The sequence below is a fragment of the Trachinotus anak genome, unplaced genomic scaffold (genome assembly GCF_046630095.1).
Source record: "Trachinotus anak isolate AG129_WGS33_773 ecotype Australia unplaced genomic scaffold, CSIRO_AGI_Tana_v1 ptg000019l, whole genome shotgun sequence".
Taxonomy (NCBI): Eukaryota; Metazoa; Chordata; class Actinopteri; order Carangiformes; family Carangidae; genus Trachinotus; species Trachinotus anak.
Window position 1 is genome coordinate 258,055 of NW_027273870.1, and position 1,094,847 is coordinate 1,352,901.

General features: G+C 42.0%; 36 protein-coding genes and 8 long non-coding RNA genes across 91 annotated transcripts; 23 read left to right on the plus strand and 21 right to left on the minus strand.

Annotated features, from left to right (window-relative positions):
* Window positions 1–599: 599 nt before the first annotated feature.
* On the plus strand, window positions 600–3,057 carry LOC139635809 (uncharacterized). The gene has a single exon (XM_071503300.1). It carries the CDS (start codon window positions 600–602, stop codon window positions 1,212–1,214), a length of 615 nt encoding a protein of 204 aa, XP_071359401.1. The 3' UTR covers window positions 1,215–3,057.
* Window positions 3,058–4,446: 1,389 nt separating this feature from the next.
* misp3 (MISP family member 3) lies at window positions 4,447–17,788 on the plus strand. Its single transcript, XM_071503276.1, has 4 exons — window positions 4,447–5,025; window positions 10,541–13,091; window positions 15,759–15,823; window positions 17,020–17,788. The coding sequence occupies exons 2-4, from the start codon at window positions 10,607–10,609 to the stop codon at window positions 17,113–17,115; spliced, it is 2,646 nt and encodes an 881-aa protein (XP_071359377.1). The 5' UTR covers window positions 4,447–5,025; window positions 10,541–10,606; the 3' UTR covers window positions 17,116–17,788.
* LOC139635810 (uncharacterized) lies at window positions 5,788–7,647 on the plus strand. Its single transcript, XM_071503301.1, has one exon. It carries the CDS (start codon window positions 5,895–5,897, stop codon window positions 6,504–6,506), a length of 612 nt encoding a protein of 203 aa, XP_071359402.1. The 5' UTR covers window positions 5,788–5,894; the 3' UTR covers window positions 6,507–7,647.
* A 6,107-nt stretch (window positions 17,789–23,895) lies between the features above and the next one.
* Window positions 23,896–29,857, minus strand: LOC139635805 (uncharacterized). 2 transcript variants are annotated; one of them, XM_071503292.1, is made up of 11 exons: window positions 29,650–29,857; window positions 29,184–29,332; window positions 28,914–29,070; window positions 27,962–28,345; window positions 27,076–27,357; window positions 26,962–26,985; window positions 26,667–26,759; window positions 26,527–26,557; window positions 26,158–26,207; window positions 25,942–25,976; window positions 23,896–24,857 (listed from the first exon to the last, which is right to left on the minus strand). In XM_071503292.1, exons 1-11 carry the CDS (start codon window positions 29,717–29,719, stop codon window positions 24,774–24,776), a joined length of 1,359 nt encoding a protein of 452 aa, XP_071359393.1. In that variant the 5' UTR covers window positions 29,720–29,857; the 3' UTR covers window positions 23,896–24,773. The 2 variants fall into 2 exon arrangements, with proteins under 2 accessions (XP_071359393.1, XP_071359394.1); XM_071503293.1 differs by having other exon boundaries at window positions 29,184–29,328; window positions 29,650–29,773.
* A 3,628-nt stretch (window positions 29,858–33,485) lies between these two features.
* rab11fip4b (RAB11 family interacting protein 4 (class II) b) lies at window positions 33,486–84,394 on the plus strand. 7 transcript variants are annotated; one of them, XM_071503277.1, is made up of 17 exons: window positions 33,486–33,655; window positions 33,691–33,842; window positions 39,167–39,254; window positions 40,407–40,486; window positions 70,009–70,259; window positions 70,513–70,698; window positions 72,553–72,687; window positions 75,353–75,388; window positions 76,386–76,485; window positions 77,165–77,268; window positions 77,441–77,581; window positions 77,935–78,016; window positions 78,496–78,633; window positions 78,820–78,978; window positions 80,828–80,908; window positions 81,373–81,516; window positions 81,893–84,394. In XM_071503277.1, exons 3-17 carry the CDS (start codon window positions 39,248–39,250, stop codon window positions 82,007–82,009), a joined length of 1,761 nt encoding a protein of 586 aa, XP_071359378.1. In that variant the 5' UTR covers window positions 33,486–33,655; window positions 33,691–33,842; window positions 39,167–39,247; the 3' UTR covers window positions 82,010–84,394. The 7 variants fall into 7 exon arrangements, with proteins under 7 accessions (XP_071359378.1, XP_071359381.1, XP_071359379.1 ...); XM_071503280.1 differs by lacking the exon at window positions 80,828–80,908 and having other exon boundaries at window positions 33,496–33,655; XM_071503278.1 differs by lacking the exon at window positions 33,486–33,655 and having other exon boundaries at window positions 33,682–33,842.
* A 503-nt stretch (window positions 84,395–84,897) lies between these two features.
* LOC139635808 (uncharacterized) lies at window positions 84,898–89,141 on the plus strand. Of its 4 annotated transcripts, none has more exons than XM_071503295.1 (4): window positions 84,898–85,420; window positions 86,901–87,390; window positions 87,929–88,056; window positions 88,195–89,141. In XM_071503295.1, exons 1-4 carry the CDS (start codon window positions 85,309–85,311, stop codon window positions 88,416–88,418), a joined length of 954 nt encoding a protein of 317 aa, XP_071359396.1. In that variant the 5' UTR covers window positions 84,898–85,308; the 3' UTR covers window positions 88,419–89,141. The 4 variants fall into 4 exon arrangements, with proteins under 4 accessions (XP_071359396.1, XP_071359397.1, XP_071359399.1 ...); XM_071503296.1 differs by having other exon boundaries at window positions 84,898–85,393; XM_071503298.1 differs by having other exon boundaries at window positions 84,901–85,420; window positions 88,249–89,141.
* A 16,022-nt stretch (window positions 89,142–105,163) lies between these two features.
* LOC139636921 (uncharacterized) lies at window positions 105,164–135,508 on the minus strand. 2 transcript variants are annotated; one of them, XR_011694488.1, is made up of 4 exons: window positions 135,128–135,508; window positions 119,117–119,361; window positions 110,701–110,863; window positions 105,164–110,546 (listed from the first exon to the last, which is right to left on the minus strand). It is a non-coding gene; the product is annotated as an uncharacterized lncRNA (long non-coding RNA). The 2 variants fall into 2 exon arrangements; XR_011694487.1 differs by having other exon boundaries at window positions 119,117–119,241; window positions 135,128–135,502.
* A 5,256-nt stretch (window positions 135,509–140,764) lies between these two features.
* Window positions 140,765–148,119, minus strand: utp6 (UTP6 small subunit processome component). Its single transcript, XM_071505352.1, has 19 exons — window positions 147,853–148,119; window positions 147,432–147,516; window positions 147,296–147,337; window positions 147,001–147,093; window positions 146,608–146,655; window positions 146,445–146,508; window positions 146,167–146,285; window positions 145,904–145,981; window positions 145,703–145,784; window positions 145,345–145,426; window positions 145,046–145,224; window positions 144,667–144,746; window positions 144,403–144,480; window positions 143,640–143,819; window positions 142,696–142,776; window positions 142,146–142,255; window positions 141,919–141,985; window positions 141,654–141,726; window positions 140,765–141,285 (listed from the first exon to the last, which is right to left on the minus strand). The coding sequence occupies exons 1-19, from the start codon at window positions 147,942–147,944 to the stop codon at window positions 141,131–141,133; spliced, it is 1,788 nt and encodes a 595-aa protein (XP_071361453.1). The 5' UTR covers window positions 147,945–148,119; the 3' UTR covers window positions 140,765–141,130.
* A 754-nt stretch (window positions 148,120–148,873) lies between these two features.
* suz12b (SUZ12 polycomb repressive complex 2 subunit b) lies at window positions 148,874–159,283 on the plus strand. 2 transcript variants are annotated; one of them, XM_071505355.1, is made up of 17 exons: window positions 148,874–149,209; window positions 149,458–149,602; window positions 150,084–150,130; window positions 150,279–150,343; window positions 150,517–150,585; window positions 150,819–150,868; window positions 151,125–151,210; window positions 151,314–151,545; window positions 151,783–151,888; window positions 151,979–152,084; window positions 152,258–152,435; window positions 153,718–153,806; window positions 154,144–154,287; window positions 155,534–155,691; window positions 156,065–156,263; window positions 156,937–157,016; window positions 157,343–159,283. In XM_071505355.1, exons 1-17 carry the CDS (start codon window positions 149,195–149,197, stop codon window positions 157,653–157,655), a joined length of 2,082 nt encoding a protein of 693 aa, XP_071361456.1. In that variant the 5' UTR covers window positions 148,874–149,194; the 3' UTR covers window positions 157,656–159,283. The 2 variants fall into 2 exon arrangements, with proteins under 2 accessions (XP_071361456.1, XP_071361457.1); XM_071505356.1 differs by having other exon boundaries at window positions 153,721–153,806.
* On the minus strand, window positions 158,202–160,459 carry LOC139636926 (uncharacterized). The gene is made up of 2 exons (XR_011694489.1): window positions 159,827–160,459; window positions 158,202–159,601 (listed from the first exon to the last, which is right to left on the minus strand). It is a non-coding gene; the product is annotated as an uncharacterized lncRNA (long non-coding RNA).
* Window positions 160,460–160,662: 203 nt separating this feature from the next.
* atad5b (ATPase family AAA domain containing 5b) lies at window positions 160,663–166,552 on the plus strand. Its single transcript, XM_071505354.1, has 14 exons — window positions 160,663–161,294; window positions 161,377–161,634; window positions 161,701–161,797; window positions 161,898–161,980; window positions 162,145–162,293; window positions 163,094–163,265; window positions 163,416–163,690; window positions 163,803–163,896; window positions 163,975–164,039; window positions 164,237–164,435; window positions 164,536–164,660; window positions 164,746–165,572; window positions 165,905–166,063; window positions 166,303–166,552. Exons 1-14 carry the CDS (start codon window positions 160,817–160,819, stop codon window positions 166,379–166,381), a joined length of 3,060 nt encoding a protein of 1,019 aa, XP_071361455.1. The 5' UTR covers window positions 160,663–160,816; the 3' UTR covers window positions 166,382–166,552.
* Window positions 166,478–169,134, minus strand: tefm (transcription elongation factor, mitochondrial). The gene is made up of 5 exons (XM_071505358.1): window positions 168,976–169,134; window positions 168,179–168,666; window positions 167,762–167,911; window positions 167,405–167,583; window positions 166,478–167,218 (listed from the first exon to the last, which is right to left on the minus strand). The coding sequence occupies exons 1-5, from the start codon at window positions 169,016–169,018 to the stop codon at window positions 166,954–166,956; spliced, it is 1,125 nt and encodes a 374-aa protein (XP_071361459.1). The 5' UTR covers window positions 169,019–169,134; the 3' UTR covers window positions 166,478–166,953.
* A 735-nt stretch (window positions 169,135–169,869) lies between these two features.
* Window positions 169,870–174,301, plus strand: LOC139636924 (arf-GAP with dual PH domain-containing protein 2-like). The gene is made up of 11 exons (XM_071505357.1): window positions 169,870–170,181; window positions 170,729–170,859; window positions 171,284–171,375; window positions 171,670–171,758; window positions 171,887–171,999; window positions 172,129–172,275; window positions 172,498–172,581; window positions 172,672–172,734; window positions 172,935–173,012; window positions 173,225–173,453; window positions 173,581–174,301. Exons 1-11 carry the CDS (start codon window positions 170,094–170,096, stop codon window positions 173,607–173,609), a joined length of 1,143 nt encoding a protein of 380 aa, XP_071361458.1. The 5' UTR covers window positions 169,870–170,093; the 3' UTR covers window positions 173,610–174,301.
* A 709-nt stretch (window positions 174,302–175,010) lies between these two features.
* Window positions 175,011–189,897, plus strand: rhot1b (ras homolog family member T1). Of its 2 annotated transcripts, XM_071504938.1 has the most exons (20): window positions 175,011–175,323; window positions 178,541–178,599; window positions 178,757–178,838; window positions 179,010–179,053; window positions 179,145–179,198; window positions 179,313–179,365; window positions 179,810–179,918; window positions 181,324–181,425; window positions 181,630–181,728; window positions 181,888–181,996; window positions 182,085–182,205; window positions 182,582–182,666; window positions 183,148–183,293; window positions 183,459–183,559; window positions 183,851–183,981; window positions 184,339–184,422; window positions 185,812–185,934; window positions 186,023–186,225; window positions 187,637–187,759; window positions 188,552–189,897. In XM_071504938.1, the coding sequence occupies exons 1-20, from the start codon at window positions 175,287–175,289 to the stop codon at window positions 188,667–188,669; spliced, it is 1,983 nt and encodes a 660-aa protein (XP_071361039.1). In that variant the 5' UTR covers window positions 175,011–175,286; the 3' UTR covers window positions 188,670–189,897. The 2 variants fall into 2 exon arrangements, with proteins under 2 accessions (XP_071361039.1, XP_071361040.1); XM_071504939.1 differs by lacking the exon at window positions 187,637–187,759 and having other exon boundaries at window positions 175,117–175,323.
* A 3,722-nt stretch (window positions 189,898–193,619) lies between these two features.
* rhbdl3 (rhomboid, veinlet-like 3 (Drosophila)) lies at window positions 193,620–247,824 on the plus strand. Of its 3 annotated transcripts, XM_071504261.1 has the most exons (10): window positions 193,620–193,799; window positions 194,003–194,644; window positions 195,146–195,169; window positions 224,134–224,292; window positions 230,370–230,594; window positions 231,484–231,632; window positions 236,414–236,526; window positions 244,137–244,237; window positions 244,924–244,984; window positions 245,939–247,824. In XM_071504261.1, the coding sequence occupies exons 2-10, from the start codon at window positions 194,504–194,506 to the stop codon at window positions 246,208–246,210; spliced, it is 1,245 nt and encodes a 414-aa protein (XP_071360362.1). In that variant the 5' UTR covers window positions 193,620–193,799; window positions 194,003–194,503; the 3' UTR covers window positions 246,211–247,824. The 3 variants fall into 3 exon arrangements, with proteins under 3 accessions (XP_071360362.1, XP_071360363.1, XP_071360364.1); XM_071504262.1 differs by having other exon boundaries at window positions 193,620–194,644; XM_071504263.1 differs by lacking the exon at window positions 195,146–195,169 and having other exon boundaries at window positions 193,622–193,799.
* On the minus strand, window positions 245,441–246,555 carry LOC139636312 (uncharacterized). The gene is made up of 3 exons (XR_011694381.1): window positions 246,422–246,555; window positions 246,025–246,215; window positions 245,441–245,608 (listed from the first exon to the last, which is right to left on the minus strand). It is a non-coding gene; the product is annotated as an uncharacterized lncRNA (long non-coding RNA).
* A 1,741-nt stretch (window positions 247,825–249,565) lies between the features above and the next one.
* On the plus strand, window positions 249,566–256,429 carry znf207b (zinc finger protein 207, b). Of its 2 annotated transcripts, XM_071504258.1 has the most exons (10): window positions 250,043–250,205; window positions 251,022–251,148; window positions 251,309–251,447; window positions 251,654–251,839; window positions 252,201–252,276; window positions 252,470–252,531; window positions 252,866–253,005; window positions 254,358–254,600; window positions 254,961–255,117; window positions 255,631–256,429. In XM_071504258.1, exons 1-10 carry the CDS (start codon window positions 250,165–250,167, stop codon window positions 255,780–255,782), a joined length of 1,323 nt encoding a protein of 440 aa, XP_071360359.1. In that variant the 5' UTR covers window positions 250,043–250,164; the 3' UTR covers window positions 255,783–256,429. The 2 variants fall into 2 exon arrangements, with proteins under 2 accessions (XP_071360361.1, XP_071360359.1); XM_071504260.1 differs by lacking the exons at window positions 250,043–250,205; window positions 251,022–251,148 and adding an exon at window positions 249,566–249,699.
* A 4,096-nt stretch (window positions 256,430–260,525) lies between these two features.
* On the plus strand, window positions 260,526–265,665 carry cd7al (cd7 antigen-like). Its single transcript, XM_071505520.1, has 5 exons — window positions 260,526–260,796; window positions 261,205–261,558; window positions 262,483–262,878; window positions 264,357–264,463; window positions 264,794–265,665. The coding sequence occupies exons 1-5, from the start codon at window positions 260,742–260,744 to the stop codon at window positions 264,995–264,997; spliced, it is 1,116 nt and encodes a 371-aa protein (XP_071361621.1). The 5' UTR covers window positions 260,526–260,741; the 3' UTR covers window positions 264,998–265,665.
* A 75-nt stretch (window positions 265,666–265,740) lies between these two features.
* Window positions 265,741–394,995, minus strand: tnrc6c2 (trinucleotide repeat containing adaptor 6C2). 5 transcript variants are annotated; one of them, XM_071505516.1, is made up of 24 exons: window positions 394,938–394,995; window positions 393,172–393,265; window positions 391,814–391,915; window positions 307,913–308,013; window positions 307,462–307,483; window positions 297,052–297,450; window positions 286,224–288,677; window positions 285,044–285,247; window positions 284,258–284,424; window positions 284,052–284,129; window positions 283,838–283,895; window positions 283,350–283,492; window positions 282,955–283,101; window positions 281,148–281,288; window positions 280,520–280,639; window positions 280,105–280,188; window positions 279,134–279,413; window positions 278,517–278,675; window positions 276,729–276,920; window positions 276,362–276,511; window positions 275,136–275,351; window positions 274,025–274,098; window positions 273,514–273,653; window positions 265,741–272,929 (listed from the first exon to the last, which is right to left on the minus strand). In XM_071505516.1, the coding sequence occupies exons 4-24, from the start codon at window positions 307,973–307,975 to the stop codon at window positions 272,581–272,583; spliced, it is 5,640 nt and encodes a 1,879-aa protein (XP_071361617.1). In that variant the 5' UTR covers window positions 307,976–308,013; window positions 391,814–391,915; window positions 393,172–393,265; window positions 394,938–394,995; the 3' UTR covers window positions 265,741–272,580. The 5 variants fall into 5 exon arrangements, with proteins under 5 accessions (XP_071361617.1, XP_071361619.1, XP_071361616.1 ...); XM_071505518.1 differs by lacking the exon at window positions 297,052–297,450; XM_071505515.1 differs by lacking the exons at window positions 391,814–391,915; window positions 393,172–393,265; window positions 394,938–394,995 and adding an exon at window positions 319,758–320,561.
* Window positions 394,996–397,112: 2,117 nt separating this feature from the next.
* septin9b (septin 9b) lies at window positions 397,113–467,561 on the minus strand. 8 transcript variants are annotated; one of them, XM_071503862.1, is made up of 11 exons: window positions 467,277–467,561; window positions 436,978–437,655; window positions 412,974–413,159; window positions 408,906–409,034; window positions 408,669–408,750; window positions 408,279–408,416; window positions 404,094–404,211; window positions 401,762–401,857; window positions 401,560–401,656; window positions 399,392–399,443; window positions 397,113–398,824 (listed from the first exon to the last, which is right to left on the minus strand). In XM_071503862.1, the coding sequence occupies exons 1-11, from the start codon at window positions 467,296–467,298 to the stop codon at window positions 398,611–398,613; spliced, it is 1,812 nt and encodes a 603-aa protein (XP_071359963.1). In that variant the 5' UTR covers window positions 467,299–467,561; the 3' UTR covers window positions 397,113–398,610. The 8 variants fall into 8 exon arrangements, with proteins under 8 accessions (XP_071359963.1, XP_071359964.1, XP_071359962.1 ...); XM_071503863.1 differs by lacking the exon at window positions 467,277–467,561 and adding an exon at window positions 452,329–452,445; XM_071503861.1 differs by lacking the exon at window positions 467,277–467,561 and adding an exon at window positions 444,911–445,122.
* A 1,189-nt stretch (window positions 467,562–468,750) lies between these two features.
* LOC139636423 (uncharacterized) lies at window positions 468,751–474,151 on the minus strand. The gene is made up of 4 exons (XM_071504507.1): window positions 472,121–474,151; window positions 471,418–471,744; window positions 471,123–471,265; window positions 468,751–470,583 (listed from the first exon to the last, which is right to left on the minus strand). The coding sequence occupies exons 1-4, from the start codon at window positions 472,170–472,172 to the stop codon at window positions 470,467–470,469; spliced, it is 639 nt and encodes a 212-aa protein (XP_071360608.1). The 5' UTR covers window positions 472,173–474,151; the 3' UTR covers window positions 468,751–470,466.
* Window positions 474,152–475,410: 1,259 nt separating this feature from the next.
* LOC139637094 (butyrophilin-like protein 1) lies at window positions 475,411–485,772 on the minus strand. Of its 4 annotated transcripts, none has more exons than XM_071505622.1 (9): window positions 485,617–485,772; window positions 481,027–481,106; window positions 480,597–480,929; window positions 479,865–480,176; window positions 478,904–479,023; window positions 478,191–478,223; window positions 477,529–477,573; window positions 477,370–477,417; window positions 475,411–477,231 (listed from the first exon to the last, which is right to left on the minus strand). In XM_071505622.1, the coding sequence occupies exons 2-8, from the start codon at window positions 481,100–481,102 to the stop codon at window positions 477,371–477,373; spliced, it is 966 nt and encodes a 321-aa protein (XP_071361723.1). In that variant the 5' UTR covers window positions 481,103–481,106; window positions 485,617–485,772; the 3' UTR covers window positions 475,411–477,231; window position 477,370. The 4 variants fall into 4 exon arrangements, with proteins under 4 accessions (XP_071361723.1, XP_071361720.1, XP_071361724.1 ...); XM_071505619.1 differs by lacking the exon at window positions 485,617–485,772 and adding an exon at window positions 484,200–484,810; XM_071505623.1 differs by lacking the exon at window positions 478,191–478,223.
* A 2,092-nt stretch (window positions 485,773–487,864) lies between these two features.
* Window positions 487,865–496,108, minus strand: jpt1a (Jupiter microtubule associated homolog 1a). Its single transcript, XM_071505624.1, has 5 exons — window positions 495,894–496,108; window positions 494,517–494,659; window positions 490,588–490,685; window positions 489,916–489,943; window positions 487,865–489,397 (listed from the first exon to the last, which is right to left on the minus strand). Exons 1-5 carry the CDS (start codon window positions 495,947–495,949, stop codon window positions 489,264–489,266), a joined length of 459 nt encoding a protein of 152 aa, XP_071361725.1. The 5' UTR covers window positions 495,950–496,108; the 3' UTR covers window positions 487,865–489,263.
* A 1,188-nt stretch (window positions 496,109–497,296) lies between these two features.
* Window positions 497,297–500,593, minus strand: sumo2a (small ubiquitin like modifier 2a). Of its 2 annotated transcripts, none has more exons than XM_071505626.1 (4): window positions 500,458–500,593; window positions 499,379–499,510; window positions 499,095–499,166; window positions 497,297–497,953 (listed from the first exon to the last, which is right to left on the minus strand). In XM_071505626.1, exons 1-4 carry the CDS (start codon window positions 500,476–500,478, stop codon window positions 497,888–497,890), a joined length of 291 nt encoding a protein of 96 aa, XP_071361727.1. In that variant the 5' UTR covers window positions 500,479–500,593; the 3' UTR covers window positions 497,297–497,887. The 2 variants fall into 2 exon arrangements, with proteins under 2 accessions (XP_071361727.1, XP_071361726.1); XM_071505625.1 differs by lacking the exon at window positions 500,458–500,593 and adding an exon at window positions 500,129–500,284.
* Window positions 500,594–501,442: 849 nt separating this feature from the next.
* On the minus strand, window positions 501,443–511,702 carry gga3a (golgi associated, gamma adaptin ear containing, ARF binding protein 3a). 2 transcript variants are annotated; one of them, XM_071505618.1, is made up of 18 exons: window positions 511,471–511,702; window positions 511,000–511,084; window positions 510,724–510,799; window positions 510,541–510,639; window positions 510,320–510,443; window positions 510,004–510,107; window positions 509,017–509,097; window positions 508,681–508,818; window positions 507,829–507,910; window positions 507,453–507,578; window positions 506,590–506,802; window positions 506,444–506,466; window positions 505,953–506,305; window positions 505,072–505,358; window positions 503,672–503,841; window positions 503,389–503,499; window positions 503,067–503,126; window positions 501,443–502,637 (listed from the first exon to the last, which is right to left on the minus strand). In XM_071505618.1, exons 1-18 carry the CDS (start codon window positions 511,505–511,507, stop codon window positions 502,623–502,625), a joined length of 2,184 nt encoding a protein of 727 aa, XP_071361719.1. In that variant the 5' UTR covers window positions 511,508–511,702; the 3' UTR covers window positions 501,443–502,622. The 2 variants fall into 2 exon arrangements, with proteins under 2 accessions (XP_071361719.1, XP_071361718.1); XM_071505617.1 differs by having other exon boundaries at window positions 501,443–503,126; window positions 511,471–511,699.
* Window positions 511,703–525,264: 13,562 nt separating this feature from the next.
* mchr1a (melanin-concentrating hormone receptor 1a) lies at window positions 525,265–530,012 on the plus strand. Its single transcript, XM_071505663.1, has 2 exons — window positions 525,265–525,921; window positions 526,512–530,012. The coding sequence occupies exons 1-2, from the start codon at window positions 525,861–525,863 to the stop codon at window positions 527,534–527,536; spliced, it is 1,086 nt and encodes a 361-aa protein (XP_071361764.1). The 5' UTR covers window positions 525,265–525,860; the 3' UTR covers window positions 527,537–530,012.
* A 4,815-nt stretch (window positions 530,013–534,827) lies between these two features.
* On the minus strand, window positions 534,828–631,218 carry usp43a (ubiquitin specific peptidase 43a). Its single transcript, XM_071503327.1, has 16 exons — window positions 630,368–631,218; window positions 621,600–621,755; window positions 596,022–596,125; window positions 583,118–583,210; window positions 580,010–580,145; window positions 577,024–577,168; window positions 565,959–566,127; window positions 562,219–562,330; window positions 558,522–558,625; window positions 555,668–555,745; window positions 555,349–555,478; window positions 551,572–551,691; window positions 549,095–549,344; window positions 546,893–547,051; window positions 541,356–541,517; window positions 534,828–541,225 (listed from the first exon to the last, which is right to left on the minus strand). Exons 1-16 carry the CDS (start codon window positions 630,980–630,982, stop codon window positions 540,087–540,089), a joined length of 3,672 nt encoding a protein of 1,223 aa, XP_071359428.1. The 5' UTR covers window positions 630,983–631,218; the 3' UTR covers window positions 534,828–540,086.
* Window positions 608,115–613,647, plus strand: LOC139635831 (uncharacterized). 2 transcript variants are annotated; one of them, XR_011694295.1, is made up of 5 exons: window positions 608,115–608,267; window positions 608,995–609,135; window positions 610,265–610,387; window positions 612,239–612,305; window positions 612,408–613,043. It is a non-coding gene; the product is annotated as an uncharacterized lncRNA (long non-coding RNA). The 2 variants fall into 2 exon arrangements; XR_011694296.1 differs by lacking the exon at window positions 608,115–608,267 and adding an exon at window positions 608,274–608,624 and having other exon boundaries at window positions 612,408–613,647.
* Window positions 631,219–632,907: 1,689 nt separating the features above from the next.
* On the minus strand, window positions 632,908–643,917 carry cfap52 (cilia and flagella associated protein 52). The gene is made up of 14 exons (XM_071503331.1): window positions 643,714–643,917; window positions 643,161–643,360; window positions 642,320–642,456; window positions 642,071–642,199; window positions 641,750–641,849; window positions 641,326–641,442; window positions 640,826–640,926; window positions 640,479–640,649; window positions 639,627–639,775; window positions 639,240–639,385; window positions 638,595–638,746; window positions 637,532–637,634; window positions 633,667–633,778; window positions 632,908–633,317 (listed from the first exon to the last, which is right to left on the minus strand). Exons 1-14 carry the CDS (start codon window positions 643,772–643,774, stop codon window positions 633,133–633,135), a joined length of 1,863 nt encoding a protein of 620 aa, XP_071359432.1. The 5' UTR covers window positions 643,775–643,917; the 3' UTR covers window positions 632,908–633,132.
* A 905-nt stretch (window positions 643,918–644,822) lies between these two features.
* On the minus strand, window positions 644,823–648,164 carry LOC139635830 (zinc finger protein ZFP2-like). The gene is made up of 3 exons (XM_071503332.1): window positions 648,017–648,164; window positions 647,038–647,095; window positions 644,823–646,916 (listed from the first exon to the last, which is right to left on the minus strand). Exons 2-3 carry the CDS (start codon window positions 647,084–647,086, stop codon window positions 645,841–645,843), a joined length of 1,125 nt encoding a protein of 374 aa, XP_071359433.1. The 5' UTR covers window positions 647,087–647,095; window positions 648,017–648,164; the 3' UTR covers window positions 644,823–645,840.
* A 132-nt stretch (window positions 648,165–648,296) lies between these two features.
* Window positions 648,297–653,796, minus strand: LOC139635828 (TBC1 domain family member 24-like). 2 transcript variants are annotated; one of them, XM_071503329.1, is made up of 11 exons: window positions 653,534–653,796; window positions 653,106–653,314; window positions 652,713–652,974; window positions 652,421–652,534; window positions 651,605–652,021; window positions 651,240–651,479; window positions 650,908–651,063; window positions 650,148–650,211; window positions 649,890–649,988; window positions 649,459–649,768; window positions 648,297–649,331 (listed from the first exon to the last, which is right to left on the minus strand). In XM_071503329.1, exons 1-11 carry the CDS (start codon window positions 653,737–653,739, stop codon window positions 649,156–649,158), a joined length of 2,253 nt encoding a protein of 750 aa, XP_071359430.1. In that variant the 5' UTR covers window positions 653,740–653,796; the 3' UTR covers window positions 648,297–649,155. The 2 variants fall into 2 exon arrangements, with proteins under 2 accessions (XP_071359430.1, XP_071359429.1); XM_071503328.1 differs by having other exon boundaries at window positions 652,421–652,537.
* Window positions 653,797–654,780: 984 nt separating this feature from the next.
* Window positions 654,781–695,809, plus strand: stx8 (syntaxin 8). Its single transcript, XM_071503764.1, has 8 exons — window positions 654,781–654,913; window positions 655,738–655,837; window positions 655,948–656,042; window positions 656,288–656,398; window positions 659,511–659,638; window positions 660,913–661,005; window positions 687,305–687,406; window positions 695,004–695,809. Exons 1-8 carry the CDS (start codon window positions 654,897–654,899, stop codon window positions 695,066–695,068), a joined length of 711 nt encoding a protein of 236 aa, XP_071359865.1. The 5' UTR covers window positions 654,781–654,896; the 3' UTR covers window positions 695,069–695,809.
* A 282-nt stretch (window positions 695,810–696,091) lies between these two features.
* On the minus strand, window positions 696,092–756,936 carry ntn1a (netrin 1a). Of its 4 annotated transcripts, none has more exons than XM_071503762.1 (7): window positions 756,174–756,936; window positions 754,049–755,102; window positions 722,613–722,801; window positions 714,658–714,807; window positions 711,624–711,677; window positions 703,323–703,397; window positions 696,092–699,551 (listed from the first exon to the last, which is right to left on the minus strand). In XM_071503762.1, exons 2-7 carry the CDS (start codon window positions 755,070–755,072, stop codon window positions 699,223–699,225), a joined length of 1,821 nt encoding a protein of 606 aa, XP_071359863.1. In that variant the 5' UTR covers window positions 755,073–755,102; window positions 756,174–756,936; the 3' UTR covers window positions 696,092–699,222. The 4 variants fall into 4 exon arrangements, with proteins under 4 accessions (XP_071359863.1, XP_071359862.1, XP_071359861.1 ...); XM_071503761.1 differs by lacking the exon at window positions 756,174–756,936 and adding an exon at window positions 755,303–755,652; XM_071503760.1 differs by lacking the exon at window positions 756,174–756,936 and adding an exon at window positions 755,303–755,484 and having other exon boundaries at window positions 754,049–755,105.
* LOC139636079 (uncharacterized) lies at window positions 712,489–729,332 on the plus strand. Its single transcript, XR_011694342.1, has 4 exons — window positions 712,489–712,699; window positions 712,975–713,124; window positions 714,771–714,840; window positions 728,050–729,332. It is a non-coding gene; the product is annotated as an uncharacterized lncRNA (long non-coding RNA).
* A 2,161-nt stretch (window positions 756,937–759,097) lies between the features above and the next one.
* pik3r5 (phosphoinositide-3-kinase, regulatory subunit 5) lies at window positions 759,098–780,781 on the plus strand. 2 transcript variants are annotated; one of them, XM_071504163.1, is made up of 18 exons: window positions 759,098–759,325; window positions 767,180–767,295; window positions 770,530–770,645; window positions 770,750–770,818; window positions 771,632–771,770; window positions 772,475–772,544; window positions 773,725–773,899; window positions 774,235–774,403; window positions 774,532–774,600; window positions 774,851–775,758; window positions 775,914–776,039; window positions 776,229–776,360; window positions 776,588–776,681; window positions 777,255–777,331; window positions 777,686–777,779; window positions 778,063–778,145; window positions 778,725–778,840; window positions 779,333–780,781. In XM_071504163.1, exons 2-18 carry the CDS (start codon window positions 767,196–767,198, stop codon window positions 779,481–779,483), a joined length of 2,688 nt encoding a protein of 895 aa, XP_071360264.1. In that variant the 5' UTR covers window positions 759,098–759,325; window positions 767,180–767,195; the 3' UTR covers window positions 779,484–780,781. The 2 variants fall into 2 exon arrangements, with proteins under 2 accessions (XP_071360264.1, XP_071360263.1); XM_071504162.1 differs by having other exon boundaries at window positions 759,184–759,325; window positions 775,911–776,039; window positions 779,333–779,633.
* Window positions 780,782–780,998: 217 nt separating this feature from the next.
* LOC139636270 (phosphoinositide 3-kinase regulatory subunit 6) lies at window positions 780,999–804,461 on the plus strand. Of its 3 annotated transcripts, none has more exons than XM_071504164.1 (21): window positions 780,999–781,089; window positions 790,853–790,937; window positions 791,201–791,305; window positions 791,692–791,783; window positions 792,082–792,150; window positions 792,630–792,762; window positions 793,443–793,512; window positions 793,673–793,871; window positions 795,048–795,195; window positions 795,984–796,070; window positions 797,312–797,555; window positions 797,930–798,214; window positions 798,879–798,978; window positions 799,622–799,750; window positions 800,578–800,685; window positions 800,950–801,052; window positions 801,193–801,254; window positions 801,382–801,472; window positions 801,568–801,629; window positions 801,787–801,893; window positions 802,626–802,919. In XM_071504164.1, exons 2-21 carry the CDS (start codon window positions 790,880–790,882, stop codon window positions 802,780–802,782), a joined length of 2,409 nt encoding a protein of 802 aa, XP_071360265.1. In that variant the 5' UTR covers window positions 780,999–781,089; window positions 790,853–790,879; the 3' UTR covers window positions 802,783–802,919. The 3 variants fall into 3 exon arrangements, with proteins under 3 accessions (XP_071360265.1, XP_071360266.1, XP_071360267.1); XM_071504165.1 differs by lacking the exon at window positions 780,999–781,089 and adding an exon at window positions 789,532–789,672; XM_071504166.1 differs by lacking the exon at window positions 780,999–781,089 and having other exon boundaries at window positions 802,626–804,461.
* Window positions 804,462–804,721: 260 nt separating this feature from the next.
* LOC139636860 (bMERB domain-containing protein 1-like) lies at window positions 804,722–818,105 on the plus strand. 3 transcript variants are annotated; one of them, XM_071505232.1, is made up of 7 exons: window positions 804,722–804,738; window positions 804,830–804,963; window positions 810,348–810,468; window positions 812,138–812,211; window positions 812,383–812,497; window positions 814,217–814,287; window positions 814,708–818,105. In XM_071505232.1, the coding sequence occupies exons 2-7, from the start codon at window positions 804,885–804,887 to the stop codon at window positions 814,818–814,820; spliced, it is 573 nt and encodes a 190-aa protein (XP_071361333.1). In that variant the 5' UTR covers window positions 804,722–804,738; window positions 804,830–804,884; the 3' UTR covers window positions 814,821–818,105. The 3 variants fall into 3 exon arrangements, with proteins under 3 accessions (XP_071361333.1, XP_071361334.1, XP_071361335.1); XM_071505233.1 differs by lacking the exons at window positions 804,722–804,738; window positions 804,830–804,963 and adding an exon at window positions 807,011–807,157; XM_071505234.1 differs by lacking the exons at window positions 804,722–804,738; window positions 804,830–804,963 and adding an exon at window positions 808,408–808,560.
* Window positions 818,106–821,397: 3,292 nt separating this feature from the next.
* On the plus strand, window positions 821,398–826,987 carry LOC139636411 (arginine and glutamate-rich protein 1). 4 transcript variants are annotated; one of them, XR_011694395.1, is made up of 8 exons: window positions 821,398–821,536; window positions 822,313–822,435; window positions 822,808–822,949; window positions 823,120–823,228; window positions 824,177–824,267; window positions 824,752–824,940; window positions 825,359–825,498; window positions 825,575–825,692. XR_011694395.1 is itself a non-coding variant. In XM_071504480.1 (7 exons), exons 1-7 carry the CDS (start codon window positions 821,500–821,502, stop codon window positions 825,700–825,702), a joined length of 819 nt encoding a protein of 272 aa, XP_071360581.1. In that variant the 5' UTR covers window positions 821,398–821,499; the 3' UTR covers window positions 825,703–826,987. The 4 variants fall into 4 exon arrangements, 3 of the variants coding, with proteins under 3 accessions (XP_071360581.1, XP_071360582.1, XP_071360583.1); XM_071504480.1 differs by lacking the exon at window positions 825,359–825,498 and having other exon boundaries at window positions 825,575–826,987; XM_071504481.1 differs by lacking the exon at window positions 825,359–825,498 and having other exon boundaries at window positions 824,755–824,940; window positions 825,575–826,987.
* Window positions 826,988–827,791: 804 nt separating this feature from the next.
* LOC139636410 (phosphoribosyl pyrophosphate synthase-associated protein 1-like) lies at window positions 827,792–838,582 on the plus strand. Of its 2 annotated transcripts, XM_071504477.1 has the most exons (11): window positions 827,792–828,340; window positions 830,630–830,682; window positions 830,819–830,885; window positions 831,919–832,091; window positions 832,660–832,775; window positions 832,915–832,970; window positions 833,171–833,316; window positions 834,245–834,289; window positions 836,435–836,505; window positions 837,123–837,269; window positions 838,087–838,582. In XM_071504477.1, the coding sequence occupies exons 1-11, from the start codon at window positions 828,183–828,185 to the stop codon at window positions 838,243–838,245; spliced, it is 1,191 nt and encodes a 396-aa protein (XP_071360578.1). In that variant the 5' UTR covers window positions 827,792–828,182; the 3' UTR covers window positions 838,246–838,582. The 2 variants fall into 2 exon arrangements, with proteins under 2 accessions (XP_071360578.1, XP_071360579.1); XM_071504478.1 differs by lacking the exon at window positions 834,245–834,289 and having other exon boundaries at window positions 827,794–828,340.
* On the minus strand, window positions 837,701–839,791 carry LOC139636412 (uncharacterized). Its single transcript, XR_011694396.1, has 2 exons — window positions 839,673–839,791; window positions 837,701–838,271 (listed from the first exon to the last, which is right to left on the minus strand). It is a non-coding gene; the product is annotated as an uncharacterized lncRNA (long non-coding RNA).
* Window positions 839,792–840,002: 211 nt separating this feature from the next.
* LOC139636909 (GTP-binding protein Rhes-like) lies at window positions 840,003–843,630 on the minus strand. Its single transcript, XM_071505325.1, has one exon. The coding sequence runs from the start codon at window positions 842,720–842,722 to the stop codon at window positions 842,096–842,098; it is 627 nt and encodes a 208-aa protein (XP_071361426.1). The 5' UTR covers window positions 842,723–843,630; the 3' UTR covers window positions 840,003–842,095.
* Window positions 843,631–882,883: 39,253 nt separating this feature from the next.
* On the minus strand, window positions 882,884–903,876 carry LOC139636853 (uncharacterized). Of its 2 annotated transcripts, XR_011694481.1 has the most exons (5): window positions 903,731–903,876; window positions 887,579–887,684; window positions 887,366–887,446; window positions 886,876–887,211; window positions 882,884–885,580 (listed from the first exon to the last, which is right to left on the minus strand). It is a non-coding gene; the product is annotated as an uncharacterized lncRNA (long non-coding RNA). The 2 variants fall into 2 exon arrangements; XR_011694480.1 differs by lacking the exon at window positions 903,731–903,876 and having other exon boundaries at window positions 887,579–887,824.
* Window positions 903,877–924,404: 20,528 nt separating this feature from the next.
* Window positions 924,405–1,027,800, plus strand: LOC139636721 (alpha-1,6-mannosylglycoprotein 6-beta-N-acetylglucosaminyltransferase B-like). Its single transcript, XM_071505003.1, has 18 exons — window positions 924,405–924,934; window positions 929,777–929,889; window positions 958,102–958,252; window positions 966,559–966,668; window positions 969,781–969,857; window positions 970,090–970,269; window positions 972,484–972,648; window positions 979,969–980,138; window positions 1,004,757–1,004,888; window positions 1,013,579–1,013,712; window positions 1,015,087–1,015,217; window positions 1,016,257–1,016,262; window positions 1,019,056–1,019,214; window positions 1,019,450–1,019,596; window positions 1,020,052–1,020,168; window positions 1,023,180–1,023,254; window positions 1,025,477–1,025,760; window positions 1,026,747–1,027,800. Exons 1-18 carry the CDS (start codon window positions 924,867–924,869, stop codon window positions 1,026,943–1,026,945), a joined length of 2,418 nt encoding a protein of 805 aa, XP_071361104.1. The 5' UTR covers window positions 924,405–924,866; the 3' UTR covers window positions 1,026,946–1,027,800.
* Window positions 1,027,801–1,062,577: 34,777 nt separating this feature from the next.
* On the plus strand, window positions 1,062,578–1,065,245 carry LOC139636400 (uncharacterized). The gene is made up of 3 exons (XR_011694392.1): window positions 1,062,578–1,062,717; window positions 1,063,082–1,063,243; window positions 1,065,122–1,065,245. It is a non-coding gene; the product is annotated as an uncharacterized lncRNA (long non-coding RNA).
* The last annotated feature ends 29,602 nt before the right edge of the window (window positions 1,065,246–1,094,847 follow it).

Genomic DNA, 1,094,847 nt, shown 5'->3' on the forward strand with positions numbered 1-1,094,847 from the left:
TATAATTTCTTCCTTGTTATTGAATAAACTATAGTTTGTGTAAGATTGCAACCAGTTACCAGTGTTAATTTGACTCTTTACTAAACTGTGAATATCAAGACTGAAAGAGTAAGTTTGCAATGTGCAATCTTTATTCACAAACTGCACTTATTTGTATTTTGTTTTCTTTTAATATATTAATGATATGTGAGTCTTAAGACATAAGGAATATTATCTGTAAAGCTCTAATCCTTAAAATCCCTCAACAGTAGCTATAGTTTAATTCTGCATTTCATTAAACAAACTGTCTTCCAGTACAAATATTAATATTTTCAGAACTTCCGTCCATTTCAGAAAAGTAAAAAACAAGGTCACCACAGGTATAAGAGCCAACAAGTAAACCTCCAGTGTAAATAATCAAAGGTCACTGTGCTCAAAACATTCATTCATTTCACAATCACAAAAACCACAGGTGAGACTTTGCTCTCTGGTATTTTCAGGACTGTGAAACTTCAGGTTTTTGAAATAACTATAAAAGCAGAAAACCAAGAGATGAGAGGAGATGTGATATGATTATTCCAACAGCCGCCTGAAAACAATACATTACACAGCAGATTATAATGTCAGCACGCAGAGCCATGTTCGCAGTGTGTGTCATCGCTCTCCTCTGCCTGGTGTCTCTGAGCCGTGCAGCTCCTTCGGCCTGTGAAGACCTGCTCCAGCCTGTGGAGCAACTGGATCTCAACCATTTAGAGGGCAGACGGACTTTAGTTGCAGGAAGTCTGAGCGACCAAACACTCATTGAGCGATTAGGACGTAGAGACAGTGCCACCGCTAGCTTCTCCAGCAACACCAGTACAACCGACACCTCCTTCAGACGCAGCATGCGTTTAGACAACAACTGCCACTATGCCTCCTACAACATCTCCCTGGAAGGCAGCAGCTTCACCTTTGACAACGGCAGCGTCACCACAACCTTCATCCGCACCTCCTGCCATGACTGCATACTGTTGAGCTTTGATGTAGAATCGGGGAAGAGGCAGCATTTTTACCTGTTCAGCAGGAGGAGACAGCTGGAGCAGAAGGAGCTCGATGACTTCAGGGCTCAGGTGGAGTGTCTGAACATGCCCCCACCAGTTGTGATGGATCCTACCAAGGAGCTTTGTCCAGAACAAACCACCACCAGTGATCCAGCGGCTCAAACTGAAGAGAAAACAGAGGGAAAGAAAGACTGAAACACACAGAAACAATAACTTCACAAACTTTAGAAAGATGGCAGAATGAGTGGATAGTGGTTGTTTTTGAAATCATTACTCATGAATTTGTAACCGTCTTACTAATGTGTTAGTAGAATTTAATTTGTTTTTATGATGCAACCTTTTGAGAAGGGTTCAAATTTAGCAGATTTTACTGGACACACCACTGAGCATGTGCAGTGCAGTATATGCATTCAAGTGACAACTCTGTGTTTGAAAAGCACGTCTGACAACATGACGTGGTGTGCATGATAAATTTGACTTTTAAAAGCTTAATGAACTGAATTAATGCAATGATGATTATTGGATGATTTTGGAAACTCCGTTTTCCAAACATATTTGTATGGTCATAACTTTGAAGGCCCTGAAATCTGATTTTCCACATAAGCTTTTTATGCTAAGCAACAGGTTCCTACATGGAGAAAAGTTCCTGCCAAAGTTAAAACAGTTTGAACTTTTCTCCAGGCTTCAGGCTATGAACTTTAATCTTTTCAATAACTGAACAGATGTGTAGAAACAGACTTGTCAGTTTATATATTCAACAGTTGTGTGAATATGTCTGTTTGTATGTTGACACAATTCTGCTGCACAGCATGTGTTGTCTGTAAAATTGTATTTTATAAAATGATTCCAATAAAAAAACACTGAACTTCAGCATAAAATGTTACTCTGGGTAATGGCTAAGTATAAAATAGAGTTAACCAGTGTTAATATTAACCATTTCTCCAGTGCTCATTTCACAATCACTAAATCCACATGGGACGCTGCTCTCTGGACTCTCTGCTCTGGATGTGCAGTATTGTGAAACTGGACGTTCCTAAAACAACTATAAAACCAGCCAGACCTCTTATTGAGTCTGACTTCAGTCAGACACGACCTGATGACTGAGGGCTGATATAAATGTTACTTACAGCACAGTGTCTAATAATACAGAGACATGTTTGCTGTGTGTGCCATCGCTCTCCTCTGCTTGGTGTCTGTGAGCCAATCAGCTCCTCCGGCCTGTGAAGACGTGGTCCAGCCTTTGGATCCACTGGATCCTCATCATTTGGCGGGAAGATGGGTCTTAGTTGCAGGCAGTATGAGTGATTCTACACACCTGGAGAAATTCAAGACTAGAGACAGTGCCAGCATTACCTTTGCCAATGCCAGTGAAACCTCCAAAACCTCCTTCACACGCACCTTCAACTTTAACGGCACCTGCCACCATCTGGACTCCAACATCACACTAGAAGGCAGCGGCTTCAGCTTTGAGCAGTTCAACCTCACTGTGACCTTCCTCTACACGTCCTGTCCAGACTGTGTGGTGATGCGCTTCAACGATGAGTCAAAGAAGCCGCTGCGTTTGTACCTGTTCAGCAGGAGGAGGGAGGTGGAGCAGAAGGAGATGGAGGAGCTCGAGGCTCAGGCGAAGTGTCTGAATATGCTTCCACCTGTTGTGATGGATCCTAACAAGGAGCTTTGTCCAGAAAAGGTCTCCAGAGGGGAGGAGGAAACAGAGGGACAGAAGGCCTAAGACACTCTAATGGTACATGCTCACTGTCAGCAGGGGCTTTGTCAGGGGTAAATTCCTTCGTATGGTTTTGCAAAGACAGTGCCTTCAGTTGTCAAAGAACTGTTGTGAGTAACATGTTGGTGAAACGTTCTCCCTACATCAGTCTTCAGGCGCTGCCAACACAAGCAGGTGTATAGTATAATATCCTGATACAGGAGCAAACAAAGGAGCACGTTTGCATTCGTTACCTTTCAGCTCATTGTTTCCCAGAAATAATTTTACTAATGTTTAACTGTCATTAATTAATAAAACATATTGTCTCAGTCACTGAGCTTATTCGTGTTTTAGATGTAGTGTCAGATTGTCTTTTTTCTGTCACGTGAAAATTGAATGGAAACATGACAGAAATTATGTGTGATTAAAGATTCATGCCAGCTCTGTATGTGAAACCACAAGTTTGAACACAGCATGCTGCCACAGTTTAATGAATAATAAGGAAATGAGTGAAACTAATTCATTAAAAAGTGGTTTTATAAATTTCAGTTTGAAATTACACAAATTCCCTAAAATGTGCGTCTTTAAATGAATAATAAATTAGTGGATCTTGAGTTGGATTTGCAAACATCTTTAATCAGGCCTTTGAGTTTTTTTGTGAAGTGATATTCTGTATTTTTCCCTCAAACTTATTCACTCAATAACATTAAGATGCAACTTTTTAGAGGAAAACAGAGCGATATTCACTGTTTCTACAAAATGCCAAAGGTTTTTAAGTGAATATACTTGGTTTGATTGCAACACAGTAATGAAATAAGGTCGTCAGTTGGCAGACGTACTCATCTTTGAAGCTTATTACCATGGTTTACCATTTGTTTCATGCACTACATGAGCAGCAGATTATGACTGAAGAAGTCTGTATTATTCTGATGAAACAGCTTTGACACTGTGATGGTGATTGTGTCTGTTTTTATACCCTTGTTTCTACTTATGAAGAATTTAGCAGCATCTAAAAAGTCGACTGTTAATACAAGTATAATCACACTGTTTGGTTTTGATGTTTTACTTACAAACCAGAACAAAGATAAAACACCAAAAATAGTGAGTGACTCAGCTTTAATGGGATTTAATTTGTGTGTGTGTGCTCTTTAACAATAGTTGTAATTATGCTGACATATACTGCATAAAATGCAGAGGTGAGCGATATACATTAAAATGAATATAAAAAATCAGTGATATTTTGCAAATGTTAGATTTTACATTGAGGGAACTTAAAGAAATCGCCCTAACTGACCATTAGCTGCAGCTACAAACAGTATTTAGTGTAACAGCATGAGAGTGGCTCTAATGTTCTCATCTAACGCATCACAAGAACGTGAATAAGCGTTGAATAGATGTCGAGCTGTGCTATGTTTCATCATCATAAATTACATCTTGGACTGTGAACTGAAAATACTGAGTGGACACATATGATAGATAACTGTAAGTGATGTATAATTAAATATAATAGAGAATGTTAAAGCGTGTAATCAGAGCAATACAACCGCACAGTTTATTTTACCAGAGGACAAAATGAAAGCACATGGTTATATAATCACACAGCTTTCCTCTCCCTCTGCTACATCCCCTCATTCACTTGCAGTAAGTGTTTACACATCCACACTCATCAATATTTTTTCAGTTTTTAATAAAGTGTTTCAAGTGTTTATGCACAGATCTTTAATGAATTCCGCTCCAAAGTCTTCATCTCTGCTCACCTCATATTTTCTTCTACACAAGGAAGAACAGGAAGTCCTTGAACATTATTAACAGAAACCCAGTGACTCCAGCACCCTCAATTTGAAATAAAATAATACATTCTACATCGAAGAGCCAAGCCTCAGCTTTAATTTGAGCAGGTTTACGTAAACAAAGAAAGAACTCAGAGATAGAGCCCAGTGTTTATGGGTTCAAAAGTAATTGGACAGAGTCACATGCGGTCAAACCATCATATTGATTATAATAATTATCATTTATTATTTAGTGTAAAGTCATTTGAAGTCAATGACCTACAGACACCAGAGGTATGATCCCCAGTGCAGCTCTCCCAGGTCTCACTGCAGCCTCCTTCAGCTCCTGCTGGTTGTGGGGTCTCTCTGCCTTTAGGCGGGTCTTCGGCAGGTGGAATGCATGATGAGCTGGACTGACAGCAGGTGACGTCAATCCAAAGATCTTCCGCCTCTGCACTCTGAAAAGCTCTGTGGCTGCTCTGGCTGTGTTTTGGATCGCTCTCCTGCTGAATGATGAACTCTCGTCCACCAGGTGAGAGCTTTCCTGTGCACCTGCTTTTTTAGAAGTGTTGATTTTGGGAAACAACTGTATTTGATATCTCTGTTTTGTTTTTTTTTTTACTTTTAATTGAGCCCCATTATTATCTTCCTCACTTGCATGGTCACCACTTTACTCCTCATATTGACAGATATCTGCAGCCCAATCTAAATGTCAGCTCTCAGCCAGCTCTCATGTGAACTCTTTTGTGAATGAAAAAACTGAAACACAGCTGCCAAAGAAACATTTAGTGGTTGAGGGTCCAATTACTTTGAAACATTGAAATTTGAGTATTGTGTATTAAAAGGTGTATATTTCACATGCAGTTCATTCGATATTGGTACTTTAATGTACTTTAATTTTATTTCAAATTGAATGTGCTGAAGAGCAGAGTCTGGATAATAAAAAATGTGTAAATACTTATGGTCTGGACTCTACGTGCTGTACTGTATTTTATTTCTACATTAGTAAAATTTGAAAATTATCTGTTGTCTTGATTATGAAATGATGAGATGATATGATTATACACATGCATTGTTGCAGTCTGTGTATAATTACTTTAAGCCAAGGCAAGGTTGGAGATTGGTGATATTATTCCAATGCAAACATTATTTATGCCCATAAAATATCTAAATAAATAACCCACAACAGAAAACCACCAAATAACACAACTAAAAATCAAACTTTCTGTCATTGCACAACAACGGAATCCACAGTGAGATAAGAGATAATCGACCTGTCCTGTGTTGCAGCAGTGGACTTCATGTCATTTATCCTATAAAACTGGACAGGCACACCGACCCAGAGAGAAATCATAGCTGAGAAACTCGACATCAACACAGAGAAGCTCAACATACAGAGACATGTTTGCTGTGTGTGCCGTCACTCTCCTTTGCTTGATGTCTGTGAGCCATTCAGCTCCTATGGTCTGTGAGGAACTGACCCATGCTTTGGATCAGCAGGAGCCTCATCATTTCGAGGGTAAATGGTCCTTAGTTGCAGGCAGTCTCAACCACCTCCCATCTATGGAGGCCCTGAGACTAAGAGACAGCATCACGATGTACTTCTCCAACTCCAGTGAAGCTTCCACCATCTCTTATACTCAAGTCAACCGCTTTGGGGACCAGTGCCAGTACCTGCACTACAACGTTTCAGTGCAAAGCAGCAGCTTCACCTTTGATGTGGGGAATCGCTTCGAGCTCGTGGGGTCTTTCCTGTACACATCCTGTCCCGACTGTTTGGTGATGTGGTGGAATGTGACGTCACCCAGGAGGCAATCTAAAGACTTGTACCTGCTGAGCAGGAGAAGGGAGGTGGAGCAGAAGGATTTGGAGGAGTTCAGGGCTCAGCTGAAGTGTTCTCAGCTGCCTGAACCTGTTGTGATGGATTCGACTAAGGAGCTTTGTCCAGAACTGCCTGAGAGTCGACCAACAGCAGCTCAGATCGAGGAGACATCAGTGGAAGAAAAGCCGTGAGGGACTCTTAAACACATTGAACATGATATTTAGTCACACTATTTATGACAAAAACAATGCTGCTGCTGCTTTGTAGAGGTTGGATATTTTCAGATCCCCTTCATTCATCTAAACATCCTGATTTTTGGATTAATACACTGAATACAGCACAGCATGATGGGATTTATTTAGGTAGAATGTCTATTCATGGTCTGTTTTGGTGTTGTCATTTAGCACATATATCCCTCATGTAATGCAGCTGACCGTTTGAGCAATCAGTATTTTTTCTTTCTTTGTTTTTCTCCAATATGTAGAGAAGCTGAATTCATAAGCAACAAAATGTGTCCTTGTCCAATCCAACAGCCTCAAGGAGTTTTGTCGCACAGACCTACGTGGCCTGGTATGACCTGTAGCTTCTGGTGGCTAAATTTAGCAAATGTAAGAGAGAGATTGGTATGAAAAGAAAAAAAGAAATCCAGTTTATTCTGCTGTGCTGTAGATTAAAAAGTGGATTGAAACTGAAAACATGAACATTTAGATGTTTGCAAATGTAACAGGAAATGTTAAAGCATGTAATCTCAGATATAAGTGGACAGAATTAAAGCATGCAGCGATATAATCACATCATCCCTTTCATCCCTCTGGTACATTCTTTCATTCACTTGCACGGTGTAATAATTAACATGCTGCTCACTAATTGGATTAGTACTATACATTTTCAAATCCACAACAATGGGGTAAGCCTCAAGCACACGTCTTTGTGCATGCACACATGCACACATGCTTCTTGTGTATGTATTGGTGAATGTTTGCTTGTGTGAGCCTGGCGTGCAAATGTGGGCGTGCACAAACAATACACGGAGGGTGTTAATGTGCACCAGGGAGGAGATACAGGCAGCAAGGCTCTAGAGCTGTGAGGAGAAACAGCTTCCCTTTGTGTTGATGAAACAAAAGTGGCCTGAAACAAGAAACAACGTGTGTATTTTCAGAAATGTGTGTCTGTCATTCGGAGAGCATCTTCAAAGCGTTCTGTTAACAGGTATGTGCAACTGTATATTCAGAGTTTTCTGTGAATTGTTCTACTCCTGTTGAACTTCAAATTCTTGTACACATTCATGAAACCAATGTGGTAAAAAATAAAGAATGTTACAGAAACGATTCAGCCAAGCTTGCAGAGACTACTTTTGTTACATCTGGCCACAGTGACTCAAGCATATCGCATTAAGTGACTGTAAAATGTGCAAAGAACTATGTCAGCAACCATTACACTGCAGCAGAACTAATTCTAATTAGAGATGAAGTTGGCTGCATTTATTTAAATTCATTAGCATTTTTGTCAAATGCCCTTAGATCTTAAACTACCTCAGGACACTGCTGACCCCAAAAAGGAGGGCAAGTTTATTTGTAAGTCCCGCCGCAGATGTATTTTTAATGATGATCATGATTTTGCTGTTCTTTTGATAAAGTGAGCCCCTTTGTAGATAATGAGCAAAACACAAGCCTGTTATGTAATGGAGTTTTAATCTGCAATCTCTTGCAACCGTACTTAACCAAATGAGAGAGATGGATAGAATCTTTGGTTAAACTTGTTCTGTGCATCTTAGAAAATAAAAAAACAGCTTTTCATATTAGATATATAATGCTTTACGTTTGTTAAAGCAAATGTGCATAAGGGAAATATCTCATTAGAGTTAGACAGCATGCCAGAGTTTACACTTAAAGTACATTGCATTAGCATTTCCTCAGTATAAATGAGGGCTTTGTTTGACTGCTGTAGCATTGCATGATCATTGTATTAATTGATTTAAGCTTGTTTGTTTTCAGCAGGATTTTGTGCAGAATTAGCAGGTGTGCATGAATAGAACTGTTTAAGCAGAGATTTGCAGTAGATTGCTCACTGTGAAATGTTCATTTTCATGCTTCATTTCACAATGAAACTTCACAATGTGAACCCTCTGCCAGTGAGCGATATATTATACTGAACTATATAAGAATGAGTCTGTCAATGTGTGGTCAGGTCTGACGTTCACCCAGGTAATACCTGAACATATACAGTGTTCTCCACTTGTTTGGGGTCAGTAAAGCTCAATTAATGAGCTGAGGCTTTGTCTCATTCAGACACAGTGAAAACATTGTGGGAACGCCAACTACCCAAACCCCCCCACCTTCTCTCCCCGTCATGCCCCATGAGAAAACAGCTACTCTGACAGCAGCCAGTCTACATTTCATAACACTGGGGACTGAATGGAGTCGGTGGCACTGTCCATTCTGATCAACTGTGATCTGATACAACATGAATATGTTTATATATGTTCATGCACAGTACAGTGACTGCATGCAGCTGATTGAACCGTTCCCCAGACCAACCGTGGTTGATTGTAATCAGTGTCTGTCATAGTGCTCATGACTCACTGTTCCCAAACCGTATTTATCCTAATTTACCCTCAGTGGGCCACATTGTTCTGCTGTGGTATCTACATGCTCTGCCATTATTGTTACCACTGTGCTCCCATTCTTCCTGCCACCGTGTCACACTGTCAGTCCTTATTATCTTTGCATCAAGTGGAAGATGTGCTGTAACTGACTATTTATCTATGTATCCCTCCTCTCTGTCCATCCATCTCAGTTCATCAGAGACTGGTCCCCCCCCCCCCCCACCCCCACCCCCACCCCCCCCCCCCACCCCACCCATCTGATAAGATCTTTCCTTTGAGATGTTTTATTACAGAAAGTGTTTGAAACCCACGACCAAAATACTCATAGATTCTGTCATTGTGTTACTTATGGATGGTGAAAATAAATTATTAGCCCACTTTGAGAACCACTGCCTTAATGATCAGCCACAGTGTTGGAGTGCAGCCTAGAGCGGCTTGGCAGGGATCACAGAGGATGAGAAGGGGAGTTTGTCAGAATGCAGGCTGAACAGAAGACCACATAGGTATTTGTGTGTGTGTGTGTGTGTGTGTGTGTGTGTGTGTGTGTGTATAAGAGAGGTATATGGAGGGCAATAATATTGATAATGGGCATGTTTGTGTGTGTGTTAAAGAAAAATAGATATTGGAGATGCTGGACTTCCCTTTAGTCAGGATACCCTGCGGCCAATCCTATTGTTACTTCAGATTATATGAGTGTGTTTGCGTGCGTGTGTGTGTGGTACTGAGCTATTCCCCAGCCTGTAAGCTGATTAAAGGAAGGTGTGTTCAGCAGAAAACTTTATACGTTGTGGAGTGGAGCACAACAGCTTCTCCCTTCCAGCCAAAGCCGAGCGCAGCATTGTGAACTGACTGCCTGTCATACAATAACTACAGCACTCAGTATGCCATTAAAAAGATGAATGCACTACACACTAACTGAATCTTTGCTGCTCTAATCCTGCACACGCTGGCATACACAATTTCTTTGCACAAACACACAAATGGGTGACAAATTAAAAGAAAAAACAACATAAAGTGACGTGGTAAACCTCCAGAACAGCTTCAGTGCTCCTTGGCATAGATTCACCAAGTCTCTACTGGAGGTATTAATCATGCTTTTCAAACATATTCCCTCATTTAGTGTTTTGATGATGGTGGTGGAGAGCCCTTTCTGACCCATCACTCCAAAATCCCACAGATGTGGTTAATTGTGTTGAGATGTGAGGACTGTGAAGGCTTTAGCATCTGATTCATGCTCATTTTCATACTTATTAAACCACTTATTGAATTCATGTGTCCTGTATATCTGCATTTGTTTTGTTTCTCCACTTGTGTTTTTGAATAATTCTAACAAAACACATTACTGTAGCAACCTCTGATGGCTTAAACAGAAGTTGACATTATGACTCACAGAGCAGACAAAAAAATCCCTGTTATCTGAATTCAAATGCCATTTGGATAGAAAAATAAGTTCATATAGTTTTTTTTGTCCTTTCATAATAATTTTCTTTTAAAATCTATGTTTCTTTCACCTGATAATAAGCTGCTGAAATAGAAAATGGGTGGCCATGTTTGTTCCTGAACCCCAATAATCACCCTGTTGTTCCCCTCTCCCCTCTGTGTCCCTCTGCTTCCTCTCAGACTAACTGGCTGGAGGCCAAACATCCTGACTGCTCCAAACGGTTTTACATTTGCTGACTTGTCACCATGGCAACAAAGCCTGTGTCCTGGGAGGAACAGGGTCCTGCCAGCTCACTGGATGAGTGGGTCAATGAGTCCTGGGCACAGGGTGAAGTGGATGCAGCCATAATCCACAGCTCCCCTATCCAAGACAAAAAGGCTCCCCGGGCAGAACCTGAGGAGGACATAGACGTCCTGGAGCCTGGAGCTCAAGATGAAACTCTGCAGAGGAACCAAACACTCTCAACAACCGAAATAGCTGATGCAACCATTTTGGAAAATCAAGGATCAACAACCCCCAGGGAGACACAAGAAGTTGTGACAGAATCAGAACAGGTTCCCAAAAAACAATTAGAAACATCACAGGCTCTGGAGGCATCTGAAAAGTCTGCTGATGAATGTGAGGATGCTTTCCCACCACCACCACCACCTCCTCCACTCAGTGCCTTATCAACAGAAGAATGCCTTGAGAGAGAAGGCTTTTCCAGCCTAGAGGGTGAGGAGGCCGAGTGTATCAGTGATGTAGAGATCTTCTCAGATCCTGCAGAAGATCTTATGTCTCCCGGTAGGGACTGGGCACAGACAACCCAGCTCACTGAGCTGGTCGATCAAGAGGTAGAGTCAACATCTGAGGAGATGACAGAAGATAACATGACAGCAGAAGACAACAGTGAACGTGAAAAGAACACATTAGTGGCTGCTCACCGTTCTCCCTCTGACATTAACAGCTCAGGTGATGTTTACACTGTGTGTTCTCCACCTTTTGCTGATGAAAGTGAGGAAGAGGAGGAAACGAACATGGATGTTACATCCTACCAGCAGCAGTGTGGTACACAAGACATCAAAAGCAAACCTGCCAATCAGTCAGTTTCCACTGAACAGGAAGTGCCTGCAGTTCCCTCAGCCGGTCAGCAGGGTGAGCTGTTGCCCCAAAGCCGATCTGGACTTGCCCCCAAGGGAGTAAACCAGGAAGCTGCACAACAGGTGCAGTGCCAGAACTCCCCACCTTTGTCTACCGTTGCCATGGAGCTGTCCAATCAGGGCGGGGCAGTTTCCCAAGGCTTTGGTTGTGTTGTCAGAGAAAGGCACAGTAGGGTGGGGGAAAGGACAGAGGGAGAAAACGAGCAAACAGGTAGAGAGAAAAGGCAGAAAGAGAGTGGACTTGAAAGGAGTAAGGCTGTTGGGCAGCAACATGGCAGAGGACTGTTAAGATATTCAAAAACAGTCCAAGTTCAAGAGCTTAAGACAGAAAAATTCAGCTTTGGTGTGTCTTTTAAACGCAGCAAACACGTCAGAATGGAGAGTGACTCATGTGATGATAGCCAGAGTGACAGCGGAGTATCAGCGGACTTCTCTCCATGCAGCACTTTGGAGGGCAACACCACCATCTCTACAGCAGCTGCACCCAAAGAGACTCCCATTGAGAGGGAGATCCGACAGGCTATAGAGCGTGAACACAGCCTGAGACGGTCCAGAGGGCTTCCGAATCCACCCACGGCCCCAGAGTATGTAGAGATTCCTTTAAGAAAAACTGTTCTGTCCCAATCTGTCACCCCTGAGAGGTGTCAAGGCACAGACAGGCAGTTAGCTGGCAAGAAAATGCAGCATGAGATCCACGAGGAGGTCCAGAGGGAACAGGACCTGGTCAAGCTTGGGAAAGTTCCAGGTTTCTATGATAAAGGCACAGTTCGCCAACTCAAAGAGAAGAAGCAGCTTTTTGAGGCCTTTCAGAAACCCAGTGACTCAACTTTGACTGTCTCAACCAGGTGTAAAACCACATCCTGGTCCTCAGCCAGTGACGTTTCAACCCTAGAGAACCAGGACGATGACTCATCACAGACATCCACCACAGGAGGCTCATATGTAGAGAGGAGACGGAGCATAGACCTGCTAAGTCCTACAGAGAACCCCACCTTAGCCAAAGGAGGGGGATCCACCAGCTCAACTCCCCAAGGACGAGGCCTCTCCGAGGGGACTGGTCGCCAGCTCATCATCATCGAGAGTAACCTGAGTGTCCCAGCACAGAAGCTCTACCATGGCAAAGGAGAGGCACAGGCTGTCACCACAGTTGACTCTGGAAGTCCAAACCTCCCATCATCCAGGACGAGCAGACATGGAGGGATTAACGGGAGACAGCAGGAAAAGGAGGAGGAAGAGGAGGAGGAGGTAGCACCCAAGGAGAACCCCTTTTTCAAGCTGCGCTCCTCAACAAATTTAGTTAAAGTGGAGCAGGATATCCGCGAGGCTCAAGAGAGGGAGAAGGAGCTTCGCAAGCAGAGGATCAGCCTGTATGGGAGTACAGGGGGTGCAAGTGGAGGAGAAAGAGGAGGTGGAGGAGGTGGAAGAGGAGCAGGAGAAGGAGGAGGAGGAGGAGGAGGAGGAGGAGGAGGAGGAAGGAAGTTGGCAAGCTCTGAAGGAAAAAGTCCTACATTGTCTCCCTCCTCACAGAATGGATTAGCTGTTCCTGACTTACCTGGGTCATCACCCAAGTGGGGAACTGGACCCTCAGCAGGTTAGTGTGGCGCTGAGCTTTGGTTTAGGGGTCAAAGTGTGTCTGGAATTGATCCTGCAGACAGTGTGTTTGTGTGTGTGGAGGCTGGTGGTGTAGATGTGTATGTAATTTTTATATCTGCAGTCAGATGATGAAAACCCCCTGAAACAGCCCAGTGAGCACATTATTTCATTTTTCTCATGGTCAGTGGAAAACAAAACCAGTGTTAGCTGTTACCAACAATAAGTTTGCACCAGTAAACACAAGGTGGCCGCCCAGAAAGTAAAGTTATGTAGCTCCACAATAAAAGTAGCATCTCCTCTGTCACATTAATTGCAGCTGAGGTGAGAAAAAGTCCTGAGTCATATCTCAACACTGTTGTGTCAGCAAGAAAGGAGCTGGTTGGAAGAGTTCAATTTTGGGATGAAGTCTAAATCCAGAATTCAGAAAGTGCAAACAACTTGTTTTTAGTCCTCATGGTGATATACAGTTATTATTGTAGAGTAAACATCACACACAGTGCTGCCTACACAGGCCACTGACAGGACAGGTTATTAATGTGTGTGATTTCAGCTCTGCTGCCACTGTGTGCATGTGTTGTACAGCAGTGATTCATAACAGGCGTAGTTTACCCCAGGGGACAATTTTCTTTTAAATCAATTTGAAACAAAATAGATAAATTACTATTTGATTAACAAATATATTCACACATTGAGTCAGGACACAGCATGTTCCAGCTTAGAGTGTGAAAACTAGTTCATCTGCACATAGAGAAGTTGAAACAGTTAACTTAAAGTAATCAATAACAGTTCAACCAGTCAGGTAGAAATGATGGATAAATGATTTAACTAGCCAAAGGTTATGGATACATTTGGAAATCGCTAAAAGTGATGAAGAAACAGTTGAAATATTGAGCCAAGATTTTTGGATAAATGGAAAGAAACATGTGAAAGTAACTGATGAAAAGTTGAGGTAGTTTGCTAAAGATAAACAGTTAAAATAGATGGCAAAAAGTAATGCAGTTGATATATATATATATATATATATATATATATATATATATATATATATATATATATATACTAAAATGAAGACTAAATAAATGTCTAGCTTCTTCTCCAAGTGTAGAGCAAACCTGCCACAACAGTAAACTTATATGCACTTGTATATGATTATTAATGGTACTTTACATCAATTTTAAAAGCGTCTAAAAGTCTCAAATTTAGAGCATGAATGTCAAACAAACACATTTTATAACTGTGACATCATCTGACAAAATCACCAAACACATAATTTAAAGACAAAGACTGAGCTGTGATTTCAGCTGTATTCACTTATGAAATGAAATGAAAGTTAGAGACTATTGTTCTTTTCTCTTATTTAGTCCCAACTCCAGAACCTAACAGGTTTTTATTAGAGACAGGTTTTTATTTCTACCTCCCTGGGTTTGATATGTAGAATTGGTCACAGCTGTATCTTAGTACAAAGTTTTCAATCACTGCTGCGTTAAAGTTACTGCATTATGTATTAATACAAACCCAACACTTCGTGTAATCATTTCAAATTTAAAGCCCTCTAATGTTTCAGTGGTCAGAAACCCCTTACTTCTTAACAAGGCTTTTATTGCTGTACTGCAGGAAGCATATTATCTCATTTCCTGTTGCTGGTGTTTCTGTTGTTTACATGTTACTCAGATCTGCTAGTTTCTTTAGCAGTTAGCGATGACTTCTCTCTCTCCTGCTCGGTGTGTCTCATATTTAGTTATTCCTCTGCTTCCTTCAGTAATGATGATACAATGAAAGTAGTTTATCTGCCATAATGGAGGCTCAATGTACTGGAAGCACTCCTCTGCGTCTCTGCAGTTCCCAAACAGCCGGGAAACCAGAGTGGCTCGGTAGACTGCCTGTAACAAGAGGTGTAGCCCCAAGCTCCTGGTTGGCATCCATACAGGGTCCAACCATGTATCAGGTCTATACCCAGTTTGTTTGAAAGTCTCCAAATCTACCAACAATGCACTAAGAGGCAACACCGCAGGCTGTAAACACCCCTACTGGAACCTGTTTACACTAGAAACTCAATCTCAGTGACAAGGCCCTCAGCTGACCAGTGGTGGAAATATGATCAGTCAGTCAGTCAGTCAGGGAGATAATAGGGCTGACCCCGCTGCTGCAGTCCAGCCAAAAAAGGTTGATAACTAATGACAGAGTACGTTTGACTGTTTGTGTGTGTTTTGTTGACAGGAAAGGTTGCCAGGGTGATTTTTTTTCTGACTGTATGAATGAAAGCGTCTCCAGTCGTCACAGTTTAACAACAGTTTGACAGACTGACCAGGGTGTGCCACTCCAGAATCTCAATGACCATGACTCAGTGCAGGAACAAACAATTGTTTATTGTTTTATATACAATGAGTTATAACCCTTTTTATATCCCTTTATCTCCAGGGCCTGTTCTCTGTTCCTATTTCACCATGTTCATGTTCAATAAAACAATTCTCTCCCTTCATTCCTTCAGCATTCGTCTCTGTCTCCTCTCATTTCTCTCTGCTGCTTCACTGTGTTCACTCATAATTTGATTCAAGGAGGCTTATTGCCCTCAGTGTGGAGCACAATCAAAATCACAGGAACACCTTTACCTTGCTCTTCCTGCCCTCACCCACTTTTTATTCTCCCTTTATTCTCTCTCTTGCAGCACACCAGTCTGTTGGCAAATTTGGCGTGTGGCCGCCACCCCAGGGCGAAGAGGGGAGGACAGGGGTGAGTCAGTAAAGCTTCCCATTGCAATGGCATTCAGACATTTCTGTTTCCTATGTGCCACTTGATATGAAAATTCTCCCATGGCTTCACAGTCTCATCTGTTAAGTATTTCTTGCTCTATAGATTAACGCACAAACTCTACCTATCTGGCACACTCGGTATAGGACATGAAAATGTAGGCAAATCACCTTCCTGAGTCTCCCTCGAATTCAGCTAAGAACATATCAGGTTCCACAAATCAGGAAGCTTCTGTAACTCAGAGTTCACGCCGTATATGAACTGAAATGTAGCTCTGGGGGTTGAATCAGTCGCTCACAGGCCAATGGTCCAATAGCGAGAGGCTCTCAGGAGGATGTCAGCATCTCTTCCGCACCAAATATGGGCCACAAACATCTGATAACATGTGGAACACACAGTAAGGAGCTTATCTTTATAGATAAGACAAGAAGGCAAACAGCCCTGAGACTGTGTGTGTGTGTGTGTGTGTGTGTGTGTGTGTGTGTGTGTTGGCAGTCAATAGCAGAGAAAGAGGAGAGTCAATTGACAATCCCACTGATTTGTGTTACCTGCCTTGTGGGTCTTGCAGCTCTTTGAAACGGTCTGTGATTAGAGTTGTGCTGCTCTGTGGTTTTAGCTGCTTAATTCAGTTTGGCTTTGATACGCCAGGTTTCAGCGGCATGGTCCAGTTTGACATTAGCATTAGTATTAGCTTCCTTTCCTCTCTCTCTCTCTCTCTCTCTCTCTCTCTCTCTCTCTCTCTCTGTCTCTCACTCTCCTTCTTTCTCTCAGCTGGTTGGTTATCTGCTTTCAGCACAGACATGGTTCCTGATTATGGTTGAGGAACAAACGGAGGATTGCAGGAGAAACTGGCCTCAGTTGTTGACTCACTTGTACTGAACATGGCTTTAGATCACAGTCACATTAACCTCCCTTTGACTTACAAAGTTAATGATGCTCGTCCAAAGGGATGTCCTCTAGAGGGAATAAATTCATGCCTCTCCTTTTATCTTTTTGCTCCTTTTTTCCCCCTTGTTGGCTTATTGGTCTCATCTCTGTCTCCAACACATCTGATGTTTCTACTCTTCAATTCTCTTTCTTTTTTTACTCCCACGGTCACATACAACTTTGTGTCCACGTCCACTTTTACCTCGCAGTCACCACTTACTCCTGCTGTCCTCTACTCCCTTTACAACCAGGTCCTCCTGAGTCCCCGCACCCCCAGGCAGAAGACCCCTCTAGTGCAGCGCTGGGAGTCAGGCCTGCTCAATGGACACATCGAGGACGACAACTGAGGAGATGCTGACAGAGGAAACTGAGGGAGGGGGGAAGGTTTACACAGACCTATAGTTTTTGAAGTGGATAGGTGAAAGACTGGGATGAAAGGGGAGACCTGTGTATGGACAGTGGGAACAGACTGGAGGAGGGAGCGGTGATGAAGAGGAGGAAAGAGAGAGTGTGAAGCAAGAAACAGGTCAGGGATTTGGGCTAGAAAGGGGGTCAGGAGGATTGGGAGCAAGGAAAAGGATTGGTAGTGGACTGAAAAACCCTGAAGAGTCCTTCAGCAAGGAGGAGAGAAAAAGGAGGAGGAGGGCCACCTATTAGTGGAGAAGCCGGCCTGCTTCTGCTGCTGGAAACTTCTAGACTAATGAACGTAAAATGGCAAATAATAACTATGATTCTGCACTGGAGAAAAGAAAAATGTAAATTTAGTAAAAACAGGATTTTAAAACCGTGATGAATTTCTTTACAACTGGATTTTTTAATAATTATGAGTTTTTGTTCATTGATGAAACTAGAGTAGCACAGTATCTGATATGGACGAAGGCTTGAAAAACAGTGTGTCATCACCTGTTTTTTTGCTTGAACTCATATCTTACATTAAGTTACACCAGTTTGTTACACCTGTACAAACTAATGCAATCCAATACAATAGCCATGCAATAAATCCAAACTTTGTGTTGCTCAGTTTGTTCATTTTCTTATTGCCACTGTCAGAGAATTGTTGGTTCAACTCTGTGGTAATTTTCGGGCTGTGTAAATGGTGAGGTTGTATTTGACTGTGTTCACTACTCCAATATATTTATGTACATAAGGAGGCAGAACATAATAATTCTCATTGATGTAGACCAATGCAGATTCAACCCTGAAAATGCTACTTTACAAAAACAATTTATTGAAGGGTTGTTTTATATGATCACACTGTAGGTGTTTTCATCAGTGTATATAGGCCAGTGATATGAGTTATTGCACCATGAAGAGCTTTTCTTACTTTCATGCATCACTACTGAAAGCTGGATCATAGTGCAATAAACCAGCTTCTTAACAAAGTGCAAATTTGATCTGAACTGCAGAGCTGAATGATGCTGCATAATACAAATGTAATGCTTAAACAGCAGCTGCTCTGTTGTAAGATTTGTAACATAATATAATAAGTGATGTACTTTGGAATGAAATTTGACACACATATAAAGGCTTCCTCTTCCTTTATTTCTGTATATTTGTGTCAGATTAAGTCAGATCTTAATAAATCCAGACTTATTTCACCAACTCTTGTTCCAGTTCAAGATTAAAGTTGTTGGTGTGGGATGAAGGCCATACTGAGGTCACATCATTTCTCCGTCGTGTTCTCTCCAGTTTCTCCTAACTTTTTCTGACACTGGCTTTACTTCATCAGTGTTTGGAGTATTATAAATAAATAAATTTAATTATAAGTAAATATTCAGAAAAGTTCTGTAACCTTTGCCTTTGCACAAACTGCACGTTTGTTCAAGGTGACGAAACAGAAAGTTACCATAAAGCATTGTGATTACACCAAATAAGGAAATAGTTCATGTGTTATATGTTATATGGGTTATTTATGAACAAAAAGAACAAATTCAATCTTTTGATTGTCAAAAAGTCACTTGCATGCAAAGAAATGTACACGATCTTATCCTTTATAGTGATGAAAGAACCTCTTCTGAACAAAAAAAAAGGTATTTAATACCGAATATGTCTTTATGGGAGAAGTGTTCTCTTATTTACAAGCTGTACTATCAACACCATTCTCACATATAAAGCATATTAAAGCCCTGTGTGTTTAAACATATTTTACAGCTGAGGTCACCGAGATACCCAAATAAAGGTAATGTGCCATTTTCTGTGGCAAAGTCCTGAAACATGTCACCAGTTCAAATTCGTGTTTATAAGCAATTCTCATTAAATTTGGGTCATGAAATGGAAAGATGAGAAAAACATGAATCATATTCTTTGAGCTTTTAAAGAGGGTTCAAGGTCTCCAGGACCCCAGCAGAACTGTGTTACAGCACATGTTTATCCCCCTGATCTGACAGGAACGAGACGCACAACATAATGTCACTGATCCAATTATACGCCGTATGTGCTGCCTTTATTTGGGTCCCTCGCACTGTCAGTGGTCAAAGAGAAATGTGTCACCATGGTTACAGCTTTGGAAGATGTTCTTTGCTAGAGTTAAACAGCATGAATGTCCCAGTGGGCCTGTGTGTGTGTGTGTGTGTGTGTGTGTGTGTGTGTGTGAGATCACGCTTTAGTGACCTCCCAATCTCCTGTGAATAATTCATCACCTCATTCTGAGTGGACGCAGCCCAGTGACATTGCCAGAACATTATTAGGGTGGAGCTGCATCAACTTCAGTGTTCAAAGTTATTAATAAACTTAATTCCTCACTAGACAACTTCTCTCATGTTGCTACAATGTCAGGCTTGATGGCACATCCACTTAGAATTAAACTGATACATGAAAATGAAACATAGCAAATCATACACTCTCTCTACCAGACCAAAGCTTGGCCCTGAGAGTATGGATTGTAAAACAATCTCCTTTCTCTTTTTATTTTGTGACCTTAGATAGAGATGAAATATTATTGTTTTATACCCACACTGTCAAACATGGAAACCTAACCAGACAAGTAAAGTGCACCTTCCAGGTTATCTCTCACTCTGATATCTAATCTGGCTGCTGACCCAACGATAAGCCTGCACACCTGTCTATCACCTGCTCAGCTCCAGGCTCATTTCCATGATATTTCATCATCACTGTCTTCCAAAGTCCTGCTGGCATGAAATCATCGAAGCAGCACTGTGAGAGGCAGCCGGCATTTAAAGAGGATTAGCCGCTGCTCTTCTAATGCCTCTTTGTCAGGAGGACAAAAGTATGAGCAGAGGTGGAGGGGATGAGTGTGTGTGTGTGTGTGTGTGCATTTGTGTAGTTTTTAGATTTAATATGTGAGGCATGAAAGGTTCTATTTATACTTAAATGACTGTGTGTTTGCCACATGTGTTTGTGTAGAGGTAAACTCTACTCCCTTGCAGTGGTGGCATGTGACTAAATATATTCACTCACACACATTAATTACATATCATTTTAATGTACTTGTACATATTTGAGTTCTGCTGTTTTATGCTCCTTCTGCTTCACTACATTTCTGAGAAAATGACAGATACACTTGGTATCAACAGATATACTGTTGGATCTCCATGAAGGTTTACTGGAATGAACCATGTACTTTGTTACTAATTATTTGGAAAATATAAATTTCCTTGACAGAAAAGCTCAATTTAAACTCAAGAAAATATTCAGTCATTATTCGTTTATCAATGAAAACCTTACTTTGCTTATACTATGTTGATAAATGTTGTCCCATCATTAAATGTTCAGCTGATCTGCTGTGCATTAACTAAAAGACTTTTCAGGTCACATTAGGAATAAATTGGAAATGATTAATTTGACTGTTTAACTAAAATTTGAAGTTATATAGTAGATATTTTGTACATTATATTTTTCATGCAAAACATGTTTTATGTCATCTTGTAAAATAATGTACTTTAAAATCATATAAAATATGATACATTGCTATAAATTAAAGAGTCCAGCTGTATTAAAGCAGCTCAAATTAGCTGCAGACCAGTAAAGAAACATTTTAAAAGCAGGACTTTTACTTATAAATGAGTATTTTTATTTTGATATCACTACTTTTACATAATTATCTAACACCTGCTCCACCACTGCAGCCATAGAAAACATAACCCTCATGCACGAGTCAATAGGCCAGTTTCATCTGTCTACACAGTCACCACTCGTGCAGTGTACTGTATGTGTTTGAAGCCCCCCCCAGTCTCCAGTCAATGTGTGTCATACAGTATGTGTGTGTGTTCTGTCAACAGAAAATAAAAGAGATTCAGAGATTAGTCATTTGGTTTCCTCACATATGCCTTTTGCACATCATAATGCTCGGTGTGGGGGTGTGTTCTGTTACTTTGATGTTGGAGAGAGAAGGGGGAATAAAATGGCAACGCTGAGTCACAGAGAATTAATATAAAGCCATGACAGAAAATTTAATGCAGTCTGTATTTTATTGTATGGTGGGGAGGAGAGGATCTGTATGTTCACATATCTCCATCTAAACATGAAATTGTCTGTGTTAACATGTTAGTGACATAAACCTGGGATGTGGAGAATATCTGCTCCAAATCACTTTGTTTAGAGACCATTCATCTTTAAACAGAGCCAGACAAATTACACCTAATTCCAGAAAATTACTGAACAAACTGGTTTGTGTTGCTAACAGGTGGAAAAAAAATCTCACAATTTTTGGAGTTGTTCTAATAAAATAAGAAAAAATTAATAAATAAATTAAAGAAAAAATAAGATTCAATGCCTATTAGACAAATTATAAGAAGAAAAACAACTTCTTAAAATAGAGATTGTGGCAACATTCATGACAGAATATTTCCCAGTGCAGCAGTGAGAAGGCGTCTGACAGCTGGAGCCACTTCCAGGTTGTCACTGTGTAACCAGGCTGCTGAAACTGAGACTGTCACCTGTAGACACCTGTAATTCCAGTTTTGGTGATTTTCATGTTTTAATCTGATCAAAAACGAGTGTTTTTCCATATACAGTGTGATCTGCAGGTTCAAAGTACTTTCAAATTCTTTGTTCACTTTTCATGCTTTGTATATTTGCCTTAAAAAATATCACACTCAATAATTCATATCTGCTCTTGTCCTTGAAATATGATTTATTTCCCAAGACTGTCTGAGTGTTCACATGAAGCCGCTGCTGGAGCGGAGCGAACCGCTGGCCTTAAGCTCACGACTCTGAAATGTTCAGTTCTATGAACAAAGCCAGAGCATTTTTCTTTGACAGTCTATTGAAGACATTTACATGAAATATATTGCTACCCACCCTGAATCCTTGCTTTAGACCTGACTCACTAAATTAATGAGGTTCATTGCGTCAAATCAAATTATGAACACAATCCAGCTGCCAAAACTTTCAGGGTGTATATGAAATGCCGACACCTCCAGTCTTCGATTTCAGCGCACACCTTCATGTTCGGCCTCTGCGTACACTCCTTTAGCTAACACAGCACCGGGTGGCATAAAAAGGGCAATTACCATGAGTTTCAAGATTGCAAAAGTCATTTGATCCCGACCTGACTCATGGTTCAATGTGTCACATATGCACACACAGAAACACACAGTCTGCTGCAGGCCGCCGTGCTGCGGGTGCAAATGACGGTGCCACCACGGTTCATCAGCATGTTGAGCTCACATGACCCAGGGCTCTTTCCCTCATTCTGCCTCTCACTGAAACAGATCTGCCTGCTGCTGTTATCTGTGCCTGCGTGTGGCCACACAGGGAGATTCAATTATGACTCAAACATGAATACAAGCTCCACAAATCAAGCAGACTTTGCAACCCTCATATTCACCAGTCTGTCCTCACATCTCATCTGTCTTTTTTTTTTTTCCTTTTTGCATGAAGAAGAAAGGAATAAATACCTCCCCTGTCAGCTGCTGATAGAAGGCTCTGTGCTGCTGCTCCTGTGGAGGCCAGTAAAATGTAATAAAACCTTGAACTAAATACAGAGTTGGCTTTCTGCTGCTTCCTGAATGACAGCCCTTCTCTGCTGAGATACCGTCCACCATAAAAAAATCACATAAACAGGTGGGAGGTGAGTCTCCCTCATGAGTCCACTTACTTTCGTACTTTCACACAGTACTGAAGTCTCAGCACGATTACCCACAATAATAAAAGAAAAAACATAAATACAGACATGAGGGCTCAAACACAATGTCCTCAGGGTTGATGTTTGCCTCAACATCAGAGTCACATTGTTCCACTTTTTTGTCATTATGAAGGAGACCAGCTTGGTGAATCACACTCTTCCCGTTCTGTGCTGCAGGTGAGTTTTTGACTCTCTCATGATACATAAACGCTGCCCTCTGCAGAACATTTAGCAAAACTACAGCAGTCCATTTACAGGAAGTGTTGCCTGTTGGCTTCTCCTTCACAGTCACTACACAGTGTGTCCAGTGTGTTGTGCAGATACTAAGATCCAGGAGACGCGTCCCTGCACTGGACAAGCTGCATGCAGTCTGAGGTCTTCAGACAGGGACTGGTTTACTGCTCCTGTCTCAAGGTGTAAGACTGAAGAGGGCAGAGAGTTTGCAGTTGGAGAATCACAGCTTCTGTCTGATTTTCTGATTTGCAAAGTTATCTGATGTCATTTTTGTTTTTTTTATCAGATGGCTTTTTATAAACCTTAATTAATAAACTGAAAAAAAAGGGAAAACTAAAATTTCAAGGCAACAAAGTTCAGTAAGATTTTGTGTGAGATGATTTAACTTAATCTAAGTTTAGTGTTTGAGTTTATCGATTATTTTTTTATCCCCAATTTTATTTAAATTATTTTATAGATTTATAAATTTGATTTTTCTTTTTTAATTAATGTTGTCAGACCTTCTCTCTCTACAATCAGCCCAAGAACACAGCTTCTCAGTATGAACCTGTGACTCAAGTGTGTTTCATCAGAAGGGTTCAGGAAGTGTCTAAAGCACATGCAGTACCTGTCTTCATCATGGTGCGCATTGTTTATGCAATGCATTGCTGGGAAGTATATGTGAAAAATCTACCAAAGTTTTTGAAGATGTTAAAATAATGAGTTAGGTAAATGTAAATCTTTTGGCCATTTACTCAACTGAATCTTCAGTTCTGAAAGTGATAACAATTTAAACTAGAGACTGACAAACTTGTCTAATTACACCCAGTTAATTAAAAAATGTTTATTCAATATAATTTATAATGAGATTTTACAGTGCAAAGGGTAATGTAAACACAGTGAAAAATGGTTTTCCTACATTTTACTTTAAATGCTGATAATTAAGGTTTTAAGGCCAACAACATCAACTTGTGATCAGTAATTTGTTTGCATGTCTGTATATGTAGGTTGGTGTGAACTGTACATATGCAACACATCTGTAACATGTATGTACAACATTTTTATGATTCTCTATTCTGAAGTGTTTTTTTTCCTCTCATTTTGATACAGCAAGTTCTATATAATAATTTAATACCTGGAAGATTAGAAAAAAACACTGTTGAATTCACGTTGATGCTGCTGATATTATCTGCAAATGAAACTGCAAACTATGAAATGATTTGTAATATAAGTTAAGCCAAAACAGTTACACTGGTCAATTATTTGTGAAAATTTCACATTTCAAAGTTAATTTAGTAGCTGATATTAAATTCCATCACATGTGGCCAAACTCCATCTGCTGAAGAAGATCCTGTGATGTAGCTGAAAGCTCCAGAGCAGCCACTAAATGGACCCTGAGGTGAGAATATTTTGCTGCTTTTTCCCAGGTCAGGAATGATTATTCGTGAAATAATAATCACCATAACAAAATCTATATTTAAATTCACTTCCTCAGTTCCATGTAAAACAAACATCAAACATAATTTCCTGTCAAATTGAACAATTTTACTGCTGCACATGAAATAGGAACTTAGGAAACAGCTCTTCCTGTCCTGCTGTGTAACTCCAACTGATGCTACCCTGATAAGTGGCGATAAAGTATAAACACACACATACACACACAGAGAGAGAGAGAGAGAGAGAGAGAGAGTAAGGGAACAACCATTTCTAATGGATGGGGGTTGTGAACGTGGAGAGAGAGTTCCATAATGGAGATCTGGAGGCGGTCTCAGTGTCCCCACCGGCCCAGTCCTGCACATAAACAAACACAGATACAAACACACACAGATAACCTGTTACAGACCTCAGCTCTTCATTTCCTGTGGCTTAGTCTATATCCTACCACAGCTCTCACCTTTACACATGTTTTCCTGCCACAGAAAGAGTGATAAAGATCTATATAAATCTGTTAACTGTGATTGAAAGTTCAGTATTTTTCCTCTATGAGTGTATTTGTTCTGCTGTTACTTCTGCTTTCCCACACACACAGTTCCTGACATCACCATGTCTGATCCTCCCGTCCATGCTCCAGCAGCCAATCAGCCCCTGGGAGCTGATCTTTGGAGACATGTCTTTCAGGTCTTCACAACGATGAGTCTATTCACAACAGTCTTTCTTTCTTGTTAACCTCGATAGATATTTTATATGCAGTAAAATGAGGCAAAGTTATACCTAAAAGAACAGATGACTGATCAGTCTCGCTGCTAACAACACACATCTGATCTCAAATATTCATGTTCTGTTGTGGCTGTCTGATGAGAGCTGGTTCGGCTCTGTGTCAGCTGGTGATGACGGCGTCCTGTCCTCTACAGTGACTGTTCAGTAAGAGTGCTCAGAGAAGAAGAGAGAGCCTGCAGAGAGCTTTTAGTCTAATGAGAGCCCTTCATCAGGCTAATTAATGAAAGTGATTACAACTAATGAGAGGCGGACCCAAACCCTGCACAACAGCACTAATGAGGAATATGTGTGGGTTTGAGCTGACAGTCTGTTTGGTGATTGGCAGTGTGTGTGTGTGTGTGTGTGTGAGTGTGTGTTTACAGCAAAGGGATCAGGGAGGTTTACAGCTGTTTGTCACAGTGAATCTACAGCCAGCTGCCAAAATACCAGAAATACCAAAAGAAAGAGGCGGACTAATGTTGGAGAGCTGAGGACTGAATGAGGTCTCCCGTGAAGTTTGTTGCTGCAGAGCCTCAGACAAAAAATCTCAAAATACTGGAACAGAAAGTTCAATATGAGGCACAAAAGTAAAAGGAAGCTATTTCAAGCTTCCTCATAGCTGATGAATCATCATCAAGTCTTTTCAGTACGTTCATTATTAGTTTTGATTAATATTTACCTGAGAGGTGAAACTTGAACGCCTGAGTGTAAGGTCTGTAAAAACAGAGACACAGCAACAATCAGTCATTTGTATCAGTTTATGTCTGTTGAATCTTTTCACTTGGAATTTTGCACAACTATTAAAATACAGTGGAAGGAATGAGAGGAACCTGAATAATAATTTAAAAAAAACAATGAAATTGCTACAAATCAGCTTCTGAAGAGAAAAACTCACCCACAACATGGTCCTTAGCGTGGACTTGAGTCCAGAACTGTGCTTCCTGTCTGAGAGGAGGTCAACACAGTAGCAGTTTATATGACTTAATGCATTTCATGTACCAAGTTATAAGAAAATCTACTTATAAAGGGAAGCTTATCATGTTAAATGTGTTTTAATACTGGTGCAGTGGAATTAATAAAGATATATTAATGTCTATACATTCTATATAATGATGAATGAATACCTGTAAATGTTTCTTACTTATCATAGCTTTGTATAATAAATCAAATTCATTCACCTGAAGATAAAAAATGATTGTGTATAGATAAAAACAGCTGTAATCATCTGATGGTCTGAACTCTAATGACACTAAAGAAACGATACCTTTTCCTCTTTTTCTCAGCTGCTGCTTTAACTGTTTAAAGGAGAGTGAAAAGAGGGGAAACAACAAGTTTACACATAGGAAGGCGTTTGTGGTGGGGTAAATTCATCATTTAGACACCAGAGATTCATGTGTGAAATACCTTTCCTGTGCGCCACCACAACCACGAGCGCCACTGAGCAGAGCAACAACACCACAGCAGAGAATGAGCCCAGTACAAGAGGCCAGTCCACACCTGACGAATCCACAGACATCACAGAGTGAGAGGGTGTAGGCGTAGCTACTTAAACTGTTCAGTAATGAATTCACATGCACCTCAGACAGTCGTGATACATTTTTAGAAAGTCAGACTAATCTCTCTGCTTTCACTTCCTGCAACTCAAACTTCACATAAAGGACAACTCACGAATGAATTAATGACATGCTCGTTCTCCTACCTGATGATGGAGGAGGGGAATTTCCTGAAAGATAAGAAAAGAAGCAATTAGCCACATCTTTGCAAAAACACTGTGACCTCACCAGACACATACTGCACAAGCCTAAATGTGTACCTCTGGTTACAGCCAGTGGGCGGCTGCGCTCAGAGTTGCTCCATTTCTTTCCCAGATGGACACTGTACTGGCACTGGTACAAAACCACAAGAGCGTCCTGCACAGGAATTGGGAAAGTGGCCTGATGGTGGATCACTCTGGCATGGTGAGTGGCAATAGGAAGTTCACTGTCTGCCAGGTAGAGGGAGAACACAGCACCAGGGTAGGAAGGAGACCCCGTGCAGAGAAAATGCCAAACGTCTGTCTGCTGCTGGAGAACGAGAGTGGGCAGCGGAAGCACATCTGGCAACAGATAAAACCACAGGAGACAGTAGCTGGAGTCAAAAGTGCTGCCATGGAAAAAATATACATGTTTCTAGATAACATGAATACGTTCCTTCAAATAGATGAGTTAATTAGTTAATGGGCAAAAAATGAATCTGCAATAATCATATAAGTCGTTTTTAACAGTACAAAAATATTCACCAGTTAAAGATTCTTAAATGGGAATATTTGTTGTTTTGGTAGTGTTTTTTTTTAAAAAGGAAACTGAATAGTTTGTATTTTCAGGCCTGACAAATAATCTAAATATGTCAACTTGAGTTTTGAATAATAGTCATCAAATTCTGATGACAAATGCCAATCAACAATCACAAATGTTCCATGCATACTGTAATTAATCCAATTGCTGGGATAATTTCCAGTCATTATTTTAGAAGTAAAAAGTGCTTCACAGAAAATAACATATACAATGCCAGATCGATAAAACAATAGCACTAATGTTTTATTGATGGATAATGTAAATGTTAGGTTTGATCCACAGTGATAAACAAAATTAAACAACGAGGCAACTTAGTGCAGAGAAATGTCAGCGGAGATGCTGAGACGTTATCTGGGACGTCCTCACCTGTCACTGTGACTTGAACCATGTTGCTAACAGTTGAATTGACCAGTCGCCTTTTTTTGGTGATCTGGTAGATGCAGGTGTACTCTCCCTCCTCTCCCCCCCTCACCGGCCCCACAGTGAAGACTCCTGGCTGAGGTTCAGGGCTTGATACCTGACTGGCCTGAGGCTGGAGTGTGACGGACTTGGCCCCTGTTTGCTCAGCAGTCCTCAGCAAAAGGAAGGTCACTGGTTTGTTGCTGTAACCAGAATGAGACTGCGACTGAGGAGGAGCAGGGAGTGAGCAGCAGAAGGACAGCATGTCCCCAGGTTTCACCACACCTGTAGACGGCTCCACGGACAAGACTGGAGGAGGGAAAGAGGGTATGGAGCGAGTGGGGGCTGTTTCTGTGGCAGTACAAACAGGGAGAAGAGAAGGAGACAGTTATACACATATTTTTGTGGCCTCATTATTTTAACAGATCATCTGTTGGCACATAATTCACAAACCTAGAATAAATTCTGTCAGCCTTGGTTCGCTGGAAACCAGACTTCCCTCTGTAACCGTCAACACTGCAAGCCAGCGCACACTGTGTTTGATGTTTTGTGTGTGTGTGTGTGTGTGTGTGTGTGGTTTCTATATGAAGTGCAGGATGTAACCACCGCTACACACCCACAGAGCAGAAGACAATAACAGACCACAGAGAGCACCTTCATGCAGCGGTGTGCTGGGCCGGATGGGGAGGTTTATTATTCTGCACCACATGCAGGCGCAGATTGAACAGATCAACTCAACTTTAAATTCCTTTGTTCCTCGTTTAAATGTGAAGCTACAGCCTTGACCTCGTCATCTTTATGCTTTGTCCTCCACACTGGACCAGTGTCTCGCTTCTTTCCATTTATCATAACGATGATTTGTGTGATATGAGAAATCACAGACAAAATCAACATCAAATTCTGAAAATAACATACAAACCTTTTTCCTGCTCTAGCTGCAAATAGGGACTGAATGCGCTGTAGCGGCCTCCCTGGTCCTTGTACAGACAGCAGAACAGTTCACCTAAATCCTCTTCCGGTACCCTGACGGTGAACTGAACCTCCTCAGCTCCGGGCTGCAGCTCCTGAGAGTCCACCTACATGAATGAAAAGTACAGGAAAATAAAATCACAGTGGTACAGTGAGAGCCCAAAACACTCCAAAAACCATAAACACACTCCAAAAAAAAAAAAAAAAAAAAAAAAAAGACCTTCTCTCTGAACCGGTATAACATGAAGAGAACCCCATGATGGCCCTCTGGGACCTTACAGGTCAGGATCACTGAGTCCTGTGACCTCACATAGATGTCCAGGGTAGGTGCCGGAAGAGAAGGAGGAGAAGTGGAAGCAGAAAATCTTCCTGGACAGGAGAGAGAAAGGTGTGTCACAGCAGGAGTCAGTTGATCAGTTTTCACAAATGTCTTTTGAGATGAGCAACAGTGCAGCAGGTAAAAACACTGCAGCCGCTGAGGAAATTAAAATAAGACAGGAAACGTAGCCTTTAATTCAGATATTATGCCTTGTTTGATTTTTCATTTTAGTCACTATTGTTTGCTTCTTCTACATGACAGAAAAATCTGTACATTCGTAGTTGTCCTGAAATATGTTCTGTAGTTTAATGATATAAATAATGACGACAAGACTGTAGATTAGAAACAGCTTCAGTGTGACACTTACCCCAGAGTTGTAGAGAAGTAAATATCAGAGTGTATATCCAGAGTGACCGTCCACCACGAACAACCTGCATCTTTGACACAAGAAAAATAAAACGGCAAGTATGAAAGCACCTACAAGCACAGGCTGCTCTCTCTCTCTCTCTTCCTCTCTCTTCCTCTCTCTCTCTCTCTCTCTCTCTCTCTCTTCCTCTCTTTTCCTCTCTCTCTCTCTCTCTGTTTTCTTAGTACGTATGACATCCTCTTAAAGACAGAATGATGGGGAAGTCAAACACATAAACACACTTCCTTTTTAGGAGCTGGTCGGATGTGAATGGTATGATGAGAATAAATAGCAGGCCTTCATGCCACATATGAAAATGTTACGGTGTCAGCACATTATTGGAGAAATCAGTCATTTTCTTTTATTAGGATGTTACAGCATGATAATAAACAGTTCTTTAAGTTCTCCTCAAACATGTCTGTTATCATCTTTATTAAATTAAAGTTATCAGAAAGATGTTAAACATCACATTAGAATTTCTTGAAATTAATGTGTAACGTTACATTCTAGGATTTCACTTTCTGTGATGTGATAAAATGAGGGAAATGTTATGATCTGATACAGTAAGTTTGTTTTCAACTGTTTTGAGTCAAGAATGTCTTTATGACTAAATACTAATAGAGTAAATGCAGAATAGTTCAACTCACTGTTATAAGCAGAGTTCTACTGGGAATATCATAAAAGTCATTTTGCATTCACAGAGATGGTCATGTATGTGCTTTGTATGTATTTCAAAAAAAGGTTTGTTAGAGTCTACGCTAAAACATTATGCAAAAAATAAGCCGGCCTGAGAGTGTGGGAAAGGTTTGTAGCAGAAACATCTGCAGATGAAGGCAAAAGGGGAAATTTGATAATAGTGACCAAGAATTAGGTCATTGTTAGATGGAACAAGATGTTTATAAACTGTATCAACAACTCTGAGCTCCGAACCTGAATCTCTGTGAAGCAGAGGACATTTAGTTTGCATAACTGAGGGACTGGAACTCAAAGGACAAGTAAAGTGCACTTTATACATTACACTTTAATGAAATCTCCAAGTGGTAAATGCTCCTCAGGATGACAGGGGTACAGATTTAAATCACATGTCTCTGGGAAGACTCATATTTTATTATCAATTCATCAAATGAAGTCGAAGCCAGTCAGAGAGTGGTAGTAAATCTAATGACGATACTGTCCTCTCACCTTTTCTTTAAGAGCCACCTTTTATAAAAGACAGGTCACATGAAACTCTGCAACATTTTAAAACCATAAAAAACACATTACCTGCATTTCACACATTAAAGGACGTAGACAACTTTAAAAAATATGTGCTGCTTTTTCTCTCTGGCAACATACAACAACAGATACAGAAGACAACAACTGACGGTTACTGGTGACGATATTTTTATATTTTTGAGGAAGAGGCAGAGTTACTGTTCTCTAGAAATGCAACCTCTAACCTCTTAAAACACAAAATTTCCCTATTTTAACGATGAATGTTTCCAGGATGATGTAAGTGAGGGGATGGGGTTATCTCCTTTCTGTGCTGTGTACCTTTCATGTGATCCAGAAACTGCTAGTTTCTATTCCACCAGCTAATTAACAGCACTCACCCTCCATCCTGGGTGTAAAACTGTCTCTGACAAGATGCTATAATTAAAGTGTCATGGGTCCAGATTGAGAAATACTACCACGCATGCCGCCAGGAGAACACTCTAACCTTAGTTCTGTAAAATTCATGCATGTCCTCTTTCGTTTTCCAGAGAAAAATTAACTGGTTTCATGGTCACATGCAGCTGTTGTTTTTCTTTTTTTTAACTTCAATTGAAACAACTAAAGAGGCAGAACAGGATAGGACAAGATTAACTGTCTAAAACTGTTGTGAGGAGCAGGTCTGGAGGAGGAGTCATCTCAGGAGCAGCAGGAAGGGGAGGGGCCTGGATTCTTCACAGGTTATATAGGTGATTGAGTTCAGGTGCAAACCATTTTGCCGACATGCAGCAGAACCCTGGTTCTCTCCTGGCAGGAGAGCGTCTGAGTACAAATGTGAGTGCCTCTGTTCTTTAGAAATGCAGTGTGTTAAAGTTACAGTGTTAGTAGTTGTTGTACATTGTGTGACACTTGATAAACTTAGATATCAAATATATATATATATATATATATATATATATATATATATAAAGCATTGTTGTCCCCCTTCATTATCTAGGCCCACTGAGAGACAAAATACAAAATAAGAAAGATATTCTATCCCTTCTGACTTTCTCTCTGATCATTTCATCAGTAAATATAGTTAAACTCACAGCACAGTCTCTATCTTTAATTTGTTATTGGTGATTTTGTCAGATGATCAGGGTTTGACCACAGGTGGTCCAGCCACATACTGGGTTTCTATCTTGTTGCAATAAACTTTACTGGCATTTTTTGCTGGCATGTGACATTTTTTATTTTTTTTATTTTTTTGAATTTAAAAATATATACATACATTGTCAACTTCATTTTTTCACAGGCAATAAACTGGCGATCACTATTGGACTGGATTGGGCTTCTCTTCTCACACCCACAGTAGTCAACATATTACCTGTAAATAAACACCTTCATACAGTCGTTAATGTCAAGTACCTTAACATTTTCATAATGTGACCTTCCTTGTGCAAGAGGGAAACCTACATAAAATAATTTGCCCCTTTGGCTTAAATTGAGGTCAACTACACAAATAACAATCCACTGCACAGGTAATGCTTTCAAAGCTGTAGAGAGGAGTGCTCTTCTGCACAGGACGTCTTAATGACTGCAGGCAGTGAACAAGTAGAAACTACTTGGAAAGAGGCAGGAGCACATCTGACAGTTACGCTCTGCAAACTTTATTCCACCAGAAGATGTTTTGGCACAAGCGTGTTTTCTTCAGAGCTTAAGGACTGAAACAAATCACATCCTATATGAAGCTTCCAGGGATGTGCAAGAAAGTCTAAGTGAAAAAGGACAATTACAATGTCCAAACTCTTACAGAATTACATAGACACACTACAGAAAGCAGAATTCATATGTTCTTCAACCCTGCATCTACAGTGAGCAGTATAATCTAGGTTTTGTTGGGTTTCTCTTCTGACTTATGCAAGGAAACATCAGAACATGGAATAAAGTCTGTTCCAGCCTCTTCTTTAATGTGTGTTCACTTCCCACAAACAAACAGCAGCGTAACAGAGTAAGTGTAGCTCTAATTCCTGGCTTGTCCACTTCAAACTCACTCGGTACATTTCTAGCAACACCGGTTGCTATGGCAACTCCGCAAACACTTCACAGAGGCTGTAAGAGTGATGACAAACTGAATAGGAGGTGAAGGAGAAGTGGGAGCAAAGCTCTGGATCTGGATTCATCCTTTGGATCTGGATTCGTCCTCTGGATCTGGGTCTGGATCTGGGTCTGGATCTGGGTCTGGATCTGGATTCGTCCTCTGAATCTGGATTCGTCCTCTGGATTTGGGTCTGGATCTGGATCTGGATTCGTCCTCTGGATCTGGGTCTGGATCTGGGTCTGGATCTGGGTCTGGATCTGGGTCTGGATCTGGATTCGTCCTCTGAATCTGGATTCGTCCTCTGGATTTGGGTCTGGATCTGGATCTGGATCTGGATTCATCCTCTGGATCTGGATTCGTCCTCTGGATCTGGGTCTGGATCTGGATCTGGATCTGGATTCGTCCTCTGGATCTGGGTCTGGATCTGGATTCGTCCTCTGGATCTGGATTCGTCCTCTGGATTTGGGTCTGGATCTGGATCTGGATCTGGATTCGTCCTCTGGATCTGGATCTGGATCTGGGTCTGGGTCTGGGTCTGGGTCTGGATCTGGATTCGTCCTGTCAACCAGCATCACTCCTCCTCTCGCGCGCAGCAGCAGCAGCATCCACGAGCTCTTGTGTCGCGCGCACAGTGCGCGCGGCCGCAGACCCCGTGGAGCCGCCGTGGAAATGAAGCCCTGAGCCGGAGAGGAGGTGGGTGAAGCCCTGGCCCCTGAGCCGGAGAGGAGGTGGGTGAAGCCCTGGCCCCTGAGCCGGACTCTCTCCTGACGCTTGTGCGCAGACTGAGGGAGGTGTTCCACGTCTGTGACGAGGACTCGGATGGTTTCATCCGCCCGGAGCTGCTGCTGCAGCGGGGGCCTGGTTCGGCCCCAGAGAGCAGGTGAGACAACTTTCACAAAATGTATATTTTTGCAGTTTATGGCTCATCAGAGTTTTTCTGCTTCTATACCTCCTCCCCGGAGGAGCTATAGGCACCGAGGAACAGAGGAAAGCTCGACTTTTCCACACGTCCTTATTATTTTCTAACAGGCTCCTATACGACATCTGAAGAGACATAATTACTGGTTTTCACTTTGTTATGCGATGAAAAAACGAACCCGGAGCTCCACAGTTTTTTGACACATGACAGGGTAATTGGGTAGAGCTCAGCTGGTCCTGAGGTTCCTAATTAAAGTTTTCCAGCCAAAGCAGGAAGTTTTTGTTCCCTAGCAATGCAACCTGCAGTGGAACACTGGGGATGTGACAGTCCAGCAAAACAGTGTCACACCTCTGACCAGAGAGTTAGGTGTGAAGAAGACAGATAAGTTTTACTGGTGCACAGCAGGAGAGGGATGTTCACTGACCACTCATGGAAATATTCACTTGACACATTTTTCCAAACATTTTAATTGCAAATGCTGAAAATGGTGGACATTACATTACTGAACTGATGTGGTATCTATTTGATTTAATTGACAGAATCCTATATTAGATATCCCTATCATAGATATTAGATATCTTTTCAGGTATCCTATATTAGGCTGACACAAAAAGGAGCAAGAAAATGATGACTATTGAGTATATTGTAATGTGAATAGTGCCAATTGGCCCAGCAGAGGCCTGAAACTCAACATAAGAGAATTGATAAAGAATCTGGGCTGACATATTGACTTATTTGTACAGAATAGCAGTATTGATGAATATATTGATAAGTAACAAGAATTTGCAGTAAGGAATGCTGAAGATATGATATTTAAGTAATTAAAGGTTGATAAAGGGCTGCTCCATATGCAAAAAAAGTCATATTGCATTACATGGCAGATATGTCTGATTCAGTGACCTGTTGTTGTTTGAGCTCCAGAGAGAAGCCTGAGAGAGGAGACGTAAAACTACACTGAGATGGTTTTTGGGTGTTAAAAGTACAAATATATCTTCTGATGGAGATCAAGACACAGGAAAAGTGTAAAACATGGAAGCTTTAATGTAATGTAATGTGTCTTCATTATATAGTAGGGCCACCAGAGACAATTTTATTTTTCAGCTGTAAAATATGCCTTGGTTTTAATTCTTTAATAACCACATTTATGGGATTGTTAAAATATTTGTTCATATCATGTAGTAAAGTAAACCATCAGCTGATATAACATCTTTTTTTTAATGTCAGTATCAGTATTGGGCTACGAAGAGAGAATCCCTCACATTTTGCTTTCGCAGGGCATTAAAGTGGTGACCTCACACAGTCTGCAGTGACACAGCTTCAGCCTCCTGCATCCAAACACAGGACGAGCTCTCAGAAAAGGTTTAGTGGGTAGATGGGGTGTACTTTTTAAGAATATAAGAGGCTCTGTTGCCAAAGTGGCCACACAGACTTTGTGTCTTTCACATCCTTGCTTGGAGATTGTTGTTGGAAAAGGAAAGATTTGCTTCTTCTGGCAGCTGCTGTTTGTTGTTGTGGAGCCTCTGGTTCTATAACCTGCATATTAGTGTCAGGTAATGTGAGCTTAAAAACTCTTTCAGTCATATTTCACTTTATTAAGATGCTATTTTTATTTGATTGGGGATATTTATCATTTGAATTTTAGTTTCATCATGAAACACAGGCCCACAAAACAAAGTATAAAGCTGAGGATGTGTTGAATAAGGAATATTATTGGTTGCATTGGAGATGTTTTTTCCATTAGTGCACACCACACTGGACATCCCTCGGACCTCTGGGTCTCACTGCATGTCAGGGTAGTTGTCACTGATTGGCTCCCCAGTGTTGTGTTGCTCATCAACGGGAACATTGTGCAGGCACTGATTAGCTCTTGGGGGAAGCTTTTCATTGACCTGGGAAATCGGTTCATTGGATGAAGTGGATGTGAGTTATAACTCATATAGAGCCTGTAAATACATTGCAATACATTTTACACTTAGTACACTTGGTCATTTTGTTCTTGTGTTCCAAGTATAATGCCGATGTCTTTACACACAAAAAAAACATTTATCCTATGATGATCACATGACCCAAATAAGACTGTATACAAAAAAAAATCAAACCCACGTAGATTAATTCTCTTCTGTTAGGTTTTGTATTTTCCAGTTAAACAGTTTCTCCTGCATGTGTTGCCCTTTCATGTCATTGTCCTGTAATGAGCAAATCCCGCTGCTTAGTGACAACCTGACCTACTAATGTACACACTGGGTGACGCTCTCCCAACTGTACAGTCACATGCAAACGCACACACACTCCCATAATCCTTCAGTGTTCTCCTCTGGCCTCTTTTCTTTCCCCTTCACTCTGTCCTTGAAAATATTAGGACAAGTCAGAAGCAATTATCCAGGCTGTCAACAGTCTTGAACAGAAATAGGTGAATTACACAAATCTGTAAAAATTGGGTTTGATCCAAATACATTACCTTGATTTAAGTCATCTAGTGACCTCATTTCAAAGCATCTTAAAATGCCTCAATGAGCACTGATGTAAATGTGACCTAGTTGCCATGGCAACAGTTCCTAAGGTGTAAGCAGCCTAATGCGTTGATAAAAGTTTTCTGCAGTAACAGACTATTTCTCTTACCCAGTTTGTTTTTCTGGCTTTTCGTCCACCTCTCAAAGTTGAAGCATCAGGATCTGACCTAAGTCAGATGTTGTTTCGATTTCAGTCTCAAACCTTTGCTAAAATTAGTGTTGTTAAAATCGAAATAGCTGTGGGTAACTCGCAAAGAGAATAATGCATTATTCGGCTGCGGTGCAGAGCTGCAGCCCTCTGCAGAAATATGGCTGTGACAGCATCATGAGGGAGGTGTGACATCTCACTTGTCTTCCGTCTCGGTTCAAGTTGAAAGTTGTGAACACATCATCACCAGCTGCGACAGGCGGGGACTGGGCGGGGAGGGGAGTCTCTCAGCTGCGCAGGCCTGTGCGCTCACGATGCAAGTTGCGTAGACTCCGCAAATTACGCGAGATCCGCGGCTCCTCCTCTTCAGACAGCGGGGGCCAGTGTCTCCAACTTTGAAGAGGATGAGGTGGAGCCAAAACATGATGAGGGTGAATGGCGGGAACAGCAGTCGGGTGAACTTGTTTGACGTCAGTAAATGACAGCAGGCTGACATCACGGTGCGGGCCTGCCCCGCAGCTCTGGTCCTTCCTCTGGGCAGTGACTCCTGCTCTGTGTCCTTCACGGCTCCTCAGGGAGAAACTGAGTGAAGCGTCAGATTCGTGCCAATAGGTGACGGTGTTCACTTGATCTCATTGCACTTATTAAAGAGATGTTGGATGAGATGAGATGTTGGATGAGATGAGATGAGATGTTGGATGAGATGAGATGTTTGATGAGATGTTAGATGAGATGAGATGAGATGTTGGATGAGATGAGATGAGATGTTTGATGAGATGAGATGAGATGAGATGAGATGAGATGAGATGTTGGATGAGATGAGATGAGATGAGATGAGATGAGATGTTGGATGAGATGAGATGAGATGAGATGTTGGATGAGATGAGATGTTTGATGAGATGAGATGAGATGTTGGATGAGATGAGATGAGATGAGATGTTGGATGAGATGAGATGAGATGAGATGAGATGAGATGTTGGATGAGATGAGATGAGAGGTTTCCTCCTGCACAGAGGCTTTAGTCATGTCCCTTACTTTGGATAAAAGCATCTGCCAAAGGAGGTAATGTAATATAAATGTAAATATTGAACTAGAATATTGATTAGCTGGGCTTATTGTATCCAATATGGATGCACATCTCTCAGTAAATATTAATCATGTATTCAGACAGGCCTTAGTATAGCTAGTGTTTTATATTTGAATAATTCAAAAAGGAAATCTGGGGAGCCCGTTTGAATGGGCCTAATGCAGCTGGTAAAATGATTAGTAAAGCTTCAGTCTTTACCTATAGGCCGATGTTCTTGTATAGCCGAAGCCAAGTCAGGTGTGACTGTGTAGGTCTACTTTTTTCACACAGAAAAATTGACCAGGAATCATAAAGGGAATCGATAATGACATTGGTATCAGTAAAATGTAATTGATTCCCTGATGACAGGCTGGTATTGTTTTCATCTTGTGAGCCTGTGTGACACACACATGAAGGTTGAGTTTGAAGACAGGTGAGGTCTGAACCAAGGTGTTCACAGGATGTTTCCTCGTGATGTTGGCGACCTCTTGCACTTTCGTTTAGTGTCATAATGGAGACAAAGAAGAGGAGGAATTACCATCAGGCCGGAATATACATTTTGCACATTTGATCATTTGTAATGTAATAAGCAGCTTGTCATTAATTTACTGGGAACAAATTCATGGAGGCATTAAAATCAAGCGTGTTGATTTTGATAGCATGGTGCCATGTAGTAAACACTGCAGACTGGATGGGGCTGTCAGCTTTGTCCTGTTTTCAAGATGATGAACAAAGTTAACTGTTGTCATTTAGATCTATATTTAAGGGTCATGTGACCCTGTCTTGCTCGACATACCATCATAACAACATTAAAAAATGTATCTGTGATCATGAAATACATATTTAGTGATGTGTTTTGAAAGACATTACAGCGTTTGATGCACGACTAATGAAAAGTATCAGACTATCCCTTTGATACTTGATGTGACATGATAGTCGTTCACTGTTCGTCTCTAGATCAAAGCCGTGCTGCAATACTGAAAGTGTGGCTGAGTCATGTACTGAACTGGTTGTTACTTATCAGACACCTCTCTGTCTGGGAAACCAAATGGTGCGACATGTGGCAGTGGGAGGCACAGATCTGCATTCAAATACACGCAGAGACAGGTCCACCTGTAAATACATGTTGAAAAGGTTGTTTTGAAAACGGTGGTTGTCATAGATATTTTTTTTCTGACACCAAGTAGATGCCTGGGTGTTGGTTCTTATTATAGCCTTTTTTCACAGCACACACAGACCTGTCATGGCAAGAGAAGCACAGGTGTAACTAAAACCACGTAACAATGGCTCTGTGTTATTAATCACACCTGTGCTTTTCCTGTTGTAACCTGTGTTTTTATACACAAACCCTCTGTTTTCTCCAGCTTGCACAGAAAACAGTTCTTTCTGTTTCACTTGTGCCGGATGATACTGGTCATTTTGGACCACATGCAGTTTTGGCATCATGAATACAGAAAGATGAATCTGATGACATCAAACAGACACAGACACATATTTCACTTTTTTATTATTAACTGTAGCGTGTTTGGTCTCTGCTCTGATAGCCTTTACTCTTCCACAGGTGAACAGATTGGCCAAGTGTCTGGACCCCGACTCTCGTGGTAGGATCAGCTTCCAAGACTTCTGCCGTGGTGTGCTCACCATGAAAGGTTAGAATGAGCTCAAATACAGCACCTGATGGACAACACATATCCAGTGTGTGTGTTTGAACTTTACATATGTGTACATATTTATTTAACATGCTGTTATGAATACTAGTATGTTAAGGGGGAATCTAGTCACAGTGTAGAGAATTAATAGTTTAAACTCTGAGATAATCAGATTTATTTTGCTGCACCACTGAACAGCAGATTCTCAGCTCTGGCATCAGCCTGAGTGTTTGAAGCTCCTGAGCAGGCACTGTTGGTGAACAGTGGTTTTCTGTGGAGTCACATCTGTGTTTGATTTGCTGTGCGGCAGAATTGCTTCAGTGCACACGTGATTGATGGCTGTATGCACGTTGGGATGGTATTTAATCTGAACCAAACTTCCACAGTCCTGTTTTTTTTGTATTCTGCCCAGACTGAGAGTCTCTGTATATCCAGACCAGTTTATCCACAGTGCACCAAGGCCAAACAAGACAAAGGAAGTGACAGAGCCTGATTCTGGTTCTGCTTTGTTCAGTGGTATTGAGTCGGTAATGAGATGTTAACGAGTCTAAATGAACGATAATGTTGCTCTGTAATTGCTGGATGTGTTGATAAGACACTGTTTGCTAAAAGTTCATCATATCAGCTGAAAAGACGTCATATGTCAGTGTTGTGTTCACCACTTGTTCCTCTGCCCTCAAAGAAATCAGTTTGACTTCATCCAAGGGGAAGTTTTAGTTTTACAGTGTAATGTTTGTTCTGTGGGATTTATTGATCCTTTACACCCCCCTGATACTGACCCAATGTGTCTGAAGTGATTGGACATATCACAGAAGCTAATTCTCTGGTCTGGTTGTTGTGGCTTTTGAAAGGTTTGCAGGACATAATCTTACTGAAAATCAAACCCAACTTAAACTTTACCAGCAGCCTCTGCCAGTGTCGGATTCTTTTAACATGTGGCACACGTAAGCATCTAATATTGAATGAGCGTACTTTACACAATTTGACAACTTTGTTAAATATTGGCTGAGGTAGTGGAGATACAGTAAAGCAAATTACATACAAGTAACCAACACACAACATACAGGTGTAGGTATTAATAATCAGCATCTTGTATAGGAAATAATTGCAGGAACAGACTGAGGTGAGTCATGGATGTGTTTCTCTTTGCAGGTTGTGTTGGGATCCTTAAAGAGAAAAGTGAGGCTCAGTTCACCACAGGCCCATATGACACAGCTAAGAGCTGCCACCAGGTGAGTTTTTAAAGTGAGTAGAGTGTGTGTATGTATCAGCTGACTTTTTTAATTCCTCCCCCACAACCATTGTTTTTGTTGTATTCTGTGGTTTACACCACAGTGCAGAAGTTACAATATTAGAAATAAATGATGGTTTGACATCGATCCCAATTTCTACCATAATGACAACAATGAGAAACCAGCCAACAGAAAATGTGCTAAAAGTTCGGCTTTGATATCCCTCGATTTCAGACCAGTTTCAGTCTCATGGGCAGTTTGATCAATACGACCAAATGTTAAGAGGAATAACGGCAACAATGCTGCAGCAAAATGAAAATCTAGTCTGCAGCATGTACTACACCTTTCTGTCCACTCGGTGGTAGTGTGTAGCTTTACATGTTCACAGCTGAGACGTGGAGGACACGACATATAACACCTGAGTTCTAGGATTACATTTCTATAAACTGTTGGGTTTGTGCTTCTAGATGTTTAACATTTGGTTAAATGATGAAGCAGATAGACTTTTACATCTTTTCTTAATTTTATTGCCTACTGTGAACATTTGAGTTCATACTTGAGTTTTTCAGATATAATTTTTTTTATAGATGTGGTAATTTGGTCTTATTGTCTCACAGTATTGTCACATCTTCTGTTCTCCATCTGACGTCTGGGTACATCGAGGTGACTGATCTGTGACATCACTGAGAGGAAAAGGTCCTTAGATGTTACAAGTGACACATATTTCATAAATTCCTGGCTGTGCCTCTTGGGAAATGTGAGACTTTGTAAGATGTGACTCCCTCAAGCATTGATAAGATGAGTACCTTTCATAGCAACAGTCATATAAAAGTCAGCTCGTCTTCATGATTTAGAAATAACTGTTACAGAGTTTTCTGTGGAATAGTTTGCATCAGTATTTCTTTGTAAACCAAATGTTTGAGTATAAGAAATTCTTTTCTCCTTATCATTTTCTGTTGTTAATTTCAAGTCCAGCTGTAGTTTGTTTCTCTTTTAACTTGACACCACAGGTTTAGGGAAGTGAGGAGTCTTCCAACTGTCATTGGTACAGTGTAACATTTCATTGTACCAATGGAGAAGTGCTCTTAAAATATTCACACCGCGTGAAATGCAATACGGTTGCTGCCGACTGAGTCTTTCATGGGGAATACTTCTCTTTTCTGAAGATGCTGTTTCATTTGTGCACTTCCGTGTGTGGCTCGGGTTATAAATGATTGCATGGCAGCAGTCATACCTTCTCATATTCCAAGAAGAGCAGTGTGCTTTCATCCCAGATTACTGCTGACTGCATATCATCCTGTCCACACATTGACAGGTAGGTGTGATTTACAGTTTCAGGTATGGGTTTAATTGTGTGTTTGAATAATAGTACAGTGTGTTTTGACCTTGGAAATGTTTCTGCAATGACGGGGAATGAAAACAACAGCAGGATGGAAATATGCATGTTTCTGTACCTCTGCAGTTTGGAGACAGACTAAGGATAAATAATGCAACGTGTTTTTGCTGCAGGTATTTTCAGCTGTTGATTGAAAATACTCTTTGAATCTTAGTGAGAGTTTAGTCTTTCGTTGGACTCTACATTATCTGCTCTTCAAACACAAACAGGTAGCAGACCTGACTGGCCCAGGGTGATATGAGGCAATAGGTGATGTAACAAATCAGTTACATCTTTATGGTACTGTAGGAGTTTATGATTTTATTTTTTATTTTTTTGCATTAATATGGTGAAGTACTTTAGTTTTTGATGGACACTGTCTGATTATTCTGATTGTTTTTTATTTATGACCTTATAATAATATATATTGATATCACAATGCGAAATTACCCACACTGTGAGTAAGGATCCATCCACTCCGGACTCACAGTAACTGATGGTGATGAAGATGATCAGAGTGAAGCTCCTGACGATGCTGACACTGAGGAAGGCTGAAGATAAATATTAGATAGGGAGGTGAATCTTTTATAAACAGCACATAGACACGTCTGATACTCCCTTGTTTGAAGTGATGGTAGCTCTGCATACAGCTGTTGGTATGAGAGTCTGTTTAAGGTTGATCCTTCTGAGCAAGAGCTCTGCTGCTACTCCTGATGATTGTGTTCTACAGAAAGGATATCTTCTTTTCACCATGTTTCTATGTTTTATTGAATGTTTCCCTTGGGTAAAAATACCCTTCAGCTCTAAACTGTGGCATGAGAAAGCATCACTGCATTCAGACTGATTGGAAGCTGCAGGCAGTCGATGCTACAGTGTCTGTGTAATCTGCAGGTACTTCCTCTGTTCCCTCTGTTGACCTCGGTCTGTGCAGCTTATCTCATTTTCCTGTAGGATGGTGTTTTCCTCTTGTGGTGGATGGAGATAGTGAATAGTGAAACTAATAACTGCTATTTAACCTTCTCACTGATAACAACCACTTTATTAACATCTCTTGAGTCTACTGGAGGTCTTTTGTCAACATCTCCTTATCTCATGTTTGCATTAGAGAAGCTTCTCTCTCTTTTTGTTGGATGAAAATATGTTGCATATTTTTTCAAATCGTATTTATGATCCGTAGAAGCCCAGTTATTCGAGTGGGTCCAGTTGTGGGAAAGGAGTAAAGTTGTGTTGCCATAGCGAGGAGAGGGAGGAATCCCAGAGGTCCCGAGGTGTGTGTGTGTGTGTGTGTGTGTGTGTGTGTGTGTGTGTGTGCGTGCGTGTGCGTGCGTGTGCGTGCGTGTGTGTGCGTGTGTGTGTGTGTGCGTGTGTGTGTGAGTGAGAGAAGATTGCGTGTGTGTGTGTAATTATTTCAAGAGATGTTGTAGTTGAGGATTTATTAGCTTGCTCTCTCCTGCTGTTTTGGTATACACACACACACACACACACACACTCTCAGCATGGCCAAGGCAGGTGCTGAAATGAATTTTGGCTGGAAGCGAAGACAGATTAAACTGGTGCACGAAGCACCTGGGAGGATACATACTGAGTGTGTGTGCAGGAATGATTTGGCCTAGATGCTCAGCTCTAGAGGAAAAAAGACTGAGAGGCTCAATAAGAGAGAGGGAGACGGCTGTAGATGATCCTGTGGACTGAAAAGACAGAACATTAATATCTTCAGCTTCAACTGAAATCAGTCAAACATCTCTGATCGTTACAGCAGCTGTGGACATGTTGTTCCTTCCATGTTTTATGTAAAGCTGCTTTAACTGATTTTGGCCACTTGCAAAAAGCTGTGAACATATAACTGACAAATGAAGACCTGGAGTAGTTGTAGTGAACATGTTCACAAGCAGTGGCCTGTTTACATCCAGCAGACACATTAGCTAAAGTAATGTTTCTGGTCCAATACTCGATCTTTCATCTCCACCAACTCCTGAGGGAAATATCTCACTCCTCAGTTTCTGAATGCTTCACTGTGTTCACCAGCTCATAACTTTTCTGTTTGTAAACTACCTGCCCAGAAAACAACAATGTGTTTATGCAGCTTTAAGTAGTGCAGCCTGGTTAATGTTATGTTGTTGTCACCAATGATCTGGAAAGAACCAGTCGGCAGAGAGTTGTCACAATTTAAAAGCAATTACAGATTTGATCTGCACTGATGATGGGAGTAGAATATAATTCAAATATTAATATTTATAAATATATTAACTGTCTCTAAAGAAATTATTTAAGTTTAACAAGTTAAATCCCACAGAGAAGGAAGACAAAGTTTCATCCCACGGTGCGGAAATAAAAAATTCAGCCTAAAATTCAGATTATACTGCTAATATCTTTTTAATTGCTGATCAGTGCACGACAGAGTGGTTCAACATTTTGGAACAATAGCTTTCACTTTTTAGTTGGATATTGCCTCATATTCACTGAGTGGTGATTGCAAGACTACACCCACACACACACCAGTCATCTTAACCAGCAAAGAACCTCACAGAACCTGATCCTGAAAATATGGGAAAGCTGTGTGGTGGCCCAGATATGCTCAGCCACTGCAGAAAAATAATCAATAATTTACACCTCATTTGTCCACACATGGAGAGATGTTAAGTTTCTCTCCTCAGGGTTTCAGACGGCCAGAGGAATAATCTGAGCCTCTAATCTGCTCTGTCAGAGCTTGTCTGCTCCTTCCCTGTGTGTTTTCTTCATCTCCTGCTCGTTTCGTTTGATCTCTGTGCTCTCAGTGAACGTACGTCCTCCCTGAGTTATCATCAGACAGAAATTTGTTTGTGTGTTACAGCTGAAGTGAAGGTTTGCAGATCAGACATAAACACGAAAACTTGTTGTGACTTCATCTTCCCCCTTATTTCTATTTTCTTTTATGTTTTCTTTTTTTAATCCCCAATCGTGTTTCATATATGCGCTTGTTTAAAGTTCTCATCCTGCTTTCATGTATTATCCATGACTCCCCAGTGCACTGCTGCACCCCCTTGTTTTGTATGTAGACCTCAATCCACTCATTCTCCCTTTCTCCCATTGCTTGTCTATGCCTTGCTCTCCCTTTCTTTGATTTCTCCATTATTCCCCTCGTCCATCATCTTTTTCTCCTCTCCTCTCCTCCCTCTGTCCACATTAGCACTTCAGATGAGCAGTGAGAGGAGATTGCTCTGCCAGCCTCTGCAGTCATTTCATGGTCTGATTAAAGAACTGAGACGTGTGGAAAGTGAGGCAGAGAGGCTAGAACTAAGACCAACATAAAGAGAGTGTAATAAAAGTGAAAGCAAAGACAAACAAAGTGGATGAAAAAAGGAAGCAGAGTGAAACAGAGTACGTCTGCTGTTCACCATTGTTTGTGCACAATAGGAAAATCCACCAGCCGAGCCAAACTGCAGACATGTAGCAGACGCAACACCCCCGTCCCTGTCTGCAGCGTGAGCACTTCCCCATGATAACTGTCAGCAAGCCTTCCTCAAAGCTGTGTGTTAGTGAACTGGCTCTTTCTGCAGCTTTGTTTGAAGGTCAACATCACCTTGTTTGTGTTGTATCATGTTTTTGTGCAGTAGGTAGTGTCGCCGGTCACAGTCAGCAGTGCAATGATACAAATGTCTTATGATTGATGAGCTTAGTAAATAACTCTGCAGGAGCACTTCTGTGATCAACACTGTCCTGTGTAGAAAAACACTGATGGCTGTTTTTTCATGACCTGTGTTCGTCCTCACCTGAGAAGGAGCTCTGGAGCCCGTGCAGATTCTGAGTCTCAGAAGAAAAGGCAAAAGTAACACGTTGCTCCTCAAAACCACCAGGTCATGGTTGGTGGTTGGGCGTACACTCGTGAGTTTGACATGAGCGATTGCTTTTCACATCCTGTTTCCTACCAACAGTCAGTGTTTTCTTTGAACCATAACCACAGCCATTCCCTAACTAAGAGGTTCTGTGTCTAAACCTAATCAGTCCTCAACCAGAGCAGTGCCGCATCAGAAAACAGTCATGAGTCATTTTTATAACCGTCAATTGTGCATTTTTGAAGACTCTGACAAACCATGTTGTCCTTCTGACGGGGGAGAAACATGATTAATTTTACAGGCCTGGGTGTGCTTAGGTATGCCCCGTGTGTAGCTGGGGGAAGTTGCTTAGGTGTTTGGGTTGCATTGCTCACCCTTGTTTCCAGTGTTGCCCAAAGCCTCGGATGGATGGATGGATGGATGGATGGATGGATGGATGGATGGAACTTGTCTTATACGACTGTCTAAAAGTTTCCTCAGCACCCTGTAGCCATAGATCTGGTTGCATCAGCTGTTTCCTTTAAAGAGTTGATATGTTATCTGAAAGTGGAACTAAAAGAAGAATTGCACTATGATAACGTCCACATGGCAAATCTTTGTTGCCTGTATTCTTCATCGAGCCTGACGTGTCAGTTTTGTGATTTTGTGTGTGTGTTTTCCACACTGCACCTGAGAGTCTTCAGTGTCTGTCCACAGACACGTGACAGAAACTTTTCTGGCCACATTAAAAGTCAGACAGCTGACTGACAGCCCCGCTGACAGCCATGGAAACCTTACCATGTGATTGGCCACATTGTGATCCATCTCCTATGATGTGACTTGATGGCGCATTATTACAAGCTGTCTTTCAGATTTCCCATTTTCCCTGTGATCAGAGGACAGTGGTGGCAGTGTGTGTCTTTTCTGTGATGTCTGATAATGACCCAGACCTTTCTCAGCCGCTGTGGTTAAGGTTATTCTGTAATTGCATTTAAGACAGTTGCCATCATGTCACACAGGAGTATGCAGAGTAAACCCAGTGTTAAATCCTTTGTGGACTTTCCTGCAGGAAGAATTAAGCATCATTAGAATGTTTGCACCTACTGAATTATAGATATTTGGGTTTTGAAATATTTGTTTGAGAACAAGTCTCTGAATTTAGTGATAATTACACTGCAGCTGTAAATGTCCTCTAACAGAACCTGTCTGTGACAAACTGAGACCAGTGGTGGAAATATGATCAGTCAGTCAGTCAGTCAGTCAGTCAGTCAGTCAGGGGCGTTCCAGGTTATAGGGCCATGCTGTTGTGGTTCAACCAAAAAAGAATAAAAGGACATAACAGTGGTAAAAAATCAATACTGAACATCAGATAGAAATTAATAAAACAAGATGATTTATTATTATAATTATAATTCAGGTGCAAAACACACCGTGTCAAAAGGAAATCTGTTACTGTGTCATGTAATGTCAGTTCCACTGTGTTTCAGTTGGCTTCACTTCAGGCCAGATTTCTGGTTTAAATGTCAAAGTGGTGATTTGGTGTTGAACTGTTCACATTCTCAGGATTAGTGTCAGAAAAACAGACGTGATGTATGACGCCGCTGGTGAACTACAGTGACATACACTCAGTATGACATTTATACCAAAGTGATGCATAACTTATAAGGACCTGGCTGTATGTATAAGGTAGAAAAATTGACTCCTGTACAGTGAATTGATTACAGGACGGGAGCATTTCTATGATCTGTAGGAGAAGTTTAGTCTGTGGATTTACCAGCTGTAGCACATGGAGCCTAAAGCAAAAATCAATTGGTATTCATTACATTTGCTTGTCGAACTGATAGCATGAGTGGGTGTGAATGACTGTGAGGTTTTTTTTTTCTACCTTTGTCTGAGTGAGGGAAGAGAAAATGATGCTTGGTGATGACAGCAGAAAAAAAAATAAGGGTGAAAAAGACGAGAGTTAGAGGAAAGAAATATGATAAAGAGAAAGATAGATGGGTGGTGGGTTGGGTGTGAATTGATGGATGTGAGGGAATGAGTGTTTGGAAAGAGATAAGAGATGCAGATGGAATGCAGACAAAGGGAGAAAGTCTGGAGAGAGACAAAAGGAAACAGAAGAGAAGAGAAAAGATAAGAGGTGGACAGAGCGAAACGGTAGGAGAACAAGAGTCAGATAAACTAAGCAGCACCTTTTTATCTAATTTATTCATTTGGTTGTGAGTGACAGGGCCCATTAGTACAGGTGACACTCATCAGGCTTCACTTCCAAATCAGTCACTGGGCTTTCTCTCACCAGAGGAAACGGGAACGAATGATCTGGTCAGGCCGGGCCAGAAGTGAGTGTGTGGTCTGAGCTGTGGCTGCTCGGCTCAAAAGGATAAACTCGGTGTGAACAGGTCTTAAAAAAGTGGCAAACTAAAGATCCAATAGAGTCTTAAATACAAATTTTAATGGTTACTCATAAAGATTTTACTATGGCGTTCTTGTGACAGGTTGGTTTTCATTCTGAACTGTGTGAGCCTCTCAACTCAATGATGGTTTTCTCCCTCTTGTTCTGCATTATGTAAAGCTTCCTGATGTAGGTTATGTCTGTATCTCTCCCAGCTGAATTGACGCAGAGTCCATCTGCATTTGTAGAATGCAGAAAACTTCTGCGATCGCATAAAAAAACACGATGCAACTGTGTGGAAAAAAAATGCTTCGTTTTTCACCCATCAATCACAGTTTGGAAAATAGCCTTGAGGAAAGCAGCCAGTCAGCCCAGTATTGTGGAACTGCAAAATCACTCTAAGTCTGTTTGAGTAGAGATTGATCGGTGGATAGTATCGGCAAAGAAATGCAGCAGAGGATCTGGGTCGAGGTGCATGTTGCTGCAGCACTGAATCTGCTGTTACCATTGTTATGTTGTTTCCTGGCTTTTTCTGTCTGTGTTTTTCTTGGTGCTTCACACCGTCAGTTACATAAAATGTTAAAATGCCATCATTAGAAAATAGTGAAGGCTGAATGGATGGGATTCTGTTGCTGTTGCTATTGTCTCAGCTTTACATCAGATTTTCAGAGGATTGAAATACTCACACAATAGGCTGATGGGACAGGAAGGGAATTATATTTAGTTGATTTGGAAGAGCACAAGCATCACTGCCTGGCAGTTTTTGGCACCGATGTGTGCGGCTTAGTTGGTTAATTAAAGTTTTGAAAGACTCTCATACACATAAAAATACACACACACAAACACATACACAGAGTCTGGAATAGAGACAAGCCCAGCAGAGTCCCACCAATGACAGTCAAGGACACACGGCCACCAAGCCGACATCATTATTCTGTAACCATCCAGCTATAAGGGAGGACTGCTAATGAACAGCAGCATCACTTCTTTCCTCCCTCTCTCTTTCTCTCCCTCTTTTCTCTGTCTATCTCTCTCCTGCACACACATGCACGTACACAATTGTCTTTTCTCCCATGATCTCACTGACTAGCAATGGCTATAAATCATATGCTCAACTGGCTCTCACTCCTTTCAGTTGTACTGTCCTTTCCCCAGTTTAATGTTTATGTATATGTGAACTGTACAAACACAGTAACATTAATTCTAAACCTTGTTATTTTTTTAATACTCTCATACATCCTGTGTTTCTCACCACCCCATCTTCTGCTTCCTCTCTCTCTACCTTCCCCTTCATCATCTCTGACACCATCAGGACACAGAAACACATGTAACAAATTCTCTTTCAACTTTCTGATGAATTATGCTTTTTATCGGGGTTTGATTGCCTCAGCCAATCCCACCATGGTGGTGTAAAGTTAGTGTGTGTCCCAGAGCTGTTTCCTCTACGTTATGCAGAACAGAGTTGCAAAATTTAACAAGTTACAAACTCCACTGAAGGTGCTTGAAATGTTTTATAGCGACATTCATATTGCTGATATGAGAATATTACATTGTTACATTTCAAGCTTGAGGCAGCGCTGTGAGATTGGAAGAGCCGCAAATTTGACACGCAAGGCTGGAGTCAGAGAGGATGCTGAAGAACATGGTTCCTCTTTTACTAGTTACTCTGGAAGTTTACACGACCTTATTCCGACTTTGTGCAGGCTTTGATTTTGTCTTTATCCCTGTGTGTGTGTGTGTGTGTGTGTGTGTATGTGTGCGCGCGCGCGCGTGTGTGTGTGTGTGTGTGTGTGTGTGTGTGTGTGTGTGTGTGTGCGCGTGTGCGTGCGTGTGTGTGCGTGCGTGTGTGTGCGTGTGCGTGTGTGTGGGACTTGCCGTCTGTTCGTGTACAGAGGTCACCTCCTGCCAGGAGCATCTGGGTGGATAACATGAAGCATGAGCTTTCAGACACACACATGCACACACTTGGAAGATGAGCATGTACATACCTACTTTATTTTCCGTGTGCTCACTTTCTGGGAGGCTAATTAGTTCTGTAATGCAAGTATGTTCACATACTTGAGTGTCTGCATTTTCAAAGTGATTGGCACAGGCTGGCAGAAGGCAGTTAATTAACCTTTAATTTGTCTTTGTGCAGACATGCTCCTGTTGCTCTACAGCTCTCTCTGCTCTCTATCACGTTTTACCAGATGGAGACGATGGAGTTCTATCAGAAGCACAACTGTTCCCTCTGTAGTGAGGCTTGCTGCTTAATGTAAGTCGGCCTTTGTTGCAAGTCAACTTTTTCATCCCTTTGATTTGTAACCAAAATGTACCTTTAAGGAGGAAATCACCTTGCTCCTGTTTTTTGTATTTTTCAAACCCTACAGTAGGTGGATAGAGAGTGTTGTTGCACAGATTGTAAAGACCTCTGAGGCAAATGTGTGATTTTGAACAATAGAACAAATGGAGCTGACTTGTGTAGAAAAACCATCTGGAACAGAAACGTAGTCAGTCCTTCACCAGCCGTCCACAACCACTGAGGATTGAATTTGCTCTTTGCAGTGATGGAGGGTTGTTTTTGTTTTTTGTTCTTTCACTGTCCATCTTCTTCTTCATCTTCTCTTCTACCCCTACTTTTTATGATGACTTAACTTTTCTTTTTTTTCTTTTTTCATTGTTCCCCGTAAAACGGAACAAAGTGCAGAAGAGACTACATGTGGACTTGCACATGACCCCCCCAACAAATGAAGAAGGAAGAATGAGAGGCCCAGTGCTTGTAACAAAGTGTATGAGTTTGCAGAGCATGCACATAATTTCAAATGTAAACGTTGATCTGTAGACGAATTTCTTCATGTACATGTCTCTATAAAAAAACGTATTCATGTCGTGACTGCAAACCATCATCAAAGCTGAAATAAGAGATTGTATTTAGCAAGTTAATGTCATGACAGGTTTAACAATAATATGTATAAGAATCAGTTAAATCACAAAAATGACCTAAATGTGCACAGGCTGCGCTGTGCCAGAGTGAGTGGATGATGCCTGACATGAAAGTGTCAGATGACCAGCAGGATGTATTTCTGTCATTTGCTTTTTTTTTTCCCCTCATTTACGTGAGTAGCTTTTTCCCCCAGTTTGTAGTCGTCTACTGCTGCCTCGAGACGGCTTCAGAGAACTGCTACTGGCTGGGCAAAAACATTACCCCTGTGCCATCTATGTGCCCAGGGTCATATTAAATAAAATGGCTAACTCTTTCATTTTCTGCCCCCCCTCCCTCCTCCCTTCTTAATTTGCTGTCTCTCTGCTCTGTTATCTCTGTTGACCAGTGCTGCAGGTCTGGGCAAAGCTCTGCTGTCCATCTGTCGGTCTTGTTCTCCATAATTAGTGTCCAGACCCTCCTATCTTCCTCTTTTCAAAGTGGATAAACGGAATTGCTTGCAGCAGCACTGTTGCCCCCAGCCTCCGTCTCTCTGCCCCCAAATCTGAGCCAGCGTTTTTCTTTCGTTGCTCAAGGCCAGTGAGTAAAACACAGCACCCTCTTCACTACTCCTGTTACCGTCCCTCTTTCCATTTTCTAACTTTACTTTCTTTCTAGTCTGCAGCTCTTGTTTTATTTGGGCCTTGCCTGATTTAATCATTGATTTTTCTCCCCCAGCTCTTTATATTCTCTCCCTCTCTTTCTCTCTCTCTGCAGTTCTTTTTGTTTCTTTATCCCCATTTTTCTCCTTTGTTTTTCTCAATTGCTTTCAATCAGTCCATCCTTCTTGTTTTCTCATCATCATCTTCATTTCTTTCTCTTCCCTCTCTTTCATTCTTTCTCCCTGTGTCCCTTGTTTCTTTCTGTTTGTTTAATTAGGTCGCTGATTGTCCTGTGATGTGTGGACTGCATAGAAAAGCTGTCACAGGAGCTCAGTTCTGGATCACTGCCTCCTCCTTCTCTCCCTTTCTCCCCCTTTTCATAAACAACAGTTAAACTCACTCACTCTTACTCCCACTCACAGTGGGAGTTATGGCACAGAGTTACACTCAGGGGCTGATTCACCGTCTGACTGGGAATTATCATAAAGGACACAAACTTTTTAGGGGCTGCGTTGTTTTGAAGTTTGTGGGAGATTTGCAAACACGATATTTAACAACAACATGTAAATGAGAACAGTTCTTCTCAGAAACACAGACTTCAGACTTCTGCTGTGAGGCTCTATGGGAGGAAAGTGAAGTAGTTCAACCAAATCTTTGAATTAAAAAGTAGATTTTTGTGCTCAATTGTTTTAGCTCCAGGAAATGTACCTTCATGCTGGTGTATTGCAAAAGTTTTGCATTGCAATATTTTGTTACACAACTTTTGACGATGAAAATGATTTAACATTGTTTTAGTTCTGACGTCAAAAGTGTAGAAAGTGTAGAAAAAGAGTCTTCGGTTGAGTTTGTACCAAGGTTACACATCAAATTCACATGTTTCCTCAGCCTCAGAGGCTCAGTTACAATTCAGTGATAGAGGAAGATGATGCTTCCACAAACTGCTGCAACAGGTGTTTCAGCAAAATTGTATTTCCTGCAGTGTCATAACACTGCGACATACAACGACCCACAATAACCACAGCTGGCTCGTAACCTTTTTCCATGTAAACAAGAACTGTGAGTAAATGAAGGAATCATCTTGAGCGAAGTGTTTACTAAGGCCAACTTCCTGTGTTAACACCCGGGTGTCTGTAAACCACAACACTGATTTCTCTTTGAGCAGGTGGAATAATACTGCAGTGGGAAAAACCATGTAGTTTTATTAATGTTGAACCGTAACACAGAGTGGTGAGGTTAAAAAAAAAAAAAAAAAAAAAAAGTGATACCTTTCCCATTCAGACATGGAAGAAGTTCATGTCCTGCAGAGAAGCGGATACAATCACACACGGATTGTGTTGGAAATCTGAAAGGAAAGGATCCTGTATTTACCAGAACTGAAATACTGGAGCTTGTCCTTAAAGAAAATGCTGAAGGTCTCAAAATACAGAGCTTTAAGATAATGTCAATCATTTAGTTTATCACATGTTTGGTCCCTACATGACATGCTGTGCCGGCACAGTTAGGGACACAAAGTGGAAATCCTCCACTGGCCAGACCGTCTCATTTCGGTTCGGCCTTCGTGGACTTCGAAGGATGCGACCCTTGAGTTTGGACATAGCTATTGTTTGTTTTGCAACATCTGCTAAGTACCATCCTGCTCAGTAGCCATATTCATTGAAGTCAGATACCTGTGTGTGTGTGTGTGTGTGTGTGTGTGTGTGTGTGTGTGTGTGTGTGTGAGTGTGAGAGAAAGAGTGAGAGAGAGAGAGAGAGGGCGTTTGTTGTATTTTTTTATCTCTTTGCAGAGTCCATTTATATCCCTCGACCTTGGCCAATGACTCCTGTCATGGTTCAGTGTTTTCCCGTCTGTCTGTCAGGCTAATTAGCTGCATTGTCTGGTTGTATTGTTTCAGTTCAGCTCACACCAACTGCCCTCCTTACCCACCGTAACCTTTTAATAGAGGAAGTGAAAACCTCCACTAAACACTGAACATCCTGAGGCTTTGTAATAGTTCTTCCTCACCTCCGAACAGCAAATACACCAGAGGTCGTTGATGTGATGGTTAATGTTTTATAGTTTTAATGTTGCTCTAACTTCTTCTTTAACTCTGATCATCCCCTTCTCTCAGCCTTTCTGTGGTATGTTTCTCTCTCTCTCGTTTTCCTATCTCAGTTTTCAATCAGAGTCAGACTTGTCTTTATTTTCCTCTTCCTCACTTCCTCATTGATTCCTCTGTCACCTGCTGTCCCAGTGGTCTGGTAGTGATTTGATGGATGCGAGGCCTTGTCGTGTATTGATCATCAGGCTTTGATCTGCTGTCAGTCAGATGTTAGCCGGGCCTGCTCAGCATACTGACAGAAGACTGTCTCTGTTTGTCCCGTCTCTTTTTTACTGATGATCTTGTTTCAAAAGGAAGAAAGCTTCAATGTAGATGCAGATTTGGCATCAGAAAGTTAAACTCTATCAGCCAATTAACGAGGTTTGTCATTGATGCAACACAGAAAAAATCAGCTCATCACAGCAGTGCATTGGCTAATATAGTAGGCGTGGGTGGCTCCCATCAGCATTGATGTAAACACATCACCTGGGTGAACCCACTAATTTTCTCTTTTCCTGCTGTGTTGTCGTTCAGAGCACAGACCTTGTAAACACACCTGTCACCTGTCCAACACGGGGCTGTTAAACCAGAAACAACGCAGCTACACTGAGCTGAGGGATGAAAGGGTGAATGCAGCCTCGAAATAAGTTTCAAAAACACACAATCACCGATCGGAATCTCCGACACTTTAACAGAAGCATCAACCCCGAGATGAGTTTTACCAATTTGCACCTCACTTATCTACAAATATATAAATATAAAAATATGTGCTGCCACTGCAGTTGAATGCTCCGTTGTTCTGTCATTTGCACTATTGCTACATATACTCCCAAAATAAATGTCCCTCCACCTGTTATTCAGTGACAGTGAATGTGACTTCAACTTCTCACCACTTTCTAAACATCCTTTCTGAATCTTGTCACATTTGACACTTGCCTGTTATTAATTTCCCCACTGTTGTGAATGTCCCCACTGTGTGACTAATAAAGGCAATCTTATCTGATAACCGTGACATAAATTGTGACCTTCCATAAACGGATACACTCCAACCATGTTAACAGTAATCAATACCTGCACAACTGTGTGAGAGCTTCCCTGCAGGCACCACTAACCCAGTGGCCTGTTTTCACTCGTGTTTCAGCCATATTGTCACCAACAGATTGATTTCTCTTGTGGGAAGTGGCTCAGCCCATATGTGTCTGAGCTGCAGGACTGCTTCAAAATATTCTGTGTTACTGGATAAATTACTACTTTAATGTAACTGCATGTCTGTGAAAGCTGATCAAATACTGCTTTATAGATGATTGATATCTGATATCTGTTCTTAGTAACAGGACATAATACTGGCCATGTGTCTGCAGTGCCAGTCTGCTCTTGCTCATGCTGTTCTTGTTTGTGTCCATCACACAGTGGTTGATATTGTCACATGGATTAAGTGCAAGAATAAGATTTATGAAGTCCATTCGTCAGTGTGAGTACGCCCTCATGTTGTTATAAGAAGCCGTGCCTTTAAAGAACGTGACCAGTCTTTTCTCCGTCATCCCTCATGTCGGGATGAGCTCATAAATGTGCAAATCAGGGCAGCAGCTAAACATTATTCATTAATCTGCCAATTACATTAGTGATTAGGTTGTAAATTTTTTGGTCTTTTGGTCTGTAGGATGATCAGAAAATAGCAAAACATGACAGTTTCCCTGAGCTTTATGTGTCCAAAACACAAAGATAATCAATAAACTATCATAGAGTTAAAAAAAACAGAGAATACCCTGGTGGCTGGAAACAGTGAATTGTCTTCATTTTTTAATCTATCACAAAATTTTTAGCCTATTAAATTATTAATTGTTTCAGCTGTAGTGCATCATTTGAGTCCTTTTATACGTGTACTTGAGTGTAAATGTGTGTTGCTGTGTGTTGCTGTTGTTAGGTGTTTGTCTATACGGGCTGTGTGTACAGTCTGTATGTGTGTTGCCTCCTGATGTAGTGGAGTCAACCTGAAATGTCATTTTGTTCAGACTCTGTTCAGTCACATGAACTGAGACTCAGTTATTCATGCTCTGATTTTTTTTTTTTTTTTTTTTTATGAAGCCTGTCAAAGGCAGAATATAAATGATTCTGCAGTTTTCAGCCTTTTCAATCTCTCTGTCACACTCTCTCTGACCCCTCCCCTCTCACCAACACCACCCACCTACATTATCATGATAGTGAATCTCACGCTGCAGATCTTAGGCTCTGTAACAGATGTCAAGCCAAATGTACAGTACTCTCCCACACCCCAGCTCTGTATAACAATAGAGGATAATTATGGTAAGTGTAACATTTGACATTATGTGTAGTTATCAATTATGCCAGAAATTACACATCTGTCAGTGTGGCACAGCTCTGCGGCCTCATCAGTCCCGGCCGTGATTCAGACTGCAGTTATGGAAATGATCAGGGGTGGGTGCACTGAAGGAATTCAGCAGGCTGGAGAATCAAGTGCGTCACAGAGGGTTAAAAACCCAGGGCTGGCTGAGCCGAGCAGTTAAAGGACACAGTGGAGAACTGCTGCCCTAACGGAAGTTTACTGGTGAATAACAACGTTGTTGGTACGTATGTGGTGGTGCATAGAAGCGTGTTTACTCGTGTGTGTGTTTTCTCTTACGTCCAGACCTCCGTGTATCTGGTAGAAGCAGCAGCAGAGTTATTGGCATTCACAGCTCAGACAAGCAGCCGACCAGCCCACTGCCCCCCGAACAGTATCCCTCCCTCCTTTATTTCTTGAGAGCTTCTTCTTCTCTCCTTTCCCTCTCTTATCTGTGGGGCCTCTCCCTCTCTCACTCTATCCATCTCTACCCCCACCCTCTTCCTCTACCATTCGTCTTGCTGCATTGCGAACCGCAGCAGCTGGTTGAGGATCCCCCAAGACCTGCTTCAGCTGAACTCTGCTACACACATTTGTTAGGTTGGTTTGGTTTTTAATACAATGTGGTTGCACTGTGCACAGTGTGTTTTGTGTGTGGAGGTGTGAATGTATTGGCTTTAACTTCCTGTCTGATCCTCTAAGAGGAGAATAATATAGATTTTTCATCATGGCCACCGACCCTCATCACTTTAATGTAATAATGTCGTCCCCTCTTTGAATAGCATTAACACAACTGTGTTAACACTTTGTGAAAGCATGTGGTGAAACCCAGGCCCTCGGCCCATAACGATGTGTTGCCGTCTGAATGAGGCAGGTAGACATGAATAGAATTGTAAATGGCTTCTGTGAAAAGGGGGAAAGGGGCCAACCCTCTAACAAATTGCACATAAACAAATAGCCACAGGCCATTGGTTGATCCACTGCCAACGTCTTTGAGAAGTAAAGGAGAGAGAAAGCAAGAGAGAAAGGAGGTTGTAGGAAGGCTGCATTCCTTTCCACATAATTAGGTTTTATTTGGCTCTGTGAGCTTGGATCATATCGTGTTCCTCCTCTTCATCATTCTCACCACCTCTCTCTCATTTTCATATCACTTCATCAGCACGAGACTACTTCCAACAACCACCGGGACTCCAGCAGCTACGGCTCTGCTGTGAGTCAGGAAATTAACAGAACACTGAAAATATGTCATTGGGTTGAAGAGAGAGAGAGATGTGAGGAGGTAATAAGGTCGCTGACATTTCCTTGTAATTTTAGTGGGGTTAAGTTTTGACTCAGCTGCCGTCAGCTCTTGCCAGATGCAGCTGACTCACAGCACTGCAACACAACGTAAAGTGGTGAAACCTGAGCTAATACAGAGACAAGACGTCCGTACATACACCCAGAATATCTGAGACTTTATCATCATTAAAATGACAAAACAGATATAATGTTTGAGGAGAGCAGACTCTGAGGAAAGATGGATGATAAAATAAAATAAATAAAAAAGGGACAAAAGCAGCATAAGGTAAAAAAGAAAAAAAAACAGAAGCTATCATCCGTCTCTTTTTATTTCAGGTAGCACAGAGACCGGAGGGGGTTTGTTGTGATGGCAGCAGAGTGTGATGTGATTTATGTTTCCAAAGCTTGGGGAACAGGTCCTTCAACTGTAAGTAGGACAAACGTATTAAGGGAAGTTTGATCGGGCAAATGATGCATACATATAGGAAATGTATCTGTGAAAATATATTGAAATCAGATTTCATCAAGCAGTTTGTGACCAGATGTAAGAAGCAGAAGTGTTGCATTTGAGAAATAAGACTGAAACCAGGTCATCGCATTTTCAGCCTCAATTGATTCTAACCTGCTCAGAGTTTGTTCACGTTGTCCTCATTTCAGTTGTGGCCCCAGTTTGTGGTCATTTAATGTCAGAGTCCTCAGGGGGACAAAGTGGAAAGGTGCCCGCTGATGTGAAGGTTGACTTCACACTAACAAGATACTACGTTGAATTTGAATTCAGAATTACTCCTGAAGAGCCTGAAGGGCCTGACGCCACCAACCCACAGTAACAGACCTGTTTGGAGCTGCTGGCTCCTCAGCGCTGACTCCCAGTTGTTTTCTGTTTCTCTGACTCTGACAAGAGTCTGGTCAGCATTCAGCTGGAATAGGAGCAATTTAAAAGATACAAGTGAGGAGTGTAGGACGGAGTGGCAGCTGAAAGAGCGATGAAATACCCTGCAGAGCTGAGACAGGAGTTTAAATACAGAAATATTACGAAGAGCCCACACACTCACGACTTCTGTCGACTCTCTGAGGAATAAATAATGTGTTTAAGGCCACGGTAAGAACCAGGAAACAGCTTAATGTGTAGATTGACCTCTGCATTTTTGAAAGGATTTCATGAGAGATTTGAGGATTTTTCTTTTTCAACTTTGAATCATATGGAGAAAATTAATTTGGAAACTGGATTAACTGTAGTTTCACCCAACTGCACAATACGTCAACAGTTTGAGAAGAAACTGGATATAAAGAATGTACGTTAAAGCTGAGGGATACAGCTAGTATAATCATATTAGCTTCAGCTAAAGATTATTTTCCATTATTGAATATTTTCTCAATTAATTGTCCATAAAATATCAAATATCGAATCTTTTCCTCTTGTGAAAGGACACGGGAGGGATTTTATCTTTGAGCTGTTTTTAGTTTTCGAGTGAAATGAGCAGCAGATGCCTCACCCTGCAGAGCTTCCTCTCCTCCGTTCTCCTGCTGGTTAACTGTGACCAACCACTCCGTCTCCTCTGTCAGACCCACCTCGTGGAATCTGCTGCATCACTGACGACTAACTGTTTCAGTTTTAGTGTCAGTCACCTCCCTCCCCCTCTTCACAGCCCACACAGCCACTGGCCTCCCCAGCAGAGACAGACAGAGGCAGGCCGGGGCTTGATATGCAAATATAGCCTGAGTAGGCGGCAGCCGAGAGCAGAGTGTGCAGCAATGTGAGGACTCCAACAAGCCCCACCCACAGAAGCCAGTTGCTAAGCAACCACCAGTAGGGGGGAGGCGGGGTGGAGGCGGGGCCATGAATTCAACAACTGTTGCCTGATCTGAGCTCTCACTGTGTGAATACAAGTCAGCCGGTAAACCAGCCAGCCAGAGAGGGACAGTGTGAGGGTGTGAGGTGCAGAGTCTGTGCTTGTGTTTGTGTGTGAGTGTGTGTCTGTGTGTGTGAGAGAGAGAGAGAGGGGCAGTGTAGGAAAAGCCAGGCAGCCGGTGCAGTGTTTTAAAGTGAACGACACACTGCTCCGCTCCTCTGCCTCTCTTTGGACTATACCACTATCAGGGACTCACCCTTTGGACTATCCCGACTCTTCCTCCTCCTCTTGCCTTTGAAGGGAACACCTGTGTGTGTTGAGTGTGTGTGTGTGTGTGTGTGCGTGTGTGCGTTTGTGTGAGTCGAGACAGCAGACTTAGCCCTAGTGATCAGGGCGATTGGATGACTTCGGTGGATGAGGGTTTGGCTGGTGGACAGAGGGGGACTGCTTTCCATGGACTCCCCTCACTAGTAAACGGGGTAAGGAACCAGACTGCACCCACGCTGCTGAGTGAGAGGGTGATGAAAGATCACTTGACAGAATGAGAACAAAACAGAGAAAGGAGTCAGAAGAGAGAGATGAGGGTTTAGTGAATGAAAATAGCTCAGATAGTTTATATGTGAGAGGGAAGACTGGCGAGTTAAAGGGGGGCAGTTCAGCTGCAGTGCAGAGTCCATTGTCCCCCAGAATGCGTTTGAATATGTGGGTGGTGTTGCATGTAGTTGACCCTGCCTCACAGCTTGCACGTCTGTCTCGCTCAGCTGTTCGTGTCATCACACGGCGCTGTCCTGTCTCTTCTCATCCTTGTTTGTGTCCCCTCCTGTCATCTGTCCCTCCTGTTCACTTTCTGTTGTTCTGCTGCGGTTCAGCGTCTCTCTGAAGGTAATGGGATTAATTGGAAACCAGGCTAACTGGAGGACGAGGGAATGACAGAGAGAGGGAGCGAGAGTGATCAAAAGAAGTGTGCAGGGTGGATGTTGATTGACCATGCAGGTGCAGAGAGATTCAAAACAAAAGAGAAGTGAAGAATAGCACAGGTTTGCTGTCCAACAGGACTGAGAATGGTTTTGGTAGCTGCAAGTTATTTTGCTGTTTATTCTGTCCAATGTTCAACATTCAAATTGTTGCAGGAGGAAGGACATTACTGTAGAAACTGTTGAACTTGACATCATATTTTAATTATTTAGACATTCTCCCGTGACATAAATCACCAGTGACACTTTATTAAAATAAAATGTGTATTTTGAAAATAGGCTTAACTATGTTTTAGATCGTAGGGACGTGTAGATGATGAGAGGAATGATAATACTTGTTGTTGGCAGTGACGCTCTGACTGTATTGTCCACAGTATTAAACTGTGGACAATACAGCTGATGCCTGTTGCACTCTCTGTACCTTCTAATATTCATTCATTAGTCCAGAAATAGAAAAGCAAGGTGAGTTTTATTTGTGTTGTGGTGATCTCAATAGCAACATGTGACGTCAGACTCTAGCCGTTTTGAATGCTCCTGGTCTGTGACTGGACGTTACATAATGAGATTTACTCTTCCTCTGCCGATCATGAAATTCTCCTCTGATTGTTCCGGGTCTGAAACGCTCCTAGAAGACTTTTGTTCTCCACTAAAATGATTAAGCTTATTAGACAGATTGTTTATTGTAACTGCAGAGAGTAGCTACAGAGCACAGGTACTGAGACAATGGAATGTAGTTGTAGTATATTATTGGCATGTAGTTGAAAGTGGTTGCATCACAGGCAACATTAAATTGATGTTGTTTTCTTTGAGAAACAAAAAGCAAACTGGCTTTCAGCCAAGTGTCTTTGACAGGGCACAGTGTGTACACCAGGACTAGAATAACTAGATTAACTTACAGTACTTAGCTGTGCTGGATGAATGGAGGCTAATCTGCAGCGGTCACTCCTCACACTGATACAGACACAGAGGAACAAAAAACATCTTCACACAAATACATTTACATCCTCCTCTTGAGAGACAAACATTAAACCTGGAATTTGTGCTGAACATCTTCAGAGGCTTGTTTGGTTCCTGTTTTCCTTTTGGAAAATGTTTTAAATGAGGTTTTTCAAGCACAGAATACAAACAGCTGACAAGGGGCAGCGGCTGGACCACCTGCTGAGGGTCTGCCACCAGTGACACTGAAATGCCTCCATTCAATGGTCCGCAGCAAGAGGGCTGACAAACAGTCGCTTTGAGAAAGACAAAGCACTTTGTTAAAGAAAAGGCAGCGAGGTGCTGTCAGAGAAAGGACGAGCCGTACGCCAGACACAACACACTTCAGCTGTGAGATACTTCAGCAATAGATAAGACTGAGAGTTGGTACGTGCTTGTGCTGCTGGGTGTGAACTTCTCCTCTAACTTCTCCATAGTGATGATGATAACTCAAAGGAAACATGACTGAACCATCCCAAACAGTGAATCAGTGGACCGCAGACAGAAAACACTCATTCTCGCGTTTCATCACCTAAATGTGAAGATTTACTGCTTTTCTGTTTGATATCACTGTTAATTAAATGTTTTTATGTTTTTGGCCGTTGGTTGAAATTGTTTGGGGCATTTTATTATTTTATTATTTCATCAGACAATAGAAAAAAAATTATGGATTAATAAATACAGAAAATAATAATCACTTGCTGCCCAGTGGATTGAATCACTGTCTGTTGTAGGGCTAAAAACAGAACAGTCATGACTTTGGTTTGACTTGTGCGTGTTGATGTCCACTTCCTGGTTTTGATGTGAAGCAGTACTGTGTCTAATTCAAACACACTGTCGTCAACAGAGCGACAGTTCAGAGCAGGTAGTTGACACCTCGAGGGGAAATGGGCCAAATAACCTACACACCTGTCAACTCCCTCTCATAATCACTCTTCAGTATGACACTAATCGTCTTTGTCCTACATTTGGATTTTTGTGACAGGTGCTCACTCAAACATTTAGCCTTAATTTTTACTTTGAAGTTTCTCTCTCCAGGACACGTTTACACACAGATAAAGTGCCACACTGCACTGGAAGCCTCTTTTTTTTGGATATGTAGAGCAGTGAGTGGATGTTGTGCACCAGCATCAGTCAGCAGGAAACACAGGTTGCTTTGCATGCAGCTTTGTAAACAGCAATTAATAGACCAACTTGTCCTGTCATGTTCCTGGGGACTGTGTCTTTGTAATTAAAGATGCAGTTTACACATTTATTCACACACAGAAACACACAAACAAAAAAAAAGTAAAAGCACTCATCGCTCATGATCAAGGGATGTATTTCAAGTTCGCCTAGTTTAACACGCCCTCACACACAGGCTGAAACATGAGGATCTGTGCTGCGGCGTTATCCCTCAGCTGTGACCTTTAACTGTCACTGCTTCCTGTGTCGACCCTTTACTCTGAACAGAACCAAAATGTTCAGCTAAAAAATACATTTTCACCTTAAATCACTCTCTTGATGTCAGGACTAGTTAAAATGACTCCTTCTGTAGGACTTAGCTCGTCTTGTTTCTGAATCCACAGAATGACGTCCTCATAAAATAAACCTCACAGGAGTAAACACACACACTGCTTCACAGCTCGGGGTTTCCTGTGTGTGTGAAAGCTGGGTTTCACTGAAAATACCTCCACAGTCTCCCGGGTGCTGCTCCGCTCCCTCCCTGCACTGTCCTTTGTCCAGTGCAACATTCCTGGTAATCCAAGCAGCTACCTGTTCCCTCGAGACTCAGGTGGAAACAAACGAGTGTGTGTGTGTGTGTGTGTGTGTGTGTGTGTGTGTGTGTGTGTGTGTGTGTGTGTGTGTGTGTGAGGGAACCCTGTGTAGACAGAGTGGCAGGGTTTTTATTAATGTGAAGTTTTGTGTGTCAAGCTTAAAGATGAACGAGCAGCAGAGGAAGAGAGGCTTTATTTACAAGGGGGAGTCTCAGGTGTTTCTGTACAGGATTTCAGTTGGTGTGTGTGTGTGTGTGTGTGTGTATACACACTATGTGCAGCAACCCCTGTTGTTTTTTGTTTTTGCTGTTGTATCAAATTGGGTAGAATTGTTGAATTTCATTGGTGCTGGTGCTGAAAATGGTCGCACCAGTTCATTTTGACAGAGCAACAGCCAATGGGAAAAAGGCTGATATTCTGGCGACCAATGGTGTAGCTTCATCACTCAGTCACTCACTGGGGCATGTAGTCCAGCCAACAACAACAGCTGTCATTAAAAACATAGACTCTGAATCCACCTCCCCTCACACCCTTTCAGTCTGTGCTGAGTGCTGAGGGTCGATACCATTTTAGTGCTGAACAAATCATTAATCTGCCCCCCCCCCCCCCAGCACAGAGGAGAATAATGTGGATGACCATGCATTTCAAGGCTTTATTGATCTAAATATAATAAGACGAACAAGATGCCTTTGAACTTGCCAGACCATGACTGTGCACGAGTGGTATAATCTGAATATCTTATTTTCTAACCTGGAGATCAACCAGTACAATGATTCCTGTGAGAGTCTGATTTAGTTTCACTAGTTTATCACAAATTTGTTTCCTATTAAAACATCTCAATTACCAAACAAAGAAATATCAGGTTGTCCTGTAAATATTATTAAAAGACACAAGAGTTCAGATGAATATTGATGCAATTAGATATTTTGGAAATAACCTTTGAGAGACAGAGGAGTCTTCGGTTTTACTGTCAGAGCTCTTGTTAGGAGTGTCTGTGTCCTGTCATCTGGGCAGAGGAATTAACCAGCTTACAAGGTTTTAAAAGGTGTTGTTCTGGTTTCCTGTGTGTTGTGTAACAGTCAGACAGTAGCCATCTTGTTGCTACACAATAAAGCAAAGCAAGTGTTCTGCAAAAGACAGAAGACAAGATAGAGATGGAACGCTACACCAGTGAGGGGTGGGGGCCGACATCGAGTGGATCGATCCACACTCATGAAGCTTTGATTTGGTGTGAGTCAGCAGTAAAGGGATTGAAGATGAGCAGTGGAGTGAAAAACAAACTGAAAAGATGGAGGAGAGAAAAGACAGAGGGAGGAAACGAGAGAGACGGCAGCAGACACAGACAGAGTCTCTGCTCTGCTTGTGTTTATCAGACTGAGCTCCACAGATATGAGGCGTTTCTCTGCAGAGGCTTTTTCTACATCTCTTTGTTCATTTTATCCTCCCTCTCTCTCTCTCTCTCTCCCCCTCTAAACCCTCAGCTCCTCAACTGCTGCCACCACAAAAAACATTCGCCTATTAAGTGAATGGTTTAATGCTTCTGCTTTGATATTTTTTGATATTTGACATTTTGACTGTTACCAGCCTCAGATCTCACCAGTGGGAAATGAGAACCTGTCAGATGAGGACTGAAATGATCAGTCAGTTCACTGATGAGTCATTTTTCCAAACAAATAAACCAAACACTCGCTTCTCAAACCTGGATATTTTCTGCTTTTCTCTGTCATAGATAATATTAAACAGAAAAACTGAATTTGAATATTTGTGAATGTTGTTGGGTCCTGGAAACTGTTTCATTATTCCCTGATATATTATAGAGAAAGTGAAAATGAATCATCTGATTAATCTATAAAGAAAACACACTTCATTTGCTGAGTAACGATCAAACACAAATACCACGATGGGGGAACAAAAACACACAATTTGTGTGCACGTGCATGTATCTGCGTGCGCGTCTGTATTATCCAACTTCTTATGGTAACTAACACTCCTACACATGCACACACTTTACACAAAGGGAAGTAATGACTCATATTTCACAAGCATTTTCTTAAGTCAACACTGTGAAATTTAGGTTTCAGAAAATTACACACACACGCGCGCACACACACACACACACACACACACACACACACACATTACATTGACCAACACGGTGACAGAGCTGTGGTGTGACTCATTTAAAGAGTCTGAAGTTTTACTCTGACGGACTGAACGGTGATGACAGGAGCCAGCTAATGTTACTAATGCTGAGAGAACCAGCTCATGTGATGAGCTGTCGCTACGTTAGCCTGAACGAGAAACCGTTAGTGTGTGGGCCGTTGGTACAACAGATACCAGCTGTCACAGTAACGAGTCAGGACATGAACCTGTTGACGACATGATGTTAATATGAAGTTAAATAACTGAAACTCACTCGGCCTGAGATCTGTTCACAGATCCACACGTCTGTCTCTGAGCTGCTTAGATAACTTGTGTCCTCTTGTCATTTGAAATGTTCTGTGGCACCGTTTACATACTGGCATTTGGTTGCCTGACAACTTGTCTCTGCTGATCTGTGCCAAACACAAAATATCTCCATGCACCAGTTTTGATGTGATTTCTGTCCACACGTTGTGATGGAGCTGTTGCAGCACCCGTACCTGCTGCCGTATCACCTGCTGCTGCTGCTGCTGCTGCTGTCATTAACTGTGCCAGACAGTGGTCAGACAGTGGTCCAGTGATTTGTTGATGGATCCATCCACCCTGTTCTCCTCCCTGTGAGAACTTCCTGTTTTCCTGCTGGCATTAGAGGATTTCATTAACATGTGTCGTACTGGGGGCTTTTGCTGAAATGACTGATGCTGTCATTATTCTAACTAATAATGATAATTATGGCTTCATTATATTTGAATAAGCCAGTATATAAGCACCAATAATAGCTGGACCATCAACCTAGAATGCAGCTATTATTATTTTTATTAATTGCACTTTTGATTTAATTTAACTGTTTGTCTGTTGTGAAAAAGCTCTGATGTCTCTTCAGTTTCCTTTTTAGACCAGCTACAGTTTCTACCTCTGTGTTATTCATGGCTATGAGGAATTTGCATCATGGATTCGGATGAGTTATTAAATTGCCTGGAGGTCACACCTGAGGAAATATCTCTGAATACATGTTTGGCTCCTGCTCACCTGTTTTCTTTCCCACACAAACACACACTTCTTTTACGTAACAAGAAAACACTGTTTGCCTCCCTAGTAACCAGTAATGTGGCAATAACTGCAGCACGGTAACATCATTTGCATCTCACCATTTTGCTAACTGTGATCTCCCACAGTGTTGCTCAACAACTGCAGCCTGTCAGATACATTAGTCAGTATTTTTTAGTTTCAGCAGGACTGTGTCATCATTTACACGACACAAACGTCCAGCTGAAGGTTAATTTGTTGTTTCAAAAAGATTTCCACAGTTGAAGTGTGTCTGTTTTGCAGATTCACAGCAGAGCTTGTTGTTTCTGAAGAGCAGTTTCAGTTGCTACTGGTCTTTTCTCTGCTCTCCCATCTGTCTCTCTCTTTCTTTTCACCTTTCTCTCCACTTGACATATAATGGTCTCTCTCTCGCTCACTCCAGCTGTCCAGAGAGAAGTGAGAAGTGTCCTCCGCTCTTGATGTTCTGTCTCTTCATCTCTTTTCTTCCCACTTCTTACCTTTCTATTGCAGCTGCAGCGGATTAAATAATACATTGTTCTCCGAGAGCCTGGCTGTGTTAGCCTGTCTCATACATGACTATTCATGCTGCACAACCTTTACCTGGGAAATGTGAGCTGACAGTCTTTGTGTCTATACTTCAGGTGTCTGACCTGTATTTTTCCAGACAGTTTGCAGAGTAAACACACAACATTTAATAAATGACATGTAATAAATCTGTGACGTGCAGGTGATTCAGCGATGATTGAGGATGTGTGGAAGCTCATTTTTCAAACACAGAACAGAATCTGGACAGAGGAAGCATTCGTGCATATACACACACTCAAGACCAGCAGTAGTTCACAGTAGATACTGTTTCCACATTGACATTGTCATATGAAAATAACAGATAACCAGGCTCATATTGACCATAAACACAGAGCGAAGGTCTGTTCACTCAACCTGAATTTCTCATCTCAGAAAAGGAGATTGAATTTTCCTTTGTCTTCCTCGTCTCTCCGTCTTTTCCTTCTGACAGTGGTCTCACCTGGGAGAGCGGGAAGAAGAACAGATAGGGAATGATAGGATGTCTGCATTTTAACTGGGTCAGCCCCTGCAGCAACAGACTCACAGAGAGATCTCGATATCTTCTTCGATCCTATTTTATTTAATCTAAAGTATGAAAAAATCTGTGCAGCAGCGCGTGCTGTGCAGCGTAATGGTATAAGGCTGTGTGGTGTTTGCATCTTTCACATGTGAGAAAGTCAATCCAATGACATGAATGTGATCAAAGCACAAAACAGGATAGATGATCTTTCAGTTCTGTGAAAAATTTATAATTTTTGGTATAAATTATGTCTGCAAGGCATCATAAGCATTAAATAATATTTCAAAAGGTTGTTGTATTTTTCACTGTGGTATTAGTTTGTGGGTATTTTTTTAAACTAAATTAAGTTTGGTTTCACTGTATTTTGAAAGGCTGCAGAGAAAGAAAACACTGTGTTGTCCAAAGCAAAGATTTAACTGATAAAAATCCTGATGTGAAGGCGCGTCAGGCTTCAGGCGGCACCAGTGCAGTTAAAAGCACAGCAGATCCTGGCGTCCTCAGTTCAAAGCCACCGGCAGCCTGGACGCTGTTTGGCAGGCGAGCTGTGTTTGTGCTCGGGGGAATCGAGCAACTCCAAACACTCTGTAGGCTCATGTTTGGCAGCTACAGCCCCAGGCACACACACACACACACACACTTGTACTTCTATCTTTGTGAGGACACTCATTGACATAATGCATTCCCTAGCCCCTTACCCTAACCTTAACCATCACAACTGAGTGCCTAACCCTGACCCTAACCTTAACCTAAACCTAATTCCTAATAAACCTAAGAAAGTCAAAACGTCCTCATTCCCAACGTCTACAACTCAAACTTGACCTCACAAACACACACACACAAGCACACACGCTGTAGGACATTACTGTCCACCAGTGTCTTTGCCCAAAACAACCGCTGCTAGAAAAGCTTTAATTGGCAGCTGAAATGTGACACGTGCTTCTGTTCGAGATTGTTCTCCTGTAACAGACGAGCCCCCAGGTCGTCTGTCAGCAGGTTAACGTCGTTATTGCACGAAAACAAAACTCGTCCAATGTTGAGGAAGAACTTACTTTAACCTAAAGCTAACAAAGTAGTTTTAGTGCCTAAACCTAACCAAGCCATGACTGTTATTATAGTAACCAAGGCAACGAAGGTAGTTCATGTTATGTTGTTTTGTTTTTACGGATAGTGACATCATCACAGTATTAAGGATTTCTTTACATTTTCAGTCCATATCAAAGGTCTTTTCACTGGTTCTAACATTCTTTATACTGACATTATGTTAGTGAGGACTACGTATAACAATCCTCCTCTTCTCTCATCCTCACAATAAGCACAACAGGTGTCAAGCCGCCCGGGGGGGGGGGTGCGGGGGGGGGTGCTGCTGCGCTGCTGCCACACACTGTTTCTTTTTCTGTTGCAGGGAAATAAAAGACTGGTCTAAAGAATTCAAAACAGACCTTTACCCTTCATTTTCCCTCTGAAACTCAGCCTCAGGCCCCATGTTGGCTGTTTGTAAAAGTGCAGATCCACAATTACTTTGTTGAATGGGCACTTTTTAATTTAGTTGCACATAAGCTTGCCCCTTGGTGTGTGTGTGTGTGTGTGTGTGTGTGTGTGTGTGTGTGTGTGTGTGTGTGTGTGTGTGTGTGTGTGTGATATGTCTCCATGGTTGCTTGGGTATGGGAAGGGACGTAAACAAATGCATGTATATTATCCAGATATGAACAGATGATGTGCTCTGAACAGATATGAACATTTAAACGTTAAAAGCTTTCACATTTCCTGCAGAAATACTTGTAAGTTACAGACCATCACTAACAAATGTGCAAGCAAAATGACCAGGAAAGCTGCCCCCCCACTTCACTGTGCTCTGTTTCAGTTGTTCACTCATGCTGAGATAAGTCCTTGTTCTCTGTTGCATCAGACTAGAGTTCAGCTGCTAAAAGAGTGAAACTAGATGGAGCGGGACCTGTGACCTATGACCAGTCGCCCTTTCACCCCTGTAGCTCTCCAGCCCCCCAGTGTGAACTTAAGACCATTCCCACAGTGAAGGAATTAACTAAATGGTTAATCCACCCACACAGAATCCACAAGTGTTAACCACCTCACCTGGAACAACCATTCTCTATCTCTGAATGAATTCCAAAGGACTTCCTGTGTCTTAAAATACTAAATTTCTAAGATGTTAAAAAAATAAAAATAAAAATGAATCCTCCACACATAAAGCACTGTGAAGCTTAACCATTTGAAAGTTCGGCTGTTTTTGCTTGTTTTTATTTACAGTCAGGTCTTAATGTGCAATATAATTAAATAATAATAATTAAAATCCTGTGAAATATTCATTGTTTCATTTCACATGGCAGTGGTACCGTTCATCTTCTGGGACAGTTGTTATGAAAATAAATTTAATACAATTTGAAATTATTTGGATTATCTGCCTGTATGTTCACAGGTTAGCGATAATGAATTAGCTATTTTAGTTCATATCTGTGGAATATTTTGGCTTCATTCAGTATCATTGTTCAGAGGGCAACTTTTTTTAGCCTGTATTTCTTTGCATTTCTTTATATTTTGTCTGAACCACAGAGTCAAGCTTCCTGTTGCGTTGTCACTGTGGATTTAAAGACAGTAATGTGATCATGAGAAAACATCTGATCATGAAAACTTACACAAGAGCTGCAGTAATAAGGATCACATTGTTTCAATAAAGTGGATTTATGAAGTTTTATGCTATAGAAAACAGACATAACGTTATAAATGAAAAGAGTAGTTCCTGGTTACGAGGTTTCCACTGAGGAGGATCCTGACAACGTCACCGTGGTAACAAACTCAGCTGTGTTCAGTGTCTGTAAATGTCTTTGTAAACGTGCTCATCATTTGCTCCCTGTTCCTCAGGGTGGTGTGGAGGAGCGGGTTTGTCCGGTCATCATGTGCACGCGGGCCTATCCTGACCCCGTCCCTGAGTGCCAGCTGTTCCCGGGAGAGGTGGAGGAGCCTGAGGAGGAGGTGGCAGACGAGGGCAGGGAGAGGGAATCAGACAGAGACAGTGCTGTGGAAAGCACCCAAGGGTCAGACACGTCCGACGGGCCAATCAGACCGGGGGATAAGGAAGACGCGCTGGGAGATCTCTTCTTCCCTGGGGAGAAGTGAGCGCGGCTCCATGTTTTCTAAATCTTTGTCCATGTGCTCCGTGTTCTTTGTGCTGTGGATGTATCAGTCAGTGAGATGTTCTCTCCTAAAGTCAAATAAATTCATGATATTTAGATAACAGGGTGCTTCTGTAATCATGTGTCATCGTTGATTATTCTTCTGTCATTACTCAACGAGCGCCTTCGTTTGATTTGGTGAAGGTAACGAACACAGAGCGAGTGATGCCAACATCTCCCTCTTTTTCCTCAGGTGTGGTCAGACTAGCATCTCAGTGACCTCTGACCTATCGACACGTTCCTCAGCTTCTCTGAACGAGGAGCAGTTTGAGGACTACGGGGAGGGGGACGAGCCAGACTACACTCTGAGCAGCCCCTGTCCAGACGACGAGACTCGTACCAACGGTTACTCTGACCTTGGCTCATCTGTTCCCTCCAGGTAAGAGAGAAAATGCTCCTCGTGTTTGAGTGGAATATTAGTGAGGTACTGGAATAAAAGAACATTTTTATGTTGTTGTGGGCTGATCAATGTGGTGCCGGTGTCTGCCAGGAGCTACAAGAGATTCAGGCTCTGTGAACATTTTTAAACAGCTGAAAACATATTAATTTAACTTGGCTTTGAATTGACTCTCTTATGTTTTACAGTTCTTACTGGTTCATTTACACATTTTATCATCTACTGTCTTTGTATTGTCTAATCTGATCCTCCCTCTGTTCACCCTTATTTTATTGTACTTTTCCATTTTTATTGTAAGGCACTTTGAGCTACATCTCTTCATGAAAAGTCCTCTATTGATAAAGTTTATTATTGTTATTATTTATCTGATATTGTGACCACAATAAAAATCTTTTGGATAAGAAAGCATGTACATTAGATCTCTGCTGTCTCATACTGTGAACACACTGAGTAGCTAAGTGGATAATGACAGATTGATCGTTCACTGACAACCTTTGTTCAAAGCTATGTGACATGTTGTGATTTGAAACAACAGTACAGGCAGACAGTAATTACCACATAAACAGCCTTCATTAGCCCATGAATGTGTGTAATTATTATTCAGCTTTCATCTTTCTTCTTTATGACCTATATTTCCTCATAGCAAATGTTGAGTGACCCAGAAATGGTCTGTGGACCAGAGGTTGGGAACTGCTGTGCTACAATGTGCACATACAGTAATTATACATTACTGTTGTGGGTGTGTGGGGGTGGGGTGGGGGTGGGGGGGGTGGGGGGGGGGGGGGGGTGCTTCTGTGCTTGTCCTCAAAAATTAAGTCATGATGAAGCAAAATTTAAATACTGACTCATTTCTGCAGCTTCAGCTCTGTTAAATGTATTTAACTTGAGTCTCTGGGGAATCGTTACCTGACTGATATTATTCTGAGTCTTGACTGTAGAAGTGTATCGTAGGAGTTCTTGCCCTTAAGGCCTCATTAATATTCATCAAAGGCCTGTATTTAATGGGATTAAGTCTCCCGGCTGATAGACTGGCAGTACAGCTCCATGCTCCTTCCACGCATACCAAGCAGACAAAACTCTCCAAGTCGAGTTGGCATGGAGATTTAAATTCAAAATGAGGCCCAGATTTACAAGAAATATTAGACAACTCAGCATGAGAAAGAAGTGAAGTTACAGTACAAAGTGGGTTTAAGGTACACCTGCTAATTTTCATGTAGGGCTCCTAAAACCTCATAAATCCTCCCAGGTCATCAGTTTAAAAGTTGAGATTCTTGAACTCAGCTGTGTTGACTTCAGTGTAAACAAGGTTCGAGGAGGAAATAATGGGATTTGGGAGAGTTACTGGAAACTGTAAGAAACTCAGGGAGTGCTTGTAAAACCCTGATAGTGACAATGAATTATGGCTTTTGTTTATTCTGGCAACAGATTTGGAAATTAGGTCATAGTCTTGATGTCCTCATTTAAATGTGGCACCTTGCCAGCACACGTTAACACAATGAACTACATGCAGATATGATTCTGGAGTCAAATATTCATCCCAAACTAAGTGCTAATGCTGAGTTTCTATGTAGTAAAGGAGTTGTCCCAGAAAATATGGAACATTTCACCGATGGTCACAATGTTCTTTCCCTCCTTCTCAGTCTTTGACGTCTCTTCCTCTCTCTTTTTTCAGTTTGAGTTTCATTTTTATTGCTGTTGTTCAGCAGTTAGCCACATCAGATTTCAAGGTGTCTCTGCACTGACTACATAGTTTTATACACTCTCTCTCAATGCTCTCACATGCACATTCAATCAGAGGCAATTCAGTCTGAACAGTGTGTCTGTGTGTGTTTACAGCGCAGGCCAGACTCCTCGTAAGGTGCGTCAGAACTACACTGGTGAACTGATGGATGTCTACTGTTCTCAGTGCAGCAAAAAGGTCAACCTGCTAAATGACCTGGAGGCTCGCCTCAAAAACCTCAAGGCCAACAGGTAGGACACACACACACACACACACACACACACACACACACACACCTGTACTTGCTGACTGAGCTTCTTCCTGCCAGTTTTATTTTAACTAAACTAGAAATTCTACATGGTGAAAGAAAAACAAACTGCAGAGGCTGAACTTCACCTGTTTCCACAAACAAAAGCTCTTGATTGAAAAAAGGTAGGGTGGCATATTTCTGTGGAAAATTAACATTAATTATCCTGACAGGTCATTTTAGACATAACATTAATTATTTAGACACATTTGAGACACAGCCATGGTGCATTAAAAGACAGTAACGTAATTATACATGACAGGGACGATGCACAGACACTGCTGCTGTGTGTGCAGGACACAGACAGAGGAATATGAGGTGCTTCAGTCCACCTCACATTAGACTGAGGGTGAGTCAGGGGCTGCTGTTCTGAGGGCTGTTTATCCAGTACAATTAAACAAGAATTATGTAATACTGGTGCAGAGGTGTTTAAAGTGTCCTTCCTCCTGTTTCATGCACAAACACACACACACACACACACACACACACACACACACACACACACACACACACACACAAAGACTAATTGTTATATAAGACTGTCACTCCCATGCTTATCTCAACAGCCACTCTAATAGGGAAACTATTATTAGAAGCATAATCCTAGGTGACCATTAATAGCTGTACAGTCTACCTGCACACACACACACACACACACACACACACACACACACACACACAGGATTAATGAGAAGAATACATCTTGTAGAATAAGGTTTTTAAACATAGTGTGTTCTATGGAGTCACCATCTCTCTCTGTTACTCTCTGCTGACTCTGCAGGACGTCTCCTGATGAAGTAGAGATAGGCAGAGAAAGAGTTGAGTGGAAAGAGCAGCGAATGAGGTGTAAATGAAAATATATGAATGAATAGGACGCTGCTGGGGAGGGATTCTAATGAAGGAGGAGGATGATGTGAGAGAAATGCGTAGCAGGTACAGATGTGAAAATGTCTGACAAATAAAACATGACACCTCCAAAGACCAGATGGATTCAGAATGGACAGAGGAGCTTTAGCCACTCAGCAGCACAAAGTATTTAATGGATCACTCGTCAAACTTATTTAGCTTAATTAAATTGTCCTCATTGAAGCATGAGTAATATCCATGGGGAATTAGTCAATTTTAGACAAAATAGGAAAATATTTCATCCCCAGGCCCATGAGGTTCGTTCACGTGAAATATCCTGTGCGTTGTAAAAATCTTACTGTACGTGAACGTTTGGCAGCTCCTGTGTGTTTACATGTAACTGCTCCGTGGCACCAAAGGAACCAGAGATATAATTCTAACGAAGAAAAATTTAGAGTTAAAGCTCTTCATTAGTTTATTTTGCACATAAGAGCTGTGGTCAATGAGAGCATGTGCAGTTTCACACAAAAATGTTGTTCATTAATAAATGTGGGGGTTTAGTGCTGATCACAGACGAGCAGTAATTCTGCTGTACGGTCTGGCCTCTGAGAAATCCTCAGATCATTTTGTCACTTAGGATTATTATTATTATACAGTCAACTAAAACTTTACTTCATCTAAATGCTGGGAGGCTCCTGGAACATCAGCCTTGGTTATTTTTTTTGTGAAACCTTGATATCAGACCCCTCGAAGCTGAAAAGTAACATTTTGTCTGTTTTTGCTCATCAGTTGCCCCCTCCCCCCACACTTTTCAGGTTGTGTCTCCGTCCCTCCCTTTCTCCCGAACGAGATATTTCAGTTGAGGGAATTTCTTCAGTTTTGGCACAAATATTCACTTGGACTCAAGGATGAACTAATCAGAATTAGGTGGTTAAAGGTCAAAGGTCACTGTGACCTCAGAAAACCGTAACTGAAGAATTCATACGCTAATTATGACACAATTTAACACAAATGTCTAACAGGATGGTGACATTTTATATGCAAAGGTCAACTTCACTGTCACATCATCATGTTCTGCAAAAATACTTCTGGTCATTATTCATTGTTGTAACTCAGGAACAGAAGCGGAGATCATATTTCCTGCAGCATGACTTATTGATGGAGTCATACAACTGCGAGGCCGTAATTCTAGTTAAATAGTGAAATAAGTACATGACACAACTACCGGCGTCATCATCATCAGATGCTAATGAATGAATGAATGAACCCAGTCAGAAGCTGCGCTGAACTTCATGTGGGTGTGGCCGTGATCATTGTTGTATTTGCACATGATCGCTTGTTGTACAGTTGTGCTGTACAGTTCTCAGGCCTCTCTTTTGTGCCAAGAGTTGATGGTAATGTTAGTATTATGTCCACATGAGGTGACATTACTTGACCCAACAACATGTTTGCTGGTCTTTGTTGATCCAGAGTGAAACTCAGCACCGTCTGAACTTCAGACTGATTTTGAGTTTTTGTCTCCCTGAGACAGTTGCTGAGCAAACATAAGCCCTGCTGCCTCAGCCAGGAGGGAAGCTGTATTAACATTGACATGTCCTTCAGTGTTTTCTGTCTGTCTCCAGTCTATCACACTGTCACACTGAATAGCCAGAATCTTAATTGCCATCAGCAGTTGTTTCCAGTGTATTGTTGAACTGTGAGTCCAGACATATCCATGGAAATTCACCGTGAAAAAATCTGTCATTTTGTTTTTCCCTCTGTAGCCCCAACAGGAAAATCTCCAGCACTGCTTTCGGAAGGTAGGTCACTTACCTGTGTGTGTGTGTGTGTGTGTGTGTGTGTGTGAAGGTCACTGACTTGTACTTCGTGTGTTTATGTATTATACAGCCTGTGCTGCACGTGTTTGCTGTATTTGTTGACACACACACATACTGTACAGAATGATTAGCAGTCACTGCTTTCTTATCACTCAGCTGCTGGACCATTGTGCTCTAACAGCCAGTTAATTTCTAACTAGTTTTGTCAGAGAAAACACAGGATGTCTCGATGAAATTAATCTGATCTGTGACTGAACAGGCTGTAAAATCTTGTTTTTGTTCCGGGGCTGAGGAACAGAGTCTGGACACTTCATGGCCTGTTGGTCTGTACTGGCTGAGATGTTTTGTATCAAGGCTTTTGTCCTATTTCCACCCACAGTAACTGAGTTATAGTGACAGAGGGAAAATGGCCTGTCAGACCTGATCTATGTATTCAATATAAGGTTTGGCTCTCTCCCTGTTCCCTCTACTGTTCTCTCTGTCTGCTTTGATTATGTCTTTCACTTTATTGCTCTCTTTATCTGTTCTTCTGCTTTCTCCTTGGTGTTTCCTCTTTCCTCTCCTCTCCTCTCCTCTCCTCTCCTCTCCTCTCCTCTCCTCTCCTCTCCTCTCCACATTGCTAATCTCAGTAATGGAGCTTAGTGTTGTCAAATACTTCCATCAGTGAAAAAGGAGGCAGCTGTAGTCATATCTTGGATGGATGTCGCACTTGACACAGTCAGATAAACACACACCTGTGTGGGTGTCTTTCTGAATAAGTGTGTGTGACTTTGTCTGCAATAATTTTAATTCTGTTTGTCAGCCTCTCTTCTTGGCACTGTCCTTATAGTCCTACTGTCTATCATCTGTGCTGTCTTGCAGTAGAATCCCTGCAGGGCAGAGCACACTTACTTTCAGTCTCACACACCCTTACTGTAGGTCTTCCCCTGGCTCTGTTCTCAGCTGGTTCTTCAGTTTGTGTCCCTGTGTGTTTGAGCAGGCAGCTGCTCCACAACAGCAACCTGAGCAGCAGTAACGGCAGCACAGAGGACCTGTTCCGAGACAGCATCGACTCCTGTGACATCGACATCAATGAGAAGGTATGAATGTGTTTGTGTCCTTTGTGTTTGTGCTGCCTGTTTGGCCATGTGTTGATCTGTGTCAACAGAAATTTATTTAACTGAGCTCTTTAAGCACTAAGTAGATGTCCATGTGAAGCACTGGCTCATGCTGTTTCTGTGCGACCACTGAAAATCCATAAAAGAATAAACACATCTCACCTTCAGCTTTTTTTGCACTGTCAGCACTAAAATCACAGAGAGTGAAGACATGTTCCTGGTGGATGCACAGCTTAAGTGGAGAATGCTAATTTATATGATCCCTGTCAGGATTCCTCTTACGTCTGCAAAATAAAGGAATATATGTTTTCAAACCTTCAAAACCTTGAAAATTGCAAAGTTGGTTAAACAGTGGAAAATATTCTTGCTTAGTGCTAATACATAGACTTTATGAATCTGCCTTTAGCTATAGACTTACTTTAGTTTCACATCATTTTATAATTTTTGGGGGGATTTTGTGGCTTTAGTGGATACAGTAGGCAGGATGACAGGAAATAAGGGAGAGGGGAAAAATTCCCACAGTTGTAGGACTTTAGGACTCATAGTCAGTCACTGTGGCACCTGAGCATTCATCATTTTAAATCCTTGAATATTGTTATTAAATTTAATTATGTTTGTAGTGTGAATTCAGCTTTTAGAGATCTGTCTCTGTTTCCTTCAGGTGAGTTTTCTGGAGAAGAAGGTGGCAGAGCTGGAGAGTGAGATTCTGATGAATGGTGAACTCAAGTCCAAGCTGAAGCAGGAGAACACACAACTAGTACACAGGTACAGTCAGACTTCAGAAATACACCAGATTTATTTCAGAACAAATAAGTTACCATCCCAGAGCTGAATCATCTGTATCTTCTCACTGTTGAAAGAGTGCAGCAGTAATTTGGTCTTCACTGAAGCTCAGTTCTAAAAGTATATTGAATGAATTTTGTGTGCATCATCTCAGGGTTCATGAGCTGGAGGAGCAGATGAAAGACCAGGAGACACGAGCAGAACAAAATCTGCAGGAGGGGCTAAGACGACATCGAGAGGCCTACAGCAAGATGGAGAGAGACATGAACACACAGACAGAGCTGCTGACCAACCGGTGAGAGAATTATATACAGCGTACACATACACAATTTATCTGTCTTCCGTATTTTTTGCTTGTATCTAAATCCATTAGTGTTAGTGAGATTAGCTGAGATACATTAAAGATTAACTTTTTTTTTTCTCAGCGCAGCGTTTCTCATAAATCCCCTGGGTATGGACGCTGGCGTGCTGCTTGTTAAGAGAAAACACAGAATGTATAACTATATGCTAAACAGAGCTCAGAGATGCTCCTGGGGTTAGTCAGCTGCCTGTGGAGCTACATGTACTGTGGCTGTTTGCCTTAGCTGACTATGACACACACTCTTCTTTAATATGAAAGTACACTGACATCCCGGATGTTGTTTTTAGAGTCAAGCAGCTGGAGGAGGAGAACAGTGAGATGGCTCTAAACATGTGCAGGCTCAAGTCACAGACAGAGAAACTGGATGAGGTGAGCCACATTTCTCTCTTTGTATATTTGCTTGTTCATCTTTTGTTTATTCTGTCTTTACTTTTGCATTTATATCAGGAGCAACTCCCCAGTTTACTGCCTGTTTCCCTTTCTAACACGCAGGGTCTTAGTAATTTACATATTCACACTTGTCAACACAACACTGTCCTTTACCATATTGTTCACCATGTGCGCACACACACACACACACACACACACACACACACACACACACACACACACAGATAATGAGGAACTGTAATGCTGTTTACAGGATGAGATGTTAGAGGCAGTCTCTGGGTGTTGAACCTCGCCTCTATTTTGAGATGCTGAATGTAACTGACACCAAACCTGACAGTTGTCAAATCTGCATGTTGTTGAATGTACAACCAGAAGGTGTCACAGAAAATAGAAAACTTACTCGTGTGTGGAAATTCTTGAATAAATTCACTCTGAAAACCTTTGATACTGATCCACAGGAGAAGCAAAGAATGACAGACAAGTTGGAGGACACCAGTCTGCGCCTGAAGGACGAGATGGACCTCTACAGGAAAATGATGGACAAACTGAGACAGAATAGACTCCAGTTCCAGAAAGAGAAGGAAGCCATGCAGGAGGTGGGCGGGATTGTTTTATGTAATCACACACACACAGAAAGTAAAGTGGTTTATTTGTTCGACTGCTCCCTCTATTTCTTGTCTCTCACTCCTCTGTCTCACTGCAGTTATGTCACCTCATACACCTACAAACAACTGCATTGACATTATATAACATTGTTCATCCGTCCTTTATCTTTCGCCCAGCTGATAGAAGACCTGCGTCGAGAGCTGGAACATTTGCAGCTGTTCAAGCTGGAGGCAGAAAGGCCTGGCCGCAGCCGCACCTCCTCCTCCAGCCTGGCGGACTTCAGCAGCAGGACCAGGGAGGTGGAGCTGGAGCATGAGGTCAAGAGACTCAAGCAGGTACTGATGAGAGGCTCTTTTCAAATTCTTTATCGTGCATGGTGAGCTCAGTAAGTATTGTAGCTAGTGGTTTTCAGGAATGTCTGTATGCTGAGTGTGTTTGAGATGCTGAGATGACAATAAGACTTTCACAGATTCAGGATCCTCGAGCCAGGATTGCTCTGCTGTTATTAAAAGATAAAACCTGTTCAAGTGTAGGCTGCACTGCAAGACAGTGTCTCAAAGTGAGTTACATAATCTGTCACAGATTTAATGCAGCAAAAAATGTATGAATATTTGATTCCTCACAGGAAACTCAACATGGTTCATTTAAGTGTCTCGGGTGACCAGTTGTTTTTATTCACTCCAAACATGGAAGAAATTATTTCACTCGTTATCCGTCCTTAATTTTCAAAGTGTCTCAGTTTGAGCATCATGCTACTTACTGTAGATGCCTCTGACTCTCTGTGAGTCCCACCAAGAACCTGTAATTTTGTAATCACCCTAAAAATGAAACTAAGCAAATCCCTGCATTGTTTCTACAAAGAAATGTTTCACACACAGAAACCAAATTACAGTAGGGCCTTGTGGTTTCAGCCAACCATCTATTTCCATGAAATGACACAGTTGCAGTGCAGAAATAGTACATTACACTTAGATTACAACCAATTCTGAAGCTCCCAGAGGACATACCTGCACAATGATTCAGATGGTTTCAGATTATACAGTTCATAGAATCATACTCGTGTTATATTTATCCCTGCAAAACTCGGTGCACTTAACCTTGCTCTTACAGGGAGTGGTTTCCATTTACCACGGTAAACTGGTTGTACACTGCTCAGGGAAACTGAAGTCTGCTACTTCCATGAAATAAGGCCCACTTCTGGCTGCAGACGCTCGGTGGACCTGGGATATACACTCTGAAGGAGGTTGGCTTCAGACAGGAATTATCACTTGATCAGAGGCGTAGGAGTCTGTAAAAGATCACAAAAAATCTCATTGGCTCCTCTCATTCCCTTAAAATCCCCCTTTAAAAGCAGCACTGCCCTCGACATGATGGGCTGATGTTAATGTAACACAGAGTCCAGTGAAGCTTAACTACATCACAAATTATGAGAATATCAGCTGCAGAGAACATGAGTATGATCTGTGTCTACTCTTTAGTTTCAGTGTTCTAAAATACAGCAGCATTTGTCTCTAAGTATCTACCTGCCACAGCGAAAGACTCAAACATCATGTTACGCTTTCCAGTGTCTGCAGAGTGTATAGAGCTGGTGCAAAGTAAACATGAGAGATAAGGGAGTAGATGAGTGTTTTTCAGATGTCCTCTGTGATAAGATGAGTGGAAGTAGATATTAACACTCTTTGAAGTTGTTCAGTGGCTGTGTCTGACTCACTTTGATGACATGTGATGGAATGAATTAGATATGATGCTCCCAGGTTCTTCAGCCAAAAGAAAAGACAGTATAAAGCCACCAGGCCTCGAGTGACTTAAGTGATACATAGTGAGTCAGTGAGAACTGCTGATTCGCACAGTGTGTGCGTTTTATCGGGGACTTCAGATGATAAGGTCCATGTCCCCCTGTGGCCTCGAGCCAAACTTGTCACACCAAGTGAAGTCAAGCAAGAAGGAGAATGATGACAATAGTTTTGTACTAGTTCAGTCTGCAGATACTTTTTTATGTCTGTCTTTATATCAGCCTCTTCCAGCAGTTTTAGTTGGAGAACAATTGAATGTGATAGTCCGTGGTTGGACCAATTATGAAGCTGTGTGTACAGACACCGCCCTGTAACATCCGCGAGTAGGATAAACTCATTATCTCATGCTGCCTATGCGCCTCTGTAAATGTCTGTGTGTGTGTGTGTCCAGCGATTTGTGTCCCAGGACTTTCCTTCCCCTGAATTCCAGCACCTGGTGTTGTCTGGGGCTTGGCTCCGTCCTGGTCTGATGGTAAAATTGTTTCTGTGACCTTTGACCCCCCTCCCTCCCCCAATTAACCACTAATCACAATGGAGTAGAGTGAACTTGCCCAAGCTGAACGGGGGTCAGTGTTGCAGTTTCCCAACTGATGGTTAAGGTTAAACAAGGGTAAAGCAAACTGACCTCTTGTCAGCACTAAAAGGCAACTTAATCATGGAGCTTTCATAACACACCCGACAAAGCAGGGGAGCAGTTTGTTCTGTAACACACATAACCCATGTTATGTCCTGTAGGTGTTGCAAAAATAGATTCATTGCTGTGTTTGCTGCTGGATGAGGTACCAAGTGCAGTGTTTAAGCGTATGGGTTGAGTGAGGCTTGAGTAGTGGCCATTAAAAAAAAAAAAGAAACATTATCATCCCTGTGTGGTCCAGATTCTTATCTCTCATTCTCTTCCTATCCTCCTATCCCCCCCCCCCCATTCTCTATTTTTAGGAGAACCAGAAGCTGAGGGAGCAGAACGATGAGCTGAACGGTCAGATCCTCAGCCTCAGCCTCTATGAAGCAAAGACCCTGTTTGCCACACAGACCAAGGCCCAGTCTCTGGCTGCAGAGATAGATAACGCCTCCAGAGACCAGGTAAAATATACATTACAACATACTGAGAGTGCAGTTAAATTAGTTATTCCTTTATTACAATGAAAGTGGTCATTTCACTCTGAAACAACTCTGTGTCTGCAGTGTCGACTGTTCTGCAACCAGTTAGTTTCTGAAATGGAGCAGGTTTAAAGGATCCTTACACACAGCAGTTCAAGCACAGCTGTATTTCTAGGCTCCCTGCTGAAAGTACAGAATCTATACACAGCAGCATTTCAGTACAGTCCTCATACAAAGAGAATTTTTAGGTTGCCATTAATTAACATGGTGTATTCTTCCACCAACAAAAACGATAGTGTGCATTGTTAAAAAAAAAAAAAAAGAACTGAAATTAAAGTGTGTTACTTCTTTCTCCCAGTTGATGGAAGCCCTGAAGGAGCAGGAGGAAATCAACTTACGTCTGCGACAGTACATGGACAAAATCATCCTGTCCATCCTGGACCACAACCCCTCCATCCTGGAGATCAAAAACTAGCAGTGACTCAACTGGAATGAGAATCGTTCTCGAACTCGGAGAATGAGGATCATTCCAGTTGTTTGATAAGAACCTGCAGCCTGAGTCGGGACCCTCTACAGGAAATCAGAGCGAGGCAGAGCAGGTCTTGGAGGCAGGGACGTATAAATAGACAAACATTGCCCCCTGCTGTTTGTGGCAGGAAGAGAACGTCTCTTGCAGAAAAGGTTGAACTGAAGAGCCAGTGATTGCTGGCCGACTTTAGGTCATACTACTGTGACTTTCAACTCGATCTGTCCTGTTTGTTTTTATTCTGTCTATGCTGTGAACTGTAGTTACTGTTACAACTTTGATCTCACAAGACAAAACTGGTGATTTCTTCCCAGGAGTAACCTGCGTTCAACGTACTCTGAGGATCGACAAAGTCGATCGATGTAGAACACTGGACATAAAGTAGTCGGCATAAAAACTGGAACAATGTCACAAACCTGACGTGGATTCTACTGTATCCTGGTGTAATATTAGGAAAATACAGTGAGACAGACAAACAGGAGAACCGGAAGCAGGCTATAAACCTGAGTGAGGCAGACATGAAGGCAGGTCAGTCCACTGTTGCCCAATGTGTAAACTGCCCCTATCATGTAAGTGCTCTCTGAATGCATGTGACATATTTGGACAAGCAGGTGTTAAAAGAAAAGTGAGAAAGGAGGCAGAAGTGGTTGGAGAAAGAAGAGAAGGATGCCTTGATCATAAGCTGAAAACAATGAATGAAGCAACAGTGTTTTCTCTGAAGAGGTGGCGAGTCAGATGACGGACCATGGATGCAAGCAAAGGAGAGTTTTGGTGAAGTCTGTGAGGGTTAATCGAAAGTGAGGATTAATGCTTTTGTTTATTCTTGAGAACATGTCTTCCAGGAGCCTTGAAACAGCACTTGCAGTGTCAATCAGTCCAATAGTGAATATTTTTCACCGAGAAGTGGCCCTTAGGTTGGTTCAGACAAGTAGCATGTGAGTGTCACTTTACGGCGCAGAAGCTGCAACCAAGGAGTGTCTTTAAACTGTAACTTCCACGGCTGCTATTTGCTAGCAAAGCCCGAGCTTGAAAAGATTCTCTGTTGCTAGCGATAGACCCAATGATGTTGCACAGAAATGTAATGATATGAATGTACAGGATGTGTGGTGGATTTCCATCGGAGTGACTGGAAGCCATTGTAATCATCTCTCTATGCTCAGTGAAATCAGCTCAGATACTGGATGTGAGCGTCCTTCACTTTTAGGTGCAAACGACTGGATTAGCAATTTCACTGAAGCCTCCAGGTCGCAGATTGTAGTTAATGCCCCGATGGCTCTCTGAAGCTCTCTAATACTGTAAATATCATGAATGTACAACTTGATATTTCACTTTCTGTGTGGCCAAAAAGGCTTTTTAAATTCAAACCTGTAATTGATTAAGTTGTGACATGTGTACAGTATTCTGTACTGTAATGAGGAGATCATTGTTTTAGAGGGGAAACAATTACAATCTGCTGTGTTATGTAATTATTCTAAACTTGAGTTTTGCTTCCTTGCACAAAAAAAACAACTTTTTGTTAATTTTTGCATGGTTCACCTTTTCTTCTGTCTGTGCCTTTTTGAGGACATTTTTCAAGATGATGTTGCTATAGATTTACAGTTTTTGGAGGTACATTCAGTGTCTATGTCTCACATATTTTCTCAACTTGTAAATGTTGTAATTATATAGTGATAATTTGTATTCATGTGCCACTCACCACTCTTTTTCAGATTGATACTATGAAATCAATTTTATACCGTTTTATCACAGAGGAACTTGTGATTTGCTTAGGTGTCCTATTAGAGAAGCAGTATAGCACAATGCTTTGTATGGTACGCAAGCCAGGTTAGCAATTTGGGAATATTTTGTCAATGTAATAATTTTTTAATGCAGCTGGGGATGTTTAGTTGCATTTCTCAGCGTTTTGTTAGAAGGTCCACTTCTTTTAGAGTTGCTTTAAACTGGCTTTTATATGGTTGTAAACCGTCTTCCTAACGTAAACTAAATGGTGAGCATTATGAGATATTGACTTATTTACCGGTACAGTACCTGCTGACTTGTGTCCTGTTTTGCCTCACAAATCTTTTCACTCTATAGCTGCTTGTGCCATCCTAGATTTAAAAAAAAAAAAGCAAAAAATCAACAGTAGGCCTACATTCAACATCACTAAAACTAATTTTTTGTAGCTTTTAAATTTTGAATTATTAGGGCTATCCAATGCAATGTAGTCACTAGAAATGGCAATAAAAATGACTTTGGCTGTGATGCTGTCTCATGGAATTTCATCATTTTAAACTGTTTATTTTTTTCCTCATGCTCATTTATATAATAAACTATAATTTCTAAAACATGAAACCACTTATTTTGTTCTTTCTGGTCTGATTGCGTGATTTAGTCCAAAGTCACAATTCTACTTTCTTTCAGTGATTATGACACATTTCATGGTCAGTGAGGGTTTTATTGCTCCAGACACAGGATAATGACCGAAACAACCCCAATACATATCACTTTCATATCAGAATCAGAATCAGTTTTATTGCCAAGTATGTTTCCACATACAAGGAATTTGTTTTGGTTATTGGTGCAATTTATTTATTTCATATGTGCTAGTTGTGCATCTCATTGCAACTAAAATGCTGCTGTAACAGAAGGTTTTGACACCTGGATGCAAAGGTTTGTTCCAATTCAGTCAAAAGCTGTTGGATGTGGTTTAAGTCAAGCATCTGTTCAGGCCGACCAAACTAAGTAACTTGTGACGTCACATTGAAACAGGAAATAGTCACCCCCAAAACCGCCGAATGGGGAAGTATGAAGGTTTGCCACAAACATATATGGACAAGACAATAATAATAATAATAATAATAATAATATCAATAATCTTTATTTATGGAGCACTTTTCAAAAGCTGCATTACAGACAGCAAAATCAATCAATCAATTAAATCCATAGATTTAATTAAATTGAAATACTTCGATGTAAAAAAAAAAAAACACATTACAGGGTAAAGACTAAAGTTGAGAGACAAGTCCACAGTCGTTTGTATGTCATCCATCTGTGGTAATGGAAATCAATTAGTCCCAGCACAGGGTTTCTCTTATCCGCCATCTTTCATTTACTTCCCCCAATCTGTCATTACCGCGAAGGGACAAACTACACCCTCTGAGTTGGTGTTTGATAATCGGAATGCACCATAATAAGGTTTTAATCTGGGACAATCCGTTTTGAACTGGATATAAAAGCTGGAAAACCCAAGAAACAAGTGGACAAACATGTTGGCTTCGTGCTGCGGCGCCACCCTCGGCTGTCCACAGTGTCCGTGGGTCGCTGAGCTCCGGGCCCCGGGCTCCGGGACAGGTGAGAGGTCGCTGTCTCTACCTGAAGGTGTGTAGGATGTAGTGTTAAGCTCTGGGATTGAATTTGTTCAGCGGTTTGTCCTGGTTTGTTTCCCCGCTGTAGGTGGGACACCAGCAGGACGTTAGCTGTCGATCACACCGCTAGCTAGCTGAGGTGTTAGCCGGCGGCTAGGTTAGCAGCGACCTGGCGCAGGGGGGCCGGAGTTAGTCGACCTCGCTTGAATGCACAACTGCGACTTCAGCTGCTTTTCCCCCTTAGTTTCATTTTATATTTTCTAAAATAATTACACATTTCTTGGCCGGAAAGAAGGAGAGAGGGGGAATCTGTCGATAGCAGCCCACCGCTTCAGAACAAGGTGGACGGTTCACCACACGGTCCGCCAAGAAACCGGCGGAGGAAACGGGACCTGAAGCTCCTGCAGGATGAAGCTGGTGAAACCCTGATTTTCTGTTCATGCCAATAATCAAGAGCCGCTGGCCCTCAGCCTGAAGTTTATTTTTTCCTGCTGAAGACAGAAATCTTACAAAAGAGGATCAATAAAGTTCCACTTTTTTGAAAGAAGGACCCCAAATATTACTCTATTACTCTAACATGAGTATAAAGTGCATTTATGGAATCATTCATCTGAGGATTAAATTAAAAGTGCTGTGATGGGAGGGTGTGTGCGATTAAAACACTGTTCACTTTCATTGTAATGAAGGAACATGATGCTTTGTGAAAGTGTGGTTCCCTGATGTCTGTCAACACTTTCTGAACATCAGCTGAAGTTTTAATTATTTCAGCTTTGTTTCTGATAAATCATGTTTGTCAGTGTGATGTGACAACTGGCTCTAATACTACACTACCCACAAGCCTTAGTCACTGCATCAGATGGCACCATAGTTGGTTAATTAATCAGAATCCAGATAGATTTAAACAGCTGAACGTATTTACAGGTCTCTATGAATCATACTCTTTTTTTCACCGTTTGTCGCACACACAACAGAATCTAAAGAATGATGACAGTATTTTTTCAACTGAAATGTTCCTTTGGAGTCACAGTTGTCTCCTTCTTTTAATAAGGAAGTCACATATGTTCTAGTGTGTTTGCTCATTTTGGGAGTCATCTAACATTCAACAACAATTCACATTAATAGACAAAAAGACTCAGTGCCCAACATGACTCATCCCACTTCTCTACTCTATTGACAATAACTTTGGCACGTACTTACTGGGATTAATTAAAGTATATGTTAAAGAATATTATAATTATTTATTCATTCAAAGACATATGAACTGCATTTTACTTATACTACATTTTCCACCAGATTTTAAAATATGTTATTTTGATGTACTGGATTTATTTATTTGTTTTATACATCCAGTAGTTGCCAATTATAATATTTTCATGAATATCTACAGTTATTGATAATATATCAATGTTGAAAATAGGTTGATTAGCTATATTTTTGATTATTTAAATTATCTTTCATTCTGCTCACTTGTATCAAACCTTCTATCTGCACAGGTGACGCGATGCCTCAGAATGGTATGAACTTCGAGGGCAGAAGAAGAGGAACACGCTGCAGCACCTGTAAAGCAAATGGTCTGGTCAACGGTCAGGTCCCAGGCACAGGTTTGGTTAATGGAGCTGCTGCTCATAATGGCTGCCCAGCTACTGCCACTAGCATCAGTGAGAAAACACCAGCTGGCATACCAAATGGTACCAAACCACAATGCATGGTTAATGGTTATATTAACCACAGGTACAAAGGCAAGAGTACAAAAACTGCGCCCCCAAGGACACTCAGGAAACAAGGAAATACGATTTCAGCTGTGACTTATCCCTCAGCAGCTGGTGAGGTCAGCAGCAGAGACATTTCACGTGGTATCAGCGGGGCCACCAGTCTAGACACTGTTGCTTTGCCCAATAAATCTGACCAAATGGCACCAGAGTCCACCCTGACAGCGGCAGCAAAGAACCAGAGAAGAGGGAAGAAATTCAGGCGTAAGAAGAGGTGAGCCTCCTACCTGACAACTGCTTAGTATAAATCATTCAGTCCAAGATGCTCATTCATTCATTCAGTCATTATTATTATTCACCCCTTTCAGTCCCGTCTCTCCTGTATATGTGAGCTGTTACAAAGTTGAATATACAGCTGCATGCAAGAGTTGTGCTAGTTAAATTAGTGCAGGAAAATTGTGACATTCTGAGAAATGCTCTTATTGACTTTTTCTGCTGAGAGGATGATGAGATGAATGGTGCTACAATCAGCAGCAGCCACCGCTTAGTTTAGAGCAGCATAAAGACTGGAAACAGGGGAAACAGCTAGGCCAAGAAATAGTTCTGCACATAACCTCCTGAAAAACCACAAATTGTTGTTTATACATGTCAGTTATTGGACCGCCTAAGCAAATAAGATATAAGATCTCCTTGGACTGAGGCTTATGGTTAGAAAACAAATAGATCTGGATAACTTTCCCCATAATAAAACCTCTGCAAGAAGAAATTTGCCTCACTTTGTCATGTTTAAGTTGATCTGTAAACTTTTATAGAGACACTGAAGTCGTCTGTCCAGAGAACACATGGATGCCACCACAAGAGGAGGAAGACTGGGAGAATGAGATTCAAGAGGTCTCACTCACTGACTGGGAAACGCTGTGCTTTGGAGTCAGACCCTATGGTAAAGAAAAAATGTTTAAAGAACACAGTACCAACATCTCTCCTCTGTACTGTATTGATGCTCTATACTGATGTTACAAAATGCCTGAAATATGGAATATATATTTACCTTTTTTTGAGTTTTAAGTTTTATTTTTAGGATTCAGGTGGGGCCAGGTACAGATGTTTTACCTGTATTTTGTGCCTGCTCCAGGCCCAGAAGATGTGCTCCACTTTGCTTTGCGGGATTTGACACTTTCGGACAGAGTCGGCCAGCTGGTGACAGCCAATTACAGCCCAGCCACACGCCACCCACGTCCTGTCCGATGGTCCTGCTACGACGTTCCCACTGAACCAGACCAGTTCGCAGATGCTGATGAGTAAGCCAGACATATGCTGTTGTGTTAGAGGAATGGTTGAAATCATTGTTCACCTACCAAATTAACCGATGGCCCTTTAGTTCGCCATTAATGGCACTGTGCAGATTTTCTGGTCATGTGACCTATGTGAGGATCCCTAATAATCTTAGAATATTTGTTTAGTCAGCATCTTCCTTTTAAAACTTACTCAGGGTTAGCATTTATGCGAGTTATCATAGGTTAAAGATTGTAGGATGGAGTCGAGGTTGAAATGAGGTTGTTTTTTTATCATAGGTATTATTTTATATTTTATATTCAGATTTTATATTTGTTTTATATTGCAGGATATTCATTTGATAGGCTTTTGTGATCTTAAGGAATGATTTTAGTTAAGTACCACACTTCAGTGAGTTGTTACTGAAGATGGCCATGCATTTACTGTTGGATTTCACATCTTCAAGTCTTTCAAGAACTAAAATAATAGTTTTTATCTTAAGTTTTTTGTGTTTTAAAATACCTGAAATTGGAACATTGCTGTCATATTAAGTTGCTCTTTTGAGCGATGATACAATCAATTGTATTCTTTATAATTTGCACATGTTCACAACAATTACACAAGGAAAATATTTTAATTTGGGGCAGCAGACCTTACCAAGAAATTACGGTTTGATTATGCAACAACAACAAATTGTAACCTGCCTGTTCAGATCTTCATTTTCATAACCACAATAAATCAAATTTTCCTCCAGTTTGTGCTCAAACCTTTTGCATGTTCATCTTCGCTAGTCACTGCTCCAGTCAAAATGAGCTTCTCCCCTGTAGCAGAGCGAGAAAGCCCAAATCTGTTTTTCATTTAACCACACGAACCCATGAATTTGCTCATATTTCTTGGTTTAAACCTCACCGACTGAGGAGCTGAGGAGCTGAGAATCTGAGAGGCGATGACAGTTTTTGGCCACTAGATGGGGGAGATGGTGTAAGGTTCGGTTTCCTCTGAGTTATTCCACACACCTTTGGGAGTTCAGTGAGTTCATTCCCAAGGACTTGGGAGACACAAGTGCTTACTTGCATACTGCACAATCCTCATTTTACACTCTGGAGTTTCATTCAGAAGGCAACAAAAGAATGGAGTTGCAGGCAACTGTTATCAACAGATTAATGTCATCTAGTGATACTAAATCATTCACGTCCACAGACACCATGTCAATAATAGATTGAGGTTGTAATCTCCAATGAAATCCACAGCCATACACTCTGATGGGACTTTGTAGTTGCATTTTAAGTAGAGCTTTGGGGTTTTGTCTTTCACACACTAGTATGCAACATCAGATCCCTCACTTTGAAAGAGATGAAATGGTTTTTGATGTTCCCCCGCCCTCTGAGAGAATTTCATTGTTGATGTAAAGGGTAAATGTGACTGCAGGAGTGGTGATAATAGGGAAAGATGATGATATGTTGCACTTTTCTGGTGTTTCCAGACATTTAAAACAGGGGTTGAACAGTTACTGAACATTTTATACGCAAGTCCCATTGAAGGGTTCACAGGAGTTTAGAATAGAGTGTCAAAAATAGGAGAAACATGGCACTTCGTTCTCCAAAATACCATAGGGATGATTCTCTCAGAGTGGAACAGTGTCCCAGTGGTTAGCATATTCATGTCCCAGCAGGAAGGTGGAGTTAGCATGCCCCCTGTGCCCCCTCCACCGCCACCCCACCCCACCCCACAGTCAGAAAACATGCAGGGTAGAACTCAACTTAAGAAGATGTGAATCTAAAGGTGAAGGTGAATGCTTCACCTGAAAATGGATGGATGGTTGTTTTTTCTCTGCTGCGTTTGTCTTTATCTGTTTGAAGAGTTTCCAGGAGGCTGACCCATCCCGAGTGTCATTGTTAATTTACTCCACCGATGATCATTCTTTGCAAACTTGGCTTGCCCTAAAGTGAAAATCCCCTCCAAAGCAGCATTCCCATATGTTATTTGTTTGATCTTAGACAGTTTAATAAATATTTGTGAGCACGAATAACTCTCCGCCATGTCCAGAAACCAGAAAACCCAGAATCAAATTTGTCAAGTCATCATGAGATTAAACCTTGTGGCTGCTTCTTTGACAGGAAGTGTTGCCCTCCCTGTCACTATTTTCAAGACCTATTTTGTTTAGAAGTAATTGTTATTTACAAAAATGTGCCTGTTTCCTAATGTTTAAAGTCCTCTTAAACACCATCAGTGTGTTCACAAAGCCCATCTGTTATTCATTGTCACTGGAGCGGCTCACATACTGGTGCACTCTCACTTTTAGCTTTGTGAGAGGCTGCTGCACACAAAAACTTAACTAAACCAGCACTAAGAATCATAAAAAAAAAAATCCATTTGCTTTAGCATTCAAGGGATTTCCCCTTAATGCTGCAGTAGCTGCAATGTCTTGCATTACTGTTTTGTGGGGGTGGTATCAGTGTTGCATTGTTAGGAAATGGCATGTCTCATACATGTTGTAATCTTCGTGAGTGATTAATGGCCCTATATGTCCCAGTGGATTGTTTTCACCACATCCTGTGTTTGGACAAATAGGCAGATATAGTGGAGGTCTGACCCGACCGGTCCTGCTTGTCCTCCTACACTGCAGCTATGGTATGGATGAAGTTCACGTTTCAGTGAGAAAGGAAATGACATTTGCATGTTTATATTGGTAGTACACTAACCCACCCATGTTATACCAGCCGATTTATTGCCAGATAGACTTTGATCGTAATAAAAAGTTTCTCATGCTGAGATGACTTTGGGAAATCAGCTCCAGGCCTGTAGTGCAACATTTCTCAAATGTGAATCACCACCAGTTATTTCATCTGGTTCCAGTGCGACCAGTCATTTAGCATTCAGCGTCTTTATTGATCTGGCAACATAATGGTTTGTTAGACTGGCACAAGAAGAGACTCAGGAGGAGGCAGGAAGGAGGATTGTGGTTAGCTCAACCTCCTGCAGCAAACCAAAGCATACACATTGCGGTAGTGGATAGACATTTGTCACGATAATCATTGACTGTTCCGTCCTATATTGATAATTCTTCCTGTTTACCATGTAGAAGCTGCAGCCAGATGTTCCGTCTAGTTGTATATACGAGTGTTAACGGTGACATTCTGCTGTATGTTTTTCTTAATTAAAGCAAATCTCATGTAAAGACCAAAACCGACAATGCTTTGATCCCAAAAAAATCAAGTACTGTCTGTTACATTACCTTTCATAAACATGGGCGTTGTAGTTTATTTTGAGTCAGTCTCACATATTCCATCCTGTAAATACTCACTACAGCACCAAATGTGTATTAATCCGCAGCTTAAAATAGTCCCCAACAATGCACTATTTACTCATGTTTGAATAACATCTGCTTACGACTACAGTGCCCAGTTGTGGTATAATATATATATTTATGTATAATATAGAACATTTTTAATAGAATGTGTGGCTTCCTGTGACTGACTGTAATGCTGGTTTTAACAAAGATTTGAGATCTTTAAAATGTTCACAATGTTGGTCTGTTGTGAGATTCATAAAACAATTAACTGATTTCACAGTAGGTTTAACATATAAATGATCTAATAGTCTCTTTGAGGCAGATCCCAGATTTCATTTCAGATCAAATAAGCCCTGCAGGAAATTCATAGTTATTTTGAAGACAAGAAATTTGATATAAAAGAAAATGCAGAATAGACTCAAGAAATCTATAATAATAAGAACAAATCTATAATGAAAACCTCATCCTAATCATTACTCAAAGGTTTTATTGTAATTCTAGCCAAAGTAATACAGCCCAAGGTAAGATACTGGACCAAAATGTAAGAAAATACTGCATTCACCGTCAGAGGTCATCAGTAGTAGCTCAGCAGTGGGGGAATTTTTTTGGAAAATCTTCTGTTCCCTGACATCCTTTCATATAAACAGCATGTACTATGTGCTGTATGAATGTGATCCTATCCCACTTCCTCCTCCTGTAAATGACCTCCCGCAGCACATGATAAATCGTACACCCAGTTCAGACAGGCAGCTCGCTCTCTATTTCTCCTCTGTGACTCACCTCCACTCATGGCTTTTTCATCTCTCCTCCGCGTGTCCGGTCATTTTCTGTGCCTTCTTCTCTAGATTGATCTTGTAACGGCATGTTGGCAAGTACAGGAAGATGCCTGTGGTTGACTAACCTCAGCCAGAGCTAACCAGTACAAAAACATAAATAAATTGGCTGTTTCTGGGAGTAGGGATTCCGGTAAATTAGAACAATTATCTGCAGTCCACTAGTGAAAATTGGTAAAAGATGGAAACTACAAGGCCTTTGGAAAATTTGCCTCAGTCAAGCTAGATCCATGCCAGTGTTATTTAATTTGGGATTTTTTTCACGGACTTTTGGCAGCATTAAATTTAATGACCCTTTGGCATTTAAAATTCTCTAAACTTTCTGGAAATGGTGAATAGTTTTTAATAGGTTGTTTTAGGCTGTGAGGATGTGAGCATGTTGATTTCTCTGTAAGGAAAATTATATCGCTCCCAAAGAAGAAGGTTCATGGTTTCCTGTCATTGTGACTTGACCCAGTAGGAAGACAGCCAGAGTGCAGAGATCTGGGTGACAGACCATTGAGAAAAAAAAGCACATTGCCTGTGGAAATAGCTGGCAGCTGGCGACTGCAAAGGTTACAATAGCCTCATGACCAAGCACACTGTTTCTTAACTTTGTGATGAAAGAAAAAGGTGCTGCAATGCTCCAACAGTCCTGCCATCTAGGTTAGCTTGTCCCATACTAAATCCACCCTGGGCTGTAACACTAAGCAAGTTTAGTGGTGTTTATATTTTAAAAATTTGGGGTGCTGTAATTGAGTTGTAGCATATTAGTGTTTGTAGGTAGGTTGTTCTGAAAGAAACCATTGCCACATCTGGTGAACAGAGGAAGGACAACATATTTTGCTGAGTCAGAGTGATTGGAATCAGGAGGCGTATGCCTGGAGTGAAATCTTCACCATATGGTGAAACTAGAGCATTGCACCAGTGCTACAAGCCTGGGTCTGGTAAAATCTACTTCCTGTGTCTCACTGTAATGCTATTCAAGGACATTCTAGTTGTAACATGATGGATTTTATTAGGGTACAGTTGAGGAAACACATATGTTTGAACAGAAATCCCTCCTGATTTGAATTATAGCAACATATTTCAGCTATGCTCAGTGACAGCCCAGCTTGTACTAGAAAGTTGTCACAACTGGGAAATGAAATTGAAGAAATTCTTGAATGTTGAACATTACATTAACACAGCATGACATTGTCAGGATAATCTTTCTGGGTTATTGGTACATTTTATGTTGAAGAGTATAATATTTAACAATTTGTGTAGATGATTTCTATCCTTTACAAACAAAGTGGGCTTGCTCTGGTTTAGACTTCTTCATGTTCTTGTCATGGCCTCCTCTGTAACATAATATTCTTCTTTAAGGTCTCAGCTTTGGACTGTGGTCAGTCCATAGTCCAGTCAATCTATTCTTCAAGAATTTACATTGCATCTATCAAGTAGGTTACAACCAGCTATTATTTTTGATCTGATTTAATGTGCTTGTTATCCCCTTAATCATATGGCCAATAAAATGTTAATACATGGTGGAAAATACCCTTAAAAATTCCCTTTTACCCAAGTTGACATATTTGTAGAGCTCATTTTGTCCAACCAACAATATAAAACCCAAAGGTTTTCATTCTGCTGTTGTAGAAAACCATTAAATGTCCAGATTTAAGAAGCTGGAACCATGGAAAATCTGGCATTTTTGCTTAAAAAAAATCCTTGAATCAACAATTCAGTTATCGTCATTGTTGCAGTTGTAATTGTTGTTTCAGATCTATCAAGCTGTTGGAGAGCTAACGCGGTGTTAATCCTATTTTGAGCTGACATCCAAGCCCAAATTGATCTTAATGTTTACTATGCTCTTTAAATTTTTCCAACATCCTTACCCATAGCTTTACTTCAGGTTTTCAGAAGAGACAACTTCTTCTTTTCAGTCTTGGACCAAACACCCAGTAATTAAAGGGTTATTTGTCGCCATGCAGGCTTTATCTACTGCCTGCAGTACTGTGCCAGGCCCAGACAGAGGCAGTGTTTATCAGCCATCCAACTACTGACCCTCTGGCCTGTTGGGATGCTGGGCTCGTAGCTGGGCTGGCTGCTACGCACCGGCCTGTGACGACCTGCATGTCTGGCTGCTCTGCCTACCTGTCTGCCTCCTACTTGCCTGCCTGTATCTGTCCTCCTACCTGTTTGGTAGTCTCTCAATGACAGCCTCTCTATCTTCTTGTCAGACTGCTTGCCTGGCTGCCTCCCTGGACGTCCACCGTCCAGCTGCATTTTTTTTCTCCTGCCTCCCCCTGCCTGTCAGTCCTGCAGCAGGAGCTGGCAGACTGTCACTCTTCTCTCCTCTCTGGTCATCTTTTGTCCGTCTGTCTGTCTACCGGGTTGCCTGTCTGGCTCCCCAGCCGAGGGATGGCTTGATGGGTGCTAGATAACAAGCACCCCGCAGATCCACCACTCACGTACAAGAACAGAGATGGCAAGGGAGGGTGAGAGAAATCGGGAGGAGGAGGCTGAGACAGATGAAAGGAGAGATAAATGGAGAAAAAGAAGGAGGAAAGGAATAGGGAGGGAGCACATACAGCAAGAGAAGGTGTGGAGAGGAAGGGAGGGATTGAAGACATGGAAATAGACGTGCGTTAAAGGAGAACACAGGCAGACGATGGAGGGAGGGTAAAGCCGATGGATAGGTAGGAAAGAGTGAGTGAGTGAAGGAAGTAGCGAGACGAGATGAGGAGACAGTGACGAGGCAGACTGCTTATTAAGAGGCTTACGCTCCGCTGCTGCTTCTTCATTGAATTAACACACAGTTGTACTGTTAGTCTGAGGAGTAGAACTGTTACTCTGCAGGGACTTAACATGCACAAAAACAAACATGCACTCACTCTCTGTCTCTCACACCTTCTAGTGCACGTGCACACCCACACAGGCAGTCGTCTAGTGTCAGACTCCTGGGTCTCCGTGCACAGTCGCTGTGATGAGACCTGCATCTGAATTACAGATGAGATTGTCTAGTGTGAAGTGCTGTAGTCAGAGGTACAAATGCACAACTCATTTGTATAATACATGACGTTGACTGTAGTTAATCTCATCAGGCAACCTGGGTCTGGAGTGTCTCTCTGCTCTGACCCCATTTAAAACACATATTTAGTCATGAGTGGGCATGAAATAAACCTGCATTTGAGTTATGAATCGTGTCATGAATCCTGTGAGAGTCTGTCGATAACCAGATTGTTCATCAACAGAGAATTGATCGACAACATTCAATCTGTTATTTCTTTGCTGCTTTTCTCAGTTTTATGATTGGGAATTAAATATCTTTAATTTTCACTTAGAAAAAAATGAAGATGTAACTTAGATGTAACTAAGCAAATACTTGATTACTCAAAAAGAAATGTAGAGTTTTATTGATGAATGGAAAATAATTGTTAGCTGAGCTCTAATCCTTTTCAGTCCAGTGAGACTGTTCAGTATATGTACAATGGATTCACTACAATAAAGGTGGCGATCCTCCGACTCACATATCTGGTTGAACTCTCTCTGCCTTTTATTCAGTGCAGTGATTGCTCATAGCGTTAGCCTACATGCTATTTGCTGAGCTTGTAATTCCATGTTCGTGTGTGTGTGTGTGTGTGTGTGTGTGTGTGTGTGTGTGTGTGTGTGTGTGTGTGTGTGTGTGTGTGTGTGTGTTCGTGTGACAGAGCGGGAAAGGAAGAGAGCAAGGGGTGGGGGGTGGGGGGGTTGTATCAGCCTCTCTGTGTATCTTTGATCAGCAGGGCAGAACCCAGAATCCTCATTCTCCACATTGCTCTGTGGAGCGATAAGAGGAGTTGTAGCTAGCTAGCTTACACCTCCCACACCCATTTCTACAATCCACAAACACACACATACACACAGTCTGTACACTATACATCACTGAGGAATCTGCCCTTTTAAAGATGAATTACATTCACTTTCCTGTCTCTGTCTGCCTCTCCCTTTCTCTCCCACCCTCCTTCCTCTCTCGTCTCGTCTCGTCTCGGCGCATGTGTTGTCTTTCCATGCCTTTTGTAGCTGTGGTCAGTGGAGCCATCTTTGCAGCTGTATCCACAGTCACAACTAACTTTCCAAAGGGGAAGGCCCATCCGACAGCACACAACAAAGGAATGTGACCTGACTGTCACAGCTGATAGAGATATCTGCGGCCTTGTGTCTTAATTTGCACCTTTGCAGTAGCTGGTGGTGGAGTTCGTCTGTGTCCTCCTTCATTACTGTATCAGGTACTTGCTTTGTAATATTAGTCTGAATTTGTTATATTACAATATTTCTCACAATGAAGCTTCCAGTGTCAGCAGAAAGTCTCCATCTAGGATGAAACAAACACTGACTCATGGTCCAAAGTTGACCACGAGACCATCAGCAGTGACCTGCAGGAACCTACAGTCTGCTGTGTTGAGGATTTGATGGTGACACTTTCTTCCTAAAATGAAGCCGTCATGTCATCTACATACTGTAGGTTAACATCAGTGGCTGTGGGTGCACCGTGCATGCTAGTTTGATTCTCTTCTTAGGAGCCACTTCGTTCAGGCTGCCTTTTAGAGGAGGAAACTGATGTGTTTCAGCTCTGATCAAAATCACCACAACTACTGATAATCTGCTAAATCTTTCATTCTAAGGGGTTTATTTTTTTTAACCCCAAAATTCTTTGTTTTCATCTTCTCAAATGTGAATATTTGATGGTGTCTTTAGTCTTTTATGATATTGTGAGGGGCTGATTTTGTGATTCAAGCTGAAACAGTTCAATTAGTTGATCAACGAGAAATTTATCATCAGCTGTTTTGATCATCAATTCATTGTTTGAGACATTTTTTCTGATAAAAATGTAAAACAGTCATTGATTTCAGCTTCTCAATAGTTTAGTGTTTCTACTTCTCTCTGTTTTATTTCATAGTAAATTGAATATCTTTGAATTTAGGAAATCATGACGGGCATTTTTCACAATTTGTAGACATTTTAAAAGGCAAATGATTCATCTAATGATTGATAATTAATCTCCAGATTAATCGATAGCAAAAATTATTAGTTACAGCCCTGTGACTGATGTTTTATGTTCCAAACAAATAATCAATTAATCAGGACAATAACAGACAGACTAATCAGTAGTGAAATTAATTGTTAAATGCAGCACTAATCTCGATTCATATTGTGTTACAGGAATGTAAATCCCTGCTCGGTCGCAGCAGGTTGTTGTTTGGTTTGCTTGGATGTGACTTGATGAGTCATTGACAGGATTTCCTGGCTCGTGTCCTCAGATGATGCTTAACGTGAATGTTAATTCAGTCACACGTCTCATCAGAACCGGCTCTCAGTCATTCACTGTGTTTCACAAAAAAATCCTTCAAAATGAATAAAATACTTTGCAGCAATAAGTCTCCACCCCTACATACTAATTAACCTGGGCATGTTTTGTCGTGATCCCTGTCGAAGACCCCTCTTAGCACAATACATTGACTTAAACCGGAGCTGTCTGCCATTGCATTTTTGCACAGCGTGGATAGAAAAGTGGGCATCTGGTGGAACAGCACCTCTGTGCTCTTGGCTGTGTAACCTGGCACCAGCTGCAGAGAGATGGCAGCAGGATGGCAGCGTCGCAGGCAGACAAACAGAAGGAGCAGTCGCTGTATCCAGGACGAGCAAGGTTGGCGGCAGGTTGATTGAGTGCTTGTAGGTGTAGGTGACCTCCTTCGCTGAAGAAGGATGAGGGGAGGATGGAGCAGGGGAGGAGAGGAGGGAGCTAAGAGGTTGTATCACTGCTGTCTGTCCCACTTTCTCTCTCTCTCTGTCTTTCTGTCTTTCTTTCTTTCTTTCTTTCTTTCTTTCTTTCTTTCTTTCTGTCTCCATCTCTGTCCCTGTGGTCACACTCTCTGTTCCAATATACTCACATGTTTACACAGTACAGTATACATCCATACACAGTTATCAGGGCACAGATTTCTCTTTACCTCTATTTACTACATTCCTACATACAGTGTACATGAGTGTACTTTGGTGTGCCTATATACCACATAGAAACCTTGGACCTTGACCATGTCCATAGCATCAAAGCAACGCCTTATAATTTAGAACCTATGTTAAGTTAATCTGTGACTTTCTCTTTGTCTCAGCCAGTTTATTCATCTCAGCCAGTTTATTCATCTCAGCCAGCTCCAGCTTATTGTACATTAGCACCGCCGTGGTTGCCGCGCAGCATTGATCACACTTAATCACTGTGACAGACGAGTAGGTTGCTGAGTCAGCGGGTGTGCACGTCCACGTGTGCCGAGGGGGGTCTACCACTGAAATGTAACAGGCAGGCTTAAAACCTGGCTGTCATGTGTAAATGTGAAAAGCACAGTAGGGCAGATCTGCACAAGGCAGAGAGGGGGGAAGAGGAAGGTGAGGATTTACTTCTGGGAAATAAACCTACTTGCTCTCTTGCTGAGAGTTAGATTAGAAGATTGAGACCACTCTTATGGCTATGTATTAAATATCAAGCTTCAGCAGCCAGTTAGCTGAGCTTAGCGTAAAGCCTGGGAGCAGGGGGAAAGAACCAGCCTGTCTGTCTGGTGGGTGTGATCTGTACAAACACCAAAAAGGGAAAAAACAACAAGATGTAGTTTTACTGGGGGTTATGGATGGGACTACTTTTTTGGCTTCCAGGAATCTAAGCACGTTGCCTGGCAACCTCACAGCAACAAGACTATATTAGTGAGACTCAGAGGTGGATAGAGCCAGACTGTGTCCCCCTGTTTTCAGTCGTTTGTGAAGCTAAGCTAACTTGCTGCTGGTTGTAGCTTCATATTTAGCCTGCCTAATCAATCTTGTCATCACACCCTGTGCAATAAAATTTATTTCCCAAAAACCTTTCTGTTAACGCTGCAGCCATTGATGAAAGTGTGTTTACATTGTATTTATTAGGCCAGTGTCTCATTAGGCCTTAAATCCTTTGTCCTTGCTCGTCCACCCCTCTAGTGTTGTTGCTGTCATCTGTCTCTCCTCTAACAAATCTCTCTCTCTCATCCCCTCTCCAGTCTCTACCTTCAGGCCTTGAAATGAGTCTTTAAACTCCCACACTCCCACCCCTTGATGGCCTCCATTGCTGTGCAAGTTTGTTGTACTTGTTTTATCTCCTCACACACAACCTCACAATGCAATTCAGTTGCAAATCGGTGTGTGCAGCGCTCGATTTGTGGAACATTTCTTACTGCTTCTCTCCTATCGCACATCTGCTAACACCTGCCTCCAGGGAGGGTTTTTAGTGCTACGATAGGGATACATGCTTTGTCTGGAATCTAGCTTTCCGGATGTTTCTAACAGGTGACCTTAGACACCCTGTATCTATGTCTGCTGAGACATGTGACCGGGATGATGTGTGTGTCCATGTGGGTGTGTGTTTGTGTGCATGTTGGCAGGGAGTCCTGCATCCTCTGGGGGGTCATCAGGGGCACTCACTGTAAACAGATCTTCATGGGCATCAGCAAATCCCCCTGGCTGGAGCATGTGCTCTTTACCATTCTGTCATTTTCTCTTTCACATGCACAAACACACACAGGCCGCCACATAAACACTCCCACTCTTGCATTCACACATATTCCTTATCTGTTGGCCAGAGGTTTCACTCTCTCCCTCTCCCTCCCTCTCTCTCTCTGCACACTCTCTGTTGCACAGACTCTCTCTACCCTTTTCCCTGACAGTGGGGCCTCCTGCTTGCTTTACCGTTTCCAGGAAGCGGGTAAAACCAGTCTTGAGTTTCCCTCCCCTCCGTTCCAAGCTTCCAGGTGGAGAAAATAGACTCCGCTGTCGCTCTTGTCCAAATCTGTCCCCACATTGGAGTGGAAAACAAACAGTGGAGCTGCCTGACAGGTCCAGGGGGACATGAGAACCTGGGGACTGTTTGAACGGAGCCCAAGACAAGAAATGAAGAGTTGTTCTTCAAAGCTGCGCTGCTTCGTTTCACCCGGTTTCCTCCCTCCTGCCATGTCATTCATTTGTCACCTTCTACCTTCTGCCAGACAAACGCGGCTGTAAGTCTACCGCCATGACCGAAGCTCCCCCTTACATCACAGCCTGCTGATAGACATTATTTTCAACTTCATAAATAGCCACTTACGCTCTCAGCTGGTATGGAGACACCACGCTGTCAGATGGTTTAGTTGCTTTTCAAGGTGTGTACCTAATAATATTCTGCTACAAGCAACATAAACTGTCATGTTGAAAACTATTCTAAATTAAGCTGTGATGATTCCTAGAAGGAGAGCGACAATCAGTTGCTTCTTAGAAACCACCATCAATCACGTGATTGCATTGTTTGTTTCCTCTTCCTAACAGCACTTACTGTCGGGTCCCACCTTTCTCCACGTCAAGCCACAACCTGCAAGTCCAAAGCTGGGCTGCAGCTGGCGTTTAGAGGCGGCACCTAAATTACATATTTTAACAATATTATTAAGCAGTTTAAAGAGGCAAGTGTCATAATATGACCGCAGAGTCCTTTTAAAGGCGTAATTTGTTATGCATACAAATATGTATTTTGGAGGATTGATAATTGTAGGTTGTCACACACACGCACACACACTCTCATCATATCACTGCTACACTGAGGCGACAGAAAAGGACTGTTTATTATAGGTTGCTTTTACATTTCAGTCACAAATGATTTACAAAACATGCAGACCACTCTTTCTCATCGATTTAGTTTTTTTTTAAGATTGCATAAGTATTATTGTCAAGCTGCCAGGGAAAGAAAACAACAGATTCTATGAAAGTCCTTCTAAACTTCTCACACTGCCGCTCTCTGCTATTTTGGCAGGTCTCTCAGTGAGCACTGTTTTTGGCACAACTCCCTCATTTGTGTGTGATAGTTGTTTGCTGAGTTTCAGGAAGGCTCACATTGCCAGTGGGCCTGAAACAATAGAGCACGGTTTTCTCAGCCTGTTGCTGCTCAGTGTAGGCCTTCGCCTGCAAGAGTGAGAGGGAAACTCCGGACTTGCCACCTCCTGCTTCTCCTCCTCCCCCTTCTTCTTCTTCTTCTTCTTCTTCTCCACCTCCTCCTCTTTCTCCTCCTCTTCCCTCTCTCCCCCCTCTCTCTGATGACTCAGAGAAATGTGCTTGGCTTGGCTCCTGCTGCTAAAGCGCAAACCGAGGTCTGATGAAAACGGAGTGAAATTGACAGAAGATTCCTTTATAAGAATTTGGCTGAATTACGGTCTTAAGCTTTTTCAGATGTACCCGGCTAAATAAGTGCAATAAAAGAGAAAGATTTGTTGAAGATGGACCAAATGGGTTCATGTTTCTTAACTTATTCATACATGTTTATGTGCTGCGCTGTTGTGCTGGAGCCAGCTGAAGGCAGACAGTTGCTGCCAAGCACAGTTGCATATCGAGCACTGTTTCAAGACTATGAAAAAAAAAATCACTGATAAGATTTAAGTAAGGTTAATGCTGATTTATTATGTCTGTTTTCAATATAATGGACTCAAATTTAATGCCTTCCTGACACAATGATGTCTGTGTTTTCAAGTATCTGTTTTCTTTTACCGTCTGTAAAACTTTAGCTTAAAGTAAAATATTAAACAACAGCATTTTATATATTTTATGACTGACTAAAAAATAGTCATATTGGTTTAAAAAAATGTAATTTATTAAAATAGCTTTTTACTCAAATATTGCTTTCCTTAATATAAATATGCCTTATTATTATTTTTCTTTATACTTAATTTAATATTTGTTTCATTAAGGTTTGCATCTGATTTCTGAAGTTAATATTATCTGTCTACAACGGTTGAATGGACATTGAAAGTGAATTTAACATCACCTTCTATATTATTAATTTTTGTGTAATACTTTAGTAAAGACTGGGATCCAGGTGATGGTATAAAAATGGTACAGAAATTAAATTAAATAATGAGCTCCAAATAGTATGTAATTTTAACATTTTAACTATTTTAACAACATTAACATTTCAAATGGCTTCACAATAGAAATTTCTAAATGTTAAAACAGTTTGAGAATCATTTAAAAGCTAAAGACTTATAAACTTATGAATTAAAGATATTCTCCTGTAAAACAATATTTCCAAATAACAATTTAACAAATTAGTATTTTATTGGAAATTATTTAATTATATTATAATCATTAAAAGCAAATCAGTTAGAAACAACATAGTTATATTTAACTATATGTAAATCATTGTTGGGCCAACAGATCTCTCATCTCTGGAGCTCATTTTCTTTTCACTGGTAAATTTAATAATTAATTTATTTTCACTGTTAAAAAAGCTGAACTCTGTATATTATTGAATTTCTTATCACAGATATTTGAAATTTCTTTTCATGGATTAATCATAACTAACAGTATCAATTATTCTTTTAATAGTAGAAATAGACAACATATAACAAATTTTCTCCCATGTGAAGCTACATTATACACACAGTTTTTACTTATTTATATAATAAATAAGATATGTTGTCTCTCCTGCATAATACAGACCAACATGGTTAACATGCTTTGATCATTATCTCCAGTTGAACCTGTAAAAATATATTTTTAAAAATGCCAATCAAAGCTGGGAAAATTACTTATTCCATTACTGTTGTTTTGTCCCAATGAAAGGATGTCACCTACTAAAAATCATTTACTTTGGAGAAATATGGATTAAAAATGGATTATAACAGACACAAATGTATTAAACCTTTTTATAACCAATAACAATATTGGAAGTGAAAATTAACTATGGCAATCAAATAGTTAATAAATAAAAAAAAAAGTGTTAGTTGTGTTTTTTTTTTGTTTTTTTTTTGGAACTTCAATAAAATTCTTCTTTCTTATAATAAACAAGTATAATAAGAAAAAGTTTTTCATGTATTATATCATGGAGGCGTCTCGGTAGGATATGAAATGATTTTGCAGAATGAGTCACAACCGGTTTTCTGGATGACTTGTCATTCGTGTTGTTTCTTGTCTGACCACTTGGCTCTTCCGTTCAGGTTTTATGTGTCACCATGGCTAATCCAGAGCTCCAGAACACTAAAATGGTAGCTTTGGCATGCCTGTCCAGTCGGCCTTCCAAACTTTGCTTTCCCCGGCCAAGTAGCTCTGGGACTGTGTGCCATCAGTGTGTGTAGTACATGTGACAATACATACTGTAGTTTTTGTTCTAGTTTGACTTCACTTGTCTGTTTTTGTCGTCACTTTTAGCCATGAATGAAAAGCCTTGACTCACCTCCACTTTGCTCCTCTCCCCATCCATCAGTCTCTTTACTTCCTTCTCCTCCTTACTTTTCAAATTATCAAACTTTCTTCATCTCTGCCAACTGTTGCTCCTCTTAAAAGCCATCACACACTTGCTTTTTTGTCTCTAATAAGAACGAATCGTACTTTGCGACAGATCTTGCATGATCTTACAGTCGTTGTCTCTGTTTATCTTTTAATTCTGATCTACTTTATTATTCCTTTTCTTTCTTTATTCATCACCCACCTCTGTATGCCAAAGAGTTCACGCAACACAACCAAAAGCCCCCCGATAGTTTCTGTCAGAAATATCAACTCCTTGTCACATCCCCCCCCCCTTGGGAAAGCATCAAATGTTCGTCTTTGTGAATAAGAAATTTGAACAAAACCCCAAAAACATAATATTAGAACACACTGCACACAGATGGTTAAATGTGTCGATAATAGCAGCAGCAGATTTTCTTGGCAGTGCTTTATAGTGTATTAGGTTTAACTGTTGGCTGTAATATGTTTGGCCAACTACAATAGCTGCTCTAAAGCTAGCATTGTTGAGCCCCCCCCCCCAGGGCTTGCATGTTGGCCTTGCACAGTTTCTACTCTGGAAGAGCATCTGCTTTGTTCTCCACTCTGAAGTATCTTCCTTCAGATCACATATCTAACCACTGTACTGATCTTGATAGCTTGAGCCTGCAGCCCTCTGATAGACACAGGCAAACACCCGCAGAGACACTATCACAGGAGCTCAGTTGGTCACTCGACACACGCACACACACAGTCATTCATGGAGCTAATCGAATGGTTTGTGCAACACTGGTGATAAATCTGTTTAAATGTGGGTACGTGAGAGAGAGAATATACTTGCTCTTGTGTCTGTTTGCTTAGCACTCATGGATACATGCTTTAAATGTGTGTGTCTGTGCATGTGTGTGACAGCACTTTCCAGTGCTCTTGTGTGTGTTTGTTCCACAGGAAATTAGTTTTATGCAAACTTATTTTCATGATGAACCTGATTTGGCCTCTTTTTTTATCTGTGCATTGATGGAAATGCTTTGTACCAAATGCAGCTGCTGTACGTGCATGAATGTGTGAACGTGTGTGCCTGTGTGTGCGTGGGTGTGTGTGCGTGTGCGTGTGTGTGTATGTGCGCAGGTTTGTGTGTCAGAGGTGTTTTATACAGTCGGCCCTGATGCTGATAGAACTCCCTGTGTGAGCTGGAGAGGCAGAGCAAGAGAGCTACAGAATGTCTGTGTGTGTGTGTGTGTGTGTGTGTGTGTGTGTGTGTGTGTGTGTGTGTGTGTGTGTGTGTGTGCGCGTGTGTGTGTGTGTGCGTGTACTTGTACTTGTACTTGTACTTGTACTTGTACTTGCTACATAGTAAGGACCAAAAAAAGTATTTTACTAACAGAGTGAGGACATTTTGGGAAAGTGAGGACATTTTGGCCGGTCCTCACTTTTTGAGACACCTTCAAATCACATGTTGAGGGTTAAGACTTGGTTTTAGAGTTATGGTTAGAATTAGGTTTAGGTTAAGGTCAGGGTCAGGGTTAGGGTTAGGCACTCAGGTGTGATTGTTAAGGTTAGGGTAAGGGGCTAGGGAATGCATTATGTCAATGAGTGTCCTCGTGTGTGCGTGCGTGCATGCATGCATGCACATATGCGTGTGCACGTATGCATGTGGGTGGCTGGCTGGGTGTGTGTGTACATGACTTAGACAGAAGCAGAGCGACAGTTTGTTTGAAGCCTGCCACTGAGACCAGCATCAAACACAAACTCAACTCTTTGCCCTTCAGCCTGTAATCACACACACACACACACACACAGATTTCCTCTGTGATACACTCAAAAACACACACTGCTATTATGAGTTCCTTCTCATATTAGTATAAAAAAGGCAGACACGTACAGAAACTAGAATTACAGCCTCGCAGTTGTTTGCAACGGCCAAACAGTTGAAGCAAAGACATTAAGTGAATGAATTCTTGAGTTACGTGTTTTGTGAGGTCAGTTGGTTCATGTACATGGAGCCTAATTTTCCAAATATAATCAGTTTAAAAGCCCAAACCAGATTAAAAATGCTCCATGTAAACAACTCCGTCAGAATAAGCAGGTCCAAACTTCCTTCAGGTGCAGAGGGGCGGTCTTCACACTGGACGCACATTTCTCTGCACATGATGATTCATCACTTTTGCACATGTCACGCAGCTGTCACGATTAAATGTGTTACCACGTGTAAACATGTCACCATATTAAATCACATCCCATGATAACAATGGAACTGTCTGCAATCGGGCTGATTTCAGTCAGAATGAAAAAAAAGGTTGTGCATATAATTGCAACTAGTGACCTTAACCTTTGACCTCTGACCACCGAAATCTAATCAGAAAGAGAAGAAATTCCCTGAGGGCATTTCTGAGATATTGCAGTCACGAGAATGAGAAGGACAACTTGAAAACACAGAGGGTCTGGTCAGGGCCGTCGTCAGCGCAGAGGAAAAAAGATATCAAACACTCCAGCTGCAGGTATTTCTCTATCTTTCTTTTTCCATTCCAGGCAGTTCATCTGTCTTGTCCATCTGTCAGACAAACAACAACTCATTCCTCTCTCTCACACACACACACACACACACACACTCGCACACACACTCACACACACACACACACACACACACACACACACACACACACACACACACACACACACACACATATATATATAAACAGGTTGCCTTGTCAATCAGACTTGGCTTGTTAAGACTCACATGTTGGCTCCATCTGGACTCATCTGAAGTTAGCTTATGTCAGGTCTGGGAAAAGATGTAAAAGAAGCTCAAACACCCTGTGGAGTTAGACTAAAGAACTACCATTAGGTAATTATTTCAGACATTAAAAAATTTTAATGTTTGTAATTGCTTGACTAAAACACTCCATAATTATACAAAAACAAGTGAAAACAGATTTATACATATTTAGATGATTGCTAATGCTGGTTGAGGTGTGTCTTTAGTGAAGCTGAAACTTGTAGGCTTTAGTGCACATGACCTAGATTACTTGATGCCACACATCTCCAACAGGAAGTCGAGAGGAAGAAAGACAGTCTTTGGTTAAAAATGTGTCAGGGAAATTCCTTTGTGACTCACTCTAAGTTGGTGTCGGCTTGTTCTGAATTAGGGTTTGGTAAAGTCCACCACCCTCTGGTCTCCTCTTCCTCACCCTGGCTGAGTGTCTGGAGAGGGTTGGAGGGATGGAGAGTGGGCGTGGGGAGACAGGTCTTCACCCCCACCCTTTACAGTGAGATATAGTCTGTGTGATGACACTGAGTCATCCTTGCTTTCTAAGCTCGGCTCTTTTTTTCATTAGTATTCTCCATCATGGCTCCTGTTCTCACCACACCCTATCCTGCCAGTGTTAGACTCACTGTATGGCGTGCGCAGGCCCCTACAGGCATTTTTTCTAAATCTGGGTCAAGACCCAATTGAGAGTTAAAGGAAGATTAAAATGTGCCTCTCAAATATTCAGAGAAAATTGGCACGTAAAACGATTGCCTCTGCTTTTTAACAGAGACCCAAAGCCTTCCTGTTTGTACGTGGGGATGAAATCCACTGTAGCCTGTAGATACGTCATTTTTCATGCTAAAGGAGAGAGTTGCATCATTCGGAGTACAGTACTCCGAATGATGCAACTCATGCTGCAGATAAGCAAACACAGTAGTCTGAAAAATATGTCGGGAATCACAAACTGTTTGCTTTATTAACGCAGTACTGTGCTGCCGCTGTGCTGTGTACTGATGTGTACTCCTGTTGCACTAACTGCAGGCCTCTTGCTGTTTATTCATTCAGTTCACAGAAACATGGAAATGGCGTTGTCATTGTGAGCATGTTAACGTGCTGAAGTTAGCAGTTAGCCTGAAGCTCACAGCGCTGTGAGCATGGCTGGAGAGTCTTGTTTCAGTTTGACACAAGAACACACACATTTCTATTCCAGCTACAGGACTGACCGACATTTTCCTGACTGAGATCTTCTGCGATCAAATATTTCATTTCTAAGAAAGACCTGCAAAGAGTAGAAGTGGGTTGCCCCAGGCAAGAATGTACAGGCATGCTATTCATGTCAATAAGATTATAACGTGGCTCATGATTGTAAAGCTGTGCATACACTGGGATTTAGCCAATGTAAATATATGTTTGGCTGTGCTGCCACAGTCCACTGAGCTGAGAGGAAAACCTCTGAGTGACAACTATATGAAGAATGTATGTAATGGGAATTTGATCTGCAGCTTATTTAAACTTTCAGTATGGAATATGTAAATGTGCTGTAGGGAAGCTTGACATGTAACATGCAGATACTTGACTGAATATTGAAATGCTCTTTCTTGCTTTGAGTGAGGGAGATGTGTATCGGCCAGTTGTATGTCTTCCAGACAGCAGGGTAGTAAGTGAACATGCAGGGACGGTTACCCTGTTGGAATAAGTGTCAGCAGTGGAAGCTTTGTATGTTTGAATAATTGCCTAATATCTCACAGGTAGACAGTTTCCCCTGGGGATCACCCACCCCCCACCCCCACCGTCATTATTGCAATATCAAAGCAAATGTGCTGAATAATCTGCTTGCTTTTTGAGTAGGAACTTGACCCCTATGCCCGGAGAGAACAATCATTCATAGAAGCTGTTTCAGGCAAATTAGCTCAACTGTTTCCTAAAACACAAGGTATTTCTTTGAGAGGCCTTTGACTTTGACTCCATGCTTTAGTTCATTTTGTTAAATGGGCTTTTAGTTTAAAACCAAGCAGCAAAAGATACATTTACCTTCATAGTTAAAGGTAAAGTTAATAGAAAAAGATGTTAGAGGAATAATATTTGCACCATCTCACATCTGCCAGCACTTCTGCTTGAAAATGAAGTCAGCTTGTGAAAGTGAGGTCAAAAATCTTTGTACCATAAAGAAATTCAAGACGCAGATGATCATGAGATCAAAAGGCCATGAAACCGACCGTGAACTGTCTCTTCATGAACTTATTATCGCAGTCTATACATGGCACACACACTAGTGTGTGACTCGAACTCTGTGACCTGCAGAGAGATTCCTCCTATGTCGACCGCTTGTGTGAATAATGGCACAGTGCCGAGAGAAAACAGGTTTTATAATGTCGTCATGATAAATGAGTGTAGGTAATATAGGAGTCTTCAAAGCAGCTCATTAATGTATATAGTACATACTCACTAAACCTTCAAAGCACTGTAATGGCCTTTTGTCCATTAAACTTGAATTATATCTTTAGCTATATTTTTAGTTTTGCTTTTAAGATAACAGCACTTTGGCTCGACCACCATGTACATTATCCACCGACAGAAAGTAACTAAGATTTACTCAAATACTGTACTTAAGTTTAATGTTGAGCCATTTCATGCTCCTTTTATTCCTCTTCTCTTCATTTACCTCATTTCTGAAGAATATGTTGTATTTTTCATCCCATTGCATTTATTTAAAAACTTAACAGACGAGCTAGAACAGAGTCTGTCTTAAAACAACACACAGGTCCCCGTGTGAACATTGAATCATTCCTGCTGTTCATAGAGGCCTTTAGATGATCCACTCCTAATGCAGTGTCAGTGTAAGTGATGGGGGACACTTCTGTGCAAACATTTATCCAGAAGTTTATCAGAGGCTAATATGAGGCTTCAGTCATCCAAGATAAATAAATCAACTGGATATCCTCCAACATTACAGCCTTTTTTGTGACTCTCTTTCCAACACAGACATAATTCTATACTAAAAAAACATTGCAGGATACTCACTTGTTTTGTCTCAGACAGCTGAAGCCTCAGAGTAGCTTCAGATAAACTTTGGAATACATTTTTACACAAAACAAGGACTGTGGCCCCATCGATTACACTTAACACACTTTAGTAAGGGATCTTTTAATGCCAGTATGAACAGGAGGAATGATTTCATTGTTCATATGGACCCTCAACTATTGTTTTAAGACAGGCTAAAAAAAATATGAATCTTTAAATACAATATTATGAAACTGATCATTTTGTATAAGTAAATTTTATTGGTATAATGTTATAAAGTTAATCTTAGTCAAAATGAGGATGTATTTTTACATTGTGGAATTTCCACTTTTACTCAGGAAAAGCTTCTGATTGCTTCTTCTTCCTCTGACATTCTGCGTTCATAATTCACAGCTGGTTGAACACAGAGGTCATTTTAAGATGATACACGCTATAAAAACAAGAGAAGACACAAACCCAGACATCACAGAATCACTCGGGGATTGCTGATCAAATATTGCCAAAGGCCAAAAAGAGTTTTTTTGGCTATTCCGGTCAGTTGCAGTTACTTGACTGAATATTTCTCAACATTGTGAAAACAAGCCAATAAAATGAATGAATCATGCTTGACCAGAGTAGAGGCCTGTGAAAAGGCCAGTGAGTGATCATGATGGTGTGTTCATGATGGGGTGTCATGTGGGACAAAAAAGGCAACTGAGGCCTTTTTAGAGGAAGGAAGTCATAGTACTTCAAAATAGATTTGGTTTGCTCATATGGTTTGCATCTTTTAATCGTGCTGTCTTTTCTCTACCTCTCTCTCTCTCTCACTCACACACACACACACACACACACACACACACACACACACAGGGTGTGTGATGTGGTGGGAAGACCTCGGGAGGTTTGGCTCCTGTTGGTTTCTGGGAGCAGCACCGCCGTGGTGACTTGATCCACGCTCAGCAACTGGATTGGCTTGGTCTGGTCTCACCACAGTCATGGTGATCTGGTTCTGCCTGGAGATTGAGGAGGCAGGGGGGCGGGGAAGTTTACTGAAGAAGAGAAGTTTTTATTAAGAGGCACACTGGCTAGAGTTGATCAGGAGTGTGTGTGTGTGTGTGTGTGTGTGTGTGTGTGTGTGTGTGTGTGTGTGTGTGTGTGTGTGTGTGTGTGTTGAATGGGGTTTTTTGTTCCAACGTGACTCACCGTGTTCTTGCCATGGTTGGTGCCTGAAGGGAGAGATGGAGGGAGGGTGAACGGCACAGAAGAGAAGGAGTTGATGTGGTTAAGTCATTAGGAGACTGTGTGTTCAGTTGCTATGTCAAGCTCCGGCCTACTTCTCTGATGAATCAATACGCCAAATGTCTGCCTGCAGAAGAGACACAGAGAGTTAAGTGTAGACCCATCTCCTGGTTTGCCTGGCTCTGGATCAGTTTAACTTTTAGCCAACTCCTCCACAGATTGTGTGTGAGTGCAGCATGGATATAAGTAACTTCAGCACGACATCAGTCAAACCAGATGGTGCATGTGATTGAGTTGATGCTGATAATATCTTTTGTCATGGTTCTTATTACTCTGTGAAAACACAAATCATTTAAACAAGAGTGATTTCTTAGATATGTTTCGTAGAAACCACTGTTTGCCTGTTTGTCTGTTTACAAGTGTTGGAGCATTAACAGACAGGTACTGTCTCAGGGCACTGTACACAATTTAACCCACATTTTTCTTTGATTTTCTTTTGTCTTATTAAAGTCTTATTGAGCTGCGTCACTGTGTGAAAACACAGAAATCCTGCACGCTGTGAATCACTTGCACGTACTTGTGCTGTACTCAGAGAGCTGAGCTGAAACAAACTTCTGGGTTCTGTTCCAGCAGTGAAAAAAAAAACTGTTCAAAATCCCATTGACATTTGTAACTACGCTAATAACTAAAAATCCTGCCTTGGAACAGAGCCTTCATCAACAGGATGGTGCTGCGGCTCCCTTCACATGTTTACATCAGGGCAGTAAAATAATCTAATATGCAACCTGCCCTTGCAGGTTAAACCATGTCGCGGCTCAACAAAGGGGTGTCGCAGTTAGCTCAGACATGTCAGTAACAACAGCAGAGATTACAACTAAAAATAAAAAAAATTACTTTAGATAATATGGGTTGCACCCCTGCTGCTGTGCTGGTATATTTTAGTGGGAGCTGTAGTTTTTTGTATGAACACAGTAATCGTTGTGTAACTTTGTTAAAATCACAAAGGTTTCAGTTTCTAAGTCTTTATTTTGACTGAAGAGTCGATGAAAGAAATGCTCAGTGAGACTTACTGAGGTTACGTCATGACTTCAACTCTCCATATACATCTGTTAAAAAGTTATGAATCAAATGGCCACCACCTGTTTCTTGCGCACACACACACACACACACACACACAGCCAGTTTTTCTTAGACACCCCACTTTTATTCCCCAGCACTCATTGTCACCCAAGTGTGAAAGAAACCTCCACTTGAGGCCCACCCATGACCACCTCTCTGGAGCTCTCCAAGAGGTGGTCACGCACTTGTTGGCCCCATCACCCCTCCACTCCAGCACCGTTTGCCATGGATGTTTCAAAACCATCTGACCTGGCTGTGCTAACGGGTGGCTATTTTAGGAGAGGGATGGCAAAACCGTCTGCTACTTGCGACGGCCACCGGAAAAAGAGGGATTGCTAAGAGGGAGTGCTTACTGGGTGAGATGGTGAAAAAGAGAGTGAGGGGTCCTCCTGTGTATGCGTGTGTGTGCAAACATGTCTGTGTGTGTCATACCACTGACCAGTTGCAGTGTTGGGGTCATGTGTCGCTGCAGGCCGTAGGGATCGCTGTTGAAATTGGAGATTTTGTGCGCTTGAAAAACCCAGACAGACACTGAAGTTCATTCTCTGGCAAGAGCTTGTTGTCAGTTTAGCCTTTCACCCACATCATTATCAACATCTTGATTTTATAAAGGCAAAAAATAGGGTGTTTTGCTCACTGCAGATCTAGACCATGCTCAGTTTTTGTGGTGATATCGGTGTACGTGCTGATTTGCACAAACTGGCTCATGTGGTTTGTACATGTTAGATACCTACAGTATTCCCAGCTTATGGAAATTCTTTAATAAATATGTCCATTTAGCTATGGGGAGCTAGCAGTTAAACCACCTGTGCTTGGTGCTGCTTTTAACAGAGGTAGCCCAGAGTGAAATATGTATTCAGGCCCTTTGGGAAAGAGCCTGATCAACAGGTTGAGCAATGGAACATGCCAGCGAGTGAGGGTGGCTTCTCTCTCTGTTTGCATCTGAAACATCATCTCCCTCTGTGGGACTTGACTAATGCAAGCAAGAAAACGTGTGATGGTCAAAGGTATGAGTCACCATGCTTCATGCTTTTAAGTTAATGCAGCAATCTGAAACACACGGCACATATACTTAAAGATTATCACGCTTTAGAATTACTTGAGCGCCCTAGTTCTGACACATGTGCCCAAACCGAATATGAACCTTAAGCAGAACTGAATAGGATGACATTTCCTTCACAGCTTACAAACTCTTGATTATTGTATTTGAAAAGTCGTAATGCACTCCTTTATTAGTTCATCTTAAATTCTGTCCTCTTACTTTTGCAGATATGTTGCAATCCTTGTGGCTTGCAGTAAGATTTTCATCCTACTCGAACGATGAGGACATTTTACATTAAACACTCACGCACACCACACATGCACGCATACACCAGGGACTGGACTGTAGAGTGAGTGGGCCAGTTCCTCCTACTATTTCTCTTAATGTGTCCCTTGTGCTGGAGGTGTGGAGCTGCCAGCATTGTTCACGAGCTACACTGGACGCTAACAGCTGTGTGTATTTACCAATGATAAACACACATTTTGCTGCAGACATTGTAGCCATGTAGCTGCATTTAGTTATTGTTAAAAGGTGGGTCTTTTGAATATATGTTCTGGGGAGCTGTATTTAAAGTTCATAGGTGTGGGTTCATGTGGCTTTGTGCCTTTGCTGTTTTATCTGCAAGCGTCTGTGTGTCTGTTCAGTATCTGGCAGAAATTCACGCAGATAAGGCGTGTCTGCATGTTTGCAAATCCCAGACTGGTCCCACTGGACTATGTGAGCAGTTCCTTCGATGCAGCTTCAGGGTGTGGATCGCAGGCTGTACAACCGGGCCTCCTGATGCAGCTCCTTGGTCAGGCTCATCGGCACAGGCTTTTTCTGGTCTTTGGCAGAACTTCAAGTCTTGTTAAAAATAGAATTAAGTTGGATAGTTGGCAGGTAAAGATATTTTTTTCCCTCTTTATTCTTTGAATTCATTAGATAGGTGCTTTCCCACAGCTCAGATGAGACATGAGGTTTAATTAGAAGGTTTGGTAACATATGAGTGAGGACTGCTGCTAAAAATAACAGTTATAGTCCCCATAATCATAAATAGGAAACATGACATATTAAAATGCTCCAAGATCAGGATGACGCAGCTGCCTGTCGAGACAATAAGACTCTGCTTGTGTCCATCATCTTTTTATTTCATCCAAACTCACGTGACATTTCCAAGCAGTTTACAATCAGCTTTGTTCAGAGCAGTTAATAATTTGGTGGAAGGATTTGAAGGAATTTTGTGGTTTGCCAAACTGTGCCTTGGGAACAAAACTCACACAAACACTCACCACAGATTCTTCAGACATGACTAACAGTGATATCAACATACCAGATAAGGTACTGAAAACTGCTGCAATCAAAGAGGGCCTATTTTAAAACATCCCAAAGTTGCAGTATTTCTGTCACTCTGCTTTCTCAGAGAAAAGAGTTAAACTTATTATTTTAACTGAACATGTTTCAGTGGCAGACAGCAGCACGCAGCGTATAGACTCTAACACAGTGACCTAACTTATCAAACATTTGTGAGAGCGCAGTATTTGATATGCATGGAATGTCTGACTCATTATGCTGTGTGTGTGTGTGTGTGTGTGTGTGTGTGTGTGTGTGTGTGTGTGTGTGTGTGTGTGTGATAGTCACATCTTCAGAGAGGCTGAGTTAAACAAGGTTAGTTAGATCACTTTCATATTTGTTCTCCCCACTGAGTTCTCTCTAGGTGTCACTTTGCATATTGAACGGAGGCCTAACTACTCTGCTTTACATAGCAGTTTAATCCTGATAACGTGTTTTTCTCTCTTCAAGCTTCTGGTTCCTCATCAGACGTTCTTGTGCATGTATGTGTGTGAGTGAGAGATATACTGGTCATAATTCTTGAGTTGTTCCAGCAGCATTTTAACCGTATTTTGTGAGGATTCATTGTGAATGTAAAACTTAAGGCTGCATGTGACCTGCTGCTCAGCTGATGGATGAATCATACTTGTTATTGTACGGTAGCTATTAGGAACATGGCACAAACATTTTAGCCCTCCATCAGAGCAGCAGCCAGGCACAGAAACTAGAGAGCCTACATGTATACAAGTAGACAGGTGAGCTGGTAACATGACCTGTCAAGCTGTTTTTCTTGTAAATATTTTCATGGTGATATTCTACACTTTTCTTCCTATCAACAAATCCTATGAAAAGAATGACACTAACAGTGAACTGATGCTGTTTTCAGTACAGCTAAAGCCTGACACAGTTTTTCCCTGTGTCTCCTTTATTGTCCAAAACTATTAAAAACACATCAATAAGCCACGCTTTCAGACTGGCCGACACATTCCTTCATCACGCAGAACATAAGCACTATAGTTTATTTTTAGTTGATCCCACATTATTATCCCACAGGAGAAAGAAGTCCACAAGAAATGTACTGTTTACTCTGAGTGCGTCTGCTAAAAACTACAATTCCCAGCTGTCTGAGGAAATTACTTGTTGAAGCTAGCCTATATTTAGTCGGCTGTCTTTAGAAAAGGAACCAATGGGCCTGAGACTGAGCCACAAACATGGTGGGCAAGTTGGGGAAAAAATATAGAGCGATGGACTAACACATTGTTAGTCTTTTCAGAGGAGTAGTTGACAATTAGAAGCATAAAACCAGCCTACATATGGATGGGGGGGTGTAAATGCTACACAGAACATCATCTGAATAAGAGCTAATTAAAGAAATTAGTTATATCATACAGTAACTAGATTTCTACACACAGACGACAACACAGTTAATATTTTGAACAGAATCTTTATTCAATATATTTCACATAATGAGAAAACATGATCCAGGAACAAACGCTTTACAAACCTCATTTCACTTCATGAAGCATTTAACTGCTGAAAGCAGCCTTTGCTCAGAGGGACAGTCATCGTTGTAGGCATCTGCTGCATGTTTGCATCTGCCTTTACATCCCTCAATCCATCCTCTGGTTGTTCGAGTCATTCCACAATTAGCCATGGTCACGTACGAGCCAGCGATACAAAGCTTCTTCACTTGATTTTCATGCAGCCATCAGCGCCGCGTCAGACAATTGGCCCTTTTCATATCACCACAGTGGATGAACCCACTAACCTTGTGTTAGTGAACGCTACTCTAATTTAAAGTGCCCTGGGTAGACCGTGGCCGGCTGCCTCGGGGCATTGCCTCTCAGTGACACCACCTTGTGATGGGACGGCTGGCTTTTGCTCTAAGACACACACACACACACACATAACACTCACACATTTCTACTCAAGTTGATTTCACCCTTTTGGTTACACTTTGCCTGCCTGTTTCAGCCATCAACCGAATCAGCGAGGGGATGTTCAGCAGTACAGTGTTATAAGTCATCTCCTGTTCGTCTCCCTGGCCTCCATCTTACTGATTTCTAACTGATACCTTTTCCCCGGTAGTGGAACAATTTGCTTTATTAGCCGTTTTAACACCTGCAGAAGCATTTTAACTGCCTGCCTATGAAACTTAGCATGCAACATAAAAAAATATGGTATTTTCCCAAATGTTAGCTTTAGTGGGCTCAGAAACTGTAGCAGTGGTTTCACTGAACATTATTACTGCTGGAAAGTCGGTCTCGTCACTGAAGCTGAGATACAGTGAGACCAGTTTTGTTGATGAGACTACTTACTGCACCAACATACAGATATTGTCATCATCGTGACAGTTAAATTATATGAATTTATCAGCAGGACACTAAAAACAGATCAGTAAATGAAATAAAACAGGACACCACTTCTGCCATTTGCATTTAACTTTGCATGAACTGCAGAGGCCTCAGGGTTAAAGTGTGAAATGCAAACCAACCATTAGACCCTGTAGGTGAAACATTTATAGGATGCAAGAAAAACAAATTCAAAGGCTTCATTCTCGAGGAACATGCCTTAAAAATAAGTCTTTGCACTTCCTTCCCCTCGGTCAGCGTCGCTCTCCCCAGGCTAAGCAGCTGATTTATTGACAACGCGCCACCATGCCTGAATGTTTTAAAAGCGGGGCATTTTTTAGCTCAAACATTTTATGTGCTTTGAACCACGAGACACGGCGTGGCGAACGGGATGGAGACCTCATGACTGCCAACAGACAGGACAGGCGGGGAGGCACAGTCCCCCCATCAGCTCTCTCTGTGGGACGCTTTTGTCTGATAACAGGTCATGCACCACACCCGATTTAAGTCATGTGCTCCTCGTTGCATGGCAAGCAACACAAGACAACGGGGATGTGTTCGGTTGTGTGTGCGTTTGTTTGAGCTGGGGAGAGCGAACACAGACATCTGCGACTGGGTACATTTTGTGCTCATCTTCCTCAGAGAAACATATGTTTGTTGTATAAGTTCATATCCTTGTCTTTCTTGTGTCTGTGTGCTGGTGTGTCCAAGTGTGTGTTTCTCTGTTGCATAGCCAGAGTATGAAAGCATGTGCTGGGCTGGAAGAGAGGTGCTGTGTCCCTGTGAGTGGGTGTGCAGGGTCTGGGTCAAGGCTTTTCAGTACTTTAAGACCTTAACTCTGCTCCAGGGGACTCGTACTCTGCACCCACGCTTTGCTCTATTGCATCACTATTACATCAGATTAACATTCCTGGGATTAATGTAGACACAAGCCTTATTGCTACTCACGCGCGCACACATATATTACCTCTGTGTGCAATCCAACGTGACCACTGACGGCTCAATCAGAGACACAGAGGTGTGTTAGTCGCGGCTCATGCAGAGATGAGAAGTGGGTTCACTTTGTTTCTAACTCCACCTCCACATTCCCTTTCACATACACAACAGAATTCAAAGACCTGTAAACAGATTTTGATGTAAAATCAGTGGAGTTCATCTTTAACCAACTGCGTAGTTTATTTACCAGGACTACAATCTTCCCTTTCAACCAAACGTTAGCAGCAAATGTTCATTGGTTTGTTGTTGTTCGTTGTGACGTTGTTGGTGATGGGTTTGAAAACCCAGTGACTGAGGCTTTGGGGAGATTTGTTGGCGTATGTTTCAGTGACATTTGTGTCTGTGGTACTTTCCTCATAGAACCAGTGATGCCCTGTGGTGCCCTGTGGTAATCCAGTATGTATAATACAATTAGTTCTCCTCCATAGTCAGTACCAAACACTGGCTGTGTAAACGTAGCCACAGAAGCCTTCTACCTCATTCTTTAAGTGAGGTCAGAGGAACGGCCCATTAGTGACACTAATGAATTCTTAGAAATAAATGAATGTGTACATGTAAGGGCATGACATAATGGATTTATTAACTCATAGGAAATCATGTGAACATGTAACTGTAGTACAGTTTAAACACGAAAATCATAGGTAGACATACTCACAATGAATTATTGAAGACATTTCATTTCAGACTTGACATCAGGAGCAGACAGTTCACTGGCTTATTTAAAAAAAAAAAAAGAAAGAAGAGGTTGTGGGATCTATTCTCCTCAGCAAACACAGACAACATGATTTACCTCTGGATGTAAGTGATTCTGTCTGAGCCATGATGAGAAAAGATTAATTTAGATGCACATTCTGACACAGCTGATACACATTACTCTCATCTACACACTGTACAGTCACATACTGATGCTTCCTCTCTCTCTCTCTCTCTCTCTCTCTCTCTCTCTCTCTCTCTCACACACACTCACACACACACACACACACACACACACACACACACACACACACACACACACACACACACCTACCTTCTGCTAAGCCCTTAATCACAAACATGCTCATTTCCACCCTACGTGTTTACCCAGACAGATCAATCCAGCGGATCCAGCAGCTGCTGGACCTTCACCTTAGACCGACCCTGACAGAGCTTCTGCAGGAGGACGTGCTCGCTTTAATGCACGTGTGCAGCATCACACACATTTCTTTTCTTTAGATATACTGTAAAGGAGTATGTGTGAGTTCCAGAGGTCACTGTGGTGCTAACTTGAAAAAATAGGATGAGGACATAAGTAGCTGTGCATGCAGTGGCCTCTCATGTATTAACTGGTCTGATGAGGCTGCGCTCACTGCTGTTGGTGCATCATTATGCGTCAGTGTGTGCGTGCACATGCATGTGTGCACATACATTTCTATGTTTGTGTATTGATTTATGGTTCTGCACATATACTTCACCATGTGCTCCACCTATGTGTGTGTATGCATGCCTACAGACTGCACATTTAGGCTATCTGTATGTGTGCTCCTCTATTAGCGTGAGTGTGTCAGGAGCATGGGTTGTAACTCACTCTGACTGCGAGCCGAGGCCCCTGGCAGGGAGAGCTGTGGGTCTGGCAGGTCTCAGCAGGGCTCTAAAGCAGCTCGCAGCTCAGCTCAGCTCCACTGGTGGTTGCGGGCCCGTCTCCATGTCACACTGAAGAGGTATTCAAGAGAACTCCTTACTGGGAGGCCTCCAGCATAAAAACAGGACAATGTCATCATGTCTTATTGTTGGCAGCCATGTTAGCTCCACAATAGGTCCTGAGCCATCGAGCTGAAATGAAGCACGGACATTTATGCCAGTTGATTTGTACAGTGTTTGCCATTTTCCCTTGATGAATGGCAGCAAGAGCACTGTTATACTTGCTGCAGGTCTGCCAGGTCTGCCTCGGAGAATAGGCAGCACTGTGGCACTTCTCAAATCTCAAATCAATCTCTATCACTGGCTCTTTAACAGTTTCTGAAACAGCAGCACGTTGAATTTCCCCAAAACCCATGCAGACTTTTTGACAAATGAAATTAGGGTTGGATGGAGCTCAACTGAGCAACTTCATCAGCTGAGCAATGCTACAAGACGTGAGTGAAAGCTTGAGAAACAAGTGGTTAACTCACAGTTTCACCGCTTAAATTAATACTCCAGCATTTTAATAAATCAACTTATTTCCTGTTTCACCGGAGATAAAAATAATTTAATCTCTTCATTTAAAACAGAGATTGTTGTGTTCGGCCTATTTTGGGAAACAGCTAGCCTAGCCCCGTTAGTGGGATCAGTGTGCTAAGCTAAGCTAGACGTCTTGGACTGAATGCAAAGCAAAGTAAAGCAAAGTATTTCTTCACAATGTAGCCCACGGCCGTTCTCTGATTCTTATTTTATTTTTCTGTCTTGTCTCTTTTACTATACAACAGAAGCACCTGAACTTTAAGTCCTCTGTAAGTACTGCAGAAACAGCTGCGCCTGTTTTTTTTTTCTTAAATGTTATAAAGCACTAGTGAATAGGCTTATTGTAACACTCATAACTCTCAGTCATCTGGCTGCCACTGGACCTGAATATGAATCACATGGCTGTTCCTTACACCCGCCTCGAATTTTCTTAATTCCTCATGGGAGAAGAGCAATAGTTAAATATCCACCATTGTATTCTCAATAATTCATACAGTTCAACATGACATTTCTAGATTGGTCTGACATTTTAAATGCAATGTTCAGCTTCGTCGTATTCATTCACAGTCTGACTAATAAGATCCTAATCCTAAGATGCTGCATGTGAAACTCAACACAGGCGGACGGCAAAGCTGCTGCCTCTGTGGTCAGGCCCATGCCAAGCAGCATATGGAAGGAAAGAAAGAAAGACAAGAAGGGAGGGGAAAGAGTGAATGAAATAGGGACATGTGGATATGTGAAGTGGGTGAGGAGATGAAGCCGCAAGGAGAGGATGAAAAGACAAAGAAGGGGTAAGTGGGATGGGATGAAGGAAAAATGGGGTGCAGAGGAGGGAGTGAAGAGCACTGGTGAGTGAGAGAGAGTGAGAGAGAGAGAGAGAGAGGTTACCGCCTGGACTCTGACCCAGATTATAAATATGGTCTCTGACAACCTGATCTGACCATGCCTCTGTGTGGTCTTCCTTTCTTTCCATTTGCTACAGATGCACGGCGACCACACGCCTCTCCTCTCAGCACTCTGTGCAGTCGCTTGACGAGTCAGAGCACGTTCACTTAATGCAACATTAAAATGACGACAAGCTCGAGGTCAGAGCGTCACGAGATTCTCTTGCTGCGTTTTCAAAAACCACATTGCGCCTTTCAGCATACGCATAAACTCATCAAACACGGATGACACCTCGGGCCCAGAGACGGGGGGCAGTAAAGTAATTACACTATACCATATGTAGCTGCTTTACAACAGAGCTTTCTCATTCTAAAGTGTTATGAATAGAAATGTTTTTCATGCAGGAAGAAAAATTGTGTAATTCAAAGAAGTAGGCAGAAAATGTACCAGGAGGAGAACACTGGGTGCAAGCTGAAGTCTTTGGCAGGGGTTGTTGGCATTTGCCTTTTGCTTTTGCTGGTTTTCTGGCGATGTCTGTGCCTGTTTGGTTATTTTATGGCCAAGCAGGAGCTATAACTAAGCCAATTCCTTTAGAGGGAGAAATCAAGATTTTCAGTGTTTTACAGAGTTAATGGGATTATTTTTTTTTTTTAATAACCTGAATTGATAATTCATAATAAAATCATATGAAATGCAAACCTTCTCACTATAGTCTGTTGAAAAGCTGCAATTCTAATTATTATTTTTATTCACCAAGTCATAAAGAGGACGGACATGTGATTGCGTTTCTAGTCTTTTTCGGATGGCAAAGTGTCGGTGTACATTTCTTGAATTTATAACCCGCCTGCCTGGATAAACATGAGCATACACACACACACACAAACGCCTCTGGTACTGTGTGTTGAGATCGTTGGGAGTTAGGTGACAGATACTGAGAATGCCTGGACCTATATTAAGCCCACTGCTTCATCAAAAACATCCTGACTGAGATTGTAGTGACTTCTCATGGGGGGCACAGGTGAACTTGTGGGAGCAGGGAGTCAGGATTCAGTCATTTTCTGGGACTCATAAATCCAAATATGTTTTGTTACAGCTTTTCTGAAAATTTCTGAAAAGTTTTGTTTTTTGTTTTGTTTGTAAAACAATATCTCTTCAGTGAATTATGGCAAAGTTGCAATAATTGTAAATTTTAAACAATTCTAGTCATAAGTTGCAGTGTCTCTTTAAACTCAGAAGGAAGGAGCTGTAGCACATAAATTCCTCAAACACGGCGTCCTGCATAGATTCCATAATGTCAATGATTACATAGGGCTTAGGCTATTCATGCATTGACACATATATACACACAGATAACAGATGTGAAAAGAGCAGAAGTGGAGCGTAACAAAGTCTTTTCAGTGCCATCATGAACCTGTAATTTGAAGCTGCAGAAAAAAAGAGTTTTACATGCAAAATATAACAAGCTCATAAAACACGATGCACTGTATGAGTTCAGTTACCTTCACACTGTATAGAGTTAGAGCAGCTACAACATTAGAGCAACTTCTTGTGGGATAATGAATAAATAATTTTCACTTTTGAATCACCCCTTTTTAGACCTTTTGAACAAGTATGTTTAGGTGTAACACTTTCATACGCTTGCTTAAGTACAGTATGTTTAAAAGCATGACCTTTACTTTAAATGCAGCTCTGTTCCTAAAGGGTTTGAGTGGTTCTTTCCATACGCTCATTGGAAAAAGGAACATATTCACCTGCATGTACACACAATCGTGGTGTGACCCATGTACAGTAAAAAAATTGAGTGGGAGCAGGGAGCACGGGAGGCGAAGCAAGCCAGGAGGGAGGAGGAGAGCTCTGCACCACTCTGCTCCAGCTCCACTTCCACTGGTGACCCCCTGGTTGTAAATCTGAGAGTAGAAGACCATTCCTGATTTCATGTGTGTGTGTGTGTGTTTTTTGTTTTTTTTTTCTTTCTCCCTTTTACTTTCCAGCGCTGCACATATCACTGACAAGAAGTGACTGTCAGTGTTTAATGTGGGCTCATTATATCCTTTTGGCAAGTCATGGTCAGATGTTAATCTGTTTGACAAGTGAGTTCAGGAGGTGAAATCTTAGTGTTTGGTTGCAGATGTTTTGGACTTTTTCATAGAAAGTATGAAATTAAACAGATGTAGCCTGGCTAATCCGGGCTAAACAAACATCACTTTTCATCTCTTCTGTTAACAGACAACTTAATTAAGCTATTCCACTGTCCTGACATTCAGTTCAGTGAGCAGAGCTGCACTGCTGAAACAAGAATTAAGCCATTTTTACTCTTGCTCATTAGACATACACATTTTCTTATTTACACCCACTCCAAAGGTTTCAGTGCGACAGCTGCCAGAAAGGAAATAGAAAGAAAAGAGGTGAGAATAGAGAAGAATCTCGCTAATGCAGTCAACTTCCAGGAAAAATAGACTGTGACCAGTTAATTATCTTGATGCCTGCAACACGCCACAGCCCCCTGAGCCTGAGCCAGCCAGATCACACGAGGAACAACACAGACGTTCTGGTGCTTACCAGCGAAAGAGGGTAGAATTTGGTCGAGGCCAGCCAGAGTTTTTTCATACGGCCCCACCACCGGCTTTGACAACCACGAGTGGATTGACACGAGGTTGAAATGACTCCCGAAGTGACACTTAAGTTATTAGTATCTGCAGCAGTGATACAGTGCCTTGCCAAATTCTGCCCAAATAAGTCCTCGTAATAAAGCAGTCAGAATAAAATACTGTCGGCTTCTTGATTTGCAGCCAACATACAAATTTGATGTTTGCCTGCCTGATTGTCTGAAACATGAGACTGAGAGAAAAAAGCTCCATAAAAGTGGCCCACGTCTCCAAAAATTTAATGAGTTGCCGTTTTGGTTAAGAATTTTTTGGGCTTGGTGCTCTACCTGTCTAGATGAACTGTATCAGCATTTCTGAAATGGAGTTGGTCTCTGCTGGATTGGTATTAATGTGTTTTGTCTCATTATGTTCTGTTGAGCCATAGATCCCTGTGCAACATTCAAATCACATCTGCAACCTTAGATCGTTTCTCCAGCTTTTCCAAACAGTTTTAAAACTGGAAATGTGAGCTCTACTCTTCATGGAAATACTCTTATTTTGCTAACAAAGGAAAAGCCTACAGTACGTCACAAATCTCAATATATGCTAAGTGCTCACAGGCACGAGTTAGGGCGCAGCCAAGCTCAGAGCAACACCTCAGCAGGCGACTGAAAACAACACATGGAAAGTTGCATGAGATTCAAAGTAAAACCTTTAAAAGCTGCTTCTCCTCAGCATTCGCTTTAGTCTGTCTCACCGAGACTTTGCAAAGATCGTTTGTGATTTTTGCAGACACAAGTAATTTAATCTGTGGCTACTCTCCAGAGAAACAATGCATTTTATGACCTTTGTTGAGTTATTTTACCATGAATTGAGATAATGTTCAACTTTCAGTAGAAGGTTTTAGAAAAGCATGAAGAAGGAGTAATTGGTAATACCTATGTACCAAGTTCCAATAAGAATAAAAATGGTCTTCAGATGTTTCAGTTGGTTCGTATGTGTATGCTGAGATCAGACTACAGGAACCACGGCCAGCCCAATAACCACCAAAACTGCAGACACAATGAACAAAAATGAACTTCAGCCACGATTCCTTGTATTGTGCCATAGCAGCAGTCAGCTGACGCAGTATCTGGGGCCGCTCACAAACAGACCTGTGTGCCAGGATTTTCAGGCCTTCTCTCCCCTGTTTGACAACTGACAAATCGACATGTTCTGTGATGTTAAATATATAAAATAAAGTGTTTGATCAGATACAGTCATGGAGGAACATCTTGTACACCAAGTGCAACTTAGATTTCCGTTGGTCGAGCATTTTGAGATTGATGCAGAGCCTGGAAATTGGCCAGTGCTTAAGAAGCCAACTTCTGGGGAATTAAAATCCCTCAGGGCATTGACGTCTTTGCAGTTAAGTTAGTTAAGTTGGAAGTTTGATTTTATTTGACCTATGCTTGTAGTGGTGGCTCTGAATTGGATTATTTTATGTGAGAAAATGCAGTCACTGGTAAAATCTGCACTCTTCACACAAAACTGCGAACGCACACAAATAACGTAAGAAGTGGTTGAATTTGTGTTAATTATTCCTGGAGGGAGTGCTTATTGTACAAAAGGGTGCTTATTCAAGCTTTTGACATTTTAAATAATGAAATGAAGTCACCCAGGTTCTTTAATAGCTCTTTAGACGCAGACTGTGTTAGCTCAGCACACAGCATTACAGCAGGTTAATATGGATGGGTGAAGGATGGCGGGGTGGAGACGGATGAGGGGAATTTGGGTGAACTGAGGAAGTTGAGCCGAGTTTATCGTCCAATGACCCCCACCACCATCCTCCCATACAGCCTTGGGAACATGTGAATGTTTATCCTGTTATATTCGTGTGTCTTTATAACAGGTTGATTTATGAAACAACTGTAGCTGTTGCTAAGGCTCCGCTGGCAGGATACGGACTCGAAGCTTGTTGCATTAATTTTAGCATCCGTTGACGTTGCCTTGAGATGTCTTTATCCTCACAATGCTTCATACAGCCAGAGGCTATTTGACAATTAAGCGCTCAGAGAATTTGAATTGTCACCAGACGTGAGTAAACTGACAGAGTCAGAGATCAGGCTCCGATGCAGGTATCCAATGCTGTATCAGTATTTCAGAATCTGAACAGACTCGCAAGTGTTGGAGCTCCATTTAAAGGCATCAGTATGCTTCCAGCGAAGTTGACCAGCAGCTGAAACCTTTGAGGAGAGACTGTCTGAGTGTGTGCAGTTACCCCCATTTGTAGAATTGTGTCTTGGCCTGTTTGTAGGATTCATTGTGTCTTGCCCTTCTGTATGACAGCCGGCTTTTCACCCTGAATTCAGGCATAAAAGGTTTTGCCTTCAGATGTGCTCAGACAAGCGAGGGTGTTTAAAGCATACTGAATATATTAAGGAGTAGTACAACATTTGAGGAAGTACTCTTATTCAGTTTTGACAAAGCGAAGAGGAAAAGATTGATGCCACTCTTGTGCATGTGAAATAACTTTAGCTTAGGTTAGCTTAGCTTTGCACTAAGAGTGGAAATGAAGAAACGGCTAGCTAACAGCTGGCTCTGTCCAAAGGTAACAAAATCTACCCACCAGCACCTCCAAAGATCACAGATAAATACATTAGATCTCATTTCTATAATTGGTACAAAAACTGAATACAGGGATCATGTGCTGGGCTGTTTCTCGCCTGGGCGCTGGTTGCCTGGTAACCTCACGGTGGCAACGAGACACCAGGAAACTACTGTGCCCGGCCATTAACCAATGAGATTTAACCAATGAGATTGTACTGTAACTTTGCACAGAGCCAGGCTAGCTGTTTCCCTCAGTTCACACTTTTTATGCTTAGCTAAGAGGCTTTTTCATGTTTACCTGATAAACACGAGAGTGGTGTTGATTCGTCTCGTCTAAATCACGGCAAGAAAGCAATTAGGCATATTTTCCAAAATTGAACTGTTCCTTTAAGACTTATTTTCAGGTAAGTAGTCGATATCATGAGTGATGACATGACAGGGGGGATTTGTCACCAGCAATCCGGCATAAAAAAATATTATATATACACTGTTCCCGTATGTAATCATACTGTATGTGGTACATGTTGTTTACATTCACACATGCCCAAAAATAACTCGTCCTGCGTGCAGACGAGATGAGTAAATACAAAAATAGCCAAGTATGACAAGAAAACACAAGAGGCATGAAGGAAGAAAAATAAAACACTGTCAACCCAAATAACAGTGTCATAAAAGCACATCTGAATATTTGGGATGCAGATGTAACAGATCTTTCCAAAACTGTTGGTTTTGGAGTCAGACGGTCGCTGCACCACTGTTCTTATGCCCAAGGAATGAGAGGGAAGTTCCAAGAAGGCACACTGCTGGGCTTAAGGTCGCCTCGGGCCTGCCTGTCACATTGTGGCTCCTATCACTCTGCTGCCAGCACAGAACAGCTCTTCATTCAACACTTTAAAAAAATACACACACACACACACACACACACACACACACAGGCAACGTGTTCATGTCCACAATAGTTGCAAAGGTTACATTGACAAAACCAATGTGGATGCCGATATTTGACAGACCTGTCAGCTGCACATGTGCTCTGCAGATCAACAATACTTGCATACAACAGCAAAGAGTATCAAGGGTATGAAAACACATGCACACACCCCCACACCCATACACACACACACACACACACACAATCTCCCTTTCTTCTAAAAATCAACTATGGAGGGATCATGCTGCCCCCGTGACTGATGATTTTGCCAACATAAAGCCTGAAAAAGCAGCAATTGATGTTTTCCAAGTGGCTTGAATAACTTCCACTGACAGTTTCGATAGAAGCGGAAAACCTCTTTTCTGTAATGGAAGAAGGTTTCGGGGAAGATGGGTTTTCCCTTTTTGAAATATCCTCAGAGCCAAGCTTGGCACAGAAGCCCTGTGGACTGGAGGATGTTGGCTCAGGCCAGACAATGGGACTTCAAGTGAGCCACAGCGAGTAGAAGAAAAGATCACAGCAACCATGAGGCTCTGTCGCGCCCCTGATTAGCTGAAATCTTTACTTTATCCTCTTGTTAACTACAAATGTTCCAGAGAAGTTTGGGGAAACAGCAGCTCACCTCCACCACTGTCTGTTCTTTATTTTAAACAACACCACACGGAAATAGACCTACCACGGCTCAGCATTAGCCCTCTTAGCTCACAAAAGAGCTGTGAAGAGGTGGGTGCGGGGAGTGAAATGGCTACTTTTCCATTATGACTGCTGAAGAGGTTGGAGAGATAAAACACTCAGCGCCGCAGGTTTGTTTGGTAAGTTTTGGCAGTGGAGCCGCTTCTTTGGCAAATGATCTTTGTGCCAAACCAAACACCCGCTATTCCTCACCCCTTACACACATGCACATGTGAACACACACATTCACTTGCTGACTCCACACAATGGCATGACTGTATCTGCAGCATCAAACAGACATCTGCCAATCGCCCTGCGGAGCTCATTGTTACTCAACACAGGGCACACAAACGCTGAGCCGAGTTCAGCTTCCAACAGATTTTGCAATGCAAAGAGAAAGTGCCGATGAGGTCTGCCAACATGCATCGTTGACCCCAAATAGCCAGAAAACAACTGGAGGCCGACATGCCCCGGTTGATGGTGGGCAAGAGCAACAAGGGGAGAAGGGAGAAGCAGCGACTTCTCAAAATATTTCGGCTCAGGTAGAGTAGCACCTCTCAACTATAAGGCTCACATTTTCACACTATAGCAGATAGTTTCTCATTATACAAACATCAGGACCGTAAATATGAAACGGCCCGCTGCTTATATATATGCAAACATAATCACAAAGACAAACAGTGGGAGACGAGGCCCAGCTGCTGATTGAACTGGAGGCAGAAAAGTTGAATACCTGCGAGCAGGTTGACTGTCTGCATGAAGAGCGAGCAGCCAGTGAAGCCCAGGTCAGAGTTGGAGGGTTAATGTGTCTGGCTGCATGCGTTCGTGTGCGCGTGTGCCACTGAGTCTACATTTGTGTGTACACTGTGCTGACCCCTGAGTCCTGAGATCTCATTTCAGTGTTGGTGTGACAGACAGAGACACACCTCCTACACCTACAGCTGAAACCTGGTCTGCTCACCACAGCCCTGTTATTTTATTTGTTTACAGTTCCGGCGTGTTCCTGCCAGATCTCTTCAAAAGGAGCAACATGAATTTATTTACTCCGGAGTTTATTTACTGATGTTGGAATCCATAATTGGATTTCTCACATCAAAGAGTTTGTGACAGGACCAGGCCTGTGCTGCACCAGCTCTTCATAAATGTATCACTGAAGGTCTGACTTCAGTTCTTCCTTCAGCTTTTTAATAAGTAGAGGCTACTTACAAACTCGATCGGGTTATGCCAGTAAAGCGTTAGGAATATCTTGGCTATTAGAGACTTCAGATCAACATCAATTATCTCTGTAAACAGAAAGTCATTGTAGCATCACAAGCTGCCAAAAAATAATATTAAATAAATAATATTAAAATAATAATATATTATTAAACTTAATAATATTAAACTTAACTGCCAATACTTTGGAAATGTAGGTTTCACTTTGTTTTATGAGCAAATATGGAGAGATATGTGTGTTAATAATATTCATGCAGTTTAAAATGGGTGGGAAATATCTGATTATTCTAACCTAGCTAAAGTAGCTAAAGTTATTTGCTCACTTACAGCAGTTTAATCAGAGCAGCTGTCTCCACAGGCCACTTTAAGTCTGCTTACTTCTGTTTTACACACGTAACCACAGCGACTGTGTGTCGGGTGACATACACACAGTCGCTGCTCCTCTCACACGGTACTCACACTGTCAGCCGATAATTCAGTTAGCTACACCACAGTTACTCCTGGCAGTTAGGATACCAATACTTGATTACTCTTTATTATTAATATGTTTATTACTGGGTCTTAATGTTCAGTAACAACTATTCTTCACAGCACATGAGAATTAAACTGTATGATCCAACCTACTTTAATTTAACAATAAACACTGAATATTATAACTAGGTTGATCTTGGACGAGCCCAGAAGATCCACAAAGGCAGTGGACAGCAACAACTGCATCACATTAATTTGGGTTATTAGTAAGAGGGGGAATAACCACTGCAGATATGTGATAGCTGATTACACTCCTCTCTATTTACTCTACTCATACCAGAGCCAGGTCTCACAGGCTGATTGGCTAAAAGCAGGTCAGGAGGGTTCATTCTCATTTTTAAAGAGGGGTGCTGGAGGAATCCACACAGGGAAGGTCTGCTCCAGTTTTTCTTGCCCTCTCCCTTTTGTCTGCAGTGTTTGCTCTGGATTTGAGTGGTTCTTCTGGTGTTGGAGTGCTGTCAGCCCACACCCTAATGACAGCCTCTGTTACAGAGGGACTGGTAAGGGGGGGGGCCTAAACCAGTCTACTGGGTGTGCCCCTTTCACCTGTTGAGTCATGCCACCATGGTTTACTCATCACGATTAGTTTTGCTGTAGATGCATTTAATAGTTCAAAGAAGTTGTTGCACAGCATAAATCTTTGTGACAGGTGTATGGGACACGTGCACGAATGAAGCAGACCAGGACGCATGTGTTCAGTCACACAAACTTTCTGCTGACAAACCTTCTCCCTCCATCATGGAGTTGTCGTTTAACTGCCCAATTTACCCCCACCCATATCCAAGGACATCTGAAGGTTCATCTGAGTCTTAAACAGAAGCTGTGGTGCATGTCGTGCCGGTAGTTCTTTAACCCGGTTCTGTTCCCTGTCCGGGCATCACTCAGTACAACTTCTTCCTCCACGGGCGCGCTCGCTGTGGTGGCACGTTTATCGCTGCAAAGATGGATTTACGCAGCCATGAAAGAGCTGTTTTGTAAGCTGAGCTACAGAGAGGAAACGAAGCTACTGGACTTAAAATGTCAGCCTCTGTTCATCCTGTACTGTAGATACATATTCATCAAGCCGTTTTCACTTCTCCATTTGAACAGTTACTTTGATTAACTATTTTGAGAGTATTGCCTAATTCGGAGCAAGAGCAGAGAGATCTGCACCGACTTGCTGTAATTTAAAACCCAAATATAAGCAGAGTGACTATAGTGAAGCTCCTGCTTCAAAATGCTTCAATATTTACACTCAATAATACTTCCCATGTTTGTTTGATTAAAACCAGGACCTGGAGCCTGTCTGGCCTCCCACACTCAAGTGTTTCAAGAAACTACTGTAGCTGCTCCACTTGGTCAAGCCAAAGTTAAGCTCTATTCCCTTATACCCAGAATGACACTTGAAGCTGAAACATGCTTGTCAGGAGGGCTGTTATAGCCTCTGCTGAAATTCAAATGACTGTCAGATAATGGCGCAGTACACGCACATACACTCATCCGTCTCTCAGAAGCTGCAGAGAGCCAGGTGACCGGGAGCAGAGACATTTGGGGAGAAAAAAGTCAAGTGACTGGCTTTGATGAGGGAGTTAAAAAATCATCTTTTGTCATTGGTCCCTCATGATGCCCCGAGGTGCCCAAACCGGAGGGGACCCTGCTTCGATGAAAAGGATTAAAAAACTTCTCTGGTGTTAATTTGACCCCCGGTTCACCCTGATCCCCATCTCCTCTCTGTGCTCGGTTGGTCACAGTGAGGCTGCTTTTTGTTCAGCTGGTGCCTGAGGGAGTGATGTCGGCCGAGTCGCAGCCATGGGGGAAGCACATTGTCAGTCCTGTGATAGCCGTATGAGATTCCACATGCTCTGATGAGTAATTCCTCCCTCCCTTCTTCATCACCATGTGGTTCATGGCCCTGAGTCATCGTCCACACTTTCCCTCACTCTCTCTCTCTCTCTCTCTCTCTCTCTCTCTCTCTCTCTCTCTCTCTCTCTCTCTCTCTCTCTCTCTTTTTCTCTTTCTTTCCCTCGATGTGAAGAGGATTCTTCCTTCCTTCCTTCAGCAGCGGCCGTCCCACAGGGAAACTCAACAGAATAGCCTCCCTCCGATGACTCATTCACCAACATCGAGAGCTCCACTCCACACCACGACAGCCCACCACACCACACCCAGGCCTGGATCCCAGTCCTCCATGGCCTGCTTGCCTTGATGTCTCTCTTTGTATCTGTTTGTTAGCTTGTAAGGCTGCATGTCTTCTTGCCTGTCTTTGCCTGTTTCTGTGTCTTTCTGTCTGCCAGGTTGCCATTTTCTCTGTCTCTCTCCACGGCTGCTGTCTTGTCAAAATATCTCATTGTTTACCTGTCTTCATGCTCCCATCTGCCTGCCTCTACGTCTACCAGCCTGTGCTCTATGTCTTCATACTCTGAATTTGTTTAGTTCTAGATTCACTGCTTGCCAGCCTGTCTTATTTGTCAATCTACCTGCCTGTCTGCCTTTCTGTCTCTGTCTTGCAGTCTGTGCCCTGGCAATCAACTGCAAAGTCAGAATACCGAAGGGCACGGAGCATCGCCTCCCCCGTCTGCATTTTTAACCACAAAGACTTGGGCAGGAAAATAATGACAACATAATTCATAAGTCTGTCAAAGGGAAAGATCGTTATTGTTAGTGAAGAGGTGCATTTCTTTCCGCCTGTGCAGTTCCCAGATAGAGTTGTTAACATTTCCAAGTTTGTGCTAATCTGCATCAGCAAACATGTTGTGAAACTTCTGATGATTTCAGCAGCTCTCCTGAGGCCGTATCCTTCCATTCATGTGTTCTGCAATTCAATAAGCTCTGTGACTTCAACGGGTGCTTTAATGGAGGTTAAAATCTCTGCATGTAACCTACACTGACTTGTGCCAGGGCCCTGCGGTGCAACAGGTTGTTGATAATGAATCCCTCCACACCGTTCAGAGATCCTCTACATGTTGCAACAGGAGATTTGTTGACCATTGCAAGAGCAATAAGGATTTTTAGGGGCATTATGACTGGGTTAATAAAACACAGCTGCCCCTAAAAGTCCCTCACTTTTCTTGCTGCCTTTTCTTTCTCTCTCCCTCCCTCCCTCCCTCCCTCGGTTAATCTTTGTATGTCTCATTCCAAACTTTTGAGATCAAACTACAACATTTTCTGGCTCCTCAAGCGCAATTTGGTACATAACTCTGGTATCTGTCCAATCGTGGCTAAAGACATGTTACAACCTGGAGTGACCACAGCGTCTGATGTATGACCTTTTCGGGGGGGGGGGGGGGGGTTCCTGGGTCATATATTTCACAAAAAGCGAGCATGCTTTCCAGTATTTATGAATTGTATATTTATAATGGCAGAGTTTTATTGGGATTTGCAGTGACGCTGTAAAGGAGGGTTGAATGAGTTCAGAGCAGAATTTCCAAGAAGGAGCGCTCGGTGTGTTCATTAGAAGTTCAGCTTTCACAGAAAAGGTAAACACAATCTGAAGCTTTTAACTCAGCCAAGTCTTCTATATGATGCGCGCAGTGTCACACATGTGCCCCGACTGTTATGGTCAATTTGAAACTACGCGAAACAGAAAACAACCTGGGAAATGTAGGGAAAGTCTATTTAGAGTCTGAGTCTTCGACCCTGCTAACAAATGGTGTGAGGAGAGAATATGAGACTGCTATGGTGGAAAAGAAAAAGATGTAAAGCAACACAGTGCAGCAAGTGGCGAGATGAGTCTGATTGGGCTTTTTAAACAATGTGAAATGCCACTGAGAGACGCTTGGCAGGCAGCAGCAGCCAGCACTGTTTAATATCACTACTTTAATCAGCACACTTGGTGACTATCCCAGAGCTCCCCGTAGCCACGCTGCTTATTCAAACCAGGCTCATTCCACCAGGCCTCCCTTACTAGGCCCTCAGCTCTCGCTCTCACACTGGCTCCTTCTCTCCTACAGCATATATGGAGAGCTTTTGGCTGGAGTGGTTTTATCTGCTTTCTGTGATGTGTCATTGCGCTTTAGTGGGCTACGTTGGAGGGACTCAGCGATGATAGCTGAGTGCATCCCAACCAATCTGAGGTGCACTCGAAACATTTAATGTGTTCTCTATATTTGATTTTAAATATTTTTTATGATAACAATCTGATCACAAGGACGTTAAGAGTGTTTGAAATGTTTTTTACGCCTAACATTGTTAATTAGTATAAAGATATCACCTGCAATCACAAGGAATTTTATTGAAACCTTAAACAGGTTTGACAAAGTGTCAACTTCCCTGTAACTTCAGTCCACAGCAACTTATTACAGACGCAACAAGAAATAGGAGGCTCGTAAAGACAAATGACCTGCCACCGGTCCGATGGGCACGACCTACAAATAACTTATGATCAAGTGCAAACTTTTTAATAAATGAAACTGACAGAAAAACGAATGTGATGTCTTCGCAGCTACTGTGATGCCAGGGGAGTGTGTTTCATTTACAGGACTGTTTTAAGTGTGTTTTAATCATCACAGAGGTCTTGTGTTTTTAAAATAAAAATCCCATGCTTCAGCGAATGTCTTACCTATGTGTCACTTGCAGCAGGGAGATGCCACCACGGCCCTCCGCTCTATTAATTACATAAAGCATCTAGTGTCAGGATGCTAAATTCATTAGTGAGGTATGTACGGCATGCTAGGGTCAGGACAGATATAGAAACAGGCCTCCAAAACAACTTCTTCCCCTACTTGACACACTTGTTCAACATAATAGAGTACGGCACTTTGTGATTCCTTGACAACTCTACAGCCTTTTTATTAGTTTAGGTAAGTTCATGTGGAGCTGGAGCCGTTAGCTTCCACAATAATGCTTAAAGTTTTTGAATAAAGTTGCTCATCTGAATTCACGGAGGGTACGAGCAACTTGTTTGTGACTACACTAATTTAAGTTTTGTTTTTGTTTTTTATTATATATGGTCTTTAAAGACAGATTAATCAAACAACATTTACTGATTCTCTTATTAAGTTTAACTTTTTTTTCTAATTTGGCCTATTTTGATCGATCTACAAAAAAAATAAAAAAATTAGATTTTTGAAATGATTTATCAAGAGCTGCAGAGCAGAATGAGGCCAGCTGAAACGCTGAGCCACTTTCTTTCTGGGGAAGTGACATGTTAAAGTTGTTGATCATTGAATCCATCAGAGAGAGGACGACCTCTGCTCTGCTGCTGAAGCAGGCTTCTCTCTCACCAGGCTGGATGTGAAAAGTGCAGCTTCGACTGATCAGAGGTTTTTACCAGTTATTTACCAATGACTTTCATTCATTCAACCTTGGAGCTATTAAATAGTTGATTTTACATTCCTTTATATTCATTTGGTTCAGCACCTGCAGCTGTTGCCCTTTTCTTTGTGTAGTTTACTGTCTCCAGTGTATCTCATACGTTCAACATAAAAAAAGAACTAAATTAGGCCAGTGTATAGTGTATAATATTACCTGTGGCTCCATGACATTATAAACTTCTATGACAGTTTTGCTATTATATCCTCTAAAAATTAATACTGATCATATTATGTGTCTGTGGTATGAAATGGTGTCTGTACTGACCTTATCGAGCTTTACAGTTACAATCACTATGTTTTTTTTGTTTGTTTTTTTGATTTTGCCGTTTGTGTTTTTCACATTAAAAGCTCCCATGTCTTCCCTGTTTGTTTCCTTTAGCAGATGAAGGTGCAGCAGAAGTGTCTTGTCTATAATTTGGTGGTCACATGAGCCAGAAACTGGGACTTTGTAGGCCAGTTGAATTAATTGAGGACTCACCTTGCCCGCAAAGACCCAGCCTCTGACACACATCATCATCATCATCATCATCATCATCATCATCAGTCCCACCGCCCGGGACTCTGAGCAGAGGAGGGTCCTACCTATGGTTTCTGAAAATGTCTTTTGTACCTAAAAATCTTATTTCCAGACCCGTGAATGCGGGAATGCGAACGGTTGAATGTGTGAACACGCCGATACATACCCACTGATGTGCGGTGTGGAGGAGGAGGCGCTGCCCGGCCGTCGTTACCTGCGTCCCGGGCAGGTGTCAGCATCCCGTGGCCGTGCGGGGACCCCGCGTAAGGAGCCGCCGGTCCGCTCGGCCGTCTGGCTGCCGGGAGGAGACCGCGTCTGCAAGCGAAGTTGAACTTCACCGTCCACCCACCAGCACCAGCACCACCGCCGCCCCAGCAATATCTGATCACTTGGTGTTGCACGCATCCCAAATCGAGCAAGATTATCCTTTTGGGGGTGGGGGGAACGAATTGTCTTTTGGAATAAGTCGGACAGTCCCCCTGGCCTATCTTTTCCCCTCTGCCCAGGGAGGAAAAAATATGTAGACGCAACAGTGTCGCGCCTTGTGCCAGTCTCCCCCCTCCCGCCCTCCCTCCCTTAACGAAAAAGCTTCTGCGTTTCCCACCGAGAGATCCCCGGTGCGCACCCAGCACCCAGCCAGTCACCCAGTATCCGTTCCTGAGAGGAGCAGCCGGGAAGACGGGGAGCGGAGGGAGAAAGGAGCCCGCCGCGCTGCAGCCTCGACAGTGTGAGCAGGATTTTCCCAAACAGCTGGAAGGAGCTGATATATGGTGCTGCGCCCTCGTGTTGGGCCCTCCCCAAAATGGACCGGTGCTAAGTGGTAACCTGGTTATTTTCAGCGCGTCACTGGCTCGTCTCCAGTCATAGGCTTCAGTTGGGGGCGCAGCAGTGTGGCCCCATATTCCCAATTATTCTGAAAGAGCAATACATTGGGTAATGTCCGAGCATGTGTGTGTGTGTGTGCGCCTGTAACTGCACATTCCTGCAGTGTCGGCTCCTCCGTCCACAGGCTGCACACAGGCCCGCCGGCAGCCGCGGCTCCGGCGGCTCCGGCGGCTGCGGGGCGGCTCGTCTGCGGCTCTTTCAAGGTGTTCCCCCTTTTATCGATGCTGTTCAGGAGGCTATATACATCCCAGGTTCATCACACCTCCTGCTGCCTCCCTGCACAGCGACATGTTAGTGCGCCGCGACACCTGCTGGCGACGACGCGCCATGACGCGCTTTATAGATCAGATCAGATCAATCAGATCAGATCAGATCAGATCAGATCAGATCACATGTGGCTGCTCATCAGGCAAAGTGTCAGCTCAGAGTTCTGTTATTCTTTCTGCTAGTTTCTGCATTTTCTACTGTTCTGTTCTATTTTGCATTTAATTTTGTTATTTTGGAAATTTGATCCTGTCATAATCTGCTATTTTTTTGTTATATTTAATTCTATAGTTGGTATTCTATTGTAATCTACTGTGATATCTTCTGTCTTTCTCTATTTTCTTTCTAGTCTATTCTGACATAATTCCTTTATCTACTCTATTCTATTCTATTCTATTCTACTCTATTCTATTCTACTCTATTCTACTCTACTCTATTCTACTCTATTCTATTCTACTCTACTCTATTCTATTCTACTCTATTCTATTCTACTCTACTCTACTCTATTCTACTCTATTCTATTCTATTCTACTCTACTCTATTCTACTCTATTCTACTCTACTCTATTCTACTCTACTCTACTCTATTCTATTCTACTCTACTCTATTCTACTCTATTCTATTCTATTCTACTCTACTCTATTCTACTCTATTCTACTCTACTCTATTCTACTCTATTCTACTCTATTCTATTCTACTCTACTCTACTCTATTCTACTCTATTCTACTCTATTCTATTCTACTCTATTCTATTCTACTCTATTCTACTCTATTCTACTCTACTCTACTCTATTCTACTCTACTCTATTCTACTCTACTCTACTCTACTCTATTCTATTCTATTCTACTCTATTCTACTCTACTCTACTCTATTCTACTCTATTCTACTCTATTCTATTCTACTCTATTCTATTCTACTCTATTCTACTCTATTCTACTCTACTCTACTCTATTCTACTCTACTCTATTCTACTCTACTCTACTCTACTCTACTCTATTCTATTCTATTCTACTCTACTCTATTCTACTCTACTCTATTCTATTCTACTCTACTCTATTCTACTCTATTCTACTCTACTCTATTCTACTCTACTCTACTCTATTCTATTCTACTCTACTCTATTCTACTCTACTCTACTCTACTCTACTCTACTCTACTCTATTCTATTCTACTCTACTCTATTCTACTCTACTCTACTCTACTCTACTCTACTCTACTCTATTCTATTCTACTCTACTCTATTCTACTCTACTCTACTCTACTCTACTCTACTCTACTCTACTCTACTCTATTCTACTCTACTCTACTCTACTCTACTCTACTCTATTCTATTCTACTCTACTCTATTCTACTCTATTCTACTCTACTCTACTCTACTCTATTCTATTCTACTCTACTCTATTCTACTCTACTCTACTCTACTCTACTCTACTCTATTCTACTCTACTCTACTCTACTCTACTCTACTCTACTCTACTCTATTCTATTCTATTGCCGGGTCACGCTCCACTTTTAGTTGCTGTGACGCTCGCATCAGTCAGCTGCTTCAGTGTGGACAAGCAGCCCACAATAACGCCGGAAATTGGGTGATTTTCTTATCAAAATAAAATCAAAGCTGCTGTTTAACCCCCGAAGGACCCACTGTTTATTTGAATAGCAATCCAAACCTCCTACATGTTGTATTTTGGCGTCAAACTGATTCCGTACATATTCCTAATATCAGGGGGAGAGTGGCAGATGTTATTTTAGTTTAGTTTATTTTTATGTTGTTTTATTTTTGAAGGAATTTGCCGGAAACGATGTGTGTGATTCAGGCTGTCTTGACACCAAACAGCAATGTCCGACTTGGTTCCTGACAGGAACTGCCCGACTTCTCTCAGACACACGGTTCGGATGCGCATCACCACCTGCGTCCCCGCATCAGCGCCTGACTCCGGGGGGAGAGCCTGAGTCCGGGGGTGAGTCTGAGTCCGGGGGGTGAGTCTGAGTCCGGGGGGGGGAGCCTGACTCCGGGGGGGGAGCCTGACTCCGGGGGGAGAGTCTGACTCCGGGGGGGGGGGTCTGACTCCGGCCCGTCATGCCTTCGTTGTGCAGCTTGTGCGTTTTGATCTCTGTGCGCATCTTGTTCCTCGTTTCCCCCCAAACTGTTGCGCTGCGGGGTCAGGCTGTTGTCTTTGCATTGAGCGGTTCAAATGTCAGATCATGTGATTCCTGTTGAGCACTGGACCTAATTTATCAGCGCTGTCATGACGTCAGCACGTGTCGAGGGAGTCGCTCGACCAATGGAGCGGAGGGAGAGGCAGGAATGTGAAGCCCGGGCTGTTCAGGCCAGAGGCTCAGTCACTGAGGCTCCTGTTTGTTTCAGAGCTCATCACTGAGAGTGGCGCCATGTACCCGTGCAGAGCACACACTTCATTGCTCTTACAAATTAAATAAACGACACTAATTCATTTACAATCCTCAGGTTTTGTTTTTACAGACTGGTCTGCTGTGACCAGTCACTTATGGTGGCAAATGTGAGCAAAGGTTCGCTAACTTTAAATAGGTGTGGCTGTGCAACTGCTCTCATGTCATTTCAAGGCTCTTGTCTTCTTGTGTTACTGTAACACTGCTATTTTTAACAGATATGGTTTCAATGGTTTTAAGACAAAAGTAAAAAGAAAAGCTAACACGACATCTCTTACCAAGAGATGTGCTCTTTGTTTATTTCCCTCTTCACTCACTTTCAGTTAGTAATGATCATATAAAATATAATAATACCAGAAAGTACAGCAAAATATTAATGTGCCATTATTTTTGCAGTTGCCACTTTATGACACAGTTACTGCTGGGTATCAAAAGCTACAGTAGTAACACCTCAGTGTACAAATACTCTTCTCGAGGTGGTAAGTATTGCATTTAGAATTACACTCCAGTAAAAAATTACTATGAGCAAAATGTACTTAACATATCTGAAGTAAAAGTACCCAGAATAACTGATTCAGTGTCATAGTTTTCAATATATTGTATTAAACTAGATTATAATGTTGTAGCCGATTCTACCTACTTTGTATAGAGGATATTTTAATCTATAAAGTCTACACATAATATTTTACAAGATGATCACGTTTTATGAGTCAGTTTTCAAGGGAAAATGTCGAACAGCTAATGTTTTCCAGCTTTGATCAATCACAATCACAGACAGATGAGGCTCCTCTGGACCGGATGGTCTGTTCGTGGCTGCAGAGATGTAACCGTGGTTTCTGTCGTAGAGTCGCTCTCCCACACGTTGCTCTCTCCTCACTCCACCATGTGTCACCCTCTCCTCTCCCTCTCTGTAGTGCAGTGGGGCCAGTCAGCACCGGATGCAGCCAGGGCCCGGCTGCAGGCGGCCCTCTCAATGGTCTCTCCCACCATGAAAGCGGTGGTGGACGCTGTATGGGCGGTGTGGAGCATCGGGGCCTCCATCTATGACTACATCCACACCAACGCCATGGAGGAGCGCATCCACGCCCTGGAGAATGTCATCACCATCCACCAGTGTGTGATCGGGCTGCTGTCTGCTGGCGTGTTGGTGCTCTTCACTTACATCCTCTTCAAGAAGCTCTGAAGATGTGTGACGGGGTGGGCAGGGGCTGCCATCCGAGAGGTGGACCAACCGGGATCGGACTTTGGAGTCATGAGTGGTAAAGAAAACTCTGATCAGACAAAAGGGGAATTTTACACTTTGGGTACATCACACAGGCTCATAAGAGCTGGAGGGTACATTTCGTTTCCAAGGGAAGAGACTGAAGGAGGAGCTGTCGTCAGACATAACACACACCGGCACGCTGTCAGCAGCACGCAGCCTCATGACAACAAAACTACAAACGATCAAAGCATAAAGTTTTTACTTTCTATTTTTTTTTAAAGCCACTGCAGTGCCAGCCTTTTCATAATCGAACACACTGAGGTTCACGTCCTCCATCAGTGCAGTAATGGTTGAGGAGGAGGTGGGCATGTGGGGATACAGGGTCCAACTGTTTTTTAGAGGCCAGTGTAGATAGTTTTTATAGTGATGGTGACAGATTTTATGCACCGGTGTTCAGTATCTTTAAATTTATGAATGAACTCTTCATTTTAATGTTTAATCACCAACAGGATTAATTGTTCCCTCCTAAAAATGTATTCCTGATCGAGTTGAGCAAAAAAAAGCATCTGCAGCATTATGCTTTTACTGTTAAAGTTTCGTTGTACCCCATAGCTGTTACACCACTGTCGGTGAGTGTTGTATAAAACAGAATATGAAGTGTCCTTAAAACTGTAAATATGTTTAGATGTTTGTGGGCAGTGTTTCTTTTATCTTCCCATAGATGTGCGACTGCTGCTTCATATTTATGGTTTTGTTTTTTAATGGCAACATTTTGTACCATGTACCAACGTAATATTTAAATGAGATGACACAAGGTACTAACTGCAAGCACTGGATCAATGTATGGAATGAAATGAGTGTCTTATATGGGATAAAGGATGTTTTTGTCATGGTAACTTAATTTATCTTCACTAACCTACTGAGAGGACTGTTTAACAAAGTGGTGAGTCTTTGGATACTTACTGCCATAGAAAAATAAGTGTGACGTGTGTTTATCTGTGTATATTAGTTACTGTCCCAGCTGGAACACAACAAGAGAAAACCTGAGGATGAAACATTGTTTTAATATCATTTTAACAGCAAGGTTGTTTTCTCAAAATGCCAAATAAATGTGGAATTCTTGCAGGTTAATTGCACCTTCTTACAAGTTTCCAACATCAGTGTGGTACCAAATACAACACAAACTGTGAACAGTGGTAGAACCGCTAAAGAAGAGTCGACTGCAAACTTCAAAAACTGCATCGCTGGAAATCAAATTCAAGAGCAGACATGACACCAGTCTTCACCAGGATCGACAGGAACACCTGCTGGTTCCTCAGCTGACAAACACCTACACAGGCGTTAACATTGGTTGTAGTTTTCTGAACTTCCAGGCCTCGAGCTCGGCTTCCTGGACCTGGTATCATCTACTCATAAGTGTCCGGTCTGAAGCAGAGTATATTTGGAAGTGAATCTCTCCACATTCTCCCCCTCCAGAAACTTCATGGCTCTCCAGTGGATCTTGCCACAGTTCTGTGGCTGTCCGCGGGGTCCCAGCTCCTCCTGGATGTACTGCAGCCACAGATCTGCATGGAAATAAAGATGCCAGACAGAAATTAAGCTAAATTTAAACATGGAGATGACAAGGATGTTCTGATTAAATAACATGACACTCAAAGGTTCTTCAACTTCCCAAATCCAAATCGATACGTTTCTTTGTCCTGACTAATAGTTTGTATATTCACTCACCTTCCAAACACATCTGAGCTGACAAGTATTTATATCTTATCTTCAAATCATCTGACTTTGTTGTTCAATCATTTTTGGTGCAGTTTTATTGGATAGAAACTTGAATTACATATACATAATTACATACACATATATATGTATGTATTTTTTTGACTAAGACTTCTTTTCGGTTTTAAACTTGTTCCTTTAAGGAATCTAAACTCACCGTCATCCGTTGTGCCGAACTCCTGCAGGGCTCTCTCGTAGTAGTCTCTCAGATTGCTCATCTTTGGAGTCTCCTGGATCAACAAACAACATTGTCGGCTTATCAGTAAAATAAACGACATCAAAGTCCAGCGTCTGTCTTCAGAAAGTTTCACAAGCCTTCTGAAACAGCTGCAGCAATCTGTCAATCAAACTAGTCATTACGAGTGGATCTATATCATCAGTGGCAGATCAGACATGCCACCCACAGTATTTGGTGTACGTACTTGTTCCTTCTCGATCTGGATCATTCTGGTGAAAAAGGCCTTGGATAAGGGACGGTTTTCCTGTAGGCTACAGAAGAAGAAAGTTCTTTTGAGCTTAAAATCTACAGTTTCATCATAACTTAGTTAGTTTTTTTGTGCTTTTGGGACCAATGACAATGTGTATTCCTTTTGTGTTAACTAACATTTAAATTGAGGGCAACCTGAGCAGACAGTTATTTGTTTTCTACCTTGTAAAGGTCTTCCTTGCTTTCTTGTAGCCTCCAGTGGAGTAGGACCAATCGAGGTAGCTCTCTTTCATCTCCATGGCAACAGCTGCTACTGCAGACAGCAGACCTCTCTGGGAACACACGAGAAAACAAACTGTCTGCATGGTATTCTCATTTCGGAGGCCAAAACACTGAGCAGACATAAAGGACTTCTGATCTCTTCCAGCTTCTCTCAGTATTTATCTGCATGTATAATCGAGAGCGGAACCTGCTTCTGATTCCAGTGTATCTGTACACAGCACTTTACATTACTGACATGATTTATGCAGTTTTTCACTTCAGTGTGTCATTTTTATGTTGCACTTTCCTAAGCAGGAGGGAAACGGCTCCTCCTCTTGCTAAAATGTGGTTCCAGTGAAAACAAATACAAAAAGTCGTGTCTGTGCTACACCTTGACAAGAAGTTGTCACTGAAGAAATACATAACTGTAAATGCTGTCAAACGATACCGGCTGCAATGAGTGAACACTGCATTAGTTTCAAACTGACTGGGACGGACTCAGGGGGGATACCTTAAAAACGGCCTCCGTTTCCTCAGGACTCTGGTTGGCTGCGCTCCACTGGACCTGCAGCTGCCAAAGTGGTAGACTCTCCTGTCAGAGCAGGACAGCAAAGATTTAGCCATTAGTTGGTTTCTTACAAACATATTCACTGGAGCACTGAATGGAGTTGTCAGTGTCACACAATATCTCAGTCTCTTTTTCATCCTAGAGTGAATAGACCCATGCTTGCAGGTGATGGAACTGTGTTTTCCCTATTACGTGCAAAAAATATTAGTCATGAGTAAGTATTATAGTGCAGCGTCAGAGTAACAGATCACCTTGTTCTGCTCCCAGCCAGCAGTTTCCCAAAAGGTCAGTATCATTTTTAGAAAGTGCATGAGTATACAACATTGAAGTGGATTAAGAAAGTTTGCACATTTTCTTCATTAACTTATCTGTGCTCCTGTGCCGTGCAATACAGCAAGTTTTTATTGTTCAACAGACTAAACATAAACCCCTGAGGGTTTATACCGTTTCCCAACACTTAAAGAGAGTGTTTATCCTGAGAGAAAAGACTTGCATAATGAGCAGCAGCGTGTTGTAATCCTCCTCACACAGCTACTTCTCAGGGCCACAGTCTTGTGAAACCCCAACACAACAATAACCAGCTATTCTGCTCGCTACTATAGAGGCCTGCGGCTGAGTCAAGGCATTTGTATTCACAGTCATGCAGCATTATACTGTGATGTGGTGTGCAACAATAACTGAGGTAAAATGTTAGAGCATAACAAAATTTAGAAAAAGACCAATCATATGCTTTGGTATGTATAAGTTTAATACGTGTCTTTAGCTTCTCTCACATACAGAAAGCAGCAGAGGAAGTTAATACGATGGAATGGAGACTAACTGGGCCAAGGACATGGCCCAGTTATACAGCAGTGCTGGTGAGAGTGTGTGTGTGTGTGTGTGTGTACCTTGGGGTTAACGTGTGTGAGGGCATCCTGGAATAGCCTCCCCATGTCTCTGCTCCCCAGCTGCATTAGCGTCTGCAGACTCAGGCTCCACACCGACACCGACTGGCTGTAGCGCTGCGTGGCTGCCATGGCAACACTGGCCACTCCCTCAGCATCTCCAGATGAGAGCAGGATCTGCAGCTGGACACATGGGGAACATCATGTTGGTCTCCATACATCAGCTCTTTTAATATAACTTCAAATCAAACAGACTGACAGATTTTCTCCTGTTTCAACTTCTTCTTGTCTTTATTATTTCAGGTCCATCTTTACAGGACATTATAAACTGCACAGTGTCACCACACACTATCCTAAGGTACAGTCACACTCACTGTGTTTACGTTGGTTCAAATTATAGCTGAAAAAAAGTGTCACATTTCCATATTTGACTCGTTTGGGTTCAAACTGCCAAGTTCTAGATTCAGTCACACGGACTCACAAAAAACCTGTTTACTAAAAGGTGTCGGAGGTGTTGGTGCCCAGGCACCTTCACATGAGGCAGCACGAGGGAGCAATGATGCGGGGACAGTGGAGGGTAATATGGGGAGGTGGTGGCATAAATAAAAGGCCCACTTGTCTGTGCACTTTTTCCTCATCAACAGTCTGATCTTGCACATCACTGGAGAGAGCGGTTCTATGATTCTTGGAGTTGGTTCGTGTTGTTCGCGCAGACTTCGAGGCCCCTGTGATTCCAGCTGAACATTTAATGAAGACATTATCTTACCCATTTCCTATAATAATCCTCTTGCAGCAGTGAGGAGTCGTGGGCGCGCTGCAGCACTCCCAGCAGCCTCTGTCGCCTCTGTCACACAAACACATTAACACGTGTCAGGATTTACCCTTTAAACATCCGCCTCCAAAAACACTGGAGCCACTGACTTTTTCCAGTGTACATGTAAAAATCTTTATCCTCAGGAGCAAACAAACAGCCCCAGTGACATGGTGAGAATAAGACGCATTCACTTCAAACTGAAAGATTATTCATCACCTTTTCCTTCAGCTCTTGGACGTTGGTCTTTCTTTTCAGCCTTTCCAAGCAGAAGGCCACATAGCAAGTCCACATGGGCTCTGGAGAGCAAAGCACACAAGCAAAGCAATGGTCTGTTAGCCCTGGTGCATCATGTGGACGGTGAACGTGCCAGCAGTAAATCAATAAAGGTCATCAACAAGATTCAAAAAGCCAAATTTAAGATCTTTTAGAACTTTTTTGGGTACGTGGATCAGAGTTTGACAAAGACGTTGGCACTAATTAAGACTTTTTATTGCCTTTATTTATTTTTTTTTTTTATACTATAAGAATCCACAGGACTTTAAAGGACTCAAAATTAGCATGTGCATGTGTTCTCTGTGCACGTATGAGCTCCTACCAGTGTTGAGGCTCTTCACACCCTCCTCATAGACCTGGCAGCAGCGCTCCTCTCTTCGGTTGATATCGGAGGCCCGACCTTTGGCGGTCTGCAGCTCCTCCCCTGCCCCGGGAGCCTCCAGCTCCCTCTTGGCCATGAAATCCCATGTCAAGCTGTCCTCTGTGTAGTTCGTCTGTAAGCTGGAAACGAGAGGGAGGAAGGTACACTGGTGCTTAATGGTGAAGCTCTGTTTTGGAGTTCAAGAAAGCAGTGTGTGTGTGAAAAGAAGTGGCTGTTTTGTAAGTGAAGAAGAGCCCCACTCTTGCAGGATGGAGTCCTGGAGTTCTTTGGTGAAGTCAAAGATCGCTGCGATGTTCAGAAGTGAGATGACAAATTCTGCCTCTGTGGGACAAAAACATCATCAAGTGACCAGATCGAGGAAATACTGCTGTTCAAGGGTGTCTGGTGTCTGTGTACTGAATATCAAGCTCCAGCAGCCGGTTAGCTTAGCTTAGCATAGGGAGTGGAAGCAGGGGGAAACAGCTAGCCAGGCTCTGTTTGACGGTAACAAAATGAGCTCATTTACACATTTTAAAACTTTAAGCTTTCTGATGATTTCTGATTTTTGTGTCTTATATGTTTTTGCACAGAATTGGAAACAGACTTTGAAAAGCCTACCTTTGATTTTCCCTGTAGCATCTCGGTACACAACCTCAGCCAGTTTACCCCCCAGGATCTCTGGAGAGAACTCATATTCACCCTGAAAGATGTGAGGAGGTACTGAGCCACTGAATACAAGGTAAGAGCTTCTGTCAATAGGTACAGGTGTTTGTGTGTGTGTGTGTGTGTGTGTCCTTGTGTTCAATTCCTGACACTCACCAGGTCCATCTCAGCCGCCTCCAGCTCTTTCTTCTGCTTCCTCAGTTTCTCACAGTGCAGCAGCTCCATACGGAAGTACTGACAAAAAGTTGGTGGAGACAATTTTAAAAATGTATTTGACAAATGTGAAGTCGCTATCACGATCATCGCTCTTTGAACAGCAGCTACCACTGATGTGAAACCAGGTTTTCAATACAGGTTTCCCTGGTTAAAAAAAGAGACTTTGGATAAAAAACCAAAAACACATTCTTTGCTTCCTTTACCTCCTGGTAGACCTTCTTGTTGTTTGGGTGAAAGCGCAGCGCCCTCAGAAACAGGTGCCTGGCGCTTTCAGAAGAAGTTCTATCCTCCAGCTCACTCTTGGCGGCCATGATCCACAAAGCTAAAGAGGCAGAAACAAAGACAGAAACACTGTCATGTGATCTTATTTTGCCTGAGCAAGATTTTTTATTTTTTTTTATTATAAAACAAGATTATATTTCCAGACATACATTTTTGTATATTTTGGGAATTAAAACTGTTCCAAAAGCTTCTCCTGTACCTGGTTTGTCAGGGTGGATGGCGAGCATGGCTGAGAACACCTTGCTGATCTGTCCCTTGGTGGCCTGATGAGTGAAACCCAGAGGAGATCATAATTAGAACGAGAGGACACTGTTTGACCTGAATCCGTTGTGCTTCCAGCAAATACTGAGATGTTTACTCACCCATTTCTTACAGAAAGCTATGTGTGAGAGCCAGAGCTGCACATCATCCTGAGGGAAACAAAGACGTGTGACTCACTTCATTCGTTCGCTCACGTGAAAGTCGTCTTACACCTTTACACACTGTAAATGTTCCACGCATCTGATTTTCTTTAGGAAGACAAAATACAGCCATGCGTTGTTTTTTAGGTTCAGAGGAGCATTAAAATTATAAGAGCCCTTTTTTTTGTGTTTGTAAAAAGCCTCATCTGTCACATTACGAGTCCAACTTGAACTAGATTTAGAGGATTTCTTTTAGTGGGCGGGTGTGACGCATCATGGATGTGTTGATGCGATGAATGAAGCATTGGCCCCAAGTGACTGACTGTAGCTCTGTAAATGCTCTGTACACAGTACCTTCCACTTCTTTGTTGCTCTTCTGAAGATACTATTTATTCTGTGGATGATGGGAAACTCAATCTCTTCTCGTTTGAACTGGTAGTGAATGTGCTGCAAATGAAAGATTAAACACAGTTAGATTATGCAACATCAACTGAGCGCACCAATGAGGAGGCAGACAGCGTCTACTCAAGCTGCCTTACATGCATGTTGGTAGGTTTTACAGAATACATAAGAATTATTAACTTCACTTGAATCCACAGCAACTATCAGCGTCAGATTAAATGATACAGTTTTCCCAAAGGCCACTTACCGCTCTTCTCTTCTTGATCAGCTCTAAAACGTTGATTTCATACTGCAGTTGGACAAGATTTTGGAATAAGTGTTGTGAAAATGATTTGTCTCATATATTTAAAATCAAGGATGAACAGTTTGCAGGATAATGGCACCTGGATGTACGCGATGAAGTCCTCTTTGTTTACGATCAGCCTGTGGAGCTTGTATTCCAGAGCCGTTGCTCTCTTGATTATGGATCTAAAACAGCGAGAAGAAACATATAATTATCTTTGCTGGACATACTTTAGCTCACACATCACCGGGAACACAGAGGGAGCTCAGGAAGGGATGTAGTCACAAGAAAATAAAAAAATAAAAAAAGGTTTGAGAAAGAATGAGAAACTGAGCTTTTTTAATGGGACACTACACCTTAAAACAGACTCAGACTGTTGCTACTCTGTTGAAATCTGAGTGAAATATCTGACTAACTGGATCGACTCGCTCCATAAAGCTTCACAGTGTGTGAGGGTTTATTCCAGTGTTCATGTTTCTGAGGGAATAAAGTGGGTTCAGTGCCAAGTCTTGTGGTCTTACCGGACTTCTCTCTTGGTGAACAGCCCCACTCTCTCCAGCTGCTCCAGCTCGGGGATCCGCTCCTCGATCCGCTGCTGGACGGTCTCCGCCATCGCGTTTCCCGGGCTCCGGTTCCCCTCGCTCCCCGGTGGAGGTGTTAAAGTGACCGATGTCCGCTTCGCTCGGACGCGAACGACTCCAGGCGACGAGGCTGGATCTCGCCTCCACACATGTGTATCCGAGTTGTGATTCGCTGCTCTTCCGGTTCCGTCTGCTAATGGGTCCGACGGGAAACGCGGTCTAAAGTGTGTGAGAGAGAGAATAAAATGTGTTCATTAGATTATTAGATTTAATTTAATGTGAGACTCGTCCCTGCTGTTTCTGGACATTTGCTGATGAGACTAGTTTTGGTTTTTTCAGTGAAATATATGAGAAATAATATTTGTTCTTAAGGTACTTGAACTTGCCTCCAGTATTTCCATTTCTTCACTACATTGTGCAGCTAATACTGACTCTGTAGACTGCACTATATTGTACAGTTACTTTGCAGATGATATTTGTTATACTGAAGTACATTTTGCTGCCAGTACTTTACTTACTGCACCTTTACCTGCAAATCTCATGTTCCACCAATCTCACGGATATGAGGTCATTAAATATGAATTAATCACAACCACAAAGTCGTGATTTTATTAATAAGTGGTCAGAAATAGATAGATAGATAGATAGATAGATAGATAGTATAAAAACAATGCAATTAAAGGCTAAATTCTATGAAATAATTAAATAAAGTTTAAATGTATGTATAATCGAAATCGTAAAGCCTAAAGACAGGCTCATGGCTACGGTGTGTGCAGTGATGTCAGACGGACATGTACGGGTCCATTGAACAGGGAGGAATCGGTGTGCGGTGAGAGACACGCGTGAGCTGCGGGTCCTCCCGATGATAAACTCGATTTCCCGCAAAATCACAGAAAGCGAGAGCGGGTCGTATGTCACCTCCGGAGCGCATCATCCAATCACAGCGCCGGATTCTCTCAGCGCGTCTCCCATTGGCTGACAACCGAGCACGGCTCTGTTGTTCAGTACGAACTGGAGGAAACCACACCGACGATAAATTCCTGCGAGATAGTGAAAGATTAGGTCCCGGTGCTCGGCCCGTCTCTGAGACCTAACGGGATCTGTGGCAGCTGCATGCGGGCGGTCCTCAGGCGGACGCAGGCTTGTTTTCTGGTGAACCATGCTAGCTCTGCTAGCTCTGCTAGCTAACTAGCCAGCGTCTCGTCGCCTCCTCTTCATCTTCATGGGTTTCTGCTGTTGAGTCTGCCAGGCTTGTGCTGGAGGCAGCGAGGCTAACAAATTAATGCCATCAGCCAGGGTGGGTTGCCTTTATTTATGTCAAATATTTACCACATGCCGATTTTTGTCTTTTCGTTATCAGTAGTCAGAGCAAACGGATAAATACTACGCTGAAATACCAGGGTAGCTAACATGTTAGCATTGTGCTTTTAGCTGAGCTAGTTAGCACGACTGCTAACGCGAGTGTTTGCTAAGCTAACTTGTTGTCCTGCCACCGGTTGTTGAGGAACGATTGTGTGTTAACGTGTGTCGCTGTCTCACCCGCAGAGTTCAGGTCATATTATGAGCGGGGCGAGTTGCAAAGCTAACGGCGCCGTGTACCCTGCCTCATCAGCCGTGATGAACTCTGTGAAGAAGCCGAAGATGGAGCAGATTCAGGCCGACCGTGAGCTGTTCCTACAGGCCTTTGAAAGTGAGATTTCACCCCTCTTCACTTTGTAACGCAGCGTTTCTGCTTCTGTAACATGGGAATGATTTCTCCATGCTCTCACTAAGCGTTTAGACACCCGCTTAACTTTACTCTTACTTATTTTGTTTACAAAATGTGGTTTTGGCAGACAGGCCTCCATAAGGTCCAAAGAGAGCCCCAGGTGATGTGTGTTATAAGTAAATATCTATCATGATAACTGTACCTTAGCAGCAGGTATCAGACTGACTGACACGACTGAATAAAGACTGGTTTTGTTTGTGATCTGCTCAGATTTTCTTCAGTTGGTGGGTGTTTTGTCACATAAGCTGCCACCTGTTACCACCCCATGTATTGGCATGTGTTTGTAATGATTTGGCTTAGTTTCTTAGATGCTGACACAGAGAAATTGAATGCGAGCAGGTGATGAGGGATTGTCACTGTGTCGAGATTAAATGTCACAATAACATCTCTTCTCTATTCCCAGAACCCACTCAGATATACAGATTTCTCCGCACAAGGAACTTGATTGCAGTGAGTGAATTATTCAACATATCTATTTCCTTTAGTCATTTTATTGATTAGTCTGCCTGCTTTAAATGAGTGATTTGAATAATGAATTCCTTTTTCCCTTTTTTTTTTTTTTTTTTTTTTTTTAATTAAAAAAATTTTTTTTTTTTAGCCCATATTTTTGCACAGGACGCTCACCTTCATGTCTCACAGAAACGGTCGAACAAATGCCAAGAGGTAGGGAACCTGGTGGTGTGTTTTTATTTGTCATTTATGAACACGGTTCCATGTGTTGCATACAAAGATCCACCAACTGAGTTTTAAAGGATAACTCATATCTGACATGTCTATAATCTGTCACAGTGTTAATGAATTAACACTGTGTGCCTTCTTTAATCCTTCCTCCTCAGAAAAACATTCAAAGTGGACGACATGTTGCAGACAGTGGAGAAGATGAAGGGAGAGCAGGATTCTCCAAGGTAACACAGCTCTGGAGGAGTTGATGTGATGCCTCTTTATTGCTGGATAGTTGTAGGGATTGAAATATTGGAGTGACCCCCACAAACGCTATTTGTGTCTCTTAATTGTGCATCTATTACTACAATTTCAGTGGTTTTATTAATAGATGTTGTTCATTCAACCATTCATATTAAAAGTTGGAGCCCTTGATATGATCCAAATTCACCTGTGTATTTTTCTTTTGGCCCTTTAGCTTGTCTTCACATCTGCAGTTAACCTTCACTGGGTTCTTCCATAAGGATGGTAAGCAGACTTTACTCTTCACCATCTGTTTGTGTTTAGTATATTTGTGCAAAGGGAAACTCCCACAAAGTAAGGGACTTGTTGCCATGACACCACCCAATGACAGTCAGCAACTACTAGCATACTTAACATTTGTTTTTGCGTGGAAAGAAAAGTGCAAAGATACACTCATACTAGTGACAAAAGTATTGGACACTTTTTCCTCAGCAGTGATGTGGACAAAAGTATTGATGCTGAACTCTTTGTTCCAACACAGAAAAGCCATCTCAGATTTCAGAAAATGAACAAAATTCCGTGTCCTTAGAGGTGCTACTTGTCAAAGTCTGCCATAAAAAACGCAAGGTAAAGTAAAATATCATGTTGCCAATCTCTCACTAATCAGTTCATCTGCTGTTACTAACCAGTGATTGTTTTGATGAATTCCGTCTGGTTATTTTTCTGTCAGGATGTCAGCTGCCCGATAAAGCAAGTGCCTACAGGTAAAAAGCAGGTGCCTTTGAATCCTGACAGTAACCAAACCAAGCCTGGCTCCTACCCTTCCTTACTGGTCTCCAGCAACGAGTTTGAGCCCAGCAACAGCCACATGGTGAAGTCCTATTCGCTCCTGTTCAGGGTGTCGCGCACAGGGAGGAGGGATACTAATGGTCTGGTCAACGGAGAAGCCAACGAAAACATTGGTAGGAAGTCCAAAGGCGTTTGCGTGTCGTTTTTGAAAAAGTACAGTTTGTTTTGGGGTGAATGATTTTAACAGTGCGTTTTGGTTGGTGCCACTGCAAGCTGCTGGTTGTGAGGAGCCAGTCTTTCTCTAGGCCCATCATCTAAAAATAATGATAGATTTAACAGTTGCTGGTTGAATGTGATTTTGTTTCACTCTAAATTATTCTATTTTTGTACTCTTATTATTTTGCGCACAGATGTAACAGATACTCCCAGTAGAAAGAAGAGAAGTTCATCCCATAGAGAGGAGGGAGAAACAACAGAGACATATGTTGCACAGATGACTGTCTTTGATAAGAACAGGTAAAATTTTGTGATGCAAGTTGTAAAATCTTTCCTTTTTACCATCACACACCCTTGATTCATGGGCTCTGTTTTTTTTTTCCTCTGCAGGAGATTGCAGCTGCTGGATGGGGAGTACGAGGTGTCAATGCAAGGGATGGAGGACAGCCCCGTGAGCAAGAAGCAAGCCACATGGGAAACCATTCTTGATGGGAAGGTAGGATGGGTTTGTACATGTGTCTGCAAGAAGTACATGCCTCCATTTATCACATCTGAGTTACACAAACCTGTGAATTAAATACCAGATTTCTTGCTTTTGCGTGACCTTGTTGTCGTCTTTACACCTCCACGCGACGTCACTGACCATTGCACTGAATGACTGTCCCACAGAGACTGCCACCATTTGAGACGTTTTCTCAGGGACCCACATTGCAGTTCACACTGCGTTGGACAGGTGATGCCAGCGGAAAGTCCACTGCCCCCGTCGCAAAACCCCTTGCTACCCGTAACTCAGACAGCTCCAGCCCCATGGAGACCAGGACCAGCAACCACCGAGCTGCCCTCATGAGTAAGTGAAGAAAACACCACTGGGTATCTTGAATTTTTCTTTGAAGATCAGGCTGATTGAGATATACGCTGTTTTGTATCAGTATTCTTGAGTTGAACCATCCATTTTTATCAAATCCTTCATTACATCTTGAATTACATTTAAGAGCAGGAGGCAGAAACATCCACAGATGATGAACGACAAGGGGCGGGGGGACATAAACAGTTTACTATTCCACCTTCTGCTTTATTAAAAGTACTTTGAAACTATTCATAGTGAACATCAAATGAAAAATAATTTGCTTAATGCCAGATTATCTGAGCAAAGCTGAATGGGTCATGGTTCTGGATTTTTTTTTTTTTCTTTTCTTTTTTCTCTCTTTTTCACCCACCGTGGTATTTGTGTAGGATGGTCTATTTGTAACTGAACCTGGCAAAATGTACTCTGAGTCATAACTGTTGAGTCCCTTTCAGACATGTACTTCACTGCTTAAATGTGCTGGCAACTTTACATGTTGGCGTCAGTGCTTGGACAAGGCCATGACTCACTTTTCTGTAGTCACAAAGGTCATTTTTACCAGTTTTTTTATGTTTTATTTTGATTTGCTGTGTATGAATATCCTGTAAAAATGCCTACATGCACACACAACATAAACGTAAATGGGAATTACACAACAGTCATTTTTAGCTCTGTTTGGGCTGTATGAAATGGGCAGCAGAATTCAATATGTTATATCTAATGAATAATTAAATTTGCCAATGAGAAGTGGGGTCGGGCCTACCTTCAGCTCTCATGATGCATGATGGTCATTAATTAACTCACAGAGGAACATTTAACTGCAAACAAAGTTTTAAAATCCTGTGACAGCTGTAAACACTCTTCTTCCATCTTATCATCACATTGCAACTCACCATAGTTCTTGAGCAGCACTGTCATGATGGTGGGAAGGAAATGAGGTTTTTGTGCTTCTTCTCTAGTACCAAATGTCACGTATGACACAAGCATTGCAGGTCTGTCCATAATGGCCGTGTCATGTTTGAACAGAGCCTTTATGGAACATTTACAGGACCTGCAGAGACCCACGGTCTGTTCTAATGTCTCAAACCCATCGCTTTAACAGGTAGATGAAGCCAGCAGTTACAGGCTCCATGTCTGAAAGGGACTTCAGAATTTCAAATTTTGATGTTATTAGAAAACGGTGCAGTTTTCTACAAGTTTTCAAATACATGTTGAATGTATCAATCCACAGAATTTGTTATTTGGTGATTCTCCAAGAATTAACTTCTCCATCTGTTCCCGTCAGCAGTGAAAGAGTCAGTCAGCACAGACATTCAGACGAGGAAAGAGCAGGTCCCGTGTGAGCCGCGGCAGAAGCTACGTATATTTTATCAGGTACACTACACAATAGGAAGGAATACATCTGGGCCTGGGACACTGATTTACAACAGTCCTTTGGTGAGGTGGCTGAACAACAAAATGTCTTTGTGGTCTGCTTTTTTGCAGCCATTTTTAAAAAATGATTTGAAGTACTGTCACATGTAATCATGACTCTGACACAGTAAAATAATAATAGCTCACACTATGAATTGTTTACTCTGTTAGGTTGTGGTTATCAAATGTGACAGTAACTGAAGATATCCAGCACTGTTAGAATCACCCATTTACATTTGCTGTAGGTTGTTTTTCTCTGGTTCACCTGTAGTTACTAATGTGATTTGCCCCTGCCCAGTTCCTGTATAACAATAACACGCGGCAGCAGACAGAGGCAAGAGATGATCTTCACTGCCCCTGGTGTACGCTCAACTGCAGCAAACTCTACAGCCTGCTCAAACACCTCAAACTCTCCCACTCCCGCTTCATCTTCAGCTATGTGGTAAGAGATTCAAGTGGTCGTGTGTCTGTGAGTAACTCATGACTATTTGTAAGACACCACCTGATTTCAAGCAATTTTTAAATATAAGCGTATGATAACTACAGATGCTGCACGGTAGCTCTGGTGTGTTTGTGAAGCTGTGACTGCACTGCACATGCTCACAGACGGGGTTCTGCGTTTACTCTGCTTTGCAAACTGAATAGACTGAGCTGAATAAACTGAACTGAAGCTACATCAGGTTGTGGCTATAAACACTGCTTGTTAGTAGAGTAAATACATTTGATCTTTTTTTGTGGGATTTATTGATAATAATCAATGTATAATAACAGCCTTATGCTTTTGTAGTGAAGTGTACATTTGTGTTGAGGAAAAGTAACAACGGCTCCGGACTCAGTCAAAAACATAACCAAGGCTTTACAAGCAAACTGTGAGGTTGTGAATTATGTTGAAGACACTCCTGGGAACAGGCAGGGCTGTGACTTTGACTTGTGCAGGGGTTTCTATTTATGACATGGTGGGATGCTTTACTGAGAAGTCTCTACAATGCACAGTTTCCTGGTGTTCACTGGGTGGAGCTCCTCAGGCCAACACCTGCTAACTTTTTACTTGCAATTGACCGAAAAATTGGAGAGTCGGAAAGAAAGAAAATACTGATTGATGCAAGAATAGAACAACAGGCCAAACAATTGAATGGTGCTGCAGCAGTAACTATGAGTAAACTTTACATAAAAATTTGAATAATTGCACTATCCCTTCACCAAGTCAGCTGACTGTCAAGAGTTCACTGTGAGGGTCTTTCCACACCGATTTAAACTCATATTTCAGTGGAAGAAATGCAGCTTGTACTTTCAGTTGAGCGTTGCAATGTGGCCATTTTTTTTGCCGCACGGTGCAAAGAGGAAATGTTAAATAGTTCAGCATCTTAGGAGCTGTCATTTGAATCACCTGTCAACCCACAAAGGGCAAGTCATGTTTAACAGGGGGTCTAGGAAAACTAGTCGGTCCCACCTACTTTTTAATTGTGCACCCAGTTGCTGCTTGTTCACCCCCCCCACCCCCCCACCCTTCTGACAATGCTTTTAGCATCCTTGGAGCACCTTGTTCTTGCCATGCAAAGCGTGTTATGACTTACCCTTTGAGAAATCACACTTTTAACCACAGCTGGTGCCACATTGAGCAGACCCTGTGTTTTTTGCTGAATACAATTTCCTGTAGAAATTCACTAATCTTTTATCACCTTCTGCAGCCTGACCCCAAAGGAGCAAGGATAGACGTGTCCATTAATGAGTGCTATGACGGCTCATATGTTGGCAACCCTCAGGACATCCACAGCCAACCAGGCTTTGCTTTCAGCCGCAACGGCCCAGTCAAGAGGACTGCTGTCACTCACATACTGGTTTGCAGGTAAACATGTGACCTTTGCTCAACAGCAGTCTTCATGTTCAAAGTCAGCGCATGTCAGAAAATGTAATGAACCGATTTTAAATGAACGCTTTAATTGGCTTTTCATTCAGTCCAGCCCAGTGATGAATTTGTAATCAGCTGAATTAACTTTTAATGAACTATTCATGAGCGATGAGCTGGTTTAAAGATTCAACAGTGAGGCATCTGGGAAGAAGGTGACCCTAAACAGATCAGCAGGTTATTTATTTAGAGTTTGTGAATAAAGCACTGAAAATAGACGTGATGCCTGCACTGAGGGAACTGAAGTGTCAGTATTTGAAACTCTAGCGTAAATGGTGTATATGCAGGATTTGTTTTCTTCCCCTTCCACTAGGCCCAAGAGGACTAAACCGAGTCTGTCGGAGTTCCTGGAGTCTGAGGACGGAGAGTTGGAGCAGCAGAGGACCTACGTCAGCGGACACAACCGCCTCTACTTCCACAGTGACAGCTGCATGCCCCTGCGGCCCCAGGAGATGGATGTGGACAGTGAGGATGAGAGAGATCCAGAGTGGCTCAGAGAGAAGACTGCCACGGTGAGAAACCGTTAGTTCAGTCACTTCGGCTGGTTTCACTGTTGAATAAAAAGGAAGCACCATTTATATAGAGACACCATTCAAGGTCCAGAAGCTGCCGAAGAGGAAACTTCTCATGTTGTTTCCTCCTGTTGAAGCAGCAGCTATTGATGCAAGAGTCCAGTAATGATATCTACCAAAGGAGAATGTGTAATGAAAATTGACAGAGGTGAGGAAACTTGAACAATCAGATGGAATAAAAGTGATTGTGTTCGAGTGTTTCTGAGGAGCTTAGAGAGAATTTTTTAAGAGGAGGGGAAAAACATAAAGATAAAGCTTTTGAATACTGATTTTTGGTGTCGGATCACCATGGCAACAAAGAGTCAAACCATTTGGGTCGTGCCTGTTCCCCATAAATGACTAAAAGGTGCTCAGAGCAAAAACTGTTGCCAACACTGTTGCTTCTTCAGCTCATCTTACACCCATACACCACACTTTTATCACTTCAGTATTGATTTCCTGGACCTGCTAAAATGATTTGCTGTAGAAAAAGTCTCTGCCACTATTAGTTTCACTATCAGGACTAACAGAAAATACCTTAAATGAAATGATCATTGTATATTTTTTTTACTGGGCGAGATGACGATGTTCATATTGAATCAGGTGTTGTAATTTGTAAATTTCTTTCTTGCAGCAACTGGATGAGTTCACAGATGTGAATGAGGGAGAGAAGGAGGTGATGAAGCTGTGGAACCTGCATGTCATGAAACATGGGTACGTTCTATAAAGCAGTAGTGAGAAGTGGTCGACACTATTTGATCCTGATACAGTATTTTATATTTAAGCAATATAATTATTGTTCATGTGTATATGATGTCGTCATGTTATTTTTGACTGGTAACTTAAATTTTGTTGCTGTAGGAAACTGTTGTTGGTTATTTATTTAAACGGTGTCCAAACAGGATTCAAAAGAAATCAAGAACATTTAGTCAAATATACAGTAGAACTATACTGTTGTATATGTTGTGCAGCCACTCCTGTCCAAACTATCTATGGAAACACTTGACTCTACGCTGCTCTGTGCTCTGTTTTCCCTGCAGTTTCATAGCAGACAACCAGATGAATCAGGCCATCATGCTTTTTGTGGAGAACCGTGGTGCTCACGTCATCCGCCGCAACCTCTGCCGTAACTTCCTCCTGCATTTAGTCAGCATGCATGACTTCAACCTGGTGAGCACAGCCACCATCGACCGTGCCATGGCCCGTCTGCGGCAGATCCAAGAAGAGCTGCCGGACACTGAGGAGGAGCAGCAGGACCAGACTCTGGTACCAGCAGGAGCCTGCAACGGCAACGCCGTCACCTCCAGTGGGGGGAAGCAGGGCAAGAGGACAAAAAGCGCGTTAACAGACTGATGCAGGCTGGATGGACGGAACAATGATTGTTGTTGTTTTTTTTTTTTTTTGTTTTGTTTTTGGGTTTTTTTTGTGTCTTCTTCAATGAACATTACCAACCATTTGGTGCTTAGATAGGTGGGAGAACTGGTCAGTGGAGGATCTGACCTAAAGCAGACCAGTATACAAGGTAAACAAGTTTTTGGAACTTGAGAACTGAACCAAATATCAACAATATAAAAGTGAATCACCCACAGCTACACAAACCAGGAATTTGAGGACTGGATGATGTAAGTTGAACCTACTTAATATGCATTTTGTAGGAGCCACTGAAGTATCTGTGTTTGGGTGAGAGAGTGAACAAACTGAGACTCCTCTGATGTGGCACGACTGCCTTTGGTATGTCCTTGTTATAGACAACTGTATCAAGACTACAGTTAAAACTGTACTGGTAACATTGTCACTCTTGATTATTTGTACACATACACAATAATCTTGTTGAAAACTTATCCTTTTAGCTGATTATTTTAGCACTTGGTGTTTGTATTTAGAAAGCTTACCTTGAAATTGTTTTTTTTTTTTTTGTTTGTTTTTTTAAAATCATGCTGCGCCAAATGTTGAATGCAGCTTTTCCACTGTCCTCAGTGGAGAAACATTAGTGGGTTTGATTTCACTGTTGTGAATGACACTTAATTTGAAGAGATTTACAGTGAAGAGAACATCACAGTAAAAATCCACACTTGGCATCAGTGTTTGGAGTATATAAAGCCTGTGTTAGGACCCCCAGATGGATTGTGGGTTTTGTTGGTAGGTTGCCACAACAATAGTGTTATACTGTAAGCTTGGATCCTGGACAAGAGAATAAATTGAGATTTGAGTCCAGGCTAAACTCCTACTTCATCACCCCTAAGCCTTTTGGCCTGCATTGATCATAGCTCAAGGAAAGCCAGGGAAATGAACTTTTCTGAATATTTTCTTTTTCCTAAGACTTACTGAAACAACCAGCAGCACATCATCTCATGTATGGTGTAGAGTGCATAGCACTGAAGACACAAAAGTCAAGAGTTTTCTGACGATACAGGCACCTGTTTTTCACATTGAGGTTTGGTCATGTTGTTTTTTAACATGGGTTCTGAGTATCGGTAGCTAATTGACAGAAATGTGTACACACGTGATTACATCAAATGTTTAGCTGTGCCCTGCTCTGAATCCAATAATTAACAGATTGCTGTTCTTCTCTCAAAGCAATATGCTGTTTATTGGATGGTTGGGTCTGTTCTGTTAGGTGCAGTTTATGCCAAAGGGGAATATTTTCATCAGTCTCTTAGTTCTGTGTATTTTTTTAGTATCTTTTCTTTTGTTCATTCCATAACCAGTTTTTTTTTTTTTTTTAAACAGTAGTTGTGTTTTGTAGTGTGCACATAAATTGGTGATCATCACCATTCATTATTTCATCAGACTTCCCTTGTGGACAACCAAATTAACAATATATTTTTCTCCCTCCACTGTTCATAGAGGGTTTCTGTATTCATCTGGATAAAGGGAGACATATTCATCAATGTTGTCAAAACACCCTGTTAAAATTGTGAACTGTACACTCTGGCTAAGGGGATTTTTATATTTAAAGAAATAAAATGCATTTGACCTTATTTATGGTCGATTTCTGGACATTAGCCATTCTCTCTCCCTCTCTCTCTCTCTCTATCGTGGTCTCTGCTTTGTCATTCTCGTATAATAACCTGGTCTGATTAATTTCATTCACTCCAGGCTAAAAATTATACATTAACAGTTCATGCAACTATTTTCACATATAGAATGAAACATTTTCCTTTTTCAGTAAAAGACAAGTGACATGGTTGAATAGACGACGTCTCAACATAAAAACTCACTTGTTCTGCAGCGTTTGAATGCTGCAACCTGTCTTTATCAGCAGATGCAGGTTAATTAAACAGGCGTACCGTCCAAAGCTGGAGAACAAACAAAGTAAGTGACTAATGAACTGAGACTATTGTGTCAACAAGGTAAAGAAGAAACTGTCAAGTTCAAGACGTGTCACATGTTTGGTTATTATGCTGAGGTTTAGAGAGGCGTGTCCTGAAAGGTAAACAAAATGAGAAGGTACATCATGACGATGCCTCATGAGCTTTTTAAACTGAAGATGTTTCTGCATTTAAAATGAACGTTCCCCTTACCTGGCAGGTTCCAGGTTCTTCATTAACGTGGGAAAGTAGCCGGATCTCAATGTGCCCTCGGCGTCATGCTGCTCAGGTAGGAAATCCCTTCACAGGTAGTGACCCTTGGTTGATGGGAAGAACCACCTGGCTGAAAGGATGGTTTTATATCCAAGCCCGGATTACCAGCTGCACAAAGCAGACAACTGCCCAAGGGCCCAAATTTAAATTTGTAGGAGATTTGCACCTTTGAGGTAAAATATTAAGTATGACTTGACCTTGACCTTAACTGATTTAGTTTATATTGAACTACCTTGTCGTAGTGTTTTGTTTAATCAAATAATTTACTTCTACTGCTTACTTTTTAATTAATTACTTTCTCTGTGTAATTACCACAGAAAATATAGAAAAATAGCTGTTATTATTCCTTAAAGTCCAGCAGTCAAAAACACCCACATTTTGATTTTACTGTCATATAAAAGCCAAGAAACTGTTCACAAACCCATTTACACTGTTACTGAGAGAGAAAATCCCAACATTGGTTAGATTTTTGCTTTAAAAAAACGACTTAAACAATTAATCGATTATAAAAATAGTCGGCTATTGATTTTCTAACAAACATATCGACTAATCATTTCCGCTCTTCAGCACTGATTTCTGGGTGCCTGGAGAAATCACTTGCTATGAACTGTGGGAGAGAGCATCTGTGTAGTTTGTCTGCACATAAACGATCTTTGGCTACACTTAAACCGCGCACTCTTTTGACGTCACTCACATCAGGCGGGACGTTTTCGGAGCGTTTAGGAATTTAATGCAGCGTTTAGCTTTTTACACTTTCATTAATCAGGCGATGGTGTGATTTCTTAGCTCGCCGGGTCCGTGTAAAAGAAAATTAAGATGTAGTTTAGCTTAGTTAAAGTTACCGTCGCACAAATTGACGTCACGATCCATCACGCATGACCGCCAAGCGCCGAAATCAAAACGCATCCGGACAGTTTGAGTTTCTCTGCAATGCGAAACAAAGCGACTCTGAGCCAAAGCTGTGAGGCTGCAGTCAGTGCACGGAGAGAGGCGGGGGGGGCGGTGTTATCAGAGCCGAGCTGCGCCACCCGCCCCCCCCAGCCCGGGGCTCGACCACTGCAGGGGCAGAGGAATCACACCTGCGGCGCAGCTTACACCAGAATCGCGCCCGTTTTCTTGCGGCAGATCCAGAGGAGGAGGCGCAGTGATGGTGACCAGAGACCAGGCCCTGCTCCCTCTGAGGAGCAAGAGGTGAGAGGTCAGCGTCGGTTCCCGGCATCTGCAGCATCTCACCTGAGACAGGAGGACAGGTGTGTTGCGTCTGCCCGCAGAGCACAGCTGCCCCCCCCCTCTCTGCACAGCTGTCTGCAAGAAGCCAGATCATCCAGTGCAGCTTTTCCGGTGCACACAGTGCTCGGCGCCTTGCAGAGGAAAGCAGGCGAAGAAGCGCAGGATTTTGGATCCACAGGTGAGACTGAGCCACAGCCTGGTCATGATCTGACTGTCTGTTCTCTCTGTTCACTCAAAACTCTCCTCTTTCCCGTACAAAGCGGGAAACCCCCTGCACACCCACCGAAAAGAGAAGAGGAAAGGAGATGAGCGCTCTGAGAGGGGGGCCAAGCGTCTGAGGTGTGGTCTCCCGGACACGGATCAGGGTCCCCTGTCAGCGCCGCCGGCCCAGGACAGCACCGTGCTCCCTGTGGAGGAGCCGCTGAGGCAGCAGGGGGGGAGCTGTGTGAACCAGCGGGAGCCAGAGGACACACAACCTGCTGGCCAGCCTCCCACACCCTGTGATGTTCTCCACAGAGGTAACCCCCAGGTTGTTTTTGAGCCCTTTCAATAGCAGAAAATGAAAGTTCTCTCTTTTTGTCTAGGATCCAGTTTGGAGGATGTTCTCTGGACAGACAAGTACAGTCCTCAGCACTCAGGTGAAGTCATCGGTAACTCCGTCTCAGTGCATAAATTACACAGGTGAGGTTTGTTTATTGGCTCTCTGACCCTTTCACTGACGTATTGCACTCGAAATCAGTGCGAGCACAACTTTTTCTTTTGGTTTTTGTCTGGAATTCAGCTGGTTGAAGAAATGGAAACTCAGAGCCGACCGTGACGAGAGGAGAAAAATGGCGGAAAGGAAAGATGAAGATAACAGCAGTGGTATGGGCATGACCTTTGCTCGTATATCAGGGTCAGACTTCTAATGAGCTGTGACCAAATGTTTGTCACAACTCTGCCTACTTTTGTGTGTCCACATAAATAGAGTTTTATTTTAATGACCGAGGATTTTTGGGGGGGAAAGTGACGACTGTCCTCCTGTGCAGCCTCGTGGGACTGTGGAGACTTCCAAGGTGAGGCTGGTGCACAGGACGACAGAGAGGACCCACTGTGTAACACCCTGCTGATAACTGGACCTCCGGGGGTGGGGAAGACTGCCTCAGTGTACGCCTGCGCTCAGGAGCTTGGCTTCAAGGTTGGAATTTATGAAGAGGTCCACCGATAATTGCATCTGTATTAATATCTTTAAACCATCATTTCCATCAAAGAGTAATGTAACATCAGACATCAAACATGAACACGTGTCGAATCTAATCCAAACTGTCCCTTCCTTAGAATAATAAGATCTCCCAGCCAAGGAGAACCTGTTTGTTATTGCTTATAAAAACGGCATCATATTTGATTGAATCATAAATTTACCTGAGAAAGTTGACACATAAACGCAACTCACAATAATGGAAAACTGGCCTCATGGATAGACTCGCTAGAAATAACTGATAAAAATAAAAAATAATGTTTTAGACTTTGTTATTAAAAAGCTATTTGGCAAAATAGTGTCTGTCAGCAGCACAATTATTATACATGCAGTCTGAAATTATTCACTCATCAGTGTCTACACCACTGACGACTTGACAAAATGATCCATTACTTAAAATAGCCAGTATGTGATGTGTCTGTATCCTTACTCTTCTGGCCATTGAGGACTCGTTTTCTGTTCTACACAGAAAAGTTTTTACTCAGATGAGCAGATTACAGATATTTCCATCTGATCTCGTGCTCCTGCAGCTCATTGAAATGTGAGATTATTAACCACAACACTTATTATTCAAAAAGAAAAGTCACAAGGGCACATTCAACATGAAACTTGGTCTGTGGCCCTTCCTGGGACTCAGCTTCACCAGGTTGTAGCTTGTTTTCATGACAAGTAATCGCCTGGATGTCAACTTGGATAAGAGAAGTCGTCATTTAACTTTTTCTTTTCCTCTTTAATCGAAGGTGTTTGAGGTGAACTGCTCCTCACAGCGCAGCGGGCGCCATGTTCTGTCCCAGCTGACGGAGGCTACCCAGTCCCACCTAGTGGAGACTTCGGGCAAGGATCCACTGAGACCAGCTTACCTCAACAACTACAACACAAGCAGCTGCGCTCCTAAACCTGAGACTTTACCTGGTAGGAGATGACTAACAAAGACTGACAAGGCTGCAGCAATTTGTGTTGTGAAAAAAGTTTTTTTTAAAAACTGATGTGTGTAGTTTAGTAATGGAGGCTTCAGAGACATATTAACGTATTTAACAGACATTTGTATTTTTTTTTAAACAGGAAAAACACTGCCTCCTAAAAATGTCATCTCTACCACAAAAAAGAGGACAGCACAGAAGTTTGGCCGCTCTCATCGCAAAGGAAAAGCTAATCCAGCCACAGTCACTTTGGCCAACTACTTTAAGATGAAAGCCAAAGCAGATCACTTACACTTTGGTGGTCTGTCGCCATCTGAGAAACCAGACAGCAAGAAGTCGGGCAGCCCATCACCAGGCTGTGATCAAACAGGGCCACGGAGCAGAACGACAGCCACATCACTCATTCTGTTTGAGGAGGTAAAGCATTTGGCAGCCGGACGCTGTAAGACCTATAATTTCATGGGTATGAGGCTGCACACATCCCATGCTGGGTCTGCGTTGATCTGTTTGCAACTGTCTGCTCCCACAGGTTGATGTCATATTCAGTGATGATGTTGGTTTCCTCGCAGCCATCAAGACTTTCATGACAACCACTAAAAGGCCAGTCATTCTGACCACCAATGGTAAATGGACACGCTGTGTAATTTAGAAGAGAATAGATTTGAAGACAAGCTGTGATGCTAAGTAAATGTCCTCTTTAGACCCCTTGTTCAGAGAGAGATTCAACTGCAGCTTGGAGGAAATCATTTTCAAAACCCCATCAGTGGTGAGTCACATTTTTATCTCTGCATTCTCGTACAACTTCAGTGTGAAGCCCACACGTTTCCTGAAGGAGCGCCACGCTTTTCTTGTATGTTCGTGTCAAAAAAACAAACTCTGCTGGCTACTCAGTCTGCTACACATGCAGACGCATTAGCTCAAAAACGACCCAGTTTGTCATGAACCTACTCCCCCTGTCCCAAGGCGACTGTCTGCAGCTACCTGCAGCTGCTGTGTGTGGCTGAGAATGTGCGGCTGCAGTTGGATGATGTTCGCAGCCTCCTCCAACTCACCTGTGGGGACGTCAGACGCTCTCTGCTGCAGCTGCAGCTCTGGGTGCACAGTGGTGGAGGACGGGCATCTCAGGGTGGAGGCTTTCCTAAACAGTCCACTCATGTACGGTGTAAGTATCACATCAAAGCCCCTTATAGACACAGATTTTGTTACTAAAAACTTTCAATACTGGTACGGATTTACAGGAATTTCACCGTTTGTCAATCTAGACTCAAATGATGCTGAAGTCAGAGACAATTTAGACTCCAGTCTTCCTCCATGTGACACAGGCTGCACTGCCAGCATGCTAGGTCTCCACCTTGTAACCCAAAGCAAACTGCTGAACCTTCTAAAGGCAAGTGTCCATATCTATATAAACTTCTTAAGCTTTTCCCCAAAGAAAAATGCACTTTGTCAATAAATTGTCTTTGATTTTTCAGAGTCAGCACTGGACTGAAACAGACGCCAACGAGCTCCTGAGGCTCCTCGCTGAGAGCTGGAGAGGAGGTGTGCCTCTTCTCTACACCAACTTGGAACTCCTTCTACCCATCAGCACCAAGGGAACCTCAGTCCACCACCTGGACAAGGTGTCTTGTTCTGGGCTGCAGGGTGAGCTGGCCCCCCCTGACCCTGATCCTCACCTCCAGCAGCTCAATCCAAGTGTCAGTCCGACGGCGTCAGCGACCAGCAGCAAACCTGTGAGGACTATCTCCAGGCTTAGGCGAAGGAAATATATTGCAACGGTGTTTGACACCACGTCATCTTCCACTTTGACAAACAGACCTCAGAGACCCTCGTTATCATTACAGGGGGCTCGTTCAAGACCCCCCAGTTCAAGTGACAAGACTGAACAACTATCAGCCAAAGTGACAACTGACTGTTTAGACGCCCTGAGTGACTTCTTTGACCTGATGTCGTACCTTGATGTCACTCTGCCCGCTGCAGCACAGCTGGTTTCAGGCTCCTGCAGACCTGAGGCGTTTGTCTGGACGGGGGCAGAGATGAAGGACGGCCTGTTGGATGAGATGAGCGAGGAGGGGGGCAGGAGCTGCAGCCAGGAGAGGCTGCTGGATATCCAGGCTGCTGCTGAAGGCCTGGGCTTTCACAGATGCTGGTGGCGAGTGTCTGAGGCGTGGACCCAAGCCCGAAAATACACACAGGAAGTGGAGGACAAAAAGTGGGAGAGGCTGGTGGAGAGACTGACCCTCCCCACCACTTCTAAAAGACAGAGCCTCAGATTTAGTTCTCAACCTCTGTGCGCACCAGGGTGAGTCTGTTCTCCACCTCAACTCTTGAAATCTGATCCATATAGTTTACTATCTGGTATTTCACTTTGTAACATGACCAATACAGGTTTTGTGCCCTGTTTAGACTTGAGTTGTCCTTCCATAAGCTTCCTTTAGTCATTTGGATGTCAGATTTCCTGTGGATTTTAAGGAGATGAGGCACGTGGATGAATTTGGCTGCTATGTTTTCATAAAATGTACGAAAAGAGCATTTTCCAGCTACATGAATCACTCATTTCTCTGGAATCTGGAAGAGCCAAAGCAAAACAAATGTTTGTTTTTCACCACGTTACACTTGTGCCTCTCCCTCCAGTGTGTCCCAGAGAAGGTACGAGCTGAGCAGGAAAGTGCTCAGCAGTAAATCCCTCAGCCTACTGGGAAACAGACAAGCTGTCAGTGTTGACTACATGCCGGTGCTCCGCTCCATCTGTCGCTTTCATGTAGCACAGCAACAGAAAGAGGAGTCAACCAGGTGAGCCAGACACAGCACACAGGTTTAGATTCATTCTGTCAGAGGTCCACAGTCTTCAGTTCAAATAATGAATATTTCACACTTAGTGGGTCATTATAAATAAATGAAATGTAACATCAGAGTGGTTAATGTGACACTGGGAGGCAGATGATGGCTGTAATTTAAGTCCCACTGCTTTCACAATGCAATCATAACTTTTTGTGATATCATACATCCAAATAATTTGTCCCCTGCAACAGGTGTCTGAACTACCTCAGCAGCGCACACCTGGGCCTGTCAAAGTCAACTTTTCAGCTCCTGGCAGAAGATTTCTCTTAGAGAAGAACCTGGACTACCTCACTCCACTCCTGTCAATATTTATTTTACTGTGCATTCATTTTACTGAGTACTGTTTTTCAGATGAATTTAACACACTTGAGATGTATGACCAGGTTTTATTTACATATAAGTACAACCATGAAGAGTAAATAAAAAAATATTTTTTTTAAATTATCTCAATTCTTTTAGGATTATCCCTTTTTTAAATGATCGTTCACATACAGACATGGGTTGCTGATGACAACATTTTTTTTATTTTTTTTTTAATTTGTAAAAAGTTAGTGCATAAAATCTAACACTAACCAACTTGAATGAAAATCCTCAGACAGCAGCAGATAGATGGCTGACAGCAGTTAGCTTATGCAAGTGTTCAAATCAACAAGTTCAACATTAGAAATAACAAAACACCATTAGAGTGTTTGATGTAACCATAAGATATTCAATACTTTAAATATGCCATCAACCACCACCATCTCTGTTCATGGATTCAGATGGGCTCAGAATGCCACCCAGGAGGTCAGTTTTAGTGAATGAGGTGCACGGTCGGGGCGCGAGTTCAGTCCAGGTGGCAGCTAAGTGGAAGATTCACTGAGCAGCTCGTAAAAAGCTACCGCCTGAAGCAGGGCATCGCAGAGCTCCTCTCCTCCTCTTCTGCTCCCTATCTGGAAGGAGTTCCTGTACTTGACCAGCAGCTCATGGGGAAAGTTTATCCTGGGAATCTTCTGCGTCACCGACTCTGTCATCAGCTGTCGCACTGTCTGAGCCCCGCTGGTCCGACACTCACCCACCATCAGTCCAAAATGGCGTCCCACGGCAGTTCGCATCATGTTCAAAACTCTGCAAAGGAAGGAAGTTAGAAAGAAATTAAAGAGGGATTTAAAGTGCACACTTCACCGGACAGAATCACAAACAACTAAAAGCTGAAGCATGTTTGGTATTAAATATCATTATGAATGATTTATATGATATGATGGTGCATTTTGAAGTTGAAAACATTATTGACATGAAACCACTTTTTCCCACCTGGGAGGAATATTGGACTCTGGCGCTGGGTTTTTTGGCTCCAGCAGAGCAAACAGCATGGCCTCCACCGTTCTCATGTGTGCCATAATGGGGAACAGAGCAGTATTCTGGACTGAGATTGAGGATTTCTCTATAATGTAGAAGTCAGCAGAAGGGAGGAGTGACACTGCTGCAGAAACCTGTTGGCAGAAGAGAAAAATTACAAATTGTGCAGGTGGATATGAGTTTAGATTCTGTACAGTGAGCTCCAATCAAATGTTAGTAACAAAGTAAAAACACAAGGACAATGGCTGTCACATCATCCAACAAGTCGCAGTGTAAATATTCAGTAACATGGACTGTGAAAGTCATACTCACGTCATTCAAGTAAGCAGAAGCCATGTATGTTCCTCTCAAGAAGTTAGGACAGTCCAGGTGCTGCCAATTCAGTACAGTCATCCCACGGTCCACATGAGCCCAGGCGATTTTATTAGTCCCACATATTATTGACACTATGGAGTTGGCTTCCTGAGTAAAGACATGCAGAGTCATGATGAGCGGTCATACTGAAGATGAGACGAGCACCAAAACTATCACAAACACCAGAGGTCGGACATGAGTCATCTACCTACACCACTTGGTGATATACCAGCAGCTGCATGTCATGCAGACCCAAACACAGTCACAGTTATGGAGAAATGGGTGATGAATGAAACCTGCCCAGCCAATCCACTGTAAATTGAGTCCCTGGCTGAAAATGACCATTAAATTCGTGCACACAGGAGCAAACCTCACCTCCAGCCAGGACCTGTCTACCTCTGGCCTGATGAACTTGGCCAGCTGTATCCTCACTTTCCTCTCCTTCTTAACCGGGTTGAGGATGGAATTGAAGACTATGACAGCACTTTTGTGTTTCAACAGCGGTACATTCACCACGCTTTCCAGACTTTTAAAGGGTCCGTTTTTGGTCCTGTACTCCACAAGGCTGAGTAACTTGCGGCCTCTGAGGAGCTTGACGGCGCCCAGCTCCGACGGTGAGGCGGTGTTGAGCAGCTGGAGGATGGCGTCTCGCTGCTCGGGGGTGTAGCAATGGTCCAGAGGTCTGCTGCCGTCCTCCTTGCAGGGCTCAGAAGGCGAGGAGAGGGCGGCGTTCAGGGTCTCAAAGCCGGCCACGGGAACCCGGCTTCTCCAGCAGCATGTGCACTGGAGGTACCGCAGCTCCAGGTCAGGGAGGGAGCCGAGCTTAGGGCGACGGAATAAACCAGGCTGCCCCGCACACTGACCTGAGGAAGCACAGGGAGGGAAAATACAGCAGATAAACCGAGCGGTCACATTTAGCAGAGTTTAACCTTTAAAAAGCTTTGACTCTCTACAACAACTGAGTATAAAGTCAATTGAATATGTCAGACCCAGAGGCGGGAAAACCAAAGAAGGTCTAAAACAGATCAAACTAAAATATGAATACAACCTTTTGAAGTTTAAATTAGCATTTATAACTAGCTAAGTTAAACTAGCTTCACGTTAGCAGTCTGTAGCTCGATATTTGTGCAAACAGGAAGTAAAAGACAAAACGTTGCACAGTGAAAACCCACTTCTCTGAGCGACCGACGACAGAAATCGCCTGGCGACCCACATTGTCGTTGGTTCAAGTCAATAATCGATCGTTTTAGCTACAACATCATGCAGTTACAACAACTCTGCCCTCCGGTTGTTGTCCGACGCTTTACAATCGACCGGCGCAGCACAACAACACCGCTTTACATTGGTTCCGGGGTGCTTCTTCTTCTATCGTGTTTAGCGGGGACCAAACTCACCAATACACATGGTGCTGCATTAATACATATTTTTTACGTTATCATACCCATTTATATCACTGAGGGGAGAATAACACAAACTGCAGGCTCCAAAGTGACCTCCACATGTGAATGTGGCTGAACCATCAGCAAGGTACTGCAAAATGTAGTTAAACTACTAGTTCACTGCTCCACAACACTGCAGGTTCTCAGGTTGATGTTGGGTAAAGCTACGCTGGGATGAGATCACCAAAATCCATAATAATAATTTAAAAAATGTGAAGGTGCCATAACAAGTGCATGAAAGCTTAACAGGAGGGTCAGGAAGGTGTCAGTTATGCACAGTCTGTGCACACCCACATGGTCTCAAAGTCTAATCAGGTTTAATAATAAGTGAAATCAGCTCAGTGTGCCAGATGTGTAGGACCTTTAAAACATCACATCTTTAAATAGATTTAAAATTTAGTTTTTTACAGATGACAGAAGAGTGGTATTAATACTTCAGTGTATTTATCTACATAGACTCTAATTATAAATGTTCTTGTTATGTCTACCCTGCATTTTTGATAGCCTCTACATCTACAGTACAATCTACACCTCACCCACACCAGTCAAACTACAAACAAACTACATACAAGTCTATCAGCCTGATACTGTAAGTCATTCACCCTGTTACGTCTGTTTCACTTCCTTTCTCTGTTATTTCTGGACCTCGGCGTTTGTGTGCAGAACAATAAACTGCATGATGCTGTGCTTTTAAGAGGAAATGCTGGGCCACTGGTCAGCGAGAAGAAATGATGTTTTTCACCTCCTACAGAGCAGAATAGCTCTGCACCATGGACTGTGTAGAATCAACATGGAGTTAATACTATTTCTTGTTGGGACTCAGCTCTAACAGAGGCAATCTACCTTCACCTATGGCCAGTCTGGAAAGAAATAACAAACTCCTGCTGGATTTGGTGCGACAGCCAGGTAACAACTTGTGTGCTGACTGTGGAGCTCCTGGTGAGTACACTGACGAAGATCCCTCACCAAAATCTGTACATTTTAATCAGGACACCAGCATTGTTTCATGTTTGCTTAACTCTTCAACGATACAAAAGACCATTATACCTGATTTCTGTATGAATAAGTGTGTTTTCTTTATGTAAGTGTGAAGAATAGTACTAGTACTGTTGTTTGTTAAACTATCTCCAACATAATATTTTATCGCCAATTCACGTTTGATTATAAACTTTCATGAGGGGGAAGTGGAGCTGCTGTGTATTCTCTGATATGACCTCATTGTTCCTCCTGCAACTCCCAACACTGTGTTCGCCATCACTGCTAAAGACAGTTAATACAGCGTGTGTGTTTGTCTGAAAGAGAAAGAGAAAATACATTTAAAGACAAATAACAAATTCTACTTTGGTTTATTTCATTGTCAAATTTACATGTATATTTGTGGTCTACATTTGCCCAGAAACGACTTTTTTTCTGTCAAACAACAAGAGTTTGTGCTGTGTTTGGTTCCCTCTTACAGAGTAAATGTTGTGATCACTTTTGCACACAGATCCTGACTGGGCCTCCTACACTCTTGGTATCTTCGTGTGCCTGAACTGCTCAGGGATGCATCGCAATTTGCCCGATGTCAGCAAAGTGAAATCCATACGTCTGGATCTCTGGGAAGATTCGCTGGTAGAGGTGAATGTTTGTAGTTAGAATTTATCTTATTATAGCTTATTTAGCAATCACATATCTAATATTTATTCCATTTACATTTTTATATATTGACAGTTGCATTTTGCATTTTTTAAGTCTTTTTAAATTTCATTTTTGTAGATTTATTTTCCTAATTCATCACCCTGCCTTTCACCGCACACATTGAATGAGCATGTAACAATTAAAACCTTTGAATTTTGAATCGCGAAAGTGAATCTGTCCACTGTGTTAATGCTAAATGTGAGTGGACACATAGGTAATTGCTGAAGAGTATTTTCTGATCTGTTTTATATATTGTTTATAATCTCATGAGGTTTGTGTTGCAAAGCAAAGCTGGATTTCCAAATTAGTTGCATAACCCTGAATAATTTTTCTCTTGGTATAACCTTTAAATTCTGTGTTTCAGTTCATGCGTGAGAGGGGAAATTCTGCAGCCAAAGCCATTTTTGAGAAGTGCGTCCCTGTCTTCTTCTACCGCCCACAGCAAAAAGACTGCATGTGAGTGACCGCTTGTACCAGCCATTCACCTCACTGGCTCAGTGGAAGTGAAAAGTGAAGACTCGACAAATACTCTGATTAGTGAATGGGAGTGGAGCGCTCCTGTTGCACAGGCAGTGTGTAGAAAGAGGAACAAACAATGAGGGTTGGGTGCTGAGGGGGAGCTTCTGCTAAAGACGCTATTATCAATGACAGGTCTACATGTTGTCAGTGGCTTCAGTGTTTTTACTTAAACACTTTTCCTCATGTTTCATCCACGAGGAAACGTTAATGACTGTCTTGCTCTGCTTCTAGTGTTCTCAAGGATCAGTGGATCCGCGCAAAGTATGAAAGAAGAGAATTCACAGGAGAAAATAACTACTTTCACCAAGTTTATAGCTCAGGTAATAATCCTGCTGTGATACTAACGAGAAGATATTCTGCCTTTCAGCAACATGTCTGAATCAGCATTTGCTTTCTGTACACATCACAAGATGCATCCCCTTTTGTTTATATGATGTTTCTGATTCAGATTCATTTGAGTCAATACTATGGAAGAAGGGAAAAGACAACAAGCAGTTTCTTAAGAGGATCTTCGTGTTGTCCCGGAAAGACTTCACCCTCAGATACTTCATTAAAGAGGATGTGAGTAGTTGTCCACAATGTTTTATGAGCATACTTGGGATACACTCAAAAACTGTTTGTTTCTAATCTTATAAAACGCTTCCTTATCCCTCGCATTAAAAAAAAAATATATATATATATATATATAAGTCCAAGGTTCCCAAAGCTGTCATCTGCATGAAGGATCTGAATGCAGTTTTCCAGCCAGAGAAGGTCGGTCATGCTCACGGTCTGCAGATAACCTACCTGCAGGACAAGCGTACGAGGAACCTGTTTGTTTACCATGAGAAGGGTCAGGTGAGCTCAACTACTGTAGCTGTGCTACTTAATTCACATTTGGAACAGATAAAGTACCTGTCTTGGCAAATACAGGATGCAAACAGAGCCTCTTACCTCTGAAAATCACACTTACTGTTAGAGAGAGAGAGAGAGAGAGAGAGAGAGACCTGCATGGAAGCAGTTGGTGTGCACTATTGTTGTCCTGCTGTACTGTCCTTGATCTGATGCCTTATTCTGTAGGTAATTGTATCCTTATTCAATGCTATTCGGGCGACACGACTGGCATACCTCCAGAAGAAACACCCTGCTCTTCAAGTTAATGATGTGAGACAACTTTTCATTACTCAGATAGAGTGTTTAAGTGTTAAACTACTGTACAGTGTTAAACTGCATTTCCTGTGTTTCCTTACACAGTTAATACCTCAGTTAACAAGACACTGCCTGAAGGAAGGATACATGGAGAAAACTGGCCCAACGGTCTGTCAGCTTCCTTAATTTAATACAGAAATCATTGCATTTATTTACCTTTGCTACATCTGACAGAGTTATTTGATTCTTTGCTTTGACTTTCTTCCTTCCTTTCTTTCTTTCTTTCTTCCTTCCTTCCTTTCTTTCTTTCTTTCTTTCTTTCTTTCTTTCTCCCTGTCCCTCTTTATCTGTTTTTTTTTTTTTGTCAGCAACGGGAGCCGTTCAAGAAGAGGTGGTTCACGCTGTGCTCAATGGACAGAAAGCTTCTGTATTTTAAAAGTCCTCTGGTAAAGAACAGAGAATGTGTCATAGTGTCTACACTGTGTGTGAAAAGTGAAAAATACCAAAGCATTCAAAAATAAAAGATTTCATTACTTAGTTCTAAAAAGTAAAATAATAATGCATCCAACCAGTTGTATTTTCCAGTGTTTCTGTTTGAATTGATTACTGCCATGTTTTTCACTGAGCACATCCCCGTGCTGCACGTTTTCACTGTCAGGATGCTACAGAGCTGGGTGCTGTCTTCATTGGCTCAGAGAGCCACAACTACTCTGTGTCAGAGAGCAGCAGCAAGAGCTCGAGGGGAGGCCGGTGGCACTGTGGCATCACGCTGCAGACTCCATGCAGGGAGTTTCTGTTCATGTGTGAGCTGGAGCAGGAGCAGAGGGAGTGGCTGGAGGCACTAAGGGAGGTCATCTCTCAACCCATGACCCCAGAGGACTATGCTAGTAAGATACTGATTTTACACCTGGTGCAGGACAGCTGTGCTTAGCAGACGGCATAAATGAGAATTAATAGTGACTTACTTTCTGCCACAGAGTCCAAACTCTTTCTTTCATTGTGTCTTTGATACAGATGAAGCCAACTTAAGAAGAGGGAAATGACTGGAACAGTTTTACCTGCTGATGTGCAAAATATCAGGATACAATAAAGAGGAAGTTTCCTTTTGGGACATAACAGACTGAAAGTGATACTCTTAATTCTGTCAGTGGGAATAAAAAAATGGAGACAAACTCACACTCTCTTATTACTGGTAAGAGAGTTCAACACCACTGACAAAGACTCTAAGACTCTTGTGACTCTTTGGAGAAGCTGCTGTCCCAGCTGAGACTGTAGATCCAAGCACATCAGAAGCAGAATCCTCGCATCATGTTATGAATACACTGAAACAATATATTGTATTTATTAAAAACAGGGACTGTTTGTCTTACACTGTTGTATTTTAGCTGTGTATATATTTGAAACCGAAAGTTTTTCAAGAGTTGAATAAATTTGATCCACAACTAATTCCTGCTTTTCACATTTCACCATTTTAGAGGAATACATGTGCATATTCCTTCTCAGTTGTGCAGATACAGTATACTGAGGATTATATCAGCATTTATTATCAAGGGCAGGTTATTGTGATATACAAGGCCAAGTGGACAACTGCCACAGGGCCCTAAAGTGCACAGGGGACCTGAAGGCTCCAGGTTCACCATTTGGCAATGAGTTTGTGGTCCCTGAGTTATTAACAAATTTGTTTCTTAATACTGTAAAACACATTATAAACTGAAAGGCAACACCTGTACCAGACTTGACACCCCGTCTGTTTTTAAGCTTGTATTACTTCTGTTCATATTGTGCTTTCATAGTGCGTTTCACCACAATAATTTATGATTAATACATATCTAATGCACCAAAAATGGGAGAAACTCTGTTGTCATACCATCTGGGCCCTGGTGATAAAACTGACCCTGAATTACCAGATGATTTCTAAGCCCACTCCTACAGTAGTGACTGAATATGTGCATATATGTGTGAACATCAGTGGCAGTTGTAGCTGTAGCAGTGTTGGGTGAACTTTAACTGAAAATATGGTGCAAACTCACTGAGATTATTCCTAAAGTCCTGTTTCAACAATGTAGTAGTATGATGCAATAATAACAGAACACTGATTCCACAGCAGATATCTAGTAAACATCTACAGCTCACCTCAGGTTAATGTCCCCCCGGTAGGCGGCGCATGTTGACGGGGGAAACATCGGACGTCTCACTCCGCACCTTTCTTGCTGAACCAGAAATGTCATCGAGGTGACCAAGCAACCACATCAGTGTGTCTGAATCACATTAAGATCTGTGTGTCTGGACTCTAAGTTACAACTTGTGACTGTGGTCTTACTCTCCGCCAACGATCGGACCAGAGGGATAAGAAAGCGGACGACTTCTTTGTGTGTGAGTGATTCTCTCACCAATATACGATCTTTGCAGTCAGCTGACCCCGAGGGGCGTGGCTCGGTGACGTCAGCGTGTAGGTGAGCAGCGGCTGCGGCTCGACCGGGGCCCGCGGACCGACGGGCTGTGGCGGGAGGCATCACTCAGTAAAACTGATAAAACCCTGCTGGTAGGCCGCGGGTTACCGTCTGTTCTGAACCGCTTTAAACCGGAGCCGGAATGCGAACGTAGCCGTCAGCAGGCGAGCCAGGCCGGGGAGAGCTGCCCGGCTGCATCCGCCACCCGGACCGGAGCGTCAATGTTTCACACTGAGCGGGTCCCCCAGGTGGTTGTCGACGCTGCGGAGGATGCGCAAGGACGTGAGGATATTATTGGTGGGAGAGCGTAAGTAAAGCTGCGGTTCTCAGGTGGAGGCCGGCTGGGGGACAGGTGGAGGCCGGGTGGGGGACAGGAGGAGGCCCGGTGGGGGACGGGTGAGGCCGGGTGGGGGACAGGTGGGGGACAGGAGGAGGCCGGGTGGGGGACGGGTGAGGCCGGGTGGGGGACAGGAGGAGGCCGGCTGGGGGACAGGAGGAGGCCGGGTGGGGGACAGGTGGAGGCCCGGTGGGGGACGGGTGAGGCCGGGTGGGGGACAGGTGGAGGCCGGGTGGGGGACAGGAGGAGGCCGGGTGGGGGACAGGTGGGGGACAGGAGGAGGCCGGGTGGGGGACAGGAGGAGGCCGGGTGGGGGACGGGTGAGGCCGGGTGGGGGACAGGAGGAGGCCGGCTGGGGGACAGGAGGAGGCCGGGTGGGGGACAGGTGGGGGACAGGAGGAGGCCGGCTGGGGGACAGGAGGAGGCCGGGTGGGGGACAGGTGGGGGACAGGAGGAGGCCGGGTGGGGGACGGGTGAGGCCGGGTGGGGGACAGGAGGAGGCCGGCTGGGGGACAGGAGGAGGCCGGGTGGGGGACAGGTGGGGGACAGGAGGAGGCCGGGTGGGGGACAGGTGGGGGACAGGAGGAGGCCGGGTGGGGGACAGCAGGAGGCCGGGTGGGGGACGGGTGAGGCCGGGTGGGGGACAGGAGGAGGCCGGCTGGGGGACAGGTGGGGGACAGGAGGAGGCCGGGTGGGGGACAGGTGGGGGACAGGAGGAGGCCGGGTGGGGGACGGGTGAGGCCGGGTGGGGGACAGGAGGAGGCCGGCTGGGGGACAGGAGGAGGCCGGGTGGGGGACAGGTGGGGGACAGGAGGAGGCCGGCTGGGGGACAGGAGGAGGCCGGGTGGGGGACGGGTGAGGCCGGGTGGGGGACAGGAGGAGGCCGGCTGGGGGACAGGAGGAGGCCGGGTGGGGGACAGGTGGAGGCCGGGTGGGGGACAGGTGGGGGACAGGAGGAGGCCGGGTGGGGGACAGGTGGGGGACAGGAGGAGGCCGGGTGGGGGACGGGTGAGGCCGGCTGGGGGACAGGAGGAGGCCGGCTGGGGGACAGGAGGAGGCCGGGTGGGGGACAGGTGGGGGACAGGAGGAGGCCGGGTGGGGGACAGGTGGGGGACAGGAGGAGGCCGGCTGGGGGACGGGTGGAGGCCGGGTGGGGGACAGGTGGGGGACAGGAGGAGGCCGGGTGGGGGACAGGTGGGGGACAGGAGGAGGCCGGCTGGGGGACAGGAGGAGGCCGGGTGGGGGACAGGAGGAGGCCCGGTGGGGGACAGGTGGAGGCCCGGTGGGGGACAGGTGGGGGACAGGAGGAGGCCGGCTGGGGGACAGGAGGAGGCCGGGTGGGGGACAGGTGGGGGACAGGAGGAGGCCGGCTGGGGGACAGGAGGAGGCCGGCTGGGGGACAGGAGGAGGCCCGGTGGGGGACGGGAGGAGGCCGGGTGGGGGACGGGTGGAGGCCGGGTGGAGGCCCGGTGGGGGACAGGAGGAGGCCGGGTGGGGGACAGGTGGGGGACAGGAGGAGGCCGGCTGGGGGACAGGTGGGGGACAGGAGGAGGCCGGGTGGGGGACAGGTGGAGGCCGGCTGGGGGACAGGTGGAGGCCCGGTGGGGGACAGGAGGAGGCCCGGTGGGGGACAGGAGGAGGCCGGGTGGGGGACAGGTGGGGGACAGGAGGAGGCCGGCTGGGGGACAGGAGGAGGCCGGGTGGGGGACAGGTGGGGGACAGGAGGAGGCCGGGTGGGGGACAGGAGGAGGCCGGGTGGGGGACAGGTGGAGGCCGGGTGGGGGACAGGAGGAGGCCCGGTGGGGGACGGGAGGAGGCCCGGTGGGGGACGGGAGGAGGCCGGGTGGGGGACAGGAGGAGGCCGGGTGGGGGACAGGTGGGGGACAGAAGGAGGCCGGCTGGGGGACAGGAGGAGGCCGGGTGGGGGACGGGAGGAGGCCGGCTGGGGGACAGGAGGAGGCCGGGTGGGGGACAGGTGGGGGACAGGAGGAGGCCGGCTGGGGGACAGGAGGAGGCCGGGTGGGGGACGGGAGGAGGCCGGCTGGGGGACGGGTGGGGGACAGGTGGGGGACAGGAGGAGGCCGGCTGGGGGACAGGTGGGGTACAGGTGGAGGCCGGCTGGGGGACAGGTGGGGTACAGGTGGAGGCCGGCTGGGGGACAGGTGGAGGCCCGGTAGGGTACAGGTGGAGGCCGGCTGGGGGACAGGAGGAGGCCGGCTGGGGGACGGGTGGAGGCCGGCTGGGGGACAGGTGGAGGCCGGCTGGGGGACGGCTGGGGGACGGCTGGGGGACAGGTGGAGGCCCGGTGGGGGACGGGTGGAGGCCGGGTGGGGGACAGGAGGAGGCCCGGTGGGGGACAGGTGGAGGCCCGGTGGGGGACAGGTGGAGGCCGGCTGGGGGACAGGTGAGGCCGGCTGGGGGACGGGTGGAGGCCGGGTGGGGGACAGGTGGAGGCCGGCTGGGGGCCGGGTGGAGGCCGGGTGGGGGACGGCTGGGGGACAGGTGAGGCCGGCTGGGGGACGGGTGGGGGACAGGTGGAGGCCGGCTGGGGGACGGGTGAGGCCGGCTGGGGGACAGGTGAGGCCGGCTGGGGGACGGGTGAGGCCGGCTGGGGGACGGGTGGGGGACAGGTGGAGGCCGGGTGGGGGCCAGGTGGGGGCTCACCGTCACTGCTCACCTAGCTGCACATGTGATGCTGACAACCAGACCAGTCTCTCATGGTGTGTGTGTGTTCGCTTTAGGCCTTTACTCATTAAAATAATGTGTAAATATACTTTGTTTCACTGATGTGATTGAGGTCTTTGCAGAGATACTCGAAACTACAGCCAAGCCAAAGAAATGCGTACGATCAGAGTGTTTTATTTTCCAGAACTGCTTCTCATATTTTATAATATCCGACTGCTGATACTCCCTGACACTTCTCCACAGGAATACCAGAGGAACCTGGTCATAGTAATAGAAATTCATGGATATGGATAATATGAACATCAGAGCCAGGATGGAGGCTGCAGTTCATACATCACACTGCCCTGTGGTTGTGTAATGTCCACAGCGTAAAGTCTGTGTCCCAGTCTCATGGCCTGAATATAATGACAATGATAATTATTTTCACATGAATTATAATGAGCTAGTGAGCAATCATGTGTCGGGGTACGCTAAAGGTCTCGTGTCTCCCGTCCCTCCACAGCCAAGGTGGGGAAGACGTCTCTCATCATGTCCCTGGTCAGCGAGGAGTTCCCAGATGTGGTATGGAGAAACTTCTTATGTCAGATATTTGTACCTGTGATGATGCCTCTGCACCTCAAACTGACCACCGTGGTTTAACACCATGATCTGACGGGTTTATTGAAGCTCTGTGGCCAGTTGTAAACATGTCTGTGTAAGTCACTTGTGTCCGTCCCAGGTGCCCTACCGAGCTGAGGAAATCACCATACCTGCAGACGTCACGCCAGAGAGAGTTCCCACACACATTGTGGACTATTCAGGTACATGAAGGCCGTGGTGGTTTCATTCTGTAGATTAGATGTTAACATCTAATGGTGCTTCAGTACTTTGTTACCTCATGTTGGGAACTCATAAATATACAAAGACGGCTAATTGAGAAAGAAAAGCACTTTCCAGGTTTGAACTGTTGTGCATTTGTCTTCGCCCATCAGAGGCAGAGCAGACAGACGAGCAGCTGTTCCAGGAGATCTCCAAGGTCAGTCGGTGCATTATACATTTCTGTTACACTCGGAGAGAAGTGCTGAGTTCTAATGGTCTTAATGGGCGTCTGTGTTGGTCTCTCGTAGGCAAATGTGATTTGCATTGTGTACTCTGTCAACAACAAGAAGTCCATAGAAAAGGTGAGTCACTTATGCTTCTAGCATTTCCATAATTTGTTTGCATTGCAGTTAAACACCATAACTTTACATGTGAGACCGTGTGACTCATAAGTGTTTTTGTTTTCACCTGGGTAGGTGACCAGCCACTGGATCCCCCTCATTACTGAGAACACGGACAAGGACAGCAGGTGCGAACTTGCATAAAAATAGTCCAGAGTTTTGTTTCTCATGTCAGTTTTGGACTACAGAATTATGGGGTGGAAAAGCGTGCCTGTTTCTCCTTTTGTCTATGAGAATGTCACAGCAAAGAGGATTTTCCGTAGCGAGAGGCCGACCACTGAAATTTTCTACCAGTGCTTGAAATGATGACCTACAGTCACAGGGTGGAAAATGTCTCACAATTGCTTCACTGTGAGCAGGGAGCAGTGGTGTAAGTGCAGCATCTCACATGAGCAGATTCAGCGCCTGGTTGTGGTTTTCTCACTGCGGAACGAGTCACTGCAGTTATGGGAGAGAAAATACTGAAATACATACAAAGAAGAGTATTCTTTGGAATTAGCAGCTGCTATCTGTTAAACTGACACTTGATGTGATATAATAGTGTTAATGCAGTGCTGTGGTGGTGTGTTCAGGGTTCCTCTGATCCTGGTGGGCAACAAGTCGGACCTGGTGGAACACAGCAGCATGGAGACCATACTGCCCATAATGAACCAGTACAGTGAGATAGAGACGTGTGTTGAGGTGAGAGACTGACCAGTCTGTTTACTGTTGCTACTCTTTCTCAGTAGTAAAACAACAAAGTTGAGTAAATGTGGAATAAAGCATTGTCATCCAATCTGTCTTGATTAATACGACAAGTTTAATACAGTAACAATGCTGCTGGTTCAGACACAAATCAAAAGGGACACAAATAGAAATGAATATCTTCTTCTTCTTCTATTGCCAACTCATAAACAAAACAGAAAGAGGGGAAGAAACAATAACTGTTGGGTAGAAACTGAACTTTTCAGGTGTCAAGAGGAACAGCCTTGTTTTCAGGTTGCTCTCAGAACATTAATATTATCTGTGGTGAGGTTTCCAGTCAGTCCACTGAACATGTTAAAGTAAAAACATAAAATAATCTCTGTAAATAGAATTAAATGCATGTCTACATAATGGCAGTATTGAAACAGAATAACCACATATCTTAATACTTTTATAATATTTTTCTTAATTTCTTGTGATATTTAATTTATGGTGCCATACTTACTAACCTGGTGTTAGAAGTAAAGCCTTTTACAACCTTTCCTCCCACTGGGAGGTGTGTTTATGTGCATGAATCCATCAACCAAACTGAACATGTGTTTCTCCCATGCACTATGTCAATTTGTCGGTTGTCAGCTGTGTGATTTTGAACCTTGAGAACTGCCAAACCGGGAAGTCACCAGCCGACAGATAATGTTGTCAGGTTTTATTCTGTATACGTTAACCTGATGACTGTTTTGGCAGTACTTGCAGCTGCTGTCTTCCCCTTGGTGGACGCAGTTTTCTGCACGTGTACTTCATGCAACGAGGAAGCTCAACAATTGTAAATGTGCTGAACTGAGTACAAGAGGATTTGATTCTTGACGGCGGCCATGAGCTTAACTCAAACCCACATAATGCTGTGTGTGACGTGACCGTGCAGGATGAACCAGTAATTTTTGAGAAATCGTCTGTTCTGAATGTTTTTGTGCTGCGTTCACTGTCTGTCGACCTCTTCCCGTGTCCCTCTTTAACACTGACTACTCTCTCCTAACAGGGAGTCACCTGTGTTTTTTTTCAGACGTGTTAATTAGAGCAGGCGTGTCGTGCAGACAGATCCTGTGTGTTAATACCCTGTCTGGCCCTCACTTAGCTCTCACACACACATACACACCTACAGAGCACACACACCCCACCCACACACATAAAGACAGGTAGGGAAACAGCAGCGGCCCTGCTTTGCCAGGACACACTGTTAGCACTACAGTGTCACTGCTGATACTTGTACACATCAAACAGGACCACACTGTACTTGTGCACACTTGGTTGCACTTGGGTTGTTGGGAACTGCACTGTAGCATTGATAATCCATATTCATACAAGTTTAACCAAACTCCCGTCTTCTTTTTATTGTTGTTCATAGTGTTCGGCAAAGAACCTGAAGAACATCTCAGAGCTGTTCTACTATGCTCAAAAAGCAGTTCTGCACCCCACCGGTCCGCTCTACTGTCCAGAGAAAAAAGATGTGAGAGCAAAAATAAACTTTGCAAATTCAGCACCACTGTTAGTGTGATCAAGTGGTTCTCAGCTTGTTTAGCATCAAGGCCTGCATTTTGAAATGAGTGCCACAGTATTTGAATGTCGTCTTGTTAGTTGTCGTAGTGTAAACTGAATTTTAGCAAAATGTAAAGTATAAAATATTTTTTTTGAAGTAACTTCTAATTTCCAGATGAAGCCGCTTTGTGTGAAAGCTCTCACTCGCATCTTCAAAGTGTCCGATCTAGACAATGATGGGATTCTCAATGACAATGAGCTCAACTTCTTCCAGGTGAATCAACTGATGAATATTGTAGCTGACAAAGTCAGCAACAGATAAAAAACAATGTGTGGAATTAGTAGAATTTGCAACTCAGCCTTATACTGTTGTTGGACAGATCTTTTTGCAGGTTTTGACTCACACTGATTTTTTTTGTCTTACTGCTCCCAGCGAACGTGCTTCAACAGCCCACTAGAGCCTCAGGCATTAGAGGATGTAAAAAACGTGGTGAGGAAGAATTTGAGTGACGGAGTATGTGATAACGGACTCTCCCTGAAAGGTAGGAATAGATGGACTTTTTTTTTTTTTTTCCTTTAACATAAACTACAAATCACATAATTTCTGACTATGTGTCTGTGACTCCACAGGTTTCCTGTTCCTCCACACCCTGTTCATTCAGCGAGGTCGCCATGAAACAACCTGGACGGTGCTGAGGAGATTTGGATACGATGATGACCTGGAGTTAAACCAGGACTACCTCTTCCCACCGTGAGGCTCAAACTTTATTTTTTTAAACAACCATCAGGCCTTTTTGCCTTTGGGATTCATCAGATTCTTTATTTTCTCAGGCTAACGCTGTAGTTTTCTGAAACAAAACGTTCAAGACGATTTTTCATTCACTAATTGACATAACACCATTGTTTTTAGACAGGAAGGATTAATAGGTAGAATTAATAAGCACGTTTTCACCACAGCTGCTAATGTCTGCTGAGGAGCCCTGATTTAATCCCACTGTAACATTTATCCTTAAAAAAAAAAAGTTATAATTTTATTTCCTTTATTTTACCAGGAAATCCCATTGAGATAAAAAAAAATGTTTATTGTGTTCTTCTTGTGTCTGAACTTGAAATCGAACTCTCTCTAGATTGAAGATTCCTCCAGACTGCACTACAGAGCTCAACCACAATGCCTACCTCTTCCTCCAGAGCGTCTTTGACAAACATGACAAGGTACAATCCTGTACGTCTGGTTCTTTATTTACATTAGCCTCTGCCCCGGAGAGGATCTTAGAAGAAGCTGCTCAGTACGCAGCACCGTGCAAAACCAAAATACCCTCCCACAGCCAACGCTGACCACCTGCTGAGGCGTGACTTAACTTCTTGCCACTGAGGAGGGATTGACAGGAGCATTAGCTGCGAGGTTGGAATGAAAGTCAAGAGTAAAAGTAGCAGCTTGTGCCAAGATCTGGTTTCTGTCATAGTGATTAGTGAACAGTGAACAGTGAATGTTTGCTTCGGTCCATCATGTTTGTTTTCTCAGGTAGAGGTTGACAAGCGGCAAACGAAGTGAATTATTTTCCTGTAATCTACTGAGCAAGTGCAGTTCATTCAGTTTACAGTCACCTTTAAAATCAAACCTGAAATATTCAGTAGTCCATATTTATATTTCGGCATAGATGCACTTCCTGAACAACAATCTGTCTGTCATCAGGACCGTGACTGTGCCTTGTCACCAGAGGAGCTGAGGGACCTGTTTGATGTTTTTCCCTACATGCCCTGGGGTCCAGATGTCAATAACACAGTTTGCACTAATGACCAAGGCTGGATCACCTACCAGGGGTATCTCTCCCAGTGGACGTGAGTAGGCGTTTCATTCATTTAAAGCCACTGTGTTAAATTTAAAAGTTTTAGACCTCTGCGACCTCTGGTGGCAGCATCAAAACAGATTCTGTTGATGACAGGTTTCTGTATTTAATGGATCTCCCATTTAGTTTCATTTACCTTCAACTTCCTCTTGTTCAGGCTAACTACATATCTCGACGTCCAGCGATGCCTGGAGTATTTGGGTTACCTGGGTTACTCAATAATTGCTGAGCAGGAGTCCCAAGCATCGGGAATTACAGGTACTGTAACATCTGTAATGTCACAATAATGCTGCTTACATGGAGAAAATGTTGACGCAGTTACGTAGCATGATGTAATGATCATATATGTAAATTGCTTTGCAAACCATTGCACTGTTTTACTCAACAAATAAGCATTCACTCACCTCCTCAGTTAGTCAGCACTGTCTTAACCTCAGCAGCTGCTGGACAGTTGAAGCAGCAGTTGTGTGTTTTGACTGCAGCCATGTGCTGTGGACAGCAGCAGTCCACACTGATCCTCTGATGCCTGTGTGTGGTTTGCCCCTGCAGTGACCAGAGATAAGAAGATTGACCTCCAGAAGAAGCAGACCCAGCGCAGTGTCTTCCGCTGTAATGTCTTTGGAGACATTGGCAGCGGCAAAAGCGGTTTCCTCCAAGCTTTCCTGGGTCGAAACCTGATGGTAAACAAACATAAACACCAGTGATGAACATGCATATTTTAATGCTTATTTTACCATCAAATGTGTTTCACTGTGTCCCAGTGTTCACTCTCTTATAACCCGTCCATCACAAAGACATAAAGAAGTAAATATTGCATCATGTTGTCATATATGAGAAGTATTCCACTGAAATATTTCAGGGCAGATTTTTCATCTATATGTTTTTTCACATACTCACATAATTACACTTATATACCATCAAAACTTGCATATATGGATTGTATGAATATAGTCTAGATTTTTCCCATAGTTGCTTTAAAGCACAGTTTACCTGACATTGTTATCTGACTCATGACCTTTCTCTTCTCTTCTCCACAGCTCCAAAAAACGATCAGAGAGGAACACAGATCCTACTATGCCATCAGCACGACATATGTTTACGGCCAGGAGAAATACCTTCTTGTGAGTATCAGATACTTCAAATATTATTTGAATTATAATTATTAAAGATAATCAATGATTACAATCATGAATTGTGTCTACATAAAGCTCTTCCAGTGCTAAAAACAATTAAGATAATCCTGAATTAAAGAGAAGTGCACAGTTTCACATGCATTGTTGATTGTGTTGTTTATTGTAAAGTCTGACAGACAGCTGATGTCATCAGAGAGTCACAAAAGGTCCTGAGTTGTGCTCTCTAACCAACACACCTGAGGTTCCTCAGCAGATAATACATAATATTTACTAATATTCTGATTATATGAAAATTAATTACATTTTTATAATAAAAAACTACAGTATGTATCTATGTGTACCACTGTGCATTGTGTGTAAGGTTGTCAACTGTGAACCATCAAGGTCAGCCCAGTCTGAGGTTGGCTGTACTTATCTGGCTGTATATATAAGCTGCTTATCATGCTCATCTAGTGCTTTTGTCAAGCAAGCATTTCTACTTGCTTGACAAAAGCCTTAGCATTGCACTACTTAGTTGCAAAAGTGCAAACACAGTAGTGTTTGCATGTACTATTACAATAACCAGCGAGAGAAACATGGAAAGCCTTGTGTGGCTGTGAAGCTCTGCAGAAGTTAGCAGTTAAACCACAGTTACCTTGCTATATTTACACTTAGTGTTAGTTTACTCAAGTCATCTGCACTCTTTTTCTGTTGCCACTGGTTCTTTTGAAATTTCACACAATAGTCTTGGACTGATATTCACTATTATCGAATATCACAATATTTTCATAATGTCAAATAATTTTTTTTTTGTTTGTTTTGCCTAGTCTGCCCTGCTGACCAGTCAGACTGTTTACTGTACATTGTACATTGACATGTGAAAAATAGAACTTTTAACTGCTGTTCATACCTGAAACATAAAATACAATCATATAATATTATTTAAAAATATAATACAATGATATAATTAGGTTTATTAAAAAAAACATGATATTGCCTTATACTGAGATATTCAGAGTTGACTGTATTGAGATATTAAATTTGAGATATCAGCCAAACCTAACACACAGACACTTACTCTGTGTTGTGTCCGGACTGAAACACTGCAGCACAGTGACTCTGTTTCTGCAGGAGCATAAATACTGTGGTGCTGCTACATCAGTGAAACATCCTCTACTGAAGAAACTGCTTTTTTAAAGTACATTTCACTACTGGCTGTAGTAAACCAGGCCACTGCTGCTGGTGACAGAAATACAGAGAACATTGGCAACAGTCAAGCACTAACTTTCAGCTCATCTTTGTGCGTTTGATGTTAGAGGAGCTTTTCTCCATTTATATTAACTCCTCTCTCCTCTCCTCTCCTCTCCTCTCCCCTCTCTCATCTCCTCTCCTCCTCAGCTTCATGAAGTCTTCCCTGACTTTGACTACCTGTCTGATGCTGATATGGCCTGTGACATTGTCTGCCTGGTCTATGATGTCAGCAACCCTTACTCCTTTAAATACTGCGCCAAAGTCTTCAAGGTAACGCTGTGTATGCAGCAGCTCACGTGTTCACTCACTTCATAAACAGAAACACCATCATTCACAGCCCTCTCTCCTCCTCCCTCAGCAATACTTCATGGACAGCAAGACACCCTGTATGATGATAGCAGCGAAGTCGGACCTGCCAGAGGTCAAACAGATGTACGGCTGCAGTCCTCTGGAGTTCTGCAGGAGGCACAGGATGCCGCCTCCCCAGTCCTTCACCTGTAACACAGCAGCAGCACCCAGCAGAGACATCTACACCAAACTGACCACTATGGCCATGTACCCGTACGTATACAGACACTGCACCAGAGCCATTCAACTTCCACTAGTTTTTTTAGTTAGTTAGTTAGTTCTAGTTAACTGATTAATAAAACTTAGTCGGTTGAAACTGTTGTAAGTAATGTGCATTTACAGCTTGGGTTTATCTTTTATTCTGCAGTTCTTTAACACATTATAGACTTAAGTCTCATATTATTTAACCTGATTACAATGTCATTCAAATGACCCGGCTTATTATTGAAACAGCTTTTTTAATTATACTATTTAACTGTCTATACACATGAGGCTTAAAATGTTTCAAAGTCATAGCAGAACTTTTAAAGTTGACATGTTTTTATTTTTATTTCTATTAGTGGAAAACCTTTGAGCTAATGAGTAACTATGATGTGAGGATGGTTAGTGCAGGTATTCATCCACCAGGGGAGGATTTTAAAAGGGAAATGCAGTTTGTTAGCTGCTGCTGCTACAGTCTGGAAGCTTTATCTTTTCTGTCTGACTCAAGGTCTGTGTTTTATATTTGCCTATGTAGCTGATGGGAAGATATTTTTAACACAATCTGTTTCTTGTATATACGTCCACCTGGGTCTATATAAAATTGCATTGACCAGCTGGTCTTGTAAATCCTCAGCTTCATGTGATCTGAACTATAAACTAGTGAATGAAAGTGAATCTGTCTGAAGCAGGTAGAGTGGACGGGATGTTTGTTTCTGGTTAAGATTCATCTCAACATAGTTTACAGTTAAAATGTAAATTGACTTCATTCCTCTTGCTCAGGATAAATGTATTCCCTGAGGGCTTGTTCCAACTCTGCACGACTCAGTCTCTGACATGGTGTTCTCCAGTCTACATGCATTAGTTCACTTCACTGCCCTGTGGACATGTTGCTTTCAGTCTGATGCGACAGTGTTTTGCATTGTAGGTAAATGGGCTTCCCTGGAGAGCACTAATGTTGATCTCTCCCTGAGGCTCACACTCTTGCAGTCATGTTGTCAGCACAGATAACCTCTCTGCACATCACACAGTTTAACACTTACATTATTGCATCATGGCAGACTTTAATCTGGAGCCCAGTTTATTGAATCTACTGTTACTGTATTGATGCTTCTTTTTTTGGGTCCACAGAGCATGAATAGTCCTCACAGGGTTTGTTCATCCACACTACAAAAAACATATTTTCTCATTTACTTTCCCTTCATTGAAAAATGAACTGAATTCCTTCATTCTCCTTAATATCTCGAAGGGGAAACATTTCAACTTCTCTTTATGGATCTGGCTCTTGTAATGATGGAGGCAGCTTTCAACTCTTAACTGTTTTCTCTTCACTTGTGTGTCTTGTGTGTGTCCCATTTGCTGGGGTATGTTTGTGTGTGGTTTGTGTGTTTTTGTGCGGGTGTGTCCTCCCCGTCTCTCTCCTCAGCCACGCCCGGCTGCGTTGCATGTGCACGTGTAACCGGTGCACCTTCTGCTTGTGTCAGAACTTCCTCAACTCCGAGCTGCTGCAGACGGTCAGGGCCAAGCTCTACGCTGTCGTACTTAGAAGGTTCTCTTTACCTTTACCAACTTCTCTTCATCCCTGTGACATGTTTCCATCTTTTTTATGTAGTAATGAATGTTGAAGCGTGTCTTTTTTTTAACTTTCTTTTCTTAACAACATCATTTTCCTGGCACTTCCCTCAGTTTTTGTCCGTTTCGTGTTGTCAGAGTCCTTTGATTTTTTGGTATCTACATTTTCTTGTGGCTTTCCTCCTTTTTCTCGTGCTCTCTGTATAAGGATTCTGAGCAGTGTTTTCAGTTTTGATTTGAATCCCATTGTCTTTCAGTGGTTGTCGACTTCCCACTTGTCTTCTTTGCTAGTGTCACTGTTCCTCAGCTGTCTCATCTAACAGCGATGTCATAACTCATTTCTGGTCTTGTTGTCTCATGTCATAACTATAATCCTGCACGTCCCTCATCTGTGTGATTGGCTTTTGCTTCAGCGTCTCCAGATTTAGAAGCTCCATCACTGTTCTGTCATCACTTCATCCTTATTTTCTTGGTGTTCATTTTATGTATTTTCACATCGTCTTTTTTAGCAAAACTTCTTCCGACTTCCATTTGCCACTTTTGTTTGAAACTGGAAAGTTATTAGTTTAAGAGAAACAGGTGTAGATGATACAGTAGATTGAGCAGAGGCTGAGTCAGCTCTGAACCAGTGATGAGTAATTTATGAAGCAGAAAATCTTTCTAACTAGGTTCTTCCATCCTTTTTTTTGTCATCTCTATTTTCATCTTTATTTGCTTACTGACTTCACTCTGTCTCTGTATTTATCCCTCCACCCTCTCTGTTGAACAGACATGTCAGCCAAGCAGACCTGACGAGCTCGACCTTCTGGCTCAGAGCGAGCGTCGGGGCCACAGTGTTTGCAGTGCTGGGTTTCACCATGTACAGAGTGCTGCTCAAACCACGGTGATCCCTGGGCACCGGGGTGCAACCTGCTTTTAACGATGGTACATAAAAAGCTATTTTCACCAGTCACAACATTAGGTTTTCTCATTTACATCAAGTAAACGAAACATTTCTGGAAAATCCGTCATGGTTTTGTAGTTAAATAGAAAAAATGTATTTTGTTTTCGTGGGAAGAAAAGTTGCACAAACTTACTGAAGCAAACATCTTTGTTGCTTTTTCATTCCACTTTAATTTTCTCTTCTGGGGGATAAAAGAGAAAAATATTTAATTTTGTACCAAAATTGCTAATTTGCTTAATCTGTCTGTCTGCAAGTGTTTGCAAAGTAAAGTAATATATTTATATTTATATTAAAAGATTATGGTGAGCTGCTGCTGGTGAGCTGTAGTGAGATACGAGTGAGTTACAAATATAGCTTTCTTTTTTTTTTTTTTTTGGTTGCTGGCTGATTGAAACGATGAACAACTTTGGTGTCAGTGTAATAGGGATCGCAATGTGTGAGGTCTGCAGAAGAACGGATGCTTTCATTAGATTGAACAATATGTAAATAATGTATATAACATAGTTGACTGTACATTTGTTTAGCCAGGTCATGAACTTGCACAAACATTAGCATTGATCACTCACGTGACAGAACATCGGTTTGTCTTTAACGGCCAAAACGCTTGGACGTACGTTTTTCTATTTTTTATGTTTGTACATCTGAGCATGTCAGTGTTTCATCAGTGGATGTGACTGTGTGGAATCAAGGCTCTCCCTCCTCTCTCTCTCTCTCTCTCTCTCTCTCTTGTCTTCATATATTGATCACTTCATTTGCCAGCTTGTGCGTGTGCGTGTGTGTGTGTGTGTGTATAAGCTAAGATACTGAAATTTTACACTGTACAGCTCATCCTGTGCATTTTGTGTTTGCATGCTTCAGAACTTCCGACCACATTCCAGTGTTTTAGGACTTCCTTTACAAAAAATGACCACGCCAACTTCTCTTTATTGTTTGCCAGCTCAGAATAACCCAGGGTTGAGTGCTGAGCAGGTGGTAGTTGAGTCTTGAGTTATTGTGAAGTTTGATGATCATTTGATCCTTGTTGTGATCCCTCATCAGCTCTCCTGGTCGCAGAACATGCAATAATGTTAATTTCCATATAACTGCAACTGCTTGCAGCAAGGTTCAGTTTGATGTGTTCTCTCAGCCCTGCCTTTCCAAAAGTTTACAATAAATAAGTATGTCTATTACAACTGTCTGATGGAATTTATTCTTTTCACCAAGAGAACTGAAGATTTTTGTCGTTACTTTGGTTTACAGTAATTAAATTTATGAAATTTGATTTATTTGTGTATTTCTGAACAACATTAACCAACAGATGACTCTGTAGGTGAAGGATCATGTGTGAAAAGACCAAGATGCCAACAGTATGTTTTAGTTACTGAAAAGGAACCATTACAACTTCTTTATTATGTTTTTGTGTCTCCTATCCTACCAGATAAATAACTTTCATTTTGTCCTGTTCTGACATTACACGCTTTCTCTATAGAGGAGCAGGTGCGTTAGAGCATTTACTACGACACAAGAGGGCAGCATTGTTAAAAAAGAAATCCTCAAGAGTGGTTAACACAGCTCTGGTTAACTCAGAGTCTTGACCTTGAATTGTATCTTCAGTCCTTATTTCAAACCAAGTCACTAACAAACAAAGTTTTTATAAGTAGAGCCCAAAATTGTAAGAAGTCAAGTGTGACCCTGGGCCAGTGAAGAGACTCTAAAAGGCTCATAAGTTAGTAAGACACTCGAAGGCATTTCGAAATCTGAGGCTGAATAGTCTCAGGACATTTAAAGCACCACCGGTTCTCTCACTGATGGGGAGCTCTAATTATGTGAGACAGACACTGTGCTGCATGAAAACCCCTATAAAAATGAAGTCTCTGCAAGCACAGCCTACTTTCCTCCAGTAACAGAGTCTAAAGGAGTGTGTGCACTAGACTGTGAGACATGTAACACCATCTGTTGTAACTGGAGGTGCCTGGAAAGTTAGCAAGCCTGCAGAGAAGTTGAGCGTTGTTAGTTAAACGTGACAGATGAAATAGTCACAGCTGGACAAACAGGAACTGATTACTAGTTAACCAGCTAAGAGTGATGGTTGAAACAGCTAAAATAAATGGTTCTAACTGAACAGTGTGAAACAGTGTCAATCACTTCTAATGGGGACATTTGGAAAATGGAGGGTGAAGGGTTCAGCGACACAGGAAAGGCTGAAAACAGTTAGTGCCTGTGAACAGCTCCTGTCAAAAGAAAAATCCTCCAAAGCTGTTAATTTATACAGGAGCTGAGTTCTCCCTCAACATAGCAGGTGTTTTCTTGCTGTGTATCTTGTCTGCTTCCCTCCTTTTTCTTCGCACTCTCTTTCCTCATTACCCAATCCCCCTCTGTCATCTCTCTCTGCCTCGTGTTACAGCTCCTCAGCAGATGTTAGCGCATGACTTGTGAAAGCAAACCACGTCAATGCATATTTTGTCCAATTAGCTGCTTTTAATGGAAATTCCCATGGTGCCTGTAGCTAATGAGACAATAATTCCCCTCCCTCCTCGGTAATATTAAAGATCTGTCCCAGAGAGATTGTGAGAAGCTTTATTCATTAATTGATTTATTCACTCCATACTTCATGTTTTTTTCATCGTGGGACCCAAACAAGAATTCTGATAAGATTTTGCAGCTGCTTTCATGTGAAAAACCTCCCGGACATGTGTAGTTATTATTCATTCTCCCCATACACAGTTGTGTGCGCAGTCGCATCCTGTTTATTTCTGGATTTCCTGGAACAGTTGAAAAATATTAGTCATATTAATCATGAATATAATGAAATGGATTCTCTGCAAGTTTATGCACATAAAACGTAGACTGAATATGCAAATTGAAATACACTTGGTGCCTTGAAGTCCTTTTATTGTTACACTGAATCTGCAGCAGACCGGCATTCAGTCGCTCACCCATGTACCAGCTTTGTTTGCACAGAAGCAGAAAAAGTTAATTATGTTGAGGCTGTTAATATTCAAATATGGGTTATGCTACAATAAGTTAACAAAATTCCATAAAACTTGTTTCACATCCAAAAAAAAAAAAAAACACATGAAAACACAGAACCCAAACATTTGGCCAGAGGTTGCTGACCTCTGACCGCTGGTGCAGAATAGCCACTGGGTCTTTATTTAACAACACAATAGACGCCAACTTTAACCCAACACTTCAGCGTTGGAGTCAGGAAAAGACCCCTGGGTTAAAAATACCAACTGTCCATACTGTTTCCATGGCAATGCTATCACATACTGTACCTGGTGGAGTTTCTCTGAGGGATCCTGATCAACCTACACACTGCAGACCACACCGCCATCACATCATTTCTCCTCATACGTGGCTTCCACCCAACTGTCAGGTCTGTTTGATGTGTCTGGAGGTAATAGGTAGGTGTTTGTCTGAAATGGGGCCCCGTCATTTGGGTGATTGTAGCAGTAAACCTGGAGGGGACCCTGTCTGTTCCCTGAAACAACCTGGAATTTACAAGCTTGGGCACGCCCTCATTTCTGAGCTTTTAAAACAAGCCATTTAAAAATGTATGAACGCTGTTTTTGTGGGACATAATCAATTTGTATTTATAACGTGATTATAACGTGATTAAAAGTGAATGAACCCCAGTGAGAAATTGGGCCATTGCAGGAGGAATAATTACCAGGATACACAAAGTATTTTAACCAATGCACAACTTTACCCAATGATAACTGAAAATGGGTCTAAAATTCAAAATATTCAAGCTATGCTGTAAACAAGGAGAATAAATTAAAACATGTTACATTAATTCTATCCAAAAATAACTGTGACCTCTAGCTGCAAGTGAATTTGACAGTCTGTAGGTGTTAATTACATTTGCACTGCACTTGGTAACTATTGATCAGTAACTGGAAAATATGCACAGACCGAAAGATGGTGCAATGATTGATTGGAGCCTCTCATCTCCAACCGAGCTGTTACAGTGTGGTTTCCACCTCTGGATGACACAATAACACCTTCAGTTCACACCTGCGTAGCAAAGACCCACTAATATAACAAAGCGGAACATAATACTGATCTGCTGCTCAAACACAGAAACTACACACTAACAGCTCTGTTGGACGTGAGCAACAGATGAAATGTAGAAGCTGGATAATTCTGACAAAATCCAACAAAGTGTCTATTTGCTCCATCTTCAGTCTCTGGAATCTCCAAGAAAGTATTCTGACCCCCCTCACTGTTCGCTTTATTGTCTTGTAGATTTAATTTCGAATGCTTTCTGAATCCCACAGTAATACAACCACAAACTGTGTAATCCTGGCTCAAGTTTTTATCCTAAACTTTACCCCAACACACTTTATATTTACTGCTTTCACGTTATAAACTGACACATTGTGCTCATTTGACTGTAAGTTAGAATTAGAGTTGGACCATCCAAATAAAATGCAAATGTTAGCTCTTTAATGAGTGAGAAAGACCATGAGATCACTGTCTCAGTCTGTTCATTATGGCAACTTATTAATATTTACATCTGCAGAATGGATGAGTTATTATAACAGACGTGCATTAATTACGTTTTAACATTTATATTAAACAGAGAAGATAAACCTGATCTATAAAGTATTATGGGCTGTATTATTTATTAACCATTTATATAGGCTGTGTTACATATAGGCTCTTGTGCTCTTGTTTGATTGGTGTAAATGACCATGTAATCATAGACCTGCAGCCTCTGAGCCAGTGACAGAGTGACAGCCAGCTGTTCAGCCAGGGGCCCGGGGTCCCCTGAGCGGGAGTGGCTGGTGATCCCTCCTCACCGCGGGCCAAGTCTGTCCCTGCCTCCCCTCTCTCCCTTCATCTCTCCGCCCCCCCCCCCCCCCCCCCCCCCCCCCCCCCCCTCTCTCTCTCTCTGTCTCTCTCTCTCTCTCTCTCCATCTCTGTCTGTGCCAGTGAGGACGCATGCGGCTGGCGAAGAGTCCCGGCGTCTCCTCCTGGAGCTGAATCAACCATCCCAGCGGAGGCGGTCGGTGTCCCCCCCCCACCCTGTGAGGCTCCCCGCCGGCAGTCCCCGCGCTGCGCCGCCGACCGGCAGACACTGATCCAGGTATCGTGACGCACCAGAAAATCGGGCACTTGCCGGGACTTTTTTTGAGTCCGTGCCTGCGCCCCCGCTGCTCAGGCGACTTTCAGCGGCTCCCCTGGCCGGGGAAGCCGTGCGGGTCTTGTGCGTCACGCAGCCCGGTTTGTCGTCTCTGTCCTGCGTTGCATGTTGTTGTCAGTATTTGATGATGTCATTATTTCTTTCAGATGGATCTGCGCTCTGCCGCTGCCGCTGCCGCTGCCGCTGCCGCTGCCGCGTCGCATCTCTCAAAGTGAAAACACTCGCGCTGCAAATGTGCGTCCCCCGCCTCACCAACCGGGACGGGTGCCGGAGTCCAGCCTCCCCTCCAGCCCCGTAAACCTCAGTCACAGCTGAATAACGACCTTAAGCCCAGAACTGATCCTGAACCATCACCTCATCAACTTTTCCTGTGCAGGTGAGGACTTGTGTGCCCGGCCTCTGAGGACGTGCGCCGGGGGCAGCCGGAGCACTCTCACCTTTCCAGTCCGCGATATTAACATTTCACTTGGACTAATTCGACCGAGCAGAATCCAGGACAGGTCCGGTCTGAGAGAAGCGGGATGCTCGGCTCCCCCCCCCCCTGTCGCTGCTGACGCACATCGGGCAGCGAGATGGGACCGTAGACCACAGTATGTGGAGTCATTCCTGAGCCCCGAGTCGCTGCCCCCCCCTCTCCCCCCCGGTGCATGGAGACGAGCAGCCCGAGGATGTCGGGCGGAACCCGGGAGGCGCCGATGAACTCCTCCCCGGCGGTGGCGGCCAACGCGGAGGGCGAGGAGATCGAGGTTCTGGAAAGCACCGACGTCCTTCCCGTGGCTCCAGAGGACGTAAGTCCACACACACCTGAAGTGCACATGTGAACAGGACCTTTAACACTGCAGCAGAGTGACACAGGGTCAGTCATCACCCTGACCCAGCCTTCTCATGAGAAGGTTTTTAATCACGGAACTCACAGCTGGAGGTTTACACTGATCCTCTGCGGGAGGGGCAGGAAAACCAAGGCAAACAACACAAACACCTGCACACACACGCCAGTCTCCCGCTTCCACACACCATCAGAGTACACTCACACACCATCATCCTCACTTTGGTACCTTATTATCTCTGGCTGCGGCTCATTGGCCGCAATGATCAGATAATAACTGCATGATTGCAAATGAGGCAAATGCACAGAGAGAAAAGTCCTTCTGGCCAAGACTCATCATCTCCAAACAGGTGCTGCTCTCTGCTTTGGAACTGTTTCTGACTTCAGTTGTTTTTCATCCTCTCCACCTCTTCCTGCCACTCACTCCTGTACTTGCTGTTTTTTCTCTCTTTCCTTGTCTCAGCAATGGAAGTCTCTGTTTGACAAGGTATGTACTGAAGCGGCTCCACTCTCTTTCCATTTGCATGTTTCACTCATAGTGCAGCAGTGTCTGTCTTCAGAGGGGCTCATCTGAACCGTGGGTGACCTCTGACCTCATCTCTGTTATCAGCTGCAGCGTCCTGCCTAAAGGTCATGAGACATGATGGGGAAGATTTTGAAAGAGCTCAGAATATAGAACCATAAGCATCAGTGGGAGGATAAAGTTTTGAAAAAAAAATGTTATGTGAAGAATGTTATAAAATAGTTATTATACTGTGGCGCTTTTGGTGCGATTTCCCGATGAATTACATTTAATGCTGTGATCTTTGCAAATTTTGCCCATGTGTCATGACCTTGACGCTGTAATTATGCTGTAACACTGGCTTTAGCACTAATGGAAGTGACTTAAACCTGCACTAGTTTAAAATTTTGCAAACTGTCAGAAAAAAGTTCTCTTCAGAATCTGGAAATGCTTTATCATGATGTAGGTCGGCTTCACTGAGCTCGTCCGTGTTCGTCTGACCTGCTGTGCTGCTTAAATAATCCCAAAAGAAAGAATACATCTATTTTTCAAGTGCTTGTAGTTTTTACATCACGGATTAATTTAGATTTTTCCCCTCTCTGGGTAAATGTGCCTGGCCCCAGAATATTTTGGCTATATGAGGTAAATCTGCTGGGTCTCAGCTGGTGGACATGGCACAAGCTTCTCTCCTTCAGCCCCTGTTTTTGATTTAGGCTGATGAGACAAATGTATTTTTAGATCAAAATCTTGCCTAGTGCAGCTTTAAATCCCTCGGCTGCTGGGTGACGCTCACGCCAAAACATGTCACCGTGGTGCGCCTGTGTCAAACCAGACTCCTGTGGAGCATCAGAGGAGCGGGATCACTCTGGAGGAGGTGGGTGTGTCGCCCGCTGACATTGACCCCAATAATGCTATTAGGGTGATACATAATCCTGGATGCATTGATCTGTCAGACTGATCTTCACACACACACACACACACACACACACACACACACGATACAGATACAGCCAAGAAACCCCAGGAGAAGAAAAACACAGACTGGCTGATCAAGCAAGTAGCAGGTTGGGCTGACAGACGGCAAACGGGCCCCCTACTATCACACACACACAAACACACACAGACACACACACTCTTAAACACGCACAGCCACCGCTCTGCGGGGCTGCTGCAGCACCTGCCCGCCCTGGGGCCCCCTACTTTCTCCTGGGAGGGAATTGTAAATGTGTGCGTGTGTGTGTGTGTGCGTCTGTGTCTGTGTCTGTGTGTGTGTGTGTGTGTGTGTGTGTGTTTGTGTGTGTGTGCAGGGGTTAGCGGGGATGTGTAGGGTTGAGTCAGAGGCTCGTGTCAGGCTCACTCTTTCAGAGGGAGCCTGAGGCCCCATGGGATTATGGGAAAGGATAGCTAGGGTGTGGTGCATGTGTGTGTGTGTGTGTGTGTGTGTGTAATGGAGTATATTCTGTGGACGGGCATTAAATGGGCCTCTCAATCCGCTGCCTTTATGCGTGCGCCGCAGCTTTGAGTTTCCTCAAGTGGACGTCGGTCTGAAAAAAAACGTGGATTTGTCCAAATGGTGAGGTCACTGCCCAGTCTGGCGGCAACAAATGTCCTTTCACTCTTTTATTCTCCGTCCGTCCTTCCTCCTCACAATGAGTTGCTCCATTTGTCAAGGGGCTGACCTCGGAGACCCCCAGCTTCTGTGAAGCGGCTACGGGAGAGAAATGATGGGCCACAGAAGACCAGGAAAAGAAGGATTTTAAGCCAAGCTGACAACCTGTGTCACTGCGTTAGGGAGATAAATGTTGCTCGAAGACAAAGAGCGAGGCCAGACTTTTATTTATTTTATTTACACTGCAAAGTGCATCTATGCATGTAAATCCAGTTTTATATATAGTTTAGTTAATTTTCCAATGTTACGAGAGGGCAGACAAACACATCTACAAATGATGTGAAGGATGAAACTGTACTCACACTGATGGATGGCCTGACCATCACGAGCAGCTGGATCTCAGTGTCTTGCTCGAGGACTCTTTGATGTGTAGACAGGAGGAGGCTGCCAACCCTTCCATCAATGGATGACTTCATCCAAACCATTTTGACTGCAGCCCTTTAAGAGAGTCAGGATGGTCTGAGTCCGGGTGGCTGGCCAATATCACACACACCACTTGTGCGGTTAATCGTGGTCTCACCCTGATCCAAGACGGCACCCTGAACAACCGCCCCAGCTTTTATCCTTCCTGTGTTCTCACAAGCCACAATTTGACCCTTTAGCAGGTGGCTGTAACTTATTCACTTGGACAGATCAGTGTAATACACTGGCAAAACAAGACGTCCAGAGATGAAGACAATAAAACATCCCTGCCTTCTATTCTGTCCGTCCCATCAGGGATGTTCACACAGCAGAGAGAAGACAGGATCATCTTCTCTCATTCATCTCTCTTTCTTTTTTTTGACTATGGCTTTCCTCCAGCTTCTTTAAAGCAGTGTGGGATGTGTATAAAACCTTCCCCATCATATCATTTTTACAGGCTCCCATGTGAACCTGGTGTGTGCAGCTATCAGTTTCTGGGTTTCAGACCATCAGAATCAAAGTGCTGCGTCGCTCTGTTCGCCTTCCCCTTCGCTCCTCTCTCCTGTCCCCGGAGAGGATTTTGTTGCTGTATAAGTGCTTTCCTCCTCGGCGTGCAGGAAGTAAGAGAGCAAACCTCAGAACGCTTTGATTCATGTTCCCCATCGCCTGAAACAAACATGAGGAGTGAGCACAGTCAGAGGCGACGTCTAATGAAGCAGAGGAGACGCAGTTAGGAAGACAGCAGCTGCACTGGCCTCTCCCTCCCTCATAATCAAAGTGTCCCAGCCTCTTTTTGTCCTTTAGAGACACACACGCGCACACACACACACACACACACACACACACACACACACACACACACACACACACACACACACACACACCAATCTGAAAAGATTGGAGCCTGATTACACGCAGCATGTGTATGATCCAAGAGGAGAAGCAGGGTCTGTTTTAGAGGCTCCACGCTGTGCTGACTGATATGCACATTTTATATCAGGATTTCTGGGGATTTGAGGATGGACCACACTTTATGTGCAGGATTTATCTGATAAAGCGTATTAAGCATGTTTACATCACACCCCGAAATGAACCAAACACATTTGTTTTGTGCTCCCCGGGAAGGCAACATCAGATGGATTTATCATACCACTGTGTCTGAAGGAGCTTCGTCATTTGGCTTCTCGTTCTCAAAGGTAGAAAGTGAACTCTCTGTGTGTTGGTCTGGAGAGTGATTATGTACAAGGTGGATTATGAAGGGCTGCAACTACAGAACAGACACACAAAGCTGTTATCCAAGACAAATGGGAATGTCCCAGGAAGTCCCCAGGTGTGGACACTGGAAATCTGTCTCAACTCAAAGTAGACAAAGCATTTGTAGACACAAAGGTGCAAACTTTTCTGTCTGATAGAAATATGTATAGTTTGTACTCAGATGACTCTCCTTGCAACAGGAGTGAACAGTAACATCTCTTTGATTCTGGGCTTCGTGTGTGTTTCCATACACATGTCCGCAGTTGCCTTTGTGTTGACAGCCTGCTCCCAGTGGCATGTTGAAATGCCCCCCCACACACACACAGCCACAGGAGCTTAGTGATTAAACACTTTCACATGGCTGCATACTTTCCATGAAAGTTTGTCCCCCCTCAATTTCTTGCTTGGTAGCATAGAACAGCCCCTGAATGTGAGCTGCGATCCTCAAACTCCTCACTAGAACTGCAGGAAAAAAGTCCTTCAGGTCTTCTGGGATGTTACCTAAAGCAGTGACAGTGAGGTCTGGTGTTGAAATAGCCCAGCTAACGTCATTAATTAAAACAAGCAGAAATTCAATGGTAGGGAAGCCACCTGTTCCCAGTGGGACTCATGTTTCCCAGAGCTCCTGTCATGCATTTCAATGAGCTTGTTACTTAGACATTCAGTGGCCATGGCTGAGAGAAAAGGAAGGTCATTATTTCAAGTCATTTTGTCTGGCAGTGCCGTCTCGCCTCACCATCGCCTGCACGCCACAGCTGGCATCGCCCGACTCGCCCCTTTTTTTTTTTTTTTTAAGTGCACTTCAAGTGAATGGTCCACCACCCAGGTAACTGGAACTTAATGGATGAGCCAACTGGGAACTCTCAGCTGCGTTAACTGGTGCATGCAGGGGCGGCTTGTCTGGCCACACCCTGTCAGTTTTAGTTACATTCAAAGCAAAAGAACAGACAATGAGAACATAACAGCGGCCATTTTAATCACTCGAGCGACAGGAGTAGAGACCATGCACAGCTGTCAGTGAGGACGCGTCTTTTCTTAGATCCACAGAGAAAGTTTCAGGTGCACTGGTTCAAACACTCAGGTGGGGAAAAGATTGACACTATAAAGGTTAGAATTTCAGGAAATCTGAGAAGAGGGCAACTAGTAGAAAAGGATATTTTACTTACATTTCAGAACTAATGTTGATCTTGTGACCTAAATATTTCATGTTTAAGGTCTTTTTCTTTTTATCACATTTTTGTCACTTTAGTGAGATACTTTTTTCCATTAGCTGTTTCATTTATTCATAATGTAGCAGATTCTTTGGTCTTTTTCTCTTTGATCCATATGATCTATTCTATACTGATGTGCTTATCAGCCTGATCACCATTGACACATATGCAGATGGGGGGGTCACAGTCTGCTGACCTGTTCATCTGACTGCAGTGATTGACAGCAGCTGAGTCATGGAGATAACCCACTGACAAACAGTTTGCGGTGATATTGAGCTGTGTTGTCGTGATTCGTAAAAGTAGCTACGGGCAACAAACTGCCCCCCCCCCCCCCCCCCCCCCCCCCCCCCCCCCCACCCACCCAATGCTGAACAGCACCCGGGCTGTGTGCCTCATAAATAACAGACTGAGCCTCAAACATTTTCATTGAAAGATTTAATCAGAGCTCATCTTTCCCTGCTCCTCTGCCTCTCCCCTACTCAGCTCTAAATAGATTTCCTTAATGAAAGGCATGGTTCCAGTTGGCGGAGTGTGAAAACAGTGTCTGCTTTTATGCAGAGGTAAAAATAGCTGCTGTGCCTGTCGATCTGTAAATGGGAGAAAGAGGATGTGCCAGTTTATCCGTAATTGGCAACAGTGTGCAAACTCATGGCAGCGATGGCAGAAATCGAAGTTGTCTCAGTGACGTAGCCACCTTCATATGCTTTGTGTGTTCGTGTGTGTGTGTGTGTGTGTGTGTGTGTGTGTGTGTGTGTGTGCGCATACCTGGCCTAGAAATGTAAATCTATTATTAGAGGTCAAGGGAGGGCACACGACACCTGCTGAATAAGCATGTGTGGTGGAAGGTGGTGCACCGGTGTCAGTGGGACTTTAGATGGAGCTTCTACGCAGTTCAGTGCTGTTTTGTCTGCTCTCCATCCTCTCTGTCATCTCATTGTCTCTTACTGCCTCTGTCTGTCTCATCTTTTAGTTCTGAAGCCTCAGAGTTAAGTGGATGACACTGCAGACACGAAGAGGCTTCAGTCTGCTCATCAATGCTTCCCTCTCATCTCTTTTCATTAGCTCTGTTTACAGTTCACAGTCTTCACCACACAATAGCTCATCAGCTTTATAATAACGCCACAAAAACTGGAGGACTCCAGAGGGAAAACATCAAATTAGAGTTTGATGAAGAAGCTGAGAATGTTTTTTACATTCCCATCATATGCCTGTGTCACCAACCTCTGTTTGGAGGAGCATCAAGTTTCAGTCAATGCAGTTTATCAAAGTGATGGATACCTGGTTGTTCAAGAGGCCACGAGCAGTGTTTATACATATTCATATCTACTTTATTTTCATTCATTCATATGTTGTTTTATCTTGTTTATGTTTTATTCACTTTGTAAAGTGTCCTTGGGTGTCTTATAAATAAGATTTATTATTATTATTATTATTATTGTTATTAGACAAGCACGTGTGCTGAAGACAGATTTAGTGCAGACGTACACAGAATGCATCATTACGTGGTAGCAAGACTACTTTTGTTCACTGTAAGATGACGAACATCTTCTTTAGCTTCGACTCTCCAGTCAAGCGGCCTCCAGCTTCCTGTGTCAGTCTGTCGCTCTGAAGCGCCACAGATCAAAGACGCAGCGCAGGTGCTTTCATTCCTGACGGCTGAAACTGTAAAACCTTCCCACAGGTTATAGTTACAGAGCTGTTGACAGAGTGATGCTGTACACCAGCGTGTGTGTGTGTGTGTTTGTGTGTGTATGTGTGTGTGTGTGAGACAGACCTGTAGGCCTGTGGCTGCTCTGATTTATTGTGACGGCTCAGAGGTTTTAGGGACCTGTGGAACACAATGTGGAAAATGTCTGTGTTTTATCACAGAACCTGTAGACACCATGGAAAAATGGATGTGCACACACACACACACACACACACACACACACACACACACACACACACACAGAAGTATTTTGGAACACATTCCTGTGCCCTAGGCTGTGCAGGTCAACAGTGAAGCCTGACAGGTGCACTGTTGACACAGGTACAATAACCCTGTGTTTGCTGAGTTCACCTTAATATGTGTGTGTGTGTGTGTGTGTGTGTGTGTGTGTGTGTGTGTGTGTGTGTGTGTGAGTGTGTGTGCGTGTGTGTGTGCGTGTGTGTGTGTGTGTGAGAGCCGCTTCAGTCAAGCGCTGCCCGTTAGGGAATGTTCCACAGCGAGCGTATAACTCAGACAGCTCTTTCCTCCCCCTCCGTTCCCCCTTCAGAGGAGCAGTTGAGTCTGTATTGAGACTGATGGCGTGTAGACGACCTCCACAAACGGAAGCTGACAGCGACCAGCTCAGATGTTTGTGCCCGTGTGTTAGATTTATAATGCCGAGCTACGCTTTCTGGGTTTAAACTCTAAATTGTGTTCAGTCTCTCAGATCACTTTGTGTTAGTAAGTGCTCAGCTGTCCGTGAAGCACTGTTCTAAACAAGCGCCTCGCCAGCATCTCCTTGTTTACTCCTCCTTCTCCTTCTCTCCCGGGAGAGTTTGCACTGAAGTCATGGTAGACTGCGGTGCAGACGAGATAATGCAAGACACACATATTTCAAAGGTAATGGTGTTTTCTTCTGTTCTGTAGACGCCCACACTAAACCTGTCGGTGGAGCGTTTAGTTTGCCGTTTCTGCTTTCTCTGGATTCACTTATCAGATTTCCTACAAACTTTCCTTGTGTAGAAGAGTATGTTGTCATAAAAACCTCCACATTATTATCTTCTAAAGACATCAAGTACGACCCTGCGCTTATTCTCTCATCTGTCTTTCCCCAGTTTTGCCTCCTTTGTTTACCAGAAGCTTACAGCTTTCCTTGCAACCCACAAAGAGCGTCTTTTTACATGACAGCCTCAATTACAGAAATAAAAACAATTGGCCACTTGGCACAAAGTGGGTGAGGAGCCAGTCAGCTCTGGGACTGTGATAATCACAGTCACTGTCTCTGTGCAGCCCAGTATCCGACTCGTCTGTCTGACAAGCACAGGAAGATTCCTCAAATAAATGAAGCCCACAAGTGGCTTCCCTCTGTGGTTGTCCCAGTTTTAGGATCAGAACAGTGAGATCATTGCTGTTTAAGTCACTGTTAATAATAATCTGAAATTCACAGTTTGAAGTAACATGATTTTTTTCCTGGTAGTGCAGGTGACGTACAGTACGTGCATTTATTGTGGTTGGTTTGCTAGGAGAAGTGCACCCTGAGACCTGTTCTCACTCAGGTAAACACCTTCAGTGTCATTTTTCACACGGCCTGTTTAATTTCGATGAACTTTGACCTGTTAAATTAAAGTATGCTCTGGTTGTCTGGCTGTTGTCAGGGCAACCTGGCCCAGCAGGCTCTGCAGATGCCCAAGGTGAGCGACAGTGCTTAGCTTTCACTCAGGCCTCCGTCCCCTCCGTGTCGTCTTACAGGGCACCGCTGCCAGAGGCTGCCAGCACGGACAAAGTGCTGAGGTGGCGAACTGTGACACATCACACAACACAAAAAACAGACCAACAGCCATTTTTGATCCTTTACTACCTGGTGTGATGTTTGATGAATTCTACTGTCCCCTGTCTCTGCAGCAGATGACTGCTTGTGTGTTTTCATGAAGACGTTAATTAGATTCGCTGCAGAGCGCACGCTTGCAACATGCAAATGATCTTCAGTGTGTAAAAACTTGGCCAGATGTCTTGTATATGATTCATTGATGAAGGCTCATACCAAAATAGGGAAATAAAATTAGGTCACAGATGGAGTTGGTCCCACTGATAATAAAATGCAGTCGTTTGCTGTGAAGTATGAAAAGATTCTGTGATCCCTACAGTCACATTCATAACATCGAGACAAGTTCTGTTTTTGTTTCGATCGTCAGAAGAGATTATCCTCTGTTGTTCAGCAATGGGGGCTGCAATAACTAAATACAGTTGTCTGTGAGTATGACTGAAAACTTGTCATATTTTCACAATACACACACGTCGTTTGAACAGTGATTAGTGAAGAGGTAATAAATCATTGTGCAGTGTTTTGTCTTAGGCCTTGAGCCTTTAGCCCAAACGTCTTGTGACATTTGCTAGTGTCATGGTTGAGCTGATGGAAAATCATGTAAGTTAGATGTTGGGTCTTGAAAGCCGATGAACCTGACCTGAAATCTCACCTTTGAAGTAGGGATGCACTGATCCAACCTTTTCTGACTCTGATACCTCAACTCAGAGTATCTGCACATACCAAATACTGATGCAGTAGCAGTGTTGTGGTGTTCCCAGTTTTAAATCTGTTCACCTCACTGCATGAAGCCCATTCTAATCACAGGGACCAGTCATGAAAGAATAAATGTAACTGTTAGTGATGCTCACCAAAACATGTTTCTCTCCTTGAGGGCTGACAAATCTCTTGAATTCATTTCCTTTTTTTATTTTTATTGGTGTTTTTTTATTTGACAGTCACAGGTACAGCACATGCAGCACAGGTCTGGGAATCCAGCTGGGGACATTACAATGATGTAATGTTAGGCTGTGGGGGTGTCCCAAATACATCTCCTGTCTCATAAAACATAGACATTTGAAACCTGCATTGTTCTTCTTCTTCCCTCCCTTTGTTGGTTCATTGCTGTGTTTCTTTTTCTGCAACCATAACATTTGACATCATACAGTACATAACTATTTATAGATACTGTTAAAAATGAAGAGATTGGTTTTACATCTGGGATTTGTCTGTGCTCTACTTAATGTGTAAATTAGTCAGGACATATAAATTCTGTTCTGGTCTTCTTGCACAGAGGAAACAACAGCAGCTCCTGAGACGTTCTCGACAGCGTTAATGTCACTGCACTTTGAGAACATAACTCTAACCAGCCCCTTGGAAATCTGTTATTATCATTCTGTGCTGTGGGGCAGTAAAAGCTTTATTTATTGCACCAATTTTGAGCTGCTGAATTCCCTCTTGCTTTACTTTTGCTGTTGCTGAACAGTAACCATGAGGATGGCACGTGGGGTGGGTCACGTGTTAAGAACTATAGATAACAAGCAAGTTAATCTACCTCCACTTTTTTTCAGTGTGTGATTCTGTCCCCAAATCCTTTGCAAACCCAACAGGGAATTTCAGTTTTTATGTGGAGGTGTTGTCACCTCCAAATGTGGCTGAAGTGAATGAATCCCAGTGTGATCTTGGTGCGTTTTAGGTACTGTCACACTTATATTTACAGCTGTCCACTTGGACTTGGATTGCCCAAGCAAGCATGTTAGTGCTAAGTGGTAGACGAGGCCTAAGGAGAGGCTTCAGGCTGTCCTGTCCGGTGACAACACTATCATTCCGACACCGTCGCTGCGTCTAATAGAAATCCTCTCCTCTCAGTTTCGGAGGCAGACGGGGGGAAGTCTTATCTTGGTCGTGGGTTTTTTTGCTGCAGCCGCAGTTGCAGCAGCTCATCGGGGTGCCTGTCAGGTCCTGGCACTGAGGGCGTCATTATGATAAGAATAATCTCCTGCAGGGGAGCAGCTGCCAAGGTTGTGATAACTTACAGTTCCATTACAGGTGGAACGAGGATCCTTTTTATTCATCACTTTTATAGAAGAGCCAAAATGAACTTTTTGATGGGGAACAGGTAACGGTGTCTGTGCAGGTACATACATGATGGTTTTTAGTCAGAGTCAGTAAGTGCTTTGTGAGTGTATGTGTGTTTGTCAGTGTACTTTATGTGTTCTGTACATTATTGTGGTATTTTCTGTCTAAAAAATGAACTCCACAGCTCATTTCATTATCTTGACTGTCACCACAGATCTCATTATTTCTATACACACTTCTGTCAGAACTGTGAGTTAGTAAAGGTATTGGCTGTGAGACTTTGCTCTGATTAATCAGAAGGAAGGAGGAAGTGGCAAACGCTCTCACTTCCTCTGTCTCATGAACTTTTCTTTGAAACTTTCTGAGGACACAAGTCTCTTTTTGCTTTTGTACCTAAAACTCTTCTGCTTAGATTTGGAGGAATATTTTGACATTTTGGGAAATGTCCTAATTTGCTTTGTTGAGTCAGATGTGAAAATCAGTGCTGTTCTCATATCTGCCTGCTCAATATGAAGCTACAGCCAGGGGAACACAACCAGCTCTGTTCTCTGTTTAAATACACACCTACCAGCACCTCTGTGCTTCACTAACTAACACATCACCTCTTTACAAACAGTGACATCAAGTTATGGTTTTACCAGGAATTATGTGCTGGTCTGTTTCTTGACGGGTTGCAGAGACTTCATGGAGTCTTGTTGCTGTGATGTAGAGTTTTTACACTCCCTCCTCTCTCGCCTTATAAAGAAAGGAAAGTTGTTCATAGAGAGAGCGGGGACTGTTTCTCGCTTGCTGACCTCTGGGGATTATGGGAATGGGATTATGAAGTAGAGGGAGCCCTGGTGGGGTTTCCCACCACGACTAAGGAGCAGGAGACAGCAGAATGACGGACCTCCTGATCGTAGCTGATTAATTAGAGATCCTGTGTGTTTGCCCCAAAACAGCCCAGGAAGTGAAATGTCGGTGGTGGCATCAGGGGATTTGTCTCTTGTACTGTTATAATATGTCCTTTTACCCCCAGCAGCCTGTTCCTTTTGGTGGGGGAGGGGTTTTTGCCGAAGACTGACAGACAGTTTGAAGGGTCCCGCCCGACCCAGATGGCAACCTTGAAAATGTTTCCGACACCACCACTTGCTCCCCCATCCTCACCCCCGTGCCTTTTTCAGCTCCCCTTTTCTTCTGGAGGCCTCCCCTCGGGGCAGCCCCAGCCTCGGGTCCATTTGCCATCTATTAGAGATCATAAATCTCGATGTTGAATGGAACTGCTGCCGTCAGTGGTGCAGGGTTTTGATGGTGCTGTGGGGGGAGCTGACCTCAGGGCAGGCCTGCAGCAGAGGAAGGGACTGAATGGGACAGAAAGACGGCCCGGGCACGGCTCGTTAAACAAATGTTTCTCCCCTCTTTTTGTTCCCCTTCTTCTGCTGTGAAGAGCGGCTGAATGTGCAGCGGTGAAGGGAAGTTTGATAGAGGGTCCGGCCTGGCGGTAATGAGGGGTTCTCACCTCGTTGTAAATGGGAGGTTTGGGGGGAAAAGGTCACCAATCTCTGTCTTTGTCCCCGTCTGCCCCGCCTGTGCCCTGTGCATGAGTGACACGGATACTCCATCACATCTTTGTGTGTGTATGTGTGTGTTTGCCGAGGATTTTGACTTGTGTGTGTCCCTTGGCAAACGGGCTCGTGCTTGTGTCTCAGTGAGAGTGACATTTATAGCTGCAGTGGTTTCAGCTTTTTTCTTCCTGGTGGGTGTTTGTGTGTCTTGGATTTGAGTCTCAGTGTCCTGTTGTGTGTGTGTTTGTTTGTGTGTCATTGTGTCTTCATACATGCCTCTTTCCTGTGTGAATGCTTTCACAAGCAGCGACAGGGGGTAAAGTGTTTATTTGAACACTTTCTGCAGAGCCTGCTGAGGGCCGCTGGCTGTCTGCAGCAATCCCCTCTGCTTCTGGAGACACCCTGGGGGCAGTGCAGCTCTCTCCCTCTCTCATTTACTCTGTCTCTTCCCTCTCTTTTAAACTATCAACCAGCCTGTCTCGCTCCATCTTGCCTTCTGTCACACAACATCAAACCATGTCCACACTAATGGTGATTTTACACCTTTGTCTCTCAGTTTCGCTCTTCCATCCACTCTTAGATGTCCATCTCTAAAAGTGAGCTTGTTCCCAATTCTGTCTAAGATGCCAGTTGTACTGTCTAAGGAGAAGACTATGACTTTAAACTTTAAAAATATATTTGTAGTTTCATAAACAAGTAGCAGACATAAAGGGTTTCTATAAAATGAAACCAGTGGTACTGAAACCTGAAATGTCAGAGGTGACAGAACGCAGCTTCACCCCACTAAGTTCATGGCTGTATTAAACACTGGCTGATGCATCCAACTGTGGAATAAAATGTATAACTTAATGTGTGTGAAAGGACTTTATTGCTGAAACAGGGACCCACTCCATTCAGGCAGTCAGTTAGAATCTGCTGCTACACACAAAGAAACGTGGACTTGAAGATGCAGACTCACGTGTTAAAACTTTACAGCAGAAATAAACATGTTCACGTACAAAAACTGTTCTGGTCTCTAGAGCTAATTTCCTCCTTCATGGCAACTGTACTTTATATGCGACTAAACTAGAGCAGCAAATATGTTTCATAAGAAATGTAAATGTGACTTTGTGATGTGTTGTTAATTTACATATTTGGCAAGTTGCAAACACATTGATATCAGTGAATCATTCACAGACAACATATTCCAGTGTTGCAGAACAGTATCCACACACAGTGATTACATTAAAATATTTAATGGTTATGCTTCAGCACTCACATCACTTAGTTAAGGTTGGGGAAAGATCATGTTCTGGTTTAATACAGACACAGGCTCAGAGACAGATTGTAGCTTTGGTTAAACCACATGACGCCTGACTCTAACACAGGCAGGTGTATGGATGCAAACCCCAGACTCCAGTGTGACAGTTTTGCACTTGGTGTGCCAACCATCCACTCCAACCTTGCCAACCTGCTGGCATTAATAAATTACACTTCCTGCAAAATGAATTTGCTGTAGCATTTAGCTGCATGTAAGTGTAGTTTCTAGAGGACAGGATTGCAATAGCGTAGTAATGTTCTGTAATGCAAATACAGATTTGTCTGAAGTCACTGCAACAGGACTCCAGCTTTGCAGGACTTTGAGGTAAGAGCATCCAGAGGCACCGTGATGAACAGTCCTCCTATGCCTGATATTGCAGCATCTGTCAGAGAAAAGCCTTGTTAATATAATGACTACATGGTGTCTCCTAGAGACCTGAGTGCCTCTCTCTCTTGGATCACATTAAACCTGCAGGGGAATATGGTTTTAAACTTTAGGAATCAGGTTTGTAGAGGGGAAATCAGCTTTGTGCAACAACAGTGCAACAATGCTCATGGCTGGAGCAGAGAAAGAGAGCAGGGGCAGTGGGGGGGTGTGCAGGCCTCTCATCTGGTGCTGGGTAGTAGATCTCAGTGGCTGTCTGTGGAGCGAGCTGCTGTGATAGGGGAGTTAGTAGAGATGTCGATGGGACAGAGACAGAGCGTGCTCCTGGTTGAACAAGTCTATTGATACTGCTTGAGCAGAAACAGTTAATTTGGATTAAGATGCTTCAAGGTGCTGTCAGTCTTCAGGACTTTGTGGTTACATGGAAGAGAGTTTTCTGGAGGCAGATACTTATATGATTTTTTTTCTTTTCTTTTTATATCCAACCTTAATTAGTCAAGCAAGATGAGGAGGATGATGGTGTTATTCACAACAATGGTTGATCTGGTTGCAGGATAAAAAAAGTTGCACATTTCACACCCTCATAATTGCAAAGATCCACTGAACACAGGTGACACAGTATCAGCTCTTAAGTTACCATGACAGAGAAAAAAGAGCAGTGCACTTAAAATAAAGTCGAGTTCACATAGCTGCTTCAATATCACCTAAACCTAAAGGGAGAATAAGGCACTGATCAGTATCATGGTTAGATTTCCTACCAAGCACAGATGGACTGAAATGATGACTGAGATCTACTTTTCTGATATCCAGCCAATCCAACATTTCCTTTATTTAAATGATTATATGATGCACCTTGAAGGATGAATCTTGACAAAAGCTCCCTGAAAGCTCTTCTTCAGTCTCAAGACCATGAAGGATGTTTAATGATCAAGGTCACATGACGGACAGTCGAAGTTACTAAAGGTGATACAGCTCCTGTGGTTTGTGGGTAATATGCCTGTTTAAACAAGGTTTGCAGATAAAATACTGAAGCTGCATCAGTCTGAGTGTGTAGACTGTGTGTGTGTGTGTGTGTGTGTGTGTGTGTGTGTGTGTGTGTGTGTGTGTGAACTTGTGTGTCTGTATGCACATGTGCTTTATCTGTGTGCTTCAGTGAGAGGATCAGATGTCTCAGGATTTAGAGTAATACTGTTGTGTATGACACCGATCCACATATCAAGCCCCATCTGTGTGTGTGTATGTGTGTCTGTGTGTGTGTGTGTGTGTGTGTGTGTACTTGTACTTGCTACATAGTAAGGACCAAAAAAAGTATTTTACTAACAGAGCGAGGACATTTTGGGAAAGTGAGGACATTTTGGCCGGTCCTCACTTTTTGAGACACCTTCAAATCACATGTTGAGGGTTAAGACTTGGTTTTAGAGTTATGGTTAGAATTAGGTTTAGGTTAAGGTCAGGGTCAGGGTTAGGGTTAGGCTCTCAGGTGTGATGGTTAAGGTTAGGGTAAGGGGCTAGGGAATGCATTATGTCAATGAGTGTCCTCACAAAGATAGAAGTACAAGTATTTGTGTGTGTGTGTGTGTGTGTGTGTGTGTGTGTGTGTGTGTGTGCGTGTGTGTGTGTGTGCGCGCGCACACGCGCATGTACCCAGTGAAGACATCTTCCCACCGACCAACGTTGCCTGGTTACAGGCCAGTTGGCAAGGAAACGGTGACGGCCTGAGCTAATTTGTGATAGCCTCAGACAACTACGTGCACGAGGGGCTGCATGTGTGTGTGTGTGTGTGTGTGTGTGTGTGAGATGAATGAGGGCTTCTAATCTGTCAAGCAAGACGGGTGACCCAGCGCGCTGTTGATTAGCCCAGACAGACACAACATCAGTCATCCATGGAGCCACCATGAAACACACTTCTGTTTGATAGAAAACCAATTCAGGACTGTCTGAAATCCAGGTCACTTATTCTGACTGAATGAGCAATTTAGGTGACTTACCTGGAGAATTTTATTTTGAAACCAAAGCAGTCTGACTATCAGCAGGAGATACGGCAATAAGTGTAATGTTTTTGAATGGCTATCATGCAAACAAAGAAAATGATTCCAGGCAGCTGCAGTATTAGAAGAACCTGCCTTTCTTGCTGCTGTGTGTTTTGAAGCATTACAGGACTGAAGTTAAAAACTAAAACTGTTTTGCATGTAGAAAAGCAACATATGCATGATCTGAAGATTCATTTTAGTCCCTGAATATGTGCTGTGCGTAGATAAGCTTTATGTTGAGGAAGATGGAAAGAATGAAAGAATGACAGGGGGAGGGCAGAGAGAGTACATTAGACTGCATGTGAGAGAAAGCAATTACCTGTGGCACACTTTGTGCATTTCCCATCACAGAAGACGGGAGAGCAGTGGAGAGAGGAGAGAATGGGAAATGAAAGAAGACAGAAGAGGGGAGGAGAGAAAGGGAGGATGAGGAAATGAAAGTAGAAAGGAAGAGGAGAGAGGAGATACTGTGGACAGTCAGTTCTGTCTGTGCCTGCTGATAAGGCTAATCTGAGCGAGTATAGTTCCACAAGTAATGTTATGTGCTTGAAATTTTAATTTTTTTTAGTCCAATAATGGGACTTTGACTTGCAGGAAGAGGTGATGTGTGCAGGTAGGAACAGCTGCTCTGCAGAGAGAACTTCAGCCACGCTGCAAAACAGAGGTGGATTTGTTTCAGATTTTTCCCACTGAGTTATTTTTCATGTATTCATGAGCTTTCTCTCTCACCTGTCGAAAACATGAAGGTCAGGTGGATCGGTGGCTATAAATTACCTTTAAGTGTCAACTGAAAAAGGACTGAACTGAGGCCTCATTTAACCCCTTAACACCACCCTCCCCTTTTGGTTGGTGGTCCAACTAAATTAAAGTGTAACACAGCAGTGTTTCACCTCACCTTATGTTCCTTTTAAAAATGACAGTGATGACCGAAAAGATGGGAGTCTAATCTACTGATACAACTATTACCTTACACAGTTAACATGCTCAGCGCTGTAGGGAAGGATGCTAACTGCACAGGCTGTTTTGGTGATTGTAGGCGGTGAACAAGCATAAGAACTTGTAAAGAGGCAGAAGCACATTAGACAGTTATTCATCACAGACTTTATTCCATAAGCTGGTGTTTCGGTGCTTTCTCTTCAGAGCTTCACGACTAAAACAAATCACAGCCTCTATAAAGCTTTCAGGGATGTGCAAGAAAGTCTATGTAAAAACGGAATTACAATTATACACATTATGCACATTTCATAAATCCTTTAGCTCTACATATACAATAAACTGTAATTAAGGTTAGATTTCCCATAGAGAAACACAGACTAGCTTTTTAATGCTTGTTTGCTGCTTGAAATAACCATTCATAGCACTCACAGTCTGTTAAAGTTAGATATTAGCATCAGTTAGATATTAGCATCAGATATTAGTAGAGCTGTGTTCCATGACTGGACCAGTGCTTGGTGAGATGTCCGTTAAAGGAGCTGTGTACTCAGCTGTTTACTCACCAGTCTGGAAGAAACGTTGGGAGTTGGGCCCAGAGCTGTGGAAGGCGACGCCAGTGTTAACTCTAGTCTCTATCACGTCTCGTCTTCCACTGAAGTTAGCGTGCTAGCCCCGGCCCGTCTCGTCACTGTCCGATAGCGACTCACGCTGCTGTGAAGACGAGGACGTATTATAAGCTCTTGTCGAGCTGTCACCACCTGCTCCCAGCAAGAAACCACATTCAGCAGCAGAGAAAACCTAACAGACATGAAAAATACATGTGGCCAATAATATTTTTTTATTGTTTGCTAATATACCATACCCATATAGTGGGTGGATGTGAGACAGGAAATACACTATTAGCCTCCAGTACAATTATCTGCTAGAAAAGCAACCGTGAGGAAGCTGATGATGCTGAACCTCGTGTGTCAGAGAGGTGTTGAAGTCTGTAGTTGTGCTGTATTGTTATATTATAAACCCCCCCCACACACACACACACACAGGTCTCTCGTGCTGTTTCTCTTCCTCTACAAAGCGGAGTGGGTTCGGTCTGCTCTCTGTCCTCTCTTCACACAATGAGCCAGAGAAATAACACGTTTGAGTGCACGGTCTGTGCAACACTTGCCCCCTCAGTCTTTCACTGGAGTTTCCCGGGGGAAAACACTGCTCGTATTGGAACATGAGTAACGAGGGAAAGAAAGGAGAGTGGGTGAGAAATCATGGAGGAGCTGCTGTTTAATGAAAGTGGGTTATAATAGAGTGCTGTGCTGGGACAAGCGGGGTCCTCTCTCTGCTTGTTGATCTTGGTGATGAATGCTATGTCAGATTGTTGCTTAATTGACTTGGTTTGTGCCCAGCTGAAGGTTATCCTATCGAAGGCAGTAATTTTACCTGCAGCCTGCCAGAAATAGTGGTTCATTTGATTTACATGCCTGCTCTGTGCACACTGCATCACGCTGAGGGGTCTGTGTATCACCTCAGCTATTTCTGACTCCTCTTCCTTCTCTGATGATGATTTTCAATCCACTCACCCCTGCTTTTTTCTGTCAGGCTATTTACTCCTTGTTTTCTGCCAAGTCCACCACTTCTCTTCCTCTGTCCTCCCCCCAGTCCCTCCTCTCTGCCCATATTCGTCTGTGGCCTTGGCCTCTGAGTCTGGGTGTTGTTTATGGCTGCATTAAAAGGCACTGCTGTGGCATTTTGGGGGCTATTAGAAGTCTTGTTGAGGCATTAGTCATGAAGTGTGATGTGGGCAGCGCGCTGGCTGCGGGCCGTGACATGCATGGCGAGCTGGTCTTTATGCGAGGCGGACGCTGACCTTTTCCTGCAGAATCCTCGGCGATGGGAAAGGTGATGTCTGAGTAATTAATTGTGTGAAACCGTGGCGGCTCATCACGCCCCTCCGCTCCACACCCCACCCCACCCTGCTGTCGCTGTGTCACTCAGCTGTCAAGTGGCACCAGCAGAGGGATCTGACTGGGAGGAGCAGGGAGATATTGGATCTGCCCATCTGTGTTCGTCCCAGGTGGAAATTTGTTCCCAGCTGAATGCAGACAAAGTTCAATTTGAACACTTTCACGATAATGAAATTGGAAAGAGGAATGAGAATCTGAGTGACACGCGGACTGAGGAGGGCTTCACACTCTAGTTTCAGCTTCACACAGGTCAACTTATTGAGAGAAAAGGCCTCGTCCTCTGAGGTTTAAACGAAGACAAATACGCAGGGTATAATCAGAATAACTAACGATTTCCCTCTTGGCTTTGTATCATTAAATGCTGCAACACTCCTGCATCCTCTCCTCCTCTGAACACTGCTCCTTTTGTCTGGGTAGCTCTGAATTCTCCCTCTGTCAGAGACCAAAGAAACAAGCCACTGGCCACTGGCTGGAACCCCGTCAGCATCAGCGCCTGGCCGAGCCGGGAGCTGTCAGGTCAGACACCGACTGTGGTAGAGATTAGACCTGCTCATGTCAGATCGACCGCCGTGAGCGTGGCGCCTTATTTGTACCAACTGCACTGAACACTGTGTCGGCTTATGTGTGCGTTTGTGTGTGTGTGTGTGTGTGTGTGTGTGTGTGTGTGTGTGTGTGTGTGTGTGTGTGCAAAAAGAATGATCGTTATCATATTTAAACAAACTGTCCATCAGAGGACTAAGAACAGGCAAATAAATCTGAAAATGGTGCTTTTACATTTTGAAAATTACTTGAAACCACACCATCTTTTTTAGATTGTTGTTTTTAAAGATCTCCTTCCATGTTGAAATGCCAAAACAATAAGAGAAGTACTTAGTTTTGTCTCAGCAGGTTAAACCTTTGCTAAATGTGACTTATTTTATGTTAGAATATAGCAGAATAAATATTAAAGTTGTTCTCATTGACATTTTTCTTTTTCTGCTTCCATCTGATTCAGTATAAAATAGTCTTTTTTTTTTTTTTTTAATAGACAGTAATTCCTGCTCTGCAGCAGTTGTCAGATTTATTCAGTGGAGAGATTTGATTTGGGAGTAAACATCCTAATGACAGTGCTGACATGCTGCTGCTAAGCAGGTATAATGTTTACTGTGTTCATCATCCTAGTTTAGTGTGTTAGCTTGGTAACATTTGCTAATTGGCACTAAACACAGAGTACAGCTGAGGCTGATGGGAATTAAAGTTTTGCAGATGTTTGGTGAAGAGTATTAGACAAACTTTGACCTAGTGGTGCTGCCAGATGAAAAGTCATTGTGATTGACCCTCTGGGCACCATGAACACCTGTGTGAAATTTCATGGTAATACATGTAGAAGTTGTTGGACTAACACGAGCCACAGCACTTTGATGGGATAGAGAGCTAAAAGGAAACTGCATCTCCAAAGCTCTCTCCCTCTCCCTCTCGCTCTCTCAGCGACACTCTGATTGCCTCGCAGTCTTGACTGCGGTCTTGTGGGTGATGCCAGCTGTCAGTCTGACTGTTTGACTTTTCACCTCTCCATCGCCGCCCTGCCCCTCCCACTCAGAGCCACAACCCGCTGACAAGCTGTCAGCTCCACTCGACCTGAACTAGTCTCCTAAATGAGACCAAGTCTGGGCCGATGACAAGGCCCAAAACCGCACAGTGTCTTCCAGCTTATGGCGGCCACTAGCACTGATAATGTAGTCTTTTTAGCTGTGTCAGATAATGTGACAAAAGAGAGAGAGAGTGTGTGTGTGTGTGGTGAGAGAGCGAACGAGACAGAGATAAAAGAAAGATATCACACAGGGAAAACCCCTCGGTGTCAAGGGCACAGTCTGAACAGCCTGATTAACATGAGAAGGTAAGTGTGTGTCAGTGTGTTTCCATTGTACCTATGTGTGTGTGTGTGTGAGGGATGGCCAGTGAATGAGATGTCCCCGGTCTCATGTGTCCTCCCTGGTGCTTCAGTGTAATTAGCGGAGAGACTAATGAGCTTCTCCCACTCTAATGAGTCTGGCTTTTTATTAGAGCTGCCAGTTGCTCCATATGAAGGAAATACTGTGTTCAGGAAGCCGAGGAACCATATGGGTTCTTTTGTGTGTAAATGTATGTGTCTATGGACAAGTGATCACTTTTAAAGACTGTATTCATACAGGAATATACACATATAATTGTGCTTGTGTATCTATGAATTGTTTTTATGTGTCTCTGTCTTTACATTTGCCACTTGTTTAAATGTGTGGGTGTGTCTGGGTTCGTTGTCTCCCAAAATTGGCTTCCCATACATTTTTTGTGAAACAGGATGGGACACATTTGTTTGGGGGGGGGGTTGTTTATCCATAATCTTGTTTAATAACTGCAGGATGAAATAATATAAGCAGCACAGAAGGAGGGATGCTGCTTAGTTGCAGTGGAAGCAAAGACAGTGACAGAGATGAATGAGGCTGCAGCCTCCCACTGGCTCATTTTTTCTTTTATGAAAATGCTGTTCTGTATATAAAGTACGTGTATGATGAAATATTATAGAAGTCTAATTTGCTAACTCAAGAGTAGATGAGCTGTGACCATGTCTGTGAATGTTTGACTGTTCATTTCCTCCTAAACAGAGAGGGCCTCATAACTCCTCAATAATCAGTGTTCATTGATTAACTGGTTCACCAGCATGCTTTCTAATTGCCTGCCTGTGTTTTACTTCCCTGCCTGAACTAATTTCTCTAGAGGAGGTTTGGTAATTTTAGTTTTTGTTGTGCTAATCAGTGATTTTAATCCCATCAGGAGCACGTGTATAATTTTCATTAATTACTGTTAATTGATTACAGGTACAAATACCTGTTAGGATTTTTCACACCTGTTGGTCCAGTCAAAATCCAGTCTTGTCTGCACAAGCGTTGCATGTTTAAAAGGCATCTGAGTTTTGAACACCACCAGCCTGCTGTCCAGTCTGGGAGAAAGGAAGAGAGTAAGACCCTGCCAGCTCATTAAATGGACTGTTTTAATGTCAGCTACATGTGATCAGCCCATTTTGGCAAGTCTGCCTTTATACCACAGAACAGATTCTGTGTGTAGTGGAATAGACAATCTCCTCCTACTGTAGTGGCCATTTAAATTAAATGCTTGAAAGTAAAATAAAAAGGAGAATATCCAAAAGAGGTTTAATATGTTCTCCACGAGGTTTCTGTTGAGCACCACAGCACAGTGTAGCCTTACTGCTGGAAGTTTTAATCAGAGGTTTGATGCACTGTAGAATATTTACCAGTGTCTAATAGCTTGTTTTGTCTGTGGGTCAGCAGATGGAGCAGATACAGTCCTTAGAATAGCAACGACTCAGTGGTGCCCGCCGTCTGACTCTGTGGGGGGATTGTAGGTAATTATACTGCAGGACAGGATGTATGCTGACTGGATTTAGCCATACCAGTCATTTAACTAGAGGAGAGCAATAATACTATACAGACATTCAATAAATAGTGATACAGTTTTTGCTTAAGACCCAAAATAACAGTACATAGTATAAATTGATATTTGAGATGAGCACAGCTTTTCAGAGTCATTATGGTGACTGTGTTTTGCAGATGTATAATTTGGTAACAATATACACAGAGGAGGAGATGTAAGCTTTCCTGGTCCAGGTAGAGTGAGTTTGTGTTCGTCTCTGATCCTTGTTAACATCAAACAGTGCTGCCATAAGTAAGACTCCTGCATCATAAAGACCAGTGTTTATTTTTGGTGCTCGCTCCTCACAACCACCTACAATATTTGCTTGCACACACAGACACACACACACACACTCACACACACACACGCACACACACACACACTCAAACTGCTATCCTCACTCCTTGTCCTCTGTCCCACTATCATCACACCCACGCAGTAACCCAAGGGCTACTGCAGCTCCTGTTGCCTGGGGTACACTCGTTATTGCACAAACCATCGCTCTCGTCACACGTGTTGCCATGCCGATTAACCGTGGTCATGCCTGCTCTGCCACTTCAGCCTGGATGGAGGATGTTATTATTAAAACGCGTGACCTGAGAAATCTCAGGCTACAGCCATTTGTATTGTTGTATTTATGCAGGTTTCATGTCCTTGCCCACCAACATACCTTTGCCGTCAGGTCAGGTGACCTGCAGCACATGACGACTTCAGTCTCACAGTATTTTCACCTGATGAAGGGGCTGAGCAGATCGCAGAGAGTGACGCTCAGCACGGGAAAAAGCCCCACCTGCTGATCTCCTGCGGGTCACTGCATCCCCATGAGACAGGTCACACATGTTATAGTGCTGAATGACTGTGTCACGCCTGTTACAACGTGAACTGCTCTGTGTTCCAGTGTGAAATTAGATGACTTCATAGGGGATAAGATACTATTCTCCAAGTCTCTAAGACTCAATTTCCTGCCCTGTCAGTTTGTATGACAGCATCTCTGCTCTGTGACTGACAGGACGACTCACAATAACACTTCATACCAATTCAAAGGCATCATTTTATGATTACATGGTACAGTATTAGCTGCTTCCTGCACAGCACCCAGGGTGTATTGTTTCTGAAATGTTGATGATGTTGTTATGAAAGGTTCTGGGCTCCATTTTCTGCTGAGAACAAATGAGACAAGTTTATCGTAGCTACTGATGTTTTTTGCCCTTTCTGTTATTTTCAAACAGGGTTACTTTGTTAGTGCCTGCCGGAGATGTTACACTGGTCAGGTATTGAGGAAGGAGTTTGAACTTGTGCATTTGAGCCCCAGTGTTCAGTGACTGAAACACTGGGGCTTCAGAAACACTTCTCTTGCACAAACTGTGTAGTTATCACATGTCAGCATTCACTGCATCAGTGCTTTAGCACATGACAGGTCGCTCAGTGACGTAGGTGTAAGAGGATTTGAGTCTGGCCACCAGTTTGCTGTTAGACCTGGACAGGATAGAGTTACTGACTGTCCGTCTTAATTAACTCAGGTCTCTCCTCATTCACGCCCCACGCTTCTTGTCTTCTCTCCAGCCTGTGCTCACTGTTCCAGACAGCAGCTCATCAGCAGTTCAAAGCTTCTGGACAGCGACCTGTGTCAGTCTGGGTCAAATGTCACTGAAGGGGCCACGAGTCAGTCAGAGCTGAGAGTCAGGAGTGAGGCTGGTAAACAGTCTCAGTTCACCTGCTCTTGGGTTTTTCTCTTCCTCTGAGTTTGAGGAGATTTGATGGGCGGGTGTAGGACAGCACAGGACGTCTCCTCAGTCTCTTGATGTGACTGAATGGAGCCGGTTGAGATCATAGTAGAAAGAGAAGTAGATTTTTTTTCAGTAAAAAGGGTTTGAGAGCATTTTTCACTGTAGCCTTTTTTATATTCTGTCGGCCCAGGCTGCTTCATTTCTTCAGGCTCTTCTTCAAACTTGAAAACTCCCTGACCCTTACACACTGCCTTCCCTCTGGTTCCTTTAATATTCAGCTTTATGAAAATGAGGCTGAAGACAAAAAGCCTTGCATTGTGTCCAACCCCCCTTTACTACTGCCCCAACTCACCACTCTCGTCTCCCTCCCTCCCTCTGCTGTTTTTCTCCTCCACACTGACACCAGGCTGCTCAGATGCCCTCAATATGAGAGCTGTTAGTTGTGAATGTTTTGTGGTATTATGTCTGCAGGATTTGTGTGTGTGTGTGTGTGTGTGCACATTAATTTTAATCTGAGGGATTTGCATCACTCCCTTTGCTGTTTGTAAAACAGGCCTTGTGGAGCACAGACACAGTAACATGGTTATGAAAATGAAAATGTGCCGGGATAAAACCTGGTGAATATTCCTATGTACAAGCTAAATCATATTATATAAGTACTTCATTACCCAGAATCCTCTCTTCATTCATATATACATGTAATGAAGCTGAACCAAAAAGTAAAAAAAAAAAAGTGAATAAATAGATAGAATAATAGATACATAAGCATAACAAAGTCAATTGTAAAGCTAAAGCTAAAACAGTGAATAGATTCATTGACAGAAAAATTAATTTTAAATCACTTTTACGTTTTTATATTATATTATATATTATATTTTATATCTTTTATATTTTTATTGTCAGTAATTTACTGGTTCCAGCCTCTTTAATATATGCTCCTCTCTTTTCTGAATATAATCAGTGTTTGTCATTTTTCACTTTCACCTTCCAGGTTATAGATTAATCGAGAAAACATTGTAATTTTAGTTTTTGTCTGTGTCAAAGCTCGAGGACTCTTGGATGGGGAGATGTTCATGTTCTTCTCTGCGTGCACCTCTGGGTGCATCAGAAGGAAATGATCACTAATTGGAGTGAAGGGATTGGGTAAACCTTGCATGAAATTGCCCTCAGAGGCCCATTGTTGAGTGTGTGTCCCTCTGCAGCTCCACCCCAGCAGCCGGCCTGCTGACTTCAGAGGCTGCTCACCCAACTATGAAGCCTGTGGTGTCACAAAGTGGAGCAAGGGAGTGTTTGTGTGTGTGAGGGAAATAATGTATGGCTGCCTGTGTCTGGGAGTGACAGTCCGAGAGATAACGGGCAAATTTATTGAAGTATTTATTCTAGTTCTGAGGCAGCTCACATGTTTGCTTTAGAGGGGGGGGAGTGAGGGGAGAAAGGGAAGGGGAGGTGGATGAATGTAGGGTAAAAGGGGGTGTTCTGTGTGGGGCGGAGCAAGGAGGGTGAGAGGAGGCAGCCTGGGGTTTTAGGGACTGGGTGTGTGTGTGTGTGTGTGTGTGTGTGTGTGTGTGTGTGGTTGAGAGACAAAGATGGGAGCGGGGGGGGGTGTATTGAGGGTCTTGGATTGGACTGTAATCCTTTAGTCCTGGTTGGAAATAACCCTGCACAGTCTGGGACAAACAATATGACAGGGACACACACATTCACACACATTCACACACACACACAACATATTGTTCCGCTCACACACTGTGAGGCGAGACCGGCTTTGGCTGACGTTACTTCATCATGACAAAATGTCCTCGGCAGAAACTGGCTGATTTACTGCAAGAGAAGGTTGGTTCTTTCTGTAAAGTAGAGTTTACGCTTTATGCACCACATGTAGGTGTGTGTGTGTGTGTGTAGGAGAGAGATGTTTTTGTGTCATGTTTGTATGCTTGGGAAGGGATTGGTGTCTTCTGCACTCAGCAGTGCAAGTTTAATGATACTGAGGTTTTAGTTCTTATACATAAATAACAGAATTGTAAAAATGCGCTGTCATTGTGAGGATATTCTCTAGTTTAATAAGAGAATACAAATTAATTCTGCAACACCTCCTTCCTCCTCCTCTTCTTCTGCTGCATGCCTTGTAGCAGATGGCACACATTCAGCCCGGTTGTCGTAGATAAATGGCTCACATTGGTAAATTTACACCTGATCTCAATCTGCCTTTTTCATCCAAACACAACAAAATGCATAAAATGTTGGTTGCACCAAAATAGGATGTTACTCACACTGCTGTCACACCTCCCACACCAGATATGTACATGTAAGTAAACCATCAAATACTCTTGAACATAACCCAGATGCAATGTGACTTAAATCCCAATAAATCTGTGCAAAGTGGGAATAAAAGTACTGCAGACAAAGTTTTAGGCTCATCAGACTCCTGCTGTCCACCAAGCATGTGTAGTGTTAATGATAAATGACAATATTTGGTTTCTTGGTTGTGGTTCTAGTACAATCTCATTACACTGATTTACTGGAGGAATGTTGTGTTTAGTTTACTCAACCTGAAAATGAGCCAATCACAGATTCCAGAGCAGCAAGAATGACAACATGTATCTGAAATCACTCATTCACTCATTAATTACTCCTGATATAATAAACACTCAGCGGCTCAGTGTTCATGGCTTGTTCACTTCTTTATTCAGCCAGTTGTAGATATTTTTACGGAGCATAAATTTCACCCTGAGAGAGAGGGACACTTAAAAAAAATATATGTATATAGTCCATTTTATAGTGAACAGTGATTTTAGACGCAGCCGTTGACTTTACTTTTGGGCTTCGTGTTGGGACTGAATGCTTCTTCTCTCTTCCTCCCTCTGATGCTTCTTGTACCATTGCTTACTGCTTGTTCCTGTAACAGGAGTGACGGAGGTGTCAGTTCAGGCAGGTGTCCGTCTACAGCAACAGACCGGCTCTGCATGTGTCGCAGTCTAATCTGCCCACATCTCTCTCGGTCATATCTCTTCTAAACTCTGCACATACCTCATACAGCATTAGTCTGCTCTCCACACAGCGTCATCTACCAAAGACACGAGTGCTTCTGGAGATAATCCTTGCATCACATATTGGTAACGAAGTGATTATTACAGTCATATCTCAAAGATGGCTCTGAGTGGAAAGTGCACTGACAACTGCAGGGATTAAAAAGTGCCGTATCACTGTTAGGTAACATGGAGAAAAACAACACGAGGCAGAGCCAAAACCTCTTCTCTCTGTTGTCATTTGGTGGAGCAGGGAGCACCTGCTGCCAGCCTGGCTTTACTCAGCGTCTGCCAGCACCGGCATATGGCAAACACACACTCACACACACACACATGCAAGTACACGGTCACTGTTTCTGGATCAGGGGTGTTTGAATCTGGCTGGCAGCTCATATTGTTTGAATGTCACATCTTTATGCATGAATGCGCTGTATTTACACACACGGACATGGTCACACTTACACACATACATTTGCAAATATACAAAGACACATAGCTACATGCATGCAGATGCTCACACAGGCACATAGAGACAGACAGATAACAGCTGTCTCCTGTCTACACTCACCAACAGTCTGACATTCAAATCAGACAGTCAGGTCACGTGACGTGCATTTCAAACGTGTTCAGACTTCACTTATTTCACATTTTCTTTTGTTGCAGCCTCATGCTTAATTTTTTTTTCATTAACATTAGCCCTCATCAATCTACATTCAATACCTCATAATGACAAACCATGGCAGCCTTTGGTCTTTATGGGTATGATGCAATAAGCTCTGCACATCTGGATTTGAGGATCTGCCTTCATTCTTCTCTGCAGATCCTCTCAGGCTCTGTCAGGTTGGACGGAGGCTGGAGGTGGAAAGTAACTTTCAGATCTTTCTAGAGACATTCGATTAGGTTGGATTCTGCTGTGTTGTCTTGCCTGTTTGCTAAGAGTCATTGTCCTGCTGGAAGGTGAAGCTGCTCTGGACCAGCTTTTCTTTAAGGATATCTCTGTACTTCGCTCTGCTCAGATTTCCTTCAGGCCTGACCAGTCTCTCTGTACCTGCCACTGAAAAACACCCCCACAGTCTCTAGGTGCTTCTGTTTTTTTGCAAACTCAAAGCAGCTTTCACTGGGGAGAGGTTTCCGTCTGGCCGCTCTGCCATACAGCCCAGATCAGTGGACTGCTGCAGTGATGGTTTCTCCCATCTCCACATAGGACCCCAGGATGGTTGAGGGTCTGGCTGTTGCAAACTTCTACCATTGAAGAATTAGGGAGACCACTGTGCTCATGGGAACCTTCAAAGCAGCAGAAATATTTTCATAGTCTTCCCCAGATCAGTGCCTCGACACTGAGCTCTGCAGGCAGGTCGTTCACCTCATGTCTTCGTTTTGCTCTGAGTGTAGACTTTATATTGACAGGTGTGTGTCTTTCCAAATGACAAAAATATTGCATTTGAGTTTTTTCCTTTTTGATAAATTAGCAAAAATGTCTAAAATTCTGTTTTTGCTTTGTCGTTATGGGGTATTGAAAAATGAATTTTAGCATAAGACTGCAACATGATGTGAATCCTTTCTGAATGCTTTGTATTCCAGCTCATCTGTCCTGAGTTGAAGAGACAAATACTGACAAACAGCTGCAACCCTTTTCTGTTTTATCCTTGTTGTAGGGGATCAAGGGCAGCTTGACTTTTAGCAATCCAGGCAGAATTACCAGCAGTCTATTCCATTAGAAACAGAGCGGGCTATAATAAGCGTCTTTGCTCGCTAACTCTCAGTAATCAGCAGGCCTCTTTTATGGCTTCTGGCTCTCTGGGAGATACTTCACTACATCAACCACAAAGAAAATGTATTTTTTTTTATATTTGTACATTTTTAAGTGGCAGTTTCACCCTAAATTGCCACTTAAGAGTTGAGGTCCCAAGCAATCAAGTGCAAAGGAAAGAAAAGAGTGTGTGGGACCACTTTGTCAGGGGTAACAAAGCTGGAGAAAAGTGCAGAGCTCTTTTCACATTCAAGTGCTTAAGTAATCACTGCCTCGAAGGTCTTTTGAATTTCCATCTTTTTAAAAATATCCTTGGTTTTGTCAGAAAATCTAGTGTTTTTTTTCCAGATATATTTAAATGCTTCCTCTCTAAGCCTGTGGTTAAATGCAGCGCTCAACGTCACCTCAAACTGAAATCCAGAGCTGTTAAAGTTACTGCTGCGTCTCAACAGTTTGGCCTTTTTGGAGCAATTATGGCTTTTTTTTTACAAGACGCTCAAACTATGATTAAACCACTCCACTGCTGATGGTTTTTTGAGGGTTTGATGTTTGGCTGCATAGAAAATTATGCGCTGGGGGATACTGACTGTTCATGGACTTCTCACATGTTTATGCTCATTGATGTGCTGCATTTTGTTTTTCCATATTCCTTCAGTAGGACAGATTACAAAATTATCCAGACAGACTACATTAAGATTTTATTTCGACATTAAGTCTAATCTTGCTTTTTCTTGGTGTGTTCATTTGCAGTATGACCCAGAGAACTCGGGCTTCATCAGCACAGAGCGGTTCAGGGACCTGCTGGCGACACACGGCTCTGAGCTTGACCCCCACAAACTGGAAGTCCTGTTGGCCCTCGCCGATGGCAACGCTGATGGAAAAATCTGCTACCAGGACTTTGTGAACCTGGTGAGATGTTTAAATTTTTCATAGTCTCACTGACGTCAGTGTTTCACTGTCAACATACAAACTGTACATCCAATATGTTCTGACATGAAAACACAGACGTGTGGTCAGATTAGTCTGATTAGTTTAGACTCAATTTACCAGATTTAAAAAAGACTTGCAACTCAACTATGACTTTCACACCTGGACTTTCACTTGGACTTTAAACTTCTAATGACTTGATATCCTTCAGAAACCCAAAGGTTAAACCTTATGTGAGTCCAGAATCAGCTCATCGTTTTCCTGATAATGGGCATAATTTCAATCTGTCAGCAGCTAGTCATGTTTTGCACGCAGGAGGAAAAGTTAAGGCGCAGGCGGCACAGACCTGCAAAATGATGCCTCAGATTATCACGTTGGATTGTGCAGACTCTGCTGGGGTCAACAACAAACCGATGGAAACGTGTGTGTGTGTGTGTGTGTGCAATGAATTAATCTGTGTCACAAAAACACACCAAGACACATTTGATCATTTTGCCTTTAAATGTATAAAGTTTATTTAAGAGTAATTAATACAAACTTTAAAGAGATAGTCATTATTTTTGTAAATTCACAATATCAACTGTAACTCAGTTTAAAAATGAAATGAAATGTGGTGACTGGTGCATGATGACTTTACACACAACGTTCAGGACTCGGTTCTTGACTCTGGAGTTCAGAGCAAAGAACTGAGGCTTATTTGTAACTTGCAAGACAGTGTCTGTGCCCCACCTCTTCACTGCCTATATTACTGACACTTTGCTTTTTCGATTCAGACCTTTCCCAGTTTTTACATCCATATTCCAGCATCAGCTCAGCTACAGGCTGGAGATTCTTCCCAACAGGAAATGACTCTCAGTCTGGTGATAAATTCCCCTCTTAACGCTCACCTTGCCCCACTTTCAGTTTCACCTTCAAACGGCTGCCTGCTGCTGATCGGCCAAGGTCTCACTCCAGCATCTCCAGCTGTGCTCGCTGCCTCACAACCTTCTCATTTTCTGTTTTGCTCTGCCTCGCTGCTGGTCCTCACGGGAGGCTGGACTGCTGACCCGGGACTATGTGGAGTGGTCTTTGAGTGGGAGTAGTTGTGTGGTAACAGTAACTCCTGGTTCGCTGAGGGGTTGGGTGGGGGGGGGGCACGCATCTGAACATACCGCAGGGAATTCATTGTTGTCTGTGGGTGTGAGTGTGTGCGTCTCTCCCTCTCCGTCTTGTTCTTCAGAGCTGTTTATTGTCTGGTGCAGTGGGTGAGGAATGAGGCCTGTAGGAACGTTGGAAAAATGTCAAAGGGTTTTTTTCGCTGGTGGTTTTCACTTGGTGCATTCAAGTCATGTGACAGGCTGTGGGTCATGGTGTGCTACGGGAAGTGGGACAGAGAGGAATGGGGTGCATGCATTTTAATGTACACTCACTTTTTTTTTCTTAGTGGCTATTGTGTCCACCCCCTCAGTGGTTTTTACATTCACTGAGGCAGCCACAACAGAAGCTAACAACAGAGAGCAACACAGGGAGAGTGGGAGGGAATAAAGGATGAAGTGAAGTGTATTATGGTAACATGCAATTAGTTTAGATTAGATTAGAATTGAATCTTTCCTCATTTATCAAGGAAAATGCCAAACATCCACTGCTTCTTTCTCTCTTTTATAAATCATAAACTAAACACATTGACCACGTTCCTTTGTCACTATTTTCTGACACCATACAGACTGAACTAATAATCCATCAAGAGAAAATAATCATTTACTCATCATTATGGTAATTTACAGTATAATGTGCTGAAATGTGTAGTCAACAAATCAGCTAGCCAGTTGACTGATTGAGCCTTTTTACTGATCTGGTCCATTCAACAGGTTCAGCTTCTCTGTCGGGATATGCTGCTTTTCTCTTTTTAAAATCGTTGTAAATTAAAAATCTTTTTTAGCTTTTGGTTAAACAAGTAATTTAAAGGCTAGTTGCTAATGAAATTGTTTGTTTTAGCCCCAGAATGAAAACTAAAATGAATACTACTTTTGTTTGAAGTTAAGGTTTTGACCAGCAAAACAACAGTGGTAATTTAATTTAGTTTAGTTTCAAGAGACAGTTATTCAAAGCTATATCTGTGAGGACTTCTGGGCATGTGTGCCCACACTTCTATGAAAAAACTTGTAAATATGACGCAAATATCTACAGGAATGTGAAGCATCTAATCACAATTTAAAAGACTCCCTAAGCGCAGACATTAATGGTCTCTAAGATAAAGATTAAAGGTCAAAGCAAATATGGGAACTTGAGTGAGAGCTATGATTCTTCTGCCAGATTAATTGGCAGTGCCTGGTTTGTGTTGGTACATTTTATCTCTGCAGCCGTTCTGCTTCCAGAGACAGAGGAGAGAAGGAAAAAAAGGAGAACGACAGAGACAAACTGTGAGGGGTTTATTTGTCGTGCCATCTCTCCTTTGCACCACAGCTCCTCCATCACTGTGATTGTCAGTAATTGCCTGCTCGCTGCTTTGTCACAGTCGGCATTCAAATCACTGTTCACTCTTCTCTTTACCTCCTCTTCCCTCCATCTTCTCTCACTCTTTACTTTTACTCCTGTCTCTCTTCCTTTGCATAAGCTCTCATCTTATTTCCCACTGCTTCCTCCTTATCTGGGCCCCACACTGTCTTCCTTCTGTCCATTTGTCTCCTTCTGTCTAACTCTCTTTCACAGATCACACTTTGACTGTCCCAGACAGAAACCGTAATATGTTTATTCTTCCCAAAATATCTACAGACTGGTTCGACTGCTCTGTTTTTCACCCAGGGGGATGAAGTTATGGAATGACCATGATGGATTTGTGCCTGTGCCTTTGGGTTGTGTATGCCTGATACAGTTTTTATTTTTTATCTTTTATATTTATGTATTTTTATGGTTTCAGCTATAGGCTCCTTAGTTCCAATTAGGGTAAATCTTAATGCTATAAAATATGGTGAAATGTTAGACAGTGTGCTTCCAACTTTGTGGCAGTGATTTGTGGAAAGTTTCAATGTGATTTTCTGAGATTTGTGTGGTGAAGAACTTGACTGTCCTGCTCAAGGCCCTGGCCTGATCCTCATCCAACCCCTTTGGGATGAGTTGGAGTGTAACCGCAAGCCAGCTCAACATCAGTGCCCAAACTCACCGAGGCTGTGCTCAGACAGACATCAAACCCATTCATTTGTTGGAATGGGGCCACTGCTGTGGGTGCCAAAGCAAAGGGGTCCAGTAAACCAAAACAAGATCAAAACCTAGTACATAGCTGCAGAATGTAGCTGATGTTAGTCCAAAAAGTTGCTAAAGTTATCACCAGGTACTTTTTGAAAAATAAATTGCTAAAGGCATCTGAAAAGTTGATAGTTCAGCAGCACAGCCTCTAAACACCCCCTGATGATGTAATAGAAAGTGTTTGTGCTAATTCATTTTGTTAGAGCAATGGCTAATGGGAGAACTCCAGCACTCTGGCTGACCAGTGGTGAAACTTTATTACTCAGTCAGTCACTCACTCATGGACTTTCAGGGATTTAATGCTGGAGCATCGTTGTGGTCAGTCCAGCCAAAAAAAAACCATCAGCATCATCTTTGCTGCAACATAGAGCAGTGTCATCCAGCAAGGTGCTGCACTGGCCAGTCAAAATGGATTATATTTTATATACCTTACGGATTATACTTCACTGTCTCACCTTACCTGAGAAACACTGCCTCCACCGAGTCATCATCCTGGATTTTTTTCAAAACAGAGCTGGTTTCAATCTGAACATTAAATGAGAGCAAATCTCTGCAGCCAGGTTCTAAAATCTTGCAGAAAGCCTGAAACCAGAAGAGTGGCGGCTGTTACAGGAACACATCACTGTAATTCTACTCATTCCGTTGGTTTGGAATTTGATTTTCAACAAATGCAGATCAGTTTAATGTTTTACCCTTGTTCGTCTACTTCCTTGTCTCCTTCTTTTTGTGTTTCCATCTCTGTCTTTCTCTCACGTATATCTTTCTCATCTGACTGTGTTTTCCGTCAATCAAACTCTGCAATAGTCCCAACAGCCATTTGTCCCCTTCACCTCTTCCCCTCTCTCTCCCTCTTGCCAGTGGGTAAACAGACAGAACGTCTTTCTTTCTTTTGTGTTGTGCAAAGAGGAGAGGAATTGCAGTCACTTCACACGAAGAATGTACTGTCTTTATGGAGCATGGCTGCCTGGGGGAAGTCTGTGTGTGTGTGTGTGTGTGTGTGTGTGTGTGTGTGTGTGTGTGTGTGTGTGTGTGTGCGAGCTTTAGAATGTGGTCTGGAAGTGGCCATGGTAACCCGTAATCATTTTCCCACAGTTCTCTGTGCCTGACTTAAAGACTGAAATAATTGGCTTTTTCTGAAGTTTATCTCCAAACACTGATTCCTGCAGAGACACTAAAAGTCTGGTTAAACTGTGCCAGCAGAGCCATCGGCCAACTGCTCATACACTGATTGTGTTGATGTTCTGATTTTGATCTGTCCCTCTTATTAGTATTTTCTTTGTTCTGTTTTTTTTTTCTTGTACATATCTTTTCAACTCAATCAACGAGAAATGAATTAAGATATGTGCCTTTGATTTCAAATTGTTCACAGATAAACCCGATAAAGCCTGTTGCAGCTTTTCGAAGTTGCTGCAGTTATATCCACCCACCTTTTATTGTTCCTGTATTGCTCATAGCTGCATTACATTTATCTATTTTGCCAATCTTTGCCCTTACAGAAAATAATATTACTTAATCATATTTCCTTAAAATAACATCTACTAACTGACACATCTGGGCTTCCTGCAATCCTAGAGACACAAACACAATAGTAGAGCTGATGCAGAGTGACATAAACAGAGCAGAACAAGAAAGAGATTGGGAAAGGAAAGAAAGAGGGAGATAGACAGACAGAGAGAGAGAAGGAGCCGAGGGAGAGAAGTGGAACAGGAGTCAATGCATCGTCATGGAGAGTCTTGTAAAACACTCAGCAAGTGAAATAAAAGGCACGAAGCAGTGAATTAGGCAGAAAGCTGAGACAGCTACAGCAGTGATAAAACAGAACCTGTTTCACATCTAAGCAAGGAGACAGCAACACTTTCCCGCCTCTATCAGCTGCTCTTAAGTTTTTAAAAAAATTCAACCTGACATTTTAACTGATCCAAACATCCAATGTCCACAGGATACCGTGTCACTGTCACTTTTTGTTTCAGGATAGATACACTCATGCACTCACACACTCAACACACATGAACACATGTTTTCTGTTGCACACACACCCTCACACACAAAACTGAATACATGCAAAGACAGGACTTGACAAAGATTTTCCTTCCCTTCCTTTACTGAGTCTCATTTTTTTCAGACCTCCCATAGACCAAGAGGACGAGGTCAGTTAGAGTTCAGGTAGAGAGTCTATGTTTATCCAGTTTTCTCATTTGAGAGGCTGCAACCGATGAGTCGATTATCAAAATACTTGCCAGTTACAAAATGTTCTGTTGATCGACTAATTTATTGATCAACCAGCCTAATTGCTGCAGCTCTAGTTTAGTGTATGAGTATGTGGATAATTTGAAAAAGGTGACAACAAAATGAATGTAATGAATCAAAATAGCTGACGGCATCTTAGAGTAGAAAAGTCATTTCATCAGGTTTAAAAAGAGAAGATCTGTGACTGCAGGATTCTGAGTGAACTCTTCGTTGACAGAAAGGGATGAGGAGAAGGGTTTGGTGGTTGCTAGGTGATGATACAGGCATTCTGTTGCCACGGCGAGTGGGAGGGGTCTGCCAGTGTGCTGGACTGCAGAGAATTGTTGTGTGTATGTGTGGCCTGTACCCAGTGTTTAGGCTCTAGTTGTACATCGAGTACTTCATGAATATTCATTATGAAATAAAGTATTTTCAAGTGTTCACATGTTAATGCCACAAATTTGCAGATAAAACACCACAATTAATATAAAAAGCTGCTGAATTAATGATAAAAAAATAAAATACATGGTAAACATCTCTGACCATCTCTGACTCTTTCACTCCATCCCTTTCATCACTGTCCTCTGTTCCTTCCTCCCTCCTCTCTCCAGATGAGTAACAAGCGTTCCAACAGTTTCCGGAGAGCCATCCTGCAGGGGAGCAGGCAGCTAAAAGGCTGCAGTCTGAGAGATGAGGTCGGCCTGGGACTCTCTCAACGGCTGGTCCGACACGTCGCCTATGAGACGCTGCCCCGCGAGGTCGACCGCAAGTGGTACTTTGACAGCTATACCTACTGTCCCCCACCCTTGCTCATTCTGGCTATCACCATTGCTGAGGTAAATAGTTTGTATGAGCAGTACGAGCACGCAAGCGATTGATTAAATATTCCCACCAACTGCAGGAGGCAGTAATGCCAACGTGTGGTGCATGCAGACCATACAACACAAAACAGAGGGTGTGTCAGCTGGTACTAGCAGGGTAACAAGAACACAGAGAGAAGACCCAAATGCAGACATCTGAAGCAGAGCTAATGAAGTTCAATGATTTTATTTACAAAAAGTGGTACAAAGCCATAATGGGATGGTGAGGCAGGCAAGGGTCAAACCCAGTGAAGACAGTTCAGACAGGAAAAGAAATCCAATAATGCACAGGCAGGAATCCAATAAACAGGCAAAAGGTCAAAACCCAGGCAAGACAAGAAGAAACGAGGAACCAAGACATAAAGCACACAGCATTATTTCTCAACTGGCAGTGGCTGACACAGTGTCAGTGGTTGTGCTAATGCAAACTCTCTCTCCCTGTACTGACAAGGTTTTGGGTTTATTGTTCCCTCCCCTCGATGTTGATGGGATTGGTTCCTCAGTTATATGACGTTTTTATGAGACTGTCATTGGTTCACTGTAGTTCCAGGGTGCAAATGTGCAGTCATGGCGTCAACTGCTTATTTCGCTCCCGATATAAAAAAATATCATATGGACAAGTTAATAAGGTTAATAATGTTAATAAGGTTAAAACCTGATTTTCATTGGAGGGAGTCTTTAAAATGTTCCTGAAATACCACCAGCTCTTGAAAAATTGACAATTGCTTCTTGACTCTTTAACTCTTAAATATATGAAAAGCTTTATGACTCTGAGCATTATTTTACTGTAGTCACATGGTGTGCACACTAATGTAATCCCCCCTGAAATCACCCCCTCCGTGTTCGTCCCTCTGTCCTCTCACAGGTGGCCGTGTTCATGTACTACGGGTTTCAGCTGGACCGCTTGGTCCTGCAGGTGTCCAGCCCGTCGTTCCTGAAGAGCCCCCTACCGTACCACCCCCAGCTACGAGCCCAGGCCTGGAGGTACCTCAGCTACTGTTTCATGCACACTGGGTGAGTTCGCATCTTGCTATTGGATTTCTAATTATGAGCATTACACCGTGTTGCATTTCTTAGGGGCACAATTGAGTGTTTCTGTAACCCTGTCAGCACCAAAGTAGTGGTGTGTAGCATCACTTTGGGATGAAATTACATATTGATAAACAAAGATTAGAGGCACTGCATATCTCTGATGCCCTGGGTGGTTTGGGTTTATGGCATTTGAAAGACTGAAGTGAGCCAGAGCTAGTTACGTTATAATTTCATCAACAGAAATACACTGTGCACCTACAATGTGTAATTATTTTTTAATGAAACACACCGAGGAAAAGAAATTAATGAAAGGAGACTGGAGATAAAAATAGGAGATGGGATGCAACATGCACTTTGCTGAGGAGTCACTGCTCATTCAGTGTATGTGAAATCACAAATAAACAAGTGTTAAATAATCTTGTGAGACAGTTTAAAGTTCTCAAACAAGCTATTATTATTGGATTATTAATGTAATGTGTATTTACTGCAGTGCTGCTGTCATATCTGAACATGGGGAACATTTGTCTTCATCATCACTCTCCTGCGCTAAAAGACGCTGCTAAAGATTCAAGTGATAGATAATCAGATAATTTCATAAAAGCCTATTTCTCCTCTCCTCTCCTCTCCTCTCCTCTCCTCTCCTCTCCTCTCCTCTCCTCTCCTCTCCTCTCCTCCCCTCTTCTCTCCTCTTCTCTCCTCTCTATAGTCTATTTTATTATCAGTTCAGGCCAGGTCATGCAGGTTTAATTACCCTTCTGGGTAAATGTAGTCTCAGGCAATAGTGAGCACTAATAAAATGATAATTTAATTAGGAGGTTCTGTGGAGAAGCAGGAGCTGGAATGACAGTGTATGTGGTGAAGAGATAAACTAGAAAGGATGAAGGGAGGGATGAAAGAAGGAAGGTGGGGATGAGTCCAGTCTGAGAAATGCACATATGTAAACACACACATGCAGAAAGACAAGGTAACAGTAACTGATGACAGTTGTTTGTGACATCCACCTGTTTTTTCTCCACCATCAGGAACATCTTCCTGAAAACATGAGCACGGTTCAATAATTTTATCATTTATTGATTTATGCCTCTTTATGCTCAGTTGGTCTCATATATTGTGTTTGAACAGTCCTCATCTACTCTGACTGACTGCAGTTTTTCTGTTGAAATATAATCACAGTTTAATCACAAATTAAATCTCATTCACTTTGCTGCTGCTTAACATTCAGTGGGTGGTGCACAGGTCCAGCGAAGGTGGGACAGATCCAGTAAATGATAGCGAGTTCAACAAATTAAATGACGATGAGAAAAAAAACTGACACACTCATATGAATTTGATTAGCATTTTAAACAAATGGATTCACGTCATTTATGAGTTCAGAATACAGAGCAACCATCGATCTGCCACTATCAGACATTTATACCACTCCACAGTGGAGTTTTTAGATTTCTGTGTTTCTGTGTTTAACTGAGGATCAGGGCTGTCATTTATTCAGAGAGTGTGAACCATTGATCACTGATTCACATCACGAGGTAATTTGCTGTCTTTGTCCAGAAAGCACACGTAGACACATCCCGTCACATTCTCAACCTCTCTGTAGTAGAAGTTATACAAAGGTGGGTGGAGTTCATGTTAATAAATAAAGTGATAAAAGTGATGAGTGTGGGGGCTTCACAAGTGCCAGCACACATAATTAAAGCGCCCTGTTCTTGACTTTGCTTATTGTCCAAATAAATTTGAATTACCTGGTTCAAGGGACCAAAGGAACCCAAACTGTTTTCATTTCGCTCTGGAGTCTGAATCTTCTGATTGAAATCATGTAAAACATTTTTCTGCCTCTTTATTGAGCAGTGATTCACTAAAGAGTGACAGAAAACATTGGTGCCAAAATGAAATGACCTTTAGCAAAAGTCACACCCAGGAATAAAACCCACAGCGCTGCGTGTTTCCTGATCCACTTATCAACTAATACACACAATACAATGTTTTTATGACTGACTGATTCCACTGCCTCCATATTTCACTTTTGTCTACACACTCTCCCATTCTCTCTCTCTCTCTCTCTCTCACACACACACACACAAACACACACATCTACAAACCATGTAATCCTGTCAACAGCTCAGCAGCACTGATCCTTCCCAATTCTCAACACTAAAACACTGTGTAAATATTGGCCCCTAATCATCTCTAGTGCAGCGTTATGCCTGCAGAATCTCACCCTCTCTGTGTTTCCTCACTCACACACACATACACACACACACACACACACACACACACTAACACTGTGTCTGTAGCTGTGAAAACTAAACCATGACTCTAAACAGTGAAAGATTTCTTTGCAGTTGTCCTCACCAGCAAACGCTGTACAATCTGTGCTGATTGAATGTTGACATTTCCAGTGTTGACAATTTGATATTTAGTAAGTTTCTTTAATAATATTTCTTTTGTGAACGTTTCACTGAGTTTAGTGCTTGGATTGTGGAACCAGTGGTTTAAGGAAAAGATTAAACGATGCTTTAGTTGAGCCCCTGAAAGACCACGGTCATCTGGACACAACAGGACTCACAGATCTGCCTGACAGTGGAGACCATCCCTCACAGCCTCATTAGCAGAATAGAAACAGATAACTGCTGTTATCTGGACTGGAGTTGTCCTTGTGTGTGTGGACTGGCCTCTCCCAGCTAATCAATATCCCTCATTGTCTGATAACTGGAACAATCCTCTGTGTCTGTGTTGTCGTTGAGGTGGCTGAGCTGTTTGGAAAGAAAAAGATTATTGGCCTTGTCTCGTGTTTTCCTGTGTGTGTTGAAGGAATTGTGTGTGTGTGTGTGTGTGTGTGTGTGTGTGTGTGTGTGTGTGTGTGCCTGTTTGTTTCAGGAACGTTTGTATTTATTTCAGGACACACTGCATTCACAGATTCAGTCTGTCAAACTGTCACATGGAGGAGAAAGGAGACTCCTGACAGAGTCATCTCTCTCTCTCTCTCTCTCTCTCTCTCTCTCTTTCTCTGTTTCTTTCTGTCATCTCTCTTTCAGCAAAACAGAAATGACAGTATAATTCACAGAGTGAGTGAGTGAGAGACAATGATATAGACTGAGAGAGAGAGAGAGACAGAGGCCGGATTATGCTGCTGTTCTTTTGGATTCTGCTGTGACACTCGAATGTGTCTGAGCTGCTGACTGAGGTTTGGCTGGAAGGACTTTCTGGCCATGAAGGGCACAGAAAGTGTATGTTTGTCTGTGTGTGTGTGTGTGTGTGTGTGTGTGTGTGTGTGTGTGTTTGTGTGTGTGTGTGTGTGTGTGTTAGCTATCCCTTGCTCTAAGTCATCACACTGAAACACAAGCCGTGAGCGGATTTGGGTAAATTTGCAGCTGACACGCATGGCTTTTATCTTTTTTACTGCTCTGTGTATGTGTGTGTGTGTCATTGTGACTGTGTGTGTGCATTTCAATGTGTGCATGGGATGTGATTGTGTGTGTGTGTGTGTGTGTGTGTGTGTGTGTGTGTGTGTGTACACTGTGTGCCTCTGTCTGTGTTCATGTGTAATGTTTGAGCACTGGAGTGTGTAGACGATTATCTGTTGATGGCCACGACAGAGTGGTTTGATCAAGGAGCACATGTTCTGTGTGTGTGTGTGTGTGTGTGTGTGTGTGTGTGTGTGTGTGTGTGTGTGTGAACAAGCACAATAATAGGGTCTTAGAAGGAACAGGCAGGTGATAATGTGCTAAAATAACAACCACACACTGCAGACTCTAACATCCAGTGACTGATCTGAGTACTGTGTGGAAAATGCCATTAACTATATCTGAGGCAGAATGACTGTTTAAAAACTGCTTTAAATTTCCTTTATTACTCCTTTTGTTTTGTGCTTTGTTTTACTTGTGACATCAAATTTCTGGTCCCGTCTGTGCACAGTTGGTATTGTTTGAGATATCTTGTTTTCCTCCTCTCAGAAGAAGCCATCTGCTGCTCATTCTCAGTGAATATAAACCCAGAATTTGATTTTGTCACAGTTTCCGTTTTGTCATTGTGTGGTGTCGGAGTTGAGTGTGTTTCCTGTCAATCGTCTAAGAGCCACAGGAAGACTGTCGCCTGTACAGAGTGTATTATCACATTATCCCACACTTTTTCCACATTTGGAGCATTTTATTGGAAGGAAAATTAATTATTTTCAAACTGCTTTTGATTGCAAGTTTGCAGAAAAATCCAAATAAGTGCAGCATGTTTAGCAAAACGACTGTGGAAATGTAAATTATTTGTAGACAGATGTAAAAGGTGAGCACTGATGTGTTTAGTTGGTGCTGCATCGTTTTGATGTGACTGTCACTGTTTCTCAGAATCTCATTAGTGCTGATTCAAAATGTTCTCTCAGTCATTTATTGTTAGGAATTTACTTTTTAATTTTCTGACATATTATACTCAGCAGTTCCACACACATACACAAACCCTGTAATCCTGTCAACAGCTCAGCAGCACTTGATCCTTGCCAATTGCCAAAACAAAAACAGAGCACAAATATCAGCCAGAAAAACAAGCCTCCGTAGAGAAGTCTGCAGACTGGCCCACTTTCCAGCCTGCTCTCTCTTCTCTGTCTCACTTTTGGTCAGGTTTCAAAACAGATTTTCTCACTTCTAATAGTGTCTAGCCATGTAGGCAGTTGTGGTTTTATCTGCAGAGGTTTTCAGATGTGTCCCTCTGTCTGTGTGTACTTTTATCTCTACTGAGGTTAATTTGTGTGTTTTTGTGTGTGTGTGTGTGTTTTACAGCATCGAACACCTCAGCCTGAACATGGCCATGCAGCTGCTGGTGGGAGTCCCTCTAGAAATGGTCCATGGAGCCCTGAGGATCGGACTGGTCTACGTGTGTGGTGTGCTGGCAGGTGAGTGGTGGTCTCACACACACACACACACACACACACACACACACAAACACAAATACACACACACACAAACAAACAGACACACTCATTTGCAAAGCCCTTGTCCATTCACTGCCTGCATTTCCCTCCCTCTTATCTACACACACACTCCATCCCAGAGACAGTGTGTCGGTGGACACTGGTCAATGAGAAAATTTAGCATGTGTGTGTGTGTGTGAGTTTGTGTGTGTTTGTGTTTGTGTGTGTGGCATGTTCAGGACAGATGCCCTTGTGTTTCTGTCCTCCTATCAGATGTGGTGGGATGTAGGGGGGTTGTTAATTCCCCATCAAAACACCCACACCCCCACCAGTCATGTAAGATAGTAAAGAACAAAGACAGTCATTTCAAATGGGGCTCAGTCTGTGGAACACACACACACACACACGTTGTCACAGGTCACTTCTGGGGACATAACATAGACTTACATTAATTTCCTGGAGACTCTCCCCAACCCTAACCACTACTAACCAAAGCCTAACCCTTACCCTAACCTTAACTAACCCAGTTGGACAAGCTGTCCCCAGTTAACTGGTCTTTTGTCTGAAAAGACAGACACACACACACAAACACACACACACAGAGTAATAATGAAATAGGAAGGGGGAGTGTGTGAGGCAGGGATGAAGAGAAAGAAGAGACGGAGGTGGGGAGATGAATTCATAAGTGTTAATAAGCCTGAGAGGGTTTGGAGAGCAGAGCCAGGATATGAGAAAGGCAGAGACGGGAGGAGAGGAGGTGGGTGAGATTCAGGAGAAACCGAGCGAGCAACTGCAAATGAGAAAGAGAATCCAGACACACATCTTACAGCGAAATGTCACCGCTCTCTTCAGACGTCCCCGTCAACCTCAGCCTCTGCTGCAATTTCAAGCCTGCATCTGTGTGTGTGTGTGTGTGTGTGTGTGATCATGAGCTCTGTTTTCCAGTCTGCACTAACAAAGTCATCCACCCCAGTGTTGGTTTCCCTCCACAAACCAAACAGTTTAGTTTTTTTTTTTTTTATTACTACTCTTTCGGAGCCCCGGGGTGACACTTGTAGCTGCCAGATAACTGGAGCAGAAATATTGAGCTACTTTCTAAGCTCAGTGTTAGAGTTTTTTTTTTTTTTTTTTGTTGTGGATGAAAACGTGAAGCCTCGTGGCAGAAAAAGTGTAAAGTGTGGTATCTGTGAGTTACTGTGTGTGTGTGTGTGTGTGTGTTAGAACAAAAGGCAAAGGGGGATTTTGTCATGTGACTTGCAGCCGGTAAGATTTTGATTAATCATCTGTAAAAAGAATGTTATTACTCACTCTCTTCATCTCTGAGTCTGCATCGCTGTGTGTGTGTGTGTGTGTGTGTGTGTGTGTGTGTGTGTGTGTGTGTGAGTGAGTGTGTGTGAGTGTGAGAGACCATCAGGGGTCAGTGACAAACACCCTGGGGATACCAGATGTGGTGGCCTGTAGCATTAACCTCACACTGAAATGAGGAGGAAACGCACCATAAATCACACACACTTATGTATGCACACGGACTAGTTCACACACACACACACACACACACACACACACACACACACACACACACACACACACACACACACACACACACACACACACACTTGCTGTTTTAATTAGATATTGACCACCAGTGGAAGAGGGAAAGCACACTCTGGTTGTTTTGGCTGTGATGTTTGGGTTTGTTGTGTCTGACAGGATTTTTTTAAGCTGATAAGCTGATATTTGCTTATCACTGTATACGTGTCATATATGAATCAGTGTTTTAAAGGCTGCAGATTTATGCATTATTTATGTATTATAAATATTTTTACAGTATTCTATTTTAATCAGTATAGAGAGACAGGAAATTAATTATTAAATTTCTGGCAAAGATTGTTATTCTTTATTTTTATTGTTCTGCTATAAAATGTCTCACTCTTATACAAACTTTCTCCCAAGTCATTCTCTTCATTTATTTAATGTTTATTTGTATAGGGAGGAGTATATGACATGAACCAATGCCACATAGCACAGGATTTATAGCCTAAGATCATTTACATTGTTCAAGCCCTAGATAGGTCTTTAAAATACATAAAATACATCAAGACCCAACGATAAAATACATCAAGTTACAAACCATGATACAATAAAAGTACCATGAAACAACAAGCAAACAACTGATCCCTGTTTAAAACAAGTGGAGTTTTGTGGGTGTTTTTCTGGTTTCTTTAAGCCAACATGTGAGCTATATACACTATATATTTAATGAAATGTGCTTTTTTTGTCTACTGCAATCACTCTGTACAGAACTTTACATACACTGTGAATGGTAAAGAATTGTTTCAGTATACATATAATATTGATAATATTGAATAGAAAAAATGACATATCCATTAATAATTTCTTATGTTTTTTTCATTTGATACCATTTCAGTAGTTTGGCTTAATCCCTGAATATTTTTGACAATTGGTAGGTAAAGTAAAAAAAACAGTGACAACACAAACAACAACCTTACATTTGCTGCCGGCCTGTGTGAAGAAACATAAGCAGTAGAGAATAGAGGGGGGCTCAGCTGGTGCATACAGGGGTCGAGGCAGGGTTCATGGGTCGAGTAATGACTCAGAGAGAGGTCGATGACCCTCTATGGCCAACACACACTCTGACACTTTAATGGAAACAATGGACTTGCATGTAAACACATGGGTACTCTCCTCTGGAGTAGACATAATAAAACAGGCTCTGTCTGTACGAAGAGCCTGAGACTGATGCTGCAGCAGAACAAGTGCACAACACAACACAACACAACAACACAGACAATAAAGACGACAATAAAGTAAACAACAGAGAGTGAGAGACGCTCACACGTCACCAATGAAAGACTCAACTCTCTGCACATGGGGGATGTTGGGGGTGGAGGGGAAACAGAGTGTGTCCTCTGTCACTCACATGTGTCTAAAGCACATTAAACACGGTGTTAATGACTTTGTAAATTCAGTTAATTCAACCTGCAGTGAAACTGATGATTTTTTTCATGATCAACATTTGCATGACAATTTTCCCTCATGTGTCCGGTTCTTTCTCTGCAGCTTGGTGGAGCAGTGGTGGAGATAAATGAAATGCCACTTTTGACTCTAAAAAGTACAGGTCTCCAGGGGCCTGCTGGGGGACACGAGAGAGTGTGTTCTTGTCTGTGTGTGTGTGTGTGCACACGCAACCACAGTGCTATAATAATGTTATTCAGCCAAGTTAATTACAGGGATGGAGGTCACCCTGCTGAGACCCACGTCCTAAACATAGGAACACACAGAGGTGGAGCTGCCTTAAATCAGGTGTTGCAGTGTCTCTCTCCCTCTCTCTCTCTCTCTCTCGCTCTCTCTCTCTCTTTCACTCAGTGTTTGTGTGTGTGTGTTTGAAGAGAAATGAAGCAATAGATGTAACAGGTAACCATGTGTTACGGTTGATTTAAAATCTATTGTAAATTAATTGCTACCATTTTTTCTATAATTATGATTGTTTATGTAACTGATAAAAGAAAATAACCTTGATTCTTGCATGAATCAATTTCCTCCCACTGTGTGTGTGTTAGAGAGAAGAAAACAGTGTGTGTGTTTGTGTGTTTGTGTGTGTAATCGCCTAGTGGCTTAGATGACTCTGCAGTGTTTAATGACCCGGTGAGTCAGATGCTGTTATTACACCACCTTGCTGTGCTGTCATTATGGTTCAGACACCTGAGAAGGCCACACATCAGGAAAAGAAGAAACTCCTGTTTGGTGCTAAATGTCAGTTCCAGCTTTTAAAATGCCCTTTCATTTCACTTTCAATCACATACTCCTTTGAAAATGCACTGATCTGAAACTCAGTTGGGGTTATCCATGAGAATTCTGAATAATTTCAGGGCCGTCTGAAGGTTTATGAAACACACACAGCAAACACAGTTGTTTTGCAACTGTAAATAAATCACAGAAGCAATTTTACCCTCAGCCTTGTCTCTTTCAGCTGCACTATGGAAGGGTCACAGTCTGAGAGCTACAAGACTGTATAGAATTGAATTAAGTGTACATTTTGTTTCCTCTCTCACACCAAGATGGGTCAAAGCCTGTCTTTGGTTAGCAGTGGGAGAGGAAGTGCTGCATTCATGAATCTCTGTTACATAAAGAACGAGTTTTCTCACTGAACTCCCTCAGGACTGTCCACCATGTGCCCCCATCCCTCATCTAAAAACAGTGGCAGAACAGGTAAATGTGCAGACAGGTCCGTTTATGCAAATAATTTTCTGTGTTTGCATTGTAGGAGTATTATTGTCCACACACAGTACCCTATCACTTAATCCTCGCTATTATGAACATCTCCTCCACATTTTATATTCATAAATGAAGAATGAGGACACTGTGAGGACATGTGCATCAAGGGAATTCAGTTTCACTCATTTTCTGTCATGTTCAGATGGTATATGTTTAAATAGGTTGCAATAAGTTATTGGTTGCACATCTGTTTGCTGTATTTGTGGATAATGTGCCTGTTTTCTCATGCTTGTGGGAGTGAGTGTGTGTTTTCATTCAGCCTCATGTTGAGCCCAGCCCCATAAATAGAACTATGATTGAGATGTCATGGTGTATCCTATCATCCCTCCTCATGGAGACTTGATATCTATGAGCTCCAGAGCCCTTTCTGTAATTATATACAGTATGCCGTTAGTGTAATGTTCCCTAATATTTGTGTATGTTTTCAAGGGAGACAGAGAGCCAGAGAAAGAGGCAGAAAGAGAGAGAGCAAACGAAGCTGGGTGGAGCTGAGCTCATCCAAACCACACAACTGCACTAATGTACAAATTCACCAGGTTAAATGTGGCTTAAGCTTAGTCGGTTCATTTTGCAGCTATTTGAGGGCTGCAATTTCACCAGAAATCACACAGACTTAAATATCTAACTGGGTTTACTGCTCGGTGGGACCATTTATTTTGCTTATGTTTATTTTTGGTTTTCCACCTTGAAGTCCTTGCTCCTGAATTACTGCAAGGATTCAGGATTAAGAATGAATGTGGGAAAGATGAGAGTTGTTTAAGGAATGATCAAGGTCTCAGGAAAGTAATGATCATTTAAAATGCTCACCTTTGCCACCAGCTAGGTGGCCTGACTGAGAGCGCACACAGGGCTTTTCTTCTTAGGCCATTAGAATAAGTTTGCATAAATATAACCCATCGTCTGCATTTTGGATAAAATATTTCAGTTTTTTTATTTATATGGCAGTGAAATATGAGGAAAACTTCTTAAATAAAAAAAAGGGAATCACATTCCCAACAGAAATCTTGATTCTAAAAACACTTAGAGTCCAAAAAAATAGACTGCAAATAGACATGAGAGGTGAAATTCTGGAGCCCCTTGTTCCAAAGTGATCCAGATTCTGAATCATATGATTCTGACATGGAACGACAGACTCCAACATCTGAATCACAAGCACCAGCTGCTGTGGATGTGAGACCCAGCCAGAAAACTCCCTCAGTATTAAACTACTGTATGATGGCTTTAAGAAAAGAAATAAAACTTACAGTAGTTTGACAAAACAACTTAAAATCAAAGTCCACTTGTTTGCGTTTTCCACTTTCTGGAGCTTTCAACTGTATCACACAGTTGAAGGATGAAGACCATGCGATGCTGTTAAAAGAGCTGGAAAAAGCTAATAAGTGGACCCAAATGTGGAGGCTTAAATTTACAATATTACCAAACTTAATAAACTGTAGTTCAGAGATTTCTTCTGTTGATGTATATACACATATGTGCATTTCTGTGTTATGTGAATAAAGCATATTTGTATTTGAGAGAGAGAGAGAGAGAGAGAGTAGAAATTAGATGAACACAGTGGGGATGCAGAAGACCATTCATCACCAGCGCCATGTGCTCTTCTATGCAGTGTGGGCTTTTGTGTCTCATATCCTTGGCATCAATAATACACACAGGTCAGTGCCGTGGAGCGGAGGGAAGGAAGAGATATACGGCTGGGGAGTGTGCACAAGGGGGGGCAAAAGAAAAAGAAAGAGCAACAGAGACGGAGGACAGAGTTTGAGTTTGGATAATTTAATAGTCCAAATAGAGATTTCCCTATCTCCTTGTTTCTTTTATTCTGTCTCTTGTGCAAAGACTGCAGTGAGAACAGATTTCTTCCGGAGACCTTTCAGTGCTTGATTGGATCTTTTGTGCATTCACTGAATTGGTACCAAGGTGCTAAAGACAGCAGTTCCCTGTTTGCAGCAGCCTAGTTTGTATGAATGCATTTGTTTTACAAAAATTCACTGTGTGTGCTGGTACTGTATGAGCAAGCCTCTATTCATGAAGGTCTATTCATAATACACCCATATGAAATAGCGAGTAGCAAAGCCGGCTTTATGCCATACAAAATAGATGTTTCCAGAGCACAAATGGCAAATGGTCACAGCTTGTACAAAAACAGTTTAAATTAGCCATTTAGTCACAGTGTCTCTCTGTGTGAACCTCTGAGGGAAGAAATATTCAAATTTCCTCCTGAATAGTGAAAGCTCAGATTCATTGTGGCACGAGACACATTTTCAATCAAACAAATAAAATACTCTGCCATTTAACACTGTAGGAAATTTTTCCCATGAATGTCCCTCGTCCGGGCTGAGCAAATCTAATCTAGTTCAGAAAACATTCGCACCACAGGGTCTATGAAGTAGTTTGTACAGTAAAGACAAAAACCCACAGAGAATTATCACCTGGCCCTGCAGGTCTCTGCTCTACAGATCTTCACAGCATTTTTTTTTGGTTTGGTTTTATGGCCTGAAACTCTCTTCACTATCAGTGTTTGTAGTCCGTTTGTAGTGATGGAAATCTCTGATGAATCCACTGTACACTGCAGACAGAAATGGTTAGCTTGTCAACACAGTGGAGCATTTTGAAGCTGAAGAGCCAGAAATATCCCTCAGGAGTTGGTAGAGACCAAAAACGGAGTTAAAAGGAGGCTGAATGTCGGACTTGCATTCAGTAGGTGGCTAGAAAATACAATTTGAGTGGATGGTGATGTTGCTCTTTGTCTGCTGGATGTGAACATGAGTAAATGTTTGCTAAGTTAGAAGGTGGTATGTCGGTGTTGTAATCACATCTTGATTCTGCTGCCTTTGAGTGGCTGAAAAAAATCAGTCATTTCAGGTTTAAGAGCTTTTTTTCCATGTCGGCTTAGTTTCAAAGTTAATTCCTGCCCTTCACACCAGTTATAAAAAGGAAAAATCTCAAATCTAACTCCATCTTACATTTCTGATTGAACTCAACACTAATATCCTCTGCAGTTTAATTTTTAAATGTACACCCACTAATTGTTTCGTATGATCACCCCCACAACTTTCATACTGTCACTAGTTATAATTTATAGTTTTGGTTCTATTTTCAGCAGAAGTAAAAAATGGCAGCGGTATCTTCAAAGTGAGGTTGATCACTATTCTGTATTTCTAACTGAGGAGATGGATATCCTGTCTCTTTTTTAAAGCTGTGGATAAAACATGAATAATACATGAATGTCATGTCTCATTTTCTTATAAATAAAAACCCAAAGAAAGTTTACTGAGCTGTGACCTTTCTCTTCACTACAGGGTCTCTGGCGGTGTCCGTCACTGATATGACGGCTCCAGTGGTCGGGTCGTCCGGGGGAGTGTACGCCCTGGTCTCAGCACACTTGGCTAATGTTGTGATGGTAAGTCTGCGTCTGTGTGTGTGTGTGTGTGTGTGTGTGTGTGTGTGTATGTGTTTCTGAATGATTATCACATCACTCAGTCGTCCTGTCACTAACTGCAGAACATTGCCACATCATCAAAGCAGCCTGTTTTGGGGCCCAACAGGTGCTTCTCTATCTACAGATGCCATACATTCCTCACCATCTCCATCAGTTGTCCCCCACAGATCAGAGTGTGTGTGAGCCTGTACACATGTTTATATGACAGCATGGGAGGAAATCCCATCATCCCTCTGCTCTGTCCTTTGACATCTGGGCCCGCTCTGTTTGGTCTACTCTTGCACTGCGGGTCATCACACACACATTTGGCAAACAGCACTCAAGGTGAACCTCTATTATGTGGAACAGGGTGCTCATTGTGTACTCAGCCAGATCCTCCACAACATTCTTGGGGTTAGGATGGAGGAGTTTGTCTCCCTGCTTTCAGCTGAAATCATATTATCTAATACAGCAGGACCAGGCTGGGGGTCAGAGAGTCTCTGGGGTTTTCAACATTGATGGGCATTGAGACAGAGGGCGAGATCTCATGTCATGTGACAGCATGTGTGTGTGTAAGGAGGACTTGACCTTCTAGCACAGTTTGTTCTGTCTTTATCATGAGAACTTGAAAATGTCCTCATGAATTCTCTCTTTCTCTCTTTTTGTAGAACTGGTCGGGAATGAAGTGTCAGTTTAAGTTATTCCGGATGGCCATGGCTCTGGTGTGCAGTAAGTCTGAATAAATAGGCCTCAGTTCTCTTTCACCTCATCTTAAACTATATGTATGGGGATATATATATATATATATATATATATATAATGTCTACAAATCCCATGAAAAGACCAAACAGGCAGTCGGGCACTGCGGTTTTTAGCAAGTGGAGAGTAAATAGTGTATTTGTTGGGGGCTTTGACTTTTTGCAGTACTTCTTTGTAGATCAAGCTATTTTTTTTTGTTTTTAGCCTTAGGGATTAAATATAAGAAATATATATAAAACATCTTATATAGAATTATCCTTCATGGTAAGAGTTGTATGTTGGTTTATTCCATCACCAGAATTTAATCTCACAGCAAAGTATGAGAAATATGATTTTGCTCCAAAGGCAACAACTAGTTGAACATTTTTTACTTTCTGCAACCTTGACCGTAATGGGGTAATGAAAACAGGACCATAATGTCTAGGGGGAACTTTCCCAGTTTTGTTTTATTTTAGATCACTTAGGAAAATATCTGGCTTGTGGGTCGGTCTTCTCTTGTATCTCAACCACAAGACGTGTTTGCTCTTGACCCATATTGTTGAGAGGAGATGTGAAGGTGAGCCAGGAGTTCCAGATCTTCATCAGAATAAAGAACTGAAAGATATAAATATTAGGCTTTTTTTTAAATCAACACAAAACTGTCACTAGTGGTAATTATTCTAAACCTTGTCCGAGCAGTTACACTAATTTAAAGTTCATTCTGCTCAAGAAGTGGCATGAACAGATTTTGCATTTGTCTCAGCTGGATTAAATTCATCTTCTGTGTGAGGGGCTTCAGTAAAGTTTTTGGAAACAGGGTGAAAGCAGCTCTTATTCTTCTGCCATCTAGAGAAGACTATTTTATTTTGATATGTGGTAGTTGTCAAGAACTACATGAAATGTGGAAACTGCTAATGTGTTTTCCTCTCTCTCCTCTGCTCACAGTGAGTGTGGAGTTTGGTCGGGCGGTGTGGTTGCGGTTCTACCCACCGGCCTTTCCTCCGTGCCCCAACCCCAGCTTTGTAGCTCACCTGGGAGGGGTGATGGTCGGTCTGACGCTGGGCGTGGTGGTCCTGCAGAACTATGAGCAGCGACTCCAGGAGCAGTCCCTGTTTTGGATCTTTTTCTGCGTCTACACCTTGTTTGTGCTTTGCGCCGTCTTCTGGAATATTTTTGCCTACAGCTTGCTCGACGTGCGACTGCCTCCGCCACCGTGACCTGTCTGTTAAAGGCAGATAAGACACTGTATCCCCCTTACTCCTCCGTCAGTAGATGCCTGACCTTTCTCTGGATGAGTCACCTCACCCCTGGTATTATGAGCTTCATAGTGGGGTGATCAGAGTCGTCTAACAGCCCCCTCCCCTCTTCGTCGGTCTCATCGTACATTTTTCACCCCCCCTGCTACCTTTTTGCCTTCCCGTCACTAACCTCCACCTGCTCTTTGTCTTCATCTCTGTTGGATGCTTGTGGGACTTTTGTTGACAAATGAGAAGCCTTGGATCTATCACAACAGGATCAAGCGGGAACACACGGCTTAACCTTCTCTGCCTCTTCCTCCTCAGTCCAACGGTGCCTACTCATGGAGACATCAGCCTGTGAAAGTATTTCTGCGCAGTTGCCTCTTGCGTAGGGTGACAGCAGCAAAACCCTGCAGCTTAAACTGTTTTCAGACAAAATAGGTTCCTGAAAAACTGTTTCTGCCTGTGCCCTCTTCAGTGGTACATGAAGAATAAGGTCATAGGCTGGGAGGCTTAGTTGGTGTTTTGTCACCATTGCAAGCAGCACATGAGTGGTACACATAAAACTGATAAGCGGGGTAGAGCTAAACCCCTCAAGTTCCACAGTATAGAGAGAGCATAGAATATACAGGCTACAGCAACCCTCAGAAGTCATTGTGAATTTACCTTTGAAGGGAAGTGTGGGTTGCTATTCAGTGTTGCCTTCAGCGTTTGGCACTTCCCCAGAGAAGGATTAATTTGTGTTCAGCGCTATTTGAACCTCAAACTTTTGTCTTTGACATTTATGTGTGTGTGAGTGTGTGTGTGTGTGTGAGTGTGTGAGTGTGTGTGTGTGTGTGTGTGTGTGTGTGTGTGTGTGTGTGTGTACGATAATTGTACCATTGTGTGTACAGATTGAAAAAAAAGAAGCAGAAGTGCCATTCAGACTTTAAGCTTTCAAAAATGATGCCAAAATATAAGCACCAGGGGAAGAGCACATCCCCCGACAAGTATTGCTTTTGTGTAAGAAAAATTAATCTAATTTTGTCTGTAACGAGTCGGTCGAATGTAACAGAAATTTTTCATGATCTGTAAAGAATTTCTCACCGATAACCTTGGAGCAGCCCAGAAGTACAGTCAAGTTTTTGTCACTTCGTCGTCCCCTCTGGGCATTTGCTGAGATTTCTGCGATGTTTTGAATTTCAAAGCGACAGAAGTTTATTTATTGATTGGTGAAGATGTGAATTGAGGAAAATGGGATTAGACTAATCAAAACATTCACCAGTGGGTTAGCTGGGCCGTTCTGAATAAATCTGAGTTTTTTTCTCATTACCAAACGTAGAAGAGCACACATGCCTGACCTCGACTACATCTGGGCTGGGGTCGTTTCACTCTCAGTTCAGGAGGCAGCGGGGGAAAGGAGCAAATCAATGCTCTCTCATTAGCTGCTGTCACAACTTAAATTGTTAATTGATTGAACTGGGTTAGAAAACAACCCCAGCCTGAAGCTGTAAGTCTCAAACTGTACTGTACTTTAACCTCATGTTACACTGGTAACTGCTTCGCACAAACATTAATATTGTGTAATTAAATACAGATTAATATTTTAACATGCATTTGCTGTTGAATTTGTTTTTCCTTGGTGATATTGGTAAGTTGTGTAAATGGTCTGGTCAGTCTGCATCGTGATATATTAGCTATATCCTGTGTGTATCCTATTTAAAAAATTGGTTATAAAGATAGTCTGGGTTTGTAGATAATAAGGGCTATGACACAAAACCGAGTGAGGGGAAAATCACTGACAATATTTTAACATTGTGCATATTTTGTAGATTTGATATGTACATACTGGAGTACATTAAACAGTTTTATACAGAAACAAAATATGATTTCTTTGGATTTTTGCAGCCACTTTGCCCTCGCTCAGTGTTCCACCAGAGTTTCAATGAATCTGACTGTCCTATAGATTTACAGATAATTCTGTCTTTCACATGATTTAGCTGTTTAGCAAACAGAAAACAGAGAGAGAGAAATAGAAAGTTTCTTGTATGGGTGTGTGTGTGTGTGTGTGTGTGTGTATGGACAAACACGCATGTTTCTGTGTATGTGAATGAAGGTTTTGAATCATTTAAACCCAGTCATCCTGCCAAATAACCTATTTGTGACCTTAACTTAAGTCACACATGCTCACACACACACAAATGCCAGTTTTAGTTAATATCCAGGGACAGGAATTACCTCCCATTGTACAAAGAAATGTGATCAAACTAAGCAGGTCTGCAGCCTAGAAACCAGATTAGCTTTAACCCAGTGTTAAGAGAGAGCTCAGGGCCCCAGACTGGAGAGCCAGGTTTAAGAAAAAGCACATGTCAAAGTGATCAATGAAATGCGTGAGCATACAAGAATCAGCCATAATTCATTCAGAGAAGGGACCCCTCAAGCTGACATTGAACGTCTTCTCTGTCTGGCCGTTGAAACCATATGGAGAGTTGTGGTTTTAAAGGTGTACAATGAAAAATTCATTAGGCAGCCAAGGAAAGCTGCTTCAAATCTCCTGCTTCAGAGGTAATCATTCACCTTGCTGAGGAGGAGGAGGAGACAAGAGAAGCTGCAAGGAGGGAAAATCAGTCTGAATGCATTTGTAGTGTCTCTGCATTGATGCTGCCTGTTGAGAGCAGCTCTTGTTACAGTTTGGTCCTGTTTTAATATGCATTTCACTACAGAGACTAAAGCTGACAGTCGATACCGTCTGATGAATAGATATTGCCAGTGTTTCTAACACGAACATACTGTTTTTAACATGGTCATAATGATGAGTGGTGGAAGAAGAAGGTTTCTCAGATCTTTTACTTAAGTAAGTATTATCATTAAAATGCACTTAAAGTAATTATTATGCACAATGGACCATTTTCTGATGATGGTCCATTAATGATTATTAATGCATTAATGTAAAAACATCAACTTTCACATTGCAGCCTGCAAGAGTGTGGCTAATTTGAATTGCTTTATATACTTCAGGTAGCTTAGTTTACAATAATCATAATTTACTTGTTGTTGTATATTTTTGTATTAATAACCAGGCTCTGCAAAGTAACAAGTGAAGCTGTCAAATAAATGTGTTGGAGTAAAGAGTAGAATAACTGCATCTGATTTGTCTCGGAATAAATAACATAAACAGTACTTTAAAAGTATTAGTATTCAGTTGTTGTACAAAACCTATAGCAATAAGATCTCTGTAACTGGAACTAAACCATGATAAACAGCCCCTGGCCAAAAGTACAAAAAATAATGTGGATTACTGTGTGTACTGTCACATGTAATACTGAGCAGGATACACAGTCTTTGAAAATCGCAGCTCTCACGGGTCCATGAAGCCGCCAGGAGACTGATTCTCCTTCTGCAGCGTTGTCTCCACCAAGCGGCGAGATGCAGCAGCTGAGGACTGAAGCCGTGAATAAAGATAAACGAGAGAAATATCCTGAGAGCTTGGTGAGGAAAACCGACTCGGACTGAAAATATAATACAGTTCTCTGGTTTAGCTTCTCAAATATGAACGTTTTCTGGCTTCCGTGGTCTCTGGTGTGACAGTAAACTCAACATGTTGGGGCTGTTTATCAGTCAAAACAGGCTTTTGGAAACTGAGGTGACGTATTTTTGACCGAACGACAATGGGGTAGATTATCGATAGATTTATTAATAAAATAAATACACAGCAGTTGAAAGTTCGACGTGTATAATAGGATAATCTTTGATAATTGATGATCTGTCTCCTGGACCCGAAGCGTAATCGTGACGTCTGTTTTCTGTCATCGCGAGATTTGAGCGCCCCTCTGAAACTTCCTCCTGCGAAGCGCCATTTTCGGCGTTGTCACGGGACTACAGCATGCTGTCGTCAAACAGATAATAAGACCAGTGTTTACCGTTGTAAGACCCCTTTCTCAGTATTCATTAAACATGGGACGGAAAAAGAAGAAGCAGATGAAGCCATGGTGTTGGTATCCTTTTCGCTGAATGAGAAAATAACGACGTAGGAATGCCAGACGCTACACGTTAGTTTGACAAAAGGAAGGCCTGAGCTAGCCTGTTCGTGGGTTATCGGGTTGTCAGCCAGTGTTAGCTTACTCATTTGGACTTTAAGGCTAGAAAATCACAGGAGTGATGTTGTCCAGCCTATATTTGATGTGTGTAAAATGTTGGGCGACGGGACGACGATTAGCACTGTAGTGGAAAGCGTTGAAGTAACGGTTATGCTAAGGAAATGAAAGCTACCTCCAATGTTAGCTAATCCGTTAGCCATACATAGACGATTCAGGGTAGCATTTCTCATTCAAGCTCTAAAGCCGATTTAAATTAGTCTTAAATTAGGGCTGCAACTGCTGTTGTTTTCATTGTGGATTATTCTGTCGACTATGTTCAAGAAAAATCGTTTAGTCTAAGATGCCAGAAATGTGTTAAACACGCCTGTTTTACTAACGAACCAAACACAATCGGTTTATTTTTTACATAAAACAGCAGAGCGCTTTTACTTTTATTTTCTCTCGATCTGCTGATTGACAAGTTAGTAGACTAACAGTTTCAGATCATTCTGAAACCTTGTTTTAATCAAACTGTTGAGGAAACCTTTTAACCCACGCTGCCCCGGTCGTGCGTAGGAATTGTGACTCAGAGCCTGGGGATTTTTTTTCTAAAGCAGCCCTAATGTCAGTTTGAAGGTTTGTGTGTGATTCACGCCCTTGATGAACTTGTGTAGTTGGATGTTGTGTTATGGTCATGTTGAGTTTTCGAACACGATCCTTAACTCATTTGTCAAGGTATTGCAACAGAGACTTTGATGATGAAAAGATCCTCATTCAGCATCAAAAGGCGAAGCATTTTAAATGCCATATTTGCCACAAGAAGTTGTACACTGGCCCAGGTTTGGCCATTCACTGTATGCAGGTTGGTGCCTTTCCCTGGTCATTTATCCTTGTTAACTTCCTTTTATTCTGTGTTTCTAGAGTGCTTCAATAAGGGCTATAAGCTTTCCTCATTAAATAGATAATGAATGTACTGTACTTGTTATCATATTATGCTCTGGGTGTCTTTGCATGTGTTTCAGGTACACAAAGAGACGATTGACAGTGTACCGAATGCGATTCCGGGAAGAACAGACATCGAGCTGGAAATCTATGGCATGGAGGGGATTCCAGAGAAAGACATGCAGGAAAGAAGACGAACATTAGAACAGAAATCACAAGGTTTGTACACCTGCACAATGATTGTTATGACTGAATGATATACTTTCTTAGATTTTACACTGGTCGTGTGTACTTGGCATCATATTACGGAAGGAATATTCCTAGTAATGGTAGCCCTATCACCTCATGGTTCTTTGTAGAAGCTTGAATCAACTGACATTTGGTACAAGTGAAAGTCTGTATAAGCATTACCAATTTGTTTTCAGAGAGCCAAAAGAAGAAGTCAAACAATCAGGACGATTCTGATGAGGACGACGATGATGATGAAGCAGGACCATCAGTGCAGCAGATAGCTGCTGTCCAGCCCCAGGCAGGCTACTCTGCACCAATGGCCCAGCCTGGGATGCCTCCTGTGGCTGGCGCACCTGGGATGCCTCCTGGAGGATATCAAGGCAAGGACCTCTGAGTAAACAGCAGAAGTTTTAGATTTGAAGTTTTTTTTAAGCTCAAAGCTGACTGGCTCTAACACGTAAATCCAAAGAACGTTAATGTCATAACTAATGCAGGACTTCTTTCTGGCATCTCAACCATATCTGTAAAGAAGAAGGTGTAGAGTTGGAGGATAGAGATGGATGCATTACTGTGGGATAAGACTTTAATTAATTAATTAATACCTTTTTAAAATGCCATATACAGGGAAAATTATTGCATCTGTATTCTTTTGTAGCCAAGGGGTGTAACTTCTCTTGTGTACTCATGTGCGAGTGTTTAGTTATTAGTAAACGGAGACTATTCTGTAATTCATGTCTCCAGGAATGCCTCCCATGATGCCAGGCGTTCCTCCCATGATGCACGGCATGCCTCCTGCTATGCATGGAATGCCACCAGGGTAAGAGCTCCCTCATTAACTCTGGCATTAATGATTGCTCCTCAGCGTCAGTGCTGTTTTCTGTTTGATTCTTAATTAATCCACTGGGTTTGCTGGTCATGCTCATATGACAAGTTCTAGTTTCTTGGGTACAATAGAGGTTTTACGGTAGTTATCGACCACAGCAGTTATTTTTTCTTACTGGCTTTTGTAGGATGATGCCAATGGGAGGTATGATGCCTCCCATGATGCCAGGGATGCCCGGTATTCCTCCAGGTGAGTTCTGTCTACACATAAGTTCACTGATTTAACCCTATTTAGCTGCCCTTTTTGACTATGGTTATGACTGAAAGTGTAACTTGCATTGCTTCCATGTATACACTGTTTGGTAAAGCAGATGTAACTGAACCTGAGTGTGTGTAATGTGTGTTAAAATCATTAGAGCCATAGTAGCTGGAAAAACTAGTTGAGTCAAATGAAATACTTCAGAAAAGAGAACCAGTCTTAGTTCATTCTGCACTCTTTTGTTTTCTGTTGTAGTTCTTTCTTAAGACGTTGTTAATGTGTTGATGGAATAATGTTAATTGGAGGCGTCTGGTTAATTCCTCAGGAATGCCACCCCACATGGCTCCAAGGCCAGGGATGCCCCACATGGCCCCAGCACCTGCAGCAGGGGCGATACCCAGTCGACCAGCAGCACCAGCAGCCCAGCCTGCTGTCACCAAACCTCTCTTCCCCAGCGCAGCACAGGTGGGCGCCATGCAACCACACCACAACACACACACACACACTCTCACTCACTCTCACACACTAACACACTAACAGTCTCTCTATTTTCAGGAATATTCAGAATATAAACAATCTTTTCTCTAGTCAAGATAGAAAATGACCTTTTTAATATGGTTTTATATACATGTGTCATTCAGGAATATTATGTACATATTTTATTTTCCACCTACTCTAATCTCTGATGTCTTGTTTTCTCTTTCTCTGAAGTCTGCTGTTCCTTTGTTTCTGACTTTCTCATTCCCACCTCATTTAAAAAAAAAAACAAAAAAAAAAAAAACAGTGTCACTATTATATTTTATTCTCATAAATGAGTTTTGATAGATTTTTTAGGACATGTTACATGTCAGTGCTGTGATCTCCTTTCCACCATGCTGCAGATGGGCTCTGGTGTTAACAGCAGCACAGCAGCCGTTTCTTCTGCACCTGCAGACCTTCAGTCTGTTTCTTCTCAGCCTCCCTTTCCTAACACGCCACAAGTACGCACACAGACAGGACTCCGACATGGACTGTGGCAGCTGCATGTCGCTTATTTATTTACTCCTGCCTGTAAAGTCTAAAGTTGTAAGCTAGGCTCATTACTAACAGTATTTGCCTCATAAACCTACTTGTGCATCAAAACAAGCACGCTGGCCATAATGTTTCTGTCGGAGGATAATTATCCCTGACAAGAACTGGCAAACTTAATGTCCTGGAGCTTTATTACTGTGCATGTGCTTTATTTAATTAACACAGACTGAGGCATAACAAAGGATTTACATGGATTTCAGTTTGCATCATCTGCCCTCCTAACCTCTGGAGCATGAATTCTGCAAAAACTACTCATCATGCTTTTAAATGATTTTGTATGTTGTGGATTGATTATATGTGTATCTGAGGATTTGTTTCGTCTGATAATTTATTTGCTATTTGAGTTCAAAGGATTTAGCTCATTTCATGCAAAATTTGAACTCCAGTTAAAAGTCTACATGTAACATGCAAAAATGTTGTTGTTAAATATAAATTAATTTTATTGGGAACATATAATTCTCCAGTCAAATGAGTCTATTTTTTCCGCATTTAAAGTGGAATCCTAATACTATGTTGTGAGTGTCCAAATCATGAATAAAAATGTAATGTGAGTGTTTTTAAAAGGCTAATGTTTAAAAAAAAAAAAAGAGTGTCTAGTTTATATGTATAAATAATTTGTTTCATAATTGTCACAAAGGGATAACCTGTTGACTGGTTTTGTGTCTTTAAGGTTTTTTATTTTTTTTATTTTTTACAAAAGGTATGAACTTGTGTCTTTACCAGTTACCTGTATTGTGTCTGCACAGGCCCAGCAGAGCGCTTCAGGAGCTGCAGCTTCAAACTCCCACAGTACGGCAGCCTCCTCCGACCCTCCCAAAGCAACATTCCCCGCCTACACCCAGCCCTCTGTCTCCTCTTCCTCTTCTTCTTCTAACCCCTCTAGCAGCACTGTGGCCAAACCCCCAGCCACAGTGGCCAGTAAGCCTGCCACCCTCACCACCACGAGTGCAACTAGTAAGTTGATCCACCCTGATGAGGATATCTCACTGGTAAGTTGCTTGAGCTTTCTATTTTGCCCTTTTCACAGTAAGTAATGACTGATATATATAATAGTATATTTAGTGATAGGAGATGATGAGTTGTTGCAATTGTTTTCATTATGAAATTAGATATTTATGGAATGTGAACCAAACATCAGTATTTAGACTGTTTATCTTTACTCAGTAGTTTCTGTTTTGTGGTTATATTAAAGGATGAGTCTGAACTTGCATATCCTCAGTCTGAAATCAGGGCACACCAACATTGGTACCCAGTTCCTCATCATTGTGAGCATTTACTTTGTACTGTAAGGGGCATCCCACTGTTTCTTGAGTCTGAATGTTTGCTCTGTGTGTTGTCCCTGCCAATAGGAAGAGATGAAGGCCCAGTTACCCCGTTACCAGCGTCTTATACCCAGACCGGGCCAGGCCCATGCGGCTGCTCCCCAAGTGGCGGCTGTGGGCAGCATAATGCCCCCACAGCAAGGAATGCCACCACAGCAGCCTGGCATGAGGCATCCCATGCATGGTAAGAAAGTGCTTATTAGGAAATCAGTCTGTGGGAAATACCCTTTAGATTTCCGTTATAGGAATAGTTTGACCTTTTTAAGAAATAGGTTTATTTGTTTGTCTGTTAAAGCCTAGGCCTGCGGCCAGCAGCCTGAGATCTTAGACTAGCAAAAAGACTGGAAATATCTATGCTAAAGGTGACTAAATCTGCCTACCAGCACTTCTAAAGCTCACTGATTGAGGCACATTTGCTTACATTCAGACTGAGCCAGAACAGAGGTTTCCCCTGTTTCTACTTTTTATGCTAAACCAATCTAACCATACATGTGATGGTGGTACTGATCTTCTTGTAGATGGGACGTAGTCCGTCTCCGACGTTTTTATTACTCCCCGGAAATGCCGTTTGGTTTAGTGGAGGAATGGCAGCACACCTTGAAATTAATTCAAATAAGCTGCACTGAAACTGACATCTGTTCAGTCTGTAAGAACTGCAGCATTTACACCTTCCGGTCTCCCTGTGTTCCCTCTGCAGGTCAGTATGGTGCTCCCCCTCAGGGTATGCCAGGCTACATGCCAGGAGGGATGCCTCCATATGGGCAGGGTCCTCCTATGGTGCCCCCTTACCAAGGAGGCCCTCCCATGGGCATGAGGCCGCCCGTCATGTCTCCGGCTGGACGCTACTGAAGCAGCAAAGCAGCCACCACATTAGGTTTGAGGTTAACACCTTTCTCTCATCCTTGTGCTTTTTCAAACCTAGCTGCAAGCAAAGAGCAGTAAAACCAGTGGTGGTGAAGACAAACATTATTTGTTAAGAACACATGGACATTTAATGTGACATCTATATTGGAAAACAGCCAGACACCACATAAGTTCCTGACAGTTATTTTGTGGCTATTTGATTACATGTGAGGATATATATTTTTTTTCCATAGGTTTCACTCAGGTTTATAGAAGTGAAGTGTGGTAAAATGATTCATATTTCTTTTGAAGCTGCTGGAGTTACATGAACGTACCAACCCCCTTACAAAGGCAAGTTTCTCTTGTAAGCATTTGATTCATTTTGTTTATTGTGTTTTTCTTTGGTAGAGTGATTGAGGCCCTCACAGCATGATTAGGTGCTGTTGGACTTGCGTCCCCAACCTTGGTTGGTGAGGGTCTCAGCGATGAAGATGATTCCACCTGAGTAGGGTTACAAATCCATGACTCATCAGTCTCTAGCTTTATTCTTATTTCAGGTTTGTTTTTAATATTTCCTGGTTAAAAGGGTACCTGTATGCATCCTTTGTAATGTTTTATGAATCTGTTGTAATAAAATCCATCTTGAAATCCAATGCTGGTTTGTCCTGACGTACATGGAGGTGAGTCATGAAGGTTTGTACTGGTGTTGTATTTGCAGACTTCTTATGGCTCTGTTAAGTTACAGGATTTCATCAGGTATTCATAGAAAATCAGGTATTTAAACGCCAAGTTTGCCATCATCTATTTTTGTGGAGTTTCATCATTTTAATAAAAGGCTATTTAAGTACAAAAGTCCCTTACATCATTTCAGAAAGAGTGAAGTAAGTTTGCTAAAAGCCCAAAACTAAGATGTTGGCCAACTTCTGGTTCCAAATACCGCATGTTACCCACGATATGAAAATAACTAAATTATGATATTGTAGATGTGGTACATTTACACAGTGATAAAAAGAGAAACTACATTTCATTGCTGTTTTTGTCTGTACATGCATAGAGTCCTCTCACATCAAACATGCATGAATGCTTTACTGTTAAGTGTTTGTCATATGTCATATTCATGTCCCCCAAACACTACAAGGGGGCAAACAAAATATCAAACCCAACGACACAGTAGCTCTGTGTTAAATTCCAATTTGGTGAAACTTGGATTTTTCAGTTGATTGACACTGACAGAGTTTTAAGACTTTCTCTTTAACACATTGTGTGTGTGACTGATGCATCAGCAATTCAGTGATTAACAGGGTCATTGTTTCATGTGTTCATATGTGTGCATCCGTCCCTGTAAAAGTATGAACTGTGGAAAGAAAATGTTTTAAATGTAATGACCAAACAAGAAAACACACAAGGAGACAACTCCCCCCACCAGCACAGACATACTGAACTATGTGCTGCTAACAACTCTTCAGATTGCAACATTAGTACAACAGTAAATCAACACTAATGACGATCTCGAGAAAAGCTGCTTTGTAAGATTGGTATTTACTGCAGTGCTAGTTTGTGTTGCTGGGTTTTGTTTTTTTTTTTTTTTTTTGTTCCATCTGTTCTGCTCTGATGTTTCATTTAATCACCGGTCACTGTCAGCTGCAGTGACTGCTGGAGCTGCTGCACAGAGAGCAGTCCCAGAATAGACATGCCTGTTCTTGCAGGTGCACAAGTCAAGAGTCTGTATTGCAACCAGAGTAAAAAGAAAACGTGGCCCGAGAAGAATTTGTAGGTATTTAGTGTGGCGCAAGTTTTTACCTTGCCCATATCACTTACTGCTTTGTATTTGTTTTTGTTGTCTGTAGCCCATCCATATCAGCTTTTCAGCCTTAAAACCCACTCAGCTGGCATGACAGGTCAGTTAAACCCAGTAAGTACCTGATGTTTATTACAGTGTGGGTCTGTCCTCTTCAACTGGATGCTAGGCCTTGTGTTACATAATGTATTGTTCAAAATGTTTTAACTTTGAAAGATAATTGAAGATTTGAATATAATGTAAGTGTTATGTTAAGGAACTGGAAGAGTATGTCTTACGTGACATGTTCATGTCATTTTAGCTACCAAAGGTACAAAGACTTGGGCAATGACATGTAAATATTGGATTTGTATGTTCCTGTACATGTCCTGCCTGGTATGAAATGGCCTAACGTGGTAAGTAGTCACCAATGGGTGTAAAGGATGTGTGTGTTTGGGGGCCTTTTGTTAAAGGTCAGCTCACCCTAATGAGAAAGAAAATCATTGCTTTTCTCTAGTGTTATTTTGCACAGTGGTTCCCAACCTCTGTGGCTTCACTGTTGAGTAACAGTCTGCAAAGTTATGTTTCAAATTAAAGCTTTAATGAAATGTTGCCCTGCTGTGACCAAAATGAGCAGCAAAAGTCAAATGTTCATTATGCAGATTAGCTGTTCACCACTAGAAGAAAGGATGTTTCTTGTCTTTGTAATTTGGTGATAGGACCATTTACATTTTTGACCAAGGATAAAGTTTCAAATAAATGCGTTCACCACAGACTTGTGACTGTAAGTATCTTAACATTTGAATGAAAATGTGACGATGTCAGATTAATGCTCTTATTTTTAAATAAAATAATTGCATTTTTGCTCTGCCACTTGTCTTTTCTTCCCCTCTCAAAACTGTGGGTGAAATTTATCTTTGAAGCTTCGATGCGTTCAGGTGCTCGGTGTGTGTGTGGGCGTTCAGAAACCAGGCACCGCCTAGTGGCAAAAGTTAATAATACTGGTCAAATAGCTGTACATAATATAATATATATAATTAGATGCTGTATTAATGTACTGTGTGGATTTAAAAATATTTTTCTGTAGTTATGGATAGAAACATTTCAATTTAGCAATAGGTCACAAGCTTTATGCTTTGGATGAAATGAACACAGCATCAGTGGGAACTGTAGCTTGAGGAGCTGGTGTTGAATGGAAACACTCAGACCTCTCACGACTACGTGATCACATTTGCATGCGTTAATTTTGTTGTTTCCTTTACCACCTACATGATTTGCATACATTTCCAGGAATCAGTCGTGCATATTGTCACTTTGAATTTTGCGGTTAGAAGTGTGAGTGGGGAGCAGATCTTCTGTACTGAACAGCATATGTAGCCTACATCACCTCAGATAACTGGTTTCAAAGAGTTAACAACAGCAACAACAAACAGTCGATCGGTGTAAGAGCTGCGGCTTCCTGTTGGACAGGTAGAGGAGGAGCCAGACACTGACACGAGACACCAGGACCACAGGGCAGACAGTCTGCTCCTGAGGTACACACACACACACACACACACACACACACCCCCACCCCCTCAATTCGCACCAATTTCCAGGTGAATAGCGGCGGTGCACGCTTGATGTTTCCCTGTACGTGCTCCCGAAATTTCAGCTTTACCGCCTGGTTTCATTTCTTATCCCGCATTCAAATGATGTTACATCCCCGCCAGTCGTCGACTGCGCCATGAGCGTTTTATTCATAACCTCCTCTTCTGTCTAGACCACAGTTTGTCACAAAGCTTGAGAAAGTCTTCATGCCCCCACATGTCTGAGCATAAACACGGAAACAGATCTGAACATTTTATCTACATAAATGTGTTAAAGCATTTTTTTAAGGTCAGTCTGAAAACAGCAGTTCATGTCCTTTCATATATCTCTCTCTCTCTATATATATATATATTTAAATAAGGGAGCAGTTGGGGCCAGAAGTAGAACATGAAGTGGTGAAGTTACAGAGGCAATGAGGTTTTCTTCTGTTTTTACCAGGTCACTGTCAGAGCTGTGGTTAGCAGGGGCCCTTCAGTCTGCAGGCCTCTCTTACTCTAATCTGCCCCCCAATGCAAATAATCATCAAAAAACAGACGCATCCTGTTCAGACTGAATTCTGCATCATTTCCTCCGGAACATGCAAAAACATTTAGTTTATTCAAGCACATAAAACAATTCATGTTAATTAAAAAACCCAAAAGACAGAAAACTAGACCTTGTGACTGCAGAAGAGCTAAAACGTGGAGCAACGTGCACAGGTCGGTTCTGGTGGAGCTGGTGCTCAGGTGATGCTCCAGCAGCAGCAGCTCAGCAGGTGATGCTCCAGCAGCAGCTCAGGTGATGCTCCAGCAGCAGCAGCAGCTCAGGTGATGGTGATGCTCCAGCAGCAGCAGCTCAGCAGGTGATGCTCCAGCAGCAGCAGCAGCTCAGGTGATGCTCCAGCAGCAGCAGCTCAGCAGGTGATGCTCCAGCAGCAGCAGCTCAGGTGATGGTGATGCTCCAGCAGCAGCAGCAGCTCAGGTGATGCTCCAGCAGCAGCAGCTCAGGTGATGCTCCAGCAGCAGCAGCAGCTCAGGTGATGCTCCAGCAGCAGCAGCAGCTCAGGTGATGCTCCAGCAGCAGCAGCAGCTCAGGTGATGCTCCAGCAGCAGCAGCAGCTCAGCAGGTGATGCTCCAGCAGCAGCAGCTCAGGTGATGCTCCAGCAGCAGCAGCAGCTCAGCAGGTGATGCTCCAGCAGCAGCAGCTCAGGTGATGCTGATGCTCCAGCAGCAGCTCAGCAGGTGATGCTCCAGCAGCAGCTCAGCAGGTGATGCTGATGCTCCAGCAGCAGCTCAGCAGGTGATGCTCCAGCAGCAGCTCAGCAGGTGATGCTGATGCTCCAGCAGCAGCTCAGCAGGTGATGCTCCAGCAGCAGCTCAGCAGGTGATGCTGATGCTCCAGCTCTGTGAGCAGTGAACCGGCCCCTCATCAGGCCTCAGGGGCGCGTCCATCCACATGCTGTCGACTGCTTCCTCTCCGCCCTGAGGTTTGAGGTGGAGCCTGGAGTTCCTCTTGGTTTCATTTACAGCTCAGCAGAGTGTGACAGTCAGCACTGAGAGCGTGTGTCTGCTGACATGGCCCCCGTCCCTGGCTTCTGACCTCGGGACCTGGGTTAGAGATGACTGGCGTCCGGCTGCTGGCGTGTGTGTGGCTCCTCACGCACACCGGGCTGGGTAAGTGTTGTTGCCTGCTCATCTGCACCCACAGAGAATTCTGCTTTCATAAATACTAGCAGCACTTCTGCACCTCTGTGATATGGTGCCATTGCATTCAGTTAGTTCATTGTGTAATTACAGTGTCAGTTCTAGGCCACGGTTTGCAGATGTGTCCGTGGATTCTAGCTGGTTGTTAAATATGATTTTTTTTTAAATGAGTAGCTGCACATTTCCTAATATGTGAGCGCGTTTTTCTAAGTAAAGCAAAGATGAAGTTGAGTCTTCACCGGATTTCAAGAGTTTTTCTTGCAAAATGTTTCTCAAGCAGCAGAAAGTGCAACTTTCTCCCTGAAACCTGAGCAGTTGTGTAAAATGACATTTGACCCGTTTTTGCATCAGATGATGAACCTTTGTGTTTGTGTCCAGCGCGCAGTGAGCTCCAGTTTCTGGAGAGGCGGGAGGGGGGGTCTGTGGTCCTGTCCTGCGGGGTGGACCAGAGGAGCCCCCCCCCCTACGGCGTCTACCTGCGGCGCAGCTGGCTGCGTCCGGGCAAAGTGCTGTTCATGCTCACCCGCAGCGAGTTCACCGTGGGCGACGACGACGACAGGAACCGCACCAGCGTGAGCGGGGACCCGGGCAGCCACTGCCTCAACGTCACCCTCTCCGACCTGCGGCCCGGGGACACGGACCGCTACTACTGCGAGTTCATCGTGGACAGACCCTCCTCCGAGGACGAGCGCGTCCGCGGGAGGACGGAGTTCTTCCTCCTCGTCGCTGCCGGTGAGTCTCTGCACCTCCCACCGACTCGCGGAACACAGGAGGTGAAACTTTCCGAAACTTCTGAACGCACCACACAGACAAGACACCCAGAACCAGCCGCGCATTGTGTGGTCGGGTCTGTTGTTTCCTCACCTCCTGTGCCCCCAGGAGCCCCCCCCCCCCCGGCCACAGTAATTATTCCCTGTCAGAGCCCGTTCATTCACTTAAGAGTGGTGATGATTCAGCCAGAGAACAGAGGTTTTACTGACCTGATGAATTAAAGACATCAAGTTTATTATGAAGTGTCGCTGATATATTGTTAATACATGCACATGAATAAGACCTGAATTCTGTATTACAGTTGTATCACAAAGTCTTTTTTCGTCCTTTGGGGTGTGACTGTATTTCATTTTTATTTTTAAATCAAACATTTAAATTTTTAACATTGTCTCTCAGGAAGCTCAGCTCAGCCTGAAGACTCGGCCTTTTGTCTTTTCCTCATCGACACATTGTGACTCACTGGGGTCAGTCAGTCACAGGAGCCTGACTCTAACTAATCACGCTATTGTCACACAATCTGAAGTCCATCACCACAGGTTTCATTTTCCATAACAAGAGTTATACACAAGAGTTATATACAAGAGTCCATAACAACATGAGGATAAACTGTAGTTCCTGTCTGACAAAGTGTTCAGTGCACTTTGTTGACTGTACATGTTTATTTGTGTGTTTATTTAAAAGGTTGCATTCAGTTACTACTGTCTGGGTACTGAAACACTGCACATGTTAAAGTGAGAACTGCCTGGAAGTAAAAATGTTTTCAGGTTTTTAAGAAGCTCCGGTTGCACCTCGACGATTCTCCAAATGATCTCACACTTTAAACTGAAGGTCTAGAGGTGCCACTGTGCATTACATCAGTTTTCTTTCACCCTTTCCTCTCTGGAGATGCCCGAGGGTCAGCGGACATAGGGTTGGTACAGACATGTGCCGGGGGCTCTGCTGTGCTCCCCTGTTTGCCCCCAAATGGGGAAGGCCTGGTCGTGGAGGGGGTGATTCTGCAGCGGCAGAGGGGCTCGGCTCCTGTGGAGATGCTGTACCACTCAAAGCGTCACCACAGCGGCAGCCCTCCTTCCTCCTCCTCCTCCTCCTCCTCCTCTCACTTCCCCACTGAGAGGGTCCATCTGTCCTCGCGGCCCGGGCCCAGCGGCATCACCTACAACCTCACCCTGCAGCAGCTGCAGCCGGAGGACAGTGCCCTGTACAGCTGCCAGCTGCTCGTGCGTGGCAGGTCCGACACCAGCTCCAGTCTAGGGAGACGAGTGTTCTTTGTTTCTGTGCAAGGTGGGTCACGTCACGGCAGGGCCTGATCCCCAGGTCACCTCAACTAACTTACGTGTTTTCAAGCTTTGGAGAATGAAAATACTCTTTTCATAACAACTGTCTTCTTCTCTTTTGTGATTTTGAGGGTCAGTTACTTCAGCGTCACTGTTTCTTCAAGGTGTAGCCAGATATTCACAGGATGGTAAAACTATTTAACAGCCTTCTACTGACACAACGGCCTCTAATGATAACGAGTTCAGTAAATATCTCACTGATGTTCACACGTCTGATTAGAGTTGACTCTTGTGGGACAGCTACGTGTTCTTCAACATGTCAAAAGGTTCCTTCCTTCTTGCCTGTTTGTCTCGGTGTATGCACAACTGATGAGGTGCATCAGTCATGGATGGCATTTTTTCAAATCAATTTTATTCATATTTTATGTACAAATTTAATATGAATAATTAATCTGTTGATCAATCTGGTGATATTTTTTTATGTAGTTCAGTGGTTGTGATGTGGGGAGTTGCTTTTGAAATCCAGATTAAAATATAATTATAGGCTTTAAAATATTTCAATTAGACTAATAATTAAGTTTAATCATATGAGCAAAACTGAGACGTGTAGCTGACATGTCAAGCAGAGTTGAGCCATGAAGTCACAGAAACAGTAATTCTGTTTTAAAGGGTAAATCTGGTAATAATCTACATTTTTCCTCCTTATTCCTCTGAAAATTCACATCAGTGAGCAGCACTGTTGCTCTGATGTTCCCGCATTGCAATTAAAATTGGCGTGCAGGTTTTTTTTGTTTTTTTTGGGTAAACATACAAATGTCCTGCAGCTGTAAATACTCAGCATTAACCCACAGCTGAAAATAGTCCCTGACAAATGCACAATTTACTCCTTTAGGAAACTATTTAACCTGCTGGTTTTGTGGTTGTGATGAGTTTTGGGTTCACTGACAATGAGAAAAATATATAATATCATTATTTTTGACCATAATATTTTACATTTATATTTAAGGAGATTATAAATGAGATGATTATTTAAAGTAGATAAGCGAAATCCTCCTGAGAGTCGTGTTCGAGATGTAAAATGTGACTCGCAGTTCCACTTTCACTGAACTAACCAGACTGCTTTCACCTCCTGATGCTGTCAGACCCGTCCCTGCTCCTGTTTGACGCCAGGTTTCACTGCTGATGTCGCTCTTCATGAGGTGTTTCACACAGTAGATGAGACGGATAATTCACAACATATTTAGTCCAAGACTGATTTCCCCTCGAAACAATAACAGTGTTCAAACTGCAGCAGAGAACTAGGAAGGAAGTTTGGCTCAATGGTTTTTGCAATTTTCAATTCCAACATGTTGTACTTGAGCCTTTACTTTGGCGTGTTGTTTTTATCCTACAGGACTTGATGAACCACATACTGACAGATGATGTGGATGAATGTTGGTCCTGAGTGTTTGTCTCATCTCTTCCTCTCCCTCTGCTTTGCCGCAGGTGGAGACTGTGGCTGCTCCAGCTACTCCACCCTGCTCTACGCCCTGTCTGCAGCCGTGGCCATCCTCCTCTTCATCGTCCTCATCGGGTTCGTGCTGGTTTATCAAGTGAGTGGATTCATGGCTTCTGCTGTGCTGCTCTGACACGACATGAGAGCCGGGGGAGTCTCACTGCTGTATGAGCGCCTGATTGCTGAGCGCGCCGGAGAGCTCCTCCGCTGCGCACCACAAAACCGCACGAGTTTCGTAATTTGTCGCTGGCAGTTGTCAGCATGTTTTTCTTGAAGTTCAGTGCAGAAGGTAGTGAGACCGTGGAGCCTCCTATCAAGGATGCTGCTGTGAGAGAAAATGACAAACACTGATTTTAACACAGGAAATCAAGAGCGGGTGTTCACTTTGTTTGTTCACTGATTTGTTTCCTTCTGTCTCGACCGTCAGAGTAAAGCGCGCCGCGGCGTCAAGTCACACCCTCCGGCTCCCATCTACGAGGAGATGGCCGGGGTGAAGCCCCCCAACCGAAAACTGCTCTCTCACCATCTGGAGGAAATCGAGTCTTCTGAGTACAGAAACTGCCCTGTGAAGAAATCCAGCCCTGAGAACCAGTATGAAAGCCCGAGTGGGGCTCTCTGCTCCAGGACTTAGTCTCAGAAATGAAACCTTCTCACCAGCATCACGTCCTAAACCAGCTCCACCGGCTCAGCTGCCTGTCACACCGAGACTCCAGTCAGGACTCTGCTTGTTCAGCAGCTAAAACTCCCTTCTTACTGTTTTTTTAATGTTATGTTCACTAGACTGTTTAAGAGTATTTTTTTTTTCCTTAAAAAACTTTTATAAATATTTCCAATGGGGTGGGTAATATAGATATGTTGTCACAAAATTTGTGTGATACATCTTCATCTGTTCACAGAAAATAAGACAGAAATGTGTTTTGGCTATTGGAGCAAATTAAAGATGCTCTGTGGGGTTTAGTGAAAAAAAAAACAGAGTTTCAAACCGGGTTATGGTCGAAAAGAAGAAGTGTCTTACAACATAACCACCTCAGAAAGTAAGTGGAGTGAAAAACTGGTTTGTTATAGAGAGGAGGAATGATGCAATATCATTTGAATATGGGGATTACAACACACATCATCAGACAGCGTCTCTGGGAAACGCTGTCTGCACCTGATTGCACAAGTTCTGATGAAGTAATGACGACAACACAAGCAGTGATACGAACAGGATGAGACAATACAGCTCACCCCTAATGTAGCTTACATCTCTGTACTGCACTTGTGTGAAGCTTGCATTAAAAAAACATTTTGAAATCTTAAGTTGAGTTTGAGTCTTAAGTTGAAACAAACTAAGTTTTGAGTCCATTAAAAAGAAAAAAACAACATGACGCCCTGTAACAGCCAAGAAAATGTGTAATTTATTAATATAGTCCGAAAGAAGCTCCATAATTCATGGAAACATTTTTTTCCGGTGCATGTCCTTAACAATCACATTCTATGAGGAGAAAAAAGAACAACATTAAAAGCCACAACTTTGTATTTCAGTTACAGACATTTTCCTTAATGTTTTTTTTTTTCAAAGTAAAGAGAAAGGCAAAGGCAAAGTACCCCCATTCCCCCGCCCACCCTCCCTCCTCCCCTTAAAAAACAGACAGCCTTAAAAGTCATGGGCTTTTTTTTTCAGTACAACCCACAGTGCTTTAGCAGAAGGATAAGCGCTCATTGGTTAAGGATTACACAGCATGGCGACGCAATGTAAAGTTTTGCTAGAACATTAGATGATGATGATAATAAGGAGGTGGGGGAGAAAATAGAGTGGAGGAAATCTGAGCAAGAGACAAAACAAGAACAACCCTACATCAAACCCTGAACCCCAGAGTCTGAGTCGACACACACCTGCAGTACAGCTGCAGGGTTTGGACTCTTCCCTCCCGCTTGTGCATAGATCATGATCCTTTAAAAACCAGCTTTATTCCTCCACTTCAACCTGCCTCTGAAAACCATCTGTTACACGAAGACATCTCCACTACTGACATGTTAACAGACAGGAGAGATGATTAAAAACAAATACAGAAAAAAAGAATCTTGCACGATGCTCCTGAACTACAGGATGGAAACTTAAAAATACAGAGTCAAAACATACAAATGCATCTTCTGTCTTTTTGACAATCAAACCATTGTTCATTGTTTAAATGTAAAGCAATTTCTACTTAGATTTCACATGTAAAGCACTCCACTTTTTTCAAAGTTGATTCTCAGTCTTATTTGGTAAATATGTAACTTGCTACGAACATTTTTTTGTTGCTTTAAAGAAACAATGGTACTCTATATTCTGTTAAACTCATAACCTTCAGTGCTTTCTTGGAGTTTAATTGTTTTCAGTTGCTTTTTTTCACACAAACATTAAATCTATAAATGATGGAGTTGGTATCTGGAACCCTGGCCTTCCTGAGACAAAATCCACATCTTTTATGAGTGTGCAAGATAGTGAGCAAACTGCGTCGCTTACAGAAAACATAAAATCACAACTCAACACATACAGAGATAGTCTGTCCACACTGAGAGAGAAATTAAAAATTGAAGTATGACACAACACTGATCAATCCCAGAGTTCTGAAAGTAGCATAAATCTTCATTTTGCAAGATTTTCATGTCCATATTTGATGGAAGATGAAATTTGTGAAATTTTTTTTTTTCTTTACAACATTCCTGTCATAAATTCCTCTTTCCTTGAACTTCAGACAAATGAAATGCTTGTAAACGACAAGTGGCTTTTGCAAAACAAGAACAGAAAAGATAGGCACCTCTGAAATGAGTCTTGTAACAAACTCACCTCCCACACTTTATCCCTTTCCATTTCCACATGAAGTTAACATAGGGATTACTAGTCCTTCTACAGCTATCTATGGCCACGGTTCGTTGTTTTTTTATTTTATTTTTTTTATTTTGTAGATTTTTTTTGTACTTTTTCTATTTTTTGATTTTTTTTCTTGACTTTTTTGTATAATTGGAACAAAATGGTGCAATACTCAATGATAATCCTTGTATTGGATTATTCCACAATAAAAGCCACTATAAGGTAGATAAACTTTTTACAGATAGAATGAAAAAAATCCATTAAGTCCTTGAGTAAACATGTACACATGAATTGTCACCATCTCCCCTCCGTACTTAGACTCGTTTATCTACGATTAGCTGAGTGAGGGGTAGAAGACACTCAGTGCAACGTTAGAAGATAATAACAATGTCTATCAGAATAGTTTTTGATAGAACAAAAAAAAAAAAAAAGAAGATAAAAACACAAAGTATAACATACTGAGTGGAACATAACAGCAGGCCATGTGCCCTGTACACACACAGTTTCTTGCGCACACATTCATACAAACATCTGACTTTCAAGCACACATCTAAGATGACTTTTGCATTTTTTTTTCCCAAAGATTTTGTATTTGTAACTTAATGCAATACATTTTTGATATTCTCTAAAAGCCCCTAAGTGTACCTGTCAGATGGAGAGAACAAGAACAAGAATTACTGACTTCACATTACGTTATTGGCGCTCCATGATTCAAGTATTTGTGTTCAATGTTTTGTTTTGTTTTGATATGTTTGTGATTTTTTTTATCAACTGGGTAAAATATGCATCAAACCAGGTGATTCAGGTTGGGCTTTTAGATAGGCTAATTAACAAACAAATACACATATATACAGTACAAGCACTTCAGAGTACTGTAATGTGTCATCAAAACCAGAACGTGCATATCCAAACTCCACAGAAGAAAGACGCAGCTTTCAATCAATCAAGTATCAGTTTACACCCGACCCGAATTCTTTCCTTCGTATCACTTATTTGCGGGGAAAATACATATTGCTCATTTTCAGTTGAATTAAATCAAGACCTACCAAACAAAAACGAAAAGTTTCAGAGGTTACGATCCAAGAAGTCTGAAGAGGTGATACCACACACCGTACTCACAGTATATATATATGTAGTGTGTACATACAGTATATACTGTCATCTAGAACAGAGCTGTAGAGAGGAGAGCCTCTCGATGCTGGTGCAGCATGGGAAACCCCCTTCACTGTCAGGGTTCTCCAGTTAGTACAGGATGCTGGGAGGTCCTCGGCTATTGGGTCTGTCTGAGCTTGGATCAAGGCAGTTACAGAAACAGGCAATAGTGATTTTTGCTTGTGTGCTGCAGGACTGCAAGTCCCGAAAGGTAGCCTTTTCCCGTTTTCTTGTTTATTTTTTTTAATTTTTTTAATTTTTTTTTTTTTTTTTTTAATATATGTTTTTAAGACTTTGTACCTCTTGAAATGCACCCCTCCCCTCTTGCTGATGCAGAGTGAGGGGAGTGAGGCTGATACAGTGGGCCCAAGCCGTCTGGGTCTGTGGAAATGTACAGTTCAGTGGGCCCGCTTTGAGCAGGACACAAACATAAAAACGAGATAAATACAGCATCCACAAAAAGGCACCCCGGCCACCAGTCTACTCCTTTAGATGGTGGTAGTAGAAGCTGATGACCGGAGACGTTTCAGCTAGAAGTGCAGAGCTTTAACATATTATAGATCTTTTTTTTTTCATTTAGATTTTTTAGCATTTTTAAGATTTTTATGTCAAACTTCATAAAAATGACGTTAAAATGCAATTTCATTTTTGGTTTTAAAAAAATATGTACCCGGGATTACCCATCAGCAACTGTGCACTGTAGCAAACTGGAACCCCCAACTGAGTAGATTTTCTCCTTAGCATGGGGCATTCCCCACAAAAGCATTAAAAAAAAATCTCAGTCATTTAAGGGTGTGATGCTGCCGCCCATTTGTTTGATCCCTCCTGTCCCCCGCTGCACCCTCTGCAAAGGTTATCAAAGCTCCTCCAAACAGGGAACAGAAGTGCTGTCGACAAACAAACAGTATGACACAGCAAATTTATATTGGCACGTTACGTTGGCATCTTTTACATGCAATAATAGGCCCCCAAACAGTAACTATAGGCCACCTTTGGAGAAAAGGATTGAATACGAGCCTTTTCCCTTCCAATTAGGATTAAGTTGGAGGCATGAGGTCTGTACACATTGTTGCGCAGATGGCCTTTTAATTTAAGACTTTGCTCTCACAGTAGAAAGGACAGATACGGAGAGCTGCATCTCATACTTGGTATCATCAACTCCCCTACCCTGAGATCAAGCTGGACAGAAGTGTCTTCAGCGCAGAGAGAAAGGCCGACCTTTGATAAAGTGTTCGGACTTTAGTATATGACAGTGTTCTGGTGGCTTAGCCTGACTTTACAGAGACGGTGGCCGTTCTGAAGTGCTGACAGGAGCGCGCGGGGGACAAGTGTTAGGGTTTGCCAAGATCTGGGAGGAGTGCTCATTCCCAAGTCAGGTTTGGCGTGCTGTAAAGGGCCCCAGCCTCTAGTCTTTTGCATAGAAACAGATACGAGGGCCTGTTGGTGCCTGGTCAGGGGAGGGCTACTGGGTCTGGTTGAGGTGGAGGAGGAGAGGAGGTTATAGCGTAGCAGCTAGGCGAAGGGCAAGGGGGGACAGCCTGCGGGCAGGCGGAGCAGCTTGGAGCGACAAACACCCACACCCTATTTTTACACATCTCAAGATACTACCTGGAAGTACTACAGAATACTGTCAACACAAAAGCATGATCAGTTAAAAACAAATAGACAATCAATAACGGTCTGTAGTATTGATCCTCGTTTTGCACTCAATACACAGGATGAACATACAGAGGCACCTCTGACCAAAGTGTTTCTGCATATGAACAGTGAAGGGCTAGTTCAGCAGCCAGTAATTTGTAGACCACTGCATGTAGACAAAAATTAACATTAGAACACATTGGAAAAAAAATAAAGTCAAATGATCTTTAAAAAAAAAAAAAAAAAAGTACACTGGCAAAAAATCCAGAAATATGACTATTACATCTTCCAGCTAAAGTGATCTTTGTGTCAAAGAACTGAGAGATGGGGGAGAGGGCAGGACGACAGCAGGGTCGAGTGGTGGCGGGCCCCCATTGGAGATGCCGTGTGTGGCAGAGAGCCGTGATTGGCCAGTCTTGGAGGAGCTGCTTTCTTGCCAGACTGAGGGAGGGTCAAGTGGAGCCCAGGAGGAAAATGGCGCTTCCGCTTGAAACCCAGAGGACCACAACAGAGAGGCACTCAGTGGACACTCGCCCTCCCCGCCCCACTCGGACTCACCCACCGACTGACTGACTGGCTGACTGACTGACTGACTGGCTCACTGGCCAGCAGGTGTCAGAGACAGCTGACGTTGCAAGTCTAGTGTCTCCAAACAGAACAAGGCTAAACATTTGGAGTAACAGTGATATTCACTTTGATAAAGTTCAAAGAAGGAAAATAAAAAATCATAGACTGCAGTTTTTTCCCCAAAGTCCAATGGTACATTTCAGTTTTGTTTCCCTTCATCCTGCTACCAGAGGAACAACGCCAGACACATTTCCAAGAAACAGATACAGTACATAAAAGAGCAGGATTTTTTTTGTTGTTTTCAATGTTTTTGCTGCTCTTTTTTTGATTTATTGGATTGCAGTTGAAGCGATTTGCTCTTCATAAGTGCTATGATAAAACCCTTTGAATTTATAAAAGTCTTAGTCTCTTCTGTTTGTACAGTACCAAACGCAAGGAACACTCGTAGGTCTACTGCATTAGGAGAAACCCCTCTTATTTGGTATTGTGCCAGGTGCCCAGAACCATCCAATCCCACTGTGGATTCAGTCTCTGTTGGGTGTGGCTGTGGCACGCAGAGAGGAAGTGTGCATTGTTGTGTGCCCAGTTTCACTCTTCAGTACAGTTTGCTGCATGCACAGTTCAACAGCTGCTTCTTCCTCTTTGCAGAGTTTTCCCAACAGTTTCAGGGGGACTGGCGGCCTGGGGGGAATCCAAGTTTTGAAAGGGGGTAAGTTTTTTTGAAGTTCCAAAGTCTTTTGCTGCAAACAGCAACAATCAAAAAACAAAAAAAAAAAAAACAAAAAACAAACAAAAAAAAGCTAAAGAGAAACCAGCTCCGGTGGACATCGAGTATGGACGGAAGAAAGGTCTATGGTGTATATTGCACAATGAACTGTCTCATCAAGGTGAAATTGTGTTTTTTTTCCCCCGAAAACTGGCTGACCATACAGACCACTGGGCTTCATAACAAACTGGACAATAGAAAATTCAACAAAGCACCAGTAAGCGACTGGGTTCCAAGTTGAAGGTGACCAGAAGGATCTGGGCTCGCAGACGTCAATGATTTGGTGCCACCGGACACACAGAGTCATGTATGGAAACGGAAACACGCAATGAGGTTGACAAATAATCTTCTCTCAGCTTATACGTTGTGATAGATATCAAAAATGCGCTTGGATCTAAACCTACAAAAAAAATTAACATTTAATAGCTGAGTCAATCCCTTTGAGAAGACAAATTAAAAGAATTAAGCTGATGATTGGTAGGGCCAGTCACGTGGCCAGGCCTTCTTACTGCCCAGTGACGGAGTTGGTCACCAGTCGTGTCCTGTACCACTTGCTGGCTCAGAGGTGAAACTGTGCAAGATTTCAGCTATTTCCTCAGTTACAAAACAAACTAAAAAAGGCGTCTTGGGAAGGACCTGGGCCAGAGAGCACTTAAGGCTAATATTAGTGCTGAGAAACAAATGTTAACATAACTAGTAAAGGTCTTTGAACCACATCATTGGCCATGGACATGCTGGGAATGGTCATTTTAAGTCTTATTTGGGGATGATTTTTTTTTTTTTAGAGGGAAAAGGAAAGTCTCAGATGGCAGCTTTGATTGCTTCTCCTAAAAACACTTCACACAGAATGTCATGTATACTTATGGAAAAACTAAAAACACTTAAAAGGTTTCTTTGTGTTGTGTCTCATTTCAGTTTGTTTCATATGATGCATTTCAAAAATACCAAAACTAAAAAAAACAAAAAACTTTGCCTTTTTTTTTTCCACAAAAAGGTAAACAAACCAAAATAAAAGTAAAACAGAAGGACTGGAGTCTGCAGTCTGTGTGGTGGGGACCCCCTCCTTCTGAATCACAATTCACAGTTCAAAACAGTTCAAATTGATACTGATTATCGCCACATGATTTGCTTGGGTTTTGCTCCTGTTCATATTGACTTTTTTTTTTTGTATGTTTTGTATTTTTCTCCCACCCCACCCTCCACCAATGGTGGTGTTGGTGGGTTGGTTGGTTGGTTAGTGTATCGTGGCATCATCCTACATGGACTCCCCACTCAGCAGATCTCCAGGCAGAAGGGTGTTAATAGGAGTGGGGCTTCCGATCACGCGGGCATCCTCTCCGCTCGGCGGTCCCCACAGGCTGGAGTACTGGGGCACCCCGCCCCACAGCAGGTCGCCTCCGCTGGCCTTGCCTCCACCGCCACTGTTGCTCCACTGGCCAAGTGAGTGGGACTGCACTGCCCCGCCCATCCGGTTTTGATTGGTTCCCGGGTTGGCCTGCCAGCTAGTGGTGTTTGCCCCTAGCGACTGACCTTGTGCAAAGAAGCGGTTGACCTCCTCCTCGCCGGCAAACTCCGCCAGGATGGTGGTGTTTCCAAGCACACACCTAACAGAGGACAGAAGAGACAAATCAGTGACCTGCAGTGAAGAGGCAGAAATAAGGAACTCCTCGTTTGTCTCGAGCTCATTCTGTTGTGCTTTTTCATGCGCAGCATTAACCACATTTTGTGCAGCTGTTGATGAAAACTAGGTCATACCATCTTGTATTTTGTTTCCATGACAACCAGTTGCAACCATTAGCAAAATAGAATTAGGGACACTTACAGATGAAGCACAGAGAGTGTGTCCCCAGACCAGCTCTATTTTCTCACTTTCATGCTCACAACACTCACATTAATATTAGAATGCAGCTGACTACAAGCATGACTCCCTACCTACTCTTCCATGTGACTGCCCAGACACAAAAATAACTTTGTCTGCACTCATCCAAAAAGCTGCATTGTTCTCAGCATAGGAAAACCCCAATAAGAACCCAGGAGCTTTGGGTTTTTCCCATTTTATTTCTCTGTTAAAGCTCCTTCACTTTAATATGAAGAAGGAAGCCAAACCTAAAAGTAAAAAGGTGCAAAAATGAATTTCACTTCAGCTTCCTAAGCTCTGGCTGATGAAAATGCCTTTGCTGAGGCTTACATGTGCAGAGACTTCTGGGCCTTGGCGGCCTCGTCCTTGGAGCTGTAGCGCACCACGGCGTTCCCCTGGGTCAGGTTGAGGTGGAATGTGATCAGGGGGCCGTGCTGCATGCACAGGGTCCGCAGAGTTGAACCATCAATCTGGAGCATAAGAAAAAAAAAAAAAGAAAAATAATCACAGTTATAATTAATTTATTTAAGTTTATTCATCTATTTACACACAATATTTTCTGTCACGATTTCAGTGCAACCCTTCATTTTTCTCCCTTATTGTTTTCTTTGTTTTTTGGTGTTGTTTGAGTATTCTTGTTCTGATACTTCTTTTTCCTTGTTTTTTTTTTAATTTTTTTAATCTAAATTTAGTCATTTTACTTCTATTTTCTCAATTCTGAAACATGAAAGCATTTTCTATCACACTTGACACTGATTCATGATTAATATTTACATGCTGGCTCATAATACAGTGTGGCTTCAATCTAGCAAGAATTATTATCACAGAGTAGAGTACGTACTTGTGGGGTGAGATTCCTCAGCACCAGCCAGCTGCTGGTCCTGGTGGAGCTGTCAGTGCTCCAGGTGGCTCCCTCTGGAAGAGAAATTAAGACACAATTAAATATATGTAAAAGAAAGTAAGACTCTCTGTGACTTTGTCACTACAAGCTGTTGCCTTTACATTAGAGTCATTTGGATTAACATTAAAATTAAAAGCACTTTGGTCCAACATTCAAATGGCTGATGGGACAACTGGGTGCCTCCTCTTTTCAAAAGCACTGAGACAGTAAAGAGAGTATGTGACAGATTCAATCTGTAGATGTGGATATGATCTAATTCCAAAAGGGAAACTGTATGTTTCAAAATGCAGTTTCCTCTCTATGTGTGTCATGTTTTATCATGACAGAAAGTTTATCAAGACATTGGTGGAGGGTGTTGCAAACCCTAACCAATTATCTACTTCCACACACGACTCGTGTGTGTGTGTGTGTGTGTGTGTGTGTGTGTGTGTGTGCTACTAAAAGTGCTCCTTCCTCTTTGTTCTATATAAGCATAGACCTGTCATGTCAAAACAAGGTCACATGCAAGATTTTAAATGTGGCTTCTCGCTGAGCCAGTAAACCTCAAAATGTCAGTTTAGCAAAGTGCGTTCAGCCGCTCTTTTAAAGTGAGTGCAGCTGTGAACGACACCACACCTATGCACTTGCTGTCACATCTATGTTTGCTTAGTGTGAAATAAATTATAGCAAGACTGATGCTATACTCTGATGATGAAACATCTTCATTTAATTTTAATGTAATTAGCTTCAGGAATTTAAGAAAAATTCTTGGCTGAAACATGATATTTGTTTTTTCCAAAGTTAGTGGACTCATGTTGTAACTATAATCAGATATTAATAAGATTTAAGGAGAAACAGCTCAAAATGAAACCTGAGACTCTTTAATTGTTGATAAACTTTGTCGTATTTCCCATGTATGGAATTCATTTAGACAACATACACAATCTATTTTTGCTCCTTTCTTTCAACATTATGCTTTAAATTGCAGGTTCGTTGAAATTTCTGAAGGACGATGAATGAGATAGTGTCCAGTCAGTCCCACTAAATGCTTCTCATAAGAATGAGTGCTCACCAGAGGAGTAGGAGCCGCTCCAGCCTTGAGCCAGTCCCAGCGAGTTGCCGCCCCATGTGGAGGAGGGCTTGGTGTTGGTGAGGCCTGGCGGGGGACGAGAAGGAGCCGTGGTGCTGCGCGGCCCCTGGGGGACTTTCCACAGCTCATGGGACAGAGAGGCTTGGCTCTGGGAGATGGGCCCTGGGGACCAGGTGGACTTCATGTCAGACAGTTTACCTTTACACAGAGAGAAGATGGGGAGATGGAGGACAGTCGAGAGAATAAAGTTACAGACAAAGATGTACACGTAAAGATGCCATAGCATCTGAGTGTAGAATTTGAAAATGTGGCACTTCACCAGTGGTAGTGTCAAAAAAGCTCCTGATGCAAACAGCCACTTAATCTTTATTTTTCATACTTAAATTCAAAAAATAAAATAAACCAAAGTTTTCTTCTCCATCTGGAAAATGCTGATGTTATATCAAAACTAAATCAGATAAAACTCATTGCATCCACCTGAAATCTTTATGTTTCAACAATGAAACAACACAAACAAACACACACACAAACACAAAACACAGGGTGTGTACCGAAGTCATGACCAGCTTGGGTGAGGCTTATTTTTTTGTGGGTTGGATCAAAGAAGCACAGATGGTTGAAGGTCACATTTAGGTGAGGTTGTTGTCTTAGTATTGGTGAGATGTTGACTAAAGGCACTGAGGGAACAAGTTTCGGTGTGACTTGGGGTCGGAGGGGTCATGAAACAGGTCAGGGTGTAGGTAAGGTTTAGAATAAGTAAGAAGCCTGAGACAGTCCTGTAAGACTGTCTTGGGGCTATAAGGGCTCCCGTTTGGGTGAGGGGGGGGTTTAGCAGGACCACACAGGGAGGCAGGATACTCTGGGTGTGTACCTGAGCTGTCCCCATCACAGGACGACAGACTGAAAGAGCTAGAGTAGTCACTGACTGGCCAGTCACTGCTGGTTGGAGGCAGAGAGCCATTCTGAAGTGGAGGAGCTGGGGAAGTGGCTTTATGATCGTAGAGCAACAGTGTTGTGGCAGAGAGAGAAAAAAAAACTTCATGTCAGCATCAGTACAAGCACATGACACTGGTGGCTGTGGCGGAGCACAGATAGTAACAAGGGTCAGCTGGTCTGAGGGAGTTTTCATTGATTCACTTCACACAGCGTGTTTGGTGAAGGGTTAGAGGTCATCACTATTTGCTATTTATGGTGGCTTCTGTTCATACCTCCATTCCTGTCCCGCAGCAGGTATCGGTTCACATCGTGGATGTTGGTGTTAATGGTGGGACCGCTGGGGACGCTGCCAGGGGTCATGTTGGGGTCATTCTCGGGGTCGATGTTCTGAAGGCCCTTCCACGGCACACCCGGGCAGAACTCTAAGGGCGAAAAATAAAGTGCTGAATAACGTTTTCCCTTTTCAATGACAAGATCACGTCTTACAGAACTTATTACAGACTGCCATCAAACCTCTAATCCTCTTTCTTCATTATTGTCTATAAACTTTTTGCAGTTGCAAAAACAAATCTTGTAAAACTGTAAAACAATTTAACCACTAAAAATGTGCAATAGTCTTTAATTGTGTCTTCTTCTCACCTGGGGGCCAGTTAATGTTGGTCCCATTGGAGATCTTTTCTTTGGGGCTCTTGCCCTGGCCCCAGCTGTCTGGGGGCACCAGGGGGCTGGTGGGGGACTCAGAGCTGGATATTAGATTGTAAGGGCTGTATGAGTCCTCCAGCTGGGGGGGCTTCCCAGGGGGGCCCAGGGTAGAGGCAGCAGATATGGCACCTGGAAGACAAATAAGAGACTACATTAAAATCACTATTAAGTTAATTAAATGTTAAATAGATTAAATACACTAATATTGTTAAGAGAGAAAACAATGAACAGCTTGTCTTTTTTGCATGGGTTCATAACATCAGCTTTAATTAGTTCTTACATAGACAAACAGTATAAATACAGATTGAGGACTTTCAGAGTTAAATGTCAGTGGTGTGATGTCTACACTAAGATTACTCATACTCTGAGTTTCTTTAAGGCCCTCACATATTTCCACAGAACATGGAAAATAAATGGATGACATTTAAAGACAAGTGTTTGTTACTGATAGATTCTTATTAAAGTGAATATTTAGATCAGCACTTGATGATATCTTTTTTTTTTTGGGGCTTTTTGTGCCTTTATGACAGATCAGTGGAGACCGACAGGAAAGGGGGTAGAGAGAGGGGAATGACATGCAGGAAAGAGTTGGACCGGTTGGGAGTCGAACCAGTGACTGCCTGCCAAGAGCGTCTTACGCTCACACATGGTACGCGCCCTAACCACTCGACTACCGGGCCGCCCCCACTTGATGATATCTTAAATGTTAAAATGGAAAGTGTAGGAGTCAATATGTTATTGTCAGTTATCAGATTTACTCAACTCACGACAATATTCATTCTAAATGTGTGTTGTAAGAAACACATTAACCCAAATACAAAAATTACTTTTTTTTCTTCTGGAATCAAATTTGAAAATTGTCTATTAAACGTCACATATTCATGGATTTAATATTTACATGTGTATGTTCCCTTTGAATGGTGCAGGTACTGGCCGTGTTACAAAGTAAACCTGTTACTTAAAGACTCATCCATTAAGACTACGCTGCCACAGAATATCATGCATCTCTATGGTATTTGTGACCAAAGAGTGTGTAGAGTGGGAGTGTGAGGCTGTAGTTTGTCTTGTTTACTGTGTGTGTGTGTGTGTGTGTGTGTGTGTGTGTGTGTGTGTGTGTGTATGTGTGTGTGTGTGTGTGTGTGTGTGTGTGTGTGTACCAGCCTGAAAAATGTGGTGTCAGGCTTCCATTTGGGTGAGGAAAGGTTTAGCAAGTTGTGAAACTGAAAAAGCACGAGCAGTTTCTAGCTGACCTCGTGTGGGGCCCTCTGACACCTGAGGTGAGAATGAGTTTGCAGTTAAATGTAACGAGAAAAGGTTTCTGAGCGTCAACGAGCTGGTGTCGTTTGTTGAATTTCTCACCTGCAAACAAGTCAGAGAGGCTGAAATGTGTCAGGGTGAGCGGCTGACATTATCAATTATGATTTTCATCAGGTTTCACACTTGTATTACCTGTATTAAAAACAAGCCTTAGTCAGCTATGAAACTTACTACTGACATTTTTCTGTCATTTCTAAACTCTGATGAATTATATCTGCTATTGTTCAACTTCTTAGCTGCCCAGCAGTTTACAATACAACCAACTATCAAATCTGTATCAGCTGCACATACGACAGCACGGAAATTAATTCATATGATAACTTCATAGCTGGTTTAATTTTCACCTTTTTATCACTGTATGGATTGGATGAGTGTGGGCATGTTTGTCTGTGTTTTTCTCAAACCTACCGTGCTTATTGAGGTTGTTATCCATGTTTGAGGAGTTGCCAGAGTCCATGGAGTTGGAGTGTGTCCACTGGGACAGGCGGGATTGGGGCTGAGGGGGCTCCTTCAGGGACAGACCCCCAACCTCCATGCAGTTTACATTCATGTTTGGATTCAGTCCAGCTGCACACACAAAAATAACTGTCTTTTTATTTTATTCATAATATGTAAGTTGGCAGAGGAAGATTTTTATATTTGTATCCATTAGCAAAAACCTAATAAAAACAGCTCCAAGGAAAACAGGTAAACATATTTTAACTGCACGAAGGAACTGCTCATTGATTCTTGTTTAGGGGATGAGGTGTTTATATGTTGTCAGAAGATGAAGAACTTCAGTGTGAATCTGCAGTTCTCACAGAGAAATGGCTATGACTGTTTTTTTGTCTTTCTGTTGGACACATTCATAAGTGGTAATTTATCAGTACAGATGTGTGCACGAGGGGGTTGATGCCTCAACAGCAGCAGAAGAAAATTGTTACTTTCAATACACAAGCTACGTTTTGTCAGATTCACATTGTTTGAGCAAAAGTCTCCCCCTAAAGATTCTTTTCAACCTGGTACTTTCCCTTTCCCAGACTCACAGAGAGGGTAGGTGCTGTAGGCGTTGGGCGAAGATGGTGGCTCTTTGGTGTGCAGTGTGTCGGCGAGGCCCGGAGCCTGGTGTGGGCCTGTGAAGGGGTCCAGGGTTGATTTGCCAGAGCCAGGGCCTCCGGCGGGGCCACCAGGGGGATGCAGACCAGTGGAAGAGGAAGAGGAGGAGGAATGAGAGGGAAGTTGCTGCTGCTTCATCAGCAGCGCCTGGTACAGCTGACGCTGGTGCTGCTGGATCTGCTGCTGCATGTTGGTGATTGTACGTGCAACCTAGGAGAAAAGACAGAAAAGAAAGGAACTGTCACAACGATGTATCATAAAAGAAGAATAAGTGTTGGACAATGAGGGCGAGGAAAGCAGAAGATTAATCACATTATGTGGTTGCAAAAGCAAGCTGAGAAAGAGAGGGAGAAAGAGAGAGTGAGGAGGGAGGAAAAACAGCTGAGGTTAGAAGGAAAAGGATGTGAAAATAAGAAGACGAAAAAGTGTTGAACAAATGAAGATAGAGAGAAGAAGCAAAAACAGAAAACCAGGATGAAAGGAGAGATGATATGGAAAAAAAGATGATTAGAGGGTTTATTAAAAGTTGAGAAAAATGGTGGGAGGAGCAAACACTTGTTCAAAAAGCACTTTTTACAGGCCTTATCTTAAAGGGTCCACTGATATCTGTATCACAAATAAGAGAACAAACTCGTTCTCCTTTTCACAAAAGGAGAACAAGAGGTTGGCTAATGTTGACTGAGAAGTTCTCATGCTAATATGTTCAAGTTTGAGCAACTCCTGTTAAACAGTACATGTAGTTTTTTCCCTCTGTTGTTGTTATGCTGTCACGTGAAACTCAAAATATTTCTTGAGAAAAAATGTTGCATCACAGTACGTTCAGTCAGCGCTCACATGCAGTCACACACACGAAATAAAGATCATAAGTTTTGTGGCTGCAATAATGCATTTGTTGACTCACTTGCTGCTCTTGTTGTCTAATGGGCCCGGAAACATTGCGCTGCGCCTGCATCATCTGCTGCTGGATTTGTAAACGCTGGTACGCCTGAATGAAGGGAACCCAAAGAACAATACATTAATAAAAAAACACATTCATCAGTCAGAGAGAAAATAAAACAGTGCGAGTGAGACTTGTTCATTTTCACCCATTTAGCTCCACTTTCTCATGCGTTTTCACATGGACGCATTTTAATTCTAAATTAGACATTTGCTAAATGACAAAGTCAGACATGTTTCGTTCCTGTGTGTTTTGTGTCCTTTCCATTCAGATTAGAGCTTGTGCTGCTTTAAAAAGTTCATGACACACATTCTCTGCCAAAAGCCTCTAAGTACATGATAGGCTACAAATACAACTGGACAGAGGGATGTTGACTCACCATTTGCAGTTGCTGAAGTTGGTACAACAGGGTCATTTGTTGAGGGTTTATTGGTGAGGTTAAAAGTGCAGGGTTCAGACCTATGTTTTTTGCTGCAAACTGCAAGAGCTGTGCTTGGACCTGGAGGGAAGGGAAGAATGTGGAGGCAGAAACAGGAGATGACAAGTTAGTCACTGCAAATCACAACAACTGAACAAGAGCAGCTTCTGGCAAGGCAAAACTAGTCACTACTAAGTGTGTGCAGAGAGGAGAAAAGAAGAAAAAGGGACTGGCAGAGGAGGCTTGTACAGTGACAGTACTGCTCCCAGACAATAACTTATGATGATGTTTTTAATTCTCATAATATATTTCCGCTTATTTACTACAATTCAATTCTGATGAAGCACATAAATCAGATAAGGGTAAGGTGGTAAGAAAAAAAAAAAAACAATGTCTCTGTCAATGTTCATAGTCATGATGACGCACAGATTAAAGCCACATTCAGGGGACAGGTTTAATAAAGCAAGACAAGTAGAGAAATCAGTCAAATTGTGTTCCCTGGTCATAAGACAACCAACTTTGGCCTGGCACAGTGTGTTATGAACAGATTTAGCTCCATGTTACACATCAGATATGCATGTGTCTCTACCTGAGGGGAGAGAAACTGAGGCACTTGAGCACGTAGACTAGGCTGGGAGGAGCTGAGAGGTGGCACAGGTGGCTGAGGAGGCTGCTGCTGCATGGCCCGGGTTTGTGCTGCTCCACTACTGCCAAACATTCCACTGGGTATCTGTAAGTCAGATTCATAAAGGCACCATGAAACCTCTACCCAACCTGACAGCAGCCAGTGGTTTAGATCCTGAAACTCTCAATGTTGTAATTTTTCAAATAGTCAAAACATTTAGCTCAGTGGTCTCCAACACATCTCTTGCAAGCCACCAGTAGCTTGCTCCATGTTTCAGAGAAACTCGCCCCAAGGTTCAGAGAATATAGCTTTTACAAACCACAACACAAACAGAAAGCAACACAACTTCACTCAGTAAATTTGCTCAAAATAAAATCTATAAATCTTCACTTTTATGAGCAGATATGAACTAATTTTTTCCAAGAAACAGGAAATATGTTGTTATGGATTAAGTGAGTTATGCTGTGGGCTACAACAAGAGCTCCCTTTGTTTAACCTGTGTTTGTTTACATTTTAGAAAATGAAGCTGGATTAAAATGAAAAAATTAAAATGAAGTTCATGTTGTGTACTGTACTAACAACCATCACTGGGTTACTCTGATGCAGAAAAAAACATGGAAACGTGATGATTCCCAGGCAAGTTCTGAAGTTTCTAAGCATCGTTATTGAGATTTATCTGCAATGGACATTGGGCATAATTGTATTCTTGGAAAGTGTAAGTCACACTGAATCTAAAACGATGTGCATCATGTCTGTGTGTACAGGTTTGACAGAATTATGACTCTGCTTTTTGACACAAAAATTGACACTGTTGAGATGTTGTGATGTCTGATGTGGGTTTAGGATGTTTTTATAAAATGTGAGTTTTGGATGATATTTGATGACTGGTCACATTAAAAACAGCTTATTCAGCAGGGTTGGTTTGGAGATCAGTTTTAGTATTTTTATAGGATATGTGAATAAATGCATCTGGTAATATAAGACATGAGTAGCTCTCAGCCACTTTCATTTTGTCAAAGTGGCTCTCAGAGGAAAAAAGGCTGGAGACCCCTGAATTAGCCTGTAAAAGCTAGTTTTATCCTCATTTTGGATTCCATGTTGATGGGAGAGGTCTTTCAACACAGTGCAAACACACACACACACACACACACACACACAAAAAACGCTTATAGTCCCTTTGTTTGGGATTCAAGGACATACTGTAGTTTTTCTGGGCCATGGCTGCCTATGGGGGTGATATTTGATAGAGCTTAACTATTTGATTTCAGTGGGTACTTCAGGCAAGGTCATGCACACAGAAGTGAGATTAGAGTGCATGTTGGTAGAGAGATGTGTCTGAAACAAATTCAGTTTATGCGTTATTGCCATCATCACATGATGATGTCATCACTTAAATCTTGCACAAGCCATTTAATTTCAATATGATGGTTATGAAGTTGCTGTGTGATAAACAGACTGTTGATAAAACTGGGTTTTGCACTGAACATAGTTTTGCTGTCAGTATAGTTTGTTGTTAATAAAGCAGCTGAACTCAAGTTCTTTGTTTTTCACTATAGACAGCTGCACAAATTCATGCTGTTCTTTATATCATCAAAAAAACCTCCACAGTCTGAACATTGTTCACTCAACATTAACACGGCATTACAAGCTTCACTGAGGTGATTTTATTATGGAGTTATGAATTGGATTGTGTCACATTGTCAAGTGATATATTTTTAACTCAAGGTTGTGTGTCATTGTGTAGTGCAACTGTGTGAGCTCACTGTGTTACCTGTCTGTTGTTCAAGTTTTGCATGGCCAGCCCCGGGTTGCCCTGTCCCAGACCCTGCCCAGGAAGGCTACTGTTGGCCAGTGGGAGTTTCAGGCTGGGGGAAGGCAGAAACGGTGATGGGGGGGTGTCATCTGACAGAACACCATCCTGGACAGAGCAAAGTAAGTGGTTAATGAGAGAATAAAGAGATGAGACAAAGAAGCATTAATCTTTACACATTCCAAATATAAATGATAAAGTACGTGAAAAAAAATGTTATGTTAACATTTTTCCTGGAATTATCAGATAATGATATTAATATCTTAACCTTCTTAACCTTTCTTTGTTACACATAAAATAAAAATAGTGAACTGTAAATATATTAAAAAACAGAAAAGATTATTGGTATGTTTTACCTTGTCAAGAAAGTTGGTGCGGTCAGAGGGGTCTTTGGAGAGTGCAGAGGGCCGACACACCAGGGGCTTGTTCATGCCGTTGCTGTAATCAGACATGCCCATGCCCCGCTTGTCGAGGTCTGTCTTCTTCTCCAAAAGGGCGCCTGGGAACAGAAGGGAGGATGGCAAAGTTTATTATGTAATCTAGACATGCAAATATACTGCATGACAAAACCAAATAATAATAGTTTTTTTCTTTTTAGGTGAAAAGGTTTTTTCTCTTCTATATTACCTTCAGTAAATACTATATTTGCTGAGAAATATCACTGAGTACCTAGTACCCCAGTTCAGTCAAGGAGGAGATATAGCAACTGAGTTGAGTCATAAATTAATTCAACTGAAATAATAAAAAGCTGCATATTTCTAGTGTTACACTGATTAAAACCTTTTAATTTTACTGTTTTGCAATATATATGCAAGGACACACACAAATATGTTGTTAAACTTACTCATGGCCTGGTCAAGGTTCATGTTGTTGCTCTTCAAAGCCTCCTCAGCAGGGTCTCTCTGTAACACATGGATAACATGTGCTTGTCAGTGATCATGGTTAAATTATAGGATGAATTATATTTGTGACCTATTTGGTTAAAAACTAAAAATCTTCCAAAAAGAAAACCTGTATGTCAGTGTCAGAACTTCTTTATAAATATTTTCCAAATTTACCGGAAAGCCCATGTCAGTGAGCTGTTTGATGAGACGGTTCATGATCCAGGCCTCATCTGGCTTGTTGCCCATCTTCCCCTGACAACAGACAAGTAAAAATATATTTAATTCATTTTCCCAACAATATAGTTCCTTCAAATGACAACAATTCCCACCATTAACACCTATCAGTGTGTTTATGACTAAAGTTTAGTGTGTTCGCTGACCTTGCTTGGGCCTTTCTTGGGTCCATTGCCCCAAGAGTTGCATGAAGAACTGCTCTCCTGGGAGGTGGGGCTGTTCCACATGTCCCCATCCTCGGCGTCCCATTGGCCAGTTGACATGCCCATCTCCTCTCCTCCATTTCCCCAGCCATCTTGCATAGGTTTGGGGCCTGAGAAACAGACATCAAATACAGAGTCAAAATGTGAGAAAACAATAATAATAAATTCAGTTGGTGTATCCTAAACACACACTGAGAATCCACAAACCATTTCAGAGGATGAGCAGCAGGTAATTTTCAACCTCACCACTTGGTGCCACTGTTGCCATTTGATATTGCATTTCCCCCCTCAACACCTCCCTCCAGCATTTCCAACATTTCAAACCAACAGCACAAATAACTAAGACCTACTGAGGCGTGGAATTGCTTTAATTCTAGCAACACAGGAGCACTATCAAAGACCTTCAGAACTGGCATAAATAGTACAGGTCTGAAGGAACTTCCTGTTTTGCACGTCAATCAGTCTTTTACAGAGGGTATGGTACCACTGGACACAATCTGAACCACAGATGCCTATAATAACAATTATGCTGACAGGCTAAAGCAGAAAAGCTACTTTACATTTTACTGGCAGCAGCAAATATAATAGCACAGTAATCTGTTCTGTAGGGCTATGCTATGGTTTGATACCAGGCAGAGGGTGGTCTGTGCTCAGGAGTGTGATAAACAATCAATGGCACTGAACATATTCTTGCATCTTAAAGCAATTTTATTAATCTATGGGCATTACCTGGTTTGCAAGGTGCAGAACCTGGGGGTCCATTGGCCCTGCCATAAGGCCCAGAGGGCTCATGGCTGCTGTCTCCCCACCCTCCTACTCCCCCTGGTGGCTTGCCCCAAGCAGAGGTGCCATTGTCCACAGCTGATGTTGGAGCCGCTGGCTCTCCCCAAGCAGGCTCTGACTTGGGCTGAACACTGGGAAGCTCTCCCCAACCTGGAAGACAGAGGGTAGATTAAACAAAAAGAATTAAATGATTCTTGCTGCAGTAATATCTTCATCCACTGGTAAGTTCTATCAAGCAGTTACACATCATTCCCCTTAAGTCCTTCCTTGAGTACTAAACAATAGAAGAACTGTTTGAATTCAAGACATGTCTGAAAACTCTTGGCTTCAGTAAGTTACTGTAAAAACCACTGCAATGCTGGAAACTACTACAATTTCATGTTGTTCTTTCTCTCACCATCTCGGTGAGCTGTAGTGACATATTAATAAGAGAAATTAACAGTAAGCTTGTCAGTTGAGACAGTGCCTTGTTATCTACATATAGAGGCTTTTCATCGCAGCCTCCTCCTGAAAGCAGCAGATCCCTGACCAGCTGAGTCTGGATCATGGAGGAATGTGTAGGAGCTGGATGAAAGCCAGTGCCAGTGCAGGCTCTTCCAATCCCCCTCTTCTCTATTTATCTGTACTGGCTTCAGTAGAGATTTCTGTTAGGTATAACTGCTCAGCACAAGTGTGTCTAACGGCGGTCATGTAGGTGTAGTGCTACTGGCAAACAGCAGAGGGCGATGGTCTCATTCACAAGTGTTTGCCATGTCTATATGCATGGCTTTTGTGTTCACGGACTTATTTGAACTGGCTGCAGCCCTAACTCAAGCTTGCAATACAAATATTATAATTATGCATGCATGACCATTATGTGGCCTCCATATCTCTAAGAATATACTTAATAATCATGCATAACCTTTGAACAATGCAACAAAATTAATTCTATTAGTAATTCACTTTTTACTTTAATATCTCTCCGTGTCTTTGTCTACATATTTAAAACATGCTGTCAGATAAAACTTTGAAACTAAAAAATATTGGGGTTTTATTTTTTTAAGAATATCTGCCTGACACATGTATAAATACACTTTGAGATTATTAAATACTGTTTTAACATAATAGCACAGGTATAGTATGTTACCTGGGTTGGCGAGAGGGGATCTACCCTGTGGACCAGCACCTGGATGTGAGGCGGCATTGTTGGGTGATCCATTGTTGTTTCCGTGGTGTTGCAGGTGAGTTGGGGGCTGGCCATGATGGGGATGGTGATGCATGTGGTGAGTGTGATGGTGATTGTTGTTCCCAGGACCAACAGAGTGATTGTTGTTATTGTTGGGCAAAATCATTCCACCATTCTTACTGGGAGGTGGGCCGCTGTTGCCTGGGTTATTATTGGGATTGTTGCGATCCCACATGTTGACAGTCTTGTTGTAGGCGCTGGGATCACCCCAGGTGGATGTTCCATCGTCAATCTCCATCTTCCTGCGGATGGAGGGAGGGGAGGGTTCCTCCCAGCCGGTGGGCTCCATGCCCTGGTCCTGTTTGCTGGGATTGCCCCAGCCAGAGGTGCTCTGTTTCACAGAACCTGGACCACCCCAAGAACCAATGCTGCCACCTCCTCCACTGCCAGTGCTGCTGCTGCTGCTTTCCTGGGGCTTGGAAGAGCCCCAGCCTCCCTGCACTGGGCCATTGGCACGTGAGATCTCCCCCCAGCTGCTATTATTCACAGCAGGGGCAGGCTTACCCCAGGATCCTACTCTATTTCCTCCTCTGGGGCTATCCTTCCATCCACCATTTCCTGCATTCCCTCCTTCTCCTTCCCACATGCTGCTGGAGGATCCATTGTTCTTGACCTCTGATTCTCCCCAGTCCCCTGTGCTGGAGCCATTGGTGCCCCCATTACTGTTGCCCCAACCATGGGAGCTTTTGGGGCCTTCTCCCCAGCTAGTAGGCTGGTTTTTCTTTAGGCTATCGTCCCAGCTGGGTGACTTGTCCTCAGAACCCCAAGATGTTGTGCCCCCACTCTTAGAACCATTGGTAGGCAAAGGGTCTCCCCAGCCACTGGTAGAACCATTTGGCGCTTTGTTGAGTGACTGTTGGGGTTCTCCCCATCCTGATCCAGTCTGGACTGGCTGAGGTGGAGGGGCTCCCCAGCTAGAGGGTGATGATCCTTCACTGTCACTTTTTCCTCCAGATGCAGGCCTCTGACTGGAGCCAATGCTAGGATTGATGGTACCCCCATTAGAGGATGAGGGTCCACCACTGGAGCTGGAGCCTCCTATGGTGTCTGAGCTGCTGTTGCTCTTCCCATCATCAGAATTGGCTTCTTCCATCTCCCATACAGTGTGCTGTCGGATGGGGGTCTGTCCCCAACCTGTGTTGCTCAGCACCCTAGGGTCCAGGTCCTGCCGGGGTAGCACAGGGGTAAAATCCATGCTGGAAGACCTGTCTCTGTTGTGGGATCGACCTTCGCTGCTGTCCCCACTACCCTCACTTGCTGGGGCTGTTCTGGGCTGCTGGCCCCATGAGCTAAGTTGCTGCTCTTGGCCTGAACCTGAACTACCAGCATCTACTGAGTCCCACCCTTTAGATCCATCTGCAGCCCCAGATGATTTTCCCCAGTCACCCCAGCCACCACTTCCACTACTCCCTCCACCACTGCCTTGGCGGCCCCAGGCAGAAAGGCCTCCAGAAGGAGTTGAGTCCCAGCCTGAGTCCTTGGGGGAATCAGCTGCCTTTGCTTCTCCACCACCCCATACAGAGCTGCCTGTTGTGTCCCCATTGAGCTGGGATGATTCGGTGGGTGATTGGCCCCCCCAGCCAGTTAACCCATGGATAGGGCTCATAGGCTCCTGAGCTTGTTGCTGTTGCTTAGTGTGGTTTGGTCCATCAGTGTTAAGGTTAGCAGGTTCCATATGGAAGGACAAGCTTTTGTTGGTTGAAGGGTGTTGTTTATCATTTTCATTAGCACTTATCATGCCAACCCAACCTCCCCCACCATTATCAGAACCTCCTAGGCTCCCATTTCCCATGTTTCCATTGCCATTAATACCAGGTGGGAGAGATGAGGAGTTGGACACCCCACCTCCACTGCCTTCATGGCCCAGAACAGGCCAGGCTGATGGGTTGGCATTGGGATTGAGGTTCAAGTTAAAATTGGGAGAGCCCCAGTTATTGGGCGCTCCAACTCGACCACCATTTATACCATCTTGTTTCCCATCTGAGCCCCAGCCTCTATTACCAGCTAGTGTGTTGGCTGACCCAGGTCCCGTCATCATGTTATTGTTAGCTTTAAGAGAGGGGTAGTGGGCCTGCTGGCCTGCGGCACCTGTGGCCATACTCATAAAACTACAACTACTGGTGGTAGTGACAGCACTGGTGTCTGGGTTAAAGCTAGCTGAGCCCAAGGGGCATTCTGGTGCTGCAGGGTGGCTGGGGTCACTACTGCGGCTGATGGAGGGCCAAGCTTCTGTGTCACTTCCGTCAATAATCACTTTGTCCCAGCTGTTGGCACTGGAGGGGCTGTCAACTGGCAAAGAGGCTCCCCAATGAGAGGTCTCATACTGGGCACCAGGGCCACTCTGGAGGGATATGTCTAAAGAGAAAAAGGGAGGGGAACAGAGGAATACAACAGATAAGTTAGGAGGAGATGATTCAGAAAGAAACACAAGAGCACAAAGGGTAAAAAACTGAAAAAAAAAAAAAACATGGTGGAAACGGGGGGGGGGGGTACTTTAGGTTAGACTAGACTACATCATGTTATACAGCCCCTGTTAGTCCCGTAGACCAATTTCATCTTCTTGGTTGGTTAATGCTAGCTATCAGACTTGGCAGGAGGAGATGGTCACACTTGCACGTTCCAGAATTCAACACATAATCAGAATGCACAGCCAAGCATGCTACATGTCATATCAGCTACGGCATATTCATATATCCTAGCCCTGGTGCATTCAGCCAAAAAGAAACAGAGAGAGGGAGCCCTTGCGTTCTTTCCTTTACCCATCCTTCTTTCCTCCTCTCTTTCACCTTGACTTTTCTCTTAACTTCCTTTTCCACTTCTCTTTCCAACTCGTTTCCTCTTCCCTCGCCATCATGTTTTGCCCTTTACTTCCTTGTCACTCTCTAGCTACCATTAACTACCTTCATAACTACCTCCCGCCACATCCCATCTCTCTCTCTGTCCACGTCTCCTCTCACACTTTCTACCCCCACTGCTTTCCTCACCCTTTAATTCCTCCCTCTCTCCCCTCTGCTCTCCTCTAACACCCAGCAGTGAGAGGCCCATCCGTCTCCATCGTGGCATCGCTGGCTGGGGCTGTGAAGGGAAGCCCAAGTGGAACGCTGCTCATTTATTGGAATGAAACCAGGACGGCTTCCCATCCATCACTCCCTACGCTCCACCGGGCCTACTCCTCCTTCAACTGCACTGCACTAAGAAACCACAAAACATTTCCTTCAAGCTTGTATGAATATGTGTGTGTTACTGGCTTCTCTCTCTGACTGTGTGTGCATTTGATTGTGTATACTTCCATATGAGCTTTTATCACAATCTGAGATGCATCTTACAGACTTTAAGTATGATCTACAAATTCAGTACCACACTAGCAAAAACAGGGCTTTTCCAACAATTCTCTAATCAACATTGCATCGCACACAAGCAATTTCATTAGGCACAAGAGCATCCCATCAGAGGGGGAACTAATAATAGACTGGGTCAATGCTGTAAAGGGGTAATCAATCAGTGGGAGGCAGGTAATCAATGATCTTATTAATGCTAGTGGGTGAGAGCAGGGAGGCTATCGATCCAGCATGCAAACATCCTAACCACTAGGCCAGCCTCATGTAATGGCTAAAAAACCAATAAGAACTGCTGCTACGAATATCACCAGCATCAGGCCAACCAAATGTATGAAGGGAGAAATTCATCCAGTTACTTCTAAAGAAGAAAGAAAAATTCATGTGTATTATGAAACAGCCAAAATGCATATATGAAAACTAGATATTTATCTGAGTTGGGTTGTTTTCCAACATTCAGCAAAAGTGTCAGTGGTAAAACAGTAGATATGTTACTGCATATACAGTGCTATATATTCCAATACAACATCATATTTTAATGAAAATATAAACACCAAATAAGTTTTCAAGGTGGCTACAACACATTAAATATAAACAAAGTGCAATCCTAGACCATATACATCACAAACAGCCATTTTCAATGAGCAGTAGAAGCCTAATAGACATTTGTGGCTACACTACTGAACAGCTGCAGCTGCAGTAAGCGTGGCTCACTAACCTTTAATTAGAAAGGCCCAGGCTGGGTTCGTAAAATATTTGCCTTGTTTGGTAATTAAGCTGCCGTAACTTCTATTACTCTGCCATTAGCTTCCATCAGATTGTTTCAGTGCTTTCAATAATAGCTAGAAGTTATCCATCATGAGATAAAGACCCAGTGGTCAAAACAATCCAGTCACATGAGGGAAAAGTCCATCTGCTTGAGATGTTTGGACACACACACAAATACTGGCAGATATGTGGCTTTAAGATACTGTGCAACACACTACAGAGTGGCTGTGAATGCAATTTTCACCTCAACACACTTATCTCTGCTCCCCAGGCAGTCTTATCGCACAGCGTTGTCAGACTGATGGCACACACACATAAACACCAACACTGGTCTGCAGTCAGTTTGCAATCAGTTGCACACATTAAAAAACTACTGCAACATCACAGCAAAAATGATCCGTCACGACTGTTGTACCAGTACCAATTATTTCTGACAAAAGTTAGGAGTTGTTTCAACTGAAAAAACAAGCCATATGTGAGCCTTCAAATTGGACACTGAGAATTATTTTGGATGACATTCAAAGGAGGTGAAAGTCCACTCCAGGATATCTCTGTGTCCTAACATACATGATGGGCGAGACACATTGATTTTATCTTGAGATGTCATAATAATCACTCGACCGGACTCATTGAACAGATGGGTCAGAGAGGCTCCAGTTTGATGACTTCCTCTTGTGTTTTGATATGGGGGGGGTGTCCTGTCTCAACATTTGTCTTTGTTACAAAACATTTTAAAAGCATCTAAACTGAGGTGTCAGTGTATCAGATATTCCTGCTGGCAACACTGAACGAGGTTAGAGTTTCCACCACGGCTGAATGTGTGAAGTGTCTGTGTTTCATGAAAGGCTCATTTGGCATCTTTTCAGATCTATTGATTTGGCATATGACTGCTTTCCACCAAGTCAAACTGGAACAAACAGTGAAACAAAACCCAAACGGCTACAAGTGGCTTCTAGGTTTTTGCTTTTTAAACAAAACAAAAAAAAACAGCATCATTAAAACCCACTGACGTTAGCTCTGTCAGTTCTAACTTTCCCAGCGAAGAGCAGTACCATTTTATCAGAACTGAAACACAACCAAGAAGCTCAGAGGCTGGAGCCCCAGGAAAATTTTGTTTGGTGACCCCTCACCCACCCGGTGGAGTTTCCTCGCTCTCTCTCTTTGTCTCAGTCTCAATTGAGTATTTTGTTTCCTAAAAAGCGTAAAAATAGGTTACATAATAAGTTTAACAAAGTCTGGAGAGCAGCTGCCTATTTCATCTATTCCAGACACTAAGAACAAACAGAATTTCAAACACAAAAGCCCACATAAAGAGTGTGTGTTGCCTGTGACAGAAAAAGGGGTCAGTCAGAGACAGAGAGAGAGAGAGAGTGGAAAAATACCTGAGGAGAGGTGCACCCGCACCACTCTCAGGAGAGCTTACACAGATCCATGCAAGGATGGAGACAGCACACATCCTCTTCGTATGCGTGCAGCAAGCTACTCAGTCAAACCACAAAATCCTCAACAAGGCCAACAGGCTGCTGCCTCTGTGTACCTGAGCTGTATCTCAGACCCACACTATGTGTAGCGTGTGCAGCCATTTGTGTAACCGTGTGCAATGTAAATGCCAAAAGTATCTGCCTCAACAAAAATGAAACATAAGCTCCACAAAACGAGCATTCACTACAGGACTATTGTATTAGATTTGATTATACTGTATAGGCGTTAACCTTATTGTGTCTACCCCAGTAAATATGTAAGGGTGCGAGTGCGGACTAATACAGAACAGACTCTCTTCCTTTCACCTCAACATGCCTCGTTTGTCCCCCTTTCAACTCCCTCTACAGACATCCCAACAGAAACATCTTGCTGATTCTTGGCAAACACTGATTTGGGGGGGAGGAGGGGGGAGTTGAAAGCAGGCTGAACATGAAAAACAAAGAAAAGGGGACAATTATTTCCATCCACCGTTTGCAGTCATGTGTCAGTAATGCGTTGCTTCTTTCATTCTGGTTGCAATTAGGAGGGCAGTCTCTGATTATGCTTTGCCAATGAAAAGGGTCAAAAAGAAAAACAAAGGGGCCCCGGTGGCTCCTCACGCTTCCAGCAGGGCGCAGAGCAGCCTTTTTGTGTGCATGTATGTGCGAGCCAAAGCGAGTGGATGCAGGCCTGTTTACTGCACACAACCTGGACCACAACAAAACTGACTCTAACGACGAGCACATCAGCAGAGCTTGTTCTGAAAAAGTTCTATCAAACAACAGCAACAACGCGATGGAGCTGTGTGAGGAGATGAGCTGAGCTGATAATGAGGCGAGCTGCCATCATAGAAATGGGCAGGTAGCCAAGAATTAAATACCTCCCCTCCCCTTTGAATGAAATGAAAGGCAGGGTGACAGAAAAGAGGGTGGTAGGGAGAGACGGAGGAAAGTCTGGGGGGAGAGGCTGGCACTTGCAGTGACAAGGGAAAAGAAAGGGAGACGGTGAGAAAGAAACATGAACAGACGAAGAGAGATGGTGTGGCAATAAATGGATTCTTTAGTTTGACTAATCATAGTTTTCTTAGAGCAAACTGTGGGGTGACATAATAACAGCACCAGAGCAGGAGGGAAAGTTTAGTCGTCTTTTGTCCCCAAATAGACCCTCTCCATCTCTCTTTAAGGGGAGCTTTACGCCCACTTGCATCAAAGATGGCATGTACTTGTTTTTCCCGGAAGCAGAGAGAGAAAAAGAAAGAGGGAATGGTCACAGGAGGTTTTACAAAGCTCATCACTCATGTCTGTTTACCTCTGCTGAGGAAAGAGAGAAAATAGGAGAGCGAGACCATGGTGACTTCTCTGGTTTCCCTGACAGAGCCTGGATTAATGAAGCCACTAGGGGGTTCTCTCACTTGTGTGTGTATGTGTGTGTCACAGCCTGAGCACATGGGGCAATCTATACCTCCTTGGCTTCATTACAGCCAAGTAGTCTTGTGATTATTTGATGATTTTAAAACATACAAATTACCCAGATCTAAGTGGTAGTTTTTTTTTTCTTAAGGAAACTATGTTAATAAACACCATAGTTTGTGCCTCACTCAGCACTCAGTTAAACCTAAGATATGGTTTTAAAAAAAACAGAACAAACACAAAAAAAAAAAACCCCAAACACTTTACCTGAAATCAAAAGAGCTCAAATGAAAGGGCCAAGTGTTTTAACAGCACCCAGCAGAGTGCCTTCTGGCTACATGCTCTGTCTGGGTGACCAGCAAACAGCTGTTGGGCTGCAGTTCCCACAGTCTTAAGAACCCCCCACTCCAGCACCTGCTACTGGGGAGTCTGTCTGGACGGCTGCTGGCTGCTCCGGACTACTTAATGGTCCCCAGTCAGCTGGAGAGACGGGGATGGTGGGTGCAACAGAGGGAGGGAGAGAGACAGGGGGTCTCTGTCTGGTGTTTGGGACAATGAAATGGGCTTGGTAGAGCAGAGGTTACGTGGGAGTGGTGTGAATGCCCTTGAATTTAGGGGGGGGTTGCCTTTCAGGCTTTGGGGATGGGGTGGTGTGTGTGGTTAGCCTGTTGGAATGCTACACGTCAAACACACAAATTTAATATGAGCTCGAAATGAAATCAAAATTGTCTGAGCCAAATTGGTACAAGGTAACAAAAAATGGGTCAAAGGAAATTCATTTAACCACCTTAGGACATCCATCCAGTCACACTGCAGTACTGCTGGCTTATAAACTATGCACGTATGCGTTTTTTGTGGAGCTGCGTGTTTGTGTGTGTGCGTGTGCATAAAATTCCCTATGAGCCAGCTGGCGTGAAAGTCAGACGCAGATCTGAGAGGACACAACTAGGTCAGTGTTCTTACTGCTGCACAGCCACTATATCCATGTACATGTGTTTGTGTTTGCATGTGTACAAGTGCAAATGTGTTTGAGTGTCTGAGCGAAGGAACTATCACATCATCACATCCCTTTGGGCCACAGTAACCTCACCAGCGAGGTCAGAAACATGACCTCAAAACAGAGTCCATCCCTTACAGTTACACTGAGAAGGAAACGTCTCTGTGCTCACAGGCAGCGAGCGTAACATCATACATGAACATAACATGTTACTGTCATTTTGACAAAAACTGGACAAATGTGGATTTAGAAAAAGCCATAAATTGATCTGATAGTGATATACATAGTCCTTGACATGACTGATTAACTTAATTCCATGTCCTTTGTTTACACAGTCAAATACATTTAAAACACAAGTTTAAAATGTGCGGTCTGGCAAAAATAGTCAAAAAAGTTATGCATAAATAAGTTTGTTCTGTTGCTACTTCATTTCCATCTTAAATCCTACATGTTTCTACAAACACAACTACTGCTGCTGGAAGATGAATCTGTAAGATACAACTAATGTAAATGATCAATAATCAAGGTCTCCTACTGCAGAAGTTATAATATCAATGAATAAAGCAAGAGGGCTTTGGCCCTCAACTGCAGAGCAGCGAGTTTAACTACAATGTCCACTCTCTAAAATTATGTATGCCAGAATCATTGCAACAACAAGGCCACTGGCTTGAGGCTATTAGCTGAGCAGACAGTAAAGAACAGACTGTAGATGGGAGGCCCTTGGGATAAAACGAGAAAGGAAGGAGGTGGAAACTCAGCCAATGGTTACTTTGCCACAGGCTGTGTTGTACTGAGGGGCCCCTGGGAAAACCAGGGGCAAGGTAAAGGCCAAACAGGACAACAAGTGAAGGACTAGGACAATAATAAGGACATTATAGGTTAATACACTCAACCAGGGAATCTTAACTTGTCTGCAGGCCAAAGGAGAAACATATTCTTCTACATCTAAAGGCTTAGATATATAGCTTCTCTTGAGTGAGTTAAGTCTGGAGGCAAATTTAGATCCTGGCCCACAGATGAGGAAACACTGCAGTGCACGACTCAGCAGAGAGAGAAAAATATCATAACAGAAATTGGAAGATTCAGTTTTTGAGCTAATAATGAAAAAAATGCAGATTATAAAAGAAATGTTCTCATTTTTAATGGTTAAAAACAGTTTGTGGATTGCTGAATGAAAAGTCTAACTCACGAACTGCACAGACACACATGTCAAAAAGCCCCATAAAACTGTGTTAATATATGGAAACGAATAATAAATGAAACACAACTTGCAAAAAACAGACGTTCACTGACAGGCTACACAGGCTTTTGTTTGATACTGTAACCGGCAGCACAGAGCTGCGCTCAAGAGCAGACAGAGCATGTAAGGACCAGTTGCCTCTGTGATGCAGAGGGATGTAGTCTGCTGACTAGCTAGCCATGCACCACAGCTGCTGCAGATCTGTTTACTGAGTGCCTGGTGTTCTACCAGAAAAATTTCAGTCAGTAATGAAATGCAGCACAGAGCAGCAAAGAAGCATTGATGAAAAGAAAGACAGAGGAAAAAAAAGTGAGAGAAAAGCAGAAGATGTGAGCAGATGCTTGTGCTAACTCCTGCTCAAAGCCCTAAACATGAAAACATTGTGTGCTGTGCTACAGAGACATCCTCGCATCTCTGTCTTCAAAGTTACAGTTAGAGGAAGTGAGGTGGTGCCGTCTTTGTGTCTGTGTACGTCATTAAACGACTGCTTTACAGACAGAAAACAGAAAAACCAAGGATGTGTTTAGGAAATAACAATGAAAATCAAAAAAAGTGAAAAGGAAAAAACCGAGACAAATACAGCTGTAGTGATGATATAAATAACTCATGGCCATCATTTATCAACACATTACTTGCATACAAATACATACAAGCCAACGCACAAAGAGCACCTAAAGGCAGGTTTAGTATTAGTGATCTTAGGGACCACTGGTGAGTTCATTAAAATTCTACCATTGGCTACGGAGGTCTGAGTTAATGTGTGAGCGTGAGGCCTGTGAGTGAAGGAAAACAGCAGGCAGAGGCTGAAACAACTCAACCGTGTTTTTCTCACTTCGATCAGCACATCTAAACTGGGTTTTCCTTTGAAAGAATGTGGTGTTATTATTGCCAGTGTTACAAGCACCGGCATCCGAACTTGCATAATAACAACAACAATAGCAGCACAGACCTACTTTGGAAACAAACATATATCTATCAGAATCCTTTCAGAGAGGAAGAGCAGGAGCAGCAGCCAAATGAAAACAACTAAGAATTAAGTGTTTGGTTTTAATTCAGTCGGCCTATCCAGATTATTTAGGTGCTGTATCTTTTCATTATTCCATAATCACCATAATTTATTCTGCCTACAATACAGTAAATCTGTCAATGCTGCTTTACCATACCACTGTATCTGTGTTTGTATCTGTGAATACAACTCTGAAGTGAAGTCAAAGAATCCATCCATCCATCCATCCATCCATCTATCCATCCATCTATCCATCCATCCATCCATCATGTTAAATTTGGAAAATCAAAATGGGAACAACAGCAGAATGTTAAATTTAAAGGATGATTTACAAGCTCATTGAGTGAAATTCCACTAAAAATTCAGCCAACATGCAACTGACACAGAAACTCAAACTGAATGAGGTTTAAAGACAAAATAATTTGCACATAGCCACCGTTCAAAAGGTCTAAAGTAAAAAGAAATTATCAGAAATCTATTTCTTTTTTTTTTTTTTACTAAACTGACACAAACCTGGGTGGCGTTTGCCCGCAGTGGACGTGGCAGAGTTTGGGGTAGTGCTGCTGGTACCCGTAGAAGAAGAAGAGTAAGATGAGGAGGAGGAAGAGGAGGAGGAGAGGGTGAGAGCGCTCAGGGCTCCTGCAGGCAATGGCTGGCCCCTCTTCAGTAGCTGCTTGTGCTCCTGCTGGCGGAAGCGCGGGGGCACCTCTCTGGGCGGGTAGCGAGCACTGGCAGAGGACAACTGGCACTGCTGCTGAGGGGGAGTCTGAGTCGGGAGCTGGCTACTGGAGGAGGCGCGCTTGCCATTGCCAGAAGAAGAGGAGGAGGAGGAGGAGAGGGGCAGCGTGGGGCTGGCGGGGTGGAGGTGGAGGGGTGGGCCGGGACTGGGCTTAGTGGGAGCAGGCTCTGGCACTGGATGGATACAATACACAGGCACACAAGCATACACACACGCAAAAAGACACATGCAGGTAGCAAGGTATTAATGTTTGGGTTAACTCACTATCAGTAATTTATAGAACAGAAATTATTTGGCTGGGCACTGCCAACACTGGACAACTGATGACCAGAAAAATAGTGGCTGGTATAATTTCCTGGAGTCCTGATGTTGAAATGTCTCTCAGCCTCTAAACAGCGATGTTTTCCTGAGCTTTAGTCTTGTTTCATAAATTCCTTGGTAAATCCAAATGTTCGTATGTTTCTTCATATTACAACAAAACCATGTGAATCGTTAGCACAGCACAGAGAATAACCATGCTAACAAGTCATATTCTAGCAGTCTGATGGAACAGGAGTTCAATTAATCATATTCAAATCCTATTTATGGGGAAGAACAAGTAGCAGACATATTTTACTTTCACATGCATTAACACATGTTAATGTGTCTCTGTAGCTATTTTTTGTGTAATGTATTTTCTGTAATGTACTCAGCAGGTGTGTCTCTGCACTGTACTTTGACCGCCTCATGCAGCCTGTTGTTGAACATATGTTACTGGCCCAGACGCACACTAGGAAAAGGTCATATTTTTTCTGCTGACTGAACACAGACACACGTAAACACACAAAGACACCTTCTTTCCTCTTCATTACGCTCTTTCTTCACACACACACACACACACACACACACACCTTTCTCTGCTGGTCTGGCCTCGGCCTGACCCTTTCCCTGTGGCTGCAGTGACCAGTCAGCCGTCTAATTGAGCGTTAGCCTGAAAGGTGTTATTATTCGCAGTACCTGGAGAGCTAGCAACCAAACAGACTGGCCTTGGTAAAGTTTCCTCTCCAGGGTGCTGCAAGACTGAAGTAAACAAAAAAAAACGTCTGACCTGTACATGAAATAATTCCTATTCAGAAAGCTGAGAGGGATTTGATGCGAGTCTGCACCTGTGAGTGAAGTTAAGGTGGAGAGGGAAACTGAAGTAGGTCTGGTGCAGCAGTACTTTATTTGAGAGTTCCCTGCTGCACAGAAATAGCTGCTTTCATACTGGCTGCCAACAGTAACCTAAAGAGCTGCGTTGAATTAGAGCATCTTGGTCCATGGGTAAATACATGATGAATAGTTGATGATGTTGTTTTCTATAATCCCTTGATAAATATGATATGATTCTAAATAACAGCTGAGACTGCTTTCACACAAGGGAGAGGAGAGAGCCAGACAGACAGTGCATGTATTAGTATTGGGGAGGGGGGCTTTTTAAAGAGGGAAATAAATGAGATAGAAATAACTGTGTGTGAATTAATGCCTCAGTCTGTCCAGTCTGAACCACATCTGTAGCAGAGCTATACTGCAGTGCTGGCAATCAACCACAAAGTGACACGCACACACAGGCAAAACACTGCCACACTGGAGGTTAAAGTAAATTCAGAGTGCAGAGGTATTCACTCTGCCTGCCAAGAGCCTGTCTAAAAGCACGGCTAAAAACAGAGGCCCTCTCAGTGAGCACAACACTAATCCAGATGGCTGCCTACCTGCTGACACGCAGAAAGAGCAGTGATACGTAGGAAACTTGAACGGGACTAACAGACAAATTCAAAAGCTATGCACCTAGAGATCTACGTACAGTTTGTATAATATTTAGATGGAAAACATTAAGTCTTTTTTTGCTTCTCTCTTTGTTTCCATTGTTGTTCTTTGCAGACAGACTTTCTAGAAAACATACAAATGCATTGCACACACATTCACGCAAAAAGACGCTCACAGTGGTTTGCACCCCCTTCCACCACTGACATTACAGTCAAACACACATACAGAGAGAAGCAGGGAGAGAGGGAACGAGCCTGCCCCCCCTCCAGCAGTATCTGACTGGCTGTTGGCTTGGAACTGCAGCTGGTGACGCACTTCTCTGATTAAATTCAGCTCAGCCCGCCTGATGCCGCCTCGGCCAATCAGATAGCAGGAAGGTCAGTACACGTTGCCCTACCCCCTTTCCTCTGTGTCCTCCCCGGTCCATTTCTAACTGCCCCCCCCCCCCCCCCCCCTCTGACTTTCCATCAGTGGGTTGCTCCATAACACCACAGCTCTGTGTCTCCCTCCTTTCTTTTTCCTGTCTACCTGTCTCTCAGCCTGGTGTCCTCTGCTCGCTGTTATTCTCCCTCGGGGCCTTTATCCATGTTGATCCCTCATCTCGTGTCCCTGTCTCCCATCTTATTTCTGTGTCCTTACCTTTCCATCGCCCCACTCCAAATCTCTACCCTCCTCCCGACCTCTCTCTCTTCTTTTCCGTTTCTTTCGTCTCTCTCTACTCATACCACTACCAATTTTTCTACCTAGAGCTTTTGGTCCTCCCCTGTATCCGTCTCTCTAACACTCTGTTAACCTTTTAAAGAGCACAGAAAGTTTAATCTTGGTTCTAGTTTTTGTTCTTGGGCCCTGGTGCCTGCCATCAAAAAGGGCCTGGACTCAAGGTAGTATTCTCTAACAGCTGAGGAGATACCAGGATGCAGTTTGCAGGATAAATTTCTGTACAGAATTCAGTCACATTACAAGCACATACTCGTTTGGGAAAGAAATTTGTAAGAAATTATCCGAGTCCGAGTTTAGCTTTCTGCTTCTTTCAATCTCCTTCTCCACCTTTGCACATATTCTGACAAAATCCCAGTCGCACAACAGTTTGCTGTCTTGAACGAAGCCCTTCTTTTTTCCCTCTCGCACACAAACATGTAAATGTAAATTGAGATCCTGAAATGTCTTAGTTTCTGGGACAGTCGGCTCAACGTTTACTCCGCCTGCCAGACTGGTACAGGACGCAGATGAGCCCAGAAGACAGATACAGACACACAACTCCTTTAACTCAAGTATTTCTCATACACACCCTTCTTCATACAGCCTGTGTTTGTGTTGTTGTTGTAGTAACAAGGGCGTACCCATGCTGCAAATCCCTTATGTCACAGTTATTCATATCTAATTTCCTGTAGACAAGGATGATGTGTTTAAAACCATATTGTCACAAACCTATTAGATTACATTATTCTGTGTTTTGTGGAAAAAATGGTGAAATGATCTCTCATTTTTCAAAAAAAAAAAGTGCTGCTATAACACTATCCAGCTGGGTAATGTGTAGCCATCTTTGGCATAATCTGTATTTAACAAGTGTATCAGTGAGAATTAATGTTCTCTTGAGAGGGAGGGAGCGTGTATGTGTGTGAGCAGACGCCTGGAAATGAGACAGCAGAAATCGAGGTGATCAGCATAGAGGTGAGAAAAATAGTACATGAGGGAGAAACAGCTCCTCTCTGCTGTGAACAAACCTAAATATATGAAGTGAGACACATCTCCCACTTTGAGGAAGAGATGTTTCCTCCTAATCCAAGATAGACGGGTAAGTGCTTTTGAAGAGATGGGTGTGGGGTTTCCTGAAAATGACTAGGAAGGGGAAAAAAATTGTAGAAAAGTGGGGAAATCCCTCAGATGAGAGTGCGTTTGTAATAGATTAAATGAGGAAAGTGAAGTGTATCCTGGTTACACACACTGCCAGTTAAAGGTAATGAAATCCACACAGTAAATTAATGAAGTTGCAATTTATTGCATTTGTACTCAAATGACTAACAGCTTCTCACAAAGAGGGTTTCACTGCTTATCAAGCCCGTACCGCAGGTTATATTAGTTTTCTATTTATCACTACCAAACTGAAACTGTCTCATGAACATAGTTTCTAAAGATCTATTTACAGGATGCTTTTCAAATAAACCTACAAACTGATGTTTTGAGTCTTTCTTAATGATGTTACACAATAGTGTTTAGTAAAATGGGAATTTTGACAAATCAGGGGTTCACCGACTTCACCATCATAACACTAGATAAGCAAAAAGTCTGTTTCTTTGACTATGAGCTATCTGCCCAACAATAACAGACATTAATAACTTTTATATATTATCTTGATAAGAATCCAGTAGATAAGGGAAAAGGAAACAGAATGCTGATCCCTTCACCATCTTGGCAGAGGTAAATATAGCAATTTAAGCTACAGTAGTCCAGGTGGTGTTGTTCAAAAACCAAATGTAGATTTTTATGTGTTAGTAATCTTAGTACCTCTAATTGAAGTGGAAAAGTTGAGCCAATTAAATAGGCATTTGTATCAAGTGCACTGTAAATTCTATTAAACCCTGCAGCTGAGTCACTCGCTGCAACCTTGCACCAAACTTTTAATTACAGCTCTTCCTCACACTAAATGGTTAATTACACACAATAAGAGAGAGCAGGAGAAAGAACAACGGCTAAAGAATAGAGAGCGAGTGAAGGAAGAAAGCAAACAAGGCAGAGGGAAACGCATGAAGGAATTAGATATAGTGTACAAGACATCACAGGCAGGAGGGCAGGGTATCTGTTATTGAGAAGAACGACTGTGATTGGTTCCCTGAGCTTAGTGCCAGGCAGTGCAGGTTCCCAATTCTCTTCTGTCTATTGTCTGCGGAGCCACTTTATTATGCAGCCGCTGTTTACAGAAGGGGGGTGGGGTGGTGGGTGGGTGAACACAACACACAGGCCTATATATACGCCCTACACAATGGTGCATTTCTTAATCCATTTGTATAAGTATACAAATGTGTGAATCAATGTTTTCTTTTACCTCAAGAACAGAAGCAAGAGAAAAGGGGCATGTTTGTACAGTATCTTACTCCAGGTAGTAGAACATGGTCCACTGAATTTTGCCCAAGAAATAGGATCAGAAGAATATAGAAGAAGAGGCACATACACATGAGTTCATGCCTTTTCAATATCACACTTCTCTTCACCTTCTGCAAACTCTCCACTGAAGCAGATTCATTCAATTCATTTCAAGGTCAATGTGACTGCTTCATGTTTCATAGAAGAAATTATTACACTGCTCAGTGCTTTTGGCCTACAGTCCTCACAACTGGTGACTATATTCTCTTTAACCTGGAAAAGGCAAAGCTTTTAGTTTTTATCCTAGTTAATAAAAACTCAAAATAAATACTAAATCATTTCAATGGAAAGCAGCGATACTAATACAGTTTAGAATGAATTTTTATGTGCTGCTGATGTTGGGACCACAGGAGCACATAGAAATGAGACTTGGTTGTTTTGACACGGTAACCAAGAGGACTCACATACATGCAAATGTAAGTGCATGTGTTAACGCACACAAGGGAGGGTCAAGTGGGTGTGTCTCCATGAAGTCCCATCTGTCAGTATTAGTAGAGAAAAACAGAAACTCCCTCACTCACACACACACAAAATAAAAAGGCAAGATTTCTCACCCCTCACCCTTCCTATAACGGGACGTTGCTATAGAGACTGACAGTTGCTTAACGCACCTCCAGTTCCCTCTTGTGACCTCTTCCCTCACGACGCCTCTTTCACCCTCTCTCTCTAATTACTGCCCCCTCTCTAAAGTCTCAGTTGCTCATCTCAGCTCTGCCACACTCAGTATGGATTATGACATTTACCCATAGAAATCTATTTTGCTTTTTGCCCTACTAGTAGCTCATGTACTCTCTGGGTAAAGTGCTTAAAGAAGATCACACTACACCTCCATCCGAGGTCAGTGCCTGAGGGCAACCACTGCCTGAAGATGCATGGCTTTTGAAATGATAGGTAGCATGATGTAAGGCATCAGAAAATTTTGAAGGCTGACAACCAAATGAGAAACATTGTCTCCCACAGGTAGAGTCCCAGGGCCAATAGAGCATAAGGAACCCAGTTAGCAACTGGGGTTCCACTCATTTGCATCCCCAATGTGAATTTCTTATATATAGGTCTAATATGACTAATATTCCAAGTTATTATCACCTCATATTATCTACAATTACTAGAAACTATTTCATTAGCTGAAATTTGCTGTTAGAATAATATGGTGTCCGAAGCTTTAATTTTCTTTTCTGATGAGTGAGTGCGATGCAGTCATGCAGGACACATATATGCAACCACCTTGAGCTCAATTCACAGGCTGAACAGTCATTCATATCAGTCGTGCTACATCCTATTAATCTGCCTGATATTTGACATGAAGCAGTTCACTGTTGGGGGAGGAGGAGATGATGGGGGAGGGGCAAGAGGCACTGAAAACGCTCTCTTGTCAGCAGCTTGTGAGTGATCATACAACAGAGAGGAAAGCATTGTTTAAGTTTGTGCGCCCCTCTCGTTTCCTTTCTCTCTCTGCCCACGGTATCTCCCTCCATCCCTCACTCTCCTCTAGCACTTGACATGCAAGCGGGGTGAGCACACAGGGGGTAGAGGAAAAACAATTATGCTCGGCAGTCATAAATCCACGGGACGTAGCTCACAAGCTATTCACTATTAATTCATTGAGTGTTTGTAAATGTGGTTAACAGAAGAGAAAAGCAGCTCGAATGCTAAAGTAAATTAGCCCCTAATTAGATTGCGATTCATGAAATTCCCTTTCAAAAGTGTTGACGCAATTAATAACATGTGAAATTGCAAATTAATCCAATACAAAATTATATGACACTCTCGCGTTTGTGTGCATCTCTCGCCACTTTGAAAAATATAATGCTGTTATCACCGTGGTGATCCGTGTAAATATATTTCTCCTCAAATGCGGCCGCTGGGGCCGAGCATATCGAGGGTGAAATGAAACAGGCGAAGAAACAGCGCGGGTAAGAAGGAAAGTGAGGGACAAAGCAGCGACAGGCTTTACATTTGTTCTTTAACCTTTCAACAGTGAAATGCGCATGAGCAGCAAAAACGAGTTTCTGATTATCAGGGGTGTGGGAATCATCCACTGTGGTATTACTGTGGCTTTCTGTGGTTGTGTGTGGCTACCTGTTTCATGAATTGCTTCCTGCTTTGGCCACATTTTCTCATATCGACGATAATATTTGTGTGTGTGTGAATTTTTACTTGCATGCTGTGTGTATCTTAATATATATATGTAGGCATCTAGGAACACACACTCTGCTGCTTTACCAGTATACACAGTTTTCATGCACTCCTCTTTGTCTGTGTGTCTTGGCATGGGCATTTTTTGCAGAGGCTGGTGGGTTATGTGCAGCAGCCAAACTGACTGATTATGATTGCAGTGGTGGCAGAGATTGTGATGAAGCTGCATGTGTGTGCTGGGGGTGAATAATCAGCATCCCTATGAGGTAATGGGGACTGGGGGGAGGGCGCTGTATCAGAGGTCCAGCCTGTGTGTGGGGGAGGTGGGTTGGGGCAGTGGGACACTGCCTCCTGGTCGGTGAAGCTCCATGCCTAATGGGGGGCAGAGAAGTTAATTCCACTGCACCGAAGCTTTATCTCATTTTCATACATATGAACGCGCCGGGCCGAGATCGATTACTGCAAACAAATTGAAATGCCTGGGACCAAGGAGGCCCGCAGAGAGGAAAGCAGGAAAAGACGGCAGGGATGGGGGTGGTGGCGTGCTTGTGTATGTGTCTATGAATTTCTGAGAGTGTATAAGGAAGGCAGAATTCACTGATATGGATGGAAAGACACAAATCACTATTGCTTAGAGATTTTCTCCCTTCCTGCATATACACACACGTCTATTATTTAGTGTCACGCATGAAAACCCAACTCATTCCAGTTCACGCCACCTTCCTTTTCAAAGATATTGCAGATGGGAGGTTATGAGCAAACACACAGAAGTCCCGATGGCTCGCAGAACGATTAGTCTTCAAACAGGCCCTCTCTCCCCTTCTTCCTTTATCTCTCTGTCTGCATGAGCACCCACTACGTACACACAATCAGTTTCTCATTCTGTGTCCCTTCCGCTCTCTATCTCTCATTAAACATACCATAAAATAAATGTCCATGTCATTAGTCCTCTTCTATATTAGCACTGTCATTGACTCCCGATGGTCATTTTTGGCACTCGTCTAAAGTGTTCACTGCTTCATTACTTTCTTTTCTCCCTTTTCTTCCTTCATTTTTGCTTTTATCCGGCCCCAGTATGGCCTGTTACACATCCTCTTTTTTCCTCTCCTTTCCCTCCTCCCTCCTTCTCTTTTTTAGCTGTGCCCCTCTCCATGGGCCTCTCTTCCATACAGAGTTTTCAATATTCCCTCACTGACTCTTAGCATTTCCTTTGCTGCTCCTGCCAGTAACCCACATACACACATCATGCAGCTTTAAACTTGTACTGATTTCATTTCATTGCATTTCAATGTGCTGCTTTACAGGGCCAAAACAAAAATGTGTCACAGTCCTAATTCTTTGGCTGCGCTGTAGTTACAGTTGACTGCTTAATTATAAGACATATGAGGTCATGATACACACAGAAAGAGACACAGAGCTGCATACATGGCCCCATCTCAGAGTGTGAGACATTTATTGTTGCCCACAAAATCTTTTGGGTAAATGTGGATCAGTCACAAACCTCTCCTAGCTCCTGGTCCATCATGTTATTATCTATACGTAACAAAAAACTCACCAGCCATTTCTCAGCCAGCAAATCTAGTTAAAAGTGTGAGTGTGAAGCAGAGTGTCCCTTGAAAAGGGCATTCATGCTCAGAGAACCTGCTGTGTGTGAATAATGGTACTTTTGATGCACACATAAAATCTACTTGAGTTCCCCTGATGTTCTCTTTAGCTCAAGCACCCTTTGCTTATACCTTTGCTATAGTACTCTACACACAGAAATCATAAAAATTTGATTCAATTCCAATAAAGAATGTAGGAGTCTGAATGTTTATTCAAATGAGAAGCAGCTAGCTTTGGAACTTGGTTAATAGGCCAAGCTCGGGCACAGGGCAGTGAAACACAGGGAGGGTAATTAAATAGGCTGGTCAGAGTTCAAGGCAAGCTGTGGTAACCTTTGTTAAAGCCCAACAGCTACACCCAGATGGCCAAGCTGCTGCTCAAAGTGGGGGAGGATAGACACGTGCGCTAACAGACACACCAAGAAGTTTTAAAGCCTTTGCCATCTCCAACTGTAAACGCAGGAATCAGTCCAGAGTGGGTGCGAAGTGAAAAGACAACAAACTAGGATGCTACGCTTGATAAACAGCACAGACCAAGAAAATTCAGGTCTGAAAGTAGATATAACGAAGAGTCATAGGGACATGGCTCACTAGCTCACACTGTCAATTATATTTATAAAAAATAAGCTTAAGAAAGATCATAGTTGATTTAAAACCCTTTTTTTACTTTGAAGCAGGAAAAAAACCCTTCAGCATATAGACACAAATCGGTGAGTATATGCAAAAAAACAGTTGTACAGTTGTGAACGTACATTACTTACTGCACAAATGTTAATCCGTTAAATCCAGCAACTAAATGCCAATGTCAAACCTAACTCTAGGATCTAAATCTTTTCATAAACCAAAAGTGAACAAATCCAATGTCTAAACAGATTTTTATTCCTCTCTTGCCTCAATAATTCTCCAATTAGATAAATCTAAAGCACAGGTCTGTCACTGGGAGAGCTGAGAGCAGTAGAGGCACCACTCTGTATTTCCTTAACGTTTCACTATGGAATTAAAACTCATTTTCTAGAGGTACACACAGAAAATCTATTTTAGCTTTTTAAGGGAGCACCAAGGGCACATGAGGACACTCTTTCAGCCCCACTCTCTGCCTTTCAGCTCAACTCCATGCCCTCCTTTTATCCCACTCCTCCTCCCATCCCCCTAACAACACCACACTAAGTTTGCTGTCTGGGTGCCCTCACGCTTCACTGCCTGCTGCTGTGGGCGTACTGGGCGTCACTCTGCATCACTCTGCATTAGACTCCACTGTATTTGCTCTGCTGTGTGTGCATCTGAGAAACAGAGAGTCAAATGGCACAACTGTGCATGCATGTGCAAACTGTGTGTGTCCATCTGTGTGTAAGAAGGCTAAATGCTATGTGTGTGTAATGCATGAATAATATGTGTGTGCATGCCTTTATGGGTCAGTGTGTGTTAATCAGAGCTGATTAATGTCTATTAGTGGTTGGAATGCAGTCTTAGAAAATGAGGCAGATGAGAGGGTGTAGGGTACTTGGTCAAGACACTCACCTTTGGGTTTCTGATCAGCAGCCTACAGAAGGAGAGAGAAACACACTTAGAACTTCACACAGCAAGGACGACGTTTAACAACCATTCAAAACTGTAAATAAAAAGTTTTGACAAAACCTAGAGCTTCACTCAACAGAAGTGTTTCCAAGCACAGTGTTCCAGTCTTTTCAAGCCACTGTTGAATCTGCTGAATGGCAGCCAGCAATGAACAGAAGAAGTAAGTGGGTGTTTGTTTACTGGAAACTTGCAGGCTAAGTTTTAACAAATCAGCAAAAGCTATTGATTCTATTAAAAAAAGATGATTATAAAAGACTGAAGGTTTAAAAACCATTAACTGTCTAACCGACATAATATACAGTTCCATCCTATGTGCCTGGTACTTGACTCATAAATTATACGCAGCTTTGTTAATGTGCATGTGTTTGAACATGTACATGGTCTTCACCTTTACCTTTTTCTGAGCAACGTCCTTCTTGGTCTTTTCTTCTTGTTTTTTCTTTTTCTTTTCTTCCATCAAATGGTTCTCTTTCTTCTGTTGCTAGCTTCTCTCAGCTGTCCAACAAAAACAGGAAAGAGTAATGAGTGACACATGACACACTCAAATGCTTCATTATTGAAACTGTGTTGACCCATGTGCATCTCACACTTTGCACATTTATGGCATTCAGGCACAGTCACATTGAGATATTCAGTCCACACAAAAATCCACAATTATGTGTTTTTACGAACACACATGCACACACACAGTGCATATAAACTTTCATCCCTTTCCTTTTGATCCATGATGATTCAGAGCCAAAGTGCACTCAGTGTCTGGAAAAACTTTTCCATCCACAATCATCACTTCATACAAAAATCATGGCAGGCACTTCTGAGGAACACTTTCCCTCATGGTCAAAAACTGAAAAGGAGAAGATGGAAAGTGGAGACTAGAGGGATACAAAAAAGGAAAAAGGAAAATGAAAAGAAAAAAAGGCACATATGTGAGTTGGTGAGAGAGATGAAGACAGAGAGAGAGTGAGTGCAGGACAGTATCAAAGGGGCTGGTTTAAAGACAGCAGGAAATGGCAAGAAAATAAAAAGGCAAGGGATTAAAAGGACTGAAGGGAGGACAACGTAAAGGCCAACCGACTGACAGAATAAGACACAAGGCCTTTTTTTACAAAGATCTGTTTTCAGTGGGTGTGAGTCAAACTAGCTAGATATCTCGCCCGAGGGCCTCAGAAACCAAGTGCTTCATTTCAGCCTCTATTTCCTTTGGCTCTGCCTCAGTGACAGCTCCTGGAAAGTATTAGAGGCATGAGCTGGGCCATAGGGACTGAATGTGTGTGTGTTTAGTCTTCACTAAGTGCAACGGACGCTAATCTACAATACAGCAGTGTGCCATATCAAATCAATGATACCACTCTCTAAAATGTGCAAATAAAATCAATTATCTCCGAGTCAGCTAAAATAATGATCCAGTTCTATTTGCTGGCCATCCTGTGAAGTGTGTATTTATACAAGTGCGCACACACACACACACACACGCACGCACACACACACACACACACACACACACACACACACACACACACACACACACGCGCGCCTGCCTTGCACAATAAGTCTTTGTGCTTCATCCTCGTGAACTGGGAGGACACGAGTTTCTCTCAAAGACTGCCCCCGGTGCTCAGGCGATATGTTAAATTCACTGCCAACTCAAAAATGTGTCGTTTCACAGAAATAATCATCATCATTAAACTGCAAAAAAGTGCTTTTGGTCACGTTTCTATTGATTCGCCAGAGGCTGTTTAACTCTGGACAAATTCTTTGCACTGTATTGTTTTATAACTTCTAATGTGTAGATGATGCTCCTGACCACTGGATTTGTCTTTGGAAAAGTCCTGTTGAACATTATTTGATCAGCTAACAACTGTTAAACTGCAACAGCTGACTGATGATATTAGAATGTGGTCTAGGTAACCAATTTGTTTTTCGTAGGTTTTTTTCATGTTTTCTATACAAGTCATTTTTATCTTTTAGGAGGTTGTTTTTTTTTTTCTTAATAATAATAATAATAATAATTGATTAATTGTCAATAGGCATCTCAAAAGTGAGAATTTGTGTTTTTTTTTCTGTTTTATATTATTCTGACTTAAAGCTCTTTGGATTTTAACTGCTGATCAGACAGAGTTAGCACATTTAGGACATCACCTTGGCCTCTGAGAGATGTAATGAATGATTTTCACCATTTTCTGACATTTTAAAGATGAATTTTTATTTGATTAACTGAAAGGAAAAAACAATTGACAGATAAAATCAATAAGAAAAATAATTATTAGCTGAAGCTCTGATGTTGATCATGTATACTAAACACAAAAAACAAAATGTGCCTATGAAGGGCCTGGATACGAATCAGAACCTGAATGTATGAATGAATCATAATGCTCATAACAGAAGATTAATGAAAGGCCTGCCTCCCACTGTGCTGCCCACTGGCAGGGGGAGGGAGCTGTCAATCAGACAGACAGGAGAGGCCTCGCAGATCTGTCTGATTGTGAGGGAATGTCTCTATAGCAGTAAGGGAGAGGAAGAAAGAGAGTGAGCAGTCAAGGTTTAGACAGGCATACAGATGGACAGAGAGAGAGATGGAGAGATGGAGGAAAAGAGACAGAGTGCTCCAGTGATGACATATATCTGTAGGCCAATGGGATTTTTTCATTGGCTTTTGGATTATTGCAGAAAATAAGTTTCTTGACAGACAAAAGTTTATGACACATTGTTTTCAGTGAGATAATTGTCACAAATCTAATTTTTTTTAATATGAAGTCAGTAATAGTTCACAAGAGCACAACTATAAACACAAGGCTGTAAAGGACGGACAGGTGAGTCGATTGGTTGATGACAACCTCTGTAGTCTCATCTAGCCACTTGTCAGCAACCGCCTTTTTGAGACATTTGAAAAAATTATGAGTAGGACATTTACTTATTTATGTTATGTTGTAGAATAAAATGTGAAAATGTCTTGAGCTTGTGTTAACCACAGATCTTATTACAGCCATCTACCCATAAACCCATTTAAATAACGAATCAACTTTGTGACAAAGGAACTGGAAGTGCAAAAATGCAAACGTATTTCTGGGGTTTTAGGGCTTATTCCTGCAGCACTCCACTGAACTCTGGGGAAGACTGCCAGTGGCCACAGCAGCAGGTTAAAATGGAAAATGATATACCTAAATTACCCCTTTTCTCCTCCATCTAGATTTCTCTCACTCATTCCCTTTTTCTCCTTTCATTGCTCTCCCATGCTCTCTCTTTCACTCACACACACACACACACACACACACACACACAAACACAATCCTATTTTTCATGCTGAGGAGTCTGTGTGTGTCATTGTGCTATCTCAGCAGCGAGGGGAAGGCAGCCCTCAGGCAATAAACAGGAGCTCGCATTTTGTGTGGATGTGGGTGCGTGCACGCAGATAATTGCATGCTGTACGTGCAGTATGTGCAGTTGTTTTGCCACTGCCATGAACTTCCATCTCCACCTTCAATAAAACACCTCCCTTCGTCAGATTCCCAGCATACCATCAAAAAACAAAAAACTAAAAAACAGATGATGAAAAGCATTAGCAATCGTTTAACAGTGACACAAGCTCACAGAGGGAAGGGCATGGGATGTGATGGGGTCTTTTTGTGTTGGGTTATTTTTCTTTCTCCATCAGTTGCTAGTGACAGAGCTTCTTCACCACAGCTGACCCTGTCCTCCTGGCAGTCACCATTTACCCCTAGATGACAGTGGATCTGCCCTATCTGGTTACTAATGCTGCTGTCAAAGACAACGACAGGAAATGAGGGTTAGAAAAATCAGATCAGAGGGGTACAATTACAACAAACACACACCTGCACAGCAATATGAATTTATTATCCATCTAATTTCCTATGTGTCACTACACTATGGATGGCTTACAAGTAAATGGTTTTGAATCATCTTGGACTGTAACGTTGACCTGGTAGAAAAACCGTTGCTCTGTGAAATGTGAGAGAGCGGACAGTTGTCTTTTGAGCTGATGTAGTCAATGCTAAAGTTAGCTTTCCTTCTGTCCTCTGTTGCCCCCACATATATCGTTACTTGCCTCTCCCCGTCTCTCTCCCTCTCTCTCTCAGTGTTGCTGACACCAGCACTTCTTCAGCAGTGACCCTGGGGTGTCTCTGTGCCATCGTCCAGCATCAGGTTTACCCTCACTGGCAGTATGACACTGCAATTAGGCAAAATATCTCACATTTTGAGGTTAGTGACCTACAAGGCCACAGTATGTTCAACCTTTGCTTATATTAAAGGGCCATGGATCACAGTACCACTACCACGATAGGACATTGCCCATACTACTGAAAAATTATAAGTGTATGTATGTATGTATGTATATATATATATATATATATATATATATATATATAAAAACATATAAGAGCCAAGGCTAGCCCCAGTGAAAAGTAAGTAAAGTTAAAAAAAAAGGTCCAAAAAGGTCCTTGGCAATTGCAAGCTAACAAGCTGTTCACCATCACATCCAGCTGGATTTTTTTCAGAGTTACATTTCCAGTCTGTTAGTCAAGAATGATCTCAGATACGGTTGTTAACCCACAATGGCTCTTTTGCTTTTTCTACAGTGTTTAAATACACGTAGATTTGGATGTGTTGGAAATGACCTCTATCACAACTAGGCTAGCACTAGGTGCTGAGCTAGGCTAAGCATGTGATAGAGCTACCTTTATACTGAATGAATAGATTAAAAAAAAGATCTTGCCATATTCTTGTCCAACTCTCAGTTATACAACATAACATACATTTTCCAATCAGCAATCTCTCGTGGAGCTGGTGCTAGAATGAGCCACAGACAAACCAGACGTTTTTAAAGTAACTCTGCAGGAAATACTACATGAGGGATTGACTTTTTCCTTCTTCTTCTGCCTTAAACCCTGACCCAACCAGTCATCCTGCTTTGACTGTGTGGCTTTTCTCACAATACAGAGTTGAACAGAAGGAAATCTCAAGTCTCAGCAAACTGGGGCCGCTGGGGAATTGTGAATAAATTGCATGGCGAGGCAGGATCCTCTCTTACTGCGCTGCAAAACACAGTCCCATGTCCTGGGACTATAGGACTAAGCTATAGAAAAGGAGGCATGACAACAGGAACACACTGTACAGGAATGAGGAGGCAAGAAACTCACAATGCACACAGGGAAGCTTGATGAACAGAGGCGCGAGGCAGTCTGTCTGAAGCCTGCCTTTTTCTGCCAGGGATGCAGAGGAAAGGGAGGTGGGAGGAGGAGAAGGAGAGATGAGGATGGGGTAGGGGGGTAGAAAAGCAGACGCAGAGCAACACCAATTAAGAACGACAGCCGCCGGAGAACCAGACAGGGCCCAGAGAGAAAGAACAGAGACTATGGTGGAAAGACAGAAAGAATTGTCACTGGAGAAATGGAGTTGGAAAAAAAAAAAACTGAACATAGCACTATTGAGGCTGGCAGACAAGGAAGGGCGGGGGGCGGGGGCACAGAAATATCCATGCACCTTGATCGCTTGTATCCAGAGATGCAGGGAGAACAACGAGGGGAGAGGGAGAAAACCATACAAGGGTGATAGAGGAGAATAAAAAAGGGGGAGATGCTGCTTCACTTGTGTGAAGACTGAGCAAGACAAAGGGAGAGAGACACCGAGAGACAACTTGAAAAGGGAAAACTGTAGCTTCATGTGTTGTAAACGACTGTCAGACCAACCGCAGAGACAACAACAATCACAAAGGAGGAGGAGAAAAAATAGGAGAGCATTTCCTCTTCCAGCAAAAGCAGTAATATGATGGTCAGGTCGTGGCCGCAGAGTGTGGCAAATCCACTCCCCACCACTATTACCATTCAACCAGCCAACCATTCCTGTGGCATTAGAGAAGCCACAGGACTCTCCTGAGCCTTATTACATGGAACATTATCATGGACAGCCCAGGGGAATAATTCCTCAATACCTGCTACTGCTGCTGCTACAGACCTCAACTACTCTCCACAAACAAGTGTGGGAGTGCATTTGTGTGTACTCAACCTGAATGGCTCGGGGAAAACAAGCCTGTAAATTCCACAGTTGAGAAGCAGTAATAACAATGTTGTTGTTGCCGTGTGTTTCCATCCTTCAGTCTCACTGGCTGCTTGGTTTGTAAGCTTTCTGTGCGTTGCTTTCAGCAGGTGGGGAGAGTGGCTTGTGAAAATATACAAGGTACTTTATTGCTACTAGACTGGACTTGCTCATTGAACTATGGCAGAAATACTCTTGCTTGGTGGAATCTGTAGACAAGGTACTGGCTAAGGGCGAACAGGTGGGTGGAGAGCAACGATGGAGGGGTGGGGGGGTTGCAAGATGGAGAAAGAAAGTCAAAGAATCAGATAGTGAGAAAGTCTGAGCTGCGCTATAAATAACAGCTTTGAGGTTTGCCTCCAGAAAATTAGCTCTCAGTGTCTTGGCCGCTTCCTCTGCCAAGTCGATATGAAACTTTAACACGGTGGCAGCTCATTAAATAGGAAAACAGCACAATGCACGAGACCAAGCAGGCCTGCTCCCTGCCAGCACTACAGCTAAAGCTTGTTGATTTCAAGAAGAAGCTGTCAAACAGTGTGTGCTGGTGTATGTGTTTTCTTTACTTGTGACTGCTTTGTATTAATGACAATATGCGGTTGTGCATGGTCTGCATATGCCGGTATACTTTGCATATTTATTTTAGTCCGTATGCTCAGATGCCATCTAGAGGGTTTAAGGTGAAGGTCTGTCTAAGAGTCTGGATAATTACGAAGTGTTATTAGCATCAATGCAATGGCCGACCTCTCATGATTAAAGTTCCTCAAATTTTTCTCTAAAGACCAAAACTGAGTATCTCTCAGTGTTCGCTGCTATCCACTGGCTAGCTGCCAGCAGCTCCAGGTCAAACATAGCTCCGGTCAATACACTGACAACCCACTCAATAAATCAACACACAGCCTATAGTACACAAGGCTGCAATTAACTTCAGCTACAATGCAACAATAGTCACTGGTTAAAAAAAATTAAAAATAACAAGGAAAAAAAACACTCAGTTCTTCGCTGTTTTCTTTGGTGAGTAGCCACGACACAACAATGCTGAACAAGTCAAGCTGTTCAGTGGAAGAAAGTAGTCGACTTGACACACAAATTCTTTGCCTGTGCCTCATCGTGCAATAATACTCAAACACTATTTTTACTTAGTTTATGTGCTAATCACCTGACAACAGTATCTTCTGTTCTTATTGTGTCTTATAAATCTATTTTTGATTCATTTTGGTTGTCTTGGAAGTAAGACCAAAAAACCAGTGCCAACCAGAATAAAAGTCTTCACATGCACAGTGACTTATCAAGATTAATCAGTCTTTTAAAAAACAGCATTGCTTGACTCTCATTACTTGCCAAGATGTTAATTCAGAAATGTGGTGTTGGGAAAAGAGTTCAGGAAACAAGTAAACAGGGTTCACAGCAGAGTGGATCTGCTGTCCCTCCCACATCCCTTCACTGATGTTTAGGGGACATAAGATATAAGTGGGGTCTGAGACTGGTCTTTAACTTCTGTTTCAAAGGCGGCACCGCCTGCCTTCAGTGGCACCATCAAACTGTCAAATTCAGAAGAGCCAGACTAAATCAAAAGGACACACACCTACACACACAGTGCAACAAATGAGCTAATTGGCTGGGCTACACTACCCTGAAGGTTACTTTGACACAGCCTCCCCCGTATATAAACACACACACATACACACACACAGTGTTAGTCAACAATTCACTGGCTGTCAACAGTGTAAGCAATAATACAGACCCTGAAAGAGAGACAGAAAATAAGTGCTGTGCTTAGCTGCGTGAACAAAGCCTGCTCTGATGTAAGGAGGACAGAGAGACAGAAAGAAAAGCAGAGAGAGCAGTGTGAGTGACAGCCCCCTCAGTAAAGCTGCAGGGATGATGGCGAGGACATAGAAACATCTTCAAGACTGAGGGGGAAGCAGAAAGGTAGACGAGTTTCTGGGATAAGAATCATCTAGTTTTATTTGTTTATATTCTTAATAACTTCAGCTATATCCTGCAGATACACATTACAGATCATGGCGTAGTTCTTAAAATACTGAGTACAAATAGTACAAATACTACAGCTAAGAAGGTAAAACATGATGTGTTGGGTTACTATTTTACTTGCCCCCATTATTTAACGTCTTTATCTGTCAAAAGAAAAGTCTGTCTTGTAATTTAACTCAGTCACAATTCAAACATCACATAATATTTTGCTGATCATTACCAGCAGCTCATTTAATCACACACAGTTCTTACAAATGTGCTCTAACAATCAGAATACACAGTAAAAGTAAATACTTGAGCTTCATTGACTATACTCAAGTTGACATTAAAGCAATAAAACCGTCGAGACAGCAAACAAATGACCTGAGCTTTCTAGTCTAAGCCATGGGCCCAGCGTAGGGGCAGGCAGCACATGCTGGTGCTATTTACACAGCCATAACTGAGGGCTTTGGAAATGCTGCAGGTCCTGTTACATAATGAGTAAGGCTGTCTAATATTGGTTTGGAGCAGGAAAAGGGGAACATTGTAGGTTGGACGTCCTGAAGATTCTCTGTCAGCTTCCATGTGATGTCCCTCTCCCTCTTTCCACGTTGCTCCAATTAGCCGACATGGAGCAGAGGGAGGGAAGGAGGCCCCCACCAAACCTCGGCACATTGAACATTCCCCTGGATCCCTGCCAAGACTCACAGGCAGCAGCTCACTGGTTTCAGCTTCGCTTCCCCCATCCCCCTGCTTCCATCACGGCCTGGCTTACCCTTGGTGGGGCCCCTAAGCTCCTGCCCCCTCCATTGGCACACAAGTTGGACAAGGAGGAGGGGGGGGGGGGGGGGGGCTGAAAACAATATGTTAAACGCTCCTGTAATTAACTGTGTAATACTTCAACATTTAAAAAGCAAATGCAGCTTTCACACTAACACACTTGCAATGAGGAAGCGGTGGATTCAGGGCTGAGAGTTGTAGAAGATAAGATTATCAGGATTAGAACCAGGGATCACTGTCTCACACCAAAGCAGATCAGTGTCAGACCTGTGGCGAGCCCTGGTCCAGACCATACAAAATCCAGTACACAACAAACACTGACACACACAACAACAAAAAAACATTAAAAGTAAAGAAAACCTGTCAGTGTCACGCTGGGCACCAGGAAATGACAACTAAGGACACTGAAACTATTTCTGGCTCCCTGGCTACCTATCGTTACTATTGCCAACACAACAGTCATCATACACCCCACCCCTGCGCTGGTTTGCACACACATACACAAACTCTCTTCATTTAGTACAATGACCACACCAAACACAACTGCCCCCCTCGACTTCAAAATAGCCATCCACAGAGCAGAGGAAGAGGGTAATGACTTTTGGCAGCCTCCAATTGAATCCAGCTGATTCTACCGTCAGCGCCCCCACCACCACACGGAGCAGCACCCTGTGGTGGTGTTAAGTGCGTTATCTATCAGGGCTGTGCCAGTTGTTTGAAAAGCCTCATAATCACAGACTCAGTAACTACCACGGTCAGACCTGGGCTAAGGTCAATGACGGGAGGGAGGGACGGGCAACACAAGCCACTTTTCCAAAGCACGACTCATTGGGAAACACCAGGATTAACACAAAGAAGGGGAAGAAAGAACTTTTTGTTTATTTGAAATTGCAAAAACAACAAAACATCGAAAACAGAGGAACCATAAGTGTGTGTGTGTGTGTGTGTGTGGTGGGGGGGGGGGGGGGGGGGGGGGGTAAACAGTGGCAGGCCCATTCCAGTTACATTTGACCCAGTACAGGAAACCAGGCTAATGACAGCAACCTGAGGACTGGGCTAGTGTTCATGTTCTGTCTTTAAAGGGTCAGACGAGGGGACGCAAGCTTTGTGTTTCCTTTGAAACAAATGATCCTGCCTCTTCAGTGATAAGGGGCTGCAGATGGAGTTACTGCCAGGGTTTGTCCTCATGGCTTTGTTACAATACGCTCTAATCAAAACAATGTCTCGATGCCAACAGCCTACAGCCTGGTTGGATCCAGAGCCAACATGGGTTATGGGTTTCCTGCTAGTGCGCTGCCAAAATGGCAAAAGTAGTAATATAATTCATAGTCTAGGCCCCAGTGAGCGACTGAATTTCTCATTTTGGGTCTTTTTGCACTGTGGAAGAACCAATTATACACTTCAAGAATTGAGTTCTGCATCTTCTGTGTCTAGATTTGCAGATGTTTGCAAAGTTTGACAGACTATCCATGTTCTTCATAAACTATCGGTGCTATCCATGTTCTTGTGGATCATTTATGCAATCCCTTAGAATCAAAAATGACAAAGCATGCTTGAAGTCTTCATTGCAATGCAATGCGTTTTGTCTCGGGGTAACCCCAGTGCTCGTGACCTAATGCTCAGAGAGACTCCATCTGCCGTGGCTGTAGTGGTAGCTATGGTGCTAAAGCAGTTGTGTCTGGGAAGGGTTAAGCCTAACTATACGGTATTTTAGAAAACTAGCAGACTCCCTCCTCCTCTTGCCAGGCTTTAGGTCTTCCTTCTCTCCCTATTCACTTGTTTTACATACACACCAGAGGGCCCCTGCAACATCTTTTCACAGCCACCCTCTTACTGCGTGCTTGTCAGCCTTTTGGAAAGATGAGCGTCTGTAAAGAAGGGGGGGACTCTTGATCCTGGGTAAGAACAGGGCTCTGTGTGTGTGTGTCTGTGAGTCAGCTGGGTGTCTAGGGCACGCAGGAGGCAGCTCACAACCTGATTAACAACTGCAGGGCATTAACCAACTGCCAGGGCTTTGAGCTCGACAGACATGGTCACACACTCCCATGGCAAAAACGACAGGCATTCACGTGTGTCGTCACCGGCGGATTCACACACAAACACACAACAACACTTCCAAAAGCACACTGGCATTCCGAGACACGACGGCACAGGCACAGATGCAAACGTGTGCGGACCGTACACACTAATAAATATATGAATGTGTGCCACCGCTGCTCACGCGCATTTTTCATTTCATCACCTCACTGGTGTGTGACGATAGAGATAAGACGGTGGTGACAGAGATGTCAGGAGGGGGAGGAAAAGCAGGGTTTGAAATTGAACGGGAAATTATGTACTTCAATTAAGACACGCGAGGAGATATTAAAAGCTATACTCCAGTGCCTGGGGAAAGGATGCAGGAAGGGGGATGCAATGGAAGGCGACAGTTCAATCAGAATCCCCGGCTCTCTCACCGAGCCGCGGGATGGAAGAGGGGAGGGAGGAGAGACAGGGCAGCTATGTTTAATAATGTACTTCGACTTAGTGTAGAGGAATGTACAACGGTGTGCAAGATACATGATGTGATAAAGCCACAGAATGAACCAACGACGAGTGACAGTCGGGAAAAACGTGAAGACAGAAAAAAAAACCATTTAATGAAAGTCCACTGTCCTGCTGTCATAATCCAGCTGGACTCTGACAGCAATCAGCCTATAAACAGCACTGTACGGTCAAAAAAAAGCCTAAATGTGCGCCATTACTTTCTAATAACTACGCAGACACTGAAAAAGGCAAGGCGGTTCAAGAAATCATCACATTACACGCTCACATGTACAGTGTGTGTTCCAGTCCACTCAGCCAATCATGAAAGAGCTATGATATAACACAAAAGTTCAAGCCCTCTAAATAACACATACTCGAGTTAAGTCGGCCTCATAATGAACATCCAAAAGCAAAACAGGGGTAAACGCCTCTGATCAGTCATTTCTGTAGGGTCTTCTCATCGACCCAACATCACGTAAAATACTTCTCAATTTTGCAGGGGACACCCTCCAAACCCCCTGAAGCTGATTGGGTGCACATTGAGAACGCTGCTGTTTCTCACATTAAATAATAACCCAGTGGTTTTTTTTTTTTTTTTTATATTTCTGGAAATATACAACATGAATGTCAAGAAACCCTGGAACCAAAGATGAGCATGGATAATAGTTAATGAATGTTTCAAGGATGTGACACTTGCTGGATTATTAACTCTGTATTTCAGTAATATAACTGAGATGCATCACAGAGGCAGAAGTAAATGTCTTCAAATTATAAACACTGATGCACTACAGTTACTTATTTTTGCATATTAATTTGACATTGCATCTACCAGCTGTCCCCTCTTCTGTCGCCAGAAATCACATTCATCGATTCAATCACATGACGAGAAAAGGCACTGGCTTGAAACTCACCTTGCGTTAACCACAGCTTTGGCAGCTTTCAATGAGGAGTCGGTGCATGGCAGAGAAAAGATGCAGAAAAGCCTCCTCCGACGTCTTTCTCTAAAGTTACCCGTAAAGAGGTGGAGCGGAGACTCGGTCGCAATTTAAGTCAGACTTCGCAGATGAGCCGCCGCTTGGTGACGAGATACCGAGGTAAACAACGGCTGCTCCGCCGGAGGCAGCGGCGCGCACGGCGAGTCCGCTAACGGAGGCTTCGGGCTAAAAACAACAACAAAAAGGAAATCAAATGCCGTGATATTACACTCGCACAGACAGTTAGTTAAAACGCCACGACGTGAAGGGGGCGGGGAGGGCAACGGAGCACCACTGACAACAAAAACAAAAAAAAACAACACGAATAAAACGACTTGTAAAAGCAGCCGGGTGTAAGCTAACGTTAGCCGGTTGGCGTCGCAGGTCGTCGAGGTTTAGCAAACCAGAGAAATCCGGCAGCTTTCGGTAAAAACCGCCGATGAGCTGTCGCGTATTAGAGCAAGCCGACGGCCGTCAGCCAGCCAGCCAGCCAGCCAGGCAGCCAGCCAGCCGGCCAACTTGTTTTAAAGTGCAAAAGAAATGTCTTAGTTTAGGTCGCCAGCTGCAGGACTAGCGACGGGCTGGCTACCGCGGATGCAAAGTGAGAAACGACTCCGGGGAAATACATTCTGCGTGGATCCCGAGGCGGAGCGGACAGTCACGGTGGGTTCAGGGAGCTCTGGTTGACAGTGGTCTCGCAGCCATTTTGTTCAAACTAACAACACCGCAGTCTCCCTCTCCTCCTCCCGGAGAGCACACAGACCAGGAAGTGGCTCCAGACACGTCACTCCCGACCAACCACAACCCCGGACGCTGGCTCCGCCCCCAGCCCTCCGCCCCGCCCTCCCGCACCTCCCCACGGCCGCGGAGGGCGGCCGGGCAGGCGGCTGGTGTTTCTGAGGTAATTGCTGAAGCATGCAGCAGAGACTGAGCGCTTAAAAAAGAAACAAATGTGACGCTGTGGTAGATTTTGGGAGGATGACACTCGACAGCAAAGTATAAACCTCATATTCTGTTCGGTTGTAAAGCTGTGGAACTAATATGCTTGAAGGCGACAGAATTTTTGCATAATTAAAACCATTTATTATTGCACATGTCATCTATTAAATATGTTTCTTTGCTCCAAGTAATTTTTTGAAGAATCCAGATGTATTTTTAAACTCACTGTTTTTCCTTTAGCGTTCATTTATCACTTGACTGTTTTGGCTCATTCTCCCAGCTCTCATCAGCATCATTTCCAGATGTAGGCAGCTGTTTTCAGGGAAAAATCTTTGATAAGCCCACCTACTCAGCACCAAATGGCAAACTCGTGTCTAGTTGGAAAAAACGTCACAGAATTTAACAGTCAAAGAGCCGGACTATTCTCTCAGGAGTTGGTGGAAACCAAAACGGAGCAATAAGAGAGTAAAATGTGCCACTGACATTCGCCAAGCGGACATGAACTGGGCCCCAAAATGAATGTTGTGTCTGATTGTTGTGTAAATGAGCCACTGTTTTCTAACACATTATCAGTTTTGTCTGGGGACAATATGTCAGTGTTGAGTTTACAGCTCCTTACCCGGCCTCCAAGTGGCCAAAAAATGACTAATGCAGCTTTAAGAAAAAGTTGTTGCACCTTAATGTAAAAATATAAGAAATTACAAGTGAAAGTTCTCTATTGATAATTATCAGTAGTATCAGTAAAAGTACTAATAATAATACACAAACGATATATAAAATTTAATCATGAAATTAACTTTTAACTTCTGCTGTTAAAAGAATGTCTTCAGGGGTAATGTAATGGAGTAGAAGTATAAAATAGCAGAAAAAGTAAAGTATATAAATGCATGTAGTTCATTTTCAGCACTGGCTCCCAGTGGTATGGTGACACATTATATATATAGAAATATAATACCATATTTCATGTGACTCATGACCAAAATAGTGCAAAAGAGGTCAGAAATAGAGAAGACTCATAAAAGTCTACTAGCAATTTGGAACTTGCATCATGAACTTTATATAGCAGACTCAAATGTCTCTGAAAGGGCTCACCCCAAGTTTCTCTACCCAAGATGACCTTTGTCAAGAATCTCTTGATCACATGATGTCCAGAAACGTGGGGCGATAATTCCAGGCCATTCACAACATGATGGATGAGGTCGCCCTTGTGCCCTGAACCGCGTCTGCAGCCGTCTCAGAGAAAGAAAATGCGGCTCCTGTCCATTCTCTGCTCTCCTTTCTCATGGAAATGACCGCTCCATGCACAGACAAACACACACAGACACACTCACACACTGTGCGGTGGGAACAGGTCAAGGCTGCGGTCCACAAAGGGGAAGACTGACCAGTGAGAACTCTCTCAGGAAAGCTCTGGGCTCCTATACATTACTGGGAGAGACTGTTAATGAGAAAGCCAGGGGCCCCGGCCAAACGTCTTTTTTTTTTTCTTTTTTTTTTTTTCTCCTTTTCAAGGCAAGATGCCCTGAGCTATTAAAACAGCAAGCTCCAACTGAATGGAGAAAGCAGATGTTCCATACTCAGGGTTAAGAGAGGTGAGAGCAGAGGGGAATGCCTTCAGAAACGCCTTAAGGGATATGTAGTTCACTCTGGATCACAGACTATTAAACTGTATGAAGGAATTCTCTGCTCATTCATGACACCTAAATAAATTGTGTTCCTAGTAAACAGTTTTTCTCCGAGTTAATCGAATGTGCTGACTTGAAGCATTAATTAAGTGATTTATTATATCATGGAAAGTAAAGTACCTAAACTTCCCGTAGCTTAAATCTCCTTCATGTAGACTCACATGATTTATCAGAGATGGAGACGGAAATCTATGCACCACAAAGGACAACTGAGACTTGAAATAACAAATGTGGTTTGACATGATATTAGCCATCAAAGGTGAGAACTACTTAGCTGAGTGTGTATTAATGTAGGTGCCAAGACAAAAGACAGGGAGAGTGTGTGTCTGCCTGCAGACATGCACATGTGTTTATGTGTATGTGAGTGTGCGCACATCCTTCCTCGTTCACATCCACTCTCCACCTCATCACAGCTATTCTTTTAGGTGTCTCTGAGATGTTTCTTTGACTCCGCCAATTTCCCTAATTGCTTTCACATTTAAGCAGGCTGCTAACAGAAGCAAGCCAATGGGAAAGGTCCGCCTGACATTCTGATAAGAAACAGCCCAGACACAAGCTGTAGGACTGCAGCGGAGGCAATCGCTCACTCCTTCCCCTCTCAGACAATACACTTCCCCTCCTTCTGCTGCTCTAGCCATTTTCTCCTCTGCTCTCCTCTCCTCTGCTCTCCTCTCCTCTGCTCTCCTCTCCTCTCAATTTTTTCACCATGCTCTTCTGCCTTTTGTTTTAATTCCGGTCCAATCATAAGCTGCGTTCCGCATAAGGTTTTAATTTCAAGCCTGCCACCAGAGTCTGCCAGACTCACACACACATATGCACAAATTCACACAACACATGCATGTTCATACACCAAACCACAGATTCTTATGCACACCATACACACACTCACTTTACTCTCAGGACACAGACGCACATACAAACACACTTATGCGTTGCGTGGCGACATGCATATTTAATGCATGTGCTCTGTGGCTACATTTTAGCATTTAAACATGTTTCCCATGAGAGAAGGTATTTCCACCCAGAAACATTAATAATCACACACATTCATAAAAGACATACAGATCACCAGACAAATTGCATGAAAAGAATCCCATCAGGCTATATTTTTTTGCTTTAGAAGTCAAAACATATTTCATAGCTTATGACAGACCAGCTGAATTCACAGAATCACCAAACTATTTTTTAGTACTCAAAATCTATTTTTTGCCTTCCTCAAAGATTCAAAGCCCTCTCCAAATGCATCATCTTAACATTTAATCTTGTGGAATTAACCAAACAAACGTGATCTGAGATTTATCCAAATATTTCATGACAGCACTGAGTCCAAAGGCAGATCTTGGGTTTAAATCGTCATTCCCTAGACACTGTATCTAGAGGAGGACATTTATAGTTTGCTGTGTGATGCAGAATGACTGATGAGTTGGGGGGTGTCGGTATTATGGTATTGATTATGAATACACAATCCTCCTCCACAGTCTGGACTTTATGCATGTGAGTAATCAAAATGCAGACAGCGAGCTACTGCTGCTGCCTCAAAGTGACATTTCCAAAGGCATGACTTGACATATGCAAAAGGACCGTCACGATGATAATTCTGACAGGAGGAAGGAGCCAAATGAAACCTTCACCCTAACAGCACATTAAGAAGAATGTTGCGCAGCAAGTCTCGCAGACCCGCTACTTCAAGACAAAACGGGCGAGGAGCAGCAGTGTGGTTGAGCTGAAACATTCATTGTGAGTTCTTCTCACTCTGATTAGCAATGTGACTGAAGTGCCTATCCATTAAATAACAGCACAGAGTGGTAAAGCCCTGCTGAGTTGCTCATTGCTCATCTCCAAGTTCTGCAGCATCGCAATAAAAGACAAGACAAGACTGAAAGTAGCTGAAGGCATGATAGGCATGGTAGTCCATAAGAGCACTAGCATTAACTTTTCATTAACTTTCATTAGGACTAAAGAGTGAATTACCCTGCGCAGAAGAGGCCCGGCACATAAAAGCCATTACATACTGAGACTCACTCTCCTGTGCGCGAAAACACACATGCACACATGTACAAATATGGGTACACTTTCTGTTACATATGCTGTTCATAGAAGTACACAGATGCACCATTAGTCTACTCACTGCTCACATATGCAGTGCAGACCTAGGCAACAATACGCCTCTAATGCTCCATATACTGCTGTATGTCTGTATGGTACATAATATATTATGAGGGAAGCACAATAGCCAGAAGAAAGAGTGCATGCAGCAGCTGGTAAAGGGGCTATGCTATGAGTGGGGAAGGGGTTACACAGCCTCTGTGTGTATGTGCCGGTGTTTTTGTGTGCATGCATGTCTACAGCACGTGTGTGTGTTTGTGTGTGTCCATATGTGTGTGCTGTATGGGTGGAGGGAAGCAGAGCAAAGCCGAACGTTGCAGTGCAGTAGGACAGCGTTTCTGAGCTGTGGTAATTTCCCCTGAGACGAGCGAGCAGGTAAAGGCCAGCGAGAGAGGGAGGGTGGCAGAGAGGGATAGAAGAAGGCTGGGATAGAGGGAGGGAGGCGGGGGGGGGGGGGGGGGGGGCAGCAAGCGAGTGTGTCACAGAATAATGAGAAATGATACAGCGATGGTGGAAAAAGAGGCCGGCAGATTTGCCCAATCAAATGCACACACACTGCATTAACAGCATCTCAAGGATGAATATAGTTGCTCTCTCTGTCAACACATTAACATGAACGTTTCTATTTTCACTTCAAATGCCTTATCTTGTTAATGAGTGTTTCTGAACTGAGTCATTGTTTTTGTAATGAATTCATCTATTAATTACAAGTGCGCCTTTTCCTGATGACCTTGCTTTATTTTGTTACAAGCTGCAGACCTTAATATTAGCATACATTAAGCCCTGCTTATCTTTCATCCCCAATAGCTAATACGTCAAATTATCACCTGAAAAAAAACACACCAACCACAATAGTGGTTTGTACACTGGGATTTGTGTGTATGTGTGTATGCGTGTGTGTTTGTGGGTGAGCACCCTCACTTATTAGCCCCTTCCCCCTCCCCACTTGCAAACTCATTACCAGGGTATAAGACCTGCATGGATTTTATGGTGTTTTTGGAACTGACTGGTTAATCAGATTTATTGCACACTTAAGCTTAATTGATTGCCTTTATGGATTCAAATGAATAATTAAGTGCTAACAAGCCTAGTTTCTGTTTCATCATTCTGAAATGATGATAATGACCCACAGAGAGGGAAGGTTGTAGAAGTGTCAATCAAAAAATGTGAACATCACAGGATCCGGTTTTTGGCCTTTTTTCAAAACTGATTATAATAACGCAACGTATGAATTGTCCACTTGCCTGTCACTCAAAACACATATGCAAACACCTCATCTTTAAACTTGTAAGAACAAACAAACAAAAAACTTTGATGCTACTTTGCTCTTTATATTCACTATTTGGTGTTTCTGCTAGAAATGAAGGAGTAGAAGCTATTACAGTGCGAGCCAGCAGTGAAAGGACAGAGCAGCACAGTGTATTAAGATCAAGGTGGTCCAAACACAGACAACATATCCTGACCTTCACATGATCTTCACCAGATCAATACTATCATCAGTGCGGACGAGCAGTCACAGATGAACCCAACCTCCTATAACCATCCCCAACCCCCAACCCCCAACCCAAACACTCTCTCTCTCTGTCTCACAAGCACACACACACACACACACACTAAAGAGACACCTTATTCAGTAAGGAGCCTGGGTATATTGATTGGTTTGTATTGACTGACACACAGAACCACCACATGTACTCACTTGCTTGTTGACTTTATTTTCACTGGCTGGCTGGCAGCACAGTGGGAAGGTAAGAGGGTTAAAACACAAAATTTGGGTCGGTGAGGTCTATTGTAGCTGTAAGGATCCCAGCTGCATAAAGAAGGGAGGTGCATGGTCCACCAACTCTTGACAAGATTTTGAGAAGTTTTAAAAAAGACCCTGGTTTGCTTCTGTTCTGTGCAGTGCCACACAAACAATGATTGCTTCTATATTTACATGTACATTTGCCATTAGAGAAAAGGGCCACATGATAAAGGCCACATGAGCCAATATCTGAGGTTAGCACTGCATGCCATTTTTCACATACCTCTGCACATACATTACATACATCAAACAAATATCCCTCTATGACTTGCCACCAGCCTTTTCCACAAAATATGCACCAACGCAGAGAGCAAAACAAGCAAATCAATATCGACACGTCTGCGAGTGGCCAGAAGGCAACTAACTCAATCCCACATTCAATGTAAATGTTGGTGGCATATCCACAGGCAAAGGCTGATATTTAGAAGTCCATTAACACAGGGTGGAGATGGGTTAATTCACTGTTTGTAGCTGCAGATCCTGAGAGGGTTTAGGGCACACAAAGCAGAGAGGAGAGAGATGGATGATGGGAAAGAGAAGAGGGTGGGTGATATGCAAAAAGCAACAGAAAGAGAAAGAAAATAAAAGAAAGAATGCAAATAAGTGTAAAGGGAGGTAGATGTGTATGTGAGGAGGGCTGGAGGTGGTGCTGATGGATGGGTGAGTGTGTGTGTGTGTGTGTGTGTGTGTGTGTGTGTGTGTGTGTGTGCTGTGGTGGTGGAGGGTTGTTGTTGTGGGCATTGCTGCCTGCTATCATCCGCCTCAGCCTGGGCGTCAGTTTGATTAATGCTGCTTTCCTCCAACTGACCTCCAAGGTCACTGCAATAGTGGGTACTCAACTCCTCCCATTCGCTGCTGCACCGGAGGGGGGGTAACGGCCGTATAATACGCTTCCCCAGAGGTTCTTCCTCTCTGCTTTTCCTGTTTCCCCCTTTCTCTGTGTCTGTCTCTCGTTTAAAATCTCTCTCTCTCTCTGATACTCCCTGGCTATCTGGTCGTCTCTCCCCTTGATCTGCCCTTCCTCTCTTCCTACATTCTCTATATCTCTGATCCTCATCCATCTCTTTCTGTCCCCCACCATTTCTCTTCCTCTCTATCCCCGTCTATCTGACTCTTTGGCTCCCTCGAACCTGCGCTCTCTAATCTGAAATGCAATCAAAAGCGGCAATAATGCAATGTGTTTGGAGATGCTGGAGAGAGGAAGAGGGAACAGGCCTGCGAGGGGCTATTAGAGCATCCAGTGAGGTTTAAATAAACACATACCCATTACACACTACACACTACACACACACACACAGCCACCACTCTTCCTCCCCTCCCTCACAGACAGACTGCCAAGGTGAAGGCACATGAATAGAGTTGTCCTACACCAATAGACATTTGGCAATGACACACTTCCTCTGGCTTAGAGGCTGTAACAAATGGTACTTATTGTGCCAGCCGGTCTTTCCTGGCATGGACCTGGCAAGACGGGTGTTACATACAGAGAGAAAGAGAGAGAACATGACGACAGTTTTGAGCGCGCCAACCTCCTTAACTCTGTCAGTTGTTATAGTCGCTGTGTTGTCATACCCACTGCACTTCCTGGTCATTTGTTTTGACAGTAAATGTGACCACTTCCTGCACGTCCCCAAAATTAAATGCTTGCATCTGCCTGCAGCAAGTTTCACCACACATAATATGTTTGTGAACAGTAAATGGCGGCACAAGAAGCTATTTACTGAAAGAAACACAGCAGGTGTATTTGTATGTGCATCTCAAGCCAGACGACCATTACTGCATTAAAACACGGAGTGCTCATTTTTGTCAGTGACTTGGCGCAGTAGGGCTGCTGACTCACAGGCCTCTGGTAGGTGTACCCCCCAGTTACTTCTTGTTTCAGAGGATTATAAACTGCTGTGTAGTGTTCTCGTGGATGTATCACTCAAACTGAGCTGCTGGATTTCATCTCATCAGAACCAGTAACAATACACCCACGCCAATGAAACCCTTGGCAATTTTTATCACAGGCTATTGTTAGTCTGTAAGGCTGCATATTTCTATGAAAAGTACACGAGGTTGGATTTGCACAGATCAATGTATTTATATGTGTACACTGGCAGCTGCATGTTGTTGTATATAATGTATTGGAGGTCGTCACAGGTTGGTCCTTAGGAACCACAACCTGACCTGGGGCCCAAGTTGGGCCGGGTCTGAATTATACTCAGTTTTATTATGTTGCATAGGGTCTAATAAAAGAGAAGACCATGGATGTAAGAATACATCAGATGTATGAACAGCACGTGGTTCATCATAATCACCATGAGAGAAATATTGAAGATAATCAGTCGACTATGAAAAAGATTTACGCTATTAAATGACAATGTTTTGATTCACAGATCTTAAATTGTTTAGAAAATGATTATCTTCTGGAATCAGAAACCAGTGGGCTTTAGAATAGTTTACTCTTGGTGGAGGAATTAAAAATACTTTCAATTATCTTTATAAATCAGTCTTTAACAATACAAATTGTTTTTGAAATTAGTTTCTATGACTTAACATTAATTCTTAAGATATTATTATTATTATTATATTTCTGCTATTTTTTTTTTTCTGTGGCTGCCCTGTTAATTGATAATGCATCATTCTGCTGCTGGTGTTGGAGTTCCCTCTCTATTAGGTTCTGTTCAGGTCAACTGCCTCCTGGACTGAACCTAATTATTCTCTGGATTTGGTCTGAGTGTGCTTGGGTCCTCTTTGGATCATGTCTCTCTCTTTTGAAAAAGAATTTATGCACCTCGGGCTTGGGTAAGTTTTCCATGGGTCCATTCTGGATCGTGAGGACCTCTGCCATTATCTCCAAAATATCAACTTTTTATACAGCATATAACAAATTTGGAGATACATGTTTTTCACTGGACACTGCTGTTATGCACATTTCTGCTCCAAACTTCATTGATCATTTCTGGAAGGCCGGCCTGAGCAAGATGGCGTCTGAAAGTGTGAGCAAAGAAGCCAGTGGTATAATCGCAACCTGGAGTGTTAGCCCTGCTGTGCACCGTCAATTTGTCTCACACTCTGTACCCCCCATCCCCCCACCCTCTTTCCTTTTTTCTCTGTCTCTCTCTGTTCCCTTTTTCCAGTTAGTGCCTGAGCGTGAGTGACACACACACACACACACACACACACACACACTCCCAAGCATCATGAATCTTTCATGCGAGCGGGCTGTATAATCCCTGAGGCGTGCTCTCGGAGACCCACACACACCCGCCTCCATCACCTTGCACCAGGAGAGAGGGAAAGAGAGAGAGAGAGAGAGGGCGAGTGACAGAGAGAGAGACAGAAAGATAGATGGAAAGAAGGAGACATGCAACGGGAGGGAGGGGGGAGGCTGTGGAGAAAGCAAAAGACGGGGGGGGGGGGCTGCAAAAGACAAATTGAAGGTGTGAAGTAGGACCTGGCTGGAATTACCTTCCGTCTTTTGACCATCAAGGGAGGGATGAAAGAGGAGGAGGAGATAACAATAGAGAGGTTTGCTCTTTTTCTTCTTGACTGCTGAAGGCTGCAGTGGAAAGTCAATTGGCTTCTCATTACCAGCACACATTGTCCACTAACCCCCCCCCCCCCCCCCCACGCCCTCCATTAAAGATGGAGAGAAATGGAGGCATTACTACACCATGTGCTTCATACTGTATACAGACACATGATGTATACAAACCACCAGGGTTACATATACATTTACTGTACATTACAACAATATACACACTGTACATAGAACATCTATGGTATGTTCAGGTTTTCAAACTTCTGAGATGGTTTATAGTTTCTTTGGAAAATGGAAGACTCCAGTGATTTTGTATGACAATGTGATATGTTTCCAGCCACCAGTTTTTATCAGCACACTGCATTTTCACTTAAGAAAACCTGAACAGGAATAAAGAAAAACCCATTTAAAGCATTTAACAAATAAAACTTTGACTGAGCGTCCGTTAGGAAATCAGTAAAAAGAAGATGCTAAAAAGTATGATAATCAAAAATTCAGATAAAGTAAAATCAGAATATGCTTAGTGAAAATATGGATGGAAATGTAGCTGAAAACATTAATTAATGATACTTAATAACCCACTTTTTGGAGGTAATGTAATGTCAGAAGTTCTATTTGTATGCAGATTGCATCAGATGAAATCAGTGAAATGTTGTGCCAATATTCATCAACATGATCATCAGTGATATCATTGTGCTTCTGAGTTCTCAAACCTGCAGTAACTGATTTTTTTTTCATTATGAGTTGTGTTCCTGGTGAAAGTAAGTTCAGTATTCACACTCTTTTAGCTCTATTTTTGGTCACCACCAACTCTTACCAGGTTATTTAGCAGCTAAATGTTCCACTGTCTTCACCAGTCATTTTCTAACTGTGCGTGTCTGCGTACTGTGTGTACTGTGTGTACTGTGTGTACTGTCTGCCATTTGGTACTGGGAAGGTAGTGCAGACTGGGTGTGAGACTCAACCATTTGGTAAATGTGCCACATACCGAGCAATGTGCAGAAAGAGACTAAAAATAATTGGATAATAACTGTGAATTCATCACTTTGAGTGAACTCTTTCACTTTACAGAGTATATTGCTTCAACAGAAACATAAAAATACTTAAGTAAAGCAGCTTTAATGTTTCTTGCTCTCATTATGATACAGTTAACAAAGAACAGTGTGCATTTAATGTAAAATTAGTTTACCACAGCAACAGGGCAACATGATGGACAGTGTATTGTGTTCTTTGCATTTTGTCTTATAATCTGCTCTAATCAAGGTGATTCATGAGGAGATTTCTTGTTGTATCCCTTTTCATCCTTCTCTCTTGGACATGTTCAGATAAATACCACATATTAGTTCCTCCAACAGACTCCCAGCTCAGTTGATTAGCGTCATACTGGCTTTCTTTGGTGTGTGTCAACCTGAATGCAGGTTGTCCAGGTTGGCTGCTAATGGAGTGACAATGGAGGACTCGCAGGGGAGTGGACAGCACAGTTGTGGCTGCTACTTTAATTACCTGAAACCAGTCAACACAGCAGCAGAGAAAACCTTCTCACCGTCCAGATGAGCTTATTATGCTCCCCACCCTCACACCCCAGGCCTCTGATTTACTATGACACTGATTAACAAGGCTGTCCAGGAGGAAAAAGTGTGTGTGTGTAAGTGTGCGTGTGTATAGACATGTTTAAAAGCATGTATGACTGTGCCTGTGCATATGTCTGAAATTATTTTGGCAGTATAAATGCATATAAGCAGCAAAAATGTTATTTGCATTTTTATTGTGCACATAGAGTTCCATATAGTCCTGACTGGGACATCTCAAGGTCCCCAGCATACACAAACAGCCCAGGAAAAGGTTGAATAAAGGAGAAGAGGTGCAATAACTCCTTCATCCACACGTGCATTCATGAACAGCTAATAATGTGTGTGCGTGTATGTAGAATAGGCAGGTGCTCTATAGATGTGTGTTGGAGAGAGTGTGTTTTTGTGTGTGTTCTACTTTAATGCTCATGGGTCCACATTAGTGGATCTTCACAAGTGTCTTTTCCTGCTTGCTGGGAGTGAGCATGTGTATGTATGTGTGTGTGTGTGTGTGTGTGTGTGTGTGTGTGTCCAACCTAAATGCATAATGTGTATTTTCAGGGGCCAATAGGTCGATCGTTTCCCTCCTTCCAGTACCTTGCCCTCACTCCCATTACTGCTCTCTCATGGTCTCAGCTACATTTCACCATGCACTCTACGTCTGAGCACCACCTACCAAATACAATTAAGGTGAGTTATGACCACTCCACAGGAGGGGCAGGGAGGGTGGGGTGAAGTGTGCTTGTGTGTGTGGGTGTGTGCATTAATGAATAGATATATATGTAAGGGGAGGGAATGAGAGAATGCATCACTTGGGCATAGCAAACAGAAGCAGAGAGTCATACGTAGCTTCCTGGGGTACACACACACACACACACACACACACACACACACACACACACATTCTAGTGCCACAGTCGGTGCAGACACAGTCTCCTCCTTGGTGGAATGGAGTGGAGGGGGCAGGCGAACGGGTGGTAGGTTAAGATTGAGGAGGGGCTGTGGGTGGTGGACGGTGCAGTGCCAATTTCACGCCTCCGCTCATCTTTGCCTCTTCCAGCTGCACGCTGCATGCTCTCTCTCCTCTCTGCCTCTCCTCCCCCAGCTATGCTTTACCCCCCTATAAACACATAACCCTTTCTCCAATGACCCCCCCCCCCCCCCCCCCCCCCAAATCCATCCCTCCTTGCCCCTCCCACCCTCCCTTCATAGGTTAGAGTGCGACAGTGCGGTGGCATTGGGGATCCATCTCCAAATAACAATCCAGAGCACATAATAAACCACATCGGAGCTGCCTTGGAAAGAAAAAAAAAGAGACACAAAGAGACAAAATAGCGACTCAGCGGCCGTGCAAAGCAGCATGAGAGAAACCTTGTTCCCGTTCAATCCTTTTAGCCCCCACATCCAGCTCAAGATGGATGCCTCGGCACGCTCACTCCTTATGCTCGGTGGCACAAGGACAAAAAGAGGGCACAGGAGAAAAAATAGCAGCTCGATTTGCATTCATAAAGGTAACATTTGTTTATAGCTCATGCAACACCTCTCTTAACGACCCCACCACTGATTGAAGCAAGCTTCCTAATTAAGCATTAATTACACAACAATAGAAGTGGCAATTAGGCGACACAATGCTGACATATTCCCACCTGGGCTAATGTCAACACAGCATTATTACCATCACCGCCTGCTGTGGTTATGGTTATCTAAACACTCATAAACGTCAGTTCTGGCATATTGTACCACAGTTGCTATACTGCTCAGCAATATGTTTTCTTTCTCTCTCTCTCCCTGTCTGTGTCTGCCTCCCTCGCTCTGACAGTCTCTCTCGACTGGTACCCACCAGAGCAGATGACACACGAGCGGCGAGTTTCTCCCCCGGTGTTAATTGGTAAAAGCAGTGGGATTTACTCAGACAGGCAGGCGGTGCGGGTTTTCCCTTTGTAGTGTCCCAGTGTTTACAGTGCTGCTGCAGCGCAGGCTGGGGCCGCATGGACACTGCCTTTGTTTGTGCCACATCACACAGAGACAGGAGATAAACCCTGCTGCTTTTCACAACACACATACACACGTAGGAACACAAAATCACACAAACCGAGTCACACCTGACGGGGAGAGAAGGGGGATTAAAGAGATGCTGGTGGACAGATGGGAAAGCAAATGTGTGTGTGTGTGTTTTGGTGTGAGTGTGTGTGTCTGGTTGGTGAGTTGTGGGTCTGTGCGCGGGCTACCAAACATGCGATGAGCTCAGTCTTGTGTGGACACCTCATTTGGAGAAACAGAGTGTACGGGTTTATGACCACACCAGACAGGAGACCGGAGGATTAATAAAGGTGGAGGAGTGTGTGTGACAGCAGCGAGCTTCAGCCTGGAGAACCGGTGTTCGTGGCTGTGGTGAGATCAGAGGTTAAACAGAGAGAAGCTGGTAAGAGAGAAACTGACACTAGAAACAATCAGTGCTCTACCAATGCTGCAGTTTCAAAATAAAATAAGTAACATCCATTAGACTCCACACACGCTGCTCATCAACTTACACGATTAACATGCACGATACTAAAAGGGAAATGATTTATTAAGTCACTTGTGAATTTAATTAAGAGTAATATGCTGGATTTGTTCCTTTTAATTTACAACTTCTGCTCCCACCTGTTCTGCATCACTGCATGTGTGAATATCACCCAAGTCATTAACAGCATAAAAGCCCCTACTCAGAAAAATAAACAATTCACAACAGGGAAATGGGATCGAGCAGTAATCCCTATATACACAGTATGATTTCTAAAATATTTGGTGAGACTGAAACAAAGAGTGACTGAACTCTGTCTGTCTTCGTCTTGAAAAAGCCCAGAATGAGGATTTCACACATGAACAAACTTTGCTTTTTTCCTACATCCCCAAAGGCATCAGGCTGTGTCTGTGGGCTAACTAACCGACAGCAGAATCATCTCACTTCTGATCCGCCGTTCCCTTTGGCCCATTTCCCCCACCCCTAAATTAGTGGAATTTTCACAAAGCAGGAATACATTAGGGAGGGATCAGGGCAAATGGCACATTATGAATACTGTCAGAAGTGGCCTATTAAAGAGGAATCAGACATTATCGACGCCTACGTATCTGGAGAACAATCTCAGTTAAGTTAATAATGTGCAATTAATCATAGGTCACTTAGCGCAGGATGGGGTATAACATACAGCAGTGGAACCAGGACTAATCTGCTGTCCATCCGTCCAGAGGAAGAGAGAGAGATCGATGGAGGCAGGCTGGCAAACTGTAATCTAGATGGGGAGCTGGCTTTGGGTTTTGACAGCTAGCCAGATATGAAATGGCTGAGACTAACCACTTGTCACTAGCTTACAGCTTTACTCAGCAGGCCCTCCGGGTACTTGCCATCACATATTCTGTGAGTACAGATGAGCTTTTTTTCAGTGAAATTTTGATCAATATTGTGATTGTAAGTTATTACTGATGGATACGCAGCCTCACTGGGCTAGTGGGCAGCATAACGTTGTACTGTGGTTCAGTTGTTGGCATCGTCACCTCAAAGCAAGAAGGTGCTTGGATCAAACATGAAAGGGGCCTGTCCCCGTGGAGGTGACGTGTTCTCCATGTTCAGGTTTCCTCTGGGTTCTCTGGTTTCCAGGCATGCTGGGTATGCTGGACTCCCTCCACTGCCTTTACGAGTTGAGGTTAAAAGCAGTGACCTTACATCCCTGGGTGCAAAAAAATACTTTCCCCAAAGGTAAAATATAATTTACTGGCAATTCTTCTTACTTCTTCTCTCACCTGTCCGAAGCCCTCACCCTCCGAGGCGGAGAGTTCTGGAGAGACTTTTATATATCTAGGCGGTGCCTTCTAATGGAGCTTAGCTGATGGATTTCATGCAGAATGGTTCAGACTTCAATACAGATGCAAAAACATGAGAAGCCCTTGTCCCAGACACATGGAAAATCTATTCATGCAAATGCATGTAAACTAACATTCTCACTAAATCAGCTGGTGACAGACTCTCTTCACCAATTATACACCAGTATCTGATGAAACATGAATTCTGAGTCTCTCACAGAAAACATCCATAACCAATTTCTCTTTCTGTGCTGTAACTGGCTCCTGAGATCTCCCTCTCTAACAAACACACAACACGTACAGGTCACGACACATTAAACTAGACAAACATCCACCTTAAAAAGTTAGGACTGTGCGGCTGCATTTGCCAAAGACAATCAATTTGTTTTGTGGAAAAACCCAAGATGCACAAAAATCTTCTTTACTTCACATAAGTCCGGGCAGAGATTGTCACGATATCTGGTTCTGTCTTAGCATGTTGGAGGGACAGATGGATCTGTGAACCGAACGGCCGCAGCTAAAAGCAATCAAGGCCTTTCCAAAAATATAATTTATTTATTCTACATGTATTTATCACAGATTAGAGGTCTAATATTTCAAGATTTCCCGCTCTTATATACTGTTCAACATAAGTAGATACAACTCAGCCCTAAATGCATCTACCTGGCCTTTACCAGATACCATGTTTTGATTTTCAAAAGGATTTAATATAGTGACAATGGAGAGACATGTAGTTATAAGAAGACAGGCAGACAGAGGATAAGGGCGCATAATCTGATATCACAACAGCACTGGTAAGGAAATAGGAATTTAATCCATGGCTCGGTAACAGAGAAGAGATGGGAGGGATAGAGAAGACGAGGGAGAGGGAGAAAGTGCGAGAGAGAGGTGGAGGAAGAGAGGGAGTGAGAGGAGACAAGCAGGGGAAAAATTCACTTCCACAGTTGGCTGATCTAGGAAATCCTGCAATCTCGCAGCAGCCAGAGAGCAGAAGCAGATGAGCCATGTCTCTCCATCTCTCATCCTCCCGCTCTATCCATCTTCCTCCCTCCTTTTCCCTCTCTCCCTCATTCTCCAGACGAGTTGGCCTCTATCTTTTCTCTTCCTCCCTCACTCCTTTGTTCTTCCGCCTCTCGCTCACCATCTTTTATATCGTCCGTTTCTTTCTTTCTTTTCTCTCGCCTCCACCTCGCTGCACTCGCTCTGCCCCCCTCCCCATCTCTCTCATGATGTCCAGAGCTGTTTGACTAGTGCTGAAGCCAGACTATAGCCCCCGGTGGGCTCATTTCACACCTTCAGGCTTGATGCCAGCCAGTCGGCCAGCCTGCGGTGTTACAACTGACAGACAGACAGCATCCTGCACTCTGCTGGCCCTGATTAGGATGCACACAGTGGACTGGAAGGAGGAACAGGACGAAAAATGAACGCTGACGTGTGGCAGGTCCAACCCCCCCCCCACTCCACATCTAGATGGACAGGGTGAGATGAGTTAGGGTAGAGAGACAGAGGGAAGGTGTGAGTGTAGTTTTGTGGGTGTGCATGCCATGCTTGTCTGTGTGCATTTGCATTTATATTGTGTGTGTCTGTCCACACTGAAGCCTGTGTGCTACAGGAAGTGTCTGTACATTTACAGCTGAGTGTGTGTCTGCCTGCGTGTGTGTGTGTGTTACGCCACAGAATACCAATTGCCGGTGATACAGCCAAAGCCTTCAGGGTCCTTCATTGTACTTCACAGCAAACCACCCATCACCAGTAAAAAGCCCACTTCCCTCCATAAAGACAATAAAGACAACTCTCCATGCTTGCAGAATAATAACAGAAGGGGGTTGTCGCATATTACATAGCAGGTCAAGTATGGATGAGCATGTGTATTGTATAATGGCAGGAGTAAACGGCGCACAACAAGGACAAATTGAGATGCTCTAACAAAGCAATTACATCTTCTAATAAAGCTGTAATTGTGTTTCATTATGGTGAGACGACATCTATTTGCATCATCTTTTATTCCCCTGCTCATCGAGTGGTGCCTGCTCACTAACCTCTGACTGGCTCAAACAATGCTTATTATGCTTACGGTGGTGATCACACACAAACACGGGCAACACGTAAATGCACGCACACACACACACACAGTCAATGAAGCCAGACAATGAAGTGAGGGAAGCCTCTAGTGTCACAGCGTAGATCTCTCCATTGAGAACCTGTAATTATAGACCCTGTCTCAAGATAAATCAATTAACACCAACATATAGCTTTTAATTTAATCCAGAGCTAATTAAAGTGAGGAGACAAGCGGGAATGAGTGAGGGAGGGAGAGGGGAGGGGAGGAGAGGAAGGGGGTTGGGGGGGCGGGGGCAGTGGTGGTGGTGGAGGTAAGACAGTACTGGAGGTGTGTGTATCTGGAGTCTGGGGGATTGTCTCGGTCCCTGGGTTCAACCACACACAGCAGAGATGATTGAAATGAATTCCGCTGGCAGTGTGGCTCAGGGATCTCTGATGTTGGCTCAACATTACAGAAGATCACCTGGAGCGGTCTGACTGACAGGTGACACTTTAATTGAAATAATTTAGTTGCTCATTAAGGGAGAAAGACGAAGCCTCGGAGAAAGCTGGAGAGAGACGAGGACGCGTGCACGTGTGGGTGTAAAAACAGTCATAGAGACAAAGAAAGTAATGGAGCGATCTGCCTGGAAGGAGGCTCGTCTCCTCGAGGCTCGGTGCCCTGCGGATACAAGAAAAAGTGACACAGTCCTCGAGCTACTAAGTGAGCCTGGTATTCCACAGAGTGGCAGAGGAGAAAGTCATTCCTAGGCCTGCCTTCGCCCTGGCACCTGCCTGTTTATGAGATTGCTTTACAAGATGAAGCAAATAGATGCATTTTTAACGACAAGACAGACTGGACATGTGCGAGATGTGTGTGATAGAGACTGGATTGTGTGTGTATGTACAGAATGTGTTGTCTCACTGTGGAGGCCGGGCTCAAGCGTCCGCTCTCTAATCGCGGCTAGAATCTCCGCTGGGCGCAGTACAAACCACTGAGCTGACGGAAATCGCACCGGTCTTCAATTTACCCATCGCTGTGGTTTACAAGACGTGGTTCCGGCCCCACTTATTATCTGCTTTGTCAATCCTGCCACCCCACCCCACTATCAGCCCCCACCTCTCCATCTCAGCACTCTGAAGGCAGGAGGAGATGGACCAACAGAGATGGACAATCTCTGTCCATTTTTAAAGAGACGTTTAAAGGTCAATAAATTAACTCAGAAAGAAGAGTCGTCTTTGAATCAGAGTCTAAGTCAAATCTCTGTGACGGTTCAGACTCAATTATTGTTCAGTGAGTATGAGGCCATTTCTTGAGATTTTGCAACATATATTCTATTTATTAATATATTGTATACGAGCAGTGTAGGCGACATATTTACCTGATGGCAATAAAACACAATAACTTAACTTGTCATAGCAGGAAAAGAAGAGGTGTTACTATGACATGAATCTGTTACAGTCAAGATATAACAGTTTAACAGTGAACACAACACCAGGACTCTGAAGCAGAAGAAGCTAAATGGAGTTTAACCATCATTCATCTTATTAATTAAACCTGTGCTTATCCTACTGTGACATATCAACCTGACTAACAAGACGCTTTCTTCTTTCCAGGTTCTTGCTTCGTTTACATCTTAGATTATATCAGTAACAACATTAAAACTGCAGGAAGCAGAAGCATCAGTCAGGAGATAAACAGTCTCAAGTTACATGTGGTCACTGGTAGAGTGTAGTTACCTTGGTAACTACAGATTACTACAGATTGCCACGGAGTAGATGTGGGAGCCAACTAACCCGGAGGAGCGGATGTCTGACTCAGCCTGGGAGACATGTTTTATTGGAAGCTGCACACACTATTGCAGAGTTCGAAGTTGAGTTTAAAAAATTAATCACTACAAAGAGGTTTGGCTCTGTAACAGGGACTTTTCACTTGTGAACTGGATATGGCACCGCAGCCCAGCCTCGCGGCAAAATTATGTCAGTAGCCAAGTGTGATACACAACACCAACAAAAAAACCTTTAAGTCCAAAAGCCAAAAGCATCTCTTCCGTAGGTTATCAATACAAAAGACACATTTGTTAAAGTGGCAGGACGCAAGCTGCCAGTTTTTACTCTGTCAGGATTTTTTAAACCATGAGATTTAAAGAGACACTGAAGCTCATGTACAGCCGCCACAAGCAAACCCTGGAAGAGAAAAAGGCTTTTTGGCATTTGCATGAAATGGATAACTTTCATGTGTGGCTGCCATATTGGAACACAGTAAACAAATATATCCACAACCGAGAGCTTCCTTTTGTCTTTGTTACCCTGAAGTAAACTTAAAGAGAGAGAAAACAAAATAATGAGTAAAAGAAAAGAAAAGCGACTGAACGACAGTGAGCAGTGACAGATCTGTGCACTCTCATTACTCAGCCCCAGGACACACTGTGAGGTGTCACACACACACAAAAACAAATGTACAATAGCACGTTTAATCCCACACCGCTCACATTGATCATCTTTCTTCTGGCTTGTCTGCCTCCACAGTCAGTGCGACTCTAAAACTTTGGCATTCACGGCTGGCAGATCACTGGGAACAGAGACAGGAGGGGAAGCAGTGTGGTGGCATTGTAAATAGACAATTTTGTCATCAATTAAGGCAAACGTTTGGCTTTGCGTTTCTTCCTTTGTCACCCATAGCTTCAATTTTAATTTTATCTCATTTGCCAACATTCACCCCAAGAGCAGATAATATTGGGCATTTCCACAGCCAGTAGCATGCAAAGATCTGGCGACTATGAAAAATGTAATACAGACACAACAGCAGAATCTCATGAATAAAATAACTACAGGAAAAAGCTGAGATCTGTTCATCTACATTACTATAAAATGATACCAATGTATCACGATCTTTAGTTAAAGTGAGTGAAGTTGGAACGTGGCTGGAGGGAAGCAGACTGAAGCATTGCCTGGTTATTTGGCTGACAAAGTTTCCTTTCAGACGCAGTGGTGTAATTAAAGTCCCAATGAGGAGGACATTAGTTACTTTACATATTTGGAGGAGAGAGAGAGAGAGAGAGAGAGGGAGAGAGAGAGAGAGAGAGAGAGAGAGAGAGAGAGAGAGAGAGAGAGAGAGAGAGAGAGAGAGAGAGGAGGAAAGAAGGAAAAGAATGGAGGTCAAAGGTAAATATAGGATATATCATCTCTCCATGCAAATGCACTGAGTACACATCAACCAGCTACACTGCTCTTATGTTTCCAGCAAAGACATGAAATGCCTGTTTTATTTAATAGCGCTCGCTATCATAATCCATATGGACACAACATATTGAAGGATTATGTGTGTGTACATAGAGCACATGACCATTCTCGCCAACCCTTTATGCCCTGGGGCATCATAAAATGCTCATTAATTCCTTAAATTAGCTTAAATGCCCTTATTGAACGGCACCTTCATGATTATTTTTTTACTTATTAACTATTCCCTAAGTGGGCTGCCGGGGTCCTGTCAGGTCAAAGGAGTGGTGTGTGTGTATGTGTGTAGAAGCCAGTGCAGAGACAGACCTAACCAACCCCCCCTCCCATGTCTCTCTCTGTCGCCAAGCGCAGGGGCCTATTGCAGTTGCCTTGGTGACGCTGGCTGGCAGCCGATAGGAAAAGAGGCTGGCAAATGGAAAATGTCAATTACTGCTGAAGATATGTAGATCTGAGTGAGAGACTGCCGCAGAGAGAAAGAGCAGGAATGAAGGAAGAGAAGATGAAGGAAAAGAGGAAGAGGGAGTGAAAAGATAGGTGGGAAGAAAAACCAAAACAGAAAGAGGTGCGGTGTCAGACTGCAGCAAGACGGAGACAGAGAAAGACAGGGACAAGGATGGAGGGAGACGGGGAGAGGGAGGGAGCGAGGGAGGGAGAGGTTGATGGCCAAAGACAGCAGGAGGTTACAGAAGGAGGAGGAGGAGGGAGGAGAGCAAGGGAAGGGATGGTGAGAGGGTGTTAATGCAGGAGATGAGAGGCTGAATTGAGCGCTGGCTGCTGACAGAGAACGTCTGTCCACATCTATTATAACACCTTTCCCTTTCTGCAGCAGAGTGGAGCTGCACGGCTGTGTTCATTATTCCTCTGTCTCCCCCTCTCTCTCCCGGCCTATATTCCATCCACAACCTTCAGCGCCAGCTTCTACCTCTAACTGGCAATTTGATTAAGCCTGGGAGATAAGGTCGCCCAGGAGAGAAGAGAGCAGAGCGAAGGTGGGTGGGTGGGTGGTTGGGCGTGGGGGGGGGTTGGGGTAGGACGTTAAACAGAGCTCGAGACATTCTGGTGTAATCGCTGCATTGATCTCCTAAGCATGTGGCCAGTGTAGATTATGGGACCGAGTTAGGTCCATCATGGGCTTTGGAGTCCAAGATAAGTCTGTGTCTATGTGTGTGCGTGTGTGTGTGTGTGTGTAGGTGCCTGCTTGTGTGTATACATTTAAACCCAGTGCAGTGAATCATGCATGCGTATCCAGTGTGCTGCATATGTGACCACCCTATTTGTATGTGAGCATATTTAGCCTTTTTAGGTGGACATGTGCATCTCCTAGGTGTGTGTGTGTGTGTCTGTGTGTGTGTGTGTTTGTTTGTGCGCGCTTCCCAGAATGAGCATATCCTATTTAAGAGTGTTTCGCTAGACCTAAGTTGAATTAATCTCCCTACCCCCATTCCAATTTCCATCGGAGGTCTCTTGACCCTCCCACTCTGCAAACACATAATGGTCCATTTGGGGTTTAGCAGCAGGCATTACCAGGGAGCATGGAGACAGTGAGCTAGACTGTATTTCCATAAGACTGGGACACAGAGGCCCATCTATACATATATTACCCCCTTTGTGTCTGAGAGCTCTCATGTGGGGTTTGTCTACTCTCATACATGTGCAGACGCACACACATAAACACACAGATACACAAGACAGGATGCATATGCAGCCTGACACGTGAAAACGCACTTACACATCCTGCACACACAAGCACTCCTATAGCAATGTTATCACACATACTGTAGATGCACACACACACACAAATGCAGACATGCACACATAGATGTGACAGTTATAATGGGACCTACACAGCAGCCTGACTGTGATTGACACTGATAAGCTGTGAGGGGAGACCTCTGCTGTCATACTGTAACTGTACAGCCTCACACAAATATTTGTGGTCTCTAATGCATTTGCCTGACTCTGATGCATCCTCTGATCTCTTCTGTTAAGTATGAACCTTTATGTTTTACATTTTAATCTCTTATTTCTCTTTCCAAAAACAAGGCAGAAAAAACAAACGTGGATCGGCATGTTATGCTCGTTCCTCATTGAGATTCACGGTTGCTGCTTGCAGCAAAGTTTTCAGGGTGACCTACAGGACAAATGAAAATATTCTCTCCAAAAACCCAACTCTGAATTCATTTTGAGAGAGAAGAATGCTACCTGGTGTTCATTGTTCTGTTTTAACTAAAGCGATTACATCAGCAACATTAGGGGTTTGTAAATGGATTAAAATTTGCAGCAATTACAAATGTATTTCATCTGAAGATTCATTTTCATGCCAAAATGTCTTTTGTAGCAAAAGGTGGAACTTCAATTCAGCGTGTCAACTGTATCATTTCTCTTCAGTAAATGAAGAAAAAAAAAAGAAATCTGTTTAAGTATCTTTAAGGGAACAATTTCATTGAAATCAAAGGTTTCATTTCTAATGGAAAAGAAGTGTTCAATTTAACTTCAGTGGTACATCTTCAGTTTTATGGAGGACCTCTAATAGACACAAATTGTCAGTAAGAGCTTAAATTGCCATCAACTATTACGGCTGGACTGTTATCATCAAATCATTTGATCATGAGTACGCGAGACCCTGAGAGCACCTTAATGAACACAGTGCTGGGCTTACTCACATCAAACACAATGTAAATCTCTCTTTCCCTCTCGTTCTCCAACACACACACACACACACTGCACACCACACTCTCACTACAAATATCAGCAAACAGCTGACATTGCTCTCTGTTGACCCACTTCCGATGGTATCATCTTCAAAGAGAGGAGGAAGAGAACATAATGGAGAGGAAGGAGAAAGGGACGAAAAGGGATTAAATTGAAGAGAAGGGAGTAATTGACTGGTGTTTCTTTATCTGAGGGAGTGTGAGATGCTGGAGCTGTGTAGGTAGGTATAGGTTGGGTTGCCTGGAGGCATAAATGCTCCCTGTTCATTTACAATTTACAGGCTGCTGCTGTTTGAAGCCAGCAACTCGTCTTCATTTGGGATTCACACACGCCTGCCTGTGGCAGATGGCTATTTCATCATCATCACACACACACACGCACGCACGCACGCACGCGCGCGCACACACACACACACACACACACACACACACACACACACACACACACACACACACACACATACACACACACACACACATCCAAAGTAGCCAGCATGCTGATGAAGTAAGGTGGCATCTGTGTGTGTGTGTGTGTGTGTCGGTGGTTGGGGGATTCCAAAGTATCATTATTTCAGCATAATTGGCTGACAGGAGCATTTGGAGTTAATTGGTTGGCTGACAGTGTAAACCCTAGGGCTTATGGGTATTGTAGTACAGATAATGCAGACATTCTGCTTGGTCACACAGCCTGACTGAGACGATTATCTGAACGCTTGAACAAATTTATCAGTGGCTTTTTTTTCCTCCTTTGCGAGTAAGTGAATTATTATAAGTTGTTTGGACTTCTTCAGATTTTAGACCCCAGAATCACATTAGCATTCAGTTTCCTTCTGGTCCCACAGTCACAGTTCACAGTAAGACATGCAGAATTAAAATAAAATAAAATATATTAAAAATAAAATATATAATAATAGTAATAAAAATAAAAATGTAGGTTTTCACTGGCTGATGTACCTGGAGGAGTCTTCTTTTTTTTATTTCCTTCCTTCTGTCCAGTTGGGAACGTCTGATTTATTAGGGTCAACTTAGTTGTCCCAAGAATAATCACAAGCTGGAAAGGTTGAGAATGACACCTAGCTCAGCATTAGTTACACTGCAAACAACACATTTAATCCAGGCAGACTTTAGCTAGTGAAGACAATTTTCAATGTGTCCTTGTAGTACAATTAATCCTCCCCTTAGAGAGTATATTTTGGTAAATTTAGACTTTATTTTCTTAAATATCCTCGGGAGATTTAAGGATTTGTCAAGTTAAAATGTTGTACGAAGCTTATTCTGTAGTTTTTTTTCGCAGTCCCTTGATGTTTAATGTGAGATATTTGTGATAGTGGGTCAACAGCAGAGAAAATCTGCTCTCAGAAATCAAAGTAAAGAAAGTCTCATATTGAACTGTGGCCCGAGGCAAACTTCAACTTTGGTAGAGCAGCAGCTACTGTATGAGAGATGCTGCCACCTACAGCAGAAATGTGCCAAGTCTGTGCCTGGTAATGAATTCAGCTCAACATGGAGCAGCAGAGAAAGAGCCTCCAGCAAATACGAACAGAGGTTCCCAAATCTGCTGCAATAAACCTCAATCATACGCTACTTAGTCTGACTGACAGTCAGTCAAAACACAGGCGTGAGTCACCAGATTAAGAGGGGAAATAGAGTTGAAGAAGGTGAAATTGGAAGAGTCATTTATTTAGAAGGTCGTTCCACATAAAATCCTAACAACTGTAAAACTCCCTGCACCTCACTCGTATCCTGCAGGATTACAGCTCTCCACAGAGGACACTGGACTAATTCTGTGGATATTCTGTAAGTGGAAGTGGATGGGAACTAAATCTTATAAAAATATTCGTGCAGTCTCTCGTAGTGTGGCCGTGTTTATTTAGGAGAAACACTAACATTGTTACGACTGGCTACACAAACATTTGTTCTGTCCACACACGCTGAAGTGTTTGTGTGTGTGTCTGTTTGTGCCTTTAAGGCAAATGCAATGAAAGAAAGAAAGAAACACAGACAGAAAGAAGAAAAGAAGCAAAATGCATTTGTGTGTGTGTGTGTGTGCCCGGTGCTAAGGAAGGCAGTAAATAAATCACCCGAACCCGAATGTGAGGTATTACCTCGGGGCAAAACAAAAGGACAAAGCAGACACGGCAACCAGCAAAAGGTCAAGGGGAAGCAAGGAGGAGAGGCGGCGGGAAAAGGTCGACTGGTACCAGTAAAAATTGGCTGGATGTGAACAAAATAATGTGGTGGAGTCAGGAACAGCATGTTCTCTAACCTCAGTGGAAGAAGTGGGAACAGAGGGCTACTGATGCCCGATGAAAAGAATGAGTGACTGATGAGGGCTCCGTGAGGGGCTGCGTTAAAAGTGTGAAGCTGTCATGTGGTTTCCATGTGTGTGTGCTAGTGTGTGTCCATCAGAAAACCAGACTGAGCTTCAGCTTTGTGTGTCTGTGTGTGTGAAAGAGGGAGTTTAAGAAAGAAAGAGAGCATCATGTTTATAGAAACATGAGTAACAGTGAGCAACAGACGGAGAGCCACACAATGCTAAGACAGATAACAATAACTCTCACAGCAAAGCAGTGTTACAGAAATGATAATCCAGTGGATACACACAGGGCTGTAATGACATTAAATCATAAACACACCCACAAATTCATCTATCACCTTCATGTTATTCCTAACACACACACACACACAACGATTAAAGTGCTAACTCGGAACATGATTTACATCATTATGATTATGACTGTCATAATTATGAGCGCCGTTATCACTCTCATTATTAATAGCAATGACACTATTATTAGCCTGTCTGCTGGTGTGCTACTTAGTCTGCAGGCTAATTACTGTGTCTGACTGTCCAGGCATGGTGCCGGTCCACAGCTCCAAGGTCACAAACCTTCTCCTCCTCTCGTCGAGAGACTCTCACACTTACTTAGTTCTGCCACTCATAATCTCTTTTAATCTCGTAAATGATAGTGAAAACGCCAATTCTCTCGCGTGCAATTTATTAGTGTGTGTTTGTGCTACTGAGACCCAGTAGTGCATTACTGTCATGGCTAATCCAATTAGTGTGGATGTATCTAGCCGGGCCTAAGGGGAAGAGGAGCGGAGGGACGGGGAGCAGGTAGGGGAGGCGTGTGGGAAGACGGTGCACCCCACTGTGGGGACAGCGCATTAGGGAGACTCCCTTCCTGCGCCCGGTGTCCTTTTTATCTCCACGGTGATGGCCTGAAAATTGGTGTGTGATCACAGGAGAGAGAGAGGAGACGGTGAAAACATGAAGCATCTCTGTGTGTGGTCTGTGTGTGTCTGTTTCTGTGTGTATGTTAATGTGCAACAGTGCACATGACAGTATGTGTGTGCATTTATTTGCACGTGTGTGATTGTTTACGAGATGGTGTGACGATGAGGTCCATATGGGACCTGAGAGGGCTTTGGTGCCCATACTGTCCCCGAAACCAACACACACACACACACACACACACACACACACACACACACACACACACACACACACACACACACACACACACACACACACTACCATTACTGTCACAATCTGGGGACTGATATAACTGGAAAGTGAAGTTTTACGTGAACTTGATCTGTTTTAGGATCAAACTGTGGGATAAAAATATAAAGACACAGGAGACAACTTGCTAAGCTGCTTCCATTCAACACAGTGACAGTAACTTTTCTGTTTTCATTAATCTTAATAAAAGTCTTGACAAAAGGCTTTTTTTCTCCCTCTTATACCACTGAAAATTAGTCCCTGACAATTCTTTCATAATACTCTATACAGATGTATTATGCATATGGCTTTTTTTTAAACTGTATTTTTTTTTTTTTTTGGAGCGAGAGCTCATCTGTTAAAATAGATTTTCACATGGATTTTATGTCACCACACATCCAAAAGTTGTCTTTGCAGTAGGCAAGAAGACCCCGAGGTCAGAAAATGTTTCCATTAATAGAAAGCGAATAGAAAAAAATCAGAGGTAGAGCACAAATCAGTCCCTCGGAATAATTACCAAATCAACTATAGACTGTTTGTGCAGCTCAGGGTATTTTACAATCTGATTTCCAGCAGTTTTCATTCAAAATTTCATAGAAGTAGAAAAAAAGTGACAATCCCTGCAGGATATGCAGCACTATCCAGTGAATATATGAAAAAGCCAGGACATCCATGATAGTGTGTATCAGTTTTACAAGGCTATGATGTTCATTAGTGAAAACATAAAAATGGCTCCCATGTGCATTGTGATCTTTGCAGAATGATTCACTCGATCCTGCAGTGGTTGTATCGAACTATTTCTACTGATTACTCACATAAACACAGAGCGTTTGCAACACTTGCAACACCAATTATAACCAAGGCTTTAATTAAGAAAGGCAGGAAGCATCCACAGGGGACAAAAACAACAGGCCGCCTGACATTCAAAACCAAACGCATACGTCTCTCATCTCAGTAATTATGATGTGAAGGCACACTGACAAAAACGTGCAATGCGTTGAGTCATGTTCCAGAAAATACCTTACTGACAGGCGCTGTGTGTCTATGTGATTTAATAGTTATTGCAGGTTAGAAAGATGGATTGAAAATAGCTTTTAGAGGAAGGTGTTGCAAGATAAAAGTTCCTGCTTTACTGGGAGCAGAATTGCAATCATTCACCTGCTGTTACTTCAAAACTTTATTCACTTTAGTTTCATCTTTTACTAAGTGCATTTTACTCAGACTGACACATTGAAAAGGGTGTTCAAAACACAAACGCACACACCCACACACACCCACACACACATACACACACATACACACACATACACACACATACATACACACCACTCATCAAAAGACATTACCAATCACTCACCAACTACCCATTTGTCCTTGTTACTAGTCGCCTTGTCTCCCTTCTTCCATCTAAAATGGAAGGGTAAGGCTCTTGAGACGTGATGAGGCAGATGGAGTGATAAGTGATAGAAGAAGAGGATGCATTTAGTCAAGGATGTGGGATCCTTCCGAGCTCTGCTCTGTCAGCGTCCAATTTTATTAATCAGTGCTATTGTCCCGACAAGATGTATCCTTTTTGTGTGTGTGTGTGTGTGTGTGTGAGTGAGAGTGACTGTGTCTGTGCACATATGTTTTTTTCTAGGGCTCCAGCAACTTGCACTTACATTTTTGAGATTAACAATGATGGCACCGACATTGTCAGAATTTTATGCAATTTTTACGACACTACACAGATATTTTCACACCTTCTCCAATCATCTTCTCCATGATGATTATGAAGATCTGAAGTTATAAATGCACATTTTCTAAGATTTATAAACGTTTTTATTCAGAGGAAAGTTGTATCCTATACTGCATATGGAACTCAAATTGAAGTTTTCTAAAAAAAAAAGTCACTCACTTGTTATCACAGTGTGTTAATTTAAAGGCAGGCATTGTGCCTTGCATGTGCAAAACAACCACAGGAGACTTTAAAATAACTTCAAAATTCTAACTGTATTTTCAATATTGTTAAAGTCTTGTTGGTGTAATCATCCCGATGACACAGATGTGAGGAACGCACCACACACTTTGGCTGTTTCCTTCCCCTGATGATAAAAAGCACAACCAAAGAGAGGTCGAGCTGCTTCTTGGCAGACAAGTGCTATTTCAAAAATCCATTAGTGACTCGATGCAGCATCATTATCACCAGCTGCTTAAGCACAATATCCTGCCTTTGACTTTTCTGTCTTCTTGGCATTTTCCTCTGAGGTGAGTCTCTAGCTACCAGATGAAGTAGAGACGGAGAAGTTTCATTAATGGAGAAAGTGGAGGTGTGATATTTTAAAAGTCATTCTAAAGCTTCCTCCATTAGCAACCACTCGCGCAGTGCCCGTTCACAACGTGCTCGTTATCTCATTAATAGTTCAAAATTTTGTTCAATCATCATGATCTTCTAATTTCCACACCACTGCTGTGTTATAACATTAATAATAATAATAATAATGACATTCACTTCCTAATTTATTAAGAACACTTACAGAAGACTAACTAACTAGTATAATACAAGAGGTCTGCAATAAATCCTCCTTCATGAGGATTATAATTCATTTTTTATTCAGTCCGTTTGACAGAGGTGTTGATTTAGCAACATCCTCTTCAACAGATTCAGATTAATTTAATCACTGTGTGTCATAGCAGCCCTTTCCCTGAACTGGAGATTCAGTATTTTTACTGAGGAGCTTGATTTAAAACTTAAAATGGTTCTGACATTGATTTATTTCATCACTGGAGTAATATGTAGTTAAGAAAATGTATTTTTGCATCAGCAAGGAAAATATCTGAAATGATTTACAGACTATAACAACAGTCTGTGACGTTGGTTAAGACATTTTCTCACAGATACATGAACATTAAAGGAAACAGAAAATAGACAACAGCCGAATAACAGCGTTAGATGACACATGTTGTAAATGGTGTAAATTACTTCCTCCTTTTGCTTCAAGTGACCGTTCATAGCTGTTGTCCTGCTGCAAGGAGACGTTTCCAGTTTGCAGAGCTCGGGTCACACACTTTATGATCCTGTGCAGCTTGTTTTCCTGAGTAATCCATACTTTGACCAGAAGCTTGATAATTCAGTTACAGACAGAATCGGACATTTAAAGACACACAGAACACCAAATAATAAAATAGACATTAACGAGTGAACACTCTGACACACCTGACAGTAACGATGGGTCCTGATGTTAATTAGTGAGCTACAGGCTAACAGTTTCCCCTTGTTTCCAGTCATTGTGCTAAGCTAATGTGGCTATCTGATGAATGTAAGACCAACCTTCACTTTCCTTTTAGCTCTGTTTTGGTTAATGATAAAAATACCTAAAGAGCTGATGACTCTTTAGCTGCTAAATGGTTCAGACACTTTGCACAGTGGGTTTGTTTGTTTAATCTTTTTCATGGGGAACATCCCGTTTACTTACATTTAACCATAACCACAGCCCTAACCTTCCCTAACCTTAACCAAACCCAAACCACAGACAGGACTCTGGATGTGAAGCCTGTGACAGTCGTGCACTGTGCACGTCTGCCATCTACCCCAACCACCTCCTCCAACCAGCTCTGCTGCCGTTAATAAATATATCACTTCACTGATTCATAAAAAAAAAAAAAATAACCTCTGAACATAATCCAGCCAGCCATTATGTTGTGCAACACAACTGGGAGAAAACAGTTCAGCAGGATGTGAATGTAATTTCAAAGTAAGGGTTGTCCTGTGATATAATTTAAAAAACACTGATTAGTGCAGCTTCAAAGTTTAGATTTTTAAAGATAAGTACAAGGTGTGGCGACGATGCCTATGGTTTATGGTGCGCGCGCACACACACACACACACACACACACACACACACAGAAAGACATATTGAGTCACACATGCCTGGTCCCTGAGATGGCGCAGGGCCAGACTGTGGGGGTTTGAACCGGCGTTCTTGTATTATGGCTCTTGCTGGAACAATTTGTTCTATGTGAGTAAAGGCTTATTAAAGGTGCACCATGCTCCCCCAGGAACAAGTGAGATTGGTGTTGCAAGGAGCTCACACAGAAACACAGAGGATACGGGCTTCTGATTCTCACACACAAAGGCACCAAATCAAACACACACACACACACACACTCATACTTCCAGACACACAGCACCCTGTGGTACTGTATAATCACACAGCCAGTATGTATTTCTGTGTAGTTGTCTCAAAGGAGTGTCCACGCTGGGCTTACAGTTCCCTGGTGAATGCCAACCCAGTGTGTGCACGTGTCTTGATCATGTCTTGATCACAGCGGCGGGTTGTGACACACAGAGGGATAGTTATGATCAAGAAGCCTCAGGAAAGGTCAGGTGAGGACAAATATCTGTAGGGAGAAGAGAAATGAGAGAAGAGGAGCGATGGAGGAATGTGTCCAGAGATAAATAGGCACAAGTTAAAAGAGAAAGAGGAAGAGAATAAAACTCGAACGATGGGACTGAGACAGAGAGAAATCAGCTGCCAAATCAGCCGACGTCCTGCCGTGAAAACAGCTAAAGAACACAGGTGCTCAGGTGAGGCCTCTTTAGAATACGTGTCATGTTCTGGATTAGACAAAAAAAAAAAAAAAAGGATAAACATTGGTGCATATGCATTCAGCCTGTGAACTCACACACTCATATCAACCCCCACACACACCAAAAAACAAACACACACCCAGACACAAACTCATTTCACTGCCCTGACACGAAATGGGATTTTTGTGTTTGAGCAGAGGGGGTCCGACGGCTACAGAGGGACACATCAAGAGGTGAGGGCTTTATAATCGCTGATGCCAGATTGGATGTCAGCTGCAGCATAAGTGACTATCTATCACCAGCGCAGCGCACGTGAAGAGGCCTCTTTATAGACGGCGAGACTTCAGACAGCACAGAGGAAGCCTCCTCCCTCCAGCCCACTCCACTGCCCTGCAGGAGGGATTTCCACACACACACACAGAGGCCTGCATTCATGCATACATGCACAAGGCAGATAGACACACATGATGTTCAACCACACTGCTGTAAACATTTATGCACACTACAGTGGAAGGGAAATGTTTAAAGAGCACACGCACACACGCTCATTTGCATTGCAACCCACACACGACTCCCTCTTCAGAAAGCACATCACAGACGAAGCCTTGAGCCTCCTCTGAGCACACACTCACAACCACACACACTTTTGGTTTTCTGCTACTGCACCACAGCAGCAGTTCTGCCAGTGGCCATCACTTTAGAGTAGAGGTCACTAATAGGTGGACCACGGTCCAGACTCGGACCTCACTGCCTTCCCATCCAGACCTGGACCTGTGACCTTTAAATGACTGAGAATTATCACATGTTGACCAAGTGTTTCTGTCTTAACCAGCGCAGCTTTTCTAGCCTTTACAGCACTTTTCACATGATGTCACTCAGCCAGTCATTGTGACTTGAGTCACTGAGTGAGGTGCACACACAGCGGACACATACAGACAGTCAGAGACATAAGTGGGGGAAGTGGGGGAGTGGGATATGAGGTGGAAAGAGAGACAAAAGGAGGTGGTAAAGCTGCTCAATTGTTAAGATGTGTTGAAATTGTTTATTATAAAACTGGTTGAGACAAACTAACTACACTGTGTATTTCATTTTTGTAATATTAAGCATGTTATTTTAAGATGCACATTGCTCAAAAACTCTCTCCTCAGCTTTGTCAGAGTAGATCTCATTGAATTCTAATTGAATAGCTCTGGTTATAGAGGAAGCTCCGGATCTGTGTTTAGCATTTTACTGATAAAATAAGTGGGTTTTACTTTAATAAGTTCTTTTTCCTTTAAAACATCATTTTAGATACAGATGAAACCCTTTGAGAATTTACTTTCATTTGAGATGAAGCAGTGTTTTCATGCTCAAGAGCAGTGAAGAAGAAACAGAAAGAGGGATTGTGATTGGACACAAAGGCCGATAGAAACAGTTTGTTTCCATCTCTGGGATCCTTTGCTGTCATTTGCTCTACAGCCTTAATTTGTACATTTATTCCTCTATATGTGTGATCATGTGCTAATGCACAGTCTCTGACTGCTAGTGTCCTTGTGTACAATGTGTGTGTGTGTGTGTGTGTGTGTGTGTGTGTGTGTGTGTGCTCTGTGTAGCAGTGGTGGCGACAGTAGCAGCGGCAGTGGCACATGCTAATCTGTGCTGGGAATCATTATCTGTGTTTCCTGGGCCATTAGACTAATGCTAAGGGATAACACAGAAAAGTGGATGAGACCTGACGCTAACAGGGGCTAATCATCGGGACCACCTCTCACTATGAGTTCAGCTATGACACTAAATATCCCTCAGAGGCAGGAACCTCAGGCACTGGCAATCAGATGATTACAGGAGCCTGGAGCATTTTATTAATAAAATCTCAATAAATTGTCTCAAATATTTGAAAGTAGCTGAGGTGTGTGTGATTTGATTTGACACTTGAATGGCTTCACAAGTGCTTACATCCCTTTTGTCACTGTTATTAATTATTAATATTCTCAAATACTGATCATTTCATTATAGAGTATTTTTCTGGTCTAATATGCCTGCCTGCCTGAGTGAGTGGGGCTTTTTCAATGGATCTGACAAAAAGGGAATTCAGGAATCTAAAATCTGCCAAAAACCAGCAAGTGAGGTGACGCTCAAAGCCTGCTGAAAGAGATACAGGTGTATTCTTTACAGCTCATACCTCCTCTTGCCCCCTAAATTTCCCCTAGCAACAACCGTCTCTGAATATTCCCTGCGTGCGGCGGAGCTTTCTCTTTGCCAGGCATTGGCACAGCACGGCGGCTCTAATCTGCATATCACCTGATCTGACCAATGAATCGCTTCCTGTTTAATCATTCCATTTGACCTAGCAACCAAAAGCACCCGGCGAGCTTTTGACTGGCAAACAGTAAAATAGAATACATCCCCGGGACATTGGAAGATCAAATGTTGAAGAAAGCGCTAACGAGGCAGGTTCCCGAGCCTTTTTTACTTTTTAATGAGCCGCTATCCAATGAGGGTGACCCCACTGCTTCCCACTGCACCGGGGCTATTGAACGCACCCCCACGGATTCATCAAGGCTACAACTCAATATTAAACCGTCACAAGTACGTATTTACTCCGGGTTAATTCGCCGACTCGTCCCCATGAGAAATAAACTAGATTGCACGGTACAGTAAAAGGAGAGGAGACGGGAAGGTGGATGTGTATCAGATAATTTACAACTGATAAAAAAAGAGTGTGCTTGTCTGTTCATGCACAGTAGGTGTGTGTGTGTGTGTGTGTGTGTGTGTGTGTGTGTGTGTGTGTGTGTGTGTGTGTGTGCGTGCCTCCACCAGCTTCAAACACAAATCTTTAAAAGCGGAGAAGACACTGTGTCCCTGTCTTCTGTAGCCGAGCTCTGGCTGCATGTCAAAGCCAACCTGACTGGCTGAGGCCTGGCCACAGAGAAGGCGAGGGGAGGGCTGCGTGTGATTGAAGAGACCGTGAAGAAATACAGTACACACACACACACACACACACACACGCATACATGCAGACACACACACTTCACTGGAGGAAGCAGTAGTAGGCTCCACACAGGGCCCGGCTACAAAGAGACCCCACTGAGGCTGAGCAGACAAACAGAGGTGGCCCTGGGCCGAGAGAGATGATTGAACCCACCGACCAACGAGGGAGAGAAACTTCAAACAACCTCCAGGATCAAAAGATAAAGGGGAAAGGAAAGAAGGATGAGGAGGAAGGGAAAGCCATGCAGGAGGCCACAGCTCCTGTTTAGCATATGAGCCTCTTCATTGGATCTGGCAGGACAGGCTGGTGGATGGAGGGAAGGAGGAACTAGGAGAGGAGAGGAGAAAAGAGGAAAGGAGAGTAGAGGTAGAAGGGAGGGTTGGAGGAACGAAGAGGGCCCCTATTAGCAAGGTCCACCACCTTTTGGCCCGCCTGGATCTCCTCATCTCCATAATAGGCTGACCCCCGGTGTTTCAGGCTCATTAGAAAGGCAGACAGCAGGGCCAGGCAGACACACGCCTGTCACCTCTCTGCTCCCACCGGGGACCTTGATGAGACGGAGATAAAAGAAAGATGAATGGAGAGATGGTCAGAGAGAAAGAGAAGGATGGGATGGAAGGTTGGGCCCCAGGTTTGATCAGGAAAGAAGAAGAAAAGGAAAAGAGCTGAACTGCTCCTTTGGTGGAAAGACAGAGGAGCGAGGGAACAGAAAGAGTGGCTGCGTGGAAACAGATCTGCCTGGAAACAGTAATTTGATAGGAGCAGGGGGAGCACAGGAAAAACAGGATGCTGTGATTTGTCATTGTAAGCCAAGCATACAGTCAGTGTGTGTATGCATCGCTAAACACTCAAGTCCATGTAAACCCAGAATCACTTCAGCATCTGTCAACTGTACACAAGGGCTTAATGTTTTATCTCATCAGTTTCAGTTTGATTCGATCGATTAATCCAGATCAAAAATATTTGAATGCCCATCTTCAACTATCACTTGAGGTCACAGCCATTAAATTTCACCAGCGAGCGGTTTGCAGGTTATTTTCGTCCTGGGTTTTGCTGTTAGGCAACATGCAGACAGCTCTGTCTTCTTGGTCGAGGTTGTGGAGACTGTAACAAAATGTCTTTGTAGTAAAGATGTAAACAACCTGTATCAATCTAAAATGACTTTCTTTACATTAATAATCCAACATTTTACATGACTTTCCTGTTTTTTTTGTTATACTACTGTGATGATGCAAAGCATGATAACCAATTTCAACATATTTGTTATTTGTGAAAGTGATAATTTATCAATTAAACCTTTTTCATTGGCTGTGCAGCACAGATGAACTGGTTTGCAGTGAACTTGGTGGAGGGATGGAGCGTGGGCCGGGGAAGAACCCACTAGATTTTGGTTCAGATCTTTCACCGTGAATTAGAATTTTTTTCTCTGATGTCTGGTGTAGGTTGTTTGACACTGGTGGTGGTGAATGTCTGCGATCTCTCACTGCTCTCCTAGCTCTAAAAAATGATTAATCAATGAATAAAACTTGAAATTCAAGAGACTCTCATGAAACACGAGAATCAAATATCAGGGGGGGCGAAACCTTTCCTGTCACAAATGAATCCCCCTCTGTGTACAAACCCTCCTCCTGTCAACGCTCGTAAAAACAAACAAGCTTATAAGAAGCGTGATGCTGTACATGAGCAAAAGGGGTTGATTGACAGCCAGCCTGGCCATTCAGGACACAGGAGGTTTGTTTGGGATCCTCCCTTGGGAGCCCTTGTTTTATTACATGCTGCCTGTGCTATTGATTAAACCGGCGTCCGTACGCCAGACTCCCGCCGGGGCAGACCCAGAGGTCAGAGGAGCAAGGTCAAGAGTGACAAGGTCAATGACCTCATCTGGCCTTTACACTATTGGATGGTGATCAGTTACCTCATGGCTGATTGACCATTGGGTTAAGTCTATTCTGTGTCTCACCCGCAGGGAAATCATGGCTGATGAAATCACAACTGTCCCACAAGGAGGAAAATTACAGATGATTGATGCTACAAGAACGATATCAGGAATGTGATAAAAGGGTTTCCAAATATTTGAAATAAAAAATGGAGCAGACATTTCCCCCAATCTATTTAAAAATGGATTCAGTAACCCTCCCCCTTCAAGACAAGAGAAACACTGATCAATCCTTTCTCTGCTTCTTCTTCTTGCCTGATCTCACCTTAGATCACTCCATTCCCTCGTCCCTAAATCCAGTTATAAGTCTCTTGCTTCCACGCCTGCCCTCCCTCTCTTTATTTTTTACTGTATCATTTAAATTTACAGCCCTCCTCTCCTGCATCATTTCTTTACAGCCCTCCCTCACCCATCAGGTCTTCTCTTTTTTCTTCGGTCGCTCTCTTTCATTGCTTGTTATTTAATCCCCATACCAACCCTCTGTGTGTGTGTGTGTGTGTGTGTGTGTGTGTGTGTGTGTGTGTGTGTGCATTTGCTGGCCACACACACACACACACAAAGGCTGGGCTCCCCAGAGGAAAAGCCTCGCTGTACAGTGTATTGATTTGTTTCTAAAGGCGTGTCATCTGGGTTTTCATCGTGGGGAAAGATCATTAGAGGAAACCAACGCTGACTGTTTTGCAGCAGTGCAACAGTGTCATGATACTTCCACCTTTTCTTTTGACAGGCAACAGTTGCTCTTCTCATAAGAGTTCACGTCAGGAAACATAAATATAAGCTACAGTGGCTTAAATATGCAGCATCAAGTCACTGTTTCAATTTAAATCATGGTGTAGTTCAGATTCTAAGACCTGGTTAACACCTCGTGACATCGAGGTGAGATTCATTCACTGTTACATCAGATACTGATAGACGGTGGTGGAAGGTTCATTTACGTTACTACTGTACAATCGTTAAGTACTAACACCTCTTGTATTTCCTTTATACTTCTTCTTCACGATATTTCAGAGTCAAATATTGTACTTTTCACTCCACTACTCTGTGTCACAGCTGTAAAACCTGGCTCAGATTAAGATGTTAACATAAAACAAATATTTTTTGAACATATAAATAAATTAAATTGATTTTTTAAAATGTTAGAACTGTATCCACCTCAACAAGCAGAAACATAACATAACTTCTGATATTTGAATACTTGGAAATATTCACATCATCTAATTAATTAAAAGGTGCAATTCCACACAGTAAAAGATAAGTTAATTACATTAGTGGTGCAGCTCTGATGGACATCAAAGTCTAACATATGAAGAAATAAGTGCCAACTGCAGAAACGTCCTCAACAAGAAATCCACACTGCTGGACACACACACACACACACACACACACACACACACACACACACACACACACACACACTCCTCAGCAATGCACACAGTACTAATTGAGTGGATTTCAGACCCCCCACCCCACAGTTCTCTCTCTCTCTCTCTCTCTCTCTGTTGGTTAATAACCTGGCTCTTGGGGAGCTCGACCATTTACACCAACTGGCCTCACCTGTCACAGAGCCACTGATGGATATGGAGAGAGGTGAAGAAGGGAGGAGTAAAAGAGATGTATGAATATATGTGTTTATATGTCTACCTCCATGATAACCCTGCCCCCCCACCCCCACAGTCCGCTGTTTACTTTCCTTTGCCCTGCCGGCTGCGACCACAAGCTCATTGCTTATTTTGATAAATTGCAGGGGAATCCCCTCTAATAAATCAGGGCCGGTGATGAAGAAAAGCCTTAAATAGGATATTAAGATTTATATCAGAGACTCCAGTTGTACGCTGACAAGTACACAATTGCTCCCTCTTCTCCCTGTCTTTCTTTTTCTCAAACACACTCATTCTATCTTTCCCTCCTGTTCTCTCTCTTCTTTTCTCTCTCTCTCTCTCTCAAGTCAAATTGCCCTTGCTTCTTCCACAGCACCTGCAGAACGATTCCTTAACGGGGCTGTGGAAGGTGGGAGTGAGGGTGTGAGGGAAGAAGAAATTAGAGGTAAAAAAGGAAATGGTGAGGAGGGAGAGAGAGAAAGGGAGCTGGAGAGCAGAGGGGGGTTCTCTGCTGCGGCTTTTGTGTTATTGGCTCAGTGGCCGAGCGTGAATGCAACACACAGAGCTTCATTACTGGAGCGCAGGGGCTATCTGTGTGACAGGATGCAGGATGGGGAGACTGTGTGTGTGTGTGTGTGTGTGTGTGTGTGTGTGTGTGTGTGTGTGTGTAAAAGCATGTATGTGTGTGTTCTGCATTTGTAGCAAGATGCAAGATTGAATTTGTGGGCCTGTTCTTGCTCCTGGGAGCATGCACATATGTGTGTGTATGCTTATGTGTGTGTGTCTTCTTTAGATCTGCGACGTGAGCACACACTCTCACAGTGACTTATTTACTCCAGAGGCGAGGCTCTAACCCCAGGTACAGAGCCCCGCACAGAATAATTGCTTTTTTTTTTCATCCCCCTGCACCACGTCGCCTCTTTGTTCCTAACCGCTCACACGCAAGAAGTGAATCTATTTGTGAGTGAGAGTGTGTCCGCATGCATATGAATAAATAAGACTGCGTGGGTCTGTCTGCCTGTGAATATGTGCGTCTGCATGGATATGAGACCCAGAAAGTGCTGGGAAAAATTATACTTATTTGCCGCTCCTCCAAGAATCTGATGTGGAGATAAACATTAATTTCATCTGTGTGTGAATATAGAAAATATTCTAAGCTAGTTTAGCACAGAGACTGGAAGCAGAGGGAAACAGCTAGCGTCCTTCACAGAGCTCATGAAATTTATAGTAATCTCTTCTAACTTTCCGTGAGGCATGATAAACTAAATTGCCAAATTGTTGGAATATTCCTTTAAACCGTATTTGTTGTGTCTGTGTTTTCAAATATGCTCCCATCCTCTTTGAAACGATGCAGATATGCAAATCAGCAACCACAACTGCGAGTAATTACCAGTTCAGCATTCGACCATCATTTCATTCAGTTTCAGAGAAAACAGCTCCAGTATCTGGTCTATTAGACTGTTGAGTAATGCTTTTAACTCCGTTCCCATAATTAAACCCCGTGTACAATTGAACACTCAAAGGCCGGTTACTTGCATTGCGTAATGATTGCAATTAAGGGTCGCACACAAAGCTGCGGCTGCTTTCGGAGTTGGCGTGTGTGACGCTGGCAATTAATTGAAAATGCAAATACACAAGCTGATGAATGAGGAGAGTGCTGGGTCTACACTGCGTGAAAAGACTATCCGCCACACTTCAGAAGACTGAGGGGGTGGAGGTGGAGGGCTGCGCCTTGTATTCCTTCAGAGAGGAAATCATACCAATTGGATATGAAGCATAGCCGTGCCGCTGGGGAGAGCGTGCTGTTTGCTGAGACAGTGTGATGCTGCAGACCCCAGGCACAGACATAATAAGACGCTGATTAGACAACAACAGGGTCATGGGGGGGGGGAAAAAAAGTTTACATTTGCAACTCACAAAAAAAAAAAAAAAAAAAGGAAGCTCATATATTCTATTCATATAAGCATCAGGGTAAGCCTCCAAATTTATTGGTTTATCAGTCAGACGCAGCCTTTCTGTGATCAGTCACACTACTGCTGCTGCCAAACTGCTACCAAATATTGCTCTCAGCCTGCAAAGTGCTCAGATATCTGAAAAGTACCAGGCAAATAAAAATAGACGAGAGAAGGCAGACAGACAAATGGACGCGCAGACAGGGCCACTGTGTGCGGTTGTCTTGACAACAGAGGAGCAGCAGCACTCTGGACTCTGAGTGTGGATGCCTAAACCCCATTAAATCCACCCAGCATTCACAAAAATCAGCGCTACAGCATCAACCTTTGTGGGATATTCACCTCTGTTTTTCTTTCCTGAGGGACGAGGACCCGCTGGCGGCATGAAGAGATGGAGATGGGTTATTTTTCCTCAAAACTGTTCGCACAGCCCATTAAGTTATCTACACCTATTTCACCCCAGCTGCGTTTCCCAGAATGCTAAATGAGCTTTTAGCAATGCACCAAAAAGTTGCCCATTATCCTTCATTGCTACAAAATCTTAATCATCTGACTGCCAACATGAACCCTGACTCATGTCAGGGTTCATGTTGGCAGTCAGAAAAAAAAAGTCCCAGCCTGAGTTTCACTGTGAGTAATTCTTCTGTGGTTGCTTTGAGTCCTACTGTGCAGCAGACTGATTTATGCTGTTGCTAAGAATCCAGTTTCTGTGTCCAATTGAACATGTCTACATGCATTCATCTCATTGTCATGGTACACCAGCAATGTGACAGTAGTGGTGAGCCGTCTGTATCTGTGCCAGCTATCAGTGTTCCACATTAGCTGCAGCTGGTTAACCCTAGTGGGCCGTGGCATGACACAGCTGGTGCAGCCTGGCAGGAGGAGCTGGGTTTACGGAGGCAGAGCGGATAATGGGCGATTCAAGTTCGCTACCAACTCCACCACCACGTCCCTGCACCCAGAACTTATTTTACATGATTGCTCATGACATATGGCCCAGCAAAATGAGTGGTGATTTTAATTCAATCATCTTTTTCATGCATCCAGTGTCAGCGGTGACTGGCAGCGTCCAGCTGGTTGAACCTGGCAGAGAGTGGAGGGTAAGCGCCTGGCAAACAGACTCCTGTTGAACTCAACGGCTGCAGAATGAGGCTGACTAACTTCTGAGCTACATTCCCACTGTTGAGCATCTGGTGGCACAATCATTCATCAGTAGTGAAGTGGACAGTTTGACCCCCATGGAGCCTGGGACAGACTCCACGGTGTATTTTGTTAGTTTTGCTCCCTGGTTTCAGTCATTATTGAGCGCTACTTCCTTTTTCTATCACAGAATAAGAGAAACTGGTCACCATCACTACACGTGTAAAGCTCTCTGTGATATAACAAACTAACATAACAACCCAAAGGGTGAGCTGTGTGAGTTATGTTGGGCACAGGTGGAACAGTACAACCACAGCTACATCTGTTTCTTCTGACTCAAGAGGCTGCCAGACATAAAATCATCTTTTATTGTGGTCTGAATGCAGGTTGTTATTGAATATTTGAGCCAAACTATGAAATAAAATTAAATAAAAACATTATTTCCATTTAAAAACCATGTTGGTCAAAACCCAACCACAGACAAACACATCCAAGAAATGGCCTGCTTCTTCTCAGCGTGGCGCTGCGCAGCACGGCTGGTCCTGGCACAGAGCGCCATACCACCTGGCTGATGCCAACTGTGATGTATGGCGCTGCCTTGGCAGGGGCCCCCTGAACAGTGGCACGGGGGCATTGGGAGGGTACCGCCAGTCTCGTGAACAAAAGGCACTTAACTTCACCACACTTCATCAGCATCTCTATTCTCTTCCTGCGCTCAGAGAGGGCGGACCCTGTCATGCGCTGTGAAGCACACACACACACAAACGCACACACACAGGTGCATGTCTGCGTGTGCGACTGGTGACAGATGGGGGATGAAGTTGTCAGACCCTCGCTCGGCGGTGCTGTAGGCCCTTGTCGGCCGGCTGCTGCTCGTTAACGTGTTAATTAGCCTACTTGCTCCTCCTGTTTGGTAATTACAGTCAGCCTGGGCCAGGGCACTCATCAGGGGCCACTGAATGCAAGACGGCGGGGCAGGCAGGGTCAGTGTGGGGACATATGGCTGAGGTGGTGTGTGGCGCATGGATACACCAAGGTGCAGCGTTGGGAAACTGGCAAATTAAATGAAATCTAAGACAAAATGTGATGCAACTATACAAGTATGCTGGTATGTTGCATCTCTTCAGCTGCAAATAATTTATACTCAACATTTTGCTGATCTTTTCATTTGCTTCAAATCTTTATATAGACCAGGACGCTGCACTGAGAGAAATCCCTCTTATCCTGGAAGGCCGATTCACACACTCACACACAAACACACAACCACAGTCTAATCTGTTGGCTCCACTGGGGCTGTTAAACTGTAGAGAAAGGGCCTTTCTCAAGGGCCACTCAGATTCATCCTGCTGCTTTGGCAACTTTCTAATCAAATGCATTATATTATTCAAAGTATTTTTCCCACAGGTCCAGAAATCTATTGTCTTCCATTACTACGACCATCAAGTCCACATAAAATTACATTATTATTGAGTGGTAATGTAGCTTAAGTGGGAAATTCTAAAATATAGTTTTATGGTATGAGTTACAATATGAGTTACAATTACAACACTGGAAAATATTTGGTAGAATATGTGAAGAAGTATCAGAAAGTAGTTTTGATTAAAATGTTACTAGAATAAAAAAAAGAATAATAATAAAGCAATGAAAGTGAAAACAAAAAGAGGATTAAATTGTTATTCACTGTCACTGTTCCCCTTGAAGGAGGCAGGGTGGAAAAAGATGGAGATAATACATGTGGAAGAGCAATGTGGAGGAGACGGAAAATGAAATGCAAGAAATGGCTAAAACATGTTTTTTAAGCACCTTGAATGGATGTCAGATAAGTGCTATGAGAAGTGGAGTGGTGGTGAAGGGGTGTCTCCATCTTTGCCCCCCCCCCCCCCCCCCCCCCCCCCCCCCCCCCCACCCCACCCACCCCCACCTCCCTGCAGGAAGCAGCCAGTGTATTTGCCTACGAGTGTCAGACGGAGCCGATTAAGAGCTGTTTGTTTTATAGACGTGGGCTAATTGAGTTGGCTAGATTGCCGTCACTCGGTTCGCTCGCTCTATATTGAAGATTACATATTTCCTTTTCATATCTTGGCGCTGCAGCCGCCTGACCCATCTATCTCCATCCCTCCTCTCCTCCATTGCCCTCCACCGCCATGGAAAGTGAGAAGGGGCTTCGGTCCTGTGTCTAATTAGTGCTTCTCTCCATCACGCTCCCTCTGCCTTGTTCAGTAGTATATCCTTGCCCCAGAGACCTCGCTTCGCCTCTTCTCTCTCTCTCTCTCTGACCCCTCCTTCTCATTACCTCCTCCTCTTCCTCCTCATCTTCCTCTTTGCACCAATCCATCTTTCACCCTCTCCATCTCTCTGTCATTACTCCCCCCCCCCCCCCCCCGTCCACTCCCTCCCTTGCTCTCTCCTTCTCAATGAGTTAATTAGGCTCATCTCTGGCACCCTCTTGCCAAAGCCTGTGCCCACAGGGCCAGCCGCAGCACTCCACTGATGATTGGGGGGGGGCTCTATTTTTAGAATACAACAGAAAGAGGAGAAGCAGAGAGAGGGGGAGAGACAGCTGAAGGTCATTCGGTACTTTCACTTTGAGCAAATCTATATCAGAATGTGTGAAAGAGAAACAGGGGAAACAAAAGGGAGAGACAGAGATGGAGGATGGAGCAAAATCGTTACAAGTGGATTCTGTAATTCAAGAAAAAATATGCAGATGCAGATGCTTGAAGTGTGATAATTTTACAGAGGAAAAACAGAACATAACTGAAAGAAGTGCTGCTCTGTGTATCCCAGTGGTAGATGCCACATGTTGCAGAAACAGACCATCATGTGTCATCATAAACTCATGAGCCAAGTCCTCTGAGAGCTCAGTATAAACACTGTGCCTCAGCAGACAATGAAACGCTGACATCATGGCGCATTCCCAGGTAACTGTCCGTAGTCAAAATGCACATCCTCGTGTGATGTGCTTTGTTAAATTGCCGCAGCAGCCGAACGGAGCTGTGTTGTTGTGGTTACTGTGACTCTGAGGACAACAGGAGCGTTTCAGGGGTGTAAAGGTGCAGTTCACTGGAAACAATCCAAAGACTTTTCTTTTTTTAAATCCATCTGCTTTTGTGTCACACACTCACGATCTCCCACAATTCAGTGCTGCAGGGACAGAGTGAGTCATTCCTCATACGTAGGCTTTGGAGACTGGAATTATGGGAGGTCTCGCTCTTCTGTAGAGGAACAATTCTCCCAACCTGTAACACTGTGGGCAGAGAAAATGAGGAGTCTAAAATTGTGGGTTGATAAAAGCAGATACAGTAACGTATGCTGCACCATATATTACAGCAGATACTGCAATGTGGCACAGCCAGCTGTGTAACAAACTGCTTCTTTTAGGTAATACTATTTCTTCTACCATGGTGGGACTGACAATATCAGATTCTCTTGCTATTGATTGCAACTGCATGGGCAATCCCCCAGACTATATTAAGTTTGTTCGTTATATCGGATACTGATGACTGAAGACCTGCTGTAATGTTTGAATGTGCTCGATTCCTCTGCCATTCTCATTTTCACAACATCTCGGCTCATTTCAGGCAATAACTGCAGTCGTACCTGAGGCGATGACAGCACACCGCAGAGTTACAAATGTTCTCTACTTTGCCGCACACTGTCGAGCTGACTGAGGTTACATCTTCTTACCCGTTTACTAATATACCTGAAGTCTTCTGTATGTTCACAAACAGCACTACAAGGCACACACGCCTAATGACAAATATAGACGCCAGGAACAGCAGAAACTATATGAGTCAAACCACTGGGAGTTCATTTACCCCCCTCCCACTAATAAACAAAGCAATCGCTGACAGTCAGAGACACAATTATGAGGTAATTACGCAAAAAAACAGATTTCCACTCTCCACCTTCCACGCTTGTTTCACACGGGTACCCCCACAGATTACAGCAACCCCCATCGACCCCTGTGCAAGTGTTAACCCCTCCCCCGAAGACACACGCTCACATGTACTTACACAACATGTGAGTACACACACAGATACACAAGTACAAAAACACACACAGATTTATGCAAAAGGTTATTCATGCAAGCATGCACTCACTCGCACACAGAGCCGAGCCCCCCCCCCCCCCCCCCCCAGAGCTCGTCTTAATTAGCAGCCAAGTCGTCTCATGGCAACACACTCGTCAATCTCCCTCTATGTGGCGTCGCACTAATTAACCGGTTCAAACGGAGTGTGTAGCAGAGTGACACAGGGCGCAGGTTCTAGTCCCTGAGCCACCCACCTACTGTACAAATCCTCCACTGGATCCCTTATTGGACTTATCTCTATACCTCACCTCCTAACTCCTTCTGCATCCTTTACTCCTCCCTCCTTCCCTCCTCTCACTGCCTCTTTCCTCTCCTAACCTCCAAGAAAAACCACAGACTTATTTGATTACAGTTATCGACCCAGGCAGCCCCTTCGTCCTGCCAACTGGCAAGCCACCGTGCCCCCGTGCCCCCGCACCCACATGGCTTGTTGGCACGGTCACTGCCGCTCATTTCACAACATGGTCATTATTGTGGGCAGCTCCACGGGGAGGGATTACACTAAATATGTAAATGAGAGCGATGTCAAAAGTGTCATAGTCAAAGAGAAGAGAGGAGTGTTGCAGATGAGCCGCAGAAACATCAGATGTCGGTAAAAGTGCAGAATTATTTGAAGAGTCTGGGGTTCATCTCAGAATCACACTGAGCCAACAGCCACAGGATAATGGGTAACTGCAAAAATGAAATCTTATTTTCAGAAAATGAAATGTAACACAATCTGTCTAAGTGACAATTTTTGTTCCATAGACAGTGCTGCCTCCAGCAGTTCCAGGCCCAGCAATTTCTTTGTTTTTGCAGAAAATGAATGAATCCCTTTTGGTTGCCATATATTCAGAGTAAATGAAGTAGAAATCAAAACTTTGCCTGCCCCACTCACCAGCCAAATTAGATCATATTTGAAAGAAAAATAGAACACACTCTTCATTTTTGGGGGGGGGGGGGGGGTCCAGACATAATGCTGCAATCAATCCCAGTAGAGATGGACTTAGCAGCATTTGGAGGATAAATGATGTCCAATTAATGTGAGATGGGAAAGTAGATTGCCCACAATTCTCTGTTTCAGTCTGTGAGGCATCATGGGAGGTCCTTGGTTAGAGCAGGAGTGTAGCTGCTGGCTCTTGCAAGCTGCCCTGAGGGCTTCTCTCTCTCCTACTGCTCAATTACAGCCAAGAATGATAAAGCACCTCATAGTAGCCGGGCTACAGAGCTGCAGGCTCCATGTCGGACCCTCATCAATATTTCAGCTCCTTTTCCTTTATACTGTATTTACCCTTATCTGTACACTGATGGGCCACATCACACCCCCAGTCTCACTTTCCCTCAGGCAGTGGGTCATGTTTGGAGACGAGCTGTTACACCTGAATGAGAGCAACAGCAAAACGAAACAGATGGGGTTTCACTGACGTGTGTGTGTCTGTGTGAGGCAGCGTCTCAAACTGGGCCTTCGATCAGGACTTTGCTGCTGAGCCACAAAAAGGCCCCTACAGCCGTGGTCTTTGTTCTCCTTCAGACTGGCTTGTTCTACAACTCACCTCTTCTTCCTCCTCCAACTCTAACTCTTCTCACTCTTGTCCAGGTTACAGATCATTCTTGGATCTTACTGCTATTATTATTAAAAACAATACAGGTATTTTCAGAGTTAACTTTGGTGAGTACAAACTTATCAAACCTGACAGAGATAATGGCCAAATCCAAAATGATGTAAATTTGTTACTCAAAATATCGAACCAGTCCTCCCAGTGAAGTGTGAAAATATGCTGTTTGTAACTGTCCACTACAACAACACACAGAAAATATCCACTACAACACTTAGAACAGGCCTTTAAATAAATTAGTTTCATGCTCAGGCTGAGTTAGATTTAAGATCTAAATAACTTGGTTAAGTTTACAGGAAGGATTAAATAATTACCTAGTTAAAGTTTAGCCAAACATCATGGTTCATGTTAAAGAGCAACTTTGCTAAGATTAGGTGACCTTTGTCATCATGGTGATACAATTACAACCATGTAGTTGAAGGTAGAGAGTGATAATGGTCACTAATGCTCAGTGCTGAGTGAAACCAACACTGCTTTTCCATCTTCCACGTTATAACCTCACCTGACTCCCTCCTCCATCAGAGAAAAATATGAAGTCCTACTGACACTAAGGGGCTTGGTAAATGTTGTTTTGGGGTTTTTTTACTGAAACAACTGATTATGTCTCAAAATATTGTTTCAAGAGTGAGAAGTGAAAAGAGCTGGAGAGCAACAGTTAAATAACAAAGTGAAATGAAGTGAGGCTGAGTGAAAGACAAGCTGAAGGGACGTTTAAAGGCCTTTTCTCCCACAGTGATCCAATATTATCAGTATTATTATCAATAACACGACAATACACACATACACACTCACACACAATGTAGAGGCTGCACCCCACCTCCTGAAACCCCCTGGCTCTCCATCATGGCTCCTGGTGCCTGTTTTTCACAGCAGGTAGCTAATTCCACTTTTATCCCCAAGTAATATCGGCCTTATCGCTCGCACCACTGCATCCACGCCGAGACTCAGTGAGCCACGGGGGCGGGGGTGAAGGGAGGCGAGGCGAGGCAGGTGCCGGTGGAATGTCTCCTTAGTGGAACTGATTGCGTTTTGCAGCCACAGAGCTATTGCTCCATTACACACAAACACAAACACACAAACACACACACACACACACAGAAAGAGAGAGAGAGAGAGAGAGAGAGAGAGAGAGAGAGAGAGAGAGAGAGAGAGAGAGAGAGAGAGAGAGAGAGAGAGAAAGGAACAAACTCCCCTATAGCTCCTGCTCACTCTCAGCCGACCACCAATATTGCCACTGATATTGCCTCGGTGTTACATCATTCAAGAGACACACACATGCATACACTCTGTATGCGCACACACACACAGACCCACACACAGACACACACAGACACACACAGACACACACACACACACACACAGAGGAGCAGGGAAAAACCATTTCACAATTCACCCACCCCTCTCCTTCGATGACTATTTTCACTGTTCCTGTGCACATTTTCTCATTCCACTCCTCAATTACAACTGAGACCCTGGGCTCCAGTCGTGCCCCCTCCCTCCCCCACCCCACCCTCCTCACCCTGCTCGCCCCTGCTCAGAGGACAGGGTCCCTCTCTCTCAGTAAACAAGGTGCAGATGTCAGTATACAGCAGCCTGGTAATGTGCACCACTGCTCTACCACACCGTACATCACACCATGGTGAGGTCTCCTGTTGTCATTTACCCTTACAAACACACACACACACACACTGACAGGCTGACACACAACACTGGGTGAGGCTGTGCAGTATTGAAAGCTAAATGCCACTAATAGTTTGGTTCTGCACACACAATGAATTCAAACAGCCTGCTCTTCAGCACATCCAGCTTAACACACTACACTTGAGCATTCCCATCAAGCTGAGGGCATTTCCCCCGATGCCTATCTGCGTTGTATTAATGAAGATATATGGTGCAGGTACAGTGATGACATTTTCATGGGCAGCAGACAGCTTCCATCTGTCCTGAGGCATTGCTTCATGCAGCAGCTGTCTGCTCTGTGATTTGGCAGGTCCAGACTTTTGGACAGAAACAGGTAGTGATGAGTTTAGGGGAATGAGCTTCTGTGCTGTCAGACAGAAAACTCTGCCAGTCGTGACATGATGATTTCATGTTATTGTTTTCTTTGAAGGATTGCACACAACGCACAACACAGCACAGCACAGCTCCTGGGCTGGACTTGAACCAGGGACACGGTCAGCCTCTTAAACCGCTTGGCCACCGGGACACCCAGGAATTTTACTATTAATCGTTGATTTCTGTTCCAAGTTTGGTTTATTGTAACACACGGTAAAGATCATTTAAAGGACGCCACAGTCTGTTTTTATTAGTTTCACCCTCTGCTTCTCCCCATCTCTCAACTATTTGCTTTCTGACTTTCCCTTTCTCCATCACTTCTCCTCTTTCTTCCTTCCATCACAAATTTACCCCATCGTTTACTTCTCCCTTTCTCCCCATGTGTGTGTTTGTGTGTGTCTCTCCCTAGGTGGTTGTAGCTGGGAGGGCTGGGGCGCTGGCTGGCTGATGGATGTGGCTGAGTGCGTTGCCATGGTGCTACCTGGCGGGGAAGGTTCTTTAACGGGAGTCTGAAGCCAGCAGGTTGCCAATGGGAGAACCGAGGGAAAGAGGAGGGTGGTGTTGGCAGTGTGTGTTTGTCTATGGAAGGAGGGGGTTGTCTAATTTCACAAATACATACACATACTAGCTCAAACCAAACCTTGCAGGCATGCATGCATCTAAGCAAGTGCACACACATTCACACACAAATGCAGATATTCACACACACGCACACACTTTCCATTCTGTAGAATTAAATCTCAGCGCTTCCAGAGACGGTGCAGTTGAATTATTTATGGTTGCCCGTCTCCGGGCCAGGCCGTAATAAAGTTACGGCCGAGACTAATTTGCAGTTTGATGAGGTGGGCTTTTAGCGGTGGATCCTGGGCCAACATTAAGTACATATTGTTTTTACAGATTTGATTACCTTTTTATTGTTATTGTTATTAATGCACTGGGTGTATGCATAGGGTGTAAGGGAGCGCACCCTCCTCGTTTGCTCTAGAGTCTAGACAATACAAAAACCTGACCAGAGGAGAGAGCAGAAACTGAATAAGCAGTGTGTGGGGAACTATTAGACATATACTGGATGTAATCTCCTCACTTTAAAAATCCAATAAAAGTGGCAGCTCAACACCTTTTACAGCAACCTGGAGGCAATCTGCTTCTAAATACATAAGCCTGAGCCGTGAATCAGCTGTGAATTGGACCTGAGCCATCTTCCTGCTCAAATATTCACACACACACACACACACACACACACACACACACCTCATAAGGGCCTATAGAAAAGTCTCAGGGCTGGTAAGCAGGTGTCACCACTCACAGATAGTACATTAAGGCTAGAGTGGGGAGCTTGGCAGTAATGGGATGATGGTGTTGGGAATAACAGATTTTGATTTGCGATGTACGCCGGCTAAACAAAATTCAATTTTACACAATTTTCAGAGAACCCCACTTTGCCTTGCTAAGGCAGCACATTGTAAACCCTTGTGGATAATTTGATGGAGTGTTGTTGGGCTGTAAAATAAGTACTTTCACAAGCTATTAAAGGCTTAAAGCCTGTAAAAATGTTGTGGCGATTAAAATACAAGGAGAAAAGTAGGGTTATACAACACCTTGCGGACACTCTATAACATCTCACAATGCTAAACAAGAGCAAGATGCAGTGCATCCGCCCTCCCCTGGATACATGATAATCCTTTGATTAATGACACCCAGCATATTTAATGCTTAATACGTAGAACGGGAGCTGACAAGCCAAACAATTAGGTCAATTACCAGATGACAACTATGTTGTGTTGGGTTAATTACTGGAATCTTCTATAGCGGGACACATCCATTTGAGGGCCAATGGCACGTAATAGAGCACACATGCAAATGAGCTCACCTACTATAGAGGACACAGCTAGAATATGTGATCTGTGTTATGGATGAGGATCAGTATGTAGGTGTGTATGGGCGTGCTTCTGCATTTTTCCAGAGACTGATAAAAGGACAATTTCTTTCTCTTCCACAGTAATTTATCACCATTTCATAGGTGTACAGGTTGGGGCTGAATGCATATATCTGACCCGTGCTGATCATGTGTGAAAATATGGCAATAAACGAAATATTTATAGAGGAAAAAAGTGAGTCAGAGAGATTATTTTCATGTGTATCTATTTTCAGGATTAGTTAGATTAGTCTCTGGTGTGTGTAATGCTGGCAGCTCAACCAGGAGGACAGGAGAGAGAGAGTCCACAGCCTGTGTGGGGCTGCATCCATGTTAATTATCCAAAACCAGGAAACCTGCGCTGGATGCAGCCCATCGTGTCATCACACCCTCTCTCACTGTAACTCACACACAGCTCCCCCGTGGGCGATGTCTTAACTCCAAACGCAGAGACATGTTCCTTTAATGCTCTGACGTAGACACAGAAACAGAAACAGGACAAACTCGTCTCTATTGTGCTGCTCTGTGCATTTGGAGAGGTTGGCATGGGAGCAAAAGAGGATGGCGAAGGTCATTTCCATATTCACTTAACAGAGTGTTGCCTCTCTCCTTTCTGCACTGTAGCGCTTTAATCAAAGCAGGCGGCGCTGCCACTGCTTCTAAATGGCCCTGGAGCGCCTTTGAAACACACTGACACCGGTGTCGCGCTGAAAAGGACATGCTTTTTATCCCCTTAAATAGCTTGTAAAAGGGCCCCATTGACTACACAAGCAGCCGACACTTCCATGCCTCCTCGCTTTGGGCTCTATTGTACTACCAAGTGAATGTGTCAACGATACTGGACGAACGCAGGCACCCTGTTCAACAATATCCTGTGGGTTTCTTTTCAATAGGCTTGGAGCGTTAGTGCGTGGCAAATATTTATATTGACATTCGTGAGCTGGTCTTTTATGCCACTTGGGAAGAAAATGAGGCTGCTTTGATGGAAGAAAAAACAGAAAGAAAAAAAACTTATTACCGAGATGTGAATTTCAAGGACATCATTTTCACAGTCTCCTTCTGAGAGTGGATACACGAACGTAATGGCACACAGACATGCACATTCAAACCAGAATACACACAAACTTAATCACACACTAGCACGTGCACATGCACTGAGATCCTATGAGCACAGCAGCACCGTCTGAAGCCTGTCATCCATCAAGCAGTATTGCCTGTCCTCGTTAGAAAGTCCTAATCCACTTGTTTCTGCAGTCTGTTCTCCTGGCAGTGGCTCTGCACTACCACTCTAATGGGCTCAGAGAGCGCACACACACACACACACACACTCTCTCTCTCTCTCTCTCTCTCTCTCTCTCTCTCTCTCTCTCTCTCTCTCTCTCTCTCTCTCCTCCCATAATGATCCTGGAGTGCTGAGATAGACGCAGGAGAAATGTTGGGCCATTTCCTCCGAACTGTGTGTGTGTGTGTGTGTGTGTGTGTGTGTGTGTACAAGAGAGAGAAAGAGACTGAAAAATAGTACATGTAGTTTTTTCCTGGCTTCTTGCAAATTGCAGAGCCGGATACAGAGTACGACTTTGACGTGCAGCTGATTCAATCTTGAATCTGACGCTGTCCCAGTCTCAGTCTCACACAGTGAGAGCTACACACTCATTTTCACATCAACACCTGTTGTACTAACAGTGACATCAATCAAATAATATATGCTACATTTACACATTCATACAGAATAAATGATAAACAGAAGAAATATACAGTTATATCTTCTTATATATACCTATATCTTAAATTACTAAAATCCTGCTCATACATTTTGACATGTCCTGATGTTATTATGATGCTGTAATTCACACATGATGCAGTGAATGATGAGACCTCGTAACGTCCACGTGATGTTTCATACGAGCTTTCTGAAGGAGAGCGGCCTCAGACACAGAACAACACTGTATCGACTATTTGGTTCACCCTGGCGCTGCACTGAGAGACTCCTCAGTGCTGCTAGATTAAGTGCAGCTGTCTCTTCATCAGATGTGATTGGTGTGTGTGTGTGTGTGTGTATGAGTGTTGATACTCATAATAGTGGCTCTACAGCGGCTCTATTACCAGTTTGTAATGCTTTACACTTCTTCATGCGGCTACGTGTGTGTGTGTTGGTGTTTACTTGTGTGTACAAGGAAGTGGTGGGTGTGTTTGAGGATGTGTGCGTAATTGAGCTGGTGTAAGCACGGCCCTATCACTTCTCTCTCTCTCTCTCTCTCTGTAGTCTCTCAATTAGGTGGAGAGTGGGCCCATGGGGAACCATTGTTTGAGCAGCAGTGGAAGACAAACAAGACTGCCACCACACGCAGGAGCTCCCTGGGCAACACTTCAGACTGCTGCAGTCATTCACTCACCGGCTCCTGAACACACACACACACACACACACACACACACACACACACACACACACACACACACACACTCATATGGAGTCCTACCTCTAAAATTTGCATATACTTACTAATGTATATAGGCACAAATAAAAACACACGAACATGTATGTTAGCGCTCACCACTAAATTATGATGCACGCACAGCTGCTCGTGTTTGGAGGCTGAAAAAAAGAACAGAAAAATGCACACACGCACACACACACGCACAGTCATGTATATTTCAAACACAAAACATGGAGCATATACACACATACACACAAACATACACAGAGGATTACAGTGTAGTGCGGCTCTTCTTGGTAAATGGACCAAAACCACAGATCCGCAGGGAAAAAATGAGGGCACACATGTTTACACACAAATTGCACCCTGTGGGATATCTTAGCCCTGTTTCTACAACGAAAGGCCACACAGTGTTAGATGATAATGTGCGCATGGATATTCCCTCATGCCCTCAGTTTACTTCCACCTTAATAACAGCAGCTTTGGTGGGACAAGTCAAAAAAGGCCGGAGGGGTTTGTCTACAAATTTGGGACCATTTACAGGAGAACAGGAGCAACAGAGTTGTTCATTTTGTTGTCTTCCATCCGTCTCCATTTCTCCCTCATCCTTTCATCCCTTAATCTCAGCTTTTCTCTCCAGAGAGAGAAATAGAGGATTTTCAAGTCGTAAATGTTTTATAGGAGCCGTAAAGGGTAAGCGTGCAGAGTCGGCCCTTCTGAACTCTCACTCCCTTCTCTTTATATCCATCTGAGCAGTCAGGTAAAGAATTGCTCTGGAAATAATCTCACAGCTATGAACTGTCATTCTTTTCAGCTTCCAGGCGTCTTTCTGTTCCCATTTTCTCCGTTTGAGTTTGCACCTTGCACTATTTCAAGGCTCTGGATTTTGTGACACACTTCGTATTGATTCAACCTGCCGAGTGCGTGTTTAGTGACTTAAAAGCAGTCTTACATTCACGTTAATGAAGTCATTGCCGAGGAAAAGAGAGCTCATTGGAAGATAAAAACAAAACTCCTCATTCTGCCTCAAGCCATCCACAGTACAGGTATTACTTCATAATACAGTCTGAAGTGCAAAGATGTACTCCAAGGCTCTCAGTGTCACATTAAAGCACAGGTATATTTATTGTTATGTACTGTGAGATACACACCACCGTTTCTATTGTGGGCATCTCTATCTGTCTTTTCACAAAATAAGGAAATGACTTCCACGTTCAACATGGACTCGCAAATGGGAGATGACAGTTATTCAGCTGAATGGGGAGGCAGCCGGCTCTTTCCCCCTAACCTCGGCGGCAAGCTGTAAAATAGCAAGCGAGCAAACAACAAGAGAAATAAATGACTTTCTGGACAAAGGCAGCAGCAAAGCAGAAAGCATTTCTCCTGAGGCTAAGAGGGAGAACGAGAGAGATGGAGAGATGGAGGGGGAGAGGGAGGGAGAAGGGAGGGGATACATCACCTTGTGTAGCGCTCCATATCATTTGCATGGTTTATACTCTCCAAGGCCCCCACCATGCAAATGACTCATAAAGTAGAAATAGAGAGACTTTGGAGCTGGTGTCAGGAGTGAATTTATATATGATTGCCAGGCGGGCCCGGTGTCCTAAATCATTTTCAATTAGATGACACTTTCAATATCGAGCCGCTGATTTAGAGATATTAAAACTTCTTCTGCCTTATCCTCCACAGAGTTGAAAGCAAGCAAGCTTATCTCCCAGCCTCCTCACACCCCCCTCTCCTTCCTCCTCTTCTTTTCACCCCGGTTTCTCATCTTCCTCTTCTTAAAGGTGTACGTCAAAAAGATCTTTTACAGGAATGAGCTCGCTCTTCAAGGGAGGGGAGGCCCCCTGCATATAAAATGAGGGTGATTTGCAATTCATTTTAAATTTACCATGTCATTGTCTGGGTATGCATATGCAGCACTGAAACAAATAGGGAATTTTTTTGCCATTTGTGGGCCTTTGACGTTTGTCACAATGAGAGTGGGGGGGGGGGGGGGGGGTCACTGTAAGTCAAAGTGGTATCCATTTACAGAAGGTGGAGAAAAGGAATAAATTTCAGCTTCATGATGAAATCGTACTGGATTTCCTTTGCATTATCAACAGTGGAATAAATACTTGAAGTGTTCCTGGTAATGTTTGTGAGTTCAATAACCTGCACATTTCTTGCTAAGCAGCTGAAACTTTCCAGGCTTCGTCCTCACAAACAACCTTTACCTCCTCTGTTTTTGCTCGCACATCATCAAGGCAGGCATCGATCCTGAATCTCTTTAAATAGTCCTCCCTCATTCTCATTCTGCTCATGTGGCCCCCCCGACCTTTCTCCAGGCTGCCTTTCAAACATTCATTGTACCACACTTAACAACTCGGTTGCATCTGCCTATACAGCAAAGCTCAGTCTGAAAGGCAGCTAAATTTAACTGAGTGCATCAGTGCACTCCTGCTTTATCCAGCCTTTCTTTAAGGCAATAAAACTGACTGAAACTGACAGAGTGGGGTCCATATCAAAAGCTTCACCAGCACCTTATCTCTCCAACACTGCACTGAACACACAGCAACCCAGGCCCGTTCTGAGGCAATAAAATCTATATCTTAATGGACTTGCTCTAACAGAATGTCCCACTGTGCTGCAACCAAACGGCGTCTCCTCCTCTCGTCATTATAGTCAACTCTCACATTTTGCCTAACTTATGTCTCCCTCCCCCTCCCAGCTCCACCACCACCTCCACCCTCCCAGAGACAATAAAACCGAGGCTTAGATGGACATCTCCCATTTCTGCACTTCCCTCAACATGCTGCCCTCCACCTCATCTTCCTCTTCCTCCTCTCATCCCACCTCCTCTAGCTTTCCTTTCTCCCACCCCCACCCATCTCTCCCTACCACTCCTCTCCCTCCTCCTCCTCCTCCTCCTATCTGTTGTACCCCACCTCTTCGATCTCTCGCTCCGTCCTATCAGCGCCCCCCTCCTCCTCTCGCTGCTCCCGGTGTGATTGTGTGGGGCAGGTCCTGCTGACAGGCCTGGGCAGGGCCGATAACGCTGGGAGCTGAACAATGGGGGGAATATTGTAAAGCCTAATGGAAAGGAGCTGGAGGTGGAGGGGATCAGGGACATAAATCACTGCGCCTGGCACTGATGGGGCTTTTCAACAGCAATAAGAGAGGCAATACCTCTCTCCAAGGCAGAGGATAGGAGAGGGGTCCCACATATTCCTCCCCTTGTCTCAGATTGAGAGAAGACACATATGAGATGACCTGACACACTCTTACAAAGACACATATGCACATTTTCATGCATACACAAACACTCATACATAAGCAAAAGTCTCTTGAAAACACATATCCAGGGACATCTGATGTGAAAGGAATTCTTGTACTGTATGTACAAACATCTGCGCACACACACACACACACGGACATGCAATCTATGAGCACTTTCTGAAGGGCTATGTTAAGTAGGCAGAGTGTCAGTCTGTGTGGGGATGGATGGAGTGGGATGGGGGCGGTGGCGTGCACCTCCCATAAGCCACTGAGTGTGATAACCAGTGGGGATGGATGAGTCACATTTTACCTTTATGGTGTTCTGCTATTCACTGAGTAAAGATAATGGACAGAGCCACTTAGTAATCAGAGGCAGAATTAAAGAGCTTCTCTCATCTCCATTCTGACTCACTACAAAGCCGTCACTCCGTCTTTTTTTTACCTGCCATCATTTCCAATTATCTAGAAATAAATGAATTGCTTCTGCATTTAAAAAAGTGCTGTGTGTGCTGTTTTATCCAGCCAAAATGTGAGGGAGGGCACCTACAGTATGCAGAGCACCTATTTTTGTAAGAGGAGTTTTTTTCTGTCTCTGTCAATGTAGGGCAACAAAAATGCTTTACACTGTTGTTTCAACATTTGACAAACACACTGTGTTTTCACTGTTGAATTGATAAAGACTAAATCTGTTTATTACTTTTTTGTCCGAGGAGGTTATGTTTTCACCTGTGTATGTCTGTTTGCTGGTTTGTTTGTTGTCAGTGGGATTACGCAAAAAGTACAGAACCTCTTTGCACAGAACATGAGGGAAGGATGGGTCAGGGAAGAACTGATTCAGTTTTGGGGCAAATCCAGGTCATTTACAAAGAAACTGAATTTTTTTGTCTGAAGTCTGGTGTTTGTTGTTCGGCCTTGGCCTCGGTGAAGGTCTGTGCTCCCTTAGAGTCCTTTAAATATGTATTGGATTTTTCTTTTTGGCAATGTTGCTGTGCTCCAGAATTAAGTTTTTGTTGAGTATAATGCTGTTTTAATCAGGAGAAACTAATGGAGAGGAGGTTCTTAAAAGAGTAAATAAGAAATGAACTTATTTGATATAAAGCACACGATAGGAAAAGTTTAAGGAGACTTTGGTGATGAGACCCCATCGTGATGTTATCGTTTAACAGGCGTAGTGATGCTGTGACCTGTGCAGGAACGACCTCGGGGCAGGACCTCAGAGGAGCTCGGTGGAGGGACCAATGGGAAAGCTGGTTTTGATGAAAACTGGAGGTGAATTGAGTTGAGGTGGGCTGTGTTGATCTGACACGGAAATGACAGCTGACAGCAGCGAGGGAAAGAAGCAGTTATATTAAAGTTTGACAGCAGAGAAATTATTGGCCCACAGAGGTTTTGGCAAAATCTGACTGGTTTAAGTGAAAAGCGTGAACGCTGCCAGGGAGCTGATTGAGTTGGAAGTGGAAAGGGAAAACAGATCTGAATAAACAGAGTAAGCCTGAGGATAGTCTTTCTGAATAAACACTGGCTAAGCTTAATAATTCCCAAAACTATGGAAATGAGACCCGTGTAGTTATTATCCTTTAATACTTGTCCCTACAAAACTGCCTGATCCAGCTTTTCAAATTCTCTAGTATGAAATAAAAAAAGCGACTGATGCAGGTTATCATTTAATCATCATTAACCAAATGAACAGGCTGTAACAGAAGCTCATGGGAAATGCAATTAAATTATTATTTGTCTGTGTGTGGAAATTTGATAGTAAAGTGTGGAACAAATGTGAATGAAAAGTTTGGACAGAGAAAACATACGGCAGATACAAACATACGGAGCAGGATTCCCACGCACACACCTCCACTCTCATCTCACCTCCAATCTCAGAATATAAAATAAGTGTCACGGGCCATCTTTGAGCATTCATCACTGTAATTGGCTGCATAACAGCATCTGCCCAGTCTGAAACTCGGCCTACAGCAGTCAGTTTTGTTTAAGGAGTGAGAGAGAGAGAGCGAGCGAGCAAGGGAAAGAGAGCGAGTGATTAGACATCCTTCATAGGTCTTAAATCTCCATTAATCATTGCCCTTCTATTCACATCCAAGACGCTGACACAGATAACAGCTTGGTATAAAGGAGGAACTGGGGAAGACAGAAAGAGGGAGGAAAGAGCAAAGGAAAAGGAGGAGATCACAGACTTGTTAAAAATAATAAGCTGCTACAGAGCCACGTGGAGAGGCCCTGGTGAGATGGGAATTGCTGATTAAATTAAAGGCTCATTAATCAGCCCTTGAACATGACTCTCCCATTTCTCTTGTTCTGCCCGCACCACTGACTTCCCCCATTTTTTTCCCCCTCTTTTTTTTTGTTACCTCCGTTTTGCCAAGAGAGGGATCTCCTGCTGAAAGGTTAGGGTTAAGAGTCAGCAGGAGAAGGGGGATAAGAAGGGACAGACCTGGCAACCCACTCCCGTGATTAGCCTAGAAAAATGGCAATCTGGCCTCCCTCCTCCTCGACTGCCCCGTTGTGAAAGTGAGTACAACCAGGGCCGCCAGTTTGGCAACACTGAAAGTCCACACACACACACACACACACACACACACACACACACACACACACACACACACACACACACACACACACACACACACACACACACTCTGCTGTGATTTGGCTGCAGATCTGGTGGCAGCGCTGCTAACCTGTTTGGCTGACTTTGTGGGAGAGGAGTGAGGAGTGGCTGAGTGATGGCTGTAGGCATGAGTAGGCAACACTCTGATGATGAAGTGGTTTTGAGAGCTGAGCGCCTGTTTCATAATAGTGGTGATTATGCTGAGGTCATTAGAACCTACGCGTTACATCATGGCTGCCAGCGAGGGGAATCCCCCCTGGTTTGGCTTAATGGAGAAAAATGTGTTTTCCCCTCATTACAAAACCAATCAATTAGTCAGTCAGTTAATCAATCAATCAGTAAATCCATCAGTTGGTCTTGTAAGAAAATGATCCCTGCTCCCCTTAATATGGAACATGCATTATGGATGTTGTGTGTCCTCTGATGCTCTTAGTGAAGAAAAACATTATGTCCTCAATTATGACTCAATCAATTAGTCAGTCAGATAATCAATCACAAAGCCTATCCATCACTCTGTTCTCGAGTGTTTACAAAATGAAATGCGACCTATTTCTATAGTAACATTTTATATGATTCATTTCCTGTCTGTTTGTTTTTTATACAATGACGCCATATTGCAGTATGGTCCTTAATACTTAATACTCCATTACAAGTAAAGTGTTATCAGGAAAATAAACTTTAAGTATCTGAGTTTCTCATTACGCTGACAGAACAGCCTAATTTGTGTTATTACAAATTATATTATTACGCACTAATGTGTAATTAGCATTTTAATGTTGATGAGGTTTAGCTAATTTGAACAACTTTCTTAATTACTGAGTTGCTCCATTCATAGCAAAGTATCATATTTCCAAAGATGATCATATGTATTGTTATGTATGTAAAATCATAACATCTGAAGTGACCAGTGAGTGTAGCTGTAAAATCAAAGCAGTGCAGTAAAAAGAACAATATCCGTCTTTGAACTGTGGTGAAGCAGGAGGAGAAACACTCACCTTAAACCTGCATTAAGTGATTGTTTTGACACATGCAGTATCTCTGCTGCTTGGTGCCAGGCAGGTAGTGTACAATAGGTTTATCAGCACTTTTCACTTGCTGCGCCTGGAAACAGTAAAGTTGTCGGCCCTGAAAAGAACCACAGCTCTGCGAGGAACTGCCAAATATTGATTATATTGGCTTTAAATAAAAGTTTCCCAAACTGAACCTCATAAGCCTTAGTAACTGCATAAATGTACATAAGTCCCACAATCGTCTACTAGTAAAATAATAAGCAATAATAAGTTATTTCATCATGATAGTCAGGGTTCGACACAACAATATCAGAGTTGCCACCGATGACGGAAACAGCTCAGTCTGAGTATAAATGGCAAATTTAAAAAACCCTTACAACACACAGCACTGACAAATAAATCTCCTCTCTATTACTGTCAGGTAATGGAGAGATAAGAAGGATGTGAAGCTCTAAAAACACAAGTCCACCCAGACTTTCTGCTCCTCACCCTGTGAGGTCCCCCTCAGGATCACCTGATAAATTGAACTGGAGCCCTTGACATATCTGACAGCGTGCTTTTCACTCCTCCGTCACCCTATCCCTCGCTCACCCCGCTGTCCACCGCTCCCTCACTTCGCCACAGAGCGGGAGAGTAATAGGATCCCTGGGCTACCTGACCCCCACATATGAAAAGGGCCGACACACAAAGCAAGGAGGGAGCGGCCACTTAAAAAGGAAATGGAATGAAGGTGGAGGAACAGAGCAGGAAGGAGGGAGAGGGAGTGAAAAGCAGAGGAGGATGATGAGGTGAGCATAGAAAAAAAAAAACAGGTGCCCAGCCATGTGTGAAAGACATAATTGAAAATGTCAAAAGATTTAAGGAATGACAGCAATGAACTGGCTGAGCATGGCAGTGCAGTCTGTCAGTGAGCTACTGCCTCCATCCTCAATACAATCTCTTTTTCTCTCCTCCTACATATATTCTCTCTGAGGCACGTGCACACACACACGCACACACACACACACACACACACACACACACGCATAAGCACACACTTAAATAATTTGCAATATTCTCCTTTACTCATTTGATTTCATCCATCTGCTTTCTGTCTGTGCGTGACTTAACCTCTCTGGCGGGTTTCCCAGCAGAGTGTGTGAGCGTGCAGCTACTCACATATAGCTTAACGTCTGCATGGGAGCATATGCATATAGATGGATTTGAAATGTAAATGTGATGCCAGATCAGCACTTGACCCTAATGTCAGCTTTGCTGCTGATCCTCACTTCCTCCCTTTATTCTCTTCTTCATCTCCTCATCTTCTTTCTCATCTCTGAAGATGAAGACCAGGTTCGTCGCCCACATTGGCCACAGATGATGAGCTAAACGCTTGACTTGTAATACAGCAAATCGCTGTCAGGTATGTTTTATCTTATAATAGTGCAGGGTGGGGGGTCTTTGTAGGTTTCAGATGTGCTGCTCACCGGAAAATTCCACTTAAGCACAGAGAGATCATCACACAAGAAATCAATACTAATAATACTTCATACATTTTGGCATGTAAAACATTTTTCATGAGCAATGGCTAGGAGGAGGACAGTGAGCCACAGTTATAATATCTCTATATTTTGATAGCAAAGGTAATATAATAATTATAATAACAGACCAAGAAAATTGGATGTGGGATATTCATCATCAGTTAAATGGATCAGAATTAGAAATTCATGAAAAATGTGCAGTCTTCATTTCAACACAGAAAAGTGTATGTGCCATACTGAGCGAGCATGTAGCTTCAACCCTGTTTCTTAGAAATTACAACAATACGTTTAGAGAAAGACATAATTTCTATCTGGATTCTGCTCAGGAGCATTTTTTATGGTTTGGGTTACAGTCAGTGAAAAATCATGTTGAACCCTTTTCCCAACAAGCTATTTGTAAGTTTTGCTATTGCTACACAGTCAGTGTTAGCAGTTAGTTAGTCAGTGTTTTACCTATGAGTCAGCTGCATTGTTGTGTTTACTAGACAAGAGGCTTGAGTACGTCCTCTGAGCAGCGCTACTTCAAGGCAGACTGGACGCTACAGTGACTCGGTATTGGAAATTTATGAGACCATTCGACCGGGCTGGGACTAGCTGGTTAGCATGCTAACTTTAGCACTTGAAAAATGGTGATAGAAATAGGAGCAAAACAAGAGGGTTGCTCTTGGCGTGTAAAACAATGAAGCTAGATGTCGAACTCTGAACAGCTGTTAATGCTAATGTTGGCGATGTAGCAATAGCAAAACTTACAAACATCTCCTGTGTTTAAACATAACCATAAACATTTTAATCAGGATTTAGATGCTAGTGTATTGAAAAAGCAGGGAAAAACTAATGAAACTGTGAACATTTTGCAACATGTCCGATAAAGTATTTTACTCATTCACTCATGTGCTGTTGCACATTAGTAGCATATAAACAATTTCTAGGAGACAGGGGTTGGTAAATTGCAGTTTTGTGTTTATATATTAGTAAGTCAGTAATGCAAGATGAATAAATGGGTTTGAGTTAAATGTATTACAATTGTAGTAGAAATGCATGAAAGTCTATCCAATCAGAGTTCATGTTTCAATATTCATCTTCTGCGGGGTAAAACTGGCAGAAAACTCACTTCTTCTAAGTATTTACAACTTCAGCTTAAGGACGGTCAAACTGACGTGTGCCCATCCAGTCATCAAGCCAACAAAAAAAAAACCAAAAAAAAAAATCCAGAGTTATCACTTTCCATTAATATCTGCACCAATTCTTGAAGGAGATAATTTTCCTTGGAAGAAAAAGCATTTTCTCAGCATCATTAAGGAGAAAGAGGGGGCTGTATGGCTGTACGGAGATGTGAGGATGTAATTTGCATAACTTGATGACACGGGTGGAAATCACTATGATACATATAGGCTTTCTGCACATTCATGAATATTCATTTATTCAGTATGCCACCAACACAACACATCAAAAATAGATGTGCAGGGTGGAAAATGATCTTATCAGAAAATCCATGGGTGACATACAGCATTCAGCTGCAGTCTTCCACCATGGAGAATCTGCTCAGTGATTTTAAGTTCACTGAGTTCAGAGTGTTGCTGTAAGCCGGTTTACACAGCCATTTGATAATAGAGCTCAACAGAAATGTCATGTAAGTCTTGTGTGAGAGATACCAGGACCCCCCGCTGCAAAAACACGAAACTCTGAAAGACTAACTGCTGAACAACATACTGTAACTCTCCCATTCAGTGGAAAAGCAAATACCGCCGTGGCTCTCTGAGACAGTAACGGACTGTATCCTGCAGCGATGTCGAAGGTGAGCAAGGTAGCTCATCCTTGAACACTAATAGGTGTTTCTTTTTGTTGCCTGTGGGAATCAGTTTTAGTTATACTTTAAAATGCTGGCCCCCCAAAAGAGAGGAAATGAGCAGAAATGGGGAGGGAGGAGGAGGAGGAGGAGGAGGAGGGTATGGAGGCAAAAATGACTGCAGGGTCTGGGGAGTTTAAGACTCAAATTAAACATTCAGAGCAAAGGAGCCAACAAAAATTAAACCTTTAATGACAAATTGTTGCCCCCATATTAGCAACTCACCAAATACACAGAGGGTGGTTAGAGAGACCTAATGTGTGTGTGTGTGTGTGTGTGTGTGTGTGTGTGTGTGTGTGTGTGTGTGTGTGTGTGTGTGTGTGAAGGTTGAGATAATGTGATTTAATCAGCTTTATTGCTCACATGCCTCACATTAATGTGAAACAAGAAGATTATTTACTTGTGATGGTTTTTTTAGGGGGTCACACATGAGCCTTTTTTGTCGCTGCTCAAATGAACATCACTTATTAAAAGAGATATAGATCACACAATAAAAAAAAGAGAGTTTATACATTTTATATCACAAAGCCTATATGTTTTGTCTCACATGAACCCCCCTTTGTACAGTGTTTACACAATATTATATTTTGCCTAGTACAGGCAAGTATATACACTATACATATGCTTTATGTCATGTTAAAACATACAGTGTACTGGAACAAATCCTGCAGTTCTGGCGTGCATGCTTGTGCATGTTTGTGCATGTTGTGTCGAGCTCAGCTGCGTCCATGTAACCTGTGAGTGCCTCAACACACAACACAGTGGAAAATGAGCTGGACAGCCAGCAACAGGAAAGAGTGCCGACACAGCAAACAATGCTGCAACCAGGGACAGCCGGTAATGGGATAAGTGGCGGGTTGCAAATGTGTCAACTGGAGTGTGAACGCCATGTTAGGTATGCAAATGAAGAGGAGAACCTATTGGCTTGGCATGCATGGCCCATCTATTCCAGAGCAGCCTGCCACGGTGATACAAGACTTGTCAGAGATGGCCTGTGGTGGTCGCAGCAGTTTACACTATAAATTATAGTTTATGGGTTATTGATTCCAAGCTCTGGAAATTAATTCAATATTTCTCTCATGGTAAGTTAAGTGATAAGAAAAATGTCCTCTTTCTCAATGCGTGCTACACTGTTGCTCCACCCCCCAAGAGGAAGTTTTGCAGCAGGTAACATGGATGACAGTAATGCACTGGCTTCAGCTGTGCAAAAATAAATTACAACATAAATGCATGGTTATAGTGATCAATACTGACATGTTAGCACCAATGCTGTGCTAATCTGCTCCGTGACTACACCACGAGCAGCTTCCACAGGTTGCATCTGTGAATCAGCTGCAGCTCTTATTGAAAGGTCTTTAGCATCACCTACTTTATCTCAAGCTGAGAGCAGCGATCAGTGCAGCCGCTTTGGCGCTGGAGTTTGCAAACATGGTCCTGATTTTGGCCACTTTTGTACCAAAATGAGTCACTCACAATGCTTGAGGGGCACACAGTTTCAAAACACAATTGTCAAGTTTGTTTGTCAAGTTTTGAATGAAAATCAGAGGACGTGATTAAAAAATTGCTCTCCCCCCTTCAGCACCCTTCAGCTTCTTGTAGGAGAAAGTACTTTGTGCTTGTTGCTGCCGTGTACAGCCTCAGACACAGTGCAACCTCCCCCCCCATGCTCCATCATTGCTCCCCCTCCTCTTCCTGCACCCATATTTACCTTTTTGATTCGGTGGCCTTACAGCCAGAGTTAGTTTTTCCTCTTTGTGCATAAACAAATGAGAAGAGGCTGGCGGCCACAGAGGAGGGGCCGAATCAGAGGCAGAAGGAAAAGGAAAGAAAGTGAGAACGACCCACGGCAGCATCCAAACGACGAGGCAGCTCCAGCTCCTCTGAAGAGAAGTCAGGAGCCCTTGAGGTTCAGAGAGAAAAACCTGATTTCTGTTCCTCTGCATTTTTCTTTGTCCTTCCAGCCACCCCCCCACCCCCCCACCCCACCACCACCCCACAACCCCAACCCCCCTTTTTCTAATTTTCTTGAGGACGGAGGTGCCTGCCTGCCTGGCACATGACATTGATTTCCATCAGCGCTTAGAAATAACCTCAGAGCCGTTGCCAGGGCAACCTGCATCTACCTTTTTGCATTTTTGCATATTGCCGCCGAGTTTTTTTTTTTTTTTTCCTGTCTTTCTTTTTTCATTGCGTCCGCCGTGGCTCACAGAGCGACGGGATGACAAATGCTCTCAGGTAGAGAGGCGATGGCAGGGGATGGAGAGGAGGGGAGGAGGAGGGGGTGATGGAAGAGGAGGAGAGAGCAGCGGACGGGTGGGTTGCAATGAGGAGGAAGGGAGGGGGAGCGCTCAGAGAGATGGATGGCTGTGCCAAGCAGGAGCAGGCAGGACCGTGGATACTCTGGCACGTATATGTGTGTGTGTGTGTGTGTGTGTGTGTGTGTGTGTTGTGGGGGAGGGTTATTGATGTCTCCCTGCTGGGGGCCAGGGGGCCGAGAGGGGGGAACAATAAAACACCAGAGCAGCGACACCGATGGACTCCTGCCTCCTAATTAACTACGTAAGGATGAGCACCGAGATTGAGGGAGGGAGGGAGGGAGAGGAAAGATGCATGTGGAGAGATAAAAAGAGAGAGAAAGAGGAGACAAGATTGAGAGAGGACAAACCAAACTGAATTACATTTAGTGGGTCAGCACAGTGAGATGCTCGCCTCTGTCCAACAAGAGCAAACAGCCATCAACACATCTGTCTGCGCTGCAGGCCAATACCAGCACTGCCACTCACAATGTAAGCCTGCAAAGGGACATCGAGCTCCTTCACTGACAGCAGCAGCATGTGTGTGTTGATGTGCCGGTGTGTGTCTGTGTCACCAGTGGTCTTCTTGCTTTGGTCATTTACAGTTCAATGGTGTAGAGAGGGAGGCATCCTTGTTATTGTGTGGGTCTCTGCAAATTTGTATGTGCACAAGAGCATGGGGTGTGTGAATGGGTGCGTTAGGGTGGCTATCGAATCACCAGAGTGTGTCATGAGAAATGTTGATGCTCACAGGGAGAGAGAGAGAGAGAGAGAGAGAGAGAGAGAGAGAGAGAGAGAGAGAGAGAGAGAGAGAGAGAGAGAGAGAGAGGCCAGGCTACCTACGACATTCCCTCGCCAACATTTTCCTCATGATTTCTCTTCCCCTTCCCTGTATCAACACCCCAGTCAAAGTGCAGCCAGGGAGAAAATTAATTTCTTATTACCTGATTATATTATTAGGTTTCGCTTGGAGTGTCAGTTAAATATTCCACATCAGCATTTCATCAGGCATGGTATAGCATGGTATAGAGGAGTGTATTGTGAAGCAGGGCTATTGGTTAAACAGGAGAGGCCAGCGGCCTGAGTCTGTATCTGGGGCTGTAATCGTCTGAGACGTGTCCCCCCCATCCTGAGGGATAAAGACTGGCGCTGGCAATATGCTGGCAGAAAGCAATTTGCTCGAGTGCTATTCCCTCTCTAGCCTCCACTGGACACACAGCCTCTTGCAAGCACGCACACACACACACACACACACACACACACCAAAGCAGCCAGTGCAATGCCCGGCCATTCTTCAGGAGTTTCTCTCAGGTAAAGCATTCACCGACATACACATTCTCTGTCTCTCTCTCTCTCTCTCTCTCTCTCTCTCTCTCTCTCTCTCTCTCACACACACACACACACACACACACACACACACACACACACACACACACACATACAAAAACAAGTTTCAGCTTTTTGTTAAATAGGCTCAAGCTGACTGCATTCATCCAGCCAGCCCTCAGAGTTGCCTTTCATTCCCCCTCTGCTCCAACACACACAGGATTTCAGACCGCACTGATACCTGAGCGCGCCCAGCTCAACCCCCTCCTCCCGTCTCACAGACACACAAACTGATCGTGGACTTCAGACACCATCAGATGAAGAAAATGAAAAATGATACTGATGGATTGAGGGGGCAGTAACCAAAGGTATATACACTGTAAAAAAAGAGAGAGACATTCCAGGTGTAAATCAATCTCATCTTATATATCCCTGGCTCAAATGTCCTGATACGTCTGGGAGGGGGTACGGTAAACAAAATTGATCATTACAAAATTCATGAGGTCCAGAAATCCCAACTTGGGTCTCTTTCCTCCTGGAGGGCAATGTTATTATTTTTTCCATCCCTCGCAACAAATCTACACAGTCAGTGGCTAAGACTCGAGAAAAGGGCAAATTTGCATACCTTCCATAAGGAAGAAAATCTGATCATATAAATGTAAATAAGGTGAGCTTAACTTATATTTTCCTTGAGAAAATAGTGAACTGATAACACGAGTGAGCAGCGGGCGGAGGAGAGGAGGTGGATGGAGTGGAGAGGGCTTCAAGGGGCTTGTGGATCACAATATGCATTAATGTCAGGGACTGACAGTGGGAAATTAGGTTTTTGTCCACACGCTGGCACAGGCCTGAAATAGCACTGCTTAGGACAAACAGCAGGAGGCAGTGGTGCAGCAGCAGCACAGATCCAAACACGGTTTCTGCGCTCATCTACAACCCTCCCTCATTGTGCCATGTGTTGTTTTTTAAACTGCATATAGCAACAGAAAGCGTAATCACTTCATTTCACTCATGTCACCAACAAATAAATTCACTGAGTGCATCACAGCCACCAAAATGATTTTCAAAATCACTGTGAGAGTCGAAGCTGTCAGATGTCTAGGTAATTGTGTCAGCATGACAGAAGACATTAAATCCTCTTCATGTCATTACTTATTGGCCACTTTATTAGGAACAACTGTAGACCTGCTTATTCATGCAATTATGTAATCAGGTGGATATGTGGCAGCAGTGTAATATTTAAAATCCTGAGACAGGTCAGGAGCTTCAGGTAATGTTCACGTCAAACATGTGGGTCTTTCTGAAACGGCTGATCTTCTGGGATTTTCAGAAACAATAATCAGAGTTTTTACTCAGAAAGGTGTGAAAAACAAAAAGTGAGCATCTCAGGAATACGCCGTATTCCTGAGATGTAGAACAGAGAATACAACAAATAAAAGTAAAGAATAAACAAATGTCTCAGTACAACAAATCACAGACCTTTCCCTACACACACTGAACAAAACCACCCCCCACATATCTCTACTGTCATGTTGTTACCTGCCCTCTGCTCCTTTCGTCCCTCTGACCAAGCAAACATCATACGTCAGCAAATCCTGCCCTCAACAATTATTTTTCATTTTTACAACCTGCATCAAAATTTGACATAACTTTGCAGAAATCTACTGTAGTTAACAGAAGTCCAGAAGTCTGAGACCACTTCTGAGCAAAACTGGCCGATGGCTGAATCTACCTGTGACGGGGGCGGCCCGGTAGTCAAGTGGTTAGGACGCTCTTGGCAAGCAGTCGCTGGTTCGACTCCCGACCGGTCCAACTCTTTCCTGCATGTCATTCCCCTTTCTCTACCCCCTTTCCTGTCAGTCTCCACTTGTCTATAATAAAGGCATAAAAAAGCCCAAAAAAATATTAAAAAAAAAAAAAAGAATCTACCTGGGACACGTGACCAACTGCCCGCTGCCTGTACTCTGTCACCAGACTCCACTGAAAACTCAGTTTCACCACCTGTAGTGTAAATGTGTTTTGAAAAATGCACCTGTAAACTAAGACCGACGATTTTGATAAGTTGCACTAAAATTGGAGCGTAATCATGTTGCTAATGGAATTTGAAGATTCATCATATTTCATCAGCTCCCTTGATGACACCCTGTGAAGCTGAAGATTACAGAACAAATACGTTTTAAAGGTTATCACAGTCGGCTCAAATGTTTTCAAGAGAAGCACAGTTTCATAGAAAAGCTGTGCAATGCTTTTTGGCCACTGATGAACTCAGTGTATCATTGGAAATCTAGAAATGTATGTGCGGAACAACTGTAAACTGATGTGATGTGTTATTATTGTTTTCTGGAAACATTTTGCAAAGTCCGCACTTTTTTTTTTGCAGAGAAGAGAATTTCTCTAATGGTATATGACCGAATGCCCTTGTCAAATTCAACATAAGCATTTGACTGCTTTACTTCAGCTGAGATCCTGTATTTGTCTGCGAGGCACACAGGCTCTCAGACTGAATGTAATTGTGACAGAGAAAAGTTCATGGCTGAGAAGATACAAGACAAGTATTCTATTAGCCCGCTCCGGGACATGCTGCTCTACCTACAGAGAAAATGAAAGGACAATCTCTCAGGCTGCATGCACACCGCAGGCTCAAATCAGATTATCTTCCCCACCTATTGTGACTCAGAATTTGATCTTTTCATTTCTGTCCAAACAAACACTCAGTTTGATTTTCCCCTTGCTTTGACATACAATGAAAACATCAGATATGAGACACAAACTATACGTGAAACAGGAAAGAAAACAATAAAACCAGGTCTGAGGATGCTGTTTAATTCTTCCTCAGAACAGAACATCCCACCGAGGAACAGAATGTGATTCGCGTTATCATGACCTCGGAGGCGGTTTCATCACAGTGTGACTGTGAGGATGCCAACTCGGTCAATGGCGCATGAAACTGCCTCTTTTTATTGGCATGGCATTCAATCAGTTCCTCATGGGTATATGTCCTTGGCTTTGCAGTGGGGGGGGGGGCGACCTATTACAGCACTCCCTGCACCTGCCCACATCTTACTACCCCCCCCCCCCCCCCAAAACCCTCCTCGCTTCCATTCCTGCATAAATACAATCAGCCCTGTCAAGAAAGGCCCAACCGCTCGCTCTCTTCCTCCATTGTTTCTGATTGATTATGCAGAGGAACCATCGCTCCATCCTCCCTTCCCTCCCCATGTCTTTGAATTTCACTGGAGTTGGCTCCATGCCAGGAGATCCTCCCCCATCCTTCCTACTCCCACCCTCTGACCTCACAGGGTGCCCACCCACCTATACATCAACCTCGTGCACCTCTGGTGGGTTGACAGTCACCCTCAGTGACGAAAGAAAAATGAGGACAAGGTGGGAAGAAGATGACCTTTCCACAGCTCCACTGATAAACTCAAACTAAAAACAACACAGATCATTTCATGCTGTAAATTGTACCATTGCTCAGCCAGCACCCACACACTGAAAAGACACAGACACAGCCGGCATAGGTGAAACCTTTAGAGGAAACAACTTATTTCTCTGCAGAAGTGATTGAGGAAGCAATATTTTTCTTTCACCAAGCCCAGGGGGGAGCAGCCTGTCTGCCACAGAGGAGAGGGATGGCCACATGAGAAACCATCTCCCATTTTATCACTCAGGAAGAGGAAGAGGTGGCTGTTTTCTTTCAGCCTGGCAGTGGTGGGTAGAAATACAACTGCCCTGGCATGCCGAAGCACCTTGACGGCTGATGGGGTCTATATTTCATTGTCAATTGCTTCTGTTATCATGCAATGCACATTCGCTCACGCTCTGCATCAGTGTGAGTCTTAACTGATGTGCCAGTCAGTCAGCCCCATTAAACCCCAAAGCAGTCCCTGGGCAGCCCTTTTGTCTTCGCTATTTGTTCCCCTCAACAGCACTAAACAGCAGCTCCCACAACATTCACTCCAGCTAAACAACCTCCGCCTCCCCGGAGAGGTATGCCGTCTCCACTCCCACCTCCACTGGTGACTTTAATGAAATATGCAGCTGTCTTTTAATCAAAACAAGGCCAATTTGCATACGGACAGGAAGGGGCGGTGGACCCTCCTCCTCCTCCTCCCCCCACCCTCTGACCATGCCAGAGCTGGCTGCGATCCAAGCAGACGAGCGCCCTGATGGCGGAGCGGTGGGAAGGAGATGGCAAGGAGGCAGAGGAGGAGGAACAGGAGATGCGGGAGGTTTGGATGGGGGCAAGGGGAGGGAATGGTGGAGTAGGAGGGGCGGGAACATGGCTAGAAACAAGCAAAATCCAAATTAAGCAAACGAACAGATGGATGTGGCACATTAGCATACATCAACAACAAACAGGGGCGCCATGCTTCCTGTCCACGAGAGCGAGTTGGCAGGACTCAAGGGTGAATCGGGCGGAGGATTAGAGAACATCAGTGGTCTGCGTATGTCTGCGTGTGCACGTATTTGTATCCGTATGAATAAGTTGGTGATTTGAAAGGTGCTGATTAGCCCAGACTGAGCGGATGAGACAAAATACTACTGTCAGCATGCACAGCTATAATAAATGCAAAGCCATTAACGAACAACGATTAATTACTAACAAATTACCTTGCGTCGATTATTTTGGAGGCGCGGTGCAGCGAGGCAGGGGGTGTGAGCTGGGCAACGGGCGGCGATCTTTTGTTTTGGTTTGTTTTCACAGCACAGGACTGAGGAACAGGCAGATACAACAACTCTCCTGTTCTGTGTGTGTCTAAGTAGCTCTGAAGGAGACCGATGTGTGTGCGTGTGTGTGTGTGTGTGTGTTTGGGAATGAGAAAAGCAAGACAACTAGCCACTGGTGCCACACCAGCACAGACAGGCGTTGGCTCACTTAACGATAGACTTACCAGGCAGATGGTGAACCGGCTGACTGGAAGTCTCTCTGGTTGGCTTTCTGGCTGTCTGGCTGGCCTGGTGGCTCATTGGCTGTCTGGTTGGAGGAACTCTGCCTGGTAACGACAGAGCCAGTGAAGGAACAAGGAAAAGTGTGTTTTTTAACACCGTAGGGTTCTTTTTCTTCGCCGATTCCTCCTTTGAAATCTGGCTCTGATCTTTCACTTGGCATTTTGGTGTAAATTTAAACCCACATGGAGAATACTGTGGCATTTTTAGCTGACAAAAGCCATTAAGGACTAACACACTGTTGCACTACAATGGTGGAAAAGGCAGAATGGTTTGCTGGCTTTATTCCTACATGAGTGCACCATGAATCACTGTTTTCCTGCCAGAAGACATTGGTAACGTGCCACCGTGGAGCAATATGGTGGTGGATGAAGTGCAGTGATATATTAGGTGATATGGTCCAGCTGAGACACATAATGTCCCTGCTGTTAGATTTGGCACGAATTTCTGAAGCAGCACTGTGGTGGAGGGAAGAACAGAGCCACAACTAAGCCGTTTACTTTTTTCTCATCCCACTGAAAAAGCTTTAAGCTGAGGGGGTGAAACAATTCTGAAGCCAAGACCTAAACCACACTTCAAACATCCACGATTTCCTGACGCAGTACTGGAGGAGAGAACCACGACACTTCCCCCAACACACTGCTGCTGCTGCTGCTGCCTGTTGAGCTCTCACTACATCACCAAACATTTTTCAATTCACAAATTATTATTCCATCTAAAATTAAGGCAAGCTGTATATTTTGTAAATATTACACATTATACCTATTTTATGGTCATGTGTCACATGACTATCTAGGTCCAATCATGATTGAGTGATGACGCCTTAGTTCAAGATGGATAATAATAACCCTTAGATTACATGTGTCGTTTTCCACCCGGTTTATCTGAAACCCAGCCGACTTCCATACACAACAGACTGACAGTGGAACTATCCCGGGACAATACGGAAGTCAGCATATTTTAATCCGAACCCTGGGCACAAGTCACTAGGAACATTTATTGGATAGGACGGTGAAGAGAGACAGCGAACATAGGAATAGACAAGCAAAGCAGCAAAGAATCCAGGAAAACAGGAACTGGTGAAATTTAGCACAATCCCAGAGCAGAGTAACTGTGAGCTTCATTGTCATTTCCTCTCAAATGTCACACTCATAATTTTTGTAAAATGGACCAGCAGGGGTCGCTGGTGCCACACAGACCGGTGGTGGTCTGCAGACCACCCTTTGAGAAACTGCTGCTATAAGCTCAGTGAATTATAATCAAGACCCACTGGAAAGAAAAAACACATTCATACTTTACTTACCTCCAACCGCTCCACCACTGCTGTCCATCCAGCCGACACATCAACCGGGCCCGGCCAGCCACCTGCAGACGCGCTGCTCACCACCTGAGAGACACTGAGCAACATATTTCACAGTGCTGTCAAATTTCAAAGCTCATCAGCTGACGTAACTTAAAATTATTCCATGTAGCCGGTGAACAAACAGCAGCTCAGCATGTGCTGCATCTGCTAACTCAGGAGAGAACTCAAAAACATGATTCAAGCATCCAAGAGGACGTTTCCTCCGTTCTCGTGGCTTCTGTCCACACATTTCTTACAAACAGAGGCTTTGTTGATGATGAAGAACCAAAAATGTGCCTGAACTTCTGAACAGACCAGTTCCAGCTCTCACATACAGCCTCCACATGAGCTTTGATCAAATGATTAGAACAGGAATATTCTGAACAACCATCCGGTGCATGCTGTGATAAGTCACAGACCCACAAAGAAGCAGAGTGAATGAATCAGTGGCTGAGGGACTGAATGAATGAGTGTTGACAGCAGGTTTATTATTGTCTATTATAGAGACCAGTGTCCTGCAGCTCAACAAACTGTGGTTCTCACTTCACAACACTTGATAATACTTCCTTCCTGAAAATCAGGACACAATGCATTTATTTCACTCACACAGGCCGTTATGGAGTTTAAATGTGAAATCTGTAGCATCATGCAGCAGTGCAGCCCAGCTGGTGTGTCCTCAGGCTGCAGCCTCATTCAGCCAGGTATCAGCCAGGTATCAGGCTGGTATCAGCCAGGTATCAGCCAGGTATCAGCCAGGTATCAGGCAGGTATCAGCCAGGTATCAGGCTGGTATCAGCCAGGTATCAGGCAGGTATCAGCCAGGTATCAGGCTGGTATCAGGCTGGTATCAGCCAGGTATCAGGCAGGTATCAGGCTGGTATCAGCCAGGTATCAGGCAGGTATCAGCCAGGTATCAGGCAGGTATCAGGCTGGTATCAGCCAGGTATCAGGCAGGTATCAGCCAGGTATCAGGCAGGTATCAGCCAGGTATCAGGCAGGTATCAGGCAGGTATCAGCCAGGTATCAGGCAGGTATCAGGCTGGTATCAGGCTGGTATCAGCCAGGTATCAGCCAGGTATCAGGCAGGTATCAGCCAGGTATCAGGCAGGTATCAGGCTGGTATCAGCCAGGTATCAGGCTGGTATCAGCCAGGTATCAGCCCCCTGCAGCAGCTGGCCAACCTAACAGGATTCACCTAGAGGTGGCTAACGAGTACAGGAGCTAAAACTTCACACATTTCAACAGCTAATTTGAAACTTTAGAGCTAATTTAGTTTAAAATGTAGTTTACATTTTTCAGACTCGGTCACCTCAACTTATTATAAGATCAGGGTGTGAAAATATATGAAATATATCATAAACGCGACTACTGATTAAAAGTAACGTCACAATATGAGGACAGTGTAGATAATAAAATCTGACACAAACTAGACAGATTGTTGGTTTAAGTTATTTCACCAGAAAGATTTCAGGGACGTGTTAATTCAGTTGTCCGCCTCTGTTCTCTCTGTGAATGCAGCATGATACACTCCTGCGAATTAAAGCTAAAAATAACCCAAAGCTCCGACTGTTGCTAATTCACACTTCAGTTCATTAAAGCTTTTCTTTCTCCACAAGACAGAAATTTGAGTTAATTACACGATGACTTTTAAAATACTTGTGAAATGACGGAGCAGGGATCAGACAGATCTGCTGTAATTCACAAGAAGACAGACATAAAGGAGTCACCTGAGGCTTTCACCAGGGTTCCCATCTTACAGCACAGGTAGAAACAGCCTGTGTATTAACCACAAAGGGCTGAGCCTCCCTCAGTCATCCAATGAGGGCCACACACACAGGGGCCCGCCTCTGGGAGATGCTGCATGTACGGCCCGAAATTTCAAAATAAAGTTTCTTAGAAGTTTGCCTTTGGAGGGATGGATTTGAATGTTAATATATATTTTTTTAAGTACAGGGGAATAATCTGAATATTTCTGTAGGTTCTTAATAATTAGTGTTTTTTTTTCTGTTTCTGTACGTCTGTCAAAATCCTGCAAAGGCCATGAGCTGAAATGTATTTGTTGAATAAAGTGCAGACTCTTTCAATAAATCAATTAGTGTTGTTATTTTTCTTATTCATAAAAAAAAAATGAGAGCATCAGCTAGGTCACAGTATCTATGGCACCACCAGGAATCTTGTTAGTGCCTGTCAAAATTTAGACCACATTTGCAGTAAGTCAAACATGATCTCTGCATTTTTGATCAAAATCAAAGGTTTTCAATCTGTCTTTTATGAGGAGGACACACATCTGAAATGTTCCCCCCCCGCAGTTATTTCAGATTTTCCACAGTCTGTCATTTCAATAAAAAAGCTCCGTTAGACTCAGATGGTCTCTTTTTGTGCCATAAGGTAATCCATCTGGTCTCTGAACAAATCTGTCCGGGTGTCATACAATGTAAAATCCAGTTTAGACCTTGGTAGAAGATGGGAAGTTCTTGGTTACACTCACGGTAACTACAGCTACTTATAGTCTACCACCTTTTACTGTCCAATTTATGGCCCTGTTACATGAATTTCCATTGAACGAATCATTGAATGAGGCAAAAATATGCCATATCAGGGCAGAAGAACAGATGTCAGTTTGTTACGCGCCAGCAAATTGGTCTCGTACCTGTGCCAGCCAGTGGGCCAGGTGCTGTCACAGCAGTGTCAGAGATGTCATTTTCACTCACCTTCATGCTTCAGGACGGCTGTCTGGGAAACTGTTTAGATAGAGGTGTCAGCGGTAGGTGAGTGTTCAATAGATAGTGATTTTTCTGCAACTTTCATTGTCTCTCACCTTCACATTTCTCATTTGTCACCGTGGCTGTGTCGTCCTCTGCACAAAGGAGTTTCAAACCAATGAATCCAACACAGAGATGGCAGGAAAAGCCACAGCAGGAGCCACAGTGTGTGAAAGGGTGACAATGACCTTCGACAAACAACACTGTCAACACATTACGGTCAGCAGGGTAGTTGAGAAGGAGTGTGACAGGAGGTGTAAATGAGAAGCCCTACTAAACCAGTGCTGTGTGAGCCTGGCGTGATGCTACTGTGAAAGCTGCAAATACACATCTTCTCTCAGCTGGTTTGAATCGTGAGCGTGGTATGCTGTGTGTTTTCTTATCTGAATGCAAAGTTTTATGAGCTGAACTTATGCAAATGTCTTTATATCAAAATTAAGGTTGACCCAAAGTATCACGACTGACAATAACCTGAAGGATAAACTGTACTGTAATATTTTCATCCACCTATTTGTCAACCAATATAAAAATGATTGAATGGTTTTACAATGTTTAGTTTTTTATTTAAATGTCAAATGTGACAGAAAACATGCTTTCAGTTTAATATCACACTTACCAGAAGAGACAGTCAGTCACTCAGAGATGACTTCATTCCTGTTCAACAGCTGCACAAAACTATCATTTATCACATTGTTCAAGTCACTTTATGTGAGCGAAATGCAGACAATCTCGGTTTTTAATTTCAGAATGGCTTAAGGACTTTGAAGGAGTCAGACCGCTGTGAGATGTTCTAAATTTACCGTGGTGTGTTTGGTGGTTTATTCCTTCATTAAACAGATAATATCCCAGTAAACATTCAAAGTATATGACTTTGTTTCAAATGATTAAATGCTGATGAAAAAGATTTGACTCCATCAACCACATATCAGGCAAAGTCTAAAAGATTATGACAGTGATATTTAAAACCATGTTATTAAGGAAATGTGCTGAACTAATTAAATAATGTTGGCATTTTAACCTTAGTTGCTAACTGGTGAAATATTGAAATGTTTTCATGGGTTTAACACAGAGTCCCTTTAATTAGTTTAACCTTGAGGAATCATCAGCACGGAGAAAAAAGCTTTGACAATCATGACAATCAACTTTAAACAATAAAAATATCAATCTTTATTCTTTGAGATAGAATATCAAAGATAAAACCTTGATCTATAATACCATAACAAATTACACAAGAACTATACAACAGTAAACAAAGTGTAACTCAATAACTTTCTCTGGATAAAAGACAACAGTTATCTCTTCTCATTGCATATATGGAAAATATCTTTATTGTGACTTAAAGAGGCAAAACATACACTGCTGACTAAGTTTGTTAGGAAATTATGATAAGGTAACAAATTTAGATGCAGCCTCTATAAAACATCCCTTGAGTTCGCATGAATGCACACATTTTTCACAAGTATTAAAACTAGTGTGACATTGTGGGAGTTACTTGAGGTTGTCTGAAACAAGTTCTTCCTCACAGTGAACAGTAAAATAACCTCCTCTGACAAAATGCTTTAAGCTTTTAACGTAAATGTCACCGTTCTTACCATCATCTATTGGCAGGATGTACTCAGCTGTCATTATCAATATTAAATGAACAAATACAGACCACTTTACTGGCAGACTAGCTCCTTGGGCACCAGTTACAGTGGATCCTTACCAACAGGGCACGACATGCTGTATGAGCGCGGGCAACAGGAAACAAACACTGTCTAAAGATCATCACTGTATAAGACCTGCAGCAAACCTCTGGAAGACAAACAGCTGGAATGAAAGTTGAATTATGCTGATTACACTAAACCTACACATAAATACTTATCCATAAATCAACTTTATATACTGTATGTGCTTCTCTTTAGAACAGAAAAATGGACTTTTATTTGGTTTGCAGTCAGAAAAAAAACAGCTGCATGGGATAACAGTTGCACAGATTCCTCCACAACCCCATCTTATACAATAACATTAGAACATGAACAACAGCAATAAAAACACAATAGTAAATGAGCGATGTAAAATGCAAGGTATGACTGCATTACACAACATTGGCATTATATAGAAAGAGACAGGCTGGTTTGGCAAAGAAAAGGGGAGTTTTAAAAACATCATAACGCAACGGAAAAATGCCAAGAAGACTCACTTTTCCAAAGCTGCTCTACACTGCTATTGCTTTCTTTTTTTATTTTGCAGTGCAGAGGTGTCAACAATATCTTTACTTCCTCCATAATACTATAAACCTAATCTAAATATCCCTACTTAACCCTAGTATCTATACAAAACTATACACCACAACACAAAGCAGATCAGGCCAGTGGCACTAACAGTTATTTCTAGTTTAGAGCTAATCTAGTATCATCCGCTATCCTGTACTTCATTTTGAATTCTGTAGGGATTTACGCTGACTATTCCTGTGTCTTGTAACCTCCTGCTGAATTAAAAGCTGTGGTCAGGTAGTCGCCTAGGTAAAGACAATGATCTTCACAGCACGAGTGTGTGCATGTGGGCATGTTCATGTAAACAGAATACATGTGTGAGTGTATGTTTTTTTTTGCCTGACTGTGGCCTGATATCTTAATTTGGCACCACACAGGACTCTCTACATCTCGTGGGACAGGGCTTCGTGCTGGGCAGCCACTCCGTTGGCCTGCAGGGCGCCGGTCTGCTCCTCATGCTGCCCGTTGGTCTTTGGCTCAGCAGGATGGTCAGAGGGGTGAGAGGTGAAATGACCATTGGATTCATTTAACCTGCGGACACGATACGTCTCGTAGTGGATGCTGCCTGTGATGTCCTTGATGTTCTGCATGTGTGTCCTGAAAGAACGAAGAACAGAATCAACACATGATGTCACTAAACAACAAAAAATTTAAAACAATTTTTTCATTTAAACAAAACAAAAGAAATCCATTTAACCATTTAGCAAACATATTCATCACAGTTATTTGATGTACAACAGTAACAGACATTTATTGTTATTTTTAACTGACAGGGCTGAATGTGAATCAGGTTGTATACAATCACTATTGAGAAAAAAGTATATTTTTAAAAAAGTTTGGTACCTGTTGTTACAGCCTATAGTCAGGCACAGACTGAGAGTCCTGCACTAATAAGCAACTTAGATGCTAAGCTTGAGCAGAAATGCCTGTTGTAACACTGTGCAGAGAGTTACTCAATCCAGCAAGAAGAATTTGATTAGTATTGATTTCAACGAGGAAGTGAAGCTTCGTAGAGTCTCACTGCTGTGTCCAATTCATTTCAACAACTTCACAAGATAAAGTGAGTGGTTTCTGATCTGGCAGGAGGCTCAGTCCACAACAGGGTTTTTACACAAGTCCCTAAATATTGTAAAATTCATAAAATAAACTCTGAAGGAAGTGCACCTGATGAGGAGGTCTCGCAGGTAAGCAAACTCACAGTGTGCAATGTTCTCAACTGTAAAGAGAGAGAGAGGAGATAAAAGAGGAAATGTTAGTTGAAATGATGAAATAATCTGAAGTGATAAAATAGCTAACATCTCAACCCAGCTCACCTCACCCTCCTCTAACCTACCACAAGGTGGCACTGTTGCTCACAAGTCAAATGAAGGACATCCTCCAACATGACATCTCCAGCAATTTAGTTAAGCCAAGATAACACACTCCTCCACTTTCCAGTAATTTAATACATCTCGGCTCCCCTCTATATGGCGGGACTTTAAGTGAGACGTTTTAACAAACTCCCCGTGACAAGCTACTGGTGCCTCCAGTAGGGCTAACACATGTTTGAATTATAGATTATGTCAAGAGTGTAAATGAAAAAAGGGGGGAGCTATTTATGTAAAGCTTTGAAATCCAGGGGCAGGAAATTAAATTCTCTTTGAAAGGAGGAGAATAACTGCTGGGTCTGTGAGCGCTGATTAGTGGCGTCGAGGGAGCGCACGACCAACTTGTAACGAGCTGCACTGCCGGTATCTCTCCTTTCTACTCCTGCTGAAGCATGAAGTTCCCTTATACAGTGCAATATATACATTTAAAAGCATGTCTACACTCTTTTTCCATCTCAAATCACCCTGAAAATAAACAGTTTCTTCTCCACTTGTGATATCACAGAACTTCTGGCTTCTCCTCTGAGGCCTAATTTATGATGTATGCCCAGCAGCTTCCTCTCTCCTCCTTTTCCTTGTTCCCTCTCTCCTGCTGCTTGGCTTTGCTCGAATAGAGCCATTGTTCTTTTAGCCGGACAAGATGGCATTTGTCCCGCAGTCTGTACACTACACCTCTCTCACCCTGCAGCTCTCTGGAGTTAATTTCATATTGCTCGCTGAGAGAGTAGTAGCTACTTCACTGCCTCAGAAATATCATATTTTTAGGAAGAAAAACAGCCGTATTTTAATTTGAACTACAAGCGTTTCTAGGTTAAGGTTTTATTAGCCCATGTAACACTTCAGTTCAAGTTAAATCATGAAAATACCTAAAAGTGAAGTAACAATGTTTTGATATATTTATGATCATTGCTAGATACTTTCGACACCTCACTGGTGTCCAGTTTATTCAGTTCATTCTTGGTGAGTTAAACAATAACCAAAGTAATAAATAATAAATGATTTATCATTTTGATGTATATTTTACCATGCATGGATAACACAGCCAGTGGACGACAATTCAGTATGCACCACAGAAGAATATGCTGAGGTGCATCCTGGGAAGGAGACAGTGTTTGTTCAACAGTGTTTGTTCAACAGTGGTGGCCCCTTGTCCAGGCCTCCTTCAGCTGTCTCCTTGGCCTCCAATCATACTTTCCCTCCTTGTCCAGACAGATGTGTGTGTTTTCTCTCTCTCTATGTCACTTACACACACACACACACACACACACACGCACGCTCATGGGTGAGGTGAGGACACTCATTTGCACCTTCTTGCTGGCAGTGAAAACGTGCAGCACAAGCCAACAAATGTGAACTGTATCAAAAGGTTCTGCGTGTGTGTGTGTGTGTGCATGACGAAGAATGTGTGTATTTTATGTTTCTGCCTGTTATCCCTGCAGACACAGAAAGTCCCTGTTAATCTCCTCCTCCTGTCTCGTACGTCTCCCTGGTTACAGGCTCAGAGAGACGTGTAAACAAATGCCTGGAAGTCAAACAGCAGACGGTTCAACCAGCTGGACACATTTTAAAGCTGCAGTTTGTAACTTTCCACATGTTCAAAATGAGCCAAAAATAACAGTCAACTTCTTCATGACACTTTGTGACCTCATGGTCACCATGGAAACACATCAGTTTCAATCAACCGACCAGGTACCATTATATCATCTATTAGAGCATTAAGGGTAGATGACCTTTGACTGTCACTAGAACAGGTGTGACCCAGCTGTGAGTGCACCAAGCAGATGGATGTTATAATATATCATTAGGCCAGTCTGTAATATATGTACATCATAATAAAATAAAACTTCCATACATACATGGTTCTGCCTGGTGGCTCATTTTCTATTGGCTGTTTGACGGGACAGGTGTGTGTGTGTGTGTGTGTGTGTGTGTGTGTGTGTGTGTTTGTGAGGTTATGTGTGTTACCTTCTATGGTTCCCCATTTTGTTTTCCTCCCCAGAATCCTCTTCCCGTTCACCTGGTATTCCTGGTCACTGCCCACCACAGCAAAAGGGATCATCTCCTGATGAGTGCACACAAAATCCACGTGTGATTGTTTTGTGAAGCCACAGAAGGAAACGCTCCACTGTGGCTGTTGTACTGCTCTGAACTGATACTGTGAACTTACCCTGATTTTGTCATTGATCATCCTGTCTTCTGCATCCTCGTCAAACTCTTTCTGAGGGTAAACATCGATCCCATTGGCTCGCAGCTCTTCTCTAATCTGCACAAAGCCACAGTGACACACAGACATTAAGTCAAATTGGTTGAATATATGTTACAGACACACAAAGTTATCTTATATATAATGTGATATTTAACCACTGTAAAGGAGTCTTTAAAGTCTTGCTAAATTGCCATTTCACAGAGACAAAGATTTCCATCATGAGAGCTGAGACAGAGACTGACTGGCAAATACAAACAATTAGGTCTAAACCCCTCATCCATCATCTCCCCATCCCAGCATTCACCCTGCAGCCAACACCCAAGTCAATCTGTCGCCAGAACACGCAAACACACTTAATGCTTGGACTGAATCCTGTTTACATACAGGTATTTAAGTTTGGGCCAGAGACTTGAATAGAAGCTGCTCTGACCCACTAGAGGACTTAAATAAACACTTGGTTATGTTATACTGCCTGGTGTTGACACAAATTGGTCCCTAATATCCTTGACACGGAGGAGTTAACATGGAGGTTAACCGCTCTTAGGAAAAAAAACCCAAATATCCAAACAGAGGTATGGCTTATAAAACGGCCACCCCAGTTCTCTGTATGTCTTTATAATGACTGAGACTCAGGCACAGATACAGAAAAACAGGCAGACAAGCTTCTGGAAGAAATGTCCTTTTAATGAATGACTCTTTCACTCCCACAATTACTACTCTGACAATTTTCACTTGGTCCTTGATCAAACATTTCATTGTTTATCCTTGGAAGCTTTCTCAAGGTTACATTATAGGATGAAAACCAAGTCAAATTCTACAAAAAAGCCACATCAACTGTTGGTTAGAGGAATGTGACCAGACACTCACAGCTGGACACACTGAAGCTGAACATTTAATAAAAAAATTTTTAAAAAACCCTTTTATTCTGTTTGCATGTCAAACTGCTGCAGGGAAAATGAGGGAAAAAAACATTTGGCACAAGAGGCTTTTAGTCAATAATCTTCAGGGTCATATAGAGCATGTGCAGCCAACCAAAACAATTCAGCTACAAGCCCTGCGGCTCCCTTTCACTGCCAGGGCCTGGCCCAGTCCCTGCTTTGTTCTTATTGGACGGTGTTACAGGCATCAGGGGGAAAATGGGAGCCAAGACACCCATTGTGCTTCTACCTTTCTGAAATGAATAAAGCTGTTAGGGAAGTCCGTATTCTTGGAAACAGGGATGAAGAGATAAAGGAAATGATGGAGGAGGGCAGGTGGCCGTCCGCCCCCTGCGGACTGAGAATTATCCAACAGAAACACACCGAGGAGGTGACGCAGCAGAGACGGTTTAAGACTCCAGACGGATGGAGCAAGAATCTGTGGTAGCAGGGGGCGCCATGATAACGAGGCGACAGCTGTGAGGTTACAATGAAGGATTATCAGCCTGAGGAGTCTCAGAGTAGTTTGCTATGAACCTGGCTACTGTAATATGACTTTGTAGCTTTGTTTACTGCAGCTCATGTGATTTAAAACAATCCACAGCCATGCTAGCTAATATACTCACGATGTAAATGAGCGTAGACATAGCTTAATCATAGTTTGGTGTGTTTGCATGCTAACCTTTGCTAATTTGCAAAATTGATGGCTGATGGGAACCAGAATATTGGACCAGGTTAAATTTGGACTTGCAAGTGACACCATAAGAAAAATCTGGGAATTATAAAGTTAATAAAGCACCACGGATATCTGCACCAAATAGCATCTATCCAATAGTTATTAGGCATCAAAAATATCAGCCTCATGGTGGCACTGAAGGAAGAGTCAGTGGATTACCAAAGTCATTAGGAAACATCACCAGGGAGTCCAGAATGCCTCTACAAGATTTCAGCCTGGACCAAAGCTGTGGACCAGGTGAATGATTGACAGATGAATATTCATTGTTGCTACAGCGATGCCATTTTCTAACTAACTTTTTCTAACTTTAAATCTGGTCATGTTTGTTCATGCACCACCACCAGAGCAGGCCTCTCTGAACTTGGCTGACTTGTACAGTCACCCTGCGATTCACTGGTAATGAAGGGCCTGCCTGCTCGGTTGGCAACTGGGCAGAGGTTCCCCTTCTACTAACGTGCCAGAATTGTGGAACGCCTCTCAGTAAGTAAATGCTTCAAATAAATTGCTCTTAAATGCTTCCGTCTGTGCTGGGCATGACTGTCAAAGTGTTACAGCTGTGAGATGATACAGTACTTCCCATGATGGGTACAGTATGGGTTCGCCCAGATGGCTTTTGTTTGTGGTGCCTGGCACCTCTCACCGTCTGTTTAAAGTAGTCCCTCTCCTCCAGGGTGAGCGTGTCGGCCTTGGCGATGACGGGGACGATGTTGACCACCTTACTGAGACGCCTCATGAACTCCACATCCAGAGGCCTGAGACTGAAGGAGAAAAGAGACGACAGAGCATGACTTGAAGTTTTTGTATGAATGTAACTGTACCTTTGTGTTGCCCTGCAGATGGAGCCAGAAAACATTTCAACCCACAACAAAGTAGATTCATGTGTTTTTGCTCCAAGAGGTTCTCAGGTGGAAACCTTTCCCCTTCTCATTCATTTCTCCTGGATCCAGTGTGGATGAAAAGATGTGCAGGACTGCAGGACTCTACAACATGTGTATCACTAAGATATGAATGTAATGGAACTGAGCAACCACTAGAGGGCAATCATGGTCTTCTCCAATACATTCATCCGCCCCTGGTGTCTGACATTGACCCTCATCAGACTGCTTTAACATATGGAGCTGTTTTGTTGAAGTATCTTCCTGTTACACTCTCCTAGCTGTGATTTCAGTAACCTGTAGATGAGCGTGCACATTCATTATGAGGATTGATGCATAAAAGCAGCTCTCTGTTTACTGTCTTTAATATTCTGCTTTTGTTTAACTCAAAGCAAATTTGGATAAAGTATCTTCATGTGTTTTTCTTACCACAGTGTTTTAAAGTAAGGTTTTCACTCTTCTTTTGTTACAGCTTTGTGTTTGCCTCTGGTACAGCAATGATCAGCACTGACCACGTGTCAGCCTACACTGTTCTGTTCCCAGCGTTTGCCATTTCTCTCTGCCCTCCAGGCTTTTTTGTTCTGTTTCAATCTGGCCTCTAGCTGCTCCTCCAGACAGACTCCCCTCATGCTGTCTGCTCTGCCCTCCAATTAGCCCCAACCAAGCCAGGTCAACCTGGTTCAAAGACCCAGCAGCAGCTGGAGGAGGGGCCTGGCTGCGCTCCTCAGTGACTGACAGGCATGTCACCATGATCGTGTGATGAAACACAAGGAGCATGTGTTACATGGAGTGAGAGAGAGGGAAGGAGAAACAGATGCACAAAGGTAGAGAGAGATGACACAGTAAGTGATGCATTAATCAAAATATAATATAGAGCATTATATTTTATGCATTTTTCATGCTGAGGGGACAACCAGCCAGTGTATGCATGCAGAGAGGAAGAGCGAGATATCAAAGACAAGAGCAGAGGTTGATGGTTGATAATCTCCCTCTGAATGTTCATCAAATATAAATTACATAAGTGCATACATAAACTGTGTGTGCACAGATGCATGAATGTACAAGGCATGTTGGCATGTGTGCTGTGTCACAGGCATGACTGAGCATACATGCACACTAATGTGTACACGTGTCCTTGCACACAAACATGTGTTCTATGGACAATAAATACGTGGCATGTATACACACATGCAGAGATTCACATTCTTATGCTTGCATGCACGCACAAATTGTCCCATTTATGTGGTTAAAGAAGCAGCCGTCATGTTTATGATTAAATTGAGAACAATAACCTCTGTGGTCAAATAATAAGAGGAGTAAACAACCTACCACCGTGCAGAAAGCTATTCCTTCTCTCTGTTTCAGTAATAGACCAGAAACCAGCTCTGAGCTGATGAGAGTCAAAGTGCAGCCTTCTTTTTCTCAGGAAGACATGTTAAATGAGGTAGCAACAAGACTACCCAGAGGGAAAATAGTGTGGCTGACTCTGCCATTATCAGAAATGGCTGCTGATGCCAAGACTGCGTTCAGCTTCACTGAGCACTGTTCATCTATCTGAAACCACAAAAGCAACTTAAAAGCAAATTGCTGACATGCAAATGACATTAGAGCCTCGATAAATACAAGATGCTGTTTGTAATGCTTCAAACAAGGCAATCAAAGGAGAAAAAAACAGCATATCTACAATGATAGAGGGCTTTAAGAGCTACCAGGGAATTTCTGTCAGAATGTTCCTGCCTGTCATTCTTGGACTGTGGTCACATGGCAGAGGGATCCAGAGGTTTTTGGCATCATGTCTGTGTAATTGGTAACAGGCCCCAATTTAAAACTTCAGCTGTTATTAGTGTGTGAAATGAAAAAGGGAAAAATAAGCATAAAGAGAATAATAGTAAGTAAGATTTTAGAGTTTCTAGATTTGTTCCAGCACTTTTTCCCCTCATGAACCAGGATTAAATCTGTGGTAGGATAACAAAACTTATCCACCACAAACTGAAGTGCTATTATTTCTGTAACTGCTATGCATCGAATATTTGATTGCAAGTGTGTACCACATGTCTGTATGTTGGATATTCTAAGCCTCCCTATCTAAACTCTGTCTTTCACTATATTCCTCTCTTTGCCAGGTTGAAACGGTAGCCCCCAACAGATGTCTCTTTTGTTCTCATGCCTACAGCTCTCTGGTTGGTCATAAGGAAGACACCACTTCCTGACAGATGTTTGCATCTTTGTTTTCAAACTCAGTCTGGATTTGCATGTATTCGTGCTCCAGTGAAGTGTGTGTATCTGGTGTCTTTGTGTGCATGGGTAGTCAGACTTCAGGGACAACGTTTGAGGATATAGCAGCTGAGAGAGGGAAGCAGCGCAGAGTGAAAGAAAGAGGAGAGAGGTGCTGTTGAACTGAGCTGAACTGTGCAGCTGTAAGCAAGACGACACACAAACACGCTCAGAGCATCCACATAGTGTAGTTATACAAGTGTTAGCATGCCCGCTGCCCACTTGAGTCCACGACCTGCACTGCTTTACATGACCAGACACACACACACACACACACACACACACACACACACACACACACACACACACACACACACACACACACACACACACACACACACACACACACACTCTGCAGCAGCAGCTGTGGCAACATGAGCAGATGATGAGGGGGTCTGTCAAACAGCGGGACCCACAGTAACACACATGTCATCCCCCACTCATAGACAGAAGGTTTAAGTGGACAACTGTTGAGTTCAGTGCAGAGAAATATGAAGCAGCAGTGGATGGAGCCGTCACTGAGATATGCAGTCAGATGGTCAGAGAGAGTGTGTTAACAGTTGGTGCACATGAGTGTTTTGTGTGTTTTCATCTACTTGTGTACAACTCAGTACCCCGATCAAGACGCCTCTCTCAACCACCGTCTGCATGTGAGGCAGCGCGTCCTCCCTGACTCTCAGTGCACACGAGGACACAGCACTCATCGCTGCTGAATCAAACTAATTACAGAGTCGAGTGGAGAAAATGACCCTAATCACTGACAAAGCAGCAGGAGAAATGTGGTTTGCATCATCTCGGCATTAGTGAAGCGTAGCTGAAGCATTGTGTAAGTGAAGCAAACAGCCTCCACCTGGTTGTTTAACCAGAGACGTGAGGCTTTGCCAAGACGCCATGAGGACATTTTGGACACAACCGTTTTTGATTCTGCAACATCTTTCTTCATTTAATGTACTCTGACACATCTTGTGCACAATTACATCATTATTGTTATTATTACAATTAAATGGACCTTAGTGTGTTAGCGTCATTTACACCAAGGACAAGCTTGTTCCAGGATCCAGATCCAGTCTCGTGCTGCTGCAGAGCCTCATTAAAATGTGTGAGTGTCTGACCAGTGACAGGAAATAGATCACAATCATTACAACCAGACCTCTGATGCAGCAGTTTTTGCAAAATCAAATTCAGCAGAAAAATAGTTTTAGGCATAGTGAAACAATAAATTAGGATAATGGTAAATTGGGGCACGGTAGACAATCTTGAGATAATAAAGGTGAATATACTAATCAATAAGCCTCATCATAATCAACTCTACCACTACCATTTCTCCTGTTCAAGACAAACCACTCTCTATGTCCTGTAGTTGTTTCACTGTCTCTCTACCTCTCTCCACTGTGAGAACTGCAGAGTCCAGTTTCTTTGTGAAATCTGACTCTTCAAGTGATACTTCAGTGTCTCTGAGGAGAGAATGAGTTCAACATGTGGTCACTGGAGAGAGCGATGAAAGAGAAGCGCTGGAGAAGGACACAGTTAAGGATCTGTGGAAAGACAATAGGTCGAGGGAAAGAGTCCCAGAAGGCCTGATTCATCTCTTTGGCTGTGGGAGAAACTGGTGGGATGAGGAACAAAAAATGGGGCACTTAGTCACAAGAATGTGTCTCTTTGATACGTTATCCTACCAGTGGCCCGTGGGAGGAATGAAGTATATGCAGCAGTGCACCCTGGAGTCTGGGATCCTCTTCTTCCTGTCGATGTTGATTTCCTCCTGCAGGTAGGCTTCATACTGGTCGTTGATGAACTTCATAATGGGCTGCCAGCTGACGAAAGGAGACGCAGAGAAGGTCACTTTTTATACCTCAACAAATGCTTTTCTTTAACAGCTGCTATAAGTAAAAAAAAAAAAAAAATTTTAGACAAACTTTCTAACGAAACACCATGTGTTTTTGATAAGACACTGAAGTTTGGCTTTGATAACCTTATGGACTGAATGAGTAACCATACAAATGTAACGAGGGAAGGGACTCTGGGAAGAGCCACCAAGGCCACGGGGTTAAATAACCTTAGCTCACCAGTCTTCATTGTTGATCTGATCTCCAAAACCGGGAGTGTCGATTACTGTCAGCTTCATCCTCACCCCTTTCTCCTCAATGTCTGGACAAAGAAAAGTTATTTTGTCAGTAATTCTTTTGGACACACACAGATAGACAGAACAAAATGACAGAGCAGGGAACAAACACGCTGCATATTAATAACACTGCAAGTATTGTAAGTAGACTGCAGGTTACTGAACGTGAGCATTGGCCAACCGTGACTGATGGACTTGATCTCGATGGTCTTGGGGATCCTCTCCTCCGGGTTGGGCTGAACTGATTTACGGCTCACCTTGGATTTGAACAGGGTGTTCATCAGAGTGGACTTCCCCAGGCCGCTTTGCCCTGGAAACACAGAGTTAGAGAAACAGGGAAAACAGTCACAAGGGCAAAGTTGTTAAAGTCAGAAGCCTCATTCAATTCAAACAAAAGTTTCTTTCAGGGTTTTAATGTGCACATGACATCATTCCTTCTGTGTGGGTTGTGTGGTGAGTGTGTGTGTGTGCGCACGTGTGTCTGTTAATGATGGACTATGAGCGTAGCAGGACAGCTGCAGGGTCAGACAAGCAAGCTGTGGAGGTCGAGAGGACAGATGTATTGTATAGACCCCACACACACAGACACACACACACACACACACACACACCACAGTAGACAAATATTCAAAAGCCATTTTTAACTATTTTAAGATACATGACGGCGCCCACACCACCAGGGGAAGGTGGATGTGCAGTTTACACCAAGGTGAAGCACCTCAGGATGATCTTATACCTGTGACCCTTGACCTCTTCTTCCTTTTGTTACTAACAAATCCGACAGTTCAGACCAAATAAACTATTCTTGATTAAAAAGAAGTTAGGGCAACATTCCTGTCCTATGGTTTCATTTTTCTTTACTGTAAATATAAATGTCCACTTTTCATATTATGGTAATAGAACCTACGTTTTCCTTCAGCTCCATCTCGTACTAATTTTACCTTACATAAGGATAATTACCATAACTGTGGCTACAATACACGAGTCTTACACTGTGCACACATTAGGTATTAAATCTCTGTAACTGAAATAGGAAACTTAAAGAAAATGTTTTCAAAATATGTTTAAATTATTTTCCATCTAGGGATGAAGCTGGTGAGACACGTCTACAGGGTGACAGGGCATTTCAGAAATAAATGACTGATTTCACAATGCAACTTTTTACTACTTTTATTTGTGTTTTTTTTTTTTACCTTGGAAACACATTCTGTGTTTAACGACAGACAGAAGGCTCCACTACAGTAGATACTGTGAACTTGTTTAAAATAAAACATCAGTAAAGGAGAATATGGGTTTACCTTTATTTTAACATATTAACACACTTTTAAAGTATTTGTGATTTGATATTTCTCACGTGAAAGCAACATAAACATATGTGGCACAGCACACTTCACGTTTCCCCTCCGTTACTCTCTCCCGCCCTCCGTTCACAGCCCCTGTGGGCGTCTACTGTGGCGTGTGGAGCGTTGCCAAGCTGCCAGGCTCTCTGCGACACCCAGGGCGGCTTTTTCCACCTCTCTCTCTCTCTCTGTCACATAATCACACATGCAGAGTTCTCATGCATTTACCCACACTCAAACATTTTCTCTCTCGCTCTCACACACACACACACACACACACACACACACACACACACACACACAGTAAGACACCCTGGCTGGCCTCTCTGCATGGTGCGATTCAAAAAGGTCAGCTGGCTGAGGGCAGGGATCAGGCAAATACATCTCATGGAGGGGCCCACAAGGGACAGGGCCAAGACCACAGCTGCTCTAACCTTTCACATCCTCACTGGCCATCCAAGTGACAACTCTGTTATACAACGGAAACTTTATTAGAATCCATCTTTATACATCTTATTTCTACCCAGTGTTATCAATGCATTCTTTAAGTGTTTGCCTCATTTACATAAGCAACCAGCAAATTAATCAAACCTGCAGCAAACACCTCTACAACACTGTGCACACCAGTGGCTGAATAAAAAAACTCGGACATATAATAAGCCAAAGAGATTTTGCTCAGGATTTCACAGACCGAGTGCAAAAGGCAGGTCAACACTGGCCTTACAATATGACTCCAGAGAGGTGTTTGCAAACACATTAGCCAGACGAACTTGAGATGCTGCTAAAGAACCATTTATCAAACTTCCCTCTGGCAATTAAAAATCACTTCATATCAGTTTAAACTCCATTGTAAACTTGCATTGTATTCTACTGCACAGCGTGAGAGTGTCATTTCACAACACAGTGTTATATATCATCTAATGACACAAGTTTCATTTGTCCTTGAGGTGTCGGAGCTGTGCAAGTGGATACATGTCAGCGTTACGTGGGAATGTGCACTTTGCCTGCAACAGTGATGAAAACTGAGATGCAGGTCTGACAAAAATTAAAGTCAGTGTTGTTTCACTATGTCTCTTTGTCAAATCTACACGCCTCTTATCAGTTCATATGCACTGAGTCCTGTTGCGGGACGTCTCCATGGAGATGTGCCAACATGCTATCGCTCTGTGTGCACAAAACTTTGCCCCGCAGGGCCAGAACTCAAACAGACAGCAATCTACAGTAACAACAGAGACACCAAGGCTTGGCATTTTGCTGAGGAACTATATTTAAATGAGTGAAAAAAAAAACTTGTTCACGCATCATATATTGTAATATGCACATTGGTTTGTTTTTATTTCACATGTGCTCGCCTGCGTGCAAGTGCAGAGATGCCTTCATGGATGTGTGTGTGTGTGTGTGTGTGTGTGTGTGTGTACATGTACGTGCATGACGGTATGCTGCAGCTCTCTAAGGAGTGTGAGTGCTCCCTCAGTCGTGTGTGCTCGGCCTCGTCAGAGTAATCGCCATCATTATGCCACTTTCTCAGCCTGACAGCCTCCTTTTATCCACTCAAGTGTGTGTGTGTGTGTGTGTTTGTTTGTTCCATCATGCACACAAAGAAAAGATGAAGATGTTGAGGAACCATGCTGGCTGAGCCATAAAAGAACAACTGCAAAACCAAACATTTGTTTCTTTGCTTTCTATGGCTGCACAGGAAAAGTGTGATGATGAATATGATGAAGAAAAAGAATAAACAAGTGTTTTGCAGCTCAGAGAATCTGCACATTAAGCATTATGTGTATGTGACTGGCATCCTGACAGTGAGAACAGATGTGTACTGTGTGTGTGTGTGTGTGTGTACATTTAGTGCTGACTTCTACACTGTGTCTTATTCTGGACTGCAGCTTCAGTAAGAACTGAACCTGCTGCTTGGTTTGTTCTACATTTTGAGTTGTTGCAGCCTAAATTGAAAATGTTTCCAATGGCTACCATCCGATTTTTTTTTTTTTTTTTTTGCTGAATTCAATACTGACTCAATAGCTGTTGTAAACATAAGACATTTGGAGGCAATTACAGCTTCAGGTTCTCCTGAATACATCTGCGTCAGTTTAGATTTAAGGATAGAGTTTTATACAAATCTAACATGAATGTGTAATCAAGCTCAACATCGAGCTGAAGGTCAGGCCGGATGAGAAGCAGTTAAAGCTAATCTTAACATCATACCACAGATTTTCTGTTGCATTCATACAGTAAGGCGACCGACCACCTGTTCCCACAAGAATGATATGTTTATACAAGCTATGATTTTGTATGCTACATCCTGCGAGGCTGAAAAACTGCTAACATTTCATGCAGCTTGTTTTCCACACAAAATCTTCTCGTGGCAATGAAAGCACGACTTCAGCGTGGGTCAGTTCACGCACCTGGTTATGGTAAAGGTCAGATTCTGGTTATCTGCTAAATATAAAAAGGTGTCAAACCTGATTCAGGCAAGTGATTTATGTCCCACTCACCTTGACCTTCACATTCACTATTGACACTAAATGATTCCCATGGAGCTAAATCACTTTTGTAAATTGTTTGCATATGAAGATAATTCATGGGAGACAAGGTTGGGGCCAGCAACATAAAAATAACAACACAAACGCAGGAAAATTCAAGGGGACTGAAAACTTTCTGAAGAGACTCTACATTGTGAATCATTTTTGTTTTTCAAATCATAAGGAGCAAAAAAAATAAGAGTAACACACACACACACACACACACACACACATGCACGCACGCACGCACGCACGCACGCACGCACGTCCATGTGGCAGCTGTTTCTTGCCATGTCTTTTTTCTTGCTCTAGCTTTTTCTATGTTTTGTGCATTGATTGAAACTGTCTCAATCAAACTGAATAGTGTTGATGTGATGTCTCACTCACCCACAACCATGATGTTAAACTCGAAACCCTGCTTCATGGCCTTCCTCCTCATCTGCTCCAGGATGGCATCAATGCCCACATAGCTAAAGTCGCTGCCATTGGTCTTCTCCCCCTTACCCTGAGGACTGGGCTGGTTGGGCTTGACGGACTCAGACATGTTGCTGTGGCTCAGATTGACCTCTGACCCTGAGGGATACAAAGAAAAGAGACAAGAAGAAGAAATAAATAGATGTTAATTTAGGTTGTAGATTTCTATGTTATGATTTCTATATGCATGCATCAAGCATGACTTTTGAGATGGTAAATCTTCAAAGCAACAAATCAAGTTGGTCATAAAAAATGGAGGCAGTACTGTGAAAAACGGCTGCATGGCTCAGTTCACGAACGCATATGAAATCGTGTTAAGTGCAGAGAACGCCACGTTCAGTGTGAAGACTAAGGAAGATATTGATCTGAGAAGTTCATTTCCTGTGTGAAACAGGATATACCAGACTTTAAACTCACATTTATGAACACTCGCCTTTATACAAGACAACACTGACAGGTGATAATCTGTCATTTAGACTGTCTGCCAAAAACCCAGCTTGTGCCAGCAGGGAGACAGATGTGCACACATGTGCATAAAGAATACTTATTTTCCCAGTAATCCTTACTCCAAAACACACACTCAACTATAAAACTAACCAATAAATCAAATGAGAACAGGCACACATCTGCTTCCTAATGTTGCATAAATTTCACCCAGCAACCGGCTCATGTTAGCAGCACAGCCCACAAAAGAAATTCAAACTTTTCAGAAACAAATGATGTGGGAGTTGAAGCCAAAGTGGAAGAGTGCAGCTGTGGACTACAGATGAATTTCATGATCGTAGAAGAATTAGGAATAAAAAAAAAAAAGGGCAGACCTTGTTGAGCGAAGGAGCTGCCAACTACAAATCACAGCTTACCTCAATTTAAGGAGGACCAGTTGGCAGGAGACGAATGCTGTGCCAAGGCACTGCTGCAACAGGCAAGCTAAAAAAACAGCTCGACTTTGCCAAATGTGCTAATGTGTGCTCACAGCAGCAGCAGCAGACGACTCACACACTTCATGTAGGAGGAGACAACATTTCCTGTGCTGCACCAGAAATTTGGTAGTGTCTGTGTGAGGTTTGCAGTCACAGACACTACAAACCACAGACGCAGGCACCTGAAGCTGAATGGACACATCCATCCTGACTATATCCTCACCTCTTTCTGGGGGAGAAACTTTCATTAAAACAGCAGCATCACAATCCGTTTTTGGTGAAGAACATAGAAGCCTTTGTGTTTTTGATTTGTCTGTCTGGGATGCCACTGCAGCGGCCTGCCTGTAATGTGCTTTAGCAACAGTGCGCTTGCTGGTGATATGAATATAAATGAAACACACATGGCAGTGGAACATTTTCTCATACCAGGTCATCCTGTTCAGAGTTTTCCCGTCCTGGGAAGGTAGAAGAGACAGTGTGAAAGACTCATGATCTGGCCGACTACCAGTTTTCCAGTTTTTACGACAACTATGATGTACGGACTTTTCAGAAGGAAAAGAAGCACCTTCCTCTCTGGGCCTCTGTGACTTAGTCCTGGAAAAAGTGTTACCTGTTTCCATTAAGGAGCTAAACACACAGACACACACACACCAAAGAAAAACAGATTCACACACTCATAGAGGATGAAATTCGATGTAATAATTCAGAAGATTCAGTGTAACCACCTCTTAATTAACCAATGTGAAGCTATAAAGCATCATCACAATGTTCACCCTCCTACACACTTGCACATCATAAAAATCTAAACTCATGGGAACCATTTTTCTCTGTTCCACAAAAGACACAAGAGCTACAGCTCTGGACTACATGTATGAGGAAGGGCTGTACCACACCTTCAGCAGGCTTCATCTGTCAGTGTCTCCGACCTTCAGTTCCCACACAGTGTGATGAACTGTGCTGTGGGAGCTCATGGGGCTTGGCTAAAACTCAATAAATACATTACTAAAATCTTGAGAAAAATCCCTCCCCATGAGCCCATCAACAGTCAGTAAATACTCAGGATAATAGGTTTTGTCTTTGCACAATAATTTCCACATTCAAAAGGGGCAATTTCCCTTTATGCTAAGACTGAATCAGTATAACATCAACCCTAACATTCAGGACAGTCAGTCCATGCTCTAATGTGAACCTTCTGTGCAAACTGCATCACGGTGGGCCGGAGCTGATTTAGTGCTTACACAGAAACAATAATCCTGACTTTATTGTTTTGGAATCGACTCCTCTCACGTCTCTTTGAGATGTGTTTGCTAATTTTTGCAGTGTCACAAAGCAGCATCTGGCTAACTGCACTGAACCCTGGTGATTGCATCAGCAGCCTCTTGAATGAGACAATGTAAATGAGCTCTAATGACATTCTCCAGGTCTGCAGCCGAACTGCCTGCTGGGCACCGCGACCACGCCAGCCACGGGCCATCTGCCGGCTTACGAGGCCGCGCTCTAAGAATAGACCGACAGTCTCACTGTAACAAACTCAGCCGTAGTAACAACAACAAGCAAAGGTTAGACACATGAGCACTTGCAATGGAAAAGGGAAGAACATAGAGCAGCACCAGGAGAGTCAAAATGTTACTCAACCTGCCAACCACCCTGCTGTACATTCACTTCTCCTTCTCTTAAAGTCCACATTTATCAGCACTGCTTCCTAACGACGCCCCGTTCACTCTCTAAAGATGAGCTGCCCATGAGCAATACCACTGTCTCAGCTCTGTCATTTACAGCACATCTACAACAGCCTCTCAAGTGTCTCTTCAAGACTCAGACCTGTTCCACACAGAAAACGGTAACAACCTTTGCTACTGCAAACAACCACATTAGTGGATGAGTAATCTCATTCCAAATGAACAGAGCTGCGCAGTGTGACTCAGATCACGACTCAGTGGCCTCAGCCGTTACATCCAAACTGCTCTCAAAGATACAGACGGACCCGCGGATGCATCAAAATAGAACACTGTATCAGACATGTGAGACTTCACTGGAATAAAATTCCAGAAAGAGCTGTTTTATTTAGCTGCAGCCAAAAACAGCCACAGCGAGCCAGTGAGGAGCACAGCTCATTCAAATGAAAAATATGGGAAACTGACCTGTGCACAGCACCAAGCAGGTGCATTCATGAACCTTCCTGACCCTTAAATGAGAAAACACATCAAAATATTTGGCCTGCCTCTTATCACCCTTCATCGATACAAACTCTCCAAATGAAAACAGCTCCATTAAACTGCAAACAGATGTTATGAGTGGAGATAAGTTCCAGTAAATACACCAGGCAGAGGGTTTTTTTCTCTTTTACCTCGTGATGTGCAATAGCAGCACTTCAGGATTAGCTGATTCGAGAGCTTTGTTTAATGAATGGAGATGAGTTCAGGCTTTTTCTTTGCATGATTGGATAGATCCCATCAAAGAGATGACTCTGGTACTTTAGCTTCAAATGAGGGCACTTATAGTTGAATGGGAGCTGTTGCAAGTTCTATCACTGGCATTTACATGTGAATCTGCACATTTCTGAAGATGATACTGGGCTTGCTGCTTGTTCTATGTCTGGAGGATAATATTCTCTGAAAGAAGAGAAATGCTGTTCCTTCAGAACTCACACTGCGCTCAAAAACGACTTTCTGTCGTGTGTTTTGTCAGCGTTATGGTGGGTGTTTGGTTTCCTGTTTGTCACCAAGGGTTTCACTGCAGACAAAACCACAGCACTTACTTCCACACTAGAAATGTTTGTAGCTTAAAGGGGCATCCACCAATATTACACATGAATGTCAGTTTACTCGTCACAAGTGAGTTTTCAGCTTGTGAAAACAGTTACAAAAACATCTCTGGATGTTTTCTGTGGCTCTGAAGGCAGATTTGCCAAGTCTAAGAAATAACCCTGATGATGTCACTGTGATGTCATCAGGGATTATCTCAGCTTGAGCTTGGAGTATCTCAGTTTTTTCCACAAACTGGGAGTGAGGAGTTCAGGAATCACAGGAAATACAGGAATTGTAGGGTCCAGTGTTTTTGGAGATCGATCCACACACTGCTGCTTCAGTTCTGACCTTTTTCTCATATGTCTGTCGCAAGTCCCTGAACTTTATGGATGTGCCAGTGTTGAGTCACTAAACCTTGAGTCTTGAGCCTCAGATGTTTAAGTCTGAGTCTAAGATCCAAGATGGTGTCAGTGCTCCATTTTGGCACAGTCAAAAAAAGTCAGAGTCCTCATCTCAAACTTCTGATTTTGAATGCAGTCAAAGCTAAAGTCCAAGTCGAGTCATGGGTCCTGAAATTCAGGCCTCGCGTTGGTCCTAGACTCCAGTGCTACAATAGTATTAAATAACTGGAGTAAACCTTAAATGAGCAGTTTTCCCACAGGCAGGTCATTGCTCATCCTTGTGGCTCGTGTATTGTACAGTACTGCTGCACAGTAAGGTCAAATATGTAAATATGGATTATTACTGTTCATTCATCACTATGTGTCTTTTAAGGTGGATCAGCTTCTGAAAATTTGATGTTAATCTCTCGCTTGAAACCATTACATTATCTTAGGCAGGACAGAAGTGATAGAGTGTACAGCCTCAAAGTGAGAGCAACTCATCACGTTTGTTGGAAAATATTTGAGCAGAATACAGCAGAATTTATTGTTGTGTAATCCTGAAGGCCAGCACAGCTCAGCAGAGACCAGAAAATACAATACGGCTTTCAGGCAGCGTCCTTGTCTGGCCTCAACCTTCACAAAAACACAATACATCATGTTAATATTTCAAAAATATGTAACATGTAAACATTTAGCTGACAGATATCAATAACCAACTTCCCTGAAGCATCAAGGCCACTGTGTTTCTTCCTTAAACTGACCTGTAATCCAACCCCCTGGAAAACTAACAAAGTGTTCGATCAGATACAACCTTCAGAGAAATTCCCCCCCCCCCCCCCCCCTCAAGGCCTTCATTAAAATCCCATCAGGAACATCACATACAACCCTACATTTAATATTCACTGAGTGAAACTTGAGCGTGCCAATGCCCGAAACAAAGCCTTCATTGTGTTCTTGAGAAACCTCCTAAAAACCCAAGAAAGTCAGTTTCCATCAATCCACACATGCCACATCACCACTTCCCTGTTTTAAATTATGTGAGAAAGTAGGTTTTTGTATGTTATTGTTTGACTCCAGCCCAGGGCCTGACAATATCAGTTTGGTAAATATCCTGCAGAGAGGGAAAGAAAAGGGGGAGTAAAATCACACAAAGACATCATGAAATGATTGACATGTACAATGTGTAGTTAGTCCTGATGAGCCAAACTGTTTAAACGGTGTAGTTGCTGACAGACGCTGTGCACGAGGAACTGGTCTATGCAGAGGATTTCATAATTGACCATGCTATAATTGTTGCTGTTTTCAGTTCTGTATTCAAACAGTTCATCTCACAAACGCTACCATCGTGGAAGCACTCAGCCCTGAAAGTTGTTTTTGCAGTGTTTTGCTCCAACTCTGAGATGAACTGTTTGGAAAATCCTGCCGCTGTCATGCGGGATACAATCGAAAGGAAATGAGACCTCAACAGTAATAAGATATTTTCTCGTGGTCTCTGTAGCAGGCCCAAAAAATTGACCTTTGTTGTACTGAGTCATATCAGCATACCAGCAAGAGACCACAGCCTAGCAAACATGTACCAGCTGCACAACATGTCCAGGTCTTCATCACAAACTCAGCCTGTGCTGAGCATAAGAAACGTCCTGAATGTTGTTTTCACTCCTGTGGGTCATGAGTGAGGTTGTTTACTATGAATAAAATCCTTTTAACTTCTAGCAAACAATATTACCTTTGATGGAAAATGAGCCAAATTATAGAGAAGGCACTGATAAGTTAACACGTCCTGGACAAATGGGATTTCTCTCAGGAGATGCTTTAAGGTACTTGGTTTTCTCTCGTCTTCCCATCGCTGCCTTCAGTCTGTCTGAAGCACATGTTCAAAAGTTGTCCAGTCACTCCTTCGGGGGGGGGGGGGGATTTGGGAAAAGAAGGCATCATGTCTGCTCTATCACTCACTCACTCACTTTAACTCACACAGTTACTGCAGCTCTTAAACACTGTCTGCTATTTGAAACAACATTTTTAACGTGGTTCCCATGAGGTGAAACCCCTGGATCTCTGACCTGGTGCAGCTCAGTTGCATTTTTTTCCTTGTGTGTGTTTCTCTTTTACTCTCCCTGATTTTTTCTCTCTCTCTCTCCCTCCTCTTCTTTTTTTTTTTTTTTTTTTTTAAACCGGAGATGACATTTCCACTGGCCCTTTGGTGGCTCCTTCTAAAGAGGAGCAGATCATAAAGTTTTATGCCTGCTGGTGTCTGGCAGAGATAGATGGAGAGACCAGGAAGCAGACGGCAGCACAAGAGTTGACTGACAGTCCTAAGTGTGTCACATGAAAACGGGATTAACATATGAACAATTTAATATCAGCTACAAATTTTATGGAGTAGTTTTATGAGTTCAGTCAGGTAAAGAATGAAAATACACTGTCTCATCTTAGGATACAACCACGTTACAACAAAACACTTTTAAACACATTTTCAGTCACTGCTCATTTTCCTGACAATGAGTAATGGTACTTTTACCTATAGTGGAAAACAAAATAGTGGCTTGGCTGCAACAGTGACAATAAGTCACAGAATCTGCTACACAGAGCAAATATATGACTCTGCAGTGACAAAGCCGCACAACACAGGTGCACTGGTCACAGGGGGGCATTCATGTCAGGGATTAGTCAGAATAATAACAGCACAGGGAAAAACACAGGAACAGCAGTCACAAGTTTAAACTGACAGGACAAATATGAGAGACTACAAGTGCTGTAACAGCTGATACTGTGGCAGTGCCTAAAATTCTGATTTACTTCCAGCTTCAAATTTCTTTCCAAGAGGTGTTAATAATGAGCTGACAATGGGCCAACCACGAACCCAAAGTGTGTTTCAAAAAGTCTTTCCGAAATCTCTGTGAAAGCATTTGCCAATTTGTTCCTGCTCAATGTCGAGCGTAAGCGTGTTTTTAAAAGGAGCAGAGGCCACGAGCTTAATGCTACACTGTGTTCTGTCTGAGGGAGATAACATAACCGTGTGTTTACAGTAGGTAGTGACAGAGCGGGCTCGACAGAAGTGGGGCTGCAAGGATATAGGAAGTTCTCACTGGGCTGTCATGTACATCCAAGAGGAAATCCCTCTCACTCAATCCTCCATCCACGCTTTGAAACCAAAGGAAGGCGCAGATTGAAAATCCTGACGCGTTTCTCCGTCACAATAACTCCCTGCCGTGTAAGACGATGAGGTTCGGCGAAGCTGATGACAGCTACAGCGGACGCAAACAGACGTCGGCCCTTCAGAAAGGGTCTGAAGAATGCTACTGGCCCACTTCATCTTTCACTCTTGTCCCTTGTGTCGAGAATGAGAATGCGACCCCTGGCCTAACGGGGAGCAAAGCAGATGGTGCTGCTCGCTGTTGAAATGCAGCTGCATGCATGGAAACTTCTGCTCGCACTGATAATGACCTGTCCAAAAACACCTCCACAAAGACTGAAAGAGTGTGAAGAGATGGAGAGGAGGAGCTGTGCATGGAGGGTCAGTGAGGCAAAGGGCACGACCACAGACTGATGAGATGTGAGATAAATGCTGGAATAACAGCGACAAGCTGAAAAACACAACAAGAGTGAGCAGGGTCTGGAATGATAGCTGTGAGCAGAGACTGAGAAAAATGAGAAAGTGAAGCCCAACGCAGCAGGGAGGTCTTTGTGGTGCCAAGTATCACTGTGAGAGCCCACTGTTCTGGGCAGCTCTCAGTACTGTAGGCTAACTGACCACAGCCGTAACTCAAAGCCCAAACATTTCTCAGAAACATGGAAGGGGAACCAGGAGGCTCCAGCCGCAAACCCATCCACTGCTGCAGAGGGGGGAACTGGTGCAGGGTAGAGGACAAATGGAGCCAATGGTGCAATGAATCACACAACCACCAAGTATTGACTGGGAAAGGGGCTGGCTGCTTTGAATATTTTAACGATTGATGCTGTGCACTGCTTAATGAGAGGAAATAAGAGCTGACCTCTCTCTCTATTAGTTCACCATTGTGATTTGAACACTGTCTGGTGTTTGGAGATGCGTGATAATGCTCTGAGAAGGACAGAGGACGGCTCTACTGCTCATTCAGGTAGTAAGAATAAAAGAAATTCCTGACTTGTTACCAAAATGCTTCCATACTTGTCTATAAATGTACAGTCTTTCAACTCAAGTGCAAACAGCAGCAGGAGAAAATCAAGAGAAACTAGAGTAAGCATCCAAAAATGTTGCATCACCCATGTTTCAATACTCCTGCTGCTGATACATGAGACATGATACTACAGTGACAGTTCAGGAAGTTGGAAGCTGTGTATCTGTAATGTAAATGTAAAGCAAACAAATATAAAATGGTTGTTAAATAAGATTCTGAAATTTCTAATTACTGCCCCAGAGAATCCAAAACAAAGTGACAGATGAGCCAGAAAGGCTCGAAGCACAATCCTGTCCCAGTTCTGTAGAAGAGATCACCACAAACCCCCCTCCCCCCCCCAGTGTTGGCAGGCCCCAAACCTATCACCTCTGACAGGATATGACATGTCTGCCTTCCTCCCGTCCGTGACATACATGTAGAAAACATCCTCCCACTGTGGACAAACTGATGACGAAACCACAAACAACAATATAACTGCACCATTCACTTGCTGAAAATAAGACGAGGCCATTATAGATTCTACTGTAAACACATGGATACAATTAGCTGGAGACTGTAATGCTGTAATGTGGGAAAGAATATTTTCAGACAAACAGTCTGATTGTTTACTGTAAAACAAGCTTACGCCTCTTCCACTCTCAGCTCTGCTGCCCTCAGGGCACATTCTTTGGTCAAAGACATGGACCAGAAGTCCAACATGGTGGGAACAACAAGTTACCTGTAAACAAGGGGGGGGGGGGGGGGCTTTACCTTTGAAGAATCAGGTTTGAAATCTACTTGCAACACAACATTATATCCCAGTGATTTGATATCAGGCTTTTAATTACAACAAGAAAAAAACGTTTTTCATGCTGCTGGTCCCAAACAATCCTAATGAAGTGTTTATCTGTGGTGATTGAATTACTACTATCAGCTAATCTGATTAGCAACATGCAAACAATGGCTGAGTGGCTTTAACTGGCGCCTGTTGTGAAGCATACTGTAATAATGCTTCATGTAAATCAGATATGAGGCAGCTTTAGGAAGCCTTGTAAGCTGAGCTTCAGGACACTGACACAACAGGCTGAGAACTGTGGGAAAATAAATCCAAATGAATTGCTTACTTCAGTTTCACTCTGTTGGTTCTGTGACACTTTTACAGTGACTTGAGAAAAAGTGAAGTGAAATTCATTCATGCAGGAGTCACAGTGCCGGTGACCCTGAGTCAAATGCATCACTTCTCTTGTTAAGTGTAGTGCGGCTGGTGCGAAGCAAGGACATCTAGAACGTCTCTAATAACACCTCTATGTGACTAGATGGAAAATGGAGCAGAAGAAAACACCCACTGCTTCAGTGTCTGTTTTCCTGTGTTTCTTTTGGTGATGAGTTGACAGAGTTTTCTGGTGCAACATCCAACAAAGCAACTATTCAACCAATGTCCTGCAAACTGGATGAAACGAGACCATATGACGCACTGAAAACATAGAAGATAACTGATATTGCTGGTTTTCTGGCCTCTGGGCCACAAAATCAAAGCGGGGTGACTTAACCACAGCCTAATTCTGTTCCCACCACCAGAGGAGTTAGGAGAAGAGTTCATAACATTCCCCGTGGAAGAGCACAACTAAAACTGAAAGTATGACCTGTTCATCTCTTCAACTCTTCTTGAACTTGGCAACAAACCCTCTGGAGAACAGGCACAAGGGTTTGTCAAAATTAAATCATGTCCAAACATCTTGGCTCCATCAGTGCCTGGCTAATCCACTGCACTGGATCAAAGTCAGCCTGGAAACTCTGGCTGATGTGACAGGAGCCGAGGCTGAGGGAGGAAACACGACGAGAGAGAGCTGACAACTTCAAGAGTGGTACAGGTTACCCTGATTGGTCAGCTCTCTGCTCCATTTGGCAGATTGATTATCCATGCATGCTCAGAGCTGAAGACACAATGGGAGGGAAAGGCAGAAAGAGGGGAGGAGGGGAGTGTTTGAAGGAGGGAGGGAGGGGGTAGAGTGGTAGAACTGACCCCCCAAACTCTCCCTGATGGCTGAACAATGGGAGAGGGAAAGCATAGAGAGGAAAAAAATAAGAGAAATAAGAAAACTAAGACCTGCACAGTAAATCAGGAGTTTTCTACAGAACTCCTGCCAACAACATACCCCCCCCCCAGCCTCAGCACTTCATTTCTACATAGCACATGAGACACCTGGTAAACTAACTTTGACACCAGCAGCCTCAAAACACAAATCCAGGTCTGTTTCTGCCCCCCCTGAAACACTTACTCTGCTTCTTCCTCTAAAATCCACAGCTCTCGCAGCAAAACAGAAAAGCACACGGCAAACATGAAAATCGACAACTCACCCAACCCTTTCCTCTCCTTCTCTTCTCCCTCTTCCTCTCCCTCTCTCTCAATCACAGCTCCAGCTGGTGAGGCTGGGCTGCTGCTGCTCCTCTCCTGGCCACGCCCACAGCACAGTCATGTGACCCCCCATCCCAAGTGGCTAGGAAGGCATTCGGCAGCCACACCCCTCATTCAGAGAAAGTGAATGGAGAACATTGTGGATGTAGAAGGCTATCTCAAACCACGTGCTATTAAGTAACCCCACAAGAGGAAAAGCTGTGTGAGTGTGTGTGTGTGTGTTTGTGCAGTTTAATCAAAATGAAAGTGAGTCTCAAAGTGTGTTTGTGGCAAAATACAGGAACATTTGTTTGTGTTATTTCCTGTGAGTGTGTGACTTGAATGTTTGCATAAGACAAGAGGCAATATCCTCCGTACATCCACGTCCTTGTGTGTCCATCTGCTCTCTCACTCCCACTGCTTTATTTCACAGGGGAGGGTTTTAGATCGTGTGTGTGTGTGTGTGTGTGTGTGTGTGTGTGTGTGTGTGTAAAACATTTAGTCATCTCTCTCCTTGAATCCTCCAGGGCTCACTCTCTCTTTTTCTCTGAAACACACACGTCTCCATCCCTCAAAACTGTGGTTGACTTGTAACTAAATCCATGACTAACACAGAACATTTCTACCATTACAGAAAAAAAAACATCTTTCAAGGAATAATTTGACATTTTGGGAAATATGCTCATCTGTTTACTTAGATCATAAGATTAAAACCACTTGCTGAGCTAGCAGGCTTAGCTTAGCTCATCAGCGTAAAGTCTGCAAACAGGGGGAAGCAGCTAGCTTAGCATAAGCAACATGGGTGTGTGAGAGAGAGAACAAAACAGTCCAACACATTCTGGGTTTTCCTCACAGCCGACGAGAGGACGAGCAACAATCGACCCACACACAGTAAACCCATGTTTAACTTACATCTACGCAACTTTGGCCCATAAAACACAATTTCACTCTCACACTAGCTCAAATCTGTGAAGCTCACTAATTAAGACGCTACAAACAACTTGTAGTTTTATTGGGGCTGTGTCCTGCCCAGTGACGTCATGTGACTTCACTGCTTCAACAACTCGTTTGGTAAAAAAAAAAACTGCAGCTTGTCATTTTGATGCTTCTTTTTATCACTGATTAAAAACACAATATCATGTGTTAATTAGTGACCTGTAGAATAGACTTTGTTAGCTTTACACTAGCCAGGCTAGCTGTTATCCTTTTTCCAGAGTTTGTGCTAAGCTAAGCTAAGCGGCTGCTGGCTGTATAGTTGTATATTTACCAGACAAACAATCCTCTCTCAGAGAGAAGAGTCTCTGACTAAAACACAAACGTGTGATTCCTCTACTTTCATTCGCCTGTTTTGACCCACCACCACTCAGCCTACAGCAATATGAAATACTCGTGTAACAACTTGAGTGAATCAAGCTGCACTGAAGTCAATATTGGCTGCAAAACAGATGACAGTTGTTCCAAAACCCAAATGTTCTCTGGAAATCTGCATTGCTCTGCTGTGCTTCCTGTGTCCCTGTTCACCCACAACAGAGAGCTTCACATTCATCACAGCCAGCCCGCTAACTGCAGAATGCTAACGTAGTCGACATGTGAAAAGATGTTTTCTAAGAATAGACTTTAAGACTGAAGAAAGATGGTGGTCATAAAATTGATTTGATCTTAACTTACTGGAACAACAGGGTGATTAATTTGTTCCTTTGTTGATATGGCTCAACTTATTTTCCATTAGCATAAAGCCTGAAGGCCTCACAGAGGTTTTCATAACATTCAGCACAAATGTTTCCTTCCTGTCAAAGCTGGAGCTGAAGCTCACATTTGGCTGTGGTTTTGATGTGAAATGAATGCACAGAAGCATGAATGCAGCGATCAGTGTGTGTATCAGGTGATCTGTGCTGTAAGCTGCTGAAACATATTCATTATTGTTGAGTTTCCATTTACAAATTTTAACAATGTCGCGCTATTGAAAAATCCTGCAGGAGTATCAGCTGTCTCTGCTCCAGCTTGCTGTTGTTATCAATAGATTCATTGTAGAAATGTAATCAAGTCAAGCACTGGACTTTGTCTCAACAGATATCAGGACTAATCTGTCTCAGGTCTGTGTCTGGTGTGGAAAAGGGACAAAAAATTAATGTTTGTACTGTCCCTCAAAACTGAAAGGCAGCTTTTCTGGGGTTCTGGGCTAAAATTCGGACACTTCCCGCTGTATATCTCTTTTTATCAAAGAAAATATTTTCCATATAGCTGTCACTAAACAATAAACAGCGCTGTCAGCATGAAACCCATGACCCAGCAGTGTCAGAAGTTACCATTTCCTCCCGTGGGAACTAAAGATTAAAGTAGATGTCTGCAGGATTAGCATCATTTTATTAGTCCTGTAAAGAGCCTGAAAAGCAAATAAATTCAATTAGAATCTGAGCTTGGTGATTAACTGTGGAAGGCAGGAGGCACGCAGTGAGAGTGGGCGTCTCATTTAGAAATAAGGCCTGTATATACTGCTCCACACAAGTTCCACCAGGACTCTGATTTTTTAAAGCAAAGTCATGTGTTCAAATGACGGGATTTTAGTTGTGTTTCATTATTTTTTCTTTTCAAACACTGTCGCCATTTTGGTTCAAAACACATTTCAGCATTCAGTTACTTCAAATCATGTGGTCTGAAGAGGTAACTGAAGACTAATATGCAGTGATGACTTGCATGCTGAGTGCCCCATTGAGGAAAGTCTGCGATTGGCCCGGAGGTCAGGACTGATTGCTGAAGGCCACCCAATCAGGGCAGAGCACATATGGAGCTGATTAAAAGAGCCACCTCCATGACTCAGCGGACCAAGTGACTCAGTGACACGTCCTCCCTGAGGGAGCTGAAGGAAAGGCTGAAAGCAGGGAGAAGGAGGGGAAAGAGGAAAAAAAAGATAAAGTTTAGGAGGACGAGGAGGAGGCGGGGGATGGGAATGGGGATGGGGATGGTTGGAAGAGTAAGGAGCAGGGGGGAGAAGGGGGAAGAGGAAGAACATCTGGCTTGGCCTGTATATCTACAGGGAAGATATCTGGGTCTGCTGGAGACTTCCTGTTGTGTTTCTTTTGCTGCGGTTGCTCTGCTCCCCTGTGGTACAAATGGAGACAGCATGTGTGTGATGAGTGAGGGTGAATTATCTCAACACCCTTAAGTGGCCTCCAAGACTCAAATCACTGAACATACATTCACAGCACAGATGGATTCATCTGTGTATATATCTCCAGGTGCTTCACATGTTGACAGTGAAATACTTCAGTCCTCTAGGTTTATTCCTCAGACTTCACTTTTCTCCTCAAGGTTATAATAACTCAGGCATGTGTTTGCTTTTTCATCAACTTTTCGCTGCACTAACAGAGTAAAATGTTCTTGCTGTTTGTACAACTCTGACCGCAACGGCGATACACTGGTCAGATTCTGTGGTCTGAGCATTTGTTTATAGGCAAGTGTTTGCCTTCAGTGTCTTTCTGTCTATTTTAAGCCACCACAGCTTTCTCAGCTGGACTGCGTAATGCTGAGGGCTGGCACTAAGGACTCAGAGATGAGTAGCCTTTGCCACTTTCAAGTACCATATGCTCAAACAAAGCCATGTTTTCTATAAAAGCATTGTTTCCTTTCAAAATAAATCAAGCAAGAACACGTTTCTTCAACTTGAGAGAATGAAACAAGCATTTGGAGAAGGACGGGCAGAATACTGTCTCCTGAGCAGATGTCTTTCAACTAAACAATGAGGTTTGCAATAAAATAATAAGAATGAAAAATATTCAACCAGCATCTTGAGACATTTTCCCATCTGAAGAAGACACATCAGGCCTCAACTTGATTGGCCTTAATGGAAACCAGTCATCCCTCCTGCCTTTACGGCGTGATAGACTGAAACATCCAAGCTCCTCCACAGACACGACAGACAGACCAACAGATACTCACAAAGATTTTCCACCTCGTGGTTGTTGTATTTCTCGCTGCAAGTAGAGGCCATTTCTGCTGTCAGCCCTCTTCTCTCTCTCTGGCTCCCAGTAGAGTTTAACAAGAAAAAAATCTCTGATGAGGCAATAAAAGCTCCAGAATATTTCCCAACTTTAGTCTATATGGCAGCTGCTGTTAAATTTGAATGTTGAACAAATGTTGGGGTCTGTAGATGAACGAGAGCTAAAGTGACACACACCAACATGTACTGTCTATTTCTGCTGTTCTGGAGTCGCAGCCTCCCCTGATGAACAATAAACACAGCGACTCCATGGGATCGGCCTTCTGGGGAATCCCTGGCCCCTCTCTGGATGTGTGGGGGCGAGGGACAGGGATGACTCTGCTCCACAAACGAAGAGACGGCGGAAGGAGCTCTGTGATTAAACTCACTGTGTGGTTGCTGCATGTCTTCCAGAAGCATATAACCAAGTTATGGTGCTAATTATCTAAAATGGAAAGCTTTCATGTGCAGAGACAGGGAAGCAGATAGAGACAGAGAGGATTTTCATGCTTGTAGCGATCATGAACCACCATCTCTGTGAACTGGTCATGTGGTGTTACATTCAAAATCTGTTTACAAGGAACGGTCAACAAAAGCCCTTTGGTCCACCACAAAATTGAGATTTTTAGGTTTGCATTGGGTAACACAGAGTAACTCATCCGTGGCGACTTTCTCCGAATCTTCGGTTGTGTGTTGCTCCTCCATCTGCCTGAGGGATTTTCATGTCTGCTGTGCATCACAAAGCACTTTGCACCATCGAAGCTGAAGGTGAAAGATCACCTGAGGCTCCTCCAAGCTGCATTGCTTGGAGGTTTTTTCAGATGATGGTTTTCCTCCAACAAGCTACACTCATTCCCCATAAACCCCCAAAGCTGCATTTAAATTCTCTAAATCCCTAAATCATCACTGCAAACCTCAGTTATGGCGTCAGATCCAGTCACAGATCGACACAGTTCTTTAAGTCTGTGCCAATTATTGCAAAGTTAAGACTTAATGATTCAGTAAAGCTGTGAATCAGCTGAGCAGCACGTCTGCTTGGTTTACATTAATCTTTGAGGAGAGAAAGGTGGAGGTGTTTAAGCACAAAGAGACGACAAGGATTAAAACCAGAAAAGGTATGAATTACTTGCCTGCAATGAACTGCTACCAAATTCCATGTTAAACACTGTGATGTTTTTTGCAGCTTAAACGCTACAGTGCTTCACCACTGAAACAGAGATGAGATTTCCACAGTTGATTTTCACATGTACAGAGCTGAGAGCCTGGAAACACTGTAAAGCTCAGTGGACCATTATCCTGGTAACACTATCGTCCTGCTGGAGTCAAATTGTGATTTAAATTTTATCGATCTATCTAAACAAGGCAGAGTGTATTCTTACAAATCTCCTAAACACAGTCGTCCAGGACTTTTTTAGCTGCTGCAAGAAGTGATTTGCTTTTACTGCTGAAGAATCTGCATAAGTTAGACTGATTTACAAACAGGGGAAAACCGGTGAATAAAGTAATAATCAAGATACTGTGACAAACACCAGCTTCAGCCTGGAGCTGAAAGCCACTGCATCATCACAGAGCGGGACAAACACTCAGCTGCAGCTCGGTCGTAGATGTTGTGACATACGGGACAAAGCTGCACCCTCACATTCTTCATATTCCACACACACATGCTGACTTCAGACAGACACACACCCTCTCACACGACTCTCCTGCCCCCTCATCTACTCATCTCAGCAGATGGCACGACTGTCGCACAAACGGCCATCTGTCTGTCCACACACACACACACACACACACACACACACAGAAAACAATTAGTGTTTTTCCAGTATGTCCTGTATCAGCCAACGACTGGGCCAAACATCATTAGCAGAGAATGTGGAGAGAAAGTGACCTCACATGAACCGTTCTTCTTCATTGAAACTACTCTGGGTGTAAATACGAACCTGTCGCTCTGCAGATGGTCAAATCAAGTCGATTTTACCAAATTCACTCACCTAATTTAAAACGGTGAACATGTCAGAACTCCATGGATATCAAGGAGAAACTGCTTTTGTCAGCTGGCTTTGTGCCTTGCTGTGGTAATAAATTTACATTAGTCCGGTTTATTCTGTTTCTTACCTCAGATGCCAATATCTTATTATATTATCTTCTCATACAGCTACTTTTCATGAGAATATACAGTTATTTGCACAGTAAGGTCCTTCTCCTTTGTCATTCTTATTATCATAATATTACACGTTACACATTTTTCAAGTCATCGTCGTTGTTTGAATGTGTGCAGTTTGTTTTACACTGGTTGTGTTTTTTTGTGTTTTGTGTGTTTTTTATGTCTACGTGCCTTTTAAATTCCCCCCTAGGCACAAATAAAGTGTCTTGACTTGACTTGAATTGAACTGAACTGAATTGGCTCCTGGCAGCAGTTCAGTCCTCCCAGCTCAGCTATGTTTGATTAATGATACAGAAATGAAAAAAAGAAATATATTGCTCACACATGGTGGCACAGTGTTTTTTCCATCGTATGGCCTAACATGACTGAGACCTCTTCATTTTCATGGCCAAGATAAGAGACATGATTTTCCCATCAGTGTCTTGGACAAAGGAGCCACAGCACAGTCTCATATCTGGAGAAACAAGAGTGAGGATTCACCCAGACACGGCCCAGATAAATGAAGACAGTGTCAGCTGAGACTAAACCTCATCTCAGTTTGCTTCATCAAACTCTGATAGCCCACATCCCACTGTGTCATTCATCTATTGGAGATGGAGGGTGGGAGTGGAAGTGGGGCGTTTACATGCTTTTACATGTATGTGTAGTGAAAATGTGTCAGAGTGTGTGAGCGTCACGGCCTGCAGGAGAAAGTGATGGAGGAGCAGGCGTTTACTGCAGATGTGGGATTTGGCGAGATGACAAAAAAGGACAAAGGTCTTTCTGCAGTGGTGGGAAACTTCTTTAACCCTTGACTTCCCCCAGATGCTCAATGTAAACTCCAACTTCCGAAAGCTTATCTGGGGAGAGGGGAACTCAGAGTGTGTGTGTGTGTGTGTGTGTGTGTCTACTTATCTGGGGCAGAGGGGCTGCCCCTCTCCCATTTCCCTCAGCCCCTCCATCCTCCTCCTCCCTTTTATGTCCAGTTTTGTTAGTGTCCACACACACACACACACACACACACACACACACACACACACACACACACACACACACACACACTTCAAAAGGCTGCATGACATTGTTTGGAATGTGTGCCTATCCTGGTGATATATTGGAGTATTAAAAACTTTCATAAGATATGAACAGGAAAGAGTCTGACATCTGTATGTTGATTCATTTCTGTAGCAATTACTTCAGTTTTCTGAGGGAGTTTTCTTCAGCTCAGTCCACAGAGAGGAAGCACAACCTTGATTTTAGTTGCATTTGTAAAAGAATGTGTCTTAAAAAAGGAGGAAATACAGGTTTATTTCACCTGTCCTCCAGGTTCAGTGTTTAACAGGGTTTAACCTGTCACACACTGCCTCCCAGTGGCTTGTTTAGGGAGCACACCCACAGTGTGTGGTCACTGTGAGGTTAATGAGAAGTGACACTTGACACTGTTATCACTGTAGGACATTTTTGAACTGGAAAAAAAAAAATTAAAAATAAAACAGATGTAGCAGTTCAGAGGCTCACTGACTTCAAGTGAGCAAAACTGCACATTGTTTGGCAGCAAAGCAAAGACACAGTCAGGACGATCTGCGCCTCAGTGTAAGAACATCATCATGTCTAAAGGAAAAGATAAATTACATTTGAGGAGGAAAAGCTGTAATTTTTCCCTTAGTTGATTAGATCTTTGCATAATTATACTTGATACGACGATGAATCATGAATTTATGACAGATGCATATCTAACTGCAAAATATTACAAGACTATCGATGCTATTACCCCTTGTCTGCAGAGACTGTCTTCAGCAGTGCAGCTCATTATGCAGCAGCACGAGCAGACATGTACAAACATACAGAGTGGTGGGGATTCTGATTCTGAATCAGTGATACTTGGACTTTTGGTATGTGAGTGATTGCAGTGGGGTCATGTCCACAGCACAAAGTGTCATGAGTTTGTTCAGTTTGTGCGTAACAGTAACAGCAGCTCTGTGAAATGGTCCTTGAGTATTGAGGTAAGTCCCACATTACTGCTCCAATGATGCTTTTAAAAATATCCAAACTTTCAGACATGTGAAACAGAACAGGCTCAAATGTTATGGTTGAAAATCACATAAGATTATCAAACTGACCTTCAAAGTAATAAACAGTGTTTGACTCTTATAGATGACACGAGCCCGAGCTCTTCATTTGACTAAAACAAAAACTCAACAACCATTTCTCTTATATTTCATTAGTAGTTTGCTGGGAACATTAATTCAGACTAGAGAAGTTTGTAGCCACGATGAGACTGTCAATAAACGATAAATCAATAACAAGAAACAAGAACCATAACACGGTGCTCGAAATGGGTCACTCCATAAAACAGAGCTAAAATTAACTTCTGGTCTGATTAGGGATTAAAGCCCTGGGATTGTGTTAAATACATTTTAACACGTATGACAACAGCTCAGCCTCATATGGGAGCCCCACCCCCACCCCTCACCCCCCAAAAAAAAAAAAAAAAATAAAATAAATCTCATCACCAAAATCTCACTTTCCTTTTCTTTGCCTCTCTCTCTTCTCCCTGGGTAATTAGCCAACAGGTCGCACTGAGTAATGGTCTGGGATCAGTCCAGAGTAATTACACTGGGAGAGGACTGACCTCAGATATGGCTCTGCCTGAGGGCGCCTGTGTGTGTGTGTGTGTGTGTGTGTGTGTGTGTGTGTGTGTGCGCTTGTGTAGGTGTGTCAATGAGAGACAACAAAAGCAAGACAAAAATTTGAGATGAAGAAAGTGTGTGTGTGTGTGTGTGTGTGTGTGTGTGTGTGTGTGTGCCCCTTCCTGACCTATGGACAGGCAGAGACAAATCACCCGCGGCACTCCGCTGGCCCCTCCTCCTCACTTTCAGAGGGTCAGTCCAAATAAGAGACAAACGGCTTCACTTGCTCCTTCTTCCATAATGACGACACCTCAATTAGGAAAACAAATGTACTGCAACACAATCCGTTCATTTCGGCAGCATGAGGATAAATTCTGGTCCAGCGTGCAGCATCTGCTCAGTCGACATGAGGATAAACTCTTTTGTTTTTTACCATCACAACAGGAAGACAGGACACAATGGCACCACATGAAGAGGCTCCTCGGTAGCTGAAAGCAGCACCATCCATACCCCTGATTTCCTTACCACTGTTATTTTACTGCTGTGACAGTCATCCAGTTGAGATGGAAAGACAAATCCATCTCTGTTACCTGAACGTCTTTTTCTTCCTTATCACAATAAAACAATAAGGGAGTTACTAAATGAGGTTACTGGATGTGACCCCAGTGATAACCTACCAGTTGGCATTATCCCAGTGATAACTGCACTATTTATGGTCAGCCTCTATCTAACGACCCTTCTAGAGTCTAGTTACTGTGTAAGTCACGTCTGTCTTCTGTGTTAAACTGAGAGTAACTCTTTGTTTCCAAGCTCCAATAGAAAAATCCCTAATTTTGAATATTAATCCTTATAATTCTGCTACGAGGTAAAGGGGCTGGAAACCTATGTGAAACAAAGTTTCTTAAATTTGAAAGCTGGTCTGACAAGTGATAAGAAAATGTGCTATTTCTGACCATAGGTGGTCTTTGCTTTTCTGCCCAGAGATGTTAGATAGAGCTGGTCCTGCAGTGTTTGATGGACTGATGAGCAGCAGGCCTGCCTGTCAAGATAAGGTTCGCCGTCTGGCTGAACACACGGAGCAGAGCAGATAAAAATCAGAGTGAGTCTAGTGTCTGGAGCCTGAAGTGAACCTAATGGTCAGGTTCTTCTTTGTCATTTTGCTTGAATATACTCCAACAATTTAACATCACTTATCACATCCATTTAAAGTCCTAACATATACTGTAGATTCTTGTACATCTGCCTGCATTTGAAGCTATGTCACAGTTAAATTGAGCCATGTATTAAAATCTATTTTATGGCTTCACATTATACAAAATAATTCAGAATGTCTTGTGCATCATGTTTTTACACATTTCTGTGTAATTCAGCTTGACATGTTCATTATCTTTGGAAACCTTGAGTCTGTGTTTGTCTATAATATGAGTTTGTAAAGACAGATTTCACACTGGATCCAATATATTTGAAGGGCCGTATATACTGAGGACGCTGAGGGCATCTCATGGGGTTTCGTACACATAAATGTAATAAGTTGGCAAGATGTGTTTATGATCTACCACCAGCTGCAGTTCACTTTATGTTCAGTGTACGTGTGTCCTGATCTCATTTCACACTGACCTTTCACATCAACAGCCCAGTGTATCTCACTCTCTGTGACGCCTAGATCAAAGTACAGGAGGATATTGGCTAGGAAGCTGCCCGGCGCAGATCACATGACCCCGGAGAGAGGAAGCGCACTGCAGTGAGGTCACACATCAGGGAAAACAATCACGCTGACAGAACACGGAAGGAAGCACAGGATACTCTATATGTGTGTGTGTGTGTGTGTGTGTGTGTGTGTGTGTGTGTGTGTGCACAAATGATGTGTGATGTCATTTCCTCTTGGAAAAAAATGAATGGGCAGGAAAACAGCTTATCAAATGGCCTCTTGACACGTTGACAGCCATATGGAAAAATATAAAAGAGCACAAAATAATTGCTGCTTCTAATGTTGCCAACAACTAAGATTTTTCATAATTATATGTTACATAATTATATTCACCTAGAGCAACTTGTTTTCATGCCTTGGATGTAACTTTTCAAATCTGTTACCCTTCACTTCGAGCCCCATTACTGCCTTTCCCTGTGGACAAATAAGTACAACCCCATAATCTAGAAGAGAGCCATGAAAAACCTTCAGCATGTCACACGGGAGAAATTCATAGACAAAGGCAGAAGAAACATTATAGCAACATGACACAGAGACAGCGTTTGAATATTCTGTGGGAAATGTGCCTATGAAACATCGGCCAAATGACAAAGTGCAGTATTTCAGATACTTGTTGGTATTTCAGCTTAGAGCCAGTTTAAAGTACAAACCAGGATTATATAACATCAAATGGCCTAAATCATCAGGAAAACAGACCCATCATTATGTTTCATCAAAAGCTAATTTTAAAATACTTGGCAATGTGGTTAATATTGATATGGGGACACAGATTTAGTCAACCCCAAGACAACAGTTTTCAATTTCTTCCAGTATAGTTCACAGTTCCAGTATCATGCCTGGAGGCACACATAAATAAACAGCACAGCAGCAATGATTAAAGCAGCTGTAATTAATATTTTTATAATAACAAAGCATAATGTAAAAGTAATGCACACCCTGGGTTTGTAGTGAGGAGCTGATCACTGGATACACACAGGAAAAAAGTGTCGCACACTCCGGCTCCACATGAATTTATTCTTGAAGATGGCCTGAGGTTGGAAAAACATCATCTGTCTCTTTAAAAGAAAAATGCACATGGAGCCAGAGTGTGCGACACTTTTTTCCTGCTCTACTATAATAACACTGTGTCAACAATGTGAAAGGGTTCGCTCATAGAGATGAACCTAGAGAGAATTATAAGTCACATCCTTGAGTTTCATTTGCAAAAACAAAACAAATTAAGTTTTAACTAACACCCTAAAACATCATCTACATGTTGCTTAAATTTTGTTAATGCACTGTTAAACTGTGAGACAAAGACTTAAACTTAAAAACATTAGATTATACTTTTTAATGCCGACACACTGACAGAGGTCTAGTTGTGTAGTTGTAACAGGGTTTGAGAGGTTTACTCAAGTGGGAAGGAAAAAAACATGTATGGGCAGCTTTGTCTCTGACATTTAACTGAATCACTTCAGTTTACAATGAAAAAACTAAAACATGAACCGAACACAAACACACTGTAACTATATTATGTTGTTTCCATCATATCACACAAGCTTCATCATGTGACCCTGTGGACTAAACTCTCTGTCTGTTACATATACTTTGCTGCTACTGTAACACTGATGACTATTTAACTGCCGTACTACTGTTCTGGTGCTGCCAAGGTCACGCTTTCATCGCATTACAAAAACCACCCCGGCTCCAATTCTGCATTAAGAACAGACAGGAATTACCACAAGTACAGACAGACAGTCTGCTGTTCCTACTGACAGACAGGCCTCCGAGGACATGGTTACTTATATTACTGACAGACATCCAGACATCAGATTAATCAAACTGTTACTCTTTCTGTTACTGCCTTTTTTTTTCTTAGTGTGAGACCTGATACTGGGGTCAGTGTGAGTGGCGAAGGATCAGGAAGATATGAAGTAAGAAGAGAAGAAGTTCAAATGAGTCCAAATGAAATGAAATCTGGAAAATGTGACATGTTTTACTCAGTGGGGTTGAATGTAAACTAACTTACAGCCAAGAGTGAAAAGTTGCTCTTTCCTCGTCACATAAGAAAATGTTATTTGCTTTTATTTGAGCTTAAGATAACCTATTACACACACTTTAATCTCTTTTCCACTGATGACACTGTCGCATTAAACTGGTAAGACTGTGCTAAAGCAATCCCACAAGCTAGTGAGCTAAATCACAGCAGCAAAGCACTGCTCTGCTTCATTAGTAATTTACTGTAGTCTCTGAGTCTGCTTTTATACATCGAGCCAAAAACTTCATGAGATTCTATATGAGATCCAAAGGAAATGATGTATGAACTGAGAGAAAATGATCAAAGCATTTTAACAAAGTACATCATCTAATCTACTCCCAATGATGACTTCAAGTACATTTGCTTCTTTTGCTTTTCATTTATTCTAAAAGTGTCTTGTTTGCAACTTTACATTATGAGCACAGGTCTGGAGGAACTTTTGGGGCCTCGACACTCGGCCTGAAGGATTCGACAATACATCTCTAACTGTTGCCTGGTGCTGAAGTGGACCCTCGACTGACAGACTCTTCAGGCACAAACTAAGTTTTTTGTCTATTCATTTGTTTTAAATATACACATTATTCAGTATTTTTACCATGAGGTGACAGATTTATGTTCCAATGATGCACTAAAACGTTTCTGTTCTTTCCAGCAGCAGCGACGGCGACGACTGCTGAATAGAAACAATAAGAACTGGGTTGTCATGGTCACATATCACTAAATAAATGCCATAATAAATGACCACTTCTCACAAAGATGCCGTTTTTCAGATTTGTTTTCAGTGAGCGTGCAGACGAGGTGTTCAGTGTCGGGATGTGACTGGAACGAGGAAGATTAAACGCACAGGTTAGAGGAGACTTACTGTCGTGGTTGGGGGATTTGCGTCCAGCATGGTTGGGTGAGGAGCAGCGGAAAGTGGTCACAATGGTGTTGTGGTGTGGGTTGGGGTGGTGTGGGTGGTGCACCGCTGGGTGGTGCCCGTTGTTCTCCGGGGGAGCTCTGGTGATGCTGATGTCAGGTTTACGTACATCCCCAGGACTGGGGGGCTCAAACTTGCGAGCATGGTTGTGCTCAGGGATCCGGCTGGTCCCATTGTTGTTATTGTTGCCCTCGTTGCGCCGTGTCGCTGGGGAGTCAGTAGGCGTCTTGGCAAAAGTGACCTCCCTCTTGTGGCTCATCTCAGGGGTCTTAGAATGGCCCAGGACTTCGGGGCGTTTCAGGGCGCTGTTGGTCGCAAAGCGTGTGGAGGCGGGGCTGGTGACGTTATCCACCTGCTTGTTGGATGAAGAGGAGATGTCGATGGAAAGTTCAGAGCGGCGTGACACGGGCTCGGGGGTCTTGGAGCCTCCTCCACCCATGATGGAGCGAGGCTGGGTGTAGTTGAGGTTGTTGTTGTTGTTGCCGGCAGTTCCCAGGTCACGGTAGTAGATGCTGGTGGGAGACATGGCGTTACGGTGGGGGGAGTTGGTTGTCCGGCGGGAGCCGGGGGAAGAGTGAGATGAAGCGTCGACATCCTCCACCTCAAAGGACCTCTTCAGAGCTGCATGTAAGAGACAAAGACAACATCAGGGGCTTAATCAATTTACTGATGGACAGAAAATGAATTGGGAACTACACAGGTAGTCGTCTGAGTCACTTTGAAAACTGAAATGTTCTCTGGTTCCATTTTCTCTACACACCATTTATCAGCAGATTAACTGATACTTCACTTACACTAACACTGTTGAGACTAAACAACTGTTTTCTCAATTTTGAATTCGGTTGTAATGGGTCACAAGCCAAAGAGCTTGGTAACCACTACTTTAACCCATAGCAATATATATGTTTTATCCATTGATGTGTAAACTAAAAGAGAGCACAATATTATTTTTTAAACGTTGTAGAAATTAAGTTAAAAGTTGCACATTATAGAAACACACATATAAAGTTCAAGCACCTTTAAATTAAAGTACCTGAGCACATTTACTGAAGTTACTTTCCATCAGAGTATAAAAGAGAACATAACACATTGTGAGCCCATTGACTCACTCTTGGCTTACAACTTCTTAACGAAAACAGGCTCATCTTTCCCTTATAAACCATTTATGGGTCAAAATTGCTGTTTATAGGAAGTAGGAACAATATCATAAAACATGCATGAAAAAGGTCACGGCAATTAACTGAGCAGTAAACAAAGTGGATTGTTTTTTCTAAAACACACGATGAACTGAGTCCAAGCAGTAAAGAGCCTGAGGTTCGAGGGTGTGGCAACACAGAAGCAGCAGCGTGCACCACCAATTAAGCCCTACCTATTTAATTGCATTACACTCCCCATCACAAACTGTTTTTCACCAGTGTATGTTGTGTTGACCGTGATTCAAGCGTTGTTGGCATGACTTGGATGCTACGTGTGTGGCACACTACAATATAAAACACAGAGCCATTTGAAGTGTTTCACGACATGTTATGATGCACGCAAGCTGCTGAGCATTCGGACAAAAAAAAAAAAAAGGCCCAAGTCTCCCTGTTAATGAGCAACATGAGCCCAGAGACAGAGGCACATCCCTCAGCTGTGATGTGACAAAGTGGCTGCGCTATCCAAGATGAAGACACTGAGGGGTGGAATCGGCCCCTGGGAAGAGCTGCACTCACTCAAAGTCAACTCGAATCTGACTCCCATCGTGGAGTTGCTGTGCCAAGCCAGTGGCCAGGAGCTGCTATCATAATGACACACTAGTTAGACCGGCTCACGCACACCCTTCAGAACATCCCCTGTTTCCGACAATCCAAAATCTCAGTGCTGATTATTTGATCTGTTTGTGGCTTGTGGTGTGTCTGCGTGTGCACGTGTCGTTATGTACTTCTGTTCAAAGTGCTCGTAAAAAGGAGCGAGTATGTGTTACGGGAATGTATACGTGTTTATTTTTAAGCGACTACACCCACAGAGAGGGGGCCGTGCCCCAGCCTCACTGCTCCCTGCGTAAGGCTGAAACTCTGTTGGGGGATGCGGAGCTCAACACAATCACATCAAAGCCGCTTCCCCACACACATCAGCCAGCACCACTAATCTAATTTACTGCTGCAAGCTCTTCATTCCTACAAGCCGGACATTTGATACAATTTCCCCCCGAACAAAAATTCAGGCCACAGCCGACGTCTTTTCTCTTTTTGTCTTAGTCGGACACACCAAGGACATTCTCGTCCACCGCAGGAATAAACGGATCTGCACTCACGTCTTGGAGTTTATGGTGATTTGTGTTACACATCTCCTTAGCCCATCACCCCTCCCTGTGCACCATTTATCTAGACCTTGAGGCACGGTTACTTTTCATCTGTGGCGTTCTTACAGGGTAAAAGACTGGATTTACTGTGAGGCTATAGTCACCCCAGATAGTTTTACAGTGCTTACATTATGTGTGGAAAGCGTGAAATCTTCCTTAATACGCACACAAAAGGTCTTAATGTTAGAAATACATTTCAGTCATTTTCTCACAATCCCATTGCTTATTTTCTGTGCTGAAGTTCTGATGAGATCAGAGTTCATTGTTCAATAAGGCGCCATAAACAGCTTTACAATCCACCCTTCAATAGATATACATATTAAAAAAATTGTGGCGTCCAAATCCGCAATGCCACTGGACTGTGTCCTTCTTACCCCTGCTTCCCTCCGTCTTGTTTTTTATGGTTGCTGAGAGGGAGTCCAAGCCTGTGGCTACTTTTGACTCTGGCCAGAGAATAAGCCGGTCTGCCAGAATCAGTCTGCAGATTTCAGGAGGAGCTGAAAGCTTGTGATGCACGCTAAGACTGCACTGTGCTGCGATTCTTTTTAACCTCCTCTGAGAGTCCTGACACTTTAGGAAACTGCGTAGACTCAAACATCTCTTGACCCCTGCTGTAGATTTCTGTTACATCTTGAAAACTGAACATGGAGAGATATCAGGAGCCATATTTATAATTCATAAAAAAAGAGCAGAACCGGGACGCTGTTTTGCCAGTGACCTGTTAAAGTGATCTTAGATTAGTAGTTCTGCTCTTGGCTGCTTTGTGATTATGTGCCCTGAGGCACAGGACTGGAGCAGAGGACTGTTTGTTTGTATTTAGAGGCTGTGCAGTCAAGTGCACATGATTTAAGAGCAGATGTGAATTTATATCTTTCAGTGCTTTAGAGCATTTCTCACTTAGATGATCACTCGACTTTTCTTTTTTTCATTTGTCAGGATGAGGCTTCTTCCCACAGACTCCCGGGGTTTTCGTGTGATCAGAGGCAGTACAGACCCCCTTTCTGCTTTAGCTAAAGCAAAAGTGGAAAGGAGGGACACTCTTTGCATCACAGAGCGAAAGGAACAGTATTTGTGCTTGAGTGTGGGACTGACAGATGGATGAAGGAGTATTGTTCCCAGTGAAGCAGCATTCCCAGACTATGAGCTGGAAACAAGAGGTCCAGTCTACCTCAGAGGAACCTCATTAACAGCAGCCAGGAGTCTCGTCTCCTCGCGTCCCTCCACTACCTATCACCGCCCAGCGTCAAGTATCTCACAGTGTCCCATGTGGGAAGATAATGCAGCACAGACAATAAAGCTCAGGATTACTGGTGCAACAAAAACAAAGATGGAGGCAGCTGCATCCTTACATTGGTTCACGGTCATTTGTTCTAATACAGCCCAGGTGTTCGGCTACGCTGCCTCTTTATCATAAGTGTCATCACTTAGTGAAGGACATCCCAACCAATGAACACAAACATTCAGTATCATCTCAGCCCAGATGCTCTAATAACAGATAGTGGGGAGTTAGAGGGAGGAAGGCAAACAGAGACACAGGAGGGAAGGAAGGAGGAAAAAGAGACTGGAGATATGAACAGGTTGCAGGGGGAGAAACAAGGAGGTTAAAACAGGTCAAGACAAAATTGACACTGTTGAGAAACAGGCAGGCTAAAGGCTAAAGGCTAGAGTTACGTGACACTTACTGATGATCTTGTCATCTAGAATGACATCGATGTTATAATGCACCTCTTAAATGTAAAATAAAGACCAGGAAACACTGTAAATAATCTATTACTTCCATATTTATTCAATCATTATTACAACATAGCCATTCCATAATCTTTGCTGCTCTGAGTTACTATGTACAGCACTGAGCAAAAGTTTTAGACACTGAAAGTGAAGCCAGGGTGCTTTCAAAAATAAAGCTCTGAACAGTTTTTATTCATCAATGAAATTCTCACAAAGTGAAAGTTAAATCTATAGTGTGAGCACCCTCTGCCTTTAAAGCAGCCCCAATTCTCCAAAGTACAACCACACTCACTTTTTCAAGGTAAATATGTTGTTTCAAGCATCGTGGAGAAGTTGGCTGTTTTATTGTCTGTTTGTCTAATCCCAGACTGACTCCAGACACATTCATCCATTCTGATGATTGATATTAAGCTGCTGTTAATCAGTCTAAACACTTCCTGCAGATTTATCACAATAAAACTGCCAAAGAAACTTGTGTGAATGCGAAACAAATGGGAAAAGTGCTGAGTTTGTGTAAACAGCAAACATCAGGTCAAACACGAGCAGATCAGAAAACCAGGTTTCTGACAAGCACATGATAAACAGGGGAAGTTCGACATGAAGGCCTGCTTCTCTTTTCTGATGATATAAATAAAGGCTCAGACCGTATTTTATGAACTTCACCGGCTTCTGTTTGCATCTGTAAACACAAATACCTTCATGGTTAAACAACCTGCTGAACGTGTGACTGCTTAAAGGAGGACTCTGCACAGAAATATAGTTATGCAGAATAATAACAAAAAAAAATTAATAAAGGTTATAATAGAGGATGTACTTCACTGCACACAGCCTTGAAGTCAGAATCAGTCTTGTAATTCTAGCCTCAGACAATAAGTCAAGTGTTTGAGACAGTTACTCTCCGTCAAACACTGGTTTTATAAAACCATTTCATGTGCAGTGGACTTTATCTGATGTCAGCAGCCACAGAATACAAGTCGATGTGGTCAGACCAGGAAAAACACGACCGAACCTCCCATCTGACAAGGCCAAACAACCCACGATTGAATTTCACACTACGGTATTTTGCTTGGTCAGATGAAACTTTAATGCTACACTGTCAAACGCACACTTCCTTTTACTGCCCACTGATGGTGTTGTGTTTACTAATGCCGACTGGCAGCAGCACAGCTCACTGTGTCAGATTTAATGCACAGTTCCCTACTGGTCCGGCCAACACCCTGTGTCCAGCACAAAGGAATTCTGGGAGCATTATAGGTGTGTGGTGAAGGTGCAGAGTTTTGCAGTAATGTTAAAGCACAAGATGTTTAAAGGAAGGGATCTGAAACCTAATTAACAAATGGGCTATTTTAGACCTGATTGAAGATTTCAGAGTGCACACACACACACACACACAAAGTTATTCAGGCAGCTGTTGGCCTGGCGCTTAGCTTCAGGCTCTCTAGGCCTCAACCTTTGACAGGTAAAACCTTGTTCTGTTCCTTTGATCAAGTGTTGGTTCACTGTCTCACTCATGAACAGACTGATTTACATCAACAGGGAGAATAGGTATAAAGAGAGCGGCTGCATTCCACTTAACACCTGTTGACACGAGCTGTTTGGACTTTCAGTAAAGTCCTGATAGAAAGAGAGAGCGCAGGAGAGAAAAGAGGGAGGAGGAAACGTGGACTGATACAGAAAAGATCACACATAATGCTCTCAAAACAGAAATCCAAATATTCAGACTGAGCACTTTTTACTTATGAATCACACAGACTGACAGAAGAAAAACATGTTTCAGCAAAAAATAAAACTCACAAAGGCAGGATATTGAAATCATCGGTAAGTGTGTGTACATTTATGCGTGTGTGAAGTCTGAAAATAACACACGGTACATATAAAAATCAACACAGGCGTACTTGCAATGTCTCACATGCTTTTTTTCTGCCACGTGTGGTTTCATACGACCATCTCACAACGAACAGGACCACAGAGAACTGTTAAGAAAGTGTTGTATTAATGCTCATAATCAACCTAATAACACACCGGCCTCTGAGCCGGGTTTAGAAAATGTACCACACACATGCTCTGTCTCCATTTCTATGTTCATTTCCTCTCTGTGTCCACATGCCACACTGGAGCAACAACATGGCACCTTTAAACAGCTAATCAGCCCAAATACCTTGGAATGGACACAAAGCTCAGTTTAGGTTGGCAAACAGAGCAGGAGCCCATGTCCGACTCTGAATATACAAATAAGGGCTCATTCTGGGCTTATTCTCTGGTGACTCATAAGTTTAGATTCAGCAGAGGCACTTAGTACCTTTTAGAAAGTCATATTATTGTTTCAGTTTGTAGTTTCTATGGAGGTTTTCTATCATCCATTTTCCAGAATAGTCCCACACACGAGTCCATCCAAAGAGGCATTATTACACATTTAGTGTGTTCACCAATTAAACTGCCTCAACCTGTCTGTGCCCGTTTCCTCCTCAGTGATACAGCTCAGTGCAATGTACTGGAAAACATCATCATCTGGGGTAAAATGGGGATTTACTCAGTCAAGTGTTTGCCATGCACCTCTCTCTGCTGCCGTTTATATACTGAATGAAAACACTAAACTGGTTTAAACTGACCATTATAACCTACAGTGACATACATTAGATGCTGATGGTCACTACTGGATACTGGTACAGCGATGTAGGCGGTGACAGTACATCACAAGAGCAAATGCAGGGAGTGACCTGGTATTGGCCTCACTATAACTTAATTTAGGACTTTTATATTTGCGTCTGGCTTTATTGCCTTTTTATGTTGCTGCGAATAAACTACTTAACATGAGCTTCCTATCTGCCTGTAATATCCAATGTGCACTAAAATGGCCTTTCAGCAAATACATGCGACACCTCCGACTGAGAACTAGGTGACACTAAAGGACGGGGAATACTCAAAACAAACCAGTTTGAATAACGTGATGTCTGACTGAGCATAAACAAGTTTGCTGTAGTTTTTCAATTCACTTCAATAGTATTTAAAACCCCGGTGAGATTTCTTCCAGCTGTTTCAAACTTTGCATGTCAGTAAGACTCAGTAAAATAAATTATTTATTAAATAGATGACGTGGTGCATTGCAGTTTGATGTGTTATTGTCGTGTGATTATTTATCAAATCCACGTAAACGAGGTTATTGGAAAGAAAACGTAATTACTCAAAACCTGCACATGCTTCCACTGATCGAGACGTTTGCTGAGGATGTATTACTTTCTTTCTGGCTTCTGCTTCTCAGCATCAGTCCCTGACATCTGAAAATGACTCTCAGGCCGATGAGCAGCTGAGCGGAGGAGGAACAGGAAAGAAGAGGGGAAGGAAGAAAGACACAGTGGCAGAGGAAAAGGAGGACAAAGGGAATTAATGCCAACTCCACACTGGCTTAGGAAACAGAGGAGAGACACAGTTGTGAATGTTTTATGAGGGATTAGACAGATGTTAACTCTCTCCACTCTCTCCCTCTCAGAGCTTTCTGCTGCTGGAATAGTGCTGGTGTCAGAGCTGTTTGTTTCTATTATTGACACAACTTGGGTATAATCAATGACAGATGAAGTCTACAGGGACTTGGCTGGAATATGCCCACCACCCTGTTTTTAACCCAGTAAAAATCAGACACACACGCTCAGAAGTAGATGATACTAAATACTTTACAGACATGCACACACAGCACATTTGCACACACAGTGAAAAGATGTTGGTCAGTAGTAATACTACTTTTCTACTGGTTCTTTCCATAAATAGTCAGCATGAACATTGTGACAGAAAAGTGGAAAACAAATTACAAACCTTCAAAGTCAGAAATAATTCCCTCCAAGTGTGGGTTGACTCCAGAGTCAGACATCTTTTCAGTCATGAAATGTCACAAAACTTTCAACTTTCAAGAAGCTCCCTGTTAATTCTGAACAAATTCCAAAACAGAGTGAATGAGAAACAAGTCCAAGCCCACAGCTCTCTTAAAGGAGCAACTTATTTTCTCTGACTTCCCACCAACTTTTCTATATGACTGCATTCAGGCTTCAGAGAGAGCGAGAAGGCAGGTCTCCTCCCTTCTCTTCCCCTCCCTGCAGCAAGAAACACACTCCCCCTTCTCTCTGGTGTCCTGTGTGAATGTGTGTGTGTGTGTTTCCCCTGCCCCCCACACACTCATGCATGCACGTGCAAGCACTGACAACAGACCCCGTCATACCCTGAGACCCTTTACGACCAAAGTTGCTCTCAGGTCTGATTTCCTCATTCGGCCTCTGAGCAGCTCTGAGGTGAAAGTGGGCGAGATGTCACACAGTCACTTTTACCAATTTAACCAGCAATCAGAAAACATCCCCTGTTACAGCTGTGGTTCTTCAGCTGGCCTTCAGACGGCTGCTTTTACTCAGCTACAGAGGGATCAAAGTTTGTGAGTTTGAGGCTTCAGTTCTGAGTAAACAGCCTCTCAAGAACCAGCCTGACATCACCAAATGGTGCATGAATAACACCAGTTTATTCAGTTGTTTTGTTTGTTATCACATTTTTTGTGGTTCATGTCTCATTCCAAGCCACTTCACAGCTCTACTGACTAACCTCTAACCCAAACCCTGCCTGAAACAGTGTTAATGACGTGTAAAAAGCTTAAGATGCACAGACAGGAGACATGAAATGTCATTGAAAGTGGCGTTCTGTTTATACGCCATTCCGTGATCTCACGTAGCTGAAAACTGGCTGACATGCTCATTAAAGTGCAGTCACCTCTGTGGAAGCTGCTTTCCTGTCACAGAAAAACCTGAGAGACTTCCTGGAGAAAGTTGACATTAGGGATATGTGGCGGCGCCTCTGGGCAATCAGAGGGTGATTCGTGCACCAACCCGCCCCCTGTGACACCGCTATCAGGAAGACCATGGGAATTTGAGCATGGTAGACAGTTAATCTAGCACTGAGGACTTCTTTTGTGAGGGACACCAATGACAAGCTGGCTTTTTGAGGTAGTGGGTATGATTACACTACTGCTGCAGCTTGTTTGGTGAATGTTCTGTGGGTGACAGAGAAACACTGTTGAAAAGGTGTTGATAAAATAATCTGAAGTGATGAAGTATCAAAGTTGGTCTTGTGTTTACATAACCACTTCCACTGTCTCCCTGTGGGATGTGCTACAGTATTTCTTATCCATGAATCTACCACAGAAACAAGGTAACAGTGATGATATCGCTGCAATTACTGATTGGTCTTGAGTGTGTGGCTTTTTGCAGCTTCCTGTTTGGGGCCAGATGAAACTGCAAATGAGATTTATGATAAATTGTCCCTGATGAAGGGTCATTTGACCATTTCCACACTAATGGTTAAAGTCATATCAGTGAATGTAGAAGTTGGCCCCCAACCAGTCCTCAAAAGAAACCTAAAACTAAAGCAAAGGCCACGGGAATCTCGGGTTTTCACTTCCAGATACTCAGGAGATACTGCCACATATCAGATACCACAAATCACACGCAGTTTTTCAGCCTCAGTGAAAGCTAAATGGCACAAAACTGTGCTTGGAACTTTTATAGGCTCTAAATATTTGGGAAATCCCATTTGAATGAAAAGCTCCATTCAAAGGGGCACTAGTAGGATGCCAAGCCCACCCAGTGGCCCCTAACCCTAACACCTGAGAGGTCGATGGTGAGGCTGAATAACACTGTGTGTTTATGGTGCACATAGCTGTTTTATAAAACTGCTGCAAAGGTGTCTCAGGATAAAGAGCAGAGTGTGGCGGTGGTGTGTGCACAGCATTTGCACGTATCCATCAAGCAGGAACTTTACTAGGTAGAATATAAGTCCCCTGAGACGCTTGTTGTCATGTGTTGTACAATAACGCTTGGAGCCCATCTTGTGAGACAGCACATTATATGCATCAGACATCCTGGCAGCTGTGTACGGGCCTTCATCGTTCATGTGTTGGCTTGTGCTTTCATGCATGTTTATGGTTATGGTGCACGATGACATGCACACAGAAACACATCAGTATGTGCATGCTTTCACTACATCTTTTACTACATGTACTGTATACTATGTAGACCTTTACACACATATATAAATATATATATATTTTTATATACATGGGTGTGTGTGTGTTCTGTACTATACGTAACAAAGCATCTGGCCCCTCAGTGCCCTTGCAGGCCAAAGTGCGCTGTAAACCATATGCCACAAGTATTCAATTAAACCAGAAGACATGGTATGTGAGGTACACACCTCCACCAGCCAGTGTGTATTTATCTAAACATGGACACACACACGCTGCGCTGGGTGCAGGGCCAAGCTGAGCGACAGAATGAGGGAGAGCTCCAAAACAACATCTGGAGGAGCATGTGTATGTGTTTGTACTGGAAGCAGCATTATGTGAATATGTGTCTGTGCATACATGTGCTCCTGTGGTTACTTGACTGTGACTGTAGACACGGGTGTGTTTGTGTGTGCCCCTGAAATAGCTTTGTAAACACAGAGGTCTTTGCACACAGGAGGACAAATCTACTTAACTAAAATCACTCAGCCACACATCTCTGTGGTGCTGAGACTCTAGACTTGTGCTTGTTATGTACTGTGTTGATAAAACAATACGTTTTTAACCAAGTTATCAAATATGCACGTGCACCAGCAATTAAATTTTTTTGTTATCTATGCTAATATGACATTTCTGCAGGAGATATTGATTATGCACCTCATATTTTAGGCTTCATTGCTTGGTCAGTTTAAGACAAATGGGAATTCAGCACAACCGCAAACATTTATTGGCAGGAAGTTGCACAAACCCAAACTCTCTGTTTGAGCATTACTTCTATTTGCCCACACGAGTTTCAGTGTGTTGTTTTAGCGTTTATCTAAATGACAGCTTTTAAAGTTGATCAGTTTGACCTACATGTGTAGGATGTATAACACAATTACACTTTTGAATGTGAATGTTTTTAGTGAAATAAAATCACTTATTGTAGCAGAGCCTTAATAACATGCTGTCACTGCAGAAATATTGTGCAGTTTAACAGGGAAGTGGAACCTCTGCACAAGTCCAGAGAAAGAATAAAGGGAAAATCGAAACAACTGATGGTTTCACGACAGAACAGTGAGACTGAGGGTTTTGGAGAAGTAGAAAGAATTCATTGAGAGTAGGCATCTGCTCATAACGCCTTGTTTTAATACAGATCACTCTATGCTACTTCTCAGACAGTATATGTATGTTTTTATTAATATGACAGTTCTCTGGAAAACTATTATCCTTGATTCTTTCACAGTAATCTTTTAAATTGGCCTAAAGCTGTGTGGACAATTTATGCTGGCAGCCACAAGACTGCAGTGGTTTTAAGATTTGGATATTACTGCACAGAGAACTGAGCACAAACTACATTTAAAACATGGATCTATGGGGTGTGTGATACTTTGGTGCAAGCAAACTATACCAAGTACGACATGAAAGGTCAGATGCTGATAACTTGCAGACCTCCTGACACATATGTCACCGTTAAGATTAGAGTTTGCACATTTGGTTTCCTGTCTTTTGGACGATGAGAGGTGATAAAAGTCAAGATGAACTCTTCATATGTCTCTATGCTCAACTATAAAATCATTTAATCGGCATGTAACTGATGTATTTATAGTGATACATGCTGTAATTTGTGTGCAAAACATACTTGTGTCATAAAATGTATGTGTTCATGGAACAAAATGCAAATGAAAACAAAATACAAATCACAGGGTGAAGTGATAAATATTTAGTAAGAATACTTGTTTTTAAAATTTTTGAATGAAACATTATTACTGTCATCACTCTATTGTATCTTGATGCTTAAAAAAATACAAAAAAAGGAACTTGAATGCGAACTTGACATTTTAGAGATGAAAGCATTTTTGTAAAAGTTTAATTTCATGAGGTAGGATTCTCTTTATTTCTATACAGAAATGCATTTGCCAAAGTTTAGTTTAGTTAACTTAATAATACCATGATTTAGAGCTGCCACGTGATCAGATTTTCATTACACAATTTTTGTGGCTAGAGGAATTCATAATATCAATATGATAATGATATTATCGCAATATCTGCAGATCTGAAATAATATTAATAATGATAAGGTTATCAGTCACATTCATCTTAGTTTATTGTGTATTAAGTCTCTTTTTTGGCGAATTAGATTCAAATAGGGAAGTAGAGAGAGAGTCTGTTAAAGAACAATTACACCTAATGTTTAGTGAAAAGGCGACCACATGAACTGATGATACACAAGGCTGAACATCTGCAATATATTTGTGGTTTTAAGAACCAAAAACCATCTCAGTGTAGTTTTACATCTCCTCGCTCAGGATTGGGGCCTGGCTGAGAGCGGCGACTGCTTTGTTGTGACATCACAAAGTTCCAGAAGTCCTGACGGCTGGTTTTAAGGCTCACTTTCTGAATACAGGCTGTGTGCATTTCTCTGTGGACTGAGGCTTTGATACTTTCACAGTATTAATACAGAACCTAGACCTACTTTATAATCACAAACACATGGACATCTACCTTTAGACTGCGTGGAGCTTTAAATACCAGGATTATTGTCATATATTACAACACCCCTGCTATGGACAGAAATGTATATTTTGTCATGCATCAAGTTCCCCACACTCAGATTTTCTTTTTTTAACATTTTACCTAAACTGATTCCCTTTTGCCCCTAGTTAATCATAAGTTGAGCTGCTTGTAAACAGTCACCCTTGGCTTGACCTGTTCCCGTCATGTTGAAAAATGTCACCTGTCAGAAAAGCTCCCTCAGGATGAGTGAAGGTGGGGCTTCCCAGTTCAGTTTCCTGTACTCCCTGTGCTGGTGTTTTCATGGCTCCCTCACTTTATCATTACTAAATAATAATCTGAGAAACAATATGAGGTGAGATACTGGGAGGGCGGTGGGAGGAGAACTGCGGGGCGTTCACTCATAGAGGATATCCTGTACACTGCTTTTATGGAACATGGTGAGCTGAGTGATTTCCTAGATTTCCTCTGGCTCCAGGTTCATGTGTGTTTGTGGGGGTGGGTGGGGTCTTGTGCACGTGTGTTTTAGGGTGAGAGCATTACAGGGCTTTGGGTGGATACACCAGCACTTCTAAAACTGTAGATTTATGTGCTGAAAAGAGGGAATGGGAAGCAACGCACTCGCATACCGTTAAAGCTCACAAAACATTAAAGCACCATTAAAGTAAAGACCAATCTCAAAGTCACACTGAACATTATGTGCTGCCCTTTCTGGATGCAGCTTGTTCACTTCCACGTTGACTGGACAGACAGAAAAAGAAAGACAGAAAAATATGTAATGAATCACACTATCACACGCTATCAAAGAGGATTGTAACTGCCCCACTTGAAACCCCCAACTCCAACTTCTGAATCGCTGCTTTTATTGTTGTCATTTCAATGCTAAGCAGGCCACACAAATATCTCAATAAGTGTCATCTCAACAGATGTGACACAGATTTTTTTCCTGTTAAACTGGCAGAACATAAAGCAACATGATGCAACTATTTCTTTCATTTCAAGACTGAGTACTTTGTTTCCTTTCCCTTTGTTGTGTTTTAATGACAGCCCGTCACCAATTAGCAATCACAACAAGTCAATGTGGTGACCATACAGGACAGTCGTGGCAGATGACTTGTCATATTGAACATATTATTTATAATCCTGAGCAGGCGAGGAAGAGCAACGCAGGAGCCACTCAGAGGAAAGACAGAGGTGTTGCAGATGCAGATGCAATCAGGAGGTTAAAAATGCCATCTATGCAGGCACAGCCTCAGCTCCTATCATTATCAAAACACAGTCCGAAGGGATCAGGGGTGGGTGGGGTAGGGGTGGTGTCTGGAGTCATGACAACAGGTCTAAACAGCACAGGTTGGAAACTAGGAAGTAGCTCAGTCCATGCAGGACTTCCTCAATTGAGAGGAGTGATTGGAGGGTGGAGGGGGTGATGCCTGTCAGCTGTGTTTTCCTCGCCTCTCTACTACACGGTCTTCACCCCCCACTGGAGTCAGGCTTTTGCTAAATTCCTCCATCGCCCATAAAAAACAGAATCCCTCCGTCTGCAAAAATATGAATCATCCACATGGAACATTTCACAGAACCTGAGGAAATGGTGGCTTCAGTACAAAGGACGAAATGACACTGCAACACTGCCACCAAGTGGTAATAAAAATAGGTGTGCGGCACGTCAATATGCATCATATGGCTCACTGAGCTCGACCACCTTATTAACGCTCAAATTAAAGGCTAATTTGCAGAGTGTCGCTCAGCTTGATGTCCAGCCTTAATCACTGTAAGATGCTAGATTAGTCCTTATCCGCTCAGTGCAGACTGAACACATATGGGCCTGAACAGAAGTTCAATGGAGTCTCCATTAACGCTAAACAAAGCCCACATTTAAACCAAAATAAAGAGTTACTGATTAAAGGAGTCGAGGAGAGTTGCTGATGAGAAATAGCTTCTGAATAGGACACTGTTAAAACAGTGTACAGACACTGACGCAAGCTAAACATTCCTCAGAAGAGTCTGCCGTCTGTCAAAAAGCAAATCATATTAGCTGATATATGAGCTCAGCTCTCACTCCCCTGTAACTTAAAATAAACCATCTGTGTCAGTCAGAATTAATCTGACAACTGGACTCCTCATCTTAAAGTCCAATCATGTGATGGTGGCGTGAAGATTTAACTCCACTGACGGGTCGTAGTTGTGTACGGTTAAGTGGGTCAGCTGTAAGTCAGAATCCCACCCAAGGCTGCCAATTACAGTACAGCAGCTGCTTTACACTGGAAGATGATGCATCCTCTTTCTTGGAAGTCATCTTTGACAGCACATCACATGAGGTTTACTCACTGTTGCGGTGCATATGGTAGCTATTCAGAGACAGTGTGTGAGCTTAGCTGTGGCTGTTCATTCAATCAGAATGAGAGGAAGGAGAAAAGTCCTCTGGTGTGTAGCTCAGACAACATCTACGAGAAGTAAATCAGAGTTAAAGCTGACATGCAGGCACACAGACATACAGACAGAGGTCTCTAAAACTGCTGCTCCCGCAACTGACCAAGCAAAGCAAACACGACCAGGGTGGCTTCCAGCCGACTGCTGCCACTGCAGCTGAGAAGCCGCTTCCTCTCGAGTCAAACAAAGAAAAGAGAAAAGAAACTCTCTCCCGGGGATGAAATTTCTAACTGTTCAAGTATCAAATAAGTTGGAAAAAGCCACAACTTACCGGCTATTCTGTCTCGCTCCATAACTCAACAGCTACCTCAAATAACCACATGTAACCTCTCCTTTTTCTCTCCTCTCCTTCCTTCCCTCCCTTTTTTCTTCATGGAGACTTCCCCTTTCTCCTGACTTAGTCACCCTGTCCCCCTCTTTCAACCCTCCCTCTCTCCTCCCTCCTTTTCCTCCCTCTGTCTCCCTTGCTCTTACTTCCTCCAAGTTTTAATGTCTTCAGTCTGTCAGGATAACAAGTGAACGGAGCAGACGTCCGCAGCCATGTGCGAGTCATATGGAGTCCCTCTCTGCTGCTCTCTTTGCTCCCTCCCACATACATTTGATGCAGACACATATAAAACTGACAGTTTCATTTTCCTCTTTTCTCTTTTCCCTTTCTCCAAAGGTCCTCATCTGAAAAATAAATTCAGTCCACTTAATACAAAAGTAAAACTCACCATGAAACACCAAAACAACACACACTCCTACCATGTCGTCATAGTCGTACTACTCACGCTCTCAGGATGTAGAAACCCACATGAAGCCGTGATCCAAACTACTGATGACTGGCTCTAAGTGGACTAAACGAGTGTCCTGAACCATCATCGTCTAAAGAAACTTCAGTCCAGGGTCCTCAGGCATGAAGTGCTTCTCACTAAGGCTCGTTTACAGCGGCTAATAATCAGTGTTACAAGATCTCAGCCAACAAGCTTGTTGACCTCCTGCACATCAGGTGAGCGTCTCTCAGCTCGGCTCTATAAGAAATGACGTTTCTCACAGTCTGAAAGCAAAACCAGATTCAGCAGCGAAATCACTGGATTTACAAGAGTAACACAGTAACACACACACACACACACACACACACACACACGTCATGCCTAGACTCTGGTCTCTGACCCTCAACTTTCAGCTCGACAAGGTCAAGGGCCACTGAGCAACCCGCATCTCAGTGAGAAACTCCAAAGACATCACAGCCCACACAAACGTGCACACACACACACACACACACACACACACACACACACACCCATCTTTGTTTTTGTGTCGGGGAGAGAAGGAAAAGGCACAGCTCAACAGCTCACTTCCACTTCCTCTTTCTTACAGTGAACATACCTCCTCAACCCAGATTTGCACATAGCAACAACACCAGCTTCAGCAAAAACAATAAATAAAGGCCAAAACAAACCATCACACACCCACATACATGTGCATCTACCCACCCAAACACACATGCAAACATCACACAGAGGACAGACACACACACAGGCTGCTGGGGTCAAAGAGAACGTCTTTCATGGGTGAGGCCTGTGCTTGGATAAAGCAGTGATATGAGCTGCTGTTTCTCCAAACATGCAGCGATGACAGACACCTCTCACTGTCAGACCTGCCCTGATACAGAGGAACTTCTCTCTGTGTTTCCTGTGTCCGAGTTTAAAGATTCAGAAGCTGTAACAGGAAGAACCTTTACATTATTTCACAACATATGTCTGTAATATGAACACAAATGGTAGATGGGGCTTAGGGTTAGTAACACACACACACACACACACACACACACACACACACACACACTTGCAACACCCCTGCAGTCCTAGGGCCTTTTCTGACATCTGCAATAGAGAAGTGAGGAGAAGCAGAGCAGAGGAAGCAGATTAGGGATTTTAAGTTTTATTACACTGTGAGAATAATTTGAGTAGATTTACCCCAGAAGGTACTCTGTGAAAATGTGATTTATATGAGCCTATTCAGTGTGATTTATCTATTTCTTTTCATTTTCAGTTGGAATTTAGAAGCTTTGGCAAGAATTGTTATTTTAATGTGCAAGTCAAGATGTAATTGTATTGATATTATGCAATATAAACGATGGAACTGTTCTAAGTTCAATTAAACACCATTATGGTGGCTGCTTATATTTATATTTGTATACAGTATATTGATATAAATTAATAAACTCTCAGGTTTGAGCTCAACCTCAGCGCAGTTTTAATTTGTTAGTCAGGGCTAATGCAGATAACAGAACTATTCCTCTTGTCTGGTCAGTTCTCTCTTTTTAACTTTTTATCTCTGAGTGATAACGCAGCTGAAGTACAGGCAGATACACACAGTGACCCACATCTGCTCAAGGTAACAAATTTAACTAGAAATCAGGACAAAGGCAGAGAAATCCTACAGGAGCCTTGTGGTGTTGAATCCATATGGAAGCAGGATGCTGGTGCTGTGACAAACGTGTGGTTTTAAAAATAGAGACATGTCTCTTTTGGCCGCTGGCTCTTTCTGTCTCGTGATCATTTTCCAGACTTGAAAAGCTACAGTTAATCACAGGGTCAGGGTCAAAAAAACACATGAAAAACAATACATGTGCTCATGCATTTGTTGACTCATATTGGATAACACACAAACACATGTTCTGAGATACACATAAGCAGCTACATACGTGAGGAGATGCTAAATGTGTTTGTGCACATGTGGAGCATTGATGCTGATGCATACTGTAATTTATTCAAAGTTGTTGTAAAATGGTTTGTTTTCTCTTCCTGTTGTTGGATGGAGCAAAATGTCAACGCTGGACACACGTACACACACACACACACACACACACACACACACACACACACACACACACAAATTTGAATGGTGTTGATGGCTCAGTTGGAGAACCTGTAAAGAAATACTGTAAATTATTTAATGAAATAACAAAATGATTTATTTTACCTGCAATGATAAAATGAAAGGAGGGCATCATTTATTTTGAAGAATGAATGTGTTTCTGACATTTTTTTTATTGAATTCATTTTATTATTATTCATCTTCCTAATTATGTCACAAAACCTGCTTTGGAGAGGTAAAAATCCTTCATGTGTCCCTGGTAAATTATTCACTCCAGTGCTTCGGAGCATTACCTGAAGTGACACTGACCTTTCAGTTTTACTTATTTTATTATTATTATTATTTTATTTATTTGATTAAACAGCATAGGCACAAATTAAAAGTTAAAAACGTCATTAAATCAACACAGGTATGTTTATTCTGGGAACTATTTTGGTTTTACAACAACATGTAGAATTAATCCAACGAGTGAATTTCCCACCACAAAATGTAGCTTCAGAGTTGCTACACGATCTCTTTCTTTAAATAATGCAATTTCCAACAATTCCTAAGGCTTCTTGTTTTCATTTTTAATCATATATACTAACATATATATGAATATATCATTTAAATTTTTTTTATCTGCTCATGGATTTAAACTGCTTTTCACAAAGATTTTAGCGAGAGGACACTTCCCAGCACTTTACAGTTAATTAGGCTGTTTGAGCTTGTAAAGGACAAGATTCAGACAACCTGATGCAGAGAGAAGAGACTGAGAGGGCCTCCCTCACTCATACCTTTCACCACCTCCCCTCTCCATCATCCAAACCTGCTGTGAGATACAGCCAGACCCTCCCACACACACACACACACACACACACACACTCAAACTTACACATATGTGTAGGAACACTAGAACATCCACTTTAAACCAGAGACACACATATGCACATAAACTCAAAGGTTATCTGAGCAGATTCCTCTTGCATGACAGTACATCCTGTAAACATATAAAACACACTCTCAGCCCTTCTCCTCCTCTGACTTACGCACATACAACTAACATGTAGCCTGTGTTTCCACCCAGTGAGGCAGATGGTCATGAGGCGGAGACGGACACGTGCGCTTGTTCACTCATGCAAAACGAACTCAAACTCACACACTCACACACACACACACACACACACACACACACACACACACACACACAAAACAGTGTATCACACATTGACTAAAACTGGATGGTGAGCCTTGGGGTGCACATTAATGTAAGCCGTCACTTTCAGAGCACGACCTATGGCCTCACGCGTGACGCAAACATGCTAAATTTAGTGACATAACAGTTGAGCAAAAAAAAAAAAAAAACTCACCAGCATGCCAGCCAACACTAAAGGAATGCCTGCAGGGTAACGATGCACAGTGAAGGAGAAAGAACAGTGGGAAGAAGATAAAAGATAAAAGGAGGAGCGAGCAGGGGAAGTAGTGAAAGAGGTAAATGGAGGGGAAGAAGAGAGGGGATAAGGCGAGGGAGGGGAGGAGGACGAGGAGCTGGAGCTGCTTGTGTCTTCAGTGGTGAAAAATACTTGTGAGACAGATCTAACCACACACACATACACGCACACACGCACGCACACACACACACACACACACACACACACTTTTGTGCCAAATTTTAAGAAATTCCCTCAAGATGTGACAGAGATTTTGCCTTCACAAGGCCAAAACTGTGTTGACCTTTGACCTTTGACCACCAAAATCTAAACAGTTCATCCTTGAGTCAAAATGAATGAATGAAAGTTCCATCAGAAGTTACTGAGATATCGTGTCCACAAGAACAGGACGGACGGACAACCCTAAAAAAAAAAAAAATCTAAAAATGATGATGATGTGATTTTTGTTGGGGCTCATACCAGATAAACATGTGTCGTACCACAATCCTTCACTGTGACACATTTTACCTTTATCAAAAAAAAAACTGCAGCTCCTGCGGTTTGGATATTGCACTTGGCCAAACCATTTCAATAATAATAGTTCAGCCCTAATGCATTTTTCATAGAAGCCATTCTGACAGGCACAGGTGAGCACACCTGAATGGCTGAAGAAGACGATACACAGTATAAAAAGTATACAGTGGGCTGTGTTCACTTTATATTCACTTCATGATATATCGCTATGGTTTGCTCCATCTGACTATTCAACAGGAGGATAGGGCTGTGTGATCATTACCAAGCAAAATAACTGAGTTTCAATTCTATAACTCGCTATGACAGAGAGAGTATTTCTGACCTTAAAGCTCTTGTTGTCTTCACAAGTCTAGTTACATTTTTACAGAGTTGCACATTAGCTACTGTGTAGTCCAGTGTATAGCTGTGGAGTCAAGATATAAAAACTATTATGTGGTTGTAACTCTTTCACACACATGTATGAAGGTGGCTTCAAGAAATGCAACAACCAAAACACAGATGGACACAACATGATAATTCACACTACAGCAACCACAACTACACTGATCATATATCCATATGTAAACACACACAAGCATGCTTTACTATACACACACACACACATACACGCACGCACAGCTCTCTCTCTCTCTCTCTCTCTCCCCCAAAAAAACATTCCTTCTCCAAACATAACAGCAGATTCAAGAATCCCATCTGCTCCTAGGAGATGGTGGAGAGTGAAAAATAGACAACGGTACGATGTGGTGCTGCTGGCCACAGTCTGATGACCTCACCAGAGCGCTACGCAGCACTCATCTTCCCCCTGCCTCGTCTCCATCATACTCACACATATGCACAGAGAGAGAGAGTGAGAGAGAGGGTTGTGTCCCCTGCTGCTGCTGCAGTCTACACATCCAACCTGGGGCATGTACAGGGACGACACAACTCTTCACATCAGTTATCTACAGGAGCCAAATTTAGAGCTGGACCCCATACTCACATGCAAACCGTGAGGAAATACACTTTTGGAAACACTGAGCTCACATCCAGAAAAAGATTTCACTTTTTGTAAGTGCTACTCTACTGAATTAGGGAAATACCACAACATGGAAATCACTGTGGTCCTTACAACAGACCACTCGGATGATGATTCCCCAAAAACAGCTGTGAGGTTAAATTCTAAATCTGGAAGTCATTTCTGACAGGTCATCATCTTGAACATGATGTACCATCCAGAAAAAGCCCGGGAGCGATTCAGACACTGTTAGACAGTAAGTATGCATCATTACGGCAATCTGGAAATAAGAAGGTCTGATTGTATTTCAATTTTCCAATCAGACTTCCCAGCCTGGCGTGATGGCAGCCACATGGCCTCACAACTGATTCCCACTGAATCTGACTGAGTATAAAGGAGAGAAATGGACGGGAGAGCCGGTCTGCTGTTGTCCTCTAAGATAAACTCATTGGCTTGATGTGTTTTTCCTTTTAAGTTGCATCAGATCGTTCAAAATGATGCATTTTGGGTATAAATGCTGTATCACCCAGTCTGCAACTCATTCACTGGTGTGGTATTTCCGTGCTGGAGTGCAGATTCATAGCTGCTGACCTGCTGGGTTAAGTGAGCAGAGTGAGCCTGGACTCAATAAAATGTATGAGTGACTGTCTGAGAATTGTAAACATATCATTTATATGCAATTTCTTTCCCCTTTGAGATTCCCATGGACTAATTTGACCTTTATGGTTTCCATAAGTAATGGAAAGTTTTACAAATTGTTGGAAACATTATGAAAAGTAACCTGACAACTCAAAAAGGCTACAGCCATTTTCAATCATGCTTATGTCCACATTTATTGTTAGAATTCCCATTAAACACAGTAAGTAAATTTCAGACATGTTGAATGAGAAATGAACAGGAAACAATACAAACACTGCGTCTACAGAGGGTGTAGCATGAGCAGCACGTTAGCAGAGCAGCAGCAGCATCTGTGTCCACACGGGATGCGTTCAGGTACAATACTGAACTGTAGTTATCCTGCATTTTAGAAGCACTCAGAAGCAGAAAAAACAGACTTGAAGTACAAAAACATGATTTAGACATAGTGCTAATTAATCTTGAGCCATTATGAGACCAGAGTGAACAGATGGATTGATTAAAGTAAGGACCTGTGTGTTCTGTCAGACACGCGTGAGACAGACGACTAAAAACCTTTCTGTGTAGACTCGCAGTGCTGCCGTCTCTGTGAGGCCGCACTTACACAAGGCAGAGCTGTGAGTTAAACGCTAACACCAGCTAACATGCTGATGTTCAGCAGGTGAAATGCTCATTATGTTCTCCATCTAAGTTTAACACTAAACACAAAGTAAAGCTGAGGCTGATGGAATTTATATTTTTTTTCTTTTTTTTGGTATTATAAACTGAAGTATTGGGCAAATCAAAGATTTGACCTGCTTGAGGTGCTAGAGGAAACATCAGGGGACAACAAAGTCAGCAGGATTCATCCTCTCGGGACCATGCATGTCTGTATAAAATTTCATGGCAATCCATCCAGTAGTTGTTGATATATTTCAGTCTGGAGGAACGTGGTGGACTGACAGACCAGCATTTCTGTTCCTAGAGAAATGCCGTTGGCCTGGCTAAAAATACAACAAAATCTGAAATGAGGCAGAAACCAAATGTCCTCCAGTGTTTTAAATAATCTCTGTGATTAGCATGGTCTATCGCAAATTCTCAACCACTGAAGATGTTTCGCAGCTCATAAAAGTGGTAGTCAAAACAAAGCTAGACAAGACTCATCGCCAAGGTCATTACTGATGTTGAGTCAGCAACTGGCACAAGTTTTAGTCAGTGCTCAGATTCACTCAACCAATCATCTGCGAGAACCAGAGAAAATGATGGTCATAACCAATACATGACCCTGTTCCTCATGACAAACACAGTACACATACGCACAGAGGCGCACTCGCACACTTCGTCCAGTCAAATCCAGTTCACAGAAAACCCCTTTAAGTCATAACTCACACAGGCTCCTCTCTTCCAGCTCTCTGACAATTTAAATCCCACTTTCAGGTCATCTGGACTGTCGGAGGCTGTAAAAGTGCTAGTAGTGCAGTCTGTGTGTCTGTCTGTCCTAGCATGGCTGTGGTAAAACTGCTGGCTATTTCCTCCTCACCATAAGGTAATCATTAGATGTGAGAGGGAGCTGGCAGCAGACTACATAAAATAGGATAACCTCAGAGTTCCAGATCCCTTGCAGGGAAGACGGGGGTCTGTTGTAGCAATTGATAAATATGTGTGGATATTGCAGATATAGTACAAGCCACTGTAGAGGTCCTGGCATCTTTCATGCATCCTGCAGGATTCTTGTAAGAAGTCATTTTGGGGTTTTGAGTGGCACTGAAGCAAGAATAAAAACAGTCTGAAACGTTGGCTGCACAAATCCATATGAAGTTTGCTAAGCTGGAACAATAACAGTCTGTCAGCAGCGCTTAGCATCTGCTACAGTGTGTAATATACCTCATTCTGCTTAGAACTGTTATAATCCTCACTGTTTAACTGTGCGTTAGCTAAATGAGTAAAGTTAAGCTTAGACAGGCCATGGATGAGAGGAGAAAAGCTATGTGATTTGGATGATTATCATAAAGCCCAGATCCTGGCCACATCAGCCCCGAGGCCTGCAGCTTTCACCTCCATCCCTGCAAATTAGCCCGAACTGATGGAGGGAAGCTGCTGGAAAGAGAAAGAGGGGAGAGAGAGAGGGAGTTCGAGAGTTCCTGTGGTTCCCTGTGGCTTCAGAACTCTGTAATCAGCATGCCAAGCTCCTGATGTCTAAATCCACAACTCGGACCCAGACAGTCTACATTTACTCTACACACATACGCGTACATGTACAAAGGCGTGTGCACGCAGACACACAAGAGTCAGCTCCTGACACACGGGCTCCGAAGAGATCTCTGCTCATGTGGAGTTTGGTAAAGGAGCAAGTCCTAAATAAATGCAAAATGACTGAGTGTGAACTACAGCGTCTCTAGTGTCTAGTATCTCTGCAATGTTGCAATGAGCCATTCTACAATAGACATGGATAATTCATTAGCATCTGAGTTTTCTGATTTCCCAATTTAATTACTGAGACAAAAAACTTTCCTGGTGGAGTCTGACTGATACTGGATTTTTTAGGTCAAGTATCATCAGTATCATTAATTGGAAGTTTTAAAATCATTTTTTGGATAAGGATCCCTGCAGGCAATCAGCTGGCCACCAATGTCATCAGACACCGATATTTGGTTGAATGGCCGAGTGACCAAAATTCAACGTCAGGACAACGTCTAATGCCAATGACATACACACCGACATTCTAGACGACAAAATTTCTCTACGTTAAAGTCATTAAAGTCCAACATCTTTCTGCAGATGCACTGATATCCAGTGCCTGCTGCGATGATTTAAATGTGGTTATTAAGAGACTGTGACCCAGACATGAGCTGGCCATTGTTTCCAAACATGTCTTAGACATTTCCATTCTGTAATTTCTTGTTACTTAATGCCTCACATATTGGACATTTTAGATAAAACTTGACAATATGTATAAAATATGCATAAAAATCACTGGAAAAGCTTTTGTCTGGTGGCCTAAAGAAAACATTTTAAACTGCAAAAAATATAGATTGAGTAGGAAATGCAAAGAGCTCAATCTTAAATTAAATTGTGTGGAAATTGTGGTTCTTTTACAGCCAAATAGTTCTGAGAAGTTAAATCTCTGTAAAGAGGTTTTAATGTCATGGTTGGAACAGAAAAGGTGCAAACATTTTGCTAATCATCAGCTTTTCTTTGATAACATCAGGATATGGTTACCTTCATTTGTTTGTTTTTTAAACCTGTCTCACACAAGAAAACATAAAACACAATCAGCACTATAAAATGCAACATGACATGATGCTCTCATTATGATCAGCCCACTTTTACTGAAGGCATCTGCTCGTAACATCAGGTGTTTCTTTAATGAGCGTACGGCAAAATCATTCACGACTGACTGGCTGCTCATCATGATGAGCAGCAGTGACATGGCCTGTTTTCATCCTTATGTTATTCACAGGGGGGGTTTTGTTAAGCTGAAACGTCATCATCGACCATCTCTATTTATAGGCAAACTCTGACACAGTGGCAGATGATGTCATGCTTACAGGGGCAGATGACACCAATCACCAGGGAGAGAGGTCTCCTTCATGAACGCATGTATTGTTAAAGCATGGGTCATCATTTCTCTGCCCAAAGCTAAGTTTAATCAAATAGGAATTAGAGCTATGAAGAGAGATGAACTGAGAGATAAATCCATGAGAGACACAGCAAAAACCACGTGTCACTTCCTGAAGTGGGAGTGAAAGGATTAGGCTAATAGCTGAGGGAAAGTTTATCTAAGGGGAAAAAAGTTCCGACCTTTCAATGAGAGAAACTTTTGTTGAATAACCAGTATCTAAGGCAGCACTTGGGGACTAAGACGGTGAGCTTTTGTACTTGGCACTGGCAAGAGAAGACTGATAAAGGTAGTTTAATACAGGAGAGTGAAGCAGAGGTTTTAGAGGGATAAGGATTATATGAAGAGCAGAGCTTGGCAGCTGGACTCTAACGTAGTGAATTGAATTGACACTCACCGATGAATAGCAAACTCTCCACAGACAGCTTTATTATCACAGGGAGTAGTAGTGAATGTGGTGGCAGTCCAGGCCAATATATGACTCAGACTGAAGGGAATCCAGCTCAGCTGTCACTGAAGAGCCATTGTTAGAGGCAAATAAAGAGCTGTATTGACTCCACTCATCTGCTGGTTTTCTACGGGACCTACTGGTGTGGTTTAGTGGGAGGATGGACGACATGATGGATCCTGCAGTTTAAAGTGAAAAAAAAAACTTGTGCTCTGGTAACTTGTGGTGGATATTTTTCACTATTTGCTTTGGATTATACTATTAAACAAATACATTTTAAAAAATTAATACATCATTTGCTATTGAGAATAATCAATCAGTCCTACATGGGTGAGTCCAATATTCCCTCCTTTTTAGCTCAGTTTTTGGGTTCTACCACTTCCTGAGAGAAATATCAGCCTCTTTATTTGCCAAAAACTTCACTAGCTAGTCACTCACTGTGTCTGTCTGCTGCTTGCTGCTGGTTACACTTGGCTTTTAGAGCTTTTCTGCTCAAAACAGGTGCCTGCTGTGGCCGAAAACAATAAAGATACAAGACAGACAGCTGAACAATGAGCTGAAACTCACTATAAAGCTCTGTGAAGAGAAGCGGAGCTGAAACCTTTCACAGTGTTGTTAAATATACTGATCAGAGCAACTTTAAGTAATAATTCAAATTTGTATACAATCCTTAATTTGGATAACAATTTTTCTAGTACGATGCAATGACATGATCATATCATGATCCAATTTCAGTGAAATTCAATTAATAGCTGAAGCATCTCTAAGTCCTATTAGAAATATTAACTTTTACGTTTGGATGCAGATTGGACCTGCAATATTTCAGTGGTCTATTCTCATTTGAAGAACATTACCAGCTTAATGCGCTAAGTCAGTGTTGTAATGTGTGGGCCAAAGTCTGTATGTGCCACCCACTACGTCTAATCCGCTTTACTAAATCTTGGCCATAAAGGCCTCTAGGCTGCTGAAGCTCTGAGATGTTGAGTCATTGTAATAATCAGCCATTTCCTTGTAAGACTGGCAGAAACGAGAATATCTCCCCAAGACATCCAGCGTAGTGGTGGTCACTGCGTGTTCTACTCAGTCTGCGGCTCTAACATGACGACCTAAAAATACTTCAGTGAAGAAGTTTATTGTGGAAAAAAAAATCATCCCAATAGGAAAATACATCTACAGCCAAAGTCATCTTCACTGGCACCACATCAGTCAGTGTCCTGTGTTCCACCCACAAGTCAACATCAAGAACGCCTCCCTGAGTTTCTATCAAATCTTCTACCAAAGATGAAAGGTCCAAAAAATCTGCGTGACCAGCCCCCAGCAAACGTTCACCACAAAGAAGTCTATTCAAGCTGAGGACGAGCCTGTTTTCAAAAATGACCCAACCAAAGAGAATATATAGCACAGCTGACTGGGCTCTCTCATGCGTAGGATGATAGAAAGAAAAAAGGGGGGAGGAAAAAAAAAACAGTGCATTTACTCTGCTGGGTCTCCCTGTTCAGTCAGAGTCAAGTTACTACAGAACAACATGGGCACATCGAGTTCATTAAGCCCAACAAGCTCTGAGTCTCACTGGACTTTCCTAAATGGGAGCCAACATATTTGTGTTGGTGATCTAAGAAGGGACACCACAGTGTTCCTGCTCGGAGAGTCAGATGAAGCACGAGTGACTTGAGAAAGCACTGATCTAACGTACTCGGCCCAGAGAGGACGTAAAAGTTGAGAGGTATTTCCACATATGGAGGTTTGAAGTTGCTTTTGAGAGATTGAGATTTATTTTGGCCATTTTTATTGAGGCTTCACCGTATTAAAGAAAAGTAGAGGCTACAGAAGGACATGAAACTTGACAACAGCATAAAGTGAGAGGGATTTGATATGAAAGGGTTTTTCACACGAAGGGTCCTTCATCTTGGTCTGTGCTGCTCTCACTACACATCTGCACAACTCTGCATTATCACACACTGACAGCCCACACAAGCTAGAACTTTAGAAATGTAGAAGAAGAGTGACAGAACAAGGATTTTCATTAGGAAAAAAAAAACTTACTGCTAATTGGGTTCTCTCTCAGTTCAGCCATGAAATGTTCCGGCCTGACAGATAATTTGACACCTTTAGGTCAAGATGCTGAATTTAAAAAAAACTGCTGCTGCGTCTGTGAGCTTTGACCTGATGAGGATGGAGTGTGGCTGCGTAGAGAGAGATCTGAGCCTGTATTCACAGAGCATCTTAAGGCTAAAAGTAGCTTCTAACCTGCCGATTTAGGAGAAACTCCTAAAAATAATGGGCGTGTCAGTTGTGCTCTGTAGACCCCACATCATAGGACAATTCATATGATTTCCTTTGGATATTTGCCAACTACAGAGAAACTGCTGCAGCTTCATGGCCAGTGCTGGTCGACCTGGTGTGATCAGTGCCATAGATGGAACGCATGTAAAATTACTGCACCATCACAAGACGAGGACATATTTATAAACAGGAAAAAAAAAATCACACCATCAACATACAGGTTGGAGTTGACATGGTTGCAAAGTAGATCTACATGCAATTTGTGGATCTTCCTGGAGATTGGCCTGAGGCAGCTGTTTGAAAGGCATCATATTCATCATGTCGCTTGGTGGTGGACAGTGGATACAACACCCTACCTGACCTGGGACCACAGCATCTTTACAACAGGTACAACAGGTGGTGAAAAAGCAATTAGTAAGGTTTAAGTGAGTTTTTACATTTTTTTTTTTTCCATTGAGTGAATTCAGTGTATTGTAAAATTAAATTCTCTCAGGTCTACAAAAAAAACCTTCTCATACAGATGCATTTTGGAGAATCCACTACTTTTATAAACAGCACGTAATCAGTAATTATTTAATTTGTATTTATTTATTTACGTGCTTTTTCTATTGCTATTACTGCTGGATGTTGCACATGTGTTTTCACCAGCACAGACGGGTCTTTCATGAACCAATCATTGTGGTTCTTGAAGGCTCGTCCATGAGAATTGACGTCAGCCACAGCAACAGAGTCGCACTCTTAGTTGGTCTCAGCAGCTTTGTGAAGAGGATTTAGGAGAAAACTTTTAGTGTGACTTAGGAGAACTTAGTGGTAAGATAAAATGCTTTGTGACTACAGGCTTAGACACCAGACAGCCTGATAATCAAAGTGCCTAAAGACGTGAGCGTTAAAATACTCAGCATTATTCAGCCAACAGTGACCGACAATGTGGTCCTCCATGCCTCCTGGACAGTATGCTAACATCTGGACTTTCTTTATTTTCTGGGTAAAGAAAGTTAACAATCGCACAGCACTATTATCACACACCTAAAGTGACTGTCCAGCCTCCACGGCAGTCTGACCAACAGCTAAGCTATTAATTCACCACTGGCTGAAGACACCACTGACAGTTTGAGAGTGTTTGTATGGCACTGATGTGTGAGTGCAGGTGAGGATCTCCGGAGACAGCGACTGACAGCGATAAGACTCCTTAAACAAACCAGGGCCTCACCTCTTGGTGTGGCCTTTCCCATGTTTCTATTCTATGAAAGGTCAAGCACTGATTCCTTAAGGCTCAGGAAGACTGCTGCTGTGTTTGTGATTTGAGATTTGGACTTGAGTAAGACTAAAGTCACAGAAATGACGGCAGCTGCAAAACTTGATTTACATATGACTCGAGAGCAAGGGAGTAGGCCTCACATTGCCAAAAACCTGCAATGTAAAAACAACACTATCAACACAGCTTTAAAAAGAAAATGTTCAAATCTCATGCCATTTTGCTGGTCACCATTCAAAGGTCCTGAAAACATGCAACTTACATGCAATTTGCTCATGAAGATTTGACTTTCAAACAGATGTGGGTAACAGCTCTGTCTTTTCATGGCATGAATCAACATGACAACTTTTTCTTCATGCTCATGTGCTTCATGTGTCCCTGTTTTCAATGAAAGCCTCAGCAGCAGCAGCTTGTGCCACATTTCTGTGTCTGTTTTGTGTAGAGCGCTTTATTTTTCTGCCCAGAGCCCCTCCTGTACTCCTGAATGTTGAGAGAAGGAGGACACACAGATGGGGCCTGAGCAAAGCCAGAGATGTGCTGTATAAAATGCACAAGCACAAACTATATTGTGTCACAAACCATTGTATCATCATCACTGATATCATGAGCAAGCAATCATCTAAAATGTTTGTTAAAGCCAAATACACATGCAGCAGTATGAGACTACAGCCTCAAGGGGTCAGTGCATCCACACAGACGCTCAGGCTGAGAAGGACAGATGATGATGCACATTGGACTTAATAGCCAGCGGACCCCAAGGTGCTCCCTTGGGTGCTGTACACTCAGCTACAAAACAAGCTGGCTGAAAACAGCAGAGGGGGAAAAACTAACTGAAAGAGTTTGACAAGTTGGAAACTCCAGATAAACAGAAATGAAGTTGAAAGAGAAAATTCAGCAGTGCCGTTCTACTCACAGAAAGACAAACAGTCTTCTAGCAGGAAAACTGGAAATCCAGCTCTATAATACACTGATTTCATAAATAATATATGTGCATGTACACTATGTGGTGTTACTTTGGGCATGCAAACACAATTATTTCATTTATCATACTCAAAAGTAGGTCACATTTTACATGTATAATTAATACTTTTAATTATTTTTCTGCAGATCATGTGATATCTAAGGTAAAAGGATGCAGTATGTTATCACCATATAGAGTTTACTTCACCATCATATCTTTTTCATAATCATCTGTACCTGAATTTGGAGTCTTCTTCATGCTCTGGGTTTGCTGCTGGTGCTCTCCACTCAGTCGTCGGTAAAAGAAGCGCGTCGGTCCTCAGAGCAAACCTCGGACTGTCCGGGTCACTCTCCCTCACTCTCCCTCACTCGCTTCCGTGCAGCTCGCTGTCGGTGCGTGTCGGCACAGGGCGGCTGCAGGCGGCGCGGAGAGGCCGTGGGACCCGCTGAGCTCCACGATGAGCACTTTACTGAGAGGCTGAGTCTGGAGCCGCACGACCGAGATAAAACCAACGTGAGAGCACGGAGGAGGAGGGGGGTGGGGGTGGGGGGGGGGGGCTTTACGCACGGACCATCATCCAGGGTTAGGCTGATTATCAAGTCACTGTAACCTAACGAGTGAGTAACTTACTTTGATTGGTTGATTGGTTGATTGATTGGTTGATTGGGGGCATTCAGCTCCAATGATGGAAGTCATGCTGCAACACCTGACACAGCTGTGCAGGCCGATGGGAACCGCATCATCTCTTTTCAGATCGCTTCCTTGAGCAGACTCATGCTCTGCTCTTATCCCGACATTCACAGGGATGTGGACTCAGTCCTCTCTGGGTGTTGGCAGATGAGCTCCCTGAGCACGCACACTGCTGTCTGCTTCACTTTGGTCCTGTTATGAATGTGCTCACCTGTCACTGAACGCGGTGACTGTCATATAACTGAAGCGTATTTTACCGAAACCAGCTCTCGGGGTAAAATGAGCCTGGCTGCCCTGACAAATGACCTGCTTTCCTCTCAGACACACCTGGACTTACTCCTGGCTGAGACGACGCTGTGTGTGGAGGTTTTCTCCTGTAAGGTGTCTGCGCCTCTCAACGAGCACAAGCTGGGTGAAAGGTCCAGTGTGTTGCAGTGTAATAACTGTCCAATGCTGCTCTCTCCTGGTTACAGGTGAGATTGCAACTATTTAAATGTCTCACGAAAAACAGGCTGAAGGCTGCAGATGGATTATTAGACCGGACGAGCAAATAACACTGTCAATGCTTCTGTTCCATGTACATGTCTCCGTCTGTCGCACCAGGGAGCCACAGTGGCTGTTAACGTAAACTCCTGCTCCTGCGCACAACCGCTGCAGATGCTGGCTAACACGCTGAGCATCTCCGTGGTCTCCATGGTGACGCTCAGCGTGGTCTCCATGGTGACGCTCAGCGTGGTCTCCATGGTGAATTAATCTCCATTGACTAAAGACCTGGCTTCTTGCTAAAAGGTTGAGAAAATAACAAGCATCACGCCAGTGATCAGAAAACGAGCCAGCTGATTGGACAAATTAGGATTTCCCAGAAGGCCTTACTTCGTAATTCTGGCGAAGAAAATAACCAAATTAAATAAACTGTGGGTAGAAAGTGTATTTATTTATTTATTTATTTATTTATTTATTATTTATTTATTATTTATTTTACAAAACACGAGCTTTGGAAAATTTCAGTAAAGGTAATAAACATATAAAAGACTATGACTCAAACCCGCAACTGTCGACTGATACTGCAGACAGGTACCCCCCCCCCCCCCCACACCACCACCACCACTCCCCCAATGCCCGAAGCAAAGTGTAAAAACAGCCATTGCCTCATGGCCGGTTCCCTGTGTCTTTATTTGCCAGAGACCTGTTTGCTTTGATAACACCTGTGCTTTTTCCTGCTGTGACGTCACAGAGGTCTGTTCACCCCTTTATCCAAAAAGGCTAAGGTGGCATGGATCATCAGTAACCATAACCCAAGTCAGTCTCATCAAGCACACAACATCAATGCACTGTGTAGAAGTTCTGCCCAGGATGAACTAAAGACTCTCATCCTTCGATACAGTGCTGCTGCCATGGTTTATCTTCGAGTATCTGATTGTTAACCACATCAGACAGAAACCATACTACCACTCACTAAATCACTCACTAATTTGTATCAGCCTTTGCACGTCTGTGTCTCTGTCTGGTGCCAGTGTGTATATTTCTGTGTGAACCGCAATGAAAACACGTTGTGAGGAGATGTGTGTATGTGCACGGATGTGTGTGTGTTTATATGTGCTGATGTGTGTGTGATGTTTTCATCCTTGGTGATTGTAGCTGCTGCAGTGCAATTATAGTACATTTCTAATTATCATAAAAAATCAATTAAGCAAGACTATAGGGCAGAGGCAACTGGCAGCATAGACGCTCTTTAATGTAGCTAGAATTGTCTGTATCCACACCCTAGTGAAGCTGGCTCCAGTATATACTGGTAGAAAACCAAAACAGAGGCTGTGGGAGACGTCTGGTTATTAACAGACACATGCAGCAGGACAGAGTAGTGCGTGACATGATGGACAAGGTGCTCAGACCATATAAGGTGTAAACCATAGTCAGGAAGGAAGCTCAGATTGGTTAGGTGACTGAACTGTGTGACTGACTCTTACTGTGTGTAACAGTCAAGAACCACATTCACAGTCAGACCAAATCCCACCATCTTATTAGTTGATGGAATAAATAACAGAACAAGCTGTGTACTCAGACCATGTGCTCTTCATTTTAACTAAAATAAGCATCAACAGTTTATTCTATGAAATGATTGAAGTGTAAATATGTTGCAACTCAACACATTTTATAAACTGTACAATAAAAAATGTGTGTGACTCACACCCTTTTTTTTCTGTAAAGCCTGTGGTTTATTTTAGCCCCCACTTCCTGCCCATAACTGGTAAATATGTTTGTTACAAGCAGTGATGTTTGACAGAGACACAGTTCTGGTGTTGGATTGGATTCAAGTTGATAATTTTTCTTTATAGTGATTATTTAGCACTAGTTTGTAAACCCTCATCCACACTCAAACACCAAATACAGATAAAGCTCTCTTTGCTGTCATTGCAAAACCTCTGACAGAGTTTAGAAACTTCTGCACAAATAGAAATATCACAGCAGCAGCCAGAAAAAAACCATGAAAAAGAAACAACAAACAAAAATAATCACAATATACAAAAACAATACTAATAATAATACACAACTATAACAATGAACATTTAAATCTATTCATTATAACCACCTTAGAATTCTCATTTACATTTTGTCTAATGTAAGTTGCTTGAAGTCAATTGAAAATTTGAATCCAGAGAAAATATAAAGACGATGGTCATCAGGACAATAATATGTGCTCTGCATTTTCTAATCAAACTCGTTTGGCCTTGGCAGCTACTGCTCCACAGCTGCCAGAGGCTGGAGACCATTCTTTGTCATAACTTCGTAGACATAATCATTGGAGCTCTGTGGGACTTTTCTCACTTTTCTTCTGCTGATCCATTGTTTCACCTGTTGATAGTGAAATATCATTGTAGAGATTGTCTGCATAGTGTCAGGGAAAATTACACAGGTACAGTATGAGGATTCCTCCATAGAGGTACAGTGGATACAAGGATTGGTGGAGTGAAGCAGGTGAGGAAAAGAGAAGTTGTGTGTAGTCTGTGTGAAGGTAAGAGGCCTGTATTAGTTGCAACAGAGGGAAAAGTGTTATGTTGGATTTCCCTTTGAAAAGATATTCCGCCAAAAATAATAACAGCAAATAGGACCAAATCTTCCAAATTAAAATTTTTAAAGACATGACATTAGTAAGTTTGAAAACATTGCATCCACATCCGCACTTCAGAAGGAGACAGAGCATTCAGTGGCTTTAGATGAAGGGTAAACCTTGTGTCTCAAGCAGTTATGTGGTTTTGCAGGGACGCAGTGTGATAGACTGATAAATTTGTGCAAGTGTCTCACAGTAAATAAAAATCTGCAAACACTGGAGCAAACTGCTGCTGAACAGTGCACAGGTTGATTGTTTTAGTTGTGGCACAAACTGGACTCACCCTCGGGACGATCAGCAGGAGGAAGATCGTGGTTGCTATTATACTGATGGAACAGGCAGCGGCCAGGAGTAACACCAGAGGCGGATTCTTCTCGCCGTCCTCGGCCAGAGCCTCTTTTTCTGATCTGGGACACGGTGCCTCTCCTGTGTACAGGGGTGGACAGTAACAAAGCACATTTACTTGAGTACTGTACTTAAATATATTTTTTGAGCATTCATGAGTGATACTACACATCATTGATTCATTGTGATGCAAGTATAAAGCAGAAGAAAGGCAAGAGAGAGGAAAAACACACCTGATATAACAAGTATGTAGACGTTGCATATGACTTCAGTGTAGGAGTGTTTGTAGACACATCTGTAGAGACCAGAGTCATCCACGGTCAGATTACTGATGGTGATGTTGTGGTTCTTCAGAGATCCTTTCTTCTCAACCCTCCCTGAGTATCTGCTCCGTGGGGAGATTTTCTCTGATTTATGGTAATAGTAAAGCTCCTTTTCCTTCTCCACTGAATAATGATACAGATACATCCCGGTAAGCTCGTCAGGGCTTCTGGGACATTGTGTGAGGGAACACTCCAAAGTGACGTTCTCACCAGGTTCTCGCTGCAGTGCAGTGATCCCTGTCATAAAAAGAGAAAAACTGGTCAGACTTAGTTTTACTCAGCTGGTCCAACGTCTTGTCATTAATGAAAGTACACTGTTTTTTTCCCAACATGTCTTAACTATTCTATTATTGTTGTTGTTTTATTCTATACTATTGTTGGGTAACTTCTTTATTCCATTTGTATTATTTTTGATTAAAGGATTTTTATCCACCTCACTGAAGCTGTGAAATGTTTTAATCCTGCTCCAACTATGTAAATCACTTTGTAACTTTGAAAAGTACTGTATAAATAAATGTAATTATGATTATTATTATTATTATTGCTGTGAATATTGCTGCCTTCAACTGCAAGAAAATCTTCTTAAAATGTCAGGAAAAGTAAATGAACGTACCTGCGTTGGCAGACAGACAGAGCGACAGTAGCGACCAACAGAGCAGCATCATCTTGCAGCACTAAACACACGCACTGTCTCTGTCTCTCATGTATGGTCACACACACATAGTGCAGCAAACAGTGCTTCTTGTGGTGTTTGATGTGGTGAGATGACGTGCAACCTGTGAGACAAAATCATTTAATTTCAGTTTCTTTATGTGATATGGCCTTTAACTTGTGAGTTTGGCTGAACTGTTAAGATGTTGAAAACCAGATGATGGAAATGTGCGTGGAGGAAAAGGCTGAGGCTAAGAAACTCCTTAGAGTTTAAATTATGTGTCATAAGTTTAAAACAACAGAAATCATGAATCACTATGAATAATGTTAACTAAATAAATAACATAGGTTATGACTATGAATTTAGAAACATTTGTTCCTTATACCTGATTGTACTTTATAACTATGAGGTGGGAACAAGCTCTAGCGGAAGTTGGTGGAAGACCAGAAATTAAATACAAAACAATACTGTGGCTACTTCATGTCTTACAAACTGGGATTTAATATGTAAAAATACATGAAGCATATCATATAAATACTAAGTATTTGTCAGTTTGCATATGGACCTTTCAACTAAACTTACAGAAATTACAAATGCATTTTATTGAGTGTTTCTCCAATAATAAATTTACCTGCTTCATGTTTCAGGTGCATGGTGACTCACTGTCCCGCTGTCAGGACCCTCTGGGACACTTAATGTAACTTGATATAACCTCCATTAACAAAATTTGTCTCATTGTGCTTTTTCTGCTTTAACAAGTCAAAATATCTCCTGCAATATAATTAGGAGGTAAGATCACCCTCTAGTGGACCTTATTAACAACAACAGTGGAAGGGTACATTGTCACATTAATCAATTAAAACATTAGGGGAGAACATATATGACAAGTCAAAACCCCTGTATGTGAAGTGTAAACCTACTTTTACTGCACATGTAAAATTTCATCTGAATTGTGTGTTTTATAGACAAATTTCAACTATATTCAAAGTAATAACACATTTGTCAGGTCCCACAAAGTGGCAGGCAAGAACCCAATAGCATGACACAGAAACAGTTCAGATGAAGGAACAGTGTTTAATAACAAGCCGAGGTCAAACCAGGTAGTCAATCCGCGTAGCAAACAAATCCAGCAGGAGCAGGCAAAAGGGAAGGTCCAAAGTCCAAAAAGGCAGGTCAAGACACGAACAGGCTCAGGCTCAGGCTCAGGCTCAGGCTCAGGCTCAGGCTCAGGCTCAGGCTCAGGCTCAGGCTCAGGCTCAGGCTCAGGCTCAGGCTCAGGCTCAGGCTCAGGCTCAGGCTCAGGCTCAGGCTCAGGCTCAGGCTCACAGGATGCTGGAGAGCTAGGTAAACACACTAGACAATCAGGCAAAGAACTGAGGGAAATGGACCGGTACATATACTAAGGGCTGATTAGCTGATGAGGAGCAGGTGAGTGAGGGGGCGGGGCAGGCCAGGTGAATGAAATCAGCAGGTAATGCAGAGCAGGAGGGAGTGGCAGAGTCTGAAATCACATGAGAGTCAGTGTGGCAAAACAGGAAACAGACAAATGAAAACCTAAAGCCTGGCTGAAGTTGTGACAACATTAACTGTGTTGCTCCATACATTTTAGCACGGGCTAATTTGGAGGTTATTTACACTGTGGACAAAATAGGTATTAGTATTTAAAATAGAGGTGCAGGACAAAGTGTGTTACAGTCAAATACATTATAGTAGGCCTTTGATAAACATCTGAAAGTCTCATCTCATTTAGATGCAGGCCCAACAATAAAAACTGAACCTGGAATGCCTTCACTCAGCCTTCAGAATTATTCACAGTAGATTGTGAAACTTCATATTCTGTTGATTTTGGGTCGTCTGAAAGAACCTCTGTGGCACTGATGAAGCTGGAAAGTGAATGTTTTAGTCGTGACACATGATACCTGAAATGGTAAAACTGCTGGTGGGGTTGTTTTTAAGATGTTTACTCAGCACACTTGCACTCCATTTTCACTTTAAACTATCACAGTCTAATACAGCACTGGACTGTATAGAGAGGTGTTTCTAGTGCTATTGAATCGTATTGTGATTATATTTCTATTATTTTGTCCACCCCATTTACATCAGTGAGGGTGGGCCACATAACAGACACATCTCTGTGTAATACTGTTCACTTTTGTGAATTTTGCACAGTATGACTCATTTATGTAACAGAATTCACATTTGCTTGTGACCAGAGAAACATTTTTTTATGCATAATAAAGTCAAATTCTGCAATGTCTCAGTTTCTGTATGTGCACAAAAGACATTAATGAGCTGATAGGAATACATTTAATAAATGAGGGGCACAAGTGCAGATGAAAAAGATCATACTTATTAAGATTAATTAAGATTTATTTTTTCTTGGTAAACTCTGGGCTCACTTAGTTTCTTGGCTTGGAGCTCTCACAGTTCTGGTTAATGTGTGGTGGGTTCAATTTGAATGCACATGTTCAAGAGAACGCCCGGGACTTCCTGATGACATGTTCATTTGTTTGTTTTTGCTTTTAAGCAGGGCCACTTCTGCTAACAATATGTTGTAAAGCTATTTGTCCAGTAGATGGAAGGATTGACAGTAATTTAAGATCTGAATCTGCAATATTCATTTTAAATCAAAATGATGTTATTTCATATTATATCTTTTATTTATTGATATAAAATAAAAACAAGATCAATATGATATGAAACAGCAGACACAGCAATAAGATGCTTGATCCAGATTAAAAGCCTCATATGAAGTCTCTCAGTTAACCATGTAGTTATTGTTCTCTATCAATCATTTACACAGTATCTGTTAGAAAAATGTGATAACGCTTCATTAGCTCTAAATTACACATCTTTCTTTAGAAGAATTTTGGAAATTCTGTGGTTTTACTCACAACTGAGACATTTCCCAACAAAGAGGAAGAGGAACAAGGATGAATCGAATCATTTTACCAGCAGAGGGAAGAACATGAGCAGAGGCTGCGTGGTTTCATACTGCGCTCTTATCAAACGAGCTCATCAGAGAGAATTAAATATGGAAACCAGGAAGTGGCTGTTTAAAAACAGCCGCCAGGTGAGAGAAGAGAAGTGAACGTTAACAGTCACTTCTCACATGTAAGTCCCGCAGGAGCTGATTTAGACAACCTGAACAGATCTGTCATATCTGTGTTCATCTGAAACTGGGGGGAATGATCAGAAGAGTGACGTCTCTGTTATCTGGTCCAGATAAACTAATAATAAAACATCAGTCGGACACTTCAAAGAGTGCTTTAATCAAAAGAAAGACACAGATTACAATTCAGTGTATCTTAATCATTCAAACTGAACAAATACACAGTAATTAAAATGTTTCATTTTGACCTGATGTATAAATTGGTTCAATGACATAAAGTCACAGACACACAGAATGAAAAATTTTCACAGATTTGTAGTACATAAAAAACTGTGCACACAGGTTCACCTCAAAAACATTTCACTTCCTGGTGTTGTTTTTCTCTTCCTAGTCAATGATTAACTCCCATCACTTTGTATTACAGGATCAATATAATAATATCATATACTTTAGAGGATGAAGATAAGGTGTTTTCATTGGTCGGCTTTTTAGCATACACCTGGAGTACAAAACATTTTGTTACCTGTACATCTTAGATCAGAAATCAGGCTCTTGAAAGCCTAAAAATATGGACACCCACAAGAGAACAAGGAAACCAAAAATCAGCTTGACAGAAGATGAAGCTGCACACTGTAGATAAATGTTACATAAGCACAAAACACTGTTGTGCCTATGACAAGTGGAGCTCATGTGGCAAATGGAAGCACAACCAGTGTTTATCTGTGAACTTTCTCAGTGGTTGGAAAAAGGATATGAGATTTGCAGGGGTTGAATATTCTCAAGCAGTGAGAGGTGAGACGAGACTGACACTCAGTCTGACCAGAGAGTTTGAAAACCATGATAAACGTCTGTACAAGGACCATTTAAGTGTACACCTAGTAACATACATTTTTTTAAATTTTCAACAAACTTTGAGCTCATTATGTTCCATAAAAGTACAATAATTTCCTCTGACAGTAGTGAAGGTGCTCTTTGTTTAGGGACAGTGTCTCCACTTTAATACACTGTTGTCCCAAAACTATTAAAAACACAAAAACTCGGTACAAAAACACAATCTGTCATTGATTTTGAGTTAATCCAACTTAGTACATAATAAATCCCTGTTTGAGTAACATTTACTAAAAGCTACATGGTACAGCTGTTTAAGAAATTACAGCATTTTTATTCTAATAACTATATAAATGAAAGACTTTATAGACTTGTGAGAATTTTTAACAATTTGCATTATTATTAGGAACATATGTCTTATATCTGAGTCCCACAGGCATGGCAGCAAAGCCAAAAAGTATTGAGACTTACTAATGCATTGTTACTTTTGGTTGTCTTTGTTAGATTTGCTGTAATGGCAGTTTCATCTTTAACAAAACTTATGACTAATTATTGAGTTATGTGGAATATGAAAACTAAAAGTCTGCACAAATTGAGCAAGAAGCTCCACACACAGATGTGACTCCCTGCCCCAGGTACTAGAATATGAATCAATGTATTCTGGCCCCTGCTCCTGCTGCCCAGCTGCAACATGGCCCACTCACTGTGTGGGAAAGAAAGTAACAAAGACATATTTTAACAGCCTTTTTCCTCCAACAACGAGTTCAAACTCAGATATTCAGTGCCATCCTAAAACTACCATAACTACTGTTTGTGTTCTGGTTCTGCTACATTTTGCACCTGATATCCTCGATGAACACGACCCCCTGGCTTCCAGTTGTCTGATACTGATTGAAAATCAGACAGGATCTTCTTTCTTTAGGTTCAGACTTGATATTAAAGTGTTTTGTAAGGAAGCTTACAATCGATAAGTGAACATTTCCTCTGATGAATCAAAGTAATCAAAGCTGTCTCTGGTTATGCTGTTCACAATAGGAGAAATACAGTGACAGAGAGGAATTTCGCAAAAAAGGAAGTGTTGATTTCAGAGGTTGTCAGAAAGTTTGCATATTCATGTGACAGGCAGTGTCTCCTGCAGAGAGAGAGAGAGAGAGAGAGAGAGAGAGAGATGGTGTTTTTAGATATTTGATATTGTCACTGCCAATACACACATAACAACACAGAGGTGAAACTTATTGCTTCAATTGTTTGCTTGAAGCACTGTAATTACCTTAGACCTGGAACTTCTGGCCATATTCATCCATTTTCTGTGGATGAGCTGCAAAAATATTTAACACAAAGCCTTAATTAAATCTTATAGATTGCAAACATTAAAGAAAACATGAATGAAAACATGAATAAAACAAAGTTTTGTTAATTAGACACATACCTGCTTCACATTCCACTTCCAATCTACAAACCTCATGATGATCACCTGTAACAAATTAAATATTTTACTGCGGGTTACAATGGGTGGCTGTGAAACCATCACCATATTAAGGAAGTTCATGATGAGCAAGCATTCACAACAGGATTCAGGATGTGCTATGATTCAGTTATTGGCGATTAGTAACCAAGCCACAAGTCATGGAAAAAAGGAAAACCACTGCCCAGTGTTGTATCAAGTCATTGGAATCCCAGCACATTATGATTCCCCGTTAGTGAAGAGATAACAAAGTCTATGATGAACATGTTTAAACATGAACAAAATTCATAGGAGGAGTAAAAGCTCACAAAAGCTTGGAGGGAGATCATAAACTTGTCTGTGCTGAGTTCGGTTTCATGGTTTCTCTTATGTTCAACTGCATTCACCAGTAAACAATGGTAAAAAGCATAGACTAAGAAGACTCTTAATTAGTTTAAGCCAGCTGAATTCAGATGAATTCAGGAGTCACTCATGAATCACAAATCTGTCAGCAGGTCTGTGGCAGATATTTAGTTTCAGGCAGCATCAAATCAGAAAAATCAGTTTAAAGAATCTTTATAAATCAACAGACACCCGGAAGTAAGATCTTCATGCTGCAGCTATAGTGCGTCCGAAGATGGACGTACCCATAAGGGGTGCTGTGGAGCATCTCCGGGCCACTGCGAATAAAGTGATGATAAAATGAAGAACACCACAGTGAGTCCACACTCTCTGCAAATGTCTACTTGTGTTTACTTCCTCAATCTTTGACATTTTGGAAACACTTTCTGATTATGGAAAATGGTAGCTACACTAAACAACATGGCTGCTTGCCAGTGTTGATCAGGTTTTTCCAGGTCCACCTATTTTGGTTTCAACCTTCACCCTATTGTCCGTCTATTTCCTTTTTGCTGGTTATTGTTAACTGAAAGCCCGTCATAAAATCCCACGCAACAATTGAGAAGGTTTGCATTCATCATGTTAATACGGGTATTGTGTTGCTGTACATGTTCTCTCTAGCAGCATAAGGGCCCCTGCTCACTCCCGTTTATCACGGTCTGTCCCGGAATAGAAACTGCAGCACAAAAGTGTTGTTCAAACAAGGGTTAATTGCTACAGTTCAAGCGCTTAATACTTTTCTTTCTTTTTTTCTCTTGCAAGAAATTAAATGTTGGCACAGAAGTGCTCACATGGGGTGTCTGGGGGTCTAAGCCTGCTGCTGTGTGTTCTTGTTCTTTTCTTAGAATAAGTAGGAACACTTACATCAAACCAGCAACAACTGTTAACTTTAATTGTACTTTCTCATCATTACTCAAATACGTTGAACAAAAGCCAAATGAGGGTCTGTGCAGGTACTCACGTTGAGATCGCCTTCGATAGATCAACAGCGCCAACAGCAGTCCCACGATCAGCGAGCCGATGACCACCACAGGAGCGACTACTTTGGAGGCTGAATACGATTTACTCCCTCCGCCTCGCTCTGAATAATTTCAATTGAATAATAAAGATTTAATGCTTTAATACTTCAAGTCAAAACCAAAGAGAATAATGATGCAAGTGCAAGTGAAAGAGAGCCATGTAAACACTGATGGGACATTCCCAATGTGATACTTGAACAATCTACATTCACTTTCTCTTTCACCCCAGATTTCTCCACATAGTTTGGACATTAGTTCTGAGTTAACATATTCGAACACAAAGCAAAGAAATTATTGTACCGCGCCCTGCAGCACTTACATGACACTGAAATAACAACAGTGTGATTGAGCAGTGGATCAAACTTCATAATCTAGTCTTATCAGACTTTGACCATGAAGTAAAGCATTCTGGGTTTTTTTTGGAGCAGTGTTTTGAATTTTTGAGATACATATCAGGTCAGATTTAGAGACATGTTGAAGCCTGGCAGCCTGGTGAAATGTGCATCAAAACAACTACAACACAGTGATGTTTGTCTGTAGTTATAGCCCATACTGCAGCTACGTGGAGGGAGAAACTGGCTGCCAGTGCACAGTACTCAAATCTTCTCTGGAATGTAATTATGTGCAGCCGCTGCTATTTTGTGTTCAGCATTTCCACGGTCTGTGTAACGTGCAAAGATGTTTTCTTTTACATGACTTACAATCTCTTAGGTCGTCTTAGATAAGAAATCCTAAACAGAAGTGTGTTTATGTGGCAGTGGTGACATCTGTGCTGCTTTAAATTTCGGGTAAGCTGTGACCGTGTGAAGGAGGCGACATTACTGTCTGACATTTTACTGTCTGCTGCAGGATTACATCAAAAGGCCCTGAAGGTGTCAAGTGTGGTGCAACAACAATATCTACCTGCTAGACTTTGTTGTTCTACTTCATATGTGGCCTCAGCTTCTTTGCCTCCACTGGCGTTGTACACTACACAGGTGTACTTGGAGAAAATGGATCCACTCCTCAAAGTCAGCTTGCTAGAGAGGCGAAACAGACCATTTTCTCTTTGCTGCACCTCCATTTCAGAACTTTTGGTCCAGTCCGTGTTGCTCTCATCAAACCAGCGAATATGACCTTTGGGGTAGCCACCATCTGAGTCACACATCAGGGTACCATCTGCATTTACTTCAATTTTCTTAGGGGTGGAGTGTATAGTCGGTGCACTGTATTTGGCTGCAAAGACAAAATGGAAAGAATTCATGATCATTAAGATGGACAGTGACGTACAACACATTAAGCAAGACAATCAGAACAAACTGGTAACAGCTGCAAGTATCTTCTGAATGCCATTATTTATCACAATGAAACTGAAAATAAGCAATTGCACCGGGGAACCAACTGACATTGAGTTAGGGGAATACCAAGCTTCCTGGCCAGGAAAGTCCCTTAATCTCTAAACAATCTTCACTTTACTGAGGGCATAATTTTAATCTTTCAGTAGGTTATTTACTGTGTGTAAATAAAACGCATATAAAAACAGACACAGAAACAACTTTATTCAAGGTTAGGCTTTGAAATGAGTTTGCAGGGATTCGTTCTGAAGACATCTTCTTGTCTAAAAGTGATCATCTCTCTGTGGCTGGAGCCTCTCACCTATAAGGTCAAGGTTGATTTCACTCTTGTCATCACCACTGTCTGTCACCACCATGCAGGTATAAACTCCAGCGTCGGACAGCTTTGTGTTGGTGATGAGCAGGGACACGTTCATGTTCTTGTCGTCCCAGGACGGCTCAGCAAACTTAAAGCCTGGCTGCGGTGTGGTTTCCCCTGCGTGAAAAACCAGTGAAGGATACTTAGCTTCATTTTTCCTCCATGTGACCACCCGGATTGTTGCGTCCTTGGCTGTGGCTTTTACAACACACTGCAGCAGTGCCTGTTGGCCAATCTGTCCCACAGTGTTGGCCTGGCATTGCACCTTTACAAAAACTGTAGAAGACACACACATAAAAAAAAAAAAGACAGATTTCATTAGTAGTTAGCAGCGTCGCATATTTTTCAATTCTCAAATTATGGTAGAACTTACCAGCATTTGCAATCCCTGCAGTGAGAGAGATGAGAGCGACAATAAGGAAGAGGGTACCAAGGGAGGCCATGTTCATTTCCCTGAAATGACAGTTAAAACAAGAAATTTTTATGTTGGGACAAATATGTTATCGTGCTTTAGAGACCAGTGTGTTATCTGCTGGTGAAATTAATGACCAATCACTTTCACTCCTTTCATCCTCCATGGCAGCACCATCTGCACAGTTCACATTGACAGTTTGTTATTGTATCGAGAGTTTTCATATAAAGAAATCATTACTTGAATAATGTTGCACTTTAATATTATTCAAAATTAATGTTAATTTCAACTATTTTTAAAGCTGAAGTCACATTTCTGAAAATACTGAAAATCCAGCTTTCTGTGTTCTGTGCATATTTTTGACTGAACAGCAGCAGCGCGTCCACCCTGTAATGACTGAGTGACTGAGTGATCACAGTTTAACCATTGATCAGCCGAATGCCACAACTGAGATGGAGTTTCCCCATTGGCTGTTCCCTTTTTAAAATCCACTGGCGCCAACTGCCTCTATCAGTGGGGGCATTAACAGCCTGCATTTGTCACTAGATTTAGAGATTTAGAGACTGTCAGCTGTTTATGGTCCAGTTTTCAACTATGTCCTCAATTTTGCACACTACCCATATATAGTCTTGTTTGATCCTATTTGGCCTCACATAAATTCATTTATAGACCATTGTGGTGTAAATACAAGAACATTTTATATGAAGTTCATCTTTGCACATATCTCTACAGAATCTAATCACCAAAATTGCATACACGATTCTGCTACATCACATCTTCAGACAGATGTTGTGTTCCAGCTAATACTTATGAAACACCGCGGACTGTTAATGGTCACATAATCAAGTTTCTTCAACTTTCCGATAGTGCACAGTGCAGGAAGGTTTTGCAACAGTCTAGCGCTGGTTGTGCAAGATCTGTAAAGTTCCCAGGGCGACATGTTGATTTTACTGTGTACGTCACTTAAATTAAGAACTCCAGATGGAAACCACGGAGCCCTTGGATGCTGTATGAGGAGTTCATCAGCTGGTAGGAGAGGCTTGCAGCTGCTTTTTATGACATGTAACAATTACACAATGATCTATTTTTTGCCATATTATCCCAATACAATCGAGTTTTTTTTTTTTCAAGGAAGCAAAATATGGATAAAAGAGGTTTGTGTGGCTTTGAGGTGTGGTTTGTTTGTCTTGAGCAATCAAAGTGATGAAAGCAGAACTCAGGTACGCTGATGACCTGGTCTGAGCAGGGGAACCACAGACTTATGTACTCACCTTTACTTGTACTAGTAACACTGACGCAGAGCCGTGGACTGCCCACAGTGTGTGATCACAGAGGCAGCTCACCTCCACTTACATCAGAAAAAAGTAAGGAAATAAAACATTAACCTTTGTGTGATGTTGTGACGTTTCTAATATTGAACCTATTTGTAATTTTTTAAATCATGAAGATCCAATGGTGGTGAGCAGGTTATTAAAAAAGTGTCTCACCAGCACTGGGCCACATGAAAAACACAAAGCACAAATTTTCAATGGACCAGGAGCAACGACACAAATGGAATCAAAATAACTTGGTCTGTCCTAAACAAATAGTTGGTTGTTCTTAGTGAAATTGCAAAACCACAGGGGATAACTGCACACTAGATCTGGCACGGGGGAGAATCCAATTCTCAAACTGATACTTAAATTACATTTAGGTACGCACTAACAGCAGCCAGCGTTTTAATGTGAGAGAGCTGAAGTACCGATATCGTGCAGAGCTTGGCTGAAACCTTGTGGTTTCTTGTCCTGTTTGCTTACACCCCTCCAGCAACTGGTAAGAATCTCAAAATCTGATCCTATCTCCAGATCCGTTTCACTGTTGATTTTTTTTTTTTGTAACTTGACTTGATCGTGCCATGCATATGTGTGCATGCTTTTTTTCTGGACAAGAGAGGTTGAGTTACCCTGACCTGGCAAACTGAAAAAAAAAAGAAAAGAGAAAACCCGAGGCTGTGAAGCTGCACGCGATATCTTATCTGTTTCTGGATGATCTATTAATTCAGTCTTGTTTTACTTTCAATTCTGAATGAATGTTTGCACAAATTGATTGAACTCATCTCTTTTTTTTAGTTTTTTGGTCTGTGTATACGACCTCTCAGTTCTCACAGTTAAATTATACTTTTCCTGAAAATGCTTTTTTCTTATCAGAACAGTTTACAGGACTCAGAACTGGTCACTTTAGAAAATAAGTCAATTTTTGCCAAATGTGCAGATGGTGCAGCCATGGAGCATGAAAGGAGTGAAAGTGATTGGTCCATAAACTTCACCAGCAGCTCCCACACTCGTCTCTAAAGATGTTTTTCTTACCAAACTGTTTGAAGGACTCAGAATTGCTCACTTTAGAAAATAAGTCAATTTTTGCCATATGACTTTTTATGACATGAAACGACTTAAAGATACAGTTTTCAAAAAGGGTTGTCAAAAGGAAGTGGAGTCTCTGGAGAATACACGGTTCTGTTTTTGTGTGTTCATTTGGTTTATTTTTATAGGAACATTCATGTGAAAAAAAGGACGTTCGCTGATGAACCAGTTCCAATTATCACAGCTTTTAAAAGTTTAGCTTTTAAATAATAGTTTAATTTATGTGAACGTTTCACATAATTACCCCACACTTTATGGAAATGCCATACTGAAAGAGAAATTCCACTTATTTTTCAGAATGAAATGAAAAGTGTAAGAGCTGCCAAGTTATGTCAATATCCTCGACACTCCAAAGAATATGAGAGTGCAGACCTCAGGACCACGTCAGCTGCTTATCTGTAGTTTTTCTTTCTTTTCAGAGGAGCTGACTGATTTTTGTTTTGACTCCACTCACATGTGTGATCAGCATAAAGCACAGCCACTATTGCCCCCTGTTACGTTTAACTAGTATCATTCAACGCACTCACATGATCCAAACAGAAAACACATTTTCAATTGCCAGATGAAATGATCTCGTTAACAGGACAGGGCGGGAAAAGTCCCATCTGCAACTTGTGTCCATGGGAGAAGAAATTCTTTGATTACTTAAGAGGACAAAGTTCACATGCAAGCGACAAGACAAACAGTCAGTCTAACAGAGAAACAAGTTGAGCACAATAGAAGTGTTTTTCTTACAGTTTTCCCAGTGTGATAATCGAGCCAGTGCAGCTGTGTGGTGGCAGATAGCTCTGATTCTCTTGGACACACTGGTGAGACATCTGCACTCGCTGTATGCACTACATCATTTCAGGATCTAATCCATTAGTTTCTTCTTCTTAGAACATCCTGCGATCAGCTGCCAACTGAGACCCCAAGCTTGGAGTGATGGATTTGCAGAACAGGCCACAGCACATGATGGTAATACTGTTTTAAAATCAGCAGTCCCACAGGATGTCTACATTCATAATCTGTTTATCCATTAAAGACCAGGGAGAGCTCTGTCCCTGGTGCCCTGGGCTGTCTGCAGCCTTCCTGTTTGGATCCTGTCACAGAGTGAACGTCCCTCTTCCACAACAGCTTCTGAGTCTCAACATCTGCAAAGTCAAGGAGCTGAGTGGACAGTTGACCCTACAGCCTGAGCAACACTTACATTTCAGTTTAATCCTCCAGCTACATATTAGATTTTCTGATAAGCAACATACACTTATGAAGACTTACGATAGCAGTTTGGTATCTGTGGTAAGATGACATCGTTTTTAAAGTCAGAACAGTCGAGACCCCTTCACCATGTCTCAGCCCTTACATCACACATTTCAACTCCTCCAGCTCACATATTTGGGCTTTGCAAAGCATCAGTAGATGGTTGAGCCCCCACAATTCTCACTCACACACACACACACACACACACACACACACACACACACACACACACACACAGAACTGTTGAAGAAGCCAGCAGATTATTTGGCCTGAGGGACTGATCTGCAGATTCAGGGCTGAGCGCAGGTCGGCTCCCTCCTGTGACCTTTCTGTCCCTGTGTCTAAAACACCTGAGGTCTGTGATCCGGTGCAGGTTTGCAGTGTCACGGTGTTTCTGCAAGAAACTGCACGGCCTCCATTACCCTCACCTCCTACCTGACACACAGGCTTCCTCTTCCGCATCATGGCTGCGTGCAAGATGTTCAATATTCACTGTTAGGAAAGTCAGCTGAAGTCAACCAGTCAGCTTCTCCTGTTGCTCTAAAACAGGAAGCTCAGTCTCAACCTCAGTTCAACATGTCCTGAAGGTTTCAGGTGAAGCTCGAACCATAATCGGAGTTTAACGTTGAACTTTACACAAAGACGAGACAGCACCCACTGAATATCACAGACACACAACACAACACACAGCGTTTACACCGACACACAACACAACACACTGCGTTTACACCGACACACAACACACTGCGTTTACACAGACACACAACACAACACACAGCGTTTACACCGACACACAACCCGTACCTGTGTGGCATAACGTGTCTGAACAACACACTACTAACACACTACTAACACACTAACAACACACTAACAACACACACTGAGGACACACCGCAGACGGCGTGAAACCCACCGTACATGCTCCTGGACTCGGCGCCGGGCTGCGGTGCTGCCTCTCGGGGGGAGACGCGCGGACTGACCGGTCTCGGCTCCGGCGGCTCAAGCTCCTCTTACTTTCACTTTCGGTTTGAGTCAGCGCGGTTCAGGCGGAGCTGCGTGTAATGGGCCGTTCAGGGTCTGTCCCTCTCCCTGTTGTTCGTGGCTCTGCCTTTCCTCCCTCACATATTCACAGCGCTTCACTTTTCCCACGTTGTGTCATGTTACAGCCTCATTCCAAAATGGATTCAATTCATTTTGTGCCTCAACATCCTGCACACAGCACCCCATGCTGACAAGGTGAAAAAGCTTGCTTTCAATTTTTGCAAATATATTAAAAATAAAAAACAAAAAGCATCACATGTACAGAAGTGTTCAGAGCCTTTGCCCTGACACTCAGAACTGAGCTCAGGTTCTTCCTGTTTCCACTGATCATCCTTCACATGTTTCTACACCTTGACTGGAGTCCACCTGTGGTAGATTCAGTTGATTGACATGGCACACACCTGTCTATATAAGGTCCCATAGCTGACAGTGCATGTCAGAGCACTAACCAAGCCATGAAGTCCAAGGACTTGTCTGCAGACCTCCGAGACAGGACTGTATCGAGGCACAGATCTGGGGAAGGGGACAGAAACATTCCTGCAGCACTGAAGGTCCCAGTGAGCACAGTGGCCTCCATCATCTGTAAATGGAAGAAGTTTGGAACCACCAGGACTCTTCCTAAAATTCTCTGGTGTGATGAAACAAAGATTGAACTCTTTGGCCTGAATACCAATCATCATGTCTGGAGGAACCCGGGCACCACTCATCACCTGGCCAGTACCATCCCTACAGTGAAGCATGGTGGTGGCAGCATCATGCTGTGGGGATGTTTTTCGGCAGCAGGAACTGGGAGACTAGTCAGGGTCGAGGGAAAGATGAATGCAGAGATGTACAGAGACATCCTTGATGATAACCTGCTCCAGAGCGCTCTGGACCTCGGACTGGGTCGAAGGTTCATCTTCCAACAGGACAATGACCTTCAGCACACAGCCAAGACAACAAAGGAGTGGCTTTGGGACAACTCTGTGAATGTCCTTGAGTGGCCCAGCCAGAGCCCAGACTTGAACCCAATTGAACACCTCTGGAGAGATCTGAAAATGGCTGTGCACCGACGCTCCCCATCCAACCTGATGGAGCTTGAGAGGTTCTGCAAAGAGGAATGGGGGAAACTTCCCAGAAACAGGTGTGCCAAGCTTGTAGCATCATACTCAAAAAGGCTTGAGGCTGTAATTGCTGCCAAAGGTGCTTCAACAAAGCATTTAGCAAAGGCTGTGAATACTTATGTACATGTTATATTTTTGTTTTTTTTATTTTTAAGAAATTAGCAAAAGTTTCAAGCAAACATTTTTCACTTTGTCATTATGGGGTATTGTGTGTGGAATTTTGAGGTAAAAAATGAATTTAATCCATTTTGGAATAAGGCTGTAACATAACAAAATGTGGAAAAAGTGAAGCGCTGTGAATACTTTCCGGATGCACTGTACATTTTCCTTAAATGCTTTGAATCAGTCTGATGCTCATTTAAAAAGTACAGGTTGTAATCCTGTTGTAATCCTTCCCCATTAAAAGATCCAAAAGTCCAAAGTCGCTGTTTTGTCTGAACTGCTTATCTTAAGCTAACATGGTAATATAAGATAACTGTATTTCCAGCCCTCATTGGGCCCAGACACTTACAGGACACGAAACTCATTGTAAGCAAGAGCAATAACAATAAGACAGCTCCATGCACGTCACTCAGTGCCAGGTCAAATGTGAACACAATCCTGCTCTTACAGATACACACTGAGAAATAATCCCAACTGCTACCGTATAAACAGAGCTACAACAAACTATTATTTTCATTGATTGATATTTTTTTCAATTAACAAGTTTGTTTATTAAATATCTGAATATTGATGGAAAAAATATCTTAAAATTTCCCAGAGGCTAAGGTGATGTATTAAAATGTTAAACCAACAGTGCAAAGCCCCAAATATCCAGTTTATTGTCCTGTAGGACAAAAAAAAGTATAAAATTTGTACATTGGCAAAGTTGGAACTGGTACATTTTTGGCATCATTGCTTAAAAAAACGTTAATTGTAATAGTTGCCAATAAGTTGCTGTTTAACCAATTCATTAATCGACCGATCATTGCAGCTCTAAGAATGATTATTCAAAAATTCAGACACAAACACAAGAAATACAGCACATGGTCAAGACTGATTTTTAATGTTCACTTCCACTTGTGCCATTTCTTCAATTCAAATTTCTGCAGTGACTTACATCAAGCAACAGGAATTGGTATAAGATGCAGAGAGATATGCCTTGCATCATAACACACATAGAAAATAGACACCACAGGAGACATGTCATGAACCTGAAATGCAGGTTTTTTTCTTGCGTGACAACTGGCTGGCCCAGACGTCACACACGTGACTCAACAAGACAGAAGCAGGAAGGAATTTGAATTTTGGTTTGAATAATGTGACGTGAAATCTACAAAAAGACTGTTGTATATTTCCAGTGAGCAGGGTCGTTAACACATGTATAAGGGGGTCAAACATAAAAAAAGGCTGAGCTGTCATAAGGTCACTTGTCAAATCTAGGATGGGTTTACCAGAAACACTTAGGTGTCAGGACCAACAACATTCCATTGACTCACAATGGAAACAAAAATACTAGACCTCGGTGATACTGGTAGATGCAGTAACTGGAAACCCAACCTTGTTTGATGTTGTAGCCTAACACACAAACAGGCACACTTCATTTTAGAGGAAATTTTACCTATAAAAACAAGGGGCACTCAAAACCGACACTGGGACTACGATATTCTAAGGTCAGTGATTACAATATAAAAAAAGGCTTATTCCAATTCTGTTACCTGACATGGGACCTACAGTACCTGTCTGAAGGCGAATGCTTGCATCCTTCAGATCACAATGACGGTAATTTATGTGGCTCCTATTTGGCTCCTATGTGGATATTAATACTAGAATGAGTAGAAAGATTCCAACTTCATGCAACAACAATACAACAATTATTCCACAAAAAATAAACAAAACTAAAAAACAACTAACAAACAGGTTGAATTCTTAAAACAAAATCTTCACAGTTATGTTTCTTCTCACATTCATACATTACAGACCAGATGTGCATGCACGATGGGTCAAAACTGAACACAGTGCAAGAGTGACAGCTTTTTTCTTGTGTTCCAGAAACTGCTCGTATAATTACCTGCAGCCTGCGCTGTTGTCATAAAGTTAGGGGGGTTTTCAATTGGTAGATATGAGAAATGTGACCTTTGTACCCTTTTCTGACAGGTCTAATGCTTTTACAGGGACAAAGGCAGACTTTGAACCACATACATAGAAATACATAAAGTGCTTCTGTCAAAATAAACAAACAATAAAAACAGTACAAAACGGTTTCCAAAAAAGAGGTATCAAAACAATGCACTTGGGGATGTGGAGGAGACCGGTGTCTGTTGGACATCAGGTTTCCCGTGGTACAGACAAATGGACTTGGGATCCATGTTTGGGGGAAAAAAAAAAAGATGAGTTCAGAGACGAGTGGAGGTAAAGAGGGGCAGTTGGCTGGGATTTAACCCAGGATGAGGCTGGACTTGCCCCCGGGGGGATTCCTGCGCCCAGAGGGTACTCCTGCAGCGGGCTCGTCAGCAGGAGGGGCCTCTTCCTGTTGCTCTGGAACAGCCTCAGGCTCAGCTGCACAGTTTTCTGAACAAGGACAGGAAGACAAGAGAAGAAGAGTTATATATATACACAAGGGGACAGTCAGTCTTGTGTCACTTCCCTCAGCAGCTGAACAGTCATGATTTTGGTTGATTTGGATTTAACTGGAAACCAGTGAGCATTAAGTACCATAAACTAAACGTGGGTATATACAGCATGTTTACGCCTACGGTTCATGCATGTGTGTGTGTGTGCGTGTGTGTGTGTGTGCGTGTGTGCGTGTGTGTGTGTGTGTGTAGGTATAATGCACAGTATATGTATGTTATATAGAGATCTTAGGACATATCATTTATTTGTGTGTAATATTGGTTCAGGAGGAGAGGATTTTTGTCTTTCTTCCTCTCTTCTCTATAAATTATGAGGTTAATAATTAATTTGTAGCTGTTGAACACTTGATGTTACAAACTACTGTACTGTGCCTCGATCTGCCAGCAGATAGTCAAGACAGAGATACAACAGGCAATCCAAATATTGTAAAACTGTGTGATGTAACAGGTGCTTACCATGATCACGTACGACATTTTCTCCTTCCTAAAAAGACAAAGGGTTAGGGTTAAAAAGCAAATCAGTCTTTCTACAGCCTTCACAGGAAAAGGGAAATTCTGCGCTGTCAGTCTTGATAACAGCACAAAACACACACGCTGGATGAGGAAATCTATGTGGTGAAGACTTAAATGTTACTTAGTAATGTGTTGTGTCTTTGTTACTGATACACTATCTATCTTTGTGTGACATAGTACATGGCTAATGATTCCTGGTCGTTCATTCCTGTGCATAATTGAGGACGTAATGGAAAACTGTTGTGGAACCGCTGCAAACAACTGACATCTTCACATCCTATCTGCCTCCAGCCCGGTGTCTGGTGGTTTCAGCCCTTTATCTGTTTTCTTCCCTCCTGCTCTCTGTGCCCATATATACAGTATTTTAACACAGCGGAATTTGCAATTAACCTTTTGATTGACATGTTTTTCCATTTGCAAGCTGCTGCTCTGCTGCTGCTAAAATCCTGATTTTATAAACACGATGTCGGGACATTTGCGATGATAGAGCCGGCCCAGATGTTGCGGTCTAGACAATAAATACATCAGATGTTTAGGACTTCCCTTCCCTGTTTGTCTGACCTCTGGTTTCACTTCATTTCTTTCCACAACTCATGATCTGAAGCATGATCTTACTGTAGCGGGGGCATCTGCTGAGTGGTTGGTGGTGTGGTTCCCTCCTCGCCTCAGGGGGGCTGACGGCTCACCACACAGTACACCTGTGGGCTTTCCACCTGGAACAACAAGGAGACATAATGACTCAGATAGATAAAGCTCCAGATTTTTACACAGAGACCAAAGTCATGGTGACATGAAGTCTGTCAGATCATGACGTACATCACCACAAGAAGTCTGACGAGCTCAGGAATAAGCTGTCATGTGATCTGACAGCGTTGTAAACAAGCAAACAGTTTAGCTAGAGCATCTGCGCTCATGCGGTATGCGCCCCAAACCACTCGGATATCGGCGCGGCTACCACTGTGCCTGTCCCTGGACACTGTTGAGGCAAGACAGGATTCTTATTGATGCCTTCTCTTGGTTACACCATCTCTAGAAATAACTGCAGTTCTGAAATGTTACCACAACACAAAGTCTCTCTCTTAGCGAGCTGCTGACAGCACGTTCAGCCAGACACAGGAGCTCAGACAGTTTTATTCTGTCCAGCGTCACGGTGCCACGTCCTGCCACACTGTCGTTCTGGATATCGTTGAACTCTTGTTCACTCAAGGCCATGAATGTGAACCTCATGTTGGTGCTAGGCTAAAGGTCAGAGGACCGCCACAGTCACTAGGATCCATCCTCTCGGCACTGTGGGTCTCTGTGCCAAATTTCACGGCAATCCATCCAATAGCTGTTAAGTCATTTCAGTCTGAACCAACGTGGTGGAACGACAACCAATAGGATTGTTGGAAAGCCCCGTTTTTGGCAGATGAAACAGCTTCTAAAAAAATAAATCACTGAACAACAGTATCTGAGGATCATAGACTGAAACCTGCTCTGAGGGAATGGGACCTTCTGGAAAACTGTACCAATGCAGAAATATATATTATTCAAATATTCAGACCTGAGTGAGTAGATTTAATTTTAAATTGATAGATTTGCCCTTTTTGCCCCTCAATCTTCACTCAATGACACATAATGAAGAAGTGAAAACATGTTTTAAGAAAATGTTTTAAGTATTCAGACCTTTTGCTGCAGTGTCCTTGTCCCTCAGCAGCAGGGACAAGGACACTGTTCAGAACTTAGGGAGGGATGAATGCAGTCAAATACAGAGATCCTTCAAGAAAACCTGCTTCAGCTGAGCTGAGACTGGGGCGCAGGTTCACCTTCAACAGGACCACGGCCCGAAGCACAAAGCCAGGACTACACTGGAGTGGCTTCAGGACGAATCTTTGACTGATCTTGAGCAGTAGTAGTAAGTTTTAAACCCTGTGGAGAAACCTGGAGATGGTAGCTCACAGTCACTTGTGTGCAAAGCGTGAGAGACTGTAGAGACTAGAAGCTGCACTTGCTTCTCCAAAATACCCGATTAAGCATCTGAATGTTTTGTAAATGAGTGATTTCAGTTTTTGATTTAGAATGGATTTGCAAAATTTTCTGAAAATTATTTCCACTTGGCCATTATAGGTTACTGAGCATAGCCTTACGGGCAAAAACGGCAATTTTATCCCCCCCAAAAAAATCCAGCAGTGCAGGGGTCTGAATACATCGTTTCTGAAGCCCCTGTCATTGGTAGGAAATCAATATTTATATTCATCAACAGAAAATACTGTTGTTGTCATTGTCTCCAATCTTTTCATACAAACTAAACATGAAGAATAATTCATAGAGTTCATAGAGCATGTGAAATAGCAGACATTGTGTTTCATGACGTAGGAGTTAAAAAGGCAACGAGGGGATTTTAAGATCCACAGAGGGAAAATCCATGACGATCACAGTCTGCTGTCGTGACAGTGTGACCTTATGACCCATGTTACGCTGGACTTGTCTTTGTGAGGAACTCTGTCACATTTATTAGAACTTTCCTATTGTGGGGAAATTCTTTAAGTTCCACTTTCACACTAAATGTCTTTCAAACAAAAACTCTGTTCACACCGACACAGACGTTGACTGAGAAATATGCAGCCATGTCATGTAGTGTAGGCTTTTCCAATATCAATCTTACATTGTTCTTTCTGAATTTTGAATTCCCCCCCAGTTACAGGCCAATTGTCACGACATCAGTGCGTAAGCAGGACGCTGCTTTACAGAGAGTGCAGGCATTATTGACTTTTGTCATCATATAGGACGCAGAAGGTTCACCTAACGATGGTCAGCTGTTTTTATGTGCTGGAGTATCGTCACATTCTGTCGAAGAAGGAGCAAGAAGGAGCAAGTCTAACAAGGTTATTAACTGAACGTAATTGGTTTAAGAGTCTGCCTGTCAAATGTCTAATATTGAGATAAATGAACCCCTGGCTATGCCGACATTTTAAAGTTGAACCAAACTCTCTGCCATGCTAGTGCAGTTATCTGTGTATGGAAGAGCACAACACGGCCGATCACTGTGTGTCTTCGACAGCTGAGCTGTGTGCGTCAAAAGAGTGAGGAAAACACTCAGTGACTATGAGGAAAGTACTTATTAAAAAATGAAAAGACAGACATTCTGACTCCATTTAATCCAGGATCAAAATACTGTCAGGGCTACAGACTCATTTCTCTAACCTGTGGGAGAAGTAAAAGCAGGAATTGGGAAATGAGACTCAACTATGTACTCAAGGTGCAGAGTAATGACTTTCACTGAATGAAGGAAGTAAAAAGAGGAAGAAGGAAATTTTAAATCAAATGCCATGTGGAGTTAAAAGTTGCCAAAACACTTCCAACGTTACACCTGCTGTGGAGTTTTGAGCGACAACAGTGGACTGAGTTTTCTCCAAATGATGCAGAATAAACAGCAGCATTTGTTTCATCCTCTACAGGCCACCATCACACTATAATGCACTGTGGTCAGTACGCTCAAAGAACAGCTCGTTTTCCCCGACCACTGAAAAAATATTAAAGAGGCATTTCAGCATTGTACTGTGGTGATTTCAGGGCTGTGATGTTAATGGTGGCTGCTTTTAGTTTGTTCCACTAGTTTTCCTAATACTCAGACATTAGGAAAGTGTTCACTACAGTCCCTGAACTCAGTAGGTTCACAGTGACAAGTCAGCGTTTTGAGAGCTGCCAGCTGCTTTTGTGGAAAATGACAAGTTAGTAAAGTTTGCTAAGTCTTACATACTTGTTAAATTCATTTTATATCCTGGACACCTTCCAGGGCCATCACTGAAGGCAGCGCTGTTGAAGTTACAGCTGGCCTGTCTCATACTGTGTCGCTCACAGTGTCAAATGAAGGCCGCTCTCTACTGGCCAAAATATACAATATTCACCTCACATCCTTCCACATTTGATGAGCAACATTAACTACAGCTGTTTCACCATTCACAGGACGGGGTGGTGCACTGCCATGCCAAGACTGCTGTGAAAACTGTTGACTTTCTGTAATACTTAATGTTTCTTTGTATGTAAAAGCTACTTGGATTATGACTTTTCATTACCTGCCCTACATGCCAATCTGCCTCATCTGTAGGAAAAAGCTCTGAAATGCAGCACTGGCTCTGAGTCAGTTCAGGCATTGCTTATAATAGATGTTTTCAGCTTAAAAGGTTTGTTTGTCTTTGTGTGGTGTGGGACTGTGAAAAACGGTAACAGAAAACTGGGAAAAGCTGGACTAGATAAAAAAAGATCTCACATCACTTTTCCCATTACGTTTCCTTTGCTCTTTTAATAATATTTCACTATGCATTATTCCACATTTAGAGAGATTCTGCATTTTTGAATTGAGTGTTTTATCAGTGAATACAGACAAACATGATTTGCCTCCAAGTATATACGTTTAATTCTATGATTAACTCTTTGTGGTTTTGTTTTTAAGTCACACCATCCATAGATATTGTGGTAAACTGTCAAAATAAGAGGGTATAAGAAACTGAGTTATAAGCTTTCACACTGGAGCACCACATTTTTGGAGGTGAGGCTGACTGTACCTGGTGGATTGTTCCTTCGATTAGCATAAGGGTCCTCTGGCTCAGCGAAAACACTGGAGGCCATCTTGTTTTTCCGGACAGGAGGTTTCTCCTCATCTGCACCAAGTGAAATGTTGGAGCCTCCACCAGGAGGGCGCAAAACCCTGGAAAAGAGAGAAATGGTCAAAACTGTTACTGAGAGCTGGATTGCGCTGGCTGATTTTTCTGGAGCTCCATTCTGAAATGAATCATTAAAAAAACAAACAAAAAAAAAAAACCCAGTCTCAATGCTGTGATTCTAGAGAAACAGAATGAGTCAAAGGGAAATGATTCGCCATTCACTCTTCATTCAAAGATAAACAGATTCAAGTGATATGGAAAGACAAGTTGCCAAATTATGAAAGCTTTCTTTATAATGGGCCCATGTGAACTTAAGACGTTGGCTCCTGTTGGTGCAACTGCACTGCATGCTGGGGAGTTCCAGCTGTGTTAATGACCTCAGTATAATACAATATAATACCGTTCAACAGCCCCATTTACTTCAGCTTCGACCATGACCTTCAGGAGAGAAGGATTTATTGCAGGGCTGATGCAAGTGACTCCACTTTAAAGTAGGTGTGTCTAATAAACTGGCAACCAAGTCTATGTCCATTCTGATTATGCACTTTGCTCAAAAATGCAAAGGTGCCTCCACACCGCGGTCAGTAAGGGTCTCATGTATTTCAGTCATTTGCAATACTCGCATTGTTATTGTCTATGACGGAATTTACCACAATGGCCATGAACTTACTTAAGACTCGTTTAAACACGAACAATGGTAAATATGCACAATTCGGCTTTTAATGTAGCTGGAACAACAGTGGATGGACTTGACTGCGTCTCCACGATGGAAAACGTAGCTGTAGCTCGGGTTAATGTCAGGTGTGGCCGGCAGTGACAGGCCCTCGCCCCCCTGAGGCCACACGCAGGGCAGAGCCGGGGAGGTTTTCCTGCAGCCCCCCGATCGTCTTGTTAACTGCCCTGAAATCCACGGATCTGCTCTGTCTTTTCGATTCAAGACAATAAACAGGAAAAACGGACGAGCACATGCGGACGCCATCGGCAGAGGCCTACAGAGTGAAGCTGGCTGCCTGCTAGCTGAGCAGCATCTGTACAAAAGGGAGGGTGCCTGTGTGCTATCCTGCTAGCTAACGGTGAAAACGTGAAGGTGTGGTACCGAGCTTTAGCCTGGCACCGTCGTCCTGCGATCAGTTTCAAACCATTTCCAAGCAGGTAAGCGACAATTACGGGCAGAAATGGTCCTGGGTTTTAGGTGAACCCGTGTAACGCCGAGGATGCTGCACTTGTTGGCTTCGTTGTGGCTAACGGATAACGGACCCTCCGAACGACGCCTTTTACCTGGAGCTGCTCTTAGAACCGGGCTCCATCCCTTGAAACGTCGTGGTCGTGGTCATTGTTGCTCGAGAAGTCGCGGAATATTAATTAATCTAACAAGACAGACGAAAATGACTCTTTCCTTGGCAGCGCTTCACCGCCTCATCATTGTCTGTCCCAGCCGGTGGACTCCAGTCATCAGCCTGACGCTGCCTCCAGTCTGAGGACCGGCGTCAACGGCCGGCAGGACACATTCCACTTCCGGGAAAACTTTCAAAGTAATATACACTAACCTTTAAAAATAAAGGCTGCTGTGTTGTTTAGTTTCATATCAACGTTAAACCGAATCCCGTTTAAATCAACCAAATTATTTACTCTTCAGGGTTTGCTCTCTATGATCCTGTGCTTGGACAAAACTAACACATTTGGAAGGTAATTTGAAGTCAAAAACACCTCATTTCCGGTTTTTCTTTGTTAATTTCTGAGGTTATGACACAGCGGTGCGGATGCAACAGAAACCAGTGGAAAGGGCGTTTTACAATCACCAAGCACCGCCCACAGACGAACGGCGCCTTCTAATTGGCTCCTGGAGCATCAGTCAAGCCTGATCGGATAAAATATTTACACATTCAATTGCTATAATGTGATGTTGACCCAGAAGTCTACCATCAATTAATCAGGTTTTAAGCTATTATTTATATAATCTTATTAAAGAAAAGATTATCTAGAACACATGCTACTGTTGTGTGAAAAAACTACAATGAGGCAGTTTAAGGTCGAATTCATAGAGTGCGTGCTGATATCAGAGGACCAAACTGCACTTTAGATGAAAATGGCTGTTACAGGTGATTGCAGTTAAAGTGCGGACAGGTGGAACACCACCTGCAGCCAACACACTAAGAAGACGACCCAGTAGTCTACTCCAAAAAGTAAACATTAAAATCAGGACAACTGGCAAACCAGTCTTGCGGAAGAGTTGAACAAAACAACTTTTGTTTACAGACTAAACATAGTGACATTACACAGGATTGCAACAAGGCCTTAAACCAGTCCAGACATGAGGGTGGATATTCCTGTTCTAGGGTTGGCGACTCGCAATCTGTGGAGATAGGGCTGACACGGGAGACTAATCGCATGATACTTTAAGGTAACTATCATAGTTCAACTTGTTTTCTGCAGGCACTGACACCGTGAGTGGCCTGTGGGCTGACTTGCATGGCTACTCCCTCAGGGGTTAAAAATTATTCCTGCACAAATATAGTTTGTGTTGTTATTCAAGTGCAATCTCTCTAAAATTTACAAAGATGTTTATGGCAATATATTTCAAATTAAAACTATAAGAAAATCATCTTTGATTGACCTTGAAAAAGGACCTTTATCATTTGTTTTAAACATCTCTGGTTAAGCAGTTTACTGTAGCAGGCTGAGAAAATAAATGCACCATTTTAATTAGAATTTTACATGCATCCAATGGTTAATGCTGGTTTAGAATACTGAAGTATCCATAAAACAAAACGACAAGAACATATGTTTAAAAAAAAAAAAAGAAAAAAAAAGAAAAAAATTTATTCCAATACTACATTTTCATAACAACAAATGTCAGTGAATTTAAAATGCAGGTGTAATTAAGAATAATAACAAAATTCCATCTGAATCATAATGTCAATGACATAGGTATAAAAACAAAAACCAGGACCAATGATTTTTCTTCCAAAACTTCCTAAAAGGAAAAAAAAAAAAAAAAAATAATAATAATCATGACAAGCTTTTAATTTCTTGGGCACATTAGACTCACTGCAGCTTACAAGTTGTCTACACTGCACAGTTCAGAAATGTTAACACATGAATGACAGTGTGATAAAATCTATCTACACCAACTGTGCTGCCGTCTTCCAGCATTTTGAAAAAAGTATTCCACTGGATGGTATCAACACTGGTCATGAACATTTGGAGACTGGGCATAACAAACATGTTCGGGGATGAAAAGGGGAGGTAGGGATGTTCATAGGAAACAGTCTTTAAAGAGAAGAGCCTCCGGTTTGCTGTTGGAACACATCAATTGTATCTTCATCCTCCATTTCTAGCTGCAAAGAAAAATTCAAATGTCAGTCGGGAGTGTGCTTGTTAGTGAAGTAGCATAACATATTGTAACATATTGCCAGACTTTTCACCTCCATATCAGACCCCTACAAATAATATTGTCTTATTCACTCAAACAGAATGACTGCTGTCAGAAAAACCGTGTAGTTCTTCCATTTGTCACTATTAACTGAGCACTTCCTGCCTGTGTGTCATAGTAACTGCATTTTCATGTGAAGGCAGTGGTAAACATTCATTTAGGAAGTGTTGACAGTGGCGGTGAGGTCAGCTAATGAGAGCAAAAGTTTGCCCAGCACTTGTGTAAAAATGGATTCATGCATTTTCGCTTTACTTTGTATGAGCAGGGGCAAAATTTATTTTAATTACATCCCTGACAAGGCACAATTACAGAGCCATTCAAAATAGTGAGACTGACCTAATGCTTCAGATGTGTTGAATGCAAAAAGAGGGAAAAGGCTCATAAGGTGGTTCAAAGGGGTGCAGAAGCTTCAACCTTGGGACCCCCAAAATGAAAGTAAACAAGGACTTTTCCTTTATGTACCTGTTCTAGGGACATTAATGGGCTACAAGCTGCAGCACCAACTGATGTGGTGACAGCTGCTCAATGCTGTTTGCAAAGCTCTTTATTTGTGTACAATGTCAGCATTGTAACAGTGCAAATACTGGCTGATGTGAAAGCATATCTAAAATCAGTCTCACATATAAAATGAAAGCAAACATCCACAGCACGTTTAGACTTGCTGTTCACACGCAGCAACTCTGAGCCATTAGACAGCAGTGAACAACTGGAAAAAGACAGATTTTTAACTGTGATGATGTGGACATTAATTCAGACATGTATCATCATGTATAAATCAAGTTATGTTAACACAACTTCCAGTGAATTCAAGGTAAGTACAGAGTTTGTCATGAATTCAATATAATGAGTTGGACAACCTTAAGCAGCGTCCACCTGCTCATACTCAAGAAGCATTTCTGTAAAATTATTTGTAACAACATCTACAAATTACAGATAGCTTACATAGAAAGTAGCAACGCTCTGAGGCTAGGATTAATTCTCTCATTGAAGAGTAGTCATGATTACAAAAAATGAGTCTGCAGGTGAACATAAATGTGTAGCCTTACCTGCGAGGGTGTGTCTGTTTCATTGATGGGCTGACCATCAAATCGAAACCGTATTTGCCTCATTGACAGCCCCTGAGTGGACAGGCAGAGAAGTATTATGCTTAAAACATCGAATAACATTATGGGATACCCTGGTGACCAAGGGGTTAAGAGGCCAACCATTTTTATTCTCGTAACCAGCAACAACTTTGTGTGGCAACCGGTGACAGATTATCAAGTTTGCAACGACCTCCCTTAACCAATGATGCCTCTCGAGTATCCTCGCAGCAGTGCAGAAGGCTCACCTGTCGTTCACAATAAGCTTTCATCAGTTTGCTGAGAGGAGTGTGCCTTTTGATCTTGAACTGCACCACTGAGCCATCCTGCCCTGCCACCTTTAGGTTGATGTGCTCATTGTTCTCCGTCTTCACTCCCTCCTGCAGGAAAGAAAAACAAAAAAGTGTGCAGAGTCAGGTGAGAAGCTTGTTAAAATATGACCTCCAGCCTGTGTAATGCAGGAGCCCCCACCCACAAGACCCTGTCAGTCACAGCCAAACTCAATTTAAGATTCATGAAGAGCATGTACCTCTATCACTTCTGACAAAAGCATCAATGAACTCGAACATTATTCACGGGCCATAAACAGAAATAAAAGCGAATTGATTTATTTTTTAATTTTTTTTTTACTTCTGTTACATCTTCCTGACTGAACCCGGTGTGATCAGACCGAAGAATCCGTGTGGTTACTGAGCGCAGAGAAGAGGGTAATATTACAACTCCAATGTTAGCATGTAGCATTAGCATGAAGCAAATCAATTGTTATGGCCTACAACTTCGGATAATGCCCCACGGCCTAACCGAGGTGGAAACGGTAACCTGCACACATCAAACATCCATCTTCTGCCGACACACTCTGGGGTTCGCTGGCGATGGGCACGATTCCACTGCTTCGTGCGGGTTAAAGGTTTCGGCTGAAACAACCCGTTTGTCCCGGGGACGTTGTGCGCTACGGGGTCTGATGTTGGTCACCTTTCTTCGGCTCTTGTGAACGTTACCTGGACCCGCGACGGCTCCATCGCTTCATGGTTCATGTGCATCGCTAACAACGACAGCGGCATCAAAGAGCTGAGGGCTGGGCGAGTTTTAAAAAGACGAGAAATTAGTTTTTATTGAATTCAGCCCGGGTCCCTGACACGTTAGCCACGTTAGCTTATTATGCTAACCTCACCCGCTAGCTCGGTAGCGCGGTTAGCGAGCTCTGTGATTATGTGACCGTCGGAAAATGTGTCACACGGGCTTTTCATTGGTGCCACCTCGACAATCACCGCTCACGGGTTGAATTACACACCGCGAATAAACGCCTGAACCAAAATCCTGTCCTTACCTTGGGTTTTTCGTCTGCCATGGCCGCTGCTGTCTGCGCCTGCTCTGCTGCGGCTGCGCTGTCCGGCGGCGCGCACAGCTGCGCCAGATCCGCCGGCCGCGCTCACATGTGCGGAGCCACCAACATGCTCACCTGCTCAGGTAACTTTTAACTTAAGTTCCACCACGGTGGAAAGCAGCTTATCTACTTAGATACAACTCTGAGGTACTTGTACTTGAATATTTCCATTCTGCGGTGCTTTATACTTTTAAGATTTTACACACTGGATAATATATCAAGCTTTTAAAATACAAAACATTCTTGTACATGTCTTACAGAAAACTGTGTGTAATGGGGGTCACATTACAGATGTCTGAGTTCTTAACAACTCCACCAAATAGTGATTTTTTTCCCCTCTAAACTTCTGTCATGGTTTCATTTCAATACATTTTTTAAATGATCCAATATTTGACAAAAAAAAAAAAAAAAGATCAGAGAAAAAGTAAAAAAACTAAACAAGAACAGATTTGTGCGTCAGTATTAATGATCTAATAGTATTAAATAGTATCTAATAGGACCAACCCATTACTTTTACATAATACTCTAACTTCATTATGCTGCTATACTTATGTACGTTTACTTAATTAGGATTTTCCATACAAGACTTGTGCTTGTAAGGGAGTATTTTTACACAGCAGTATTGGCCCTTTACTTAGGTAAAGGATCAGACAACACATCCCGACACTAAGATACTTTGAGGTATTTTAAAATATTTTTACTTTACCTTATTTCTATTTTATACTACTTTACTCCACAACATTTAAAAAATGCATTTACATGACATTTTCTACACTGTGGTACTACGACTTCTGCTTAAGCGAAGAAGCTGATTAGGATTATGGTTGACAGCAGCATTAAAATACGCCTCAACAATAGCATCACTTTGCTACCGCATTGATACTGGTCTTTAGAAACTGAAAAATGAAGCAAAAATATGTGAAATCTGTGATATAAATAGACCCATCTCATTCTTTATTTTTTTCCATGCACAGAAATAGCTTTTCAAAAAATATGTAATGACAACTTCCTTTAACAATCTATGACAAATAAATAATTTTATAAGAAATATGTAGAGAACCTCCTATATAGCACTAGTAGTCCCAGAGAGACAAAAATAAAGAAAATACAGTTTTAGATGAACACATGGTAAACCTAATGCTTTGAATTAACCACCACCGAGTTTGTAGTATTGATATTTTCTCAAAGCTTACTCAAAGAAATATTCTCCTAGTTTGATATAAGAAACTCCCGCAGAAGCTTAACGTTTACACTTGAGCCAGGAAAAATAACCCACCCCTTTTGCTCGAGCTCCACAACATGGTCTAACAGCAGTAGCCAGGGCAAAGCTATACATGGTGTTTAATTAACTCAACATCTTTCTGTGCCTAAGGCTTAAATATCAGCTGACCTGCACTTCCTTCAGCACATCCACTTCATCCTTGCCCTAACTAGCTCATGCTGTGACCACCAAGAAAAAGGGGCAAACGTCTCTGGCACAAGCTGCCGTTTAATCTGGCAGTAATTACATTTTTATATTAAAATACTATCCAGAGTTTACCCCATTGTTAAATAATGTAACATGTTATAAAATACCTGTGTGAATATTTGGAAACATTACCAAACATATCATTTGTGCCTTTCTTACTGCAATACTGAAAGTCTCCATCATAAGAAGAGTATGCAGAAGGAATACAGTTGTTAATTGCAATATCAAACATTAAGTTAACAGATATGATACCTTCCTCCCCGAACAAAAATAAATAATACATTTGAAACAATAAATACCGAGAGACTAAAAACCATCATAAGAGTCTGAGCTATGAGAACTCAGAGGACAAGTTATCAGTGGTAACCGTGAGCCATATTGGAAGCAGTGAACTGAGAGGAACTGATTTCTAATGAGCCAATCTATGAGTGCTTTTTATTAAGCTACAGAGAGGCTCTTGTCTGCTCTAGTCCAATGTCTTCAGCATAAAACATGGTTATCCCACATTGTCAGCAACAAATCACGTGAAATGCAGGTTGTGATCACATGTTCATGTGACACTGGCTTCACAATCTCCTTTAACATGTATTTTTCTTCATATTAAGACTGTCTGACATCCCAAAGTGCAAGTATTCTCCAATCAGTTCTGATATGACTGTGGGACAGGAGTAAACAACAACATTAAAATGAGAGCAACGGGTTATAATGACAGTAACAACTTAATAATAACTTCCCACATAGTCATCATCCACATTCAGCCAGTTCACACCACTTGTTATTGCACCACACTGACTACCTCTGGCAATAGAGTAAAGTTTAAGTAGGGTGTAAGCTACAGAACTTTGGCTACTTCAGTGGGAAAATCTCAAGCAGAAAAACTCCTTCAAGCTCCATTCAAGTTTATTTTATATTCTTCACATTTTCCCTAAAAACTTTCCAACACTGCCCTTTACTTTTACTTCTGAGCTGCGCTGACAATCTACATTATTGAGGCAGTCTTGTAGCATCTGGCCATCCTAAATGTTAGGCAGGGCTATAGAGCACCCCATCTGTCAGCAGGCGGGAACTCATTCACCTCTCCCACCTCTATGAGTTGCTGCTCTCCCAATGTGAATGTCAGTTTGTATCTCATCCGAACCTTCTCCTGCAAAGCACAAACACACATGCACATTCTCAGTTTGACAGCTTTCTGGAATACACAACATCTTATGCACTGACAAGATCATTGATCATTACATCCTCAAAGCATACTGGTTGGAATGACTAAAAAGTGGTAATACTGTGCTGTATGATCTCAAACTTGACTAAAAACATTACTGGGATATGTAAATGTTCCGTCAGTGAATACGTTACTTAATGCATTAATAAATATAAGAACATCCAAAAAGCTCCAGGCTGAGCTCTACCTTAAGAGGATTGGCGAGCAACATGACCTGAGTGATGGCAGAAGGGGGAAGGATTGGATTAAAAGGCGCCAACTCTGTCCCTGAGGGTGGCTGCAGTCTCACTTTCATCGTCTGGAAAATCAGCAGAACAGACATCCGTGTACATTAAATAGAGGCAGCTGCCCACTTAAATTTAATTTTCAGGCAAATTGGACATCAGCCTAAATTAATAATTTTTAAATATAAATGCACACTTTGTACCTTCCTGTGCAATAACAATTACCACATGCACATCAGGTTTTACCTTGGGCACGGCTGCCTGCAGCACAACGCTCCTGACAGGCTGCGGGGCTGTGTTAAGCGTGGACGCCACTATCACCAGTACATCAGGCCGGCCTGGTGGACACTCGGTGGCAAAATGCAGCAGAACACGGACGCCATTTTTGTCATACGCTGTCACAGGACACACTTTACCTAAAATACGGGGACAGAAACAGGAAAAGGAAAATTACCACAGAGACTGGGGGGGAATGGGCATGAAGGGAACTCACTGTATGAACCATGAGTCAGCTAATGTTCTTTTTTACAACAACTGTAGAGTCTTTTCACAAATATAGAACCTCACATTACTTACAATGTAATCTGTACTGAAAGCATGTTTTGATGCAAGTTCTTCCTTTTGCACATGTTGTGATAATTACTTTACACTTTGAGTGGAATAATTTGGGAAAATATCATCCAGTGTCTTTTTCTCGTTTCATTAAGTTTGCCACTGTCACCATTAAGTGGCAGTAGCGTCTAAAGTTCAAGCACCAATTAGTCTCAAATAAGGAGGAAGCTGTTATATTCTGATTATGTTCTGATTAACGCCCCCTACAGGCTGCAGCCAGTTCCTAGAATCTTACTTAAATTTGTACTTTGCACAATTTCCAAGGATATAAAGCCTCTTTGTCTAATAAAAATTGCACTGAACTACTTGGCAGTCCACCTGTTATACACACCATGTGAAAGTGAGTTATAGAGCTGCAACAATTACTCAATTGTTGGACGGAAAATTAATTTTAACTATTGTGTTTGTTTGTTTGTAATTTTTTTTGCAAAAATGCCAAATATTTGCTGGTTCCAGCTTCTCAAATCAAATGTGAAGATTTGATGTATTTCTTTGTACATGGCAGTAAACTGAATATCTTTGGATTTTGGCCTGTTGGTCAGACAGAAGAAGACATCTGAAGACATCACCACGGCATTTTACAGAATTAACAATGAATCGATTGTTTAAGAAAATAATCAGCAGATTAATTGATAATTTAAAAATTGTTAGCTGCCTGCAGTCCTTATCTATTATAAAAGATAATTGGCAAATGTCCAGTACATTATGTTTTCCCTGCTTCAGAGCCAACTGCAAAGACGGGAGCTGATGACCATTTGTTGTACAAAGCCTTTAAATTGGTCCCTTTAAAAAAAAAAAGAAAAAAGATATTGAACATTTTTAATATAATTGTCCCTAAATAAATGTATACATATAAATTATATATAGACATACAATAGATCTACAAAATGGCGCAAAATGAAATCTGACTTGATGTGATGTCCTTTGTATTTTTTGTCCAACTTTTCCTGTACATCCAAAGCATCCAAACATTAGAAATTCTTAAAAACACACACACACACACACAAGCATGCAGCCTACTTCCTGGAACGCACTTGGCTTGATGACATCCAAAGGGACAAAGACATTGGCCAGGGACACTTCCTGCCCCAAGCCTGCACTGGCCTGGCTCAGAGGGAGGATGGGGGACAGAGAGCGTAAGAGAGGGCTGTCATCTGCCTGACTCTTGGCTGGTGGGGGAGTGGAACCTCCTTGCATCCCTCCTACAAGCAGTGAGCTGGGTGTGATGGAGGAGATACCAAGACTGGAGGACAGGGCAGCGGGAGTGCACAGATTCTCACTTTTGACCAGCGGGCTGCCAAAGTCCATCACATCAGGTGTTCTGTGTGAATAATTAAAATGTTTTGAGACATTACGAATTTCACAAGGTTTACATGTATAATGACAGAAATAAACACTGACAACTTGAGATGACAGAATGAGGCAGAAATGAAATGCAACCTGAAATTCCGAAACAAACCTTGTTCAGTCAGATTCAGTAAATATTGGAGGAATGCAAAAGCATTTGGCTTCACACCAATACAAAACAAAATCTCAACCACGTGACATAACGACAAAAAGTGGCCGCAAAACTCTTGGCATGACCGCTTTAAAATGACAAGTCACAATCGTGGGTATTGGAAAGCTGAAAGAATCCTGCGGATCAGTCTGCCATTTGCAAGTGGTTGAGATGCACTTGAAATTTCAAATGGCAGAACAGAGAAATTGCTGTTCAGCATGTTAAAGGGCATACATGCCTTAAAATAAAGTGCTTACAGACACCCACTCAGGTCAATCAGTGCAAATTTTAAAACACTGGGTAGATTTTTTTAAAAATATGATGCTGCATCCATGATATTATGTGAGAGAGTAGGACAGAATGGTGCTTATCCATATTCCCTCTGCAGTTGTACCTGATGGCACAAGCGTTACTCACTTTTTAGGACTGCCCAGATCCAGCAAGGCAAGGTCTTGCAGATTGTCATTAAGATAAGTTGAAGGAGAGTGGGAAGATCCAGGTGAAGTGAAGACCTGCTGTGGAGTGACATGGGTGAATACTGAACTGAGGGGCTGCGGGAATGTGACTGATGTTGTTGAGACAGATTGTGTAAAGACTGGAGGTGTGAACACAGGGCCAGGGAAGCTTAAGGCAGAGGCAGCTGTAGAGGACTTGGGAGTGCTAACTGGGGCTACTGTTGCAGACGGGGCATCTGGAAAAAGTGAAGGTGTAGAAAATGTAGGACCCGAAGGCGAAGTAGTGTCAAAAAGATGCATATTCTGACTGGAATCCTGGAAAACATGGTAATGAAAAACACTGCGAGTTAGATAATACTTGACAGTGTAAATAATTGAGATTAATTTAAATACATGTAAAGATGACAAATGATTGCTCTGGTTTACATGTGTTGGTGCAGCTCATTTACTTACAACAGGAACGGCTTCATTAAGGCCTGTGAATGAACACAAATGTGTGACGACATGTCATGTCTTCACATAAACAGGAAATTCACAAACAACCGTTAATGGTTTCATTAAAAAAAAACAAAAAAAACGTGTGATTTAAACCACGTTACCTAAGGAGAGTAGCTCTTCATCCAGCAGAGAGAGAGCTGCGGAGGGTGCACTGAGGCTCGGGGGCTGAGGATCAGCAGCAGCAGGCCCACATAACAGGTCAGCGGGAAAAGACAGAGAAGATGCAGGGGGTTGCTGCTCTGGTGGAGAGGGGGTCTGGACGTCCAGACCCACCAGGTCAATCAGAATCTCTGACTGGTTTGTGCGGCTGGTACCTGTCAGATGGAGGAAAAACATAAGTACCAGAAAGACAAAGATGTATTCCTTTTAACTGATAACACTGTCTGTGCCCATCCAGCCGTTAAGTAAAGTTTAAAGGGTCAGTGAACCCAAATACAAATCCAAATGCCATCTATCCACGTAAATAGTTTTAGTTTTATCTGACAAGGCTGTGAGATCTCTGCTGCTGAGACTTCTGCTGCCACCTGAAAAAAGCGAAGGGGATAAACATCTTCTTTGTGGCTCTCACAAAGAAAATAACATCTGAATAGCACCACAGAAGCTATTCAGGAAGCACTGTTTGTTTCCAGAAGCAAAGTCCCAGCTGCTCAGCACAATCACAGACTGTCATTGAGAACTATGGCAATTGCACCTTTGCGAAGTTTTTTGCAAGAAGTCCAAAGACATTAGGTTGGTGATTCTAAAGTGCCCATAGGTGTGAATGCGAGAGTGACTGTCTCAGTATGTCAGCCCTGTGACAGACTGGCGACCTGTCAAAGGTCCAGGGTGATGCACACAAAATGGAAACTTAGATAAACCACTCAAATGACTATTACGGGAATTGAAAATATAACAGAATCTGAAATGCCAAAAATGGCAGAATTATTACCCTTTTCAGCTGTAACTCCTACCAGTTAAAATTTACCTTGTTTGACTGATGTTTGTGTTTGCTGTGCTTCTTCAGTCTCTCCATTGATGGTCTGTCCTTCCACAATTTTCTTATAGGAATTAATAACATGGGAAAGGTCATCACTGGCCTGCAGGATGTCTCCTGATGAGTGCATTTTAAAAGGTTAGATTGAGGTGAGCTTCATAAAATTCTGAAACAACAACAATAAACCTGTTTGCTGAATTTGGGAACTGTTAGCAGAATGTTTTTTAACAGTCAAGTGGGTATTCTGGTCTGATAGTACGTCAACACAAGTACGTCAACACAATCATGACTCAACCTTTTTATACTTAAATTATTTAGCAAGAGCATGTCATCACAATCAATAAGGTCAAATTACAGGATTTCTCACCCAAGCTGCTGTCGTTGTCCTCAGTCTCAGTAGCGAGCTGAAACACAGTTTGCCTCAGCTTGTCACAATCACCATACAACTCCTGAGAGAAAAAAAAAATCAATTAAAAAATTGGATATAAATGTATGTATCTCATACCTAAAGTAGACAGGTTTTTTGCTTTAAATCATTATGAAGTAAATGCTGATTGCACAGTGTAATGACTATAGAATAATGACAATATCTGCATTGAGACTGGTTCCCTATAAGCCTTGCTTTCACTAAACAATTCTGTCTGCCACCGGGCATGAAATTCTCCGTTTATGGCACAAGGGAAGCGGCTATGCAACAAAAACAGAGAGAGCACAGTGGTTTTGTTTTCCCCAGTAGCTATCAGTAGCTTTCCCCAGTTAGCGGAAATGGTCCAATTCATTGTCTAATTGATGATCTAAACAAAGAAAACATTTTGTGGCAGTGAGTAGTGGTGAAACTTATCATATTTTTCTTTGTGGTGCCAACATTAATACTATTTTGAAATGTTATTTTTCCACTTTCATAAATGTCAGTTAAGACTGGGATATGAAACATGATGTTTTTTATATCCTGAGAGGATTAACCTGTGTTATTTAGTATGTTTGAAGTATATTCCTCTACGTCATGAAGGACTCTGGTGCGTCTCAGAATGAGTCTGTTTTCATTGTTTCACGCCATGTTTTAAATTAAGTAGCAGTAAATTATTACCGACAGCTTCGATGCTGTTTTACCAAGGTTTGAACTTTTGTAAGAGAGTTTTCAGAAAGGTCAGTTGATACTAAAGGATGAAGTGAATTTCTTTTAAAAGGTGATTTGAGCCTTATCTTATAGTGAACAAACCCTAATGAGCTCCTTGTCTCCGTCCGTCGAGTCCTCTGGCGTGAAGTGAGCAAGCATCTCGTTAAGGAGTTTTACACTGTTGTTTACTGCCTCCAGTGTGTTCTTCTGCTTTGTTACTTTCTGTGTTCTCACTTCATCCTGAGACAAAAAAAAAAAAAAAGTTGCATTTGTTGATGAATGAACTAATTAAACGTCACTACCAGTATAAACACAGGGGGCTTTGAGAAGTGAGTTGAAAATTTGCCTCCGGTTTCTCAAGAGGAAAGGCACAGGAATATGGGATTCATTAAAACACAGACAAAACAATAAGAACATTTCATTTTGACACCCACGCACCTCCTTGACCATGTTCTTGATGAGCCGATTGGCCTCTTGCAGATCTTCAGGCTTTTTGCTCTTCAACAGCTCTGCTAATCTCTGCAGGGTAGAGAGAACCATAAGCGAGTAAACAACCAAGCACATTTCCCACAGATCCTCCAGTCACAGGCAGCTAAGCCACGCCAGTTCCCAGGCTCTGAAAAAACTAACTCCAGCCAGAGATCAACTGCAGTCAATCCAAAGTAAACATGCAGACACGACCTGTTTTGGTGTGCTGTAGCCAGTGAGGCAATGGAGTGGGAAAGAGAAGCAAATACATATAAAATATGACCGTTTTTATTTGGGACAACGTTGACCAAAACGTTTAGACAGTGATGCAAGAGCAAAAAAAAGGGACAGTTCAATACTTTGCTTAACTTAGCAATAAAATTGGACAGGAGGCAGCTAGCCTGCCTCTGTCCAACTTTCTGTTATTACAAATTATATCTTGTTTGTTTAATCTGTACAAATATTGAAGTATAGAAACAACAAGTTGGGGTTTTAGGGGGAGCAATGTGCTGGAATATTTGTTGACAGGGTGCAATAATCACATGCCTGTAGCTTCATATTTAATGGACATGTATGATCAAACTCTCTACAAGAAAGCAAATATGATTATTTCCAAAAATGTCAAACTACTTCTTTAATAGAATAAAATGGCTGTGGATGGTCTGAATATGTTGGCTAAATATGCAGGCACTCATATACTTTAACCTCAGAGGTACCAAACACTAAAACACTATAGTACTGATCATACACACACACACACACAATACAATGCCTAGTGTTAGAGACATATTATCTTTAAATATTCATTCTACATCCATGCTGTGCTAATCAAACAAATGATTGAAAATATGCATCTGCAAAAGAGATGAAGAGATGAAAGGGAGAGTTGTGTGCAGTGAGTGAGCTGCAGTATTTACACAACACAGATTACACAGATCCCAGAATAATTCTTCTTACCTTACTCTTCTTCTCGTCATCAAACACAGGATTCTTGGGTCGGGGGGAAGGTGACGGTATTAATGTGGCATCAAGAGGGATTTCTGGGTCGACTAAAACAATACCTAAAAAAAAAAAAAGACAACAGGCAGCTATTGTACTATGGAAATGACAGTTTCAAGCCTTAAATGTGACAAAATTATAACAGTTGAAGGCACAACACAGTCATAACCGACTGTTTAATGCATTATTTTTAGATGTCACTGTTATGCATTTATAATGGTATTATATCTTATCAGAATATTTTAACAGCTGTTTTAAGTGGCTGGTGTCGTACCCTGAGACTTCAGCATCTGATATGCTTCACAGATCTTTGCTTCATCTGGTAGAGACATGGTCCAACTATACAGCATCTCGATCACCTTCGACTTCACCTTCTCTGAAACTTTGTCTCCTAGGTACTGAAAAATAACAGGTCCACTGCTCAGAATGACACCAAACGTCGATTCAAGTGAACATATTTCCATGAGAAGGGGTTTGAACATTTATGTTGCTTACTTTAGGCGAAACCACCTTAATTAATTCATTTAAAAAACGAAATTTCCCAACTTCATTGTGAAACCTCCGCCCACAGTTCTTCATACAAGCCTCAAGAACCTACAAAAGGAAGACAGGCTTAAATGAAGGTTATGCTGAAGGACGGACGAATGAAAAACATGGTGAACTTATTAAACTACGTACTGTTAATGCTTGTATTGCCTCCCATTCCTGTGGGGACTGAATCTTGTGAGCCAACAGTCTCACAGATATTTGGGGGCTGAAAAATATGACAGAGAGAAACAATTTGACACTAACATAATAAACTCAACAACAATAGCAATACAGATTCCAGGTTATAATGTTCTTTACAATAAGCCCCATGTGTTTACCACAGTGAGGACACAGACAAGCAACATTAGAGGAGTGTGGTCCAACATTAGGAGAGAGACTGGGTTTATTAAATGAATGTGACCATACCCTTCTAGCTCCTTATTGATTTGGTCACAGAATCCCATTATATACTCCCAGTCTTCTTGTCTGTTGGAGGGGTTAGTGGCCTTGTCTGAAAAGAAAGAGGTACAGTCTCTCATGAACCCGCATTTCATACTTTGCCAAAAAATGTTGAAGTTAACGCCTCCAGGGAGCAAATGCAAACAGACTAACTACAGTTTTACAAGCATGTCCACATGGTTTTTATCCATGAGTCCAAACCAAAAGAAAACCAAATGTCAAAGTTGATTTTTGGCTAGCGACCCCCGGCAGTTGCCAGCAGCTGTCTGCGTTAGCCGTTTTCTGACAACACAGACGAATAAACACGATGCCTCTCTTTTACAGCGATGCCATGAGAGTCAAACTGACGTCCTGGACACCTTCGGGGAGGCAGCTCGGAATTAAACACCTCCGAGGTGAGTAAACGACGTTAGAGAAGCAGTTTGAGTGCGTACTTACTGAGCCAGGACTCCAGCGACTCTCCATCATCCGCCATGTTTGCTGCTAACAACGCGTGACTCAACTGCTGCTGCCTTCACTGGCTGCCGGACATTTGGGAATTGTTGATGTTGTAGTAGTAGTAATAGTAGGAGTAGTGGTAGTAGTTGTTGTTGTTGTTGTTGTTGTTGTTGTTCTCTTCTTCTTCTTCTGGTAACATTGAACGTGTAGGTGTATCACCGCCACCCACTTGGCTGGAATGTATATAAACTGCAAAAAGGCTGCAGGGGTTGGGCAGTTTCCTTGTCCAACCATATGTGCTTTTTAATTTATGTATTCATTTATAAATACACTCATCTATTTACATTACCACCTTTAATTAAATTTTATTTATCATTCTTACCTAGCTGCCCTACTTTCTTTTATATTTCCGAGTAGCATTTTTTCTAAACTTATCTGTTGCACTCCTTTGTTTCTATATTTTATAGAGATAAGATTTTGGCCCCCACTTCCTGATAATATGTGCTCCACTGTCTCTCTCTTGAGATCCCTCACACTCTCCTGTGTTGTTTTCCCATCAAATGTATGGTGCATTTAGCCCTGTGTGTTTCATCTTAACATTATAATATTTTTTAAAAGTAGAATACATTTTATAATGAATGTTTTAACGCCATCATTCTCAGTCCAAAACAGCATTTAATTTGTCAGCATGCTCATCATGTCGTGACAGCAATCAATATATCTGATTATTGATCAGCTGACATTCATGTCATGTCATGTCCCCTAAGACATATTTTCACGACTCTTCCATTACATTTATGGAGACCAAGTTAGCAGCTGTAAGGCACAAATAGACAGTTCATTTTTTGCCTTTTCATATTCTGTCATTGCACACGTGCAGGAGAAGGAGACAGCTTGCTTTGACAAAAAATTGAAAGATCAATGATCAATGAACAAACTTTGACTGTTTGGATATAAAATTGTGTCGTAATGAGTTTGATTTTTCAGTTATGGCCACAAACTTGTTTTGTGAGGTCACAGTGACCATGACCTTTGACCTCTGACCACTGAAGTCCAATCAGTTCATCCTTGAGTCCAAGTGGACGTTTGTGCCAGATGTAATGAAATTCCCTCTGGGTGTTCCCGATTGATTGCGTTCACATGAATATGAGATCATCCTTCATAATCAGTTCATCTTTGACTTTGATTTGAGTTATCACATTCAAGAGGCCAAAAACATGTTGTGTACAGTAGGTTTCCACTTGGTTTCAGCCACAACAAGCCATGTGAAATACATGATTATTAGTTTCTCCTGTGTTTGATGCTCTTGGCATACATGGATGCTGTTGGTACACGTGAGAGCCATTGATTCAAGTCAGCATGTGTCATCCTGTGTGCCACACTTAGGTGGAGAAAAAACTTTTGTTTATTAAGGTACCTGACATGTAATTTCCAGCATTCCTCCAACTTCAACCTGATCTAATCTGATCTGGTCTGATCAGCATGAGTGATTGGAAACACCTGTGAGTTCACAGTCTGTTGCTTCTTCTGTGACAGAGCTGCAGACTGTAAGATTCAAAATCTCTGGTATTTGTCCCAAATGTTCCTGAAGAGAACAAGTTGAAATATGAGAGATATTAATGGCATCAAGGAAGCAGAACCTGTTACAGTACTAATGATAGTCAGAATTTTGTCTTGAACTGTTAAACTGTGTTTTCATATTTTTTGTTTAATCCTCCAAGTGAAGCCACTGCGCATGTATCCCATATAAATATCATGGAGTGATCATACACTATATTTGTATGATGAAGGGTTTCCAGATGTTCCTACCATGTATAGAATTATGACTCGTGAATGTATTATCATGTGTAATATCAAGATATTGAAGCAAAGTTTGAAGCAATGTTTCTTTGTTCATCTGTAAATGCATGATTGTGAAGGTCTTGACCCAGCGTTAATATTAAAATGCTTAAACTGAGAATTGTTGTGTCTTGTGTCTTATTGACTCTGACTCATCTGAGAAACTCCATCTTCCTCGGCTCCTGCAAAATTTCTGCCTTACAACTAATAAGACAAAACCTAGGTGGCTTTCGACTTGTTAACTTATCAACTCAGAAATGTCCAAATGTAGCTGGACAATGCCCTCAGGTGGCTGACAAAGGGGTAAATAAACTTAGTTTCTTGACAGTGACAAGCAAACAATACAGTAAAAAAGAGACGGCTCTAACATGTGTCTGAAGGACTGGATCGAGGCTGCAGGACCCAGACAAATTCAGTGAAAAGTTGTTTTCTTTTTGTCTCTCTCTGTCTGTCTCTCACTTTGGTTCTGTGAGGGAAACAGCTGCAGACCAAAACAAGTGACAATAAAGATGAAAAAGATAAAGATGTGTGTGCTACAGGCCGCAGAGAATTCACGTCAGGGTGGAACAAACTGAAATCACCACTGACTTGACAGAGACGATGACATCTCCTTCAGACTCGCTTGGGTGAGGATGGCTCAGTAGTTTCTGTTTTTTCAGCTGAGGACAAGACACTAGACCATAAGAACTACTTTTAAGACTATCACTCGTTCCACCGACCGACAATATCCCCATTTCCAAGTGAGCAGTTCTCCTCCCGTGCTGAAAACAGCCTGGGCTAAGCCATGCTTCTCCTTCCTATGATGCCAGATGGTTTGCCAGAACCTCTTTGAGGCCAACAGAAAGTGCTTCTCCATGTCCATGATAAAAACCTAAAAAAAAAACTGCCTCCCCAGCTGCGCTTTCCAATAACCACATATTCTCCCATAACCCCCGACTGTCCGGCCGAGGAGGCGGGACTGGTCTCCTCATTTCCAACACATGGGCATTCACTCAACTGTTGCCTCCAAACAAATACTCTTCATTTGAGTACCATGCTGTTACGGTGTCTGCTGCGGCGACCACGCCTGATGTCAACATCCACTTAGACAATCCAAGCTCCTCTGATTTCCTGTCACTGATACAATCCTTTGACTTGAAACTTGTCTGCAGCCCTTCAACTCACAAAGCTGGTGAAGTACTTGACCTCATTCTCACCCAAAATTGTGCCACAGACTGTGTAACAGTCACACCTCTGCACCTCTCTCACCACTATTTGATTTCCTTCACTGTTTGCCTCCCATCAGTCCCAACAATTTCCTCACTGCTCACCTCAGCTCTTCCTCCTACTAGCACTTTTTTCTCATTAGAGGTTAATGATGCCACAGAGTATCTCTGCTCTGCTCCGAGCTCATGCCTGGATATTCTTTGTCCTCTATCCACCAAAGCTGCCCTCTCAAACCTGTCTCACCCCTGGCTGACTGATACCATTAGAAAACTGCATACCAATGCATCCGTCTCTTGGTTTTGCTGCTTTGGTCTTTACAGCATCAGGAAAATCAGGCCTCACCTGACTCAGTACGCCTCCCAGCTCTTGGTCCAGGCCATGTTTATCTCTGACCTCAGCTACTGTAATGCTCTTCTGGCAGGCCTTCCTCAGTGTGCACAGTGAAGCCAGTACAGATGGTCTAGAACGTGGCAGCCTGCCTGGTGTTCAATCAGCCCAAAAGGGCACATGTCACTCGGCTACTCACTGGCTGCTCATGGCTGCCTGAATCTTGAATCAAGTTCAAGTCACTAATGCTTGCCTTCGGAGTGACCTCTGGGTTTTCACCCGGCTCCTCCTCGACCACTGTGTTCTTCCAGAGAATGTTGTCTGGCATTGCCATCCCTGCTCACAGGGCAATCTCAGTCCAGACTGTTCTCATCTGCGGTTCCCTGATGGTGGAACGAGCTACCAAATTTTATCAGAGCAGGGGTGTCCCTCTCTATTTTCATGAGTCTCTTGAAAATCTTCTGAGAGCACCTCCTTTCCTAAAACCTAACATGTCTAACTAGCACTTACTATGCACTTTTGGTGCACTTCCTTACACAATCTCCTTGCACTTATTAAATAGATGTAGTACTTAACGCTTACACCAAGGTTTCCCACTGCACTGAAGCTTTACTGATGTCCTTCACTTGTAAGTCACATTGGACAAAAGCATCAGCCAAATGAGTAAATGGAAGTACCTCCCTCAGCTAAGGACAAATTAAACCTTAAGAGTCATGCTTAAGTAGAAAACTTAAGGTGTTTTGTGCAACTGGCCCCTGGGTTCAATTGTACTTTGTCTGGTGAGGTGATGGCAATGCGGCCACATTTGAAACAAAAAACATGGCTGCTGCACAAATGATAGCTGTCAGGGTATGTTGAAGCCAGGACGTGTTGGAGTGATAGCTGGTGTCGTCTGGTAAGGTTGCCTGGTAAAAAAAAAAAAACCCAACTCATCCTAAAAACGTCATTGATATGCAGAGGTTGTGTCCACTGAATTTGGTTTTGAAGACTTCAATTTCGAGGAGTTTGGGATGAGGCAGCCTTCTCAACCTTTAATATCCTATGTAGCCTTGAAACATGGACTTTGAAGTGTGCAGCCCCTGATTTGAGCTGCAGCATATTGTAGGGGTGTAATTCCTGTGATAGCCTGCCAAAATGTTTCTAGAAAATCTCAAGGAGAGGGAGAGCGACAGTCATAAAGTATCTACTTTTATGTCCAATTAAGTACATATAGTAAAATAAAAGGTTATTTTAGAAATGAATCCCATCTGCTTCATATGTCCATAGTTCTGATCTAGTAAAACAAAGCAAACATTTACTGTGGACCGATCTCAGAAATTACATTAGATGTTGTTCATATCACCAAAATAAGCGTCAAGCTCAAATTATATTGACACTCAAGGATTCTAGGTTTTATTATAATTCCCCATATTGTGCAATAAAGTTCTTTGCTCTATGGCCATGAAATGTACTTTGCAGCATTTTCTTCACAATTAGTGTGAAGAATTTCTTGTGCCAACATTAATGGCAGACGTCCTGATGGGAGCTGAGTATATGTCTCTTGACAACTGTCAGCACCTTTTCCATCCCGGAGGAATATCATTGTTGGGGAGCTGAATAAAATCTGAGATGACAGATGTGGGTGAGTCATGAGCAGTGTCTGTCTCCAGCCTTGCCAGAGGTCCTGTGGGCATTTCTTAGGAACATCTTATTCTAGTGTGTTAGAATGATAACATTTGCTGACCGTACTGACTACAAAGCACAGCTGTGGCTGACGGGGACGTCAATAGTTTTGTATGCATACCAAAGTGCTTTACCAAAGTGATAACAGTTCAATGCCTGAACCAAATGTCAAGGCAATTCATCCAAAAGTTGAGACAATTTACTCAAAATGTCAACCCTATGGTGGCCAGTATAAAAGTCAGGGGATCACCAGAGTGTCTAATTCATCCACTGTGGACTATGAACGTCTTCACAAAATTTTATTTCAATACATTTTAAGAAAGAGAAAAAAATCCTACTGAAATTTGAAAATACAGCCACCCTGCTGCAGGTCTCCCCTCCTGGGCATCTCCACGTGCTTCATAGACACAAGCACCACAGCTGCAGCCCTGAGCCTTTGGTTAGGGTTAGCAGAAGGCCAATAAATCTACGTACACAACCAACCACTACAACACATTTACATCAGAAGTTAGCAGCCTGTTGCCTGCCCAGTACAGCAAGTACTGAAACACTTTACTGATATTGATTTGGTGATTTTCAGTGTTTGTCAGTGTAAATGAAATATGTTTGGCTTTTGGACTGTTGGTTGAAGATCTGAAGATGTTACTTTGGGCTCTGAGAAACTGTGAAAGGGAATTTTTCACTATTGTCTTATATTTTTTTTAAAACCAAAACAACAAAAACAGAACAGTCAAATTAAACAATAATAAAAGACTGATTAATGTAAGACTACTGGGAAATCGTATTTATTTTCTTTTGATCATGACTTACCCTGCTGGTTCAACAGTGACATGCTTTTTGGTAATAAAGCCATGTCTCCCGTTCTGCTCTGCTCTGCACCACTTCTTGTCATCATTTTCTTAAAAACCTGCAGAAACGACAGAGATAAGAAGACAAACACGCTGAAACTGAGTGATGATGGAAAAAAAACTGAAAAGATGGCGAAAGATGATGCCGATAGATGGCTCATTTTTATCCACTTCAGAGCTGCAGAGATGTTATCAAAAACTGACTGATGGAAAATTGCAGGACTATTGATAAACTGGAAGCCTCGACAAAAAAAAAATTCAGTTTCAGAGTTTAGTGGCCAGAGTTTAAATCTGAGACACGATGGTTTGTTCTGGTTTGTGTGTCTTCAAATCAAGAAGGCAAAGTGAGGCAGAGAGTGTGGGCTCTGGGTGTCAGACGCTGAGCGTCAGACAGCCTGATTGGCTTCAAGGCTTATAGATAAGGCAGTTCATCTAAACACTAAAGGTCTTATCTTGCAGGTATGAAATAAAAGACTTTTCACACATGACATGAATACAGAAATGGTGAGCCTCAGGGTAGTGGGAGACTTTAAGAGCATGAAGAGAATTTTTTTCCTTTTTTTTTTTTTTTTAATAATATGTATTACTATTACTTCTAGTAGGATTATTAGACAAGAATCCATTACTGTCCACTTTACACAGTGTAATCAGACAGAAATGACAGAATCTAATCTTAAAGAGAAGCTTTTTTTTAAAGAAAGTTCCACACTGAGATGTATAGTAATGATAATAATAACAGTAGCCCTGGGTGTTGAGCAGGATTACAGGGGCAGTAGGTGTCTTGCAATCACAGATCCAGACATTACAGCTGTGGAGGTAGAAATACCTGCAGAATGCAACAGGAGGAGAGAGACGAGAGACGAGAAAGCACAAAACTATGGAAGAGAGAGAGAAGCCAAATTAGTATAATGGATTAGTTGGATGAATACATGGAGAGAGGAGGCAGAGCTCAATGCATCATGCAAAGTCCCCCTTGCAGTGCAGGCTTATAGCAGCAATCAGTTCAATGCCCTGTGTCAAAACTTGCCATTCTTGACAATCTGTGTCTCATTCCCCGAAGGGTTCATTCATTCAGGCTCAGAGAGAAACAAGAAATGTAATCTGTGGTGACCACTGGAACCGCAGGAGAATACAGAGTGCTGCTTGTGGCTTGTGTCTGGTTCAGGAGACTTTGTTTTTGTTCTACGCTTGAAGTGGTGCCACTGTTTCCATGTCACAAAAAACTGTGAACTTTAAGGCAAGGCAGATTATTCTGCACATACAGATCATTCAAGAAGTGTTAGCAGTTCTTCTTTAGGTGAGAGTTAATAAGGATTATGTCTTCATTTTTATACTAGACAATGATTTGTTTTCCTATTTGTTTTCCAGGTTAACTTGTGCATCTATTTGAATAATGCCATCATGAAAAAAACATCTGACAGTGTCTGGTTTCTGGTAACAACCTCCCTGTGTGTTGTTTTAATCCTGTGACGCTCTTTTGGCTAAATGTTTGGAGGAAAGTTGGTTTTCAAATAAAGAGGAGTTTGAGTGTAAAACATGGATATTTTTGAAAAGATTCCCCATCAATTGTTGCTTAATTGTAGGAATTAATTATAGTCATTACTGACTGGAGCTTATAGTCAACCTACTATTGTATCCCTCAGTAACAGGTGCGTGGGTCTGTGATCACATGTAAATTAGATGAGCCTGTTATTTTTATAAGAACTTCTGTTCCTGCAAACGTGTGGGTATACATCTGCTGCAGCATGAGTGTGTGTTTGTCTCTGAGTGTGTGTGTGTGTTGAACTTGAATATGCTAAAATGCCTGATGATGCAGCACACAACCTTTGTCCCCAGTTGGACCAGCCGTCCGCAATTAACTGGTCTTTCACTTGAAATTTGTCCCCAAATGTAGCCCATGACAGAAACGCACACATGAACAGTCTGTTTCTCACATGGGAGCTGTAATGAGCCAAGCACTTTGAAGAGACACCCCACATCAAAAACACCAGGGGCTTAAGCAGGTTATCGAGCAGGAAGGTGCTTTGTCTGAGGTGACACACATCTCTGAGTCACAGTGCCAGAGCTGCATATAACTTCATGCTGCAGGGCTTTGGGCCACAGTGGTTCTGAGATTTCCATGAATTAATCTGTGCTTACATGTGTGTGTGTGCGTGGTGTATTGACACATTAGTGGTACAGGGGAAATCTCAAACTCCTCTAAAAGTGTTTGCTGATATATGCAGCCTACTAGTCCACTAGGAGAATATGCCTGCAGTTCTACAACGCTTCACCAAACACAGTCTCAGTGTTACAGAAATACGGCCCCAGTGGACTGGCACTGTACTTTCCAATGTATGAGGCTGTGAAGAGCAGACACACTCAGGGAGTGTTCACAGTGAACTGATACCTAACAATTTAGAAACAGAAATTCATGTTCACATTCAGTACAGAAATAAGCAAAGACTACACTGAATTGCAGTAGAGTTAATGCTGCTGTTACAGTAATTTAAAGACACCATTAGGGGAAATGGGAAACAGGAAAAAAGGACAGACACACCACAGTGAGCGACTAAAACAAGGTAATGAGAAGATGAACAGTAAAAAAAAACAACATTTTCCCATATGCACATTTACCTGTATATACTCTTGACGTGTTGAACAGGAGCAGGAGGTGATTTTTTGTGCAAGACATACTGACAGTTCAACATCATAATATATGATATGAATATATTCAGATATTTTTCACAGCTGTACCAGGAAGAAAGTCGTTGACAGGAGTTCTCAGTCACCAGGGGTTAGGGTTAAACTATAGGGTAACTCTATGAAATGGAAACATTTTCATCATTTTTGTGCGTTTCACCCAAATTCAGCCCAATATATCCAATATCTCTGGATACTTGGCATCATCAATAGCTTTTAAAACAAAGTTTGAACAATGTTATCTGTACAGTGTGGGTTTATTATGACTGACCCACTGGCAGATTCGAATTTTATGACTGAACTATGGAACCCTCTGGATTTCTACATTCACCTGAAATAAGTCTGTTTTCTTCCTCCTCCAAGCTCATTTTTTCCCTGAATGCTCATGTTGTGCAGCGCCACAGAACACTGCTGCTTCCCCGTCTGGATCCATTGATGTTTGTCAGATTCATGAATTTGACTTATTAGCTAAATAAATGACAAGGTCACAGCAGCAAAATAATAAATTTCAGCAACATATTTAGTAGATTTGCTGCTACACACAGCATGACAACTTCTACTGTTTAATATACAGGTATAACTTAGGTACTTTAGCTTCATTTTAAAAGCTGCAGTAATCTATATTTTTATGTTAACAATTGGAAATTTACTATGTTTCATGTCAAAGGTGTGTGAGTGTGAACATTGGGCTTATCATTAGGTGGCCAGAAACACACCTTCAAATGAATGATTTTGTTGCTCAGTGTTTTCTGGGCGTATGAATGAATACTGTAACTGTTTGGTGAAAGCGAAGCCATATCAAGTTTAGAAGGTGAGCAAGAGGAACTGAGATGATTTCATTGTCATCAGATCAGCTGATTCTAATCGCATTCAATTAGTCATTAGTATGTATCCTCCCTAATTTGGACATGTCAATATGGTTCAGTTTCATCATCGTTCTAAATGAAGGTTGATGTAGATGAGGTAACCATAGCAACTGTTGAGAATCTGGACGTAGATAACGAGGTTGATCCTGTCACCTGCACCACATCAGCTGACAGATGATTGGGTTTTATAAATATAACAGATGAGGTTCAAGGTCATTCTGGGTTTCCAGGCAGGACACCAGGGCTCTTCAACAATGAGCTCTGAGAACTTCTAGCGATCTGGGGCTTCTGGCCACTGTAACCCAACAGGGGGGTGCATCAGCCCAATTTGGACATGAAGAATTGTGTCTGCCGAGATTAATGCTGCCACTTTAACAAACAGTGGGTGTCACCAGAAGCCAAAGTTAGTGAATGAGCCAGGAAATGCAGCGCTGTCTGCGTTTGTGTGTGTGTGTGTGTGTGAAAATCATAAATCATTTTGCTGAATGTTGATTTTAATCATTTAATTCAGTTCAGTTTAAAGTACATACGTTAGACTCTGTAGTTTGTTCAGTTTCTTCCTAAACTGTCACATCACTGTTCAAATACACCTCACTATGTACATTAGTAAGTGAACGCATCACACTTCTTGTAGATTTAGTGATAAACACATGTACTGAACAGCTGTAATAAAAGCCACTTCATTTGTGAACTAAAGATTCTACACAAAGATAAAATACATCGTCTCACACAAGCCTCCTGCAGTTTAAACAGCAGAACTGTTACTGGCTTTTCTTTCCTCCAAATACACAAAAAGCTGTACTGAGATATCAACACATTTTAATGTGTTGATATCTCATTATCCTCGGGGTTGTGTGTGTGTGTCCGTCCTTGTGTGTGTGCACATGAGCATCCATTTGTGTTTGGGGTGAGAGGGTAATTGTAGCATAATCACAATGATGTGACTATTGCCTCAAAGTACAGCCCAGTACAGTTCCTGGACAGGGGATCTGGGACTGAGGTTGATTACTGCCAAAATCAGAGTAGAGCAGCAGGAGAAGGACAGTAGAGACTTCCTGTCCAACTATCATGACTAAAAATGTTCTGCAGAGAAGTGATAGCTCAGCAGCACCACAGAGTTCAGGCAGCAGTTTGTATGAACTACCTGGATGGGCCTGTTCTCATTTCTTTAAACTCTGCCTGGTGTCAGTTCATGTATCACTGAAATGCACAAATTTCAGACAAAATTATATAATACAATGCACACAAAAAATACTCAGCAAGGCCTATTGTATCTGCATCACAGTACATCTGCCAACATATCTAACATTGTATATGCAGTATACCTCACTTAAATTAGACATTTAAATCAGACTTAATGACTTGGTATTGTCATTTTGAAATATCACATAAATGCTGTACATGAAAAACAAACAAACAATGAACAAAGGATACAGCCAACTTCCCAAACCTTCTCATTTTATATGATTTTCATAAGAGAAAACTTTTCCTATCTCTCATTATTGCTCTCGGAGTCCATTCCTTCAGTAATTGCAGTGAAGCAGATATTCTCCTAAATAATATATTGTTTGAATAGGATATGCACATATGATGCTAACAATAAAACAGTGAACCGTCTTCCAGACTGGACAGATTTCTCATCAAATTTCCAGCAGGCTGCACAATATTTTGGACCAAATGTAACCTACTGGGGATCCAGCACTCACAATATGAAGTTTTGAAACGTATGAGCCTTACTCTTAAATCTTTTGTCATTATTGTGGAAGCACCGCATATTGCATCCCATTCCTCTTCATCATATTTTCATATCATACTTTATTCTTTTTTTCTTTTAGCTCTAAAACCCTCATTAATAACTCCTGCAGGTTCAATGACCTCATGGGAATCACTGAATCCAGCTTACACGAGGAAAAAGAAAGGGCCTCATAGCCGGTGACACTGACTCTTGTCTATTTCCTGTTCCTGTTCAATGAATAACACACCAGCTTTACAGTGATTCCCAGAGATTTCTTTCTTCACCTGGCCAATTGTTTTTACATGTATATATACATAAATCCTGTATATTGCCTAAGGCAGTGATTCCCAACCCGAGGTCTCCCAGGAGGCAGTTACCAGGCAAGTTACATAGAAATACTGTGAAGGACATTTCCACATATCTGTGTTTGTTTTAATTTCAATACTTGTGTGTCTGTGTGTGTGTGTGTGTGTGTGTGTGTGTTTTAGTGATCTCCAACCAGTTCATTAATCATGCGAAGAAAAGTACACATACAGTAGATGTTGTACTCTCTTGACTCTAATGCACCAGCAAATAAAACTGTATGAGAATCACGCAGTAAATCACGGACTTGTGAGGAGAGTCAAACATTCATTCTTCAGGTGCCCAATGAGTTTGACTCCAGTGAGATGCTGGATGTGTCATCAGGAACAGTTAATCACTTCTGTGCATTATTCCTCTTCTTAGTTTATACACTGAACTGCAGTCCAGCTGCACCACATGAAACAGCTGTAACTGTGAGTTATTGATTCAGTTGCCATTGACATTTCAAAATTTTATAATGGCTGATTCTAAAAATGATAAGTCTCCACATGGCTTACATTAGATCCCAGGGAGAGACTGCACTGAAGAATAGCAGAATGATGAAAGACCATATTTTCCTCCTCAATGTGCTCTTTAATGATGACAGTGCTGAAGATACAACCCTGCTAGAAGCAATGTGAAAACATACACACACATTTTCAAAATTGTGTTTATTTCAGATCTGATTAGGAACTGGACATAACAACATAATGACAACAACATAATGTCTCTGAAAACCATGCACAGTGATTTTACTGCAGACATGAGGACGAATGCACAGATGTTAAAACCCAGCATGCTCCATTCTTGTTGTATCAAAGCTCTCAGAAATATCAGTTTGTGACTTGTAAATAGCTTTCATGTCAACATCCAAGGTGTAATCACAACTCCTTTTTTCTCGTTCTTTTTTTCTAACGTCGCCTTGATCATCATAAAGAAATCTGTAGTTTAGTTAGAAACAACATGTCTTAGAAGCAGAGGTCAAGGATACTGGAGTTAAGTCTAAATATGAGTCCACCAGCGCAATGACAAAATGTGCCTCAGTGGCTAAAACAAGAGTCACGTGTACACTAGACTGGCGTTTTAAATTTGGTTTAAAGTCGAAGTCCTTTAAAGAGAGTGAGGAAGAACCAAATGATTTATGAGTCCCGGCATCCACTCAGTGGGAAGGTGGTACAAAATCAGGCAGGGACTGAGACCCCCTGACCAGATACTGGTACATATGGCTCAGCTCACTGTAATCATGTTTGTACTCTACATGTTTGAACTGATGTGCAGTAATGCGCAGCAGCCACTATCACAATAAATGAAGGAAAACCAAAAATGAGACAGTTAATGACAACATCAAAACTTGGACTTTGTGTGGGAAGAGAGCGTCTAATAAACGAGTTAAAAATGCAATAACAAGTGAAGCAATTTGGATTTTACTCAAGTGTGGCCATCGCAAATAATGTTACAGCCTCATAAAGCTGTGACAATGTGGTGGAAGGCATGAAAGAAGTCACACTATTGAAAGAATCATCTGTAAACAGGGCCTGTAAACCAAGGGGATTTTAGCAGAAATTATGGATGAGATTGGTTTGTTGTGGGCTCACATGAGGACTGGCTCTGAATGACAAACACCGGGAATGAAAATGTGAGTATGAGGAGCTGCAGAGAGTGACTCCAGTTTTTCTTCTCTGTCTTTAAAGATTCTTTTTTGGGTTGTTTTGCCTTTATTTCACAATAAAGGCCCAAGGCCAGAACTGAACGGTGGATGTGGCATGTGCTGCAAACATTTGGCTACCAGGGCCCCCCCACGCATGTTCGTGTGATTTGAAATCAATTCTGCAAACAAACACATTAGTTGTGGGAGCATCTTTCACAACTTTTACAGTTGCTGACTCAATAGGTGAGTGGAAGAATAGCAGTGCTACACAATTGTCAGATTGTCAATTGTGTAGCACTGGAGTTTTATTTCATAACTTTTTTATCAGGCATACATTACAACTGTAGTCCAGTGTTTTTGATTATACTACCTCAAACACACACACACACTCACACTCACACTCACACACACTCACACACACACACACACACTTTGTAGAGTCTTACTTCTCTGCTGCTCATCCTGTGCACTTGATGTAATATTTCAGTGAAACCCTCCAGACAGAGTGCAAAAAATGTTTAAGATGCAGGATCTCATTAATATTAGTAAAGTGTTGTCCACACACACACACACACACACACACACACTTCATTCCTTGTGAGCAAACCAATCACTACATGGGCGCATAAACCCATGGAGTCCCCCCAGAGGACCATGTATGACTCTGCTGGAGCCTCCGAATGAGGCGCAGCAGGACCATCTAGTGGTTTATGTGGAGACAGTTTCAGCCTGTCAGTGATCTGATAAACCCGCAACTGTCAGCCGAGCATGATTTCACCAGACACACGCTCTGGAGATTTGGAAGCAAATACGAAGCTTCTTAATTTGTGCACTTGTTTCTTTTTTTCTTTTTTTTTGCTCTGTTTTTATTTAATTGACACAAAACTGTCAATTAATCTGGTTTGATGTTTTTTTGGTTTTAATTTGATCAGCTTGACTGACACCTGCAGCACGGTCGCAGCTCCGCAGAGAGCCTTCCGGACTCAGGGTGAAGACGCTCTCACCAGCCCCTCAGCCACTGCCTGAAGAGCGGCTGTCACCACTGAAGGCACAGCGCGCACTCATCTGCTCCAAGAGAGAAATGAAACGCTTTTGTTGTTCAAGGTTGAGCTTATTGGAATGTGCTCTCTCGAATACTCTGAAAGAGTAAGAAGGAATTTGCTTCAGATGGATTTTACTTGGAAAGCAGGCACTTGGTGACATTTCTCAACTTGGATGTGCGTTGGATTTTACCGATGGATTTCAACAACGATTCTAATTTTTCTCTCGGAGACATCAACAGTTCATCAGCAACAGGTGAGTTAAACAACCAGAGCACCAGTGATTTGATCCAGTTAGAATAACGTCGTTAAGCATCATAACTGATCTCAACATGTTAAAAAAATCAACTGGATACACTTTTCTTCTTCTCTTTTATTTCTTAAGGTTATCTTTTTTTTTTAAAATATCATACAAGCTTTTGTAGCCTACAGCACAAATTTTTAACAGCCTGATATTGTTGATGAGAAATATGAAATATGATGATCCTCATCATATCAATTTAAACTTTGACACTGATGAAATCCTTTTGATTCATGTCCATAGCGACCCAAGGTTTATTCTTCCAGCAACACACACACACACACACACACACACACACACACACACTGGCAGGCACTCATATTAATTTGTTAATATCCACATTGAAATTATTCAATAGTCATTCTGGCAACAGTCTAAAGAGAGAGGAAACTGATGAGAGATTGATGCATGTCTGATAATAGATCACATCATTATCAGCTGACAGGTCCATATTGCTAATATTACTCTGCTGCTCTTGCACAAACTGTTCATAGCCTATAGACATAATATTTCATAAATATACACCCCCCCCCCCTTGTTTCCAGCTGTAGATGGGACCCTTCATTGCAGTGCCATCCTCCCTGTCATCTTTGGCATCATCTGTTTTCTGGGTATTATGGGGAACTGTATTGTCATGTACACCATCATGAAGAAGACCAAGTGCCGTGCCAAACAAACTGTTCCAGACATCTTTATGTTAAATGTGTCAATTGTCGATCTCCTGTTTCTCCTTGGGATGCCATTCCTCATCCACCAATTGCTGGGCAATGGTACCTGGCACTTTGGAGCCACAATGTGTACGGTCATCACTGCGCTTGACTCCAACAGCCAGATTGTCAGTACTTACATCCTCACTGCAATGACCCTTGACCGTTACTTGGCTACGGTCCATCCAATCCGCTTCAACTATATCCGCACACCCTGTGTGGCAGCACTGGTCATTGGCCTGGTGTGGGGTCTGTCCCTACTCACCATCATCCCTGTGTGGATGTACGCAGGCCTGATGCCTCTTCCAGATGGCATGGTGGCCTGTGCGCTCCTCCTGCCTGATCCAGTCACTGACACATACTGGTTTACACTTTACCAGTTCTTCTTGGCCTTTGCTATACCCTTGGTTATCATCTGCCTGGTGTTTTTCAAGATCCTCCAACACATGTCCACCAGCGTGGCACCACTCCCTCCGCGGAGTTTGAGGGTGCGCACCAGGAAGGTGACCCGCATGGCAGTGGCCGTCTGCCTGGCTTTCTTCATTTGCTGGGCTCCTTACTACATCCTCCAGCTGGTCCACCTGGGGGTGCAGAAGCCAAGCCTCGCTTTCTCCTATGCGTACAACATAGCCATTAGCATGGGCTACGCTAACAGCTGTATCAACCCATTCCTCTACATCATCCTCAGTGAGACCTTCAAGAGGCAGTTTCTCAGGGCTGTCCGCCCTGTTAACAGAAAGTTCCGTGTGAACCCAAGCACCACTGATGGTGGCAGTGTGAGTATGAGAATGGTGCCTGATGGAGGTCGGCAGGAGCCAACCTCCGGGGAGATGATCCCATCCAGTGTGACCCACAATGAGTAAGCATCAGTGGCTAAGAATCAATATAACTTAATCACCATGTATCTGTGCAACTGATAAGCACAAATGGGACACTGGCACAAGAACATATATACATAAAACAGTATTGTCTGCACATCAACTCCAATTGAGCATTTCATTAAGGGAGCATGTCTGCTATTTTTCTGCCATAATCTGAATAAAAATGTTTCCCATCATTCATTATAATGCAAAGCCTAATGTCACTAATTCACACAGCTTAATTTTTCTGCTGCAGCTTCCTCCTGGGCCTGAACACAGCTCAGCATAATGATTCACATCTGCAAAAACCACAGATTTTCATTATTGGAAAGCCAAGACAAGTCAATAAAACATAGTTTTGTTCAGCTTAACATATTCGTATCTGACAATCCTGTGACCTTCCTCCTTTTAAAATGACTGACAGACATTTATTGAAACAATCGCACTCAGGAGGAGGAAGATGAGTCAGACTGAATAGTTTCTCAGAAATAAAGGTGCGTTCATAGTCAGACTGAATGTAAAGCACAATTCATTTTGTTTCACTCTCAAGAGATTTTTTTAGCCAGTGGACATGAGAGTAAAGACATTTGCTGCCAGCTAACAACATACATCGATTCTATTAGCGCCAGACGTTCCTCAAAGCCGCCTCCTCTCCGCTCCAGTCTCTGTAAATTCACGCAGAAGATTCGCTCACATCTTTCTATTGACTTGCTAAATGTTTCATTCTGAATACACCTTTACACCACTGGTGCAGCTTGAATACGCATGAGTGTGGACCTGTCCTCTAATTTCAACAGGAAGCATTTTCTTCCAGACTGGATCATTGTCAGGACAAAATGTTTGAAAATAGTAACTATACCTACATTTCAAGCAAATATTTCTCTATAATTACACACACAACAACATAAAGTACAGTAAGAAAGATGATACACATAACTAGATGCAGTAAATATAAAATCACTGTATGCATCCATGCAAACCAAGTAGTTGCCTGAAGCTGTGATTTGTGCATTGGAGAGACAAACAGCAGACAGTTCTGTACATGGTTGTTGTACAGAGAATGGAAAGAGCAGATGATACTGAGGTTGCATCCTTGTTTGTTCTTGTGTCCTGTGATTTTCTGATGTCACACCCAAACTGTAAAGACATAGAGGATGTAGAAGGAGACTGGAGTGTGTGTTCAAACACAAGGATGCATCAGATTCAGACAGGAATGTAATTTTATGCCATGGTTACAGTCCAACAATATTCACCTTGATTAGGCAACAAGTAGGAGACACACACAGACGTAGAAAAGTTATGTATGTCTGTTTCAACAGTGCTTTTATTATATTTGTATTTATTGCTTTTATTACATTTAATGTAGCTGTTGGATATTATAAATATATTTGGTTGTGCTTGTCTCTTTGCTCGTTTGTCTGTTTGCATGATAAGTGGTATTATTTGGCAAACTAAAAACAGTCGTTCCAGGAATTTGCAACATTATGATCACAAAAAAACCCTACAAAATATGTCCTATTCATGCATGACGGCTATTTTTAAGTGCAATGGTTATTTGTCAAGCAGTGAAAGTTGCAGTATTTTCAGTGTCGATTCAGTCCAAAATTCAGAGCCACAAATATAAATGAAGAGCTGTGTTGTGTTCTGGATGAGCTGATATATCAAATCTATAAAAGAGTGCCATTCTGCTGATGATGTGTGGTTAATGTTGTTGTATTGATATTATGTTGATACCAGCAATTAGTGTTGTCAAGTCCTAATCGAAATTGTATTCGTTTGACTTGTATTTTTAAGAGGGAGAAAGCTCTGTATCATTGTACACAGCAATGATGACATTGATTATTTAATTATTGTTTTGTAAAAATATATCCGACAAATTGTTATTCTTATAAATCATCCATGTGGTTCTGACGCTCTGTTGTTCTTGTTCTCGTTAGAAAGCAAAAGAAAAAAGTCTAATGTGAAGCTTTGCTTAGTTGTTGATGAAAGAATAATTTGTGTCAGTGTCTGTACCATTGTGAACACTGACAGCTTAATAAATGCATATGTACACTGTGACAGAAACTTTAATATTAATTAAAAGAAATTGTGTGAAACTATCAGTACAATTGTGCTTGTTTTTAAGTACCTTATGATTTCACTCAAAGTACGCCTCCATTTTTACTACACATGATATTTAACGTGTAAAACATTTTCACTCCTCACATAGTCTACACAGGAACTGAATATATGTAAGCAACATGCACACACATGCAGTTCTCAGTCGACATGTCAACTCGTGGTTGTAGTTAAATTAGATTATATTTCGCTGTCAGATTCTGGAAACTGATCTTCTACATCCATACACCTTTTACATCTAAAAGGCTAAAGGTTTGTTCCCTAAATCAAACTTAAAATGTTCCTGTTTCAGCCAGAGCTGAAATGTTTTGAAGTATTTCTTTAGTGTGTAATGTTCAACACACACCGGGGTGAATGTTCGGAGGAGATGAGTGAGATGAGAGCAGATGAGCTGTGTCAGCCAAAAAAATTTAATGGCAGTATTATAGAACCAAAGTGAAGTGCCTGCAGATAAAGCAGAGTGGGGCTAGTTGTTAATTAACACATTTAAGTTGAGGCACGGCATCGATAAAAGCCTCTATAAGCCTCAGAGGGAGACAATTATCTAGAGTTTATACCAGGGGTCTCCAACCTTTTTAACTCTGAGAGCTTTGTGAAAAACAAAACTTCTTTTTGATAGAGGTTATCTAACTATTGATAAAACATTTTGTATGTTATACAAATCAATGAATAAATGTCAGCGTTTGGAAGGTGAAGTCATCACATTGGTGATGATAACTTCTTCACAGCTGATTAGAATATAATCAATTGAAATTTTCCTAATTCCTCTTTTAATACATTGCAAAATTTAATAGTTAAAAGTACACAAATGAGCTCTGCAAACCCTGATCTGGAAACAGCTATGTCATTAATAAGTGCCAGAGAGCACGAGACTGGAGCTTAACAATGTAGGTAGAGCTGCAGATCTACTGCAGATTCATCTATTTGTTAGTGGCATTGGTCTCAAAGTGGGGTTGGTCCACTCAATCAGCAACAGATGAGTATGAAAAGTGAGGCTTCAGAAATCCAGCATCACTCTCCAGCAGCTGCTCAGTCCAGGCTCAGATCAACACTGCATCAGAAAACATCAAAAAAGAATTAGGATTAGGTGAGAAAAAATATTCAGTATTGTATAAAATATAAGGAATTGTATTGTAATCAAAAGTGTTGAAGAATACAAAAGATAAAATAGCAAGTACAGGTTATAAAAGATAAAACACAATAAATATAACTGCATAAAATAAATATGATTGCATTATTAATCAGTCAATTGATTGATTCTTCGATTGATAGAATTCAGTACTGTCATTACTGTGGTACCTGTTTTCTTAGCAATGTTGCTGCGAGGCTTTTCACTGGTTATTGTCAGCCGATAATGATCTGAGTTTATTCTCTTGTTATAATTACAGGCCATGGAGAAGTGCACACAGTGTACCTGCTCTTGACAGTTTATTGGCAGATGATCAACAGTCTCAGATTATGGGTTCAATCTTTCCCAGCACTTGTTTAGTTACCGGAGTGAGCACTTAAAGAGAACATTTCATTATCTTTGCAGTAAGCTCTGCAGCTGACAGCCATGCCCTAGCTTCACAGAGGGGTGTGTTTCATGCCTCTTTGCCTCCTGACAGGGAGTCTGTTCATATTTCATAACACCGATCCTCTTCTCCAGCAGTTCAGGTTAACCCCTGCTGTTGTCTCATCACTAAACGGGCGCAGGATTCATTTACTGTCACCGCACCACTTGACAGATGCAGAGAAGTATTTGAAGCAGGCAACTCCTCAAACAGCCCCTGATGTCAGTGCATATTATATTCTTCAACTTCTACCTGGGCTACTCAACTTTCACTTTTCTTTGTGAAAGCCTCCACTTTTGAGCTCTAGACACTATGACACTTTGAAGTCCTTAAATAAAGAGAAGAAGGGGAGAAGGGAAAGAAAAGGAAGAAAAAATAAAACGTGAAACTTAGGGTGACTTTCAGCATGGGTTAACTTACAGGTTTTCTGCAGCAGTGGAAGTAAATGAAACCTTAAAACCTGATGCAAACATTCCTACAGGTGCCCACTCTTGCTGATGACTTAATTCTCTGTCTGTACAAAGATGCTGGAACAATCTGTGTTACTACATCCTCTGATGCATTGTTTGGACAGCAGTGTGCTACTGGAGGTTGTGCTGTATCTTGCCATCAGAATGGTGATAACAAAGGTAGAAGCAAAGCAAACAACAAGTGCAAGACATTCGTGGGAGGTTCTGTGTTCGGCTGCTGAATGAGTCAAAAACATTTGGTTAAATTTAGCTTAAACAAAAAGATTCTATTCAGTTCACCTGTACAGTGGAGATCTACTCCATCCCATGAAAATAGATTAGCTGGACTAATTCCAATTCCTGTTATGCCACCAATAATTGTAAAAACAAATCACTTAAAATTAGGCCAGAGTGAGGGATTCATCATAAATGTCTGTACAAAAATCTTTTGCCAACCCATCTGATAGATGATCACAGTCATTGCATCCCTGTTTTTTTTTCCTTGTCTCCCTCGTGTCTCCACCTCCCCCCTCTCTCTCTCTCTCTCTCTCTGTGTGTGTGTGTGTGTGTGTGTGTGTGATGGTCCATCTCCACACTGTCTTCAATCATCTCATCAACCTTGCAGTGAAAGAAGACCAGCTCATCCTCCACTCATCACCAGATTTTTTCCTCAGACCCTCAGTATTGTGAACATTGGTGCTTTTTCCTTGTGCCTCGGATCCTCAGTGTCCCCTTCTCCACCAAGACACCAGACCTGCCTGTGTCATCTCAGCTAAACAGCTGGCCCTTCCACTCCCCAGCCTGCCAGCCATCTGTCTGAGCCAGCCTCAGCCACTCACCGGACTCATGTGCCTGCCTGTCCCCTGCCAGCGCCCCCGCCATCCTCTCCACCAGAAGCTTTTCCATTTCTTCTAAATAAACCCACCGTCCTCATCCTTACTTCTGTCTTGTTCTCCTGACCCATACATCCCTCAGGAAGTTACATAACACTATGAAGCGCTGCTGAAGTAATAGCTATGGGCATATGTAGTGACCCATGGGTGTCAGGGCTGTGCTACTTGAGGAGTGTTTTGCCCTACATCTCTGATGTCCATGCTCTGCTGAATATTAGATAGAAATGCACATCTGTGGGAGGGAGAAATTAATTACCTGTATGCACAATACTACAATACTATTTGTTCTGTGCGTGGGAACACATCTTATTTCAAATTAAAAAATATAGAAATATCTTTTCATCCACTTAAGTGTTCACAAGGTAGACACTTCTTCCCTCCTGAGACAAGGCTTATTAGATTGTAAACCTAGACATGACTTGTTATGTTCAGGAACTACTCTTGTGCAGCTCAGATTAGCACCTTGACCTCAGCCTTCACTAACAGCTATTACATTTAAGATGATTCATAGAATTGCAGTGCAGAGTTGACGGTGAGTTTTACTCAGGCTTATCTGGTGACAATGTAAATGATGTAAATGTATTGGAAATAAAGGACGATGACTCAGTTTTCTCTTTTCTCTGCTGTTTTAACAAGAAACAGCAGGACATTCTGAGAAATTTCAAAGCCCAACACAGCTGCCATCCTCCACCAAGACCATATCCCCTGCCTCATCATGTCCTTAACTCTCACAGATACATCCTCTTGGCCTTTGTCATTTGGCTTAATCCTCAGGTTCTCTCAGCAGGAGGAAAAGAGAACGAGAATGTGCACCTGAAGTCATCAGAGCTCTTTTAAAAGCCTTTGTGGATGAAAAAGACAAGTGAGGATCTATACAGAGAGATCTACTTCTATACTTGTTGTTGACTGACTGGACTGCAGAAGTACAGAGCTGGACTCAAACATGGCACTCAAAGAGAAACAGAAACCACAGAAACCCTCAGCCAACCCACAGTAAATTTAATTAACAATGACAAACAGCAGCTCTTCACAATAAAAGCTGAAATGCACGTTCACAAAAAAAATCTGCGTCCTGTTACACCAAAGAGATCAAAGGCTACTATTCTTTTTATTGAGACTATTTGTCTCCAGCACCAAATAGATCTTAGGGAGATTATGACTCACTACAACCCCAGAAACTTCAAACTTGTTAGGCACGGCAGTGTGTGTACCTGCAGGAGATGTGTGATCCTCCCCAGCTGATAGCGATGCTGTGTTGTCCACATGTGTTTGGCTCTATTTTCTACATCCTTGTATTTGCACGGCTCCTCTGGAATCTCCGTGTCCTAATTTCTGGAGCAACTGAGGACATTTAAAATGAATTAAGAGATATTTGAAGCTGCAGTCTCATCTACCAAAAACATGACCAAAGTAAACAGCTGCAATGTTGCTGACAGCCACCGTCAAGTTTGATCTACTCACAGTATGTAACCACCACTTTAACCAGTGGTGGAAAATAGGTGAACAGAAGACAATGTGAAAAAAACGTGACAATGTTAAAGCAGTTACTCTGATGAACCTACAGGGAATTATCACCCAAATCTGTAGATCCCTTTGACTCTACTGATCTTACCTGTTCAGCCTGAAACTTTACTGTTTTTGTTCACTCTAACCGCTCTCCCGGCTTCATTTTCATCTGCAACAAGCAACTATCTTCAGCGAAATAGCTCTAAAAACCCAACTGCACACCTGCTCAGCACCAAACAGCAGAGTTTTTTGGACGAGCTGTTGAACATTGTGGAGCTTTTTGCAGGGAAAGAGACAGATATTTCCCCCAGGAGCTGGTAGAGACCAAAAACAGAGCTAAAAGAAACTTGATTGATCATCACTGCTGAATGTGTAAATCAGAAACTGTTTGTTAACATGTTCACCGTGTAAACTTAAAAGGTGATGATCTACAGTTTTGTGTTAACAGCGTCTTTTCGCTGCTAGAACAATCTGTTAGTGCAGGTTTAATATCATTCACTTTTAGATACAGCGATGAAATAAAGAATATTGTCATGAATATTTTCACTTTTAGTATTTACAGTACGAAACAGCGTGTATTAACACCAAAACTAGATTTTCCCTCCTATCATCTTGCTTTATAAATAATGTCTCTTTCAAATGTGACACCTCATTCTTTTCAATAATTAAATCTAGAAGAAAAAAATATATATTTTGCATTTTTGGTAAGATTTCCTTTGTGTATTTCTTATAATAAAATTTCCAATCAGGCATCTAAAAGCTGTTGACTGAAGGCTAGAATCATAAATAGCATCTTTTTATTTGTGGTACTGAAAAATAAAACAATATACCATCATGTACAGAAGATTCAGGCAGAAACTGCTCTTACACTGAAAGCATACTTGTTACACAATCTTGTAAAATATGGAATACATTACTTGTGAGTTCAATAGGACACCTTTGACATCTTATTCCCAAATCAGTACACACCACATGTTCAGTGTTGATGATCATAACCTTATTTATTCTCTCTCTCTCTCTCTCACACACACACACACACACACACACTTCTGTCTGTGTGTATCCACAAATATATACACAGATGTTTTTTTTAATAAAATGTATAAAATTGCATATAAAAACATCTTCTACCCACATTTCATAGATGTGTTAACACAGAAATGCTCAGTTTGGCAGAGTAAACATTGTGTGTATGTGGCCATGTGGATTGAGCCATGGAAAGAAAAACAGAAACAAACTTCTACATTAATTATGTAATAACAGACTTTGTGCCACTCTATAAACTCTAAACTCTCCACTATAACACAGCACTGATGTGCTGCTCTGTCCTCAAAGAAAATCAAATACCAGTAGATTTAATTCTGTATCAGTGATTATCTGCTACATCTGAATGACAGGGAGGAGACTGCACTTTCATCCTGTGTCTCATATACGACATTATACAATTCACTGAAGATGGAAACATCAGCTTTGACTGGCATCTGTAACAACTTGTATGTCAGCATGTGTGTTCGTGTTCAGACACACTGGCACCACTATAAGAGGTTCACTCAGATACAAAAGTTCAAATCCACAAATTTGAAGGTGAGTTCTCTGTCAGTCTTTGTGTCCCTCTGACAGGTTGCTAAGAATATTTCTTTTTCACGCTTTAACCAAGATGTTTTTTTGCACACGTTTTCATGGTGAACAAAACTACATCCATTTATTAGGTCTGGTAAACTCACAGTCAGGGACAGCCACACAGCAGCTGCAGTCAACACAAAGACACAGTTAATCTCTCTTGACATTTCAAGGAGAAAACTAAGTATGTGCCCTTCTGGTTCAATGGTACATTTAGTGTTAGGTTTTTTTTGTGGAGAACTAAAGCTGCTGTGCTTCACCTCTCCAGTCTTCAATTTTATCTTATAAACAGCACTTCAGAGATAAAACTTGTGCATAGGACCAACACTAATTAACAGGATGTCCAGCTGTTATTGCTTCGTGACTTGAAAGTGGCTAAAGAAAAAGAAGAGCTTAATGAAAGTGCTGTTAAGAGTAGGTGTAGTGTGTTCTTGCAAGTTTTGTGTGAGTCAGCTGGTCTGGATATATCACTCGTTATTTCAGTACTTAAATTGCCACTTATTTCTTACAGAAATAAAATGATTCTGGAAAAAGACATCATCATAAAAAAGGCCTTAAACAAAAGCCTAAAAGTCTGATTTGCGATGCAGCAGTGTCCTGTCAATCAAAGCTATGACTGCTGCTGATTACCTTTTAGGTGTGAGATAGGATGAGAGTAGAAACGACAGATACATAATAAAAAAAATACTCATCCTCTTCCACAGAGTGATTCAAAGTGCACGACTGTTACATGATGATGCCGTCCATGTGGAGACGAGAGGCACCTTTATGAGAAAATGCAGGTTATGGGTGCTCCTGAAAGGTTTTGCATGTCCTGTGGGCTGAGGAGGAAGACAGGGACAAAACAAATCCAAAATTTTACTGGGAGAATTTAAACTTTAGCGTATTATTTCTACTTTCTGGGCACTCACCACATTTTGGGAAATTTTGTCATTGAGTATTTCTGAATTGGTGAGTTAAATCTAGCACAATTCACTGAAGGCTAAGAGTACAACTACACAAGGAAAACTGACCCAGAGAATTGGCAGTTCATTGGGGAAAGTAGAATCTATCCATGGCAACAAAAAAAAAAAAAAAAATGGCTGCATGACGCAGTATTCAGGAAATCCCGTGAGGGCGACTTCATTTTATTTTTTTGGTGAGGATTTTTTGTTTTTCCTAATACAACTAATACTCTTACAAACACTCACAAAATCCTCACATAAAAAAAATGCCTTGCCTCTCAGGGCTCCCTCACTTTGCTTTTTGATTTTAATCGAGGCTCTTTAATAAAACGCCTGTGATACTTTTTTTGTCTGGTATCATTATGTCAGAGCAAAGTCCAGCACTGGAGGTTTTTATGTAGAGTTTTTCAAAGCTGGTGCACGACCTCTGGTGGGGTTACTTCATATTCGACCAGAGATAAATGGATCTTTCTAAATCTGCTTTTGAAAACAGAAACTGAGATCAAACACATTCCACACTCACATTCAAATGTGAATTCTGACCAAAAGCATTCTGATATGTTACTGCATGAAGTCAGAATTCAGCCGTTATGAATAAATTTCTGCCTCCCTCTTTAAACTGCAAACAAGAGAGAAGAGCTCACTTTTTAATATGGTTGACACATTGATCCAAAGCTCCACTGAGTAAAGTGAACTGAAGAATAACAATTCAGTGACTGCACAAAATGGCTCTACTGTAACTCCAGTGTCCACGTGTTGGTTCTCAGGTTACTAGGTTGAGAGAAATTATACTAACAAACTCTAAGTTCTATAAGGCCATAGAGATTGTGTTTATGTTCTTGGAAAGTGTGTCTCTTTTTATGCAGCTGCAACACAACTCAGCAGATGAACATGTGTATGTGGATGTATATTCACTGTGACTTCGAACAAGTCCAAGACTGCGCAAAATGTGGTTTTCTACATTATTCAAGTTCAATAATAAACTGGAATTTTAGGGTGAATGCTCCACTAACATCAACCAGTGAAATGCTCACTTATACACAGCTAATTGTGAGGCTGATATCCTGCTTTTACTAAATGTTTTAATGCATCTTAATGGCCTTATATTCTGTTGTAGGTTATTGGCTACTATGGCTCAGGGTCAGTATTTGAATGTGTTTATTGTTGGTGGGCAGTGCACTGTATGAAGGATGACTGACTCTTAGGATTATTTACTTAAGAGCATTCCCTTGTGCAAAGTGCAAATTAAATCTCCAAATATAGGGCTATATATACATATGTGGAGTAGGAATTCACCCCAGTGCATTAATGGAGAGGCTGTGCAGATTTGTGCCAGAAAAATTAAATTCTTTCCTTAAACACTTTCCTCCACCAGTTTTCAAAGTGACTTTGACTCCCTGTGGTCCTGGCTGAAGCTGAAAAGGGGCAAAAATAAAAGAGTATCATTCTACTCTGCATTTCTTACATGTGAACAAGTATTATGAACAAGTATTGATTGTTGATGCTGAAAAAATGCAGCAAGATAAAATTAAGCAGAAATAATTACACTGAATTAAAAAAAAAAAAAATACCTGCATGTTCTCCCACAGAGTCCAAAATTTGCAGATGATAAATTAACATGATCACAGGACAGAAACACCATTGTTGTTTACTAGAATACCTTCATATCATAAGCTGTGAAAAGAGAAAAGTGCACAGCAGAACCTTCATAACGCCAGATTCACAGTCGGGTGTGATGTGTATGGAAGAATTAAAATAACCTAAATTAAAAGAAACCAAACAAACAAATAAAATGAAAAGGAAGTTTTTCTTTTTAAATGATACATCATGCATGTCAAGATGAAAATGAATTAACTGTCCAGTTGCAGCTTTTGGACCATGGGCGGCGTTTATCAGTGGTGACATGAGTGGATGGCAGCCACGGAGGACAGCCTTTCACATTAAAACTGTTTCCTGTGGCCCAGCAGGGACCGTGCTGCAAGAAGTGCACAAACACACACTTCACACACAGTCCTCAGTAAGTGAGCCAATCACTGTTCATTTGTGTTAGCTACATCAAATGCGCACATAAAAAGGAAAATATATTTCAATCTATATTCTATTTAACTTTATTTCTTTGTTTGATTTGTTTTCTTTTAAGCGTTTCAAATCTTCCATAATTAGATTGTTCGCACTGGGGGCAACTGAAGGACAAACCCACCCTGAAACAATGAAACACCTTCCATTTTTCTTTTATGTTAGTATTTCTCTTACTAACTGGCCATATATAGTCAGTGTATAGTTTTACTTTCTCTTCTGCAGCAAACAAAAGCAGTGATTGTAAGGTTCAGGAGAAATTTCCTCACAGTCAAACAGCGAGGGCTACAGCTGCCACTGTCAACACCCATTTAACAAAACGTGGCTCAAAAAAAATCATGGAATGAGGCACAGTTTTTCAGATTCAATAGAGCAGCATGTGATGCAGCCAAAACCTCAACAGTGCTGCTAATTGGGATCATCCCCTTCATATAACCCACAGCTAAAGGAAATCATCAACTAAGAAAAATAAAGTGGTTGGACGAAAACAGTGGAAGAAAAAAACATGTAATGAATTCAATATAGTTAATTAGTTAATTTTATCAAAGGTGTTAAACATTGTCTAAGGGTGGATATTTTATTAATGTCACACTTCACAGTAAACAAATGTTTTTTTTTTTTCCCAATTCCTTTCCACCACAGGGACGTTAGTCAGCCTCAACTATGAAGCCCGACTCGTCCTGGGAGAGATTCAACGGCTCGGCCGAATAATAATGATGAAAAATCAGATGTTTTAGGCTTTCCACTGTTGAACTCCAGTCTGGTCACATGTTTCCCTTCCACGCCACACCTGTACTTTAAATACACATCTAACAGTAAATGATGCTAATGAGAAAGTGCAGCCTCAAAGCTCCACCGTTGATCAAGTGGACACATTACATTCTTATACGTGGACACAATCAGCGTGTCGTGATTGTAAGCAAACAGCTATAAGAATTCAAAATGGATGTATGAATTCCAACACTCACAGGATATTATGTTTGTATGTTTGTATGTGTGTATGTGTGTATGTGTGTGTGTGTGTGTGTGTGTGTGTGTGTGTGTGTGTGTGTGTGTGTGGGATTTTGTGCTTCCAGTGCTAAAAAGACATAAACCCATAGGTCTAAACTGCATATTAGTTTTTCAGGCACTTGTTTCAAGTGATAAAAAACAGAATAGAGACAGACTCCTACTCAGTTCACATCATTTCATTCTGTTCTTTATATCCCAGCATTGAAAGACTCTTGATTAGCTCCATCTCTCCATGGTGCAAACCACTTAAGCCAGCTCATTTTCTGTCAACAAAAAGGCGAATAGCTGTGAAGTTGGCTCTATTGCTTTGATCTCAGAGACTGGATGTCATTCACTTTACACGTATGTCAGGTAAAAGGCTCTGTGTGTGTGTGGATGTGTTATCAGAAGCTCGACTCTGGGACAGTCCTTTTGCGGCCCAGCGAGGTTGTGCTGTAACGAGTCCTCTGTAGGGTGCCGTAGGATGGTTTGTCAGTTGTCAGACTGTGGGATTGTGCCGGGGCTGTGGACATGCCGTTACGATGCAAAGATGATGTCCTACGCATGCTCTGCTCTGCCTTGGTGGGGATGTTGGAGGAACTCTGGGAGCGTTTGATGTCGGCCGTCGTGCGTCCCACTTTCCCGTTGGCCAGGTCATCACCCAGATGCCCTGCACCATTAGACCCAGATCTGCCTCCAGCTGCTCCATTAGACAATGACAGCCGCGACTGGGTCTTTCTGCTTCCTTCCTCAGCTCCTCGTCTCCCTGGATCACCCTCTTTGGACTTCCTCAGGTCCTTATCCTTCTTTAGAAAGTTGCCTTTGAGGAAGGAGAGCAGTCCCTCGTGGCTCTTGGGAACTTCTCCTTTCTTGGTCTTAGAGTTTCCGTCATATGCACCGTGATACTCCCTGTCAGCCCTGTCTGCCTTCTGTCTTCTCAGAGTCTCATCATGAAGGCTGGGTGTACTGTAGCTGGGCTGAACTCCAGCACTGAAACGCCTTTTTGTCTCAGCTTCCTGGGAAGCTTTGGAGGAGCTCTGCTTCTTGGCATCCTTTCTCCTGGTGAGGGTGTTACTGCTGGAGCTACTGCTGATATTCGGGGCGCTCTCATCCCTTGTCTGGCCTCCCTTGCTGCGCCTCAGGCTGGCTGCTTTATCTGATGCCCTCCTCTGTCCCTGTGGGACCTGGGGAGATTCTGGAGGCAGCTCGTCCCCTGATTTACCCACACAACTTATACTCCCAATGCCTGAAGATTGGACACTGGTGGCAGCTTCCTTTGTGCTGCGTGTTTCGCCCATCAACGTTATTATTGGGTCCTTTGTGCACCGAGGCCGCCGGCCAGACTCCAAGTACTGCACCAGCTCTACAGGGGCAGGATCTTGGACCGATGGAGGCACTGGGTCAGGTTTTCGTCTGTCCTTGGAACCAAAGGACCAGCGCAGGGGAAGCACTTTGCTCAGGGTGTCTTTGGTCTTGCTGGGGGCTCTCATGCTCACACTGCGCCCCTGAAGACCCCTGACAAATGGCCTGCTCTCAAATCCCCCTGACAATTCATAAAAAAAAGTTTGAAGTTTTCACATTTAAATGCAAAACCTTTACACAGAATTTGTCTTGAAATAAACAATCAATATGCCACTAAATTGATCAGAGTAAATCTTGGGTGTGGCCCTCACCCCTCTCTTCTTTAGCACCATTGTCAAGGAAGACTGGAGACTCTGGAGAGTCGGGTATGGAAGACGGGCACGTGGTGGAGGAGCGAGACACGAGGCTGCCTCTCTTACTGTCCCCTGTCAGCCGGATTAACCAGTGGTCTGACATTGATGAACTTGTGGAGCCTGTGAGACACAGAGAACAAGAATAAGAAGAGAAATATAAACCTTAAAAAACACTTCATCCCAGACGGAAAGATGATGATGATGATGATGGTCTAAACTTAAATGATACAACCACAAACATACAGTGAGATGGACAGTCCAGCAATGGTGGAGAAATGGATCAAAGATTTTTACTTAGCTAAAAGTATTAATACCACAGTGTAAATGTTCTTTACAGCCATCATAGATTTTACTGTACATTCAACCTTTTAAGTGAATGTGTTGAGACAACTGCAGAATGTAAAAATAGCCATGGAGCAGATTGACTCCTGTTATTATTGGATTATTACTCATGCATCAGTGTGTTAGCAGCATTTTAAAGTCATATCTTGCTGAGGCTGAACTAAATTTAAGTGCTTCATACACTGTTTGGTAATTTAACCTCAAATAAATGTAGTAAAGTACAGTTCAATATTTTCCTAAATGTAGTGAAGAAGCATAAAGTACTTATGTTAAGTATCCATCAACACCTTTTAACACCTTTAGCAGCATAATTGTGTTATAATGCCAAATGGTTACAACTCTGTTTCCAAAGAAGTTGGGACACTGTGTAAAATGTAAATAAAAACTGAATCCAATGATTTGCAAATCATGTAAACCCATATTTAACTGAAAATAGAACAAAGACAACATGTCAAATGTTGAGTTGCTGAAATGTTATTGTTTTATGAAAAATATCTGCTCAGTTTCAATTTGATGCAGCAACTTGTTTCAATAAAGTTGGGACAGGGTCATGTTTACCACTGCGTTGCATCAGCTCTTCTTTTAACAACACTTTAAACGTTCGGGAGCTGAGGAGATCAGCTGCTGGAGGTTTGAAAGTGAAATGTCCCATTCTTGCCTGATACAGGATTTCAACTGTTCAACAGTTCGGGGTCTCCTTTGTTGTATTTTTCATTTCATGATGCTCTAAATGTTTTCAGCGGGTGACAGGTCTAGACTGCAGGCCATGCTGTTGTAATGCACTCAGAGTGTGGTTTGTCTTGCTGAAATATGCAAGGCCTTCTCTGAGAAAGACGTTGTCTGGATGGCAGCAAATGTTGCTCTAAAACCTGTGTACATCGTTCAGCAGTAATGGAGCCTTCCCAGATGTGCAGGCTACCCAGGCCACGGGCACTAATGCCCCCCCACACCATCACAGATTGTGGCTTTTGAACTGTACGCCCGGAGGAAGCGGTGTCCATGATTTCCAAAAAGAATTTGAAATTTCGACAGACCGCAGGACAGTTTTCTTCTTTGCATGGTACAGTTTCAACCTGCATTTGTGGAGGTTTGTGGATGACAGAACCAACTGTGTTCACAGACAATGGTTTTCAGAAGTGTTCCTGAGCCCATGCAGTGATTTCCATTACAGAATCGTGTCTGTTTTTAATGCAGTGCTGCCTGAGGACCTGAAGATCACGGCCATCCGATACTGGTTTTCAGCCTTGTCCCTTGCTCACAGAAATTTCTCCAGATTCTTTGAATTTTTTTACGATATATTTTGCGTTGAGGAACATTATTCTTTAACTGTCTTTCAGTCAGTCATTCACAGAGAGGCGACCTTCTGCCAGTCTTCACTGCACAGAGACTCTGCCTCTCTGGAGCCTCTTTATATACCCAATCATCTACTGACCTGTTGTCAATTAACCTCATCAGTTGTGAGATATTCAACCAGGTGGTTGTTTTGTTTGTTTTTTTTTTTTTAGCATGACGCAACTTTTTCAGTCTTTTGTTGACCCTGTCCCAACTTTTTTTGAAACATGTTGCTGCATCAAATTCAAATTGAGCAAATCTCTTTCATAAAACAATAAAATTTCAGTAACTCAACATTTGACATGTTAAATATGAGTTTACATGATTTGCAAATCATTGGATTCTGTTTTTATTTTTTTATTTTACACAGTGTCCCAACTTCTTTGGGAACAGGGTTGTATATTGTTTCAGTATCTCTTTTATTTAGCTCACTGAGAGTTTGTTGTGCTGTTGTGCTATCATGCATACGTACATATATGCATACATATATGCATACATATGTGTGTGTGTGTGTGTGTGTATTTACATAATTAAATATTCCTACAGGCCTATGGAAGTCAGAAGAATGAGAGTCAGCTATTGTTTGGACTTTTTAAACTTTTACTCCCACTATATCTACACTTGACCTTTCACAAGCCAGTTATTGACTTTTTTAGCCCTTGTGTCTGTTCTGTTCTTTCACTCATGAGGAACACACAGGCAGTGTGTGACTGTAAACACAATGTATGCCTGCTGACTTTTTCTGTAATACATCTTTGAATACTACTGTTTTTGCCATTCAAAAAATGAATGAATGGATGAATGATTAAAAGAATGAATCATATTATGTGCACAAGTTTTTGAGATGTGAACAGCAACGGCCCTATGACATTTTTTAAGACAATACTAAAATACTGCCTGTGTGAAAAGACTGTCAGCTGATTCAGGCGTAATAAATCATTTCAGAATAAAAGTCACACATTGACAAAACAGCTTTTCATTCAATTAATCCTGAAGCAGTTTATCGTGCATATCATGGAGGTGGCTCTTTAGCACCACATGTCAAATAGCTCAATTTTAAAGGGACAACATACATATTATTTTAGATCTTATTTTCATGTCATGTTGTTTTGTAGGGAATGAACGCAAAGTATATTATATAACAATACCTTTTTCAAATCTTAAGTATTTCTCTATAACATTAAATATACATGACTAAACCAGCAACATCAAATGCTGCTAAACTCTGATTGGTGCATGGACATATGTGACATCATTGTTTTTCTACCCTCTTCAGAACACTGACATAAACAAGGACCAGAACACAGGTAAAGATGTCTCTCAGGTGAAACAACCACAACTGCTCTAATTTTAGCAGAATGTTTTGCATTCAAGTAGGAGACAACTTGATTTTCTGTGCAAAGTGATGCTAGACTGGGAAATAATGTCCCATTTGGCACATGCGTTGTCTACTTCCTTGCATGCATCTTTATTTTGTATGTAAATGGGAGGAGCTGAGGGCCAAGGAAAAAATTACAAGGCGGCATAAATAAACTGTGACAAACTCTTTTTTTACCATAAAGAGAGAAATTCATTAAATACTCTGTCATTTTCCTAAAGAAATGAGTGTTTTACTCTTCTCAGTCATCACTCTGGTTTGTTCCAGCCTCTCAGGTTGCCTTGTTTTATTTGAAGACTGTTGTTTGATTCAAGTTCTGATGTAAACACACTAAACACATAGTGGCTCAGTGCACTTGACATTTTCTTTTCATATCTTACCCGAAGAGGCTTTTTGCACCTTGATTTTACTCAGCTGTAGCATGCTGAAGTGTGCACAGACGGTTAAAACAAACAGGATGGCTGCTGCAGGTGGGCTCATCATTAATAGGGCAAAGGAAACAGACACAGAGCGCTGCAGCGCTTGACATTTCAAACGTGGTCATTATAAACAACCTAAACTGTGCAATGCAGTAAAAATGGGGAAATATGTCCAATTACTGACAGCAGTTAAAAATGGTGCATACATCACACTTAAATAGGGTTATTATTGGTCATTTGGACAGGTAATTGTACTGCAGCAGGAAGGACAGTTCATAACGATAGAGGTTAATATGATGAGAGGAATTCTGACATCTGCAGCATCTGTATTGGAATGCCCTCCTCTGAGCAGCCATGACAAAAGGTTTTCAGTTCATCTCCACACATGAGCGACTGCTATTATAAATCTGTATAATCTTATAGATGTTCTGTACATAGCCTGACCAGCGGTGGTTGGCACGGTATTCATTCCTCCTCATTAAAATTTCTAATCGTAGTAAAAAAAAAAAAAAAGAGACGAGCTGTCGTAAGACATGATTACACAAAACTGTGTGAAACCAAACATTTAGATTTTACTTCATCATTGGATGTGACCTGGCAGGTAAAACTGACTTGCGAGTCAGAGTGAACAGTCGTGTAGATAGTTGCTAAAGAAGGCTTCATGGCTGCTGAATGAGCAGCTTTTTGTATTTCAAGACCTTTAAAAAGTTAATAATGTTACATGTTTACTGACCTTCACCATCATCTACTCACTCACTACTGAGCAAAAGCATTCCATATTTTCCACAGTACTCTAACCTTTCACCGCTTCGCTGGCTGCTGTTCTTTCTGTCTGCCTTTACATCAGATGGCTCAGTATACAGTGAACAGGATGAGGCCGGACCGGAGGATCCAGGCTTTATGGGTAAAGGGATGCTTTTTTTTTAATTCTTTCAAATTTTAGGCAGTGTAGCCTGAAATATGTAGTGTAGCCTGAAGCACAGCATGGAATAAACAGTCTCATTAAAGTAAATGTTATGAACAAGAACTCTCTGCCTTCGATTGTACACCTTGTTTTTTATTGCACAATTAGCGGTGGAGATGCATTTCTCATTATACAGACTCTCGCTGTCTTTCTCAACTGAAATTAGGCTTCTGTGTTAGAATCGAGTGGATGCATACCTGAATTTCATGGTATGACATATCTATAGTTTCCCAACAGTCTGTATGACTGTAGGGAAACTATAGATGTACAGATTTTAATCAAATTTTTGGAGTGGATCTCTCTCTCTCTGCCCACTGTGCCCTAAAGCACTTATTTGACATTGCGGGGTCAAGATCAATGTAATCTGTGGGCATGTCATTGGCTTATAGCATGCAGCTGTTTCAGTGTTTCTGTTTAAATTATTTCTGGAAGAGGATTTTGCTTTGTAGGAGCCAAAATCATTGTTGCCCATGAGAAAAACGCGTGGGGGCAAAAAGACACTCCATCTGCCCTCTGGAGTAGGCATGTGTAACAGCTGCTAATGTAACCACAGAGAACAGTAACAGAAAGTTTAACTTTGCATAAGAACATATAAAAATCAGAAACACGCTGATCCAGGAGCTGTATTCTTGTCTATAAGCAGAAAACTGATATAAAATGCCCCCTAGAGTCTCATTTTGCTCCCTTACTGCTCCTGAATGTGCGTAACAATGTGGCTACAAGTTTTGTTTCGAATATTTGCTAATATTTGAGGTTTTACCACCTAATATATTAATTGAAGTATGTGTTATATACAGTGTATGGATTCTGACAGCGACAGTTCTTCAGGGCATTTTATAGTTCTTTTTCTGCTTCTCACATAAAACTCATCAAACCAGGTAATTGCCTCTCCAGTGCTGAGTGTTTGTCCCAGCAGGTTGTGACTCTGAATAAGCTGAAGTATCATCGCAACTCACAGAGGAAGAAATTCAGAACAACAGTAATTCAAGAAAAGGCATTATATGATCTATTATCCATTAAATTTAAGTTTTCCTGTTGGCTAGTTGTTAGCATAGCATACCTCTGATGGAGCTACTGGCCGACCATGGAGGAATAGTGTTGCGTCTCTGGTAGAAAAGGATGTAAGCTCCTCTGGTACATACTTCCTCCTCTGGCACCAGGTCGACGCTGCTGTCATCGTAACTATACCACTGGCCGTCCACTGAGTTCCTACAGTAAGCTGCATTATAAAAAAAATGACAACTTGATGACAATGATTATAAAATGCTTAAATAAAGTCAAGTAAAACTGAAAGGATAAGTCTGTCATTGTTATTATTAATTATTATTATTAGGAAATCCCATGAAGGAGCCAAAACCGACAGTTAATTTATTCCACTAACAAGTATTGTCAGTCTAGCTGGCGACTAACTGCTAAACACATAGAAGAGATATACCTTTGCTGTTGGGTTGCATTTCTTTCCCTTAAATACTTTATTTCTCTCCGTTTGTTAAACAAGCAAGGCCACGTGAACAAAGAACCACTGCCTACAACGTATTCTTTTGCTAGCTGTGCTCAACACAGTGAATTAATGTCTGACAAGTGTAAGTACAAATACAAAGGCTCTTCATGTGTTGATAATTGTGTACGGTTTTGGACAATGGAGTTCTGTGGCATGATGGAATGAGCTTTATCAGGCAGTGTTAGTTGGTAGTTGGCCTGGTCTTATCCTTTAACTTGTACAATAAGGAAATTAAATCTGCTTTACATAAAAAAGCAGTAAACAGAAAGTGGCCCAAACTAGTCATAAAGAGGTCAGATGTACTGTTTCACATAAAAACAATGAAGATTTAGTGTACTTGCATATAACATTCAGAGAACCCTCCACTAACCACACACTAACTCCTAGGTGGGGCTTCAGGTATCAGGTTTCAATGAATTGCTGCTGTTTCTTTGCTAATTTGTCAGGTAACATTGAATGGACAAATTACAATGTCTATATCTTGATATTTTTTATTTTAGGTAAACATAGCATCACCCCACTGTGCCTGTATTATAGTGCACAAGGCTCCTAGTTACACTTCCATTCCATCAAAGACCTGGTGACAGGATGCACGTGTGTGAGCAAGCTGTCATGGCAACGACTGCTCCATCCTCCTGAGCTCCTGCTGTCTCCAGCTCCTCTACATAATGATGCCAGAGTCAAACACTGTCTGTTATAGCAAAACTTACAAATAGCTCTTTTAAGGGTCTGAATGTTTTTGTAAATGTGAGATTTCAGTTTTTGATTTTCAATACATTTTGAAAAAAGTAGAAAAATATGTTTTATTATATTTTATTATTCATTATGGGCAATTGGGTATAATTGATTGGCAAAATGGTAATTTTACCCAATTAAAGTCAGATCAACAACACAATAAAGTGTGCAAAGTTTTATTGCTGAATGATAGTAATAAGAATTCTGTATAGATCGTCCTCAAATTTGTGTGAAAATGAAATAATATAAAAAATCATCTGACTCACGTTCAAATAACTGGGAGCCACCTATTAAGGCGAGTGACAGGCTGACCTCATGAACTCACTGCGTCCCTGTGTGGTCTGAAAATCCTCCACACAGTCTAAAAGGCTGTTTGGACAGTTATTTAAAATGCACTGCACAAGTAGGGACTTACCAGACTACTTTCAAGTACCACTGTGGGTTCTGGGATGGACCAGAGTTTATTGAGTCGATGCCTAGAGGTCATCATGGGGGTCAGAGGAGACCCAAATTGTGGTCAAAGAGTCTAAACAGACACTATTTAACTCTTCCAACCTTCTTTCAAGCTTGAAATACTATTAATTTACCAAGCAGTTTCCTCCTGGAAGAATGTCAGATGCGTGGGAGGAGAGAACATTTCATTTCAGTTCTCACACTTGGATAATGAAGAATGTGTCCATGACAGGTTTTTTCACTCCTGCAGGACTCTTACTGGGTCTGAAGGCAGCCAGTAAGAACAAAGGTTTATTTCATAATACACCTCTATCTGCCTTAAAGAGTCACCTCTGACTAATAAATATGTTTATACTGTATGTATCTGATTTGTACACAATATATTATTCTCTATTACCTATCTTTTAAAAAATCTTTTAGTATTTGTTATTGACATTTTGCAGCAAATTTCCCCACTGTGGAATTAATAAAGGACTATCTTATCTTATCTTATCTTATCTTAAATACTAAAAGTTGTAAAAGTGGGTGACTTATCAAGCAGTAAGTAATCTATTATACCACCCAGTTCCATACCAGTATAATGTCCTCCATGCATTCCTCCGTGATGATTACACACAGCGTAGAGGTCGTACTGATAGTCGTGTGGGAGGGTCATGTCGGCAGGTGGGTGGTGTTGTCCTGAGGGCTGCTTCCAGGAAGGTGGCCAGGCTCCCAGGTTCAGGTTCTTCATACTCTGACTCCTCTTCACCATGTGGGGGGCCATGTCCAGTCCAGTCAGGGGGAAACGCACCAAGGTTGACAGCTTATTTCTCCGCTCGCCTACCTGTTTCAACATTTGTTCATGAATATATATATATACACATATACATATATGTGCAGGTAACAAATATCACTCATTTTGAATTGGAAATCTAAGAGGAGTGGATCTTACAGAAAATGTTTCAACACTGAATTGATTTCACAGGTATCAAATTAATTAAAAATGCTAATAAAATAATGTAGTTTTTAAATACTATCCCGTCAGAGACTCGTCACATGGGAAGAAAACTAGCTGCACAGATTTCTTTGGGTTGAAATGTACTTTTGATCACTCAGTAAAGTCAAAGCAGGATCTTTGCTTTCTGTTCCACTCCCCGCTGTGGGTGGAAGCGATCAGACATGTAAGGTAGTTTGAAGCCACTCAGAGAGGGGCAGCTGCAGCTTCTTGTACAGTGTGATTCAATGTGGATTTTCTGTTCATATCATTCTTAGCTACTGATGTGCTCCTCTGGGATTGGTACCTTACCATGATGGAAGGGTCTGTGTCACCCCACAAACTTAGAAACTGTGATGTGCAGATCACTGCCTCCTGGTTAAGTCTCCTATGGAAAACTGGTCCTTGTAGAGTCTGACAGACTGACTGTCTGAATTCAAATGAAAAGGCTGAGGAAATGTATATTCGTTCAGAGGAGGGAATCTGCGGCATAGGATGAGAGTTTGCAAGAAAGTGCCTGATGACGATGTCTGGGGTTTGACTCGTGGAGCCTTAATCAGCACCGGGCTCAACACGGTGCCACCTGCTTGTGAGACCATGATCAGTGAGGAGAGGCAGAGGAGGGAGCACAGGATGAAAGTGGAGGTGTAGATAGACTTAACGTTGGCTGCAAAAATTATTTTTTGGTATGTGTAATGCTACCTCTTTTGGGGGCAAATAAGTGTGAGCAGTGCCAGCTAGATAAATGTGCTAATTTCTGTGGAAAGTGCCAGATGTGTAACGAGACAGCTTCAGAACTGTGCAGCTGAGCAGAACCATCAGGCAGGGAAAGAAAAAAAAAACCCAAACACCATCATAGAATCCTTTTATTCTGTGTAAGGTAGGCTAATTAATAATTCAACAATATATGATTTACCCTTGTCGTATATGTGGGTAATGAAAGTGACATTCCAGCAACCTGCTCACAATTAGTGTGCAATAGGGTCAAAGCTTTGGAGAAGACAACAACTCAAGAGGCCAAAGAGGCTTTGATGAGCACATGGGAACTGAAGTGAAAGTTGAAGCAGTGTGACTGATTGGTGCAGCCTATCCAATCTGAGACAAACTGAAAGGACAGGGCAGAGCAAACCCAGGTGTGGATAAGCCCTGACCTGGTGGATACAGCGGAGCAGTGTCTGCATTTTGAAGTGTGTCTGGGGGGGAAGGAAGCAGTGGCTGACAAGCACTAGTACTAATTAGAAATGAACTGTGGCATACTTGTCTTCCTGCAGTGCGGCAGGAGCTCTCTCTACCCACAGATGTGCATCAGCAGAATCTCTCTGCCCAGCCTGTCTGGAAAGTCATCAAGCATTTGTGGTTGAAAGTTTAGTTGTGCAGCACCTGTCTTTCAGAGTGTGTGTAGGTGTGCTCCCACGGCTCTGGACTGAGACAAACCTGTTACCGGTGGAAAAGAAGCCCTTTTCCACCGCCACACTTTGCACCTTGCAAAGATGCTGAATGTCGACAGGCTTTTTTTAAGTTACACACATCTTCAGAAATGCAGACAGGTCAGGGAAAGTGTCTGTGGTAGATTAAAATGTTATGTTTCACTGATTGTGGAATCACACCTCTGCCTCACTGAAACAAAACTCAAGCAAAGGTGCTGGAAAGGTGATCGACTGACTGTCAAAACTCAGAGGAACAGGAGGAACAATTCTATTGTTTTTATTTTAAAGTGGAAATTTCCAAGTGGGCGAGAGTCTGTCCTGCAATATCCATGTTTCCTTAATGTATGTTCTGTCTTAGGATTTATTTCATACCCTCAAGTCTATTTTCCACAACACATTTGATGCAGAAATTAATATGGGAGCATTTTCTTCATTCAGTTAGCTACTGAATTGATTTAGATGTTAATCATTTTGTTTCTTCAAGTCTCCACACAAATCAAGACCACAACAAAAGTGCAGAAAGAATGAGTAGAATTCAAATAGTTTCATGGTTCTTAAAGCTCCATTAATTGTTTTTTCCCATTAAGGAGCAGTGTAAACTGAACTACCTCAAGATTAGAAGCTCAGAAGCCCTTTTACAGCTTGCTTACCTGTCGGAAGCGCTTGAGATGGAGGATCAGAATGTCAGGGAGAGTCCACAGGCTCATCTTCACCATGCCCTGCTGGAGCTGCTTACAGTGGGGACACTTCCAGGCATCATCTGGGGCAAGCTGGAATCAGTGAATTCATCAATTAGATGTTAGTGTAAATCAAATAAAAGTGTGACATGTTTGTATTTGTGGTCACTTCATCATGTGTTGTGACATGTTTACCTCAGATGAACAGGTATGTATAAATCTGTTTTTCATCAAAAAAAAAAAAAAAAAAAAAAAAAAAAAATCCTTTAAGTGATAGTAGTGGTTATTTAATGTGGGTTGTGTGAGGTACTTATCTACAGTCAGTGTATCTCCTGCAGTAGATTCAGATCAGCGGCTGCCAGTTCAGAGAAACAGCCGGGGGCACCAGCACTGAGGCTGAGTGATGAGCTGCTAGGGACGGGGACAGCAAAAAATGTCCACAGAAAAAAAAGCTTATAGCAGTGCAACAGTTCACAAACTGCAGCTCCAAAGGGAAGGGCTGTTTGACAGAGAGATGAAGCCAAATATAGCGTGCACTTAAACTGATATTAGTTTTTTCGGTGGGCCTGTCCACAGCAGCTCATCACTCAGCTTCTGAGCGGTGCCACCAGCTCAGGTAACAGCAGGTAACACACTGACTATAGATAAGTATGTGGTTGTTGATAAAAAAAAGTCATAGGAGAATTGTGTGACTGGTAGGAGCTGACAGAAAGGCTACGGTCACTGAGATAACCACTCCATACAACTATGGTGAGCAGAAAAACATTGCACAGCACCTCCACCCTTCAGGCGGACTGGCTACAACAGCTGAAGACTTCAGGTCCGGTATTTGGTATCAACAGCATGAATCCATGGACCCTGATGGGAGTGGTGTAAAGGTATGGGGAAAATTTCCTTGGCCCCTGAATACCAATCAGTGATGGTTTCAATGCCTCAGCCTATCAGAGTGTTGTTGCTGTACCGAGTGCATCATGGCCACTTTCACTGTGGATACTTTCAGCATCATAATGCACCATGTCACGAAGCAAAGGCCACTTTGTTGAGTGGACTTCAGTGGCTCCCCAGTCATAATATCTGAACGCAGTCGAACACCTTTGGGAGGTGGTAGAACAGGAGACTGGCAGTGGAACTGGCAATTATTGGTAACATCTATTTTTAAAAACAATTTACAGAAAACCTCTCACATTAACGCCACGCAGATCAGGATAGCAGAACCAACAACAAGTTCTTTGTTTGCAGAAGTTTGTAGAAAGCCCTGAAGGAAGCCCTGAGGGCTAACTTCTCCCACCAGCCATGGGCATAGAGCCACGTGGCCCTATACACTCGCTATACAAGTTGCGCAGGGTCCTGCAAATCACCCAGGGGCCTTGCCTCCCCCTCGTGTCAAAGCAGGAGCCAATATTTACAACGAATGAGAGGATAAAGCGAAACTATCCCTCTGGTCACGAAAGAGAAAAACAACAGTAAGTGTCAAAGCCATCAGATGGATCATCAGTAAAATCACCAACAATAAAATCTTTGTCATTATAAAGTCGTAACTGTTTTTTTTTTTTAATTTAAAAACACAAATTCAAAAATATTTCTCAAAAAGAACTGCAGGAGATCAAACCTGCCTATAGTCATGAGAGAGTCATGAGAGAGTCCCACTCAGGGGGCAGCTGCTATGTTAAGGTCTCAGTTGAGGGAAAAAGTGGAGACAAAGTCATTAAGTTTTTTTCAAAGATATCTAATATTCAGAAAAGTCAGATTAAGTGGGAGATTGGGAGAAGGCAGAAAAGTCAAAATGAGACAACAGATAGATTTTTAAGGCTGATACTTTTTGTCCTTAATAAACAGTTGTTTTTTTTAAAGCCTCTGTAAAAGAGGTGAAGAATGTGTCATTTCTGTTTGAAAGTAGCAATTGTCTTGCCAAGATTTTTTCTCTTGCAAACTGACGTAATTGAAGTACTTGAAACTTGAGATAAGGCAGAAGGCCATGAAGCAAAAGCAAAATAAAAACCTTGCATTGTTTTACTTCACTTATTTTGCATAAACTCTCAGTTGGGGAAGATTTCAGATTTATGGACAACGGAGATGAGGGATACAAAGGAAAAATAAAATGAAGTTACAGCAGCTTTAACTCAGCTTCCTTCAGGATTAGATACATGAGCAGACAGTGACAGTTCATAGAGAGACACTGCAGGTGTAAGAAAATCTCATGGCCGTGGGCTGTTTGGGAAAAAATGAAGGCCATCCAGACACCTTCTTAATTATGTGTTAAATAATTTAGTTATATCCAAATAATATTGCCCCTAATGAGGCAATATGTCAAAAAAAAATATGATTTCACATGTCTAAATCTCCTTATGGAGGGGGGGATGACAAGAGTCATGCAGTGGGGTTCAAAAGTCTGAGACCCTTTTCCCAGGTGAATGGGTTTGTTGACATGTCGCTAAACCTGCACAGATTGGGGAATAATGTTTTCCACACTGGTTGAAATTGCAGTCTGATTAAGTAACTTGTCAGTTGTGTTTTTCAGTTATTGTTACACTGATGATGATGATTTCACATCCAGTCTGCCCATTCAGAGCAGCAGAAGCTGCAGTGGTGGCAGGAACAGAGATAGATGTGATAGGTATCTCTGCAACTCAATACACCGACGTCTCTGACATGATATTAAAATCGTTATGTCTTGACAATCTGTTGATAATCTTACTTCATTTTTGAATGTATTACATAGCGCCCATTTAATCACTGTAATTACTGCAATATGTTGCAGACAATTTAATATTTTTTATTCAGTAGAGAAACAATACTATCTGCTTCATATAATTTAACTGGAGGAGCTCCAAATTCCCAGGCCCCCTGAAATAACCACGTTGTGCTGTGCAAAACCTGAATAAACATCCTTACATCATTTCAAAGAACAATAGACACTCTGTCAGTTGCTCCCTTTCACCTGAACTGAAGACATTTCTGTGCAGGGCCCATCTGCTTCCACCAGGAGAATCCACTGCTGGTGTAAGTATGTGGGAGTTAAAGCTCTCAGTTTTAAGACTGTGATTGTGTATGTGGATGGTAAGATCACTGTCTCTCAGAACCACAGGAGATGAAAGTGTAACTATGAGTAATGAGGTTTAAAATTTGTCACCACCCGCCATTCACACACTGTGTGAAAAAACATATGATAACAAGTGTGGAGGGGCATAAAATATGCTCCCAGTTTATTCCATTATCAGGGTGAAACTGCTTTTATTTTGGAGGAGTGCACTCCTATAAAGCTGTCAGACTCCAGAACAAAATTATTTATTCTACACATTCTTCTTGTCAAAACTAGTTCCTACATTACACATAATGTAGCTGTTGGAGAGTTCAGTGTGTTATATCAGTCCTGCTGATGTGGCTTTGAGACCTTAGCCTCAAGCAGAGATGAGGTGAGCGCTCTTCTCTCTAACCCCACACGACCACATTTTCAAACTTCTGCTGACCCAAGCGACTGAATCAAACGATATGACTTGAGGCAATTTTATCAGACTTCACGCAGCTTCCTCTGGAGACACAAAAAGCTTTCGAAAACTTTTTTTCATATGTGTGTTTAACAGTTTTACAAAAGGTACACAATTTATTTACAGCTTTACTGCTGGATTGATGGAGGTTTGGTTCACTTTTAGTCAAGTCATGGTACTTTTAAAAACACAAACATGAGAAATACGGAGTAAGAAGAAAGTGTATTGTGGATTGAAAAACTCAGGTGAGAATAAAGACTCTCACCTGTTCTTCTTTGGTGTACAGCTGGATGCACTCGTCCAAGGTGCAGCTATGCTGCTGCAGATGTTGCTGCTGTTGGTTCCTCACACTCTCTGCGTCCTTCACCACTTCCTCCTGGATGCTGCCGAACAGACTGTGACATGCAGACACACAGTGTTCATTGTTTCAGCTCAGCTGCAGAATTGTGTTTACAGTGTATGGATCATTGGGAGTGTGTGTTTGACATACACTTGTGTTGACTCGATCAGAGATATTCTACTGTATGTGTTTAAATATCTGGTTACGTACAGTGAGTACCCTCCTGTTTGTGCACAGTGCTTACCATTCTTTAGTCTTGTGTTCCCACTCAATGACAAGCTTTACATGGGGAGGTCCCCCAGGGCCACAGAACTTCAGTGCTCTACAATACAGTGAGAGAAAAACAGTGAGAATATATTCTAACTCTAATTCACGTCTTATGATCTCTGTTTATTCAGTGGCAGTAGAAAGTATCTCCAAACACCTGAAACCAGAAAAACCAATGGAGGCTGAAATCTGTGTTGCTGTAATGTAACAAATAAAAAACAAACCTGAGACAGTCTTTGAATGTTTATTTGTGCTTTTTAATGTTGTGTCATTTTAGTTCACACTGATAAACACACACACACACACACACACACACACACACACACACACACACAGGCAACAGCAGGACTCCACAGTGTGATTGGGGAAACAGTAAGACATGGCTTCACATCATGTATTAATATGCAAATGTCTGGTGTGGAGTCATAATGTAGTGAGTAGTGTCATGTTTGTATTGCAGGTGTTACTTTCACTGCTTTGATCTCAGGAGGAAAGATAAACCTGCATCAGTATTCTACAGCCAGACAGCACTGACAGACGGCTAAGGTGGATTTAACAATCTCTGACTGCGAAGAGCAGAAGTTATTTCTGTTGCACTGGAACACGATGAATCACCTGTGGCAAATGTTTTGGAGTCGTGTCAAACTTCAGTTCCCTTTGATTTTGCAAAGCATCAGTAGCGTGGATGGAGACAGCCCGGAGGCTTCTGGCAGGGTCGAATATTAAGTGATTGTCACTCTGAGTAGTTTCACACATGCTGTTGTCTCCTTATTGTTTATCTGAACATGTTTAATGCACACATGTGTATGTACCAAATGTTAACACTAGATGTCAGGCTTACATTACATAACAGCAATTCAGGGAGGTTAAAAACCTCAGTATGGCAGATCATGAAAAGGAGCAGACACTCAATTCTAATATTATTAATTGAATTTTCCACCTATACGCCCCTCCCTCCCCCCCAATAACACTTTCATGCTTCATTACTATGGAAGTTTAGGAAAAACATCTGAGGATCAAACAAAAACTGTGTGTAGGTCATTCACTGTCCCTGAGGTTGTGGCATGTTGATATCTATTGGGCAGCAAGATATGTCCTGTCTCCTCCACAGAGATGACGTTTAGTTCTGAAATCTGGAAATTACAGAATTTAACTGGTTAAAGTAAATGCTCCTTATGTCACTGAATGATTTACATTTGCACACAAGTCTCAACCTCATCTGTCAAGCAGTGACCACGTTTTATTTTGTTGTCCTTGTTCGAGCCTGTACTTCCTCAGAATCTGTCTCTGCTTTCCATCTCTGACAGATAAGAGATATGCATGCGTGTATTTGCTTTACAAGCAGATGTTTCTTGTATTACAATACAAGACCAGGCAGCTGGAGATTGAGACTATAGTGTTATATTTAAAAAGCTAAAATTACATTAAAACCATACATTTTAAAGAAAAAAGGGATTAATTCAGAATTTATTGTCTTTAAATAAAGAATCATGTGTCCAAAATTAATTCTAGTAATTTTTCTTTTTATTTCATTTACAAATATGTCTGCCTATCATGCTCCATCTCACAGTTATTTTTTCCTGCTCTAACAGTCCCATTTGATCACTTTAATTGAAAGACTCACTGTGTAAGTAGTGTGCCACCTGAGAAATTTAATTAAATCTTGCACACAGAGCAGCAGAAGGGGCTTTGATTGGCCAGACTCTTGCCAACACATAACAGCTGGTCAATTAAATCCTTTAAAGGTCTATAATTATTCAAGTGGCACTCTCCAGACATGGTAACAAGAGCATGCAGACAAACAGTAATTATTTTGTAATAAATTGTACAGTAGAGCTGGCCAGCAAATATGTTAAGTTTTAATTGTTCCCATAAAAGCGGATAATATCAAACTAATCAATAACGATCTAAATAATCTTGGCTTTTATGGCTCAGCGATCTGGTGTAACCTTTTGGAAATCGTCATTTGGACAGAATGAATGATCCGGTGCTTCTCATTGAGTTTTCTGGTCATTTCATTGTATCATTGTTTGTATCTTGTGCTGTTTTGCCTGCATTTCCTTATTGACTTTTGTGTATTTCAAAAGCCCATCTATGGACAGGTTGGACAAACGTGGGAAGTGTCATGTTATATACTGATTCTAATAGACATTAAATGAATAAACAAAATATTTTAAAGCTGAGACAAATTCACCAGACAATTTTTATTAGTTTTGTTTCTTGATGTTGATCCTGTCTGCAGGTGTAACCTGAGCAAAATCACATCTAGTCTATGACGTTTTGAATGTGATATGAGTAATGAGCAGAGTAGACACACACACATGCACGCGCACACACACACACACATACACATTGAATGCCTAGTCTCCCCTGGATGACGATCTCATTTCCTTGCTCCTTTGTGGAAGGCCTGACCTTCACTGCACTTCAGTAAAACAACAGCAGAGACTCATACCGAGCTCCTCTGCTGTACGGTGACACGTAGATGCTCTTTATCACGCAGGAAATAAAGGCCTTATCCTTACACCTTCAAGCTGATATCATTATACTCAGCTCCCTGTAATCCTCTTAAGGTCCATTGGCTTCTGAAAGGTATTGTAGCTTTTTGTCTAACACACTAGAAAACCTGTCTACCATGGTTATGAATATGACTTGATATAATAATTTAAATTTCAGTTTTAATTGGCATATACAGTTATTTGTTTGGGTGTTACTGCGACATGTGACGGTGCTTTCACTGGCAGTCTTAATGATGGTTAAGTATGTGTGTGTCGTTGTACAGAACAGCACAGTATGTTGTTTTCCTTTGTGTGATTGTGTGTGTGTCCTACCTATCAACTGCAGGGTGGTAGAGTGGCCTGCTGTCCTGTGGCGACAGGTAGCTGTAGGCTGCCGATCCTCCCACCACTCTGATCTTGAATAGCACCCCAGCATTCTGCAGAGAGAGAGAAATACGCATTAATGCAGTTGTTTCAAGAGCTGCACCTTAAACAATACTGTTCATTTAGCTTTAATCATCTTATAAAAGTGGAATTCAAAACAACCGTTTATGTAGCACTTTTCTTAACAAAGTTACAAAGTGCTTTACAGAAAGAAGAAGAAAAAAACAGCAATTAAAAACAAGAAAACCAAAGACATCATAAAACAGGTAAGTTGATAAGGTGCATTATGCCCTTAATACAAACACACATCATAAACAGCAACAATTACTGTAGAAATCCCCGGCTTCTCTGAGGACACACTGTGTGAACACTACTAGTATAAATAACACCGACTTTCTGTAATATCAAGGTTATGAGCTGAATATGTTGCTCGTTGGAGAAAAACTCTACCACTAACTCTATATTTAAACATCCCAAAACATGTTTTTTCTCAAAAACATTAAATATTCATGAGTGAGTTTTCAACAATTAAAGTTAATGTTAGGGGAAAAAAACAGTCACGACCACTGAGAAAAACAAAAACACAGAAATAACCAAAAGTTCCTTACTTTGGCAGGAAATTGTGTTTTCATCTAGTATGAAGTAAGAATGACACAGTGGTGCCTCAGCCAAGTCCATTATTTTCTACACTGGTAAACATCAGTGTGCATTTACTCACAGTATAACATCACCAAAGAAATGTAAATTTATAATGATGGAAACTGTGTTGTAATTATCAAGTCTTTTGGATAATCATCATCATTTTAATCATCAGTTACATTACTAGTACTACGGCTTTACTTAAGTAGAGTTTACCCTTAACTTAGACTGTATATATATATATATAATTGTGTAGTTCTGCAAAGTACTTTGTATCAGCTGTGTTGTTTTACACGTTTTAAAGCTGAGGTGAGTTGAGTGTGAAGCAGCTGATTTCCAGGGTAAAGTTTAAAAGGTCTTGAGAATGATAAAAAATAAGAAACCTTTGAATGAACTTTACAGATGTGAAATGTTTTTAGTTAAACTTAACATCACCGCAACAGTTCAAAACACTCGAACTCCCTCATTTACAGCTGGCAGCTACTTTTGCCAGCTCAACACTTGAGTAGAGAAAATGCATTTACAGATGAATAATAACTCTTCTCTGCTGCCTCAGTAGCAAAGACAAGAGGGCTGAGTTATTACAGAGCAGAGAGCACAGCCTGGTTGCTAATGTGTTCATTCTGAGCGGGCCGCCGTGGAGAACAGGAACTGTAGCCGAGCATAAAGAGAAATAAATTAGTTGGTTAATAGGAGCCTAAAGCAGCAAATGAAAAAGGCATAGTTCCTCTTCTCGGTTTTAAGGGCCTGAGCAAGCATGCATTCAGATGGCCTTATCTATCTATTGGACTTTAATGAAGAAGAGCTGCCAAGACACTTTGGGCTAATGAGTAATCACAGTCTGGTACATTTTTTGAATGAACTTTGGGGAGTTAGGCAAAACTTCCACAGCCTTCTTCAGGCTGATCTGTCATTTGCCTTAAGGAGAACTGTCAACACCAGTGAGGCCCAAACTGAAGGCTGGACGATAATAAATCAGAACAGGTGACACTGCTCTGCACCACCCTGACAGAGGATTTCACTCAAATATGATGAGGAAAATTCAAACTGGCTCACACACGGTGTAAAAGGAAAGTGGTCATACAATAAATCTGGTGATCGCAGAAAACATGATGTGGAACATTTTCCTTAATTGTCAATCACTCTTTAATTGGGCTGATTTGGGGACCTGAAGTTAAAACCCAGGGTTCTTTTGACGGGCACCTGAATACACAAAGCAGTCAAATCCAAAAGCAATTAAATGCATCATTTTTATTTGACTCTTACTTTAAATTCCTGTGGTATCTTCATTAAAAAGCCAAATTAGTGGCACTACACAAGCCCAGCTACATATAGAAAAGACATCTTATTTAACGGGATTATGACTTAAAGTAATGAGATATTTCTAGAATCAGCTGAAAAACACCTAACAGGAAACATGTTGAAGGGAAATGCCACTTTAACTTGAATGATTATTAATATCTTACATGGTTTTGAAATTATGATAAGAAAAATAAGTCTCTGAAATTTCATGTCAGGAAAGAAGAGCTGAATTGTGACAAGCCAGTCAGCATCAACCCAGGTTATCTTTTCCTTTTTCATACCCTGAACTGAAAGTTGTGGCTTTCTGAACAAACCTCTGGGTGGCGCCAAAACATCTCATAATGAAGACGCAGTGAGGAGCAAATGATTGGCAGCAAAGAATCCACACACCTGCTGCCTGCTAGAATATAGTATATAGAGCACTGATGTCTTTTTATTACACGGTGTTAACAGAGGTTATCTTCTGATTGTACCAGCAGACTATAGCTAATGTTTTTTTTTCTTTTTTATAAAGAAAAGTGAAACAAGAATGCGTCCTGCACCCGAGGGGTACGCATGGCCTTTTCAGCTAAAAATATCGGTTCAATCTACGACCAAAGGAACCTGATAATTGTTTTTGTAAAGACAAAAAGGAAGAGGAGGGCAAGAGACAGTTCAGTGAGTTTGTATCTGGCCAGAGAAGCTTTGAGGAGGTAACCAAGAAACTGAGATAATGATCAGTAAATAACAGGCTTACATTTCTCTTTCTTCATCTCTTTAGTTCTTTTCTTACAAAGCAGGGAGCTGCTCGCTCTGGATAAGACTACCTCAAATATTGCCTGTCACCATGGCGTTGCCCATGGCAACTCGAAGACCGGCAGTGGGGACAGTGTGTGTGCATGAGTGTTTGTGTTTGTATGTGTCTATGTATCGGGGTGTGGAGCAGTGGTTTAGGGCTTATGATGGACAGATCACTTGACCTGTGAATGGAGAGACAGATGAAGCTGAAGTGGAGTCAGGGATCGTGGAAAAGAAAGTAGAGGTGGACTTCAGCACGCAAGACGGGCTGTCCACAAAACAAACACCTCAGAGTCACAGGATGGATTATGTCAATATTGATTTAGCATAGTAGCAGTAGTGTGTCCACTGAGAAGCAATATAACAAGTTTTTTAATAGTAGAATTCTTTATTCTACAATATAAACCTTCTATAGTGGTAAAGAAGAGGATTTGTGTTAGTGAGGTTAATTTAAACTCAGCACATAAAACCATTATTACACTCCCACAAAAGGAATTGACTGTCTGTGTGTGTGTGTGTGTGTGTGTGTGTGTGTGTGTGTGTGTGTGTGTGTGTGTGTGTGTGTGTGGATATGAAATCCTCAGTTGTACTGTGCCACTACTGTATGGTCAATCTGATTTCATTATTACATTAAAATATATTTACACTACAGTGTTTTAAATTGAAACATCTCTCTGAGTGAATGAAGGGTGTGAGTCAGGGACACCAGTACTGTCAAAATAAAATAAAACATCAGAATATATATGGTTTAAACTTTGTCTTTCATTTTAAAATTACTTCCAGTGTGACTCAGACAACTGAAAACAAACAATGCTATTTATTTAAAAGATGAAAATTGAAGGTCACGAAGGTTCAGGACCCCCTGAGCTGAGGGGATCAGGACACAGGACAGTGATGTATTTCTGGTTATTGAGGGTGCTGCCATTACCTGAGCCTGAGATCCATTCAGCATCAGATAATAGAGCTTGCTGAGGATGCTCTGCTGCAGCTGGTCCCAGGAGATGCTCCTGTCCTCGCGCATGAGAAATGGAGGTCCAAACCTGACAGGGGAGAGGAGGAGAGGGGAGAGGAGGAGAGGGGAGGAGATGATTTTGTTTATATTTCAGCTGATTTTTATCAGTGGAAACCCTGCGTGTGCAAAAGTTAATTCAATATGGAGCTACGTTATTATTAAATCAAAGGATCATAGAAGGAGAGATCGTTTTTTTAGTGTGAGAATCAATTAACTCTTCATCATTTTCTTTTGAGATCGATTACGTTAGCAAGATGTCCACACTACAAAACAACATAAATTCATTTCTGAGGAGGTTGAGCTTATTGAAACTTGGGAACATGGCAGTAAAGGTCCTTGCTGCTTATTGTGTCATCATTATATCTGTCAAGCTGTCAGGCATCAAGTGCATCAAGGCTTCACAGTCAGTGCCTTGTGTCCTGTACTGACAGCTTGAAGAAGAATTACTGTATGAGTGTTCAGGAGCCACATGAAGCTGAGAAACCAGTCTGTATCACCAGCACCTCATAACAGGTTCTGTCTCGAGGTTAACTCAAGGCTTGTGCTCCTCCTGACTGCACAGCAGTGGTTAAATTAGAGGCTGCTGTGTAGGAGGTTAATGGGAGAGGCAATTGTGTTTGTCTAGACAGACTAGACAAGTATATCAGCATCTCTCATAGATTATTTAGACAGACACAGCTGAAGATTAAAGTTCCAAGGTTTTTATTATTTATGAGTGCATGAGCGAAAGAGAGAAATACACACACACTTACAAAACACACATACACTCAATTGCAAGTTTATGAGGTACACCAAGCTAAAACTAACGTAGTTTAAAATAATATCCCTGCAATAAATCCCACCTTCATGAAGGTTAGAGGGGTAAAAAGAAGGATAGATTCAATCTTATGGTCATTTTGGAGGCTGCAGTTTGTGGTCTCTCAGTATATTACTTGAAACAGTTTGATTAGTCCAGACCAGTGAGTTTCAGTTATGGCAAATCTCAATGCATTTAGTGCACAACGATATTTTAACAACTATGTGCTTCCAACTTCCTGGCAACAGTTAGGAGGAAACCCTTTCCTGTTTAAACCTGACAATGGACCTGAGTTGCCTGCACAGAGCCCAGACCTCAGATCCATCAAACAACTTTGGGATCAACTGGACAATGAGCCAACAAACGCTCCTATGGCTGAAGGGAGCAGATCTGGAGCCAGGTCACAAAATCTTTTGGAAAGTTTTATGGAGCTGCAAATGCCTGTGCACAGTCACATGTTCAACAATCACTGTTAAGGTGTCAACATGCTTTGTTTGGGTGTCCTCATACTGTACTAGTTAGATTGCTTGTTCCAGAAAAGTTGCAATACTCTAAAAATTGTCCTCTCATTTTGGGTATAGATGACTATCCAGAGAGATTCAGATGTTTGCTACATTGGCACATGAGTCCTGAGGCAAGTGGACAGACGAGTCCTCAAATGTCACATCCTGACTTTATCAGGACTGTGTCCTATCAGGTCCCATCTCCACCAAGCGTATAAGCCTGGACACCGAGTGCTCAGCAGCAGAAGCTCTGCTGAGCTATGATATCAAGCCCCAAAGGGCATGTGAACAGTTTGAATCCATTCTTCCTTGAGTCAATAACAGATTAGATTTTATTGATCCCTGTAGAAAATAAACCTCGATAAATGGTAACTGTCATTTTAATGTGCAAAACCTCATTTGGACAATCGATCACGACAAAGGAGAAAAACTTTGGAACTGTTCACCAACTGAGAAGAAAGTGCAACAAAAAATCTCATGTTTTTTAAAAGAGGAGTTAAAGGGACTATTTGTAAGTGTAGCTACAGCAAAACTTGCAAATAGCTCCTTTAAATCATGGCTAAAAGAGAAACAACATTGTTCTCACACCTAATACCCCTGTCTAGACACATCTGTATTTACAATATATTGTGTTGTATTTTTTCACCTGTATTACATTTGGATCTTAAGTGTATTTTTAGTTGTATTTTAGTTTAGTATTTTTAGTTTTTAAGACAGATGTTGTAAATAAGCATTTCACAACAAATGCTAAATAAAGTGCATCCGTTGCTTGTGCATAATTGTGTGTTGCAGTTCCAAAGCTTTTGTTATGTCCATGTCAAATAAAAAGAGAAAAAAGCTGAGCCATCCTGTCTGAATGCTACTACAGTCCTAACCAGGCACTCTCATGGACACAGTCTCCCCTCGGTCTAATGAATACTTCAATTCAATAATGCTCTGTGTTACAGAGAATGCATTATGTCAAAATGGCTTCAGGAACATTACAGTGATTTTAGTCTACAGCAATTAACTGCACTCTTTGGACACTGAAAACCTGACAGAGCTCTGCTTGGATGAAGAACATTATGTTTGCATCATGAATGTGCAGGAACTGACTGGATGAGACCAGGGAGAAATTAGTCAATCCATGCCTCAGATAATTCAGACTGGAAGAGAAGGTGCTGACTGGATATATAGAACAAACTCAGATTGTCAAAGATTATCATCATAAACAAAGCACTGAACTGATCCTGTAGGTTTACAGGATACTCACTGATACAGTTTATTGAGATTCATGGTGCTTAAAGACTAAAGATCATCTTTGAAAAATGTGGGTAGATTCTATTTCTTGATTAGACCTGGACAAATCAGTCTTCATCTGAAACTAAAAAGAATCTCGTTACACAAAGAGTAAACCACCGACTGTGTGATTTGAAATGGTTTCATCAATATAAAGTATTTCACTCACTCCACAACATATTTCTCTCTTCTGAGAGTCACTGCAAGATCAAACAGGCTATCAGAGATCTGCCCGCTGATCCTCTGTAGTGTAGTGGAATAATCTTTAAAGTAGCTGCAGTTTAACTTTGATTCGGTGCAGAAGTCAATTCATCTTTGCTCAGTACTGACTAAACTCCTAATTTGTTGTTTTATAAAAGTGTGGATTCTTAAAAAAAAAAAGTGTGATGTTGCCTACAGGGACAATGTTTTACTGAGGGGGGGTAGATGTGATCAGAGCATTTCTGCTCCAATATAAAATACAGGTCATGTCCTGTGGGACATTTATCACAGAGTCACTAGCTTGTGGCTGTTTCCACTGTTTGGTCCAGCTGTGCTGTTGATGTACATTACATGCACTCTTGTTAGACTAGCATATTACTGCCAACTAAACCTAACTTTCATAGGTTAAGTTCTCCAATTTGAACACACTGTTTGGCTCAGTCTCAGGTTTCTACACAGTCAGCTTCCAGATACAGATTGATGGGAGCTTAAACTGCACTAGCTAAATAAAACCAGCCTCGTCTGGGGAGTTTGTGTGACAGATATACAGGTCAAAGTCAAACAGAAGTTAGACGTTGACGTCAGGACAGAACTGGATGACGAAAAAGGAAAAAAATAAACTACGGACGCAGCAGAGCAGAGGGACAGATGTGTCTGCGGCTGCACTTGAACAAGCTCTAAAACACAAATTTCGTTTCAAATTTCAGATGACATCCTCAAATGCAGTAAAAGCAATGCAAGCTCACTGGTTCTGCTACTGTGTGCTTAAGAAAACCAATTCACAAGATGGAGCCTGAGCGGCTGAATAAACTGAATATGTGATCTTCATAAAATCTAAACCAACAACAATAAAAGAGATTTGCCAGTTTCCAGCTCACCTGACAGCCTGCTGGCCAGATCCTGCTGTGTTACAGATGAGGAGGAGGACCTTTGTGGAGCCGCCCTGGTTCAGGTATTCAGAGGAGAGGGTGCCAGACGGGGGTAACCTCTGACCATCAGGTCCAGCCGTGGAGGTGTAGGGAGAGGAGGGGAGGCTGTGGTGATACCCTGAGCAGAGCAGAGGAAGAGGCTGACAAACACCCTGACATCCTGCCTGCTGAGGTGAGGTTTGTTTTTCTGCTAATGTTTTTTTTTTTTTTTTTTTTTTTTTTTTTTTACAAGAACCTGCAAAATTCCTTCAGTTGTAAAATCATTCAGAAATAAAGTTTCCACCCATGGAGACAAACAGAGTGGGACGACTGAAAATATAGTTTTTAACATGAATTAGTGACGTTAGAAACAATTAATCATAGATATGAACACGAGTAACTGGACAAGGTTAAACCTCTTTAACCAACTGAGCTTTTCCTGCATGTGGCCACTGTTTCCTGTAGTTTGTTCAGGGAGAAACGTACTTCTGTTCCCTGCAAGAAAAACTCACATCCAGGCATCTCAGTCCTGTTATTTCATTTTCAAAGATGTCACAAGGCTCAATGTGTGCAATCTCCTGCTTGGAGGCGCAGGTATAGAATAAAAAGGTAAAGAGTAGTAGTAGTTAGGAAAAGGAGGAAAAACTGTTACAGAGGTATGTAGGTAGGTAGTGTTTTCAGTTTCTAATGCTACAGTTCTGCTGCACCTCGTTCCAGCACTTCTTCCATAAAAGTGTTACTCATCTCAAAAGCTTTTTGCATCCAGCTGGGAGGCAGGACCGAAATGGACGCGGATCACAAAACAGCTTTTTGTGCCAAATGAGAAACTGCACTGAAGAGAGCGACGTCTAACGTGACACGTTCACACTGTTGTTCTGAAAACATTTTCAGAAAAAATTCCATTACACTAGAATTGCCCTTTGATTCTTATTTACCCGGAGGAGCTGTAAAAAGAATCACATCTGCTCCCACATGTGCAGTTGCACACAACACACACACATGATGTGATTAATAGTGGGTAATAGCTGAGGGGGATACAGAAGGCCCAACCTCGTCTCCCGGGAAACATAAACTTTGACATTATCAGAGGATTTAATTAAACAATGCTTGTTCGATCCCCACCGCGCAATTAATCACTGCCACCTTCCAACACAACAAACACACACACACACACACACACACACACACACACACTTGTACTTCCATCTTTGTGAGGACACTCATTGACATAATGCATTCCCTAGCCCCTTACCCTAACCTTAACCATCACACCTGAGTGCCTAACCCTGACCCTGACCTTAACCTAAACCTAATTCTAACCATAACTCTAAAACCAAGTCTTAACCCTCAACATGTGATTTGAAGGTGTCTCAAAAAGTGAGGACCGGCCAAAATGTCCTCACTTTCCCAAAATGTCCTCACTCTGTTAGTAAAATACTTTTTTTGGTCCTTACTATGTAGCAAGTACAAGTACACACACACACACACACACACACACACATACATTATTAATAAAATAATATCTGAATAAAGAATAAAAGTAGTGACTGACTGAGAGCTGTCAGAAAACAGAAAAAAGCTTTGGACGAGACTAATGTTCTTCTTCTGACAGCAGCAACTCGATGTGACATTTTCTGCATATTACCTGCCCTTTAGATGGTCAATTTATCTCCAGCCTCTTTGTCTCCATCAGCCCTCCCTCTATCCTCCCTGTCCCCTTTAATTCTCACTTTTCCATTGGGGAGGGGGGGTTAAATAAAAGACAATGTATAATTCTGTGTATAATTCTGTATATAACAACACAACCAAGAGCCTCTCAAATTAATTTAATGAGCTATCCATTTTACTTGGTACGTTTTAAAGAACTGGGAACATATTTTTCCAGTGAGGGAGGGGTGACGTTCTTGTACACAGGGGAGCTGTAGGGAGGTGGTGGAGTTGGTCAGGTTGGGTGGTAGGCATACAAAATGTAGGACTGTGTGATTTGGTTTAGGCAACAGATGCACTGTAGTTAGGGAAAGAACCATTTTATTTAAATGTTAATAAAGTGAACACATCATGTCTCATCAAACCAAGACCACAACCTTTCCCTCCCCTGAATCAGGTTCTGCCAGCCCCAGAACATAACCAACACATTAATAATGCTCTTGTTGGAGAGTGAACAAATTAAAATGTTTCCTCACAACACTGATAAACGAATATAAACCGGGGCAGCGTTACATTCCTCTCAAAACATATTAGCTGTTGCAAATTAGGAGACAGGGCTGAATAACATTAAAACGACTCGGCCCTTTTTGAACAGCACAAGTATCTTAGTGAGTTGAGTCCTTCCAAAATCAGAAAATAATATGTTGTGCATGGTGAGAGGCGTGATTTCACCCACATGTCCAACGTGTGCCGGGAGAACCTCCTGCCAGACTCTCATTCTCACCTCCTCTTCCCTCCCTCCCTGAGACGGACATGAGGAGAGCCGCAGACGGAGGGAGGTGTTAGCAGAGTGGCAAGAGACGGGGGAAGGAGGGACAGTGGAAGTGGACCAGAGTGAGACTGTGAGAGAGAGAAGAGGGATTCTGGAAAGAACAGCTTCCTAATTTCAGAGATGAATATAAAAGAGATGGTAAAACTTTAGTGAGGAGAAACATCTACAGTGAGGAAGAGGAGAAGCTGGAAGACAAAGAGTGGAACTGTAGTGAATTTAAGTGAACTGACACCCCATTTACACATGGTATTAAAATGCCATCTGTATCCAGATACATTATCCAGATGATAAACGTTCCAATCTCACCTTTGCATTTACAGCTGACATTTTTAATGTGGTCTCTTTCTCCTCGTTGAGATCAGAGCGGCAAATCAGCTGTAGGTGTCAAAGGTGGCGTTTACACCGACCTAAGATCGGAACAGTGTGACACCAGATCACCTCCAGAAGTGATCGGGCAGATCTGACCACAGTCTGATCACAACCTTGCATTAACACGTGTTTCCCCCTGTCCAGATGTTCGGATGCAGATTTCATTTTACTACTAGAGACAGGGTCTGAGGGAGAAAGAGGCAGAGAGACAGAAATGTGGGCTGTGGGGAGAGAGAAGAGAAGAGAAGAGACAGAAGTCGCTCTTGAGATTGGAGGTGGTGAGTAAGACAATATTAAAAAGCTCAGCCCTGAAGACCACACCACTCCTCTGGCACTCGCTCTCTTCTCCACCTCACTCCTCACCATTCTCCATCTCTTCTCTCTGTATTATCACACACTCCCCTCTCTCCCTGCTTCTCTCTTGCTCATTGCCACTGTCTGTTTTTCTCTTTCTTTTCCTTCTCAACTCTCCACTATCAGACTGTTTGGGCTGATTCAGGGCTCAGCTTCATAGAGGCAGCCAGGAAATGAAAGTACAGTTTAAAAAAAATCTGAGTAATAATTGCTACAAGAGAAGATTTTTGAGTGTGTTTCAGATCTGTGGGATGTGTGACGGAAAGGATTTTTGTGCCTGGGAGGACATTCTTACATCTAAACACAGTTAGGACTGCGGTAAGCCTTCACACAGACACATGCACAGTTACTTTTCTATCTCAGGGACATTTGCACACAAAAGGCCTCTTAACACTGAATGACAGCTTAATTCTTGTGAGAGGTGTGAAGAAAGTATCTGCTAACTGATGGTAAGGCACAGGCGCGGTTACTGAACAAGAGCATCGTTAAAACGACAGCGTTGGAAAATAAAGAAAGTCCTCCAGTGTCTCTGTTAATATCTGCAGACGATGAGTTTCTCTGGTTCCATTACTCTGCAGGCATCCGTTCACACACATGCACAAAAGCTTTAAGTAGATAATCACATTCTGCTGTTGCAACAGAGGCAAAAGTCTTTCAAAATTTATGTCTTATTTTTCCAAAACAGTTTGTTCATTACTGATGTGTAAAAATAGGCCGAGTTGCATAACACACACACACACACACATACACACACACATACACACACACACAAAAGCAGGAACCTCATAGAGGGCTTTGGGCACATACAGACTAGAAATGACACTTCTCCCAAGTGGTTCAAGACCAAATGAGTGACCCCTGTCAGTGCAATCCACACACCTGACTAAAAATACCCAGGGGACTGTGGGCTTAGCCTTGGATGAAACCGAGGTCGTGGCAGGAAACCACAAACGCCCCTGATGAGAGCGAAGCACCTGAGCTCTCTGCCAACAGCGAAGTGACAGATTAAGGAGGCAGCGGGGGAAGGACTGAATACACCTGATGCTGCCCTCCTCCTTCTTCCCTTCTTTCTTATGACCTCTCTCTTTCTCTCATTTCTCTCTGATGTACAGCGAGAAGGCAGATCACCGTGTCAACAGAAGCCACGGTGCCGCTGCTGCCTCCTTGTATTCAGGGAAAACAACACATAAGAGTAACAAAGTTGCAATCACTGAAACTGCCCATGGGATTTTACACTTAGTTACATCATGTCCCGAATATTGGTGCAGCAACATTGGTCCCATGCTAAAATCCATAACACAGTGCTGCACATTTTAGCTGCTTAAATATCTGTGAATAAGACAAAAGCTGGTAAACATTCTGTATTATGATCAAAGGATGAGATTCCAGTTTCTATATGAGAAGCTGATGATAAATTCATGGGTAAGAGAAGAGCGACTTCTTCAACGCCAGCCGGTGTCCTCTGCCCTACTGACTGACTCATCCCAAACACGATTTAGTTGTGAATTATTCTGTAGGTTTAGTCTGAACAGGCGTGCACGCAGAGGAAGCTTTCAAGTTGCATTATGCACCATTTGTGTTGTTCTTAATAAGGCAGTTGAGCTGAGTGTTGTTGTTATTTCCCAAATGACTCGAGACCACGTTCCAGAGGCAGCGGTGGTGATCAGAGCACCGACTATAGACACACCAAATTTCTTTCCGCCTTCATTCTCTTCAGGTTATTTTAAAATGATGAATCCTTCTGGAGGGGCCAAGAGGTCCCCTGTGAACGTTTGTGGAATATTTTTGCTTTTCTGCGCCGAGTTTGCTTTAGGCAGTCTGTAAGTGCCTTAATGGAACTGCACGGGATATGTGCTTTGCAGGATTTCATTTGCATGTGTGATGTCTTTGTCTCAGTGTGAGGCTATTTCATGAGCACACACAGCAGTATATGTATACCAGTGCTGCCACACATAAAATAGTGCTGTGTTTTTTGTTTTTTTTACAGATTTTCAATTTAAAAGCAAATCAGTTTAAACCAATTTTGACACAACACGCGATCACTACATTTTACAATACACAGGGTCCCTGTGCTTCTGGCACTGAAAATTAAAGAGACATTCCCAGTTCAGGTCATGTCGAAGAGCTTTGTTGTGAATCATCTCCCACATTTCCCTTCCCTGTTTTCCTGTCCACTCTGTACTGTGCTATCTCATCAAGGAAAAACACACTTTAAGCCCTAAACATTATGAGTAAAATCTATTTCATGATATGAGTGAAATACTGTCATGATTGTGGGAAGAGATATGACTATGTTGCTGATCCCATAAATGAGTAATGTGTGTGTATGTGTGTGCATTCAGACAGGAGTAATACCTGCACTGTGAGCAGCTGACTGAAGGATGTGACTGCACAGATAAACCCCTCGGAGTGATGTTGAAATCCCTGACTCTCCACCTGTGCATCGCCCTCAGCAGGTGGATGGAAATGACACAGTGGCTTAACCTCAGCTCTGCAGTTCACTGTGACAGGACGTGAACACTCAAACAACCTGCTGGAGAGTTTGTGGAACCACACATACGGTCAGTGTGTGCAGAGGGGAGAGAACGAATCAGGCCCTTTGATCACTGCATGTAGATCCTGTTGGTGCGAGTCAGTTCCTAATACATCCTGTTATGTCCTATGAGAGATCCACTTTTCTACCATGTTTCCCAAGGAATCCTCTCTTTTCTAACATACAGTGTAAACAACCCCCCCCCCCCCCCCCCACTCTCTCTTTGGCCCTGCTGGCCTCCCTCTGTGCAAGGAACTCCCACAAGCCACCACTCAAATCTTGATAGACCTCACTATTTCCCATAAGACACGTGTCCCAGCCTGGCTTTTACTTTTTCATTTCAAGAGCAACAAATGAACATAGCACAAAGTTAGCATGCTAAGCTTCCCTTAGCTTCCACTCAGCAGCAAGTCTTTTTATTTGTGCAGCATTACGGAGCTTTACCACTCTATTTATGTGCAAATTGCCTGGATTGTTGTGGGTGAAATAGGACGCTACTGTGGCGCTCTGGACCTAATTGATTTTTCAGTGTTTTCCATCATGAGACCTCCTGCTGCCATTTCCTGCAAATGCAAAACCTCATTATTGTACCTGGGAGCAGTGCTGACTCAATATCCCCGCGAGCGTTTACTGATGAAGTCAGAGAGTTTCAGTTCCCACACGCTGAAACACACAACAGGTCATGAAGACAGAGGAATTCCCTGCATACAATAAAAAGGAAATAAAATTAAAAGTGCTGGTTATTCTACTTGATGTTTACATTCTTATTGCTTTTTGCCATGTTATTAAAATGGTGACTACTTATTACTCATATCAGTCCATGTCCACGACGGGTAGATTTTTTTTTTTGGAAGCTTTTACCTCTTCCTCCTCCTCACCATCATCATTACCTTTTCTTTCCTGCAGCCAAGTCATGTGGAGGAGGAGACAAAGAAAGGAATGAAAAGGAGAAACCAAGAATCAGGAGCAAGTGGTGGTCATTTGGACGGTTTACCTGCCAAGAGCCCAATATAAGTGTCACCCTGCTCCTGGGATGTTGGCTCCTTTGGACACATTCATACAGTGATAAACTTTTCACTGCATATTCTCTTTTGCCAGGAAACATAACTGCCCAGAAGTTAGGAAGGACTGATGCATTCTCAACCACTTAACATGTTGTGTTTTTGACAACAGTCGGCACTCAGACTGAAAATACCCCTGCGTTAAAGAGACTCGAGGGGGCTTCATCTGTGTGGAGTTGTTGCTACAGGTCCTGGTGATAAAAATGAAATACAACCGAGCTGCAAACATTTTTCCGCCTGATGACAAACACTGTGATCAAACTGAAATGAATGAGGAACTTGTTTTTTTATTTTTATGCTTTTTTTTCTATTAGTGCTTTTATCATTCTGAACATAACTTTACAGCGAGTTTGATCCTTTATATCTGAAAAGCTCCTGCTCAGGGAGAACATGTGTTTCAAATGTTTTTGCAGAAGCTTTTTCTGTCTCTTCCACTTCAAGACAGCAAAAAGATGGTGACAAAAATATCATTCTAGGATACCAGAGGAAAAAAGGAGGGAAAGGATTTGTGATGATGAATCCTATATGTAACTACAGGAAATCATCATCTTTACTTGCACGTCCGGATTCTGCTGTGTGGTAATTTGCTTTATTCACGTTTCATCCATGCCTGTTATCTCCTGCTGCTGAAGCACATTTTCAGTCCACACACTCTCTCCTAACAACCCGCTCTGAAGAGGACAGCACATGAAGTGCATTTCTGAGCAGAGTTGTGCCATACAACTCAGCTGTACTGTTTTAAAATGACTGTTCAACTCTCAAGTGACCTACAAATTGTCATGCTGCGGTAGCTTTACGGTCAGATAAAGACAGCCCTGGGAAGAACATCAGTATGTGGAGGCTGACTGCTTTCAAACCGAGAAAACTATCATTCCTCGCCCCATGCTGAGCTAATCTCTCTGAGAATACATGCACTCACTTCCTTTTCATCAGAATTATAAAGCCCTGCATTCACATGAAGTCATGCTTCCATTGTATATAAAAAAATAAATAAAATTAATCACACAACAGTAATTAATCGAAATAAGGTTCATGCCAAACAAACATCAAACTCAGACCAGAGGAAACTGTCTGTGTGTCAGAGTTTTTCATTACACTGTTGGTCCCACAGGCTTTTCCCTTCAGTCATCCATCACAGCAACAGGTCTTACTTTGTCACACGAGCTGAAAAACAAACTACACAACATCACGAACACTAGCAGTGCTGTGGCTGAAGTGTTGTGTTGTCGAAGGAAGAGATTGTTGCACCAACTGACAAACATGATCAGGATCAAACCAAACCAATGGTCCCCACAACAGACAGAAACACAGATCTGACTGTATACGAAATAAGGTCCTAGATCAGGTTCCTGTGTGTTTCTAAAAGAGAGTGAGTGTCTTTATGTATATTAAAGCAAAGTGACAGAACCCCAGAGGAACGGTGGCCTTACATAACCTCAGTAACCATCGTGACACTTCAGCTGCTTCAAACCAATAAAGCTTATTTTAGTTGAGACATTATTTTGCCTTCACTTGACAACACTGGTCGCTGGTGTTCTGTTAAACCCCCGACAACAACAGTGGTGTTTTATTCTCCGACTTGTCAAACCTGCTGTGATGGCAGAATTCTTTCTACACAACAAACAAACTGAAATATGAGAAAAACAAAACCCAAAGCAAAACAAACACATGCGCTCCCACTCTGCTTCAGACCATAACATGTAATTATGCTCTACGTAAAAACCCTTTCTTGTGTTAGATTGTCTAAAATGTTGTTTCACATCACCGTCCTCTTTACTAAGAAGACATTATGCATAAAACACTGCCATACATCTTTTATCTTCACCACGCCACAGCACAGTCTCAGCAGTAATGAGCGTGTAAATTAGCGTGCTACACTTTATAAAACACGACACAAATCCCACTAAATGAAGTTATGTTATCCTGGAATCTGGTCTGCAGTGATCCTATGAATTATTCTGCTGAGGTACAGACCATTCATCATTTTCATCAGACTGCTTGCAAGAATGGGAGTCACATTTACCAGTGAGTGCTTAAGTGTGATTCATTACAAGTGCATTTCTCTCTCTCTCTCTCTCTCTCTCTCTCTCTCTTTGTGTGTGTGTGTGTGTGTGTGTGTGTTGTGTTCTGTGCAAGGTTTCCCCTTGAGGCCCATGTATCTCTCCACTGTAACTCTAATGGATTCATTACCTACTTGACTTACACAGGGGATGTGTGTGTGTGTGAGTGTGTGTGTGTGTGTGTGTGTGTTTTTGCTCATGCATGCTTATGCTAGGATGAGTGTGTGTGACTGAAAGCATGCTGTATGTGTCTGCTCCGGCTCTCAGTGCTGTGACACTGTATTCACTGTGTGAAGTGACAGTAGAAATGCCTCCTGTTGAGAAATTGAAGCGTCTTAATTTCTCATGAGCACTTTCAGCACACAAGTGAATTATTGATGTCATTCTTCTTCAATGGTAACAGAACCCCTCCATGAAGGCATCATTAAGCTGTAGATTTGGTGAAATAAAAGGATACCTGCAACTTCCCTGACTGGCAACAAGAGATCACTATTAATGACCTCACACTGACGCTGGTGACATGACTCAATTAAGGCCTTATCAGACATGAACACTGATCTGCTGAAGGAGCGGTGCCTCCTGAACGTAGCTCTTTGTTTGTGACGGGCCAGCACTGCTGGTGCGATAAGAGAGATCTACTGCCCCGTTCTCCCCCTCAGCACAGTGGGAGTAATGGCATCGGGAGAGAAGAGCGCTCACACAGAGTGTCTTAGTGATGGAAAATAAAAGCTGTTTTGCCAGTTTAACTGTTTTCGCCAGTGTTTAACTTCACACCCTGACTGTCATCCATCTCCAGCAAAGGGATGATGCTCCACTGCACCTCATTAACCTCTTCCAAAGTTCAGTAATTCATTAGTTATGAATTCTGCTGTTTTACACAGTCTCGCCAGGCAAAAAATAGACATAAGATGTTTTTAAAATTTTCATTTCTTTTAGCCATCTGACTTGCAAGCGGTTGAATGTTTAAATAAATATTTAACTTTGAAAATCTTTGAAAATATGCTAATCTGCTGAAGCCACAGAAGATTTTTACTTTATCTATAACTCAGTCACATTTCTTCCTTTCTTAAGTGATTCAACTGATACAATTCATATGTAATCATATTATGAAATCATAATTATGCATATATGTGAAATTTATTACACTGCTGTGTGAAGAAGACAGTGTGAGACACATTTAAAGAGAGAACCCAGCAGAACCCAAGTTCTCTAGCCTTTTAGGTCCTAGTGAATTCCCACTATGCAATTGGTAGCTTTTTGTCATTATAGATTTAAGACATAAAACTGTGTGTGCTGCATGAGTTAAAGCAATGCAGGATGAGTCACAGTCACACAGGGTTTTTAAAACACGATGCCTTCATACCGAGCTGCCACAACTTTTACAGAGTGAAGTGCGTATCTCAAAGAGGTTGCAGAAGAACATCAATCAGCCTGTTTGCTTAACAAAGCAGCAAGTGTGTGAGTGTTTGTGTGTCATTACACTTGCCCTCATCCTCATGTGCATTCAGCAGCGTCTTGCACAGGACGAAAAGGGTTTTTTAACGTGCAGCAATGATGCAAGGCTGACTCAACTTCATACCCGTCTCTCTGTTTTATGAGTGTGAGGAGACGGAGTGCTACTGTCGCGGTCTGAGAACATACAACAAAGAGTCACTTGTACCACTGACCCGTTGTGTTGCTTTCAGGGACAAGAGAGAAATGGTTCCTACTTGCCACATGCTGGAGACTTCTCAGAGTTTTAGATGAATTAGTTATTTGTATGAGCTCATTCAGGTGAGACGTTACTCAAGTAAACTTTTTATTTTGGAGGATGTGATGCACCAGTATTCACCTGATATTCAGACGTGGCATTTAATTTCATTTGTTTGGGCTCTGTCATGCATAAAGGCACAGACTGAATGGAGGAATACAAAGCACACTGCAGACGCTGCCCTTCTCTTCACCGAACCAAAGTGTCTGCCTGTGAGAAACACTGTGGTTAATGAGACATAAGAGCTCTCTGAAAGTGTGAAACAGTTAAAGGTGTGAGTGTGAATCAGTGTGAATACAAGCTCATCAAGAGGACAGAGGAAGACTGACAAGGAGAAAATTGGAAACGAGGAATGAGCAAAACTGTCAAATCAGAGAGGGAAGTCAGTGTCAGCAGCGTTTTTAATGGACGTCTTGTTGCCATGGTTACCTGAGTGAGGTGCAGAGCCTCCACGACTATAGAGGGGAGGAGCTTGGAAGGCGTAGACCACGTCGCTATCAGAAATTGCCGTCAGGTCGTCGTCATCTGCGAAGGAACGCTGGAAACCCGTGGAGTACAGCTCTGACAGGATGACCTGGAGAGAGGGAGGGTGACAGACACAGTGAAGGGGTGAAAATAACACATTTATTGAACTGAAAATAAAAAAAAAAAACATCGAGTGCTGGCGTTGACCCTCTGGGATAACTTGTTGTGAAGATACGTGACTCAGACATAAAGCAGCGATGATATTGTGCAAATTCAGAGAGGAAATAAAAATAGATACATTTGTAATCAGTTCCAAGAAATCAAAGAAAACCCTAAAATAAATCATATAAAACATCTTGCAACAGCCTAAAAGAAATTCCTCTAACGAGCAGAAAATCAGAGACTACAACTTGGCAACTGGAAGACAGCAACATAAAACTGAAGACATAAACATCTGCAAAGGTAATGATGCTGAGGAGAAGTTCCTTTTCAAAATGTCTTCATACTCAGAGATGCATATTTCCCAGTTTCATGTTTACGTCAACAGCTTCACAGCCCTGACAGTGAAACATTAATTGTATTAAGTGAGGAGAGCTGTGTAATTCACCCTGCTGCATATTTTTCTGCAGACTGAGTTTTTGCTTTATTTACTTGTGTTTTATGTCTCTATCATGACACAGAACGGGCTCGTTGATGATCGGCTGCCAGGCGTCTTGGTGAACGATTTTAACATGCCAACTTAGGGAGCAAAGATTATTGAGCTGCTGGTAACCATAGCAACAACATTCTTCTAAATTGTGATGATTCATTTGTTAACTCTCGCTGGTGAAAGAGACCTCACCATGAGTTTCACTGACCCACAACAAACTTATACAAATGGATGATTTTAAGAATGTTTGTTGGACATTTGATTCAAAATCATTATGTTTCTGTACATGTTGATTATTAGTTATTAAACAGCCCCTGTATAAACTGCGTGTGTTTATAGAACTCCCTGATGGGTTCCCTCAGAAATTTGTCCTCTGACTTGCTTTTTGCCAAATGTACAAATAAAGACGGGAAAATTTCTGTTTGTTATTGTTGTTTTGTGCTAATTTTGCATCTGTGTTTTGGTGCATCCTGTTTTAATATCGAGCGTTTTCTTCAGCTACCTGAGTTTTGGTGACACTGGTAGGAACTAAAAGCAGAACCAACAAGAGCGACAAAGTGCAACTAAAACTAACAGGAGAGTTTGGGAGATGTTAATAAAGCCCAGCGTCTACACCTGCACGCTGTCATGAGACGATGTCTAATCAGCCGAGTCAGAGAAAACACCAGACTGTGGGTGTGTAGGAGAAAATCTCCCTCTCTGAATTAAAATGATCATCAACAGCACAATTGAAATTAATCTTCTGCTACTCTGCAAAACAATCCAACAGGGAACTTGACTAGGACGAGAATGCTAAACATTAAATATTTTTGTGACTTCACAGAAAAAAAAAAAATCATGTTTCATTAGTTGTTTGACAAAGATGTCTACCCCTCAGGAAATCATGGAAATGAAACAAGAAATTTAATGCCGGAATCCTAACAATCACATGTTCTCAAGAAGAACACTGGTGCACACCAGCACTGGGGGCCAAGAGGCTGGTATGTGTTACTGTCAGCTGTGTGTCTGTGTTTCCTGTTCCATGAATAAAGTGTTTTTCATTTCACTGGACACTGGAGACTTTGCTCCTCCCTTGCTCTCCTGCTGCTGTGGACCATCATCTGTTGTAGGACAACATTTGGTGACATTTCAGCTACCTGTGCACAAGCATGCATTGAATGCGAGAACAGAGTTCTGTTAGATTATCTGTTTAATCTGGGTTTCACTGCAGATTATTCTGTTGATTTCTGAGGATATTTTACTACAGTTTGACTAACTGTCCTGAAGAGAACTGGGGGTGTGAAGAGATTTCTACTCATGAGGGCACACAACAGAAACCACAGGAGTTTTAAACAAGTTTGCCATTTAACCAAATGATCTAAACCACTTATCTGAAAGTGAAGCAATAGTAGATGTAAAGATAATGATTACACAAAGTGACTGTTGTAAACATCTACCGGGTTTTGCAGTGTTACTTCCTGGTTGAACTTTAATCCACTGTAATTAACCGCAGTCATGGATGAAGACAACAGGCACTGGGTTCAATTTCTTCTCATTTCAGAATATTTGGCTGAGGTAATAGACAATGGACATGTTCACTTGTCGTAAAAAAAAAAAAAAGCACAAGTATAATTAATAACATTAATGGCTCTATTTCAGTTTAGGGGTTATTTATTGTAGTTATTATTATTATAATTATTATCTAGTCTATGATGCAAAAAAAGTAAATATCCATCAAAATTTTGAGTCTTTACATTGTGTAAGAAAACAGAACAAAGCAGCAAATTATCCAATTGGATAATGGGATATTGGATATTCCATATGGAGAAGCAGTTTTTTGTCAGTTATCAAAAATTACAAATAATTTTCTGTTGGTCAGCTAATTAATTGTTTCAGCACTATAGCACGATGCCAGTGAGCCAGCATGCATGGGTAACAGAGCCTTGAAAATGGCAAACTTAAACTAAATGCAGCTATTATTAGTGCTGGACATCCCTGTGTTTGACAGGCCTAGATGTCTGCAGTCAGAAAGGTCGATTGGACTTTGTGGTGAAGTTGTGCCGAGGGTTTCCCCAATCAATTAAGGTGACTAATCATGACCTGAACAAAACCACACACAGCTAACATCCACCTGCACAGGATTTTCTGCTTATTTTACCTGATGACACCTCGTCTCAGCACTATGTGAGTGTGCACAGACCTCCCTCACTCTCCCTTTGCAATAAATATGTTTGTTCAGTGGCTTCAGAGGTCATTTGTTGTGCAGCATAACAAATTTACAGGTGTGTGTGTGTGTCTGTGTGTATGTGTGCATGTGTGTACCTGGTCCGGGGAGATGTTGCCCTCCTCTGCCACCATGGCTCTCAGGCAGGACAGGGCACCAAAGAGAGGTACAGCCAGCCCCACCCGCAGATACCTCTGACCCTTTGTACTGAACACCAGCGTCACACACATCGCCCTGTGGGACAAATGGAACGGAGGAAGGGAGAGAAGGGGAGTGTGTGTGTGTGTGTGTGTGTGTGTATGAGTGTGTGTGTGTATGAGTGTGTGTGTTTATGTATGTGCATGTGTATGTTAGGTAGGGAGGGGAAAGAGCCAGGAGACAGGATGATAGATTATATGTTAGAGCAAAGAGCCAAATTGTTTTGCAATTCTGATTCTGCATGTTTACATTACAACAGATTCCAAGCACACCCTGGCATACTGTGTTATTTACACACACACACACACACACACACATTAGATATCACGCACATACAGTCTAGAGACACACATGTCAAGCAAAGCCTGCCTGTAAACTGTCTGTGACTGGATTAATATCTGAAGTGATTTACCAATTTTCAGATGTTGTAGTGTTTCATTTCCCCCTTGTATGTGTGTGTGTGTGTGTGTGTGTGTGTGTGTGTGTGTGTGTGTGCGTGTGCACGTGGACTCGTGTGACTACACATGCCAAGCTACACCAGTACATTGGTGATGGTCCGGCAGGAAGCTGCTGTGTGCTGGGACATGTCTGATTTGCAGCAATGTGAACACCTCCTGTAACAGGATGCAAGGGTGAAAATGAATAAGGAGATAGAATGAGAAATGATGGAGGGAAAGTCAGAAGATAAAATGGACAGAAGATGGGATCTGTAACTAAGGATGGAGTTTGTTGAGAACATTAGTGAATAGAAAGGATAAAAGGCAGAAAAAAAAACAGAAGTTTGCCAGAAAAGACAAACTAAGGTCACGCCTTCTCATTTGGGATGAAGACGGTGTAATCGCTGACACCTCCGCTTCCTGTTTCCCATCATGCATTATTCAGGGGAGTAATGTGCGAGCAGCGGGGAGGTTGACAGGGCAGACGGCGGAGGATCTGAGCAGCTGTTTCGTTTACGTTGTTAGATGCTCCGAGATGAGACTCCGAGATGTGAAATGAAACGGGATGAGAGTTGTGGGATGATGCTCAAGAGGAACAGGAAATAGAGATGTCAGGTTTTCTGCAGAGTTCCAGCTGGTTTAGAGCTGGATAATCTCTTTTAAACAGCCATCTCTTACACATGAGGCACCGGGAGTGCACAAAAAATGGTGTGGCGATGGTGTGTTCAGGTGCTGCTCAAAAACTTCAACATCAGAGATTTGTAAGCAATAATACCAAGATATTTTTCTTGCATCAGAAATGGTTGCTGTCAGGCTGTTATCCCAACAATCTTTTTACCTTCATCACACAACATTCGAATGGAATCCAATGTTAAACTTTGACATGTTTTAAAAAAAAGGTCAGTTTATGTGATATGTAATGTGAAAGCACTAAAACATGAATGAAATCAACATAGTTATCTCTGTGTTAATACACTGCATCGTGCTGCTGGTAGTGTGTCCCACAGTCTGCTGCTCGAAGCACCGTCTGTGGTCAGTGTATGATCTGGTTTTGTCGTTCAGTTTCTCCAGTTTATGTTGGATTTCAGTTCTTTCCAGCGTGTTTGTTGAGTTTAGGTGCTTTAGGATCTGCCAAATATTTGATGAAGCACTGACAGTAAATACAGTATGAAATTAATTTCACATCTTGTGTTGCTTATATTATATTGTACTCACCCAGAGGGACACACACAAGCTCAGTGAGACCGACTGACTTCATTCATGTTACTGAATTAGTCACTGACCAGAAACCAACAAAGATTTTTGGCATTAGTACTATTCTAAATATTTTAAATTGTTTTAGAAAAAAAAAGCTTTGGTAAGACTGACATGTGCAAGACTGACACTCAGAAACTGCCATCCTCATTTTCCCTCTCTGCCATACTCTGGCATTATCTGCAGCACCCAGGCCTCAATGCCACGCTGCCAGCCAGACCCTGCTGCGTCTCTGGGGGCCTCAAACTTATCAGGCATTCTGCTGGGATACTGCTGCAGCAGGACGGTGCAATGAGGCCGCTGTGTATGTGTGTGTGTCAGGTCAGTGTGGGGCCAGGAGAGAGCCTGAATGAATTCCCCTCTATGTTGGGCTCAGGCAACTGCAGGGACAGACCACACACTGTCAGAGAACTCACGCTGCAAACCAGAGTTTGTGTTTAACACTGTGGAGGCCGTGCAGAGAGCACGCAGAGCAGAGGTATCTGCATGTTTGAAGATAGGACAATTCAGGGAGGACTGAATGTAGGCAAATCATGAAACTGCAAGTGACTGGAACTCAACTGACATTTGTTGGGTTTTTGTTGTTTTTTTCCCCTTTTTAGATGTTTTATGTCATAACTGGACACATGGGCAGAGAGAGAGAGAACATCTCTACTGTTAAAATAATAAAAAAGAGGGTCTGTGTGCATCCGGACTCCATCTCTCTCTCTGTCTTCACATGTCACAGTCGTACTGTCTCACAGCAGGACCTTGCTGACGTGCAGCTTCTGGTTCAGTTAAAAATAGAAACAACAGAAAGTGTTTGGTCAGGAACTTCTGATGGCCAACATTTATCACTCCGATATGACCACGGCCAGTAGCTGTTGGAGTGTAGATGCAGTCGTATTTATCTAATTTCCTTCTGAAATTTGTGCTTTTACAGTGTATCTGCAGTGATCGATGGTTTTTTCTACTTATTTGTTGAGGCAAATCTTTCTGCTACATTGGTTCGACAAGATGATCATATCTGTATCACTGATATCAGATGACAGCTCATACATCCAGAGTGTCAACTTCCCAGCAGCTAAGAGAAGCTTTTGCTTGGCTAAGGGTTTTGGGTATGCACTGAGACCTACAGGGGATTTACTCTATAAACCAGAGTATGGCAGAATATTCTCAACACATATACTCAGCAAATATATTCAGAGCACAGTGAGACAACAGTGAAAACACAAAAAAAAAACCCCAAAAAATCTATAAAAACAAAAAAGTTGAGTCAACAGCGAGAGCAAGTTTGAGTTCTAATAAATGTGCTTTTGTCTGTGTGTTTTACATCACCTGGTTTGCCGTAGAGGGATTGGCAGGGAGATGCATAAAAACGGGTCGAAGGTGTTGCTCTGCTTAAGGCAATGAGGGCACGTCAGAGAAGATCTGAGGAGAAACAGAGACAGAGAGCAATTTTTTTTATCATTCTTGCCATGTATGACCTCAGCTCACCATATACTTGAAAGAAATATTATCACATATTTTTATTTCCACAACAATCCTTCCCCAAATTTTATCCTGCTTCTCCTGATTTTTCACATCAGCCTGTTGGGCTGGATGGATATTAGCATCTCAACATGTCAAATCCCCACATGTCCTCTTAAGTATGGCGTAAATATGCAACAGAAATTAAGTGTTTTATATGCCACATGCAGGTAGCAGCTCCATGGTGGTTAAATGCACGTATGCCATGAGGACTGGTGAATACCAATCACTTGAAACAGGTCATCTGGACTCGATCTGCTGTTGGGAAAAGGGCAGTAAAGCAACAGAGATGGGAAGCTGTTCTGAATTTTTTGGACACAAAACACTGCGTTAGGCAGGTCAGATACTGCGGTAAATGAAAAAAGGCTGAATCCTAAAGAACATACTGAGCTGCATAGGAGGAAGGAAAGGGGCACTGCTGAGAGAGGAGAAAGGAGAGAGGAAGGGTAAAAGATAAAAGGTGGAGAGGATATTTAAAGACAGAGAAAATGGTAAAGAGAAAGGGTTCAGCTGGAAAAAAAAAGATGACTTGAGATGAAAATGAAGGGCAGCAGATACAGTGGGTGTTGGAAAGGCAGAGGAAACAAAAGTGGAGAGCAAAGAGCCAGAGATGATGAGAAAGACAACGAAGTGCAGGGCTCAGTGGGAGGACAGATTAAAAATGAACAGAAGGTTGGCAGCAGGGAAGTCAAACTGACAAAAGCTAGAAAGCAACGCAGAGGGAGAAAAAGACACAGACAGGACGGGACTGTGAAGGACTTCGAGCCGACGGGAAAGGAGCTGATCAGAGCGGAGGGATGACAGGAGGATAGAAACACTGAGGACAGGTGGACATATGTATGAAGTTATAGTAATATGTAATATGAAGCTACAGCCAGGAGCTGGTTAGCTTAGCTTAGACCAGAAACAGGGAAACCTCTAAAGCTCACTGATTAAAATACATGCAAAAAACAGAGAATAAAAAGTAAGTTTTGTATGAACAAACAAGATAAAACAAGATTAAACTGTTAAGATGTCTGCCCCTGCTTCATGTTTTAATGATAATCTAAGCTAACTGAGCGTATAGCTACAATATTAGCACAGCCATGGGCTAACAAGCACGTTTTTGTTGCTCAGCATACTGAGGTGTTCTCCAGCTGTGGCTCAGAGTTTAGTCCTGTCCCGTCTTCACCGTAAATACTACCAGAGATACTTCAGAGGACTGTGATGGAGACAAGCAGAGGTCTGACAATAAAACAGTCTAGCAGATGGATCAGCAAGCACAGTAAAACTCTGCTCTGACTGTAAATCCACAGTAAATTGGAATTTTCAAAGTGGGAGTAGCGTCTGTTTTTATCTCAGCAAACCATGACCTTGGCCCAAATGACCCGTTGTTCTTGCCTAATCTTAACTGTAATTCAGCTTTTACATATGGCAACTAAGTGAAAACACTGCATTCAGTTTGTTCTAGTGTCACATAATCCTCTCATAGTGTGGGAATGTTTGAGATCATTTAATGTCATTCACTAGTTGTGTTCTCATTTTAAAGCACAATTACATTTTCCATTCAAACTATTTCCTTGAGGCAACTTAACAAACGTGTCTGAAGTAGCCATTTGTCTCCATCAGAGGCAAATCTATGATCCTTTATAGGTAAAAACAATCTTGAAACTGCTGATATAGCATTTTTAAACTGTGGTTATTTGACAAAGTAAGTGTGGAAACGTTGAATGTGAATTTATAATGTGTCTTTTGTGTTGTGCTGAAAACTTTATGGCAGTTTCTTGATACAGTGTTGATATTTATTTTTGGTCCTATTTGTATTTGATTCGTGAAGGAAAATGATTGCAGTGTTGCTACATGATGCTCTCTCCTCGTTGACAGCTTTTAGAGTGTGTGTACATGCATATGTGCGTGTTGCCAGATGCTTGTTTCATCTCCCTGTTTCTCACTATTGTTTCTGCCAGCCGAGCTGTAACCAAGTTCGTGAAGGTACAGACTTGTCAAACGTACAAATGTGCTGGAGATAATACAACAGTTTTCAGACTCCACATTTCCTCGCTGTCAGTGCTCAGCCTGGTGTGCCATGGCAGCCAGTCGCAGGCTCACTAATGATGCCAGTTTGTACTCGGTAAAGCAGACTGACAGGCTGTACTCACTCACTCACTCACTCACACACACACACACACACACACACACACACACACAATGTTGTGCATACCTAACAACTCAACCCTTACCACTGAAATTCACAAATACGTGCAGGAAGACACACACAAAACGCACAACATCACTTAAAAAGCTTGTGGTGAGGCTGACAGTGTTTCCAGTCTGGTGGAGAATATGAGATGAGTATTCCGACCAATGTGTGTGTGTGTGTATGTGGGTGTGTGTTTGTGTGCAATCGACAGAGGTGATACTCTACAATATTCAGCTGTCATGAGACCACCACTGTGGCTCACCTGGTACAGCACATACCATTCAGGCACAGTCCTTGCTGCAGTGGCCTGGCCCTCTCTCTTCCCTAACTTTCATGAAAACTTAAAAAAGACCACCACTGTTTAGTGTAGACCAGATATCTGGAGCTACACCAGATACACCCACATGCTCAGCACAGCTGCTCTTATTTATCATAAAGGAAGTTGAGCTGCTCAGCATCCCTGCAGCCTGCCCACAGCCACAGAAAAACACCAGCAGCTTCTCTAAACATTCTGCAGTATCTCACAGCCTGATTAGGCCTTTTTCACACAGTTTTTCTAACCTGAGAAGCTTTGCAGCACAGCAGGGGATGATGTAGGTGATGCAACGTACGCAGCACAAAAATAGGAGATTGGTATATGACACATATAAAAGTTATGTGATCTAACAAGTTATGGTGTCAGGAATGAGCTGTCGTTGTCAGAGTTGCAAGCTCTGCTATGAATAGAATTTATAGAATTTAGAAAAAAAACCAAACATACATATACTTGTGCTGGTATTTCCTCCAGTCGAAAGTCTAATGCTGCAGAGGATTCAGTGCATTTCTTTCTTCTAAATATCTGCAAACATGAGATTTGATTTGGCTATTTTTACACTAGGTGTATGATTCACAGTTCACACAATTTAAAACAGAGAAGTAAACAAAAAAAAACTATACAATTTACACAAAGTCTGAAACAAACACTCGGCAAATGTGACAAAAGGTTTAGTTGCACCTTTTGTTTCCATAAATTAACAGCTTGAAGAAATACAAGGGGTTTACAAAGGTTTAGGAATAGCTGTAAATTCATTTGTTCATGTTTTATTTTTATCAAAAGTAATTTTGGTCCTGGAGCCAACAAACTTGCTCTTGTCAAAGAAATCTGATTGTTTAGTCACTGCAGTCTTGACCTTATTTAAGGTGTAAACAGAATCAGCAGACAGCTCTGAAGATAGTGATGGATGGAGGCCTGGGCTCTCCACCTGAGCCCCGGCCTCTGACTATAAAAAGAAAGAGAGAAAAGAGAGACAGAGAAATTGAGGCTGAGAGTTTCATTCTAATTATAAAGTTTTTATACCAACAGCTAACTCTTGACAATGGTCATTAATTCCCACAAACCAATCTCTAAAAACAAAGGTCAAGAATACAGTGCAGTGACATCCTCATCTTGTTTCTCTTGCTGGAGCTGAAAGCTTCTTCTTCATACCCAGCAGATAGCAGCATCAGATTCACTGATAGCTCAAGTAAGTCAGAGAAATGCATTTTAACCTACTGAATCACCTGAGGCTAATTGTAAATGATGAATGATCGAGTGTGCAGAATACATATTTATAGCATCTGGCTGGACTGTTAGTGGTGAAGCATCACTGCCCATTCATTGATGTCCACCTCCGGCTCGTCCTGCATTGATGTAACAGTGCACATCATAACCTCCAGTCATGCTTTAGAAGCTCTGATCAACGATCAATACTGATTGTATTTCTTACAGTACTACATTATCTGATCATCTGTTGAACCTTTCTCATGGCACAACTGTAACTAATGCTACTGATGGCTCTGTGTCCTTCAGGTGTCGAGTGCACCTCTCCAGACAAGGGCCCTGGGACTGGGACACCGAGTTGGAAGGCAGCTCTCACTGCTATTAGTCAAACCAGTGTCTGACGTGTCAAAATGTCTGCTGCAAGAAAATCAGTCACTTGCATGAAGAACCTGCAGCAGCTCTAATGGTTAATATCTAGACAAGCATCTGAGGAGGTTGTGCTTGCTTAGGAGGCTGAATTGATGCTAATCCTCTCACCAAGTGCAGGGACTGATGTGACTCAGTCTTACAATATTAGTTTTGGTTCTTTAATGCAGCGAGATAATAAACACAGGCAGAAAAATGATCACCTAAACACAACCACAGCAAACTTAAGAGCTGCATTATGCATCATAGTTCTCCATAGGTCAGTGCTCCTCCGGAGACTGACAGAGAGAGAGAGAGACCAGAGAGTTAATTTTCTTTAGCCTGCCAGTCAGTCAGTCAGTCAGTCAGTCAATCATTTGTCACTGTGGATTGGAGGGCACTCATCTCTCTCTCAGAAAGTACGAGTAGAGACCTCCTGTCAGGGGAAATTAACTCAGCTAAAGGGGCTGTTGACACACACACACACACACACACACACACACACAAAGTCTCATGCAAACACACTCTCTCTCTCTCTCACCTTCACATTAACAAGTATCAACCCACATATTTTGGAGACATTATTGAGAGTTGCATATTCTCAGTGTCACCTTCATACGTGTTTCCTGGCACTGAACGGTTTAACATTCATGTTCTTCAGATGATGAACAAACAGGCAAAGCAACGTAACTGATCGCTCTCTCTCTCTCTCTCTCTCTCTCTCTCACAGTTTCACTCTGACAGATTGTTGCTCTCGCTTAATTGCTTCATCACTTCTTGGTGTGAAATGGTGAGAGCAACATTCACATGATGATAGTCCAGTTTTAAAGGAAGGAAATTTCTAATGGACCAAATCATTAAAACAGGATGATTATACGTACTGTTTGTAGAGAGGGACGCCTCGATCCAGTTCACAGGATCAGAACCGATCCGAACAGGGACAGCTGAGGGTTTTTAAATCGATCAGTATTGACAGCATATACTGTAGCTAGATCAATTACCAGTCAGCTGATAATGATGCCCCAATACAACATAAGCAGAGCCTTCGAAATAAATACAGAGCAACTCATAGTGTCAGTCAGGGATGAGACTGGCATATGGCGCTGAACACTGTGAGCTCACCATGCGTTAAAAAAAAAAAGAGTCTACTTCAGCAACATTTTGCAGGTGTATCAAGCTTTGAAGTGTCTAAGACAGCGGTGTTATTTTCCACTGTGGGTAGCTTCCTCATTTCCACTATGTGCTGCATTATCAGGAAAAAAAACATTTCCATCAACACAACACTCAAAACAGGCACTTACAGTGAGCTGTGCAGACTAACATTTTTAACCAGTGTTTATTTTGTTATTTTGGAGGCTGCAGCATATTCAAAGCAGAATTGGTAAAGTGTGCGACAGAGACACACTTCATGTATGTGCAGTGTGACTGTGCTGCAGAGACAGACGTCACGTCAGGGTCACTTTTTTTACAAGCTTCTCTAACCTTTACAGAAGACACCACTATGAATGACTAACAGCTTTCTAGCTCCCGTACATTTTTCTGACAGCAGCCCTTCTATCTCTCTCCCTCACACACACACACACGCACATGCACACACACTCACACCTTCACAGTGTGTCTGATGTTCAGGGTGAAGCTGGAGGACACAGAGCATCTACGTGAGCTGGAACTTGCTCTCCAAACTCTCCAAACATTCAACTCCTCCGTGCTCCAGCCAGCTATACACACTCACACACACACACACACACACACACATAGACACACATACACATCCCTTGAGTGTCACAGGTGATATTCTGGTGGGCCAGTGGAAAAAGACTAGTGTGATTTAATGAGCTGAGAATCAAGAGGCCTGAACCTCAGCACATTCTGTACAGTTTGGGTCCCACACAGGAAAAGTTTAAGAATATAAACTTTTGTACAAGGGCAAGAAGGGTAGAGCATGGAGGGAGGGGGGATGGGCTCTGTTTCTCATTGGCCACAGTGCAGCAGCTCTGAAGGGCTAATATGGCTCATACATTTTTACCTGGAGAGCATTTTCTTCATCTCTGGGCGATGTAAAGGCAAGATATGAGCAGAAATCTGACAGGACCAGAGCAAACAAGCTTCAAGTCAACACATGCACACACACTTTATGTACACTGCATACACACAGTGAACACAATTCTGAACTGCTTCCAGTTAAACAATCAAACTCTGACAAACACTGTCTCTCCTTTTCCTCGTCTCGTCTCTGTCAAACCAGTTCCTGAAAAACTAAACTGTTAAAAACCAGTGTATCACCATATGATCCATCATATCATATAACTGCACTATAACACTGTCACAAAATGTTCCATCACATTGTTTTCTTCATGAAGTCAGAAAAGCACTTGAGAGACTCACCTTGACTGTTGGGATCAGATTGAACACAAGCTCATACAAGCCCTGGATTAGTGGCTGCACAGTTTATCAAAATTAAAAAAAAAAAAACAAAAACATTGCATCCACTCGAAGTGTGGAAGCTACATAAGCTGCATCAGTAGAGGGAGCAGGACAAACAAACCCAAATGTGTGAGACAGAGAAATACGATGAAAGAAAAAGCTACGGATGAACAAAGAAATAAAGAACAAAATATTAAAAATATGAATTAAAAACCTTAACAGCTCTGAGGGAAAAACAGAAAACAGTTTAATCATCAATTAATCTGACAATTATTTTCTCCACTGATAAATTAAGTGGTTGGTCTCTAAACATAAGACAACGGTTACAAATGCCCCTAACAATGTCCTTGAGTGCAAGGTGAGTTCTTATCCAGCAAATAGTCCAAAACCAAAATCTATTCAGTTTAATAAAATGTAAGAGAAGGAAAACAGCACATTTGAGAAGCGACTGTTCTCATTACACCCAATCACAAATCCAGTGGACTACTTGGGGCTTGTTTTCAGAATCAAATTTAATTGTAATGGTGTGTGGTTCATTTTAAATCATCAACCGGTGCAAAGGTCATTTTAGGCCCCAGTGGTAAAGAGGATTCAGGTGTGTTTGATATTTGATACTGATGTAACCACAGCTGTAAACCAAATGACTTTTATGTTTGCACTGCCGATGATGAGCGCGTCAGTGTCTGCCCATATTTTCAGCAGCCACTCAGCTGTGTGGCGTGGAAACACCAGATGGATGTTTCTGAGAGGTCGGAGTGACATCATCTCAACCTGGGTGCGTCTTTTTGGAACAGTGAAGCCCCTGCAGACCATCGCTGAAGATAAGACGAAGTCTTCAAAGAATCTGATATAAAAACATCTCATGCTGGACAGATATCAGTTTTCTTTGTTGCATAAGTGGCTCTTAAAAGGTTTTGAGCTTTGCTTAGTGAAATATTAATTGTTTACAGCTCTGGGCTCAACTTTTCCGGGGATGATAATATATGAAATTTTCAGTTCACTTTATTTCAATAGATCTGTAAATCTAAAAATCGTAAGTTTCTATCTGAAAACATTTACTTTAACAAACAGTATAGTATCATTTTAACACTGAATCTGCATCTAAAATAAAAACCACTGTGGCAGAGGAACAGTAACCATCCACAACTCTCTTGTTTGTGTAGATGGAGACAGACGCCGGGGCTTTGTGCACGTCTCCCATGCCATTAAAAATAGATGCCACAAACTGAGAGTGACAGACGGGGGAGGGAGCGAGGCTTTCACAAAGACTTATTTAAACGCGGCGGCACAACGGAGTGACTAGAGCACCGGCTCCCACATCGGCAGCCCAAACCACAAGACAGCCCGAGCTCTAATCGCAAACATTTATTCAGATCAGACAACTCCACCGAAAGCCTCTGTGGAGCATCTCTGTGAGATATAAAAAGAATCAGGAAGGAAGAGGAGGACAGAAAAAGAGACCAACCGAGTAATGTAGACAGAGAGAAGGAAATTAAATACACAATAACCCGGTTTATACTCCATAAACCTGCTTATTAAACATTTAAACACATTGCATTCATTAGTACTACTACATAAAGCTCATTGTTACTGGTTTCATTTATGTCTGACTGATATGCATCACATTAAGTTTATTACTTAATCCAAGTGGATGGAAATTTTATATGCTTTTAAAATACATAACTCTTAAATTTTATGCTGAATATTTTTCCCAGTGCAGACAGAATTCAGCTCAGACAGAGACAGACTAATGAGATGAGAATACAAATGGATATAATGCATATTTATAGTGAAGAAACCCAGGACAGAAAACAAACCGCCGACCATCCGACTATCTTTGTCTATTATTTATCAAATGTGAGTCACTGGGGAGAGGATTGCCTCAGAATTCAGAAACAAATCAACCCTCAGTCGTTTCAATTAGGGCATAACTAGTATATGTGATGTGTTGTGCAGTAGAGAGGCCAGTGCTTAATTTAGGTCTTGGAGTGAGAAACTGGTAATAAGTAAATTACGTGTTAAAAGACAGTTTGATTTTATTTCTGAAACTGTTTGGTACTATAGTGAGAAAAAACAAGAGAATAAAGACAGAACATCAAGGCTGTGGGAGACTAAACACAAAATGTGGCGAAAAGGGAGGAAATGAAGACCATGTGAGTTTGTTGAGAGCTTCATGTATTCACGAGGTTATTAAGTAACTGGGAATATGCACTTTAATGAGTATCAGTACACGGTGTTACAAAATGAAACAGCCCCTACTGGAAACAATCGTGTCTCACTACTGACCAAATTATACAAGCTATGAGGAAAACTATTGTTCCGCAGTTCTCTCAAGCTGTTAAGAGACCAGACAACCAACCAATACAGTGACTTTTACTGACAGAACTACAAATGAAGGTAATATGAAGGTAATAATGTGGAAGGACGGTATAGAAATGATACCCTCTGTATCTCAGAGATCGTGTATATTATGTAATGATATACTGTAAGATGAAATAAGATTAAACTTTAATGATCTTACGAGTGAAATTTACCATCTGCAGTAGCAAAAAACAGCAACAGTGTAGGGTTGAGGAGCTGGATGAATATATCTGTGATTGGCTGAGTTGTCCTGTGGTAGTTACGTGGCCTCTCCTCTCAGTGATAGCGTAGCATGCTCGGCAGGACGGTGCATTCGCAAACGCTCATGCAAATTAATAGTGTTAGAATCTTTTGTCTGGACTGTTTTAGGTCCTTCGGTTTGCCAGTTGGATTTGGTTCAAAACCAAAATAATACCAAATAGGTGATTTTGTATGAGCTTGTCAATGACTGCATTTGCTGAAAATTTGACATTTTACATTTAGTCATTTGGGAGCTGCTTTTATCCAAAGTGACTTAAGGTTGGAAAATGTTAACAAATTGCCCAAAACTACAACAGCACAGATGCTGTCAGTGCATTTCTTCACCTGATTTCCTTGCACGTGACCTCACTGAATAGATTTGGTGGTTAGTACTTACTTCAGCAGCAAAGATGCTGCTGTACTGAGAGTTTGAAAGCACCAATATGAAAAACAAGCTGAATGCTGAAAAAAAGTTATGGTAATTATTTTTATTATATTATCATATACTGTGCGTTTGAAGACTAAATGATAAATTAATTAAATAATATATATTATACACATAAGGCAACGAAAATAAAAACTGTCATAAGGCTGTGAGAAACAGAAATGAAAAATGCCCGGTCCTGTCATATCTGTTCTTCAAACCATCTCATCGAGATTTTAACAGCGACACACACCCACTCTCTTCATCTCTCTATATTTGTACACATCTTACTCAGACCTCTTCGGGTGACAGCCACGGTCCCACATTCTGAGATTTGCAGCTACGGGATAAGGTTGTAACAAACCGGTAGTAACTCATGGAAACAGCTGGAGTAGTAACTTATTTGCACACATTAGACCAATTCACTGCACGTGAAGGTCAGCTGTGAATCAAAGGAGTAATTACTGTGTTATTGTCAGTGCTTTTACAAAAAATGAACACAATGTATGTCATCCAAGCCACCAGAACTTATGGACCAAATAAAGACATTATCTCATGATACCATCACTCTCAGAACTTCAGCTCTTCAGCAAGTGCCATGTTTCGGGTGCTTTTCTTGTCCATATCCTTCTGTTAAGCTGTAATACATTACACTGTGATAGGGAAATGGCTTGTAGGTCACCTGTGGTCCATCACTCGTCCATTGTGAAGCCTCTCCAGTGTCTCTACCAGCCTCAGAAGTGATCACGCCTCTGCGCTTAGCCTCTTTAGCAGAGACAAAGCAGTGCTACATGTAGCGCCATTTTAGCCAATTACACTGATTCAGTAATGATCACGTGTGTATGTGTACAAACACGCCATTAACATCTCTATGTCTGTGCCCAGTCTGGATAAATCTGCATGTGTGTAGCACATATAGCTAATTACGCCCCCACCCCCTCCACTCAGTAGTGCTCGGAGGTGTGTGTGTGTGTGAGTGTGTGGCATCTAGAGCTAATTACTGAAGCTCTTATGCAAGGAGAAAGTATTACCCCGCCCGCACTCAGCCAAAGAATAGAAGCACAAAGAAATGCCCCCCTAAAAATAGCCTGAATTGTTCAAGAAAAGAAAAGAAAAGAGAAGTGAGGGGACGTTTGTGTCATATGGGAAATGAGGTGTGTGTGTGTGTGTGTGTGTGTGTGTGTGTGTGTGTGGACGGATCAACAGAGACCCACACAGCTGTTTGAAGATGCAGTCGGTGCTTTCAGGGACTTGTGTTGTAAAGATTTCCCTGAGCATTGCTGCTCTAATCAGCTAATGAACTGGCAGCTAATCTGATAATGTCACATTAACACTCAGGTGTGTGTGTGTCTGCTCATGTGTGTGTGAACGAGTGTGACAGAGAATGAGGAAGAGAGAGAAAAACAGAGATACAGTCCGACTCCAAGCGTTCAATCCATCATCCTTCACTGAGGAAATGGGATAATCCCACGAATGAACAGCTGGTTAACCTCACAGTGTGTAGTGGTCACTACCGTACAAGCGTCACAGGTTGACCTTGAATTTCTCCCCTCAACTTACACACAAATAAGCCTTTGCCCATTTGCCGCCTGGCTGAAACAAGGGATGGGAATTAAATTCAAACAAGCAAGAGAAGAAAGTGAAACCTATCTAAAACTTAATTTGCTCCTAATTCCAGACGCAGCAGGGTGGTGATGAGGACAAACATTTACTCTGACAAACTGACCTCAGCCAGGCTCCAACTTGAGCTAAGTGCTGACTGTAAATAGGAGCTCAAACCGGTTCACCAAAAGTCCATTCATTTCCTGAGCTGAGGAATGAGGGAAAGGGTTTGTCAGTCTCGACAAGTTGGAGACAACTGTCATCTGCTGTCAACAACTGATCAATTCATCCACCTCCCTTCATTCCCCACTGATCCCAAACAATACTTCCACCTTAAAGATTGCAAAAAGGATGGGACACTAGTCATAGCAAATGTGTAATATAAACACATATCAGAAAATTATCCCTGCAGAATTATTCAATCCAGAGTTTATCTCTGAATTCATTCATTTGATTGTTTTCTATTTATCTGCATTTCATTGAATCACTTATCAAAATAGTTGTCTATTACTTTTCTGAAGCAAACCCATGACTTTGGAGCTCCGCAGCACTAACTGGACACAGACAGAGTCTCTTGCACCTCCCACATCCAACATAATAACACCCCATCTTAATGTCATACAGTATGGACTGAACTCCCAGAGAGAGCCTTTCCATACAGATCAAGCATTAGTGGCTTTTATCTCCATACTGGACCCATTAGCAAGTGGGAAAGTCTGCGTGCACCAAGCTGGAGTTCATTACATTATGAAGTTTGCATGGACAGGCTCATATATTGTACTTGTTCATTTTTCTTCTGCAGAATAAAAATCTGGAAGAAAAGGAAATGAGAACGTTGCTGTATTTGGCTTTGGTGCCAGTTTGTTTTTGTAGAAGAGAGACTGACTGTTTATTCCAAGTCAGTCATCAAATCATCTGATTGTCCAACAGCCCAAAGGGAAAACGAGCCTCCCATTTTCCTCAAGCTATATCTCCTGGATTTAACATCTTTTATTTTGTTTACATTGTCCAGGAATCAAATCAGAGGCCAGAGCGAGAGGTTAAGTGAACGCACACAACCAAGTGTGTCGACAAGGTTACTGAAAGGTCTAGACTCAATTCCATTTGAGGGTCTATTAAACTTGAGAACCCCAGTCTCTGACTTTCCACTGTGAATGAGGCAAAAAGAGCCAAAAGCCAGTACTAAAGATAAATCCCCTGAATCCTGCGCAGGCCTGTCTGACCTACTTTCTCAAGCTACTGATTCTTATCCACAGGAGGGAAAATACATCTCACCTGTGCTGAATACCTTTTCTCTTTAATGGTATGTATTGCTCTCTGTTTATTCAAACACAACCTCAGGACAATAGATATAGTGCCCAGTGGAATACAGCCTGCATATGCTGCATAATTGATGAGGATCGTTTCCAAAATTTGTCCTCGTCCTACTTCTTACTTAGAGCTTGGAGTTATGTGCTTTTGACAGAAATTTCTAAAAGTTACAAAGACTGAAAAAAACATCAGGATGATGATGAGGATGAGGATGGTGTTGCGTGCTGTTTATGTCTGTCCTTCTCACCTGTACTGAGCCTGGAAGTGTTCCTGGACAAAACTGTGTCGACCTCGAGGCTGCTGTGCGCTGGCTGAACTGGGACTGGAGGGATCCTTCGATGGACTGGGTCCCTGCAGACACAGACAGAGAGGGATCCATATTTACTCATAGTTATGTGCCTGCACATGCAAAAATACAAGTACACATCCTCATCATCTCCAGAATGATATTAAAAAAGACACTAGTATAATCAGTGTTGTTTAATGAATAAATGAAAGCTGCTGTGGGAAAGATTTTCTTGCTGCATGCAAGAACAGTGTCCCATCTGTTTTTCCTCTCTTTGCTAAAATTAATTTCAGGCAACAGATCTACAACTGGCAAAAGATTGCAATTGTTTTGTTGCACAGGAAGAAATAAATCAGACCCTCAGAGCAAGAGGGCAGAAGACAGCTTTAACCTGAGCTGATGCCATTTGTGTGACATGAATCACCATGTTTTTCAATTTTGTTAAGCTCACACTTCGATTTGCTTTCACATAAAATGTTGGAGCAGCGAGGAATTTCATCTGTCCGTGAGAAGTAAAGTTAAAATGGTAAACAGTGGCAGAGTCAGCACAGATTGGAGTCACAGATATTTGGGATGTCACCGTCCTCACGCTGATGTTTGCTGAACAAACCAAATGGAGGCGAAGCCCTGCGCGCTGTGTCGGACTCAGCAGGACTCAAAGATACATTTCAGAATAAGCGAATGATGGCAATGAATAAAAGATGGACATGTATAACTCAGGGACAGAGCAACAGATTAGTGAAACTTTATCTGATATAGTTGATATTAAAGCTGTCTTAAATACAGGCAGACAGACACACACACAAGCACCGAGTTAAGTCCACCACTCATCCTGCACATACTGGACCTATTCTGCTGCAGGGCTGCTCCAGCTTTTCTCTCTGCACAGAGGAGCAACACCACACCAGAGGGCTAAACATTTGCACACCAATAACAATTCGGAGGCTGAGTAACAGGCAGAGCAGTATATGTATATATAACTGAATCTGTGCTTTTCCTGCTATGACTAGTGAAAAAGGTCTTTTCTCAGGCCTTTATAAACACCCAAAACACACCACTCTTCTTCAGGGTAAAGATTCTGTAAACTGAATCTTTGATGTGTATGATGAACACTTTCTGACTTGGTTTATTTATTTCAAACCCTCACTTCTGAGAGATTGTTAAGTGCTTGACATAGAAAACATAATATTCAGTTTTGAACCCTTGTGTGTGACTTAAACATGAAGCAGCAAACAGAGTCAGAATCCATCGAGATACCAGGATCTGGTCTCTCCACCTTCTCAGGGGAAATGAGACTTTCTGTGCTGGTCTCGCACCGTGTCTTCAGAAATAATGACAATCCAACTTTGCTGAAGCTTTTCTTTTGTTCAAAGAAAATCCAATCACTGCTGCATTCACTTGGAACAATTAGCTGCTTTTTTGGCATCTTTGAACACCTCTCTAAGGACGTCTCTTTCCAGAATATATAATGAAGAAAAAGCACAGAGCCCAAAAAGCACGTGTGACAGTTTGTTTTCAAACGCCACTCCAGCCCATTTCCAGACCTGGCCTTTTCTTTACTTTGATGTTTGACTCTCCTGAGTGGATAAAAACACAATATAAAAGCTCAGTATCCTTTATATCACTACAAAATGCAACAGTGATACCTTTATTCTTTTAAATACAGTGATACTGGGAGGAACCACAAGACAAGGACACTAAGAGTCAACACAACAGAGAGTAGAACAGGCAGCTACAACTGCTACATGCTCAGCTGTCTGCAGACGCAATGAGAGTTAAAAAATACTGCATATCCATCTTGACACGGCCTTATGCTATATGTAGAATACAACAGCATAATTAAGCCTAAGAAATAAAACAGGCTAATGTGTAAACAAAAGGCAAGGAGGCACCTCTGCCGGAGAGAGTAGCTTCAGCAGCACATCGCTCTTAATGGACACTTTCAAAGGACTGTGTGGGCTGCAGAGATTGGAAAAGGGATTCATCAGCACCAGGGGACTAACTGATGCAGCAAGGGCTATTTGAAGTTGATTTCAATTTCCATTTTGTGCTGCTGAGTTTGTTCTTGGTGAGGAGAGCTGGGTGCAAGAACAAAAAACAAGAATTTTAAATGCTAGCGATGCAGAGCTTCTCAATCCTGGGTGGACTGCACATGAGTCTGTGCTGGATTTCTAACAGATCATATGTGATTTTAAAGCTCAAATTAAGCCTTAGTTTTCTACAGTGTGGAATCAAATAACAGCTCTCATTTTTCTCTGCATGCATTTGTGAGCATATCAGAAACAAAAGAAACAATAAAAATGCTTCTTTCTGTAACAATGGTCAGTATTTCAAATCTCTTTTGCATATCCAAAGCTGAGCCGTGACCGACTCTCTTTCTCTCTATTTCGCCCTCTTTTCTCCATCTCTTTTCTGGAGGACAATGGAGAACAATCCTCAGACCCTCGGAGACGGACTAGGTTACAAGCATCACCATGGAAACCCTGGCCTCATTCCCCTAAATCAACATGTGGGAACTTTGTTTTTCTTTTTTTCTTTTATCAGTCACAGTGTGGTCTAAAAATAAAGGAAAAGGCTAATCACCAGAGCCATTCATTTCTGTTTAAAGCATCATGTCATCATCTAATGTGCATACATAAGTGCACATTTCAGTACATTTCTAAATAAATACCCAAGGATCCCACTGGCATTTCATTTCAAGTAACGTAACAACTCTTCTCATGAAAGCACAGGAACAAGAGCATGACAAGCTGGTGTTAGCATTAGCACACTGAATGTGTTTTAGACATAAAACAGACTGTCCAACAGAGAGTATATGAAATACAGCATGTAATGAACACCGCTGTAACATTTGATATGCTCAATCAATAATGTTTAATGGAATTTATTGTGTGGCAATTAATATTTATGCAGAGTGAAAACACCTATTGGTTGACCAATACCAGTAAAAGAACACACAAGCTATTCTGATCACTTCAGTAAAGGTGAATTCCCCTGTTTCACACACTGCATCCTTCCTCAGATAGCTGATGAAACATGGTAGCAAGAATGAAAAGAAGCCATTTACGATGAGCACTTACGTGGTGTCAGTACTAATGGTAACCTAACAACAGGAAGTACAGGACAGTAAGGAGAGGAATACGAATAGGAGACAAAGACTGGCTTTGATACTCCATTCTCGGTGCATAATAAATCAAAAGCAGAGCTTTTCAGCGCACGCTTGAAAAGGCATCTTCAACCATAAGCAGGTCAACAACCAGACCTGAGAAGAGAGAACGGATGAATCCACCGAGACAGACTGAAGGTAAGAGAAGGTATCTGACACATTTAAGACACTTACAGTACAGCATATGGTGAGGTGACATACAGCGTACAGTAAACTGCAGATACACACATTGGGAGAGGCAGTGAGAAGAAGCACTGAGTGTACTGTGTCTCTCTTTATTTAGCACCAGGGGACAAATGAATACCACCACAACACTGCTTCAGCTTCGCTATCGTCTGCCAAAAATAGATGTGGGGGCCGGCCGCAGCAATAACAAGTGAATACTAATATTCAGAGGCACTAAGCTGTTCAATTGTCTCACGGGGTGTAATCCAAAAAAACTCTGAATGCTAACAGATCTAGGCCATATTCAACTGGCTCCTGTTGCTTAGGGACAAAATTACCAGCAGGAGCTACATGCCCCCGGCAGTGTCATTGATTTCTAAGACTGACATATCGGCCTGGTTTCAGAGCTCAGCATGTTGGAGCTAAAGCTGATTTGCCTTGTTCTCTAAATGACTGTAGTGTCAAACTGTAGAGGAGCTGCTTTCAGGAAAAGCTGGAAGAGCAATGAGTAGCTACAGAGAGTTTATGAAAAGTGACAACTACAGCAAGTAACCAGGGAAAAGACTGGAGGAAATATTCTTTTTTTTTCAGGCAGGTGTTGGTTGATTACAGCACAAAAAACTGATCTAATATCGTGTCCTCGCCAAGGCCTGGAGGACTTTTAGCAATGGGTTCTGGGATGTGGACACAAACCTTTGAGAAAAAGAAGTGAATTATTTGTGATGAGTGTTGATAGTAACTCTGCTACACTGAGCCTGTTTCTATTATTGCAGTGGTGCTCTTAAATGAACTACTTTCCAGTTTTGGCAGCAAAGCCATTCTCAGCATATTGAGCAAGTTTTTCTGGGGTTTAAAAAGAACTAAGGTCACTTTGAAAAGAACATTGTGTCCTCCAGCTCTTTTGTTCTCCCTCTCTGTTTACTCCTGAACCAAGAGGTCAAACGGGTCCATATCACCACCATCAGCAGAGCTCGGCATCATCGCATCACAGGAGCGGCAAGCCCACAAGGACTTCATGGGTGTTGTGTATCAGTGAGAACACTGCACTGCACACGGAGGCTCATCAGGGCATGTACATACACACACACACACACACACACACACAGACAGACAGACAGACAGACAGACAGACAGGCACACAACTTCAAGGAAGCACAGCCCCAACCACTGCATTGTCTAAGTGATGCTGGTGCTTCATTCAGCTCTTCAGTGTCACAGGAAAATCAAGGTTTCCACTGTCTTAATAAGGACATTTTTCTTGTGCTTAAGGAACCAGGTACAAAGGTGTTAATGTCCTTGTAACTGACAATCAGTCAGCTTCATTCACCAGGGCACTCACCTGGTGTGTGCGTGTGTGTGTGTGTGTGTGTGTGTGTGTGTGTGTGTGTGTGTGTAGTCAGCACTATATGCTCACAGCTAAGGTAAAAACAAGAGCAGATTGCTACTCTGGTTGTCTTGGGATCCTGCGTAGCGGTCTCATAACCATCTCCTCACCTACAGCTTTCATATGCTGCTGTCTCGTCTTCCTTCCTGCCTGTTTTTACCTACTGCACCACTGCAGGACGTCACAACATGCAGACACACTCATATGATAACAACTGCCAAAAAATGTTAGGAAAAATATTTAAAATATTCACTGATATGGTCAAATTCTTAAAAAAAAAAAATCAACCTGGCACCCTGTATGATGGGCACAGTGAACATATGTTGTATATTAGTTTGGTCAAAACAGAAATCACAGAAGGAACTGTGTGATATTTGGTTGGCATGATGACGAGATCATTTCTCCTCCTTCCAGCCTTTGCTCCTAAGAACCCTCAACTCGGTTTGGGACTCAGTTCTGCGTGATCAGTCGAACATTTCTCCAGTGCAGCCACTGTAAATCTCTTTGGCCCTACGCCCTCTTTGTCTGCTGGCAGAGGCGCAGCTTCCCTCCAGAGATCTTCACACTCCAATCCCTACATGAAAACATATGTTGTTATCAAAGCCCTGCTGAATCCCCTGCCACGCACTCATGTGAGACGTTACTGAGGCGCTCCTCGACAGCACGCTGGGGAGCGAGTGGGAGTTTGGCTTGGCGAGTGTGGTTGTACATTAGAAGGTGTGCGTACATGTGTTTGTGTGTGTGTACATTATGTGGGGGCTTGTAGTTTTCAAAAGGATCTGAAATCACTATAACAGTGGGAGTGAGTGGGTGTTTGGTGTGCGTGGATGGGTGAGTTGGGGCAGCAGGACGATCGGCCTGGAGGTGGAGAGACTGACTAATGACCGGAGGGCTGCAGGTTGCAACCATGGCACTGACATGCTTTTGTATTTCTGCTCCAAAATAAATCACTACCCCGCAGACACGCATTGACCACCACAGTCATTAGACGTTGATATTTGGTTGAATGTAGGTTTGGACACCATGAGATCAAAATTCAGTGTCATATGATGACACATAATAACTTTATATTCTGTTGGTTTTACGTTCTGTTGTCCAGGAACCAAAATCCAATGTCTTCCAAACGTCTCATGCCATCGCCATCTTGACATAGAATATCGATATTCTAGTCACAAGCAAAACCCAACGTCTGTTAAACGTCACAGTGACCATAAGCCAACATTGGGTTTTGACATCATTTTCAACCAAAACTGTGGTTAGACTCCAGCGTCTTTCTGACATTACACTGATGCCCGGTGCCAGCTGGGGAGGATCAGAAAGTCCAGTGTTTTCCAGTGATAACTGCTTCACAGTGAATCACACAAGAGAGTTTTAATGTGATTTTCATTAAAGAGAAAAGTGTTGGATTGATTTGTAGTTGTATTGATCAGAATGAAATAAAGAGAATGTGGGAATTTAAATATATAGGTGTCACATTAGCAACTAGAAACATATTCAGACTGTCATGTGGTAAATATTTCTGAGAGCAGATACTGTTGGTAGTTCTTGTTCATATAAACAATATTTAAGTTCATAAATGGCCTTGTTCAAGATATAATGTGTCAGTTGATCACAAAGTATCAGAGGGGGTGACCTGATAGATGAGTGGTTGGGGTGCATACCACAGGGGTGTAAAATAACCTGAGCAGTGCGTCACCAGTTTGTTTCAGGTGGGCCGGACTATTAGCTGAACGTCATTCCCCTGCTCCCTGTCACTGTCTAATAAAAGGCATGAAAAGCAGTGAAGGAGTCTTGACCAAACAGGCAACAGAAAACATCTTTTTCAGTTAAAAGCTCACAATCATGGAGCACATTTCCACCAGAACTACAAACACAATCAGGACTTCAAGTTCTCCTGACACCAGTGAAAACTTAAACAACACAGATGTTGCTCCAGTGTGGTTAACTTGGAGGTGATCCCAGACTGTGACAGTGATACTGCAGCTTGTGGACTGGTAATATGATATTTTACTACACTAACACGGTGATGACACCTGCTACAATGATGACTCCACTGCCATGACGCACAGCCGCTGAGGACAGGTGAAGCTTCACCTGTGTGCCAGAGCTGGTCAGGAGGTCGCCCTGAAATATGCCTGTGTGTGCAAAATCAACACACACACACACACACACACACACACACACACACACACACACACACACACACACACACACACACACACACACAGCTTGATATGGTTGAGTCTGAAGATTGAGACAAAAGTTATAAAAGTTGTATTTATCCTTATTTGGATGGAAATAGGTGCATTACACCACTGGAACAATCACCATCACTTCTGGAATCTATTATAACCTGTGTGAAGCCAACATGACCAGTGCCTCTGTTCTCTGTCAGGGAGTAAAGCTGCAAACCTTTTACAATCACCTTTCAAGTCTTCAGCAGGTGAGTGTTTCATAACTCAAGACACAGACTTTGCCTGGAGTATGAAAATACTGTAACTTCACTTTTATAAGTCCTGTGGGCTTACCTTTAAGCTGCAGCAGCTGCAGAGTGTGTTTTCACTCTTAAGTGTCTGAATTAATATTTTAACACTTAACACTGACATTTCAAATTCCAATGCCAGCTGGCATCTGGAAGGCAGCAGCTCTACACTGCAGCTGAAGCGGCCTGGAGGCACTTCTGTAAAACGACAATAAGGAAACGTAATTTTTAATAATCCTACTGTGTCAGTGTGCCGAGTGACCAAAGCTGCAATTGGGAAGAAAAATGTGTCTTTTATTGAGACTAAAAATAATCTCTAAAAAGTAAATTGTGTCCGACTGAGGATAGAGGCTGATTCAGTTATCGTCTCAAACCACATTTCTAATCAACTCGCTGGTTCAAAGGGCTTAACACATTCACCTTAGCTGCCAGCTCCCTGCTGAGTCATCTGTACACGCTCAAAAAAAACTCACACACCACCATACACTAACTCACACACTCCTGTTCTCTTTCACTTTCTCTCTAACACACGTAAACACGGGCGTGCAGCTCCACAGGAGCCCTCAGCCGGGGTCATGACAGCACCTGTTTCTTCTTCTTCTTCTTTAATAATTAAATGACCTCTGGCTCGTGGCCACAAAGCAGGAGTGATGGCGTTCACTGAGGCGACGAAGCAGAACTGTTGCAGCAGAGCATGAGAGAGGCTGGCATGGGAAGGAATTTGAGATGCTGCTATGATTCTACTCCCAGTCGTGTCTTCAGCACACTGAGGCGAAGCTTTTTGATCCTGAAGTGCCAAATTCAACCACAGCGACAGACATCCAGACATGTAATCTCACTCTGCTCAAATGGCGAATGTCTGGAGAAGTTCTCCTGATAAAACGTGGGAGACAGACCCCTGAGCTACGCCGAGGGGTTCTGAGAGCCAAGCACACTTTCTGCCTGCACATTTACTGATACAAACTGTGGGATCACAGTTAATGAACGTCATGCCTATGTTAGATATAGCACCATAAACTATAATACCCAGTTGTTTTAAGAGGGCTGTTTGCTTTTAACAACTTCACCATCATGTGAAACTGTCCTCTGTCTGCTGCAAGAAGAGGCAGCCCACACAGTTAACAATGTCCTGCTGTAGAGAAACAAAACAGTCAGGGTTTGATGATTACACTTCCCCACCCACCAGTGACAAATGAATTTTATTGCTACACAAGTAAATTTGCCCAGCGTGGCTGGCGTTTAGCCACCGTGCCACAGATAACTGTGCCAGAAACATGGACTCACCAGACCTGCTGCAGTTTTCTGCGTGTGGCGCTGGTTGTATAAACATGTTGACATGAAAATCCAGCATCTGAAAGCATTGAATTAACAAGGACAACCAAAATGCAAACACAACATTTGGTAACTTCAAACTTCCCCTTCTCCTAAAAATGATCCAGGCAGATTTAATCAGAAGTGAACCGATCAACCGAACCGAAGAGTGAAGAAGTGAAGACTAAAGAAAAGGGAAACAATTAATTAATCTGGAGCAACTGAACTAAATACAAATAAAATAAATGGATTCTCTGAACAATTTTCCAACCGTCAGCACTTGATTAGTACCATAAAGTGAGCTGAAGCTATGACGTCATATCAAATCAATCAATATCTTGGTGTCATCAACTGACAGGATGGTACAAAATGTTCTGCTCACCTTCATTTGATCCTTTACAACTGACTCCCTCTCTGTCTTGTCCAACTTGTTTATCTGTGTGTGTGTGTGTGTGTGTGTGTCTGTGTTCAGTAACTTATTCTTGGGAACATTTCAGAGGAGCTGAAGTAGCCCCCACTGCTGGAGCTGCTGGTATCAGCTTAATGTTTTCGGTCTCCTGCAGGATGAGATGACGTCTCCCACTGAGCGTGCGAAATTAGTCGAGCCAGTGTTGACATAGCTGTTGGCTGCTTCAGGAGACAGCCAGAGCCGCTCCTGTCTCACCGAGCGAGCGGCCGCCACCAGAGCGTTTCCACGGCAGTCAGATCAGCGCAGGCCAGGTTTTATTAGAAGCGAGCATGTGTGTCCCACACCTGAGAGCTCGTCAACACAATTTCAGCTCACTTTCTAATTAGACAGCTTCTAATAACAAATCAAGCTGCGCTTGAAGTCTTTGCTTGTTTCTCAAATGCACAGAGCCGAGAGGCAGCGTGGCAGAGGTGGAACGAGGTCAACAAGCAGAAGTGGAGGAAGACGCAGACAAAGAGCCAGAGAGGAGCAGGCAGCAGAACAAGATAAGAAATGTGACAATAGAGGATGTAATATTGTAAAGGACAGAGAGATAAGAAAATAATTTCAAGGCCATGGAGAGAAGCACGCAGCATGACAGGAGGATGTTAAGGAAAATATGTGCGACCAGCAGTGTTTATTTAATTACTTAACAAGCTACACAGGCCTCCCAGTGAGACTGTAATCCTCCCTCTAGTGGGGCAATAAAAATGAAGTCTGGCCTGATGATGGCACCAGAGGAAGGGCTGTTTAGCTTGCTACATCAAAAGGCTTTATTCTCTGTGCAGTGGCCATTTCAGCACATTTAGACTCAGCTTGTCAGCCTCAGGAATAAGGTTAGACCAGAATCCCTCAGGAGGTCCAGCTGCACCTCTCCAGGTTTGGATGCACTTATTTTGATTTGCCGGCTTAAAAGTGCAGAACTGCAAATCGCAGTTACCGCTGGAACAACACCTCCGTTCAGCTGTGGCTGACAAAGTACAGCTGAGCTTAATGAGGACTGAGAGCTTTGTTCTTTTAACCACATGACAATGCAACAAAATAGTTATGGTTGCCTCTAATAATTTCCCAAAGGCCACAGTAACATTTTAATGTTACATTTTCTGTCAGATTAACACCTGAAAAAACAAAGATATTTGACCTAAAATAATAAAACACAGAGAAAAGCAGTATTCTGAATTCTGACATTTCAGAAGCTGGAAGAAGCAAACGTTTGGCATTTGTGCTTTATAGCTGATTAACTGTCTGTTGATGGAAAAGTAATTGGCTCTGTATTTTGGTTCAAACGTCACAGTACAGGGTGGGCAGAGAAAGAGCGGGAAAAGAGAGTGAATCAGAGAGAGAGCAGGGGCACGCAGTCGTCCAGAGAAGGGGAGGAATGAAAGAAACGCTGTCCGTGCAGTAAACTGGCTGACTCACCCTTATTCTTTCAGCTCCGGACGGCTGCCGCTAATTCAGCCTATTCAAAGCTGGCTTACGGTAACAAGGCAGTCCGGGAGATAACAGTGCAAGCCACAGGCATGTTTAGCCCCCCCCCACCTCCCCTCTCTTCCTCTGCACCACTGCTTTCCTCTGCGCTCTTCCAGCCATCATAACCCCTTCTCCACTGTCACACCCTCCCTCCAAAAGCTCTGTGTCCAAATCGCTCGACAAGATCTCCTGACAAAGTGATCACATTTATTCTCTGATACTGATTTATTAAACTAGTTGTCATGACCAGAAGCAAATAACTCCACTGTACCCTCCACTGATCTTAGGCCTAACCCTATCTGAAGAGCACCACTCCATTTCATACGGCGCCAAGTGCAGCCAGACTCGCCACTCTCTGGCTGTTACTATGGAGATGCCAGACGGGCCGAAACAAAGGCAGAGCAGAAAATAAGCAGCCTCAGCCGAGAGCCCCTGGCAGAGCTCTGCCGGCCAAATCTGGTTTGGCAGTGGAGGCTAGAGCTCTCTCTCTCTCTCTCTCTCTCTCTCTCTCTCTCTCTCTCTCTCTCTCTCTCTCTCTCTCTCTCTCTCTCTCTCTCTCTCTCTCTCTCTCTCTCTCTCTCTCTCTCTCTCTCTCTCTCTCTCTCTCTCTCTCTCTCTCTCTCTCTCTCTCTCTATTCCCAGACAAACGCTGATTTAGAGAAATAAACAAACTGACGTGACTTGTTGAGATAAAGGGGGGGATTCATTAGCCTCTGGAGAGGAGGGGTGCTGTAAGGGTGTTTGCACTCTCTTTGAGAGGAGATGAGCTCTGAGATGGCCACTGCCAGATCCTCTTGTCCTGATGGAAAAAAACCAGCATTGTTGATCTCTGCTCGGCATTCTGGGAAAAACAGGCAGAGATCTCCTACCAAAGGACATGCTGGTTAACATCCTCACAAACTCTTACGAAAGGGAGAAGATCCACAATGTTTCACAGCACACCTCAGTGGAGGAATCAGGAGGAATTAGTGTTTATCCAGAGATGATGAATGAAAGCGATTTCATATTAAATTGTGATTTAACGCACTGAACGGTGATCCACGAGTGTGCATTACGAAACCTCTTCAGACGTGTAGAAAGTGATGATGAAATATGACCATTTTTCATAATACTGAAAGCTGATAGACTTTTGCTCTAAGCGAAGGCAGAACTCTCACTGTGTTTTTTTTTTCCTTTTAAATTAAATTAAATGTGATTCTTCCAGGACTGTCGAGGGCAGCACAATAACTTTACAAGCTTCGAGAAGGAGAAGGAAAACAGACACAGTAACAATAACAGCAACACATAGAATGGCAGCGGCAAGTGTGGGAGCAGCAACAGGTTCATCAGGAGTTGTGAAAAAAACAAACAAAAAAACATCAGATTTACCGCCTCCTGGTTCTCTGCCTCCCCCTTTTATCCACAGTCATATAAAATAACAACCATTTGTGATACATTTCGTTATAATGTTGTGTGAAGTCTTGAGTAAAAAGTGAATTGTGAGGTCACACTGACCTTGACCTTTGCTCTTTGACCACCAAAATGTAATCAGTTCACCCTCAAGTCTAAGTGGACATTTGTGCCAAATTTGAAGAAATTCCCTCAAGGTGTCACAGAGATACTACACTCACCATGTTTTAGTGAGGTTACCACGACCTTGACCTTTCACCTTTGACCTTTAGGGACTGTATGTTTGCAGCATGCCAACAGTGTCACAGAGCATTTCAAACAAAAATCAAGGATCTGCAAAGACAGACATCTGGATCTACTAACAACATGTCGTCAGAATGCTTGTATCCATGGTAACGTTATTGTTTGCATCTGTTATAGCAATGTTAGCTAACGTTGCCATGTTTAGGGCTAACACAGCAACAGCTCGTGATGTTAGTAAGCTGCTGTCATTTATTACAGTCTGTCAAAATATAATGTGACCTTTCAAATGAATATTAACACTGTTGGTCGATTTAAATGGCTGCTTGCACACTGACCATATGGAGGCGTGTGTGTGTGTGTGTGTGTGTGTGCATGCTGTGGTAATGATTTTAGGATCAAAAATCTGACACATGTCTGGTGTGGTGACATCACTGGTGAATTGTACATAGAACCAGTTTTGTTGCTGCAGTTACTGTTTAAAGAGCCTCTGGTTTGGGCTGCACAAGGTCTGTGTCTGTTTTTTAAACCTCTTATCCTTCTGTACAATCTGCCACATTGGCACATCAACACTTAAAACCAAGGGAAAACACACACACACACACCCACGCATAGTCGACTACAACCCAAAGAGCTGCACTGCAAATAACAAGCTGATTAACACCGAGAGACTAAAAATCTCCATTTTCTGAAACTTGTGAAGAATCTACCATGTGTCACATAAATGTTTTCCATTTGAATAAAAATCAGTTTGTTTAAAAATAATGCTAATAAGCAGAAGTGTCTTTCAAATGTTAATTCACTGTTCACTGGCTTTTATGATTAAATATGAAACTAAATGACTTGGACTGGAGTGAGATATAAATATTTTCTTTTCAGTTCAGGTCTCTGAGGACTGTGATGAACAATAGAGAGCAGGTGACAGGAACAGGTCAGACTGCATCCCAGCTACCAGTCCTGTTCAACAGGCCCACAGGCACCAGGAAGAAACAACCATATAAGGAAGCAAAGCCTGAAAAGGTGGGTGTGGTGGAAGTGCCAATGAACAATGAACACGCAGGACACACTGTTTACCTGAGTACGACCAACAAAAAGCACGTAACCCTCCAGTTTCCACCTGCACCAGCAGGACCAGTTCTCGATACCAAACATATCACCGCCGACGACAGATGTTAATGAGTGTGAAAAATGTTACAGAAATCCCTCTGGATCTGCGGCAGGTTGGTTATCTTCGCTGCCTGCCTGTCAGACTCAAGGTGACAATGTGAGCAGCTAATAGCCACCAGGAATCTTTATCTCCACATTAATTACAGCGAAAACCACACACGAGACCTCGTACCTGAATCCACTGAGCTCATTTTACACCTTTCATCCAGTCGACAGTCATAAAACTGCTGCTGTGTAAATTCAATAGCCAACAGGGATTTTAGCAAAGCAGTTGAATGCAGGCTGCAGTTGAGGCAATAATTAATTGCAGGGGTGCAAAAACTGGGACAGGTGCAAAATTGTCTTATCACCAAGAACAGAATTACACTTCATCCAGAGAGATGGCTGTCATGGGAAAGTGCATTGTTGATGTACATGTATATGCAATGATTACAGCTGACAATCTGAATTAGCTCTTTCCTAAATTATATTACATAATTCACAATTACTTCTGATGTCAAAATTCATCTCTAGTCTCAAAAGAATAAATCCAGTCTCATCCTCTTCCAGTCTTAAAACCTTACATTGTTTAGATTAGATTAGATTAGATTAGATTAGATTAGATTAGATTAGATTAGATGATTAGAGGATACTTCTGGTGATATCTTTCTTGTTGTAAAAAGATACCATGAGAAACCAAAACCCACAATGAATTGATCCTCCTAACAAGTATTGTCTCTGTGCAGCCGGAGCCTGATCACAACACAGAGCTCCACTGGTGTCCAAATAACTATCAATGAGCCGCAGTGTTTACCGGTGTCTTTATTACAATACACACAGGCTCTGTAGCTTATTTCGAGTCAAATCTGTGGCTGTAAATAGTCTCCAAACAACACACAAATACTCCTGTGTGAGCGATGTCCACTAAAAAAGATTTACACCTTCAGTTGCAAAAACACATTGATGTTTTTTTGGTCTTTGGTCATTTCTTATGTTTTGTCAGTTTTCAGAGACGTCCTCTGACCAGAAACAGCTGTGGGACAAATATGATGAACTGAAGAAAGATGATTCACTCACAACTGCAGGAGTCCTACATAAAGTATAAACCTAAAGACCAGAAATTCAGGTGATTTACTCACCTGAATGTTTGTGTGAAAGAGGGGGAGAGTGATGAGTTTTTCCTGAGAGCCGTTAAACTCCTAATATACTATCAAATACACACTTTTCTAATTCACTGGGGCCTCGAATTTTCTTTCACCTTGTTAAATACAGTCCTAGTAAAAAGGAGGCAAATTATGCAACTTGAAGGTCATTAAATTTATGCAGAGCTCTTTCAGAAAAGGCTCCTACTTTATGCTCAGAACGTGAGAACTGATTCCTGCAGCATTTATAGTACAAGACTAACTTCCATTAACGTCCCATAGTCCCCAATTCCCCCTAATCTTCAGCAGAGGAACCTCTCGACCATAAAACTCTCACTGCTTCTCTCTCAGTGTGTCTCTCACTTTCGTTCCTTCTTTCTTTTGGTACAGACAGAAGTTTATCTTTCAGATGTTCTTGAACTATTTAAAACAGGACGTCCTTTGAAATATTATTGCATTTAATTAAATGTTTCCTAAGAAGTGTCGTGAATATTTCATTCACATAGTAAGATTCATTAAAAACCTTTTGCAGAAAACGTTCACCTGCAGGTTGGTGGCAGTGTCTGTGACGCCTTGAGTTACTGTACAAGTGTCTGCATGTGTTTAAGTGTGTGTGTGTGTAGCAGGTGAGCTGGAAGTATGAATAAACATTAAAAAAAATAAAACACACACACACACACACACACACTCCTGACCTCCAAGAGACTCACTGCTGGGTAAGACGAGAAGCTAAGATGGAAAAATATGAGTTAAAGCACAAGAAAGAGAGAGAGAGAGAGAGCGGACGAGGGCAACTCTGTCTGCTCTTGTCAAACATGCAAGAGAGAGTTTTAAAAGCTCATCCTGAACAATCTTCATCCACTGTCTCACACACACACACACACACACTCACACACACTCACACACACACACACACACACACACACACACACACACACACACACACACACACACACACACAGAGGAGGAGCAGGAGGTGGTCAGCAGGATGCACCCGCTGCCATCTCCTGAGCTTGAATCAGTTACTAAGTTAATGTCACTGACACTTATGGATCTCCTTTGTCTCTCTCTCTCTCTCTGACTGTTTTGCCCCCTGAGAGGACATATTTAATTTTTCATAACATCCCGCAGCATGGCATTTCAGTCACAGCACTCCTCTGTGGGGTTGGGCTGCTCCACAGCTGGGTGGGGGTGGGGGTGGGGGGGGGTGTCTCTACTTCAGATCTCCTGATTCACAAGCTCTGGCTACTCTGGTTTCTACTTGCCTCCATGTTACTTAGATCCCTGCAAAGAAATGTCTTGCATGAGTTCTGTGATTTCTACTGCGGGGCTGAACAGGTCCATCCACATTTTTAGCAGTCATTGGCATGTCGGCCAATGAGGTTCCTAACTGAGGTGTGTGTTTTTTCAGTTGTGTGGTGGCTTTGATTTAATTAAACTTGCTTTAAAAGGCGCGGTTGTAATATTTTGAGCTGATGCTGAAGCTTGGCTGCACACAAAGTGGAGCATTTAACAGCTGAGCAAATATTTTCTCCCAGAGCTGGTGGAGACCAAACCAGAGCTGGAAGGAGAGTGAAATATTGAACTGACATTCATCAGGTGAATAGAAAAAAGACTTGAAAAGAATGCTAATGTTGCTCTGTGTGCTGAAGGTGTAAATAGTCAAATATGAACATGTTGGCCTTTGAATATTATATGGTGAAAACACAACGCTGTTGTGTTTACAGTTTGCTGTGCTGCTGAATGTTTAAGCTTTAACAGTTGTCAAAAAAAGAGATTCATCAAAATGTTTTTTGACTGGAAAAAAAAATAAATCCTGGTGTTTTGGTTTCCAGACCTGGACGTGATGACTGAACTGGTGTTGCAGTCTGGCCGTATGAAGCCAGTGGCAGAAATCAGCAGGTTACAATTGTGGCTTCAGGAAACACACATTTGAAATATTTCAAAACACATACATGGAAGACTGTTAAATGTAAACCTTTTTCTGGTTTTATGTCCCTGTAGGATCTCTACTCTCATTAATCCTCTCCAATATGAACAGAACAGTGTCCTCTGGCTTTTCCTCTGTCCTAACATCTGTTCTGAGAACTGCTCCCTTGTCGTCGTACTGTATTCTTACAGATGAGAGAAAAGTCAGGTAAAACAGAGCAGTTCTTCACCCTGTGTGCTGTGTGAGCCAACCCTCCTTGTCCATCCTTCTTAATCTCTGTCACTTTATATCTTTTACCTTTGTCTTTTTCTTATAATTTGCTTCAGTGGTTTTCTAAAGAGATGAGACAAAGTGGCCGATAGAAATGCGGAGACATAAATCAAGGTTAAACGCCGACGTATACGTGATGTGTAGCGTCAGTTCAGAGGTGACACAAAGGAAAACTAAAGAGCTGTCAGAGCAACGTCATTCACAGGGCTGAGAAAAATGCAAAATCAACAACTTTGTTTCACCTCAAATACCCACAGGAGCACAGCCCTCACCGGTGCCTGTATGGTGTATCTGCAGAGGTCTAACAGAGTCACTCAGTCATTCACCCCTCACTGGCTGATGATCGGGACGTTACGTCAGGAAAGAGGCTTAGAAAAGACACTTAAAGAGGGGAAGTGAATTATGGATGAAGCCACGGCAAGAAAGAAACGACAGAAATATATGTTGAGAAATATAAAAAGCAAAGACCCCCCCCCCCGTGCAAATACTATTAGAGGCGTAGGATAAGTGACCCCACACACTGTGTCCAGACTGGTTCACACTGATAAACACTCCTGACATTGACGTCATATTGCTTACCTGCATCTGTGAGTCATGTAATAACTGTTGAAAAGAGAGTGAAGGCTTTAACCGCTCACCAGAGACCAACACAGCTACAACATGCTTTATGATTTCAAACATCAAACGCTCTTCCCCATTTCTGCAACAGGAACCCTCTTTGAAAAATGCATCAAAAAGAAAGACTTGCCAAAAAAAAAAAAAAAAACTCCATGTCTCTTTCATGAACCCTCACTCTCTCTCTTTGTCAGGAGGAATTTATGGCATCTCAGAAATGTCACTTGCAGTTAAAATCAGGTTGCTGGCCGTGTGTGGGGTGGGAGCTGTGGCAGGGGTTACACTGCTTTGATGTAACCTGTGACAGACTGAGAGCAAGGGGTGGGGGAGGTGGAGGGAGGTGTGGGGGCAGTGAAGGGTGAGGGCGAACAAACGCCAACTAAGAGCTTCACAACAGAACAACTTACAACTTCGCCTGGACGCGACACAAACACCAGGGCGAGGGCGGGAAATGGTGGCGTGATCCCCAGCAATGTCCTATAGGAGGTGCGCTCGTGCACTAACACCTGGACTCACCAGGATTCACTGAGCAGAGGATCCACCTCTGCTAAACTGTTCCACAACAGAGCAACAGCAGAAACAGTAGAGCTCGACTGACAAGCACTCGGTGTTCGGAGACAGCTAGCGAAGTAATGGTTAACTCTCCAGCTGTTCACCACCTACATCACTACGTCACCAAGCTCCCAGCCCCACCCGCTTAGCGTGGACGAGCATGAATGTCACTTTGAGGTCACCTGTGGGTGTGACATCCCTCTCTACAGTATTTGTATGCTGCATTCGTTGGTCTGTTGGTTGTCAATCAAATGCTCAGACCACCAATCACTTCATCTGTCGTTTCTGTGACAGAGTTTGTTTTTAAGTTAAGTTCTGAATGAGTTCAAAGCTCTTTTTAAACTTGTGTGTAAAATATTAACGACCACTTCCTGACGCTCTCTCAGCTTCTACACTCTCTGGGGGAAAAACAAGTTATTTAATTAATTACTGAACTTGAAATATGAATGGAAGTGTCATGAAATGTTCTGCTGTTCTGCTTCATGTTGGGCCACAGCAGCTCTTCATGCGTCTACACTCACTGTAAAGTTCATCCTGTCAACAAGCTTTTCTTCAGTCTCTCACAGTTTGTTAAAAGAAGGTAAACATAACACCCGTCAGCTGATTTATCTGACTCATCGACACGCGCTCTGCCTCCCTGGAGAATGTGTGACATCCTGCTTGGATTCTTTGTAGTTGTTTCCTGTTTTGTTCTGAAATCACTTACCTTGTGTGTCCATGGTTGTTTTACTTCCTGCCTTTGTGTCGTTTTCTGCCCATTTTCTCACCTGTGTCTCATGAGCCTATCAGTGTATATATACTTCATTCTCTCCCCGTTTCAGTTGCCAGATTGTTTCTGGGCTACTAGTCAGTTAAGTTTTCCAGCCGTCCTTGCCTGTGGTTGATTATTCTGTATGTATGAATGAATTTATGCATTTCTTCCTCCCTGTATTGTTTGCTGCGCTGACTGACTGCTCATGTGTGACTTCTGGCTTTCAAGTGAACTCCTGTGATTCCTGCATCTGAGTCTCTTCCTTGGTTGAAGTTTGCTACAACATGAGCCAAAATCACATGGAGAGCCATCAAACTCCCTATTTCTGCCCCTGTCGATAAGAGGGCTCGTTCGTTTCACCACATCCTCTGACTCCATTTCAAAGTCTATGCATTTGGCATCAGGGCCGGGGGATTCTTTTTCTCTCCATCCCTCCACAGTCAACCCTCCTGGGGCAGAAAGGCCGTCCGCTATTTAAAATGGAATAATGCATACATAATGCTCTAGCTCTGGTGTTGCTTTGGCAGACCTCCTACCCTTCTACTGTCCATTGGGTGAGATGGATGAGTTTTTAAATGCACTCGCTCTGAATCCCACTCATGGAGGGCCTGAGGCAAAATGTAACTGCGCTCCATGTGCTCACTCAATGAACGCTGGGAATTTTATGCCACTCTCTGATAGTTCGCAGTGAGTGTGTTGGTTTGAGCTGTTCTTCTCAACAGAGATATCAGATGGAGATAGTTTAACCAATCTTCCTCCTATTTTGAGAACTACTGAGGCCTAAGGGGAGAATGTAATGCACCAGTTCTGAGTGTGATTCTGACCTTTAATATCAAGTAATCTGCCCCGGCTCATGGCTCATAACCAGCAGGTCAAGAAAAAGCCTCTCTCACTTGTAGCTAAAGCTATTCCCCCCTCTCCTCTAACACTTGCTGGGAGACAAAAGTCACCAGTTTGGCAGCATGTGAGTCAGTGGAGATGACACTTGCTTGTTTCTCTTATACTTTTAAATAACCCTTGTAACACTGCTGGGCTATCACTGACAGAGAGAACAGAATGATGATGATTTGAGACGTTATTGTGCACAAAGCCGTGGCTTCAATTTGGTCCTCTGTTAGCCAGTAAGGAATGCTGCTGATGTGGTGCCAGTGAAGCGAGAGAGAAACCAAGTGAGTTTAGAGAGGTCCCATTGGAGGGAGGATTAACATTACTGAGCTGCCTTCGTGTGTGTTCACAGTCTTGTGTTACGTAATGTTGCTGGGGTGAAGCTGCAGGACTGGTCACACTGCTCGTAGATCAGGTGTGCTGCACAAATAAGGGCTCTAACATCACTGGACCCTTCTGCATGTCACACAATAACAAATCTGCTCCTTTGCAGATTATGTATACTGCATAATTTACTGGATTACACATCAGTTTATACAGTATTTACCAGTTTATGTACACAAATGTAATCCAATACAACAGTACTGCAATAAACCTTTGTGAACTGCCGTTCTGAGGCCTCGAGTTTGTAATTTGTCTGTTGCCATCTTGGTTTTTTTTTTTGAGAAGAAGAAATCAGAAGAAACCATATTTGGAGGAGAAGGTGGAGCTGAGGAGGAGTGAGGTGTGGATCTGCTCTGTCCTCTATCCTGTCAATCACACAGTAGCCCCGCCCTAATGCATCCCCTGCTTGATGGTCTATTATTCTAAAAATGAACATCTTTTATTGAAGGAGACTTGAAATTAGAGACTGAGACATAAACTCATCAGGAAAACATTTACTGAGGTAATAAATCAAGTGAGAGTTAGAGACACTTTCCCATAGACTTCAATACAATCAGACTTCTTTCTACAAGCAGTGGAGTTGCCCCCTGATGGTCATTAGATAGATACAACTTTAAGGCTCTTCTACATTGGCTTCACTTTTCAGACCCAGAGTCTACGTCCATTTTTACACACAGTCTATGGTCCAGCCTGGACTGGTCAGCAGTCTGTCACAGTATCCTCAGAGTTTCACATCATCAATAATTCCCCAGAGTTGTTCAGAATATGTTTCCCACCCTGAGTAGGTGAAGTGAAGATGCACGTCTGGATTCAACAGAAAAACAACAGTGTACGTTACCCAGCACGTTTGTGTCCCTGACAGTCTACGTACAGCTCTGAGCAGAGTGAAACACACACGTGAACACACACTTGCTCAGAAAGGAACTCATTACACTTGTTCTCTGAGAATTTCAACACATCTCCAGAGATCAAATATAGACGGGAATAAAAATGAGGCTGCAAAAAAGTCACAACATTACAGGGCTGTCAGAGAATGTGATGGAGGAAGGTAACACACAGGTTGAAAGGGAAAAAATGCAGCTTCTACCACACACAAAGAGCTGTTCCCCCAAGGAGGTTACACAAGTTGTTAACAGACTTAAATACATCTGAGTATTTGACAGGTATGATGTTGTTGAAGTCAACTTAACCACAAACTACATTTCTAAAGATTGTCTCTCATGTGAAAATATGCCAACAAACGTCAGACATACGATTTCAGCTCACTTACAGAACACAGAACCTGTACGCAGGCGGGTCAGGAGGATCAACCGCAGGCCAAGGTGCCACTCACCACATGTCTGTGAAACTGACAGGGACACAGTTGACACTGTTAAGTTTCTGTCAGCTCAGCACGACCTGTGTCATCCTAGATGCCTGTTTCCCCGGCTGTGGTGACAGACAGAGCAGTCAAAGTCACTGTCCTGCCTCCCTCTCCCTCTCCTGCCCAGCTCAGCCACCACTCCATCTTAACTTTAGTATGTGTCCTTCAGCCCTGTGGAAGGTCCTCCTTCTCTCCTTGTTCCTCTCAAAGAGTTTTCTGAGTGAATAAACATGTGAAGAGCAGGATTTCTGCAGAGCACTAAAAAAGCTGCTTTTATCAAAGAAAAAGCAGACGAGTCAGAAACTGGCTTCATTTTCAAGAGGTTTCTGTAACTAATACCCCACTGAATGGGTCAGTGGCTGTGAGTCAACCCTTATCACCACCTGGGCTGGACACAGGTCAAGCACTGCAAGGCTATAAAAGAGCCAGGCAAGAAAAAAAAGTTTGACGAGTATCTTCATGGAAAAAAACTATTTTCTAACAAGCGTTTCACTCAGTGGATTTCTGTCATTTGTAGGTGCAGCTGTGGCGCTACGTCGGTGCAGCAGTGCTGTATCGTAAACAGCTCAGTGCACAACACAAACTGCCAAAGCAGAAGAGAAGAGCCACAGCTTTCCTGAGAGAGTTTCTTCCAAAGAGCGTCTCTTTACTCCCCACAGCAGGAATGTGTCACACGATATCTTGTGGCTGCAACAGGTGAATATTGTCTCTTTGTTTTATTTCTAGATAGATTTTTTGTGTGTTTGTTATTTTGACCTTTGTCCTCCCTGTTCCTCTGGCTACTTGGGAAGAAGAGGAACTCATGTTGTGTCTCAGCCACCGGGATATAACACAACTCATGAGTGTATTAACACAAAGCCAACAGCTGATTTTACTTCATTTCAACGTCACTTTTTATTCATCTTCCCCAAAAACATTTTAAAAGACAAATCCTCCTGATACCTGGAATAATTACAGTTTGTGTATTTCTGATATTGTGAGATAAAAACAGTGAAAAAAAAAATCCTATCAGTAAAAAAAATTAAATAAAAATCAATTCTTTGTTGTGAACACTGAGGCATTGTTTGTTTTTCCTCACTGTAAAATAGTCAGAACTTTGGAAGAATCACAAATCCATGAAAAATCTGCTGGAAAAATATTCAACTGGTACAAATACACAAACTACATGTAACACAAAGGCAGCAAAGAAAAGATTATTTTCATTCTTTTTTTGATTTGTTGACTTAAAATGTTGCGACATTGTGAAAAATGAACAAGGTGACATCTCCTAAATCGTTATAGTTAATCATCATCATCCTTGTGGAAATTCCTCATGATTCACTCAAGCTACTAAAATATGTTGCTTCTAAAGAGCGTTTGCTTGAGCCAGTTGTGTGTGTGTGAACATGATCATCATGATGGAACTATACACTTGAGACTCTGCCAATAGCAGCAAGCAGAGTGACAGCTGCTTCATACGAATGGATCCAACATACGCTGCAGACCATGTGAACATCTGCTGCATGAAAGGGGCAGAACATGTTGTTGGGATGATTTTACGAGTTTGCCATAAATATATCAGGCTCACAGGGAGATGAGTGTTGAGTGGTCAGCGTCAAAGTCTCATCACCGATCGCAGAGTAGGAGATGAAGGTAAAGACTAATTAGTTACATGTCGTTTCTAAGAGATGAATGTTACCTGATTTGCATGCAAACACACAGCAGACTGGGCAGTTTGTGTTTGTGCAAATGTGTGATGTACATATTAGTTGATTTGAGTTTATGCTTTCTATCTCACTGTTTTTGAAAATGTTTCATGCATGGATGAGGTCACCTGATTTTTTTTAAACATATACAGGAGCAAACATCTCCAAAACAGGAGTTCCAAGGTTTTTACATCAGCAGTATAGGCATGGGCGCTGTGCTACATGAATGAAATCAATTTATGAAAGGTGGGGAGGTGAAGATTTCATTTCAGAAAATCAGACATGTTCCCTCCTGGAGTGAAAAAGCCAGCGATTTACTTCTTCTCTGCCTCGTAGCAGCAGCGGAGGAAAGCTGGCTTTATGATACCATGATTCACTGGCAGCCTAATGAGAGCCACAGCCCTAAGCTCTTTATGTGGTATAAAGGCTGCCTCTATTAGAGCTGCTGTCAGAGAGGGGGAGCTCGGCATTGGGTGGCATTGCACTGACAATTCAGCTCATAACATTTACTAATGGGACGGGGGGTCATCAGCTGGCAGCCCAGCGGGGCCCAGAGTGGAGGAAGAACCCGCAGCAGGTGCCACCAGACTCCAGGCCGACCAGTTAGAGACAAAATGATACTTAGCGAATGCAATTAAACACAGGGGGGTTTGTCACAGTGGGAGCAGATCACAGCAGCTCTTTACATTCAGTATTTCATATTGTAATGTGCACACAAACGTATAAATACAGGATAAATTCTTCGCCACAGCAGTTAGACAATAATGTCGTTTTCTAGGGTCATGAACTGAAATCACTTTTTTGGACACACATGCCCAGAATAACGGCAGCTTGGGCTCAAAAGGTCGCTGGTCCAAATCCCTGGACCGACAGGAAGAAATATGGTTGGGGGAGTGAATGAACAACGCTCTCCCCTCCCTCAACATCCATGGCTGAAGTGGCCTTGACCAAGGCACCTAAAGCCCCAACTGCTCCCTGTGTGTTCAGTACTCATGGATGAGTTAAGTGCAGAGGTCAAATTTCCTGTGTGCATAAAAACACTTGGACAAATAAAAGAACCAACCAACTGAGAACAATGTTGAATTTAAATAAATGTCCGGTGGTGTTTTGTGTGTGGAGACTTCAGCGTAACATAAAGAAACAGGAGAAGATTTAGTGTTTTAATTTACAGCTGGTTCACACTCAACCCTGCTTTGTCGACATAATACATATTTTAAGTTTCAGCATAATGATAAGGATAATTAACCACCCACACAACGCAGAAACGGATGTTTTAGTTTAGTTTAGGGGAACAAAGCAGAAGAACAGGACAAAAATACCACAATAAACCAAAGCATCACTACACTGTAATCCCCTGTAATGTGTTGTAGTTGTACTAATATGTATTTTTGTGCACTTCAGTGCTACCCAGTACTATTTGTCCACCAAAGGACAGTTTTTACTGGCTCTTGTTTCTTGGCCGGCGTTAACGTCGGACTCCAGTCATAATAAAAAGTCATCAGCTCAGTCATGGTGTGTCTGCCCTTCATTCGCTCTCACTATATCACGTCCAGTCCTGGCTCCTTTCCAAGTGAAAGGTTGCAAGGTGAATGTCTCACATCAGAGAGAGACAAAGAGGGGGAGGGAGAGATGGAGGGAGGGGGAACAGCCTCTTCATTGCAAAAGTCACTGCACACACAGGTTCAGACCAACACCCACTGGCTTTCAGTTTAAACTGCAGGTGGAGGAACCACAGCACTGCAGCACTGCAGCGCTGAACCAGCTCCACTCAGGGACATGTGGTGTTACTGGTACAGCTGGAGCACCTCACTGAAAATACGCCTCTTTGTGAAGATGTGTGAAGTGCTTTCTTTGACCAGAATGGAACCAATAGTGATGTTCTGTCATCATTTCACATTCATTTTGAAGCCGATCAAACAACTGCGTCCCAAACTGATGCACTGCTCTCATCACCATGGTCTCAGTCATGCATTCAACATGTTTCTGCAACTTAAGTTGGACCTAAAGGCATCTGCTGTCTTCCAAAGAAAAAAAAACAAAAGCAAGTGTAATAATAAAGAGAAACTGGAGGCTTTTGTGCAGCCTGAATGTGCCAGATGAAGCAGATTTCTCTTTTTGTTTTTGTGAATTCTATAGAGCCTGTGTAATGTTGATACGCTTTGATTACTATGATAACATTGCATAAATCTTCATGTATTAATTCAAACGTAATACGAGGTGACAAATAAATTCAATATATTTCCATCTACTGAAATGAAGCAGAAAAACACTTGAATTGAGAAGCAGTGTAAAACAGAATGAGCTCATTTTGAGTCCACACTGTGAGATGGTTTGGCACTGGTGTGAACCTTTGGGGCAGGTTATTATAATAATGCTGTTAATGACTCCACTATAAAGCATAATGGTAAAAAATGATCTGAGTTCATTAAAACTATCATTAATTCATGTTGTCTTTCTGGTGAGTAAATTATTTAAAGTTTGTCAAGTTGTTAAGAAAATTAAGAAAAAAAAAACAAAACCTTTGCACAAATTTGTTGTTAGCACTGAGGTAAATGATACACATCCCTGGAAAGTTGTGTGTGTGCGTTGGTGTGAGACACAGAGAGAGAGGAAGATAAAGTCAGGCAGAATTATAAAAAGGTGTTTAAATGACAAAACAAAGGAACAACCGCGGTACCTGCATTTTAACCAATCATTGCATTTAATCACTGATCACATTTTAAACCTGTCAAATCAATTAACACCAGTAACGTGGACTCACCTTGACATTAGCTTTGGTCTTGCTGTTGCTGTTGGTGCTGCTGTTGGTGCTGGGACTCGCGTCTTCATTAACTCTGTCCAGGAGCCAGAGGAGGAACTCGAGGGCGTCGTGCTGAGAGTTTCCCCGAAACTGAGAGCCGTATTTGGCCACTATGCTCTGAAGAGAGGAGAGAAACATCATAATTAAGCACTTTGGGTGATTTCAAAAGTCATTAAATATTGAAGTCCTTCCTGACAAAATGAGGTCACAATCACGTGGAACATGGGAAATTGTCATCTGTGAGTTAGTTGGTTCAGGAGAGAGAAGAGAAAAGGAAGAAGCATTTCTCTCTCCCATCATCGCTTAATGCAGAGTCATTTAAAAACATCTGTCAGACATTATTCGGCTATGAAAAGATCATTTAACAAGAATAATTCATAATTCTCTTTGGACAATGCACCCTGGAAAAAAAGGAGCTTTTTTTATTCTATCTGAAAAGTTACGTGTCGACTCTGAGCAGAGAGCAGGTGCACAGTGAACACCAGACAGGAAATCAGGTGAAAAACCATGACTACACAGTTTAGTGTGCTCTCAGAGTGGGCTGCAGCTAACAGCTCATTTATCGGTTAACTGATTAATCATTTATATAATATCAGAAGACAATGAACAACGAGGAAAATATAATTTTCCACAGTGACATCTTTAGATATGTTGGTTTATTCAGTCCAAAGCCCAGAGATAAAGAAATAAGATTTTGATGCTTTTGTATGTCATACATGACAGTAACTTGAATATAAAGCATCAAACTCTTATTCATTTAACAAGCTTTTATGTGCAAGTGTCTTAAAAAATACCTAAAACAATTATTTGATCATTAAACAAGTTAATTTTCAGTCCACTGACTTTCATCACAGCTCTAAGAGCAAAACAAGCTCACACAGATCTTTAAATCAGTCGGCTGTTTTGAATCCTCCCAATGCATTAACCTAAAGTAATGAAGTAAATTCATACATTTGTTGCATATTTATTTTTTTCTCTTTTATTCATCCAAACCAGTGAGGTTAAACCTGTGAGAGTATGTCCAGACAAACATCTTGACAAAATGAATGATGTAATAGCACAGAACCACAATCATTCAGACCTTAAAGGAAACATTTCTCCTACCAAATGTGCCAAATCACAAACTGATGACTGGCTGCAAGTTGTCAGTGAAGCCCTGACAAGCCTTGCATACTAAATTCAGATTCAACCGCAACTGCAAGAATATACAGTGAAGGGCACAAACATATCAGAATAAAGCAGATTACTCCACTTTAACGAGCAAACTCAAACTGTTGTTCAAACTGTGGCTCTTTCTAATGAGTGAAATCACTTCATCCTCTTTTTTTTGGTATTATTTAAATAATGTGCCCAGGCGGCTATTTTTAGCAGCATCAGGAAGAAAAGATTCCGATGCATCAGTATCAGCAGGAGCCATTTGTGGTGCCCAGTGACATCTTAAGAAAACGTTCGCTGAACAGACTCATGACTCACACAAAGGATATCCTTAAACCTGACAGGTGTTACTAGAAAAAACATCCAATCTGTCTGATTCAGTTAAGAGGAAGCAGTTATGAGTTTATGAGTCAGACGGAGAAACTGACTAATGACGGCATTAACTCCGTCTCTGCCCCGCTCTGCCTCTCTGTGTGTGACTGACAGGATCCAGGCTCCACACCTCATTAAAAATCACCACATCATACCTGCAGTGTACCAGTATCTAAATATAAACACAGTTGGTGATACCCCCCCCCCATCTGACAGAGACAGCGCGCTAATGAGCTTCATCACTGAAGAAGCACTGACAGGGGGTGGAGGGTTGAGCGACAGATGGAGAGAGGGAGTGGTGTAAGGGAGGGACGCTGGCGGAGTGTTTTTCTGTCCATCGAAGGGACGGAGGAGTTGTGGTTGGCCCAGAGATGAAAAGTGAGAAAATAGCACAGTTTATCAAAGCTTACAACAAAATAAGGAGGGGGGGGGGGCACAAAGGACAAGAACGGGAAGGAGGGTTTCCAAGGTTACAAGAACCAAGCTGAGTCTGATGACATCAAGAGGTTACGACTCCATTAAGAGGAGGGTGTGACTCTGCGCTGGCCTCATCTCTGCCGCTTTCTCCCCATCACTCTGCTCTCTGTTTGAGAGAGAGAGAGAGTGTGTGTGTGTGTGTGCGTGTGTGTGTGTGTGTGTGTGTGTGTGTGTGTCTGTCACAGCTGGGAATGGCAGTTTTGCTCATCGCTTTGATATCTGTTTACAGTTTTGTCTCTCTGAGCATCTCTGGTGAAATGTACCACGCAGCCTCAAAGGCAGCGAAAAAGATTTGGCAAAGTGGCAAAGTTGTATTCCCAGGCATCTACTCTTTTTTTTCTTTAATTGATTTCCTGTAAAAGAGAGAAATGAAAGAGAGAAAGACTGAATTCTTCAGACTGAAGACTGCTGAAGCAAATAGGTTGAAATGTTGAGCTCCTCTGCAGCTGATCTGAGCACAGCTCTGATGGCGTCGTAAGTGTTTGTTGAGCAAACACTTCAGATCCATTCAAGGAGAGGATGAAGGTGGGTGGAGAGGTCAACGTGGAGGAGCACAGAACTCTGCGTAAGAGCTATTGATCAGTCTAGGCCAAGGATCTGCTTCTCAGCCCATCTGATCGGGCCTGACCTGAAGGTGGTGGGTTCAGGGAGGATTTCTCTTATTTCTCTCTGGCTTGAATCAACCTTTGTTTCATTTATTGACTTTATTCATCAGCAAACTAAGAGCATATGAAACAAGGCTGTGTAGGTTATTTACTCCATTTCAAATGAACAGATTTCAGGAAGTGTAGTTGACGTAATTCTTGACTTGATGATCCAGTTTTTGAAATGAATAATTACTGCTGCTGCCTGACTCCCGCCGGCAATTATTCAGCTGGAACTCCTCTCCATCAAAAGTTTTGTTAGAAACACACAGTTACAGAGAATCATTGGGTTTGGTCTCAGATCATTTTTGGGACTCTACAGGAGCTCAGGCTCTGCTTCGGGGGGGGGGGCTGAGGCTGTAAATACTCAGCAAAGGGAACAGAACAAAAGAATCAAGGACCATCAACCTTTCCACAAACAAAGAAAGCATCAGAGACGGAGAGAGCGCTGACGGTACAGATAACAGAACGACAAAAGACAACCAACCACAAAACCTGCACAGTCTCCACAGCAGGGGTCATGACCTCCAGAGGTCAACAGACGCAGGGCTGCACTCCCCCTGCTTCCACACCCACGTCTGTTTTAGTGTCCTACCTTGCTACCTTTGCTTCACCTCACACACAGTCCCCCCCCCCATCCTCCTACTCTGTAAACAATGACAGATCACAGTGCTGCCAGGCCGGGAATTTACTATAAACATATAAATGACCCTCCTCTCTCTCCCTAAAAAACCATTTACACCAGCTCACCTCATCGTGGTCCCTCCTGCCAGACAGAGAGTGATACTGACAAATTAGGACAAATATTGACTGGGCATAACCTTAAGAGGAACTGAATACACTCTTCTTTTCCACACACACACACACACACACACACACACTACCCAGCCCCCACCACACCCCCCTACAGGTGTTGCTGGAATGAGGCTGGATAGGATCTGTCATTACTGGCTGCTCCATTTACTGTTTCATTTTTCAGCAGCCTGGTGTTGCCGGCTCACCTCTGCTGTCAGAACAGACCGAACACGGGGCAGCCATCACTTACAGCCTCCACTTACATCACTCTTTCTCCCCTCATGCTGTGCCGCCCCCCGACACACACAACCTACAACAGTCCTCTTTCTTTTTTCCTCTCTTTCTATTATCTCTGTTTATCTTTCCTCTCTATCATATGAGAACAATTCCCTCCACTAATCAGTCCCAGCTGAGCTCCTGTCAGGTACCCCTGGAAAACAAACACACACACACACGCACACGCACACACACACGCGCACGCACACACACACACACACACACACACACACACACACACACACACACACACACACACACACACACACAAGCCTCTCTAAGCAATGTAGCACCTGTCCTTCCTCTTCCTTCTCCTCCTCCCATCTCTCCAAGTGTAAACTCATCCAGCCTCTCCTTCCTGTCTTGCCAGGCCGCACTGGATTCCCCTCCAGAGCAGCCAGACAACAGCCAGATGTTTCTGACGACAAATCTAAACACCACCTTTCTGCTTCGTCGCTGAGAAGCTTGGAAATCCCTCAATAAAGGTGCCAGCACGTCAACGCCGAACAAAGCCGGCGTGTGCGCAGATGTCCCCGGCGTCGGATTTATAGGCGATCAGTAAGAAATAAGAAGGGATGAGATGTGATGGAAATAATCGCCTCTGAATGGTTTACAGCCCGGGGAAGGCTCCCTGGGCTCTGCTGAAACAGAGAAATTGATACTCGGAGGATTCACAGCTGAGGCTGTAAATACGCTGCTGTGTACACAACTGAGAGTCGAGGAAGCTGTATCTGTCACGCTATCAGGAGCTGTATGAACATATATGCTGCTTCAATGTGCTTCCCCTCACTGAGATAAAGTGGGAAAGTCAACCCAGACTCTCTTTCATGATTGGGTGATGGCAGTCTCGCACCCCAGAACAGAAAAGATTGATTTATTCCCATGGCTTCCCACACTGTGTCGTTCAGGCTTGGTACATAAATCACAGGAGGGATAGTAAACCTGCTGGAAAATGGTCTCATATTGTAGCTCTTACACAGATAACGGCACAGACACACTTCTCCTTGTCTCTTTATTGCTTTTTGTCACAGCAGTGTAGGTACAATGGAGTGAGGCTCACTGAGTCGTGGGAACGCGTGCTGCTTCCAAACAGCATATGGCAGCTCTGTTACAGCACCTGTAAGTGGTCCAGCCTGGGTTTTATAAGTATGCGATGAAGTGTTTAAAGTATTATTACTTCACATTCACCTCAGCAGTGGAGACATGCATCCCGCTGTATGCTGCATTATATCTATTGTGTGCTTTAGGACGCACAACGGAGGTAGCCTCAAACTGTTTACACTGCTCAAATCTTCCAAAAAAAAAAAAAGTTCCCCATCTGCTCCACTGAAAAAGTGCTGCAATCAAACTGGAATGAGAGGAAGGCCCACTGTGCAAATTCAGCACAGAGAGTCCAGGTGGTACATGTCCTCACTGCTATCTGTGTGAGTGTGTGTGTGTGTGTGTGTGTGTGTCTACAAATGCTTATACATTTTTAGCACTGAGAGTGAGAATAAGAGTGGTTCTTGAAGGAGAGCAGAGACAAGAAAAGACAAACAAGCCATCAGTCTCAGTGCTCGGCCTCACTGTCACACACTTCCTGCACTCGCAGAACAAACAGGGCTACTTAAAGCACCAGGCTTCGTCCTCCCGGCTGAGCTCCTCTGGCCTCACAGAGCTGCATCCTGTCAAGCGTAAAAAGATGAATCCGGGCTCCTCGCTACAACTTCTAAAAGTAGTTACTGCGTCGTTAAATCCTGTAGGTCAGGACTGTAAAGCAGGAGAGCTCGCTCCGTCGTCCACTGAAATAGCTGTGGACAACTTTTTGGACTAACCAACGAAAGGACACTTCATCCCTCCAGATTTCATCAGCATCAAATGTGTAGCGAGGCAGTTACTGCAAAGTTGGAAATATTGACCTTTAAATACAGCAGCTCCATGAGGCTGATCACTGTCATTTAGCTGCGTTTGGGGACACATCTCTTAACATTCAGGGTCTGAGGGCTTGTTACATACAGGTACATCGTCTATACTGTCCACTGAGGAATAAAGGACTTCTGAAAGTGAAAGGATAACTTTTTTTAGAAAACACAACCACAGTCGTGTGATTCACAAAATCAACTTCTTACATAAAGAATGATATCATGATTTTGGGGCACAGACTGTCATTATGTGGTGTATGAGTATGGAATTCAATCTATTCTTTATTTTGAATGTCTACTCAGAGCGGAGCATAAACAAGAACATACTGTACTTTGATTTGTCAAAGGCAAAGAAAGAAGAAAAACTCTGAGTCAAACTTGTCAGGAGGATGCAGCCAGCATTTAAGTGCTGTGTTGCATCTTTGTAAAAAGCCCGAGGTCACTCTGGTATCTTTGGTCCAGACCCTGTGAATTCCACTGACAGGCTCGTGACTCCTGCTCACCCCAATCCCAGCGCAGAAGAAGTCAGACAAAGTTCTACAACAGCCCTAATCGCAGAGAAGAGTTCGTTTTGTCCCTCTTCTTTGCGTTTCAGTGCGTCTCCGTAAGTGCGGAACAATTTGCAATAATGATCAGTTGTCTAATCTGTCTGGGGGGGGGGGGGTCTTGTGAGGATCACAGGAGGGACGATAAGTTTTGTTTACCAGCAGTGTCCCTCCCTCCCTCCCTCCCTCCCTCCCTCTCTTTCCCCTTCCTCTGAGTGCACACCATTGGAGGCGTCTCAGCGGGGGGCATCCTCCTCTTCCAGGCTGAATGCACTTGCTACAGTAAACATCCTCTCTCCTCCAGCCTGGGACGAGCAGACAGACCCAAATCACTGTGTTGATGCAATGGGGCGAGGCGGGAAAAGGGGAGTGAAGGACATGCTTTCTTTCTTTTTTTTTTTTTTTTTCATTGCATCCAGCCGTGATGAGAGGTATTAGAGCAAAACAGAGGAAAGATCGAACACCTCAGTTTAAACACAGGGCAGCACATTCAGACGTTCAGTTCAAGGGCTGATATTCTGTATTTCCCTCCAGCAGGTGCACATCACAGTGACTGATATCTATCACCATTTTTACCCTGTTTAATACAGAGGTTACATGAAGTCAGTTTGATGGCTTATCAGGAGATTCTGAGGTTTTTTCTCACTGTATGCAAAACTAGTGTCTTGAAAACAAAGACCCAGTTCAACACAGGTAAATATATCAAGTATTAACTCTAATACTCTACACTCAGGGCGGATAATCCATTACCCAAATGCCTTTCAAGACCTTGTGTGATTTCATGTTTTTCCCATCACACTTATTTTTGCTAAAGGAAGCAGACACTCCCTGAGGGAAGCTGCATGTGACAAGAGCCTGAAATCTGTTCTTTAAAGCTAACAAGCATCCAGGTGCCGAGCATTAATGATCCATAAAACCATCACTCCTCTTCAGATCAAAACAGCATCAAGCTCTTCTCCTGTATTAATCACTGCCTTTCCCTTACAGCCCTGGAATACCCTGCACTCGCTCTCACACACGCTATTAATTTATCATGAACTTGTGGTTGTAGGTGAGGAACAAAGCACGCATCCAAAGTCACTGTCACGAATATCAACCTTTTCTATCATGGATGATATCTGTCTGTCTGTCCAAGTGTAAGCCTGTATGACTGTGTGTTGTGCGCATGTTGCACTCCCACCTTCCCTATAACTGTCCCCAGGCTGTTGATGCAACTAACCCAGTCAGCCTGCTGGTCGACTGTCATCCAATAAGGCCTCAGGGAGGCTGGAGGCCCTGCAGCCCTGACTCAACAGCCCTAAGTGACTACAGCAGCAAGAAGACCTGTGTCTCCATGTGTGACCACTTGTTGATTTAATTTCCTGATATCTGACAGGTAATGGTGCACGTCTAATGTAGCCTCGACCTATTGCGCACATTTCCCAGTTTGTGTAAATACGACAGGAATGTGCGCCTCCTCCTCCCCTCTCATGGCGGTCGGGGAATGCAGGCAAACCACCTGAAGTGCTGGACTGTTGAGCAGGTGAGTCAAGCGGAGACACAGCAACCTGCGTCTAATCAGTAACCACACAAAATCACCACTGCTTCAATAAACTATAATCGACTGTTGAAGCTGTGAAGCAAGATGGTGAGGTGTTTTTCTTTTTTATGACTCCCTCAGATGACTAATGGTTGTGACCTCTTTCCTCTAAAAACACAACCTGAGCGCTTGTGTTCAGGGAAATGGGACACACACGTTGACCTTTGCCCTCTGAACCACATTCACTGAACTCCACACCTGACGTGTTTATTCAAATATTTGTTTTGCCAAGACAGACTGTAATCGTATCCGTCATACTGCTGACAAATCTCAGAGGATCCTCCTGGCGTGGCAGACCGAGTGCTGAGGCAAATGAAACCGCTCAGGGAGGAACCAGGCAGATTCTGTGTGTCAGTAAGATAATGACATCTCTCATCCAGGGCTGGAGCAGCCTGCAGGTGGTCCTGGGGCACACGCTCCCTGCTGATCCCCAGCTGATCCTGTCTTTCTTTGAGTCTGTGTGTGTGTGTGTGTGTGTGTGTGTCCACAGAGACCCAGGAACCCACCACTTCTCTTGTGCTGGGGTCTACCTGCTTGCCATGGTTTGCTGTGTGTCAATTAGTTTGTGGTAATTTCATTTAAAATGACTCACAGCCCTACAACAGTGGTTTGAATGTGCTTTAGTGGAGCACATTCCCTGACAAATGTGCAGTTAATGAAAAATCAAAAACCAATTGACACAGTTAACTTGCTGCTCTCAGAGCCCCCGGGGGCCGTGTGTGCTTTGCCCAGGTGGGGCCGCAGCTTCACCTTTATCCAACCAGCTGCAGCTGGAAAACATCGGCCTCCACTCTTACTTCTAGCCACTGGGGTAATTATAAAGTGCTGGCACTCTTCATGGAAACATGTATTTAACTGGTTAATATTCCCGAGAGGAAATGATGGGAAACTTGGAGAAAAGCTGAATGAACTATAACCCACGACACGCCCCCTGAGTGGTGGAGCAGACACCTGCAGCACCACCCGCCGCCCGCTGCGCCCTCACCTTGAACTCCACGGACAGCTGCGGCGTGTACTCCAGGGTCCACAGCGCCCGGACCAGCGCCGCCAGCTGCTCGGTCACCTCTCCCCTGGCGCCGTGCGGCTCCTCGGCCCTCCGCTCCCCGTTCACCCTGCCCTGGCACACGTCCGACCTGTACTGCTCCAGCCCCAGGTACTCGGCCAGCAGGTCGGTGTTGCTGAGGCACTGGACCACGGCGTTCATGAAGCAGGTGTTGCCGTGGTTCTTCAGTCCCAGCACCCCGGGGGTCTTGTCGCCGTGGCACCACGACAGCCTTTCCTTCACCGAGCCGTGAGAGGAGGACGCCGTGGAGCTCTTCTTCGCGGTTCCGTCCCTGGGGATCTGCGGGCAGTCGTCCTTGAAGCCCCCCGAGGCGCTCTGCCCGAAGCCGCCGTCGTCGTCCTCTGCGTCCGGCGGCTCCGCGTCGCCAAAGTGCGCCAAAGTGCCCAAAGTTTTAAGGATCCTTCCCATGAAATTCCCAAAAGATCGCAGCGATTTCCTCCTGACAAACCTCCCGGCTTTGTATTTCTTCTCTTTTCGCGTTGTCGATTTGGGTTTCATGGGCTGTTTCCTTCCCTTGTTTTCCTTGCGGGTGTCCATGGCTCTGGTAACTTACTGAGACCGAGAGGAAGGGAACAGGCTGTGGACGCGCACCTGTCTGCCAGGCTGTCTCCTCCTCCTCCTCCTCCTCCTCCTCCTCCTCCTCTCCACGGACCTTACCGCCGCGGCGGCACCGGCGCGGTGCCAGTAAGGCACATGATGACCGACTTCATTCCCCTGACATCCCGCTAATGTTCCCCAGCACGTTGTTTTCGACCGGTCTGCGCGGTTTGACGGGAGGAACTACAGAGAGGAGAGGAGCTGCCCCCCCCCTCCCTCCCTCCCTCCTCATCGCAGGCTCAGCCCCCCCCTGCTCTGCTGTCTGTGCAGCCGCGACGAACAGGCCCGTGGTTCGGAGGACCGTCTCTAAGCCCCGCCCCTCAGACATGCATTTCATTAACCTGGATGGCGACACTCGCAGCTTGTCACGGCAGAAAGGTGCACACAGCGAGCAGGAGCTCCTCTTCCAGACAGCCACACACTGTCACTGGAAAGGGAACTTTACATTATCACTCTGGAAACGAGGAAGTTGTCAGGCTCAGTGGCCTTAAACTGCCCCCTGTAGGACCAACATTACACCACCTGAGCACCTTCAGAGGTGGTTGAGGAAATCATTTGTATATGCCTAGATAGTAAAAGCATGGCCTCATTAATAAAGACCAGTGATCCCTGTAAATTTCTCTGTTGCCGCCTATAAAACAATTCCCTCATATATTTACATGCACAGTCCCAAAGTAAGAATTTTAGGATCCTGTGTTTTGGGACAATAATGCAGCTCTACGTAGTATGTTCGTATTGCTGCCAAAGAGACTGAGCACAAATATGTATCCTGCTGCTAAAATACCTTGTCTACAACACACCAGCATTTGCAGACAGATGTATCCCATAAATAGCCTGCCCACTGTCTGCATGCACATTATAACGCTGCTGCTGCTCGTAGACCCTGGAAGCTCCACAGACCGAGTGAAATGGATATAGCAGAAGCATTTGGTCAGATGTGTAACTCACAGTCCTGGTTTTCAGAAAGGATCCAGCATCTTTTGTGCTATATTCAGATTCTAATCATCTGAAGCTTAATTTCACAGCTCACCAGTACTAAAGATTGGATTTAGTGGGCCACATGTGCTGATTTATTGAAATAGATAGTCAGGGCTTTATCCAATATTTCCATAATGTCCCTGATGCTATTATTCCAGCATTGATAGGAAACATGCACACGATTCACCATCATAACAAATAGTAAACTAGTTCTGTGTAAAACTGTGACTATATGTTTTTTCCACTCACTCGTACTGTGGTTGTCCTGTGTTCATAAATGTGGTGGAAAGGGGCAAAGACAGAGACGCCCTGTTTTACTGATCCAGGGATGTTTTTGCTGACTTGGTTTACACTGCAGGTTTGTTATTTTACTGAGGGGAAGCAGGGGTGAGTTATTAATTATTCAGATTAGCCATTTTGAAGAACAGTGAGGAGAATGGGTCCAGATCAGAGACAGTCAGAGAGGCTTTCTGTGGTACGCTGCCTCCCTCTTCCACCAGCATCCTTCAGGGAATCGCTGTTGATAGATTAGCTGACAAGACCCACGTGTTTAGGTGCCAAGAATCCGGGCCTTCTCTTTGTCTCTACGGCAGCAGACAGAGGAATCATATCTGAATAAAATATGCATTTAATGTACTGTATTGTATATCCTTCTATTTATATATTCTGGTTTCATCATCATTGAGAGAATATGTTGTTGGTCATTAGTTCTGCTGTTCCCAAACAGTCTAAAGAAGAATATGCAGACTCTTTGATGTGAAGTATAGTAGGTTTCCTGTGCCTTGATGTGTAATTTTATATTCATTTAAAGTGTTGCTCTGTGATTTCCCATCTATTCACCTCCTGTGGGGAATTACCACATAAGAGACTACACAGCTCAAGAGGTGTAATCTTTTCACTTATGTCTATATTGAACTTTTGCTGCTGAAAGGAAAAAATGGTATATAATCATCAAATATATTCATCAAATTACCTTTATGTCATTTGGTCATGTTAATTTGAATCCTTATGACAATATTTGCTAAGTCAGAGGGAGGTTAAAGGAGAATTTTGAATAAATCTGAGTATAAGTGTGGAGGTTTCTGTTCCTTCTATTGTCCATGAGCGTGACGTTATGAAGAACAAGACGGATGAGGGAACCTCCACCGGAGAATGGCTCCATCGGCACTGGTGCTGACTAGGGTCCGGTTGTTGGAGCAGAGCTTGATGCTGGTGATACTGCCACCGTGAGCTATCCCTATGTGGGTTACTGCACCTTCCATGTAGTCCCACACCTTCACCAGCTTGTCATCACCACCTGCCATGAAAGGGTTAAAGATGTATCACCACTCTGAGAGGTTTGAGCAGAGCACGCATTGTAGTGTCAGTCAGGGAGATGAAAACAAAGGCTCTGAAGAGTAGAGATGACACTCAAGATCAAGAGAAGTCAAAGCACACAGTTCTCTCACTAAAAGTTCTGTCTGAATCTATATTTACAAAAAAAAAACAAAAAACACAGTCATGTTCCATCTGAATATGAGCATCATCAGCAATAAACCAGCGGCTGATTTTCTAGATTCCTATTTCATTTTTGGTTGAATTATATTGATGGGGAAAATCATTAAAATGAGCAACGTATCAAGTGGCAGATGTGTAATGGGCCGTACCTGTCACAAAGTGTTTGCCGTCCTGTGAGATGTGCATGCCATTGATGGCCCCAGACTGCGAGCCCTCCAGTTCTCTGATGGCAGAGCCGTCGTACACGTCCCAGTAGGCAACCTGAGGAAGACGTTAACACACAGAAACCCTGTAATGTAGCTGCAGGTGTTGTACATTCATCATCGGTACTGGTTCCAAGAGGGAGGGAGATACAAACACTGTGCATGTTAAGTCTTCTGAAAGCTGATACTGTGGAGTCTCTTCTCTTCACTGTTTTGTAGAATAGAATCAGATCAGATGGGATGATATTATATTATCACACACATACTGTAATATGCAGTATGTGACCTCAAAGGAAATGAGCAGGTCTGTGGTTAGATTCTGACACCTTGTCACACACCACTACTGAAATTACAGGATGTTTGCTAATTTAAATGAGATTTAAACATCCAGAGGGTCTAACAACTGCCAAAGTATCAAGTCTCACAAAAGGCACTTGTTAGCTAAAGTTATTTATAGCGCAGGTGGCAGAAACATCACAGTGCCACACATCAACGAGGATTCTTTGTTGTTATTTATATGACCGAGCAGATTAGCTCTTAAAAGCGAGGTACATGAGGGGCCAAATGGATCCGATCATTAAAATCTGTCTTCTGAGGCATCCTGTATGAATGAGTCTCTAGTACAAGATTTAGTGGCACACTTAATAACTGATCTCAGTCCCAGGGTGTGTTTTAAAGGCCAGAGGACATTACAAAGTTAGTAAAACACAAGCTGAACAGATTTTAAAAAGTCCTTCAAGTGTTAAACGCACAACAAACCAAATTTAAAAACGTAATTACTGGAAAATCTATATATAGCCTGACTCTGATGATGCCAATACAAAGTATACAAAAGTTTACTATTTGACTTACCTTACATTAAAGCACATGAAGAGGTTGGTTAAGTGTAAAAGAAAAAGTTCATTTTACACAGAGCTGCTCAGAATAAGCCCAACATTTATGAGACAGGATTTCATTTCTCTGCATGAGACCATGCCTATAATGCATCACAGGAGGGGAAATGTAATCTCTCACACACGAATCAAATACTGTTGGTTATTCTGGAATGAAAGAGGAACAAAAGGCTCAGTAAAAACTGTTTTTTATAGGTTCAGAACTGCAAAGTGATTCTCAAAGCCATAAGCTGCCCTTTTAAGCTGCAGGAACATTTCTGTGGGGGTCATTTGAGTCCACACTGTTGTTCTACCTCAGATTGGCTTATTCAGATGGAATTCCTTGCTGATACTAATATTTCCACAAAATAACTTTGCAAAAGATAAATGCGGAAAACACAGCTGCCACCAAAGGGGAAAATTCATTATGAACACCAAATAGTCAGAATGTAAGGCTTACAGCTGTACAGATTACACAGACTCATTCAGCTGAGGTGTGCGAGTTTGCCGACATGAAACCATATAAGCAAAGTTTTCAACAAACACCAGAGACCTCCACAAATACAACTAGATTCCATCTCTTAGTATAAAATAAATCAAAATATACAGTATTCTGTAAATCTGTGTATGACAAGAGTTATTGTAACCTACTTATTCTTCCCCATGTCATCTTCCACCTCTTCCTCCTTGCCACAGTCACGACCTCTCCCTCCTTCCTCATCTGATTTCAGCAGCTTATTAGAGACTCCCACCTGTGTGAGTTGTCTTGGCCCATCTGTGTTCCCTCCACCTCAGCCAGCGGAATTGGCCCACGGCCACGACATTGGGCCACCAAGTAAATTAATTACACGCAGCAAGCAGGGCTTAACCCAGGAAGCTGTCAGCAGGGAAGGAGGACTGGTGATATCATTGGCCTGTGGAAGGAGCACTTTTAGGAACTCCTGAACCCAACCAACATTCTCTGAGGAGGAGGCTCAGGAAGGCCTTGCCCATATCTTTGGCAGAGGTCACTCAGGTAGTGAAGAAGCTCCTCAGCAGCAAGGCACCATGTGTGGATGAGATTCGCCCTGAGATGCTAAAGGCTCTGGACAGGTGTGTCCATTTTTGGGGGCCTCATAATTCCTTCCCTGCTATTTGCAAATGATTGGACTGATGGCCAGCACCATCAAAACTGAGGCTGTGGTTCTCTGCTGGGAGAAGGTGGATCGCTCTCTTCACGTTGGGATGGAGTTTCTGCCCCAAGTGAAGGAGTTTTAATATCTCAGGATCTTGTTCGTGAGTGAGGGTAGGGTGGAGGGAGAGATTGACAGGTGGATCCGTACAGTGTCAGCAGTAAAGCAGGTTGTCTGGGACCGATGTGGTTAACAGGGAGCTGAGCCAGGAGGCAAAGCTCTACAAGTTGATCTTCGTTCCAACCCTTACCTGTGGTCATCAGCTTTGGATATTGAAAGAATGAGATCACAGATACAAGTGGCTGAAGAGTTTCCTCTGCAGTGTGGCGGGCTCAGTCTTAGAGATAGAGTAAGAAGCTCTGACATCCGGAGGCAGCTCAGAGGAGAGCTACTGCCATTTGAGGCGGTTCGTGTTCCATTGGAGGGCTTCCAGGCACGTCCAACTGGAAGAATGCCTCGGGCTAGACCCAGAACACCGTGGAGAGATTATTATACTGTATATCTTATCTGGCCTGGGAACACCTCAGAATTGCCCAGGAGGAGCTAGAAAACGCTGCTGGGGAAAGGGACGTCTGGACTACTTTGCTGTGGCAGCAGGACTAATGGAACCATTAAATATGCATTTAAAATGAGCAACACGAAGTTACCAGTTATCACACTTATCTAAGTTCACATGGTGTTGCAAGGGTACTATCAAAAGATGCATCATCATCTTCTTTTACAATTTTTTATATTATCATTAATACATCTTCTCGCTGACCCTCCGCTCCCCTTTCCTATTTTTTCTCCTTCTCTTCACTCTTTCTCTCAGTTCTGTTGGTGCACTCACTCTGAATTTACTCACAGACACATGCCGGGATGTGATGAAGGGCCGGGGTAAGGAGAGGGGAGCGAGAGAGCATTGGTATTTGTTCTCCCAGACAGAGCGCCTGTGTCCTGGGATGAGCAGATGGTGGATCTGGCTGGCACTTGGGTGGCATAGGCACATCCGCAGGAAGGCACAAACACCACAGCACTCCCCTCTACTTCTACTCTCTCCCCCCTTCCATGAATCCCTCCTTCTCACTCTCTCTCTCCCCGCTCACTTAGCACATCCACACCGCCGTGTTAATCAGCACAACTTGTCCTCACCTCTCAGCGTGCAGGGGAGGAACAATATGGGTCTAGTGTGTGGCCGGGTTCAAGGGGTGTGGATGAAGTGCACAATCAAGGAACAGGCGTTTCATTCTGCCACTGTGAACTTCTGACCTTATATAAATAAACGGTGATGAGTTGATCACAATTACTCACAGAATAACAGACATGAAGGGCCGAGTGTTTTTGCCACAGTGACTAACAGCCATCACAATAGCATAATTATGTTGAGCTGGGAAACAAATTACGAGCTCTTCAAACTAATCTATCGGCATGCAAGTGTGTGTGATTGTGCAAGGCGTCATTGTGCTCCTCTGTGCTGATCTGACCAGAGTGACAGGCTTTTTTGCTCCTGCTCACTGAGTGGAGATTATAACAATAACAGCATAATGAGGTATTTAGATTATGACTGCTGAGTGTCAGTCTCTTTGCACCCTGAGGGATTTTCAGTCATTACACTCAATACATTCTGACTTGCTGAGTCCCACTGAATTCTTCACTAACCAGCTCTTACATGCCAGCGCATAAAACCAACCAAGACAAATCTCAAAGTAAAGATACATGCACAGATTTCTGAGACCACAATAACTGCACTGGGTGCTGAGTGAAAGTATTTGCGGTTCCAAAACGCACCTTTCTGTCAGTGCCACTGGTAATGATCTGGTATTCCTCTGGGTGGTAGCACACCGTCCTGAACAGTGTGTTGGCGATCACCATTTGAAGACTCACAAATCTCCTACAGGAGGAGACACAGAAGAGCCAGAAGATGCGATAAAAGAAACCAGAAAAGAGGGAAAGTTTCACAAGTGCAGTAATGGCCTTGAAAAATCATATGTGCTGGAGGTGCTCTCTCTCCATGAACTGCCCACTGCCCAGTGCTGTCTACTGCGATAATTCTAAAAAAAACAACAAAAACATGTACACACAGGGTGCCAATCTGGATTCATTTAGACACTTGTCTAAAATTCTTTTTAACATCAGCTTATTAATAATCATACCAAAAAAAGTAAACTCGTGCTACCCTTTAATCCACAGACTTATTCGTTGAAGAGGCAAGACAGCGAAAAAACACGACCACCGTCAGAGTTTTTAAAGGTTTTATTCTCCTCACAGAAGAAGCCAAAGGATTAAAGGATTTTAAGCTTTCTTTATAAAGAATGCACTGGATTTCTTTTTTATTCCTTCTGTACCAGCCAGACACCAAGTGTTTCTCTCTCATTACAACTCAGACCTTAAGGCAGCGCTCTCTACATTCCACTGTCATTTTCTTTCTGGTGGTTATGTATGTCATTAGCAATTATGTACAGTGTTTTTTCTGCTGGATAAAGTGATTATTTGATGCTTTAAGTCAAGTAATATGTCTTTCAATTCACCTGCTCTCAGCAAAATAGACCCAGCCCAGTGTCAAAAAATCTGTGATTCATCCACCTTGAGGTTGTGGGCTGCATGAAGAATTAATTCATGAAGTAGAATTTGAGTTAGTGGAGACAGCTCTCGTTTTCCAGGGGTTAGACGGTATTTCATGTAACCACTAAAATCAATGAGAGAGCCTCAAGAGAGTGTTTCATTCACTAGTTATACAAAAAACAAGCATAAATACTGTATGTATGCATGCAGTATGAAATGTGTGTGTTTCTGTTCTTGCATTGTGCTCTGCAGTTCAGACAAGTGATAGGTTTGCAGATGGGATACTCACACTATGTCCCAGATGATGCAGGCACCATCAGAGCTGGCAGTGACACACTCTTTGTCGTCACTCTTGATTTTGATACAGGCGACAGTGGCTTTGTGCTCTTTCATGTTCTCCAGCAGCCGATGACCACGCGGCTGCAGCTCCCACACACGCACCTACAACAAGTGAAGCCAAACTCATTCAGCTTTAAAGGACACGATGCTTCATGCACATGATGCTTAATTAAAATACTCTCTCATCTGTCTTTCACTGATTTGTAATGCAATTGTGTAACCATGGAAACAAAGTTAAACACCTATTGGAAAAAGATCTTTCGCAGTATGCCTTCTTTCATTTTGAACTGTGTGCTTAAATACACATGTTAAAATATCAGTCTTCCTCTAATCAGTTGGGTCTTCTTAATTTAAAAACCAAACTGTCCAGAATATTGTGTGTTGTGTAACCAACTGTTTACTAGACCCGGTGACTCCTAGGCCGACATTTGCTGTAATCTTGGAGAAATCAGTGGGCACTGGTATTCTAAAATATAATATTTTAATGATATTGTAGAGAATTTCAGTACGTTACCATATGTTCTTACTCGATGACGACACTGAACATTACACCATCTAAACAATTATAGGTTTGAAGTGCATCATGTCGGCTGACCTGCCCCTCTCCCCCTCCACTGACGATCCTCTTGCAGTTCTTGGTGCCAGCGATGGCTGTGACACCCATTCTGTGTGCGTTGTGAATGATGAGCATGAGCCGACCGCTTTCCGGCGCAAACACACGAATCTTACCATCATTCCACGCTAGAAGAGAGAGAAATCAGTTACGAAGCATCGGCTTTCAAGAGCATTAATTTGATTCAGTGGGTAAAATGGTATAATCTTAGTGGAAATGGGTAACTTAAGAAATATAACATAATACAATTAATATAATATAAATATAATTATGGCTGAACTACAGGTCGCACTAAGACACAAAAACTTTTTGTGATAATAATAATAAGCTCCAATGTCATTTTTGCAGATATCTCTCGCTGACTCCCACCACTGATGATGCTGTGTCCATCAGCCATGAAGTCCAGGGAATTGCAGGTCATGTTGGGTACAGTTATGCGCAGCAGCTCTTTGGGCTTGTCTATGTGCCACAACCTGATGTCCTCCTCAGAGCAGGTTGCAAATAATTCAGATGTTCCACTAATAGAAACACAAAAGCAAAAAATGGAGAGAGAGAGAGAGCGAGAGAGAGAGAGAGAGAGAGAGAGATGTAGAGTTATGGTTAATTGAATGTGGGTATAACCAAGTGAGCTACAAGCCCCCAAGAATCTTCATATAATTATTGACATTATCAAGTTGGATTCAATACATTATCCAGGTTCAGTGTACGTGAAAGCAGCTGTTTTTCTAAGCGTAGAATGGAGTGACATGGATGAGGCATTCATACGTCACCCTCTAGTGAGCACAATGGGGTACTGAAGTCAGGCATTGTGAGAAAAAAACACTGTAAAAAGACGTACAACTACTCGCGTTACAGCTTTAGGAATTATTACCTGCAATGTTCATGTAATATTAGGAAAAGCCCATTAGCAAAAACACACAACCTGTACAATCCCATAGCTGTTTGTTTTGTTGTACTATAGATGACACAGGGGATACTTTTTTTTCTACAAGAGGAAGGATTTGTGATCATCATGCTGTAAAAGTGATTCTTTTACAGCATGATGGAGTTTAATTTGTCTTCATTTCAATCAATCTAGGATGTATATTTCTTCCATATTTAAAAGCTGACACAAGCCATTTGCCATTTTAAACCATAAAAAGGATTAAGAGATCGTAAATACTTTGTCATAAGTGACTGAGGACTTTGACTCTGTCCCTGAACTGTCTGTCTCCCACTTACAAAGAGATGGCTACGTCATTGACGGGACTGTTGTGGCTGGTGGATATGAGTTCAGCTTTGAAGTCCACATAACTGAAGCGGTACATCTGAGCAGCCTCTGTCCCAACAAAGAACTGCTGGCCCTCTCCTCTTATAGCAATGGAGGTCACCCCCTTTTCCAGCTGGACTTTTCTAAAGTGGGAAAAGAGAAAAAAGGAGTAAAATAAGCACTAAAAACTGTTTATGTGACACTGGTATCCTGGATTTTTATTTATAGAGGAAAAAAAAAAATTGTGATCAGAGCGCACCATGTTACCAAATTGATTTTTTTATGGGGGTTACACAAATGATGCAGTTGCTGGACTCACTTAAGAGTTTTGAAGTTAGTCCTGGAACACAGAGTGAAGGTGCCAGATCCAGAGCCTACAAGCAGGTCCCCAGACTTCAGTGTCCTTAGGACACTGACACCCTGCAAAGAACAGGTATGAGCACTGAGTTTTAAGATATGGACCTATAAAGTTATTATACATAAGAATATATCACTCTCATCAGTTCCAAGTTCTTTGATGCAAGATGAACCATCTATCTGCAAAGATCTGGTGAGTTTTGTCATTGACGAGCTGTCTGAATTACTCACACACTATCAACACACTATCAACAAAAGAGTCTGGATACTAGTAGTAAAGGAACATATCCATAAAAGAAGAAATTACAGTTGCAGGTCAAATAAAATTCACAACATGACATGAGTTGTTGCATAAATTTCCCAATGAGCATTCCATCAGGAATACAGTTCAATCAACTCTACACACACAGCAGGAGAGTACGAGTGAGCTGAAATTACCGTCACCCAATTAAGCTGACCTACCAGGCTGTATTTTGTTTTAACTGGACCGCAGTCACTCAGAAGCCCCGTCTTCATGGTGATTTTCATGATGTCTCCACTGGTGGTGCCACAGAAAACGAACTGATCATCCTCTGAGATCTGTTTAATATAGAAACAAGTCAACCTGAGCAACACTATCTAATATCACTAGATCTAGTGAAATATAAGTTTTGGGTTTTTTTTTTTTGTTTTTTTTTTTCAAAATGAAAAGAATCACTGTGTAATATCACATTCTGTAGTTTGCTTGTGTGCCTACAAGCACACAACTGCTGGTAATGTCCATACATTATTAGCTGTATATCAACTCAGCTGCTCGTACTGCAGTTGTACCACCAATCAAAATGGCAAACTAGTTAAATGAGCTGGTTAAACAAGCTGATGTGAATGAAAGACTTTGAACTTGTACCTCAACACATTTCACAATCCTCTTCAGTTTTCCTGTCTGACACTCTATAGGCCTGATCTTCCTGTTGGGGAGGTCCAGCTCCCAGACTCGCAATGTTTCACTGCCCAAAAAAGTCCAATTATATTAAAATGCATTCAGAGATTGCCATAGTAACCACAGGGATCATGACAGAGACACATTTTGAATGATAAAAAACAATAAATAGATGTCTTTACTTTAATTTTGTTAGCAAGTGAATTAAGATTTAATTTGATGATAAATCCTCTGAATAAGGTAAAATCTGTGTTCATGAGTTGCACTTGACTTAAACCAGCCACTCACCTCCCAGCAGAAACAAAGATATTGTCATTTGTGTTTGAGTACTGCACAGTCAAGCAGTGACCAGCGCTGCAAGCTGAAGCTGGGCTCCCACAAATGGCCTGCTTGGTCTCAATATTCCATATGACGATGCTGAAAACACACAGAAAACACCCGGCACACTCAACAAAAAGAGAGTATAAACAGCTCAGTGAATTTAAATAATGTATGTTTCCTGCTGAATTCAAGCACAACATACTGTACTCTGTTTACCTGCCATCATCCTGACCCCCAAGAGACACCAGGTACTTGTCATTGGGAGAGAAGGCCAGTGCCTCCACCTTAGCTTTGTGGAGCAGCAGTTGGGCATAGATCGTTCGCTTTGCATAGTCCCAGATAATTACTGTAGCCTAGAAAAAGATGCACATACACGTTCGTTTTGCCATCGCAATATGTGAGTTTGAATCCAACATGGATTCAAACTCACATATTCTTAATGCAGAAAACACTGACTTCTTCCTTAACATACCAGGCAAGACCAAAGGAGGACAACTTATCCCTATAATGCCAAATGCATCAAATTTGATACAAGCATTTCTGAGACCTCTTGCATCACCTTATGGTAAAAACTTCACTCAAAACCCTCTTGTATCCAATCTGACACTTGTCTTCCAGCCCCTGGTGGAAACCTTTATCACTACAACAATTCAAACACAGCACATGGGACAATCCAGGTTGGCCACCTTCTGATAGTTCCCAACTCACTGGATCAAGGTAAAGAAAATTGCGATTTTTACGATTTTCCAGTGACATTTTCTTTACAAATTTTTAGTAATATTCTAACATGAACACTTAATCTGTTGAAGCAAGTTATAATTACATAATTTTTTGAATTTTAGTATGTAGTAAAATTGTGTATAAAATTTGGAAAAACCTATATGCAAATAATTTTTTTTTTCAAATTTTGTGAAAGGGCCAAATAAAGGTTCCAGATTCAAGAAATCAGAATTTTCTGTCCATTATTTCTGGGGTCAGGCATTACAGGGATTTAGTGTGTTAACCTGAGCTATATCAGAAACTTTACAAATGGAACATTTATCTTAAGTGCAGCTACCTTAAAGCCCATGAAGTTGACCTGCCCAGAGGCAATATATAATCCACTTTTGGACACTGAAACACAGGAGACATTGTTTGTGTGTCCGTGTAGGAACTCCTGCTTGCCATCTTTGATCCTCTTCAGAATGACCGTGCATCCCAGAGGATAGATGAGGTGCTCCCCGTCAGGGTGGACTCTCAGGCCCGAAGAAACGTGCCCTGGTGATACAGAGTGTAGCACACAGTAAGATCTGACATGTTTTAAGACAGAAAAGATCAACTGTTAGTGATCAAACCTTATTTCAAAAGGTGGATGAGCAGTCAGAGGTAATCTAGCTAAGTACGCCGTAGGGTCTGTCTATAGCTTAAGATCGTTAGCAACCCTGCTCAATATTTCATCCTGGCTCCTCCTAATATGATCATTTTAATAACATATCTGGAGCATTTTAAATGTAATATATATCGCACAATACACAACAACTGAGAAGAAAATCCGAGGGGTTTCATGAACGCTAGTTAGCATATGTAGTTCAACAATAGTTATTAACTGTAAAGTTTGCGGGGAAACTCACCGTTGAAGCCAATGACAGCCTCCAGTTCAAGTTGAGGAACGCCATGTGTTTCCAGAGCCATGGCTGAAAAACTCTTTTTCCTGTAAACTGTTCAAATGAGGCCGATTTCAATCAATAAATGCTAATTTAGCCAGAAAAACAAACGTTAGGCCGCCGTATCTATGGCCCCTCAACTACACACAACAGACGTTACCTAGCAACAGCTGGAAGCCTGCTGGCCAGCCATTGGTCGGTGAGATGCCCTCGCTGCCTTCACGTGCAGTCGGAAATTTCTAATGTTAAAAGCGTTCAGATGAAAACCTTGAGATTAACGGGTAAACCGTGGGCAACAGTGACAAATACACACCAAAGACACACTTTACTGTCCGTGCTATAGGTGCAGACCGATCTATCACTTAAAATATGACCTGACATTACATAGAAATCTGAAAAGTAAAAAAACAAAGTTTAAGTAATAATCATTAATTAATCAATAATTAATAAAATATAAATATAATTATGGCTGAAGGCACAAAAACTTTTTGTCATTTGTCAATGTCTTTTTTGCAGATATCTCTCGCTGACTCCCACCACTGATGATGCTGTGTCCATCAGCCATGAAGTCCAGGGAATTGCAGGTCATGTTGGGTACAGTTATGCGCAGCAGCTCTTTGGGCTTGTCTATGTGCCACAACCTGATCCTGATCCTGATCCTCAGAGCAGGTTGCAAATAATTCAGATGTTCCACTCACAGAAATACAAAACCAAACATCTAAAAATCCTTCTACAGCGAAATGGTTTGCGGCACAATTAAAGACATCATGCACAATTTAAAAAAAAATCACTCTACTTACTATAGCTATGATATGAATAGTTTATTGGTATTTTCTATGAATCAAAGAGCACATTACTTGAATTTTTATTTAAGAATGTAGGGGCCCATTGTGTTTGTTGTTACCATGCAGCAAACTACAGCACAAAGCTGTGCATCTGTTTATTGACAGTAAACTACTATGTACTGCATGTAGATAGTGTCACAGAGAAAAGTAGTGGATTGCATTAAGTACATATTATATAATGGTAGACACCTCAATGTAAAATCAGACTGAAATAAAAGAAAAAACAGAAAACAAGTTTCATATTCATTTAATCGTACACAACTCATACCAGAGGAAAACTGCTGCTGTTTCCCAATAGTAGTGCAAGGTAATATTCCTGCATGGACAACAATGTAGCAGCATTTTTCATAGCATTACCCATTCTCTGAAGGTTTATTTAAAATAATAACAATATTAATGATAATTTGATATATGCATACAAAAATTAATAATCTATTTTTGGCATTCAATTGTTTATTGTGGGCAGCTGGTTAACACAATTCAACACAATAACTGCAGTTAAAAGAATCACTGCTGATATGGACTGCAATATGCACGAATCTTCTTTGCGTACCCTCTGTGGTAGTGTTAGAGTAAAGCAGCAGATTACATCTGACTAAGTTAATCACTATGGAAAGCGACATTCACTCTAGTCACTTTTGTCAAGACTAAAGTCTGGCATCTCCATTAATCATTACAGCTGCAAAGACTTGGTCAATATTTTATTAGAGTTTCAGAACTTTTGGAAGGGCAACTCTACTCTTGTTGTGACAGCTCTTTAGGTTAATTATGAATAGAAATTCCTCCCATGTATGAGATATGCTTCCACATTATCCAAGTCCAAATTTGTCATAAAAGGGAGATGTGAACAGATCTGCCCCACAAACTGCAGTGTACTTAAATAGCCACATGATCTGTGTTCACCCAATTCGAAGAACTCATCTATGCAAAACATTGCATATTCTAGGCACACACTAATTATAACTGCCAACATAGTTTAATAAACACAAGTGCCAGAAGTGTGTCCGCTTGGATCAATAAAAAGTCTGCAAGAAGTTAATCAGGAGCCCTGCACAAATAACAAAGAGAGCAGTGAGGTGAATCATTAAAAAGCTCCAAAATTAGTTGTCATTGTACCACAAATTAGTAAATTTTAGCTCGAGTGCGTTTCAAGAAAATAGCTTGAAGATGAAATGTCCTTTCCATGAGGATTTGACATCTCTTTTCAACTGCTGAGATTCTCAGAGGGTCCTTCAGAACTTAATACATCTTAGGGTGTGTCTGTAGACATCTGTCTGTGTGCATGTGTCCTCCGGTGTCTGCTTAGGGAATGGCTCCATGAAAATCTGCGACCACAGGTGAGGCATACATAGGGTCTTTCTCCAGTGTGTGTCCGCTGATGTTTTGTCAGTGACTTGTACCGTGTGAAGGTTGCCCCACATTCATTGCAAATATACTTCTCTGATTTAATGTGAACATTTTGTTCATGTTCTTTCATGTTGCCCAGCTGCGAGAAGCCTTTACCACACACAGGGCAGAGATGTGGTTTCTCTCCTGAGTGGGTCAACCCGTGAATATTCAAATCCTGTCGAGAATAAAATCCTTTTCCGCAGATAATGCATTTGTATGGTCTTTCCCCCGTGTGGCTCCTCATGTGTCTTTTAAGCCCTTCCGAACGCGAGAAGCAGCTCTCACACAAGGTGCATCTGAAAGGTTTCTCTCCTGTGTGAGAGCGGAAGTGCCGACGCAGCTCTGAGGCCTTGAAGAAACGCATCCCGCAGTCCGGGCAGCAGTGAGGCTTTTCTGGCTGCTCCTCGTGCGTCTTTTCGTGTGCTTTGCAGTGACCTGACTCAGAGAATCCTTTCCCACAGACCGAGCAGGTGAAAGGCCTCTCCCCAGTGTGCATTCGCTTGTGACGGACAAGTTTGTTCAGTTTGCTGAAAGTCTTCATGCAGTATGAGCACTGATGAGGCACCTTCGGTTTCTTTGAGTGTGTGCGCTTATGCCTCTCTAACTTTGAAGGCCTGTTGAACACTTTTCCACAGTCAGGACAGGGGTGCTTGTTAGTCCTATTGTGGCAGTTCTGGTGTCGGATCAGCTTCTCTTGTTGAGTGAAACTCTTGTCACAATGCTGACACTGATGAAGAGTCTTAGGCTTCCTCGTGTGCACAGGTTTGTGCCTCTCTAGCTTTGACGGCCTGTCGAATACCTTGCCACAGATGGAGCAAGGGTAGCACTTGTCTGATATGTTGCTCTCTAGCTGTTTGGAGTCCTCTGGCTCAGTAGCAGCTGAAGCATCATTGGAATCTGATTCTGAGATTACCTTCACAACGACTTCTGCAGGCCCTGAGGAACAATCACATCAACGAATACCCTCTGAATACTTAATTAACTGACTGAATGGACCGACTTGTTAAGCGTGGTGTTCACCAAAAACACCTGAAAATGTAAAGAAGCACTGACTTACTTTCCTCAGAAGATTCTGATTTAGGGACAGATGCAGCGTCTGGGCCCATGACTGCAGCCTTTTCATGCACAACACAAAACCAGAGAAAGTGGGAAAAATTACACAAGTATTGAACAGCAGTGATTCAGTGTTGATATTTCCAGATACATACAATATAGCCTGAGTGTTGCTGAACTTTTCAGACTGATACGCTGTCGATATTAGGGAGTTTAAATATCTGATAAGAATGTACTTGTTTAGCAGCCAAGAAAAAGAGCTGGTGTCATGATGTGGATTTGTAAAATACATGATGATAACGTGATGAAGAAGATTTCAACAAGGTCCCCTTAGATTACAGCTTGTTTCTCAATCAGCCTGCCCTATCTTGGAGTCTTCTGCTGTATTTTTATTTTTTTAAGGTGATGCAGAGGTATTCCTCTGCCCAAAGGGTGGCCTTGTTTACCAGATATCCATTATTTCTGAGGCAGTATTAAGCAGTTGTGGGAGATTTACATAGCAGCAACGCCTGTTGAGACTGATACTATAAATACGACCCACCAAACAGCTATTTACACTGCTGGCTTTGGAGGAACCAAACTGCACATCGGCTATTAGGACAGAGGAGCAAATAATTGACTGAATAATGCTTAAAGCTAAAACACACATTTGTCAGGTGATGACACCTGTGTACACCTTGAACTGCATAGTAACCGGTGGTGTTTCAGAAAAACGTTGTGCATGTACAGTGTGTAACATCCGCACATAGGCAGTGCAACTACGCTGAAATGTCTCTGAACCGAGTTTATCATGACAGACAAAGGTTATCGTCAGCTATTTTATCCCCGAAGCAGCTTTAAAACAGACGGTGAGTGTTTATCTGGGACACGCATGCACACAGAAAGAGCTAGGTAACGTTAGCTAGCTTAGCCGAAGCTAACGTTGTCGCGTCGGCTACCTGAGACGTTTCAGACTTAGCAGGGCATGTAAGATTGAGTCCCACCTCTCTAATAATCCTTCATAGCAAAGTTCGTCACATCTTTTCCCCGCAACGTTTTAAATGCACCACACTCCTCAGCTAAATGTCGCTAGTTGCAGCAGCTTGCTGAACAAGCTGTAGCACTGCGGGCTAGATGCTCATCGCCCCCTTTACATGGTACTTTCAAATACCTCATGTAAATTCGGGCGTTAAAATTTTTAGATCGAAAGCAGTTATTTATTACAATTTTATTCATTTATCTATTTTGTGCTGTGGTGTTAAAATGATGAGAAGAAAGCACGACTTATGTACCACGTAATTCTTTTATTTAAGAAGATAATGTGCGGACCATTTTAAACTGACCATAGATACAGTAGACACTTCCAAATCATACACTGACTTACATCGACATGAAGCAAGTTATAGTTTGTTTTTTTTCGTATTTTATCAAAAAACAAATACTTGTTTTCCCTAACGATCAGAACACATCTCCCTGTATGAGAAAGCAGAAAAGGCTTTTCAGCTCATTTGCTTTTGACCCCATGATGCACAGTAAAAATATAATGTTCTAAATAAGTTACATCCCTGAATAAGTAATTAGGCACTGAGAAGAAAACTGATTATCACGTGATAGAAAAAAGTGACAAAAAAGATTTTAATTTTGTATCAAATGCAAATAAACTGCAAAATAATAAGAAAAAACATGTAGATGTAGGCATAAATATCAACTAAAGGTAGTGCTTTCCAACAGATTATGACATTTCAGAACAACTATAATCAATACACTAAATGGGAGATAAAAGCAGACAGAGTTTTAACTTTTCTTCCAATGTGGTCACAGGTTACAATCAGCACATAATACCCTATATTACAATACATTTTTTGGGTGGAACCATTGTTTATGTAGACTTTCTAAGTTCAGTAATGCATTGTATGTGTCATAGCCTACAAATAAACTTGACCTGACCTGTACACATCACATCAAGTACAATCTCACTCAGTTGCTCCACAATATGTGCACAAATGTGTATTTCACAAAATAAATATCTAATATATAATATTTAAAATTTACATAAAAAATCAAGTCCAGTGAAACAGCATCAAGAAAACTGGTTCAGCATTCACTAAGAGATCCATGGTTGCAGGGCTGCTCCTTCCTTATTTCACTGAGAGGGAATACAGTGGGAAAAGGAAATAGAGTTCTGGATGCCCCACACTTCCAGGGACTGGATCCTGAAATGTCTCTTGCAGAGTGGGATGCTCTTGAATGTGTCACAAGGTGCTGTGTTTCCTCCCTTTAGGTCGTCCTGCAGGCAGAGAGCATGCCCCCCGTCGCCACCTAAGAAAAGATACACACATCAGCACCTGGATACACACTGTCAGCTGACATTACTGTTGACTTGACATCACCGTTTTTCAGAGAACTATCTATTCAATTATTCTCATCATATGTTCAACTGACATACCAATAATGAGCTGACTGTCATCGCCTGCTATAAACATGGAGGCTTCTTGTTCCTTGGGTCTCTTTGGCTCTTTGGCAGTTATGAGTTCCTCTGATGGGGCAGTGAAAGGGATCGTCAGATAGCTGGGGTCCTGCGGAGTCCCAGCGGGACAGGTCAGAGTTGCGGTGGCTGTGGTGGAGATGATGGGGGAGCTGCCACTGTTGTACACCAGGGAGGAGGCACCGTTGCTGATTCGAACCTGCTGTGGGGGAGCTTTCCTGGTCATTATGTTGACCATTGCCTGCTGGTAGCGCTCCATGCTGGGACGAAGCTGAAAGAGTAATCACATTCCTTATTTGACACTCACTGTAGTTTAAGAGGCATTTCAGTGAGTGACAATGAATATATGAAGCTGACACAAAAATCCTCTGACTTGCAGGAATGTGTCTCACCGTAAAAACAAAACATTCCCCAGTTCCAAAATATGTAAGTCCCTCAGAGTCATGCTTTCTTCTTTCTATCATATCTGTCGACAGGAAGGCACCGAAGACCTGAGAAATGAGAAATAATAACATTTCAGTTCTGTACAAAATTGATCATCATTATTAGCATCACAACATTTTAGATTAAAACTTCAGATGAACCAAAAAGAAAAGCATGTGTAGCATTATAACAAATAATAAATAATATCCCAATATTCAGTATGTTACCTCTTCATCCACAGTTTTGATTATCAAGACCACTGGTTCGTGTCCCTCCACATGTGAATAGAATCTATATGAGAGAAAACAAATCATACCCAAGGGTTGTTTTTCATATCCCATTAACTGCAGTGTTATTGATAACTAAACCAAGCTTATAAATAAATGTTCTATTGACACATCTTCACAGTGTTTCATTTGAAGATGAAAATGTTGTATGTTATGAAGCAGAGGTGGAAGATTCAAATGCAAGAGAAAATCACAACTTTAACAGACAGGATATCTTTCCAGGTCAAACTTGTCTATAACCAGAACCTACTCAAAAGCCGTTCAAGAACTGACCGTTTTCTACATCGAACATTTTTTAACTGTGTGTAACAAAATAAAAGATGGCTTAACACTCATTTAGGAATGATTCGTTTCTACTCGAGGTCATTTGAAACAAACACTAAACTGTACGTCACTTGACAATCACACTCAAAGCAAACATGTTTATAGTGAAAACACACTGCCTCTCTCTGTTGCGTAACTAGACCTGGGAAACTGTTTTTCACTGCTGGGACATGGTGTCGAGCAGTTATTGATCCATAACGACCTGCTGGCCTCATTTATTATTACCAATATGAACAGACGGAAGTGAAAGATATAAAGCATTTTGATATATGAAAGAGGTATTTCAGGTCAAAGTTCATGCTGATGAAGTAACATTAGCTCTTAGTGTCAGAGGTGATTTTTCGGGGGATCAGATTATTGACCAAAGGTTACTTACGAAGCAAGACTTCTCTCGTCTTCAGCTGTATTAAACAGCCTGATGGGACTGAAAAGGGCAAAGCGCTCAGGTATCCAGGCCCAGACGACTCTCATCTCGGTCCCTGTCACAACACTGGAGCTGAAGCTGGTAAAGTTCACTGTCTCCACCGACTGCCTTTAGAAATATTATGTGAAGATGGGATAAAAATGAAGTTAAGTTTGAACATTTACAATTATATAGCAGTAACCAGTATAATTCCTCATCAAGAGTTCTGTACTTCTATTTCATCAATTCCCCTCCCAAATATGCTTCTCGCTGTCTGTTCTATATGAAATTCTGTATTAACCAACCTCTTCTGGTGGATGCTGACACCTTTTTGCATGAGAGCGTCCTTATTGGCGTTGAACAGGAGGTTGAGCTCTCTCCGTGTGGCCATTGGGATCATGAAGGCCGCCTCCAGGAGCTTCTCCACTGTGCAGTGGCGAGCTACGTTCTGCACAAACCTTTTCATATCGGTCCTGAAGTCCTCCACATCCGCCACTCGAGATGAGACAGATACTTTGTAGAGGCTGAGTAAAGCCAATGCCACCCTTCAAAGAATGATTGTGAAATACTTTTACTGTATTGTTTCTCAGAAGTAATGGCTATGTCTTGAGGAATCACATATTCACATTTAAGGATTTTGATCACATGTGAAAATGTAGTAGCAGCGAACCTGTAGAGGACCTTGTAGCCCTCCAGGAGGTAGACGTCCAGCACTCTGATGGCGTATGTGAACGGAAGGTCAGCAAAGATCCACATGATCCAGTCAGAGTAAAACTCAAAGAGGTTTTGGTGAGAGCTGGCGATGAGCTTACGGATGCCTCTGCAACACCTGTTAGCGAGGTCTCCAAAGGTCATACAGGAAGCGCGGTATGTGAGGAAGGTCTGGTCAATGTAACGCTTGTTGGGGTCATTGTAGCAGATAAGTCTGGACACACTGTGGAAACACTCAGCTTCATCCTGGCTGAAGTGGATGATGAGGGAGACCAAGGCAGGCAGGATGGGGCAAAAGTTCATGTCTGGAAAGTATTTGCCCAGGCAAAGAAGGATCTTTTTAACGGAGTTCAGACCAGCTTCGTTGAGGCAGTATCTGGATAAGAAAAGCACAAGCACAGTGAGTGTATGCACAGTAACAATTATACAGTTTCTATTTTTTAAGGTCTACTTGACGAGGCTTTTATATAAAAGTGTACATGTTTGATCACTGTCAGAAATTGGGAACACAATAAAGGAGAGCTTCAAAATCTCATCACTTGAGTAACAATTCAACACTTAAACATTTTTATGGGATCTTTAATCCCATAATGTTCAATCATCATTAACCTCTTCTGACCATAGACCAGTGGCATTTTTCATTACTTTCTTTCTGAGTAGAAGGCAAGGAATGGAAAAATTAACCAAATAACTGTTAGTTTAAGGTCTATGTTTTCTATAAATGTATAAGGGACATGTCAATGATACATGAACCAATATTGTTCCATCAAAGTACCTGGGTATTTCTCCTGCCTCCATGTACTCTGGGACTGGGTGCGAGCTGATTTTCTGTTCTCCAAAGAGCTTCTTGGCCAGGTCATAGAAGACATCTCTGTCTGCCGTGCCAGACCTGCTGCAGATATCACATCAATTCACATACAGAGCATTTGCTTAAGTGGGTTTAAATCAAAATGCACACACATATTTTGCAAAGTTCATATCTGTTCCCCCATATGCTTGTCTTCATGACAGAGAAGACATTTTTTTGCTTCTACATTTATGTTTATATTCAATGTGACTGTCTTGACCTGGAATTGATGCTGTGGATGATGTGATAGTAAGCTTTGGCCCTCAGTGTGTGCGGCATGGCCCAGAATCCTTCCCGGCCCATGGTTTTCAGCTGCTGGTGATCACTCTGCAGGATCTGCTGGTATCTTTCTGCAGCTTCAGGATCAATCATCTCCCAGTCCACAAACTGTCCATACTTCATGCCCGAGCTGGAGCTAATCTCCCAGTTGTCCGACTCAGAGATGGTCATCATGGACACTGACTTGAGGCTGCCTTTGCTGCCTAAGCAAAACATACACACATACCTTTAATTTTTCATTTTTCTAAACAGTGTACATTGACTCAAATATTCCAAAATTATTTCATTTTGCGAGGCAAATCTTCATGCCATTATGAAAACATTATTTCAGTACCACTTAGTTCTCTAGAGGGAGAATGCTTGTTTAGTTTAGACTTCTTAGAGGTGACTCGAACACCAGCCCCGTCCCCCTCTTTGTTCTCCTTGCTGGTCACTTGATGCTGGTGTTGGGAGCTTGCTCTCTGCTTCATTGGACTGGACTGGTCAAAGTTTCCCACATCATAGTCAGAGTGAAGCTCTGATGTCTCATAACTGTAAAAGGACCTGAGCAGCAGTTCATTCAGTATTAATTGAGTATTCAGAAATACTGTACTCTTTTTTTTAATTTTTAATTTTTATGTTGACCATAATCTGTAGGTTGTGCAATTTTTCCACAATATTAAAACACAAATCCACACAAATATAAGCAAACATGCATGTTGCTCTCTGCTCTGATCACTAACATATTTTGGATTAAAAACAAAAACAGTGATGAAAACATACCTGGAGCGAGGTCTTAGACAGGTTTCATCTGTGTGTGTCTGCACACCATAGTTCTTCATGTCCTCTGGGCTGTAATAGGAGTGAGACCTTTGCCTGCTTCTGCATCCTACTATAGAGTCCAAGTCTTGGGCAGAGGTTGTGTGCACTGAGATTGAATTCATATTTCCACAAATGGAGAACTCTGGCGTTCTTGAAACATGAATCATGTCCAGTCTTGTTCTTCAAAGAAATGCAAGTAGGAAGGTAATGTGTCTCCTGTTACTCACTGCACACTCTGAGGGTGCTCAGGGCTTTATATAAGCCTGCGGGCCGTGGCCATGTGAGTCAAGCATGGTTTGTTTGTGGTGATTTCTGAGAGTCACTGATATTCCTGTTTTAACTTTCATACAAAGTGTGTCTCATTCTGAGAAGTACGTAGAGAATCGGCATCCACAATGCCGCCATAATCAGACCCAAAATACAGGGAATAAAAATTTCCAGATCACATGACAAAACACAGGCACTTCTTTATACACATGATTTGTCCTTCAAATAACCCTACTTATTGCAGCTGTTATTGTCATGTTACATACTGTACATCCACTCACTTACTACAGTGGACTGTTCAATACTATTGCAATTTACAAACTGCTGTATGATTAAGATTTTTTTTTTTTTTACAGGGTCACCTATCAAAATATTCATTGTTCAGAATAAGGTCATCAGAAAAAGGGGGGTAATCACTTTGGTTTTTCTCTGAAACTGCATCAAAATGCCAAATGAATCTTTTCCAAGAAGTCTTCTAAAGGTTATTATTCTACAAAACAGATATATGTTGTGATCCAAACACAACCACTGTTTGGTTATGAAACATAAAACCTCTAGACGTACTTATCTCACATGTGGGCTTCACATGTAATCCAGTTGAAAAACAAACTCCTACGTGCCATGAGTGAAGAAAGCATGTTGTCATTCCTTCATGTTAGTTTCCATGGAGGCTGGGACAACATGAATTCATAATTGAATACTACTCCACTCACACTAAAAACAGTTCAGTCTATGGAGACCCATATTGTGACGAAGTCTAATAGGACCATGGGAAAGTTATTCTCACTTTCTGTGTATCCTGCATGAATGCATATTTCTGCATAAAGGATTTAGTTTATCACTGATGATCATTTGCGATAACATATCGATTTCACACAGTGAAATTATAATGAGCTGTCACTTTGCATGCAAATTTCAAACGCGACCTCGTAGTTGGAGCTGTTCCTCGCAGCCTGCCGTAGTGACGTCACACCCAAACAAGAAACAGCTCGCAGGTGATCACTGCCGGATGGTTCAAACTCAGTGGATTTTCTTTTCTTAGCCAACTTTTATCATAATGTCTCAGGATTTGTGGTAAGTTATGAAGGCGAAGGCGCTCAACTGTATTATTAACTACTACAAATGACGTTACTCCGCCCGATAGCCACTCTCTCTGTATCCTGCTAGCTAAAGTAGCAGCTAGCTCTTCCTCATAAAGACCAACGTTAATGTTAGCCAAATACAATGACTTCCAGCTTCAACAGACCATTGAATAACACTGTTTTGTGTTTATGTGCTGGAAAATTTCTTGTTTTTATATTAACTATTAACTAAATATTCAGGGTTAGAACTTGGTAGAGTTTGCAGAGTCGAAAGAGGAAAAGAAAATTGCTAAAAATGTCACATGATGGATGTAAAGCTAACCTACCTACCTAACTAAACTAAACTAAACTAACAACAGAAACGCCCTAAAATTTAATACATTAGTGCTGCATTAAATGCTAATATAGCGTTGTTCTGTTAGTTTAGCTCCTACAACTTTACCAAATACTGAAATATTTGCTTAACAACATAAAACTCCAGGATCAAAAACGACCAACGAGATAATGAAACCCTTAAAACAGTCTGAAACTGGAACACTGGACATTATGAACCAGCCAGACAAAGTAGCTTGTATTTACAGCATGAGCTTTAAATTATTATACAATTCTTATATTTCCATTGGTTTCACAACATTGGTAAACACAAGTCAGTTGTTTTTCACCCTGTACAAATGCACTGACCATGGATTCAGTCTGTTTTCTTCATTTCCACATTAACCACATGACTTGCCCCCCAATCTGTCTGTGTCTGCTTGTTTGTTGTGAGTCGGTAATGACAATTTATATGACACCTCTGTCTCATTGATTGACCTACAGGTTACAGAACTATGATGCCACTTGTCGCCTGGCACAGGAAATAGCAGAAAATATCCATGAACGAAACAGGCAGCAGAGAACAGGGGGAAACCCTGCGAAGGTAAGGTGTCACATTCACAAGTAAAGTGCTATTCCCTCCAAACTTCTCCTGAAATATTCAGGTTTCTTTCTCTAGTGGTCAGTTGCTGTGAATATTTTCTGCCTTTTCAGATCAACATGACACTGCGGGCGTCACTGCAGAAGCTGAAACAGAGTATTGCCCAGCTCAAAGAGGGTTTGTTGCGAGCTTCATCATCTCGCCGCATGTATCCTTTCTTCTGACAATGTTACAAGCAGTGGAAGTCATGAGATTGAGATTACATTTTGGGATGGAGGTTTCCTCTGTTTGCAGTAGCTGTTGTCTTCCTATAGAGGGCATCAGAGTGTTTTTGAAAAGGTCTATCCCCACGACTCAAGTGTTCCCGGTACCTTATACCTGCTAATTCTGGCAGAAAAAGGATATTAGAAAGTAATTTTGACCTTTTGCATGACCTTAACATGTCCCCACCAGAATGCAGTCAGAAGCTGACAGGAGGCAGAACCTTGTTGATGACCTGCTAACCAGAGAGAAGCAGCTCAATGCCACCTTCAAGGGAGACATCACAGAGCCAGAACCTTCCAGGTATTAAAATATTGGCAGATTTTTTAATCCTAAATAAGAGTAAAAATGAAGAGAAGCGACCATTAGATCCAAATTTTAAAGGTTTGTGTGAATCTCAACATATTTAGCAATGAAGTACTTTACTTAAATTCACACGAGTAGTTCACATGTCCCTCTCCTCTTTTCGCCCCTGTAGATGGTAGGAATTCACTGACTTAACCACAGAAACCTCAGACAAATAGTCATTAACATAGATTGTGAACTTTTACCATATGCATGCAGGAGAATTTCTTAAAACACAAGGGCATGCTGCTGTCTAAAATAGCCCACATGGAGAGCACTTAGTTAGAAAAAACAAAGTGCTGCGATACCCAGCCTGTTGCTTAAGTAGTTCAAGAAAACCCTGGAATGTTGGTCTACGTTGAACCCCTCTCTGTTACTGTTAAACAGTATCAGAAGGGCCAAACCCAGCATCACCCCATGATGCTTCAGGGGGCATCCTGCTCAGAACACGGCACTTTCATTTTCAGATTTTCCTCTGAGATCTTTTTTCATATATAAAGTGTATAGTGCTGGTTGCCCAATTAAAAATAATGAATCCTCATTCTCTTGTCTCTGTCCTTGACCAGAGGGGTCATAGGCTCTGTTCTCTGCTTTGATGATATGTCACCGGTCACTAACTTTCTGTGAAAGTCTTTGTACATCCGGTATGACCCCTGTGCCGTGACCTCTTCCTGTGCTATCACTCGGAAGGAAGTGTCTGTCTGCCATTTTGACAAGGTGCTTAACTTCATAGCTCAGCCTTTTTCATTAAGAGATTTGCTCGCTTTGCACTGTTGATCACACATTTGGCACCTCCTGAAATGGACACACACACATTCATTCATTCATATTAATGTGTGTGTGTGTGTGTTGATGAACATTGATGGAAGGAGTGAGTTTACAGTTTATAACCGTCCACTGAGCATTCATTCTAAAACTTATGGAGCTAATCAAGGAGCTGGATGCCACAACTGATATCCTCTTCATCATCTGATATCATGTCAGTGTGACAGCTCGGAGGAACCTTTGGCAGCAGGCAGTCGTTACTGTGTGTAAGGTTTGACCTGGTGCGGGCCAGGTGATGTTTGTTTGGACAGGAAGAGGAAATGATGTCGTGTTGTTAACTTCAAATTAGTGTTTTATTGTTTTTACACTGCAGAGGCATCAACATTTACAGAAAAACTCCATGTTTTTTTGAGGAATAACTGAAATTACAGTACGATGAGACCAAGCATCACAGTGTAGAGGACAACTTTTACTGATGCCTTGACATGAGACTGCATTTTTTTAAATATATTTCACAAGCTTTGGTTTTGGGATTGATCTGCTTAGCAGTGCTTTGTACAGGCTTTCATCTTTTTACAGACCACACACCCAATTACATAAAAGGCTCTGTACAAAAAACTCCTCAAAAAACAAACTCAAATGACATTTGCTAATAAATTAGCTTGGCAAACTGTAATCATGTGGTCGTATGGTTTTTAGTTTGCTCAGTGTGACCTAAATTTAATAGTGATATGTGGTGGGTAATTTGGATTTGTGGGTAGGACCCATTCCCACTGTGTGGTCTCTTAGGACGGACAGAATGTGGGAGGGGGTGGATTGGCCATGCTTGAATAATCTAAGCCGCTCTTTTTTTTTTTTTTTTTAATCTATCCTGGAAACAATACATTCTAAGCGTCTCCATTTCAGACTAAGCAAAAGAAGGACATGGCGCCTAGGTTTGAAGGCTCAGTTCACCCTGTCGCCTCTCGGACCCACCTTTCCTCCACTATTCACTAACCTTTCTTTTGTATTTGATTGGACTGGAAATAGTTGTAATTAGTTAAATCTTGCCTGTTCAAGTCACTCAGTCAGGACCTAGCTGCTCAGGCCAACAGATTGTTGCTGCCAAGAGATGTGCCTGACTGATTTTGGCGCTTCCCACTGGCTGGTTAATTGGATCTTCACACACTGGGCACTTGCATAGAGGAAGTGGAGGGCTGGCACACAGTGTCATAGTAATCACACATGTCAGAGACATTACACTGAATGCCTTGTTTCACCTACTCCTCTGATGGTATCAGGCTCAGACAACCAGCTTTGTGAATCGTCTCACAATGCTCAACTGACCACTTCAGTAAATCATACATTGCTTATGGAAAAAAGGGATTAACCAACCACACATTCAAAGGCTTTGACTTTTTATTTTGAACGATTGTGTTTAAATGTATGATTGAAAGACTGAATTATGCTAACTGGACATCAAAATCACAGCAAACACTCATAGTCTTTTATAGTAATGGTATTATTTCCATGGTCACTGATAAGCCAACATGTGGCCAGGGTCACTTTTCCTGGGCTTGACCAAGAGACGACTTGCTCTCAGCAGACATAGTTAAATCCAGCCTCACACAGAGACCCTGAACCCATCACTGCAAGACAGCTGCGCGGTGGGGGGTGGGGGGGTCTGAAACACAGCTTTAAGCTATTAGCAGAAGAATAGTTTTTTAAAGCAGTGTTAAGTACTGCACACAACAGTGCAGTGAGTTCTCTGGTCTGTCACTTTGTTAGAGCGAGGCCTCCCCAGCAGTCCACACTCCTGTGACAGATTAACATGCACTGTTTACACACTGTGCAAACTAACCTGGTATTTTTCAATCATTCAGAAAACTTAAAAGGCAAATTGAGCAAATAAATACATTTTTTTCCCACTTTGATGTGAAGGGTTTTGTTGTCATAAAATGTTCTAAAGAGTACAGTATCGCAAAATGGAACATGCTCTGTACAGATGTGTTTGCTGTAAGAGTTACACAGATGTGTATTTTACCCCTATCCCAACCAGGCAGTGTTTACTTATATAGCCAAAGCTTACTAATGCATGATGAGAATGGTGGAATGGTGATTGACAGACAAAAAGAGTATTTTTGAAACCCACTTTAAATTGTAGTGCACTGTAGAGTGATTTGTGTTTGATACTTAAAAAGCTCTGCTTTTTTGGTTGGAATAGTAATTTCATGGTCTCCTAAACAAACTTTTGTTGTTTATAATAGCCCCATTGTTCAAAAGAAACACTTTGCAAACTAAGTATTGTTATAATGATGTTTCATAGGTCGACGTTGATGGCTGGAGGAGCGAGTGGAGGCGTTACGGCCAACGCCTGGCTGATCAACGAATCGGAGGAGACCAGAGGGCTGACCTTCGGGGAGATCAAACAGCAGCAACAACGAATCATTGATGGTAATTACACGTGGATAAATAACAGCCAAGCTTGATTATATTTTCAGATAAACTGCTTGTCTTTCTGAAATCTTCTGACCGTATGTTCCATTGTGTTTTCGTGCAAAGATGTTTTCAAGTATGCTGTTTTGTTTCTCCTTCATAAATTAACATTATGACCAAATATGGGGGTGGCACACATCCACAGTTTGAACATTGTCCTGTTTCACTGGGAAAGTATTTGTAACTCATATTTACCCTTATATGTTACTCACCAACATATATAGTATGATGCCCTATCATATAACATCTCTTAATGTCTGTGTGTTAACAGTATATATACATAACCCAAACACAATTGGGACTCAGGGAGGAGGCACAACTAATATATAAAAGAGTATTCTACACTGGACATGAACTGAACTGTACTGGCCATACTGATCTATGCTAACATATAAAAAGTGATCATATTGAAGACATATTCTAAGACATTGCCTACTTTTTCCTGTTTCCTGGCTCTGACATGACTTGAACACCCAGATGTTAGTTCACCTGACTCCATGTGACACTTCATTGCTATGTCTCCATTACGGCTCTGGTTATTGTCGGTTTGGGATCAGAGATTCCTGTTAAGACAGTGAAACCAAACCACATGGAGGTTTCTAGTCCCCTGTGGGATTTCTGCTGGAGCTGGGTAATGGTGAGCGCCTGAACCTGCGGTCATAAAAAATTCCTGTGGTAGAGAGTGTGTCAAACTTGGAAACCTACAGAGGCCAAATCATTTATTCTTTTCTTTTTTTATTTTACTTTTTCTTTTTTTTTTTTTACTTTTTCTTTTCTTTTCTTTTCTTTTTCTTTTCTTTTCTTTTCTTTTCTGTTTTTTTTCTTTTGTCTTTTCTGTTTCTTTTCTTTTTTCTTTTCTTTTCCTTTCTTTTTTCATTTCTGTTTCTTTTCTTTTCTCTCCTGCTTCACTGTTTTTCCTCTTTACCTTGGCCTTCCACAGTTATTGTAAAGGAGTAAGCCTGAGTGGGGTAAAGTACTGAATGACTCACATGTGGCACTGCCTTTCATTCCTACGTCCCAAATAGTTGCCTCATTATATTATCAGTAGTGTATACTGTGATTCCCCCCCCCTCCATCAGAAATGAATTCTTGTGCATGTAAGTCTTTTTGTAGTCACGTTGACTATTTTTTTTCCTTGAAGATTTTCCTCTGTCTTGTTTTCTGTCATTTTTTTCTCTATCTACTTTTCCGTAAGTGTAATATTTTTAAATTTCTTTCCCCTCTCTTCTCAGCCCAGGATGCAGGCTTGGATGCACTAGCAGCTGTCATCGGCCGACAGAAGATAATGGGCCAGGAGATTGGCAATGAGCTGGATGAACAGAATGGTAAAGTTTAATGTGCATGTGTGTCTGTACACATTTGTCAAAAAAAAATTCCAGACACATTACACACCGCTGTGCGAGAGCAATCAGACATACTTGTTCTGCAATGGAAGGACTTGCCTCATGTAACTTGCTGGACAGTGATACTCCCTCACACCACCACAACCCTGACACAGTTAGTACTGAGCACACACACGCCCCAGCATTAGAGCAAGTGACTTCACATTCATGTTACGACCATATCCACCTTGTTATCCTTTGCCATACATCCGACAAGATAAAGTGACCCCTCTCTTCATGCTATCAAGATACACAGTAAAAAAGAGTTTTGTGTTCTGGAAACAGATCTGCTCAGAGCTAATGGTGCTTTTGAGTTATTTCTGGCTAAATGACCCATCAGTCCATAAATAGCTTCCATCACAGGTAGAACGTGCTATACAGAGCAGAGTGCATCATTCCACACTGTTTTCCTGCTGGAACCTGAGATATAAGCATTGGGTACGATCATTTGTCAACAGGTGAACAATTAGATCCTTTGATGCATCGCTCTCAGAAGATTATAGCAGTTAATATGCCGAAGCCTTAGAGTCTTACTCTACAAAGAAGATGTACACATGTATTCTTGTTTTTTTTTATTTAATTATTTTAAGTGCTATATATAATGTTAACACTGACGGTGAGCCCAGAACATTAGTCTATCAGCTTCTCTTCTGACAATCAGGCAAAGAAACACTTCAGAAACTGCAGGTCGATAACGGAGTGGATGAATTTCCCCACAGCAATAATAAATAAGTGTTGAGGCTGAGTGATAGGGGACTAGAGTCTTTGTCACAGACACTTTAGCAGGAGTGGGTAGACTCTAGCCGTGATATTTCTCTCTACTGGGCTAGCCAACTTGGATTTACAATACACAGCTCAGGGCTGAAGTAATTATTGGGCCAATTAAATCTGCTATTCTGAGTTAAAGAGGAACAAGAAGATGAATCTCAACAGAGGGATTGTAAGACTTTATAAACCAATTTGTCAGACTAACCACAAGTTAAAATGATTGAATTGGAATGTTCTTAATGTGGATTGTGTGATGGACTAGGTAACTTCATCTGTATTAGTCTCATACACCAGTCACTGTCTGTTTCTACCCTGATGACCAGCTTCCATTTTGGAAAACATGGTGTTGTACTATCCTGTAATATCCTGTCTGAGCATTCGTACCAAAACACGTCCAGAGGTTGTATAACTGAGTGATCTCGGCTTGGAAACAAACGACCTTCCCTTCTGCTGGGAAGGAATGGCAGATGTTTGGCTGATTTTGGGCGACACCGATGGGAGAAGGGAAGAGAAAGAAAGGAAAGCTGATTGTTTTAGCCCGCTCTCCTGTTACCGTATTGAACTAGAGACGGATCATTGCTCTAATGCTCTGACTGGTGTGTTTTTCTTCTCGTTTTTTCAGCTTGATGTCAGTGTTTCCAATAATATGAACTTGAGTGGGTGATGGGAGAGCTGTAACTGAGAATTAGCCCAGCTCCGCTGCAAGTAAGAAGGAGGCAAATGATTTTGGCCCTGGAAACAATTGCCTGTCACTATGCCTATGTTTAGACCCTAAATGACTTTTAAGCATAAATTTGATGGGAACTCAACTCTTTATTTCTGTAATGGCCCAAAATATCTATGCCACCTGCTGGTATTGTAATTGGCTCCACATGTTGAAGTTTTTAGTGTCTGCACACATTTCCACAGTTAGTTTGGTATGGGAACCATTGAGTTAATGTTGTAACAGTATATACGGTGGCTTCCAAAAGTTTGGAACCCCCTGATCAAAATTTCTGTTACTGTGAACAAGCTAAACGAGTAACCAATACCCGAATAGTTGGGGCCCAAACCAAATTCCCTGAGCAGTGAGTCCCTGGTTTGACTGAACTCCCTATCAGTTCCTGTACTGTCCGTCCCATGTTTCCTGTTAATCTCCACCTTCACTACCCAGTAAAGGCATAAAAATAATAATAATACAAAAAGGAATATTACTATTTTATCCAACCTTTACCTCAAGATCAGGAACCCTGCATGGTCAGTACTTAGTGAAACCCCCTTTGGCAAGTATCAAAGCATGTTTGTTGCACCTGAGAGTCTTTCAGTTCTTATTTGGAGATTTTCACTCATTCTTTTTTGCAAAAGTCTTGTAGTTGCCTATTTAAAGATTTTTAGGATGCTTAGGTCAGGGCACTGTGAGGGCCTTGGAAAACCCTCCAGCTTGCACCTGTTGAGGTTCTCTGTTTTGAATTTTGGAGAATTTGCTTTTCATATTAATGATTTTTAATTGGATCCACTCTTCCTCTTATCAGTGAGATGTTCCCAGTGCCCCTGGCTGCAACACAAGTCCAAAGTGTTGATCGATCCTCCTCATGCTACACAGATGGAAAGGTGTTCTTTTCATGGACACCTCTTTTCTTTGTTTCATCTTTCCCTTTTTTCCACCTTTGCTCATTGCCGCCAAAAAGTTTTACTTTAACTTCAGCGGTCCACTTTTTTCCAAAATGCATCTTTTGCAAACCTTTTATTCTGAAGTTTGTGGTGAGGGCACAGGAAAGCTTTTTCTTCTGACGACCCTTCCATGAAGGTCATATTTGTGCAGGTGTTGCATCACAGTAGAACAGTGCACCACCACTCAAGACTCTGCTAAATCTTCCTGAAGGTCTTTTCCAGTCAAACAGGGGTTTTAATGTGTCTCTATAGCAATCCAATGAGCAGTTCTCTTTGACAGCGTTCTTGGTCTTTCAGACCTCAGCTTGACCCTCACCGTTCCTGTTAACTGTCATTTCTTAATTACACTATAAACTGAGGACACGGCTACCTGAAAACACTTTGCTAACTTCTTATATTCTTCTCCTGCTTTATGGGCATCAATCATTTTCTGTTAATTGTTGGGACAAGGTTTGAGGAGTCTGAATATTTACAAAGCTTTGAATTTTACATCACCTGGCATAGCCTTGTTCACAATCATTGTACAAGTTTAAAATCAGAGGCCCAAGGACCAGTTACATTGCAACCAGAGTGTCTAGCTTTGCCCAAACTCACAGCAAGCTTTAAATCAACACTCAAAATCAACTTTTCCATTCGCCGTTCCTCCTTACAGAAGCTAATCAAAAATGAATTTTGACCAATCACAAAATTGTGTTTTCAGTGTAATCTAAAAGAGATGTAGTGTTTTGAAATATTTCTGTGTTAGGCTATATTTTTGAAAACTATTTACATACAGTCAACAACGATCATGTTTTCAGGCAGAGGTTATCCTGCCATGTAGTGAATTACAAAGACTCAAATATTAAATTCACATTCCTAGAGCACTACCGAGTTACAGTTTAGTAGTACTATTGGCATGGCAGTTGTATTTATTCCAAAATAAACACAACTGCAATTGCTGATACATGATTTAATTCAGGTGAATTGGTCTGTCTTCATAAGGGACATTGAGGCTCAATAAATTCCAGTTTTTTCATTCAAAGAAAAAATACTGGAATGTTTTTTTTTCTAGACTCGTACTTAAATAACTTGGATTATTGCTTCAGACAGCTTTGTAGCCGTTGTATTTCTTACATGTATTAAATGTCAAAATCGACAAAGTAAAATGTAAGAGGATAGTTTAATGTTTTTGGAGAGGCAGGAAAATGGATTTAAGTTATAAAGCAGGGAAAAGGCAAGGCTTCTTGTTGGTCTTGACAGCTGGTGTGTAACCTTGGAGTCCAACTGTCTTTCCATCTTGTAGGGTTCCTTTTCCCCCTGATCATTGTACTGTAGCAGTGTTTTCCTATAAATAGTTTAAGCTCTTTGTAGTTTGGCTGCTCAAGTCTAGCTTATGACCCAAGCGCAGTGGAGGTTGCAGTCATTTCCTTTTCGGGAAACGATTCCGGCTGGGGTCAACAAGGAAGATGACCCTTTTTAGAGGTTTAGAGACGAACCCAAAGCCCTCAGTTACTCCCCCCTCAATCTTAACTGGATCACAATGGACTGAAATGCAGAAATGAGTAAGCAGGCCGATTACCTCAATTTCAGTCTCTGCTTTATGGCACATAGCATTTAATCCATTGCATACTGAAGATTTTCCCGTCTTACTTGCCAGTCATAACAAAAGGAGAAATTCAATCATGATTGTTAGTGTGTTAATATTAGTTAGATGATGTGCTGTCATCAGGATTTTTTTTTATATTTCCTACATTAGGTTACCAAAGATGAGTATATTTTCATTTCCACATTAAATGTTGCCGAAAATAGTGTAGAGCATACCAGCTGAAATGACTTGCAACAGCAGTAGTCTCCCTTCCCACCGAGAAAGATCAACATTAATTTCACTTTATTAGTGTTGATATTTCTCAGATTGTGGCCTGGAACATGACATCAGTCTATGTCACTGTCTTGTATTTGTGAGTGACAGACAGTGGCTAGCTTGTTAAAATAGCTTATTTTGAAAGGGGCAGCAAGAGTTGAGGCTGTCTGATTTGTTAGATTTTTATGGGCTTCCTCTAAATTGGATTTGACTGGTGGTGAAATACTGCTGCTATGACAAATGCCATGTACTGTAAAAGCTCCTGTTCTTGCATTTGGTGGTGTATCTCATGTATACACAGTAGGTGTGATTGGAAACCATGTGATGTAGACAGACATGGAGAAACAATAACATGTGCAAATATAGCACAGTTTTCTGGTGTATCGGTGTGCTCACAGCCTCATCGGGATCAGGTGTTATGTACTGTACTTGGGCCAGAACAATGAGTGGAAGGAACGATGAGTTCTGTGCATGTCTGAAGTTCAACAGCCATTTGCTCCATATATTTCTCTCTACATCCAAATCTAACTTTAAATAGATCTCTGACAGCTCTAGCAGATGTGTTCTCATATTAACTATCGCAGCCATGGCTCTTCTATGTCCTGACCCCTTTTTTTCCTCTCTTTGATAAAAAATACCTTGCTATTGCTCCCATCTTCACTGAGAACACAGTTATAGCCACAAAATGTGTATATCCGGGACTGGAGAAAAACAGACAATCATTTCGACTGAAATGAGGGTCTGGAACAAATTTTAGATGGATCCAAGAGATATTTTCTTTCGGGCACTCAGCAGGTCTGACCACATGTGCACTCTGGTTTTGTCTGAGACCTGGAGATAAGGAAAAGTGGATCTCTTTCTTGTATGGCATCATAGCAGCTTGGTCCAGGTTAAATCTTGTGTTAGCCTCTTCTCATTGAACAAACTTTGCCTTCACTATTATGCAGGATAATATATTATGGCTATATATATATTGTGTCATATAAACCCTGAATCCTGGGATGTTGATTCCGGAAAATTCAGAGTATATATGGATGCATGGATTTATGATCTTGTTTTGGTATTGTGTTGTTTTCCTTCTCTTTGTGTCATTTTGATTCCCCTAACCTACATAAACAAAAGGAACAATCATCTATTCGTCATCGTCCTCTAAATTCTAAATGTCTGCTACTGTCCTGGCACTGCCAGTGGGAGCTTCTGCTGCAAAAAGGACAAAGCAAATGCTGTTACTTTAATAAGACAAACTAAGGGATTTGCCTTGAGGGAACTTAGTTAAATTTGGCACAAATGTTCAATTGGACTCGAGGATGAACTGATTAGAATTTGGTGGTGAAGAGTCAAAGGTCAAACACGTTTTTAGCCATAACTCAAGAATTCATACACGAATTATGAGACACTTTCACACAAATGTCTCATAGCATAAATTAATGAAGTGATGACATTTTATATCCAAACTGTCAACGGTCAGCTTCACTGTGACATCATAATGTTCTGCGAAAACTGTTCTGGCCATTATTCAACGCCATAATTAAGGAACAGAAGGGGAGATGGTGAGGCAGTAATTCTGGTTTCCATTATTTTACACTTCTCGATCAGGGATTTAAGGTGTCATTCATGCATCATGTAATAGAGGACATGGCTGTTGCATTGACTAAGTTGTGACCTCTTGGCAGTGGGAGTGTTTTTAAAGCACTTTGTCACTCTGCCTGATTATTCTTAAGGTAAATGTGTGTTAGTCACCAGGTTGCTGCTGAAAAAAACAGAGCAGGCTTTGCTCCCATGATGGACTTCATTTCTGGCTAATAATTAGATCACTGATTTGATTCTGCATCAGCTGGGGCCAAGTTGGGCAGCACTAATGACTTCCAAATAAACAACAGAGTGGGAGCAGAGAGGCACTTACTGCTGCAGCACAGTGACATCAGCAGTTGAGCCGGAGAGCTCAGCCCTCTGCTTGTGTCTGCTTTCAGAAACTGCTCGGTGAGCAAATAAACCACACTAATGATGACACTCGGGAGAAAGTCAACGTGGTTACAATTGTAGATTGATTTATTGTTTGTTTAAAATGCTCCATTTGAAAATAAGTCTGATAGTACTGAGTAGCGCTCTCCAGAGTCATGATGTGATGTTAAAAGAGTGTTGTCATCAGAAGAACGAGAGAGCATCATCTTTTGTGACCACCAGATTGGCTGACTGATGTTTGACTCTGTGAATTATTGAGAACTATAAATGATGGAGGGATAATGTTGGACACCCACACTATAATGTTCTTTGGTCTCATTTTTGGTCACATTTTCAGATCAAAGAACCTTATGTTGTTGGAAACCCACACTATAATGTTCTTTGGTCACATTCTGTGGAGAAAATTCCTCTTCAAATGCAATGTAGAGTAACTGTGATGTAAGATTTATTTAGTTTTTTTGCCTTAATCCTGCAGTTTAGATAAACATGGCAATTTTTTTCATCTTTTAGCTGAAAGTAGGGCTAAAACTAAGCATTATTTGTGTTGTCTTTTCATTCTGTCAATGTATGGTTTTATCAAACATCAAATCCCAACATGACATATCTTACACTGACATATCTTGTCCAATCACGAGTTCAAAAACCAGAACATATCCATGTTATGGAAATGCCACAAACAAATCTTTCAAATATACTTATATATTTACTAGATGCAGTCAGTTTAATTTTTGTTGTCTTCTTTTTCATATGTCACATCAAGGACATTGTCCAAGTTGAGCAACATTTTCAAAGCCCAGTCCCTTCGTCTTGTTCTGTAGAGTCCTGCTATTTTTTAATTCCCCCAGATAGTCAAAGCCAAAGCCCATATTTGGCCATGTCCTTGGACTTAATCATTGATTATAAAACCATAATTTCTCAGAGTTTGATGATTGATTAAACTGTTTTGTATTTGTACTCACTGAAGAGAGATTAAAATAGTTTTGGAAGGTTCAAATAAATATTTCCAAAACACATTGATGACAATGGCCGTGTGATGAAACCACAAAGAGTAACCACACAAATATGCACCGCTACACACCAGGCTGAACTCCTGTACCAAGCATCCTAACCAGCGTACAATCAATCATGAGTCCTCGTGCTCTTATTTCTCTATCTATCCGTCGCAGCATCCATCTCTGTCTAAGCTCCGTTGGTGTCACAGTGATAGAGTCGTGGAGAAGAGGGGCCAAACAATGACATGAGGGACTTGGGTCACACCAGCCACTGCCAAGTGATGAATAATCCAGTTTAGGCGCAGTAGGGAAATTAACATTTTGGGACACTAAAGAATAACATCTGCAGACATTTCATCAATCACGTCGTCTTTTGTTTTCCTCAGTGGATTGATGCTGCTCTTCTCACTCAGAAAGCTTGGGTTTAGACTTTGGTTTTCTTTGCTGTCTTGAAATGTAACCTGTTGTACCTTTTTAATGCAGTTTTTTTATGTCCCTGGTTGGATTTATTTGTCTTTTCTGGTCAAAGAAGTGCACAGGATTGATTCTTAAGTGATTTCAGAGGCTTTCACTGGTGTAGAAATTCTTAATGGTCATGTATTGGCACTATAATCAGAGGCTGATCTGAATGTGAAAGTCTTTGGGAATCCTTTGTGGTGGATTGCCTGAAGAATCCATACAAGAAAAGGTTGCCTGAATGTTTCCTTATGTGGTTTTTGTGACTAGATGGCGCAGTGCCAGTGGTGGATTTTCCATCACACATTCACTTCTTATTTAAAAGAAATGTTATTCAGTGACAATGGAGAGAATGTAGTCACACCTGGCATTGATTATTAAGGTCACTCCATATGCTGTAAGCATTAGGGCTCCTTTTTGTATGAAAGTATCATATATATTCTGTGTTTCCGATATCTTGAATGTCCTGTTTGCTCAGGAAATGGTCACGATTTACAAGATCTCAGATATCAATAAAGAGTATAAACATAGGTTATTAAAGATAAATATAAGGGTTGAATCTGTGAATTTATATTTTACATGTATTTTATGATATACTAACATATACATTCAGTGGCTTCTTTTTGGGATTCTTTAACAAAAAAACTCAGGAAGAAGAATAAGAGTCATTTCCTCATTCTTATGTCATTTATTTCTAATAAATAATAACATGTAGGAGGCTTTCACACTGTGACGTTTCCATGCATCATGGTTTTCTGCTCTACAAGCTGCAGTCTTTGTTGCCAGATCATGGCTTTGATTTATCTTGATCCATCTGGAACAAATGTGTGCCAGTGACAGTTGTTAGCAGGAAAGGCCCCACATCACAAAGCCAGTGGCAGAAATTCTTAGACTAGACTAGAGAAGTGGTGTGTGGCAGTGGTAAAGGAGAGTGATGGTGGAGACACGCTGTACGACTTTTTGACTTGGTTTAAGACTGTGAGTTGTCAATGTTACAATAAAACAAATGTTTAATGTTACTGAGAGCAGCCATTCCATACAATATGATCTCTGCTCAGACTGAAATCCCAACAGAAACACCTTCAGTCATTGATAATGCTAATGGATGATAAAGGATCAACAGCTTTGATTTTTGGCCAAACAACTTCTGTGCCAATTGATGCCAAGCATCCGAGTATTGAAAAGCAAAACAATGGTGAAGATTCTTCTGACTATTTATCAAAACAGGAAGCACATTCTCATAAGCTCTTTGCATATATTCTGTCTTATTTATAGAATTATTTATTTTATAGCACTAATAATCTGCACAGCCTAACACACACAGAGAAGCAGGTGACTGCATCTTGAGATCTGAGGTTGAAAGTGGTTTACAGATTAAAGCAAGCAGCTTTGAAAACATGCAGAATGTATAGAGCTATAGAGAAATGCTACAAAGTTCATCACAATTTCATGGACCATGGTGACTCCTTTCTGGATGTTTTTCTGTCCTGTTGTGTAAGCGATATTATAGTACATTAAGAACCATCTACCCCACAGCTCTGTGGATCAAATGATCCTGACTCTGCATGTTTGTGGGAACTAATGTTTCTTTGGGGTGATTTTAGCTTGAAATGGCAGAGGAGAAATCTCTTATTTAAGTCTGGTCGACTCAACACTGATGCCAACACACCCCCTCCAAAAAACAATTTAGAATGCAGCTATTTTGCTGACATGTTTTTTTTCAGCAAATAAATTAGACAAATGACCGCAGTTATTGAGTCTGTTGTTTTTTAATTCTCACAATGCTTTAGGCATCTTATTTTCAAGACAGAAGGAATTTGATTTTTTCATTTACATAATTTCACTTTTTTCACTGAAAATGCGCACCGTTATCCCCATATTTAAGACAGTTATTGCATCTTGCCTCTCTCTAAAGAGAAGTAGAGAATTATATCATTCTAAAAATACTACAACTGCTGGATGCTGTGCCTTAGTGTTGGCTAAACTGCACTACCTCTTTCCTTGAATAAGCTGCCTTTAATGACACCAGAGGATATAGAGAATAAATTAGTTTTGAATCTAGAAATAAAGATGATCACAGAGTCCGTTTCACTAATGACGTGATAGGACATTGTTGTCTGATGATTTTGTCTTGGTTATTGGGATGTTAAAAATGTCTGCCTGCTGAGATGCTAAAGGATGTGGCTCGCTGTCTTTATTTGCAGCCTTGCAGTGAAAACCCATTTAATGGTGAGAGATTTTGTCTGACCACTTGAAACCCTTATATTCTCTCATGCTCTTAACTTCACTCTCTTTCTCACACGCACAGACAACACACACACACACACACACACACACACACACACACACACATATATACATATATATATAGAGGTGAGAGTATATATATATATATATATATATATATATATATATACTCTCACCTCTAAAGAAGCCCAGGATACAGGATGATGCAGGAGTGAGGTGTGATCAGATCTGCTCAGCTCATCTGCAGACCTGGATCACATCCTGATGTCCACCGACAGGGCTGTGTAGAGACTGGGCGAGGTTGTTTCCCTTCCACTCCCTCACACCATCCATCCTCCACATCCACAACATGCCTGACCATCATGCTGGCAGTTGCAGGGTTTTTCACAAACTATCAATTGTGCATTATTCCTGAGAACGCATACACTAATAAGGAAGGAAAAAAGTCCAGAGAGGTATGATTTCACTGGTTCTTTCCCACCACTGTCTTTTAAGCAAGATGACACACCACTTGGAAACAGACACTTTAAGGACTGTGTGTGTTCTTTGAAGGGTTTGGTCTTTGTTTTTATACCATTTTAGTAGACATTAAAGGGGGTTTAGCCGACATTATGGATTCTCCTGTGATGCTCTCTAACCATAGACTCTGGAATGCCATACAATCTATTATTATCTATTAAATTAATCTTATATCAGTGATATTAATCTATTAACCATCCACACATCAGCTATTGGACAAGATGCATGATTTCAGTCATCCTAAACAGCTTAGGTTCAAGAACTTCTTTTACAGCAGAACCTACTGTGAACTTAGGTTGGGAAAATATTTACAACATATAAATCATATTTTTATTGGAGATGCAAGAAGCTAATGTTAATACTGCAGTGATTTTAATGCTTTATATGGACTTGTAGTAAGTCATTTAATTACTTTGAAGCATAGATCAAAGGAAGCCAGTGCAGTCAGGTATTACAGACCACCATGTCATTTTACCACCAGTATTACAGTAAACTTGTTAAGGAGTTATGACTCATAAAGAGAAATATGTAACACAACTTCATTCATGTGCTCCATGATCTGGTCATTTGTAGCTGTACTTAAGGTTATTGGTACTTTGCAAGGGGATGCATCATTTTTGCCCAAACCTCTTTAATACAATGGGACACATAAGCTGTTTGAACTCTAACTGTATTGAAAACATTATTATACATCTTAATTATAATAAACCTTCATTACAGTTAAATTACAGATGTGTGTTTGCCTTCTCTATAATAATCTTTACGTAACTTGCCAGGTTACATCACTGCCATTTTTACTACTGTCCTCATAGGAATCATTTGGAAAATCCTACATTATTACTGTAAAAGGTATAGGAGAGCCATCATTGTGTCACAGTGTGAAGAAATGCATCAGTCATATGAAGAATATGAAGTTCCAGCTGTTATACAGTGTCTACTGTTCAGCATTACCTCATTGAATTACCTGCTCAAAAGGAGGATGTTATGATTTGACTACATTTTCTTTGCAGAGCCAAGCCACTGCTATGTTTTTTTTCTTTTTGTGGAGAATTGCCTTGTGCGTGTGGTATGTGTACAATTTAACGGCAAACTGATGTTGATACCGTGCTGTAATTTTTCCCTGGAGAGCTTTTGCGGGCAGATTTGTCCTCGGGAAGCACATTAGCCGTATGTGTTGGTGGTATTGGTGGTTGGGAACCTCTGCAATTTCAACTGCCAGTTGCTTTGGCTCTGGGCAAAGGATTCCCTGCCATTTAATGGTACCTTAGACTGACTCAGGCTTGGCCCGGCAGGTTCTTTTTGGCTAACGCAAGTGACAGCGGGAACAAATCTCCCCCTGTGTTTATTTAATTGCTAACCGCTCCGGTTTGGAGGCCGTGTTCAAAGGGCCAACGAGCGCAGAGCTGCCTTGCGTTCCCCTCAGCCTCAGGGTAGCATGGGTCATCCCGAATAATGAGTGGAAGGACTTACTTTACTAAGTCTGCTTCAATCCAAAGCCAGCACGTGGTTCCCATTTAAGCACAGGGGGAAGTTTGCACCTTCATCTGCTGGGTATTTTTATGTGTTTATGTGTGTGTGCAAGCGCACATATATACATCTGTATATAAGTTTAGCTGCCGTCACACTCATCTCGGTGATCACAGACACACACAGTCAGTGTGTGTGTCTGTGATCACCGAGATGAGTGTGGATATATGGGAGTGTAAGTGCCTTGTCTGAGAGTGAGATCACTGTGTTTGTACTGAAAGTGTACACCACATGTCCAGCACATGTTGTCAGGTTGTGATTGGCACACAGGCCACATTTATATCTGCATGAGGAGCTCAGAGGCCGCTGGCCAATGTGAGGCGGGATGAAGCTCGAGGTAGACGTCAGTGCAAGACCTCACACACACACACACACACACACACACACACACACATTGAGTGTGGTAGGAAGCAGGGTGGGCTAATCTTACAGATGCACTATGCAAAGGCAGTAAGGCAAAGGAGTCTAAGATTTCTTGTACAGTGAGGGAGAGAGATGGAAGGAGGATGAGGAAGGGGAGGAAGAGTTGAGGAACTCGGAAGGAAAGTAAAGAAAAATGACATAAGCAAATTCACTCAATGCACTTATGAGGAACTCAAAGGCTTTTGATTGAGGTGCAAAGACAGGAAGGGACTGAGGTAGAAGGAAATAATATTTTCAAAACAGATTTTTAACGGAGCGAATAATATTTATTTGTAGAGCAAAATCCAGACAAGGCAGCCAACAACAGTTGTAATGATTGTCCAAAAAAAACTTCAACAGCTTGTGCAGTCTGTGTTTACCTACATACATGTGTCTGTGTTTGTTTATTCTCCACCAAGTGTCTGATTTGGTATGAGTGCTTAGCACAAGCTGATCTCATCTTCTTTTGTGATACCTGCTCACTCAAGTTTTATATATTTAGTTTTCTTTTACTGTGGTTTTTGTAGGCATAACATTTACCGTATATTGTTATTGCATTGAAGAGGTATTCCACAGAAGTGGGTCTTTAAGAAAAAGCTTAACCTATCCCACCGAACCTTCAAAGTGATACTGTACATATTCATACCACTGGAAACTGTTACAAGTCTTTAATCATGCTGTAAAACTGTGTCACCTTTCAAGTGGGAAATTCTTTACTCCCCATCCATTTAATCCTTCATCTGATAACACTGCATGTATGCAATCAGACACTATCTACAGACCAAACTAAGGATGAGAAGCCCTCTAGACAAAAGGCAAAAGACTCTTTGAAACCTGGGTTTGCCTCACAAATAAAACAGGAGGCCCTTTATTGGCCTCTTTTTTTGTGTAAAGTGTTGATGTCTGTTTTTAGTGTTATAAGCACTGACCTGATCTGTGCTGCTTGAACAAACACGTGCCCTTAAAAAAGGCTTTTGATTTGTTATCTAATCATTCTCATCTGTTTCACTCTTGGCTTAAAACCAGTCTCCTGTTTTGTTTCCAACTTGCTATTATTACACATTTGAGACAGGCTCTGCTGTAAGTGTTTGACTGTGGGCGTAAACCTTCACTGTCCACACTCGAGAGGATGAACACACACAAACACACACAAAGAAAATAATAAGAGGTATACAAAGATGAGACTGATATTGTTTTTTTTAATATAATTTTGTGGGAAGTTTTTTAATATTTTTGCCATTTTTGTTTGTGTTCCAAGTGAAAAATATCCATTCATGTTATGAGCTCTTCAGCACTAACACACATACCTGACAATGTCCTATAAGAGACTAATTTTTACTTAATATAGTCCATTTATAATCATTGGAAAATTGAAAATAAAAGTTGTTCCTGCTGCTATAGTTAAATATTCTTTTTCACAAACTGTAAAATTTAAATTAAAATCGAAAGAATCATAAGTTAAAATCAAGAGCTGTCGTTTCTGTTCCTTCATGCAGCCCACACATGAACCCACTAGTGGGCAGCAGAGGGACTGGTGGGGCACCAGTTACGGTCCTCAGTGAAACTCTGTGTTTATACCTACCTAAATGAAATGATTCATGGCTTTGTGCTTTCTCTTCTGAGAGATAGATGTGTTGTGGTTCTGGAGTGATCCAAGGTCAGGGCGGATGAAGAGCGAGTCATAGGATCTCACACAGGATTTGTGCATTTGTTTAATTCCTCTGAGGAGGTTTCTTCTTTCTTACCTCAAGTAATCAGCGCCTCCTCCTTTTTGCTCATCAGATGGAGGAGCTGGGTAATTGCATGACAGCTGTAGGTGCAGCTGTTTAAATGGCTGCAGCGTGTAGTGCACCATTGGACTGTATGAGACTTGTATTGTATTGTTGGTGTGTGTCATTCATTCATGGTTCTTGCAGAGGTTTTACTCTCTGTGTCTAAGTGTCTGAGTAACCAGCTGTGTTTTTCAGAGCATGTGACCCTCAGTGGAGCATGCGGTCTCTGCGTCATATTTTCACTGTTTGCTTAGTGCCCTGCACCATTCCTAGCTGTCTGCAGGCTTTGTGGGAGGCTGTTTCCTCTCAGGATGGGAAGTTGTTTCAGCCATGCTATTGGCCAAACATTTATCCTGGCCTCCATGTGTAGAGCGTAATTATCCTAAATCCACCACATACTCTCTAAGATTTTCAGCAATTACGTGCATCTCATGTGCCTCCCTGGTATGCCAAGAGTTCCCACCTCTGTCTTTGTCAATTTCTAATTCAAATAAGTCACTGTGTATTTGAGTGTATCATAGGTCTTGTATTAGAAGGAGAAAATATAATTAGCACTGGGTGCACAAAATTGTGCACAACTGGTAGAGATAATTGATACAAGGTCAAAACAGGCTGTGGGATGCATATGTAATGTAAAGCACTTAAAGCAGGTTGAGCTTAGATTTGGATTTATTGCCATAATTCCCTAATTGACCAAATTATGCACTTCCTGTTTCTCCCGCACACTCTTGCAGTAGAAGAATAATTGTCGCTAGTAACCTGCTCTTTGCTTATTCAAACTTTTACATTACAAAGTGCTGTTCAGCTGCAAGTCCTGCAATCTTGTGAGGCTTCGAAACAACAGTTCAGGTCTCCATAAAACTCTTCTGCCATGTCTAAATGAGATGATGTTCAAAGAGATCATAACACTTGAATTTTGTTTGAAGTGTCCTTTAAGAGGGTGGTTTGACCTGCTCGTTATCTTTCTATAATCTCCTCCTTTTGTTTTCTAGCCACTGATAGACCTCTCTATCAGTGGTGCCACTAATTAGGACTTTGAACTTAAGATCCCCATTGAAAGAGTTCTCAAAAGGAAACTCATGCACAGTGTATGATCCAAAATAAAGTCCAGATTTGATCCCACCTTATCTGAGAGTTTTCCAGGCTGAACAACAACGTGGTGATGTTTCATGTTCCGCATCCCCAGTGATCTTCAGCAGATAAATACCAGCTGGCCCTGAACTCTCTTTTCCACAATAAAACATCTCTATCAGGAGCGATAGAGCTCTGTTACTGCTCCTGTTCCCCCTTTTGCACAGCACTGTGGGTTAACACTGTGGAGATGAGTCCTCTTCAGTCTGCGACATGAGTGCTTGTCGGAAGCCTGTCACATCTGGGAAGCGTGTGCGCAGGTGTGTGTTTGTGTGTGTGTGTGCGCGCGCGCACGCACCTTCCTCTATTTGGAGTGTTCCTGTCTCGATAGTGCTCTTAGAGCAGAGTGCGTATGCATATGTGTTTGTGTCAGCGTTTGTGTCAGTGTGCGTGAGAGCATACGTGTCTCCATGCTTGTGAGTGCATTATGAGTGAAACAGGGTCTGGCATGAAGATCAAAGTCCCTCCATAACTCCTCAGTCAGTCAGTCAGTTGGCAGGCCAGCCTGCTTATTGCCGGGAAGCTCCACTCACCATGGGGGATGTTGAGTTATTAGACTCAGATTATTTCAATTAAAACACAGTTAGTGATAAATTCCTGATGTTTCTCTTTTCTTTGTCTTTTTAACAATCTGTTTACACCTCAGTCATGATTGTGAAAACTAATATTTAATGTTATTGAAAAAATGCTTAAATTCAAACGGCAGCAGTTTTAGATTAATCGCTACGACCTGCTTTTTAATAATCTCGTTTTTTTCATTTACATTTTTGCGATTCTGATTTACATAACAAAATAGCCCAAACATAATTGACAACAAACTTTTATTTATTATTATTGTTTATTTACTTGTTATTTTGTTATTTTTAAACAAATGCAAACCCAAAATTGTCACTTTGTTGTATGATTGTTAATCTGACTGAATGATAAATATACCAGTTTGTTTTAAAGTCAAACTGGTCTTCCAGTTTGTTGAAGGTAAAATGTGTTGTAATCAACTAGAATTTCTGTTTGCAGCAGGAAAATCACTCAGTCATGAAATGCACTGTTGTAGAAGGATAGTACCAGGATAAGTGTCTATTCTTATCACATGAATGCCTAAAATGAGTTTCTATAGAGCTTCTGTGGGTATTGATATACAGCTGTGGCACTACAGCTGAAGATACACTGGTAAATGTGCTGAAATCCTGTTGGTACTTGACTGTTCTCATGTCCTTTGAGTCTCGGCCGATCAAACCTATTGTTTCAATTTTTTTATTAGCTCTTAACATTTCACTATGCCACCCACTCTCTTGGGTGTCCCTGCTAATGAAGTGTGATGGTAGTGATGAAGTGTAACAGCGGCTGGTTTGAAGGTGCTGTGCCAGTGACAGGGTGGTCCCTGCCTCACACTGCTGCCGCCGCCGCCGCCGCCGCTGCTGCTGCTGGCACCCTCATGCTCATCACGCACACATTGTTCGGTGGCACCTGGCCATAAGAGGGGTAATGGCAGAAAGCCTAGTAATGATCAGACTTCTCCTCATTGCTGTTGGTGTTTCACTGTGTTTTTATGTTTTTAAAGCCTTGTTTTCTTTTATTCTAAAATGACAGAGCTGAGCACTTGTGCATTAATGGTATGTGATGGACTAGTAACGTCACTTCATGCTCATTGTATTTACTGTTGAGTGATGCAAGGCCATATAGAGTTGCCGAATCTGGTGGCCCCACCCAAAAATAGCTGCATCAGTCCGAAAATCAGTGGTATTAGAAGGTCTCCTCATTACTTTTACTCTTTTCCTTCTTCAAGGTTTTGTTTCTATTTATTTGTGGATAACATTATGGGTTTGATTGGAATTAATTTTGCACATTATATTGATGATTTCCAGCTGTCTTGAACAGCCCGAGGTCATAATTACTAAACCCTATTACGCTCAACACATGCCTGTCTTATTCTGTTGATGGGCTTTTGTTTTTATTCAGCCGGTATCATAAGATGACAGTCTGACTCACTTGTTTTTTTGTTTATGTGCACAGGGCTGATCATTTCCAGTCTTTGCAGACTTTAAGAAGCCAGGTTGTTTGAAAAAGCTTCAGTGGTGTTCTAGCCATGCAGTGCTTCTGAAAAGGCCCAGATTTCCTCTGTTCAAGGATAAATTGAATTATTCTGTCTGAGCCCAGTGATGCGTTGGAGCATAATAACTATAGGAAGGAAGACATATAGAAAAGAATTTTGTCAAATGTCTACATTTTCCCACTGACCCTATAATTACTACACAAATTGTGACGTGATGGAATGTTTGATTCCCAGGCAGTTGGGCTACAGACCTCCAGAAGCATGTCTTATAACACAATATGTATCTGAATGCATGCATATGTGTGTGAATGGGAGAATCGCAATGTACTCCTCCCACAGAACTATGGCGGACTGCGTTCCCATAACTCACATTGACCTTCTCTTTGGAATCTAGCAAGTGCAAACCCAATGGTCTGTACGTGCTAAAACTGAACTAGTGTGCAGGTTTCCCTCAATTCATGTGCTTTTCTTTGAAGTGTGTTCTTTCGATTGGAGGTTCAACTTTGAGAAAGTCATTCATCAGCTGGTCATTCTTTTTGGTGTCCATCATGCGCGATGATGGATCTTGGGGTAAACGTAGCAGGGTTAGAGAGGTGAAACTGTCTCTGGACACACAGCCGGTTTCAGTTTCAAATTGGCACACAAATGGTAAGGATTAAGGCTGGAAATATGGGGGCCACACATGTAATGGTAGTCAAAGTGGTCACCTCTGTTCCAGATAGTTATAGACCCTTAAAGTCCTCTTAAGATTCAGTTTTTATTTGATTTGTTTGTAATTTGTCAGTTTTTGTGATGGAAGCCAAGTCCTCACATCAAAGCTGTATAAAGCACAGTTTGTTCTGTCATCATGTAGTGTGGTGAAACTTCACGCTGCATGTGTGAGGGACCTGTTTCAAGTTCATCATGTACATTTGGATTTATACCACTATCAGTGAGAATGCTTGATTCTGATTTATTGTAGAGCGTGTAGCCAGATACTCAAATAACTGCTTGGCCCTGGTGTAACGGCATCAGTACTGCTCCACATGAATATTCAGAGGCTTGCATCTGTCAGCAGGCTACAACCTCTCCTGCTGGAGTTGTAAAGTTACGTTTAGTCCAACGTTGACAAAGCCAGTGCCAAGACAAAGTTTTCATTGAAAGAGCACATTGCCACACAATATGAATAACAATACTATACTTTGATCATTGGCAAGTGTGACCATAGCATAAGCTACATAAAGCAAGACATATATCATCACTCAGCTAGCCGCCTCCCTTGAAGGAGAAAATGTCTAATGATGCAATACAGGATATCTTACCCCCAACGTGTTGACCAGGGGAGCCTGTCAGTCCATTTGGAGGAATTCAGGAACTCATGGATTCATTGGGGAGGGGGTGGGGGGGTGTCCAGCAGTGAGACTAATCTGTACACATGTGGCCCAGCACTTCAGAAGGCCAGATGTTGGGAGGGAAAATTGTGTGTATGACGATGTCCTTACAAACCAAACCGGGACATATGTGCACAAAACACACACAAAAACAGGGTAGATGCCATAAGTTGATATACTACACAGGGATGGATTTACTTGCAGCCTAAGGTCTATATCGTTTTTCACATAAAGCACAGATTAGTGAGTTGTCTGATGGGAGGCAATGTTTACATATGTGCTGGCTGCCTGCTCTGATCTTTGGATATTACCACTTCCATTTCGCTGGGATTTGATACAGGCAGGCAAACAAATGTGGTTGATTTTTTAAATAACATTTTTATTACATGTATTATATTTTCCTTTTAGCCAACATTGTTTACCATGCACTTAAGTGGACAGGTCTGTGCATCATGTTCCTGTTGAGTTTCAGATGAATGCTGTATAATATTCAGTGATTTCTAATATATCACTTTATGACTGCTTGGCCCCTAGTTGAAAAATTTAATGGCTTTTTCTGAACTGTGTTGGACACGACAGCAGAAATCAAGTCATTAACTATCCGTCACCAGTGTGACTATTTAAACCAAAATAGAAAACCTATTATGAATAAATAAACTGACATTTTTATTGTCATGCTAGAGGATTGTTAAGAAAAGAAAGTTGCTGTGTTTATGTGTCTTCGCTTCCAACATGTCAGATTGGCCAAACACATTTTTAGGATTATTTCTATTCACTTCACATCAATACAGTTTATATAGCACCAAATCACAACATACAGAATCTCAAGGCCCTTTGCAGGATAAGGTCAAGACCTTACAATATTACAGACAGAAACCCACCAGTTCCCACATTGAGCAAGCACTTGGCCACAGTGGAGAGGAAAAACACCCTCTCTATGCTGAGGCTTGTCTTCCACAGACAAAAATTGCACATTTCCTTTTTTGTCTTCATTTCATTTCAGTTCTTTTTTTTTTTTTTTTTTAAAGCAATCATTCAAATGATTTGTTGGGTTTTGCACTCGGTTTAAAAACTGGCTGAAACTCCCCCTAATCCTGACTTCCCACAGACTCTCAGGGTGAGTTTGTTTACAATAAGCAGCCCAGAGCAGAAGAAAAAAAAGAAATAAGTTGAAAGAAACTCGTCCAAAACTGTGCAACTTCTTGTAAATACTATAATTGCCCTGAGTTGTATCATCATGCTGAGTGCCTCTGTGTGTGCCAAGTAAAGTTCCAGTTGCATCCAGAGATGTGTGTGTTTTGGTTGGCAACAGAGCACTACCCTCAGTCACACCAGGGCCAATTGGTAACAGTTGTGGTCAGCCCCCCCATGCTTTACAACAAGGGATAGAAGATGAGGGTTGAGAGAAAAAACTGTCTGTCTTTACTTTCCTCTTTCTCCATATCCTCAGGAGAAATCATCTCCTGAATAAGCACAACAGAATTAGCCCCACTGAGGCAGATTGCATTTAAATCGGTGAGAGAAAACAAGCATATTCTCTGTGCTCTGTGCCCACTCCGGGAATGAGTCCTACAATAACACACAGAGTTAATACAGCACATCCTGGAGCCACGCTGGGGTGTCACTGTTTATGGTAGTGCCTCAACCACATGCACACATACAACCCAAACCACCACCGCTATAGCCTCTGCAAATATGAGTCAGCAAAACAGAGACTTGAGGCGTGTATAGATCTGGCATGTAGGAATTTGATAATTAAAATATAGACCAGCTCATAACTTTTCCAAGCATATTTGCTATCTGACTCGGGCTTTATAATATCATATGATGATTTGCTGTGGAATGGATGTTTAGGACTCCTGCTAGAGTTGCATTCACCCAAAGTGGTACAATGAATATCTGTAAAGGAAATGGTGAGAATCCTTTACTGTCTTGATTGCGTACTTACAGGGGTTAGCAGTGCTACATGACTCTGCATTCTGGCAGAATCACAGCATAAAAGATGAGACAAGGGGAAATTACTCACAGGATGCTACATTTCCGAATCCCTGAACCGCAATCTTGAACGTGTACTTGTATTTCTGTATCTTTTACAAGTTTTATCTGGGCCTGCTCGTTGTCCGTGCTTTCTCCTGACAATTTGTGTTTTCCATTATCCTTGTCCTCCGCTTGCCTTTGTAGATCTGGACAATGTATCACTGCTCTGCAGTTCTTCAATGACCTTGGATCTGGCTTGTTTCGTTGTTTTTTTTAATTGAATCAGACAGTCCTCTAATTGCTGAATGAGGTGGGTTATCATCATTATGAGTTCTAATAAAGGAGCAGGGTTCATGGTAGAGGGTGCTCTCCTGCAAGGGAGTTTGACTTGTCAGAAAATCTGCACTGATCAAGATCAGCAGATGATATTTCTCCCTGGATGGTTTAGAAACCTTGATACTTTAACTTTAGTCTAATTCTGCAACTTTTGTCATATGGTGGCAAAATGCAACTGAAATAATGAATAAAAAACAAAGATGACAAAACACAGCACTGCGACCTTGTTTCATGTCACTGTTATATTCACTGGCAGAGGATCTATTAATACTATGATAAACATTGATCTATTTTAACATTACTACCTTGCTTATGACCTATTAACATCATTTTCTGATATGTTGCTAGTAGCAGATATAGATAGCTGACAAATTGCAAGATGAGGGTAATTTCTCCAAACAGCCACAAATTGTATTAATAGTCAGTGTATATTCTTCAGTGTCTGTGGACTGGCAGACTGGGGGTGGTGGTATCTGACTGTCAAACCTCTGATTCAGGAGGAGCAATGCAAATTCCATCCTGGTCAGGGAAGAGTGGACCAGCTGTTTACCCTTGTAAGGATGCAGGAGGAGTTACGAGAGTTTGCCCATCTGGTCTGTGGGTGGACTTTAAGAAGGCTTATGACCCTGTCTCCTGAAGTATCTTTTGGGGGTTACTGAGTGTGGAGAACCGGGGCCTTTACTATGAGTCATTTGGTCCTTGTATAATTGCAATGAGAGCTGTTGTCCCATTCTCTGTAGGGAGTAAGGCATGCTCTCATTGGGCTGCACAGGTTCTGTTTGTGGTTTTCCTGAACAGAATCTGTAGGTGAGGGTGAGATGTGTGATGGAGTGTGGTAGCCTTAGGGTTACATCTCTGTTTTTGGCAGGTGATGTGGTTCATGTCGTCTTCTCCAGACCATGACCTTCAGTGCATAATGACTGTGTTGACCATGGTAATCAGCTGGAAAACGGCGTATTGCTTCCTTTGGGTTGGAAGCAAGTCACTGTCCCATGTGAAGGGGTTGAAGTATCTTCTGTCTGTACGTAAGGTTAGAATTGGGCATGAGCTCAACAGGTGGTTTGGCACCACATCAGTAGCAATGCAGACATTGTACTGAAGGTGTGGCTCTCGATTTGCTGGTCATGAGCTTTGGGTAGTGTCCAAAAAGGAATTACAGCTTCTTCAAAAGATGACATGTGCATTACAAGAGCTGAGCCAAGAGGAGACAGCAGCTGGTGGCATTATAGTGTCATTGTGACACCTTCAGTCCAGCTATGAGGTTGATGGGTGTGTATGCTGTAAACACCCAGAAATGAAGTGGAAAGGCTTCATCTGCCTGTGTACACCCTGGACTAGTGGTCTCTTTAAACTGCAAGTGACTTAAAAACCCATTCAGTATTTTCTTCCAGTTTGTGCCTTGGCCACATAATAAGCATTTAATCCAGACCAGCAGCAGCCAATCCTGAGGATAGTAGGTGTCTGTCCGTGGTTCCAGATGACGCTGATGGCGGGGATGGAAACAGACCTGGTAACTAGTTAGTCCCCAGAGAGCCGGATGGCCACAGAGACAGCCTGTTTATATAGAAACTGCGGGGTATTGGAGCAGAGATGAAATGGCGCTGAGATTACGCAGAAAGTCGGCAGCATGAATGAGTAGGTGATGTCATATGAGAGCAACATCTGTCTCCTATTGGTGTGTGCGCTCCAGGGTCCTCACGCCTCTACACAGAAGGGCCAGGTTTTACGTACATTGTTTCTGGTGTAAATAAAAGGTACTGCTGGTCGCAGAGACGCAGAATAGAGTGTTCTAGTGTTCCTGTCTCTTTGAGCTTCAGTGTACCACAGGATCATGTGCCCTGGTAGCAGCTGTTAACTTAGTATTTTACATTATGCTGATGCACAATGATGATAAAATGGAATTTGCATGCAAATAGTTGCTTGTTCTCCCATATGTATCTGTAGATCCTTATATTTACAGTTTTAGTGACCTGCTTGATTTTAGACCACTGCCCACACACAGAGTAGCACAGAGTCAGTATAAAATAAGCTTCACAATGTCTTTACATTTAGAAATAACTGAGGTAAAACATGACTTTATTTGAGAGATTTTACCTTCCGTTTCCTGCCTCGATCTTGGATGTACGGTCATATTAAAGTGGTTTCACAGTTTTTTCACACTATGAATGAATGCATGTGTTGCACAGGGCTTAGCCCAGATCGCTGCATAGTCAGAGTGTTTAGAGCTGCAAAATTGGTTGCCAGCCATTAGATCTTTGTTGATAGCTCTGCCGCTTGGCTGCCAAATAACTGTTCCTGTTTTCACAATGACCATTCACAAAACCACCAGCTAATTTTCAGTTGTTATTTTTGTTTGTTGTGAAGTGCACAACAAAGACTATGGTATTTCCCTGAATCCAAGTAGAGCTTTCCAATGGCTTTGTGTCATACATTCAGTGAGAATTAGGAATTCCACAGCCAAAAGATCAGCTCATGAGGATGCTGATAAACATTCAGTCACCACAGACAGAGCTCGGAGCTGACTTTTTAATTTGATTTGTTTCTCTGTTCAGATTCTGGACACATCTTTGTTTTATGTGAAGTTATGGAGGTAGGGAGCACTTAAGAAATAGTTTTTTTGAGTGTGATTTTTATGTGTTCAGCTCTTTGTCTGTAGCGTTTAGCATTTTGTTTTGACATAAAAAAAAAAAATCTACTACAGCCCTGGCCGTTTGTTTAGTTAAAAAATGTGCTTAATAAGCTGCAGAGTTATGAACATGAGTTACTGTCATGAATTCTTGACTTTTAGGAACCTGTAGGGCCAAAGATTCATGCTACCAGTCACCACAATGATTTTATAATGAAGGCCATAGAAATAATCATAACTCACATTCCCATTAATTTCCAAATAATCAAAGGTACCGTACTTGTGACTTAAGATTTAAAGGGAGGACATGCTTTGCCCATTGTGCATTAGAGGCAAAATATGCATACTGTAATGCATTTTCAAGCAACTGGCAATAAATGAAATGTTTGTGTGTGTGTGTTTGCACACATGCCATGCTCTCCCACACTGTGGCTTTGAAGGTTTATCCAGTGTAATAGCATTTTAAATAAACAACCCTTGCCTGAAACGGGGCCCTGCTTGTGGTCTGGCAGATCCAAACCAGGGCCAGTGGCTGTCATACATGGAAGCAAAAGTTACTATGAGAATTTGAGAATTAAGTTGTAAGAAACTTGACTTGATAACAGGCTGAACTGAAGGACTTTAGATGTGAAAAGCCAGCACCTTGTAGGGCTACTAGTCCAAAAATTAATTCAGCGTTTCATTGCAGCTGCAGTTGAAGGTCATGTCCTATGGTTGGGAATTCATCAATGAACTGAGATGTTATTGCAGGGCCAGAACTGAATCAAGAAACTTGGCACCAGCAAACCAAAAACATCCTTTATGACTAGTTGGAGTGGCACGCGGCACAAATGGTTCAGTGTCTACACCCCTTCCCTGCCAGTAAAGGAAGATTTTCCCCCTCCTAAATTGTTGCCTGATGCTTAGATGATGATGTGGGAGTCTTCAGGGACGCTGTACATACGGCACTCTCACGTCTCCCATCCCCTTGTCCTTGCCCCGTCACACTCTAGCCCTCCAGACTGACAACTTCTCATTTTCTTTCCTCTAATTATTTGTGCAGCTTAATTATCCAATGTCAGCCAAAACACATGCTGTCTTGTCAAGCAGTGGTGGCTCCTAGTTGAGGAAACATGTTTTCTCACCAGTCCAATTTAAAGCCGACTAGAGTCAAAGACAGTTGTGCTCACAAAGACAAATGCTGCAGATGACCCCGATCAGACACCTGTGGGAATTCAGCCACATAACCCAGTTTTTTGAGAACAGAAAAAGCTTAGATCATACAGACTCAGTGCTATTTTGCCGTATAGCAGAAGCAATAAAAGGTTGTTCCATTCCTGTACAGTACAGTCTGTTTAACTTGGCATTGAGCTGCAGCTTGTGGATGAGTTCAGCTTCCTACTCCTGTAAAACTTCGATTTATCAGAGGTTGATAGGAGTCTGAGAAGAGTTTCCCTTTCTTCACCTCGGCCTTGGTTTGTTTTACTAGCTTCTTTATTGTTCAGCCACTTCTTTGAGTTTTGCTTTGTCTTTTACAGTTGAGAAGGCTACTGGACAGGACACATCATCACTGCTGGAATAGAAATAAATAACCATCCACAAATCTAGATCTCCAGACATGCACATTCAAGATGTAACAGCCAATTTGAGCAATAAATCTCCTGATTTATAACAAGACAAGTAATGAGTGATTTTGTTATGAAGGTTTTTGCTCATATATTTCTTCATGCATTTATTCATGGTGTTGTCTCATTATGGAAGTTGGAATGGTAAGAGATAGTTACAGATTGCCCTAAAAGGAAAAGAAGATACAATCTGTCAAAGGTTGTGCTACACCGACCTCACTATATCTATGCAATTGAATTTATTTATTTATCTTAAATTCACTGAATCTATTCAATGAATTTAAGAGTCAGTCATGGGTTGCCATTTGCCATTTGTGATTGTGGTTATGAGTCAAAACCCCAATTCCCAAAACCCAATATCACATTTTAATACCCAACCTTAACAAATCAAGAATTTGGAAATCTTGCAGCAGTTATCTGTTTTTGTTGTTGGGCCAGACCTCTGGAGATGTCATGTCAACACAGTGGCTAGCTCCAACAAATCACACAGACTTCCATCTGGACGACCTTCAAGTCAGGAACTCCTACAGAAGGACCCCAGCCACAGTGCCAAACACACACACACATACTCAAAACACACGCTCTCTGTTTTTGGACGCCCAGGCGTAGTCCCTGAAGCCTGAGCCTGCGTCTTTAAAGCTCATGAACAATAAGGACATGATTAAATCCAGAATGGATTCAGGAAGTAGTGAAACCATTTGAAAGGGCGAGGAGTGCTTTCACACAGCCCACTCCCTCCATCAACACCACCCATGTCTGTGCGTTGGCTGCCTCTGCCTTTTGAAGTTGCTGACTGCTCTGATGTCAAGTTCTGCAGACATTCTGTCATTTTATAATTTAGGGTAATTTCATTTAGTACACACAACATATTAGGAGGTCTTTTAAGTAATGAAATTAAAGAAAAAAACACTATGAAGTCTTAATAATGGCAGATAGGAGCGTAATACAAAGCAGAAATTAACTTAATTGACCTTCTCTCCTTTCTCTTTTCCTTCTCTCTCTTTGTCTTGCAGAAATCATTGATGACCTTGCTCATCTCGTGGACAAGACAGATGACAGGATTCGTAATGAGACACGAAGGGTGAAGCTGGTGGAGACAAAGTCAGCCTCCTGTGGTGAGCCTTCCTTGTTTTCCTTTACTATGGAGCATCTGGGGAGAGTATCAGGGACCAAAGCAGGTGTGATATCTGTTCATTTATATGAATGGTTCCTCTTCCTTCCTGCAGGTTACAGAGGAGGTGTGTATCTGACTAGTGCTTTTATAAAGGGAGCATCTCTGAAGCGTGGAGATGGACAAAAAGTATAGCACGTAGTATATGTAATTTGACATACAGGGCCTATCAAATTTTTTTTAGCAATGCAAATTTACCATCTTTACCATTTGGAAATTAAGCAGTGTTGAAACTATTGCTGCCTCAGCCTTCATCTCCAGAAAGAATGGGGCTTAATGGACCAGAAAAAGTTATGGTGATGGGAACAAGCTCTCTTGGCACAGAGGATGTGGGTGGTGAATGGTGGGTGGACTGACTCTGTCTGTCACGCCTGCTAACATAGTGTACTGAGCTTTTGAAGTGGGTGTCTTATTCTAGTCCTTTGAGGAATCCTCAAATATCTACCAAGGGTTGCAAATCAGGCCCCAAGTCATCAACCTCTGTTGTCTCAGCTCCAGAGTTTGGTGAGTGAAGTGGAGTTCCCCGAAAGGCTTCGTGAATGCATGAACCCTCCCTCACCATTACCACAGATCTGCTTCAGTTTGGTTCAGTTTGTTTTGTTACTCACAAAAAGACTCGGCATCTCTTTTTTTTTTTTTTTTTTTTCTCAGTGGGTATTGCTTTTCAGAGGAAAAAGACTGTGATGAGTGGTGTGGTAGCTGGCTCCAGCCAACCTATGGAATGTAGGAGCGTGAACTAGTTTGCCCTGTGAATCTACAGACAGCATTGCTATGGCAAAGTCTGTATTGTTGTGCTAGGAGACCCATTTAACAGGCGGTCATGGACTGAAGCAGAGCAGGCAGTAGGAGGGTCAGCCTCCCAGAATGCTTCATTCTGTTTTTTGTGTCCCCATGGTGCCAGAGTGCGAGTTTGTTTGTAGATCCCAGAGCTCATATTGTGTTAGAATCAGGACTCTCTCTCTTCCTGTCTTTCTTTTTGTTTAACTTGTTCTTTTGCCACAACGCCTCCCTCCTCCATCTCCTCAGCTCCGGGCTGAAAAATATTCCTGGAGCGTGTGTGTGTGTGTCTGTTTGCAGGCGTTCATGCGATACAGTGCACCTGCATGTGTGTATGATGCATATTTTATGAAGTACATAAGTGGGAATTTGTGCAACTGTATTTGAAATGTATGTTCTTGTGCATGCATGTGTGCATTGGCGTGTGTGTGAGTGTGTGTCACAGACCTTCTTCGGGACACACACACACACACACAATGGAAAATTCCCCTATGGTCTTCTTCACTCTCACCTCAATGCTGTCTTTCTTTTTTCCATTCCTCTCTGTCATCCCCCTGTTCGTCTTCCCAGTTGTTTGACACTTGTCTTTGTGTCATGCAGAGAAAGAATTGAAAATACAACATGCCACAAATTGTTCTGAGGGCTTTTCCTCTTTCTCCATGGCAGCGTGTTTATAATTCCTTAGCTTTAAGGCTTTATTTATTTTTGAAGCCACCTCTCATCCAAAGACAGCGTTTGGTGTTATGTCTCAGCCAAGTCCTTGTAAAGTTAGGAACGTCTGGCTTTGACAGCCGAGTGCATACTTAACATAACTATTGGAAGCTGCCACACTGTAAAAGAGGCATCTTAGTTTTTACAGACTGGTGTTGTGCTACAAGCTGGAAACATTTCCAGAAATTTGAAAAATGTTCTTCACTGTAGGGTGATCAATATTTATCATCAGTCATTTGCACTCTGGAGTGAGGAGCAGAACAGTTGTGTGTTTAAGCGAGCACCAATAAGAAGTTGAAAGTTGGCGAAGAGTAAGCTGAGCTATGGGACTCACATATAGCTCGACCATGGTTCTTGTGGCATACTGTGCGTGACTGGTGCCTGTAGTGTTGTGAAACCTCTTTTTTGTTGAATCATGCTGGATTCAAGTGCAGCACAGGCTTGTTGAGACATCTATCCCCTAAATGTACACAAGATTTAGACTTGATTTAACTGCATTAAAGGAGTTGAAATACCTCATTATTTCACACTCAGCAATAGTTACAAAGGGCTTTACAAAAAGATACCCATGGAAAAAAAACCAAAACATACAAAACCAAAAATAAATAGATATTTTTAAGAAAAAAGTGCTTTTAAAAACAAAGTTATTGGCTGGCCTTCAGTACTTCCAGGATGTAGTATTTAAAAAGTTAATATACACAGTGCTGTCACTGAAACCTGATAAGCCTGATTCACAGAGTCATTCCCACTTGTTTTAGCTGATGTTGGTGAGAACTGAGGAGTAGAGGCTTTGAGTTGGGTTGGATTAGTGTGGCAGATTAGTCTCTGGGACCAAAGAGTCTCTTGAAGAGTAGTGTGAGTTCCCCAGAGCTTAGCCACCACCATCAGGCAACATCACTGCTGGGGCAGCCCTTCTCAAAGAGCTAATCCTCAGTTTGTAGAGGGCTGCTTCTGCAACGCCATGAATCCTGCAGGTGGCTTGCATCTCAAGTAGGTTTGTACTGTTTGGACTAGAGAAGAGGCTGTGGGTGAAGGGAAGCATTTGACAGTGTTGGAAGAAGAGCATGTACAGAGAGTAGCTGCACTGACTCTAATTGTAACTCAGGAGTTGTCAAGGAAATGCAAATTTTGTTGAGCAGGGAAGTCTACCTTTTAAACCTCTGTCTACTTTAATCATGAGATACTGCTCGTTCTTGTTTCTCCCATTGCCTTCACATGGTATAATGTTGCAAACCAGAACTGGCAATTGAATATGTTTCACGCTATTGATGAAAGCCTTCCTCTACATAATAAATCCTGCTAATGGTATTTCCACATTTTAGAATACTCTTATTAAGTGGCAAGTTATATTAAACTTTCCTCAATAAATCTATAAATATTTTAAATGCTTTTTACATCTCATTCTTGCCGGAGTTTGAGTTAGAACAATTTAGTCCCAGTTATTATGCTCACACCACAAAATTACACCAGGGAGCACATGGTTTCATCTACCAGCTGAATATCAGACATTTTAGTCACACATATTTATTATATATTTATTGGTAGACCAGCATAATAAATTACATTGCTTTAACAGAATAGTATAGAAAATGTAAATATTAACAAACAAGATCTTGAGTCATGGATGGCAAAGTTTGTTGGTCTGTCCACCACTTTGGTCCAGACTGAAATTTGATAGACATTCATGGTCCCCAGGAAATGAATCCTAATGACTTTGGTGAACCCGTGACTTTTCCTGTCACGCCACCAGCAAGTCAAAGTTTTTACTTTAAGTTTCACATCTTAAACTCTAATAGATGGATCAGCAGGATCAAACCTGCTGACTCTGGTGATGTTAATGTATTAGCAATAGTTAAGAAATACATATGTTTATATTTGTATCTTAACTAATACTCAAAATGAAAAACCGTTAAAGTTTTTTTGTCCTGCTCACTTGTGCTGTGAACATTAACATTTTTGTCCCTTTTCTTAGGAGGTCATTGTTGCCTTTTCTGGTCCAATAATGGTCTTTGAACCATAAGCAGGGGGCATGACAGCAGTAGTGAGGGAGGTTCAAGGGTTGTCTCTGTCTGTCCTGGGCTCTCACCAATTATTTTTTTTTCCTCTGTGATTTATCTTACTGATGTGTCTGAAAATTGCTAAGATGGGATGAACCCAGACTCTGGCCTCCAAAGCTCCTGGGTGGTCAGTCTGTCAGCAGACACCAGCTATCGCCCTCAGCATCAGTGTCACAGCAGAACCCTAATCTATTTGGCAAGCAAACGCCATTATTGTCATTAGTCTCTGGAGGCCTCCTGAGGGTCAGGAGTAGCTTGTTTAGTTACCGAGGCAGACAGGGACGGTCCAGAGAGAGGGAACAGGAGGGTGAGGGTCACTGCGGGGGTCTAATGTGGCTTCATGACTGGCTGTTCATGGCATTAGAGGGTGTGAGAGCCTCATTCCACAGTAACAAATGCATATTTTATACAGCTCAGCCTTTATTGCCATTGTTGCTATGGTGTTGTCAGATGGAGTTTCAGACAGATGTTGGACCAGGCTGAATTAAATTCTGATGTCTGAATCTGATGTGGACTGGGTGTTGCTCTGTTATCGTTTACACCCAAACAGAGATAATTGCTGTGTGTGTGTGTGTGTGTGTGTGTGTGTGTGTGTGTGTGTGTGTGTGTGTGTGTGTACTTGTACTTGCTACATAGTAAGGACCAAAAATAGTATTTTACTAACAGAGTGAGGACATTTTGGGAAAGTGAGGACATTTTTGCTGGTCCTCACTTTTTGAGACACCTTAAAATCACATTTTGAGGGTTAAGACTTGGTTTTAGAGTTATGGTTAGAATTAGGTTTCGGTTAAGGTTTGGGCCAGGGTTAGGGTTAGGCACTCAGTTGTGATGGTTAAGGTTAGGGTAAGGGGCTAGGGAATGCATTATGTCAATGAGTGTCCTCACAAAGATGGAAGTACAAGTATGTGTGTGTGTGTGAGAGAGAGAGTGTGTATTTGCTTTAAGCATGAGGCTTTTAAAGAGCCATCACAGAACTATTTGTGCATGTGTTTCTGCTTTGACATTTATATTAAGCTCACATGTGTAAGTTATCAGGAAGAGAGGTCATGTCTAGACCATGATAACTCCTAACACACGTGTCCTGTAGGCTTATATATTTTATATATATTATATATTAACACCTTCCTCTCAAAATGAAAATACACCGTGTTCAAATAAATAACTGTGTGCAGAGAAAGAAGCAATTAGCCATAAATACCTGAAAAAAATAAGTAAGTAAAAGACAGATGACTAAGGTGGCACAATGAGCTAAAGAGGTGCAAAGACATCTGGACCTCTTACAGTCATACCCCATATCCTGGCAAAGAATCCAGCATCAGCCTAACATGTCATCAGACCACCAGTACCACCGCAAGCAATTAGTTCAGCATGGCTTATATCTCTCCCTGTGGGAAAGACAACCAATTAGGACGCAGAGGGGAACGCAGGAGGAGTTAGCCAAAGAATGAGAGAAATGTAAACCCAAAGTGAAAGAGCTGGGGAAAATACCAGCCGCATGCTAAATAACAATGGACAAGTTGGGTCAGTGAGGGGATTGTCGACAGCCCTCAGCCCCGCCAGAGATGCAGTTGTTTGAAATCTTCACTCCTGTGCCATTCTAGGAGGAGAAGAAGGGGGGAAGTAGTGGGTGAACGCGTCCTTGGAGAAAGTTTTCCATATTAAATGTGTGTGGCATGGGTTGTGGTATAGGTCATACTAGTGTGTGTATATAGTGTGTGTATATATAGTGTGTATATATACTATATATATATATATATATATATATATATATATATATATATATATATCTCACCATATTCTAAATGCAAGTGTTTATGATGAGCATGATATCAGCCACCCACCTTCGCCTCCCCTCTAAAAGACTTTTATGAGTTATACAGAATTTGGACAAGCTGAACTGTATAAATATATAAAACCTGACCTGATTTGTCAGATTTTCCATATTTAACCAACCACTCTTCATTAAATTCTCAACAACTTGTTACATCTGCTGACATATCTGCAATAAGCTAACATCCACTAATATACCACTGTTACACCACAATCAGTGGTGCTTATCACGCTGTCCCCCGGGCTGCACTGGGCCACTCTGACCATGTCATGGTCCACCTGATTCCCACATACAGGCAGAAACTAAAACTGTGTAAACCTGTTGTTTACAAGAACCTCCAAGAACCTCCAATTACACCAATCACCAAAACAAATTCCTTGTATGTGGAAACATACTTGGCAATAAAACTGATTCTGATTCTGATTCTGATTCTGATTCTGATATACTGGTCCAGTGATTTATCAATCAGGCTCTAGACTAAGTTTGTAAATATTAATTAAATTAATATGAATTAAAATTAGAATCTAATTGATCTTTCGTCCATCAATTATCTCTAAAAACCATTCAGGTGACCTACATGATGGCTCTTTCCCAGTAAGTGTGACAGTGAGCCAGCATGAGCAACACCAGGACCCTGAAACTGAAGCAGCTAAATGGAATTCAGCCATCATTCATTTTATTATTCACACCTGTGCCTTTCTCACTGTGGCGTGTCAAAATGTCTCTCATACACAGAGGCCTTTCATTTAGACAAATAGCAAACAAGCAAAGATGTAATCTGCAGGTATTTGGCAAAACAGATTTAATAAAATTAGACTCCAAGTTTCCCAAAAGGCACATGTCTTTATACTAAGAGTGAAAAATTCCACCTGTAGCAGATTTTACAACCGTTTTTTTTTTTTTCTCGGGGTGGTGACTATAATAAAAACTCTAATATTTTCAGGTCCAGGGGGTGAAGCACTTTGATGAAGTGTGAGTGAGCTTTTGCACATTTTTCTCTGCTTCCATACTATCAATGAAAAACAACGATTATCCTCTCGAGGCAGAATCAGAAACATATGCCTATCACAGTTTGCAGTCTGTGGTAATAAAGCTTTTGTGGCTGTTGAATGCATGTAAATTGCATTAAGTCATCAACAGGCGAATGGCAATGTGCTGCAAGGGCATAGGCACTTGGGACTTGTGCTAGATCAAGGACTTTGTAAATTAGTAGTGAGGTATGTAGGCTTCTTACCTCTTCCAAGTGTATTCCCTTGTGTCTGCTGCATTCCCCTCCTTCTCTCTGAGTCTGTCTCAAATCAGGTTTGGAGTTCCTCAGCTGCTTGACATTTCAATTTTCACTACAGTTAGAGAATTTACAGAACTGCAAAGGTTTTATCACAAAAGCATATAGCAAAGTAAAGTTTCAGTTTTTCCTGCATGAATGTTCTGCAGAATGATCTCATGTTCACCCACACCAGCAACTTCATCAGTTTCTGAGATTTACAGGATACTTTTCAGAATGTCACAGTCATTTACAAAATATAGAACTCGCTCAGTTGCTCGACTGCTCAGATCAGAGATAATTTGTTGTAAAAAGATTGCAAGCCTTATGACATTGTGTTTTAGGATATCAACCTCATGAAATCCTTAAAGAATTAGTTTGGCATTATTCTCCATTTTTCTTATTATCATTAATTCCCATTAAAAGACTCAAAGCAACAATGCGTCAGTCTGTCTCTCAGTACAACTTCCCTTTTCTTTCTGTGGCCCTCAGACCGAGGCTAAAAACAGGTTATGAATGTATTTCAAATTACATATTTTCTGTAAATGGCTAATTTGCTAAAACATCTGGGAACTTTAGCTTTTAGCAAACGTTACTGACACAGGAGTAAATAATGCATTTGTTGGGGCCTATTTTCAGCTGTGGATTAATACACATTTGTTGCTCTGGTGATAATTTACAGAAATGCTTTGTAGGATCAATTCAAAATAAATTACAGTGACCATGTGATGAATGTAACTATAGAATATCAACGGCCTCGACCTTTAGGTTTCTGGCAGTTACCTCTTGTCGTCATGTGGGGCTGCCAGCGTTTGGAATTCCCTCGTGAAGCTTCAAGTTGCCACAACTGGTTTGGCTTTTGCCATCTGATATCCTGTTTTTCTCCTTTTCCCTCCTTCAGGGATGCTGGTGGTGATCGTGCTGCTTCTCATAGCCATCGTAGTGGTCGCTGTGTGGCCTGTGTAGGTGACGAGGACAGCAGTGATTATGGGCCCGCGCTGGACGACTACCACAGTGACAGGGTGGTGCAGAATGCTGGTTTAAAACCTTTGCATACACATTGCACACATGTACAGACACTTTAAACACTGTCTCTCATCAGATTTTATTTTCATATTCTTGCTCATCATATTTAGACAAAAGTCGCTGGTGACTGCCCAACCATGGCAATGTGAAATGAAGATTTATGCAGCAGTTACATTTTTCTAAACAGTAACTTGCTACTTGGGTGAAGGGCATTGGTAGCCCTGTGATAGATTATATTGCTCGGGTGTAAATTGTCCTCTTAATAGTTGTTCAAGTGTCTCTTGCTCATTAAACCAACAGTTCATCAAACAGTTAATTATTTGGAGTATTGTAATCATTTTGAAAAGTATTGGACGGTGATTGTTTGAATATTGACCAACAGCCGGACCTCCCACAGGTAGCAGGAGCTTTTCTTCCATAAGTCTGTCTGTGGTCTAGGCTGAGTCTCACACTGGGTACAGTTATTCTGCAAGCTTTGCAATATTCACACTCACTTATATTTACCCATGCATTACTGTAGCAGCTGTAATGTTATCATTTGTCTTGGGATTTTGTGATGTTTATAGAGTAGCTCTCAGCCAAAACAAACAGCTCCGCTGTGTTACTAACACAGCTATTCTCCTTCCTTGTAAATCAATTCAGCTTGTAATTTCTAATAAATGACATTTCCAGTTAATAGTCCCTGGACTCCTGTCTGTCTGCGTTCATGCCCAGGGCCCTCACTCTGGAGGATTACAGTGTTTTGTAACATGATATTTAGCTGGGCTTGACCTTTAACAACACTTCAACACACTAGTACCACTTCCATATTTCCATTATGAAATCTGCATAATATTTTCTTTTCCAGTGTACCTGTAATGTTATGAAATGGCAACCAGTAAGTGGAAACAGCTGATGATTTACCTTAGTATTCACTAAATAACTACATAAATAAAAACAATGATTTAAAGCAACAGAGGCAAATGATTTTTCAATGTAACGAGTTTATTTCAACTGAAAATCTGAATTTAGTTCTACCAGGTTGGTGTGTTCAGTAGTTATTATTTCCTTCTTTAATGGCAACGATCTAAACAACCACAAGTAAAAAAAAAAAAAAAAAAGTTGAAGACAATAAAATCCACAATGTCTTGTGTCATTAAATATATTCATATATAATAACCATAATATATTAGTACGCATTGTAAAACAACATTGCAAAAAGTCTTTGCAATGGTGACAACTAAACAACATTTACAATTCATAGTATGAACACAAAGCAATGCTTTGACAGGTATGTGTGTAGCGTTTCATCAGGAATCTTGTCAAACCATTGCTCAGGAGACGGATGTAAAATTTACAGCATGAGGCTTCAGAGACTAGAGAGGTGAGATTACAGATTACGTTGTGCCAAACAGAAAAACATTGCAATGAAATGTCATGATGTAGGATTAACAATGAAAGGCAGGAACATGTAAATATACTGTATGTGTGAGTGTCGTCATCGTCAGCCTTGGGAAAGCCGTCAGCACGTAGCATCACGTTGGACTGAAATTACAATCATTTGATTGGTTGTACAGTAAAAAAGACAAACTCCATCACACCCTAAATGTAAGTACTGAGAAGTTCTTCTGCAATTTGGTCAACTGTGTCTTTCAGCTTAGCCCAGGTGATTTTGTTTTCTCAGAATTTAAAAAGCCCTTCGTATTTGTCATCATCTAAGAGGCTTTTCAGTCCATTCAGAAAATTCCTGGACAAATGAGTAGCTTTATGCGATAGTGGAATCAAAAATGATTACCATTTAAAACAAAGGGAGTCCATTTGATTTAAACCATGTGTCTTAAAATGATCTGAAAGCACTTTTTCAGTTACTTGTGCTGTGGAACAGTTTAAAGGGTGCCAGAATCAATGTGATTTTGTAAAGCAACAAATACCAGCAACATCAAAAGTGTTGCTCAGTGTGTTTTGGGATGGACAGAAATGAGCCCCAGTTTATGGGGCATCAGATACATTGTGGGCTTTTTTTTTTTTTTTTTTTTTTTTTTTTTAAACAAACCTGAGCAGTGTTTTTTTTTGTTTTTTTTTAACCAGGCATTCCTTGAAGAAATCCAAACTGAACTGCATACAAATAAATGAGCAATGTGGTTTGAATCAAGCAGCGTCAAGTGATTGCAATTCACCCCATTTCTCCCTGCGCAAGTGTAGAAGTGAAGAGAATTAACGTGACAGGTCAATGGGAGACTGCAGCTTCTGACTGGTTGCACAGTGGTCTTTTAGTGAATGTACAGTCATGCATTGTGTTTGCAAGAATGTGTGGACTGTAAAGGTAGTTATCTGCAATCTCCTAGTACTGAAGGAAGTACTCTAGATGAATACAAGCCAGTGTGCGGTGGATTTCAAAAATGCTCGTCGAGTGTTTTCAAATAATTGTTGAGCACTTTTTCAAGGTGCAGTTTGTGCTCAAGTTTTCATTTTTCTGTTTTGCATTAGGGTGATCTGCTGCACCATATGAGGTAAGGAAATAATTTATTTTTCATTATGCCTATTCTCATTGCCTCCTACAATCTGCATTGATTAAGTGTAAGTGAGAAGTTTGGCAGCCTGGCAGCCACACTGTAAGACCTCAGTGAGATGCAGACGTCAGGTAAAAGGACATTTTTCTTCCTTTGTCTTTAAAGATACATTTTTACCCACTGAACAGTGTTTCATGAGCTGGTTTGCAGGAATACATTTCTTTAGAGACAAATCATACAAACATCTGCATTGTTGCACTTGTGACGTACGAGATGCACTTCTGTGTCAGCAGTGTCAACACGAGAGCGTGCAGTACCTGCAGCTGCAGCACAGCACAGTTCTAATGTTGCATCCACTTTGCACAATGCTCGACCCGGGGTCACTTTCACAGCTCTAATCATTTTGTTGTAGAACAAGGATGATATTGTTATTAAAATATATGACATATTATTTTGTAGCCACTTAATGAAATTCATTACATTATCATTTATTTTCATTAGCTCTACCCATGAACAACTCATGATTTTGTGATGTTTCGATAGTATTTTTATAACGGTGGCTCTTGTCCTTTTTTGTTAAACACAACACAAACCTGCAGGAGTTCTGAAATAAAAAAAAACAGTTACTGTAAGTACTGAAGGTGAAATCAGTGATTTTTAAATGCTGTCTTTCCTCCCAAACAAGTGTCATTTTAACATTAGTACCATCAGCAGCACCAGTTAGAGAACTGAACATTGTAGTTGTAAATCAGAGGCCTTCACATGCAGGTTTGTACAGATACTGAACAACCAAAATGAACCTCTGAAGGGGGCAGATAGAAAATAATAGAAAATAAGCTCGAGATTAGCCAGCTCAAATTTGCTTTAGTCAGTACTGTGTTTTATCCTTGGTTTTCTTCTCTCACCTGCATATTCTAAATTTGTAAAAGTCTTGACAGTTAAAATGTATGGTTAACAGATATCTTGTTTCTTGAGCTGCAGATGTACAAGAGAATCAAATCAACAGCTAAATGTAGAGTCCGTGTCTGTGGTTCAGAAGCAATCGTCTTTATGGCACAGGTCTGAGAAATATTTCTGCCTCGTTTAGCTCAGTGAGGACTTTTGATGAAACAAGCTCGCTTCTTAGCTAAGAATACAATAAGAAAACCATGCAGAGGCAAAATTGCAGTGGTTATTATAAGTGGGTTTTTCTGTGTCATCTTTGCACCAGCAGAAAATGTCCATAAAATTAAAACATAAAATATAATGATTTCATACTGAGATAACGAAAACAAACACAAATAACTTTATATACTGGTAATAGGTGCAAATTCGGCAAATCCACAAGAGAGACAAAATCTCAAAGTAAAATAAACCATAAAACCAAATCTGCAAGGTGAGCTCCTTCAACAAAAGTTCACTAGAAAAGACAAATCATCCTAAATAATTCTCTTCATGCTTCTACACAAAAAAGCAGCGACATAAACAGTCTCTTCTCTGTCCGTGGTCCTCTGTCCATCTCTCATTCTTTTTTTTCTTCTTCTTCTTTTTTTTTTTTTAAATCACCCGCTCAGATTTTCTCTTGAATTTCTCTTCCTCTCCGGCATCCTCTTTAACGTTTCCCGCCTATGGCTTCTTGCACTTGCCTTTCTTCTCCCGCTGCTGGAACTTCCTGAGCCTGCGCGCCCACGTGTCCCTCCACTGGATAACCAGGCTGCCTTTGTCAGCCACCACTCCGCTCTGGCCGGGGGAGTCCTCATCATTCCCCAGCAGCAGGTACTTCTTCCCGGGCTTGATCTTGGGACACTTGCAGGCCACGTCTTTGGCACGGACCCACAGGAACTGGTCCCCGCGGCGGATGCGGCTCTCGCCCTGCTTGTAGACGGAGATGATGTTGACGGTGAACTTCCACCACTCGCCAGCTTTGTCTGCCTTCAGGATGTGCACCTGGACAGCTGCAGAGATCGGGGAGCAGAAGAGACGACACAAAATCACTTCATGTGGGATTTCTTTCCCTACAGAACATACAATCTGTGGCACCCCAGCTGTAAACACAGAGCATTTGCCCACAATATGATGTGACCCACTGCGTCTAATTCTTTCCATGCTTTACCATGGTAATACAAACAAATACACTCCTGGCCTTCTGAGTAAAGGTTTCCCCTATAACAATTTCTACACCACTGAAATGTCTCTGTCACTGGATATTTATTGAGGTGATTAAAAAAAAACTTTACAGCTAAATCTCCACAGTGTGGAGGGAGGCTCGCAGTGAGCGCTGTAAAGGGGTCATTAAATCCAGAGCTCCGACACCTTCTGATGTGGCATCAATATCCCAGGTTTTCACCAGATATAAATATGCAGAATAAACAATAGGAATGCTTCAGGGAGCACTGAGCTTGGTGTGGGTGTCAGCACTGATTCAATCATCATCGTTTTTGTCATGAAGTTAATATCAGCTGCTGATAGCACTGACAAATCAAATGGGATTACAAACATCAAGTAATGAATAGAGAAATTAGAGAAGCGCTGACATCACAGAATAAAAAACGAAAAGTTATGAAGGTAAATGGGTGCCCACGTCCGATATGTACAAAATGATACCTTAAGTCTATAAATGGACCCTCATGTGGAATAAATACTGTTTATAACCTCAGTGGAAAAGACCGGTCTATGGTCCTGCTATGATATACGGCTGCACGTGTCCGTTACTACTGACAGAGCAGTGTGATTTGTAATGTGATTAGAAGGCAGCGTAGGGCTATTAGAGACGTTAGCTGGAAAGACACTCAGTGATATCACATGATGAATGAACTGGTACGGTCCTCAGAGAGAGAGAGAGAGAGGAAGAGAAAGAGTGGGAGAGAGGGCTGCCTCTCATGGATCCTACCCCAACTATCAATATGTATTATATTGACCAGATCTCTATGAAGCTCCATTAAAGTTCTCCTGTGCTTATGGGACAGCTTTTGAAATGAACCACCTTGCTCCAGGGTCACTGGTTTCACCTTCAGTGTAGAGCTAATGGAGCCGAACATCATGGCAGAATGAAGAGTGTGTGCTGTATTCAGGGCAGGTTTCACCTCGGATCACTTCCCTGGGAGTCACACTTAATGAACGGTGAAGATCTAAAACTGCTTCTAAATTATTTTTTTTTCCTCAGTTAAAATGAAGCGTAGTAACCTCCCAATGTGGAAAACTGAAAACATATCTGAGGAGAATTTTAGTTTGCTCCTTTGGTATTTGATATTTTCGGTTATACGCTGATCTACTTTTATGCTGAAATCTTAGCTTAGCATCAAGACTCGACACAGCTTGTCTGGCTCTGTCCAAAGCAACAAAATCTGCCTTGTTTGTTTAATCTCCACAAAAACCCAAGTGTAAGATCGTTAAGTTGTGGTTTTACAGTGGGTAATATGTCGGACTATTTCTTGGCTGGGGGCAGTAAGTTCCTGGTGTTTTTGTGGGTTGTCCGGCATCTGTTATCTGCTGCTGCTCCTGCCCAACACATACTTCGTACATTCACATCACTGGGCTTCCCCCTGTGTAAGAAATGTGCTACATAGCTATGTAGCCTTGCTTTGCTTTTACAGTTCCAGTGTAAATGCAAGTATCTGTTGTCGTTCGCCTGCTTCTTTTAGTGCCACTGGATCATTTTCACAATAGTTTTATGCCCCTGAAGCCCTGCGCCATGAGGTGGCTGGTATGTTATGACCTGGCAGTGACCTCTGCAGCGCCCTGCACCTACCAGCTTCCACCAGGAGCTGTTCTCTCTTTGTGTTTGGACAACAATCACTGTGTACTGTGGACACCGAAATGCCTAGAACAGTTATCCCCGGCATTTTTTATATTTTCTGAGATCAGACATTTCCACCCCCTCCCTGTATCCCTCTCCCTCCTGTGATTCCTAATGCGTCTGTATATCGACCACAGAGACTTGTAGCGTCGTTTCCCGAGGCAGCATGGAGCCCAGCTCCCCTGCTGATCTTTTCAAAACAGTCCAAAGCAAAGGCTCTCTCGAGTGTTTCTGCAGATTTACATTGCTTTTGACATTTCGATCAGCTTCGCTAAGCTCACGTGTGGTAAACACTGTACAGGCATCTTGCTCTGGTCTGTTATGAATCATGAATATGCTGTTGACAACTCTGGATGGATATGACAAGAAGCTTAGTGGTTCTCATGTACATAACCGACACAAAGCCCCCCTGGTGAAGGCAAGGCGAGGAGAAAGTGGATTACACAGTGGATGATGTAGCACTTAAATCTAATGGTGGACAGATGGATTAAATTAAATGTTTGTACAATAACCTGATTATAAAAAAGGTTTGAAGTGAAAAACATAGTCACTAGATGGTACACGTCTGTTTTAAAATGGATTTCTTTTAAGAGCAGTGCTAATTATTTGTTGTTCTGCTATATATGAATACATTAAATCTATAATTAGTGCCTATATGTTGTCCTAATCAGTTATTAACAATACAAAGATAGAAACCTTCCCTACAGTTAAATCCAAAGTTTGCTCTGTCTCATGTTTCCTGAACTTTCTCTGTTCACTCTCACTAATACTCTGCTGCGAACTCTGCCCCTCACATCAAAATATCCTGCACCCACACACACAAACACTGGTGCACGAGGGGAACTTCCATTTGTCTTTTGCTTGGTTTTATCTGAGACATCAGTACCAGCAGATTCCCTACACTTCACCTACACACACACACACACACACACACACACACACACACACAAACACCAAATCAGGTAGAAGGCACATGAGGGTACTCAGTAACGTGTTGAGTGATGTTTTCTCCAGCAGGAAATCCTGATGTCTTTTTTTACCTCTTCACCTCTCCACCCTCGAGTGGATGCTGCCAGCTGTTATCATTCGAGTGTTGCAGAGCTGCTGACATAAATGTTGAAAACCTGAATTTGAAAGGTTAACAGCAAAAATGAAGCACGGCACTGTGGCTGACACATGCACGAGCTGGTACATATTTCAGAGACAAGGCTCTTCTCACGACATCAGCTGCAAAGTTGGCATTGGTGGAAGAGGAGGTGTCTATAAGCTGACCCCCTAACTCCTGCAAATCCCTGCAGAACAAAGCCCAGGCCTGTCCGTCAAGCTGCTGAGGTATGCTGCAGGATGCCGCTGCTTGGTTGACCAGTTCAGCAGCCTGACTTCAATCAGGGGAGGGGACAGAGGGAGGGGAAGAGAGGGGAGAGGTCATACGTCTTATCCACACCTTGAATGGCGTGGCGGACGGACGCTCACAGGAATGCAGCGAGAAGCACATCGGTTGTGGGGGAAGTGGGCTGCCTTAATGAGGATCTCTCAGAGAGCGCCCACTGTCCGTCACACTGCCTCTGCTTTATCCGCTCGGCTCGGAGACAACCCTTCCCACACACACACACACACACACCTCAGCCTAATTCTTTATCCTGTCCTTTCTCTTCTTCTGTTTGTCTGCTTCTCTCTTCCTCCTTTAAGATCGGCTGTTTTCTGTTTGATCCTTTGTCTCTCTGTGCTCAGAAAGCTGGAGTAAGCCATCAGTAAAATGCCTCCCCTGTAAACTATAGCAGCTCCCCAGCATTGTGGAGGACTTGGCGCAAAAGGAGTAAACACTGCACATCAGAAAGAATCAGAGAGAAAATGTTGCACATTCTGTCATTCCACTGCTCCCAGAAAAGTTAACTGTCTGTTTCTCCCATCAGACTGTCTGCTGACTCACCGTAATCTTTCTTGCAGTACTTCTTCATGTTGATTTTCAGTTTCCCTTTAGACGCCTTGCAGTAAGAGTCACAGTCTGCAAGAATAAGAAGAGGGAAAAATACAGTTCATAAGCTTGAGGGAGAAAACAAGCAGTGAATGAATGATGTTTGAAAAAGGTTCTCAGATAAAGCCACTTTCAGAACATAAAACTATATAAATTACAAAGCCATGAAATGCAGGACAAATGTTTTTGTAATTATTTTCATAAAAATTGACCAGAATTTGGTCAAAGAATTTTTTGTCAAAGTTGTGACTAAATAAAAAGTAAGACAAAAAAATATTCAACCACTTATAAAAAAACTAATGAATTTGATTTTTTTTAAAAAATCAATTTGTTTTGTAATTTTTCTTTTTGTAAATAGTGAAAGTAACCAGGTTGTTATTCTTAATTGTTATTATTATGCAAGAATATAAAAAGTCATTTCCCTCTAATTCTCTGTCCAAAAACAAAACAGGGAAAATATCTCCTGTTTACACTGTAAACTTTACATTTATTTCCAACGTTTTTAATACTTTATTAAAACAAAAAAATATTATGTAAAGATGGTGAATAAGTTAAAATTAATTTTACTATCGATGAGCAGGGAGTTTAGTAAATGCAGCCATTACAAAACAAATCCCCGGTGAACTTTATAACTTCCACAGGCTTGAAGTGTATGAAACATTTACACGTGAGGCAGAGCTTTTTTAAACTTGAGACAGCTGCTTAAACACCTTGTTTCTATTTCTGTCATCTCGTGCATTTTTGGGGACGGGACTTTTGTATTTTTACTCACTGAAAAGCAGTTTTAGTAATGAAAAAATACAGTTTCCTTCAGCCTTTTGGATCCTGTTGAACAAGAATGATGATAGCCCTCCTTTTGGTGATTGGTTGACACACATCTGTCTGGTTTGACTGTGTCTGGTCTAATGTGACTGTAATGGGCCGAGGTGGAGGCACTTTACCCTCCGACCGTGTCTACAACCTCCCTGTGTGATGGTGAGGACGTCTGAATGGAGCTGATGGTACCAGCAGCTGTTTGGGAGAAATACAAATGACCACTGCCATCTACCCACTCACTCCCTGTCAGACTTGTGGGAATGAGTCAGGCCTGAGTGGACCACCCTCCACCCACATCAACCCCACCTCCCTCCAAATCTCACCTCGCTTGTCACCTCAGCCCCCGACCTCCTGAAAAAAATAACCCCAGGATCACTTCAAGGCCCCACGGAGAAACACGTCAAGCTTTTGCATTTATTGCAGTGGAGGGGGATGACACGGGGGGGCTGGCAGCTATTTGAAGGAGTGGAAGGTGGGGGGTGTGAAGCAGGTCAATGCCACACAAAAGGAGGTCAGGAAGGGAAAATTAGCCATCCATGAAGCGTTAGGCAGAGGAACCTTTTTTTTGGGGAGGAGGGGGGGTTGTCATGTCCACTCTGGACATGGTGAACAAATAAATACCTCACACAGGCAGAGGGGTCACCCAAATCCAAGCTACGTATCTACACACTCTGAGGTAGATGATTTCAGCTGGATTCATAACAACCTCAGAACAGAGCAGTTTTTATATTTACTGGACACCTTCATAAAATCCTGTGTCCTCAATTAAGGTTTGTAAATTCCATGTGCGACAGAGGAACGTCTGAGTCTCCACCCTGATTCATAATAAAGGAAAGATGACTCACAGTGTAGACATCCTGTGTGGACAGACACGAGGCCACCAACAGCTCTGTGTGCAACATATGCAAATACACAACGCAAGGCGTCAGAGATACACAAGCTCTCTGAGTGAAGAACATGTTGACAACAGTGACATGTTTCTCCATCACTGTTGTGTTTTTCATTTTGTAGAAGTGAACTATTATTTCTGTGTGGGCTGACCACACACACACACACACACACACACACACACACACACACACACACATTGTAGATTAGAACTACAATGATATGCACATGCCATTGCTTTTATGACAGATTACCATGAGGTGGAGGAGGCAACAGCAGATCCCACCCTCCACCTCGCTGGCCCCTGCAATCCAGAGGGTGCATAACTTCGGTGATTACTCCATGCTGTGCTGTCACACTGCCAGCCATCTACAGTGAGGGCCGGAATAATGTGATGTGAGGCCATATCTTAGAAAAAAAAAAAAAAGTTTCTCTGCTCTTGTAGCTCTCGCCCAGCTGGCATGGATCCAGTGTGCTGATTTAGTTTACACTAGTTGTAGGGAGTTAAGGAAAGAAGGTATGAAGAGATGGATGGACAGTGAGTAGTGGTGGATGAGAGTGATGGGGCGGTGGAAGAAGGACGGGAGCTTTCAGGCACCCTGAATATGAACAAACTGCATTGTTGTGACCAGATCTTTGCTCCATGCCTTTACTCCCCTTTATACTCCGCTTGAATGAGGTTGCCTGGGGAACAGCACCACAGGAAAAAATGCACCCAAAAAAAGAGAGGGAGGCGGGAGAATAGATACTGGTGGAGAGCAAAAGGGTGGTGAGGTTGACAAAAAAACAAAAAAAAGAAGAAGACAGGAGTGGAGTTTATCAGGGGGGTGGGAAGAAGAAGAAGAGGACCAGGATTTCAGTAAAACCCCAAAATCAGCTAAAAAAAGGAACCAAAGCCAGACATCCCACAAGCTGGTTAGCAGGCCCCAAAGCTGAGGCTGGTGGAAGTGAAGAGAGAGTAACAAAAATAGGCAAAGTAAATGAGGAGTCTATATGAGCTGCACCTGATTACCATGTAAATGATCGAGGGGGGAGCCGTGGAAAGGAGGCTTTGTTTTCTCATAACCCCCCTTGATGCCATCATGATACTTCCCCTTGATAGCCTTTCGTTCCCCATTAGTGTACCCCTGAGACTCAGCTCCGGGCCCCGCTGAGAGCACCCCGAGACCCCCATTTAGGGCAAGGCAGTCCCCTACCGTGAGGACAAATGTTCCCTTTGTGTGTGTGTTACAAGCAGGGGAAGTGGGAGCTGTCCTGTGGCGCTGTGCTAAAATGTGCTTTGGGTGTTCTGAGTTCATGTCGTTACTACAGCGCTTTGTTTCCTGCCTTTCAGAGCACTGAGGAGTGCGTAACTGAGAGGTGGACCTTTGCCTCTTCTATCAAAGTGCAGTTTTCATTTGGGATGCTTCTTGCTAAAGCTGCTGCTCAACAGGATACTGTACTGTACAGCGCCGCTGTGCCAACAGATGGAAGCAAAACCAGGCCTGCTTTAAGTTCAGTCGTCAGGATTAGATGGCTGATACAGTAGCACAGTGTAAAACACATGATCTACTCTCAGATCATAACAATGGCCAAGGTTAAAAAAAAAGAGAAATGACGGCTGATTAAAGTCGATGTAAATGTGCCTGAAAGGAATAAGGAAAAATAAAAATCTGACATATTTAAAATTAAAATCAACATCTCTGCAGAACCAGAGGACAATGGCTCACTGGTCCAACAAGTTCATCAAACCATTTAAACAAAAGAGGAAAGAAGACGCATTTCTGCAATGAAACGTTTTTCTGTAACAAAATGTTTCAGGGTCAGCTCTTGCTACGAGGTAATAATGTTTACATGAGCAGATTTCAGGGTTCCTGCTTCTTTCCGACACGTTCCGACCGGCTGAAAGCTGCATGGAAAAACGAAGCCCTCTGACTTATTTGAAACACTGATATTCAAATAAATTGAGGCGCAATCTGGAGACACAGTGAGGAACACAGAGGTTAGACAAAACGTGATGCCATAGGGCAAAGCACTGACGGATCAAATACCTTTATTATTTTGCCATTTTTCGACTGTTTCCTTTGCAACTGTTGTGACTGAAGATAAGAGCTGCTGCTGTGATGATGTAATAGAGTAGTAAAATCTTGTCTTAGTGAACTTCATGGGTCATATTTCAGTGTTTCCCTAATATCACAGCCCCTTACTATGTCTTTAATGCAGATGTATTAGAGCCCCTGGTCCTCTTGTGGGCCAGATGTAGGTGCTGTTAATACTTGCTGGAATAAACTTGGGCATTGTTCGTGACTAATCCAGACAAGAATGTTGACATGAGTTTGCAAAATGCTCGACAACATTCAAAATTTTTTTTTTTTCCTTCCATTGATTACAATTCTTACTCTCTGCATGTGGTGAGTCCTGCATGGTTAAGGTTGGGGAGAGGTTGTGGTCATGGTATTTAAACTATGATGAGGGTGCGGCTATGGTGAGGCAGCTAAAACACAAACTCACTAACAGTTTTGCTTACTTGATACATAAAGGGGCCACGACTTCCTGCATCGTCAGTGAATGTAAGTTGTGAGACACATAATTATCCGATATAGTTGCAACTCCTGCAGATATTGTGCTGAATTGTACTGAGGACACTGGAGTCAGAGGATTCAGGCCAGAGCTGCTGAAGGTCGCATGTGGTCGCAAACACAGTGTTGATTTGACAGCTATGAAAATGAGCTGACGGTTCAAGTTTCAAAATAACCAGCACGTCTTTACCAGTATGGCTGAATATAAAGATGTTTTTTTTTCTTTTCAGTGGCTTTCACAGTTTTCAAACAGATAAAATCAAATGTACCGAGGCAGGTGAAATCTGATCTGAAGTGGTCTCTGGAGTCAAAGCCAGGTGTAAACAGCAACGTCTATCAGCAAGATCTAGACACACTTTGGATGCATCTAGATACAAGATAGTGTGAACGGGGCCGCGGAAGCAGGACAGTGAGACAAGGAGGTGTAGATGACGGCTCGGGAGGAGGGCTTTCTCCTTCAACCACACTGATTGAGAAACAAATTGCAGCAAATAAAGCATGTAATTAGATTATGGAGTCCAGTGTGCTGCCCTGCTCTGTGCTGGGCTGCTCACACCAGAGCCGTGAGTTTGGATCCAGTCCAACAAAAGACGGAGAGAGAAAGGAGGAAAGAAAGAGAAGGAGCCCCCCCTTTAGCCCACTTCTTCTCTCATTGTATTGTCAGAGTAAAAGATGGTTTGTTTTTGGCAGACAACGGCCAGTGAAGAGGTTGTTAGAGTTCTTGACCTGATTTGAGATTTTACTCTGGGGTGGTGTGCAGTCGGGTCCAGGGAGATGAGTCGTCCTGCGGAGCTGTAACTGATGACTTTCAGATGAACCGGCGGGGGCTCCTGTTGGTTATCACCCAAGACTTAGACACGGAGAGAGGAAGCAGCCCTGCAAGGGTTTTCATGTCATGAAGACACAAAAAATTCCACGCAACAGTTGAACACTGGTGATGAGAACTTGATACACGTCCTTCACCATTACCTCCTCTCTCACTCTCTCACACAATTAAGCAGCGTAATAAGATCCCAGGCTGACAGGACTGTAAAGTGCGCTGGAGCCGGCAAGTTCTGAGCAGGGTGTGTGAGGTAAGACTCATGTCCAAAAAATCTAAGGAGGGGTCCGCCACAGATTGTGATCACTTCCAGCCTCAGACAACACACACACACACATATGACTGAACCTTGTTACCCTTGTGAGCCTCATCATCGTCACTTCTCCTCATCATCATTAGTTACTTTCACATCCTGTGTATCTCGACCGGCCCGGGCGGCCATCACAGGTCATCAGCGGTTAATCTCCCCCACATTTCGTTGGCGTGCAGACGTCTCTGTCACGACCCATGGGAGTGGCGACACACACCATCCGTGACCTACCAGCACAATGTGTGTTTTGTCTGGGCCACACCATCGGAGGTATTCTCCATGCATTCCAGCCCTCCGTGTGGTCGACAGGGGGAGAGCCCTGCTGCAGGAGACAAATTAATATCCACTCCATTTTCCCTCACACCCTCCTTTCACCCCCCTCCCAAAAAAAAAAAGATCCCCCCCCCCCCATGAGCGAGGCGCAACAAGACACCTGCCTCACAGCTGTCAGCCTGACACCCTCCAGGATCTCTCTCACACACACACACACACACATTTTCCCTTTTTTTCACCTTTATTTCTAAATTTACTTTCTTAATTGATCCTGGAATCCTTCCTTGTTTCTTCAGCATCTTCTTCCTCCATTTTCCGTGTTCCCTCCATACTATTTTCTTATCCCTATCAATCTATGTCCTTTTTTTTAAAAAAAATTTCCATCATGCTTTTTTCTTTTTTTCTGTCTTGTGGTTTTATATTTTCCTCTTCATCCGCTTTCATTTTCTATTTACCCAGCCTTTCCTCTTCACCTGTCTCTTGTATAAAACAAAAACCTGTTAAGCCTCAATTCTTCTTTGTCTTATTATAAATGTGTCCATATAAAATATAAATGTGTATTGTCAAAATTTATGTTAAATTTTTTTGTGAACTTCTTTATTGCTGTATTTTCCTTTCATGTAAAGCTACAACGTACCTCAAAACAAGAGGTTTTAATAAAGCTGTTCTACTCCTCCACCTACTGCAACTGCTACAAGTAATAATAATAATAATGATTATAATAAAAATAATTTAATAATTCTAAAAACTGAAATATGAACATATATTGCTGCAGTTGGAGGAGTGAGGTAGAAAATATCATTTAATACTATGACAATCGCCCCATCACATTAAGGGGATGCTGCTGTTGGAATAGCAGAGGTGCGTTTGCTGTGCGACCTTCTGAGGAGGCTCAGAGGGTAATGTATGCATCCTCTGGGCCTCAAGCCCGGGTGGTCCAGCAGGACCCTCAGCTACTCACAATTCTGACATGACCAACGCAGGACGTCCATCAAGGTGCTCCACCTTGCAGTCTGCTTGATTTCAACGTCTCTGGGCCGAACAGACCCCTGCCCATTATACATACGAGCGGGGGTTCCCAGAACTCTCAGCTGTGATTAGATTATCTGTGGCTTCATAGCCCAAGCCATTACACAGTCTCCTCCAGGTTGTGTTTACATTCGTTCAATGACACAGTTTAATCAACGGGATTATAAGAGGAAGATTTTTACAGCAAGGTGAAGCTACAGGCAGAGATTTCACGTAGCAACAGTGAGCTGCAGGGAGAGGTGTGGCTATAGGTGTCTCACAAAAGAACAGAAATATCCATTAGTATTTTTCTACTTTTTCTACTTTTCACTGTTGAATGCTTCAGTAGGAAAGCAGGGAAGTCTGTGCATTTATTTAAGCTTTTAAAATAATACAGGTCCTTCTCTCACTTATCCACTAATTCCTCAATGAAGTGAAGAAAAAATGTCCTACTCTCCAAGAGTGGACAGATTCCTGACAGGGGGCCCAGAGAAACTCCAGATATTCCAGCTCGGCACCACCCACAGTGTTATGTGAAGACAAAGCGTGAAACAGAGGGAGACGAAGGAGGTGGAGGAGAGCGAAAAGAGACTGAAAGTGAAAAGAAAGAAAGGTGGAGGAGGGCTGGGGGACCAGCGATATCCTGACTGTGCTGTCAATCGAAGCTGGGGACCTCGGAGGGCCCAACAACAGCTGCAGGAGCCTCTTACACACACTCCACACACACGCATATACCTCGGGCCTCCTGCAACTTCATGGGGGGAGACCAGAGCAAACAGATGACTCAAGTTCTTCCACCACGAGGACAAAGCACGGAACTTATTCGACCAGAGTCTGCACAGGTTTGTCTGTTTAGTCCTGTGAAAGTCTGTGAAAATCTGTGTATTTCTGATTCACATTCTCAGAATTTATGTCGTTAACTGTTCAACTGGAGGTTATCAAATTATAATATTAAATCAAGAGGATTTTAGCTGTATCAGGCTCATGCGCTGGACGCATTAAATAACACTGACATTTACTCTTCCTGAACCCATGCATTCAAACATATCATCTGATGTACCTCCACTAATCATATTCTGTCTTTGCAGATAAGACGGTGAAATCAACAACGTTGTCGTCTGGTGAACGGATTGTACGCTACAGCACAAGGTCCAGTCCCCTCACTTCCCTCTCTCACTTCACTGCACTGGAGAGTGGGAAAAGAGGAAGATGAAAAATCATCAAATCAAACAAACTGCCAGCCCCCAGTGCTGCACGCTGGACCAACACCCCACTGTGCCGCAGTTAGACTGATTAATCGTGAAAGTGTGAGAGATTAAAGGGGGCACATCCCAGGGTTGCTGCTAATGGATTTAATATTCATGAGCCCCTAATAAGGAGGGGGAAGGCAAGAGGGATCCAATTTATCCTGCAGTCTGTTTTTTTTTTTTTTTTTTTGGTACACTTGGCCTGGAGCTGTTAGAAAATGTCATATTCATTTATGTACTTCCACAACATCCACATCATCTTTCCCTAAAGGCCGAACATATTTGTGTGGATGTGTAGCGCCTTCTGAAAATAACATGACTGCGGCCTGCACTCACCTGATGGCTCCTCTGTGCTGCTGGACGGGGTTGTAGGAGGTGCAACTGGAATCTCTACTCCCAGAGAAAACATAAAGACAAAGAAAGATCAGTTTCATTATTATTTGAATCTAACAGTACACAGGTTTTTGTCTTGTGTGTGTGTGTTGGTACAGTGTGTGAGTGTGCTTATTTAATAAGGAAGGATTAAGGTAGAGCAGTTGAAAGGAATGAAATTATGTCAGTGTTTGGTTTTTTTTTTTGTTTTGTTTTTTTCAACAGACAAGCTTTTAGCAAAATGCACAGTTGTCATGGTTACTAAATACCTCACTGGCTGAGAGTATTGGGACATCTTTACTTCTGATGGATAAAATCATAATGCAGGGTTTCCTGTCTGGTTGAAGACCTTGTTGGTTTGAGTCTGACTGAGGACTGTTGTCATTCACTGTCGCTTCCACCTCCTTTTGTGTTATTAAAAGTTATAATATACAAAGAAAGCCTGGAAAAAGACATTGGGAGTCAAGGTGCAAAACTTTGTGACGCTCATGATGTTTTCCCATTCCACTTCCACTTTTATTCATCTACTGCTAAATTATTATCTTTCACTTTCTCCAGACAAATTTAATTTAAATTTAAATTAAATTTCAAGCCTGTACTTCAGACACTGTCAAAGCTCCTTGTCCACAAATTTTCTCCATAACTATATCTAACTGATAACAGGCCTGCAAACTCCAGAAGGATGGAAAAATCATTTCTGAGAAGCCAAACACTTTCAGTGCGCTGCTGCTGCTGCTAAAGCTAAAGTATTTATGAAGCTCACATTGGACAAGGATACGTCACTGAAGCTCAATGAAACGGTAACAATTCAAGTCACAGCAACTGAAAACAGTTTCATTCCATTTACATTCATTACAGTTTCATTTCCTGCTTTCATTTCCTTATGGACCATCATCATATTTTCCTTTCAAAACAGAAAGATGACGAGTTTGCAGCTGTGAATGAACTTCCATCCTGCATTCTCCAAACCAGTTGGGTGTTGGATGTTTGACAGAGCTGGTCTACAGATTCAGGCAGCGGCCATGGACCACAGCTTCCAGGTGGGGACCTTTGTTGCATGTCATTCCACATCTCTCTGCACTCTGCATCTCTTTACTTTAGTTTTATCTTTGTGACAGAGGCAATTTTTTATTTAAACTTGAAATAATCGACCTGTTGACTCTTTCAACACCTGGATCAAAGTCCCAGTTGTTTCCTGTCTTATTGCCTTAATGGAGTTTATTTCTAATAAATATTGTTAATCACTTTCAGTGGATCTTTCTTTATGCATTTGGTATTTCTCTGTGTTATCCTCCTCCCTTTCACCCTGCTGCAGTGGTGGCAGTTTGGACGTCCAAAGACTTGATTCTCTCAGCGCTTCTTCATTCTCTGCTGTGTTCACGAGTGGGTAGGAAGCTGACACTCAGAGACACCATGCACGAAGAACGGCCCTCTCATCCCCAAAAGAGCAGGATGGCAACAGGAGGTATAAAACACACATAATGGCTTTTTTGTTATTGTGGGCAGGAGGGAGAGAAGGGGCTCATCAAAAAAGTCTTTATAGAGCAGCGAGGGGGGGTGGGGGTGGGGGGGGTACGAGGACAAAAGGCAAAACCACAGCGATGTTTCAAAGACACATGCAAGGAAGGAGGTGGACACACTGGGGGAAGAGGTGCACAACAGTGGTGGTTTCAGCTGTGCAAAGGTGAAGAGTTTGTGTGTGAGGGAAGAAGGAAAGAATCAAGTCTTTTGATCAAAGTAAAATCAGATTTTCTCAGCAGGGAGTGAGGAAACCTGCTTCCTACTTTCTGAACGGACACAACATTTATGTCAATTGTGCACCATAAATCAGAATCTGTGGAATGATGTGGACGCCCGGTGTTGACTTGTGGACATAATGAGGCCTTCTCCCGTGACGAATTAGTCTATATAATGACAAGAAAAACAATCACTGCCAAAACAATGGCGCCTGAAGCCCAGAGGTCCAACTGTTGTTCAGCGATCTTCCATCAGTGCTCAGTCGCCACGCGCGCCAGTTTAAATAACGAGCCTGGTTCTCGTAATTGACTTGTGTAGATTTATGGCTGACATCACTGGAAGGTATACACAAAGTCAAAAATATTGTTATTCTATTATATATATTATATCTCTATTAAAATGAAACTTGGCTGGTACAGATTACAGCAGATCACACAGCGATCAGCAGAGAGGGACTTGTTGTGTTTGACACCTCAGCTTTGAATTAATGTTCACAAGAATCAAAGATTTCTTATAAGTTGATTTAATTTATTCCTTTATTATCAGCCATAAATATCCATGTAGAGATTTATCCTCATAAGAATCCAATTGCTTGTATCTTACTATGACGGTAAGAGCCCCAGTTAAAGCAAGTTGGTTGAAACAAAAGAGCCAATCAATGTCCATGAATTGTTATTAGCTATGGGGCTTCAAGTCTTTAAGTAGAGGCCTTACCTAAGGCAACACTATACTTTTGCAGCTTTAATAGGGCAGGGCATATTTTACTTTATGAATGGTCAGTAGATACTGAGAACAACTCTGATTTTACAAGTCAACCCAAATCTTTCTGCACTTGTATCTGAGACACTTTGGGGCTTGGAGATGATGGTGTTAACAGCTTTGAGTTTTCGCTCAGATTTATGGAGACCAACAAACTGGGAGGGCTGTGCTGCCATAACCCTGAGGTTCGGTTTAATGGTGTGTTTATCTGAGGCAGCAGATTTACTGGTCAGAAAGCCAAGAGTCGGACACCAAGCACTTGTCTGAAGAGAAGGATGAGAGGATTTAAGCAGTGTAGGAGCGTCTGCTGCGACAGTGTGTGTTTTGGTGTGTAGCATCCTGTATTATGTGTTGATTTGATTTAATTGATTGTTTGATTTGAATATGTACATATGTGTGTGTGTGTATCATCAGACTTCCTTTCAAATGAGTGCAATAGACCTGAGGCCAGGCCGTAGTGCCCTACAGTGAGGCAGATGTGGTAAAGACTGGTTCCACGTACTTATGCAGGGGGCAATGGGCGAGCGGCTCTGCTGGTAGCCTTTAGCACAGCGGTTGCACGTGATACCAGTCACGCCGTCTTTACAGGGACATTGTCCTGTGGTTTGGTTACAGGTTTTGCCAGCAGCACCCACGGGATGGCAATCACATGCTGTGAGGAAACAGAGGAAGAAAGAGAGGCACAGTGAGTGGTCACACACACACACACACACACACACACACACACACACACACACACACACACACACACACACACACACACATGTGGGGAGATACAAACATATACTGTCTATAGAGAGTGCAGGTGGGTACACAGCAGCAACGACAGCAGTGGTGGCAACAATAATAGGGTGGTGAGAGGCAGGTGGAGGCGTGCACAGACAGACGAAACCTACTCAACAACACAATGCTCGTTTTGCAGCGACTGTGGTGTCACAACTGAAAGAGCAACACGTCCTCGAAGTCCACAGACGCTTCTTGACATTCTGGTGCTGTTCGCTAATTGGCTAATTAGCATTTAGCCATCACGTCTGCTGTAATTAAAAGCTGTTAAGATACAGTATCAGCATCATCCTGAATCACAAATGTGTCTGTGCGTGTTTGTGCGTGCTTTTGCACATGAGTGTGGCTGTCTGGCCTTGGTGTGTGTGCCAGCACTTGAGCGCACTGTGGGACTGCAGCTGTGCATGTGAGGTAAAGAGAATGGGTTGTGCATGTTTACCAAATGATAAAATAATGGAGGATAATCCTAATTGCCTGTTTCTGATTAATGCCGAGCTTTGAACGTGAGCCCAAAACGTCTGTCACACTTCCTCCCAAACCTGGGGGGTCTATCGAACACATATGCTTCAGGAATGTAATCATTTTCCAATTGCTCGCTCCCAATCCAAGCCCTTAACTTACTTCACAGCCAAACCCCTGTCAGGTTTGGATTCGGTGTTGAATAATAGTTGTCTGAGAGTTGTTTCTTTTCATCTGTTTCTGGTTATAAATAGTAGTGACTCCGGCGAGAGGAGGTGGTTGAGTTAATAATCTTCCACACAAGGCTGTACAGTAAATCCTGACGGTCTAATCCAGACCAGAGCGGCCTTGATAATCTGTCACCATTTCCCCTTCTTCACCTGAAAAACCTTCAACACCAAAAATGCTGTTTGTCACCAAACTCTCACCAGTATATTTCTAATCCAGTGTGAAATTTTCTGTTTATTTCCAGTGATGCTGACTTCCAGCCCCCAGGGCTGGGTTGGCTCTGATCATTCGCTGCCCCTCCCTTCAGATTTTTTTTCTGCGTTGTGTCACTTGTCACTCTGAAAGCCTTCAAAGGCGAAGCTGAATTATGTACTTTGAGGTTTGTGGGGGTATTTAGTGGTTTGGCCTGTTTTGTTTTTAACCACACAGGCTGTTCAGCCCACAGCACAAAATGAAAGCTTCAAAGCAATCTGCTCTTTTCAACCTACTGCATTGAAATTAGTGTTTAAAATGTATAAATGCCAAAGCAATTTTTAATTGATAGTGAAGCTTTATTCACACAATGAAAAGCCGCAGGTTTCTACTGTATGATGATTGAATGGATTAAAGAAGATAACGTGACTGTTGGAACAGATGTTATGTGATTGCATCGGGGTGAATTTCATTGATCTAAAAAAGACGCTCTCAGTGTCGCTAATGCAACATGGTCTTTATCTTTACTTTGACCTTGTGTTGATGCGGTTGTTATTCATTCAGGCTCTATGAGCCACGAGCTCTCTGGCAGATCCATATTTCAGCAAAGTGGTAATGTAATACACTATCTGTTCTCTTTACCATTGACCTCAGACTTTTAGAAAAAACATAGTTGTTGCTTTGTGAGATATTTTGACAAGTGAAGAACTGGAAGACAACTCTATCCTCTGGGTTAAGTCCACAGTTTTGTAGGAGGCTGCTCGTTCCAGCAGGCCACCTCCTCTCGCCTCCCTATCACACACGCTCGCTCGCTTTTATCTCTATTGCCTGTTTCCTGTGATTCAGCTTCTGTTGCTGGTCTTATCTCCTGTCAGTGTGTGTGTGTGTGTGTGTGTGTGTGTGTGTGTGTCTGTGTGTGTGTGTGTGTGTGTGAGAGTGAGTACTTGTGCTGCTGCTTGTCCCTTCTTATCAGACTCAGAAAGCCTCCTTAAAAGTGTGTGTACCTATTAGCACCTTTATCAGACCCATCTGTCACTGCTTTCATTGCTTAGTTGTGTCTAGCTCAGTGGGAGGAATGACACACACACACACACACACACACACACACACACACACACACACACACACACACACACACACACACGAGTGTGCGAGGTCTCAGGAAGCTCAGTAAACAGCGCGTCCAGCACGTCTTCAGGCCTGTAAATTTAGGAGTAAGTCACAGGAGTTTGAGGCACAGGAGGGTGAAGTGCATTTCTGGTTGGAGCTTCAGAAAGTTCAGGTTATATTTTAAGAGCATCTGCCTGTAACCACGGCTCAGAGCCTCAAGCCTGCCAGTAAATCAAGGTGCACAGCACATGGTCTACAGGTGGGAAGCCTCCCTCTCCTCCTCCACACTTGGTCCTCCTCATCGACTTGCAGGCCCACTGACGGACTCACTCTCCGCTTAGAAGACAAATTGGTCGACTCTCTGGCTGGATGGTTTACTGGGGGTGTGAGTGAGAGTTCTGGTGTAAGTGTGTGTCCACTTGACGGTTAAGTGGCTGTGTGCTCTGCTTCATGGCTACTCCAGATGACTCGGGGAGATATGGGGACAAGAGAGCAAGAGTCCCCGTCTGTCTCAACATGTCCAGCAAGGAAACTGACAGGAGTTTATGATAACGGGTGTAGGTGTGTGAATATAAGGGAGCCTGCAACAACATAGATCAGAATCTATGGTATTAGATAACTAGTATCAGTATATTGTTGGTTAATGGGGAGAGTAGAAGGCGTTTTCAAGTCTGAGATTGCACAATATGAGAATTTTCAACTCTGCCAATTGTTAACCATAAAGCTGGTGTTTGAAGTCTGCTCCCCCCCATTTGGTTTGTGTGCTCTGTGCCAATATGAAGTTGGCCCTGGAGTGAGGCCAAGCTACTCGAGTCTGTGTTCTATTATAATTAGGTTTCTGCTCCTCCACAAGTATCTTTGCAGAGCAGAAAGAGACAGTGTTATTGGGTTGTTGCACCATAAATAAACAGCTTTCTAAATGACGTGTTTATCGAACACAGGGTGAGTCTTGCTTGTTGTGTTGTTTAGCGTTTTATTGATCAGAATAAGAGGCTGCGATGGCCCGAACAGTGATTGATTTTGGCCGCTCAAAATGTTTGGACCTGAGCTTATTTTGTGAACGATGCTTGATGCACGACGCCGCACATGTGTGTCCTTCTAATTGAAAACACACTGATATCAGCACACCCTCAGGGAATCCAAACTAAAAGTGAAGTCATGAAAAACAATATTTTTCAAATCCCAAGCATTTTATATGTGGTCAATAAAAAACAAAAAAAAAAAAACAAAAACCCCATTGTGTTGATGGAAGACATATGCTGGGGAGAGCAGAGGAGGGTTTTTAACATGTTATTCTGATTGAAACAGACCATCCCTCAATCAAAGCCTAATTTTGCTCTGTATGCAAAATATGTTTCTCATCATCCCACTGACCGATGTAATTTTATGATGGTTTAAGTTCAGATTCGAATGTGAAGGCATGAATGCAATCCATCGGTCTCAGAACCAACGCCAACCTGCCCAAGCTTGATCTTATTAGGTTTAGCTGGTCCTCTGAGGAGGACTGATCAGGAGCAGCATTCATTATTTGGCAAAGACCTGTAGTGTAGTTATCGTTGTTGTTCAGTGCACTGTTGAGTCCACATGGAGATGGGCTCTGTTTAACTTTGCAGGACAGGCTTTTAAAACCAGTCCCAGCGTGAGGAACAAGGCGAACACACAGCTGATTAAACTCTTTGCAGTTATCACTATAGTGACATTTGTTATCTCAGTTGTATGTCAGATGTGTTCAAAGACCACCTAGTGTGCTGCATCTCTTGGTCTTTTTCATCTCACCATCACCTCTTCAAGTTAAACTCATGCAAATCTATGTCACATACACTCACTTTGTTTTATTCAGATTTCAGTTAAATACACAAACAAGAGCTGCTTGAAATGTATTCTGTGTTTACACTCTTACTCAATGAGGGGTGAAGTTATAAATTTGGCCGTGTAAATGTAGCCACCGGGCAGGGCTCACTCTGCAGTGGATAAGCTGCTGCACTCTTTTACTCATAATGGCCTCCTATGGAAATGAGCTGCTTTCTGGGAGGATTGTATTACGCATATGAAAGTGAACTCTTGTGCTCCTCGACCTGCCCTGTGCTCCTATGGCGCTCATTCTCTTCCAAAAGCCACACAGCGAAAAGGCCTCTCTTTGAATTCAATAAATAACCAAACCTCTTTAATCGCCGTCACTTCGCTGCTGCACTCACGCTGCTTGAGGAGCAGACAGAAATGAGTTCTGCAGTTTGAGTTATCTTGAGTTATGATGTGGTAAACCTGAGAGAATTTGGCAGGGCAAGACTCTGACAACGTAACTTAAAACATAAAGGTGTCCCATGTAAGGAAAAGGCTGTGTGTGGTAACCTGAAGTTCATTAACAGAGAGCGAGAGAGAGAGAGAGAGCATGTAATACAATGACACACATCCTTAAAGTCTTCATCTGTAACTTTCCAAATATAGTTTACAAAAATGTTTTAATTGGCAAAAAGAAACAGTTCATGCTTCATATCATTTGTCAGCGTGGGGTAATTACCACAGCTCTTATTGTAAGTCTGCTCTGATGGAAGTGAATACCTCAGTAGAGCTTGGACAGTGTTTGCTTATAATCACGCAGGGCTGGGGGAGGTGGGAGGTGCATAAACTCTGGCAAATTTCATGGATTAAATTGAACCAAAGAGTTTGGGTGAGCTGACAATTTTATAAATGATGATGAAATGTGTTTATACTGCAGTTGGTTGAGAGGCAGCAGAGAATGTGAAGGAGTCCAAAGCGAGTCTCTAGTGTGGGTGAGATGATTTAGTATTTACTCCTTTGGAGACTCTGATATAATGAGTATATGACATGACTGCACTCCTGCTGTGAGCCTATGGGACTGTAATTATGATATAACAATAATATTATTGTAGATCTTATCATCAGATTGTCATGAGATTCCACACAGGGTTTGTGGAGCTAACAGAGTTTTTTTTTTACTAAATCAGTGTGACACAACAATAGTGCATGTTGCTGCTTATGTTGTGTAACGAGATTGACATTAATGATGATCAGAATGATGAATAAAGCTGCAACTAATCGTTTATTTGATTAGTTTATCACTTGGTCTATGAAATGTCAGAGAATAGAGAAACATGACCATTGCAATTTTTTCAGAGCCCAGGAGGAACATCCTCAAACGGCTTGTTCAGTCCAGCCAGTTGTCGAAAACACAGAAGTTTGAAATTAACATGAATATAAAACAGGAAGAGCAGCAAATTCACATTTATGAAGCCAAGAAAACAAGAAATTGTTCATCCAAGTTTGATTCGGTTCATTTCTTACACTCTTCAATAAACCAAAACACAAACATGAGTCTGAATTTGTCAAAAATGTTGCATGCACACATGCACACCTCACATTAGCAGCGGGACCAAAAGAGCACGGGGCTGAGTCAGAGGAGATGAGAAAACCATCCTGCACACAGACAGAGTTCGTGCACAGAGGACAGATGAAGATGAAGGAGGCCAAGTTCCTGTCAGGCTCCAAGTCAGTAGCAGTGGTTATCAAAAACACATAAAATATAGAGCCAGCCTCTCATATCCAGAGGCCTATGTACTATACATAATCAGTTTACTCCAGATGCCAGTGGTCCATACAGGTGCATTTCTCACCACTTTTGACTTGTTGTTTTGACTTTTACTTCATGACTCATTTATCCAAAGTTTCCCAACATCAAATTAGTCATCATGATCGTATGAGAGAAAATTTCCACATCAGTGGAAACAGATTTTTCTAACAGCAGATGGCCTGTTTTCTGGTTATGGTAAAAAACATTTTATCATTTACATGAACTGAGGTTTTCCCCCTGTTTTTCTTTTTTTTTTAATGTTTTTGCCTTAATTTGGTTCATCTGCTTCAGAACATGGGAACTGTTAATGCATTTGTTCTCTGCCTGCTTGCCTCCAAGCTCCCTCATTTCAGTGGCGAGCGCACTGAGAAACTTACCAGTGCAAGCAGAAAAAAAGTCATAAAAAACTGTCTGCAATTCATCATTTGTACGCTGATTGAAAATGCAAAGGTCTCCATCATCTAAAATGTGCAATGCAGTAGAGAAAACTGTGGTATAGTGATAAATAATACAGTAAATGACTAATTCTACCATGATTTCATTATTTGTGGATAAAAACACTGCATCTTGGTGCGGATCTTACTAATGAGCATGTTTGCTTTTATGCTCTGCTTTGTCTACAAGTGCAAACAAACAAATGTCTCTCAATTCTGTGGAGAAATGCACAACAGGACCTTGTGGCATCTAATTTTTCTGTTGCGTGAAACACACCCCCATGAATGTGAGTTATGGGATGCTGAAAGAATCAAGTCTCGGACACATGAGAAGGGATGTAAAAATAACAAAAAAAGAGAGGTTAAATCTCCACAATTAGCCTGCCTGGCAGACGCAGCAGAGGATAAGGGTTAATGATACACAACGTCCTGATGTGATGAATGTCTGTTTGCATTCCTGCTCGACAGGAGAATGGGCCCAAAGCCACAGAAGGTGTTAATGTCAGTTTAGGAATATCACTCATGAGCGGCTGCAGGGGTGAATTAATGGATGCATTTGTCAGAGAGCTTTGTTATGAATTTGTGTGCATGCAGAGAATGAAACGTGCTTGAAATGGTTGCTGGATGTCAGGAATTTAATGAGACTTAGTGCGACATGTTTGACAAATGTTTTTATTACAGCAGCAGTAAGTATGTCATCATGGAAAAATGTACCCTCTGAAAAGGGAAAAAGGTGCAAATTGGGAAGTGATATTTTCTCATCTCAACCAACATCAGATTTTTATTTTTTTTTCTGCAGATGTTTTACTCTTCAGACATGCCTTCTGTCAAACTGACTGATTGGCCAGTTTATTTATTTACTCCCTGGTGAATGATATAAGAAAACTCGGGCTTAAACTGTCAGCAGGCAGCTAATATTTCCTCCTGCGCTGCCTTTGGAAGTGGGCGCTCTGAGACCCTCACTCAGGTATGCATGCATTTCAGTGTATGTGTGCGCGAGCTGTATCTATACGGAGCGACTCTGAGGTGTCTCTGGGCTTGTTTGCACAGGGATTCAGCTCCTGTTATCTTTCCCCTGCAGCAACAGAAGAGGTGAGAAAACAGACCCTCTCTCTTTTCTATCACCTCCCTCCCCGCTTCCTCCTCCTCCTCTCTTTCTCTGACCCTTATTAGCTACGGTGAGGGCTGATGGCAGGCGATTCATCCCAGCACTGAGTGGTGAGCACACCTGCGTGGGGGTGTGTCCCTCCTCGTTTCCTCCTCTTCTCCTTACCCATCATCCCTCCCTCCCTCCCATTTTTCACTCTCTTGCCGCCCCTCTGAACCTGACTTCTGCCTTCTCCTCCTCGTCTCTGCAGCCCTTCCACTGTTCTTCCTGGGTTCTCATTCGTCTTTGACCTGCACCGGGGATCACTTCGCACCTCAGCTCTGTTTGTTTTGAGTTGAGTATGCAAGTATCATGTGTATGTCTGTCTATTTTCTTTTTTTTGTTTGAAAAAACACATTTAGTCTTTAAATAGCAAAACAAAACACAATCTTGAATGTGGCCTGTTGCACAACATGTATCTGTACAAAGACTAATTTCTTTATCTCCACTGTCGTTTTTTTCTTTTCTACACCTGACTGCTGTGGCTGCGGTGACCAAAGAAAAGAGCACTGTACCTTTGCAGGCTTTCCTGTGTGAGATGGGTTTGGACAGATCTCTGTAGTAGCCCTCCTTGCAGTAGTGGCAGTGTCGACCCGCTGTGTTGTGGCGACAGTTGAGGCAGACTCCGCCGCTCTTCCTCCCGGACAGCTTGTACAGCTCCATGTTGAAGCGACACCTTCGGGCGTGAAGGTTGCAGTTGCAGGCTGCGGAGGAAACAAATACCGATGCAGGAAAGTTTACATTTGTTTGAGTCAAATTTATAACGCATTTAATCTGCATTAATCTGTTGTGTTGTAGCCTGGTTGGACTGTTTTGTTGAGGTCAGGCTACTTGTTTGAGCCAATCACTGAAAGCATGCGGTGAGGAGTGCCGGTGGTGGAAAGTAACTCAATACATTTACTTCAGCACAATGTGACGTACTTATACTTTATTTGAGTATTTCTTTTCAATTATACAGTACTTCTACTACAATACGTTCAGACCTGATTATTGTATCTAATATATAACATACTGCACTACATTTATTTGATAACTTTTGTTATTAGTTACGTTGCAAAGTTTTATTAATAATATAAAATATAATCAAATAAATTAAAATGTATTTTTAAAGGTTAAAATAAGACTTTACTGATTTCACAAACTACCCAGAAATATATAAAATAGTTAAAATGAACCCCACCTTTACCAGCTGCAGCATTAAAATGACATACGCACTGATGCATCACTAATTAAAATCCAACGACATGATACTGCATATTATTCTGAAATGGACCATTCTGCATAATGAGTAGTTCTACTTTTGATACTTGAAGCGTATTTTGGTGGAAACACTTTTGTACTTTTACATGAGTTAAATTCTGATTGCAGGACTTTTACTTGTATTTCTACACTGTGCTGTTGCTGTTTTTACTCATGTAAAAGATCTGAGTACATCCGCCACTGCTCAGGTCACCTGATCAATGCATCAGTGTTTTTTTCTGCTCCTTTCCTCCTGTGTTCATTTTAACTATTGATACCGCTACACAGTTTTAAAGGACGTCTGTCAGTGGGTCAGAAATAAGTATTTTTAGTGGCTGTTGTACGTTATCGTCATTTCCGGGATCTTTTGTTTATGTTTACGAGACTTGAATCTGACTTCATGCAGAACAGCCACAGATACAGATGGAGGTCAGGAGAGTTTAAACTTTTCTGATAATGAGGTCAAACACAGAATCCTTCCCTCATCTGTTTCTTTCTCCGCCTCTCTCCAGCTGTGTTTTTCTGTCAAACGCTTCCCTTTACTTTTCCTCAAGGTCCTCTCCTGCTCCCCAGAGTCCATACTGTACTCAACAGAAAGCGAAGGCCTGGTATTACCATTCCTCCCTTCCCTGTAAATCCCTCTGAGCATGTGCAGGACCTCTCACTCTCATCGCTTGTTTACTGATGAGTACAGTTGCCAGCGCAGAGTTTAATTATCCGGCTGATGTTTATTCATGACTTTCTGGCAGCAGAGTGAGGCAGACATGCCCAACTTCATTAGGGCCTGCCGTCCGAGACACCGGTCCTCCAGCAACACCACAGACACATTCATGCATTATTAAGAGCAACGCTTCTGATACTGTGTGTGGGTACATACTGTACTGTATGTGTGTGAGTGTGTGTGTGTGTGTGTATGTATGGAAATGGGGGTTATCTGGGTCCAAATGGGGTCCCCTGGTTGGTTCATCTGTCCATGTTTTTCTGCACCACCTCTTCACACGGCTTTTCATCATCTACCCGTCATAAGGGCAGCTCTTACTCCCCCCTGCCTCCCTCAACCTGGCCTCTCACTGATGTGTGTGTGTGTGTGTTTGCATATAGTCCAGGTATTACTCACATTGTGGGGACTTAAATCTGTTTACACAGTCACATTATGAGGACTTGCCTTCCTTGTGGGGACCAAAAGTAAGTCTCCATAACATAAATCATTATATTTTAAAGCGAGCACATATTTTAGGGTTGGTGTAAGATTTAGATTAGGTTGGGTTTAGATTGGGTTTGGGTTTAGATTAAGGGTTAGGGTTAGACAGGTAGTTATGGTTAAGGTTAGAATAAATCTCCAGGATATGAATGTAAGTCAATGTAATGTCCTCTGAAGTCATGGAGACATGACTGTGTGTGTGTGTGTGTGTGTGTGTGTGTGTGTGTGTGTGTGTGTATTCACTGTGTGAGTTTCTGGGTGTATGTTTTAAGGATGTGTGTGTCTATTTTGGGTCCCTTAAGACTCTTTCTTTCCATTCCAAGAACCTAATTACAATATCATTACTAAAATAGACATACCATACTAACACACACACACACACACACACACACACAAACACACACATACACACTTGAATGTCTGTGCCTTATCAGCTGTCACTTGGCTTTTCCTGCAGGGCAGCAGGGGTTTAATTAGTGATATGTCTACTCGCTCGCCCTCCCTGCATTAGACTGTAGTAGCAATGACCCTGATTCGGCCATGAGCTAAAAACTATTTTTTAATACAATGAGGCAACAAGATGGAGATATTTACTTGATATTTGCTCTGGAAATGAGATGTTGTGATGTTTCTCTTCAGGTTAAACTGATCTTCTTTACTCCTGTGGACTCACCTGACTGGATTTAGACCCATTTCTTCCTTAACGTGACACAGATCTGATATTTTCATTGTTGTCTTAAGCTAGATTTACACCTGTGCATGACTCATGTTGTTAGTGTTTCAGGCAGCAGAGCAGATTCTTTGCTTCAGTGGAAAACCCCTAAAGTCCACTGATAGCCACAACCGGATGGAGTGTGTCTCAGCACTGGACTGTTGAGATATAAAAGAGATTATAGAGATAAAAGTGCATGAAATGTTCTTTCTTTCAAAGGTATTTTCTGACTAACAGCCACAGAGATCATAGATTGACACAATGGATTAAAACCGTCCCTGTTTAGACAGCGCTGTAATGATCTGTGTCAGTGTGTGGGAGAACTCGAGCCGGCTGTCGGTCCAGCTCTGGGCCACAGCTGGTGAAAGCTTTCTGTGAACTCGCCTGCAGGTAACAAGGATCACTGTACAGAGGCAGGTGGAGGATCAGTGCTCGGCCTCAGACCTGCAGACACGTCTCTGTTACACTACAAAGATTGTTTCTCATCTACCCAAAAATGAAGACGGGGGAATTCTAGCCCACCGGACCACATGGCCCCGGTGAGGATAATGGGGCTGCCCTGGAAGGCGTGTTGGTTATTGTAGAGACGGTATACGACCTGGATGTGAAGGTGTGGGGCAGGAGGCCACATTGTGTTTGAAGGTAGGATATTATCTCAGATAATGGAGACGAGTGAGAAACACTTTATCTAAACTCGCTGACACTGGGCATGATGTAAGCTTGTTCACACAATACCCCTTACTCTGTCTACAGAGAAGAAAACTTAGGAAAGCGTGTTGTAGTTGGCCCAATTCCAAGTGTTTCAAGCGCGCAGGCTGTTTTAAAAATGACATCATCACAGCCTCGTCCAAATTAAGGCACATTTGATTAAAAAGAATTGAAGATTTGTAAGGCGATACATGATTTTTCTGGCTCGAGCTTATCAGGTTTCCTGCGGGGTTATAAAACACCCGCTTGTCATTCAGACCTCACAGTGGTCTCCATTCATGTTCACGTGGAGTTACCTGTTTCCTTTCGTATTCTCTATCAAGCGATCAACTTGTCTTTAAAGATAACGGTATGATGTCAGTCATGTTCAAAAAGGTTTCTTTGCTACTGCAAATTCTGCATTTAATGCATTTTATCAGATTCAGCCAAAACCTGCTCATCTCACACATATTTTGGAGGAAGGATGTGGAATTTTGTGTGGGATTAAAAAGCTAAATTTCACTGTTAAGAATGCAGAAGAAACAAAACAAAACATTTAAACAGCACTGCATCATCTGTCACAGCTCAGTGCAGTGGTAGAAGTTATACTGCAGCTGCTGCCTGTGTTTCTTCGAGGTAAAGCAAAATTAAACTGGACTACAGAGACGTAAAACATGGCTGTCACAGTAACCGGTGAGACCATTCCTGGTCCGTCTAAAGCTTAAAACAGAGGTAAAAATATGGCCAAACATTTAGTTAAAACTAGTCCATCTCCTCCAAAATGACAGAGCAAAATATGATGAAGTTTTTTGTTGTTTTTTACTTTTTGCTTTTTTCCGTCCCATCAATAACAGTTCCTGAGCACAAAGCACTGTGTTTATCCCTGTTTCACCTTCCTGCCATCTCTGCTCAGGAGAACCTCATGATAACAGTGCCAAACAGTGGCAAAGAGGACCACTGCTGCACACACACACACACACACACACACACACACTAACACGCACACACACCTAGCACTCCTCACACCTGCTCTTTACAACCAGCAGGATTCAATGGAGACACAACTGTAGTTTATTCCAGCCAAGCAATCAGCTCACACACACACACACAAATTTGCTCAACATTTATTCTTTGTGTTAACATGAGAGCAGTAAAATACCTACGAACTAGAATAATTACAAATATACACACAAAAAATGTAGATTACAATGGAGTGGCTCAATGTAAATTACAATTTGCTGAATTTTTATTTTGTCAATGAATGTTAACAAAGACCAAATTTCCCTCATGAGACACTCTAAAATGTGCAGCCTGCTTTCAATCAAGTGAACTGCCTCGGGCGGGATTAGTGAGTCAGTGGCCGCCTGTAACTGCCCCCAGGTGAGCAGTAAAAGGACGTGTGAAGTGATACCTTTAAAACAAGTGTAATTGAATTAGCTGAATGAAGCTAAGCTCACCCAGAGCTTTTCAACACCTCCTGCAACGTTGACCACAACTATCTGAAAAGACAAAAAGCTGCGTTTGAGTCTTGCAGCTGTTAGAAAATTTTAACCTCCAACTGCAGCATTTAACAGGAAACTGATTTGTTTATCGGGTGTTGCTGTTTCCCGCACATCGGAGGAAAACGTGGAACCTCTGCGCGGTGTCTGCATGTGTTTTGGAAAGTTGGCTAATTAGTTTCTTTGAGTGGTTCCCAGCCTCTATCAACTGACCTCAGGCTCGTAGCAGCGCAGAGGCGGCTTTCCCTCGGCTAATTAGAGGAAAAATTCAACCAACAGAGCTGGAGGTGGAGGTTAAGCTCATCGTACTTATGATAAGCCTGGGAATTGAGCAATGTCTGTCACATCCTCGATTTGTTCTAAAGAGACACTCAAGCAACTGATCTCTGCCAATTTCACTCCAAATCCACATGCTTCACTTCTCCGATTATAAAGACACAAGGAAAGAAAGAGTTTTAAAAAGGATCAGAAAACTTGAAAATGCCTCATTGTATTTTTCTACAATATCAGACTATATTCAATATCAACAATTTCTTCAAAAAGAAATTTCCTGTCTTTTTGTGAGGTCTGTGGAGGTCATGTGCTCTGACAAAGAGTTGGTTATTTTTCCACAGCTCTCAGGAGATGTCCGCCTCCCCGCTGCCGGCACCTCCAGCGCTCACCCAAACAGGACAGAAAACCAAAACCCAACACCAGCCCCTGCGAGCGGGGGGGCTGGCAGCAGCTCTGCTTCTCTGTCCGCTGCTTTTAAACTAACACCAAGGGGAGTCTACACATGAACAGTTTACTTTTAATCCAGAGGTTTCCCCCAGAAAAAGTAATCACATTAACTTGTAAACCCCCCACATGAGAAAATGAAAGAATATTGGGTGTCTCCTGCTTTTACTATGTTTGGGGTTGGAGAGGGTTTAAGAGAAAGAAAGAATGTTTAAAGCAGTATGTGTTCAACTTATTTCTGCAAATGTTTTCATAAAGTCTGCACCATAATATCTGGAACAACTAGTGCATTTAATTAGATGATGTCAGTCAGTGAAGCATCCCTCACACAGACACAAAAACACAGGGTAGCTGGACACAGAGCTGCCCTCTGGCCTGCTAACCTGCAGGCAGCTGCTCTCGCTCTCGCTCTCGCTCTCTCTCTCTCTCTCTCTCTCTCTCTCTCTCTCTCTCTGTCTGGGGGTCGGGTCGGCGGGGAAACGTGACACACATGCCGGGAAAGTTTGGGAGATTTGCTTCTTGTCATGGCCAAACAGATCAGATGTGTGTCGAACACAAAACCCCACACGGATCCATTACACAGATCCAGTGTGTGGACACCTGATGTGTAACTAACACACACACACACACAACCATAACATGTAAATACCATGGAGGAAACTCAAGGAAATCACTGTGTTTTTATTTGTATTCATTTTTTTGCTGATGCTGTGGTCGAACTAGTTCTGCTGTTGATATTTAAATTTAGTTTCCATTAAATGTTGATCAATCCATGACATGATTCCTTTAACGTTTACTTGTTTCTGCTCATTTTTTAGACAAGATCAGGGAAGACTAGTGGATTTACTGCGTCTTTCAAAATACTACACACAATATAAAAATGCAAACAATACAAACAAAAGTTCACCTCCAGGAGCTAGAAATTAATTTTATTATATATTATATATCTATATTTTATTTCTTGGCAGAGACTGTAATTTCTTCCTCATGTGTCAGGTAGTGACCTTGACAGACAGGAAGTCTTCAGAGTCTTACCATTACAAGAACAAGACTTGTATTGGACGTGTTACTAAAGTAAAAGTAAGTTTCATCAGCAAAATGTGATTATTACACAAGTGTCAGATTATCATTATTATTAATGATCCATAACGGGTAAGCAGTATTACTGTTGTAGTTGGTTGGGGTGGACAAACGGCTTCTATAACAATGTATCATATTTTATAAGCAAATTCTATAACATCATGTGAAATCTGGTTTAATATCTGAGGTTTTTTCCTTAGTACACGATAATAATGATAAATTTATATTGTTTGTATTTTTTTAAAGACTAAAAGGTGGTAAATGCAGAAATATTTATATAACCATGCTGAGTGTAAACAGACAGCAGCTGGAAAAAATGTTAATTTAAGTAAAAGGACAATGGGCAACAAAATGACATAAAAAAAAATCCTATTATCCTTCCATGTCTGGTATTTCTTTTTGAGTGCAGACATCACAAACAATCATTTTGAGGCCAGATGAATTCCTTGCTGATATTTTCTCAGGGAGGAGAGATTTAAAAACACGGTCCTGGTGACAGGTTCCTCGAGTCGCGTCTCGTGTCTCTGACTGATGTCGGACCACACAAACGAGGAGAATGTGAGTCAGCGACGATGGCGTCTCACTATGAAGAAATAATGGGCCCTCGCTGATAATGACTGTTTCCCCAAAACAACGGAAGAATTTCACTTTTTTTTTTTAAGTCTCCATAATAAGTGTTGAACCAAAACACTGCAGGATGTGAAATTACAGAAATATTTTTGTTCACGCTGTAACCAAGATGTACTGATTATTTTATCCTCTGTTATGCATCAACGTTTAAATGTATTATGTGGCAACAACTAATTTAATTGCATTCTGTTTCCAGGCTCTGTCTTCAGCTGTTTATTTATCCTCTTATAAATTAGAACAATACTTGTTTCATCTTGTGTCTGTTGACCCAGACACTGGCATGATAAAGGCGGGAATTTCCAAATAAATGAGAGCTAATTGAAGGCATTTGAGGGATTGAGATGATAGATGGAATACTCAGTGTTTTGTGTTTGATGTTCTCTTTAGAGACAATTATGGCTTTATATAAATGTCACTTGCCATTAGCGCCTCAGTGCATCTTTTTAAACGAGCAAATAATTTTCCCTTTCATAAAGTGTTTCAACAATATGTTTAATTGCCGCACAAAAGGATAAACACACATCTTTACGTCGTATTCAACCATACATTTTTACTTCAATGTGCAATCAGCTCCTCATTCTGAAATCCTGCTCAGTGCCATGTTTTCACTACACATCTCATCCACACATTTGACTCACAGTAAAATGAAATGCCAAGGGCAGAGAAAAACAAGACAACACCAATAAAACTTTCAATGTGCTTGAAAAACCAGAAACCATGACCGTAAATTTCTTTTTTTTTTTTGTTTTTTTTTGGGGCTTTTGCAAGATCTGCAGAAACATCTCAATTTTAGATGAATAAAAAACCAAACCACCACTTTTTTGCACCTGCAATACGAACAAATACAATATGATAGAGTCGACTGAATTCATTCTGAAAATGTCAAAACAACTTTCATGAGACAATGGACCTTTTCAGGTGCCCACGTTTTTTACTTGCAGAATAATGCTGCAGGAGAGAGCGAGGATTTCTGAGAGGAAGGGTGAGAACGAGGGGAACTGATGTTTGGGGAGTTTGGGGTTCACTCTTAAGGGAGTGTGGACCTGGTCTGTGTGTATTGGGGAGCACCCTGGGAATGCCATAAAACTCTGGGGTGATGGAGCGGGGGTGTAGGCGAGTGGGAAGAGGGGAAGGCAAAGCAGGATGCAGCGCCCACTGCAGAGATTATGTCAGGCTAATTTAATTCCTTTATTGCAGCCAATTAGCTGCAGCACTTTAGCCCCCTGTGAGCCCTCCAGCCCTCTTCACTCGCTCTCTAATGACCCCAACTAAACTCTGGATCTCAGCTGCCCCCCCCCTGCCAAAGAAGGCCATGTTTCACACCCGCTGTATTTTTAATAAGCCGTTAGTCTCATCAACACCGAATCAAGGATGAGAAAGTGAGAGAAAGAATGAGGAAAATAGGGAGAGGGAGAAAAATCTGGGTAAAGAAAAGATGAAGTGGACAGAGGGAGGGAAAGAGATCGGTCTGCTGCTTGTTAATTCCCAAGCCTGACTCAAGGAGACTTGGCTAATTGAGATCAAGTCATACAGAATATTCATCAGTGCTGCAGGGTTATCAAAGGCAGATTAAATATGCGGTGAGGACTGATTTCCAGTGGACAGATTCCATTCGCAGTCAAGCAGCCTTCACTCACTTGTCTGGCCCTTTTTCATATCGCTCGGGCTGTTTATTTATTTCTCCTGTCTTTATTTCATAATTTAACACTCAGATGTTTTCTCATATTTGGTCAAATTATGCTATTCCCAGAGCATACAGGAAGAGCGTACGATGCATGCTCTGTCAGTGGGTGATAAAACGTAGTCTGATTATCAGACCGACGCAATTAAAGAGCTGTGAGAACCGTCTCGCGCCAGTGCAAGCAGGGATCCCTCATGAAGCCATTAGCAGTGGAGCGAAGGTTAATGTTAAGCAACGGATTTACAGTAGACTGCAAAGTAAATACCAACAGAGCAGAGCACAACACTCCATATCTATACAAGTCACATCTCAGCACAGGACACTGTGTTTAAACCATGAGAACAATCTTACAAATACACAAATATAATCTACTGAATATATAAAAATGGAACTGAAACTGACTTTTGTTTTATTACAAACACAAAAACTATTTGTTGCTCTGGTTTGATGATCGTCTCAGGATTCAGAAAATTTCCTCAGCAACAATTTACCTGATTTTTATCCTTTTGTAGTGTTTTAATGTTCTGATCTCTCTGCATTTAATTTCAATCAAAGGCAGACAGGAATTGAATACATTTATTAAAAGCTGTTAACATATAGTGCACCGTTGCTAAATTTGAGTATTTCGCCATACATATTTACACCAAAGTAAACACATTCATAAAAACATTGTTTTCTTTCCGATTTAACTGGTTTCACTTTAATGCACGTATTGAATTTAAAATGTTGGTCTTATATTCTAAAGAGAAGGGAGAGAAATATCATGTTTTTCTCAGGTGCCTCATTGTCATGTGATTGATTTCTGACTCTAAACATGCAGGTAGTGAATTGCACCATTTTCTGCTGTGAAATGGCAGAAAGCTACTTGATTGCAGTGGCATGAAGCTGCTGACTCTAGTGGCCTGTTTATGTCCATTAGAGGGGATCAAACACAAAAGCACTATATATATATACATATATATATATATATATATATATATATATATATTTGTCTCAGAATGACCTGCAAACTTTAGGAACTGAAAACACGGATGCGGCTGTGGGCCTTTGACACATTAACACCATTGTTTAATTCATCTACTGTACATCTGTGTGCACACGGCCGTACAATCTGCAGCAGCCCCCGGCGGCAGGCTCGCCTGCTCCGTGCTGAGTTAAATGGCCCATATATTCACTCTCTGTCTTCATGTGGGGGCTAATAAGGCCTTTCCTTTTTCAAGAGTCTAACTAGCCACACAGAGGCACAACAACAAAGAAAGGCCTAATGGCCTCCAATTTCCCGCATTAGTGCCCATTTAATGGCTGACCTGCCCTCTCGTTAGGCTGCGCAGCATGGGAGCACTTCTCAGCCTGGGTGCGTGCACACACACACACACACACACACACACTAGCTGAGTACTTCAGCCCTCCACAGGCACATCGCCTTGGGCCCCTGCAACACTTCCACCCCACGCTGAGACCGCATAATAGGCCAGTTTGTAAAAGGGCTGGCCTGTGATCAGTGGTGCATCCATTTGCTGAGTAATCAAGGGTCTTTTGTCTGAGTGGTGTGTATAGAGCAGTGTGTGTCTGGGTGAGTGTGTGTGTGAGAAGGTGTGCGTGCGTGTGTGTGTGAGAGAGAGAGAGAGAAAGATGGGGGGGGGCAGGGTAAAGGAGAGAGATTCTCTCTGCCCATCTGTCTTTATTTGTGCGCCCATCGCTTTTAAAGTGCGTGTCTCCATGTGAGTGTTTGCGTGAGTAATTCCGAGATAAAGTGGCGCTGCCTGGAAAAGATCTCCTCCAATTCATGTCGATGGGAAAAATAACAGCTGACATACAGTGCGGGAATAAAGGGAGCCCGGCTCGAGCCACAGAGGGGCTGACGAGGGTGCGTTGTGTGTATGTCAGCTATGCCATAAAAATGCCATGGGTGGAGGATGACATTGGCAGGTCCTATTCAGGGCTATAGCGGTGAAAGGGTCTTTAGGGTGAATAAAGATTCCTTAGGCCTGTCAGGTCCCCATAGCTCCCCACTGAACAATACCCACTAAGAGCAGCTGTCTTAATAGCGTGAGCGACTGACAGCTTTAGGAGCGATGCGATGCTCCGAGCAGCATCTGCGCAAACTTTCCAAACAACGCTCCGCTGTGTGATAACATAATACAACCAAACAGGAGAGGATGGAGTTTGCCAGAGAGTTCAGACGGTGAATGCAGCCTGTACGTTTCTATTACACATAAATCTTTAAGGATCCTGACCTGACAGAGTTGGCAGAGCTGCATCACCTCGATGTTCAGGAGCCTCATGTGTGAACGGATGTAGTGGCACGATTGCCAAAGATCCGTCCTGAGTGCGATGCTGATTGGAACTAACTGGATTTACAGTTCCCGTCGCAGAAAGACCAAAAATCTCTGTTTTCACTTATGAGAGCGGTTGTATTTTAATCGAAGGGCTCGGAGTGGGAATGCTGTATGAATGTATTGTGTTTGACTGATGGAGCAATGTTTCCTTTACAAAGTAAGTGAGGGTGGATTACTGAAACAAGTGGCTGACGTTTCTTCCTGCCATCAGTGTCTGATCTGATAATCACAGTGTGAACCATTTGAGACTTCGCTCCTCCTCCTCAAGTATTAACTCTAAATCAATTGTGCAATAGTTTGCAACCGCAATGCAGCACCCTGCCATCAAACTGGCTGTCAAAGCCAACTATAATAACCTTTCTCCACAGTCTTTGCTCCCTATTGTTTTACATCCAGCCATTACCTAACCCTGTCTCCTCTGACTGGAGCCTCATGTGTCCGCAAACACCACACAGGCTTTCACTGAGAGGATGCACATCGGAAACACTGGAGACAGATCTCCAAATCTCCCCTAAATAAGAGCTCTCCCTGCTCATGTCAAACATCACCTCCAGTCTATTTACCCTGCGAGTTTGGTTTCTATGGGACTAGCAGATCCATAGTGTTTTGGGTTCACAAACCTTCTGGCAGGTCGTCTCGCGCGCTGCTGGCCCCGAGGCTGACAGGGATGGGCCGGTGCTGTCAGTGCTCGACAATGAGGCAGAGCTTACACCAAGCTAACTCACGCTCCTCCATAGCTGTGATTCATACTAATCCCACAGCCTCTGCAGTTAAGGCCATCGCTCTGTTCCAACAAAGTTAACTAAAGATTTTAAACCCAGCATATTTTAGCAGAATGCAGTTGGCCAACACTGAGTGGCGGCTGTGAGCTGAGAAAATAAACAGTGTTTGAAGATTAGATGATTAGAAGATTAGAGGAGTTAATTTGGCCCCGTAGGCAGGAAAAGACACAGAGTGTTTCCTCATATGTGATTCAGAGAAAGACAAAGGAAAGACACTGGATATCTTCATCAGCCATCATAATGGCTCACCATTTTCTTTCTTTCTTGCTTGTTTTTTGTTCCCCAATCGCTTTTTCTACCTACAGTATGGAGAAGAAGAAGAAGAGCCCTGTGGGAGCAGGCACTCCCTACCTTGCTCTGGTAAGTGTTTCCATATTGGACTGACTCAGTCTTGAGGGTAAGCAGATGAGTCGTGGATTAGGGATGAGATAGAAATGCTCACTTGGATTTCTTTCTACCGGGTGAACGTTATAGTTTCCACCCCCACTTTGCACAAGACAATCTACAAAATGAAGGAAATTATTAATACTAGTGATTTTCTGGAAATTCCCCCCTCTCAGCTTCACCCTTCACTGACACTGGAAGTTCAGTCTTGATGATGCAGTTGACAAAAATATCACCATGAGGTCCATTCGGTCGCTGCTCTGGAACTTTTGAGTGAACTGCACGATCTTCATCAGCAGATGAAACCACCTAGTTGTCTTGGAAATCTAGATCTTCAAATTTCCATCTTTTTCTGAGCACTTTAAGGCCTTTTTTTCCTTTAAACAAACATAGTGTAATCTTTGTCATTAGTCTGAACACTTCCCTGTGGTGGAATAATACTTGGCGATGCTCATGGTCGGAGAAAAAAAAACTGCGTCCACAGAAACATTCACCTCACTGGGCAGTAAATGCTAAATTTAAGCTCTGCAACATTTTATTGTAGGCTCATTAGCAACCACCGCACCATGGCCATGCTAAGCAGGTGGGAAACCTTTGACCTTCACACACACCCCATACATTCCTTTTTCAAGTCCCCATTACCAAGTTACCACTCCTCCATAATGGGCCATGACCCTCCTCCTCCTCCTTTCCTTTTCCCTCTAGGGAGAACTGGGCCTTCCCTGCTGCAGATGTCATTAGTGAGTGGTCCTCTGGCTATTGAGACAAATTTCTCTATAAAGTTTATAAGCCATGAAAACGAGGAGAGGAGAGGAGAGGAGAGGAGTTTGAATTATCTCAAACACAAGTTGATCTAGTGACAAAGGGGAAAGGAGGAGTGGTGAGATGGAATGGAAGAGACATAAATCTCAACTAGACAGTCCTTTTTAAAAAAAATTAAATAAAGTAAAGACACTGTTCTTCCTCCTGCTCTCCATCCCTCCGCGTCCGTCCCTCCTGGAGGAACTCACAATGAATTGAAGTTCCACTACGTGACCTTTTGTCGCTGTTTTACAACCTGTCAGTCACTAATAACACCGTCAGGGGACAGGTTTGGCTCAAGGCCAGGTTGCAATAAAAAAACAAAAATCATCTCAACATCCCACTGTGACTACAGGAGTTCATTGTGAAAATGGCTGTTTTAGTGCCAGGATGCAGTAGTGGTTTTGCACGTGTGCACTTCCAGTTGTAACATAAAGGGCTTTTAACACACACAAGCTGTCTGAAATCAGAAACTGACCTACTCCCATACAAATGGAAACCAGAGGATGATTTGAATCTAAAAACTACTGAGGAAAGTGTGGGGGCATTTAACGCTGCAGCACTGCAGCAGGATGGAGTTTGTACATCTACAGTGTGTGAATGTAACAGACGACGCAGCCGTCTGTGAATGAGTGAAAGTTACAGTGCACTTCAGGAGCAGGTCGTGATTACCCAGCTACAGTTTACAGTATGAGCCAGAATGTAAACAGACAGTGAAGCTGGGTTGTCAAAGTGAGCAATCAGAGGGATGTTAAACTGCCTCGGCCGAGATGAATCAGAACCTGGGATCTCTAATCATCTTGGTGCATATCACACTTCTTTACTGCATCTGGCCTTAAAGGCAGACTCTATGCAGACAGCAGCATGCGGGGGAATGATGAGGGAAGTGTAGCTGAAGAGGTCAGTGTGTGTGTGTGTGTGTGTGCGCACTGTACATTTTTGACTTCTTGCCACCAAGTGAAGAACAGTCTCCCATCCAGAGGAGGGAGTGAGCAGGAAGCTGCTGGAAGCCATAAATCTGAAACCCCACAGCACAGCTCCTTCACTTCTGTGACACATTTATTGTCCTCTTTTCATTTTCCCCTTCTCCTTATACTGTCCTCGGCTCTCAACCATTTTTAAAACTGCACAATCTTGACCTTTAACCTGAATTCCTTAATGCCCTTCTCTCCTCTTTTTTTTAATTGAAACCCCTCAGTGTGTAGCCTGCCTCTGAGTGTGTGAGGCCAGGGAGGACTCAGCCTGTTTTCTCCTCTCACGTTCTTTAAAAGTCCTCTCGGGCTACAGTGGATGGTTTGGGTCACAAGTGGAGTGTGAAGCCAGCAGCGGGCATTGCTTCTGACACAGCTCAGGTGTTTTTCTTGGAAGAGGCAGCAGAGAGTGGAGCTGCATGTGGAGAGATGAGCTCACAAAGAAACCGACTGTGCCAGGCTGTGGCAGAGATATAAAGGATACAGAACCAGCGAACAAGATGCCCTGTGCACATTATTGGACCAGGAGACGCCTGAGTAATAACTGTGATGGACAGGGAACACCAGTGAGTGACAGGATGAACTCAACAGTTACCTACATGCTACAGGATATGATTAATGTTGAGTCATTAGCAATGATTGGCAATTTTGTGAACTGATCATAATCTGTTCTGATCCGTGAGACAAACTTTAATCCTGAGCTTAATATAAACATGTTTGGAGACATGTTGGGCGAAATGAGAGCATGTTCAGTTACAGAAAGTGCAGAGAAACAAAGAGGCCAAATCATGAAACACGTTTCAAGGAGAAGCAGAGGATCAAATGGATCAAAATGTGGCAAGAGTGTGTGCATGCATATGCATCACTTTTATGGAACATGTTGTCTTTGGGCTCTGAAAAGAAGTTCTGTATTTCAGACTCAGCTATCGTGAGTCATAATCCAACACCAGGAGTATGATGCTGTTAATGTAGTAAGAGGTGAACTGTCGAGTCTCGACGCCCTTAAATTAATAATGTAAATGACTTTTCATGTATAAAACCACAGTGATGGCATGATAACAGAATATGCAGTAGACCTAAAAGTAATAGCAGAAAAAGCAAGGTATTATGGGTGGTCTCTGGTCGCACAGCATGGTGGAGTTCTGCTTTCTTACTACAACCAGAAATATTAAACAGGCGGTATTATTTAAATTATATGCAGGATATATATCATCAGATATGTAACTGTGATACACAAACATTTACAGATTTTGTACCGAATGAATGCATCACAACTGACTGGCTCCTTCCATTAGAAATTATAGACTTTAAAAAAAATAAATAAATAATAATTTTTAAAAAAGTCAAAATATTTTGACCTTAATTCAGCCAATTTTAGTTCATTTGAATTAGCAGAGTGATTATTTCCCTGGTGGTGAGGACATATTCCTTTAATATTCTTTCACTCAGACTACAACTGCGCAAATCATAAAGAGACCCCCCTGATCCTGAAACCCAAAACCTCATATTTGATACCATTATTTGAGAATGCCAAACAGTAACACCATGCATATGGTACAATCTGCATTTAATATGTCATCAATAAAGTTCAAAAACAGTATATTAAATACATGTATGTGTTTCAGGTATTTAAAAAAGGGATTCACGTTTGCTCTTTGTCGTCATTTTGTCGTCATTACATTGACGTTACTTTTCTACATCACATCCACTTCACCTCAACACATTTCGTAGCTGCCTTCCGTTAAGAGTCAGAGTCTGCCAGCACCTCTGCAAAGTTTTGGTGCGGTTCATTATCAGTGTAAATGCCATCGTGCAGCAGCTCCAGCAGGGTTCAGCGTGGCAGCTGGTTTAGTCCATGCAGATTGTTTCTGACACTGATGGAGCAGACATGTTTTTACTGTACTGGCTCCAGAACCACATTTAGTGCACTCCTCTGCTGTGGCACAGTGCCTGCTGCTCAGCATGAATTAGGCCCTCGTGCACACAAACAGGCATGCACACTGGTACATATACAAATTGCGTACACACACACATTTACATACATCCACTGCTCCAATTGCAATGTTGGAACAGTAGCCCTTCTAGTTTTCCTTTTTTCTAACAAAAATCGCAGCACTTCATATCTTCTGTAACCAAATGTGACACTTCTGACTCAGGCAGGAAGGATACAGTTTGGGGAAGTGGAGATGGAGGAAAAGAGACCCCTCTGATCCCGAAACCCAAAACCTCATTGTAATTTAGACATCGGTAGAAGGCAATTAGTGAGGGGAGGACTGGTCTTTGCCAGAGCAAGCAAACGGCTGACACATACTGAGAATAAACCCTGCCTTTTGCAATGAAAGCACAGTTTTGCTGCAATAATAACCTGACAAGAGGCAATGGTTGTTATTTTTCCAGATAATGGCAAGTGCAAGTTGAAACTTAGAAAGAAAGAACAAAGAAAGCCTTATCTTTGTGGAAAGAAAAGCAAACAGGAGGGTTACAGTGTTTTCTGAATAAAAAGACAGCGACAGTGGTCTGTCAGGGAGGGAAATGAGCTGAGGGTTTATTGATGCGTCTTCTCACACTGAAGATTAAACCAAGGAGGAAGGGGGGGACTCTTTATTTGTCTCACGTCTTATTTCAAATGAGGATTTATTCAGATAAGACTGGGACAAAAGCTCAGACTTTGTTTTAGAAGGCTGCAGAAGTTAAAGATTGCAGAGCTGCAACACACACTCCTGTGTGATAAAACAAGAGCGAGACACCTTCAAGTGCAGATAACTGAAGACTGACACCGTCTGGTGTGAAACTGCTGGAATATCCAAAAATGACACCTGACATTCAACGTTCTTGGTTGGTTGGAGACAGATCATGGTTTTCTGTTTAATGTAAATAATCTCATTGTGTCTGAAGTGACATGTCACAGTGAACTTTCTCTGTATTAAACTAAACCACAATCTTTCCCAAAGTGACCTCGAGTCTAAACGTAATCAAAAAAATAGTTTAATAAAACTGTAGTCACTACAAGTGAATATAAAGGAAATTATGTCAGAAAACATAATCCACTCGCAATTATCTTTTCTACAAAACATATTTGCTGTTGCAGTTTAATTGTATAGAAAGATCATTTTTAGGAGACAGGGTGGGTGCTACACACTCACACGACTGCTTTCTGCGTTGGCACTATTTTTTTGTGAGGTGCAGAATTGTCTGAAATGGATGTGATTCCTCTGGGCTGGAGGGGGAGGAGGCTTTCAAACAGCTAAACAGACTATCAGAGTCAGGGTGATGTGTGAAGAAGCTCACGCCTCACAGGTTTCTGTCCAAATGCTACGACTATTGTAAGCTCACTGGCTGATGAACACTCTGTGCTTTGCAGTGAAATGTAAGTGGTAGTGCAATTTATGTCAGGAATAATATTACCCCCAATGCGTTATTGATCGTGTAGATATTCCTTTATATTTGCTCTGGCAGGAGACTGGCTCTCAGCTCCAGGATGATTGTGCTGCCCGGTGGACCAGGAAAATTGACTGTAATTATCAAATAGGCCACTTAAACTTAATCTAATGAAAATGACTTCAGAAAATACTTTGGCCACTCGGTGCAGGTTTTTTGTCTTAACACCTTGCGTCTGATTTATGAAGTCGTGCACCCCAAGCAGAGGGCTGTTCCCCAACACTTGATATGGATCAACTCGATCATGTTGTCAGGATTCATCACATATTTTACCGCTGCATATTTCTAAAAGAAACAAAGAACTCCACTTGTTTCAAATATCTATTTTCCCATTTGTGCACATACCCTCTTGTCAACACACTCACAACTTGCCCATTGTACTGTAATGTACACTGTTGTGTCTAAAATATGAAATCCTCTGTGTTGGCAAGAGAGGTGTCATTTCCGATGAGGTCACTGACCGAGGCTGCAACCCAAACACCAGCGACTGTTATTCTTCTCCTTAAATCTCACTCTTGTGTTTCTTTTTTCTCTCTATCTGTGTTTGTGATGGCCTCATTCTTTATTTTCTCACTGACCTTGTTTGTTATTGGGGCTCTGAGTTAATTTCATTTTTCGCCCACTGCTATGGAAACCCCTCACAGAAACCCAATACTGTCTTTTCTCTCTAAAAGTGGAAGCTGTGCTGCTGGATGTCGCTGGATAATGAAACAGAGGCTGTCACAGAGGGCAGGACAAAGGCCACAGAACTGCTGAGGTGAGCTTTACTTTCTCTTAAGTGTCTGTCTCACAAAGCAGTTACCAGTTAGACAAGCTGGGGTTTTAACCTGACAACATTATGCAGAATGTTACAAATTTATTCTGGGTTGAGGGAGACATTTTTTTTTATTTCACAGGTTCCAGTTCCAGTTATTGAAAACAAACCACTTACTGGCTTGTTCTGTGGTTTTTAGTCACATCACACACCATCAGCAGGTGGATTTTCTTTTAAGACTAATTTATGATAAATCTCATTTCACCTGTGAGTTAAAAAATCAGTTGAAAGTGTGATATTATCTAAACTGTCGCAAATGCACGTTTTTCTCCAAGACTTTGCTCCAATCACAAGCTGCTTTGAGTCAGTGACCTGTACTATTTACCTGGTTTCAAGACACTGGTGTTAATAGTAAAAGTGAAACTGCATTGGAAACAAATGCACTGAGATGTCAACAGCTAATCAGTCAAAGAAACCAGTTGCCTTTGGCGTCTAGATATCCGTGAACCTCAGAGACAAACTGATCTGGAAACAGATGAAATGAGACTTTACTTATTGCAGTGCACAGACATAACAAGCATCAGAATTAACTTTGATAGAAAAATGTAGAAAAAAAGTTCAATTGAGCCACAAATTACTGAGGGTGGGGTCTGTGTTGGCTACTGGTTCTACTGGCAGCGCTCTGACAGACCAGGCAGAGCAGGAGAGCTACCTCTGGCTGCGCTCCCTCTTTCCATCCACCTCTTTCTTCACCCCAATCTGTTCGTCCTCCTCAGAGACTTTGAGAGACACGAGAATCATCTCCCATCGGTTATCCCTCATGCTCCGCCTCAACTTTCATCTCCAGCCAACGGCCTGTCCTGGCCGCACAGGAGAAAAGAAAAATACAACCGAAACGAGGGAGGGGATCTCGAGGGGCGGAGGCAAGAAGGTGAAATGTATTCTCCAGGTTGTTTTTTTATTGTCAGATGGACATCTGGATATCTACAGAGACCTGCTCCATAATCATTTCAATATCTGCAAGTGTCTCTTGAGGTTAGAGAGCAAGAGAGACAGACAGAGAGGATGGGAGACTGGGGCCAAGTTTTTCTCCTGTCATACGGGTCCAGGTCTTAGCTTCAGAGAAAACACAGAGGGGCCTCCTTTTGGAAATGAATTTTCACCACAAACTATCATCTCATAACACAAATATTACCATTAATGACTCAATTTCCTTATAATTTCCTTATCGACCCCCCGTAATTAGGCCCATTTGTTTGCTTTGTCATCCTCTAGTGATAGGGGCCCTTTGTTATTAGAAGCAGAGAGGGGACTCAATGCTGGAACCTAATGACTTATTCTGCTAAATGATGGGGTCCTCACAGCTGCTGAGGAGGCCCTGCAGCACACTCTCTCACACACACACACACACACACACACACACACACACACACACACACACATATCCCACATTAACAGTGTAGGCAGCCCTCTTCCTGAAACCCCCAGACCTAGCAGCGGCAGCAGTGGTGGAAGCTCAGTGGTAGCACACTGAGTGAAGAGCCTCGCTCTGTCTTTATCTCTCTCCCCCTGTTTTTGGCTGGACCACAACAGCAGGCCCAGAATCCAGAATGTCACTGACTGACTGACACACTAACATCAGGCTTTTGTCGGCAATAGAAAAGGGAGCAACTGGCATCAGACCCAGGTCAAATCACTCTGCAGTAGACGCCGGTATTTATCGGCTCTGGCTCCGATCGGCACTGATGTAAACACCCGGGTAAACACACTTACTTTCATCCCTTTTCCTGCTGTGACGTCTTTCAGAGCACAGACGCTGTGGACAGACCAGCCACCTACCCAGCACGGTGCTGTTTAACCTGAACCACTGTGGCTACTCTGAGCTCGGGGATGAGAGAGTGAACGCAATCCTGAAGTAAGTTTTAAAAACACACAATCACCGATCAAAGCGTCTCACATGGAGGCTCCGACACTTTCACAGGCTTTTACCAGATCTAGGACTACTTGTGAAAACACCCTGGCTTGGAAGTTAACATGTAGTCTTAATGGACCACGTTAGAGTCACCTTTTTTTTTTATACTTCAAACAGAAAAACATGTAAATGAAATCAGCTTTATTGTATTAAAAATGATGTTAAAATCCTGTTTATGTGACACAGAGAGAAGGAGAGAAGTGAACAGACAAAGACCCGAGGCAGAATGAAAAGAGCCTTTAACGCGGTCCAGCCTTATACTAGGTTCTGACCTAGTCTTGTTTTCCTTCACTCTTTGTCTCCCTATCACCAGGTCACCCCTATAGTCTCTCTCTGTAATGGGCCTTCTACAAAGGGGCTAAATCAGCTGATGCCAGTGGTTTCTGAGCTTCTCTCTCTGCTCTCAGCTGGACATGGAGCCTAATTAATTGGCTGTATTGTCTCAGAGGGAGCAGAGCGGTGAGGGAAGGGGTTAATAATAGAAGTGTTGGGCATGGCTTTATTCTATCAGATGCTCTCTATTTCTTGGGAGAACATTGTGTATTCTTGTGTGACAAGAAAGGGAGGCACAGAGAGAGAGAGAGAGAGAGAAAAGGAAGAGAAAGCGTGGACTCTCAGCCCCTCACCCCACTAATGCATCTTATCTGTGAGAGCTAATGAGTGATGGATTAACCTGGGATCACCCCTGGCAAATTGAGATGACCCCACAAACTTTCCCCTAAGTACCCTCCCAGAAGTCTGCATTCCACTTCACACAACCAAACAAATACACACATAGGTCGCTGCTCTGGTGTTACTTCCTCTCAGGAAAATATCATAATTTCAAATGCAGCACTTTTTCCAAAGATCGTGTTTTTTTTTTTTAAACTATTTTCTGAAAAAAAAGATGTTTTCAGTGGGGAAATGCCAGAAAATGTGTGGGTGCCTCAAATACAGAACCACATTTCTGCACTTTCCAACAGCCAAGACCTGACTGCGAACACGATGCCATCCAGCAACAAGTTGTGAACTTGTTAACTTTTAACTAGAAGTCGTACACATCAACCAAAAGAGAGAGCTCTGTCCCGTCCTCAAGATTATTGTAAATCTGTCTACTTTGTGCTGACCTCTGCTGACTGAGATCTCTTTGTGCAACCGTGTCAACCTCCCGCCTGCAAACGCAGCTTTGTTGACCAGCTCGTTCGGTCCCACAGGCTGAGAGAGAACAAAGATGAACAACTGATGTATGACTCTTGGCTGCCTGTGTTACTGCTGGTTATATAGACAATCACAGGCCCACACACACTCACACACACACATACACACACACACACGCAACTGTGACTTGATGGCATCCATGACGACCGGGTGCTGCAAACCTCTGGTGACCTGCTGGCTGCCACACACACACACACACACACACACACACACACACACACACACACACACACACACACCGCCTTTGCCATGACTTATATGGGAAAGACAAAGACATTGGTGATAAATCACCGTCAGCTATTCAACACACACACACACACACACACACACACACACACACACACACACACACACACACACACAGACAAGAGGAATTCCAGTGTAGTTTTTTTTTTTTTTTTGGCAGTGAGTATGTTTGACGCAAAATGAAATTGTTTGACTCTGCTTGATCTGTCACAGGTGCTTTCTCAGACTGTGTGTGTGTGAGTATGTATGTGTGTGAGAGAGAGAGAGAGACAAAGACAGTGTGTAGAAAAGATGCAGGAAAAAAAAACGATGTAGGAGATCAGATTAACCTGCACAAGCGCGGTTCTATCTAATATGAGTAAAGAGTAACTTTGGGTCTGCAACTTTATCTGCATCTAGAGTCTAAACATTTACAACTTGATCGACCGCCGCAGACACGTTTCTCCCAGGAGGCAGGTTCCAGCTGGTTGCAGTTGACTCAGATGACGACAGCAGTGTGCCACAGAAACGGCGGGGGGCGCTCTGATCTACACAACAGGCTGCTGTGTGCGGGTGTAACTTCATCCCGCCATTAATCGTCTGTAGCTGTGAGCGTTAAGGACCCCTGCTTTGGGCCCGATGTGCTCACGCTCCTGCTAGGTGGTCCTGTCGGCGAGTAGTGTGACTGTTCGCAGAGAGGTTTTTGCCAGGACGTTCACCTTGAATCAAACGCTGAGCTGCTACAAATACAAAAGCCCTCTCTTCTCTTTTATGTCTCTCTCTCTCTCTCTTTCTCACAAATACACACGTAAGCGAGTATCTGTTTTTTATTGTTGTTGTTGATGCTGTTACAGCCGACACATCAGCTACAGGGAGATTCTGGGAGAGTTGTAACAAGCTTTGCCAAGGCTTTCATTTTTAAGTGTGAACAGACTCGGGTAATTGTAGCATAATGTAATAACAACACATGCTGCAGCAGCTTCAGAGATTGTTGCCTGAAAGTAAAAGAAGGAAAGAAACATGCAAATATTTTACTGTTAATCTCATTAATATTGCATGAACTAATCACTGCAAGACACAGCCCAGGGCACAGTGCAGCAGAAGGAGATTCTTTGCTTCCTTTCTTGCTCTCTCTCTCATTGCCTCCACATCGTATATTTGCTTTGGCTGCAAACACTCGCCCTGCTCTTGGTAACGGCGCAGTAACCTGCTGCCACACAGAGTTGCTGAGGTCATCAGCCCTGATCCTCTACAGCACCGCTGGCACTGGCCTCGGGATCAGGTCTCACAGATGCACTCACACACACTCACTCACCGCTTTTTGACTCCACAAAGCTGCCAATTCCCTGTGTATACATCATCTCACACACATGCACAGAATCATGCTCTCTCTCTCTCTCTCTCTCTCTCTCGCTCTCTCTCTCTCTCACACAATGTTTTCCTACCCTGTTTACTGGTCCCTTTATGACCCCCCGTTAACAAGAGCGCCCACTCCGGTCTGTTTATGATAGCAATGACTCAATGATCGTGCTAACAGCATGTTTCAGATCTGATGACTGCATGAATGAGTGACGCTAGCTTGTGCGTAAACTGGCAGGCGTAAAGGGGAACTCCACTAATTTTAAATATCAAAGTCTGTTTATAGGAGGACTAATGCACATGTGAGGAAAGTTGTATGAAGTCTTCTTTGGCTCTAGAGGAGCTTTGTAAAGTCTGATAAAATTGCCTCGGGTGATGTCACTTGAGTCAGTGTCGGCTGGGACTCCAAGCTTTAAGTTTAGTGGAGTGAGAAAGAAGTAAGCTTAGAAAACCAACTCTTTTTTTCCTGCAGTGAGGAAGCAAAACCCTGCTTTTCTCAAACAGCTGATTGTAAAATTGTCCTTTATTTCTTCAGTGTAAAACAATACTTAAATTCTCCAAATGATTCCACTGAGGATGAAGTCTTAGTGTAACTGAAATTCTCTGCAATAAAGTGAAGCGTTCTTTAGCACTTTCACATTTATAGCAACAGCGAGTGAATCTCCACGTGCACAGACTGACTCCAGCTGTTGTATCTACGGCTTTTTATCACATGTACCCAAAAAATCCCAGGAAATCACGCGAACCTGACAGGGGCTTAGCCACAGTGTCACAACATTTTCTACTGTTCATTTCCAGTAAACTGGGGCAGACTGTGTCCTGCCTGATTAGGCTCCCTCACCTCCTGTGTGACAGGGTTTACTCTGCGGGGCCTGATACTGTATATATGAGAAACAGACAGGCTGTGATTCACGGAGCCGATGAGTGAGGCGCTGGAGTGTCTTGTGTCTAATGTGTGAACATATGCTGATGTTGTCTGGCGTGGGTTTTAATTACCCCTAATCATCTGGTACCCCCTCAAACCAAACCTTTCCATTACACACAAACGCCTCTCTCTCTCTCCCTCTCGCTCTCTCTCTCACACACACACGCTCATCCCGCTGTTCATGCCAAACCCACAGCACACACAGAGATCCTCCCTCAGCTAAGACGAGCTTTTTCTGCAGCATCAAGCCACCAATTAATTCATTAACAGATGTCTCCCCAGGCACTGAATAGTTGCTCACATCTTGGACAGAATTACTGTTTGTGTAAACACCCACTGGTAGGCAACGTCGATTAAGAGACACACACACGCACACACACACAAACTTGCACAATCTCTTTCTCCTTCTCTCTCTCACACACACACTGCAATAGAAACAAATACATCATATAATGTCAAGGCCTCCTGGTCGAGAAGAAAGACACATTGAAACACTCACACACACACACACACAGACACACACACACACACTAATATAAGCAGATGAGTGGCAGACGACAGAGACAGGTATCAACACAGTCTGAGAGGAACATTGTGTGTCTATCTGTCACTGGGGGAATTAAACAGGGGGAGCAACTTGTTGAGTAGTGTGTTTGTATACGTGCACGTGTGTGTGTGTGTGTGTGTGTGTGCGCAGATGTTTGGGAGGCATCCGAGTCATGTTTGAACACAGTTTTGGCAAATTTGTAATGCGTTAAACTTTCTGCGCCTAAGGTGACTGGCTACGATCGAGCTCTCTGAGCCGTCAAAGAGCTCATCTTCCAGTGAAAATAATGAAACAGCTGTCATCGCTGTAAAGAATGCTTACTTCATGTCTGTGGTTTGAAAACGATTAATAAGACTGCTAAAAATCTTTAGTGGACGGGTGCAGTGCGCCCGGATTTCTCCCTTGAGAATCTGCCTGACAGCGTACAAACACAGTACGGACGTGTGTATCTGTATACGAGCTGCTTCTGCTCTCAGTAAGAGGTGTGCTGCGTTTGAAGGATGGGTAGAAGAAGAGGAAAAGATCCACTTGGGTCTAATTATTACCAGCTGCTGACAGAGTGTGCCTCAGATTGGATGGAAACATTTTAAATGCAAGACACACACACACAAACAAAGAGCATGTTTGCACCCACAGGTACACAGCAGCAGTTATTCAGATCATAAGAAACAGGAGGATGATGACAATAATGAGTTTCTGGCCCAGGCTGGACGTTGTGCTGAAGCAGCCTCAGTCCACGGTGAGTTCAAGCACCAGAGAGGGTGACAGGAGGAAGTGAGCGTGGGCCAAAAGCCAACAGAGCAACGCAACATGGCCTCCTACCAAACCGTTTCAGAAAAAAACAAGGTCGAGGCTCCATTTCTGAGACCTGCGTGCACACACTCACACATTCACTCAGTCGCTGGCTAAAAACGCAGACTCACACTGTGAGCTGGATCTGTGTTGCATTATACATTGTAGCCAAAGCAATGAAACAAAACCACAGCCGCAGAAATGCTCACTATGCCCAAAGGACCCTGAATCGAACAACAGACACACAGGCTGTGAAATTTCAGAGCGGATTTTTGTCTTTTCTGACAACTGAACACATTCCATCACCCAGTGCGACCTGAGCTTTGTCAAAGGCAGTAAAACGGATTGAAACGAAAATGACCTTGTTTCACTTGAGACTAATTCTGGAAACACTGATAGTGCTAGTAAAGCACAGTTACAGATGTGCTGTGGATTTGGTTTTTGGTTTTATGAATGGCGGCAGCGTTGCTTGTATTTCTCTCCGCACCAACACAGACGTGGACATCACAGTTGTGGGTTTTGTCTTATCTGCACGTTATCCTCAGACCCTTTTTTTCAATATTTAAACTCATTTCCACTCTTCAAAGGCCTGTCAGAATCTATTATCTGTGCAAAACTGAGATTCCATAAAAATTGAATTGCTTCTTGAACAGGCCTCATGACAAGCAACAACTAGCTCCAAAATTCCAGCTCAGAAAGCAGCTGCTGCCAAACACTGACATTAATAGCTTCAAGATTTCCCATGCTTCAACATACTCAACAGTATGTGCATTATTTGTCACATACATTGCTTCCATTTAAGCTTAAATTATTGTGAGTATGAGTGAGATCACTCATACTCACAATACTCTACTTCTTTGTCCCGAGACTCAGGCCTGCAGACTATTTCTAATCCATAAGGACGATTTGAGGACTGTTTAATCTACTTTCAGCCAATTCACCAGCAAAAAACAAATCACACTCATCAGATCATATCCTTGAAGGTTTATCAATAGATTGAACCAACTGTGTATTTCTCTTATTATGCAGATGTACAGAATATGAGCCCCGACAGTACGAATAGTGTGAATTCTGTCAGGACTCTAGCACTGAGCAACACTTAACACCTGTCAATACTGATCAAAAGTCAACTTCCAATTCTTTCAATTTCAAATGCAACGACCTTTGAAGTACCTGACATATGTTCTCAGCAGCACCCTCACAGAACCACAGACGCTCCGGGGATTCATGACACAGCAGGAGCACCGGCTACATGTGGTCATTTCCATCACAAACTAACAGAAGTAAACAAAACATGCTACAGAAAGTGTGTCATTGCTTCTGCCTTCTCCTGTGTGTGAATCTGTGTGGGAGCCTGTTCCTTTCTTAGGGGTTGGTCACAGCAGCGTCAGCCCTGCTTACAGCACGCCCCGGTTCTGTGGCCATGTTTCTGTCTGTTTGAAAGATTCAGCTCTCAGAATCTAAAACCAGTCGTCTGGACCCTGCGCGACTTATTTTTGCAGCAGTTTACAAAATGAGTCATAAACACTGATAAGAGCTCGGGAAAAGAGGCTCTTGAAGTGAGAGAAAGGCCATTCCCCCCTGCTTGAACTTGCGACTAAAGACCTGAAGAAAACTGTGTCTGTGTGTGTGTGTGTGTGTGTGTGTGTGCGTATGTCTGCAGGTGTGTGCATGTCAATAGGAAGAGGTGAGTGCTGACTCAAGTAGTGAAGGTAAGGAATAGTAAGACAGTGCAAAGTGCAAAGATACTCAGTCAGTTTATTCCCAGTTTTGTTTGCTGTGACTGGGACTAACAATGCATCCTGCCGGCACGTTTGAAGATGAAGGATGCCGGTTTATAAAGGTGCACAGTGAGCAGCTCAAACATTAACCAGACCTTCAGTCATGCCTGAAAGGTACCAACCAAACATGACAACAAGGAGACATCTGACCAAAGCCTGCAGAACATCTGCCTTTGTGCATTTTAAAATAAAAGCATCACTTCTGTGTACCAACAAAGGTGGAGCAATCCATGTCTGACTGGTGAGATTACAGCTGGTCATTATCAGCTGTGTGCAGGGTGAATGTCACTCCTAAACACAGACACCAAGAATACAAGAATAATCTCAAAGGAAAAATACTGTAACACTGTCAGACATCATTCGTCTTCAGCTCCTTTTATTTTTTTCTTGCTGATAGTTTTGTGATGTATGACAACTGCGTTTTCGGGAAGCTGAGTCGTCTGTTTCTTTCTCTTTCTCCTGGTGAGACGGTCGGACGCTGATGCACAGTGGTTGGCAACAACCTTGTTCTTTTAGATTCTGTCAGAAAACTGCAGAAACTGATTGTTGCTGCTATCAAACTCCGCTTTAGTTGCTCCGGTATTATGTGAAACCTCATTAAGGTTTGAGAAGTAATCCGTGAAAATAAGAAAAACACACCACCAAACCTCAGTATGGGCACAGCTGCTTTTAAGTGTTTACATATGCTTGAACATTTTGTCTGAGTTATTATTCACATCTTCTCAGGGCATCTATTCAAGGTTTTTTTTTTTTTTTTTTTTGACGTAGGAATTTTTTACCCCTGACAGTTTCAAGCTGGAAACACACCCACATATCACAAGGCATGAAAACTCCTTAAAATATTTTTTTTTCTATACAAGTGGTTGCGGCTTTAAAACTCAATTATTTTAATGGGTATCAAATCAACCGTGTCAACTTTTCTGCGCTGCAAGTTTGCTCCTGTCAGTCAGATGCCTCTGAGGAGCACCTGGGAGCGTTTCAGTGTGCTCCGTGCTTTCTGCGTGTGATATAATGAGGCGAAACAAGCAGCAGATCTTTTCAAATCATCCAGCTAATGCTGGACTCCTCGTGTAAAAACAGGCACGGAGGAGTAACGGCAGCGAGGCTGGGGAGCATTTTAATCTCTTCTAAGTTACTGATGTGATACAGTATCAGTGAAGTCTGAATTGTTAAGTGGAAGAAAAAGTTTCTTCCTCTCTCAGCAGCTTTTACATTCCCACTGGCCCCATAAGTGGCGCCTGGAAAAAAAAGAGACAATTGTCAAAATGCTCTGCTGGCCCAGAGGCCATGGAAATGTCACTACTGCCCCTTTATTTGCTCTTTATTTGCTTCCCCCTCTCTCGCTTACGTCCGTCTCTTTCATTTTCACCATTGTCGTCCTGCTCCATCTCCAGCCCCTCCCTTCTGTCCAGGCTTCTCTCTGCGGCACAGTGCCGGTCCTCTCATTCTGCATGCCTTCAAGCTGTCTTTCTAATCTTCCTGAATTATTCAAGACACTTTCACCTCTTTTGCTTTCACCCAACACGTCCATGGAACCGCACAAACCTGAAACTGGGTGACTGGAGGGAAAAAAATTACATTTATGGTTCATTTGAAGGGAAAGACGTGTCTGACTGCAGCCCTTTCTCATCATTCACTAATTAGGTGAAACAATGTCACCTCCCTTACGATGTGAGTTGAGTGGGATTTCTGTGGTCATCATTTAGACTCTGAAGGAATATTCTTATTCAGACAGGCCACGGTGCCTTAATGATTTCATCAGACTCCTTCTACCTTTGCTGCAAACTCAGAGTAACACGTCTAAGCTGAGATCGAAGCAGGTCTCTGTTGAGCCTTCGGTGCTGCCTATTGAACTCATTGCATTAGACGCTTTGCCTTTGCTGCAGACAGTCAATACCCCAAATGGATTGAGGTGCATGAGTGTCCTTTAAGATCCAGATGGAAGTAATCAGGAGAGTGCACTTCAAAACAAAAGCAGGGACAAATCTGAGTGTTCAACTTTAGCTTTTTGCGATGTAGTTGTTTTTCAGTTGGAAGCCAGGATAAGGGAATATCGGTGGACTCAGTAACTCTCATAGTGCCAGACTTTTTACTGCACACAGAAACGTTCTTGTGAGAACTGCATCCTTATGAGAGTCCAGTGACGTTCACAGTGCGGCCTGAAGGTGGGCTGCAACAACACACTCTCAGATCTGATCGCTAAACTTGTCCCACGGTATGGAATCATCCATCCAATGCATCTCCCTCCATTGTTCACTGATTTCTTCTGTATTTAGTGTTTGCTTTAGCTCATATGCACACACACACACACTTCCATAACCTACATGATTTCATGAAAACTAAATACCTTGCTGACAACATGATGGATGCAGTAGGCGACAGGCCTTTGTGGCTCCGGTGTGAGATGTATTATATATGTGCAGGTCCGCTAAAAGCTGAAGTGTCACGGACACTGGTTAAAGGAAGCAATTTATTTGTATGAGTTCAGGAGTTGAACCTAAACAGGCTTTTTTTCTGTTGACTTTTCCAGCAGCACAGATGTCTCAGTGCCTCTGATATTGGCTGATTATTCTATTGCTGTAGATTTTTGGAGGGACACGGCAGGAGGATGGCCAGTTATATGTGTGCTTACAAACGCATAACCTACTTTCTGTCTTTGTGTTCTCTCTGTAAAGCATTTTGAAATTTTCAAAAGTGCAACATACTTAAAATATATTTAATTTCACAAATATCTAATTTGATTTGACTGGATAATATGGAGAGGGAATCAGTTTGAAGCTTGAAGTCTGGCACTGATTACCTGGCAATAACCACAATTTAAAGAGGAAAAAAAAAGAACATCTTATGCCTTGGTTTGATTGCTTTCTTTAGCACATTATAAACCTCTCCAGAGCCACACAGTATAGCATGTAGATATTTCCACAAAACTGCCTCTGTTGATTTAGCAACACATTCACATCTGCCAGTCAGAAAGTCTGCACCAGCAAACAAAAACCTTTTAAACAGCTGCTACGTGTCAAAGTGGCTGACATGTGTCCTGACTGTCAAACACTCCAGAGCCTCTTTCTCTGCAAAGACCTGCAGCAAAATGGAAAAAATAAGGGGACAGATGTGATCAGAGATTTGCTGCTTTTCTCTCTAACACCTGTTTTCTTTTTAGGACTCAATATACTGTGTCAGATATACATTTATGATCCTTAGTGTTCATTTTTTCAGCTTGTTTTTCTATTATTCTTGCTTTAGCTTTATCATCAGTTTAAGTGAATAATGTTAGCAACAATTACAACATTGTCTAAATTAAAGGAATTTGCACTCATCATTATTTTTAAAACATATACAGCCTAATTAATGTTATACAGGAGTCAAATTCTATTATTCTAATTTGCGACAATTCAAACACTTTAATAAGAATATGTTAGAATATAATTATAAATTGTAATAATTTGTACTTTTCTGTAATAATAAGCATAATAGTAAAGCTACGTCTTTATACTTAACCACAACAACTGACATTTCGAAACATTGTTTCACGATTGATTTTGATGTGGAAAATAATTATGTGATGAAATAAAATCTGTGTTCAGTTACCACTGCGGCGGGTTTGTTACAGGACTCTCCAAATAAATAAAAGGGCATCGCTTTACTGCAGCGGTGAAGTGGAGCTCTGAGAAACGTTCCTGTGGCAGATCAGGCTCAGTGGTCCCGTCTGAGGTGGTTCAGAAGCCTCCTTTATGGCCTGCAACAAGCTTAATGGACTTTTAAATTACATTTTCATGTCGCATATTTGACTTAAACCCAGTTTTACGCTGGTGGACGCGCGGTGCAGTGTCAGGGAAAATGTGGCTTTGTTTAAAGGGAATTTTCAAGTTCGGGTTTAATGAACTGAATCTGCAAAATGAGTCGCAGATTAGTCATAATGTTATTATTACTGTTATTATTATCACCATCATATAATAATAATAATAATAATTATAATAGTTATTATGAAATGCATATGTCTGACATTCAGAAGACCATTAAACGCGTATTTTTGCTTCACTAAATTTCACGTTCGTCTTCATGGAACGATGCCTCATTTCTCCTTTAGTTTAACTGGGAAATATGTTCACTGTAGCTAGCGGTTTATCTTAAAACCCTTCAATCCAGGACAAATAAAACTGACCCTACATGCCAGGCGGCTCTGCTCAGAGCCAGAGACCGCCGCACCAGGATGGGGGGGGGGCAGTGGATGGACTCACCGACACACTCGTTGGCCTCCCTGGCTGTGGCTCTCTGCCACGGTCTGTCGTAGTGGAAAGGTTTGCACCTGTCGCACTCCGGCCCGGCGGTGTTGTGCTTGCACTCACACACCAGACTCCCATCCCGGTCCTTCACGCACCGAGACGCGTGCCCGTTGCATTTGCATCTCCCGCCGACCTGCAGGTCGGACACGGAGTAGAAGTACGAGTCCCGGGCCAGCTCCGAGTCGTCCTCATTCTCATCACCGAAAGTGTGCAACCGGCTGAAGATGACTTTGATGTCAGTGGCTGTGACCCAGTCCTGCAGCACCGGAGAGTTGTCGAAGTCGTGCGCCGACGGCCTGCCGTCCAGCGTGCTGAAGGCGATGAGCCCCCCGGTCAGGGGGTGCATGTCGGTGTGGGAGTCCGTGCAGACGGCCTCCTGCTCGTTCTGCTTGGTGATAGCGGCCCGGTTCGGCTTGTTGTACGTCTTCCTGCACTGGGTCGAGTAGAACTGAAAGGGTACCCAAGTTTTACCGTAATCCATGGACTTGTAAATCGCCATGGACTCGGGTCGCGGCGAGCAGAACTGCAGGCTCACATAGGTGACCTCGAACTTCTTACCGAGGGACAGAGTCAGGGTGACGTTCTGCGGGTACTGGATGAAGTTCTCGGACTGCCAGCAGGTGAGGTTGTGAGGGTTGTTGAGGTCCGTCAGGTACGCCGGAGGGTGGTACTTCTTGGGGTCCGAGGCGTCGCAGGTGTGGCAGTTTCTGGTCCTCTCGTCTCCCTTCTCCGCAGATGTCACCACGCAGTACCGGCTGGGCGTCTTGCCGCAGGTGCTGGACACCCTCACCTCCTTCCCGAAGGCGGAGTTGACGAAGTCCGGGATGCAGCGGCGCGGGTTGCCGTGCTCGTCGTAGCAGGGGTCCGGCGGAGAGGTCTGCGCCGCGAACAGGCTCATCCCGTAGCCGGCGAGGACGCCCCGGGTGGACAGGGACACGGTGAGCAGCAGAGGCAGCACAACATCCACAGCCCCTCTCATGGTCGCTCCCGCGGTCCCTCAGAGTCTCTGCTGCTGGGGAAGAGGACGGATAGCGAGCATGGGGGGGTGGGAGGGGGGGAAGCAAAGTTTGGTGACAAGATAGAAAGTTAAGCTTCTGCAAACACCTTCCAAACAAAAAACTGAGGCAAGAATAATTTGTCACTGATGTCAGGAACATTCAGTCACACCACACACGTCAGGTTTGGTAAAATCTGTAAAACCCAGTTTACCTGAGAAAGAATTGATAAAGATGTGAAAATACCAGCGATGGAATTAAACTACTTTTATCAGGCAGTCGCAGCTCCTCCTCATTAGTTGTTTGTTTCTTCAAATCTGCTGCGTAAAAGCTGAGGAGCGGCTGGATTTAAGAGTCGCTAGTGTCTTAATAGCAAGTCCCGCTCCTCCTGCCGGTCTTTACACAGGCTCTCTCTCTCCCCCTCTCCCTCCCTCTCCCCCCCCCCCCCCCACCCCCCCTCTCTCTCGGATCGGATCAGATCTCGCCTGGCACAGCTCTCGGTCGGCTCATCTTGAGGCGGCGACACCGGGCGGAACAACGACATCCACTGGTGGCGACGCGGGGAGAGGCGCAATGAGGCTGCGGGACGGAACCGAGCGAGACGGCGGCTGAACAGGCGCAGACGCACCTTCATGTGAGCGACACCTGATACGACCGTGCGGTGTCTTCATCCGAACAAGGAGCATTATTAGGCAATAAAAGTACAGCAAACTGATAACAACCAGTGCAGTTCCCAACAAACAACGTTAACCGTAAAATAGAGCTTGTTTAAAGCGCTGCGGTGATAAATGACCTACTTTAATTCTGTCACTTCAGTGAATGAAATACCGGCCAACGGATACATGATGGGATTCCTTCAAAATAAAATACCCCACACAACAGAACGTTATGTGCACATAATCTGTGAGTGTGCTCAGTCTTCTCCAAGTGCAGCTTGAGTGAAAACTTTCTCATCTTTCGGTGACTGGTTTGCAGTTGTCTCAATCTGCACTGAAAACCAGAAGCTGCCTGCAGGACTGTAGGGCACGGTGTGTTGGGAGTCACTGGGGATATGACACGACACTAAATCAGGCTTTTCTACTCACATGCAAACAACACCAGATCTTGAAAGTGAACCAATTTGCAGACCAGATATGACCGCGTTGTTCTGCAGGGTGTACTACATCCCTGCTGCAGAGCCGCCCTGCCCTGTTCGGTCCATCCCGCCGCCGCCGCCGCCGCCTCAGACCTGTTGAATGTCGGCAGCAGAGGCAGCAGCGCCACCTTGTGTCCACAGAAGGAAACGGCAGCTCAGTCTGTGCGGAGAGCGGTGTCTTTATGCTGTGCTTTACCCAGGCGGTGGAGGCATTACGCCATTTATTTAGTGAGGACGAAGACAAATGGCTTGAATGGTTGACACTACACTACAGCACTGGACCAGGCTGCTGCTGCTGCTGCTGCTGCTGCTGCTGGCGGACAGAAGTTCTCAGCCTGGCACTGAGAGGACTGAAGGACATTTTTTGTTTCTAACTCAGGATAATCTGAGGGATTTTCAGTGGTTAAACAAAGACGTGTTACTTGATTATACAGTTGAATACAGTAAAGAATCACTCATGCTTTGCAGAATACACTTCAACAGATTTGATGTCAGGATGCACAGTTAGGCTGTGAGCTGGCCTATATTTTGAAACACAACATTTTTCTCCCCCAAATCAATCAATGGAGATTTTTTTTTTCAAATATTTGTAAAATACTCACGATGCTCTACATCATGCAAATCCTGAACTACAAAACATGTTCAATTGCGTCAATTAAATTTTGTGGGTGAGGCGATCAGGAAGCAACAGTCAAATGTGGTTTCACACTCATAAACAGTACATGATCAACATGTTCGTCATCAGGTTCGTACAAAAGGCTTCAGGTCAGTATTGCTGTCAATATTTCTAATTTCAGCTCTCACTTCTGCCATATTCAGGTATGGTGAAGTTTTATCAGTCATGCAGCTGCTGCTCCGGCTTCACTTCTCTGTTTCAGCATTATCAGCTCTTTGCTTCATATCTGCTCTCACATGGACAGAGGAATAAAAACAGTTTTATCTAATCTCTGTCAGTTCAGATCTGCTGTGTGGAGACTCACTGCCGGCCTCACCAGCTGGAAACAGGAATAAAAACCACTGAGATGTTTGACAGCTGTTGGTCTCTTCGCTGAATAAACTGTTCCATATAGTCAGGGCGAACCTGCTGTTAACAAGTCTTACACACCAACAGCAAAACCATACAAAACAGCAAATGTTATGGTTCAATGCACAATTTGTGCAACTGCATTCACTCAAATTACATGACTTTCCTTCTAGAATCATCTAGAATTACTCCTATCGAGGCTCGTAGAACACCTCCATGAGAAAACTGAGTTTCAGAGAAGAGAAATGAAAAAATATAAATACATGTCTACAAAGCAGAAGAAGCCACGTCTGAACCATCATCTGCTTTTTGAGGCTTTTCAGTGCAACACGTTTCAACAACAACAAAAAAACCAGAGAGAAGTTAGAGAAACCATGAGGAGAATTACCCCTCACTTCTCTCCTTCTCTGTCAGTCTCTCTGACGTTCTTCTTCTTTATTTCCAATCAGATGAACAATTAGATCTATGTTTTTGTCTTTGTTCTTTGTTTAGGATCCGGTTCTTTTTTTTCCCTCTTCCCAATCTGATGTACGTTTTTCCTCAGTTTCATCTTGGTTTTGTTGCTATTCAGTCTATTTCCTCCTTCCTGGCCCTTTTCTGTGAAGTGTCCCTTTAGTGCTTTACATAGTTGAACCAGGATTCATATATTTCAAGCCTGCAGATAAAAGTCATTCAAATAAAAATAATAGAAAAATGCTGGCAGAGCTGAAAGGTCCAGGATGATACATGATGACCTGTGGAGCAGTAGATGAGTGACATTTCTGAGACCAGTTTCTTGATGAAGTTTTCATTTTTAACCCAGCACCCCCTGATCATCACTACAAAACTGATAAATGACTTTTACAATGAACATTTTGCCTTTCCTCGTTTCCAACATCAGACTTTGTATCACCTTTATATTTCTGAAAAAAAAAAATCAAATAACATAAAATCGACAACCGGAGCATGTTTCTTTGATGAGTAAGATCACACTGAATAACATTGGATCATTTACCTTGAAGCTCTGTGGAATTGTTAAATGCATTTTATCATTTCATTTAATTCAGTGTAATTCACTCACATCCAGGGTGCTGCCAGTTGTTATTGTTACTCTAGAGTCAAACACTGTTAATGTTTACTGTCACTGCTTTGTATGGCTCGCCACCACATTTCCCTCCCTTCATGAGAAGGGGAATTCACAGTCATTAGTATATGAAATGTAAATGAGAGGCAAAGCAGGAGAGGGAAGTAAGGCCAGCATTTCCCTGACTGAGAGCAGGTGTGGAATACGGAGCTCACACAAAACTTATAAACATATTTAATTACATAACTGACTTCATTGAAACTCATCAGTTCTGCTCATACAAATGAATAAAAGCCTTTCTGCAGCAGTTTGCCCTTTACTATACCACACTGCATACAAATACAATTAGTGTTACCCGCTACAGTCTCTCAGGACTTTTAACTGGATACAAAATATTAGAAGACACATCTGTTTTTATTTATTGTCTCAGTACTGCCAGTACCTTTCAAAGTTAACACAACAAATGAACAAAGCCACAACATCTAAACAAAGACAGTTTATTCACAAATGTGAAAATAGCGTGAAAACAAACAGACCAAACAGATGACTTCCTTTCAGGGGCCAACATCCCTTCAAAACGCACATGGAGCCTCTCAAACACGCATAGACACACATAGACACGCACACAATTACTCCCCCACTTACACAATCACTCACACACGCACACACACACACACACACACACACACACACACACACACACACCAGCAGTCTCAGTCATTGTGCTCACACGCACCTCTCTCATACACTTCCTGTTTGTGAACGACTGTGTGTATGTGTGAAGCGCAGAAGTCTTTGAGCGCAGCACAGAGATACAACCACCTCCACGGCAGCTGATTTCACTCTTGTTTGACTGTACTGCTCCACCGTTCCCAGGATGTGGCTTCGTCTGTTAAACCGTGATGTGTGGGGGTGAATGAATGGCAGAAGCACTGAGCTGGAGACACTTTACCTTGGACTCTTTGGACTCTTTAGACAAGTGCAGAGGGAATGGATGCTGGACAGTAAACTGCAGGTAAGACAATGAAGGCAACAATGGGTCCATTGTATTTTGAAGGGTATCTCCTGCATGTGAGCTGGGATAGGGAGAGCAGTCACTAACTGTCAGCCTGATGAGCTGGGGACAGAGTTTGTCTTCTCTGCTAATGTGCGGACTCCTTGACTGACAGGAGGCTTCACTGAAGCATTAACACGTTTGCATTAAACTTGCATGTACGGTAAATGTCTGAGAATATAATGACTTGTGGCTTCAGTCATCTACCTAATATATACACTTTTACACTGTTGAACTTTTGTCTTTAAAGCTGGTTTTGTCAGCGTCGACTCTCCATGTCATCTCGTTTTGACTCATGTAAATGCATTTTATACAATATACAACTTCATTCACTCCGCAATGTGAGACCAGGAGTCTTGTTTTCTGTCAGACGAGCTGATGGGCAGCGTCAGCGTCACAGTGATGGGAAAAGCAGGGCTGACAGCCCCCTTTGGCGTGAACTCACAGACCCCCCCATCCCCTCGCTGTGATACCATTTTGGGAACTTCTGCTTTTTCTGTTGCTCTGTATGATTCATGCCTTTAATAAACAGTGAGGAAGTAGAGCTGGAGAAGCACGTGTTAGGAGCCTGGATGTGTTCTTGCTTTAAAAATGTATGAAAACGGGAAGAATGATTTAAGCCAGTGTGATGTGTTAGTCTCAGATGCCGGTGTCGACACCTTGAATAGCACCATAAGGTTATAAGGGTTCATGATCCCGGGCTGATTTCAGAGGATGTGGTTTGTTTCACTGAGAAGGTGAGGTCCGATCTGAACAATTCAACAATTACAATGTGTGTGGTTATAAACGAACTTCATGCATTAAGTCTGTTTGTGGTTAAAAAAAAAACTGCTGAAGAGTGACAACAAGTGATTCAAGCAAGGAACCCTGTTAACTGTCCCTGAAGTTTTCGATCAGTTTGACATGCCTGAGTCTGTCAGTGGTCTTTGAGGGCTCCACCCCATAGAAACGCTACTGAGCCAACGCCTGAAGTCAACATCCTTTTTACTATGTGAACTAACCACTTGTCAGCCACGTGTGGATTAAAGGTGCAGTATTCATGAAAGGTAACTATGTAAGAAAAGGTGTCAGATCACTTGCAGTATAATTCCAAGAGTCATAAACAGGTGATGTAAATGTAAAAGAAGACGCCAAATAGTGATCCTGTAGGCCTATAACATATAAAATAAAAGTAATATTCTTTTTGGGAAAAGTCCACATCAAGCCATGCGTTGATTCGCAAAATGCAATTTTGCTAACTTTTTTTGTGAGTCCAATACAACAATACAGCTAAATATTTACATAGTCAAGCTGTGTGGCTGCAGCCGTCACTGCCACTTTGAGAGTTTTTTCTGGGATTATACGAAGACAGGTCTTGTGGGGGGTCGACTCTCAAGAGTCACGGCAGTCAAGTCTGAGTCTGTGCACAATTTAGCATTGAAGGTAATAAACTCATCATGGCTTCATGGCTTGCATCCTGCCTGTCAGATGATGACAGACCTTCAGTACAACCGCACAGGAAGGGATCATCTATTCTTCTTAGAAATTGATCAATTATGCAATCAGTTTGAGTACAATCGTCTCATCCTGTTGAGAAATAAAAACTGCCGGAGGAGTGGGGGAGGCTGTGTGTCAGGCTTGAAATTAAAAAGAAAAAGAAAAGGTCACAGATTAATAACTGGGTTGGGGGTTGGAGAGACCACAGATATTCTATATGAGGCTCAGAGACTGTCACACTGTGTTGTTTTCACCTTCAGCAGTATCCCAGTGCAGCACTGTGTTATTCACAACACTGCTTCCTGTTTGTCTCTTTATGTCTGTGGTATCAGTAAAATCTTCATTTTACCTTTATGACACGTTGAGGTTTTTCACCCCCATGTGTGGGCACATATGCATGTGTGTGCACATGCACAACACACCTGTTACAAAAAAAAAAAACGTGATGTAAGCTTTAAAGCACACAACATGTTTTTCTGTATCATAACTTAAACAAATGCAACAGGATATGATTTCCCACCAGAAATCATGGATATATGCTTCCTCCTCTGATGTCGAATAATAAAACTCAGCAGATAAACATTCATTCACTTCTGTTTGTGCAGCAGAGACACTGGCTGCCTGTTATTTCTAGTTAAGTGTCATAATCTGATATTACAGCACCTGATATTTGCATTCATGGTAGTTTCATCCATTATTTTATCAGTTTTTATTGAGGAAGTGAAGACCAAAGCCAATACAGATGGATTTCAAGAGCCACAACAACCTCTGTGTTTTGGTGCTGTACTGTACATGGAGAGAAAATTAATGCATCTCAGTGTATTTTTAAAGCTGATACTTCCTGTTTGATTCTCTTCTATGCAGATGCACACACTGTGGCTATACTTGAATATGTGTTGCGTGAAGAAGGATTATAGGAGATGAGACTGCAGTAAAACAAAGTCAGTCTGGATTCATCACAAGAACAGAATAGCTGCCAAATTACTTTTAAATATACAACACAAAAAAATGGAAATTTGAACATCTACAGGTCCGTTTGATGACGAAGGTCATCAAGTAAATGGACCTTAGGGTGACATTGTTTTATCAGTTTGTCAAAACTGTCTCCAAAGTCACGAATGAACTTCGGAGCTCATCTGTGACGTTAATGTCACTTTTTTACATAGATAATAACAAAACTCCCCCAGCGACTTTATGACACACACACAAACTCCAGCTTAGTTTGCAGCACAACATGAGAGATCTCCTCCATCGAACTGCTGTTCTCACCGGTACCAGTTGTTTGAACTAAAGGGAAGCACTTAGTTACAGCGGAGCTTTAGAGTTGCACCGCTGTTGTTTCCTAAAGCCATAAGAGGCCAGTTCACATCCACTGGGTCAACTCTGCGAGCCAGCAGAGGAAGACTGGATGTGAATATCAGACTCTATCAATCAGGAGGGGGTGGGTGGGAGGTTGGTGAAAATGACGGGCATGCATACTGTACACACACACACACACACACACACATGCACGCAGCCATGCATGCACGCAAGCTCTCCTCCCTGGTCTGTGGGAGTGTATCTGAGGGTCTGATCACACCACAACAATAGGGAGGCACCTGCTTCCTCAGCTGAGCAGGGAAGCTACCTTCCTGTTAGGAAGCAGTTGGTAATGGGATCAGTGGGGGAGATGGGAGAGAGAGAGAGAGAGAGAGAGAGAGAGAGAGAGAGAGACAGGTGGAGGTGCAGCCCTATAGGAACTGCTTGGTTTTGTCTGGGAAATGTTGACACCTGTAACATTAAACAAAGAGGACAAGAGAGACAGACCAGCAGCGGAGGGGAGGACTTGTACTGTGCTGTTTCTCAGTAAACATTTCGATTGGGAGTGGCATGATGTCGCAATAATTAAAAAACTATTGTAACTGTGACAAGATTAAAGCTGAGGAGACATCCTGCAGCGTTCATAGTTTCCACCTGTAGCTATATTTGATGTCAGAGACGATTCTTCATGAGCTACACCTGTGTATGTACAAGCACCTGGGACTGATAAACACTGCGCTCAAAACCATAACCTGCCTACAAACCATCCGCAACATCTAATCTGAAAATGTTGTGCTTGTTCCAGCTTGATCCTGGTAACCGCTGGTCATTGTGGGGTAGATGAGACAGACAGCAGGGAAACAGAAGTTTCAGTGGGTGAATTGTTGTTACGGATTGAATTGTTTGGGATGCTGTTACTGGCAGTGTGGTCAGTGTGATAAATTCATTGTTTTTCTGTTGTCAGGATCTGTGGTTTCTCTCTTTGGTGGCAGATAGCTTTGTTATTGAGCATTAGTGCTCAGCTGATTGACACCATATAGTCTGATTTTTGTTTGCATGGATGTTTGCCTGACTGATGTTGCACCATGACAATATTCGATGTGTGGATAAACTAAATCTTTTTCCTTTGACAACCCGACAAGGCTATCTCTGTGAGGTTGTGGTTAATTCACTTAAAATCCCCCTTTATTTTTCTGGAGTTTGTTTCAAATTGTTCGGCGCCACAAAAACACTTCTTGTTATTGTCTGACTGTTGCAAGTTGTAAGCCATGAAAAAGTGGAAGTGACCTTGTTGACTCGTAGGGATGTGCTGCATACATCCTCTTATGAAACGCCACAGACTCATGCATTTGCAACATGACTAGCAGCAACTTGACGTAAACAACTATGATGACGCTCTGGAGTTGGGATTGAATTTTGCTGTTGAAATCCCAGTTAGAGGACACTGCAGCACCACCCAGATCCCAATGCACCTTTCTTGATGTTATGTTCATTAGACAGGCTTTTATCAGTGTATAATCGCTTTGTTGCACAACCTTTCTTTGAGAATAAAATCACTTCAGTGCCATTCTTGTGTCAAACAAATGCACAATAAGCCTGCTCCTGTAAAGGGGATTATACCAACAGAACTATTACTGCTGGGAGCGATAAACTTTCACTGCGTCACATCACCTCATATAAGGTCCTCACCTCTTTTATTACTTTTACATGTCTCCATTGAACCCCATCCTGGATGCAGGAGTCATCATAGCCCTGACTTATTAGTTCCTTCCACTCTCACCGGGCTCTCATCCAGCTCTGTTCAGCCTCGACAATGACCGGAGCCCCTTAGCACAAGTGTCCAACACGCTCGCCTCCATACCCCTCCATACACCACCTCAGTGCCAGTCAGACCTCTCTAAAGACACAATACCTCTCTGGGGAGGAGGGAGTGCTGAGAAAAAAGGGCTACGTAGATGTGTTGTTTATTTGTGGAGCTGGTGGTATTGTTGTTGAGCGGTAAGTGTAGGAAAAAGAGTGAAGTGGTGGGGGATAATTCAGCTTCATTCCTCTGGCCTCCTGAACCTGGAGCTTCCTGCCCCACTTCTCCACTGGTGTTAAGGATGAGGTCGTTGGGTCGGATGTTTGTACAGTGTGTGTGTGTGTTGCTGCTGTGCATCTCTCTATGAAGAGCAGACACTTGTTTGTTTATGCCCATTTATCTTGAGTTTGCCTGCCTTTAAAAGACGAGTGTGACATTTTTGATGAGAAGATTGACACTAATCTGGTGTCACAATCTGTGCATCAACTAAAGTTCACTTATTTAGATGTCATATCTTGTTTGGTTAATCCACTTAAAGAAAGAGGTGTAAAAGCGACACATTGGTTGCTGGCCTATTTCTTGGATCAGGGTTATTAGATGAGGGGGTGTGAGCGATTGAGTCATTCATTAACACTGTTCATTTATATCTAGCTTTCATATGAAGTGGGGAATTTGTCACACTCTCTGGGGAAATTTTGAGAACATGTAATCTGACAAAAACAGTTTTTGATGTCATTGCTCATTTCTGTCCGTGCTCTGACTTCAGTCTGTCAGCAACTTTGTTGCAGATTTCACTGACAGATGTTAATAAATTGCTCGTTCAATCAATCATGTAAAGAAAAGAGTTGTGCCACAGCCACTAAATTTAAGTTAGTGTTGTGTTCCAGTGCTCTTCACATCAGTAATATTTGTAAAGTGCTGTAACATGCTCATGTTTTCAATTATGATCAGTTATCAAACACACAAAATGCCTATTTTTCCTCATTGAAACAAGCTCATAAATTCTGTATGTACATTAAATCAAATTAATATGCTCAAAATAAATCAGGGTTTGTGACTTAAAGGAAACTATGATTAAGCCATCAGCAACACGTGTCAACAAAAAATCGATCTGATCTAAGATCTAAAACAGAAAACCTTTAAAAAACTTTTGCTTTCTTTAGGGAAGTTTTTGTTCTGCTTCTTAGATGAGGACATTTCCCAGTATTTGCGCGCATGTCCTGTATTTGCATGGAAAAACTCTGATATGAGGAAAGAGAGGCTTTAGAGATATATTAAGCAGCAACATAATGCAATATCAGCAACCTCGTACATTTCCTTCCGACCACTTTTTAATGACCTTTCAATGCATGTTTCAGTAAATTCCAGTATTAGTCTAAATCACAAATGAATTCAGTCTCCTGCAGCATCTTACACATCAGTTTCTTCATCAGCTCCAGGTATGTGTGCCGTCGAATGTCTATTTACATTTGTAGACAAAATAGATATTGTTTTTATTTATTTAGTTTCATATTAATGAATCTCATTCACTCATATGCTATTTAGCCAGTCACCCAAGTTTTATGAACTGAAGGTTTTAAAATGGAATTAGAGAAATTTTGACTTTTTTTAGACTTGGTCATGGTTTCCAGTCTCCTCACTCCTGAACTCAAGCAGCTGGAACAATAAATGTTCATAAAAGATGGAGATCTGGTGGAATTAAGGTAAAAAGAAGGTGGAGCAGGGTGCAGGTGATCAAGACTCCCCAGTGAAGGGTGATACATGTATGTGCATATTGTGTTGACAACAACTTGCTTCTTTAAAGATGTTATTCTGTGAGCAGGCTGATCAGGGGCACAAGCAGTCGCCCCACAAAAACACCTGTGCAATCTCCAGGGGAATTCATAGGTCTTGCAATGTGGGAGTTACCAGTAAAGAAGTGGTCCACTGCCAATTTGAAGCTTTGACCAGCTTTTGGTTTTGGTTGATTTGTGCCACAAATGTCAAAGTGTGTCATTAAACACCTGTAACCATGAATGTTGTTTATCTACTCTAAACACAGCCACGATTTATAAATCTGTTTCATCACTTTTATAAGTGACTGATGGGACGGCCCTCGTATCTTGTTATGCATAGATCCTCTGACGAGTCGTGCTCATAACAGAACTGAAACAACTCGCCACACCTGGGTTGTCCTCAGTTGCTGCATACATAAAACACAGCCAAATGCAATGATAAACTGAGAGTTGAAAAAAAGTGAAGTTCAGCACATCCTTGTGTCTTCAGTGGTGAAGCTGTGATGTACTTACAAAGCTGTGGTAAGACTGGAATTACACGTTTTCTCACCGGCTCTCCAGTCTACAGCCTTGTCTCACATCTCTGCTAAATGTGAAACTGATTTTTCATATGATATGAATGTGGACTGTTTTTTCTCTTTCAACCTGCCATGAAAGTCATATTGGGAAAATCGAGGACTTGTTTTGGTTTGTTGAGATGTTGCTGTCAAAGCTTGTTGAGTAATGTTTAAATGTCATGAATCCAACACAGTAATTACTGAGGTACGGACTCACTGTACCTCTTTGGCTGCCAGTTGTGTTTACGCTAATTACTGACTCTTCATCTGTGCTACAAGTAAGTCAGTCTGTGAATGAGTATTGTCGGCTAGTTTGTTGATTTTATTTTTAATTCTGGTGATAGTGGACAAGAGTTTCTTTTTTTCAGGAGTTTCAACAAGGCTTGTGTTTGTAGAAGTTTATGAACTGTCAATCCTTCCCCCAGTTTTTGTGGTTTGTGGAAGGAGATAACTGACACTGAGCTGGAGGTAGAGGTAGTTTGTTGTTGCTGGATTTAATATTTTAAATCAACTTGATTGTCAGGCGAACACGTTTCAGTTGAAAGAGCAGGTGCTCAATCATAAAAGTTGTACTTCATGTGATGTTTCAGGGACCATGGTGACAAAACAGAAATACGAGCAGCCCCAACTGTTTTTCCTTCCTCTCAGAAATATCCCTTTATGTTCTTCATGTCTTCTTGACTAATTTTCATACATACCGGGGGATCTGCTTCCATGCAAAACAGATGAGATAACACACTGTCCATGAAAAGTGTATGTGTGTGTGTGTGTGTGTGTGTGTGTGTGTGTGTGTGTGTGTGTGTGTGTAAACAATATAGATAATGTCCCACTGATTACATAAGTGGGGATGGAGTTATGTATCGTATTTTGATATTTAATGTCAGGTGCCTCTGCTGTCCCTCCACAGAAGCTGAGTGGTGAAGATGCAGCACACCTCGTGTACAGAGGACAGGATCCAGCACGCTCTGGACAGGTGTCTGGATGGGCTGAGACAGAGCCCCACGGCAGCACACCACTGGAACGGTAAGATGAGGACCACGGCGGATACTGGCTCGTGCTGAAAAAAGCATTTAGTCAGGGCATGTGACAGTGACTCATGTGACGACAACGAATTCAGTTTCTGCACCGATAAAATGATGATGTTTGAATTTCTATGGGGATTGTGACCCAATACAGAAGCAGATGTGTTTTTAACACGTGGCTTCTACATTTATTTAATTAATGAAAGCAATTTTTAATCTGCATCATCGTCCAGATCTGCTTTAAAAAAACTGTAACACAGTGAGTGATAATCTTAATGTTCAATATGTTCAAACTAAAATATTCATCCACTGATCAGCTGGAGTCACATCAAAATCATATCATGTGTTCTTTGGTCCACGGCTGGTTTAAAATCCGTTAACATTTTTTTAGATTACTATAAAACAGTTAGAAATATAGAGAGGAAATGTCAACAGAATGTCCTTGGCAGAAATTGGGAAATAAGGTTTATAGAGTAGCTCGAGGAAGAAAGTGACAGTAGACATTTTGACGTGCTATAGCAGAAAATGCACAGAAGTATTTAATAATGTTATAATACAATCGTGTGCTGGTTCCCTGGAAGAACTCAGACACTCAGTGTTATTGATCCAGCTGTGCATCTCCTGCTATCAGGAATCAGGATGTCTGATATTGTTGGGTTGGTAGTTCAATCCCAGCTCCTTCTGAGCACATGTGTGTCAGTCCAATTAATACAAATCCTAAAATATATTTTTTTTATCTGGCATGCAAATGTCATGGTGGGGTCAACCCTACTTCTAGGAAGGTAAAGGCAACATGTTTTCTCAGAAGTTTCAGTCTCAGTAAACACATTTAGATGTGCTATGTGCTGTTTACAGAGGGCGGTTGTTTGTTCTCACTTTCTCGACACAAGGACGGTGTGTGACAGGCGCACACTCTGTCAGCACACAGAGCGAATGAGCCTCTGAGCCTCTGAGCGTGTTGTTGGTGACATTATTGCTGTAAGATCATCAGAGAAATGTGATATTTGGTGCTGGAGGAAGTTGTGTGAATAGACAGCTGGGAGGAAGTGGTGGCACACACCGCAGTGTATGAGTGAGACATCATGAGGCAGGAGTTACTGTGGTGCAGGGTGTAAAAACAGAAGAGTGTAAGATTAAATCTACCTCCCGCACATCAACCAGTGCCGGAGAGAGTGAGGCATGCTCGTACAAACGCACTCTCAGTTAGACTTGGATCATGTGGTTTTGACATTTAAAACGTGTTCACTGAAGCTGAAGCTGAAGCTGAAGCTGACATTTGGTTCACACGTTTCATGTCTCCTTCTCCTCCTCACTGCTTTTCCATGGCTCCAGTGCGTGTTTGGAAGACTTCCAGGGATGTGTGCTGTGTTGTCCAGCCTTCTGCTTTAGAGATAATCAAATTTACATCTCAGCAGGATCATTCAAAGCTTTAAGCCTCATTTCCTGTACTGGCATCTTATCAAAATTAACCTGTAGAGCTCGCCACTGAACACTCATGATGCAAATACATCTCTGACCTTTAAATAGACTCAGCACGCCGCTTTTCAGAGATTGTTAGATAACACTCCTGGGTGTAAAGGGCGTCAGAAAAATTCAGCAACTGACAATAACGTTTCTGCTTGGCCTGAACAACTGCTGATGTGTGACTTCCTTGGAAACAGAACTCCTTGGAGATGCACCATGAGCTGTTGAGGCCGAGGGATCAATGGAAAGTAAAGTGTGTGTGAAGAGTCGGCGATCACTTTCAGTTGTTTGTGTGTGGCAGACTTCAGATTGGTGTGGTTTAGACACTGCACACTCAGCTCTCTCCCAATATTTTATCTCATGTTTCCATTTCACACTCTAATAGAAACCTTGCCATCAGAGCTCTATGAAACAATGCATCTCCTCTCTTCACATCCCAACACTATTGCAATTAACAAAAAGTCATTTTTGCTTTCTATAACCAGGCTGATAATGTTTTGTGAATCTAGTTCCCATTTATTTTGAAAGTTTCTAGTATAAAAAAAAACTGTTAACTGTTTTCTTGCAACAGGAAATCCATCCTGCCAATTCTGTACATGTACAAACATCCTATCTGAAACACTGAACAAAAGGTGATAAAACACACCCTTGAAGTGCACCAGAACCTCCTGCAGTTTTGAGCTTTAAAGCCCTTTTGTGAGTTGTTGCACACCTTGTTTGGTTCATGGTTGACCCCTGACCCGAACGCAACACTGTGTGAGGTGATACCCACCACAAACATGTAGTGTTACATTCGCTTTCATTCTTATCATTTGTTGCATTTGTAATGAAATGGCTCAACTGCAGTTTCAGGTTAAAATAAAACGTAGAATAGAACTTCTGCGAATCTGTTCACGTGCTAAAAAAACAACAACAAACTGCTGCTTTAGTTGAATGTTTCCACATATTGGTGATGTGGTTGTGCAGAACAGTCAAGTTAAGCTTAATGAAAACTTCATTCTCATGAGAGTGAGCTCATAGTACGATTATATAACAAGACAAATGTCCACTGATAAATATGTGGAGTCAACTTTGTTTACCTGCCTATAAATATCCGATACTGTATATATCTGTTCTTTCTGCTTTATCACTGAGTATCTTGCACACCACCTTACATCATACGCTTCGCCTGAGTGGCCATCACTGTGCTGTATGTGCACAGACGTACTCCACTGTTCACTTGAAGTCCCAGCAGGCTGGTTCCTCATGACCTGTAGCTTATACACAGATGCTTAGAAATACCAGTACAGCCTGTGCTCTCAAAACCTTTCACAGACGACGCTTCCCCGTGTTGAGACTTTAGGAAAAAGCCTTTTACCGTTTCTCTTCCACATGGAGCAGTGTACATATTGATATCATTGCCGGTGCTCCTCTTTGATTCACGACGCTGCTGAAGGATTTGGAGTAAAGCACTCTCAGACATTGTTTATGATTTGAACAGGAAGTCAAGTGATTTCTATGCTTGTTTTTCTTTGTGTGATACAGTTTCATAGCTGTCTGTTTTGTGTTATGTTGCTTTCTTGACAAAGCCAACACAAGACCTGACCCAAATATGTTGTGCGACGCAGCGTTGCTCAAATCCAACACAATGAAACATACTTTAACAGATTTTTGAGGTTTCATCATGCTCTAGGGCTTAAGATAACACTCTCTGCCTTGTGGCTTCTTTATCTCCTTTTATGTGTCTGTGTATTGAACTTGTTTACATGAAAATACATGTGTTGTGTTTCAGTGCTGATGTGCTCAGCGGGTCAGTCGATGAACCGCTGGAGCCTGGAGGAGCTGGTGAAGAGAGACCCCGAGAACTTCCTCATCCTCTTACAGCAGATCATCATAAAGACCAAGGAGGTGAGAGGACAAAGGGCAAAGGTCATGGTCAAAAAGAACATATCGTCCACTGCGTGGGTGTCCTAACACCACTGCTCCTTGTCTGTCTGTGTGTTGATGTCCAGGTTCAGGAGCAGTGTCAGTATGAGCTGGTGGCTCCTCTCGCTATCATGTTCTTCTCCACGCTGCTTCAGGTACGATCCCTCTTCATCCGCGTCATCAAAACATTTCACCTTTCATCACCTCTCAGTGTCATTCACAGTGTTTCACATGTGTACGAATATCCTCCATCCAAAAGGTCAATTAGTTCCTCAAATCAAACCACTGCAGCGTTTGCTTGAAGTATTACTGTGAGAAAATCGTCTAACACAGTTGCAAAAACATTACATAGCACAGCATTTGCTTGCTCGGCAAAAACCCTCTGGTTTATACACAGTCCAGCTATTGTGCATTCACACTCCCTAAAGTCAAGCGGCCCATATTAAGGTCACTAGAAAACTTCTGACTGATTTATTGTTGGAAACTGAAATAACATATTAAGGCTTTTCTGTGCCGACATGGAGCTGCTGCTCTTTCCAGCAAATTTAATACAAGGTTTGAGATAAATAACACAACATCAAGGGCTTGAAAGTGTTTTTTTTCTATAGGAACTGAGAAACCCAGAGTTTGGTTTGAGCTGTGTAGCAACTTACAGTGTTACAGCTTTGAGGTTTTGTAATCATGCGACAATGTGCCTTTGGTTGTTTGTCATGAAACCTGTATATAACAACACTGGAGCATGAATGAAATAACATCACATCATCACAGCAAACCGAATTAATTAGCTCATGTGGTTTGTAACATGTTTTCCGTAATTTAACATTGTACAGTATTGAAATGAATGACAAGAATAAGATCAAATTTGTCAATATTGTTGTGACATTGTTAGATAAAATTGTTATATAAAGTTAATTAGGTCAATATCAGTAGGTCCCTGCTAACATGTCTGGCTTGTGCTTTTGTTGCAGACACCGTACTGTCCTCCAGACACAGAGCTGCTGGAGGAGGCTGTGGAGGTGTTTCGCTGCTTCCTCACCTGGCCTGAGCCTTACTGCAGTGTGTGTAAAAACCTCCTGTCCACACTACAGCTGGAGATCAAGGCCCCAGGTAACTGAGGAGTGAATCATTCATTTTAAAGGCCTCTCTCTTTCTCTGTGTGTCTGTTTGACTCTGTCTGACTCCTCACTGTCCCTGACACATGTTCTTTAGCTTCATACAGTTTTCCCAACCCTTGTAGTCGCCCTCCCCCTAGTGACGAGTCAAAGAAATGCATTTCAGCGACATAAACAGCAGCGTCAACAACAGCAGTGAGAGGAAGCTGATAAGGCTTCGGGTTGAACTGGACACTTCTTCATGCTAATGAGATATTGTTTGAAAGCGGATGTAACTTCACAATTTACGAAACAGAAAAGCAGAAGCCACCTGTGAACACCTACGCTGACATTACCAGGAAGGGTCACAGGAAGTGGCAAAAACACATCAACAGACTGAATGGATGCATTTGAATGAGGCTTTTTTTTTTTATCATCAATGTGATTCATTACGATCCCTCAGACAAGACAGAGTCTGGACTTTTGTTTTGTTTGAATTCATTCAAAACTTAAATGAGTTGCACTTTGTTACACCATTTTTTGCAGTGTTTCAAATATAGATATGAAGCTGTTATGGATATTCTGGTTGCCACTAACCCTTCATCTCTCTGCAACTACTCCAGCAGGACACTGTCATGAATAACACTGTGCTTCTCTTCAGTTGTTTGGTTAAAAACCACCCACGGATCAAATAAAAATACTTTTCTATTTTCCTCACAGGGATTTCTTTTCAGAGACTGGTGAGAGAAGAGCAAGGTCTGAACACCTCCAGCCTGTGCTCCAAGACCATGTAAGTCCAATTTCCACAGACACTAGAAAAAGAGAACGTACTGTCTGGGCGGTGTGTATTCAAAATTCAGCTTCTATAGTGGACTGAAAATCTTACACTTTGCGCTGTAACGTAGCCAGTGTTTCCGTGATTAATAAGGATTTGAGATATTCAGGTATTTGTATATGGGTCAATGACATATAAGGATTTTCAAAACGCACAAAATAAGGATATTTATTGCACTTCAAATATTAAGAATGTTGAAGACACATAAGTTCATTAAATTTCAAATTAAGTGATTTTAGTGTTGAAGATGAATTGGCCTTGGCCTTAAAAAAATGTAATTTGGTACGATTGTGATTGATTTTAAAATCATTTGATTTTCTCACGAGTGTTTAGAAGCAAAGTACCATCTTAAATGTACTGAACTGGAATTATTTTTCCTATAAATTACACAAAATGGATATAAATGTATTAAAAATACCATTCTCTTAAGCCCGTTGTATTAGTGATTAATATTTCAGCCACAGAAATTAGAAATTTTATTTTGAATTTAATACAGTTAGTCCCATTAGAAGTCGCACTACATGATATTTTGACACTTTAAATAACAGAAAAATTACAAATAACTAAAGGTTTTTTTTTAAAGTGAGCACATACATGGGAGAGTTACTACTTATATATTGTACCTTTTTGTGAATTTTAACCTCTTTTTAACTGAAAAAACTACACAGAAAATTTAGGCAACACATCATTGGCCCATATGTAAGGAGTTCACTGCGTGTAAGGAGAACATCTTTCTACTTCATTTCCTACTTCATACTTACTTCCCTTCTTCAGCAAAGTTCATACTGTGTGTTATCTTTTCACTCTTGTACCTTCTGCTTTCTTGTTAAAATGGACAGTTTTTTTTAATCCATACAGTTCTGTCAGTAAGTTTATCTGATCTGATGTCTATACTTTTAAATAAAAAAGAAAAAAAAAATGAGCGCTGAGTCTCCTTAAGTTAACAGAGTGACTGAAATAAACCACTGGTTAGAACATACTGCAGGTTCATAACGTGGAAAGTCCCTCTTCATCCCCTTCTTCATGCATCAGACCCCACCACCACCACCGTAGCATCCTGTTAGCATCTTCCCCCATGTGAATTTGTGTACACGTTCACACGTTACCAGTGAAATCATGTGTCTGCTGCCTGCAGGACTGTGCTGCTGATGAAGCCGGGCGAGGTGCCTGCGGACTTTCTCTCAGTGGCTGAGCAGCTCAGTCGCATTCAGCACTCGCAGAAAGAGACCTACATGACCCTGATCAAACACGCCTTCCAGTCCACACTAGGCACCAAATACCCTCTACATAGTATCCACACAGCCCTGCAGGTATGTGCTCACAGCAGTGGTTCAGGGGCACCAAGAGATTGTTCTCAAAAACAATAAAAATTGTATTTTGAGAATAAATTTGTGTTTAAAATGAGTTTTAACTGAAATCTGACCTATCAATTAAAACTATTAATCCCTTTAAACCTTCTTTGTATGCATCTACAATGAATACTGGTAGTTTATAATATAATTGCATAAAGGCTTTGCATTATATTACCATGTAAGCAACATGAAGGAAATGTGCAGCACAACATCTACCATACACACTATACATGTAATTATTTCAAGTTTTAGAAGTGTATTTTTACTAAACCATATTTGACAACTGATTGCAGGGAAAAACTGTGTCTGAACTGGGTGAGATCTTCTCCACTGTAAGTGATGTCTTAGAGAAGGCCGCTGCCATAAGTGACCCTCTGAAGGGACGCAGTCATGTGATCCAGGGGCTGGAGGAACTGAGGGAGAGGATGAGAATCCCGGCATCCAATGGAAGGAAGTCTGATGGTACGAGAGCAGATTCCATGAGGATATGGGGGGATATGGATATCACATGATTTTGATATCTCAGTTTCCAGTAAATGTTGCTCTGACAGGTTATTTTGCTTTTGTTATTTTCCCATCCTCCCTCGCAGGAATGCTACAGACGCTACCGCTGCCTACAGCCAAGTGTTACATGTTTCACTGGGAAAAAGATAACTTTGGTAAAGTATTCAGAATGATACTTTATTACTTACGTCTGTGCCCTGGGGCCTATTGTCCCATCATCTATCAGTACTCCTTCGAGCACCGTGAAATCTACTTTCAGTTTTAATATGACAGACATACTAACCATACTTCCCAGATAAAGTTATAGTAGAACGATCACAGTGAGCATGATAACATGAATACTAAGCTCCCTGCGCTTTTGCTCCACTCTATGTGATTGATGTCTGTCTATTTTGATTCCTGCAGATGTTTTGAACACCCTTTTGGAGCATGACCCTGACGATCCCATCACTAACGGGGAGGCCGAGGAAGAAGAGGAGGTGGACACTGATGATGATGAAGATGATGTTGATGAGGAGGAAGATGCAGAGGAAGAGGAGGAGGAAGAAGACAAAGACGAGGAGGAGCATGGAGTGGAGTCGCCTGCGATGTCTATCACCCCTCATATCTACAGCAAGCACCGTGACTCCACCTTCTCCACCATCTCCTCCGTGTCCACCGCCTCCAAAGACTCCATGTTCTCCACCTTGTCTGTCACCTCAGAGTCCTACACTTCGTCGCTCTTCTCCGTCACTTCTGCAGCTGACAGTGACTACTTTGAAGATTTCGATGAATATAGTTGCTCTTCTCCTGTCGCAGAAAAATGTTCGCCAAAGTCTACCAAAGCTTCAGCTCGGCTCAGCCAGCACTTTTACAGGCTCTTCATCAAACCCAAGAGCCCTCGGTCGCTGTCCCGGGCGAAAAGCTTAGGAAACACAGAATCAAAAGACCTTTCAATGGTGCGGGAGAAGCGCTCCAACTCTCTACCACAGCAAGTCAAGTTACGTAGTCCTGAGCCCCTACTGCAGCCACAAAGTCAAACTCTTAGACATGTCTGCTTCAGGAGGAGGCCTATCCTCAGCAGCGATGAGGACAGTAAGAATACTACACTGAGGGTGGTTGTGTTTGGTGCTGATCATGTAGCAGGGAAGGTGGCCCGAGCCTACAACAGCCTGAGGAGGAAGGAGAGTGCATGTCCACGTCTCAGCAGGGCCTTCAACCTTCAGTTCTACTTTGTGCCTGTGAAGAGGGACTCTGCTGGAGGACCAGGGACTCTGAAGTCCCCAGGTCCTGTGGTTCAAACTGGAACTCCAAAAGGAGTGACCCTGTCTAATGTAAGAAGAATAACACCCCGATCTAACCTCAAACACTGAACAAAATGTTTTGTTTATAATATTACAATTCAGTCAAAGAGTTTGAGTTGTGTAACAGATTCTGACATGGCTACAACTCCACAGTTCGGTTTTAATTGTTGCTTTTGCTAAAGCAGGGTCTTCACCCCACGAGCACAGGGGACAGTACTAATGACATCGCCCATCTCCTCGGTATGTTGGACCCTTGGTACGAAAGAAACACCCTTAGCCTGCTCAACTTGCCGGCCAACGTCGTCTGCCAGGTACGACTGGAATCTGACCAAACATAATCCAAAAGTCTAACATTCACGTTTATCCAACTGAGAACGTGACTGATTGGAGTTGTTACCAGACATTTCAACAATGTCTGTTTTTGTTCAGGCTCTACCTATAATTTATAACCCTGCAGTGTATTTGCAGTAATTGTTACATTTTGTTTTACTCATCTGCAGCAAACCTCAAAGACAGAGTCAGACTCCTATGATAGTTCATATGAGCAGCGTCTACCCATCCTGGCCGACTTGGTCCTGTACTACTGCCGCTATGCTGCACGGCCAGCTTTGATACAGCTCTATCAGGCTGAGGTCAGACAAAACACACACACACACACACACACGTAATACATTACATGCATCCATGCCATGCAACTCCTCTCTTAAGCTTCTGCTACAAACCCGTGTCAAAGGAAGCCTTGGTATCCAGATCTTGGCACACTTGTAAATACAAACAGGAACCTGATGCTCTCTGGGTAATTAACACAAAAACAGTGTTTCTACTTCAGTGAGTGATTGAGAATCTTTTCATGTTGTAGTTGACGTTAGCTTGTGGGCAGAGGAGGACCGAGGTGTTCGTCCACTCCCTAGAGCTGGGTCACACTGCAGGAACACGAGCCATCAAGGCCATGGGTGAGTGAGGCCGACACACACACACACACACACACACACATACACATACACATATCCTAGCAACGATGCCACAATAAATAAAACCCTCCACTTTTTCCATGCAGTGAAATGCATCATCAGTAATTATGAGGTAAACACTGGACTAAATTTATGGTAGAGGAACATCTGCTATTTCTATATCATGATTCAGTCCACTTCTACTTTTCTGGTTTCACTCGTCACCACCACTTGCACTTCTGATTTTTCATTTCCTTTGAGAAGTAAAAATTCAGGGAAAGCTGTTTGTGCCTCATGTCCAGTGGTGGTTACTGTGGACTGAGCTTTGTTCCATTACTCACAGTGTTCTTCACATAAAACAATCTAGTTTTGTATTTGCAATTTACAACAACATTGGCTGCTATCTTATGTTAAAGTTGTATTTAATATTTTTGTAGCTCTATGATGAACTGAATAACAGTGCCGCTACTCTCACATGGATTACTAATGTGTGTGTGTGTGTGTGTGTGTGTGTGTGTGTGTGTGTGTGTGTGTGTGTGTGTGTGTGTGTGTGTGTGTTTTACTCTCTGTATATAGGCGCTGCCAGTAAACGGTTCGGTATTGACGGCGACCGAGAGGCAGTGCCTCTGATGTTGGAGGTGGTTTATAACAGGGTGAGGTTAATTATCTTTTTGGAGGCAGTGCAGGTTTCACTGTTTATCCAATTTTATCTGGTGTCAGCTGTGGACACTTCTCCACAGGAACTGACACAGTAAAATTCAGTGACAAACAGAAAGTCTGCATAACAGCATGCACATGTACCCTGTGCTGACAAAGCAGGAGCTTTAGCCTCTCTGGTTCCTGTGGTATAAAGCATTACTGGTCAGACTGATAAACCTGATGTTTATTTTTATTGATGTTGTAGTAGGTCTGTATATAACACTGCAAGTCTGTTTTTTTTTAATTGTGTGTGTGTGTGTGTATAGTTTCAAAGCAGCAATAATCTTATCCTCCCTTCTCCTCTTCAGGTGGTGATTAGTGGGAGAAATCAGTGGAAAAGAGAAACAAAACTCTGTACTTCAGTAAACTTGACCAAAGCATGCAAGAACCCTGAGGAACTAGGTATGCTGCTGGTTACAACGATACATGGATAAGTCAGTGAACTGTTTAAAATAGAGCTCGACTCAGGAACAGGCCCTCACCTTATTATTATTGTTTATGTTGGGATCTGAGGCATCATATTTTTCTTTTAAAATCCTTAATTAAACTCATAGATGTTGTTGCTGTTGGTTATGTTAATCCTGAAATTCCTTGTTTACGTTGTGATACCTGCATTAGGTGACGATGAAGCATTTACTCAGGTGTGTAAATGTTCCCATAATTTAACTAAAACGATCTCCGTCAGATTCAAAGATGGAGTGCCTGCAGCTCACAATGACTGAGGTGCTGAAGAGACAGAACGGCAAGAGCAAGAAGGGCTATAACCAGGTGAGCTTGACGTGAGATCAGTCTGTCTCGGTGGTTTGTGGTTTTTTTTTTTAAAAGCGCTGGAGCAACGTGCTTTCACAAACAGCTCTGAAACGCATTCTCTATTTCAAGACAGACACCTCAATACATCCTGGACTGCATCTCAAACTCTTCTCAAATTAATCTGTCATCTCACATATGTTGAGAGCAGAGTTTTTCACACTGACAGCTTGATGGAACAAAAAGCCACAACACACAGTCTGTTTTTGCTCTCCTGTGTTTTGGCAATAATGTTGTTTGCTCAACACTGTAACGTGATCTCTTAACCTCGTTTAGATTTGGAGCTTTGATTTGTAATAGTCATTACACAGCTCAGCAGAATGTAGACCTATTTAAATGGTTGATGTTTAGCTCAAGGCTTTTTTTGGTGCAACTCCAAGAGACAAAATCAAGAAAAAGAAAATCAGACAAGCTGCAAAAGCAACGAATATTATATAAAATGATATGTAAATACATCTCCATGGTTTTCAAGTTTTCTTTTCCTGCAAAATGTGTATTCATGAGTTGCAGTGCATTCAGATTTGTGCCTTCCCTCTGTAGCAACTGAACGTGACGGAGGTGAAGGTGGACAAGGTGCAGGTCAGCGGTGCTGAAAACACAACCTTTGCTGTGTGTCTGGACCAGGATGAGAAGAAGATACTACAGACTGTCACCAGGTTAGTTCAGATAACCACACACACACACACACACACACACACACACACACACACACACACACACACACACGCACACACAGGAATTGATGCAGACATGTACAGTGTCTGGAAAGAAGTGGTGCACCACTAACTATTTGATCTTTCCAATAAGACAAAGTAGTGATAGCTCCTCCGAACAAATACCGTCTTCACATCTTCATCAGGGAAATGTTTCGTGTGACGGTAATAAAGGCAAACGTATGTAAACACAATTATAGATGAAAACATCTTTCAGGAGTTTCACAATGTCAGAGATTTCTCATCACGATGACAGACTCACTATTGTTGTAGTCTCACTGCATTTTCTTAACTCACCTGAATCCTGTGCAGCCACAACTCAGTTTCCTCTCAGAATCATACATGAAAAGAAAAAAATACACACATATTTACACCATTCATTCACAACCCTGTTATTATTTATCTAACGCACATGTTTTCCTTTGTCCCATCAAGGTGTGAAATATCAGTGTGCTATAAACCTGACAGCTCCACTGACTGGAGACTAAGAAAATCCCGGACCTCAGCTCAGATCCAGCCTCTCCACCCCACCTTCTGCTCCCTCCTCTGCCTGCCCATAGTCACTTTCAGCGGGGCGCTTCCCTGAGGCTGCTGACCACTGGTTTGAGGAGACTGAAAGGAGAGAATCTGTGCACTGTTGTTCATATACTCTGAGGAGGAGAGCACAGAATGTACTGTCTTATCATATCTGCCTGGCGTCTTGAAGCCAGTGTAGTTAAGTTCACATGGTGGTGGCCTCAAACAGCAGCAGGTCACAGCTGTTGGAAACACATGGATGTGAGCAGAAGGGGTCATCAGGAAACTGCAGACCTGGCTGGCCTCTTCATACAAGCACAAGCCAAGAAAGAAAAAAACAACTACAGACACAACAGTTGAAATGACGACGAGTCCAGTTTTTTCTGTACCAAGCAATAATTGACTATAGTGAAGGAAACTGCTCAAGTTTCCTTCAGGTTTCAGTTCCTCTTTTCCTTTTTCGCAGAGAAGTGACATTAGAATTTCACCTGTCAAACAGGGTGAATCTACAGAGTCTCAGCTGGGATGGCATCTAAACTGTCAAGACAAATATGTTGTAGTAAGCCCGGGTCACACCGGGCGATGGCATGTAAAAAAGAATTTTGACACCTGCTGACAAGACTGTACCGCCTAATAGTCGAGCTATTATTGGGGGCAATTAATGGACTATATCTGAGAACGGACACTATGCATTTAGACATGTAAATATGTTTGTAAAATATTATACTGGTTACTGTAACATGAATGTCACACCGTGTCTGTTTATTTCTGTTCTACATGGGCACATTCTGGAGTTATAAATATGCCCAGCAGGGGGCTCTGTTGATGTTCCACTGGACTTCAGCTGAAGTTCGGACTAATCTACAGTTGTTGACACTTGGAGCAAAGTGTAACGTTGTAATATCTGTAATGTAGCTTATGTATAAACCATATTTTAATGACAACATTCATTTCATCAAGAGCACAGATGGAACATATGAAATTCATGATATGGTGCTTTGAAATACATTTGAATGCACATTTTTCTTTGTGGAAAATAATTTTATTATTTCACTTTGCATATTGTAACAATGACATTTTATTTTTAATCTAACTGTTTTGATGCTGTAATGGGATAATACCCTGATCACCTCAAATAGTAGCACTGCATACACATTTCTTTTTATGGATCAAAGCACTTGAACATTAGATTAAATGAATTAGGTACTTCTATGTTCAGATTAATGCCTGGCATTACTGCCCTCTACTCCTCTTACATGTCTTTTCTGAAATATTACAGATGCAATATCGGTTTTATAATTGTATGTGCATTATTCATGTAAAGGAGACATTTCAAATTCAGTAATTATTAAAATATATGTCTTCAAATTGTGAAGTGTCGTCTCGATTTTTGCATTCATTCACACATCAGCACTAAAAATCTAACCACAGAGATCATCTATCCATCTGTCCCGTGTGAACCCTGAAGCACCTGTGGAGTAAGGAGGGTTTTTATGGAGACGTCTGCTGATTGTTTCCGGACGCAGGCGCTATGTGACACGCCATTGGTCGGTTGCAGGGGTGGGCGTGGTTTGAGCGCTCGCCTGTCGGTTGAGCGGAGCAGCGAGAGCCGCCGACAGACAGCGGGTCAACCAAGCAGCCGGGCGGGCGGAGGTGCGCCCACATCCTCACTGCAGGTGAGTTTCCACAGAGACACAGTTCATCTCTTTAGCTGCAGACGTTTTAACATGTTGACCGAAGTTTTCCGTCTGTTCATGGCGGGAGAAGTCGGCCCCAGCTGAAGGTTTCAGCTCCGCCAAACCTCAGCAGGTGTTTGTCTCTGGAGACGGGACGGTCCTTCTGCAGGCGTCCTGCGGCTCCAGCCTCTGCCCTGGGGCTGTCGGTCCCTTCAGGGCTGTGTTCTGTTGTTGCCTATGACTCATGTGGTCTGAATGAGGTTTTGGTCTCGCTGATGAGCCGCTGTTATCTGGTTCTGTCATTAGTAGTTCACATGGTGCAGTGAGTGGCCTGCAAACTGGAAATCTCCCCGAATGCAGCTGAAGATTGTTGCTAATTATTCCACATGAATTCATCTGTAAGGGGTCCAGAAAGAAAGCAGCCCCTCAGCTCAGGGTGACACCTGAGATGGGAGGTTTTCATCATGTTGTCATTTAAGACAGAGAATAAAAGCAAATCCCGTGAGCTGAGAAGCTGGAACTATGCTCTCTGACACATGTGAGTCAGGCTATAAAAAAAAACTTCATGCCCCATGACACGGGAAGACATGGGGGGGTGGGGGGTGGGGGGGGTTATTTTTTCCCTCCTGAGATAATAACTGGAGTTTGATAACAGTGCGTGATCTGATTGAAGCTTGGCTCTCTGTTGTGTCTACTGGAAGTCTAAAAGCACAGCTGTATTTCCTGCAGCTTCCTTGTTTTAGATGTGAGCTTCCTGGTACTGCTTTGGGGTTAAGGGGATGCAGAGTGGCTCTAAGGGGTGTGTGTCTGTGTTGGCCCCTGTGAAAGTGATCATTCTGTTCGTAAAACAAACCAATATTCATTTACGAGTGACAACTGAGAGTATGGAATGTCCTTGGCAATAAGGCACACATTAAATCTTCATAAGTCATGGAAATCTCTAAGACTGACCAAGTTAAAATCCTCCACAGCTGCACACAACATCCAGCTCAAACTTTCATCTTGATCTGGACTGGTAATGTCAACTATTGGGTGAGGCTCCGGAGTCAGACATGAAAACAGTGACGCAGTGGTTTAAATATTTAGGCTTAATCATGGTTCTGGAGGAAATAATATAAAATATATGGGCAGAGTTGAATTACATTGTGAATTGTCTATGAGTGTAATCTGTGACCATTATTCAGCTACACATGATGAGGAAAATTAATTGGAGTCCACATGTTAAATCTGACCTCTTGTGATCGGGTCTTTATTATTAGACAGTGTGATCGCAGTGATGACATAACCACAAACTGAATCATTCTGGGATGATGGAAACTCCTACGAGGAGATAATGCAGCAGAACAACATGTTTTGGATAATCGTTCAGGTCAGGTGATGACTGGCAAAAGTGAATCATAATTACCACCTCTGATAGAGAGAACCTTTTACCGGGGCTCAACGATGAACTGAAATGTTACTGAGACTGAAACATGCCCAAGTGCAATATCCAAAAATGTGAAATGCATAACATAACATAAGCGAAGCACTGTGGTGCTACAGAGATGCCCTGGGGGGCCCCAGCAAATATCACAGCAACATCATTTTTATATTTATGGCAGTGAAAATATTCAAAATGTACCATTACCACTAAAAATTGCGAAATAATCCCAATCTGATTTTTTTTTTTTTTTTTTTGCACAGCCCAAAACGAAGGCCAAGCCTCATCTGGTTTTGACATTTTCTTAATTGAGCTGTAATGTTCAAAATTTCTGTCCTTCTGTCAAGACGGAAAAAAGTGAAACAAACCAACATTCATGGAAACAAACTTCTGTGCAACTACGCAATGTGTAGGTTAGAGAAAATATGCTGTTTCCGTCTTTACATTAGTTTTCTGCTTCTAGCTTCTAGCAGCCGTCAGATGTGTGAGTCTGCTTCTGCAACGTTCGGCCACGTCGGTCGTCACTCTGTAATTATGGTATGAGTCAAGACTACAGTTTTTTAAAGTAAATGATAGTTAACATTTAATTGTCAGCTGACTCAGTGTAGTGAGTTTAAATGCCAGCCCAACAAAGTGGATCACCTTTACAGGTTTGTCAAGAATGGAGCAAACCTGACCCTTTTTGCCATTTTCACTATTAAGGCCTTTAAAAAATGTCTCCAGGACAAGATGAGAGTTCGTCATCTCCTCCGTGTTCTGTCAGAATTAGATCCATAAACCGATGGAGGGGCTGGGTGTGATTCATTGAACCATTCCACCTCAGGAGGGTTAACGTCATGTGTGATCACTGTGACCTTCCGCTACAAAGACCTCTCAGTCCTAAAAGCAACATTTGTACCCGATTTTCCCTGAGGCGTCTTAACACCAAAATAATCTTTGTTCTATTGTTAATTGGTCGATCAGAAAACGATACTGGGAAAGTCAGCCGTCATGAGGCCACCAGTGTGATAAGATTAGACACTTGTGTGCTAACAGGAAGTGTTCTGGCTCCGGCTGGAATGCTGTTGGAGAAGTAGTTTGGCAAAGATGAGCTGAGGCGTTCTGCCTGGTGCGTTGGTTAGCTGCTGGTTACTATTCGAAAACAGGATTTCCTTGAAGAGAAACTCTGCTATTAATTTGTTTTTCAGTATGATTTCAGAGAACAAGCTGTGCTGACCTGTGACTTCTTGTTGACAGTGCTGCAAACATAAAGAACTGACAGTAAGACTTGTTGAGTAGTTTCTCCTGCTGCAGGGAAAACAAATTAATGAACCTGTTTGTAGTCCTTTTTTTTGCCTTTGGGTTTCAGGAGCGACTCTGGTTTAGGTCAGTGAGGTCAAACAGACTTCACCATGTCTGTAGACAGTGTTGACACAGGACTTGCATACTTACAAGTATACAGCTGAGGCATTGACCATTATAGCTCAGTCAGATGACCTGATTAATTGAAGCTGTCACTTAGTCACTTGACATGAAGCCTTGTAAAAGTGCTCAATAAAAACCTTCATACAAGTGTTTATAGTCAGAAACAAACCACGTAGAGAATTTACAATGCACTTTATATCAGTCAGCAGTGTTTTCCACAGAATTACGTTCTGTTTGTGCTGGTAACCGACTGAGGTCAGTGGTGGAGGAGCGAGAGTGGGGCAGTGAATGAATTGAGGCACTGTGCGCAGCTCTGCAATGAAGTTACATTTTACCCATTTTAAATAAAAAAAAAAAAACCAGACTAGAAAATCAATATGTGGTGGTTGATGTTGAAATTGTGGCAGGCCATGAGAAATGAATCAACTAATCTACAACTATTTCAACCAGTTTTCAAGCAAAAATATCAAACCTACCCTAGTTCCAGTTTCTGACTTGTGAGGGTTTGCTGTTTTTCTTTGCTTATATGATATTAATTCTTGTACATGAATTATTGTGGCACAATTAAACCAGTCGTTAGTTGCTTCAGGCAGAAATTTTGCCCTGGAGTTGTTGGGCCGTGCAGCTGCCTGGATTTTCCCAACATTTTAAGAGACAACCTTTCCCAAAGTTTTTACAAAGCAGCCTTTATTGCACATACTGCAGCTCCCAAATCATAGACAGCCGCAGACTCTCGTCCGTGGGAGACACCACCCGTTTGTTTGTCCTGTGAGGAACATGAATACAAATGGCAACAGCTCTTGGCATCATCATGTGCATGTGGGCTCCCTGGAAAGCAGTGGCTGAGGTTACTTCATGCCAAGTATATGTGTGCGTGTGTGTGCGTGACTCTATTTCTGCTGCTGATCGTGTCTATGTGACGCATTTGGTACATCCTGTGGTTGTAGCAATTGGATCACTTTACACCCTGTGACCTCCTTTGAAAGTGAATCGCTCTGTTTCTGCGTTGCCCCATCATGCCCACAGTGGCTAAATAAGGTCTTCTGTGTGGTGAGACTGACGATCTACAGGAATCCTCACATTTACTGGGTCTACAAACTTTTGACTTTTACTTCAGCATGTCTGGAAACAGTGTTTGTTTTTCCACACACGTCATTTGCAGAGTGTCTAGAATATTTGGTTTGAGACTTTCTCAAATGTAGTCGACATACTGCCTCCTGTGCTTTCGTGTGTGCACACTGTGAGTTACAATTCATATAGGACTGACAGTATGTGGCCTGAATATTAAGGAAACCTGAAATGCATTGCACTTGATTGAACAGGTACACAGACAAGCGTGGATGCCTCAAAAGCAGAGACTTGAACCCCTGTCGTCTGTTTTCAGGACAGGCTTGAAAACCAGGAGTTTAGCAACTGTACTGTGGCTTTTTCCTGAAAAGCATAAGAGTGATTATGTAGATTTAAGGCTGAACAAGGAAACAAGACATTTGATCGTTTCACAGCTTTTCTCCCACGAATTTGCCACAAACTGCAAAGCTGTAAGTCACAACTGTAAACCACATAAACAGCTGGTAACCATACCTTCTCAATACCAAAAATGGTCTGTCATCCATTAATTAGTCTGAGAACATAAATCATTCATGCTCATTGTTTCCCCCACAGCTCTCTGGTTATCCACAGGCCTTCTGCCCCAGGCCACAGCTGTATCTATGGTAACAATACTGTCTTTGTTCAGAGCTGTTTTTTTATCCTTGATAAGAAGGGATTTAGAAGTATTTCATGCATAAAGAATGAATCTGATCACTATTCCAAAACACTGATGGAAATCTCTGCAGCGAGGGGTCATATGCACAGGATGTTCTGTAAGTACAAAGCTCAGGGAAACTGAGCTTGTATGTAAACTGACTACAAAGAAAAGCTACTGGTGTTCTGTTTATTATATATCTATATTTATATATATCTATTCCTTATTAAATCAGTAGGAGCTGCACATGCACAAAATTTCATGCATCTTTTGCATAGTGTTTATATATATATATATATATATATATATATATATATATGTGCTCATGTGTGACCACATGATAGTATGTATAGTGTGTGTGTGTGTGTGTGTGTGTGTGTGTGTGTGTGTGTGTGTAACTGCTGGCTTTTGCATTCATGATATTTCTCCAAAAGTCCCTGGTTGATGCATGTTGCTGAACTCAACAGAAACAGTAAATCCTCAACTGACCCCTAATTGGGCCAATTGACCCAACTGCCACCATCATAGATCACAGAAGGGACCATACTACACACACACACACACACACACACACACCTTCTCGGGAAACCCCTTTATATCTCTGCCACTTCCTATCTGTTTTCCTCTTGCATGATGGATTTAGCACATGAACCCCAGTGACGTAAACCTTCAGACCTGTGATTGGATGTTATTCTTGCACCAACTCCTCCAAACAAATACATTCATTAAGTGTTTTTTGTTACATATTCAGCTCTTTGTTGCAGATTTTTGACATTATTGTTGATAATGTTTACTGGCCTTAAGGAGGAAATAATCCCTGGTCAGTCAGGCCAGGCAGGTTTACACACACACAGACATACACACACACACACACACACACACACAAAGACACACAATCACATTCACCGGTCCAAGAGGACTTCCTCATATTGTCCAGCTTGTTGATGCAGGAAATCACTTTAATTGATATCCACCCGTCGCTCACACTGAATTACATGTTGTCTCTTTTAGGGAATTTCTTTGCAACTGTTGCATGTGTGTGTGTCTGTTTGTGCATGTGTGTCTCACTGCATTGAGTTGTCCAACCGTGGTTATATTGTTTCAGGTTATGCTCAAAGATAAACTGTCAGTTTTGGCTGTATGGCAAGTTGGCATGTTGTTTGATGGTTTCATAGCTCACATGTAAATCTTAGCGCTTCCTGAGATGTCCCCTGGAGAGAGGAAAGTGGAAGTGTCTTCTTGAGAAAGAAAAAAAAAAACTTCCTGATGCTGTGTTTGCCCTCAGTCCTTTAAATCACACCATACACACAGTCCACGCGTGAATTTCTGGCGCCTTCGCTCTGTACTTTGCTTGTGAGTGGACAGGACAAACTCTGCAGGTGCTTTCCTGCCTTTTCCACTTTGTCCAGATCGAGATGTGAGAACTGCCGAGGCCCAACAGTTATCATAGACCCTCTGTCATCATAGGTTGGGGATTTCCACTCCAGAAAACAAACATACACGCAACCCCACCCCCACTTCAGCACCTAAGCACCACCTCTTTCTCTTGCTCTATGAACACACTTCCACACATCGCTGTCGGGTCCTTCCTGTTTTCTGAGATGTCTGCAGTGTGCCTGAACGGAAATGAGTGCTCCTGTTTTTTGTTGGGCTGCATTGTGTGCGGCCTCACCTGACCACTGCGACGCGTGGGGACGGCTGCCCACATGTGGAAGGTGCAAATAGATGTGTGGCATAGCCAAAACTTGGATCAGGAACTGATTCACATTAACTGTAAATAGTCAACAGTCATAGAGGAAGTTTGTTTCACTGGCATGTGGCCTTGGCAGCTGTGGTAGCGTTTTAGTTTGTGTTCAGCTTGATAAGACCCAATCAGCAGGCGAGGCAGGTGTCTGCATCATTGCCGCCAAAAGTCTCCGTTTCAGCCTGTTCAGGCTACAGCACAACCCCAGACTTTTCAAACTAAAACGGGTCCAGCAGTGTTTACAGAGGTCTCAGTTTTCAACTCCTGAGTGATGGACGCCAGGCATAAACGTAGTAACAGTCAAAACTAAAACGTATCGGTGTGGACGTAGCTTGGGGCTCAGTGTCGCCCACCCAGCTTTGCTCTGATGAACGCAGACTAACATTAGTCGACAGAACACGAGTTAATATTTACTTTTAGGGGACAGCTGATGAATGCACACGTTGGGGTATTAACTGAATTAACTGGCATGAGCCAGATTATGTCAGTTAGATGTTCTAAATGTTGGTCTTGATACTCTTTGCCCAGTCGTAGCATGTGGTCAGTTTACATCACCTGTTTTTGTGCTTCGTGTTAGTGCAGTGAATCACGTCGCTGTCACTCCGCTCAGTATCCACAGTGCGTTTAACCGGGTCTTGTTTGATGACTTGATGTCGCTCAGTGTTTTTGTTAGAACAATAGTGTGTTTAAGATAAGATTCTGTGGACTTTGAACAAACGCTTTATGTTAAACAGTCTGCATTGAGCATAAAGACACATTTTTCTTTAAACAACCTTGGGTGGGTACATCATTAATAACTTATCTATTAACATTGTTCAAACATTGTTCAAACCTACAGAACTTCATTTTAAATTCCAGTTGAATTTACAATCTACACCAAATACTCCAGGTTTAATTACAGTGGTGTAAACTATACATAATACATCTAATGCTCTCTTCAGTTGTATTTTAATATTGCATTTAATGCAAGCTTGGCTACAATCAGAAAGCGATGCAGCAACATTTGTGCAGACTGGTTTTTCCAAGCTACTTGTATTTGGCAAGGGTGTGAATGATGTTGTGCATCTATTTTCAAGCTAAAAGCTAAAAAAAAAAAAAACTAAAAAAAACTGGATGTCTCTCTCTTTCTCTCTGTCCCTTTCAGCACCTCTCTCTACCTCTGTCTAAATATAGAGTGTCATCTGCCCACTCATTCAGACAGAGAGGAAGTGGTGTGTGTATGTGTCAGCTCCTGCACTGCATTAACAGTTTATGTTAGAAAGGTAAAAACGGAGTGCAAGTCGATGCAGCTGTGAGGGCGAGAGTCCATGGCTGCACATGAATGTGTTTCACATGCATGTGCATGTGCATGTGCATACTTGGTTCTATGCATCAGTACAGTCCAGCATGTCTGTGTGTTTGTGTTGCAGAGAAACACAATGAAAAGGAAAAAGAAACAAACTTTTGAGACATCCAGTACATTATGGACCCAGATAGAGAACTGAAAATGTAAACAGATAGATGGGTGGGTGGGTGGGTGGGGGGCGGGGGGCAGAGAGACAGAGTGAATACGCCGTAGTCAACCGGAAACTTGTGGTCAAAACAGCAGTGTTCAGCTGCTGAGGCAGCGCTTGTTAACTCGCTGCTTTTCTTAGAGGGATCAAGGCTAAATCCATCACACTAAATCCTTTCATTGTAGACATACGGCCGGGGAATGACCGCCAATGCAGTGCATGTGCGTGCGTGTGTGTGTGTGTGTGTGTGTGTGAGAAAGAGAGAAAGGGAGAGAGAAATTGCCAGAATGAGAGGACCTGAAAGAGAGCAAAATGCTGGGAGTAAAAGTTGAGAAAAGTGAGGAAACTTGTTGTGAGTCAGAAAACGAAAAGTAGAAATAAATCCGATGACATTAGGCCTTAAACATGAGTCAAACAGCTCCTGACTCTCTGACACACTCCAACACCTGCACATACAGACTCTTTCTCTCTTCTCTCCACCTCCCCCTTCAACACCTCTCTCTCTCTCTCTCTCTCTCTCTCACACATGCACACACAAACACACACGCACACACTGCTTCTCCTCGTCACTACATGACTCGTACCCACTCATAAGAGGAAATGCACTTAGCTATGAATCGCCGTCCTCCTGTGGCTCTCTCTCTCTCTCTCTCTCTCTCTCTCACACACTCGCTTTCATTCTCTCACTCTGTCACACACATGTTAGTTTCAGTACAGAGAGCTCAGTGTGTGGATGTAAGAGACTTGCAGGACTTGGTCCCTGTCGGCACGGGGCCGGGTAAGTGTTTGTAATATTATATTATTACTTTCCACCTGTTACATGTTGACTGGTCAAAGTTAGCAACGGGACATTGATGAGGGTTGTTTTGGTTGTTTTATTAGCTTGTGTGTCATTACTGGTATAAGTTCAAACATATTGATTTAATGTAAGAAGTTAACTAACTATTTCCATCAAGCAAAAACATTTGTTTTCAGCCTGTTCTGGACTTGTCTTGTCTCTGTGAGTCTGGCTTCTTAAAAAGTTGTAAAGCATTTCTGGTGTTTCTCTTGCGCTCAGGTTATGATCAGCTTCATTAGTTATTTATTTGTGCAGGAGCGGCTGCATGAGGATGATCTATGGTCTGTATATTGAGAGTAGAGTTGTCAAGTTTTTTAAGAAGTTGCCCAAAAAAGGAGCAAAGAGTGAAAATAAATCTGCCCCTCTCTGTATTTACAAGAAGCAGCCCATTTATGTGCAAATGCTACAGGAAATGCAGTGTGTCTTGAGGCAGTTACAGATTAGCGTTTGTTGTGGTTTTAATGGTCTCACATTTTAATTTATGTTGCAAATATTAATTTCATCAGAAAGCATCTGAAACTAAATTAACAGGTAGATTTGGCCAAATGTCACTATGAGTTTGTGTTGTGGAGGCGTAAGAGGTGACTCACAGCCCTGTGTGGGACCTGGGATAAACGAAGCGGTTTCAGAGCTGAAGGGAGTTAAAGTTATTTATAGGAACATTTTTGTATTAGTGTGGGTCCACCACAATAATCAGTAGGTTTATATATAAATATATATATATGTGTGTGTGTGTGTGTGTGTGTGTGTGTCTGTGTGTGTGTGTGTGTGTGTGTGTGTAGGTGATTGTGTGGGTAGAATTTTGTCTCTCAGCACGGTCAGGGTCAGGGTCAGGAATGTCAGCTACACCTGTGAAAAAACCGAGAAGGCTATGAAGACACGTGCAGGTAGAGATGCTGTTAGTCTTAGGCCGCTTCTAAACAGAGAAGTGAGTTTTAAATAGCTCCGTTCTTATCTAATTAATTATACACTCTACTGTTACCAAGTAGTCAGAAAACAAAACTGCTCATCGTTCAGCCACATTTACTGTGTGAGAATGTGAGGCTGCGAACCCGCTCAGCGTTTGACCTCGGACATGAGAGAACATGACATTTCAACTGTGTCTTCTTCCTGATTGCAGTTGATAAACCCACGATGCATGTGAGACATGACCAACAAGGCTCCTTGGGATAACTCAAGCAGAATGTGCAGCATGGAGCCAACAGGTACATGCAACACACACACATTCACATCGACACACACTGTGCTCAGTGATACAAATATGTACAGAAAGACTCATTATTGGACACATCAGACATTTGGTGACAGCTTTAAAATGTATTATATCTGTATTCTCTATCAAACATGCAAACATGCATCATCAGTCTTTCCAGGCTGCTCTGTGTTCATTTCGAAAGAAGATTTGATTGTGTACTTGACCTTTTCATATTCAGACTTCACCGCAAAACCTCTCGACTTTTTCTTTCAGCTGGCTGCTCCCCCACAGTTCCAGAGCCAGAGCTGTACCGCAGCATCCAGGCTGTGCTGCCCAGGGAAGCAGACAACCAGCAGCCCATAGACTGTTTCAACAAAGGTACAACATCAGCTACGACACCACACTGAAACAATGTCAGAGGATTGAAATATTGAGATTTTTTCTTCACACAGATGTGGTTTTCGTAGGAAAATATGTTTGATTATATCTCAGGGTCTTAACCTATCTTTATGGTAAAGAGATTTCACAAAAAAACCCCAAAAACTAACAACTTTGTGATGTTCATTTCATTGTTGATCTGAAGCCAGGCTGTTGGTGTTAATCACACTTTGGGATGTGTATGTGTCAGCTGTTCAGTTGTTAGTCAGCAGACATATTTTGGATTAGCAGTGTAATGGAGAAAGATGTGACACATTTAGCAAGGCTGTGCTTAGTGGAGAGGAAATACATCTGTTAATGGCCGCTGTGCTTATCTGTGTATCCAGGCATGCTGAGATGGACGCTTCATAAGAAGGTTCAAAACAATCCTGCCAACAGCTTATCTCTGGTGTGGGTTCTGATAAAGGAGCTGGAGAAGGTACTCTGCGGTCGCACCATTTGCACTTTGAAACACCAACTTTAAACTTAAAAAAAAAAACCTGAGCTTTTGAAATCAAACATGCAGCTCCTGCAGGCTTCTCTTTTTGCTTGCTCTTTCACATAGGAAGGTTCACACCAATTGAATTTTTATTGTTGATTGGAATTGAATTTACTTACAGTAAACATCATCCATTTACTTGGATTTATACTAAGCTGCAGCAATGCAGAGTCCTCAGTCCATCCACTGTCAAGGACATGCAGGTCGATCCCTGACACAGAGTGTGTTTTCTCTGCAGGCTGAGAGATGGGACTCTCGCAAATGCATCATCCCTCTGCTCCACACTCTCATGTATGCCATCATCCAGGTACAGTATTCCTGCCACAGTGTTGCACTGTGAAAAGCTGCCTTAGACCTACCTGTTCATATGTTTTAATTAATCAATAATATTACATGTAGGGATTTTTGTTTCCAGACCTATACTGAACTGATAACCTTTCTATAGTGTTACTGTCCCTAGTTCTAGTCCATTCTGTGCATGTAACAGGTGATATATATATATACTATGTGCGTGTGTGTGTATATATCCATATCTATCTATACAAGTGTATTTTCAGGAATCTAATGTAGAGAGTTTCAGCACTGTCACTGCAAACAGGAGGAGAACTCGGTTTTTATTCCAGGAACAAATGTTAACAAGGAAGTGGACACCTGAATTGATGGCATTTAGGCCTGTGCACAGCTAATCCTCATATTTGAACAACAACAGTGTGATAATTAAACTTGCCAGTATTAGTTATAAGCTCTGCGTGTCTGTGTGTGTGTGTGTGTTTATTGATATTTCAGACAGCCTACATTCCAGATGAGCTGTACAAGCGGGTGTACAACTTTTGTAAGAGGCTCCTGACCTACCCTCATCCCTATTGCACCGTAGGACTCAGCTACACAAGGCAGATAAAAAGTGAATGCTCCATCCCAGGTATTATTCATCTACAGACCGAAGCTGCTCAATCAGTTTCAACTTAAAGCAATTGTTTTTACATTTATTATGTATTTTCCTTTTAAATGTGCATTCATTGCTTTATTGCTCATTTTATGAACTGACTGAGTATTTATGTCCACCTCTGCTGCCGTCCTTTCTCCAGCTACAAAGGAAATTAAAGCCTAGTGCTGCTTCAACCGCTAGCTGAACACACAATTTGGATTGGAGCTAAACAAGCAGGAGATTAGCGATGACAGTGTGATTTATTTATAGGCCTTTTGTCATGATGTTGTGATTGTATGCTGTTATTTCCTACAGGACACTAATCATTCTGACAGGTCAATCAAAACATTAATTATCTATTACTCATACTGTTGGCAGTGGAGTTATTTACTTTGTGTCTGCACCCAGTTCCCAGCAGGAACAACAAAGGCAGACCACACATGCTTTGTAATATTGAAAATTACCTTTACCTAACTAAAGAAAAACTACGTTCAACCAAACTGAAAACAACGACAGAAGAAATAACAAGTGATCCAAACCTCACAAGCCTGAATCTGTCCTGCAGGCTCCTGCACCAAGGGACATGCATGAAGATGATGTTAACTGACCTGTCCATTCATCTGTATGTTGATTTACTACCACATACTGTTATTAAATGCCAGTTTGATCCACAGGTCTGATGTACCAGAGGATGGTCACAGCAGAGCAGGGACTGAAAAATGAGCACTATCCCTTCCAGGAGAGGTGAGTCATAAATTAATAATGTATTACACATCTGTTAGTGCAATGAAAACCTCGAGGGCTTGAAGATTTACAAAGGCTTATTTTATTTCCTCACACCGCAGCATGTAGTCACTCTGTCCTCCCTGTCAAACACTGAAGTCTGTCATGTAAATCCCTGCAGAGTTTTTGTTTTGGCTGACCCAGAGGTCTTCTCTGGTTCTCTGGGACAAGTCCTGCTGGGTGATATTGAGGCATCAGCTTCAGCTTCAGGTGGATTTCTAAGTCCTGTAGATCTCATGCGTAGTGTGGTCCAACACTCGATCCAGGCTGCTTTGGGATCAGAGCAATGCCATGGGCCGAAGCTGGCACAGGCCCTGAAGGTGAGTGAACAAATGAATTCTTCTGCTGTCAGTTCTCCTGTTGTTTTTTGTGGTCACTGCAGTGTTTGGCTCTCTATAGCTGCTGTTATGTTTTGTCTGTTTTCCTTCTGAGTCTTGTTCTGTCCAGTTGGCCTGTTTGGCCGTCTGATAAACTCGCCCGGCTCTGTGAACAGTGAATGCACAGAACTGTGGTCGTGGAGGAAAAACAGCTGAATATCTTAAAATAAATGCCCTCAAAACGGATTCGTGTGACAAACCAGACAGTCAGTGGTCTGTGGCTGTTGAAATATGGCCAGAAAGTTTCCTGACAAACGTACTGCAATATGTTTAACACACAAGCTTAACACTGAGGAAGCAATGATACTTAAATAAAGTCTGAAGGTGCATGCTGTAGGTGGCCAGTCCTGTTAAGAGCAGGACACATCAGCCTGATCAGAATCAGAAGCACCTGAGACGATTCTCAAACTATTATTATAATTATAATTTTCTTCACACACACTGTGTTTCAGAATTTAAACAGAATGTATATGACATATTTGTGTTTGTCACACATCTCAAAGTATTATTATTATATACATATAGAAAGGAAGGAAAGGAAGAAAAGGACAATGAAAAAGAACCATGAATAAGTAGGCAGTGATCTTCTCTCTTTAACAGAATCAAGTCTTTGTGGCATCACATAAAAAACCGTTTAACACTGTAACTGTATAAATGTATATAAAAGTGTGGTTTCACCCCGACTCTTTCCTCTTTAGTGTCTTGAAGCTTTTTTTTTCTTTTTCTTCGTTAATCATAACATGATGTATGAAACCTCACCACATGAAGAGCATTTGGGGAGATCTTAACTGATAACAAATACTCACCAGATTGACTCATGAGCTTGAGAGTAGCGTTCTTCAGTTTTTGCTCCAAGATTAAAAATAGTTTACGGGCCTCTGCCCCACAAGTGAAACATCCTGAACAAAGGTCTGCTGTCTGTTGAGCTGCGTGGTGGACATGTCCTCTGGCACTCGTCCTAAAGTAACACCTCAGCAGGACGCCCACAAAGGCAGACACATGCACACGCAACTGGCCCTTCACCTCTTTGCTATTAATACATGGTCTGTATGTATTTATCTTCCTGTGTGTGTGTGTGTGTGTGAATTCACCCACATGTGTTTGTGTGTTTTGGGACAGGACATGGGTCAAGACGTTGAGACGTACTTTCAGGAAGTGTTGGCGACTCTAGAGCAGAATGTGGAGGAGGGCGGCAGAGGGGAGAGGGGAGCGGTGAGGGGCCGTCTTCAGCAGCTGTACAGCGAGATCGTCACCGACACAGACTCAGGTAGGAGGAAATATAGCAGAGCTGTGCAAGGGAAAGTTTCTCTGGGGCAGAAGTACTCCACCTGAGCCATAAATCTACTTCGAAACTTTAGTTTAACATGAATGGAGGGGAGAAACCACAGGAACCACAGTCACATCTGTTTATCTTATTTACCAGAGTCAAACAGAAAAAGAGAAACAGCAAGAGAAGTAACGAGGATGTTTCTGTGCAGAGACACTCGTGAATCCTTCGGGCCTCTCACTTGCCCATTCACAAGTTTTTATGATTCGTGAAAGATGTGAAAATATCTGCAGATTTCATGACTCAAGCCCTGCATTTGTCATGACGACTGTATCTGCACATTTTCTCGAGCTTGTACTCAGTCGACCTGAGCCTTTACTACTAAGCTGTTACCTGATTCAGTACTTTACAAACACACCATGTTACACACATGGTCTGTGTCCACAGGAGCTTGACACACCTGCTGTCGCTGAGGTCAGACACGAGACCTTGCTTCTATCCGCCGATTTCCTCCGCAGCAAAATCAGACAAGTCACATGTCTGTATTTTTTCAAATTTTCAGGATCTATCTATCTATTTCCATGACATCCACTCTTTTGCCCAATATTTTCCATCCGATGAACCTGCTCTGCCCTCCTCCCGGCTGGGAGAGCGAGGGATGGACAGGAGTGTTGACAGAGAGGAAGTTGTGGGGGTGGGTGGGGGGTTGAGGGGCTTTGTTTATAGTGTCATTGTGACAGTTTTGGTTTCTTCCTCTCTCTTTTCCTCTGTGTGTGTGTGTATTGCAGAGCCATTGTCTGGTGGACCGCTGTGTGACTGCCCTCTTCCTAACCCAGAGATGAGCTTCCACCTGTGGACGGAGGATCTGGATATCTGTAAGTGGCTCTGGACACTGTGGGGGGTCCAGAGGAAGTTGTTACTACAAATCATCCAAACTGAATGAGGCTGAAACTGGAATTATTTACTCAAAACTGAACTGACTAAACTGAAGAAAAAATGTACCCTGAAATAATACAGTTGAAAACTTTTACTGGGGATAATTTCTATCTTTTGTTATTTGGTAGCAGTAATATTTTCTGTAGTGATCAAAAACATCACTGTCGTGATTTGTAATCTCAGACAAAGCTTCTTTTTTTCCTGAGAACTGCCATTGTTCTCTGTTGTTCAGCAATCGAACAGCCAGAAATCTTTTATAAGTGAATGCTTCTTCCCCTCAGCAGCCTCATTGGAGGATGAGCATGGAATAAACTCAGTACGGCTCAGTAGTGTCATGTGGCCTGAGAGTCATTCTGAAATGTGGTGGAAATGACTAAAGCTGAAGTGTGATGTTGTATGAAAGTGCAAACATCAGTAAAAGGCAAAGTGTCACATTTAGCTCTGTGTTACAGTGTGAGAATATCTGAGCTGGACTCTCTTAATGTACCAGACTGATTTAAACTGAGCAGATTTCAGTTGGCTCTATAGAGCTGTGAAACTAACTGTGACTGAGACAGTCATGCATCAGCCACATATAGAATAGCATGTCCAATAAAAGGTGTAAATCATCATAGTTGTACACTTATTGATTTTTACTCACTCACATGATGTCTTGTACTATTACTGTACAATAGCACACATCGTCAGTACAGGACAGTGATTATTGCTTACTTACTCTATGCAGAGTAACAAGCATTAAATGTTGAGGGATCACAAGGCAGGCGCTGACTACATGTGTGCCCTCTGTGCACCCCATCCCTACCGGATAGTAAATCGATTCCTCAGATGGAGGCAGCGAAGAAGTCCTTTAATGGGACACAAAGAGCTTTCTTTCCTGTTAATAAACTGTAGGTTTTTTTTCCCAGAGATAGAACAGGCGTGTTTACCCTGCAGCTCCATAACAAAACATTTAAACGTAGCTCATTCTGTCTGCTCTGCTTACTATGATGGGAAGTGTGCATGTGCTGCTAGTTCCGGATGAGATACGGCAACTGTGAGTGAATAAACACAGAAAGAGGAGCTGAGACGGTTCTTGAAAGGATGAAGCATTGTTCTGTGCTGTGTCTTTGTGCTGTCTTGCTCCATGTGAGTGTGAACCTCATGATTACATGTAAATGATGAAAGTTAAAAATGTTGACAGGGCGAGAGCTGGCGAAGTGGTTTCGGTCCAGCTCCATGACGGAACAGTTCTCCCTCCACCAGGAGCAGGAGGACTTTGAGCTGGGTGAGTCGCCCAGCGAGCTGATACCATCTGACATGACTCGCTTCTCCGTCATGTCCAACGACAGCGGCATCGAAAGAGACCTGCCCCCCAGCGCTGATCCCTCCCCATTGTCATCTCTAGATGCTGCCAGCATGAGTGCATCATGGGAACAATGCAAAAGGTAATAACCTCTTCCTCTTCTTCTTCTTCTTCCTCGTCTTCTTCTTTTTTAAATTATTATTATTATTATTATTATTATACTTTCTTTAAAGACCCACTGCTCGTCTTGTATAGTTTACTCAATTTGCAGTCTTTATAGTAACATGCATACCTTAAATTTTGAGATTTTTAGATGCATTCTTTTTCATGTAAATAATCTTGAAGACACTTACAATTAGCTTGAATTAAAGTACTGTGGGAAATCCTCACCAAGAGCAATCTACATCAGTGATGCTCATCATGGGATCTTTTGCATCATTTGCTTTGATTTTCATGCTTTACATCATTTTAAAATGATAAGGACCCGATGCATGACAGAAAATCTTCTTCTCCCAGTGAGCAAGAATCAGTAAGGCTGTCACGGCGTGGAGGAATAAAGATGAAACCATCTGTGAAGGACAGTATGGTGCTGATGCAGGACACCCTGGAGGACCATGCAACCCTCGGAGGAGGAAGTGGGGGGGTCGGAGGAAGAAGAGGGGCGACTCTGCAGAGGCGTGCAGGCAACAGTGCCGTGCAGAACCCCTTCACTAAGCAGCAGAGGCACTTTACTGCCAGGATAGTTGCCATGGGGGATGACAGGGTACTGGGCCGCCTGGCCAAGGCCTACTATTTCTTCAGGTGAGGGGTTCGTCATTTCACAAGATTTAAACACAGGGTTTTATATTATTACATTATTTTATATTACAGGATGTGTTGGTGGCACTAGCTTTGGGACTTCATATGTTTGTGACTGACCTGTAAAAATATATTGCCTCCATTAGTTGTTTATGATGTATGTTTATTATGATTTATATCTCTTTATTACACTGTACTGCAGTAGTTTTACAGACATGGTTCCCAGCCAAGTTACAATGCACAGTTTTCATTATAATGACAAAAAAAACATATTGAAACTAGTGTAACTAGTGTTATATTGGTCATGTTTGATGCCAGAACAGTGCAAAGACAATAGAAAAATTATTTTCTAGTTATGTTAAACATGATTACAATACAACATTTGGCAGCTCAAGTGCCTTGAGTTTTAATAAGGTAAATCTATGTTGTAACTGATTTTGTCACAGTAAGTTAAACCTGTGTTTCATTATATATTTTTTCATGTATATTAACATTCAGGTACAGCTGGATAACTATCTAATTAGTGCTTTACATTCTTTCCTTCTGGACCAGGAAGTTGAAAAATACTTCTTCTATTGCAAATGTCATCTGATGAAATCCAAAACCTTGTCGTCGGGATGTATTTACCCACTTTGTGCTTCTCACGAATCTTTTTTTGCCTTTGCAGGAAAAGGGAAGCGCGGCGGCTTTTTCTTACAATGAAAGTCAACCTCCAGTTTTATTACATCCCTGTTTGCAAGGCTCCAACTCACATCTCCTCCGTCAAGGTAAAGCAGCTTCCTCATGTCAACACACCACTGGCCTGTTGTTGTGTGAAAGTCAACACATCCCTGGAGATAACAAGACAAATGGCCTCTGTTGTAAAAGAGGATCAGTGTGTAAAAAAGCCTGTTACAGTTTTGTCATTGTGTGTTTATTATCAGTGATAATGTGATGATGCTGCTTACAAAGGCTCAGTAATCAAGTAATGAGATGACAACACATTGAATTTGGCTCCATTTCAACTCCACTGGAGAACAGGTGTCTATTTGTGATATTCACACAATAGACGCCATTAAACAAACTTCACAGATAATGAAATGAAAATGGGATAAAATTACATATGATGTACAAAAGAAATTATACATTAGGTTCTAAAAATATCTTTGCGGTTTTGCTTTTGCATTATGTTGAACATTAAGTCAGTGACTTCATAAGTAGAAAACTTCGGCACCGGTCCCTATATGGTATAAGCAGCCACATTCTGTGTAATTATTGCTCACTTTTTCTTTCTAATAATGAGTGTTAGTTATCAGTCTTATCAGAAAATGTAGAGAGGTAGAAAGCTTTTCAACATGTCTCATTTCACTGCTGTCATTTTGCCAGATGTGGGGAATTCTTGGTTCCACTTTCATGTTCCTTTTTTTGTAGGAAAACCATCCCATCAATCAATCCAAGGGGAATCCCTGCACTCTTGGTTCCTACTTGAGCATGGTGGACCCATGGTACAACTGTAACATCAAGAGCTTAGGCTCCATGATCCCCAAACTAGCTAAGATGGTACGATACGATTCAAAATGAATATATCTTTCTTTATGTTTGAGTGACAGAGAGAGAAGAACAGTTAACAACATACAACAGACCGTGGACACTTGCGTCTCTGTAGTTTGAACGCTTGAACGTTGTCTTACAGGATGCACTGTGGTGTAGTTTGTCTTAGAGACACGCTTTGAAAATTCAGTCGAGTGGTAACTGTTGTCTGTTTAAATTGAAACACAGGAAGTTGCATAACATCTTTTACTGCAAAATAAATTGGTCGATTTCACTGAGACCACAGCTTCAGTGAGCTGAAGACATCTAGACACTGTGCTGGCTCTGGAAGCTTAAAGAGAACAGTACAATAAAATGACTGTGAAACTGGAGAGGATGTTTGTATGAACCATGTTACATTTCATTGCTTGATGTCAGTTCTCTTTCATGGTTGGTTTCATGGTTTCATGAATTCTTGGTTGTTTAGTTCTAGAAAGTGGTGAGCACTCTGTCAAAGTCCTTCCCTTTATTTTCTCTCAGTACTAAATCTTTTCTCATGCAAAAAAAAAAAAAAATTCTCATGCAAAGCTCAATGCTATGTTTTTATTTGTATTTTTTTTGGGGGGGGGGGGGGGGGGGGTATTCATATGGCACATAAAGGATGAAGTAACGGTCAGTAAAGTAAAGTTCAGCCTTAAGGTGACTTAAAACTTACACAAGCATAAACAAAAGAGGAAGAAAGTGGCAAATTAGTGACTCTTTGTATTTGTGATATGACCCAAGTGTGACCGAACTTAACTTTATGGCTACAACATCAAGCAGGCAGGTTAATTTTACATGACTTCTGTCGTTCATAGCAACAGGCGAACCCAGGGAGGCCGAAAGAGCCCTTCATCTCTGATGTCATTTCCTACTACGTTCGTACTGGCCAGCAGTCGGTCTATTTCAACATCTACTTTGTGAAGGTAAGATGATATATTTTATGTGTAGATTTTTTTTCCTAGATTTGTGAGTTTATTTATTTATTTGATAGAGACAAATACAATTTAAGATAGTTCCATGCTCTGTTTTGGAACTAACGTGCTGCACAAACAGTTTATAGCTGTTGCTAATTCTCAACTCCTGTCTTTTACATGTGCAATAAAACCAAAACAGTCAATTTTACTATATCATAAAACTACATTACTCTATAGATATATAAGTAGAGTAAAGTACTGTATTCTCTTTAGGTGACATTCACCAACATGATGAAGGAGCCTGTAGAAGATGTGTTCCTCACCCATCTGGAGATGGAGTTTCCAGAGTTCAGACAGATCTCAGCATCAGTTAGAGGTGAATTGGGTGCATATGTACATTATTTTTTCCGATCTTGCCTTTGATATTTGTGTTTTTTTATGTGCTCAGCTTTGCACATATATGTGTGCACACCTGCCTGCCTGTATCTGCACTCAACATGCCTGTTTCTCACACAGAGAAACCTAGGAAGAGCTCAGGGGAGGTAGCCGGAGCTGTTGTCTCGATGAATTACAAAAAGGTAAGTTGATTTTTTTTTTTTTTTTAATCCATTATTTCTTTATTATGTTGCTCTCATGTGGTTATCAGTGTCGCCAAATGTGTTACTGGAAGAATTGCTCAGAAATTGTTTGTGTGTGTGTGTCCAGGTGACATTGAGTGGCCGAGACATTGATAAAGGAATCTCATTTAGGACGTCTGGCGCTCAGATCAATGCCATTCCCTCCAGTGAAGCAGAAGGTTCAGTTTTATCTCTAACACACTCAGTGCTTCATACTTCTTTTCTTTTTATTATTCTGTGATTGTGTCTTACTCTCATTTATTTTCTCTCATAGATCTAAACTGTTTGACACTGACATTGAATGAATCTCCAGCCAAAACTAAAAACAGCACTGTGGTGAGTCAGGGCAATACCTCTCAAATTGTTGAGTGCTTAAATATCTTTAGTGATTTATCCCCACAAAGGCTAATTATGTTAAAACACCTCATAGAACGTAAATTGTTCATATAACAATAATATAACAATAATTCCTTTTACACTTTTAATTTTTCAGGAGTCAAAGATTCGGACGAGCAACATCAAGATTCGCACTTTGGAGAGTCGATCTTTCACCATCACACTGGACAGAGATTGTCGCAGGACGTACAGAGACGTGCAAAGGTAAGAGAGACGAGCCTCAGCTGTGCTGTAGGTGACGTCTTTTATTTCTATGCCACTGAGTAAAGGTCGTACTGAAGGTTTTTGTGTTTCATTAGTCAGAGATGATCATTGATAACCATCATTGCCATCAAAGCACCAGTTGATCAAAGAGAGCTCCAATTAATTAACGCCTCTTGGCAGCCATGGTGGATTTTAAAGTTTGAGTTTGTTCTGCTGCCGTCTTGTTTGTGCCACAGCTTGATTCTCAGTTGGTTAAAGTGGCAGTTCAGGTTATTTGAAGTGGGGTTGTTTGAGGTATTCATACATATTCAGTTTATTACCTGCAGTAGATTCAGATCAGCGTGCTGCCAGTTTAGAGAAGCAGAAAAAAATGTGCTTTAGACACTTTTAAAAGACGTCCACCGAAACAATCCAATATCCATTTAAATGTTTGCTTCATTTAAAATGTATTCAGCGCTTTATCTTCCTGTCAAACACAGTGAAGTTTAGCTGACCTGAAGCTGCAGAGTACTACAGTGAGTGCTGTAGGTGCGCTTGTGCAAAGGCATATGGTAGTTCAAAGGTAAAATGCTGTTTTGACAGGAAGATAAAGCGCTGAAAATATTCTAAATGAAGTGAACATTTAAATGGATATTGGATTGTTTCGGTGGACGCTTTAACATTTGGTGAATCTCTACAGAAGTTTCTGTTCAGCCCAAAATGATGGCTCTATTTTAAATGTGTGTGTTGTAGCATCGAGATCGCCCCGTGTCTTGATCCGGGATACTGTGTCCAGAAAACCATGAGGTCCAAATTCAAGGTGGGAGAGGAAAAAAACCCTGGACTGAGCAAATACATGAGCAAAGGACTTCCTCTACCAATCAACACATTTGCTGGAATCATCAACTGACACGATGGAGTGATGCTACATGAAAAACTTGAGATTGAAGACCACCCACGCTGTGTTCTGATAGCAGGAGTGATTGTTGCTACTGTGATAACAGAAGTCCAGTTTGACAGGAAGAATCACCTTTGAGTGACACTGAGCTGCTCCTGAAACCAAACAGTTTTAGTTCTGTGAGTATGGACCGACTGTCACATCCGGAAAAAGACTGTAAATCAGAGAGCAACAGATACAACACATGATGATGGAACAACCAGTCAGCTGCGTTTACAGTAACAGGAGCAAAGTTTTACCACACTGCAGGGTATGACTGAACTCTGTGCATACTTCAAGACAGTCAGTCAATGTATGCAGATTTGAATAATGCAATAAGAACATTATTGCAAGTGACACTGGAGACACTGGCAGGGAAAAACAAGTAAGCAAAGACATGCACGTGTATGCAGTGAAGATTTCAGGACCACTGACCGGCTGATCATTAAAACTCTGCAGGCCGCCTTTAAAATCTGCTTCACATAGTCACCACTGAGTGAAGCAGGGTTGAAGGGTTGATTTTAACAGTTACTTTACTTCCTAGACACACTACCTTTGACTGCCTCCTTAACATGCAAACACACAAACAAACACAAAGACAATATACACAAGTTAATATTGACTTACACACCCACCTGGCCTGTCAGCTATTCATACATGCAGGCTGATGAAAGACTGGTACGATGACAGCTGACAATTCACTTCTGCCTTTGTCTGAATCATTTAAGTAATGTTTTATTCCTGTACCTGTTACATATTGTAAGCTGTAATGTTGGTGCAAATGATGACATTATCCTTGGGTTTAGTGTCTGGAAACGTTCTAGAAATTAGCTAGAACCACACTATGTTGAAAACAGAAGCTAGAACCATGTGCAATGTCAGAAATTACTACAGAACACAAGCGACTGTTGTGTTTCACATTACCAGACAGACGTGGATAATGCACAGACCAGGCTACAGAGAATAGCTGTTAGACTTCAGACTGCTGAATTCGTCGTCTACTAACCAGAGTTGCAAGACTCCAGTCTTGTTTCGTGCGTGATATTACGCAAGACACAGACCTAAGCTTGAGGACACAAAGTGAAACTTGCACAAATTCCAGTAAACGTCTCAAATGTGACCTGAAGGTGTGAAAATAACACACAGTACATGATTATAAAGAGTTTCCCATAACACACAGTCAGCATTTCTAATTTTATCTTTTCCATTTGTGGAAAAGATAAAGGTCTTGGTATTTTGTTTCTTTGTTTTTAAACCTTCTTACACGTACTATCAGCGATGATTCACCCAAAAATAGATCAGGTATGAACAACAGCCTCTGGGACTGGAAGTGATGTGATATTGGGTGCATATCATATAAATCATATGAGCGTGTGTGTGTGTGGTGTGGTGTGGTGTGTGTGTGTGAGTGCACGTGTGTGTGTGTGTGTGTGTGTGTGTGTGTGTGTGTGTGTGTGTGTGTGTGTGTGTGTGTATGGTGTGGTGTACGTGCGTTCGTGTTGTGTGTGTGTGTGTGTGTTTTTCCAGGGTAAAATCATGAGTTGGAAATTCAGTCAATGTTGCACATTATTTTCATGTTATGTGATATATATATAAAGAGAATTATAAATCAAAATGTAAGTGTGTAAATAAATGATTATGTTTTGTAAAAACCGTCTTTGTGTTTTATGATACATGTGGCAAAAATCAGCTTCAATCAGCGACTTCCGAGCTGACTGAGAGGAGGAAGTGATTTTCCTTTGAGGCGCCGCAGAGTGAGCTCTCCTGTGCTGTAACTGCGTCCACTGGCCACCAGGTGGTGGTGGTTAGTTACCACCCAGGCAGCTTGGGGATGGGTTAACACAGGGAGCCTCTTGTGCAGCGCTCACACAGATACCTGCCAGGGCTGCTGTGGACCGCTGGAACATCCTTCTCTCTCTGCCGCTGCAGGTTGGTGACTGACTGGTGATGACTCAGTGAAATACAGCAACAAACTAAGACTGCGAGACCCTCCCCTGTGGTTTTCCTCGCTGTTTACCAGCCTCAGCAACTGGAGGAGAGAAAAGAAGAGAAGAGCTGCTTGTGCTGCTGGACCAATGGAGAAGAAGCGAGGATCTTCTCATCAGTACGGTTCACTGGAGCACACTGAATGGAGCAGAGACACCAACAAACCAGGTTACCCAGCCAACAAACACTGCAGTATTATTACTTGTTGATCCATTGACTGAGTTTAAAGTCAGCTGTCTGTATGTATTTGGAATCTGCAGTATATGTTTCCTAATGTGTCACTGTGCCTGAAGTTCTTACTACATTAACATCAGTACAGGGAGTTACAGTGTGTTTATCATAATGTATAGTATGTTTTATAATATAATTTATTATATCATCACAATATTCAGCTTTATAGGTTCGTGGTCTATCATGTCAAACAGAAATGTTACTACAGCAAGGATTACTATAGTTTTTACATTGATCTTTTAAACTGAGTTTTCTAATAATTAATAGAACCAATCAATGTATTTTTCTAATTACTCTACAGGCAGCAGCTCTGTAAATGTCAAGAATCCACAGGTGTCTGTTCTTCTAGTGTGTGTGTGTGTGTGTGTGTCTTGTAAATGAGCATTAAAGAGTAAAGGGGGGTGGGGGGGCTCTATTATCTGCCCCTCAAATGATGGAAATTGAACCATGTGAGACTTGACAGGACACTACATGTCAGCATGAGTGTGTGATAGACCATTTGTGTACGCCACACAGTAATAATCCTCCTCAAAAGTCCCCGACTTACAATTGTTTTCATTGTTGATAAAGCACCATTTTCTTAATTAATAATTTGGTCTATATGACATCAGGGAATACAGAAAAATCTCCATCACAGTCTCATAAAGCTCAATGTGATGTCTTCAAATGTTCTTTATTTGTCTGATCAACAGTTCAGTTCCAAAGAAATTAAATTTCCAAAGATATAAACCACAGGGAAACTCTCACATTGGAGAAGCTGTAACTGGAGAATTGTTGACATTGTTGCTGGAAAAATGCCTTAAACAATTAATTTGTTATCAAGACAGTTGCCAATTCATTTTCATTTCAGCTTTGTTCCTCTACAATAATGATGCTAATTGCTTTCCTACATAAAAGGTGCTGCTGCGACACCGTCTATGACGTGCATTCATGTGATCAGTCAGGTGGGAAGTTTCCAAAGCTGTGCAGAGTCTCCGTTAAACCCTACATCTGTTTTTTCTTCTACACTGGAATATTTCACTCTTCCTTTATTCATTTCACTCCTTCCTCTCTTCCTTCCCACCTCTTGTCCCCTCATTCTCCTCGTCCCTCCTCTCTTCTGCCTCTCGGTCTCTAATCCGGCTCATCTGTCTGTCAGTATGCTGTTCTACCTCATTAGGCATGAAGCACATTGTGCCAGTGTAAAGAGAGAGTTGGAGCTGGAGCAAAGACTGTAAATTGAGCTCATGATGTAATTCACATCTCCAGGGGCTTGGATAAAAAAGAGGGGCAGGATATGAGGATATGTGGGGTGAAATGAGGAGAGGTAGAAAGAGATAAAAATGTTAAGTGTGAGAGAGTGAGGATGGGGAGAAAGTGTAAAGGAGGGAACATTTCAGAGAGGTCTAGTGATGAGTCATAACTGCTCAGTGGCAGAATAACCTGTCCTAGAGAGGCTCTGCAGCAGAACATGTTGTCTCTCACAACGTTAGAATACACTAAACAACACTTCTGACGTCATGTTGTACCTTCTCTTTACAATAACTGATCTGAATCCAGCTCCCAGTCCACTACATGGCAGTTCCCAGTGACAGTCGAGCTTGCCTGTGTTTTTTGCAGTGGTGACTGTATGAACCATGATGTTTATGTGCCTGCTGTTAACGGCTGGGATGTGATCCTGTTTCCATCTGTTGTGTGAATGAGCTGTCATTGCTCGTGATGCCCTGACGTCTTTACATTAGTGATGTAATGAGTAATGCAGTGTAAATACAGTGTGCAGTTCAAGAGAGTGAATAATTTTCATTCTCGCTTTCTCAAACTCAGACACATGCACGCGGTTGTCCCCACAATGCAGAAATGTCCTCACATGTCCTCAAAGATAACAGTAGCAAACAGATTTTGTTTTGGACATGAATTATTATCAATTAAACAAAACTTCTGTGACAAAATACCATGACTCAGACACGCGGCTCAGTCTCTGTAAGAACCTCACAGACGTTTTTTCACAGCACAGATGAACTTGTCTTATTATAGCAGAAAAGCACAGGTGTAGCTAATTAACAATAATGGCAGTGCAAGGCAGCATTTAGCAGTTATGGGTCACACCTGTGTTTGACAAGGCAAAGTCTGCTGTGAAAAACTTTTTTGTCAGGTAACACGGTTTGCTTATATTTTAGTCTAAACTCTAAACTCACCTTCAAAGTTTAGGCTCAGGTTAAGTTTAGTTTTAGGAAGACAAAACAGTTTGATGCAGATTAAATGAGTAAAATCTGGGTGGTTGTTTTGTTATGTATCTGCTTTTTATGTTGGAAACAAAAAAACATCTCAGCTGAGGTTACTTGTTTGACATGCTGGGAAATACACTTTCATCACTATCTCGACATGAATCAGATGAGAAGATTGATACTGCTCCCAGATCTGTGCATTAAAGCTCAGTTTACATTACAGCTCAATAATTCACTCGTACATTGTTTGCTTGATTTGGATGGAAACAAAAATCTAAAAGCGAGAGGCCGATGACGACGTCATGCTTGTTCAAGAAGCTTTAGAGGTGCTAGATTTGCACTTTGGACGGAGCCAGGCTAGCTGTTCCCCTGCTTTCAGTGCACATGCTAATCCAAGCTAATTGCCTCCTGGCTCTATAATTAGGGTACATAAGAGTGGCTTTAATCATCTTTAATCCTAGAGTGAATAAGCATATTTCCAGAAATGTAAAGCAATTTTTTTTTTTTTTTTTTTTTTTTTTTTTTTTTAACACAAGCCACAATTACAGAATTTTCAGTCTACCCTAATTTTTGAGCAAGAAACAATATTTTAACCTAATAGTCTTAAAAATCAGGTTTATTTGCAACTTTACTGTGCATTGTATTGTAATTGTGCTCTTTCATTAACATATGATAATCCTATTAATGGTTTAATACTCACTGCAGCAGTTCACTCAGTGCTCTCTCCTCCGAGGTGTCAAGGTTGTCTTGATGCTACACTGACGTCAGCCAGATTCATCATATAGCCACAGAGTGTCTAAGTGAAGATGTCTGTCTGTGCTCCAGCATCCTTTTTGTGTTTGCCACATAAAGCACACTATAGCTGCAAGCTCCCAAACAAAGCCTCAGTGCCAGCAGAGATATAAGTCTATGTAAACAGCCAATTACCACCAAGCAGGGTTAATGCTTAGGGTTAGTACTTTAACTATTACCCTGAAGTCATACAAGCCAAGTCTCTTCTATTCTGCCTTTGTTCAGGCTGGTGCAGAAGACAAGTCTTCATTGTGCTTTGAACACAGTCAGCTCTACCTTCCCCACGGCTAAATGTGACTTGCATGGAGATATTACATAGTAGAGCTCTACTGAGTAATGGTGTGGGTATATAAAGAGGGTTTAAGGGCCACAGGAGGAGCCAGCGAGTGTCTGTCAGTGGTGGCGCTGGTTCCTCCCTGGTTATTTTTGTCTCAGCCCCCATGTGGTGTAGCTCTCTGCAGGGAAGTGACAGTTATCCAGGACCACTGCAGTGCTAAATGGAACAATTGAAGACTGGGCAGAGGGGATTTCCTTCAATGTAAAGTTGTTACTGTCCTTACAAGACATATTTGAATCTTAGGGTAAAATAATTCTAATGTATGTATTTTGATGTGCACGGCTACAACAACATTTATTTTATTTTAATTTTTTTCTGCATGCAGCTTTATTTGATTCTAGCGCAGCTGTTGCTGTTACAGTGTGAGTTGCAACAGCTTGTGAAATCATTTGATGTCCTTTCATCACACAAATGTTTCCAGGGACCTTGGGACAGATTCATTAAAAAGTATCACAGGGCTGTTTGGAGCAAGCCCACACATAGTTTAAATAGTGGCTGAGATATGTTCAGCAAACATGGTACCATTTTACATTATTTGCTTTATTGCAGATTGGGGATTTTTTCATGATGGAGGTTTTATTTGAAAGCATACGGTTAACAGGAGAAGCACAAGGAGCCGGGTGTATAAAGAGACAGATTTAAACACAGCATCAGGTTTAATATTACTGTTCACCAAGCCATCGAGGCTCCCTCTGTGCAGGATGTGATCATTTAATTGCTTGAAAGCAGAGCTGCTGTGTGTGAAAGAGAATGTTCCTACAGGGATTACTGACTACCATCTAATTATTCTGTAAAAAAAAAAAAAAATACAGCCCATACAAACATGTAGTGCTGTATGCAGAAGCTCTTTGACGACAGGTACTTATATTTCATTTCTTATGATTACTCTTGAGACAAAGTATTAGCTGCAGTACATATATGTTAATCCTTGCAAAAGAAAAATGTCAGTCACATGCTGTGCATATTGTAAAAATACTCATCACTGAAAGTAACAGTTGTTATGACAAAAGCCTCTACGTGTCATCTACTTTGATTTTACTGTGAATCAGATTCACGTGTTGCTTTTTGGCTTAGAAAGACTAACAGCACTTTTTTTTTTTTTTGGTTGTGATAAAATTCAAGTTATAGTTAGAGACACATCAAATTAAACTGCCTGTCGATTACATTTATCACTTAACTGTGTTTTTAGGAACTGGGCTGCAACTAACAATTATTTTTCACTCTATCAATCAGTTGCTTTCTGAGAACTTAGCCAGAAGTGATGTCTTTGAACAGACAACAGACCAAAACCCAAAGAGATTAAATTTACCCAACACATGGGCACAATTATATCTATTATGAAAATTGTTGCCAATTAATTCTGTCATTAATGATTCGACAAACTGTTTCTGCTCTAGCTGGGAGAGACTTTCAGATCTAATTCTGTGCATTGTCTCTGGTGGTTACACTTTGAAGAAAGACACTGAATGACTGAACAATGAACTATCTCTCAACAACAGGGTAGACAGGACTGTAGTGTGGCCGACAGCCATACTGGGGGGAGGCTTATTTACTTATCATTTGTATGTGTGTGTGTGTGTGTGTGTGTGTGTGTGTGTGTGTGTGTGTGTGTGTGTGTGTATGAGAGAGAGAGAGAGAGAGAGAGAGCAGCCATGTGAGTCATGCCAAATCCTGACACGTGGTAATTTGGCTGTGACGGTCTGCTCTGCTCCTCATCAAGCAGCAATTTCAAACCACATCTGCTGCAGCTGTTTATACAGTTTAAAATGCAGATTCATATGCAGTTATTGTTCTGCAGTGCCAGAGCTGATCATTTTTAAAAGCTTCTGAGTGTGTGTGTCTGCCTGTATGGTATTTCCCAATCTGCTGAAGAAGTGCAAACTCCCTTTAATACAGAGAAGAGTCTAAATGCACTTTAATGTTTTTTGTGTCAGACATCTTTTCTTTTATGACATTAACCCCTCTCTCTGTTTCTCTGTCCTCCTCAGAGGACGACGTGGTGTCCATGGCGGACTCTACCATCACTGTGGATGACATTGAGGGGGAGCTCTTTAAGATTGAGAGGATCAGAGATGTCTTGGTCAGGAGGGAGTCAGAGCTGAGATACATGTGAGTGACATAACACCAGCAATTCTGCTTTTACTTGGTGTCCTGTATTAGAGATTCAAGTTTAAGATGTGTTTTTGGCAGTGTGATACGGCCTGCTCACAGCACATCAGCAAAGACGATTAATGAATAGATGAAAAGTGGAGAGACAGTTCTGCTGAAGAGAAAAGCCCAAGTTGTTATATAGAATAGTCTTATATAATGTAAAATGGCCATAATGTGCCCCCTCACCGCTCTGCTGCCATCATTTTAACCAGACACAGACTCACTAGCTCCTGTCTGTGTCTAGACGCCCTCAATGGACCATAATTCCAGTTATTATCCAGAGACCACAACAAAAGACAAGGCCACGTAGACAGAAGGATTTCAGAAATCTGAATAGTAATATAAGACATACATATATACATATTAATACAATTCCAGTTCCCACTGCTGGCCACTTTGTTAACTCTGGTCTTCTTAATGTAAGGTCCCTCTCCTTACATCTCTTTTATTTGTCAGGATTTTATCATCGCTAACACTTTTCTGTGATGTCAGAAATCTGCTCACTCACACTGCCATCTGACGTTCTTGAACAATTCTCTGAACTGTTCTCTATTGGAACGCTGCATGGTTTTTCAACAGACAATATGGTGTGCAAGGAAGTAAGCATCCCTGACCACAAATGCCAACTTGGATAGTATGGGTGTGGCAGTCAGGGTGGTGGATGAGTGCGTATGTGTCTGACTTACAATCAATTCAAATCATTGCAGCCATTTTTTCAGAGTAGATTGCACCTTGGTATCTGACACACATCACCTAGCAGCATTGCCCTCTATTCGCTCCCCTCGTTTCTTTTCATCACGCCCCAAGCTGGTCCACATTAAAATTTCAATGGCTTTACCTTTGCTTCCGCTAAGCAGGCTAATGCATGGATATTTATTCATCTACTCACCCTGAAAGATAGGCAGCAACACTGCTCTGACAGCGGGGAGAATAGAAGGAGTGACGTGTGTGGAGTAGCAAGCAAGAGTCAAGCAGATAAACCGGGAGAATGAAGGACTGGAGGAGGTGGAGGAGGTGGAGGAAGGGAAGAAGACAGAGATAGAGAGTCATGATTTGAAGCACCTTCTTTTTTTTAACTCTGGGGTCCACAAGTAAACAAATCCCAAGGTGTGTTTTCTTCTGTTAAGTGAAGTAAAGCATGTCATTTGTATTCCAGGCCTCATGGCCATTTCTCCACCTACACGTCTGTGGAGAGCATCTTCCATGACAGGTAGACAAGGCACGGTGGCGAGGCTCTCGCTCTGCTCACATTGATGAATGTGTGTAATGTGTGTCTGACCCTGTGTCGTATCTTTCTGCAAAAAAAGGTTCGGTTGCTGTGAAGCTGGGTCACCTCTCGCTCCACACTGAGGGTCCTCCACCCCCCCTCAGTGTCTGTAATGAACCCCTGACTTGAAGGGCCACTGAAAGGGAAAGTGTGTGATGCACACAGAGTGAAAGCTATCTGGTTCTGAGCACGCCACAGGGATTTCTCCTGTGTGAAATACAAGATCAATATCTAGCTTTCTCTGGTTGAATTTCATTTTCCCATTCAGTTAAGTCAAGATTTCACCCCTTGTTGCCCTTTAAAGCAGTACATGAGTGCGTCTTTGTGTTTTTTTTTTTTTCTCCCATCGTGCTCATGCAGGATGGATGATATTCAGCTGTGCAAGGAGATCACTCGCCTGAAGAAGGATCTGCACAAGTTAGTGTCCATACCAGGTAGGAGATAACACCTTCCTCTCTCAGTATTGATGGAGTTAGAAAAGATCCGGTCTTCATGCTGAGCGAAGCTAATCATGTCCGAGCTCTTTTTTCTTGTGCCCCATTATGTTTGCAGGTAATCTGGGACAAACACTAGATAGTCAGATGTCTCCTTCCTTTGTGCTGCAGATAATGACAAGTCCAATGAGGACCGGCAGAAGGAAGAAGAACTTCTGCAGCAGATCCACAAGTTGGTGGAGACGAGAGATTTCCTGGTAGATGATGTGGAGTTTGAACGACTCAGGTGTGTCTCTGCTTCCGTGGCTTCATCACAGCTTGCTAGGAATCCTCAGGTCGTTTCTCACTACAGGTTGTAAATGAATAATTAAAAGTGAGAGAAAAAAAAAAATCCTACTTCAATCCTCCCATTCAGTCTCAGAGAATTTCTTTTCCCAATCGTAAACACTGAAGTTTGACATCTAAAGCAAATCAGATCATATCAGTCATTAAAATAATGATCAACATAATGAGTGATCAGGATCAGCTCTGACATCACTCATAGTCACCGCCCCACTGCACTGCATTAAAACACCGTTTCCTAAGGCACAGCACTGAGAGGGAGTGAAATGCACAGCGCACATCAGAGAGCCATATCAATTAAAGATGTGTCAGTGTGCGTCAGTGAACACGACACGAGGAGCTGCCATAGGTTAAAAAAAGAAAAAAAAACTGTTTGCAACTATTTTGGCATTTTTGAGGTGCATCAAGGCTTGAAAGTGTTGCTACTGGCAGTGTTTTTTTCTCATGATAGAGATGAAGAGAGGATTTCTACATCCAGGCCCCTGCCACAGCAGATCTACCCTGACGCTCCCTCATCACAAAAACACTGCAGCGAACCACAGAAAAACATTACAGGAAACAATTACAGCTGATTTTCTTGCACATTTTATTTTCTTGATGCAGAGGTGTCAAACCATCAGTTTAATGTGGGCTTACTGTTGGTTGAACCTGTATAATGGGGGGACTCCAGCAGTGGATACAGCCACTCTCTCAGTATTGAGATGCAGTCGAAAAGAACGGCACAGCCTCACAGGTCCTTTAACTCAACCCTCCTGTCACTCTGCTGCAATCCAACGTGAGCTGACAGCGGACGACCAGATGTGGCTTCTGAGGCATGTTTATTTTTTTCATTTTCTCTCCAGTCCAATTCCCAGACAGTAACAAACACTGTTAGTTTGTGTGAACCACATTTTGTGTTGGCAGCTGCCAGCATGCTGTGAAAGTGCTGAAGGGCTGCTGGGAAGGTGAGAGGCAGGAAGCAGGAGAACAACAGTGTGTTAATGGATCGGTGGGAGAAGAGGATGTGACAGCGCTCAAGGCCGTGTTATCCATGTTAATTAATATATAGAGATCTTTCTTTTGTTTTTACCCTGACTCAATATATCTCTTTCATTATGTTATTATTTTCAAAACACAGCGGTCACTATATTTTACAATAAGCAGGTTTTTTTCAGTAACACAACATAGTGCATTAGATATCAACATACAGTTTATCTGCAACATATATCTTTATCTCCTGCACTAAGCACTACACAGTAATACTGTACACCCATATACTCTCTGCATAGTGGCTGCAGATCTACTGAATGTATCGGTGGAACTTCTCAGAGTAGATCCAATTTTTTCTAACTGCAGAAATCTCTTATCTGGCAGGTGTCTGATAAGATGTTTCATCTCTCTCGCAATCAGAGAGGCAGTGGGGATTAAAAGTACCCCAGAAACGTTTGGAAAGGGTTTTGAAATGTGCAGCCAGTACTTGTGGAACAGAGGGCAAACGCAGAGAACGAGAGATCGTTTTTGACTTCTACATTTGTATGATAATGGACTCTCATTGGGCTTTATTTCTGTTAGCTTCTGTTTTGTGGAGTCAACAGAAGACTTTGATCTGTGATCCAAGTGCTTTATGTATTCATGTATTTTCATGAATTTTATATCAGTATTTTTTTCTTGTGTATTTATACAGGGAGAAAGAAGAAGATAAAGAAATGGCAGATTTCCTGAAGTCTAAATTCCCAAGAAATATGAAGAAGACAGGTAATGAAGCATAAAGAGAGTCGCAGCTTTGTGATGCATCAAAGTCCTGACAAGATTTAGAAAAAGAGTGTGAAAATATTTTCTGCGTTCCAAATGTTTTTCTTGTTCAATGTGTTTTTCTCCTGAGGGCTTTGACAGATTAAACTTATACATCCACTGATTTATTCACCAAATAGAGAGCAAAGAGGCAGTGCCTGTCAAAGAGAAGCCATTGTTGTAATCATCAAACCTGTTTTATACATTGATGGAAAGAAATGCAGATCTGTGTGTGTGTGTGAGAGAGAGAGAGAGAGAGAGAGAGAAAGAAAGAGAGAGAGAAAACATAAATTGTCTCTTGTCACACACATAATACATTAGACGTCACCATTTTTTGAAGAATATATCCTCTGCCCCCCTCAGTGTGATTTCTCTGTGCTTCAGCTGTACCAAGCAGACGGGTGCCATCCAGGGCTCAACAGACCTCTTCTCCCTTCACCAAGACAGGCCTCACCCTGCTGAAGGAGTGCTGTGGCTTCACATGCTCCATCATGTAGACCGGAGCCAAAATGGAGAGCCCGTGCTGAGTGCCGGGCTGATACAGGGGCCACAAACCAAAATGGCCCCTCATCAAGAGTCAATATTTCCTGTTTCAACTTTTCAGTCCGAGAAAGACTTTGAAACATGGACTGATCGGTGCAGACGAGGATTTCCCATAGGGAGAACATAAGATGTTGCAAAGTTGATGTGGTGTGTTTTTAATCCCGAGACCCAAGTTTGTCTTCTGTTGGATCTGTTTGTCTCTTTCTCTCTCTCATTGGATTTCATATCTGATTTTATTTTCATTCTCTCTTCCTATTTCTCTTTTCATTCTTGTTAATTATCACTGCTCAGCCAACTTCCTCTGATTAACAGTCTCCAAAAGGAAGAATCTTAACACACTGTATGTATTTTTCCTCATATGGTTTGAAAGATGCACAAGTCAGGCCTGTGTAATGTATATACTAATTGGCACAAGACACCTACAAGTTTTATCTTTAGAGACTTCACTGAGCTATGATAACTGTCGGCGCTCATTAAAAAAGTAGCTGTTCTGCAGGAGTCAGCAGGCCAGTCTAGACACACTTTATAATTAGTCTTACTGGGATAACACTAATGAAACTGACATTAATCGAGAGCAGTGTTAGGATGAAGTTGCCTGTGATTTGATTCCATCCAAATGGGTATGACCTTTTGAAAAGTGGTGGCTTGTGAAGAAAGTCCGGATGTCTCATACTGCCCCATTTAGTTCATATTTATTCATGTCTGCCTTTTTATATGTTTCCAGTATTTAACAATCGATGATGATGGAAATCTTCCATCATCCAAAGGGTCATTGAAAAACATCACACGATACAATTTTTGAGAGTCCTCACTCCTACTTTCCCCCTTCCTGCTTCAGCCTTTCCATAGATATTTCTGATGAGTATTCAGCACACATTACTGAGCGGACTAACAAACCGACAGCAGGAGGGATGATTGTGTTGGCAGTGTTGTGTGGGGACACATACAGTATTAAAACATGCACAGGCATCCATATGGTACTAAAGGCACATGAGCAAACCATGCATCTGCAGATATAAACAACTTACACTCAATCTTAACGCATCTCTCTCAGTTTTGCATCATACATATACATGTTTCCACAAATTATGTGGCTCAGTGCTCAACTGACGCTGCAGACAACTAGACTTAATATATACAGTATTTATATATCACTCCAGTGATGAGGACAGGCATCATACACATCACTAAGGCCCACTTGACGGTGTTTTGAGTGGGTACATTGTGTTGGCCAGCGGCAAAACTCTAGTGCCCACTTACATATTTGTTACTGCCCCAAATCTTTTTTTTTTTAATGGCCTGAATCTGTACCTTTAGAGGACGTCTATAAGCGAGTGGCTCATACATCCAAGACGTGGGGCACAGGGATGTAGTGGCCAATCAAACTAGCACGGCAGATCTCTGTGTTGCCAAGAAGAATAGTCGCCATAGCAACCATGTATACCCCATATCTTTACAATTACACAGTGAGGAGGGTTGGGCGGATCGAAAAGAGATGATTCTTGATAAATATGACAAAAAAGAAATACACAAGTGTTATCATGGTTACCTAATGACAGGTTACCAAATTATTGTTGTCATTTTGGTGATTTTCATATTTTGGATTCATTAGAGGGATAATGTAGTCTGCTTAGGTTTGCAAAAAATTCAACCATAATTGAGCCTCTGAATCCTTTTCACACCCTTTTAGGTAAACTAAACACACAAGGCCGCTTTGCTTGACGGGAAAGTAGAGATACATGCTAATTGAAAGCCTCTTTGTTTTCTTTTTTAAATCATTGATGCTAGACGAGACATTTCTCTATGAATCTTTCAGTTTGTTCAGCAGACCTGTTTGACACAGAGATCTTTTTTTAGGGTTCCCAACTAGTCCTTGGGATGGGTGGATACATGGATACAGCTGTCTCTTTTGATCAATCATTGGATCTTTTGATATTCAGTCTCAACACTGTCACAGAGGCTCTGGGTCACACATCACCCAGCAACCGTGTGTGGCGCCGTCATGGAGGTTCACAGAGGAATTAGACGTGTGGCAGTAATGTTGAAATGCAGGATAACAGACATGGCATAAAAACAAACAGATGCTGTACCAGGAGATTGTTTCTCTTATATGGGTGTGTGTTGGTAATATGTGAGAAGAGGTGAATACTTTGATGATGAGGAAATTAGTTTCAAAAAGTAATATGACAGTGGAAACCCTTTTGCCAAAACAATACTACTCTATTTGTAATAGATTTTGAAGTTAGTTGACCTGGTGCAAACTTAAAAATACATAAAATGAATCATCTCAGGCAAAATAATCCCCTCATACAGAAATGACTCATTATGATTTCATATCTGTTCCTATGGTTGAGCTGCAGACTGAATAAATATAGCTCTTTGCCCTGAAGAAGATCCTCATCTGATCAGTAATTATTTTTTGTGTGGAGGCTTTGAGTGTGTGACATATTTCTGCTTCTTATTTAAAACCAGCTGATCACAGCTGTGTGTTACCCCCCCTGACAATGCTCAGTGCGAGTCAAGCAAGGATTCAAGAATGTTCTGTGGAAAATGCTTAAAAACATGGAAGAGACCACATAGCCTCTCAGGGAGAGACACGGTGTCGCAGGAGAGGGAGAAAATGAAAGAAGAAGAGAGGCTGAAGTGGCCGAAAGCAGGGGAGATGAAGAGAAAGCGAGTGGGAGGGCACAGAGTTAGGGGGGTCTAATCTTCAGCGTGAGTCATCCTTAGCGGAAACACTGTGAGTTTCCACAAGGGCAGCGCTCAGTGAACACCATGTGAAAAGGGCAGCACTGTCATTCAAACAGCATAATCCTGCACAACACAGGGAGAGAGTGCAAATGTGTTTGTATCTGTGTGTGTGCAAGAAATAAATGAGACAGGAAGTGTGTGTGTGTGTGTGTGTGTGTGTGTGTGTGTGTGTGTGTGTGTGTGTGTGTGTGTGTGTGCAGTATATATACCTGTGTTTGTTTGCGTGCCGAGGGTGGAACACGAGGGCGATAATGAGAGGTACAGTAGCTGTCACTGCTTTGTTACTATGGTTACTTTGACTTGATGGTATACTCTCGCTTCTTGTTTCATTTGGTTGTGCCACGTAATAAACTCTGCTCCAATCTAATGAAAAGCTGCATGTGCTGTCGAACTGCTGGGGGAAGACTTCAAGGACCTGTTTTTATAAAGACCAGGGTTAAATGTTCTCAGTTACATCTGTAAATGAAATAAATTCAGTCTTATCTCAAGATTCTGTCTCATTCTCAAAATTAATGACACTGATACTCTTCTGATACGTGGGCTGACCAGTCAAATATGCTTAAATATATATATTTTTATATTGGCCATAACAACTGAAAATGCAGCAAACTATTTACGGCAGATGGACAAAGGGAGTGACACAACATTTTAAAGTTTTTAAAGTGAAAAATGTGACAACACAGTACAGAGTAAAGTAAATGGAACAGCACAATTATGAGAATGATTTCAATCTTCTTCAGCAAAGAAAGCAAAGTAGTTCCCCAAAAAAGTACTGCTCTCTTTTTTTTTGTTTTTTTTTGTTTTTTATTTGTATTGTATGTATACTCACATCTCAAAGCCTTTTCAGCTCTCATCTTGACATGGGTCAGTTTTTAGGGTTAGTATCAAAGTAGCTGATGCAAGTTTCTGGCGCCACAAATAAGAATAAGAGCTCTAAGAGAAAATCCTTTTTTTTCAGTTTTCAGAACTGAATTTGAAGCTCAGTAGGCGTCAGAGGCCTGGAGGCTGGGTTTCTCTTTATCTGTCATGCTGAGTTTGACTGACACTCCTCTGTCACTGTGGGGATTTCTTTCCTAACTGGGTGTAATGGGTGGGGGCAGCATGTCAGAAAACATCTGCCCTGTCTGCTGGGTTGTTCAAGAAGACGCTTGCTGAATCCAGATGTGAAAACTGGGCCCTCACAGGCTGTAGTTTTATGTAATCTGACATTGACTGCAGAGCCCAGTATGATTGTGTGACTCTGCAAGGACGCAGAGGAGTGAGACTGAATAAAAAGGGCGAATGGGAAGTTCCTTCTTAATCCACCCGTTTCCATGGATACCACAAGCACAAAATAGACAGTAACCAGAAACTGAACATGTGCACCACATGTGTTATTTTAGGTTTATTTCTCACTCACATCACAATGAGATATGTGGCTCAGTAAGATAAGTTTAATATTTCATCCACCTTTACTGTTTGATGAGTATTTCTGACTTATTTCCAATGGTAGAGCTGAAGCTCTTCCTTCTTGTTGCTATACTTTTGCATCATATTCTCTCTATTGCTCCACTTTGTTAATGTCTCCTAACATGTAACACATTCATAGCTGACGTTCAAGAAACAACAGGGAAATATTCAACTGCAAAAGTGCAGAGGCTTTGCATGAATATTTAAAATGCGAAAATAGATATTAAAAAATGGACAAACTCCAAGGCTCCTGGGCTTCATGAAAATATACTGGCAGGTCTATCATCTTAAATATATTGTTCGCCTCCAGAGAAATCCAGATTACAGTTTCTTACTTTGATTGAAGGCACCTAAAGCTCTCTGGAAGGAATATCTTTTAAAAATATATCCCATTATCTAAACATTTACATACAATACAAGCATATGTAGTTTTTTTCTGTTTGTTCAGTGTGTCTCTTTCTTTCAGTAACAGCAGAGTATGTATGTATAAGTGCTCAGTAACTATGATACGCAGTATGACGATGATGCTGATAGAGAACAGGAGAACAGACCTACAGGAATGTGTCCAAAGGCAGAAACATGCTTTTTAAAAACAGCAAAACAGCAGAGAGGAGGCCTTTTGGAGGGATGTCAGAAGAGTGAAAAAACTCTTCATGTTGCTGTTGTGCAGGGCGATCTGCTCTGAAGCACTCACTGGAAAAGGTCTTTGATCCTAGCAAGACCAGAACTGGCTAATTAACAATCCACTGACATCTGAGCACTGAGGATGCCAGCTGCTGGTGTGCAGGCATCTGGAGCCTGAACGCCTTCTATTCTTCTATGTGCATGACTGTGGAGATGAGTTGCACCGTGTAATCAGATTTTATACACTTGATGATGATTACGATAATTATTTTTCCATTAACACCCTCTGCCACTCTCTGCCACCTTATTCTGTGTCAGAGGGACAAACTGTTACCTACTGTCTGTCATTTGGATCTGGGGTCATCTCTCCTCAGTTCAGGGGTTTCTAAATGAGAGCAGCAACCCTACATCACAGTCACTGGTAATGAGAGCGTGGGAAGCTCTAGTGCCTGGCACTGACACCTGGCAGAGAGGGTTCTCTGGATGAGTCCAAGACCTGGAAACAGTTTAAAGAAGCCTCAGGGTGAGGAATAGTCTCTCAATCTACAAAAAATCAAAAGACAGCTTTGGGTGACATCATGAGATAGCATGGGATCATGGGAGCTGTTGTCTTCACCACTATTGCTGGAAGCTTCTCTTTCTTCAGTGTCAGTCGTTCAGGTGCTTTTTACCGGGAGCCAAACTATCCGCAGAGATCTCCTCCTCTCCAAAACAAGAGCTGGTGATTCTAACTGTTAGAGACACTGAATAGAGCAGACGTGAGATTGCTGCTCAGCTTTGTTTCGATTGTTTTTTAGTTATAAATCAGATGTTTGAGAGGTATTTTCAGGCAGTCGAATTATCTGCAGAGCTCCAGTAGAAACACTGAAAAAAGCAGTTTCACTTGAAAGATCACTGATTTGCCGACACTCTTTGGTGGACACAGGACGTCTCAGAGTGAATGGGAGCTAAGCTGCATAACATTTGCCTGACTTTTCTCTAATAATTGAAGATCCAGACGTCTGATAACTAGAATCTTTCATCTGGTTAAAATATATAGTTGAAAAAGATCAAGGTGTAAAAGGTTTGTCTTAAAAATGTGACTTAAAACTGGATAAAAGTCAATTTTGAGGTTCCAGCAGCATGAAGGAGATATGATGTAACTGGCAGGTGACAGAATTAAATGTTACCATGATGAAAATCACGTATTTCTCTTGGTTTGAGAATTGCAGGAAATGTTTGGGTTAATGTAAGTGCACAACTCAAAAAATATATAGCACAGGTCCAGTCATTTTAGACATTTTAATGTGGAGAAGTTGCATATTATAACTTTAACTACAAAACATGTAAACTTCTTTCCAACACACTGGCTCCAATGCTCAATTAAAAAAATAATAACAACACAATTTGCCTTTTGCTGCCTTTTACTTTTCCGTGCAGCCAGAGCATTTAACCACAACATCAAAGCTAATGCAATTTGCATTTATAACACAGAATCACCGAATAATATTACACAATAATGAGGGTTAAAAAAAACTGTATGATGAATGTCCATTTGCCTCTATGTGGTCGGCTGCGGGGGGAATATGAGAGCAGAGAACCCTATGGAGCCGTCAGCTGTGGAGAGCCGCTCGGCCTCCGGGTCAGAGCTCTGGCTCCATCCTCTGGTCGGATCCGTGAAGTGCAAGCTGGAGACCCGAGCGGTGCCTCCGCTCAGCCGGGTTGTGGTCCTCCGCCAAGTTGAGTTTTACACGTCAGTCGTGAACCTGTACTGGTGAGTGGACGTGTACAGTGCGCGTCAGGCGGTTCCCGGATGCACCAAACAGAAACATGGAACGGGTGGTGGTGGAGGTGCCGATCAACAACGGTGAGATACATTCCCACCCCCACGCCTCACACGCCGTTCAGCCACTTACCTTAACATCTCCGAAACAGCATTTGGTGCGTGTTTGGATTCGTGCACAGATGCTCCTCCTCCTCCCCTGACGCATGTGGCTCGGAAAAGGACGAGCTCGTAGCCTCTGTGCGGCTACCAGGAGGCTGCGGGTTGTCCGTGTCGGTCGTGTGTGTGGGTTCTTGTAGCTGCAGGCCGCCTGACAGGAGTGACAGAGCTGCGGTCATCTGTCACTCATCAGCTGTCACCTCTGCACCAAAACACAGGCCAGACGTCCTCCCCACCATGGCTTGTTAGTGACACACATAATATGTAATTACACTAGGAGACATTGATAGCAAAATAAGCCATTGCTATAAAATGTAATTAAAATACAAAATTATGTTTTTCTTTCTTTAAAAAACCCCTGCGCTTAGAACGTGAATCCATTTACATCAGGAAGTGTAAAGGTTTTGGTCCAATGAAAACAGTGGGTTTCCAATTTACAGTGAAGCCACACACCAGGCTGGACTCGGTATCTCTGTGTACAAATAATCATCAAAATCATAGCAATAATAATAAAAGTGTGGCAGAGAATTGATCCCTTTCTTTTTCAAGAAGGTCAGAGGTCGGGGCACAGGTCCAGTCCTCTGTGTGAGGGATGGTTTTGCATTTCATTATGGTGACTTGTTATGTTTCAAAATATTACTAGGTTGTACCTATTGTATTGTGTTGTATTCTAATCTTGTCTGTTCTATTACCAAATTCAGGTTTTTCCCTGGCCAGCCCTTCCACGCCACCACGAAAGCGCCAGGTGCGCTTTTCAGCGCGGCATGACATCATCCTTTTGCGAGAGGTCATCGCTCAGAACCCCTTTGCCTCCAAGGAGCCAGGTTAGTCCTTTTTTATAGGACAAATCCTCCTGAAAAGTCTTGGTCAGTTGCAGAGAGCCGCAGAGTAACAACTGCGTGCAACAACTACGTGGTGTTTAATAGAGAAACTTTTTTGAAACGTTGATAGTAACTCAGTATATTATTATTATATATCAAACACTGAGGAGGACGATTCTTTGTGAAAACTGCTTTTTTGTAAAGACATTCAACAATCGTACAATTTAAAAGTCTGTGACATAAGATACAGAGAGACGAGTGGAATGGAAATCATGATACTTTCAACACGGACTGGCCTGTGTATTCATGCGCTGCTCTGATAGAAAGCTGATGGCCGATATAAAGTATGTTCAGATTTGTGTGAATGTTTTTCAGGACGGATCTGGGCCCGTGTCGGGGAAATTATCACAGCAGCCCTCCAAGATGAAAACTTTGAGGTGGATGCCAGGAGGTGCAGGGAGAGGACCATGCTGCTGCTGGACTACTACAAGAAGCAAGACTTTCCCAGCCTGCGCAGGTCGGTGCCTGAGCCAACAGGACCCATGTTTCAGTAACAAGTTCATCAAATCGTACCGTTTCCCGAGGCAATAATGGGCCTGAACTGAATGTGTGGTGCTGTACAGACGTGCTAGTCCCTACCAAAAAGAAACGTGTTTGTATATTTGTGTGTGTATTTGGTGTTCTCAGGTTTGGAACAGAGAGGCTGTATGCTCAAAAGGAGGATTTGCTCCATGAGGTTTTGGAGCTGGAGGCTGAGAAGGGGCTCCTGGCCAGCAGCGAGGGCACAAAGTACCAGGTGGGAGTCTGTGGTGTGGTGCCAGCACAGAAGAGAAGGTAGACGTATGTGACAGCACCAGCACAAGAGATGTGTTTGTATAGAGGGTGTTTCAGTGCCAGACTGACTGTAGGAGTTCCAGCTGCCTTCACACAGCATCATGCTGCAATGTCTTCTTTTTTCTGTTCTCTTTGCTGAACAGTTGTTATGTTTACAGAGACTCACATGAATATTAAAACCACAGAGTGTAGTAGTCGTCCAGATGTTCACAACCTTGTAAGACTGTTACGCCTTAAAGAGGAGAAGAGTCTATTTCCAGTCCCTGGTCACAGGTTGCATATGTCGAGGAGAAGTTATCTTTCTTTCTAAAGCTCTCAGATTATTTCATCTGAGTTATTGTTAGCGGTCAGAAAATGAAAAATATTCCCTAAATAACACAAATATGTACAGTACATTATTTCTCTTCTTAATTATTTCTAAATCCATCATTTTTACTTTGTGGCTCCTGATGGGGTCCAACCCACAGACGGGAACCAAAGGTCGAGTCAGTTTTGGCTCAGGTTACGTATATTATACACAAACATTGTGTTTTTCATCTAGAAATCTCACACACTCGCGTAATACAGCCAGGATTATCTCATTAAACCTAGAGTTGAAGAACCACTCCTTTCTTCTCTGTTGTAGATGTGTATCTGGGTTGAGCTGGAGAAATCTGAACGCAGGTTTTATTGTTCTGTGGAACAAGCTTAGTCACTTCCATTGTCTTCGAACCTGCCTACTGCTTATACAATATATTGCCACTACCACTATTACTGCTGCTACAACTACTCTAATGTTCACTACCATTCCTATTAATATTATTATTACTACAGTAACATCTACTGCCACTAGGTTGCCGCTGCTTTTCATGATTCCCATTGTCTCTCTTCTTCCTGTTATAGAAGTGATCTTGTCCTTGTCTTTTCCCAGGATGAGGAGCTGAGAAAGCGAACCATCGAAGAATTAACTCTGCCAGAGCAGGACAAGCCCAACATCACTACCACACAAACATCCGCTGCAGGTAAACACAGTCACAAGACACTAACCTCTCAATCCACACAGCCTCTGAGAAGCAAATCACAATGAATATGACCAAAGTAAATACTGTAAAAGTGGTAGAAGAGACTGCCAGGACAATGGCTGTGATCCATGATCCATCATTTTTGAGATACTGGTAATTTAGTCCACTGTGTAGCTGGTTAATACTTGTCACACTGTGAGAAAAGGGGGGATTCAAAAGCAACAAGCACCTACCTTCAAAGAGTTGTTTTTTTTGTTTATTCATCTATTTTCTGTCACTGGGTTTGGGTTGCAGTGGCAGCAGGCTGTTAACATTAAATTGATGACAACTTCATTGGTCACACATGGAAAGGTTGGATCTTTATTTACTGTGCTTTTCATAGAAATTCACATCCTATCATATTTATGTCACAACTGCAACAGCAATTGAAGTGGGTGAGTCAGTGAGCCAATTATCAGATTTAAACAAGCAAGTACTGTCACAGCAGAACCAGAGGAAGATCATGAGGAAATGACCGTGCTGTCAGCGGCGCCCACAGCCAAGCGACCCTGCCAGTGCTGCTGCCAAACCTACTCTGAGATTCTCAGCTTCCTGGAGAAACGCTCAGAGGCAGAGCAACGGCTGCGCGAGGAGGAGCTTGCCCTTCGCCGGGAGGAACTAGAGATTCAGAGGAGTAAGTGTAGTGTGATTTTAAATTTAACCCTGTGTAAAAAAAAAAAAAAAAAAAAAAAAAGAAAGTGGGGGGTGTGGGAGGGGTTACAAAAGTCACAGGTTTCCTTTTACGTGGATATTTCTATATTGCAAAGTGGATTGTCATTTGTTTTAGAGTCACAGTTTTAAAAAGTATACAGAAATTTTTGCTGGACTGGAACAATTGCATTTTCACTGAAGTTAGTTGTTTCAGATTATGTTATCATAACATTAATTTCAACTAAAATAGGCAATAAGTATCCAGTGCCATTCATTTTAAAGATGCAGCCAAATGTAAACAGGCTCGAATACCTTATTTATTTTCATTATAGACAGTTCTAATAAAGTTTGAAGTAAAGTTAACCTGATATTGATTTTGAATTTCATTTCAAAAATCTGAGCTGGGGGCAGTGATTCTGATGTGTGGAACCAGGCTAAATGACGTAGGAACCATTTCACTACAAGAATGACTACATCACGTGTAGTGACGTCATTAATGAAATGTGCAGAGACTTGGTGTGCGTGGAACAGCAACATGAAGGTGGGAATTATAGAATTATATCCCAAATCTGAGATCAGGGAAATGACAGTTAAAATGTCCCTTTTCTTATTCTCAGGTAAGATCGCTCTGGAGAGGGAACGTCTGGGAGCTGAGAGAAAAGAGAGGGAACGCAGATTTGAGCTGGAGAGCCAAGAGAGGCAGGTCATCTTGGACCTGCTGAAAGAGAAGGTGCTGAAAGGCTGACAGAGAGAACATCGTTGACTGCTGAAGAAGAAAGGAAAACGAGGAATCAGGAGGTTAAAAAAAAAAGGGATCAAAGAAATGAACAGTGCGTTGAGATAATGAGGACGTTATACAGCATTTAGTTCAGACCAAGTAATTTGATTGGACAAGAGGCATTCAACGATCGCTGATATTGAGTATAACATTACTTAGACTCTTAACTTCATGTGTCACGCCGCTTTACAGGTGTTTTGATAACCATTAATTACTTTACAGTCAGTACTGCAGGATGTGCAGATGACTTTGTCAATCTTAACAGCCCAGTAAGTGATGTGAGTGTGCGGGTCTATGCAGATACATACTGTATGTGTGTATAGTGCAAGTACCAAGAAAGATGAATTGCTGACCGAGTTTGAAGCATCAATATTTGCCTAAACCAGTAGATCCTAATAGAAACTCCCTGTGTTTTACTCCTCCCTGCACAGTGTGCATGAGGAAGCATTGAAATTACAGGACTGTCACAACAGAGAAGGGTGTGGTATCTTAGGTGTGGTGATCCACTTAGCTAAACCTGGAAGACAGGATTGCTACGTGCCAAGATGTTTGGTGGCACAAAAGTGGGTGACCAACGGCCATATGCTTCTACGCGCCATTGAAGCCATTCTTTGTGGTGCCAGTATGGAAGACTGTTTATTTAAGCATTTAACTCTGAAGTTACGATGCAGCTCAACTAAACCCTGTAGCACTTACCATATTAATGACTTTACACATGCTTTGTTTAGCCACTACTTTTTCAAGCTGAGGACTTTGATTAAATCAGAAGTAAAACTATATTTTAGTGACTGTGAATACACTGCACATCGAGTGGTAAGCACTTTTGTACTGCGAGAAAATCACACTAAAACAAGCCATGAAGTGTGTGAAATTAGATGAAGTGATAATGTCACATCTTAGGTGAACATTTCTTTTCTTATAAGATGAGTTAAATTTATGTCAACATCCGCATTTTTAGTTGCTATATCTATGTACACCCCCCTGAGAGGTCAGCTGTCATTGGTTAAAGTTACAGTTTTACATAAATATGGAATTGATGGTAAGAGCACGTTTAATTATATGTTCCACTGACCTACATGTCATTTTTCTGCTTATGACTGTGACCTTCTGCAAATGCGTTGAATTAAAAAGCTATTTTTTTAAGTTCTCACAACATAGTCTAGATTGTAAAAAATGAAAGCATGTAAAGAAAGTCTGTTCGCCTAAACGGTTGATAATTTCTACTCTCCAAATAAAATAAAATGTAAGCAAAGCTTGTGTGCATTCATCGTCAACAACTTCATTTAACTTACTACAGAGTGTTACTGCACAAGACAGAAATTAGACCATACATCAGGAGCTTTGTGGTATGGGGACCAATTTATTAAAAATCATTATCTGAAAAAAAAAAAAAAAGTTTGAAATTGTTTTTCTCCAGTGTAGTGCAATAAAACCTTTAGATCTACATCTATTCTCAAATCCTGTTTAATCCTTTGAAGCTTGAGATAATGTCTTATGATGAAAACAGACTTAAGTAACTCTAGAAAAGTTCCTTTTTACCAGGAAACCAGTGAGGGACACTTACTCAATCATGCACATGAACAAGAACAAAGTACCTGTACTAGTAGTAAAATAACCTCCACCTCCACATTTTGCCTACATATTAAATTATCATTAACAATGCACCAATGATGTGACATGTACAATATACAGGATTATTTCAACACTTTGACAGGAGCAATTCTGCCTTAGTGGCTGCATTTTACTGATTCTACTATGTGCTTATGCTCAGGTAAAACTGGAATGCAGGATTTATGTGTAAATGAGTATTTTTACAGTGTTATCATAACTTTTACTATAATATCTCTATCTTTTTTTTTTTTTTTTTTTTTTTTTTTAAGGTCGTGCCACTTTAAATTTAGGTCATACAAATCCCACGCACTGATTGGCCAAAATGTCACCACACACGCCCTCTGCTGTTCCGATCCAGCGTCTGATTGGTTCTCTCAAACATCACTCTCTCTTTTCCAATGAACGTAGGCCTGGGGCGTTTTTTCTCTCCCGTTTTTCCTCCCGCTGCGGCCGCATTGCTGAGAAGTTTCCAGCAGCCACATTTGAATGTCAGCGGCGGAGTTCGGACCTGGTTCCGCAACAGAAAGTGCGTGTTTGTCGCGGGGTCGGTGAAGAGTCAGTGGCCCGCACGGCTCGGCTCCACATCTGCTGCGGGAGGGGGGGTGGAGGCGGGTTGCGGTGCTGGTGGATGTTGCCCCCACGTTTCTTGCGGAGCGTGTGCTCGTGGTTATCTTTGTGTCCGCGGCTGCTTCACGGTTCGCTCGAAAACACCTGGAAGCTGGTGTTTTAGTGAGGAGACTGTTTTTCTAACAGACGAATTATTATTTTATTTTTTATTTTTTTTGAAGAGTTAGTGGAAACGTGGCCAGACAGCGGGTTGCTTGCCCCAAAGCAACATGCCCATCAGGCGTTTTGGGGGTCACAGGTCTCTGGTCTCTCAAACACCCAAGCTGTCCTACGGGTACGCGAAGATGAACGTCTCCAGAAGTGGCTACCGGGTGTTTTCTGCCAACTCCAGCACCGCCTGCACCGAGCTGGCCAAGAAGATCACAGAGTGAGTGTCCAGCTGTGGCAGGGTCCTGGGAGGCTGGGATGGCCTGCCTTTGTTACCTGTGCGCACCTGGCAGGTGACCTGAGGCGGGAGGGTGTGTGTGGTTTTGTTTAATGAGGCCGTAAACACACACACACACACACACACACACACTCACTGTTGACGGTGGGAAAACCAGAGGGCAGCTCAGGACTCTGACGTCCTCTGTTTCCCACAAGATGCTGATGTGATGGCACAAAATATTATCATACATACCTTAGTCCACAGCATCAGAGTAGAGGATGAGAGACACCAGTGTAATTAGAAAAATAATGTATAAAAAAACACAGTGTACATGTGATATTTTACTACATTATACACGATCAGCTTTGTCTCACAAAGTGCAACTTTCTAACAGGTTTTTTCCTTTTTTTTTTTTTTTTTTTTTTTTTTTTTTTTTTTTTTACATGCACTGCTGTTTTGGCAACTGCAACTAAAATTACTTCATAGTTCATCAAATCCATTATGTGCAGTGGTTGGACTGACATGTTGCTTTGCATTAGTACTCTGCACCGCCCATACAGTCCTGTACACTGATGAGGGTCATTTCTAAACACCTGCTATGAGATTTAAAACTAGTTGAACACTTTGATTCTAAACTTAAGCTCTGATATTTATTTATTGTTTATGAAGTCACTTTTGGGACACTGAATGTTGGCTGTTCATTTTGTTAAGTCTTTTTTGTTATTTACCTGAATCGTCATTGCCCTTAAAAGTATCATCACAGATTAAATGTTGTGCAGATTGTGCACAACATTTTACAGTGAAGATGACAGGTTTGATTGATTTGATGGTGAGAAATCTGGGTTTTTGTCCTCTGGGTGCTGGTGTGGGAGATTCAAAGGACCTGTCGGTAAGAATCATTGTGATGAAAGGAGCATTCTGAACATGCACTGCTCTGCAGGGCACAGGTGCTGCGTACTGGGTGTTATACAGGTTGCCAGACATTTTTTAATAGACGCTAATTAATGTGGCATGTGAATGTATTCTGGTTGAGTAGAAAAACAAGTGAGACCAGGTAAGATGCATCTGAACTATATGAAAACAAGAACAACAGAAAGTATCCGACTAACCAATCCCGATCTCTGCAAACACCAATAACTCCTCTTCTTCTTTGCCTTCTGAAATCAGGGAGCTGCCATGTTTTTTCCTCGCCCTGCAGACTTCTCGGACAGCCAAGCACAACTTGCATTACCCACAATGAACAGGAGCTTAGTTCTCAGATTTCCTTGTTTGGCAACAACAGAACATTATTAGGGAGATTATGTTGCCTTTCAGGAGCCGAGTCAAGTTTTCTTGTGGAGCAAAGGTTAACAAAGAGCCAACAGAAAAACTAATGCTAATGAATTCTGTACTGAATGTTTACTCACATGTGATAACTGGGCTGTGTGTAATTCTTCACTGAATGGGACCAACAGAGAACAGTTTGTGCAGCTGCAAGAATACTTGGAAGGGCAGGTCCCATATATTTTGTCTGCTTTGATGTGCCGTATTCATATAAATGACAGCAATATATCACATATTGGAAGGAGGTTGCGTGATGTAAACAGGGTGGGGTTGCAGTGACAGAGGCTTGTCTTGCCTGCCGGGATCCCTGCAAGCTGTACTGGCAGAGCCTCGAACTGTCACCAAGCCAAGTCCTCAAAGTTTAAAGAGCCATCAAGTTCATTATTTCTAACAGATGCTGTCATGTTTCTGTTTAGTTTCCAATCAGCGTTTGCCTGGGCTTGTTCAGACTTTCATGTCATGCAATGCACTAAATTACTATCAGCTTAGTGTAGGTCTGTGCCAAGTGCTTTTAGATTTAATGATATTTTTTTTTTTGGGGGGGGGGGAGGGGTTGGTAACAGATTCTTGTCACAATTATAGAACTGAACTTAACAGAACATTAAATTTGTAAGTTTCTTGTATGGTTGCCATGTTTTTCCCCCAAAAATCACTCCTAAGAATAAATTACCTTCCTACCTTTAGTTCACTGCTTTTTATAACCAGTGGGAATGACTCCTGCTGTCAGCACCCAGAAGTTATCAGAGCCCACAGGCCTGAAAATTTCTTACCTACTCTGACCGATACTTAAACTTGCAAAGTTTGCATGTCACAGTTTGGAAAGTTATACAAGGATTTTGTTTATTATTGATTACTCTGGCCATTATTTTCTTAACAAAAAAATGCTCATTGCAATGTCTGATCAACGCTCGAAAACCCAAAGAGATTAAAAATAATAAAACGGAGTGTGTGTTTGTTTTTCTCCAGACGCCTCGGTGTGGAACTGGGCAAGTCGGTGGTTTATCAAGAATCAAATACAGGTAATGCTGCTAAAAGTATCCTCAGGTCCCTGTTTTCCATATCAAATGTCTTAGATTAGTTCTGGTTAAGTGTCATCTCTCTTGACTTTGCCCTTTAAACAACAATGTGTTTTTTTGTTGTTTTTTTTATATGTAGAGACTAGAGTGGATGTGAAAGAGTCTGTCCGAGGACAAGATATCTTCATCATTCAGACCATTCCCAGGTGAGACAGAAGGATGCTCTTGATGCCTTAATGTTTTATATGATCAGAGAATCATATCACAGCACAGTTTATCTTTTACAGTGGTATTACATTCTCTGTGGCTATGCCAGTCCACTGCATTTGCCATTAACTGAAACAAGTCAAACATTTCTTCTGTGTGTGCTGTGATCCTGGTTTTGTCTTTTTATCTAAAATCATTCAGCATCAAGTCCAAATGAAGTTTACTTTTGTGGCAAGTTTTACTTTTGTTAATCAGTTATTTTCTACAAAGAAGAGGCGTGCTCTGAAAGATAACCAGAGGTCACAGGAGGGGGGCATCATATTTTTGAGTTTGTTACACTGAGTGTGTACAGACCCAGCAGGCCACTGACCTGCCTGTGTGGAATCTCTGGTTTCAACAAGCTGTCGAGGCCAAAGTGGCCACATACAGAGTCCTGTTACACCAACAGCTCCACACCTCTGTTAAGTTGTCAAAATAACAACCGTAGCGGTGGCTGATCAAAATCTCACTGGACAGTACAGGGTTTTGATTTCTAGCCAGAGAGATGTTGATTTTAAAAATGTCCTGTGAGCAAATCTCTTCTCACATGGAAGTGTTTTCTTGAACAGAATTCATATTTGGTTAATTATAGTTATGCAGATGATAATGTAGTTAGGTCTTTGTTTTTGGTCAGTTACATCTGCAGCAGCCAGTGCATCACAGTTATTTTTGGTTCAGCACTCACTGGAAAAGCCTGTTCAGGTGGCAAAAACCAGGCCATGGAAATAAAAACAGGTTAACCACACACTGTTGACTTGATTTACAGTGGTTTATGGGCTGAGGAGCTTGTAAAAAAAAAAAAACAAAAAAAAAACATTAAGCTGCCAGTTCATTGTTTACCTTCAGTTCAGCAATGGCAACCATCCCCTTGTGACTGATTGGCTCTCCTATGAGGGTGACCGTTGGATCAAACTGTTTGTGTACCAGCACAGTGCTTGTGGTCACATGATGATTTCTAATGTAGCCTCTTTAAATTAATGTGTTGTTTGTCAGAGATGTCAACACGGCCATCATGGAGCTGCTGGTTATGGCCTATGCCCTGAAGACGTCCTGCGCCAAGAACATCATCGGAGTCCTTCCCTACTTTCCTTACAGCAAGCAGTGCAAGATGAGGAAGAGGGGGTCCATCGTCTGCAAGCTGCTCACATCCATGTTAGCCAAAGCCGGTATGGGCAGCGTGTGTTTGTTTCCTCTGGCCTTACTGATTTGTCATTTATGCCCATGGAATGAAAACACAGCTTTAAGGTCAGAGAAATAAACTAATGTGACAAGCTGTGTACAACTAGACACTGTAAGTCCTGTGTGTTACTGCGACAGGCCGGGGGTTGTGTTTTGAGTTAGAACTTTAACAATCAAAGAGGAATTGCACAACAGCCAGCTCACGTATTCATTTATTATGGGATGTATTGATGTTTTAACTTTTGTTTGTCACCACTTTCTTGGCTGTGCTTTGTGAACTGCATCACTTAGAACTGTTTTTATGTTCCTGCAATTCCACACTATTAGTCACGAGACGCATATTTCGGATGTCGTACTCCAATTTGCCAAAACCTTGTACTCACTTTAGTGATCTGTTTTCACATTTTACTAAATGTTTCTATGGTTTATCCATCCCTGCACACAAACTTCCATGACGATGTATTTTTCTGCCATGTGACACCTGAGAGATCTGTCACTGCAGGAATTAGTTCTGAAGCCACGTCACCTGATGTGTACATGTCTGTGGTGTCGCAGGGCTCACTCACATCATCACCATGGACCTCCACCAGAAGGAAATCCAGGGCTTCTTCAGTTTCCCCGTTGACAACCTCAGAGCTTCCCCCTTCCTCATCCAGTACATCCAGGAGGAGGTGAGGGGGTGTTACTCAGTAATGTGGCGCCAAACTGGCACAGTGACACAAAAACGGAGGTTAAACTATATTTACTGCTGGTATGATCAAAGCTTAGTCAAATATTCTAGCAGTGAAAACAATGTGTCTCTTCCCTCAGATCCCAGACTACAGGAATGCCATAATCGTTGCGAAATCCCCCTCAGCTGCCAAGAGGTAAGAAGAGGTCACCTCTCCTACTCACGATGTCTTCTTACTGCCCTTTTCTTTCCATATTACTGCTTCATGTTTTTGCAGGTATGTTTAAGCTTCTGTGCAAACACCTGTCTGCTCTCTTTCGCCCATGTATCCGTTTGTATGTGTTGTGTTTGTCAGTTTCTTTGACTCTTGTGTGTCTGCGTGTCTGTCTGTCTCAGAGCTCAGTCCTACGCTGAGAGGCTGCGGCTCGGGCTGGCAGTGATGCACGGAGACGCCCATCATTCAGAGTCAGACATGGCTGATGGTCGAAACTCTCCCCCCTTGTTCCGCACCACCTCGGGACACACCGGTCTGGAGCTGCCATGTAAGACACACAACATGATAACAAGCCTGCTCTCAAAAGTTTTTCCTTGTTTCATCTTTGTCTTTTTTTCTGTAGTCTCTGACAGTCATTCACAGATTTAGGTTCAAAACATTGACTCTTAGTTAATTTGTTCATCTTCCTCCAAACTTGCTTTTCTCGGGGCGTTGTCTCCCCAAAACACCAGGAATGTGCCTTGTGTTTTTGAGTTCCTCATATCTTTGTATTTAATGTGGTGACTGCTCACAGAGAGGACCATATCCACAGCCGAGAGTTTCCACTACAGACAGGAAACCAACCTATAAAATAACCTGAATAATAACAAGTTTTGTTACTGTACATGGCCAACAATAAAAACCTAACTTCACTCTTTTTTTTGGGAGATGGGAAGAGCTCAGATTTCCAGCAGGGGGGTCAGAGTGCTTGAGCTTTGAGCTGTGTGATCATCAAACTGTGAGAAAAATGAATCCTGACCTAAACACACAAATCCTAAATCTAAAGTTAAGATCCCTAAACTATTAAAACATAAAAGCTGTTGTTTGTATCACGATCTTATTCTTTATAGGATCGTTGCACCTCTTGGTTCAGACCTGTAGCAGGAATGACCTTTGCTCACAGTTTCAGTCTCTCTCTCAGCTGCCTAAAAATGGCCAGCTTAAGATGGGAGTGAAGACTGTGTTGACCCTGCAGTAACACACAGCCCTGCCTCAGGCGTTGTTGTAGTCAGCTGTGAAATACTGCAGGCAGTGACTGACATCACACCTGTTTTCTTCCTCAGCCAGATTTCTCTCCCTCCTCATCCCGTCTCCTCTTCAGAACAACAATGAAGAGTTTGCTGTGGACACCACTTGTGCTGTGTAATGTTTTGTCTGTGTTTGTTGAATCTCTGTTTGTTTTAATATGTTTTGTTCCATCCTTTCTTCTGCCACAGCGAGCATCAGACATCATGTCCCTTTCCCTGGGATAGAGCTCCCAAGTATGATCATAATGCTTGAATTCATTCTGCTGCCTGTTGATTGTCTCTCTCTGCATGGAATGACTGGGATGAGTGACTGAGAGCTTCCACTTCATTTTACATCTGGACACACAAGAATTAAAGTGGCAATGATCTGATTAGAGGTTTTATGTCTGTAACATAAGCAAAGACACTTGTGTGGTACAGTTTGTGCAGCAATGATGAAAAATTCCTCTAAACATGTGACCTGTGGAGTGTCAGCAGGTACAGGCTGCTGCCCCCACGGCCCAAAGGATAAGTAACAGTAGCTAATGAATGAATGGATTTCAATCAGTTTTCTGATGTAGGAACCACCAGCCGAGGCTTTTGCAATAACTCCAGCCAGAGTCTGAATGACAACACACAAACCTCAACATTACATTTTACAGTTTATAGAGTTGATGAAATCATGCAGTGCAGCAGAGGGTCGGTCATTCCCCCACATGCTGTAAACCAGTGGGGCAGTATTTCACTGCGCTGCATGTCCAGGTTTCTGCATGTCTCACCCCAGTGCAGCAGAACTGTTAGCACTTTTTTCTTTGTTGAGCAAAGTAAAAGCTGCCTTCAGTATTCATGATGTCTATATATAATAAAGTTACTTCACACACTGACCTCAGCTGAGCCTAAGAAGGAATTTAGGGCATAAAATACTTTGTCCACATGTGTTGTCTCAGCCAGCATTTTACCTTTTCAGCACAGTGGAAATACAAGAGACATGGATCAGACAGGGAACTTTTTTTTTGAGAAGAAAATTCAAATGAATAAGGAAATGAAACAGTTGGAACACGTCTGTTCCAGGTTTGTCCACCCTACATACAAGGATGTGGCCACAGCAGACTTTGCTATTGAAGCCAATCAGTTTCTCTTTCGATGAGTCACAGTATGTGTCTGTTCGTGCCAGCTCTTTGGTCAGGGGGAGGGAAAATACTTTTCATTATCTTTGATAACAGGGACTTGCATTGTTCTATGTTGGATCATAGGACCAATATTGTTTTCCCCTGAGTGTCCCTGATGATTGTTGGAAGCCCTCAGTCTCACATCCTCTCAGTGGAAATGATTTTGGTTCTTATGAAATGAAGAGTTATTACTGAAGTGAGCAACAGGGGCATGATCAATGTGACCTGTTTATCCTGCCTAATTACCCAGTGGATGCATGAGAAACAATATATGATTAAATAGCTTTATCTGTAATGAATCATGCTAATTAATCCTCTTACTAGGTTTAGGTTGTGAAATTACATAGAACTTCCCACACAGTTGATTATGAAGTAGAAATTGTAGTTCATGAATTTCATAATATGAACAAACTCATGCAATGCAATAATATCCAGGCCTGACAATAATGTTTTATTTTCCTTAATTATTTTATATGTTTGAGTTGTGGGCTCAGAAACCGATACAAATGTATGTTTAAAGCTTCCTGTGCAACCCAGAAACATGTAACCACCATGATGTTTATTTGTAATTTTTGAGCAGAGGCCTTGCTGATCGGTCGGACTGACCTCTGAATGTGGCCTTGCTGCTGTTTGGAAGAAGGTTGTGGGCGTGGTCAGGGCTGCCGTGTGGGGATCCAACAAGTCGGACGTCGTGGGTTCTAGACGTGGATCGATTATTACTTGACATCCCTTCAATTAATTAACATTTTAATCTGAATATTGTGGTTGAGGGACTTCAGTTTGGGGGGGGGGGGGGGGGGTTATAGATAAACCCCAAGATAAATTGTTCTTTTCATAACATCATTATCTAATCTCTTAAAAATAGCATTTGATTGGATTACAAATAATGGTCGATCCTGGTCTGTGGTTTTGAAAAGAGGTTCAGTTCTACATCCACTTGCTCATCCACTGCTACACCAAAAGCAGTTACATGCAACGGAATTCAGCAGAACCACAAATTTGGCCTGCAGAGAACTTATTCTCATCAGTCTTTAACGTGGTTGGTGCTGTGGTAGATGGAAGCTTGTTGGGGGTCGAGCTGTCTTGCATGATGTGTGCAGGTTTTAATATAATCCTTTCTCACCAAATCTCCCTTACTTTTAACTCGCCTCAAGAATCCACTCAAGGGGTTTGAAGAATAGATCTCACTTCCTGTCCTGAAAAAAAAACTGTTCCTTTATCTGTCTTTCAGTGATGATGGCGAAGGAGAAGCCACCTATCACTGTTGTCGGAGATGTAGGAGGAAGAATTGCCATCATTGTTGTAAGAACTCAAGTTTTTATGTGAATTTCTTAAAAAAAAAAAAAAAAAAAAAAAAAAAAGGAGAAATCCAGTCCTTTTACTGAGCTGCATTTCTATGAGCGGGTCCCCTTTTTGTTTGCCTTGTGCACGCGCAATACACATTCCTGCCAGTGGCGTCGCACTGGTCCACTAATCTATAGGTAATATTTAATGTGCTAACATATGCATCAATGCACTGGCAAAGGCAGGGGGCCTTTAACATGGTCAGGAGTTTGCTTGTCTGGAAATGTGACTGATTCTTTTCCATGTGGCCATTTGTCAGTTTGTTACAGGTTTATTGGGGTTACTGAGTTCATTGCTGATGTTTCCCATAATGAGGGCCATCACATGGTATCAGAGCAGGGCCTCGCCTCTCTGGTATTTTCTGTGCTCAGTCAGATTCATGTTAGTCACGCCACTTCTCAAGTTACAGATATTAAAAAAGTCTCGGCATGTTCATGTTCAGGGCTCAACATTGTTCACAACATGATATGTTCACTTAAAAGAATAGAAACCTTAATGTTGAGATTAAGTTTTATGTGTTTTTGCTTCTTGGTCTTTATCCCTGTGTGATCCTGAACCCTGTGGTCCCTGCTCAGGATGACATTATAGATGACGTGGAGGACTTTGTTGCAGCAGCAGAGATCCTGAAGGAGAGAGGAGCCTACAAGATCTACATCATGGCTACACATGGGCTGCTGTCTGCAGAGGCACCCAGACTAATAGAGGAGTCTGCAATTGATGAGGTAGAATCATTTGTGGATGTTCAAAAAATTCTTATGTGTCATCCTGTCTTATGTTTCTAAAGTTAACATTCAAAGGCACATTAAAAAAAAGTGTGTGTGTTAAATGTGGGTAATATGTCAAAATTAAACTGATCTAATCAGTTATTTTTTTAGAAATAACAGAAACTTTAATGTGGTTTGTTTCTGCCATAGCTCATTTATAAATATATCACAGGAGCCTTTTACCTTCCTCCTTTGGAATGAAAAAAGTTTACCTTTGCAAATATCTTTAACTTGTTTGCTCATATTGGTTTGTCTCTTCTGAAACAAAGATGGATCCTCCCATATTTGTTTAGGTTCACTCTGTCAGACTTGTTATGTCTCCTCTTTATGGCTAATGTGTAGTGGAGATACGAAGCGGGAGAAGCATGAATGTTAAAAAAAAAAAAAACACCACAAAAGACATTTTATTAGCACTTTTTTTTTTATAACACTCACACTCACACAGTGTGACATCCTGTTTGCATATGCATTGGCTCTCATCTGTGTGTATTTATTATGAACCTTGTCACAGGGTTTTAGGTACTTTTTCCCCTGAATTCAGCCTCTCAGCAACTGTGCTGGTAAGACACAGTGAGGACTGGCTGTGATTACTGGGGAATGATAGTGACGTTTTCACTTATTAAATCTAAAGGTATCTTAGTTGAGGTAACATCATTTCCATGTGGCATTTGTCCTGTCTCAGTTATTCCCAGATTATGTTCCACCAATCACATGCTAATGTCTAGAGTTACAGATTTATAAAATAATAGAAACGCTGTTCCCTGTGCGCCTCCAGGTGGTGGTGACAAACACTGTTCCTCATGAGGTTCAGAAGCTGCAGTGTCCGAAAATCAAAACTGTGGATGTCAGTATGATCCTGGCTGAGGCCATCCGACGCATCCACAACGGAGAGTCCATGGCCTATCTGTTCCGCAACATCGCTGTGGATGACTGAGGCAGCACACTCATACACTTACATTCCTGCACACACACAGAAAAATGCATTAACACACACACACACACACACACACACACACACAAAGGACCAAGAATCCAGGTTACTCCAGTCCTGCTTGTTTTGCTGATAAACATGTCGACAGAAACTGGATCAATTTACTGTACGTTACATATGAAGCAACTCAAACTACTTTATTCCTTTGATATGTTACATAATCACACTGTACAGATAATACAAACTGTTTCACTTCACTAATGCACATCTCCATTTGGAGACATGAAAAACACAACATCATGTATCGTGCAGATAGAAATAAAATGGCAAATAAAACTTAGTAAAGTTGTCATTATTTTTTAACCTTGTCCATTTAAAATGGTAAAAGTCTGGATATACTTGAGTAAGTGAATATAAGTAGCACAGTGCCACAGCTGGCATCATGAAGAGCTGCTATGGTTTGCATTTTGCAGTGGAAGTGTGAAAAAATATCTGGAACTGTCAGAAATGTACAGTACAGCGACTTTGCACCTGAACCTAAACTTTCAGTAGCGGTTTCAGTCACAGCTGAGGCCGCTTGCTTCATGAAGCATGGAAAAGTGAGAAATGTCACACCGCAGTGTTCAGATGAAAAAGCTCATTGTAAAGCTTTTAGGGTTTGTACCAAAGAGCCCCGACTCACAAGTGAGTACTCAGATTTAATTATTGCAACATGTTTTTTTTTGTTGTTTTTTTTTTTTATATAATTCCTGCTGTGATCATAACATATCTAACATGAAAAGGAAAAAAATCTTCATTTGCTTCCGAAAGTAACTACATGAAAGATAAAACTTCAAGTTTAAAGCACGTATGTGCTGCATGTGGAGTCACTGTGGCGTAGCAGAAATAAATCACTGTCATTTAGCCTGTTAACGACATTTCCAAATGTAAATTCAAATTGTAAAAATATTAATTCCCTTTTTTGATTTGTGAACAGGTGACTCATTTACAAGTGTTTCTCACATTGACACATGACCTATAAAGGCTCAGGCAGAGTAAATATAGGCATGTGACACATTATACAGTTATTTTTACTCTGTTACTTAGGCTGAAAAAAAGCCATAAAAACTGCATTGTAGTGATCTGAACAGGCCTGAATACTACACACAGACTGCTGACATGTCATTACACTGTTTTCTAACTTTGCTGTGATCTGTCCAGGACCCTGAACTTGTTCTAAACGCCTCAGAGTCGCTTTAATCTGCTGAGGAGCTTTGACCAAGTCCAGGGGCGAAGACGTCTGACGTCTGAGAAACTGAATCAAAACTATATGAATGGCCTGTCTCACTGCAGCTAAAATCTGACCATTGAATGCTAATAAAAACAATGCTAAGATGAAGCTGCTCTATGTAAAATGGCTATTCTGAAGTCGTCAAATATCCCCCTCATACCCAATTTAAGGTAGAACTCTGCCTTCGGAGATGTCAAATCCACACACCTGCATGACAGTGAAGCTGCCAGGACTCCGTCCCTTCGCAAATGAACGAGAGCTCAGTGCGGAAGCATGTTTAAATGTGGACTGAAAGAGGAACTGCCCACAAACGTTTACTTGGCCACTTCCTCAAATTAAAACAGGAAACTTAGTTCAGTCTAATCTGATGGAGTGAGGTGGGTGGGGTGGGTGGGGGGTGTGGGGGGGTGGGGGGGCTGACTTGGACCTGAGCGCTACAACGGTCTCCGCTTGGCAGGTTGTGTTTAGGGGAACCGTGCACAGCTTTTTCAGGAACTGCACAATGATCCATTTAGTCGACTGGTCAGACAGGAGAACTGTTTGTACTGTGATGCTCAAAGTCGGTTGTTTTGCATTTAGTTTTGCTTAACTTTGACAGCTGGCCCCTCAGGGCCCGGGGCCAGTTAGTGTTTACTCCTCATTAATTGGGATGTCACTCTTGCTGTCATCTTTCATTGGACTCATTCTCCAGAGATGTGCAAAGTATTTGAGACGTTACCTCAGATGTTTAAGTTGTTCACTGCAGGTTAAAGTGTATGAAACGGCTCAGAGAAGCATCTCTAATACATAACAGAGCTCATACGCAGCGTCATTCAGTCCAGTTGCATCTGATGAGCAATAACTTCAGCATAGGTTTCTTCAGAATTTATTAAACTATGGACAACAGGAGCCCAGTGCAGTGAAGTCTGTGCTACCTGACTGGAATATAGAACGTGCACAAAAGCACTGTGATAAAAACATGAAATGTCCACATGTGAACATGAGGCAAACATACTGAATCTCTTATTGAGATTTATGTCACAGTTTTAGGTTGAAGCCTCATTGGAGACACTGATGGACTCAGGGGTTTCACACTGGATGGCTTGTGTGTTTGGCACCAACAGATGGCGACAAAGATTTAAAAATGCTGTTGGATGCAGCGGGCGGAGAAATCTGGAGCTCAGCCTCAATCTTGCATTTTCTTTCACTTTTCAGTTTCAGTTCACTGTACACGTTGATTTAATAGTTTGAGTCACTCGTTGCAATAACTTGAATACCTACAGAAACAAGAACAGCGTGGAGAACACGTTTAGTTGACTTACTTTTGTCCCATTTTCAGAGTCCGTGGGTGAAACTCAGTGTGACCTGGGGGTGGGACCACACCCACAATCAGTATTCACGCTTCTGTACGATGTGCACGCTGCCAGCGCTGTTACATATTTCACAGTCAGAGATTTAGATTATTTATTGCTTCCTATTGTTGGGTCATAATTTCTGCCTGAAAAGACATCAAGTCTGTCGAAGCTTCACGCTGAAAGTGACAGATTTACTGAGCCCAAGAAGGCAGAAGAAGGATCATAACCAAATATTAAATTCACCAAGTAATTGTAAAAATGGAAGCAGTCCTACAATACAGCACTAAATGGCTATTAGACGGTATATAACCTTTATGTATAAATGTGTGTTTGTTCATTAATTTCTATGTACTGGCACTTTCCCGAGGAGTACTTTAATTGATGGAGAATTTATTATTTGCCTTCAATAACTTAGTCCCTTACATATTATTTCTAAAAGTAAACTTGTTTCTTCATGATCATCTCAAGCTGCATTAACATCAACAATTTCACACAACAAATTTCACGTTTTATCTTTTATTACACATTTAGATCCACGTTCCACTTACATTTGTACAGCAAAGTGATAACATTTGTGAGAGAATGTAATTATAAAAAAGAATGAATTATAAAAAAAGAACCTAAAAACATAATTTTTTTGATGGTCATTTCAAAATGAAAAGTGCATTTACAGTTTACATTTGCATTTCACCACTTTTTCTTTTTTTAAAATAAGATTTATGACATGCTTAATGGCAAATTGTAAACATTATCAGGTGCTACAGGTGAATAAGTAAAACAATTTACATGAGAGATACAAGTTTTGCACAAACCACAACATATATACACACTTCCTCTCAGAAAACAGTCTATTAGCAACCGGCCAAATACCTTGACGTAAGTGAACATTTCAATTTAAAATTCAAAAGCTCTACATTGATCTAAACACCGGCAGCATGTCACCAAATAAGCAGCAACAACATTACATCAAGTAAACAACTGAGTAGTTCATGTGTCTTCCTTCAGGTTGGTCATTTTTCAGGCAGCAGTCTGTTTCAGGTCAGTCTTCACACCGTTCTGCTCCTCAGTCTCTTTTCCTCTCAGCTGTGAACTTCAAAGTGTCTCTGTTGGTCCAGATCACAATCACTTTACACCAACACTGACTGAAGCCCAGACTTTTCTCTCTCTCTCTGTCCAGCAGCAACGTGCTTCACAACAAACCCCCCCCATGTTCTCATCTGATGTCCCTTCATTTAAAACTCCTCTGTCCTTACGACAGAATACAACTGTTGGTCTTGTTCATGGGTGGCCGGAAGTCGGTGTCTTTGGGAAAGGTCTCCCTGCGTCTGCGTAGCGCGGGGCTGAGGCGGCTGGGAAGGTTCGCCTGCTGCAGCAGCTCCTTGAACACCTCCACCACGTTGGCGTTCTCCTTCGCCGAAGCTTCCAGGTAACTGTTGTTCCAGTCCAGCTCTACGGTCGACAGCACATCCTCGCTGGACACCTGCCGCTCCTCCTCCCGGTCCACCTTGTTCCCCACCACCACAATGGGTGTGTACTTGTCTTCCTTGATCTCCAGGATCTCGTCTCGCAGGCTCTTCACAGCCTCGAGTGACTCAGGGTCATCCACGGCGTACACCAGTGCAAAGGCGTCACTGTTTTGGATGGAGAGCTTGCGCATGGCAGGGAAGGAGTAGCTGCCGCTGGTGTCCAGGATCTCCACTGTGACCTTGACCCCGCCGATGTCATACTCCTTACTGTGCAGCTCCTCCACTGTGCGCCGGTGTTTGGGCTCGAATGTGTCTTGGAGGAAGCGTCGGATCAGAGCTGTCTTGCCCACTCCTGCTGCCCCCAGAAATACTAGACGCACCTGGGTCTTCTCCTTCACCTCCAGGGACATGCTGGCTTTTGGTTTTTGGTCAAAATGAATAAGAAAAATAAAAGTAAATGTCCCAAAAACTCACACTTTGTGGTTAATACTGCTGTTAAGTCAACACTGCAAATTTCAGCTCTGTCACTTCTACCTTCATAAATAATTTTCCTTTAAAATCTCCCCTTCAGCAGTTTCTTGTGAGTCTTGAGCTTCTTTCCTGGCTCGTTGCTTATTGAGTGCTGCGCTGTGTCTGTGATCCCACCACACTCTGCCTTTTATGCCTGTTTTGGTGAGAGAGCTTCCATGCCCTCGTGCGGTTGCAACCAATCAGCAGGAGGCAGCCTGTTGAAGTGTGGCATGCAGGCAGCCAATGACGGCAGAGCATGCAAATCAGTCAATTCAGCAGGAGAAAGGAGGTGAAAGCGAATAAACAGCAAGCAGAGCGTGGAAAACGGTGTTTGAGTAGGGTCCTGATTGTGCCTGCAGGTGGTCACAGAGAACCTCAGAGGGGAGACATCATCTGCCCATTGTTCTTACGTCCCTGTAAGGAGACATGCAGACATGGACCCGAGCATCAGAAACTATCTTTAAATAACCTTTTATTCAGGCTTTGTGAGGGAGATCGGAATCTGGACACTGCTGTTACTGATGTTGTGGTGTTTTCCTGCCTGTTGTGGCTGATTAACTTCCTGTGGTGTTTTATTTACTTCCTGGATATCTTTTTTTTTCCCGCACCACAAATGAGTACAACCACCTACAAAAGACTGATAAATGAAATTTACATAGTGGTCACATTTGTGATAAGATGCAACATGATGTGAACAGAGAACCTGCTGGTTTATTAAACTCATGTTTGGATTATTCTGAAGGTCATTTTCCTTTTTAGAAAAACACACTATAGATTTCTCTGTAATTCTATTTATATCGCCTTATTCCCTATATTCAAATGTTATAACAATGGCCCCAAATTATCAATCTTGGAATGAAAAGCACAGGAAAGTTTATTTGCATAGCACCTTTTTAAAAGGTGGCAGATAAAGGCAAATATTAAAAGATACGATGGCTTTTAAAAGGGTAAAATAAAAAAGAAGATATAATTGAGATTAAACTGAATAAAACAGAATGAACAGATTTTTTTTTAATTACAGTCCAGGGTAAGATGTGAATGAAGGGTTTGCAAACACAGAATTTTTAAGCTTCAATTTTTAAATGAAGTCTGTGTTTGAGCAGACCTCTTTTTTGAGGACTTTGTTTCAGACATTTCTCCAGGTTTTGCCCCAGATGACCTGAGGGGTGTGGATGGTTAACAACACAGCAGCAGATCAGAAACGTAGTTTGGTTTTCACTGCTCAGTTCTTGGACACACAGAGCAGAGATCCAAGAACCGGAGTGACGTGCACCGTCTTGGTCTTTGGGTGGAACCTGGCAGCAGAACTGAAGCCTGAGCTAAACTGTGTGATTCCAGGATTTTCTTCCTGTGGTGTTAATTCTGAATAAGTGAAAAATGCCTTTGCAAACTGTCCTTGAGCTGATGACACTGAGCAGAACTCTTGGGAGAGCAGCTTATAGATCAGTGCAGTCACACATGGCAATGCATGACTGTGTGAATCACCTTCAGCCGTCCTCAGTGTCCAATTATATATGATGCGTTGCCTGTAACTGGCAGCTTCCACTTTGCCAGAGTTTGTTATAGAGGAGTGAGCCTGACTCGTGATCCTCCTAAATTTCCCCTGAGATGGCGTCGTCTCTCAGACTGTGACTGTCCCCGCCTTGTTAGGTTAGGCAACAGCGTGGAACTATGATAAGCCCCAGGGAAGACTGTAACCCCTCCCACCGTCTGTTGAATGCACACTTTTAATATTCACTCATGCAACAGCCTCCCCAGGGGGCTGCTGTACCTGACGGGCAGTGGAGCAGAGCGAAGCACTGTGGGAATACTAACTGTGGACTTCCTCTGTCCTGACACACAGTGGGAGAAACGTTAATGGCTGCAGTCACTGCTGGGGAGTTAAAGTCAGGGTTTCTCAGCTGCTGACACTTCTCATCAGATTTTCCTGACGCTGGTGAAGAAACACATCCTTGCTCCTCAGGGCTCCAAAATGACACAGTAACTGAGACTGTATCTCAGTGTGGCTACAGTTTCTGCCTTTATGGCTCCGTTGTGAAGTACATGAGAAGTACTGAACTATTTGTGCTCTACTTTCCATCTTACATACTTTTACTTCTTCTCCACTACATTTCAGAGGGAAGTTTATTTGGTATTTATACATACATACACAGACATATATTTAAAACTAAAAATGATCTGCTTTGAATAATAATTTGCATCAAAAGTTAATAAAATCACATCTGCTCCTTTTGCCTCATTGAAAAGTCCAGAATATGTGCAGATATGTTTCATTTTAAAGTTTAACTGCTGGACACAAGACTTAGTTCACTGAAAAGTCCTTTCTAAGCGCTGAAGGCTTTAAGACTGTGTGAAGGTCAAACACTCAAATGAAGTAAATGAGTGAATGGTGAACTGAAGCGTGACATATACACATATGATCATCTTACAAAATATTATGTATGGAAATACAGTGCCCACATTAAACAGCACATTAAACTATAGCATATGCAGGAAAGTACAGGAAGAAATACAGATATGAAAGTGGTCGCGCTGCATTAAGAGTATTTGTATTCAATTTTTAAGTACATTTAGCAGTTAAAGGGAAAGTTGATACATGAGAATAAAAATGGCAAAATTTAAACGAAACTCACTGAATCGTAATAATTACAGTGAAGCGTTGAGTCACAGGCAGTTTGACATATAAATAATATATTGAATGACGGCTGAATTCCATTTAGCTGTTTCTGTTTCAGGTTCTCAGTCACACTGACATGAGTTACTGGGACACATGAATGAGACAGAGACATGGTTAATGTTATTAGACAACAGGCCTATTATGTCGTACTGTATACCCTGATATCCAACTGGTAAATGGAAGAATTCCACAAAAATATAATATAGAAGAAACTGAACCCATACATACTAAAATCTGCACCATGAAGAGTGTAAGTGAGAAATGGAGCTCCCATCTGTGGCCACTGGATGTTTTGTTGTGTACTGGCGTCACGTGTCATTATGTCTCATATCCGCAGCACTTTTCTTGTATTTCTATTTGCGGTCATGCTGCCCTGTGGTGATGATAATGACCAGATGGCATTCGTTGGCTGTTGGACTAAAACAAATGTTCGGCTCTGATGTGTTGAGAGGAAACGCTGCTGTATACTTTTGCATTTTCTAAGAATTTCCTGGTCCTTTATCTATGATTTTTATCCTCACTTCGTTTATCTGTTTAGTTGACATGTTCAGTTTTCAGTGCGTATTCAACAGGCTGCTTTTATGAGCCGTGTCATGGTCCTTCAGTGTGTGTGTCCTTTTTTATGCACATTCAAAGTGAATTCCTATTCCTTCCAACCTGGTTGCTTGTGCTTCCTTCTCCAGTCTGTGTTCAGTTCCTGACTGGCAAAATCACACTGACCACGTGATTTGGGAAAAAATAAAACATAACTGCCTGAGGAACAGATTTTTCTACACTGGTCCCACTTCTGTTTTTCAGACAGAAAAAAGTTCATTTTGATTAGTTTTTAGTGTCTTTATTGGAAAAAGATTTCCTGGTGGCTATGAGCCCTTGTGTATTACCAAGGAGGAGCAGGGGCCCTGTGTCTGTGTACTGATGGAAAGTGGCCTGCGTCTTGGCCCCCCGGTCTGATTTTCTGTGTCTGTCTTCCTGTGGAAACGTGCACGGCACTGTCATCCAGTCAAGATGATGCCACGAAGATGATGCTGTGGAAATGTGACAGATGCCAAATATAAATGTTGCCCTACATGTGAATCAACCTTCAGTGCTACTGAAGGATCCTCTCCCTATAGCTGCTCTTTCAAGGACTGGAGGTGTTTTGTTGCAGGTGCAAAGGGAACGTTGTAATATGATGAAACCATAGACGACACCTTCTCCTCAAACCTAAACTTATTACTTTTTACTTATTGTTGAGACAGAACCAACAAGGCTTTAGTCACAAAGCTGTACAACTCCTGCCTTTCCTGTGCCACTCAGCCCGTAGCCTATTTGTTCTTACTGAAGATTTTAATATTTAAAAACATCTCATAAATATACAGTTAAATTTCAACAGAGGCTAAACCAGATGGGGACTGTAGTTTGTGTCAAATGTTACGCAAACAGGAGTCAAATGTGCATTTTTGTTTTCTGCCACAGATTAATACACATTTGGTTTCTACTGAGCGTTTACGACAGGAGGTGTGTGTGTGGGATTGACTCATGATAAACACACACTGCCCATGTTCATCATCACTGCTGTGTTTTAATGGTTTTTGGACAACAACGAGCTCTAATATATATATATATGTATGTATATGTATATATGAAGGTTTGGATACACAAAGACACTTGATAACAGGATTATTTCATTATTGGTTCTGGTCTTTTCATGCGATTCCTCTATTTTTGACATCGAGAAAAATATAGAATATTGTGAGTCATGTCTCTGCATTAGAAGGAGTTTAATCCTACACACACTATAAATTGATATTTGTTCTCTGGTTGTTAATATAGCCCAGTCACTGCCCTGTTGCCTACAAGCTGCAGTAGCTAATAGCTTGCTGCTGCAGAAGACACTGTACAACATTACAGTAAATTTACTTGTGTGATTACCCCAGGCTTCACCTTTAGGGGCTTGTAATGTGGTGGCACTGAGCAAATGCAACTGACTAGGTGGAAGTTTGTGTTGGAAACATTCCCAGTTAACTTTTTATTTTCCTATTCTTCCACAACCTCTGCTTACCCTGTCTGGTATTTCCCAGCCCTGTTGCGTGTCATGAAAGGCGTATGTCACCACTGTAAAATCCTGGATTCATATGGTACTTGGGCAAATTCCAGCTGGCTTCCCAGTCTGAAGCAAAGTGAGTCGTACGTGTACAGTAGGTGAGTCAGTCGTGAGCCGTAAATGTTAATGGGAGAAATCCATCTTTATGTTTGTTCTTTACTTTATGGTTGCACAGCTGGCTTTTGTGATCCCGCCCTTTACTTCCTTAAGTAGACTAATACATTTATTTTTATTTTTATTTTTCCTTACACACATTTGAAGTGAAACCCTTACTTTGGAAAGTAAAGTAATAAGCTTGAGTGGCTAAGAAAACAAACATTTTAGCTATTGTTATATTCAAGAATCAACTTTGCAGCTCGTGTTAAAACACTGTGCATTTCCACACAGTCGACAGGATGTCTGCCAGGATACCGTACGTCAACCGTCCAATCACCTGTCTGGCTGAGCAACCACATCGCTGTCCCTGCGTCTGTGTCAGTGCACAGATAGATGCGCAGTGATAATCTTCCCAGACATCAGCAGAGAGTGAGAACATCTTGTCTTATCTCTGTCAAACACATCAGTGCAGATTATGTGCCATTGTTATGTGATCTAGTTTTTCATATTTATTGTTATACTGTGATTTGCCTCATGATGGTGTTAAAAAGAAAAATTAAGATGTTGTGAGATTTGTGTAACTCAGTTTCCTTTCTGGGTCAAATACAGCATCTTCCCAATGAGCCTGTGTAGTGGTATAATATAATGTATATTTCTCACAGAAAAAGAACTAAATCAAGAATCACTTGATGCAGCTGTTGCCTGTGTGGGAAAAACTCCACAGTTTATTCTTCTGTCCTTTCATCTGTGAAAACACATGACTGAGCCAGAATATTGCACTGGGTGACACGTCCCTTCATTACCATGAACACACACCTGCTGCTGTAAACTCACTCCAGCACCAAATGCATATTAATGTGTCTCTGAAAAAACTCCTCATCAAATCCATTATTTCCTCCTGTTTGAGTAACAACTGGTTCTGCTCGAGGTTTCTGCCTCTTCGAGGGACGTTTTTTTTTTTTGTTGCCTTTAACAGAACATTTCACTATAGTTCATTTTTCTTTTTTTTTACCTGTGCATTAATAGTGCCTTTCAGTTTAATCAATCATGACTTGATAAAGAAAATAATTTTTGTTTGTCATTGTTTTTGTCACTGTCAACCAAAGTCATAATTTAGTCGCTTCATGGATTTCTGTAGGTGTAGCTGAATATTCTTCCCTCAGCAGCTCATTAGTGACTGAATTATTTCTTACAGGCTAAACCACTAAAACAAAATTCTACCTTAAATCCAATGTTACATGCGTTTGCCGTCTCTGTGTTTTCTCTTCTCACGTGACTGACTCAAATCAAATCAAGATATAAATCATCCAAAAAAAAAAAAAGAAGAGAAAAGAAGGTGCCTTCTGTTCTCGTTGATCGTGTGTCCTTCAGGTCATACTGATGTTATTTCTCTGTCTATTTATAGGGCTCCATTTTTCTTGTTTCTTAACTGCATTGTGATTCAGGGCAGCGAAGCACAATATCACCTCTGGAGTGATTTTCAATGCGCTCTGACTGTTGTTCTCCTTTCAAGACATTCACATTTAAATAGATAAGGGTTGTTTCCTGAGGCCACGCACACGTCCTCAGCCAGTTACATATTTTAGACATCGTGCAGAAATTGTTTCCTCTCCAGCGTACAGTTGTCGTAATGTTTTGTGGCACTCAATCTCAACAATCCTTGCTCTGATGGGCATTTGTGAGATTCATATTGTGTTTTTAATAATCATTACTGATGCATTAACAAAAATTTTGATTCAAAAACACAACAGTTAAAAAATATAACAAAATCTCAACTCAAACCATTTTGTTCTCATTTTGAGCTTATTTCAGAAAACACACTGTTCCTGCATCTTCTTCAAAAACTTGTATAAGCCAGTGGTGAGATGCTGGTGGCGCTGTAATGATTAGCACCTCAGCAGAAAGGTTAAGAGGACTGACAACCGTTCACCGAGGAGTTTTATTAGGCAAACATCCCTCTGCCCTGCAAATATGCTCAGCTGCCTCACCACATTACATTACCACCACAAAAGCCATTGCATGGTAACAGCATCCTTTCAATCAACAGGGAAATTCAAAAATTAATGTGCCTGAATTATGCATCCTGGAACTGGATGTGAGCTGCACGTGTGTATGTAAAGTGTGTAAGCCTCCATGCCTGGAAAAATGACTCATGGGCATTATGTTAATATGTGGTTTTCGTGAGCTACAACTACAGAATACTGATTCCTAGAGAAACGTGTCCAGGTGGTAAATCAGTGTCGATGAGGGCCCGGACAAAAAACAGGGAAACGCTGCGAGAATCGCTGAAAGAAGTGGTTAAATTATTCACATCATCTGTGTCGCTCTCTAACGATGATGATGGATAATCTGAGAATTGTTGAGTCAAAGCTATTGAACTTTTTTAGTGACATTATCTGGGGGGCTCTGAGTGTTAATATGTTAATTGAATTAAAAACAACTCATTAGTCAAGTGCGTATGGGCTAATTAATGAGTCTCTTCTTTAGTCATTTTAATACCCATCAGGGCAAATGGGGTAAAATGGCTACATATTCCCACAAAAAATAATATAAAAAATAATAAATAAAATAAATAAGTAAATGAAATAAAAAATTTAAATGAATTTTTCATTGACCTATTTTGCCCAGAGGGTTGACTGTCATTTAGTTCTGCAGTGTTTGTAATGTTTGGAGAGTTGAGAGTTAGATTGACTCCACTTCCACACAACTCTGTTTGGTGCCACCGCTGTCAGCTCCTGTTACCTCCCAGAGCTTCCTGTTAAATGAAGCTGGATCGCACTTCAGTAAAACGAACACACTCGTTATCAGGCGAACAGCAGAAATAATGGAGCGTAATCAAATATTCAAGTACACGTTATCTCTCGTCTTCACTCTGAACATGGATGCACCGAATGGAGAGTCAACAGGAAGTTGGTGGAACCACTTGAGCAGGCAGCTCAACCCCATGACTCACTTCCAAAAGTGTGTCTTAATGTGTCCTGTTCTATAATCAGTCTGTTGGTGTAACAGTGAGTCAGTGCTGAGGTGCTTCTGAAAACGAGACGAGCAGAGACCCAGCACCCCCGGGATTCACTCGCTGCGTGTGTGTGAGCGTGTTTGTCAGAGGAAGTAGGGAAAAATGTTACAGACTGCACAGTTTCACACTGCTAAATAATAATGAAAGGTGCTGCAACTGTTTCCTGAAAATCATGTTGGGTGACACCAGGTACCAGATGTGTAAATGAAAAAAAGATGTGCTGACAACTTTCTGATCAAGCTGTGAAAAAAAAATAAGCTGAAGGACTAAAATCTGAAATGCAATGGATTCGTTTTAGCTCTTAAGCAATTTTTACAGTTAAATGAATCAGATGGTTAACATGGAAGTATAGCACATTATACATTTGTGTGCTAAAATGTATTATAGTGCCTCTGATGTTTTATGAGTGCTATAATACTACAGTCTGTGTGTATGCATTACTGATGTTTGATGACAGAACTTGGGAGTCAGTGTCACTGCTGATGGGAGTTTGCAGGTGCAAATGTCATGTTTTATTTCAGGGGAACACATCACATCAAAGTCTGTCTACAGGTTGTAGAATGCTACTGCAGGTGTGAACAAAGCCTCAAGAGAAAGCTACATGAAATCTGATAAACTAAAAGTGATGTCACTCAGTGTTTGTTGGAGCTGAAGAGTCCAAGTTTGAAAGTGAAAGAAAACCTGGAGGTGTGGAGTGAGTCTGCAGGAAGCAAGTGTCTCGAGGCTTTATTAGCTGCTGCTAGCATAATACATCCAAGTCCCCATAAGAACTGCCTGTTGGTCGCGTTGCATTGTGGGTAATGTAGGCTACAGGTTTTAGAGTGATGAATATAATTGAGTCCAACACTGTTATAGTTGTGTACTTTTAGGAGTGCACACACAAATACAAAGTGACCGAGTTTATAAAAGCTCTGGTTCAGGAGGGAGAGCAGGTCGTCCACTAATCAGAAGGTCGTGGTTTGTTTCCCGGATCCTCCAGCTCCAGTGAGTGTGTGTGTAGAGAACCACTATATGTGTAGGAAAAGGTGCTGGATGAATGTGGCTTCCACTGTAAAGAGCTTTGAGTGGTCACTATATGTATGGGTGGAGGCCATTTACCAATATAATATCTGGCCTAAATCGTTTCTTGTGATTCTCCCGGAAAAGGGGTGAAGAGCGTCTGGACTGCAGCAGGTTCAGCGTTTCATCACTTTCTGTGTGAGTCTACATACATGTGTGCACATGTGAGTCAGCAGCAGTCAGATGGCTCGTCAGTCTGTGTTGAGCTCAACAGTGAGACAGTTGGGTGGTCAGTCGTGCTTCATCCCGTCACAGCGGCGAGTTCAAAGATCTGTGGCTTCACGTGCTGAAAATGTGGCAGAAAAATTGAATATCAGTCATTCTTGCTACACAGATGAACTGCATACATGTGTGTACACTGTATACAGGTGTAAATGCATTACACTCCTACATGTTTGTGTGTCCTCATCTATAGGTTCAAATTTAGCTGCAGCTCCTTTGATGCTGATGCTGATTAACTGTAAATCTGTCTCTTAATCTGAAAGCCTGTTATGCTTCTGTGGTTTGACAGAGGACAGACGCCCGGTGCCAAATCCACCCAGGCTCATACAAAACAGAGAGAACAGATAAGTCACACAGAGCCCAGAGTTAGACAGAAGAGAAGAATCCAGCTTTTAACTGTAGGTGATGCCGATTTAACAGCTTCCCCTTTTCTCTTCATGTGCAAAATCAAGATTAGATTTTGGTGACCAGGTTTGTCTTCAACAAAAGGGAAGAAATCCAGAAAAGGACAGTAACATCCTCTAACTCCCGATGGCCATCATGACTCCGACTGTGGATGGAGCAGCTCATTGGATTAATAAAGGGCATGCTGATTAGTAATATATTCCCATGTGAGTAAGGGAGGGGGAATTTTACTTCATTTGATGGAGAGAAGGAGTGGGCAGTTTTCTTTTAAATGTTGAAGCTAATAAGATAAGGGAGGGGAGCGGGAAAGCAAACATATGAGCCAAGAGGCATTGTTTGGGTCAAACTGAAAATATAGGCGAAGCAGTCTGTCGGATTAAAGTCCAAAGCTCCATCTAAAAACTGACTTCACTGTGAAACATTTCACTCACTGAAAATGTAAGTCAGTCGGTCCCACTCACGTTTAGCCTTTAGTTCACTTGCTGCCTTTTGTCTGCACTGCTGACCTGTGTGGGTCCACATGTCTGAAACAGTGTGTTCCTGTTTGGCTGTCTGATCCATTCATGGCGGATAAATACGATGATCCCTTCTCAGACAAAAAAACAACTGAGAAGAGTGTAATTGCTCACTCACCCATAAAATGATACCTCAGCATGTATATTTTATCATGAACAAAGAGCTGTCCATCATTACAAGAGTCCTCTTGTAGGTGTGAGTGTGCGTGGAGTGACGCTGTTTGTCAGCGTGTAGGAATAAGTTGTGCAACTTGCCTCATATTGTTGTCCTACATATTATTCCTCCTCCTCTTTGATGCCCATCTCATTACCCTGTTTTCAAATTTCACACCTCAACATAAAACTGTGTAAATCCTTAAAATAATCATATTAATATGACTATTTTCATATTTTTTTAAACAATCATTTAATTCATACAGTGAGGAGAAGAGCTGGTGGCGCATTTGCCACCGCCATGCAGCTAATGAGGCGCAAAGGGTAGCATGATGCTGGATTATCTTTTCAATAAAAAGATGTGCCCCCAGTCTTCCCAAAGATTTGATGTGTCTGTGTGTAAGCTGCACAGATGAGTTTCTCTTTTCAGACTGTGCTGCAGGCATATCACTGCTCCCCACACATGAAACAGCAAACTGCAGCTTGAATGAAAGTCTAGGTGGACATGAACCTTTAACACTAAGTCCAATGCTAATTTACACCACTGGTGTCTGCAGATGAGGACATGAATTCCCTCCCCTTCCTGTATTTCTGTTCTCTTTTACTTTCCTTCTGTCTGCCCATGTTTTGGTTTCCCCTTGTTGGCATGCAACCAGTTTGCACTGAAGGAGCTGCAGCCAACTTTGAGGATGCCATGGCCACAGTCTCCTGAATGGGGGTTTCAGCAATTTCAACAATTAGCAAAACTGGGCCAGAAACTCGTACATGGCTGGAGTGTGTACAGTTAATGTGCAAAATTTAGGATTTAGTTGAAAACTGTTGTTGAACCATTATAAAAAACTGACTTTCTTTTTTGCATTCTGCCTAAAGTCAGCTGGTTTCAGGTCTTTATCTGCTGCCGTCTCTCCTACTTTCTGTGCTCACATATACAGTATTTCAATTCCCAATAAGACTGTTACACATACACTTTAGGTATTTGGCTGATTTTAGGATCTTAATGTGAGTACCATGAGGGAAATATTTAAATCAATAATTATTTCCACCACCAGAATTTTGGAAAAGGATTTATAACATAAATCCCCCCTTCATGAAATAAACATACAGGTGCATATTGAGTTGTTTTCTGTGGGGAGGGGGAGGGGAAATACTGCAGTATTTCTAAAATCTATATCCGCAGACTCTGATCACCTGCATTGATCTGATGCTTAATAACGCCAACAGCAAAGTGCTGTGTTGTGTCCTTCACACACTTTTTGAATCCCTGGTTGTGTTACAGGTGGGAGTCTTAAGCTACATTGGCATTGAAATAGAGAGTTTCCTCTCTTTTTCTCAGCATATTGACTCTGTTCAAGAAGACACATTTTTGCTGAGTGAACTCAGTTTTTCACTAGATATTCACTGGGATTTAAATAGAGCAATTCCTCTAATCAAAATCCATCTGGATGTCAATAATAAACTCAGCACAACTAACTGAACTTACTAAAATAACGGTCTGTTTTTCCTGTAATTAGGACCAGACTCTATGCAGGAAATAATGGACCTGTACAATAAAATATTTGCATTGTCCTGAGATCAGCAATTAAGTTTTACTGATTCTGGTTTCACCAAGTGTTTCTACCTTGTGATTTGTTTCAGGTTTGCTTGTCATACAGTGGTTTGTACCATAATTATCATGCTGTGCTTGATTCTGATTTCATTTGAAGAGCAGCTAGATGAGAGATCTTTTGGCCACCAGAACACAACATGTAACATAAAGCACTTTGTCACTTTGTGTTCAAGACACACTGTAAATTGTCATGTGTTTGTTCTACATGATTTTTAAGCAGCTCTGACCCAGACACTGAAAAACACATGCATGTAGAGTCCTTATCAAGCTCAATTTTCTTGAATAAATTACAGTTTCATTGGTGGCGTGATGGGGTGAATGACTGGAGTTCACTGACTTGGTACTGCGCTGTTATTATGTTAATTATGTATAATCGCTGGTAAATTGTGCCTGGATGTTGAGTAGTAAAGTCACTGATGGAGACATATCTAGGGCACTACAGCACTAAGTCGTTCCAGGTGATATTTCGATTGAATTAATGAACTAATAACTAAGTTAATCTTGAAAAATCATAATCACCACAACCTTTTCACAGTTTGAGATTGCATCGTCTTCTTAAATGTGTGTCAAAATTTTGACATTTTCCTTGATAACAGTACATGAAAGGAGTTTTTTTTTTTTTTTACTTTCCTTGATTGTAGGCATCACAGATGTAGATCTTAGATGCTTCAAAACAAAAGATTTCAAATTGCATAGCTGTTGATTGCAGGAACAATAAGAGAGAAGTTGATGTAAAAGTTTCAAAAATTCAGTGTAAACTGAAGTATGATGTAATTTTCTGTGCTTGAATTCTGAAAATCTCTAATACACATTTATAGTTAGTTCTAATAACTGTTCTCCATTTTGATTTAAATACTTTTATCATCTCCAGTTTTTATTTTTATTTAATTACAGGTTCAACAGTAGTGAGTAGACTTTTGCTTATTTACTATAGAAGTACACATATACCATCAACACGGTTATTACAGTAAAGTGAAAACACATCTTGATCTTACATCATCAACACTGACATATCAGCTTAGTCTTTCCTGTGCTCTTGTGCACCTTCCAGGTCACAAGAGCAACACTAAAACTGCTCCATACATTTCAAGCTCTGTGCCTGGTATATACCGAGGGGAAAAAATACCCAAACCCTCGAACCCTCCAGTACCAGTATACAGCAGTTTACCCAAACACATAAACTCCCACCTTCCATTCATCTCTTCACCCCTCCATCCACCTGTCTGAATCGTCCCTGAGTCATACAGTGACCCATTTTTCTGGGCTTACGTGGGCGAGGAGAACGACAGAGTCTTTTGTCTCTCTCTGACTTTCATCTGATTCTCTCCATCACTGTCACTCATCTGATGCTCCTGTTTATTTGGGCCGACACAAAATGACCCAACGTGGTATCACTTCATGCCAAGTGTGATAATTTGTCCTATTTATATGTACTTATTTTTCCAATGTGTCAACTTGTTATTTACACTCCTGTCAGACCACGACCCAACCAATGACTCCACAGCTGAGTTTGTGGTAGGTGAGAATGAAGCAACTTGTTATTTGACCCAGGTACATGACCCTGATTTCTGCCTATTTTAAACACATCTAACGCTGCAATAGGTGCAATATTGTAACTTGCGGCCTTTTGGTCATAGATTCAGCTGCAGCTAAATCGAGCGCAGACATCAAGTCTAATAAATGGTTCAGCAGGTCCACAAACTAATTCATCTGCTGGTGTTGATATCTGCAACATTGGCTCCAGTTCAGATTCAGGTTCAGGTTTATTATCTTTTCATTTGACATGCTCACATCCCTCATTAACCTCAGTGCAACAAAGAACAGGGATAGAAACACAGTCAGGGAAGCGTGAGCACTGTTACTTTAGCAGCAGCAACGTGGATGTAAACAAGGTCCAGTGTAGTTTCTCCTCTTGTGTGATGCCATAACAGTCTTTAAATTAGCATCACTGAAGTTGTCAACAATAATGAGAAATCTGATGTGGTGCTCTCCAACCAGCACATAGCTACACAACTACACAGCAGGAGTAGACTCAGTGAAAATCTGCACACTGTTGAGTTGTAGTCTAACCCTAGACTACAAAGAAATAAGAAATAACTAGAACAGCAGATAATAATAAATAGATAAATAATCAATCATACATCACAACATCTTGTGGCACTAAATCCCACAAACAAAATGTGAGGTGCTCTTAAAAGAAGTAAATGATAAATGAATCAGTTACAACAGTTACTGTGGTCGGGGTGTATACAGTGCAAAACAGAAATTTGACTCTATAAATTAATTCAGTGCTTCACGCAGTGGTAGTCTACAGGCTGAAATACTTCAACAACCGTACAGAGCTTCATGATCCTCTACTGAATCCCATGAACAGAAAATTCATATTATGGAAATGATGGATGTAAAGGTGTAAAGTGCATGATCCAACTTTCTCTGGCTTCTCACAAACTTCTCCTTCTTTCCATTGTATCGTCTGCTTTTTAATATTTTTTTGCTTTTGGTTTTGTGCTGTTTCCTTTATCATAAGTAATAATGTACTTTAACATTCAGGAGAGGACAACCCGGATGAGTCATAGCTGAGCTCTGATAAATAATTCTCTTGAAACCACAGAATTTTAGATATTTTAACAAGCGCTTCTCTTGTTCTGTATGTATGAGGCGTCACTTCAGCTCATACAGTTCAGTGGAAGTCAGAATACTAGAGATGACAACTTCCTCCAAAAGTACATTGCCTTGTGGCTCGCGGGCCTGTATTTCATGCTCAGTGCATTATTCAGATGGTTTACTTTCCCTCTGTCTGTCTCACTGTCTTCATTTAGCCCCTTAGCTCTCGCTGTGCCTGTGACCAAGACTCAGCAGGGCTCTCATATACACAGAGCTGCCTCTGCATGCTTGTCACAGATAATTAACCAAGCTCATTATTTGTCAAAAATGATAATTATTAATGGTTAATAATAATAAGTGAGCACAGTCAGAGCTATGAATAGCTTCTTTTAACCAGCATGAATATGGAGCTCTCCCGCCGTCTCTCCTCATGTTTCCTCTCATCACATGATGTGACAGATCAATATAAGCTGTGCCTGACTTCACACACGTGTGTGTGTGTGTGTGTGTGTGTGTGTGTGTGTGTGTGTGTGTGTGTTTGTGTCAGTCTGCAGGAAAGACTTGTTTGACTAAAGATCTGTGGAGTAGTGAGGGCGTAAGTTCACCAGGCCAGAGCAATAAACCACTGATCCACTGAGCTGTAATGGCTGTGTGGAGCAGTGAGGTTAGAGAGGTAATCACTAACCAGGGACACCGTGTAGTCCTCTTAATAGCTGCAATTATAGTCAGCCTTTCTGTAAAAATAGTTTCCACAAATTGGAATTCCCCAGAACAGCCGTTATCCCCGATGGGAAAATCCATTTTGTCGAATCAAAACGTCTGTGCTGGACAGAAACTCCAGTCACAATGTTCTGGACTGTAGAGTGTTTGTTAGCCTGCGTGTCAGTGCCGCAGGCGCAGCTTCGGTCAGTCCCCCAGTCACTCACTGCATTGTCAGTGTGAAGGCACTAAGACACAGTACAGAAGAACTGAAAATGAGACACTAAGTGATTCAGATTTATCAGAATCTCCAGTTTCCTGTTATTTTTTTCCTGGTGTTTTCTTTTCCTGAAAATGAAGATGTCGCAGCTGTTTGATGAATATTTGACTCTTTTTGGGTAAAAGTGCAGTAGTGAGAGCAAAAGTTCACCAGGCCAGAGCGGGAAACCACGGACTGATCTACTGAGCTCTAATGGCTGTGTGGAGCAGCGATGTGAGAGGAGTAATCACTAACCAGGGACACAGTGTGTGCCATATTATAATGGACCTTTCTACAAAAACAGTTTCCACAAATTGGAATTCCCCAGCGGGAAAATAATTTCTGTTTAATTAAAGTGCCTCTGTTGGACAGCAGCGTCAATCGCAACGTACTGGACTGTTGACTGTTAGCCTGACTGTAGGGAAGACAAAGGTCGGACAACAACGGAGGTGGCACCTGCTGTAGCTAACAACACAAACTGACTCTGAGTGTGTGTCTGTCAGTCACAGGCTGCCTCTGCAGATACAGTTTAGTGGAAAGTTCTACCACAGGATCGGCAAGTGATGTGTGAGGATCCCAGCATGTCTGTGATTATGTAGATTCACTTCCCTCACAGCACTGACTGTATTCTATTGTTTTCTATTCAGGCATGTGGCACCAACTGCACTTGAGCTTCAAGAGTTTCTAAAAGGTTGTTGGTTTCGTTTACTGTTTAATTTTGCAGCTCTAATGCGTCTTAGCACTGTGACCCTGTTTAAAAGCTGTACAGATAAACTTTGTAATACAATAAGTAGCCATTCTCATGCATATATGCTCATTTAAAATGTTAATCTCAGTTGCAGTGAGAATTGGGCAAATGCAGGATTTTGTTTTTCTCTGTTCACCTGTCGCAAAGTAAAAATCCTGAGGTTTAGCTGCTTTTTCAGTGTTCAACTTCTGCCTTTGCAGCTCATCACAACCTGCTCAGGTCTTCCCACGCAGTGACAGAACTGGGTCACTGGGCTGAGAACAGGAGCAGCGCTTCTGCCCCGTCAAGGCTGACAATCAACTGTTAAATAAATTAATGTTGATGAATTAATCAGTCAAAAGTTTCATCTGTCAGAGTCTGTCAGCCGTCTCATCCGCCAGATTTCTTTCTAATCAAAGGAACCAGGCAGCACTGTGAGTGTCGTGCCTGTGTGTGCACGTACTGTATGTACGTGCATGAGATGAGTGGTGGTTTCATCTTGTATTAGGGCCCTAGCATGGCACAGTGTTACTGACAGGTGAGCTGTCAGAGGCAGCGGAGGGAAACCGCCTGCTGGGCATCCATGTTCTTACAAGTCACATTTGTTTGTGTAACACAGTCAGCTGTCGGAGTCTAAACTGAAGTCTCTCTGCATCTCTCTCTTACAGCTTGATGCTGCCTGAGGACGTTCACAGGCAAAAGACATGATTCAAAAATGATTCTTGAGCTTTTCTGTAATGGTGCGTAAATGAACTGTATAATGTTACATTAGACCATTTACTGATTTGCATTTAATTGTTGATACGTGCATCTCTAGGGGTAACTATGGCATATATTCTGAGCTTTATTCTAAGTTGTAGAGAGCTGCCATTAGGCCACAGTATCATGAACCTGTGCTCATGCTGTATGTGAATATTGTGAATTCATTCTTCTTTGTTTGACAGAAGAACATCATTTAAAAGCTGCGGTAAATAATATTTTTTGAATTGGCAATAGATCAAATAACAACTGTATGTGTAATACGGAACAGGTCGCTCATCATACCAATAGATAATTATCACCTGACTCTGCTGTAGCACATTTGTTAACACTAGTGGAGCCATCAGGAGGTGCCTATCAAATCAGAGAGTGCAGTCCCCGTCTGTGGTTCACACTTGGTTGAGTTTAGGCAAAGATTGTTGCTTTTGTTGAATGTCAGTAAAAATGTTGGGTCCTCTCTTAAACATTTTGTTATTGGACAGAACACAAGTTATTCAATGGATTTGTTAAGGTGGGTTGGTGCTAGTCCCTACACAGGTAACTGGCCAATCATTTAGCCCTTTGGCTTTATTGAAGATGCTGTCCCCTAACAAGTCAGTTTCCTGCTCCTGCTTCTTCCCCGCAATGTTGTTCGGGCTGTAGATGTTTGTGGACTTTTGTATTCAAAGCTTACTGTGGTCTGGATGTCTGTGAAAAGTTCAAAAATGAGTTGGAGTTGGAACAACAACTACTTAGTGTGTCTTTCCTCTGGCTGCCTGACTTGTTTGAGCCTGAAGTCCAGTGCTGACTGCAAAACCTCTGCCACAAGTTTCTCAGATCTGAGACAGAAATCCTGAAGGCAGCATAAAATCCTTGTGTGTCTGTGTTCCTGTCAGATTGAGGTGGGTGGAAAAGCTGCCTGCCTGGTCTTTTTTGCATCAAACAGACACAACAGTTCACCTGTCAACAGTTTTACTTGCTGCTTGGTGCAGGTGTTTGTTGAGGGCTGTTTTAAAGGGTTGTTTTCTGGAGACTTATTAATTCTGTCATTACATTTTTTTTTCAATACATCACAAAACATAAAAAGATCTTTTCAAACATTCTTATCTCCATTCAGTAATTTTCATAAGGTTTTACATCATTATTATTGACTTACAATTGGCTAGAAACTCTCATTAAAATTATAGAATAAGTAGTAATACAGAACATGTTTGAACAGAAAACCAGACTAGTATAAACTAACAGTTATCTTCACAAATATATCAAACAATTGCAGAATTAAGTGTTGTGATGAATTGCACCTTACATTGTAGTTAACAAAAACAACTTGCTTTTTAAACAAACTGAGAACCAACGGTTTCCATAGTCGAGGGTGGTGTTAGGATGGAAAACAAATCCGGATTTGATTGATCAGCATTGCTATTGAAAACAGTCCTTGATGACTAGAGCTGCAACGATTTATTGCTTAGTCAGTTGAAAAAAAAATCAGCCTGTCCAATTTAACAATCAGACTATTTTATTTTTTAAGAAAAATGCCAAACATTTGCTGGTTCTAGGCTTTTATCATATGCAGCAGCTCATGAAATTAACGGATTTTATGTGGCTGATCAGATTAAACACAACTCTGGTTCTGAAAAAATGATCATGCAGAGCATTAGCTCAGTTCTGTTCTCCCTCCCTTACAGGAGCTACTATTGCTCCACAGCAAACGTTAGCATTAACAGCTAGTCCACTGTTGTAATGTTCTGTATTGTAAATGCAACAGTGGCTAAAGCTCTTGGCAAACAACCATCACCACCATCTGCTCCCAGAGAAAACTCACATTTAAATAAACCAATAACCTGATTTATTAAGATTTTTATTTCATCACTGCCATCACGTGTCAGTTTATATTAGCATTTATCATCACATAAACATTACATGAGCATAATATTAACAAGTGTGTCGATGTGTGTATTTGCTTCAGGCATTATGTGTGTGTTGTTTTTGTATGCCTGTATATATGTGTGTGTGTATAAATGAGTATGCGTCTGTCTTATCCTTCTTCAGACTCACTCTAATTACATGTGGCTGACTTGGCTGCTGTCAGTATCCTCATGGAGTGTTTCTGAAACCAGGGCGGCCATGGTTGATCCAGCAGCATAACAGAGCACAGAGTGCTGTTGTTCATGCTCAGTCTATTTTCAGTGACACCATGTTAAAAGTTCTCTCTGAGGAGAAACCCTTGAATTGGGTTGTGAGCTTCCAGGTTGCAGTAACAGATGGTTTGTATGTCGTGAATGGATTTTGTCTAGCTTGTGTTGTATACACCATCTGGCAACTTCGGTAATGTCGGACAAACATACAAAACTTATGGATCCATGTATGATGATTATTCATAATAAAATCTTAATTGAGAGGTTTATATTAACTACAGACACAGTATAACTCAGAGGAACTCCACCAGGACGAGAGGCAGGTCTGGAGGGCAGATTCTGCACCTGTTTCAGAGGTGAACGTATTCATTCAGGTCTGCCTGAAGAACTCATGAAACAGGACCTGGATCATGGGTGCCACTGAAGTGACCCTGGTCTCTAAGATCAGCTAACAGATCCTTCCAGAACTGACCTCTCGGGATAAACAGAATGTTTTCAAACCATGACTTATTATTTTTACAGTCTGGTATTGTTACTTTTAGTTGAGTAAAGGATGTGAACACTTCTTAAACAACAGTTAAAGCCAAACCCTTTCAAAAGAAAATGCATCCTTTTACTGCAGTGGTAGAAAAGGTAAAACATTGCTATTTCACTTTGCATTGTTTACAATATCTACAAAGATACAAATTAAAAGATACAGAGATACAAATTAACTGGCATTGTCCAACACTCGGGCTCGTCCTTTTCAGCCTATACATGCTCCATCTTGGAAACATCATTAGAAAGTATCTCCTGTCATTTCTATGCTGATGACTCACAGCTTAAAATTCTCTGTATCTAGGCCTTCCCCAGTCTTGATTATCTCGCTTGCAGTTAGTCCAAAAAAGTGTGAACATCACCCCACTTTTCACCTGCCTTCATTGCCTCCCACTTCAGTTTAGCTTCCATCTTAAGACCTAAAGTCAACCATATAGTTCCAGATCCAAACATCTGTCCAGGTCTCTGAGGTCACTCGTTGAAGAGTAGCTGCCACATCTCCTCAGTCCTAATTCTTTCAAGTGTCCAACAGGACATTTCAATGTCATGATATTTCTAAAGTTTATCAGGAATTGCATAATATGAATGTCCTTATATTTCCTTATGATTTCCACCTCCTCTTCCCTCCTTTCAAACTCAGCTCAAAATTCGTGCAAAGACGCTGCTCAGAGTAATACACAATAGAAACAGGAAATAACATTGAGCTGTTGCCAGGAACTTGGATTCTGTCCAATCAAAAACAAGAAGTGCTGTCCTACTTAGCCTTTTCCGTAGTCTGAAATGACATTGTGTTTTGACCCTTAGGGCCACTGTACTTTCTGTATTATACCAGACCAGGATCCTTCCCTAACCTCAACCAAGAGCTATGAGTGCCTGAACATAAAACCATAAAAAAAGTTTAATAATGCTGTAGTCATGACAAATAGATAATGTACTCTAGGATTGGATATTTTGGTAGAAACAAATACATTGTCTGTGAACATTATACTGATTCTCTTCTGTATCAAGGTATTTGCATCTTGTCAAATAGGTGAATTAACAAAAATGTAATTTGGTTGTAATTACATTCTCCTACAAATCGTGATGGATTTAGTTGTATAGACACATCATTTTTAGTAGAGTAAGGTGAGTAAACAATAAGTTGAGACAGTTTGCAGGATTCTTTCATGCTGTCATAATGTTTTTAATTGGTGAAAAATTTTTTTTATAGATTTATCTTGGGGCTGAATGTTAAGCACTTCATAACTTTGATTTTTGTAGCTGCTGTTAATAGTTTGTGACATTACTTGAAAAGACAAAGGAAAGAAATGACAAAACGGACCTCTTGAGGCCATATCTCAAACAGCTTGATTTTCTATTTGCGCTCGGTGTGTTTTCAAAGCCCTGTGGGAGCTTTGAATTAAATTTAAAATGTAGGCCCAGGCAAACTCACTAAAAATCATTGTTTAACAAAGAGGGCAATAATATTGGTAAGGGTCTGTTAAAAAGCATTTCTGATGAACTGCTTTGATGTATGATGCACACAGTTGGGAATCAGCCAGAGGGATGTTAGAGCTCTGTGTATCATATTGTATTCTTAGTGTATTCACTGTGTAAACCTTTCATTGGTGAAATGTGAAGATGGGAATTTTAAGGACTGTTAAGTTGATCTAATTATTAGTGTCGACGACCTCTTCAGAGTTTGTTCCTCTTTGTGTTTTTGGCTTAAAGCTAATAGCCAACCCCAGTCAACTGGACCTGTAGAGCCTTTAAAACCTTAGAGAGAAGTGGAAGCGTTGGACAAAGGTGTTCATCCTCGTTCCCTCCTCTTCACTATCCACACAGTAATAATCAAAATGTGTCTTATGTAAGGAAAAAACAAAAAACAAAGGATATTTATTAAAAAGTTATTGGTGTATGTTTGCCCAAAAATATTTCCGCCTTAATCCTGCATGATTGACGTGACGCTCGCTCAGAACTATTGCAGTATTCTTATCGAGGTTAGAGAAATATAACTGTGAAGCCTGCAGAAGTAATACATCGTAGAAATGTTTATCCAGATGTTTTATTTTGAAAGGAGTCAGCAGAAACTAATCAGATTGTTTCTCAAAGATAAGCCGGCTGTCACTTACCATGCAGAAGTGTGCCAGCCAGAAAGAGACTGCAGCCTTATCAGTTTATGCATGCATGAGCGGCTGGTGCACGGAGACTTGAGATGATGCAAAGTGGGCCATATGGGACCTTTTGGAAGTATAGAGGAGCAGTGGTCTAATCTTAGTGATGAATACTAATGAGAACTCGCTGCTGACTGCTTTCACTTTTGTGCTTAATACTTTGACATGTGCTTTCACAAATAACAGACTTTGCTCTGTGGCTGGTAAACACTTACAAAAATCAGAAAGATATCTTTTTCTGTGTTGCAGTGGAGTTAGATCAGTTTCCTTATGGCTTTTCCAAAATCCTAGTTCATTTTACTGTTTCAGTTTTTCACATTGTTGCCATGTCTTATTATGCATATCTTTTTGGATTCTGCATGGATGCATATTATGAACTTTCACAGGACATAATCAGTAAAAATAGAAAATGTGTTCCCTTTTCTTCTGTTTTTTTTGTGAGCAAACCAGTTTGGACTGTAGTGTTAAATTGTCTGGAAAGAAACAGTGTTGTTTGTGTCATTTTATTAAAAATATGTTAGAAATGTATTATAATATATCAAAGTAATTATACTATGCAGAAACCTTATATGATTAAAAGATTACTGAACATTATATAACCTATTACTGCCGTTTAGACATTTTTTTAAAAAGATATTTATCTGTGATTGTATCTTATGCCACATGCATATACACACAAAATAAATGTAAGAACTGAAGTAAATCTAAATCTAAATGATCTATAAACTCTTATAAGTCAAAATACAACAAAATGTTGTATTAAATCGCACCAGACAGACAGAAATCCTATATTTGCTTTGCCTGCTTCAAATGCTTTACCACACTAAGCTGTCCATCAGGTTTGATGGCGGGGCAGGATGTTGTCCTTGACAACACGCCGCCCCACAGGACCTCTTTACACCTCACTTACTGAAAGATTACAGATCCATACTCATACTGTGAAAACCCCCGCAGGCTGAACAGTGGGTGTCTCTCTGCTCAGAGTAGAGGATGCTAAACATCTGAGGAAGTCCTGATGTGTGACTGCACACTTCTCATCCACCGTAATCCTGATTAGTCCTCTCTCCTTCACTCTGCCCCACCCCCACCCCCTTTACTCATTTTGTAATCACTTTCTTTCTGTCGTCCTCTCTCTCATCTGCACATTGAGGCTCCATCCATCTTATATGCAATACCCTGAACATACCGAAGATGGGGGAGCAGGTGCGTCAACGAGGTGACAGCTCTATCCTGCTCTCTGCTCCATCTCTACTGTTATTATGGTCTGTTGAAGTGCATTGTTAGGCAGTCATCTATTGGGCTATTGGAGCTTCGACACACCTCTGTGCAAAACAGAGGTTTCTGCCACCACGAAGAGCTGAATTACACCGTGCTATCTCGATTCTGTCACCTGAACTCTAAGAATGCAATGAAAAGCTTCTTCACAGCACCTAAGCGATTGGGTAAAAACCCCAGCATATCACAAGTCCCTCCATTGGCCCCAAAGACAAGAAAAAAACAATCAAGTGCATGTGACAATTCACAGGACATGCACTCACTCTTTTTAAGATGAATGGCTGCTCCACTTGCTGTGATGCTGGCTCTGGAATTGCCTTTTTTGCTTCTGTGTGGAATGGAAATGAGGGTCTTTGTTGGAAATTGAGGTCAAGCTTGTGAGAGGCTGAGAACTAACCCAACCTGTGACATTAAGTAAACGTATAGAGGTTTCTACAGGTCTCTCCTGAAAATGAGAAATGTAATTTCAAGAATAATTGTAAATTTCATGTACGTGGGATAGTGATATTGTGGGAAAATGTATGACTGTATGACTGTACAAAAGTCGTGTTCCTCTTGTCTTCTGCTTCTAAAAAAAGCACTCCACCACTTTACTGGAGCGTTGCACTCCTAAAACATTGTTGGACTCAAGATGATCAGTATATAAGAGGTGTTACAATCAATGCAGCAGAGTTATTCTCTTTTTCTGAGCTCTATGCCTGTTTTTGGAGCAATTGTTGTCTTAAGTTGAAAGATTTAGAGCACATAAAGAACTTCAGGGGTGCAAAGGAAATTTATCAAATAATGTGTTTTTCTTCAACAAAGGGACATGAGGAGACATCAAGAAGCAAAATTATTTAATATAATTTCTTTCTTTCTCTATTAATATAATAAGTATTTGATTATGACAGTTATCATGATGTTGGTACAGAACAAATGGTCATAGTTGAAAAATATAATGTCTGTGAGCTTCAGTGACTGATATGAAAGAACGTTCAGTTGGGAGAAAGCCCTGCTGACAGTGACACGACAGGAAAGAAGACGTCTCACTCTGTTCATTTGAACTAAAGAAACACTCAGGTCCTTTGTGGTTGTACAGGGGTGTTACAGAGTAGAGCTGCTTCCCTCACAAACTATTTTTGACAAGTACTGACCAACAACATCTAAGTTTAATTTAGGCCTAAGAACAAGTTCCTGACTGAATTAATATGAATGAGCGACAGTTGATATGACGTACCACTGATGACATCGGTCATTTTAACCACCAAAAAGCAACACACAGCACCGACTAAATGAGAAGCTGCAGCTGAATGTTTCTACACTGCTTTGCTAATGAATGTTAGCGTTGGAGCTCAGTGAACATATGTATATTTACAACATCAGTGTCTGAAATCTTGTAGGTCGGTCGTCTGGGACACTTTCAGCTCAGTCAGTGGATCAGCTGATTTTTTTCATCAGACAACATTGGCTCTGCACAGTCACCATGTCATTGTTGCTTTGTTATTAACTCAAGAGGCTTTTTATTCCACACATTCCTCTTCCTTCTCAATATCTGAAATGGGTAGGTCTTATCTACCTATCTAGAAGTTTGATCTTCTTCACCAGTAGGTTGATGATTTGGTCTGTTTTTCATATGGTGCTGGCAGAGGTTGTGCCGCTGGTGTTGATGAATTTAAAGAAACTCGGCAAATGTTCTGGCATTAAATCCAAGACATTGAGCTATGAGAGGCAAAAAAGCTCCATACGGCTGCAGAGCCATGAATGATTCATCATTGCAAGCGACTCCTTTTACCTCTCACACAGTTTTTTCAATTCAATGTTAATATATTGATTAATGTAGCTCCAAATAAGCTCACCGTTCAAAAAAGTTTCATGAAGGAAGTGAAAGTACCATAAATAAAGTGGTAAGGAAAAGAAGAAGATTTATAGTGGAGAAAGTTGGATCATTATTATATTGCAATGTTTTTTCCAGGCACGGATAATACTGCACTGTAGGTTCCTAAATCAATAATCCAGCAGCTGCCTCATGAATAAATCTCTTGTCATAAATGATAAGGATTTCCCACCTGACACTGCCAGACTCCTCGATCCTCCATACAGCATGTGAGGGTCGCACCTTAGGTGACCAAAAGTGGGTTGTGTATACATCATATACAGCATGAATAAATTCTCCCTTGTAGGAAACACAGTACAACTTTATCATCTCAGAGGGAACATTGATCACATAAATTCCATCACCCCCCCCATTCTCTTAACTGGCCCATCTTTTCCTTTTCTTCCTTCACCCTTTTCACATTCACTCATCTGTGCCTCCTCATCATCCTGTCTCCTACCTATTATTCAGACCAACCCCCCACCTCCTGCTCCATCTCCTCACTAAGGCAGATAATGAGCCTCACTGAGCAGTGATCTGTTTCCATGGCATTTCCAGAGGCTTTTCTACTCATTCACATACTGGGGCTGGTCCGTGAGCAGGCTTACATTCAATCAACACGCCAACTGGGAAATTATTTTTAGCAACATTCTTCGATTTAGAATTTTATTTGTGTGAGAATTATGAATGAATATTGTTAGTTAATAAATTACAATAACTTTTTTATGTTGTCAAAATTCTTTTGTCCACTACTTTACATTCAGGAGAAATAATGAGTCACATGCAGAGATACAAAGGCTTTTATACCAAAAAGATCCATTTGATTTGTCTTGTTCAGACCACTGAAGCCTCACATTCGCTCAGGCTGAACTTTAGGGTACAAACAGGAGGAAGAACAATGTGTTTAAGACAGACTTGAAAAAACACAAATCTATTCTTCAATCTTTCAAAGGATAGCACTAAATGAGTGAATGTTTTGATGTGATCACCACAGATAACCCAGACGATCAAGTAGATCATTAATATTATGTGAGTCATAACTTCTGACAGACGGATAATGTCCTCCACACTGAGCAATAATGCTGCTAACCCAAAAAGCCAATTAAACAATGAGAAATTCTTAATCCAATCCTTAATTAATTTTTGTAAACTAGATGTATAATTTGATTTTGGAGCATAATTTTCTGTCATTATGGTAGAGTAAGCAATTAGTGAGTCCCCCAAACACATTCATTTTTGACCTGTGTAGGTTTTATTGTGACACAGATTTGCTCTTCTGGCTGCTGGGAGGGTTTTTACCTTTCCCATGTCTTCTTTTTAAATCAGTTTTGTCTGCGTCTGTCTCTAGAAAGAAACTGCTACAAACCCAAACTGAATGAATCCCCTTCCAGCAGGGATGAACCATGCTTGCTGAAGAACCAGCTGAGAACCAGTGCAGTAGGTCGGCCAGTCCCCCTTTCACAACTCCATCAACCGGTCTGCAACCTAGTGGCCTGGGTGAGGTTCTCACGACTCCTGCCCACTCAGAAACACACAATCATTACTCCAAGGTAAACACTACACACATTCCCGTGAGCCCACCTACACACGCAAAACTCTTCAACTACCATCTTTGCATAACCACAACAACAACAACGACGCCTACACTGACTAGCAGCCGAACCCTCACTGTGATACAATATAACTTATTCATTTAGTCAGTGTGATGATCTGTTGTGTTAATGTGAAGAATATCTTGGAGATTGTTGTGTAAGTCTCTTCAGAGTTCATATGTGCCTGTACATTACGCAGCAGACACAGTAGTACTGTATGTGAGACTCATTTTAAAATAATGTTGAGGCTGAACATGGAGGCTGCTGTCACACTCACCCACTGAACTCATAATGCAAATGCATGAAGATCGGTATCTCACTGCTGTGTGCACAGTGTGCATTCATACTCTTCAGTGAACATCAGTTTCATCTGTTGTGCAGGTCCCCACTGCTGCATTCTGTATGTAAAACACGCTTTCACAATTTTACTTTGTCAAACAGCAGCTCCTAAATCACGCAGATGAAAACACATGCATGGGAGTGGAATTATTAATAGTTCAACTGCAGCATGGTGATGAATTGTCACTGATGATTGAGGTTTGCTGATTGCAATCACTAATCACAGAATTGCCAACAAATAACCCAGAGGTCCTTAAGTGTTCAGAAATCAGTTCAAATTTGCTCTACAGGGTGAACACCCCATGTGATTTAACACAGAGCGCTGGAGAGATATTATGAGAGGGGCAGGCGTGCCGAGGGGAAAGGACATCCATTCAGAGAAGGAACACAGCACAAGTGTATTTTAATGCTAATGTACCACATTACCATACATCTCCCACATATTCTCCACCGAGATGGGAACCATCGATTTCACACAAAAGGGGAGATTCTTGGATAAACAAAGTCATCACAGGCCTCTTGTATACTGGCACGATTCTCACGTAGAATTGCAAGGTTGTTGTCGATGCAGTTTTCATCTACAAGCCCCTGAAATAATGAAAGTAGGTCACAGTTTCTAACATTACACTATATAGACAGGTCATATGAAGGTTTTTCTACTGCAAGAAACTGCTGTCAGTCACACAATAACACTAATGAAAAGACTTCCTGGTGCAGAGGGAAGCCAGTCTGATCACACAGTTCTCTTCAGCACTTTAGAGGATGATGAAACTGTCTGTAAGCCCTGGCATCTGTAAATCCTCTACCAGCTGTTGCAAAGGAAGACAAATGGTCCAGAGGGGGACATAAAGGACAGAACAGCAGTTACACGCCTTCACCATGAAGGCTTTTTGTTGTGGAGGAGGAAACATAGTGAGCTGCAGCAAAATGAAAAAACACTGAAACACTGATCTAATACTTTTCCAGCAGTGGCAAACTAAAAAATAGACTTTCTCTGGTGTTTTCCCCACTGATGTAACAGCTGATTTGTGTGTATTTCAGCCATGTTTGTGTGTTAAGGGAGTGTGTGGAACTGTGTTTGTTCTGCATATTTAAGCTCTGAGATTTTTTTTTTGCCCTCCTTCACCTCTCTCTCACTCGCTTTCTCTTTCTCTCAGTCTTCACCACTTTGGTTGATACCTGTTACAGTTATCAGTCACCATGGAGACCCTGTGCCATTCTGTTTAACTGACAAATGGGATAATGAAAGGAGACACAGCCCACCTGGCCAGAGACGGAGGACAGACTGCTCTGGTTATTGCAGAAATAGTATCAGATAGCAACACCACAACAAACAGACCACGCAGAATGCAGAGGGAGATGTCAGCCTCTGTGTTGTCGGTGCCTTTAAACAGTCAATGAAAGTGAGAAATAGCAACTATTTTCATTAAGTGTCCTGTGCAACTAGGCTTTCTCTCTGAGTCAGTGAAGGCCTTTACATCATATAGCACTGGTAGTTCATTATGTTAATTATGGTCAATTGGACATAATATGGTCCAATTTACACAGCATAACAATAATGTTGAAGTGAATCAAAACTCTTGAGAAATGGACCTACATTATGCCCTGAGGCTGAACAGCTCGGTGACAAAGGGTTTCAAATGTTTTGGTTCAAAACAAGTGCTATCAAGCTGAGGAAGGCAAACATACATGGAGATTTGTGTAAAATAGATTAAATGTCTGTAATGAATCAGATTGAATTGTTTGAAAATGTATTTGCTCAGAGGAGGGTAGTCAACATTTTTCCAGCCGTGCAGATGGAGACGTGTTTATATTTTATATCGTTCTACATAACAAAGCTGTTGACAGCGTTCCCATCACACTGCCCTCTCATTTCCACCATTAGGGTGGATAAAAGTGCTCTTGCATTACATTGCTGAACGTATTAGCAGCTTCCTGCTCAACAATTATTGGATGGGTTGCTGTGAAATTTTGTACAGACATAACTTGTCCCCAGAGGATAAATCCCTCTTACTTTGGTGATCCTTGACTTTTCCATTACTGCCACAGTTGGGTTGACATATTGGTTTTCATTTAAATGTCTTGAACTCTTGAAACATATTGGTCGACCTGGTATGAATTTTGATCCATCCATCCATCCAGTGACTTTTCCTCTGGCACCATTATATGATTATATTTCAGTTCGTCCAATAGTTTGATTTATGACTCAATACCTGCAAAACTAAAAAGAAAAAAAAGGCGTTGGATACTTACGGTAATAAATATTAGAATACAATGCAGTGTAGTATTTAATAATATAAGGATTTACTGCAGGTGGATCCAGTAGCTGTTCCATCACACTCACGGTTTTCAGTCATGGTCTTTTATATTTTAATTGCTCTTATTGAAATTTTCCAAAACTGCATGTTTTATGAACAATAAATATAATTTCTACCTGCCCTTTATTCAATTTGGTTAACTTCCTCTCAAACGTAGGGCCTGCTGGGAAATCCTAATCTGACCAATGAACTTGCTCCGTGGGTGGATGTCAGAGTTTTTCTCAAATTTTTAGTGAGAAGCGAGTTCTTGAGTAAGTGGGGATTTATTTAGCAGAATAATGTTTAACAAGCCCGAACCAACAAGAGGAAGGACAGAAGAGAACAGGAGGAGTTTTTTAAGTTTTTACTCCGCGACCTGAAGTTCAGAGACAGTTCGCAGCCGGAGGCCGGGCTTCAGCAGTGGGGCCCGGCAGTGGGGCCCGGCCGGTGAACGTCTCATGGGTGAGTACAGGTTTGTTTTTCTGGATCTAAACATGTAGCTGTGTAACTGTTTCCTCCCACATGCTGGAAAATTCGCAGCTCCATGATCAGTGTGTGTGATGCCGCAGTGTCATTGATGATGAATGATTGATTCTGCTTGATTCTGCTGGCTGACACACTGTGTAAGAGACCTTTGTGTAGGTTTGTTGGTGTTGGCTGGATGAAGTTATTTGTGATGTGGTGGTTTGGGTCCAGGACTGGGTGTAGGAGTAGAGCTGATGAATTTGACCCTGAGGCTGCTGTCTGATGTGCTGATCAAAGACGAGTTTGCAGGATGAGAGTAACACGGTGAGCATCTCCATGGTGACATTTCCATTGTCTGCAGTGGTTGTGCACACAGGCGTGCGCTTATGTTTGTTGTGGGGCACAGGAAACACATTTGCACCGGGGGCCATTACCAATACCACTCAATTTTATTTGCATATGGTGGTGAAGAAAATATAGGAGTGCATGGTTTGATTTGGCATGTTATTGAGAGTTTTCTTCAGTATTTCTTTAAAGAGAAACAGGCCTGTCACTGACAATACCTTGTTGCCTATAATGTGTGATGTTACTGCCTGTGACAACTTGCCTCGACAATTTATTGCCAATATATCCGTTGTGGCACTTGTGAGTTTGACATGACAGTGTGACATCTGTGCTTTATAGTGACGTAAGGGCACAGGAACCAGCAGGCTCCTTTCCTTCCTCTGTAAGATTTCCTTAGACCTGCATCCAACTGAGATGCATGTTTTATTCCCTTCCAGGAGAACACAGAACAGAACATACTGTTCACATTTGTATGTCTGTCCACACTCTACTTAAGAGAGGAAGGATATATAAATCCAACCATATGTTAACTCCATCACATGTCATCAAGGTTGTGAAATCATTAACAGGAGCTGCTCCCTATCTTTGTTTGTGTCTTTCTGTCAATAACAGACACGTGATCAAAATGATGTTTAAAAATTGGTTGTTTTAATGTTTTTTGTGGCCAAAGTAAGAGAAAGAAATGAACAAACAAAAATAGAACTAAAGATAAACACACAAGCTTAAACGCTCACACACCCTCTTTCACCATCACTCTGCATGTCCCTAAACATCAATCAACCATAAATATCAAGTGTCAAACAAACAGAAAACCTCTTGTGACTCTTGGTTCAGGAGAAAAAAAAAACAGAGGATTTTGGGTTTTGACAGCATCATACCCTCACTGGTTTTGTGTGTGTGTGTGTGTGTGTGTGTACATGCATGTATGAAAAGAAGACCTACAGCTCTGAGGTCTAAATCCTTCTGGAAAACTCTACAGGGCCTCTGCAAAGAGAAGTAAGTCTGATTGATCGCGTATCAGAAATGTCTCTTTGAAAAGAGGTCAGAATAACCTCCTACATCCTCCTCAACCTCATTTACGCTGCTGCGCAGTCTCCAGCTGGGCTCCTTCCTTAGGTTGTTGTTTGTGTTGTTCAGTAGGGTTATTCTGACATTGGGCTTTTATTTTGTTCACAGAGCAATGAATCTGCATCTAAACCAAAATCAGAAAGATTTTGTTGTTGTATCATGTCTGCTGACTCATATGGAGAATTAGAAAATATGTGGCTCTTAAATTACAATTACAATATGAAATCTTTATGTGTTTCTATACATCAATGGCCAGAATGAAGGTACAATGAAGGGTGTAATTTTTTCCATGGCACAAAAAGTTCAATAGGACAATCAGCCGAGCATCAATCTGCCACAGCTGATTGTTAAAGTTAATGCCAAAGTGCTTTACTGCAAATTTTGATGTGGCCACAAAACACTGGCTCTAAGAAACATTCAGATGTACTGAAGTGAATGTAAATTTTATTCCTGTAAACAGCTTGAAATGTGCAATATGACAGGACACTTAAATATGTACTTGAATTCCCTATAATATCTCAAAGCTATGTAAATAGTTCTTGCCCTGTGGGTGGGGGGTGTGTGTGGGGGTGGGGTGTGTGGGGGGGGCAGAAACAAAGCAAAACAAGCTGACAAACACACAGCAATAAAAATTACCTCACAAGAAAATCTGATCTGAGACTGACCTTTAAAGTCATATTTTATGCATGGATCTCTTCTGTAATTTACATGCACGGTTTCATCTCACTGAGGACAGGGAGATACATGCATTTATATAATTCATATTTGCTGGTCTCATGAAGACCACCCCCGCCTGTGCATATATGGTTGTTTTTGCTTCCTGCAGAACGTTTTCCTTTGATTTTGTTTTGTTTTGCAGCATGTTTCCATTATTGTCATTTTCAGATGTGTTTTTGAATCTGCGTTGCTTCAGATTTTGCAGCATGTTTCTCCTAATGAAAGTGTTTTGGGCTGCGGCATGTTTCCCCTTGTTGGGCACTGCAGATATTTAACAGTAAGATCAAATAAGAGCAGAAAACAAAGATATTATCTGTGAACATTTTACTGATGCATTCACTAGTATTCGCAACTTACCAAATACGTAAACATTTTCTCATTGCATTAATAGAAAATATAATCTGATTGCAATATGTTTAGAATATATTTGCTGTTGCAAGTTATATGTATGTATATTTCAGGAGACAGGGTTGTACACTGTGAAATAATAAGAATTAATTATAAATCGTAAGTAATTTGTCAAAAGTTAGGTAAACATTGTATTTTGGGTTAAAATAACTGCTATGTTAAGGGACCTTTATTGTCATGGTTACAATAATAAACATGCTTTGTCATGGTTAAGGTTTGGTGATGCTTTAAAAAAAACAAAAAAAAAAAACAATGTTAGCATCAGTTGGAAACAGGAAATGAACAGTGGTCCATCGTGTTACGTCTGACATTTTGTTGACCCATCCTTCCGCTCTGACCTCCTCCCTACATGGAATTTGTTGCCATAACAACATCAGCAGACTTTGCTCCCATCAGAATTACTATGGCTGCTACAGGTTTGAGTGCTTTGTCACTTCAGTGTAATCACATGTAATTTTAGGGCCTTTGCTGGAATGACTGATGTTGTTTTGCAGGGGAGGACAGTCCTTGCTTTTTTGGGGCATCTCTTCATTTTCTTTCTTTCAGTAACAAAATTCTGAAAATCAATTGAACCATTTTTTTTCCCCACATGATGAGCTTTGTGACCTTTGTTGTCTTTTTTTCCCACTTCATGCTTCTCTGCAGTACAGTTTGTATCTTAACTTTCACACCATACTGCAAAACTATCGAATATTACCAGAAATCGCGATGAAAACAAAGAAATACGTCAGCTCAGCTCAGCTTTGGTGTGAGGAGAAGTGGCACGTGTCTTCTCTGTGTATGGGTGTCGAATTTGAATCTGTGACTCATGACCTGTCGCAGGATGTGAATGTGATCCAAACGCATCACTCTGCTCAATGACCTGTTTAGTTACATGTGGAGGTTTATCTTTACAAAAACAGTATGGATGGATATACTGTATCTCGTGTCACGTCCATTTATATCTGAACAATTCAGTTGTGCACAGATCTGCTTTGGCACATTTGGTAGCTGACCGTCACAAATTAATACTTGATGGATCGATGGATGTGTGTGCGCATGTGTGCAGGTGTGCATTTGCATTCTGTGTTTTTGTGTCTGTGTGGTAACTATGTGTAAATAAAGTGTGTTGTTTGTGTCATGCATCCACACCCATCAGCCATAACAACATTAAAGCAGGTAACTGGATTTAATGTTGGCACTGATGAGTGTGTGTGTGTGTGTGTGTGTGTGTGTGTGTGTGTGTGGGGACAGAACTCAGACTTCTGAATGAAATCCTACTGTTTGCTGATCATGACATGACCTCACATGTGCTCTTTTCTTCCTGCTAAATCAGTGTCAACGAAATGTGCTGCCCACTGGAGGCGTGAAATATGTGTTTGAGTGGATGACTGTGGTTTTTTCTTGTGTGCATATGCACTTGAATGTGTATCTGTCTGTTTGTGTGCCTGCACGTGCCGTTCATCATAAGTGCATGCATGCGCTGCATGTGTTTGCTTTGTGTATGTGTTTGCAAAGAACATTTCCTCTGGCGTGCTGTGTTTTTTTGCATCAGATGGTTCACTATTTACTTGTCCAGAACACCAAGTGTGTGTTTGTTTCACAGGGACCAAAGAAGGTTTTTGTGTATAATCACCTGCAGTATCACTGTTTATCATCAACATTTGACATTTGACACATTTGCTCCAGCTGAATTCTCTACTATTTCTTTCAGTGTTTAATCAGATTCACATGTATGATGTACTAAATATCTTTACAAGCTAACCATTAGAGAAAAGGTCACATGTCAGGGGTCAAAAATCAATTAGAGTAGCAGCCTCCTTTACAGTTATTGAAATACGCTTCCTTTTGATACAGTGATGATGCTGTATAGTGTCAGAGAATATCCAATTAACGCTTTGAATGAGGATGACTAATCATATAAATAAGAGTTCTTTTATTACAGGTGATGAGAAGTGACAATCTGTGAAAGATCAACCCAGGTGGTATTTGATTTCTGTTGTGTCATAACCTCTGCCTTTCACCAAGTAGGTGGTTTTCATTCACAGGAATTAAATGATCACATCCGAACCCACCACGAGAAGTAATTATCAATAAGATATACGTCATTGTGCACAAAAATACATCAGAACAAGAGGTAATTATGTGGGAAATGAAAACTGAGATGAGATGGATAAAGCCACACGGCCTGCTTCTGACTCTTATAAATGACTTTCTCACACTCGTATCTGATCTCTAAGAATGAGTCATCTACCAGCTGTTGAGAAGTGAAAATTTAGTTTGATCGCAGTAAGTCTTGAGGATTTTTTTTCTATATTATGAAATACAGCATCATTTCACAGTAGCTTTCAAAATGGCTCTGTCATCTTCGGAGGATGATCCCCTTTGATGAGTGAGCCACCTCCATTTAAGGTTCCCTACTCTTCAAAGGGGACTCTTCAATTGTCCTTTTTTTCCACCATAATTGAAAATCACATTAGACCCAGTCACTAAACAACTCGACTTCTCCTTCCTCCTACGCCCTCGGTCACTTCAAAGTCATATGTTGTACTTGGAAACGCAACCATACAGCACTCTGGTATAATGGATATGGCAATCTCCTTATTAGTACAGAATAAGCCAGGCAGGCTCCCTCAGCTTTCAAGCAATTACTAGAATAAGTGAAGATGCAAAATGTGGGATTTGCCAATGAGTGGTCAGAGCTGCCAGGTATTACATAAAAACCCAGGTTACATAACTACACAGACACGCACACACCCACAGTGGCAGAAAACTGAAGCAATAGAACATAATGTAAAGCTGTTGGGATCTTCCAGTAATGAGAACCATATGGGCGTAATTGTCCCGAGCACAATGAACCATGTCTATCAGACACCGGTTTTGCCTCCAGTGCACTGACCCCTGTGCTAATGCAGAGAATGGATGGTAGAGAGACCTAAAGATTGACAGGAAATACTGTGAATGGGCGCAAATTACAAAGAACTCCTCCCTTTCTCTTAGAACCTGAGCGCTATGATAAATGGGAAGGTACTGTGCATGTCCAAGAGACAGAGATCACTTTTTGACGTGAGATAATCAACGGCCCATTCATGCGAGAGCTGAAGGGGATTGCAATCCTCCAGAGATGGTGTGTTATGTAACAAGCACAGTAGATGAAGCTTTATTGATCCATATAAGATTCAAAGGGGTTTGATTTAAGTCTGGCTCAGTCTGTTCTCTAACAGTCCAGCTCCTCAAACTTGGACACTGACTATTTGTTAGCTTGGTTTCATACATTTATATGCAAATACACAGAAAGATGTCGAGGTATTGATTCCATATTACGCAGAATTGATCAATAAGCTATGCATATTTCATAAATGGGATCCTGGAAATACAGAGACCCGCTCCATATGAGGGTAAAGTGGAGGACACACAATCAATTTTGTGACTAAGAATTGGTTTATATGAACTAATGAAATGTATTGGGCACAACATTATCGAGACAGTCTCTCAAAATTGCCACTTTAGTTGGGCTTTGATCTAAAAATGGACCAGTCTTCCTTTGATGATGTGAGTAGGAGCCCAGTGGACGACAGAATCACTGAGCCCGTGCAAACAGATGCCAGCAGGGCTTTGTGTTTTAGCTTTGGAGTCAGTTTTGTACTGTGAAGCTGGAGCTTTTAAAGGACAACAGGTAACGCTACCTACAGTGATTTAAATTCAATTTTCTTTACCCTCTGTCCCTGTCCTTGGACTCACTGCTGGCCAAACAGCCCCCCCTTTATTCTTCTGCTTGTTTTCTGTCAGGATGCAGTTACATAAACAAGGATACAGCAACAATCAATACTTCCTGGTCAGTCCCAGCCTCTCTCAAAGACGAACTGGACAGTTGTAAGTCTAGTTGACAATGGAAGAATCCAAACTGTTCATTATTACATGGTGTTAATACGACTTTGGATGAATAGGTTTGTTCCAAGTAGTAATAATAATATCACTTATTTTAAATCTAACCTAAACCTAATGAACCTCAACCTCATATGGGACGGTGGGAGCTCCAATACAATACTTTATACAGTTTGAAACTCTTAAATCTCATCTTTATGTCCTTTGTTCTAGTGCAGCGTCATCTTCACCTCCTGAGACTAAACCACTAAACCGAAACAGTCTCATTCCTGCCCCCTGAGACCAGAGTCCCACTGATACTTGATGGTTTGTGAGAACTGCAGTTGAGTGAATGTTTTATACCTCAACAGCCACAAGGAACAACACTGAGACTGTCAGTAAACAGTGAGAGTTTCTCAACCATTGAATAACTGTATTCAGAAGATGTTCAAGATAAACAGGTGGAAATATTCCAAAATATTCTGTGAAGAGGCTCAAACTTAAATCCATAACTTTAAATCCATGAAATCTTGTAAATGTATGTATTTAGAGACAAACTTTTTCAGTCTCGTTTTTATATGCTACTACCACAACCTTACAAGTGTTATTCTAAATTGCTACTGTGAGCAGGTTGATGCACTTTGAGTGGATTTGTCACTTAGATTTTGAGAAAGCCTTGACAGCATGATTTTACAGGTGAGGATTATAACGGTATCCCATGGCAACCAAAGATAGGAGTGTGTGTAGTTACACAAAATCCTCCTTTTACCATATGCGCACACACACACACACACACACACACACACACACACACATACACACACACTGTCTGTGAGCTGTATGAATGCACCAGCAACATCCTTGTAAGAACAAAGCCTCAAGGTTAAATATCTAATGTAAAGGGGTGCGTATACCTGATGAGGTCAGTGATGTGTTGCGCCCATAACTTTAACACTTTTATTTCTTCTGATATAACGTTACCATTTACCAAGAGGCCACATCCTGTCAGTGTAGATGTGAAAGCAGCTGAGGCACAGCTCAATCTTCCCATTGGGTTATTCAGCTATTGTTCTATATAAAACAGCCTTTCAGAAGTCTGGCTCAATACTGAATGTACACAAATGGATCAGGTTGTCCGTTTGACAACCCTGTGAAAAATATCGTGCCAGACAGTGTTAAAGTCATTGTTGGCAGCTTGGGAAATGTTTGAGTCACTGATGCTCTCTGATCTGCTATATATTGTCCGGCGTGGGGGAGGGATGACGTGTTTAATTAAACCTCCTGTGCTGTTGTCTCACATATTAACAGACTGTACACAGACATTATAGTGCAGTCAGTGTTTGAGCCATCACTGCTGTGACCTACAAGCACGTACTGTGTAAACTGGAGCAGTTTTAGATGTTGCGTTTGTATGTTGCAGCTTTCAGTGGAAAGGTCCAATTTACTTGTATTAACTTAGGATTTCCATCGTTGGAACATCTCAGAGGGAAATGTTGTTGTACTTATTACAGTACATTTATTTCAGGACCGTGATGTGATTCACTGTTATAGATTAAACTACCCAACAGTATATAAAGGAATAAAAATTAGCTTCAACTAGAACATTAATACATCAATAATCTTGTTAATGTTATTTACACATTCAGAAGTTACATTACCGTTCATTTGCAGTTGTTGTTTTCCTGGCCACTTGATGAATGTATTCACTCTCTTTTAGCTCTGTGTTTGGTCTCTACCAGCGTCTGAGGGAAATATCTGGCTCTTTAGCTGCTGAATGCTCCTATAGCCAGTCAGTAACCACCAGCCAGTTTCCGTCTGTGTCTGTCTGGATTGTGGTGCTGAGCAGGTTGTGCACAATAGGTATTTAGAGCTTTTTCATGAGAAAGAGTTGACAACTGAATCTGCTGAAAGAGCTCCACAAAGCCGAGGGGAGCTACAGATTAGGGTGATAATTCTTCTCCCCCTTCACATTGTCACATTGTTTTTACATTGTCATCATGAAGATATCAGTTATAGCCGCTTGAAATTAGTCACAAATCCTAATCTGTAAATCATATAAAACTGACAGGGGCCATTTGTTGGTATTAGTTTTTTTATTATAGATTCTTTAAGTACATTTTGTTGGTATTTGTTGACATTGTTGCTTTTACTTAAGTAAATGAACCAACTTTGCTCTTAATGCTGAACTGAATGAAAACATACTGTGCTGCAGGCTGTGAACAAGTATTGTGGTTTTAAAGCACATTTGGTGCATTTTCTGTGTGTGAGCAGAATGTGCATGATTTAAAGTGGTGAATGGGGAAAGAAAACACACTGAAGTCTGTGCGACAACTGTCACCAACAACACTGATCCCTGTGTACACCAGCTCTTAGGGCAATTAATCTCAGGCCAACTCCCATTTACTGTAACGTTAGGTAACAGGCTATCAGTGCTTCACATAAATCTCTGCTGTTTGTTGACAGAATCTGGCTTTTATCTCCTCTTTCCATCCCTCCATTCCTCTGTCCTCTCCCACTCTCCGACCCATCTCTCCATCCCGTCTCGCTGTTTGTCGGTCAGTCGTTTTCTTATCTCGCCTCTTTCGATCTGCCCCCCACCCCCCACCCTCTGCTTTTGTGTATGATATAACCAGCTGTGGCCGCTCACCTGACCAATGACCACCATGCTGTCAGGGTGATAATGTAAACCTCTCTGAGAGGAGATAACAACCCACCGGGATAATTGGCCGGACACACAAACACAGACACACACACACACACAGATGAAGCCAGGGGCACACAGTGAGACACCTCTCAGTTACCATGGGAACTTGACCTGAAGCCCCTGTATACACCCTTACACACACACACACACACACACACACACACACACACACACACACACACACACACACACACACACTGCAGTGAATAGACCAAACACCCCCCACTGTGTACTTTGGCCAGATGAGGTGCTCGCAGGAGAAGCAAACTTCAAACAGAGAGAGATGATGTAACAAAGCAGCAGGGCCGCTCGTAGGAACAAGGCCCATGTTCCCTGAGGTAACAGAGACACTCCTGCTGGTCAGTTACAACAGCAGCTGAACTCATAACTGTGTAAAGATAACAAGAAGTTCATAAGAAAACATAAAACATGTTTGCAAAGAGAAATGTTACTGAAAACAGTGCCATCGTTTTCTTTTCTGAGCCTGGTTGTAAACTTTCGTAAGATAAACCTACAACAGTCTGTAAACCAACAGTCCTCATGTATTTATTCATAATGAAGCTAATGGTTGTTGCACGGTGAAAAGGTTGTCTGGGTTCACTCATCACTGACTTGGCCCCTTTGAACCTTGCAGCTAAGCATCAATATGCAGTTTGGAATCATCACTTGTCTGGAGGGATGAGTGTGTACTGTGAGGTGCTCGGTCCCTCTTGTGGTTTAAAGTGGATGTTACAAGTATAGCGAAAGGCAGAGAGCGATGCAGTTTGTTGTTATTATAGTAATACCTGGAAACCAAGATGCTCTGATATTTTGGCTATAAACTGAAGTGCTGTTGATCAAACAATCTCATCCCAAGGTCCAGAAATCAACAGATAGAGTTTCAGCAGTTGTTGCAGATGTTAAACTGTTGTTAAGGTTTCTGATCTCTGTATTTCTGATATGAAATTTTTAAAGTGCTCAGAAAAAAAACAGTGAAATTTGATCATCTGTCATCAGTTTCATCTGCAGTCCATCTGCATTGAGACCATGTGTTATTACTGAAAGCTCAAGCTACTGAATGGAATCTGACTAATGGTGAGATTGTTTCTAATGTCTACAAAGTCAAGAAGGAACTTTGAAGCTCAACCAGAGAAGTAACTTAAAACCTCTTAAATTACATCCATGTTGCATAGATGATCAAGTAATGAGAACATATCTCTGTCAGTCTCATCTAAAAAGGTTGAATTTAAACTAAATTTTCTAATTTAAGTTTTGTCTGAGGTTTGTTTGCACACTTTTCCTTCAGTTATCACAAATGTTGCTATAGATCTTTTTTATATAGACAGACATTCCAGAAATATGGGAAAGCCTCACTTTAATAACTTCAGTCGTGAATTTCAGGTTCTGAAGCTGGATGTTTTAGCACAGTGGTCGATTTTCTGCTGAAACACTGGACACAAACACACAAATGAAAACACAGACACTGATCAACCCAAAGATTCTTAAAAAAAGATGATTATTGATCAATAAGGGGACAAGGCTCGCACAAAGTTGGTGAATATAATCATTCCTTGTCCCAGCTATACAGAGTCAGACAGACATTTTTTATTGGACAAGAAGAGGACTTGATACAAAGAAATTAACACAGACAGTGAAAATACGAATCAGCTCATGTTTACAACCAATAACAAACAACCACAATGTGTCCTTGAATACAAGACACCTTAAGTTGTACGAAGACTTAAGTCCCTTCACCTCTGTCTCAGTCTCTCTAAACACAAGATGAAGATCAGTGGGATTCTTCAACGCATTTACCAGTGAGGATGCAATCAATGTTAAGTGAGAAACCAGTGAGTGAATCAGAGGTCAACTCATAACTTGCACATTTTGGTATTAAAATGATAAACCAAGCTTTTGATCTAACTTTAATAAATGCAGCATCATCAGTAAACAATCACAGTTCCTCTTTATTTCTAGTTAAAGGCTCCATTCTGAAAACTTCCAGCAGTTGTTACTTCACAGGATTTTGTTGTAAACATCAACATCAGCGAAAATGAAAATGAACATGAAAACATTAAAGCCACGACTCAGTAATTGAAATTTCTTGTTTTTAAAAAAATAAAAAAAACTTAAAGTAATTTATAAACTTCCTCTCTTCCAGATTCAACAGGAAAAAGACCTGACACACAAGTATAATAAATCAAACAGACGTCTGTAAGCAGTGTTCACATTGGTCATAATGTAATAGATAAGCAAACAGCTTCATTTAAAGCAAATCACCATGATTTATTATTGTGATTTATGACCATTTATTTGGAGTATTTTTCATTTCATCGGCAATGATATTTAAAAACAAAACGACTGTAATATGTCACAAAATGATGTATTTGAAAGATCCACAGCAACACAGATATTTAACTTCTGAGCGCATCCGGACGTGTGTGTGTGTGTGTGTGTGTGTGTTTGTTTGTTTGTCAAGGTGACCCTATTTTCATTTACCCATTGGGCTCTCAGCCGCAGTAACGTCCTGCTAAAAGCTCAACCTGCCTCCGTGTAGCGTCGATTTAGTGACACCATTAGCAGAGTCTTTCTGACTTGAAAAGGCTCTCAGATGTCAGAAGAGGGTCCACTGAGCCGGTGAAAAGGCAGAGTTTTAGCCTTGGAGCTGAGTTTGTCCTCTAGAGACAGAGGGGCAGAGAAATGATCTGTATCTGTCTTCTTACACATGTCTGCTGCACTCAGGACACTGACTACTGGTCACAGGTCAGATTTCAAATTAAAAGAAACAAAATATACAGTGGCTTTGATAAGTAACCACTCATGTCAAGTTCACTGTAGGGAAGTCTCTGTTTTTATACATGCATCGTAAAGGCTTGATCTTCTCACTACCTGTCACTAATCCACCTCACTGTGGACAGGGACAGAAAAATAGTCCCTATGACAAGTGTTGACTGTTGTTGTTTTAAATGTGATCTTTGCATTCTGCGAGCACAACAAACCCCTTCAGTTGTCCGGTAGCTGCGGTCACATGTTTCACTGATCTCAGTTCAGCAGAGGGCAGCATCCATCCACGAACCCCAGAGTCGCTGCATGACTGAGAGTTCCTGTGTTCAGCTATTTGATATTTCACACACAAAGACCTCACTGTTTGTGAAGGGAATTTACAGCAGAGCCCATCTTTTCAGGCCTGTATTCTGTCCAACATTTTATTTTCATGGTTCTCATGGTCACACACAGACAGACGGCTGTGCTGTGGACGTGGTCGACACACCTGTCATCTGATATTCTCATCGCACTCTTTCAGAAATAAATTTACACTATGAAAATAATCTGAGGCCAGGATGACTAACCTGTAGCAGGAGCCAAAAGAACTCCTCATGTGTTTGCAGCTATATGAAAGTGTATCTGTGTGTGTGTTTGTGTTTCTGTGTGTGTCCTTGTTGTTTTCTGAAAGAGTGTAATGAAACCGATGCGCTCTGCTCCCTCATCTGTGACTCTCCATCGAAACAAAACAACAAAGGTATTTTATACAGTGTAATGATTATTGGCTCCCTTGTTATCACCGCTCAACAGTCTGTAATTTCCTTGTTCACTTCAGCCGAGAGCTAAAAGGAAGAATAATACACATTTGGACAATGTGCAAGATGACTCACTTAGCTGAGAGTGCCTTGCCCTGGATTTCAAAAGAATACATAAATCTCAGTACCTCATTGCTACTCATTGTTCTTAACCAGTGTTAAGCATCACTTCACCCTGATATTTTATCACACTCCATGATGTGGATTTACTTCAGCAAATCCATTATTTCAGCGTGACAGCAAGTAAGGTGGAGATACACAGAAGTGTCCTCATAGGCGCCTGTGATCTGACTCCACTGTGGGATGGGTTTTTGGTCCAACCCCTGACCATGGCTTCAGTAGTCTCAACCAAAGTACTTGCAATGTATCTGCCAGATTTGCTGCCCTTCAAGGAACAATTATAGGGCACATGGGAACCTTTCCGCTCCAGGTAACTGCGGATAGTCAGCCAACCCCCTTCTTCCACACTTTTAGTCGTGTAGGTCTTTACAGAACCAGCTGAGAGATTGTGAGAGCCGTGAAACCAGTGCACATCTCCGTCCGGGTACACATCGGTGAAGATGCAAGCAGGACCATCGCTTCTTAAAAAACCATCTGCGTTCTGACAACACTCTGAGGGCAAGACCAGAGAAGAGTTTAACATGTAAAACTGTAAAACTGTCGATCAGCTGTTACATTAAACAGCATTTTTATAAGGTAGTCTTTGTAAGTTGTGACTTGTTTCTTCATCAATGGATAATAAATTAATTATTTATTCATGCTTTATAGATTAGCCATAACACATTATAAAGGACAGGAACCTTTGTTTTGGACAAGTTGTAAAAAATCAGTTTTACTGGTGTTCATCCTCCATCACCATAACCTTTAGAGAATTTAATTCATTACGAGAGATCCTCTAATTGGCCAGTTCAACCATTTAACTTCTGCGACATAGTCGCAGCCAAATCAAATCAATAAATTAAGAATTTATGCAGACCCCCGGGCTCATTTTCTCATATTAAGATTTTATACTCAAAATCCACCAAGTCTTTGTTGAAAAATGTCATTAATAAAAGGTTCTTTATTTCCAATAATCCACCAAAGTGAGTACGTCATTTTAAAAAGCACTTGTGGAGTTCTTGAATAAGCCATTAGTGCACAGTTTTAAATAATGAATTAATAAGTTGGTTCAATTTGGTTTCGATCCTCTGCAGGATTTTGCAAAAGAAGACTAGCCATGGAAGTGTTTTTCTTGATGAGCCAGTCAGAGAATTTTTTTTTTTACATCCTGAAAACTCAAAGGTTGTTTTTACAGCGTCTGATGTATAAAACATTAACATGATTATTACTAATGAAAAAGCCAAAAGTTACAAGTTTGTCTTGTTAGAAAGTTGTAGCAAGTGGTTCTTACACCATTAGATAATTTCACATCGATGCATTGGTAATAATATTAAATGTGAGATATAAATATATATTAAATGTATGTGAAAATACAACACTAACCATTCTGGGTAATGAGAGCTTTTCGTTAATATTTTCTTAATAACTCTGTACATAAGAATTTAATTTTGCTTGTAATGCAATGTTTTCATTCTTAGTACTTTTACTTAAAGGCACCCTGTGGAGTTTTGGACCACCAGCAGTGCTGTACAGCAGTTGTTTATGAGTGAGTCCCTGTGGATGCTGTACACAGTCCAGTGGTTTCACCTAATTCTACTGATCACAGTGTGGTTTGGTGGTTTGGTAACACTTCATGTAACCACACCATCATTTGTGTTGGTTTGCAGATAAGCACCACAGGGCACCTTTAAGGAAAGATTCAGAGTGGTCATGCTTCTGCTACAGTGGAGGAAACTTAGCCAAAGGGAAGTAAACCAGTGTAAGAAATAAAACAGTTTGTTAGAATAAGAACAGATGTGGACTCTGACCTTGTAACTCCACAGTTGTATATTTATGGTCCGCTCCCTTGTTGGATTGAAGTTTGCACCTGTAGCGCTCAGAGTCTCCACTCTCCTGTGGCTGCACTTGTTGAAAGATCAGGGACAGTTGTCCTTCTTCGTACACACAACGGACGTCACTTGATAGACTTGTGTTGTGCGTAATCTTTCCGTCACCGTTCACAGAGCATAAAAACGTTTTGCCGCGGGACCACTCTATATGTTTGATTGATAATCCGTTTGGAGATGAGGACAGTTTGCACTGTAGAGTAACCTGTTTGCCACACTCTGCAGTGATCCTGGGACTCACACTTAGTCCCACCAGCTCTGTACAGGAAGAGACAGACCAAACCAAAAGCTTGTCATCACTATTATTATCAATATAATCACATTGTTGCATCTTATATTCTTATTATTATTACAGTTGTTTGTAGTTTGTAGTATTATTACTTGTAGTTTAGTATAAATTAGTTTCATATACCTTGTGTTGTCAAAGTGAATGCAGATATAAGCCAGAGTATATGTAAAGTTGTGAACTCCATTGTCAGCCCTTTGCTTTTCACTGTAACAGGAAGAACAATCAGATTAAAGCAGATCTCAGGCAGGTTGAAACACTCAGCAGGCTGATTTAAATCTGAAAAAGCTGCATGTTTGCCAAGTCTAAGAAATCGGATTCTATCTGAATGGAACTGACCTCAGGATGATTGGTGCTCTTCTCCAGCTCCTCTCCAGTGCTTGTAGTCTCCTTACAGCGCTGTTGTGTGCGTGTGTGTGTGTCTGTTCCTCCTTCAGACTTTTCCCTAAGTACAGAAGTTAATGATTAGAAAATTAAGATGGGACATTACCAGGAAGGCCAGCGGCTTATCATTGTGGAGTGCTGGAACCTGAACAACAAGAGAAGGGAAAGGAAGAATGTTTGTGTGTGTGTGTGTGTGTGTGTGTGTGTGAGAGAGAGAGAGAGAGAGAGAGAGAGAGAGACTGAAAAAAATAGACAGGGAGTGACGGCCTATTCATGAAGCTCTAGACCACAAGTAGGGACTTGTATGGTTTCCTTTGATGTGTTGCACAAGTGTTTCACTGCCTCATGTCACTGCATCCAACTTTCCCATAGATTTCTGCCATGAGCTCATAATGTGGACTGGATATAGCTGAGTCTCCATGGGAATAGCCATGAGGGACACGCTTTTATCTTTTATCTTCTGAAGCATTACTCTCCCTCAGTTAAGGATGTCATTGTGTCTTATTCTAAGATCATTAGTCATTTTATGGGAAACAGTCAAATAATCACGGAAGGGTGAGATAAACGTCAATAACACACACACACACACAGTTACACTGGTCAAAACTTAACAACACACACACTTAGCAGGTAAGTGACCAAACAGTGGGGAGTAAGAAAACACTGACTCATGCTTGTGACCTTCACATACCACATTCATATCAATTCCACCTCTGCTTTACACTTGCACGGAGCAAAACAAGGAGAGATTAAAAAAAAAAAAAAAACTCGACTGTTTAGCTCCACTATTTAATGCTTATAAGCTTCCATTCAATCCATAGTTTAGAACAATGCACTGCTGCATTTTCAATCTGTAGAGTGTCTCAGTTTCATCTGAACGTCACTGAGGATGCTCAGGATTCTGTGTTTACACTGCCGGGAGGAATAAACTACACCAGCCATGTTTGTCTAAATGAAGAAATGTGACAACTAGTGTTCTCAGTGTCAGCAGTGAGAAGCTGTGGTGTGGTGGCATCAGTTGTCTCTGTGCTGCTTTTGTATGCCATCCAAAAATGTTCATGTCAGTGTGTTATTTTGCATGGAAATACAAAATAATAGAGAGCAACATCAGTGTAGATGAATGTAAGTGAAAATAATACGTTTTTGTTTCATTAAGTAAGGACATTGCATTGAGAAATGATGAAGCATTGATTTTCAGTAGCATGAGTGTTGATTAGAGAGATGTGTGTGACAGAGACGGAGGAGCTGGTACTGAATTCAGTAAAGATCCCAGACATTAACGACAGGAGAAATCTGAGCAGCTCAGGGAGCGTCTCAGTGTCGTGTGAGAGAGCTCCAACATGTCTTTCCTCAGGTCCTATTACTCTGTTCCAATCACACAATGGAAGATACAAAGCAGTGGTTTTTTATAGGGACATCAAAAAGAAGAGTTTAATCAAAACTGCTGAGTATGTACAGCACATGCAAATTTGAGTGCAAGAAATCTTATACAGCCGCAGTGGACGGCTCTGGCTGTGAGTCACCATGTGTAATTATCTATTTATCTCTCCTTATGGAAGCAGCTTCTTGTTCAAACAGACAACAGAGCTGCATGAAGCTGCTGCACTGGCACAGCAGGGCGGTGAAGCACAGGATGTTGGCAAAACAGTTGATTTGATTCTGGCTCAAATTTCACACATTCCTGGAAGATTACTGCGTGATGAGAACAGCAAGTTTCACCAGTTCACCTGGCAATTGTGACCGTGTGGGATATTGTGACCGTGCCAACTTTCCAGAGTATTATAAGCTTCCTAATAATAACGTCGCACTGTAAATCTCATGGAAACACGCCCATGGCAAACAGACTTTTTGTTTGATTGCTGCACTGTGTTATATTATGTTGATCCTTTTGAAGAAGGAAAACTGAAACCGAGGATAAACTTTCATGTGTGGAACGGTCGTGTCTTCAGATTCGAGGGATGGCAAAACGAACCAAAACAAAATCCATTAAAGTTAGTAAATTAGTGTGGGCCTGTGTCCTGCTGCTACAAGCTTATAAGCATAGCCTACAGTAACTGTGCCCAGGCTTCATACCTTAAATCTGCTCTGAACTCTCTGATCAGTGGGTCTTCTTCATTGTTTGAACCCTTCCCTTTAGGGAGAGGACATCTGGCAGAGGCCTGCACGAGCCCCGCGCCCACACCAGCACCCACAGAGCTCGGTACCTTAAGCAATCTGCAATAATCTTGAAGTAAAATCTGGCCCAGTCTGTCAATAAATGTCCCACGATATGACCCATACCCTTAATGTAAATCAGACTCTTAAGCTGCAGAGTCTCACTTTAAAACATTCAGAAAAATCATTCTGTTTTCTGTTGTTACCATTCTCATTTCAATCACTGCCCACATGCATTTAGTTCATTTTTGCCCTTTCCCCACCCATGAATTAATATGAATATATTTTTTCCCCGTCCAGCACCTTGTGCAGGAGCCTGGGTTTCTTTATTGTGTTGTTCGTTTCTGGTTTGTTATTATTACCTGCCCTTTTCCCTGACCTCTGGACTCTCCTTTGCCTTTGGACTTTATGAGCACACTACAAAGCTGAATCTTGAATCAACGCTCCAGCCTTCATCATACACAACACTACTTGGCTTATTTTGTTGTGTCCAAGACCTCAGCTGACTCTACCTGGGAACACCTTTCATGTGTGGATCTGACTCTCAGCTCCCTGTGACTAGTCCATGTAGTTCTTTCAAGTCTGTTGTATTAACAGTAATAATCAACCACTCAATGTTCATTCAAAATAGTCACCCCTATATTAGTCATGTGTTGCTGTTTCATGCATCTAGTTGCTGAAATCCTCCAAGTGTTATCACTGAATTGTTGATTTTATCATAATCTGTACATTGTTTTTCATTTACAGCTCAGACCCCTGTTTTCTTTTCTACTCATCATTTCCTGGTCATTATCTGAGCCTCGGTAGAGTGTGTATTAAAATTAAACAGTTGACTCATGCGGTTTTGGACTGCTGCTGGATGGGGAGGGAACATCAGGCTCTGCAGCCTTTGTCACAGACGACATTTTGACATGTCACAGTAGAAAAAGCACAAGTGCAAATAAACAATGAACGATGGCTGAATTTCATTGTGCTGTTTCAGTTTCAGGGTCCTGGTATTGTTCATGCTGCCTCACTTGTCACACTGCCATGACTTACTGGAACACCTAATAAAACAGAGCAGCACCTGTGGTTTTCCTACTATAAATGCATAAAAATGTCTGCTGTGAACAAGGCCAATGACTGGCAGAGTTAGCAGCTGACAAATCAACAACAGTAAGAGCTGGTTGTAGACATGAATTTTTTTTAGTGGTAAAGTGATTGGACTGGGAAACTCCACAGTATAGATCCTCAAAACTAGATAATAAAGCAGGACCATAAAGCACAATTTACCACAAGTGTTTTTGGCCGTCATTTCCACTGGTCATGATAACAGTGCACTCACCAAAGTACAGTTACAGATACAGTCAACTTCCCTTTAACATCAAGGCAACAAACACAAGAAGTCAGATGTCTGTTTTTTTGCCAAATTATCTAAAACACTTACTTTATTTCAATTAGACAGTTTATAAGTCAGTGCACAACAGTAGGTCAGTTGAACATAAAAATATGTCTATGAACATTAATTACACAAGTTTCCAATAGTAAATGGATAATTAATGAATATTTACTAAAGTCAAGAGGACAAGGTTAAATAGAAAATAGAAAATTCATATTTTTCTAATTCATTATTTCCATCAAACTATTTATAAAATGGATATACAATTCCAGAACCCTAGGGAAATTAAAAACAAATGCATAAATAAAAAAAAAGGAGTGACTGGGAGCAGTTTAAAACCTGTTTGATTGTAGGATCACGAGTTTCTTGCCCTGTCTGACTTGTTCTGAGTGATCTTGCTGTATTCCCAGAACGAAATTAAACTCCAGTTTGCAGTAAACCAGAATTATACATTATTTCAATTGATAGTGTGCCTTTTGTACAAAAAACCCCAAAATTACTATTAAACTAACTAAATGACACCAAGTAAACCTGGAGCTTCTGGGCTACTAAAGATCTGCAGTGGGGCAGATTGGAGCATCCTCATGTTTTGCCCTGTCTGTAATCCGGCTTTGGTTTAGTGTGCATACGCCTACACACACATGTGCAACAAGCAAACAGAATTCACTGTCTCATATTGCAGGGAAAAGATGCTGTCAAACTCCCAGGCCTTCCCTGCCCTGCATGACAGCAGCGCTGCAGCTTATTTACACAGTATGTCCAGTTTTATTCTGTACTTAATTGCTGTGGGGACCAGATTACCCATAATGCTGAGTTTTATGTGGCTTTAACATGATTTGCAATAAACCGCTGAAGTTGTTCAGTATCTGTTAAACTATGTTTGACAGTAATTCTTCACTTAGTCCAGTTCAGTAACATTTGAGTCGCACTCTGTGCCTGTCGCTGTGGTGATTAGTCAGGTAGGTTCTGGATAATGTCAAAGATTCAGTGTCATCAAGCTCAAAAAAAAAAAAGAAAAATAATAATTTATGTGACTTTTCCTGGACGCCACTCCTGTGAGATGGATCACTTATAATGTTCTAATTACCACCAATACAAAAGGAACAGGTATTATGCAGCTCAGCGCAGAAGTGATTTTTATGACACCAAACAGAAGTTGGTTTTTGAATGGCAGCGTTTGCTTCTGGGAGGACGGCATCACACGAGTTGATCTAACATTGCTTCAGATTCTGATACAAGAATAATTCCTGTGTATCTTATTCCCGTTTAAGACTCAAGCTGTTCACCCCCCCACCCTTCCTCTACACACACACACACACACACACACACACACATACACACACATAAAAAGCCCCAGTAGAGCTCAGCCTCAGAAAGATTTAAAGAATCCAAGCTGTGCTAGAACTTAACTTAACTAGAACTTATAGTTTGCAGTTGTATACTGCAAGTGTAAATTTAAAATGTAACTTGCCACATCAGCAGTAACTGGACTGAAGCCTCCATGTTTTATGTTTTATGTTGGAACAAACAGGTTTACAACTCTGTATTTTCTTCAGTTAAACAAGGGCAGCTGTGGCAACTCCATATCAATTATTACCTCATAGCCTCAAAGATCGATCACCTCAACTGATCAAAACATTGGCACTAATGACATTGAGATCTTGTCACAGTAAATGCTCAATAACAACTTGCTTTTAAAACCCTGAAGTGTGAGAACATGCAGTAGTTTTCTAGCTTCTCCTGAACAGATGATGAATCACAGAGCTACAGAGGAAGACTTTTACAATTACTGGACGTGTTGAGACAAACACGACTTTCCTCAGACTGTCACACATGATTCTTTTGTATATTTGAACAGTTGTACTGTTTCAGTTTCTCACTGATAGCTGGAACTGGGATGGGAACTGCTGCTGTTGTTGTGGTCCTGTGCAAACCCACGGAGACACACTGTAATTATGAGACTGAGCTGATGCAAATGAACCTAAGTTGACTCTCTGTCCCAAGTCTCTTTTGTTCCACTTTCTGTTTACTTTTCAAGGGCAGCAGCAAAGAATTATAAAGTTTGTGTGTAATGTTTGTCAAATTTTAAATTTTACTCAAAAAAGTGCTTTTCTTTTTAGACAATCAGATAATCCTTATCTGGCTCAGCTGTGCAGTAGACACTCTCTGTAAAACCTGTCTCAGGTCTAAAACCGTGTTATTAACTAAGCCTTATGAGCCCATGACCAGGCAGCTCTTTGTGAATTCCCATTCATTGACAGGAAAATGCAGCCTACACTTTAATGTTCATGGAGGGTTTAGCTGAGGTGACAGGACAAATATAAGCAGGTAAGTGATATCACGACAAAAACAATCAGCTCAGCACAGTATTTTCTAGGTCAGATTACGACCAGTTAACCTGTCCTCCCCACTCCTACTGCCACACCTTCAACTCACATGAACTTCGTCCATTCTATTACTTTCTTTATCTTTAGTGCAACAACCTGAAGTCGACGCCTGTCTGTCCAGTCAAACCTCAAAGAGTGAGAGGGGAAAGCTGTTGGAGCAGGTCTGGTACAGTAAATACAACCTAAGCTGCACATTGCCTCACATTATTCTCTGCTCTTTGCCCTTTCAGCCTTTCCCTTCCCAGCATCTCTGACTGTAGATTCCAGCCATCAGGGGCATGGTTGTAGAGCTTATACAGCCATTAGCAGTGACTGGTGACATCCAGAAAATGGCAGGAGGCATGGTAGAGTGTGCATAACCCCCCCCCCCCCCCCCCCCCGCAAAGCTCTGAGTTGCACAGAATTAGTTTCTTGAGCAAAGAAACGAAGCAGCAACAGATGAGATTCTTTGTTGGAGTGGCTGCGTGCAGGTAGCAAGTGACTCACCACTTAAATAAAATTGAGCCAATTTTTCCAAATCGTCTCGGGAGGATTCTGAGGCCTGTTTCACTGGGTTCATAGATACTGTGAAAAACAGAATTCATCTGCTTTGTGTGTACAAATCATAAAAAAAGTTGGCATTTTTATTGCGAGGGTGGGATGTGGTATATAGTCGGGACTTTCCTTCTACACTTTCACGCAGGTGACTCGCTTCAGTGTGTGATCAAATACTCAGATTATTTACTTTAACCTTCGTCAGGAATGAGCAGAGACATGCGTCATTATGTAGTCGAACTAAACTGGAGGACCCGCTTTCAATTTTAACTATGAACATGACTTTACCGTTCAGCTCCATATTTAGCTCTCTAGAAGGGTTTCAGGTAACAATACGAACGTCAGAGCAAGATACAAATGTGAACCGTGAAAGAGTGGAATCTCAAAACTTTTTAATTTGCACAACAATTTATTTCTGCAACATGCACAATTAAATCTCTACTAATCCTCTGCCTTATCTTGTCTGCTTGCTGTTGACTTTGTCGTGAAAGAGACATCACAACAAAATAAGTAATGAATTAGCCTTGAGACAAAGCTCGTGGACAATGATTATCAAATGCAAGGCAACTGAAAACCTTTTTAAAATGCACTGAAGCAGCCTCTCCTCCTCCCCCGTTCTCAAGTGGGAGAAAAACCTCCAATGAGATCATCCACATTATATATTTTGATATTCAAAGATATTATGCAATAATAGGCACCACATGTAGTTTGAAACAGCTAGGAGAGTTTGTCCTGCAGCCTGATCTGTGATGATGTGATGAGGCAGAAAATACATGTGTTTGCAAGTTGTAGCACTGACTGTGGTCACACTGGGGATAAGGCTTACGTTTGTAATTTGTACTGATAAATAAAACACCGATGAACAGTCTGCACACATCGTCTACACAGCATGCTCTATAGCACTGTGTTGAAAGTGTAAAAAGGAACCTACGAAAGTGTTTTGCTACAGTAATGTTGCTACAAATGTTCCTCATATATCAACTAACTAGGGGGAAGTTTTATCTAAACATCTTATCATCCCCTATAAACTGCTGCTTCATCCTGGATGTTTTTTTAAAGGGTGACATGGGCGAAGCCATGTGACAGGATCAAGGAGTAAGTCACACATGGAAGCTCTCCGGTTCCTGATAGAACAGTCCACCACTTACTGTGTTACTTTAGCAGGCATTGATGTGAGCTTTATTACTTATTTAGACTCAGCTACTGACGTAAAATCAGTGGCATTCACAGACGTTCTCTACAGAAGTGTAGTGCAGAAAGATAGAACGTGGCTCAGCAGCAAACACAATCACTACAGATGTATCCTTACTGTGTGTCAAAACGTTAAAGGCTTAAACATATGATCAAATATATTTTCCACTAATAGACAATACAGATTCTGTAGCCCACAGCCCAGCATCCAGTTTTGTCTTCCTGTGAGCCTGAACTCCAGACTGGAAATGAAAGTTATTTTTGGTCCTAACAGCTCTGACATCTTCAGATCACACCATCACATGCCATGACTCCCCTGCTGTCCCTCTGCCGAACTCCTCTGTCTGTGCCCTCTGTCTGAGCCCTTAAAGTTCGAGGACATCTCCATCACACGCCATCATGAATCACATTTATGAGCTGATCTAGAAGCTTCGCTGCACTCATAAACACACCACCCGAGCCAGTCTCCACCCATAAAGGCTGCTATCACACAGTTAATGTCTGTTGGAAGGTTTATTGGAGGGTCCACTGTGAGAGTACTCAGGGATGGAAAGGACCGCCCTGATTGGTTGAGAGAAGTCATGCACACTTTTGGACTGAGCAGAAACGATAGTTAGGATCCAGTAAAGATAAGAAGCCTGATTCAGAGGCTGGGCTCAGTCTCGTCCAGCAGCATCTATTTTTACTTTATTTCACTGTAATAGAACTCACACATCCCGCAATTGGTTATTTAATTGGCAGAGTGTGAAAGATGTTTTGTGTCTGTCAGCACTTTGAGCTGGCACAGGTTCAGGTTCATATTCTACTGGGTCCTGCTGTGTGTAGCATCCCAAACGAGAATACACACGACAGCAAACAACACCTCAAAATACAATTCTGAGTTAAATATGTTAGACTGCAACCAATCACAGGGCTTTGTCTTTTTGCTTTGTGTACGCAGAGTTTTGCATTTGCAGAAATTTTAAATGGTTAAACACAATCAGGATCAATTAGGTATTTACTGAGAAATATTAATTATGGAGCAGAAAAGTGGGGTTTTAAATAAATGAGATGAGATAAGATGGGTTTATGTAGCATGTAATGAACACTATATGGATGACCAAACTCTAATAATGTGAACGAACCATTTAGGCCCATGTAACACTATTTAATCCATACACTTAACTACAAGGCTTTAGAGTCATATTATACTTCATGGCAATGATCCACATGGTAGATAAATTTTATCTTTCATTTACTTTATTTATTTTTTCACTATATATTTTTAAAATTTATTTGAAGCTTGTTTGATAGAAAGTTGGTTGGTATCATGAATGATTCATCATGCCCCTTGTTTTTATTCCCGACAGTTACAAATAACCTTTTCAATGACAGAGAGCAAAAACTTAAAAGTGAAGACAAGTGACAGAAATGTAGACGGGAAAGGTTAATGGCACATTGTTCATGAGCTCAACACTTCTCTGTTTTCGACACACCACTTTAACACGCTATTCATCAACATGAGACACGTTTCAGTGGGAAGATCCACCCAGCACGTCTGATCACTGAAGCATTTCCTGACATTTTTGAGCCATAAATGCGGATAATTGGTTCACTCTCTGGGATTATATGACATTAAAGGTCATTCCATTTAACGTGTTTGAAGGGACTTAACATCACAGTTGCCATTATACTGTCGCACACGAAGCTGCACAGTAGCAGAAATGACCCTCGTGTGGTTAGAAAAAGCTGCAGCTCCTGCATGACCATCGAGACATTAAGGAGCATTGTGCTTTGGCATCTGTGGCCTCGTGTTACATCAATCTCATCCTAATCTACAGGCTGTTACAGGCTTCAAAGGGATGCAGCTGAATAATCTTGATTGTAGCGCAGCTGCCTGCTGCAACTGGCAGGAACAGGTCTTTGAGGGATTTGAGACCGGAGAGAAAGCCACCCTGGGATGAAAAGTTGTTATTACTGACATGAAACACATGATACCTGCAGCACAACAGAGCTGTGTAGTGCTGTACTGCTTTGTTATCTTTTTTTTTTTAAACTTGGTTTTATTATTTCATTTTCAGAATTTCTATTTCTCGTGTGCATTAGTCTCAAATAATTTTATTGCTTCTATTTGTGCTGTCTTATTATGAGCTTTTCCATCATCTGTAAAGAACGACATCTGTAAACAGGTTTGAATTAACTGACTGATTGTAGAGAAGGAAATCCAAACATACAGAGTTCAAAGACACTTTTCAAAGTCTTTCTCTCTAGAGAATCTGTGTATGCAACAACACTTTGGCTAAACACATCACATTTCTTGGGGAGTACTACTGCACAGGCCTGTATGAAAAAAGTTGTATAAAGGTTTTTGTGACACCAGGAGGAGCCGTGCGAGGTCTGATAAACTGCCTGAAGCGATGTCATTTGAGGAAATTTGAAAAGTGCAAACTTGAAGACTGCAAATTTGAAGCTGAAAAAAGAAAGAAGTGATATTACCGGACCTTTGCTGCCTGCTCCTCATTTCTGCTTTGGGCAAGCAGCTCAGGCCACTATCAGCATAACACACCCAAATCTCCGGCTGAGCAATCAGCAGCAGAGTTGAATTGTGGGTAATGTAGGAGCCAGGAGGAGAATACATGGAATAGGTCTCTGTAGATATCTCAAGTTCTGCTGCACTGATTTCCATCAAAATTCAAAAACTACCCTTACGATAAAAGACATGTATCCAGTATGAACATGATTCCCAGGAATACTGAGTAGAAACTCCAGCTCAGTGCTGTACCATTGTCCTCCATTGTTGGTGTAGGCCAACGGTCGACCCATCACTGCCAAGATGAAGCAAGTTTCATCACCAGTGACACACAGTCATAAACCTCCGATTCCTAAACCTGAGCACAACAGCAACTAAACATGAACGTTGCACTGGCACAAAATTAGAAGCTCACAGCCTTTTACACATTAAATATGCAACACTAAGCCATGTTGCCTCCATCAAAATGACTTGTACTCTCCAGAGCTGTATCTATCATCAGTTATCTCAGTTTCTAATTCTATGAACTGAATCACAGCAACAAAGCCAAAATGTGAAAAAACCTGGATGACTGATTTTGCAGTTTCTTTTACTTCCACCCTTGTTGAAAAAATGTGGCCAAACAATGTGCAGAATACTGTCAGTTTATGAACTGTACTTAGGCATGATAAATAATTTATATAGTTCTGTTTTGACTTGTTTGAGACGTTAAGCTGCACCAGAATGATGTTACTAGCACTGTTGCTGTTCTTGCATGTGATTCACAGATTCATCAAATTCAAGCTGTTGTTCTTGACCAGCTCAACATCATCCTGTCCTGCACAATCAGAATTATCCAAGCCATAACTCTCTCTAATCTCAAAAGGAACAACCATCTCAGGGATCCTTGTTATGTTTTGTTTGGACTGTAAATGGGTGAAATGTAATATTTAGATACATATCCCATGCCTCCTGTAAGCCCAGCGGTCTTGTCAGCGGCTTTGATGCAGGACAAATTTATGTTTGTGGGAGAGTTTATCACTCTGAAACCAGCTCTGAGGAGATCAGAGGCATGTTTTTGCAGAATCAGGAAGCTAATCTGGCTCAGAGTGTGCAGGGTAGCTGGCCTACCTTCTTAGCGAATGTAGAGCCGTGCTCAAACTTGACGCCAATGTTTGCTCTCACAGAGGATTAGCCTCTTCTGTTTGCTTGCACTTTGCAGTTGCTGATGTGTTATTGCAGTATTACTGGGCCCAAACATATCTTTTATTCTGGCTCGACTCCCAGATGAGATTTGAGCTTCTAAAGGTGTTTTATGATAGGATGCCTCAGTGAAAAAGATGACCCCCTGTGTGACTAACAACGCTGTGACAACCACTTCACACTAAAAAGGAAATGATTATGGTAATTACAGTGAGAGCACACAGGGATCTCCATCCTCTTATGAGCCATTCATGTCTGATGGAGAAATTATTTTTCATTTAATAATAAGGCTGCACAGATGTCCTGGTTCTTACAGTGCAGCTCATTTAATTAAGCTTTAGGGCTTCACCTTGAATGGGGCAAGGTGAGTGCATCCAAGTTGCTACAAAATCACAAACAAGGGATGAAGGAGGAGGAGGAGGAAGAGGAGGAAGAGGAGCCATGCAGCAGCAAGAGGCTACAGTTGCTCTAGTCTTTGCAGAGATTTTATTATATTAAATGTGGAGCTGGGCTAACAAAGACGGAAAAAGATATGATAAGTAATAATAATAAATAAAAATGAAGGGGTCACCAAATTCACAAATGTCTGCTTCATGGTAACCTGTGCAATAGGGGTCTAGACATTTCAATAGAAATCTAAAATGTCAACCTCATGGTGGAACAAGAGGAGCCATGCTGCTAAAATACAAAACATCTGTACAGCACAGAGTCACCACTGTCACACCGTTACAGCAAAGCTACAGTAACACACCAACACTGAAATAAACCACAGGGGGTTACTACTTCATGTGCTAACTGCATGGAAGGCTGTGCAAAGGGATAAAACATGCTAATGCTCCTGGCACGGCAGTACAAACTAAACAGATTTGCCATTTAGTTCAGAGGCAGCTCTGTATACGCACGTCCTGTGTGTGAAGATCACCCACACAGAGGGAAAGAAACCCATTTCCTCTTCTATTCCTTCCTCTTCTATTGTTACGGTTGATGGAGTGAGGTGTTTGTGTTAACCGTGAGGGTGCCATCCCTCTTCATGCTCCCTCAAATTGTCCCTTGCTCTTACATTTTCAGCCCAAACTCTGTACAATTATCAGGCGCTCTGCAGCCTTATAAGTGTTTTCACCTTCCCTATGGCTGCTCATCTTGGGCTCATCCATCTCTGAACTGACTATGTTTAGACATATAGGACTGGCCTCGCTGCTGATGGTATTCATGGACAGTGTGTATTAGCCTTCCAGCCTCCCCTGGGCACTCATCCACTGTGATTTAGTGGAGCTGAGAGCCATGAATTTCAGTCAGGCAGTTGAGGAGAAGCATCAGTGATTTATGCTTTTGTTTACAGCTTTCTGTGGGGACCTTAATGTGGCAGTGATGGGGGGGGGGGGGTATAAACATACTGTATGTGTGTGTGAGGACGTGCTTGCAAATCTGCATTCAAGTGTTTCTACTTCCTGATAAACAATTAAGTGCATGAGGGAAAGACTGAGCTTTGTGTTTATTTTGACTTTTGCTACAGTGAGAGAAGAGAGGATGATCCCAGATGGGTTCCAGATGTTTTTGTGTTTCACAGGTAAGCTGAGCTCCTCTGTGGGCTGACAGAGAAAGGTGCAGTGTTAAACAGAGGAAAGTTGAGGACCAAACCTTTTTATTCTCCTGCAGGGTACAGCATCTCCAAAGTAAATGAAATAGATAGTTCTTGATGATATTCAGCCATCAACATCGCTTTGATCGTGCTGACCATTCATCACTGAAAGCACCTCATAAACGTATGAGTCTAAATGTCATTCAGCAAAGGATTGCTTCTTACAGAGTGCCGGTCAGATCATTAGCATCCATTGATGTCCCCTTTAAAGGCATTACCCTTCATAAATGATACCCCTGTCCATTAGTGGTATAAAATGAGCAGTTTGACTGCTGATGAAAATGGCCTCTATCAATGCTGAGGATAATTCCCTTGGTTGGAGAAGGTGCTAAGGAAGTGTCATCCATTACCTTTGTCTTATAGGTCACCATCACGGAAAAACACCAGGACAAGCATCAATAATATGTTCCTCCAACAACAATCCCAGCGGATTTCAAGTGTTAAGTGGTGTCCTTGTTGGAGATGAGAGAGGTTTCCATGTGATTGAGGGACGGGGGAGCAGAAAGTAGGAAGGACACAAACAGGCATAAGGGAAAAATCCTCCATACAGCACACACAGAAACACACGGCCATGTGTGTGTGCCAGGACCAAACTATATTTAAAATTGACAGCTACCATTGTTCTAAGAGACTCGCTGTGGAAAGAGAGGTGTGGGGTTTCCATCACATCTCTAACATCAAAGAAGAGAGACACTGGAAGGGAATTGTGCCAAAATGCCAGAAGTATATGCACTCTTTATATTAACATTCATTTCAAACATCAAAGAATGTCTGAAAATTAATCTCGTGGTTATGCCTCGCACTGACTTTTACATTTTTGTCTGACAGCCTCAGCAGCAAGCAGCAGGGCTTGTCTGCTGCTGTCAGAGCACTGTTTGTCTTGAACGTAGCTCCAATCTAGGTGATAGTCAAAATCAATAGAGGTTGGAGAAGAGAGATTGCCAAAGGCTGGCTGGTCAAATCAGTCACTTTAAATTACTGAGACAACACAAAGCATGGCTGCAGGGCTGTCTTAGGAAATGTTGGAGAGTAAAGTGCATGATCCTAGACAAAGAAAGATTAAGAGAAGTGGAGAGGGAATTACTGGCAGGAAAAAATCATGAGGTAATAGGAGACTGACCCCTTCCCCTTTTCCTGCAGGAAACAACAGAGGTAGTTAACAATTGTACGTGTATGTGTTGTCTGAGTTGTGGTGAAGGAGATTCATATTTACTGCAGTTTGTTCCATCCAATCATGCAGCTTTAAAGCTGCTATAATCAATATTTTGAGGTGCATCATGTAAACAGACTTGTTTATAGTGATGAGACCTCAAAGAATGATCACCTGTCTTTCCAGTTTTTCTCAGCTCTCCAGAGTTTTACAGCCTCTTACATCTTTAACGTTTTGGTTTGTAGCAGCTTGTTTCCAACAAAAACCAAAAAAAACAGCATATGCTCTGTGTCCAGCACCAAACATCAGACAGACTGTCGGCAGGAAGGTGAACATAGAGGAGCATTTAGTGGTTAAACAGGAGTTTACAGGAGAGTGAATACTGGACTTACATTTGCCAGGTGTTTGGTGTGAAGATTTGTCTATTTTGTCTTCACAGCTTGTTTCAATTTTGGCTGGAGTTCCACAGCAGGGTCAGCCCGATAATGGTAAACGTCCCAGACTGACTGACTGACTGACTGACAAATAGCCAAATGCTGTGATTAAGTTGGAGTTTACCCGTTGGCCAGGTTCTAATAGAGGCAGCGTTTACAGCCTGCACTGTTGCCAAGTCGTGCATTTGTTGCTAGATTCAGAGACGAGGTATAAAGCTAGTATATGGCTGCAGCGTGTGTGGGTGCCAACAATGGGCTTAGGGCAACACAAGGCTTTGTGTTGCAGGGCTGCAGGGAAACACTTTCACTGAGCCTCGCCCCCATTACAGCGAATAAACTACTTTCATTACATTTCTAAAGGAGGCAGAGGAATAACTAAACATAAGATATAAGCAAGAGAGAGTCGGTGAGCAGGAGGAAGAGAGAGAAGTCTTCAAAATGAGTGCAGAAAGGTGGATTTCAGAACACACCTTTTTTGCACCAGCAGTATTGTGGTCTCTCTTTACAGTATGCAAACAGAATTAAATATTAATGTGCAAAAGCTAAAGTAGCCTACATTAATATTATCCTCAGTTAGGCTCTATATTTGAAAGAGAAAACTAATAGGCCTATAAAATCAAACCATGTAAGAATAAAAGCAGTGTCAACGTATTTCCTTCATTTTTTTCCTTCATTTTTCGGTGGGATGCAGCTGCTGTTGTGCTTTGTAATCTACCTTTGAATGAGGAACAATCATGTTTACATTTGAGAAGAGCTGGATCAGGGACACTTCAAATGAAGGTGAGCTGTCACATTCCAAGTTTACAAGACTGTTTCCTGTTTCCACACAAAAACACTAAGTTTGATACAGTTTGTTCTTATATCTTAGGAATTTTGTCATTTTGCCAGAGAGAACTTCCTGTAACTTCTTTTCCTGAAACTGCCCTTTGTTTATTATCCTTTAGAAAACTGGAACAAGCCCGGACCAAATACAACATCAAAATTACACTTACATAAAACTGGAAAGTGTGCCATGCCGAGGCAGTCAATTTAGGACGTGTCTGCTATATTACTTTGGCGGCAAGGGAGTAGCTCCATGGACATTTGGGCCAAAACAAAATCCTCAGAAATGTAATTTTAATCCAGTTGAGGAAGTTCTCTCACAGCGCTTCAGGGTTTGATAAAAGTTTGGCAACAAAAGTTCGGAGGAAAGCTTATCCCCCATTGTTGGGAGATTTTAGCCCTTGTGCTTGAAGCAAAGTTACACATCAAAAATGCCAATTTCCCTCGGTTTTCACCATCTGCAGGAGGTTTGAGATGACTCTGTTGTTTTGGATGAATTCAGTCTTGTAAAGTCTTTTCTTCTCCTTTTCTTGCTACTCTCCTCTCCCAAATTGCTAAGCAAGACTGCTGCTGCTGTCAGTCGGCTGTCACTGTGCAGTCGGCTTGTGGTTATGTAATCACACACTTAAAATCATGACAACATCATAAGCAAATCTGCCTTAATTGTTGGGGTTTTATCTGCTGCACTCACACCAGCTTGCTAATTACAAAAGCAGTTTCCTCTTACCTTTTGCTTGTCTGTCTGATGGCTCATGTCTCTCCTGGACTGTTTGTTATCTCTCTCCCACACTGACTGCTCAACCACTTCAATCTGCAATCTAACATCAATGATGTAAACTGCTGAGTCACTTCCTTTTGTGAACAATATTGTCTCTGAAATAGCTTGACTTCCTGTCGTAAGTATAGACATGAATTCACTTGTGTCAGACACAGTGCTCTTCCTTCCATCTCTCCACATTCAGTGAAGGTCTGAGGTTTGCAGTTTTCAGTAAGCTGATGCCTGTGTTGTCCTTTATCATGAGAGCGACGTGGCTGCAGAATTTCTTTAGTTTTGATTCTTCAGCCTTGTGAAACACATGCTTCAAGTAAAGTGATTCAGACTCAGTGGTTTCACAGTGTCGATGCCACCCACACACTCCCACCTCCATGCTCTGCTTTTAGAAATCACAGAAATGTCAAGAATGTCTCCTGTAGTCGACCTAATTAAAGACCCTTCGATCTAATTAACTTCAACAAAGCTTTACTCCCACATGCAGCAATTATGAGAGATACAGTTACATTAAAAGCGCCAAAGTGGACAGTGGCCACCGTAAGCTGTGATACTGCAGGGGGATGTCTGTGTGTGGATGTTTCTCACACAGCCAGGGTCTCAGGCAGAGACTGGAGATGAGCAGACTGACAAAGTCAAATGAGATTCCCCACAGAGCCACAACTGTGGTCAGACAGGCCGAGGGCAGGATGTTAAGGATAAAAGTGTCACAGCTGAGGCATCTGAAACAGCCACTAAAACTTCCACCAGAGTCATTCCACCAGTTTACTCGCTGGAAAAACAGGGAAGGCTCTTTAAATCCAGGCCGGTTTGAACTGAAACCCTGTATGTTTTACAGCAACACCTCATATTCCCTGTTCAGAGGGGTCTTCATCTCCACAGGGGCAAATGTTTTCACTTTAAAGTTCTCTGAGTAATATGAGAGAAAAAAAACTGAGAACTGAATTACTATTTTTTTAAGAAAAAAATGAGAATGTGTTCAACCACTTTCTTTCAATTTGAGCAAAACTTTGAGAGACAACAGGCTCATTTTGAGGCACATTACTGTGCTTTACCACATGGGTTGAGTTGTATAGATTGAGATGAAGCTACACTTCACTGCAATTTTAATTTCCTCTCAGCGCTGAAAGGTTTTGAGATTTTCCATTAGGTCTGCAGCCACACCAGCAAGCTCTAACACAATTTACTTGGCCACAATGTGCTGCTGTTACTGTATGGCTGGGAATGTAATGAGGTTTTAATGGGCTTCTGTCAATAACATCTTGCTGCAATTTGTTGTGCTGTGTGTTGTGCTTATGAAGAGAGCTATGTTAATGCTCCACAGCAGCTACTCTGAACTTTTAGGAACATGCAACACCGGTTGATGCAGCGTGCATCAATGTGCCAGACAGATCAGATCTTCTCTCCTTCATCATTTTTGATGTTGTTATAAGTTTCTTCTTTTTGTTTTTGAAATTATGTTAATAGGAAGAATCTGAGTGTTGCTGGACTCTTCAGCCACACTTTATTCATTCTTTGGATGGTGCTGAAATCTATTTTGATTATGAGTCCTTTGACATGTGAAGCATGTGGTGTGACCAGTTCACAATAAAGCAGAAAAAATGGAGGGAAACATAGGCAGGAAGTAAAAAAAAAAGTAAAGTAAAATAGTAAGTAACAAATATGACTTTATGTCTTTTGTGGACCTTGAAAGTTTTCATGTACACCGACAATAATAGACACAGAATAGACATCACCCTCCACAGACATAGAAAGACCAATAAAGCTCAGGATTTATTACAAAAACCTGAGATCTGTCTTCTCCTGCTATCAGATACTTAGTATAGACATGTGGCTGCAGCCAGTGTGAGCAGTTTATGTGACTCCAGTGACAACTTCGGGGATGAGGGGGGGCAGGAGGAGGGTGCTTTTACTGCCATTTTTGTTCAGTATTCCTCTCGCCTCTTTTCTCCAGCTCCTCTGACTTTCTCCTTTCCCCAGCTGCCCACAGGAGGCCTCCTGGCAAAAATGAAGGGATTTCTATGCGAGTGGAGTTTTCTCTCATCAATCTTGTTTGCCATGCTTCAGTCCCTGCCTGTCTCTCCCTCCCTCTATCCAATCGTCCATCCATCCATCCATCCTTCAGTCCACCCCTTCACATCCATCTCTCCCTTCCCCAGGTTCGGCGAATTGATTGCGTTAAGCTTGTGGAAAAAGGCCCCCTCTGGGGACAAACACTGAAGCGCCGGTCTGCAAGGCCTTCTATTTTAATGAAAAGCAAAAGCCCCAGCAATCACACCTACACACACAAAGCCCTCATACATACTGCCACACACAGAAACTGCCACACGTACATACGCACGCTGCAGCGACCTAGCGGGCAGATCTGGGTCCATAATGACCCACGCTGTGTGGACTCCCTGCTGGCATTTAACAACTGGAGCTACCAGTTACCACCTTGTTTGCTTGCTGAATGGGAGATTTATGTCAAGAGGACTCTGCCTGATGGAAGTGAGTGTCTGTGGTGAACATTAGGTCCCTTGTGTGTCTATGTACAAATAAGGAAGTTAAGTTGTGTGTTAATGGTGGACTGTTATTTTTAGAGTCACGTTCTGAGTCTTGCAAAGGCGAGGAGACACTCCGACATGGGTGGGGTCAGAGGAACTGGGAAACTAGAGAAGGTCCTAATGTCTTACAAGCTGCTGTCTAACAGGGAATCAATATCAGGTATTGATTGCTGCTGGGGATCAAGAGCTGTTGGTCACGATAATGTGTGTTTGTGTGCAGTATAATGCGAGCAGCGTGTGCGTTAACTGTCTGCAGCCATCTTCACTGTAATTTCAACAGGTTGTAGACACAACCACTAGCCAACAGTTTCAGCCTTAACTATTCTGCAGTATGAGATAAATATTGACCAAATCCATAAAAGTGTCACCCACAATGAGCTCTTTCAGTGTGATGCATCATTTCTAAAGCAAACGTGTCTGTGGGGCAGCTCTGCAGTTTGGTTCAACAATAACCGCAGTCAGACTTTGTAATAAGGAATGTGCTGAAGTGTGTGCTCAGTGCAAACTGCTGCTTGGGGCAGTGCAGCAGCTCAGGGCTAAGCTGTCAAGACTAAGTGTAGTTGATGTGTTGATGTTGTAGATGTGAATTAACTATTTTCTGAAGTTATTTCTCTGGTTAGTCATGGAGATAGAACTGCGCTCAGAGAATACAGACTAACATTTATCTAGGCATAGCTATGGTCCAGGAAATTTCCCCCCTCAGTGGAGCTGTTCGGATCACTACACACTCACACAACTGCAGATGTTCCCTGCTGAGGGGAAGTTGCTCAGCTGGAGTGTGTTTGTGTTGGCGTGTGTGCGCAGACACGCACTCACCTGTGTGCTGCCTCGTGCCTCAGCCTTTGATTGGAAGCCAGGCAGACAAGCTGTTTATTTTAGGAGTTGATTTTTCTCCCTTCTCCATTTTTGCGTCCTTCCTCGGCCTGTCATGCGGCTGCATTTGGCCAATCAATAATGTAATTCTTAACCAGCGGCTTCTGCACACTGGAGTAATTACCTCCTCCATTATCTGACCACAACTCTCATTATACTGTAAGCAGCCTTCATTAGGGCCACAGACAGAAAAGCATGGGGGGGGGGGGGGGGCACACACACACACACACACACACACGCACACACACACACATTTGTATTGATTGATGAGCATGCATACAGATGCTCATGGTATTGTACTCAGGTAGACAAACAGACAGACAGCACGTCACCCTTCCACACTCCTCATCTTCACTTCTCTCTCTCCTCCTCTCTTTGCCCAGTCAATCAGATAGCCATTAGCCAGTATTGGTCCCGAGGGCTGGTCTCTCACATACTGCACATCTATGGGAGCATTTCCATTCAGCAAGATGGCTCACCTCCTCGCCTCTCTGTGATAGCAGTGCAGCCCTGGGGAAATAAAGACAGTCGCAGCCAAATCAAATCGGCAGCACAGTGGGGGAGACGATGGCACAGATCAGAGTGTTTCTGGCCTGTTTAGGCTCCTTCTGTGGCGCTTCTAGAGCCTGATGGGGGCAGTTAATGGTTTAATATTGTCAACACTGCTTAGGCTGCAGGTTTGATTTCCACTGTGGGTAACTGCCAGAGATGGCTCTGGAAGATACCGACCAATTATAATGCACAATATTATGTATTGTCTGTGTTTATGATACACCTTCAGAGTGCTCACATGACTAATAAAAAGACACAAACAAACACTGTCTCACTCTCCTTTCTTTGCAACTCCACTGCAAAGCTCATCTTCAGCAATTGTACGCTTGTTAGCCCTTTCAGCGAAGGCAGCAGTCATGGTGCATTAGCTTGGGCCACAGAGATAAAGGCTAGTGCGTGCCAGGAGCTAGCAGGTCACTGTATTCAATGACCTTTGTAGATAAGACTGATGCAGCTTTGTTTGCTGCAGATCACTAGAGCAGTGTCAGTACTGCTTCACAATAACTGGGAGGTGAATTCATTATGGGATTATATAGGATTAGTTAGGAGATTTTGTGTTTGTGCGTTTGCATGAGGAAGAGACATCGGCATGTAAGCCTGTTAAAATACAACATTAAGCTGAATGTGTGTGGATACATGTACGTGTGTATTCATGCATTCAGGTTCATAGCTGCCCATGTTTGCACCCTCTCTCCTTCATCTTGTTCGACATGGTCTGACCTGTGAGAGAGAAATCAGTGTTGTGTTGTTCATCACCAGCTGTCTCTCCGTCTCTCTTCCCCAGCCCTCAGCCTCTTGTTATACGACTGGCTATCAGCCTGATGGCAGTTTGCTAATGGTGTCAGCGGACTTCAATTAGCTTGCCGCCACGCTCGATCGCACCGTCCTTTCTGCCGGAGAGAGGGGCCTTAAATTGTCTGAAATACCAGAGCCATTATGTGTGAATGGTTAATGGGAGTTTAAACAGAGAGGGAGAGAGGAGCGGGCAGGCAGGGCCACTGCAGCATCATGCAAGTGGACACTTTCAGTCTTTGTTTTCCAGTCTTTACTCTGCTAACTGGCTGAAGGTGATAAGCACATTGTGGCTGTGGAGGAAGGGGGATGACTTCTTCTGGCGACGCACTGCAAATTACTTTCCTTCCAAAACATTTATGGTTCAGCGGGAACAGAAGCACATTTTCTTTCAATTAATTCCAATTCACTTTATTTCAGACCCACAGTCCAAAAAGATAGAAAGATCGATATGAAAAAGTCATTTTAAAGTGAACATAACTGAACTTCTGCCCCAGAGGTACATGACTTTGATGTGCTGTGTATTTTATGCAACTTTGGGAAGAATTAACAGAGCATCCGTTATGCTTTTATCATAGTTTGATCCCAAGACTGTAGGCAGGATTAATCTTAGAGCCAGTGAGATATTTGTGCACAGTTGTCAGCCACCAAGTGGCAAACTCAGAGGCTGAAAAATGAAATGTGGATGTGCCAAAAACTGCACTTCGTTTGAATGGCTGCTTGAGGCTGGCTCCAAAAGTGAGTCACTAAAGTCTCGGCTCCACACTCCCCACCTCTTTGCATATTGTTGGATTAGCCGGGAGTTGGGCGGAGTCAGGCACTGGTAAAATGGCGACGGTGGAGCTGCCCTCTCTAAACTTCAAATCCGTTCTTCAGAAACCTATGGGTGACATCATGGAGGCTGCGTCCATCTTTATTTACAGTCTGTGTCAGCCACACACACAATAAAAAGGATCACTTCATTTAATTATGGCCTATAGGCAATAGAATTTACTCGGAAAGAAAAGATAAATACAGAGTGGATCCTCTACAGTTTTCCATGGATTTAAACATGTAATCTCAATGTTATTCTCTGCAACATATTTACTGGCTGATTCAGATTGCAAAATTTTCCTTCATACTTATTATTTTGTGGAAATGTTTCACATCAATAATGTGAGATATTTCAGATATTTCTCAATTATCAAGAAGAGTTTGAGAAAGAGTCAGTATTCATTAATTCATCAGCTGACTCACTATCGATCAGTGGTTTTGGACAGAAGTGAAGATATTCTTTGTGCCAAATCAGATTTATGTGGGTATTTCTGAACCACGACTAGAAGCAGAAGGGGAAAGTTTGCATGATGAAACCTCCAGGCAGAGCAGGCATTTCCCTCCCTCAGCATGAGAGACTTATAAAAGCTGATAGAAGAGAATTACTTTTCATCCCATCAAACAACCCAGGGGCACAAAACATCTACCTTTGTGTGCTCAAGTACAATCTCCCTTGGCCAGGGGACACATTTAGGCATAAAAGCCGCCAGTGACAGTGTGCCAGATCAACTATTGGCATATCTAGGTTGTCTAGACACAGCAGGTGTCTCGAAATAGAATCCATTTATTTCTGTCTCCCAGCACCTCAAATGTTACTGTTGAACAGCCAACCAACACCGACTGACAAACAATAGTGAATGGCAAAAGCATAGAGCTGTCTCCTACAGCAGTCTACCGCGTAAAAATAGAGGTATAGATCGGAAAGTTTTCCAGTCATATTTAGAGTTTGTTACCGAACTGAGGCCCTATTTTATTTTATTATGATTCCATCTCATTTCATGTTTTTAACATGTTTTATGTTCATTTTATTTCTTTTCTAGTGAAGCTCCTGGTGCTTGTAGTTGCTTTGTTGTAAATTGCTTTGTGCTGCATTTTATTATTATTATTATTATTAATATTATAGGTAACATTTCCTTTGATTTAAGCCCTCTTACTGGAATAAAACCACACACTGGATTGCTGGACTGTAACAGTGGTCGTAGTAGAAGTAGTCGTCTGTGGAGTTTATAGTCGAGTGTCAGTAACCTCAAACTTCTTTTCGTCTCGCAGAAAGACATGAAAAGCTGTTTCAACTTGTCAATGTCACCTTTTGATGGGTGGCCCCACAGTGATCGATCACTGCTGACAGAGGGCCTTCTCTGGGGGAGAGCATCAGAGCTGGTGTTTCAGCTGCAAACTAGATGAAGTGACTGAATACATTTTGTGAAAATCTGAGTTTGTTCAATCACTTCCATATGATTCCATATGATCATATATATACCATAGGTATATATATGATACCTATGGTGCAATATTGATTACAATGTCTGGAATCTTCTAGGATATTTACATTGCCTCTGGGTGGTATTATGAGATGATTGATTGACGCCTGCACACGTATGTTACGAGCCTGGGTTCACAATACCTGCCTATGGAAGATAATTCGAAATTATATCTTATCACTTTACTGCTGAACAGCTCATTATTCACATGCATATTCTCATAGCATTAACAGGTCAAAAAACAATGAGAGAATAACAGAAAAAAAATTAAGAATTTTAAGTGACCTTCACATACAGTCTCTAACCCTGGATATATACTGGTAAGTGCACTACTTAATGATAAAAGCCAATGAAATGTATAAATTTGTGTGGGTTTGTGTGCTAGCATGTCTGGCTAACTGTTCAAACCTGACTTCCAGATTTAGCACAAGCTGACTACATTATTAGACAGACACAGCCACTACAGTGGAGCTGCTGTAACGCTGGTTCGACTCTGATGAGTTCACCGGAGATGACTTTGTCCTCATCTTTAAGTAATTTTCTCATGTGACACACATTGTCAGAAAATATTAACAACAGAGCATAAGTGAAACTAAGCTTTTTATTATTTGTCCAAGTTATATTTCACATTCACAGTAATAGTAAATATCTTTGTCTTATGTTGGAGTGAAAACTTCCTAATTTTACACATTTCCTTGTAATATAACAGCCTTACTACCCTGTAATACAAGAACAGTATAATATATGTAGCCAAGCGAGTCAGCTGGAGGTAGGCTGTTAAATAGTCAGTCAGGGATGCAATTTTTCACCAGCTCACAAAGTTAATGTTAGCTACAGCTGATGAAATGTGACAGGGGCAGATGTCATCTCAGCCAGCAAAACTGATGTGTGCAGAGTTTGAAAAAAAATGAAGCCTGGTTTTATCTACTTTTACATGAAGGTAAGAGCCCAGTGTTGCAAAAGATTCCAAGTGGTAAATTTATCACTGTCATTACTGTAAACTACAAATGTGTTTTAGCTACAACTCAACTGATAAGTGGAAAAGAAACAGCGGTGGGCAGAGAGAATATTTGCAAGAAATATGTGAAGAAACAGGTCATACTGAATAACTTTACAACAACCTTGATAGTAGTGGTGGTGCTGACACACACACACACACACACACATACACATACACACACAGCACACATACAGCGAGAAAGAGAAAGATGAACTCTGTCCAAGGTTAATACATCATCCACTCAGTTATATTCTGAAAGGGAAATGAGGGGTGTGAATCTGCCATTTCGAGGCTTGGTTTATCTGCTTTGGCTTCCTTCCATCCATCAGTCCGTCTTCCTCTGTGTCCCCCTCCTGCCTTCCATGTTATGGCTCCACTCACATACTCACAGATATGACTCCAGAATCTCCATCAGCCTAATTTGCTATTTTAATGTGAGCGTAATGAACAGAACTAAATGAACAAACCAAATTCAGCACTTTTTTTCCAAGCAGCTTCATGGAGTTGTTTGACTTTGAGCATCATGCTAAGATGTGCTGCTAAAACAAAATGTACTTGGCTTGAGTTCACAGTTTTCCTACTCTCTGATCCTCTCACCCTCTGGAGTCATCGTCACAAATAAACCTAAACCCTGCCAACTGACTGATGCCCACGGCCGGCCCTTCAAAGGCAAAACATGAAATGATACTTGACTAACATTTGCATTTCATCACAATGGTAGCTTTAAGGTAATCATTTCGTCCCCCTCCTGCTGAGCGCATTAAAAAGTCAAACGGTTTAATACTGAGACACCTGCACTGGATCTTTTAATAACAACCTCTGTCTTGGCTTTGGTAAAAAAAAAAAATGGATTCCAGGCTTCATCAACAGACGAATAAGACTCAGCTGTTGAATCAGTTTGAGTCTGAGACCACCTGCTGTTCCCAGGCCCTTGATCAAGGAGTCTTGCAGCTCGTTGTAGGTGTCCATCACCAGGATCAACCAATGTGTCTGCTTTACTTGCCTTTATCTGCAGGGGGCCAGGAACACCATTTCCTGTCCATTTTCTCTTCCTTTAGTCTAATATAATGTATTTAAGTCACTCACACAAGAAACCGCTGTAGCATCATCAGTGTACTTCTGCAAAGCTCCTCACACACATTCATTTAATAACCATGGCTCAGTTTTTAAGTAAAGTTCCAATAACATTTCTTAAATCCAGAATGACATCAACTTACAAAACAGTAATGTTAAGAAAAAAATACAAATCACTTTTATATATATTATATATATTATATATATGTAGAAAAACAAAACACAGTGACAATAGACTTAAAGAAACTAAGAAAAGGGCCAATAGAACAACCTTTTTTCATATTCTGACATTGTGACGTTAACAAAGAACTGAATTTTGGCTCTGTCCATGAGAGAGGTGGCCCCCACCGGACCGTTACCCTCCCTTTTAATTCTACCAGGTGTCGGAGAACAGCTGCTGCGCGGCCATGTTGTTACTGCTCTGTCAGTGAAAGCAGATGTAGCCTTAGTGTCCTGTTGTTGTGAAGAGAATAGTTACTGTGGCAGACTGTGGGTGTCACCATCAATCACAGTTGGTTTTGCTAAATATTGGCTCTGACGCCTTGCTTGAACAGGACAAACGATGTGAGCAGAGGTGTGAAATGAAAGACAAGGATGGATTGGCTCGGTCCCCGTCATTGTGGCCAACCGGGCCACGGTTAGTTCTGCTGCCTTTGTTTCTACTATCCGGACCTTTTTCTTCCATCATGTCCTCCCCCCAAGGTCACTATCGTTTTTACGTTTAGTTTTTAGCTACGTCTCAGTTTTTTAGTTTTTGTATTGTAGTTATTTTGCCTTGTTTACGCAGTAGTGGCTCTGGTGATGGCAATGTCTGCCCACAACATTGTCAGCGTTACCATGTTGATGTTAGCATTTAGCTGAAAAGATCACTGTGCCTACATATGGCCTCACAGAGCTGCTAGCGTGGCTTTAGCGTGGCTTTAGGTTCTGACATCAGGAGGCGTTTTCACTCACTGTGATAATGTTGGTGATTTATACACTAATGAAAATATAATTATCGATCCATGTGCCTATAGATCCCCATAAATCCTACAAACTGGTCCTGTAAACTGAGAGACATTCTATTTCTCTTTATTTTAGTGTAGGTCTGTAGCAGAGAAGAATTTGTGTCCACTTTGTGTTATGCCACAAAGTGTAGCTTTATTTTCATTTTATTCAACACCAATATTGTCATATTTTATCTGAAGTTCAACATAATCAAATGCTCCTGGTTTTATCTTTCTGTCATAAGCAGAAACACAGAATAGAGCCTCTCTCATCACTGCACACCTGCAAGTAACACCTAAACTCATTTGCTCACAGCATTACAAAGTTATTGTGGCTCTCCACACACACACATCTACCGTCGAGATTTATGGGTCTTGCTTTGGCTGGTGAAGAATGAAAATGAAATTGGACACATTTATTTAGTGACAAACAAGTGAAAAACAATGTGTCTGTGTTGAAACATCTCTCTCTGTTTCTCTCTCTCAGACACACACACACACACACACACATTTGTTCTCTAATTTTGGTAAAGAATGGCTGTTGCTGCTTATGGCTGCCCTGAATTGCCGGCTTGCGTGGAAGATGACGCCAGCAGCTGAGACCTCCCCACAAGTGATTCATTGCTTTAATCACTCTGGCTCTCCAACCTCTTCCCAGCCATGGCTAGGCTTGACACATCACTGCCTTCTCAGGGCCCTTGCACCATTTGTCCTATTTAGGACACTGTCTCTACTCTTGTCGACAATTAGATATTGGAGGCACAGTGTTGTGTAGAGCTAGTAAAATACAGCACAGGCTGAATTGCTGTGAGAATAGCTTTGCGGTCATCCCCGTTCACCTGAGATGATGGAGGTTTTCTTGTATGTCCCCAGAGTCTCACCTGAGACCCCATCACTGAAGAATATTTATCCTGCACTGATGAGAATTTTATTTGCTCATATTCAAGTTTGCCTGATTATCTTGCTTTTAGTTCCACCTCACTGTGTTTAACTTGGAGGGGTCATAACATTATATCAACAGCGCAACAGCAACCTTTATAAACCTCTATTGATTTTTCACTGGTCTGTCTTTTTACTGCTATGTAATGTAGAAAGTGGGTGGAATCAATGACTCCTCTTTTCTCCATTTGCCACATTAAGGCGGAGACCTGAGTGGCTCTGTAGAGACGCCAGCCGACGTTCCATCATGTGCCAAATACAGTACATTGCTGCTCTGCTGAGAGGGAACCGAGGAGATTGTAGCTGAGTCGCAAAATCCTCTTTTGTTCTCATTGCTGTCAGATTTAGATGAAGAAACGAGGTTGGTGTATGGCTACAGCAGCTTCTGTGCCACTGTTTGGGAAACCTGCGAGAAACTAAAGGGAAAGAAGCTTCACAGATGGCAGCGGTTTTCTCTCAGAGTGCGTGAGGACACGGACTCGTACAATATGTGGCATGTAAGATGGCGGTTGGTTGCTGGCTGAGAAAGTCATCCTGGGACTCAACTCTCATGCAGAGATAAGAGGCTGATCTGAAGTGAGCTCCAAATGGACATGATTGCTCATCCATGTCCAGGTTTCTCATTTGCTTTCGTTGCCTGAATTTCCCCAACAAAAGCAGAGCAGCAAATTACACACAGATGTGATAGAGGGTCATAGCGAGTCTGAAACAGCAGAGGGCAGGGCGTGCAGCGGAGGGGCTTTGGAGTCTAGACGCTGCAGGATGTGGCTGTTTCACTCCCAGCGTGAGACTAGGACTCTGCTCCTATGAAGAGAAGCCAAGAGAAGAGCTTCAGCCAGAGAGGCTGGAAGGAAGCTGGAGATCACCCATGTTGTTTCCTTACTTCCCAGCCTTTTCACAAAAGAATCTATGGTTCAGCCTTTTTTTTTGTATTAAAATGTACATGTCATACATTGTCTGTGCAGTGTGTGTTTGTTTTGTGGGATTTAAGTCACCTTCTCTGATGCTCACTAAGGCCAAGCGTACCTGGACGGCTGAACATGCATCCATATGTGATGTTGACAGAGGAGAGAGGGAGGGGTCTTCCCCAGACTGCTGCCACAAAGTTCTAGCATTATTGGTTCAGGAGGTAGAGCGGGTCGTATGATAATCACAAGGTCGGTGGTTTGACCCCTGCTTCCTCCAGTCTGTGTGCCAAAATAAGTCAAAGTGTCCTTGGGCAGGATGCTGGGGGCAAGTGGGGTTAGAGATGCACTGTGTAGATAGCGTGCACTTTATGACTGTGTGTCTAAAGGGCTGTATAAATGCAGTTTCCTTTACAGTTTCCTTGAAATGACTGAAAAGCCAAACCCATGAAAAGTAGCCCCAGACAGTAGTAGTACAGTAGGTAGTACTTAACGACAGTATTAGTACTAACTATGTGTGATTAATGATTAATGTTGTGTGTCATATGTTTTATTGTATCGTTTTCTTTGTTCATTTTAAACTCATGTAAAGCGTCTTTGAGTACCATGAAAAACACCCTATTAATAAAATGTATTCTTATTTATTATGAAATAATGTATAAAATAATCTTGTTACCTTCTTAGATTTATAGCATATTTATTTCAGCCCACTGGCTGGTGGAGTGAAGGATCTAGATGACGGACAGAGAGCAGAAAAATGAAAATGGATGAAGCAGAGGCTCTCCCTCGTGTGTCCACACATGTGCATCTTTGGAATCTAATTTGAACATGTTGTGTACGAGCAGCAGCTTCCTCGGCCCGGACAGAAGGTGTGCTCTCTGTGGCTGCTGGTTGCCCAGTGGTGTGTTTTGTGTGAAATCCTGTTTGGATCAAAATGTGGGGATCAGCTCTTTTGCTGTCTCCAGGAAGATGCTTGTCACCTCTGTGTGCTCCATCCTTGCCCTGCTGTCATAGACTGGGATTGTGTGTCTGTCAGTCACAGTGTCAGTATTAGGGCCCTCAGTGGCCCCCGTAGGCTTTTCCCCTTTGGCAGTCTTCAGTGATGTCACACTGTGATGACTGCTCCTTTTAGTCTGAGGCCCGCTGGCTGTCAAAACAGTCTGCTCGTCTCTGTGTGCCTGTGTGTGTGTTTGTGTGTTTGTGTGAAATGTACGGTTTCATCGCACTGCACAACCTTTCCCAATTAGAATTCCAGTTACAACAAACCACCAATGTTCTTATGTCTGTCCTGAAACTGCTTTGTGACGGTGTAGTACCTGCCACAGGTGGTCATGGCAACATGCAGAATATGCCCAGTATTTCCAATTTAATCATGTCAACTTAGATTTGAAATAAACTGTATATCTAGGTACATAAGCAATCTGGGGAAAATGAAATGTGTGTTGACATATCAAGGTGAACACGTGCTGCAAGCTGTGCTCACTTCACTGCTTGGTCAGTGTAGAGGTGTACACTGGTGGTGAAAAACCTCTTGTGAATGTATCCTTGACCCTGTGCACTTAAAGATGAAAGCAGACTCTAGCTTTAATACCCAGGATCCTCATGTCCAGTTCCTTCAACCCTCAACTGTGCTCAAATCTGCTCTTTCTGAAGCAAAGGTTTTTCTTACTTTCCTTCACAGCTGGACACGTGATTTAACGTTGAACTAATATCCTGTTTATTGTTTATTGAGTGTTGGCTGCAAATAACTTTTTTATTCTATTTTCAGAGCAATTCTTTTGCTACTATTTCCAAATCCCACCCAGACCCACTCATGTAGCTGTCACTCAGACACTGCAGAGAGTCAGAGGCTCTGCACTGAGACAGCACCATGATGTTTGCTTGTTTGTATGAGAGTGTGTGTGTGTGTGTGTGTGTGTGTGTGTGTGTGTGTGTCAGTGTCAAACCACACAAGAGAAGAAAGTCAATCTTGAATGTAATGAAAATGCAAATTGTCTCTCTCGTGTCGACCTGCGCTGTCAATCAGCATCACAATACTCCATCGCCTTTCAACCTCTCACAAAACGGCCCACAATCAACCCGGACGTGACTGGGACAAATCACTCCACCGAGCCATTTCCCTCATTCATTACAGATAAATCAATCTCCCTTATTGTTATGTTCTCTCCTCATGTCCATTCTCAATTCCTCCATCGATTTCTGTCATCCCTCCATTTGTCTGAACTGTTTTGTCTTCATCCCTCCCTTCAACAGTTTCTCTCCAGCTCATCTCATCTCATCCAGAGGGGGGTTTGGGAGTGGTATTAAAAAAAGTTGATGAAATGAAAAACGTGCACAGGTAGCTGGAGGTGAATGGGATGATTAACGATTAGTAATTAACTCTAGGCTCTGTTTTCAATTACAGTTCAGTGGTAGCGGATTGTTTTGTGTTTGTTTGTTGTGGCTGAGGCCAGACTCCCAATTAGCCCATCTTTGTTTGGGAGTCCAGGGAGGGCAGGGTGGAAGCAGCGAGTCTGAGACAGTCTCTGAGTGGCTCTAAATTAACAAAGGGAGGCTTATTTCATTGCCTGGTCTGATTTCCTCTCTTATGTTCCTCCAGTCGTGAACTTCTGTGCAGCAGACTTACAGGACCTCGTTCAGATCCATCCTCCAGCAGAAATGTAACCTGTTTTAGTCAAGAGTAGTTCTCAAATTTGATTGAACAGTAGCACAAGAGTTTATTCCACTGAAATGTGAGGGGTCTGTGTCGTAGACCAGCCACCTGTAGTGCCTCGACCGTTCCAACCCAATATTGTTTGAGCAACACTTTTTAGTCTGATGTGCATTTAGAAATGTGAGTTAAAATAAGCTGTAAATACATCACTGGCATATTATCACCTTTAAAGATTACATGGGGAACATGGTTGCAAACATTTGCCCATTTTCTCATCCAGCAGACACTAAGCAACATTAGCCTTTATTTTGCTACCTGATGAATTTAAGTCCTCTTTCTGCTCTGTTTGGGTCTCCACCAACTCCTGAGAGACACGTCTGGCTCTTTACTTCCACTACCAGCTGACTTTGTCTGTATGTTGTTTGGCGCCAGGCAGGTAGCATACTGTGGGAAGAAAACAGCTGCGTGCTGAGGCTGAAAAGGGTGAGCATTAAGAATGAACCAGCAGAGAGAGAATGAGAATGAACATCACAGGCCAGAAAACTGTGATCTTAAACTGCAGAACTGCAGAGCAGGGGTGTTACAATATGCCTGTACTGACAATAACCATGATATTTAAAAAATGAAATATTGATGTTGTGTAAATAATGTACACAAGCAGAATTTAGCTGATAGAATTCTTCTTCTTATTATTATTATTATTATTATTGGTCTCTGTAGATATAATGATAATATAGTTATCTTGAATTCTTTTGGCCACGATGATCATGTAGTGAGAATCTGATGTGGTGACAGCCCTACTGTGGAGTTGGGTGATGATTATCTGTAGGTTCACCGCTACAAGCAACCCCTCTCACATACAACTTGTGAGCCATCGTTGAAATAAATAAAAGTATTGATTCTTGCTGCTCTAAGTTATATGCATAAAAGCTGTTGCTGTTAAAGGGTAGGATGAAGGGTTTTTTCATGTTGTGACATTACCACACTGTAAAGGGACGTTCACATTTCTTTATCTGTGCAAAATTCCAAAGTTGAGATGAAGCTAATATGAGGCTTCAGCAATCCCGGGTAATTGTCCCAGTTGTGTAGGTTCATTCCAGTGTTTCATAACAAACATGAATCCATGTTTTACTTTTAGGTAATTCAGCAGATTTAAGCTTTAAACTGTTGACACATGGGGACAGGCCCAGCTATTTACATTCATTGTTTGCTGAGGTCCTTGTAATGTCTTGTCTTTATGTATTTTGTGTGTCTGGCTGTTGTCTAACTTTTGCCATCTGTTACTTTTGCCACATCTTAAGCATTGCAACAGTAACATGGTTTTCCTTTTTTGCAGTTTCTCCTCACTGCTAGAGAAAATTAAATTATATTGGCTGCCACGGGTGTGTGACACTGATATGCGATTAGTCTACGTGATCAGAGTTTGGAGTTTGATCTCAGTCTGTTGTCCTCATCTTAACTCCTCATGTGACAGCAACTTACCTTTATAATAACCTGCATAAATCACTCGATTAGAATCATGTTTTCTTTGGCTGACTCTTCTTACATGTTGCTTCAACAAGATGAATTTAAAAATGAGGAAGTGGCTTTGACCTTTTCTGGCTCCAGAAACAGAAAATCAATTTATGCTGCTGTCCTGATAAACACCTTCTCCGTGGGCTCACAATGCAGGATCATTAGCATTATCTGCATAATATCTGTCGCACCACCATTTAGAGAGAGCCACACAGTAAAATATGCTTTTTAGATACATACTCAATTACTGGGGCAATTTTGGAAATCCTAATTGAACAGAAAGAAAAACAGTGTGATATATTGCCATGTTGTTCTAAGGTTTCTGTAGTTTACATGTGTCACACACACTTGCAAAATCATTTGAATCTCAATTTCAAAAGTTAAATAAGAATTGATCTTATTTAACAAGGAGCTTTGAAATGTGATGACATTTAACTTTGTGTCTTTACAAACTAAAAGCATCTATTTGCAAATGAGGCCAGTAGAATAATTGAGATTAATTGGGAACCACTTTATCATACATAAGACTGTTGAGCAATGATTAGTTCTCTAATCAGTCATCAAATTGTTTTGCTCCCTCTATCCAGATTTGTTTAGATAAATTAACATGTGAAAATCAGACATGCTTGAGATAATCCTATGTGCTGTGCACTGACATTTGTGAGCAAGAGCAATCCCTTCACCCTCACACACAACAAGATTAGCGGTAACAATCATCCATGCATGTCTGTTCAGTTCTCAGTCTAGAAGAATAAGGCTAACAGCTGTGCAGTCAGCCTGCAGCACTGATCAGTCCATAAGTGCATGTTTTAAATGGCATCACTTCATCAGTCTATTTATTCAATATATCCATATCTAATCTTCAATTCAGCCTGCATATCATTACAGAATATTTTTAATATTAAATCAAATTCAATCTCTTTAAATCCACACTAAAAACATTTGTTTTTAGATCAGAACAATGCTTTTGCAATTTAATTAAGAGCGTTTCCATCCATTTCTTGCTTTTCTCTTTGTAGTAAGAAGCATTTTAATGCACCATTTCCTGTGTACACCATAAGTGAGCCTACAGTTACGTACTGCATGAACAGTAACTAACTCACCATGTGAGATGCTATCTGAGGCCAGTATGTTGCAGTTATTTTTGAAGTCATTTCTCCGCCTTGGTAAGAGAGTTGGTTGCGTCTGAAATCTGATAACAACTTTGTGGGTCAGATAAGAGAAGTACTCGTGAAACAGGAGAAACAAATGTGCATGTACGCTCTCCTCCCTGTGTCCCTGTCCGCTGATAGATGGACTGTGCTCCCTTTCTAGTTTAGTCATCCATCCTACATGAAAATGTGTTGAGCACATCATATGTAAGAGACATTGTCTCTTTATCTATTTTCACTTGCTCTGTATCTGTGTGTGTGTGTGTGTGTGTGTGTGTGTGTGTGTGTGTCTGTCTGTCTGTCTTGGTGTGTGAGGGTCTCACAGCTCTCTTTATTTTCTGCAGTGCTGTTGTATTTGTAAACTGTTTATTCTGTTCAGTGTTGAAATGTATTAATCACTTTGTGCCTTATTTAAATGGTTTTATTTCATTCAAATTATAGTTTCATTTAATTGACTTTTCATTTGAACTTTTTCATATGCGGAGAAAAGGATTATATTTGCACCATTTCATTGTGGATATCATTAGGTTTGATTTGGAAAACATAGTCACAAAGAGCACACCAGAAAGGAAACGTTTGTGTTTTCCTTCCATCTTGTATGTTGAGAGAGGTCTTTACATCATGTGATGGATTCCTCCTGAGACAGTGTGTTGATGGGTCTTTGGCTGTTAAAATATTTTGAGCACATTTGGAAACATATATTGATTAGCTGACAGATCACTAAACAAATCCATATACAATTGATTAGTTTAGTTACAATCATTTGACAAGGTGCACAGGCCTGGAGGAGTTGTAGTATCAGTTGTAGGGTACAGTATGTCTGAAACTGGCTCTGTGCCTACTACTATATTGTATTGTCAAGCTGCATTATTCAAACTCTGTATGCAAAAATAACACATGATCAATGGGATAAATTACACATTGTGTTCATGCATTAATCCCCCTGGCCTGAAGAACACACTACAGTAGGTTATATATAATTTACTGAAGCCACCAATAAGCTGGGTGGGAAAGTCATTTCCAACAACAACAAAGCAATATCAAAAGTCAAACAATACCAGAAGTGCAGCACAAAAGATGTAGCAATACATGCACTGAACATCAGCACTGCCTTTAGTTTCTTATTGCAGATTTCCTGCTTCCTCTGTGCCTGAGGTGGTTTTACAGTTGCTGGTTAGCTCAGCCTCAAGCTAGATGCTGTTTCAAGGTAGACAGCTCATTAAGAATAGTGACAAGTGCTGTGCAGGGAACTTAACCAACTGAGGGGAAGGAGGACAGGACTAACAAAATGAATAGCTGCATATTATAGCTGTGACACAACCTGTGACACTTTCCCCACTCCAGAATTGGACTTAATACCTCTTCCACTGAAATAATACAGATTACTGCTGCAGTGGGCAGCTCCTGCCATTTTTAAAAATACATCTATACTACAGTCAGTGCAAAGTTTTCTAAATGATTCCTTTAACGTGAGCTAGGTGATAATGTCTATATTTGCTTTGGAAGAGGTGAGGCCTCCTGCCTTTGGGTATTCTTCGCATTTGACAGAATGCTTTTCAGACTTCAGTGATTTCTACTACTGTGCAGAAACTATTCCCACAACCCACAGAGAGGGACAGCCGGCGTGGGCGGTGGGCTGTCAGTCAAATCCACATGTACCAGGGCGAGTGATGCATGAAGGGAGTTTGAGATTTCTCTGTCATCTTCAGTCTGGTCCCCTGTAGATCTCCCCCTTCTGCCTCCATTTCTGCTCCAACGCTCCGCTGGCCACAAAGACTGTATAATCTGTGCCACAGCTAAAGCTGACTACTAATCATTTAAGTGAACAAATAAGGTCTTCTAGAGTTGTACTTTGGGTTTCCACCGTGAGTTATTCTCACTGTGGCGGTGCCATAAGTTGTATGTTAGGTTTAAAAGTGGACATTCTGTACTGTGTCATTCCCTGTAAATGTATTTATTTGTTTATTTAAAAGTTTATTTCAACGTTTTATGACGTTTTTTTGTTCCATCTACCACTTTCATCACTGCTGCTGCTGCTGCTGCTGGTGGCTTGAGGCCGGTGCCGTGCTGCTGCAGTACCACTGCCCGCCGCTGGGCGCCGCTGCTGCCGCCGGATCACATTCGCTGTCCGTGGTGCTGAACCGCTCAGCTGCGGTGCCCGGTCGCCACCGAGCAGATACACAAACGCAGTGTAGAGAGCACTGAGCCGAAACTGTGCTGAAAAGAAATATAAACCAGTCCACAACTGATCATATTCAGGTGTAAGTCTGTGTATAGGGAAACCTACAGAGCTGTCGTCCACACTCATTTCACTTCTAGGAAGTCAAATAAAATCCTCATTAAAAATAATTTCTCCTTTTCTTATGAGGCACAGGATACCACCTGTGGGAGTCAGTGACCTATTCCAACCAGACTATAGTTCAGAGTTTCATAAAGAAATGTTCCTTTTTAGAGGCTTCATAGAAGAAAAGTAGGTTACAGCCAGCTGGTCAATGCTTTGTTTATTGTATGCTGCTGAAGGTCGTGAGAGTTCCCTGAATTCTTCTCATGTCACAACAACGACCCTATGGCGCCGTGCAGAGAGGTGACTGCGGCTGCGGACCCTTCCCATCACCCACCAGATCTTTCTGTTAGTGCAGCCGGGCCAGCGTCAAGTCAGCCGGAGGAAGCTACAGCAGTACAGGAAATAATGGGAACTTCCCTCACAAATAAAAGAACACAATATTCACATTTAGTAGTGCTCTAAGAACTTTAGCCTGCAGTAAAATCGATTACACAACATTTTCTTTTTAAATCAATGAACTGATTTAGACCTGCTTAATAGGGCAGACAATTCCAGACAGTTTAATTCTCTCCGATGGGCTTCTTTGCCTGGGATCCCTCACAGTCACCTCTGGAGAATTCTGCCCATCCACATCATCAGGCGACACAGACAGTACAATATTTACACCTTTTAACGTCAGAAATACGTTTTGGAGTTTTTTTTAAATAATGTTGAACACTATTGCACAGTTGTGTGCAGATTGTGATTAAAGAATTATAATCTTAAAATTATATATTTTATGAAATGTCTTCATTTACAGGCCTGATCAGGATATTTTCCCCATTATACATTATTTTTCAGTCCTCTCAGACGTGTAGCCCACTCTTCCCTCATCAGACTGTAGGGATAGCGAGTTACACATATCATAGTTATCGCCCTGAGTCATAATTCGTGGTCTCGTTTGTATTGTGTGCGTTTGTTGCGATTTGACCAGGACTGCTGCCACTACAGGAGCTGGGGCTTTTACTTCGGAAGGACGGACCGGACGTGTGTTGCTTCACTGCAGCCACCTTGCCTGCTGAGAAGTGGATGAGTACGGGGGCAGCACGGCTCACTGGCCGCACTCGCTGTGGCTTCACTGTGAAGTTGGGTCGTCCACGAAGGTAGCTCTCCTCTCCGTGGACTGGTCCACGCAGAAAAAAATGCATTTTTGAAAACAACGCCGTTTTTTTGTTTTTGATTTTTGTGAAGAACTCATAGCGGATATGACTCCGACGGTCGATTCAGCCTCAGATTGCGAGTGTTTGCCTGACGACGGAATAACGCTTTAAATGACATTTCCACACACGGGAAAATAGACTTGCTGAATTCAACTTTCTGCAGTTTCTGCCAGAAGGGTGAAGACGGCGGCTTGCGGCTGCATTTTCTGTCTAAAACAAGCGACTCGACCGCGGCTGGGAGCGCCGGGGGGACGCGGATGAAAATGGTCGGTCACCTGAAGTCCCGGGTCGGGAGGTTAACAGCGATGTCAGGGGTCGCTCGTTTTGGAAAATGATTACAGGCGCCACCGACGGTAAAATAATGGTCAGAAGATGTCTAGTAACGTTCAAACCGTTCAGGTAAGAGACAAAGAGCCCAGTTTTCTCTTCAGCTTCCAGCAGTGTGGTCTCTTAAGTGTGTGTGTTTTCTCACTGCTTGTCTGTTGGACATGCATTTTATCATCCAGATCCCAGCATAGTGATTACACTGAGCTGAAAGCCCCGAGGAAACACAGCACTGAGGGGCTGTGTGGGGCCAAGGTGTGTGTCACCGCTCACCTGCACACCAGGTGTTTCTCTGCTGGCTGAGTTAGCTCGAGATTTACAGGGATAAAGGGACAACACGGTAACTGTAAGCCTGTACAAGTCAGCGCAGTTCTAACTTCGTTTCTCACCACATGGGCAGCTCCGTGACCACAGGACACTGGGCTCTGTTAGTTCAGATGTAAAGGGGAAACTGGAGGGGATTTCTTACACATGTTAACATCTTAAACAGCTGATCCTTTTACAGTCCAGTGAGCCATGCTGTGCCAACCTGCTTTATCTTATTTGCCCTGATAGGTAGAGAATAAAGGCATGTTTTTCAATGAAATCATCTAATTAATCCAGCTATTGCTTTTTTTTTTTTTTAATCCTGGGAGTTGGAGATTGGAAGCAGCAGTGACGATCTGTGGAACAACAGCTAGAGGATCTCCTCAAGTGGTTGCTAGCAATCGCCATTTACTCACTTTCCACCTGCTGATACTGTTGGATTTTCAAAACTGTTTCCCTGGTTGGCTGGAGCAATGGTGCAGCAGCTGTGCAGCTACCTTTGTTTAAAGAAAAACAAAGTGGGTCTTTGTGATGGCTCATGCTGCACTGAATTGCCTCACCTGCAATCCACTCAGTAGATGGAGCATTTATTCAAACACATTCAATTAAGCAGCTTTGTGACAGTGCTGCACTAGCCTTGACAGCACAGACAATGGGAGCTTGCCACGGGTGATTTAATTCAGAATGAAACCAGATCTCTAGCCTAGAGATGGGATTTCAGTTGTTTTACTATAAATGGTCGGATCATTTTCAATACATTTTGCCGTTATTGAATAGTTTTGTCAAGAAAAAGAAACAAAAGCCTGAGGAGAAATAAAGCTTCCTGGCCTGTGTTGAACCAGGGATATTGTGACTATGCATCTTAGATCACTGGAGCATCGGGACAGACACGGTCTACAGATTTTCAGGCAATAAAGAGAGTCAGCTATGTCTTCATTATCAGGATTACAGGATCAACAGGATTACTTGATAGGTCTGATTGGTCAACAAGACCTAAAGCAGAAAAGTGTTAATAGCCAAAGATGCTGCTTGTCATACTCTAGATAATGTGAAATGTTAAAATCAACATTATCTCAAAATGCAGACTGTGCGTATGTACGCCATGAAATCTGAATCGTTCACAGAAATTAGGCTGGTTCAGGTGCCAGGAAAAGTTTCTTGGAAAACACCCCAAGTAACACCTACGCCGCGGCTCCTCCACGCCTGGCAGAACTCCTCGCTTCAAAATCATCTACCTAGAGGCATGTGTGAGGAAGCCAATTAGCTGATAGTAGATCTCTCCTTCTGATCCAATTATAGGGAGCAGAGCATTTACTTTAAGCCTGTTAATTAAAGACTCGTCAGGCAGGACCGGGGCCTAATCCTCTCATATCACCCACCTAACGCCACTTTGGAAAACGGCTAAATGATAAGAGAGGAAACGATCGCCCTAGGACGTCATCAGACCAGCCTCCGTGCACCCACATGAGCTGACTATTTTCACTTTCTTTTCCCCGTCCTTTCCATCAGTATTTTTGCTGCCATAGCTGCCGTTCCCCCGTCCTGCACACATATGATTATTAATCCTTAGATCACGGAGATTGCTTATCTGTAAAATCCGCCCATTTTGATTCATGTCCGTTGTGTAACCCCTTATTTTTTTCAAACCTGGGCCTCTGCAGTTTTTCTTATTGTATTAATACAAGTCACCGAGGATGAGAATGAAAAATAAATATCAGGCCAGTTAAAATGTATGAATAATTGTTCTAAATTAGGTCAGTGATTTTTATTTTCAGCTTCCACTTATTTTGCTTCCTGACCAGATGGTTGTGTAGTAAATGCATAATCCATGCATGTAGACCATGGCTTCATCTTCATGACTAATAATCCCTTGATCATAAAGATCGTATGGGATTGGATACACATCAGTTACTATATTGCTGCTTTGTGATCCTGTGACAATGATTGAGCTGTTCCCATTCATTCCACAATATGCCTGGAACAGATGGGGGTAATATTTCATTTCATAATACTACAGTATCCTGGGAGAGACATAGAGCTTTATGAGGAAGCGGAGTGAACGAGCATATGTTTAGGTACCGGGACTTTGTTGTAAACATGATTATGGTTTTTCTCTGGTTTTAGTGTAAATTAATAAAGTAATGCTGAACGCAGGGGTGGCCGTTGACACGCTGACACATTACTTTGAAGCCTCTTGCTGTAATCCTGCTGATCACAGTCATCATCACATTAAAGTGTTGTCTAATAATCTGCTTCCAACACCAGCCATTCAAGATGAGAATCAGAATTGGGAGGTCTAACTTCAACATGCATTCATGCACAAATTACTGTTTGTCTGGCTCCAAGTGTAATCAGTACTGTAATTCATTAGATCCGACTCCAGCTCAGAATGTCGGCCGCTCATTTGCTCACAGAATGTATGGAACATGAAGATAACACTAATGACTGAACTTTTTGAAGCGATCAGATAGATATTTTCACATTCAATGCGACCCATTAGAGAAGAGCCTCGAAGATAATGATAATTCAATATCAATATGTATTTTTGTGATGTACAAGAGTAAAAAGTTTCCTCTCAAAGAAGCCACGTCCCACTGTCTGTCCTTGAAGCCATCTGAGTAAATTACAACCCAGGACAAGACACATTGGCTCTAGCCTGGAATATAAAGTCACACTGGGAGCTTGCCAAACCACCAGGCTCTATACTTAACAGATTATTCAACATCATCCTGATCCCTTTGGGTCAATCAGATCAGTCAGCAAATGTTCTTTTAAGTGGCCATTTTTCGTTTCTGTTGATAGGAACTCATTTCTTATGGCCTCATCAATATTAAGAGGTTTTGTTCAGAACTTTGCGTGACTGGAGCTACTTACCATTCCAGGAAGTGCTGTCAGATTTCACACAGGGCCATGCATTCAAGCAAACAGCTCTTGCCTGGCTTTGAAGAGAAAGCAATGGTTGTGAATAATTCATTTATTTGTTATGTTAAGATTCAGTTTTCCAACCGTGGGTGCAGAAGTTAAAGGTTTACAGGTTACGTGTGCAGGGTTGGCCCTAAATTATGAAGTGAATTGTGATAATTATATCACAAAAGCTCCTGCGAGTTCCTTTTCTTCCCGCTGTTTGATTACGTTCCTGCCATTGCTTTAGATTATCAGCCCTCATATGATTTTTTTTTTTTTCTATACATATTCTTTGAAAAAATAATAATGCATTTATCCAAACAAATTTACATCATGAGGAAATTTGGGGAAATGGCTTCAGCTGCTAATATAATATGGTGTAAGTGCCGGGGCATCAGCCATTCTTTGTTACAGAAATCTGCCTTTGTACTGCGCTACTTCTACAAAATCTTCCAAGAAGTTTCTCTTGTGGGGGGGGTTGCAGCAGAGCAGCAAGTATTTTTTTAAAGTAGGGCTTGACTTGTTAGTCATGGAGGCTGACTGGTATTTTGTCCAGTGGATAAGAATCACAGGCAGCTTTGCCTCTCTGGTTCCCCGAAGAATCTTGGCATAATAAGATAACCTTTGATCCATATACACTGAAGAGACTAGCTTAACTAGGGCAGGATTTACACAGATACAAAAGACCTGATTTTCAACTCTTTTTAAGTCCAAGATGTGATTCTCTCATGGCTGTCTAACAAGGGAGAACCCACACAGAGTCTCATTTTATTTCCCCTCTGAGGAATGGTAGCTTTTCAAATATCAGATCTCTGACACAAAGCAGTGTAAGGCAGAAACTTATGGAACAAAGCCAGGTCTGCAGTACAGATCTCAGCCCACATTCCTGATGGATTTTAGAATATGTTCAGCTGAGACCAGTTTAACAGCAAAACAATGACTGTCCTTTATATCTCAGGGTGCCACAGTATACAGTAACTCATCCATTGTTGTTGACCTACAGAGGGGTGTGTGAGACCAGTCTGTGTGCTCAGAGACTTTTGTGGCATTTTAGCTTATTGTACTCAAATGCTTTTATGTTTTTGTCTGTCTTCTTGCCTCTTCTTCCCTTCCCCTCTGTGCACCTCTGATATTTCATAAATAATCACATCCATTTTGTCTGCACTCAGGGGCAAACTGCTCACACTTATTTTGCCACTTGTGTTAGATGTATGCCAAGCAATAACATCACAGCACTAAGATGTTTCAAGTGCCCTTTGGCTTCAAGTTTCTACTTTTCTACGTGTGATCATCGCTCTATTTATGCTCTGCCTTGCAGAAGTGCTGCCTACTGTTTCTTCTCTCCTTTCCTCCTCTTCTGCTCTCTGCCACGTTTTCCCGCATCCTCTCATCTTTGCATCTGTATTTTCCCTCCATCTTTTTTTTTTTTTGCTGTCGATCATTCTGTCCTGCAAAACCTGTCTTCCATAATTGTCGGCCTGTTCATCTGCCTACATTTTTCCCTTGGTTTTTCATGCCTCTCACGCTCTATCCATTCCTTTGTCTGCCTCCAAAAATCTCTCTTTCCATCTCTCTCTCTCTCTCCCCATCTCCATATTTCCCAACTACTCGCCCAAAATATCTATTTACCTGCCCTTCCCCATAAACATGTCGGCCTGTCTGAACCTCTCTTTCATGCGCTCCCTCTCTCCTCCCCTTGTGTTGCAGGATATTCGTGGTGGGGATAGGCTTCTTCAGCCTGTGCTTTCTAATGACCTCTCTGGGGGGGCAGTTCTCAGCCAAGAGACTGGGGGACTCCCCCTTCACCATCCGCACAGAAGGTACTGACATGTGCTGTGTTTGTGTGTGTATGTGTGTGTTAGAGAGTGCATGTATGTTTTTATGTGTGAACAGTTCCTTCACTGCGATAGTGTAACTCTGTGGTCTCGCTGGCGCTTCACTGCCATGTGCCACTTTGTCAAAGCTGCGTCACCTGTCCCTGGACCCACAAAGACCTGGAATACCAGGATGAAGCGGAGAAATCATAAAGTAAATGTAAATGTCATGACAGAACCAGTGAATTGCAAAAAAACATTACATTCAAATAACCTTCAGCAGAAAAGCTGCTTTTTCAATAGTCACGCTCAAGTGGTGAGAGATAAATCAACACACTTGTAAAAGAAGATTGATGTGGCGAGGGGGACATAAAGCAGAGAGGCCAGCCAGCAGCTTGGAAATTACTGGTCTGATCCCCAGCAGTGACAGCAGGGTGGGTGGCTAATATTACATCTGTGGGTTTCACAGGGATGGCAGCCATGTTTTCTGTGTCAGACAAAAACGACATGCAGCGGCTGTGCGTGAGACCTACTGTGTATCTGAAAATATATGTGAATATATATGTCGGGTCAAATGTTGTTTACTTAGCTGACAGTATTTTACACTGAGACTTTACAGTGAAACAAAACACTAAAAACTATGCATAATTCACAACAGAATTAATTTACTTAATGTTCAGAGACTGACAGCCTAACTCACGCCACTTTTTTCTTGCACTATCTTTGATGACTTTAGAGAAACGATAAACAATATAGCTGAAAATGCATTTCACAGCTCCCCTCAATCCACTAAGGATTTCCTTTTGAGACTTGCCATCACAGAGGAGTCCATTAAAGCAAGCCTATAAAACTTTTGCTGTAGCCACAAGTGGAAATTCCGGTATGATGACGCGTTCAATTTCCCAACATTTGAGTTGAGTACAGGCAGCTAATATTCACCACTGGTTGTACTCAACCTTGTACGACTGTTGTAACCAGTATATGAAAGGATGTGATATGTCTTCACCAAAAAAAAAAAAGATTGTTACATTTTTTCAATGTCAATCAAGAAAGCACAAAACAATCTTTAGCACTAATTAGTTTGCAGGTTTAAAAATTAGATCATGCAGATTTGTAAAAGCGGGGCAAGTTTTGAGAGCATCTGATGTTAGATTTGTGAGTTTTCTTGGCAAAAAGAAAATGAGGGCAGGGCAAAATACATTAGAAATGACCTGGAAGTAAAGCATCACTCACAGTTAGACCCCACACTCTGTAAGATACTTCTCAGAGTGGTCGTTTGTCCACAGACAGAACTGTCAGATTAATACAACTCTAATAACCAGGAATTTCCATGTGACTGCACATTGTTTGCTGCACTTGTGTTGCATGGACACTGAAGCCATATCTCACACGTGAAATGTCATTAACACATCACACAACTCAGAGTGAAGGCTAACCATCAGTGGCAAGGCAGAAAAAAGGGCACCAGTGTAATCTCCTGCTGAACAAGGTGCAAAGACTAAAACCAGAGGTCATTTTGTGGAGGCCAGCCGCTTCTACCCACTGCTGGAGCTCAAACAGAAAATCTGTGTTCTGTGTGCGAGTCCACATGTGTTTGTGTGAGTGCAAGTGAAAAAGTGTTACTGTAAATGTGAAACAGTCACAGGTGTTGTTGTGTGTGAGTATGTTGTATATGTTGTAATCTGTCACAGAGGAAGGTGAACCAGTGAAAATGAAAACAGCAGACATCACTGAAGGCAGAGATGCAGAAGCACTGAAAAATCAGGCGCAGTGTGAGTGTGTGAGAGAGATAATAGGACAGAGGGAGGGGGGCAGGTCATTTGGGATTACTGTGTTTGTGATAAATTGAGATTACTGTGTTTGTGTGATAAATTAGGATCAGTGTGTATGTGTCAGTGTTTCTTAGTAAAATGTACTTGATTAATCAACTACTCATGCGCTGCAGCCTGGGAGGACATCTGGAGCAAGCTCATTAAAAACCGTATAGTGTCCAATCGTGCTTCCCCATAGGAGTGGTGTGTGTGTTTGTGTGTGTGTGTGTGTGTGTGTGTGTGTATCTCTACATGTGCATCCCTTTATGTACTTTAATACTTTTCCGCTTATCTGTGCTGAAAAGTTGCCTCTATCTGTATCATCTGCAGTGTGTCAGGGTACATGTGTTTGTGTGTATGACCCACTGTGTCACCCTCTTTTCTCCCTTTATGCACGTCTCTGTGGTCTACTACCACACACTGTTTTTGCAGCTTACTCCCTTTGTGTGTGCATGTGTGTTTTTATGCGTGTTTGTGATGAGCTGGCAGGAAATTGGCTGTTAAATGGGGCGACAGCAGCAATGTGGGACAAGATTGAGACCAGAGAGACTGAGAGACCAATCCATCTGCTCTCTGCAAATCAGCCCCACGAAACAACTGGCCCTTTCATTAAGCCTCCACTCACCACCTGCAGAGCCACACACACACACAGACACACACACACTCGCACACACACACACTCACACGCCTGTGTTTCATTATGTACATGAAATTTCTGGCAGATCTCCAATGCAAATTAGAAATTTTCGGAAAATTTTTGCATTGTGGGCTTTTCACAGAATCTGGCAAAGCTGAGCTACTTAACTCAGTGGTGAATTTATCACTGTGGTCATCTTCATTTAACCTTATTTCACTTTGCTAATCAACCTTGTTTTACCAGTCCTTAACAGGATTAAGTTTATGACCATCTGACAGCTGCCAAGAAATACCTGATTTGGGACCAGCGAACCATGATTTTACATTCAACTTTGCAATTGTTCATGTAAAATGTACACCCAGCCAAAGATGGTTTTGAGCACATTTCTTCTGTGGGTGGTAGATTTGTCTTTACCCGGGGTTCTTGTTAGATACCACGTAGACCACAAATACAGGCCTGTAGTTTGATTTGTAGAAAATGATAATACACTTGAATTGCATTTGTAACACCGCTCAGAACAATCAAGTTGATGTTGTCTCTCAGATTGTTCAGCTCTAGAAGCAGGTCTGTTTTCCAGCTGGATGTGCACTTTTTTCTCCACCACAGAAGCTTTATTCCCAAGTTAAAACAAAGCCATTTTTACTGAAAGGTTATCATGACACAGCAAAATGTCAAAGGCTGGTTTCTTTTATCCACTGCTTGGGCTCTCACTCTCTCTCTCTCTCAAACATAATGGAAACGCTTCATTGCAGTAATGGGAAAGGTGCACTTCTTAAAAAGGTCAGTGTTGCCCTAATGATGATGACTGAATTCAGGGATTTTAAGTCTTTCATACACAGGTCACGCTGTAAGCTAAAGAAGACAGCTGAGCCATATACACTGTATATTATAGATAACAATTTTGACCCTAATAGCCAACAGCAATCTTTTAATGACTACTGTCCATTTCTTGTATTACTGATTTCAGATGTCATTGTAAAACAGATGGTGTTGAGGATGTTTGACTCATCAGCTGTCATCTACATCTAATCATCATCCATGATGTGTTGGAAATAAAGCCATCTGGAGTATGAGAAGACAAGTTCCTTTTTTCGTATAAATCAAATTCACAGAATTTCATCCCATCATTTTTACACCGATATGAGCTTGTTGTTTGCACATAATAACAGGCAAATTTGTGTAGGGCTTTGTCACCTTAGTGTGAGTTGCACTGACAGCAATTGTTTGAGTATTAGCTGAATTTCACCGCCACCTCTCGCTCCCATGGATTATCGGCTTCCACTGGAGGTTCAGAGTATCGGGTATTCGCTCAAATCCCCGTCTCTCCTCAGTGAGTGACAAAGTCATCAAGAGCTGTGAGACAGAAATGGAGAGGTAGGGGCTCAACAGTGAAAATGAGGAAGTGAAGGAGGTGAAAGTAGAATAGGGATTGTGTGTGTTTCTGTGTGTATCTGTGATTAAGTGAGAGAAAGAGGTTTCTAGAGGTTTCACTGCTCACAAAAGAGACAGATGAAAGAGGGATAAAAAGGTAACCAGATTTTCTTTTCTCTAGATTAAAATAAATCACACAGGGAGATGTTGGATTAATCAAAGGTCCTCCCTATGGAGCTTGTTCATACTGCACTTTATTACATTAACAGGGGCCCATGACAGCCCCTTTACTCTAAGCATGTTTCTCACTCCCCTGTTTGTTCTAGCTGAACAACACTGGGCTTTCTCACTGTGTAGGTGGGTCCCTGATGGGGGAGAGAATCTAATTTTATATTTTTGTGTTGGTTTTAAATTTTGCAGTCCTCTCATCTCTGCAGGTTTAATAGCTAAACGCTTTAGAAAACTGTGAATCACAGACTGTAATTCATAAAACGGGAGACTTATAATCACCATGAGGACCACACTGTTTGGAAACGCTGCCGTGCTTAGATCCAAGCAGGGGCTGAGACGAATGGTTGTTTGACTCGCATTAAACTCAGTTCTGTGATGTTCGTCTGAAGGTTTCCACACCATCAGACAGAAACAGACTCACACCAGTGTGTCACTTTCCCCAAAAGACATTTTTACTTGTGTCCTAAGAGGACCTCAGCTCAGAGTTTACACTCATGAAAGTAACTGCAGCTTATGTGGCTATACATACATCATGTGCATACATCAACATGTGTATATTTAAGCATGCAGTAGCTGGTACTGGTTGAGCACGTCATACACCCCTGCTCTGTGGTCCCCTTTCATGTTTTTTTCACACTAGATGTTCATCTCTATCACACATCCCCTGCAGTCATGCTCCCTTCCCATCGCTGCATGTCGAACAAATCTGGCATGACAATCTTCTGCATGTCGCTGGCGCTAGGTGCAGCAGGGGAGTCACTCAGGGAGTACACTTTATCAGTGCAGTCATAGCCTGGGGAGTTTGGACTGTTTGTGTGTGTGTGTGTGTGTGCGTGTGTGTGTGTGTGTGTGTCATCAAGTAGATATTGAGTGAGTGAGTGAGTGAGTGAGAAGATGATGAAAATATTTCATAATTCAAATGGAGGAAATTGAGCCAATCTTCAATATCCCCGGTGCCTGTCCACATACTAGATTCAAATCCAGGAGATACCATAATATTATTTAATTATTTAATATGCTTTATAATCAGAAAACACATGGAAATCTTACTTGATCCAATATGGGACCTTTAAGGTTGAAGAAGGGTTTAAGATAAATGCCAGATTAAATAGGGATAATAGGGTGTTATTTCCAGAACCTTACAATACCGAGAGTCTGAACCATTTTACCAATTCCAATGTCGCCTGTCACGTACACTTACAAACAATCAGTTACTGCATGCAGATACATACATTATGAAAATACAGTACATCTCCTCCAAGGCACTGGTTCAGTGCAACATTAATGACTCTTCTCCAAATGTTTCCACAGTTGAAAAGATGAGGATCAGAAGTTTGATGTCATTTAATTTCTTGTATTCAAATAAGTAACTTTGCAAATGCTTGAATTAAAAATTGAAGGCTATTTTAATACCAGCTATCTAGCTTTGGAGATCTTCTTTCAAGAGGAGCTGCTTCTTGATCCACGTCCACAAATTAAGCAAAGCAAAGCTAAGTGTTAAACATCAATCGACCTGTGCCCACAGCCCGAAGAAAAGCATCCACAAATTTGTGGGTAATTTGGAAAAATAACTATTGCATTGGATTTAAATAGAATAGGACTGAGGTTAAGGTTAGACTTAGGCAAGTGGAATTAAGGAATTAATGTAATAAAAGGAAACTAATGAATCTTGCTATGCTGTATGCTTTATGCAAACACATATGTATTGGACAGTGAGCTTTCCTATGTTTCATATGTATGTCTCACAGGTTTGAAGCACTTTCAGTAAAATATAGTGCAGGATTGTAAGAGGGGTAGTACATTTAGTACATTACAGTAATCTTTGTTAAGGGTCCAATGTTGTACACGTACAGTTTGTTCCTTCAAAAGTACAATTGTAGTACATCCCCAAAAAGACCAGAATTTGAAAGCACCAATTCCTCCACTCTCTGTTGCTGCTTTGTAGCTTACATCTGCTCTTGGCCTTGGGATTGGGGAAAAGAGAGAGAAACAATGCACACAGCCTAATGAGTAGGAGACACTATTGTCATGACATGATGATCCCTCACCAGCTTCCCGCCCATGAACACTGCATATAAACACCTCTACCAGGGACCGAACACAATTCTTTAATGGTTTATGTGAATTCTGTATAAATCACCAGACTGGTAAACAAATGCTAAAGGTATAGAAAACTGAAGACTGAGCATGTAGTAATACTTGGAGAAAGGCAAAGGACCCTCAACTGCTCCAGTGGAGCCACTCAGTGGGGCCAAATAGAAGCTTGTGCTTTGTACTTAACAACTTTTGAGTTTGAATGTTACAAATAATTGTGTAAGTATTGAGTACTGCTGAAAAGGGGATAAGGGTGCTCAGCCAATATGCCATGGCTATGAGATTTAAAAAGGAGAGCATTTTTTTTCCACTTTGAAAATCAGTGCAGCAATGGTGATTCTACAGAGAGAACTTAACATCCTTAACACATACTATAATATGGTTGCGGGGTGAAGGTAGCTGCAGAGGGAAATGCTTTTGGTGTGATGGTACATTATCAACAGAGTGAGAGAAATTGTGAGAGGTGTCATTTTGTAATTGCCACACATGAATGAATACGATTGCACATTAGTAATCAGCTGGTGGCCAAGCAGCTGTTGAATAAGCCACTCATGGTAAAGCCCTAATGAAACATCTGATGAATCAACCTGTGCAAGCACAACTTAAGTGCTCTACCTGATGTAATGCTATGCTATCCTCTTTTTTTGTGAGGGTAAGACAAACCTGGTACTAAGAATCAGCAGCATCTAACTTAGATCCCTGTGTTCAGTCACTATATCCAAAGCACATATTATGTGCATTGGTTGCTGGGACAGTATTATGTCATTAAAAACTAGCAGCGCAATTTTTTTCTGTATCTCTACCAAGTACAGTATGTTTGAACTTGGGTTGCATTTGTTGAACATGTTAGTATTACCCATATTTACAGTATAACTCACCTCCCTAACTTTGTTTCTCCTCTGTGCAAACTTCAGGCCATTCACCATGTTACTCCATCCTTAGCCCATTCCTAACACCAATACATATTAATGAGAAAGCCTATCCAATTTCCAAGTAGAGAGGGCCATTGTTCTGACCTAAGTGCTATTACCCGGCCGTAAATGAGAAATTTCTCCACAGCACATTATATTATGGTTATGTCTCTGGGAAGGTTACTGTGCAGCAATATGCTGTCTCAATTACCCAGCCTGCATCAAGCTTTGTCCACAGGTCGCTAGCTCATCATTTCCTCTGCCATAAGCTGGTTATTTTTCCAGGTCCTGATAGTGTCACACTCAAGCGTGCCTGTGCTTCCTCTCTGCAGATATGCACTAATGGTGTTTACGAAGCCATGGCCTCTGTTGCCTAACAGTTTTGGGAAGACTACCGATTGTATTATGTCTGTGTTAACAAAAAAAGGCAACTGTATTTGTCTTGTTTCTTCCCTGGTGTGGCTGATAAGGCCATACAAGCACAACAAGAATGATTGGAGATCATTTCTTGCCTCGAGCCTCTTTTTCCCACCTCTCTCCCTTTGTTCTCCAGCTTCTCATTCTCTCTCATTTCTTTCCCTCAGAGATGAATATGGTAAAGGTACCATATGGAAGAATGTGAAGCAATTTAAATGTATTTACAGCTTTTTAGTGCCAATGTGTGAATGGATTGTAACATAAAATTAGACCTTCCCTGATTTTCTTGCTTGCCTATAACATATTTGTAAATGATTTCTATGTAAAGGACTTGTGACAAATTTTCTAGCAAGGTCCAAAGGATGCTTACTTCTGTGAACCTCGCCTCAGTGCCTCTCTTTCGCTCCCCTACAGCACCAACAGTGTGCAACACAAGCTAATTTTAGCTTAGAAATGTTGTTCATTAACATCATCACACCGGTGGCATGAATATTACGTGTTGTAGGTTTAAGAGCCTGGTGCGAGACTGAATAATTTCAGTGTAGTGGAAACGTTTTCTTTGTTTCTATTTCTCATTTCTCATTCTTCTGCCCCCTTTTTTCTCGCTCTCACCAATGTGAGCCTGTGTTGAATGCAGTTGGATATTTCCTCTACGGCCAAAAAGCCACTTCTGCCTTTGTCTGATAAGTGACAGTAATGATTGCTGCAGTGCAGGATAATTCATTTATTAGACACAACGTGTGTAGTGGACGGGTGATGAGAAGGCAAAGAAATGGTTTAAGAGCCATTTTACTGTCTTCAAAGTGGCAGTTTTGACTCTTGATAATGAAGCTTGGTTTCAGATGGTGGTGGGGGATCTGCCCAAAAGATCATGTGACCATCTCTTTAGGTAGAATCACAATCCACAATCTGAATCATGAGCTTCTCATGATCACTTGATTGGTTGTGCATATGGTCACCTGGACACAAAGCTTGTCCCTTCAACTCAAAGGCCCAACTCACAAATCTCTGCGTCCTGTTTCCTCTCTTTCCACCACTTTGACTCTACTTTCAAATGTTTGTCCGCTTGCCACTATTCTTCACCCACAATGCTGTCTTCTATTTACAACTTGCATCACAACCAATCACACTTTTTGCTTAGTTCAAATGCAGAATTCATTTGGACAGCGCTGTTATTTATTTATAAGGTGTTACATGTAAGTACTTTAATTTGAAAGTCCAGTCGCTTCTCCAGCTCGTCCCCCCGCCCGTGTTCCTCTAGCTAGCAGTTAGCGGGCTAGCTGTTTCACCACAACAATGGGCTGGTTGGGTGCTACTGAACTTTTAAAATTAAATAAATAAACATTTAATGACAAGATCAGTATGATTCGTCTGAAAAATAGATCATATGTCAAAGTAAGATCATCTGTGATATAAAATCATCGGATTAAATAACCATCAATGGTCTAATCTGATCAGAGCACCAGCCCTTCAGATGATCTTTCTTGACATGGTTTGACAAACATGACATCATTAACAAACTATATTTCTCCTTTGATGTAGAATATGATCTGAATATTAGAAACAAATGAGACCATTGCCATGATGTTGGAAAACTTTAAACGCCTCCACATTCCACCATGTTGTGTATTTGTGTCTTTCTTTTTGTACATCTGTTGGAAAATATACAGAAGAAGACTGCCTTGTTGCAAAGAACAAGAAGAAGACGCTGTTCTTGCATCAATAAACATGGTTCAGGCTTTCAAAGTTTCTGTCAATAACATGTGGTGGAATAAAGGATCGATTTAAAATAGTTTCTATTTCATAGAGAACGCTCTACGAGAGAAGAGAGTACGCTGCCCACAGAACGCTGCCAAGGACGGAGAGTGGCATCATTCAGTTTATCACAGGGAACAGTGGGAAGTTTCATTTTGCAGTAGCATTAGTAATAAATACCATCAACCACAGCCTCAGTAGTTTCACAGGTATTATGCCAAGTTGTTAATATAATTCAGTGATATCTGGCAGGTAAATGAAAAAAAAAAGCAAAATGAAGCAAATATAAACTCAAACAAGAAAACTGAGCAGCCTCACTAGTTCATACGATCATCCTCGTCACATGGAGACACATGAAAAAGAGCCTTACAGGGTGTGATATGCCACACTCTAATTGTAGCAATACAGAAATGACCTCTGGTAGAAATGGATCGAAAGCAGAACTGAGCTGATGTGAGAAATGCATGCATAAGCTACCATAAATAAATGATGTTACCAGCACTGATTTTAGATTAGTGGCACAGTAAATCCCATCCACTGTGTGTACTCTGTCTGAACTGCTTTGTTGGATACGGTGCTTACGAAGCAGCACAATGCCTATGAGGGCACTGGTGCTATTATAGGAAACGCTGCAAGGAGGGAGTGACACGTCTCGAAGGGCAGCAGAGATGCAGTATAGACAGACAGATGTGTCGCTCTAACAAGAGTTAACTCCGCTCGGCTTGTTTGTTTTGTCTGATTTACATTTTTTGCTGCATCCATGTACTGCAGCTCTATTTTCACATGTGTCTATGTCTCTTTCTGTCTCTTTTGTCTTTTCCTTCCAGCTTCTAGTTTGAGGGCAGTAAGTGTTATTTTTGTCAACAGTGTAAGAAGTTGGTGTGGAAGTTTGACACACAGGGCACAGTCTGTGCAACTGGTGGTAAAGGGTGTGGTTATTCAAGAAAGATTAGCTGCTTTTTTAGTCTACCATAATAATTAGGATGAAATACCATTCATGGTCTGATTAATGCTCTTTCTCTGTTCAGACATAAAAATGATCAAAATGAATACACTCCCTCACTCTGTTTCTCTAAACTGGACTTACACACTGGAAATTGTTTCCTAAATCTTTGTGTCTACTGTCCAGCAGTACCTCACCCCTCTAATGCTGCAAGATGAACACAGAAAACAGCTCCTGCTGACAGGCAGTGGCAGAGAATGAGAGAAGCACTGCAGCACCACAGAAAAAGAAGACCTGAAAGAAAGAGATGAATAGGAGCTTGACTGAGTCTCTCAAAGAACTAGACAGGTGGACTTAACCTCATCTAGTTGTGTGTTTGTTTATGTGTGTGTGTTTGAAGGCCCTGTTTGCAGCACCTGGGGAGATGAACTGTGTCTGGGCTGTAAAGCTGACTAAAAGGAAGAGAGAGGGATCGCTGAGAGTTCAGGAGAGGAGGAGAGAGCTCAGTTTAGAGCAGCTGAGATGTTTCCATCTTAAAGCAGGGGGCTACACACGGGCACAAAGCTAAATGAAGATGCATGTGTGCTGAAAACAAATGCATAAACACTGTCAGTCAGTTGAAATTAGGGTCAATCCGTGTATCTCGTGCTTTTTTCTCCCCTTCTCTCTCTCTCTCTCTCTCTCTCTCTCTCTCTGTCTCTCTCTCTCTCTCTCTCTCTCTCTCTCTCTCTCTTTGTCTGGCACACGACTCAAACACAAACGCACCCTCACACACATGCATCAAGCTTATCTGTGCTTCTAGTAATCACGTGGCAGTAATAATCACACCAGCAGCGTTACATTAGCCGTTATGTCTGTCAGCAGCGCGTGATAATGTCATGAAGCAGTTTGCCGTCGGTCCTGTCGCACACAAACAAACACACAAACCCTCACTAATGGCTGCCTTATGAGCATCAGTGTCTATTTATTGATTCCTGTTTTCACCCCTATGGGATGTGGTTGTTCAAACAATGTTTTTGATTAATGTTGCAAACTGAAGGAAGACAGGAGGTGAAAATATTGGATAATCTCACTTTACCATATGTTACAGAAATAAGAATGAACTTCAGTGTACCACTGGTAAGTTGTTCCAAATATCTGTAGTACATCTTCATAGCTGATAATGTTGCACAGAGGGAACTTATCTTGTGAAAACAAACATGATGAAGAAAGCATCACCCAGGATCTTTTTCACTTAATGAATTTTTCACAGGCACTGTTTTAGCGTACTGCATTTTATGTGTATTACCCTCTTGATAACACGGAGCTGGTGTTAATTAATGCATGTGTTTACAGTCTATACAATACTGTACATGTATACAGTATGAATAAAGTAAAAACAAGCACTTCATTGTTTTATTTAGATGTACATGCTGCCAGCCAACCACTGTTTAGCACCTCACTGAACTGATCTGGTAGTGTGTGTGCTGAACTGCCAAGCCTTGGGCTCTTCCTCTCTTTGGGAAAGTTTAAATGGCATTACCTGTCAGCTCGGATGATGGGGCCCATCCGTTTCTCAGTAAATAAAAGATGTGCTGAAGCACAACAGGAAAAGCAATATCTAAAAGGTTTCCCCAAATCTCTCATTCTCCTTTTCTGTCATATAACATTCAGTAGATTCATCTGCTCAGAAACGCATCACGTTTGAACGAGAACGGCTTTAACAAACGCAGTCATTTCTCCTTGTCAGAAATGCTCACCTTACAATCGATGTGGTGGAGTACAGCCACTTTCCTGGGATTTACAAATGTGTGAGTTTTAATCCTGTTCACTTGAAGCTCAAGTTGAGCCGCAGTCACAGAGGCAAAGCCTGAAACACAAAGTTTCTTATTACTCATAGCAGTAACCTCAGAATCACTTATTCTTGATCTGTGTGTTAGTGTGGGGCTCTATGTGTATGAATGTGTGTGGGAGTGTGTTGTATCTCTGCTTGTGTGCATGTGGGTGCGTTGGTCCACATATATTATTTTATATTTCTTTATCTGCCTTTGGGAGATCAAGTTGGATTAATACGTTGTGATTGATCATTCTCATTTCCTTAATGGATCCACTCAAGGCAGCGTCAGTCTCCGAGGCTCCTCAGTCTGTGAAGAATGAAGTGTGTCCAACTCAGCTTCCGGAGGGAAACAGACACATACCTGTTGTTCATGCTGTAGATTATTTACACATACAAAGCAGTGGTCTGAACATATACAGGACATCACATACACACTTACAGTGTATGCAACAGCGCCAGCTCTCTTTCTGTCTCTCACACACACAGATACACACATACCCACAAGCTTTTGAAACAGCTGAGCTCAGGCAGTTTAGCAAGTCGATGGAGAAAATTGCCTGAAGCCCCTCAGCACTGCTTTGTGCAAATAAAATCCATGCTACATTCACAGCTAGGAAAAAATGTTCACGGCAATTAAATGCACATCACACTAATTTAAATGCACCCATCTGTAAAGCAGTTTATCTCTCTGTGTAATCCCGTGAGATTATTTCATCCAAGTACTTTATGGATTTGTTTAAATGTGACCTACACAGTGGGGTGATTGTTGTTGCCGTGTTTCAACAGGATTTCTACAACACAAATTGCATTGTCCAGTTATTATGGAGCGCTTCACACCCACATCTTCTTCCGTTACATCAGTTAGTCTCATGTGTCTCTTATTTAGGTCTTAGCTGTGTCACTGTGCATGAAAAATTGCTGGCAGTAAACGGACCTCTGCCTCTACCTTTAAAATAAATGTCTGCTGTCTGCAGCTGAATAGAGCAGCACAGCACCGTCATTCCCAGCCCGTTCGGCGGCACCGCTGTCAACGATCAGGCAAAATCTGTTGAGGTTAAACTGTGTTGTTCGTGTCTGAGTGGTCACGTTGCATCATTTGTTGCAAAGCTGGGGTGTGAAAGAAATAGGTGGCCTCTCTTTGATGCCAATATATCGACTGCTGTCCTGTGACACTAGCTACAGTCATTTCTCCAGTGCACAGTTTTCTACCCAGTTCACAACCACTGAGAGAGAGAGTTGATAATTAAAATTAAAATTGATAGTTAAAATATATCTGATATTATTATTATTATTATTACAGATATATTGGGATTGGTGCATATGTCGGTACATAAATGCCAAACTGAGATAATCTGGAAACTGTGAAACTTCATTTGTGAAAGGTCCTGCACAGTATGTATTGTGTATTGTCAACAGATTTTTTTTAACTCCCAAATATTGACATCACTATCAGCCTCAAAAATCTAATATCAGGCTGTACTGATTGTTTAAATAGAAATCAATAGACTAATGAAACATATCGCTTCAATATGTCTTGAATTAATACCCGACTGAAAAGTAGTGCCTTACTGCGGTAAGAATCACGCCAACAGTGATGTCTCAGCGTACTGACACACCGTGGAGTACACGTCTACATCAGCGTCACTAGGCGAGGAGTTCGACCACTAGAGGGTAGTGACAGCAAGATTTGTGTGTAAAGAACTTTCTTGCTCAATCCGTGAAAATGTCCTCGACCAACCACGTAAAGGTTCTGATCACTTGTTTTGCTGAAGTGTTTAGTTGAGATTGCAGCAAAGATTTTGTGGTATGAAAGTAATTTCACTAACTTACATTGATATCACTTCCTGGCACTGTCAGACAGAAAGGTGACAGGCTGCTGGATAACAATGTGACAAAAAGTGTAGCAGCACTCGAGCAAACAGATCAACAACAATAAGTATTTCAGTTTTAAGAGAAACGACCATGGCAGGGCATATATTGGTCTCTTTTGCAGAACATCATGCTTCAATAAATGGAGACATGGAAGTACATACAGTCTTATTAAATATGCCACACACAAATAACTGGTAATACTATATATTTTTTGGCTTTCACATTGACACGCACAGGAACAACACAAACACACTTGGCAGTGTCTAGTCGCTATCATCAATATTTCAAAAGAACATCATCCTCAGCACAGGGGAATTAATAAATAATTGATTAGCCATCCTGTGGGATTTAATATGTGTGTTCTTTGCATGCATGGTGTTATGATTTCTGTGCTGTGCCTCTGTATGTGATGTAAGCTCTCACATGTTTCTACTGAGCAACTATAATCTTTTAAGTTGCCAGCAGTGTCATCAACACAGCATAACATCTCAGCATCAGCAGAATAAAACGCAGTCGTGTCTCAGGTAGCTGAAAGATAAAGCAATTAGGCAGAAACTGCAGCACCTCAGCTGCAAACAGAGGCTTATTGATGCTGACATGACTGTCAGATGAAGCTGGGAGGAAGATGGAGCAGAGTCTGAGCTTTAGAATGTGCATGTGTTGATTAGTGAAATCTGCAGATTTCAAATCAAATTGTTTTCGAATATTTAATTGCTCTTTAAATTAACTCAGATTTGTCTGAGTGCCGGCAAAGAGGCTGTGACGGAGGTCTGTTATGGATCAGGATATTTCAATCTTTCATACATTTTTTTCCACAGACATGAATTCAGTGACCCTGTTCCATAACCTCACATGTATTACATGTATTCCACTAAGGTTTATGGGGACAAGTGAAGCAGAGGCTGGAAAAATGTATATTGATCTATGTGATACTGGCCACAGCCGACTGATTTGAATAGTGTCTCGCACATACTGTGTGGAAACCAGCACCAGTGTCCACTGTTGTCTTATTTAATCAAATTTAAGTCTACAAAGAGAGTTTATAACCTTGATTGAATATGTGCCATTTTTGTCATAATGAGGTGGAAAATATACAGAGATAAGAGTTGTGCCAGTGATACATAAAATTATACTAAAAAAGTGTTTCCTGAAAATTTAACCAGTGCCCTTTATCTGATTTACTTGTCGTAGAGAACAAAACAACATTTGCTGCTTTGAAATTCCATCAGCGCGTAAAAGTTTAGTTGTTTACACTTGCAAAGAGCACTGATGGCTGTTCCAGCAAAATGCTTTTCTTCATCCCGTTTTTAGGAGCTGCGTAGAAGCTGCTTGCACTCTATCAAGACATATGCTTTCCACATAACATTTCCTGGTGTTTAGTGAAATCGGTTTCCCAGTCTGATTAAATTACACTTAATATAAACAGCTGAAAAACAATGCAACAACTGCATTGTGGCTCTGAAGAGTTCTGTAGAACACATGGCACCGTTGTTGCCGTTGGCTAAAAACCTGCAGACAAACACCTCTTCCACTGCACACCTAAACTGCCTCCAGCCCAGCTGTTCATTTCAACTGTAAACATTTGTATATCCCCAGTTTGCAACCCTGCCTCCCAGTATCACAGAGCCAGATGTCCATTCTGGCTCCAAAAGTGGCATGTCTTTCCTCTTTCACACACGGTTTCACCAGTCCTTTGCTTCATTACCTGTGAGTCAGAGTAAATAACGGGATGAGTGAAGGTGCCAGGGCACTGAAGTGTGCCATCGAACAAAAAAAAGAAACAGCTTCTGCAGAAGCTCTCAGCACAGAGCAAAGTCTTGACAGACGCTAATTTATCTGCTGAGGACTGAATTATAGAGACAAACACTTACTGGTCCAGAGAGAGAAAGAAGGAGAGACTATTAGATAAGATTTAAGGGGAATCGGGAGTGAGAGATGCCAGGAAACAAAGTATGAAGACGTCTGCAAGAGTGAGGATAAAGAATCTGTGAGCACATGAAATACAGGGAGAGAGAGAAAATAGAGGCAACAGATAGAAAGATGGGATGATAAGAATTTTTTGTGTCCACATTACACATAATCATCATAAAGCTGAGAACGAATGGCTGTCCTCTCAGTCATCACAAAACCTGGCATCAGAAGCAGCTCAGTGCATCTCGAGATAACACGACTGAAAACACACAGCCTGCAAGCGGCTATGCACAATAAATTATATGAGAAATGAAAGGAAGGACATGGAGGAAAAAGAAAGTGTTTTAGGAAAGTTCCCAGTATGCCAATTTTACATTTCTGATGCTCAGTTTCTTGCCTGATGCTTCTTTATGACAGCAGTAAATGTGATACTGGCCTCTGGCAAGAATCTTGTTGTTTCTGAAAAAGCCAATGGATGACCTTTGAAATCCACTTGTCTCGAACCAGTTTTACTGCTGTAACCCCCCCCCCATCCTTCCCCCATGGTTGCAATCTAACCGTGTTTCATAGTGATGTTGATTGATACATTCAGGTTATGTAGTGAAAGATAATGGAGAGGCAGAGAAGATGCAGTGCATGCAGAGGCTTCATCACACACGTGCATCTGATCATAGTATACATGTGCAAAACGTGAGTATCATCAACATTTTCCCAAACTTGCTGAACCATCTTAATATGATGCATCTGTTCATCCTGAACAAAGACTTTTTATTCAATTTCATTCAATTCATCAAAAGAATTTTGATGAATTGATGAATTCGATTCTTTCGAGACTTGTTTTCTCTTAAAGTGGTATTAACTAGCGAACGTATCTGTAAGCTGGCCATCACTGCCTTGTTCTCACACGAGCTAATGCGTCTACAGTTGAATGAGTGAGTGAGTTAGTGATCTCTTCTGGGTGGAAAACAGACTGCTTGCATCTGTTCCTGGTTGTAAATGTGATCCAATCGCTTCATCAGACCATGAATCTGTTTCTGTGAAGACTAATTTAGGTGTCACGTGAGACCCAGGAAATTTTGTGGTTTACCATATTCTTCAGAACTTAATACTACTACAATAGATGTCCATGCCTTTTTAATAAAATTAACTTTCTACTGTTGATCTAAATGTGTTGAGGGACTTGGAACGATCAGCCACAACAGACCCTGAAGCTGCGGCCAGATCACTACAAACTGGTAAAAGTCCTGGACCCGACGGTTTTATAAAACATTTTGGAAAAGTTGGCTCCACTTTTGGTAAATGTGTTTGTTTAAGCTTTTAATTCTGGTTCCCTTCTTCAAACTTTAATGTATTTCCTTGCTTTTAAAGAAGGGCAGACCCGTTACTGTGTGATTCATATTGTTCCATAAGTTTGTTAAATGTGGAATTACTGTCAAAGCTGTTGGCTCGGCGTTTGGAAACCATTCTCCCATCTATTACATCGTTGGAACAAACTGGGTTTATTCATGATAGAAACTCTTCTTTAATCTGGGTATTTAATGTTGTTTACAATTCTTCACTATCCACTCTGCCTCAGGCTTTGATTTCTTTAGATGCTGAAAATGCATTTGATAGAGTGGAATGGACCTATTTTTTATTTAATTTTTTTTACTTGAAAGAAATTTGGCTTTGGGGATAAATTTATCTCTCGGATTAAACTACTCAATGCTACAACTCACCGCAGTCCTTTATTAGGACCAGTGGCATGAACTCTGAATATTTCTAGCTTTATCTTTCCACTAGACAAGGCTGCCCCTGGAGGCCACTGTTGTTTGTAATGGAACATCTGTTTATTGCTCTATGGACTCACTGTGATTTCTCTGGCAATACTAGAAATGGGGCGGAGTTGAAGGTTATGCAGATGACCCTCTGCTATTAAGTTTTTATTTCATAAAGGTTGCTTCTTTAGGTATCTTCAAGTTCGCAACTTTGTCTGTTGTCTTCACTAAAGGAGGAATTTCACCTATTTATTCAAACACTGAATAATGGTTCTGGGGGTGAATCTGGCAGCAGGCTGGGGCCTTTCTGTGTGCAGTTTGGATGTTCTCCCCGTGAGTGTGTTGGTTTTCACCAGGTGCTCCATCCATCCATCCATCCATCCCGTATGATGTGAATGTTGTTTGAGTGAAGTGACCAAAGCTGCCAGCAGGACAGGCACATCCCTCTGATATTTTCTGTCTTCTCCTTCATTTTTCCTGGAAATTTCTCTGTGAGACCAAATGTCATCTAAGGTCTTCTCATACACACACACACACACGGTGTACACACCGAGGCCAAATATGCACACTCAGTCACACAGAACAGTGAAAAGGTCACGTCACACATATTTCCCGTCTAAATTGTTGTATACCCACATCCAACACACACGCACATACACACTCACACACTTTAAACTCAACCTCTCCATCTCTGCCAGTCTCAGCAACACAACGCTCCGTCACACTAACATTCACTGACGTGGTTGTGGTGAAAGGAGCCCCTGCAGCTGTGTGTCTGCTCTGAACAGCAGAGCCGTGCTGAACTGGTGAAAGTCAACAGAGAAATGTTTTCTGAGAGGCAGCGACTTTAGAGGTGGTGGAAATGGTAACGAGGGCGTCCCTGCTTCTGTGTTCTCACATATGGTGTCTGTGTGTGATCACCTGCAAATGTCACCACTCAGTCCAGCAGAGAAACACTGCGGAGCTCATGTTTAATTCCTGGAAGTAAAATGCTGTCTGATGAAGAAATGTATTGTTTTGTATTCCATTTAAAATTGTGGTTTAAAACAGAAACTCGCCATCAACCCTGTTTCCTCACAGTTGCATTAAGAAACAAGTACACACACACACAGAGCACTTGTCAACAGATTAAGTTTTCGTGCTGCATATGTGTATAGGCAATTTGGTCTCTATTCAAATATTGTTTTTTATTCGTCCGTCTCAAGTGCTTTGTTTGGGTGTGCGTCTGTGTGGCTGCGTCTGCGAGCTCAGTGATTTCACTTTTTCATCCTGTGTCATCATCATAAGATAAACTACGATAAATCGAAATGACAGAGAGCGAAAGAGTGAAAATTAAAGGGAGAGAGAATGAAGGATAAGAGGAGGAATATAAAAAGAAATGGCAGATGAAAGAAGAATGGACAATACTAAAAGGAGAGAAGGATCCTTGCCCACTTGGAATGTGACATCCTCAAAACAAAAAGTACAATTGAGATAAAATAAGAGATGAAAGAGGCTCTGTGAGCGGGGGAGGGGGGAGAGGATGAGGGTTAAATCGGTTGAGAGACAAAGAGCTAGATTACAGCCCTCCACAGTCTTTCTTCATCTCCTCCTCGATCACTTTGAAAGAGAGGAGCACACAAAAGAGGAGTGACAGACAGTGTCAGCATTAATAGGCATTGTAGCTGTCTTTCTTTCTTTATGTCTTTTAATATCCTCTCATCTGTCCCATCTCCATCATCAAATCCAATTTGCCTTGACATTGCTGAATGACTGGTGAGAAAATGTCAAAACCAAATGAACAATAAATATTTCAAGAGCTGAACCAAGAGGAGGAATAAGATGGAGCCAAGTGTTTTTTGTTGTTTTTTTTTTTTTTATCATTGCCAGCTGGTTCTACTATTATTCTATTCTATTCTTTGCTGTGGGGTACAAAGTAGCTCATTGATCATCCCATCACTTCTGGTCGTACATCTTATAAAATTGTCTTTTCGATCATTGGCATTCATTGTGTTTACTTTATTGCCAACATGATGTTTCACTTCCTTCATGCTTCATTTGTCGTATTTTCGTTGCCTAAACCCTGCTCCCGTTCTATACTTTCATTCCCAGCGTGCAGCTAAAGAAACCTCCATCCCACTCTTCTCTCTCTGCACTCAGATTTGCCGTTCTTTAGCTAATGAACAGCAGAGCTCCTACGCCATAATAATTAAACTGCATGTAATTTGTAGTAATTGAATGTGGGTGTGGAAATCGAGAAGAGGAGATGTACTGGAGATTGGAGTGGTAGCAGAGCATTAAGCTCCACTTTGTCTGTCTGTCTGGCCGCTGAGGGCTGAGGGAATAGTTTTACTGTTGATTTTGTTGTTTCCTTCACTGCAGAGGAGAGGGAGGGGGAAGTGGTGGGAGAGAAGGAAGAATCAGGTGAGGGAGCAAGAAAAGGGCATGAGGAGGATGACGATGAGAGAGAGATGGGGGAAAGGGAAAAGAGATTTAAGGAGGCCTGAAGAAGGAGGGAGGGAAAGAAGTGAGGAGCATGCACAGGTAAACATGCACTATGTGTTAATTAATAAGTATTCCTGTGGATTGTCTGGGTCCTAAAGCCTCTCTTTAACCTGAAGGGCCGAGACAGACTGTGATGATGCCGTCACCTCCACACAGTTCCTGCAGCTGACAGTGAATAATGGGAAACAACAGGCGGGACGCCATGGCAGCACCCACGGTGATGTCACTCGGACTGCATTTTCTGTGTCACAGCTGGAGGCCCTGCATCAGATTATACTCACTGAGTGGGAATATCTCACACAAAACATTTATGAGCCTATGGAGTTATTAAGCACTGATGAAACATCTCTTAATGTATCATGTGAAATCATCGTTTCAAGCCTCAATGCCCTGATTTTTATCCCGGAGAGAAAGGTTTGTGTTTTTTACATGTTCACTTCCCCGTGTGAAATTATACCACAGTTTTCTTTTGGGGTGGTGGATGTTCCTGTAGCGATCAGTCATGTCTGCCAGTCCGAGTGTAGGTGTGTGTTTCTGAGTGTGTGTGCTCCTGTGACAAAATGACATCGGTCTCCAGTTAATTTAGCTGTGTCAACTCCTATCCAGCAGGCTCTTCTGTCAGCATTCATCAAACCGTAAATGGTTTTCTTCTCATGAATATGCAAACACAACCCCACCCCACCACCACCACCCCCACCTAGCCAATCACAACATCACCCTGTTCTGGCACACATAATAAGTTATGCAAGCAGATGTATGTGTGTGTATGTGTGGTCACATATGAGTAAGTCACTCACCATGTGTGGCGTGTGCAACAACAACCATATTCAAAAAGACAATCGTACACACACACACACACACACACACGATTGGCTGACTCACTGAAGGAAGGTTTATAGTTCAGAGCTGTCTCACAAACGCACCACATATCAAATGATAGAGAGTTTGCTTCAAGACAGTTTCATTTTCACAGACTGAGCTCGGTCGTGCTTGAGATGTGGAGACAGGGAAACGTTTTCAAAGTGCCATAACTCCGCTGCAGGTGAATACTCATTCCTCTCTACTTTCACTTGAGGTTTTCAGTTTTTATAATCTCAAAATGCAGTTTTTACGGAATCGTGCTCTATTTGATTAGTAGTTTTAGACTATCAATATGAACCGTACTCCACTTGGGCTTTACTAATCTACACTGCATTCACAAAGTATTCAGACCCCTCCACTTTCCCTGCAGATCCTCTCAGCTGTCAGGTTGGATGTGGACCATTGTTGCACAGCTATTTCCAGATCTCTCCAGAGATGTTTGACTGGGTCCATGTCAGGGCTCAGGCTTAAGGACACTCACAGAGTTGTCCCTCAGCCACTCCTGCGTTGACTTGCCCTTGTGCTTTTGGTCATTGTCCTGTAGGAGAGTGAAGCTTTGACCCAGTCCGAGGTTCAGAGCTCTCTGGATCAGGTTTTCATTCAGGATATCTCTACTTTGCTCCTTTGAGCTTTCCCTCAGCCCTGACCAGTCTCCCTGCCCCTGCTGCTGAAAACCACCCCCACAGCACAGCATGATGCTGCCACCACCACGCTTCACTGTTGAGATGGTATTGGGCAGGTGGTGCCTGGTAACCTCCACACATGACACTTAGAATTGAGGCCAAACAGTTTAATCTTGGTTTAATCATTCCAGAAAATCTTGTTTCTTACAGTCTGAGCATCCTTTAGGTGCTATATATAATTTCTCATTATGGGGTATTCAGTGTAGAATGATGATGGAAAACAAAAGGCTGCAACATAACAAGATGTCAAAAAGCTGAGTACTTCCTGAATGCACTGTGAATCTAAACACCTCTGTTACACATACATACACACAGTAAAAACATGTGGTCATGTTATTTTTCATCCATGATTCCTGCACTTTAATTCAGTTTAATTCAGTTAGCTGGGCTAAAAAAGAACAAAACCATCTCCTCTCCCTGCTGCCCTCTCTATGACCTCTGTCCTTTATACAAGCACACACATGCACACACATACACATACACACACACACACATTCTTACACAGGCTGCTGGAGCACCTCAGGGCACAATCATGCACTTTTAATGGAAGGAAGCCCACTGCTTTAAACCGTCAGTTTTGATGAGCGTTCAACAGTAATAAAGGAATCCATTGTATTTTACCTTGCACACAGCAGATGCCTCAGTCTTACACTAATCACCAGTCATACTTAGACTGTCTTCTTCTTCTATCCTCCTGTGCTGAGATGTGAAAAATCTTTTTTTTCTGATGTTGCAGTTGACACAGACAAATGCTCTCAGCCTGAGTGAAATGTGAATTTTCTTGAGTTAGTGACATAAAAGGATTTGATGGAGAGAAGTCATAGCTATTTTATATTGTGTGACCCTTTCTGTCATTCCCATTACCACAAAGTCAAGCAGACAGACCCGCTTTGGCTATTTCATGAACTCATTTTACAAGTACGTTCACACACATACACAGGGACACACACAGTGACTTGTTATATTCATTTCAGTATTCTGAGTGAAGTCTTAGTGAAGCTGCATCTGGTTGGTGAATTTAATTTCCAGTCACTAATGTTAATTGTTCCCACTGTCACTATTCAGCTGCTCAGAAGCTGAAAACAGTTAAAGAAAAAGTGCCAACTTTTTGTGTAGGCACAGGATGTGCACACACAAATACACACATGCATGACAGTACACATACACAAACAGTCTCTCTCTCAGTTTTCAGTTGTCCGTTAAGAGACACTAACAAGAATTCTGTTCACGCTTCACGCAATTCAGTCCTCAGGAGAAATATGATGTGCTGTGACACTAAATATTCAGTCCAATATGGTGGCTAAAGCATTGCTGTGTGTGTGTGTGTGTGTGTGTGTGTGTGTGTGTGTGTGCATGCTGATTGTATTCCACCCAATGCCAGTGGGGGAAGCCAAACACGGCATGAAATAGTATGCCAGCAGCTTGGTTCTGTGGCTCCCTGCTTTTACTCTCCTTTAGTATTAAGTCTGCATTTATCTCATACAAACACAAACAGGTAGCCACTCACACAGTGCCACAACTCTGGGCTTCATGACTGAAGGCCTAAAAAACCACTTTTGTTTGATCTCTTGACATAAATTATTGCTTCATACGTAGTTAATAAGTCGCAGCACACTTCTAATTAAAGTAAATTATAAATTTGGTTATTTGGTGTCACTTTAGAAGTTTCACTTTTCTCCCCACATTTTAATCTTCTATTTTATCTTTCTCCTGGGGTTAAAGTTGCCATTATTACAGCATAATTGAAACTGCAGGGTAGTGACATGTCAGATGAAATGCATACATTGATCAAGATGAGCGACTTCATCATGAAGTCTTTCATTAACAGGTAACTGACGCACAATGACTTATTATTAGCGCAACTCAGAAATACGGCACACAGTGCGTGCCTTTCACTGGACTGGTCCATGATGCATTTTGCCAAAAGGCTTTTTGCTGAACGTGGTGTTTTAGTAACCTGGTCCTTGAGGCAACCGTCACTGTTATAAGCTGCTATAACTCAGAGGTAGAATATTTGCTTTCAGCAGGGACCTTAATACAACTTAGGTCTCAGTGTGTCATGATATAAGTGAAATAACCACCAAGTAATGCAGTTTTTATCATGCATGTGAATGATGGCTTCTGCATTGGTAATTTTCCAAATGTACATATGTGCATTCAGAGAGGCTTAACGTGATTTTTCATAGCTGAACAAAAGGTGAAAGCAGCAGTAACACCCTCAGCTCACAGTCAGGTAGGTTTTTGTGACACAGGCCAGCATCTGCTGCAGTTCAGACACCTTATAATTCCACTTTTGCCATTTTGGTTGCAACACTGCAGTTAGAACTGAAAGGTATTTGGTTTTGGCTTTTGTGGTCAGTAAATTGTGGTGCTTTATGAACAAGCTCTTGTGCTGCATGACAAATATATTGTGATTAACACTAAAGAAATGAGCTTTTTTCAGTTTTCTTCTGACTTCAGAGCGAATATTGTACAGAGCAGACTGAAGTTTTCAATACATTGACCAAATAATGAGCTATCAGTGAGAGCTCTCTTATTAATTTCCATGTAATCTGTGATCACTGATAGACTGATCAGAGTGAGCCTACAAACAATAACTGGAGGCTCAATACAGACACACAGAAAAGGAAATTTGATACTACTTTTAATTTGGATTCTTGGCCATGTTCTTTGTTCATCCTTCTCTTGTTGATTCTTGTCTTTTATATCCTGATTTTTTCATTTCTGTTATCAGTTTTTAAGGGTGCTATTGTGCCTGCATTGTCAGAATCACCCACAGACACACTCCTGTTTTTGACTCCACTGCTTTGAAGCTTGAGGAAGTCAAACCATCTCCATCTGTGCAGTAATGTTCTTGCTGCTGTTTATCATCTTTCTGTTCCATTCCAAACCTCGGGTCACTGTGTCCTTACCTTACACCAGTGAGCTCTGAATGAATGTCTGAATGTCATTTTCTGTATAATTATATCATTTAAGCAAGCTATTGGCCACTAATATTTCCACTTGTCCTTTTAATTTGGTATTTGGTCACCTTGGTCAAACACATTAAATCAGAGTCCATCATCACTGTGCACAGTGAAGGACCTGCCTTTCAAACAGACCTCATTTCTCACAACTGGTTGTTTGTCACCCAGGAAGCTTCTTTCCAGCTTGTTGGACTAATTTTGACACAAAAAGACTGACAGAGAACAATCAGCCCCCAGACCCAAAATGATATTTGCTACATGGGAATATGTGAAAGATATATTCTTTGACTTTTTGGATCTCTTGTACCTTTAGGCTTTGTTGAATCATCCCTATTTGCTCATTGCGCTGCTGAACATCACAGTTGTTTGTGGCTGTTGTCTATCAGCAGGGGTACTGTAATATTACTTTGGTGTTATATATCCTCTCATATAGGAGTTTATGAACACCCAAGCACAAAGCACCTTTTAAACAGTAATTCAAAGTAGCAGGATTTTAGCAAACCAAACGGACTCTAAAGTGTGTGTGGGTGGGGACATCCTGATGTTTTTTCAGAGGCTTTGCCAGGACTGTAATCTGGGAGACGCACTGAATGTTTGTTCAGCCTGAATCATGAATGATCATTTTCTCAACTTGGCCACTCCTTCAATTTGTTTGACCCTTAACATGGATGCTATCCATTATCAGCCAGTCACAAAGAGCGACCCATCGGCACACCCTGACACCGCGATCCATCACAGGCAAAGGACATGACACTGTCAGTCTCAGACGAATACATCTGTCGCTGTGGAGATAACTCGCTGAACTTAGGTTTCCATCTGCTGCTGGAAGGGATCGAGACAGACAATGACCTTGCATCGGCGCTGTTAGGCACTGGAGCCCATTGGCTGTAATTGCCTGTCAAGCAGCAGACATGAGATGTGACAGAGTGGTCAGACAGCGTAATCCAGGTGTTTTCCAGTGTCAATATGGGCCCGACCAAGTGCTCTGATGGGAGTCCTGGAGAACACACGCTGACCTTTGTGTCCCTCATGTCCTGAGCTGTATCCTATTTAGTTGTTTACTGCATTGTGTTTGGTTACTGAAGATTTAATGATGGCATCAGATTGAAGTGGACGGATCTCCTGCGTCTCTCTTTACTCTGCGTTATCATGTGTGGCTGTGCTTGGATTGTGTTGACTTTTCATATGCTTTGGTTATAATTGCACCTGTGTACACACTAGAATTAGTTTTTCATGATTATCAAGTCTTTAAAGCTGTCATTTTTATGAACACCTAATTTTTCTTGTTCACCATCTGCCAGCATCACGACAATCCATTTTTGACAAGTGTTGTATTTTACACTTCACGTTTTCTGGCATCTGTCTAATTTGCGTGTGTCTCCATATTGGGTTTGCACACGCAATGATACGTCCACTGATGACATATTATTAAAGATGCCTCTGGCTCCAGCCACAGAATATATATGTCATGTTAATTAACAAGCTTTAGATGTTAATTAGGTGGATTTTATTTCATCACATTTACATGAATGTCGAACTGTTACTTTTAATGGAGGCGCTTTTGACCTTTGGTTTTAATTATTATAGTGTGATAATAATAATGATAGACTTTATTTATTTAACAATTTTCTAAAACACCAGACAAGACAAATAAAACAAAAAAAGGAACATGACACAGAAGAAGTAAGAACAATACAATGGACAAATAGGAATTATCAGTACAGATAACATTATTGTATCTGATCATCCAAGACACGTGTTGACTCCAGGTGTGAGGTAACAGCAAAGTATGAGAGATTAATGAAGATTTATATCATTTAATATTTTCTGGAAAAAGGAAACAATATAAAATATTTCCATATAGTACAATTTGTGTCTCTGGTGTTTGAAAGAGTAAGTTTGTCTGATCTCTCTGGCTCATCACCATTACCTTGAGATGGGGGGGGGGATAAACTGTGCACCTTTAGCCACAATTATTCTTGTGTCTGATTCTTTGGAGTTTCACTTTTTTTCAATTAGCACTTAGAGATGATGAGCTGGATATACACAGTAGATGTTAATTCTTCAAAGACGTAAAAGCTTTCCATCTGTGTCTCCACCTTTCAGTCACCTCGTTCTGGGCCATTATGACTGAATTCACAGACACGGCGACCTTGCCAGTGTCGGTGTAATTATTCTAATGAGGTCTGGTACACCTTTTGTGCAGTCAGAGTATATTCTACCTCTCTCCCTCACTATCTCTGTGTGTGTGCGCTCATTTGTGTTAAGTCTCACTCTTCAGCTCTGATGGCCAGCGCATTCATCTTTACACACAGCTACATCCTCGCTGTCCACAGCCATCTCTGCTGTGTGAGCAAACGAAATAACTTGGCTATCACACAGACACAGACAGAAAAAGAAAGAGCCTCAGCATAATTAGTTCCTGGCTTTTCATAACTCGGTCTTGGTGAAAGTCTCGTTCTCATATCAAAGGGTACTGAAGGATATGATGGTAAGCTCATATTCAGACGTCCTACGCCTGAATGTCTGGGTGTCTGGCCTGAACAAAACCCACTATATGATGAGAGATCAAAATAGAGCACTGGGCAACATGCACTGCTGTAGGCAGAGGAAACGAGAGTTAAAGCTGTAGATGCACAGGTTAATGTGTTGGCTTTTAGACTTTAAGATAAGGAATAACACACAGGCTCAAGTGAAGAGGAGATGCTCTCTCAGGGTTAAAGTGGTATTATGGTAAGGGTGGGTTTTCTCCTCAGGGACTGTCTCTGTGTGTGTCAGCATTCAGGATGTTCATTGCAGCTGCAAAAAAAGTGACACCCAACTGCCTTACATCATCTCAGAGCTGTGATGGAAATCCTGTGAGCTGATGGAAGAACTGTTCAGGAGGAGACCCAAGACAGTTAAAGTGGAAGCGTTTACTGAAGCATCGAAGAGAAAAGAGATGAAAACTGTAAAGCCATCCAGTTCTGAAGGATTCCTTCCTGGTGATACCCTGTAACTACAATATGTCAAACCTCCTGCATGTTCAAATGGAACCGCATCACATCTGTGCATGAGTGAAGATTCTGTTGGAGGCTTACTCAGAAACATTAGCTAGGTTCTACCTACAACACATTGTATATCTGTCCTTCTCAGAGAGGACTTGTGTAATTTCACTACCTACCACACTGTTTGGATTTCACACGACTTTTGAAGCACTGACCATGACAAACACCAACGTTTCAGTGGGTAAATGGGGTGAATGGGGTGAATCTATAGCTGATACTGTTCTCTACTGCAGCCCCACTTTGTCATTTACGCTCATAAGTTATTAGACAAAAATGTTGCCTTACAAACCCAGTGAAATGTAGTGGCAGCTTTTTAACCAATTCAAGAAGAATTGTCTTTTTTTTTTTTTTTTTTTACTCATTATATGTTTCAGCTGCCACTGGTGCATGACACAGAATCAACAAATTTAATTAAGGACTTTTGCATTGTTTGGCACACAAGAGAAGGGAATTTGCTTTTCATCTACACTGCATCAAAGTGCACAGAGACAGGTGTCTAAAACAAAACCAAAGCCAAAATCAACTACAGTATGTTGTGCCAGACGAGCTGCGGGCTTTGTGATTAATGCGCATGCTGTTCCGTTACGTACTCCAGCGTCCAGCTTCTCACTCATCTCCTGTCTCTCCCTCCATGTCTGTCCCTCCACTCAGTGCTGGGAGGCGTGGAGTCACGTGGTGTGCTGAGGAAGATCAGTGACATGCTGGAGGTGATTCTGAAGAGGATGGACAGCCTGTCCAAACTTGACAACACCTCCACCACCGATGCACGGCGCCTGGATGAGCTCAGCTCTGCTATCAACAGGTAGGCTGGGTTTTTCCTTTATTTTACAGCCTTATTCTGTTAGTGACAATCAACACAATTCTCGTTACATTACTCAGTACTCCCCAGATGTAAATGGTTATGGTGAGAATCATTTATTTTGGTGCCTTCCCTTTTTTTCTGTAAAAATATGTTCTGTGAAAACATGATAGTAAATGACTCAAAAACTTTAGTATGAAATTAATACTGTAATTTGATACAGTATGGACATTATGGCATTAATAGTCTAAGCATTATTTTTGCACTCAAATGAGGTCTTTTTTATTATATCAGGATGCTTTTATAAACAGAAAGCAGCTGATTGGACTTTACAGTGTACAGACATCAAACTGTATAATGACACGATCATATTTAAGATATATTCCTCATTGTCTTTCATATTGCACATCACCTCTCTGTTTCCACTCTGCTGTAGTCATGACTTCTATCTTCCCTCCTTTTAACTCTGCACCTGATTGTGTTTCGTTCTCATCTTCATTCTCATTTTTCCTCCTCGTATAGTCACTTGTGGAAATTGCTGCCTATTACCTCAAAATCGCTGCTGCACACAGACAAGTCTTGTATGACCTTGCTGCTGCTGCTTTTATCAAATTGCTCCTCCCTTTGCCCCCTTAGCGCCAAAACATCCAATTTGTCTTTTCTGTCTAACATGCTCTTCATTCCGACTGCTTTCCTTTTCAAACAGCCCAGCTGAATTCAGTGCAGCAGGAGTGATGAGATACACACTGACAGAAATCCCCTCACCTCCTCGAACTTTGTTAAATGATCCTGGATAAACGCTCAGGTTCAGATCTGCGCCAAGGCACTAGAGCGGAAGGATGGAACGATTAATATGGTCTGGCGTCGGTGTTAACCGCAATCAATGTCTAGTAATGGGCTGTTTAATGTGGAGGAAGCAGCTCCACTCTTAGGCTACAGGGTGTAACTCTGTCTATTGTCAGGGACTGTAAGTAGGACGGTATGTGCGTGTGTAACTGTAACAGGAATCAATTTGCAGTTATTGCCTTGAAGGGGGCAGTTTGGCTGGAGAGAGGGTTATGGTCAGGGTGTAATTCGGGTCAAATGGAAGCTGAAATCAATGTTGTGAGACTATCCTGTTTTAGGTTAGTGAACAGTTTTCCCTGAACCACTGGACTTGTTGTCAGCCTAATGCTTTTCAGATAAATGACGGAAAGATTTATTGCATTATCTCTCTAATGCAGATGGGGTATGATATTAGTTATTCTTTAACTAACTATAATTAGTGATTAATTTTTATTTACTGTCTAAAAGTACCAGCGCATTCTATGCTAAATTCACATTGTATGGGAAGGAAGGTAGAGATGGAAATGGTTTCCATGGATATGTGTTGCATGTATTTCGACGCCTTTGGATTATTTAAGATGTCAACTGATCATGTTGGTCATAACTGGTTTCATTTTAACCTTCACTGAACACCTCTGCATGTTTTATGTTGTCACCTGGTAGAGTTTGTACCGTGTAGGCTTAGTCCTTCCCGCAGTGGCCCGGGTTCAAGTTTGTCCTGTGGCACCTCTCTCCCCAACTTCCCTTTCTCTGTGTCACTGACTGTAACAAAGGCAAAATTGCCAAAAAAAACTTAAAATAAATTATACATATAACTTTAAAAACAAAACAGCATCATACATGGGTTTATCCGTGGGTCCCGAGTGGCACAGCTGAGAGCCAGGCTTCACCCTTGCTCACAGTGCCTTCAGCTTGGTTTGGCTTCCCATTACACTCAGTTGGCATTAAACCAATTAAACACATTTGTAGCAGAGAATGCAATTGTGATTTGGTGATTTTACCCCCATATGTATTACCTCTAATGAAAAGAACAATGACTGGTTAACAATAAGTAATAATGCTATGTGAAAGATTATTACATTTGAAAACATTATTTCATTATTTAGCATAATTTAATGAGCTGCAACAATCTGTGATCACTCCAGCAGAATTAACTGGAAACCCCTACGTATGACCTGAGTTCAGTCTGAGGAGGTGCTGCGTGCTGCCGCCCACTGCTGGTTTGCTTTGCTGTGATTATTTGGCTCTTACACTCCTGTAAAATCAAGCTTTGAAAAAAGGAATTGAAAAAAATACATATCTTGTAAATAAAACTTTCCATTTCAAGTTTTATCAAAAAAAATTTTAGTACTAATTGATGCACCACACATAACATCATATGATGTTATCTTATAATTTATGCATCATAACATAACATGATATGATTGAGTTATAGTCAGTTAACATCAAATTTAAACATCATTCACTGAGCCAAAGAAAACAAAGCTCAGGAATTTGTACAAACTTCTGCTGCATGTGGTGACATCTTAGTTTCTTCTGAGGTGAATTCTTTCTGAAAGAGTTAGTCTTCCTCTGTAGCGCTTTGTGAACAATGTGAAATCAAAACCAGAATGCTTTGTATAAAAATCCATTTAATAATTTCTGTCAGTACAGTGTTGTTGGGTTTGGGCTGAATGGATCCTCAGAGTGAAGCTATAATAGCTGCAGTGAAATGTCTGATTCAGGAAGCAGAATGAAAACGATATTGACCAGGGAAATTGTGGTGGGCATGTAACACACACACACATATATCCACACACACACACACACACACACACACACACACACACACACACACACACACACACACACACACACACACATACACACACACACTAAATCTCACAACAGTAACAATCATTGGACTGAAGTCTCTCTTCATTCTATCGCTCATATCTCTATCTTTGCCTTTTTATTTCTACTTTTACCCTCTCTCTCTTTCCTTTCTCGCTCTCTGTTTACTATATTTCCTTGCAGCTCTTACTCCTCCTCGTGCCCTCACATACATACACAGACTGAGAGAGTGTGTGAGGAACATAGTTGGTTGGTCTGAGTGACGTGGTAAAGTGTGATTTTTGCCAGCGGGGAGAGGAGCAAATGGGGAGAGAGAGCTTTATAAAAACATATCCCAAATCCAGGCCAGTCAGGCACACATTCACAGAAAGAGGCATGCACACACACACACACACACACACATCTACTGGGCGGGAGTCTCATCTTCGTGTGAGCCTCATTGGTGCTGACACACTCCCGTGTAGCGGCGAATGGGACTTGATGTCTGAGACCCCAGCCTGCGATTCGCCCACAGGGCAGCCACTCGTTAGAGCAGAAAACGGAGGGAAAGTAACGAGGAAGGGAGGGAAGGAGGGAGGAAGAGGGACAGTAAAAGAGCCTGAGAAAATGAGAGAGGGAGAGACGAAGGGGGAGAAAAGGATGCAGAGTCGATTCACGCCGTTTTACAGTGCAGTGGATGTGAGGGGAGATTGGTAAATCTCCCCGTAGGCGTATGCTCTCTGAAGATCACTGCTCTGACTCGGCTTTACCTATTTCTCCTCCCTTAAGCACCCATCTAAGCTTTAGATGGATAACAACCTTTATCCCAGAAGGCCTTCTTTTCCACAGCACTCAAGTCAATGTCATACTGTGGCTTTGCTGGAAGTAGGCATCATAATAGACACGTGAATTCTTCCTTTATATCTTTTATTCATTTTTCCTGATGCACATAGATCAGTGGGAGAAATAAACCATCACGCAAACCTTAACTTCCTGTAAGACTGTACAGTCCGTGTGTCTGAGCATTCGTGCATGTGTGTTGGCATTTGTGTCTGTGTGTCTACGTGTGAAAGTAGCGCCGTGGAGTGTGATGTTTTAACATCATGACATCAAGTGGAGTAAGTCAGCGTACACGCAAACAAATGGACGTCGGCCAAATACAGAAGCACACATGCTGACACCTTGTCACAGCTTCAGCTGATGGGTTTCTGCCAGAACTGTCCTCTTCCCTTAAGAGGATGAGCTCATTATATTATAGAGAGGGAGGGAAAGAGAAATATGGATAGCATGAAAATACATTTTTATGTGTATCTGTGGAAACGCTTCCTCTGGCTGTCATTGATTTTCTCTTACCGCTTCTCTCTCTGTGTTCTACTTCTGCCTGGCATCTGCCAGTAGATTTCCTGCTGTTGTTTCTTCTCCCCCTACACTTTCCTCCCGTTTTGTCTTCTCTTTGCTCTTCCTCATTTCTGTTTTGTTTCCCTCATTTGTAAAAGAGCCAACTGTCTGCATTCATTAAAAGGGATGAAGCTTCATTGCGAGTAGCATGCAACAGTGGGCCATCAATTATGTATATCCTGGTATTCTTTGATCATGATCATTGTTTAATGTTTCAGTCAAGCTGTTTTGTTGGCTTCCACACGAAGGCGCAGAGGATCTCTTTACTTTATCCTTCCTTTCCTGACAGAAAGGTCCCCCTGGTACTCTTGGTCTGTTTGCTGTTGACGGTTGATCTCCTTCTCTTTATTTTCTGCCTGCTTCTATTTCAGTTTTTCCTCAGCTCTCACTGTATGTTTGTCTGTCTCATGTGTTTTTTTCTTGCCCTGTTTGAAATTGTGAAATCCTCTCCCTTCAGTCTTTCATCCATTTCTCTTCCTTAGTGACTCCATCTATTATTTGCTCCCTTTCTCCCTCTCTGTGTGTTCATCTCGAGGGATGAGTTCACATTGTAGCAGACATTAAAGGTGAGATTAGAAGGTCACGTCTTATGGAGGCCATAGTCACTTACACAGTCACAGTCAAGCCCCCCAAAGAGAGCTTTACAGTAACAGGGGTTACCCAGCTTAGCAAGCAAAGGTTTTATCCTTCAGGCCAGATACATTGCATCTGGGTACCATGGCAGTAATAATCCTCTATAGCTGGGAACGTTTGTAAAATGCTCTTGTAATGATATTAATGTTGTAATTTAATTTTATTGCCTAATATAATTTTGGCTCTCATTATAAGACAATATAAGGCAATAACTTTCACTAACACATGCAATACAGTATTTGCCTCACTTGCACAGGATGGAGGAGTGCAGTTATAATTAGTTCTGTCATATGCTGTTATTGTTATAACTGTTTCATTGGGCTTTCATGCCAAGCATGTGTTTTAAGGTTTATTTACATAGAGGAGATTTTAGTTGTAGCTGTTAGCAGGTGAGAGGAAAGTAGTGGCTGAATAACCACACTGGCCATAATAAAAATTAATGTCTATTCTTCCCAAATGTCTGTGGTGTAGAATGCAAGAATAGTCCTGACAAAACTATGAATTGATCCCATATTAGAAAAGTTGATAGAAACAATGATGTCTTCATATGTTCAGGTCAGTTGCAGAGAACACATTTTCTAGCCAACTGTGAAGCGACAGGAATGAGGGTCAGCACCTCCAGGTCTGAGGCTGTGGCACTCTGCCAGAAAACAGCGGATTGCCGCCCTCGGCCTGAGAGGGCTTCAAGTACCTTGGGGTCTGGTTGTCGATGCTGCTGGTATTGCAGCAGCACTAAAGCTCAGACTGTTGAAGAGGGAGCTGAGTCTGATGGTTAAGCTCCCCATTTACTAGAGTATCAACATCCCATTGTTTTCAGCTTGCACAGATGTGTCTTAACGTTAATTAGCACCAGTGTAACCAACCAGTGACCAAGCTCCTTGTTACCATATGAGATTTTTCAAGAGTCCAAGTCTTTTCGTGGGAACAGAAACAAGCACAGACTCAGCATTGTGGATATCCCTTATGAGTTTGATGAGTTAGAGTGTACTTTAGGTTTGCTCCCCCTGAGTTAAAAGCACATTAATTGTGTATTATTACTGCAAGTTTTGGACAGTTGTTGCAAGGGCAGCAGGGGAGAGTGAAAAAGCTCATGCCCCCAGAAACAAACCTTTTGTTCTTTACTTCACTGCAAAAATGTGGGCAAGCTCACAGGGTGTGTGGGTGCTGCAGTTTTACTGCAAGTGCTGCTTCTTATTAATCTCTTTCACACATAGTCCTGTGTTCTGTCTCCTCGCTACTACTTGAAAAGCACATGAATTGAGCATTATTACTGCAAGTTTCAGCCAGTTGTTGCGAGTGTCAGGGCAACAAGGGAGTGGTTACAAGCACGTCCCAGGCTGGCTCCAAATCAGTCTTCGCTTCACTGAAATGCCTCTGTTGTCTGTGACAGAAGCCCTAAAGGCTGCTAGAGCTGCAGCTCAGTTCTCAGTTCCTATCCTGCTGGACCTATCACCTTTGACATCCTGCTACCTGTACTCTGCAATATGGGCATCTCAAGTAAAGCGCTTTCTTGGTTTGAATTCTCTCTCACTGGGCATTCCTTCAGTGTGCCTTGGAAAGGACAAACAGGTGTTCCCCAAGGATTGGTACTGGGGTGTCTTCTCCTCGCAATATACACTACCACCCTGGGTTCAATTATCCACTTACACTCCACTTCTCATACCACTACTGTGCAGATGACATCCAATCAGTCTCTCCATCACAACATCGCTATCAAAATCGCCTCCTCATCTCTCAACCCAAACAAGGTCACAAGAAACCTGGGTGTCATGTTTGATGACCAGCTATCCTTCTCTGACCATGTGGCATCTGTCTCCCAGTCGTCCTGCTTTGCACTACACAGCATAAGAAAAATCAGGCCTTCCCTGACTCGGTACGCCACCCAGCTCTTGGTCCAGACCATGGTTATGTCTCGCCTCGATTACTGCAGTGCTCCTCTGGTGGGCCTGTGTTCATGAACAATTCTTACAGATGGTCCAGAATGCGGCAGCGTGTCTGTTCTTTTGCCTAAAAGGCCACTTGTCAGTCTGCTGCTCTTCAAGAATCTGTTGGAGACTTTTTTTTTCTGAGAGCACCTCCTCACCCTAACATGCCAAACTACCATATAATATGCACTATGCACTTTTGGTGCATCTCTTTACCTGATCTGCTTGCACTTCAACTAATTGAATAGATAATACTCTGTACTTATACCAAAGTCTACTGCTCTGAAGTTAGTGTTAGTGTTTTCCCTCACCATTCCCTTTGGATAAAAACATCTGCCAAATAAGTAAATGTAAATGTAGATACAGAGCGACTGGTCTTTAAGTAAAAGATTTATCTTACGTAACAAAAGTACTGTACATCATTTAATAATTCCACATTGCAGCACAGTTTTAGTTTTTGCAGAAAGCAGCTGCCCCTGAAATACACATGCATGCTATGGTAGTAAACATATTGAAGAGAATGCAAACACACTTAATGATGCTTACATGTGACACTTACAAAGCTGTTAATGGAGTGAGGAGACTGCCTGTGACTTTTGATGGCAGTCTTGTTTTCTGTTAATACTTTGTAAAGCAACAAACGCACTCTCCTCACGTATTCCCCCGGTTCCAGGATTATTTCACCTCTTTTTCTCACAGCTGCTGTTGGCAGTTAGTTAAGCAGCATTGCATTCCATCCTGTACACACACACACACACACACACACACATATACACAATCAATATTTCTGATTATCATGTGCAATGATGTGTTATTATGCTGCATTTAAGCCTCTGGGTTTAATGAGGGTTAATACCATCTGCTGATTAGACGATATGGAGAGACAGGAAGACTCATGCAAATGTGCGCATACACACGCACACACACACACACACACACACACACACACACACAATGCACACTGAAGTCATTTAAATGGACATAATGGGCACAGCAGTATGAGCATGTGTGGGTATGCAGGCTTGTCTTTGCGTGATGTGCAGCCATGCAGTCTGCTGCGTTGGAAATATGCAAAACTACAGTGAACACAAACAGTTGCAAACTGAAACACATACACACACATATATACACACATTTCCCACAGATCTTATTATGTGAATTGGAAGTCTCTCACCCCACAAAGGAAGTGGTATTAGCAGCACAGGTCTTTTTCTATTTCACGCTCCAACCAAGTGTCTACCAATTTGCATTTCTCACTAACACTTCTACATCTGTTGAGATGTAAAAAGGGAGAGAGGGGAAGCAGGGAATAAATGGCTGAGGAGAGGAGAAAAGAGTGAGTCAGAAAAAGGCAGAAACAACAGTGAGACCAGTAAAAGAGTAGATAAGGGAGGGAAGGGAGAGACTGGCCCATGACTGAAGTGAGGGAGGAAGAAGGTGAAGTAAGAAAGGAACTGAAGGAAGAGGTAATGATGCCTAATGAGAGATTTGTTTTTTAACTGCCGGTTGCAGTTTTGACTGCCATGAGTGCACGGCTGTGGTAGAGATGCTCTGCTCCAATGCAGAGTGCTTTTTGGCACTTGTGAATTGAGTTTACATTGTATGACAGCAGTGTCACATGCCTTTATCTCTTCTTCATTCTGCGTTTTTGTGTGTGTGTGTGTGTGTGTGTGTGTGTGTGTGTGTGTGTCTGTGTGTCTGTGTGTCTGTGTGCAGGTTTCAACCAGCCGGCCTGGTGGAGAGGATCCAAGCTATAGCCCAGAACGTCTCCAACATGGCCATCAGGGTGGAGCAAATACTGCAGAGCAGCATGGTGCAAGGAAGAGGTGCAGTACCCTTATCATCACTGCAAGATGCCTTTACCCCTCTTATTAACAATCTGTGTACATGAGACATACTGAAGTAGGTATAAAGACTGACACAAGAAGTGAGTGATATCATGTGTGTTTGACTCTTGACCAATCTAATCATACAGCAATTCATCTGACATATTTAATTAAATCTGTGTCGATACTTATCTTGGGCTTCATCAGCCTAAATTACAAACAGCTATATAAAAAAATATACAGCACAATTAAATTACAAGAACAATAAATAAGCATACAGGCCACAAGCACATAACAATCCATAACAATCTGATCCAACCCACTCATCTCTTATGACTTATATAAAAAAAATAATTGATTAACTTTATTATCCCAAAGAGAAATTGGATTGCACTGTGGGCACAAAATTGGCTATGAATAAATAAGAACATACACTGTAAAAACAGTGCCACATGAGGCAGACGCCCAGTGCACATGACAGCATATGAGGCATGACACCGGCAGAATACAGCGTTACAAACAGTACACAGTACTTACACAGCACTACAAAGAGTAGACAAATCTGGTAAAAGAAACTAATGTCAAAAGATGCAATAAGCAAAAAATGATACACAAGTCTAACCACTTAAGTAATAAATACTCTTAGGATAATAGTTCGTTTTTGCTGTTAAGTTGTTAACTACCAACAGTATGATGAGTGTTTGTAACAGTTTATCTCACAGTCAGGAATTCAAAGGATCTGACAGGATTTTCTGCCTCTGTCTGGTTACACATGCTCACAAAGTACACAGAGAGGTGAACTGATGTACAGTATTACTGATGCAGATCATAAGGTAAAACTGTCAGTGTGCTTGGTTCTAACCATTAGACTGGGAATAGGGAGAAGGGTAAAGACTGTAAACTAAGAAAAATCCCTTCACATGAAAAAAGTAACTCAGTTTACATGTTGCTTTTCAGTAATGTTCAACTTGAGGCACAGCTGGAGTCCTGCACAGCTGTCAGCTGGCATTGGAGCAAAGCTTAAATTGCTGCTGTTATTTACAGGAGAATGGAAGAGAATACAAAACACATCTGCAGACATACACATGCACAGTAAGACAGAGACACACTTGCGTAAATGAGGTTGTTTAGCTGATTTTCCCCCTGACACAAATCACTTCTGACACCTTTGCCAAATTACACAGGTGGCTGTTTCACTAACACGTCCATTCAAAAACCAAAACATTAAACCGTTAAAACAATATTGGAACAATGCTTGATTGTGCTGGTAAAGATAAGTTAAAATAAGTTGTCAAAAATATCAGCGCAAAATTGTAAAACATGAACATCACAGAGAACTGAGGAGTGACCAGGAAGAATTTATAGTGGACTGATTTTATTTTATTTTATTTTTAGGAAAGCGATGTAATAAGAAATCAAAGTAGTCAGTAATGAAGTCATTGGTCGAGCACACTTGAGCATGCAGGGCACTGTGGTCGTGTGTCCAACCAACCGTGCTGTTTTCTATTGTCTTTCTCTTTCTCATTTCTAATCAAAACCTAACAAATTTAAATCTTGTGACACACACACACACACACACACACACACACACATATAGTATTATTATCAGTCTTTCCTCCTTATTTTCCTCTCACTTTTTCTCTTGAGGGTAATTGCCCAACTCTTTACATGAGAATAAATGAGTATTACATCTCCTTTTGTTTTTCCCCGCTGCATCTGCAGGGAGGACAGCACTCGCCAAAATGAAAACACTGCTGCTTTCTCTAATCACAGATGAATTGAAACACTGCCGGCAGACTTTATTATCATACGGCTCAGTGGCGGTTTATTTATCTCATGGTCAGGCATGTGCGAGAGGGAGCGACAGGAGAGACAGAGAGACAGAGGATGTGATTGGAATTTCCTCCCCCTCGAGCACAGACGAGGCTTTTATGTTTTGTCTTGCAGGAACAGGAGTCAAGTTTTTATCTAGTTAGTTGACCACATTTCCAATTGTTGCTGCAGTGGTTGCTGTTGTAATCATATTTGTAGGCAGCATGTGTCTGTCCGTGTGTGTGTGTGTGTTCTCACTCAATGGAGAGAGGCCCCGGGGAAGACTTATGTGGAGAAATGTCTCTTTTTCATTAGGCAAATGGATACAGACGGAATCTGGAGAGAAGGCAAATTTGTTGGTCCAGAGAGAGAAAGAGGAAGAGAAGGGAGGGGGTTTGAAAGACAGAAAAACAATGAGAAAATGAAGCTGCATTGGTTCCTTCACGGACGATATCGTTCCAGTTCTCTCTCTCTCTCTGTCTCTCTCTCTCTCTCTCTCTGTCACTCTCCTCCCTTCTTTTTCTCACATCAGCAGCAGAGAAGCAGTTAACTAAGTCAGTGGAGCAATTAATGCAGTGAGTGCAGCCTAAGTGAGCAGACGTACTTGCTAGCATAGCCCTAGGATGCTTGGCAGTAGTGGGAGACAGGCTGTGCTGCGTTGTCAGGCCTAGTGAATAGTGTGCACTGCAGCAGAGCAGATATGGTGCGGGGGGGGGGGGGGGGGGGGTTATGGGGATTTATGGACACCAACAGCACATACGGCTTACACTGCAAATGATGATGTTACGGGAGAAAGTGAATATTGCCATAAAATGTCCACAAGCGAGAAGAGAGAAGCTGTTAATGTGAGTGATACCGTAACCTGGTGATTCTGAGGGATGAGTCTATGGGTCAGACGAGTTCATGTCTGCAGTCATTTTGTGAAAGTTAATTGATTAAAACCTGAATTTTAAAGAGGTTTTGCATGCACCATATGTTGCCAAATGAGCTGACAGATAATATTACACTGGGTGATCGCAGTTGGAATCGTTAACTTCACTGGAGAATGAATATTCACATTAGAGCCAACTGATTTAAGTGAGCTCAGCTAGTGAGCAGTGAGCCTATAGACTAATGGAGCAGCAGCGATTGTGGGTAAAGCAACTTGTATTTCCCTCACAACAAGCAAATATTGACTGATCATTTATGGCTTTGATTTTTTTGATTGTATGGCAGGGCGTCTTCTGTAGGGTCCAGTCTACAAAAAATACATTAATACTTTATAACTGAAGGTATAATTGAACTCACTGTGTCTTTTCAGCAGTGAGAGATGGGACGTCAAGCCAGTGTGAAGTACCGAGAGACCCACGCTTTCCGGAGTGTCCAGGGAAAGTAGATGTAAGTGGGTTTTTTTATTTATTTATTTTGATTAATACCTTTCTTGCACTCTGACATGTTATACTGAAAGCTCTATTTTTTGCTAAATCACACCATGGTCTCATGACCTGGTAGCAAATGTTCAGTGGCCTGAAACCAGTCTGTGACCAACAGTTTTGGTCAGTTTTATTTTCAGATCTTCTCTGACAGAGAATATATAATAATGTGTGTGTGGATGTGTGTTTGTGCACAGTGGATGCGTGCACGTTGGACGTCAGATCCGTGCTATGCTTTCTACGGTGTGGACGGTTCAGACTGCTCCTTCCTCATCTACCTGAGCGAGGTGGAGTGGTTCTGCCCACCACTGGCCTGGAGGAACCACAGCAGCCCCCCAACTCAACATGCACAGCAGGCAAAGGCCCCTAGGAGACAGGTGAGGAGACTACACACAAACAGGCACAATGCGAACTTGACAAAAAAAAATGTCAGACAAGAATGTAGGTATATTCAGAAACACAACGTCAGTGAAGGCTGCCAGTTACATAGAGAAGATGTTCAGAAAACAGGTCCAAACGTTGACAGGAGATAATACAGACTACATTTAGTCCTGGTTAAATGTTGGAATCTGTTGTCAGGACGAAGACCTTTCTACCTGCTGCTCTGTGGACAGAATATTGGTCTCTCCATTATTGAACTTTACCATCATTTTACTGAGTTAATACCCATGACTCACAAGCCAGGGCTTAAGCAGACAACTCAGTGAAAACAAGAAAACTAGATCGTCTTATAGAAACTTTACCTACAGTGAACACAGTCCAGCGATCTCAGTTCAGCAAAGTTAATGTGGACATATGGCAGAGGTACATGAGGAGACAGGACAACAGTTCCTTTTGAAATTCATAAAATACTGTTAAGGTAGAGATTCGGGCCAAAGGATTCAGCTGATGATTATGAGCAACCTTTACTGCATTTCACCCTGTTCACATGTTTTTTTATTTAGCTGTCATACATTCAAGATAGAATGAAACTACTGTCCCCTTTAGGCCACCGTAGATTATCTGCTGAGGCCATAAATGACTTGACATAATGATTTCTTTATTGTGCATTCGACAGGTTTTTAATTGGAGACAAACAATACATGGTGTGAGTGGTGACTTTAAATGTTGTTGTTTCAATTTGAGTGAAATGAAAACCAAATGAAAAACAAAATAACCATAAAGAATATTTTTCTCACTCTGTTATTAAGCCCAGATTGTTGCCTTTGTATCTTCTGTCTCAGAAAACCTTTAATAACAACAAAGACAGAAAATTGAAAATCAGAAGCGGGAGGGAAGAGTCCCTTTGCTCAGAAGATGCTGTTCAGTAATAGGAGTGTGAGCAGTTTGCCCCCATCACTACATAATACTTAACCTTCATCTGACCCGGTTCACTCTCTGCTAATTAAAACAGGCCTCATCCCCCTCATCATTATCTTCTACCCTCTATTTTACTCGGCATTTACTTTGAGGTCATGGAGCAAACAAAACTTTCATTCCTTTTATACAAATTAATCCACAATATCACAGTATGTGTTAATAGTCTATCAAAGTATCTCTTCGTACATTTATTATTTATTGCTTACCTTTTTAGAGAAGCACTAAAATTCATTAATAATATTGACTGTGTTTGATCGCAGGCCAATGAAGTGGCCTATATTTTAATATTAAACACTTTGCTCCTCACGTTGGTGACACAGTGCAGCTGAAGGTGCCCTCTGGGGCTGAGCAGTGATAATGAGGAGCTTTGGATTTGGATGTTCACCAAACAGAATGAAAAAAAAAACTTCACAACACAGCTGAATATAGTGGTTGAGATTGTTCCCAGCTACAGAGGCTTCATCAGTGTTTTCCAGTGTTTGCCTGGGAACATAAGACAATCATGAATGTTTAAAGTAGTTATTAAAGTGAGGTGTGTGCATTTTGTCTCTGTGTGCACAGTTTCAGTTTCCCTGTTTCTTCCATGCACATAGAGCTGAGTCAAGGTTGTTTTGAGCGGAGAAAAAGCTTCACTGTTGATGCACTGCATGTTGTTGTAACATCTTTCTGGACTTTTGTTTGACTAAGTCCCAAAGTAGTAAAGTGAGAAAGGTTCACAATGGGACACAATTTTTCTTGAACTACTTCTTTAACATATTAGTGTTGACGAGGCAAATATTGCACCATGTTGCAAGATTGTTTTCCAGTAAGTGTTACCCTGGATTTACAGAGAATATAGAATAACCATCTCACGTGCACAGGTTACATCAGCTGATGCTCTTAAACCTGCAGACGACACACTTCTCTTTTACATCTTTTCTCACTTGCTCTCGGCTGCTTTTCAGTCGGGTCTGAAATGCAAGTCATTAAAAAACAAAGAAGACTGAGAGTCTACAGCCACGCCAGCAACTCTGTGAGGCTTGTCACTGCAGAAAAGTTAGATGGAGAAACTGAAGTATTCATTGAAATGTTGACATCATGATAGTGTGAAGATAAGCAGAGTACTTAGCTAGTACTGAACCCTGGAGCCACGCTGCTTAAATGCAAAACTCTCTAATTCCCACCTTCTCACTCTTCCTCTCTTGATCTCCAACCCCCCACCCCCCCACCCCCCACCCCCACCCCCCCTCCAGGCTGCTTTCCGCACAGACCTCTCTGTACTTCTGGACCAGGTTGGAACAGGAAAGGAGTCCCTCAGTTTTATGAAGCGCCGAATCCGCCGCCTTGCGCAACAGTGGGCAACGGCCGCCAACCGCCTAGATGCAAAGCTGCAGCAACGATGGAGGGACCAGAAGAAGGTAAGAGGAAGTGGGGAGGGATGAAGCACTTTTTTTTTTTTGACTGTGATCAGGCACTGTAATAACATTTTTGGATATTTTTTGGTTATGGATAAATGCAAAGTGCAACATAGAAACGACAGTGAATCCATTAATGCACTAGCAGGCAATGCAATCTTGAGAGTATAAATACACATGCTAAAGAGACTCAAAGTGATCTGTAAATGCTTTACAGTAAAGTAGTGATTCAAGGTTAAGTAAAAGCATTTCATTTCAAACATAAGAATTGTGGCAAACACTGTTTTCCACTCGGTGAGTGACATAAAAAGCCCTTTTCAGCTGCTTCTTGAAGGTTCTCTGTTTGAGAATATATATGATAATAGCTGGTGGGAGAAAAATGATAGAGGAGGAAATGATAGGTTTTCCTCCATTGCTGCAGTCTCCATTATTCTTCTGGTGTGTCTATATATCAATTCAAAAATAGTTTTCAATCATACAGTGAAATTGTTAAACCTCATTTTGGTTGGCATTAAACCTGTGCGGTATGAACTTCACTACTTCCTGCTAATAGCCATGAAGAAAGAAAGGCAGAAAGACGGGGAAAGATGAGAGAAAGAAAGAATGAATAGAGGGAAAGAGGAGAGGAAAGAAATGAAAAGGGAGAGAGGGCGTAGGGAATGATGATGTATGATTGGTATTACAACAAGATGCCAAGCATGTGCCAGTGCCAGAGGGAGAAGAATAAGATGAGAAAGGAAGGACAAGAGGGCGATGGATGGTGGTGGGGAAGGATACTGTAGAATATGGATTAGGAAAGGATTGATGGAGGGAGAGAGGGCAGTTGTGAGACAAGCTGAGATGAGCAAGCAACAAAGACTGGAGGCCAGCGTGCCTGTGGATATTGGCAATTTCATTAAAAATTGGTTTAAAAAAAAGAAAAGCTAAGAGTGTAATTTAAAAGCTTACTTTTCCAAATGTCAATGAAAGCACAATGTGATTAAAACTTTGGGAGTGTTAGAAACTCTTTGCAGCATGTAACCTTTCACAGCACCACACTTCGTCGAGCCTTCCCACCTATTACCTTCCTTTTCCTGCTCAAAGAACACTCATCATCTTTTAGTAAAGAAAATAATGATAAATGAACGAGCTAATGTGAGAAGGCACATTGAGCACACATTCTGCCGCTTCTCTCCAAAATGTTTCTCTCTGCCCTCATCTCTCTCTAAAATAAGTTAACAAGGGTGGAAATAGTCGTCAGTTACTGTGATTGATGTTCTCCTTTCTTGTAGTGCACTGAGGGGATTTGTTATCCTCCATCATGGTTCCGTGGCTGCTTGAACAGCCTATATTCCTCACAACGTACTGCTGCTATCGCACGAGCAGATGTCCTGGTGTTTGTGAGAGTTAGCCTTGGCTGTCAAAGGCTGTTTATCACAATAATTAGAAACGGAAGTAAAAATGTGAGCATTTGTCTGTTTGGATCAGTGTGTGTGTGTTTGTGTGTGTTTGTGTGTTTGTGCTTGACTGCTAATTGGATATTACTGCAATAAAAGCCAAGGGCAGAATTTCATACATTTTATTTGAAAATTAAATCACAGTGTGTTGCAGTCAAATTTACCATTTGACTGTTACCTTTCTCCCTCACGGGAAGATTAATTTAAACTTGTCACTTCAACATGGAGAAGGGGAACACTGTTTGATTTTAATTAAGTCTGACCTCGATAAAAAAACTGTCTGATGCGAATTGACTATGGCCTTGTACTCACGTGACCTTTGCCTTTGAGAAAATCCCCATTTCCAATAGCAGCTTTAACATTCTGCTAGAGTGTGCAGTCTTTACAATTCCAATGGGGCTCTGTTGATTCAGCTCTGTTTCCTTGTTTAGCTCCCTCTTTGATTGTAAGCGGAGTAGATGTTTACTCAGAAAATGAATAAATTAGTGGAGCACAGAGGCAAGTATGGGAGGATGAAGGATCAAGAGGGAGAAGAAAATGAGAGAAAAAGTGAGATGATTCTTTTTAGCAGTCAGCAGCAGACTCAAGGACAGGAAAAAATGGGAGATGTGTGTGTGTGTGTGTGTGTGTGTGTGTTTGTTTGTGTGTGTGTGTGTGTGTGTGTGTGTGTGTGTGTGCATGAGAGTCACAGTGGAAACTTTAGAAATGTTTTTTTTTTTTAAAGCTCTTTTTATTGTTGTTACTCCTGCTGTAAACAGTAGTTTCTCATATTATTTAAAATAAATTCCCCCCAGACAAATTCCACAGGGAACCTGCTCCACAGTCTAACAGCAATGGACAGCCTGTAACTTTCCTGTGCCACAAAATCACCATAATACCTACTACACATGTGAACACACGATACAACCACAACCATAACAATTTATACTTCACTTAGACACATTATACCTGTCAAAAGGTTGCAGCTCTTTATGCAGCTTTCCACTCTACAAACTCTGGACACATGGTGCTGATGCAGCAGAGACAGGTTCAAGTTCTACTGACTAAACACTTCATTCACAAATTACCAAATCCACCTACAAAAAAGGAAAAAAAAAGCCTTTTTACAGGGGCTACAAAAATGAAGATCTCTGATCCAAGCCTCATGGGATGGGGGACAGGACCACTGTATCTGTTATTTAATTGTATTTGGATTGAAAGGCACCAGAAGAACCCTGATAAAGTTTCAAAAATATTGGACCAGTCATTATGAAGGGATGGACATGACCAAAACGTGTGGATCAGCGAGGCAGGAGGTTGTCAACACCTGTGAAGTGTATTGTATTGAAAATTAATGAAATGAAATGTATTTGTGAAGGTCTTTCTTTTTACCTGAGAGTCAGAAAGTTTCTACTGTCAAATATATTTTAGAGAAGGAGACGTTTTATGTCAAGGTTTGTGGTGAAAAAGATGAAGTCTGTGTTAAATATTTTTGGAACTAACCTGTCTTTTGCTGCAGTGCTTGTGAAGTTCAGAAAGAAAACAACCAACCTTCTGCTGCTCATCACTTTCAGAGGCGTTATACATTTGAGGGAACTCTGTTTCTTTCCTGGCGTTGTTATTAGACTTAATCAAAAGCCCGGGTCAGCGCCTTCATCCATGGAACATTTTGTGTATAAATATAATATAAAACAAATTGCTGTTCTTTTTATTTTTCTGCATGTCAGAGGAGACATATTCAGCTAAGTCGTGGCATAGTGGAAAGGCTTTTAAGAGACAATAGGACAGACTCAAAGACACTGACCTTATCCTGTTAACCTCTGACAGTGCACTCACTGCGTGTCTAGTGTTAGTTTAAGCGTCTCGCTAAGTGACTTTGTGCGCATCTGTGTCTGCTTGGTGTGCACTGAGCAGGCACATTTAGTGTGTTTGTCAGCATATGCCAAACTGTTAATTTCTCCCTGTATCTGCCAACTTGAGAGTTAATTGACCTCTGACTGATGAAGTGCAGAAAGTGGAGGAGACTAATGGGATATGGAAGGTGAAGTGTGGAGTGAGGAGATGGAAGTGGTGCGGGGGAGGGGGAGAAAAGTAAAAGAGAGAAGGAAAGAGGAGGGTGAGGAAGCAGGTTGGAGGAACATGAGGGAAGGAGGAAAGACGTGAGGAGAAATAAAGACGGGAAAGTAGTCTGGAGAGGTGGATGAGAGAGAAGGTGAAATTAAAGGTAGAGAAGTGATGGCTGGCAGTGCCAGCTTGTAGTGCCACCCGTGGGCTTCCATCGGACAGCTGCGACCTTGGTAAGGGTCACAGTGCATGAGTGGACAGGGTCACGCACACTCACTCAAACACACATGCGTTCATGCAAAGTCTTGTGCTTGCAGATGCTGAGAGGAGAATTAGCATTCTTCTGGTGTTAGCCTGTTAGAGAAGAGTGGAGCGGAGCGGTGGAGTGGTACCACATCCTTGAGAGCCACTTCTGCTCCCCTGCTCTCACATGTACGCACCAAGGACTTTCCAAGGATTTTTACTTAGACACACAATCATATCACATAAAACATTCACAGCACATGAAAGACAAAAGATTTCTTTCTCCAGAGCTTATCCCTGTTATATAATCACGAAACAACATTCAGAATAGGGAAGATGCTGTGAAAAGACCTTGATTTGTGGCATTAAAGTTTTGTGAAAAGGATGGTGCAGGAACACACACGCAGGCAGCCGGAGCGTTGTAAAGGTGAGCGAGACATTTGAGCGTGAGTGCCTTGTTATCGTTCCTTTCTGTCTGTCTCAGTGGGTTCGGCAGGTCTTTGTGTTCGATCCCCACGGGACATTAACAGTAGAGAGCAGCTTTAGATCCCGTTGAGAATCCCTGGAGTTCACGGCGAGCGTGCAGGCATCCACGCCGAACACACACGAACATGCACAAACACACACTCAGGAGTCTGACTGGAGTTCATTGATGTGTGTCAGTGTGGGAAAAAAAACATGCAAACAGACAAAAACAAACAAAATTCCCAAATCCATCAGGACACACACAGACGCACACACCATCTGGGAGTACCATGAGTCCACTAGTCTGTCTGTGATCAGTTTCCCGAGGGAGGCAGCTGGCCGTGATACAGGAGTTTATGAGGAAGTGCAGCTTTCGCTTCAGAGTAACTTCCTCTGTTGTTCACTTCCCATTGTGTGGCTTTTCCACCCGTTCATTTTCAAGCCAGTGCATGAGCAAATATGCGAGATTGTGTTGGCGGTGAGAGTGTGTACCGATGATCTGCGCGGAAAAACACAGTGCGAACCACCCACACTCGGCTCTCTCTCTCATCTCTGCTCGAGCTATTGATTCCTACTCTGTGATATAAAGGTTACCTCTCCAGCGTTGTTCTGATATGTTTCATTGAACTCCCCTCTAATTTTGTTCCCATATGGCAGAATTAACATTAGCAAATGAAGATAAATACTGCCTATTAGAGAGGAAGTGAAATCCCTCCTCAGCGGTTTAGATTGTGGGTGCAAATTGCCAGGTTTTGCAGAGCACTCTTACCTCTCTCCCTATTAACTTTGCATTGCTGTGTGGATGCCAGTTTTACAGAGACCAATCCACCGTTATTCAGCTCGGCGATATTTCTCATATTTATTTAGCAGTGTAGCTGCTGCCAGTATGTGAAATTCAGCTCCTTCTGTCTCCATTTTTGCGTAGTTGCCAGTGTTTGTGTGATACACCCTCGCCACCACCACCACCACCACCACCAAGTCAAGAGAGTGAATAGTGTTGGTGCCATGAATTCTCACTCTTGCCATCTGCCACCCAAACTGTAATTAAATTTCACTTATCTTTTTTATGAAGCAGAAGTTAATAGAGCGGGCTTATTAAATCAGGGGATTTTTTACGCCAGCTGGATTCTCACTGGAGCTTGACTCAGCTGCGTACACACCATTGTCCAATGTTTTACACACATTTTGTTCACATTAACTATGGGACAACAGTGGAATGACTTTAGCATTTGTACTGGATGTATACGGCTGTAACACACAACCTCTCAAAACTGTATGTATAAAATGAACCATATTAAATACTTGTCCCAATGGATTACTGCTGTTCTCTCCATGTCTGTCATTCAGAGTCCAGGATCCTGAAATATGTGATATGTAGGAGCAGTGTATGTTTGTTCTGTGTTGGCTCTTGCAGTAAACTTCAACATTAGAGCGAGGTGGCTGGAGAAGAGAGGTGTCATAAGAGAATACATTGCAGCGCACTTGTAAAAAGCTCTTGGAAGCTTTTCATCAGGGAGACGTAGCAAGCAATCGCCATCAAAACTTTCTGGCCAACTCGGCACAGTTGACCCTAAGCTCATTATGTGTGTCGCATGGTGAAAGTTCTGGGCTCCATTTGCCAGCAAAAGCAGCGGGAGGTGTTCATGCTGCGTTAGCTAATCAGGATTACTCCACAGAGCAACACTTGGACACGGCTGCGTCTAATCCACTGTGCAAAGCAACGTGTTGCTCATTTCTCGGTGGGTTGCACTAATTATGCACTTGCTAGGTGCACATGCATGACGGGACTGCAGCCTGTAAGTGCAAGGTTGTATAATAGTGCAACATATAAACTGTGATAACTCCTTCACATGTGTTACAGGATGTTTTAAAACAAAGGGGATTTTCCCAGCGGCTGCCTGGGAATTAGTTACGGCTGTTATCTGTGCAGACATTCTGTACATGTGAGATGAGTTGTACAGTGAAGTCCGTGATGATGGATCTCTACACGTGCATGCTATACTGCTGGCGCATGAGGGGATAATTCATTGAGGATTTCAAAGAATTACTTTTCAGTTTCCATAATTTCCTTTTGGAAGAGTCTAAAATTCTAATGATTAAATCCTCAAACTCATTAAACAGTTTGCACTGCGGAGGCTTAACTTTCAGGAGCTTAACTTTACTCAGAACCCATGCATACTGTATATAAATAATATAATATAAATCAGATTAAATTAAATGGACTTTATAATGTATACATTACGAGTACTGTATCATCAAGACATTTCCTGTATAATATGTAAATGTCATAGATGCACATTCTGGTGCATGCTGAGGAATATCTGGATGTTTTCAGGCTCATTATCCACAGTAACAGGGAAATGCTCTTTTTAAATGGAGTTATTACCACTTTGGGGATTCAGGTATCAGGATGTGATCTAGACTATGAGTTCAGAGCTGCCACTTAAAAATGTCAAATTAGGGTGACAGTGTCAACTAACAAAGGCCTAATCAGCTGCACATCATCATATTATGATTAGTAAATTGTATTGTGAGTCATTTCACTAATGATGGTTAATTGTTTATTAAAGGAAGAAGAACTTGGTCATGCCTACTGTCAGTTAAACTTAACCAAATTAAAGGACAATTCTAGTTTATTACAACTTGTTTTTCAAAGTGTTGGTCATCACTACAATGTTATTATCTCACTCGTTAGAGATAATAACTGTAGTCAACAAAGCAACAAACATGGGTAATTGGACAGTTGTACGATTTTTAGGGAAAGGTTTGGTGAGGTAAAGGTAAAAGTCATCAGATGTAAACATCTCTCACAGCTTATAGGTCTTGGTTCAGCTTTTACCTGTAATGTTTTTGCCACATTGCCACACTTCATAGTGTGCGTAGTCACCATATTCCCAGGTCTCAGTGATTATTTTAGTGAGCAAAATGTTTGTTTTTTATAACCAGCAGAGGCCAAAACTATAAGAATAATCTTTTAATAAATCACAATGATCATTAAAGTCTATTCAAGCTCTGCACTGGTAGAATATTTAGTTCATAAAAATGATGTTTTTTTGCAGACCATAGAGTTCTCATAGGAACTTCTCCACAGACTTTTATTTAAACTCTGCCATAATATGTCCCTGTCTTTCTTCAGATCCTGGTCCATGTAGGCTTCCTAACAGAGGAGTCTGGAGATGTTTTCAGTCCCAAGGTGCTGAAGGGGGGTCCACTGGGAGAGATGGTCCAGTGGGCTGACATCCTCACCGCCCTCCACGTTCTGGGACATAACCTGAAGATCTCCATGTCTGTGAAGGAGCTGCAGGGGTGAGTTACTCTGTGCTAAATGTACCAAAGTAAACAAGTAATTGTGTTATTTGTGGTGTTTGGTTTTAAGCAAGTGATAATAGACATGGTGTCTTATCTCGTTCACCAAGTCTCCCCCCTGGTTACAGTGAACCAGTCTCTGTTTCTCTGCAGGAAAGAAGACATTGTTAATGTCACTTGTTTTACTTTTAAGGCTACAAACACCAAACCTGCCAAGCGTGTGAGAGTAGCAGCAAATATAAAAATTGTTGTTGACCAAGTAGTTTCTGCTGAAAACCAGAATGAACCTCCTCCTGAGATGTTAATAAGAGGAGCCAGCCAGTGACAGTTCTCCAGCCGACCAATTACATTACATTGATTATTCAGATAAGGAGACATGTTTGCTTTGAGAAGAGGAAGTTTATCGATTGGCAGGGTCAAGGCTATAAGTAAACACTTTGATTACCTGAAGTGTGGTGCTTTTTTAACATCTTCATGTTTGATTTACTGTAAAATGACTTTCATTAATGTCATCCAGTGTTTAACTTGTTCATTAGGAGGGAAACAAAATGTCTGTGACAGAAAAGCCTCTGATGACAGCTGTAACAACAAACCAGTGACCTTTCACAATCCCCCATTATCGCGCTGCTCTTGTACTCCCACATATTCTATTTGAAATGTATAAGAGAGCGTTGTGCTCTAATTACACCCCACTCCCACTTAACCCAAAGATTTGGCACGAAGGCTCTAAGGTCCTGTTGATATATTTGTCGCTGTATTGACCCCACATTGATGCGCTCCACAGCTTCCTGTCAGCGTGGCTGCGTTGGTGAGTCTTTCTGTCCCCTGCGTCAGCACGCTTACATGTTTCTGCTGACGGATACAGCTGTAGAGCCAACACACACACACGCAGACGGGTGGATGGATGTAAATCTATCCTGTTGGGAAAGATCCCTCAGGCTTGTTCTGTCCAACCTGTGCAATATCTGCTTCATGGCCGGGACTGAATAAATCACAGAGGCTGTCAGAGTGAAGATGGATGGCAAATGTTGAACAGCAGAATTATGAATACGTATGAGTGTGAGAAGACAGCTGATTCATACTGTGGATGGGCGACGTCTTTGTTCAGCCTTGATTGGGCCAATAGTCTTTGTCTTTCTGCCATCACTGATCACTGCAATGACACAGGTATGGCATATAGATCAATATAATGATGTCTGCAGAGACCCTGCTGTACTCTGCATTTTACACTGAGCATTGCCTGCGACAACTCTCACAAATCATAGAAGAAGTATTGTACTGACTCCCAGCCTCTGGCAGTCATTTCATAGACATATAACACCTCTGCAGGGAACAGGAGAGAGTGGGAAAATCTACAGGAATTGTGTACTTAAAAAATGAGTTTAGAGATGGCAGCGACATGCACAAGGCTGAGTTCAGTTGTCAGATTTGAAATGGATGGCAGGATTGTTTTTACTGCCTGCGTGTCACTGTAGTATCTTGGGACCAGCATTTTGAAATTGGTCTTTCTCACAGCCCAGGCTGTGATGTTTTCAGCAACTGTGCAGCATAATCTAACACACCAGCATGAAGAATTATTTCGTCCACCTCGCCCACATGGAATGGCTTTGGAAGGAAAAATAGCTTTTTAGCTTTGGATTACTTGCGGAAGGAGTCTAATCTTTCTCCAGACTGCATTTGGATCCTTACTCAGTCCTTTTAAAAAACACTGGCGTGAGAAATAGCACATCAAATTTTCCTCCTGGTGTCAATCTTTCCACGCAGTTTGCTGCAGGAAAGTGGAACGGAAAAGGTTTCATGTCATTTTTTGTTCATGCGTCACTTTTTTTGTTCCTTACCTTTCATTTCCTCTGGTCCCGAGTGAAGACTGTTAGGTTCCCTATAAGGTTAGGACCCCGGAGCAGAGACGTACAGAGACAGGAGAACGGGAACTGAAGACTTCTTTAATAATACGAGCAAAAACAGTCCAAAACAAAGCAGGCAAAAGGAGGCAGGAGGCTGGCTGGCAGGAGAAACAGAGCGACGGAGAACCTGGAGACTGGGTAGCCGGGGAACAGCATGCAGGGAGAGAGCATGGAATAATCTGGCACAGAGTGGGTGATGAACCGGGTGTTTTAAACTGGCTTAATGACTAATGGGCTGCAGGTGGGTCAGGCTGCCAGTGCTGCACCACGCCCCTGCCACACACAAGCTCTGCAGGGAAAAACAGAAAAAGGGAGGGGGAACAGAAAGAGAACAAAAAGTGCAACAAACAAAACATACAATTCAAAACCATAACAAAGACAACAAAAGTGAGATTTAAGGTTGAACTAAGGTGGTGACGCAGTTTGGCTGTCAGAGTTTTACCATAACATAAAAATGGTGTGTGCTCCTTTCTTATGTCCCTCATGTTCCCTGTAAATCTGTTTCACTCTGGACCTGATGGCAACATGTTATAGATGACGTACGAACTATTGCAGAGGGTCCGTTCAAAACAAAAATCAATGATGAAATCATAAACATTGGGCAAAACAGATTCACTGTTTTTACTGCTGTCATGCTATGTAGTTTGAAAGCATATTCATCCACCATATTTCCTGCCTCACTACTAAGCTGCACACAACTTAACGGTGATCTGTGATTTGAAAAGCACAAGTGTTAAAATACACAGGGGGTAAAAACATTATTTTTACGTTGTTTCTCAGTTTTACCAAAGGACTCTCACATGTTGGCTTTGTGTACACTTCACACCATGGAATGCGAATACAATCATCACCATTTGTCAGTAAACAGGAGAAGGGGAAGCCATAGTGATTAGCTTGCACCCTACATAACATCTTGAATGTCTCACAGTCAACAGTATTTCACACAAAGTGTCCTTCAGATGCAAATCAACACAAACATTTGTAAAACAGTTTATGTCAGACAGTATTTACAGACTGATGTCTGTGTTGATCTCTGTTGCTGTTGCTGTTGATTTATTGCGGCATCAAGTAAAAGTATTGTCTGGTGATGTGTTGGAAGAAAAGGAGGTTAGACTTTTTGAACATGGTGGACAGGTAAATAGACAGACCAAACCAGACAGACACACAAAGATGTTGTCATCCACAGATAAAACATACAGGCTAATGGTGTCGACAATCTGGACAGGCAGGCAAGACAAGTGGAAAACCAGACAGACAGACAGACAACAATTGCCCCAAAGAGGCTCCTTAGTGGAAGTTGAGTCTAAACACAGATTTGGAAACAGCTTCACTTTGCTTTAGGCAACACTTATGTTAGAACAAAAGTGAACAAAAAGTGCCCAGGGTCAGTCCACCTCCACAATTCCTCAACTCCACAACATTTTGTGTGTGTCTGTGTAGGCACATAGTCTGATACATTGGTCTCATGGCCACAGCTGAGAGTTGTGATTGGCTGAGGAAGAAGCAGGGGGTAGTTGTAATTGGCCACTGAGGGGCTGATTAGGGCTGGAGTTGTGTTACAGTATATAACATACATCCCGGTATGTAGTTTCCAGTCAGTGCTGTAGTCAGGGGGCTTTATTCACTAGAGATACATGAACTGAGCTCTGGTTCATAGACAGTGGCAGAGTATGAAAATGAACCAGAACATATAGATAAAAACAGCTTCTATTCATATAACACAAGGAGCAACGTACATATACAAAAACTGAACTGAATTCTAAAGTTGGTGATGAAAAGAGCTGTAGATTTCAGTTTTTTCTGCTCTTTCTATGTTAATGTGATTATGTGACCGGCAGGACGTAATGACACAGGGAATCAATCATCTCCCTTTTTTTCTGTGACAAGGAAGAGACGTATCTCACTCTGCTGTTGGTGAATGGACACACAGAAAATGTTTACAGAGAAGTCTACAGGGGAGAAAGGGGAGAACAGCAAAGTGCTGAGTTCACATCTGTGGACTTGAAGCAGAAGTCTTGTTATTCAAATATGCAAATAATGGTTCTCTGCAATGGATTTGGGGGCTCACTGATTAATGCCATCTCTTTGTTTTGAATTTTGGATTTTCTCCTTCATTTATGCACAAAGCAGAAATTTCACATGCACCATTTTCTTGCCCACACACAACAGCTCACAAACTTGAGTTAATTTAACATGAATTTCTGCATCTCTCCATCCCTGCTGAGTGTGCACTCCTCACAGTGAGGGCTAACCGAGCAGCTTGACAAGCTGGATTTGGTGCCAATTAGATTGGAAAGGCACCTGAGATGCATTAGTTTGATAGGGAAAGAAGACAGGGCTCCGTCTGCTCCGCGTTACAGACTGGAGGGTCCAGATCACTGAGAACTGCAGCAGTCATTGTGAAGGTAGATGGTCAGCACCTTTGTGTCAGATCCTGTCACTACTGTAAAGAGATGTAAACAAAACTGAAACTGAAAGATGAAAGAATCTGGCACAGGATGAATAGTAACGGCCTTTTGCAGCATGGGACACACTGGACAGGAGAAGTAGACTTTATACAGTAATGTAGCCTGAATGTGAAGAAGGTGTGCATCATACACCCACAGTGTATGTTGGCCTTGATGTAATGACTACCCAGAGAAACCCAAAGGCAATGAATGTGTCATTATGGAGCAGTTTACAAAGGTGATGTGTGAAAAGCAAGATGAAAAAGACAAATCAGAAATCGGACTGAATTTCATTCATTCATTGCTGTTGAAAACTGTTCAATTCTTAATTTGAACAGATTTTATTAAATTCTGCATTATTTTAGGCAATAAACATGTGAAGATGTGGGCAACGATGTGGGTGAACGGGTTTCAGTGAGGAGGTGGTGATGAGAAGAGGAGAGTGCTGGAGATCTGGATGTGATGAGGAGTGGACTCGACCTGGTACCTGAGATGAAGACTGGAGGTGGATGTTGTGGAGGAGGGTCGCAGCTATATGCACCGAAATGTCAGCTGACACCAGAAGAGAGGAGAACAGAGTTTAAAGTTTAAAGTCAATGTGATTGGCTGGTTGAGATCGTGGCAAAATCCGATTGGTTACCATAAAAACACCTGAAGTGAGCTGATTAGAGAAGTGGGATGAAAGAGGCAGTAAGTGAGAGAGAATTGTGAATGAATGAGGCAGAAAGATTTTTCCTGGAAAAAAAAATGTCTGACTTCATAAGACACTTCTCATGGTTTTTAAAGGTTCTCTTTTCTCACACTGTCCACAGTTTGCTCCCTACTTGTGCTCTCCTTTTCCAGTTTTCACATTCTCATCCCAACTGCAGGTAATGTCTCAGTTGCCATGGAGATTAAACTCTGGGCTAGCTGGGCTTGGAGGTGGAGAGACACAGAGTAACAGTCGATCAACACCTTCAGAGCAGTTAAAGAGAGAGTAGAAGTAGGGAATCTAAAAGTATTAAGTCTCTTTTGTCCCTGAGATGTGCTGATAATTGACCAGTAGGTCCAGCAGGGATTCATGTTCATTCAAACCTTCCTCTCAGATGTACGCTGCAGAAATATCGATCTGCTTTTTGGCTAGACAGCAACACTCGTTCTATTGTCTGACAAAATAAACACAAAAGTATGTAAATGAGAACAGATTCATTGAAATTCATCTTTTTTTTGCTCCCTTGTAGCATATCTTGTCCTATCAGGGCGTTGTTACCTACTCCTGCATATAAGCTACATTTGAAGGCAGGAGAGTGGTGACATTTTTACAGAAGTGCCCCCTCAAACAGGAAACCTCACGGGACCCTTCCAAGATTCTTTTTAACCTACCACTCTCTAATCAACTTGTACCAAGTGGCCCCAAAATACCCCCCAGTTGGAGTTCCTCTTAGGCCAGCCCAAGTGCCCCTGTGCTCCACAGAGTTGCACCTTTAGTCACCCCACTGGGGTGCTCCTTTAAGCTCAAGAGCTGCTTCGGTGTGACATTGCTCCAAAATTTAACCACAACCCTAAATCACCCTGTGCACAGTCGAGGTGCCCCTTTGTCTTTCTGCCCCTGCCGCGAACGACATCTTTGAATGCTACTGGCAGCTGTTGTTAGTTAATGCTGCCGCAATGATTTAATGTTAATGCTATAAATTAATGCTGCTTCTATGATTTAATGCTGCTGATGTGACTTAATGCGGCTGTTTTGAGTTAATACGGCTTTGGTAACTTAATGCTGCTGTTTTCTACTCATTTGTTTTTCGTTACAAGTTTCTCTCCAGCTGCTGAGTCAGGCAGTCCAGGGCCACCAGGAAATAAGATAACAGTTCAATTCTCTGTGGTGGAGATCACTTTTTATACCACTCTTAATAACAGTTAACCACTGCTATAAAGGCCATCTGTTCACAAATCTTTTACACTTTTGTCTATACCATAAAACCTCTTAAAGTGTTTTTATATGCCTCTGTTTATCGCCAGCTGCATTCTCTTTGTATTTAAATGATTCTCTGTCTGCTTCTACAGTGGCATTGTTCACCCCTACCTCTACTTCTGAAGTCAAACATTTACATAACAAGCAAATCTCAGACATCAGTCTGACTTTCCCAGAGTTAAATCCCCTGGCTGCTTTAAGCCCTATCTCATCGTATTGGTAAGTGGGTGAACCGGCTTGTCTTTTATACAGAGCAGTGACTTCAGGGTTGCTGTTGACATGGTAACCTACCATGTTCAGCTTTTTTTCTTATAACCTGTCCTCCTTTTCTAAATCATATATGCTCACATCACGACATCTGCAGACATCTCAGTCCTGTGCACAAAGGTCGGGGAAGTTTTGCTTTTACATTGTTTGGACAGGTAGAAGTATGAAAAGCCTGGAGAGCCTCTAATGTCTCGCGGGGCAGGGCAACAGGAAGAGTTAGCTTTGGTCAGTAGAGCTGTTATGTGTGTGTATGTGTGTGTGTGTGTGTGTGTGTGTGTGTGTGTGTGTGTGTGTGTGTGTGCTTAATCTACCTATTGGTCTGTGTGTGAATATGTCTTGTGTGCTCGTGAATGCTGCTACAGCAGAGGCAGCATGCTGTAAAAGAACTAATGCTAGTTTGCCTCATAAGCTCATTGCTATAAGTCTGGTGCTTTTGGCCCAGAGATGGCTTGCATAACCCAAGAGATTAATGCAAAAAGAGCTATCTACTGAGGTTATGTAATGCCTTATAAAATTGGATTGGTCTTCAGATTCTCTCTGTTGCACACTTGTTTTTCTCTATATTTTGCTCTCTGCCTTGTGGGTGCTGTCATCTGACCATTGCTGCATTTCAGTGCTCTTTGTGAACAGTTCACCCTCTTTTCACCTTCAGTTTCATCCCTCTCTTTTCTGTTTTCTAGCAGTGTCTCCAGTTGCTTTTGGTCATACTTTCATCTCTGGCTCTCATCCGTTTCTCAGCACCAGTGGACTAAACGTGTTCTGACCCTGTTAAATGATTTGTGTGTCTGTAAGTGTCAGCTCAGAGACACTGCAGTTACACTTGAGGTGTGGACGCTCTGAACACCTCCATCTAAGAAGAACATGTATATTCTCTCAGAAATTGTACTTGATGCACTGTGCAGTGAAAGTGTGTGGATGTGAACGTGTGGGTGGTTGTGGGAGTAGCTCTTTTTCGTTTTTTTTGTTTTTTTTTAAGGTGTTTACTGCTTCTTCCTCTGTTTTGTTTTTAGGTGTTTCTGTTTTTCTGTGAACTCCATGAAAAGGCAGAGTCTCTCTGTTCCTCATAGAGCCATCCTCTTCTCTCTCTCTCTCTTCCTCCCATGTCTCTTCTCCCTCCGTCACCCCCCATCAACCTGTCTCTCTCACCTTCTACCATCATTAAAGTGAAGCCTGTAGAGAGACTGGAGTCAGTGACCTCAGATCACCTCCGTCTCTCCCGCTGGCAGGTTAGGAGCCATCTTTTTATACCTACCCCAAGCAGAAAAGCGCGCACACACATTTATACATATCCTCTTTAAAACCCCAATCACGCTTTTCTTGCCTTTCCCACGCAATTAGGCTGTTCTCACTTTCCTGACATCGCTGCTTTCTCTTATATTTTTCATAACTTTATCACTTTTCTCTTCTCTCTGACTTTGTTATGCAAGTGAGCAACTATGCAGGTTTTACAGAGATACAACTTGTAAAGCAGCTGACTCGAAACATTATTATACACTTGGCTGTAAATGTGGGCAAGAAGCGTCTCCTATTAAAAATATCCAACCTTTGAGTTATGTAGGGAGTGTGTATCCGATGTCTTTATTCAGGGGAACGTGCTGAGGTGTGTGAAACCCATAAAGAGACGGGAGACGTAGCTTCCTCTTTAAGGCAAAACTGTAGCGCATTAACATTAATCAGTTGTGGCCGATGTGTGTGTGTGTGTGTGTGTGTGTGTGTGTGTGTGTGTGTGGGGAGGAGTGTCAGCATGTCTCTTTGTTAAAAACTAGAGCGTGCAAATGAGTAGTATGCTCAGTCTGCATCATTCGCTCTGCTTAAAATGTGTGAGTTAGCACAAACAAACCGCGAGGAACCTCCTCTCCTCTCCTCTCCTATCCTCCTCTCCTCCTCTCCTCTCCTCTCCTCCTCACCTCTCCTCCTCTCTTGCCTTGTGTCTCCTCACCTTCGTTTCTCTTTCTGTGGATATGTCTGTTTCCCTCTCTCTTTGTCTGTCTCTCTCTTTCTTTCCCCTTTCTCCCCAGTTTGTTTCCCTCTAAGCTTAAATCAATGTGCTTGTTAGCAACTTCCCAGATTTTTACAGCATTTCATCACCACTACCCTTCTAACCCCTTACACCCACCCACACACACACACACACACACACACACACACTCACACACACACACACACACACACACACACACACACACACACACACACACACACACAAAATGTAATGACTACTACCCTTATCCCTTGTCTCACATTTGAAGACCTGGAGGGGATAAAAAGAGTAACTGTGTCTTTCGTTACTGGTGTTGCTTTAACTCACCACATGACATTAGCTCTAATTGGTCTGCATGACACAACTGGGACTCGGAAATACAAATAGGACAAGCTGCTGCCGATACTTCCTTAGCTGATTTAGCACAATCTTCTGTGCATGTTGGTACATTTAGTCCTGTAAAAGTGAGTTTGCTGACCTTTTTACACGAGGAAAGTTTTATAACATGAAGAGGGACCTGGGTCATATTATGAAATAATATTGCAATTTTGATTTTGCCAGTGTCTCGCAGCGCTAACATCAAAATTAAATCTTCAGGCTTTAATCTCTCTCTCTTTCTAGACGTTTTTCACAGCTGATATTTTTACTTCAGGTGTAATTTATAATATTCAATATGCTCTGTGTCCAGTGAGCATGCACCATAGCATGCTGGAACATAGAGCTCATTTATACTTACTTCACTTACCTAATGTTCCTTGGCCAGACTGGTAGCTATCCAAGAAACAGGTGATTGAAATAGCCCATGTTTTAGCCAGATGTTTAAAAAAATTGAAATTCATCCATCTCTTCAAGATGCATATGCAATCTTTACTCCTCGCCTCTTCAAAGTCTGTCCCCTGTGATAATAGCAGCTGTCATTGTTCCTGTCACGTGAAACCAAAAGAAAAGTGGTTTGAGAAATTTCATCACATACAATCATCAAGACATCAGTTTGTTATAGAGTTAAATGACCCCAGATCAGTTCAACCATAATAAAACTTTTACCTCAGTTCATAAATGAGATTCATTCAAAACATATGAAATGACAAGAATAAATGTGGTCTCATAATCCTGAATAGAACGCAGTCTCTGCTGAGACAAGATTCTCACTCATCACTTGGTCAAGTGTTTACAAGCAAATTAGAGAAGAGAGAAGAGTAGAGTGGAGAGTTTCCATCTTCCATCTTTATACAGCTGCAGTTGTTTGACTGAACAAAGGCTACGGGAGCTAGACATACAGGTACAGAGAGGAGATGTGTCGGAGAAGAGGTGTGTGTGGATGTTTTGTGGGAGTGTGTGTGTTTTTTCATCCCAGACCTAGAGCCGTGAAATCTGCTCTTACTGGGGAGTGGAAGCAGGGGAGGAGAATTCTAGCTCTGAACAGGTTTTAAGGCCCGAGGACACGTTAAGCCAAGCTCCAGCGAAACCGACACCATCAGCCGTTCATCAGCCTCCTTTCCTATGCCAAGCTTTATCTCTCAGGAGAAGTTGCCTAAGGCAGACAGAAAAGGAAATAAAGAAAAGGACAGAAAAGAGAAGTAGTAACACATCTGGCTTTACACAAGAGAAATTTAGGCACCAACATAACTCAAACTAATCTCTGTCTGTCTGACCTATTACAACCCTCCTTCTCTCAGTAAACTGGCCGACACAAAGTGGAAGAACCAGCAAGTTTACAGTAAGTGAGCAGGTAATAACACCATAGATGGAACAAATTCGAACAAATTATGTGTTAGTTTGAAACCTGTTGAACTTTTTGAAAACATGACAGCCCTAAAATTTAGTTTTTCAGGCATATTGTTCAGCAGTGTGGCAGCCTGCCCTGCAGCCTTGTAGGATTTCTCAGCTGAGTTAGCTGTCAGCCTGCACGGCTTTGAGGGCAGCTGCAGCTTGTCGGTGGCTGACTCCTCCAGCAGTGGCATGGAGCCTCCAGCTCCGGGTCAAATGTGGACCAGGCATTAGTACAAAAAGTTACAATAATCAAGTCTTGATAAAACAAAGGCATGAATTGAGATTTCAGTGTGATTCAGTGATTTAATGTGCCGATGGAAGGAGAGGGTAGGATCAAATGTAACACCCAGATTCTTGGCCAGCCATGTTGCTGGCCCCGTTTTAGTCAGGGTCACTCATTGCTGCGCCTCATTCGTAGTACTTTCTGCAACAAAGCAACCAACTGCAGTGTGGACAGTCTGCTTCCTGTTTACACCAGCACATGCAAGCCCAGTGTACGTGAATGGTCATGTGACATTTGTGTGTGTGTGTGTGTGTGTATAGACAGATTATTTCTGGTATGGAGCTTGTGTGGACAGAGATCGTCTTAGTGTGGGTGTGGCCTGAAAGAAAAAATTCATTCTTGGATTAAGATGAATAATGAGCCTGAGATGAGCTTGAAAGATTATGAAACACATAATGGTTTTTAATTGGTCCTCAGTGCAGTGCTGCATGAACACTACTGATAAATTACTGAGCAGCACCTGTGTAGCAAGCGCGTATGAAAAGAAAACATCAGTAGTTACATCATCAGTTATGTGCATAGTAAAAGTGAGCAGTTGGTAGATCACATACAGGGTCCGTCTCTTATCCTTACTTTTCACAGTGACTTTTATCAGTGATCAGGTTTGTACATAGCAGCTTTATCTGTGTATTAGGTTGGTGTCGACTTTGTTCTTTATCTACCCATTAGAGGATTTAACGTTATCTGGAAACCTTCAGTAAGTTAATGACATTCAAACTAGAGACACCAGTTTATCACATCTGTGCCAAGTGCTGCTAAAAATGGGGTCATAAATCTCTTATTATCCACATTTTCCTTTAGTAAGCTTGACAGTGCTTGTTAGTTATATCAGAACCCTTGTTATCTCCACTTTCACTGAAGAGAGAGTGCAGCTGATGTGAGCCAAGTGAAGCCTAATTGGGTTTGGTGTCTACATACTCCACCTCACAAGGCATCCTTGGAGTTGTGAGGAGTTAACACACGAACCCAAAACATTCGGCTCAGTGCTGCTGTCGCTGTCTCCTCGTAATGACTTAAAAAGCGACAGACTGTCAAAGCCGAGCTCAAACTGATGTCAGTACACCTGATATTTCTGTGCCTTCTCTGGGAGAAAATTGGGCCATTTTAGGGCAGTCAGGCTTGAAATTAGTTTTAGCAAAGAAAGGTGTTGATTTCACTAAATCTAAATAGATTGCTGTCTTTTCTCTCACCTTTACTTTTTTTTTTGATTCCCCACTTTGTCTCACTTTAGCTTTCCTTTATGTGCACATCACTTCAGTCCCTCTCACTCCGTCTCCTCTTTGTGCAGCAAATTCTGAATAATAACTGAGCTGACAGTTATAACGTACAGTTGCAGTTCTTTCTGTGGATGCCTACAGCGCTGGTGCCAATAGATGCTGCTCTAACAGCCTCTTTACAGCTCCTTCACCAACGCCACCATTACCGCATTTTAAGCAACATTGTGTTTCCACTCCATTTGTCTGATGGAGAGATGTGGGCAGATGTATTAGGGACATCTATGTCCTCCATAAACCACCACTTCATGTTGTTTTTCAGACGTCTTTCAGTCTTTGTTGAGTTAAAATCCAGAATGCGGTGGATTTCACCCATGTTAGGGACTAGTGTAGCTCTCCCACTTTTATCCTTTTTACATGAACCTCAGATGTGTCACTGCAACATAATTCCTCCATTGAAAAATCTGTCATTTTATTCTGAAAAGAATTTATTTGGAAACAAGTCTTCATAATTAAACAGCCAAATGACTTGGTTGGGGAAAGAGAAAGATCTTGGTTAGCGCACAAGTCTTGGTTTCAGCTCTAGGTGTGAACAAACAACTCGCTAATTAACGCTTGTCAAGTCCAAATGATGAGTTCCTGAAGAAAAGAAGACTGCAAACTTTTTCTGCACGTTATCAAGGCACGGATGAGTGGTGGATTTATTCCCTGTCATTTGACTGCTGCTGTAAGAGTTTTTTTTTTCTGTAGCACCAGTGTGGGTTTGAAAGTCTGATGTCAGGTGCAAGCACCAGCTCACTCCAGGAAGCTGAGCGCAGCTTCAGAAGGTTGATGGTCTATAACACGCCGATAAAAACTGGTTGTCAGTTGGTGCTCTGCCCTGCTAATGCTAATGTGTTCACTTGAATAAGCTGTGTGTGTGTGTGTGTGTGTGTGTGTGTGTGTGTGGCACTTGCATCCACACATCCACTTGACTTCAGATGATTTGAGCAGGAGTAAGTGTTTGTTCCTGCACATTCATCCATATGGGTGTGTTCGCTCCACACTCGAGTGAAAGGCATCTGCCTGCTGCATCACTTGACTGGCACTCTGCCTCTGTTTCCTTCCTTCCTGAGAGCTGGTGGCAGGTTGCAAAGTGGATTTATCTAATCTGCACCATGTGTGAGAGCATAATAATATGTACAACTGCCAAAGTACCTGTTTACACACTCGTATCCAACCATATGCATTTTCATACGTGTGCATGTTTGTGTGCGTGTTTGTGGTCTCACATGTGTAGCCTCCAGTACGTGTGTGCGTTTCCCTCGACGTCCTCTGTCAGAGTCAATGCCGACTCTTATTCTTCTTGATTTAGTGGGATTAGATCAAAAGTTGCTGACGAGGGGAAAAGAGCAGGCTGCCTGACGTCTGGGGAGACAAAGCAGGAGCTGGCTTTATTAGCACAAGGTGCATATGCAGTGTGTGTGTGTGTGTGTGTGTGTGTGTGTGTGTGTGTGTGTGTGTGTATACTTGATCTGTAAATTCATATTTCATCCAAAAGTCAGACCTTGGAGGTTATAGAGGTGTTTTTTCTGTTCTTATTATCACTTCATTGTAGAGCTGCCTCTCTCCTTCTCTCTTACTTTTACCTTAACTCACATACTCTCTTTCTTTCTCTCTCTCTCTCCCTCTCTCAGAAACTTATATCCACCCATTCCTGAATATCTTATTTTACCACTTAATCTTTCTGTCCGACGTTACCTGATTTCTTTCTGTCCTCTTCCCTTCTCTATCTCCTCCTTTTTCCCCTCCTCTCCTCTCTCTCTCTCTCTCTCTGATTATCCACCACCTGTGACAAACTTGTCATTTTTCCTTTCACCTTGCTCCCCCACCTCTCTCTCTCTCTGTTTATCTCTAATTCTCCCTCTCTCCACTGTAGCTCTTCATCTGAGAATTTTATTATCTCTGACAGGGGTGTTGAATTTTTGCCTCCTCCTTCTTTCATCTCTGATTCATCCTTCCCTCTGCTGCACTCTCTCGTTCTCTCTCTCTCCCTGCGTATTGGTGTTTATGATGCCTTGCGGCTCCCTTATCTTGTGCACCCTGCCTTGGATGATAACTGGGGCCTGTCAGCTGCTTCTAGCGCTGCCGTACACAGTATGTATGTGTGTTACGGTGCATGAGAGTGCTTGTTTGTAAAAGATTGTGTTGAGTGGTATGTACGTATCTTTGTGTGTGTGTGTGTGTGTACTTGTACTTGCTACATAGTAAGGACCAAAAAAAGTATTTTACTAACAGAGTGAGGACATTGTGGGAAAGTGAGGACATTTTGGCCGGTCCTCACTTTTTGAGACACCTTCAAATCACATTTTGAGGATTAAGACTGGGTTTTAGAGTTATGGTTAGAATTAGGTTTAGGTTAAGGTTAGGGTCAGGGTCAGGGTTAGGCACTCAGTTGTGATGGTTAAGGTTAGGGTAAGGGGCTAGGGAATGCATTATGTCAATGAGTGTCCTCACAAAGATAGAAGTACCAGTATGTGTGTGTGTGTGTGTTTGTGTGTGTTTGTGTGTTTGCATCTGTGTCAAGAAAGAGAAACTTTGCCAACACGCACACAGATTTCCACCCCCTGGGTGCAATCAGAGGCGGATGTGGAAACAGATGATTACATGTGTTTGATTATGCTCTGTGTGTGTGTGTGTGTGTGTGTGTGTGTGTGTGTGTGTGTGTATGTGTGCGTGCATGCGTGTGTGCGCGTGTGTGTGTGTGATTGAGCTGAGAATTAAGAACACTGAATATTTAATTTTTCAGTCAGGAATCTTTAATATCCTGGCTATCTACACTACCACTCCCACACACGCACACACACACACACACTCACATCACATCACTGAGACAACTTCTAGACATGTAACCCAGACTTGTCTCCCTGAAATGGGGAGCATTATACTGCCTGCAGCTGCCTCCAGGGTCCACACATAAGAGGATCAAGCTGGTGTTGCACAATTTTGTCATCATGTCACGCTGATAAACTTTTTATCCAAATTCAGCTCTGAGTTTTATGGCAGAAACTTTTTGATGCTACCTTATGCAACACCAAGGCAACATTTTCATGACATTTCAGACAAAGATTTATTTTGCTTTCACAACCTAATTTTGCCATGACCCCTCTTTGAAGTAATTTGCCTTGTAAACATGTATACATTTTGCAAACCAAGTAAATAATTCCCTCAAAGTTTTATGCTCAAATCTGAAAAACAATCCTGATGAAAGTTACACGCAGTTCTATTTTACACCATCTAAATGTGCTCTCTCAGCTTGACCACTCTCCTGTATGGAAATAGAAGTGATTACCATATTGTTTTCTATATTGTTTTTCTTTCCTGGCAGAATGAGGGCTGTTTGAATTTTTTACATGCATGCATAATGCTTGTGTAGATTAATTTCCAGGTGGCAAGATGTGACAAACAAAAAGTTAATATATTGTCATGAAGTTGAAAATGCTTCATCCAAATAGTTGTTTTGGATTTGAAAAATTGAATAAGCAGTTTGGACGTCCTGCATTGTTTTGATTTGTTTTGAATTGTTTGAATAATAAAAGAAAAACATAGAAACACAAATGTGATTAGAACAGAGTGCCGAGCTTCCAGCGTCAAAATATCTGAGTCATATTGATGTGCAAAGAAGAAATCAACCTGCCAGAGCAGTTTTTACTCTGATAAACAGATTGAAATGTGCACAGACACGACTCACTGCAATACCAAACTCTGTTCCAGAATTAATATCATGTTATAACAATTTCTTCTTGGCCATTAGAGCAGGAAATATGACATGAACCAGGCAAAATCTAGATTTGATCTGGATCTAATGCCAAACATGATTTACATTTTTTTTGACAGGACAAACACAAACACATACACATTGTGCAGCCACAGACCACCCCCTTCTCACAGCTGACCCTCCGTCAGCGGCGGTGACATTAGCTGACAACACTGATTGAATGCCCTTCAACTTTTGTGTCATGCAGACAAATGCAGTGCAGAAATGCAGAACAGTTTCTAGCATAACTAGAAACAACAGAGAAGCAACACACACACACACACACACACACACACACACACACACGCACACAACATGAGAATGTTAATAATGTTATATTGAAGGGAAAGTAATGTGAAGTCAGAAATGTAACGAGTGCAAACACAACATTTAATATACTACATCATGTTTTTCATTAAAGCTAACATTAACATCATGATACCCATACAAATACTTTCTTATATCACTTTATATCACGATATGGCAATAAAATCAAATTGATGCTCAACACATCACTTCAGACAAATCTCATTTCACATGTAATATCAACTTAAGTTAGTCTTAAATCACAATATTCTTGAAATCATTCATTTGAACAACAACACAACAAAATTACCAGTGACACGTGTTATATTAAGAGGTCAGAAGAAAGGCTTCAGCACAGGCAGAGCATCACAGCTGTAAAGAAACACCTCCCATCAGAGTTGTCTTCTTGTACAACAACCAAAACACTTCAGTTTGATGAATGACTGCGGTGGAACAACTGATTTAGGACGAGGCAAAAGCAGCCAAAAGGCCACAAGCCTTGTATTTCCAATTTTGCTAGTTTTGTCAACAGTTGACATTGCCCTGTTAAAAAGGTTTCATTAGCGCTGAACCATTCCACTCCACTTTCAGACTGTGGGACGCAGTCACCTAAGGCATGAGCAGCACTGTTTTTCTGCAACTGGGTTATTATCTGTAAATGAATATTAGAGAGGAAATGGTAATTGCTACGCTGCTTTCCTGTCCTCCGTCATTCCCACATTCTCATGCATGGCATTTCATCGCCTGTGTGTGTGTGTGTGTGTGTGTGTGTGTGTGTGTGTGTGTGTGTGTGTGTGTGTTTTCAGTCTGAGGGCTCATTGACTAGATGCCAGCTAGGAGTCAAGAGAACCTTGGGTAATTATACTCCTGTGTGGCATAGCATGGCACTTGTATTGTGTCTGGGATGGCTGCCATCCTAAGTGTGTGTGTGTGTGTGTGTGTGTGTGTGTGTGTGTGAGTGCCAGTGTGTGTGTGTGTGTATTACTGATGCGTATTTTGTATCTGTGAATAGGGTCTTTTCTGCATTTCAGCATTCAATAATATGCTGATATGATCTCTTGAAAAAGAGATTTTAATCTTAAGACTGATTAGATAAAGATGAAATGAAATAAAAAATAAATGTGTAATGCTAGTACACTGTACACTCCTGTAGTATATGCTGTATGACTCTGTTGTGTATTTTGCAAATGTTGCACCATGAGGCAACTGGGGTGATATGCTCAGGTTTTGTATTTGGTTTTAGTTCTGCAATTTATATCACAGAATTAAAACTGACTTTGTACATGTTTAAGTTCTTAGCCAATATTCCTTTTTGACTATTAATATGTTCAAACTGTAAATGAATATTTAAAAGCTATAACTTTAAATGAAATCATCAAACTCAAACATCCAGCTACATGGGAAACAAAAAGCAGCAAACCTTCCTCTAGTTTTTACTACGTACTGTATTTCATTTTAGCATCTGAAAACTTGACTGAATGTGAGGCCAAGGCTTTGAGAGGCTGATGTACATAAGACAATGATGGTTATTTAAAAATGCTCTGCAGCTAATATAGATAGCAAAATTCAAATATAAACAAGCACAGCATTCAAGTTTCCTACTACAAAATACAAAGAAAATAAAATCATTCAGTTTGTTTGTTTGTCGAAAGCCTGACTTTGTCGTCTGTTTTTAACACTGACATTGTGTCCAATTAAATCCAAATGTAGCTGAATGCCATTGAACTGTCCTACACAAGGTGCGAGCAAGGTGTCCAATCTGCACCAACCTCTATCAAAGGGCAAATTTAATATACAGCTGGGTTGAGTTGAGCTTAAAAAAAAAAACCAAAAAACAAAGCACCATCCAGAGGTCGGATGTTCATTGTAGTGTCAAAATGACCTTCAGTGTTCCTCAACAAAAGAGAGAATAAAGTAGACTATTTTTGGACTAAACAAATCATTTTCACTTGTGGCTGATTTGCTGTGGTTGAATAGCTGCCAAAAGAGAAGGATTAGAGGGAAAGAACAGGAGAAATGGGGGTGGAGGCTGCTGATGGAAACTGAAGAAGCAAAGGAGCTGCTTACATTCTGCCATGCTGCTGTTTTCTCAGCTGTTGGTACATTATAGGGTTTTTTTTTCTTTGTTTTCTTATTTTTGTCAGTTTTTTTTCTCTTATTCTTTTGAACCTCAGTTAGCTTTACTGAAATTATCCAAACCTTTCTCTCTGTTCTCTCTCTTATGAAAGACAGGAGTGACTGGGCTCCAGCACTGCGTAATGAAAATGGATTATACATATTATATTATTGCTGGCTTTCCACAATGAATAACCAGAGATGGTATAGCGATCATCATGAATAATGGCTTTTTCTGCTTTTGATGGAACACCAAGTGTGTGTATGTGAGTGCTTCACTGGGTGTGTGTATTACAGCCATTGGTGAAGGTATAAATATGAATTTAATTTAGTGTTAGAAATTAATTTAGCCTGTCATTGATATAACAAAAATAACTTTTTAAATATAATTTGAAAGCCAGCAAATGGTCTCCAGCTGTCACTCTAACAGAGGAAAAATTTGAAAATATGCAGCCTGGAAGGACAACAGTCTGGATGACAGTCTGGGAATTTGAGGCAACAATGGGAGTGTTGGCAAGTACACTGTAATTTAGTGAGTGAGTGAGTGATACACCATTTGTTGGCCAGGTGTTTTCTTTTTTAAAGAAGTTGAAAAGCGAACCTTTTCTATTACGTCATCAGGGGGTGCTTATAGTGGGTCCATGACAATTTTCATTGTAGGACCTTTTTGGGGACATTTTTTCAAAAAAAGCATTTCAAAAGCAATGCAATACAGCAACTTTTTGGACAGAAGAGAACACTGCTCCAGAGTGAGAGGCACAGCTCTCCATGGAGCAGCAGTTTGTTACCCAGACAGAGGCTGAGAAAGAAGTTCTGGCTCTCGTGACTTTCTCTCTGAGTGATCATTTACATGTAAATATAGCCAAAATCACAGCACAGCGGTTGTTTTTAACTTGTGTGATCTTGTCTGAAGACATCATGCTGAACAATGTTATTTGCTGAGGAAATGGCTTGGAAGTGACTGCTGGTTAACGTGGAGTCTTCATAGGCCGCGTTTTAGTCACTATTTCATGCTTGTTTGTTGTTTGACAACAGGAACAAAGAAACATGTAAATGAGAACAGCTTTATTGGAATTCTGCTGTATTACATTACTGTACATGTGAGCACAGAGAGGAGGAGAGAAGTAAATAGATGAAGGCTGAAACTGGCTGACACTAGGCAGAATGCAAATGCGATGTGATGATACCATGAATATGCTGATTACGTCATCTAGCAACATTTAGCGACCTGTCCAGCAGGCCTTATCTGTTATTCAGTAGAAGCTGTTTACAGCAGTTCCATTACAGTTTTCAACCACACATATAACATCCTCTCCGCCCCACTTCTGAGCCCTCTGTGCCCTTGAGCATGTAGATATTTTACTAATCTACTAATATGTGCCAAGACTGGGTAAATCAGTACATGCATGCAGACTTAACAAAAATGATATGATTTAGCTGTTTTATCTTCACATAATCTGTTAAATAAACTGAGAGTCATGCAGTGGAAACCACTATGCTACTAAATGTTCATGGTTTTGTCCAAAGCTATACAAGATTTTTTTTAATAAACAATTCAAACGAATGAAGTTGCAGCTGATGCCTGCCATTCCTCTGTTCTCTCACTAACTCTGAGTTAGTGATATGAATATGAATATTTTATAGTAGATTACATATATCTATATATATATTTTATGTAAAAGTTCTGTAACAAGTCTTAATAATGCTAGACAGACAGCCTGCTATTCCCTGACATCCCTGAAATGGCACTGAATGGACTCTTTGAATAGACCTTTTTAACTAAGAGGGTTCTTTATCTATAAGGACAGAAGCAGACATTGTATCGCTAATGGAAACGGGACTAATGAGAGCCGCCACACTCCAGGCAAAGAGCATACTTGAAATCCCATCATGCTTTTCCATAATGTGTTACAGGGCTTCAAACTGCACATAGCAGACAGCTTCTAAAATGCTTTGATGCAGACAGCATTTACATTTACATTGGCTGCTACGCATTTAAAATTCCAAGACACAGAATTGGAAAAGTCTTCCCAAATCCAATGTATACACATGCTTCAAAATGTTAAACTAAACACAGGATTAATTTTGACCCCTGATTTGATTTAGTTGTAGTCTTACGTATTGGTTTCAGCAGTTGTGGAATCTTGGTAACCTCATGCATTACTACTATATTTAATTAGCATTTAGTACTGCATTTAATTAGAACCTATATGGATGACTTGACTGTCACAACATCATCAGTCCCAGGCAGCAGGTGGATCCTACGAGGACTTGAGAAGCTCATCTCATGGGCAAGAATGAGTTTCAAACCATCAAAGTCAAAGTCCATTATATTAAAGAAAGGAAAAGTGGTTCCACTTCTCGGACTCTGAGAACAGCCAGGTAAGAGCGTGGGGAAATCTTTGACAGCAGCATGAAGGACACCTCTGCTATCCACAAAGCCTGGGGGACCTTGAGGCCTGGCTCACAAAGGTTGATAAGGTGGGGTTTCTGGGCTGGTTCAAGGCGTGGATACAGCAGCATGCCATTCTGTTCAGGGTTCTGTGGCCCCTGCTACTGTACAATGCCCACGTGTCAACTGTGGAAGCCTCAGAGAAGAAGATTAGTAACTACCTGCGGAGGTGGCTGAGTCTGTCAAGGAGCTTAAGCAGTGCTGCTCTGTAAGACCTCAGTGGCCTCACAGAAGAATTCATGGTGACACGCACAAGAGAAGCCATGCAGGACAGGTACTGCAGGGAACCCAAAGTAGCAACAGCTGGCATTGACGTCCACACAGGCAGGAAATGGAATACTACCAGAGAGCTGCAGGTGGCTGAAGCAAGGTTAAGGCAGAAGGCCTTCGTCGGGGTGGGGGCATCAGGAGAAGCAGGCCTGGGCTACTTTCCAAGCTGCCAGGTCGCCAAATCTAAGGGAAAGGTGCAACAACATCTCCTCCAGAAATACGGGGGAAAAAAAGAAAAAAAAAGGAAGACAGAGGAGAAGTTGTGGTTAGTTGCTGATGGAAAGCAAGTCGGGACTTGATCAACCCCGGCTGGGTTACCTGGGCAAGGAGGTCTGATGCTCAAAGACCCTTTGACTCCAGGAACGTCACTGAGGGTGCATCGCAGTGCATCTGAGAGATGTATCTTGCAACATGTGCAATTTTGAAATACTTTACTCATGTATTTCCATGTTCTGCAACTTTATACCTTTACTGCATTTCAGAGGCAAATTTTGTACTTTTTAAGTTTTAACTTAAAAAGTTGAAGTACTCAAATTTATCTGACATTTAAAGTCACTAAATACTTAACAGATAAGATTTTATAGAAAACAGAAGATTAGCTTTTAAAGATGTGATGCATTGTTATAGATCAAACTGCCAGGCATTATACAAAATTGTTAAAATAAAGTGCGCATTTAAGCATCAATAATAATGATTCAATACAATACATTATTTTGTATTATCATTCAAATTATGCAATCTAATAATTCATAAATTATGCAGCATAGTGAGTCCTTTTGATACTTTAAGTGCAATTTTCTGATAGCACTTATATTTTTACTTTTTCTTGTAATTAAGAACTGTCAGAGCAGGTTATTGCTACTTTCACCTAAGGAGAAGATCCAAACACATCTTCCACCATTGTTTCAGTCATGGAAATATTATCAGCTGATGATGAATTATGCCATCTCGAGTTATACTCTTTTATATAATTCTGTTTTTTATTCATGCATTTTAACTGTTTTTTCAAGTTGTACCTGGGGAAATCCTTGACATTTCATGCAGCACCTGCTTCATTTTAGTTTTGACCTAGCTTTTATTCTGAGAAAATTCTGAGAAAACAGCCTAAATTTCCAGTTGCATGAACAGTGATAAACAGGAAAGTTGAGTTGAATAAATGTGGAATCAAAATTTTTATTTAGTTTTTTTTTTTGTACACGCAGAAATGTGCCTGGAAAACTGATATATTTACAAATGTACTTACTACTACGTGAGCCTGAAAGTTCAAATCTGACAAAATAATCTCAAATCCAAACTGAACCAATTAATCTGTTTTTCCTGAGCTTTCAAATGCATCTCACAGTCTTAATCGATGAACAAATGTCAGCTACCAGGTTGTCGTTCATCTCGGTACACGTCCGTACATGGAACCACATGCTGGAATCATTGATCTAATCACTGCATCATTCTCTTATATCCATGTGTGTTCTCTGCTATCTAATGGTGGTTAACAGCTGCCGGCAGAGCTCCTGTAAGTGCCGCCTCTGTCAAATGACTCTTCGGATAAGCAGCGCAGCCAAAAAGACTCCATTGTAAAACCAGCATAGCAAGATGAAATTCACTGGGGGTACGAATTGCATTACAGTCTCCATTAGCCTTTGGCCTCATCTGTCACAGAAGCAGGAGCTAAGTAAGCGCTAGCAGACCACTCACAGGTCAGATATCCAATAGAAGGTCTGTCGGCACGGTAACAGAGAAGCCCTCAGTCGATCAATGAATTGAAACTGATTCAAACAAGGAGAACACCACAGTACACTTAGAAATAATAATTCTCCTCTTCTTTGGTCTGTGTGTGTGTGTGTGTGTGTGTGTGTGTGCATCTTGAAAGTTTTGTTGTAATCAAAATAGACTTTGGTTGGTGTTCATATATCAACAGACAGACAGGCAAACATTTTGAATCTCACACAACAGCAGTTATAGATCACTCACATGAGCACCTGTCCCACACACACACACAACCTGAACACAGTAAATATAACTGTATCTCTCTCCCTCTCTCTTCATCCATCAACCATCTGTTGTTGTTGCTGATGTTGCTGCTGGAAGGTCATTACAAATTCAGCTCTTTTCATCCTGTTTGCTCGAATTATTTTTCTGCCAAAGGCTTCCAAGCTGCCCCCTGGCTTGACTGTGATTGAGCTCAGCATTACCCACACAATACTATCTGATAAAAAAAAAAAACACTCGTTTTAATTTAGCATTCAGTCAAAAACTCCATGTAAGTTTTTGACTTTCTCCAAGGAATTAGATTTTTAACTTGATATGAGAAACTTAAAGCAGGGGAAAATGTAAACAGTGATGGGCATTAGATTATTTCACATCAAAGTTAATTTGTGGTTGCAGTCACCCAGCTGTTATTGAAGGACATGCTGGTGGCCTTTATCATTCCTTGTTCCTTGTAATGCTATTACTGTGGTTCATGTTTATACTATACAGTCTGTTTCTCTCACTTGTGTTGGTGTGTGGCTCAGCAGGTTGAGTCTCTCAGTTTAGAGGTTGTGATTTCTTCGAGGGCCACGCAGCATTTCAAAAATGTTTATCTCTGTTGTTTTTAAGTTGTACAGACGAGTCTCCATCTTTAGCGTTGAGGTGTAGCTGTTGTGTTGTCAGCTGTCAGGTACGTTCAGTCTCTGTAGCTGGTGCTTTTTGTCTATTCACCTTGTTTTCCAGATGATTCCTACTGGTTTCAAGTTTAATTTCATTTATCACTTGTGGATAATGAAGCTTTAAATTTCAAATACTTCACATCTCTCTTCTTGCTGGCAAAAATTCCTTTGTCCCCATGTAAAAATAAATGTTAGACGTGACAGTGGCTAACACTCAGATGTTAAGCAGGAGTGATGTTTGTGGTAAAAGACAATACAAAAAAATTAGATATGTTATCTCATTATTATTATAATTATAAACTATTATAAATTATTATAAAGTCATGTAATATGCATCATACTTGGAGCCAGTTAAGCCAAAATACAGCATGTGCCAGAAGTCAGTAGCTGTAAGGAGGTCCTGAGAGAACGTCACTGTACAGTATTTAATGATGTCATACAAAATGCTCGTTGGGCAATTCAAATCACAGTACAACCATTATTACTAAACACATACAAGAATGTTTTACACAATAGTACCACAGACAGCAAGTTAAACATGTTTTTCCAAAGCAGCAAAGGGTGATGGTTGCACAGAAGCAAAGAGAGAACAGGCTCATTATCAGGTCTATAAAGTGCAGTGCAGTGAGAATGTATCCCTACAAATCTAAATTAAATATACAATAAAAGTGTCTTATACATGACTATTGCTCAGCAGCAGCAAATAATATAAGTGTGGGCTGCAGACTTGCTGATAAGCTGCTGTGTTTGCTGGGCTGAACTCAGCTCTCTATTATTAGGACTCGGCTGACAGAGGGCTGGAACATAAACTGGTAGAAGATGACTCACGTCTTCTTCTGTTACTTTGATTCAGGGACACTCTAAAATTCTGAAACACTTGTAAAGTTGTGTGAAAATAATTTAAAAAAACAATAATAGTCAAAACAAAACATTTTTTTATTTTAAATGGATAAATAAAAGCACAAAAAATACAACCTCAGCATCCATACTTCACATGTTGATGTATTTGACTTCCAGCTAACACTGATGTATATTCACCTTCACTGTTCTGTTCCACTCTGTAACAGAAGCAAAAGGTTTTTGTCCGAGTTAATAATGAATGTTTGGATGCTGTGGTGGCTCAGCAGACTGAAGCTCATGTTCTCCCTGTGAGAGGGAACCTTCTCTATTCTCTGATATGTTCCTCTGTAAACTGAGTGTTTTATTTGTGTGTGTTGCAGGTTTCTTGGCGTGCCTCCAGGCAGAGGCAGTTGCCCACTCACTGGCCCGCTGCCCTTTGACCTCATCTACACTGACTACCATGGCCTGCAGCAGATGAAGCAACACATGGGGCTCTCACTCAAGAAACACAAGTTCGTGCAGGGTTATTGGTTATGTGTGTGTGTGTCAGGTGTGTCAGCAATTTTCCAGACATGGAGGTTTATTGGCTGTGCTTATGGATTAATTGTTCCTGGTAATAAGGTGTACATGTCTCCGTCTGCATGTCTGACTGTGAGCTTGTTAAATTCATACACACTTTCTGTCACATAAACACACTCATGCACACACAGTCATACACACACTTTGTCCCTCTACCAATCTCCATCCAGCTAAAAGACCAAAAGGTCAAAAGGACAATATGTCAAACACATGTGATGTTGCTTTTTGTCATATAAAGGAATAACCACACACACACACACACACACACACACAAATTGGCTCTGCACCACCTGTCATGCACCATTACTCTGTACAGCAAGAATAAGAAAAGTGGTACATGTAGTGCAAGATTGGAGGCATATTAGATATTGACAACTCAACGTGCCTGTGCATTGGTGCGCATGTACCAATCACCCCCCCCCCACTTTGTGTGTGCACAAATTGCCACTTGAACCTTGTCTCAGCGGCTGATTATCCCTGTTGTTTGAATACACTCAGAGGCTCAACAGGAGGGATGGAGTTAAACACAGAGAGAAGAGGAGACAGATAGAGACATCTGCCTCACGAGAAAGAAGGAAAATTTGCAAGATGTTAGAATGAAACTGTCTTTTTTTTGTGCTCGATGGCTTTTGGCACTGCTACAAAGATGGAACAACTTGTAAAAACTAGGCCATGACATTCATGAGACCAAGGCAACAAAACAGTAAAGTAATACCCAAAACAAGGATTTAAAGTGCCACAGTGCATTGTTTAAAAAAAACAGCTGCACAGCCCTGTAAAGCTCAGCAATATGAGCCCATATTATCTCCAGAGCTCTTCCATGTTGTTGCTGCAAAAACAAATAAGATTGAAAGTCCAACTTGAGCCTTGCCCCTTAAAAACAGCTTGCGGCCAGCCCACTTTGTCCCACTCTCATCTTTCTTGGTCCAGTAAATTGACATCTTCATCTACCCCCTGTATGCCATGGCAGCAATTGACATTTTGCTTTCCCTGCTCTTGCTCCCAGTGTAAAGAAGCAACAATAAAAGATGAAGGCCAAATGAAAGTGAAGCAGAGAGAGACTGAGGAAGAGATAAAACACTGAAGGTGTGAGGAGAGATGGCAACAAAGGAGAATAGAGAGAACAGAGAAAGAGAGAAACCACAAAACAGTGGGAGTGGGATCAGGAGTCAACCTGACACCACATATAAAGGGCCACTCCATGTATTTTTAAAATCCAATTATGAGCAAGAGAAATGCATTACGGGTGGGTCTGGGAGCTATTTTCCCAGCACACAACCTGTTTTGCTTTCTCCTTTGTTGCCTCATACACAAACACACACAAACACACACACACACACAAATCCCACATTTCCCCACACGAGATGCCAGTGAGCCTGCAGTCTGCACCTAATTGCTTGCTGAGGTCAGCAGCTCCCAGCTCCGTCATTACCACGTGGACTGGAATCTTGATTTCTGCTTTCCCTAACAGGATGCGACATTTAGTGTTTGTCAGAGACAATCTCAGTGAGGGAATTACCTGAATTTTTCAGCAATATATGGAATGAGGAACATCCATCCTCGCTTTCATGACAGGATGCATCTCAGTGATTTGAAATACATGAGGAGGGACGCCCAGGTTATTGATTTCTTTGTGGACTCGAGAGCTCAGGTGAAGATTTGTTAACACACTACAAGCTTTAAAGAATTCCCTCAAATTTACTGTCAAGTGTATGATATGTAACATGCACCATTAATTTGTATTGATCTACCGTAGTGCAAAAAAGCTGCCCCCTCTCCAGTCTCTCCCCTCCAGGCATTTGTGCCGATCCACTTTATCCATTTATCTTCACCCTACAGTTCCACAATCCCCCTGAGGCTGAAGACAGGTCAATGACACACCTATTCACCTTTCTCTCCCTATATCCCTCCCTCCCTCCCTCCCTCGCTCTCTCTCTCTCTCTCTCTCTCTCTCTCTCTCTCTCTTTCTCTTTCTCTATCTCTATCTTTCTCTCTCTCTTTCCCCTCTCTCTCTCTGTCTCTCTCTCTCTATCGCCTCGTCAGGATACACCAGTCTTGTTGAGCCCTGTACGCTGAAAGGCATCATTAATCAAGTGCTCTGAGCCTTGGGGCCCTTCAGCTCCCTTTAATTACTTTTGTTTTATGTTCCCACCAACATCCACCTTCATTTATTATGCCTGGACAACATGGTGCTGTCCAGTCCAGTATGTTGTTGTGTTTATGTGATTGTGCGTGTGTGTGTGTGTGTCTGTGCATGTGTGCTGTCGTTAAAGATGCTGAAAGCCGATAGGAGGCAGTCTTAAATCACACCCCCTCATCTGATAATAGGACGAGCATATTGATTTCCTCTGCATGGTAAATTTACTGCTCTGATAGATTTGGATTGGAGAAGATATCCAGAGGAATGCCTGCAAAAAAAAAAAAAAAAAAAAAAATGTCCTACTTAGACAGAAGAAGGGCCAGAGCGGCAGTAATTCACTGGAGCCTGCTGACTTCAGTAACTATCTTAATTACCTGTGCCAGGGAGGTTACATTCCCACCCTTGTCTGTGTGTTTGTTGGTTTAGTTTGCATCAAACATGGTGGAGGGGTGGGACATGGGCCAGGGAAGGACCTATTAAATTTTGGTGGTGATCCAGTTAAAGAATCAGATCCGGGACTTTTAAAAAAAAAAAAATTTTAAATCATTTTCCTTAACATTGCAAGATTGGGCATTTTTTGACATTTTCATCAAATCCTCAGGAAATAATGTGAGGATCTCTCAGACATATTCATGGTGTTGAGCTCTATGAGTTCATACAATTTGGTACAGACCCAGATAATAATCCAAATCTGGTGGGAAAACAAAGGTTTGGCCTTGGCAGAGGTATGCTCTGCTATGAGAGCTGTTCTAGTTCTAGAAAGCAAAAGAGCAGTTTTCATGGGAGGCATCAGTAGCTGGTTGTTTGTTTTGCTCAAACTCACAACATAGTTATTGTACTTAAATACTGTTGCTTCATTGCCAAGAGGAGTTGTTTCAAAAATCATTTTTTCTTTCAAAGAATGATCTGGCTTTTAGTTGACTGAGACTTGTGTTGCAAAATATACTCTTCCATGAAAACACGCTCTACCTCCAGCATGTTCATAGCTTAATGTCCACATTACTGACATCCAAGGTGTTCTCAGCACATCATATAGATGTGAATCTAGTTTCTCAACTATTAGGCCCCTCAACAACACTTTAACAGCTGCCCTGATATAATCAGTATCTTTTATTGCTGGCGTGTTCTTGGGTTTCTCTCCAGCTCTGTAGCCCTGTAACATTCAGGGTTTCCCCCAGTGAACAGCGCCCCTGCTTTCAGTTGAAATGAAAACCACCATGGTTCCAGGTCCGCAGGACAACAACAGTATGCAGTAGTTCCACTTTACAAAGTCTAAGACAGACTAATGGGTATCGTGTAGCGATAAGCTGCAGCATCTGCTAAAGTAATGACGGACAAATGATAGATGGAGGGGGGAGTGCTGAACACATCACTGCGCTTTGAAAGAGTCACTAAGATAAATAATGTAAAAAATTATAGCTGTAGCACTATTAACTATTTATTTCATTTTATTTATATTTTATATTTTCCTCATATTCCAGTTCTATTATCTGTGAATTTATGTGTCTGTGTATAAACTGTGTAAGAGATCCCAATCTTAACCAGACGACCCGTTTTCATGATGGATTTAATAATAATAATAATTTAGCCCACACTCTATATGAGCATGTAATTCTTGTGTTTACCACGAGCTGTTAAACACCAGGATTACCCCAAGTTCTCAGGTTAACAGTATTAAAACTAATTACACCAATGTTATTAAAATGATGAGGTACTGAATGGTGGTTATTATCAGTTTCTTTCCATCTCTTTTGGTACCATGACAATTAAAACAATTAAAGTATGTAATTATCAGTGTCTCAGTACTAATACACACCATCCTCAAAAATGTTGTGTTCTTTAATTCAATCATTGAATGATGATCCACTGTATGTCTGCAGTATATGTATTAGGTTAGTAGTATATTAAAGAATATAAACTACATAGTAATATATTTTTAGTACATAACACTGTGTGTAATAAGATGTGATGGTCCCACAGAGAAGAGGAATTTGAGACTTAATGTCATCATCCATGTCACCAGGAGAAGAAAACATTTAGGTCTAATGGAAGACGTCCAGTGCTCTCAGCTGTATTATTCTGTTTCTCAAAGGCTGAAACTGCCTTTTCCCACAGAACAACTGAGTAAACGAGAGAAAGAGAGACAGAGACAGAGATGGAGACAAAGGGACACACAGACATCCCCGCAGAGAGAGACAGAGGCTGCTGGGAAGCAGTAAACTGGCACAATCAGCTGATAACTCAACGCCTTTCACTCAGGCAGGAGACGAATGTCGCCCTGTCGGGTGAAGTTGAGAGCAAACTGCCCGACAAATCTCTAACCAAGTATTTGGGCAACCTCTGGACCTGAAGCACAGACTGAGTTGCCAAATTAAAATGCTTAAAAATTGTGGTTCTGCCATTTTAATCAGGCAAACAGCCACCTGAAAATTAGTTGAAGGTTTGTATTAGTTAAGTGTTTGTGAGTGTGTGTGTGTGTGTGTGTGTGTGTGTGTGTGTGTGTGTGTGTGTGTGTGTGTGTGTGTGGTGGGTTGGAGCTGATCCCCAGCACTTCCCAAACTACAGATGTCAACAGACACAAAGAGGAGGGATGGTTATCAGAATGAAGCACGGCATCAGTTCAGGCTGAGCTGAAGTCACACTTGTATGAACTGACTGACATCAACGCTGTCGTAGAGGCTTTGTTCATGCAGGTACGCAGTGTGGTAATTACTGTATAACACACGATTCGTCTGCTGGCTCACGTTCGTGTCAACGCTGTGTGGCATCACTGTTTCCTGTCGCAGCCTCCTCCTTATATGCTGTGTTTTTGCTAAGATTTGATAATCATGTCTGTATATTAGGTGGATTATTTCCCTCAGCACCGCCTAAACTGCGTCCTGGATTTTTTGAGAGCTCTCTCAAAGAGCAGAGAGTTTCTGGCCAAATGAAAAAGTCTAACCATTTAAAAACGGTCAGTTCCTTGATGAAAATGTCTCTGACTGAAATGGCAGAACAGTGAAGCTCGTCATTGATGCTGACTGAGCACAAAGCCTGTTGCCTTCCCTGTTGTCTGCTGTTGTATCACAAACCAAATATCAGTCACTTCTGAGGAACAGACAACCATCATTGTGTGCATCCACATTTTACAGGTAAACAAAGATCCTACCTGAGTTAAGTGTGTTGCTGATGTTGTGCTGATGTTTGGTTGAAAGCAGGAAGAAACATCTTAAAATTCAAGTTTAAAGTGTTTGCTGTTGTCCAATGAAAAACAGATTCCTCTAACTCCCCGTAGTTAGAAAACTGTGGGTGACAAAGCGGCACCCTCCACCTCCCCCTCACCTCGGAGGGCTGTTGAGCCTTGCTGAGAAGCAGTTTAACCCAGATTAGCTCCATACTCTGATCTCCCGATAGATATTCGACTCAGCTACTCCTCCACTTATCCCCTCTTCTTCCACTTTTTCTTTTTTGACCTCCCTCTGGGACTTCTTATCTGTGGGCAGAAACATTTTCACCGTTTCAGAGCCTGGATATGTGATAGCGCAGGTTAGAGAGACAGGGTGAGTGAAGATGGAGACAAGGGAAACTAATATTTGTTATTAATAATTCATTGTCAGCTTTCTGTGGTCCGTACAAATAGACAGACAACATTTTCCTCAGAATCTCATCTGAGCTGCCTCAAAACAAGGCTGTACAGATAACTGCATGTTTTTGACTCCCTCTTGCAGATAAACCTGTTTTTATATCCAGGCTGTATCTCTGTCGGTTTAAAGGCTGGCCTCATACACGCTGCATTCAAATATCAGCAGAAGTGTCAAACGAGATTGGGGTATCACCTTGTCTCGAACAAGACTGGAATGCCCTCAGAGGAGCTGTTTTCTTTTTTCTGTATTAAAGCTTCTCAAACCATCAATATTCATCTAAGCACAAAAACAAACACCCAAGGACCCCTTGTTTGGATGCAGCAGACGTCTGCATTCGATGCTAAATGCTGTTCTTGGAAGTCAAATTCTGACAGTTGAAGGTTAGAGAACCTGTAGCTGTTGGTGACTGGGTCACGTACAAGACGGGCGATACATTATTAGAGGAATTCTACAAAGAAACTCTCAGGTGCTTCTGTTTAAAACACATCAGCACTGTCAAGATTACCTTGCTTATTTAAGGGGATAAGTACCCAGCCGTAGAAAATACAACATCTCATCCAGGCGTCCGCAGTCCAGTCCCGCTAAAGGAAAGTAATTGAGGTGTCGGCTTTTCAGAATCAGAGTGGGGGATTTTTTTTCACTTTACACTAGTGGACAACAAGTTAAGGGAAATCATAGATTTCTCCCAAGTTCTCCACTGTGAGCAGCTTCAATAGACCATGAAAGAGAACAGCAATAAAACATTTATTTGTGTAAGTAGCGTGGTTGCAAACTCGTTTGATCAGAGAGACTCTCGAGGAACTGCTTTGATGTGAAAGGTCGTGCTACAGAGACAGCTGCAGGCACCAGTAGGCTAATTCTCTGTAACCTTGTTAGCTAGCTTGAAGTGTAAACTGTGACGTGTGGAGAGTCAGACAACACAGCTTAAATGTTTAAGAAGTTACAGTTTTACCATTTAAAGTTCTAATAATGAATTGTGAGATGATAAATTATATGATAATGAATACACAGTCCAAACATAAAGCTAATTTCTTATATCATTTCATATAATAAATAAAATCTAACCATCTTACCATACCAGCGTAATGACAGCCTGTCCTCGTACCTGTCTCTACATCAAACATGTTAGTGGTCACTGTAATTCACACATTTATTTGAAAGCAACAACTTAATGGCCCCTAAGTGCAGTTTTTTTTTTTTTTTTTTTTTTTTAAAGCAGTTCTGGAAAATTAAAATACAAGACACACAAGGTTCAGGAACAGTTGAAGGACAATGCACGGAACATCATGTATTTGTGAATATATGGGAATATATAATTATGAGAATATCAGCGTGTGAAAATAGACGCCTGTTAGCAGCTTTAAGGCCAGAAATGTGCCGGGAAACAGATACGTGAGCTTTTTAATGAAGTATGCAGAGGCAATAGTGGTGCTCTTCAGACAGCCAGACTCTCTTTTTCACACACACACACACACACACACACACACAGTTATCTGCCAGGAAAGAGTCTCAGAGATCTGAAAGTGGAGTCTGTCACCTTTCCACCTTTAGCTCTTGTTAATCCCCCAGAGCTCACAGAGTGGCCAGACTGAACACACTCACTGGTGCAGACAAGGGCATAGTGAGCTTTCTGTGTGTGTGTGTGTGTGTGTGTGTGTGTGAGAGAGAGAGAGAGAGAGAGAGAGAGAGAGCACATGCACATGTGTTTGTGTGTGATTCTGTGATGTGCGCTCATGCACAGCTTCAGTTGTGCCTCAGTGCAGTTCCACTAAGCATTCACCTGGAAAGTCTATCAATGCCCCATCGTTCCTCCAACCTCTAAACCTCACAGTGATTTTTTTTCCTTGTCATTTTCATGTCAAACCTCCCACGCTACACTTTGCAGAAAAAGCAGCTGGTTACAGTTGTTCTTTTTTGGCTTTCTCATCGTGGGCTTTTGTTGTTTTTTTTTTCACTTTTGACAAACCTTCAGCTAAATTTTGTTACTATTTTCTGCTTTGAATGGTTTTCTGTCATTAACACTTCTCAAGCTTTGCTGGAAACACAAGGAGCCAGATTTACTGACATGAACGTGCAGGACAAGTTTGTGCTGAGCCTTCATTCAGCTTGTTCTCAAATCTGAGTAAATTTAGCTTGTAATTTAGTCAGCATCTGGGATGATTCTCCAGGTGTATCCTGCAAGTGAGGCAGAGCTCAGATCACTGAGCTCAGAAAAGACATGATAATGTTGTGATGCAGACTCATGAAGATTTCACTTTTTCAGCTGTTCTGTAGAAAATATGCTATAATTAATTGGAGTCATTATCCAACTTCAAATTGGAAAATGGAAAATGAGAAAGATATGAAGCAACAAATGATGCTCAAAAGACTGTTATGTAATGCAGAGATGGCTAAATATCCTTCATAAAATAAGGAAATATATGCATGAGGAAGCTGCCACATTTTTTATTTCTGTAGTTTCCACACAGTGTGTGTCAATATTTATAAATCTCCCTTGAAGAATCTGTAACTGATGTGTAGATATGATAATGAGTTTGGTGATAAGAAGTTGATAATGAAGTTTAATACAACTGTACAACTGTAATTATATATGAGGGTCCGAAACCGTATGTAAATGTGTTCAAAGGTCATGAAGACATGTCGTTATCATTGATAATTACTGTTACTATCAGAATCATCAATCAACGTAAACTGTGTAACATTCATTATGTAGAGTTTTATAGTCTGTCATCATAAACCGTTTCAAATGATTATTTACTGTTTATAAATGCTAACTAGAGACAAATTGTCCCTGATACTTTTCAAACATACGAGACACCGGGGCATTTAGTTTAAAAGTGGTCGTCCTGTGTCTTTACAGATGTCATGTCCGAGTGATTGACACCTTTGGGACGGAGCCAGCTTACAATCATGAGGAGTATGCAACCCTGCACGGGTACCGGACGAACTGGGGCTACTGGAACCTGAACGCCAGGCAGTACATGACCATGTTCCGTAAGAAAAAATTCACTTTCTGAAGTTGAATTCTGGGAAATGTTGTGTTTTCATCCAAATGTCATATATACTGTCAGTATACATTCAGTATATATCTTTCTATACGTTTTCTTTTTTTCTGTTTTCCACATAATTCACATTTGTAAATCCTTTATTATATAGGGTGTGCCAATTTTTTTTACAAATAAAATTTATTCAAGATTCTCAGAGGAATCATTAAGGTTGACCCTTGTTCACAACGATGCCGAGATCACACAATGGAATATACAAATATATGAAATCAACAGAAAAGAACGAAGCATAAAGAATGAAGGGAGAAGTTGCAGTTTTTCGATCCTCCCAACCTGAACTCATAAAAACTCGATTAGTTCAAGTATTTGTATTCTTGTAACTACAAAACATGAAAGTTAGAACACTTCATAGTCATATACACACGCAGACACAAAGCTCTGTCATCAGTTTGGTTGATTTTTCTAAATATGATAAAATGATTCAACTTCAGTGTTTTCACTTTCTTTGACAGGTCTGGCTGCTTCTTCACATTCATTTGGAATAATGTGTTTAATGCAGCTATTTTCAGCAACACCACAGCATCTGGTGTTTTTCTCATTTGCTTTTCTTTGTCTGTTTCATGCTACACAATATGTCTGATCTGCTGTTTTCAAAGCCGGCGCTGTTGTCGTCTGTCTCCTCACCGATCCTGACTAAAACACTGACTACTTCACTCCCTTCTGCTCTCACATCCAGCTCTCAACAGTGCCGCGCTCATGCAGCTATAGCTGGCACTGAACTGCAGGATCATTATAGCGTCAATATGTGCTTGACTGTTTCACACTGTCCCAGGCTACAATGATTGACTCGGTCTTTATTAGCTGCTCCATACGAGAGAGCAGCAGGTTCCATCATTTATTACAGTTATTCAATATATGAAAATGTACATGCAATGCAAAAATGTAAATGCAAAAAAAGAAATGGCTGTAACTGTGATGATACAGTAAATGGATGGTTTTTGAAGAGGTCACTCTGAAATTATGAATATACTGGTAGTTCATACTTAGTTTTAGATACTGCAGCCAGTATCTAAAACTATTTTCTGTAGACCTTCATCTAACAAAACCATCTGAGCCCAACCGCAGCTGCTTTATGACAGTTACTGTTTATAATACTTAGGGAGGCAATAATCACACTGACTTTGCCATTGAACTGAAGCAAACAAGGATGCAGTGCTCTTTTTCTGTCTTTCTTCTCTGCCACTCACTCACTATGAAACGTTCTCTCTCCCCCCTCTCTTCCTCTGTCTTTGTGTCATGTTTTCTCTCTCTTTACTAATATCCTGCCTCTACTCATTACACACACACACACACACACATTCAGCTCACACACCAGACAACTCATTCATGGGCTTCGTTTCGGAAGAGCTGAATGAGACAGAGAAGAGGAGCATTCAGCAGAACAAAGTCAACAACATGGCTGTTGTGTACGGGAAAGAGGCCAGCATGTGGAAGGTACAGACATCAAATCACACACACAGAAATGTTGTTGTTGCTGCGACAGATCCTGGAGCTGTATAAAAGCTTGCTTTAGCAGGAGCTATTTACTCCCCACAATGATGGCAAAACAAACACAAACTGTCTGAGGATGTGTCTACTATTGTTAATCTTTTGTGTACTGCTGCTGTTGAATGTTTCCATTTATAAAATAAATGAATTTCCTGGAAGGCAGCAAAGTATATACAACAAATGCACACACACACACACACACACACACACACACACACACACACACACACATACCTACACGTACATGTAAACGACACTGAGAATGTACACACAGACATATGTTCATGCACATATGTCTGTGTGTTCACAGTGCACGGCCCTGTACATGTGATGCATGTACCTGCATGCATCACATGAATCTCTCGCAAATAACTGTGTGTTACATTGTTAAACTGACAGATAGAGGATGAGTGAGGCCAACAGGGTAAAAGCTGTCACTTCCATACAGCTGTCACACACACACACACACACACCCAACCATACACTGCAGTGTTAAGAGAAAAATCCATTGACAGCATTTTGCACACCCTGCTGTTTTTGTACCATTACGGTTCAGCTTCCTGTGGCTCTAAATACACAATAGCACTGCTTTCATTTACAGGCAATTTTCGTCTCAAAAGCTGCTCTTCCTTTGCATATTGTAGAAGGGCACAATTGTGGCTCCATTGTTAAAATGATTACGGAGATGTTGTTTGCTGCCATTACTTTCCACTGTCTGCCTGTACAGTTCCCTGGATTTCTTTATAGCTGTGGCTTTTGAAAAAGACAAGCACATAAGGGAGATGAAAGACTATTAAAGCACAATACTCCAATCTGCAAAAGCCTGGTGAACAGGCAGAAAATGAGATTTCTGTTTTCTCTCCCTTTTTGTTTCCACCATTGTTGTATTGTTTTCTATCTACATTTTTATCTGATTTTATTTTCCTCTTCTTCTGTCTTTCTGTCTTTTGTGGTGCACCTCTGTATCTGGCTGGATGCTCATCAGCTTCAGGTAAGGGCCTGTTACTTTCACACAAGCGTTCTATGAACTTTTATCATGTCTCACTCCAGAAAAGTGACTTATGAGAAGTTTGTCACCGATCCACACGTACTTTCACAAACACAGCAGCCAACACTCGTCAGGAGTTTTGACAGTGATCATCTTTTTATGAGGACAACGACAGGTCAGGTCATTTGAAGGTCGTGAGTTTTGTGTTCTAACCTGATGATTCAGGTTCTGAAATCTTTGACGGTTTGGCTCAATGCGGCCAGTGCAGGATGATGCTGGGCTCTTTCAGTGACTCCCACCTGATTCACAGCAATAATTTCATCATTTTTTGCTTCTGTTTTCTTTTACCTACTGAGATTTTTCCACAATGAGATGTAAATTGAGGCTCCCAACCTGTCAGTCGAAGCCCCTACGCATCTTGGATGAGAATTGACTTTTTGCTAAGCCCTTCCTCCAGGAAAGATTACACTCCAGCAACCATGGCAAACATCTAAGATAACATTACACTGGCCAAACCCATCAGTCTGTCCTCATCCTAGGAGCCTTTCTCTTGAAATGTCAAAGGTAAAAACGTTTGAAATACAAACACGTTTAAGCTGAGCAGCCTGAGCAGCAGTTAGAACAAAATCAAATCTGATCTCACATTTTTCTTTATCATACTAAAACAGACTACCTCTACAATACAGTACAAGAACAATGCTGCTGCTTTATGAAGCGTTGCATGACATCTACATGGACCATCAATTGGTGAGGTGAGGATAGCTGGATATTTAGTTTGGAGCCTTCAAACACATATTTAAGATGCGTTTGCAGGGTTGTTTTAAAACGGGTCAGTTGGAAACATTAAAAAGTCATCTAGACACAGTGTTTCGACCAGTTTCCAGCCAGCAAAATCATCAGGTGCCAGCTTGTTTGAAATCACATAATGTTTCAAAAATAACGATAAGAAATGTGTGTGGTAAATCTGCCACTGGTTTCGTTGCCATCAACATACAGCACAGTATGTACAGAAAGACAGAAAGACGACATGTGTAGCAGCAGCAAGGAGGGTGAGGGTTAGTGCATTATTCTTTCTTTATGTCACTGTTTCCTTTAACATACCAAGCAAATCTGAAATCCACATGTAATGAGGTGAGGCATGAAAACAAGCACAGCAGATCATACTTATTATTCTAATCCAATGCATGTTGTGAGAGAGAGCTTGGACACACACACACGGACACACACAGGTTATGGAATCCGCACTCCTCCACGCCTGTGTTTCTCCTACTCTAATTCATGTTGTCTGCTGCACTTAGTGCTTGAGCTAATCTCCTAATTGGCTGGGAAAATCCTCACAGAGGAAGCTATCGATTGCTACAGCCTCCAATTACAGCTGCGGGGGTCCACACCACAGAACAGGGATACAGTAAGCTGCTTAACGCCGGACGGCCAGTCAATACACTGGCCCAAGGGTTACGCTCCATTCACGATTCAGTTTTGGTTGTTAGCTGTTGCTGGTTAGTGTTCCTGTTCTCCCAGTTATCATCCTCAACCTTGACTTTGAAAGTGTGAACCTCTGGCTCTCACACACAAAATGTATTGATACTGTTGTTTGGAGAAAAAAGATGAATGCACAGCCGGGAGTAAGCACAGGTAAAGCTTTATCGCACTTCACACCCACTCAAGCCACAGCACCATCATTTTGTAAAAGAGTTACACCTACTGCTGCACAGCAGAGTTTAATAACATTGTTTTTTCTGTTTTTCCTTTTTCAGCTGTTTTTTTTTATTTCTTTCTTTTAGTAAACAGCCTTTATTTCATCAATAGATAATATTCTTTTACTTTTGATACCAAAACCTTTAAACCAGATTCTGCATCTCTGAGCCAGTTTTAATCCTTGAACACAGAAGTCTCTCCATCAATATGTGTCTTAGAAATAAAGAGGGAGAAAACAGGGCCGTGGTATCATTACTGCAGAGTGGTCCATGTTCCTGCATGTTTAACATTCACAGTATCAAGTGTGACCATAGCTGCCACTTGGAGTGTGACACTTTCTCCTCTTTATTTGTGTTTTCTGGCCTGTTGTCACTCTGTGGTTTATCTCAGTAAGACTTGCTCGTTTCTGGTAGATCTGTCAAACCCACCAGAATGAAAAATACACGGCCACATCCATTCACAAATTTGTCTTTATATTGATGTTGCTTTTTGCTGAATAAAAAAGAAATGTGATTGTTGTATCAAGATGCAGCACAGGAACAGTAGCTAATGTTTGCCTTTGTTAATAGGTTTGAGCTGTGATCAAATAATGTGTTATTTGTTCACTTTGCCATCAACAGAAACAGAAAAATGTCAGTGAGAGCAACTAAATCATGAGTTTGGCTATATTAGAATACAATAAAAGTAAATATGGAGAGCAGGAGGTGAGAGAGTGGAGGGTTAACCAGCTCAGAGTCTGGCTGAGAGTGACTCCACTGTGTCTGTCCTACTTCTTACTTCTTAAATAATGACTGGACTGCACCGTTCTGTTGTTTTCAAGTCGTGATTTCCTGTTTCCTGTTGGATTTTTGTGTGGACATAAATCTTTATGAAAATGATCTGAAAATGCTAAAGTGTTTTCACATGTAAAAAGTGTTTTAGAAGATGTATCCACCGTGAACACAGCCTCAGATGTTGAGAGATACACACACTCTGACAACAAAAGCTGCAGCTTCTTCACTGTGCTGTCCTTTTCCAACACACTCTGTTTCCACACACCCTCCTCTTCACCCCTTGCCCTCCATCTCACCAACCCATCTTTTTCCCCTCCTCTTCCAGCAGGGTAAGGAAGGTTTCCTCCAGATTCTCCACAGGTATATGGAGGTCCACGGCACAGTGTACTATGAGACTCAGAGACCCCCGGAGGTCCCGGCCTTCGTGAAGAACCACGGTCTGCTGCCCCAGCATGAACTGCAGCAACTGCTGCGCAAGGCCAAGGCAAGAGACTGAAGAAAATATGACCTGCACACACACTTCATCCTCACTGCTGGTGTCGGTCTGAGCACACACACACACACACACGCCTGCAGCTTCTCTCACACACGACATCTCCACACATTTATTCAGAAGATGATGTTGGCATCACACACAGCACATTGCAACAACTGATCTAAAAACTATACAAATATAAAACAAAATTTATAAAATATCCGTTGTGATCTATTTTTTCTAGCTCTTCATTGGCTTTGGTTTCCCCTATGAAGGCCCCGCCCCTCTTGAAGCAATAGCCAATGGCTGCATTTTCCTCCAACCCAAGTTCCACCCACCTCACAGCTCACTCAATCACGAGTTTTTCAGAGGCAAGCCCACTTCTCGAGAGGTAAGCTCATTATGTGTGTTACTCCACAGCCGCAGTGACTGGCAGCAATATTTTGCTGCCAAGTAACTAATTCGTCAGTAGATTCTTTAGAGGAACAGGCACAAACTGCAGGTTCAGACAGGACATGTTTGTGTTTGATAAGAGGCTGGAACATAGTGTTCTCATTACAACATGACTTATGTTCCTATTAATGGTTGAGCACACAAGTTTGGTGAAATTCCTGAAATAAACTCTATTGGGCAAGTGTGTTCTTAATAAACCAGACAAGCACATTTTACAAATGTTACAAGCAGTTATCTGAGCTCTGTGCTAAAAGTATCACATTTGAAAAGTTTCCAAGGTATTACTGTAAAATGTTTTTATGCCTCTAATCTGATCAAATGTACTTTATCATCTATAAGGAGGAGGAGAAGTGCCCACAATAATACTGTACGCCCTGCATGTGTCTTCTGTAGGTGTCCTCCCAGCATCCGTATGCAGAGCAGTACATTGGCAAACCTCACGTCATGACTGTGGACTACAACAACTCCCTGGAGTTTGACTCTGCCATCAGGGAAATCATGAGGACCAAGGTCCGCTCACCCACTGTCGCCTGCAGCTTGATAGGACAGGAAACTGGACTGGTCAATTGAATATTTGAGTGCTTTTGAGTGTAGAAAACCTTTCTATAAATACTGGTTCAGTTAGTGATTAATCATTAAAATCCATCCTCATCAGATGGATATGAAGGGATAAACTTATCAAGTTGCTTGGCTGACATCTGTATAATAAAATATATAATAATATTTAATAATAATATTTTTATATGGCCTGTTATAATAATTCACTCTATTCTTAGAGATTTTAGATCGTTTGAGTCTCTGTTCCATTTCCTGGGCATTGATGTTTTTTACTCCCCTTTGCTATTCAGAAGCTGTGATGAAGTGTGAAGTAATGGCGCTGCTGTCACTGCAGCACTGATTAATTTAACTTTTTTTAAAATTAGTTAACAGGACACTAGCTTTGCTACTGAAGAGTTTTCTAGAGTAAATGTAGGTAGCAGTCGGATATTAGAGTGCTGATTTTTTTCCACGCAGGACATGTGGGCTGCTAGAGAACATAAGGATGGTAGGAACTGCCGAGAGTGGGAGAGAAGTTAATTAAGGAGTCAACCGGGCAGATTCGATCTTTCTAGAAAGCACAAAAGGGAGGGAGAAAATGGTAAAGGAACAGAGAGCAAGAGAGATGAACATATAGACAGAGAAACAGAAAGATGTTGAGGGAGTCTGAGGACTGATCGACTAAAGCTTACGAAAGCTTTCTGGTCTCATTAAAATGGAAGACCAGTGTGCCAACCAGACACATTTTGCATTTTAAAATAACCACAGAATAAACCTTTTGAATCTCAAACTAACTGATGTTTTCAATAGTGAAGACTTCAGGTGCATCTAGTGCATGAAAGCGACACTTTAAAGGTGTTATTAAGCAGCGCAGCAGAGTTGTGCACGTGTCAAGAACACGTGCAGGAGGCACGATGGCTGCTCAGTAGAAATGCTTGAAGTTATTTTTACATCTGACAGAGTGGAATATTTACAGTGATATTGTTCCCAAATGTCGTCACATGACTCACAATATGGCTTTGGCATTATTTATTTCCATTTCAGCCGTCAAGCTAATTCCACGTTGGAACCAGAGAAACATAAAGAGCTGATCTGAAATGCATGAGGGGCACTGAGGGATCACACACTGCAGGAAGACAGCTGTCTGCATGAGCCTTTAAACGTTCTGTAATAGTTTGCGCCTTTAGCAGATTAGAGGTAGCGAGCATGGAGATTAGGCAAAAGGTGATATTGACAGTGATGGTTGTGTGTGTGCATGTGTGTGTCATGTCTGTTTTGTCAGACAAGCTACAGTTCAGCAGCACTGGCTGACTGCTCTGTCTCCATCTACACTGTCATACAACTGATGGACCCCTTCACCCTTCACTGGATGCACAGTGCCCCAGCAAACACACACACACACACACACACACACACACACACACACACAGACAGACAGATAATATTCTTCTGCTGCTACTTATTCAAACTCAAACACACACACACACACACACACACACACAAACCAGAACTGGATCATAGAATCAGAGACACTGAAATTGCACAGATCAGGTGTTTCAGCACAGAGAGCCTTACCTGCATATTACAGCCATTAACCACAAGACACACACAAGAAAAACACACACACACACTGTGTGGAGGCTCATGTTCAGTCATGCAGGACAAAGCAATCTCTGGCTGACAAGTCCTCATATCCCAATAAATCCTTTCTCCATCTATTTCTGTCTCTCATTCTCTCCCTGCCTCTCTCTTTCTTTCTCTCTTTCTCTATTTCTTTGGTTTTGTTATTCACTTACCATCCTCTGTTCCTCCTTTCTATCTCTGTGTTTTTCGGTGTCTGCCCTTCATTCTCTCCCCCTCCTGTCTGACCTATTTACTTGCAGTTGAAGCCCTGGGCAGTCTTTGCACAAATTATGCTTCAATATTTCATGATGTAGTTGGTTAAAATCAGCATTTGCCTTAAAAGAAGGTGAAGGCTATATTCCAGACCACGTGTTTTGATATTTTGGGTTTGTGGTACATTTTTGTGGATTGCACTTGTGAACTATCCTTATTTAAAACCAATAAAAAATCTCTCTCCCCAGGGCTGCTCCTGTAAATGAGAATGTGCTCTAAGTCACCAAGCCTGGTTAAGTAATGCTTAATGAGAGAAGTGATAGAGACTGTTACCTGTTTGTGTGTGCACATGTTTACTTTCTGCTCCAGCTTACAAAGTAGATTAACATAAGGCTTTGATCAGATTTGCAGTGTGTGGAACTTTTTAAATTGCATCATCCCTGCAAACTCACTTCTCGTGGTTTTCACTTGAAATTGGCCAGGTCTGATTTCACATGTGGCTGACTGCTTTGATTTCAGAGATGCAACTCAGTGAGTTTTGTATCATTTACAAAAACAGGTGTTTTGGATAAGGGCGTAAAGAGAAGCCACCTCAATCTCTCTAAAGTCTGATGTTCGCTGTTTAAAGTTTTGGTGTGTTACACTTTTATAGCAACTTGTTTTTGAAGTCAGTCATGAAGCTTTAATTGATATTTTTGGGCTGATTTCAAAAATAATGATGTCAACAATATAAAGAAAGCAGTTTATTAAATCAGCAATTAGCAAGTATATATATATATATATATATATATATATATATATATATATATATATATATATATAGTTTGTGTCCAGCTCCACTCTAATTAGGTCAATCAAAAGTGTGCTTCAGTTATAAAACCTGCTCATCAGTGCAGGGTGTGATCCATTGGTATGCAAATAACACCTAATGAGTTTCCAAGTTGTGACATACTGTGATTAGGCCTCGCAAAAATCTGACAATAGAAACATTCGTGTGGTGAAATTAACAAGGAGAGGAGACAATTTATTGCAATTAGTGTGAACAATGAAGTGACAGTAAAAAAAAAAGAAAGAAAAAAAAAGGACACTGTAATATGTGCAAAATATGGAAATTTAGCAATGTGTGTTTTTGTGTGTGTTATTTTCAGGTTGAGCCATATCTGCCTTATGAGTACACCTGTGAGGGGATGCTGGAGAGAGTACATGCCTACATACAGCATCAGGTGAGGTCCAGTCCATGTGAACACAAAAGTACACAGAGCAGTGAGTGAGTATAACACCCACATTCACAGACTGTCTCTTCTTCTCACTACTCCTTCTCTCAGACTGTAGGACAGACTCTGCTCAATATTTCATCATTGTGTGCACTGAACATCTCAGCTGTGTGTGTGTGTGTGTGTGTGTGTGTGTGTGTGTGTGTGTGTGTGTGTGTGTGTGTGTGTGTGTGTGTGTGTGTGTGTGTGTGTGTCAGGGTTTCTGTACTCCATGCATGTGGACTCATGATTAATCTACATGGTAACTCTCATTACGAACCACACATGTGCCCTGCGGCTCTAAAGCAGAAGGTCTTCTGACACTAATGAGGAGGGATGATTAAGGAGGAAGAGCAGAAGTGTGAGGATGATAATGATGTAGGACTGACAAGAAAGAGACTTTTTTAATAATCCCATATGAGATGTCAGACAAACTGCAGAGGGTCTCTGGTCAACCTTTGTCAGCTCCTGACCGGCAGCTGGTTTGGACTCAGAAACTACTACTGCAGCACTTATACTGTCAAAAGAGAGACAGGAGAAAGTTCAGCCAGATTCCTGCTTTCTTGAGAATGAACACAGACACCTGTGCTTCCAGTTGGTGAACCTCTGTGTTTTCTCTACTGCTTTTGTTTTACTACTCTCATGTATCTGTTCTATTATATTTCATTATTTTTCCAGCACATTTGCATCAGTAATGATACACCGCCCCGTTAGAGCAGCTGGATAAATTATCACCTTCTTTTTGTCTCACACTTGAATTTTTTAACATGATTAATATACTTTTATATTATTTTTTTGTAATTCAGTCCTTCTCAGCAGATCATCCAGTCTGGGTCTACAAACACTGTTTATAATATCATATATCTTATGTAGCTCAACTTGCTATATTAAAGTGGCAATAAACACGTTTTTTTTCTTTAACTTATTATGGAGTAAATGTCCGTTGCTCAATGTAATGGCTGTAGAATAATGACTCTGTGCGTTTAGGTCGGTTCCCTCTAAGACTCACTCACTATATAGATCTGTCTGTGACCGGGCACAAAATCCTGCAGAATAACGAAGGCCTGAAAGAAGAGACTGAACAACCAAAGAAGGAAAGAGCATCGTGCTTTTGTTTTCCCTGGTAGCTATCAGCAGATTTTCCTCAGTTAGCAGACGGTGGAACAACAGGAGTATCTGAGCCTGGTTGTCAGAGGGGGCAAAGAAGGCAAAGAAATTCAGCCTTGGACCAGAGAGGGGGGCAGTAATGTGACTGATAGAGTTGGTAAAACCTTTATAGATTTTTTTATGGTCCACTGGTCCACTGATGCAGCGGCCCACCAGGATTTGTCCCACTAGTCACAATGGCCAGTCTGACTACAGTGAGCGCTCCAAACCAACATTTAATTATTTCTACTACAACAGTCATTGTTTTACCCTGCCTTTATCACAGCACTGAGATCAGGCTTTGTAGCTCAGATTGGGAATCTTACAGTTTCTTGTTTGGGAGAGTAGCCAGGCTGATAGTGTTTAACATCTACTTGTCTGTTTGATTATCTAAACAAAGAACATATATTCTGGCAGTGGCCTTTGTAAAATGAGCAGTAGTGACATTTGTCATATACTTCGTTGTGACCGCGGTGCCAACATTTACACCCCTTGGAAAAAGGAGCGGGAAAATGTTGAAAAGTTGTCTTTTGCCACTTGAACTTGTCAGTTCTTCATCTAAGTTACATTAATGAACAAACACAAACTATTTCAGCTAATAATACAAAAATCATTATTTTGCTCTTGTCCATTTTAAAAACATCATTGAAATATTCACAGTGTAGGTTGGAAAAAGTATGTGAAGCCCTCGGCTATTAGCGTCAACAAGAGCTGCTCTGCTAACGTGCTGCTCATGCAACACCTCCTATGTAGACGCAGTGTTACAGTACAGTGGTAGCAGCTACTTTTAGTGTGCAACACATGCTGTTAGTAGCATTGGATATAGTCAGTAGCTATGGCAGCGGAGTAACACCCTCCAAGCCACCATTTAAAATACAGAACACCAGCATCCGCAGGCAGCAGACACAGTAGAAAACACTTGGCTGTGCTGCGTCACAACTCTGCTGACAAACACAGTAAAAGACACATTTTCAATTATTCATCCAACAGAAGCACCACAATAATATGATTGCACAAACTATTTCTACTATATTTTTCACCCACAGGACTTCTGTGCCCCAGATCCTCCCTTCATTCCAGCCAACCTCTCCAAACAGGGCTCTGCTGGGGGCAGCAGGATTACAGGGCCTCTGTTTGTGCCTCTGCCCAATTCCACAGCCCTTGGCTGGGCCTCCAATGTGACGGCTCCCCCTGCCTGGCCTCCACTCAGCTCCCTCCGGCTGCTCGTATCTCAAGAGGGCCAGTCCTGTGTGGAGGCATGTCAGTCAGCCGGCTTCATCTGTGAGCCAGCTCACTTCCGCTTCATCAACAACAAGGAGGCCCTGCGCGGGTAAGTCAGCCTAAAGTAACCGACCGTCTGCCAATCAAACTTTAACAGGAAGTTTAGGCCCAACAGAACAACTGGTGTGATTTCTATGAGTCGATACTTTTCATTACAGTGTTTGGGATTTTGTCTTTCAGTACAATAATAATAATGAATCAGATGAATTTAAACAAAGGTGATGAAAGCCTCCTTGTGATATCATCTAAACCTACAGTGTGTTTCTGCTCTGCCTGGATGGAAAACTTCTCTGATATTAATTGAAACTAAATGTTCCTATGACGCAACACTTGTGAGATTTGAGGCCATTAAAATGGCCAAGTTAAAGTTCTGCATTAGAAATGTGTGTATCTCTTGCTGAATGATTCAAATTTTAAAAGGTTCAAACTTTACATGAGAACGAGTGAAGCAGAGTCTCACCAGGTATTTACTTAGTTTACTGTACCAGCTCGAGGTAGCTGAACCACAAACTTGAGTTTCAGATTCTGCCTTTTTTTGGAGCCTCAAGACTGAAAGCCTGCTGGTGTTCGAGTCTCTCCTCCAAACATCCCCCTCCTGACTACTTTCAGTTCCAGCTCTTACTCTTTGTTCTCCTTTCATCCTCCAAGTATCTTTTGTGTTCACTTTTTTTCTGTCTGTCTTGGTTTACAATGCCTCTCTCCCTTGTTTCTGTTCCGTTGCTCCTCTTTGTAGCTCAGGTCTGTTTTCTGACACAACTTATCTTTCTCACGATGATATCCCATACCCTCAAGTCCCTCCAACGTCCTCGCCACTTCTATACTAATTTCCTTCCTTCTCTTTTTAAATTGGCATCTGTTGCATGATGAAAGTGATGGAATCTCTCTCTTCTCCTGTCTCTACTCTCCACTGACGCTTATGCTGGTTCCACTTTCCTGTTACTCGTCTCAAATAAAAATACGTTTTTTTAACCATTACCCAGTGAACTGTTATTTTAGTGTGTATCCTTACTTCTGCTTCTCTGTTTCACCCTTCAGGTTGGAGGTGCAGTGCGAGGTGGTAGACTCTGAGATCAACCACATCCTCCCAGCCTTCTCAGTGGTGCGGCAGGAGTGCGGCCTCCAGCGGGAACCCCTCCTCTTCAGCTGTGCAGGTCACTCCCCCAAATACAGACGCCTTTGCCCCTGCAGAGACTTCCGCCGCGGTCAGGTGGCGCTGTGCAGAGACTGTCTATAATGGCAGGGCATGTGAAGGACAGACAGACAGAAAAGAATTAAACAGAGATTGGTGGGGTAAAGGGACACTGGAAGGCAGCCACAGCCAGAGCAGGTGTGACAAATTACCTAATGTTGCAGAGAGGCCAAGTCGGTAAATGTGGGATGATGAGGAACAGGCATGCAGTGATTTGAAGAGCTTAACATAGGCTTGGATAGACGCCAGGCTGATTGTGGTTGACTGTTATACTGTAACAGGCTGGAGACATATAGCAGCAAGACTTCATAGAACAGGCTAGCAATGTTACCAGGTGTCATTACAAGGAATTATACTCCACTGAAGAGTAAAGGCTGGGTTACAACTCACCAAGCCAACCAATGTTCACATTAACCGTCCGACTACAGGACAACTGTTTCTACAAGATGTGGTACATTTCATTTTTGGAACTACATCTTGCAAAAAAAATAATGGCTTGGAGGTTATAAAATGACTTGTGACTGCAGATATAGTGTCATTCCATGACAGAGTCTTCAAATATTGTGGCTTGGAGAAGGCAACCTCGGGTCAATATCCAATCTCCTCTCTGCACTTTGACAAAGGATGATGGACAGCTGGGTTATCTCCTTCATTTTTTCCTCCCTCCTCCAATGATGGACAGAGTCATTTATCAGACTGAACCCCAAGTCTGAGGCAACATCGGTCAATGCAATCATCTCTGGTCGCAAAAAGAAAGGAGGACAGAGGACAAGTTAAAGGGTACAAGAGTATTTTTCAATAAATAAGCCTTCAGAGCTCTCAGCTTGATTTTTAAAGAGTCCTCTGGGCTTTTGTTGGGAAAAAAAAAATCAGAAAATAAAAAAATCAGAACAGATCAAAGTGTTGAGGTGGGTTTTATATTACCTCTGGTCTTCCCTCAGTTCTTTGCTGTCTTTTTAAGTTGGAAGGTTTCTTCTCTTCTTGCACTTCCCTGCATCAACATTCATCCAGATTTCCATCAATCCAACCGACTGTAGAGAGGAACTTCTGATGTTTTTCACAGGGAGTCGACGGTCAGCACAGACGGGAGCTGTCAGGGAGGAAGTGACAGAGAGGGGAGGACGAAACCAGTTTTTAGACACATCCAGTAAACATCCAGTGTTTTGTTGATAATTAACAATGTGCTCTTACTGATAAAAGTTATTAGATATTGAAAGTAATATCTTCAGTAATATCCAGAACTGAGATGTCTTTATGGTGTGAAAAGTTCATGTCCATTATTCTACAGGCTGTCCAACGGCATTCTGGGAAATACAGGAAATCACTAGTGAAGCTAAAACAGAAACTTTCAACACCACATTACAATATTATCATAATTACTGTCAGAATAATGTGAACATTAAAAACTAATTATGGTCCAGTAAAATGCATTTCAAGTGGAAACAAGCACAGTATTGCTTTTTTTTTCTTCACTCATTGAGCAGCTACTTTGTCAGAAAAACAACAGAAGTACTGTTGTGTCTGTTCACAGCGTAGACGTGATTGTTTCCCACAGCAGGGCGCGGTGGTCGGAGGCTGCCCTGCTGATAAGTTCCAGGTGAGTTTGAGGATGTTTTGGTTTTGTCAACCTATTTTTTCATTTATGAGCACAGCCAGTGTGATGCTCCATGACAAATACATTGCGCTTCCTGTTACTGCTTCACAATAAAAGCCACTTTGTGTTTTGCCCATTGAATTATTTGAATGTAAAGTGGCAGCAGTAGGAAACGTTGTTGATATCAGGTGATATACTGAGTCAGTGTGGGAATGGCAGCGTCCTCCAGCAGAGGGATAATTACTGAATGTAAATACATTGAATGGCCACTGCAGAAAGTGCCGTTAATAGCATTAAAAATTGGGCTTGATTTCATGACAATGTGGAGGATTGTAACTTAATCGCACTCATCCTGTGATTATAGCTTTTAATGCCCCCGTCAGATAAATGACCACCAACAGGCCGAGCATGAACCTCCGACGTCCTAGTTTGTCTAGATCAGCCCCAAGATGCAGCTCCATGTCCAGGTGTCCCACATCTCTGACATCTCCGTCCTCCTTTTCATGACATGTTCCAAATACCTCCAGCTACGTTGTACTCTTCCCTGTGCAAGTGAGAAATATTCTTTTACTCTGAAAACAGGTGTTTTATGGCTGTTTTTGTTATTTTGATGAATTGTCATGTGTCATCATATTTCAGGGCACCAGCTCTTTGAGTCAAAACGATTGAAGTATGTAGCATCAAATTACCAGCAAGAGGAGTCAATTTAGTTTGAAAAGTAGTTTCAGTTTGGTGTTTGGTGTAGAAAGTTTGAAAATGTATTCCAGTAAAAACAGCATGTTATGTTTTGTTATTCCTGGCGACAGGTGGTCTGTCCGTCCGTCCCATTCTTGTTTTTGGTTTCTAATCAAGTCAGGTCAGATTAATCACAACTATAGTGAAGGTCGTCCTGATAATCAATACACAGCTTTTTGATTAACCAAGAAATAATTAACCAATAAATGATGACGTGTGTGTGTGAGTGTGTGTGAGTGTGTGAGTGTGTGTGTGTGTGTGTGTGTGAGTGTGTGAGTGTGTGTGTGTGTGTGTGTGTGTGTGTGTGAGTGTGTGAGTGTGTGTGAGTGTGAGTGAGAATCCCAGCGATTAAAGCAAGATTCAATGAATAATAAATCACAAGTGTGAATGCCAAAGTAGATTCATCAAATCCTCATTGACCTGCACTACCATGGGGAAAAATGTCACCTCATTCAGCAGCTCACTGTGATTTCAAGAAGCAATTCAAACTGCAGTGAAGACTTTTTATCTCCATAACTCATCCATCTACTTGAGTAAAATGTTTACAATGATCATAAGAAAGCACTTAGTGCCCTTCGTGGACACTTCATGGGCACATGAAGAACAGGCTGCAGCCAGTAATTATTCATTCATTCATTCATGTGAATTAAAAGCTGAGCACATCATGCATTAACAAAATGTGTTGGAAATGAGGGAAACACAGTCCTGCCTGGATTACATTTAGTCAAGATATCAGACACAACATTCATATCTGCATGTATTGGGTTCTTTTGTTTGTTTTGTTGGGTGTTTTTTTTTTCTTCCTTCTGTTTCACCTTATATTACATATATATACATTTTCACCTTATAGCAAAAAATGTAGTTAAGTTTAGAGAACTAAGATTTTTGGTTTTTTAGGGTTGGTTGTGCCTCTTTTTTTTAATCCATACAAAAGTCAAAGTTTCAGTTGTGATGTGTGCTGGACAGTCACTTGTTGGAGTGAGGAGACTCCAGGAAGTCACTGCCTCCTTGATAAATACATTCATCTAACTCTCAGTAAGAAGGCAAACAAGCACATTTCCCAAAATGTCAAAGTATTTCTTTAAGGTCAAGTAAAGATTGTGGTAATGGTCCAACATGAAAAATACCAACACTGGCTCTCAGTACGATACAGGAATTTATACAGAGGCAACACTAAACTCATGGGACTTATTATGCCCCTGACCTCCACACCTTTACTTTTAACTGCACCGGTATGAACCTCACACTATTTCCTGCAATAGGCAGTAGATATGAATTACTGATGCAAATGAGCTGAATATGAATGTAACTCTTGTAATGTAACGAGGTTCGTGGTGGTGGTTTGGTATCTGCAGTAGTGTCTGTGTGACGACTGAAGGCTGAACACACTTTTATGACATGAGATATTCATTTTTACCCCATAAACTCAGAGTCTTTTTCCACTCTCAGGGTGACTTTCAAACTTAATACACATGGCTGCCTACTAACCAGACGGGAAATTGGGAAACAGCTGCATTTCCTTTTTGTCGGACCCCCCCATCAAAAAATTTCCTGACATGCCTCTGAAGGACACAGAAAGTGGGTTTGTGCGTGTGTGTGTGTGTGTGCGTGAAGATGCACTGCACAGCATGAGCCTAAGTAGTCATTAAAATACCTTGAAGCTACAATCCAGGCTGAATGTTTTTTAGTTTCCACAAGTCGTTTTGAGTGAAGGCTCCATCCACACAGAATAACACAAACCAAACCACTTCAGCAAGCAAAGCAAAAGGAAAAAAAGTGCACAAACTGTTATAACTGAATTTAAATGTCAGTAGCAGCCACTTTACTGGTCTGCATTCATCCTCTGCTTTTGATAAAAATGGCAAAAAGACATTTCTTTGCACCGTCACCAAGGAGAATTATTACTGTGCTATTAAGAAAAGAATACTGAGCTGTGGCCAGGATCAGTTATCAGCTTTATCATGGTAATATTCACAGCTCAGTATAAAGACTGGTAGACATATTTTTTTGCCTGATGTACCAGTGAATCCACAGTGGGAAACAGTTCCACAGAGAATGGCTGATCACTGAGGGTGATTCCTAATCAAGCCTCCTTCACTAAAAACTGCTCTTCTGCTTAAAGAAGATTCTCACTAAACATCTGTTCTGCTGCAGCTTTATATTCTCCAACAGAGAGAAGTGTACGTGCACATTTAGATTTCCATCTCCTTGTTTATATCGGGCTCCACAGTGATGATTATTCCTCACATGCATGGTCGTAAACTGTGTATTGTTTGTGTCGCTCATGACAAGCAAAACTGAAAGAAATGATTCACCTGATCTTTAAAAAAGAAAAAAAAAAGAAGTATTTTGAATTAATTTTGGTGAAGAGGCGCTGGCAGGCAGCAGCAGTGAGTGAGTCAGTGCCGAGGGAACTGAACGCCTGGAGATCTGTAGAAGAAGTTTCTGCATGTGTGGAGGCAGAATGGAGTTGCCAGTTTTGTTACAGTCTTAATTTACCATTGAATTATTGTAATTGAGGCATTAACCAAGATATTAATGTTGTAGCTGGTGGAGGTGGAGCTAAATGTTTTAACAGTTGTGTAGTTTTATGTAAAGCACCACATATTTATAAAATAGATCACATTAATTGTCATTTTTTAAGCAGAAATACCAAACATTTAACTTCTCCAGTGTGAGGATTTGCTGCATTTCTCGGTTTTATTTGTTAGACTGGTAAACTGAATGTGTTTGTGTTGGAGGCTGCTGGTCAAACAAAACAAGACAAAGGAGATTATTATCTGATTAAGACAATGAAAACAATCAGATATAAAATAATGTCATATTTTTTATGTAAAACTTTACCCTGTCGAGTGGGAAAAAAATAGAAACACTCGAGAACAAGTAATGTCAAATTATCTGAAGGACAGACTAAGTGAGTAAATGCACTTGTGTGGTTATTGGGTCTTTTCAACTCACATGTTTCTCTGTCTTATCTTTGTTTGTGTCTGTTTTAGGCTGTGTGTGTGACTGTATCTACAAAGCAGAATTAATGAGCTTATTATCAGTTCTATTTGGTCTGTCAGCTGCTAAGGAATTTGAATTAGAACCACATCTAAGCATATTATTTATGCTGTTATAACAATAATTAATCAGTACAGGAACAGATTGATGTACACAGCTGAATAATTACTAAGCCATTGACAATAATAAATATATAACTCGAAGGAAACGTGTTTGTCAGAAGCTGCCGTTCCTCGGCTTAAGATTGAAAAACATGTGGACGCGTCGTCCTGGTAGCGTGCACACATACATGACATGTTCCAATCACCTCCACACATAGTTTACTGCATACACACACACACACACACACACACACGCTCATTGTATCGCTAAAGAATACAGAAAAAATTCACTGCATACCCTCCCTGCCCTTATACTCTACACAAACACGCTCACACACACACACATGCACACACACAGACAGTTTTAACCCATATCCAGTCATTTTTCAGCCTTTCCCTCCCTTTTCTCCCTTTTGTTTGTGTTTTGTCTCTAAAAGATCTCAGAGGTCCAATTTGCCAACCAGACCTTTAGCACAACAGTCTTGCTGACACACTTTGTTTGTGCACTGAAGCTGCTGCTGTATGTGTGGCCCTAATTACCACTTCCTCTGGTTTCTACCTCAGCCCCCTGCGCGGCCCCACTCAGCTTCGGGTTGTACAGCAGTGCGTGTTTGCATGTACATTTGTGTGTGTTTTTGGTTTATATGCACATGCAGGATTATGTGTGCGCTGCTATATTGGTGTCTGGAAATAAGTGAAGGCTTCTTGGTGAATGTATGTGTGCTTGTAAGTGAGTTCGCCTACAGATGTGAGGACAAACGCTTGTCTCTTTGTAGTACGTTCTCATCCTCCCTGGCGCAGAGCGTTAATGAAGCCAACATCCTTTTGAAGTGGAGGAGGAGGAGGATGCATCCAGTGCCTTTTGTCATGTGGTCAGATCCCCACTGGGCTTTTCACATCAAGGTGGAGTGGGCCTGCTTGCCGTACACCTCAGATGTGCTGCTATCTCAGCCTCTCCCTCTAGAAAGACAAAACCCCTGCTGTGCCAATACTGAAGATTACCAGGGTTCAAACTTGGGAATTCATAGACATGAAGCAGTCGCTATGTATTTATACAAGGGGTTGACAGCAATGGAGAACAATAGGGAGATCTGAGAGATCTAAATGTGTAGTGTGTGAATGAATCTCTGTTAATCTCCAACACAATGAGATGGAGCTGTGATTCACCTCTATTTTGCAGTAATATACCTCCAGACCTACCAGGAGAGTGAAGGAGAGATGAAGGAAGAAGAGAAATAAAAGGGGGAGGTGAGAAGGTACAATGAAATTAGAAGGAGAAAGAGTGATGGGTAGATAACAGATTAATGAACAGAAGGGGAAAGGAGAAGTTGAAGATGTAATAGGAGGAGAGGGAACAATGGTGGAAGAAGGAGGGAGGAAGAAAAGGAGGAGAGAGAGATCGGAGCCATAAGAAGTTGTCAGCGTCCTTGTCAATAATGTAAATGTAACTGGCCGACTCCTGCTGAGCGTCGACGTGAGCCTGAATTAATAAAGTTGTGTGTAAATAAAAGAGCTGCTAATCAATGACAGATAACCCCCCCCCCTTCTTTCCCCCACTAGAAGACAGTGGCTTAAAGCAGTGTGTAACAACAAGCAGATAACACCTCAGAGGAACCTGTGTGTGTGCGCTGGTTTATTTGCATGTATTTCTTCCATCTTTGCTCTCTCGCCCAGGCTCCCCCCGGTAACTCTCCACTCGTAATCTCCTCTCTGACCACATTTCTTTCTCTCCTGCAGTATGCCTCTCTTGTATGCACCCTTCTTTCCAACTGCTCTGTCATCATCCCTACATCCCTGCACCTGTCGTCCTTCCCTCCAACCTCTTTCATGGCGGTCATAGGTGAGTCCAGCTAAAACTGATAAGGATCCTCTCAGGGAGGTGCAGTAATGAGGGAGAGAACAAGTGAGTGAGAGTGAAAAAGAGGTGTTTCAGCAGTGGGAGTCAGGGCTCAGTAAGATACATGCAGTAATGCAGTGGTAAATAAAATGCTGGCTGAAGAAAACATTCGAGAGATGTTCTTCAAAAAACAAACAGAAACTCACCACAATAATGTCTCAAATCACATTTCTATGGACAGTTCCAGCATGGTTTGAGTTTTTGCTCATTGTCTGAATTTTCCCTTAAAGCCACTGTGTAGAATTTGAAAATGTCCAACTTTGTTGCTGCCAATGTTTTGAATTGATAAAGGCACAGTGGCAGACAGCACTTCAGTACAGGCAACATCTATGCAAGAAGAAAAGAGAGGCTGTGTCCGTTGTAGTTGTTCTTTTAAAGATCATTTGTGAGCTGAGGGTCACCACAGACCTCCTCACACAGCCTCTCTTCAAACTCGGTGTCCATGTTTGTTTTCCAGCTCATGCAGAGTTCGTACACTTGTAGTGTAGCGGCCACATGGACTTAACAAATTAGGTTTGGTACGTGGACGTCCACACTAAAGCTTGATGTACAGCCATCAGTGATGAAACTTACATCACACGGATCCTTATGTACTCACAGGTCCAGAGAGTACAACACTGGTGGAAGTGTGAGCTAAGCCTCATTTCAGAGAAAACTCATTTTGGGAACTCGTCTCTGTGATCTTATTCTTTTGGTCACAACCCAAAGCCCATGACCAAAGGCAAATTAGAACATATGTTGACTGTAAATTGATAGCTTCACCTTCAGGCTCAGCTTCCTCTTTAACAGACAACAGTAACACTTCCATATTACTGCTCAGTCCGTCTGTCAGCCTCAGGCTGGATTTCACCCTCACTCATGAACAAGATCTGGAGACACTCGAAGTCCTTCACTTGGGGCAGCAACTCGAACCCAACCTGGAGGGAGCAATCCACCATTTTCAGACAGGAAGCCCTGGACTCAGTCTTGGAGGTGCAGGATTTCATCCCGACCACTTCATACTCAGCTGCAGACCGAGCCAGTGCATTCTGAAGGTCACAGTCCAACGAAGCCAACATCATCTGCAAAGAACAAGAGAAGTGGCTCTGAGGACCCGAATCAGACAGTCTGCTCCCTCCCAGCTGCACCTTTAGATTCTGTCCATGAAGATCACAAACAGGATCAGTGACAAGGGACAACAACTCTGGTGGAGCCCCCCCCTTGATCCAAACTCATACTCACTGCAACAATCCAAAAAAAATAAACGCCAAAGCCTTTCCTTGTACAAACCATCTCCATATCCGCTGGCAGTAATGCATCGCTGTCATAACACAGTCTGAGCGAAGGGGTGCCCTCTGAGGTTGACAAGCGCTCAAACAAATACATTTCAAAATAAAACAAAGGTCAATTCAGTCACCAGTGAGGATCTAAGAAGAATCATTTGCTAATTGTTTCTTTCCTCTTATCTTGTTTCAAGCAGTCGTTGATTCATTTAAAAGAAAAAAAGACAGAAAAACAGAGAAAGGATGATGAAAGATGGCGGATGAGCGAAGCCTGGCCTTGAGCTTCCCTCTGCCCAGTGAGGGGGCACAGCAGGCAGGCTGAGGAGATGAGGAGGCGCCTTTGAAGAGGATTGGAGTGAGAGCATCTTTTAACGCTCTCTGTCTGATGTTTAAATCAACCTTGAATGCTGTCTCTTCACAAACCAACCAGATCACACAATAATGAAGCAAACAGGCAAGACAGCAAGCAAGCAAGAAAAAGAAGACAGAAAGTGGCAATTACCTGAAGGGAGCTATCATGTGAAGACCAGCAAAGCGAAGTGTTCACAGAGGAGACTCAAAAATTCCCCAGTAAATGAAGGCCATATGTTCAGCTGTACGGATCACACTTCAGCCTGCAGGGTGGACAGGGTGGCCTCCCCACTGCCTGTTACACCACGTGTACTGCATATCTTCCATTTCTTCTAGGGTTTGTGGTCTTAGTGTGACTCTAAATAAGTTTATTTTCTAATAGAGATCATGCTCTTCAGATTATAAACTCTTATTCCTTTGTCTTTCTTTACATGCTGCCTCTCTCAGTGTTTGTAAAGTTTCTTTATTGCTCGTCACGTCAAATACAGTCTACAGCCTTGATGCTTCAGTCAACAACAAATGGAAGGCCCTGAAAACCTACAGTATATCTACACAGATGACTTTTATTCTTTTGACTTCACCTCCTAGACTGAGCGTCGTGGCCCTTTTCACCGCAGTCATGACCTGTTGCAGAAGGAAAAGCACAGTTTTACTAAGAACATTAACAGTGTCTCTATTCAAGTCAAGTACTAAAGTCATGACAGTGTGAAAGTGAGTCAGCATGCACAATACCAGGACCCTGAAAATGAAGCAGCTAAACTGAATTCAGCCAACAATAACTTGATTATTTTACACCTTTTCCTGCTGTGACATGTCAAAATGGGAAAAGAGGTTTATTCACAGCCTCTTGACTCACCTGCTTCGAGGCACATGGGTTGGACAAATAACATCTTTATTATTCTTGTTAGTACACAGAGTTAGGTGTTACCTTCAACCTGAATAGAGCTTTAATCAACCAACAACTCTTTTACTGGGATGGTTGTTGAAAAGTTTGTGTTTTCACCCTGTTTCACCTTTAAAGCTGCTACACAACCACGTTTTTTCATTATTGTTGTGCGATACCATTGATTTGCTTTCCAGATAAATGAGTCAATACTTTCATTTTGTAATTATCACTCAGGTCACAGGCCTACATAGGCCATGGTAAGGTAAGGTATGCTGCCAGTCATTTAAAATGGACACATAAGTGTAATTAAAATACTTGTAATATTATAATAATATACTAATAGTATAATAATATATAATATAAAAACAGCCATTTCAGTATCCTTTGAAAATAATAATATAACAAATTTTTTTTTTTATTCAGTTGATGGTTATACCAGGGACACAAATTTCACTCCAAGCTGAACTCAAAAACTGCAGCCCTGAACTTTATACAGCTAATCATAGCATTTATTTATTAATTTCACTACCTACTTAATACCGGCATATATTTAATCGGCTGGCATATTTATTTTTATCAATTTGAATGAAACAGCATTCAGTGGTATTAAGAATGTGGTGAACTCCAGCTGCTTGAACATCAACACACAAACTGAAGCCTGGACAGACATGAATCACTTTCACAGTGAATAACTACACTCTCTCTCTGTACTTGGATAATACCTGACACTGCTAAAGGACTTGGTGAGTGAAGTCTGTCTCACCATAGCAGCACCTCTGCTCCTCTTCAGACCATCGCTGCACAACCTCGTCATATTCTGTATTGTGATTAAATCTCAGATGCTCAAGTTTGTGGTGTTGCTACAGAACCTTACACACACGTACAGCGTTGTTGCCGTTCCGAGAACTGAAAAAGTTCCACGCTGGTGCGCTCCGTGGGTGTCAGAGGAGTTGATTTTAAATTATTTAACTTATAAATTAATTGCTTACTAAGAAGCCACCCGTCACGCACCCTGCCAGCTTGCGGCCTGCTCCCAACCGAGCTGTTTGTTGGGGTAAATGAATCGTGGGCCACCTTGCAACAATATTAGTAACTCGCATTTGTGCATCACATGTTATTTGCCAGTGATGAGATGAAAATACTCTTTATTAACATGGGAAAATTCATCTTCTAATGGTGCCTTTATAGCAACATGGTGCAGTCAATTGCTCTGACTACATCAAGGAAACAACAACAACACAACATCTCTGGTTGTGATGTTGTGTTGTTGTTGTGCAATATTGCTCCTCCTGAGAAAGTAAATGTTTTTACAATTATTGTAAACAGAAATGAATGCTAAGTGTAAATTAATGTAAATCCAGTGGTAAGTGACATTGCTTAGTGATACAGCTTTAGCACATACTGTTCATATTCTGACCCTATGGAGCGGCTCATTTTTGACATGTTTATACTTTATACCAAACTTTGGGTTGGGACATTTCTTACAGCTGAATTTCTTTGTCTAGGTCTTGACTGTACTGTAGTGATAGTGACTCTCCAGTGATGTTTTGTCTTCCACGTGTCTAGTGGTCAAACGGTCACATCACCTTAGATAAGTGCAGCTACAATGGATTCTGATGGATAAAGACTGTTTCAAACACACAGTAGTGTTGGTGTCTCTTGGAATCAAAGCACACAGGCTTCTTTCCAGTGACTATTTTGGGCACATGTAAGAATCACTTAGGAAGACTGTAGAAAATCACTGACTTCAGTAGACGTAGGTTTACTGAGAAAAATAAATAAATAAAGTACAGCATCAAGTAAATCACTGGAGTGTAGTGAACATCACATAAGAGGATTTACAAGAGGAATTCTTAGAGCTATGAAACGTTAGTCTTAGAAAATAAACGTTAAACCTCGAGTGATTCTTCAACTTATTCCAACTCAGGGAACAGTTTTAAGAATTTCCTCCTCTTAATGAAATTTTATCTACAAGCTCAAAGCGTGGTCATGACCTATTTTGAGTACCGACCTCTTGTTTATGACACATTGCAGCAAGACATGTTTTCATGTTTGATTCAGGAAGACATGTTTTCATGTCTTGTTTTCATGTTTGGTGTGTACTGCTCAAAAAGTAGACGTGGGTTTTAATTAAAGCTGGGATTGTTATGAATCAGACTATGTGCGGCTATGTGTGACTGTGTGTGTGTGTGTGTGTGTGGTAATATTCACGCATGGACCCTGGGGACTCTTCTAAAGTGGAACGGAGCTTTGATCAGCCCAAGGCAACATGGAGGGAGAAATAGTGGATTATAGATACAGTCAGACTGGAAAAACACACACGCTCAGACACTTCTAGCAGCCTTGGTTTGCCAGGGTCTATTATCAGAAACAGGACAGCCCCATCTCTTTGATTCCTGCTCTCTCTCTCTCTCTCTCTCTCTCTGACTCTCTCTCTCACAATGTACATATCCTTCTCTGCACATTTTAAATTCAACGTGGAAATAAAAGCACGGTCATGTAAACCTCTAGAGACGTGTAACAGACTTTGAAGATTGTGTTGACAGGAAGAGACACAAATAGCCCAGCTATACATCTCTACATGACAGTGCAGGTGGATATGAGGAGATTGCTTGGAGGCAACAAACTGCCACTGGGGACAGAAGAAGCCAATATGAGCGATAGCCAAATATATTTACTTACCACACAGCATTAAACCCTGTAGAGCATTTCCTATAAGTACAGTATGTGCTGGAGAATAATAAGATTTTCTCAAAGAGTATCTGAGGGAAAGTCACTTTGAATGGCTAATTGGAAAACCTGTGTTCGTGTGAAATCCAGTCTGTTGTTTGTTTATCATTTATGAGTTTTCCTTTTGTTCTATTAAACCACACAAGTTAAGTCCTTTTTTATTAGTTCTGTCTCGAGAGTCGATCCCTCTCTTGGCTGAGAGAAACATTAAACACCATTTTGGAGTAAGATCTCGTCAGGCTTTTCTGTTCTCATGGCTGTTTTTATTAAAATACACACACACGCAGCAGATGGTTGAAAACTTCACTGCATCGATTGAATCATGCAAAATTAGATTGTTTATGAGGCCCCAAAATCAGAGGACAAAAACCTTACATATATTTATTACTGCACATACGGGACCAGTGTAATTGCTAGTGAAAAAAACCAATGATAATGTACAGTAAGTGTCAAAATTGTTCATCAGTGAAAGTTCTACAGTAATTTCTTTGGAGACACTTTGTAGTTAAGTTGTAGTTATGTTGCTAATTAGTTTTGAGTTCTGCTTTCTTTAGTTACACTTAAACCCAGAGCAGCTTATGTTTCTCTTCAGGATGCGAGTCCATGCACCTTCTAAATAAAACTGTCCTAACTAACAAACTAACAAAGATAACAACATTGCTTGTACATTTAGCATCGAGTGGATACTAAATGTAACGTAAATGCATCTTTTCCTGACCCTAATAATGACCACTGCATTTTTGTGACCTTTACAAAATAGTTCAAGCTTCTTGTAAAAGCTTATTTGCTTTAATTATTTCTTCAACCACACATTATTTTGAAATTCAAACATCTAAATGACAGTGAAAGAGACTAAATCTGTTTTTTCATGATGAGAGATTTTTCAGTTTATTCTGGCTTTTCTCACTTGGTTTGAACCTAGCCCTGCTGTGTGTTGACCCAAAGCTTTGCTATACAATAACCAGATTAATTAAAAAAATCTCTATTCATAACATACCCATTGTTTGTATTTCAATAGTCTTTGCAGCTCACAAGTGTTGGTATAAAGGTCACATTTTTATTGATTCAAGTTCATGTTTTCTGAGGTCTAACAGCCCTGGGCCAGTCACTGCAGTTCATTTTCATTTATTCAAAGTTGATATTTTACAATCTCTTGAGGTGACCTTCGTAAGTGCTCCAGGCACAGAATCATTGTAATTGATACAAACATTAATGAAACTCATTGTAGGTGATTTTAACCCAAGTGTTTAATTAGCTGGTTAATGTATTACAGCCTCAGGCTATTTATTTGTACAGTACATATTCCCTGTAGACCCTCTCCCTCAGTAGAAAGCAGGGACAGCCGGTTGCTCTGAATTTGCATTTTTCATTAAAAAAGCCTGTAATAAAAAAGACATCTAACTATACAATGTGACCATAAGCAAACAACACAGATGGTGGAGAATTATGCCACAACACATAAGCTCAAATCACACTTCATTATCTCGTGCTTTTATGAGTTTCACTTCCTGTAGTCTGCAGCTGCAGTGGACTGTACCTGCAAACTGCATCTTTATTACACACACAAACATGTACATTTCTTACATAAGTGCATATCTGAATACACTCAGTCAGCAGTTTATTTGGTACCTCTATGTAAAACTAATACAACAGTCCTGCAGTAAATCCTCCGTCATGGATGCAAAGTTTCTGTTGAAACTGAGAGGTGTTGATTCAACTTTTTGGAGGATACAGTTTGTGGTGCTGCTGAACTGTATTCAGTTATACAGAGAGGTGTTTCTGCTCTTCAGCCTACGCTCATTGATATAAATATGATGGACAAAATAATAGAAACAGCTGTTCGTATTACACAGTACAATTCAACAGCACCACAAAGCTAAATTATCATACACCTCTCTAAGACAGTTTCAACACAAACTGAACATTTGAAACATCATGAAGGAGGATTTATTGCAGGCTTCCATGTCAAGCTTGGTGGACACAAGAGGATTTTAGAGATGATCTTACCCAATTTTAATAACATGGGAGACCACAGACATAATGACAGATTTGACCCATTTTTAAGAGGACGCACACCAGATGATTCAGTCAAGGGAACAAAACTCTCATTGGCTGTTGCAGGTCTCTGCCCATTATTCCTGACCCAGGTGGTAACATTAAGATTATGTCTGTAAACCCCTTAAACCTCTCACACTACAGGATTATTTCATTCATACCAGCCTCAAATCGGGAACGCCCCCACTTTTGATGGGAGAGTTGAATGGGACTCAAAATCTGCCCTGTTATTCTCTAGTTTGGGGCCTGATGCCTTGATTTTTAGCTCAGCATACCTAATTAACTGTCAACTGAATGTATGTGTGTATTTACAAGTGTGTTGAAAGAATCATATTCATTATCCATCCCTAATATGAAGTTTTATTCAGTTTACCTTTTTCACATTGAGGACAACATAAGCATGATAAGCAGCAATAATTCTTAATTGTTTTAAATTTAAATTTCAATAATGTGAGACTGGTTTTATATATATATATATATATATATATATATATATGAGAAAATAAATGATGATATTTCAAGCACTTATACATGAACCATAGTAAAAATCCACAAACAAACCAAAAACAAGAAATGAGAACATAGATATTTCAAGCCTCCGTCTCGTAAACCATCCTTCATCCCTCCCATGAACCAGAAAATAACAATTGCTTGTTCCCCGTATGAAATGTTATTAGTTTTGCATGGTGCACATTAGCTGCCCAGTGTTTCAGGTTTGTACATTTACAGGAAGGGAAGATGTTTTTTTTCCCTCTTCTGTTCTGTCAAAAATTGCAGTGTATAAACTCCAGGTGATAGTCTGAACCCTGAACCGTGCAACAAATGATTTACCTAAAAAAAAAACAAGTACAGATTCACTACAGTTCCACTAACAGAGTGTTTACTGATTTGGAGGCTCCCAAAACACTTCTGTATGGTCTCTCCATGAATTTTTAATGTACTGTATGTAGACGGTGGCTGGCATATTTTGGATGATTGTTTAAAGATGAGGATCAAAACTTGGTCTCTGCATTTCTGATCACAGACTCTGTGTGTGCAGCGACTTTCTGACTCTACCCTCAGTGGAGAACTCTAGCACTTACAGCATCTCTAGTGATCCGGATGAAAGTTTTAATAAGATTCAGAATAGACAGAAAACTTAATTCACCTGAAGCAACTGTCACAGAGTGCGAGCAACAATCAAGAGAAATTTACTCAGATCTACAAAATCTTCCCTCCAGGCATTATCCAGTATCTCAGAGAGTGTAGAGACATCAGAGTGGAGCCGCTGACCTGCAGGGTCAGATCCTCTGCTCCAACATCGTCCATTCTTTGCTCGATTCTTTAACGGCACACATCCAATTCCACTTTCTGTACAGTGTGTTTTTTTCCACATCTCAGAGGAGTCAGACAGGTTTTCTGGGTGTGAAAGCCTTTGCTTTAAGGTGGGGAGTGCAGTATCTGTGAGGGCGGGAAAACTCCCTTCTGAGGCACTTCCTGATATCTCGCTTCACTTGTGTCTCTGTACTGTTACATATAATCCCTCACTCCTTTAAAGTCTCGTCTCTGAGTTTCAGCTGACAACCTCTGGGCTCAGCAGGCTTTGGTCACTGTGTTGATTTGGAATAAAGGATATCAAACAGTGACACAGAGAAGGCCATGTTTCCATTTCCAGGCAGATGCTTCTTGTTAACCCCATGCTTTGTGGCTTCCTCTCTCTGAGCAGAGAAAGCCTGTGTCTCCATCCTCCTCCGTCTTAACGAATTCCTTTGACACTGCCGGTGCAAACTGCCATGTTTATGAAAAGGCCTGTCTCTGTCAGATTCTTCACACACTTCTATCAAATGGCCTTCAATGGTACAATACAGGTTCTGCATGAACCCATGAAAGCTGACACATGCCACGGAGGGCATCGCCAACATCTCCAACAACAAACTGAATGGCTTGCACAGCCTTGACGTTTGACTCCACACTGCTGACTCCCTGCTCGATTTCCACAGTGTCCCCCCCCCCCCCCCCCCCCCCCCCCCCCCAGTGTTCTCTCTCTCAGTAACAGTGCTCATAAATGCTGAAATCCTCTGTTCATAGTACCACTGCTATACGGCCACAAGTTCAACTTTGATGTGACATAATGAGGGAATTTTAATCAACATGATGTGAAGAGATTCTGTGTGTTAAGAACACAAAGCACACTTCTACTGGCAGAACTTTTGCATATGCAGTACATGAAAAGATGCAGTCAGATGGAAATTGACCAAAAAACAGTAAGCACAGTTATTTGCTTATGTTGTTTGTTAGCTTGTAACTGGCAGTGGCTGACACAATGTTAGTGGCTGTGCTAATGCCAACTCTCGCTCTCTGCACAGACAGAGAGCGAGGTAAAACAGCAGAGCGTATCACAATGATTAGCATTAGAGGAAACATCGCAGAGACCAAACATTTGAGCCTCAGAATCCTCAACTAGCAGACAGATCAGAAAGGTAAGCATAGTTAGCATCTTTTATTTGTTAATGTTGTGTGTTAGCTTGCAACTGGCAGTGGCTGACACAGTGTTAGTGGCTGTGCTGATGCAAACTCTCACTCTCTGTGCTGGCAAGATTTCAGATTTATTTTTAATTATTATTTTTCGGAAAACTTTAAAAGACGCTCCACTTCCACTTTAACTGACACTTCAAGCTCAATTAATTACCTGCACTTCAGTTTCTTTGCACTTTTATTTCACCTAGTACTTTAGCTTCACTGTACTCACTGATCAGCCTACACTTCAACTTCCTTCACCACAATCTTTTTAATTGCTATTTCTTTCAGTGTTTGTATGTCGGCTGCCTCTTCAACTATAAAAGTTCAGCTGTTTCCCTTTCAACTATTTTTAATGTTTCAGCTGCAAAATAGTTGTAGTAATAAATTAGCATCAGCTTGTGACTGGCAGCCCAATTTTCTGTCTTGTAGTTCAGCATTCAAAAATTATTACATCAGATCAAGTTAAAATTTTCACGAAGTTAATTTACAGCAACATTATTTTACAAATTATTTTGGCAAAAAAGGAGAGGTTATTTGCACAAAACAACTTACCCATAAAACTGTGACATTTATAGCAAACGATTTAAAGGAGTTCTGTTTGCAGAATTTGGGTTTTGACTGGTGCTGTGGAAAAACAATATTGGGATACCACTCCTCCCCAAGAGACAAAGCCAACCACCCGGGACAATTCATTTTCTATCACATTATCCTTCATATTCACTGCGCTCAGCTCCCAGCCCTTTGCTGTCTCTGGAGGTTTCTGAGACAGAGACAGGAAGTAATCAGAAGTCTGCAGAGCTGACGCCACATAAGAAACACTGAACAGTGGATTCCCCATATATGCACCCACCTGATCTTTTCAGAGTGGTGGCTGTAATCCCAATGAGTATTTTCTCTCTGCCAAAGTTTCCTGACTGACTACACAGCCTTTGAAATTCTTGGCACTGTCTCCTTGTTTTCCCATTTGCCTGAGGACTGTCATTCCCTCTGGACATATACACAGACATGATCCCACTTCTTCAAGTTTCTTGTTTGATGTTGAAGTCTATTTTAGCTTTTCAATTCTCTTACCTTGGTTGACTTGATATTGTCTCCTTCAGTGGGATTATTTCTCCTGAATACCATTTTCAAATCCTGAACAAAAAGTCACAAGGGTCTCTATTTAAAAAGGGCATGAATATTCATTTCTTACTCAGCAACAGATGACTCCTGTTCATTTTGTCTGTGAGAAAACATGGCTGTCAACTTCCATTTGGTGGCTTATTAATATCTTACCACGACAAATATGTTGTTGTTTTTGTGAGTTTAACATTAAATCACACACAGACATGAGAAACATATTTTTAGATTCACATTCCCAAGATGTCATTACCTCCAATTTCTGTGGAGAATAAATGCCCATAAATGTACTTGAAAATGTACTATGAAAAAAAGACAATCCTCTTACAAGTCCAGAAGTCACCTGGTAATCATCACATTTTTAAGTTTAAGTTAAAACCCAATAAGCTGATGTTCACCTGACACGGTGATTTGCCTCCACAGAATACCATGGCCAATTGCTGACAAAATGTCATCAAACTAAACACATACAGCTAATTTTGGTCTGGCTCTCCTTTTTTAAAAGTCATAAAATATAGCTCCCATTCAGATTTTCTGTTGCTAGGCAACGTGAAGCTAAACAGGATCAAGACTATCTCAAGAACAGAGAACAGCAGCAACTTCTGATGCATGATGTTAAACTAACTGTCCAGCAGAGATACTCTCGCTCTGTCACAGTCTCCCTCTCTATTTAGCTCCTGTATTTAAGTCCAGTTTCCTCTTCCCTCCTTTCAGATTCATGCAAATATGATGGATGCATATATGACAGTTGTTGGTGGTTATAATTCTAGCTCCAAGCTGTTTAGCTGAGGCTAAGTTGCTTTCTTTACCTACAGCTTAATATAGGGACACTACTTTAGTGCCTATGACATAGGTGTCTGGTTAAACTGTCCAGTTACTAAAAGTTAATTCACACTATTTTCAGTGAACATGGTGTAATATAAAATAATCCAGTTTTAGTTGTGCCAATTTGCCGCCTGCAAATAAACGCAGACAAAAAAAACCAAAAAAAACATGGCTAATAGCAACAATATACTTCCTGGATTGGGGGAGATGCAGTTGTCTTGATCTTGTCTGAGGGTGAACCCTCAGTACCTGAGCTTGACTGTTCCTGCTTTATGTAATAGAGTAGTTTTAAGATTTACTAACGTCATAAAGCACAGCTGCACCTTATGACAAAGGCAGCTCAACAGTATTTTGGCACCTTTCAGTTCACTGTTTTGATTTTAGAGCTATATATTGTACAATTTGTATAATTGTACAGCAAAGTAGAATTTGTACTCCCTCTGGTGTGAGCAAAACCAGCCTAAATATGGGTTTTCTTCTTGCTACTCCATGAAAGACAGATTTTCCTTGTAGGAGCTGTAGTCATGGTGCTCATGTGTCTCCCTCCAGGCTGTCAGTGCTCCTCTGATCTGAAATCTTTTTTGTAACTTTTTTGTTTTTATGTATTGAAGCAACATCCACAACGTATTTTACACCTATGCATTAAACACAGATCACAGGAATGCTGCAATGGCAACAAACAGCAGACTACAGTGAAACCAAAAACATAAAAGCAATAGAAAATATAAGAAATACAAGGACATAGAGAGAGATATGATATAAAAATTAAAATAAATACAGATCGATTAGCCAAGCATAGATCATGTAGTTCCTTGAGCCCCTCTTCTGATTGTTACTCTGTTGTTGTACTAAGATTTACCACAATTTACCACTAAAAATTGATTTACAGTTACTCAGTAACTTTTCACTTAAAGGTAATTTAAGCCTAGCCACTGCCAGTGTGGGGGTTGTACAAATAATAGGGGCAGCTGTTTTGCCCTTTACCTGGTTGTTGTCAAATTCTCCATATTTGCTGCCACTGAAAGGCTGAAGATGATCTCTAAAAACTGCAACAACTCTAAGATGCTAAGCATCTATTACAGCTCTCTCTGACACAGAGTCCCCTGGTGACCTATGGCTGATGTAAACAATACAGTCTCATTGTCACAGTGATGAGCTTGCAGCATGACAACGATGTTAACGAAAGCAGAGCAGAGACCCAACTGAAGGACAAAGATCTAATACATCACTATTCAAAACACAGTGAAAAAAATCGGCTTTGTCTTCTGCCTTTCTGACTTTAGAAGCTTTCTTACCCACTCACAGGCCTGTCGATAATTCAAGTGGGTGGGGGATCAAAAGTGTCTTGATATTCCATAAATCTCATCACCTGGTTTAGTAATAGAGAACATACTGGGACTGATCTAACCCAGCAACCCTAATCCGCCCCCTGCAGAATATTATCAACATTTCAACATTTTGTGCTGCGTGTAACAGGAAGAATCTTACTAAAAGCCCTGGGAACATTACTCCAATCATGTCATCGCTCCACACACACACACAGACACACACACACACACACTGAGCATGTGGCATCCTGCAGCTTCATCTGACCATGAGCTGTGGGCTCCATAGTGATTACAGCCACCTCCTGTGAAAAGACCTTTCAGTGCAGGCAGAGAGAGGCTGATCCATCCGCTTTCAGTGAGCGAGGTAAACACAGATGTTACTGAGGCTGAATGTCCACTTAGAGCAAATCACCAAGACAGTCAGTCTGATAGAGATGAAACCCAATCACCTGCCTGCTGTTGACTGATTGAGGGGGAGCAGGGGAAGAGCAAGTGAGGTTGTGTGTGTGTGTGTGTGTGTGTGTGTGTGTGTGTGTGTGTGTGTGTGTGTGTGTGTGTGTGTGTGTGTGTGTACATTCGTCTGTGTGGGTGCAGAGATGTGACAGGATGAAATGTGTGTGAAGTGTTCAGGATTGTCGGACGCTGCGCTTGTGTTTTGGTGTGATGGACAGCTGGATACACACCAATATGTACGGCTAGGAAATCTGAAAATAGTTCTGCTACTCTCTAACACACAAACACACACACACACACACACACACAAACACACTCTATTTCACATTTAGACCGAGCTGCAAAAAGCTTTTCAACTGCAGTGAAGCCAGATGAGAAGAAGGACAGAAACCACTGAAGTGTGAAAAATCACTTGAGACGAGAATTGTCCTCCATCTCTCCTCGAGGCTCTTCCCCTCCTCTTCTGCTACTTCTGCTTTGGTCCATTTGACGTCTCCTGGATCATGGAGGTACAGTTACAGCTATGCATACTTTCTATGTCTTCTAGTGTATAAAAATACTGTAAACCAAGACATCCACAGGAACTAGGTCACCCGTCTAACTCCCAGCAGCATCATCTATAGCTTAGTGCAAAATGAGTTTCTTTTTTTTTTTTTTTTCTTTTGCACTTTATTCAAAAACCCATCTGCACACTTCTTTTTTCACACAGTGGAAAATTGCGTCAGCTTAGCTTTTGGCACATTTGTGTGTCTAAATGTCTGCTCACATATGCACACTGTACAGTAGATTTGTGCATGTGTATATTCATCATTAATGTGAATCTGAAGACTCACTCACACATGCAGTGTGCGGGTACGTCTGTATGTGTGCAGATGTGTGCATCATAACTTGTATTTCATATCATGTGCAGGGGCGCCACTGTTTACTTTAAACAGAGATAACAGAAGAATCGCTGACGCGGCGCTGGAAGGGCACTTTGCTGGGTGTCTTAGCAGGATACTGTGATGTTGAAAGGAGGTGGCCCAGTGTCAACACGAGGAAGTCGTAGCGAAGGAAATCCTTTCATTTTCCTCTTTGCTTTGTAAACTCAACTTATTTCAGGGCTGTTGAAGATTAAGGCCCTGATCAGACGGAGAGCGCGAGGCGCACCGCACTGCCTTTTTTTTGTTGTTGAATGCTACAATTTAAAAAAAAAAAAAAAAAAATGGGCAGTTTGGTGAGTTTTTTTATATTGTTGCTAGGCAACCACTGAATCACTTGTCCTTAGCCCAACCGTGATTTTGATGTGAAGTAAACTCACAGATCTGTACATGTAATTTAAATATACAGGCTACAGGCAGAGGGCACTTGCTGTGGTCCTGATTGAAGCCTCTCAATTCATCAGATTGGTCAACGGGAAAAACAACAAATGACGTCAGTTTTTTTCTGCTCTGAGGTGAACTTCTTTCATGTTCAGAGCCTTCCTGCAAAAACACAAGGCACTAAAGAGCAGCTGAACCACGATGCACGCAGGACACATGAGCAGCACACAACGTATACTGAACAACTGGAAAGACACTCTGCAAAATATGCATCCTGTCTGATCAGGGCCTTAGCATACTGCGGCGTCCTATACATGATTAGATACAGTACATCATTACAGAGAAACATAGAAAATGTTATTACTTTAAAAAATAAATAACAAACTAATTTAGAAGTGTGCATCACTTTATCTATGATCTTAAATGATGTAGCGCCTCTGCCCTGTGATCTAATTTTTGTACACAGTTCTCTTTCTTGCGGGGGGGGGGGGGGGGGGCACTTAACTTCTCTTGCACGTAGCTACTCTCCTATCCCTTTCCCTTTTCTCACCAGATTAATCTCTCTGAGCAGCTCGGCTGAAACATGTCCCAGTTTGGGTGACGCGCAGACGGGCTGCTATAAATGAGTATGATCCCACACCATAAACTGTGCAGCCGCCATACCACGAACAATAAGGGTCTTAGAAGGATTCACTTAGAAAGGGGTTGGAAGAAAGACAAGCTCATCAGACAGATGGGCAGAAAGAGACAAAGGACAGACAGAGAGTAGAGTTGGTCTATTCTGTACAGCAAGACTGCTGTGAAGCTCTTTGTTGCTTAATGGTGTATAACAAGCAGCAGAGTACAACGTGTCTCCATCACATCTAAAGCAGGCTGAACAGTCTGTGTACACATCAGGTAACTGTCGTGCTGCACCAGTGCACGTCTCATATGATGTGAGTGGATCAGTATGTGTTTGTCTGTTTGTATCACATCACAACATCCTGTGAAACTTTGACTCATTCTACACTGGGACAACTGGGACTGCTTTACTTTGCTTATATGATAAGCAAAATGAAAAATCACTAAATTAAAATAGCACTTCTCTTATCATTGCACTCCTAATACACTGTTCCATGTATTCATCACCCTTGTCCATACCTGGTGCCTACATTGCCCACAATGCACTTCTACAGCCGACAGTTCAGTCGGAGATTTACGTGTGTAGTGCTCGTAGTGACTGGTGCAGCCCTGAGCCGCTGGCATCAAGCAGAGATGAGGAGTGGGCTGCAGACCACTTTCTAACTCCACACCCTCAGATTTCTGTTGCAGTCTTCAGAAGCAGCCCACTCTGAGTCAAGTGAAATTACTGTGGGCAGCTATCAGCTGCTACTGCAGCTTTAAAAGACGGATACAGTGGTGCTCCCCGAGAGACCTGCGAACACACTGTGATGAAGTTACACTGATGAATTTAAAGGTTGTAATGTAAAGCCAAGTGTCTCTCTAATATGTAAACACATCTTCCCTTTCCTTCCTTATTCTCCTACCAAGACATATTTTTCATAATTTTGCAGTGGGCGGAGACTTCTTTAGGAAAGAGAGTAAATCCTCTGCATCTGAAATTAGTGGGGATGGGATGTTTGTCACCAGTGGGGCCCCAGTTAATGGTCCAGGCTGATTAGAGGCGTTAAACTCACTTACAGCACATGAATTCACCATGAAGAGCTGTTTAAGTTTCAAACTGCTGTGTACTGAAGGATCAAGTTTTTGTTTTTTTTATTTACTTGTTAAGTGGTGAAATGTTTTTCCTTCCTCATGGATCCATTTCCTGTCTTTCTTAACTGTGATCAACATGTACTCAGCTCCAGCTGGTTGATTTCTGCTCTGACACTTTACAGACGCAGTATGATGAAAACCATTGTGTGTGAGCTATTGTTGTTGATGCTCATGTAGGCTACGTAGCTGTTACTGATCTTGCTCTGATAGAGAAGTATGTTAATGAGAGTGAAGACAAGCAGCAACTCTTGACACACACGTAATTACACATTAACATATCCACACAAACACACCACTACTACTCCCACACTGAAAACCACCACACAAACATTCTTACCAGCAGACACGTACACATTAATAATGGGATCTTAAACCCCCCCCCCCCCCCCCCCCCTCGCGCCCACCCCACCCTCCATCTCAGTCACAGAGATGTTATTAATGAGTTTAGGTGTTTGTGTTTCTGTGGGGGACAGCAGTGCAATTTTGCACGGCATACTGATGGTGATACAACACCGTCAGTTCTATTGTCACTCAGATGGTGTTGTGAACTCCGTCGCCATCCCCCAATGGAACTTCGCCTTTAATTAGGAGAGCAACACACTGGCACAGCAGGCAGGGTCACAGGGGAGGGAAAAGGTTTGTGTGAGTGCGTGTGTGTGTGTGTGTGTGTGTGTGTGTGGCAAAGCAAGTTTCACTGGTAGAGTTAGAGACAAAGAGCAAATGAGTTGAATGGAAGAAAAGCAGTTTCAAGCCTTGTGTTCAGCAGAGAACAAACAGAGGCCACATGTGGTCTCCGCCTAAAGAAACATTTATACTGATGTGTCCTATTACCAGTGCGGCTCTACTGTACATTACAGAGTGCAGTGATCCAGATCATCTCAAGGTCAGTATTTAGTGTGCTGACAATTTTATTTGTCTCTACTTTTGTCCTTTGTGAAGATGCAGAGCGTGATTTCCCCTCCACTGGCTCGTCCTTCACTACTTTCCTGTAACTCTGTAATAGATGTGGAAGTTATGACCCCTGCTCTGCTCTCTGCTAACAAGCTCTTTGTTCCCTGTCCTTTATGCCAACATTCTTGCTGCATTTACTCTGATAATCCTTTCAATCCTCTGTTTATTCATAGTTATCTCGATGATAAGTTCTCACTGCTGCCGTCCTTTTGTATTTCCCAATCAGGCAGGCGCTGTTTTCTTGTTCTGTTTAGTCTCGGTGAGGTGTTGATGTTCGTACCAACTACTGAGTTTTTCCTGTATTCTTTGCAAGCAAATTCAAATGTAAACACATCACAGCCCGCTGGGGGCCAGACGCTTTCATAAACTGCAGTGCTTCAATTCTCTGTGTGTTATAGTGGTCAGTGATAGGACAAAGCAAATGGACCTTTATATGAATATCGTGTAATCACCTTAACCTCATATGGTTTAGAGAAGAGATAAACAGAAATGTGATCACAGTGTTTTGCATGAGAAGACTCAAATAAATGAAGCCAACAGACTGTGGTTTGGATTTACAATGATGCTTGCATTGCTCCAAGTCCAAGACTAGTCCTGGAGAGCTGTCAGACAGCTGGACTTCGGCTCTCCAGGACTACCTAATGTTAGCTACCGCTCAGTGTAAAACTGCATCATTTCCTGCAAATGCTCTTCCACTGCTCCCCCAGGGTGGGGACTTCCACATCAAGATCAATAGCAAACCTGACATTGCTGATCTCTGAGGGAAATTTCAAATCAGATGATGCTACAGATTATCAGAGTATAAACTACAGGTGGAATTCACAAATTACTTTGCTGATTTTAATCACTTAATTCCGTTCAGTTTAAAGATCCATAGTTACTGACTATGTAGCATGTTCACTTTTTTCCTAAGCTAAGCCATCACATTACTCTCCAAATGCATTTCAGTATCTACAACGGTAAGTGAATGCATCACTGTTCATGTGGCCTGACATTCACTGATTCAGGCTGCCTTCACATAAACTGTATATTCAATCTGTTTCCATTACACTACATTGTGCACAAGGTTAACAGCTCAGCAGTGTATTATTTCCGACAGAGTCATCACATCCCAAATGTGGCTCTCACTCTTTTAATATTCTTTTAATGAGGAGGTAACGTGTTATGAATCACACCTGAGCTGCAATCAGTGCTGTCAGGTAACCTCACCAAATCTGCTGCAGCACCTGTTTTGTGAGGACATGCAGATGAACTCCTTAAGAAACTTCCTTCCTTCCTTCCTTCCTTCCTTCCTTCCTTCCTTCCTTCCTTCCCTGTACGGATGTGTGTGTGTGAGTGGACTGTTCTGGGTAGAAGTATTGGGACAAACTGAAGAAGAAAGACTGTGGAGAGTGTGTGTGTGTATGCGTGTATGTGCCAAAGTCAACTCATCAGCAGCACACAATATATTAAGCATATTATATTCTCCATCTCTACCTTTCTGTGTCTCTCGGGGTTCATCCGGTGTGAGAGTGATGCCCCTACAGGGGGATGAAAGCAGAGGAAGTGCTTTGTAAATGAATAACCTCCATGACCACATCTTCAGCTATTATTCATTAGACAGCGTGAGTGAGTACGTGTGTGTATGAGCGAGTGGGAGACAGTTGGTGTGAGTGTCTTTGTGTAAAAGTGACAGAAAAGTACAGGAAAATATGAAGCGAGAGAGAAAAGAGAGAGAGGAAGGTGAAAGCTTCTTTGCAGCTGCAGTTTTCTGTGTGTGTAGACACGAGGGCTGATGTTCCCCTGGTGTCTGTTACACATTAGACCCAGGCTATCACACACCATCAGGCCTATGCCTATTAACTGCCTGAATCCTAATTAGATCCATGCCTTTGCACACACACACACAGTACATGAAAGAATCCCTGTATGATCAAATCCAACACCCAGCAACATGAATCTGCTCATATGGTTTACTGCTGGAACATGCAGTACAGTTAGCGGGAATATGGTCATGTTTTTAGACGTCTGTGGGTCTTTTGTGTTTGGGTTTGGTGATTTCAATTTGACTTTATGTTGTGCAACTGTATGGCAAATGCGCTGTTTTCTTTTGAAATTGTTGTGTTTGAGGGGTTATTGCTGCTTAGTGAACCACAAAAAAATCCCACTTACAGTACTTGGAGATTTCGTGAGTATTCACCAGCTCTGATCATTCTCCCTGTCTGTCTGCTCTCTCCTCAGACCTTGTTTTTGAAATTCTAATTAATCAAATCTACATTAGTAGACGTTCCACACACAGTAAGTTTCACATGTTAAGGTTTAGATGTAGATGAGATGAACATTTCTCAGATTTCCTGACAGAGCTCTTCATCCTTCCCTGTGACCTGTTTTGAATCTATCTCGTTGCTTAAAATGTCTACGCCTCTGCTCTCTGTGCTTCAAACCACATGGGTTCAATGGACAACAGTCGTCGCCAAATATGAAAACGTGCTTTTCGGGCATATAATTGTAAGTCAGCTACTACTGCAACTATGTGAACATCCAGTCTGCACGAAAAACCATTTGAGCACCACTCTTTGAATTATTTTAATGTATTCCCCATTCTCTTGTGTATTTTTTTCAATATAAAATGCAATGTCTAACATTTAAGGTTTATTATAACTGCTAAGTGATGTATTTGTGCTTTCAACCAAAGTACAATGGGCCATGAAATTGTTTACTTAAAGTGAAGTTTAGATGGTCAGGAGTTGGGGTGGGCAATATGGATAAAATCCTCTATTATACCCTGCATTCATGTGGTGTCGGAATAATTCACAACTATCAATGTGTTGTTTTAACACTCTGGGCAATAAAATAAAGAACATTTTCTTTGTAGCATCGATGTTGTTTCCACATTACAACTTAAAAGGACATGAACGCACCGAAGTTGGAAGAACGACTTCCCAGCTGAGGAAACGGGACCATCCAAAGAGCACATGAATGCAGCAATGTAGAGTAGTAACAAGTAAAGCAGTCGACTAAGTAATATTATATCAACATATGAATATATGTTGTGATATAGTAAACTTAACTGTTTATGGATTAAATAAACAGACAGGTGTGTCTGTCTGTGGTTAAGCTGGTGAATGAAATGTCTGACTAATGAAGATACTCATTTCCCACAAGGGCCTTATATCAAGAGATATTAAAGCTTGAAACCATGGTATGAATCTCAAAAATCTCAGCTGGCAGACACATTACAGTAATATCGTCGTTGTATATCGTTACATCACCAAACATGCTGAAGCATTATTGAGTGACATATTTCCTCACTGGCACTGGCAGGACACAGGACTTAAAGCTGTGATTCTAAACAAAGGTTGCTCTGATACAATCTGCCATTTGTCTCCATCACAGTGTGTGTGTGTGTGTGTGTGTGTGTGTGTGTGTGTGTGTGTGTGTGTGTGTCATGCATGAATGCAGAGAGGGATGGCAAAATGATCAACTCTGTCTCGATGAGTCCAAGCTGGCCACATGGCGGCGGAGCCCGGCAGTGGCCATCTGGACCGGCTGGCGGTGCGGGCTAATGGAGCGCAGGCTGACGTTTTGGCTGGTGGGCTGAGTCTTCAGTTTGGATAATGACTATAGTGATGAAATGGGGTGTAGATTTTGAACTTGGCTGTGAGAACATCATGCTGCAAGTATCTGTTGCTGGTTGTGTAACATCTTGGACGGCAGATCACAAATAGCACTGGGAGAGGATGTGATCCTGGATGATAATGTTGATGGACTTCATAATTAAATCAAACCTGCTGCCCAAATCTAGTTTTGTTGTCTTGCATCAGTCCTGTTTGTCTAATGGGGGAGATAAGGTGAGTTTAAGAGCCCTGAAAGCAGGCATTTAAATTCAAAGGATAATGTATGTGTGGAAAGCTGTCCAATTCCTCCACTGAGACCTTTTGCTAGCAGCATAATTAGGTGAATGGTGGAAAAAAATCCACCAATGTTAATCAGGTCATTAATGTGATTATTGATCCAAACAACACGGTCTCCTGATAGGTGACTGATATTTTAAAATAGAATCTGTTAAGAGCCAAGAGGGAGTGTTTCTGTGGGGTTTTCATGTGAAGCACAGTTTCCTCCAGGTCTAGCTTGTTTGTCTCTGTGTGAGCTGGTGTGGGAAGCAGTTAGCAGACCTCATTTGATGCAGGCAGGAGAAAAGGCCAGCTCAACAGAATCAGGGTCCTAATTCCCCTCTGGCATTGCAGAGGTCACTGTGGGAGGCACTCTTATCTTCTTTTCCTCTACTTATGTCTCTCCTTCTGCTTCTGTAATTTACTTGGCAGTCCTTGGTGGTTTGTAGCCCCCAGATTTCTTTTCCTGTATACACACATTCAATAAAGTATAAGTTCCCACAGACAGATGCACAAACACAAAATTACATCAAAATTACCTCAAAATTACATTTTTCCTGTTAGTTATTTCACAACTGAGTCAAACATAGAACTACTGCACTCAAATACAAGAACACTTGTTTTTAAAAAAAATGAAATAATCAGAGCCCAATATTAGCTTATCAAAGGTCGCATATATTGATATATGAAAGGCAATTGTTAGTTGTTAGTACATACTGTATCCAGGTCCCAATTACATACTCACCAAATTTAAGAAACTCTCATCAAAATGTTTCCTCCTTTATGTAAAGACAAAACAAACACTGGCTTGTGTATCATTATCAGATTATTTAATTATATCAAAATCAGGTTTGACCCCAGTATTGTAATATTTAAATATCACATATCAAAGTTACACATTCTTTTTTGATGCCATCACAAGCCATATTTGTCATTTGAAATTTCTTGGGCAACAACTATTTTCAGGAATTAGCTGATAAACATCACAGTGCTGGCACTGATGCAGCTTGAGGCTGAGGATGACAAAAACTTAAGGCATCTGAAGCATCCCTGGTTCTGTTTCTGTGACTCATCCACGGCTCACCTCCCTGTGTACCCCTCTGCTATGCAAATAGCTGCTGAGCAGATGACCTTTTTAACTGGAAATAACAGGCATGAATATGGAAATGTATTTATCTGGTGACTTTGACCAGTAAGCAGCAGTGCACGCATAAAGCTTTAGATTTTGATAGTGTGACCTCCGCTGTGATCGTTCTGCCTAAAGAGAGATACTGGCAGACTGCATGTGTGTGTGTGGTGGTCGTGGACTGTGGAGGATACTGATCAAAGCTCGGGGCAACAGGGGGAGACTTAAGAGGATTGTAATGCTGTGCCCTTGTGTGTGCCTTTGCACCTCTATGCCTGTGTGTGCACACAGTACGTGCATGTATTTGTGCTGGCACGCAGGGATGCACTCTTGTGCATCTGTGTATGTCAGTTTACTATTTGTGCACCTCTGTCTCCAGGTTTCTGACATAATGTCCACACTACAAGTCTGTTCTTTATTTCAGGATCAAGAGCACAGTGTGGAAGGAATGTGGCTAAAATAGAATAAACTAAATTATACAAGAATATTTAATTTAAAATTTCAGGTCAGATGTCTTTGAGCCAGTATAAAAACTTACATACATGTACATAGCATCAGTAATAAACAATAAGAAAGGTATGGGAAATCTAAAAGTGTTAGTGATATTACAGTATTGTGTTAGAGCTAAAATAATTAGAGTGGAAAATCAGTAACAGAAGCAAAATCAATGGGCTCAGAAGTAGAAATAACTCTAAATAGGAAACCAGAACTGGTTCATCAAGTTGTTATATTCATATAATTTGTGTGAATACAGAATTTGAATGGGGTTGTGTCTGTGCACATCATTCCATTTCAGTTATGTCATGATTCCTCTTTGGGCTCCCTCGTTCCCTCCTTTGGACTAAACACCGCTTCTGTAAGATTCCTGTTTCAGTCCTGTTTAGTTTGGTTTCCATTTCCTGCCTCCGTCCTTCTGCCCATCAGATATCCACCTAACTCCATCTGCTCACCTGTCTACTATTCCCACTCACCTGTGCTTCCCTGCCCACTCACACACCTCTCTTACTTTTCCTACTTAGCCCTGTCAGATTGTCTGCTTATGTTCCTGTGTGGTTCCCTATGAGTCTGCTACCTTTGTGTTGTAGCCTGTTGTTCTGTGTGTCTGAGCTTGGGTCCCCTCTGCCTGTGCTGCTTCCATTAGCTGTGACAAATCATGTCCGCACCGGTCCCAACATCCAATCATCACAGGTGAAGCCAATGCTAAGAGCTGCATACTGAGAGCCAGAGGTCTTTTGGCAAGTGCTGAGAGTAAATAGGACTGATTAACAATGAAGCGGCACAGACAAGATAAGACAGATGGGAGTCAGACACAGAGAAAGAGAGAGAGAGGGGGGCGAGGGTGTCAAGCCGGAGACAGAGCGAAGTATAATCATACTCTTCAGTCCAAGGCCAAATAGAAGAGGCTTTGAATTCTCAATGGGGTGACCACTGCTGGGGTGTGTGTGCATTAGATTGTGTGAACGGAGGCAGGATTGAAAAAGATTCTGCGTTTCCCCTGCGTTGGGGATGAAATTTGCATAGAGGGGAATAGACCAATGAATATTTTAAAACAGCAAGTCACTTGACAACGCAAACACTGACTGACAGCTGTGCAGAAAACACACTCATCACAAGTCACAAATGATCACACACGTACAGTGCACTGAAGGTTGCAACTACACTCTAATGTATCTCTTTGTTCATCAGCCACTGCAGACTCAGTCAGAGTCAGCTGTCAGGGGGAGAACTGGACACTGCATTTAAATATGGGGTCTGTTTCATTCATACACCCCGAAAAGCCTCCCCCATGTTTCCACAGGTTTCCCATAGACCATGCACCATGTAAAGTAGTCATATGGCTCTTCTAGACTTTCTTAATGTCATTGGACTAAATGGATCTGATAATAAAGACAGTTATTTCCCAGGGTTTTTTTTCTCAGAAAAATGTTTAATGTAAATGTGTAATGTGTATCACTTCAGAGCTCAGACCCAACCTAATGGTCCTCAGCTGGTCCTCACTAAGCCCCAACCACTTTGGCTACAGTTGCTATGCCTGTGAGCTTTCCATCCTCGCAGAGCACATGAGCAGTTTCCCAATGTAACAGCAGCAACTGAGCATTGTGACCTGTTTCATGACACAGTGTCATTATAATCTGTCTGTGACTGACACTGGCTCAACAGCCAGTAACTGATACAATGTACCACCAGAAATATTTAGTGATTTTCAAAGCAAAGGGGAGAGACAGTCAATGGTGCTGACTGAAATGATAGCTGTTAGCAGATTTGATCAGCTTTACTCCCTCCAGCTAATTAAACTCATGATATGAGTGTGTGGTGATAATGAGTTTGTTTAAAACACTCTCTGTTCTCTCCTCTTGTAGAGCAGTTTAAAGTAGGGATGCCCCGATCACGTTTCTTTGCTGCTGATATAGAAACCAATCACATGTGAGTGAGATCGTCCGATCCACGGCGGATACTGATCATTTTTTGTGTTTTGTTACAGCAGCTGCTTTGGTGGTTGGTCAGTCTGCTTATCTTTGTGGTGTACTGCGACTTCCAACATCCAGCAGCGTGACCTGATAAAAGGACCACGAGAAGTCGTCCTTATTCAGCCGACAACATGTTTTCACTTTGTTCAACAGAGCAGAACAAAAAGAAAAAACTCCCAGGGAGCAATGCAACTGTACCACTACAGTAAAGACAACTGAATTACACAATGTAATAATTAATTAACTACATGTGTTAATTTATGTGAATTAACGCAAACTTTAACAGACTGAAAGAAATATTAAGCCTATTCAATAGGCTAAACAGTGCAAATAGTCTAATAACTATTTATTATCATTATGCAAACTAAAGAAGTCAGATACTGGCTGAATTCAAGTTGTAACAAATGTAACAAATAAAATAAATATGCCTCAGAACATGACGTGCAACCCGGTGTGTATTTGGTATTTTATTATGGCATGCCTTGCAGATGACCTTATATCAGTGTCACACACTGTAAAAGTTCCACACGGCCGTCATGTTGTTTCGTTTTGTGGGCCTGTACTGCACCAGCACATTGAACAAGGTGGGAGGCTGGACTACACTGCGCAGCACACAGTGCTTCTCTCAGCCACAGGCACTGAGTACTGACCACAGGTGATCGGTTATAAGGTGATTAGAAGCATTAATTCCAATCTACCGATCACGTATTTTTAATGAAAATGGGCCGATAATGATCAGCGGCTGATCAATCGGGGCAGCCTGAATCATAAGTATGATTTTTTAAAATGCATAATCAGACTGTTTCATTCTAACATAATCCCGTTTGGCTCTTTAGCCTATGTACTTGTTTATACCTTCAAACTTCATGTTTTTTTACCTTCACCTTCACCTTTCAGGAGCTTTTAGGGTAAAGACTGTCCAGCATGTTTGGAAAACAATAATACAAACACAGTACCACACATTGGATTTTGAATTAAGAAACAGTGCTTTTCTAAACATGAATTTAAGGCCACACATTACATTTTTTTATTTATTTATTTATTTTTGCTGTTGCAGGTGCTAAGATCACTGTGTAAAATCTTCTGATACTGAGTATCACTGGTATTACAACCCCATACATCACACCTCAAGATGCTCCTATTGGCCGGGGCCTTATTATACTGTAAATTAAGGTTCAGTAAAGTTAGAGAACAGCTGCACATACATATATTTTATGTATTCACATAAACTTTTATGTATGCACACAAGCTTACGCCAGTGAAAAAACAAATACACACATACACAGTCGTATACCAAGAAAGCTATTAGCCTTCTATTGCCTGTCGCTCTGGAAATGTCAAGACACCATTATGTGGAGTTGTATTGCAGGGTTTGTTCAGCTCACCTTTGGTATTTCCTCTTTTTTTTTGTCTAAGATGCCAGTGGGTCCAGTGTTATGGTAATGTTCAGTTTGATAAGCCAGCACTGTGGCTTGATAGACAGGGCCTGGAACAATAAGAGCTCTGGCCCCATCGCTCTTGGCAGTAGGGCAGGGACACAAAGGAGACATAATGAGGAGAGATAGCATTGTGATGGGAGGCTGCAGATGAGAGAGACTGAAGGTATTGTGTCATGTGTGTATGTGTGTTTGTGTGTGTGTGGGTAGAGAAAGAGACAGGGTGTCAGCGTGGGAGGAATCTTGTACGCTAGTTTGATTGTGTGTTTGCATGTGGGCATCTGTGTGTGTCGGAGTGATGGAGAGAGAGAGAGACAAGGGTCTGCCAATCAATCACTATGGTGACAGACAGCCTATTATCAGCACAGTGTGCGTGTGTGTGTGTGTTGGTTTGTGTGTTACAGAAATAGACAAAGCTTCATAACAGGCTGATCAATAGTCTATTCAAGGGTAATGAAACACCAGTCAATATCACCACCCACATTCTGGCTCCTAAACTGATGCCTCTCTCTCTCTCTCTCTCTCTCTCTCTCTCTCTCCATTAAAATCAAATTTCACTGATTCACTGATGCCCCTCTGTTCCTAGCCAAAAATAATGTTTGCTGCATTGAATTAATTTAACCATAATTCTGAAGCTACTGTGCATCGGTGTCTTCATATAACATATTGTGCACTTAGGTGGTGCAATGTATTCTAGTTACTGCACATAAATAAAAGCATATCAGTGAGAATAAGTTAAGCTGCCAGTATGTTTCTTTATAACGTCAGATGATCAAATACCTTGAGAAATCCCGACACCTTTCAAACATTAGGCTTTTAAAACGCATCTCAAAACCTGAGACCTCTGGTAACGATGATGTTATCTCACCTGGTCGCGCCCTGATTGGGTCTCATCAGCCTCAACTACCAGTAGTGAAAGCAACATGAGTTACAAAGAAACATTTGGGATAATGTAAGTAACTCAAAAAAATATATATATAATACACGTGTCCCGTCATTTTCAGAGATTTTAATGTGGAAAAATTTCATATTATAACTTTAACAGGTGAGCTGTTGTTTCCCTTGTCTCCTCTCCTGGGGAGGGAACAGTGATTCCTGTGATTATTTGAGAAATATACAGTATATAAGGTTTGGTCCAGGAACTTGGTTGGTTTGTTAGTGCTCTGCTCTTCACTGTATAATAAAGACTCCTCCCTGAAGGTTAATGTGATATTTCATAAAAGTGTAATAATGTTGTCCGACGTCATTGAGGGCCGTCTCTATACTGTAACCTGTCCCAGGGCCATAGAAGAACTTAATGAACAGGGTTTGGTTTCATCACTTTATTAGAAATGAAAGCGAAGGCCATGTTCAAATTGTTAATGCCACTACACTCAATACACAGTTCTGTTTATGTAGAAGATAAATGAGCCAAACTATACTGGAGACTGCACAAAAGTAAAATCTATAATGTGGAAGTTGGGCTAATATGGGGGATGTGCTGCAAACTGAAATTCACAACTGAACTCAGCCTCTTGCCTCCTGCAGTGCGGATCCACCCAGGGTGCCTCTCCCCAGCTGAGAAGCACTGCTGCGCAGTAACCTGGACCTGGTTACACTGCAGGGCTGCTACAATCTCACTGAAGCTAAAAGTTTTTACCACAGTCCCGTGGCTCTCAAGATCAATTCAGTGCAGCTCAAACAGGAGACGTTTCGCTCCTATAAACCATGATACCTTCAAATTTGACTCACAGTGCGGAGCACTAAAGATAACCATGGATTTTCATTAAGCAGAAGTTACGTTTTTGTGGCAAATATGATGTTAGCATGAGCTAATTGTGTCTTTATAAATTTGTCTCTATAAATCTGATTAAACAATGGCGCAGTGGTTGTCTTAGCAACCACTGGGAGCAGGTCGCCGTGGTAAAAATAGATCGTCCTGTCTGTGAAGAGGCGGCTATAGCTTCCCTTTCTCATTTACTCTCCACCTCTTGTAACTGTATGTCATTAGCCAGTCAAAGGAGTGGAAGGTGGAGACTGTGTGAACAGGTGCTAACAGATATCAGATGTGTGCATTTAGCACATGGCAAGGTGAGACATTTAGAGTAATGATTGTACTGTTACACTGCACATCCACTGAGTGGACTGAGAGATAACAGGAAGAAACACCTGCATGAATTCATGAAATATAGCTGCACTGCAATATTGTTAAAAATGTTAATGTTTTTTTTAAGCACTGCTGAAGTAGTTTTTGTGTTAAGTTGTTTTAGTTCAGTTTGAGGCTTTACTTTATGCATAGTGTTGTATTAGACTGCATTATTTTATTTGGTGTTTCTTATGAGTTTGTCTACAAATATGGAGGAGCAGAATTATTAGAAGCACCTTGCAGTGTAATGTTTTGTTTTATTCATTTGGCAGTTGAATTTAATGATTGTCTCATCCTCCTCACATTCAGTTGGCCCCTCTGCACGTCCTCCAGCCTTTGTTGGTCCTCTCACTGAGATGACAGCCGATGCACCCCATCTGCAGAAACAACAAAAGAAACAGCAGTACGTGAAAAGCACGTCTCCAAGCCTAGTTCAGCCTTGATGAAGAGACATAAATTAACCCTTGAACAGTGAGTGAATAAATGGACAGAATTATACAAGAAACGTTCTCCCTGTCAGGGACGCTCTGTATTGCTTGTTAATTAGTGAAAACCCAAGTCAGAAAGCTTGTCAGCGTCATCACTGGCTGAGCTGTGGCAGAAACAGCTCAGCAAGTAAATTCATTTACTTATTGTGATTACTACAGTAACATTTAAACAAACACTTAATGTTTTTGACATAAGACTATTATAACCAAACAATAGCTTACCTGTTGTCTGTGCTGTGATAATGTATTTATTCCCACTGAGTCCCGTCCCACTCTGGCTCATTTTATCCTCACTACTACTGTGAAAATGATCCTTGAAAACCAACACAAAAAACTGATACTGTATCTCCATCTTCTTTAATGCTTTCAGGTAAATACATATTCCCGCTGTCAGACCAATCTGCGCTGTCACAAATGTTTTGGTCTCTTATATATCTGGAGATACAAAAGAAAAACTCCTGCTCATGGGAATTATGACATTTTCAAAATCACTCCTCTCAAAATCGGAGCCAAGGATGCTATAAATACCATCAACCATCAACAATCTGCCAACAGGAATGACTTCACAAGCTGCACAACGTTGATTAGACCTCTCCTCCGAATTGTTTTGGTGTAAAACTTCCTGATTGACAGCTCTTTGACTCTCCTGTTAGCTTTATTGCACCTATTAGGGCGGGATAATTTACACCTTTATGATGCTTTTAGGTAAATGGAGTTTAGTGACCTCAGTAAACTCCCTGCGTGGCTCCGTCAAACTTCGATCTGACGAGATGTGTAATCAGCCAGAATAACAGAAAATGCCTGTGTGAGTGCACAGAGCATTTAAAGCCCTGATACATACCTGGTGTACTGCTCCACTTGCGTCCAACTGTCACAAGGTCTGCATTATAATTATGGCCTCAAGGCATTTACTTACAATGTCACAGACAGACAGACGTGTCAGACTACTGTATATTTCAGTTATGCATAATAAATTCAGTGTCTACAAAGTTGTATTTTAAGCCTTAAAACCTTTCAGAAATAACAGCAGCTCTGTCACAGGCAGTTTGGCTGCCCCATCATTTTGTCTATTTTGCAGCATCACTATACAATAGCATCCAAAACTTATGTTGAGATTTCAATTACGAGATAAACATAAACCGTGTCATAATGACTTAATGTAACAACCCTTTATCCCACAGATGTCCAATCAGATAAAAGTGTTACTTGAGTACTTACTCCTGCTCTGATAGCTAAACGGCATGATAATTATCAATCCCATATTGTTTGGATTTCGGATCAAACCATACAAGAGAGTACAAGAGTGACTTCATCTCCCAAACTCCATTTCCTGTAATCACTTGGATCGTGGCAGCAGGACCCTCTGAGAGCCAAGTGGCACTCTGCCCGAGGAGGAGGAACTAATCAAGTAAATAGGGGTTGACTTGTAATTTGTCCAGTCAAAACCCTGTTGCCCTGCAATTAAGGTGTGATGGAGAGGTCAGAGCCAGAGTCTGATGTTAGGCTGTTAAACACCAGTATTTACTGGGGTCACTTACTTAGAGAAATGGGTTGAGGTCTGTATTTTTGCTGGGGGGGCTTCAGTTAAAAAAACATGCAGTTACTTAGAATTATTGTTTTTGTATTGGTATTTTTACATTATGTCAATACTGTTTCTTCTAAAATACTTCATGAATAATTTAAAAAGTGATTGATAAATAATGATCTATATCACATTATTATTTTACCATATATTTAGAATTACGAGGAGTGACAGTGGTAGATGTACTGTAGCAATATCAGGTGTAAGATGTACAGTAAGTGCATACAAATGAGCTGCACTTCCTTTTGTAACTAATGCGCTCATCTCTGTGGTACTCAGCAGGCTGAGGAGATGCTGCAGACTTCATCACCCTGAACCTATAAATGAGCTTGTCATCTCAGGAAGCTTTGATAATCCGTTTACATACTCAGTCCCAACTTCAGCATGACTCTTAATAAGAAGCAATAAATGTTATACTACCATACTCTCTATGTCTGGTCATATCTGTAGGCACTTTATTAGGAATGTTATACTAGCACTGGGTAGGACCTCCCTTTGCTTTTAAAACAGGAAACATTCCTTTGAGATTCTGGTCCATTCTGGAAATTTTGTACTCAAGCAAAAGTACTTCTATTTAAAATAAATTTAACTCACATAGAAATGTTGTATGGTGAAAATGATAATATATGATAACACTATTAAATTAAAGAGCGTCTTTAGACTCCCTGGTGTATATGTAGATATACACGCTTTGGTATTTCAATGCCTAGACACTGTTCCCAGGTGAAAACAGCTCTGAAAGCAACTAGTAAATTGCAGTCAGGCATTTTGTAGCCTCTGCATAAAACTGATGGCCAGTGTCCACATAGACTTTATGTACCAATATCAAGCTACATAAATCAAATAGCTGCCACTTCTTGTAAAATTAATAGCAAAATAAAGCAGCAGAAAAGGTGGAGATGTATAAACAACATAAAGTGGCAGCAGCTAACAGAACACTGCATTGCCAGGCAACACAGTGGTTGTTGATGCTGTACAGTGAGTTAGGACAATCCATCATTTGCTGCACTCACCTGTCTGAACGTCACTTTGTGAGTCTTGTGCACCGCAAAGTCCTCAATAATCTGCTTTAAACCCAAATTCTCTGCTTGTTCGTTCTCAATGCATAATAACCAGTTTACTCAGCCTCTCTGGTCTCGCTGCGCCACTCCAAGTTTTCAAACACTGAGCTAAATGAGCTCTGCAGTCACAACAGGGATTATCAAAGACAGCAGAAAGGAGGTGCACACCTCCCTAATGGTAGAAGTGAACGCAGGAGTTACAGCTGAAAGATCTATCGTCAGTATTTTGGTGTTTATCCAGACCCAGCATGCGCGTGTTGGTCAGGCAACGTGACAGGTGTGTTCGATTTGGAAGACTTGGTCGCCCTGTAGTGAATTAAATCAGTGCTGAATAAAGGTAGATGCAACCTTTTTCTATCTATTTTTTATCAAGGTAATGCTGCATAATGATGCATGGTCAGGCCCGGCCCGAGGCACCCCTCACACCCCCTGACCCTTGGTCAGTGACTGTAAATGTTCAGAACATGTATGAAAACTGTGAGCTCAGTGCAGCTCCTCTCTGAACACGGACTCTGCGCTGCAGCAGCCACAGACTGGACAGGTTTATTTCAATATGATATAGGATTTTTTCATTTGCAAAAAATGCCTAAATTCAGTTTTTGCTTTGTTATTATGGGCTGTAGACTGATGTGGGAAGAACTGAATTTAAACAACTTTAGCATAAGGCTGCAAGATAGTTAAATCTGGAAAAAGTAAAGGGGTCTGAATACTCTCTGAATGCACACACCTGCAGACACATCTACTCACACATCCATCTACAAAGGCCAGAGCAAGCAGAAGTATTTATAAGCCAGTGAAACGTGTTTCTTGTCTTTATTAGTGGCTTTGGCACCCAATCTGGGCACCTTGTGACAGTGATGGAGCAGTCCATCTCAGCAGGATCGTACACAGAGGGGGGTAGGGGGTGTGAGGGGGAAATGGAGGCAGACTGACCCATATCCTGAAGAGAGAGATTCATTTCATTACAGAACTCTAGAGAAAGAAAAAGAGAGAGACTAATAATCAGAGAAGGGCAAAGAGAGGGGGGGGCAGGGGTAGAGATTCATTTTATTGCAGAACCCCACAGCAGAAACCTGTCCCCATGGTGACAGATCACCACAGCAACTGCCTCTGATGTTCAGCACGGCTCTCTGCAGGACACAGCCCACTGATTAAGTCAGTAGCATACCCAGATACACTGCCCAGCCTACAAACTCTGATCACACACATTCACACACACACACTTTACGTATACAACACACTCGTCTCCTCTGGAGAATTTAAGTCTGCAGGGAACATACAAAGTAGAATCGCACACACAGAAGAAAGCAGCCTGATACTGTACAAGCAACACTCTTTACTCTGTCTCACATCCAGATACACACATGTACATTCATGAATACACACACTGTAATGTTCATAACCATGTAGTTGGAACAGACACAGAAGTTATGAGCACCACAACAGTGCTTCAGTAAAAGTCTGTACCACCAGACCTGTGTGCACAGATGATGGAAATGATCCCACACTGTAGCTGGCTGCACACTAGTGGGAGGTACACTGCCCTGCTAAATGGTGCGTGTATTTCTGCCAGACCACAGGGATGGTGCGGCTAAGGAGACTGAATGACCCCTACTGATTGACCAGCTGCCTTACACGCATAACAAGAAAAAACCTGTTTGTAGTGACCACACACTCAGTGCTCAAATATTTTAAATATAATTATACTTACTTTATTAACGCTGACAAAAGCAGCAGGTTTCACTCGAGGCTTCATTGGACTCTGCAGTGGGCCAAAGGTTAAAATACACATAGTTTGTGTAGTGATTAACAATGCAGCATACATGTGTGCCCAGTGGGTTCAACCATCTCATACAAGCAGTAATGATGCAAATGTCACTAAAACAATATATAAAAACCACTGAATAAAGTTGTAATAGGAAAAAGCAATCGAAAAAATATTGAATTTAATTGAATAGAATTAAATTAAAGAAAATGAAATAAAGAAAGAAATGAAATAAACACGTGAGCACAAGTTTCAAGAACACAGTTGTTCTGTTCAACACAAATCATACAAACTGGAAAAATCATTATTCATCAAAGTACAGGCAACAGATAAAGTAATAAACAAACACAAGTCATGTTTTTTCAGACTGACCCACTTAATCACTCAGCATCTCTGCCAAGTAATCACCCCACACTTCCATACATACAGTAAATCCCAATGAACAGCTTGAACTTCTTCACCAGAGTAATGGGACTTTATACAGTTTAGTAGAGTTTTTGTTTAGTCCAGTGGAGGAGCTGTTCAGTGTCTGGATTCATTCTCTTTTCCATTACTCTGATCTGTCGCATACTCCACAGAAGGAGAAGAGATCGAGAGCTGCAGGTGGGTGGAAATGACAAGAGTAGACAGGTGCAGCATCCATCACAGTCCTGAGAAGGTTTACAGTCACTCAGCACTTCATGGATATACTTTATCATTTGGATGAACAAAGCTCCAAATTTACTGTATCTACCACACCAGAGTTGCAGGGACTTTGACTCCAGAGACTGAGGTTTGCATCTCATTATCTGTTATTTATCTATTTTTTTGTTTCTATTTATTGATCTCTCCAAATAAGTTTTTATTTACTTATATTTAATATTATTTTTCCCCTGGAGACTTGTCCCAATCTTTTCTAGAACTGTAGTTTGACTTGACAGTAAGGCCACAGTTGGAGGTTTGGTTTAAAGCAGGACTTTCCTCTCTAAACTCTACCTGATGAGCAGTATGCAGGTTTTCTCCAGAGGCTGATCAGGTTTGAAGATTTCCCTGAAGATCTCTGTCAGTGGGATGTTTCTCTCATGGTGCATCGGGGTGATGAGATCAACCAAAGGATAAAACTATGGTACTCTGGCAGGATGTCCTTCAGTGTCCTACAAGATGGTCCTGATGTTGAGAAACTGCACAGCTTAATACATTATTGACATAACTAGAACTAATTAGATAACTTGATTTATTTTAGGCTTTAACATGGAAAGAAAACAACACCATCCACATGATGCAGTTTTGATGTTATATATCTCTATCCCCACATATCCCTATCTTCAAATGATTTTTGCCATTGTTAGTATATAGTATTAATGGAGGTACAGTGACCCCCAAATATTAGAGTAGAAAGATGACAGAGGTTATCTGGAGCTTAGCTGTGATTTGGTGCAATGAGGGAAAGAGACAGTCAATACCGCCCCTGTAGCCTCCGTGGTATTAATCATCCCTCTTCTTTTCCTTTTTCCTCTTTGGCACAGATAGAGCTAACGTGGCGCTGGCCACCTGCTCTTCCAGTGTGAGTTTATTTTTCCTCTTTGTACTCCTTTTTAGTAAATGTCTGGGGAAAGCAGGAGCACCCACAGAGGCACTGGATGTTATTGGAAGGCTGCAGACTTCACTGGAGATGGACCTGTCCAGTAAAACAGTGAGATCCAGGGCCTCTCTGGTGGCCTCCGCCATGATTGTCCCCTTCTTGTTTCTTCACTTTGTTGGAACAATTGGTCTTTTAAAGGACGGTTAACAGCTTTTTGCTTGAGGCAACATATTTCACAGATCGGTGGCCTGCTGACTTCATAAAGGTGTGTTCAGGATGGATGTAATAGTCCTTTGGGTAGTTAGCTAAATAAAGCTTAAGAGATTTCTTTAATGTGAAGTGTAAAAATACTGAAAGCAAATTCAAAAAGTTCTCGGTCTGGTCAGTGGAAGGTGATGTGAGGCTCCATCTGATGGGAAAATAAATAGCTAAAGCTGTACTAATGGATGTTTTTATATTACCAAGGCATCAAAGGAGTGTATGTGAAGTGTCATTGTTGTGGTTTCACAGCCCACAGTTGTACTATCTTGTTTCAGTCCCACCACCGTCATCAGCCTCATTTCCATTAGGGGCAGGCAGCTTTTTTTTTCCATCTCTTTTCATCGGAAAAACTCTGATAACACCACAGTTCAACCAGCTGTGAACAAAGTGAAGCATTTAGCAGCTAAAGAGACAAATAAGAGGTAAGATAAAAAGAAAGACCTCTGTGGTATATGATTTTTTTTTTTTTGTCAGTGAGTGACACAGGTCTAAAACAGTCACATTTTTCTATCATATTTATGTAATATTCTGAGTAAAATATTTTTTCACCTTTTCTTCTGTTGCTTTTGGGATTTTTGCTCAGATCAGTGTCTTGATAAATGTCTACTTTCTTACAACTATGTTTGCATGCTCAGGCATTCACAGCGGTGTGCGTCATGTTTCCAGCTTTATCCAGGGGTACAAAGCATTCAGCCCACACACCCAGATTTCCTTATTTATATGCAGTTACTGTCAGCTCTGCTGTGGATTAAGCCATCATTGTGTTACTTCAAATACCCCGTGCAGCCAGCATGATTTTAAGTTGAACTAACAGTGTGTTTTGTAGGCAGGATGACACTCACTATCAGCTTAGCCATTAGAGGTAAGAGATGGGTCATGATGTAATTCAAGGACAACGAGGGTCGGATCGGCCAACGGCAACATGCCATCTGAAGTTATTCTGAGGAAAACCACAACAGGGAGTGACATGAAAATAGATGTTTAGCATGGACGCCTTCCTTAGAGGTTTACTGCACTCTTCTTAGAATATTCTTATTTCCATACTCAGAATAATCAAAATGTTCTCTCTGGTTGTCATGAAAAAATATTTTACACTTAAAGTTAAATCAGCTGTTATGATGACCTGTATTTAAGACACACATCATATAATGTGATTGCAAAATCCTCAATTTCTGGGAGACTTTTGTTCTTACCTTTCACCTTTGACCTCATCCAGCACCACTGATGGGCATGGTTAAGTGTGATCGGAAATGTCCTCTGTTGCAGGTGTAAACACACCTAACAGTGATGTTTAAAAAAAATAAAACGTGAACATATTACAAAAGTGCTACACTTAATTTAATACTCAACCAAATCGTCAGACATAAATGTAGAAACTGAAAAACTTAACTAACTGGATTATTTTATATATATATATGTATATATATATGGTGAAGTTGACAATCGAAATATTTGTGGTTTGAGTAGTTTTCTATAGCATCCAACGTCCTGTTTTTCAGTACAGTGTTACACACACCCACAACACACAGGCTTATAAACACATCTTGGTCACCCCTCAGAGGACAAAGTCATTACAGTTTATTCCACTATGAAACATGTCCTTCCAGTGAAGGCTCCGTATGACCTGTCCTGGCCACAATAAATACTCCAGCTCCCCTCTCTGCCGCAGCTTCCCTTTAATAACCTCTTTGCAATCTAGGCTGTGGCTCCAGCATACAGTACAACCCCAGCTATATACACAGATACATTCAGCAAGCACTTTATTAGGAACGCCATAGTAATACTGGGTCGGGCCTCCCTTTGCTCTCAAAACAGCCTCATTTCTTCATGACTGCAGATTTGTCAGCTGCACATTCTTGCTGCCAGTCTCCTGTTCTGCCACATCCTAAAGGTGGACTCAGGTCTGGTGACTGGGGAGCCCACTGAAGTGCACTGACTCACTGCCATGTGTATAAAACCAGTTTGAGACGACCTTTGCTTTGTGGTGCAGTATCATGCTGGAGGTGTCCATTAGAAGGTGGTAAATTGTGGTTATAAATGACCACATGGTCAGTAACAATATTCAGATAGGCTGTGACATTCAAATCATGATTGATTGATATTAACGGGCCCAAAATGCACTAAGAAAATATTCCACACATCATTACCCCCCCACTAGCAGCAGCAGCCTGGACTGTTGACACAAGCCAGGTTGGGTCCATAGATTCAGGCTGTTGATACCAAAGTCTGACCATCTGTGTGGCTCAGCAGAAAGATTCATCAGACCAGGCTTCTCAGGAGTGGACCTGAGGTGGTCTCCTGCCTCCAGATTCAGCATGTTGTTCATTCTGAGAAGCTTCTCTGCCGACCACAGTTGTAAAGAGTGGTTATCTGAGATACTGTGGCCTTACCAGCCTGACCATTCTCCTCTGACCTCTCTCATCAGCATGGTGTTTCCATCTGCAGAATGTTTTTTATTTTTCACACCGTCCTGAGTAAAAACATCGGAAGGACATCAGCAGTCATGCCACAGTCAAAGTCACTGAGATCACATTTTCCCTGTGACCTGTATCTGCAGGATTTTACACATTGCACTGCTGCAACATTATTGGCTGATTGGATAATTGCATGAATAAGCAGGCGTACAGGTGTTCCTGATAAATTGCTTGGTGGGTATACACTCCTTCCTTATAGAAATTCAAGCACATTGGATACTAAACTTCCTTCTTTTTGAATGTGTCCAAACATAAACACAAAGCGTAGAGTAGGAGGAGAAAGAAGTGAAACTTTAAAGTGATGGAGGTATATTGGTTTAGAGAGAGACAGAGGCTATCAGGGGAAATTTATTTAGGCTTGAGGCTGGAGCTGTTGCTGGTATAAAGGCTTTATTGGTGTTTGGTGGAAGGTGGATGTTAAGCCCTGTGCATACTGAGAAACAAAGTTTTTCTTTAGGTGGAGGATCAAGCAACAGACAGGGATTTTATATAACCATCATATAAAACTTGAAATAGTTTGAGTGATTCATTTAGGAGTGGGATAATTGTACAAACACAGAAACAAGATTTTAAGTAATAGTCTACAAGCTTGGAGCTGAAAATATACAAATATTATTCTATCATTAGTTATATTGCTGAATTTATGTTTTTGATGTGTTTTTATATGTAGAAGCTGGAGGCGAAGGAAGTTTATTTCTTCACATTAGAGCTAAGGCCGCTATAAATACGAGTACAGACATTGCGAAGGAGATGTCAAAGGCATGAGTCTTGTACCCCATTAAAGCAACTCAAACAAACAGCACAATAAATATAACCTATAAAACTCCTATAAAATAAAGCGAGAGGTGTTTGTGTGCATGTGTGCACTGAACGTAAAACACACCTGCTAAAAAGCTCTTAGTATATGAGGTAGAGATGAAAGAGGGATATACAGCAATACAGGTGCACCATTCACAAAAATCATATCTCCCTCAATGCAAAGACCTTCAGAGTCTGATTATTAAGATCGAGCTCAGAGGCTGTGCAGTGTCTCACCTCCTGTTAGAAATTCTTCCGTCTTGTTGTCAGTGGTTAAGCTGGACCATCACCAGCAGAGCCAAGAAGAAAAAATAGTTTGTTTATGAAAAGTTGGGCATTAAGGAGACATTTGAATGACTGTTGGATACTCTGTCAGTCAGCCCTCTTTCTCAGAGACACACTGCAAACACACCTCAAAGCTTTTTATCTCTTCTCCAAGCCTCATCATTATTGTCATCTTATTGTCTTCAGTTTTCCATCATCCATCACTGTTTCAGTTTCTCTAACCTCCTCTTTATTTGCCCTCTTATTCTCCCTCTCTGAGCTTTTTCATCAGACTGCTGTTTGTATCTCAGCCCATCACTGTCCCTCTGTTTTCTCTATTTTCTCTCCACCTAAAGTAGACGCACAAACAAGGACACTTTATCTCTTCTTCTCACAAATGCACACACTTTTCCTCACTCCCTTGCTCTCCTTATACTTCTTTTTGGCTCCGCACACAGCAAGTGTACACATAGACACCCACTGACCACCCCCCCACACCCCTCTCCCCTCCTTATGTTCAGTCTGAGTCAGTCTCCAGGAGGCTGACCTGTCCGCTCCAGCCAAGGTCGGCATGTGACATGATGGAGAGCCCAGCTGAAAACATTTAGCCAGCTTCATTACTCCCCTTCCTGGGGCCCCTGTGTGTGTGTATGTGTGTGTGTGTGTGTGTGTGTGTGTGTGGCTGCACTATGAAGTGATTAACAGAAGCAGGGCTATCAGAGCAGGACAGAATAGAGGGTAGGGGAGCACAGAAGGGAGGGAAGCAGGGAGGAACAGAGGGGAGGAAGGAGAAGCTAGTCTGTCTATATACTTCCTTATCAATAAATACCAACATAAAACATAAAGCCAGGAAATCAAGACACTTCCTGATAGATGTTTGTAACAGCATTGTGTTGATCTGTAAATTTTGCTCTGTCACACCAGCGCCTGGATCAGAGGTTTTGAAACTGACCCGTGTCTGAAAACAACCGGAAACTAATTATTGTAGTTTTGCAGCTGATTTGACTCACATATCAACACAGTCAGCAGTTGGAGCTGCGGCAGTGGCTGCGACATACAGCTCGTGGAGGCAATTATGGCACTTTGAAAACCTTCAGAGTCTGATTGCTACAATTTGGTGTCAAAATCACACTTCTCAGAGTTATAACTCAGTCAAGTCTGAACACAGACATATTTTCAGATTCAGTGTGACTTACCTGAGGATACAATTTAACATACCATACATTTAAACATACATATAAACACACTTAGAAATCATATAAAGTAATCCAGTAACAGTTGACTGAGCAGCCATGGGTGCACCGCAAACAGGAACTAATACTGAATGTGACATACTTTTGATGAAGTGTAAAACAATTATAGTGAAATTCCACACAGACATTCAAGGTCTCCAGATGATGAATAATAATTAACTTTGGTTTAGCTTTCGTCCTGTCATCTGTGCCCCAGCAATGAAGCCTCGTTCAAACTCACTGAAATCTTTTTCTCTTGCCTTCTTCAAGCAGATTCAGAATTACCTGCACCTGGTCAGCATTTTTAAACATGCCACAGAGCGTGACGGGATGCTAACTAATTAATTGTACTATGCAGTGAACTTGGTTCATCTGAATTCGTTACAGTGTTGACTCATTTTTTCAGGTTTTTCCTTTGATCTGTCACCTGTCTGTGTGTGTTCATGTGCAGTGCACGGTGGGTGTGAACCATAGATTAAATGTATGTAGAAGGAATATCTCCCGTTCTATTTCCATCCATCTTCACAGTGTCCCAAATGAAAAGATCATGTCACAGCCTCCCAGGGGACGTGTTTTGTTTTTTTTTTTCTGTTCACACAAAAGCTTCAAGATTCCATGAGCCGATGTTTTACTTTAGTTTTGGTGCAAATGCAGCTTCAGTTTTCCTCTGATGCGACTACACAGTCTGGAAAAGCTGAAGAACGGGATGATTACTGGAGGATGAAAAAGGAAAAAGTGTCAGTGTGTGACAGTGAAAAATGTTTTTTTTAGATCACTCACATCTTCTCTCACACCTAATCTTCATGTCACTTTAGTTCAAAGATAATTTTTTTCCCAGTTTTCCTGTGTTGGTACGTTTCTGTGATTACGCTGCTCAGCTGCCACATTTTCCATCTAATTTCCTTACACCATAAAACTTGTGTAGCTTATTACACATATAATCTTTTCTCATTGGGTCAAGCACTGTATATATTAGCCTTAATGTTTAATGCTTTTAGTATATAGTGAACACCCTGTGACCTTGCAAATTAATATTTTCAAAGGTAATTACCCACAATCCCTCAAAGTGTGATTAATCATTACGAATGAGCTAGGGGGACATACTGAGATGAGCCCTGTATTAGTCCCATATATAATGTATGCATATATATTTCAGTCCCAAGCCGGGCGTACGTGTACATTAATCAAGTAATCATCAATAATTTGTCTGTGACTTGGGCACATTAGCTCAGAGTGCATGGGGACAGCAGGGATTCAGCCTGCTGCCTTCAACATGCTCTGTGTCATTGAGAAGTCACACCTTACTTAAACTAATCACCTGTTTCGTGTGAAAGAGTTCAGGGCGCAACATGTAATTGGGTCATCTGCATGTGGCAAAGCGAGCGAGGCCTATGGGTTGTGTCTTACAGAGGGTGCAGCAAGGTTGTCACTTTCCATGAGCTGTTAATACACAGGAAAACAGGGCTGTATTTTCTCTGCTTCTGACATCATTTCCAATCTTTGTAATAGCTTGTTATGTATATTCTAAAAGTGTGGCTTCATTGTATGTCGGAAAAAAAATACAGAGAAAATCCGTCCCCTCTCATTCATTTGACTTGAGGGCCAGAGTTGTCATGGAAACCTAATGTCCTTCTGTTAAGAGCAGGCATTCACAGCAGGTTTCATGTCAGCTGATTAAAAATCGAGATATAAACCTCAGATATGATTTGATTTCCTGTTTGGCACCAATTTCAGTTGGCTCTGATGGATGAACATTTTTGCAAATCTAAAAGCCAACGAATAAATTTTATTAGGTTTGGTTTGAAGAACATCTGTGTCAATTTTGGTAAAGACCAGACACAGGAATTTGATTTTAAGGCAAACATATTGACAGTTATAAGGCAAAATGTACATTTTCTCATTGCAGCACCCCCTTGAGGACAAAGGACACAAGATTCTTGAGCTACCTCCTGATGTGCAAAGTTTAGTTCTCATACTAAAACGTTGCCTCGCTTCCTGTACAGTGGCCATTTTCAATTGACTATGACAGACAAACACTTTGGAAAATCAAAACTCCATATCACAACTTTTGTGAGCCTTGGTCTGAAGATTATCTGTGCCAATTTTACTTAAGATTGGAAAAAATGTGTCTAATAATAAAATCGAATATGGCATCATCGACGTCATATCGAACTCTGCTTGATCCGAGGAAATGAAAATTGGGCTTTGGTTGGTTCAGAAGTTAGATGCGTGTCCGCACCTTTAACTTTGACCTGTTGGTGACTCTAAAGTGCTTGAGACTTGGTGAAAAGCATCACAGGGGCGTCCTCAATAAGTTAGAAAAGGATCTGTCAAGGATCAGTGAGGACTATGGTTTACTGGAACTGTGATGCTGGGAAGTCATTGTTTTGTCTCCTCACATAAAATCACCGGCTGTTAATCTTTTCTCCTGAGAAGGATGAGATCTGTATCTGTATCCAGAGGTTCATAAACAGGCCGTAATATTGAGATGTGCATTTTAGGATTACTTAATGTGTCTGATAGTTGTCTGATAATCATGAGGTGTTATGTCATAATTACAAAGCATTTTTTGTTTGTTGACTGCTATGCACTGGCAGACTGAGCAGGGGGACCAGTGAGAGAAGACGTGTGATTTACTGTCCAAATGTTTTAAAGCACAGCAGTGACAAAACTAGCATGCTAGCTAGGTGGGAAACATGTGTCTCACAAAGGTTTTCCAGTGTTTACTGTTTGCTGTTTCTTGTGTGTTGTTGTGCTCATTAACACTATTCATGTAAAAGTGATCATTTAAAGCCTCCCTCTGTCTTACTCTGTGGCTTCAGACTGAGTGTAATCACTGGCTTTGATTGGGCCTAATGATGCTGATCAGAGCTGCTTCGAAAGGTTTAGCCCCATGCTCCTGTGTGTGTGTGTGTGTGTGTGTGTGTGTGTGTGTGTGTGCGTGCCGTTGCCTGTTAATGAGGTGAGGCTTATCTGACCTTAAGGAAGCCTTTGGGACAGAAAAGCCACTTGACCTTCCAACGGACCTGCGATTGCTCACAGCCTGACCCCATCTAAAGTAGCAGTGTTGCCTGAGGTCGATGCTAAACCAAAGATGTTATTTGTTGTGTTGCTTAATGTTCTCGGGACCATGAGCAGGATTTTTTTTGTTGTTTTGTTGTTGTTAGATTTTAGGTTATTACAGCGTCACTGACTCACTTACACACACTGATCTGATTGTCGAAGGATCAGACAGAGTTTGGACTCAGTTTGAACGGTTCCACAATCACAGCCTCCCACGTTCCTGCTGTCAAAAGATCCATTATGAACTGTAGGGAACTTGTTTTAACTTTACTGGAATTGTATTTTTCAGTCTTGACACAGCTGTGATATTTAAACCGGACCTCACTGCAGAACAGACAGTCCATTGTAAATCTTTCACCCAGCTGCAGCTTCGTAATTCTCTTTTTTTTTCTCTCTGCTCTCTATTCAAAGTGGAGCTGCATTTTCTGCCTTATTTTGGCAGCACTTTTGAGGGTGTGGCTGTTTTGATAAAACCGTCAATAGACAAAATCAATCAGGGTTCACTTTTTAGGTTTAGTGTGACCAGAAATGTTGCAGTCGTGCAGTGTGAGCACTGAAGTCGTGCTTTCTTGGCTCCACAGAAAGGCATTAAAATTTAAATTAAAATGTTCCGTGTGAGTTAATATGATGCACTACATTAATAAATACATACCATGTTGGCCCACCTCCACCTTGGCTCTTTCATATGGTCATTTCAGTGTGTTTCCTGAAAAATATTATTTGGTTTTGCCATTACTGACTATGGGAAGAGTGATAAGCTTTAAGAGGAAAGCAGCCAGGGTCTGAACCTCTGTGGGTTTACTGCCCTTCATGCAATGTTTTGCCTCTGAAGGTTATTCACTAGGCTATCAGATGGCCATTATAGAGTGTGTTTGTGTGTCTGTGGATGGCTTTGTGTGTGTGTGTGTGTGTGTGTGTGTGTGTGTGTGTGTGTGTTTAAAGAGTGAGGGGGTCTGACTGCACTCTGGCCCCTGGGACAACTGCATTATTCAGTACAGAGATAAGAGGCTCCACACTTTCTGATAGTACTTAACCTCAGCATGCTTACACACACACACACACACACACACACACACACACACACACATTCACTCACACTCTCATACTCATAAACAAACACACACACATGCACACACTCACCTGCCTCACAGTTGATTATCTTTGGTTGAGTGGAGGCAAAGACAAAACAGAAACAGGAAGTAAAAAGCGATTCTTTATTTCACAGTCACTTCTTTTTACTTACTGCCTTTGAAGCTGACCTTTCACCTTAAGCTAAACACAACTCCTGTCTGAGCAGAGACAGAAATGGGTTTCACACAATTATGATTTCATCTATAAAACCCAGTTAACATCATTAAGTTGTTGTGATGTTGCTCAGCAGCTCCAAGAGCAGAGCAGAGGAATAAACGCGCTTATGAGTCGACCTCAGGTCCATGAGCTCAGAGCACTTTCATCACATTTGACCTCTGACTGTCTATTTTCACAAATCAGTTGCACATAGAGCAAAATGTAGTCAATGGCAACAGTTTGATTATGGTTTTCTGTCCTTTGTTTGGTGAGACTAAAAGAAGCTGCTCTTAGTACCTGTCACATTTCACATATGCGACATATTCTCTCCATTTATATGTATTACATTAACCACAATTACTGCATCATTGTTACTGTAATACAGAGGTAATATGTCTTAGCACATCACTGCCTGAGAGTCTGTTATATTATTCTTGATGTCTTTTGTGTTTCTTCAAGCTGCACTTCCTGCGTCTGTAAGATCACAAATATTAATTTGATACTTTATCCATTTGATTGATAATTGCTCTGCAGAGCAGCATGTTTTCATTTCTTATTTCCAGCTGTTTTTGAATTTCCTCAATATGAGCTATTATTCATAATTATGTTCGAGAGAGCAGGAGAGCATCACTTTCTTGTCCAAGTCCTGGATCCAGGAAAGAGCACAGCCCTCTTAAGTGCCAATACTTTCCATGTGATTTACTTGTCTTATCAATGGAGCAAGTCCGTGAAACTTTACAGTGTGACGCTTTTTTCAGGGCAGTGTGGGGTAATTATGTTGTGATGATAACTTTACGACTGATGGTTATTAATAATGGTGCCACAATTATTGTAAATGAATCAACACAGAGGCAAACGCAAAATTATGAAATGTATTTTTACTTCAGTTCTACTGTAAATTTAGCCAGGATCCCAAAATGTTTCCAAATTGCATTTTGTGGATTCTTCAGGTTCAGCGATTGCGTCAAATGCATTTCTTTCCTCATGAAATCTTTTTCAGTTTTTTAAATATTTTATATAATGCATGCATTTTTACTTTCAGGCTTCTTTGTGCACCACCAGCACCAATTTTCATTAGCAGAATAGGGACCAACTAACAAAAACATTGCTCCATAGCACCACTGGTGATCAAAAATTCCTAATGGTACCTTTATCTACAGGCCCTGTTCAGACCTGGTATTAACAAGTGTCTTCATGTTGTGGTCAGCTCTAAGTTCGTCTGTTCAAACCAGCTTTAAAATGAGTCTTGAGTGATCACTTGTCATCAACTCTCAATTCCCTGCTTTATATGTAAATAAACATGTAGCATATGCATTGTTGTTTTTGTTGTGTTGTCTGACAAATGGAGAGGTATGAAGGGGTTGAGCAAATCAATGCACTGTGCACAGCTCTACAATGAAAAAAGGTTTTAATGATTGAATGGTTGAACAGTCTGTTCACTATAAAGTATGTTGGGATTAATCAGACTGTGGCAGAGGACGTCAGTAGAGGAGGCGGTCCTTCAGTGTGATCCAGGACACCCTGACCCTAACCCTAACCCTCCAAACAGGAGCGTTACAGTCATCTGTTTGTGTGTGTTTGCAGGACTGAGCTCACTAATCGACACAACTTTTAAAGAAAACATACTATTAACAATAACATTAAATACCCTCATTCATATGAAGCAAACAGTGTGAGATCTGATCTCATGAGTTCCATTTCCAAAAGGATGCTGTGTCCTTCAGGTGCAGCAGGAGCAGACAGCCGCAGCAGAGGCAGCGTTGAATCAAATCACCCCTGGCCACACTGGCTGACATAGTCGATCATTGTGTGTGAGTCACAGCCACAAGCACAGAGAGGCTCATTTTGTGGATCCACTTGTGTTCCTGTTGGAGAGATGGCCTGAGTTGACTGAATGACCTCAATCATGTATGAGTTCATTTTTCCTATGTGCTTATGAGAGTCTGGAAATTGATATACGTCAAATCACTGACACTAATCTAATGACACACACCCACACACTCATCTGGTATCTGCCTGTGTGCTGATTGAAGCTGACCCCTGACCCCTCGTCTGGCAGGCATAAGGCTAATACTTCTGGGGAAATTTTGTTCCCTGGGATCTGTAATTCTTACCCTGCACTCAAAACATAATTGTGCACTCCATGACACAGGCTACTGAGATATGTCAACAAGCACCCGAAGCTCGTCAGTGCTGCACCGAGAACAGTGCAGCATGAAAACTCAACACTTTCATCACCATCGTCTCTAGCAGCAGTAGACAGCTCTTTATAATAAAAAAGAAAAAAAGACATGTCTTTCAGAAAAAGGTGGTGGGGTCCATAGTTGAGGTAAAAGAAGATCACCACATCAGTTTTATAAGGTGATATTATGTCACATGTGCCTCCAACCAAATGAAATTAGGTTAAATATATTTCTTATTATTTGTCAGAATATGTAAATTGTGTATGATTTACTATGAGTTGCAGGTTTTTTAATTGTTAGTTTTTCAATGATTTCAGAATAACACATGAAATTCCATTGACCTCCACCGAACTGATGTGGCTGCATGTAAATCCAAAAGTAGTTTATCACCAGGCTGCAAGTCATGTTTGTTCATGTTAGCCTGAAGCAATTTCATTGAAATAAACACTGTGACATACTATATATAAAGGGGAGTGTAAAGAGGTAGAAGGGAAGTTGGCATTTAAAAAATGGCTGCAATGAAAACTAAGATGTAATTTCAGAGATCTGGTCTCAGATCCCAGTGATACCACTCTGACCAGTTTCCATAACTATTGAGTATACATGCAATGCCTGGTTTCACTGCCCAGATATTGTGCTAAATATTGTTTTTTTCTTTGGGGGTTAGGTCTACCAAGAAGATTATTTCCTTGTCCATGTAAATACATCTCCCTTGCAACTCTGAAACTAAAGCAACACCATTACAGAGGAGAAACAGTCACAGAAAACAATCACTGCTCGCGCTACAGAGCAACGACCATGGAGAGAACCATCTTCTTAATTTTTCTTTCAGCTGTTGGGGGGGAAATAGGAAAACACAGTATTATTTATACGAATAAGAATTGGCCTGAGGCGCAGATTGACTGCAGACAATACCTCACCGATCCTTCGTTAGTTGGTAGAGTGATCAAGACAAGCTCCTAAAAGCTGCAAGTAATAACAATCATGGATCTGTCTCTATTGCCATCCTGACAACATTACTGCCTGGATATGGTCAGGAGGGGGAGAAATCACCAAAATTTGGGTTATGGTCAACCAGATAATTATGGGGGAGAAGAAAACATGGAATGGAAAATTGAACAAAAATAACAAGAAAAATCCAGTGCCTTTTTCCTGCATCAATAATCATGTGATGAAACTGAAGAAGTCCTGGGAGAAGGCTTCAGAGTCCTGCAGGTGGAAACAGAGTGATGACCCCCCACCTGCTCTCTGAGACAGAGCGCCTTCTGGCCCAGAAATGATCCAGAGAGTCGACACCAGTGACCCTGTGTGGATTGGCCTGTGTTATCTGAATGACCACTGGCTGTGGAGGAGCAGCAACCCTCTGGTGTATGAGGAGGAGATCAGGACCACCGGTGTCCAATACAGAATCACTGTGGCACTTTAACCAAAAAGAAAGGGTGGGAGAGCTGGGACTTCCAGGAGAGACTACACTTCCTTTGTATCTGAGAGAGTCATCATATTATATCTGATATATTACTTATAATGATATGAAATCTATCATTGTTACTGTCGTCTATCAAAGCAAAGGAACTGCAACACATAGGGGAGAATATAGAGGCCAGTGGCAGCCAGGAGACACAAAATGTGGCTAATACAAACACAGATCCAATTGAAATCTCTCTGCAGAATACTGTAAAAAAATTAAATCTAAACCATAATTTTTCGTTGTTTTTTTTTTTTTTTTTTTATCCTTCCTTTATTTCTTATTTGATGACTGAACCTGGGCACCTGCACTTACCACAAGAAGCATTTTATGACCTTGTGTTTGTGTACATCAACAAGCTTATGAATACACGTGATCCTTTTCTAAGACATTGAATATGCCTGGGAAAATTTATGTCATGTTGTTTTTGCAACCAGATTACATTTTCTGAATTCGTTTGGCACATCACAAACAATGTTCACAGACAAAAACATTAGTTTTCTGCTAAAATATCCTCTTGCAGGACAATATCCACTGTAGTGTAGTGACTACAGCATTATTGAATTTTTTTACGGTTATGTTTAGACACTAACAGCACTTGAAAGATTGTGGTCTGGTTTAATACAGAAAAAAGTTCACAGTGGCTTCAGACAAACATTTTTATTTATATTTTATTTAAAAAAAATAAATTTCAGAAAAAGGTTTCAGTAACCCAAGTTATCCAGTTCAGTTACCCAAAGTGTTTTTGTTGCCTAAACCACAGGAAGTCTGGATGCAAATTTGTTTCCATAATCCTGTCAAAACTGAAATTAATGGTGTTGAAATCAATAACGGCAATGTGCTGTGTTTAAATTCTATTGATAATATATTATGTAAAATTCAAACAATGTAATAAAAAAGGTAGAAATCGTCACAAAAGAGAATGAAGAGAAAAATCATGCATCTTTATGACTTACCCGAGATTAAGATACAATAATAATATCATAATAATACAATAATATACAAATATACAGTGTTTTTAATGTAATGAAATGATGGCAGTATATATATATATATATATATATATATATATATATATATATATATATATATATATATATATATATATATATATATATATTTGTTTATATTAATTTTTGAAAAAAGGCCACGAGCAGGTTCTGCACATCAATACACTGTAATAGAAAAGACTAAAGTGCAGTTTAGTTTTTAGCATAGTAGCAGTATTGTATTGTATAATATCAACAAATGCTAATCATTTACAGGAACATCAGCAGGTGACTTTTATTGATGCTTGTGCTTTGAGGAAGCTCGAATGTACATCGAGGTTTCTGTCAGATTTGGAACAGCCTACATGAACACAAACCAAAAGAGGCTACAATCATTCCCATGAAAGGAGACGTTTACAATCCAAGCTGCTACCAACATTTGATGGCTTTACAGGAGGATAATGTCAGCAGAAAAAAAAACACTGACACGAGCACAACAACAAATGAAACCACAGCCACTGTGTGTCTGGCTGACTGCCATGTATCAGCCGATCCAGCTGCTGGGAGCAGAAACCAAAAATCAAGTCCAGCAAATCTGAACTTTCATCTTCAATTATTCCAGCTGCTTACAGGAAAACAAATCACTAATACAGGTTAAGTGCAACCGTGACATTATGTTAACTTCGTGTGTAAAAGAGCTGATGATAATCTGAATATAAAGTGCCTGGAGAAAATGTGAACATTGGTCGGTCTAATCAAGCTGATAAAGCCTCATATCCTCGAAATGAAACAACCAAATAATACGTTGTTGGTTCGTGTCCTTCAGGATGACACAGTCAAGCATTTTCTCATCTGATGTCACTGTTTTCTGATCGCAGCTCTCTGCAGTTAAGAGTTATGGTTTAGTTAAGCCAAAAAAAAAAAAAACAACAACTTAGTGAGGCGTCATCATCACAGTCATGATAGTAAACACATGGTTAAGTCTGTCGCTCTCTTATATCATCACTCACTGCCTCCTTTGTTCACCATATGCAAGAGTCATAATTACTTGTTACATATGTAGTTTTTTTTTTTTGTAGTTTTTGCACATTTTCTAAGATAATAACTTGCAATACTCATGTACTCATGGAACAAATTCTTAGAATACCCCAGCACTTCTTATTTGCCCTTCAGTAATCTATTATAACAAATTGAAAACATGTTTGTGGACACTTTTGCAGATCTATGAAATATTAAAAGCTAAAAAGTGTAGAAAGTCACACACCTGTGTTTACAAGGTCCCACAATTCGCACTGCATGTCAGCACATGACCTGAGACTGGGGAGAGGGCTCACCTTCAACACGACGACGGCCTGAAGCACACAGCCAAGAAAACTGTCCTTGAGTTACGGCCCAGACTTAAGCCCCTAAAGCACATCAGTGGAGAGACCTGCAGATGGTAGTTCACACACACACTTCCCATCCATGTTGGCTGAGCTTGAGAGGATCTGCCACGGAGAATGACATAAAATGCCCAAATCCATGAGTGCAGAGATTGTAGAGACTTAGAAGAAGAAGACTCTGAGCTGTAATCGCTACTGCTAAAGGGCTTCTCCAAAATACTGAATTAGGGATCTGAATATTTTGTAAATGAGAGATTTCCATTTTTGATTTTTAATAAATCTGCAAAAAATCTGAAAACATGTTTTCACTCTGTCATCATAGGTAACTAAATGTTGAGTGATGTCAACTCTACAATTTAAAAAACTGTGCAAAAAATGAAGGGGTCTGAATATTTACTTGTCTGTAACTGACAGATTAAAATATCTCTCTGGCAGCAACTGTCAAAGCCTCCTGGCTGTGTTTGAGCATGCAGTCAACCACAACCACAAAAACTCTGAAAAGTGTGCTCCCGTTTGTTGATGGAAAACATGAAACCCGGTGTTGACTCACCCTTTAACACCCTGTGGAGTCATACCCAGAATAGTTTCTAAAATGTCACTAAATAAGTTCAAATCAGAAAACCTGCCGTCACTCCGCTGGTCCTGCTGTGTGTTTTTCTGATGTGTGTGTGTGAACATAGCCACAAGCTGACAGCTCCTCCTTTTGATTTTCAGAGCCAGTACTGGTAGCCAATCAGCACACTGTGTCCTGTTGCTTCAGTAAGTCCAGTATGAAGGAAGCTTTCTGAAATAATAAATAAATAAACATGGCTGCATGAGGGCGCACAAACATTAAACCCTGTGTCCGGTTGTAAAGCAGCCACAGGCAACCATGGCAACCACCGATCTCCAAGGTTGTACCTGCAGAGATGTTTGACCTTCCACAGGTCAAGTGTCAACACTAGTTTGTACAGCAGAGTCTTAGCGCACAGATGCTGACGAATAACTCATTAAAAAGCTAAACTAAACAAACTTGAGTTGAGTTTGTTCTTAAAAGGCAATAATGTGATGCAAATGTAAAGTATAAGCAGGCAGGTTCCCACCACTGAGGTGGTGAGTCAGACCCTAAAAGCCCCACTGCTCCAGTGAAGCTGCTCAGTGGCCGACCAGTCGGACCGGCTGCACTGGGCCGTTTTTAACTGTGAGCTGATGGCAAAGGGGAAAAAAACATGTCAGCAAACTTCAGCCAATACAGTTCAACCAAAACCTCCTGCATGGCTATATAAAGCCTGGGGTAAGTGAGAAACTATGTTCTTTTTTGTTTGGGTGAATTAACTTTTAAATAATTCATTGTATCTACTCAAAGCTTCGAGTGGTTTGTTTATCCTACATGCAAAACTGAATTGAATAAATGGCTTTTTTATGGTTGGTAACATGAAGGAGAAAGTTGTGTCTGTCAGGCGAAGCTGTGCTGAAGTATCTTCATTGATTTCAGATGTGTAAGATCAGATGGAGCATCTGCCTTCACAGAAAACTGACTGGCAGCTGCTGAGGCTGGAAACCCCCTCTCCCACTGCTCCTCTTCTCCGTGTCAACACCAAGCTATTACTTTAGTTTTTTTGTGCATCCACCTTTGGTCCACCTCCTACAGATCTACGTTTCTCCGAGCAAAAGGAGGAGAAGAGCTGCCAGGAGCCTTACCTTACTCTCCTCTCACTCTGCCCGGCCGAGGAGGCTCGACGCAGAGATCAAACAGTGCAGTGCCGGTTCTCTTTTTTGCTTTGTGCAAGCTGGAAATAAGCGCTGTATCAAACACACCTCTCAGTCATTTCATGGTGTTAAATTCTATGACTCTTTGAAATATACAGAAATGTGTTTTTCAGCCCATTGTCATCGCACACACACACAGACACACACACAGACACACCATATAAGCGCCTTTTTTTTTCTTTTTGAAAAAAGCACAAAAGTATTCATCAAACACTTTGGTCCAAGCCCATCATCACTGTATGAACTACTTCTAAGCATCAGCTCTTCACATCAAAGGACATCAAATTAATCTATTCAAAAATGTCCTCATTCTTACCGTCTTTCAATTTCAGCTAAAGGAAAAAGAAAAATAGCGCACATCTCAATGTGCACATTAACCAAGGTTGCCAGCATAGCCTTAATTCCCATTCCAATCACTTTCACTCCTTTCACATCTGGAATTTTTCACTTCTGCCATAATAGCTGGTGCAAGGTCTGAACCTGCCACTGCACCTGTATGTGTATTTATATGTATGTGTCTTTTATATTATTATTTTTAATAATAGGAATCAGTGTGTGCGTTCGTTTTCTCTCCACAGTTGGCGTTTGTTCACCACAAGTGGAAAATAAAACTCTCAGGAATAACAAGCTTATTAGCTTAGCTCAATCCCTAATGTGACAATAAGTCCACACAGTTTGTCCAAAACAAACAATGGAGGATTTTTTAAAAAAAAAAGGGATGGTGCAACACAGCGAATACGCTGTGATTGCTTCTTCGATTTTGGACTCTCCAACGCTTCATCCCCTCAAAGGTCAGCACTATAAAAACGACTTGGTATCCTTCATTCTTAAACATCACAAAGTTCACCAAGGTTGATCTCTACACAGAACATTCACAAGGATTAGTTTCACCTCCTCGATCCATTAATCACAGCAATTCCACTGAAATGAGCTGTGAAAATGAAAAATTTCAATGTGAATCCTGGTGCGATCATCTCCAAGGCAGACATAATACAATACGAGTAGGTGATGATGCAAACTAGAAATGTGCACATCAGAAATGTATCACAACAGCAAGGAAACAAATACACTGAAAATATTACCCAGGAATAAAGTCAAAAATGAAATACCTGAATATATTTTTATACCTCTGTGCCAGATGAAGAACCTGCTGGGCCTTAAAACACTGTACTTTTTATAATCGTGACAAAGTAAAACATCTTAAAGGAAACATTTTACAGTGTTGCTGTCACTTGAGAAACAGATCATCATCGTTCCCACTCAACACATGGACAAGAAAGAGTGTGTGTGTGTGTGTGTGTGTGTGTGTGGTGTGTTTTACACACTGATTATTTTAAGAAAGCCTCAGAAAGAGACAGAGAGAGAGTTTTCTGTTTGTTGAACTCGATGACACCTTTGCATCTATCCCATCTTTATCTGTCTGCAACACAGAAAAGCTTTTTATTCATCAAGCCAGTTAAGCCCTAACGATCACCGATCGCACTGCAGTGACAGCTGGTTCATCACTGTGTGACACGGGTCGACTCGAGCATAAACTATCCATGACATATTGCCTCATTCTGAAACAGACTGTGAATGTATTATCACTTTTAAGGCTGCACCGAGTCCTTGATACATCTTTTGAGCTTCAGGGTCACTGCCTCTGTAAGAAGCTCAAGGTGCCCGGGTGAGTGGAATAGACTGTTTTCCTCTGAGGCTGTTCTCTGTCTTCATTTTAAATTAAACATTCCCTTCTCCATCTCATGAATTCGCTTGCATAGCCTCACATGCACACCAGCCCTCACAACTGTAGACTTGTAAGGAGTTTGCTCATTCTTTGATTTATTCATGCACTTCTGCTCAATAGGTGGAACGGGGAATTAAAGAAACAACACGGCAATTTTTGCCTCTCCCTACGTGCAGGTATTAAATTCGCTGTGAAACTGGTTTCAGGTGTACTACATGGTCTCAGATTGTTCCATAAATCTGGAAGATTTTCTCTAAAGCTGGGAACAACCTGTACAATTTTAGAAATGTTAGTAAATTCCAACTCATATGAGCTGAACGAGTAAGTCAAAAGAGTAACTATCTTACACTAGATCCAGCTTTGTTTTCTCCAAATCAAGGAAATTGCTACAATAATTGGAGACATGCACTTTGTGATTTACACTGCTGGAGTTGTTTTAGTTTTACGTCGTTGTCATCATAGTTTTACACTTTCTGGCACATTATTAGACGATTGATACTGTCATGAAGTTAGATAGCATGCAGCCAATTAGCTTAGCTTAGCATAAAGACTTTAAACAGAGTGGTATCAATTTCCTCACATAACTCCCCCTGAAAGTGGATGAATGCAATCCCAAAACAGTTAAACTGTTTAAGTGCCTGTTCTAATACCAAAGAGTAACATGGACCTCACTTGAAATGCATTGTCTCGGCTTTCTGCCAAGTCATATCAGAGGTGTAGCACCGGAAAAATATCCACTAACCTTGATTATCAAATAGCCTCTTCAGCTTTTCACTTCATTTCCTCCACAATTGAAATGTGATGAGTCTCAAGCTTCTGAATCACTATCATGGCAGCCTAATGTCTTCAGCTGCTCCAGCAAGTCGTGTATGGGCCCTTCTCACTTTTCCTCACGGACGAAAAATTATGCTGTGAACCTGTCAGGCAGGAAGACACTCTGAGGAATGAGAGAATTCCAAGGGAATTCCCCACCGCAACTGTGAAGGAAGCAGAAGGGAGCAGGGTAAGGAAGCTGAGAGGCGTCATTTATCTTCATAAGACCCTCATTCCATCGGGGTCGGAGGAAGCAGAGGAAGAGGAAACAGAGGAGAGGGAAATGACGGATGGAGGAAGGAGGGTAGAGAGAGATGTGGGTTATCTATAAATGTTGCAGACCGAGATAACTGTGTTAGCCTGTCGCTGCTGAGGGAAGGTTGCGTTCGTTGTCAGCTTGTAGTGCATCTCCGCGGGGATGTGAAGAAAAGGATGTGTACGAGAGGAATGCAAAGAGGTGATGGATGAGGAAGAGGAAGAGGAGGGAAGCAACAAGAGAGGGTGGGATGCAGAGCTGGGAACAGATGGAGGGGGCTCAGGAGTAACAAAGGAGAGGAAGCCTGAAATGTAATTCACTTCACCTTTACTGTCAAGTGAAGATATTGTCATTCCAAGACAGTGCAGCTTTTAAAAGTATCCAATAAATGACTGTAAAAGTTATGCACCAAATTAGTTTGCAAGATAATTCAAGTGTGCTCTGTCTTTTACACCACTAGCATAAATATACAGCGTAGTGTATCAAGACTCAACAGCCAGCACGCTAACACGGTAAGCAGGGATGAATTTTCCCTGTGGGATGTAAATAAAAACTTAAAGGCTGCGTCCAGCATGATGTTATTCATGATGACAGGTGTGTGTCTGCAGCTTGGTATCATCTGCTAACGTTATGACGGTGTTTGGAGTTTGGAGAACAAGCAGTGTGGCATGGAGGGGGGGCTCAGCATGCACCCATGAGGCGCTCCCGTTCTCAAGGTTAAGATGAATGAGGGTGTGTTAGTTAAAAAGCCCAGACACCAGCTGCAAAGGGATGTGTCAACCACAGAGTGGAGATTGGTGGTTTTTATAAAATATATGGACGGGGAAAGTTTCAAAGCCAAAAGGTGAGATGTTGTAACTAACATTTCCTGTGGTCATGGATGAAGTTGTGTTCACATCAGGGCATATCCAGCAGTACACATTGTATTGTGTATTTGAGGCAGGTAAATGCATGACTAATCATGGCTTTAAGGGAGCTGAGAGGCTACACAGCATTTCTTGCACAGCCTGACTAGCACAGTTGCCAGCAGGTCAGCATATGTCTCCATCCAGCATGTGCTGATTTGTTTTTCAGTGTAATTCTATAAATTTCCATGTAACTGGGTATTAAGTAACATGGGCTAAAAATCCTGCAAAATGTAAAAATACTTCTCCCCCCACAGCAGCTTATGTAGCACCAGCTTCCATATTTGTGCTTTTCAAACCCAATACTCCCATATGGGAGTATTGAGCAGCTGGCCAGAGGGTAATCCCCACCTCCCAGATATTTCGGCTTACAAGTCTCCGGGCTGTGCTGCTACTCTACCTGGGAAAAGCTTTTTCTTTCCATGTCAGTCGGCCGCTTTGAGCCCCAGTGACTGCTGAGGGGTGGGGGGTGGGGGGAGCAGTCTAATCAGGAGGCCATGGGTGATGGGAGACAAGAGCGTGCTCCGAATAAAACCAGGTTCAAAGAGGCTGCGCTCTGCTGTCTCAGTCTGGAGAAAGACAGGAGAGAAGGAGAAGGATGTGGAAAACAGGAAGCGAGCGACAGAGGGGAAAGGGAGTCAGAGAGCTTTAGTAAAGGGAAATGAATTAGGGGAAAAAATAGGAAAGGGGGACAGAAAAAGGGTAGATGATGAGAAATGAGTTTCACTTATTAGCTTTACCACCTACTCACAGTCTGTCGATAAGAGTTTAATTAAAGATCAGGGATGGTGAGCATGTGAGGGAGGAAGGATGTATATATAACAGTGATGTAGCAGTGGGTATTCTCATGAAATCATCTGATATGGACATGATCATGCAGATATGTCACTGACGGATGGCTGCGAATGATATTCTGCTGGTTTTCACTCCAAACAAATCAGCTCATTTCACCCACTGAGGTGGAGATTGCGAAATCAGCTGGTGTGGCTGGAGTGAAAACTTGCCGTCTTTTAGTGTCGCACTAAACCTCCGTCTCAAACACCAAAGCCATGGAAAAAGGTGAGCTGAGCTGTGGTGAGCCCTCAACATCAGGTTTCATGGTCCTCTGTTGGTCGTTCTCGTGTCTGCACTGCCAATGTTGACTTCACAGCTCGGTACATTCGTGCTAAGCATTGGATCAAATCCTGCCCCGGGGGCATGTACTTTTTTGAACGGTGGTGTTTGGCTCCATCTTGTGGAGGTTTAAGGAAAGTTGTTCTCTAACAAGAAGCAAGTTCATACTGAAAAATAATTAAGTTTAAAATATTGATTTGTTGTTATGACAGAAAAAAAGGAGTTACATATTGTGTCTGTGAAAAACTAAATGATTACACCACAGAATTAGAGGGCTGATCAAAGACAGGTTTTTATATTAATCAGCCCTTTTATTCTTAGAAACCAGACTCTTAGGAGACATTTAATGTGTAATCCATTATTTAGTTCTAAAGCTTCCACCAGGGGGAGAAATTGCTCCAAAGACCTTGTTTTTGAGTGAACTTGACATTGCCAGGCCTCTGTCTTCTCTCCAGGGTCCTGCTCTCCCTTATGTAAGTTTATGATACTCTGTGAGTTTGAACTGCACAGTTCATTAACACAGGAACCATATGTTGATGCCAGATTTAGCACATATCCCGTTACACATTATAATATTATATGAGGAGCGCGGCGTGAGGCTTATGCACACAATGTCGCTCGGAGCTTTCACAGGCTTTTCTGTCTCTGTCGCACTTCTGTTCTGTTTTTTTTTTTTTTTTAATTAACACACAAACTCAGACACTGTTTTCCTTTCTGTCATCTCTCTCTCTCTCTCTCACACACACACACACACACACACACACACATAAATGAGCTTCCCATATGCTTAACTTTTTCCACTGTAGCTGCAGAGAAACCAGTTTAATCACCCTGTCACCACCACTTGCACTCTTTCTTCCTCTCTTTTCTCTCAGGACATGACTTTTCTCCACAAGTCTCAATTTCACGCTCCCATTTGGATAATTACATTGGAATTATATTATGCAACGTGTATTTCTTTATGTCTGTCTGAATGTATTTATGTATTTTAAAATATATGACCTTAGCATCATGTAATTTGGTTTATGCGACCTTAAAAGTGGTGTGGGTTGAAATACCAGCAGGCTGTTTTTGTGTGAAATACCATACTGCCAGACTGCCAGAATCCCATCGGGGCAGACCAGACCAGGCAGCGGGGCACTTGCTCACTCCTCCCCTTGAAAAAACAAACTCTCTTACCATGAAACACCTGTCACCCCCTCCTTCTCCACATTTCTCCTCCTCCCTGCTGCCTTTGCTTCTTTATTCTTTCTTCTCTCTCTCTCTCTCTTTCTCTCTGTCTCTCACCATCCCCTTACCCACTTTTATTCACTGTTCTCTCCTCTGGCCGTTTCCTGTTTTCCTACATCAGATCGTTCTCATAAGGCTGCGTCTCCCTTGATGTTTTTGCGTATTGTGTTGCACCCACTGTGCAGCTCTCAGGTGACAGGCCATGTGAAAGAAACAGCACAATACCTTTCAGCTTGTGACATCAATGTGTTTTCTAGTATTTTTACAGTTTCCGTTGTAGCAGTTTGCTCTGGTCAAATCACCTGAGTACATCTCAATACTGTTGTTCCCTCAGGGGCATCGTGTAGTTACAGAAAGGCTTTAGGGGAGGACCAGGAAAGGGTTAATTCACACTGAGGTCACCTTATTAAAAATGTAAAACTATCAGTGGTGGTGGAAAGTAACTAAGAACATTTACTAAGAACAAGTACTAAGCATGTACAGTTTTGAGGCACTTATACTTTATTTGAGTATTTCCATTTTTATATTCTATTATTTCTTCTACACTCCACTTCAACACTTCAGAGGGAAATATTGTAATTTTTCTGAGCTTTAGTTATAAGTTACCAAATCTGTTAAAGCATATAGTCATTCAGTTAAATATTATATGATTGTTACAGATCAAACAACCATACAGTATATACAGTATTCAAAATAAGATTCACCTCAGTGATCTACAACCTTAAAACACTTACACATTCAGTAATAATAATCTAATAACATAATAAATAAACTAATATGACATTCAGCAAGAGGCCTTTTGGCATGATGGTTACATTTATTGTGAAAATTTAAGTAGATTTTGCTGCTGATACCTCTGTACTTTTACTTTATTAAAACTTTAGTTACTAGTTCCTTTTCAGTTAAAGATTTTACATAAAAAACACAAATGCTAAGTTTATAAAATCCAATACATTATTAAAGATGAAAGCAGTAGTGCTCAGCCTTTTTTGGCTTGTGACCTCAAAGATCAAGCCTTCTATCTTGTTTCAGATGCATGAGTTGTCAAAAGTGCCACCAAAGAGACATTCACCTTTAAACTTGTCAGATAGTTTAATAAGAAAAATAAAAATTAATGCTCAAAGACATAAATTATCTGATTCCCTTCAAAAACCAAATGTTAAATTGAAATCCAAAAACTGGAAATACACATTTGTGCAGTAGAACTTTGTTTTTTCTTCTTTCCTCTCCCATTAATCATCTCACAACCTCTCAGATTTATCTTGTGACCCTTTGGAGGGGCCTGACCCCTGGGTTGGGAACCACTGGACTTAACTGTAAGTCTGTATAAAGTAGTTCACCTAATTCCACCACAGCTAGAAAAATGCAGCTTATACTGTGCATTCTTCTGTCAATATACACTAGTGCCATACATAATAAGTCTAGGCTCAGTTCTTTTACTTTTTAAACTTCCAGTACATCTTGCAATACTTGGGTTTACTTGTAATGTAGTATTTCTACATCGCTGTACTGGTACTTTTACTGAAGTAAAACACCTGAAACACACTGAAACTACTACTATTATGGCAAAACTGTAGTCCACTTCCTGATTAAATTAAGAGCAAGTTCACCCCAACTGCGACTCAGAAAAAAGTTATTCATATCTCCCTGGATGGTCTGTACTGTGTGAAGGGACATTTATAACTGTGTGATACTCTTAAAACAATGCAAATAAAACAGAAATATCCACAGAACCTCTCACAGACGAGTGTTTACATACAGTAAATTATCTCCCTGTCTAAACATGACAGGCCGACTTCATCACATCTCTGTCAAACTGAGGCTGCCGTGCTTCTGATCTCTCCCGTTCAGCATCAGTGGAGAAGCTGAAAACAGAAGCAGTCACAGGACTTTCAGAACTCCCCCTGTACCATGACCACTGGTGGATTAAAATAGATGGGCCATGACTTTGTCTGCTTGGTCACACCATTAGAGCTCTGACTGACAGCTTCCTGAGGTGGTTTCCTTTTTTAAATTGAGAGTCATGACTCCAGCCCACAACCTGTGATGTGTTTTTCAGTGAAACACTATAGTCAGACAGGTAGCCGCAGAGCAGAGATGGATGTTGGCTGTGAAAGAGGGCTAACCGGCCGGTTTGAGATCTTTAAAATATATTCAAGGACAGAAAATAGGTTCACTGCTTGAACACAGGTCAGTTACATCAGTTAAGATTCAAGATTTTTCAGACTTTGTTGTGTTAGTCTTGGAGGAGCAGTTCTTTAGTTTGTAAAGTTATTTCTGATTGGAAGAATATTTAGACTTTTTCTTTCAACATGTGCAGTTTGATACCACTTTTTTCATAAATGTGCCTGCTACTACCTATAAAGAGAGGTTTTTTTAACAAATTATATCTGATTATTGCCGTACAATAACCAAAGGAATGTGGTTT

Bases quoted from the DNA above. Each gene is read 5' to 3' on its own strand.
- LOC139635810 (XM_071503301.1), top strand. From the start codon at position 5,895: ATGTTTGCTGTGTGTGCCGTCACTCTCCTTTGCTTGATGTCTGTGAGC.
- rhot1b (XM_071504938.1), top strand. From the start codon at position 175,287: ATGCGCAAGGACGTGAGGATATTATTGGTGGGAGAGC. The intron at 178,600-178,756 runs GTATGGAGAAAC...TGTCCGTCCCAG, and splicing joins GCGAGGAGTTCCCAGATGTG to GTGCCCTACCGAGCTGAGGA. The intron at 179,366-179,809 runs GTGCGAACTTGC...TGGTGTGTTCAG, and splicing joins AACACGGACAAGGACAGCAG to GGTTCCTCTGATCCTGGTGG.
- atad5b (XM_071505354.1), top strand. From the start codon at position 160,817: ATGCGAAACAAAGCGACTCTGAGCCAAAGCTGTGAGGCTGCAGTCAGT. The intron at 161,981-162,144 runs GTATGGGCATGA...CCTCCTGTGCAG, and splicing joins AGATGAAGATAACAGCAGTG to CCTCGTGGGACTGTGGAGAC. The intron at 162,294-163,093 runs GTTGGAATTTAT...CTTTAATCGAAG, and splicing joins CTCAGGAGCTTGGCTTCAAG to GTGTTTGAGGTGAACTGCTC.
- utp6 (XM_071505352.1), bottom strand. From the start codon at position 147,944: ATGGCGGAGACCGTCCAGCAGCGGATCGAGGAGCGGATCCCCGAGCTG. The intron at 146,286-146,444 runs GTACAGGAGAAG...CTGCCTCTTTAG, and splicing joins CATCCACCCTGACAAACCAG to CTTTGTGGATCATGGCCGCC. The intron at 141,986-142,145 runs GTAGAAAACAAA...CTTCTTCTGTAG, and splicing joins GCAAGGAAGACCTTTACAAG to CCTACAGGAAAACCGTCCCT.
- gga3a (XM_071505617.1), bottom strand. From the start codon at position 511,507: ATGGCGGATGATGGAGAGTCGCTGGAGTCCTGGCTCA. The intron at 510,640-510,723 runs GTACGTAGTTTA...TTCCTTTTGTAG, and splicing joins AGGCAATACAAGCATTAACA to GTTCTTGAGGCTTGTATGAA. The intron at 506,467-506,589 runs GTAACGTGGTTT...GTTCATTCACAG, and splicing joins TGAAGAGCTACTCTCCTTAG to GCCTTAATGAAGCCGTTCCT.
- pik3r5 (XM_071504162.1), top strand. From the start codon at position 767,196: ATGCAGCACACCTCGTGTACAGAGGACAGGATCCAGCACGCTCTGGAC. The intron at 774,404-774,531 runs GTACGAGAGCAG...CCTCCCTCGCAG, and splicing joins CAATGGAAGGAAGTCTGATG to GAATGCTACAGACGCTACCG. The intron at 776,361-776,587 runs GTCAGACAAAAC...TTCATGTTGTAG, and splicing joins TACAGCTCTATCAGGCTGAG to TTGACGTTAGCTTGTGGGCA.
- LOC139636410 (XM_071504477.1), top strand. From the start codon at position 828,183: ATGCCCATCAGGCGTTTTGGGGGTCACAGGTCTCTGGTCTCTCAAACA. The intron at 830,683-830,818 runs GTAATGCTGCTA...TTTTATATGTAG, and splicing joins TTATCAAGAATCAAATACAG to AGACTAGAGTGGATGTGAAA. The intron at 836,506-837,122 runs GTAAGAACTCAA...GTCCCTGCTCAG, and splicing joins GAAGAATTGCCATCATTGTT to GATGACATTATAGATGACGT.
- suz12b (XM_071505355.1), top strand. The intron at 150,586-150,818 runs GTAACACAGCTC...TTGGCCCTTTAG, and splicing joins GGAGAGCAGGATTCTCCAAG to CTTGTCTTCACATCTGCAGT. The intron at 153,807-154,143 runs GTACACTACACA...GCCCCTGCCCAG, and splicing joins AGCTACGTATATTTTATCAG to TTCCTGTATAACAATAACAC.
- ntn1a (XM_071503762.1), bottom strand. From the start codon at position 755,072: ATGAGAGGGGCTGTGGATGTTGTGCTGCCTCTGCTGCTCACCGTGTCC. The intron at 711,678-714,657 runs GTACGTGGAACC...CTCTGGGAGTAG, and splicing joins GCCCATTGCCCCCTGCATAA to AGATTCCAGTTGCACCTCCT. The intron at 703,398-711,623 runs GTGAGTGCAGGC...TTATTCTTGCAG, and splicing joins CAGCACAGAGGAGCCATCAG to ACTGTGACTCTTACTGCAAG.
- LOC139636721 (XM_071505003.1), top strand. From the start codon at position 924,867: ATGATTACAGGCGCCACCGACGGTAAAATAATGGTCAGAAGATGTCTA. The intron at 924,935-929,776 runs GTAAGAGACAAA...CTTGTGTTGCAG, and splicing joins GTAACGTTCAAACCGTTCAG to GATATTCGTGGTGGGGATAG. The intron at 970,270-972,483 runs GTGAGGAGACTA...CCCCCCCTCCAG, and splicing joins CAAAGGCCCCTAGGAGACAG to GCTGCTTTCCGCACAGACCT.
- znf207b (XM_071504258.1), top strand. From the start codon at position 250,165: ATGGGACGGAAAAAGAAGAAGCAGATGAAGCCATGGTGTTG. The intron at 251,448-251,653 runs GTTTGTACACCT...ATTTGTTTTCAG, and splicing joins ATTAGAACAGAAATCACAAG to AGAGCCAAAAGAAGAAGTCA. The intron at 251,840-252,200 runs GCAAGGACCTCT...TCATGTCTCCAG, and splicing joins GCCTCCTGGAGGATATCAAG to GAATGCCTCCCATGATGCCA.
- LOC139636270 (XM_071504164.1), top strand. From the start codon at position 790,880: ATGACCAACAAGGCTCCTTGGGATAACTCAAGCAGAATGTGCAGCATG. The intron at 792,151-792,629 runs GTACAGTATTCC...TTGATATTTCAG, and splicing joins TCATGTATGCCATCATCCAG to ACAGCCTACATTCCAGATGA. The intron at 801,255-801,381 runs GTAAGTTGATTT...GTGTGTGTCCAG, and splicing joins TCTCGATGAATTACAAAAAG to GTGACATTGAGTGGCCGAGA.
- LOC139636909 (XM_071505325.1), bottom strand. From the start codon at position 842,722: ATGTCCCTGGAGGTGAAGGAGAAGACCCAGGTGCGTCTAGTATTTCTG.
- LOC139636860 (XM_071505232.1), top strand. From the start codon at position 804,885: ATGGAGAAGAAGCGAGGATCTTCTCATCAGTACGGTTCACTGGAGCAC. The intron at 810,469-812,137 runs GTGAGTGACATA...GTGCTCATGCAG, and splicing joins GAGTCAGAGCTGAGATACAT to GATGGATGATATTCAGCTGT. The intron at 812,498-814,216 runs GTGTGTCTCTGC...GTATTTATACAG, and splicing joins GTGGAGTTTGAACGACTCAG to GGAGAAAGAAGAAGATAAAG.
- LOC139635830 (XM_071503332.1), bottom strand. From the start codon at position 647,086: ATGGGCCCAGACGCTGCATCTGTCCCTAAATCAGAATCTTCTGAGGAA. The intron at 646,917-647,037 runs GTAAGTCAGTGC...ATTGTTCCTCAG, and splicing joins ATCAGAATCTTCTGAGGAAA to GGCCTGCAGAAGTCGTTGTG.
- septin9b (XM_071503861.1), bottom strand. From the start codon at position 444,977: ATGACTGAAAAGATGTCTGACTCTGGAGTCAACCCACACTTGGAGGGA. The intron at 413,160-436,977 runs GTAAGTCTCCTC...TGTATCCCTCAG, and splicing joins CAAATCCCCCAACCACGACA to GGTCAGAGGTCAATCTGAGC. The intron at 408,751-408,905 runs GTTGGCCAATGC...TTCTTTGTCCAG, and splicing joins GATCAAGTCCATCAGTCACG to ACATTGAGGAGAAAGGGGTG.
- misp3 (XM_071503276.1), top strand. From the start codon at position 10,607: ATGGCAACAAAGCCTGTGTCCTGGGAGGAACAGGGTCCTGCCAGCTCA. The intron at 13,092-15,758 runs GTTAGTGTGGCG...TCTCTCTTGCAG, and splicing joins GGGAACTGGACCCTCAGCAG to CACACCAGTCTGTTGGCAAA. The intron at 15,824-17,019 runs GTGAGTCAGTAA...CTTTACAACCAG, and splicing joins GCGAAGAGGGGAGGACAGGG to GTCCTCCTGAGTCCCCGCAC.
- tnrc6c2 (XM_071505516.1), bottom strand. From the start codon at position 307,975: ATGGAAGAAAAGAAAAAGAAAAAACAAGAAGAAAAGACCAAGAAGGAC. The intron at 307,484-307,912 runs GTAAAGGTGAAG...CTCCTTCTGTAG, and splicing joins AGGACGTTGCTCAGAAAAAG to GCTGCTGATCAGAAACCCAA. The intron at 275,352-276,361 runs GTATGAACAGAA...CTCTGTGTAAAG, and splicing joins GCTGCGGGACAGGAATGGAG to GTAAACTGTCTGACATGAAG.
- LOC139635828 (XM_071503328.1), bottom strand. From the start codon at position 653,739: ATGATTCATGTTTCAAGAACGCCAGAGTTCTCCATTTGTGGAAATATG. The intron at 651,064-651,239 runs GTTGGTTAATAC...ATATTTCTAAAG, and splicing joins GTCAGCATCCACCAGAAGAG to GCAGTCGGTGGAGACAGTGA. The intron at 650,212-650,907 runs GTAAGTAACCTT...TCTCTCATATAG, and splicing joins GACGAGAGAAGTCTTGCTTC to ATTCTATTCACATGTGGAGG.
- mchr1a (XM_071505663.1), top strand. From the start codon at position 525,861: ATGGATTTCAACAACGATTCTAATTTTTCTCTCGGAGACATCAACAGT. The intron at 525,922-526,511 runs GTGAGTTAAACA...CCTTGTTTCCAG, and splicing joins CAACAGTTCATCAGCAACAG to CTGTAGATGGGACCCTTCAT.
- sumo2a (XM_071505625.1), bottom strand. From the start codon at position 500,191: ATGCCGCTGTCGTTGTTAGCGATGCACATGAACCATGAAGCGATGGAG. The intron at 499,167-499,378 runs GTGAGCCTTCTG...CTGTCCACTCAG, and splicing joins AAGCTTATTGTGAACGACAG to GGGCTGTCAATGAGGCAAAT. The intron at 497,954-499,094 runs GTAAGGCTACAC...TTTTCTTTGCAG, and splicing joins AAACAGACACACCCTCGCAG to CTAGAAATGGAGGATGAAGA.
- LOC139636411 (XM_071504480.1), top strand. From the start codon at position 821,500: ATGGAACGGGTGGTGGTGGAGGTGCCGATCAACAACG. The intron at 822,950-823,119 runs GTCGGTGCCTGA...TGGTGTTCTCAG, and splicing joins GACTTTCCCAGCCTGCGCAG to GTTTGGAACAGAGAGGCTGT. The intron at 824,268-824,751 runs GTAAACACAGTC...GTACTGTCACAG, and splicing joins CACACAAACATCCGCTGCAG to CAGAACCAGAGGAAGATCAT.
- stx8 (XM_071503764.1), top strand. The intron at 655,838-655,947 runs GTAAGGTGTCAC...CTGCCTTTTCAG, and splicing joins CAGGGGGAAACCCTGCGAAG to ATCAACATGACACTGCGGGC. The intron at 656,399-659,510 runs GTATTAAAATAT...GATGTTTCATAG, and splicing joins ACAGAGCCAGAACCTTCCAG to GTCGACGTTGATGGCTGGAG.
- cfap52 (XM_071503331.1), bottom strand. From the start codon at position 643,774: ATGGCTCTGGAAACACATGGCGTTCCTCAACTTGAACTGGAGGCTGTC. The intron at 642,457-643,160 runs GTAGCTGCACTT...ATCTTTTTCTAG, and splicing joins TCAACTTCATGGGCTTTAAG to GCTACAGTAATTATCTGGGA. The intron at 640,927-641,325 runs GTAGGTCAGCTT...TGTTCTTTGCAG, and splicing joins TTAAAACAAAATACAGCCTG to GGTGTCAGTGTCCTAAGGAC.
- tefm (XM_071505358.1), bottom strand. From the start codon at position 169,018: ATGTGGGTCGCCAGGCGATTTCTGTCGTCGGTCGCTCAGAGAA. The intron at 167,912-168,178 runs GTGAGGTTTGCT...GTCTTTACTCAG, and splicing joins TAGACAGGTCCTGGCTGGAG to GAAGCCAACTCCATAGTGTC. The intron at 167,219-167,404 runs GTGGGAAAAAGT...CTTCCTTTGCAG, and splicing joins GAGTCCAATATTCCTCCCAG to AGTTTTGAACATGATGCGAA.
- LOC139635805 (XM_071503292.1), bottom strand. From the start codon at position 29,719: ATGCAGGTTGTTCGTGGTGGACGGTCACTCTGGATATACACTCTGATA. The intron at 26,760-26,961 runs GTAGGAGAACGA...TGGATTCGTCAG, and splicing joins TTCCCCTCCTCCATCATCAG to GTGTGGACTGGCCTCTTGTA. The intron at 25,977-26,157 runs GTGAGTTTTTCT...CTGTTTTTACAG, and splicing joins CGCTAAGGACCATGTTGTGG to ACCTTACACTCAGGCGTTCA.
- rab11fip4b (XM_071503277.1), top strand. The intron at 70,699-72,552 runs GTAAGAGAGAAA...GTGTGTTTACAG, and splicing joins GGCTCATCTGTTCCCTCCAG to CGCAGGCCAGACTCCTCGTA. The intron at 77,269-77,440 runs GTACAGTCAGAC...GCATCATCTCAG, and splicing joins AACACACAACTAGTACACAG to GGTTCATGAGCTGGAGGAGC.
- rhbdl3 (XM_071504262.1), top strand. From the start codon at position 194,504: ATGGAGACGAGCAGCCCGAGGATGTCGGGCGGAACCCGGGAGGCGCCG. The intron at 230,595-231,483 runs GTAAATAGTTTG...GTCCTCTCACAG, and splicing joins TGGCTATCACCATTGCTGAG to GTGGCCGTGTTCATGTACTA. The intron at 231,633-236,413 runs GTGAGTTCGCAT...TGTGTTTTACAG, and splicing joins TACTGTTTCATGCACACTGG to CATCGAACACCTCAGCCTGA.
- usp43a (XM_071503327.1), bottom strand. From the start codon at position 630,982: ATGGACACCCGCAAGGAAAACAAGGGAAGGAAACAGCCCATGAAACCC. The intron at 583,211-596,021 runs GTGAGAAGGACA...GTTTCTCCTCAG, and splicing joins CACTTCCAGGCTCAGTACAG to ATCTTCTCTGACGTGCCCTC. The intron at 547,052-549,094 runs GTATGGAACTGG...TTTATAATGCAG, and splicing joins GCATGGAGGACATTATACTG to CTTACTGTAGGAACTCAGTG.
- LOC139635808 (XM_071503295.1), top strand. From the start codon at position 85,309: ATGTTGGCTTCGTGCTGCGGCGCCACCCTCGGCTGTCCACAGTGTCCG. The intron at 85,421-86,900 runs GTGTGTAGGATG...CTATCTGCACAG, and splicing joins GTCGCTGTCTCTACCTGAAG to GTGACGCGATGCCTCAGAAT. The intron at 87,391-87,928 runs GTGAGCCTCCTA...AAACTTTTATAG, and splicing joins AAATTCAGGCGTAAGAAGAG to AGACACTGAAGTCGTCTGTC.
- LOC139636423 (XM_071504507.1), bottom strand. From the start codon at position 472,172: ATGATGCTGCTCTGTTGGTCGCTACTGTCGCTCTGTCTGTCTGCCAAC. The intron at 471,745-472,120 runs GTACGTTCATTT...TTTTTATGACAG, and splicing joins CTGTCTGTCTGCCAACGCAG to GGATCACTGCACTGCAGCGA. The intron at 471,266-471,417 runs GTGTGTTTTTCC...CCCTGTACACAG, and splicing joins CTACATACTTGTTATATCAG to GAGAGGCACCGTGTCCCAGA.
- jpt1a (XM_071505624.1), bottom strand. From the start codon at position 495,949: ATGACCACGACCACGACGTTTCAAGGGATGGAGCCCGGTTCTAAGAGC. The intron at 494,660-495,893 runs GTAAAAGGCGTC...TCTCTTTTCCAG, and splicing joins GGTTCTAAGAGCAGCTCCAG to GGTTTTGCGCCCTCCTGGTG. The intron at 490,686-494,516 runs GTACAGTCAGCC...TTGTTGTTCCAG, and splicing joins TCGAAGGAACAATCCACCAG to GTGGAAAGCCCACAGGTGTA.
- cd7al (XM_071505520.1), top strand. From the start codon at position 260,742: ATGACTGGCGTCCGGCTGCTGGCGTGTGTGTGGCTCCTCACGCACACC. The intron at 260,797-261,204 runs GTAAGTGTTGTT...GTTTGTGTCCAG, and splicing joins CCTCACGCACACCGGGCTGG to CGCGCAGTGAGCTCCAGTTT. The intron at 262,879-264,356 runs GTGGGTCACGTC...GCTTTGCCGCAG, and splicing joins GTTCTTTGTTTCTGTGCAAG to GTGGAGACTGTGGCTGCTCC.
- LOC139635809 (XM_071503300.1), top strand. From the start codon at position 600: ATGTCAGCACGCAGAGCCATGTTCGCAGTGTGTGTCATCGCTCTCCTC.
- LOC139637094 (XM_071505619.1), bottom strand. From the start codon at position 484,282: ATGTCTCACCAGTGTGTCCAAGAGAATCAGAGCTATCTGCCACCACAC. The intron at 481,107-484,199 runs GTAAGAAAAACA...CTGTCATTTCAG, and splicing joins ATTATCACACTGGGAAAACT to GGAAATGAACATGGCCTCCC. The intron at 477,574-478,190 runs GTACGTCCATCT...AATTTGTTACAG, and splicing joins CTCCACAGCACCCCTTATGG to GTGATCATCATGAGGTTTGT.
- LOC139636924 (XM_071505357.1), top strand. From the start codon at position 170,094: ATGGCCAGTCTGGAAAGAAATAACAAACTCCTGCTGGATTTGGTGCGA. The intron at 171,759-171,886 runs GTAATAATCCTG...TTTCTGATTCAG, and splicing joins TCACCAAGTTTATAGCTCAG to ATTCATTTGAGTCAATACTA. The intron at 173,454-173,580 runs GTAAGATACTGA...TCTTTGATACAG, and splicing joins GACCCCAGAGGACTATGCTA to ATGAAGCCAACTTAAGAAGA.